The 1,153,433-nt window shown below is 32.9% G+C and overlaps 23 protein-coding genes and 2 long non-coding RNA genes across 68 annotated transcripts; 12 read left to right on the top strand and 13 right to left on the bottom strand.

The window, feature by feature from the left end:
- Window positions 1-7,790: 7,790 nt before the first annotated feature.
- On the bottom strand, window positions 7,791-18,680 carry LOC143347747 (homeobox protein rough). The gene is made up of 4 exons (XM_076777226.1): window positions 18,436-18,680; window positions 15,210-15,468; window positions 11,593-11,827; window positions 7,791-7,971 (listed from the first exon to the last, which is right to left on the bottom strand). The coding sequence occupies exons 1-4, from the start codon at window positions 18,655-18,657 to the stop codon at window positions 7,791-7,793; spliced, it is 897 nt and encodes a 298-aa protein (XP_076633341.1). The 5' UTR covers window positions 18,658-18,680.
- Window positions 18,681-31,063: 12,383 nt separating this feature from the next.
- Hrb87f (Heterogeneous nuclear ribonucleoprotein at 87F) lies at window positions 31,064-52,916 on the bottom strand. 4 transcript variants are annotated; one of them, XM_076777202.1, is made up of 7 exons: window positions 52,769-52,916; window positions 50,808-51,019; window positions 50,412-50,724; window positions 50,077-50,326; window positions 49,767-49,985; window positions 47,211-47,369; window positions 31,064-32,320 (listed from the first exon to the last, which is right to left on the bottom strand). In XM_076777202.1, the coding sequence occupies exons 1-6, from the start codon at window positions 52,787-52,789 to the stop codon at window positions 47,242-47,244; spliced, it is 1,143 nt and encodes a 380-aa protein (XP_076633317.1). In that variant the 5' UTR covers window positions 52,790-52,916; the 3' UTR covers window positions 31,064-32,320; window positions 47,211-47,241. The 4 variants fall into 4 exon arrangements, with proteins under 4 accessions (XP_076633317.1, XP_076633316.1, XP_076633319.1 ...); XM_076777201.1 differs by lacking the exon at window positions 31,064-32,320 and adding an exon at window positions 36,288-37,376; XM_076777204.1 differs by lacking the exon at window positions 31,064-32,320 and adding an exon at window positions 36,288-37,376 and having other exon boundaries at window positions 49,836-49,985.
- A 126-nt stretch (window positions 52,917-53,042) lies between these two features.
- Window positions 53,043-55,894, top strand: LOC143347752 (chromobox protein homolog 5-like). Its single transcript, XM_076777237.1, has 4 exons — window positions 53,043-53,676; window positions 53,754-54,057; window positions 54,151-54,329; window positions 54,406-55,894. Exons 3-4 carry the CDS (start codon window positions 54,208-54,210, stop codon window positions 54,527-54,529), a joined length of 246 nt encoding a protein of 81 aa, XP_076633352.1. The 5' UTR covers window positions 53,043-53,676; window positions 53,754-54,057; window positions 54,151-54,207; the 3' UTR covers window positions 54,530-55,894.
- Window positions 55,895-58,018: 2,124 nt separating this feature from the next.
- LOC143347730 (uncharacterized) lies at window positions 58,019-62,264 on the bottom strand. Of its 7 annotated transcripts, none has more exons than XM_076777196.1 (7): window positions 61,919-62,264; window positions 61,611-61,791; window positions 61,118-61,488; window positions 60,705-60,912; window positions 60,425-60,592; window positions 60,083-60,250; window positions 58,019-60,016 (listed from the first exon to the last, which is right to left on the bottom strand). In XM_076777196.1, the coding sequence occupies exons 1-7, from the start codon at window positions 61,925-61,927 to the stop codon at window positions 59,229-59,231; spliced, it is 1,893 nt and encodes a 630-aa protein (XP_076633311.1). In that variant the 5' UTR covers window positions 61,928-62,264; the 3' UTR covers window positions 58,019-59,228. The 7 variants fall into 7 exon arrangements, with proteins under 7 accessions (XP_076633311.1, XP_076633309.1, XP_076633310.1 ...); XM_076777194.1 differs by having other exon boundaries at window positions 58,021-60,016; window positions 60,705-61,050; window positions 61,892-62,264; XM_076777195.1 differs by having other exon boundaries at window positions 58,021-60,016; window positions 60,705-61,050; window positions 61,907-62,264.
- Window positions 62,265-63,175: 911 nt separating this feature from the next.
- Pomp (proteasome maturation protein) lies at window positions 63,176-64,323 on the top strand. Its single transcript, XM_076776770.1, has 5 exons — window positions 63,176-63,334; window positions 63,547-63,644; window positions 63,734-63,794; window positions 63,862-64,037; window positions 64,153-64,323. The coding sequence occupies exons 1-5, from the start codon at window positions 63,332-63,334 to the stop codon at window positions 64,238-64,240; spliced, it is 426 nt and encodes a 141-aa protein (XP_076632885.1). The 5' UTR covers window positions 63,176-63,331; the 3' UTR covers window positions 64,241-64,323.
- Window positions 64,324-65,469: 1,146 nt separating this feature from the next.
- Window positions 65,470-67,085, top strand: LOC143347416 (betaine-homocysteine S-methyltransferase). Of its 3 annotated transcripts, none has more exons than XM_076776551.1 (2): window positions 65,470-65,987; window positions 66,080-67,085. In XM_076776551.1, the coding sequence occupies exons 1-2, from the start codon at window positions 65,897-65,899 to the stop codon at window positions 67,066-67,068; spliced, it is 1,080 nt and encodes a 359-aa protein (XP_076632666.1). In that variant the 5' UTR covers window positions 65,470-65,896; the 3' UTR covers window positions 67,069-67,085. The 3 variants fall into 3 exon arrangements, with proteins under 3 accessions (XP_076632666.1, XP_076632667.1, XP_076632668.1); XM_076776552.1 differs by having other exon boundaries at window positions 65,473-65,822; XM_076776553.1 differs by having other exon boundaries at window positions 65,473-66,029; window positions 66,094-67,085.
- A 930-nt stretch (window positions 67,086-68,015) lies between these two features.
- LOC143347417 (betaine-homocysteine S-methyltransferase) lies at window positions 68,016-69,754 on the top strand. The gene is made up of 2 exons (XM_076776554.1): window positions 68,016-69,056; window positions 69,368-69,754. The coding sequence occupies exon 1, from the start codon at window positions 68,019-68,021 to the stop codon at window positions 68,964-68,966; it is 948 nt and encodes a 315-aa protein (XP_076632669.1). The 5' UTR covers window positions 68,016-68,018; the 3' UTR covers window positions 68,967-69,056; window positions 69,368-69,754.
- On the bottom strand, window positions 68,951-78,426 carry Leurs (Leucyl-tRNA synthetase). Of its 2 annotated transcripts, XM_076776549.1 has the most exons (16): window positions 78,312-78,426; window positions 77,683-77,898; window positions 77,378-77,587; window positions 75,954-76,115; window positions 75,629-75,873; window positions 74,278-74,503; window positions 73,990-74,208; window positions 73,453-73,906; window positions 73,237-73,375; window positions 72,387-72,657; window positions 72,072-72,319; window positions 71,386-71,620; window positions 71,035-71,292; window positions 70,735-70,950; window positions 69,758-69,986; window positions 68,951-69,581 (listed from the first exon to the last, which is right to left on the bottom strand). In XM_076776549.1, exons 1-16 carry the CDS (start codon window positions 78,312-78,314, stop codon window positions 69,364-69,366), a joined length of 3,549 nt encoding a protein of 1,182 aa, XP_076632664.1. In that variant the 5' UTR covers window positions 78,315-78,426; the 3' UTR covers window positions 68,951-69,363. The 2 variants fall into 2 exon arrangements, with proteins under 2 accessions (XP_076632664.1, XP_076632665.1); XM_076776550.1 differs by lacking the exons at window positions 77,683-77,898; window positions 78,312-78,426 and having other exon boundaries at window positions 68,952-69,581; window positions 75,954-76,132; window positions 77,378-77,490.
- A 2,349-nt stretch (window positions 78,427-80,775) lies between these two features.
- On the bottom strand, window positions 80,776-84,257 carry Argrs (arginine--tRNA ligase-like protein). Its single transcript, XM_076776525.1, has 8 exons — window positions 83,961-84,257; window positions 83,694-83,849; window positions 83,376-83,601; window positions 82,865-83,289; window positions 82,107-82,248; window positions 81,768-82,027; window positions 81,499-81,691; window positions 80,776-81,426 (listed from the first exon to the last, which is right to left on the bottom strand). Exons 1-8 carry the CDS (start codon window positions 84,006-84,008, stop codon window positions 80,852-80,854), a joined length of 2,025 nt encoding a protein of 674 aa, XP_076632640.1. The 5' UTR covers window positions 84,009-84,257; the 3' UTR covers window positions 80,776-80,851.
- Window positions 84,258-88,756: 4,499 nt separating this feature from the next.
- On the top strand, window positions 88,757-96,726 carry LOC143347778 (RING finger protein 207). 6 transcript variants are annotated; one of them, XM_076777285.1, is made up of 8 exons: window positions 88,757-89,032; window positions 89,186-89,425; window positions 90,252-90,400; window positions 90,500-91,287; window positions 91,668-92,015; window positions 92,092-92,377; window positions 92,442-92,828; window positions 93,762-96,726. In XM_076777285.1, exons 2-8 carry the CDS (start codon window positions 89,211-89,213, stop codon window positions 94,340-94,342), a joined length of 2,754 nt encoding a protein of 917 aa, XP_076633400.1. In that variant the 5' UTR covers window positions 88,757-89,032; window positions 89,186-89,210; the 3' UTR covers window positions 94,343-96,726. The 6 variants fall into 6 exon arrangements, with proteins under 6 accessions (XP_076633400.1, XP_076633399.1, XP_076633397.1 ...); XM_076777284.1 differs by having other exon boundaries at window positions 88,757-89,425; window positions 93,762-94,033; window positions 94,115-96,726; XM_076777282.1 differs by having other exon boundaries at window positions 88,757-89,425; window positions 91,671-92,015.
- Window positions 96,727-98,365: 1,639 nt separating this feature from the next.
- On the bottom strand, window positions 98,366-100,985 carry Mtpap (mitochondrial poly(A) polymerase). Its single transcript, XM_076776706.1, has 7 exons — window positions 100,839-100,985; window positions 100,196-100,392; window positions 99,833-100,075; window positions 99,554-99,766; window positions 99,279-99,490; window positions 98,996-99,213; window positions 98,366-98,926 (listed from the first exon to the last, which is right to left on the bottom strand). The coding sequence occupies exons 1-7, from the start codon at window positions 100,951-100,953 to the stop codon at window positions 98,451-98,453; spliced, it is 1,674 nt and encodes a 557-aa protein (XP_076632821.1). The 5' UTR covers window positions 100,954-100,985; the 3' UTR covers window positions 98,366-98,450.
- A 3,063-nt stretch (window positions 100,986-104,048) lies between these two features.
- On the top strand, window positions 104,049-253,820 carry Pio (zona pellucida domain-containing protein piopio). The gene is made up of 9 exons (XM_076777205.1): window positions 104,049-104,785; window positions 111,043-111,080; window positions 129,014-129,074; window positions 181,255-181,469; window positions 244,376-244,543; window positions 246,389-246,594; window positions 249,585-249,747; window positions 251,832-252,014; window positions 253,266-253,820. The coding sequence occupies exons 1-9, from the start codon at window positions 104,755-104,757 to the stop codon at window positions 253,467-253,469; spliced, it is 1,269 nt and encodes a 422-aa protein (XP_076633320.1). The 5' UTR covers window positions 104,049-104,754; the 3' UTR covers window positions 253,470-253,820.
- Window positions 253,821-267,400: 13,580 nt separating this feature from the next.
- LOC143348348 (uncharacterized) lies at window positions 267,401-342,632 on the bottom strand. Of its 12 annotated transcripts, none has more exons than XM_076778453.1 (18): window positions 342,525-342,626; window positions 326,783-326,853; window positions 316,293-316,343; window positions 286,394-286,569; window positions 285,701-285,975; window positions 285,363-285,624; window positions 284,873-285,289; window positions 283,519-284,125; window positions 283,264-283,439; window positions 278,644-279,527; window positions 276,431-276,613; window positions 275,997-276,150; window positions 275,500-275,690; window positions 275,240-275,413; window positions 274,872-275,034; window positions 274,491-274,677; window positions 273,451-273,554; window positions 267,401-270,960 (listed from the first exon to the last, which is right to left on the bottom strand). In XM_076778453.1, exons 4-18 carry the CDS (start codon window positions 286,407-286,409, stop codon window positions 270,911-270,913), a joined length of 3,843 nt encoding a protein of 1,280 aa, XP_076634568.1. In that variant the 5' UTR covers window positions 286,410-286,569; window positions 316,293-316,343; window positions 326,783-326,853; window positions 342,525-342,626; the 3' UTR covers window positions 267,401-270,910. The 12 variants fall into 12 exon arrangements, with proteins under 12 accessions (XP_076634568.1, XP_076634562.1, XP_076634567.1 ...); XM_076778447.1 differs by lacking the exon at window positions 286,394-286,569 and adding an exon at window positions 273,259-273,288 and having other exon boundaries at window positions 342,150-342,571; XM_076778452.1 differs by lacking the exon at window positions 326,783-326,853 and having other exon boundaries at window positions 342,525-342,632.
- A 452-nt stretch (window positions 342,633-343,084) lies between these two features.
- On the bottom strand, window positions 343,085-362,612 carry Fra (neogenin protein frazzled). Of its 9 annotated transcripts, none has more exons than XM_076778439.1 (27): window positions 362,390-362,612; window positions 356,320-356,482; window positions 356,107-356,246; window positions 355,827-355,994; window positions 355,619-355,741; window positions 355,369-355,531; window positions 355,136-355,263; window positions 354,884-355,043; window positions 354,683-354,798; window positions 354,011-354,419; window positions 353,778-353,922; window positions 353,566-353,694; window positions 353,223-353,429; window positions 352,828-353,119; window positions 351,364-351,522; window positions 351,056-351,261; window positions 350,835-350,987; window positions 350,499-350,661; window positions 350,224-350,418; window positions 349,994-350,032; window positions 349,654-349,786; window positions 348,887-349,119; window positions 348,520-348,624; window positions 348,129-348,340; window positions 347,219-347,432; window positions 347,006-347,142; window positions 343,085-346,816 (listed from the first exon to the last, which is right to left on the bottom strand). In XM_076778439.1, exons 1-27 carry the CDS (start codon window positions 362,442-362,444, stop codon window positions 346,718-346,720), a joined length of 4,446 nt encoding a protein of 1,481 aa, XP_076634554.1. In that variant the 5' UTR covers window positions 362,445-362,612; the 3' UTR covers window positions 343,085-346,717. The 9 variants fall into 9 exon arrangements, with proteins under 9 accessions (XP_076634554.1, XP_076634552.1, XP_076634555.1 ...); XM_076778437.1 differs by having other exon boundaries at window positions 343,086-346,816; window positions 347,216-347,432; XM_076778440.1 differs by having other exon boundaries at window positions 343,086-346,816; window positions 347,216-347,432; window positions 348,129-348,334.
- On the top strand, window positions 359,036-360,194 carry LOC143348030 (uncharacterized). The gene is made up of 3 exons (XR_013080687.1): window positions 359,036-359,392; window positions 359,458-359,563; window positions 359,840-360,194. It is a non-coding gene; the product is annotated as an uncharacterized LOC143348030 (long non-coding RNA).
- Window positions 362,613-363,371: 759 nt separating the features above from the next.
- On the top strand, window positions 363,372-369,792 carry Bap55 (Brahma associated protein 55kD). 4 transcript variants are annotated; one of them, XM_076776651.1, is made up of 7 exons: window positions 363,372-363,534; window positions 363,759-364,105; window positions 364,203-364,532; window positions 364,606-364,857; window positions 364,934-365,131; window positions 365,214-365,437; window positions 369,749-369,792. In XM_076776651.1, the coding sequence occupies exons 2-6, from the start codon at window positions 363,779-363,781 to the stop codon at window positions 365,427-365,429; spliced, it is 1,323 nt and encodes a 440-aa protein (XP_076632766.1). In that variant the 5' UTR covers window positions 363,372-363,534; window positions 363,759-363,778; the 3' UTR covers window positions 365,430-365,437; window positions 369,749-369,792. The 4 variants fall into 4 exon arrangements, with proteins under 4 accessions (XP_076632766.1, XP_076632764.1, XP_076632765.1 ...); XM_076776649.1 differs by lacking the exon at window positions 369,749-369,792 and having other exon boundaries at window positions 365,214-365,975; XM_076776650.1 differs by lacking the exon at window positions 369,749-369,792 and having other exon boundaries at window positions 363,523-363,615; window positions 365,214-365,976.
- On the top strand, window positions 366,429-368,874 carry LOC143347467 (odorant receptor 13a-like). Its single transcript, XM_076776653.1, has 9 exons — window positions 366,429-366,604; window positions 366,687-366,839; window positions 366,923-367,109; window positions 367,194-367,355; window positions 367,412-367,512; window positions 367,577-367,676; window positions 367,765-367,869; window positions 368,469-368,624; window positions 368,724-368,874. The coding sequence occupies exons 1-9, from the start codon at window positions 366,429-366,431 to the stop codon at window positions 368,781-368,783; spliced, it is 1,200 nt and encodes a 399-aa protein (XP_076632768.1). The 3' UTR covers window positions 368,784-368,874.
- Window positions 368,646-380,345, bottom strand: LOC143347465 (serine/threonine-protein kinase atr). Of its 3 annotated transcripts, XM_076776646.1 has the most exons (40): window positions 380,010-380,345; window positions 379,579-379,781; window positions 379,324-379,494; window positions 379,110-379,267; window positions 378,620-378,769; window positions 378,358-378,556; window positions 378,145-378,284; window positions 377,488-378,056; window positions 377,268-377,432; window positions 376,704-377,195; window positions 376,458-376,635; window positions 376,136-376,381; window positions 375,945-376,061; window positions 375,745-375,867; window positions 375,416-375,663; window positions 375,122-375,343; window positions 374,879-375,050; window positions 374,689-374,815; window positions 374,503-374,627; window positions 374,268-374,428; window positions 373,999-374,159; window positions 373,716-373,909; window positions 373,565-373,649; window positions 373,338-373,483; window positions 373,162-373,278; window positions 372,938-373,077; window positions 372,650-372,874; window positions 372,327-372,587; window positions 372,023-372,248; window positions 371,778-371,962; window positions 371,516-371,715; window positions 370,904-371,076; window positions 370,702-370,845; window positions 370,481-370,638; window positions 370,166-370,397; window positions 369,957-370,095; window positions 369,768-369,882; window positions 369,530-369,683; window positions 369,133-369,369; window positions 368,646-369,064 (listed from the first exon to the last, which is right to left on the bottom strand). In XM_076776646.1, the coding sequence occupies exons 1-40, from the start codon at window positions 380,051-380,053 to the stop codon at window positions 368,882-368,884; spliced, it is 7,485 nt and encodes a 2,494-aa protein (XP_076632761.1). In that variant the 5' UTR covers window positions 380,054-380,345; the 3' UTR covers window positions 368,646-368,881. The 3 variants fall into 3 exon arrangements, with proteins under 3 accessions (XP_076632761.1, XP_076632762.1, XP_076632763.1); XM_076776647.1 differs by lacking the exons at window positions 375,745-375,867; window positions 375,945-376,061; XM_076776648.1 differs by lacking the exons at window positions 378,620-378,769; window positions 379,110-379,267; window positions 379,324-379,494; window positions 379,579-379,781; window positions 380,010-380,345 and having other exon boundaries at window positions 378,145-378,265; window positions 378,358-378,376.
- Window positions 380,346-380,422: 77 nt separating this feature from the next.
- On the top strand, window positions 380,423-383,074 carry Hmg-2 (High mobility group protein 2). Of its 2 annotated transcripts, none has more exons than XM_076776655.1 (7): window positions 380,423-380,561; window positions 380,640-380,832; window positions 380,916-381,099; window positions 381,172-381,451; window positions 381,522-381,603; window positions 381,838-382,053; window positions 382,517-383,074. In XM_076776655.1, the coding sequence occupies exons 2-7, from the start codon at window positions 380,742-380,744 to the stop codon at window positions 382,651-382,653; spliced, it is 990 nt and encodes a 329-aa protein (XP_076632770.1). In that variant the 5' UTR covers window positions 380,423-380,561; window positions 380,640-380,741; the 3' UTR covers window positions 382,654-383,074. The 2 variants fall into 2 exon arrangements, with proteins under 2 accessions (XP_076632770.1, XP_076632771.1); XM_076776656.1 differs by having other exon boundaries at window positions 380,430-380,561; window positions 380,715-380,832.
- Window positions 383,014-387,795, bottom strand: LOC143348248 (protein MMS22-like). Its single transcript, XM_076778258.1, has 19 exons — window positions 387,581-387,795; window positions 387,359-387,493; window positions 387,135-387,288; window positions 386,878-387,063; window positions 386,677-386,790; window positions 386,415-386,603; window positions 386,087-386,331; window positions 385,928-386,025; window positions 385,684-385,859; window positions 385,449-385,607; window positions 385,141-385,381; window positions 384,833-385,061; window positions 384,673-384,769; window positions 384,410-384,604; window positions 384,161-384,334; window positions 383,729-384,082; window positions 383,455-383,657; window positions 383,195-383,383; window positions 383,014-383,129 (listed from the first exon to the last, which is right to left on the bottom strand). Exons 1-19 carry the CDS (start codon window positions 387,793-387,795, stop codon window positions 383,075-383,077), a joined length of 3,408 nt encoding a protein of 1,135 aa, XP_076634373.1. The 3' UTR covers window positions 383,014-383,074.
- A 21,012-nt stretch (window positions 387,796-408,807) lies between these two features.
- On the top strand, window positions 408,808-800,488 carry Foxo (forkhead box, sub-group O). Its single transcript, XM_076777199.1, has 8 exons — window positions 408,808-409,386; window positions 661,660-661,784; window positions 663,726-663,920; window positions 668,727-668,842; window positions 669,986-670,215; window positions 674,301-674,666; window positions 677,419-677,740; window positions 793,748-800,488. Exons 1-7 carry the CDS (start codon window positions 408,943-408,945, stop codon window positions 677,638-677,640), a joined length of 1,698 nt encoding a protein of 565 aa, XP_076633314.1. The 5' UTR covers window positions 408,808-408,942; the 3' UTR covers window positions 677,641-677,740; window positions 793,748-800,488.
- Window positions 435,751-448,324, bottom strand: LOC143347539 (uncharacterized). Its single transcript, XR_013080616.1, has 3 exons — window positions 447,801-448,324; window positions 447,328-447,527; window positions 435,751-435,776 (listed from the first exon to the last, which is right to left on the bottom strand). It is a non-coding gene; the product is annotated as an uncharacterized LOC143347539 (long non-coding RNA).
- LOC143348242 (uncharacterized) lies at window positions 710,796-712,689 on the bottom strand (the record flags this gene model as incomplete). The annotated part of the gene is made up of 2 exons (XM_076778249.1): window positions 710,796-711,019; window positions 712,350-712,689. Coding segments are annotated over 2 exons (564 nt in total), but the record flags the coding sequence as incomplete, so codon positions are not given.
- Window positions 800,489-832,869: 32,381 nt separating the features above from the next.
- Window positions 832,870-1,151,503, top strand: LOC143347749 (uncharacterized). Its single transcript, XM_076777228.1, has 7 exons — window positions 832,870-833,189; window positions 859,249-859,344; window positions 1,134,317-1,134,394; window positions 1,137,227-1,137,408; window positions 1,143,432-1,143,630; window positions 1,146,373-1,146,479; window positions 1,147,742-1,151,503. Exons 2-7 carry the CDS (start codon window positions 859,302-859,304, stop codon window positions 1,147,865-1,147,867), a joined length of 735 nt encoding a protein of 244 aa, XP_076633343.1. The 5' UTR covers window positions 832,870-833,189; window positions 859,249-859,301; the 3' UTR covers window positions 1,147,868-1,151,503.
- Window positions 879,793-1,055,506, bottom strand: LOC143347725 (uncharacterized). 2 transcript variants are annotated; one of them, XM_076777180.1, is made up of 6 exons: window positions 1,055,173-1,055,506; window positions 987,282-987,387; window positions 902,958-903,205; window positions 891,534-893,826; window positions 890,555-890,741; window positions 879,793-883,637 (listed from the first exon to the last, which is right to left on the bottom strand). In XM_076777180.1, the coding sequence occupies exons 3-6, from the start codon at window positions 903,199-903,201 to the stop codon at window positions 883,368-883,370; spliced, it is 2,994 nt and encodes a 997-aa protein (XP_076633295.1). In that variant the 5' UTR covers window positions 903,202-903,205; window positions 987,282-987,387; window positions 1,055,173-1,055,506; the 3' UTR covers window positions 879,793-883,367. The 2 variants fall into 2 exon arrangements, with proteins under 2 accessions (XP_076633295.1, XP_076633294.1); XM_076777179.1 differs by lacking the exons at window positions 987,282-987,387; window positions 1,055,173-1,055,506 and adding an exon at window positions 909,580-910,120.
- Window positions 1,151,504-1,153,433: the final 1,930 nt, after the last annotated feature.

The raw sequence follows: 1,153,433 nt of genomic DNA, 5'->3' as shown, positions 1-1,153,433 counted from the left end.
CGTTTCGTTTTTTTGAAATACAAGACGTATTGAAACATGTCAAGACGTGTCGTGATGTATTTCTAACCTTTTCATATTTCCTCATTATTATCAATTATTGTTTAATTATGATTTAATTTGTATTTTATTTCTGTTACAGTCTCTGCTTGAAATTCGACGCCATGGAAACTTTTATTGGCGCGTAAAGGACACCATAATAGATGGCAGGCAACTCGACAAATGGAGGGAATATTAGTAACGTTTAAACAATTATAACGAAAATTAACATCCATATTAATATTTATATATTTTTATCTCTTTATTACGTTATTCGTTGCAAGCATGATCATAATTTTCTAAGCGGCCATTGTTAAGATAAAATATAGAAATCGTTAACAAACTTTTTATCCACTTCGATATATATCGAAGTATACACAAATAGCATCGGTAGATATTAACGATAAATTGAAATAGTTTATATTTAACTGTATTCTGATCGCGATTGAATATTTCCAAGTGTTATTTATTTAATCGATTATTTATATTTCTTTCTTTATGAATTGTTGTAATTGTAATTTGCATACATTTTCGATGCAAGTTTAAGAAAACGTAGAAACTACATAGTTGGAATATGCTGTTCAAGCATAAATAACCAACGAACTTTAATTGTTGCAAATTTCGGAATATTTATAAAAATTACGGGATATTCTAACGTTCGATAAAGTAAACATAATCATGCTTACAACTCTAACTATGAAACTTAGTGATATAATATTTATAAATTGAATAATTGCTTATACTTCATTATTTTCGTAGATAATATTTTATCGTTGGAATTCTCATTGATTGAGAATATTTCGCCTTCGTGGCAAACTATGTATACAGTAGTACTAGATAAAGCAGTATTTCTGTTGACGAACTCTTTTAAGAAAAAGAAAAAAGAAAACCAGTAGGCAAAGCACAGATGTGCTTGTTGTATTTCTTCCATCCTGTCTCTTTCTTTTCAGCTCTTTTTTTCCAGGAAATTTGTTGGCCGCGCGCAATGCGGCCAGTAGATTCAGTGATTGTACGTAGCAACAAGTTTGTTTCTCGGGGCAAAGTGACCCCAACATACGTTGTCGTTTACGGTGTTAGGCAAACGCGAGGATAGAAGCAGTGTTTCCTACGCAGTTTTTAAATTACTTCCAGAGCATCGTGGCTCTCCTTGTTTTATGAACCGCGAGAATAGTATCATTTGTTCGCCGATTTCAATCTTCGGTCGCGGTAATCTAATTTAATACTTCTTAATCAAATTAATTATTTTTTCAATTTGAAATTTAAACTCCTCGTTACCGGAATTAGAGTCAGTGCATCACTGAAGAGGACTATTGGGCGATGCTTCACGAGCAAACAGTGTAGGTATAAATTTATACTTTCAAATGTTTAATTAGAAATCTTTAGAGTTTTAAGAATAGATTCTAGTTGTTTTTTTTTACAGTTTTCTTACAGTTACTGAACCTCATTCTGGAAACCAGCAGCAGTACCCGGGGGGTATCGGGCGGTGGACCACGAGCGAACAACGTAAGCATAAATTTATACTTTCAAATTTGTTAATTAAAAATCTTTGTATTTTAACAATAAATTCTAATTTTCTTGCATTTTTCTTACAGTATCTGGACCTGATCCTGAACCTAACCAACAGGACCATGCTGACTGATGGATGACTTCGAGAACTTCCAGTCATCATTAGTGAGTCGCATGTGACTTTTGTTCCTCTGGTCCCCAACCATGTTGTAGGATGAAAGATCCGAATCAACACGGGTGACCAGTTGTATACTTAGTATTTTTGACGAGTTAAGTGACCACAGGTATTTTCAATACCCGTGAGTAGTGACATCAACTGTTATATTTTTTAGAACAGGTTTTAGGGTCTTCTTGCACTCGCGTTTCTTAATGTTACAAATAAATATAACACAATTTTTACAAAATATATAAAATATTTTTATTAACTTTATATGAATTATATGATGGAGAAGAAAATAAATTAATATAATGTGAAAACATTATATTTATCACATGATCAAGTAGAACATTAATATAAATTATTAAATATTGATCGTTTACTTAATTAATACATCGTATGATGTGTTTAATGTGCAAGAAGGCATTTCGCGGCAGGTTGATTTTTGAGTCAAAGTAACATGCATTTTATACTAGTTACATATTTTAAAAATTTACTTTGACAATAGAATCAACTTTGAATTTTTTAAGTAATACTTTATTAAATTTGTTTCAATAATGAATTTCAATTCTCAAATTAAATTATCATAAAATCTTAATAAAGTCTTTCATTTTAAATAATTAAATTTCAATTACAATAGTTTTATTGATTAATAGTATTTTTCAATATTAACGTATTTTATTATTGATATATTACATATAACAAGTCGAGTCATTTTAACTAAAAATGAAATACGAAATACCGTTTAGCTATTAACCAGTTTTTCTAGTCAGGATTTTCAGACTAATTTTTCCGTGTTCGTTGCCTAAGTTCATGCACGTGCCCAGGTGCTATTTGTATGAGCGAAGGCAACGGGCACGATGACTTTATTTATAATAATTCAACAACATATTGACGACTGACATTGGTTAGTGAATCGTGCGCGACGTACTGTCCACATGTGTGTGTTGTGGTTAGGTTGTGGAAGTGCGTCGTTTCAGATGTTTTTATAATTGTAATTTACATACAGAATTTTATAACATTAGATTTTTATCAATAATAATATCAAATTTCAATTTACCATTTACTTGAAAACTGTTGATCTTAATGGATTTAAATCTTAATATTTTTCAATCTTCAATGATACATCCATACAATATATTTCATTAAATACTATATTCCATATATTAAAACGTTCTATACAAATATTTATATATATAATAAAAATACGCAATGGACACTAGCCTTTGTCAGACGATTTCAGAAACTGGTATGTACATTTAGAGTATGAATGGAGTGTTATGTCCGGGTGTCGGAGGAACCCCGGGGATTCCTCTCTAGTTTAGGTCGCGCCCGGACATTGAGAATGAGAACCGTGGAGTGTTTGTTTGCTTGATTGAGTTTTGCAATTTTTTAAATATAGGGTTAGGTAGGTAGGTAACTTTCTAGTGTGTGTGCTTAATCTAAGTAGGTAGGGTCAGGGCAGGACTGTCCACATTAGTAATTCGGGTAGGCGCGTTTTCGCGTGGCAGTTCTGTTCCTGTAGTTACGATTACGAGGGTAGAAATCTTGCTGATTCAAACGGTGTATGTTTGTTTCGGCTTTATTTTCGACTCCTCGAATCGCGCGACTTTTAAAGTTGCTCTCTCGCGCTCGCGGTCGCGATTAGGTCCCTTACGAAACGCTCGTCCCGCTCGAGATTCACCACGTATGCTCGACCAACAATTCGTATATTGTTGGAAGACTACGTATTGCACAAAATCTCGAGCCAAGTCTTAAGTAAGTTTCAGGCTTCGGCAGGACCGCCGAAGAAAGAAAAGGCTCTATATGAGCTGAAGAGGCCCTAACAAATTGTTTCAAGAGTGGGCTACAACAAATGGCTTTTCATCTTCATCTTTGGATGAGGATGGAAAGTCATTCCTGTTACTACTTTGTCACTTAATTCGTCTGTAGTTGTAGTTAGTTTATTTTTCTGGCTGGCTCACGTATGCATGTACTTGGTACATGATTGCACCATACATGCCAGCCATCAGGGCAACTCGCGGTTATGATGTACATAGAGTTGCGAATATGCAATAATCGCGTTTGCTTGTAGAATTGCGAATCACTGTTTTTCGTGTTTCCTTTTCAGGGTAGTGCTGCGCCTTGACACGATACGCGATTGCTTTTTTGCAAACTTAGGTACTGAACGTTTGCTTAAAAATAGCTTTGCGAATTATTGATAAACGCGATTGTTTGTAGAGTTGCGAAATACTATTTTTCGCGTTTGCTTTTCAGGGTAGTGTTGCGAACAATCACGATTCGCGTTGCTCTTTTACTCTTTTATGTATATAATGGATGTCAGCCGCGTTTGTAATTTTCATGTTATAAATTAGCGTTGCGATCTTGATTGATCGTGCGATTTTTTATTTAGCGTTGCGATATTTTCAATGCTCAAATTCTACCCCAATTGTAGTACTAATGGTAGTTAGTTTATTTTGTGACCAGTACATGTGTATGTACATGTACCAATAGCCCCTGATTAAAGTTAGAGTTGCGAATAATATACAATGTTCGCGTTTGTTCGTAGAGTTGCGAACAAATATTTATCGCGTTGAAGTGTTAGTGTTGCTTCTAAACACGATTCGCGATTGTTTTTATGCAAACCTAGAAACCGGGCGTTTGCTTTAAAAATAGCGTTGCGAATTTTTGGTAAACGTGATTGCGAATTAGAGTTGCGAATACTATTTTTCGCGTTTGCTTTTCAGGATAGTGTTGCGAATAATTACCACATTCGCGATTGCTTTTATTGTTACAAGTCGCGTTTGGAATTTTTTCTATTATAAATTAGCGTTGCGATTGTTGATTTCTCGCGTTGTTGCCCCGTAGTGTTGCGATATTTAAAACGTCTAACTTCATCCCCATATATGTCACTCTATTGTAGTTTGAAGTAGCTTGAAGTAGTTAGTTTATTTTATGCATGTATGTTTATAGCTACAACTGAAGACGCCAACACCCGATCCAGCATTTTTGGGCAACGCGATTTGCATTAGCGTTGCGAAACATAAATATTTTTCCATTAAAGATAGAGTTGCGAATATACAATAATCGCGTTTGCTTGTAGAGTTGCGAATTCCTATTTTTCGCGTTTCCTTTTCAGGTTAGCGTTGCGAATTCCATACGCGATTGCTTTTATTGTTATTTAAGAATAGCATTGCGAATTAACTGATCGGTTTGCTCTTAGCGTTGCGAATTACTATTTTTCGCGTTTACTTTTCAGGGTAGCGTTGCGAATAATCACCATTTGCGGTTGCTTTTATTATTATAAATCGCGATTGGAATTTTTATATTATAAATTAGCGTTGCGATCTTGACTTGTCGCGTTTTTTATTAATTAGAGTTGCGATTCAATGCCCGAAAGCTGGCCAAAACGCTGGCCACTGCACCAGGATCAACAAGAAGCAAGCTGGGATTCTGCAAAGCCTTGAATGGCTCAACGTCATTATTAAAATTAGTGTTGCGCATGATTGAATATGGGTGCACGCGATTTGATTAATAAAGGAACCCTGTGTGGTTCATTTAACGAATAACAAGCACCACTCGTGTATAGTTTTTTATTTTATAAATTAGCGTTGCGAAAGAAAGAATGGTCCACTCACGGGTTATTTGAATGCAAGACGAGTGGACGTTTATTCCAACTATCTGAAATACATATATTTTACAAAAGAAATACTGCTTGAAAGTACTGTTGTAAATAGACCAATTGTTTTATTCTTTATAACGTGTTAATATCTGTAATTTATGTGAATGTATTTTTATTACAGATTTGTGATGCATTAAAAAGTGCTATATTATGATTAATTTTATTGTAGATTGAATTTATGATTCCAATATATATACATATATCTATATCACTAATTATTCATTATTAGAGTTGGTAATTTTTACGGGATATAATAACCTTTGCAACTCAATTGTTATTTATAAATAGTCAATTTTTTATAAATATTCTGTATTCTTTGCATAAATCAAAGTTTGTTCGCGATCATTGTTTTAATTGATGGAAAATAGAATGCTTACATGAAAAGGGTATGCAAATTGCAATTCGACATTTCATATTGAGAATCGTAAAAATGTAGAATCGACATTTTCGTTCGTTATTGCTTTTTCTGTACGAACCTAATTTAGTTTTCAATACAGTAAAATATAATTATTGCAATGTATACGTCTTGAAAAATTTTTCATTTCATAAAAGAAACGAAAAATAAAATCTACGGTAACAAATGAATACAATTTTCGATCAATTTGGTATTTATCTTAACACTGAGACGAATTTAAAATTTCATTCAATTTCAATTACGTAATATTTATGTTTTTAAACTTTTTATTATAAATTTTTACTCGTGGAAGCTTTAGCTCAAATATTAATTTCATAATATCATTTTTAGTATGATCGGTTACCATTAGTCTATCTTGACGGTATATAATTATTTTTTTCTGTGCCCATTAATACACTTTCATTTCAGCTATTAATCCTTTGAACAAGTTCTTGTTACAGAATATACATATAATCATTGAAGAATGGAATTGAGAATGGTACACGGATTCCATCTTGATCGTTCTTAGAGAAATATTTCATACAATTCTATTTATTGGATATGAATTTTTGTTTCAGGGAAACATCGTGGGATTAACAAAGACACCAAGAAGAAAATATCTTGTCATATCTTCGTTTTATATCGGTTATATGTATTGCATATGTGTGTATGTTTTAGAAAAACATCGTGGAATTGACGAACATACCAAGAAGAAAATATTCCCTCATATTTCTTCGTTTCTACAGATTGCGTTAGAACATAAGTACAAATGTATATAGATTATAAGGTAAAGAAACGTTCTCCAGCGTTTTATTAAATACTACCAAAGCGTGTGCGTTCATTTAAGTACGAATGATTAATATTAAGGTACATATTAGTATTCTAATATGCAAGATCCATACATACAGTTGCACATTTCTGGTTGGATCTTCAGTGTCTTATTAGGCACTGTCATAATGAAATCGTCCATTTAAGAAGGAACAATTAATAATAAAGTGCATATTGGCATTTTAATAATCAGGATTCGCATGTGCAGTTGCACATTCCAACTTTGTTTCTAGAAAACATGTGCTGTTAGGCAACATTTTGTTAGGTTTTCGATCTCTTCATCAGTCAGAGTTCGTACGTGCACATTCCAATTTCGTTTCTAGAAAACATGTGTATCATCTCACATGTATTGACATTTTGTTAGGTTCTTCATCTCTTTATTGGGCAGTTCTTTTAAGAACTCTCCCTTTGTAGCTAATTTCCAACTTTTCGATAGCTTCTCTTTTAGATAGGTAATCGAATTCCTCGCCAAAGGAAGGGTGGTTGGGGCGAGGCTAGGGTGGGTCTCCATTCGCAGCAACCTCCCCGCGGTGAGACCTGGGGATTATTATTTACTATATAATTAATAATTATATTAATTACATAGTAAATAATATGAGCTAATGGCTGCGTTCTTCTTATAGTTTCACATACGTTCTTCGCCCCGGTTCGTGGTCTGATAACACCGATTTCGAGTCGCAAATACGTTTTTGCCGAGTTATTTTTTAAATAAATGATGTATTACAATTTAAAATAAAAAATAGAGGATTTGCGTTGTTCTTATCAATGAGGTACATCCTTATGTACTTTAATAATCTTGAAATCTTTAAATAATCTTAATCGATTGGTTACTCCAGTAAAAATTAATCGATTGATATTCAATTCTGGACCGTATAGCTTTCATTTCGTTAAAAAATACTAAAATTTATGTAATTTCATTTTCTGTCACACTTCCTCTTGTGTTTATTTCTAAATCTGTTGGTAACGTTGCGAGTGACACGGAAATGGTAATGGGGCCCCATAAAAATGGGCCGAAAAAATACATGGGGTGAAAGGTCTACTCGTATACTTCGTCTGTGCTAATAGTGTTGTAACTTTCTTTTCTATGTGTATATTTAATAAGTAAATATAAAAGGCACAATAAGCTTTTTCTAAAATTTATCGTATAATTTGAATTTATTTTCACAAAAACTTTAGATCAGGGACATTGTATTTGATGCGTTGTCAGATTATTCACTTCCACTACTATTATAGTTCGGCTGTTTTATAAAAGTTCCATTAGCAGGATTTATTGAAACACACAAATGATTGGCTGCGGACCTAAATGCTTCTTTACTGGAGCAGAACTCACAGAACTTATCCCTGCCATAAACTGGCAAGTTTGCCAGTCCATTAGAGACTGCAAAGTACCTGTAACATATAAAATCTCTTAAGTACTAATTTAATTATATATTTGCTTACATACAAAATGAAGCACTTAAAATTGCAACTTCGCTTTACATTAATATTATTATCTTTAGAGACAAATATTGCTGAATAAAAGTTGCACGGTTTCACAAGGGACTTAAGATAGATTAAATAAAATCGTTATAAACAAAGAAATAAAATTATTAAATTCACGTATCCTCAGATATCTATCTACAGTCCCTTCGAGGTCCGTGTGTCACACGTTAAGAACCACTGCGTTACACCCTGTATTAGGAAAAGTAATTAGTCCTAGATACGATGATTCACACGACTCTAAAGTCTTAACACTTTGACGGCCGCTACTATCGTCACATTAGTTTATATCTCGACTTGATACATTTCTCTAAAGTGACTGGTTTACACAGAGACGAATTTAGGTATAAGCTAAGTAGACTGTAGTCTAGTACTGCAACCTTTTTGGGAAAATTTTTAAATAATAAATAGTAAATATTTAAAAATTTTAAACAAGTAATAATAAATTTTTTTAACGAATACTTTTAGATCTAGCATTTTAAGTTTTTATGGTTCTCCTTCCCTTACTCTTTCCTGTTGTTGTGGGATAGCAACAATATGGTAGCCCGGGGTAGCAAAAGTTTAAATCCGCCTCTGGGTTTATGTACATCAAAGTAAGGCATAATTTGTAACTTGAGAAAAAATTATAAAGATGATATAAATTGAGACGATGACATAGCGGCCGGAAATCAGAGTGACCGAAATCACACATACGTACAGCGGCCGTCAGTGTTAAGCGTACGACTGTTGCATCCCTACTACTGCAGTCAATTCCCACCCGTCATTTCTTGCTGCGATGTCATTTGCACGAAGTGCCCGGAGATTTGTCTTGGGTCAATGGCGGAAGCCCGAGCCCGCGAGATGCCCAATTGGTCATTCCTGTTCTAGAGAAAATAATATTTATAAAGATCGAAGTGCTAATCAGTTTCGACTGCCTCATTTTGTATGGTTTAATGTTAATTACTGTTACGAAATATCATTTATCTAAAAGATTTTTTAGTTAACAGTATGGTAAATACGTATGCAAATACTGAATTTTGTGTCTCGCCCTACAGACGGAATAAGCGCTATTTCATTTATGGCGGTTGAGCCACCATTAGGGTGATCCTTAGCTACAGGAGTCAAAGTTTTGTTTTAGTTTCTTCTTTACGCACCCCCATAAATTGTGACACTTGATGAAGAAATGAAAAGACAACTAGAATATGTGCCACATTTGAATTGATGTTTTGAAATTATAACGATTTCGCATTAGAGTCGAATGTATGTACCTACTTGTATTGCCTTATTCAAAATTTATTAATCGATATTCTTTGGTGAAATTATAATTCCTCTAGTGGTAAATAATAACTATATAATAATAATACTATCGTTCAATTTATTATTAAACACCGCATATAACATAATTCGTGGCTTTTCCTTATGTATGGAAATTAAAACCGAATGTAGGCGTGCTACGTTTTGCCATACGATTATTTTCAATTGAAAGGACAAGGAGACACATACGATCGTGTGTCAGAAAATTACGTTTATTTGCATCGTGCTAGAAAAAGGTTCTTTTCCTTTTCTCACGAGAATTAATAAAAGCCGCTTGATTGTCCGAAAAAATTATTTTTGATTGCGGGAGACAATTACAATCATTTTTGGTGAATAGACATACCCCCAAAATCCTACGCACTTTTGAGAAAAAAATTCGAGTAGGTAGACAAATTCAACAAAATTAAAAAATTTCAAATCGTTCTGAAAAAATTATTTTTGATTGCGAGGGTCAATTGCAATCATTTTTGGTGAATAGAGATACCCCCGAAAACCAACCCAATTTCGAGAAAAAAATTTGTTACTGAAAATATGTCTGATCGTGAATGAATGATTCCCCTGAAATTTCTTGTGTTTCAAATCGTTCTGAAAAAATTATTTTCCATTAGAGGGCTCAATTACAATCATTTTTGGTGAATAGATATACCCCCGAAATCCTACCCACTTTCGAGAAAAAAATTTGGGTAGGTGCCCAAATTTTTCGGCGAAAAAAAAAATTTCAAATCGTTCTGGAAAAAATATTTTTGGTTGCAGGAGTCGATTACAATCATTTTTTGTCATTACACATACCCCTGAAATCCTACCCACTTTCGAGAAAAAAATTCCTAAACAAAAATCTAATGTGAGGCCAGAAATGCTTCCCTGAAATTTCGTGCGAATCTTTAAAACATCATAACTTCTGAACGGATTGGCCGATTTTAATGTTTAAAAAGGCAAACGACGCGTATTTTAGTGTAGAATATGTAGAAATTCTAAAAATATTCGAAAAGTTGGTCCTTGACCCCGCAAAATAAGAAAAACCCCCAAAAAATGATCCAATTTTCAAACAGCCATAACTCCTACAATAGTGAATATATTTCAATGAAACTTTTTTCTGAAGTAGAGCTCATGGGTACCTACAAAAAAGTATTAGACAACTTTTCTGTAGGGCGTCAAATAAAATTATTAAAAATGAAAAACGAATTTTTAAGAGAAATCGACAGGGGGTAGGTGCCTAAATTTTTCGACGAAAAAAAAAAAATTTCGAATCGTTCTAAAAAAAATATTTTTCATTTCGAGGGTCAATTACAATCATTTTTGGTGAATAGACATACCCCCGAAATCCTTCGCAGTTTCTAGAAAAAAATTGAGTAAGGTAGACAAATTTTTCGGTAAAATTAAAAAATTTCAAATCGTTCTGGAAAAATTATTTTCAGTTGCAGAGGTCAATTACAATCATTTTTGGTGAACAGACACACTCCCGAAATCCTACGCACTTTCGAGAAAAAAATTCTTCACCGAAAATATAATTTCTGGCTAGAAATGCTTCCTCCAAATTTCATCCAAATGTTTGAGAAATCATAACTTTTTTTAGCTAATTTTTGATTTTCGTCTTATTTTGGTCTCTAGAATCTCCCATTAAAATTTTTCCCAGGGGGTGGCCGAACATTCTGTATATGAGTGACTGTATTCTTCCATTTTTATCCATTCAGCATTAGTATTGTTATTTGTTCTTTTATTAAACAGTTTTTCAAGAGTCTATTATTTCCTGTTAGCTTGGTGTTATATTTATTAATTAATTTTCGTTTTGTATATTTCTATAAAATTGTTTTACTTCATTTCTGAACACAGTACCACCAATTTTAACTTTCTTTTGCCTAACAAAATTTGAAATATCACTAAAACATGTATAAATAAATCTTGTAAATTTGACTGCAAAATGTGTTACAACAGTTTATTTGCAAAAAATTCTCCAAGAAAGTTTAAAAAACACACTTCACACTAGAATACCCCTTTAACGAAAGAGGGTATTGTGTAATTATATTTTTGTTGTGTAATATCTATTTTATTCTGTGTATCTTTTTGTTATTATTATTATAGATATAATTCTATTTCATTTAAATATTTCTTTCTTCAATTTTTACAGAAAAGTTTAAGCTAATAAATATTTAACATTTAACATACTTATAGATTTTCTCAAAATTGTTACTTCTAGTGTAAAGTTTAATCAAATACTCAATACATAGAGTACATAGTTACCGATAGTGTTGATCAAGGTGTGCCTTTTCAATTCTTTTGTCTTTGGCGCGTCGATTTTGAAACCATATTTTGATTTGTGTTTCTGTGAGACATAAAGACGTAGCGAGTTCAAATCTTCGTCCTCTAGAAATATATTCCCCTCTTCGATACTCGACTTCTAGTCTTAATGTCTGTTCACCACTGAAAGTTGTTCTTTGTCTTCGTGGTCGTCCTTCTTTTCTCCTTCTGCGAGCTACTGTCCAACATAAACATACAAATTGTTTAGAATAAAACATTCTATTGCACGTTACTGTGCATATTCTTACATCGAATTCATAGTAGAGGAAAAACACCATATATGGAATACTATCGATAAGTTGGAATATGGAAGAATCTTCAAAAGTAATAATATTGAATAGTTTGTAATATCACGAATAATAAGAGCAAATAACTTGTTACAGATTGATATTTGTGGACGAACCGTAATTTTAATGTTATCGATGTAAATTAGAGAATAAGAAAACTTTTTTTAGCAAGTATTGAATAGTTCAAATCATATATTTGATCTGTCCCATAACACTTTTTGCAGTTTTACAAGGTTTATTTACACCTGTTTGAATAATATTCTAAAATTTGTTGAGTTAAAAAACAAATATTGCCGCTTCTAAAAAATTTCACAGTAAAAAAGTTCCACAGTGTCCATGATTGCAGCCATTTTGTTTACTAGAAATGAATTGGGCTATTGCAGATACTAGAACAAAAAATGACAATATTTTATAGTTTGTTTATCGATTTTTCACGTTTATCTTTCTATTTCGGAGGCTAAATAATATAAAAAATAAAAATTTTGTGTTTGATCTTTCGAACAACTGTAATTATATTTACAGCTTCATTATTTTTAGGAATTGAAGCACAACCCTTTGCAAATATATTTTCGAAAGTATGTTCTTTAAGACAATTAAAAAAAGCAAAAATCGATTTTTTCAGTGGTTCATAAGAGACTCCATTAACAAAAATGTTCATTATAAAAGGAAATATATTAAAGCTGAAAATCTTAACAGTTACATTCGTGTGCTGCATTTATACTGTATGTTTTATTTAGCGAATCGATGATTCTTTGTCTGCCTTGTTGTGACAACAGCTTAAGGGGCAGGCGAACAGAGTTGGGTTTGAGGAAATATAGCGATGTATATTCCATATTGAGATGCGGCCAACTGTGCTTCATAATCTCATCACAATATCGCTACGAGGTGGCGAAGCGGGATAAATCCTCTCAAACGCGCGCGTATACGTATGCTTGTTGTAATAACACGTGCCACTGTCAAACTTTTAGGTGAAGAGCAAAATACTCAAACATAAGCTATTATCAAACCAATTCAAATAGAGAAAAATAGATAAGAAAATGGATATTAAACGAATTTTCAATTCATCTGTCGATAATAATAACTTCCGATCTAAACAGAATAAAATATATTACGAAACGTTGGGAATACATCTATTTACGTAGTATACTTATGATTAGGCTGCGGATGTTTATGTCAATAAACTGTGTCAAAATATGTGAGTGACATATGTCAAATATGTATCAATAATGTGCCAAAATATACAGGACTATGCAAAATATGTATATTCAAACTACGTTCAAATAATTTTATTACTTAAACATAATAATAGTCAATTATAATTTACATTATAATATGTTACGAGTATTTTTTCAATTTTGTCAAGAGTTAGTTGATGACGTTTATCACTCAAAGTCAATTTATAAGCTGAAACCGGACGCTCAACATTACATGATGTGATTGGGGCATTGAATTTCGTGAAGTAGCATGCTTTAATTGTTTTACGTTCTTTAACAATCTGACCTCTTAAAATTCGTTTCCGTGGAATCTATTTGCCAAGAATAATTTAGAATTACTAATTAATACTATTCGTAGCATCTATGAACTGTTACCATTAATGATTCACTATAGGTAAATACGAAATATACAAATAGGTATGTTGTCATTTCTATCACGACTATCGTATATAAACGTTGAATTAGTAGACTGAAATAGGTGTTCAGAAGCCCATATATGTATTAATTTTATCAAAAGAAATGTAATAAACATACAGGGTGTTCGACTAACCCTGGGAAAAATTTTAATGAGGGATTCTAGAGGCCAAAATAAGACGAAAATCAAGAACACCAATTTGTTGATGGAGGCTTTGTTAAAAACTTATTAACAATTAAATTCAAAAATTTCAAATCGGTCTAAAAAAATTATTTTCGGTTGCAGGAGTTAATTACAATCATTTTTGATCAATAGATATACCCCCGAAATTCTACGCATTTTTGAGAAAAAATTCATTACTTAAAATATAATGTCTGACCATAACTATCTGTTACCCTGAAAATTAAAAAATTTCAAATCGTTCTTGAAAAATTATTTTCGGTTGCAGGGGTTAATTACAATCATTTTGGTCAATAGACATACCCCCGAAATTCTACGCATTTTTGAGAAAAAAATTCAGGAATGTGGACAAATTTTTCGGCGAAATTAAAACATTTCAAATCGTTTTGCAAAAATTATTTTCGTTTGTGGGGGTCAATTACAATCATTTTTGGCGAATAGACATACCCCCGAAATCTTGCGTATTTTCGAGAAAAAAATTCGGTACGAGCGGAACTTTAAACGTTAATAACTTTTTAACGAAGTTTCCATCAACAAATTGGTATTCTTGATTTTCGTCTTATTTTGGCCTTTAGAATCCCCCATTAAAATTTTTCCCAGAGGTGACCGAACACCCTGTATATGACATATGCAGTATGTTTCGACATATGTTTTTGTAAAAAATATGCAAAATAAAAAATATATTTTTAAGGACCTCTAGTGATGAAACAAACTTCTATTTAGGTTTCACTCTTCTATCTATTTCCTAGAAACATATGCATTTGCATAAACATCCGCAGTCTACTTATGATAGTATAGAATACGTAGTGGATAATGTAAATCTCTTTATTACCCAAAGGACAATATTGGAAAACAATATTAAATGAACTTAGAAACTCAGGCTATTTCACACGAGTAACAAGGAAAACACCCTACATCGATACAAATATTACAGAAAAGAAACTTAGTTTTGCAAAAACTTATATAAATAAACCATTAGATTTTTTTAAATGAGTTATTTTCTCGGAAAAATTTAATATTTATGATTCAGATGCATGAAAATAAGAGTATAAAATTAAAGCAGAATCTTTGAAATACAAAAATATACTATTAAAGTCTACGTTCTCTCTCCTCCTCTTTTGTTTTTGTTGATTCACATTTTAGGAAAGGAATCCTTCCCAATTCGGTATTCTGAATAAAATTTCATGTCATATTGCTAATTTTAGAAACGATCGAAACATATATACACGAAACAGTAACGTTAATATGCAAATAAATAGATCGAATGATTTACTCCGTTCACAAATGTCATTAAGAGGTAATTCCCTGTTATTTTCTGTGTTACAAATTAAATAACGTTAGTAGTTTTTCAGATAATTCGGTATTCCAAAATACCATCATAGTATTCTAAATATACTGCGTTTCTTCTACCACTTACTACTGTATTTTTAATGCAGTCGAGGGTAGGAGAATGTATGTACTCACAGAACGCAGAGAATCCTTGCAAATAATGTTCTGGCATCGGATGGTATGGCAAATTATGAAAGTGTGGTGGTAACGTAGGCGGATATGTGATCTGCGACAAGGGGAGGCTGGGTACTCTGGGAAAAAGTCCGTGAAAGAATGGCAACCTTATAGTTGAGAAATCAGCGCTTTCTTCTTTTCCTTCGTTCATTAGTATGCTCGTTTCGTTGGTGTTCTGCTTTTCGATTCGCCCCGAAAATGTCTCTTCCATGCCTGATACCTACGCAATACATTATCCTGACAAATTGTACACTTTTGGTTTATCACATTTACATATAGTGATCGAGGGAGATACTGTTTCTATATCTGTTAGGCGACTATTCAACGTTTGTTTATTCTACAGATTTAAAATTCGTTCAGAAACCATAGAATAAAATTTATCCTTCCTTGACAAAATATCGTTTCTTAATACAATTTCAAATATGGCATACTTTGCTTTTCATTATTTTAACAATAACATATAAAAATTGACAATTACAGAGTGGTTTTATAGTTACGATACACAAGGCAAACATTTTCTATAATCATTCATAACTCAAGAACTATGGTGTATAGGACACACGTTCGTATGACGTTTGTTTACTTTCTTTAAAGTGTAGATTCAGCTCTTTAACTCCTCAACGCTCATATTTTTCAGGTTGACCAAGAATGATCAGTTTTCTATATTGAACTTGTTTCTAAACTATATAAAAGTTCGGTTTTTGTTAATTACAATGTTGTATCTAACGTATAATTTGAAGGAAAACAAATATTGTCATCCCTTAAACCGTTAAATTAAACAATTATCGTTTTTCAAACAGACTCTGGCATGAGCGTTAAGGGGTTAAGTATTTATATGTATTTCTGAAACACCTAGTACATATGAATCGAGGTATAGTTTGAAAGAAGATCATTTTTCGTGCAAAAATAAATCGGAAATATACAATAAAACAGTTTCATGCAAAGCTTCGTTTTCGAGAAAATCGGTTTAAAAAAATTGAAACGTCTGTTTGCTTTCAAAAGCTTCGTAATATCATATCTTTCATTACAGATTTAAGAATCAGGGCACTAATGGGGGTAATAGGGGCACTAGTAAAGTAAGGTAGATAGTAAGGTGTTTTGATGGAAAGTATAATATTGTGTAGTTTCAAATTGACACCCTCGTGTCAAACCATTCTAAAAAATGTCTTGAAATGATTTGAGAATTAGACTCGATTTTTCATAAACATATGCAATTTTGAAGACGTCGTCCATCCGTTAATAAATAATCGTGTTTCAATGCGTTTATAATTTATATGCCTCCGAATTTCTGACACGAACTCATTCTTTATGAATAATAATACCGGATTTAATCGGAACAGAGAATTCATACAACACGGAGGATCGATTTTCAAATATATAAAATAAAGTAATTAAAACGATTCGAATAATTATGCGAATAAACAAGTTTACAAAGTAATTTGAATAACACACAATTCTGATTTTATATCAGTACTGCATAAAGTGTTAACAAATACACCCAGTACCAATAACAATCTCATCACTGCATTTTTAATCGCATATTTATCCGAAAGATGTTCTCGAAAACAAAACTTAGAATGCAAAATTTTTATTTTATATTTTTTATGGACGTCTACACAGCAAAATATTTCTTTTTCGATTGCTTTATAATTATTGCTGTGTTTAAATCTTACGTAGTTTTTTTACGTTTTTCATTAGTTGTACGTTTAAAACAATATGAAAAATATTCTCTTTAACACGTTCACTATTAGATCAAAATTGTATACTATTCTTTAACAGTAAAATTTTGATTTTAGACTATTATAAACTATATAATCTAAAATTTGTTTCAATGCTTATTTTTTTAACCTTGCTAAAATATACAAATCCTGTCCAAATTTATTTCTCTCAACATCTCAACTTGAAAATTAATTTTTCTAGTTCTATACTGGAAAATCCTTTCGCCCATATATGAGTGACGTGGCAATTAAAATGTTAAAGAGGTATTTTACTGTAAAATGTGTGTTCCTTTTTGATAATTTTTAAGCAAGAGAATATACAAGTTTTTGTTATCAAAATATCTCACATATTTATTAATATTTGTCAAATATGTACAAAATAAAACAAAAAGACATCATCTTATGGTTTTCATGATTTCAGCCATTGTACACATTTGAAATGAAAATTGAAGATTGGGATGAGTTTGATTACAGCTAACATTAACATTTTTAAAAGATCAATAATTACTTTTTAGGGATTTTTTTTACAAAAAACGTATAAGTTTCTTAATTTCGAAATTTTGCATACATATTTTTCTAGTGAAAATAATGAAAACTGACTTTCGACTATTCTGCTTATCTGAAATAAAAAAACCAAAAGGATTCCTGATTAGTATGATTGTGATTATGGTGTGAACCGAAATTATAAAAAAAAGAGTTTTACTTATTGTTTTTTTTAGCTCGTTAAACATTGAAAGAGCCAAGAAAATTGATATTCAAAATTCAAAGTGCCGCCGTTTTGTAAATTTTCACTACTTTCTTTCCTCTTTGGTTCACACCATAATTACAATCATACTAACCCTTTTGATTTTTCCATTTCAAATAAGTAGAATGATCGGAATCATGTCAGCCATTTTTTTTAAAGGAATTTTTCTCGTTCAATGATATATAATTCAGTCACTTTTGATTATTTTCACTTTAAAAAAATTGTCACCATTCGTAAATTATAAATAAATACGTACACAAAATGTTGAAATTAAGAAACTTATACTTTTTTTGTAAAAAAAAATCCTTAAATAGACCAAAACAAGGAAATACTTGACTAAAATACTCCCTTAACATAAGAAATATTTTCCTCAATTATTTTTTTAGATTTAAATGGAATAAAAAGTACTTGTAACGGTGCTTGCCAAATTGGTCCTAATGTCTGTTAAAAGATAGGTCTAAAACGGATATATGTTTCTCTATAAAAAACTAACGGCGACCTTAAAAACTTCGGAGAAAAAGCAGTTAGCAAAAAATTTAGCGATTCGCTCCGGATATTACAAGAATTAAATAGTTAATAAAAATAGCGAGTATTAAGATAGGTGTTGCCCTTTGCGAATAATCGAACAAAAACAAGCGTGTTTGATAGAAATTAATAGCAAAGCTAAGGATACTAATGCAATTATACAATGTATAATTGTCAAATAAATGAAACGACTACTTACTTGTATAATTTCGTTATTCGGGGAATCACAGGAGATGTCTGCATCGGACGTCGTATTTTTATCGCAAGAAACGTTATCCGGGGATAAATCGAGACTGAATTTCGCTTTAGGCCTTTTCTGATCATCGTTATTATTACTCTCGACTGTTTTCGTTTCAAGATGACCATAAATTCGGGCGAAAAACCGTCGCGGGGATGACGGTCCCTCCGCTTTCGTCGTCATTTAATCGTCAACGAGTAGCGTCCCGTGTCGTCGGGGATAACAAAAAAAAAAAACTCGAAAAACTCGTTAGAGAACGATAGAAAATTTAAGAACTGTTTATCCAACTGTTTGGCTCAGTTTCATCAAAACTCATCGTCGAACGAAGTTTGACTCTCGCGTGGAAATTGGAAATCCCGTGGACATGGTCCCGGCGGCGTTAAAACGTTTCCATCGTGGTTCATATCACTTTGAACATTGCTTATTCTAGACACAATCGAACAATTTTGAAAGTTCACGTTCGAGTTTCGGGATCGAAATGAATCTTAAATTTACGGATTTTATAAATTTTAAAGGAGAATAAATGCACGCGCGCTAGGCCTTGGGTGACCGTGTATGTGTGTGTTACATGTACCATTCACGAGTGGTGTAAAATTGTGTGGAAGCACTTCGAAACAATAACCGAAAGGTGGAGAATAAAATGACTCGATATCAGGTAACACGCGTATCTGAGCCTGTTTGCTTGCAACGTCCACTCTCTCCTGGTGGTTAGTATGAAAATCGAGAGGAGGGATGTTCGGTGGCCGTACTCCCTACTCCACGGATATTCCCCACTATGAGTGGGAATACCACCCCCATCCCTTCGGTTTGAGATAATTCCGTTGTCATCGTTGTAACGCCCCTCTGTGAAAGGGCATCTGCAGACGTTTACAACCACTGGAACAGAAATTCTTTAATCGAACCTTATTATTCGTAATTGCACCGTGAAATCGCGACGAGCATTAGCGGTCGTGATTAATCCAAACGCTTTTCGCGCATCAACTGTTGCGAAAACACGTTCGAGGACTGTAAAAATTTTAACGAGCTGCCAAAATGGACAGGTGATTTACGTCAGGTGTTGCAATTCCATTTAAACGCAATGTGCTAGTTCAAAGAAATTTTTAAATACGGGAAAACAAAATAAAATGACAATACTTAACGAACCAGTTAGATGTTAAAAAGTTCATAGAAAATATAAATTCTGAATTTAAAGTTTCACCATTTTGTTATTTATCGAGATTTTGACTTTTCCCTAATTCTTGGTAGGTATCAAAAAATACTTTCCAATGAAAATACTTTATTCCTTTCTGTATCAGATTAGAGGATCGAGTGAAATCGTGGAAGCCATCTTATTTAGAATAGCCATTAAACAAACAGCTATAACAACTACAATTTTTAATATTTTTGGATGAAAAAAATATTGTACATAACTACAATATAAATATACGTATCTGGAAAATCTCGATACAAAGTAACCTATCTACCATTAAAAAAACGAACCAAAGAAGGGCAGTCTAAATAACAATACTCCCTTAAAAATAAACTTATTTAATCAAGATATTTGAAAGCTTAACTCAATTAAAACAAATAATTGAAATCTCCGATCGTATGCACAACTTATGTTTTGTTTTTTATGTATGTATTATTAAAATAGTGGCAATTTATAAATGTTACGAACAAAATATTAAATAGTATAGAAATTTTACTTTTTTATTTGTTCTAGAGTATCGAAACGCTGTCCCTAGTGTTTTAATTTGATTTTAGGGAATAAGAATTTTTATTCCTTAAAATGAAATTGTTTAACGCACGTTACTTTCAATTATTCCTACTAATAACTACAACGATAGTTGTTAGAAATTAAAAATGGTAAATATTCTTTTTCGAAGAAGAGTAAAGAAATAACAAAATGATACTATTCGTAGGGTTAGTGATTAATTAGGTTCAAAGTTCTTTTTGATAATTTGTCACAGCAACATAATAAAAGGATTTTCCTGGATGTTATCACTGTATCCAGGCAATTATTTTTTTCTCACAGAAATGGGCAAAATTTTATTCGATTAGTAGATAATTAATAAAATCAACGTATGGCAATTTATTTGCGATATTTATTCGAATATTTCATTCCAATATAATTAAAATTGTTATTTTTACTTATCGAGTAATACGTAAACTGGTATTTATTAATAAGTTATTCGAAATTTATATCTAGATTAGTATTTTACTCAATTTTAATTGTGCGCTAATTCGAGCTACCGACGGCGTCAAACGAGACCGACAATACACAAATGTGTAAATGAAAATGTTTATATTTTTCGTAATATCGCCATAACAGTATTATTAAGGAATCGATGAAGTTCAGATTTTTTTTCAATTATACATTAAACGAATTATATCTGAATTTAAAATATTTTTTATCGGGGAAACCTCGCTAATCTATACATGATATTTTTTAAACAAATAATACATGTACTGATTATTTCAATTTTTCCAAAAATATATTTTCGAAAAAGAATATTCACCATTCTTAATTTTAGACAGCTACACTTATAGTTAGTAGTAAAAATGAAAGAAACTTAAAAAATTGGTTATCATTTTTGAGAAATGATAATTAATAATGTTGCATGATATAGTTACTAAAATATAGTAAAATTTTACAATAAATATAGAACAGTGTCAGTGAAGTTAATACTCAATTTAAACTGAAAATCGTACGAATACTCCTAGAAAAAACATTTTCAAAATCATAAAATGTATAGCAAAGTTAAAATCTCATAATTAATGTGTCATTTTGGGAAAAGTTATTTATTTATTACTTTAGTCGTTAATTCCAACTAATAATTAAAAGAAATTGAAATGTTAATTGCGATAAATAATTAAAAATAACGTAATTGTTAATTGCATTTAACAGTAGTAATTCAATCGTCAGTCGTTGATTAACTTTTTGCCCAACACTGTTATAAATCGAGGTTTTTAACTATTTAATTATCGAACAAAAATATTTTGCACATTCAACGTGTACAATAGTACTTTAAATATTTTTATAACATCTTCTAAACTATTATTAATAGAATTACGAATGATGTTCTTGTAGAAAAATTGTATCGTCGTTCTATGAACAAATTGTTTTGGGTTAGACACGAATTTACGAACAGCATAAATATTGATCTTCCAATATCTTGAGCATTCATGGTCAACCGCACATTGAACAATCTACACGGGAATTCTTTTCTCATACGTCAATCGAAATTGTTCGACCCTCGAGGGGATTTATGAATCCTTATTGTCCAGCATTTAGTTTCTTTTTACTATTGTTCGTCCATGCGCCTATAGAAATAAAATTGGAATCTTCGTTCTAATTTACGCGGCGTACGCTTGAATTTGAAAATATGAGTTCTCTTCTTATTCTTTCTTCTTATTCTTGTAGGAAGTTCTTATTTTACAAATAATTTTCAATATTATTTGAAAAATAATCCATTTCAAAACATCACCATTATTTCATGATGTATTTCATATGGAAAATGAATTAATGCCTTGGATTCAGATCTTAAACCTCAACAGGATCTAGTTTCGATAATTTTTAATTCCTTGTAGCTATTTATAATATATTAGATAATTGTATATGATTTGACTCAGCGACTGACCTTCAATTCTTAATCAAACGATTAGTTCCCGTATTGCATCTGATACATTTACTATTTATTTATTTTAACGGAATTTATTTATTTATATGAAGACTGTGACAGGCAATATAAGTATATCTGTAGTTTGTAAAGGATTGTAAACATGTTTAGGTGTACACGCAAATTACTTGATTAATTTCTAAATAGCCTGTTTAAATCAAAGAAGTTTTATCGTGACGATATAATGGCTTCGCTTAAAAAGAACGAGCTATTTACCGTTGTTTATAAAATTCCATAGTTTGAATCATCGCTTTAAGTTCCAGTACAAAACTTGGCACGAATTTATGGGACGATCTTGTAGTTTTATTAATTTGTTACCGATACTTGTTTTGTTGGGTATTATTTCGTTCGGTATAAATGTTTGACAATTTGACAGATGCAAGGGAAGGGAATATTTAAAAATAGCAGTAAGGGAAAAGTGTTTGTTTCGCAGTAGTTGGGAGAATTACAGTGAATTCCAAGTTCGTCAGTATTGCAAAGATAATCTCGATTGTTTCATGTTTGCATGAATATTACCTACCATAATTAACTCACTGCATGGGCGGCATAACGGTAGTCGAGTCGCGAACCAATCGGAGACGAGACAGAAATCAATGTAATTAGAGAAGCACCAACAGGGATTCGTTGGAGAGGGCGCATGCGCGTGTCAGCTCTACCTCAAGCTATCTCTAATCCCTTTTATTGCGATTTCTATTGTCCGTATTACGATTATTACGCATACAGTGATTCGCCAGTTCTGCTGACGGATAGAACCACTGTTACTACTGCGAGTCTCAGTCAATAAACACCCATCTAAATAGGCTTTCGAACATAAGTTTACTCCCTGAAGCTTCACCAGTGATAATGTTAGGCTAAGTCTGTTATTACAGACCCTTAAAAATCAAACAATCACACAAAGTACATTTCACGTGTGAAATATCATGTACACAACGATTCCCTTTTTCAATTTGATCTGTTTTTTCGTAAGGAAAGTCGGAATAATGTGGACGCTGGTGGAAAGACGCCATTGTGTTTCAGTATCATCGATAGAAAATATACGGTGGTTCCAAAAAGCTTTCGTACGCCATATTTTAAGTCTTTCTACAGACTACATTAAAAGAGAACAAAATTTATTAACAACAAATTCTGTAATATCTTGTTCAACATTTCGTTGACTATTATAATAAACATAATGAATATTCGGTAATTCGTTTGAAAGAAAATAAAATATATGTGTTAAATAAACCATACATTACGTATCACAATTATAAAACCACTATAAAATTTTCAATTTTATGTTACTGTTAAAATAATGAAAAACGATACCATATTTGAAATTGTGTTAAGAAACGATATTTTATCAAAGAAATATTTTATCAAAAATTTGAAAAAAGAAGAATTACAGAAAACTGACTTATTCTTGATTCATAACTACAAAGCCGGCATTATCAAACAAATTACACAAATATTGTATCCAGAACATGATAGAATTAAATTATAACAATAACTTAGTAATGTGTAGACCCTCTACTATTTTCAAGAATTTCAATTAGTCGATTTTTAATACTCGTTATCAGATTTTAACGCGTTTTACTTTGCACCTTGCCTCAAGCTTCATCTGTGGTCTTTCTTTTTTATTTTGCCCATATCGATCGGGATTTTAAAAAAATTTATCATAGCATGAAGAGAATGATTAAATCTAAGTGCTATTTCAAGTATTCTTACATTACTTTCGTGAAAAGCTACAATTTTAATCTTTTCTAGCTCCCTTAAATAACTTCCGCGTGTAATTATTAACTGAATTAATTCTGCCACACTTCAACACATTAGACAAAACAAAACTCACGAAATATCAGCAGAAAAGTTTATTCGAACGCTTGGTTCTATAATTATGAAACAGTAATGAATCAGTTTTCTACAGTTTATTTTATTAGATTAGTGTAATTCAAGTATTTCTGGAGAAATATACTTTAACAAGAATATACAGGGTATTCCAGGTCGAAACCAACATTTACCAACATGTTTAGGAGGTCATTCTAAGCAAAAATTATAAGTCTATTCATTTGCAATTATTTTATAGTTATTTGCCGTTATACTGGTTATGGTGTATTAATATAGATTATGGTGTAAAGCCCAGCGATCATGAAAAATCACGAATCAATGTGAAAAATCACCATAATTGGAAACGAACATTATCGATTCACAAATAACAGTTCTAATCATCAACTTATCACTAGCCATCGCTACTAGCGACTCTCTAGAGATTTTACTTTAGTTGATCCAGAGGTGGCAATGAGTTTATCGCGCCATCTAGCCGGGAAGGTCTTTCACGCATGGAATGTTGTATAGTACAGAACATTTATAATTGTTTGTTAAATCAAATTCTTATTGTTATTAGCTGACGTGCGTCATTTCCGTTAGCCTAAGTCCACAATTAGAATAAGATAAAATTGCTCCCTGGTTCGAACCAGTTTCATAGTTGCCAGATGGTGTTCATCATTCTTGACCAATGGTAGCCATGTTTCAGTATCATAAACAACGCGGTTTATGTAACGCCACAAACGGAATGGATCCACTGTTACAATATAATATGACCCTTTTGAAGTCCATAAACCACAAATTAAGAATCACTTCTATAACACATTTGTAATTGAATATTAAAATCAATTATTTCATTGATCCGTTAAAAAATTCCACGTTTCCTGATCGACGAAAATAAAATAAAATAATATAGGATTCCAAAGTTAGTACGATAATTATCAGAATGATAAAGCACTTGGAAGTTTCATATCTCTTTCTTTGTCTCATAATTTACGATAATATCAAAACAAGGAAGGAAAGGAGGAAGTTCATATTACTAGCAATCAATTTATTTAAATACATCGCACTTACATAGATATTCATAGATTTTATTGCAATATTAGAAGTTTAACATATTCATCTTACCACAGGAAAGTTGTTGGAAGCAGGGGCCTAAAGAAAAACAAATAAAATCAAAGTTCTATCCACCTCCCATTTTCTTTTAATAAAGACGGTTGTAGAAATGTTTCGGGGAAGTTACCACAGACCTATTCTGAACACAAATATAAAATTGCATAAATTAACGTCATAAAGTTGATAAACTATTGCTTTAAAAATAGTTCATATATGTATACACAGATTTTAGAAACCCAAATAAGACGAAAATTAAGGATACCAATTTGTTGATTGGGGCTTCGTTAAAAAGTTATTAACGTTTAAAGTTCCGCCTGTAGAACGTTAATCTGCGAACAGTTGCTAGTGGTTCTCATTCAGAAAACTGTAAGGCTGTCGATACGTCAGTAAGCAGAATTTCTCATGCTGAGTGAGCACCATTATCGCATGCACGCAGCTGTATGCAGGTTGCCTATCTACAGGCGGAACTTTAAACGTTAATAACTTTTTAACAAATCCTCAATCAAGAAATTGATATTCTTGATTTTCGCCTTATTTTGGCCTCTAGAATCTCCCATTAAAATTTTTCCCAGGGGTGGCGGAACACACTGTATATAAATTATTTCCTTAATTTTGAAATTTCCATCAATTTATAGCCCTCTGATCCTAACACCCTTCTTACGTTTTACAGATGCATAATGATTCTGTGTTCATTATTTAACATTGTTTATATCATTGTTTTTCCCTTTTCTCAGTGAAAAGTCATTCAATTGTTCCATATTAAAATATGCATGTTTACCTTTAATTACATTACTCTTACATTCGGTTATTGGTGTTCTTTGTAGCTAAATTCAGAATTAAATCCACAAACATTGTTTTCGTTTGTTAAAAGTGGAAAATAGCTTATGCAGGTATATCAAATGTCTGAATATTTTTGTGGCATAAAAATGAGTTGTATTCTCTTTTTTACTTCATTATTTAAACGACTGTGCACACTAAAAAAAGTTTCAACCCAAAATATGTACATAGAATAATGTATATAGAATAATGTTGTTCGAAGTAATCTCACTTGCAAAAAGTTAATTAAGAAATATAAATACTTAGAAAATGAAAACAAGTAAAATTTATCAAAATGAAAAACCACTCTTAGCCAGTACCGTGCACGCTGTTCAACCTTGTGTAGCAAATATTTTTTAAAGATACAATCTAAACAGAAATAGATTAACACTGACTTTTCTCGCTATGTTTTTCAATAACCGTAACAATTTGTTACAAAGAATCAAATATTATGTATTTGATGTAACTTTACATAAAAAAATAATTGTAACGATATGTAAAACAATAACGTGCACGCTACCGCTCAATGGAAACCACGGGAAGGTGGTGGTGTCTTCCATCAGGAGGGAAATGTAAAAAATTGTTATTTACTTATAGCATTGTAACACGCTGTATATTAAAATATTTAAACTAATATAATGAAATCATGATATGATGAAAAACAAATTCATAAATACATTAATATTGATTAATATACGCACGAGCCATAGAAATGAAAGAATAATACAATTGCTTACATTTCCAAAGGATGGGATGTTAAGATAGGATCGTCGTACTTTATTAAACTATACTTTTCTTTCAGTTCAGGTAAAACTTATTCACGGAAATAATCGTAATTATCATTAGAAAATTTATCTACTACTTTTTGTTTTACAGATAATTGTACACGATTTAATTACGATATATTACGATTACGAATAATTTGTCATTATAACAAAATACGAAGCGTTTGTTATAATGACTCGGTAATCATTAATTTATCATATTTTACCAATTTCATGCATAATATCATCGGAATCAACGTCATTATTATCTGAAACCTTAAATGGCACAAAGGCACGGTAATCAGTATTAATACAATATTAATTAATAATTAAAACAATATATCTACATTTAATTTATCAATTTATTATTATACATAATTTATGCTGATTCTGTGTTTGAACTGTCAGAATTTAAATTAAGAGAAAAGAAGAGAACACACATGACCTATGGTAATAGAAAAAATTGAAGAACAAATGAAAACCAAAAAAAGCCAAAGAAGAAAGTAGATTGTAGAAATAAAATTAACCATAGTAAAACCTATCGGTAAAAGGCCTCCTGTAAGAAGCAGTGCAATAATATTCATCCTCCATGTTCAACATTTGAGTCTAAGTTTAAGACTTTGAGTGTAGTATGAAGTTTGTCATTCGCTGATTCCAAGTTTAAAGTTAAATTTATGGTTCTGGGTTAAATGTTAAGTTAATGATTTTAAGTTCTGAATATAAAGTTGAATTTATTATTTATAGTTTATTGCATTTGAGTGTAAACTGAACTTATTATTAGTGTTTAAAGTTAGGTTTAAGTTAGTTTAAATATAATTATTATGCAGGAATGTTGGTAATCTCATTTATTTTATGACAGCAACTTGTCTAGATATCGTATTTATTGAAGTAAAGTTAGTGTAAGAACGGAAACCCCCAGAAGGAGACTAGAATGATGTCAAACACACCTTAGAATATCTTAAAGAAACGTGTAATTATAGTTTTAATTAGAAAGGAGACACTGCAACAAGACGGCCAACAACTAGTGTTGTAGCAACATTTGCAGACGCCAGTGTCATAGATAAGCCAGCTTAAGGGAGTATTGCTGTCTAGGCTGTCATTTCTTTGGCCTTTCTTTGTGATTTTTTTTTTAACGACAGGTAGGTTGTTTTGTACTGACATTTTGCAGAGATATTTATTCGTCTTATAAGTATGTGCAGTATTTTTTCCATCAAAAAATATTAAAAATTGCAGGAGTTATAGCTCCTTGTTTCAAAAAACGCATTTAAACTGGCTTATATGATATTTCAAGATCTAGCAGACCGATTGACTTTAAATTTGAAGAGAATATTCAGCAGACACGCCTTTATCGCTGGAACTAGAGATTTAAAAAAATATTGAGTTTTACTATTTTTTTTAATACGCTAAAGACAAGAGAACGATTAAAAAATAGAAATTCGAAACTTGAAGTGTCGCCATTTCTTTATTTATCAGGATTTTGACTTCTCCCTAGTTTCTACTGTAACTACACCTTCCTTATGAAGATACTTTAGCCCCCTCTGTTTCTGATTAACGGCTCGGCTGGAATCCTGAAAGCCCATTGGAGCACCTTTTCCAGAAGAGCCATTAAATAAGAAGTTATATTTCCCACGATTTTTAATATTTTTCCATGAAAAAAATATTGTACATGCTTAGAAGATGAATAAATACATCTACAAAGTCTCAATACAAAACAGCCTGCCTATCATTAAAAAAAAAATCACAAAAAGGGCCGTAAAATTAACAGTCTAGGCAGCAATACCTCCTTAAAAAATCGGTAGCATTATGTATTGACTACTGAATCTGAAATCGTAGCAAGTGAAGGAGCCAAAGAATTAGTCTGACTGAAAAAATATTGGCAATACTCTTCCAATGTTGTATGTGGATAATGCTAGTGCTGTTAAGCTAGCAAAAAATTCAAAATTTCATGAGGTATAACAATCACGACTTGCTTACTCATCTATACTTATCCTATTATCAGTTCTTTAAATAATGCTAAGTGACAAATAGTATGAACTTTTATATTTTACTTTAAAATATCTCTTAAGAAATAAATATTTCTTCAGAACATTTATTAATCAAATGTCAAATAACTATTAACCCAGACCAACCGAATGAGATCTCCCCGCTTTGAAGTCGCTACATGACTGAGTAAGATCTCTCATGTTTTCCTTAACAACACTATATTAATTATTTTTAATTTTATGTTTTATATAAACTACGTAAGAGAGGATTATTAAAACGAGGTGAAGTTATTAAAACATAAACTTCCTTTTGGATTTATTTATTGCATTTGTTACGCTATAAATTGAAAAAATTTCGAGAATATCCCTAGACAGAGAAAACTTATAGCAGACAATGTTTTAATAAATAAGAATGGTATATTTTTTAACTTCAGATTCCACGTATTTCTCTAAAAAATTAATAAAAATGCGAAAATACAAAATACTAATAGTTTTATACAATTAAACATAATAATTCTTACGAATTTTCTTATGAAAAAACCTAGTGTGATTTAATAAAACATTTCATATTTATGAAGGATAAAATGCATTTATAATAGATTAAAGGGTGTTCGGCCACCCCTGGGAAAAATTTTAATAGGGGATTCTAGAGAACAAAATAAGACGAAAATCAAGAATATTAATTTGTTGATTGAGGCTTCGTTAAAAAGTTATTAATGTTTGAAGTTCCGCCCGTATTGAATTTTTTTTCTCGAAAATGCGCAGGATTTCGAGGGTATGTCTATTCACCAAAAATACTTGTAATCGACCCCCGCAAATAAAAATAATTTTTTTAAAACGATTTGAAATATTTTAATTTCGCCGAAAAATTTGTCCACATTCCTAAATTTTTTTCTCGAAACTACATAGGATTTCGGGGTTATGTCTATTGACCAAAAAAGATTGTAATAGACCCCCGCAACCGAAAATAATTTTTTCAGACCAATTTGGAATTTTTTTTTTTCGCCGAAAAATTTAAGAACCTACCCCCTGTCGATTTTTCTTAAAAATTAGTTTTTCATTTTTGATAATTTTATTTGACGCCCTACAGAAAAGTTGTCCAATACTTTTTTGTAGGTACCCATGGGCTATACTTCAGAAAAAAGTTTCATTGAAATATATTCACTATTGTAGGAGTTATGGCTGTTTGAAAATTGAACCATTTTTATGGGGTTTTTCTAATTTTACGGGGACAAGGAACAACTTTTCGAATATTTTTGCTATTGGTACATATTCTCCACCAAAATACGCGTAGTTTGCTTTTTTAAACATCAAAATCGTCCAATCCGTTCAGAAGTTATGACGTTTTAAAGATATGCATGAAATTTCAAGGAAACATTTCTGGTCTCATATTAGATTTTTGGTGAACAATTTTTTTCTTGGAAGTGCGTAGGATTTCGGGGTTATGTCTATTGACCAAAAAAGATTGTAATTGACCCCCGCAACTGAAAATAATTTTTTCACACCGATTTGAAATTTTTTTTTTTCGCCGAAAAATTTAGGCACCTACCCCCTGTCGATTTTTCTTAAAAATTCCTTTTTCATTTTTAGTAATTTTGTTTGACGCCCTACAGAAAAGTTGTCCAATACTTTTTTGTAGGTACCCATGGGCTCTACTTCAGAAAAAAGTTTCATTGAAATATATTCACTATTGTAGGAGTTATGGCTGTTTGAAAATTGGACCATTTTTATGGGGTTTTTCTAATATTACGGGGTCAAGGAACAACTTTTCGAATATTTTTGCTATTGGTACATATTCTCCATCAAAATACGCGTAGTTTGCTTTTTTAAACATCAAAATCGTCCAATCCGTTCAGAAGTTATGACGTTTTAAAGATATGCATGAAATTTCAAGGAAACATTTCTGGTCTCATATTAGATTTTTGGTGAACAATTTTTTTCTCGAAAATGCGTAGAATTTCGGGGGTATGTATAATGACCAAAAATGATTGTAATTGACCTCTGTAACTAAATATAATTTTTTTAGTATGATTTGAAATTTTTTAATTTCGTCTAAAAATTTAAGTACCTATTCGAATTTTTTTCTCGAAAATGCGTAGGATTTCGGGGATATGTCTATTCACCAAAAATGCTTATAATTGACCCCTGCAACCAAACATAATTTTTTCAGAATGATTCCAAATTTTTGAATTTAATATTTTAATAACTTTTTAACGGAGCCTCAATCAACAAATTGGTATTCTTGATTTTCGTCTTATTTTGGCCTCTAGAATCTCCCATTAAAATTTTTCCCACGGGTGGCCGAACACCCTGTATATTGAAAGCATTTAAATTATATTCGTAACCTAAAATTTACCGTAAAATAATATAATGCAATGTTCAATTAGTAGTATTTTGGGGGTTTCCATAAAGAAGAACAAAAACATGTATAGATGATGTGTAGTTTATTACATTCCTTAAAAAAATTGCATATTAACATTACACTGCTGAAAATTAATAAGAATTAGTCCTTACAAATTTTTGTCAGTTACAGAACTACATCGTATTTATAATTTAAATACTGTAAATAACTTTTAAATTATTTTTTATATAATATTACTAAATGCATCTTGAATATAAAAGAACTATATAACTTTAATTAAAGAATTGTATCACCGTTTGTTGAACGTGCAAAATATAATTACTTATGTTCATAACAATACTTTTTAACAATTTTTCATATAATATATGTACATTCTCTTCAGTCGTAAATACTATTGAGTGAATACATAATCCTGTGCATATTTTCAGTATTGAATTGTCATAAAATACACTTATTATTTTTATCGAATTACTTAATAATTATAATTGCATTTTACTGCAATATTATTTACAATTTCACAACATTCTTTGATAATTTGTTACTATAATTTTTATCAAATAAATATTGTTTTGATAATAAATATCGATAATGTGCATTTTATACACTTTTTTTTAATTATTATTTCTTATTTAATTTATTTTGCAGTCTTTGAAAAAGATAGTTATCTCTTCGAGCAATAAATCTAGATAGATAGAAATCTAGATTAGTCAATCTTTTTATTGATGTACATTTTTCAATTTGATGCTGTTCTAATATAAGGACAAGCAATAGATTAATTTAAGTAAATTTATTGACTTTTCAAACAATAAATAATTAAAATAATTATTAATAATATAAATAATTAAAATAAAATACACTTTCCTGGAAACAGTACGACTAGAAAGGATTAACATAACGTCATAAAAATTCTATTCTACACTTATGGTTAAATATTTTAAAGCAATTTTAAAAAATTTTGAATATCAATAACATCCATTCTATGTACAATTTTTTATTACCGATTAAGTATATTATTACCTCGAATAATTTTGATAATACTTGTAACTTATGACAAAGAAATACGCACAAGGATTTATGAACTAGTTCGATAATAAATTATACAGTAATGCAGTTCTAAACTTATATTTTTTCCGTACATACCAAATAATCACTGAAATGCAATTTGATGTATTAAAGAATCTTTTTAAAACCTTAATGCAAATCACATATTAAACGTTATCAATAATTTCGTAAATAATCGTGATAGTAAAATTTATCAAATTTAAAAAAGGATTGAAAAAATTAATTGACTTAGGGTAACTTACCTCCCGTGATGACTGACTGATTATGGCAGTTGTGACACAGAGCGCTCTGGGAGTACCAGCCCAAGTGGTAAACCAGAAATTAATGAAAACGAAAGATAGCAATTAATACACAGGAAGTAAAATAAAAATAATTACTATCTCTTTCTTATATACTTTGTATGTAAGCCAAAATAGATCTTTATAATTATTATTGTATTATTATTAAATATATTGCACATTTTCAAAATGTTCTTATAAGCTGTAGAAATGATTAATAATGAAAGCATTGAATGATATACTATGCGTTCCTGTCCTTCTAGTATTTCATGAATTATAATCCAGAATACGTGACTTCATCAGAAAAAATAAATGTTAAATGTGACACAGAAAACTATTTTGAAAATAAAAAGTTGCTTACGAACTTTAATGTAATAAAGAAATAAAATGACACGTGATAATGCAAGCTACATCTAATTCAACACGTAGCTGTATAAATGATCCAAAATCAAATTTCTTAATTTTAATTAAAGTGAAACCCATTTATTTATTTATTTTTTATAGATCCCACTTGAGTGTATATTATAATATTAGCTTCCTTACATTTATCTAATTCTGTTTTCCTATTGCATATTACTGAAATATTAAAAATAAAGTGACATCTTGGACTTGTAAAATGTATTACTTCACAAGATACAACAAAGCTTACCAATAGTATGCTAAAGATAATTGTAGTTTGAACTAGATGTAACAAATAACAAATTTACTTTTGCTGTAATCTTTTTTTTTTTTCTTTTTTTATTTAAGAAAAAGAAATAATTGTTAAGTGAACAACAGAATTCAGGAGAAATATTATAAAACATTATATATCATGCACACTCTGCCATTCACGGCCCTATATCTAAACAAATCAATCTAATATTCCTACCTGCAGTTGTACAACAGAGGCTAGCAAGAAGCCTAGCAAAGCCTAGCTCGCTGCGTAGTTCAGAATCCTTTTGCTCTGCTACCTGCCCGTTTTTAGCTTCTTCTTTCATTTTCCACTCTTACTGCTAATATTCAACACTAAATATCTGCCAGATTAATCTAGCTACGCTACCCCTCGGATGTTGAATGTATATTAATTATTCTCAAAATCGAAGACTCTACCTCGCTAATTAATTGTTGCTCTTTAACTTTACCACCTGACACTCACGCTAAACTTACTAAGAAAATAAACATTTCTCTAATAAATCTATTATCTTGAACGGCGTGATGAGCTAAAATAAACTTATGTGAAAATTAGAAAAATCAATTTTAAATAATATATAAGCACAACATAATTAAAATTCGTTTTATTGCTCTCAATGAGTATCAAAACTGTACTTATAATCAGTGCTGTACAATATTTGAATAAATACTCTATATGGAAGAAATTCATTATTATGTATTATGGAAAGAAAGAACATTCCCATTTTGTAGTCCAGTGGAGTGTTGCAAAGCAAATAAATTTGATAATTCACTGAATTAATAAATGCTGAGCAGATAAACAAATATTCAAACAATTTATAGAATGTGTATTTGAAAAGCATTCCAAAACTTCTTAAATAGTAAATTTCAACAATACAGTGCTCTTGCGTTAAATGTGCGTTACTCAGGGCCTAAGAGGCACATTTATCGTAAAGAGACAACGTTCTTTGTGTTTTATAACATGGTGGAATGCAGAAAAAGATAGAAAGCGAAAGATGAAGAGGAACTGAGGATCGAGTTCGGTCTCCACGTATAGTGAGGAAAAAGGAACATTTGTTGTTTCATGTTCTTTTTGCATAAAATTGTTTTTAATATATTCGTGTCATTTATCTGATCAAAATGAGACCAACACAACATAATTTGAATAATACTTATATGTATTGTAGTAAATTTCAACACAACTCGTTAGATACTCTTTCTATTGATATTTATCCCGATATAGAAATTCTAGTATGAAATATTTTTACGACACGAATGCTAATGGCAAAGCCCAGGACATCTCTATTTTCATTCAAATTTACCGTAATGTAGACAATAATAATGTAGAAAATTTTTAAAATTAAATATCAGATTAAAAATTATTATACTAAAAGTTAAATCATTTGAGTTTTATGGCTTCGCAACGGCATCACGAGCTCAACTCTTCAAACGAGGCGAATAAGTTAATAAACTCGACTTTTTAATGAAACAGATTAATAAAATATAAATTCATTTCAAATAAAGTATCTTAATACATACATAATATTTAAAAATTATGTTTTCTATGTTATTAACTTTATTCTGTTTTTGTATATAGATAAGTAACACTTTCTTAAGAAGTTATACCACCTTGGCGGTTTCAAAAAATCGAACTTTTTTTCATAAAATGTTAGTTTGGACTCTTAAAAATATGGAGTAAAAGTCTGCACGATATTTTTCTATCCCAAAAGTAATAAAATGCATAAAACGCAAGGATTTATTAGTGGACTGATTAAATTCATCTTCTATCTAAGAAACTTTTTTAATGCAGTTTTGTCTTTAGCCTTGAAAAAGATATTGGAAGTGTAAGTGCATAAGAACATATTGCTGGATTCAAAGCATGGAAGTATATATACAAAAGAGACAAAAATTGCTAAAAAAGAAGCAGAAATATCTCGAGAAAATACTTCAACATCAAAGGAAGAATCTAATTATGAATCAGAAATAGCTGATTTTTCTCAAAACTATATTTTTCAACCGGTTTTTATGAAATTTAAAATCAACGTTTATAATTAAAATAGCTCTCGTGTGACGTATAATTTTTTAAATACCGTAATTTATTTTCGAGATATTAATAAAAAATGATTGATGAAAACGCTTATTTTCTGCAGATATCATAATCTCTACAATTTTTGGAATTTCAAAAATTCCGTACGTTACACAATAGGGAATACCATAAGAAACAATACTATTATTCAGTTTTTGATTTTGCAGCATTATAATAGACGCTACCACTGACACCAGAGTTCAAAATAAAAAATATATTTTAAAAGCGTACTCAGCGTAAAAAAAAACGTAAAAAAATCATTCAATCAAGGGTGTAATATTGTCATAAAAAATTCATGAAAATATCCTTTGTTTTAACACCACCAAGGTGGCATAATGCCTTAATAAAGATATACACAAAAAATAAGTACGATAAACAATTTTTTCAATAGTTATAAATGTTTGCGTATGAAATTGCGTATTTTGCCAACACTCTTGTGTTCAGCACTTTTATTGGTTATCTGTAAATCGAGTTCACTTTTCTTATCTGGCCCTAAAATAAAGAAAGGATCTATTACTGAAATCTAAGCAAAGTAAGATCTCATTGCCAATCACCAGATGTGAGATTTGAAATATGTTACACTCAGCACTATCAATAATGACCTCTTCTACTACGTTTAAAATTTTATGAATCACGAATTAAAAATCTGTTATAACAATGGATTAATTTTCAATAATCATAACGTTATTTCGAACTATAATGCAACAAAAGTACAGAATCCCAATGAAAATAAAATTATATTATTTAAATTATTTATTTACTTATTTATTTATTGTCGTTTTGTACAACACTGATTAATTGCTTTACCTTCAAAAGTGGATTTAATTAAGAGGGATACGAAGAAAAACTAAATAACAGACTGTGTTGCATTTATTGAGAAATATCTATCTTTATATTCAGAAATAATAGGGACATGCTTTTCATACCATTAAAGATTTAGTAATGTTTTATTCATTTCTCATTAAACGCGATTGGAAAATAACATTAATTATATGCAACGGCAATTTTTAACTAAATGATTACTTTGATTTTATTTGTCACGTTCTTTTGCTATTATTTGAAGAATTTACTGACAAATGTTCTGTATGTATGTATACGGATATTACATTTTTAATACTTCTAGCATATGTAACTTGCAACAGAGCTTTGCGTATGAAATACCCAATTCAACGTATCCCTTCATTCATAAATCCATATATCTTAATCCTACATATTATTAGAACTATATAAAATTGGTCACAGGTTTTCATTATGTACAAATTATTTAATACTGTGAATACATATAAATATGAAGCCTGTAATAGTGCTTTCATTGACTACACAATTGGCAGAGGATACAAATATGTTGTTCTTCTATTATACATAGTGTTCGAAACTCGTCAATAATGTCATTATATATCAATTAGATGTGCCCTTATCAATCTAGACAACTATGCTTCCCTATTCTTTTATCTCATAGAAGGTTCTTGTACCTCACACTTATCCAATACTACTGAAATTTGTATATTTAAATTAAAGAGTGACATGGAAAAGGTTCTGGTCATTTTTATTAGCTAACTCTTAAAACATTACAACTTAAAAAATAATAATTAGTTAATCTAGGTAGCCTACAAAAATGCTAACTGATATTCGTGCTATCTGATTTTCCTTTATATTCTTTGATTCGTTTCATATTGACACATTTTCTTCATGCATTTCTCGTTTTATCCTGAGATTTTTGGTCTATACAAGAATCACCTTTCTTATTATGAAATAAAAGTCTGCATCAACGTAGTAAAACCTAGATTCTTACATGGACCACTATTTCAATACATTTTACTAAATTAGAGAAACAATCGTGCTCTCCAATGTCTATTGCATAATCCTATATCTGTAATCTTTTTCGAAAATGTTACAGAAACGAACGTAGCAAAGTATTACATACTTTAATATTTGGATGGCACGGATGTATCCCTAGACACAGCAATTGAATGATCAAATTAATGGGTCTCTTGTTTTCTAATGGTGACGCCAGTTTAATGTTAATAATTATTTACTTTTTTGTCGGATATCATATGTGCTACACAATACGTGCAAGCACAGTCTAGAAGATTGTGATGCAATATTTTCACATAAATGGTAGAATATGTAAAATATATATGGTAGGTGCTAGATACCAAAAGAAATACAAGCAAAAACCTCCCTCACTGTGATCTAAGAGATGACGCTTCTCTGTCCTGTATCCTGATTGTCCTGCCTGCCTGGTCTTGTCTCTAGCCTTTCATAGCCCTGCCTGCTCCAATACTAAACAGTACAGAAGTACTGGCGACTAGAAGACAAGTAGAAGGTTCACCTGAGGTTCAAAAGTTATAAATCTATTAGTTCAGATGATTGAAAATACTCAAACTGTAAAAATCTATAAATTTTGAGCTAAATATCATGTGCTATGTTATTTTCTATCACTAGAAAAGTAGTGTTTCTTGACATTCGTTATTACGAATCTATTATTATAAACAACGATGACATGGACTATTACTTCTCCACTTGCTTTAAAATATTTAAAAATTAAGACCAATAATAACCTTGCTCATTGTTGGAGATCTAACTTGATTCAATCGAGATGATAATAGAGAACAATTTAACAACATTTGGCCTTTTAACAAAAACGTAAACAAGTTTTCTAACTCAACTCTGCTTGAAATGTATTCAAAACATTTTACTAAATATATTAATACTTGGTACTAAATAAAACTAACTGCTTATTTGTTTATAACATAATAAGTAATCTATGCTTTTTAGACTTTCTGTTTATATAACACCGCAGATAAGAATTTACTGTTAAAAGAGACAACTTATTACGTTATCTGTGTATGTAAAAATCTCCCGAAAAGTTTTGTTTAATTTTATGAGAACAGAAGTATTCAAATAGTTCGTTATTAACATTACTTTTACATTACATGTAATAATATATCCCTAATTATATTCAAAGTGTTTCAACAAATCAGTATACTACAAGAAAAAGTAGTATCAATATTCATTAAATAGTAAACAATATTGAATGAATGAACAAATCAAGAAATTATGAATATTATATTAGAAATTACGAATAGTTTATTCAAAGATAATAACAGTACGGAATTATGAATCGAATACGAGTTTAACGTAACTATACAAAAAAGATTTGTTGTAATTTAGTCATATAATGCTAAAAAAACACAGTATAATATGTTTGTCCTAGCAGAATACGTATCCCGATTACAATACTAATTTAGAGAGAAAAACACTGTTTGCTAATGCACATAAGTGCATTTAATACTCTTGTTAATTCCTGAAAATCTCATTAAAATCAGCACATTTTCACATTCGCGATTGTAATCAGTCTTACAAATACAAGTAATCATACACACACTTTTACTTGAAATTAGCAATTTCTTACTGGATAATGAGAAATTGATCCAACATATTCTTTACTAATAAAAACAAATGTGTAGTACCCATATTGTATCTAATTTGATATGTACAACAGACTGTGCATTGAAGGTTCCATATACCCTATTTCCAAGCTTGTTGATTAATCTATCTCAATTTAATAATTCAAAACTCAATTAAATTGTAAAAAAAAATTATAATATATTACTTTTTGTGTGAGTACAAACAAAAATAGTGTAACATAACCAGAAACGAAACCAAGACGCAGAATGACGAAGTTTTTTTATTGGTAAATATCTTGTAAATTATTAATCATTTTCGCACACAGCCAAAAATGAATCAATTATTTATCAGTTTATCTTTCTACGTACTTCCATTTAAATCTCACACAAACTGGTGGTATCAATTACCTTTCAAATATGTTGCATTACTTTTAAGGCACTAAAATACTTTTATCAAGTACATTTAGAAGTATAATTAAAAACACATAATTTAAAAATATGCATTAAAGTTAACTAACATATTTTGTTTAAATTCTTGTTTCATGTAATGTATACATTTAAAAAATTAATTCCATAAAAAGAAAGTTTGTCCGGAAAAATTTATCTGGTACTATGTATTTAAAAATGTATCAAACAAACAATATTTATGTTTATTTAACTTCTTGATATCGGCGTCAATATAAATATGTTTTTCCCCTCCCATGATATACATACGAATAAAAATTTCTTTGCTTTTGTTTCTTGTAAATTTAATCAACTTTGAGTAAAGCTTAATAAAAGTAACTTTATTTTCTGTTTAAATTTTTTTCTAGCAATACCAATCGCTTCATGAAATACAAAACTGTAGGTGTCCGAGTTTACTTTGAGCCACTATACTTTTGTCCAACACTGTATGTATACGACCAACAAAATTTGTGACCTCTTGTTAGATGACGCGTAGCAACCATATCCGAATGAACATCGGGAACAATTTCGATGTTGTTACGTGCTTACTATTCATTTTTCAACTTATTATCTTGCTGTTTACGTAAGAATTTACTTACTTTAATGTACAATTAGTTTTTTTATTTTAATCATTCATTATTTATCTAAATAATATAGGTTACACTAAAAATAGTTCGCTAAACGAAGATAAAAACGAGTTTTTATAGTATGTAATAATAAAGACTAGAAACAGAATTTGTCAAACAATAAAGTATTATGAAAGTTGCAGTGAAATATACAAGGTGTTCCGGCCTTTTCACGCCTGGGAAAAATTTTAATGGGAGATTCTAGAGGCCAACATAAGACGAAAATCAAGAATATCAATTTCTTGCTTGAGGCTCCGTTAAAAAATTATTAAAATATTAAATTCAAAAATTTCAAATCGTTCTGAAAAAATTATTCTCGGTTGCGGGGGTCAATTACAATCATTTTTGGTGAATAGACATACCCCCGAAATCCTACCCACTTTCGAGAAAAAAATTCGAATAGGTACTTAAATTTTTAGACGAAATTAAAAAATTTCAAATCATACTAAAAAAATTATATTTAGTTACAGGGGTCAATTACAATCATTTTTGGTCATTATACATACCCCCGAAATCCTACGCATTTTCGAGAAAAAAATTGTTCACCAAAAATCTCATGTGAGGCCAGAAATGCTTCCTTGAAATTTCATGCATATCTTTAAAACGTCATAACTTCTGAACGGATTGGACGATTTTGATGTTTAAAAAAGCAAACGACGCGTATTTTAGTGTAGAATATGTAGAAATTCTAAAAATATTCGAAAAATTGTTCCTTGACCCCGTAAAGTTAAAAAAACCCCATAAAAATGGTCCAATTTTCAAACAGCCATAACTCCTACAATAGTGAATATATTTCAATGAAACTTTTTTCTGAGGTAGAGTCCATGGGTACCTACAAAAAAGTATTAGACAACTTTTCTGTAGGGCGTCAAACAAAATTACTAAAAATGAAAAAGGAATTTTTAAGAAAAATCGACAGGGGGTAGGTGCCTAAATTTTTCGGCGAAAAAAAAACATTTGAAATCGGTCTGAAAAAATTATTTTCAATTACGGGGGTCAATTACAATCATTTTTAGTCAATAGACATATCCCCGAAATCCTACGCATTTTCGAGAAAAAAATTGGGATAGGTGCCCAAGTTTTTCGGCAAAAAAAAAAAATTTCAAATAGTTCTGGAAAAAATATTTTTAATTGCAGGAGTCGATTGCAAGTATTTTTAGTGAATATATATACCCCCGAAATCCTGCGCATTTTCGAGAAAAAAAATTCCTAAACAAAAATCTAATGTGAGGCCAGAAATATCTGCCCGAATCTTCATGCGAATCTTTAAAACGTCATAACTTCTGAACGGATTGGACGATTTTAATGTTTAAAAAAGCAAACGACGCGTATTTTAGTGCAGAATATGTAGAAATTCTAAAAATATTCGAAAAATTGTTCCTTGACCCCGTAAAGTTAAAAAAACCCCATAAAAATGGTCCAATTTTCAAACAGCCATAACTCCTACAATAGTGAATATATTTCAATGAAACTTTTTTCTGAGGTAGAGTCCATGGGTACCTACAAAAAACTATTGGACAACTTTTCTATAGGGCATCAAATTAAATTACTAAAAAACAAACAAGAATTTTTAAGAAAAATCGACAGGTGCCTAAATTTTTCGGCGAAAAAAAAAAATTTCGAATCGGTCTGAAAAAATTATTTTCGGTTGCGGAAGTCAATTACAATCATTTTTGGTGAATAGACCTACCTCCGAAATCCTACCCACTCTCTAGAAAAAAATTCAGTACCGGCGGAACTTTGAACGTTAATAACTTTTTAACAAAGCCTCAATCAACAAATTAGTATTCTTGATTTTCGTCTTATTTTGGCCTCAAGAATCTCCCGTTATAATCTTTTTCAGGGGTGGCCGAACACCCTGTATATTGGGTTTCTGGTCTTAAAATGTGTGTTTCTATTCATTTTATCGTCAATTTTCATTTCCAACGTAAATGTACGTTCAATTATGTGAGTAACTGTATATTCTGATGAAACGAATGTAGACAAATATTTTTGAGAAGAATTCATCGACATTTATAGATTACACGCATGCATTGTGGCATATCAAAATATACATACACATTCAAATAAAAATATGCGGAATGTTTTCCATACACTTTGCGACAAGTTCTTGGAAGACGGCATTTCCACATATTTTTGTTTGAATACGCAGATATTTTGTTATGTACAGTTGCCCACAAAAGTATTAATAAAAGTGGTACCTCCATAATTTCAATAAAAATTTGGCATTTTTAGAATTTTAATAATTTTTTAATAATCGGTTTTCACACACATGCGTCCCATTGGGGAAAATGTCCCTGATTTTTTTCATAATTTTCTATCGAATAAAAAAAAGATATAGAGCAGCAATTGTAAATTACGTTTCACCCCGTAATTACCTCCCTGTAAGTGTTACCGGATTGAAACTTAACAAAGAGTTTCTCTGGAGAACCTATCGACTAGTGTATAAAAGATTTAATTTGGTTTAGGGGTACTTTTGAACTGCCTTATCCGGCTATATCCTTTAGATTAGCTTTGAAACAAACAGGAAACTAAGTACGAATGCAAAGATTGTAACGTAGGGTTGTGTATCGGTCCACGTTTTAAAATACATCATTCAAATTTCGTTCATTAAATAAATTGCATTATTTTTATCATCAACGTAAAGTTTCAATACTTATATTTTATTTAGTGAGTACCAGTGACATACAATAGCTAACGAAAAAATCTGAACTTTACCGGATCCAGAATTATTAAGGTATTTTTACAGAATCTTAGTTAGCCATTGTACGTGCAAATATAGCATCGCATAATCTGATGGTTCTGATTTAGAGCGTGCTGCAGTCAAAGGGTTAAATGCAACCGTAGCAGAAAACACATCTCTTCTGAAAATTGTGTAATTCTGTTCACGATGTATCCCTGTGTCTCTTCCTTGGCAACCTTTTAGTTGTCATGAGGTTGTAATACTAAATAGTATTGCTACAGGTGCACGATGTAGGAGTGCAGTACGCTCATGTTCAATTAACACTCGTACCAATTAAAATTGATAACCTACCATGATGCCATAACAAACAACCCAACAATGTAGAAAGAATTTTTTGCCATTATCTTCAAATAAAAAATAAACGCTTTAACAATCCTCTATTTTTGTATTAATTATTTCTGTTTTATTTCTTTAACGTTCCTGCTTTCATGTATAACAACAATTTGACTAGTGTGTTAAAAAATACTACTGACCTACCAACTCCGCAAACAGAATTTATTCTTATTAAATCTAACCAAAAGTAAAATGGTTACTGACTGGCCATTAGACTAAGCAGCTAAAACAATCTTATAATATTGTCTTTTCTAGCGTGAGCATTGCGAACCTCGAGCACTAACGAAAATCTAACATAAAACGGCTCAAACCTTCTGAAACATTTAACTCGCTAGAAATGGGCATTATTTAGATAAAAAAATAATTTAAATACGATTTACAAGATTTCTGTAAAAAATACTTCATTTTTATCCGTTATACCCGAAAGCTCGAGTAATCGATTTATCTTTATCCGAAGAGCAACAGATGAAGGAATTTATCCAACGAGTGAAGATAATATTTGTTTTAGTAATGTCACAAGCAAGTTTGAACCGAAGAACATTTCTTCTGTAGGAATGAAGCAATATTGAACCTAAATTCATTAAAGAATTAGTCCACCCGATACCGAGAAGATTAAAGGAAGTCCTTAACACTAGATTTACGGGCATTGATCGTACATATATTTATTGATACCTTTCATGTTGACGATTACCATAAAATACGATTTTTCTTTTAATTAGAATATATATTGATGCCATTGCATCAATCAAATTCAACATAAGTTGTTAAAAAATAATATTTACGCGTTCTGCAATTTTTAATATGGAATCTGACATCCCTCAAATTGATGGCTTCCGTAAATCTAGTGTTAAAAGGAAAGGATTGCCAACAAAATATTAAAACTTCAGTATGTAATTAGTTATACGCGGAAGTATTCTACTGTTTATAATACCAATACTTTTATCCACCCATACAATGCTTACAAAATATATTTTTGTTATTATTTCGCATATCACTCTATGTTATTGATTTTATTATACAGGGTGTTCGGCCAGCCCTGGGAAAAATTTTAATGGGAGATTCTAGGATCCAAAATAAGACGAAAATCAAGAATAGAAATTTGTTGATCGAGGCTTCGTTAAAAAGTTATTAACGTTTAAAGTTCCGCCTGTAGAACGTCAATCTGCGAACTGCTGCGTACGCGTGATAGTGGTTCTCATTCACAAAACTGTAAAACTGTCGATACGTCAGTAAGTAGAGTTTCTCATGCTGAATGAGAACCACTATAACGTGCACGCAGCTGTTCACAGATTGCCGTTCTACACGCGGAACTTTAAACGTTAATAACTATTTAACAAAGCCTCAATCAACAGATTAGTATTCTTGATTTTCGTCTTATTTTGGCTCCTAGAATCTGCCAATAAAATTTTTCTCAGGAGTAGCCGATGGCCGGTACCCTGTATAATAAACTAGAATAATTAATAAATAAATGTGACCAAAAATTTTCCTTTTTTATCGATTTATTTTATAGTTATAAGCATTTGTATCATAACAGTCATGCTGTATTAATACTTTTGCTCAGTATTGTACGTATGCTATTAACGTGATTGCGTCTAAACGGTTGAATGAATTTCAATGGAACTTCACATTTAGGCGTTATTAAAAAACTTAAGAAATATAGTGTAGCCAAATAAGGGGGTGAAATGTGTCCTTGAAATAAATTTGACTCACGATGGATCGGAAAATGCATTAAAGCATGCCTCAATCAATACAGATCAGCGCACGCAGAATACAAGTAATACGTCAGCAATTTCACCCTCTGCAACCAAGCCGAAATCCCGCACTTCGACTATTTTACCTTGAAACTATCCAAGGACTACTACAGGAAACTTCCAAGAATAACCAACCCAACCATAAGTAGCCTGGTAATAATTAATGCACACAATTTTGCATCTCAAGTAGAGGCTTCGAATTCGTTGACAGGAAAATCGTGCACATTGGATGCATTAAATGTAACAAATTAATACGTAAATCATACGATCATAAAAAGAGGATAAATACAGAAGCTAATTCAGTTAAGTTTTCAAGAATTCTGAACAAAGTGGTTACTGTCGGTGATGTACACAGAGATGTAAAATGAGACACTCTCTCTCATTTTCAAGAGTATCAGAAATTTCCACAATCTGAGGAATCTTCTACGTTCACAGAAATCATCTTCACCCGAAAAATCAAACGATGAATCTTCATTTGAGTCCAATCCAATCTATCAACTTCATTAACCTCTTGCACTGGAAAGTTGCTTGTTATATGCTTCTAAAGTGAGAATGCCAATTAATTTCCAGCGCCAGAGATTAATGGGAGATCCGTAGTTTGTATTAAATACAAGTAATCCTCGTGAACCGAATATTGCATGCAACGAAACGTCATTTTCCAGAATTATTTCCACTCATGGATATTGCTTCATCTGTGGGTCCAAAACCAATATTAGCAATGTACTACCAGAAACAAAAAAGCAGATATTTATCAGGCGGAGATATGTTCCTAAAGGAAATAGGTGTTGCCCTAATCATTTATTTAAAAAACAGTTGTTCAAAGACGTTATGTTGAACTTACGCATACATTCAAATACCAGTTTGATCGATGTTAACGAACTTGAAGATTATTTCGAATACCTTGCAGTTAGTAGCGATTTTAGAATTGAAGATGAGGTAGGTGATTTTACATTATCAGAGAAACGTCTTAACATAATCACGGAATTAACTTGAGAAAATCTAATACAACTTAGAGAAATGATGACTTCCATGAGAAACACTGAAAAAGACGTCACACACCAACTGTTGTCTTTTTATTCAAATTGCGAACTGGAAATTCGAGTAGCATGATAACTACAATCAAATTTACACGTCTTGAACTTCAACAATTTACAAAATGTTGAAAAATCCTTTGAGACATGTTTAAATATCGCTAAGGACAACAACATATCCAAAGTCGAACATAATTTGATAACTTGAATGACCCTATTTTATTATTCATAAAAACATATTTCAGTATCACCCAAATCGATGAGACGGTCATGATTCCAAATAATTATCATTTATCCATTGCTCTTTGGATAAAATAAATCAATTATCCGAGTCTTCGAAAAACGAATAAAATTTGTTTATTCTTTATCACTTATTCAAAATTTGTATTTAGATATAAATTTTACCCATACATGCTAATCACAGGAATTATTATGAAGTAACAATACTCTCTCAAGTAATAGTTCCATGATGCACAAGATTTAAAACAAGCATTAATAAAATATCTTATTAAAAAGGAAATTTGCTGAAGAAAGTATTACAATGTATTATTTGTAAAAAAATAGCTCTTGTTACTTATATTTATATGCCACCTCTGTAGTAGCAAGGTAAAATAAAATCAAATAAATATATATAATTTTATATTACACATATTTTATACATCAGAATCAATCGGAATACGTACAATATTAATTCTTCATTGTATTACAGTGCTCCAGTAATCATGTACAACTGGGAAGATGATTCTATGTAAAAAAATAAGTCGAAAATGTACAATTAAATTTTTTCATACAAGAATCTCTTTTAAAGAAAATCGACTTTGAAAATTCATGGGGTATGTGTGCAATTGAAATATGACTTGGCCATCCATACAAGTAGAAATAGTAAGTAATAAACAATCGTGCGCCTATTCCACAAATTCTGTTATCTTGAAAACAAAGCATTGCATGATAAAAATTTTATTATATATTTTCGACTTACTTTTTTTACTCCCTTCCTGATTGCACCACTATTATTGATCGAGCATTGTTATTTTATAATTATGTATGCCATTTATTGTTCATAGGTTAATTCATAAGATAATAACAGAAGCTAGTTGGAAAGATTCTGTGTTCGATTTCAGCTTCAAAACAAGTGTTGAAGCGTAAGCATTTTTTTTATGCTCAGTTGATTACTTTCAGGTCAGTCTGTTGAACAAAACCGATAAGAAAAAGAACGTATGACGGAAGTCGACTTCCCTTCATACGATAAATTATTACATTGTAACTTCTTTTAGATGTTTCAGAATATCGTAACCGTTCTACTATGCGATTGACAACAAAGTAATTATTCTAACATCTCATCAACACAACTAAAGAGTTTGTCGAGAAAGAGAAGGGTATGTGTTTGGTGCGTCATATTTTCCTCAAACGAGACGAATTAACGTTGTCTAATGAACACAAAAAATGCATCTTTTGCTAATAGTAAAACTGAAAGATACTATTTCTTTTTTCTAATACTTTTCCTCTGTTGTACTACTATAACTTCACTTGACAGAGCAGACAATTATTAATTTAATATAGTTGACACAGAAAAACATTTACTTTTTATAAATTAATTAACGATTTAAAAATCTAATATTTTTATGATGCAAAATAAATTTTCATACAATCCTAATTTGTATACCTAAATAAGGACGATTCACAATGTGATATCGTTTAAAATGGTATTTATTTAAACAAAATTTTAGACTTTATATAGTGATATTGTACTTTGCATATATGCTAGAAATGTACATCATTTTAATAATCCCAGACAAAATAGTAACAATTTTAATAAAATTATGCTTACCATGTGAGGGAGTATCCATGAGTAAAGTGCTTTAATATCTTCTTCCGCCACCACCGCCTCCACCTCCCATATTTCCACCTCCAAGAGAACTGCCTCCATAGCCCCCTTGATTACCATAACCACCACCACCTCCTCCAGAATTGCCACCGCCCATAGGACCTAGAAGTTGTATAAAAAAATTGCAAAGTTAGTAAAACTTAACATGAGTAAACTAATTTATCATATATTGTAAATTAATAATGGTATTGTATCAATGCGACATTAAGTATGAAATGACCCTAATTGTACTAAAAGGATATAAATTTAGTAAAATTAGATATTTTTTACTAAAATTTAGAGAAACTAAATGTTTCAGTCTAAGATGTTTGTATGTGGCTATTAGAAAAAGCGTATTTCATGTATGAATGTTTCAAAATAATTATAAAAACAAAATACTTATGTAAAATAATTATTTATATGCTTATAAAGATATTGTGAGCAAAGTGTGTTAAAATAGAATAGGACAATGGACAAAGGCGCTCCTTCTCTCTGCAACATCGCGCCGTATGTCTTGATTTAATTTATAATACATGTAAAATACATGTACCAATTTATTTGCAAATATTAGGGACTCTTTGTAAATACTAATGAGAATGACATAGTTAAAATTGACCTTACCATACTACATGACTTTTAGATTATGTAAACAAATGATTTGCTTTAGCTCATAGATAAATCTATGCATCTAGACAAATGATACTTTATAAAACAATCTAACATTCATCTTGACCATTGAACTCGACGTCAAATTATTTTTACTTTCACATATATCATCATACTCACAAGTACTTGTATGTACTTCATACAAAAATTATACAGTACATAAAACGCAAAAACAAACGCCACAGAAGTCTACTAGTGAACAAAACTGAAACAAGTAATTTTTATAGAGCCTACATGTTGTCACCAAACATCCAAAGTCTTATCCAAAAGGCAACTTTTTATCTTCCTAATAACTAGAATGCATAAAAATAAAAAACATTTGTTTTCGAAATGGTCAAGGTGAATATTGTACCGTGTTTTGTTGAACATTTAACCATCCGCTTTCACGTTTGCAAGTTTATAAATTTAGTAGTCGTCGGCATTTTTCAAACCTGTGTAACTTCATAAATTCCACCGTAATCAACCACTGAATGAATTATTTGTGTAAAACTTTTACAATCAACATGGTTCCCTGACCGACTTTATAAAATCTAACAAGAAAACATCTCCATTTGGCAATCGTTATTTTTTATAAAATTTTTAATGAGCATTTTCTTTATCAGCAAACATCAATACTGAAAGGGTTAATATTTTAATTCTCAACGTTTGGATTGAAAAACATATTAGTCTAATATCTCAAAGTATTGCATATATGAAAAAAGTTTATATACGCAAATTGCATATCTCTGAACGACGAATTTATCTACGTAGTCATCTTTCAGATAAATTTATTTGTTTAAATATATTGAAAATTAATATATTTTTAATTGTTCTTGTAAAATATAGATCAATTTTCGTATAAATATGTGTAAACTACTAACCATACTACAAAAAGTGAATATTTTGAAATATTAATTTCCTGCATTATAATAAAAATGTAATTTATTTAAATTTAAACAAATGCACTTTTCTAAAATCTATACACCGTATGTGAATATATCGTTCAAAAATGTAGTTTTTAAATTGAATACTTGGATGGCGGCACCCGGGTCCGTTCGGGCCCCACTCGAGGACTTGTGCCTTGTGTTTACGTCGATAACGAAATGAATACGGTTCAGAGGATGTATTTCTCGACAGTGTTCTATGAGATTTTCGAATGTCAAAAGTCGTATTCTATGTCCTGTTCAAATTTAGATCATCGTTATTTGAATATACTATAACGTTTTGCAATTATTTCGTAACATTGTTGTTATGTTGATGTCTAAGAAGAAAAAACAATCGTCAGAAAATAAAGAAGTTTTTCACGAGCTAATAGATAGTAAAGGTAATAGTGACAGTGAAATTTCATCTGATGAAAAAGTTCATCACATAGTGATGCTAACCTATAACCAGAAGATTATCAGTGACGAATTTCATATTGAAGAATCCGACGAAACTCTAATGGACAAGAGAAATCTGTGAGCTTACATCCGAGCGTTAAACTTTTTTCTACTCTTAATAATTTTAGAGATATTAAAGCAAAAGCGCCCTACCTCGCTAATGTGATCAGTGACAAGCGAAAAGTTTCACCCGAAATAGACGAAAGGTTAAGCGTTCATAAATCTCAAACAATCTAGATGCACAATTTACCTGTGAAAATCGTGATAAATGATCCTTCTGCATTTCACACAACATTATAAAACTATTTGCATATAAAATTGTAATATTTAAGCTGAACGCTCCTTGTGCAACTTGGTACAATTATTATGTATAATAATCATATGGATTGTACGTATAAAAACATAATTAAAATTATATTAAAAAAAACTAATAAAAATCTAATAGTTGCTCAAGATGCGTAACAGACGCGTTGGCTTTGAGAAGGACAGAAGCAACCTTGTCCACCAAAGGATGATAGCCATCTCGAATCTCCAGATTGACGGCCACTAGGACCCATATTAATACCATAGGGAGCAGGTCTTCCTCCAGAGTTGAAATTATTCCGAACTGGACCGCCGCCATAGCCCTGTTGATAACCTCCTCCGAAATTATCGTTACTCCAGTTTCCGCCACTGTTATATCCGCCTTGACCGCCTTGGCCTCCCCATCCACCTCCTTGAAAATAAATTTATTAGAACGTATTCAAAATTAACTAATATATTATGTAATACTTAACATGGCGGGAAAAGTTTATTTTTCTGCGAACCTTTACCTTGATTCTGATTCTCCCAAGGACCGTTACCGCCCCAACCTCCTTGATTACCTCCACCATAACCACCCTGATTACCACCATTATTCCAATCTCCGCCACCGCCACTTCCTCGTCCTCCCCAGTTACCACCGCCACCCTGGTTACCACCACGAGGTCCTCTTCCTACATTTTGTCCTCCTCTGCTACTACCACCGCCACTACCACCGCCACCAGACGCAGACGCCATTTCCGCTCTACTTAAAGCCTATGAAAAAGTTATAAAATAATTTATAACTTCTGTAGCATACCTTATTCTTCTGTATATATATTAATATTGTTTTTTTTTTTACCTTCTTTACATCGACATGTTTGCCACGTATTTGATGGTTACGTTGTAAGCAAATTTTATCGACAGGATCGTAATCATCAAATTCGACGAAACCGAAACCACGTTTTTTCCCCGATTCCTTGTCAGTGACAATGCTAATTGAACTTATGCTACCATAACTTTGAAAATATTGTCTAAGGTCTTCTTCTTCATGATCCTCTTTTAAACCACCCACAAACAATTTTTTAACAGTTGCACCAGCCTCTGGTCTGCCAATTTCTTGCCTAGGAACAGCTCTCTTAGGTTCAACCACACGCCCATCTACCCTATGCGGTCTATAATTTTACATAGAAAAGTGTAAGATTATTAATTTAAGTGAATAAACATGTTTAAATTTATTATATTACATGTATACAACCTTGCATTCTGAGCGTCATCTACCATATGTGCGCGCGAGTAAGTAATAAAACCAAATCCTCTAGACCGTTTTGTCTTGGGGTCCTTCATTACAACTACATCGACGATTTCTCCCCATTTTTCAAAATGTTTCTTTAGGGAATCGTCTGTGGTTCTATAGTCCAAGCCACCAATAAATAATTTTCGAACATGTTCTGGTTCGTTTTTGCCATCCTGCAACACCAAATGATGTATACAATTTAACAATGAAATAATAATTTTTGTTCCGTACATGAAAATTAATTTTCAAACAGTTTCAAATTATATAAAATACTTTAATAAGAATACAACTAAAAATATACAGGATATTTCAGTTAAACTTTCTATTTGGCATGGTAGTCAACACGTTAATAAATATAAATTTACTTTGGGTTTGGATAAATTAAATACAAAATACATTTGGGTTTGGGTGTTTGGTCTGTCTACTACAATAAATGTGAAATGTTTATACAAGTATGTTTCAAAAGTATTATAAAATAGTAATTTTTTGAAAATCAATGAGCTATACATTTGAACACTTTCCTTATTGTCATATTTAATTATTAAATATGTAGAATTTAATATTGATGAATGGAATGAAAATAAAACTCTATTAGAAGAAAATCAGACAAGTTTATTTAACCATTTAAAAATTCAGAAAATATATACTATTTAATAATGTTGTAACAATCTGAGCATAAAAAGAGAAAAAATGCCATTATCAGACTAGTGAATGCAATATTAAAAAAAAGAATTTATTCTTAAAGGCATCATAACATTGAAAAATTCACGAATGTTGAATACTTTAAAAATGAAATATTTATATTTTTGTTTCTTATATAAATTTCATTTTATATAAATGAATAATTTACTATAAATGTGAGAAAAAGCTATATCAAGTAAAAAGTATTTATATTAATATAAGGATTTTACATAATCTAATATTCATTACTTAATCAAATATAGAAAGTTTTCCTATTTTTTAGATATACCACTTTTTTGCTATAGTAATATAGTAGCATTATTCTTGACATTTACAATTACAAAAACAATTAACAATACAATTGTACAACTTAACAGTATACTCACTGAGGTTCATAAATTAAAACAATCTGTTATGTTTAACATTTTATCACTCATCAAATAGATGTACTTTTTTACAGATAGTACACTTTAATACCAACATATTGATAACAAAGCTATATTTTTATTAGAAATCATAAAAATTCCTCTAATGTATTGATAAACAAATTCTGTTTTTGCATAACATGTTAAATACAAATGAAATGCTCGAAATATCGTATCATACATAATTCAATATTTTGGGACCACGTTAATATAACATGTAATTGTCACATGGTCGTAAACATCGAAATCCGTAACGATTTTATTTAAATTAACATGAAATCACTGTTAAATACGCATCATGTTTATAATATTTGAATCAAAGTAGTTTTCGAAACTGTTCTTAAATGGCGTAGCGTCAGGGTACGCCATGCCATAATCGAACAGCATAAAACGTGCAGTAGTATATCTGAAAATATTGAACATTATTGTAGAAGTATTGTAACTTTTGAACAATGCAACTTTCTGGCGTATATTTTTCCAACTATCCTATCGGCGTAATGTGCCGAGTACTTTACATCGAAACCTAAAAAATTCACACGTAGAACCAAAAAATTGAAAATTATATCAGTCAAATAAATTACAAATAAAATTGAAATAAACGCTCGTAAATAACATAAATGATGATGATAAATAAAATCATCGTAGGCTTTATATACCGTAAAAGCATTACATATATATGTATATACATGCACAGCAAAATGAAGTATCAACTCAGATTATGTACCTACGTTTTTGTTTCCCACAAATGATTTACGTATAAAAAGAAAAATTGTAGGATACACATATATATATATATATATAGATAGCTATACTTACATCATGGTCCATTTTAACCATTTCGAATAATTCCGAAGTCAAATACCCTTCACTACACCAAACAGGAAGAATCTCACTACGTACTGCAAGAAATAGATACGCGCACGTCGCCCAATCGATTACTGCTCCTTTCAAACACTTATGTAAACCCCAAATGCGCACTACCATACAAATATTTTGATCATGCGCACACCTAACACTTCTATCATTTTAACATTTCTCTGAAAATTCTATAAACTATTTACATTAAGTGCTATCTAAAAAAATTTCATGTATTAATTTACATGTCGTTTAGTCTATTCCAGTTGTTAATAGTAAAAAAAAACTTTTATCAGCAATGTCGTGTACTTTCTCTCATACTCGATGAAGTAATATGCATCATACTTGAAAAAACTATTTCATGACACTAAATGAAATGGCGTAGCCAAATATAATCGGTTTGGCATATAAATTTAATTTACAAACGCAAATAATATATATTCATTATTGTGGCTTTTTTAATATAATATATTTATAATAAATCTTGTTAATACAGCGCCGGAAATGTGAATTGTGAATATATCGAACTACATATGAATAAGTAAATGTGATGCTTGTTACAATATTTATTTTTTATATTTACTTTTGTATGTAACTTAATGTGAAACATTTATAATGAAATTTAGGGTATATAATTAATAAAAATGTTATATTTTATGTTTAAAATTTTAAGCACAAAAGCTGCATAATAGAAAATTTGTAATGAATAACAATATATAAAACATTTAATATAAACATTACATTACTTGAAGAAATCATAGATTAATAATATAAAATAAATCCATATCGAAATTACAATTAATGGTAAAAATAACAAACACAAGTAATTAAATTGTAAATCGAAGTTACAACCTTACAAATCGTTACAAGTTAGTATAAATCTGTTATATTTATTGCAATACTTATGCAGGTGAACCAATCAATTTAAATTCAATTTAATTTTTAGGATGTTGAAATATATAGTAGTCATTTCGATATTATACTTCTAATTTCCTCTAATGAAACATTTAAAACAAACTTAACCTTCACGTTATTCGATTTGATACCACCGAAAAACAAATGAAGTGCAAAATCAATTCAAAATATTTACTACAAAAAACATTATCAAATATATTATATATTATAAATATGAATGAATAGTAATTAAATGCTTCATATTATAAACTCTGGAAAATATAATGAGTATTCCTGTGAATTTGAATAGACAAGATGACAAATATGATCATATTTCTACATTTTGATAATTTTACGTATGTATATATTTTATTATTCCTAATTATTTATTTCTATATAATTGTTTATAATACAGTGTGAATTCATATCTATCTATCGTTATTTGCTAGGTAACATAGTTATACAATATAAGAATCCACAACGGATATAAGTTTAATAATATTAAAATGAATAAAACAAAAGCTGTTGATTGTAACAGTAAAATATATGGATTCAAAAGAGAATTGGAACCAGAAAAAATTATTGGAGCTACAGACTTCAGCGGGGAACTGATGTTTTTAATGAAATGGTTAGCTTTGATTTATTAAGTATAATGTAGAAGATAAGTAAATTATTATTGTTAAGATTTTCTTTTTTTTATACAGGAAAGGAACAGAAGAAACAGATTTGGTTACAGCAAAAGAGGCAAATATATTATGTCCACAAATAGTTATACAATTTTATGAGGATAGACTTTCATGGCATGTTACGAAACAAAATTCAAAGTAAAACCATCTATTATTTATATTTTAAAAACAAATCAAATTAATTCATTCATTTTATGTTTTAAATTAAATATATAACAGTAGGAAATGATCGATTTTTAAAGTATTCCTTTCTTATTGATTCTTCCAAGCAAAAATAAATTTTTGAAACATGCAAAATGGAAATTTATTATATAATGTCTTGGTTCTGTTGGTACAAACTGTCTTCAGGTACATGTATAAAGTAATAAATAATTGTAAAAATCATATGACCGTCAACACCCATTGATATTGTAACACAAATAACTTAAGCATGTAAATAATGTATAAACTAATGATGGCTAATAATCTGTATTCACTTATTAAGATGTGAACAGATAGCACAGGAAAAAATTGCAATTTTGTTAGTAAAAAAAGAAAAAAAATCGTAAAGTAATCCAGTATAAATATAAAATGTAACAAAAATTCGCAAATTAATAAAAAAAAATATATTTATCTTCATATGAAGGGAGCAATATTTGATGTATAATATAAATTCCTTGCATGTTTTTAGAATTTGCTTCTGTTTAGGAAGATCAATAAAAAAGGATATATATATTAAAAGGTATAACAATAGTAGGAAAGTGACACTGATATTTACTACAAAAATATTGTTAACTATATATTAAATATAAATTAATAGCAATTAAATGTTTTATGTCATGAACTTTAGAAGATATAAGTACTTTTGAGATTTTAAATAGACAAGATGCCAACACGATCATATTTTCACATTTTGATAATTTTATGTATGTATATATTTTATTATTTTTAATGGTACATTATTAATATAACATTCAAAATCTGTGTATTTGTGATTCTCCTATAACTTCTATTATTTGTGTCCAATCCAAATGAAATTTTATTTAGTTGCTCTTTATGTTCCATTGAAAACTAGGGACTATGTAATTTACAGAAATTTGAACTACAGTTATTATCATATTAATATAAAATTAATATTCTTAAACCTGTGGTGAGCGCTCTCGGCGGCAACATGTCTAAATTTGTTGCGTAATAATTCCCATTCTTGACAGTAAATAGCATTATCAAATTCTGTATATCTATACTGTAGATACCTAATCAGATTCGAAATCTGTATATTTGTGATTAAGTAAATAGAAGTACAAGTGTGTTTCTTAACCTTAACCATTAGTCATGTTTAATAGATGGATATACTAATTTTTATGTGATTATTTATAATACAGTGTAAATTTATATTTATATATTGATATTTGCTAGGCAAATAACTACAAACTATAAAATATTACAACCAATGTAAATTCACTAGTATGGTGATAAATGCAACAGAAATAATTGATTGTAACAATAAGATTTAATTATTGAAACTACAGACTGTAGTGAGGAACTGATGTTTTTTATGAAATAGTTAGTTTTGATTTATTATGTACATTATGAAAGAAAACTGCATTGTTGTTATTACTAAATTTTGTTTATATAGGAAGGGTGCAGGAGTGACAGAAATTACAGTAAAAGATGCAAATTTACTTTGTCCACAAATAGTTATACTATATAGTCATTAATTATAATTATAGTCATGGTATATGAAGAAGCTAAAGTCAAAATATTATTTACATCTGTAGAACCAATGGTATTAATTAATTAGTTGCTCATTTTAAACTAAATATATAACTGTGGGAAATAATTGCTTATTATAGTATCCTTTTCATATGGATTTTTCTCAGTAAAACAATTGTAAAAATCATATAAATATCAACACCCATTGTAGATATTATAGTACTAATATCTTAAGCATGTAAATAATGTATATAAATTACTGGTGGTTATTTATTTGTATTAACTCATTCATATGTGAATAGTTAGAACAGAGATGAATTATAGTTTTGTCAATAAGGAAAATGGGAAAATTAAAAAGTAGTACAAAATAAATCCAAAAAATACAGAAGCACAATGAAAATACTCAAATTAACACAAAAGATATGTCTGTTTTATTTGAAAAGTTTGATAAAAAAAGTAATAGCTATTTTTCAGAGATTCCATGCGCGAAAATAAATCAAAAAGAGGGAATAACATTTTTCCGTTTGAAGCTTCGTTTATGAGTTAATTGTTTCAAGCCCGCGCGCAGTATGATTATTTTTATTTACACTTTTATATTCGTTGTCCTCTGTAATGTTTACATTCTGTCTTCGGCAGTCCGGCTACCGGCTACTCTTATTATTAGTTTGTTTGTATCGTTCGAATTGTAACAATGTCTCGCTACAGCAATCGTGAATACGTCGACATGATGAAAGTGTTAGGAGCTTGCAATGGGAGTGTAAAAGCACGAGATAAATATTACAGACAACGATTTCCAAATTGTCACCATTTAGACAAAAGGGTGATACAGAGAATAGAGCCAAGATTAATCAAGTACAGTTCATTTCATGATTACTATAAATCTGATGGTTGTAGATTTGTAAATTTACATAGAGCAGTTTTTAATACTGTTCTTGACAATCCCAGAATAATAATAAACATATTATCTACACATTTTCAATCTCGATTTTCTCGTAAATAAAGCTTCAAATGAAAAAATTTTATTCCTTATTTTCGACTTATTTTCGCCCGTAGAATTCCCCTCCCCCCTGAAGGTACTACCCATCTGGTAACACCACGTTTACATAGGGTACCACAAGGTACATATGACAACGATACTTAATTGACCTTGAAAAATCTTTTAAAGGTCACATTTAAATTGTTAAATTGAAAACTATATTTTTTATTACACATTCTTATAATCGATATTGTAACGTATTTAAAACACTACTTATACCTTCATTTTGCACTCGCCAATATGGAGATATCAAATTTCAAGTTTGACGATTAACATAACACGATCTACACCACACTAATTCCAAAAACTCGTGTAGAATTATCGGTGGCCACGTAAATACACATTAAATATGCAATAACAGAAACAGTTTTTCTAATGTCTTCATAATATTCAAATAGTCAGTTTACCAAATACTTTTGATGAAGCAATGCGCACGTACATCCGTTTATTTTCATTTTACAAAAAAACATAATAAAAATGCCTTTTACATTAAAAGAAAAATTTAATGTAATGTATAGTGTTCCACAAACGCTATCCAAATAAAGTAAAATCGATTCCATCGGTGGTAAAAAATTATGGTTATTTTGTAAAAATCTGAAAGTATGAAGAAAGACAAACACTGAAATCACAGTTGATCAAAAATTGACGAGACAAATGTGTTGGTTATATTTTTCAATTACCCTACAATATCTGTTAGAATAGTAGCAGCTAACAATGGAGTATTTCAAACAAACGAGTAGATTATTCGTACAATATTAAAGAAGAAATTAAAACCATATAAACCGACAAACGTACACATTTTGACTGTGATTTCGAACCTTGCATGTAATGTACATTATAGATATTTTCTAATACTGCTGAAAATCCAACATTCATATATAATTTTATTTTTAAAAACAATCGTATTTTTCAAACAAACTATATTTAAACATTAATGCAAAATGAAAACGTTGCAACATCAGCTATAAGGATAGGCAATAAAATGTATAAGTTTGAATACAAAAATTTACATGTAACCCTCATAGGATTTTTTAAGGCTATTTCAAGGTTAAATAGATATAGCGCTGTATGTGTCTTTATAGAAAGTATTAGGGAAGAGATAGAACAAAGGTTTTTTTATTGATTAAGGGTACAAGATGAAATGTTGATGACTATGACTAAAGATGATGTACTGGCGCTTACAAGACATTATGCCGCGACCAGCTGATATATACCTAAATCTATCATGATAGAATAAATGTTCTAAATATTAGAAGTATGACTAGTTAGTAATGCGCTGTTACTTATAAAAGATTGTGTCGAGATCAATAGGTATCCACCACAAACTAATACAAATTTTTATTGTTACCAGCTGAGGAGATCTAAAGAATACTTATAACCTAAATATCCAGTCTTAGAAAATTACTACAAAGTATATTTTATTGTGGTAACATAAAAGTACACAAGATCCTATCCATTCATTACAAATTATTTACGTTCATAGCTTGAGAAAGAACTTAGTTCATTAGTTCATTTTGTGTCTAAACATAATTTACATACATTAATTTTATCAGAAACATCGTACAGTTGGTATTCGATTTTTATATCTCTTTTTAAAATCTCAAATTTTATTATAAATACACTACAAAATTCAATTGATAAAAGAGGATTACTATTAACAATAAAACTTCCATAACTGTGTAGAAGTTATTATTGTTTTTACTTCAAAAGAATGGATAGAATTATTGCAAATATTGAATATACTTTTTGTTTTTATTTTTAAACATAATTGTATATTATAACAGTACTTCAATTAATATTGTAATCATATAGTGCGTTATAACAAAATATTATTTTATTTAATTCGCTAATCATATCATTTGAATGTATCTGCAATTTAACATTTTTAGTATCACATTGTTTTTACTCGTTTGTATCTTTAGGATTTTTTGGTAGTAGATTGTGTTATTTGTTGTTTTAAAATCTTCATTTGTAGAACTAAATCTTCCGAAAATGTTTGGTTTTAATTTTTAAATAATCTGATTCATACTTAATGATATTTAATTTATTTATTTATTGTTCATAATTGTTAAGAACTATTTTTCTTAATTTATATCAATATTTTGACTAATATTCATGGTTTTAATTGCATACTTCCCATGAAATTACTTTCTATGTGCTTATTGTCATTTTCAATATTTATTTTAATATCTTTTTTGCTAGAAATTTGTTTTTCTTCATTGTGACATTGAACACTTGTTTGCGTATTTGAATCTGTTTCTGAAAATGAATTTTCGTCGAGAGTTGTTTTATGTGCTGTATTTTTCATGTTAAGATTTGTGCGCGATGTTTGATTTATAGAAGTGGAATATGATTTATCTATACAATTCAAACAATTTCGGAAAAAATAATTATGATTGGATACATTTTGTGGATACAACTTTTCTTCAATTCGTCTATTTATTACTACAGCTTCAGCAAGAGGTATCGGTTCTGTATATGTGAATATTTTTTTTCTATTATCAGTCTTATCTTCTGGTCTTTTAATACTAATTGGTCCATTAATAACAGGAACTGCATTACTTACTTCACTGGTAGTTCTTATGACGGGTGTAATATTACCCATTGAATCTAATCTAGAGCTGATTTGATCACTAGAACTTACATAAACCACAGATACTTTAGTTGAAGTTTTTGGTAACAAGTTGGAAGTTATTTTGTATGATTTTTTTGGCCTTTGTTTCTGTTTCAAATTGATTTGTTTAGTTTTTTCCAAGTTAGTACTTCTGTCAGATACAGGATTCTGTAATTTCTTGGCATTATAAAATGGATTGTCTGGATGATGATGCCTAATATGCCGATGTAAATTATCTTTTCTTCTAAATACGGTTTGACAATATTTACAAGAAAATGGTTTTTCCTCTAAAATAAAAATTTTGTATAGTATTATAGTATGTTATTATAATACATATTTTTAGTAAAACATACCTGAATGCACCGTTAAATGACGTCTCAATTCACTTTTTGATAAAAAAACTCTACTGCAGTGAGCACATGAAAATGGACGATCTTTTCCGTGTGTTTTTTTATGACGGATTAACAAAGACTTATCTTTGAAACTTTTATTACATTGATCACATACATGTGGTCTTTCATCTATTAACAAATAACGATAATGCATAAGTAATTTGCATAAGTAGTCTACAATTAAATAAAAGTAATTTGACAAATTATTGCTTGTATCTTTTATTTAATCTTTTATATTTTACTATTTTATTTGAATAATACGACTGTGTACAAAATTTTAGTTTTAGTTGTATATATACTTACTTATATGTGTTTTTAAATGACGTTTTAAGTTGGTTAATATTCCAAAAGATTTTTCGCATTCTTTACAAGAATATGTTTTTGCACTATTATGCACATCCAAATGATTTTTTAAATCATCTCGTTTAGTATATCCTTTATTACATTTAGTACATACAAATTGTTTTTCTTCTAAAAATTACAGATAATTTTTACTTACACTTATTAATTTATTGTTACTTTAAATCTGAAGAAATTAAATTTATAATATAAAAATAAATAATAGCATATCATTAGAACTTACTATTGTGTGAATACATATGCCTATTAAGTTTGTTTTTTTGAGGAAATGCTTTCTCACAAAGATTGCACTTAAATGGTTTATATCCTCTGTGAACTCTTTCATGATACTCAAAATGAGAACGTTTAATGAAAGTTCTGTCACAAAAGGAACACTGATAAGGTTTAACACCTGTTAAGCAAGCATCATGATAGCATTTTCCTTTCTTGTTCTGAAAAATTTTGCTACAAATATTACATTTATATCTTTCTGGTGATCCAGGTATTACTGAAATATGTGTACGATCGCAAGTTTTTATGGATTTATCTTTTATTAATTTTTCATTACTTGAAAACTCTGTCTTAATTTCCTACAAAATAATTATAATATATGTTGTGATGATTCCTTAGATAATATGTATGAATTTTCACACTTACCAAACCACATATTTCTGTTACTTTGTTGTAAGATGATGGTTCTATTCCAGACTTGTGATTTAAACATCCATGTGCATTTAAAGGTACATTGTCAGTTTCTACCTTGGAAATATATAACTTACCAGAAATATCTCCATGTTTAACATCAGTTGTAGATTTATATACTTTTTTTCTCTTATTCAATATACTTTCACTGTATAATTCAGAATTATTTGTACAATTGACAGAAAGGAATTCAGAATTATTAGTTTTAGATTTAGAATGTTTATTAATAACTAATTCCAAGGGTAGTACTATTTCTTCATTATATTTGGTATTTTTATCAAAAGTAGAAATATTATTTGTATTTCCTTTTGCTGTAGATGTGCAATCTGCAAATGAAATATAAATAAATAATATTGAATATAAAATTGTAATAAGACTTGTTACTAAATTACTAAGATAAGAATGAACATAATTAATCTTCTACATATGAAACATTTTAATTTCCTACCATAATTTCCAATATTTTGTACATAATGTTCATTACTACAGATTTTACATCCTTGTTCTTCATATAGTAAACATATACGACATTTAGTATGGCCACAACTGTCTTTCACAAGCCTTGAACATGATGTATTTGTTATTTGTTTACAACTCGGGCATTCTTCATTCATTATAAATTTGTAATTCTAAATTTGAAATTCTCCATTTATTATTTAATAAATATGTTCTCGCCTCATAATTCCATATTTTTCGTGAAAATATACTTTTGTTATACTAGTATCGTACCACTTTGACTCGTACGTTTACTTATACCTGCTTCATATTAATAATAAGTATAACCAGTTCTTTGTTACCAGGTAATTGTAATGGACATTTACCTACTACATGTATTTCACAAGAATGAGAACATATTCTCAGTTGAGGTAGATTAAACTAAATTATCATTAAAATAGTAAATAAATACTTGTTGATATCATATAATTTAATAATTTCTTCAATTGTATTACTAACATCATTAAATATTTATAATTTACTTTTTTTCTATGTTACTAGCATTTTAATTACGTGTGACACGGTAAGTATTTTTGCATGCTCTGTGAGATGTGTATGTGTGACAGTATGACTGCCAATGGCAGTAACCTGGTTATATTTATCTAGATCCACTAGTTTTATACCAAGGCTGTCGATAGTCTACGAAATACTCGATTCAGATTCAACATTCAAGTTGAATGACTCAACATTTAGCTGCTAGCTGCTAGTGAGTAGCCGTCTCTACTCAATACTTCTCTTGGAAACTTTGATATTTGATACCCACTGATCCTTAAACAGAGATCAGTGTACGACTCCTATTGGTCAACTTAAGCGCATATGCCCTTAAATTTGGTTTTGCAGATTTCATTCTCCCTCTTTACTTCTCCCTTTACACAAGAACGAAATCGAAAACACATAATCAGGAGTCATAACGCATACTATAATAAAGATGAAAATCGTACCATAGTCTATGATTCCGCTTTTACCACTGTCTTGTATATGTACAGGGTGTTCGACCCCCCATGGGAAAAATTTTAATGGGAGATTCTAGAGGCCAAAATAAGACGAAAATCAAGAATACTAATTTGTTGATGGAGACTCTGTTAAAAAGTTATTAACGTTTAAAGTTCCGCCTGTAGAACGGCAATCTGCGAAAGGCTGCTAGTGGTTCTCACTCAGAAAACTGTAAGGCTGTCGATACGTCAGTAAGTAGAGTTTCTCGTGCTGAATGAGAACTAGTATCGCCTGCACGCAGCTGTATGCAGGTTGCTTATCTACAGGCGGAACTTTAAACGTTAATAACTTTTTAACGAAGCCTCGATCAACAAATTAACATTCTTGATTTTCGTCTTATTTTGGCTTCTAGAATCTCCCATTAAAATTTTTCCCAGGGATTGCCGGACACCCTGTATATATGAAATGTCATGTTCAGTGTTACCAGACAGCAGACTAGTGTCATGTGGAAACTGCCCCTCCTCTTATATACGCTTTTGCACAGTCATGTGAACGTGGACTGTGCATTAGTGTGCATAAGTGGAGGGGCAGTTTCCGGTAGGCACCGGTCTGCATTTTGGTAACATTGCTAGTCATGTTATATTTGTATGAGTTTATGATTACAATATATAGTCTTGTGAATCGTGAGAAGTGACTTTTGCTTTTTGTAGGAATTTGAATTATATATATATCTCAAAAATAATGGTAATAGATGATATTAATTGTAATTGTTTTCTAACTATTGAAGGAAATTCATTAGAATAATTTTAATGTATATTTCGAAAGTTATCATTTCCTTTAATATTAAGGTTATGTTAGAAAAGATGTTTACAGTATTATCTTTTATAAGTTAGAAGATAAGTTATAACTAATGTTATAACTCCTTTAATACGATACATTAAAATAATAAATTTTAGAGTTTCGAGTTACCATCAGTTGTTCCAAAACCTACTATTGACGGTCACTTCAACATTCAGAATGGCAGTTATGGTATTCCTAATCCTATGGTTTCAGGGTATGAACAGATATATTGTGACATATTGTAATCAAAAAATGTTTTCTCATGTTTATATTTTAACTTATTATTTCGTTTTTATTAATTAGGTTATCAGGAACTAGGCAAAGTATAGGCTATTCACATCCTATAGAAGCATCTGAGAAAAATGTAAGAAAATAATTTTAAGAATTAGAATAATTGTTTCGGTACCTTGTACATTTATAGAATATTTCAGTATCAAAAAAATCGTGATCGTATGAATATGACATTACTCAGAAATACGCAAGGAATACATGCTCCAATGCGTATAGCAATGGAATTAAAAGCCACTGAGAGTATTGGTAGACTTCCATTTTTACCATCATCAAATATGATGAGAGATGTTCTACTTGGACGAGATGAGGAAATAGGGTAAATTTTTGTATTTATTTTGAAAATCCATTTGTTAATTGCATATTAATAACAGATTATACTTGTGCATCACTAGAACATTCATTTGACACATTATTTCTTGTCATATATTTAGGTTTGAAGATGTACTTAATACACCTGAATTCAGAGAACAAATGGGTCAACCTCATGCTGTTATGGAAAAAAGTCTTGGAATATTATAAATGCTAAAAATTTTATTTAACATTTGTAATAATGGTTCTGTATTATTGAATATTATAAAGTTGTAATAAATGTCTAAATCTCATATTTCACTAATATATTTTGAATAACGATTCATATTTCTCTTAACTATTAAATAATAACAATAATAAATATTAACAAATAACGTATAATAGAAATACAGAAATAAAAATTGTATTGATTTATGAACCGAAAAATCTGATTAATAAATGTATAATTATTTAAAGAAAAAGCAACATGTCATCACACATCTGGTTATACAAGATCATTTATTCTATCATTGCATAGATTTCTTAACTTTTTGAATTACAACATGCATCTAATTATGTTTTGTATTTTGTAAACGCATTTGAATCAATAATTGTTTGTATTTCATTTTTTCAAATACATGTTACAAATGAAAAATAGAACATTTCCTTCTACTTAAAGTAGTGGTAAAGTAAGACATGTTTTGTACATAATTTCTTACATTATTATTTAGCTTAATTTTGTTTTATTCTACTTTCAACTCATTGTAAGTACTTAATATCTGTTTTTAATTCACATAATTCGGTATGTGATATTTTCTAGTTTAAATTCAAATTTAATAGTTAATCCTTTTTTTATATTTTTTTTATTATGTAAATATTACAAAAATTTACAATATTCTTAAAGTATTGACTTGGAAAAAAAAAAGATTTATAAATAGAAATACAAAATTATAAAAACGTAATATAAATAAATTCCTCTCAAATGTATAATTGTTTAAAAGCACAAGATATACAATTTAAAAATTGAGTTTTAAAACTGAAACTTATTAAAATTTCTTGTTAGTGAGTATTTAAATAAATTACTTTTTAAATTAAAAAAAAGATAAATCGAAGTACGAAATTATAAGAACGTAATATATTAAATAATATATTATATTTTGTATTATATCTTTATTTATAGCAACATAGAGTAAATTTGAGATTGTGTGTTTTACTAATTTTTTGTAAAATATCAAGAAACAGAAGATTATTTGAAATTTAAAATTTATGGAAAGATACAGGATGTTCGGCCACCTCTGGGAAAAATTTTAATGGGGGATTCTAGGGGCCAAAATAAGACGAAAATCAAGAATATCAATTTTTTGACTGAAGCTTCGTTATAAAGTTATTAAAAAGTTAAATTAAACAATTTCAAATCATTCTGAAAATATTGTGTTTGGTTGTGCAGATCAATTACAATCATTTTTGGTCATTACACATACCTCCGAAATCCTACCCTCGTTCGAGAAAAAAATTCAGTACAAACGGAACTTTAAACGTTAATAACTTTTTAACGAAGCCTCCATCAACAAATTAGTATTCTTGATTTTCGCCTTATTTTGGCCTCTAGAATCTTCCATTAAAATTTTTCCCAGAGGTGGCCGAATACCCTATATGTATATGCATCGATCGCTTTGTGCGAGATACAAATTCAATATTAACATATTGATATGTTTATGTTTTATGTGTATATTAAAACGATAAATTAGAATAGATTTTATTTGCGAATAATAATTTCCAAAGAAAGCAGAAACAATATTTTGTTCAGATAACGGTAGATAAGCTTGTCGAGTCTGTCTATAAGTTACATGAGAAGGTTATCGCAATTAATTTACAAGTTGACGATATATGTATAATACGAAATCGTTGTGTCGTCAGTTTAGTTCATTTAGTTTTATTACAGTTTTAATCGTGCAAAATTTAATCATTCATACTACAAGTACTAAATCATTTTCAAAATTTATACTTTACGTATTTAAGTGTTGTAATAAAAAAGATAAATAATTTTTGTATTACGTTGAATATTCGTAGAAAAGTGTCGAAAGATGTTGGATGTCAAGATCCTGGATGGTGGATTTTCTACGCAATTGTCTACTCATGTTGGTGAAAAAATTGATGGCGATCCGTTGTGGACAGCACGATTTTTAGCTACAAATCCTACCGCTGTTTATGCTACACATTTAGATTTTTTGCGAGCAGGTGCAGATATCATAGAAACAAATACATATCAAGCCTCGGTTTCTGGTTTAATGAAACACTTATCTATAACTGAAGATGAGAGCATAAAGTTGTTACAGCTAGCTGTTCATCTTGCTAAGAAAGCTGTTAATGATTATGTAATAGAAATAGCAGATAACAATGACATTGAAAATAAAAAACCTTTGATTGCTGGTTCTTGTGGGCCTTATGGAGCTAGTTTACATGATGGTTCAGAATATAATGGAGCTTATGGCAAAACTGTATCTCGTGAAACTATGATTCAATGGCATAAATCACGTATTGACATTTTAATAAATGCTGGTATAGAATTATTAGCATTAGAAACTATACCTTGTTATCAAGAAGCAGAGGCATTGATTGAACTTTTACAACAATATTCAAATGTCAAAGCATGGCTTTCATTTTCTTGCGAAAAGAACAGTCAAAATATAGTGGACGGAAGCAATTTCCAAGAAGTAGCTAGACACTGTTATGAAATGGCTTTACCAGGACAAATAATTGCTATTGGTGTAAATTGCCTTGCTCCAAAAGATGTATCTTTCCTATTAAAAAATATTAACAAAAGTGGAGAAAACAAATTCATACCATTAATAGCATATCCTAATAGTGGAGAAATATATTCTCCGACCAAAGGATGGATACAAGATGAAAATTGTGTTTCTTTTGAAAGTTTTATCCCTGAATGGTTAGATCTTGGAATACAATACATTGGAGGTTGTTGCAGAATGTATGCAGAAAACATAAAATCGATCAGGAAGGAAGTAAATAATTATAAAAAAAAGAAAACAGTGATGGATTAATTGATTGTATCTAAAATTAAAAGTCGATAATTTGTGTTTATTAAAATTTTATTAATTTTACTTTTCATTATAAATAAATGATTATTTTAGCATACACATATATCAGTAGTATAATAACTATATTCATAATTTATACATTTTATATTGCATTTTACATTTTATATTGCAATGATTTCTAATTATTATTGAATTTTTAGACTAGAAAAATAAGTTGCACAAAGTTTTGATAAGTATTTTAACTATACATTTTTTCTGAATCTGCGAATAAATTATTGACAAAATATTTACATTTTATAAACTGCATTTTAATGAAATAAAATACTCTACAGTGGAATACATTTATCATTTTTATTGTTAAAGTTAAAACCGTCTACAGTAGCTTTAAATCTATCTGATGGAAGATAGTGGTAAATAAATATTGACGAAACTTATCAGACTCGTGTTTAATACAGATTGAAAAAGTAGAAAATATTACATATGCTGTGTGCAGCACAAAATACGTAATTTATCGAATGCATGTAAACATGTGACGGAATTTGATCTTGCTGATAAAATCTTCACAATATAGATATAAAAAATAATCTTTTATTGGGTAATCTTGAAACATGTCTTACTTAAACCTTTATTCGCTTTAATATTTATCTGAGATTTCTTTATGGACTTTGGAATAAGTGCATTCTATAAGGCCAATTATAGAAAACATTGCCTCAGTCTTTCAGAAACATTTAAATAACTAAGACGTGCGTGAAAGTACATATATAAGAAGTGATTTCTTGTGGTACTATTTACGTTAAGAAGTACGTGCCGTTATTACAAAAAATTACATAATTTATTATTTTCTAAATTAGAAAATGATGTTACATTTTTTTATATAAACGAATTATTTTATTATTTACACAATATTAATAATAATTTGTAACAACCAAATACAGCTATTTTAAGAGAAAAACATGCAAAAAGTGAAAGTGTTAGATGGTGGATTTTCTACACAATTAGCAACCCATGTTGGTGATATAATAGATGGTGATCCTTTATGGACAGCACGATTTCTTGTTACAAATCCTAAAGCTATTATCTCTACACATTTGGATTTTTTAAGAGCTGGAGCTGATATAATTATCACAAACACTTATCAGGCATCTATAGATGGTTTTTTAAAACACATGAGTATGACAGAGGAGGAAAGCCTTAATTTATTTTGTAAAGCTGTAAATTATGCTAAAATAGCTGTAAATTTATACAAGAAAGAAATAGAAAATAAAGGAGATATTTTAAATGAAAATCCATTAATTGCTGGATCTATTGGACCATATGGCGCCTGTTTACATGATGCTTCAGAATACACTGGTAAATACTGTTCAACCGTATCGAAACAATTTCTTATGGATTGGCATAGGCCTCGTATCAGTAAATTGATCGACAGCGGCGTAGATATATTAGCGATGGAAACAATACCATGTAAACAAGAGGCAGAAGCGTTACTTAGTTTATTAAAAGAATTTCCAAATGCTAAGGCTTGGTTGTCTTTTTCTTGTCGCGACGATGGAAAGAATATAGCTGATGGTTCTAACTTTCAAAGAATTGCAATACAGAGTTATAAAATGGCTTTACCAGGACAAATATTAGCAGTTGGCGTTAATTGTATCGCACCACGATGTGCGAGTTCTTTATTGAAAGGAATTAATGGACATTCTAAACAAGAATTTATACCTTTAATTGTATATCCCAATAGTGGTGAGAAATATACAATAGAAACTGGTTGGATGAAAAAGGATGAAGGGGATTCTTTACATCAATTTATAAATGAATGGCTTGATATGGGTGTACGATATATAGGTGGATGTTGTAGAACACATGCTGCAGATATAAAGAAAATACGAGCAGAAGTGGATAATTGACAGAATAAATGAAAAGTATCTACAATTTATTGTACATATGTAATATATAAATAATTTTATGCATTATATGTACTACAATATAATAAGAAGGTATTCTCAAGAATCTAAATATAAAATATTTTTGTTATACATTCCGTGATAACAGCAGTTTTTCTTAAGCATAATTATAAACAATCATTAAACAAATTTTACTTTAAAATTGAAACAATGTATAAATAAAAAGTAATATGTTATACAACGTTTTCATGTAATACTTTTTTATAAATAAAGTTATTAAGATATAAAGAATATGCAGAAAAACATAAAACAAACTTTATTGATCATGTAATAAATTGAATACCTTCCAGTGTACATATTATACAAATGTATTAAATAACAAAAATATAAAATTTATATTTCAGTTTTTCTCAGATTGGACTATGTATATTAGATCGTTGCCAATGTCATGTATGCTACCTTCTACATTTACTTTAATAATTTTGGTTTTTGTATCGACATTAAATGTAGAGTTAAGAGGTATTTCAGTTTTACCTTGCAAAATATTATCCATAACTGGTTTACTTCTGGGTCCTAAAAGGGGATCATTATAACGGTATAGAGAAACTGATGATGGATCTGAAAAAATAAATAATATCAAGTAATTATCTTGATTTGATCTTATTACTAAAAAAATTTCTCTTATAATTTAATGAGATACATTTAAAATAAAATTTTTTTAATTTAATTTGAATATTAATGAATGTTTGCTACCGTAGATTACAATAAATTATTTTTGAGTTTGGAATACATACCTTTTATTTGTTTATTTTCTTTTAATATTCGTGATTTGATGTCTGTTACGCTATCGGCATCCATGATCTTTACTGATATCCTAAATAAACCGCTACACTTTTGTGGATTCATAATACATACTGAAATGCCAGGTTTACTAGAAAAATTCATGTACGGAGAGCCTGGACAGCATTCTTGTTTTGTTTTTTCGGAAGCTTCATCGGTGTACTTTATCACAATAGTCTCCAACTAAATTTAGATAAATCGGTAAGTCAATAAATACAAGAAATTTACACATACAAGGTGTCATCGGACGAGTGGCATCATCGGACAGAGGGTGATTCTACGTGCGAAAATAAGGAACAATATTTTTCCGTTTGAAGCTTCGTTTATCAGAAAATCGAGTTTGAAAATTGTTTCAAGCCCGCACGTAGCATGATCATTTTCGCTTACACTTTCATGTTCGTTGTCCTCTGTAATGTTTGCATTCTATCTTCGGCAGTACGGCTATCGGCTACTCTTATTGTTAGTTTATTTGTATCGGTCGAATTGTAACAATGTTTCGCTACAGCAGTCGTGAATACATTGACATGGTGAAAGTTTTAGGAGCTTGCAATGGGAGTGTAACAGCATGGACTAAGCATTACAGACAACGATTTCCAAATCGTCGCCATCCAGACAAAAATGCAATACAGAAAACAGTAGAGATTAATTGAGTGCAGTCCATTTCATAATTACCACAAATTTGGTGGTTGTAAAAGATTTATAAATTTGCATACAGCAGTTCTTAATATTGTTCTTGACAATCCCAGAATAATAATAAACGTATTATCTACACATTTTCAAACTCGACTTTCTCGTAAATGAAGCTTCAAACGGTAAAATGTTATTTCTTTTTTTCGACTTATTTTCGCACGTAGAATCACCTCCTGTCCGATGGTACCACCCGTTTGATAACAACCTGTGTATAAATGTACAAAGAAAGTATTTTACTTACATCTAAAGTATTTTGAAGATAGTTTTTGTTATCTTGAAGAATCTTGAATTCATCAAAATCTAACATTAAATTAAGCGCACTTAATCCGGTAAGTTCCATTTTTTCTTTCATAACTTGTACGAATGGCATTACTCGTTTCATGTACTTTTTTAATTCTTGTAATTTCCCCAATTCTACTGCAATAATTTTATTTTCTGGCAGTTTATTGTTATTTTTCTATAAAGTGATTCAATATAAAACGCTTTAGTCTAAACAGAGAATTTTGTTGCTTTTCAAGTGTATTTTGCAATAATTACTTACAAGGTATAAATCTTTCATTGTAGTTAAAATAATGCTTTGCCAAGGAGGATAACTTTTGGCTACCCAAATTATGCCATCTGTAGGTTTTTCTATAACTGCTGTACCATTGCTTTTGTTTGACCCTTTCTTTGGTGTCATGTAACTTTTTAAAAGAAGTCTAAACGAATGTGCAGTATCCATAAGATACTGTGATGATTTTATAAGAATTTCATCTATTTCTCCTATATGAGGCCATGTAACATTTAATATGCTACCTTCCTATTAAAGAATATTTTATTTTATCTAAATGCCGACAATGTTATTTAGAATTTCGTTTGAAGTTTAATTAAAGAGATAAACATAAATACTTACTTTACCAATAAGTTTCCATACATGTTCGGCGACGTGTGGGCAAATCGGAGACAAAAGAATGATTTGAAGTTCTATAAATTTCATAATTAATATCCAATTAAAACCATCTAATGCACTCAACTGTATGTACTTGTCTTTTGCTGCTTGCAATTCGAAGAACCCTGTTTTTAATACTTCCTTGTACAGCATTTTCGAATAATTATCACCAGTCTCTTGTATTTTTAGGTTCATTTCACTAGTTAAATTATGTATTTAATATGGAATTTATAACTATAGTAAAATCTCAATTTAACGGATTTTAGATATCATGGATAAATTTTTACAATCTTTTAAAACGTTTCAAAAACCTTTCAAATATACAAGTATTTTATATGACAAAAATACACAGATACAAAAATTATTTGCTATTACTACAAACTCTCTCAATAACAATATTTTATATATGTAAGACTTAGTATCACATTTTTGAGTGATTGCTAAATTTGTAGTTTTTAATATAAAAGCGAATTCCCCTGTACTTAACAACATATGGTTTGTTATTTAAAGAACTTTTGGTTTCATACAAATGTTATTTTACGAACATTTAAATTTAACAAACCACTGGAATTAATGGATACCACTTCTTTTCAATTAGTTCATTAAATCGAGATTTTACTGTAGAACTATAAATATGTTTTAATAAACACCTTTCGAAGACCTTGTCATTGTATGTGTGTGGATTTCCTTGTCTAAAGGTACTCTTAGATGCTAATACTTCTTTAACCCATTCAATAAAATTATATAATCTAAGAATTCCAGCATCTGCCACACTTTCAACGAAATTAGCATCGTCTATTGAATCACCAGAATCGGCTAGGCAAAGTCGCATGCCATCCGCCGAAAATTTTTCTACCGCTTCAGCAAGCGTCAAGAAATTACCTTCTGATTTCGACATCTAATAAATTAATACTTATAGATTTTTGCAAAAATTGTGGGCAAGGTGGCAGAGCGTTTCACTTTACCTTAGCTGAATTTAATAGTAAATGTCCATTTGCTCTTATTCCTTTTGGCCATAATTCGGATTGTCCAGACCATATTGCAACATGAGTATAAATGAAAAATGTAAGATGATTTTGTACAAGATCCTTTCCAGACACTCTTAGATCTACTGGATACCAGTATTGAAATTCACGTCGCATATGATCTAAAGCATCTTTTTTTATGGATGTTTTTGGAAATTTTGCATTTTTGAAGAAAATGTAATCCCACACTTCTGGTGTCATTTGATTAGCTCTAAATGTAATCATTACTTTAACATACGTACATATAGGTATAAGACGTTGTTACTGTCGTATTAAGAAATAATTCTTGTTATATTTCATTGACTATGTAAGCTAAGCAAAAAAATGTTCAAGAATCATATGAAAATGTAAACATTTGTATATGGGTCGGTCAAACGAAAATTGCTTTTGTATTCTTAAAAGACTTAACAATAGTAGACTACCGTAAAATATAGCAATTTCTCAACTAATTTGGTCATTTTGTTTCATAAGTTGAATACCGCGAAACATGTATTGTATAAAAACATAAGTAACAAGGATGATAGTATTGACAAATGATATTTTAACTTTTTTTAAATTATTTGTTACTGACATGTATACCATGTTATTTTTCATTAAAAATCATATAGAATTTGTTTGGAAAACGTTTTTAAATCAAATAATATTGAAGTAGCATCAGAAGTTTGAAATTTTTGAGAGTAGTTTCACTACTTAAATTTTAGCAAATTTTTAATAATTTCTCAATGATGATGTGTAATGTTTTATGTACAACACCGTGTATAGATTTTTAATCTAAAATTTGAAACCTTACTTGATATTGTATGTATTTGGTTTATCGCCCTTAAATGATCCTCCTTGTAATAAATGCGCAACGGTATAATAAGCCATATAAATAGTTGAATCTGAGAGAGATTCTATTAACCAATCTTCATCCCATGGTAATTTAGTACCTAAAATATAGAAATTCAAACGTTTAAACTACCAAAATTGTGCAATACGTTTAGTTAAAATTATTATGAAAGTTTACCAAGTCCATAAGTTCTAGAACATGCATATTCGTGTAGCCAATTAAGGCACACAATAAAATTTTTTCTCACTTCGTCATGAAAGGTATTAAGATTATTTAAGGCTTCCATCGCTTCCTTTTTCCAATTTTCTTCTCCATAATCTAAATACCATTGATTACATAAAGCTACTACACATTCGTCATTTGATCTAGATATTACAGTTTTCTCGGGTTCATAATATATAACTGCCGTTCCTTCATCTACCAATTCTTTTTGTATTTGTTTCTTGACATCCTGAACTTTCCTTCCTTTATATTTTCCAACTAATAATATGCCATCATAAAAACCTTTGAGATATATCATCTCTTTTGCTTCTAGTAATTTAGCCTTGTCATTTTGAGATTGAATTTTTAATTTATCGTACAAAGTCACTGCAGATAAATTCCCAAATTCTGGCAACTCAATAACAGGTATCTAACATACAAAAGTTTATGAATTATGTTTTTTGTTTATAATTTTACATCCTTATAACTGTAAAAAGTATATACTAAACTTACAGGATTATAAGGCAGCACCATTTCATCAGTTATTCCATATTTTTCTCTAAAAGCTTGTTTCTTCTTTAGATCCATTAAGGCTGCATAATCATCAGGGGAATCACTAGGTACAGAAGTAACAATGCCAGTACCTTTATCTTCCTTAATAGTCATCATTGGTAAAGTGTAAATTACTTTATGACTTGTAAGAGGCGCTTCTACAGGTAATCCTAGTATATCCTATAAATTTTATACCATTTAATACTTAATATTAGACTAAGCTCCTTATAAAGGTAAATAGAAGTTTACCATCCCAATAAGTTTTAATTCAACTGATATCTTTCCCTCCTCTTTAAAGAAATCTTGATAGGCCATATTTCGTGCTGCTCTTTCTGTTGATATATAAATATCTCCATTTGATAAAGTATACGCAATATAATTTATATCTGGGTGAATCCAGCAGTTTGTTTGACCATACATTGTTTCAGGTCTCAAAGTGCCAGCTACTAAATAAACTGGTTTGTCAGAAAGAGATCTACAATAAAACCAAGTCATCCCATGATTAAAACTGTTTTTTGGCTTGGTTTAAGGAAGTAGGGTTTCATTTTTATGTAGCTTGTGTATAAAACGTATGCAACATATTGGTTGCATTCCCTTTTTAGAGGATGGACCTCCCCTTCGCGATTTCATTGCTGGAGGAAGTGTCCTTGCCATTTCGACAATCTAATGGAGGAAAATGCAACCATCGAAATTTTCTAAAGTTTAAACAACGCAAGAATAGTGGCTGCAAGTGACATGCTACTTATGTTAATAAGTGGAAAGTTAGAAATATTTTTTGGTTTATTATATCAGTTTATAATTTGTGTTTCTCCGTTTCAGTTCTTTTCAATCGTTTATCGCTTCAGTTCCTTCAGTTATTTAAGAAGCTCTCTAATTTACAATAATCTGTTTTCCTTTTGATAGAAGTGTATTATTGCGAACTCGATATGGCATACATGCTGCTACTTGTTGGTTATTTTTGATATTAACAATGTGGCTAATTGTATTACATTGTAAATAAGGAAAAGAGCAATGTACAAGGGGGCGCAAGGAGAGCGGGAAGCATTTGGTTTTAATTTTATCCGTCGGAAACGAGACTGGAAGCGTCTCGCGGACTTCGCGGATCGGATAGAAATTCTGAAAGGTCGAGATTCTATCCCAGGCCCACGGATAAAGTTGTAACCGGCACCTTAGGCCTGGTAGACCAAAGGGGGAAAACGTGAGCGTCTTCCCATAATTAAGGTCCATGAGCACGGTAGACCGTTGAGGTGAGCAATACAACGTTGGGGTGAGGAGCGTTGAGAAACGGCGTATTCGGTTTTGAGTTCTCGCCTTGATAACAGACTTTTTCTCTGGCTCTCCTCTCGCGCTCATTTAAATATAGTTGATTTGTTTAATAGAGTCAGACAAATAATAAAACATTAATATAAATAGTCTGAATTCTACTTGTAAGAGTACTGAATTAAAAAAATGTCAACACTTCCCTTATTCGGGAAATGGATTTCCTGGGTAAACATTTGTGCTACTTTGTGAGATCAACAGAATAATCACTTATTTTTTGATTAAGTTGTTAGTATATTATATGTATTTAGAACAAATATAATTTTTCTGTAAAACTTACTTCAGGCATGTAGGATAAGGTTTTTGCAGTCTCATTTTAATTAATGTATACTCTTGTGGCCCTACTCCTTCTCCCGCTGATCTGTCATGATCCATACAAGGTTGACAATCTTTTGGCGAATAGACTGTATACCGTTTTCCATATTTTATCTTGTTCTTTGCTTTTAAATGTTGAAATTGCCAGCGTACAAACGAATCAAAAAATGGATTTGCATCAGTTGTAATAAATGACCTGCGCCAATCCACCTATAATGAATATTTACATTATTTCTTTAAATATTGTATGTATATATGTTACCAAAATACAAATAATCTGTTTAACTTACATGTAATCCAATGGACTTTAAATCTTGGACAGAAAGAGGTGGGAAGTAGTTCAACCAATATTCAGCATCGGCGAAATTTTTTATATCTTCGTGTTTTATGCCAAGCGATTGCATAATTTGCCATTGATATTTTGCACTAGCTGTTTTTGCAACTGCTTTACTCTAAAATCATTTATTTACTAAAATATGAAACATATAAACACCTTGTACACAGGGTGTTCGGCCACCCCTGGGAAAAATTTTAATGGGGGATTCTAGAGACCAAAATAAGACGAAAATCAAGAATACCAATTTGTTGATGGAGGTTTCGTTAAAAAGTTATTAACAATTAAATTAAAAAATTTCAAATCGTTCTGGAAAAATTATTTTCGGTTGCGGGGGTTAATTACAATCATATTTGGTGAATAGACATACCCCCGAAATCCTACTCAGTTTCGAGAAAAAAATTCCTTACCGAAAATATAATTTCTGACCAGAAATGTCTGCCCGAATTTTCATGCGAATCTTTAAAACGTCATAACTTTTGAACGGATTGAACGATTTTAATATTTAAAAAAGCAAACTAGCGTATTTTGGTGGAGAATATGTACAAATCGCAAAAATATTCGAAGAGTTGGTCCTTGACCCCGCAAAATGAGAAAAACCCCATAAAAATAGTCCAATTTTCAAACAGCCATAACTCCTACAATTGTGAATATATTTCAATGAAACTTTTTTCTGAAGTAGAGCTCATGGATACATACAAAAAAGTATTAGACAACTTTTCTGTACAGTGCCAACCAAATTTATTAAAAATGAAAAACGAGTTTTTAAGAGAAATCGACAGGGGGTAGGTGCCTAAATTTTTCGACGAAAAAAAGAATTTCAAATCGTTCTAAAAAAAATATTGTTGTGTGCTGAGGTCAATTACAATTATTTTTGGTGAAGAGTCATACCCCCGAAATCTTACCCATTTTCTAGAAAAAAATTCGAGAAAGTGTGAAATTTTTCGACGGAAAAAAAAAATTTCAAATCATTTTGGAAAAATTATTTTCGGTTGCGGAGTACAATTACAATAATTTTTGATCATTACACATACCCCCGAAATCCTACGCACTTTCGAGAAAAAAATTCTATACCGAAAATCTAATTAGGTGCCTTTTTTCGACGAAAAAAAAAAAATTTCAAATCGTTCTGGAAAAATTATTTTCGGTTGCGGGGGTCAATTACAATCATTTTTAGTGAGTAGACATACCCCCGAAATCTTGTGCATTTTTAAGAAAAAAATTCAGCACGGGCGGAACTTTAAACGTTAATAACTTTTTAACAAAGCCTCCATCAACAAATTGGTATTCTTGATTTTCGTCTTATTTTGGCCTCTAGAATCCCCCCATTAAAATTTTTCCCAGGGTTGGGTGAACAACCTTCATATGTCTTTATATTACCTTTGTTCCTTTGCTTTTATCTTTCATTACAATATCATCTATGATTTCTTCTTCTGCTTTTTCATCTTCGGGAAATTGTGGTGGATAACCATATAACTCCATTTCTCGTTTCAGTTTATCTGCACATGCTTTGATGGGCATACCCGTGCAATGAAATCCAAATGGAAAAAGGACCTTTTTCCCTAAAAGACGATTGTAACGCACAGCAAACTGCAAAATTATCAAACAGATATGATTGAATTCAATTTTGATGTAAAAATTATATTAAATATTTTATTTTTTACTTGTTTTTATTAAGTACTCACCTCACATTTCGATAATGAAAATGTATGACCAAGATGAAGTCTTCCATTCATGTAAGGAAAAGGAAAAGTTACAAAGAACTTTTCCTGTGGAGATTTTCTACATTCTAAAGGTGCATCTTCCTCATATACTTTATCAGCTTCCCATTTTGCTTGTATTTCTTTTTCAATATTTTGTAAATATTCCACTTTAAATGTTCCTTTTCTTTCAATAGTTACCTATTAATAATAATTTATGTAGTATTCATTTTATTCTTAAATAACATTTTACTTTGAATGTGTACAATAATGTGTAAAAATAATTAGTTTTATTTTTTAATTAATTTTAAGTTTATAAAACTAGTATAACATATTTTCAAATAAATTGTAATTTTGTCAAAAATTTATTTACGTTAGAAAAATGCTTAACATTAGGTATCATTCAAACAGATTAATGATTCTAATAAAATATATTTTTTTATTTAAAACAAATATTGAAAGCGAATAACTGAAAACATATTTGAACTTTGCAGTTATCACATTTGCCGGTATAAATGTTATTTATGTTATTTTTTGATTCTAATATAAATTTTCATAACGGACTGATAAGTAATAATTACTATTTTTAAGAAAAAAATAATATTAATAATTACCATTTTGTTAGTAACGACAGGCCATAAGCCAACTAAATATTATAAATATTAACGTTCGTCTAACGAACACGCGGAGCACACTAATATGCAGCGTGGTAGCTGTGTGGCCAGATCTGGCATAATTGAGTGCATCGACGTCGACATTAGTAACGACGAACTTCCTTAGCGTTTAACGGAGTGGTGGGGAAAGCCGACATATCCTACGTAAGAGCCACATGTTATGCTCGGTCAGCACTTCATGCAACTTCGGGAAATTGATAAAGAACGTTAATGGAAGCCGTTTCATCTTGCTCTTGAACAGCTGAAGTTAGTTTTCGCGGCATACAATTTCGAATCTCGACGGCCCAGGCATTTTTACGTTTCGAGCTATATGTATAGGCACATACATACAGGGTGTTCGACCACCCTTGGGAAAAATTTTAATGGGGGATTTTAGAGGCCAAAATAAGACGAAAATCAAGAATACCAATTTGTTGATGGAGGCTCCGTTAAAAAGTTATTAACAATTAAATTCAAAAATTTCAAATCGTTCTAGAAAAATTATTTTTTGTTGCAGGGGTTAATTACAATCATTTTTGGTGAATAGACATATCCCTGAAATCCTACCCATTTTCTAGAAAAAAATTCGAGAAGGTATGAAATTTTTCGACGGAAAAAAAAAATTTCAAATCGTTTTGGAAAAATTATTTTTGATTGCGGGGGTCAATTACAATCATTTTTGGTGAATAGACATACCCCCGAAATCTTGCGCATTTTCGAGAAAGAAATTCAGTACGGTCGGAACTTTAAACATTAATAACTGTTTAACAAAGCCTTCATCAACAAATTGGTATTCTTGATTTTCGTCTTATTTTGGCCTCTAAAATCTCCCATTAAAATTTCTCCCTGTATACATATGCTCATTCATAGGAATAATAAAAATAATTTCTTTTTTTTCAATAATTGGAACATGATCAAGGGGACTTAAAACGTGTATTTATGTATAAATTTTTCTTTTATTATAGATTTTGCTTGTATGTATGTGCCTATATAGCTCGAAATGTAAAAAATTCCGCGAGTACGGACTTCAACTGTTCAAGAGGAAGAAGGAAAGGCTCCGTTCACGTTCTTTATCGAATTCCCGAAGTTGCATGAGGTGCTGACCTGGCGTAATATGTGGCTCGTGTGGTAGGATATGTCGGCTTTCCCCACCATTCCATTAAACGCTAAGGAAGTTCGTCGTTTCTAGTGTCGACGTCGATGCACTCAGTTATGCCAAATCTGTCCACACTGCTAATGGGTAGGGTACCGGACACAACCGTAAGTAGTGTACGCATACAGGTGACTTCATAAAGATGATGAAATAGATTAATAAAATTGATAACAGATAATGATGTAATGTGAATTAAATATTACAAAAGGAAAAATATATTCTCATAGAGTATAAATATTTATTTTTTTTATTATATATACAAAAATTGTTTTTATAATATTGCAAAAACACCCCTCCTCCAGCACCACCCTGCCAACCAAAATGGAACATCCAAAGAATGACTATTATACCAATCCATTATAACACATTAGAAAAAGTAGAAACAAACAACGAATTAGAACCAAACAAGATAAACGAAATTACTAAAGAATTCGTAAATATTATCAAAACTGCAGTAGAAAGACATTTTGAGGCCACACACACACACAAGAGACTAAAAACAAACTGTACCCTGGTGGAATACAGAATGTCAAACTATGAGAAAACCACCATACCTTTAATCAAGCCAAAAAACATCTTAAGAGAAATTAAAAATAAGAGTAAAATTCTGTAGAATAATCAGAGAAAGCAAAAAAAAATCATGGAGAAAATACACATCTTTATTTACCCACAAATTCTTGCCAAAGATATCTGGAAAAAAATTAAACAAATAAATGACAGCTACACATACAACAAAACCTACTTCCTCAAAACTAAAGAAAACAACTTCGACACTAAATTAGTTTGGTCTCACCACATAAAACTCCTAAAAGAAATCTGCATAAAAAGATTGATCATCATTAAAATGCTTGGAAACAATAACAAAACAACGCGCGCGGAAGGTCACCGTGGGGATTTAGTGGATAAGTTCCATACCTGTTTATTCTGTGAGGTGAAACCAGGGAGGGCAAGGGTGTCTTTAGAAAATTTCTCCCATGTAAAAAAAAAAAAACAATAGTACGGTAAAAAATAGATTACGGCTCAACTATATTGTATATAGTTCAGCCAAACCCCACCTATTAAAAAAAATAGATCCTGCTTCACTAGCAGTATGTATTCTGTTCAAAAGCAACGAAATATCTCTTGGACAGATCCTGATGTCAATGTGATGTTAAATAAAAAGAAAAAAAAAAAATTTTTTATTTTTGAACTTTCAAGTACAACAGAAACAATTCAAATAAAGAATAGGGAAATACTGTTTAATAAACATCTTAACGAACAGTAAAACAATACACTTTTATTTTGCAATTCTTTATAAAGAATGTATTTTTTTATAGTTACTTTACATTATATGTTTGTATAAATATATTCACATTCGCGCAACTGGTTTTAGACCCAATATTGAAAAGCATTTTTCCATTATAATTGTAGTAGCTTCTGTCAATAACATACGTCCCATATTTACATTCACTACTTCTCCAAGTTTGTTCATTTCAAGGCAATAACAATTATCGTAAAATTCTGAGAATGTGCATGCGATATCATAACAATATTCACATAATTGATGCAGATACAAATCTTCCGTAATTTTAATTAATACGTCAGGAAATTTTATTAATACTTTAGCTAATTTCCATTCCTTCTCATGCTTCAATGAAATTGGAGTATTTTGTGCAAGTTCTTGTAATTTCTCTCGCGAGATATTAGCCGCCCTTGCAATAGAGCATATTCTAGTTAAAGCATATAGTAAATACACTGCAGTGTTCCCTTTATCTTCAAGCATTTTATCAAAAGAAAATACATATTCGTGATTCCTGTTCTGCGACAAATCCGCATACTTTATACATCCATAAGCAATAGATTCCTGAGCCAATTTCAACTCCTCTTCTGTAAATACTTTGTCACGTTCCCTATCTTTTAATTTTTGGAGTGCCCTTTTCAAACCTTATGTAAGAAATAACATATTAAAAAATTTATCAATTACAATATTACCCTTAATAGTATTTAATACATTACCTTCATCTAATAAATCACTTAATTTCACTGTATCACCAGATCTAGTCTTAAATTTCTTTTTATCTTGACCAAGAACTACACCAAATCCAACATGGTCCATTCGATGACAATTTTTTAAAATTCCTACTCGTTCAGCACAGCTTTTTAATACTTGAAAATGCTGAGATTGGCCAGCATCTGTTACATATATTATCTATAAAAATTACAATAAATCATGAAATAACAGAAAAATACTTCGCAAAATATAATATAAAATTAAAATGAATTACCCAACTAGCTTTTTCTTCTTCTATTCGTTGTTTAAGTGCTGCCATATCTGAAGTATCATATGTAAAACCACCATCAGATTTTACAATAGTTAGAGGTATACCATTCTTATCCTTGCCCCACATTACTTTTCGGCCTTCGTCTTCTTCTAATAGTCCTTTTGCATCTAATTCTTTGACCAGAGCTTCCATATGTTTCTGATAAAAAGATTCACCTCTTTCTATTAAATTAATGTTCAATCGATCGTATATCTTTTGGAATTCTATATTTAGAAAATACAAAGAAAGTATAATAATGGTATTTTTTTATAATTTTAATTTAAATAACGCAGAAAACTTTACCTTTCCTAGAGACATCACAAATTAGTTGCCATGCTTTTATCATATCAGGATCAAATGCTTGTAACTTAACAACACAATTGTATGCACGTTTTTTAAATTCTTCGTCTTTATCAAACCTTTCCTTTGCTTCTTTATAAAAACACTATAATGTTTGGGATGTTCAATTAATAGAATTATATTTATAGAACTAAGATTTATACAGGGTATTCGGCCATCCCGGGGAAAAATTTTAATGGGGAATTCTAGATGCCAAAATAAAACGAAAATCAAGAATACCAATTTGTTGATGGAGGTTTTGTTAAAAAGTTATCAACGTTTAAAGTTCTGCCTGTACTGAATTTTTTTCTCGAAAACGTGCAGGATTTCGGGGGTGTATGCAATGACCAAAAACGATTGTAATTGGCCCCCGCAACCGAAAATAATTTTTTTAGAACGATTAGAAAAATTTTTTTTCGCCGAAAAATTTCAGCACCTACTCGATTTTTTTTCTCAATAGAGGGTAGAATTTCGGAGGTATGTATATTCACCAAAAATGATTATAATTGACCCCCGCAACCGAATATAATTTTTCCAAAACGATTTGAAATTTTTGAATATAATTGTTAATAACTTTTTGACGAAGTCTCCATCAACAAATTGGTATTCTTAATGTCGTCTTATTTTAGCCTCTAGAATCCCTCATTAAAATTTTTCCCAAGGGTGGCCGAACACCCTGTATAATAGATATAATTGAAAGATATTGTATTATATTAAATTACCTGAAGATCTGTAATAGGTGGAGATATAGTTAAATAATCAGAAAACCTATCCTGAAGATGAGCTATTAACATTCCAAATTGGGTGCCCCAGTCACCAACATGATTTATTCTAAGTACATCATGCCCTAAAAATTCTAAGAGTCTTGAAATACTATCACCAATTATAGTGGATCTTAAATGTCCAACATGCATTTCTTTTGCAATGTTAGGACTAGAAAAGTCTACGACAATTCTTTGTTTCTTTGTATGTGGTGGACATGCTTTTCCAAGTTTTACTAAGTCACTCAACATTGTCTGTGCAAATTCTCGTTTTAAATATATATTTATATAACCAGCACCTGCAACGTCCAATTTAGAAACTAAATCGGATTCTTTTACTTGTGACATTATATTTTTTGCAATATCTTGTGGAGATTTTTTAATCCCTGTACAGGTAAATAAAATATATTTATTAATATAGACAATACTTTAGACGACACAAAGTCTTATTTATATTAATGTTGACTCTTACCATTACTGCTAAGTAGTTTAGCAAGTGGCATAGCACTGTTACATTGGTAATCTCCAAATTTTGAATTATTGCTATATGTTATAATCACTGGAGGATTAGGAACATCTGGATATGCAGTAGAAATAGCTTTTTCAAACAATTCCAATAAAGTAGTATATACACTGGTGACATTACACGCAGTAGTTATCATTTCGCTTTGTGTTTTTGCTCTATCAGCTTCGATAGTCTGTTTAAAAGGAATACAAACACGAAAAACATGTCATTAAAAATACAGTTCAACCGAAAAGTAAAGAAACAGTAGATTTTTGTGAAGCATACCCTTTTCAAAATAGCTACTCTATGCTTTAATTTTATATTTTCTTGTTCTAATTTCATGTATTCATCTTTAGTTACAGAGTGTATTTTGGAGTTATTAGTTGTAATATTTTCTCGTAGAAATCTGATTTCTTGCTTCAAAAAAGCTATTTCTTCTTCCTGTATACGAAATGGATACGAAAATTATAACCTATATATGTTATTTACTAAGAAATTACATCTTAGAACTGAGTATTTATACAGTAATTATAAATCAGTAACATAATTTACCGCTGCAGCTGCTCTTTTGTGGAAAATTTCTAAATTTTGTTTAGACATTCTAATCAAAGTATGTTTTATTAATCGTGTAAAAGTAATGCACGTGGATGTTTCAAAAAACTTGGTTTCAGTATAAAGGACGTCGCTCGCCCACTTTACAGTACGACACCTGCACGGTACTCGACTAATGATCACGCATTGACACTGTTTGTCGCATATTTAATAGCACAGCATCAAAATTTAATGATCTGATGATTAGACCAACAACTTTCAGTTGACCACGAGTTACAGTGTACCTTTTAACGTATTGGCATCGATACCACATCAGTGCATCGGTAACATATCAACAGGGATAGTCATTTAACTCTTTCACTTTAATTTTTCTTGTAAACTACATGTTGCATAAAAAAATGTTTCGACGAAAGTTGTTTGGTATATTAGAGAAGCATGCACGACAATTCATTTCTTATTATTTTCCGTTTTTATTAAAATATGAAGATCACCTAGAATTTTTTAACTGTAATGTATAACTTTTAATCATGTCGTTCAAAAGTCTATTGAATACAGATTAAAAGATTATTAAGGTACATAGGATCAGAAATCAATATTTATCGAGATATTCTTCAGTGAAGGATGATGGATTCCACATAATGCTTGCCTCAGTTTCAATGTTTAAATCAACTAAAGAATATTTTGATAAATATTAATTTTCGATCCTAATTTTAATTTTGTTATTTAATTTAAGCCTAATACCCATGGAATAAGTAATAATATTTCATATTAGGATTCGTGTACTTCTGATTTCGTTTTGATTACATAAACGTATTTTCTATTAGTTAGGTGTCGTCTAACTTACAAGATTTACTTGATTCCTAGAACAACAGTAAGATGTTTATTTGCTCTAAATATAAATAAACAAATGAAAGGAAAAGGTTGTTAATTTAATATAAATATTAATTAATTCTGGCTAATTTTTGTTATGTTGCATAAATAATAAATTATATTTTTTTATGAATAATGATATCATATATTGCCTTTTTAAAAGTGTAATTTCAATACATTATACCATTCTATATTAGGCACACATAGTATTCCATTTTACGAGCATTATGAATTTGATATAGAAAATGAGGACCTCGGTAAAAATAATAAATATTCTCTAAACCGTTATTATATTTTAAATTTGACTGTTACCAGTCAAAACAGTATAAAATTTTCTATAAATTTATAATGTTTAAGTTTCTATAAAAGTTCCACAAGTAAGTGGTACGTGTGCAGGCAAAAAATCAACGATTTTAAATTTTGTCCTTCGAAAATGCACCGGGGCGGCAATTAACCTAGGAACGCCTCTGGATAAGTGTCTCCTCCTCCGCTTCTCTTGCAGACCAGGCATTGTTGCAGACAAATAAATCCTGGAATTCAAGCGGAACGATCAAATAAAGTCTAGTCTGTTGGAAATTACAGATGAAAGAGAGAAAAAGAGGGAGATACATCGTCGATAATCGTCAGGCAGCGCTGCGGATAGAAAGAAAAAAATTCGAGAAGGGGTTAGCGTACTAAACAGCCACCAGCCCAGGCATCCCCTTTTGTAGGTTAAAAAGGCGAACCCCTCTGTTTGGGACGAGACGAGAGACGGGGAAGGACTCGAGGAAATTTAGTATTTCGTTTCGTCGATATTGCACGATTGATATCGGTCGACGAATACCGCGAAATGAAAAAATGCCAGATATAGAATATGCATAATTCCTCTTCCTCTTTCTTCATTTTTTTTATGCTTTATAGACGCGGAGATACCCGTCTCGCTCTTTCTGTCTTGTATAGGAAACGTTCGTCTCGGGACTAGCAGCGATCGCTCGCACATGTACACGTTAGCAGGTTGGATGTGTATTTATCGAGCATATAGATCCCTGCAGGAGTGCAGAAAACGGGGTGACTGAGGTGTTGCGGGGTGAGGACGTCGGGGCGCTGCTCTCACGCACATAGATCCTAGCCCGTGGTACAACACAAGCGCAACCAGCTGCTAGCGATGGCCTCGAACGCTTTTTGGATCGTCTGGAACGGACGCAGGGATTACAAGCTTTCTTTAAAATTCAAGATATTGGCGGAACCTTCGATTTTTAGACGATTCTTGAACCTTCGGTCTGGAAACGTTCAAATCTAACGCTGTTTCAACGATTACGCGTTGCTATAATCTTTTACTTCTACAGAAAGCGAGTTACATTCTGATTTGCATGTTCATTAACATGTTCACGTTATGTATCACTGTCCCTGAAACGTAGCTATGTTTCTTAGTTTCAGGAAACCTTCAGACGTAAATCAACGAACAGTACAGAGAAGACTGTTAGACAATTGTAATATTGTCTAGACTTTAAAGGTTTGCAAATTTAAACAACAAAGCAGTCTCTATCTCTCCAATGCAATAATTTCTCGAACTTTAACTTTCCATGAAACTCCTCGATAAAGAAAAACTCTTGACAAGTAAAATTGAATTATTACTTTTTTAATATAATTCCTTTAGGGGGTAATTCTATAGGCTAAAATGACGAAATAATGTTCCGAGGTTCTTTTATTTTTCGACCTATAAAGAAGGGTATTGCAATCAAGATAAATTTCGAGAAAATTTTTTGCTATGATTAAACACATTTTAAAATACTTTGATAACGTTTTGACTGTTAAAAAAAATATTTGTTGTTATGTGCGTTACTAAATAGCATAATCAAAATCTGATTAGATTTTTAGTAAAATTGGTTCATAGATAAGGATGGTTATCTCTTGTAGTTTTTTGGATTTTCTGATATATATTTATGATTTGTAAACATTTTAATAAGTATTTGAAGCAAATCTTAAAAAGATTTTTTCTTTCACATAAAAAAGTAAAATAAACTTCTCTATTTTCTCTAATAGTCTTTACCGCAATTTCGATATTGTTTTTCATCTTACTTTGGACAATAGAGTTATCCTCTAAAAGGATTACCGGTAGTACGAATACCTTGTATTTCAAACGTGTTTTTTAAAAAAAGTATATTTATATTTACAAAAAGTCTATCAAATTTAAATGGTTTCATCTTCCTTTTAATTAAAACTTTTTATATGTTGTTTACACGCAGAAAATTAAATACGAAGAAAAATTAACGGACTCGCATGGCTTTTCTTAAAAATTATTAAATACGATTTAATAAGAAATTATTTTTTTCGTAGAATAGCATTAAAAAAGTGTCACTATTTGGTAGTCAAGTAAAATTATCTCATTGCAAATGAAAAAATCTAATTGAATTTGCTATATTCTATTATTTTTGATTGAAGTAGAATGAAAAGTAATGAATATACTTTAAGTACAAAACAATGCCGATAAAATTGTACAAAAAGTTTTAGCTATTTACTAATCCTAATGAGTGTTTTTTATAAGTATAAAGTATTACAAGAAGCATTTTTTTTTATCCAACTGTAATAGAATATGCTTCGTTTTTATTTACTGATCTATAAACATTAAAGTCTTGATTATCCGAGTTCCGTTTGACCGAGATTCCGTATTATCTATGGTGCTTCGAGTTTTACGGTAGAGATACATATTTTCTTCTTAAGACAGCTATGAAACGTAACAAAAAAAAAGAAAACATATTATTATTAAATAAAAATCTATAACTTCATATTTGTCAAAAGTTTAATAAAATTTCACTCAGTTAAGTAATTATATAAATAAACTTAAATATATGTACAATATTACATTATTAAATCTATTGACAAAAATTTTATATTTAAATATAAAATATCATGGATAATGATAGTTACCTTTTGTATATTTTTGTTTAGATATATTCGTTATTCGTAAATATTTTACACAATGTTTCAAATAAATCATGAAGAAAATTCAATTTTACATAAAAAATTTGATGAAATGTCGTTTTGTTTAAATAATTATTATCTCTAATTAATATAGTATCAAAGCGATGCGTCCGAAAATATTATATCCTTGTGTCTGTTAATTCTTTTTAGAGCCTGCGGACCTTCAAGCGTTCGCAGATTATAATTAAAAAGACACAATTTGGGTGTTGCAAACATTGTTAATAGATTTAAAGCCTATCCGTAAAATGAATAATTGAAAACTTAAGAAGAATAATAAATAATATAATTAATTTGTGTGAATGAAAATAATTAAATTTTGTTAAAAATCTTTAAATTTGCAATTTTCTGTAAGCGAGTTGGGCATTGTAAATTAACTTTATTCAATTCTGACTGCGTTTGAAACTATCCATGTGTGCTTGATCCTGGTGAACCTCTATTAACTGAACAGCTATCTTAGCTATCCGAATTGTTGGGCCGGATAAATGAGGTTCGACTGAAGATTGCAATGTTGATTTCGTCTTTGAAAACAGTTATAATATCACTTTCAGTTCTTGAAACAGTTATAAGAACCAAAAAAATGTTATTTTTCGATTTGGATTACGGTTCAACACTATATCTATAATAGGTAAGCTGTAATAAAAATGAAAATTTTTGTTGGTGCTATCAAACTTTTGACATGTATTAGTACGTGTCCTGCATACAATGTGTTATTTTCAATATAATTTTCCGAAGAATCGTAACCGAAATCGAAAGAGACTAGAATCAATATAATAGTTATATTGTTTTGATTCTCTTAATTGCATTAATTTACAATTGATATAATAACAGTTTGAAAGAGTTATTTTCAAAACCATTTGATCCACTGCTCGAAACGATATGGATTAGTTGGGGTGATAAAATTGTTCTAAAATCCGTAAGGGAGATTGAATACCCATCGCTAACAGCGAGAGCACGTACGCTCACGACCACGGTCTTGCGCTTACGTCAGACCACCCCTGTGTATACGGGCTCTGCGCGCACCCCTACACGTAACCGCGTGCAGCAGTACCAGCAGCAGCCCGTCCTCTTTTCTCTGTGTGTACGTACCACCCAGCGTGGACGTGGGTGAGCTTGGTGACACCTCAGTGACGTCAGAGCCGATCGTCAGGCGCAAACGAGGTTGCCCACCAAACTACGTTAGAATGACGAGCCGATAAACTACCCATCAGGGTTTCTGTGGCGGGCGGGCCAACGGTCTTGGGGTAAACAATCATTGTCAAATTGTTTGTGCCTCGCTCAAGTTTCTTTCAGTAACGCGTGCAATGCGACTGTGTGAAACGTGAAACATCGACAATGTCGAGGAGTGTCCAGGTCAGACGGTTGCTGAAGCGCGTTCTCTGGATTCTGGTTTCCAGGTGGCCGCCGTTGGTTTGGCCGACGATGGCGAGCTCGGGATCGACAGTCGACGGTGTCGGTGTCGGCGAAAACGATGCCACGACAGGTGTAACTAGTGCCGGGCCTAGGAATCCTCTCATCTGCAGTGTTTGCCACAACTATTACAATGAGCCTTGTCTGCTATCCTGTTTTCACACCTTTTGTGCCCGCTGCATCTGTGGTCCTCACCTTGATGGAAAGGTCACCTGCTCCATCTGCGGGTAGATAGCAACGACTGTTATTGCATGGCGTCCTTAGGGTGGGTGGTGATCCCCAATTTGGGTTAGGTTTGGCTAATATCTGCATCTTATCATTTCTTCTACTAATTCCATTTTCTATAAATTCCATTCGTCGCATGTGCATCATAAAGTTGTACTTCAAACGTTTGCTCCAAGTGTGACAGCTATTCTATGAATCGTACTGATGTAGAAACATTGTATAAACACTGATGTTATGTTTACAGCACCATCCTGTATACTTTATTTTTATGAGAATTCTTATTCATCATATTTTTCCTGTTCTATGCTGTAGTTCATTTAATCAGCTTCATGCTATGTTTTACTTAATTGATTTTACACTCTATTTCATTTAGTCTGTTTTGCACCTAATAATAGTAACGATTTAATGCTTTTTGATGCATATGTTTATCGTGTTAATACTCCTGTGTTTGAACAATATCTGAAATTCATCATGTGTCACATATATGCAGAAATCAGTAGATACATCTATTTTATTGTTCATAAGAATTGTTGTTTCTTGTTCGACTGCAAATATCTGTTAGGAACACACAATTTCAATAGCCTGTAATGCGTATAGTTTATAGATCATTACACAAGAATCTTTTTATTCTTACCATAATGGTTTACTATAACTTTATTGTTACTGTACACTTTTTGTTTTTACATATTGTTTCTGTTGGAATCTACTTTTTTAATTTATAAATTTTCATTTTTGCAATGTGCAAAGTATCTCTTCCAATGCATTCCATCTTGAATACTTTTAATTCGTTTGAACTTTTTCGAGTCTAAAATACATTACCATATATAGGCAACAGACACAGCTAAAAGATGGGACACAACTACCACCGCCCGATCAGCTGATACGTCAGCTAGTTGAGTTGGCAAACTCTGAGAATCCACCATGTGCCAACTGCGATAAGCGTGACAAGTCTACCATGTTCTTTTGTACAACATGTGGTACGTATCAAAGATTCTCAACTATAACTGCAAAGTAACACCCATTATAAAAAATAATATTGGGAATTACTTTTTTTACTGTAAAATGTTCAAACATAGGACAAGCACTGTGTAAACACTGCAGAGAGCACACTCACAGTGCAAAGATGTTTTCCACGCACGAGGTGGTGCACATGAGCAAATGCGCCAAAGATACCCAACGTCGTTGTTCTACTCATGGAGAACAATACATAATGTACAGCCAGAGTGCCAAATGTATGCTCTGCGCTACTTGTTTCCGCGATACTCCGACGGAAGCGAGGCTCCATTGCGTGGATATCGAGACCGCTTGGCAACAAGCATCTAAGAAAATGGAACGAGTGGTCAATTCGATTTGCGAGCTGCAGGCCGGCGTACGAGATGGAGTGCAGGCTCTGAAATCTCAGCAGGATGAACTACGGCACAGTCTGGACACGGAGAAAAGGGCACTGAACTCATTCTGCCAGGGAATGCAGCAAACAATTACAAAGACCCAGAGCAACGTTCTGACGGAGCTGCAACGTCAGTACCAGACCGAGGACAGGATGGTCCGTAGCCAACTGCTTTCTCTAGGTAGTGCGCTTCCAGTACTACAGATGCATTTGATGTTGTGCACCGCCTTCACCAGCGGCGCAACGAAATATCAATTTCTCGAGCTAGCCCATCCGATGCTGGAGCGTTTGGGTCGCGTTGCCCAGTTGGGACATCCCTCAAGGCCGCCTTTAATGACCGCTCATCTAAAGACAAACTACAAGAGCGAATTTGCCAGAACGTTGCAGCCATATATAGGTCAAACGCAGGTTCCGAAAGAGTCGCTGTATGATCAAACTCATGCGACGAGTCAACAACAGGAACCGCCAGTGATTCAGGTAGCTACCTATGTACATATATACCTATGGCTAACCTCTCTCGATTACAAACTTCTCTATCTTTACGTTCATATTACAAGTTTCTTTTTCACTGCATTTCTCGCGCACACTTCTGTGTAAGTATTTTTGTTGACAGGATTTTACTCTCGATATATGATGTGGCTTGTACTTAATCGTATGGTAGTAGTCTAGTAGTCAAATTAGACAGTGATTATATTCTCGTAGCACAACTGGCCACTCGCCAGGTACAGAACTTTCGTTCCTCGCTAGTTTCTTAGCCGGATGTGGTAGTCAGTATCAGAAAGTCTATTTGAATTCGCGTAACATAACCTCCAACAAGCATGATCAGCAATTATTTGAGACACTTTTTGTTTCTCAAGCAGAGCAGCAAGACTGCACAAAAGATCCCGACGAAGGGCGGAACCGATTGTGGACCATTTTCTAATCACTGCCGAGCATTTGATACTCAACTGAAAGAATTAAATCAACAGTTGCTCATCGTGAAGGAACGTTTGGAGGAGCTTCATCGCGATGTGGCTCTGTTGAGAAGAGCGAACACTCCTCCGTTAGGGATGCGTTACGAAAACGTAGCTAAAGATTGCCGATTCCTAGAGCGACAATTAGAGCATCATCAGCTGGAATTGGAACGGCTTAGAAACGTCTTCGACGCTTTGTGGGATGAGCAGTTGTGTAGAATTCGCATAGAGAAAGAAATTTTTCATTCTCAGGTACTGTAGTAGTTGGTCCCGAAACGTTATCCTTATTCTGGCGATACTATAATCTATAACTTCGATTTCCGTGTAGATGAGCGACATTCTGTCACTAAGGAATCAAGTAAAGCAGTTGCAGAACCTCGCCCAGCAATTAGAACCATTTGTAAAATCCTTTTCGTCTGGGGTCACAGCCGGTGAAGTGAATATGGCAGCCTCGGACGCGGCAGGTAATCAAGGTCTGCAACTGTTGTTGGATCATTTGGCATGCTTGCAAATGCAAGAACCACCGCAACAACCGCAGACTCAAGCACCGATAAAAGATCATCGACACTCGCGTGCCACTGCCACCAGTGCCGATAATGCACTTTACATGAAAGGTAAATACTTTAACTTAGCGACAATTTAATATATCCATAAAACACGCGTGGATTTTCTATACAGAAGCGAAGGAGGTGCCAACACGTTGTCGCACACCCAGTGGTCTTGGAGCCGTTTTAGACTCCAGTGGAAACATCGTTGTCTACGGAACTACTAAATCAACCGACTCGAAGAGGGGAGTCCTCAGCCAATTACTAGAGAAAGCTAGGACTAAGGAGGATCGCAAGAAGTCCCCGGGTAGAGAGGAAAGTCGCGATCGGAGTCAGAGTCGACGATCCAGAAAGTCTCCTGACGGTTCGAAGCCCAAGACACCGCCGGGTCACTCATCAGCCAGCAAAATACGCTCTCTGTACCGCTGTTTAAAGGATGGCAGCGGCGACGCGTCCGCCGAGGGACTTGATCAACCGGAAAGATGCACAGACGCCCAGCAACCACAGTCACACATGACTGGTAAGATCAAATCCGTGAGGATCGCGTGCACGAGTAAATAGCATTGGTAGCAAGGACAGGTATGCTTGGGACGAATCACGAGACGGACTTTGGATTTGCCGATGATGCGGTGACTTCCACTGGATTATGTAGATAGCATTATAAATCGATGTAAATAAAACCCTGATTAATGCATACGAGAATTATTATATTTCGTATCGCGCCCAATTCAGGACCGTCGTGCGTGCAATTTGTTTGTTCGTTTCTGTGCAAGTAAGGGTTATCCAGCAGCTAATTAATTAAATTGATAAAACAGACGAAACACTGGTAAACATCACGAGTATTGGTGGTTTTATCGATTTTGCCCAATGAATTTATTGGGACACGTCAATAATTTGTCGCGCATGTAACGAGACATTACCTTTGTTCAACGCAGCTGCATCATTGAAGTATCCCTCTCATCAAACACCATTAGAATCGCAATTAAATTAACGTGTGCGTGCAGCGCAGTTCAATTAAATCCAGCGTTTGATTGTTTTTCCACTTGATACGAAACGTTCAAACACCTTGCACAGGGAGTAAATTAGGAATGACGCTCGTTGGCCTAATTCAATTGTTTGTCAGCCATGCTTCTATGTATTCCCGCCTACTTCGTCAAAATTACAGGTCCTCCGAGTGATCTAACCACAAAGCTCAGATTTTAAGAACACATGAGATATCTATACATCGACCTGTAATACATTTTGTATCAAAATAATTTGCAGCTAGAGGTTCCATGTGGGGTTATGGATAATTTTGTTATTTTTACAAAATAGACTTCACATATAGTAAACTGTGCCTGAAACAAGACATGAGAACTTACAAATGTCTATCATAAGTTGCATGAAGTAATGTAGCTTTTCCATCAGTCAGGTTTTATCCTCCTTTTCTCTTAAGCGACTCGCGTGCTTTTAGCAGGTGAGGAAGGGGAGTATCAACGAATTTCGGAGGCGTCGAGCATGGGGGAGGCCAAGAAGCGCGTGCAAGCTCAGGTGCACGCAGTACCTGACGAACAACCGGTCCCTACCAACAAAGGTGTGAAAGTGTATCCAGCCAGTGACTCGGAGGACGTGTTCTATGCAGACGAGAAAGCATCAACAGAAGTCAGAAGACGTCGGCGAGCCAGTTGCGACAGCTTGAGCACTACCGGCTCTGGGAGCAGACGATCAAGCATAGCCGATGAGACGGTAGGTCAATCCGCGCAGGATCCCAGGAAAACGTTGGTTGTTTTGATCGGACCTACACCAAAGTCGTCGTCTCTGGTGCAGAAGCAGCGTTCCTGGGAAACATTCCCACGATTGAAGAGCAAACGTGATAGTTCTGCGGCCAGCGACGGGGCTGCATCGTCTCTTGGTCAGTTGAAGAAAGCGGACAGCTTCGAAGGACACGAGGAAGCAGTACGCACTTTGGTGGCAGCAGTACAAGAGAACAGATCGCAAGTGCGCCATTATCACATGCACCATCATCGCCATCATCGGAAGAGCAAGACAAACTAAGCTAGATCTTGCTCGAGGCAAAACTACGATGGAGGTTCAAAGATTTTCCTACAGAGATGTCCAGCCTAAATAGCCAATATGCAGAAGAACAAGTGCCCCTCTAACGTGTTTTACCTTTATTGAGTTATTTATAGCAACGTTACCGTCATAAGACGACGAATTACGCTTGCTCTTCTTCGAGGTAGAGCCACGGTAAAGATGCAAAGAACTTTGCTCAGAGGTGTCCAGCCCAGATAGCCAACAGGCAAAAAATATCTCTTTAACATGTTTTATTTTTATCGAGCCATCAACGGAAATGTCATATTCATAGACATCTTAAACCGGGTGTTTTCAACGCATGAAATTATCTCTGTTAGGCTATCAATTCCAACATCGCCATCGTCACTGAAACAGTAAGGCTATCCAAGCTCATTCTTACTTTAGGTAGAGCTGTAACTTCAAAGAACTTCCTTCGAAGGTGTTCACCCCAAGTACCATCTGTATCTATGACACCTTTCACTTCTATTTACTCATAAATATCATTATTGTTATCACCGATACAGCAAGATTAACTAAATTCACTCTTGCATTAGGTAAAGCCACAGTGAAAATTCGAAGAGGTATCCAGCTCAATTAGTCTCTCGTCTCTATTGGATCATGAATTGCAACGTCACCGTCATCACTGAAATAATAAAGTCAATAACGGGTTCTGTAGAGATTCAGATTAGCCCAGATAGTCAAGAGACAGAAAACTAGGGCCTCCAGGCATTTTTCCTTTGTTGAATCATCGATAACAACATCACTGACACCACTAAATTAAAGTTGTTTTCGCTCGAAATAGAGCCGCGATGAAGAATCAAAGAGTATTCTTCAAAAGTGCTCAAACACAGATAATCAATAGGTGCAATATTGGATGTTTCTTCAACGCGTTCAATATTTTATATCGGGCCATCATGATTAGAAAGAAGTTAGCGAATTTGACAGCTGTTATGCTGAGAGCTTGTGTATAGAAAATCATTATACGGCATACGATAACAAAAGATTTTGGCTCGACTGCATTTGGCTGTCTGGGAGGGAGTCAAAAATCCTCCAAACGCCTAGCATACATTCGGAAAAGTATTATCGAGGGACTATAGCTTTCGATCATTAGTACATTGTTATTAGTAGAGGAATATTGTTACGAGAAAAGGTATTATGAGAAACCGATTCTTTTTTAATATTTTGAGCGTTTTATTAGAGATATACGGATACGACGATGATCAAAAGGGCATTTCGTATCATGTACATATGTACGTTACTCGGACGAATACGATCACAATTACTGGGAAAATTATTCGTCGTTTCAACTGCCGCTGACAAAGCATCTTCGAGAAGTGCACCTTTAATGGTTACTTTTACGAAAACTGTAACACTGTTTTTTTTGTTATTCGATTCTAGGCCAAGTTTTCAGCTGTTCGTATTGCCTTATAAAATAAATTCGTCGAGGTTACTCCTCCCGTCTTGGGTCTGGCTGGAATTGCTTCAGGGTCAGCCATCAGCCTTCAGCGTAGAACGCTTTTCTGTTTTTTTTATTGAATACCTTTTTTATTACATTTTGAAGCGCCGAAGGTCACAATATATCGCTGCCAATAGGAAACTAATTATACATAAAAACGAAGAGATGCGCGAGCACGCATTATCGACGAGGACCTTTAAGTGACGGTTTATGCACTTAGAGGCTCGAATTAGATTAGTGTGAACACGTAATTGTCGATAAACTGTGCATGCGTAAACATGGAGGCACGGATCGGATTATTGCGTAAAATAAACGAAAGGAAACAAATTTCCAACCCTGCTCAAACCGCGCGTCTACGTAAAAAAAAACTTTCGACAATGATAAAAGTCGAACGAATGAACTGATTCGCTGTAATTAAACTTTATATATAGTAACAACTTCGAGGGTATATAATTTATACACAGTATATACTTGACGTCTAACATTGTTCGATGAACGAATAATTTCGAGAGAGAAAGGGAGAAAAATGTTAGCGAATTAAAACACTACCAAGCCACAGTACATACATACTATGAATTCAAACGATGATGCTCTCTCATGAGGAAGAATAGCCTAATTACAAACGTATTCGTAATCGACAATTCCACGGGGATTCATCGTCCGCGATACTCCAACGATTGCATGTTCGTCTAAACGTTTCGTACTTAATCACAGGAGATATACACTTCTGCTACGAAATGTGAAGGTTCCTCATGAAAGTTAAACGCAATCGTTATTGTTCATTTTAAACGACTAAAGGATCATGATCTTCGTATGGACCGTAAGGACGTTACATTTATAGTAAATATACACGATTAAGCATGTATGAGAACTATCGAATTGCTGATAATAGAGAAATATACAAGTTACAAAGGCACTATTTGTTTTCTTCTGATTCTTTCCTAATTAAAACAATGAATTCTGTCTGTATAATAATTCGTTAAAATACATAAAGAGTGCGTCCGAATAACATGCACAAGCGGGCGGGAGGAGATTCCTTATAAAAGAAATAAGAAAAATATGAGAAATTAAATTTATTCATTTTTAGTTTATTTTCGAGATAATCAAGTTTGAAAATCGGTTTTCCATTTTATGCACTAAGGTACGATTTAGTAAGCGGCGTATAGCGTATATCGTGTTTGTAAATAATGTTCTACAATTTTTGATACGGTAGTCAACTCGTCTGTCCATCGTGAACCCTCAGTTTTCACTAATTTGTCAGAACAATAATTTTCAAAAATTGGAAGTACGTGGATATGGCATGCTGTGCCTTCTTCTCGTGGAAGGACGATACATTGATATGATCTGAGCATCGGGAGCCTGTAACGAAAGTTATGCATATACATATTATATGCTATAGACAACATATGTTGCTTGGTTGAATCGCACCTTAATCGTAAGTACGTAAAATACAAAACCGATTTTCAAACTTGATTATCTCGAAAACAAAGCTGAAAATGAAAAAATTTTATTCCTTATATTCTTCTTATTTTTTCATAAGGTGAATTAAAACATTTCCCACTTGTACATGTTGTTCGGACGCACTCTGCATGCATGCACACTATTGGTTTATTTCATATTTTTGAGGTTTTATTGAATGCATAAATTCGTCAAAAAATATTCAAAAGCGACAATGATTTATGAAATCAGTTTATAAGTCATCATCAAAATTTGTCGAAGTGGCAAAGTAACAGTGTCAAAAATTACTTTTATTCTTGTGCCACATATGATAAAAACAAAATCTTTTAACCTTTTACGGACGAAACAACTCAAAGTGATGCATTTTTTAACTAGGCATTTACTTTCCCAATGTTTTTTCTAGAAAATTTCGAGATCCAAAATTCTGCATGTGTCTGTACTATACATATAACACTAAAAAAACTTTTTAAAGTTATGTTTACTGGTTAATAACCTTTTTTTATTAAAAATAAGCAAAATTTGCAAACGAGAGACACATGGAATGAGTTCATAAATCACGTTGATGGTTCACATAAAACGCATACATAAGACAAATTTTAATAGGAGATTCTAGAAGCCAAAATAAGACGAAAATCAAGAATACCAATTTGTTGATTGGAACTTCGTTAAAAAGTTATTAACGTTTAAAGTTCCGCCTGTAAAACGGTAACCTGCGAACAGCTGCGCATGTATGATAGTGGTTCTCATTCACAAAACTGTAAGCTGATAATAAACATTAATGCATGCACGCAGTTGTTCGCAGATTGCCGTTTTACAGGCGGAACTTTAAACATTAATAACTTTTTAACGAAGTTTCAATCAACAAATTGGTATTCTTAATTTTCGTCTTATTTTGGCCTCTAGAATCCCCCATTAAAATTTTTCCCAGGGGTGACCAAACACCCTGTATATATTTATTTTAATGCATTAATTTTCTATTTCTCTTTTTTTCCATATCTGTTCAAAACAGTACAGCAAATAAGTAAGTAAGAGTAATTATTGCAAGATACATTTACTTTTGACGAAATGTATATGGAATAAAATTATTTTTATTTACAAATCACATGAATTGTAAAAAAAGCCAATTGTATTTACAATCTATGCTACATACAATAACACGCTTGTTTTGTTTACAAATTATTTTATTATTTGTTTTATTTTGTTAGGTTCATTCGTATCAGTTTCAATGTTGTTTTCATTGTTATTTAGTTCATTGTTTTTATTAATTTCAGCAACTTTCATGTTATTTATTATTATCGGTGGAGTCAATCCAAATAAACTCGGAAGAGTATTCATTTCCGATTTTTGCAAAATAGACAATGCATTTTGTAATTGGGTAATTATATAATTTAATGTATCCGTATTAACGTTTCTGCTAACATTCAACGTTGGTTCAAATGGATTGTAAATATAAAGGGGCGCACTATCTCTTTTCGATTTTACCTTTCCTTCTTGGATGCATATTCCATATAAACTAAATTTAAAGGTTGCATAATATTCGAAAAAACCATATAAAAGGGGAGACAAAGACTCTGTATTTATTTTTCTGTTTATGTGTATCGGTGGTATAAATGAAGATAAATTATTTTGTCTTGTAGCCGATATCTGTTTATCTAAAAAAAAAATATGAGTATTGATTTACTAAGACAAAGAAGAAAAGAATTATTTATTTTCATATGTACCTGCATAACTTAACTTATTTATGGGAGGCAATATATTTTCCTTCTGTAAATAAAATATTATTAAAAGGGTGAGAGAGAAATTCGTTATCCATCGTCCTGGTGTGGGATTTGTTATTTTTCTATATTGTGCCCATTTACGGATTGTGCAAACGAGTGGTTTGACCCGCCAATCCATTTCTCCATATATAAATAGCACTTCAGACATACGAATTGCAATCCTGTAGGATTAGTAGGTTTAAATGTAATTATAGTACACAGGAGACCAACAGCATGCGATACATACATATTGGTGACACAAAGATCGCATTGCATACTTGTATACACATTTGAAAACTTAATTATGGGAACACGAGCTTCGAGAATTTTTTGTATATTTTCAGTACCAGGAATAAAATTGTGTATTATTGTGGCTAATATTGATAAAAATTCCTTTTGTTCGTGTCTCTCGCTAAAAGAGTAAGGTTTTGAATGAACTACTAAATTTGATGAAATTTCCTGAAAAAGAAATTTGCTAAAACCAGCTTTTGATGACACAAACATATTACAATTTGCACTTACACTTCTATTTAAGTTGTTAATTTTACACACTAAGTCGAGATCACATCCTTTCTGTCCAAAACCAGTCACGGATGAGCCAAATGGTAGAATAGAAATAGTTGGAAATAATTTGTTGAGAGAAAGTTCTAATTGATAGGCAGTATAAAATCTCAACCTTGTTTCAATATCAGTAAACTTCATTAAATTATGAAGCTCAATCATTTGTTCAGAAATCTAAAACAGTAAAAAGTTTTACTACTTCTTAAATATAGTATAGTATTTAATATGTTAATACATTACAGGTGCTTGTGCTTTTAGATGTTTCCTAATTAATATAGTTGTAGGAAACGAAAGACAATATTTTGGAAATTCCCTAGAGTTATTTACTTCAGACTGTGGTTTTAAATATTCATCTTTTTTACTATGAAACCACAATATTGTTGTTTCCAAAGGAATATGTTCTACATCTTTCATATACTCAACATTATTGTTTATAAGTTTTATAGAATTGGGTGATGCAAATTCCACTAATACAAAATTGGGCTGAAAGCAATATCAAATTATACCATAGTAAATAATTGTCTAATGAAAGCACTTATGTTTAGTTAAGTAGCTTGTATATCGTGTAAATCTGAGATAAAATTGTTCAAAGTATATACATACGTAAAGAGTTTTTGTTACATAATGAAATATATTTGAAATCGTTCCATATCTTTTACAATAATCCTTAAACTCGTTAGCAACTTGATATGATTGTAATTGCACTAAAATACTTCTAGATGCTTGCTTTCGTCTATGCTCAATTTCATCATTAAACGATCTCGCTCTATAATTACTTATGGTATGTTCAAATAAGAGACCTATAAAATGTACTTTATATATTTTATTCCGTTTTGGCTACTGTTACCTATATGAATTCCATAATAGGTTAAAATTATTAAATGATAAGGACAACTGCAAAAATACTTAAGTAATATGATCTATAAGAATTAAGGGCAATTGTTTAAATTTAACATCTTACTTTCTTACAATTTAAGAAAGCAATGTTACAATTATATTATCAATGCTACCATTTGATATTCAATGTAAATATTTTGGAAATTATTAATTAGTTTTTATACCAATAATTGAGTTACACAAAAGAGAATTACGAAGAAATAATAAAAGTCGAAGATAAGTGAGAACACTTTGATATTAAGTTATAGTGTAGACATGAGAAATAGAAACGAAAACGTGATGAAAATACTACGATTGAGGTTATTTTGCTTCCTATTTTGTGAATTTAATTTTGTGAATACCTACTTACCACTCAACTTTTTCGTCTTTTTTGACTTAAATCTCCTTATGTTAACTGTATGTTTGCAATAAAAACTATTTAACAAAGGGCAATAATTTGTACAGACACGGTAAATAAGCGCCATTATTAAATTCTCTGCTTTCACACGAAACACGTGTTATGCGTATACGCGACCGGTAATTTATCATGCATACAATTCAGTTTGTACCAGTATATAAAATTATTTTCCAATAGATGTCGTTCAGTCAACGAGTAAGTACAAATTATGTATATTTGACGGGGCATCAAAAGTTAATTTAATAATACTAGATTAGGGGGCCAATTTATCCCGTTTTCCCCGAGGCAGTCCCTTTTTCTGGTCAAATTTTTCGAGGTTTCAAGTTTTATACCAAACGTTCTGCTTTTTTATAGAAATATGTGGGTAAAGAATTTTATTTCGTTTTTAGAGACCGGAAAGGGTACATTTATCAAAAGGTGGTAACTCTGTGTTTCGCAATTTCGTAAGTAAACTGTAGAAAAACTTTTTTACAAGTAAACTTTTTTACGACCGTAAACTTCTATACAAGTCTTTCATATAATTTTGATCCAAGCTTTCCCAAGCATTAAAAATTGCAGATTTTAATTCAGACACTATATTATACTGCTTCTCACCTTCATATAATATTTTGTTTATTATATCCCAAATGTTCTCTATAATATTTAGATAATCTCTATAGATATTTAGATTTTACAAGTGGTTAACTCAATATTCTTAACAGAAGTGATTAAAGATTCGTTACTATTCTTATCTCAGGAATGATTATAAACATGTAAGTGTAAGTACGGTTAGAAAACATTTTGCTTGAACGAATCGAGAAGAATCGGAGTCCACATCCCTCGAAAGGAGCGTGATACAGCATCTAAGCCAAGCGATGACGTAAATATAGGCTATCCTTTTCCTCGCAACATCCGCGACCGTTTTCCTTCTTTCGATTCGTTTTTACTACCCCTTTTTCGCCAGACTCCTGACGGTAGTGATGGCTTCGAGTTGCATCGAAACAACAATTTTTAAATTTCCTCGACACAGTCAGAAATTATACTTATTTACAAATTTTTGAAAAGGTTACATGGACTAGATCCGATCAATTTTATATATATATCGATGTTTAAAATTAACGACGTATTTTAGACAGATATATTCTTTGATAAACAGTCACCCTATCTCACAATTTAAACGGGAGGGAGGATTAATATAAGCAAAAATTATATCGTATGTAGAATGAGTATTTTTAAACTTAACAAATTTTCATTGAAATAAAGATTTGTTTATGCAATTTGAAGTATGGAAAAATTAAAATTTAATCTTTTATCTGAAATTTTGTTCGCTTTATTATTTTATAATATTTAATTATTAAACATTTTCTTGTCTTTTATATATTTAGTCGCAATAATAGAATATCACCATGATATATGCTTCCATGAACTGAGGTGATAAAATGAATTACTTATGCTAATTCATATAGTTTAGACATTTTATTTTAAGGAAAATTGCAAAAAAAAATTAAAACAAGATGATATACAGAACATACAAATAAACATATTTCGTTTTTATTAATATTAGCAAGGTTCTTATAACAGTTATTCAGACAAGTTGTTCATAACTATTTCAAGATTCTATTATAACTATTTATCTAAACCTATATTATAACAGTTTTTTAGCTCTGATACTCTTTTATACAATTTGAAAGACATCTCTATTTTTCTTTTTAAATGGAAATTAATTTTTGTCTATTAACGAAAATTGTTACGAATATAAAAACAAATTCATGTATTATTATTTTTGTTTTATCATGTTAAATAACGCCACCTTCAAATGACTTTTATTCGATCGACTGTATTTTAGAAGTAGAATAGGATTAAAAACAAGTAAATAAATGTAAAGTAATTATTTAAAATATTATATTTTTGACGAATATTCTGCTAATTTTAAGAAAAACATATAAATATAAGTGGAGATATAGAGAGATATGTATAAGGTGTTACTTTTATCTTCGTTATTTTTGTTAATATAAAAACATGTATCAGGACAAATATGTTTAGTTTGAATCTGAGAATTTATGTTTTTTTTTCCAGATTATTTTTTTCCGAGTTTTGAAAGTTATTGCCCTTTTTTGCACATTAACATATATTTTTTATAATGCAGCATTGTAGTACACGTTAAGACAAATTCAACGACCATGCTAAAATAAACCTTCAAATAACCTCGAGTGAAAAAATCATGTTAGTTTAAAGAGAGTTGAAAAATTCTACATTTTTGATTTTTTGTAAGTAATCAAATTATTTATTTTACAATAAATGCTGCAAATGGTGTTTATGGTTTATAGTATTATTGTAAAATAAATAAAACACTACACTTTCCGTCTAGACAGAAAAATCAAATGAATTTCTGAGAAATGAATCTTAAAAACGTATAAAATGTATATTTTCTAGATTACCAATCGTAATTTCACAAATCGCAATCAAATTCAAAAGGTTGTGAAACGATATAAGCAAAGAATTATTTTTGCATACAAATTTTATACATTTATGACATCTTTCCCCATAAATAATATTTATTTTCGTATCGAATGTTGAATTCAACGGTTGTTTCAGAAATATCAATTTCTGACTCTTTTTAGTACCTTTGAAGGTCTAACGCGAGAAAAAAATATACCTATCGTTATAGTGCTCTTCAAACGACTGTACTTCGTAAATATTGCGAATTCAAACAAATTGCAAACATATCTTCAACGACATATACTGTAATTATGATTTTTTTTTAAATTTTAGACAAGAATATCCCTTTAAATGCCCATCGCTATTTGCCACTTGTGGATCTATCAAGAAACGAAAGAAAAAAAGAATAAACGCAAGTGTCGCGCTCTAGCGGTCGATGGTTGTACCAGTACTCTCTCTATCACTTTATCCTCTCTCTCTCTCTCCTCTGAGGAAAACAACGTTGCGTGGATTTCTTTTCACCTTCGTTTATAGATTTTCCCAAGAATCTTACCCCCCACCGTTTTTCTCAAATTTGCCTCGTTGTTTCTGCATCTGTAGCGACGGTCTCTCTCTTGACAACTTGTCGCGCGTATTGGTCTCTCTTTTCGTGACTCCCTCTTCCGCGTGAATCGGATTCCCTCTACCACCGTCGCGGTGGGGGAGCATAGGCAACGGAGAACAGAGAACAGTGCAGTCTCGAGCCTCGCGTCGATCGTAACCGATTCTCTTTCTTGCGGCTCTATCCATGCTCGACTGCCGGCGGGTGTGTGTGGTGGTGCAGTGGCGTGAAAGATTTCACAAAATTCGCTGAACACGCGCGCGGGAAGATCAGGGAAACGTATTTCGACGAACGTGTCACTGTGAAATTAACAACAACGAGGAAGACGTACGGAGTCTAAGAGTATCAAGGGTATCGAATACCGCGATCAGCTGCAAACGTTTAAACTTTTATTTAGAGTCCTCATTACGGCGTGGATGTTGAATCTTTGAGATACTGAGTCCCGCTTACGAAGATAACGCGACTAGAATGATCGATCACCGGGATCATCGTGGATCAACGTAAGGAACGCGTGGCGTTCGCGAGACCAGTCCGAGCCAGGAGGTCCACCGCGAGTTTGGGGATGTCGACGCGCGCGAGACGGACTTTATGGCCGGTCAGGACGCGTGTTCGACGCTCTTCGACCAGTCAGATCTACTACCGGAAGTGCTGATGATGAATGACCCGGGATCCACGAGGTAGATCGAACTAGTGATCCGACGAACGAACCTGTCCGGTTTTGCTGGAAAGTGATCCGTGGATTGTTTTACTTGACTCTTTTCTCTTTCTTCACGCTCCACTCGTCGGTTGAGTAAGAGCTGGTGACAAAGGGCTTTCTTTATATCGCGTCGTGCCGTCGGACTTTGGGAAATGTTTCTTCGACCACCGACTTCTGAAACAGGTGAGCCACTTTTTAAATTGAATTACTCTACAAACGCCGTCAAATCGAGTCCGCTGGAATACTTTTAGCGAATATGCTGGCCAATTTTATTCCAACAGCCGATAGACCTATCCAAAATTCTTATCTATATGCATTACGTGAAAATAAAAATTTAAATTATGGAACAAAATATTTATCTCATAATGAACAAATATTCGTCGATCTAATCTTTAGTAAGCAAAAGTAGAGAACGTTTTCGGTTAATTTTTTAGCCCTCTTATGTGTTCGGCCACCCCTGGGAAAAATTTTAATAGGGGATTCTAGAGGCCAAAATAAGACGAAAATCAAGAATACCAATTTGTTGATGGAGGCTTCGTTAAAAAGTTATTAACGTTTAAAGCTTCGTTCGTACTGAATTTTTTTCTCGAAAATGCCCAAGATTTCGGGGGTATGTCTATTCACCAAAAATGATTGTAATTGACCCCCGCAACCGAAAATAATTTTTCCAAAACGATTTGAAATTTTTTTTTCCGTCGAAAAATTTCACACTTTCTCGAATTTTTTTCTAGAAAATGGGTAAGATTTCGGGGGTATGACTCTTCACCAAAAATAATTGTAATTGACCCCAGCATACAACAATATTTTTTTTAGAACGATTTGAAATTCTTTTTTTCGTCGAAAAATTTAGGCACTTACCCCCTGTCGATTTCTCTTAAAAACTCGTTTTTCATTTTTAATAAATTTGGTTGGCACTGTACAGAGAAGTTGTCTAATACTTTTTTGTATGTATCCATGACCTCTACTTCAGAAAAAAGTTTCATTGAAATATATTCACAATTGTACGAGTTATGGCTGTTTGAAAATTGGACTATTTTTATTGGGTTTTTCTCAGTTTACGGGGTCAAGGATCAACTTTTCGAATATTTTTGCAATTTCGACATATTCTTCATCTAAATACGCTAGTTTGCGTTTTTAAAAATTAAAATCATCCAATTCGTTCGGAAGTTATGACGTTTTAAAGATTCGCATGAAAATTCGGGCAGACATTTCTGGCCAGAAATTATATTTTCGGTAAGGAATTTTTTTCTCGAAACTGAGTAGGATTTCGGAGGTATGTCTATTGACCAAAAATACTTGCAATTGACCCCTGCAACTAAAAATAATTTTTCCAAGACGATTCGAAAGTCTTTTTTCACCCAAAACTTTCAGCACTTACTCGAATTTTTTTCTCGAAAATGGGTAGGAATTCAAGGGTATGTGTATTCACCAAAAATGATTGTAATTGAACCCCGCAACCGAAAATAATTTTTCCAGAACGATTTGAAATTTTTTAATTTAATTTTTTAATAACTTTTTAACGAAGCCTTCATCAACAAATTGGTATTCTTGATTTTCGTCTTATTTTGGCCTCTAGAATCTCCCATTAAAATTTTTCCCAGGGGTGGTCGAACACCCTGTATAAACCATCTGTCGAAAATGTTAAGTACATAAATTGAATAAAATGTAATCGAGTTATCAATCTGCACAATTTGAAAAATATAATTTCGAGGTTAAAGCCTTTAAAACGTGAAAAATCAACTATGAAATAACGTTGGAGGGTTTAAATTTACCAAAGAGCAGAGTTGGATAAACTTTATTAACGAATACCGAATACAAATTCATTTATAAATTCTTTTGTAAAGTAGAATCTATTAACGAATTCTTTAAACCAATATTCAAATGAGCAATGCCGTGGGCAAAAGTTAGTTTACGAGCGAATCTAACATTTTTATTTATTATTCGAGAATAAAATTTGTCAATTTTGTCGAAGGGCATCTTACTCCAGGTTCATAAAATATGTCTTCAACAGCAAAATCATCGTCATTTACTTTACTTATAGCTACTTTTCTCAATTGAGCGTCACGCGTCATTGTTTTCGCTTTTAGCTCATTGTTAGCAACGGAAACGCGAAGCATGTCCCACTTTTTCCGGTATGCGACTGCCAGCGGTCCAGTTTTCAATTTGTGGACTTTGATTACTTGTAACAACTCTGTCGTTACTTGCAAAATATTCGCCATTAGGTAGAACTACATAAGTTGCCAGCTTCATTCAATGTTGTACCTACTATACAGAGATGACTTGTTGGCTAGGCACATAAAAAAATTTCGTATATTTGTTGGTGCGTCGAAATAAATAAGATTGAAAATTGCTGTTTTAACGTATCGTGCGCGATTTCGACCTCGACGCGAATACCGTTCCACACGACCAGGAGGGGTTGCGAGGGCGGAGTGTTCAGGCATGCTTGAAAGGACTCGAAGGGGGGTGTGAGCGACGCGAGAATGGCTAACATCTGTGTAGAACGTGGAAGCAACAGTTTCCTTTCTTGAACGTCGCGCGGGGACACGTACGGAAAATGGCGAGGCGAACGGACAACAGCTGACCGGGTAATGTAGACTTAATAGTAGGGTGTTGTAATCAATTCACAACGGATTACATGTCTCTTAATAACCTCTGACCGAAATAAGGGACGAAGAGAATTTCTGACCGAAAATCAGACATGTGAGAGGTATTATAGAGAGATGACTAGTTGGCTAGGCACCTACAAACTAAACGGGGCAAGGGCAAGGAGAGACGGTCTTCGCGCCGCCTTATTCCCACCATAGAGGCCCACTCTGACGTCACGTTGCATAGTAGTAGGGTCCCCATGACCACGAGAAGTACTATTTATAGCTAGTATTTTGAGCGTACGGTTACGCCAGTGTCCCTCAGTCTTGTCCTATCCTACTCTGTCGCTATACGTTTCGTTCGTGTCCTCTGTCGCGCGATGGAATTGCAGTTGTGAGCGTCTCCGCCAATAATAACGCTGCGTGTGAGAGTAGGCGTTGCTATTACGCTACGGCCAATCGGCGTGCCTAGCCATCAAGTCATCTCTCTCTAGTTGCCGCGTTCTCCGAAGCACGTCCTGAACTCCCGCTTATTTAAAGAAACAACTAAATAACCGAAATTCCTCACCGATAAATTTCTCCATTATTGAAAGCGTTGTTGTAATTGTTCAGTTTTTATTAAGAAGCACGCGGGTATCCGTGTGCTTGTGCATTAAAGAAGTTGTCGGATTAATGCACGGATATTGTGGGATCGGAAATCCCAAAAAACCACATAACACCGGAGTAACAGCGCCATGGCAATGGCGACGTTGGTAAGACAATTAGCCAGTAGTACGAAGTTCGTGGGTTCGAATCCCGTACCTCTCATTTTTTCGTTTTTCTTCGTTTCTTACAATATATTAACTATGCCTGAAATATGTAGGATCATCTAATTATAACGAGGAGTTTGAAAAAAGTTCTTTCGAGGAACCTTGTTTTGAGACGACGTGTGTTATTATATAATCCTATTTCGGTCGTCTCAACGACCGTGGCCGTGATCGTGACCTAAATGTATCGATCCTCGACTCCCTCTGCTTAATAGTAGAAGGTTTAATGAAACAACGTTATGCAATAAAACCGCGCGAAAACGAGCACAAGGCTCGCGAAGCTCGTTCATCCTCGTAGTAGGTGGCGCGTTACCAAATACACGGCGGCCAAGGATCGCCCACATTCCCATGTTGAATAAATCGATTTTAATCGATCGAGAATTACGCCACTGGCTTTGTACAGGGAAGGGGAGGGGGAGGGGATGTAAAGGAAAGGAATTGTGACGAAAGTATGTCGACTAAGTAAAATCAATTGTTTGTTTTAATCTACCTAGTTAAAAGTTTGTTTCATTTAAACTGGTTAAAGTTGAAAAATAAGGTAGGTTTGTAATAATAGATGAAATGTAGCATATTTGGAGTACTAGAGGGTGGGAACAAATAAAATTGTACAATATCATAAGGAAATGAATAAATGTTTATATTTTAAAGTGTCAGTAGTAACGAAAATATAAAGTAACAATTTTGTTAGGGTTTCTGTCATTTTAATACTTTTGTAAATTGTACATAACGGGTCTCAAACGAAATTTTTTATTTTTGTTGTAAAAATTTAATGTTCAATTTTAAACTATTAGATATAAATAATTGAAAAATAGAAATAATCAGGTACTATTTTTAAATAAATTTTAGTAGATCGAAAGTTTAATATACGTACTTTTTGGCCACGGATAAACATTTGATACAGTCATATACCTGCTTTAAAAAAAAAGATATTGAAGTCGAACATTAGTTTTTAACGATACGTTCACCTAAACACTGAATAGGCTAGGTTGTGCTATGTACTTCGCTTAAACTACTATTTAAATACGTCCTGGGAGATTTGAGTTTGTGAAAACTTCAGATATTGGACGATTGAGAAAGAATGTTAAAAAGTAGAACATGGAAATAGAAAGGCATTGTGTAAAGATAAAAACGTTGAATTTGTTACAAGGTCATATTAAGTGGGCAGAAAGAGAATAGCTCTGAGTTTCGGTGAAAGGAATTTAAATTCGAAGGTTGGAATTGAAATTTAAAATTCGCTTTTGTTTTCTAACGAGAAAGTGATGACTAAAACTGCAACGATACCTACCAAACTAAATGATTTTATATTCCAGAGGAACAGATTTCGATTGCTGGGATGAAAAATAATGTTAAATACGAGAATTCATGTATCTGTATTCTGTAGGAAAAAGGAGTGTCGATATGACAAAATTAACACAAAAATTGTAAGATTAAGTACGAAATGTATAAATTAGGTTGTCGAATGGAAATATTGATCCAGAAAATTGATCACAATTCATATCAACAAACAATTGTATTGGGCTATTTCGTAACAGTACAATAGCGCGTATATCTATGACTATATCAGTCTTACGCAGGCAGTTGAGAAGTCGCCGAGTGACTTCAAATTACGTGATGACCATACAACTCTTCCTACGCGTCGCTGACGTAACGGATGCCGCTTTAAATGTGAGGAAAAAAGTCTTAATGAAAAAGTATTTCCTTAGTCTAAAACAATTAAATGACATATCAGAAGTAACTTTTTCCTATAGTAAACGATTTTGCGGTACAGTGCATGTCTTAGGATTGATTTATAGTAGGGATGTTCGATTCTTGCAAGGAGAATCGATTCTTAAATGAATTCTAAATTGAAACTAGAGTTATATGAAGCTTTGAACATTTAATATCGTTTTTCTCAAAAAATATTGTCTTTATGACAAAAATCAATGGGGCATAAAATATGCATTTCAACGAGGTCTACAACTTTAATCTAAAGTATTTTTCAAAATTCCCATTATCTCCAGAAGTAAATAAAAAAAACTATAATTTTTATGGTTTTTTTATGGTTTTCGCTATGAAAATAGAATTTTCGGCAATTTTCACTATCATACTCGTAATCAGCACGTCAAAATACGTAAGAATCCAGAGTGTAAAAAAAATCGGTGATACGTCCTTTTCGGAAGTACGCCCGGAAGATGAAAGGTGGAGGTTATGACGGCCCTGCGTTTCCAAGTGCGCCAGCACGAGATACGATCCTGGCCGTCCTGGTCTCTGCGAGAAAAGGTGGAAGGGTAGAACGATGGTGGCAGAACCTTGCGGGATGTCGATCGACCAGCCTCGTAAATCCCGCGATTTGTGTTGTCGCGACGCCGCGCGTCGCTCGTGTACATTCGAGAGTCGAGAAAAGCCGGTGATGTAGTGAAAATGGCGTCCGTGTGGAAGGACTGCAGTGAAACACGGTGGTCCGGTGTGCTCGATATCGTTTCGTGCACCGACCTTTCCTGCTGCTCGAAAAAGTGAACGTTGCGTTAAGTACTTATGTTTGCCCACCTCCGCGAAACGCCGCGTCGCTTTCTCGTTGAACCCAACACCCGGTGGTTCTACTAACCACCTCGAAAACGTCCACCGTGTCCTTTGCAAACCAGCCCTCGAACCCCTGTGAACTTCAACCACGCGATGTCGCGAAAGACCGAACGTTCGCGTCTGTGATTCGCGACAAACTCGTTCCATTCCCATCAAATGAAATGTGACTTTTCGTAGACACGATTACCAACATGATCCCAACTGCTGAAACGGGACTATTTCACGAATGGAGAACGATAGTGCCGGGTTTTACAGACGTTAGTATAATGGGGATCGATGATCGATAGATCGAAGTCGGTTACGTTGCGACCAAAGACGTTTAACCGGATCTATAGAGTGAATGCGTCGAGTAAAAAGGCGTTTACGCGGCTTTTTCGAACCGATTTTCCGCGTTCAGTGCAAGTGTTCTCGCGCGAGAGACGTTTGCACGGTCGATCGTACTCATGGGAGTTCGACCCAGTTATTAATAAGACTTTCTCTTTTATTTTAGCCATGGACTGGCGGGGAGTCGCACTGGCGTTTCTGTTGGTAAGTTAACAGACAAATCTTCTATTTACTAGATTTTTATCGATCGGCAACATTATCCTGCGAATGGTTTTTTCAGGGCTAACGTCAAAGCGCCTTTGTACTTAAGGGGTAATATACCTTTGGAAGGTTTAAGAATAGGTCGAAATTAAGAAATGTATATAACGATTAAAATTAGTTTTTTTTTAAACAGAAGTCATTGTTCGTACAACATTGTTGGCACAAAGAACAGTGTTTTCAAAAATAACTTTTATGGTACCAGGGATATCTTTGTTAACCGCGATCTGAAATAAAAAATAAAAATTGTATGTCGAAGTACATGTATAAAACTAGTGCTTGTCACAACCAATTTTGAAAATATTGATTACTTCTATATTGTTGGTTTACAAAGCTGCTTTTATTTATAAAAAAAAACTAATCTAACTATAGAAAATTTTTCTGGAAATTTCAAGAAAATTGCGTTTAAAGTTTCACCCTTCTACCCGATGAAAAATTGAAAGAAGTACTCTTTGAGGATAGTACTATCAAAAAATGATACAACTCAAAAATCCTAATAAAAGTATGTAACTCTTCAAAAGGGATTTAAAGGGGAAAGGTGTTACTATATTTTTCAATTACTATATTTTGTTGTAATCTGTTCTCATTTCATGTTCCTAATCTTACGTAGCGAAGTTCACATACTGTTTGGTAAATTTTATTCATACTATCCTGTAATGTTTTGTTGGAAGCAGTTTCGTAACTTCGGTTCTTTCTTTCACACCAGCTTATCTTAATAATCGTCGTACTCTTTCACTGTTGATACCTCTATCATTACACTCTTTTAACCTATTCTTTACTTGTATGACATTGTTAATTTCATACGTCCACATAAAGCTAATTGTACGATGCTTTATCGTAACAGAAAATTTTACTTTTCTTGATACTTTTGCAAACCTTTTTCTTGTATTACTGTATGAGAAACGTATGTCTCAATTTCTTTAATAATTCCATTTATAACACTTTGAGCGATTGACTTCATTCAATAACTAATATAGAAAATTTTATTTAGTAATTTTATTTAATAACTTTTAGTTATTTTTCGTTTTACGATTAAATTGGTCCATCGATTCCAAACTTTATCATTTCGTTGATAACTCATTGATTTAACTAAATTAATTATTACTTTATGTAATTCTGTATTTTAATCTCTTTAATCTTATACCCTGGTTATATATTTCTAAGTTATCTCGAATTAGATATTTGGAGTTTCGATGTTAGATTCATAACCTCTGTGGTCTCACGAAATTCTAGTATTCAAAATGTCGCAGTAAATTTATTTACTTATTAATTAGAAAGTCTTAACTAAGAAATGGAGAATATGAAAAGGTTCTGGCCTACGGTATCGAGTACTAAATTATCTAATTTGTCACGAGTCGATCGAGAGTATTGTTGGTCCGTTGAACAGCTGGACAATCGATTCGCCGAGTGCCGTCCATTTTCTTTCGATTTCGATTTCGATCGCCGCAGCGAGTCGAACTCGCGTGTGCGTGCGCAATACTTTCTCTCGTATCGTGTCGTACAAGAAGCAAGCGTGGCGAGCTTAGTATGTTGGCAAGGAATGTGGCAAATTATGTAATCCTTTGTTACCACAACATCTCGCAAAACCGTCTGCCGGGAAATTGTGCCGAGTGGCCACAATATTTTCCATGCTCCGTAATTTTTCCACTTGAAATTAGCGCTAACTGGCTCGCAACGACCCGCTCAAACTGTTGCTTTAATATACCAGACAGAATTGCAGTTGAATTTATTCTTGCGAGGGGTACTTGAGATATGAAAGTAACTGAGTAACGTGGAACTACGCGTATATTAAAGGCAACCAACGACTTTTACTCTTTAAAAGTACCTAAAGCGAAATTTTCATTTGTTTCTGATTAACGACATTTTTTTGCACTCCTAATGAATAGTAAAAAAAAAGTAACTTTTACCAAAAGGTTTATATTAATATTTCTTTATTCAAAACTTTTTTGTTAGCTTTGTTCTGGCTGGTTTTGCTTTTGGCTTTTGTATCTTCTTCACTATACTTTATACAATTCCTGCATCTTTTAAAAATGTAATCTGAAATCAAAAATCATATTCTCGTGACTCAGGACACTATAATATTCGGCTACCCCTGGGAAAAATTTTAATGGAGATTTCTAGAGGCCAAAATAAGACGAAAATCAAGGATACCAATTTGTTGATGGAGGCTTCGTTAAAAAGTTATTAACAATTAAATTCAAAAATTTCATATCGTTCTGGAAAAATTATTTTCGTTTGCGGGGGTCAATTACAATCATTTTTGGTGAATAGACATACCCCCGAAATCCTACCCATTTTCTAGAAAAAAATTCGAGAAGGTGTGAAATTTTTCGACGGAAAAAAAAAAATTTCAAATCGTTTTGGAAAAATTATTTTCGGTTGCGGGGGTCAATTACAATCATTTTTGGTGAATAGACATACCTCCGAAATCCTACGCACTTTCGAGAAAAAAATTCCTAACCGAAAATCTAATTAGGTGCCTAAATTCGACGAAAAAAAAAATTTCAAATCGTTGTGGAAAAATTATTTTCGTTTTCGGGGGTCAATTACAATCATTTTTGGTCAATAGATATACCCTCAAAATCCTACCCATTTTCTAGAAAAAAATTCGAACAGGCACACAAATTTTCGATAAAGTTAAAAAATTTCAAATCGTTCTGGAAAAATTATTTTCGTTTGCGGGGGTCAATTACAATCATTTTTGGTGAACAGACATACCCCCGAAATCTTGCGCATTTTCGAGAAAAAAATTCAGTACTGGGCGGAACTTTAAACGTTAATAACTTTTTAAGGAAGCCTTCATCAACAAATTGGTATTCTTGATTTTCGTCTCATTTTGGCCTCTAGAATCCCCCATTAAAATTTTTCCAATGGGTGTCTTACAAACGAAGTAATAGCTCGCATAACTTGCTATATTCTATAATACAATGTCTGAATACTGAATACTAATTTGGCATTAAAATCAGACATAGTTTTGTTTAAAATATTCAATACAAGTGTTGTGAATTATACAAACATGTAAATAGTATACTTTTTTAATGAGATATTTTATAGTAATATAATGTACAACAAAATATTTACTTTCTTTGTTGTGAACAAAATTACATCTTGATAAGGTAAAAATTGTACAATGTTATATTAAAAAATGAAATAATGTAAAGTATGGTATTTAAATTAAATTTGATATTAAATTTATTTTCATAAACTTTATTTATTTACGGTTTTGTTTTTGTAAAGACAAAGGTAGATTGAATTTGTAATACCTACATCCATCTTACATTTTATTAAAATTATTATTATATAGTAGTTAATCGACAGTAAATGGTATTATTAATTCTATAACAAAATTCTTGATTCTATCATAACGAATTTTTTATTTCAATATTTCATTAATCAGATTTATTATATACTTGACTTTCTGTCTGACTGCGATAATTAACGTATAATTATGTACTATGTCAACGACCTCGCCAATTTCAAAGGCTTTGACGTATGCTGAAAGTGGAAGGTCACTGATTGTTCTAGAGTACAATTAAATTAAAACTATTGTCCTTCAGTCTCAGTTTTCAAGGTATAATTATCAGAAACCCGAGTTATCGTACGATACGAATTACATCTTTAGTTTAAAAATGATTTATTAATTGTTATTGTTTTGTACCCAAGCCATTACTTAACAAGGGCATTTCATAAGGTTCCAGTAGCTTTTTAGTTATTTTTAGGGAAAAAGTACTATCGCTTCTCAGTAAAGAATAGAGTTATATTTTAATTAACTAGACTGACGGTTTCTTTAAGGTTTGAAAAATAATATTAACTGAAATCTTCAATGTTAGGATTCATCGTTTCTCGATCCGCCATTTTGTGTTTGGAGAAAAACACTCGTGTCGTTTTGTAGGTTATTTTCTTCCACAAGTAGGTACGATACGCATCGAATACACATACGATTGTTTTTTTCGCTTGTAACTAGAATTATGAGCTTTCTTGTTTTTATATTTTAATTAACTATAAAGAAAACCAGACGGTTCCTTTAAGAATCGAAAAATAATATTGACTAAAATTTTCAAAGTTAGGTTTCATCGTTTCTCGATCCGCCATTTTGTATTTGGAGAAAAACACTCGTGTCGTTTTGTAGGTTATTTTCTTCCACAAGTAGGTACGATACGCATCGAATACACACACGATTGTTTTTTTCGCTTGTAACGAGAATTATGAGCTTTCTTGCTTCATGAGAATGAGTTCTCTTGGGATGAAGGTTAGGAGAGATAATTTGGGAAAACGGTCGTTTCTCCCATGATAATCACGCTAAACATCATGTCGGAAGACAAAGCGATGTTCTCTTGACAAAGACCGGCGGGTTTGATGTCGTTAACCTGTTCGGAAAGTGGTAATCTCGGGCTTGTGCAACGTTTAATAATCGACAATTACGATTAAACTTGGGTTTAACACCGATTGGGACCGCGACCGGTTCCCTCAAGTGCGCGCAATTAACTAAAACGGCAGAATCACTGTTATTCCGACTAGAACTGGCTAGGACGGTTAGTCTTGCTCTTCAAATACCATTCTTTTCGTTTTTGAAGCTCGTTGACTTCGAGCAAATATTCCGAAACAGATTTCATCATCTGGAGATAGTGAGTGTTTGACAAGAATTGAAAAAAAAGGTAGCTCTAAAAAGTTTCGAGTACGTCGCTTGAAAGTGCAAATAATAAAAAGTAATTCTAGGAATTTTGCAGTAGTAGTGAGTGGGCTTCATTGATTTCTAAATGGATTATTTCATTCAGATTACTGACGGTTAGTCTTGCTCTTCAAATACCATTCTTTTCGTTTTTGAAGCTCGTTGACTTCGAGCAAATATTCCCAAACAGATTTCTTCTTCTGAAGATAGTAAGTGTTTGACAAGAATTGAAAAAAGAAGGTAGCTCTAAAAAGTTTCGAGTACGTCGCTTGAAAGTGCAAATAATAAAAAGTAATTCCAGGAATTTTTCAGTAATAGTGAGTGGGATTCATTGATTTCCAAATAAATTACCATTTTCCGTTTTCCATAAATCTCTACCTTCACAATTTTGACTATGAATATTAATATACAGAGTGTTCGGCCAACCTTGGGAAAAATTTTAATGGCAGATTCTAGAGGCCAAAATAAGACGAAAATCAAGGATACCAATTTATTGATGGAGGCTTCGTTAAAAAGTTATTAACAATTAAATTCAAAAATTTCAAATCGTTCTGGAAAAATTATTTTCGTTTGCGGGGGTCAATTACAATCATTTTTGGTGAATACACATACCCTTGAATTCCTACCCATTTTCGAGAAAAAAATTCGAGTAAGTGCTGAAAGTTTTGGGTGAAAAAAAAGACTTTCGAATCGTCTTGGAAAAATTATTTTTAGTTGCAGGGGTCAATTGCAAGTATTTTTGGTCAATAGACATAGCTCCGAAATCCTACTCAGTTTCGAGAAAAAAATTCCTTACCGAAAATATAATTTCTGGCCAGAAATGTCTGCCCGAATTTTCATGCGAATCTTTAAAACGTCATAACTTCTGAACGGATTGGACGATTTTAATGTTTAAAAAAGCAAACTACGCGTATTTTGATGGAGAATATGCACAAATCACAAAAATATCCGAAAAGTTGGTCCTTGACCCCGCAAAATGAGAAAAACCCCATAAAAATGGTCTAATTTTCAAACAGCCATAACTCATACAATTGTGAATATATTTCAATGAAACTTTTTTCTGAAGTAGAGCTCATGGATACCTACAAAAAAGTATTAAACAACTTTTCTGTAGAGCGTCAAACAAAATTACTAAAAATGAAAAACGAATTTTTAAGAAAAATCGACAGGGGGTAGGTGCCTAAATTTTTCGATGAAAAAAAAAGTTTTCAATTAATTCTGAAAAAATTATTTTCGGTTGCGGGGGTCAATTACAATAATTTTTGGTGAAGAGACATAGCCCCGAAATCCTACCCACTTTCTAGAAAAAAATTCGAGAATGTGTGAAATTTTTCGACGGAAAAAAAAAATTTCAAATCGTTCTGGAAAAATTATTTTCATACCCCCGAAATCTTGCGCATTTTCGAGAAAAAAATTCAGTACGTGCGGAACTTTAAACGTTAATAACTTTTTAACGAAGCCTCCATCAACAAATTAGTATTCTTGACCTTTGTTTTATTTTGGCCTCTAGAATCCCGCATTAAAATTTTTCCCAAGGGTGTCTGAACACCCTGTATATTAGGTCTACTGTAAAGTTCTGGCTGAATTAAAGGGTTACATCAATGTAACACCCTTAAAAATACAACAAACTTAGGGAATTAATTCTGATAGAATTACTAATACTACTTATTGTATCTATTTTGGGCTATGTATTAATATTGTTCCTAATAAGTATACATTTAAAATTAAATAAAAAAATATTAATATAGTTGTCAGAAATAAATTAAAATTTTGTTCATAAATTATACAATATTTATTAAAGCGTAATTAGTGTCTATTTAAAGAATAAAACATTTTTAAACGTTTTCGCTGCTTTTTTTACAAAAATCTGTACTGTTTTTATTTATATCACCAAAGTTACTATTTTTCTAAGCACGTGTTTAAAATTTCAAGTTAATTCATTAATTACAGCCGGAAATATCGTGTACACTGTTTAGGAAAATATCGTAAATAAAAATCTCGTCTTTTTGTAATTGTCACAGTGGTGTAGCTTCTTAAATTTAATTTATATATTTTAAAGTAATTGTTCTGGATTAGAGGGCGCCGTAGTAAAAGGGTTGAAAAATTGTTGCGTAGAAATGATCGTTGAGGAAGCAGAAACGTCGAAGTAATTCGCAAATATTTGCGCGAGCGTTTCGCCTGCACGAAAAGGAGAGACAATCCGTTCGGAACAGCCACGCCCACTTTTACTCTATGTTCTTTTAAATATCTGGCTGAGATCTATCCCGGAGAGGCTGGAGCCCGTTTTCACAAACGTTTCACTGCGGTAGGAGACTCGATACCGGAAGTGCGCCGATAAATGCTCTCTTACGAGCAATTCACACGTTCACCAACGCCGGAAAACTGCGCGTGAACTTTCGTCCTGGAAAATAAACCGCGGGTGTTTCCTTTTACTTACATCGAAACTGTTTTCCATTGGTTCAGGATGTGCTTTCTTCTCGAATGTATTTCAGAGCTTTTTACTACCTTTTTAGCTGGGGAAATTCATCGAGGAAATACATTGACCTTCGTCGCTGATCATTCTAAAATTATTTAACAACTACAAGCAAACTATTAGACAAAATTATAAATTCACCTCTCTTTTCTCTGATATTAATTCTTCCTTTGCAGGATTATGTGTATGAAGATACATGAAAAATAATACTGGGAAATAAATTTTTGTATTATTTGTATGTATAGTAAATTATTATGACTATTCAAGAAAATGCTGTTTTCTAGTTGGACAAAAGTATAAGTTCACCTATAGAAAACAATTTATGTAATCTAAAATTATAGCAAAAAATAGTTTTTAATAATTAATCGATGCTGTTCTGTGATTAATCATCAATTGGTAATTTATTATCTGAGATTTTGGTCATTTTCTTTGTTAATGTTTCACTAGCTTGCTTCTGTACATGTAATTTGAAGCTATGGAAAAAAGTGTAATTAATAAAAATTGTAGCTTGCTATAATAAATTGTTTTTTATAAGTATATTCATACCTTTGTCCAATTGGAAAATGTAACTTTTCTAAGTAGTCAAAATAATTGTGTATACATGTAAATAATACAAAAATTGATTTCGTAGTATTATTTTCCATGAATTTTTATGTAACAAACAGAAAATAAATAATTTCAATCATAAATCACAGAAAACGCCAAAAAATTAGGTGAACTTATAATTATGTCCTGCAGTAAATTTATAATGAATTTAAATTTTAGTATTTTGAGCATTTTGTGGCAAAGAACTAAACAACTTTTTTTATCGAAATATCCCATATACAGGCTGTTTGACCACTCATGGGAAAAATTTTAATGGGAGATTCTAGAGGCCAAAATACGACGAAAATTAAAAATAGCAATTTTTTTGATTGATGTTTCGTTAAAAAGTTATTAAAAAATTAAATTAAAAAATTTCAAATCATTCTAAAAAAATTATTTTCGGTTGCGGGGATTAATTACAATCATTTTTGGTCATTATACATACCTCCAAATTCCTACTCATTTTCGAGAAAAAAATTCCTAACCGAAAATATAATTTTTGGCCAGAAATGTCTGCCCGAATTTTCATGCGAATCTTTAAAACGTCATAACTTCTGGACGGATTGGACGATTTTAATGTTTAAAAAAGCAAACGACGCGTATTTAGATGAACAATATGTAGAAATTGCAAAAATATACGAAAAGTTGGTCCTTGACCCCGCAAAATGAGGAAAACCTCATAAAAATGGTCCAATTTTCAAACAGCCATAACTCGTACAATTGTGAATATATTTCAATGAAACTTTTTGCTGAAGTAGAGCTCATAGGTACCTACAAAAAAGTATTAGACAACTTTTCTGTAGAGCGTCAAACAAATTTATTAAAAATGAAAAACCAATTATTAAGAAAATTCGATAGGGGGTAGCTGCTGAAATTTTTCGGCGAAAAAAAAAATTTCAAATCGTTCTGGAAAAATTATTTTCAGTTGTGGGGGTCAGTTAGAAGCATTTTTGGTGAATAGACATATCTCCGAAATCCTACCCACTTTCTAGGAAAAAATTTGAGAAGGTGTGAAATTTTTCGACAAAATCAAAAACTTTCAAATCGTTCTAGAAAAATTATTTTTAGTTGCAGGGGTTAATTATAAGTATTTTTGGTAAATAGACATATCCCCAAAATCTTACGCATTTGTGAGAAAAAAATTCATATAGGTGGACAAATTTTATTAATGATTTTATTAATAACTTTTTAACGAAGGCTCCATCAACAAATTAGTATTCTTGATTTTCGTCTTATTTTGATCTCTAGAATCTCCCATTAAAATGTTTGCCAGGGGTGGCTGAACACCCTGCATATTTATTGACATTTGTGGAATCTGTACGAACTGTTTTAAAGTAAAATATTAATAATATCATTTTGCCTGTATATAGTTAAATGAAGAGAGACTGTTAATTAGGATGAGTTGGACTATAGCAGGTACTAAAATAAAAATAAAAAGCAATCATTACAAAAATGAAAACGTTTTGAAATTTAATTATTGATTTTTTATTGTTTCTTATCATTCTCGCTCAAAAAAATATGAAAAAAACAAGGAGTTGGACACAGGATATTGCACATTTAACTGTTTTTCGTGAAAATGTGAAAAGAATGAATCGATTGTTTGAAAAGTTATGAGTAAAATACATCCTTTATCCTCTATACGTTCACCTGTGAAAAAATTAGTAACATTAGATTCCAATTCTAGTAGTAAAATTGTTAGAAATCGCCAACGTTGATCTAAGGCGTGAATTACTCTCGATTTTGGACCTAGTTTAATTCTTTCCTTTTTGCTCGAAGGATGAATTCCGACAATTCAGATTGAATCTAAAGGAGAAGGTAAGTCTGGTAGAGAAATATCGCGTGTTATTGCCTGGCGTGCTGATTCAAACACGTTCTACCCTAAAGCGTACAAGACTGACGTCATTGAAACACTCTCACATGGTGATACAGCAATCGCTCAGAGACGAGTGACTAATGTGATTCGCATTACGGCATCAGGATCGAGCGATGGGAGACGTTTTCAAGGAGACCCCTGCCTACGCTAGATCCGTGACCACGTCGATCCGGTTACCCATTGATCCACTTGATACTTTGGCTCTCCAAGATGAATTTTAATTAGGGATGGAACATTCGATTTATCGAAGCCTTTTAAACATACAAAACTTTTGAAATTTTCGAAATTCCCAATTTTATCCTATTTTTGTGATTTGTTACTCTCGAAATCTAGCTAAATAATCATTTGTACGAATAACGAACGAGAATATTGCAACAATATGAATTTATTTTTATTTGACTAATAATTACAAACTGAAAAATTACTTAATTTGAATTTGATGATATTTCAATTTATTTTAAAATCATTTTCAGATTCGTACCCTGTTCTCTCCGTTTCCATAATTTCTGGAAAATTTCAGCTTCCCGAATTTTTTTCTCGAAAGTGCGTAGGATTTTGAGGGTATGTCTATTCACTAAAAACGCTTACAATCGACTCCCGCAACTAAAAATATTTTTTCCAGAACGACTTGAAATTTTTTTTTTTCGCCGAGTTTAGGCGATTTTTCTTAAACATCTGTTTTTCATTTTTAATAAATTTGTTTGACGCTTTACAGAAAAGTTGTTTTATACTTTTTTGTAGGCATCTATGGGCTCTACTTTTTCCCACATTTTCAATCCAATATATTCATTATTCTAGGAGTTATGGCCGTTTGAAAGTTAGACTATTTTTATGGGGTTTTTCTAATTTTACGGGGTCAAGGAACAACTTTTCGAATATTTTTAGAATTTATACATATTCTACACTAAAATCCGCGTCGTTTGCCTTTTTAAACACTAAAATCGGACAATCCGTTCAAAAGTTATGACGTTTTAAAGATTCGCATGAAAATTTGGGCAGATATTTCTGGCCAGAAATTATATTTTCGGTAAACAATTTTTTTCTTGAAAATGCGTAGGATTTCGAGGGTATGTATAATGACCAAAAATGATTATAATTGCACCCTGTAACTAAGTATAATTTTTTTAGTATGATTTAAAATTTTTTAATTTCGTCTAAAAATTTCAGTATCTACTCGAATTTTTTTCTAGAAAATGGGTAGGATTTCGGTTGTATGTCTATCGACCAAAAACGATTGCAATTGACCCCCACAACCGAAAATAATTTTTTTAGAACGATTTGAAAATTTTTTTTCGCCGTAAAATTTTAGTACCTACCTACTTATCGATTTTTCTTAAAAATTCGTTTTTGAGTTTTAATGATTTTGTTTGACGCTTTACAGAAAAGTTGTCTAATACTTTTTTGTAGGTATCCATGAGCTCTACTTCAGAAAAAAGTTTCACTGAAATATATTCACAATTGTACGAGTTATGGCTGTTTGAAAATTGGACCATTTTTATGGAGTTTTTTTCGTTTTGCTGGGTCAAGAATTATCTATTCGGATATTTCTGCGATTTGTACGTATTCTTCACTAAAATACGCGTCGTTTGCTTTTTTAAACATTAAAATCGTCCAATCCGTTCAAAAGTTATGATGTTTTAAAGATTCGCATGAAATTTCGGGGAAGCAAATATGGCCTCACATTATATTTTCAGTAAGGAATTTTTTTCTCGAAAATGAGTAGGATTTCGGGGTTATGTCTCTTCACCAAAAATGATTGCAATTGACCCCCGTAATCAAAAATAATTTTTTCAGTATGATTTGAAATTTTTTAATTTAATTTTTTAATAACTTTGTAACGAAGCATCAATAAAAAAAATTGCTATTCTTAATTTTCGTCTTATTTTGGCCTCTAAAATCTCCCATTAAAATTTTTCCCAAGGGTGGCCGAACACTCTGTATGCATTTTCAAAGATAATCCACTAGATCTGTGTTTCTCAAATTGGGTTCCATGAAATAATTTTGGGGTTCCGCGAGACAAGTTGTGATATAACATTAAAATAAGATTAGCTGCAATATTTTCATAGAAACGCATTAAAATATTAACAAACCACTAAATTGAACTATTAAACAAATTCAGTCAAATCTTCTTGCCAAATTATTGTTTATCTGTCGTTTCAAAGTCGTTTATTCTAAGATCAGCTCACTAGATCCGAAAATTCTAAGAAAGTGACAGGCTGCCAGAAATGCATAGGCGCCTGAACGACGCCATGATCCGTAAAAAATTTCTTAAGGGTTCCACAAGAAAAAGAAATAGCGAGGTACCTTATCATTTTGTCCACCAGTGTAATGTGTACAAGAGCGTTAGATTAATGTTCTTCTTAGACAGACTCGTGTATTGTGTCATTGCTTGCTTCGATTGTTTTCCAATGTTTATCCTTGAAAGATATGTAAACGCGCGTCTACGAACGCAGGCTCGCGCAGTTTATACGCAGTCCGCCCATCGATTAGACTCATCCTTGAGGCAACAGCGGCGCACTTACGCGAAACTGGGTCCGCAGTTTGTACTGCATCCTTGCGATTATGTATAATTGGATCGAACACGATGTACGTGAGTGGAAACATTTCTCCGTGATGTCGATGAAAACGAGGCTTCTGCGTGCACAGCCAGCATAACGACTCGATGATTCCGACCATATATGGCACCGAGAGTTCCATCATCCGAAGGAATCCGTCCAGGACTGACCTTCCACGACGCCGAGACTTTCGAGACGCGAGTTTCCTCCTCCATTTTTTTTTCTTTGTCGTGTTCTTTTAGACCTGGACTCGGCAGGCTTGTGTTTTCCGGAGGATCAGATACTACGTATTAAAATATAGTTTATAAAGTCGTTTAATTCGTTTTATTTTTTTTTTCTTTTTGTTTTTTATGCTCTTTAAGAGTGCAAGGAAAAAGATATCGATGACACTGAAATCTCGTACAACAAAAGAATTAACAACGAAATAAAATTTTTTCCGAGGTTAAACGTATTCCTTAAAACACTGCAACTACTTCTTGAGAATTTTTTTTATCTACCATTATTACTAGAAGACATATTTAAGTCATTTCACTTAGCTGGATCACTGAGTATAATTAAAGACTGTAACTGTTTTCACAAATTCTTTATTTGAATAGAAACATATAAAATACATATGCATTTTATCTCACATGGGGCAAGGATATTTCATCTTTCTTGCCCGCCATTTTTCCTTGTAAACATTAAAAATATTGTGTCTTTAGAGCTGACTCGTTGTGTGAATCAATTTGAATCAAATTGTATGATCCTGTAGTGGAGGTTATAGGATTAGACAATAAAACGACGCATGTACTTTTTAGGTTATGTTTAATATTGCACGAATCGTTGCATACATGATATTGAACGCTATTCAACTACTATACTAAAACAAAAGATGGTGGGCACATTTGCCGACAGGAAAAAAGAAATATTTCCAAACAGATTCTGTATAAACTTACAGTTCTATTCACAAGTTTATAAATACTTTTTTACAGAAAAATGTCATTTTGAGATAAACGAGTTTACAAATTGTAGGTTATGATTTTTATTATATAACAGGAGATTACAATGGGCTTTAAACTAGTGAAAGAGTGGGAATTTTACGTCCAGACTAACGAAATATTATTTTCAAAACTATGAACTATCGATTCAGCGAATAAAGGGAAATTGGATTTTTATATCAATAAAAGTCGGAAGTTGAAAATAAAACATAAATGTTTGGATTTCGGTAGTGTGTATCCTAGCTAAGTGTACCCACAAAATGGCTGCTGACTCGTTAAACCACTTTCATCGGTGCACACTGATGTATTTACATATATACATTTATCGACGCTGACGTCGGTGTTTATTAGACAATTTCTCTAATACTCGCATTTACGTGTCTACGACTCTCGACGCGAAAAACGTATTGCAAGGTCTCGCTTTCCATCGAGATCCGACTTACGTTTCATTCGCCGTGTCTAACACGATTTATAACCAACTTCGAAACAAATTATCTACTTCGTTCGCTTCGACAATAAAAATTCCACCAGTATTTATTATAAATGTACAAGTAGATACAAAGGAATTAGATTTTGTGTAATAGCTATATTATACAATTTTATAACAAAATAAATATTTACAGTTTTTATTTTATTTTATATTTTTAGAAAAATGATTTGTTTATATCTTACAGATATTTTGTTTTATAGTAAAAGATCGTAAATTTTAATATTATCAATTATTTTTACTAAATTTGCCAATTTGTTGTAGAAAATAATGCTAGAAGTTTATTGCAATTTTCGGTGCATTTTTTTAAAAACTTGCCACATTTGTCGAATATTTGAGTTTTCAATTTGATTTTGATAAGTTATGTTTAGCAATTTAGTACACTTTAAAGTGCAAAATAATTTGTTAAGAATATTAATGAATTTATCCCAATTGTTTATGTTAAATGTTTATTAACTTTTAATTAAGTTCGAAAAAAAATACCGCCATGATTTCCTGAATATTAATTTAGGATACATTAAACTTTAATTTAACGCCAATTTCAGCTTCCAAAATTTGCCTGAAATGGAGAGAATCAAAATCAAAATCATTATTAAGTCGTTAAAGTTAATATAATAAACAATGTTTATATTTTATTTTTAAAAAATAAGAAAAAATGTTACATGAATACAAAGTTCTGAATTCTTTTCCAAATACGATATTTCAGGCATTCTCGTTGTACCATTAAAAAACTTTTCGAACAAAAGTTAGTCAATAATCGGTTGACAAGAAATTGCAATACTAAAAATTAGCAAATATTTTTTATTCGATAAAAAATCCAAATCACTTTAATTCCTTTTATTGAAAGTGTATATTTTTCTATAGATTAATGTGTCTTTGTATTCTTTTGAAAAAATTATTAGAGTTCTTAAGTAAAATATTGATCAGTTTAGAAGTTGTGATTTTTATTCAGAATTCCCATATACGTGATACATCACCTATTAAAAATTAGCAAAACATTGTTTATTCGATAAAAAATCCAAATCACTTTAATTCCTTTTATTGAAAACGTATATTTTTCTATAGATTCATGTGTCTTTGTATTCTTTTGAAAAAATTATTAGAGTTCTTAAGTAAAATATTGATCAGTTTAAAAGTTGTGATTTTTATTCAGAATTCCCATATACGTGACACGTCACCTATTAAAAATTAGCAAAACATTGTTTATTCGATAAAAAATCCATATCACTTTAATTCTTTTTATTGAAAACGTATATTTTTCTATAGATTCATGTGTCTTTGTATTCTTTTGAAAAAATTATTAGAGTTCTTAAGTAAAATATTGATCAGTTTAGAAGTTGTGATTTTTATTCAGAATTCCCATATACGTGACACATTACCTATTAAAAATTAGCAAAACATTGTTTATTCGATAAAAAATCCATATCACTTTAATTCCTTTTATTGAAAACGTATATTTTTCTATAGATTCATATGTCTTTGTATTCTTTTGAAAAAATTATTAGAGTCCTTAAGTAAAATATTGATCAGTTTAGAAGTTGTGATTTTTATTCAGAATTCCCATATACGTGAGAGATCGTCTATTAGGAGGTCTAAACCAGTTCAAGGTTGCGTTGATCTGCTCCGGAGACATCGACGCATCGAGAGCTGCAGAAGAAACGAAGCAAACGTAACGCTTGCATCGACTGCAACAAGTTGCAACGGATCGAGTTGAACAATTACACGTTCACCTAGTCCGCGATCGTTGCGGTCACTTAGCACTGTCGTCGTTCGAGTTCACTCGTTTCTACCGATACCTAAATCGGCGTGGATTGGAAAATAAAAGTGTGTCGAGGGAGTAAGAGGTGTCTCGAGTGCCCTTGCTACGTTCCCCGCGATCGCTCGACGCTCGAGAACGTTTACAAAGCCTCTAATCTTCCACAATGTGAATATTTTCCACCTTCACCGATTATCTTCGGTTTCTTTACCACCACGATTACCTTCGTTCCTTCTTTTTCGGTAATCTTTGCATTCTGCGAACAAAGTAGAGCAGCACCCTTAGTCATACTAAATCTATTTGGAATAATTAGTTTCGAAGCGTAGACAGTAGGGTGGACCTTATTTTTCGATTGTCGAATTCTTTTTGGGATATACCCTGAAATTGTGACACTAAATGAAAAAATAACCTATGTAAAGTCTGAAGAAACTCAAGTGCTAAACATACTTTTGGAATAATACTTTTGGAATAATAATTTCTATTTAAATTTGACGCTGTTTTGATGTCTAGGACCACCATTTTACATCCACCATACTGTCTTGTATAATTTTGATTACAGATTCGTAATCGGAGACCTCGAAAATTCTAGAATACTTAGTTCCTGTCGAATTTGACACTTTTTTTTCCTACACGCATCCACCATTTTGTTTTTTATTACTTTTACTTGCGTTTCGTAATCAGCGACCTCGAAAACTTCCGTGTATCGATTTTCATGTTACTTGAGAATAGACGGTAAATCGAGTAGGTACTTGTGAGAAAGATAAAGGATGAGCGTGTCCCTCTGTTGGCGAGCGTGGGAGTTGTCGCCACATTGAAGTAAAGTGCATTTGAATTTTTAATTACTTACAACACGCGAAGTTTAACTTTCATCGAAAAGTGTGCAATATGTATTCATACTTAACCCCGCATGATATGCGTTTTTAATTATGTCCTGGTTTACGTCACATGTATTTTCAATCATGATTTCCTAGCTTCGGAACCTAAGAAACAACGCTAGTAAACGATAACGCCTACAAGAACGGGACGCAATTACATGACGTATGTAACCAGTTGCAACTAATCGTAAAATGGTCTTGCAAACTGGCGTGTTTTACCGGATACGGTAATTAGGAACGATCCAAGATTAGAACATGTTTGCGACGCGCCTTTTCTTTATCCAATCAGCCTTCACTACACGTACAAGCACTCATCTTTAAGTCTTATTTACAGCCTCGCGTGGCGAGGAACATCTCAGGTTTCACTAGCGAAATTAATTACTCGATTTCTTGGTTTTCTATTATTCATCGAATCAGGTGTCGTTGATTACCTTTGAAATTAATTTCTGCGCATATCGAAGGTCTCGGTCGATACGTTAGCAATGATTTGTCTCCTCTCTATGGATGATGCTTTACCTATTAGATGAGATTTTATGATCTTTATCGAAGCCTTCGTTTCAGCCAATAGACTTTAATTGATGAGAAACAGTTCGAATTATGTTTCACGCGATAAAGCGTCTTCGATTGTCCTTAAAATTACGTTCTATCGACATCTTTTCCACGGACCTCTCGCGGCTGGTTTATAATAACACTTAATCGATGAGAAACTGAAACGTGTTTCTACGTGTATTCCACATGATTCATACGCGCTGCCAGCGAGAACGGTGAGAGTCGAACGAATCAACTTTGGTCTGACATTTTCGTAATCGCTTTTCCATCGATGACGCCAGTCTTAATCCGGGAAGAAGTGGTCGTGGAGTTTAGAACTAATAAATCTTAATCGAATCTCTAGTCACTGACATCTTCTTTTATTCAGATTATTATACATATACAGGGTGTTCGGTCATCCCTGGGAAAAATTTTAACGAGAGATTTTAGAGGCTAAAATAAGACGAAAATCAAGAATACCAATTTGTTGATCGAAGCTTCGTTAAAAAGTTATTAACGTTTAATGTTCCGGGTGTAGAACGGCAGTCTGCGAACAGCTGCGCGCGCACGATAGTGGAACTTTAAACGTTAATAACTTTTTAACGAAGCCTTAATCAACAAATTGGTATTCTTGATTTTCGTCTTATTTTGGCCTCTAGAATCTCCCATTAAAATTTTTTCCAGAAGTGGTCGAACACTCTGTATAAATTATATTTTAATCTTGGCATTGTAAAAGATATTTTAGATGGTTAGGAATATTAATAATTGAAACACAAAAAAACTTATAAAAATATGCGTATTGTATTTTCCATCTTGAATGATGATAAATATCCAATTTCTTTGAGTTTAGAATAAGCTAACTTAACTCCACATCTATAACAAAGGAACTAAAATATAACCAACACTTAATTACGATACAATATGTCACGCAATTGTTGGAAGGATAAAAATAATAGTCTAATTGAAGCGTAAAAGAGAATATGTACTTTCGAAACTCTCAATGTCTGCTCGAGTGTCTCACGCTGCCCGTTGTTTTCAGCTTATCTAGGGACAAACGATTCCCTAACCGATCTAACGAACGGCATTATTTTTTGTTTCCAGATCACAATAGCGAGGCACAGCACCACACACGCGGCCCAAATACCCCAGCTAGCGCCTACGTGTGAGTATACAACGGCGCTTTCTAATTGTCAGCCGCGACGATAACTAATTAGCGGGGGGTCAATTAACCGAGAACCTCTGTTCGAGTGTCCCGGGAGTTTGCGACTTGGCTGCGACAAAGCAAATTTTCTCTCCCGTGGAAAACGCTTCCTGCCGGATCAAATACACCAACGATCAGATTAAAAAAAAGAAATAGGTGGACGTTTTCCACGCGATGCGATTTCTAAAGCACAATCAGCCAGCGACGACAATGATGCTACGAACAATAATCAACTTATTAACGAGACTAATTAGCTTGCCAGAGACCGGCCGGTTGATTGATCGAGACGTTCAATTAATTATAGTAGAACTAATTACTTGTGTCATTGGCGAGCTCACGAATGACCGACCAATTAGAGAGACATCTTAATTTGTGTTTTTCACAACTAACCATTTGGATATAATCCTTTGAAGCCAGGAACGATTCCGAGTTTTTTTCTCCGTTTTCTTCGTAAATCACTTCTTATTAGTGTTGGTTATGCAAATGATCTCCATAAGAAAATACAATATTATTTAATAGTAAAGAAAAACACATGACACTTTATTATGAAGACTTCTATTAAGTAAGAAGGAGAACTGAGATTAGGAATTAAATAAATAATTAGAAAGATTTAATAATCTGTATTATCTATTTTTAATTTAATTTTTCTAATAATAACTACACAGCTAATCATTTATTGTACTAACAGTAAATAAATAAAAATAAAAAGATATACAGGGTGTTCGGCCACCCCTGGAAAAAATTAGAATGGGGCATTCTAGAGGTCAAAATAGGACGAAAATCAAGAATACCAATTTGTTGATAGAGGCTTCGTTAAATAATTATTAACATTTACAGTTCCGTCAGTGCTGAATTTTTTTCTCGAAAATGCGCAGGATTTCGGGGGTATGTCTATTCACCAAAAATGATTGTAATTGACCCCCGCAAACGAACATAATTTTTCCAGAACGATTTGAAATTTTTCTTTTTCGTCGAAAAATTTCACACCTTCTCGAATTTTTTTCTAGAAAGTGGGTAGGATTTCGAGGGTATGTGTAATGACCAAAAATGATTGTAATTGACTCCCGCAACCGCAAATAATTTTTCCAGAACGATTTGAAACTTTTCAATTTCGTCGAAAAATTTGGGCACCCCTTGTCGATTTTTCTTAAAAATTGGTTTTTGATTTTTAGTAATTTTGCTTGACGCCCTATAGAAAAGTTGTTTAGTACTTTTTTGTAGGCACCCATGGTCTCTACTTCAGAAAAAAGTTTCATTGAAATATATTCACCATTGTAGGAATTATGGCTGTTTGAAAATTGGACCATTTTTATGGGGTTTTTTTAACATTACGGGGTTAAGGAACAACTTTTTCAATATTTTTATAATTGCTACGTATTTTATACTAAAATACGCGTCGTTTGCCTTTTTGAACATTAAAATCGCCCAATCCGTTCAGAAGTTATGACATTTTAAAGATTCGCATAAAATTTCAGGGAAGCATTTCTGGCCTGAAATTATATTTTCGGTATGGAATTTTTTTCGCGAAAGTGAATAGGATTTCGAGGGTATGTCTATTGACCAAAAATGATTATAATTGATCCCTGCAATCAAAAATAATTTTTCCAGAACGATTTGAAATTTTTTAATTTTGTGGAAAAATTTCACACCTTCTCGAATTTTTGTCTCGAAACTGAGTAGGATTTCGGGGGTATGTCTATTCACCAAAAATGATTGTAATTGACCCCCGCAAACGAACATAATTTTTCCAGAACGATTTGAAATTTTTTAATTTTGTGGAAAAATTTCACACCTTCTCGAATTTTTGTCTCGAAACTGGGTAGGATTTCGGGGGTATGTCTATTCACCAAAAATGATTGTAATTGACCCCCGCAACCGCAAATAATTTTTCCAGAACGATTTGAAATTTTTTTTTTTTGCCGAAAAATTTAGGCACCTACCCCCCTATCGATTTCTCTTAAAAATAAGATTTTAATTTTTAGTAATTTTATTTGACGTCTTACAGAAAAGTTGTCTAATACTTTTTTGTAGGTACCCATAAGCTCTACTTCAGAAAAAAATTTCATTGAAATGTAGTCACCATTGTAGGAGTTATGGCTGTTTGAAAATTGGACCATTTTTATGGGGTTTTTCTCATTTTAGGGGGTCAAGAAACAACTTTTCGTACATTTTTAGAATTTCTACATATTCTACACTAAAATACGCGTCGTTTGCTTTTTTAAACATTAAAATCGTCCAATCCGTTCAGAAGTTATGACGTTTTAAAGATTCACATGAAAATTCGGGCAGATATTTCTGGCCAGAAATTATATTTTCGGTAAACAATTTTTTTCTCGAAAATGCGTAGGATTTCGGGGGTATGTATAATGACCAAAAATGATTATAATTGTCCCCTGTAACTAAGTATAATTTTTTTAGTATGATTTAAAATTTTTTAATTTAATTTTTTAATTGTTAATAACTTTTTAACGAAGCCTCCATCAACAAATTGATATCCTTCATTTTCGTCTTATTTTGACCTCTAAAATCTCCCATTCTAATTTTTCCCAGGGGTGGCCGAACACCCTGTATATAGTGTGAAGTATAAGCAAATCAATTTTATTTTGCATCTCCACAAGAATTTGTGCAAAATAAAATTACTAAATCTCAAATTGAGGAACGTGGAAATAAAGGGAATTTGGGTTAGATTTACTTTTGAAAATATCAGAAGCTCCGTACAAAAGATGTTAGACCAATTTCTCAACCTCTGAAGTATGTTATTAATTCCTTCATATACCATCAATTATTAATTGCTATAAATACAGTTCCTACGTGTTCAATATTAAAAGCAATTATTAAAATGAATACTAAAAGTTCTTCCATCGTTGTGCGTGCGAAAGTTGCGATTCGTAATCACTGTGAAAATTGATGATACTCAAGAATGAGTCATTCGTGAGTACCAAGTTGATCTTTGTTACTTGCACGTATGAGATCATCGGGAAGAGTTTGGATCGTCGTCGTTAGGAAGTACGCACCCTTGGCAGGCAAATCGGTCGATTCGATCGAAGGTTTTGCGTTGCCAGCATTCTAGGAGGATGATCGAAAGAAAGGGAAAAGAATGGTCAAGAGAGGCTTTCCAGACGAACGACGACCTTCCTTGGAAGACATTGCTTAGCTGGAAGGTGAACGCAGCCGTGCGACCTACATTCTCGCACGGCTGACGAGAGGGAAAGAGAGGAGCAGATCGGAAGAGGAGACGAAACGAGATGACGATTATAAACGAGAGACGAGCACACGATTTCCTCCTCGACATCGATACGAATTGAAAGTCCCCCCCTCCTCCTTCTGTAACCAACGACCGAACACTTTCAGCCTTTTACCTTTTACCAGCGAATTCCGACGGAATTTCACCGTCTCGCCAAGTAATCTTTCGAAATGACAATTTCCCGCTTAAAAACGGCCGAATTTTCTATCGCTTCTTAACCTGAAATATTGGTGACACATCATTTTGTTTACCTCAAAGATATGTAAGTCCACATCATTGTATATCGCAAATATGACATGGAAATGGGTAGAGCATAAAATAAAAATTGAGAAATTGTTTACTTTAATTTTGTTTAACTTCGAATTAAATACGGTTGAAATTGCAAACGTAAAGTTGAAAGTCAATTTTATGTATTTTGGGTAAAAGAAAGCTGGCAAAAATATTAGTTAATATTTCTTTTCACGACTATAATACAGTTGTACAAACTGTCAAACAAATACCCGAAGTGTTTATTACAGTAATTTCATATGCAACGAGAATTAGTTGAATAATAAAAAAAACTGAAAAGAAACTACAAACGAAAAGAGAAAAATAATATTAAATTTACACAAGATGCGTAAGTCTTGTAGAGAAATAGTAAAAATTGTTATTAAAAGACGTTTCATTATTAGAAGTGTCGTAAAACAATTTCAAAATCAATCAGATTTCGACTGTATGCGTTAAAGTGGTCGTCCTCTAAAGTTATCGTTCTTTAGCCTTGTTCTCACGACTTAAGCCCAGTGACGAAGCTAGAGATTATATCACCCGGGGCGGTCTTTGGGTATGCCCCCTCTTCCATGCTCATAAAGCATTCTTGAACAAAAAGATAAAACAATGTATAAGAAAAGACACAAAATAAAAATATCATGCTTATTTTAAAAGAAGATTAACTACAATTTTTACAATATTATTTTCCTTGCTTTTCGTTTAGTAAAAACTTTAAAGCATTTCCAGTTTAGTATTTTAATTAGTGATCTAGTTGAAAATAAATAAAACATATTTTTCATTAAAGTAAACCAATAGTGCTGTCCCCTTTGTTTCTTTCTAGCTACGCTACTGGTTAAGTCTAATGCATATTTGTAGCCATCATAGTTGCTCTAAAAAGATCAAGTAAGATACAGAATGTAATAATTGGAATCGCTCTAGGGTATCGAGTAATGAATTTATGTAACGGTTCTAAGGATTATACAGCCTCGAAGAGTCGATTAATGAGTCGGACGACTTGTTACCGCCACAACAGCCGAATCGAAAGTGCCCCGGCTTGCTCGACTCTTACTTTTTATCGTTCGTGCTAGCCAGTGTTCCGCCCTGAAAACTACGCAGCGATTATTAATTTGTCACTTCGAATGGACCAGCTAGCGATAAAATGCGTCTCAGTTTTGTTGAAACGAAAGTGCGGGTTTCCGCGTCGGGTAGCATCGAGGGTACAGAAGCAACTCGTCGTGAAATATCTGGAATACCTTGACTTTTACGGAGGAGCATGAAAAAAGTGAAGAGCTATTTCTGGAGTCGCGGTCGAATGCTTTGCGTACAAATGTATATTATTATTCCCGTCGTTTTCTGAACGAAGAACCGAGACAAATAAAAAACTAAACGTGCATAATGCGCTTGGAAATATACACAATCAGCGTGTATACAGGGTGTTCAGTTACCACTGGGAAACATTTCCATAGAGGATTCTAGAGGCTAAAATAAGATGGAAATCAAGAATACCAATTTGTTGATGGAGGCTTCGTTAAAAAGTTATTAACAATTAAATTCAAAAATTTCAAATCGTTCTGGAAAAATTATTTTCGGTTGCGGGGGTCAATTACAATCATTATTGGTGAATAGACATACTTCTGAAATCCTACCCACTTTCAAGAAAAAAATTCGAGTAAGTGCTGAAAGTTTTGGGTGAAAAAAAAAGACTTTCGAATCGTCGTGGAAAATTTATTTTTAGTTGCAGGGGTCAATTTCAAGTATTTTTGGTCAACAGATATACCCCCGAAATCCTACTCATTTTCGAGAAAAAAATTCCTTACCGAAAATATAATTTCTGGCCAGAAATGTCTGCCCGAATTTCCATGCGAATCTTTAAAACGTCATAACTTCTGAACAGATTGGACGATTTTAATGTTTAAAAAAGCAAACTATGCGTATTTTGGCGGAGAATATATGTACAAATCGCAAAAATATTCGAAAAGTTCGTCCTTGACCTCGCAAAATGAGAAAAACCCCATAAAAATGGTCCAATTTTCAAACAGCCATAAATCCTACGATAGTGAATATATTTCAATGAAACTTTTCTGAAGTAGAGCTCATGGGTACCTACAAAAAAGTATTAGACAACTTTTCTGTAGGGTGACAAGCAAAATTACTAAAAATGAAAAAGTAATTTTTAAGAAAAATCGACAAGGGGTAGGTGCCCAAATTTTTCGACGAAAAAAAAAATTATTATCGGTTGCGGGGGTCAATTACAATCATTTTTGGTGAATAGACATACCCCCCAAATCCTACCCACTTTCGAGAAAAAAATTCGAGAATGTGTGAAATTTTTCGATGGAAAAAAGAAATTTCAAATCGTTTTGGAAAAATTATTTTCGATTGCGGGTGTCAATTACAATCATTTTTGGTGAATAGACATACCCCCGAAATCTTGCGCATTTTCGAGAAAAAAATTCAGTACGGTCGGAACTTTAAACGTTAATAACTGTTTAACAAAGCCTTCATCAACAAATTGGTATTCTTGATTTTCGTCTTATTTTAGCCTCTAGAATCCCCTATTAAAATTTTTCCCAGGGGTAGCTGAACATCCTGTATACTAACTGTGTGGAACTTAAAATCAAAGATAATATAACAAGTACTAAATAAGAGTTAATTTTCGAAGGATGTACACTACTGTGCATAAATATTTCAGCATTCAATGCGATTTGATTAAAAGATCAATATCTTTATCATATTGCAATATTTCTACTTATAATTAACTTGAACGAATGATATTATGGCGTAGGATTTATTGTATGCTAAAAAACCGTAGATAAATATCTATTTTAGTGACTTTGTCCTAAATCTGTTTATTTTTGTGTGTATTTTTTTCAAACAAATCTATTGTAGCGGAAGTTATAGGAATAGACAATAAAAAAACGACGCATGTACTTTGAGGTTATGTTTAATATGGCATGAATCGTTGCATACGTGGTACTAGTCTTCAACTATTATACTCGAACAAAAGACGGTGTGCACGTTTACCAACATGGGAATGGGAAACATTTCCAACAGCTATATTTTGTATGTGAAAAATCCAGAAAACATAAACAAATTTAAAGCAAAGCCACTACAGTAAATATTTACTAAACTTTATAATAAATAATTGAAAATTATTAAATATATCATCTGTGTGTTCGTCTCATCGGGTAAAATAACAGTATTTTCACTACTCGAGGTTGTTTAACAATAAATTTTCTCAAAGTATCTTCCTGAATTTCTTTCCAGGCGTCTTATTAGTAATTTCGCAGCTGTTTTTCAAATTTTTGACACTTTGCATTTACTTTACGGTCCATTTTATCCCATAAACTGTTAGTCTGTTCATTTTTCGTACGGCGGAGGCGAAATTCGACACCAACAGAATTTATACACAACGATATCCTTGAGCCTCCGAGTCGCCATTATCTTTTGTCGACGGTTGAATTCGACAATCGAAGAAACGGTCAGTGTGGAAGCTGACACCCCAGCTCGTATCGTTTTTTAAGTATCGTCTTTCACGTTGCACTGGCTTTGGGATTCCCCCATTTGGGAGGGACAGAAATGTTCAACTTATAAATCACGTCTGGGATTCATTTTAACACTAGGTTTACGGTACGCGTCAATTTGACGCATTCAAATTCTAAACTTAGCGTTATAGGACTCATAAATATTATTTGTTAGCAATTTATGTTGAATTGAATTGATGTAATGATATGGCTGTGTACTCTAATTAAAAGAAAAAACTGCATTTTAATGCAACCGTCAACGTAGCGAATTATAATAAAAATATGCGCAACGAGTGTCCGTAAACCTAGTATTAAGAATCATTACTGAAACTCTTAAAATAATAAAATATTAAATATTATAATAATATTCTGAAAAGAAAAACAAATAATAGCGGTATATTATAATTTTCCAAACATACGAATACCGAGACAGAATTATTTGAAACACTTGTTAATTAAAATATTAAATATTTTATTGTCTTATTAATACTAAAATATTAAAATATCGGTTCTACATTACATTCAGAATAAAAGTTCTTCGAAGAATCAAAACCAATATCATAACTGTTTTCAACCCCTGAATCTAAAGTGAAGTGCAAAATTCGTTTTGTTAGAAAACGTTTAAAATAAAGTCCGACGAGGCGGCTTCCTTTCGAGATCGTTTGCGTTCTCCAAATTCTTCAGGAGTCGAAAAAAGCGAATCTTGCGATGATTTCGTACGAAATGACTGCTGTCCGCGTCATTGTTCATCCCGACAGCGGTTCGTTTGCTCTCAAAGAGAAACCGCGCCTCGAAAGAAAGTGGTTTTTTACTCTGTTTAAGCAGCTTCACATGCGAACGAGTTTCATTCTCTTTTCAAACAACCGCCGTTTGTGAACCATTATTCTCTCCGTAAATCAGTGCCATCTCCGCGTTTATAAATGCTTCTACAAGCACCGGACGTTATGGTAAATATTTGTCGTTGACGGGGTTTTTATCCCTATGTCAATTATTAAATACTCAACGGTCAACAACCAAGGTACCTGAGTACCCAAGGCGCATTCTTCGAAAAAGTCAAATATAAAATAATGATTTTGCTTCTTTCCTGGCCCAAAAATTTTATCGAAAGAATACTGAATGACTAATAAAAAATACATTTTAATTTTTCTGCGTTATTTCGGTTCCACACAAATGTTATAATATTTTCGTATGTGTTGAAAAATAATGAAGTTGTTACATTCTTAGCTACTATGTACACAAATGTTATCGTTTTTAAACTGTTAGATAAACTAGAAATTAATAAACTTTCTGATGTTATAATAAACTAAATGTCAGGTCGATACATACGCGTAAACAAATTAACAGATAACTGATGTTGCTGTTTACTTAATATGGTTATAATATTCTGAAAAGAAAAACAAATAACGACCATATGTTATAGTTTTCCAAACATAAAAATACCGAGACAGAATTATTTGAAACACTTATTAACAAAAATAAATCAACATTTATGTTCAAATAACTTTCGAGAATACAAAAGTCTGAAATATTGTCTCTTATTTTCACGTAAAATATATTTTTTGTTATTTTGATTCAAATCCATTTAAACTGTTATTTTTAATAATTCCAATATTACTTTTGTCGAACGTTATGTAAAAACGTAAAAAAGTTGTTCGAGTCAAAAGAACTGTTGATTTACTCAATTAATGAACGCGAACGCACAGTGATTTCCTTCTACGCGGCCGTACGTTCACTTTTCATTCGCCTGTGTCGTTTCTTGAAGGTAAACATCAAGGCCGTCTCTGTTCGCACGCGTTCAATGCAAATGGAACTTAAACTTAAAAACAGTAGAAAAGGATGCGGATATCGATTATTCGATCCAGAGTGCACTATACATATTTAGCAGGATTTTAATAACCGATGCAAATTATTTAAGGCATTAAGACCACCTTGATGGATTGCAAACATACAGCTTTTTTACAAAGGGTATAGCCGAATAAGGGGGTCAAATGTGCCCTCAAACCGAATTGAACGAACGATGGGTCATTCGATAGCTTATCCAAAAAAAACCATGAATGCAAATTTTTAACTTGAAATCTCGACCGTGGGGGTAGTAATGGGGTGAAAACGAAAATCATGTTTTTGAACAATTTCTCTTAACCTATTGTGTAAAAAAATATAAAAAAATTCAGAGACACTTCGGGTACTGGGACACATATTTTGGGAGATTTTCAGATTTTTTGATTGAAGAACCAGGTAGTAAAAAATAAAAAACCGCAAAGCTTGGATGAGCTATCGAATGACCCATCGTCCGTTCAATTCGGTTTGAGGGCACATTTGATCCCCTTATTTAGCTATACCCTTTATTTCGAAACAACGAACATACTTTTCTTGATGAAAATTTGTTAATAAAAATAAAGATTATACATACGTGAATCATGTATTCAGGAAAATGCAATGTACTAATTAAGGGATGATATAAAATTTATTTTTTTTTTTGTTATAACTTATCAAAATACAAATGTTTCTAATTTAGAAACTGGTCGGTATTTAACAGTATGTTCAATTATACTTAAGGGACAATAATGAAAAACGAAGGAAAAAATACAGAAATTATAGTGAAAAAGTAAGCATGTTTTTTTTGTAAACAACAAGTGAAGTTAAAATTACAAATGAATATATTTACAATAATATTAGTATGAGGTAAAGTCTTGAATAATCAAAATTTTATTTGGAAATTAAAAATAGTGTCTACGACCTTTAATAATAAAATACATATTCATACCATAAATATAACAGCACATATACTAATTTTCGTTTTACAAGCAACTCCTTCTTTCTATATATCGTAATGAGAGTAATTCATTAAAGTTAATTGTAGTAAAAGTAAAGTCTAATAATTCACAGATGTGGGAATTATTTCTACATGAATACAAGGGAGAAATTGTAAGTTAATCTGATAAACGAAAGTAATATACAGTGATATCGTGTGAATTCATATTTTATATAGAGAAATCGTTGATCTTGTGGTTTAGTTTATTGAATAAATAATGGCTGCTAAGAGGGAGGCAAATGAATAAAAATTACGATAATTATATATATAACTTGATACTTACTTTTGTATTTCATTGATTGTTTATTTTAATACTCTATTAGAAAAAAAAATATAGGATTTAATTTAAAAAAAATTATCGGAGTCCTCGAAATCTCTTATAAAATCGAAACTAAGATAAAATTCTTTCTGTAGTTAATTGTGTCTTTTAAAAAACTGCAACTTCATTTGAAAAATTTTGTTTTCTACCGTAATTAATAAAAGATATATTTAAGCTATCTCATTTGACTGAACTACCCTGTATACAGGGTGTTCGGCCACCCCAGGGAAAAATTTTAATGCGAGATTCTAGAGGACAAAATAAGACAAAAATGAAGAATACCAATTTGTTGATGAAGGCTTCGTCAAAAAGTTATTAACGTTTAAAGTTCCGCTCGTACTGAATTTTTTTCTCGAAAATGCTCAGGATTTCGGGGGTATGTCAATTCACCAAAAACGATTGTAATTGACCCCCACAATCGAAAATAATTTTTCCAGAACGATTTGAAATTTTTAAATTTTGTCGAAAATTTTTGTACATTCTCGAATATTTTTCTAGGAAATGAGTAGGATTTCGGGGATATGAATCTTCACCAAAAATGATTGTAATTGACCCCCATAGCCAAAAATATTTTTTTTATAATGATTTGAAATTTTTCTTTTTCGTCGAAAAATTTAGGCACCTACCCCCCGTCGATTTTTCTTAAAAATTAGTTTTTCATTTTTAGTAATTTTGCTTGACGCCCTACAGAAAAGTTGTCTAATACTTTTTTGTAGGTACCTATAAGCTCTACTTCAGAAAAAAGTTTCATTGAAATATATTCACTATTGTAGGAGTTATGGCTGTTTGAAAATTGAACCATTTTTATGGGGGTTTTCTCATTTTAGGGGGTCAAGAAACAACTTTTCGTATATTTTTAGAATTTCTACATATTCTACACTAAAATACGCGTCGTTTGCTTTTTTAAACATTAAAATCGTCCAATCCGTTCAGAAGTTATGACGTTTTAAAGATTCGCATGAAAATTCGGGCAGACATTCTGGCCAGAAATTATATTTTCGGTAAACAATTTTTTTCTTCAAATGCGTAGGATTTCGGGGGTATGTATAATGACCAAAAATGATTATAATTGCCCCCTGTAACTAAGTATAATTTTTTTAGTATGATTTAAAATTTTTTAATTTCGTCTAAAAATTTCAGTATCTACTCGAATTTTTTTCTAGAATATGGGTAGGATTTCGGTTGTATGTCTATCGACCAAAAATGATTGCAATTGACCCCCACAACCGAAAATAATTTTTTTAGGACGATTTGAAAATTTTTTTCGCCGTAAAATTTTAGCACCTACCTACTTATCGATTTTTCTTAAAAATTCGTTTTTGAGTTTTAATGATTTTGTTTGACGCCCTACAGAAAAGTTGTCTAATACTTTTCTGTAGGTACCCATGAGCTCTACTTCAGAAAAAAGTTTCATTAAAATATATTCACTATTGTAGGAGTTATAGCTGTTTGAAAATTGAACCATTTTTATGGAGTTTTTTTCGTTTTGCGGGGTCAAGAATCATCTATTCGGATATTTCTGCGATTTGTACGTATTCTCCACTAAAATACGCGTAGTTTGCTTTTTTAAACATTAAAATTGTCCAATCCGTTCAGAAGTTATGACGTTTTACAGATTCACATGAAATTTCGGGGAAGCAAATATGGCCTCAAATTAGATTTTCGGTAAGGAATTTTTTTCCCGAAAGTGCGTAGGATTTCGGGAGTATTCTATTCATAAAAAATGATTGTAATTGACCCCGGCATCCAAAAATAATTCTTGCAGAATGATTTGAAATTTTTTAATAAGTTTTTAACGAAGCCTCAATCGAGAAATTGATATTCTTGATTTTCGTCTTATTTGGACCTTTAGAATCTCCCATTAAAATTTTTCCCAGAGATAATATATACAGATTATTCATCTAGGAGGTTTTGGGCCAAATTGGTCATACTAAGTATTGTTTCATTTTAATTTGTGTCTTTAAGATAGATCTTATGAACAAACTGGTATGGTTAAGTATAAAATGAAAATCGTATGAACTTATTGACCTACCCAGTATAAATGATTATATTAACAATGCTAGAAAGTTCGAAAAATGAGAACTGGAGAGGTTATTAGTCAATGTAGAACGAGTAATTAGACGCATGACTATCGTACAACGATTATGAGTTACGGGGATCACGATAAATCGATTAATATTTCATCCATTAGCCTACTTATTAGATCATACGTATGATTAGACAGATCGGCTATCAAGATCCTCTGGACTCGATCGAGAATGATGCCACGACCTGCTTCATGGGGGGAAAGAAATCAATTAATTATTCGTTCTCGTCATTACGTGTTGGTTAATCGAACACGTGACTTCTAATTTATTTTACATCGACGCTACATAAACACGTTATCGATACGCGAGGCCGTATTATTTTTCAATCACGTCATTGAGATTCCAGGCTTGGAGGTCTGAATTGACTCAGGTAGTTTTTTCAAACATCACGAATTCATCATCTTCTCGAAAACCCTGCGAATTCTGCCTAAGAAATGCATCGTTGACTTAAACGGCGATCAGTTTTATTGTAATCGGTTCTTGTCTGTCGATTTGCGATGTTAATTTTACAGTTAAGATACCAATTAGGGCAATTCAGTAGTCCTTACGGATACATATTACGATTATGATTATGTGCAATTTAATTCAATTTTTGTCCTATTTATCGGTTCGTTCTACTCGAGGATGATAACCTAACAGGAGAGTGATGCGAGTGACACAAAAATGTCTGTTGCGTATGATTCACCGCGCTGAGAAAAAGAACTTTCTCTCTTAGGTCAAGTAAATACATGTGGTTGGGTTGTTGATAATTAATGAAACTTGTTTGAAGTTTCAACATCGATATGTCTATTAGCGTGAACGTTTTTTTAAAAAAGGAGACGCACGTGTTTAAGCCAATGTATCAAACGGCGTAAGCTGTTTCTTAAGGATTTTGTATCGCGAGGAGCTGGAACCATAAACGTGTCATTGAGGTTAGGTTCGACAGCGGCTCAAGTGGCGATTCTAAATATAGCAGAGAAGCCCAATGCTTTATTTTGATGGCCGTTGAAGGACCAACTGCAAAGGTTCGACGAGCTTAGAATTTAACTAGAAGGTCTGGCTACAGAGTGATGAATACAGCCCCCATTTTATTTTTCTAACATATTTAAAAAACGAAATTTAACAAAGACATGTGTTTGGCGATCTATCATAGTTTCTACGCCATATTGGATTAGATGAAGAATCCACTATATAGTCTATGCTATAAGGTTGATCGTAGCGCCACGTCGTGGCCGAAATTGCAAAAAAGCTGGGTCAAAATATGAAGCCATCTTTCGATTAGCATGAAAATTAATGCATGGGAACTTTGGAGGTCGTTGACTGTGAATTTGAAGTTAAAATTACAAAAAAAAACAGTATGGTGGATGTAAAATGGCGGTCGTACATATCAAAACAGCGTCAAATTTAAATAGTACGTAAATTTGACCGTTGTATTATTTGCTGTACTATAATTTTTAACTTGCGACGAAATCACCGTCGATTGAATTTAATGCGCGATGCGTGGGAGCCCTTCTGAGAGGGCGGTAAAAAGCGTCCCTCAGCAGCGATGTTCAGCAGCGACTTATCTGTGGCCACAGTAGCGTTGGTCGCGTGAATTTTTTGTTTATATTTCCTACCAATTCTCATTGAACCGGGTATAGGCTCCAGAGTGCAAGAATCGATGAACGTTGCTCTACAGCTTTCCATGTCGAAGAGAGAATAGTAGAAGAACCGTTATTTTCAGTGACCTTTTGTAGGATAGGTGAGAGCCTTAGGTTCGCGAAATATCCGTATTTTCAGTTTAATGCGCGTAATAACGCGCATCGGTAACTGTATGTTTCGCGAATCCATAATTATCCGGCTCGACTCACGGCCAGATGGACCATAAATAGGAAATGGCAAGGGGTTATAAATGATCCTGGTTAATGATTGCAGGATTATTAAGCGGTCAACGACGCTTCCTCCGCCGAGGTTCCGTTACACGTGAATTTATTCCAAACGATATTATGCACGACGCATAAACGTGTAAGTAATTTCTGATGAGCTTCGATCGATTTTCTGATCCGTGTCAGATTAATAACATTCTTTAATTAGCGTTTTTCAAACCTTTTACTGCGGTTCGACTTTATTTTGTGTCGTAATTATAAGACCATACTAAAATTTACGATTTTTATACAGGGTGTTCTGCCAATCCTGGGAAAAATTTTTATGGGAAATTCTATAGGCAGAAATAAGACGAGGGTCAAGGATACTAATTTGTTGATTGAGGCTTCGTTAAAAAGTTATAGAAACATTTCCGGTCACACAGTATATTTTCGGAAAAGAATTTTTTTCTCGAAACTACGTAGGATTTCGGGGGTATGTCTGTTCACCAAAAATGATTGTAATTGACCCCCGCAAAAGAAAATAATTTTTCCAAAACGATTTGAAATTTCTTTTTCCCGTCGAAAAATTTCACAGTCTCGCATTTTTTTCTAGAAAATGGGTAGGATTTCAGGGATATGTCTATTCACCAAAAATGATTGTAATTGACTCCCGCAACTGAAAATAATTTTTCCAAAACGATTTGAAATTTTCTTTTTTCGTCGAAAAAGGCACCTAATTAGATTTTTGGTAAGGAATTTTTTTCTCGACAGTGCGTAGGATTTCGGGCATATGGGTAATGACCAAAAATGATTGTAATTGACCCCCGTAATCGAATATAATTTTTCTAGAATAATTTCAAACTTCTTAATTTCGCCGAAAAATTTCAACAGGTACCCCTGTCGATTTTTCTTAAAAATTCGTTTTTGAGTTTTAATGATTTTGTTTGACGCCCTACAAAAAAGTTGTCTAATACTTTTTTGTAAGTACCCATGAGCACTACTTCAGAAAAACTTTTCATTGAAATATATTCACTATTGTAGAAGTTATAGCTGTTTGAAAATTGAACAATTTTTATGGAGTTTTTCTCATTTTGCGGGGTCAAGGATCAACTTTTCGAATATTTTTGCAATTTCTACATATTCCTCATGTAAATACGCGTCGTTTGCGTTTTTGAAAATTAAAATCGTCCAATCCGTTCAGGAGTTATGATGTCTTAAAGATTTGCATGAAATTTCGGGGAACGATTTCTGGCCTGAAATTAGATCTTCGGTAAAGAATTTTTTTCTCGAAACTGCGTAGGATTTCGGGGGTATGTATAATGACCAAAAATGATTGCGATCGACTCTTGCAACCGAAAATAATTTTTTTAAAACGATTTGAAAAATTTTTTTTCTGCTAAAGAATTTCAACACCTACCCGATTTTTTTTCTCGAAAATGGGTAGAATTTCAGAAATATGTCTATTCACCAAAAATGCTTATAATTGACCCCTGCAACCGAAAATAATTTTTCCAGAACGATTTGAAATTCTTGAATTTCATTGTTAATAACTTTTGAACGAAGCCTCCATCAACAAATTGGTATCCTTGATGTTCGTCTTATTTTGGCCTCTAGAATGCTCCATTAAAATTTTTCCCAGGTATACACCTGTATACAATCGAACAACTTCGCAATATCCCAGTCATATAAAGCAGAGCCTTTCCTTTTCTGTCCTCCTACGATTCTCACGAGTTCCTACCCGCAGCAAAGAAGCTTGTTTCCAATTGTCTAAAAACAAAATTTAATTTTCCTTTTAATTTGAGGGGTTTGGTCTGGCAGTAAACGTGTTAAAACTTATAGAAACATATCCTACGAAAATGTTTGTCCTCCAGAAATATTCTCCTAAAATTGACCAATTTTTAGCGTTGTCTTTTGTAAACTAAGTAACTTGGCTTGTTTCTTGAACCTAAGACTATTCTTTGTCGATTTTTTCGTGAAAGAGACCTTGAAAAATCTCAGAGTAGCCGAGAATCGTCGGAAATAGCAGATTCCTCAGAGAGTCTTGGTTCGTAAGAAGAGGCGAGCGCGAAAGACTACCGCTTCGACGGGGTACGTAAGCTTCCGTAGAAGGGAACGCAATGGATCGTAACGATCGCGTGAAGATCAGCGCCGTGGATCCTTTCGAGCGAGGCTATCGATCACGCAGCCGATCGTACGGAAGATCACTTCGTAAGTGATTCATTGTCCTCCACCGGGTTACTCGTGACTTATGCCGCGGTTTTACAATCCCCCGAAGAAGCTCTTTGTTCGACTTGGACAAATAATGTTTCGCGACGGAGAACGAGGGAAGCGAAAGAGAATCGGAGATAAGGGATCTGGATGTCATCGTTGCATCGTCATGGAAGATCATCGGATTAAGACGGAACGAGGAGCAATATTGATCTTGTAAACTTTGTACAATACGAAACTTGTCCGGATAACTGAAATCTTAATCTTAAAAAAGCAATAAATAATCCGACCGATATCATTATTTGGATGTCGGAGATAATAGTTGAATTTTTAAAACGTTTAATCTCTCGACGTAGGATTTAGTTAGGATTCAGTTTTCAAATGTATGTGTTTAAAATAGATTTGTTGTTTTATGGATACTTGGCGATTGTTAAAATGTATTTGATATATTAAACTTAATGACAAGTGAAGTCTCGTCATTGTAGCTAGCTTTGAAAGAAATTTCAAATATTACTTGTAACATTCAACTTGGTCAGGTTATTTATTGTTATTAATGTAAAATACTCAGTTTAAAAAATGATAGCCACAGAAAATGAGAATGAGTAAGATAATAATTGTTAACAACAGCCATTGGCAAATTTTATTACGTGAAACTTTATTTTTGAGTCGAAGAATGTCAGTTGATGATTACCATAAGTTTTTGAGGAGGATTGAGGTTATTATTTTTTATGTTTTAAGCTTTCTATAATTTCTACAATTTTTAAAAATTCAAAGTATCGTATGTTACCTAATAGAGAATGTTATTTAGAATGTTTGTACCAAATTTCATTAAGGTCGATTGAACGATTCGCGGGTTATCGCGTATAAATGAACATAAACAAAAATTGTTTTCGAAAAGTTCAAGAAATATTCCATACATGATAAATAAATCGTTTCGACAGAATGCACAGATTTCCTGTAAAAAATTCGTGAAAATACCGACCGTTTGGTGGTGCAACCCCTCGAAGCACGGAACCATTTTGATTCAGAGTTCGCGATAACCGTACTTGGGCGCCATTGTTGATACGACCTCCGTTATTTTGTAGACAAGAATTTGCCTATGCTAGCCACGAAAAAACATTCTTTTCAACCCTGTACAGAGTAGAGTGTAATGGTTAGAGAATCGTTAAAGAGATCTGGCTTTGAAGGACCTTGACAACGGGGCACAGAAGACAACGGATTCAGCGAGTAGAAAAACCGCAAGCAGGAACATCGGCGCCCAAGTATACCGTTCCTCTCGCCTGACGTATGCGAACACCGATAACGGTATCCGCGTGTAGAATCCACGACAATTCATCCGTGCCGTTTCTTCGCTCGGACGTCGTTTGCGTAAGAATCAATTTGGCCAGTCAGACTCGGTAGAAGTATGTAAAGTGCACGCACGCTTGACTATGTCTCCCTCGTCTGACCGTTACTTTAGATGCGTTTCAATTTTTCACGATGCTTCCAGGATGTTTACGTTGGCCACGGAACGCTGTCGTCGATCTAATTAAACCGCCACGAGGAACAACGAGACGCCTGACCGCTGACATTAGCTTCCACAGAATTCGCGAACCTGATTTGTTTAACATTTGTGAGCACATATGTATACAGGGTGTTCGGCCACCCCTGGGAAAAATTTTAATGGGGGATTCTAGAGGCCAAAATGAGACGAAAATCAAGAATACCAATTTCTTGATGAAGGCTTCCTTAAACAGTTATTAACGTTTAAAATTCCGCCGGTACTGAATTTTTTTCTAGAAAGTGAGTAGGATTTCGGGGGTATGTGTAATGACCAAAAATGATTGTAATTGACCCCTGTAACCGAAAATAATTTTTCCAAAACGATTTGAAATTTTTTAATTTTGTCGAAAATTTGTGTACCTTCTCGAATTTTGTTCTAGAAAGTGGGTAGGATTTCGGGGGTATGTCTATTCACAAAAAATGATCGTAATTGCCCCTCGTAACCGAAAAGAATTTTTCCAAAACGATTTGAATTTTCTTTTTTCGTCGAGAGGCACCTAATTAGATTTTCGGTAAGGAATTTTTTTCTCGAAAATACGTGGGATTTCGGGGGTATGTGTAATGACCAAAAATGATTGTAATTGACCCCTGTAACCGAAAATAATTTTTCCAGAACGATTTGAAAAATTTTTTTTCGCCGAAAAATTTCAACACCTACCCGATTTTTTTTCTCGAAAGTGGGTAGGATTTCAGGGATATGTCTATTCACCAAAAATGCTTATAATTAACCCCTGCAACCGAAAATAATTTTTCCAGAACCATTTGAAATTTTTGAATTTAATTGTTAATAACTTTTTAACGAATCCTCCATCAACAAATTTGTATTCTTGATTTTTGTCTTATTTTGGACTCTAGATTCTCCCATTAAAATTTTTCCCAGGGGTGGCCGAACACTCTGTATACGATTTATAAATATTTATTTATTTTTGCGGTGGTCAATTACAATCATTTTTGGTGAATACAGATACGATGAAGTCATAATGATATATTGTTATTTTTGCAATGGATTTAAGTCTAGATATAGCTCTCATGATGATGGAAAATATAGTGAGAATTAAACGTCGAACGAGTTATTCGCTTCGATTCATCGCTAGTTGCACTGCCTCCATGGTCTGCTGATAGTTTGAACACATTGTTTGTGTCGAAACTTACATTGGAACAAATATACCAGCGTTAATAGGCTGCTTAACTTCGTCACCACAGTATCGATCCTCAACATAAACGAAAAAAGCATCGCTCCAGGGTTGGTTTGTTTATCTTTCGCTCAGCGGAGACGAAATTCGACACCAGCAGATATTTATAGACAGCCACATCCTTGAGCCTCCGAGTCGTCTTGTGACGTGAGCTAATACATGTATACCTACTTTTAACAAATCAGTTCTTGTTTTCTATTCAGTGTACTACAAAGAGATTTGCTTACTAATTTAAATTTCACAAGTATCGAAAGTGAATTTTACACTGAAAGAATTGATTTCAAAAGCCTATGGTTGTTAGGCTGTATTTAATTGTAAACACGTTTTCTTTCGGGATCGAGTGTACTGTTCTTACTAAGCAGTTTAAGATGACCAACGAGGAGAACGAAATACAGCACGATGCTTTTAATCGCCCAACCATCCAACAATATTACTTCCTTCGCTAGTTTTGCAATCATCGTGGATAGTATAAAAGACGCTCGTCTAGGTTGTCTATTTTTAGTTGAAACTAATGTTTAACACGTCCACTGTGAGATAAAAATCGTATAATATTCGGCGAGACTAGAGTTTTGATTTTAGACCATTGTAAACTACATAACCTAAAATTTGTTTCAGTGCTTATGTTTGTAGCCTGGCTTAAATTCACAAATTCTATCCAAACTTATTTCTCTCAACATTTAAACTTGAGAATGAATTTTTCTAGTTTCATAGTGGTAAATTCTGTCACTCATATACAGGGTGTTCGGTACATAATTGCTTCAATAAAAAAATATACAAGGTGTTCGGCCACTCCTAGGAAAAATTTTAATGAGATTCTTCAGGCCAAAATAAGACGAAAATCAAGAATAGCAATTTTCTGATTGAGGTTTCGTTAAAAAGTTATTAACGTTTAAAGTTCCATACCGATCGGAAAATTTTTCGACAAAATTAAAAAATTATTTTTGGTTGCGGGGGTCAATTACAATCATTTTTGGTGAATACACATACCCCCGAAATCCTACGCACTTTCGAGAAAAAAATTCGTTTCCGAAAATATAATGCGAGGTTAGACTCTGTTAGGTTAGGTTTGGTTCTGAACGGATTGAAAGATTTTAATGTTTTAAAATGAAATTTTTGTATTTTGGTGAAGAACATGTAGAAATTCCAAAACTATTCGAAAAGTTGTTCCTTAAATCTGTAAAATTAGAAAAACCCCATAAAAATGGTCCAATCTTCAAACGCGCATAACTTCTGCAGTAGTCAATGGATTTCATTGAAATTTAGTTTGGAAGTAGAGTTCATGAATACTTACAAAAAAGTATTAAACAACATTTCCGTGCAGCGTCAAATAAATTTATTAAAAATTAAAAACGAATTTTTAAGAGCAATTGACAGAATAGACTGAAATTTTTCGGCGAAATTAAAAAGCTTGAAGTCATTCTGAAAAAATTATTTTTGATTGTGGTGGCCAATTACAATCATTTTTTATGAATACAAATACCCTCAAAATCCTACGTTTTTTTAGTCTTATTTTCAATTACATGTATAGATAGAAAATTGTTTTATTTTATTTTATTTTTTACGGATTAAAAAAGGATTTATGTTTTGTTTTTGTAAATTGATGCATTAGTGCATTGTGCATAAATATAAATTAACAGTTCTGTTCTTTTATTTACTAATTTAGTTGTTTAAATTTAGTTGTTTTAATACTTATTTTGAACTGAATTTAGAACTTGATAAACTGACTATTGACAAAAATGCCATTTTTGCATATTCTTGTACATTGCGACTATAAATTAATATATTGTTAAACTACCAGATATTTTTAAAGTGCATACTTTAAAGGAGTATAGCAATATATAAAATGTTTAGAATATAATTTATTAACAATAATCACGCGTAGGTTGAATTTTCATTATGGCTTAAATTACTAGCATATTTACCCTATAGTCGTAGTTACCAGAGTTGAGCTCTGAGAGTACAGCGTTGTCTTTTTCTATTCATAAGCGTAATTATTCCTTTGTCGGTGGATAAAAAATAATATCTTGAGTCCAAATTCCTGTTGCAATTAAACGGTTACATGCACAATTGAAAAAAGCGCGTATCAGGCGATCCTACCATAAACCCATTATTAAAGCGTCGATTAGAGTGCGCTTCGAACGTCTTCGATCGTTGCGTAGATACATAATTTATTTTGTATCTTGAACAAAAGTTAGATTCGCACGGAAACCGGCCAGGCACGGGCGAATCCTTGGAATACTGTCTGAGGATGATTGGATCGAATCGACGACATCCGGCGAGAATTCACCATGACCAGAAATAGCAACAACGTCATTAATTAAATCGAAAGAAGTGTTCGAAACAAGCCAGTAAGTGACTTTTACGGACGGGAAAATTTAAAAGCTAGATGGACAGAAAGAAATACGATGTTCTTCCTTCAAGAGGAAGGTGAACGAGTATATCTCGTTTGAAGAAACTGGCGACTGGGAAAAGGGATCGTTCGAACGAAGATTTAGTTCTTTATTAAATCGAGTCTTGAACGTTCAGTTGGACGTGTTTATTTCTCTTTTGCTTCCACGGAAGAATGTTCGAAGAGAGAATTGTCAGGACCGCGAAATAAGCATCGGGTCGTAAATTTCTTCCAATAATAATTATCTGTCTCGTGTAGGACTCTATAGTTTTTGTTTTCTATACGTCAGAATTATTTTTGACGTTATCATTACTAATAAAAAAATTGTAGGTTACAAAGTGTGGAGTCTTAAGTCGGTAAAAATGGCCAGCTTGTTCAAGATCTTGGATGGAAAATCCATTAAAATACATTCAAGTTACAATGACATAGAATTGGGATTTAACAAATTATTAGTGCGTTGGGGAAAAAATGTGAACAATGAATGGTGGAGAATGTACAAGGTATCCCTTGTATTCTACGCACGAAAACAAGAAAAAAAGTGATATAAACATACGTCCTTTTCGAGTTACTTAAATAATCACTTATTCTTCCCGCCCATACATTTAAACTGAATTGTTGCTGGTGTCGTGAAAAGGCATCTAGGTTTTCATCAGTCCAGAATCCAATTTTAGAAGACAATACTGGAAGAGTTGGAATTCTTGTTGGACGTCTTGTTTCAACACTATTACTCTGGGCAAATAATATATGTATACTATTGGGAACTGATATGTGAGACGCTACTCCCAAACTAGAAGACGCGAGGAGCAAGGGGAATCGGTTTCCCGTTTCGTCCATCTTTCCCACTTCTTAGTTTCTTAGTCTTGGGACTGCATAGTAGTAAAGAGAACAGAAAACTACAAATATAGAATCTTATTGCATTAATAAAATGTGATGTTTAATCAAATTAAAAACGTCTTTGATACAATATACGGACAAAGCGATATCAAACTTTATTTAAAATTGTAACAATTATTATCTCATAATATTGTAATAATGGAAACAGAATGAACAAATTTTACAAACATGCCGAGGAAATAGAACAAAAATATTAGGAAACAGCTGTGGAGAATCAAACATTGGATATACAATATACTTGCAAATTTTGTATTTACTTTTAATATTCATTCTTAATAATTGTTGTAAATAAATGTCATTCGCTGTTGCTGTATCCCGTTCTGTCGCATTTTGTTTCGTTCACGTTCTTCGTTACGCGATCGACTTAGCCAATGATAACTAAGGACCTGAAAAGTGGAAGGGATTCGGTGGAGCAGAGTCGAGAATCTCGACTCGAGATTCCAAATCGTATGCCGTGACGTGAGGTCGGATTTCAGTTGTTCAAGAGTGAGAAGGCAAATGTGAGTCTTTCTCTCTCGACTCCTACGAGGTGGTCCGAAATTACTTCGGGCAGCTTCGGAGAATCGAGAAAGAGAGCATGCGTCAGTTTGCCTTTGTCTACTTTCCGAAACTCTACGAGTTCACGCATATACGCGTGATCTGGCATCTCTGGCATCTCAGACAGTCGATTTCCCTTGCTCCTCGAGTCTTTTAGTTTGGTGATAGCGTCTCGTGATCTCAGCTCCTGATGGTATAGTACGGGCCACGATATAGCGAGGTCATAAATCGAGTAGGTGTCAAAGTTTACATGTTTCAGCTCCCGGAACAAGTGAATTGACAGAAATACGAGCATCTGAGGGCCTTAAAGAAATGTTTTATCTAGTATTGCCATTTTTAGAAAGCCATTTTTAAAGGTACCGTTAGAGATAAAGAGTACTTAAGTTTTTAATATCTTAATTTACCTGCTTATAATATATGCATGTAGAAAATGAAAAAAGGTAGTGCAGTTACGGATACAGAAAGACATTCAGAAAGGCACCCTCAAGGAAGATGTCATGTACGGCCTTAAGTGCCGCAGCAGTAGTTGGTCCCAACCCTCAAGAGTTTAGTTTACGACCTCGTTATATCGTGGCCCGGACTATAAGTGTATATTAGCCATTTCTTTAATCAAGGAAATGTTTCCCATTAAAATAACTTATCACGCTATAATTAAGAACTATAATCGATGAACATTCGCAACTTGGATTCGTTCGTGAGAAACGACCTTTATCGCTAATTATAAGAAGTAGAAACGTTCAGTGATGACCGGTAAGCACGGCACATTAAATCGAGGAAGGCCTCGATCGATGCTATCGAAGCGGCAACGGGAAACGTGTCGCGATTATTATAATCGAAGTATTATCTGCCTTCCGACTTCTCCAGAGCGGTGCGCGTTTTTCTTACATAAAACCGCGTGCAATTACTACTTTATAACCGTTATGCCTGCGAAACGGTCGAAGATAAAATAGAAATAGGAATGGAAACGATACCGAGTGAATTTTTCTTTTTTCGACGCGATAAAATGAACATTATTAGGTTGTTAATTTTTATCGTTCGGATCTTTCACCTTTGTAACTTTAATTCTACTTTGCAGGTGACGTTGTATCCGTTTTAAACAAAAAGTATAGTACGGGCCATGATATAGCGCGGATATAAAATCGGTTAGGCATTAAAGTAAGGATGTTTACCGTTAAACGGCATTGATAAGTACATATGAGAAGATTAGGACGTGAATACAGGGTGTTCGGCCATCACTGGGAAAAATTTTAATGGGAAATTCTAGAGGCTAAAATAAGACGAAAATCAAGAATACTAATTTGTTGATGGAGATTTCGTTAAAAAGTTATTAACGTTTAAAGTTCCGCCCGTACTGAATTTTTTTCTAGAAAGTGGGTAGGATTTCAGGGATATGTCTATTCACTAAAAATGCTTATAATTGACCCCTGCAACCGAAAATAATTTTTCCAGAACGATTTGAAATTTTTTAATTTTGTCGAAAAATTTCACACCTACTCGAATTTTTTTCTAGGAAATGAGTAGGATTTCGGGGATATGAATCTTCACCAAAAATGATTGTAATTGACCCCCATAGCCAAAAATATTTTTTTTATAATGATTTGAAATTTTTCTTTTTCGTCGAAAAATTTAGGCACCTACCCCCCGTCGATTTTTCTTGAAAATTCGTTTTTGATTTTTAGTAATTTTATTTAACGCCCTACAGAAAAGTTGTGTAATACTTTTTTGTAGGTACTCATGAGCTCTACTTTAGAAAAAAGTTTCATTGAAATATATTCACAATTGTGGGAGTTATGGCTGTTTGAAAATTGGACCATTTTTATGGGGTTTTTCTCATTTTGCGGGGTCAAGAACCAACTTTTCGAATATTTTTGCGATTTCTACATATTCTCCACCAAAATACGCTTAGTTTGGTTTTTTAAACACTAAAATCGTCCAATCCGTTCAAGAGTTATGACATTTTAAAGATTCGCATGAATTTTTAGGGAAGCAAATATGTCCTAAAATTAGATTTTCGGCAAGGAATTTTTTTCTCGAAACTGCGTAGGATTTCGGGGGTATGTATAATGACCAAAAATGATTGCGATCGACTCTTGCAATCGAAAATAATTTTTTTAAAACAATTTGAAAAATTTTTTTTCTGCTAAAGAATTTCAACACCTAGCCGATTTTTTTTCTCGAAAGTGGATAGGATTTCAGGGATATGTCTATTCACCATAAATGCTTATAATTGACCCCTGCAATCAAAAATAATTTTTCCAGAACGGTTTGAAATTTTTGAATTTAATTGTAAATAACTTTTTAACGGAGCCTCCATCAACAATTTGGTATCCTCGATTTTCGTCTTATTTTGGCCTCTAGAATCCCCCATTAAAATTTTTCCCAGGGGTAGCCGAACACCCTGTATATGGTTAAGATCGAATGAATTATACATATAATATATTGAACCAAAAATTCAATAATTTTCCTCTCTTGTTCTTCGATTTGCTCTTTTTATTTATTATTTATATTCTTCTTCGATTCTTATTACTTTATTCACAGCCGTTTTCCAATTATGTGATTTAACATTATTTGTTTGTTCCTTCATTAATTGAGCAAGTCGTCGGTGGAATTTTAAATATGTATTATGTCTTGTTAAATTTATTGCGTTGAACTCTAGAACAGAATGCAATGGCTTTGAATTCCACAGTATGTATCAATCAGTACCGATTCTTCAGAGTTCAGTTCACAGCTTCACTATATCGTAGCCCGTACTATACATGGTCATGAACCGAGCAGAACAATTTTTGGACGTTCTCGATGGAGTCTAGTTAGTCGTCTACTCTATTGTCTTGTCTAGATTCTTTTGTGATGTTAATTTCATTTTCTACATTTCATGTTTTTAAGAGTTTTCATCAAGATTTTAATAGATTATTATCATTTTTTTCTATTTATATTATAGTAACACTGTTTTTTTACTTTTATTGGTATTTCTCACCTCACATTACAGTTGTAAAAAGCGTTTAATTTATTTTCTGTTCCTCTCCTAATACCCACCCGTGAGGGCAAATATGGCCTTGTTTAATATCATTTCCATTGAAGAAAGCTCAGCAATGTGATTAAAATAGTTTCATAATTATAAATTAGAAAATATAAAAATGTTATTTTTGTTCTTTCGGTGATTCATTTGTTGTTGCGTAATTACTGATCGCGAGTTGTAGATAACATGGACGCTCGGCTCGTTGAAGCAGTTCTAGGAATTGATGAACATGACTCCGCGAACAATATCGAGGGACCACAGTGCCTATCAAAATTGGAAGTTGATCCTTGAACATTTTGCAAATTTGTACTGTTTGGTGGAAATATACTGTAACGACGACACAGAATTTTCTTTTTTTTGAGCAAACATGTGCAAGATTTACTTATTACATATTATTATAATCATATTCCGAATATATCCCATACAAAACTAGCATGCGACCTCGTGTGTCATTTCTTTTATTAGAAATGAAAATTGATCGAAATGATTCTTCTTCTTAAAATCATTTTAAGCTTTGTACAAGCTCATACAGAATCATAGAATTATTATCGAATTACAGAAGGATCTCCTTATTAATGAAGAAGGAAAACTATGGTTAGGAAATAAATAAAAAAATCACCGCTAGAGGCGCTCGTAACGCCTCCCTTGCTAACTATTGGAAAATTAAAAATCCAACTAAAACTATGATTCAGTGTTTTCTTGTACAGTTTTCCACGCTTTTCTAATATTTACAAGACTTCCGTTGTATCTTATAGTTTCAAGTATTATCAAAAGTAGTTTTTATTGTTTGAAAAAATTCGGTTTAGCTGCATTTTGTCCACGTTTCGGATAGTTTTTACACAGTGTGCAATAAATCGTCGTTAGTCTTGTTGTTCGTGATAGGCAAGAGGAGCACGGAGAGAGGAAGAGGGTCATGAATAAAGGTAAAAACAAGTCGGTGGGTTCTCAGAGGGCGGATATGAGCCTCGAATCGCAAGTACGAGGGGGCAGCGAAGCATGCGAGAATCGGCCAGGTCTAGAAAGAGCAGCAGGTGCATTTTAAAGCGTTCTCGCAGTGGAAAGATAACGAGGGGCCCCAGGGCCGTACGATGGATCGATACTACGCGCAGGATAAGCATCGCACGCGAGCAATCGGTGCCTTTGTGCGTGGAAAAGAATCCTGCCACCCAAGATAACGACCAAGTTGCTTGCTGGTCGAAAGTGGGTCGAACGTTTTTCATCTTCGCTTGCCAGCCGGCCGACTGGCTCGCCATTGTTGCTGGACGAGTAGTTGCGTACGAGTAGTTGTGGCAACAACTGCCGCTTGTCCTTAATTAGGGGATGCTTATCTAGCTTCTCTGATTATCTATGAACTTTTGCAAAAGATCCTCACTTTATTCGTTGTGTACAATTTTCATTTTATTTTCGAATTATGAATCCAGTAGGTTGCTTACTTTGCTTGCATTTTGTAGAAAAAATCTTTTAAAAGAGAATTAACTACCGAGGCTAAAGCATAATCAGTGAAAAGAATTTATTTCTGTTACAAGAATAGATTCCAAGTAATATTGGAAGTAATATTTAGCGGATATACAGGGTGTTGGGGCATCCCTGGGAAAAATTTTAATGGGAGATTCTAGAGGCTAAAATAAGACGATCATCAAGAATAACAATTTGTTGATCGTGGCTTCGTTAAAAAGTTATTAACATTTAAAGTTCCGTTTTACACGCGCCGTTCTACAGGCGGAACTTTGAACGTTAATAACTCTTTAACGAAGCCTCGATCAACAAATTATTATTCTTGATTTTTGTCTTATTTTGGCTTCTAGAATCTCCCATTAAAATTTTTCCCAGGGTTGGTCGAACGTCCTGTATAATAAATATTGACTTTTTAAATTATACCATGGATACTAAGCTGCATGTTCAATCGGTATCTAGGGACTAATTTGTACCTCACCCTACATATTTTAACTGTATTAAATAAGAGAATAAAATACTTTTTACCGCGTTTAATATGTAATGGCAGCGATGAACGTTGGTTGGAGTAATTGGGAAACGATCGAGGCAAAGTTCCTTTGGGCGATCATCAAAGTCACTTCTAACGGTTATACGATGATGACATATGTAGGAGTAGATTTTAAAGACCGGCCAATCCGCAAGCAACTTTGCTGCGACTGACCCCATAATTAAAACTCGTCGCTTGTCTGGGTTACGATGACAGCTATCGAATCCCGGTGGTTATTTTTCTGAATAAACAGGGTCAAGATAGGGAAAAAAATGGCGATCGTGTATGCATATATATCTATCCAGAACCATTAAAATTACCGCAAATGTTAACGGTTCACCTTTTGCGTACGGTTCTGGTAAAAATAATGGCGATTCATAACGGTTCGCCGGTTCTGCTCTAAGCGCGATGACCGTGGTGGTAGTAGCCTCTTACGGTGGAATTACGGTAATCTTCGTTACTATTCCGCACCTCGGTGGAAACGAGTCGTTGCTTCCAGCGTTTGTAAAGCCGCCTGTGCACTGGCTAAAACTGGCCAACCATCTCTAGCAATAGTAACATTTTTTAAACAAACGAGTTTTCTCGGTTTGTTTCGTGATTTTTTTTTCATGGCAAGTACGCCATTTTGTATCGAAATTTTTCAGATATGTTTATTTATCTTACATGTACGAACAGTGTTGTTTTCATTAAAAAATATTAAAAATTCTGGTTGTTATAGCTTCTTGTTAAATGGCTCTTCTATGTATAATGCTCCATTGACTTTCACGATTCTGATCGATCCGCTAATTTAATGCAGAGAGGTAGAAAGTATCTTCATTAGAAAGGATGTACATATAGTAGGAATTAGGGAGAAGTTAGAATCCCGATAAATAACAAAATGGCGAAATTTTTAATTCTGAATTTATATTTTTTAGCTTTTTTATTGTGTTCAGCTCAGATCTGTTCAGATTCTTCCCAAATATGAAGTAAATCGATCAACTAAAGCTTGAGATATTATGGAATCCAGTTTAAAAAATAAGGTTTCACTGTAAGGAAATAAAATTAAAAAAAAAATCGATTTATTCGAGATTCTAGACCGCAGTACCTCCTCAAATAAAAGCTAACATGTCATAGAATGAAGCAAAAATAGAAAAGAATATGATTCACACAATTTTTAACTTTACAATTATATTAAAGATGGGTCGAAACTTGATTCTTAGCTTCGCGAAACTCGAATACTTATTTTATTAAAAAAGAAATTACATTAAAAAGTCTATTATTCTCGCAAGAAACTTATCCTTGTTTGTTTAATGTGTTATAACCTAAGTATTTTCAACAGTGACTGGAAAACAATAATTCAACTGATATTTAAATTATTCTGTAAAAAACAAAGTTAAATAAATATTGATCTAACACCGCCTATTGGTCAATAACAAAACTGATTCAAATGTTTGTATTTATTTCTTGAATTTCAATTCACTGAGATATAACGAAAAATAGGAACAAATCATTTTCTTCGTTTGATGGAATTTCAAGTGCCCCAGGCTTGATTGAATCGTGCAATATAACAGTCTTTCAGAATGCCAAGAATCAGTGTCGAGTACGATTCTTACGCTTTGGTAATGCGCCAACAATTTCCTCTTCCAGGCATGCACGGGTCTTAAAGTTGGCCGATCGTCCTGGCATCGACGATTCGTCAATTTTCTTCAAGGCCAGCTCGATTACTCCGGCACGTCGACGGAATCGCTTCTGCGAAATTGTATTTTCTTCGGTTGGGTAGCTCGAATCGTGGACACCGTTCCGTGAACCTGTCCGATGCAATAGTGGATCGTCGACTTGGCGTTTTATTCAATTTCTTTGGAATCCCAGCTGAAATCACTTCCGCGACATGGCGGCGCTAGTGGTCGAAATCGCAAAAAACAGTATGGCGGCCGTCGAAACATCGTCAGATTTAAATAGAAACCGAGTATTTTAGGCTTTTCCAATACATTTCAATATGTTATCAAAATCGTAAAATTAAAAACGAAGAATTAGTTGTAAGTGTATCTCGAAATAATGCTGTTTCACCCTCCAAAAATTTTGTTAAAGCCATAAAAATATGATTTGGTATTACCCTCGTAAAAAAATATTGACATTTTCTCCGATTGCTATGTGAAATTTGATCTCTTGTTTCTTTAGCCTTTGCTTGTTGCATATATGCAGTAGGGAATATAGTAACTCCAACGTTCGTCTCGCGTAAAAAATTGCTAACAATCGATTCCCCATAAAAAGAACTTGCCATGGTGGAACAAGGAATGCGAATCGATAGTTAAAGATTCCAAACACGCTTACAACTTATACGAAAAATATAAAACAGAAGCAAACAAAGCAGAATTGAATAGGGAACAGAGCGCTTCCTCGAAGGGAAACAAAAAGAAGTAAAACAAATTCATGGATAAAGGATAGATATCTTCGCTTAAGAATAATACATCGAGCGAAGAAATGTGGAGAAAAATAAATAAGATAAATGACGTGAATAAAAACCTTACTATTAACACACTAAAAATAGCCAGTAAACATGCTAGCAAGTAATTTTGCAAAACATTCCAACGACACAAATTATGACAGCAGATACAAATAAAAGTAAATACTATTTTTAAAAGGAATAGAAATTCTAAACCGTATATAGCAATGCTTGGATAACTGAACGGTAGTCATCCCTACTAGTGAGAGGGGACTCCCCATGACACACCACACAAAGCTCAAGCGGAACGCGTAGCGTAACCTGATCTGGGTTCGAATATCGCTGAGACAACAGCACATATTGCAAAGACGAACCTTTTTTATTTTTGTTTTTCTTTTAGTGAAACTTTTACCAATGTATTTGTGAGAGTTTTCTGATTAAAATAAGATCAAACACGATATAATTTGTGTTTAACCTACAACTTACAGAGTACAAAATCTTGTTAAATATGTTTGGTCTTGTTTCAATCAAAGTAACCTTACAAATATATTAGTAAAGGTCCCATTAACAAAAATTGAAAAATAAATAAGTTTCACATTGTGTTATTCTTATTTATCCTTGATTCACTGTCCTTTTCTACGTTCGGCAAGATACAAAGCCGACTTTTGCCTTTCGGGGAATTGAAAATTAACCATTCTTTTATAACCGTGATTGCGACTTCCTTTGTTCAGAGGATCCTTTAATGACCAGATACAAAAAGTAGAAACAGTGGAAGATTTCTTCATCTTAAACTTTAATTTTCATAGTCGTGTCTGGGTACTATGAGCTCAGATATTATTTTAAGTTTAAATTTTAAAGTATCGGTAAGCCCTAAGAAACTTGGGTTCCTTCTAGAGTCGATTCTCAGGGGGTTAAAATCTTAAAAAGATGCCCGCTTCCACTCAAAGCCAATTAATTTCGTATCATCCGCTTTAATCAATATTTTAGATATTTTTAGATCGTTAACTTCCACTGAAATTAATTGCGTATCGCTCGCTCGAATTAATTAATTTATTACGCCGCGATCCTGAAAAACAATTTATCCTTGGGGCGTTCGCTTGAAATTCCTCCGTGGAAACCGAACAATCTAGCCTGAGAAATGTAGCTCTAGGAATAATCTAGACACCGGATGATCCAGATCACAGCAGGTTTTTTAAAACTTGTTAGCCGCACAAGAGGGTTTATGAGTGCTTCTTGTCAGCTGAAATGGTTGAATGTCTTCAGGGACTGGTTCTTCTCGTTTCGAACACTGGACACGTTCGACTTATGCAAGTGGAATCGTAACAGCGCTTCGGACACCTAACCTGCACGCTCGTAGATCATGCAACGCGCGTCCTCTCGATCATACGCCTACGTTACCGATCTGGATGCGAAAGATTCGATTTTAATGTTATTTTTTTACGAGTGCTATTCAATCGAAACTATTTATCTATGTAATTTCAATGCTTCGACCGCGGTTGCTGTTAAAAAACTCTTTATATTAAACGTTTTCTAAGATGAAGACTTCGTATAGGGTTTAATTTTGACGCTTTCTGCGTAGAATTACAAGTAACTTTAAACAGTAATATACAAGATCGGCGACCACTGGGAAAAATTTTAATAGGAGATTCTAGAGACCAAAATAAGACGAAAATCGAGAATACTAATTTGTTGATAGAGGCTTCGTTAAAAAGTTATTAACGTTTACAGTTTCACTATAGCGCACACGCAGCTGTTCGCAGATTGCCGTTCTACAGGCGGAACTTTGAACGTTAATAACTTTTTAACGAAGACTCAATCAAGAAATTGATATTCTTGATTTTGGTCTTATTTTAGCCTCTAGAATCTCCCATTAAATTTTTTCCCAGGGGTGGCTGAACATCCTGCATACGTTTTCCTTCGCAGAATTTCTTAAAAACGAGTACTACATATAACTTTGGATATATTTATAGCTGTAGGTAAATAATAAACGAAATTTATTGAAAGAGTATCTTTCGTAGTCTTTTTATACAAGGATAGTAAATCCTAACCGTAACAAGTAATTAAAGGGGACAAGAAACTGCATTGATGCATGTTATCGCGTCGTTATTGGTGCAAGAGATGGACGTCGGGACGCCAGCGTTCAAGCATTTGCAACGTTAATTACACGGAAAGCGAACGAGTAGGGAGATTTATTAACTACGGTCGATTATTCCGCGAAGTCGCCTTTCCAGCTATTACGACGCTTCAGGGACGAATATTACGCGACGATGCGATGCGACGTTTCGAATAATTGCCGCGATTATCGCAGGGAAGAGCGGGGATAAACGAGAATCGAGACTTAACGGAAAACAGGGAGATCTAGCCGGAAGAGTATGTTTAAACCAGTATCGCGTTTGCCCGGAGCGAATGTCTCTCAATCATTACGTGTCTACAGTTTTTCGTGCACATTCCTAGAATGTTCATGGAAAGGAACAACAGAGTACTATCGACAACTCACGCGTACCAGTTCTGATTCATAAACGCTTTAGTTCGAACAAACTTTATTAAAACATCTCTTCTGGCAAAGAGATATTGCGAGCATGAAACTCGATTTCGAAATACCACTAGATACATATTACTATAAATTATTACAATTTGTATCTAGTGGTATTACACCTAACGTTGCAATATTTGAAAATAAAATTTGAAAATGTTTCGTGCTTTTAGTAATTTAGTTACAGGATTAAGAGTAACTGGAGGAAGTCGTGGCTGTAGCGGTAAAGTATTCGACTACGAATCTCGGTGATCCGGGTTCGATCCCCCACAAGATGTCTGCTCATGATTTTTCTTCTTAATGCATTTTCTTCAATGTCAAACAAATATCAACAATATGAACAACATAATTAATTTCTATATGTTTAAAAAACCATATATTTGTTACATATATAGTATTACATATACATTGTACATTACAATAGAGAAAATCAGTTGATTGTAAATGAAATAAGCCATACCAAGTAATATATGTAACAAATAATGTATGATTTGTTAATAACATAGAAATAAATTACGTTATTATATTGTTGGTACAAAATTGTTGAGCATTGAAAAGCATTAAGAAGGAAAACCGTCAGCACGCATCTAGAATCAAACTTGGGTTCGACATCTACAATATCTCGATAGAAAAGTAAAATAACAAATAATTAATTACTGTACCGAACATTTCGATTGATAGCACGCAACTTTTATTTGAAACATTTTGTCGTACAGGAAATTTATGAGTTACTCGAAATCATTCCATTACGAGATTTAACCTGTATATCAGAGAACAGAGTAGGCTATTTATCATCGCGCCTCTTCTCAGCGGGAGTAAATACTAAACAGTTATAAATAAAACATAGTCGTGGCTATCTTTTTGTTAACGTGTTGAAAACGACTGGAGAAATAAGCACAACCAAATATGCCAAAGCGTGGTAAAGTAAAAAAATTCTTATTATTTTATATTCTATACCTCCAAAGTATTGCTTTATCTGTACTTGTAAATCTTTTGTATTGCTCTTTAGCCCTTTAACAACCATATTATTTTTCCTCTCGCCTTTCTCTTTTTTTCCGAAAATTTTCTAATGTATAAATTTTCTTTTTCCTTCAATTTTATTTTTCTGCCTATTACTCTTGTCTTTACTCTTTCTTCCAGTTCAATTATTTTCTGCTTTATTCTCTTTACAATCCTCTTTTCCTCCTTTGTCTTCTAATCGTTTTACTTTCTCTTCTATTTCTGCTATTTTCTTCTTCACCTTTTTACTGTCTTCCTCTCACACTTTCCCTTTATCTAGCACTATTCCTCTCCATTGCTTTTTACTTCCTTTACCAGCCCTTTCAGTAGTTTAACTATTTCTGTTTTACCTGTTCCCTCTGCAATTTCTGTCACCTCACCTAGATGCTTATTGCTCGCTTTTTCAGTCTCAGCTTCTGACTCTACATCAGTGATTTCTTATCCTTTTTCTTGGTCTATCTTTTTGTAGAAATCTACTTCTCTTTCTACTCTTTTTACAAAAATCCTCCAATCCTCCTCTCTCTTTTTTCAGTTTTTCTGCTTGGATTGCTTTTGTTGGCCTTCCTCTCCTTTCTCTTATTTTCTTTCCTTGATGCAAGGCTTTTTTCTATCCCCTCTTCTACGAATTCCTCCTTCTTCTCATTGCCAATTCTGCGGTTTCTGCCTCTTTCATCTTAAACTCTTTGAACCTCTAAATATCCCTTTTCTGTTCTTTATTTTACCACGCAACTTATTTCTATTTTACTCGCATTTTTACTTCTAATTATACAGGGTGTTCGGCTACCCCAGGGAAAAATTTTAATGGGAGATTCTAGAGGCCAAAATAAGACGAAAATCAAGAATACCAATTTGTTGATGGTGGCTTCGTTAAGAAGTTATTAACGTTTAAAGTTCCGCCAGTACTGAATTTTTTTCTCGAAAGTGGGTAAGATTTCGGGAGTATGTCTATTCACCAAAAATGATTATAATTGACCCCCACAACCGAAAATAATTTTTCCAGAACGATTTGAAACTTTTCAATTTCGCCGAAAAATTTAGGCACCTAGGCTTGTCGATTTTTCTTAAAAATTCGTTTTTTATTTTTAGTAATTTCGTTTGATGTCCTACAGAGAAGTTGTTTAATACTTTTTTGTAGGTACCTATGGGCTCTACTTCAGAAAAAAGTTTCATTGAAATATATTCACTATTATAGGAGTTATGGCTGTTTGAAAATTGAATCATTTTTATTGGGTTTTTCTAACTTTACGGGGTCAAGGAACAATTTTTCGAATATTTTTAGAATTTCTACGTATTCTACACTAAAATACGCGTAGTTTACGTTTTTGAAAATTAAAATCGTCCAATCCGTTCAGAAGTTATAGTGTTTTAAAGATTCACATGAAATTTTCGGGAAGCATTTCTGGCCTGAAATTATATTTTCGGTAAAGAATTTTTTTCTCGAAAATGCGTAGGATTTCGGGGGTATGTGTAATGACCAAAAATGATTGCGATCGACTCTTGCAACCGAAAATAATTTTTTTATAACGATTTGAAATTTTTTAATTTAATTGTAAATAACTTTTTAACGAAGCCTCCATCAACAAATTGGTATTCTTGATTTTCGTCTTATTTTGGCCTCTAGAATTCCCTAGGAGTGGCCGATCACCCTGTATACTCCATGTTTTTATCCGTCTCTAATATTATCACTTTTTTCCTTTTCTCTTTTTTCTCTACAAATTTCCTTTTCCTGATTTGTGTCTTCAGTTTTCGTTTTCTTTCCTGGATTTGTATGTACAAAATTCCCATACATTTTCTTTATTTACTATTAGCTTTAAATTTTATCTACTATGCAAAGAATTATTTATTGTTATTATAAACACAAGGATGGGTATTTATTTCTCGGGTCAGTGTCCAAGAATAATGGCATTACTGAAAACAAAGGCTATAGAGTTAGTCAGCTTTAGTTCTCGCGACTTGAATTAGTCGTCATTTATTTATTATATCTACAAGGATATTGTTTAGAATAATTCTAAGGCTATCAAAGAGACAAAGAATTCTAAAGTTGTAAGAATGCAAATGAATTGTTCTAAAATTTGAAACTTAGTCACCGGCTCTCCGAATAAACGCGTCGTTTTTTCACTGCACAATCCGAAATTCAGCAACGTTGAACGACAAGCACTGTTGCGGACCATCTTCCAGTGGAAACGGGTTAACGAGCCTAAATTCAGTAATGCGCAAATTTGCATAATCGTCAGACCGTCTCGTTGCGGCTTCCAAACGTTACAAAACCTCGAGGTTTTTGAACATCCGCAAGAAATTAAGAGAGGAAGAGGTAGGCGATAATTTGCATATCACACTTGGTTGCCCGCAATTCTTAACGTTTTTAGGAAAAGACGAGGCGTGTCTAACTTTTCAAATTACAAAATTTAATTTTAAAAACTACCACCGGACAAAAAACTCAAAATTGGTTAAAATTTCTAAAGATCTAGAATTAAAAAATTATACAGGGTGTTCGACCACCCATGGGAAAAATTTTAATGAGCGATTTTAGAGGCCAAAATAAGACGAAAATCAAGAATATCAATTTGTTGATTGAGGCTTCGTTAAAAAGTTATTAATAAAATCATTAATAAAATTTGTCCACCTATACGAATTTTTTTCTCACAAGTGCGTAGGATTTTGGGGGTATGTCTATTTACCAAAAATACTTATAATTGACCCCTGCAACTAAAAATAATTTTTCGAAGACCATTTGAAATTCTTTTTTTTCACCCAAAACTTTTAGCACATACTTGAATTTTTTTCTCGAAATTGCGTAGGATTTCGGGGATATGTGTATTCACCAAAAATGCTTGCAATTGACTTTCGCAACCGAAAATAATTTTTTTAGAATGATTTAAAATTTTTTAATTTCGCCGAAAAAATGTCTGGTCGGTATGAAACTTTAAACGTTAATAAGTTTTTAAGGAAGCCTCAATCAAAAAGTTGGTGTTCTTGATTTTTGTCTTATTTTAGTCTCTAGAATCTCTAATTTAAATTTTTCCCAGGGTTGGCCAAACACCCTGTATATTGTGATTTCAAGAATTTAAAAATTGCTATAAAACTGTTTCCAGAAAAAAGAATAGGACGGTAAAACAATCATAAATTTTGGAATTCCTATTATCTAAAACTTCAAAGTTTGGAAATTAAAAGAATTAGAAACTTCTGTGAATTAACGTTAAATAATTTTGAATTCAAAAATGATATCGGATGAATCATAAATTTTTAAATTTTTAAATTCCCATAAATTTGAAACTTACACATTTTGAAACTCTTATGAATCTGAAATTAAAGAATTCTAAAATTCCTATGAATGCTAAACAGTTTTAGAATATCAAACTTAAACATTGTGTCTAACTTTTCAAATTACAAAATTTAATTTTTAAAACTCTCACGAACAAAAACCTAAAAAATGGTTGACATTTCTAATGATCTAGAATTAAAAAGTTCTCATATACTGCCATTTCAAGAACTTAAGAATTGCTATAAAACTGTTTGCAGAAAAAAGAATAGGACTATTCTTATTCCTATTATCTAAAACTTAAAAGTTTGGAAATTAAAAGAATTAGAAACTTCTGTGAATTAACGTTAAATAATTTTGAATTCAAAAATGATATCGGACGAATCACAAATTTTTAAATTTTTAAATTCCCATAAATTTGGAACTTGTACATTTTGAAACTCTTATGAATCTGAAATTAAAGAATTCTGAAATTCGTATGAATGCTAAACAGTTTTTGAATATCAAACTTAAACATTTTGAAACTCCCATAGATCCGGAATAATAATAACAATAAATTTAAAAATTCTTCTACAATACGATTTTAAGAGTTTAGGAATTCTAATGGATCCATGAACGTAAAATTGTTTCAAAAGAGAAAGAAGTTGGTAAATCGTGCGATAAATCAGCGGACAATGGACGCACGCGTCCATGGCCAGCGTATAATTCCGTTAGCCTGGCAAAAAGTGTTTCCATTGACTTGCTCTTCACATTATAACTGTCATATTGCACGCGATGCGCATCTGTATCCTGCGCGTCGTGATACCGCTAACAACCGGAAGTACTGGCAAAGTTATTCACCGATTAATAACCGAGCTTTACCGATTTAGATGAATTGATACTGAAACGTGTTATGTACTACAATTTTTACGGTAAATTTAATTTGTTATTAAAGTTACAGTGACGAATACGTTACAATGTTTTCATAAATATATTAATTAAAATATGTATGGTCTTGTACATTATTAATATAGTGTAATTATGGAATGAACAAGATTTCATTAGATATTTTCTTTAATAAAGAAAATAGAGAATTTGAAACATTTGAAACACTTTTTCGAGTTTGTAAAAATAACGAATTTATGAATTTAAATGCTAAAATATGGGTAGAATGATCCTATAAGATCCCATTTATTGAAAAACTATTTATATAACAAAAGTTAATTTACACGTGAAATTCAATTAACTTGAATGTCAAAACTTGAACGCATTTGCGATGGTTTGATTCGCTTAAAAATTCTGTATTATATGCTGATGTATTTTTAATCGTCAAATTGGATACTCGTTCAATTAATTTATCCTCAACCACCAGAACTGAATCTGCAGTTTACTCGATTAAATTATTCACACTCCGCTGATAAATGAATGCGATAAAGCACGAATTGTTTTAGCCAGTTAACTTTACGTGTTTATTAACATCTTCCGTAGTAAAAAATAATTAGCTTTTTAACGTAAGGAGCATTCTACTTGGCTTCTTAATCTTAAAACTAGAAAATCTGATTATAATAATTGCATCTACCGATAATACTAGCGAGCAACGTTTTAACTAAAACGTTTTCAAATGTGTCGTCGCACTTATGGAATAAAATATGACTGTATAACTGTAGACTTTGTTATACCGTCTTAACAATTTACAGTATTACATTTTTTATCTTCAACGAAAGAAAATATATTGTGTAGATCTGGGAAGATGATAGCTAGACTGTAGAAGGGCAAGAAAGGTTAGTTTCACCCAATACAATAGTGTTCGTCTAACACTAGATTTAATTTAATTTTGTTGCTATATATATAGAAAACTTGAATATTATTTTTTAATAACATATGTTGGTTTTTAATTTCCTAATGAATTATATTCATATATAAATATGAATTCCTCCCCTCGACTTACCCCCTCATTTCGTATTGTCGAATATGGTATACCTATTTTTACGATTGTGAGTCAATTTGACTCATAAAATGATTTAACAGTTAATTGCTTTACAAATGAAATTTCTGGCTTACATAAAGAATTAGAATTCTAACACCAATTACGCGTAAACATTCATGTTCAATCTTGTAAATTTATTAGTTAGCTGGGGTCAAAAAGTGTCTTATTCATACAGAGCGTTTTTAGTGAAATAAAATAATTTTATAAATTCAATTTTTTGCTACAAAAATTTTGTCCACCAAGGTAATTTCGATATTTATTCGTAAAAGGTATTTCAAATTACTGACGCACGGAAGAATTGTCAAGTTCAAGTGTCATGCAGGAGAAATAGAAATAAGGGTGTTTGTGCTAAATGTAATAAAAAAATCTGCGGAAAATGTATTTTAAAAACAGAATATATATGCAAAAAGTGTTTTGAATAAAGTTTGTTTATAATAAAATTTTATTTTTTTAAAAAAGCTTCATTTTTTATGATTGAGTCAAATTTACTCATTTCAGGTAAAATAAGCAACCAACATCCGGCAATCTAGTGTTAAATGTATTCGAGTTATCTCTACCACTTCTTAGAATCCCTTGTTCGAGTCGAATCTCAGCGTTATCTACGATCTACATCAATAGATCAAGATGGCTTTATTTGCGTATGACATTGCGAACGATAGCTGGTCAATTCCTGGAATAAACATATCCGTTTCCGGTCCCGATCATTGGATGGTATTTTAGGTGGTAGAGTTTTATTTTTTTTACAAAAAAGTACAAGTTTCTTAATTGTCGACATTTTGCATACATATTTATTTATATTTTACGAATGTTCGTAATTTTTTTCAAGTGAAAATAATCAAAATTGCTTGAATTATATGTCATTGAACAAGGTTCCTTTATTCACTTTTTCTTTTGCTCCGTTTTTCCTCGGCTATTTACCAGGTGGAATTCTTTTCATCTATAGAGTGAATTCATGGCGGTGACAGGAAGTCGTGTGGCACAGCCGACGATTGGTTACGTCGCCGAATGTTATGCCGCTCGTGTTCATCGCGGTGCATTAAAATCTCACGCACGGAAACCGCAGAGAGCTGTTGCATAACTGTGCGTTTGGCCGTGCCAGCTTTTCGATCGTTTAATCAATCGAACGATCTTACAATTCAATATTCTGCCTACCAATATTTCCTACACGATGCAAAACATTCGATAAAATGGAAATTCTACATACCGCGATTTTTAACAATTTCTAAATGAACATATTTCCAATCCATAAGTGTTGGCAGAGTTGAGAAAATTTTATTCACGAATAACGAACATCGATTTTCGATTCGTAAACTGACTTCTATGTACATACGTTTCGTTCGTAACTTTGTTTATAAATTACAATCTATTAACAAGGGCATTTTGTATTCAGAATTATCAAATAATTAAACTATTATATCCTATACATATAAACTGTGACCAATTCGGAATATTATCACAATCGAAAGGTGTAAAATAACTAGATTATTATTCAGTAGACCCATTATGACTACTTTAAAGAATATGTTATAAAAAGTATAAAAAAAATTGATGTAAATTTGAGAAATTGTTGGAAATGTTTTTCATTTTCATGTTGGCAAACATGCACGTGTGGAAATATTTCTTTTTCCGATTTTGGTAAACACGCACGTCATCTTTTGTTTGAGTATAACAGTTGAAGAGCAGTACCATGTATGCAACGATTCGTGAATTATTAAACATAACCTGACACTTACTTTATTCTGCAAATATTATCTTATACGATTATTACTTATCTTGTACATTGAATCACTTTAATAACATTCTAATAAAAAAATCAAAGAAGTTTCTTAGCGACTGTATAATGATTTTGCCGAAAAAATATGAAGTTATTGAAAGAAGTGATCACGATTTTTCATAAAATTTAATGGTATGTTTGAAATATTGGTTTAAATTCTAGTAAAAAATTTAATACGAACTTACGGGATGATCTAATAATTTAATAAGTAACATGACGATTTGAAACGCTTTAACCTTCGTATTACCGACAATAGTTATTATTATTATTCGAATAAAAGTTTTCCTGGTCGTTGGTCCGATGTACGATGAGCGTAAGAAAGTTCATAGAACCGAGCAATTAAAGTCGGAGGTTTAATTGCGATGCGACTTGTTGGTGCGGGTACGAAAAGAAGACGCAGGAATCCTCTTCCTTGAGAGCGGTATTCGTAGGTTAAATCGTAGACACGTGCACGGCGCGGCGGTGTAAGTCACGCCGGAAGTCGAGGGTACTTGACCTTAAGGTCCGCTTTCGTGAGCGTACCGTCCGATGGAAACGAATCGCAGCCGTGGCGCAGGATGAACGAAGATAAAAACCGCTCGTCCACGCGTTCTGTGTTTGATTTCCCTTTCTTTTTCCCCCCTCGGCTGTTCCTCATCAATGGCGGAGACGTTTCCTCTTTTCCACCTGAGTCATTCCGTGGTTCCGCGGGGTGAAACAAAGGCGTGTACCGAGCCACGATTTGCAAACGACACGCGACACCGCTCGGTTTCCGGTACGAGACCTCTTTCCTTCCTCGTGATCTATCCTCGACAGCGTAACTGTTGAAAAATATCAGCTACTCTTGCATAGGAACTGAATAAATAAATATGTATAGACAATATTTAAATGTTAAACACAACCACTTTAATTATTCTTTAGGTATTACATAGTTTCATATAAATAAATTGCAGTAATTGCGAACAAACGACTCGACTCGAACAAAAGCACGGGAATCCCCGCACGATCTTCAACCTTATTATAGGTGGCGCCATTTGGCCGCGAGATTATGGATGGCTCAACAGTAACAAGGAGGGAATGGCATCGAGTCGAAATAATCGATTTTTCTAAAGTACAATGTTTCAAAAATAACCACCAGAAACTTTCGAATCGAATTCGTAATGATTCTTAATATAAACTCCAAACGTTGATTGTAATTTTCTGTTCCTCTCGACTGTGTGTAGCGTGAAAGACGATATTTAAAAAAACGATACGAGCTGGAGTATACCAGCAACGATTTTTATAAGACGTTGGTTTTTTTTCACTTGTTCTCACTTGTTGTCCTTTTCTTCGACTGTCAACTACGGGCGACAGTAAAAATAAAGGCGACTCAGAGGCTCAAGGATGTGGCTGGCTATAAATATCTGCTGGTGTCGAATTTCGTCTGCGCTGAACGAAAGATAAACACACCAACCCTGGAGCGATGCTTCTTCGTTTATGTCGAGCCTATAGACGCTGGTATTTGTTGCAATCTAAGTTTCGATGCAAACAGTGGGTTTAAGCTGTCAACAGACCATGCAGGTAGTGCAACTAGCGATGGATCTAAACGAATAACTCGTTTGACGTTTTTTAAATTGTCACTATATTTTCCAACATCATGAAAGCTATATGGACCGTTTATTTTGAAAGTGGTGTAAGTCCTTTTTTTAAAAAAAATGAGATATGATGTGATTTATGCTTAATTTAGTGTAAACTTTTTGTTTATAACTAGTTAGTATTTAATATCTTAAAAAATGCTAATGCTTTGTTCAATTTAAAATTTGCCAGTAAAAGAAATTACGTAAACGTTGATTATGAAAGTGGTGTAAGTCCAATTTCCATACTTATGTTATTGCATATAGTGATACGTGTACTGGGCAAAATTGAAATTTACAAATGACGTTGATGTGGTTGAGGGTTGTCCAGTCTTTGGAAAATAACATTGAGGTAATTGATCATCAATTTTTACTCTCCGGACATTCGTATCTTCCAAACGATGCAGATTTTGGTATCATAGAAATGGCATTACGAAAAAAGAATTTCCTGGACACACCACAGGATTATTATGACGTTATAAACCAATGTAGGCGACATAATAAATTTATTTTACACGAAATGAAACGAGAGAATTTCGTTTCAACAAAAAATCTACGAAACGCAATTAAAAAACAGATAAGAAGAAACACTAATGGAGGAAAAGTAAATTGATTGCAAATATGTTGGATGAGATTCTGCAAAACTGCACCGTATACTATTTCATATAAAACATCAATGGAGGACACAGAATTGAAGACTCTAAATTTATCACCTACATGTCGGGGAAGACCGCTAAAATTTGAAAAAATCGCCCTGGCGCCTTTGTATCACGATACCAAGCCTATTACATACGAAAAATATAAGGATATGCAGCAGCTATTACCTTATATACCTCCTATGCATCATGAATATTTCAAAACACTGCCACATGAAGAGCATAAATAATTAATAATACCAATATCTTGTGTTAAGTTTAACAATATATAAATATAATTAACATTCAAAATAAAAAAATGCTAATCCTATTTTATTTCTTGTTATTATTTATAAACAAAATTGGATTAATATGAGATATATTTTAAGTGATATTTGTTATTTCAAAATTGAAATTAAATGATATTTACAATTGACTAATTATGAAAGTGGTGTAAGTCCATTTGCAGCCTGGAAATTGTACATTATTTTAGTTAAATTCGCCTAAAAGAAATTTATATAATTAAATTACATATTGATAAATTAGTACAAACATTCCCAGATTTCACATAATTAACCTATATTTTTTAATTGTCAGATCTGCTAACATTCAATTTTCTCGAAACAAAAGTAAATGGACTTGCACCACTTTCAAAATAAACGGTCCATATGTAGATTAAATCCATAGCGAAAATAACAATATATCATTTTGACTTCATCGTAATTTCGACAATGCTTGGTCAGTGAAAGTTTAGACACCCTGTATATTGCAGTGTCTCTTCGAAGAATGCTGAAAAGTGTTTTTAAGAATTATGATCGAATCGTAACCGTGCAATTCGCTTGAAAAATAAGTTTTTCGAGGAATCTCTGTACCAGGAAAGAGGCGAAGGTCCGAGCGTGCAGAATCCTTATTTTTCCTGTCATCCTTTATCTCGGATCCGCTACGGGGGAAGCGTTGAAAAACCGAAATGAATCGCGTGGAAGCGTGAAGAAGAAGATGGTCGTCGCGTCAGTCGACGACCTCATAGATTCCATCGTGCTATGGCTGTTTTTTCGGGCCATGTCCGATACTTCCATCGACCCGAACAACGATCGACTAAAACAACCAGCCTCTTGCAAGAGACACGCTTCGATATTCGCGTGCAGCTAATTACCTATCTCCTTTTCGTTCTATCACTTGGCGAAAAACCTTCCTGTCTGTTATTCGGTAAGAAACACCGCCTTGATTGCGCCTGGGAAATGCTTGTCAACTTTAAATGTATCCGCGAATTAACCAATCGCGACCTCACCTCAATTACCACACCGTTGCCTCGTCCATCAAGACCACCTCAACATTTTTCTCCTCCGAGTCTTCTGCTTTGCCAATTACTGTCCGTCTACGAGATCAAGTTTCGCGGGATGACGCCAATGGGAGTATTTCGCCTACTCATTGGTTAATCGTCAGCCAATAAGGACAGTGCGTGTGATCGTTGGCCAAACAACGCGACTTTAAAACGAAGTTGGGTATTAAGCACCAATCAGACTCACATTCCTTTGTCTGTTTTATTTTTAGTATCCGAAAAATTATTTGACTCGTTGTTCTTACAAAATATCCTTTTTTTTTTAATTACAAAAAAGTTGTAACAATAATATTAAATACAAATTAAGCAGTAATTAGCTTGCTGTTGATAAGGATATAAGAATAGGTTGACGATAATTGCATTATTTACTTATAGTATCTGTATTTACTACTTGAGATCATTGAAGTTGATCATTTACTATTAATACTCTGTATGAAGATATCGGTTGCTCTTCTCGACGCAAGAGTAACATTCATTCTTTAATTAAGCATTTTTAGATTTATATTTATCGGATATTTGTTTCTTCTTTCCACTCTTATAATATTATTACTAGAGTTTAATAGTGCAATTTAAGAATACTCTGTGTATTAGGTATTTCCAATTACGTTGCAGCTGCTTCGTGATGTTCTTCGAAAAAAGTTTACTAAATCAATGTTTAAGCAGTTTAATTATAACGAGTTACAAGTTTCATCGATCCGTTAGATGTGCTCAATAATGGGCTGCTTCGAATTTATTATTTCCGCAGGAATTTCACTGTAAAAAAACAGACTGCAACGCAGCCAGAGTTTCACATCTCTGATCTCCAGTTTCAGAATGTTTATATAAGCGATCGTCGCAGTTGGGCGACGGATGTTTAAGTTTAAGAGATAAGAGGTGTCGAATTCGGAAATGAGAAGAGAGCATGTTCTGCTGAAGATAGTCGTATAAAAACCTTTACGAAAGAAGCAGCTCACCGCCTTTAGTTTTTGTTATGGTTGGGTAAGACCACTATTAACACGAATGTATTTATAGACTTATTATTACTTTAATAATACTTTAAGGCTACGTAGGGTAATTTTTAGAAAATAAAAAAAGCCATGTAACATCATCGAGTGCAGCAAACGTTCTAATCGCGCGGGAGAATCCCATTCGGATCGGTCTCATAGGTGGCGACACTGTATTCCTCAACAGTTTTCATCCTTCTATCTGCTATATTCATAAAGGGCCGTGATTCAGAATAAGCCAATCTTGATCAAGGAAGGAATAAATATTGATGATCGAGTCGAGACGACACTGGATCGGTTACGAGGGGGGAGATATTCCAAGCAAGAAATCTCTGGACGAGAAAAAGACACGTAAAAACCGCACGGCGTCAAAATACTTGAAAGCAAATGGCGGTCGTTAAAGTTAATAGAATTTGATTGAACCGACGATCCCTAACGGGGAATCGATTACCATATTTGGAATTTAACGACGACGATTTCCTTTTAATACACCTGTAGCAACCTGATCCTTTTATTGCTCGCCAAATTGGCCTCGACGTGCAATCAAGTTGTTTCTCCATGGGGTAGAAATATTAAGAATCGAACGAACCACGAGTTGATTTCGCTTCAGGCAACAACGGAGAAAAATATCTCGAGGAGTCAAGTTCACGACTCTCTCATCATTGTCTCTACCTTCTCGTCGACGATAATATTAAACCAAAGGTAATCATTGTCGTTTTATACGCTCGCTGGATGTTCTTTAACGCGTTCGTCGCCAGACCAAACCCCCTCAAATTGTTCACGGTAATGAAACTTTGTTTTTAAACAATTTGAAACTAGTCAACTAGACGATTTAAAATTATTTCTTTTTGCTTCTTAGTGAGGTAGCAGTCAATCTGTTAAACCAGTTCATAATTTGTTCTTTTTGCAATCTTATGAACTTCTTACTTCGTGGAGCATTTACTATTTTCATTTTCAGAGAATTATCAAATGATAACGGATATAGACCGTGTTTAAACTTATTTTTATCAAGAAAGTCTCATCTTCCCATATTTAACATTTTCTTGAATGTATTATGAAAAACAAAACATTTTTACTTACGTTTCACTAATAATAAAATTGTAGTATAATAAACTACCGATAGCTTTGCTATATGTTATAATAATAAGTTATGCTATTAAGTTATTGAATAATTTAACGTGGTAAATAGCATATTTTTATGAATATCATTCTAGAATTAATAAGCTGTGATGTGAAGTGTTTCATGCTTCAGTGAACTCTAAGAGGGATAAAAATAAACTGAAGCTTATTTTAAGAATTATTACTCTATCTGTTCTGTTTCCTCCAAGTGGGTCGTGCTGAACTTTTGAGAAACACTGTTCTAAACAACCACGCCGTTAAGTAGACGCAAATTAATTGCACGCGAGGAAGGTGAAACGCTGGTATTCAGTCTTAATTCACAAAACTTGTCTAATAATTAACGTCACTTTGTTTCATAATCGCGGAATTTCAGTAACCCGAGGACAGAACCTAAAATTAGACGCTTCTGATATTTTTATGCCATCGCGTGTGTATACAAAATTTACTCGTTACTCGTAATTGTACATTTGCCACGGAGAACAATGAACATTCTTAGAGTTACAGCTGGACAAACTAGATAATATTCTTGGATTCAATTCCGACATGGGTAATTATCATCTTTTTGTGAGATATGACGATAAGTTTTGAGAATTATTCAATAAAACACTTTTCTTTGAAAATTTAAAACTTCTTTAAATTTAAGACTTCTGTAAAAAAGGTATTCTCATTCTTTTTCTTACAGTCATTTACTTCCAAAGAAAATTGAATTTAAAATAGCTAGAAGGGCGCAAGTTGCCCCACTTGCCCCTGGCTACGCCCTTGCTAATATGTCTAACGAAAAAAGTTATGATAGTTTATTATTTCTTGTGAAAGAAATCCTTATGTAAAGTGTTCCTGGTGTAACTTAAAATCTGAATTTAAGTATATTAACACTTTGAGTCACGTCAACCATAATAAAACAAAAACCAAGAATACCAATTTGTTGATTGAGGCTATAAAATTTGTCCATCTACATGAATTTTTTTCTCGAAAATGCGTAGGATTTCGGGGATATGTCTACTCACCAAAAATAATTGCAATTGACCCCTGAAACCAAAAATAATTTTTCCAGAATGATTTGAAACTTTTCACTTTCCTGTTGATTGACATGGACCTGTCGATTTTTCTTAAAAATTCGTTTTTGATTTTTAATAAATTTGTTCGTCTCTATATGGAAATGTTGTTTAATACTTTTTTGTAGGTATCTATGAGCTTTACTTCCAAACTAAATTTCAATGAAATCCAGTGACAATTCTAGGAGTTATGGTAGTTCGAAAATTAGACCATTTTAATGGGGGTTTTTTCACTTTATGGGGTTAAGGAACAACTTTTCGAACATTCTTGGAAATTATAAATATTCTTCAACAAAATACAAAAATTGCATTTTGAAACATTAAAATCTTCCAATTCATTCAGAAGTTATGATGATTTAGACATACACATTTCAAGGCAACATTTCTAACCTCACATTATATTTTCGGAAAAGAATTTTTTTCTCGAAAATGCGTAGGATTTCGGGGGTATGTCTATTGACCAAAAATGCTTGCAATTGACCCCTGCAACCGAAAATAATTTTTCCAAAACGATTTGAAATTTTTTTTTCGTTGAAAAATTTAGGTACCTACACCACGTCGATTTTTCTTAAAAATTCGTTTTTCATTTTTAGTAATTTTGTTTGACGCTCTACAGAAAAGTTGTCTAATACTTTTTTGTATATACCCATGAGCTCTACTTCAGAAAAAAGTTTCATTGAAATATATTCACAATTGTAGGAGTTATGGCTGTTTGAAAATTGGACCATTTTTATGGGGTTTTTCTCATTTTGCGGGGTCAAAGACCAACTTTTCGAATATTTTTAGAATTTCTACATATTCTTCACAAAAATACGCGTAGTTTGCTTTTTTAAACATTAAAATCGTCCAATCTGTTTAGAAGTTATGACGTTTTAAAGATTCGCATGAAAATTCGGGCAGACATTTCTTAATTTTCGGTAAGGAATTTTTTTCTCGAAACTGAGTAGGATTTCGAGGGTATGTCTGTTGACCAAAAATGCTTGCAATTGACCCCCGGAACCGAAAATAATTTTTCCAGAACGATTTGAAATTTTTGAATTTAATTGTTAATAACTGTTTAACGAAGCCTCCATCAACAAATTGGTATTCTTGATTTTTGTCTTATTTTGGCCTCTAGAATCCTCTATTAAAATCTTTCCCAGGGGTGACCGAACACCCTGTATAATGATGGGCATGCACATCCATTTTGTAACATCCTTCTTTCATTTCATTACACTATATAATAATTTACTGTTCCTTTCGTGTTTTTCTCATACCTTTTTTAATCAAGCTTCCAAAGACTTACGATATCCAGAAAGATTGCTTCGTAGTAGAAATCTGAAACAAGATTTAAATGAAACCTCCAGGGAGGTCCAGTAGTAGAATGGCTTCCTCCTCGATCACCTGGCCTCGATCCATTAGATTTCTTTTTGTGGGGTCATTTAATGGCAATGGTCTACTCGTCGCCGGTAAATGATAAACTGGATTTGCAAAAACGTATAGATGTTGCATATGCGAGGATATTATTTTTAGAACTATAAACTATCGATTCAACGAATAAAAAGAAATTTGATTTCTTTTTCATTTTCATCGTGATGTAACTCCTTAAACGTTTTTTCTTGATGATCCGCAATATAGAGGGCAGATATCTCTAACTCGTAACTCCTTGGTTTTGAAATGACCAGGGAGTAAACAAAAATGTTTGCTAATTTTTCTGTTGTGACGAGAAGGTGTAAAGGTGGTTAGGCGGCTGTTAGAAATAGGCTTCTGATCGTTTTTTAATAAACCGTGAATAAACAGACACGTAATATTGCCTGTTCACTGTCATATAGATTTCTTCAACTCCTTGTAAAGCAAAAAGTTTCTTTAAGTATTTTGTGATTTTCAACGCTCTGCTAGGACAGAGCAAGGAAACTCCAGTTCGTTTGCCTGCAAAACTAATGCTGTAGAACGTTTAATTCTACGTATTGTTCATTGTTGGTGCCCATTTAACACTTTGACTGCCACGTCAATCATATATGGGTGACAGGATTTACCATTATGATGCTGAAAAAATTAATTTTCAAGTTAAGACGTTGAGGGAAATAAATTTGGATAGAATTTGTGAATTTTAACACGGTTATGAAAATAAATACCGAAACAACTTTTAGGTTATGTAACTTATAATGATCAAAATCAAATTTACAAAATATCATACGGATTTGATCTGGCAGTTGAGGGAATTTAATTTAGATAGAATTTGTGAATTTTAACAAGCTTACGAAAATAAGTATCGAAACAAATTTTAGGTTATATAACTTACAATGGTCAAAATCAAATTTGCGAAATATCATATGGTTTTGATCTGGTAGTTGGGGGAATTTAATTTACATAGAATTTGTGAATTTTAACAAGGTTATGAAAATAAGTACAGAAACAACTTTTAGGTTATATAACTTACAATGGTCAAAATCAAATTTACAAAATATCATACGGTTTTGATCTGGCAGTTGAGGGAATTTAATTTAGATAGAATTTGTGAATTTTAACAAGCTTACGAAAATAAGTATCGAAACAAATTTTAGGTTATATAACTTACAATGATCAAAATCAAATTTACAAAATATCATACGGTTTTGATCTGGCAGTTGAGGGAAATAAATTTGGATAGAATTTGTGAATTTTAACAAGATTACGAAAATAAGTATCGAAACAAATTTTAGGTTATGTAACTTGCAATGGTCAAAATTAAATTTGCAAAATATCATACGGTTTTCATCTGGCAGTTGAGGGAAATAAATTTGGATAGAATTTGTGAATTTTAACAAGATTACGAAAATAAGTATCGAAACAAATTTTAGGTTATATAACTTACAATGGTCAAAATCAAATTTGCAAAATATCATACGGTTTTGATCTGGCAGTTGAGGGAATTTAATTTAGATAGAATTTGTGAATTTTAACATGGTTACGAAAATAAGTACAGAAACTAATTTTAGGTTATGTAACTTACAATGATCAAAATTAAAATATTCCTTTTGCAAAATATTATACGATTTTGATCTGGCAGTTAGGGGAATTTAATTTAGATAGAATTTGTGAATTTTAACAAGGTTACGAAAATAAGTACCGAAACAAATTTTAGGTTATGAAATTTACAATGGTCAAAATCAAAATTTCACTTCTGCAAAATATCATACGATTTTGATCTGACAGTGAACGTGTTAATATTGTAAAACGTGTGTTAAAATTAATTTTCAGTTATGTCACAAAATAACGGAACACTGAATAGATTATTTAACTTCCAAACGGAACAATGTTGAATGCTTCTTTTTTTAGTAGTGTAATCGATACGATGTAGTTATACCGATGAGCATTCAAACACGCCACGCAAGAGGTATTCTATCCTTTTCTGAAAATAATTACACAGTTAGGCTTCAGAGCTCGAAAATAAAAGTCTACCGATACGGATGCTAAACATTACATAATGAAAATCATCGAACAGAGATCGTTGTCTTCTGGCTACGAAGAGTATCCTATTTCAGGTCGTAAAGGTAATCGCTTGCTGTTATTTTCAGCCCGAATACGAGTTGAAAATTCTTATGAACCAGAGGTTATTAAACTCGAAGTTAGCGGCTCGAAACGTGGCTCGCATCACAATAAATTACCGTACAACGCTTGCGGAATTAAAGATTGTTGCTCAATATGAACCGTTTCTAATCGGATGTCGTTAAAACAAAAGAATTGTTTGCAATTAATCGACGATAAGTACCGTTATGCCATTCATGCTCGTGAATGATGTTGACCGATTGTGAGTCGAACCTCGTCACGACAGTAGAAAATGTAACTTTATCGATGTATAAATCAATAAGTCATACAAAATTAATGAAATCTGAATTTTTAATAAACGTAGAAAAGATTGGGTCATTTTGTTTTAGAGAGCAGATTAAGGCACTGCAGGAGAATTAACAGAACCATACAAATCTAATTCGACACAATTCATAAAACACATATTTGTAGAAATCAAGGAAAAGTAGACATTTTTTTATTACTAGCTATTTGTCTTACTCGTTGAACTAACATCGCGTTCCTACTTGCCTAGTGTTAACGATTCTTTTTATCTTTTGGGTATGTAAGATCTCCGATCCCAAAAATTAATTTGTAGACCTACTACGTAACTTGTTGCCTAATTAAAAACTAAATACAGAAAGGTTAAGGGGGTCTTCTAGTGTGAACCTTTAAAAAAATCGATTTTTGTTTCGCATTTTTTTAAAGAATATAATTTTAACTTTTTTGTCGTCAAAAAAATGTTAAGATGCCACCGAAATATGTATAAATAAATTTTGTAAATTTGACTGCAAAAGGTGTTATAGTTTATTCACAAAAAATTCCCCAAAATAGCCAAAATCTCTTCACACTAGAAGGCCCTGAACATCTTACCTAAGTGTTGAGTACAGTAAGCATCGCCAGGCGGCGCTGCAAACGAACATGTCGTGCGTCGACGCAGCGATGGGCAGTTCGTCGGACTGCGAGCCACGCGATTATTCGGTACTGTAAGAGGTTATAGAATAAATGTATCTGTGTTGCTAACAATCGTGCTAGTCCCTAGTTCTGTACTTTCCTATATCGCGACGAACTTAACACTAAGTTAGATATAAAATGTTATTAAGTGCATATTTTCTTGTAAATTTTCAGCTACCGCGGCGATAGCGAGCACCGTGCAAATCGAATGTGCGAGCGAGTCAATAATCGTTTACATCTCGACTGAGGGCAACATCGATTTCCACGGTCTGGTGTATCCACGGGGATTGTCGAAGAACAGTTCTTGCCTACAGGAGTACAGGAGCCAACCCACCCCTATAACCTACAACCTGCCCCTCAGGTCTTGCAATACTATGCCCACCGAGCTGGTAAGTTTTTAAACAACTCAAAAGTCCACTCTTCTTGCGGATCGTGACAACGAGCAACTCGTAATCTCATGGAAACGAACCACGATAATCATAGACAGATCGACCGCATTATAACTTATTACCCTGATCGATGAGATGAAATTACCACCTAGTTTGCGTGTTTCGTGCTGGTCGGCCTGGTACACTGTTCCCTTCAATATGGATTATCCGAGCTATTAGCTTCTTACTTCGTTGCTCAATATCTGGACGCACGTCAAAGGCGATAATTGCGATAGCTAGTTATAGGAACGAAGTTAACTCTCAAGTGTTAGCCAGGCTAATGATGGTCGATCAACCGTTCGACCTTCCATCAGAGAATTCAGACTTTTATGAACCTGAATAAAAGAGGCTATCGTAACGTGTCTCATTTTGAAAAACTGTGAATTAAAATAAACCGAAGAATGTTTAGTCTGGGTTAGTCTGCTGAATTGCTATATCGTTTCCAGTGGACAAAATTATATTAGATTTTTTCATTATTAATAGAGCTTCCATTTGATGAACTTTCCATGTGTCGTAGTTCTTTTGTGTGAAAACTTCGATCTTCGCGACTGCTAATGAGCTCATGGTTGGTACGCGTGGTTAACCTCACTTTTACTCGTCGCTATTCGCTGATGTGCGTCATAACTTTTTCACGAAACGATTCACTCTTGAGTCCGAGTCTGGGCCCATAACCTGTTAGAAGTTGAAACAGATGGTTAATTAAACTCGTGAATCGAACAGGCCGACATACGCTTGATATGCTGTAGAAAACAGACAACAAAAACGCGAAGTGAAAAAATCAAGTTATCACCACGAGACGACAGTGGCGCCAACAGTTTCTTACTGCTAGTAATTTCTGTTAGAGGTTATTTTTCTTATTCAATTTATGTTGTAGCTTTTTGTTTCAAGAGTATACACAATTTTCTTCGTACTAACACATTTAAAATTATAGGAGTTCTCAAGTCCTTGTTCAGTATCAGGGTATTAGCCACTTCATTGAAAGAAATTCTTAGTTATAAATAAAAATATACTAATTGTTGGAAATGTTTTTCATTCCCATGTTGGCAAACATGCACGTGTAGGAAATATTTCTTTTTCCCTCGTTGGCAAACGTGCACACCACCTTTTGTTTCAGTATAACAGTTGAATAGCGTTCAGTACCATGTATGCAAAGATTCGTGCTATATCTATTAAACATAACCTACAAAGTATGTGTGTCGTTTTATCGTCTAATACTATAACCTCTGCTACACGAATATAGAATTTTGCAAGTACATAAAGTGTACGAAATATGCTATCTAAACCTATTCAAAGTTCAATTATACATTTATTCATCAATTTTTATTTGATTACCTACAAAGTAATATTCTATTTCTCACAATATACAGGGTGTTCGGCCAACCCTGGGAAAAATTTTAATGGGGGTTTCTAGAGGCCAAAACAAGACGAAAATCACGAATACCAATTTGTTGATTGAGGCTTCGTTAAAAAGTTATTAACAATTAAATTCAAAAATTTCAAATCGTTCTGGAAAAATTATTTTCGGTTGCGGAGGCCAATTACAATCATTTTTGGTGAATAAACATACCCCCGAAAACCTACCCACTTTCTAGAAAAAAATTAGAGAAGGTGTGAAATTTTTTGACGGGAAAAAAAAATTTCAAATCGTTTTGGAAAAATTATTTTCGGTTGCGGGGGTCAATTACAATCATTTTTGGTGAATAGATATACCCCCGAAATCCTACGCACTTTCGAGAAAAAAATTACTTACCGAAAATCTAATAAGATGCCTAAATTTTTCGACGAAAAAAAAAAAATTTCAAATTGTTCTGGAAAAATTATTTTCAGTTGTGGGGGTCAATTACAATCATTTTTGGTCATTACACATACCCCCGAAATCCTACGTACTTTCGAGAAAAAAATTCGAGAAGGTGTAAAATTTGTCAACGGAAAAAAAATATTTCAAATCGTTTTGGAAAAATTATTTTCGGTTGTGGGGGCCAATTACAATCATTTTTGGCGAATAGACATACCCCCGAAATCTTGCGGATTTTCGAGAAAAAAATTCAGTATGGGCGGAAATTTAAACGTTAATAACTTTTTAACGAAGCCTCCATCAACAAATTAGTATTCTTGATTTTCGTCTTATTTTGACCTCTAGAATCTCCTATTAAAATTTTTCCCAGGGGTGGCCGAACACCCTGTATTTATGTCAACTCTTTTGTCATGCTTCTTAAAATGGTTTGAAGCATGGAAAGAATGTTGACACTTTATCGTAAGCAATGATGATTATTTTGATAGAAATTGATGAATAAATTAATAGTTTGCTTTATTTCACTTGTCCTGGTACAGCAATGATTTCTAACACGAACATCACTTTAGGATTGGCGTGTCCATCTTTCGTACAGCACGAAATGGAGAAATTCGACACCAACAGAATTTATACACATTGAACCCCCAAATCGTCTTTAGAGCGAATAAAAAAGAAACATCGTGTTTCAGAGAAACCGTCACTTGCTATCCAGCTCGTATCGTTTGTAAATGTCGTCCTTCACGCTTCACTGGCTCGAAGGGGATCCCCCCAGTTGGCAGGGCTTGAAATATTCAAGAAACACAGTGGGAACCTAATAAATGAAATTCTCAGTAAAGTCTCGAGACTGCAAATCGAAAGAAAATTCTCAAACGTCAAACATGTAATCAAAATTGCGAATAAAGCAACTTCTTGGGCCCTAAGCCCCACTAGTGCGATAGTAAATATGTTTACTTACATTAGATTTCCAATTGTCGTTTTCGCTTTTAAAGTCTACGATCTAGATACGCAACAATTTTTTAAAGTTACGTCACGTTACATATCCGAATGTATTGTAACGCTAGGTTTACGGCCACTCGTTGCGCATATTTTTATTATAATTCACTACGTTGACAGTTGCATTGAAATGCAGTTTTTCTTTTAATTAGAGGATACATCCATATCACTACATCAATTCAATTCAAAATAAATTGCTAACAAATAATATTTATGAGTCCTATAACGTTAAGTTTAGAATCTGAATGCGTCAAATTGACGTGTACCGTAAGCCTAGTGTTAACGTCAGCTACGTTGAAAACTCAGAAAAATAACCTTGAAAAAAAGATTTCGTTGCATCGTATTGGTTTCTTGATACCATTCCAATTTGATGTATGCGATTGGAGATATTTATTTAAGTTAGTATATGTTTGACAAAATAGATTTGAGCGACAGTCATCGTGTCGTTTTACTCTGGCAGCTGTAAACAGGTATCTTTTGTTCGCGCGCTGCTTAGCGGTGGATGCGACCTTAAACGAGCGAAAAAAAAGGACAAACATCTTAGGAACGCGTGGTCTGTGACATCATGCGGTGTTACACAACAGAGCCGCGAAAGAAGCGGTGTGTAAGCGGCGCGGTGCGGCATTGAAGCACAAGGAAGCTCGATCGACGATCACGATCGCTCATGCGACTCGACGAGTACACACGTACCGTACACCAGGTGAAAAAAACTCGCGGAGGCGTGAATGCACGCGCTGGTACACGCCAACGAGAGACGAAGAGAGCAACGAAACAACTCGAGAAGACGAGGCAGATGGGAGGCGAACAACACGAGGAAAAAGAAGGGAAGAAAGGAAGAAAGGAAGAAGGGAAATACGGCGGTGGAGGAGGGCAGGTTCGTGTAACGAGGGAATCGTGTGTCGAGGCGAGAGATCGCTTCCTCGCCATACCATAACTGGACCGTTATGTGACCGGACTTACGGCCTTCTTCTTACGAGCGTTACGCGAGAGATATGTAGTATGCCAGCAGCACCAACAGCTAATGCTGCTACGCCTTATGTCACCGATAGATACACACTGGCCATGCAAACGTTTGCTCGTGTTCGTAACGGACCGTTGCGCTGGTTCCTTCCATTTACCGATAATGAACTGCCGGATCACGATTCCGACCACAACCACTGATACCAAACGCTTGATGCATCTGCTTCCTCGCATTTCGATCCGCTTTTTCCCCTCCGTTGATCGACAACCCTTTCCTGTTGCTCGATAGGAATCGATCTGTAGCGGTCAGTCCTTGAAAAAGATCAGAGCTACGTTGTTCGTTTAAATATTCGATTCCATCTGCATTTTCAGACTTTATAGCTTTTAGATTCTTTATTGGCTTTGGCGTATCCCTTTTCTCTTCCTAACCTTTCAGTTATTCTTATATTCTGAGTGTATCCTAGTCTCTGAGAGCTACTAAGTCATTTGAATTTGATTGTTTTAATATTCTACGTAAGAAAACATCTGGTGTTTTATTTAGATTTATCTTCTACCGTGTGTTCTAGTCTAGATGTCTAGTAAGAGCTACTAAATAATTTGCATTCGATTGTTTGAATATTCTGGGTGGAAGAATACTTGGAATTTGAGTTGAACTAGCAGAGTGTTGGTTTGGAAATTATCTTCTAACTCTAAGATAAGGGGGTAGTCTAGTCTAAACATCAATTTTTTACGTGTTCCTTGGAATTAAAAAAGAAAACAACTCTGATACCATCGTATCGCATTTCGTTGCATGTTATTTTGAAGATTCGAAAATGGAATTGTTTCAGTAGAGCCCCTTGTGTTGAACTAGAAATAGAAGAAAAGAATCAGTCGATTTAAAACATGATGGATAATTGGGCAACCCTGGGAGAAATTTTAATGTAAGATTCTAGAGGCCAAAATAAGACGAAAATCAAGAATACCAATTTGTTGATTGAGCCTTCGTTAAAAAGTTATTAACGTTTAAAGTTCCGCCTGTAGAACGGTAATCTGCGAACAGCTGCGTGCGCGCTATAGTGGAACTTTAAACGTTAATAACTGTTTAATAAAGCCTCCATCAACAAACTGGTATTCTTCATTTTCATCTTATTTTGGCCTCTAGAATCTCCCATTAAAATTTTTCCCAGGGCCGGCCGAATACCCTGTATAAGAAACCCGAAGATAGTTAAAAGCTGATTAAAATATCGATGATGGACTCGAGACATTTCTCTTGTCAGTGTTTTTCTTCGAGCCGAACTAGACAACCAGGAAAACAGTTCCGGGACACATGTCCTGTTCCCCAAGCACGTACACCTAATCGAGGAGGAAAAGATCAACTCGAGCGAGCTAATAGCGATACGTCTGCTGGCACGAGGGTCTACATAATTTAAGGGCTGGGATGCCGAGGGGAACAATTTGTCCCGGAGGAACGACGCGGCACGATGAGCCAAGACAAGGTTGAAGAAGGTGAGCAGAGTCTTTGACCTCCGGGAATCGCTGATTCCTCAAGATCGTAGTGGGCGTTAGGGGAACCGTGGGCAGTTTTAACATCCTGGACGCTGGCTGGCGATCTTCTTGCGCGTTTCTGTGAATCGTAAATTAAACAGCCGCATAAGGTGTCGGTACTCTTTTTAAACTGCTACTTCGTTCCAAGCCAAAAAAATACGCATGGTAACTACGATATACATATACAGTTGGTGCATACCAAATATTGTTTTTCCAATGTTTTTATTAGCTAAAGTCCATTAAATCAATAATATTTTAATATAATAATAAAAAGACATACATAAATATATTTTAAGATACATTTTATTGTATGTAAAACATTAAAATCGCATCATTCGTAGTCTTGAATATTCCAAACATGGGAAAATGACGGTAAAAGTTGTTGAAAACATAAAGTTAGCATTTGGAGGTTATGCGGATGTTAGAAGAGATTATTTAAGACTGGTAATTCTTCGTTAGAAAATTAATCAAGAGGAAGGTTTGCAAAATGACGTTAACAGCGATGTTTTAAAAAATATTGAATCCATAACAAACAAAAAGAGGAATAGTGTTTCGATTGAAAGTAAACCATTCATCCGTTGTTCCTCGTTTAGCTCAAATAGGAAAAACAAAGAAACTGGAAAAATGGGTTTCGCAAGCGACGCACAGAAGCTTAGACGATCGAAGATAGCCAGCATAATACTTCAAAGAAACAAGCAAGATCCGAATAATTTATTATTCTGAATTGCTCTTACAATGAAAACGAGTAGTTTTTTCCTTCGTCATATTAGCTTAAATTCTTACATTAATATTCTATAATAATTTTTACAAAAACCATGACAATGTTTTCATTTTTATATACAGGGTGTTCGGCCACCCCTAAGAAATATTTTAATGGATGGTTCTAGGGACCAAGATAAGACGAAAATCAAGAATACCAATTTGTTGATGAAGGCTTTGTTAAACAGTTATTAACTGTCAGGAGTAACAAGACAAAACTTAATCGTAAATCTCACTTGCGTCGATAAAGTAGTCAGGTAATCGATCGCCACCTGTTGGAACATATATTGATTTTTCGATCAGTCTGTAATGTACTGTAACACGTGTCGTACCGCCTATTGTCTTCTCATTAGTTGTTATAAATAAAACATGTAAAATTAAAATAATATACTGTGCAGTAAAATCTCAACATTAACAATTAAATTCAAAAATTTCAAATCGTTCTGGAAAAATTATTTTCGGTTGCGGGGGTCAATTACAATCATTTTTGGTCAATAGACATACTTTCGAAATCCTACCCACTTTTGAGAAAAAAATTCGAGTAAGTGCTGAGAGTTTTGGGTGAAAAAAAAGACTTTCGAATCATTTTGGAAAAATTATTTCTAGTTGCTGGGGTCAATTGCAAGCATTTTTGGTCAACAGACATACACCCGAAATCCTACTCAGTTTCGAGAAAAAAATTCGAGAAAGTGCTGAAAGTTTTGGGTGAAAAAAAAGACTTTCGAATCGTTTTGGAAAAATTATTTTTAGTTGCAGGGGTCAATTGCAAGCATTTTTGGTCAATAGATATACACCCGAAATCCTACTCAGTTTCGAGAAAAAAATTCCTTACCGAAAATATAATTTCTGGCCAGAAATGTCTGCTCAAATTTTCATGCGAATCTTTAAAACGTCATAACTTCTGAACGGATTGGACGATTTGAATGTTTAAAAAAGAAAACTACGCGTATTTTAGTGGAGAATATGTACAAATCGCAAAAATATTCGAAAAGTTGGTCCTTGACACCGCAAAATGAGAAAAACCCCATAAAAATGGTCCAATTTTCAAACAGCCATAACTCCTACAATTATGAATATATTTCAATGAAACTTTTTTCTTAAGTAGAGCTTATGGGTACCTACAAAAAAGTATTAGACAACTTTTCTGTAGGGCGTCAAATAAAATTATCAAAAATGAAAAACTAAGTTTTAAGAAAAATCGACAGGGGTAGCTTAAATTTTTCGACGAAAAAAAAAATTTTTAATTAATTCTGAAAAAATTATTTTCGGTTGCGGGGGTCAATTGCAATCATTTTTGGTGAATAGACATACCCCCGAAATCCTATCCACTTTCTAGAAAAAAATTCGGGAAGTTGTGAAATTTTTCGACAAAATTAAAAAATTTCAAATCGTTCTGGAAAAATTATTTTCTGTTGCGGGGGTCAATTACAATAATTTTCGGTGAATAGACGTACCCCCAAAATCTTGCGCATTTTCGAGAAAAAAATTCAGTACGGTCGGAACTTTAAACGGTAATAACTGTTTAACGAAGCCTTCATCAACAAATTGGTATTCTTTATTTTCGTCTTATTTTAGCCTCTAAAATCCCCCATTAAAATTTTTCCCAGGGGTGGTCGAACACCCTATATACATCTATACAGATATTCATATTTCTTTTACATATCAACAATTGGATGTCTAAATAATTGATATATTTTTGCATTCATACGTAGAAACTTCCGGTCTGCATTATTTCAATTTCCATTATTGAATGTTTCTGAATCTGCTGAATTGTGGAAAGTGTCTGGAATAACCAAGCACCCAGCTAATCTGGAATATCAACCGAGCCTGAACGCTCAATGTATTTTGAATACTCTAAGCGTCGAGGGTATACCAGAAAGTCTCGCCATATTGAAATTCAATCTGATGCAGCCGAACGGTTCTACGATGTCGGAAACATGTAAAATATGATAATATTTTTGCTGAACTTGACAATACGAGGACGTTTTGCGTTTCGTGAAACTTGTTCTGCGTTATTCGGTTATACAGTGCTTGCAAAGTAACGGGACTGCACGTTAAAATGATACTGGGCGAAACGGCTGCCTAATATGGCCAAGTCGGGCCATCGTTTTCGTTGCTTACGTAATCGGTCTCAGGATTTCCTCGCGCGTTTGTCCAAGTACCCCGTTACGTAACGGAGACACTCATCGTGATACACAACACCTCAAACGACTGAAGTGTACATGTGCTATACGTGCCCCTATTAATTACATTTTAATACTATACAATGATATCTAAGTTAAGTACATAATACTTACATATTTACATAATCTTGTACTTATTGAAATCTCTAGTTTTATAATTGAATTAGTTCCGAATTTATTTTACTATTTATAAAAGGTTATCGACCGGCTTGTGTCATTTATCGACCACTACGTGTCGTCATTACCGACCACTACGTGTCGTCATTACCGACCAACAATATACCTCACTGTATATGGAAGAAAGTCTTGTTACATTTGCATTTATTGATATAATAAGCAGTTACTATTAATAACCTTGTTCAACTGTCGTTTACTATCTTTATTTATTTTTATTAATTAAATGGAAAGAAATTTTTTTTTGATGCTTTAAAAAAAAAACAAATATAAAATCGCACTGGTTCTTCATTCTTCAGACAATTCTACGTTGATTTCTGTTTTGAAACTAAGTATTTATGGGGAAACTTTTATTTTAAAAAAATATAGAAAACAAAACCGTTAAGTAGAAGCGTTTATTTATCTTTACTGAGGGGCAGTTTCTTATAAATGAGTTTGCGTGCTCCATGCAAATTGGTCGTTGGTAATTCTGACGGCATTTACGGATTTTTCTGCGTTTCCTGACGAAATCTTCGTGACATGTATAATAAAATCCTAACTTTCTTTTTTTTTCCACTTCCATCTCACTGCAATTGTAGAAAATATCGAACATTCTGTTTAATATATTTTCGATTTCTAATTTGCGTGTTCCTTACAAATTGGTCAACGGTAATTCCAGTTAACATTTTTAAAGAACTATGTCTTGTTTTTTGCATGCAATAGTACATACAATTCTTTGCCCGATTGTAATTAAAATGTATGGCTGTTATTTGTTTTCCTCATTAGCATACTATTATTATTGACACGTTATGTGGAGAGCAAATTTTTTCATACGTAACAAATTCTTTCGAGTTGATTGTTAATAGAAAAATAAAGGGCTTCCTAGATTTTTATAAATAAAAAGTGATGTTATTCTTTTATTATTCAAAGAACAAAATATCAAAATTTTAAAATCGCCAACAAAATCAGTCGATTTAAGTATTATAGAAAATTGTTAGACACAACTAATACAATCTGTATATTTCAAAGGAAAACGGTTTCATAATTGAAGAATTAAAAAGTTGCATTCAGCAAAATTGGAGAATCATTCGTTGGTTAAGAAATGATTAAATCTCTAATGAAATGTATAATTCAAGTTATGTAAAATAAAAGTAAAGTCACAGAACATTAAAATACTATATGTTTGTATATATTAAGTGTTTTAAGAATAATATATGATACTATTCTTTTATTATTCAAAGAACAAAATATCAAAATTTTAGAATCGCCAACAAAATCAGTCGACTTAAGTATTATACAAAATTGTTAGACACAACTGATACAATCTGTATGTTTCAAAGAAGTACGGTTTTATAATTGAAGAATTAAAAAGTTGCATTCAGCAAAATTGGAGAATCATTCGTTGGTTAAGAAATGATTTAAATCTCTAATAAAACGTATAATTCAAGTTCTGTGAAATAAAAGTAAAGTCATAGAACATTAAAATACTATATGTTTGTATATATTAAGTGTTTTAAGAATAATGTATGATATTATTCTTTTATTATTCAAACAACAAAATATCAAAATTTTAGAATCGCTAACAAAATCAGTCGACTTAAGTATTATAGAAAATTGTTAGATATAACTAATACAATCTGTATGTTTCAAAGAAATACGGTTTTATAATTGAAGAATTAAAAAGTTGCATTCAGCAAAATTGGAGAATCATTCGTTGGTTAAGAAATGATTTAAATCTCTAATAAAACGTTTAATACAAGTTATGTAAAATAAAAGTAAAGTCATAGAACATTAAAATACTATATTTTTGTATATGTTAAGTATTTTAAGAATAATGTCTTTTTGCTGCACTAACCACAATTGTTTTTCGATGCTGCAAGATAAATTCTTTTATATTGTAAATAACTACTAACATATTGTGTTATTTCTATCAAGTACTACAAATTTTGAAAGCAGTATACAGGGTGTTCGATCACCCCTGGGAAAAATTTTAATGACAGATTCTAGAGACCAAAATAAGACGAAAATCAAGAATACCAATTTGTTGATGGAGGCTTCGTTAAAAAATTATTAACATTTAAAGTTCCGTTCTACACGCGCCGTTCTACAGGTGGAACTTTAAACGTTAATAACTTTTTAACGAAGGCTCAATCAACAAATTGGTATTCTCGATTTTCGTCTTATTTTGGCCTCTAGAATCTTCCACTAAAATTTTTCCCAGGGATGGCCGAACACCCTGTATGTAATATGTTGCTCCACAAATTTAAAAAATTATGTTTATATGGTGTGTTATCTTTTTGTTGCAAAGTTTTCACTCTTCGGCATGCATGATATTTTCTTGTATATTGCTTGGTAATTAGACGGTAGTCATGCCTGAGGTAGGATTTACTGAACAAATATGCTAATACGAACCGGACAAATTCTGGAGAAACGTGCAGAAAGACTGATTTGCTTCGCTAACGTCGAGGCAAAACATTTAAACAGAATGACCAAGATCTTCTTCGAAACGACATAACCATGAACGTTTCGCAAATCGATTCGAAGTAGGGTAAACCAACCAAGATTGGATGGACTCTTATTTGCATGGAAACTTACTCCGTAGGTTGGTTGAGTTACTCATTAATGGCGGCGTATCTTTATTCGCATTGGCCACTCTTGTATTTCCACGCGAGGCACGTACAACGGCCAGCAAACCTCGAGGGTGGAGAGTCCAGTCAAATGGTTCTTTCGCTAATGGGCCATGCGCCGTGAGAGAATTCGCTAACAAAAACCTGTCTTCTCGCTCGGAGATGGAACACAATCATCGGAACGGAAAAGAAAGTAAAAATGCAGAAACGTGACTTGTCCGAGGTACGAAAACTTCACTGTGTGAATTTAAACAAGCGAAAGTCAGTTTTCTATATGTAATTGTATAAATTAGTATCGAAAAGAATGCAGAAATAGGGAAGACATTATAGACTCTCGTGTCTTCTGACACTTTGCATTCAGAGACTTTACTTCGTTCGCCTGGCTGCAACTCGAACACACTTTCTTACGAAATTCCTAGCAAAAACTAGAGGTAGAAACGATTTTTTTACTGTGAATCACAATGTTTGATCTTGATTTGCATAATTTATTGTTCAAAATAAATAGTAATTCAATTCTCTTTCCCTTACCTTATATCAATATTTTTATGGGTAAATTATTAATTCTTCTTCTTAATGTCAATATCGTAATATTATTCACATAAATAATAGAAGTGTGAATAATTTCTGTTATATTCATGCACGTATACTATATTATGTATAAAATTTTGTAAAGTACCAACTATAATATGAAACGCAAATATTAGTTTGAAAAAAGTCTTAATAAATTGAAAAACTTAATGAATTGATTTGATAATTGGTATACATAACGTAATTTTATGTACATTATACAATATTTTTTAACTAAAATGAAGAGATATTTGTTTATACTATATAAGCAACCGATTAACAAAAGAATAGCATGCATAATAGAACAGAAATGGAATATTGAAAAAATAGTATTGCATTTAAGTCTGGAAGACATTGTTAGTCATTAAATATGCAAATATGATCCAAGTTGTATCGTGTTTGGTCTTATTTTAATCAGAAAAATCTCACAAATATATTAGTAAAGGTTCCATTAACAAAAAGTAGAAAATAAATAAGTTTCACATTGTATTATTCTTATTTATTCTTCATTCGCTGTCTTTAACCATGCTTTTATAACTGCGAGATTGTTGAAAAATATCAGGTTCCCTTGCATAGGAACTGGTTAAATAAATATATACATATAGACAATATTTAGATATTAAACACAACCACTTTAATTATTCATTAGATATTACATAGTTTAACATAAATCAATTGCAGTAATACCAACCATGCGGCTCGAACAAAAGCCACGGGAATCCCCACACAATCTTCAACCTTATTATAGGTGTCGCCACTTTGACCGCGAGATTATGAACGGCTCAACAGAGACTTTGGTCCTTTGTTTCTTGAAGTTATCTAGGGTTTGCTTTATTCGATAAACTGCATCTTTAAGGAGTGGTGCATTTTGGAAATTAGCTCCTCCTTAGAGATCATGTTGCTTTACAAAGGTGTCTTTCAATCAGCCTTAAGAAAAGATTAGCAAAGAGGAAACACACTTCATTGACCCGGAGAAAGATGGTAGTCCAGGTGAAAAGAATTACAGCTACCATTATTACGAGTAATGCATTACTCTTCTTAGTAATTACGTTTGTGCTTGGAATACAGTAAGTCATCGTTTAACGCTGTATCAATGTAATGCACATTTTTTTGTTGCGTATAAAATATATACGTTCAGTCATTAAATATATGTAATTATTAATCGTACGTTATGTGGAAAGTGGCTCTTTCATGCAGCCGACAGAGTGAGCAATTAGTGCCCACAACCTATTCTTTAAAACCAATTTCTCAAGGCAAGCATCAATTTGTAACAGTGGCCTTTTAGACGTGACCACTAGCAAAGTCTTTAATAAACTGTTTCATTTTTGTCGTTAAATCTATACGGTTTTTTTTTTTATTATTTGACGTGCAACAAAATTCATTTACAAAAATATTTTTATTTACTATTAGCTTTAAAGTTTCTTTCCTGTATAAATAATTACACGTGAAAAAATATTTTTATTGTTACTGTAAATACAAGAGTTTTGTCGTAAAAACAAACCGGTGTTTTCCAAGAAAAGTGACGAATATTAAAAACGAGAAGCGCAATTTAGAAAACAATCGAATTATAGTTGGGTTTTGCGTAGGTATTCTCATACATAATTCGATAGAGTTTCGAGAATAGGAAACCGTCTTTCCCCGTCTCTTGGTAGTTTTTATGGATTCACAAAGGTCATTCTCTTTTTCGGCGTTAGTGGTCAACGCGAGAGATCCTTAAAAGTCAGCGATCGAGTGGGCCGACATGTTGTGGGCAGCAAGGCGAGCATTGCCCACGCTTGAATCATAAAAGTAAAAGTCCACAGTCGATTCCATGTCGTGCAATTCCACGTATTTGTGCCTGTATCTATTTAGATACGCGCATGTACGATCCTGCACGCATCCCGCGAATACAGGATATTTCAACGAACCTGGCCATTTCGAACACGAAAGCGGTAAAACGTCGGTTCAGGGTCGATCCTAGCTGGGGTGCAAAAGGTACCCTCGCACTTAGGCGATACTTTTTATTATACAAGGTATTCGAGCACCTCTAGGAAAAATTTTAATGCACGATTTTAGAGACCAAAATAAGACGAAAGTCAAGAATACCAGTTTGTTGATTGAGGCTCCGTTAAAAAGTTATTAACGTTTAAAGTTCTTCTTTCAATAATGAAATTCTTTCATTGTTTGCATTTTGAATCGTTAAAATTCTTCAATCCGTCCAGAAGTTATGATTTTTTAAACATACGCATGAAATTTCGGGGTACCATTTCTAGCCAGAAATTATATTTTCAGTAAGGAATTTTTTTCTCGAAAATGGTTAGGATTTCAAGGGTATGTCTATTGACCGAAAATGATTATAATTGGTCTCTGAAATCAGAAATAATTTTTTTAGAACGATTTGAAATATTTTAATTTTGTCGAAAAATTTCACACCTACCCCCTGTCGATTTTTCTTAAAAATTCGTTTTTGATTTTTAATAATTTTGCTTGATGTCCTACAGAAAAGTTGTCTAATACTTTTTTGTAGGTACCCATGAGCTCTGCTTCAGAAAAACGTTTCAATAAAATACACTCACTATTATAGGAGTTATGGTCGTTTTGAATATTGGACCATTTTTATGGGGTTTGTGTAACTTTACGGGGTCAAGGAACAATTTTTCGAATATTTTTAGAATTTCTACGTATTCTACACTAAAATACGCGTCGTTTGCTTTTTTAAACATTAAAATCGTCCAATCCGTTCAGAAGTTATGACGTTTTAAAGATACGCGTGAAATTGTCGAGGGACATTTCTGGCCAGAAATTATATTTTCGGTAAACAATTTTTTTCTCGAAAATGGTTAGGATTTCAAGGGTATGTCTATTGACCAAAAATGGTTATAATTGACCCCTGCAACCAAAAATAATTTTTTTAGTATGATTTCAAATTTTTCAAATTTAATTTTGTTAATAACTTTTTAACAAAGCCTCAATCAACAAATTGATATTCTTGATTTTCATCTTATTTTGGCCTCTAGAATCTCATTAAAATTTTTCCCAGAGGTGGCCAAACATCCTGTATATGCAATTTTTACTTATAAGAATAGTAATCAAAACTTTTCGAATGATTTTTAATCTTTTAGACAAACAGAATTGAATCGATTATTGCAATTGCGAAAAATTATTGCTTATATTGGAAACGATTAAAGACTATATCATCCGTCAAATCGATAGTAGTCGACAAAAGTCCATACGATATTAGGAATAGTTTAAGTCATGATTTTCCTAGTTTCGAATTTGTTTAAAAAATCTTAGAAAAAGCCTCTAGATTTCCCGACTGATACCAAGTATGCAAATTACAATGTATTTGAAGTTTCTATATGATTGCAAATTAGGTCAACCAAGACAATATTTTTTATTAGTGATCGTCCACTTAGTCTCGTGTTCCTTTTTGTCAATTTGCAACCAATCACGTAAGCGTTTCGTACAGTAAACCGATCGTTTCCATTAATTTGATTTCTACTTCGATGACTGATATCGAAGGCTGAAGTTAGCATTTCGCTCATTCATATTTATCGATTGTTTAGTAATTAAACTTAATTTCGTACAGAAATCAAATTTATAACTCAGTAGAACAGTAACCTTTATTAATAAGGAAAAGAAGCACACACCAAGGAAAACGGAAAAACTTAACCTATTATAGCGCCACATAGCGCCATCACTTAATAACAAGAATTCGTGAAATTGGAACAACTTAAATCAATTTGATATTAAATCGATAACTTTCTATGCTTCAAGAGTCTAAAAAAAGGACTTCGTTGCAACAATTTCTCCTAAAAATCTATCTTGAAACGTAAAAAGAAATTAATTACACCATTAAAGTTCGAATTAATTTTAAATTTTAATTTCATTTTCTCTCGTTGAATAAAAATTCAACGCTAAATGTTTCTCTGTTTTTCTTGCAAATGTTATTCTATATTCACGGACGAGAAGCATCACGAACTCACCGAAACGAGACGAAAACCAGTCGGATCGGTCTGTTTCGAAATCGATAACTTTCGTTGCGTACTCATGACGGTGGACCACGCGTCGCGTCTCTCAAACTTTCCAAGATGTTGCGTAAACGCCGTAAAAGTTCGCGAAATTTCTTGTCCAAGGCGTTTCTTTGTAATCGACTTTCGAAAATACACTTTCGCTCGCTGGTCGATATCGATTCCCACCGAAAATCGAGACGAGAGATTTTAGCTAGACTCTACAGTGAGTCACAGCCAAAATCGTACACCACATATGAAAATATGTTGCATTCGAAAAAAGAAGTTTAGGAATGATTTGGAAAAAAAATAAGGCAGACATATATTGTAAATATACCTGTATTCATTGTGTAATAATGACAAAAGAAATGAATATTGCTTAACATAACAAAAATAAAGTCACTAACAGTTACTACAAAGTTCTAATTTTTAATTTAATTTAAAATAATACAATATTCTTAATGTGTACGATTTTAGCTGCGAGATGTTTTCTGCACTATATTATAGTAACTTTATTTTTTTTATGTTAAGCAATATTCACTTCTTTTGTCATTATTACATAATAAATACAGATATATTTACAATATATGTCTGCCTTATATTTTTTCCAAATCATTCCTAAATTTTTTTAGTATAGATTCCAAGATGCATCTATCAGACCAAGGTTTTTCAACTTTTTTTGCTCTCTTCTTAACTGCAATATCTTCTATGTATTGTACAGAACCAGTTTCACATTCTTTCATGCACAGTTAACAAGAAGTAAATTAAATGTTTTTCAGCATCATCTTTATAAATCGATCGAGAGTTAATCATCCAGCGATCAAATAAAACCGATCCTTGGAGTAAATCGCGAAAAACAGTTGCGGGACATAAATAGCTGTAAGAATAATGATTCCTCAAGGTTGGCCGGTTCATCTTTCGTTAGCGGAGGCGAAATTGGACACCAGCGTATCGCTGAGCCTCCGAGTCGCTTTTTTTTGTGGGCGGCCATAGTTGACAATCGAAGAAAAGGACAGCGAGTGAAAGCGAATGAGAAATTTTAAGGTTATAAATAATGATTGACCAAGTTTTTAGTTTTATCATAATCTCATAATGTCCTTTATTATCTAGACTGAACTAGACTATCTCAACTTAAACGCCATCTGCCTTAACCTTAATAAGAAAAATGCATTGTCTTGTATACGAATCGTCGTCGACACCGTAGCTCGTATAGTCCGGGCCACAATATAGCGAGGTCGTAAACTCGAGTGGGTGTCAAAGTTTACACGTTTCAGCTCCCGAAACAAATGAATTGACAGAAATACGAGCAGCTAAGGGCCTTAGACCATACTCAGAGCCGTACAAAAAATATTTTATCTAGTGTCGCCAGTTTTAGAAAGTCATTTTTAGAGGTATCGTAACAGGTAAAGGTCTTACTCAAGTCTTCAATATCTCAATTTACCTGCTTATAATACAGGGTGTTCGGCCAACCCTGAGAAAAATTTTAATGGGAAATTCTAGAGGTCAAAATAAGACGAAAATCAAGAATACCAATTTGTTGATAGAGGCTTCGTTAAAAAGTTATTAACAATTACATTAAAAAATTTCAAATCGTTCTGGAAAAATTATTTTCGGTTACGGGGATCAATTATAATCATTTTTGGTCAACAGACATACCCCCGAAATCCTACTCAGTTTCGAGAAAAAAATTCCTTACCGAAAATATAATTTCTGGCCAGAAATGTCTGCCCGAATTTTCATGCGAATCTTTAAAACGTCATAACTTTTGAACAGATTGGACGATTTTAATGTTTAAAAAAGCAAACTATGCGTATTTTGGTGGAGAATATGTACAAATCGCAAAAATATTCGAAAAGTTGGTCCTTGACCACGCAAAATGAGAAAAACCCCATAAAAATGGTTCAATTTTCAAACAGCCATAACTCCTACAATTATGAATATATTTCAATGAAACTTTTTTCTGAAGTAGAGCTTATGGGTACCTACAAAAAAGTATTAGACAACTTTTCTGTAGGACGTCAAATAAAATTACTAAAAATTAAAATCTAATTTTTAAGAGAAATCGACAGGGGGTAGGTGCCTAAATTTATCGGCGACAAAAAAAAATTTCAAATCGTCCTAGAAAAATTATTTTCGGTTACGGGGGTCAATTATAATCATTTTTGGTCAACAGACATACCCCCGAAATCGTACTCAGTTTCGAGAAAAAAATTCCTTACCGAAAATATAATTTCTGGCCAGAAATGTCTGCCCGAATTTTCATGCGAATCTTTAAAACGTCATAACTTTTGAACAGATTGAACGATTTTAATGTTTAAAAAAGTAAACTACGCGTATTTTAGTGTAGAATATGTAGAAACTCTAAAAATGTACGAAAAGTTGTTTCTTGACCCCCTAAAATGAGAAAAACCCCATAAAAATGGTCCAATTTTCAAACAGCCATAACTCCTACAATTATGAATATATTTCAATGAAACTTTTTTCTGAAGTAGAGCTTATGAGTACCTACAAAAAAGTATTAGACAACTTTTCTGTAGGACGTCAAATAAAATTACTAAAACTTAAAATCTAATTTTTAAGAGAAATCGACAGGGGGTAGTGCCTAAATTTTTCGGCGACAAAAAAAAATTTCAAATCGTCCTAGAAAAATTATTTTCGGTTACGGGGGTCAATTACAATAATTTTTTATGAATAGACCTACCCCCGAAATCCTACCCACTTTCTAGAAAAAAATTCAGTACTGGCGGAACTTTAAACGTTAATAACTTCTTAACGAATCCACCATCAACAAGTTGGTATTCTTGATTTTCGTCTTATTTTGGCCTCTAGAATCTCCCATTAAAATTTTTGCCAGGGGTGGGTGAACATCCTGTATATGCATGCAGAAAATGAAAAAAGATAGTGCAGTTACGGACACAGAAAAACATTCAGAAAGGCACCCTCAAGCAAGATGTCATGTACGGCCCGAAGTGTTGCAGCAGTAGTCGGTTCCAACCCTCAAGAGTTTAGTTTACGACCTCGCTATATTTTGGTCCGGACTATATCGGTTTTTAAATGTCGTTTTTCGCGCTTGACTGGCTCCAAGGGGGCTCTCCCCGGTTGGGGGGGGGGGGGATATAAATGCTCAACTTACAAATAACGTCTGGGGGTTCGTGTTAAAAATCGTTGCTGTATTCGTAAAAATAATGAAGACGATGCGTCATATCCATGAAACGGGCGAGACGTTTAAAAGGGGAAGAGCAAAAAGTCCTTTTGACGTCTGCAGTAAATCGCAAAATGGGCAGTTGCCACGCCGGTATCCAGTTCTAAGTACCTCCTAGCTACTACGGTATATCCTTGACGATGGCCTTGCACATACATTGCCATAAAGAGCTACGCTGCGTACAGTTACCGGCGTGTTACATTAGGCCGCCGGAAATTCGCATTCCACCGATCATCCGTCCGGGAGCCAGTAAACATTCTTGTACGCGATAAGTAACGAGCTTAGCTCATGATTTGTTTCGTTATATCGAAGATGACCTGATGAATATTCATTTGCTAAATAAATACAACACAGCTTCGACCCAAGTACGTAGTTTTACAAAACGAAAACGCTGTTCTTAGCTTGACGGTTTCCTGCTAACTGAGCTTGAGGCTCGGAAAAAGGGAAACGAGACGCTCAGGGGGTGCAATAAACGAGTGGCCTCCTTAGGTAGTACTGACCTTTGCAAGGGAGGGGACTGCACCAATGGATACAAATTTCATTAAAAATACATGCATGCAATGCTTATTCTCAACATGACGATTAATAAAATGGCGTCGGCACCTCCTCGAGTTGTGTGTCGAAAAAGATAATGTATTTAAATTAATTTTGATAAATCAAAGGATATTACTGACTTATCGAACATTTCTAGAATTCAGTTTTCTCCAAAGAATGGTGCGAATTCGTTTTCGCTGAATGAGAAAGTAACACCGCTTCCCAGACGTTCCTCGGTAATCGTTGCACAACATCAAGATAACAGTTTTTCATTTTCCTGTCTACACGGCCGTTTGCTGCCGACTATTTTCCACCGTCCTATCCTTTGTTTCATCGTGTCAACTAATTTTCATTCAACGATCGATCAAACCGATCGTTTTCCTGTCACTCGCGAAAACATCTTTTGAATTCAATGTGTCTCACGCTATTGATTAGAGCTATGTTTTAAAAATTGTTTCGCACAGAAATAAGTAATTTTTTACGCCTTAGAAACCCTAGATCACTTTTCTCCTATATTAGTTAGGTTTTTTAACAACATGGTCGCATTTCACTTGTTTTATAATTCCAAGTTTTATTAGGTACATTTATATAAAGGGTGTTCGGCCATCCCTGGGGAAAAATTTTAATGGGGGATTCTAAAGGCCAAAATAAGACGAAAATGAAGAATACTAATTTGTTGATTGAGGCTTCGTTAAAAAGTTATTAACAATTAAATTCAAAAGTTCCAAATCATTCCGGAAAAATTATTTTCAGTTGCGGGGCTGAATTACAATCATTTTTGGTCGATAGACATACCCCCGAAATTCTACGCATTTTCGAGAAAAAAATTCGAGTAGGTACTGAAATTTTTAGACGAAATTAAAAAATTTCAAATCATACTAAAAAAATTATATTTAGTTACAATGGGCAATCACAATCATTTTTTGTCATTATACATACACCCGAAATCCTACTCATTTTCGAGAAAAAAATTCGAGTAACTACTGAAATTTTTAGACGAAATTAAAAAATTTCAAATCATACTAAAAAAATTATATTTAGTTACAATGGGCAATCACAATCATTTTTTGTCATTATACATACACCCGAAATCCTACTCATTTTCGAGAAAAAAATTCGAGTAACTACTGAAATTTTTAGACGAAATTAAAAAATTTCAAATCATACTAAAAAAATTATATTTAGTTACAATGGGTAATTACAATCATTTTTTGTCATTACCCATACGCCCGAAATCCTACGCAGTTTCGAGAAAAAAATTCTTTACCGAAGATCTAATTTCAGGCCAGAAATCGTTCCCCGAAATTTCATGCAAATCTTTAAGACATCATAACTCCTGAACGGATTGGACGATTTTAATTTTCAAAAACGCAAACGACGCGTATTTACATGAGGAATATGTAGAAATTGCAAAAATATTCGAAAAGTTGGTCCTTGACCTCGCAAAATGAGAAAAACCCCATAAAAATGGTCCAATTTTCAAACAGCCATAATTCCTACAATTGTGAATATATTTCAATGAAACTTTTTTCTGAAGTAGAGCTCATGGGTACCTACAAAAAAGTATTAGACAACTTTTCTGTAGGGCGTCAAATAAAATTATCAAAAATGAAAAACTAATTTTAAGAAAAATCGACAGGGTGTAGGTGCCTAAATTTTTCGGCGAAATTGAAAAGTTTCAAATAATTCTGAAAAAATTATTTTCGGTTGCGGGGGTCAATTACAATCATTTTTGGTCATTAGACATATCGTCGAAATCCTACCTACTTTCAAGAAAAAAATTCGGGAGGGTGTGAAATTTTTGGACAAAATTAAAAAATTTCAAATCGTTCTGGAAAAATTATTTTCGGTTGCGGGGGTCAATTAGAATCATTTTTGGTCATTAGACATACCGTCGAAATCCTACCTACTTTCGAGAAAAAAATTCGAGGTGTGAAATTTTTCGACAAAATTAAAAAATTTCAAATCGTTGTGGAAAAATTATTTTTGGTTTCGGTGGTCAATTACAATAATTTTTGGTGAATAGACCTACCCTCGAAATCCTACTCCCTTTCTAGAAAAAAATTCAGTACGAACGGAACTTTAAACGTTAATAACTTTTTAACAAAGCCTCTATTAACAAATTAGTATTCTTGATTTTCGTCTTATTTTGATCTCTAGAATCTCCCAAGTTGCTTTAATCTGAATCAAAGAAACAATATGGCATCTTGTTTTGCATGAATATAACGCGAAGCACCAGAAATTAAAAATCTTGATAATGAAAAAAATGACGGTACTTTGAAGTTAAAATACTGTTTTTTTGTAAGAATAAACATTTTTTAAAAACCCTGTAGTTTATACATTAAGACCACGTTTGCTGAAGGTTTTGTGCAAATTTGAAGACTATCGATGAAGTAGAACTTTAGGTATCGTGCACACGATAATCAAAAAAATTCCAAAAAATATAGTTTCAAGTAAAACGCGTTTCAGCTGTGCTCTTCAAACACTGTAGCTTCGTAAATATTGCGAATTAAAACAAATCCTGTTGCACACATATTTTCAGCGACATATACTTTAAGCAAGTGCAATAAAAAAAAAATGGATTTTTCATTTAAATTCTAGACAAGAATACCCCTTTAAAGGAGAAATCGGGACGTGTTAGGTACCCTATTATAGTTATACGCGAAGTATCCCGCATAACCTAAACACGAGTAGCGATCGAGGATGGTTTGTCTAGATGGAAAATAGTCTGGTTAGTTTTTTATCTGGGAAGAATTTTTTGTTGGTACGGTTTATACGCTCGGCAGGTGGCGTGTCGTTCCGTGACCACCATTAACCGAGCAAATGTTGCCCTTACGCACTTGAATAGCACGGTCGAAGCGGATAATATCTTCCTAGTAGAGAGGTGTAAGCACCGGTTGCAAAGAAGTATACAACCATTGCTCTTCTCGAGCTCCAATTACATCGTAAAATCCGTTGCCCCGCGGCCTGCAAATTGCACGCGAGTTTCGCCCCACCGCACCGTACCGGTCGCTTCTCGCTAAACGACAGACTTTTTCCGCCGAGGATTTATCGCCAGAAGGGATGCGTTCGTCAGAAGTCTCGAGAAAATTGTTCTTAAATTCGTTCGTAAATTATAATTTATCGATAGATTTTTTTAATTGTTATCCGGGCGAACGAAACAACGGGCAAACGCTTCTTTAATTTTTCAGAGCCGTCTGACAAAAAGTGGTGTATCCTCTGGTGTACCTTGAATTTTTTCTTAGGTATTAGCAAGTATGTCCAAAGCTATTTCCTTGAATTTTCGACACTTCTATCTCACTTTTTAATTCACTTCACTATACAATTTCTCAACTGGATTTTTTAATACGATTTCTTTCATTTCTGACCTTGCATGACTTGAAGGCCTCAGTATAGAACACGGTTTAACTTGTCTTGATGCACGCTTTCAAATAATATAAAAAAATATGTAGCATTCCATATAAAAATTCAGGGTCACCTTCGTTCCTCGAAAATTATTGCAAATATATGAAATTGGTATACACAATTGTGTTGGTCGTAAGAAACAATAAAATTTTTCTCTCTTTCATTCTTTCGATACATTTATCATTTCCGAAAAAAATGCTAACTAGTATTCCTGATGAAAAATTGTCGCAAAAGAAACAAAATTTAATTGTATTTAACAGGCATTACAAAAGTAGATTATTATAAAAATGTTCAGAAATGTGGGGGTAATACGGCGGTCTAACAGGAACCACCGAAAATAAATGTTTGGTAACACTAGAGTTTAAAAACCAATCAATAGACAAAGTTTTACCGTGTACAAATAAAAATCGCACAAACCATCGATTTTTCAAAGAATTATGGAAAATATAAATACAGGATGTTCGGCCACATCTGGGAAAAATTTTAATGGGAGATTCTAGAGGCCAAAATAAGACGAAAATCAAGAATACCAATTTGTTGATTCAGACTTCGTTAAAACGTTATTAACGTTTAAAGTTCCGGCTGTAGAACGGCAATCTGCGAACAGTTGCGTGCGCGCTATAGTGGTTCTCACTTACAAGATAACTTTTTAACGATGCCTCGATCAACAAATTGGTATTCTTGATTTTCGTTTTATTTTGCCCTCTAGAATCTCTCATTAAAATTTTTCCAAGATGTGGCCGAACATCCTGTATATTTTTTTTAATCAGGCAGTGGTTAAATTGTAGTAACTGGTTTGCTACCAAGAATTACGAGACTCATGGTGAAAAGTAAAAGCGTAGGTACTACGCGTACGATGACTAGTATACTGCCCTTCTATAAATCCTATAATCACTCGCATGTGGAATTATCGTGCGAAAGAAAGGACTACACGACGTTCAAGGTGATCATCTCGTAATTATCCATACTCGTAAGGATTAATGGTTGACTTTCACCTCTTTCGCTTCCACTGAAACGGTTCGTGACTTCTTTCTTCCTTCCTCCAATAGAGAACAATCTCTATCTTGCTCTCCATACAAGCTTGCAAGCCATAAACGTTAAGTCTTAATAAAAATAAACGTCGCTTATGTAGCGCGTAATCATTGAAGTCTATTTTTTAATACCGAAGAAGGATCTAATCACATCCATGTTATAAGCAAGTATTGCAACGTAGATTTTTACAAAATGGAAACTGAAAAGTTCAACGAGTATCGAAAGCGAGTTAATGTATTCGTTAAAACTTTCGATACTGCAAATTTGCATACCTAATATTTCCTTAGAACTTGTAAGTTTCCATCTCGTTGATCCTGCAAATATATAAGAGTTAACCTATCATATGACTTTCATCTCGATCGGCATCCAAGTGGACTGGATTCTCTGTCTCTTTCGTTGTTCTGTTTGTACAGTGCTTCTCGACATTCTTGTGGAAAATGGCTGTCTGAAAATAGAACCTTGCATGCAACTCGAATATCTGTTCTTCCTTCGGACAAAAATAAGGTGTTAATCTTTGGAATTACTGGTAGAATCGGCTTTCCTAGGGAATCGGTAGCTCTTTCCAATCAGTCCAAGATCACTCGTCTGGCAACACCGTGCAATTAAGTGGGATAATGGCCGCCTGGTCGCTTCGGTAAAAAGAAACAACCGGGAATTTTAATACTAGTCAGAGCTTCTCTGTCATGGCGCATTGCCCTTCTAATAGACACACCGTTACGTCACCCGTTACATTTTCTCGATGCCTCGAACGTCTTCATCCCCACTGTTAGTCTCATCGATTCATTATACGGTGAATAATCGAACGGCTAGAAATACATAATCCACGAACGAACGACTTCCTGCCCTTTGGCGAGGAAATTTTTAATCCTTTCCAAGGACGAAACGAGATTATTCTTGGATTATTCTGTGGAGAGAAAAAAACGCGATGACAAAGGATTCGAAGGGAAAGGATGAGAACCCCTGGCGCACTCGCAGTGGCTGCAGACCTTCTAGGGTCGAAGGAGAAGCTTCATACTTGTTCCCCACATAGTAGATTAGACTTTAAATGGCCTATTGTTCATAATTTCAGCTCCTTTCAAGTTGAACTGGCTACTCCACTTGTTAACGAATCTATCGCTGGCATTGTAAGATAAGACTGCAGGAAAGATGATCGGTACTGAAATGCATGTTCGAATAACAATGAAACTCGATGCGTACACTGATATGTAGGGTTATTATACGGGATTGAAATTAACAATAATCAAATCGTTGTACCACCCAATTTCAAGAGTCAACTTCGATGGTTTTATGTTCCTTTTGCCTCCTTTTACATTCTTGGAAACCTATTATATTAGGTTGGACAATTGTGATTCTTTTAACCCGAAACCATCGAGACTATGCGTATTTATAGCCACAGACACGAAATTCGATACCCCTTTGTTGACACTTTCTTCTGTTATTCTGAACGTAGAAAAGTACACCAACGGAGTTTAAGCAAAAGAAACAGATAAACTCTGGATCGAGGCAGTCTCGGCCTCTTTACGGTTGTGTCGAACGTAGAAAAGGACAGTTTGTAAAACGAGAAAAAGACGGACTCTAGGTCGAGGCAGTCTGCGGAATTTAAGCCACCTTATTGCTCATGACGATAGTACAATTTCATTTTTGTTTTTCAGGTTTGATTCTTTCTTTATGAATATTTTTAGGATCTTTCCGAATAAAATAACACCAGACATGACATAAATCGAATCATATTTACTTATTTAATAAGTGAAAGAAGGTGGACAAATTTGTCGTCGAAATTGAAAAGTCTCAAATCGTACTGAAAAAATTATTTTTAGTTGCAGGGGTCAATTACAATCATTGTTGGTGAATAGACATACCCATGAAATCCTACGCATTTTCGAGAAAAAAATTCATTACCGAAAATATAATGTCCAGAAATGTCACCCTGAAATTTCATGCTTATCTTTGAAACATCATAACTCCTGAACGGATTGGACGATTTTAATGTTTAAAAAGGCAAATAACGCGTATTTTAGTGTAGAATATGTAGAAATTCTAACAATATTGAAAAAGTTGTTCCTTGACCCCGTTAAGTGAGAAAATCCCCATAAAAATGGTCCAATTTTCAAACAGCCATAACTCTTACAATAGTGAATACATTTCAATGAAACTTTTTTCTGAAATAGAGCTCATGGGTACCTACAAAAAGTGCTAAACAAACTTTTCTATAGAGTCAATAAATCTATTGGTTTCGATTTTCCCTGAAATCGAGTTCGGGACGAATCGAAGGATCGCTGGTTCCAACAGAGAAATCGTCAGAGTTTAGGATTAGCCAGATAATGGTGGTACGACAACCTCCGCGTGTTCGGGGTCGTCGATACCACGGCGCCAGCATTGTCCAGTGGATCAGGCTGGCGTCTCGTCGGAACGTGGAGAAAAGACAGCAAGGCCCCTGCACGAGTAACAGAGACGGCGAATCTCTTCAGCAAAAGAGGAGACGCCATGAGACCGGTCTCTGGGCGAAGTTGTGCCGTATCCTTGCCAGCACTGCGAGCGTCCTCAGTCTGAAAAACTAGCCAGCAGATACGGCTACCCGCCCTCAGTCAGAGGTCAACGAGGTTGGAGGACCTGTACCTTAATCCAATACACTCTTACTGCTTCTCTGTGTTTTACAGGGTTCTCAGGGACGCGCTTTGATCTTTTTCTATTTCGAGAACGGAAACAAACCATCCTTCTTCTGGAAGGACAAAAGAACAGAACACTCTGTAAATTTTCTAGTATTTGTAAGAACGCGTGGAAATATGAATCCCATAAAACAAATCACAGCCTTATTTGTTAGCGCATATAAAAGAAAAATGATTGTAATTGACCCCCTGCAACCTAAAATAACTTCTCCAGAACGATTTGAAATTTTTTTTATTTTGTCGAAAAATTTGTCCAGTTACTCGAATTTTTTTCTTGAAAGTGCGTAGGATTTCGGGGGTATGTCTATTCACCAAAAATATTCACCAAAAAAACTATTTTTTTTAGAACGATATGGAATTTTTTAATTTTACCGAAAAATTTCAGCACCTACTTGAATTTTTTTCTCGAAAGTGCGTAGGATTTCGGGGGTATGTATAGTGACCAAAAATGATTGTAATTGCCCCCCGCAATGGAAAATAATTTTTTCAGAGTGATATGAAATTTTTAATGTAATTTTTCTACACATTTTGTATAAATTTTTCTTTTATTTTGTGTCTTAAGTTCTGAGGTTCAGTAAATAACCATTCGTAATGTTTATTTTCATTTGTTTACGTCCAAATGCGAGGCTTTAGCGTTATTCATGGCAATTTTTCTTTCAATGTCATCTGAAGGTCATAGTATAACAGATCGTTGGATTCACACTACAATACTGTAAAGTTAAAAATACCTAGTTTCATTTAAAAATATAACAGTGACCTTAATTTTTTATCGAAAATCAATTTGCGGAAACATTTTTTTGTCAGACTATCGAAAGGGGCTGAAAAATCGTGGGGATGAGTTCGTGTCTCTCCCAGTATACTGAAAGTGGAGGTATAGATTGACCCCTAGTATATTTTATTTCATGCAATTTTGCTATTGTTTCTTAATTATCAGTCACTTATTTTGAAAGAGGCTGACTACTGGCGCATTTACCCTACTCAGTTGCTTCGAACAGCGAAACCTCCATTGAACGAAGTCGAAAAGCCCAGCGTGATCTTTGGTGCGATGACTGAATGCGAAGTGAAAGGAAGAGACGCGTAGGCTGCGATTAATAAACTCTGACGATTCAATATTACGCACGGATGGTCTCCGTTGTCGTCGAACCGCTTTTCCGTATCGTTGGGAATCGATTCGTAAGGTACGAGGGTCGTTCAATAAGTCCTTAGAAAAATATAGAAAATCAAATTAATTTAGGTAAATTTTTTCTTTATTTTTCAACATAATCTCCTTTTAGCTTAATACACTTTTCCAAGCGTTTCTCCAACATTTTTGAGTCATCTAAAAAGTAAGATTTCGGAAGGTCTTCAAAATAGGCATCTGTTTAGGCGGTGACCTCCTCGTTCGAACATGAACCGTTGTCCGCCGAGCCATTTTTAAAAATTAGAAATAAAAAAAAGTCTCTGGGGGCCAAATTCGGTGATACGGTGGATGTTGTAATAATTCGACCTTTAATTTCATGATTTAGGCCATCGAAACTGTACAGATGTGCACCCATGCATTGTCTTGATGGAAGAGGATCTTTTTCTTTTTCAAATGAGTACGTTTTTTCTTCATTTCTTCGCTCAGTCGGCACAATAACGACGCATAATACTCTCCAGTTATTGTTTTTCCTTTTTCCAAGTAATCGGTGTATATGATTTCGCGTGCATTCCAAAAAACTGTGGCCATCACCTTGTTGACCGATTTCACTGTCTTCGCCTTCAAAAACAATTGTTTTAACTGTTCCTTTGTCTCTGGAGTGTAGTGGTGTATCCACGTTTCATCCACAGTTATATATCGACGCAGAAACTCGTCAGGATTGTGACGAAAAAGTGCCAAAACGGCCTCAGAGTCGACCACACGATTGAACAAACGCGGCACCCATCTTGTCGAGATTTTTTTCGTACCCAATTTTTCCTGCAAAATTGAAACACTGTACCTTGCGATATGCCTGTGGCCTCGACTATTTCGTCCACTTTGATTCGTCGATCACTCAAAACCATATCGTGGATTTTGTCAATCATTTCGGGAGTAGTCACTTCCACTGGACGTCCCGTACGACGTTCATCATTTGTAGATGTACAGCCACGTTTAAACTCATTTGCCTAATTGTAAATAGTTGCAAACGCAGGAGCAGATGTGCCATGAACTTCATCCAACTCAGCTTTGATCTCTTTTGAGGTTGAGGGAGTATTGCTGTCTAGGCTCTCATTTCTTCGGCCTTTTTTTGTGATTTTTTTTTAACAACAGGTAGGTTGTTTTGTAGTGACATTTTTCAAATATATTTGTTCGTCTTATAGGTATGTACAGTATTTTTTTCATCAAAAAATATTAAAAATTGCGAGAGTTATAGCTTCTCGTTTAAAAAAACCGCATTTAAACTGGCTTACATGATATTTCAAGATCTAGCAGACCGATCGACTTCAAATTTGGAGAAAATATTCAGCAGACACGCCTTTATAGCTGGAACTAGAGATTTAAAAAAATATTGAGTGTTACTATTCTTTTTGATACTCTAAAGACAAAAGAACGATTAACAAATAGAAATTCGAAACTTGAAGCGTCGCCATTTCTTTATTTATCAGGATTTTTACTTCTCCCTAGTTCCTGCTATAACTACAACCTTCCTCATGAAGATACTTTAACCCCCTCTGTTTCAAATTATCTGGAATCCTGGAAGAAGTTATAATTCCCACGATTTTTAATATTTTTCCATGAAAAAAATACTGTACATGCTTATAAGATGAATAAATATATCTACAAAGTCTCAGTACAAAACAGCCTACCTATCATTAAAAAAAAATCACAAAAAGGGCCGTGAAATTGACAGTCTAGACAGCAATACCTCCTTAAGCCTTTTAAATACAAGTGTTTAATCACCGCTCGAAACTCACTTTTTTCCATTTTTCTGTTTCTTGCTTCAATGGACAATAAAAATGAAGTCGTGGATATAACTGAGAATTTGGCAGCTATCTAGTGAGTTATGATGCTCACTAAAAACAAAAGTTTTCGATGCTAAGAGCACCAGCTCTTGGACTTTCTAAGGACTTATCGAACGACCCTCGTAATTAAGGGGGGCGTCTCATGTGAGACCTCAAAAAATTGATTTTTTTTCATTTCATTTTTGAAAGTATATATATTTAAGAATGTACTGTTAAATTTTGAGAGAGAAATGTCAAGTATTGTGGATTATTTTTTGTATAGCCCTCGCGGCGATTACCGGATTTATCGTTTCGGGCGCTTACTTGTATAACCCAGACGTTGCTGTTTCGAGAAGTTTATGGCAGGATCAAGAAACATCTGTTATTTTTGAAATTCGAAATTTTACATATTAAACATATGAAAAGTTATTTGATATAAAAAAACGCATATTTCGAAGGGCCAAAGAAGCCAAAAAACATCTCTTACAAATGAAAAAATCTAGGAAAACAATTAAAGGTGAAAACAAAAATAGGTCAAGAAAAGCAAAAACAACAGGACCGAAGAAAGTTGAACTAACAAATAAATTAATGGAAGATTTGTCAACCTATTACGGTTTAGTCATATGTCGATATTCTAATTCCATCGATGAAATGAAAAAAAGCTATATGGGCAACATATTATCATAAGATTTCCTCAAACGAAGAACCCCAACACATGTATTGTCCATCCGGATTGAGTTCTTGGTGCAAATGGACGCAGAAGGAGGCTATGGAATCTTTGGACAGATACAACCATCCTCCTCCTCTAGACGATGATGTGAAAAATATTTTGAAACCAATATACGAAGAACTATCGTCTAACGATTTGTTAGAAAGGTGTCTTGGTGCAAACACACAAAATAATAATGAAAGTTTCAATTCGTGCGTTTGGCATTTGCCACCGAAACATCTATTTTGCGGGAAAAAAATTTTTGAAGTTTGTACACACAGTGCAGCTTGTATTTTCAATGAAGGCTTCAACACCTTATGAAAAATAATGGACGATATGGGCGTGAAAATTGGTCCACAAGCTATGCAGCTTGCGAAAGAACAGGACGAGGAACGTATATACTGATATACAACGTATATACGTTGCTCTGATGCTTCTGATAGAGCTGGAATTGATTAGTATTGTAAATTTACAATACAATGCAACAATTTTTAAGTAATGACTCTTCAAATTTTAAACGCGTTTTTCTCGAAACGTTATTTTCTTAACTGGCGTTCATAAAATCTCAAAAACTATACATTCGATTGCTTTGAAATTTTTACACGTTGTTCCACATACTAATAGTTCTCGCCCGAACCAAAATCAAATTGTTATAATGAGTTTATCATATCTTTTTTATTAAAATGTTGCAAAAGAAACGACGAAATTTTACAATTTTTACTTTAAACTTTTGCAACATAAATTAATTATTTTGGTCCGGGTGATAACTGTAAACCTACCGAATAAAAATCTTTTTGATTTTTTTGATTCGGTCAACCTTGAGAGCTGTAATCACGCACGCCAGTGTTTAAACACATGTTTACTGCGAACGTGATAACAACATTGAAAGTTAATAAAAATTAATAAAAAAAATTATCTTGTATTCCCAAAGGATAGCTAAGTAAGCTGCAAAAAAGAATCATGGCGTCAAATTTAAGATTTCCTTAAAAAAAATTAAGAAAAATGGTTCAATTTTCTATCATTCACATGAGACTCCCCCCTTAAAATCTGTGTTATCGGTCCTTGGATCGCGTACGTGGAAGTAATTGAGTCCTTACGGGTATCGTCCTTCCGATCCTCGGTGACCGAGTACACCCGCTAGCCGATGGGAAGTATTAATTGCGAGTAACGCAATACCGAATCGCCCGCCCGCGACTAAGGATAATGATAAATCGTTTCGGGCGTAATCGTTGGGCCCTATAAACTCATCCTGTTGTAAAATGAAGTATCAGCGGATCGCGTTTAATCAGAGAACCGGATCTTCGGGAAACGAGAGGATCGGGTTCGCCGCTCTTATCCTGTCCGCCTATAAATCCACCGCGAGGATCACGAACTCGGTGAATCGCTGAGAGTCCTATGATTATAACCTTCCCCTGGAAGCCAACAAAGGACAGGCGAACGACACGTTGATTAAGTTATACCTTAACGACGACCGTCCTGGCTACGATTTATGTTCGATTCTGTCCAAAGAGGACTCCTCGATTCGAACCGAGTCTATCAACGCTGGGACGTTCAAAGGAAGTCGACCTATTCACGGAGAGTTAGGGCCCGCTCGTGCTATTCACCGCGGTTGGATATTCGCTGACTAAATAAATTATCGAAATAAAGTTACTTTTACTTTCGAAGCTTCGTGCAAACTTAACTCGGATTATAAGGTCAAGGTTTCGAGTGGTCGCGGCTTTCAATCTTGTATGAAGTCTTTATTCAAGCGAGGAATAACAGACGAGAATCGTTCGTTATTCGTTATTCAATTATAATTCTGTTAATCGTAGAATGTTAGAAAAGAATATGAGATCAGAGAGCCTCCATATCCGTAAGATAAAGGAAATAATTAAGACGAGGAAATTGACGATGCGGCGCACAGTGGCCCATTTTGCGGAAAGGCTGGTCAAAATGCAATTTTTTAAGTACAAATCAGCTCTTTACCAGTCTGACAAATTTATGGTATACATATCAGAGCATCAAATGACGCTTGAAATTTTTAAATATAGAGGTTACTGATATATTATATACTGGGAGGTTTTAGAGGCCAAAATAAGACGAAAAACAAGAATACCAATTTGTTGATTGAGGCTTCGTTAATAAGTTATTAACGTTTAAAGTTCCGCTTGTAGAACGTGCGCGCGATAGTGGTTCTCACTCAGCATGAGAAACTCTACTTATTAACGTATTTTACTTACAACTTACTGATGAATTTTTTTTTTAATTCTTTTCTATTCTTTTCTGTATTTGTATATACAAAATATTTTAATTTAAAATTTTTAAAATGTATGTATTTCAAGTAACAATAAATAAAAATATTTTTTCGCACGTAATTGTTTGTATAGTGAATACAATTTAAAATTAATATCAAATAGAAATATATTTTTTTAATTTTATACAGTGTGATCGGCCATCCATGGGAAAAATTGTAATGGGGGATTCTAGAGGCCAAAATAAGACGAAAATCAAGAATACCAATTTGTTAATAGAGGCTTCGTTAAAAAGTTATTAACATTTAAAGTTCCGCTCATACTGAATTTTTTTCTCAAAAATGCGCAAGATTTCGAGGATATGTCTATTCACCAAAAATTATTGTAACAGACCTCCACAACCGAAAATAATTTTTCCAGAACGATTTGAAATTTTTTTTTTTTCCGTCGAAAAATTTCACACGTTCTCGAATTTTTTTCTAGAAACTGGGTGGAATTTCGGGAGTATGTCTATTCACCAAAAATGATTGTAATTGACCCCCGCAACCGAAAATAATTTTTTCAGAAAGATTTAAAATTTTTTTTTTCGCCGAAAAATTTAGGCATCTACCCCCTGTCGATTTTTCTTAAAAATTCCTTTTTCATTTTTAGTAATTTTGTTTGACGCCCTACAGAAAAGTTGTCTAATACTTTTTTGTAGGTACCCGTGAGCTCTACTTCAGAAAAAAGTTTCATTGAAATATATTCACAATTGTAGGAGTTATGGCTGTTTGAAAATTGGACCATTTTTATGGGGTTTTTCTTATTTTGCGGGGTCAAGGACCAACTTTTCGAATATTTTTAGAATTTCTACGTATTCTACACCAAAATACGCGTAGTTTGCTTTTTTAAACATTAAAATCGTCCAATCCGTTCGGAAGTTATGACGTTTTAAAGATTCGCATGAAAATTCGGACAGACATTTCTGGCCAGAAATTATATTTTCGGTAAACAATTTTTTTCTCGAAAATGCGTAGGATTTCGGGGGTATGTATAATGACCAAAAATGATTGCAATTGACCCCTACAACTAAAAATAATTTTTCCAAGACGATTCGAAAGTCTTTTTTTTCACCCAAAACTTTCAGCACTTACTCGAATTTTTTTCTCGAAAATGGGTAGGATTTCAAGGGTATGTGTATTCACGAAAAATGATTGTAATTGACCCCCGCAGCCGAAAATAATTTTTCCAGAACGATTTGAAATTTGTGAATTTAATTGTTAATAACTTTTTAACGAAGCCTCCATCAACGAATTGGTATTCTTGATTTTCATCTTATTTTGGCCTCTAGAATCCTCTATTAAAATTTTTCCCAGTGGTGGCTGAACACCGTGTATAAAATATTTTGTATGTACGTATTCAGAAAAGAAAAATAAAAATTTTCATATTTTGGCCAGCTTTTCGACAAACTAGGCCACTGACTAGCTAGTAATCTGAAGGTTGCTGGTTCGAAACCCCCAAACCCCCATCGTCTAGTACCCCCTTTATTTTTTCACTGATTCTTGTAATTATTATTCGTGCATTTTTTCCATAGTGTTGTCGAATGAACAAAGTTCGTTTTATTGCTCTAAATTTGGAAACGGATTAGTGAGTTTAAAGTAAAGAAAACAACACAAATGGCTTCTATTGCTTGTTTAAACAGGTCTGTATAATAATTCAAAGATCAAATAAATTACAAACGAATAAAATCGATGTATTTGTTATTCGAGAATAAAATTTACTTAACTCTGAATATAAGTGACACCCAGTAATCAGAAATAAAACTTCTATAATAGAGAGAAAAAGATTTATGTTTATGAAAGGAAGGAAGATCGCCATTTTAAACGTCTTCTTTAGCCTATACGAGAGAACAAAGCTAACAAATATACAGGGTCGTTACAGAACGGTGGTACAAGCGGAAAGGGGGTGAATCTACATGAAAAAATAGGTCGAAAAAGCAGATCGATTAACTTCTTAACTATTTATATGAAAAATAAAATTTGCTTTATTAGAATTGTGTACAATCAGAACGTTATTTCTGAGATAAATAACTAGTGGATAGTGTATGTGACATTCAAAATGATGTACTAAATATAGTACTGGTAAAGCCATTCGGTTCCCTCCGGGAGTATTTTGCGTAATGAACCAGTACAAGGCAGCGAACATGTTTTACGTTTCGGCCCTGGGGTACCTTTTATAAAGATAATTTCGAATCACCATATTTTTACATTAGCAATTAGTTGAGCTGGATTCCCAACGCGTTGTTAGAGCCCTATTAAGAATGAAATTTATTCAAATCGTTACGCCGTGAGTCATTGTTACAACAACAGTTTTACATTTTTCGACAGTATGAATTTATAACCGCGGGATGGGTTGTTAAGAACGATCGGAATCGTTATGGAAAAAACGAAAGGTGCTACAGCGAGGAACGGACTCGTAGAAGACAAGATATTAAAGAGAGAAAATGGAGGAAGCGGACCATCGTGAAGAAAGCAACCAACCCCACCAGCGACAACGTTGAAGTCATTTCTCCGCGTTCTCGCGTCATTAACTCGGAGCTCCTGCGCTCCTCTTATCATCCTCTTCTTCCTTTTCCTCGTTAACCCGTTTCTTACCCTCTGTTTCGATTTTCTATTTGCCACTCGCCAACGAACATCTTCCGCGTTCGATACGGATATACATATTTTCCTCCTTTCCGAACGAGCAACAATTAAAAAGAACCGAGGTGTTTGAAAAGACCTTGTTCAAAAATGTTGACTAGAGGATAGCATATTCGAAACATCGATATACAGTCAGGGGCAAAAGTAAGTGGACAGATGATGAAGAAGGATATCAATGAAAAACCAATATTGCAATTACATGTTTATTTATTGATACCTTTCATGTTGACGATTACCTTAAAATACGATTTCTCTTTTAATTAGAATATGTATTCATGTCATTGCATCAAACAAATTCAACATAAGTTGTTAAAAAATAATATTTACGCGCTCTGCAATTTTAAATATGGAATCTGACATCCGTCAAATTGACGGCTTCCGTAAATCTAGTGTTAATATTCATCCTTATAGTATGTAGATTATTTGAATAACAATTATAGTAAATATTAACAATTGATGTAACCCCAAATTAGGCTTAAATAAAAAATCAAACAATTACAGAGAGACAGAAGTAAATGGACACTACCAGATATTGATTAATATTTAGTATTGTCGTACAATGATATATTAATTGAGTGTACACTTACTACTGTCTCTCTGAAATTGGCTCATTTTTTGTTTCAACTCAATTTCAGATTGTTAATACTATAAAGATAAATGTTGAATACTTAAATACAGTAATTTTTCATTGATATTCATTTTCATCGTCTGTCCACTTACTTTTGTCCCTAATTGTATCTAAAATTATAGGGGCGACTTATCTATAAACCAATTACATTTAAAATATTTCAAACGCTTTGAAATAAATAATTTAATTTACTCGGTTGCGTACTAATCTTACAGTTTCGTTAATTATTTACATTGGGTTAAAATTTCGAATATTACCCCTAGCAATAAATTTCGATTTTCTTTGCGTTGCAAATTCTACAGGGTGTTCGGCCAACCCTGGGAAAAATTTTAATGAGGGATTCTAGAGGCCAAAATAAGACGAAAATTAAGAATACCAATTTGTTGATGAAGGCTTCGTTAAAAAGTTATTAACAATTACATTCAAAAATTTCAAATCGTTCTGGAAAAATTATTTTCGATTGCGGGGGTTAATTATGATCATTTTTGGTGAATAGACATACCCTTGAAATCCTACCCATTTTCGAGAAAAAAATTCGAGTAAATGCTGAAAGTTTTGGGTGAAAAAAAAGACTTTCGAATCGTCTTGGAAAAATTATTTTTAGTTGCAGGGGTCAATTGCAAGCAGTTTTGGTCAACAGACATACCCCCGAAATCCTACTCAGTTTCGAGAAAAAAATTCCTTACCAAAAATATAATTTCTGGCCAGAAATATCTGTCCGAATTTTCATGTGAATCTTTAAAACGTCATAACTTCCGAACGGATTGGACGATTTTAATGTTTAAAAAAGCAAACGACGCGTATTTTGGTGGAGAATATGTACAAATCGTAAAAATATTCGAAAAGTTGGTCCTTGACCCCGCAAAATGAGAAAAACCCCATAAAAATGGTCCAATTTTCAAACAGCCATAACTCCTACAATTGTGAATATATTTCAATGAAACTTTTTTCTGAAGTAGAGCTCATGGGTACCTACAGAAAAGTATTAGACAACTTTTCTGTAGGGCGTCAAATAATATTATCAAAAATGAAAAACTAATTTTTAAGAAAAATCGACAGGGTGTAGGTGCCTAAATTTTTCGGCGAAATTGAAAAATTCAAAATCATTCTGGAAAAATTATTTTCGGTTGCGGGGGTTAATTATGATCATTTTTGGTGAATAGACATACCCTCGAAATCCTACCCACTTTCGAGAAAAAAATTCGAGTAGGTGCTGAAATTTTTCGCCAAAATTAAAAAATTTCAAATCATTCTAAAAAAAATATTTTTGATTGCGGGGTTCAATTACAATCATTTTTGGTCATTATACATACCCCCGAAATCCTACTCAGTTTCGAGAAAAAAATTCCTCACCGAAAATTTAATTTCTGGCCAGAAATGTCTGCCAGAATTTTCATGCGAATCTTTAAAATATCATAACTTCTGAACGGATTGGACGATTTTAACGTTTAAAAAAGCAAACTACGCGTATTTTGGTGGAGAATATGTAGAAATCGCAAAAATATTCGAAAAGTTGGTTCTTGACCCCGCAAAATGAGAAAAACCCCATAAAAATGGTCCAATTTTCAAACAGCCATAACTCCCACAATTGTGAATATATTTCAATGAAACTTTTTTCTAAAGTAGAGCTCATGGGTACCTACAGAAAAGTATTAGACAACTTTTCTGTAGGATGTCAAACAAAATTACTAAAAATGAAAAACGAATTTTTAAGAAAAATCGACAAGGGGGTAGGTGCCTAAGTTTTTCGACAGAAAAAAAAAATTTCAAATCGTTTTGGAAAAATTATTTTCGGTTGCGGGGGTCAATTACAATCATTTTTGGTGAAGAGACATACCCCCAAAATCTTGCGCATTTTCGAGAAAAAAATTCTGTACGACCGGAACTTTAAACGTTAATAACTTTTTAACGAAGCCTCCATCGATAAATTGGTATTCTTGATTTTCGTCTTATTTTGGCCTCTAGAATCGCAGAACGAAAGGAATTTACGGGATGACCTAATACATATGTGAAAGTCTTCTTCCAAAAATAGGAGGGTGTATTTAAAAAAATGATCTAATCGAACGTTCGATGGCAAACAGATTACGAAGTCTGCAAACAATTGAATTAGAGTCTTCTAGGTAAGTAAGAACGTGTTTGAGAAGCTGATGCAAACATATTATGTCCATCAATGAGTAAAGAGCAACCATAGGAGCTCGTGGGTTGAAGAAGTCGGTTTCGACCACGAGACGCTTCTGTCGCCAACCGGAGAGCTCGATTTCTCTGGAAAGGCGAGGTCCAAGGCCACGGGGAGGTCAGAATCACCACAGCCTTTTCAATAAAACCCAGGCTCACGCCAGAAGACCTGTTTTGGACCGTCTTAACGACAGGATTTCGACTTTCACCTACTGATTAGAATTAATTCCGTGCGTCGCCCTGTCAACGAGGATATATCATTGCGCCCACGTCTTTGTTAAATGACTCATTTCATACAGAAATACTATCCAACGTCAGCCTTTCATCCGTTTCAAAAGCTTCTCGTTTCCCATTGTTTAATAAGAGAAGGAGAGATTGCAAAATTCGTTTGTATTCGAACAGAAACGCGTGGCAAATTACACGACACGACATTAATTACAATGTTTAAGACAATGTTTAAAAATGTTTGAATGATACAGATTTTGTTCAAACTTGCAACGCAATTAATTTAGGTATCGATATGTGTACGAGTTAAATTTTAGTACAATTCACTGTACAATTTCTTAGATACGATCGTTTAAAACTCACTGTTTACAAATAACCTATAATAAGGATAGAAATTAAAATTTAGGCAAAATAAATCGAAATTCTACAGAACTGATACTTTAATTTCAGTGATATTGACCGTATGAGAGTTTTATGAATTTAAATATTATGTTTCCGACTTTCTTTACGCCCACGCAACCATGTTGGTGCTTGAGGGATATGGCAACGTTGCACTTGACGTCGCGCGGAATCGAAATAAAACCAAAGAAAATATTATTAAAACATTTTTTTGAGGTACAACTATATTACATTCTCCATTTTTAATTTTATGTTTTTACTAACACGTTGGAATCGAGTGATTCTAAAAAACCAAAAATATTCGGTTTCTATTTAAATTCGATACTGTTTGAATTAGAGTTATATCATGTTTAAATTTTCTTTGCGATTTTTTTTTTATGTTCTAACATAAAAGCTTTGTTTTAATACGTTCATTGCACCATAACTGATTTTCCATGGTGCCTCAGCTTGTAAGAAATTATAGTCAATAATAACCGATGTTGGCATTTCTTTTTCTACAATGATTATTAATTTTAAAAAAGTCGTTTAAGAATTCAGCAATAACAAGTTTGAATGCTTAAACCAAAGCCTGCAAAACCACTATTTTATTTACTGTTTCTTGCCCATCAAAGCAAACAACATTCCTTAAAAGATTGTTGTGATCAACGCCTTGAGAATCTGTGATTAAAATTTTTTGAATCTACAATGAGATGACAAATTTTATTTTATTTGGCATTTTTGGGGTCTGAAGTCATAGAACGAGAAATCGTGACTATCGATAATATCGAAATGTTAGCAATATTTCGTTAAGATATCGATAACTCGACGATAATCGATAGTTTGTCGATAATCGATAGTCACACCTCTACTAATCGCAAATATTCTCGAATATTCTGTGGTCGTTTTCTCCAATTGTCTACTAAAGCAAACAACATTCCTTAAAAGATTGTTGTGATCAACGCCTTGAAAATATGTGACTAAAATTTCTCGAATTTTCAATGAAATGACAAATTTTATTTTATTTGGCATTTTTGGGGGTCTGAAGTCACAGAACGAGAAATCGTGACTATCGATAATATCGAAATGTTAGCAATATTTCGTTAATATATCGATAACTTGTCGATAATCGATAGTCACGCCTCTACTAATCGTGAGTACTCTCGAATATTCCGTGGTCGTTTTCTCCGATCGGCGAGTCGAACAGTATTTCACCGTGTAAATAATTTCACTTATTGTTAGTTGCGTATTTTACGAGTTTATTCTCTGGAACCTTTCCACTTTTCTTTTTATCTTTTAGGCAGGAGCAACGAAGGGGTAAATGATGCAAGAAATTATAATTTCCCTTTTATGCATGGACAATCTAGTCGTTTTTCTGGCATGCTTTTGTGTCACGTTCGCGACGTATTATGTCGCATCTCATTGTCACGCGTTCCGCGGCATATTTCGAATTTCATTGACACACTTCGGGAAACTGCAGTCCGAGGTGCACGCTTCGTCATATTGATGAGGTTCTTTGATCTTCTTTAGTATTTCCTTTCCCGCGATTCGATGATTCGTATTTCGCCTCAGTGGTTCTCAAACATTTCTGTCTACTTGAAGAATTTATAGAAGATCTTTATGAGTTGGAAAATTCGCAAAATTCGAAAACATCGGCCTGTAGAAATAAAAGTTTACTAAAAAATAAAATGCAAATTTTCGTCGAAGAAATATGAAGTTTTTTATCGTTTAAAATACTTTAAATATTATAACAAATGTTTAAAAAACATTTTTCTATTACTTTAGCAGTAATTAAGGGTTATTGCTGTCCAGATTATCCTTTTTTAGACCTTACTTATGATTTTTTTAAATGTTAGGTAGATTGTTTTATATTCAAATTTTGTAGGTATATTTACCCAGCTTATGAATTTTGTTTGAAACAATTTTCTATAATTTTCTTTTTTTTTTGGTGGCTTTTTGATCGGGTGATTTTTTCTTATTTTTTATTAATTAATTTTGTTTCTTTGATGAATCTCAGTAGGTTGCGTAGCTTTTTGTTGGTGAAGTTTTCTTTAAGTTGAGATTCCAGCTTGTATTTACGGTGAAGAGTATTGTATTTTGGGCAATCAAGGATTAGATGGTCCGTTGTAATTATTGTGTTGCAGTGTTCGCATATTGGGATGGGCTCCTTTGATAATAAGTATGAGTGGAAGATTTTGAAATGTCCAAATTTAATATTATTTGAGATACTTAGAGACATATCTTTTCGAATTTATGCCGACACCACATGTTCTGTGTATTGATAGCTTAAGATCCAGAATGTTTCAATATTTCTCTATGATTGTGTTTACAAATATATTTAACAATGTCTTATCAAAATAAAAAAAAGAAAATGTCCTTGAAATAACCTTGGGAACGCATACGCATTAAAAAACTAGTAGAGTCGTTCGAATTTCCACTACAAATATTAAAAGATATGTTTGCTTTTTTAAATCTCGTGTCAACGAGATCTTTTACAATCCCAACGTAAAGCAACAAATGTAAGAAGTTACTGTTTCCTTTTTGCTGGATGCAAGAGAACTCAATCCCACGGATATATCATCGTCGCGAGCACAGCATCTGGATGAAAAAGCTTCCTGAATAGCAGCTAATTGCCGCATGCAACCGAGACTGGAAATTAGAAGACACGCGAGAGTTTCGAAGTGACACGAAAATTGAAGGAAAATTGAACCCAGTGATCTGATAGCGAGGAAGATTGATCTTCCGTGTAATTTAATAGCCCTGGTTACAGGATCCCGGTATCTCAAACGGTCTTAAATGTTACTATTATTCACTACATTATTATTAAATTACCAGTGCGTATTATACCAGGTTGAGTCACATGATTCGATCATATTTATCTTATGATGGATACTAGAAGAAAGTGATACATGCTGTTTATAGAATTATACAAGGTGTTCGGCCACTTAATTAAAAAATTTTAATGGGGGATTCTAGAGGCCAAAATAAGACGAAAATCAAGAATATCAATTTGTTGATCGAGGCTTCGTTAAAAAGTTATTAAAAAATTAAATTAAAACATTTCAAATCGTTCTAAAAAAATTATTTTCGGTTGAGGGGGTCAATTAGAATCATTTTTGGTGAATAAACATACCCCCGAAATCCTACACGCTTCCGAGAAAAGAATTCCTTACCAAAAATCTAATTTGGTGCCTAAATTTTTCGACGAAAAAAAAAAATTTCAAATCGTTTTGAAAAAAATATTGTTAGCTGTGGGGGTCAATTTCAATCATTTTTGGTGAATAGACATACTCCCGAAATCCTAGCCAGTTTTTAGAAAAAAATTCGAGAAGGCGTGAAATTTTTCGACGGAAAAAAAAATTTCAAATCGTTCTGGAAAAATTATTTTCGGTTGTGGGGGTCAATTACAATCATTTTTGGTCATTACACATACCCTCGAAATCCTACACACTTTCGAGAAAAGAATTCCTTACCAAAAATCTAATTTGGTGCCTAAATTTTTCGACGAAAAAAAAAAATTTCAAATCGTTTTGAAAAAAATATTGTTAGCTGTGGGGGTCAATTTCAATCATTTTTGGTGAATAGACATACTCCCGAAATCCTAGCCAGTTTTTAGAAAAAAATTCGAGAAGGTGTGAAATTTTTCGACGGAAAAAAAAAAATTTCAAATCATTCTGGAAAAATTATTTTCGGTTGCGGGGGTCAGTTACAATCATTTTTGGTCATTACACATACCCTCGAAATCCTACCCACTTTCTAGAAAAAAATTCGAGAAAGTGTGAAATTGTTCGACGGAAAAAAAAAATTTCTAATCATTCTGGAAAAATTATTTTCGGTTGCGGGGGTCAGTTACAATCATTTTTGGTCATTACACATACCCTCGAAATCCTACCCACTTTCTAGAAAAAAATTCGAGAAAGTGTGAAATTGTTCGACGGAAAAAAAAAATTTCTAATCGTTCTTTGTCTTATCGTTTTTATTCCCTTCACTTTAAGAGAATAAAGTAAAGGAAAAATTGATTCCTTCAAAATTCTTAACCGTAATACACCCTGAAGCCATAACTGTCGTCGCATAAAAAAAGATAATGCCATAGGAAGTTAGATATTGTTAAACAGTTCATATTCTTCCTTTACCTCTTTCTTCTATTATCAACCGTAAAATAGGTACAAACTGGTTAAATTATGCGATTCGCTCTCTATATTACGGTTATTACGTATTTACAAGGAGCAGTATGCGCGATACATCGAGTCGCGTAACAGAACGAGCACAGAAATTGGACTAGCCCCGTCGATGCGATGTGGCAATCAGGAGTCGTTATTGTTACGTTATTGTTGGGTATTTATGGTAAACGAACTCGATGAAATTTATTCTACACCCGTTACGCATTTATGAGAAGTATATATTATGTAAAGCAGCCTTCTTCAAAGCGTGGTTTCTGCTTAGCAGACACGACTGGACGATCTCAACGAACTTTTTCAAAAATTCCAACTTTCTTCTTCTTGTACATCATCCACAATACACTATGGATCGTTAGGCCAGCGATTGACGAACCATGTGATTGGAAAGCAGTATACAGTGGCCGAAATAATTATAGGTTAGCTATTCACATGAGTATTGCATCGCCACCTACATTGTTGAAACATACTATAATACTTATTTCTGTTTAGCAACGTTCGAACACCTGTTTGTTTTCAATTCCATTTGTTAAGAACTATAAACAAAAACCATAAAAGACTTACAGCGAAATAATCTTAGATGCAAGATGACTTCTCTTCTTTTACTACAAATTCTAATACAATTTTTGGAGGTTAAGATTCATTTATTTGAATGGATAGATTAACTTGAAGTTAGGTTTGCAATATAAATAAGAAACATAAAAGACTTAAATTGAAATAATCTCAGCTGCAAGATGAATTCTCTTCTTTTACTACAAATTCTAATACAATTTTTGGAGGTTAAGATTCATTTATTTGAATTGATGGGTTAACTTGAAGTTAGGTTTGCATTATAAATAAGAAACATAAAAGACTTAAATTTAAATAATCTCAGCTGCAAGATGAATTCTCTTCTTTTACCTCAAATTCTAATACAATTTTTTGAGGTTAAGATTCATTTGTTTGAATGGGTAGATTAACTTGAAATTAGGTTTGCAATATAAATAAGAAACATAAAAGACTTAAATTGAAATAATCTTAGCTGCAAGATGACTTCTCTTCTTTTACCTCAAATTCTAATACAATTTTTGGAGGTTAAGATTCATGATTTTTGTTTGATTTGACGTTAGATTTGTACTAAATGCTTTCATAGTATAATGGAACGTGAAAAATCGTTAAATGATTCAGAAAAAAGACAAATTATGGCTTTGATAGATACAGGGCGTCCAAACAGACAAATATACAGATTCTTAAATACTGTAAAGAACTTCGTACTTGTAATATCAGTCATTTATAACACAAAGTTCGTTTTTAATATTAATAAGAATTTATACATTAAACTAAACAATATTATATTGTTGCTCATCTTAAAATATTGAATAAAATGCCTTTGTATTATAAAACTACAGTAAATGTAATGTTAAACATGAAACTATTATTTTGGCCACTGTATTGGCATGATTTACGTGACCCAAATGAAATAAAAACGAGGAAAAATTACGGAGGTGGCATATTATGATTTGGGTTGCATTTGTATACTAAAAGAAGACTCCACTAATGTAATTGCCTCGAAAAGTCAATGCAGAAAAATATCTGAAATTGTTAGAGATCGTATTTGTCGGAATTGCAATCGCGATTCTCAGTTTTCAAATCAGCCGCCATGTTATCACTTTATTTTGAGCCTCAAGAGATGGCGCTAAATAGAGTCTTCTAACCTAAAAAAACATACGTATATTGTTACATGTTGTGTGAGCTGCATTTTTGTGCAATTATGTATTTCGTTATGCCTTTAAGTTTAATAGACAGATTTAATTCGTGTTTAGCATATAAAGTTTCTTTTCCATTAACGAAATTGGTGAACAAAGGTTAATGTTCTAACACGATAATGGTGCATCCAACGAAGCTGTGCGATTCTCTTACGCTATTCGCATTTGCCCAACGATTCTGGCATTTCTAGTAATGTTTGAGATGTTCTCCAGCGAAGCAAGAATCTGTATGCTCATCGGAACGGCAAATATTGACGAGGAAATTTTTTCCACGCGACGTACGTGTCTCTCCATTTATCGTGTGCCAATTGTGTACAGCGCAGCATGATATCATCGGTTACACTCGACTCTCGCATACACCTAAACCGCGTCAGGATTATTTATAACGTTATCCTCCAGACGAAACTGTGTAACTGTACTTTTACCGTGATTTCATGAATCAATCTGTTCTTCGTCGTCTGAACTTGAAAAACGTGATCGATATCAAGGAACCAGTCTATTAATAATCGAGCATCCATGTAATAACACTACGATGAACGGTTTAAAATCATATCTATCTTTCGCAATTTTTTCTTAGGAAAGGCTAACATAAATTAAGTCCGTATTACACGACTATTAAGAAATATGTGCGTATTTTTATTTTTTTTTTTAAATACAAAATGGCGGTGTTGGATTCACTTAGCTACTGCACATATTTAGGTAATCCACTCTATAATGGTCACAGTTTTTCAGCTTGGAAACTAAAACTAACAATGTTTTGATTCTACACAATTTGCTGGCCATTTTGTGTATAAAAATATTTGTAACGGAAAAAGTTCTGTAATATATTACGAAACCCCTGCGTGTACTTGACTAGATAATCTAATAAAACAATTTATGGAAGTATGAAAAATATCATTTTGAAAAAATTAAAATTGTAGTTCGTAAGTTTTACTATACATGGTGTTCGGTCACCCCTGGGAAAAATTTTAATGGGAGATTCTAGAGGCCAAAATAAGGCGAAAATCAAGTATACCAATTTTTGTTGATGGAGGTTTCGTTAAAAAGTTATTAACAATTTAATTAAAAAATTTCAAATCGTTCTGGAAAAATTATTTTCGGTTGCGGGGGTCAATTACAATAATTTTTTATCATTAGACATACCCACGAAATCCTATCCTCTTTCGAGAAAAAAATTCAGTATTGCGCGGAACTTTAAATATTAATAACTTTTTAATAAAGCCTTCATCCACAAATTGGTATTCTTGATTTTCGTCTTATTTTGGACTCTAGAATCCCCCAGTAAAATTTTCCCCAGGGGTGGTCGAACACCCTGTATGTAACATTTGTATTCGTTATTCGTAAAAAAAATTTGCCCAACTATGGTGAAATTTTGAATATTTTGGGTTCATTTAGAAGATGATATTGAATCGATGTAGCAAAGAAATTATTGCAATAGTATAGCATTCTCTGTGCCAGCAGATATTTTTTATTATGATATTAAAAATGAGGTGTTCGGATAATGTAGACACTAATAGTTAATCGATCCAAGCAGAGAGAATATAATGAACGCTAAGGCCAAGCGTCCTAAATCGTGGGTGAAGAGTCTTTGTTCGTCAGAATCGACGAAACGGTTTGGACTCGCCAGAAACCAGTGTGAATTTTCTAAAAAGAAAAAAAAATATTCATCGAACCTGCCCACATTATGTTCGTCACGATCAAAGAATCCTGCCCACCGTTAAAATTCTTCGATTATGAATGTACATCCCCAGGAATGATAATAAATTAGTAATTAACTCCAAGAATAGAAGCAAGAGTTGCAATAATCTGAAGGAAGAGGAGGAAAGAATCCTAAGCATCGTAAAAGCTACTCAATCGTGAATGTTCTGGTAGGGGATCGTCGGAAATTAGCGTGGACCAACCGGCCGGCCACCAGCAGAACGGAACAAATAGGAAAGATTACATCGTGGTGTCGAGTCAGCTGGAGAGCAACGAAGATCGTGTTTACAAGAATTACAGTTCCTAGCGCGTGGCGTAAGACGTAGTGCAGCTGCAGCTGCAGTCGCAGCCTGGACTGACCGGACGTCGAACCCAAGAAATGCTTCAGCCTACTAGATACATCGTAATAAGTACACAAAGTATCCCGCGGGCAGGGCGAATCACAGGATGCACTCGTTGCATTTACATACTTCCCTCCATGAATCTTCAGAATCCTCCATCTACCTTCCACGCGGTACGTCCAGCATCCCATTTCCTCTCCAAAGTCCATGGTATTTTCACAATCCCACTTCACTTGCTAAATGAATCAATCGAAATCTCCAACTTCTTCTAGCTTTGTGCATCTTCGAAATCTCAGATTTTTTCTAGCTTTGTGCATCTTCGAAATCTCAGATTTCTTCTAGCTTTGTGCATCTTCGAAATCTCAGATTTCTTGTAGCTTTGTGCATCTTCGAAATCTCCGATTTCTTCTAGCTTTGTGCATCTTCGAAATCTCAGATTTCTTGTAGCTTTGTGCATCTTCGAAATCTCCGATTTCTTCTAGCTTTGTGCATCTTCGAAATCTCAGATTTCTTCTAGCTTTGTGCATCTTCGAAATCTCAGATTTTTTGTAGTTTTGTGCATCTTCGAAATCTCAGATTTCTTCTAGCTTTGTGCATCTTCGAAATCTCCAACTTCTTCTAGCTTTGTGCATCTTCGAAATCTCAGATTTCTTCTAGCTTTGTGCATCTTCGAAATCTCCAACTTCTTCTAGCTTTGTGCATCTTCGAAATCTCAGATTTCTTCTAGCTTTGTGCATCTTCGAAATCTCCAACTTCTTCTAGCTTTGTGCATCTTCGAAATCTCAGATTTCTTCTAGCTTTGTGCATCTTCGAAATCTCAGATTTCTTGTAGCTTTGTGCATCTTCGAAATCTCAGATTTTTTCTAGCTTTGTGCATCTTCGAAATCTCAGATTTCTTGTAGCTTTGTGCATCTTCGAAATCTCAGATTTCTTGTAGCTTTGTGCATCTTCGAAATCTCCAACTTCTTCTAGCTTTGTGCATCTTCGAAATCTCAGATTTCTTCTAGCTTTGTGCATCTTCGAAATCTCAGATTTCTTGTAGCTTTGTACATCTTCGAAATCTCAGATTTTTTCTAGCTTTGTGCATCTTCGAAATCTCAGATTTCTTCTAGCTTTGTGCATCTTCGAAATCTCAGATTTTTTCTAGCTTTGTGCATCTTCGAAATCTCCGACTTCTTGTAGTTTTGTGCATCTTCGAAATCTCCGACTTCTTCTAGCTTTGTGCATCTTCGAAATCTCAGATTTTTTCTAGCTTTGTGCATCTTCGAAATCTCAGATTTCTGGTAGCTTTGTGCATCTTCGAAATCTTCAATTTCTTCTAGCTTTGTGCATCTTCGAAATCTCAGATTTCTTCTAGCTTTGTGCATCTTCGAAATCTGACCATTGTTTTATAAACCCCTTAACGCTCATATTTTTCGAGTTAACCAAGAATGATCAGTTTTCTTTATTGGATTTGTTTCTAAAAATGCAGTTTTTATTCATTACAATGTTGTATCTAACGTATAATTTGAAAGAAAACAAATATTATCATTCCTTAAACTGTTGGATTAAACAAATATCGTTTTTCAAAGCAGTCAGATTTGGGCAATGAACATTGAGGGGTTAAGAATCTAACAAGGAAGGGACTAGGTGTCCACTTCACATGTGTTCAAATTACAGCGTGAAACATAGAAATTTTCGATAATTCAATTTGTTATTTTACAATATTCCAAATTAAAGTAACGTTATTTACAACTTTACAAGTGTTAGGACTCTTCACAGCGCGTTAAGCGTTTAGATACGCCCGGAAGAGATTAAATCCGCGTAAAAGAATTTATAAAATTAAAAGAATCTAACGTTTAGATGTAAATCACTTTATGATGACAAGTTATTGGCTTTATAACTTCCCTTTACTACCGAGGGATAAACCTAACCTTCAAAGTTCGTAAGAATAGGTACAAACCGTCCTATTGTAACTTAACACTTTTATTGCCACGTCGCTCATATATGACTGATTCGACTTTACCATTTTACAACTAGAACAATTTATTCTCAAGTTGAGTTGTCGAGAGAAATAAATTTGGATAGGATTTGTGAAGTTTGGCAAGGTTACGAAAATAAATACTGAAACAAATTTTAGGTTATATAGTTTACAATAGTGTAAAATCGAAATTTTAGTCTTGCAGAATGTTATACGGTTTTGACTTGGCGGTGAACGCGATGAAGAATATTAGAATATTGCGTGGAGTAAAACTTGATATAAAGTTAATTTACGCCATAACTTTTCCTCAACACGTTAACTGCCAAGTCAGTTTTCCATGTCTAAAGATATCCTTACTATTTGTTCAAATTACAGCGTCAATTAGTGTTCGTCTAAATTAAAGTAGCGTTATTTATAACTTTACGAGTATCAGGGCTCTTCCATTGTAAACAATATTGCAACACGTTGTAAATGCAAAGTGGAAGAGGTCAAATACGTGTAAAAGAATTTATAGATTAAAGGTATTTAACAATTAGACGTAAATTACTTTATGATGACAAGTTATTGGCTCTATAACTTCCCTTTACTACTGAGGGGCAAAGTTCGTAATTCATAATTTAATATACATTTAACTTGCATCATAACTTCCTGTATGGTGTCCCGTGTCAAGGGGATAAACGACTCCTGACCCTTAAATTAATGCCTGATTTATTAAATTCCTATCATCTTAACTAATGTCGAGCGTTAGTACAGACAGTGAAGATTGTAATAGATACTAAATAGTAATTATTAAAAAGCACAATTGTGCGCAACTGAAGTTAATTTACAATGTGAAATTAATTTACTGACTTCTTATTAATACAAGCAATCGTCATGCTGAAATTTTAAAAAAGGAAAAAAATATTTATACCGAAAAAATCGAACTTTCGAGTCTCGGTAGCTTGATCTACACGCGCGTAAGTTACACCCACGCGCATTCCAAGGATATCGAAAAGCTTCCTCTAGCCGATTCAAGGAACGAAGCACGGAAATGGCCGCCTCTCGCGAATGTTACGTAAATTCTGGCTAATAAGATCTCTCGTGGGTTCCTGGTCAAGGCAGAATTAATATCACTGTCGCGGATGAACATAAATCTGCAACGAGGATCGCGGTGGTTATGTGCGTGCAACTGGAGTCTGCACGCGTGCATTCTCTTCTATGCTTCTCGTGAAATCCACCCTAACTCTCGCCTAACGCCTCTACGTTCAGTTCGCGACATTTTATTAAACGCAATGGTATTTTTTTTAACCTTAATGTTGAGAATGTTTCTCATTTCCATGTTGACAAGCATGCACGTGTGGAAATATTTCTTTTTCCCATGTTGGCAAACATGCACGCCATCTTCTGTTAGAGTATAACAGTTGAAGAGTAGTACTATGCATGCAACGATTCATGCAATGTTAAAATATAACCTAAAAAGTATATGTTTCATTTATTGTCTAATCAATAAACAAAAACAGCGATCGTACGAAGTATTAATAAAGCATATTCGTTATTAAAATATCGTTTTTTTCTGTTTTATTTAGTGTGCATTTATTTAAGTGTCTCAAGCAAATATCTTCTTCTGTGAAATATAAATAAGTCTATACTAAATAAATAATTGCTGAAAACAGATGCATGTAGTTTCATTAAATAGAGATTCTTATTCTAGAAAAATAGAATCATATTAATTTGAGGTTAAGTTCAGGGTAATATTGAAAAAATACGTGGAACGTGTGTGCCAATAAGTCGAAACCGCCTAAAAATTGTGCAACAATTAAATAAAATTGTACGAAGTAATAATTTTATTTAAATAGATTATTTTCTTGTCAAATTCGGATTCGTTGTTCCAAGACTTTAAATGAATGGGCGATTTTCTGCCAAGAAGCAATTGAATATTTTTGCTGTCATAAAATCTGATAAACAAGCAATATCTGCTAATTTCCATAAATTTCCATACTCGATAAAACGTTGAATAACGACTCTTCTTCCTTCTGTGGTTAACAAGCCTAAGATCCAGATTCGAATCATAAAATAATGCAACAGAATTTAAAAGTGATTTCTCGCGTCTCGACTTGATTTTCCACGGTGTTATTCGCGTAAGAGTAAATTTTCATAAAATTCAATCATCATAAAATTGCTCCTTCGGGATACAGTATTGCCACGCGGTTATTAAAGTAACCCTAATTGCAGATGTGGTGCACGATAAATGTTCCTAGGGTAGACTGGAATTACCGGGGGTGAGAAAGTCGTCTGAACATTAATAATAATAATAATAAAGGGGCGGTGCTGGTGAGTCAGGTTGATAGTTGATTTGCATGAAACCTCTGGCTACTGTGGTTGTATTTTCGTGCCAAGGGCCAAAAGACGTACACAGTCTGTAATAAACTGCACGATCTTTGAGAAAGAGAATTCCCGTCTCAGGATCATACACCGCGGATGCGAGATAATCATAATAATCCAGACCCATAACGTTTCACGCGATGAAAACACGCTTCTTCTTTCGTTTTTAGTCTAGTTTAGTTAGATTAGGACTAGGGAGTTCTTCTACGCGCCAAAAATTTCCCCTAGCACAAGATCTCCTCTTTCGACTCGTAATTCTCCGAGCGATTGCGGTTAACGCAACGTCCTATCCGGAGATTGCATCAATACGACTGAATCATCAAACGGTCAAAGATTCAACGAGATAGGAGCACAAGGAAGTATAGTAGTGGCCTCGGAACATCAGAGACACGGATGATGATGATGATACACTACTATAAAAGCACGGTCTTGGAGGCACTCCTCGATAGGTTAAGTGTCAAGCTTGATTTTTCTGCCAAGAATCGCGTTGGGTGGTCGAGGATGTGGGAATACAAGTTATGAACTTACTCTCTCTGTGTGATTTCTCCACCAGATATCCCAATCCGATTAGCCTTTACACTATTTCGTTTTGTTTCTCGCAATGACAAACACATTCGTGTGTGGTGGCTTTTATGGAAGACAGAAAAGGACAAAATCCACTAGCAAGCCAGACGCCATGACGTTCGATGGTCAATCAAGTGAGCGATCGAATACTTGTGAGAGAGCGTAGCCCTCTATTGGGGAGCGTGGGAGGTGTCGCGACAATTCGAACGGCGAGATTGAATTTCCACCCGGACCCGTGGAATCTACTGGTTGGTTCTTTTCCATAGAGTGAGTCGTCATAGCAAGTGGACAAGCGATGGAAATTGATGCAATATTCGATGCTCGAATACAGAGATGACGCTGCAAGAAAGGGGAATACCGTGAATGCCTTGCGGTCTGATAACTCCTCATCCCCCCGGCGATGGAATTCAACTCTTCTCGTTCTTGTTGGCTCGTCACTGGTCGGGGCGAAGCCGCGCGATAAATCGCCGCGACCAACGGTATACCAACACGACGGATCATACTTTTGAAGGATTTTTCAACCGTTACGCCACACAGCGCGAACAATGCTTTGACCTTCGCGAGAAACGGAACGACGTATGATCGGTAGCCAACGGTACTTTATTATAAATTCCCACTTTCGGTCAATCCACCGTACGCTGTAACAGTTCGCGTTCTTGCGAATAGGACGAGTTCTAGCGGACGAGGTGGGTGTGTCAGCTAAAACCAGTGCGAATTCTTCTCCGTTCACTCTACCCATCGAGTCGATTGCGCTTGGACCACAGGATTTTACTGGATCGTCGAAACCGTTTGCCGCCTCGAACAGCCGCCATTACGTCGTTCCACGGTGTACAGAAACTTCCAAAACACGGACGAAATGCAGTTGAATCGAATTTTTTCAAGCAATGAAAACTGTTTATACGAATTGTAATATTATTTGATAATACTTCAAACTACAAGACACAACAGAAATTAGCGAGAAAAATTGTATACGAAAACAGTGTATCATAGTTTTAGTTGGATTTTTACTGATTCGAATGGTGTAAAGATAATTTGTTGATACATTTAATCTTTACACATTGAAACATGTTTACCGAATGAAAAATTGTTGGAACTATAATCTCCCAACAGTTGGCAAGACAGACGACACATACGCCTCTAGCAGTGACTTTTTTATCTGTTTCCTAACCTTAGTTTTACTTATTACTCAATACAAGTCTTCGTAATACAGTATCATGTGTTTTTCTTTACCATTAAATACTATCGTGTTTCTCTGTAGAGATCATTTACATAACCAACAAAAATGATACTTCTATGATTCGATAATAAGATGATAGTGTATTTCTTACTTTTATGATTCTGTACGTCATGTACAAAGCTTAAAATGATCTTAAAAAGAAGAATCATTTCGATCAACTTTCATTTCTAATAAAAAAAATGGCACACGAGGTCGCATGCTAGTTTCGCGTGGACTGTATTTCTGAATATGTCTATAATAATATCCAACAAGAAAATCTTGCACATGCTTCCACAAAAAAAGAAAATTGTGTTTTAAGTATAAGAGACGTGTCCTCGAGGCCGCGATTTCATCCACCATATGTATCTAGATAGAATTGCTACACTCAATAATTATATATTTTCATGTGTTTTCTGAAAATTAATGCCACCAAAAACTCCTCTAAATCTGACGAGTAATGAAATGCATTGTACATTATTAATATATATTATCAATATTTCCAATAATATTACAATGTTATTAGTTACCACGGCAGATTGTTTTAGTCGTTAATTAAAAATTTATTTTAAAACGTTCATTTTATTGGGAACTTTTATTTATTACGATTTCTTTAACTAAAAGACCTTCAACTTTATTGTTAATATATAGAAATTAAGACTGTATCTATACACAATTTACTAATCCCATTCGAGTACTGACACGTGCTGTGTTCCCTCCTTCACTACGTATGTTGCAATTCTTTTCTAAGGTGTCAAAACGAGTCATTCGCATGATGGCGCAATCAGGCGACTACCTAGCGACAAATCTTATTGGATATTACCAATGTTATAGTACCACGCGTACCAACCGTAGAATGAATGGCGACCGTTCGGGTTTTTCTAATTTTTATTCCACCTTCCACACTTACATTATATGTATTTATATTTTAATTGTTTTTACGATAAGTTTCGTCCAAATTCGTGTGCAGATATAAAATAAAATTGATTTACTTATACCTCTATTAGAGGATCTATTTGATCTTTTTACTATTGTTCAGGAATTAGCTCATCTCTTAGTCATCACGAGTCTCATTAACAGTATCTCTCAAGCACACTTTGTGCACTGGCCCCGCTCATTATGCGCCATATGCCGATTTTGGGCATCTGCACATGATTGACAGGCGCGCGCATCGATCCCTCTAACTGCCGGTCGAAACCTCGTGGCGGCCGAGTCCGCAGCCATCTTCCCAGTCTTGTTCAGACCTCATCGGCAACAGGACGTTTGTGTGATAAAGTATAAGTTCTTTTCGTAGTACGGTATCATTTATTTATATATGTAAGTCACTTACGCTCAAACTCAAAAGCCCCTTACAATTAATATAATTGCAAGGGCGTTATGTATTTGCTCAATACATAATCTAGTTTTTCTCAACTCTCACACTCTGCAGGAAATGGCGATCAATAATATCGTCATTTCCTTAAAGATCTCACTATAAGAAAACAAATCGTACCACTTTATTTCACGTGGATACATCAGTAATAATTAGAGCTGTTCCGAGTACATGAAATTTAAACCAAAGCTTATTTCTTCAAACCAAGTCAAGTGTTTGATTATCCAAGTAGCTTGAATATTTGATCAAACCTGAGAAAATTCAATTTCTTCAAATGTTTGAACAATTTGATTGTTTGCACAAAATGTTAATTATAAGAATTGTGCTTATATTACGTATTAAGGATTTTCCTCCTGCTTTGTGCAAACTTTAGACACCAATTCAGATCTTAAATCATCCCAAGTTATTTAAATGAATTAGAATTAGAATTATCATGATTATTCTTGACTTTATTTAAGCCTATCCAAATTTCACCCAAGCGAACGTTATTATTCAAATACAGTACTATAATTAAGTAAGAATACATACTCAAGTTTGTTTGAATAATCAAAGTTTCCTTGAATAATCAAGATTGCTTAAACAATCAAATATCAGATTTGATTTAAACAATCCAAAACTAAGTTGAACCCGGCTCATATTTTCAAGTACTTGGACACCTCAAATGGTCCAAATTGTCTTTTCAATCGGATCCATTGTAACTTTCAAATAGTTCACTTCAGTTCAAACTGAATATCCACATGAAATTTGATTTTCTAGGCTTAATCGGGCTCCGTAAAATATTTATTAAAATGTAGAACTTCAAACGAGCATATAACAAGCTACCCTTGTCTCTTTCTGTCCCTATTCTTACGTATAGTATAAAGGTATGCACGCTTGACTCTCGACTCTGTGTTCGTAAATGCGCGTGATTCTTCGAGCTTGCCGGACCCGTTCGTGTAAGTGGGATTCCCATATTGGCGACCTCGAAAACTTCTAGGCTCGCATTCCAGGATGTACAAAGTGTCTGAGACGAATCGCGCGAAGACCAAAGGCCACACCCGCGCCATGTTGAATATATCAGGCGCATTCGACAGACTTGTTCCGCGGGATGTTAATTAATGGCGAAGCCGTGAGTCTTTCCGACACAGGCTAAACAGTATTTATTACACATTTTCACTCTTCATGACCGATACAAATGTTGGAGTAGGATAGAAGGTCTCAGTTACTGTTATTACATATATACGTATATTTAATTGGAAAGACATAATATTAAATTAATTAATCTCTTCAACTCTCATTATTCACGTGTATACACCTCTTTCCTTTTTAATGCCTTGTTCTCATTCCCCTTCGTATTAACATTAGATTCCGAATTATTTCCATGTAGAATTCTTATATCGTAAGAAAATTATGTTAACATTGCTTTTAGACCACATTATAACATAATACATATACAGTTTAAGGACATAATTCGCGAAAAGTGAGAAGAACGCTCCCCACCAATCAAAAGCGATCACGAAGAATCGCGAATCACTGTGAAAAATCACCATGATTGGAATGAACGTGATCGAATCACGAGTGATTCGAAAGTAGCAGTTCACGCCATCTCTAATCCTTAACAACTTATTCCACACACTCTTGCCAACCTAATGTCGTAATTGATACATAACCTCATTCATTAAATAAAAACAATTAACGTACTCGCGAGAGGCGTACAAGCACAGAGACTCACACTGTTATTTCAATATTTGAACAACCGTACCAGAAAACTAGGATCTCGGAGTGGATTGCTTCAATGAGAATCGTTGCATGTGCATAAAGAGAGAGGTTAAGATAATGGAAAAACGCTAGGTTGAACGCCCTCGATAAGATTGCCGGTATAATTTGAGACCAAGATCGATTGGTAACAGGTCGTTATGTAACGTTATGGATGAGAATTAATTGAGAACCCATGTGACCTCATCCAAGCAATGGGCACCTAGTAGTAACCACGGTGTGCAGGAAGTACGCTTATTGCGTAGACATCGACCTTCGGTAACGATCGTGGCAATTTGTGGTAATACGGATTCAGGTGGAAGTACTCCATCACCGAGTACCGAGCTGATCCGATCTATTTCTTGAAGCATATTCTGTTAAGGTGTGCATTTGGACGACCATTGGTAGCTTGGAACTAATTGAACACAGTCTATCTTCATATTTTTAATACTATATTATATCAAATTGTGTTATGTAATTTCAAAAGTGATTACATAATACAATATAATATAATATTAAAAATATAAATACAGACTGTGTTCAGTTAGTTCCAAGTTGCAATAGTCGCCCAAATATTATATATCACTCTTTACATTGAGTGACAAGAGATGATTTACATGTTATTGTGGATCTCTAATGGGTTTCACTATATTTAATGTACCCAGATTTAGTGTTAATGATTTATTCAAACAACGATTAACCGACATACAGAAATATGAACTATGATGTGTAAAGTCGTTTTCTTTGTTCGAAGCGCGTTTCAGTCATTCTCTCTGGTAAGGGCTCGTTTCTGAGTAGTTCTGGGTTTTTCCTATAGGGCGTGCACGTAGCCATACCGTCACATTATCTCTCAATATGCTTAATATGCTTAATATGCTTGACATTTCTCGATTAGTTTTTCTATTATGTAGTTTGTTTCAGATGCTGGTAATGCTAGTTTTTGTATTAGATCATTGTTATTATCCGTTGTGTTGTTTTCTTCATTATCATTGTTCCTAACTGCATTTGCATATATTCTGCTTGTCTTTGTTATTTTTGCATGGATTCGTTAATGTCATTGGCTGCGATGCTGTATTTGTTAGTTAATGAATAAATTTTTAATCGAAGGATAGCTTTCAGCTTCTATCTCTTTTCTGATACTACACCCTTTGCAGTTGGCTATCAGTGCTACTTCTACTAAAAATACTGATAAGGAAATAGATATTTTGCTTTTTGTTACATTTATGTTACTTCACATTTTATTTTCTCGGTATCGACTTCAGGATGAAGTCCTTTGATCACTGTTTCATATCGCCTCCCATTTTTAGCGAGCATACCATACAATTTTTATATAAAGAGTTTATATCTTTGGAAATGACGCAGATATTCAAGGTGGACAAAGTTATTGGTCCACCCAGTGTATATTATTTTCCGTTTTTTTGCATGCAAATAGCCCACTGCTCGTCGTAAACTAGAAGCGTTGGAATACTTGTGGACGATAGTGTACACAAGTTCGCGAACCAGGCTGTAGGAATGTTCTTTCTTCGCAACATCGTATCAAGAAGCACGGTTGACGAGAACCGCATAAAAATGGCGGTCGGGAGAATGCGAAATGATAAAAATGCATCGTGCTCGCCTGGGGGCGAGGTCCGGGGGAATAGAATACTGAAAAAGTGCGGATTGGTCGGTGATCTTTTTGCTGGAATCGAGTATCGTATGACAGCAGGACGCACGCCTTAAAGGGGTGTTTGCGGTGCGCGCAGAGAGAAATCATGGTCAAGCCTGTAAATAGAGGCCATAAAAGCGATGTGCCTCGCTGCTAGGTAGGTGTGAAACGTAGTCAGCGATCTGACGAGGCTCTCGGGCCGATGCACTGCAGATTGTGAGTATCCTTGCTGAGGTCGAACGCCAGCCACTTCGTCGAAGGTCGTTGCCTGCTCGATATACACGGTGTGCCACGAGAATCCTCCCGCAGCCTCCGTGTTCCGCATCTAGAAACCAATCTCCTCTCGAGTCAATCGCGATCTTCAACTTGGAACAATTTCCCAAGTAATTTCATCTTTCCTCGAACCTTCCTAAGTACAGTAGTAGCCATCTTAAGCGTCCGCGGTTGTTCCCACCAATTCTTGGAAACCAAACGGCTTCGAACATCGAGCGTGTCGAGCGTAACTTGACTCCCCATTGTATAACATGTACGTAGGTATATGGTTTCGGATGTCAGCTATTGTATCTCACTCGCACTTATCCTCTTCCCTTATCTCAGTTAAATTCTGAGAAGTAACCATGCCATAAAATTGAAAATAACACGGACTAGATATCTCGATCAATGGTCTGCATGGTAAATTGCTATTGTTGATTGTGTTCCGTAGTTACGCTCGATCCTTTCACCAAGGATTTTAGTTGGACTCCAGGCTAGTGGTACGAATAGTATGTGTAGAGAAAACAAAGTTGGAGCTTTCCGTATCCGTATTTTGCTAGCATCATTGAAGACAAAGGGAATCGATAATTGATATATCTTACTATATTTTACTTAGTCCACTTTTATAATTACCGATCAGAATGTAATAACTGTCGGTCGAATAGAGAGAGTTATAGAAGCACAGTAAATTTTGTAAAGCGATGATAAATCATGATTAAGTAAAACTGCTCTGTATACTTTTAGTATTTGTTAGAAATCGTATTTCCCAAAGGACACGCATTACAACCCGGAAGACTCGATCGGCAGGAACCTAGACGATCTGATTCTCGATTCGCAGGAGATCGTATCACGGCTCCGAGGCTTAATTAGATTCGCGAAATACACGATGATAATCCACTCCCCAAACGAGCTTAATTCACTCTGACGTCTTAGTTGTGTTTTTATTGCACTTTGTTTGCGTTTTAATAGCCCGTAGAGGAAGCGACAAAATGCGAGGAGCAGAATTAATTTGCGCCGCGTTAAGACATTAACGACGACGGCGATCAGAAGCTTCGTGGAAGACCGTGCCAAGGTCGCGGTGCATGGTTTACAATGTCACACGGAATAGGAGCGCCTTCGAGATCGTGTAGCTATACTTATGCACGATTCTTTCAAGTCACTTTATACGTTTCTTCTATAGCTACTGATGTTCATCATCTGTAACTAGTAATAATTCGATATTAGCCTCGATACATCTTATGCAGTACTCACAGAAACCTACTTTAAAATTTAGTTGCGTGTTACAATACTATTTATAATAAAGTAGGAAAACAAGTTTTAGTTTTCTCAGGAAATTTGATATTATGATTGTTTTAAATATAATCCTAGAACAGTAATGTGTCTGTATTTCACGTAAAGACTAAGATGGCGTCGTATGAGACGCCAGTCATTTTCGAATTATTTAAATTTAGAAAAATATATATGTATGTATAATTGTATGTAATTTATTAATTTAAATGAATATACAATCCTCTTAAAACTTTAAATTTACCTTTTTCAATGATAAAATTAAAAAATTATTTTATTCGTAATATATTTATTATAAATTAGCATATACAGGGTGTTCGGCCACTCCTGGGAAAAATTTTAATGGGCGACTCTAGAGGCCAAAATAAGACGAAAATCAAGAATACCAATTTGTTGATGGAGGTTTCGTTAAAAAGTTATTAACAATTAAATTCAAAAATTTCAAATCGTTCTGGAAAAATTATTTTCGGTTGCAAGGGTCGTTTACAATCATTTTTGATGAATACACATACCCCCGAAATCCTACCCAGTTTCGAGAAAAAAATTCGAGAAGGTGTGACATTTTTTACAAAATTAAAAAATTTCAAATCGTTCTAAAAAAATTATTTTTGATTGCAGGGACCAATTATAATCATTTTTGGTCAATAAACATACCCTCGAAATCCTAACCATTTTCGAGAAAAAAATTCCTCACCGAAAATATAATTTCAGGCCAAAAATGCTTCCCGTAAATTTCATGCGAATCTTTAAAACACCATAACTTTTGAACGGATTGGACGATTTTAATGTTCAAAAAGCCAAACGCTGCGTATTTTAGTGTAGAATATGTAGCAATTATAAAAATATTCGAAAGGTTGTTCCTTGGCCCCGTAATGTTAGAAAACCCCCATAAAAATGGTCCAATTTTCAAACAGCCATAGCTCCTATAATAGTGAATATATTTCAATCAAACTTTTTTCTGAAGTAGAACTCATGTGTACCTACAAAAAAGTATTAGACAACTTTTCTGTAGGACGTCAAACGAAATTATTAAAAATCAAAAACGAATTTTTAAGAAAAATCGACAAGGGGTAGGTGCCTAAATTTTTCGGCGAAATTGAAAAGTTTCAAATCGCTCTAGAAAAATTATTTTCGGTTGCAGGGGTCAATTATAATAATTTTTTATCATTAGACATACCCTCGAAATCCTATCCACTTTCGAGGAAAAAATTCAGTATTAGTGGAACTTTAAACGTTAATAACTTCTTAACGAAGCCACCATCAATAAATTGATATTCTTGACTTTCGTCTTATTTTGGCCTCTAGAATCTTCCATTAAAATTTTTCCCAGGGGTGGCCGAACACCCTGTATATATTATAGCCATAATAAAAAGATATTATTATTAATACTACAAAGAACTATCAACTTATTTTCCTCAAAATAAATATAAGGATGAAAATCATAATTAAAAAATATCACACCCATAATTAAACACGATATTTAATTATTAATAATGTAGATAAATAAAACATAATATTAAAAAAATTAAAATTTTGGGTTGATTTTAGTACGGACTATAATCATACATGGTTATTTTGAGATATCATGGACACCGTTATGAAAAATATAGTTTCAAAAAACACATTTAAAGTTTTGTATTTCAAACAGCTGTAACTTCATTATTTTTAGGAATCCGAACTTTTGCATATTTTTGAAAGTATGTTCTTTAATAAAATTAAAAAAACAAAAGAAAAGTCGATTTTTTCAAAGGTACACAGTAGAATAACCCCTTCACTTACATTTGTTTTTAAGTGTCACATATTCGATTATATTGTTCGTTGCAAAATCAATTACGATTCTGTCAAATAAAATGAGTCGACATAAACTTGCATTTTTGAAAGTAGCGAACAATAAAAATTGTGAACGTAGCAAGAAAGTATTCTTTGTGTATGAATTATGTCGTGCGTTATTATGTTTCCAATGCATGTATGATGACTTCGGCACGATGTATATCGCAAATGCAATCGTAAATGAAAGATATTAGAAAAAGAAACAATACTACTATTCGTAAACAGGACTCGAACCCTCGACCTCAAGCTCATGAACCGCCCACTTATGCCATTCACAGTACGGCTCTTCGATGACTGACATTGGTATTCATAGTATCTATATATTTTTCACTATATGTTGCTGTAAAACAATTCTTTTTAAATGGCTAATGAAAAATAATACAAATTTTGAGCTTTGCAGATTACGAAATAACATAAAAAATATTAAAACAAGTGCAATTAATTTCGTTACTATTCACAAAGAACATTCGGGAATTCGAAAATTCAAAAAAATTTTTAATTACATACAAATGCAGTTCGAGTAATCCTATGAATGGAACAATTTTTTATTCTGGCAATAAAATGAATTTTGGGATGAAAACACTTAAAAAAATTATGATTCTTTGTATTATTGTATTTTCAAAACGATACAAGATATAAAGAAAAAATTGGAATCAAATTTTTATGATATTTTATACCCTATAACGTGGCGGTAACAAAATTCGAAAAATTGATGACGGTGATGTCTTTATGAAAAAGATGAAGTGGTAAAAACATAGACAATTTACAATAAAAGTATATAATGACGCGACTATGGCAGTCGAAACTTTCTTTCAGTAACTAAAAATTAGTTTTCGTTCTACTGGACGCGTAATCAAATACAACCGTGCAAAAATGTATTCTTTTGTTACAAAAAAATTGATCAGCAACTCTAAGGTCGACTCTGATTATACTCGACATTAATAAGAAAACATAAACTTTTCGCTGGTGAATTGTACAACATCATCAGTCGCGTCCTTAAAACTGATCACCATCGACCGAGATGGCACTCATTGTCCGCAGAAGTTAGAAGCCTTGATTGTGAATTGCCTTCATTAATGTCGATTATCGTTCGCATTAATGGTAATGGTCTGAACTCGTGGAAGCGTTGCCTCAAGAAGGTGATCGAGGAAGAAACTAAAATAGCGAGGGTAACGCATGGCAGAAGAAAAAGGAAGATCACTGAAGTAGTTAAGAAGCGGCGTTCGGAATTGGGGGTAATAAACTTTCTTCGAGCATTCTTGCATGAATTGGTTGGGTTCGCGAATCGTTGATAAAAGAGTCAGAACCATTAAGAAAATTAATAAGTAATCAATTTCGCCGGCTTCCACGAAGCACGAAAGGCAAAAGAACAATGGAACGAACGAAGCCGAGAATGGTAAGGATGGCTGTGGAAAGAGATGACAAAGTCGTTTCGTTCCTGGGAATAAGAACGAGCGAGACGAAAAGAGAGAACGCGAGAAGCGAACGTTCCGGTTTTTGCCGGTAGGGTGCAAGGACAAACGGATTGCTCGCAGGACTGAAAGTCCACTGTGGTACGTGATCGGTGTCAGCCATGATTACCGTGCCCGAAACGCTCGTAAATGTGCCAGGAATTGCAACAGCTGGTACCGAAACGCGTCCACGCGATCCTGTTCGAACAATGGCCGAAATAATTACGACTGCCCGGTGTAGAAAGGACCAGCGATAAGGATCAGTTATTCGACGCTGCTTGGATTTTGCTTTGTATTTTCGATTCGAATGGATTCCAATGGCTGAAAATCTGGCGTTGAGACCGAACAGTAAATTACTTCGTTGTTTTTAACTTGCTTGATTGGTACTAGAAGAACTTCTATATCTTGTTACTAAACTAGGACAATTTGTAATGCTTTTTAATAATGCAACAGCATCTACTTGACCAGAAATTCTTAATTTTTATTGGACCCGAATATAATAATTCTTTGGTTTTGATGATTACTTAATTCAGAAAATGGTATCTGATTTGCGATTTTGAGAACTCTTACAAATAATCTCTATTGTCGTTGGAGGGAACCAACGATGCAATGTTGTAAAGCGTGAATGTACAGAATATTAAATATTTCTTCTTTCGTTGAAATAAGCGATGACGTAATCGAGAGGTCTACGTTCCCGATCGATATTTCGATCAATCTTGTCCGAGTCGTGCACGTGGTGCTCGTTCTAACAAGAGAATATTACATTTAAACTCTCAGTTATAATTAAAATAATATACAATCCTTCTTTACGAACTAATAAAAAGTTGATTTCTTAAGTTCATCGTTTGATAATGGATTTCTTTTAATTGTATTTGGTGAATTTTTGTTGCAGGACGACGGTGGTATCGAATACTTCAACACGATAGTGGTACAGCCACACTTGAAGTTGGTAACGAACCAGGGTCGGGGTTTCCACGTGAGATGTCGATACCAGACAAGAGACAAAGTGGTGACGAACGATCAAACCCACGTGGCCATGTTGCAATCACTACCGCTACAAGTAAGGATGCATTTTCCTTTCGAATTACAGTAACGCTTCGATAAAACACAGACCATTCTCTCTACCACCACTAATGAGGCTACCCACATTTGAGGGAGTATTGCTGTCTAGGCTGTCATTTCTTCGGCCTTTTTTTGTGATTTTTTTTTAACGACAGGTAGGTTGTTTTGTAGTGACATTTTGCAGATATATTTATTTGTCTTATAGGTATGTATAGTATTTCTTCCATCAAAAAATATTAAAAATTGCGAGAGTTATAGCTTCTTGTTTAAAAAAACGCACTTAAACTGGCTTACATGATATTTCAAGATCTAGCAGACCGATTAACTTCAAATTTGGAGAGAATATTCAGCAGACACGCCTTTATAGCTGGAACTAGAGATTTAAAAAAATATTGAGTTTTACTATTCTTTTAACAAATAGAAATTCGAAACTTGAAGCGTCACCATTTCTTTATTTATCAGTATTTTTACTTCTCCTTAGTTCCTGTTATAATCATAACCTTCCTTATGAAGATACTTTAACCGCCTCTGTTTCAAATTATCTGGAATCCTAGAAGTCATTGGAGCACCTTTTCCAAAAGAACCATTAAATAAAAAATTATAATTCCCACGATTTTTAATATTTTTCCATGAAAAAAATATTGTACATGCTTATAAGATGAATAAATATTTCTACAAAGTCTCAGTACAAAACAGCCTATCTATCATTAAAAAAAAAATCACAAAAAGGGCCGTGAAATTGACAGTCTAGACAGCAATACTTCCTTAAAGAGGTACCCTACTCTAGAACTCAATTTTTTAGTCGTTCTTTAAAATTTTTAGAGGAAAACGGTAAATTATTTTGTATCATGTTTAAACACATACCGAGTGTTCGGTCACACCTGGGAAAAATTTTAACAAGAGATTCTAGATGCCAAAATAAGACGAAAATCAAGAATATCAATTTCTTGATTGAGGCTTCGTTAGAAAGTTATTAAAAAATTAAATTACAAAATTTCAAATCGTTCTGAAAAAATTATTTTTGGCTGCGGGGGTTAATTACAATCATTTTTGGTGAATAGACATAGCCTCGAAATCCTACCCACTTTCGAGGAAAAAATTCAAGGTGTGAAATTTTTCGATAGAATTAAAAAATTTCAAATCGTTCTGGAAAAATTATTTTCGGTTACGGGGGTTAATTACAATCATTTTTGGTGAATAGACATATCCCCGAAATCCTACCCACTTTCGAGAAAAAAATTCGAGAAGCTGTGAAATTTTTCAACAAAATTCAAAAATTTCAAATTGTTCTTGAAAAATTATTTTTTATTACGGGGGTTAATTACAATCATTTTTGGTGAATAGACATATCCCCAAAATCCTGCGTATTTTCGAGAAAAAAAGTCAATGCGGGCGGAACTTTAAACGTTAATATTTGTTGGCCGAACACCCTGTATATTTAGATTTACATTTGAAAAATATCTACAATTTTTTCCATATAAAAATATTTATATTATATTAAATATTTTAGAAGTTACTCAAAAGAAGAAAACTAAAAAGCATATTATTCAGTATGGACGTTGTTATAGCTGGAACTAGAATAATCAACAATTTCTGTGTATTTTTTTTATCTTCAACGTGCTAAAGAAAGTATTTTTAATTTATTGTGCACTTTTTAATACATCGATAGTACTTAACTACCAATTATACTAGGTATGCTCCACCGAATTGTTATAATTGGAGAATTTGTATCCATTTCATAGTCTTTAAAAGAGAAATATAATGTTGTACATATAATAAAAAGTAAGAACACAATCGATCTAAAAGCGTTTGGAGATGAGTAATATGTATATGTTGTTGACAGGCAACAGCTCCTATGCCAGGATGCACGATGAAGATCTTCAGCGGAGATCCAACGAGACATCAAGTGGCGGAAAACGTGAAGATCGGGGACCCTCTGACCTTGGTCATTAGCATCGACAAACAGGAAATGTTCGGTCTGAAGATCTCTGATTGCCTGGTACGCGATGGCCTGGGATGGGGGGAGCAGAGGCTCATAAACAACGAAGGGTAAATTTCATATTGCACACTTCTCCAACCTTCCAGCACCCGAAAATCGCCGGTTCGATTAATTTTCTCGCGGCCATTCTAACCTATCCAATAATAGGCAGTAAAGTGCTCTAAAGAACAACTCTCGACTCGTATGAATAAACCTAACCCAACCTTCCAACGCTTGAAAATCGCCGGTTCGATTAATTTTCTCGCGGTCATTCTAACCTATCCAATAATAGGCAGTAAAGTGCTCAAAAGAACAACTCTCAACTCGTACGAATAAACCTAACCCAACCTTCCAACGCTTGAAAATCGCCGATTCGATTAATTTTCTCGCGGCCATTCTAACCTATCCAATAATAGGCAGTAAAGTGCTCAAAAGAACAACTCTCGACTCGTACGAATAAACCTAACCCAACCTTCCAACGCTTGAAAATCGCCAGTTCGATTAATTTTCTCGCGGCCATTCTAACCTATCCAATAATAGGCAGTAAAGTGCTCAAAAGAACAACTCTCGGCTCGTACTGTTGAAATATGTCTGGACAGAGTCTTAAAAAACGTAACTGATATATTTTAACACGGAGGAACGATACAGAATAATAAAATCTCGACGAGCAGATTGTCTATAGAGACGAAATAAACAACTGAATTATTTACAATAGGAATACCACAGATGTCGCGATTAGTAATATTCATATATCATATTTTTAATACGTACGAATAAACCTAACCCAACCTTCCAACACTCAAAAATCGCTGGTTCGATTAATTTTCTCGCGACCATTCTAACCTATCTAATAATAGGCAGGAAAGTGCTCAAAAGAACGACTCTCGGCTCGTACGAATAAACTGCCCGCGCCAGAGCGTTCAATGAATTATTCAAGGCCTAAATTCAGGGTACAAAGCGGGTCGGTTCACTGACTTCTTTTCATAAGCAAATCAGCTGATCCGTCGTCAACAGGTTGAACACTTTCCCTCTCGACTCGTCCAGAACGGTGTCAGAACAACAGAATTTTCAATTCAAAGCCTGAAAGTGAATGCAAAGTTCGGGGTCACCGATTTAACTGAAATTTTGTACGCTGGTAGATTTCGTTATCCTCTTTATCAAAATTTGATAAAGTACCTAATTACTGTCATTTGTCACTATTGTTTTCATTACTTATTTATTAAAAATATGACATTCTTTTTATCTGTTAACTTTCAATATCTCTACTACAGGGAAACAAATAGTACGATCCCTCGAATCTCTATTTCTGTTTATAAATTCAATAATTAAGAAAGATGAACGTGGGAGTTAATATTATCATCCCAATTATTGTGTTCTGACTGAATGATGATAAGGTAAAAGACCCAATTACTGTCTCCAGACCAAAGATTAAATTCTAGCTTTAATGAACAATACCAATTTGACAAACATTATATAGATATATATTATAAATATGAAAAAAATCACTAATCACACGACACGCGTCGTAGTCACTTATAGGTTATGAATATCAGTGGTACCATATACAATTTTGTTTCCAAAAGCAACTGCTGCCATGACAGTAGTTGTGAAATCCGTAAATTGTTTATATCAGTCACTATTACTTAAATATTAAATAAAAATAGATGAATAAATCGTTTAAATACGATTGCTATGGTATTCTGTGAAGCTTATATAGAACCCAAAATAATTATTACTGTTTATTTTTATAACACAAATATTACAATAATATTCTTCTCTCTATTCCGTTAACTTTCCATTTGCAAGTAAAACAGTCGGCGTTTTCACTCGTTTAATCAACACTCATCGTTTTCATCATTTTATGAAAAATAAATAATAAAGTATTTCAAGTGCAATCTTTTTTTTATTATTCTCATTACACTTTTATGTTAGACTTTTTTTCATGTATAATATTTTAGGATTTATTCAGCGTTTTAAACAAAATAGATTAAAGTGACAGTCATTGGTTATTTTACCTTATATCATTACAGAATCAGAAGTTCAATATTTTTCGAGTTACTCGCTACTAAAGTTTTTAATTTTAAACACCTTTAAAGATTTACTTGATCAAAAGAATTTTCCATTCGGACAAAATTATTTCTTTCATTTCCTTTGTTTTTTTTGCATTTATTTGGTGAGATTAATTAAACTCTGCGTGAAAACATTTACTTCAATTTGATTGCAAATATATATTTCCGTGTATTTAATGCACAAGAAACTATTCATATCGTTATCTACAAGAAATGTTTCTTAATGAAACGAGTGAATTATAGAAGAAAATAAATACAGAACAACTGGACTTATCATTAGATACAGTGAAACATAAATTTAAAAAAATATACACATCGTACGATATGCAATTATTTTTTAGTAGTTTCGTTAGAAAGCAAATTTGTTTTACATTTTGAAAAAATTTCACTTTTCTCGCAGAGTCCAATTGCGTACCATTAACATTGACGTAAATATTAATGCACATAATCGGCGATCTATTAATGAACGAATACGACTTGCATCTTTCTCTCTTTCCACAATAGAATTGTGTAGTCCGATTATAATATAAAATGTAATTTATTCAGGTCTAATAAACCATACAGCGAAATTACAAAAGTAACGAAGAAGAAATGTTTTATAAAACCGTTTCGATAGTAATACACAAGCACGGGAATTCCCCGTGTCCAACTGGCGAGCTTTAACTTGGGGGTTCCCCTACGGTTGACCAGTACTCCAACGTAAAGCGCCATTGTGCAGCCATAAGCGTGCCACAAATTGCAATTCTCTATTCTTTAGAAAAAATTTTGTTATATGACGATAAAAATAAATATTGCGATTTGAAAACTTGCAATAAATGAAATTAAAAAAAAATCGATTTTTTAAGGCGCTAAAGTAGAATACCCCCTTAATTGTTATTCTAAATGCAGATAATTGGGAGAAAACGAAGGATGTAAATAGGTCGCGATTGGTCGATAGATTATAATGATTAATTGAGCAGGTTTGGTCTAAAGCAATGTCATTGCTCTTTCAGTTGCCCGGTCGACGGTGAAATTATGGGACAGTTCACATACAGCAACGACAAAACGGAGGCGAAGGTGAACTTCCAGGCGCACAAATTTCCCTACACAGCCAGCGTTTATTACCAGTGCAACGTCCGGCTGTGTGTGAAACACGACGGAGGATGCACTAATACGGTAATAAGAACTCTTTTCTACCCGTTAGATTTACAAGTACAAAACACGCCACTTTCTTAACCACTTGACATACAATTTCATTACAAATAATTTTTCAAATGAATAAAAAAGATAGCGCATATTTGGGATACTAAAGTATTTCAAAAGGTACTAATATTATACAGGGTGTTCGGTCACCTCAGGGAAAAATTTTAATGGGGGATTCTAGAGGCCAAAATAAGACAAAAATCAAGAATACCAATTTGTTGATGGAGACTTCGTTAAAAAGTTAAAGAAACATTTCTGGCCACACAGTATGTTTTCACTAAAGAATTTTTTTCTCAAAAGTGGATAGGATTTTGGGGGTATGTCTATTCACCAAAAATGATTGTAATTGACCCCCGCAACCGAAAATAATTTTTTCAGAATTAATTAAAAATTTTTTTTTCGTCGAAAAATTTGGGCACCTACCTACCCCTTGTCGATTTTTCTTAAAAATTTATTTTTTATTTTTTGTGATTTTATTTGCCGCCCTACAGAAAAGTTGTCTAATACTTTTTTGTAGACACCCATGAGCTCTACTTCAGAAAAAAGTTTCATTGAAATATATTCACAATTGTAGGAGTTATGGCTGTTTGAAAATTGGACCATTTTTATGGGGTTTTTCTCATTTTGCGGGGTCAAGGACCAACTTTTCGAATATTTTTGCGATTTGTACATATTCTCCACCAAAATACGCATAGTTTGCTTTTTTAAACATTAAAATCGTCCAATCTGTTCAGAAGTTATGACGTTTTAAAGATTCGCATGAAAATTCAGGCAGACATTTCTGGCCAGAAATTGTATTTTCGGTAAGGAATTTTTTTCTCGAAACTGAGTAGGATTTCGGGGTTATGTCTGTTGACCAAAAATGCTTGCAATTGACCCCTGCAACTAAAAATAATTTTTCCAAGACGATTCGAAAGTCTTTTTTTTCACCCAAAACTTTCAGCACTTACTCGAATTTTTTTCTCGCAAGTGGGTAGGATTTCGGAAGTATGTGTATTCACCAAAAATGATTGTAATTGACCCCCGCAACCGAAAATAATTTTTCCAGAACGATTTGAAATTTTTGAATTTAATTGTTAATAACTTTTTAACGAAGCCTCCATCAGCAAATTGGTATTCTTGATTTTCGTCTTATTTTGGCCTCTAGAATCCTCTATTAAAATTTTTCCCAGGGGTGGCCGAATATCCTGTATAATTCGTAACATGTACCGTAAATAGTTGGTAGCAAGTGGCCTGTTAATAACTGATATTTACAGTAGTGTCCAAGTACTTGAAATTCAAACCAAGACAGAACTCATTTTTTCAAATGAAGTCAAGTATTTGATTATCCAAGTATTATTACCAATTTAATTGTTTATACAAAATGTGAGAATGTCTATAATGTAATAAGTTAAAAACTTACATATTAATTATAATATTTATACTTACATTACGTATTAAGATTTTTACCCTTGTGTCAGTATTTTAACTTTTATAAACTTGCCAATGAATTTCTACTGATATCAAATCACTTTAAGTTATTGAAATGGACAAATATTTTATTAAAAAATGTAATAATACTATAATTAAGTAAGAATACATAATCAAGTATGCTTGGATAATCAAGTTTTCCTGAATAAGTAAAATTGCTTAAACAATCCTACCTAAGCTCAAGCAAACCAAAACCAAGACTCAGCTCGTATTTCCAAGTACTTGGACGCCTCTAGTTCATTGTAATCATCTAAAATAAAAACTTGCCTCTATAGTTCCTTTAAATAAATGAAATACTTCAAAGATTTTTCGTATTTTATGTTAGGACATTGGCAGACGTTCAAACGTCTCGCCATGAACGTTTATGTTTGCATGTTTCATTACATTCTTAAGTTGTGCAGTAGTTTAACTAGCATAATTAGTTTCCATTTTAACTTTCATGTTATCAATTAAAACAAACACGCAGAATGTAGTTGGACACCTCTGTAACAAGTATTGTATAACTGTTCCAAGTGAAAGAGGACAAACGTCGCGAAACATCGTTTGGAAAGTTTCCAAAAGAGATCATCAATATTCCGTTGTTGCAGCCACCGGCATGCAATTCGATAGCTAGACGACGCAGGGATACCACGAATGACAACTCAGTGAAGAGTGTCATAGGCCTGGATGGCGGAACACCGGCCACCATCGAGGTTTATAGCGGGCTCTACGTGAACGAAGCTTCGGATATCAGCTCCAAGTCAGACTTCAGCGATGTCTTCAGAGAAAGGGTGAGTCACATTTGTATTCCACTCACTGGTTGATTTCGTGGTAGCTGCGTTGCGATTTTGAGTTATTGTTCCTGGTACTGTTAGTATTGGCCTTCGTCGCGTGACGAAAGAGAGAAATTGAGTAATTGAGTGTTGAAATAGCAAATTAACATCAGGCTATCACACTCACGATTACAGTTGAATTTTTAAAGATTTTGATTTTAGTTCTCTTTTCTTTTCTGTTATAGTCTATATTAAAGACTCTATTGTGATCTTATTGCTGGTCAAAGCCATTTTACTTTCATTTTCAAAAGCAAAAATAATCCTCTATCTTTTTTTTTTAATTCCTGAAGTTGTTTGCAAGCAACAATTTGGAATGGTACCAGTACTTAATTGTTAGAGATATAATGCTTTTCTTCCTGTATCTGTGTGTCTGTGTATGTAAGAGGAGTGGATGTGTGGTGCCATCTAGCAAGCTTATAAAGGCGTTGAGACAAAGGAAAGGCGTCCCGGTTTCAAGTTGAGTGTGAGAACGCATGGCAGAGAGTAAAAGTGTTAAAATTAAAAGTAAACTGTATCTGTATAAAATAGCCTATAATATTAAAACTAAATACAATATAAAGTTCAATTATAAATCTAGTCTTGTTGTTGAACAAAGAAACAACACTAATAAATCCCTTATCTTTCAATGTAAAATTAATACGAATCATAATTCAAAATGAAGAGAATGTTTCTCTTCAAGGGTATACTCTATACTGAATAATTACTATAATATTTTTTGGCAAATTAAAGGCGACTAATGTCCTAGTCAACCGATACCCTAAGCATAATCCAACAATACACCTTTTAATAGTTTAATTGACAAAACATTAATACTTAATAAGTGCTGAATATGAAAAGTGACTTCTTTTTCATTGTAGTGAACTAAAAGTACCTTCCCTCTGAAGTATGTTACTAATTACAGCATGCAAGAGTTTACTCAATAGTTAGATCAAGACACAGGACATTACTTCTGTTATAACATACGAGTAATGTTTTATTGTTTTTGAGGGCGTTGGTTCATTTTATGATGCCCCCCTATTTTTCTTACTGGTTGATTCAGCCCTGTTCTAGAGGAAAAAGTTGTTCAACACGGTGTCTTTTGCATGTAAAGATCGAGGCCATTGAATGTTTAAATAATTATCACAATGATTTTTCTGATAAAAATTTCACCTGCAAAAATTCCTGTCATCTCATTATCTACCATCAATCTATCTGTTTTCGCATTTCCAGACAATTGACGATCCCAACAGCATCTGTATCTCGCAAAGGAGCTTCGCCATTGGCATCGCGATCGCTGGTCTGATTCTCATGTTGGCGGTGGTCGCCGCGATTTTGGTACTACTTGCCAAGAAACGGCACAAGAGCGTCTCGACAACGGGCTCGTCCATCTACAGTGGGCCTTACACGAACACCGCGTACAGTCACAGCAGCTAAGTTCACCCCGACCCTCGAAATTCCTTAAACGGAGATATTCGAACGAGAAATTCCAAACTACACAGTAGTGAAGCGAACGAAAAATCGAACGATAGATGGACGACTTACATTGGAAAGCCAACGTTTTCGAATTTATCGGTTCTACGTCGGCCCGGTTGAACCGAGGCGCAGAGAATTTAGGTGGAATAAACGAGATACCTTTTGCTCAACTGCCGATGCTATTATTGTTGCTTTTTTTCTTTTTTTTTTTTCTTCGAAGAAGTAGCTCAGAACCGATGGGTCCAGACACGTGTTTGAACATATCGGATCAGTCTATGGAATTCGTGTGCTTGCGCGTGTTTTTTTTTTTTTTTATTAACAATCTTGCCATTCTTTTGGTAATTCGTTGCACCGTTTTCTAATACTGTCCCTTTGGTATTTCCTTCATTGTGAAATTTGTTACTTAAGCACGTGTCGCGACCTACGCTTAGAGAAATCCGTAGCTCATCAATTTGAAACGAATTGACACGAATCCCTAGGATTAACTTTAATATATATACGTTATAGATATATACTATTATTATTATTATTATTATATACATACTGTATACTAGTCCGGTATACGCTGTCCTAGCTAACCTAGCAGCCGCATTAAAATGGCGCACAACACGAATATTATTTGTCCATCACGATCATCCCGGTAATTTAACTTAATCAACTGTGCAGAACAATTTTAGCGTTTAAGGTGAAGTCAAACTAATTCGCGGAGACTCTTTATGCGAATCAAACGTCCCAGTTACTCTAACTGCCAACCACCCTTCTTCCTTCGACTTCCGTGCAACACTTTGCATATTTCCTTTCTACGTTTATAGCAATTTCTCTCCATATTTATAGTCACCTCACTCGGTCGATACGTTGTTTGTACTCGAGAAATAGTCTCTGGCGCGCGGAGCTGAACAAATTTATCTCAATCCTCGACTGGTAGGATAAAATAGTTTTTACAAAATCAATAGAATGGATCGTCAAAAACATTGCTGAAAATCTTCAGACAATGCTTTATCCCTTGTTCTATATTCTGATACTATCTTGTAGTCATAAATTAAATATCTTTCATCTATCTAAATACTAACCTAGCTAACGTTCAGAGCAACTTTTTCGTTGCAGTTATTCCGAACATTGAGGTTAGAAAATACTTTTTACAAAGTCGTTAGAATGGATCGTCGAAAATATTGATAAAATCTTCAGACAATGCTTTATCCCTTGTTCTATATGCTGATACTATCTTGTAGTCATAGATTAAATATCTTTCATCTATCTAAATACTAACCTAGCTAACGTTCAGAGTAACTTGTTTCGTTGCAGTTATTCCGAACATTGAGGTTAGAAAATACTTTTTACAAAGTCGTTAGAATGGATCGTCGAAAATATTGATAAAATCTTCAGACAATGCTTTATCCCTTGTTCTATATGCTGATACTATCTTGTAGTCATAGATTAAATATCTTTCATCTATCTAAATACTAACCTAGCTAACGTTCAGAGTAACTTGTTTCGTTGCAGTTATTCCGAAGATTGAGGTTAGAAAATATTTTTTTCAAAATCGATAGAATGGATCGTCGAAAACTTTGGTGAAAAACTTTAGACAACGCTTTATCCCTTGTTCTATATTCTGAAACTATCTTGTAGTCATAGATTAAATATCTTTCATCTATCTAAATACTAACCTAGCTAACGTTCAGAGTAACTTGTTTCGTTGCAATTATTCCGAACATTGAGGTTAGAAAATATTTTTTTCAAAATCGATAGAATGGATCGTCGAAAACTTTGGTGAAAAACTTTAGACAACGCTTTATCCCTTGTTCTATATTCTGATACTATCTTGTACTCATAGATAAGATATTTTTCATCTATCTAAATACTAACCTAGCTAACGTTTAGAGTAACTTGTTTCGTTGCAGTTAATTCGAACATTGAGGTTAGAGTACACAAAGTTTCAAATAAATCGAATATGAACAGTATGTTTTTATTTAACAATAAAATAACAATAAAAACATACTGTTTATTGTTAAATAAAAACATGTCCTTTGTTAAGTTGTTGCGCTGGTCTCGAACTATAAAATTTTAACGAGTAAATACTGTGGCTTTTTGCAGCACCTACCACTCGAGGATTCAAATAAAAGTAAAACGCTCCAACTTCCTTTGCTGTCTTTGATTACAGTCCACTTACATGTTTATAATTTCTTTCGAACTATCCACTCGGACAAAAATGGGTACGTGGTCGGCTCTTATTAATCGATAAACTATCGAATGTATCTTGTAACGAGAACATCAACTCAGGGCTCTTTTTTATAGCTCCTTACGGTACCTATCAGTCGAAGGTTCGAAAAAAGGGGTAAAACGCTCTAATTTCCTGTGGTGTGTTTAGTTGCAGTGTAATTACATGTCTGTAATCTTCTTTCAACTATCCAGCTCCTGCTAACCGAACAGAAACAAGTTTCCACCAGTTTAAACAAATTATAGTTCTCTTAGCACGTTCACTGCGGTTACTTTTTCGTAAAATAGTATTTCGTGATATTTTTACATTTTCATTTATATTTTATACTTGATGTCTGTGTTTGACGAAATCGGAAATATTGGCCAATTTATACATATTAACAATTGGATTTCAGACTCAAAAAATGTTTAAGAAACAAACGTGACATTATTTCTAAATTTAATTTTTCGTAAGTTATACGGTGATTATTATGTAATATAAGAATAGCACGACTTTATTTTCAACTGATGAATTGCAAATATTTTTAGTACTTTATCACATCTTGTCATTATAACGAAAGACAACTAAGTAGTTTTAAATGAGAGCAAATTAAATTAACATTATTAATGCAGTCTCAATTGATAAACTGAATAGTAAGTCAATCAAAATGGAAGTTAGAAAGGCATTTCTTTTTCTCTTTCTGACGAATATCTTTCTTGCAAGAGTGATTTGCATTGAGTCAATGAAAGGACAATGTTTGATTAGAATATTATGGATACCTGATTTCGAGGTTTAATACATCTTTATATTTTGCAACTCTTAGTGTTAATAAAGCCTTATAAGCTGACTGAAAATTACTGAAAATTGGTCAAAGTGGTTGGCTATTGGTAAAAGTTGCATTCTCTTTGCATTGAATCATGCCTTTCTGAGTCAAATAAATTTCACAACAGACCAGTTTATACTTCATAATCAAATATTTCTTTTTCCCTTTAATATTTGCTGATCAGTTGTAAAAAGGCCATATTTATTACTTAGAGCTAACTCCTGTTTTTGTTATTATATTAAAATAGGATATACAGGGTGTTCGGCCACCCCTGGGAAAAATTTTAATGGGGGATTCTAGAGGCCAAAATAAGACGAAATCAAGAATATTAATTTGTTGATGGAGGCTTCGTTAAAAAATTATTAACAATTAAATTCAAAAATTTTAAATCGTTCTGGAAAAATTATTTTCGGTTGCGGGGGTTAATTACAATCATTTTTGGCGAATACACATACCTTCGAAATCCTATCCACTTTTGAGAAAAAAAATCGAGTAAATGCTGAAAGTTTTGGGTGAAAACAAAAAACTTTTGAATCGTCTTGGAAAAATTATTTTTAGTTGCAGGGGTCAATTGCAAGCATTTTTGGTCAACAGACATAACCCCGAAATCCTACTCAGTTTCGAGAAAAAAATTCCTTACCGAAAATATAATCAGGTGCCTAAATTTTTCGACGAAAAAAAAAATTTTAAATCGTTCTGAAAAAATTATTTTCGGTTGTGGGGGTCAATACAATCATTTTTGGTGAATAGACATACCCCCGAAATTCTACCCTTTTTCTAGAAAAAAATTCGAGAAGGTGTGAAATTTTTCGACGAAATTAAAATATTTCAAATCGTTCTGAAAAAAATATTGTTAGCTGTGGGGGTCAATTACAATCATTTTTGGTGAACAGACGAACCCCCGAAATCCTGCGCATTTTCGAGAAAAAAATTCAGTACGAGTGGAACTTTACACGTTAATAACTTTTTAACGAAGCCTCAGTCAAGAAATTGATATTCTTGATTTTCGTTTCATTTTGGCCTTTAGGGTGGCCGAACACCCTGTATATGAAGTGTAAAAAGTAGAACTGTCTCTTTATTACAGCAAACTAAAGTCAGACTAAAAATATAACAAACCACTCTTATAAGAATGATTTGCTATAGCTTATTCAAGAACTGATTCTTCGTACGAAAAGGCGATGTTAAAGAAAAATACACGATAAAATATTAAACATTTTTACATGTTTTGGAATTCAAATGACTAACATTGTCTGCTATTGTGAGCATGAAGACTAAAAATGAATTGGATACTATTATTAGTCATACGTATATACGAATGTAAAATTGATAAACGGATTGTGGGTTGTTGCTCTTATATAATAACAACTTTATGGTTTTTCGAATATGATTGACACCAATTTACGGTATATGTTAATATCCTGAGTGATTATTCTACCGATGTATCGTCATTCGAAAAAGACAACTGTAACGAGTTATATTAACGATGACTTTCCAAAGTTTCTTCCAAAAACTCCAGGATAAATAATTATGTATTTCGGTTTTCCTATGACCTGTAGAAACCTATCCTGTAAAAAACATTTAATTCCAGGCCAAAATTGGCCAATTTCTACCATAGTCCTTTACATCTAGATCAAAAGGACAATATTAAAAAGCGTTGATTTTTTAAATAAAAAATTCTTTTATAGTATATTTCTATGCATTCTTAGGAGCAAAAAGTGTAATATTTTGTCTGGAAATGATAGGAAAATCGACACTGGATTCTTTCCCTATCTTAAGTGAGTGGTTTCTACTATCCAGTGATGACTTGTTGGCTAGGCACCTACAAACTAAACGGGGCAAGGGCAAGGAGGGAAGGTCTTCGCGCCGCCTTATTCCCACTGGAGAGTCTCCATAACCACGAGAGATACATTTTTGTCCTATTCACGGCTAGTATTTTGAGCGTACGGTTACGCCAATGCCTCTCAGTCTTGTTCTATCCTACTCTGTCGCTATACGTTTCGTTCATGTCCTTTGTCACGCGATGGAATTGTAGTTGCAAGCGTTTCAACCAATAATAACGCTGCATGTGAGAGTAGGCGTTGCTATTACGCTACGGCCAATCAGCGTGCCTAGCCATCAAGTCATCACTGGATAGTACCTAACCCAGACCTGCGGATCATAGGTTGAGAACCACTGGTCTGAGATTGTTTGTTCCTAAGAATGCATAGAAACGTGCTCTTTCCAAGGCAAAAGAATGGACAATTTTTAGCATTGTTCTTTGGCTCACTGTTACGAAATCCCGCTGAACAGCGAACGTGTTAAAAGGCAACCCGAGAGTTGCATGGGATGTATCGGTTATTACGTGCTTCGTGTTACGTGAGATCAGGTCCCGTTGCCTCAGAAACCGAAGAAAAGGCTCTGGTGCGTCCAGTTAGAACGTTCCAGGCATGCGAAAATCTAGCGAACATTCGAAAACTGACCAGTCGCGTTTCCTTGTGTTTCTGGCAACGTGGCCCTCGCATGAGTGTGGCGATAAACGAGTCTATAATCCGATTGTAATCCACTATAACGCTTAAACGTAAAGTTAGTTTAATTGAATCGAGGTGCTGCTCCGATGTCGGCACTCTTTGCATCGGGAACTCTTGTTTTTTAACGAACGAACTCACCAGAGGGCGCCAAAAATATGAAAATTAGAGGTTAGGCGTTCGAAACGATTCAGTCCCAATTCGTCGAATTTTAGGTTATATTACAACCAATAAAAATTTGATGAACTTTTTGCTTCGATTCGTGTACCCTCGGTTTTGGAAATTCGTTCGTTGAAATCGTTAAGTACTTACCCGTGTACGTCCCTCCGTTTCTTCGATTCTTTCGCAACAAAAAGCAAAAGATGTAAACGACAGATTTGGCGATTTGGTAGCCACTCTCGCGAGAAAGAATCGGATAAAGCGCGAGGCAGTGACGTTTCGCCGACGCGTGGAGCGTCTTTAGTTTTTAATCGTCGAAGAGGAGTGAAACTGCCGATGCAGTCGCGTAACTGGGTCCAACGTGGTGGTGGGTACAGATCGTAAAATTTACATTTTAAAGAGAGAAATAGAAGGAACAACGGACACGCAAACGTAACCCATGAAAACGTTATTATACGAAATATCGAAAACGAAGAAAAATGCATAAACGTCGATTCGATTTATAGAAGTGATTATACGATGGCGACGGTCATTCTCTGTGGACTGGCCTTCACCGAACTCTATATTATCGAACATCGTATCGCAGCAATCTTTTTTATTCCGTCCAAGATAACCGTAAAGATTAAGCAAAACTACGAAAGTTTTAAAAAATACAACAAAATGTTATTCGATCAAGCAGTTAACTTTTTATTTGTTCGTTGTGAAACATTCCATTCTCTAGCTCAAATTCTACTTTTTATTTAACAAGCAACGGATGATAATTGTTAATCTTTTATTCGAAATATCTATTTAGATACGAATTTTATCCATTTCTAATCTTCGACTATCACAATGTATAAAAGTAACTCTGCTTTAACATTCCGTGAGAATGTAACACGATACTCGACGAAACTACCGCCAATGTATTTAGAGACAAAATGCTTCCACGTATTTTTAAGAATGTTACGTCGAGGTAAAAGATAGGGCATCGATTTTATAACTTTTGATTTACGATCGAAGTATATAAATTTGTAATGATTGTTTACTCGGCGTCATGGTTTTCTGCGAATCTCTCGGCAAGTGCAATAACGACTTTCGCGAGATCGACAGTCCTGAGAATTTCTGTCGCGGATTGGAAATGGCTGGCGAACGTATAACGAACAAGCGTGTTATCGTTTGCTTGTGCTCGTGGCATTGGTTCATAGCGACATTGGGGACGAAAATGCCTGTATAGAGACTTTTTTTAAGGACACGTGATTCTTCTTAGGTCCCGCAACGTTCCTCTGGACCCTTGTCAAAAAACCTTACAACGAACTTGTGTAAATAACGAAAACGCAATAAATCTTGTAACCATAAAACAACACGAGTATTGAATATTCCACAAAAGACCATACAGTCACTCACAGTGAAAATCATAGAGGTCGTATCGCGAAGAGTGCTGCCTCAGTATAAGAAATTTGGTTAGAAAAAAATTATTCTACAGATTAATAGTCAGTAATTGTTCACACAAAAAATAAAAAATTAAACGTTATTCATTATTCCTGAAAAAAATGATTATCGTACGTTAAATCGTTCTCAGGTTTTATATAAAAGTTACTTCGATCTATACCACGATAATTGCAGACAATTGTACATAATAATGGTTAGCCTATTAAATAGTGAATTAATTTTTCAAATTAAATTTCTTTTTCGCTACGTATGTAAGTATACCGAATACTTTTATGTACAATTTTGATTGTGAGGCCGATTTTACGTATAATATGATTATCATTTAAACCTTCAGTCGTTTTTAAATTGCCTGAATATTTCAGCCTGTACTTATTTTCATTATATTATTCTGGTCTCTAGAATCTTTCATTAAAATTTTTCCCAGGGATGGTCGAACACTGCATATTCCCGTAGAGGAACATAACCCTTTATGGCGACAGACTCAGAGATGCCAAATCAAGCACCGGGTGCCCTACTCACACTATGCCAGATCACGCGTACGTAAGCTCGTAGAGTATCGAAAAGTTGACAAAGCAAGCGTTTATCGTGGAATAGTTCGTTATTTTCCACGCTAGATGGCGCTTATTTTTCGACCTTATAGCGCTTGTGGCTATATTCAAATATACTAGTGAACGAGGTGAATTGAATTAAACGTATATTTATTTATTAATTTAATAAAACACAAATGAAAACGTTACATAAACTTGATGATTAAAAAACGTGGCGAAACTCAACAGATACTCGTGTATGTAGCTACAGCTGTGGCGTGTGTCCTTGTGTAAGGTTCAGAAGGAACTGAGAAAGAGTGTATAGAGTAACTGTGTGATCTTGATGGTGAAACTGTTTCTATTATTTGGCCACTAGAGGCATGACTGTATTAATGTTGGAGCGCCAAAGTTACGAATGGTGGCCACAACCTCAAACCCCCTGGTGCTAAAACGCCCAAGCTTGTCGATAAATCCATCTAGCGTGGACGATACGAACTATTCCACGACAAACTTGGGCGTTTTAGCACCAGAGGGTTTGAGGTCGGTAAATAAGCGCCATCTAGCGTTGAAGGTAACGAACTATCTCACGACGTGGCTTGAGAGACTTGAAGGAGAGCAGTCAGTTTACTTTTGTCGCCCTTTCGATACAGTACGAGTTCACGTACGTGTGATCTGTCATCTGTGGTATAAACCAGTGATGCCAGATAGAGCGCCGGGTGGACCGTGGACACGTCTCATGGAAGTTAATAGAGGCAGGCTCACATTTGCCTTCTCGCTTTTGAACAACTGAAATCCGACCTCCCGTCTACGGCATACGATTTGTAGTCTCTGAGACTCTTGAAGGAGAGCAGTCAGTTTACCTTCGTCGACTTTCCGAAACACTATAAGCTCACGTACATACGTGTAATCTGTCATCTCTGGTATAAACCAGAGATGCCAGACGAAGCGCCGAGTGCACCGTGGACACGTCTCATGGGAGTTACGAGAGGCAGGCTCACATTAGCCTTCTCGCTTTTGAACAACTGACATCCGACCTCACGTCAACGGCATACGATTCGGAATCTCGACTGCCCAGGTATTTTTACTTTCCTTTCATAGAGTTCATTACTGAACTCTACAAATTACTCTTGGTTTCTATTTGCCTCTGATAACCTCTCATGACCAGTGCTGACAAAAGTACAGAACTCCCGACAACTTTTGACACCATACAGCGACTGTTACTGACTGCTCCTGATTACTGCTTGCCTCTGCTGGACTCTGCTGACCATCACTTATATTTCTGACAACCTATAACGATTACTACTGACTTGTGCTAACCTCTTTTGGTCTTTGCTGATCTCTGTCAGCGTGTGCATGTCTCTGCTGACCTTTCCTGGCCTCTGCCAAATGCTACTGAACACTGCAGGTATTTCTGATAATGAATAACGATTAATACTTGCTACTGTATGTCCCTACAAGTCTCTGCTTGCCTTTGCAAGTTTCTGCTTGCCTGCGCATGCCTTTGCTGGTCTCTGCTGACCATTGCTGACCACCCCTGATGTTTCTGACATCGTATAACGCTTACTACATGCTACTGTTCGCCCCTGCTAATCCTTGCTTGCCACTGCATGCCTCTGCTCGTCTCTGCTAACCGGTGCTGACCACCCCTGATGCTTCTGACAACATATAACGCTTACTATTTGCTACTATTCGCCCCTGGTGAACTCTGCTTGCCACTGCTGGCCTAAGCTGGCTTCTGCCAACATCTCCTGACGTCAGCTGACCAGTGTCGATCACTGCTGACCGTTGCTGACAACTTGTGAAATGATATAATATAATATAATATGCTTATGTGTATTAAAGTTTTGTATAATGTAAATCTATGGCAATAAATGATGTAATTTCAAAGAATGCTATGTGTTCTCATCATTTCTACCTTTCCTTTCCTCTTGAAACCATTCCCTTACTTATAAGATACGTGCCACCCCTTCCCATTTCATTTCCTCGTGATAACAAAGTCTAAAATGGACATAAAACATCTGCGTCTTACTTATGGTCGATTAGACATACTTATTCATTCATTCAGTAAACGTCAGCTCCCGTACTAGCTGCCAGAGATAAAAATTTTCAAGTCTAAAATGGACCTGAAACCGTCAGCGCCATAGCTACGATCGATAGGTAAACGCCAGCTCCGCGTACTAGCTGCCAGAGGCAAAAATTTTCAAAGTTCCGCGGAAAAATTTCGAATCTGCCGCCGCCTGGGCTTTCTCACAAGCGCTCGCTCGGGCCTTCGTTTCTATATATACACTCGTTAACCCAACTCTAAATGGGCCATTTCATGACATGCCTTCCTAGCAGCAACATCTCCCAGCAGCAGCGGAGCCGGCAGGAGCTGGTCCTCCCCTGGAGGGGAGGGGGGTGGGATTCCGGCCAGGTCTGTCTGGCGGTCTCCCACCCAGTGGGGGGGGGGGGTGTCGCTGCAAAATTTTCGGGATGTTGCTTCCCGAAAATTTTCTAAGTTCCACAGCTGGCAGGAGACAACAACAACAATGGCGGATGGCAACTACCAGGAGAGAGGAGAAGGGGCCAGCGACGGGATCTTCCAGAAAAATTTCTCTAAGTTCCACGGCTGGCAGGAGAACAACAAACACTTGGCGGAAAAATTTCAAAGTCCCACAGCTAGCACGAGGAGGCACTGGTGGTGGTGGTTTGACGGCTGGCAGAAGAGAAAGCGCCGGGCTGCCGGGGAATATGGATGGGTTCTTCCAGAGAAATGTCAAAGTGCCCGGGAAAGATTTCAGGGGGGGGCTCTTTAAAATTTTTGCCGAAAAATTCAGGCCGGAGCTGCTGCCTGAAACTTCCAAGAAATTTCAGGGATTCCGAGAAATTTCAGGGATTCCAAGAATTTTCAGGGTTTCCGAGAAATTTCAGGGCTCCCGTAAAGTTTCAGGGTTTTCCAATCTGTTTCAGGAATTCCGAGAAATTTCAGGAATTCCTAGAAATGACGTCATTTCCAGGAATTCCCAGAAATTTCTGGCGGCGGGAGTTTTGAAATCTTTCCAGAGAACTTAGAAAATTTTTAAAGATACGTAGAATCGGTCGAGCGCTTCTGAGGGAGTCTTATAACTAAGGAAATCATTTGGAGAGGAAAAGAAGGTAAACAATGATGAGAACAGATAGAATTTGTTTAAATTATAACATTTATTGGTGTAGATTTACATTATACAAAACTTTAATACATATAAACATATTATATTATATTATATCATGTCACAAGTTGTCTGCAATGGTCAGCAGTGGTCAGCAATGGTCAGCTGACGTCGAAAGATGTTCACAGAGGCCAGCTTAGGCCAGGAGATGCTGGCAGAGGTCAGGAGAGGCTGCCAGTAGCAAGTAGTAATCGTTATACGTTGTCACAAGTATCAGGAGTGGTCAGCAGCGGTCAGCAGAGTCCAGCGGAGGCAGAAGTCAGTAGTAATCGTTATACGTTGTCAGAAATATAAGCGGTGGTCAGCAGAGGCCAGCAGAGACTGGGAGAGGCTAACAGTAGCCAGTCGTAATCGTTATACGTTGTCAGAAGTAACAGGAGTGGTCAGTAGCGGTCAGCAGAGTTCAGCGGAGGCAGGCAGAAGTCAGTAGTAATCGTTATACGTTGTCAGAAATATAAACGGTAGTCAGCAGAGGCCAGCAGAGACTGGGAGAGACTAACAGTAGCCAGTCGCAATCGTTATACGTTGTCAGAAATTCCAGGAGTGGTCAGCAGCGGTCAGCAGAGGCCAGTGGAGACCTGTTGACGGGAGGTCGGATATTAGTTGTTCAACAGCGAGAAGGCAAGTGTGAACCTTTCTCTCTCGACTCCCACGAGACGGTCCGAACTTTGGGCAGCTTCGGTGAATCGAGAAAGAGGGCTTGCGTCATTCTGTGTTTGTCGGGTTCCCGAAACTCCACAAGTTCACGTATGCGTGATCTGACATAGTATGAGAGAGCACCTTCGGTGCCTTTCTGGCATCTCTGTATCTGGACAGACTAGTTTGTGGCCTGCAACAGTACCAGCACTAATACGCGTAGGAGATTCTATCAACCGCACTGATCTCTATATACTACTGTTAGCGACAAATTACTAACTATTGTTAGACAATAACACACTTCTAGTGAACCTAAATTCAGAACAATTACACTGGCGACTAACAATTTTTGAAACACCAGGAAATGTTTCTTTCCTCCAAAATCCTCTCTCCATTATCCCTACTCGATGACGTTGAAGCCTCATTGGATGTACAAGGGTAGGTCGAGCTATCTTGCGCTAATATTTGTTATAATATATAGAGATCAGTGGTGTAAATAAAGTTTGCAAGTAATCGACATGCCTATAAATAATAAAATTATTGGATCGTGGGAATAATTGAAAGGTCTCGCAAAGTATCAAACGAGAGTGTCTTTTTTTTTTATTGAATTATATATAATTCGTTTTTGGAAAATATGATATATATATGTATATAATATAACAAGAAATATAATTAGACTGACATGAGTTCTATCAAATTATCCGGCTCTCTATGATGTTGTGCATCTTTGGGTTGGTAGTATAGCTCTTTGTTTCCATCATACGATTCCTAATCGTTTTCACCTTCTCGGTCACCTTCGCGATGCATTTCTAAATGAATCCTCTTCGATTCATCATAGTTTTCTTCGCTATTTTTTTTTCTCATTCCACGCACGATTTCGCTCGTTCACTCGTTTCACTATCATTTTTTCCATCGTGTAACTCTTTGAGGATCAAAATGCACCTACTTTTATCTCCCCTGTAACTACATTTGTACCATTAAATTATACAGGACGATCCACCAGAAACAAAATATTTAAACTTCTCGATCAGTGTTATAGATAAAAATATTACTTGACGAAAAAGCGGATTGGTTTCATAGGAACGAGTAAAGTATAAAAATAATTATTTCTCAAATACCATTCCTCTCAAAGTAATAAAAAATCGCTCGAAGGACCTCCTTATGATACTGTGTAACCATTCTTTATAAATCAATTATCTTCTTCACGAAATAACGTTCTGTTTGTGCTGGACCATTCTGTATACTGACACACAAAAACTGTATGCTTCATTGGTCGCATACTGCCAAGAGGGCTGTTGAATACTTCATTGCTCTGGGCCTCAAAGAGTTAATATCATCATTAGCATTTGGCCCATAAAAAGTCAGTGAATATGTTTTTCAGGTCTCCTCTTCTCTTCGTCCAATAAATATAATGTACATTCCTTTGATCCATTCTCGGTTCTACCTTGATATTCGATGGAGGACAAGTCACAAGCTCGATCGTATCGTGCACATGACTCTTAGTTCAAAAAGAAAAACTCTAAACTATAGCATTAAGCATAAAGGCACAGCCATCATTTGTCCTTGTACCATATGATATGTTCAACAAAAAAGAGAGAAAAAAAAAAGAAAAACAATCGGGCTTAATCTAAAAAGACTGCAAGTGTGCAGTGAAGCTAACTTTAAACTTGTCCTCGTTGTTCAATTCAGGGATGTTAGCATCAAACCATATTCACTGTGGGCATGATGCGTTACTATTCAACAACGAGACGTCTAGTTCACGCCAGCTAATGCCTAAAGAGGTCGGCGCCGAACGAATTGCGATCTGTTTTCTGCGTCCTGCACAGTATTTGAACATAAATATGGAATAGAATGCAAAATAACAAACACCTAAGGTCATTGATCACTGTTCTAACGCACTCCTCGTGGGCGCTGTACGAGAAAAGGCAGGGGAATTCGACAGAGGCTTTATTAAATCAAAAACGAAAACTTTGAACGTTCGTCGATCTGCGGAATGAATTCTTCATTGAGAAACAACTAAAAATGGCGCGTCATAATGAATTTTCCAACCATTTCTCGTGGAGCACCTGCGTCTACGACGTGTTTGCACAATAATTTAAAATTCTGCGAATGGACGAAAATCTCCGCCGATTCTGTATCGGCGGATCAGCTAATTGGGCGCCGGAAAACAACGAATCTCGGGGCTGAATTAATTCACGGCTACGCTTATAGGCTAACGAGTGTTCGACGTGGCGCGGCGGCGCAATCAACGGAAGGTGATCAGAAAGATGCGAACTTCCAACAAAAAAGTATCAAAGTTTCACGCGTACTACTCATTCTCCTCTACAGTTTCATTTCATTCTGCATGTTCTCTCTCACGTGCTCGCGTACTCTCGCTACCATCAATCTCCTTTTATGTTGCATACAAAAATAGTAGGAAACGAACGTGAGGTCTTGCGAAACTTACAATCACTTTATTACTCGTTCTCCTCGTTAGTTTAATAGTTCTTCGAGCAAGTCATCCGACAACCGGATGACTTTTTCGACATTCTGTGTGTCTCCCTCCTCCTTTCTTCTGCCCTCGCTTTTTCTTTAGAATAGCCCAGGCGAAGTTACAAAATTACTTGACGCTCGATGCACCTGCAAGCAGCTAGAAATTGTCTCGACTCCCGGTGCCTTGTCGCATTCACGAATTTAAATAAATAGATCGTAGGTGGTCTCAGGGGACAGTTGTGTGCGCGGTAGGTGCATCAAGAGTCCAATAAAAGCGTACACCCGGAGCGAAATGAATAAATAAATAAATGTGACCGTGCAATTGGCGATTATGACTTTGGTTCAGCTCTTCCGGTTACATGACGTAAGCGCGACCGCCTACAAACGACGCCGTTCGGTAAATTATAATAAATTTGTACCACGCGGTTCTCTCTTGTTCCTTCGTTATTCTTTTCCTCGTCGTGATAATTGATAAACAATACTGAAAATCGCACTAACGGATACACGTAAGATTAGATAGGACGCTGCGAAACGCAAAGTAGAACTACCCTGCGTGGAAAATTGAATCGAAAATGTAGGATAAAGGATTCGATTTCAAGAAACTGGACCTTCGAAAACGTTTGTTCATTCTACGTTTCCGATTCATTTTTTTATGCAGTATTACTATTTACATATTATGGGATATCCTGCGTGTACAGACGCCGCTTGCAGACGGTTTCTCTCGATAGCCGATATTCCTGTTTCGTTTTCATTTCTTGTTTCTTTCTTGTTAATTATGTCTTAGAGAGATTCGTGAACTTTTTTCTTTGTTTTCTTTATAGGTACAATTATCTTCATTAATCACTACGACGACTTTAGGTACAGTTAAACACTATGGTTGTGCGCCCATCTCTTTATAATCGAAACGTCGAATAGCGTTTAATCTGACTAACGTAACTGCTCAGGTCGCTCTCGTTTTCTTCGCGCTTAAACCTACGACTTTTTTTTTTTTCTTTTTAATTAAAATTTATCACGCTTCTTTAAGAAGAAAGTAGTGCCTCTCTTTCGTCGCTTCTCCCGCAGAATAGAATAAAAGGTCGCGATCTTCGTTCAAATCGAACTCTCATAAAAAGATAGGCACACCTTCACCTACGTCCTGAAGTACAATTCACCGTAAGCGAAGCTTCTGGATGGATTCCACTTGGTTTTTCTTGCGGAACAACGCGCCCCTCTCCTCCAGAGAAACGATCGATCGGAACGACGAACTAAAACTCGAATCCTGTAACGCTGGATTCGAAATCGGGTCCACGAACGACCGAAAGAACTCGTCGAGACGCGAACAAAGGTTCGCGTTGATCCGTAGATTGTTATTATTTTCTTTTTTTTTTTTTTTTTTTCACAGACGGAGACATTATTTTTAATTACGACGATCACGCGTCACCATCACTGCCGACGAACTGATACACACGTATTGCTTCTTTGGTAGAATCGGGCTTTGAAAAGTGTTTCGGTTCGCGTAGCTCGGACATCTGTAGGATACAAGAAGCGTGCCGTGAAAAGCTTGGAAGACGAATCATAGTTACACCGTGTGTGAGATCTGTAGTCGCGTTATGCTACTTGGAAATAAACTTTGTTGCGTAACGTTGCGTCTCATTTCGGCTAAACTTCAATATCGATCCCCTCTGTACAAACGAAACAAAGACAAAACGATATCGAAAAGACACATGGCGAGGCAGGTTTCTATCGTGATAGCTAAGCTGTGATGGTTTCGCGCTACTTAACTACTGTGTCGAACTAGATACATAGACCATGTACTGAATACGTTTACAGATTCATTCGAGCAACGTTTACTTGTACCAAAGTGATCGTCAAAAGTCAAAGGTCGATGCAAGATCAAAAATAGATTACAATACTAATTTAAAACAAAAAATGGGATATACAAATTTTACGTATCAGGTCGTTTCATAAGATTTTGCAATTGAAGCATACTTAATAATAGTCTGACCCATTCAATCCGCAAGACGTTCATCAATTCTTTACATTCAGTCTTCCGTCAGTCATTGAAGAGAGTTTGAGCAAGACGGATAATAGTGTTCAATGAAACAAGGCAAAGAAAATTTATATTAGGCACTGCCTGCTTTACATATGAAAAAAAATTAATAAAGAGATAAAACAAGACGATTACCACTTTGTTATTACATATTTGCCACCAACAAAATTTATTTAATTGCACAAAGGAATACAAATATTTGTGAAATGACCTGATATAACAACTCGCATTGCAAATATTGCTAAACCTTTGGTTACAAATATCTGAGAAAGAGTCTTTTCTTTGACTGTCAGACAAAAAGAATCAGAAATTTTCATACGGGAGTTTTGTAACATTTATAAAAGACCGATAACGTCTAAAACGTTTTCAATATCAAAATTGAGGTAGCAAACAATTTGATGCCGCGAATCACAACTGGCAGCAATTTTTGTTATTTTTTATTTTTTATTATTTTTTCCTTTTTTTGGTTTAAGATTAAAGCAACGCTTTGGTGGCAGTTCGCAGAAGAATCAGTGAGCAATGATCATTCCTGAATAAACGCAGAACCAATCCGATAGATCTGATTGGACAGCAAGTTGTAAACGTACTCAGTAACGTGTATAATACTCGTACATTAATTATTATTATTATTATTGTTTTAATTATATGCGGATTTCCTTGTCGGCCTTGTAGACTGTTATGAGGACCGCTTCGGGTAATCCCCGTGTGTGTTCATTTTAAAAGTACCTTTTCCTTACAATTAAATCTCACATTCATATAGTTATCTGTAAAACCGCGATTAAAATATCTTCAGATATAATATAATATACTGTATATATATATAATATATGTATATATATATATATCTCCAGATATAATATAATATACTGTATATAATAATTGCAATAGGTAAAATTCTGTTCAGTAACTCTCTGTTCGGTGTACCATTGTGTATATCGTGCTCCATGTCAAAAAAAAAAAGGAAACAAAAAACAACGCACTCATTATCCTCTTTATTATTTTTTTTTACACGCGCGCGCGCACACACACACGCATATATGTATGTATACTCCTTTGTTTTTCCCTTTCTCTTTCTGATTAGTTGCAATAGTTCGAGCACAATCGTTTTCAATCTCCGCGTTTTTATCAAAAGAGATGTAACATTTTTTTTGTTTATTTTCTTTCGCATTTGTTATATTAGTTTGTTTCGTTCTTGTTCTTCGTTTCTCTTCGATTCGTGACGTGAATGATTATTATACTCTGGCGGTGTGTGCTTCTTTTTTACCTTCGTCTCTTAGATAATTAAAGGTACGGTTAATATTAATTAGTAAGAATCGTGTGTATATCGGATGAACCGCGTGTTGAATGTTCGGTTCCTTTTTTTTTTTTTTATTAGCTGCAACGGTTAATTATCTTTTCGTATTTCATGTTCGACGCTGTCTTCATCCGGTTGACCCAGCTACCTAATATTGTACCAGTTGATTTCGACGGGTGATTGTCACCTTCACGGTCCCTGGAAAATGAAAGATTAGTTCTGAGAGCGGAGACTCTCCGTTCGTCTCAAGGTTGCGATACAATGCCAGTGAGTTGCTGTTTGTGCGAATCAGAATTGTGGTAAATGGGTGTTTGTTATCGAGACACGCCGATGGCAGGTCTAAAGCGTATTTTTGCAAAACAATTTGCAAAGTGTATACAATATCGGTAATCGTTGTCCAATTAAAAATAAAAATGCGAGACGGTATTGTAATCCACTAACAAAGGAAGCTCGGCAATTGAAATGCTCAAAAAAATCTGAATTTTCCACAAATCAAGCACGTTTTAGTCTGTTGATGAAAGCTATGGGTTATACTGAAAACTGTCCAATACCACCTTTTTTCTAGTTTCGTTTATAGAATATTTTATGTAAACATGTAATATAGTATTTAGTATTTAACATTTCCTCAACATCTCTTATGGTTTCAGAGATATTACAAAACACAAACAATTAGAATTCTTTTGAAGGGGAGAAAACTCCTCTAAAACCATCTGTTAGCTAAAAAGAAAAATAATAGTGTAATTAGGTTCACATGTACTTGATTTATGTAAAATTTTAAATTTTTTTGAGTGTATCAATTACCAAACTCCTCTTTGTCAGATGAGAAGCTCTGTGCGGAAAAATTAGGAGAAAGAGAGTGCTATTACCATAAATGTAGAAATTGCAGTGATTGTGTACAATTATGTACAAGTTATGATATACCTTTCTCATTGATAAATCTTGTTTTAAATGCTTGATTGTACATAAAGCATTCATATTTACTAGTGATTGATTACACTCTCTAGTGTTAGTTTTTCTGTATTATTTGGATTCAATTTATTTTTGATATGTAATGATAGAGCAAAGGAAGTTTCAGATCTGGCCTTGTCAATTTTAATGAGATAGGAAGATAGATACATATTTATCATAAGTGTGACCATAATTCAAGTCATAGATGATCAGTTAATTTCGTAAAAAGTATATACAGGGTTCGGCTACCCCTGGGAAAAATTTTAATGGGGGATTCTAGAGGCCAAAATAAGACGAAAATCAAGAATACCAATTTGTTGATGGAGGCTTCGTTAAAAAGTTATTAACGTTTAAAGTTCCGTCCCTACTAATTTTTTTCTCGAAAGTGCATAGGATTTCGGGGGTATCTGTAATGATCAAAAATGATTGTAATTGACCCACGCAACCGAAAATAATCTTTTTAGAATTATTTGAAATTTTTTTTTTTTGCCTAAAAATTTCAGCAGCTACTCGAATTTTTTTCTTGAAAATGCGTAGGATTTTGGGGGTACGTCTATTCACCAAAAGTGATTGTAATTAACCCCCACACCCGAAAATAATTTTTCCAGAATGATTTGAAATTTTTGAATTTAATTATTAATAACTTTTTAACGAAGCCTCCATCAACAAATTGGTATTCTTGATTTTCTTCTTATTTTGGCCTCTAGAATCCCCCATTAAAATTTTTCCCAGGAGTGGCCGAACACCCTGTATAAAAAGTCAGGAAACTGCGTAACTAAATATATTCGTATAATTTTTATAAATAAAGCGCATGTATTTTAAATTGTACACATATATACATAATGTTTATAAAACAAGAAAACTTTCATAGGGGAAAGTTAAATGGTTTAGAATGGAGCATGTTTTGTAATCCATTGTTCTATTATCGAGGTACGATTCTAGGAATTGCCAAATGTTATCTCTGTTAGACTTGATTGCATTGTAAGCGAAAGTGAAAAATACTGAAAGTGAGTGAATAGGTTTATGTAGAACTTCGTTAGCTGCACGTGTCACAAAGGCAGAGCTAGTATTTCGTTCCACATAGCTTCCAGAACTTTTCCTCTGAGAGGACTGCAATACCTATTTTGTCTCACAATTAATTATCGAGCAACATAAAGCACAAAACTAGTACATTTTGTTTGAAAAGAAAAAAACAAAAATCTATTATTGTGCGATAAATACATTCATTGTAACTAATTTGCACGCATAATAATAATATCACCTGTGCGCGTGAACGTATAAGCGTACAATGCACCGTAGTCAAACATGTGCTGGAAACTTATGCTTTCTATTTTTGTCAGTCGAAATAACCATAATATGATCAAATTTTCAATCGAGAAATAGACTGTTTAAGCATGATTGGAACAGACAAAAATAGCAAGTAATTTTTCTAGGCACGCGAATAACAAATATCGTAAAAGCAAAATCAATGTGTGTGAAAGAAGCACCTATGTTAACGACGTGGATACCGTGTTCTTTGTAGTATTTTATACTTATGAAGTTCTGTACCTTATATCATATTGTCTTCCACAGGTTTCGCTTTTAAGGGGATACACAAGAACGTGTCAAAAAGTTGTGTCACACTTTTCGTTCTTCGTAAGCGGAACAAAAAGTAGAAAGTAAAGAGAGCTTTCAAGCAGAAACGTACCGAACGAGCCGAACATCTAAGTAGAATTCATATAAATAAATATCGGTCCTTACCTTCTCTGAGATCTTTGGGCACGTTAGACGAGAGCGACGGCATGGAAGGAGTCTGATAAAGATTGGGCCGCACGCCAGTCGGTGGCAACGGTGCCACTTTGGACCTAATCAACAAATCCTTTTTCAGTTTCTACAATTTCATTACTCTGATAATGCGAAATACCTCATGAAGCAGAGGTATTCGTTCTAACTATAGAAACAGCTCGAGTCGGCTGTCGAATGTAAAAAAGGATAGTGAGTAAAAGAGAAGGAGGTTTGAGACTTGAGACGAATAAAAAAACATATCACTAGTGATGGCAACTGAAAATCACTCACAAAGCAGACATCACTAGTTTTATTGATCAAATACGGCTTCACCAAACGTGATCTTGGTGATCATTGAAATATTATTATATGATACAAAAGAGGTGACACCACTTTTTACAGGTTTTATGTGTTAGCGAATCTTCATCCAAAGCAGAATGAATTGTTTCTATTGCTTCGGATGCGTCTTTTTTTAATTGAAAGATAGAGTATGCAGAGTCTAATGTTAATCTTGTCGCATGCCATGTCGTTTACTAATGTTTCATGATGATATACAAGATGGATCACCACGTATTACCACCTCAATTCCCGGAATTATTATTAAGCATAGCGTAAAATGTTTCATATAGAGTTGAATGGTTTCAAGAGGAACATGTTTTGATATTATTATTTTTTTGTAAGACGCTTAATAATAATGGTGGAAATCGAGGCAGTAATATCTGGTAACTCGCCCTGTATATATATGTCTTTTGTTTTAATAAACTATCACGTATTTTACAACTATGAAGGTTGACAGCTTAACATCACAAAATGGCGGAAAAATATTTGCATTTAAACCAGAATTACAAACGATGTATGTAATATAAAGACACCAAATTAAATTAACTTCTAGATATGAAACAGTAACGAATGGAAACATTAAATTTATTTTCAATGAAATGCTTTTGATTATGTGGTGTTATTTCATAAGTGGAAGTAAATTCAAGAAGAAAAGAATAGAAAGTTTGTGAAATTACCTTTGTTTACGTATTTTCTGATTTCTCCCATCGAACGAGGTGGGAGTACCAGGGCCTGAGGTGTTCGACGAGTATGAAGGTGGTCGATACGGTCGTGGACAACCTTGAACAACAGGTGGTGATGGGACTGGCGCGTATTGCAATCGCGGATTTGCTGGTACTCCGGGATGCATCAATCTCATATCCCCTGCAACAAGAAGCATGTAAAGTCGGTCATTTCATTATTTACACCTCTCTTTTTTAACACGTTAACACGTTAAACGCTGAGCTAATTTTGTTCTACTTTCTACTTAGACGACATTTAAATAGAGAAAAATGCAATTGTTTTAGCAAAAGACAATGAGCAAAAATCTTTATTGAAATAAAATAGAAGCTATGTACCTTGTACAATATGGACACCCTGATACATTGGCAGTGGGTACCGTGGTTGGGTTTGTGCGTTTCTGTCCCCGCTCCCAGTTCCGAACAGCTCGTGTGCTGGAGTCGGCGACCTGCTAGTTCTCTGTGAGTTACCTGGCGTCGAAGCTCGAACACCAGCAACAACCTGTGACACGATGTAAAAATAGTTTATTAATAGAGAATATCGTTTGATCGCTCAAGGCCACTTTCTTCCACTAAATTACGCTAGACGCGTCTACCCTTTTCTTGCTATGTCAACTAGTTTCTTTGTTTGAGAAGATGATTAGGATAAGTTTTCAGTGGTCTTGAGAGAACAGTAGTTTACTTAATACGGTTGTCCGAAATCTTACAGGAACGTTTTGTCTAAAAACGAGATTGGGAACCAGCGCGGGAGTCATGTATGTTCCAGGAGGCGCAGGGGATGCACCATTGTGTCCGACTTGGTGGCCATACGTTCCGTTAGACACCATTGTTGGCGGTGGATAACTGCCGGAATTTACGTACATCAATGGCATCCCAGACATCTGTAAATTGAACGTTTCCAGTTAAAATAAAGTTCTTTCTTCCCTTGGTGCTCTAAGCACATGCTTATTGTTCCAGAATTAAATACCTGATTCGAAGTCGGAGTGTTTGGTGGCGTAGGTACTCTGTACATGACGGGTGGTGGTTGAATCGCCGCTTGCCCTGGTGGGTAATAGGTGGGGACCATGTGAACCGGTGGTTGATACGTGTAGTCGCTTGGTGTCGGAGTGACAGTGGGCACGGAATTATACGGAACTGGATAGCTGCCCACATAATTGGCTGAAACAGACATAATACAATTAAATAATCAAAGGATATTGGGAATTGTTGCATTTAAGGATACAGTAATGCCTTGAAAATTGTAATGTTATCCCCACCAGTTCTTGGAACTGGCTTCCTGTTTATCTCGGCAGCCCAATATGTTTATGTTTTTAAATCCGCGAATCTCTATCTTACTTGCAGTGCCAGGAAAATGGAGACACACGGGATTTTCTGGAAGATCTACCTCCCTTCAACTTTGACCAGTTTGGGTCTCGAACGTCGATCAATATTCAAGACATTACTGTATTGGAAATCCTGACTTACAATTCGATTGATTCGGAGGCGTCATATTTTGCGCGTTAAAAGAATAATTCGTCGAGTATCTTTGCTGTTGATGTAACGGCTGCCTATCACCTGGACCCTGACTGACCGATAGTGCTGTACCAGGTGGAGGTACAAAATACATTGTTTGTTGTGGCTAAAATGAGATAATAATAACAATTGTTACATAACATTATGATATGCTATAGTTTTTACTATTGAGTTTTGGGTGTGAGCCATGTACAGTATCAGTGTGTCTTTTGAACCCTAATGAAACTAGCTGCAATGCTTAGAAATGTTGGAACAATTTCCCCACAAGGACATGATTTACACTTGAAAGTCTAAATAGTAAAAACTATACAATGCCAGGCTGGAAAGCCTGAAATCTTTGATTAATGTTAGACTAACTTATTTAATGTAACAAAAGCATTTCATACCGGAATTGAGTTGGCTGGTGGTTGCCAGTAATTTTGCGGCATTGTCTGTACACTTTGCACCGCTTGGTTAGTGGCTGGTTGTGGTTGTGGATAAGAATGCGGTGGTGTAGAATGATTTTCACCATTTACTCGCTGGTCGTAAATACTCATGCCCATAAAATATCCAGATAATTCAGTTATTTCCTAAATTAAACAACATTATCACCTAATGTGCTGTTTCATTTTATCGAGGAACATAGGGCAATTAAGTTAATTATTTATTAACATTACATTTCATTAAGTTATATTATCTTCTTCAGCTATAATCAATCTTGCAAAATACTTATAGAACAAGAATAATGTGGAAAAAAGGAGACAATTTAAAAATTGTAAAATTGTAGATACAATGCTGGAGAAAAATAAAAAAAAATAATTCAAAAAAAGTATGAAAGCCCATATTAATCAAACAAAATAAAGCATGTACCCAATGTTTTCATTCATAGAAACACGACAATATAAAAATATCGTTGAACTTCATTAATACATGAATTTAATTTTTGGTTAAGTTCTTCTAGCAAGACAGTATTTAATCAGCAGACAGTAATTGAGGTGAGAATAGCTCAGTCAAACGCATTTTAGGGATGACAGTAATAGCTTCCAAAACATTCTTCTTAAATTATCGAATTTATAAATAAAAACAGAGGTTCCGAGAGTAGCAAACAAATGAAAAAAAATAATGCAATTTTATCTTATACTTGGTTAAACGAGTAGAGTCAGTAGGTATAAAGAAACGCACGTGATCGGCATTTAGACGGAATAGGATCGCCTCTGAATATCAACTAGTGTTTGATAGCCGATAACTGCATCTGTATCTATCACGTTATTTACACGTATAGGTTAGATTTGCCCTAACTCGACTCGCTCAACGTAGTATAGACCCGTGAAATGGGCAATTTGAGTTTTCACCAAATTTTCAGAACATGAATGAAACGTATTGAAGTTGAAAGAAATTAGATCATTAGTCGGAATCATGGCCGCCTCACCGATTTGGATGATGTTGAAATATGTTGTAGATATCAATATTCTAAGTACTTTTAAACAAAACAAAGCCCCCCGAATTGCGGGTCGGAACTTGTGTAAGGGCTACAATTAGACTCACAGTTTGATTAAAGACGGAAGTTTAACTTATATGTGTACATATTTCTCTTTTCGACAATGGCAATCAGGGAACACGTGCAATTAAATTATGAGTTTAATCATGGCTTCTGCACGAGTTCTGATCCGTAACTTGGATCCTAAACCCAAACCTAACCCCCTTCATTTCATTATTGCATTTTAGGCAATTTATAATAACACTACGATTAATTATAAAGGTGATTAAATTATCACAATTATATATAGTTAAAAGTTCGTATAACTTCATTGTAACTAAATTTAGTATTACTCTAGCGATTCGTACACTTTAAATGTAAGACAATTGCGTCTTATCTGTTTCCTTTCCACATGGATACTAATAGAGTTAAGAAATGGTGTTTCTCACAACACAATCCAAGGACTAGGGGCAGTTGTATATATTTACACGATAGGATGAAGTATAATGGAAACTATATTTCATTAAAGTTTTTACGAATATCTCGGAAATTAAGTCCGAACTAGGAAAAAGTTGCTTAGAATAGTGATTTTTATAACATATTTCAACATCATCGAAATCGGTGAGGCGGTCATGATTTCGAATAATTACTGGAGATTATGTTGAAAAATAACAGCAATTAAAACTGAAATAGTATACAATAGTATCTACGTTCATTTATTACCACGGAGTAATGGTAAAGTAAAAGACTCCTATCCAGTAGGCCCAAGTTCGATTCCCGAATACTAGTATCTCTACGTTCACAATACAAAGATATTTGAATGGCTCCAAGTTCTGAGGACGTGTATAATATAAATAAGCGTTTCTTAATATAAATGAAATTTAAAAATTGTCCGCAAAATGAAACCAGAGTAGGGATGAAAACACTCGTTAGACTTTCTCCTGAAAGGAGAGTATTATATCTATACTTGTACATCGAAAACGAACAAGGAAAAAGAAACCCTGTATCATGAAATGCAAAATAGTCATGAAAACGTAAGTAGCCAGAACTAAAGCAGTGAAAGTTATTGGTACTCTTCTAAACAAAAGAGAGGAAAAAAGTAAAAGGTTTACGGTAACCATAACCTATAAAAATATTCGTTACCGTTGTTTGCGACACTGGTCCTTGCTGCACAGGTACTGCATAATTTGCGTAAATCGAGTTCTGATTAAATACATCCCCTTGGGCATTATTCTGTACATTGGCTTGTCCCTGGCTCGGATGAGGAGCCATCATCACAGTTTGCTGGCCCACGGAGGGTGGGTAGACACCCTGGTTGTACGGTTCTGAGGTAGGTATGTAGGTGGTATATTGTTGAGCTGTTTGGTTGTGATTACAAGTTTGCACCGTCGACGACGATTTGACTAGAGTTTGTTGCTGTTGCGGTTGATGTTGATGCTGCTGTGGGTGGTGGTGTTGCTGTTGCTGGTGCTGCTGAGGAGGTCCTGGATTATGCTGCGGCGGCGGCGTGAATGGCAAACTCGGCGAGGTTGCCGTGTTCGTCGTGTGAGTGACCGTCGATGCATTGCCTTGACAAATTCTGTTCGAGTGCGACCTCTTTTTCCCTTCGTTTTTAATATTATTCGTTAGTTTGGATGGCTCGGATGGCTCGACGTTCTTTGCGTGAGACACGTGGTTCCCGTCGTTCTCGTGCGGCGATGCAGCGGCGGTATAAAATTTTGGCGGGTTCTCCGGATCGAAACGATAAATCGAACCGTCCGGATTCGTGTACGGCTGATTCGTTTGCGGATTTATGATTATGCTACCGGGTGGCACGCTGGATATACTGGTGACCGCCCACATCACCGTTTGGTTAATCGATTCCGGCGAAGCGAGATCCTGACTAGATACTTGCGTATGACTGCATGTCATGTTCGCCACGGGCGATGGCGACGGAGACGGCGATATCGTCGCGTCGCTGCGCTGACTTTGCGATTTGTAGCCGCTGCTCGATGGGCTCAGTCGTGAACACATGCTAGCACCCGAGTCTGTAACAGAGATTTAACATGCTCTTAATAAACGTAATTTTATCCATCCTTGCAAAGGGAAGAATAGTGCTGGACGTCGATCTCAAGGTTAGGTCTCTACCTAACAAAACCATGCGTGCAATCTTATGTCCATACCATTTCGAGAGAAGGGAGGACAACATTTGGAAAATTCCACTTGGTCGGTATATGTGCTGCTAATTATACCGCTTTGATGTAGCAACATCGCCTACTAATTTTTTCATCCAACTTCAAGTCTCCCTGGAACAAATTTTGCTATAATTTTTAGTTATAGCCGTACGAAATATGTTGCCACGTTCTTTAACGTATAAATACGATTTTAAACGAGGAAATTATGCGAATATTTGGGTGCAATACAGTTGCATGAGATTTTTAGCGATGCTAGTTTAGATCAGACTATTGAATTATTATGTACAAATTTGTACTATGACATAGACGACTATATCTGAAATAAAAGATTCGGAAACGATTTTAATTTACGTTCCAGTTGCTATGGTCTAAATCAAGATGAAAGAAATTTTTTCTTTTTTTTTTTTAACAAAATGGAAGTCATATAAAGTTAAAAGTTAGATTTGAGATTTTGAGCAATGCCAGTTTAGATCAGCCTATTGACTTATTATTTAAACATTTATATTACGATTCTAAATTCTCTAAATTCATTTCGACTCATTAAGGGGATACTCTCATTGAGAGCCACTGTTTTTAGAGCGATCTTTGGTACAAAATAATAATTATAATTATAGACGAATAATCTTAAAATTGTGCATACATGTTTGGTCGTGTTTAAAGATAACACAGATCAATTTTTATACTACATTTTCATTAACGGGTTGTCGCTCGTGGATTAAAAGAATAAAAAAAGCCTTTTGCATTTTAATTTTCAACGAGTTATCTATTATTTGTAAAATAGTTTAAAGTTACAAATGAATGTGGAAACATTCTTTTAACTGTAAGCAATATATGTATAGTGAATTCTTTGAAAGTGTCACTTTGAAATAAACAAAAATGAAATAAAAAAAATCGATTTTTTTTAAGATTCTAGAGTAGAATAGTTCCTTAACTTCTCTGTAGGTGTACAATGACGTAATTAATAGAGTCAAAGTAACTGTGCCCCGACATTCTGCTTAAACAAAGGATTGCATACAATAATTGTGTCTTATGAATGATGATACGCGTTGCAGTTAATGCACAAGTCATTATCACGAATTTTATACAGGATGAACCACGTAACTTGATCAGTATCGCCTATTCACAATAACTAGCATCGCGGAGCATTTCTATATCCGAAAATGTACTATTAAAAAATAAAAAGCAGTCAACTTTCGTGCACAATTGTTTTTATTTTACGCACTTCGTTCCACAGAATATTTAAGCACAATACTGTTTAGAAATGCAATCAATTTTATTTGTTACTAATGAATCGTTGAAAAGGTTTTTTGATAAGTTCCATTACAAAAAACTGGAGGTGACTTTTGAATAGTCATTTTTAAACAGAAATAGAATAGTATAATCATTTTAAAGTTCTCTCTCCATTGGTAATAAAACAAGTTAAGATTGATAAAGTTACGTGATTCATCTGATATATCTTGTCGAAAAAAATTCAAACTTACCATAAATCCACCCTTAGTGGTTGAGAATAAATACAGATTCAACATGTGCAGTCGTTATGTTTCGAGTCTAGACGAACATGAGTATTACACTGCTTATACCTATTTATTCAATATGTACTCAAATTTTCTATTAGATATATTTTAATTACATAGTTAGGAATGTTTGATGATTAGACCAGATAGATTACCCTAGATTTTCGCCGAAGTAGATTTACAGAAAAAGAAATTATGTTACTATGGAGGTCTCTTGGAAAGTTCACAAACCACTGTAAGCAATTTCTTACGAAAAAGAACAGAAGCTTACAAACGAAAACAGCGCGTGGGTGTTAGAAAACTTCCACATCTGGATTCGGTAAATTAGTAGCTTGTCTCTACGTGGATTAGCCAATTTTATTCAAACTATAGACCACGTAACAAAATATTTCAAATTGTTAAAAATCTGAAATTTTCAGTAAAGATCACTTTTCTTATCACCCCCGTATCTTATTTTTTTTCCAAAGTAAACATTGACAAATTTTCTATAAAACGTTGCGTAGTTTTCACCATGATTAAAACATACATTTAACAATGTAAAAATGTCAATGTAAAAAACCAGTTTTCTGCTAGGAGTATCACAAATTTCACCATATTATACGCGAAGGTATAAAATTAAATTATATTGCTTACCCCTAAAAGCATGTTTTTGCAATCGCGTGAAACTTAATGCAGTAACAAAAAATTTGTTTCATGGAGATTTGCAACGTTGAAACTTGTCGGAACGCTATATTCACCAGCACATACTGACCAAGCGGAATTTCCCAAACTTTAACCTACCTGTTCCCAATAGTTTACGAACATATTCGATTAATATCGTGTACGTAGAATGGTAGGTCCAAACCAGTTTAATTGAAATCGGCGTCGACCACTAATTTCCCTCCCTTTGTTAGAGGAAATCATTTAGAAACATCTGATACTGACACTTTCTACTACACTTGCTAGACATTCTTCAAAATATCATCAGGTGTATGGAACTGATAATTCTAGGAGGTTACGAGTTTTTTTCTTAGCCATTGTATCTTAGTCAGAAAAAACTAATGTTTTTTTCTATGTACATTTAATTATCACAACTGTCATATCGTTGCATTATCTGATCCCAAATGCAAAACACAAACTTGACAATATTTAACCGAATAACTAACAAGGGACCTTTCGCAATTCAAAAATTTAAGAAAATTTGAAATCATACATTACGAATGTAGTGACCCTTTAAAAGAACCAATTTTTCGTTCTCGCAATAAAACGATTATATGAATGAATAAACACTCCCTTAAAGAAATTATAAGTTTTATAATTAAAATATAAGGAAAAATTCAAAATATCCTATAATGTGATGGCAAAAAATTCAAGAAAATGAAGGGCGGTAGGGATTAATTAAAAAAAAATTTTTTATCATTACATTATAGAATATAAAGAACTAAAAGTGACTTCTGATATAGTCTAGTGATCATACAGTAAAGTGTATATCTTATCAGATATCAGATATCACAACTATCATAACAATATCTTGTCCAAGGTAAGTGATTAAAGAATCTAAACTGAAAAATTGGTCAACCAGTTTCGGTCTCCTCTACTTATAATTTCTCTAAGGGAGTGTTTTCACTCAAAAATTCATTTTATTGTGTGAAAAAAGATTGTTTCGTTCATAAGGTCGGTTAGAACTACCATAGAGAGATGCCTTGATGACTAGGCATGCTAATTGGCCGTAGCGTAATATCGAATAGCAACGCCTGCCCTCACACGCATTGTCATTATTGGCTGAGTCGACCACAATTACAATTCCATACGAAACGTATCAAGACAGAGTAGGATAGCATATTGGACGACATTGGCGTAGCCGTAAGCTCAGAGTACTAACCATGAATAAAACAAAAATGTATCTCGTGGATACGGAGATCCTACTATTATGTAGTGTGACGCAAGAGCGGGGTTTTCTGGTGGGAATTAGGCGGCGCGAAGACCTACTCCTTCAGTTTTTAAGTGCTCAGTCAACAAGTCATCTCTCTATGGTATATTCGTGCATAAATTCATGTTAAATTTTCGAATGTCCCTTGTAAGAATTGACGGCGAACCTTGCTTCATGAGACGAGCTCCAGCACTGTGAGTAGAGGTAACGCTATCCCCCCTGGAAAGCATGCCTCTGGTGTAACCACCGAAGCTGAAGGACTTGGAAACAGATGGTCTCAAAACTCCGCCCCGGCAGGACTCTCTTCCATCGAAGGATTCCCCTTTCAAGAGCTTCGTTTGCCTGTTAGATAGGACAATGACATTAACTTGGTCCTTAGGATGAACTCGCGCGACATATTTAACGCTGAAAATAGATTCACCTCATCGTGTGATCCGAGGGATGTAACAAACGATATCTCGCTGATGCGTCGGAGCTCTCGGAAGAGGACCAATAAGGCCAGGAAGTGATCTCGCTGCCTTCTCCGCTGCTCTCCTTGAATATTCTTCGCCTGGCGCGTTCGTACTCTTCCTCCCTTTCCTCGTAACTCTTGCTTTGCCGGCAATAATCCCCGGACAGTCTGTCGGGCGATTTGAAATTAAAACTGTCTTCGAACGAGCTCGAGTCTCGTTTCAGGATACTTCTGCGCGGCTCCTCCGATAGAATCAGATCGTCCCGGATGTGCTCCTTGAAACGGGTGTTTGGTATTCGCATGTTCCTCGTCCTGGTCACTATCACGCTCGAGCCAGACTGATCAACGTTATGCTCCATGCCAAAGTAAGCAGCCACACGATGAACCAACATTCTATTGTACGAGGACATGTTCGGGAACTTGTGACAGACCTTTTGCTTATCCCTCGCGAACTCGATCAGATCTTTCTCGATCTTCAACAACACCGTACGATCCTTCTGATTACGATTTATGGTTTCAGCAATGAAATGCTCCAGATCTATCCCGGTACTGTCCGTGTACAGTTCCGTGCTGCTATCTGCGAACGAAAACGGAACGGATCTCTTTGGGAACCGAGACTACGTTTGCAGTAACGACGGAATCACTACGCTGATCGAGACATCTTCAATTCTTTGTACATCAAAACAAATTTTATGCTTTCATGGAGGTCATTTATCTTCTTTCTAGACAGATGTGTTTTGTGAAGTTTCAAACTTCGACCTTTCTTTTATAGTAGAATTTTATAGAGTAATGCCTTCTGAGATTGAAAGTATTAATTTTGGCGTTAAACAAAATTTGATACTTAGATTGCATATACCTAAATACTTTCAATTTTCTTTATTAAATTCTGCTAAAATCCCATTATAAAAAATGGTTTTGGAATAATCTATGAGGGCGCTTTGAACAAACTTTCTTTCATTACCATTATAACTATCATAACTAATGTATCTACACGTTAAGATATTTTTGGCTTCTCTATTTCATTACAATTCTCAAGATTTGTTTCAAGTAGAGACCTAAAACCGGCACTATTTTCCGATCGTAATTGTTACCAGTTTTTCATACCGAAACTGATCTAATACCAACATTGTAATACCACCAATTGGTACCATCTTTTGAAGGTTTAAACATTGTATTCTAAAACGTTTCCACATTTAGTTATAAAGGGGATGTACACGAATTGAGTCCCTGCTTGAACCATCTTGCTTTAAATAGCAGCGTAAAGTAAGAATTTAAATAAAATTTATTTTGGTGTTTCATTAGGAACGGCTAATTATCAACGAACCTCGCGAGAGGCACGGGGAGACGCTGTCGAAGCTACCCTGAGAAGAATTTTGATGCCTCAGCTTGTGCCGTGAGCCAGGTCTGCTCACGGATAGAGTGTTGCCGCATTGCGTGTTGCATTGATTATTGCAGATGTTGAGTGTGTTTGGTCTGCGTTGTTCAGACCTGTGTTGATTGTTTTGCGCGTTCTGGACCAGGTTCGTGCTCTTCGGCGAGTGTTGCAACACCTGGCCGGACTTGGAGGGTGACACGGGCGTTTGTAGCAATCCGGGTCGTTCATTTTGATTGTTCTTCACGCAGTTATTGCATTTCTGGATGATGTTGTTGCCCGTCTTGGAACGCTGGGACTCCGTCTTATTACCGTTCGTCGGCGAAGTGTTATTCTTTGGCGAGTGGACTTGAGAAGGACTAGATTGACCTGCGACCAGAGGGAACCCAGTTGAGCACAGAGGGACTCGAGAGTCGACTACTACTCTCAAAGAAGGATTTACCGTTTCGTGACGGGGCTCGACAGGTGGGCGAGGTGGCTGTGTTGCGCATTTGCTTCGGGGACTGATTCGGACAGAGATTGCTGTTGAACATCGACTCGTTGTTATTGATCTTGGTGGAGTTTGGGTTACCCACGAACTTCTTCTCGCCGTCCACCGACTGAGGACTGTGCGGAGACGAGGAACCGTTGTGTGGTTCCCTCGGGGGAGACGTCGACTCTCTCATGGCATGGCTCCTGACCAGTAACTTTACTTTCGTATTCGTCTGAAAGATTACACAATTTGGTCTAGTTCCTAAATGCCAAATTAAATATCACGAACATCCCTCTATAACCACCTACCCTATTACGAAAGTTTTTGTTCTCTGTGTCGGATCTATCGGGTGGACAGGAGGGCGAGGTACGGTGGAGCGAGGGAGAAGAGCCGACATTGGGATTGACATTCCCGTCTATCATGTCCGATTCCGTGCTGCTCTGATACGACACGTTTGGGCCACCTACGACGAAGCCTTGTCTCGAGGATGGCACCGAGGGCATTCCTCCTCCTCGCACCACCACCGTGGGACTCTCAGGTCGACTGTGCGACCTGCTGCCTTTATGCACCACTATGCTTGGTACTGCAACAATAAAACGCAATTCTGATTCCTTTCGACCCCCTATTTGCCTAGGGACCTGGTGCGACTGGGAGTTTTCAAAACCACCTCGATAGCCTTGTGGCGCTGCTTTGCTGGTTGTAGGAAATCGAGAAAAGTCGTAGAAAGGCAGAAACGGAAAGGAGAGGGCAGCTAGTGGACTCATCAGTAAGGCTTCCTAGCAGACCCTGCCTTAGACGACGGGGAGGAGTGTATATACAATAGGAACGGAGGGGTCGGTCGAGCGCTTGCGAGAGAGACAAGAGCGTAGCCCTCTGGTGGCGAGTACGGGAGGTGACGCCACAGCCTCTTTCGCGAAGAAAGAATGATACAGTTTCTGCAAATCGTGGGAAGAGGAGATGGCAAAGGAGACGAAAGCTAGTCAGCGTAAATGTACACTTACTCTCCAGGCGGGCCATGTGTTAAATGCGTCATGAGGTTACGGTGCAGGGCTCTGCAACTGGTGGGTTCAAACAGGTACAATTGGGTTAGTACGTGAATCTTTCGGGTGGCGTGCAGCTCGTGGGACTGATACAAGGAGCCAGACCACTGCACGTCCACCTTCCAACATCGTACACTCTGTAAGCAGACACAACGCAACATATTCAGTTCAAAACGAGGATGCAGTCGTTATTGATAGATAGAAAATGATAACTCAAGCAACTTGCGCATCCTCAAACGCTGAATCTAAATCTCTTTAACAAAGAGATGGCAATTCTCGGGTCACCGATTTCATTGAAACTTTCCATACTTGTAAATTTTATTCTGTTCACGAATATGTAATATTACGAGACCAGACACTCAATTGTTGAGATATTTGCGATCGAAGCTTCGTTATTTGTAGCTTCACCGTTTAACAAGTGTGTCGTGACGTTGGTGGTAACGCATTATACTTTGTTCAACGAGCAGCATTTGTTTTTGTTCGTCGTCCCATTTCTTTTGGCACTTGCGAACATGATCTTATACTCTATTCGAAGTAAGTTAAAAACAATTTATATCGTGTTTGGTCTTATTTTAATCGGAAGACTCACAAATACATTGGTCAAAGTTAAAAATAAGTTTCATTTTTGCATTATGTAGTATGTATGAATGTTGTCTCAGCGATATTCAAGGAGTGTCACCTCTCATTGCCCATAGTAGGGATAATTACCGTTCACTTATCCAATCGAAAATGACTCTCAGTTATCCAAGCATTGCTGTATACAGGGTGTTCGGCCACTCCTGGGAAAAATTTTAATAGGAAACTGTAGAGGCCAGAATAAGACGAAAATCAAGAATATCAATTTGTTGATGGAGGCTTCCTTAAAAAGTTATTAACGTTCAAAGTTTCGCCTGTTCTGAATTTTTTTCTCGAAAATGGTTAGGATTTCGTGGGTATGTCTATTCACCAAAAATGATTGTAATTGACCCCCGCAACCAAAAATAATTTTTTCAGAACGATTTGAAATTTTTGAATTTAATTGTTAATAACTTTTTAACGAAGCCTCAGTGAAGAAATTGATATTCTTCATTTTCGTTTTATTTTGACCTCTAGAATCTCCCATTAAAATTTTTCCCAGGGGTGGCCGAATACCCTGTATACAGTCCGCGACACTTAATTAAACACAATAGTACTTTTTCAATATTACCCTGAATTCAACCTCAAATTAATATGATTCTATTTTTCTACTCTAAGAAATAATATACATTTGTTTTGGATAATTATTTATTTAGTCTTGCGTCATTTGAATAATCGTGTTTTATTTTACCACTGTTTTTGTATCATTTTGCGTGGTTTTGTTAATCAGATCCTTAGTAATAGTTATAACAAGAACAATCTCATATCATAGTCGTGCCAACCTATGTATAACAACCTGGGGATGCCAACTGTGACAGAAGAAATCACTTATCACGAAAACAATTTTCTCAATTTGCTACAAACCAACGCATACAGACTCAAGAAAACTCATTCCCTCAAACTAGTCGATAAATTTATTCAAGCATTATGACAAATTCTAGTATTATAATTGCCCAATTCTTATAGTTCTATTGTTATTTTTATTATTTTTAATTTAGTTTAATTATTATCTTTCTTTCTCCTTTTTTACTTAGTTATAATCATCATCTAGTTTACTAGCATACAAATACTAAACACATGCAATTCTTATACTAGTCACGTTATAGACTAACATTAACATGTCTGCTAAAGAATTCATTGTAAATTTTATGGAGTGGAATAAAAAAGAAAAAAATTTGTGTATAAATGAAAAAATGTAACGATTAGTGCAGCCGAATTATAATGTTATATTGTATAATTCCGAAAAAATGATGAAAATTCAGTTATTAAAAGAAGTGGGATGTTCGAATAGAGAGATAGCCAGTCGGATAAATAAAAATGAGTTTCTCATTTCTTGTTACTTAAAAAACAAGGAAAGTTAATGATTAATAAGGATCGATAATGATTTAACAAAAGTTCTAATGGAGTTATCAATTTATAAATCATGAGAGGACGGCAAGATGCAAGAAAAAAATACTCTAAAACACTGAAATTAGAAAAAGTTAAAATTTTTAACGCAACGAAGTGTAATAGATGGAAATTAGGCTCGATTACATTGCAGAAGAAAGTGGAAAACACTAAACATGAGTGAAATAGAGAGACATGAAAGAAGTATATATCATCATTATTAAATATTCGTTAATTAGGGCCTCTTAGTATGAATAAATAGAACATATTAATTTGACGTTGATTTCAGAGCAATATTGAAAAAATACTATTACGTTTAACACATGGGTGACACGATTTTTCACCAAGAAGTTAAAAAAATTCATTTTCAAGATTAGACATCAAAGAAAATAAATCTAGATAGGACTCTTGAATTTTAATTTGTAAAAATAAGTTCTATGACAAATTGTGGGAACTTTCCAATTGTTTAAAAGCAAGGTTTTGTTTTCGTAGACAATTTGAGGGGTTTGATTACGGACTGTATTTCTGCGATTGTTTATGTAAAAATGTTTCAGTAAGCATTGGATATCTACTACTATAATGCTATACATTCTATATTCGTGAACAGAATTGACGAGATCTACAAATGTGCAAAGTCTCAATAAAATCGGTGACCCGAAGACTTTGCCCTCTCTTTGAAAGTTTTATAAAGATTTTCACAGTATTTAATCCTTAACAACAAGTAAAATAATCGCATTTGCTAGATCTGAATCCCAAACTTCTTTTAAACCACTTTTCTACATGCAGTTAAGAGGCTTATAAAAACAGGTGAATTTTAAATCTGTTTTTTTAGAGTATTTAATAAGTAGTATAACGTAATCTTTTCTGCTCGCGTTAAACAACAACTGGAATGTTATTAGATCCAATAGATCAAACATTCAAATTTGAATATGTTATGAATATTATTTAAAGTTGAATTTTCTCAGTAAAGGAAATATTTTTTCTCAAAAAAGAAAAGGAAATATTATTTTTCAAAATCATTAGATACTTTTATATGCACAAATTTCAAGTAAATTGGACGAATACTTTCTTGAGGCCATTTTGTAAGTTAACGTACTAAATCTTGCACGAGAATAAAAGTAAGATCTCGTTACACTACTTTAATTGTTACCCCAAAAACCATACTAAAAATTCAGTTATTTTTATAAGTCGTCTTTATAAGAAGACTTTTCTTTTTCTTTTGGCATTTAAAGTTCGAATTTTCGTTTTCACGAGAACTATTTTGTCAAAATGATAACGAAAATATTCACACGACAACTTTGCTCGATAACGATGGTATCGCGAATCGTTCCAAATGCTATATATTCAAATATCCGGGACAGTAACAGAAAGGAGTGGGCGTTTTCGTACCTGGAGCTACACCCGAATCGATTCTTTCGTTTACTTTTCGGCGTTCCGAGCAGAAACTCGCGCCCCGCGTTTCTATATGTGGAAATGTGGCTTTACGAGTCAGCATTTGCATGCAGTGTTACGTACAAGATGTCACAAAAATACATAGCGCAAACCTAACGATGTGATTCGTCGAGAAAAAATGAATCGATAATTTGGAATAGAATTTTCTTGTACGAGCTTCCGTTCTCCGGAAAAGTTAAGTTTGAGAACGTTTGGAGCGCGCTCTCGATCGATTTTCCGCGGATCTGCGAGACTTTATTCTCGTGCAAAGTGGATTTATTATATCGAATACTCATTCATACTATTTATTAGATCGAATACTCATAGAGAAACATTAAATGTAAATTTTTGTACATTCTTTTGCTTCCGGAATTTACACTCCTGAGAAACAATAGTTAGTTTCTTCGACACACACACAGCATTTCAAATAACAACACGCTTGTTAGGTGTATTTCAAAGCGAAATATGAGAGTTCCGTGCATGGGAATAGCGATACTTAAAAACGAAAAAAAGAAAACAATTTAACGAGTTTAAAAATGATGAAAGTTTCGCAAGTTTCGAAGTTCCTTCCGGAAAACGTTGACGGTTGTTGCCCATCGTAACGAGTTTAGTTGCAGAGTCGAGAAATCATGTATCAAGAACAACCTAATTAGTATTAATATTTTGTTCGAACTTAAAGTTATAAATCGACCATGTTTTGCAAATAAATACAGTGTATATAAAACGAATCGACGTCAACACGTGAAACACAGCAACAATCAAATTTCTAAGCATGGATTTAATTTTAAGCGCAAAACAATGTTTACCTTTCCAATCGTTACATTTCCCCGCCTCGATATTCATTAAGCCTTAATAAAATATGATCTTTTAAAAATAAATAATTTATGTATTTGAATAATTAAAATATTAATTAATAAATTATAAACAAGTACAGTTCGTTTTAAACTGTCTCGTGTAAGGACATTTTATAAATTGTACGATTTTATTACAGTAAATTTTATTTAATTTATATCTGGGATAATGATGGACTTTTTTTTTATTCGGTAAAAAATTCTTCAACAGCTAAAGAATTGAAATCTAAAATTTTCATAATTTTACTTGAATTTCGGAGGTATTGTAATTTTATTCTAAGATCGCTTACATTTTCTAAATTTTTGGTTGTTTTTATTACCGTGTCTGTGAGGCTTTCGTAATTTGAATTATATTTAATTATTTAGTAAGTATGATGATAAGTATGATGAGTTATGTTACGTATGGTTTCAAAAATCTCGCAAATATGATAAAATTTTCATTAAGAAAAAATCAATAGTAAGAAAAATTCATCCTTGAATTGGTATCGTTTCATTGACGCGAAAGCTTATCTCATCGATTGAATATTATATATTTCAGTCAAGGCTCGAGTATCGTGGCACGTCACATTAATCGCTTGACTGATTTCAAGGAACAAACCCCTAGTAGTAGGGATGAAATTTTTCATTTATCGTGGACACAACGTTCACGTTTATCTCGAGAATACTGTACTGCAGTAGTTTTTAAAGGGTTACAGGATGATATACATGAGAACGCGTAGCTTCTATAATAATCATTACTTTAGTATGAAAAAATTACCTTGTATTCGTGAAACATTATCAAATATACAGGGTGTTCGGCCACCCTTGGGGAAAATTTTAATGGGAGATTCTAGAGGCCAAAATAAGACGAAAATGAAGAATACCAATTTGTTGATCGAGGCTTCGTTAAAAAGTTATTAACGTTTGAAGTTCCGTCCGAAAAGCGGCAATCTGCGAACAACTGCGTGCATGCAATAGTGGTTCTCACTCAGCATGAGAAACTCTACTTACTGACTCATCGACAGCCTTACAGCTTTTTGAATGAGAACCACAGGCTAATAGAGAGTTCTACAGGCGGAACTTTAAACGTTAATAACTTTTTAACGAAGCCTCCATCAACAAATTGGTATTCTTGATTTTCGTCTTATTTTGGTCCCTAGAACCATACATTAAAATATTTCTCAGGGGTGGCCGAACACCCTGTATGTACAAAAACCTAAAACCACACAATCTATCAATTTAAAGAAAAACGTTCCCAAAGAAGGCAAAAAAATGACCCACCAGACCAAAAGTGTCCTTGAAATAATCAAATATTTGATTTGATTTATACAATTTCAAACTTCACTTGCAATCAGTTTGTATTTTCAAGTATTTCGAGCCCTCTAGTCTGTCGTAAATGAAAGGTTGAACACCGCTGTTATAATGTATGTAGATTCCTAATATGGGAGTTACGAGTTAATTTTGGGTGGTTCGCATTAAATAATAATATTAACTTAAGTTAAATTAATATTACGTATTAAAGCAATATTTCCTTATGGAACTGCCTCCTTTCTTTTAAAATATGCATTGCAAGCGAGTAGATGACAAAGAATTACTGTTTCCAAAAGTTAAAAATTAAATTATTAGTTTTTGTTTTATTTATCTTTCTAGATTAACGAATGTTATTACGTGTATTAATCAGTGTACGTGTGATTGATAACGGTGTCAATTATTCGTTCAATGGCCGCTTTTAAATAGTAACATTTTCTCTTGTTATTATGTAGCAACTTAAGTTCGACCAATGAAAGGAAAACTTGTTATCTAAAGTACCTCGAAGCGGGAGGCCAGTAATTGACATGCAGCTTTTAAAATGGATTTAATCTTGTTACCACTGGAAAATGGCTGTCGATAACTGATTCATTTCCATATCAATGGGACACTCACAAATTACTTTATTTTCCGAGTTGCTCGATTACAATTGCAGAACGTAAATCACACGATAAAACACGGGAACGGAGAAAAATCGAATCACAGGAAAAAACGAATACTGACAGTTATTTACATTTGTTTTACACGTTAAGTTTAGAGTAACAAATGTATTATTCAATTTAATAACAAGTTTTTATAGTAAAAAAATTTGGAAACTTTCATATTCATACGCATTACGATACATAAATATTTCTAAAGTTTATTTTATAATATTATACGTTGGGTTTTTTGTTTTTCAATTGATTTCACGAGTCATATTCTATCACCAAAATAGAAAGCTTGTAAGAGATTTATGACGAACATCCAGTTTGATTAATTAACGTGAATTTATTAAAATAATAAAATATAAAAAAATTGTATTCTTTACCAATGTTGAATACTGTGTCATTTTTTTCTTAACTTTCAGTAATATACTATTCACATTCTTCATAATGTTTAATTTAAGTATTCATATATCATTTTTCTCTAGTTTGAATAATGTTAAAACATCTGAGATGAACAATTTTTACTAAATTTAAAACTTTCAAAAGCTTTTGACAAGTGCAACCTCGACAATAAATAATTGATACAACTAATGGTTTTTCCCAAAGTGGGAATTCCTTTCTTTTCGAAATTTTCATATATTTAATACATAGTCGATTATACAAAATTCGATTATCTGGCATACTCGCGACTGGGGCAATGCTGCAAAATCACATATGCCGGAAAATTGGACTATACCTACATAGGAAGTGATAAAAACGAAGAATTGGACAATTTTTATGGGGTTTTCTCACTTTACGGGGTTAAGGAACAACTTTTCGAACATTCTTAGGAATTTCTAAATATTCTTCGTCAAAATACGCGTTGTTTGCATTTGGAAACATTAAAATCCTCCAATCCGGTCAGGAGTTATGATGTTTTGGACATACACATGAAATTTCAGTAGAATATTCTTGGTCAGACATTACATTTTCAGTAATGAATTTTTTTCTCGAAAATGCGTAGGATTTCTGGGATATACGTATTCACCAAAAATGATTGAAATTGACTCCCACAACCAAAAATAATTTTTCCAGAACGATTTGAAATTTTTCTTTTTTACGAAAAATTTAGACACCTACTCCAATTTTTTTCTCAAAAATGCGTAGGATTTTGAGGGTACATCTATTTACCGAAAATGATTGTAATTGACCCCCGCAAATGAAAATAATTTTTTTAGAAGGATTTGAAATTTTTCAATTTTGCCGAAAAATTCAGCAGCTACACCCTGTCAATTTTCCTTAAAAATTTGTTTTTCATTTTTAACAAATTTGTTTGACGTCCTACAGAAAAGTTGTCTAATACTTTTTTGTAGGTACCCATGAGCTCTACTTCAGAAAAAAGTTTCATTGAAATATATTCACTATTCTAGGAATTATGGTCGTTTGGATGTTGGATCATTTTTATGGGGTTTTTCTAACTTTACGGGGTCAAGGCACAACTTTTCGAATATTTTTAGAATTTCTACATATTCTACACTAAAATACGCGTCGTTTGCCTTTTTAAACACTAAAATCGGCCAATCCGTTCAGAAGTTATGACGTTTTAAAGATTCGCATGAAATTTCAGGGAAGCATTTCTGGCCAGAAATTATATTTTCGGTAAGAAATTTTTTTCTCGAAATTGAGTAGGATTTCGGGGATATGTCTATTCACCAAAAATGATTGTAATTGACCCCTGTAACCAAAAATAATTTTTTTTAGAACGATCTGAAATTTTTTTTTTCGAAGTAGAATATTCCTGGTCAGACATTAAATTTTCAGTAATGAATTTTTTTCTCGAAACTGAGTAGGATTTCGGGGGTGTGTCTATTGACAAAAACTGATTGTAATTGACCCCCGCAACCGAAAATATTTTTTTCAATATGATTTAAAATTTTATCATTTTTGGAATTATTGATTTTTCATTTTTATTTTGGTACCTGCTATAATCGAACTCATTTTAAATAAGGATCTGTTTTCATTTGTCATTTCAAATGTATAGAATGACTGAAACCATAAGAGGACGTTTTGTTTGACAACATTCTAGAACACGCAGAATGGTCAATTATTAATATTTTACTTTAACAAAATTTCTACATGCTTCACAAATGTCAATAAACATGTGCGAAATATTTCGATAAAAAATATTGTACAGTTTCTCGTAAAAAAATGATCAAAAAGAACGTTAAAATAGGTGTTTTACAGAATGCAATTTTTGAGTGGTTATTCAAAATTTTTATAGGGGGAAAACGGTAAAATATTATTGTATTAAATTTGAACACATGTACTCCGATCTATATTTGAAGAATATTATATTTTTGTCTATAGAAAAATATTCGATATTTTAGAGGTTACGGTATACATATACTTTAAAAAAATTAAATAAAAAAAAGTTTTTTTTAATGTTCTACAGTAGAATAGTTCCTTAACTTTTCTACAGGTGTGCAGTGACGTGATTAATTATAGGGTCAAAGTAACTGTGCCCCGACATTCTGCTTAAACAAACGATTGCATACAACAATTGTGTCTTATGAGTGGTGACACGGTGAACCACGTAACTTGATCAGTATCGCCTATTCACAATAACTAACATCGCAATAACTTCTATAATTGTTTCTATTTTATGCAGTTCGTTTCGCAGAATATTTTAGCAAAATATTATTTAGAAATGAAATTAATTTTAGTCATTAGGCTGTCAAAGTACCCTACAATACCAGTTAAGAGTTCATTTGTTACTAGTAGAGCGTTAAAAGTTTTTTGTTTAATATATTATTCTCGTCTTAATATTCACTAGATATCAAAAGCTTATTCCATCATAAAACACTAGAGATGACTTTTGTACAGTTTAGAAAAAAAGCCGTTAATATGTAGTATAACCATTTTAGAGTTTCCTCTGAACCGTGTTACACTAGACAAAAAATTTGCTCAACGATTCATTGGTAATAGAATAAGTTAAGCTGATCAAGTTACGTGATTCACTTGGTGTATCTTGTCGAAACACATTTAACTTACCATAAGTCCACCTTTAGTGGTTGTAAATGAATTCAAGATGTGCAGTCATTTATGTTTCGAGTCTAGACAAACATGAGTATTACACTGCTTGTACCTATTTATTCAATATGTACTCAAATTTTCTATTAGATATATTTTAATTACATAGTTAGGAATGTTTGGTGATTAGATCAGATAGATTACCCTAGATTTACGCCGCAGTAGATTCACAGAAAAAGAAATTGTGTTACTAACGGAAGTCTCTTGGAAAGTTCGAAAACCATTGTAAGCAATTTCTTACGATAATGGACAGAAGCTTACAAGCGAAAACAGCGCGTGGGTGTTGGAAAACTTTTGCAAACTGGATTCGATAAATTAATAGTTTGTTTCTACGTGGATTAACCAATTTTGTTCAAACTATGGACCACGTAAAATATTTCAAAATGTTAAAAATCTGAAATTTTCAGTATAGATCACTTTTCTTATCACCTCCGTATCTTATTTTTACCCCAAAGTAAAGATTGACAAATTTTCTATAAAATATTGCGTAGTTTTAGTTTACGGGATGCATACTAGAGACGGCGTGCACAATCACTAACAGTGATTTATCACAGTGATTACAAAATCACGATCACGCTCGTGATTAAACTCCATTCGCGACCGTGATCCGAAAGATGGCGTTTTAGTGGCGGTTCACGTTAACTGTGATCGTGTTCCGCTAACTGTCTTCAGTGGAAATACAAAGAATTATAAATACGCCAAATTTAAATTGTATAGTAATGTAGTCTAAGCAATGAAAAAGGCTGCTTAATTGCATATTTTGTACATTGCAAATGTCAAATTGTTTCAGTCGATTATTTAAATAAATGATAAGTTTATTGCCACGAAAAAGAAGTATTGCTTAGGCATAAAACACTCGTTTTAGAAATAAGAAAAAGTATAAAATCATCAGTAATGAAAATTCTTATGTTTCTATACATTAATATGACATTTTGTATATATTTATATTATAAAGAAATAAGTTAGAATTTAAAATTGCAAACAAGTTAGTTTTGCATATACACTAGTATGTTGAAAAATTTCACGAACATTTATGAAACGAATGTTGAAACAATGAGAAATAAAACTTACACTTACATCTATCACTTTTAATTTTTCCTTTTCTTTCTTCTAATAAGAAAATTATGTTAACGTTACTTTTAGACCATATTATAATATAATACATATACAGTCTAAGGATGTAATTCGTGAAAAGTGAAAAGAACGCTCCCCACCAATCAAAAGCGATCACGAAGAATCACGAATCACTGTGAAAAATCACCATGATTGGGAATGAACGCGATCGAATCACGAGTGATTCAAAAGTAGCAGTTCACGCCATCTCTAATGCATACTAATAATGTTTTTGAGCACCATGATTCGCCCGGTAATCTGTCATAAGTTTGCTTACAGGCTGACCTCGCGAAGGCTGACTAAAACGTCTGACCCAGTACGTACTACTCGCGTTTCCTTTCAGGACTGACCTTTCTTTCTTTCTACAATACAGAACCGATGCTGTGTATTCGAAGGCCCTCTTCAGAATTTCGGTGTATTAAATGCGAACGAACGACATAACGTTAGAGTATACTAAAAGGTTTATGTTAGCAAATATTTACTATTATGAATCTATACGTAGAAACATACGTACATATGTATCAATAGTTACTTATTGCTCGATAACTTGAGAACCGATGGATGTCTTGTACTCGAAAAGTTGAGCTTTACGTACGTTTGCACTGTACGAAAACTCGTAAAATGCTTGAATTTTAGTTTATCTCGACGTTCGATTTATTATAGAGATTTTCACTTTGCGTTCCACCATTTTTTCAATTCCAATAACGATCCGGAAAAGGTCGAAACTATAAATCCCGAACCAATCGTTCACTGTTTCTCGCCCGACGCGATAAATTCCGTTTCTAACCTAGAAAAATCACAACCAACCTCCACAGGCCAATCTCCATGGCGAGCAATTGACAAAGAGCGGGAACCGTCGCAGCAAAGTGACTCGAAAACATGGTTAAGTCTTCGACAGTGTCATCGTCGCTTTTCCCCTCTTCTCTCTTCGAAACTGAACTCTATTTAACGGGTTCGATCGTCGACGGATCCCGCACAATCATCGTCGATCGGACGACGCAACCGAAGCAATCGCTTAAAGTCGTTCTCGATCTTGTTAAATCTATTGTTAAAAAGATTCTGTCGAAAAGAAAGTTAAATTTAAAGAGACTTTGTTAATTGCAACTCGCAACGAATTTTTCCAAGGGAATTCGCGGGTTAATGCGGGTCAATACTCCGGCCGGGACGATCGTGCGGGATCGAGAGACTCGAAGATCACTCGCGCTAATTCAACTCTTCGAAACGTTCAACTCTCACGGTGTTGGCACTCGAACGTCGACACTTTAGCTAGGAAAGATTCGGGTGTTTCAACTCGGAGAAGATCTCCGGACGTAGGTGAGCGGCAGATCGGAGGATCTATCCGTCGCGTCGCGGTTTTTCCCGACGACCTTCCACCCGCGAATCCTCGTTGATTTTCTTTTTTTGTCCGTACCGTGAACCGGACGCCGGACGCACGCGTTGGCCGGGCTCCACGGCGTCTCGAAAATAGCAATACACTGTTTCTCTGTCGGCTGGCGATCCCTTCTTCGCCGCTATCTCGGCCGAGCAGCGTCTAGCCGCCACGCTTCTTTCCTCGCGGGGTTCATCTTTTTATCCCGGCAACCACGACCGAACGCGTTCGAAACGTATGAAGGTTAGGGGACGATCAGGACGAGAAATAGACACCGAGAGACCTGGACCAGCCGCAATCTATCGAGTGGAACGCAGCACAGGTCGCGACGGGACCGCTTCAAGCGAGAGACTGAGAGAGAAACCGCGCGCGCCTGGTCGGGTCTACGACGAGGAGAGAGGATATCGAGGAGCAGGAGAGACAAAGAGGAAAGGAAATCACTCGGCCAGCCAGCCAGCGAACGCGACCGAGAGAGAAGGGGATGAAGATGCTCCAAGAACCAACGGAGATGCCGGAGTGAGGGTAAAATTTCTGACGGAGAGAGTAAAAGGAAACGATAAAGCGGGGATAGAGGAAAAATGGTTCTGGAGAGAGCGACGAAGAGAGGGGTGGGGGGAGCACGTATTGTCGGGCAAGTGCACGCGTGCGCGTGCCTACGACTGTACCGGGTGTGGAGTGAATCGCTGTCGTGCTTCTGATCAGCGACGTCATTGTGCCGCGGTTGATACTAGCCGAGATTTCCGGCTCTGAACCCGCGCCCTTTTCCAACCAGAAAATATACACACAGTAGGTCAAAACCTAATCGAATTAATGATCCACCAAGGTAGCGTCCCCGTTACCAACCGCACCCCCATTACCGATTTGTGTTTTCTTTAACGGGGTATTCTGGCGCGAACCTTTGAAAAATCGATTCCTTTTTTTTTTTGTACTCTCTTAACACTTTGATTGCCACGTCACCCATATATGGGTGACAGGATTTACCATCATGATACTAGAAAGATTAAGTCTCAGGATAAGACGTTGAGGGAAATATATTTAAATAGAATTTGTGCATTTTAACAAGATTACGAAAATAGATACTGAAACAAATTTTAGGTTATTTAGCTTACAATGGTCTGAAATCAAAATTTTACTCTTGTAGAATATTTGATCTGGCAGTGAACGTATTAACACGAAGCTTTCCATGTCCAAAGATGTCCTCAAGATTTTGAAAGATTAGAAACATAGAAATAGTGTTTAATTTGAAATTATCGAATATTTCTATGTTTCTAGTCTTTCAAAATCTTGAGGACATCTTTAGATGTGGAAAACCGGCGTGGTAGTTAACGTGTTAATTAGAATCAACCCAAAATTTTTTATCTTTCTTTAGGCTCGCAAAATTTGGAAAAAAACCATGCATAAATTGATAATCAAAGTATTGTCAAGTATTGACATTTTTTAAATTATCGACTCTTTTCTTTTGTTCTAGTTCCTGCTATAGCCAAATTCATACTAATCAAGAATCTTTCACGTGTTTTCATTTCAAACAAACAAAATGGCTGGATTCATGGACACCGCGAGATGACCTTTATTAAAAGCGACTATATTTGAGAGTATGCAGTGCTATTAATTGTAACTTTTTTACGCCCAAACAATTTTAAAATGTCACTGAAACATGTATGAATAAACCTTATAAATTTGACTGCAAAAGATGTCGTTTATTTGCAAAATATTCCCCAAGAAAGTTTAAAAAAAACGCACTTCACACTAAAATATCATAATTTTGATAATTTCTTAATACTTAATTTCCTAACTGTCTATAGATCTTGAAGTGAATTTATCATCGATTAATATGACTCTACTGCTAATTAGTAAAGATGTTCTTTTTTTAACTTTTGTTGTTATTGAGTAATTTATTTCATTTTATTTATATTTTAATTTCACTAAATGAGTAACATCACGTAATTGTCATTACTTTTTCTCTTTAATATACAGGGTGTTCGGCAACCCCCGGGAAAAATTTTAATGGTGGATACTAGAGGCCAAAATAAAACGAAAATCAAGAATACCAATTTGTTAATGAAGGCTTCGCTAAACAGTTATTAACGTTTAAAGTTCCAACCGTACTGAATTTTTTTCTCAAAAATGCGCAGGATTTCGGGGGTAGGTCTATTCACCAAAAATGATTGTAATTGACCACCGCAACCGAAAATAATTTTTCCAGAACGATTTGAAATTTTTGAATTTTGTCGAATAAATTCACTCCTTCTCGAATTTTTTTCTCGGGAGTGCGTAGGATTTCGAGGGTATGTCTATTCACCAAAAATGATCATAATTAACCCCCGCAACCGAAAATAATTTTTCCAGAATGATTTTGAATTTTTCAATTTCGCCGGAAAATTTAGGCACCTACCCCCTGTCGATTTTTCTTAAATATTCGTTTTTGATTTTTAGTAATTTTGTCTGACGATCTACAGAAAAGTTGTTTAATACTTTTTTGTAGGTATCTATGAACTCTACTTCCTCCCAAAATTTCAATCCAATATATTCACTATTCTATAAGTTATGGCTCTTTGAAAATTGGACCATTTTTATGGTGTTTTTCTCATTTTGCGGTGTCAGGGACCAACTTTTCGAATATTTTTGCGATTTGTACATATTCTCCGCCAAAATATGCATAGTTTGCTTTTTTAAACATTAAAATCGTCCAATTTGTTCAGAAGTTATGACGTTTTAAAGATTCGCATGAAAATTCGGGCAGACATTTCTGGACAGAAATTATATTTTCGGTAAGGAATTTTTTTCTGGAAACTGAGTAGGATTTCGGGGGTATGTCTGTTGACCAAAAATACTTGCAATTAAACCCTGCAACTAAAAATAATTTTTCCAAGACGAATCGAAAGTCTTTTTTTTCACCCAAAACTTTCAGCACTTACTCGAATTTTTTTCTCGAAAGTGGGTAGGATTTCGGGGGTATGTCTATTCACCAAAAATGATTGTAATTGACCCCCACAACTGAAAATAATTTTTCCAGAACGATTTGAAATTTTTGAATTTACTTGTTAATAGCTTTTTAACGAAGCCTCCATCAAGAAATTGGTATCCTTGATTTTCGTGTTATTTTGGCCTCTAGAATCCTCTATTAAAATTTTTCCTAGGGGTGGCCGAACACCCTGTATATTGCAAACTAGATACAGTCGAGGCTTATTGTATGTTATTCATTTTTGTAATATTTATCTTTGAGTTTGGAGAAAATATTATAGAATACAGACTTTAGTTTTGTTAAGATATTATGAATTTATAAATAATACTCCATCCGTCATAATAACTGCTTTCTATTCAAAGTATTTATCTATTAATTTATAATTGTTCAATTACATCGTAATTTATAATTAATACAATTTAATCGGATGAATGATCTGAATCATGAATTTCAATATAATTGAATTGCGATGTAATTTAATCATTTTGTAATTATAATTTCTGGAAGAATTCAATTGTAAGTTTGAACAATACTGTAACAGCTTCACGTCAAAATTAGCCATTTTGAACGTTTCATCTGCTAGGGAAACTTAGAAAATACTGAAACTGTCTGTTCATCTCTGTCGAAACTCCAAACAAGACTAACATTGTTCCTAAAATGTTCCAGGAAATCATCTACGCATTAGAAATAGATTGGAACACTTGTTCCTCGACGTATTTGTAGAATCGATTTTAATTCTTCGTTTGAACTATGTAACTATGCACAAAGGAAACGGTTTAAGTAAATGTTAATCAGTTTGGTAAGAACTATTCAAATAACAAAACTCGCCTCTGTGGACTAGTTAATTTAAATAATAAATTAAGCTTATATCTTATATTTAAGAAAACTGTTTGTTATATTACTAATTTTTTATTTTTTTACTGTTTTAAACATATTTTTAATCGAATCACAAAAACTGATGTTTGCTTTTTCGTTTCAAAAGCAGTTTAAATTAATCGTGGCTGCTTAGATACCATTATGTAATAAAAGGCTATTTTTGGCTTCATCCCCTATATTTCGTTTCACCCTAACTTATATGTCTAAATAACAGAAAACATATTTTAATACGTTAACCGCCTCCGTATTTGGATAACGATTTTATTCGCATGACTTATGAAACATCGTGATACTACGACCTTTGAAAATACTTGCAACTTTGACATTCGGTTTTTCGACGATCCGTGCTACGAAGATAAAAAAAAAAGTAAACAACAACCGGTCTTTCCGCGACTGAAAACCTTTTTGTTGGAGTTTCTTAGAGAACGCGATTGCAACATGGTTCGCAAAATGATTCTCGTCGAACGATTCGTTGGAAAGGGATGAAAAGAGCAGCGCTAGAAACCCCTAGAAGGGTAGATTTGTCATCCAGACCTTGCCCGTAGGCTTGCGTGCGCATTACCGAGTAATTTGTAACTTTCAGCTCGGCCACGATCACGGTTAAAAGCTGCATCGATCGTTTACATTTAAATTAATGTTTCTTATTCCGAGAATAAGTTTCTTGCAACGGTACGGTATGCCCGTAAAATCTTTAAAAAAAAGTTACTGCTAACGGTTAAATGTGAGTCGAAGCACAACAAGCCGCGCAAGTACGAAAGAAACGAACCGTTTTCGAGGAGGAGTTATGTAAATCAAAGAACTCTGGCAATAAGAGGATTCGTGTCGTTAATATTATATCTCGAAGAATATCGTAGATACCTGAAATGAAAGATCTTGGTGTCTCCGTGGTACACGAGGAATCTGTGGTATAAAGTTTCCTGCGCTGTCTCTGCAGGAACTGGGTTGGCTGGATTAAGGCTAACGTTCCCTACCACTTCGAAATTTCATTTGCGGATCATGGACTTTCTGTTTATACGCCCACCGGGGGATTCAATCAGCTTCTGTTTCCTTGTTTTTCGACACCCATCGTTAAAACACTGTCTACTATTTGTTTGCAAGCGCAACGATAAGATGTATAGCACGGAGAAGGGAAGATCAGCCCCGAAAAGAATGTAATATGTAAAACAGCTTTTGCTAGACAATTCATTAAAATTATCCGATTCTAAATACATTAGGAGTATGCAAAACTTTTGCTCCTTTTTTTCAAGCGTTCAGGCATAATTATTTTTAATCAATACGATTTTTATTGCAGTCTTTTTGTTGATAATCACAAGTCAGTAATGTTTTCTGTTAATCTTGAAAAGTAGATTTTTTGCATTTACATTGTTCTCTACAAAGACTGTTCGATAAAATTTGTCAAAAATATTAAATTTTCGTAATTTATTTATACTGTTGGAATTTGGAAATTAATTCAATTTTAGTAATGATTATCTTATATAAATTTTTGATTTGATTTTTGAGGTGGAAGTTTGTTCATGTTCGAGGAATAACTTAAGCTAGTATTAAAAAGTAAATTAATTAAAAAAAAAAATCACATTTGTATGGTTTTATATCTATATTATATCTATTTTAATACTGGTTACAATCATTTCTCATACATGAATAAATTTCCACTTAAAGAGTACAGTTTCTGAAATATTTAATAATAATATTTATGTGTTTATTGAAAAATATACTAACAAGATCATTGATTTTCCTTCTTTAACGCAGTGCATGTGTTTTTATTTGTATACATATGTAATTTATTTATTGTATTTATTATATGGTTTTTTTTACTAAAAACCCATTAGTGTACAAAAGAAAATATAATGATATTTTTACAGTTGAAGTAGAGAACAGTGCTTCTAGATAAACAATATATAGTATATACAATATAGAAATACCCATAGAAAAAAATGGAATTGATATTGAGATTTATAATTCAATTATAAATTGTTAACCTGATTCTTGAATGAGGAAATTTTCATAATATAATGGTTTCACAAATATGAATAGCGCCTTAATTCTGTAACTGTGCAGAATTAAAAAGAAAGAATGGTTCAAGTAAATTGTTATTCAGTTTGATAACTACAATCCAGAACATATTATAGTAAAAATATAATATGTTCCATTTAGAAAATAACTATCATACCAAAATAATTTATAGCCTATAAAAAGATTAATTAACAAAAATTATTTTAATGGCTTTATTTCGGGGAAAATAGCTTGTCACATTTTGTTTGGACACGGTATAATGAAAATTCAGGAAAATATTTGCAGAACGATTCGATATCGTCCACGAGGTTATTCCTGTCGAGAAAATTGATTTTGAAATTGAACATTGATCTGTTCCAAAGACAATGTACAAAATAGGTTGGAAGGAGCTCATTTCGTGGCAAGATTTTTATTTTCTCTACCAGCGACAATTAATTTGATCGTGGTTGATAATTGTGGGGAATACTACAGGTATATAGAAGATCAGCTGTAAAACTTTTACTGGCCCATATTCGAAAGCCCGTGTTTTCATGGAAACTTCTACAATCGTAGAACGCGTGAGTGTCTGCGTGCTTGTACGTATCACCGGTTGCAAATGGTGTCTATGACCCATATAACACGCCCAAGCGTAACTGGGTCGTGCACCTCTGTATCCCCTGGAATAATACAGGGTGTCCTCTTTTCGAAAAGCACCGCGCATCGCCATCGAGAATTTACAGAAAGGAAAGCAGTACGTAGAGATTGGAAACGCATTTACATTTCCAAAACATGATCAAAATCGTTTCTGACTGTATCATTTTCAAGGTTAAGTAGATAAAAATAAACCATCACGTTCAATTATATGTATACTATATATTCAATTATATATTAAAAATATTTTATAAAAAGCACAAAGTTTGATTCACTTTTTCACTTTTACAGATTATGTGTTTGACGAAGGCTGAAATGCGTTAACAATTGCATTTAAATACTATGGTTATAGTGTAACCTCTTTTCTATAGTATCGATCTACATTCCTGGGTCTATAGGGAGGAAACTAAATTCTAACCAATCGGACCAATTAGCCAACTTTTCGTGTCTGCATAGTACTAACAGATCTAAGACTATTTGGATATTTGATAAATATTTTAAGATCACAAATAAAATTCGAACATATAAATATTCGAATATTATTATAGTGGACTGTTCAAAATGTATTTTGCCTAGTATAGCAAGGTTTTGGAAAAGTTTTGTTCCTTTTTCAAAGTTTTTAAGGTGACCTCTAGTTTTTTTATAGAGAAATCTATATTTTTTTTACACTGATACTTCAGTGGATATTAAGACGAATTTGGCAGGCATCATAATAAATTTCTCCGTCTACAAAATGTAGGTTTCTCTACAAAAAACTAGAGGTCACCTTGAAAACTTCGAAAATAGATTAATCATTAAAAAATTTAGTACACTCATAATTTTTTTTTTACTATGCTTAATGTGGATAACACAGTATGTTATACTTAACACGCACCTTTTCAAAAAATCTGAAGAAATTGTACATTACTAATCATAACAATTTGCTAAAATTGTATAATTGTATAAGAATTTATTTTTTTTTAACTATGTTTCATTACTTCGAAAACTAAAAAAATTACACATTAATAACCATAACAAGACTCAGAAACTGTAAAAATATGAACGTGGTCGCTTAATAACTACAATATAGAATCGGCACTTTTAAATTGTTTAATTGTTTAAAATTCTGTTTTGCAGTCAAAAATTCTGGAAACATTCAGAAATATGTTCGCCTTCGAGTAGAATATCCAGAATTTTTTTCATAATTTTTTATTCAATACAACAAAAGAAATGAAGTTTAAACTGTAAATTACGTTTTACTTTTCTTGGGAGGGCCCATAAGTTAAATTTGGTTTGGGGGTGCTTTTACCATAATTATTCGGCTATACTCTTTATTGTTAAAAATTATAATTTATATATTGCTTGATTATCAAAAGAAAACGATTGTTTAAATGTTATTTCGAATGTGAGTCGTGTGATATATCGGAGAACAAATGTTTGAATGACTCATGCAGCTGGCATATACGTAATATATATACTTTATTTATTATTTAAGTGAAAATTCGTAGGTTTCTGGTAACGACGTGTTCGACCGTTTTCGACACGGAAACGTTTAGGCTATTCCTCCTGATGACGCATCCTGAATCAGCTGATGGACAAGTTGTGCCGTAGAATGACGCTAACGGAAAGGCTAAAATGGTCCGTAGGGTGCGTTCAATTTACCGATATCTCAACACCAGCTTCTGCAAACATTTCCCTTGCACACCCAAAAACGTGTTAACGCGATCGATATTAACTGTGGAAGAAGTGGATCTTCTACTCTAGAACCTTAAAAAACCGACTTTTAAATCGAACTTTAAAAAATATTGATATTTACTATTTTTGTTTTATTGTAAAGACGAGAATAAAGTAAAGAATGGTAAATTCAACTTTAAAGTGCCACCATTTTGTTTGTGAAGATTTTTACTTCTCTCTAGTTCATACCATAACTGTGTATTATTTCGACTTGGAAAATCAGCTCCTAAAATATTTATCACCAAAAAGTTAACACCCCCTTATTAAGCACAAATACTATGAACACTTGCAAATATTTTACTAAAAATTTGACGTTCCTAAAGTGTAATCTGGAATCTTTCGAAGTATAGAATCTCGTGTGTTACTTTTTAAAACAACCCTGCAAAAAAATAATCTAATAGTATCGAACGATGAGGTCACGATTGCAAATTCGATAAAACGAACTCCAATGATAAGGAAAACTTCTTATTTAATATAGTTTAGATTCCAACAACGATAAGAAACGATAGATGGTGATACTACTTTCCACATTCAAAATAAAGTATTTCCTAGACAAACGGTTTTTTATATTAAGGGACTTTCCTACCTTTTTGGATTAAAAAAATCGAATTTTTTTGTATTTTCTTTTAGTATGTGATGTCGAAAATATATCTACGAAATAGTAAATTGGAATTCGGAAAACTAACGAAGTTGTAGACTGTTGAAATGTACCACGTGCAGTTGTAACAACTGGACGTAAAACTTTAAAGCTGTTTTTCTCGAAACTACATTTTTCGACACTGTGTAGACAATAACATGAAAATTATTCAAGATACCAACATCAAATTTATACAGTATCTTTAGAACTGGTTTCTACATAACATGAACTAAGATAACTGCGATATATGCAGTACTTTTTCTTTTAAAACAAAAAACACCCAAATATATGAAAATATTCAGTACCTTTTCGTAAAATAACTACCATTGTGCCATTCTTCGTTTTTTTGAAAATATCTTAGTTCGTGACATAACCAAACTTATCTATATTAAGAATATCTTTGGTTCTTGGATTTCGGATAACTTGTTTGCAAAATATTACCCACGCAGCCGGGCGTTGTACGTAAAAACTGTTGTTCGTGGATCATCAAAAACTGCGTAATCAATAGATATTATGCGTTGCAAAAATTCGTAAATATACTTAAATATATAATAAACATATCCACAAAACCCGGAATTAATCGCTCTTCAATAGCCCGCAAAAAAAATCACAAACATCTTTTTTTGTCTACAAGGTAGAATGGCCCCTTAACACAGTTTAGATTTCAACGATAAGAAACAATAGTAGTACTACGTTCAACATTGAAAATAAAGTATCTCCTAGACAAATGGTTTTTTTTTATCTAAAGGAAACAAAGTTTCGAAGCTGTTCTCGTAAAGGGAACGTAAATGGGTCACCCTGTAGGGGATGGTGACACTGTTCGGAGGCGCTTTGGATCGGTAGGGTTCGGTCGGTGGCGATTTCAAGGTTGCCCCGGTGGAAGAAATCCCGGTCCAGTTGTTGGCCGAGTGTTCGTTGGCGGGAAAACGGGCGAACGAAACTAGGTCGGAGCTATTATCAGTGGAAGAGAATTAATCACGCCTCTATTCACGAGCCATTCGACCGGGTACCGATGTTAATTAATGGTTTCTTATCGGTCCGAGACCTAGTCGCTGCAGAGGGTCCAAGTGTTTCCAGGTGAGTCGAGGAACACGGGATAGTTTTTTTTTCGCGAGGAATCGGCTGGAAAGTCCAATTTCAGGAAATAACCTAATTCCTACAGGAGGGATGACCCAGCAACGAGGAGGCAGCCGGAGTACGGCAGGATATTCCGCAGAAGGTGGGATATATGGGGGAGGTTAGAGGCCGCCAGGGGGATACGTTCAGTTTAACGAATACGTGCCAGTCCGATGCACCCCTTGTCGCCATGGAAACGACCTACTCTCCCTGGACAGACGCATCGGCCACCCTCCGCGTGTTAAACATTCGAATAAGGATATCTCGATGCTCTTTGAACCGAGCCCCTCCCTCTGCCTCTGTCGTCTCGCGAATCGACACTCACAGTCTGTTTGATATGACCGCGGATGCGATATTTTCGATACTTGATATGCACCTAACGAGAGCGAGATTGTATTAGTTTAAACACTTGCAGTTTCTTTCGTTACGCGTTCACTCGGGTCCCTCTGTTTGAATCGTGTCGATGCGACATACAATCGTTTCCGATACGAGTTGCGATACGAATTTGCCTCTTACGTAAAGAAAGCGACAGATTCTTGAAAAGTAGACGTACGATCGCTTTGTCTTGCTTTTCTATAATCTTCTTGTCTTTATATTCTGCTGCACTTCCAACACTGATTTTTGGCCCTTTTGGATGACATCACAAGAAGACCTTCAAATCCTTTAGCAAATACAGTGGTAGACATATTTATTGGCACAGTACGCGATTTGGTATAAAAACGTCAAAAACTATTGAAAAAATAGTTTGTACCACTTCTTTTTTGTACGTACCTTTGTTTACAATATCTCATTTATTTATACACAAAGGCAGAAGAAAATTAATAAAATAGAGAACATATAATTAATGAAAATCTGTTATATTATCATCTGATACCTGAACAAAAGTATTGGCACATTTTATATAACACCGTATTAAATTATAATTTAATATTTTGTAACATGTCCTCTTCATTTCACTATTTCTTTTAATCTATTTGGGATAGAATGGAACAACTTTTTCGTTAAATCACTGCTGATTTTAGACCACTCTGCTGAAATTATTTGTTTTAATTCCGATTTACTCGAAATGTGGTGTTCACGAATATCTTTTTCGAATTGATACCAAATATTTTCAATTGGATTAAGATTCGATTAAGAATCCATTGACAAACTGTATAATATGCCGTATGTGCAGGTGCATTATCTTGTTGAAAATAAAAGTTTGCTGGTAACTTTAAGTTTCCTGTATTTTTCTTTAAATTTCCTTTTAAGATATTTAAATAAGTTTTGGCATCTACTGAGTCTTCAATGAACACTAATTCCCCAAATCCGGATTAGGACATACACCTCCATATACAGCGAGTTCGGTTAACTCTGGGAAAAATTTTAATGGGAGATTCTAGAGGCCAAAATAAGACGAAAATCAAGGATACTAATTTGTTGATTGAGGCTTCGTTGAAAAGTTATAGAAACATTTCCGGCCACAAAGTATATTTTCGGTAAAGAATTTTTTTCTCGAAAGTAAGTAAGATTTCGGTGGTATGTGTAATGACCAACAATGATTGTAATCGACTCTTGCAACCGAAAATATTTTTTTTAGAACGATTTGAAATTTTTTTTTTCGCCGACAAATTTAGGCACCTACCCCCTATCGATTTTTCTTAAAAATTCGTTTTTGATTTTTAGTAATTTTGTTTGATGCTCTATAGAAAAGTTGTCTAATACTTTTTTGTAGGTACCCATAAGCTCTGCTTCAGAAAAAAGTTTCATTGAAATATATTCGCTATTGTAGGAGTTATGGCTGTTTGAAAATTGGACCACTTTTATGTGGTTTTTCTCATTTTACGGGGTCAAAGAACAACTTTTTCATTATTGTTAGAATTTCTACATACTCTACACCAAAATACGCGTTGTTTGCTTTTTTAAACATTAAAATCGTCCAATTCGTTCAGGAGTTATGGTGTTTTAAAGATACGCATGAAATTTCGGGGAACGATTTCTGGCCTGAAATTAGATTTTCGTTAAGGAATTTTTTTCTCGAAAATGCGTAGGATTGCCGGGGTATGTGTAATGACCAAAAATGATTGTAATCGACTCTTGCAACCGAAAATAATTTTTCCAGAATGATTTGAAACTCTTCAATTTTCAGGGTAACAGACAGTTATGGTCAGACATTATATTTTCAGTAATGAATTTTTTTCTCGAAAATGGTTAGGATTTCGGGGGTCTACGTATTCACCAAAAATGATTGTTATTAACCCCTGCAACCAAAAATAATTTTTTAAAAATGATTTGAAATTTTTTAATTTCACCTATTTTCAGTACCTGCTTCCTGTCGATTTTTCTTAAAACTTAGTTTCTGATTTTTAATAAACACCACCATGGATAATGCTGTTAATATAATTCATTAATAAAAAATAAAATGTATAAAATTTCTACGCTTCATTTGTCAACTGTTTAGTTTCGAGAATTTTTTCGAAGCGTTCAGTTTATTTCAAACTCTTTGATTTATTTCGAATAATATTCAATAATTATTTGAATAATATTCCAGTATTCTGATAGGATCAATTTTGATTTTCTTGAAGTTTACAACACAGTTTTTGATGTTTTTATACCAAATCGCGTACTGTGCCAATAATTATTTCCACCACTGTATATGGTAAAGGATTTGAAGGTCTTCTTGTGATGTCATCTAAAAGGGCCAACAATTAGTGTTGGAAGTGCAACAGAATATAAAGACAGGAAGAATGTCGACCTCCCTGATCGAGGATCAAAAATGGCGATTACAGAAAAGCAAGACAAACGTACGTCTACTTTTCAAGAATCTGTCGCTTTCTTTACGTAAGAGGCAAATTCGTATCGGCACTCGTATCGGAAACGACTGTATATCGCATTGATACGGTTGTAACTGAAGGACTCGAGTGAACGCGTGTCGAAAGAAACTGCAGGTGTTTAAACTAACACAATCTCCCTCTCGTTAGGTATCACGTTTAGAAGATATCGCGTTCACGCTCTTATCAAATAGACTGTGTATGTTCCTTGACAGACCGCCATTGAATGTTATAGCGTTCAATAAAATCGCTTTTGAAACGGTAGTAGGTACAAGTTATAGTACATACCTAGTAAATTAATTATTTAACACTTTTCAGCAGAACAAGTTATAGGTAAGTCGATAGAGCGGTTGACTAGAACTGATGACTGTAGCTAAAAAGTTCTAATCCCCAATGTGGTTACTATTTTTTTATTACAATTTAGAAATGAGAAATATGTGACATCAATATTAATTGTAAAACAGAAAACATAAATTTTTGATATTGAAAATAGAGGCACAGTAATAAAATAGCAGTATTTTACAATATTTTCCATTAACAAGAAGCTTATCTAGCCGAATGACCGAGCAGTTGTAATGGTTTGGAAAGAAGTAAAAAGGAGAAACGTCAACCATTAAATGCTATTCTGAAAGCCATCACAGACTGTATAAATATTACTCTGATTAAAAAATTTTCCATACGCGAATGACATTTAATTTCAAGATTTATAAACATTTAGAAATTTAAATAAGTTGAAAATTATGTACTAAGAAATGGTCAAATTTTAGTTAGATTCACGTTTGGCTCCACTGTGGAACAGGACCAAAATCATGGGGAATCGGTGTACCGGATAAATTTTATCGAGGTCAACCCGTACAGTGGTCGACGCGGGCGCGGAGGGTAGCTGAACTCCGTGACCTATATTCCCGCAAATGGGGCAGAGAATAAACGACCAAGACAAATCGAGCTCATCCCCAACTATAAAGGTGCTTTCACGCTCTTCCCTCTGGAGTGGCACGCGATTTTCCCACGTTTCTCTCGACCACCACTTTCCAGCCAATATACTAGAGTATCTCGATTTTCAAAAACCGATCTTTTTCGTCTAAATTTGCAAATTCAACAATTTTTTTATCTTTAAAGAACCGGTTTTAGATACTAGACTACGTGTAAAAAATATACATACAGGGTGTTCGGCCACCCCTGGGAAAAATTTTAATAGGGGATTCTAGAGGCCAAAATAAGACGAAAATCAAGAATACCAATTTGTTGATGGAGGCTTCGTTAAAAAGTTATTAACAATTAAATTCAAAAGTTTCAAATCGTTCTGGAAAAATTATTTTCGGTTGCGGGGGTTAAATACAAACATTTTTGGTGAATAGACATAATCTCGAAATCCTGCGCATTTTCGAAAAAAAAATTCGAGAAGGTGAGAAATTTTTCGACAAAATTAAAAAATTTCAAATTGTTTTAAAAAAATTATTTTCGGTTACGGGGGTCAGGTACAATCATTTTTGGTCATTACACATACCCTCGAAATCCTATCCAGTTTCGAGGAAAAAATTCCTTACCGAAAATCTAACGGGAGGCCAGAAATGCTTTCCTGAAATTTCATGCATATCTTTAAAATGTCCTAACTTCTGGACGGATTGGACGATTTTGATGTTTAAAAAAGCAAACTACGCGTATTTTGATGGAGAATATGTAAAAATTGCAAAAATATTCGAAAAGTTGATCCTTGACCCCGCAAAATGAAAAAAACCCCATAAAAATGGTCCAATTTTCAAACAGCCATAACTCCTACAATAGTGAATATATTTCAATGAAACTTTTTTCTGAAGTAGAGCCCATGGGTACCTACAAAAAAGTATTGGACAACTTTTCTGTAGGGCGTCAAATAAAATTATCAAAAATGAAAAACTAATTTTTAAGAAAAATCGACAAGGGGTAGGTGCTTAAATTTTTCGACGAAAAAAAAAATTTTTAATTAATTCTGAAAAAATTATTTTCGGTTGCGGGGGTCAATTATAATCATTTTTGGTGAATAGACATACCCCCGAAATCCTACCCACTTTCTAGAAAAAAATTCGAGGAGGTGTGAAATTTTTCGACAGAAAAAAAAAATTTCAAATCGTTTTGGAAAAATTACTTTCGGTTGCGGGGGTCAATTACAATCATTTTTGATGAATAGACATACCCCCGAAATCTTGGGCATTTTCGAGAAAAAAATTCAGTACGGGCGGAACTTTAAACGTTAATAACTTTTTAACAAAGCCTCCATCAACAAATTGGTATTCTTGATTTTCGTCTTATTTTGGCCTCTAGAATCCCCCATTAAAATTTTTCCCAGGGGTGGCCGAACACCCTGTATAATACTGTGTTATACTATATGTGTCGGTGCAGATGACCATAAATGTAATTTTTAAAATTCTTTTTACGTAGACAACGAGCGAAGGATTCTCTACGTTGTTTGACAATTACTATCAATTTCTTAAATTTAAAAATTTTGCAAATATTGTAGACAATCTCCTATAAGTATCAGAATGATGTAAACCCGAAAAAAGGGGAGGAATTAGGCCTTCTTTACTATCAAACGAGATGGAATAGTTTAGAAGCCATGATTGAAAGATTTGTAACATTAACCCCTTGCCATACAATGATGAGTCTGACTCGTCACAAATTCTTGATGTCAAGTTTCACAATTATGAGGCTACTTACTCGTCATCAAGTTTTATAAATTAAAATCAATACATTTTTACATTCACAAGGTAGTCGTAAAACAAATCTATTCTTTTTCGTGGCCATTACTTGTACGAAAAAATTTAAACCAAATTAACGTAGGTAATACGTTTGAAAAATTATTTGGAATTAAATCGTACGTCAAGGGGTTAAAAGAATGCGCTGTTTTAGCTTTGAGTGATATTGATGCTTCTCATATGTGGAACGAAGCTTAATATCCTAAACTCATGGGGCTTCTTAAAGTACATATTACGTCTAATAACCTCTTAAGGGCGATAAAATGCCAATTTAGTCAAGTGAAATAAAGTGAAGGCATATTTGAACTTTTGTTAAATGAAATTTGTTTGAAGACAAGTTAAATTAGTAAGCCTTTTACTATATTTGCAAAATCCATAGAAGATTTTGTCAAGAAAATCCAGTGTTATTTCCACTAGCTTTAAATGTAATTAAGTTATTTGGAAGAATATTGTCTAGGACATAAATCTTAATTCTTGTACGAAAACAATACTTCCGACATCATAAAATTCCGATTCATTAATTTCTTGAAAAACCTGCAGAAGTAATAAACTCTGATATCTGAATTTTGAGTATTTGAAGTAACCAATAAAAGAACAAAGAATTTAGATTTATTATTTCATGCCTTAAAAACAACTAACTTCAGTATCCAGTAAGAGTATTTTCTATTTCAGGCAATTTTGTATCTAATATAAGAACAAGATTAAATAATCGTTCGGTGGACATTTTATTCTTTTTTTTAATCATATTTCTTGGAGAAAAATACTACATAAGATAAAAATGTATAATTTATATTTTGTACGGATTTCAGTTATTTTATATTATTTGATTTTGTATTCACTTCATTATGTTATATTTTTTTACTTACATAAGTATCAAATAAACTGATAAATTTTAATACAAGCATTATTTTATTATCTTAATGACATGTCGTTTCTCGTTTAAAAAATTCAGTAACCGGTTATTTTAAAAATTTGTTAAAGTATACAGGGTGTAACATTTCAGACTGCTCACCAAGACACTTTTTTTTTCTAATTCAAAAGAATTTCTAAGGTAAAAACAGTGGTAAATTATGGGGAGGAGCGTTGAAAGCGATCATCTACACCAACAGTCATGAAATCTCAACAAAATATTTATTAAAAAATTTCATATTAAGCAAAATAGGGTTTAAAAATATATTTTGAGGACTCAGAATTCGTCATTAGGCAGAAGTTAGTTGATTTATCTAAAGTTCAAGGTCATCCAGAGTCGGATCAAGAAATAGATCAGGAATTTGCATCTTTACATTCCGTGTTCTAATTTCAGTGTTTGAAACGATGACCTTGAACGGAGACAGATATTCTAAAACGATTCGAATTTTCAAAATAACAAGTTTCATTGTTGTCTTCACTACAATACTACAAGAATATTATTTGTTAGGCTACACTAAAACAAACAAGATACCAACGACTAAGAAATATGTTTGGAAATAAGATAACTTACAGTCATTAATTAGTATACGATAAATGTTTAATACTGTCCATACTATGAAATAAAAAATAAAATAAAATGTCTCTGATTTTATATAAACTAAACATTGTTAATTGGGTTGTAAAGAGCAAAGGTAAAAGCTGCGTCGTGGCTGAAAAAAATCGAAGATTTCGAAAATGATGGAAGATCAAGAATCACAAACATTGAAAAACAAAATGACATGACATTGAGAATCATATAAATAACTATCAATGAAATACACTCACTATTGTAGGAGTTATGGACGTTTGAAAATTGGACCAGTTTTATAAGATTTTTCTCACTTTATTTCACTCACTTTGTTTCACCAAAATACGTTCTTTGCAATTTAAGACATTAAAATCCTCCAATCCGTTTAGAAGTTATTATGTCTTAAAGATACGCATGAAATTTTAGGGAGACATTTGTGGCTTAAAATTATATTTTCGCTAATGAATTTTTTTCTTGAAAGTACGTAGGATTTCGGGGGTATGTCTATTCACCAAAAATGATTGTAATTGACCCGTGCAACCAAAAATAATTTTTTCAAAATGATTTGAAATTTTTTAATTTCGCCTATTTTCAGTACCTGCCTCCCGTCGATTTTTCTTAATAATTAGTTTTTGATTTTTAATAAATACAACCATGGATAATGTAGTTAATACAATTCATTAATAAAATTTCTACGCTTCATTTATCAACTGTTTAGTTTCAAGAATTTTTTCGAAGCGTTTAATTTATTTCAAACTCTTCGATTTATTTCGAATAATATTCAATAATTATTTGAATAATATTCCAGTACTCTGATAGGAACAATTTTGATTTTCTGGAAGCCTACAAAACGCACATTTGAAACTTAATATTAAACACATCAGAAATTGTGAATGGCCAAGATTATGAGGTCACCCACGAGATGGCAGAAAGTTATGGATCAAAATGATTCATATGTTGTTTAATAAAGTTTCCCATATTAAAAAAAGTAATGTGTACTGTTTTTTTACTGAAAATGTCGACGTTACCTTTTGGCCAACTTAGTATTTGAATCGTAACTTTGAGATAACCTTGATATTAAAAATATGGTGAAATTGTAAGAAAGTGTTTATGTGGTATGCAAACTTACTATTTATGCTAAAAATCCTCAACGTAGCGTCTGTCAGCAGCGATACATTTCCTGAAACAAACAATTATAGACTGTAATACTCTTCCAACTATTTTGAGAGAGAGAGAGAGAGCACTAATTATGCGAGTCATCGTGTTATTTAATGGGTAAGATTACTGTTTGTAAACTACACGTTATGAAATAAATTTCCCAAACTGTGGTAATTAAATGATATAAGCACATCAGTGCTCTACTTGCTTTTGCAATTATTTATACAGAATTAATATTACTTCAATTTCTGATATTTTGTTTTTTCTCCAAAATTCAAAACACCAGAGATGGACGAAATTCTTTTTTACACAAAAAAATCGAATAACAAAAAATAATAAAAAATAACAACGTATAAATACAATTTTATTGCTCGATCAAATAAGCTTCACGAATATGTTATTAAATATTGGTCCACCTCAGGTATACAGAATGTTCTGCCTTAATTTGAGCATCATTTTTGGCGATACACAGTAATTTCAAAGAAGAAAAATGTTTGATTCAAAAAGATAAATTTCACGATTGGTCAAACTTTTTTCTCGAGGTCAGTTTTCCTGATATTTCATGGTCATCGACATTTTCTTATCCTTCAAGCAAATATACTTATACATTATGAGTAACTCTCAATAATTTAATTCTTTTTAATTGTGGGTAAATATATTCCTTATTTTCATCCTGTAAATAGTACATTATTTTTGTTAAATTTAATTATAAAACAGGCGATCTATATCAGGCAATAGCACCATAATGTAGTCCAGCTATAGTCCCTACTAGAACCCTGTGTACCTATTTAAGGGTTAAATAAAATTATATATTTTTATCGCTACGATGGTATAGTTGACGTCACGACTAACACAGCGATATGACAGTGTGACCTTCAACCAATATTGAGGAGAGTAAAGCAATGTTGGGCATAAAATTAATCAACTGATATTTGGATTACTACTGTTAATCGCAATTAGTCGGTTCTATGTTTCGCTAGACGCGAGAAATCGCTTTAAATATCCAGTTACACTTAGTAAATTACAGTAACTAAAAAAAAACATAAATTGTATTATTTAACGGTTTTTAAAAAAGAGTTTTTTTTTTAAGGGATTGCACAACGATGGAAATTTAAAAATACTGTTTTGTTTTGCTATTTTAATTAATTTATTAAATATTTATTAATCAAAACCTGTCCATTGCTAGGACTTCCTCCAAGACCAATGATTTTTATAAAAGAGAAATATTTCACCTGCCAAAAAGATGGAAAAATGTCATTGAATAAAACAGAAAATTCATAGTTGATTAAACTTATGAGTATGTTAAGCTCTTGACATACCATTTAATTACAAATAATTTTTCAAATGTAGAGTATGTAATTTTTCTTTATTTCTTAAGTTAAATTTAATTTTTTAATTTATAGTATTTAATTTTTAATCTCGCAAAGATGAACAGATTCAATTTTGTGAATGTGAAAATGTATCGATTTTAACACAGACCCCTCAAATTGTCAACGAAAACGAAATTTTGTTTTTAGACAATTCGAAAACTAGCATAACCACAATTTCTCATAAAAATTATTTTTACTCGTTAAAATTCAAGAATCCTATTTAGATTTATTTTCTTTGATATCTAATCTTGAGAATTAAATTTCTTAACTTCTTGGTGAAAAATCATGAAAAATAAGAGGCCCTATTTTTTTTGCATCTTGCTGTAATCAGCATAATTTATACTTATTTCAATAACTCCACTGGAACTTTTGTTAAATCATTATCGATCCTTTTCCATATTATATACAGGGTAAAATCTCTTCCTCCCAAATTTTTCTTTTCCTCAGTAAAAGCGACATTCTCCCATTTGGATATTCAATTTATATGGCTCGTTGCAAATTTAACATTTTAATGACAAATATGCTTCATTAATATTTCGTACGACCACTATTTTCCTTTACTATTTGAAATTTACGATCTGGAATTCATGTATTCAGTATATAAAAATAATATATGATACTTCACGACGAGTGTGGCCTCGTTATTGTAAAACTTGAAGTAAAGAATTTATGAAGACTAGTCGTAGAGGGTTAATAAATTATTGTTTCAAAGATTAAAAAACGGGACGAACTTGTGTTGCAACTCGATAAAAAAGATGTGAATCTGGAAGAAGGGAAGGAAAACGGTCGTTTCTTCGAAAGAAGTCTTCCCCGAGACGGCAATAAACGTCAGACGTCGAGCAAAATGCCGGACACTAATCTCGTCAGAGCAAAGATTTTTCAACGACAAATGCGACAGACGAACGGACGCTCGACACCACGAGTGGCTTCCGTACCGGTCGACCGCTATTTATAATGAAAATATTTTCACGACTACCACGATGCCCGTGCACTGCCCACGTATTTATCGACGGATATATGTATGTATATGTATGTATATCTCGCCGCGCATTTAGCACCTACGTCCATCGATCTCACGATGCCCCCCCCCCCCTTATTCCCGCGTCGATGTCACCGATAGGCAATTACCATGCGATGATCGACTTTATCGCGGGTCATCCAAACCCCCCAAGTATCTATTTAACAACCTATCGATCGGTACACTTTCCCCTAAGAGGGTATTCTACTCTAGTTTCATTTTTTTGTATTAGGGATTTTATCACAAAAAATATCTAAGTTTCTTAATTTCGACGTTTTGCATATACAGGGGGTTCGACCAACCCTGGGAAAAATTTTAATGAGAGATTCTAGAGGCCAAAATAAAACGAAAATCAAGAGTACTTATTTGTTGATTCAGGCTTCGTTAAAAAGTAATTAACAAAATTGTTAATAAAATTTGTTCACCTAAAGGAATTTTTTTTTCGGAAGTGCGTAGGATTTTGGGGATGTCCACTCACCAAAAATAATTGTAATTGACCCCCGCAATCGAAAATAATTTTTTTAGAAGGATTTGAAACTTTTCAATTTCGCCGAAAAATTCAGCAGCTACACCCTGTCAATTTTCCTTAAAAATTCGTTTTTCATTTTTAACAAATTTGTTTGACGTCCTACAGAAAAGTTGTCTAATACTTTTTTGTAGGTACCCATGAGCTCTACTTCAGAATAAAGTTTCATTGAAATATATTCACTATTCTAGGAATTATGGTCGTTTGGATGTTGGATCATTTTTATGGGGTTTTTTTAACTTTACGGGGTCAAGGAACAACTTTTCGAATATTTTTAGAATTTCTACATATTCTACACTAAAATACGCGTCGTTTGCCTTTTTAAACACTAAAATCGGCCAATCCGTTTAGAAGTTATGATGTTTTAAAGATTCGCATGAAATATCGGAGAGATATTTCTGGCCTGAAATTATATTTTCGGCAATGAATTTTTTTCTCGAAACTGCGTAAGATTTTGGGGGTATGTCTATTCACCAAAAATGATTGTAATTGACCCCTACAACCAAAAATAATTTTTCCAGAATGATTTGAAACTTTTTAATTTTCAGGGTAACAGACAGTTATGGTCAGACATTATATTTTCAGTAATGAATTTTTTTCTCGAAAATGGTTAGGATTTCGTGGGTATGTCTATTCAAAAAAAATGATTGCAATTGACCTCTGCAACCAAAAATAATTTTTTCAAAATGACTTGAAATTTTTTAATTTCGCCTATTTTCAGTACCTGCCTCCCGTCGATTTTTCTTAAAAATTAGTATTTGATTTTTAATAAACACAACCATGGATGATGTAGTAGTTTTTCATTACTCGAGTCTTCATAAATAAGTAAAATTACTTTTAAAACATCATCGGGAAATAATGCTGGTTTGTCCAAATTATTTTGAGCCTTTGTTTTCTCCGCTACTTGACTAACCGTTCCGACATCTCCGACTTCCGCGCTCGACATTTTCATCCCCCGAATCCTTATTATTCACTACAATGTCATGAAACTTTGGCATTTTATTTCTGAATAGTACTATTTTCGAAAAGAAAAAAAAAAATAAAACAAAATCGATTTCCTGACTGCCTGGTCCCTTTAAAGGGATCCGTGAGAGTTTCGATCGTTTCAAATTCCGGAAACGGTACAGGGAGCGGATGCTACCCTCTAGCCTTTTTCTTTGCTCTCGACCTCTACAGAATGCCGGTGCTGTTAAAGGGAGGAGAAATCAGAGAAGCAACATGTGCCTCCGGCTCGTCGTAGGACATAAATTCACGGATCAACGATCAGGAAGAATGCCCTGAAATTGAAAGAAGCTATAGAGCAACGGGTTTTGCCTCGTGGCGGATCAATACCGTTCCTATCCGGTTCGTTTGTGTCAACAGTTGCATCCCCCATCTTTTCTTCGACCACTGCTGACAGGTCCGCATTAAAGTCCATTAATCGAAAACGAAATTCGCAAGATTTCCAGTAGAAGGATTGTCGATAATTCTTCGGGATAACTTCCGTTCCGACATTTAACACGCGATATGGGATACAAGACACTTTTTCACCAAACACGATACGGTTTCTTCACCGAATTTACCTCCAAACTTTTATATAGTTACTCCCATTCGCATTTGTACGCCATATGGGCGGTCAGTATGAACGTAAAACATCATATTTTGTTAATTACTTTCTATGAAATATTGGGTACCACGACTACACCTATCTTTAACATAGTTTTATTTTTCAGTAATTTAACAAAAATAATTCTATATTCTGTATCTTCCACTCTTGTAATCTCATAATTATAATTTCACAATTTAATTCAATTGTACAAATAAAAAGAATCTTTTATTCAAAGCACATAAATTCATGATTTAAATAAACTATCATTTACCTAACTGTTCCATTCTTCGTTTACAAAAAACAGTTGATTGTTTCTTTTTTCTTCGAAAGTAAATAATTAAAAAAAGTGTCATTATCAAAATGGGGGAAAAATGGTATCATTCTTTTGTTTATGAAGATTTTTATACTTCTCCCTAGTTCACACCATAACTTTATCCATACACATTAACATGCTTCCTGACTTATTTCTTTCAGATAAACAAAATGGCCGGAATCATGGCAGCCATAATACATTTTTTTCTAAGGTCGCGTAGCTTCTATAATACTTATTACTTTTGTATGAAAAAATCACCTCAAACTCGTAAAACATTACCAAATACATGTACAAAAACCTAGAACCATACGATCTATTGATTTAGAAAAAAACAATTTCCAAAGAGAGTAAAGAAAATAACTCCCTTAATTTGTGGCCAGCGGAATCCAAGATGGCCGCACAGTGGGCCAAATAGCGATTCTGGAGAATATAAATTTCAAATTTTGATGAGTACCTATTATTTCATTTTCATTTTAGTTAATGTCCTATATCTATAAATACACATTAAATTTGTAATTATTGTGGATTTTAGAAATACTACTTAACGATTGAAGTTTTTCTCTTCAATAAGTGGTGACATTAACTATGAAATATTTTACTTTCATGGATTTTGTATAGAAAAATACCTACTTTCGTTTAGTGTTGAAAAGTAAATAGATCTACATATGTTGATCATAATTTTTGCATCATTTTGTAAACTAGATTCTTTCTAGTGACTTCTATAAAAATTAAGTGCATATCTTTGCCAATTGTTGTTCAACTAAGCCATTAAAATGTCTAAATAATCTGTAGTCCCTCATAAAAAGGTTTAAAATTTTTCTTATAAAGAAATGTAATATAAAAATAAAGAAAATGACTCGCTCATTAGACCTGAAAACTCTATGAATAACGGATAAACGACAGTTTATCATTTATTCATTATTCGAAATTTTGATTTAGATAAGAATTTTGCTAATCTCTGGAATAGTAATATACGCGTAGTAGCCAACGTAAATCTACCTCCAGCGACGATCAGGCAGAACACAAGCTAGTATTATAAATCTACCTTCTCTACAACGAATGTACAACCACGGTTGATCGATAACTAAGGTCTTCAACAACGCCGTTATGCGAGTAACGAGGATATAAACAAATGCTAACCTGCATTTCGCAACCTCGAGTGTTTAATCTGAAGTTCAAACTTTCAATTTCCTGTGTTTTTAATTTTAATTTTTAACGCTGGGGAGTTACACTTCCTGTGCAATTCCAATTGGGCAATAGACTTCCGACTGTTTCCAAAGTTGAAGACGGTATCGAAAAGTCACCATTTTCCATCGATAAGTAATGATTATATGGAAAAATAAATATATACGTTTCAAGAAGAAATAGATTTATTTTATTTTGAGTTCAGTTTTATTAAGAGGTTCAATTAAAAATCTTTAAAAAAAAATAAAACAATTTTTGGGTTCTGAAAGTATCACGAAAGAACCATGACAAGAGATATGAACGTTTAAATATTTAAGTATTTAGACTTCTACTTTCGAGAATCAGAAAATTTTCAGTTATCCATCGCAAAATATACTTTCTTGGACAACTATCGAACTGTAGTGACTTCATCATTTTTGCATACTTTTGAATAAAAAGAAATACAATTCCGAAAAAGGTCTTGAAAATTTTGAGAAAAAATGTTCACGCGTAACATTACTTTTGTCAGCCCCTTAATTCCTCCGACCTCAAAGATATTTTATAGAATTGGAGTTATCAACCTTAGTCGTCCATCGACCCTCGTATTAATGAGACACGTGGGGATCTATAGAACTCGCAGCCGTGCGAAAAAAAATCGAATTCGATACAGAGTGTGTAAGGAAGTGTTGCAAGAAACGGAAAATTCAAGGTAACGAAACGCAGGACACCCTGTTGATTCCGTTGAGCAGACTCCTTGAGAGTGTAATTACACGAACTGTATATGTATAACGAAGTTACTGCGACTAAGTCGTACGTTGCCGACGAGGCCTGGTCAATTTTGGCACAGGTCCAGGCCTACGTCAGGATAGACTCTGACGCCAGCATCAATGGAAGAACCTGAACGAGGAAGCGAGAGGGAAAGAAACTCGTGCGAGTTGACAAGTTATATCTCTCTGTAGGCCTCTGGACCAAAAATAACGCAAGTGTTTTAACGCCGGTACGATTTTCATCGAGACTCCTTGCCCGTTGCGATCGAGATTGTCCTCCCTATATAATCTAACCGTACTCGTTCAAGAGTGGCTGTTGTTAGGGACTAATCGGAACTGGATAATAAAATGATGGCTGATCATTAGTGTAAAATGAAATATAAAACAAGATTCTTTTGTACAATTATTCTAAATAATGACTTTTAATAATACAAAAAAGTTGATTTTTGTAGTGGTATTTAAGGTGTTATTTTATTCTAGAGTTTCATTTTCTTGATCTTTATAGAATTTTTTTTAAATCTTTACGAAATACAGGGCTAAATTTTGTTTGTATAATTACTGTAAATAATAATGACTTTTAATAGTAGAAAAAAGTTGCTTTTTATAGTGGTATTTAAGGTGTTATTTTACTCTAGAGTTTTACTTTCCTGATCTTTTTAGAATTTTTTTTAAATCTCTACGAAATACAGGGCTAGATTTTGTTTGTATAATTACTGTAAATAATAATGACTTTTAATAGTAGAAGAAAGTTGCTTTTTACAGTGGTATTTAAGGTGTTATTCTACTCTAAAGTTTCATTTTCTTGATCATCTTAGAAATTTTTTTAAATCTCTACAAAATACAGGGCTAGATTTTGTTTGTATAATTACTGTAAATAATAACGACTTTTAATAGTAGAAGAAAGTTGCTTTTTATAATTGTATTTAAGGTGGTATTCTAGTCTAGAGTTTTAGTTTTATTGTTGTCTTTTTTTATAAAAAAAAAGTATAAGTTTTTTATTTTCATTTTGCATATATATTTATTTATGTTTTAGGAATGTTCACAATTTTTTTCAAGTGAAAATAATAAAAATGACTGTATTATATGTCATGAAACGAGGAACCAAAATGGATTTTCTTGACTTTCATGTTTAGCGAGTTAAAAAGACAATAAAATTATTTTTTTTATAATACTGGTTCACATCATAATCGGAATCATACTAATCAAGAATCCTTTTGACTTTTTCATTTCAGATGAGCAAAATGATTGAAATTGTATTGGCCATTTTTTTTTTAAATGAACCTTGTTCGATAACATACAATTCAATTAGTTTTGATTACTTTAACTCGAAAAAGGTTATAGAGATTCGTAAAATATAAATAAATATGAAAATTGTCGAAAATAAGAAACTTATACTTTTTTTGTTAAAAAAATCCCTGGAAAAACCAAAAAAAATGAAACTAGACTAGAATGCCATCCGTTGCAATCAACAAATTTTTCAAAGTTCCGCAAAACCATTCACAAGCATTGTTTCTATAATTTTATTATTTCCTCAAATTTTATAACTAATTGAAAAACATTAAACACGAAACATTTTATTAATAACTATTTACTTTAAACAGTTTCTTCGTTTCAAAAGCAGACGTCAGTTTTTATGATTCGATTTTAACAATTCTGAACCCATGCCTTCGTACATAGCACAAGTTTTAGAATCCTTTCTACCATTTGGGTATGGGAAGCTCCCTATATTAATTCTGTTTTACAAGGAAACATGAAGAATTATTTTATACCTTAAGACTATAGAATTATTGACAAATAAAACATTTAAAAAATGTACTTAAAAGAGCAAACAATTAAAACGTCGATGTTCCTGTGCCACCACAAAGATTGTTTCGACAGAAACTATCTGAAAGACTAACTGAAAGACCACTAACTGTAAAAATTGTTCGCTTGATGCATTTATATGGAAGTCTTGATATGCGTCTTTCTGCATTATTCAGTCGTTATAATGCATTCGCATTGACTGAAAGTTCGCAGGCACACGCGAAAGAAACCAGATGTATCGCGCCCACGTTCGCTTCTAATCGAACGTAAAGCTGCTTCTACACCTGCAACCACGGTTTCAATTTGATTAACGTTTCAAGTAACGGAATTTATTATATTGATCAACCCTTTGCCAACCATTAACACGATTTAACTTTGTATAACTCCTGAAATAGTGAGATTAATAACATGACATTTTAAAAAAATACTCGTCGTGTCTTTATGATACCATTGAAGATCGAAGTTTCTTGAAATATCTGTGGAATCGGAAATCCCAAAAAGCATAGAAAAGGAATCACTAAACTGGAATGGTAGCGATACGACGATAGCTGTGGTGGTAGGACGACTGATCAGCAATCTGAATATCGTGTGTTCGATCCCCCGTCCTCCTCTTTTCTGGTTTTTTCTCGATTCTAGCCAAAATATGAAGGCATTCTTTGATTAGCATGAAAATCGATATATAGAAGTTTTCGAAATCGCTGATTACAAATTTGAAGCCGAAATTTGCAAAAAACAAAATGGCGAATCCAAAAATGATGGACATGTGTACAAAAGCACGTCAAATTCAATAGGAATTAAATACTCAGTCACAAAATTTCCTATAGGTTCATAATATTTCAGTTTTTATAAAAGTCCTTTACCAAAGAAAAATATAAAATAAAGTATTCCATGTTAGATTGGGTAAAATTTAAATTAAATAAGGATTGTCGTACAATTGGATCAACTTGTATGAATGCGAGTAGATTTCAGTTATGGACGTAGCTTTAACTATAAGACCCAATTACACATGGAATTGACCAGTTGATACGGAATGGACGCCTGTCATTCGAGTTGTATTTTCTCGTGCGGTAGTCGCAAGGAAAATGCCAATTGTCGTATGAAAAATTCAAGAAACACGTGCTCTCGCGCTTCCTACGGTCGTTGTATCTTATGATACTGGAACCGAGATACCGCGTTCATGATCAAGCAAAAGGTTTATGCAAATTTCAGGTCATTGGCCGTGTCTTTTCGAAACGCCACGTTGCAAAACAAATAGCATCGCGTGAATCAATAATTCAATAATTTCGTCACGATATTCTATTCATTTTTCCCTCGATGAACGGTCGGTTCGTGCAAAGCTAATTGTTGCATTTAGCAAGTTTCCCTGATTCTGCACAATGGTCGGAAATCTCAACAACCTGGCCCAGGTGCTAATTACGCTATTTCTAATTCTAGACCGGAAGTGGAGAACTACCGCGAACGAGACATTACATTCATCTCAAAAATTGTGAATCTTTCTATAATGAGATTAGACTTGTTTCTGAACTAGATTACATTCTTTTCATTCTAAACAAAAGTGATCTACCTATCATATTGACAATCACCTTTTTTCAAATATGAAAATATTGGGAATTCTGTTTAAAAAAATTGAAGGTGGTTCTCGTATCCCACGAAAAAAGCAAAATAATAAAAGAAGAATTATAACATAAAATGTACAGTGTATTTCTTTTATACACATAAAATATATAAATATTCGAAATGTCTTATATTTTTGTCCAGTGCTGTAATCATTTTTTAAATATGTCCAAATATATTTTCGTTAAGAAAACTTTACCGGCGTATTACACTATAATACTGGAATGAATATACAAAAAGAAATACAAAAATTTTTAGTTTGCAATAGTAATTGCCGTATGGGATATGCGCACAGTACCGTTTTGACGTTCAGCCAGCTGGTTTTTGTTTTCACAGCTGTCAGCCGTTCGAGTCGGCGGATCACTCGAGCTGAAAAAACAAACAGTGGTGGGGGTAATTCCTTATCACGAATGCGAGCAATAAATTTTGTCAATATTCGGGACATTACTCTAACAGTTTCAAAAACATTAAGACAGCGTTATTAATAGTCAGAATATTAAGAAAGAGTTTTTTAATTCATAATCTTTGAAACTTGAAAATAAAATAGAAAAATTAATTGTCAAATAAAAACCGTTGTAGAAAACGATCAGCACCAGGAAAGAACATGGCTAACAAGATGACTCAATAAAACCTTGAATTAAAGGATTATTCGAAACGGACACTTTGAAGCGATTTTCTAAACGACTAACGTTTTCAGTCGTGAAACGGTGGGGTCGATATTCTGTTCGCGACACCGACAACGAAATCAGCAAAAACTGGTATAATTTAATCCTTTGAACCATCAGCCTACTCGGAGGTTTGTGTGCAAAACAGAGCAAAAGGGATGAAAGACTTTTCTGCTCGACGGATCACACGAATTAACCGGTTCGTTTGAGAAAACTAGGTAAAAATCAAGCCGCCTCTGTGAAATACACTAACCAATTAAACGCAGGACCCTTCCTAATAAAGGGGGGTACGAATACACCGAGTCGAAATCAAATTTCCATGAGCGAACAATCAATTTTTGTCGTCGTTGAATCGAGCAGGTATGGTGCATTCAGCAATGCCGATTATACGTCAAGGGAAGAGAAATTAATGATGTAACGTGACCCTATTTACCCGTGCGATGACTCAGAATTCATACCCAGGCAACAACGTTCTTCGAAACGACGCGACGCGACGTGGAATGCCATAAGTTCAGCGTCGTCCGACTATAGACGCACGTGTACTCCTCACGTGATTCGAACGGACGATAAAACTTGCATGCGAAACTAACATTCAGGAAGTCGGCTTTCGAATTACAGCAAATACTGGATAACTGCGAGAAACATGAAATCGAACTCTCGCAATTATAAAAGCATGGTTAATCTTTAGTTATAAGATACATAAGAATAATACAATGCGAAACATATTTATTTTGTTGTTTTTGTTAATGGGGCGACCTTATCTAATATATTTGTCACGTTTTTCTGATTAAAACAAGACCAAGCACGATAACTTAGATATTTGCGTATTTAACGAGATTTTGTACTCCATTAGGAGTAGGTTAATAACAAATTATATCGTGTTTGGTCTTATTTTAATCGAAAAACTCTCACAAATACATTGGTGAAAGTTTCATTGAAAAAAAAGACAAAAATAAAAAAGTTTCATCTTTGCATTATGTACTACTGTCTCAGCGATATTCGAGCCCAGATCAGGTTACACTTCGCGGTCCACTCGACGTAGAGCTTCTTTGATGAGTCAAGGGGAGTCCCCTCTCCCAATAAGTAGGAGGGATGACTACCCTTCACTTATCCAATCGAAAATAACTCAGTTATCGAAGTATTGCTTTATAATTTTCGGTAAGGAATTTTTTTCTTGAAAGTGCGTAGGAATTCGGGGATATGTCTATTCACCAAAAATGACTGTAATTAACCCCCGCAACTAAAAATAATTTTTGTAGAATGATCTGAAATTTTTTAATAACTTTTTAACGAAGCCTCAATCAAAAAATTGATATTCTTGATTTTCGTCTTATTTTGGCCTCTAGAATCTCTCATTACAATTTTTCCTAGGAGTGGCCGAACACCCTGTATACCACAGGTAAATTCAGAAAGGAAAACCCCAAATGTCTGCCTCGTTTTAGAAACTAACTAAATAATACCAATTTAAAACATGAAGTAATATAATACATTGAAAAATAAAAAGTTTACTACTAAACTAAATATTAAAGTATTCAAAAATGGTTGCACAACAATCTTTTTGTGATCATTTTAAAGGATAAATCCTTTACTTTCATATCCCTAAACTCAAGTATCTTAAAAATTTTTTACAATAATAAGTAAGCAGCATTCAAAAATTAGATGTAATTCAAATGGCTGTAAAAAGTTTTAAAAAATTGCTTTCGCGACTGAAACTACCATGTTCTCAAACTTCCTTTCATAAAGACCTCAAAAAAGTTAATATAGTAAGCTGTATTTAGCGAGTGTGATTTTTTTATTAACTAGATTCGCGTTTAGCCCCACTGTGTGTGGGTGCAACATCCGTGGAGTAGTCGATACCCGATTTTGCGACACCGCAGGTGTAGAAGAAGCCAAACGTTCATTAAGAGGATGGAGGTTAAGTCCTTAGAGGAACAATTCTCTTTCTTATAGAACTCGAACACGCTACCCTCGTCGAATCGAGGGCCACTGCAGTCACTTTTTATTTTCATAGACCTCGAGGAGCCTCTTGTACATCGCGCTATCTACTATTAATCTTTTATCTTCTCGGATACCGGACTGTTTTTATTTATTGTTCTATCGTTAATCGGTTCCAACTTGAATTTACCGTCCCGAAATAATCCTCCGTACGCCCATTTGTCCTAATCTGTGTATCTGCCAGATAGCTACCATTTCGTTAATGAAATAGTTCAAGATAAAGATCCTGATCGTAGATTAAAGAATAAACGTACTGCCCCATTCAACCTAACTACTAACTGTACAATTCCTTTTTAAAAATAGAAATCACGATGTTTCAACAACTCCACATGAACCTAACAAACGTTTATTCCTCGACGTCTTTCCTACCCAGTTGCATATTTTTAGGTCCTTTTTGATCATTTTTTTGCAAAGAACTGTACAACATTTTTTATAATATTAAATTGTTTATAGTGCAAAATATTAATAATTGGCTATTCTGCATGTTCTAGAACGTTGTCAAACAAAAACAAACATTCCTCTTATGATTTCAGCCATTCTATACATTTCAAACGAAGCATGAAAATAGATTCTTATTTAGGATGAGTTTGACTATAGCAGCTATCAAAATAAAAATAAAAAATCAATAATTAAAGAAATGGTAACGCTTCGAAGTGTAACTATCAATTTTTTAATGTCTTTTATCACTTTCGAGGACTAAACAAATATGAAAGAAACTGTATTTTTCAAATCGTATTTAACAAAAAGAAAACATGCACTTACACATATTTTGTTATATAATTTAAGTGTTATAAAAAGATCAATATTTTGTAAAGAACATTTTTGTATTAAGGTCATTTTTTCGGAGTTTTCAAGTTTATAATTTTTATATATATATATAATTATAAAATAATTTAATTGACCTTGATAAAAAAAATAGTATAATGGTTGCTTTTAATTATGTATAAATACAATATATTTAATGGATTAAATTAACATTTCGAATACAGTATTTCACATAATGTGACAGTGGTTGACATTTTATATTTATTTATAAGAATATAAAATAGACGACCATTGCTGAAAAATAGGTTCTCTGTTTTCTTTTTTAAATAATCAAGTAATGACAATAATTTTGTTAACTAAAATACATCAAAATTGGCAATAACCACATGAGTCTTTATAACACTGTAACCTTTCAAAGTAGAGATACATAATATTGTTACAATACTATAAACAAACTATATGCATCAGGAATATAGTTTCGCTTCATTTGTTTATTTTTTTTATTGTTTTAGGTTGTCGATTTCCATTACTATTGCAAAGTTCATTAAATAATAATTAAAACTATAATGAAAATTTCGAAAAAATCGATTATTATTTTTTATTTCATTTTGTTAAAGTATATGGCTTTGAAAATATGTGTACAAAACCATTTGCTCCAATTCTTGGAAATGCCGATGATAAAGAGGTTAGAATATACCACGATACCAGGAATCTCGATGACGTGATCATTTCTAATAGATTCACGTATTCCATCATAAACCTTTTCTCCGTGATCTCTACCCTTTCTATACTTGTAATTTGCAAAACAATGCAAAAGTAACATGGAATTTTCACAAACAGAAAAACGAGGCTTGGAGTTCAAGCTGCAATTGTAACTATTGCATATACTTTTCCATGAAATTGATAGCAGAAATTATAAATGCATTGTTCTCGAAACTTTATTTCTTAAACTAGCTACCATGATTCTCAATGATAGAGATTCTAAAAAATATTGAATTTTATTATTTTTTTTTAACATATCGAACACAAGAAGAAGCTAAACAATATAAACTCAAAATTTAATATTTCGCCATTTTTTTATTTATCAAGATTTTGACTTTTCCCTAATTCACACTATAACTGCATCCATACCAATTAACATGCTTTCTAATTCATTCGTTTCAGATAAACAAAATAGAATCATGGCAGCCATATTAGCTACATCTTTTTCTAAGGACACATAACTCCTATAATACTAATTACTTTTCTATAAAAAAAATTACTTTGTGTATACTCGCGAAACATTACCAAATATATGTACAAAAACCTAAAACCATACAATCTATTGATTTAAAAAAACAATTTCCAAGATTCGTTGCAGCCAACAGACCATCCATTTTGGAATTAAATAAGAAGCTATAACAACCACCAATTTCAATAATTTTGAATGAAAAAAAGCCGTACATACTTATAAGATAAATAAACATATCTGAAAAACCTCGACACAAAACAGTATCCATACTAATTAAAATGCTTACTCATTCGTTCGTTCCAGATAAACAAAATGGAATCATGGCAGCCATATTAGCTACATTTTTTTCGAAGGACACAGCTCCTATAATACTAATTACTTTTGTATAAAAAAATTACTTTTTACTCGTGAAACATTACCAAATATACGTACAAAAACCTAAAACCATACAATCTATTGATTTAAAAAAGAAATTTCCAAAATTCGTTGCAGCCAACAGAACATCCATTTTGGAATTAAATAAGAAGCTATAACAACCACCAATTTCAATAATTTTGAATGGAAAAAATACCGTGCATAATTATAAGATAAATAAACATATCTGAAAAACCTCGACACAAAACAGTATCCATACTAATTAAAATGCTTACTCATTCATTCGTTCCAGATAAACAAAATGGAATCATGGCAGCCATATTAGCTACATTTTTTTCGAAGGACACAGCTCCTATAATACTAATTACTTTTGTATAAAAAAATTACTTTTTACTCGTGAAACATTACCAAATATACGTACAAAAACCTAAAACCATACAATCTATTGATTTAAAAAAGAAATTTCCAAAATTCGTTGCAGCCAACAGAACATCCATTTTGGAATTAAATAAGAAGCTATAACAACCACCAATTTCAATAATTTTGAATGGAAAAAATACCGTGCATAATTATAAGATAAATAAACATATCTGAAAAACCTCGACACAAAACAGTATCCATACTAATTAAAATGCTTACTCATTCATTCGTTTCAGATAAACAAAATGGAATCATGGCAGCCATATTAGCTACACTTTTTTCTAAGGACACGTAGCTCCTATAATACTAATTACTTTTGTATACAAAAATTACTTTGTACTCGTGAAACATTACTAAATATATGTACAAAAACCTAGAGTCATACAATCTACTGATTTAAAAAAAAAATTTCCAAGATTCGTTGCAGCCAACAAACCATCCATTTTGGAATTAAATAAGAAGCTATAACAACCACCAATTTCAATAATTTTGAATGGAAAAAATACCGTGCATAATTATCAGATAAATAAACATATCTGAAAAACGTCGACACAAAACAGTACCCATACTAATTAAAATGCTTACTCATTCGTTCGTTTCAGATAAACAAAATGGAATCATGGCAGCCATATTAGCTACATTTTTTTCTAAGGATACATAGTTCCTGTAATACTAATTACTTTTCTATAAAAAAAATTACTTTGTGTATACTCGCGAAACATTACCAAATATATGTACAAAAACCTAAAACCATACAATCTATTGATTTAAAAAAAAAATTTCCAAAATTCGTTGCAGTCAACAGAACATCCATTTTGGAATTAAATAAGAAGCTATAACAACCATCAATTTCAATATTTTTGAATGAAAAAAATACCGTACATACTAATAAGATAAATAAACATATCAAAAAACTTTCTATACAAAATAGCCTATCAACCATTAAAAAAAAAAAATCACCAAAAAACGAATCATGAGTGACGTTCCAACGAAAGTTGCAACGGTTTGCGAGTCACGGAGATAGTCAACGAGTCCGAGTGGTGAACTTGACCTTCACCTCGAGCACGACTACCTTCGATCGAATCTCGGGGCGCTGGTAGGCCGGGAATTCCCTGAAAGAAGGTTAACAGAACCTTGTTCGCGGGGCGACGTGCGATGCCGCATTAAGAAGGGCCAGCCACCGCGTGCGCGCCGTGGTTGGCGTGACTCGACGAGGAGCGATTCGCGTGCGAACAGAGCCGAAAATCGGCTCGCCACCGCCCCCGCCTTCCGCCTCGACAATGCCCGTAATCCGTAATTCGTCTTGCCAGGGGGAGCTCGGATCGATGCAACCACGATTCGCTCAATGGCGAAACAATTCGGCGAATCCCGCGTGAGTCATCTCGTTTCCTCGCACCGACGATGACCTCGAAGGATAAAAACCGTGCACTGCATCGCGAGGACTACCTCCTGGAAGGTTCTAACACCGATTTTCATCCACGTTTCATCCCTGATCGCCATTATCGCACGAATATTGTTAGGTCCTCTTTGATAATTTCTTTTTACAAAGAACTATGCAACATTTTTTATCGAAATAATTCACATTTATCGGCGGTACAAATTTTTTCAAAGTAAAATATTAATAATTGGCTATTCCGTGTGTTCTAAAACATTATCAAACGAAATAGAAACCGTCGTTTTACGGTTTCAGTCATTCTATACATTTGAAATAAAGAATGAAAATAAATTTTTATTTAGGATGAGTTTGACTATAACAGGTACTAAAATAAAAATAATTATAAAAATGATAACACCTCCAAGTATAATTATCAATTTTTAAATGTTTTTTATCACTTTCAACGACTAAACAAATATTTTGTTTTAAAGGAAAACGAAAGTTTATCGGGTATGGTGTACCAGATTGCCATGATTATTCTTGATTTTATCTAAGCTTATCTAAATCTTAACCAAGCGAATTTTATTATTCAAATATAATACTATAATTCAGTTAAGAATACATAATCAAGTTTGTTTGAATAATTAAGTATGCTTGGATAATCAAGATTGCTTAAGGAAATATTCTAGTTTAGATTTTCATTCATTTTGGTCTTTTTAGGGATGTTTTTTCTGTACAAAAACAGTATAAGTTTTTTAATTTTGAAATTTTGCAGACATATTTGTTCATATTTTACAAATGTTTACAATTTTTTTCAAGTGAAAGTAATCGAAACTGACCGAATCATATGTATGTCAACGAACAAGGTTCTTTATAGAGTACCCTTATTGTTATAAATATTAATATATTTTATACTCAGTCAGAAATTAAAAAAAAAACTGTTTTCAAGGATTTTTTTCGGTCGAATATTTCAGTTTGTATACCCTGATAATAGTTATTTTACGTAAAAAATCAATATTTCGAGAAATTCTCCAGCACCTAAACTTTTCGGATAATTAATTAATAATTAAACGACCCAATACATTGGCAAACGTGTGCTAAACATAACTGAGGTTATTTTGAATAAAAATATTAAATTTCACCAGCGTTACGTTTCATCAATGCGAACGATTCAAAACCACGGGAATTTTCAAGATGGCCGATAAAATCAGCATATACGAACCGTTTGATCAATTTCTGGCGTCACTACTTAAAAGAATGTCAATGCGTGACCGACTATTACGCAGACCTAATCACTGCAAACGCGCGGCTGATACCACGCTGACCTAAGCCACTGCGAAATCACTATTGTTCCCAAAGGGAAAAGGAGTCCGCGAATGAACTTTTAACGAGACTCGAAACAACACTAAACCATTTTCATGAACTATCTACAGCGCATTAAATATTACTCATTTAAAATATACAGGGCCCAGTAGGGAAACGGTTATTAACTTTTCAATATTTATTAACAAATTTTCATAAGATCTCGAATAGCATAGTTTGTTATTTATGTTCCAAAGATGAAGGAACAACCTCCTTTCCTATACAGACACTTTTACATCGATTCCACGACAAATATTTGCCTTAAGTTTCAATATCTTGTTTCAATATGTTGATATACCACTCTCTTCGGATATTCCTACAAGAAGAAATCATGTACAGATAGATCAATGTGTTTTCATTTGGAAAGGCTGCTGATTAGTAGAGAGAGATTAGCATACTCAGATCACTATGAACAACAACCCCAACAACAAAGACAACAAAGTAATTCTAAGCTAAAAGGAAGGTATAATCAAAGGAGAATTAGGAGATACAGTATTATTCAAAAAAGACCCAACAGACATATACCACAAAAGGGCTGTGGAACCAAAATGTCATGAGCCACGCTCATACATAATTGAAGACAATTAGGGATTTTACAGACGCAACAGACAGTAGAATAAATCCAACAAATAACTGTAATAGCGAAAATATATTAGAAAACGCATAAGAAAACAATGTTAGTGATGAAAATCCAGATTTAAAACTTAGTAGTCAAGCAACTTAAAGGAATTTAACACCAAAGACATCAGACTTGGATCAAACCAGATCTGGTAAAAAGGTTTTACCTCCAAACAGACTCAATTATACAAAAGGAGATATTTAGGATAATTTAGCAACAACACGATACCTCTACTTTTAGAAAATTCAGACGATATTAACGTTCAAAACACCCCAAGATACACGATAAAAGAAGTAAAAAAATTCCTTGCTGAAACTCAAAACAGCAAAGCTTCTGGTATTGACCTAATCGATGGCTTAATTCTTAAACTGCCACCGAAGGTAGTAACATTTTCCTGTTACTTGGAAAATTGCTCAAACGATGATGCTACATGAACCTAATAAAGATCTTCATTTGCCTCCATCGTACAGACCAGTATCGTTGCTTTCTACAATGTCGAAATTATTAGAAAAAATCATCTCGAATAAAATTAAGAAAATAATTAATGAAACAAAATTAATCCCAACACATCAATTCGATTTTAGCGAACGAAATTACCCTAGCCTTGGAACAAAAGAAATATTATACTGCCCTCTTTCTAGACATCGAGAAAGCTTTTGATAAAGTATGGCATGATTTCAGTGAGAACTGTAACTGCAGTTTCCTGCATCTTATTACCAGCTTTTAAAATCGTACCTCGAAGATAGAACATTTTTTGTAAAAATTCAGGATACCTGTTCAAATACCTATAAAGTTGAAGCATTCATTACAAATTGAAGAATGGCTAAACACATGGAGAATAAAAGTGAATGCAGATAAATGCAAGCATATTACATTCACTTTAAGAAAAGGAATTATCCCACCTGTCGTCTTGAACAATGCAAACGTTCCTCAGACTAAGATAATTAAGTATTTAGGTATGCACCTAGATTCAAGAGTAACATGGAAGCACCACATACGAGCCAAACTCGTTTAAATTCGTTTTAAAAGAACAGACATGTATTAGCTCGCCAATAAGAACTCGAAAGTTAGTGTAGATAACAAATTTCTGGACATGTGGCATTGAATTATGGGGTATGGCCGCCAAAAACCTATGGTGACACTTGCCATACTCGTCAACAGAGGGCTAGGCTCTCTCACAAGCGCTTGACCGACTACTTATTTTTATATTGTATACACTCCTCAACTGACGAATCCACTAACAGACCCAGGATGAAACACTATGCTCTTCTTTTCTCCAGCTATCTGTTTACTCACTTCCTTCGTACAGCAAATTAAGGAGCGTTTTTACAATTCACTGTTCCTTAGAACTGTCATGAATGCGTACATACGTAACAATGAATTACGCGAAGATCTGAAAATTAAGTCAGTATCAGAAAAAATAGAACGACTATGTCGATACAAAATACGATTGGAAATCACCCCTAATGACTTAGCCAGAAATCTATTATACGCAACAAACTTTCCTTAAAAGGATCATCGAGGATTTACAACTGTACCTTGCTACGACGATTCTTAGAAAAAATAACTTTCCATCTCAACATTATAGAGGTGTTAATTCGCTAGTGAATATTACAAAATATCCCTGTCCTAAGGAGAGATGTTTCAAGCTCGAAGAACAACGCCGAAATGACTGTGGCCGTTCCGGGGGGCCAACAAAATAACAAAATAAACGTCTGGAGAGAGTCGAAATTAACTGTTCGTGAATCGATAAGCTAAAAAAAGAAATTATCTCGTGTTGACACGCCACTCGGCAATAATTACTCGTCGGATCGTTCCATCGACTTGAATCCTCTATAAGAGGAATTCTTCGAGCAGAGAAATCGGTTCTGATCCGTACCGAATATTGTACGGTTGGATAAGTCGACTAATTATCAGTGGAAGCCGATTAAATAAAAGATTGTATAAGCCATGGGTGGTGGCGGCCCATTATCGCGAGATATTACAGTTTGACAAGGTAGAGAACAAGAGAACCGTATAAATATCCCCGAGGCTACACGCGAGACGATGGAAAAAAAACCTTGCTCCTCCGGAATGGCGGTGTGTTACAGGCTCTTCGAAAATAAACCTGCACCACGTGCAGCCTTGATCCTGTGCACGCAACAGTGCATACACATGTGATACGTAAGCGTACAAGTGGCACACGCACGTGCAACACTAGCCGCTTACTGGCCCGCATACCGGCACCGCATAATATTACACGGCGATTTATGAACGCGGGAAACCTTTGCAAATTTACGACCGGCCACGCAATTCGTTGCTTTCGAATGCATCGCCTCGTTTTGCGCGATTTTACTCTCGTTAATTCTTTTCACCGATCCGATCGTTTACAAAATGTCCATTCAACCGCAATGGTGCCAACATCACTGACCACTTGCTTCGCCGTCACTTACGGCATAACTGAACCAGTAACAAGTTTTTTAATAAATCGTTATTTAAATGTAATACAAAAATCACAATTAAAGGTAACATAAGAAATTTCTTTGATAATCAACCCCTTAACGCTCATATTTTTCGGGTTAACCAAGAATGATCAGTTGTCTTTATTGGATTTGTTTCTAAAAATGCGGTTTTTGTTAATTACAATGTTGTATCTAACGTATAATTTGAAGGAAAACAAATATTATCATTCCTTAAACCGTTAGATTAAACAAATATCGTTTTTCAAAGCAGTTAAACTCGGGTATGAACGTTAAGGGGTTAATGTCTCCTTGATCCTCTAAGTAACAAGTTAAAGAGTATAATTTAAACAGTAACTGCAAGTTTTGTATAAATCATTATTTAAATGTAATACAAAAATCACAATTAAAGGTAACAAGAAATTTGTTATTAATGTCTCCTTGATCTTCTAAGTAACAAGTTAAAGAGCATAACTTAACCAGTAACTGCAAGTTTTGTATAAATCATTATTTAAATGTAATACAAAAATCACAATTAAAGGTAACATAAGAAATTTGTTGAATAATTAATATCTCCTTGATCCTCTAAGTAACAAGTTAAAGAGCACAACTTAACCAGTGACTGCAAGTTTTATATAAATCATTATTTAAATGTAATACAGAAACCAGAATTAAAAGTAACATAAGAAATTTGTTCAATAATTAATGTCTCCTTGATTGGCAATGAAAAAAAATAGATTTTTGCACCACGTCCAATACTTGGCAATATTTAATATATTATTTATTTTTAATATTTTGTTCATAACCCGTTTGCTTGCAAAACTGTACTAATTCGATTCTGCATATTTTCTATTAATTTTCTGCAATAATCAAATATTTGTTCCCACTATTCTTGAATTTACCTAGAGAATTCTCTATGCAGGTCAATCCAAATCAGAAAATTTTTTAGCACTGAGCCAATTTTCGTGCACTTTTAATAGTGTGTTTAGAATCTTGAACATGCATGAAAATTACGTTTTCTTCTTTGGAAAGCATATTTTCAATAGTGACAAAGAGATGATTTTGTAAAATATGTATATGTACTGATTCATGAAGCCATTAATTCAGTGCAGTGAGCCAACACCAAATGCTGTTAAACACCCCCAAAACATTATGGATTGTCTCCATGTTTTACAATTTGCTTTATATGGTGTGGTTTACAAATTTTGTTAATTTTAGTCTCGTCTGACTAAATCACCCTTCTCTATTCAGCAATTGTCTTGTTTTGTTATTTTTTGACAAATTCCAAACGAAGTTTAATATTCCTCTTCGATAACTGGTTTCTTTTTTTCTTAATGCGTCTAAACTCGGTTGTTTTAGAGGTCCATCGCGCCATAGTGGCGTGTACTTAAACCTTCACAAGATGTGACAAAATTCGCGGTGATAATTGTTTTGATTTTCATTTTGACATGAAGCATTCACAGTTTTCAAATCTTCAAGAAAAATGTGAAATTTACAAAAAAAAAGCAGATGAATCTGACAAGAACTATTAAACAAGATTTTAAATTAGAACTGTAATTTTTTTATTTCATAATGTTTTATAAAAAAAACTTAAAAGAGCAGCGATATTATTTTATCTTACATTAACGAAAGCCTAAATATACAGGGTATTCGGCTATCCCTGGGAAAAATTTTAATGCAAGATTCTACAAGCCAAAATAGGATGAAAATCAAGAATACCAATTTGTTGATGGAGGTTTCGTTAAGAAGTTATTAACCTGTAAAGTTCCGCTAGTACTGAATTTTTTTCTCGAAATTACGCAGGATTTTGGGGGTATGTCTATTCATAAAAAATGATTGTAATTAACCCCTGCAACTGAAAATAATTTTTCTAGAACGATTTGAAATTTTTTTTTTCGCCGAAAAATTCAGCAGCCACCCCCTGTCGATTTTTCTTAAATATTCGTTTTTGATTTTTAGTAATTTTGTTTGCCGATCTACAGAAAAGTTGTCTAATACTTTTTTGTAGGTACCCATGAGCTCTACTTCAGAAAAAAGTTTCATTGAAATATATTCACTATTGTAGGAGTTATGGCTGTTTGAAAATTGGACCATTTTTATGGGGTTTTTCTCATTTTGCGGGGTCAAGGACCAACTTTTCGAATATTTTTGCAATTTGTACATATTCTCCACCAAAATACGCGTAGTTTGCTTTTTTAAACGTTAAAATCGTCCAATCCGTTCAGAAGTTATGATGTTTTAAAGATTCGCATGAAAATTCTGGCAGACATTTCTGGCCAGAAATTAAATTTTCGGTAAGGAATTTTTTTCTCGAAATTGAGTAGGATTTCGATGGTATGTCTAATGACCAAAAATGATTGTAATTAACCCCCGCAACTGAAAATAATTTTTCTAGAACGATTTGAAATTTTTTTTTTCGCCGAAAAATTCAGCAGCCACCCCCTGTCGATTTTTCTTAAATATTCGTTTTTGATTTTTAGTAATTTTGTTTGCCGATCTACAGAAAAGTTGTCTAATACTTTTTTGTAGGTACCCATAAGCTCTACTTCCTCCCAAAATTTCAATCCAATATATTCACTATTGTAGAAGTTATGGCTGTTTGAAAATTGGACCATTTTTATGGGGTTTTTCTCATTTTGCGAGGTCAAGGACCAACTTTTCAAATATTTTTGCGATTTGTACATATTCTCCACCAAAATACGCGTAGTTTGCTTTTTTAAACGTTAAAATCGTCCAATCCGTTCGGGAGTTATAACGTTTTAAAGATTCGCATGAAAATTCGGGCAGACATTTCTGGCCAGAAATTAAATTTTCGGTGAGGAATTTTTTTCTCGAAGCTGAGTAAGATTTCGATGGTATGTCTAATGACCAAAAATGATTGTAATTAACCCCCGCAACCGAAAATAATTTTTCCAGAACGATTTGAAATTTTTTATTTTTATCGAAAAATTTCACACATTCTCGAATTTTTTTCTAGAAAATGGGTAGGATTTCTGGGATATGTCTATTCACCAAAAATGATTGTAATTGATCCCCCCAACCGAAAATAATTTTTCCAGAACGATTTGAAATTTTTTAATTTAATTTTTTAATAACTTTTTAACGAAGCGTCAATCAAGAAATTGATATTCTCGATTGTCGTCTTATTTTGGCCCCCAGAATCTCCCATTAAAATTTTTCCCAGGGTTGACCAAATATCCTGTATAATACAGGATGAAAAAATGATAGGGAAATGTGTGATTTTCATCGTTATATATTTTCCCCCGCTTTTTTAATGCAAGTACCCCGCCATGTGTTGCAGAATCGTATCATTAATATCGATACTGGTGCAATTTAAATGGAACGGTAAAAGCGCTATCAGAGAAACTTCAACGCCAACTGCAACACGAAAGTGCAGTACGTAGCGTACTGAGAAATTCCGAGAACAGCTAAAATCGGCACGCTTCCGCATAGTGGCGCAGCCGAAAAGCTGCTTTCGATAAACAGAAGTGAAGTTCCACGATTCCCATGTGTGTCTATGACTCCACGGTACACGGTGGAGGTAAGGTTGCAAAGGATAGAACGCGAAGAGAGGGAAAGATAGAGGGGGTTGGAGGGAGAATTGGGGAGAGGGTGGAGTAAAGTCATAAAAGTAGGGCAGTAGTGCGGTAGAGCAATCAATAGAGGCCGAATCATGGTGGGGGATTGGGGGGGGGGGGGGGGGGGGGGGTATTAAGCCACCGTGGAATTTTGGCTCCCCAATGGAGGGGAAACTCGACCTCCGGAACAGAAAAATAATTTTGAATGATTTGATGTAGCCGTTGTTAAAATCACGCCATTTTAATAACTTCGCTAAATATTGCGATATACTCGCACCTAAATTGTACGTGATGTTTTAATACTGATTATTATCTTGGAAAATTCACCCTAGTTTAATTACCGAAACAGCACCCCAACAGTGGATACAGTATTCTCTTTGTAAACGAGACACCGTATACTGTACCACGTGATACTTAATTTCCCGCGAAAACGAACAAACATCGTAGAGTTTGTGCTGGCTAGACACGATCCTGTCTTGTTTATCGGTCCTCGACTGTATATTTCGAAAACTGTATCGAATATCAACTCGAGCGTTATTGCTACTCGAGACACGATTTAAAGTTCAAGCGCAATGTCAATAAACAAGGTACACGTACTTAATTTTTACTGGTTGAACACGAGTACTGTTGTCGTTGAAAGAAACAAAGAAATAACAGTAAGTCAATGCCAAATATTCCGTTGAATAAACTAAGAGACAAACGATTGACAGTACGGTAATTTCTGTACGCTACCGTCTGTTCGTTTGTGCATTCAATTTGCAGCTTACGGTAAACTGTATGTCGCTTTCATGGATAAAAATCTGATTCGATATAAAGTTGACGTGCGTGCAAGTTGTGCGTACCTGTCGGTGATCATGTGTGTCACTCATGAAACAATTCACAATGTTATATGTGGCGTGTGAAGAGGTTATGATCCACCAAGGTGCATGGAAACGACCGTCGAACACGTACTGCTTCAGAAATGAAGCGTGAAAAGTTCGTCAAGCGGTGAAACGAACGATCGTAACATTAGCATTCTTAAATGCGTACGTATCGACAGTGAAATTTCACGGAGAGACACCTAGTGGTCTTCATAAAATGTTTTTCACCGATTAAGGTGTGCGTGAACGATCGCGGAAAAAAAGAAGTGTTCTATCTTCGAGTCACTGTACACATCATCGATTGGCGCACAGACAACGAACCAAACAGTGCGTTTAATTAACGAATAAAGTGCTCACCTGGTTCTAAATATACCCGCGATACAACTCCACCATTTCACCGATTTTTCACCGCACTCGGGACCGCGTTATTGTTGTCCTTTGCTTTTTTAAACGTGCACGACTAATCAGTAACGCTATCTGTCCTCGCGTGTCCGTATTAAAAAAGTCATCACCGAGATGGCAGCACCCCAGATTTGCAGATGTCTCCACGATACATGGCAACGCTTCAAATTGACGCAATTCTGAAACATAAAATTCTGTTAGATCATCCTGTAAGTAATAGAACCAATTTCGGAACCACATTTCATTACTCACGGTAAAACAAACATAAGATACAAAATGGTGTTTTCTGTTCAGAGTTTCGATTTTCAAAATTGTGAATGCTTTGAAAATCATTAAATTCGCCAACTGTTGGCAGGGGAACCTCGGTTATTTTTCGTACGAACCGCGATAATATATTTTATTTGCACAAATGTAATTTCACGGATCTTTACGAGCCGCAAATATACGTTGTATAGTAACAAATTATTTAAATTATCGATGAATACAAGTTTTCGTGTGCTAACAAAAAGAAACGCAAGACATTAGCGCGCATGACTATTGAGGCACCCCCATCAATGCGCGCATATTCAACAAACATTCAAAAATGATTTTCTGATGAAGTAAATTCTGTATGAAGAATAAGTACTACGCAGAAAACTCTTTTAATCAGCACAGACTCATCTTCTTTTCTAAAAACAGAACTGAACCGTCGATTTGTAAAGAACATAAGATTGTTTATTGAATATCAAGTTTTACAAATATTATCACACACTTGTTACGAATGTTTCATTGGAGATGGCTGCCTTACACGTATCGTACAAATATAATAATTATATTTTATAATGGCTGTGTGTGTATATATATACATATACATAAACATATATATATATATATATATATAAATACTTAATTATCTTATAAAGTGGCGGTGTTCTATTTACATACGTCAGTGGCCTGTAGCTTTTTTAGTATTGATTATCGTCGAATTTTGATATTAACCCTAACAAATCCACGAATCGTTGATGAAGAAGAACAATGAATGGCGACGATGATGATAACAATGATAATAAACGATGATGATAATGATGACTACAACGATGTCGATGAAAATGACAAAAAGCAACCAGCCTCTAGCATCTCGCAACATTCATTTATCCTCAATATACCCAACATACATAAAAATCAATAAATAATAATGATATAGATAAATATATACTATATATATATATATATATAAACTATCCTACTATACTTTTGTGGTAAAATATTTCCGCAGGCCCTCTCGTAGGTCCGTTTCTTTTAATTACAAAGAACTAATCGCTCTTTGAACAGCGCAATAGTTACAAATTTTATGTATATATTACATATATATATTTATACTTAATATACAAGCTGTCCTTTTCTTTATCGGTATAGCTCACGCGTACTCCCTCATTTCCGTTAGTGCCAATTATAAAAGTTTATAAAATACTTTGGATTTTGAAGCGAATAAAAAATATTCGAGAGTACTTAGAATATTTTTGTATCGTCGTTAAGCATATAGCCGCTTTGTTTGTAAATTCACGTATTTAAAGAAAACGTAATCGGGGAATGAATGTTATTCTTGTCCGTGGTCGAATATATGAATGTCTTAATACTACTCGCGTTGCCCTAACCGAGCCAAGCCAACGACAAATGAATTTGTTCGTCTCGTGTTGCTCGAAATGGGTGGTATTTCCCGTGTAGCAGCAAATATTCGAGTAATATGCAATACTCTGGACATCAGGTCGACAATTCTTACAGAAGGAGTATCACATATTGCTTTGTACTATCCTGTACTATATCCATATTAGACTTTTGCCACGACGGGAACTTTCGTTGGTTCATTGCCCTTTGCTCACAGGACTTTTGTACAGTATATTCAACGTTAGGAAAATATGAAAGTGCTTAAAAAGATGGTATAGTACGAAATACTACAAGCGCCGTTGCCCTCGATCGCATTTCTTGTTATATTGTGCATTAATTGTTACAGTATCCTGCTTTTTCGGAATCTCCATTTCATTAATACTAAAGAGACCGTTATCGCAGTAAAACGTGTACAAAATTTATACGTAGCAAATTCCTAGCAGTGGAAGGAAGTATATTTATATCTTGACGGATATGGTAAAAAACTGTTACTTAATATTCACTGTAAATATGTGTATCGATCTGACAATTGAGCAATAGAAAAATTCGATCCGTTGCTCTTTACAAAATACGTAGATGTAAATTGCAAGCTGTCATCACTGATAAATGTTTTCGAGTGTCTTCAAACGAAACAATATATATACCTTACAAATAACAATTTGTAAATATTTGTTAAAAAATATTTCGTTAAGACGACTCTTGAATTTAAGTTATTTTATTAATTAGACTGCTACGTACGTACCATTCTTCCACGAGAAGAAGGCACGGTGTGTTTACATTCCCACTCCTGTTGCAGTCTGCTGACTCACAGGTACTGGTCGAGAACGGTGACGAAGATCGGTGACAGCCAATCCAGACTGCAGCAAGAGTGGGGATGTAAACACACTGTGTCTTCTTCTCGCGGAAGGACGATACTTTTAACTGGTCGTTTAGAACGTAATTGTTAAGATAAATGAACTATCGAAACGGTAAATATATCGACGCGAAAATTACTATCGTGTTCTTTATAAGATCAAATCGTGCTTTCTCTCGTAATGCTGTACAACTTATCATAATACCCATACTCGATGTTCACATTTAATCCTAAAATAATATTTCTCGATGAGATCGTAATACTACATTGTTGGTTTAAGAGTATACGTGTATATTTTCCCGTAAATAAACGGAATTCCTTAGCAAGCTGCCGAAGCCACTGAGTATATACTTTGTTCAACGAGACGAGGCAGCAAACAAAAGCAAACACCCAAACGATGAAACAGATCAAACGTCAATATTAACGGTCGACGAATAAAGACGGAACTATCCGTCTGCTATCTCGTTTCGTTGGACAAGGTACAGGGCAACTTAATACAAACGTTTTAAGACCGTTACACAGTGTTCTAAAAATATTAAGATTTTGACAGCGCGGAAAATCTCAGCCTATTAAATAAAATTTATAAAATCATAGGCAACATGTTTTTTTAGCGTAATGTATAAATGACCGGCTGTTATTTATAAAACCTTTTAGTGATCTGTTGCCCTTTAATTCATTAATACTAAATTAACTAGCCTGAAAGTACTGTACCGTATAAAACCTATTACCAAAATTGTTATAAAAAAAATTCTGACGGATAAAAAAATAGGAAGAATATTTCTACCTTCCGCCTTACACATTGAACCATAAAATGTTCAATGAAGAGACTCATTTGGTCTCGCTACCCTAAGCGTATGTATGGCAGTCGATAGTATCGATATAGAAAATGTACTCTTATGAATATAGATTATAGAATCATGGCAAAGAGTACGTGAGCTTTTGGATATAGTACGAATTGTTTTTAGGCAAGATCGTCATTTTCACCGAAGCAGATAAAAAGGTAATCCATATGGTTACCAATAACTTTTACACATATAAGATCTGAGAAACGTTTAAACCGTTTCTCTTTGCTACAAATCCATTGAATTATTAATTTAACATATTTTAATTTGTCGGAAAGAATTCCAGAGAAGATTCAAACATATCAATGTCCTTTCGTCTCGATTGATTTGCATACACTGTGTGCAATTATACGTAAAAATACACCATCAACCGCTCGTAATAAAACGTCCAATTCTTGCGTCAACACTTTCAAATCGTACCATTCACGATCTTGCAAAATGCAAGTTCACTATAAGAATGTAGCAGTGTCAAATTACATTGGCAAGTATACTTTGCGTTTCGCTGTAGAAAACAACGTTAGTACCGGAGGAAAAAGCAAATTGACTAGGAAACACTCGTTCTAGTCCAATAACACTGGGATGATATAATTTTCAGGCAAACTGTTTAAGAAGTTCGATAACGCGCCGTTCATCGGCCCTTCGAGTATCCACTCTGCCAATCGTGTTGTATTTCCGTGTGCCGAAATATGATCTTTGCAAAAAGTTTCATCGTGTAACATGATCGTCACACCTATCTCTCAGGTACTAACATTGAGAATGTATCATTGCAGTCTATTGAATTGAGATGGCACAAGGTTTAGGAACCTCTTTTAGCACTCAAACTCAGACGCTGTTATGGCATTTAGATCTTTCATAAGACCCTCTAAATTAGCCATTTCTTGATTTAGTTCTTCCGTACTGTAAGAAGGCTATAAAAAACGTTAAAATTAATAAATTACCTTACCTCGCTCGAACGATTAGTAAAAACAAAAACTGGTGTCCATTTGCACAGTAATATTTCATTCGTTTGATCAGCTGCTTATGTAATACGGGACTAAAAAATATTCTTCCCGATTTTACATCGTTTAAGTACAGAGTTTAATTAAAATAATCATTACCTTTAACCGTTCAACTTCTTCCGAAGTGTGTACCGGATTTGAAACTGAGGCTAATCGATTCTTTACTAATTGTGTAGAACTTTGTGGCTTCTTATACGGGCTACCAGACATCGTAGGCCTTACAGTAACTTGAGAAACTGCGTAAAATAAAAAGGACATTGTAATACATGTATTATATTAGTAATATTCAGATAGTCATGAAAAACTAACCACCATGTTTTTGTTGCGCCGGTGTCGAAGGCGCAGATTGTGGCGGAGGTGCAGGCACACTAAAACTTTTCAAAGGATGACCCTGCATCCTTTTACTATTGTTACTGCTGTCAGTCCCACCACTGCTACTTGTTGGTTGATTACTATTACCATAATGACCCGGAGCATATTGAGTGCTACCGGTATACGGTTGGCCGCTTGCTCCGTATGATAATTGCTTTAAACGAAAATTATTTGTATAAAGCAATTATAATTATCAGGGAAAGGTAGTCACTCCTACCTTATTGATATGCGAAAGCTAAAATTACGAAAACTTTATAGAAGTGTATCATTTACTAGATGATACTTCAGTTCTTTTTTATGGAACCCTCTTCATATATACACATTCTTAACTAAAAGGGGGATAAACATATACATGATACATAGATGTTAACTAATTATATACATATAATCATTATAAATTGAATAATTTTAACATATAGAACATAACCTGAAAGAAAATTGATAATTAATATAGAAGAAGAAAGAAACGATAAAAATCTACAGTGCAAAAATAACGCAGAAACTTAAAAGTAAAAAGGATTATATACCCTGGAAACTAATAAGCTTACTTATAATTCGAAAATTAGAGTATATAGCACAAAGATAGGTAGTAAATATTTCTACTGAGATAATTAAAAAGTTAAATATACACATATGTAGTACTTCCTTAATATGTATTGTCAATACGTCTAAACTTGATAGATTTTATATTTTTATTTTCCATATTTAGATTTGCTATTTTTGCTCTCACATATCAATAAGGGAAAAATGGCTATCTTTCCTTAACAATTATAATTGTTCGTATAAAATTCGATTTTTCATTTAAATATTAGTGTATTAGAAAATATTAGTGTTTTTATAGAAATCTTACTTGATTTTGCAACGGCTCATAAGAGCTTGAAATATTACAAGAATCTGGACTCGATTCAGGTGTCGGTTCTAACGTGATATGCGCTCGACTTAGGCTATACTGGGCTACTGTTCGTGGATAATTTTGTCTTACGGATGGCGTATCACTGCAGGAAGTGTGAATCGTTGGCTGTGACATACTCGTATTCACGATCGGTGTAGCAGTGGCTATAGCTGTAACAGGTTAAGAACTTTGTCTCACAGCTTAAACATTTTTATTTAAAAAATTCGTTAAGTATGAATATGAAATGAAGTATTTTTTCACTAACTCATCATAGTACAATTAACATCGCTACAAATACAAGAGATTAGTCTTCCCATGTCACTTATTTGACATGTGTACTATTACTTACGTTGATGTAAAGACGCACTGTCAACAGGAAGTGTAATGAGTTTAGGTTTGTGGCTTCCCCGACTATGCTGTCTGCTCAGGGTTGAGCACTTCTCATCAGTATTACCTAATGTTGAGTGAATAAACAAAAACCGAGCACGAAAATCAGGAAAACAGAAAACAAAATAAAATTTTTCTTTTAAGATGATAAACGTTAATTAAGACATCGATAATAAATAAGAAATCATTAAAAATGTGTATTTAATCATGATAGAAGTAATCATGAATGAGTATGTCGTGAGAAATTTAATTAGACGAACAAAATGATGTGCAGCTGTGTTTGATATATCAAACTAATTTAATGTGTAGTATTATTCCACAAAACTTACCCATGTAACTTGGCACGTAAGTACGCTTGTCCAACGAACTAGAATTTCCATGCACATTCTCTTGATTATACTCCTGATTACTTGGTCTAGGAAGTGTGTTGCTGGCTACACCACTGGTAGAAGCTTCTCCATTAATTGAAGATTTTTCAAGAGCTTTAAGCTCCATCTGATCATGATGAATCCACAAATCTGGCGGCTTGATGTTTGTCTTTTGATTCACATCTTTCATATAACTAAACAATTTCAATTGGAGCAATGTAATCGCAAAACAAATATTCTATGTAAAATCATTTGGAGTACTTTTCAAACTTTATAAAAATAAAACATTTTTGTGTGTATATACTTGTGTCATTGAAAATTTAATTCTTTCGTAACAAAAGAACATTACTTAGGTATGATATAAAATATAAATTGTATGTCGCAAATATTCTTAAAAAAAAAACATAAATAATTTACAAACTACTGTTTCTCGACGTTACACAAAGTATTAAATTTATTTATTTTATTAAATATATTTCTCTTAAAGATCAATTATCTAGTTGAATTTTCGATATTTTTTTGTAGATAAGACAACAGGTTCCCATTATTGAGTAAGTTTATATCATTTCTTTGAAGAAATTCGTAAAAAGAGTTTGTTAAAAATTCTCTATGATAAAATGTCTAAATCTAAATACAATTAGAATTTCAATTAAAAAACTTTGTTCAAGTATTTAAAAAATTGAAAAGTGATACAAATTTTTCAACATCAACATTATATTATAACATACCTTTTTTTTCTATCAGGTGTATCCGGATTTCGCTTACAGCACATCACTACCACTACAACTGCTACGCCGGTGATGAGAACAATAGAACACCCCACAATAATATAGATGAGTATATTCGAGAGTCCTCGTCCATCTGTAAAGTAAATTAATTGTTTAGTAAATGCTTACATATTCTTAGAAAATAATCAAAATCCATATTATAATAAACTAATTATAATATATTATGCATATTCGAATGACATATATTCAAATTAAATATGCACATTACTTTAACATTCACTACTATAAAATACATGCAACACTAATATAATAAACAATAATCTAAAAGAGAATATCTTACCTCGACCATGCAATTCATCATAGACATCCATGCCATTGCCTAGCATAGAAATAAAAAAATTGAACACAATAATTAACACACCGATATTGTACATACGATATGGAAGGATGAACATAAATAGTAGTTACTATGGATAATAACTCTTTACGCAATACTGAACAAACTTTGTTAAAACCAACAAATTATCGAATACGTGCATATAATTTTACGCATGAAAATAAGATATTTACTTTGAGGTGTTTTGAATGGAACAGTTGTAGAAAGGGGACCATATCCTTTTGAATTTCGTGCTTGAATCTTGAAGTAATAAGTTGTACTTGATTTAAGGCCTTTTACAATGAATTCAGTTTTATCGCCAATAACAGCTTCGATTAACCAGTCACGATCCCGCTTTGTATTATCGGTAGAATAAAAAATAATATATCCTGAAACAAGTTTATTTAATTTTAACTGTAAACTTTCCGCTTTCTCATATGCATAATCTATTATAAAAGTTTATAATTACCTGTAATTGGTCCATTAGGTTGTTTAGGGGGCTGCCAGCGTAATAAAACGGATACTGGACGGTCTTCGACACTTTGTATTAATAAATCCCTTGGCGCAGAGCTCGGTACAGCTTCCTGAGTTTGATTCGAAACAACCATACTCCATGGTGATTCCCGCTTCCCCTGAAAATATTATTAAAATATAGATTAACATGTTCGCGACGGGCCTGAATTTGTACCATGTATAATGTACCACCGATAGTTCAGTTCGTAGTGAATGTATTAATCTATATTTTATCTATTAATTTACAAATCAAAGTATACTATTATACATGGAAAACTATAATAATAAATACCTTAACAAGTTTCACTGCAAATTCATACAGCGTGTTCGGTTTTAAATCACGCACCATACAATTAAGATCAGTGGCATTATAATATTTATAACGAGGGCTACTACTATGGTGATGCGTGTAACGCACAACATAGTATCGATTATCCGTTACGAACTGCAAAATTATTATTCATTGATTTACAATCCTTTGCCATAAAACTGACATGTATTCTATCAACTTACTTGAGTTTTCGGTAATGTCGTATCAGTCCAATATAGTACTACTGTAGTATCCGAAAGAACAGCAGCTTTAAGACCAACCGGCGGTATCAAAGGCACAGAAGATTCAGACATAGAACGTTCGGTTGTTCTAACATTTGCATATGCAGGTTGACCGTCACCAGCATCATTCGTTGCTCTCAACGATATAACGTACTCCGTCATTGGTTCTGAAATTAATACATGAAAAAAGAAAGAAAGGTAAAATTCATTACTCAATTAATTCCATACATATTGTATGAAATAATAAACTATATAATTCAAATGTTCACCTAATTGGTCTATAGTAAAAGAGCGTTCTTTTCCATCAAGAAGTCGTATTTCAACATCAGGGACACCCTTTCCCCAACCCAGCTTATATCCCTTTACTTTGATACTCTGATCCTTCGGTGGATTCCAAAATACTTGTATATAATCTGACATCACTTTTGCTGTAATATAAGTGTGTAAAATGTATTTAATATCATTGAAGTATTAACAATGATTCTTTAATATCAGCTTTTAAGGGAGCATGTGTTCTAATGTAGGCGCACAAAAAAATTAATTTTTATTATTACATTTTTTTATAGTTTGAGATCTTGAAAATATATTTGTAAACTATTGAAGTAAAATTCGTAAAATTCTTAAAACTATAAAAATTTAAAGGAGTCAATGCATATACGACATACGCGTGGTACGTCGGCCAATTATACTATGCGACGAACGGATTGCCTATCAGGTAGTGTATTTCAGAAAAAGAATGCATTGGGCATGTACAAAAATGTATGGGTACGAGCCTACGCAATGCTAAAAGAACCAACAATAGTACCGATGGAAAAGGAACAGGAAAATTGACAGATAAGATTATCAATGAACTAAGTGCGTACTACAGTTTGGCAATACAAACAGGTCTAAAATTAATAGGCGACATGAAAAAAGCTATACGGGCCATTTGATCATAGAAGGTTAACCGACGCGAAATCACACCATAAACGTTGCCTTCAAGACCTCTCGACCTTGTTCACTGAAGTATACAATGTCAGATATCATCAGACTGATTTATGAGGGCTTGAAGCTGACAATTTATCAGATCCATACCTCGGACGTGTCACATACAATAATAATGAAAGTTTAATTAATCTAGAAGTTTGCTCTGGAGCATTTATATTGTGGTAAAAATACTGTGGAAATTGCAACATTTTTAGCCGTTTGCATTTTTAATAAAGGATTTTACAAAATCCTTCAAATCATGAATGCGATAGAAGTCATTCAAAGAAGCGGGCATTTAATGTATCTAAAGAGGCGAGGAGAACAGACAAAAAATGGCTGCTCATCATGCCTTTTTTTAAATTGAGAATTATCTACTTTATAACTACATTAGAAACTTTAAATGCGTTTTATGTCAAACGATATTTTTCGAATCAGGCACATACGTTCTCTTAAAAACTACCGGGCGGATCAGCTTGAAATCAAATATTCTTTAGGACCAACCAATAATGACATTCATAGAGAATAAAATAAAATTCTGTTTGTTTATTTAACATAACAGCCGTAATCGACACTTGACTGAACAACTATTTCATGACATGTTCATCTATAACTTATACAATATTTGCTTCAAACGAGTATAAATATGTATGCAAAACGCCAGCTAAGTTGACTTATTAGTTTATTAAAAATTTAATTCTCAAAAATCACATTAAAAACGGGTATCTACATTAGAATATTTCTTTAAATTAATTAGAAAATAGACTCACTTCTTAAATTGCTGGGTGTATTTGGCACTCTTTTTTCATCTGACTCGGTTTCGTACGTTTCTATCTGTATCCATTCTGTCCAAGGTCCCGTTCCATTCACATTTAAGGCACATATACGAACTTGATAGGCAACATGCTTCTCAAGTCCTGTAAGCACTCTTGAGCGTTGGTTTCCTTCAGTCGTTATAGTGACCGGTTGTGAACCTCGATCATGACGACGATAACGGATTTTATAGCCAGTGATAATTCCATTTTGACCTTCGAGTGGTGGTTCCCATCTTATTATAATACTCTATTAAAAAAAAAAAAAAAAAAAAAAACAAAAGAAAAACAAAATATATGACGATATTCTACATTTCATCTTAATTTTATAGAATTGTAAGTACAATACGCACTGTAGGACTAGCTGGTTCTACTGTAACATTATGTGGTGGATCAGTAGGTTGTGTACTATAAGTTCGCACTATGATATCTCTACTAAACGCGCCTGGACCGTTTTCGTTTACAGCTTGAACTCTAATACTGTATTCTGTATAAGGCACGAGATCTATCAATTCGTGCATGGTACTAATCGTTTCACGCATTATTTCCTCATTGTCACCCTTTAAATAAAATATTAATTGCAAATTTCTGGAGACGCTAGTTTTTTTACATTGAATAAAAATTTATTTTATTTTATTTTCTCCGTTATTTATTTCATAACATAATTGCTAATAGCTGCATATTAAAACTACATACCTCTACAAATGTGATTAAATATTTAGAAATTCTGCCATTAACAACTTGCGGTTTTTCCCAAGATAAAGAAATGCTCGTGCTGCTTGTAGCATGACCATCTAAATTCAATGGAGGTCCAGGAACATTGGCCTGTTATAACAGATTGATAGTATCTCGATTATAAAGAAACTTAATCGACCATTTACTAGTCATTTGTTAAATTCGGAACAGACCTCTGTGAGTGTAGTGACTTGTAATACTTCGCTCGACATTCCAGGACCTCTCGCATTTAAAGCGACCACTCGAAACTGATACGTCATACTTGGTTGTAAGCCTGGTATCATTGCTTCTAATTTTTGTTGGGTATGTACTCTTTCTCTGTAAGATTTTATTATTATTATATTAGACGAAATACGATCAGAATTAATCGAATTACGAGCATATTAAACAAAGGACGCGTCATCACCTTTGAGCACCTTCTTGTTTGTAATAAATATAGTAATTTAGAATATCTCCATTTGTATTTTCTGGTTCTTGCCACCGTAAAGTTACGAATCTGGCGGTGACAATGACGAGACTTAAACTCCTTGGAGCTGATGGGACGCTTCCTTCTATCGATTCCAGATTGTCCGTGTCGTCTATAAAATGGGATTTCGGGTCGTAAAGGGAATTAGGAAATCTAACAGATCCAGGAAGATCTGCTGGATCATCAGAAGGACTAATGGAAAGCGGTGGATTAGGTGTGAACGCGGATAGCGTATGGCCTAAAAGGGTGCTCGGATGTTGCCATGTTTTATTGTACAATTGACGATGCAATAATAACTTTTTTTTAGGAGTTATCTTTGGAGTAGTTGTCCTATGGGAATTTGCTTTTCCTGGATACATTTGTTAGCATGCAACACGGTTAACAAGGAGGAAACGCAAATGGAAAAAAAACATAAAGATAAAATTAAAATTTCTAACAAAAGCAAACATAAAAAATAATATATATTTAACATTAAAATAAACGAAATAATTGTAAATTAATAAACTGATAAATATGTACAAAAAGAATATAATTATATAAAATTTAAGTCTACAAAATAAGTCTACAACATAGAAAGTTTCATATACGCGACTTTACCAAATGAATACTCACTAGGTTGATTGATTGTTAAACGTGCTGCAGCTTGTACACTCCCAGCAGAATTTGTTCCAATACATTGGAAAATTCCAGTATCTATAGCTAATAGGCCGTTAATTCTAAGGTAGCTGCTGAAGGTAATCACAGAAAATGAATTTACCTCGTGATACTATTTAATTTTAATCCATTATAACGAATTATGTATTAAAGACTTACCCATTAATGATTTGCCAGTATTCGCTAAAAGTAATACGTTCACCATTTTTTAGCCATATAATTTTTGGTTCTGGCTTTCCATAAATTTCACATTCAAATTCTAAATCTTGATGCTCACTAGCTACCTTATCTTCTGGCATTTTTATAAATCTTGGTGGGACTAAAGATGAAACGAAAAATATGTTAGCATTTGGAAGCAAGAGAAGATAAAAGAATAAAATAATCACTGTGTTCAATATCAAAAACAAATACCTTGTACAATTAAATCAGCAGCAGCATCCAATGTTTCAACTTCGTTTTCTGCACGACACTGATAAGAACCGTTATCTATTTCTTGTACATTACTAATCACAAGACTGGATGCTGCAACTTTACGGTACCTAGACAATAAAATATGACATTTCAAAGATTTAAATTTTTTGTTTACTTTCTATATTTTGATCGTAGTAATTTCTTTACTATGTCAATAAATTCTAATCGCACACCTAGAATCAAGAGATGCTAAATCGATAGCAACACCATCTTTTAGCCAAAGTATACTTGGCTTTGGATAACCATTGGCAGCACACTCAAGAGTTACTGTGGATCCTTCAACAACTACTTGTTGCAATGGTTTAGCAATAAAGACGGGTGGTGTGCTTTCTTGATCTATGATACAAAATTAAGGGATTAAAATTCCCTCTTTACAGAGATTACGCGCATTACATATTAATATGTTTTAACAATTGTGCTAACCGATATCGCTTGTCAATAATCCTAATTGTGCTTTGTTACTGAGTCTATATTGTCCGTAACTACTAGCATTACATCTGTATGATCCAATATCTTGTGCGTTAACTTCATCAATTTCCAATGCACCTATTTAAAATATAATGAAATCAGTGGTCTCTTTCAATTGAATATACATTTTCGTTGTTATACAGGACAGACAATATATGTATACCTGATGGTAAAACTGTCATTCTACTATCATCAAGTACTAGTGGATGTTCATCTTTTAACCATTGTATACTGACTGAACTAGAAGATGAAGGAAGAGTACAACTTAAATATGCAATTTGCTCTGGATAAACCATTGTGTCTTGAGGTTCCTTTTCAAATCCTGGCAAACCTTTAAAATGGAATTACTTGTATAATTTTAAACTTTAATCACTTTCTTCATATACAATAATACAAAGCATTATAATTCTAAAAAAAACTAAGCATTACTCGTAAGTACTAACTTGCAAGTTTAATTGTAGCTGGTCGAGAGACAATTGCTCCAACTTTATCTATGGAAGCTAAACACTGATAGCTACCAGTCAATTCTGAACTACTGCCATAAACGCTATTTACATACAAGGACCCATTTGCTAGCTGAGATCTACAGAAAAAGAAGAATATGGAAGAAGGGTTCTCCAATGGTAAGGCATCATTTTGAAACACAACACCCTCACCGATAACTGTCCCCAATAAAATTAATTGATTGACCATCAGTTCGCCACTCTATATTTGGTTCTCCAAAAATACTTTTTGCTTCACAATCCAATCTAGCTGGACCACCTTGCTCGACCATAACATCTTGTGGCTCGATGGTAAAATACAAACCACCTGCACTAGCTGTTAAGAATAAAATTAACTTGAATTTTTTCAGAATTAAGGTAAGTAAATTGTTTTTCACAATCAAAAAACACAAATTCATATTTATATTTTCTATTTAAATGTATGATTTTTAAAATATTGTTTAAAAAACAAAATATTTTAACATATACCTATCATAAAGGTAAACTTCATACAAGTTACAGTACTATCAAATTTCAATTTCATTTCGCAAGTTGTTCAACATGTGCGTAGGTGTAAGTATTACGACGATAAACGTGAAAACTGGTCGAAATTTACTTAGGGCAGGAAAGAAGATATGGAGGTGCGTAGTAGTTAGGGAATGAAGAGGGGATAGAGGGTCAGCAACCCTACAGAAGCACCCTTTGGCCCTTTGACGAGACACCCGAGCTGAATGCCTAAATTCTCTTTTCCCTCCTTTCTTTTCGTTCTTTCTTGGGACTTTGCGATTGTCCGATACGACTTAAGCACACAACCGCAATGCAAGACGATTCAACATCGTTTCTGAATAGCCCTTCACGAGAACAAAGGAATAAGAGAATCTCAACGGAACAATTTTATAAGACCTAATCTGAATGATTTTTAAGGAACGTAAGCTTTTTCGTTTAAATTCCACGCAATCGATACGCCATGAAATATTTCCTTCGCCGAACAAACGGTCGCAAACAAAGAATTTCATTTTCTTGTACACTGCCATAAATTATAGAATTTTCATTCCTAAGATATTACACATCACCTACGATATTCTTAATTATAACGAAAAGAAAGGTCAATGGTTATTTTCAATTCAATTTAAAATATTTATCTTACATTCGAAACATACTCATACCATCAAATACATTTACCACGTTGAACAATTATTTAAAAATGTATTTTGTTATTTTCATAATAGAACTTTTATATTCGTACGTAGACACGTAAGATCGACTCGACTGAAGAAATTCCATCCAGCTCGTTAAATTCTTACTCATGAAATTCTGAAGACTCTTTATGAAAGAGATACCCATTATATGCAGACAATTATGAATATTTTTCCAAACTAACAATTTTCCGGTAGAAATACCTCGTCTTTAGAACCTGACTTTCTATAAGACCCGTTACAAAAGTACTAAAAAAACTCAAATAAAAAACGACTAGAAATGTACGTCTACATATTGAAATATATGAAGAACACTTACTGATCAAAATATTAAAAGTGTAGTAATATCTAACATAAATTTTATAAGATAAGAGCGTTCGATAACGTCAATTAAAAATAATACTGTGCATCTTTTTATCGTCAGACAATCAAAAAAGACGTGCAATCGATAATTGATGTTCATCAGCGAATCTAATTGAATTGGCGCTTCCAGAAAATTGAGAAACACTGTCTACGGTTATTGGGTTACAGTTTCACGCTCACGGTGGTCTGTCACCTTTCCGTGCAACCTTCGCGAAGGAGCGCGAACACGTCTTCAACGATCGACATAGGAGAAGTAATTCTCGTCGTAGAACATTATTTCTTTCGTTCTTCAAACAATGCTTTCTGTTTCTAGATATAACGTTCGAACTTTTAGTGCCATTGAAATGCAACTAAATTCATACACTCGAACGAAAACGTATAGATCATTCGTTCTTTTGATTCTCAAATTTTAGCCATTTCACCCCTCGATTAATTCCGTCTCGTTTTCCTGGCCGTTTCTAGTGGCGCGAAACTAGACGTCGATAAATAAAAACGAAAAAACGAAAGGGAAAAGGAACGTGCGAAATTTGGCGCCTGATAGCGCCACAACGCTGCATTCTCAAGGAAAATAAACCGTTCGCCGTCTGACTATTTGATTTATGAGTGCGGGCGACAACCTACCGCACGGCATACCGAAATAGATGAAGAGGAGAACCATTGCAATGTATGCGCGAGGTAAATCTGTCGCGGGAACAACCACTGCACCTTATTATATCTATACAGGGCGTTCAGTAATTCGGACTATAATCGAAAAAAGAATGATTTATTGTTCCATGTGTTGATAATATAAAATATATTATTGTAGTAAAAAAATCTTTTTCAAAGTATACGTTTAAGGTTAGGGTTACACGAGCGTCGAAACGACGTGCGTTTTTGTTTTTCCTTGTCTTACAATTGAAAACAACGAAGACAGACAAGACTGGCGTTCCTACGTCTAGAAACGCACGTCGTTTCGATGCTCGTATGAACCTAATCTTAAAGAATCGTCGAGGTCGTTCAAGTACATATGACATTTCGAAAAAATATTTATCGTATCGCTGCATACTAGATAATATTGTTTGATTTACAGAAATACTTCTATTTCTAATTTTTTTTTTAAATGACAGTTTGTAATCGTTCCATCGTATCTGAGAATCGATTATACGACACCTCAACACGCACCTGACAAATATTCAAATCTAATTATTTCGAGAATGAAATCCCATACTTGTTTTACATTGTTTACTTATTTTTGGACAAAGGAACAATTCCTTTTGAGTTTTATTATAAATTATTCCCTGTATATTTGTCAGACATCAGTTTATACGTCTTGTTTAGTAGCATAACGGGAGCGGAAGAAAGAGAAGGAAGGGGAATATACAAATTATGTACAAACTTACAAGTCTTGAAGCTGCTATCTCGGACGAGCTAAATGTATCGGATAATTTCCTGTAGATAAGGTTCACATGATCGATTCGAGAATCGTTTCACGATACGAAGCGTTTTTCGTGGCTCGTAGAACGATTTATATCGAAGTAAAAATGTTTAGAAAGTAATGATACTTTCTCCTTTTATCGGTAATCATACCTTTTTTACAAAATGTCCGATGAAAAATAAAACTGCGTTACCGATAAAGCAGTTAACGTATTTTTCTTCTTTCCGTAACTGCCTCGAACGTAATATTCGAGCATATGGGTTCGACAATCTTCGTAGGTAGAAATATTTTCTTTCGATAATAAATCTGAATTTTTTCGCAACACGGATTAATTCGCAGGGTGAGTTTGCATACTCGTGGAAGTCAGAAAGGGGAGGAGGGAGAATGTTGAAAAACGTGGTAAAAGTACTCGACATGTGACGAACAGACCGTGAAGGAAGGCAAGGTACGTATACACCGTGGTACGACAAATATACGGGGTGTTTCATAAATACCAATAAACCGACGGTGAGGGTGAAATATATTACGATCCCTTCTCCGAAAAAATCAATTAATCGTTCGCGACAGTTGGGGTCGTAGGACCAATGCTGATACCCAGAAAGCTACGGAAATCTAGACTTCACTTTTACGATCGATAAATGAATTCCTCGAACCGGGTTTTATCCATCTTTCTCTCTCTTATCTTCTTCGTAACGTGACTGTTACTACTTCCGTTCTACAGGAGGAGGATCGCTGTTCTGCGAAACGTCCGAGAAAGACAAGAATCGGGAAAACGATGCACTGCCTTGAAAGAATAACACATGCGACATGATATCATGGCAATGAAAGGAATTGCCACAGTGATTCAACTTCAAGTGAATGTAATTCCTTCATAAAAACAAAAAGAAGAAAAAAGAACAGTGTGTTGACTATACATTGTTCACCAGTGTTACAAAATTTTAATAAAGGAGTACACAACTGAAACGTATTCCCTTCTCTATCAAGCAAATATTAAGTACGAAACTGTTTACTAGCGTTTCTAAACAATTTCTTTTTTAACTTAAACGAAATTTATGTGTATGTCTACTTGGTATCTAAAATCGGGCATGATGTTTAGACAAATGTGTAGTAACTGGAAATTAATTCACATAATTCGCATAGAAAAAACACAAAAACAAATAAAGTGTTGAAAAAAAAATTAATAAAAAATTATTAAGATACAGAAACTGTCTTAAACGAATCACCCTATACATCAATATGCACGCGCATACGCCGCGTGGGCGCAGACCATTAAGGTGTTGTTACGACATCGGTCGCAGAGTACACACGTTTGTAAATACATACTACTTTACATGAAGCACATTTAGACGCAGTTGTGTGCATGGCCGTTCCGTATTTGGGCTACCAGTGCTCGTGTTCGATCTTCATGTGTCGAATCTACACCACATGCGAGCCTATATACGTACACACTTATTCTAACGACAACAAAGTTCATGATAAGACTGTTTCCATCTCCCAAATTTATAAATCAATACAAAATTTGTCTCGGTTAGAACGATTTATTTTGTACATTCAATGAAAGATCGATGAACTAAAATTAGGTGCTGACATCTGTGTTGAACTTATCATATTCTGTTTGTTTGGGTCCATAATTGTTCTGCAGTTTGCTTTATGTCGTTCGTAGAACTATATCTCAGACAGAGCTAACTGGTTTATTTGAGGAACGTACCCTTTTGAGACCCCTTTTATTGTTTGAAGGCTTCACCACCATGATGAGCCGGAAATGGATCTTTATATCTAAATAGACGAACCTACGTGCAATAATGGAAAGCAAATAAAAATGATAATAAGGGGGATAATGCTTGCGGAAAGTATATCGTAAATAACCCCAATTTCTACAAACATCGTTTTATTATTACGATCTTATCGAAATGCTTGAGTTAAAAAAGTAATGAGAGACTAATTTTAACGTAGGTAGTCGTGCAGGTCGATAACGTAACAGCTTTTAGTAAAGTCTTTAGTAGATTATATTTTCTATTACGATAAAATAGCAAGAAAAGGCTTGCTGCATTGTTGAAATAATTTGATATAGTGTTTAACATAAATACTTCCTAACCTAACCTAGACCTAACCCCTTTAACGAATCTGTATTACGGAAGCAGACTTTTATGTTCGTGTATGTACACTGTGCTACGGACTAGAACAATGGTCCCTAGCCATGCCTTGAACCTCTCCCAATTCGTTGTTAGTTTTATCAGGGGAATTGTACTGCTTTCGTTATTGCAACAGTATCACCAAGGGATGTGTCTACGTCCAGATCGTTGCAATCGGAAATACACCCCGAATCACCCCCTTATACGAGATAACCTTCTCTGCATCAATAATAGCCACTCCAAGTGCAGTGCTTCTCAACTTAATCTTCGAGAATTATTTAAGTCGTTAATTTTTTTTATAATAAGTACACGTTAATTGTGTGCTTACAATTGTGTTTAACAACGTTTCAGTTTTGTTGAACAACGTTTTATCAATTTGAACATTCTTTTTTTACGACTTCTAATTATACGATTCAATTAAGTTCATATAAAACTCTTTGTTCGTACGTTGTTTTTGTTGTCTCGTTCGGTATTCAGAGTCCTGATCGTTAAATATGTAGCTCGTTATTTAATTCAAAATGAAACAACGGTAAACGATATAATGAAACAACTACTTTATAATAATTACATGTTATAAAAGTGTATTGTACATAACAAATACAGAAACGATTTTTCTTTTACGATTCTTAGAGGTACGTGTTACGTGGTTTGCAACTTTTAATCGGTGCCGGGATCCTAAATGAATCTTGACAACTTGTGCACGTGACTTTTCGTAGAAAAATCAATCACTATTTCACAGTTGAACGGTTAGAATCTTTGAACACAGTTTCGAGAACGTTTTTCATGGCGTAATCTCCAGCGTTAAAAGATTAGCAAACAGAAAATCGCGGAACGGTCTCGTAAATATTTGCCTACTACGATGGAACGAGATACAAGTAGTAGTAACCGTGAAGGGATATTCCTATGTTTTTCATGTTCATCGACAAAATAAATCGGATAGAATATAACCAAATAGCATTCAATTTTCATTTGTAATAGTTTACCAAAAGGCGTTTTCATGATATGTATATGTATATCACATGAGGTTTAAATCATTTTCTAATAATATAACATTACAATAGAATTTGAATCAAAGCACGTTCTGCTTGGTAAAAATAACGTCAAATAACATTTTTATGATAAAAATACATAAAACTTACCCAGTACGACGAATGTCAACAAAGCCAACGGGACAGCGAGAGTACGCGGCTCCATTGGGCCAGCGGGTGTCACAGACTCCGACGCGTACGAAAACCCACCGTAATTTCTTCACACGATCGCTGCACGAGCATACAATGTTCTATTGAGCGAACACATGCCAATTCCTTTGGTTCACCGTCGCCCGTGAAACGACAAATTAAGTCTTGCATTCGTAAACCTCATTTTCGCACAACACTGTCGCGAACCCGACGATGGAACATGGCTAAAGGATGGCTATACACCTCCGCATTGTCTCGAGTCGTTCAACGATCTGACTTACGACGCCATTTTGTGAGTTCTCACGATCGCAACGCTATCAGCGAGAACTCACAGAATTAACAGGTGGTTTAAACCCTTGTTAGCACCCGGCTAACTATTGCATTAATTCTAAGAGAATACAATTCGAACCAGCTTTTATTCAGTGACAAATTATTTGTAAATATCATTTCTCCAAATTGTTCAAGCAATTCTTATTGTTATTTTACGTGAAAATTGTACCTGTTAATTATACTTACTTAGTTTCTGCTTGAATTCAAAAGTCGTACAGTTACTTTAATAAACAGTTTTGCGTAGATATTTATATACAATTAAAATTATAAAATAATGTTAATATACATATACATTAATACATTTATGCTCATAAATAATACAAATGTTTAAAACACTTCAAAAAGTATTGTCGTACTCATAAATCATTAGTTGTGTTGAAAGTAAATTTTTATATGTATTTTACAAATTGAAAAGAAACTTCTTATTACTTGAACTTATTATATATGTATAACAAATACACCAAATTTTGCGTTCCGTACCTGTAACAGTGAGTATAAACGTATTAATAAAACAACTTGAGATAAACTAAAAGTATGGAAATATGACACTTCTGATAATAAGGGATGATAATGAAAAAAAATTTCATAATTTCATCTAATGGAGCGTAATCTCAAAGTCGCTGCGTTCGTGGTGGCGGCACCAGGCATTAAGCGTCTTTCTGAGTTGAGGTTATGTTTCTGTTACATTAAACAAAATATATAAATAAACGTTCATGTAGTCGCCAAATACATATATTTTTGCCATTTGATTGAGTTATTTTTGTAGACAAGTTACGGTGAGTTGTGAAGTTAAAATAGAAATATATTTCTCAAGTATTAATTCAATATGAATTATTAACCGTTCCGACTTGTATGTAGTAAGTCCAACGTTTGTATTGTTTTTATGACAGAAGCTGGTTTTTTTAGTCCCTTTTATCGTTGATACGAATAACGATTAGGAAATATATTAATTATTATAGGAGAAAGGTTGTTTGTACAAGTACTTTTATTATTATCACAGGTATTTTTCAAATCAACAAAATGTCAGGTGGCATGCTTTATGGAGGAGATGAAATTGGAGCTTTAGTATTTGACTTAGGTCATCATTCTTTAAGAGTTGGTTATGCTCAAGAAGATACTCCAAAAGCTGAAATTCCAGCAGTTGTAGGTATAGGAGAAGATGGCAATTGTACAGCAACAAAAACAGAACCCATGGACATTGATGATAAAAAACCAGATAATAACATTACACAATCTGGGACCAAATACTATATTGACACTACTATACTACATGTTCCACGAAAAAATATGGAAGTTGTGAGTTATATGAAAGATGGTATGATTGAAGATTGGGATCATTTTGAAAAGGTAACATAGAAATATAATATTTTTATATAGGCTTTAAGATTTTTAATTTTATATGCATAAAATAAAAACACCTGTCTCTTGTTTTTGTGTCTAATAGGTTTTAGATTATACTTATTCCAAAGTAATTCAGTCAGATGCAGAATATCATCCAGTATTGTTTTCTGAATCACCATGGAATGTACGCAGTAAAAGAGAAAAATTAACTGAATTAATGTTTGAGAAATATAATGTACCAGCTTATTTTCTTGTTAAAAATGCAGTTCTTGCTGCATTTGCAAATGGTAGAGCAACTGGTATTGTTGTTGATAGTGGAGCAACACACACATCTGCTGTGCCTGTACAAGATGGTTTTGTATTAACACAGGCAATAGTGAAATCTCCACTTGGTGGAGACTATATAAGCATGCAATGTAGACAATTTCTTCAGGTATAAATATAATTAATAATATTATTTTATAGCATAATGAAATTAGATAATTACATTTTTTAAATAATAACAGGACAATGATATTGATCTATCTCCTTCTTATATGGTGGGTAGTAAAGAAGTTGTTAAAGATCATGATAAACCACGATGGGTAAAAAAGAAAGGTCTACCTGAAGTTACTAAATCCTGGCACAATTATATGGTAAAGAAACTTATCCAAGATTTCCAAGCTACAGTGTTACAAGTATCTGAAACTCCATATGATGAAAAAATAGTTTCTACAATTCCTGCAGTTCAATATGAGTTTCCTACTGGATATCATCAGGTATTTAAGAGCAGCATAGATAATGTGCATTATTTTTAGAATATGAATATCTGACAAATATTAATAACATTTAAAGGATTTTGGAAGTGAAAGATTTCGTATGCCAGAGGCACTCTTTGATCCTAGTATGGTACAAATGCGTGGTGGTATGGTTGGTAATACCATGTTGGGAGTAGGTCACATTGTAACAACTAGTGTAGGCATGTGTGATGTTGATGTTAGACCAGCTCTCTATGGAAGTGTTGTTGTTACTGGTGGCAATTCATTTATCCAGGTATAGTTGGAACATTATAGATACATGCATAATTTCTAGAAACAATTTATTCATATTATTGTTAATGTGTTATATTATTTAGGGTTTCCCAGAGCGTTTAAATAGAGATCTCTCTATGAGAATACCTTCTAGTATGAGATTGAAGTTGATTAGTGTAAATGGATGTGCTGAACGACGATTTGGAGCTTGGATTGGTGGGTCTATTTTAGCCTCGATTGGTACTTTTCAACAAATGTGGATTTCAAGTCAGGAATACGAAGAAAGCGGGAAGAGCCAAGTAGAACGAAAATGTCCTTGAATTAAAAAGTAACTTATTTTCATTCATCTTCGTCTAAATAATATCATCAATATTTGTACAAACATTTCCTTGATGATTATTTTATAAGTAAATAGGTATGAAAAATTACATTTAAACAAATTAAAGTTATATATATACAGTGAGAAATTCAACTTCTTTAAACATTTGTTTAAAACAAGTGTGTTCTGAATACTGACCTAAGCCATGAATAAGTATATTTTACTTATACGTGATACAGAATAATGACTTGTAAAATATGCAGTCAAAAGTTGGAGTTTTATTTATTGTCAGTGCACCACATAGACGCAATAAAATTTTATAAAAAATGGTGTATACAAAGTTGTATTAAAATTTTTATAAAAACTTACAGTAAAAGGTGCCTTTAAAATTATTCTTTATAATCACCAGCGTTCTTTTATCGTATGTATATCGTCTTGAAATGAAATTCACCTGTGAAGTCCGTTTCTTCCCATAAAGTGAACTAAGTAGTAAACTATAGTCTGTTTCAAAGTAAACCTTTATGATCCTATGCAATATTTCACAGCAGAATCATGATATGTGAATAATACATGACCAAAAAGTACCGTTTCAAAAGAAACCTATCATTATACTAAACTTTTAATGAGCTACTGTACTCGTGAAATGAGTAGTTCTCTGATGTAGACTATGTATTTCTTTTTTGAATTGCTTTAGTACAAGATCAAAGCATAGAATATTCTATAAAGCTAATGTATCATTATATCCTTAACAATTGATACTAATGATCAACTACATTACAATTACAACGCGTGTCCGTTTATAAGTAAATTGTTCAGTAAAGATAGAATTAGTGTAAAATATGAATGAAATTCAAATTGCTCAAGATAGGAGTAGTACTTCAATATTACTAGCTATTTGGACTATTGATTCCGCAAATCGTTTAACGTCTTTTGCTTAGAGTATATTCGCTGTAGTAAACAAAGTATAAAGTCACTAAAGCAAATAAACAATACAAATATAATGAATATTGAAAATTACATATTTATAAATCAATTAGTTCTTAACTTTGTTGGACTTTACCCAATAAGTATTGCAAGATACATTATATGTATTGGTTGTATTTCACTTATTATTATACCACTAATAGCACAAATTTATACAAATTTGGAAAACTTAAATATTCTTTTGGAAACAAGGTTTGAATATGTGTAAAAACAAAGCATTTGAGATTTACTGTTGATAAAAACGAATAAATAAGAGTTTTTTATTTATTTTCAGTTCAGTCTTGCTCACAATTTCACTTTCTATACTAAAATCATTCATTTGGATTTTTAATCGAAAAAATATGGAATTTTTAATTCATTTCATGTTAATAGATTACTGGAAAATAGTTAAAACTGATGTTTTTGAACACCTACAAGAATATGCAATGTAAATATTATTATTATTGAAAAGAACACTACTTAATACTTTTTTTATATAAATAGAGATATATTTATTATATGTTTTTCCAGATGTGCTAAAAATGTTACAAAAGGCTATTTATTTTTAATAATTAATTCATTACTATTTTTCTATAGTGTGCCTATCATTGAAATATTTTTTACTATAATTCAAGATTCAACTAATAATTTAACACAGAAGAATTTCCCATTTGTTGCATCATATCCTTTGGCTTTCTATAATTTTCCTCTCTATGAGGTATTATTTGCAAATGTTTTTACTTTTGTTATAAATATAATATAGTTTCAACTTTTAATTGAATTTATATACGTACGTGTATAGATTACTTATGTATCTCAAATATTGGCAACAAGTATTTGTGGTCTTATGATACTTGCAACTGACACCCTAATTGCAACTGCTGTGCTCCATACATGTGGACATTTTAAAATTATCAAAGAAAATTTAAAGCAAATAAATTCCGACATTTATTGTGTATGTATGGTAATCTTTATATAAAATTCTGAATTAACACGACAATAACATTTCATATTTTCTAGATAAATAGCGTGGAAAATAATTCAAAAAATATAAGTGCAAATGTATACAAAATAAAAATTCAAGTGGCATGTGTAATTAAACATCATCAAGTAATTCTTTGGTAAACAAATTAAATGTACTCAAATGTGTTTCATTCTTTTCTCATCCATTTTAATGAAATTCAGGTTCTGTGATAATATGGAAAAGAATTTTCATATAATGCTTTTTCTGCAAACTTTGGCCAGCAGTCTTATAATTTGTTTTGTCGGATTTCAAATTTCTACAGTAAGCATGATTTTTAGACTTCTCTAAATTATAATAAGGTATAAAGTAAATTACAATGTAATGTCTGATACACACTTTTAAATTGTAGACGTTACTGGTGCGATCTAAAGTAATAAGATACTTTTCTCATTTAATGATGGCACTTTTTCAATTAATACTGTTCTGTTTCCCTGGAGACATTTTAATCTCTAAGGTGAACAATTTCATACGAAACTACTATTTATAGTATATAAATACAGGGTGTTCGACCACCCCTGGGAAAAATTTTAATGGGGGATTCTAGAGACCAAAATAAGACGAAAATCAAGAATACCAATTTGTTGATGGAGGCTTCGTTAAAAAGTTATTAACAATTAAATTCAAACATTTCAAATCGTTCTAGAAAAATTATTTTCGGTTGCGGGAGTCAATTACAATCATTTTTGGTCATTAGACATACCCTCGAAATCCTACCCACTTTCGAGAAAAAAATTCGAAAAGGTGTGAAATTTTTCGATGGAAAAAAAAAATTTCAAATCGTTTTGGAAAAATTATTTTCGGTTGCGGGGGTCAATCACAATCCTTTTTGGTCATTACACATACCCCCGAAATCTTGCGCATTTTCGAGAAAAAAATTCAGCAGGGGCGAAACTTTAAACGTTAATAACTTTTTAACGAAGCCTCCATCGACAAATTGGTATTCTTGATTTTCGTCTTATTTTGGCCTCTAGAATCCCCCATTAAAATTTTTCCCAGGTGTGGCCGAACACCCTGTATATGTATTTTATCTTATATTATCTCTTATTATGACAGAGTAATAGTATATATAGAGCTGTATACTCTATACAATGGTATAAACTGCCAACTTTGATTAAAAGTGAAGTATGCATGATCATGTTACGTGCTCAGAAACCTAGTTGCATTACAGCAGGAAAAATATATGTGATGCATTTAGAAAACTTCAGTTCGGTAAAAATTTTACTACTAAATTATGTATAAAAATATATAAAAATTTTTATTATCAAAGATAGAATATACAATAATAACTTTATTTATACTTATTTGTAGACACTTAGTACTGCACTTTCATACTTCATGTTGCTTCAAAGTTTCAATTCAGAAACTTAATACTGAAGAATTAATTTCCATAACTCTAAATGCTTGATCAATGACTACATCATGAGTATGTAATGAAATATCAGATATTTTATAAATTATAACATTCATTACATATATGCGCCCCAACCAAAATACATTTGACAAAGATTATCTATATTTGTCGCTTCTAGAATCAGATGATTAGTTTGTCCCTCAACGCTAAGATTTAAAGCAATGTTTTCTAATTTTTTCCCATGAGATCGAATCAGACCTTTGAGTCGTTGTTCTATATTCTTTATGTGCTCTACAGCCTAAAATATTTAGTGTTGTATTCTAATAGTTAATAATTTATTGCATTACTATGTGTATTATGTTTTACCTTTTCATTTGTTTTTTCACTGCCTTCGCCAGTTTGGTTCTTATTCCAGCTTACAAGTGGATCATATACAAATGGAGTAAGCACACTTAACAACGTACTACATTGTTGTCGAAGGACTCTCATAGTTATTTCACAAGCACGCCTGAATGGTCCTTCAATTTTTAATGGTCCCATAGCGTCTACCATGTTATGCGTTAAACGAAATGGCACACGTTCTGGCCAGTCGAACAGTTCTCCCTGATAATTAAAATTTGATTTTACATAAAAGTATTTGCTATAGTCATTGTATACACGCTGTTTAGTTTATATTGTTTTACTTGATATAATAATTAATAAAAGTAATCGATATATTTAAAATTGCTTGCTACTCATAATTCATCTGTAACTTCATAAGTACCCTGTTAAATAAGCAATTGAAATCAACATGTACAGAATCTCCGCATTTAGAATCATATAGTATATTCTCTCCATGACGATCTCCAAGACCAAGAATATATCCCACCATGGACATCACTGCTGTGGTTCTAATGAACGCGGTACGTGCTTCGTACCTATATTGCGAGATTTTATTGGTTTATATGGGTATTTGAATGATGAAGTTTGTTTCTATTTTCAGAATTTGCCACAAAACTTACCATCCATATGGATCAGGGAATGTAAGACGAAACCAGTCTCCAAGAACTGAAGGATGTCGCGGTAAGAGTTGTTCTAAAAATACCTTCCTCTTTTTCTCTAGAGGATCTTTTAACGCTGAAGTATGACAAACAGATAAGAACTATGTATTTAATTAATATTTACTTCCGGTTAATACTACCTCTACTTACTGCATAACATGGTTCTAAGTTCTCTGTTTGTAATCGCAATACCTCTTTCTTTATATAAATTTATAATAACAGGTCTAAAACCAACTAGATTCGGTACCCACTCTATTAAACCACATTCTTCATTTAAGGGTACAACACTCTGTAATGCAAATAAAGTATATTGTGTCTAGAAGGTAGTGTTATGTGTTTTAATATCTTTAAAATCTTACGTATGTTCGAATATACAATCTTCTTTGTCGTGATTCAGGATCATTTTGAAGATATTTATTTACAATATCGTTAAATTCCATCAATCTAAAGTCTCTTCGTAAATCGTCTTTTGGCTTGCACATAAAAAGATATTGCCTACCATCTGATCCTTTTAATGCAATACGTCGTGGTCTTTGAAGTGATGGCATAACAACTACAGTCTCTTCTATTCCAAATATATGAACCCAGGTTCTGAAAATTCATAACATTATTTTACCTATAATGTATGGCACATAATAGGTACTTTGAATAATGTTATATAATGCTGTACGTACGATGAAAATGGATTGTGATTTTCCAATGATACACCCTTAGAGGGTAGATGAAGTTGCCTGAACTTAGTTGTCGGCATCATAATTGAACTAAATTCTTTATTTGAAAGTAAACGGGGAAGGTTTCGTGATAATTGGTTTACTGTAGTATTCATAACACCCTGTTGTCAAATCATAAATATGTAATATTTCACTGGTTTAGTGTAATATATCTTAGAACTTACATCTGGAATTACTTTGTTGGATAATTCAATTAATCTCTCCCATAGTTTGTGAAAATCTTTAATAAGTTTCGTCATTTCCACAGTTTTAAGTTTGGAATTATTGAGAATTTCCTGACAACGCCTTTGACGCGCAGGGTAGGAAGACTGAGAAAAATATTTCGAATCAAAATCTATTTAAATATTTTATAGTTTAAGAACTTACATTAATAACTGACGCCATCATCCATAAACAATGTTGAGGATAAGCATAAATTAGTTTTACTACTATTGTACAAAGAGTATTTTGCACTTCCATAGAGGGATGGCATATTCTAGATACGAGTTGACTAAATGCTGTCAGCCACATAAATATTGGCAGTCTTTCTTGATATACTTCTGTGTGACAGAAGAATATATTATTCAATTTCTCACTTTTGTTTTGTCTAACGCAGGAGTGTGCAAAGATTATTGGCACCAAAAGTATACCAGTTTAATGATACTAAGTACGATTTCACGTAGAGATGATCTGAATGCATGAAATAGTGGACTCCAAAAACCCGGATTAGAGCAGCAGGAAACATATTTTAATTTTTGTATTTGTTCTTATGTTAATTCAGAGTCAAATATAATTTTAAATAATGTCAGACACTTCATTTTTTTATTTCTATTTTTATAAAATTTTTGCCATGGGAATTTTATTATAAGTTCTGACAACCATTTCTTTGATGTTTCAACCGTTATGTGTATGAAAATTTTTAATGAGGATACTTGTTTAAATTGACAAGCAGCGTCAATAATCCTTACATATGGAAACCTTGCAAAATGAATACTTTACCCATAATTTTTGTCATTTTTAATAATGCATCACGTCGAAGTTTATCAACATCGTGATTACTATACTGACTAGGTCGAGATGTTATACGAGAAGCAAAATCCAACCATATAGTCAACATTCTTGGCATAGATTGATGAATATACTTGCAACCATACTGAAGTGACTTCCCATAAAAATTCATAGCGTGTACTTGTAAATCTCTAGAAAGTATTATATGTTAACAACGTTATTTTTATCAAAATACCGTTTAGATGATAGTTACCGTCCCCTTCTATCCTTTTCATCATCAGTCATCCTATCTATGACAGACTCATAATACTGTGCACAAAAAAGTAAACTTTTTTCCCATTCTCTCCAAACTTCAATAGCCTCCTTGTAATTTATAATATTAGCATCAGTATCAACATTAACTGTTTCATCATTATACTTTGCATATAAAAGTTTTGCCTAAAATGAATGAAAATTAATGTTGTACTTTGACATTGTGCCTTGTTTGTGTTAACAAACCTTTGCACATTGTTTCCTTTCTTCTACACACTCTGACGACACCAAAGTTTTGTAATATGTAGCGGATTTGAAACAACTGGAGAAACATCGCTTTAATGTTGTAAAAGCATCTTCCTGGCATCCTTTTTGCCAATACAACTGAGCTTGTTCTATATAAAGTTGTTGCGGTGGACATGAATCACTAGCTGATAAAATATACATATATGCTTGTTGATGTAATCCTCTCCTAAAAATAAATGTAATTTGAATAGATAGTAAAGTAAGAACAGATAATTAGCTAGTGCTTGTAAATTAAAGTACATACTTCCTCGCAATCTTAGCGCTTTTAAGCCAAATCTTGCCAATTTCTTGTTTAAGTACAGAATTTTCTGTATTGTTAACTTCCTCCTGTAACTGAACTGCTAGATCTAACGTGGCTCTGCGCATACTGAATACAAATTCAACTCCACGCGAAGCTCTAACAAGTTGACCACGTTTTTCCCACTCTTCAAATATCATTGGCAGTTGCTTTATATTAGTCAACATGGTAGAAACTGCTTTATCGAATTCATTCAATATATGTAGCCTATTGATTATAAAATATTATAATAAATACAAAGATTTTATGGTTTTAAATATTAATCTTACTTCATAATGTAGGAATAACATTGCTGATAAGCCCCCGGCCGTGAAGTATCTTCTAACAATGACACTAGATTTTTTTTTAATGGCAGCAAATCTGGCTTAACACCTTTCTTTAGATCTTCAAGCAGAGTATGCTTTATGTTTTTTTGTGAAGTATCATCAAGTCTAGTAAAATGTGCCAATCTCCAAAAAGGCTCATGTTCAATCATTAATGGCTCTAGTTCAGGTCTAAAATATAATTTTTCATATATTACTAAAGAGAATAATTGTTTAATATGTATATATAATTACCTGCTACTCAAAACTCCTTCAGTAATATATTTTGCCGTAAAAGGCTGATCGAGACCAAGATAACATTGTATCATGCCTTGTAAATATGTATGTTTAAAATTTTTTTTCTGTGCTAGTCTTTCATAGCATGTAGCCGCATCCTATATGTTTAATAAAAACTTCATATTTATATACTTATTGAATACTGGTTGAATCAATACACTCAAAAACAAATTATATTATACCTGAAGCTGTCCATTAACTTCATGAGCTAAAACTAATTGTTGAACTGTAGGAGTATGATCTTGAGTAGCTAGTATACCAGATATACCATCTGGTTCATCCAATTGCGCATATATTTTCTAAAGAAAGAAATAATCACTGAAATGTATTACACTATATCAATCTAGAGTTCACTTACAGCTAGCAATCCACCTTCCAGTGCCTCTGACAATCCCTTATTGGTGGAAGCTATATGTTGCTCTAAATACATTAGGGCCCTATGATATTCTCGAGATTGATAACAACCTTCAGCCACTACTAATGCATTTAATTTCTCGCAGAAGTCTAAAGCAATACGAAAGGTAAATGTATTAGAAGTAATTCGTAAATATCACGCAGTTAATAATTTACATTAAACTGACTTACTTTTTACTGCTTCATACTTATAATTACGATTTAACCGTTGTTCCCAAAGCCATCTTTGCAAATGATCTAATATTGAAAATACAATCTGTCCAAAAATTAAAAAATAAATTATTTACTGAACGATAAAAATACTGCCTTCCGGTTTATGTACCTGTGCGCAACGTGTGCGTCTAGTTTCTTCAGAAATTCGTGTATCATCTGCCTTTACACTATGTCCATGTCTAAGCGGTCGATGTCGCGACAATTCAGGATCGAGTGTAGGTTTTTTTCTAACATCGATTATTGTTAACATTTCTTCTTGTATTCTTGTATGTTCTTGTTCGGTGCCATTTGTTATTATATATGCTAGCGAAGATATTATACATGTATACATATACATATATGTATATACACACAATTGCGAGTATTATTAAAATGATATTGAAATTACTTACATACAACGTGCGGTAAACAAAATGTGAGTATTTTTATATCTCGCTTAAGTGCCAATTTACACGCACGTAATACACTATTAAGCGTTTCATCGTAAATATCGTTAAACATACTGCAAAACCAATTGTAAGCCCAACTTTCAACCGAAGAACCTGCTTCAGAACTAAAAAAACAATAATACAGTACAACATTAACATAGTACAATATAGTACTATGTATACATTTAGTATAATACTATGTACAAAATACCATGACTGAATTTTTTATTTACCCATAAATAGGACTTGGAAACTTTTTATCGTCGCTGACAGCAGCTATCTTGTAATGCGAAGTTAGAAAGGGAAAAATAATTTGCCTCATAGTTAAAGGTAGACTATTCCATAATTCACTGTTTATGCCTTCAGGTGAAATATTATATGCTTTTAAAATTTCCTAAAATCGTATGTACTCTTTAAATTACATATACATTTACAATATCAAAATTCATAGATTGGTATATTGCATACTTGAATAGCAAGTGAGAAACAGTCCATACTCTGGCTGCTCTTTTGCATTTGAAATGCTCGTACATGTTCAAAGAGCATAGCACAGGCAAATTCTTCATTCATATCAGAAATAAATTTACTGTCATCTAAAATGCCAAAAATATTTTAGTATTAATAATATTTAACAACAAAGTATAAACAATATACCTCTAGAAATAATTCTGCGTGGTAAAAGACTTGGTTCAATTGCACCTAATTCTCCTAAACATTCTCCATACAATAAACGAATAGATTCATCCGTATGTTGACACCCAATTAACAATGTATCCAGTAGCTAGAAAATTAATAATAATCAATGTATAATTAGTATATTTAGTATTTTAGAGGAGAAACGTACATTAACGACTAGCGGATGAACATCTGTTTCACTTAGAATCATTTCATTCAACTGACTACGATGTTCTGCCAGGAATTTCTGTAAATACATCAGAGCCCTAATTCTTACTTCATCCGTTTCGTGAGTAATTCGTTTAAGCCATAACTTTAAATTTGCTTCAAAACCTTTGGGCCTAAAAATCATATAGTATACAACATAGTAAACACATATAACAGATATAAAAAAAAAATATTTTCTATATACCTGGCTTGCAAAATATGTGCTTTGATTATATTTGAAATTTCATCAGGAACATCAATATCGTCTATAAAAAACAATTCTGCAATGTGATTGGAGTTTTCTTCATTACATTCAATAATAAGGAACTTTAACATTGCAATTACTTTTTCTCTATATATTTTTAATAATGGTATCAAGGATACACATATAGTTGGTAATAATGGATCAAGTTCTTTAATAGCTAGACTGAAACATGAGAAAAAGAACAGCTATACACTTTTATGGCTAATCACGTATTTTTACCTTTATTTTACATACTTGTGAATAAATGCATTCCATGCGTCGCATATAAGAGGTCCAAATCCTGGTCTCTTGAATCCAAGCGATGTTCGCAATGTTGCTAAGATTTTATACCTCAATGGTGTTAAGTATTCTGCACCCATATATCGCATTAATGCCGCTAATGAAGCAAGCGCAGACTGTTGTGTATGTTCATCTGATTTAGATCCAAGTTTTATGTCAAAATTTACTAATATGCCATGTAAACGTAAATTCAAATACGATTCCTACAAATAATACAACCACAATGTACTTATGTAAAATTGAATTTCCTTTGCAAATGAACATCAATAGATATGCAAGCATACAATTCCTTTTTGTGTGATAAAATTTTTTTCCGAGTTATTGTCGTAATCAGATATAATTTTTAATAATCCAACTATCTTCTCAGGAGATTCGTGAAAATATAACATCAATTCTTCAAATATACCCTAATAATCATATTTGTAGACAATATTAAAATTGAGTTTTAATGATCTAGTAACAGTTATAAACTCATTTGTATTACCATAAATGATTGTCTTGTCAAGAGTGATAAATTCGTCTGTGTGAGCTTACATACCAATCTTAAACATTCCGTAGCAGTTGCTAGAGGCATATTTAAAAATGCATAACTGCAAATATACTGAACAAAACATATGAATAATTACTGAATAGTTACAATGGAAAATTGATCAAATTTCTATTTTAAATACATACCGGAAAATATTCCTTCAACATTTGTTTTTCATCCATACTAATTAATTCAGCTATGTCACGTAAAAGAGCTTTCGCATGGGGCATATTAACGATGAAAGAAAGCAAAAAAGAGACTGCATAATGACCATCTTTTCGTAGCAATTGACGCGATCCCTCATATCCAATACACTTTGCAACACGATGTATCGATGTGGCCATATTATAGGAATGATTTATAAAATTGTGGACAGCACATTGCATTATGAGCTAAAATTAATAAAATATATTACTTGAAAAAATAATTTCATCATTCTTTTTAATACTAGTTGAATTATTTATATACCTTAATGAAGTCTTTTTTATACCGGACATATAATACTTTTGGGGAAACATTTAAGAATTTGGCAAAATCGTGATACGCGGTTGTAGCGAATGCTACTGCTGCTGGAGATGATGTTGAGTATATTATAGAAATGAGAAATATATTCAAAATTCGTCTTTCAATTGTATATAATGGAATGCTAAAAATAAAAAATTAGTAATCTGTATATTTCACATAAATTTAATATTTTTCTTGTACTTATCTTACCTTGTACAGTTTCTTGCTGTAATAAGTAAAGTATCATGCAGAGCATGATTGGAATTTTTTAGAGCTTTCATAAGTGCACTTGCCATAGTATTGATTAGTAAATTGATAAATTCATTTAAAGAAGCAGGCACATCATTTTCTACAGATGTTACAACTTTTGCAACTACATTTATTTTATTATTTATTATTCCTTTTATCGCCGCAGCAATATTAGAACGAATCATAGGATTTTCATCTTCCATGTATAAACACCATACTTTTACTATTTCATTGTCATTAAACGACTTTATGTGATTTGAAAAGGAAAGGATATTCTCAGAAATGCGTAAACGTACTGACACAAAGTCCGAAGATAATAAACTAAAGCATTGGCGAAGAAGGTAATCATATTCATCCGAGACATAACAGACATTAGAATTGCTTCCAACATTACTCTCAAAATTGATGGTACAATATTTGCATTGTACTGTCCACTTTGTGTTATCTAATTCTCTATTTTAAAAAATATGATATTCAATAATCTGTTCACATAAGAAAGTGAATTAATTAAATGACTAAAATTACCTTATGAAATCTGCGTGTCCTGACAAATAACAACTTATTTTACCCAATACAATTACAAGCATTTCATGAACATTTTCATCTTTTGAATTTAATGCAGTTTGAAGAATATATTTTGAAACGTCATCCAACTTTATTTGTCTGTTCTTTAGAAGTAGAACACTATTCCTGTGAAATTTTTTATTTGCATGACTGCCTATATGTTCAAAAATAACGTACTTACCATAATGCTCCCACTGCTAATTCAGTTTTACAATTTAATATACAAATATTTAATATTTTTAATCGCTCCATTCCATTACCAAATTCACATAAAACTTCAAGACATTTTAACATTGTTGCAATATCAAGAGAACAAGCAGCTTCTTTCACATGGTTATTCATTATTCCCCCTGGAATCTCAATATGTTGAGTAAATGGTAAAGTTAATAGTTTCTGAATTAAATCTTTATTCGACTCATTGTGTGCCATCATATGAATGAAACATTCAAAAACACTTTTCTTTTGCTGACATTGTCCAGAGCTTAAGCTTTCCAGAAGTATCTTTAAAACATCATCTAAATCAGTTGTATACAAATTTATTTGCAATTTTAATTCCTTTAGCCATGACTGTAAAATACGTGATGCTTTCAAAATATGCATAGTTCTTTCGAACTTTCCTGCCTGTGTTAGACTTATTAATTCGTTTCTCAATAAATTCCACGATTCACAGACATCGCTAATTAAATTATTTTCACTAGCAGTGGATTGAACATCAGTGAGAACACAATGAATAAAGATGATAATAAAATCCTGTAATAGCTTTATATTATTACTCTGCATGGTATATGAAAATCTACATACTAAATAGATAGATTATGTAATTTTAATTAGTACTAACCGGACAATATTCAAAGTATGATATAAATTTCTTTGCTTCAGAAAGAGTACAAATTCTTGGTTCCATAATAAAATACTGTCTAATTTTATTACATACTATTTCTTTCAGTAGTGTTGCTGCCCTATGATTAGCATTATACTCTAAATATTAATTTTTAATTTATAATTTGTTATACAAAAATAACAAAAATTACTCATATTTTAGTTTACTTACGGATTAGTTCATGAACTGTAAGATCAATAACTTGAAAGCACAATTCGATACTATTTGGAAATATTTGGGATGACTGAATAAACTGAGTAAGTGTCTCTATAAATACATATAACTCTTTTTCTGATATTTCATTCAAATCTAACCATGTAGGAATTATTTTAATAATTTCAATAATATAGAGAATCAAACATTCAAGTTCCTTAAATTAAAAATGTAATTTGTAATACATGTGTATTTCAATATTTATTTACAGTATACGCACCTGTTTATTAATTAAAGAAAATTCCATTAATTTTACACAAAGATCTAGTGCCATAAACTTTACATTTGGAACAGATATGATGATAACTTTTAATACTGTGTCTGAGATTATTTTTGCATTCCAAACTGAAACTCCTGTCTTTGCAACTATCTGTGAAAATAAATATAATTTTTAATGTAGCAATATTAAGCACAGTGGCAGATCTAGATTTATCAATTTTAAAACCTATAAAAAGAATACTAGATACAGAAATATAGCATACAGTTTTAGATGAAAAAAATTTCCTAACAAAAACGTCTGTGAGAACACTTTTCAAGAACAAATAAAGTATGTTTTCTATGTTTCAAAATAGTAATTAAATTAGAAAATCAACAAACAAGAAGCTTGGAGGCACACTTTATATTTGGCCTGAAGCTGTTATTTCATCAATTTTATCATAGATCTGCCTCTGGTTAACTATAAGGATAAAACATGCAAACAAATGAATTACTTTTAATATAGACATTTGTACTAATGGTATATCAGAATACTTTATCGTAACAGGAAATGCTTGCAGATCTAAATTCTCTATGGCATTTCTTTCTATATTAAATTTAGTTAATGTAATTTCATCTCCATCTTCATTGATCTTATAAAATTGTGATATTTCTGAAATGTATGATATCATTAGAGTTTGAAAATTGAATAATATTATGATTACATACCTTGGAGAATATTCATATATTCAATACTAATAGTTTCAAACATTGTGACATGATGTCTGGACAATATTCTAAGCATACAAGCCTGTATCTCTATGCTGTTAACTAAAATTTTATTGCTTAGAGGATCTCCAACTATATAAAACATTGTACCAAATAACCAAGTAGTGAATGCTATAATCAAAAAACAATATAAATTTATAAAATATAACTAATTAAATTCAGATAGAACTTATATTTAATGCTTAATGTATTTACCAGCATATTGACATTGTAGCATTTCATTTTGAATTCCATTACTAAATGGTGGAACTAAAACTGTAGTTAAAGTAGCTGAACCTTTAAGTATTGATTCTAAAAGGGAATAAAGCATCTGTTCTGCAGTTGCATTTTTTAAATCAGAGAAAATTGCAATTATAGGGCTACTAATAAATTTCCATACAGAATCTGCTACTGTTATACTGAAAAAGAATGGTTTCATTACTACATCATTAGAATATACAAATTCTCAAACATAGTACAAATTACATAAAAGATATGTCAAAAAAAAACTTTTTAACTATATAACAAATTCTTATAACTTATGCTTATGTTATTATTCACGTTTAAAATGAATTTCTATGTCTTAAATGCATGTCAATCCAACTCAAAATCACATTGATTTAAATAAACTGCATAAAGTGATTCACCTGTTACTGTTTTGGAGAACAATAGAATTATCATTTACTTCCATGTTATATTCTTAATTTTCATGTATTATACAAATTATGTAAAATTAAATATTTCATCTAGCAGTGCTAGACAACTGTTAAACATTGCGCTAAACGATGGATTTCGATGGACTCTGTTTAAAGGTGATTCAGATGTAACTATAAATCGCTTCTTTTCATTTGTTGAAAGTACACTTTCCTTGGCTAGGAATCTTATAGGGTTTCAGTTCAGCGGTAAAATCATCAACTTTGAATTAGCGTCATTTGAATCTTCTCCATGAAAAGTTGGCTTTAGTGTTTATGCCAACCAAATGTAATGACTACGTATTGTTGTCGATATGTTATTTCTGTTATGAACTATTCATTTTTATTCATATAATACACGCTTGAATCTAACACCGGTCATGATTTAGAGTAACGTTTCGTTTGCATTCGGTTGCAACAGTGTTGTTAACATATTCATTGTTTAACCTAATTGACTATCATTATACGAACTTATGCATTACGTTTATTAAAAATGTATTGGTTACGGTAACTATTAAAATCTTGCGATAATTAATTTCATTTAAACTTGTGAAACGATATATTGCATTCTATATAACCTTACAGGCAATAATCCAGCTATTGCTTTGAATCTAAAAAGGTCAGTTATGAATATTAGTTAAAACCAGTAAAACCTTGCAGGAAAATAAAAACGTACGTCATAAAAAAATGAGTGAAAGTACACCAGTTATTGATGTGCCTGAAAGCAATGGTGGGCCGGAACAACCAACTTTTAATGGAGAAACTGAAGATCATACTAGTAATTTGAATTATATTAATCTATAAATATATAATTATATTTGATTACTTATAGGTTTAAAGGAATAATAATTTATTTATTAGATAAATCACCAGGAAGCACAGAAGACAAAGCACCAGACTCTGTATGTGACAATGGAATTAAAAAGAATAATATAGCTTCTGTAGTTGGAAGTAATACCACTAATACAACTAATAGATCGAAGAAACGCAAGAAAGCTCCAAGGGATGCTACTGCACCAAAGCAACCACTCACAGGCTATTTTAGGTATACTTGCAATTAACTAACAAAAAGTAAGGATGAAACAAAAGAAATATTTGTTAATAAGATATAACATAGGTTTTTAAACGACCGACGAGAAAAAGTAAGAGGTGAAAATCCAACATTATCATTTGCTGAAATTACAAAACTGCTTGCATCAGAGTGGAGTACACTACCTGCTGATCAAAAGCAACAGTATTTGGATGCAGCGGAACAAGACAAAGAACGTTATAATCGTGAGTTCAGCGATTATAAACAAACAGAAGCCTACCGTCTATTTAATGAAAAACAGTCATTGGAGAAGCAACAGGAAACTAAAAAGGAAAGAAACGGAACTGACCTTAATTCTGAGCAAAATGTATGGTATTTCTCTTTTACACATTTACAACCTAATAAACATAATTGTTCTAAAATATTTCTTTTAATAGGATATTCAACAAGAGAAAGATAATGATTTTACAGGTTTCGATATCCCCATTTTTACAGAAGAATTCTTGGATCATAACAAAGGTAAATGGCACAATATTTTTTATATTTTCATCCAGAAATAGTTTTTATCCATGGCTTTCCTAGATTTTAATGATCAAACTTTTTTGGTATATACTATGGAATTAAATAAAAAAATATGTTATATAAATATTTAAACAGACGAGCAAGCATTCTAAAAATACCTTTTGGGTTTTGATGAAATATATATCCTATTTATATGTATAAATTACTTATAAATATATTTTATGTACCCAGCATGTGAAGCAGAACTAAGGCAACTAAGAAAAGCTACATCAGATTATGAGGCTCAGAATGCTGTTCTTCAACGACATGTGGACAGCTTGTATGCAGCTGTAAATCGTCTGGAGTCTGAAACAAATCAACAGCGCACGACAAATCAAGCTTTACAACGTCATCTGGATTCCCTTCGTTCGCAGTTAGCTGGTTGTTTTGCCACAGTATCTCTTCCAGGTTGAATTTATATACGAAGAATTAGTATACAGGGTGTTCGGCTACCCCTGGGAAAAATTTTGATGGGAGATTCTAGAGGTCAAAGTAAGACGAAAATCAAGAGTACTAATTTGTTGATTGAAGCTTCGTTAAAAAGTTATTATCGTTTAAAGTTCCGCCCATACTGAATTTTTTTCTCGAAAATGCGCAAGATTTCGGGGGTATGTCTATTCACCAAAAATGATTGTAATTGACTCCCGCAACCGAAAATAATTTTTCTAGAACGATTTGAAATGTTTGAATTTAATTGTTAATAACTTTTTAACGAAGCCTCCATCAACAAATTGGTATTCTTGATTTTCGTCTTATTTTGGTCTCTAGAATCCCCCATTAAAATTTTTCCCAGGGGTGATCGAACACCCTGTATTGTGCTACTTGTTTCTTGCAGTTTAGATAGTAAACATTATTATACGTTTATTTTTAGGCACACATGAAGGTGCTACGTTACAAAATATCGATAGTTACGTCGAAAGACTCGAATCGTTATTAAACAGTAACGTCGAGCAATCTTTACGAAACGCTGTGCGTAGTGCCGTATCTCGTCTTGAATTAATTGGATGACGATCGCCCCCCGGTAGTACAACTACTACGTCACTAAAGCATCATCGTTCAAGGCACTCACATCGAAAATAGAGAAAAAAGTGACTGTGTTGTTTTTTACATATTTTGTAAAATACAATTTGTTCTCTAAACAAGAAATTGTCCTTTATGAATCGGTCAAACAAAATTGCATATGCTTCAAAGCTTGACAATTTATAACGTATCTGTACTATATGTAACATTATTTTCCTTTTTAATTCATAGTTTTATGTTTATCTATTATACTTTAAACGAGTATACTTTATACAATATAATTTCTTGCAATTATGTACACAAATACAGTTATTCGTTTATACAATTCAAGTATACATAATGGATCTGTAGCATAACAGAGTATCATTCGATACTATTCACTATTTATTAATAAATTTTTTAAAAGTTACTATCGATTTTCTTTTATATTTTTCATAGCAGTTTGAAGTTGATTCCAGGAATATCTAAAAGTTAAATAAAATTTATACAATATTATCTTTACGAAGAACAATTTTAACTATATTCTCACCTTAAAGATGCTGCGTTTGGACGTCGATTTCTTTCCAAGTTAATTAAGGTATGTTCAATGTTTGCTAATAAAAATTGTACTATTTCGATGTTTATTGATAACACTGATCGTATAAATTTGAAAGTATTATGTTGATCTTTTATTAATGATTTCTGGACAACATTGGATATAACATTATTAAATTTTTCCCTGAAATTGTTAAATTCCTGAAATATAATCTGGAAATATTTGTTAAACTAATTACAACTATTAGTACTAACTGTAAATTGTGGTCTTCTTTATAATATGAATTCCTAATAACATTAGTTATGAAGTCTACGGTATGTTGTTTATGTGGATGATGATCATGAACTTTCATGTAACCTTCAATAATATAAGGTGTACAAATTAAAATAATGTATTCTGTTACATGATATGCGTAATTTTTATCACCTTTAAGTAGACTTTGTAAAAATATCATTACCTGCATTAAAAACACATTTAATTACAAGGAGCCTTATAATAGTTACACAAAAAATAGAGAATGATACATACTAAATAAAAGTGTTTATGCATCATGTTATCACTTGAAACGGTAAAAAAATTTGTCATTAATATTTCAAATACTAAATGTAAAAAATCTGCCTTTGCGTCTCTGAAACACTTTAGTAATGAATCAGATACTTTAAAATTATTTGCATTATTAACTGGAATTATTAAAAGTGGCATGTATTGATCAAAGAGATCTCGTATTAATGCTTGAAGTGATATATCGCTTTTAACATTAAAAGCTTCTATTCCTAGAAGTATCATAGAAAATGTCTTTTTCCCCAAATTTTTTAAGAACGGCTGATCCATTGAAAGAACAGTTTTATGTAATAATGTTCTGAATATATTATTCGGTAAATTCTAAAAATAAATTTACATTAAATGTAATGTTCTTAATATCGTACATTATACACACAAAGTTTTACTTTTGATACTCACTTTAGAATATAGCATTGTAGAAGTACAAAGAATTAATGTTCCAATACACCTATATATCCACAAAGCTAATTCTGAATCTTTCGTTTCTTCTGTGATTGGTGTAAGAATCCATTTTTCTATGTGATTAAAATACAATTTCCATTTTGCGTCATATTGAATTCGTGCTTGTTCGGTCTGAAAAGAAACAATTAACATTTTGTAACTGATTGAATTGATACTAATTTTTATATTACGTTTATAGATTTATACTTTTAAAGTACTTCGTTTCTTCATAGAATACATTATGAACACTAAAATGGATTCATCACTGTTTCGAAATTCTTGAATATCTTGAGGTGTCACAAAAATTTCTTGTATTTCATTCAGTTGTAAAATATAATTTTGTATAAATGTTATTTCATCTGCATTTGTGTTATGACCAATGATAGAACATTTTATCCATGCCTAAAATTCGTGTATGTTAAAATTTCTTTGCTTAAAATTATCTTCATGCATTTTGAAATTGTACTAACTTGTATAACTATTATATCAAAATTTTTGATCTCTTTCTTTAAGGCTTGAGCTGCTTGTTCCTGTTTAAGTATTAAGACCAAGTAACATCTTGTGATTCTGAAATACAATTTTTACAAGATATTTTACAATTATGATATTAAATACAATATGTGAGATTACCTGATATCTTTCACAATTACAGACGAGGCAAAATGTTGAAATAAGGACATAGCTGAATGCTTATATTTTTTTGCTATTAGTGGATTTCTCAGTGCTTCTAAAGTAAATGCAGCGGCAAGTTTTGAGACATCCTCATAATAATCACCAATCAGTACAGGATCAAAAACAAGTTGACGTACTCTACACGCAACATAACACCATAATGCATCAAACATTTTTTCTACACCATCTACACTTGACAAATAAACAAATTAAAAAAAAAAGGAGAAAACAAATCGCAGTTATTAAACAATTCAAAAGCAACAAACCTGAATTAGTGGAATTAACAGTGAGAGAAACGCATTTTTCGAAAATATTAACTAATATCTTTGTTAGTGTTCCGACCATTCTATTCGGACATTCCAGCAAATAACGATCTATCCAACCACTGATCAGTAAATGTTCTCCTAATTCCACACTGCTAGATGACAAAATTATATTAAACACTTCGACAAAATTGACCATCATCGAACGGGATGTATCATCTTTACGGCAACTTATTGCATTCACCTATAAATATAATTAAAATAAAAATATGGAACATTGAATTTATCAAATACATATTTTTATATTATACCGTATCTATATAGCAAGGTGCTACGTTATTAAAATTAAGTCCAAGATCGCTATACAAAAGAAGAATAGTCAGCTTTCCTTTCCAAACTAAAATATATTTTGTACTATTTTCATTACTGTACTCTTTTGTTAGTGGTAGAAGATCTAGCATTACTGAACACTGTAAAGAAAGAAAAGTCACACAACTGTATATATTTGATAGAGATAAAATTTTAATAAAAGAATGTAAACCTTACTACATTTGTGGTATCCCCAGTAACAGCTAATGTTAAAAATAATGAAATGAAATTATACAAGCCACTTATGGAAAATTCTTGTACTTTGCTCTTGGAGAACTTTGAATAGATACGACCTTTAATTTGATTCCAGTACTTTGTATCATTGTTATTATAATTTATTTGCAAGAAGGATCCTGCAATATGTAATTAGAATTGATATATTCACTGATGCAATTACTTTATATAGAAACATAATACTTACCAAGTAGACGTAAAAACATTCCATAGCTAGACTCTTTAATACATTCTATGTTATTAATTCTATCTTTTACTTGTTTAAGAATGTCCATAGCAGTTTTCCTATTAGAAACCATTTTAAATAAAGTACAAAAATATAATAATATATAAATTATTTGCTTACTTTTCAACTGATAGAGTCCAAGGGCCAGATGTCTGTATCAAAAATGGTTCATCTAATCTTTTATGAAAGCAATCCCAAAGGAGAGAAATTACTGAAACTCGCGGTTGCCACCAATTAGTAATAATATTTAATAAAGGTATCATTATGCGTAATTCTTCATCAATTTCGTCTCGTTCACCATCTTTCCCACCTTTTGAGACATATGTTTTCAAAATTTTGTCAAGTTGCTCATAATTAGGCCTAATCTTTAAAAATACAAACATATAATTGATATTATTTTATTAATATTAATTTAAACAATAGGTGAAAAATACTGTAGTGTAATTACCCTTGAACACTTAGATCCTAAATATACACCATCCACACTGTACCCATATAAAAGTGAAAGATTGTAAATAATCCAGAGGCAGAATAATTCAGAATTTTTACAGGGTGCTAAGTTATAGCTTTTTTTAGTGTCAGATACATTCCTACTTAATAGTTCATTAACACTGTCATTTACATAATCCCAAAATGTCTGTGAGCATGTAAATGTTTGCAGCATATTAAAATATGTATAGATCATAAATATCAAATATCTAGCATAGTACCTTCGATTGTATTCTTTCAGACAAGCTATCAATAAATACTTGAAGCATGAGCCATAATTCGCGAATGCAAGTACAATTATATGGGGTTTTTTGTTGTATGTTTACTAAAGGCATCTAAAACATATTACACATAATATATAGCAAAAAAACACAAATATTTCATTAAATTTTGTATAATGAAATAAATATTCATTCTCTTACTGTTTCAAATATCTTCAATGAAATATAAATAAGATCATTTATGATTATTTGCTGATTGTTTTCAAGTTCATTTAACTGACTTTCGATTGAATGCTGGTAATATAAACTGCGGGTATAGACTAATGAAATAAAAAGCCATCGTAATTCTATATGCATATGATACATATGATATTCTGGTTGTTTACACTGTAACATATAAAAGTCATATTAAATCTATAAGTAGCATTATATTAGTGTATATACTTTTTTCTACAAACTTGATTGCCTAATTTAGAAGGTGCATAGTAAAACGTTGCATCTGGAATACTTCGTAATTCACTAAGAAAATGTTTTATGGTAATAAATAATGAATTAAATTCTTCTTCGATATTTTCATTTATAACTTGCAGAGATTGAATGTCCCACTTAATACTGTAAGATTTGTATGATGATAAATACATATCGATCAAAGAAGATAGATTTAGATAAGAAATTGTTTTACCTGTTTAAATATATTCGAATGTATACAATAAATTTACATACAATATATCTTATATTATAAAAATCAATGTCATCAGTTTTGGAATTCAAAATCTGATTACAATTTTTATATCTGTTGAGTATTTTTAACTGCATGCTTTAAAAAGAAGTAAATGGAGAGCTATTAGAGATATTAATGTAGAAAAAAAACTACTTGAATATTCATACTAAAAAAGCTTCTTACACCATGCATTTGATAAAATGTTTTAACTCTAATATAACTGTTGTGGCAGGTATAGTACAATTGAAAAGTTGTATATCCATATCAGACAATGGATATTCATCTTGTGGATAAAGAACATTATCTACTTCTCCACGCAAAAATAAACTCTCCTTACTTAACTCCCAATCGTTAAAGTTCACCTTTCCATTGCAATTAAAAGTTAAAGACAAATCCATCAGTACAATGCTATTGGATACAATGATCAAATCATTTAAGGGAAAATTTTTGTTTTAATAAAATATCGTACTACGCATTTATCATACTTAAAAATAGAAGTTAACAACTATTATAAATTATTTTGAATTATATTGAATCTTCTTGCAGAATTACGAATTTCTTTCTTTAGAATATTACAAGAATGTCAGCGAAGAACAGCAGACGTTTTTCCTAAGTTTTGGCGGTACTTGCAGAAGTGACATCTATAGAGGGCATTACGGTGTATGCAAATTTTATAACAATAAATTGTAGTTGTATATACAGGGTATTCGGCCACCCCTGGGAAAAATTATAATGGGAGCTTCTGGAGGCCAAAATAAGATCTAAATCAAGAATATTAATTTGTTGATGGAGGCTTCGTTAAGAAGTTATTAACGTTTAAAGATCCGCCCGTATTGAATTTTTTTCTCGAAAATGCACAGGAATTGGGGGGTATATAAACTCACTAAAAATGCTTATAATCGACTCCTGCAACTAAAAATATTTTTTTTAGAACGATTTGAAATGTTTTAATTTTGCCGAAAAATTTGTCCACATTCCTGAATCTTTTTCTCGAAACTGCGTAGGATTTCGGGGGTATGTCTATGCACCAAAAATGATTGTAATTGACCCCCGCAACCGAAAATAATTTTTTCAGACCGACTTGAAATTTTTTTTTTTGCCGAAAAATTTAAGCACCTACCCCCTGTCGATTTTTCGTAAAAATTCATTTTGCATTTTTAGTAATTTTATTTGACGCTCCACAGAAAAGTTGTCTAATACTTTTCTGTAGGTACCCATGAGCTCTACTTCAGAAAAAAGTTTCATTGAAATATATTCACTATTGTAGGAGTTATGGCTGTTTGAATATTGGACCACTTTTATGGGGTTTTTCTCATTTTAGGGGGTCAAGGAACAACTTTTCGAATATTTTTAGAATTTCTACATATTCTACACTAAAATACGCGTCGTTTGCCTTTTTAAACATTAAAATCGGCCAATCCGTTCAGAAGTTATGACGTTTTAAAGATTCACATGAAAATTCGGGCAGATATTTCTGGCTAGAAATTATATTTTCGGTAAACAATTTTTTTCTCGAAAATGCGTAGGATTTGGAGGGTATGTCTATTAACTAAAAATGATTGTAATTGACTCCCCTAGCTAAAAATAATTTTTTCAGACCGATTTGAAATTTTTTTTTTTCGCCGAAAAATTTCACACCTTCTCGAATTTTTTTCTCGAAAGTAGGTAGGATTTCCAGGGTATGTATAATGATCAAAAATTATTGTAATTGACCCCTGCAACCGAAAATAATTTTTTCAGAATTAATTAAAAATTTTTTTTTTCGCCGAAAAATTTGGGCACCTACCCCCTGTCGATTTTTCTTAAAAATACTTTTTTTTTTTTTAGTAATTTAGTTTGATGCCCTATAGAAAAGTTGTCCAATACTTTTTTGTAGGTACCCATGGGCTCTACTTCAGAAAAAAGTTTCATTGAAATATATTCACTATTATGGGAGTTATGGCTGTTTGAAAATTAGACCACTTTTATGGGGTTTTTCTCGTTTTAGGGGGTCAAGGAACACCTTTTCGAATATTTTTAGAATTTCTACATATTCTACACTAAAATACGCGTCGTTTGCCTTTTTAAACATTAAAATCGGCCAATCCGTTCAAAAGTTATGATGTTTTAAAGATTCGCATGAAATTTCAGGGAAGCATTTCTGGCCTCACATTAGATTCTTGTTTAGGAATTTTTTTATCGAAAATGCGCAGGATTTGGGGGGTATGACTATTCACCAAAAATGCTTATAATCGACTCCTGTAACTAAAAATATTTTTTTTAGAACGATTTGAAATTTTTTTTTTTCGTCGAAAAATTTGGGCACCTATCCAAATTTTTTTCTCGAAAGTGCGTAGGATTTCGAAGGTATGTCTATTCACCAAAAATGCTTATAATTGACCATCGCAACCAAACATAATTTTTTCAGAATGATCTGAAATTTTTAATTTTATTTTTTAATAACTTTTTAACGAAGCCTCAATCAAGAAATTGATATTCTTGATTTTCATCTTATTTTGTCCTCTAGAATCTCCCATTAGCAATTTTTCAGAAGGATTTGAAGTTTTTTAATTTTCCCGAATATGTCTACCTACTCGAATATTTTTCTCGGAAGTGCGTAAATTTTGGGGCTATGTGTAATCACCAACAATAACTGTAATTGACCCTCGCAACCGAAAATAATTTTTCCAGAACGATTCTAATTTTTTAACACTAGGTTTACGGTACGCGTCAATTTGACGCATTCAGATTTTAAATTTAACGTTATAGGACTCATAAATATTATTTGTTAGCAATTTATGTTGAATTGAATTGATGTAATGATATGGATGTATCCCCTAATTAAAAGAAAAACTGCATTTTAATGCAACTGTCAACGTAGCGAATTATAATAAAAATATGCGCAACGTGTGTCCGTAAACCTAGTGTTAATATCGCCGAAAATGTTCAAATTGTCCCACACGAGAATTGTTTTCACATGTTCGAGATTAAATCCCCTCCCTAGATGTTACTTCCATAAAAACCATCACATATGAATCTCGCATCTTGTAGAAAGCTTCCCCATTAAGTGCCTTTGTCAATCCCCCGACGCTTTCCTGAAACATAAAGTGAGACAATGAGTAATTGTATGAGACAGTTACTTCCCTAAAAAACATCACGTTCGAATCCCACATTTTGTAGTAATCTTCTCCATTAAGTGTCTTTGTCAATCCCACGATGGTTTCCTGAAACATAAACTCAGACAATAAATAGAATTGGTATGAGACAGATATTGCCCTAAGAACGATCGAATTTCGTATCTTGTAGTAACTTTTACCATTAATTATTTCCAATTCGATTCATCTATGCTTGTATACTCTGTAAAAAGAACTTGTTCAAATGATTAGTAAGTTAAAATGAAAATGTATTAGTGGATAAAGAAAAGAATAATTATGCATTTACAAGATAGGCTCGTATTCATTGTGATAAAAATGCATTCATAAAAATGACAAATTTTTACACGCTATAAGGAACAAAACATTTATAGCATGAAAAATATAAATATATTCGACGATGTATTATTTTATAATTATATTGAAAATATTAGAGTTCGTTTAAAGTATTATTAAAGAATTAATGTAAGTTTGAAACGACAGTAAACATGTTAATATTGATATTTAAACCGCGAGTTGCCCTAATGGCTGACATGTATGGTGCGATCATGCACACAGTAAATGCATAAGTGAACCAACCAGAAAAACAAACTACAAAACTACAGGCGAGAAATGTGACAATGTTGTAATACAAATGACTTTCCATCCTCGTTCAAAGATGAAGATGAAGAGCCATTTGTTGCAGCCCACTCTTGCGACAGTTTGTCAGGGCCCCTTCGACTCCATCGAGTCGCTTCTTTCTTCGGCGGTCCTGCCAAAGCCTGAAACTTAATACTAGGCTTGAGCACTCCGTGCAATACGCAGACCTCCAACAATTCAAGGAATTGTTATCGGAACACGTGTGAAGTAACTTGAGCGGGACGAGCGTTTCGAGGGGGCCTAATCGCGACCGCGAACGCGAGAAACGACTTTAAAGTCGCAGCGATTTCAAGAATCGAAAGTAACACCAAAACAAACGGTAAAAACCGTTTGGATCGGCCAACTTTTCAACTCTCAAAATCGTAACTACAGGTACAGGACTGCCACGCGGAAAAGTGCCTACCCGAATAACTAATGTGGACAGCCCTGTCCTGACCCTACCTACTTAGGTCTAAACACACACACCAGAAAGTTACCTACCTACCTAACGCTATATTTAAAAAATTGCAAAACGCATTCTCGCAAACAAACACTCCACGGTTCTCATTCTTAATGTCCGGGCGCGACCTAAACTAGAGAGGACTCCCCGGGGTTCCTCCGACACCCGAACATTGCAAACATTCACACTCTAAGGTACGTACCAATTTCTGAAATCAGCTGACACGGACTAGTGACTATTGCGTATTTATATTATAGATAATATTTTAATGTAATATAAAACCTTTGTATTATTTAATACAATGTAAAGTCTTTAATCAATTATGTTGTATCTGTTACTTAATTGTAGTATGATCTACTACAATCATCGTGTATTAAAATGAATATGTAAACAATAATATCAGTAATTTGTTTGGTAAATTGGTAAATAGAAATTTAATGTTGCAATTTATAGAATTTATTGAATTATAGAGAATTGTTTAAACGACGTAATTCCACAGCCTAACCACAAACATACACATGTGGAGATTACGTCGTGCACGAATCATTAGCCCAGTGTCAGCCGCACACACATGATTTATTAGAAATTTTACAAATTAAATCATCGTGCCCCGTTGCATTCGCTCATGCAAATAGCACCTGGGCATGTGCGTGAACTCAGGCAACGAGCACGGAAAGATTATTCTGAAAATCCTGACTAGAAAAGTGATTAATTAAGTAAATGGTGCTAAACGGTATTTCTTAATTAATTTATAGTAAAAATGACTCGACCTTCTTATATGCAATACATCAAAAATAAAATACGTTAATATTGAAAAATATTATTATTGAAAAAAATTTATTATTTCATGATTGAAATTTAATTATTTAAAATGAAAGACTTTACTTAAAACTTCACGATAAAATAATTTACTTTTAAAATTGGAGTACATTATTGAAATAAATTTATTAATTATTATTCAAAATATTCAATTATCCTTGGTCGATTCTGTCGTCAAAGTAAATTTTTTAAGAGATGAAACTAATATGTATGTTACTTTGACTTGAAAATCGATCAATCGCGAAATGCCTTCTTGCACGTGAAATACATTATATGATATATTAATTAAAGAAACGATCAATACTTAATAATTATATTAATGTAAAAATTATTGTATAATGATATTGTATCTATATTAATTGTCATTCATATTTTACTCGATCATATGATTAATATAATGTTTTCACATTATATCAATTTATATTCTACTTAATCATATAATTTATGTAAAGTTAATGAAAATATTTTACATATTTTATAAAAATTATTTATCACATTGAGAAACATTTATTTGTTACATTAAAAAACGCGAGTGCAAGAAGACTCTAGCCTGCACTAAAAAAATATAACAATAGATGTTACTACTCACGGGTATATAAAATACCCGCGGTCACAAAACTCGCCAAAAATATACAACTGGTCACCCGTGTTGATGCGGATCTTTCATCCTACAACATGGTTGGGGACCAGAGGAACATAAATGCATGCGACTCACTCAATCGTAGAGTTATCAACGAAGTCCATGAAGTTGGATCCATAAGTATGTTGGTGAAATATCCTGTAAATATCCTGTGTCAGGGTCCTGCAAGAAGAGATAGAAAATATAACACCTTGTTTTTAAATTATAGAAATTTGAATTTAAATAAAAAGATTTTTGCTAATTTTGGAAATTTTATATAGAAAAATTAGATTATATTTATAGATACTTACACTTTTTGCATGTGGGAAAATTGAAATCGGCGAACAAATGATTCTATTTTCGCGATTCATAAAACAGAGCCACGGTGCTCTGGAAGTAATTTATGATTGCGTAATAAACACTGACTCAATTTCGCGATTGCCTAAGATGTAAACGAGAATTTACTCAGGGTTGCTGACCCCTTAAAAACAAACTTTCTACGCATCAAACACTGAATCTACCAGCCGCATTGGGCGCGGCCAACAAATTTTCAAAAAAAAAAAGCTGAAAAGAAAGGGATAGAAGAGAAGAAATAGAAAAAGCACACATGTGCTTTTCCTGCTGGGTTTTCTTTTTTTCTTCCTTATTCGTCAACAAAAATACTACATGACTTAGAACTGCGATACAATTTATTATAATTGACTGTAAAAAGTTGACGTCGCGAAGGTGAAATATTTCCAAACAACGAAATATTCCCGATAAAATATTATTCAAGAAAATAATTACTCTAAAGTAATTATTCAATTTATAAATATTAAATCATCAACTTTCACAGTTAGAGTTGTAAGCATGATTATGTTTATTTAATCGGATGTTGAAATATCACGTAATTTTTATAAATATTCCGAAATTTGCAAAAATTAAAGTTCGTTAACTATTTATGCATATTCCAATTACGCAATTTCTACGATTCTAAATTTGCATCGAAATATGTATGCAAATTGCAATTACGACAATTCATAAAGAAAGCATTGTAAACAATCAACTAAATGAATAATACTCGGAAATGTTCAACCATGATCAGAATCACGATTAATATCTACCGACGCCATTTCAAAGTATCACAAAATTCGAAACACTTTAATATAAAAATTAACACTGACCGTTTATGTAATTTTATATCATGCTTGCAACGTAAAAGAACTCAATAAATAAACAAAAATATATAAATATAGATACTATTTGTTGTAATAATTGAAAGGTTACCAATATTCCGTTTGAAATTTCTTCGAGTCATTTACCTAACATGGCGTCGTTTACGCGCCAATATAACGTTTCTTGACTTCGTATCCCCGGAATAGACTGTAGCAGAAACGAAATAAAAATGCATGAAAGTATGTGAACGATAATTATAATTGAGGAATAATTAAATCCAAACTCTATTGCAAGAAATCGTGATTAAATTCAGAGAGACATGTTAATAATTAACACCGATCGAATGTCGTAGAAAAAGTACGAAATCGATTTAATATTTGTCACGATATTAATTGAATTTATGATCAAAAATATATTAATAGTAGGCGAAAGCACCGTCAGAGAGTAAACGCGTGTAGTAATAATGATGAAGTATCAACAGATTAGAAATACGTAACTTATTAATAGCGAAACACCGACAGGTCTCGACACGTCTTATCACGCCAATTTTTACAATACTAATGGCGCCCCCTCGCTGTACCCAGCAACGTTCGCGAATTGGGGAGGAGATCCGTCGTTAGAATAGCTTTTATTTCGAACAGAAATCCGTTGATTTCGAATTCTAATAAGAGACTGTAGCAAAAACGAAATAAAGATGTATGAAAGTACATGGATGATAATTATAATTAAGGAATGATTAAATCCAAACTGTATTGCACGAAATCTTGATTAAATTCAGAGACATGTTAATAATTAACACCGATCGAATGTCAGAGAAAACGCGCGGAACCTGATTCAATTTCTGCCACGATTCCGACTCAATTTATAGTAGAAACGTATTAATATTACACGAAAGCACCGTTAGGGAGTACACGCGTATAGTAATAATGATGAAGTATCAACAGGTTCGAAATACGTACCTCGTTAATAGCGAAACACCGACAGGTCTCGACACGTCTTATCACGCCAATTTTTACATTAGTAATGGCGCCCCCTCGTTGTACCCAGCAGCGCTCGCGAAGTAGGTGGTGGGTGGAGGTACCCTCCGATATTTCTAGAAGCTTCCATTTCGAAAGGAAATTTCTTGACTTCGAATATCAGAGACAGTACCAGAAATAAAATACAAATTAAAAGCAAGTGTATTACAGTAAACATAATTAAAGAATAATTGATGTACAAGATACATAATATCGTTTAGGAAGGTACAATGAATTGACACCGGTTATATATCGAAAAAAACGCGCGAAACCCGATTCAGTTTCTGCCACGATTCCGACACAATTTATAGTAGAAACTTATTAATATTACACGAAAGCACCGTTAGGGAGTAAACGCGTGTAGTAATAATGATGAAATATCAACAGGTTAGAAATACATACCTAGTTGGTAGCGAAACGTCGACAGGTCTCGACACGTCTTATCACGCCAATTTTTACATTAGTAATGGCGCCCCCTCGTTGTACCCAGCAGCGCTCGCGAGGTAGGTGGTGGGTGGAGGTACCCTCCGATATTTCTAGAAGCTTCCATTTCGAAAAGAAATTTCTTGACTTCGAATTTCAGAGACTGTAACAGAAATAAAATACAAATTAAAAGCAAACGCATTACAGCAAACATAATTAAAGAATAATTGAACTTGAAATAATATGTATAAGATACGTAATTTCGTTTAGAGAAATATAAAGAACCGACGCCGGTTGGATATCGAAGAAAACGTGCGAAGTACGAATCAATTTTGTCACAGTTCCGACTCAATTTATAGTAGAAATATTAATTTTAAACGAAAGCAACGTTAGAAAGTAAACGCGAGGCCGAATAATGAGGAAATAGCAAATTAGAAATCCATACCTTGGTCGCGAAACGACGACAGGTCTCAAGACGTTCGAACACGTTTTACCCCGCTAATTTTTACACTAGTAATGGCGCCCACTCGATGTACCCAGCATCACTTGCGAATTAAGTGGTGGATAGGGGGAGCCTCCGATGTTTCCCGAAGCTTCCGTTTCGAAAAGAAATTCCTTGACTTCGAATTTCAGAAACTGTAACAGAAACGAAATAAAAATGCATTAAAATACATGAACGATTATTATGATTGAATAATGATTAAACCCAAACTGTATTAGAAGAAATCCTAATTAAATTCAGAGAGAAATGTTAATAATTAACACTGGTCGAATGTTATAGAAAAAGTACGAAACCGATTCAATATTTGTTACGATGTCGATTGAATTTATAATAAAAAATGTATTAATGTTGTGCGAAAGTATCGATAGAAAGTAATCGAGAGTAGTAATGATGAAATATCAACAGGTTAGAAATGCGCACCTCGTTGGTCGCGAAGATACGTAATTTTGATTAGAGAAATATAAAGAATCGCCGCCGGTTAGATATCGAGAAAAACGTCCGAAATACAGTTTCGACTCAATTTATAGTAGAAATATTAATTTTAAACGAAATTAATGCTCGCTAAATGCGTGGGGGGATGAGGGAAGCAACGTCGTCTCGCAAGATTTGTATTCTGAAAAGGAAGGTCAAACCTCGTTTTCGAAATTTCAAAAATAATACAAAAAAAAGAATGAAGATAAGCCTACATACTAGAACAACGTAAATACCTTGATTGTAGAACCATGTTGATGGATGAAAAGATTCTTGAATTCGTTCACATTACATATTCACTTTTATACATAATTACGATTTACAAAGTTACATTTTTTACGCATAGAGTGCGTACGTGACGCGACGAACCAATCGATTTTCAATTCGATTATGAATCGAAGAATTTCTGTTCTTTTAACAAAACGAATAAATTTTATTCTTTCACTTTCTGGATACATAAAATGATTGTCAATGGCAGTTTAATTTAGAATCTAATTTAGAATTGGTTCTTCTTTCGGCAGAGTATTTAATAATTGTCAAAAAGTAATATGATATGTATTTTACTAAGATTTATTCGTTGTTTACAATCGACAATCGATTGTAACGTTAGAATATCACGACACTTCCCGTTTCGTAGCACTCACCGTATTTAAATCACACGTTTTAGAATAAATAGATCTATTATACACAATAGTTTAGTAACTAATTAGGTGTTGTTTACACCATCGATTCAATGTAAGGTTGGGTTCTAACGAATCGAAATACTGATCGCGTAAAAATCAAGGGTATTAAAGCGCACTCTGTGCTTAAAGACAATGACCCTGTGAGTCATATTTAACCCGTTTATCGATGTCGGTAACGTTAGCAAATTCACAAATTTTACTCCTGATGCGATATTGATAAAAGTATTGATCAAAAATTAATTACGCATTGTACAATCGTGTGGTTCTAAAGTCAAGATACAGGTTCGATATTTTCAATTTTATATATTTATATACAACTACAGTTTGTTTGCACACTAATCAAGTGAATAGTTTCTCAACTGACCGCCATTCATGAGAAGAGGACGTTAAAAATCACCTCTCAATTTTTAAGTCGGTATGACAGTCAGTGTGACAAAAGTTTATAAGGTCTTGAGACTCCATTACCATTTTCGTGTCACTCGTAACAGTAGGTACACACTTAAAATACGTAAGGATGTACCTCTACTTTTTATTTTAAATTGTAATACATCATTTATTAAAAAATTACTTGTCTGTGGTCTCACATCAGAAGCAAAATTCGTGAATTTATTGACGTTACCGACATCGATAATCGAGTTAAATATGACTTCCAGGGCTATTGTTCTTAAACACAGAGTGCGCTGTAAGACTACTGATTTTACACGTGGTTATTGTTTCGGTTCGTTAGGACATAAACTTTTATTGAATCGGTGGTGTAGACAGTATCTAATTGGTGATCAATCTATTCTTTATACAAGATATATTTATTCCGAAATGTATAATTTAGATACGGTTAGTGTAATGCGAACTTGTGAATCACATTAACATGTAATTATCGAAGTGAGTAGTGTCAATAAATTCAGGAATCTTGTCATCTGCAATTATAAATGGACAAAAATGTGAGTTATATTTTATTTGTATATTATATCATCATCCATCAATGTGGTTCTAAAATCAACGTATTTACGTTGTTCTAGTACATAGGTCTAGTATTTTCGTTTTTGTTTTCTGTCTATGCGATTTCTATCTGAAGCATCCCTATTCCTTTTCGAAATACACCCCTCCCCCCCTAATTTGTGAGCATTATTGGGGGTCGTCATTCGTACTCCGACAGTTATCGTAGTAAGACGTGTCACGATGTGTCAATGTTTCGCGACCAACGAGGTGTGCATTTCTAACCTGTTGATATTTCATCATTACTACTTTCGTTTACTTTCTATCGATACTTTCGTATAACATTAATACATTTTTGATTATAAATTCAATCGACATCGTAACAAATATTGAATCGGTTGCGTACTTTTTCTATAACATTCGACCAGTGTTGATTATTAACATTTCTCTCTGAATTTAATTATGATTTCTTGTAATATAGTTTGGGTTTAATCATTATTCAATCATAATAATCGTTCATGTATTTTAATGCATTTTTATTTCGTTTCTGTTACAGTTTCTGAAATTCGAAGTCAAGGAATTTCTTTTCGAAATGGAAGTTTCGGGAAACATCGGAGGCTCCCCCTATCCACCATTTAATTCGCAAGTGATGCTGGGTACATCGAGTGGGCGCCATTACTAGTGTAAAAATTAGCGGGGTAAGACGTGTTTGAACGTGTTGAGACCTGTCGTCGTTTCGCGACCAAGGTATGGATTTCTAATTTGCTATTTCCTCATTATTCCTACTCGCGTTTACTTTCTAACGATGCTTTCGTTTAAAATTAATATTTCTACTATAAATTGAGTCGGAATTGTGACAAAATTAATTCGTACTTCGCACGTTTTCTTCGATATCCAACCGGCGTCGGTTCTTTATATTTCTCTAAACGAAATTACGTATCTTATACATATTATTTCAAGTTCAATTATTCTTTAATTATGTTTGCTGTAATGCGTTTGCTTTTAATTTGTATTTTATTTCTGTTACAGTCTCTGAAATTCGAAGTCAAGAAATTTCTTTTCGAAATGGAAGCTTCGAGAAATATCGGAGGGTACCTCCACCCACCACCTACCTCGCGAGCGCTGCTGGGTACAACGAGGGGGCGCCATTACTAATGTAAAAATTGGCGTGATAGGACGTGTCGAGACTTGTCGGCGTTTCGCTATTAACGAGGTATGTATTTCTAATCTGTTGATATTTCATCATTATTATTACACGCGTTTACTCTCTAACGGTGCTTTCGTGTAATATTAATACGTTTCTACTATAAATTGAGTCGGAATCGTGGCAGAAACTGAATCGGGTTTCGCGCGTTTTTTTCGATATATAACCGGTGTCAATTCATTGTACCTTCCTAAACGATATTACGTATCTTGTACATCAATTATTCTTTAATTATGTATACTGTAATGCATTTGCTTTTAATTTGTGTATTTCTGTTACAGTCTCTGAAATTCGAAGTCAAGAAATTTCTTTTCGAAATGGAAGCTTCTAGAAATATCGGAGGGTACCTCCACCCACCACCTACCTCGCGAGCGCTGCTGGGTACAACGAGGGGGCGCCATTACTAATGTAAAAATTGGCGTGATAAGACGTGTCGAGACTTGTCGGCGTTTCGCTATTAACGAGGTACGTATTTCGAACCTGTTGATATTTCATCATTATTACTACACACGTTTACTTTCTAACAATACTTTCGTTTAAAATTAATACTTCTACTATAAATTGAGTCGGAATTGTGGCAAAAATTAAATCGGGTTTCGGCCGTTTTTTTCGATATCTAACCGGTGTCGATTCATTATATCTTCCTAAACGATATTACGTATCTTATACATCAATTATTGTTTGATTATGATTAGATATATTTAGCGTAATGCATTTCATTTTAATTTATATTTTATTTCTGTTACAGTGTCTGATTGGAATTCGAAATCAAGTCAACCTACCGGCACAGAATCGACGCCATTATAGCTGAAAACATTCAAATCGCGCCAACTTCGAATAGTCTAATAAGTAGTGGTAAAATTTAATATACATATACTATTTTGATAAATAACATTTATACGTTTTTAAAATATTTTTATTATTTTATCATTTTATTATTAATTTGCTTTATAATCGATTTCGATTAGGTGGCAAATTAAATGGGAATTAATTAACGTATTTTATTGCATTTTGATCGCGATTATATATTTCTGGATGTCAAATATTTGTTGAATTTTTACAAAATCACTATGAATTGTTGCAATTGCATTTACGTACAGTTTTTTATTCAAATTGAATAGAATATAGAAACTGCGTAATTATATGTTATTCAAAGACAAGTAACTAACAAACATTAATTTTTGTGTTTCAGAACGTTTATAAAAATAGACAATATTAAAATTTAATTCAGTTAATACCATTATGCTTCCAACTCTAGAGTTGGATATACATACTAAAGATTGGTATATAATATTTTTAAATCGAGCAATTATTTCATAATTGCCTTCATTAATAATATTCTATCATTCAAATTTATGATTGTTGAGAAAATTTAACTTTTACGTATCTGATCTAATTCAATGAGAAGGAACTAGATCTATTATTCTAAAGAAACAGCAGTATTTCTATTGTCAGTTACTAAATGAACAGTTTTCTTTCCAGGAAATTTGTTGGCCGCGCGCAATGCGGTCGTTAGCTTCAATGATTGTACATAGTAAGAATTTGTTTTCCGGAGCAAAGTGATCCCAAAGTAAGTCGTCGTTTACGTGTTAGGCAAACGCGAAACTAGAATCAGTGTTTTCTACGGAACTTTAAATTATTTCCAGAGCATCGTGGCTCTTCTTGTTTTATAAATCGCGATAATAGAACCATTTGTTCGTCAATTTGAACCTTCGGTCGTAGTAATCTAGTTCAATATCTCCTAATAAACTTGATTAATTGTTTTCCTTTGAAATTAAAACTTCTCGTTACCGGTACTAGAGTCAGTGCATCACTGAAGAGGACTATTGGGTGATGCTTCACGAGCTAAAAATGTAAGTATATACTTACACAAATATTTATAAAAATCTCTATAATTTTAACAATACATTGTTATAATTGCTTAATTGCTATTGTCTTGCAGTCTTCTTACAGTCTCTGGACCTGATTCCTACATCGTGAAAACTGGTAGGACTATGCTGACTAATAGATGACTTCCTTGATCACTACATGCAGTCATTGCAGAGGTACTATTTCATCATTGGTGAGTCGCATGTTATTTTTATTCATTTGGTCCCCAACTATGTTGTAGGATGAAAGATCCAAATCAACACGGGTGACCCACAACCAAAAATAATTGTTTCAGAATGATTTGAAATTTTTTAATTCCGCCGAAAAATTTGCCTACCTAACGATTTCGTAAAGAATTTTTTTCTCGAAAATGCGTAGGATTTCGGAGATATATCTATTGACCAAAAATTATTGCAATTGACCCCTGCAATCGAAAATAATTTTTCCAGAGTGATTTGAAACTTTTTAATTTCGCTCAATAATTTAGGCATTCCTTATCGATTTTTCTTAAAAGTTCGTTTTTGATTTTTAGTAATTTTGTTTGACACCTTATAGAAAAGTTGTTTAGTACTTTTTTGTAGGCCCCCATGAGCTCTGCTTCAGAAAAAAGTTTCACTGAAATATATTCATTATTGTAGGAGTTATAGTCGTTTGAAAATTGCATTTTTTAATCCCTTTCATAGTCAACTCACATGTATTTACGCACACACTATAGCTCTCTACCCATAAATACTAATTCAGTGAATAGTTTCTCAACTGACCGCCATCCATGAAAAGAGGACGCTAAAATTACCTCCGAATTTTCAAGTCGGTATGGCAGTCAGATTGGGCTACGAGAGGATAAGGTAAAATGCGCTCGTATATTTCGTCTGTGATTATAAATGAAATCGTTATTATCAACAGTCGTTAAAAAAAGGATCCCTACATTGTCGACAGTCGATAAATTTGGGTTTCGTCAGTTACTGATCGACTGTTGTTAAAATAAGTTACTAGTTATTCGTCAAACTTGTTGCATCAAAGTGTTTATTTAATTTTATTTGAGGTTTAAATTCGAGAACCTAAGGAAACGTGCAGGAAAATTTCGTGGATTGTATATCGAAAATCGATAATTACTTATGAGAAAGAAAAGTCATTGCTTAGGTGGAATGATTATTTATATTATTGGCTTTTAATCTGTTGCAACTTTGTTTTAGTGTATTTGCAGGTTTTAGTATCTGTATATTACTGTATTATGTTCTGTCAGCTATCAGGTGACCTGTTTAGTAATGCAATAGTAGTGTATAATAATGCAGTAACGAATTACTCTGGTTCTATATAAAACTGTGAAAAATGTTATGATTCATACCTGTTTAATGATACACATTTTTTTCATTTGGCAACTAATTTGTTATGATTGGTTGAAATTTCATAATTATGCAATTTAACTCACTGTATATTTATAAAACGTCACAAAAACTCATCTTACAATTAGTAAGATGTTTTATATACAGGGTGAGACAACTATCATTAGAATTTACAGTATATCAGTTTCAAACTGCTTCCCTGTCGAAATCAGTGGAAGAATGAAAAGCTCAAGTGATGCATAAAAGTTATTCATTCTTTTTAAGATATTATAAATCATTTAAATACCCTTGGTTTCGTAATGAGACTACATTAATAATAAGAGACTTTGATTAGATAATGACCGATTAATCCGAAATTACATACCAATATATTATCAATAATCAATTGTTAATGAACAAAACACGCGATGTGTAAGGTTGTTATAGTATACGGGGTATATATTTATTAGTGGCAGATATTTTAAAAAGTGGTTGTACAGACCAATTAAAATTAATGAGTGAAAGAATGTTTAATTATTAGTCAATTAGATAAAAAATATGTAGAAACACAGGAATATTTTGATACAAAATATAGAGACAAATGTTATGAAGCTTTATATCACATTTAGAACTTCTTAATATTTAAAATTATTCATGAATGTAATTAAATACATATTTTTGTATTCACTAACAGAGCACATGAGTCTGAAAGTTGTTAATAAAGAAAAGGATATTATCTAGTTCTTTTTGGTTATATGGAAATTGTTCGAAAAAATAGAAGTTCAATTGCAGAAGATTTATTCACAATTAGTATATTATTAATAGTAGTAATGGTTTCGTGAAGTATAAGGTATAGAAGATTACTGTTCCATTTTTAAAATGACTTTGATTCTATAATTATAGGTTTAATTTAGGGGCTGATATTAATACATACTGAACGTATATTAGTTCATTAATCATCGCTTTGATTGTGTAACAATTTCTGTATATACATAATGTAATGTACATGAACTTCACAATTTTTTTTTTAGTTGAAAATAATTTATTTCTTAAAACAATTATTATCAGATACCCAGAATTTACTTTTGTTTAAGCATTTTTAACAATAATTACAGAAATCTGTGAAACGACATTAGAAATAGCTTTGCATAATTGCAACATTACTTCACAGAACATTGAGAACAATAATTTGAATTGTAAAATATGTCATGTTTCTTATAAAAAACCATATAAGTATTTATTGATTGTACAAAACCATAATTCATCAATTGAAATATGTTTGATTACATTTAACAGTTTTGCTGTTCATGTTTTGTATTCGAAGTAAATATATAATGAAAAAAAAAAAACATTCTTCATTATATTATAATACAGTTTTTAATTAACAAAACTGTACAAAGTTTTTATGTATTATTATCATGTTTGCTTCATATATTTATAAAGTTAAAATTACAATTTTCAATCGTGTGTTAGTATTTTATTGTGCAATATGTAAGGCTATCGGCAATGTTGGAAATCATTTCTTTTTTTTTAAATAATCAACGTCAATACGCTAATATTTTTCGGTAAAACAATCTTTAAACTCTTCTTTCAAATCGATAGGTTTCCTAATGTTTTGCTCCACTTTATCGCAAAAGTTTTCGATACGATTTAGTTTATAGAATTATGGACGTGATTGTAAGGCGTTTGTATAGTAATATAATAGTAATTCTTGCACGGTTAGGGCTTTAAACTTCGAATCGTTTTCTAATGAAATGTAAATCTTCAGTCCATATGTTTGCATAACTCTTTGTGAAGTCATACTTTGTTCGAATAAATACAACGATTAGAAATTACTAAACTTTTAATATTCCTTTTCTTATTTATCATTTCGAGGGATGGTATTCTTAAGCCCCGGAAATGATAAATAAAAAAAGGAATATTAAAATTTTAATAATTTCTAATCGTTTTCTAATAAAATGTAAATATTTCTTCAGTCCATATGTTTGTTATCCATACTTTGTTCGAATAAATACAACGATTAGAAATTATTAAAACTTTCATATTCCTTTTTTTATTTATCATTTCGAGGGATGCTATTCTTAAATCCCTAAAATCTTAAATTTTTTTCTTGTACATTTATTAGTCCCCTCCACTGAGTTTGAAATCCGCCACTGACTCTAAAGCATATAATAAGAAGAATTATATTCGCGTCGGAATATTTTTATGACCAGCTGTATATACATATAGTTCGTTAATCTTCTAATCGACGTAACAAATATATTTCAAACCGAGTTCATCGATCGTCAACGTTATAAACTTTGCCTCAAACGTCTTGATTCGATTTGGTATAACGCAACCTTTGGAATGGGGATGACGTAATTGATAGTACGAGCTTAACCTTACTCTTTTCGCGTAAATCTAATGAATAAGGGTTACCAGTAGCTTTTTTCCCTCTTTAATTTTCTCCGGATGTGCAATTTCACACGATAAAATTTCTCAACGAAAGTACGTAATGACTCTCGAACGTTAGAGCTTCTTTTTGTGGAACACCAGCGATTGGAGAACTAAGAAAATTGTAGTTTTAAGTATCATTCGAATGTTTTTTAGGAACCTATCAACCAACTTCATTTATAAAACCTAACGAGACACGGTTAAAGAAGGAATGTGATATTTTTTGAGGATTTTAAATATTATTTTCACGATGGAAACAAATAGAAAGACGTTTATATGGACAGAAATTTTGTGGAAGTGTGATGCGTGGGCGCCATTTTGATGGGGTACAGAAACATAGAAGACGTACTAATTCCTTTCTTGGAAGATTCTCAACTGAAAAACTACATTTTCAAACTGAAAGCTCATTTTTTTATGGAAACTTCTATGGAACTGTGGAAATTTCGTCTATTGTAGTGACTGTTGCAAGATGTTCTTTTTTATTGTTTTCCTCAGTGTCTTTGTTATGGTTCTTCTTTGGTGTTTCAGGGAGTTGAGGATTTTGAGATTTTTTCAATTGAAAAAGTTAGTGATCATTGATTTTTGGAACACGTATTTGGAATGTTAATATGGAGGGTTCGTTTTAACGTGAAGATCTAGGATATCTCTGTTTCTTTTGAAGTATTTTGTACAATTGTATTTACTAGTATTTTTTACTGATAAGCTACAGCTCGTTCAATGGTGCGAAATATATACGCTTTAAATACTATGGAGAAATATGTGGCATACAATTTAAATGAATTAAAGTTAGCTTCGTTTCTCGAAAATGATTGTAAACATAAAACATTGACATGCACTATTATGTTGGTTATAAAAAGCAACAAAATTTATCTTCCTCCTTTTTTTTGGTTAATATTCTTTGGGAAGAAAATGTTGGCCAATATGTATATAAAACAACCGCGAATATTTTAATAATAATTTAAATTGCAATGAAAGTTAATCATCCGGAATAACAACCCGAGTACAATTACAGCGACAAGAGTAATGTTTCTTTCTATATTTATAGTTGTTCAGATTACCGAAACAGGTAAAACGTACGAATACGTGAATTTTATCATACCTAAATATAAATACAATAAAGTACATTATAATTCCGTAAATAAAACGAAATACAAACTTTTTATATTCGTCGTGTAAAGTTCATCGATCAAAGGAGAATGAATTACGAATATCGTTTTTCTAGCGAAATATTTCAATCATTGGTTCTAAATTTATGCGTTTCGTTAATCAAGTTATCGCGAAAGATTAACGAAAACTTTTCACTAGCTGTACGCTTCGTTTATTTCACGATACTTTTTAAATCTGCATAACCGCGAAAGATCGAGCGTAGAATTTATTTCGCGGAGGGTTTGCCGTGGATATTAAATCCGGGACGAGTGTAAGGGTGGCAGAGTGTGGTTTAAGACTATGTCGTAGCTAATTACGATCTTCGACGCTCGTTCGTTAACGAGAAATTTGACTCGTTAACGTTATTTGAATTCAACGATATCGGAATTGCTTTCAAGGTACTGAAAGTTTCGAAAGTCTTAGAAGTACTGGAGCGTTGAAACGAAGCTGAAGAGATTTCAGGCCTAGGAATTACAAAAAAATCAATAGATGCGTTAAAGTTATTAATAACATGCTCAAGAACAATGAAAATTATGGGGGAAAAAAAAACATAGAAGAGGCGCTGAGAAAAAAACGACGATTAATTCTAAGAGATAATCTCGAACACTTTGTTCTCCGTTAGAAAGTTATCGTAATCGATTAATAAAAAATGACGATTGTTTACTTTCGGAATTAGTTGGAACTTCGAATCAGTCTGAATTTGTTATTTCGAAGCAGCAGCTGCGCTCGATAAGAACGTAACTGGTTCAGGCAACGCGAATAAAAAAAAATATTATTACTTGATAATAGACGAAAAAAATTGCCTATTTTGATTACTCTTGCCTTATAAAGAAACTTGCAAACGATTTTAATATCGACCACGCAATTGCGTATTCCTCCGCTTTCGAGTGTACCGCAGAAATTCTCATATTTCAAGTTTTTCAAGTCTTTGAAACTCGTTCGAACTGTTATGTCTTCCGAGAGTTCTGACCGCTCCTCGACGCTCAAATAATATTCAAACCGGTCCAAATATTATGCGTAACGAAATTATTTAAACAGTCGTAGAGAGAATTGAACGGCCATCGATAGGGGTAGGTGGCCGCGTGCGAATTCCCTCTCTTCGTCTTTGCACGGAGAACAGTGCCTGGCCCTGGGGGCATAACATACCCCTTTCCCCGCCCATCCTTTCGATTCAACCGACCACACTGCCCTCTCTGATTCCCTCCCCCGAACGGCTTGTCTCTGTCCCTCTTTTCTTCTCGAGCGGCTCATTCCAGACCATTGCCTCCTTCTCCCTCTCTCGTACCGCTAACCTCTTTGCCGCGCGTCTCTCTCGCTTGTCCGAGCGCTTTCTCCTTCGCTCCAACTCTGACTGGCTTACCCCCACCTTCGCACGGCGCCCCCCTCCACGACACCGAACCACCCACCCAGATAGCTCCGTTCGCTTGGCTCGCGATTTCCCTCTTTTTCCCTCCCTCCCTCCTAGTGTCTCTCTCTCGATCGCAGTCGGTCAGTCTCTCTCTCTCGTTCGGTCGCGCCAACACGATCCTCCTTGCTCCGACACGTTTCAACGTTCGCGATCTTATCCTCGTCGCTCTCGAAACGCGCGGAGGCAGGCGCCACGAATTCACTTCTCGTAACTTCGGCTTCGCTCGGTCAGTTCCGGCTCTCGGCCAAAAGAATTCGTCAGTATTCGCCGCGCAGCCTTGCCGGCAAGTTGTACACAATAGAGAGGTGGTTTTGATTCCCGTAGTAATCACGAGTGCGCGTGTCTGATACCGGAGAATACGTTCGAAGTGTAGTCGTTGCGTGTGGGTATGCTCGACGTTGGCCGGATCGCGTTATATCAGTGGGCACTTAAAAGTCCGGGTGTGTTCGTCGGTGGTGGATCGTCTCGATCTACTTTAAATCCTGGAAGACGCCAGGTGGAGAGTGGTGTCAGGGAACATCGATGAAAAATTGTAGGAGAAACGGACTTGGACGAGACGGGAGGATATCGAGAGTCGTCGATTCGATCGTTAGAATTTTATCGACAGATTTCGAACGACGGAAAGCGACGAGGCGATACGGTTCCGCGGCGGCACGATACTCGAAAACTTGTCCGAAAATCGCGTACGATTCGACGCGCGAGATAACGAAGTCGAAGATCCTCTCCTCCTCGCAGTGGGCCAAGTTCTCTATCAAAACATGGCCACGTGACCAACGGCGCGGCTTGTAAACAGAGAGTTTGACCACGTGGTCTGCCCCCTCCACCGCCTTCTCAGTGTTTCTCTCTCGTGCTCTTTCTGCTACCGTCTTTCTCTCTCGTTCGTTCGCGACACGCAGAACAACGTACAGTGTATTCTCGGTCGGTCCGCTGCCAGTTGCGGGAGAGTTCGATTCGGGCGATCCGGCGATACTTTTCTTCGCGATTCGAGCCGAGTTTTTCGCGAGTTCTCGGTACAACGTACGCACGCTGTTCAAGTTTAGTCGTTGCGCGTTGTAAACACACACACACTCTCGGTAGAGTCGTTGGAAAAGGTGACTTCGGTTTCGGTTTCGGTTTCGGTTTCGGTTTCGGTTTCGGTTTCGTTAACATCGTCCCAGTGCTGTTGAGCGGTTGGAGTGACAGTGTCGAAAGTATCGAGAGCATCGAGAGTCTCGATCTCGTCGCGTTATCGACTTTTCGCGATTTTAGTCGCCAGATAGCGCGATATCTGTCGGGGACCAGCACCTTTCGAGGTGCTAGCGCGATCAAAGTGGAGTTCACGGACGAGTCTAGCATGATGGACCCGGTGTCGGTTTCAACATCGGGTTCGCAATCCGGGTTGCAACCACAGCAGGGGGTACCGTACGACCTTGAGAGTGGATTCGAACCGCAGACGAGAGCGCGATCGCACACGTGGCCGTTGCCAAGATCCGAGGGATACATCGATGGGAACGTGGTGGCGAACGTGTCGGCCAGCAAAGAGGGTGTCGAAGGCGGCGAAAGTAGCACGCCGCCGCGACACGGCTCTCTCGGCCAAGGTACCAGCCTGCTACCGGTCAAAAAGAATTCCTCGCGAAGAAACGCCTGGGGAAATCATAGTTATGCGGATCTCATCACTCAAGCCATTACTAGCGCTCCCGACGAACGGTTGACTCTGTCTCAGATCTATGAATGGATGATGCAGAATATTCCGTTTTTCAGAGAGAAGGGGGAGAGCAACAGTAGCGCCGGTTGGAAGGTGAGCTTTCCCTCCTTTTTTTCTCGTTTCTCTTCCTTGGTGCGTCTTATCTTTTCAGGAACGAATTCTGGTCGCGGGAAACTGTGTACCTCGCGTTCGTTGTTAGCGCGCCTTTCGTCTCTCGTATTCCCGCCTCGACCTTACGTATTGTCTACACGCGATGGCTACGACTCTCCGGAACGAAGGTTAAAATGATTCGTGTAATGAAATCCATGTGTATCGACGGATCGTTATGGTTCAGACGAATCGTACTTATTTATACTTAACTTATTATAACTTATTGATAATGAAAATTACGCATTAATATAGTCGATTGAAAATAACCAAGTTAATTGTTATTTTCAACGTAATCGATGCATCTTCGATATTGTAAATAACGGTCGACTTGAGTGACATTCGACAGAACGACAAAATATTCCTTTATTTTCTGCGATTAAATAAAATTTAGTGACTTCGGTTTATCAACAATTTTTTATCGAATGTTTTTTTTTTTATTGGGCATTTGAAACCTCGTCTGAGGTTTATTTCTGATTATACAATACTGAAATTATACAGTAAGTTATACTACACTAAATTTTAAGATTACAGTTCTTCAAAATGATGAGAGTACACGAACGGTACGTTTGGTTCTGCGATTAGTAAATCTAAACTTTTTGGTGTTGTCTTACTAAATTAGGTCGTTGAAAGTTACAAGACATTACGTTTTGTATATATTTCACGAGAAAAAGTACAACAGTTTTTTTGTTTTTTTTACATTATTATGAATGTAGTTTATTTAGAATAAAAATTTGGATAAAAATAGAGCGAAACAAAAAGAAATTTACATTATTGAAACGCAATGTGAACGTTTTCATAGTATAATTTGTTGATCGGGTACTACCGATCTTTGCAGAATGTTTTATCGTTTGTTCGGCGTACCATGTTTTGCAATTAACGGCCCTGTAATTTTCTAAAATGGGACCGCGCGACAAAGGTTACTTCGGTGCGTCGATTGTCAACGTTTCGCGATTGTTCATCGAAATTCAACGACCTGGCTGATGTTTATTCGCGGATACGTGTAGCACACACGTCAATCTCGAATTCAACAAAAATTCAGCGTTTTATTTTCGACGAAAATTTCAGACTCGAACAACGAATCGTGTACGGGGTTATAGATTATGTTTCCATGCATACTGATCTCGCGTTTCGTCATTGTTACTTGTCTGGAAATGTCTAAAGAAAAATTGTCAGGCGTTAAGTATAGCAAGGAGTTACAAAAAATGCTCTTGGACATTTGTTTTCGCTTGAAAATCATGTTTTCATCATAGTAAAGTTAATAGTAGTTAATTTATGCGATTAAAAATTTTCCTACGATAGAAAAATTGAGTTAATGCTTGCTCGTTTACAACAAATGTTTCCACAAAAGATTAAGATCAAACGTACGAACAAAACCAAGTAACAAATATACAAAATTCAATAAACATTACCTTATAATTTTGGAGCTCATCGTGTTAATGTAAATTGACGTTTAATTAATTTCGTATACCAGTAACCTAATTCTCTTCGCTACTTCGACGTTAATCAGTGATACCAACTTTTTAGTCGTTCCGATTCCTAAATTTGAATTCTCTTTAACGATCGACTGTCGATCGAGAATTCTTCGTTACCAAACAATCCAACGCGAAGGAATTTGCTATTTTTGCTCGCGCGTGCGAGCGTGCGACAGGTCGAGAGACCACTATACGAGATTCGGCGATTTGTGTCTCTAGTCATCGTCGAAACGTCGTCGTGGCCGCGAGTGAGATGGTAAAATAGAGAGAGAACGACTGAGAGAAAGGCGCCAGCGAGTCGTTTTCGACTTTTCGGCGCAGAATACGACGAATAGGGAATATTTGTGGCGTCACGAAAAAAATAGCAACAGGATACAGGGAACAGGTTCTAACAATTTTTAACCATTCCATTTTCATATATTTTCATTCCTTTTTTCTTCTTATTATTCTCATTATTTCGTAAAAGGTTTTTACGTCGTCGTTGACGAAGAAAACGTGGCCTTGAGGAACGTGGATCGATTCGATAATACTTTTTTTTATTATTAATAATATTGTCTTATGTTATTGTTAGACTTAAAAATTGATATTTAATTTTTCCGTGAAAATTATTGTAAACTCGATGCTTAGCTGTTCTATGTATCCAGAGAAAAGATCGATAGAATGTTTTCCTTTTTAAGTTTAAAATTGCACTGAAATGAATGTAACTGAAAAATTGCGCTACAATGAATAGGAAAATGTTAGATCTTGATAGAAACGTTGCGTTCTTTTTGCAATGGCGTTGTCGCGGTCCGATTTCTAACTACGCTCGTGCATCGTCATCTCCGTTCATCGGAATTTAAAAAAAGCATGCTATCGATTTACACGGTTTAACAGTTGGTAAAGTTTTACCGCGGTGGTACTTTTCCCTCAAAGCGGACCACTTTTGCGAGTTGTTCTGAAATCGAGGGAAATAAAACACGTCCCGGTAAACAATATCGCGTTGTACGTGATCGTAGCAATTTCAGAGATAAAGTTCGTAGAAATAAAAGAATCCGTTGAATAACGTTCGTTTGCGGACTAACTGAATTGCCAAATCATTTGTCACGACGCATTTTGTGGTCTGTTTCAAGATGCGGCGAATTTTTATTCGAAATAAATAAAAATCGAACAGGCATAATTTATTTAATATCAATAGTTCTATTCCTGATTTTGATCTTTTTCAATGTACGAGGAAAAGACAAGATAAGTTGAGAAAATTGAAAAGTGAGGGTATTTAGAATTGATAGTGAATTAATATCGAAAGCATAAATGTAAGACGTGGAAAATTTGGTATTTAAATAATACATAAGAAATGACGAGTAAAATTTCTATCCAAACAATGTATATTTATATGTCAGTACAAACAATTTATTTGTCATTTGAAGATGAAAATGTTATTTCTTTATTTACCTTTGGAAGAAACAATAGTGATAAATAATTATTGACTTTCCAGTTTCTGCTTAAGTGTATAATTTGTATTCGATGAGTAAAATATTCAAATCATTAGGAATAATTTAATTTGAAATTAACTGAAGTAAACATAACATTTATTGTCCATATACTTTGTCCATGAAATAACTAGTAAAATTAAAATAAATGGTGCAATAAAACTGAGCAACTGATAAATAATAAATAATTGTGTTACTGTAAATAATTTATTAAGATTTGTTAAAAAACGAATAATTATTCTTGTGTTATTTAAACCCTTAAATAATAAATAATTCATTCGTTCAAATTTTTCTCCATATGGTAAAATTAGGTAAAACTATTAGTACTTCCTGTAATGAATAAATAACTAATTCATTTATTATTTACTTATTTACTCATTCATTGCGTTAATGAATAATGAATAAATATATAGTTAACGAATAAATAAGTAAACAATAAATGTAAACAATGAATAAATAATTCATTTATTACAGGTAGTGTTAGTAATCGTTTGCACAGTTTGATGCAGTCTGACCATATTGAGAGGAATTTATTTTTTTTATTTTGAGAAAAATTTAAACGAAGGTGATTATAGAATGAAATACCTTATGGAAAGAAAGATAATACAATTCTTTAATCTAATCAATCGCAAAATCCATACAATTATTTCAAAACCAAATCTTGCTCTATTAAAATAAAAATCGACTCTATTTTTACAATTAATGTTCAAGCTTATGAAAAAGAATTCGATAGACAAAATTTTCAGATTTTGGTGGTTATTCGATTTTAGACGAATCAATTGATAAATGGGCAGAAAAGTGAGTTCTCTCGACCCTCCAACTACTCTGAAATGAAGAAAAAAGTTTAGGATTTCTTAGCGACATGACGTTTGAATTTCGCCCGTTAAAAAATATTTATTGCTCGATCTATTAACCATCATCGATAATTGTTAGCTGTAGTTGGTGCAACGCTGAACGTATGGTTAAAAAATAAGAAAAAAATCATAATTTAGCCAGAGAAGGATGTTTGATTCGGAGGTTTGGAAAGTAAGCAATAGACGATTGCTCGTTGCGAAAAATCCGTTTAGTGCAGCTGCGAACTTCGGATGCAAGGCGCGAAGCGACGTGCAATCACGTGGTGTCTGTACAGATATCTTCATCTCCGGTGTGTGTTTCTCTCCACACCGCGTGTCCCCGTATGCGTGAGCGTATAAATAAACGAGAATAGTCGGCATTATCTGCGACGTGCATAACTATTGTGTACGTCGTTCGCGGTTCTAAGATCGAGTCTGGAGACTTTTAACGTTTAATCCCCGTTACGTTGTTTCGTTTCTGCACCGGAGACCATTTTGCGAGGGTACTTACCTAATAAATAAATAAATACGTAACTATTGAATAAAAGTAATGGTAATTATTATCGATCTTCCTTCTCAGTTATCACAGGCATCACCTTACAATTTTCACAGTTCTTTTTTTCTTCTTTTTCTTGACGGATTTCTTGTTAATTATATTTTGTCGATGGTGGTTATTTCCTTCAGGTACTCGAAGGTGTTTTCTATTCCTTTTTGATCCGTTAGAGCTGCGCCAGGTTTTATGTCGTATTTATTTCTTATTTGATCAGTTTCATTGCACTCGTATAGTAAATGGTTGACTGTTAGGAGCTCGATAACGCAGTAATTGCAATAGGATTTATTAAATTTTATTGGATTAAAGTTTTTTTTATCAATAATTTATTAAGAAGATCGAGAAAAACTTGTACTCATTGAATGTGGATTCGATAGATTAATAAATTTACGATTACCTTTATCAATTAATTTGTTAAACTTTATTGAAATTAGTTTAATTTTATCTATAACCTTTTTAATAAATTGTAATTCTTCATTATTTTCAATAATCACATTTTTTATATTTTTATATAAATTAATATACAGGGTGTTCGGCCACCCCGGGGAAAAATATTAATAGGAGATTCTAGAGGCCAAAATAAGACATAAATCAAGAATATCAATTTGTTGATGGTGGCTTCGTTAAGAAGTTATTAACGTTTAAAGTTCCGCCCGAACTGAATTTTTTCCTCGAAAGTGGGGCGGATTTCGGGGGTATGTATATTCACAAAAAATGATTGTAATCGACCCCCGCAACTGAAAATAATTTTTTTAAAACGATTTGTAAAATTTTTTTTTCGTCGAAAAATTTAGGCACCTACCCCCTGTCGATTTTTCTTAAAAATTCGTTTTTGATTTTTAGTAATTTTGTTTGACGATCTACAGAAAAGTTGTCTAATACTTTTTTGTAGGTATCTATGAACTCTACTTGCTCCCACAATTTCAATCCAATATATTCACTATTCTATAAGTTATGGCCGTTTGAAAATTGGACCATTTTTATGCTGTTTTTCTTATTTTGCGGTATCAAGGACCAACTTTTCGAATATTTTTGCGATTTGTATATATTCTCCACCAAAATACGCGCAGTTTGCTTTTTTAAACGTTAAAATTGTCCAATCCGTTCAGAAGTTATGACGTTTTAAAGATTCGCATGAAAATTCGGGCAGGCATTTTTGACCAGAAATTATATTTTCGGTACGGAATTTTTTTCTCGAAAATGCGTAGGATTTCGGGGGTATGTGTAATGACCAAAAATGATTGTAATTAACCTCTGCAACTGAAAATAATTTTTTCAGAACGATTTAAAAAATTTTTTTTTCGTCGAAAAATTTCAGCAGCTACCCCCTGTCGATTTTTCTTAAAAATTCGTTTTTGATTTTTAGTAATTTTGTTTGACGCCCTATAGAAAAGTTGTCTAATACTTTTCTGTAGGTACCCATGAGCTCTACTTCAGAAAAAAGTTTCATTGAAATATATTCACTATTGTAGGAGTTATGGTTGTTTGAATATTGGACCACTTTTATGGGGTTTTTCTCATTTTAGGGGGTCAAGGAACAACTTTTCGAATATTTTTGCGATTTGTACATATTCTCCACCAAAATACGCGCAGTTTGCTTTTTTAAACGTTAAAATCGTCCAATCCGTTCAGAAGTTATGACGTTTTAAAGATTCGCATGAAAATTCGGGCAGGCATTTTTGACCAGAAATTATATTTTCGGTACGGAATTTTTTTCTCGAAAATGCGTAGGATTTCGGGGGTATGTGTAATGACCAAAAATGATTGTAATTAACCTCTGCAACTGAAAATAATTTTTTCAGAACGATTTAAAAAATTTTTTTTTCGTCGAAAAATTTCAGCAGCTACCCCCTGTCGATTTTTCTTAAAAATTCGTTTTTGATTTTTAGTAATTTTGTTTGACGCCCTATAGAAAAGTTGTCTAATACTTTTCTGTAGGTACCCATGAGCTCTACTTCAGAAAAAAGTTTCATTGAAATATATTCACTATTGTAGGAGTTATGGTTGTTTGAATATTGGACCACTTTTATGGGGTTTTTCTCATTTTAGGGGGTCAAGGAACAACTTTTCGAATATTTTTGCGATTTGTACATATTCTCCACCAAAATACGCGCAGTTTGCTTTTTTAAACGTTAAAATCGTCCAATCCATTCAGGAGTTATGACGTTTTAAAAATTCGCATGAAAATTCGGGGAACCATTTCTGGCCTCATATTAGATTTTCGGTAATGAATTTTTTTCTCGAAAATGCGTAGGAATTCGCGGGTATGTCTATTCACCAAAAATGATTATAATTGACCCCTGCAACCGAAAATAATTTTTCTAGAACGATTTGAAATTTTTTAATTTTGTGGAAAAATTTCACACCTTCTCGAATTTTTTTCTCGAAACTGGGTAGGATTTCGGGGGTATATCTGTTCATAAAAAATGATTATAATCGATCCTTGCAATTGAAAATAATTTTTTTGGAATGATTTGAAAAATTTTTTTTTCCGCCGAAAAATTTCACCACCTACCCAAATTTTTTTCTGGAAGGGGGGTAGGATTTCGGGGATATGTATATTCATAAAAAATGATTGTAATTGACCTCCACAACCAAAAATAATTTTTTCAGTATGATTTGAAATTTTTTAATTTAATTTTTTAATAACTTTGTAACGAAGCGCCAGTCAAAAAATTGATATTCTTGATTTTCGTCTCATTTTGGCCTCTAGAATCTGCTATTAAAATTTTTCCCAGAGGTGGTCGAACACCCTGTATATAATAAATTAACATTTAGTAAAATTTTATTGGATATTAATTAAAAAATAACATTTAAATTGCTTTTAAAAATTAAATTTTATATTAGATCTGTGGATCAGGTGTTCGTGTGTGACTTTGGTTTGTCTTGTCCTCGGTCAGGGTGTTACAGCTTTTTCTTTTCCGTTAAAATTGTGTTGAGGGGTTGGCTGGTTAAAAATCTTTTACGAGGCTGTGTATTTTTGTTCTTTTGGTTGAAATCCATATCTTGTTCCGTTATTTTTTTACAATTTTTTCTGTGCGGTTTATGAAGTCCTTGAAAGGGACAAGTTAGTGTTTTTCAAATAAAACTGCTTTCGTTCGCTAGAAACGCACGTGTTAAAAATGACTTGTAAACCGGTGATCATCGCTCACTTTTTCGTCCATTTATCAATTTTTGTTTAACTTTGCGGCAAATAGAGTTTCGTACTAATTCGTCTAAGTCGAACTCTACATCAGTTTGAACATTAATTGTAAAAGTAGAGTCGATTATTATTTCTTGGGATACGAAAAGAAAATGTATACTACGTTTCGACTGTCGTGGTTCTATCCCTCTGTGTATAAAAGGAAATAATAAATGGGAGAAACTCAAAGAAACGATACAAAAGGTAGAGAAGCTTACGAAGAAATAAACAAACATTTTCTAAAAAGACACAGTGCTCGAAAGGATTAGAATTCTTGTAATCCTCTTTTGTTTGCTTGAATATGTTGGGTGGAGTGCTGAACAAAAGAACGAATCTCTCAGTGAGAGTTCAGTAATCCACATGGACTTAGAAATCTCCAGAACGGGTATAATTTTTAATTCAATTATCTTTTTATATCTGTTATCGTTAATAACTTATAAACATTTAAATACAAGGAGTGTTTCGAATGAAAGAAGTTAAGTTCTTAGAAGTTATTGCTAATACTCCATTCAACTAATTAAATACAAAACGAAAAATAAAATAAAAAACTTCACGGACAAATCGATATAATAAAACAAATTTCCACTGATTTGAAAATTGTTACTTTTATTTATTTACGGGTATGAATTCCCTTGTATACAAAAATAAAGAGACATATGTATAAAATCTTATAAAATTACAAACTATATATGTTACACATATATTTTATCACTTTCTCTAATGTTATCTTTTTTACCGTAAATATCAATCGTCACCATTTTGTTCACGTTAAAGTGCCCCCAGAAAATCGTCACGAAGAGTCACGGGATCGAGCCACAAACGATTCGAACGCAAATGTCATATTTTAATAGCGCATATTTGATACATTTAAGTCTCCGTAAGTGTTGCAATTCGCCCAACAAACCGAAGAACTTGAGATACAAGCTGACATAGTGTTTGAACAGATATCCGTATCTCTAAAGTTCGTTCGTGCGCGTGGAAATGCATTCTTTAGCCTCGCTTGTAGTGTGTGTACATTTATAACGTTGTGTGCGACGAACATGACCATCGGTACGCGGCTTAATATTCATCTCCTATTATTCCTGGCCTGATTCGTGTGAAATACAGGTGTTTAGGCTCGTTACCGTATCGTTATCGGCGTTGTAGTTCCTACAATCTCGGAGTCGTTGCTTTCTCATTTCCATGCGAACGCATGGCCTCTGTTCCAGTTAGAAGGTGGAACATATTTGATAGTAATCGAAACCTTTTCTGGTCGCTGGTCAGATTTCAAGTGGCCTGTTCCGTTAATTATTCCACGACGATTCCGAACTTTCGACACGCTTCGTTCCCAGTGGATAGAGAAAGGCAAATTTTCTGAAGGTTCCATGTTTTTTACCTTCGTAATGTAACGGGTATCGATCTTTCCACGTCGATTTAATCGCGTTCGTATTTCAGAAATCGAAAGAAACTCACCTTATCACTAGAGATAGGATCAGGTTCAATATGTATTAGGTTGGCCAAGAAATTCGACGGATCTCGATATGTAAATATAACAGAAAGTAATTCTTTTATAATGAGAAATATCTTTATTCGATAATGAATTTTTTATTCTAATTTATGACCTGGTCTCATTTTTCAAGTAAGTTTATAATTTCTCATTCGTAAAAATCCCTCTCTTTTGCCCCCAAAATTAATCAAGGGCTATTTAATAGCTTCTTAAGAATCGAAGGAATTTTGCAGACAGGGAAACAGATGATACAAAATTTGTATTCTATATAAACTCGAAAGAAAGAATCACCTTATCACTAGACATGAGATCAGGTTCAATATGTATTAGGTTGGCCAAGAAATTCGACGGTTCTCAATATGTAAATATAACAGAAAGTAATTCTTTTATAATGAGAAATATCTTTATACGATAATGAATTTTTTATTCTAATTTATGACCTGTTCTCATTTTTCAAGTAAGTTTATAATTTCTCATTCGTAAAAATCCCTCTCTTTTGCCCCCAAAATTAATCAAGGGCTATTTAATAGCTTCTTAAGAATCGAAGGAATTTTGCAGACAGGGAAACAGATGATACAAAATTTGTATTCTATATAAAATCGAAAAAAAGAGTCACCTTATCACTAGAGATGAGATCAGGTTCAATATGTATTAGGTTGGCCAAGAAATTCGACGGATCTCGATATGTAAATATAACAGAAAGTAATTCTTTTATAATGAGAAATATCTTTATTCGATAATGAATTTTTTATTCTAATTTATGACCTGTTCTCATTTTTCAAGTAAGTTTATAATTTCTCATTCGTGAAAATGCCTGTCTTTTCCCCCCAAAATTAATCAAGGGCTATTTAATAGCTTCTTAAGAATCGAAGGAATTTTGCAGACAGGGAAACAGATGATACAAAATTTGTATTCTATATAAAATCGAAAGAAAGAAATTGTCACCACCGAAAACTGATGTTACTTGAGTTTTACTAACGATCTTCGCGTCTCTATTCCTCAAACTTCCGAGGGTCGAAATATTAATATGAAAACTCATAATTCATCCTCGGAGCTCGAAAGGGGCCAAGGTTATCCACGATACTCTACCCTTTGGATATTTTTGGTACAGAGAGCCCGAATAATAACCGTGAAAAGCCCTTAAGCAATTCTGGGCGTCGCGACGCGTCGGTCTGAACCTGATTTCTCGAAGCTGTGGAATTTGAACGCGTACGAAGAAGCTTGGAGGACCGTAAATCCCTTGTAAAGGTCACTTATCTGTCTGACTTTAATACTTGCGCCAGAATGTTGTGCCTGTCATTATAAAGCTATGAACACCGCGTTCCCCTATGCCGATTAGGCGGTCATTCTTCTAACGATCGGAAATCGGCCGTAGCAGCCGTCTCGTCTGAGAATCTACGGTCATTATCGCGCCTTCGAACGTTGCTCTTTCGCTATGGTTGCTCCGTTTCGTTGCTCCTCCTTCCTCGCATTCGAATATTTCAGTTTTTAATGCTTGCCTATTAATGTCTTTTTTTTATTACTATTACACCACTAAGTTTACAATCAATTCCATTGGGGAATTTTTAGTAAATATGTTGACTAGTGAATACATAGGTTGAGATGACTATTCATGTCTCGAATATTTTGTGCATCGATCGAGTATACGTAAAATATCTTGTATTTATTGAAATTCACTCCATACAAACACTAAAAAATTGTATAATATTGCAAAAGTTATAAACGTAGAATTTTGTGTTATCGTTAGGGGTGTGCGAGGTCTCGAAAATATCGAGATCTTGACGTTTGAGAGGAGACGAGTACTCGATAGTATCTCGTCAATCGAGAATATCGAGAATTTCGAAAATTTTCGGGTTCTCGAAAGTATTCAAGAATCTCAAAAATCTTGAACATATTGGAATTCTCAAAAATTTAAAGTTTAAATGAATGATAACCGGAATATAAGAAATAAATGTCAAGCATGTAATTAACTATATAATATTTTATTTGGAATTTACATATAAAAGTGCTAAGTTTTCTACATTTTCTGATAATAGCATATGTATTAGAGAATCCAGATATATTTTAGATTCTCGAGATTTTTCAAGATTCTTGGTATTCTCGATTAACAAGATACTTTCGAGATCTCGTCTCGATCTCGAGAAAAATTCTCGTCTCGTCTCGATATTTTCGAGACCTCGCACACCCCTAGTTAACGTACATTATTATATTATGCGGGGAATATAAATAATTCGGAGCAACATTTTCAGCCATGGTAGCGTTAAAAAATTAAATAAATTCGTGTCCTGATAAGCAGGGATAATTTGACAAAAATTTTTGCACAATAACGATACTAACAAGGAGAGGGCAAAGCCTTTGGATTATTAATTTTGTTGAAATTTTGCACATTTGCAGATTTACTTATCCGGTTTAAGAATATATACACATTATAGGGGTAGATATTTGATAATTTCATCTTCTATTGGTTTCGTGACTTTTTAAAAAGATCGAGAAAAATTTTTACTCACTGAACGTGGATTTGATCTATTAATATAATTACGATTACCTTTATCAATTAATTTTAAAAATTTTTGATATTGAAATTATTTTAATTTTACTTATAATTTTTTTAATATATTTTAATTTTGCATTATTTTTAATAATCACATTCTTTATATTTATATAGATTATTTTAAATTTTAATTAAAATTTAAAGTCGAAATTAAATGTCAATTTTACTTTATATAATTTTATCGGATATTAATTATAAAATAATTTTTCCGGAACGATTTAAAGTTTTTTAATTTTGTCGAAAAATTTGTTCACCTACTCGAATTTTTTTCTCGAAAGTGCGTATGATTTCGGGGATATGTCTGTTCACCAAAGATGATCATAATTGACCCCCGCAACCGAAAATAATTTTTCCGTGAAGGATTTGAAATTTTTCAATTTAATTTTTCAACAACTTTTTAACGAAGCCTCAATCAACAAACTCTAGAATCTCCCATTAAATTTTTTCCCAATGGTAACTGAACACCCTGTATATTCTTAAACTGGATAGGTAAATCTACAAATGTGCAAACTTTTAACAAAATTGGTAACCCATCTTGTCCTTTCTTTGTAAATGAAAATTTCAATTCTGTTGGTTTCGCGACTAAAAATGATGCATTTTCAGAAAAACAGTCGGAGAGAAGGTCGTTGATATAATACCGTCGCGATTCGATAAACCGAGGAAATTGAGTTTATTTGACAGGTATATGATCCTACCTTGGATCAAAAAATAATCGAGGGATTCAAGATGGATCGAACGATCGAGGTTCGTACGAGATGCCCATTTACGGCATAAACGCGCGCTACTCGCGATCGAAGCGGACTGCGTTGCTCGTCGCATTTAGACGAGCGCAGTCGTCATTAGCGAACCGTGTCGCAATTAATGCGAATTTTCCAAACCGTCGACTGTTCAATGAGATTTCAAAATGATTCGATGGAAGCGTCACGTGTGCGCGCCGCGTATATTTCGAGTGAGCGCGAACGGGTTTAAAGCAGGCTTTCCACGTTATTTTTGCACGAGGCAACACTGGGCGTCGTTGCCGCGTCTCTCTCGTCGATCTCTTTTTCTTCCCTCCTCTTGCGATCTTTCTCTCGCTTCGTCCCTCCGATTCTCTCTTCCGCCTCTGTGTACGACCCTGCGACAAACCACGTTGCCGATATCATCATCTTGAGGTCATCTCTCCCTCCGCCTACTTTGGGCCCCGCGACCATTAAGGATCGGTAAAAGCTTCTTCCGATTTTTTCCTTCACCTGCCACGATCGTGAATCGACGATAGATTTACGAAAGATGCGGTTTAAAATTCAGTGTTCCTTTCAAAAACTTACGCTGCGACGAACGTCTTAAAATCGTATGGATTTTTTGCAATTTTTTCTTTGGAAATATTAACATAAATGAAGAATTTCGTGATATACAAAATGGCGATGCTTCCGGACCCACTTTTTCGAACCCTCTTTACGGTGGCGTCGATAATGGTGACAATTCTTCAGCTGGAACTAAAAACTAAAATTTGTTCAATACTTCTTAAAATTTGCTATCTAAGTGTGTTAGATTTTTTTAGAAGTGATACGTGCTTGAAAAAGAAATTTTTCCGTATAAAAATATTTGTAACAGAAAAAGTTTTTAACTTATCACAAAACGCCCACGTGCTTGGCTACATAAACAAATAAGACAAATTTCATAAAAGTTTGAAGTTAATCGGATTAAAATCTTGGAAGCTATCGGAGCAACCAGTCTAAAAAATATCGTTTTCATATAAACGAGTTTAAAATTGTAGTTCATGATATTTACTATATAACACGAGATTACAATTTAAACTCATGAAAGAGTGGGAATGGGGGTGGGGATTACATCCAGATTCGTTGGGATATTATCTAAAACTATATCAATTCAGAAAATAAAAGGAAATTCGATTTTTTCAAATTCTTATCATGGTGTAACCCCTTGAATAGAATTTATATTCGTATCGTTACATTAATTAAATGTAAATTACTAATAAATAATATTTATGAGTTGTATAACTTGTTATAGTATAAATCTAGTGTAAAAATAGCCTAGGGAATATTTTCAGAAAGGCGTGTGTGGTTCTGTTGCAAAACTGGATAGTCGAATAAGTAGAGTTGGACTCTATTGGGTCAGACTGGATGTCCCGACGAAATCGAGACGTGTTTCAATTCCATCGATGGAATTTTTTTTTGGAATTGATATTCCTACATGGAACTGTTTTAAGGAATATTGTATTAACTTGAAATGTCATTAAATAATGCGAGACTTTTTGGAATGTACAACTTTCGAGTCGACGATACATGTTTAATTATATTCACATGTCAGAAATAAAAGAAACAATGATAATACTCGATAATCAATCTCAGCATGAAATACGATCAATAATTATTTAAAGTTAGAATCTCACGAATTTGCCATAGTCAAAAATTAGTTTCTTTGAAATGAAAAAAAGCATAAATTGATAATGACACATGACATCTGTTAATTTTGTGAAAACGTTATGTACAGTAATCAAAATATTTTAAAACGTAAATATATGTGCCACTATGTTTGAACGAGTTAAAGTAAAGAAACAAATACAACGATTACAATAGTAAATTGTACCGAGATTCGTTTTGAAAGTAATTTGATATTTCGAAAATGAATTACTATTACACATTTCTATTTACATTATCCATCTTCGACTTTATAGTAATCATTTGAGAAAATAGCTCTTTCCTATGCCTTTATCAGTACGGTTGAATCAAAGAATTCAAACAAAATTTGGATAGTTTCTCAAAAATGAAAAGTCATATAGATTACGTAGAAATTAATTAAGAATATTTAAATGTTTATCTAGATAAAGATTCATTCGTAGTTATTTAAATTGTGTTGATCTTGTAAGGAATATCGGAAAGTAAACATTTTATTTTATTATAATATTATATTATATTCTTTACATCACATTCGGTACAATTTGTTGCAAACCTAAAACAAACTATTTGAAAAGCGAATTACTATAAAGAGAAAAAGAATGTTTTTGGGGCTAGATTTTATATACAGGGTATTCGGCCATCCCTGGGAAAAATTTTAATGGGAGACTCTAGAGGTCAAATAAGACGAAAATCAAGAATACTAATTTGTTGATGAAGGCTTCGTTAAAAAGTTATTAACGTTTAAAATTTCCGCCCGTACTGAATTTTTTTCTAGAAAGGGAGTAGGATTTCTGGGGTAGATCTATTCACCAAAAACTATTGTAATTGACCCTCGCAACCGAAAATAATTTTTTCAGACCGACTTGAAATTTTTTTTTTTCGTCGAAAAATTTAGGCACCTACCCCCTGTCGATTTTTCTTAAAAATTAGTTTTTCATTTTTGATAATTTTATTTGACGCCCTATAGAAAAGTTGTCTAATACTTTTTTGTAGGTACCCATGAGCTCTACTTCAGAAAAAAGTTTCATTGAAATATATTCACTATCGTAGGAGTTATGGCTGTTTGAAAAGTTGACCATTTTTATGTGGTTTTTCTCATTTTAGAGGGTCAAGGAACAACTTTTTCATTATTGTTAGAATTTCTACATGTTATACATTAAAATACGCGTCGTTTGCTTTTTTAAACATTAAAATCGTCCAATCCGTTCAGAAGTTATGACGTTTTAAAGATTCGCATGAAAATTCGGGCAGACATTTCTGACCAGAAATTATATTTTCGGTAAACAATTTTTTTCTTGAAAATGCGTAGGATTTCGGGGGTATGTATAATGACCAAAAATGATTGTAATTGCCCACTGTAATTAAATATATTTTTTTTAGTATGATTTGAAATTTTTTAATTTCGTCTAAAAATTTCAGTACCTACTCGAATTTTTTTATCGAAAGTGGGTAGGATTTCGGGGGTATGTGTATTCACCAAAAATGATTGTAATTCAGCACCGCAACCAAAAATAATTTTTCCAGAACGATTTGAAATTTTTGAATTTAATTGTTAATAACTTTTCAACGAAGTCTTCATCAACAAATTGGTATTCTTGATTTTCGTCATATTTTGGTCTCTAGAATCCCCTATTAAAATTTTTCCCAGGGGTGGACGAACACCCTGTATAATAAATAAAATATATAAAATATTCATAATAAAGACATACAAACATATATATTTACACATTATTTACTATATAAAATCTAGTCCCAAAAACATTCTTTTTCTCCTTATAGTAATTCGCTTTTAGGTTATATTTATATTTATATGTATATATATGTTTATTTCTAAATATTCATAATAAAGACATAATAATAATAACAATGAAATTAAGAAATGGGAACTTTATATAAATTGTAAATGTTTATTCATGATAAAAACGGTATTAATGACTGCGTCATTTTGGATGCTTCCATAGCAATCTCGAAGCAACCAAGTTTGGAGTTGTTTAGCATCCGAAGTACGATCTTCGTCGCTGGGAGCGTCTCTAGCGAAGATCGAGAAGCTTGAAACATAGATCCTCGGGGAAAACGTGACGATAGTAGGTCGCCTGTTTTATATTTAGCGACAATAAATTCTATAGGGTATCCAAAAAGCGGCAGTTTCGTAACGCGTCGCGAATCACGGATCGTTTTCCACTTCTCGGCAATCCGATTGCAGAGTACTCGCGAGAAGTTCGGAAAAAAATGGCAACGAATCGCGGGCCAAACTAGCCACGACACCGAATCTTTAGAGAGTATCGATAATTAAATGTAAATTCGTTTTCTTGTATCGGGCCATTGAATAGAATGCTTACACAGTGTTTCAGACTTGCAAATATGTAGTTGTCATTATAAATAAAACAAGTTATAGGTCACAAGCTCTGCACCTTTGCTATTTGTTTGAGTAAACTTGTATTCGTTACAAGTTAACATTACGAACGGTGAATATTAATCGTGCAATTTTATTCGTATTATCTAAACAAAAGTTTATTCGAAGTTATTCTGATAATCACAATTATTAAAAATATAATTTGTAGTATGAAACCAAAATACTGCAGTTTCGTAATATGACATTGGATGCATTTGTAACAAGCGATTTATAATTCGCGTTAAACATTTTCAGGTAACCATTTGTCGTTATTTTGAGAACTGTAAAATAATCCAGGTTAAATAGAAAATCTAAATATTTCGTTTGGATGAAGTGAAATATACAATGAAAATTACGTACACAGTGCACAGAATAATATGACTGTAATTCATGTATATTATTCTTTGGAATTAATGTCGAATAAACTAGTTTAGAGACGAACAAATTTGTAGATAGTTTTTATCTCTAAATTAATTTGTACATGATATTGTAGGAGATTCTATATGAAAAAAACAATACGAAAATAAAGAAGTAAACATTTTCATTGGAGGATTCATTTTCCAGAAAATTTTGACTTCAAACATTTATTGCGTGTGCGAGTAATATAGTGGATGAAATTACTATAAAAACGCCACAAGTTATCGGTAAATATTTATTTATTCTATAAACAAGACAACAAAATGTGCAACTTATTAAGTGCACGTCTCTTTTTCCGGACTTATATTCAATAGAAAATTTATGAATAATTTTATGGAAAGTGATATAGAGAAACGATGAACTAATGGGAATAATGGGAAGTCCTAGTTATTTAACACTAGACTTACGGACATTCACTGCACGCATTTTTATTGAAATTCATTACGTTGATAGTTACATTAAAATATGGTTTTTCTTTTAATATTCGTATCATTATATTAATCAAATTCAACATAAATTGCTAACAAATAATATCTATGAGTTCTATCGTTAAGTTTGGAATCTGAAACCCGTCAAACTGACACGTTCCGTAAACCTAGTGTTAATTAGTATAATAATTTTCATGTTTTTTGTAATAATTTAATAGGCTATTCCTATGCGAATTTCGTTAGGCTTCTATACGTTAAACTTGTATATTTCGTTTATAATATAAATAAAAGGGTGTTTTTGTCCGTAATATTGGTTTTTTACTTTGTATTATTAATTGTTTCTTAACTTTTGTTTCATTATAATGTCAAAACAGTAATGTTTTTATAAATAGAAATTTCGTACACGGGTAGAGCACAATTCGGACTTCAGCATAAGTAGAAACGGTGGATAATGGACAGACATACCAGAGTAACTCTGAAAAAAATTAAATTAAAAAATTTTTAATCATTCTGAAAAAATTATTTTTGGTCGTGGGGCTCAATTATAATCATCTTTGGTGAATACACATAACCCTGAAATTCCACCCACTTTCGAGAAAAAAATTCCAGTAGGTATTGAAATTTTTAGACGAAATTAAAGAATTTTAAATCATACTAAAAAAATTATATTTAGTTATAGGAGTCAATTACAAGCATTTTTGGCGAATAGACATACCCCCAAAATCCTACGCATTTTCGAGAAAAAAATTCGAGTAGGTTGCTGGAATTTTTCGGCGAAATTAAAAAATTTCAAATCGTTTTGGAAAAATTATTTTTGATTGCAAGGGTCAATTACAATCATTTTTGGTCAATACACATACTCCCGAAATCCTACGCTCTTTCGAGAAAAAAATTCCTTACTGAAAATGTAACGTGAGGCCTGAAATGGTTCCTCGAAATTTCATGCTTATGTTTGAAACATCATAACTGGATTGAACGGAGTGGACTCGTATACAGACGAGATTCAACGATATTCTGTTATTAAATCTAATTATATTATCATTTTACGAGCAATAATAAAAACTAAATAAAAGTAGCTCGTTAAAGATTAACATCACACGCGTTTATACAAAGTTCCTTCAATATTTTCGTATCCCTTGTAAATACGTAAGGATAGAATCCTGTACCGAGCTCTTAGTAATGCCAATGACAACTTATTTCGATACCGGTTTGATACCAGGATGTATTGCTATCGGTATTAACGAGTACGTCATTGGATCGGTAGCATCGAGCGATTCCTCTTCCGTTTCTGAAACGCCGGCCCATCAGCTGTCTCTCGGGCGTTCGCGGTGGTCAACACTCTATTTACCTTGCCTGGAGCAAAGCTGCGATTTCCACGCCGTAAATTGCGACAGAATCATGCCGGCTGCGCTTTATAGCCTCGCCCGATCCGCCGCTACAACGGCAGTTCACCTTTCTCTCGTAGAATTTCTCGCCCGGAGCGATATTCCCCGGCGACTCTCGAAGGCGCCTTGCGCGACAGGTTCTTGTTATTTGAATTCCTTCCGCCAGCCGTGTCACCCTCAAATAGGCGCAATTATCGTTTCGGAGGCGCGGACCACCGTTCGCGGAACCGTTGCAAGCTCTTCAACGTTGTCTAGCAGCGGGACGCGTGACGTGTAATTAATCGCGTCGAATTCCGACTCCCGAACGACGATCAAAGGATCCGCGCTAGATCTTACGCGATTCGTACGCGTTTCGCCAAGTCGCGCGCCCCCGCCATCAAGATAATTGTAACCACGTTATCTTTCGTTAATCGGTCACAAAGAAGTTTCAAATTTTCTTAACGTAATGTGGACATTGCTATCTAGACTCATTCTTTCCCGATTTGTTTTGTGATTTTTTTTTTAAATGGTAAATAGGTTGTTTTGTATCGAGATTTTCCAAGTATGTTTGTTTATGTTGTGAGTATGTACAGCATTTTTTTGTCCACGTTATCTTTCGTTAATCGGTCACAAAGAAGTTTCAAATTTTCTTAACGTAATGTGGACATTGCTATCTAGACTCATTCTTTCCCGATTTGGTTTGTGATTTTTTTTTTACATGATAGATAGGTAGTTTTGTATCCAGATTTTCCAGGTATATTTGTTCATGTTGTGAGTATGTACAGCATTTTTTTGTCCACGTTATCTTGCGTTAATCGGTCACGAAGAAGTTTGAAATTTTCTTAACGCAATGTGGACATTGCTGTCTAGACTCATTCTTTTCTAATTTGGTTTGTGATTTTTTTTTAAATGGTAGATAGGTAGTTTTGTATCGAGATTTTACAGGTATGTTTGTTTATGTTGTGAGTATGTACAACATTTTTTTGTCCACGTTATCTTGCGTTAATCGGTCACAAAGAAGTTTGAAATTTTCTTAACGTAATGTGGACATTGCTATTTGGACTCATTTTTTTCCCGGTTTGGTTTGTGATTTTTTTTTTAAATGGTAGATAGGTAGTTTTGTATCCACATTTTCCAGATATGTTTGTTCATGTTGTGAGTTTGTACAGCATTTTTTTGTCCACGTTATCTTTCGTTAATCGGTCACAAAGAAGTTTGAAATTTTCTTAACGTAATGTGGACATTGCTATCTAGACTCATTCTTTCCCGATTTGTTTTGTGATTTTTTTTTAAATGGTACACAGGTTGTTTTGTATCGAGATTTTCCAGGTATGTTTGCTTATGTTGTGAGTATGTACAGCATTTTTTTGTCCACGTTATCTTGCGTTAATCGGTCACGAAGAAGTTTGAAATTTTCTTAACGCAATGTGGACATTGCTGTCTAGACTCATTCTTTTCTAATTTGGTTTGTGATTTTTTTTTAAATGGTAAATAGGTTGTTTTGTATCGAGATTTTCCAAGTATGTTTGTTTATGTTGCGAGTATGTACAGCACTTTTGTCCACGTTATCTTGCGTTAATCGGTCACAAAGAAGTTTAAAATTTTTTTAACGTAATGTGGACATTGCTATTTGGACTCATTCTTTCCCGATTTGTTTTGTGATTTCTTTTTAAATGGTACACAGGTTGTTTTGTATCGAGATTTTCCAGGTATGTTTGTTTATGTTGTGAGTATGTACAGCATTTTTTTGTCCACGTTATCTTTCGTTAATCGGTCACAAAGAAGTTTCAAATTTTCTTAACGTAATGTGGACATTGCTATCTAGACTCATTCTTTCCCGATTTGTTTTGTGATTTCTTTTTAAATGGTAGATAGGTTGTATTGTATCCAGATTTTCCAGGTATGTTTGTTCATGGTGTGAGTATGTACAGCATTTTTTTGTCCACGTTATCTTTCGTTAATCGGTCACAAAGAAGTTTCAAATTTTCTTAACGTAATGTGGACATTGCTATCTAGACTCATTCTTTCCCGATTTGTTTTGTGATTTTTTTTTTAAATGGTAAATAGGTTGTTTTGTATCGAGATTTTCCAAGTATGTTTGTTCATGGTGTGAGTATGTGCAGCATTTTTTTGTCCACGTTATCTTTCGTTAATCGGTCGCAAAGAAGTTTCAAATTTTTTTAACGTAATGTGGACATTGCTATCTAGACTCATTCTTTCCCGATTTGTTTTGTGATTTTTTTTTAAATGGTACACAGGTTGTTTTGTATCGAGATTTTCCAGGTATGTTTGCTTATGTTGTGAGTATGTACAGCATTTTTTTGTCCACGTTATCTTGCGTTAATCGGTCACGAAGAAGTTTGAAATTTTCTTAACACAATGTGGACATTGCTGTCTAGACTCATTCTTTTCTAATTTGGTTTGTGATTTTTTTTTAAATGGTAGATAGGTAGTTTTGTATCGAGATTTTACAGGTATGTTTGTTTATGTTGTGAGTATGTACAACATTTTTTTGTCCACGTTATCTTGCGTTAATCGGTCACAAAGAAGTTTCAAATTTTCTTAACGTAATGTGGACATTGCTATTTGGACTCATTTTTTTCCCGGTTTGGTTTGTGATTTTTTTTTTAAATGGTAGATAGGTAGTTTTGTATCCACATTTTCCAGATATGTTTGTTCATGTTGTGAGTTTGTACAGCATTTTTTTGTCCACGTTATCTTGCGATAATCGGTCACGAAGAAGTTTCAAATTTTCTTAACGTAATGTGGACATTGCTGTCTAGACTCATTTTTTTCCCGGTTTGGTTTTTGATTTTTTTTTTTTAGATGATAGATAGGTAGTTTTGTATCCAGATTTTCCAGGCATGTTTGTTTATGTTGTGAGTATGTGCAGTATTTTTTTCATTCGAAAATATTGAAAATTCTGGTTGTTATAGTTTCTTGTTGGATGGCGTTTCTAAAAAAGATAAATCAAAATTCTGAATTTATATATTCTAGCTCTTTTTTATCGTAGATATTTTAATTTTTTATTGTGTTGAGCATGTTAACAAAAGTAGTAAAATTCGATATTTTTGAGAATCTCTAGTCCCAGTGATAGAAGCGTCGAAGGTTCTCTTCAAATATAAAATAAATCGGTGAGCTAGATCTTCAGGTATCATGGAAGACAGATTAAACAGTAAGGTTTCGAGAAAAACGCATTTAAAATTTCTCCTATCGATCCCATAGAAAAGTATACATATACTTACAAGCCACTGCTTGTGAAAATTCTATTTTGCATTTTTTGTAAATTACAAGTTTCAACGTTTAAATTAGGAAGGATAAAGAATATAGAAAGAGTTTAAGATACAATACGTGAATGTATTAAAAATTATCACGTTATCGAGGTTATATTTAAACCTCTTTATGTAATCTGCATTTTCGAAGTCTCACATTTCAAGAAAATGAAATACAAAAAAAATGATTTTCTCGAAAATCTAGACCGGAATTAATTCTTCGAGGCATGTTGTTTATCCGGGAGGGGGTTATCGATGAAATAAATACAGATTAAAAATTTGAACGCGATACGTGGGTAGGCAATAATTAAAATATTTCATCGAGTAATTAAAAAACTCGCCGGACGCTTACGTCATGTTTGAAACGCGACATGAGAGATTCACGCGATACGATACAAGCGTGGAGGTTGATAATAGCAATAATAATAATAATTCTTTGTTTGATGGGTCGATTCCCCTTTGTGGACAATTAAAAAGAAAACTTTAAAGACGGATTAATACAGAGTTAATTTATTTTAAAAAGGTGATGTATGACGAAAGTAAATCCAATTGTTCATAAAACTTATTTATGTGTTATTCAGGACCTTATATACAAAAATTAAATCAAATTCCATATAGTAAATATTAAGTGAGCATTAGTCTTACTTGTATCTTTGTATAGTCATGGTTGAAAAATGCCATTAGAGTTTCTATATAATAGTATTTATTTAAAATCATTTGGTATGTAAGATACATTAATAATAATCAAAAGTAAATAGACGTAGATGAGAAAATTTATACTTGGAACTATATCGAGAAAACTGGAAAAGTCCAGAGAATCGCTCTATATATTGATATTAATAAAAATACGGTTGATACAATTAATGCAACTATAAGAACAATTTCTTAAACGATAATTTGAAAGTGCATTAAGAATAAAGTGGGACAGGATCGTAAATTTCTGGCCATCGTTTACTAATTTTTCTCACATATTTATTTATTGAGAATTTCGTTTTTGTTACCGTTCTCTGGTTAAATTGTTTCGTAACGTCTCAGCTACAACAATTTATCTGCACAAGTGTATAATAGCTCGTTCCATATGTACAGACTTGTACAGTAGAATCAGTGTTATCTAAATTAACGGCGAAATTGTTAGATAAGCAAATTCCTCTGTTATCAATTTTATAATAGTGTAATATTTACTTCTTTGACTTAGAACTACGCGTATTGTAAAGTGGGATACCAAAATTAGGAGAATACTTCGACTCGAATGCGCCGCATAAGTTTTCCAACATATGAAACTGTGTATAATTGTATTATAGTAAATTGTTTACGTTATTTCTTCAGACTTACAAATACGTAAAAATATTTTAGCATTCATCGTTTCTGATATCTGCTACTTTGTTTTTTAACTAGTTTAAAAATGCATTTTTTAACTTTATCGCTGCTTTCAAATTATATGTTTTATTCGACATTATATTATAACTTTTCTGGCCGTGGTAAATTGTTGTGAATTTAGTTAGCTCTAATTCCTACAAAGGTAAAATATTGGTTCCACGTACGTTGGAATGTTCGATTAATAGAACGTTTGGATAATAGAATTATTTCAGTCTTAATAATGGAAATTCTGCCGTGTTCGATGCAATCGCATCAAAGAAGTAATTACAGTGCTGAATGTAATTATTCGAACGAATATACGTATCGGGGAAAAGAAAAATTACATTCGTAACAGGTAATTTTTGAATATTAAAAAATCCGTAGTCTAATTAAAAATTATAGCAAGGCTATTAGCGATAGTATGATAAAATTATATCTCTTTTTATCGTGAAACGAGAATTTATATCGAAACATATAAAAATGGAAGTATATTATTATTAAATTACCGATGTTATTTTTGTTTCTTTATCAAAATTGGAAAACATTTGCATAAACTTGTGTTCGAAACTGTTTTATTGAAAAGATATAAACTTTCAAATATATTTATGATTTATTGTGATAATTATAAGAAATGTTCGAAAATTCCTTCTTCTATGAATGCGCTTTTTTGAAATTTTTTAAAATATTGTATCTGTATTAGAAATAACAGTAAATGTATTTTGAGTACATTCGTGATCGTACTTATATCTTTTCAATAAAGCATTTTTGGAAATAAGTTTATACAAACTTTTTTTATGTATTTGATTTGAGTAACGTGTAGTACAAATTTGGTCCCAACCTTTTTGGACACCCTTATAAAGGATCATTATTGAAAATATTCTTTCTGAAAAACATACTCGTATACAGGTAAAGTGAGGAATTCAATATTCTGTTATTAAATTTAATTATAATATTATTTTACGAATAATAATAAAAACTAAATAAAAATAGCTCGCTTAAAATTAACGTTTAATCATCGTTTATTCGTCGTTCAATAATTGTTTGAAGTTCATAATATCTTCTATCAAAATTTATTTTAAAGTTAACAACTAGTTAATATTTACAGTACAAAGATAAAGTACTCCACTTTATGTTGTAAGTAATTAAATAAAAATATTTCATTCACTGAAATTCACTTCTCATATAAAATAATAATTTACTCGATATATAAAGAATCCATCATTGAAAATATTTTTTCTGAAGAATATACTCGGCTCGTATACAGGTAAAGGGTGAGATTCAACGATATTCTGTTATTAAATCCAATTATAATATAATTTTACGAGTAATAATAAAGATTGAATAGAAGTAACTGGTTTAAGATTATTATTTAATAATTATTTGAAGTTGATGCGTTTGCTTCTCTAGGCCGTCGTATAATTAACACAATCGAACGTACGCGTAATCTTACATCGCGATGCATCGTTCGAACGCGATTAAGTGTACCGCGAAGGTATGAAAATCGAGGAACGTTCAGAAAAAACAAAAGAAACGTTTTCCCTTTCAACCGATGGCGGTATCGCGTTTCGGTGGCGCTTGTACGTTCTTGATGCTAAACGTGCGGTTGTTGCATGTGCCAACGATAGATGCACATTCAGTGACGTAATGTCAGACACGGAGCGTAACCGCACTCTTCACGTAACATACCCTTGACTCTCCTAATGAGTATCGCACATTCGTTACGTATGTTGCGCTTCGCGGACAGACACGCGCATCGCGAGCGAAGGTATACGCGGCGAGCGTGCAACTTGCATACTATATGCACAATTGCAACGCTGCATTTGTGTCGCAGCTTGTCTCAATGTTGTTACAAGAATACCACGCACGATAATCGACAAAATTTCTCATCCAAATAAGATTTCACGAACAAGGTTGCGTTGAAATATTTAATTAATTAATCTTAGATATTACCATTTTCTTGGTTTTTTAATTTTTGTATTCTGCACACTGTATGCACATTTGCAACGCTGCATTTGTGTCGCAGCTTGTCTCAATGTTGTTACAAGAATACCACGCACGATAATCAACAAAACTTCTTATCCAAATAAGATTTCACGAACAAGGTTGCGTTGAAATATTTAATTAATTAGTCTTAGATATTACCATTTTCTTGGTTTTTTAATTTTTGTATTCTGCACACTGTATGCACAATTGCAGCGCTGCGATTGTGTCGCAGCTTGTCTCAATGTTGTTACAAGAATACCACGCACGATAATCGACAAAATTTCTCATCCAAATTTAATTTCACGAACGGAGTTGTGCTGAAATATTTAATTAATTGATCTTAGATATTATTATTTCTTTGGTTTTTTAATTTTTGTATTCTGTACGAAATTCACTACCGCATCAAAGTACTCTTGCACGGTCTCTCTAGTTATTTTGTAATTATTTTTCAATATTGTTCTTAAAGATAAAAATATTACAGTTATTTTGTTATTATTCGTTTGAGATCGTAGAACAAAAACTACTATTCTTTTATTTAAAGTTTAGTTGTTATAAAAATTACAATCGAAATTATACAGTTACATTGCGAATGGAAGTTTATTTTAATAACTGTTTGATCGAATATATATTGCAAATAAACTGGTGTAATTATTTCTAAATTTTGTTTTCATAGGTAAAAAAGTTACAATTATTTTGTCATTATTACGTTTGAGGTCGTAGAACAAGAACTACTATTCTTTTATTTAAAGTTTAGATGTTATAAAAAATTATGTAATTACATTGTGAATGAATGAAAGTTTATCTGAGTAACTGTTCGATCGAATAAGCATTGCAAATCTAATAAAATGTTTATTTGCGAAATCTACATGTAGAGGGAGGGTAGAGTTTTCGCGTATACGTATGTCACAATTTTGATTAAGTTATCATTGATCGAGGATCGACGAGGAAAATTAGAAAACCAATCCGACCTTGGTTGGACAATGATAAATTATCTTTATTGTCTCCTTACGTTTCGATCACTGCTGTAGTCCTTCATAAATCCATAATTTTACTGCTTGTGTGTTCACCCACGCTATAGAGAAACGTACGTCGACAAATAAGAATTGCTGAAAAATAATATTAAGAGTACGAGTGATATTATCAAAATGGAGACAGATTAGTTATAGAACACATTTAATAGGTTTCACTGAAACATTTAAAATAGAATTTTTATAATAAAAATATAATCACATAGTAAATTCTGATGTTAATGGATAAATTCGTTAAAAATCACATTTATGAGAAATACTTGCGTTTGTAAACTATATTATTCTTTATTAAATAAATATATATATGCATGTTAAATAAATTTGATTTTTAACGAATTTATCCATTCACATCAGAACTTATTATATGAGAACTTTTATTACAAAAATTTTATTGTATATTATTCTATTATATATATTATAGAATTTAAACAAAATTAAAAGTCCACTCAGTTTTCGTTCCCTGTACGAAAGTAGTCAAAAAGGGAAGGTATGATTTAAATAAACAAATAATTGAAACATTGGTGTCGTATATTAGCGATACTAATTTGTTAAGAATGCAAAAATAAGTAGATATTGTATAGTATAAAAAACACGATAAATTAGTATAAGAAATAAGAGTCTGGGTGTCTTATTCGATTACCATGTTGTAATTAATAAAATTGATAATAGAGAGGTATTTGAATTGCAAGATACTATTTTTTGACTGTAGATAAATAAATTTCTGTAAACTTTCGAGCATCTAATTTGAAGTTTGCTGCATTGTGGCGTCCTTTATGCATATACAATGCATACAGAATTACTCTTTGTGTATAATAACGTTCAGTTTGCAATCTATTTAGAATCTCGTAATTAATGATATCGAGAGAGTCAATACGTAGTGAGGCCTCTGTTCGTATCCTTCGTAATACATGTCACAGTCCGCACAAGTCTATTTTGCAAAGTAAACTATTTTAATTTTGCCTTTGCGAAGTAAATTTGTTTCTGTTTAACATTCTGTACATTTTTGGATCAATTTCAATCTTTATCCACGAGCGCGGAGATGTAAGAAATGAAAAATTTTCCGAAGCGGAAGGATAACGGCCTTGATCGAAGCTTATTAAAAGATCTATTAGCGGGATTTGTTAATTGAGTCGGGGAAAAAAGTTGTCTGTGGGAAACGCGGAAGCGTCTTTATGATTGGATGCAAATCGTCTCCGTTTAGTTTCAAATGTACATACGCACGTGCGGGGTACAACGTGTATCTTGCGTAAGACACGTGTGTTTTTTATCCTTGTTTGACGTTCAGTTATTCGTTATGTATCCCTAGCCGTTTGAAATATTTACTTATTTATTGGAATAAGATTTCTTTTTACAAAAATGAAGAAAAAGTATATACAAAATAAGGATTAAGAGCGTACTACCTTTTTGCATATTTTCGACATTTGTATATTGTAAAATAAAATACTGTTATTTTTGTTTTTAGATTTGTATAATAACAAATCATTAAGATAAATTTATATTAGCATTACCTTATAATTTTAACAAAATTACTTGCCACGAAAAGAAAGAACTCGCGATGTATTTTTTCTATAGTTTGCATATTCCAAGTTACAGGGAATTAATACAATAGGGAGATTCTAGAGGTCAAAATAAGACGCAAAACAAGAATATCAATTTGTTGATTGAAACTTCGTTAAAAAGTTATTAAAAATTAAATTAAAAAATTTCAAATCATTCTGGAAAAATTATTTTCTGTTGCGGTGGCCAATTATAATCATTTTTGGTCATTATACATACCCCCGAAATCCTACCCACTTTCGAGAAAAAAATTCGAGAAGGTGTGAAATTTTTCGACAAAATTAAAAAATTTCAAATCGTTCTAAAAAAATTATTTTTGGTTCCGGGAAGCAATTACAATCGTTTTTGGTCAATAGACATACCCTCGAAATCCTAACCATTTTCGAGAAAAAAATTCCTTACCGAAAATATAATTTCTGGCCAGAAATGTCTGCCCGAATTTTCATGCGAATCTTTAAAACGTCATAACTTCTGAACGGATTGGACGATTTTAATGTTTCAAAAAGCAAACAACGCGTATTTTAATGGAGAATATGTACAAATCGCAAAAATATTCGAAAAGTTGATCCTTAACACCGCAAAATGAGAAAAACTCCATAAAAATGGTCCAATTTTCAAACAGCTATAACTCCTACAATAGTGAATATATTTGAATGAAACTTTTTTCTGAAGTAGAGCTCATAGGTACCTACAAAAAAGTATTAAACAACTTTTCTATAAGGCGTTAAATAAAATTATCAAAAATGAAAAACGAATTTTTAAGAAAAATCGACAGGGGGTAGCTGCTGAAATTTTTCGTCAAAATTGAAAAATTTCAAATCGTTTTAAAAAAATTATTTTTAGCTAGGGGGTTCAATTGCAATAATTTTTGGTCATTAAACATACCCCCGAAATCCTGCCCACTTTTGAGAAAAAAATTCGAGTAGGTGTGAAATTTTTCTACAAAATTAAAAATTTTCAAATCGTTCTAAAAAAATTATTTTTGGTTCCGGGGAGCAATTACAATTGTTTTTGGTCAATAGACATACCCTTGAAATCCTAACCATATTCGAGAAAAAAATTCCTTACCGAAAATATAATTTCAGGCCAGAAATGTCACTCCAAAATTTCATGTGTATCTTTAAAACGTCATAACTTCTGGACGGACTGGACGATTTCAATGTTTAAAAAAGCAAACGACGCGTATTTTAGTGTAGAATATGTAGAAATTCTAACAATAATGAAAATGTTGTTCCTTGACCCTTTAAAATGAGAAAAACCACATAAAAATGGTCCACTTTTCAAACGGCCATAACTCCTACAATAGTGAATATATTTCAATGAAACTTTTCTTTGAAGTAGAACTTATGGGCACCTACAAAAAAGTATTAGACAATTTTTCTGTAAGGCGTCAAACAAAATTACTGAAAATCAAAAACGAATTTTTAAGAAAAATTGACAGGGGGTAAATGCCAAAATTTTCCAGCGAAAAAAAAAATTTCAATTCATTTTGAAAAAATTATTGTCAGTTGCGGAGATGAATTACAAGCATTTTTGGTGAATAGACATACCACCGAAATCCTACTCACTTTCAAGAAAAAAATTCTTTACTGAAAATATACTGTGTGGCCAGAAATGTTTCTCCGAAATTTCGTGCGTATGTTTAAAAAATCATAACTTCTGAACGGATTGAAGAATTTTAATGATTCAAAATTCAAACAATGCGTATTATTGGAGCTCTAGATCCCCAGAAAAATGGGTCGAAAAAATACATTGAATGTAAGGTTTACTCGTATACCTCGTCTCTGGTGAGAACTACTACTGCGCGCACGCAGCTGTTCACATATTACCATTCTTCTTAAATTGGTATTTTTGAATTTCGTCTTATTTTGGCCTCTAGAATCTCTCATTACAATTTTTCCCAGGGGTGGTCGAGCACCCTGTATATATTTCTTTAGGTATGCAGATTTTGAAAGTTGTGACAGTATTGATCAAGCAATGGATTTGCTATGTTGGTTAATGATGGAAATTAAGGCAGACTATCATCGTAGGTTATTCCCAGTTCACCGACACTAACGATGGTAGCAAGATGTAGATACTTAATCGAGCTTAAATACATAAATAATTATGTGATGATTACGAGCCAGCCTCATTGTACCGCACTTGGAAATATTAAGGTTGAGTCTGATATATACGCACTGACAATGAAACAGAAGCTCTCATTTAGTTCTCCTTATAGCATACAAAAAAACAATTATATTGTTATTTCCGATGCGACATAATAATTGAAGTAACACGTAACAGAAACACAGATTTTTGTAATTGACTTTATTCTAGAAAAAATTTCGAGGATGTTGTAAACGAAGATAAATAATAATTGGCTAAGGTGCAGATTTTGGAAAATTCCCAACGATACTTTGCGAGGTAGACGATCGATCCGGCAACGATTATTAATCTAATCAGTGATTAGTAATCACATTGCCATGCAAGTAGATTATTTTTACCAAATTAAAATAGCTTCGATGCATCGATACAGGTTGTGATTGACAGTATCGAAAGTCTTTAAGCCCGTAAATGTGACACGAACTTGTTATCTGATGCAATGGGAACCTAATTATCAAATACGAGATTGAATACAATCATTGTGCATGTCCTTGAAAATCGTGGAAAACGGGTTAAGAATGGATATAGGTCTATAATTATTCATGAACAATTTGACGTCCGACTTAAATATAGAGCTAATTAAATTGGACTTAGAAAATAAATTACTGCGCAACAACTAATTAACATACAGATAGAAGCAATATCATCATCACTGAAACCTTTGTAAACACAGGGAAGCTATTGTATTAAATATCACGCTTATGTTGATATTGATATGTCTTGCGTGTCAAATCATGTGAATTATTCGTAAAAGGATTTACATAGGAATCATTATAAATAAAAGTTAAAATTCATCGTGGCACGATACTGCATACGTACTTTATTTTGCAAATTACGATTCTTTATATTGTACGAAAAGTAGGGCTGGATATAATGAAATAATTTAACATTCAAATATTTAATAGGTATTCGATTGCCACGGATATATTTCGTATATCGTTATTCAAATGTTATCGATAATATTATTATAAAAATAAGAGAGTTTAAAAAAGAACAATCAAATTACAGATTTTGATTTACATTTCACATCACGCTATTCCATTCGAGTATTTAAGTATTCGAATAATATTTAAATTATATTCCCGGAATATTTAAATCATCGAGTGTTACATACGCAGAAAAATTCAACGATAACTCTCAGCCAGACTTGGGCACATTTTTTTTTAAATAAGATTATCTTAAATACTTTGTTAATTTTATTTTACAAACAGTATAGAAAACTAATTTCATTTTGTGTTCAGTTTAAGTAAATTAATTTCAAATAATTGTTTTATTTCAATTACTTTACTGGACAAATTAATTACAAATTAATTGCAATTAATAAGAAATTGTATTTAATTGAACTATAATTATACTTGAAATTGAATTTTTGTAATTTAACTGCATTTGCTTTTAAAATTCTCGTTTTCTCGTTCATCAGAAAAATATTCGTACTGTTGCGTAGGAAAACAGCCTCTCCACAGTTTTTACACTTATTTTAGAATTAAAAACTGAAAAAGATATTCTTATAATAAATATTATACGATTTTTTAATATGAATCCAATATAAAATCCATAAATATAAAATTTTTCAAACTATTAATCTATATGATATACAATGTATTAAAAATTAGAGAACACGAGAAAATATTTGAACGAACATTCGATCAATTGAAAATCCAAATAACAAAGTATCATTTGTAAAACTATTTGACCGTAAGCAAAAATAAAGTAATAAATTAACGATTACTTAGTCTCGAAACGCGTATCGAAATCAACCAGGTCGCCGGCGTAACTTTCGGGCGCATCGTTTCGCGTGACGCGCGTGTCGCGAAAGTACCCGCATAAGTGGTACCTACGTAACTGTCCGTTACGTTTTCACTCGTGTCCTACGGCTCGATAGAACGCGAAACACGAAAATTCGTTCGTAACGGCGTTCTTCATTAAGCAAGACCTCCGCTGGAAACTGCGACACGAGTTTTATCTGCTTCAAACTGATTGGGCCCGATCTCCGATTCAAGGCACTGACCTCGCGTGCTATTTAGCCGCCCTTCTCCGCCAGAGTCGAGCCTCTCCGTCCCCCCTCGAGTCGTTTCCACTTTGCTCCGTCCCTATACTTCCAGACCTCTGTGTCCCTCTTCGCGTCACCCTGCTTTCGGCTCTTCTGTCTTCCTATCTCTCGCGCGCGGAGAGCGTCATTTCTCTTTTTCTCCGGCGAGTTACAACGTTCTGTGTGCTCGCGCGTGTGCGTATATGTGTATGTGTGTTGCGTGGCCCGTATAAAATATTCTTCCAGCGCGTGTGCGCCTGGCGGTCGCGCGTATAACGCACTCGACGCGCACACACACGCGCATGCGCGCTGGATCATTGAAATGTGACGCAACCCGGCTATGCTCGAAGAGTACGTTCTTGAACCTATTTGACATACGCTGAAAAACTTCGGAACTTTTATCGCGACGCGTTAAAAGCGCGGCAATTTTTACCAGGACAGGTGTCACTGTAATTGTACACGATCGAGCTGAGTTGTAAGAGTTCAAGAGCTGTCGATGTTTGTTTGGTTGCGATATTATCCCGTTACACACAATTATGGTTGTAATTCTTATCCAGACGAAAATATAAAATAACGAATGGGAAAATAAACGAGTGTTTATCCGGCACTGAACGGAAATTGACATCAGAATTGTATATCAATTGGAATAGAAATTTCAAAAACGAAGGTAAAAGGAGCAAAATATATAGGCAACTAAACTAAACACAAAATGAGTGTAATTAAAAAATAGTCTCCTACGAGTACATAGTGTTGAACAATTATGAGTAAATAGTAGCACTGGGAAGAATTTAATTTGGAAAGGACACTCTTTTTTTCTCATTCGAGAATTGTTAATCATGTTTGTATTGTAGTTTTTAAATGAAATAACGAATGGGAAAATAAACGAGTGTTTATCCGGCACTGAACGGAAATTGACATCAGAATTGTATATCAATTGGAATAGAAATTTCAAAAACGAAGGTAAAAGGAGCAAAATATATAGGCAACTAAACTAAACACAAAATGAGTGTAATTAAAAAATAGTATCCTACGAGTACATAGTGTTGAACAATTATGAGTAAATAGTAGCACAGGGAAGAATTTAATTTGGAAAGGACACTCTTTTTTTCTCATCCGAGAATTGTTAATCATGTTTGTATTGTAGTTTTTAAATGAAATAACGAATGGGAAAATAAACGAGTGTTTATCTGGTACTCGTTGAACGGAAATTGACATTGGAATTGTATACCAATTGGAATAGAAATTTCAAAAACGAAGGTAAAAGGAGTAAAACAGATAGACAACTAAACTAAATACAAAATGAGTGTAATTAAAAAATAGAGTCTCTTTTTTTCTCATTCGGGAGTTGTTAATCATATTTGTAATGGATTCTGTAAATGAAACAGTTTTGATTTGCAAACTTGTTGAGAAGCGTCACTTTAAAAGCGGTGACAATTTCCACGTTCGAAATTTATAGACAATCTTCGTTTTCTAAGTTACTTTTAGTGATTTTTATTTATTGAATTTTTCACTTATTCAATATAAGGATTTATTTAAAAAAAATCTCTGGCTAAGTTAAATTATATTGACCACCTTATATATTGAAAAATGAAATAACTTTTTACAACTGAAATTTATTGCACTTTTCTGGGTATTTGAAAGTGTAGCCAATATAAAAATTAACAAATAAATGAAACAATAAAAAAAACTAATACCTAAATAGTACTCTGAGGTATTTCGCTTTAGTGGTGATAGGGATACAGAAACAATGAAAACAATTGATATAAATGTATGCTCTGTGTGACCTTCTTTCCAAGAGACAGCCATTTTTGTGCTCCAGTAATATGCAGTTGCTTATAAGCACAGTAAATGCTCGAAACGCCTATTTTAATTGACAAAAAGAATTTCTACCGGAGTAAACAATTTCTGGTAAATTTTATATTGCAATAGCAATGTGTAAATTAGACGAATTTACATAATCGATTTAATTAGAAATCAGAGAGAGAAACGTTATTCGAGGAAGGATTTATTTCGAAAATAATACTTGGTACCCGGAAAGTGACAAAATTCGTAGAAGAAATTTTGAAACGGGAACAAAATTTCCTGAATATAAGTTTCCGTAATCGTTGAGACATTGTGGCTCTGTTTCGTCACTGTGCGTTTCGAAGCATCAAGAATTCGTTCTGGAAGGACGACTCGTCGGTCAAGATTACTACACACTCGAATGCCCTAAAACGATTGCGCTTAAGAAGAATTCCGATTTGTGGAAAGCAACTCGATGATCGTTGCATCACGAAAACGAAGAAACGTAATCAGCATTGCTAATTCGCTGTTTCTTGGCAGAACGTCGAGCCATCTTTATTGTTTCGCGATCGGGTCTGTTAATTAGATGTCCCTATTAGGAACATCGTCCTGCTGTGCATTCTAAGTTTTTCGTAAAAACCCAGAAGCCACTTGTTGTGCTAAAATATTTTGCAATAGATAAAGGGGCGTTTCAAATGTTAAAATGTCATGACTTCTTGATACATTGATAATTCACAGTAAGTTTAGTGTTGTCAAAAATGGAGAAAAAGCAAATTTATGATACGTCATGTGTAGCATGAAAATTTATTAAAAATATTTAATAAGGTTTATTTTTGTACGTTTGCATTATTATTGTGCAGTATTTAATTAACTTCCTAATTTTCACATGTAGAAACGATACTGGGAATATCATATTTACAGTTCTGTGTTTTTTTCAATTTTTCAAGAGTATTTCATTTTCATAAAATTCTCTGAATTTAATTTGAAGCTACAGAAACAAATTACTTCACAATTTACAAATTATTCTTTTTAGAGATTCTCCATTTATTATTATACAAAATAATTTAAATTTATATTTACTTTTATTTTATTTTTGTTCTATTACTTTTCGGCAATTTTTGGAATATTTATGTAGTCTATTAAAGTAATTAGTTTTTCTTTTCTCCCTTCGTCATTTTCTTAACTTTTAAACTGTATCTCGAGTTATAACGTACGTGATTGAAGAAAAAAGATAAAGGATGAGTAATCTTCCGATAAACGCCCAAAAACACATTTGAAAAGACTCTGCAATGCCTCAGTGGGAATAAAGAAATTTTGTTAAAATTTGAAGTAAGTAAAAATTAATAAGAATTTAATAAGAAACCAATCAACTTTAAATAACGTTTCTAAAGTAATACTGTTTAAGATATGTAGAAACCAAGCATTCGAACAAGTAGTTACTCAATATCATTTTTTTAATAGAGCATTGTAACTACTTTAATAGAATCGCAATGGTTGATTTCGACGAAACTGCAACCCTAACAAAGTTTTGTTTATAGAAACAAACATGGAATTTTTGTAGTAAAACACGTAATATTATGCTGCTCTCAGTAGAATGTGACTGTGCAGGACTCGGCATCTACTAGAATTACACGTAAATGATACACGAGCTTGATGAGAGTCTTCTGTGAGACGTTTCTGTATATTCGAAAAGGCGCAAGTATAAAATGTTAATGCTTTTTTTAACACGAAAACGTATAATTCACTTTGTAATGTTCCCTTTACCACGCCACTAACTCCTGTCATTATTCATTTACCAGCTGGAATGTAAACTATCTACTCATGTGTGGTATACATTTTTCATTTCTCTAGGTTTGTGTATTCAAGTAATCACGGATGATAAATTATTCGTCGGATTATATGTTACAGGCAGTGTGTTAGAACCATTCGACGTGTCTTCGAAAGTGTTTTAATAAGACTCGCTTAATATTAATCAGTTTATTACGCTACTGAGTTTTTTGAGTAACTTTAATTTTGTGATTTGAAAAATCAATTAAAAAAGAAAGAATGCAATTTTTTCATGCGAAGCTTCGTTTTGAAGGGTATTCAATTTGAAAATATGTGAAACCATGTGTAATAGTATATTAGTGTTGGACATCGGTATAAGTAGAAACAGCGAGTAATGAACAGACGCGCCAACTAAATTATATTCGGTTATATACAGGGTGATCGGTCACCCCTGGGAAAAATTTTAATGGGGGATTCTAGAGGCCAAAATAAGACGAAAATCCAGAATACCAATTTGTTGATGGAGGCATCGTTAAAAAGTTATTAATAATTAAATTAAAAAATTTCAAATCGTTCTGGAAAAATTATTTTCGGTTGCAGGGCTGAATTACAATCATTTTTGGTCGATAGATATATCCCTGAAATCCTACCCACTTTCGAGAAAAAAATTCGAGTAGGTACTGAAATTTTTAAACGAAATTAAAAAATTTCAAATTATACTAAAAAAATTATATTTAGTTACAGTGGGCAATTACAATCATTTTTGGTCATTATACATACCCCCGAAATCCTACGCATTTTCGAGAAAAAAATTGTTTACCGAAAGTATAATTTCTGGCCAGAAATGTCTACCCGAATTTTCATGCGAATCTTTAAAACGTCATAACTTCTGAACGGATTGGACGATTTTAATGTTTAAAAAAGCAAACGACGCGTATTTTAATGTATAATATGTAGAAATTCTAAAAATATTTGAAAAGTTGGTCCTTGACACCCTAAAATGAGAAAAACCCCATAAAAATGGTCCAATTTTCAAACAGCCATAAATCCTACAATAGTGAATATATTTAAATGAAACTTTTTTCTGAAGTAGAGCTCGTGGGTACCTACAAAAAAGTATTAGACAATTTTTCTGTAGGGCGTCAAATAAAATTATCAAAAATGAAAAACAAATTTTTGAGGAAAATCGACAGGGGGTAGATGCCTAAATTTTTCAGCGAAAAAAAAAATCTTTAATTAATTCTGAAAAAATTATTTTCAGTTGCGGGGGTCAATTACAATCATTTTTGGTCATTATACATACCGTCGAAATCCTACCTACTTTCGAGAAAAAAATTCGAGGTGTGAAATTTTTCGACAAAATTAAAAAATTCCAAATCGTTTTGGAAAAATTATTTTCGGTTGCGGGGGTCAATTACAATAATTTTTGGTGAATAGACCTACCCCCGAAATCCTACTCCCTTTCTAGAAAAAAATTCAGTACGGGCTGAACTTTAAACGTTAATAACTTTTTAACGAAGCCTCCATCAACAAATTGGTATTCTTGATTTTCGTCTTATTTTGACCTCTAGAATCTTCCATTAAAATTTTTCCCAGACAAAATTTTATTTTACATTTCTAACTTATTTTATTTTACCATGAAACACTTTTTTATAAGTAGAAATAGTGAGTAATGAACAGACGGATCAACTAAATTATATTCGATTATATACACGACTTTTTAAATAGCATTGCCTTGAAAACAAAGCATTATATGACAAAATTTTATTTTACATTCTCAACTTATTTTATTTTACCATGAAACACTTTCTTCCTCTAACATTTCAACTAAGATAACGGGAGATATTGCAATTGCTCAAGTTGAAATGGATATCTTGGATTTTTTGTACCATACATCATCGTATTTTAAATATTGATCAGCTTAAAATTTGGAGAAAAATATTCATAATACGTGTCCCTTCAAATCGAACAGTTATACAAAAGTATCGGAAATATCGCTTTCTAACAAAGTTATCGAGACACCCTGTACATGTATCTAAAGGAAGATAAGCAACAGTGCTTATTGTTGCTCCGGGCGTCAAAATACCTAGTAAAATTTGTCGATCGCGCGCACTTTGCTTATCTGAGCGTCGGAAGATTCGTGAAACTAAGGAATCGTGTAAATTCACCGTGTTTCTGTATGTTTGGATAAAACGTACGCGTAACTGGCTGATACTCTGTTCTTATCTCTACGAATTTGTCTAAAACAGTGGTTCTTAACATTTTTCGGAGCTCTTTCAGCACTCTAATAGAGTTCATCAATCATTTTTATGAAATATTTCTTGGAATTTCTTAAATATTACTTAAATCAAATTTTCTCAAACAGTGTTAAACATCAGACACTTTCAGTTTCAATTCTAGCAAATTTTTGATCCTAACATCAGCGAGTTTACCTTTGGCTAAGTTTGTAGGCTTTTGTAGTTTTAATTGTAACAAATTTTTGTTTCTAAAATCAGTGATTTTATCTTTGGCTAGGTCTGCATCCACGTTGAATTTTACCATCATCGAGATAAAGATGTTAAAAGAATTTTGTAGCGTTTCCAGATGCTTGGAAAATTCATATATTAAAAAGAAAGTTTGGCTGCAGCTGGTACTAGAACAAAGGAAAAAAGATGGTAACACTTTGGAGTTTGATTCTCGATTTTGTCATGTTTTTTTTTTTTTAAATTTGGAGTACTTTAAAGTTTTAGACTGGAATCTCTGTAGAATTTCGTTAAACTGGTGGTGGCCCAGTTAACTGTTATAATGTCGAATCATTTAATAGATAAAGTTGATAGTTTTTGGGGAATAATGTACGCTACTAAAATAAATATTAAAAATTTCGATATCTATCTACGACTTAAGAACCACTGGTCTAAGACGTTACTTCTTGCAAACGTTTCGGTTCTTCATGGTCTCCTCGACGAGTGAATATTAGCTCAAGTGCGCGGAGGTTCGCTCGCGAAACAAAAATACACTCGCACTCGTGCGCTACTGATTAACAAACCGATTTCACGGACGTATGTATTCTCTTCGTGCCACGTTTGATGGGTGTAGACTCGTGTAACTGACTGTTTACACGATTTCGCGCTTATTATCGATGGCACCCGTGATCGTCACGCCGTGGAAGGAGAGGGAAAATTAGACGATTTACATGAAACGTACGAACCACGCCCCCGGTGAGGATTGGTCAATGTTTTGCATATTATATATAAAGCGACTTGAACAAATATAGTCACGCGTCTTGATACATCAACGTTTTTGATGCGTTCTTATCGTAGAGCGATCTCGTGCGTCGTAGAAGACGTAATTTATAATTGTTTGGCAAACATCGATTCTATCACTAGCGACTGTTTACCGTGCGTGCATAGTTTATTGTAAATAATGTTACGAAATCAACCGTAGCTGGTGATATTAGTTTCATCGACAGACGCCTCGAATCTCTAATCGAACGGTGAGAAAGATTTACAATATTTAAACATTAGATATTCCTAATCGTGCAAACGAATGCAACAAGTCGTATCACGGCCACGAAACGAGACAACTGTGTCAGAAGGGCGTAATAATGAATAACCAAACATGTATCTGGGTTACGTAAGGAAATGTTACCCTCGACAGCGTGCAAACGCCAGAAACACACAGATCTTCTGCTGGAATGACAATTTTTAGCATCTCACGACTAAAATCAAAAAAAGATAGTGTTCAGTTAAAACGATTAAAATAACTGTTCTGAAGTATTTGGCCTGTTTACGAGAATTTGAATTGAATTTCTCAAGAAATTAAAAGCATCGTAGATATCCCTTTGTGTTTAAATAAGCTTTTCAAAATAGAGAAACGGAAAAATGTACAAAAGAAACATTTCAAATAATTTTTGAAACCCACTTTCCCAAAGTTATTCGTTACAGATAACTTTCTTCTACTTTGAGTCGAAGTTAGATACGCACTAACACGAAATATAGTAACTTTTAATTCCCTAACGTATTCGTTATAGAGAAATAGTCAGACGTCGCGGGTGGCGTTAGTTGCGCGTTAATTATCTGCTACGCATGCGTCGTTTCGTTCTCTGATCAGCTTCCGGTAACAAACAGCTGTCGTTGCCGCGAGCGTTCTCCCTCCCCGATCGGTGGCGGGCTTATCGCTATCAGGAAGAAGGGTAACGACGATTTTTTTAATTTCCTAATCGTCGTTCAGCATTGTTTACCTTGCGTCCGTTTCGCCAGATCAAGGGGCAGAAGAGAGGGGTTTATAATTAGCTCTGTTCTACGATTATCATCTCGACGGGGACACGTATTTATCGGTGCCAAGACTCGGATTGCTTGTCAGGACTGTACGTCGCGTCTTGTGCGTAGTATAGTACGCGTCGAGTGCTACTAGCGGAGGCACGGGAGTGGACCAATCGTCGCATACGACGAGAGGGGCACGACCAGCTCTCTACTCGCGTCGCAATTCCACCGACTCGCCCATTCCTAGCTTATATGAGCGTGTGTTTTCGCGCGTATTCGCATACTCAACCATCGATATACACACGTATATATGTTTACTCGCGTGTACCAGCTCGTCTCGTACACATAATTATACACTCCGCTCGCCGGTGCTCGCGCCTCCGTCTCGCTCGCGTTCGCCAGCTTGGGGTCAAAGTCAACCGCAGGCTGCCGGAGATCGTTCGAACGCTAACTCGAGCCGTACGAAGACGCATACTGAACAGCAGAACCGAATCAGTAACAACGTGTTTCGTCAAAATTATTACTATTATTAACAAGGAGAGTGCAAGGCCTTCCGGTTACCGATTTTCTTGGAACTTTGCTCACTTATGGTGGCCCTTAGCTACAGGGGTCAACACTTTTTTGTTAGTTCTTTTTTGTCGCGCCCCCATCGATTGTGACACTTGACGAAGAAATCATTTATGACAAATTTTAGCGTGATTGGACAACTAGAACACGAGACGCAGTTGAATTGAAGTTTTGAAATTATAACGATTTCGTAGTATTTGTTATTTGTTTATTCACCTGTAATGCTCAATACTGGTAGACTAAATTTTACACCGTGTTTTGAATAATAATTTTTGGAACTTGTAATGACATATTAATATTTTATTCGTCAAAATTTTTGAACGTCGAACAGCATTGATGTGCGCGTGCATACTTTCTATAGAATTTATTAATACAAATTTACGACTATGATAATATTAAATTTAATACTTGTATTATTGATACATTAATACAAATTTTACGAAAAATTGCCGTGTTTTATGTTATAATTATGAAGAATGGGGAAGGTTGAGACCGATGGAAAATGGAAGGGAGTTTTGTAGGAAGTAATTAACTACAAAATAACACAAACCTTCATTTATTTCCAAAAACAATGAAGAAGGAAAACAAAATGTTACCTGAAAATTAGTTTCTGATCAAAGGTTCCATTAATATTTTGTTACATTACCTCGTGTCCGGGTGACAGCTTTCATACGCTGTGGCATTGATGTTATTAAATTTTTACAATTCGTGGGTAAAATTTCTCCCTACGATAGCCTTATGGCCTGTCGAAGTTCATCTTTACTTCGTGGTTTCTTTCCTCGAATCACTTTCTTCAATTTTGCCCACAAATTTTCTATGGGGTCGATATCGGGACTATTCGCGGGCCATTGCATTGTTTTAATGTTGTTTTGTAGTAAACAGCTTTTTTATTTATTTTAAGAGAATATATAAGGGAAGATGTTCAATAATTTTTGAAATATTAATGACTAAAATTTGATCATTATCTAGATATATAATTTTAATCTGTCGATTGACAATTACTACCATGGGGTAGTAATAGAGTAAGAAAGGTTGCATCACGATGGACTTACCAGTTTTAATTTATTTTATTTATTAATTATTTGCTAAGTATATTCATTCACGTTTTCCTTATAACCTTTTGTCAACAAAAATTTGGTGTATATGAAGAAGTATGTTCATGTATACCAAAGGATTGCAATCAGAGTATCAAGGAAGACATGAAAGTTTGAATTCGTTTGATCCATTGCGTCAGATCCAATCTTTGACCAAACAAAATTACCTGAAAGGTATCTATACCGTATATATTTCTTTTTCTTGTTAATGTTATGTCATTAATGATTAAAATAAATAAATACATTGTGGGTAAAGCACGACCTAAAAGAATAGAAAGAGTACGAGTAAATGGAATTTGTTAAATATTCTGTGTTAATTTATCTTGTGCAATTTTATTGCAGAACGATATAAATGATATTAGTAACATAATAATTTACTGCGCCACCAGTAATGAATGTACACGGAATCTTAACGTAAATGCACTTCGAATTCATTACGTTATTCGCAAAGCAAACGTCATTTATATGGAGGAAAACACGTTTTCTGAATAAAGATACGTAATAAGCTTAACTTAGCATAAGCATAAAAATCGATGTCGATAATTAGTTACGAACAATAGAATGAATTCTACTAACTGTTATCAGTAATTTGTTGCGATAAAATAATTCGTTTTGAAGGCAAGTAGACTCCTCGGAGCATCACGACACTGTTCTGGAATTATTGTTAATGTTCTGAGTACTGAGTACTAAAATTAAAAATCATTATGAAAGGAAAAATTTGTCAAGACATGACAGATATTGTTACGAATGCTCTCAATAGCATATTGAACGAAAAAATTGAATTTTGAGGCTTCATATCGAAGATGTATTAAGTGTAGATATTGCTATCATAAGGGAATACTTTGAAGAATAAAATATATATTGCGTGTTAATAAAAAAATATTCTGAACACGAAAGTAGTCCGACGCCAGGACCTAACCATTTTTTTGAAAATTCAAAATTGTCATTTGTTTAGTGATCATTTAACATTTCTTTTGATTTTGATCTGTGAGATACATTATATGCAATCTCCTTGTTAGTTTTCTTTTGGCGTTGTTTTTTTACTATCAAATTAGGACCATCAAATTTTATGCGGAGAAGTATAGACGAGATTTCGTTCTCAGAATTAATCGAACTCAAACGGGCCACTCAAATGTGTTTTTAATTACTGGCCATTAATTACAGCCAAATCGATCACTTTTCAACCTCGACGTTCGGAATTTTAATGATGTTGAAATATGTTGCAATTCACATAAAATTGAGGGGTGGAGGGTTAAGTCATCAGTTTTCTATTTTCGTAATTATTTAAAAAATATCAGTTTTTAAACTGTGTAGTTTTTATCTACCTTTACGAAAATGGCCTTCACAAATGAATTTTTAAATCTAAAACTATTGAAGATACGAGTTTTCCTTTTTTAAAGTAACTACTTTTTTTTATCATTAAAATGTATTTGTTAGAAGAATATTTTATACATATTTTTCTTGTTGACTAAACAGGCGGACCCGTAGTATCTGTTATTTGTTTATTCACCTGTAATGCTTAAAACTGGTAGACTAAATTTTACACTGTGTTTTGAATAACAATTTTTGAAGCTTACAATAACGTATTAATATTTTATTCGTCGAAATTTTTGAACGTTGAACAGCATTAATCTACGTGTGCATACTTTCTATAGAATTTAGATATTAGTTTGATGGAATTTGATTTGATTGTTCTCGAATGACGCTATATAGTCCAACGAGCCATTCCAAAATTAAAAATGGTTGGCCACTTCGTTAGTTTTTGATACTTTTAATAATTTAACGTCTCCACTAACGATAGCTTTAACGATCCACAAAATAGCTTTATAGATGCACTAGGCGTAGAAGTTCGCTTTTACAAACCCAATATCAAGAATTTCCATTCGACGAAATTTTATTAATTTTTGGTTTGATCCGATCAAACGAATCGCTTCAGATATTTTTTATGCAAACATACACGAGCTTTTATTATTCTTCTTCGAAATTACAAGCAACTCTAATATCGATCATTTCAAAAATACTTCGATTCGTCTACTTATTTCTATTTGTTGCTTCATTAATCGCGATGTACAGTTTCTCGTCTTGACGCTGATTTTTTTTCTGCAAACATTAAATAGTTTATTGATTTACTTATTTCATTAAATTATTTATTTCGTGCAAGTTTGAAAGTTACAGACTCAGATGTCGCAATAATTATTGTCGTTTCGTATCGCAGTTTGTTTCAGCATTCGCGGTATCGTCGATCGCAACGAGACTTTCCATGTCGAATGTGTTTTTATCCTAATTAGTATTATGGTGACTTTGGGGACGACCAAATTGTTTTACACGGCAAACGAGATACACGTGCTTGCTTCTGAATACGAAACGCGCGGAAGCGTACTTCTGTCGGTGGTTTGTACCGGAAATGTCAAAGAATACAGTCCTGTAATTTTATTTGTATCGAAATTTTACACGTATCCGAGCTACCTGGTTCTGTGTTTCCGTTTTCACCGACGTTGGATGTACAGAAGGCAACTTAGTCCGGAATTTTGAAAAAGCGCCCGTAATGGGCACGGCGAGTTAACTCCTCGTCACAGTTTAATAATTACAGTCGTTGCGAGTTTCGTGTCATTTGTTTCTCGTTTTCGCCACTACAACAGCACGGTGAGTGACGTGCCTCTTTTATTTTTATACTTTGACTATTTTAAAACAAAAGTTTGCGATAAATAGCCCATCAAATCTCTTCAACTTTCTTTCTATTATTTTTATGTATGTATCGAAACGTTGCTTAAAGCGTTTGTCAAATTCTTTTTCTTTTTACTTTTGGAGAAATGATTTTACAAATTTAATTTATTTTATGCAAGGAGCTTTAAAAATTATACTTTGTTTTGAAACACGAATTCGTGATAAACCCACAAACAAATTAGATAATAACTTCAAAATATTATGTTTGGTACATTTTTTTCAACTGTATACTCATCAACTTTGTTTCTATTATTTGCATATGAATTTTAAACAATTAAACTAGAATTTTACTAGAAAAATGTACACAACTGTAATTCATATTGATATAAATACTTAAATAACACTTTATATAAACTTCATATTTGTAAACTAGGATAAACCTCATTCGAGGTTTTAAATACTCAGTAAAAAGAAGTGTGTGCTTGTATGGACACAATTATTTTGTTCATTGACACAATGAAGTTGTCGGATAGTGTGTTTATATGTACCAAAGAAATTAAAACAATAAATGTTTATTGATTCTCGTATAGAAAACTACGGTACAATTTGCAAAAATCCAGTCGAGTAAATTTGTAACAATTTTTATTAGAAATTAACGAATGGGTCATTTTGTCCAGTTGGGTAGTTATTAATTAGGCGTGCAACAGTTGACACGTGAGGAGAAAGAGGATCTTCTTCGTTCTGTCGCGATGGTACAACGACGGTTGTTCGTCATAGATGCTACCTTTAACCCCGGGGCTAGCCTTAACAATAGCTACCGCGCTTTTGTCGCTGAACAGCTTCGACGCCATCGAAGCGTGCGTGACATTTACATAGAAATCGCGCATCGATCTACGATGTTTTCGAAAGCGCGACGACGCGTACAACGCGTTCCGCGTGGAATTTCCCGTTGCCACGTATCGAAGGCTGGGCGCATACTGTTGACTTTCTGTCTCACGACACAGTTTAGTCAGCGAGGTAAAAGACACAGGTTCATCCTATGGGGGCGTGCATACTTAATAACTACTCCTCGATTCGATTCGTCCTTACGATCTTACGAGTTTTGCCAAATCGATTAAATCAGAGACAAACTCTTTCTAGGAAAGTTTATATTAGGTTGGGGGAAAAGAAATCCATTATTTTCACGTTTATTTCAAGACTTTATTTAAGATGGTTCGAATTGTCCGACTTAGGTGAAATATGTATCATTTTGTTTTATAATTTGTTGCCTTAACACTTTGGCTGCCACGTACCCATATATGGGTGACATGAATTTACCATTATGATACTAGAAAAATTACTTCTCATGTTAATCTCAAGATAATTTATTTCACGTTGAGGGGAATAAATTTGTATAGAATTTGTGAATTTTAAGAAGGTTACGAAAACAAGTACTGAAACAAATTTTAGGTTACGTAGCCTGCAATGGTCTAAAACCAAAATTTTACTTTTGCAGAATATTATACGGTTTTGATCTGGCAGTGAACGTGTTAATATTCAGAAAATAATTGAACCAAACGCAGAAGGCCGCTGAGAATCTCTAGGTTAGATGATCGCGTGGTTTTCGCGCTCTTTTCGTAACCTCCGACGCGTACGCGATCTACGATCGGCCGTTTTCGGCGCAGCTCGGCAGTATTCGTGCACGGCTCTCGTGGTTTCGTTATCCAACAAGTGTCGGGAGCGCGGGAAGAAGGTGGTGGCGGGAACGTCGATGTCGCGACGGCGCGGGCATATCGTGGCGCTCTAAACTTAGTTCCCATTCATAAAAGCCCCCGTACCGTATGGTCGCCAGCTTGCGTAATCGTTCTGTACTTTTTAACAGTGCTCAGATGCAGATGCAGATAGCCGGGGCCCGATACTCGCTGTAATACGCGGCTTCGAAACTGTTATGTAAAGACTGCGGCTCGCAAAAAACCGCGCTTCGTCGTGGCCCCGCTCGTTGGCGCGATGATCGCAATAATCGAATCGACCGTTTCGAGAACTGTTCAGATCGAAATCAGTACAGAATGCATTGATGAAATTGTACTATTTTGTACAGTGTGCGATAAAAGAAGATTTATCATTTTGTTTTTAAGTAATTTTTTGAATCGAGCGATATATCTATTTCTTTTATTAGCGGTTTGTTTAAACGTTTCAATTGTACGTGATCCGAGCGAGGGCGTTTATATTTAGCGAGCAAAATTTTGGAAAATTTTTAATTTGAACTTCAAACGTTCAAACGAACGTAGAAAAATACTTAAATCGCAGAAGTTACAGCGCGATGCTTTCAGTTTTAAGGGGGTCTTTTGGTATGAAATACATTTTTTCTAAGTTTTTTTGAGAATTTTTCACAAAGACTGCAGTAACACCTAATCCAGACAAATTTATTTTTCTAAATATTCTAAAATTTTTTGAGTTAAAAAAAGTTAAAATTGGTGGTATTGGATCCTCTCAAACACAGTACCTTTTAAAAAATATTATTCCACGGTGTTTACGGTTGCGACCATTTTGTTAATTTAAAATAAATAAGTATACATGTAAAATTGTTAATTAGTATGAAATTTACTATAGCGGGTACCAGAATATAAGAAAAAAGTCAATAATTTTAAAAATATATATTTTGCCACATTTTCTTGAAAATCATCTTCAAAGTTTCCATTAAAGAATATCTTATGAATCTCAAAAGATGATCATATATCAATTTCTAAAAGTATTTCTTATTTATTCATAACAAATTTTGTGCATTTAATAGTAACTATACTTACCAACGCATCTCTATACGATATTTTAACGTGAAAAATTTCAAAACTATTTCAGAAAGTATTATTATTTAACAAAAACAAATCTAAAATCTGTAAGGATGAATTTTGAAAACGTTAGAGTCTCTCGTGAGAATTACAAACGCTACTGTTTGCAAACGGTGTGCAAGAAGTTTTTAAAGGTTAATTAACGCGAAAAATAATTTTCCAGTTCTTTCGTGCGGCGCCAACGACGACGTGCTCCGAGCACGCGCAGCGTTTTAATATTGCCTGATAAATGCGGGCCTTCTATTGCGCCTCAGTGCAGAGTTATAAGGATAACCTATGATCCGTGAGTAGTATAGTAATTCTCCTTCGCGGACTGCAGATCATGCATGAGTAATTGCGGATTATCGCTTCATCGACTTACGCAACGATTACATTCGCGGTCGCAGAATTCAGACGGCGAACGCGATCGCGAAACCGCCTAAAGATCGGTGGCGCTAAGATCGTTTTGCGCGGGAAAACGAAAGAGAAATCTTTAACACTAGAACTACCTACAATTATGACATATTCATTTCCAAATAATTTGAAATAATTGTTTATTCGTTCTCTTATAGGAAACCACGGTAAATTTTCAAAAATCCAGTCTAGTAAATTTGTCACAATTTTTATTAGAAGTTAGGAATGGCTCATTTTTAGTTCAGCAGTTCTAGTTTTTAATAAAGTACAGAATATGATATAATTTACATGATCTTATTCAACAAGTATTAAATCTTTTTAAAAATATATAAATATTTCTGTATTTACATATGCATATATAAAAATATTTGTATATTTGTATATTTTAAAAAAGATTAAATACTTGTTAAATAAGATCATGTAGATTATATTATATTTTGTATTCCGTTGAAGAATTTTAAGATATTCTTTATTTTTTATTTGACCTCCTAGTTCACAGAGCTTAAAATATTTATTATGTGGAAAACTACAGTCAATTTTTAAAACTCCAGTCAAGTAAATTTGTAACAATTTTTATTAGGAATTACAAATTACATTTTACTACCCGTGACATGCGCTGCGTGATAATTAGCTGTCGTGTTGTCGTTTAGATCGACGTCGAGTTGTGAAAGTTTCCCTTCTTCGTGCGTCTCCGTGATCTTTGCGTTCCATGGGACTTTTCTGAGTTTCCAAATACCCGTAATTATTGCAACTTCCGTGTTCTCGTACCGGAAATTCTTAATTTCTAAATCTATACTTCCTGCTAAGAAAAGAATTTCTATTTTATCGGCGATCGCTTTTTCTTTTTTTTTAATTCAAAGTGAAGTTATACGCAAATCAATAAACACGCAATCCCCAGGCGTTTACCAGTTTCAAATGTAAATTCCCTTACATATAAAACTGTTGTAAATGAAACGCAGGGGCAAAAGTTCAAGTTGTTTGTTTTCATTTTTCTATACGTGTTTCATTGCGACGAGTTCGAAAATAACCATACGCCATAAGCGGTAGGGTGGACGTGATTTATTTCGTAATGTGAGACCCGAGTGTGCTTGTACGCGCACAATAATATTGTCGATCAATGAATGGGGCATTCACGTAATTTCATCCTGTAAACAAGTTTCAACGGTTCAGTCACCCACGCAATGTTTTGATATTTACATCAATATTGGGATATATGTATTATTATACGAACTAGACGACTACGGACTACGGAAAGAAGAGAAAGTATTTAGGGAAATATTTTGTGGCGGGATTTACAAATGTGATGCCATTGAAAATACAATTATACAGGGTGTTCGGCAATTGTGATGCAAAATCATCGAAAAATACAATTATACAGGGTGTTCGCCCACCCCTGGGAAAAATTTTAATAGAGGATTCTAGAGGCCAAAATAAGACGAAAATCAAGAATACCAATTTGTTGATGGAGGCTTCGTTAAAAAGTTATTAACGTTTAAAGTTCCGCCCGTACTGAATTTTTTTCTCGAAAATGCGCAAGATTTCGGGGGTATGTCTATTCACCAAAAATGATTGTAATTGACCCCCGCAAACGAAAATAATTTTTTTAGAACGATTTGAAATTTTTCAATTTCGACGAAAAATTTCAGCACCTACCCCCTGTCGATTTTCCTTAAAAATTAGTTTTTCATTTTTGATAATTTTATTTGACGCCCTACAGAAAAGTTGTCTAATACTTTTTTGTAGGTATCTATGAGCTCTACTTCAAAAAAAAGTTTCATTGAAATATATTCACTATTGTAGGAGTTATGGCTGTTTGAGTATTGGACCATTTTTATGGGGTTTTTCTCATTTTAGGGGGTCAAGGAACAACTTTTTGAATATTTTTAGAATTTCTACATATTCTCCACCAAAATACGCGTAGTTTGCTTTTTTAAACATTAAAATCGTCCAATCCGTTCAGAAGTTATGACGTTTTAAAGATTCGCATGAAAATTCGGGCAGACATTTCGGGCCAGAAATTATATTTTCGGTAAGGAATTTTTTTCTCGAAAATGGTTAGGATTTCGGTGGTATGTCTATTAACCAAAAATGATTGTAATTGACCCCTGCAATCGAAAATAATTTTTTCAGAGTGATTTGAAACTTTTCAATTTCGTCGAAAAATTTAGGCACCTACTCAAATTTTTTTCTCGAAAATGGGTAGGATTTCGGGGGTATGTCTATTCAACAAAAATTATTGTAATTGACTCCCTCAACCGAAAATAATTTTTTCAGAATGATTTGGAATTTTGTATTAACGAAGCCTCAATCAACAAATTAGTATTTTACTAGAATCTTTTATTAAAATTTTTAATTGTATATCCTTTACAATGATATTCAGGATTTATATGCCCACCAAGTAACCAAATTGTGATCGATAATAACTAGACTAGATCTTTATGTAAATTCATATTTTTATTAATAGAAATAATGAAATGGGAGCTTTGTAGAGGGTTACTCCAACCGCCAAATATAATAATTCGTATGTTATTTTAAGTGTTTCTTACATTTTTGCATGTTAAGTACATTCTGTAGTTTCTTGAGAATTAAAATTTACTAATAATCTGTGATATTCATACAGCTTTAAATTAAACTAACAAAATAAAGAAATGAAACGATAGACACAGAAATCGTGAATAGAAGTTGAATAGATCGAATGGACGCAGCTAACGAGTTGTAATATGTACGTAGTATGTATAGCAGCCTAGGAAACTGGTTCACGAAAGTTAATCGAATGATGGAGAGGAACAGCTGAGACAAGAACATGCCTTGTAGAGGCTGACTGACGAAGAATGTACATACATAGGAACACGGGAAATAAGATGCAAGAAACATGAATGGCAATTTTGTTAGTTGAGAGGGTTTTCTAGTTTTGACATAAAGGACATGTTTAGAAATTTATAAAAGAAAAGCTATTCAAAATTTTTGTTTGATAATTTGCGTCATTATTTACAATTATTTTGCTAAGTTACATGAATTTTTACATAGAAAAATACATAATTTCAAAGATATGAGCTGCCTGCTCGATCGTTGTAAAAAGGTGGCTCCAATGGACATAAAGGACAGGTTTAGAATTTTATAAAAGAAAAATTATTCGAAATTTTCATTTAATAATTTGCATCATTATTTACAATTATTTTATCAAGTTACATGAATTTTTACATAGAAAAATACATAACAATTTCAAAAGCATGGGTTGCTTGTGCAATCGTTGTAAAAATATTCCGAAAAATGAAAAAAAAAATCATTAAGTTATGCAAGTATATAAACAATTGACGAAACAAGCTGTGTTCCAAAATAAATATAAGATTTTTTCTAAGTTTGTCAATTTAACGTTTTAAAAAATAAGTCAGTTTTAAGATATCGCATTTCTACTAGTTTGAGGAGGCATTTAAATAATGTGCAGAGCAAATTCATAATTTGGTCAAAAAACGTAATTTTCAGGAGAAACACAATTTCTGTGATTTTTCTAGGCATTTTGGAATCAAGATCCATTCATTTTTTCAATGTTCACAAAGCTTTACTCTCGACGAAGTTTGAAAAATCATAAAAAAATGTTATATTTTTAGAATCTTATAAGAAAGCGAAAAATGAAAGAAAAATCAATTTCTTCAAAGTGTCAGATTAGAATGTCCCCTTGAATCGAGCTTCAGTGTGCACAAGTATATTGCGATTCAAGGTATGGCGTTCATGCTTGTAAATCGACTGTCTTCTCGGCGCGTTCTAAAAATTACTGTGGTTTAATTATCTTTAAGAACCGTGTCCATTTTATACTGTTCGCTGTTGCATGCATAATTAACGTAATTGTAAAACATGCTTCATCATCCTCGCGTAATCCCGCCCCGGGGATTTTTTGTCCTCGGCATTGAGCGCGCGCGGATAACGGAAACAGATTTTGCTCGTATTCGTGACACACGTTGTGCTTATAAAACGTCGCGAATTCGATGACCGTGTCAAACAATTCAAACTTTTGTCAAACAAATCCAAAAATCATTGTACATGTTCACGAAGCTCGCATAAATCGCGTTAAGTATCAACTCTTTGATATATTTCATTAAGATAAATATGGCGGCGATTTTAAATGCGATATTAATTGAATTTTATATAACACGCTTCATGATTCGTATAAACTGAGAAATAGTTTTTCTGAATTTGTTTTTTACTTAACATCGTTACATTTGTTTTACATTCGGAATAATTCCATTTATTTTATTTCCGATTGTAGCGTATTTCCTATAAGCTTGTAATAATATAATATGCAGTGTGAAAAAGAATTAAGTATAAATATTATTGAATCAAATTAACGTACAAGATTAAAGAATTTGTTTACGAGTAAAAGTAAGAATAAGAATCGTTTCTAACATTTTAAAATTATTTTGATCTTCGATATTATAATAATGTCAAATTAAAATAACATATATTAGCATCAATTTTTCGATAATTACGTTGAAAGCATGCCCTCGCATATGTTTTGTACATATTTTCTATGAAATCTTATTTTATTCGATTTCTAGAAAAAGAATAAGTATAAATATTATTTAATCAGATTAACGTACAAGTTTAAAGAGTTTGTTTCCCTAGATAATCGTTTCTAATATTTTTAAATTACTTTGATTTTCGATAATTTAGTAATGTCAAATTGGAATGTACACTCGATAATTACGTTGAAAGCAGTTCTCCAGTTATTTTGTACATATTTTGTATGAAAGCTCATTTTCTTCGATTTCTTTTTTCCATAAAGTCGTACACTAGTTCAACTTTTCTACCGAAAATTGTATTCCAAATGTATTCTACGAAGAAAGAGCAATCGGTCCTGGAAGTAGATGGTAGCCATATTACGTCAGACGCCTCAGTCAGCCTTCGCGAGGCCTACAACTAAGAAGAAATTACTCAACATCCTCCACATTAGATTACTCGATAGTACCATGTTGTCCTTAACCCGTGACCGATCTTTCTTTTTCCCTGAAACATAACGTATTTATAGAATTCGACATACATGGTTAGTTTTTCAATGAATCAACCTTGTAAATCGAGACTGTGTGTACAAAAAATAGGGCACATATGTTTCACTCGTTTGTTTAGGTTTTTAAAATAAAATAATCTTCTATGGATAATGAAGGCTTTCTGTGCTTTTTGTTACTGTATGATTATGTGTTGTATACAATTTAATTTGAAGTCTATGTGAATACCAAGATAGCGGATTATCTTTCTGTGGGGCACTTGAATATTTGGGTTGTTTGTTACGGTTAAGGAAAAGTGTTTTGAGTGTACTTTTACATCTGAGTTTACGTCTGAATTTCTTGATATGTATGGTCTGAAATTTCTATGTTTGGAAATAGTCCTGAATTTTATTAAAAAATTCTTGTAGATTTGTTTTTATTGCTGAGAGTTTGTTGTCTTTTGTGTAAATTAATAGGTCATCAGCGAAAGCTGTTGCACGTTTATTACTATTATCGTTATGTTCATACATATGTAAAAGGTCGCTGGTGAAAATGTTGAATAGTATGAGGGAATTAACCGTTTTTTATTGAGAAGGATTTTGAGGATTTGTTATCAGCTTCGGATACGAAGAAGCACTTATCGTGGAGCATGTGCCAAATCATTTAGATTGTTAATATTTATTTTAATTGTTATTCAAATAATCTATATACTATAAGGATAGCTATTAAATGAAGCTTAAACATGTAATTGCAATGCTATATTGGTTTTCGTTGATATCCTTTTCCATCATCTGTCCACTTACTTTTGTCCCTGACTATGGTATGGTTCATAACTTTAATTGTTGATATCTTTAAAATTATTGAATATCTACGCCTAATATTTTACACATTACACAGCTTGCAAAGACCCGTTGAAATCGATAATACGATCGGGGTCCTTCCCTTGTAAAAGAAGCTATAAAAGCGCGTCGAAAATCTTGCGAGACGAAGGCGCGCGGAGTCTCGATTCTGATTGCGTTCCTTTCTCGCGTACCCACCTTGCGCCAAGCTATTTTCGACGGGAGGAGTACAGAAAAGTAAGGGGGCCGAGTCCGAGAGAGGTTGAGCGTGTTCCAAAAATAAACGACGAGCCCATCGAGCGGCATTTTATGCGTTGCCGTGACGAGGGTGGGGAGGTGGTAAGGTCGAGTGTGCTTTGAAACGTTGCGTCGCGAATCGAGCTTGCTCCGAAAACGCATCCCGGCAAATTAACTGTTTTTCTTCGTCCAGGTTGGATGACACGGTAAAGTACAGTAGTCCCTCGCTAATATTGCTACTTTTTACCCTCGATACTGGTCGAGCTATCATCCCCATCGATTCCTGCAACTGCTTCATACGCGACAGTAACGTAAAGCTACTGAAAATCGTGAACAAACGAAGTTTAAAAAAAAAAGAGCAATATTTTATTTTTCTTAGAATACAATTTACTAAGTTATCTTGGTAAATTGAAAGAATAAAAGCATTGAAACCCTGGTCATGATTACGAAAAATATCATGAAAATTTCTAATACATTTTAAATTATTGAGAATAATAAAATCCTTTGACAAGAATTGTGTGGCCTGAGTATTTGGATAGTAGAACGTTCAGATAATTAGTGTTTGGAGATTTCACTGTAGAACCAATGGGTTAGGACTGGGTTTATTAAAAATAAAGAGAAATATTTTATTTTTCTTAGAATACAATTTACTAAGTTATCTTAATCCTGGTAAACTGAAAGAATTAAAAGCATTGAAACCCTGGTCATGATTACGAAAAATATCATGAAAATTTCTAATACATTATAAATTATTGAGAATAATAAAATCCTTTGACAAGAATTGTGTGGTTTGAGTATTTGGATAGTAGAACGTTCAGATAATTAGTGTTTGGAGATTTCACTGTAGATCCAATCGGTTAATGGAAAGTAGTCCGAATAAGGTTGTGTTTGGACTTTCACAAAAAAAATTTTACCAGCTCCCTAATGACACTCCTGATACAATGAGAAGATACAAAATTTTTTCGTTTGGATTAGTGGCTGTTGCCCGATACGAACGAAGCACGGCTTGCTAACTCAACGCGTGAGCATCTGTAATCTGAGAAGCGCCATTGTTACTCTCACTCTTGGTGTATCTCATTCACTTTCCTCGTCGGGCGGTTCTCACGTGGCTGAGTCTCACTTGTTAGAGATAAAAAAAAAATCGATTCGGGGAACCAACTACGCGCCTTACCTCGTTAAAACGTTTCGAGCGGTCCCGAATTTCGTTTTATCGAGGTTTCACTGTAAAGCGTTCGCACGACGAGTAAAATATAAAGCAATTTTCTGTAATTTATGTACGATATTTATTTAATCTGTGTTACGAGTGTCAAATTTTGTATGTTTCGCCAAACTCTGGTGGCGATTGGATACTTACAAAAGAAAAACATTGTGTTTTTATCGCGGTGTACAAATACTGACTCACTGGTGTTAAAAAATGTTCGCTTCAAGTAAATTAACGCACGTGGTCAGTGAAAAAACGTGGCTCAACCGTTGCATTTATTTGATACCAAAGTAATCGAAAACTGTTAAAAAATTCGCACTATTGTATCCCTCAAAGCAGAAATTTTGAATCAATCGTACTTACTTTGGAGTGTACAAAGTACTGAGATAAGTAAAAGACACTCGATATTAATGTTTCAAATAATTATTTTAAGTAAATTTTATCTTTTCTTCGCATTTAAAGGATACAAAAAATGATGACTTAAGGCAAATAAAATGAAGCGTATCTACCTTTTGTCACGGACTGTACTTATCATTATGTAAACTGTAGATGATCAATTCTCGAGTTAATGAAGTACACAGTTCGTGGTATAATATCGCTGTTTTTATCAGCACAGGGGTAGTGCAAGCAACCAGTTGCATGGGTCAGTATACCTTATAGTCACTTTGTAACTTGTGAAAACCTAGGGATCGTACGATAGGGGTGCGTCAAGGGGTTAAACACTTTGTGGTGAACGCAAATCTAAACGATACTGCCTACTTCGTGACGATTTTCCAACTGATTTGACAGTTTATTTAGAGACTAATTTTTAAGGTACATTGTAGTTCGCTCTATCGTAAAATCTATTTATAAATTATAAATTATAAATAGATTTAATTTATAAATTACAAAAATATTAACTTGAAGTGTTGCAATCATAAATATTTTCAACGTAAAAAGAAAATCTATACACAAATGAAATCAATTATTTATAGATGAATGCAAATTCTTTTAAGCAATTTCTAGTCAACATAGATTTGACGTTCTTTAAATATTATATAAAATTAATTATATTACGGTTTAGATTCATACATGTAAAATTTTTCTTTATTTTGTCGAAATTTTTCATATAAATACTAAGTTTTTAGTTACATGATTATATTTACAATTATACTTACAGTTGCATGATATTCTCCTTAACGGAAATTTTCACACATTGAATATAATGTATATCTTTATATTTGGCAAATTTTTAATAGACTCTGACGAATAATTTATTTAAATATTGTCGATGTTCAGAATAGACGAAACGTTAACTCGTTGCATGCCAAAATGCTTCTAGCCAATTTTCGTACAGAGCATTAAATATGAAATAATTTATTCGATTCCGGTGCGAATAAATAAAGTTCTCTAATAAATTCTGATTTGTATTCCTGTTCCAAACGCCTACGAATCATTATTTTCTCGTAGGTGATGTTTGATGACAGATTGTCGGCTCAGTTATAAGTCAATCTGTACTTTGTAGTTAACGCGTTAACTGAATTACCAAACTTCGCCAGTTTTACAGAGATCACAGAGCATATTTCTGTTTTAAACGTAAATAAATTTTCTGAAGAAGCTATATTAATGTTATGTTCAAGGTATCGATAAAATTTTAAGTAACAGATTAATTTAAGCGGAATTAATTAGAAAAGAATTATTTAAATTTCTAAATTTCAAGTAAAACTTAAAATCCTAAATATTGTTATTTAAGTGTATTAACTTATTAAATGTAACATTCAGTGGTATAAAATACGTATAAAATAGGAACTCCGCATGGTATTGTTTACTATACATTGGATTAATTTTATTTTTCTTATTTTGGCTCTCAAAGGTTTACTAAACTAATTACTATGTCACATAGACACGTAAATTGCATTTAAGGCGATGGTTGTTTTTACAAGTCGTTAGTAATTTAAAAAATTTAGGTACAACCTAACGATGAACGTCACTTTAAGAAAAACTAAAAATCTCTTTGAGATTCTTTTGAAAAGTAGTGTACCTCGTCGGCGTCGTCGCGAATAATTTTTAATTGATACAGAGAGCTTAAGGAAATTCAATGAAAATTACCGTTGGTAACAAGAGCGATAAGATACACGGAATCACGAACGCTTGGAAGTATTATTCCTCGGTATTGCTGCAACTATAAAAACGTCTAATCGTAGGAAGGCAGACACATTCGTTCCGAGGTCACCTGGCAGTTGTTGACACGTTAAATTATCGAAATATCAGCCATCCTAGAATACGCGTAATCGCACAAATAGTCAATGGATTACAAACCAGGAAACTGACAGGCTTCACACAATTTTACCGAACCGAGTTGACGCATTAGATTATCAACAACTACTAAACTTACAGTTAGTTTAGCTTCCGTGCTGAACAGAAATGGCATTGAGACAGGCGTGATAAGAAGTAAATACAACTTCTTTATTGACAGAGGCGGTAAAAAGTAAAATTTATTTTTTATCAATTTTCTATTTACACACATATACATTTACATATGTCTCTAAAGTGTGTTTCGTGGATAAAAATCGTATGGAGTAAATATATAATTAATTGCACGTTTTATATAGGGAAGTGAAGAATGAAAAAACCGCCCTTGTAGATTATCTCTTCATTTTCTCCATAAATGTTAATTCTGATTTACGAGGTTTTGATTTACACGGAACTTTTATGGAACCAATTTACCGTGTAAATCAAGCAGTTACTTATATCTGATTTTAATGAAGCGCTAGAAATTTCATAATGGCTCTGATGACGCCTTACCAGTACGTCTTAACGAGTTCCACGCACGCGATGCGCGAAAGGTTATAAGTTACGAGTCGCCGATATAGTTGCATAAAATAGTTAGCGGCGTAGTATCCTCGTTCGAGCCTCGGTGATTCCCGAAGATACGCAATCAGAGACTGTCGTTTCTTTACGCAACTAATTAATTTCAACGTACCAATCTGCCGTTGATAATTTTCTCGTACAAGTAAATGTTCTTTGATAGCGGCTAGCAAAAAAAATATTTTTCTTTCCTTATAAAATGCAGTTATCGTACGAATCTATTATAGTACAACTCAGGAGTTACGTTTGACATTGCAAATCGTTAAAATTTGCATTAAAACATGCATATAATTTCTATTAAATAAATATTCTAATTTTTCTGGTATATACAAAAATGTATTGGTTTATATCTAGAAATATACACGTGTGCTGGTTAGCCTGTTTAAAAATTGAAGTTAATAATAAAAATAAAATATTATTAAGATAATTGTAAGAAAGAGAAAATATCTTTTGCTAATTCTTTTGACGTTCCACTAGTTTTCGTTGAATTTTAGAATCAGATAGAAATAGTTTCAACGTTATTAGCATTATTTGTTACTCAAAACTATCAACAAGGAAGGAGTTATTAGCTCTTCTTGTACCTTAAATATTCTCAAATGGATTGGAAATATTTATCCCAAAAGAAAACAGATTTTTTCGAATTTTGTTTTGTCATATATAATGCATACTATAAGTATTGTAATAATACCACTAACTTTCAACCCCACTGTCTCAGCACCTTTATTTATTTTTTTAGATCAATTTGTTTTGTTGCAAATAGGTATAACGAGATTGCAAAAAAAGAACAAAATTGAATGCAGATTAGTTTTATCATCGTATTGAAAAATTGAACATGATTATAAGAGTCGTACCAACCTTGAGGAACAATCGATAAAAGGAGAATACACAGTTAATATTGTAATAACAATATATTCGTCGATAACGATACGATGGTTCACGAAGGGGTTAATAACTTTTGGAGATAATGTTCAACGGGAATAAAATTTACTAAGATCACTCGAAGAATTCTACCTGTACTAACAAAAGCTAAATTTCCGTTTCTGGTCGAATCGAACGAGTATACGAGAATTAGTACGCGTATGTTCTTTTTTCCTCGCGTAAAAGTACTATTATCTGTAACGATTAAGCTATATACAAGTTGTTAATGTTCATTATTGTATAATTATCCCGAAACGTCGTAAGCGAAAGACAGCAATGGCGCGGCTGATATGCCCATGTTTGTCGGACGGAAACATATTGGAACAGAATTCTTTGAAGGGAAATGGCGTATCTAAAAGAAGCGCGCTATACTTCTATTACGCATTCCCGTTTCGATATCGTCTCATATGTCACGCCAATGACTCTGTTTTCTTGCGACATGTGCAACATACAGCGTACACGTCCTATATACCGTTGTGTTTCTTCCGTGTTTCAAATTGAACAATATATCCATCTCCAGCCAGGTCGAAATTTATTCCGTTTCGCTTAAACGTCACCGAAATTTTCTTTGCGCGTTCCAGCCACGCCACATTTTGGCATTTTCATTTGAATCATCGTTACTCTCGTTATTACTTTCGACTGTTACTCGAAACCGCAGCGAAACTTCTATTCACAATTATGCCAGTAGACAATGTAATATGCATTTCTTGCTCGAATTTATAATATTCAATATGTATAATTTTTAAAATATCAAAGACAAAAGAAGTATTTTTTACAGGATAGTTAACTTATGCAAAACATTTTTTTAGGCTAGTGTGGATTAACAATGTTTCTTCAAATGGAATCTGATATTTCTTTTCCTCTAGTACTAGAGTCAAATTTATCAAATTTTGATACATGTATTTTGTTATGAAATTAATGGAGTAAATTATGTTTTGCTATATGAATTTTTCAGTGATAATATTTTATGCAAAAAAGCTATGCAAGTGGAGTAATATACTAAATAAAGTGATATAATTATTTCAGTGTAACGTACATAGATATTGTAGATTGAAAAAATATCATTCACTATGATTATTGTGGTAAAATATATCGTTTGAAAAAGAAGATGAATCTTTTTAATTTACTTACCGTGTGATGTTCAACTATTTGAAATACTTTTTACAATATTTACTGGCGAAGTATATAAGTATTTGTTTTGTGTGTGTTGGGCCATCATTATAACTTTTAAAAAATTTTACATGTAACTACAAAAGTTTAATATAAAATTTGCAATGTTTATATAATAATATTATAAAGTAGTAGAAAATAAAGAAATTTGAACTGTTCAATTTCAACAAAATTGTTTCTTAGTACTAGAAATTCCAAGTATTTTAAAAAAATATAGATTCAACAAAGTCAGAAAGTCAAAGTCTATTGGTTTGTATAATTTTGCTAAAAGAAACACTTGGCAATAATCCTTGATATATACGGTGAATCGGTTCTTAAAAATTTCCATGTTAATCGAAATAAATGTTTGTATAAAAAATGAAAAAATATATTCTAAAAATTCATTCTTTATTTTTCTATATAAAGCTAACAATTTACTTCTATATTTATTATATGTGATTTTTATGGTTGATACATTTTTTCAAGATTTATGAAAATATATAATAGAAAATTTACGAAAATTGAATAATTCTTTTACAAAAAATGTCATTGATCAATAAAGTTTGTTTGATATTTTAAAATATCTTATTAAATTGGAACTCTTTTCTGTCTTTTTCGGTATTAAGCCAAAGCGTGATTTTTTAGTACTGCGTAAATTGAAGATTAGGCGTACTGAATTTTAAACGTCAAATCGAATGACATATGTATGTCCGTCACGTTTCAAACTTACGTTAGAACGGTAAATGCGTATTTGTCTGGATTGTACTCGTGATTTCGAGAGAATTTGAAAATATATTTAGGAGACTACGTAGATACCTAAGTAAATCGTGACATCATGCTAGCGAATCGCGTATAACGAATCTGCTTGACACCTGACTTCTTTTTTGCGATTACACGACTGCATTAGCGGAAGTTGTACCAACGGTTTCGCGTTTCCCAAAATAAATTTTCCAATTCCAGTTCCAAATGAAGCAATCGTCTGAAAAAAAGAAATACAGAATTCGAGGTGTTATAATTGTCAATCTTTCTAATTTCATTGCAATCTTTTCAGAAAAATATAACACTCGAATCTTTGAGAAATCGTTATAGAAACGAAATGGATTATTCAAATTCCAATTTAAACAATCTCTCAAAAAAGAAATATAGAATTCGAGATGTTGTAATTGACAATCTTTCTAATTTCATTGCAATCTTTTCAGAAAAATATAACACTCGAATCTTTGAGAAATCGTTATAGAAACGAAATGGATTTTTGAAATCCCAAATTAAGGAATCTCCCCCAAAAAAATACAGAATTCAAGATTAATTAGTTTTGCGTTTTCAGCGAGCAGGATTATTTTTTAGACGGTTTCGTATTGTCATTTGGGGGAAAAGAGCATACGATATACTCTTGTCAAAGTTCAGAAGTCAAAGTCGTGCATGTAGATAATTGACGGATCGCCGCTGCGCCAAGCAACTTAATTTCTCGCAGCATCGACGATGAAAATACTTTTCAGGTGCACGACGTATCAAATATTTTATTTCATTTTGTCAACACTACATTTACAGACACTGATTGCACATATTTTTATCGAAACTCATCGTGTTAACGGTTACATTAAAATACAGTTTTGCTTTCGATTAAGATATGTATTTATACCGTTACATATTAATTAAATTCTAGTAAATAATATATTTATGAGTTCTCTGACTCTACGAATGGAATCTGGAAACTCGTAAAATTGATAGGTTTCGTAAATCTAATATTAAAATATCAGGTCAGTTCATAAGTTCGTTCATATTTTTAATTTTTAGGGTATTTCAAAACAATACAAATGTAACATCAAAACAATTGTTTCTTTTGACCTCATCTTTATTATCTATTGCATGGAATCTAAAACTCGCGAAATTGACGGGTTTCGTAACTCCAACGTTATTAAAAGAGCCATTTGCAACCGAATGCATACTTTATTTCGTCGTAACGTAAACAAATGAATATTACTTTCGTTTCGAAGATGTCCAATTTGTCGTAAAATCGACCATCGGTGTTGATCTTATCGATGTATTCACGATAACAAATGCGATACCAGAATTTCGAGAATTTATGTTCCCGTATCAAAGATCTTACATTTAACATATACGTACGATGCTCAAAATTATTATTTTATATTTGACCAAAGAAACGATGAAAAAAAAAATCCGACAAGAAACGGAGAATGCACGCAAAGAAATTGTCGAAATCAACGATTAAAATTCAAATAACAAACGACGAAAAATGTTAATTCTCGAGCGACGAGTACCGAAACGTTATTGCGTTATCAGCGTTATCTCCGCGTCGATGATGGATTTTTAATTGCGGTTCCTACGACGGTAACGCGAAGCATTATTAACGAGAAAAAGAAACGAGCCTCTCAGCGTGGATGTCTGCATATCTCGCGGTTCGTTTTGTTACTTTAGTGTAATTTTTGTGACGAGACACCGAGAGTTATCGGCGCGGCGTTATCGGTGTTTTATCATTGCGCTCTGTTTGACGTGGCTTATTGCTCGCGACGCACATACAATGACAAACTGTATAGATTGCAACGGTTATTAAAATGATACTGGACAGAATTTTGTACCGTTTCGGCGATAGAACGATACGTACGCGCGTTGCAATTGAGCTTACGCTGTACTTTATTATTAAATATTTCCGATAAAATAGTACAATAGGACGATTCAATGTTACTGCGTGCGTCAGTAAGACGATTAATCTCGCTCAGGGCGAGAAGAAGCGGTCACGAGACGCGATGTTGCGCTCGCGATCGGGGATAAAGCGGTTAAACGAAAGTATTTGAACAATTCCGACCAGAAACCTTAACAACAACAAGATATTTTGATAATATTATTATTCATTTACTAACGGGGAAAAACTTTTTACAACAAAAGATGTAATATACAGGGTGTTCGGCCAACCCTAGGAAAAATTTTAATGGGAGATTCTAAAGGCCAAAATAAGATGAAAATAAAGAATACTAATTTGTTGATGGAGGCTTCGTTTGAAAGTTATTAACGTTTAAAGTTCCGCCCGTACTGAATTTTTTTCTTGAAAATGCGCAGGATTTCGAGGGTATGTCTATTCACCAAAAATGATTGTAATTGACCCCCGTAACTAAAAATAATTTTTTCAGAACGATTTGAAACTTTTCAATTTCGCCGAAAAATTTAGGCACCTACCCCCTGTCGATTTTTCTTAACAATTCGTTTTTCATTTTTATTAATTTTATTTGACGCCTTACAGAAAAGTTGTCTAATACTTTTTTGTAGGTAGTCATGAGCTCTATTCCAGAAAAAAGTTTCATTGAAATATATTCACTATTATAGAAGTTATGGCTGTTTGAAAATTGGACCATTTTTATGGGGTTTTTCTCATTTTACGGGGTCAAGGAACAACTCTTTGAATATTTTTGCGATTTGTACATATTCTCCACCAAAATACGCGTAGTTTGCTTTTTTAAACGTTAAAATCGTCCAATCCGTTCAGAAGTTATGATATTTTAAAGATTCGCATGAAAATTCTGGCAGACATTTCTGGCCAGAAATTAAATTTTCGGTGAGGAATTTTTTTCTCGAAACTGAGTAGGATTTCGGGGGTATGTCTGTTGACCAAAAATGCTTGCAATTGACCCCTGCAACTAAAAATAATTTTTCGAAGACGATTCGAAAGTCTTTTTTTTCATCCAAAACTTTCAGCACTTACTCGAATTTTTTTCTCGAAAGTGGGGAGGATTTCGGGGGTATGTATAATGACCAAAAATGATTGTAATTGACCCCTGCAACTGAAAATAATTTTTTCAAAATTAATTAAAAATTTTTTTTTTTCGCCGAAAAATTTCAGCAGCTACCCCCTGTCGATTTTTCTGAAAAATTCGTTTTTCATTTTCCATAATTTTATTTGACGCCTTACGGAAAAGTTGTCTAATACTTTTTTTTAGGTACCCAAGAGCTCTACTTCAGAAAAAAGTTTCATTGAAATATATTCACTATCGTAGGAGTTATGGCTGTTTGAAAATTGGACCATTTTTATGGGGTTTTTCTCATTTTAGGGGGTCAAGGAACAACTCTTTAAATATTTTTAGAATTTCTACATATTCTACACTAAAATACGCGTCGTTTGCTTTTTTAAACATTAAAATCGTCCAATCCGTTCAGGAGTTATGGTGTTTTAAAGATTCGCATGAAAATTCGATGAACCATTTCTGGCCTCAGATTAGATTTTCGGTAAGGATTTTTTTTTTCGAAAATGCGTAGGATTTCGTGAGTATGTGTAATGACCAAACATGATTTTAATCGACCCCTGCAGCCGAAAATAATTTTTTCAATGATTTAAAATTTTTTATTTTAATTTTTTAATAACTTTATAACAAAGCTTCAGTCGAGAAATTGATATTCTTGATTTTCGTCTTATTTTGGTCTCTAGAATCTCCCATTAAAATTTTTCCCAGGGGTGGCCGAATGCCCTGTATAAGGAGTGTGGATTTTACATAGTCAAACATTATCATTTGTAAAATTTTAACAATATAAATTAATTTGTAATACTTTGCAAGGATAATTTCAGACCTTCTAATGATTGTTCAATTAAATCAGTTTTAGTGTATACATAATTTGCATAACTGATCATTCGATTTACACAATTCTGAGATCCAAACGTTGTGCGGTAACTTTCAGAATAAAATAGAAAGTTTTCATAAATATGTTTGAAGTATCATTTCTTAAATATTTAGATGGTACATACAAAGAAAACAATTGAGTAATCGTTGAACACGAAATGTGACCTTTGATTAGCTTACTTATAAACATATTATCTGTAATTTTTCTTCTATTATGCAATGTTTGAAGATTAGTGTTAATCTATGTCTAGCAACAAGACGAAGAAATTTGTGTTGAACTCTTTCAATGTTGTCGATACATGTTTTGCAATAAGGAGACCAAATTATGCAAATTCTAGAATAGGTCTTGTCAAAGCACAATATAGAATTTTGAGTGTATTAGTTTTAATAAAGTATCTGGAAATTCTATGAATAAGTCCCAAGGAGCAAAGACTATGCGAAATAATTTTTTCATAATGAGCTTTGAAAGATAAATTAGAAGAGAAAGTTATACCAAGATCTTTAACATGATTAAGTGACGTTAGTAGGATACTATTTAGAGTACAATTATAAACTATATTATTTTTCTTATTACTAAACTTAAATATTGCGACGTTCGTGATAAAATATAAATACTTGGAGATTCTGTTCGAACTCAAAGAAAATCTAAAAACAGATTATGAAATAGTCTTTGCCAGTCTGTAAAAACGTACAGTGGAACTTCGTTTTATCTGTGATTCGGTTTATCGGGACGAAATTTTCGTAAATTTAGTGAACTTCTGTTGAGGCTTCTATTATCTGAATTACTAACGAGCTTCATTTATTTATCTATCACGCACGAAAGTGTGAAGAAACACATTTTGTAAACAAGCGTATTTTTGATGTGTTGTCATATGCAGCGTTCCAAAGATGCTTTCGATTATAACAGTAGTAAAATATAATATAATACAGTACAATAGTACTTGTTCGATAAAACATGAAATACTGAAGAGATTCAAAAGAAACAGCTATTTCTATTTGTAAAGTGTTCAGTGTTGCAAAATTTCAGTAATACGTAACATTAAAAAATAACGAATTTAAATCAATGAACTAGAGATATGAAATTACAATAAATGACTAAAATAAAAGCAGAAGGAAAACCATGTTAACCATTGAAAACACTGTTTTAAATGATTTTTACAGTGTTCTTGAAATACCTGTTAGTGAATCAATCTTCTACGAGAAAGCTTTACGATTCAATGAAGCTTTTAGTAACTATTGGTTGCCCGAATTTTAAACAATGATGAAGTAGTAGCAAAAGTGATCCACGAAAATGAAGAAACAGCAATGAAAACAAAGCAGACAGTAATTTTTAAATATATTGACGCCTTCCATTTCTGAATAAAGTTATTAAATGGCCTGGAAGCAAATAAAAATAATTTGGAGTGTTTAAACTATTAAAAGAATATAATAAATTCTCTTTTGAATTAACAAAATTATAATAATGTTTATATCTATTATTTTTTAATCTAATTATCGCTTGTTTTTAAAAATAATTGCCAAGTTCATAAATATTGGCTTCTATATTCTGATGAATGCGGTTAAATCGAAACGAAAAGTCTAAAGTAGTGATGATAATAGATGGACTTCTATTACAATTTTATAATTATTACTTTCGAAATTTAAGAAGACAAACAGCGAGCTTTTTAGATTTAATCGTCAACAAGACAAATGAAAGGGAATCGATTGGAAATTGGCATAAAAAGTAGATAAAATTATATTTAATATGGTAGGAGATAAATATGGTTGCAATATAAAAGAGGTAATTTACATTTTCAGTTTAATTAATATTTGTCGAGTATTTAGTAAATATAATTATTTTATTCTGTTTATTTTGTGCATGTATGAATTTTATCTTTATAATATTATCGATGAAAATAACGTGGTTTTAATAAAGTTCAAACTTGCCCAAGATTACAATCAGTTTATATAATATTTTAAAAGTAAATTTGAAAGAATGGTGTATAGTTTTGTACTAGCATGCAATTAATTATTTTAATTAAACGTATCCACTTCAAGTGTGGGGCTTTCTCGATGAAATATTGTGGTAAATTAAACATGAACGTGTAAAAATGAAGAAAATTCAAAATACAAATGGCAAAATGGTAAAAGAAAAATTATTTTGTAAAATTTGAATGATCGAAAAATATAAAACGAACGAAAATCTAAACTTACGATTGTATACATGTTGAATTTAAATAAAACCTCACTCGCTATACAGAAATTCATAATAATTATTTTTTTCAATTTGGCAAGAATAATTTAAAAATAACTATTCAATCGCGAGTATTAATTTTTAATCACGAATTTTGTATTTTTCTAACATTTCCATTGTATAAAATAACTTTTATTCTCGATTTTTTGATAGTTTTTTATTTTTTTTTTAATTTGACAATGGTAAAGTCTCATTTAAATATTTTCTTATTATTAAATTCCGAGTTTTAATTTTTACTTGGGAATTTTGTATATTTTCAACATTTGCATTTATTAAAATAACTATTGTTCTCGACTTATTGATTATTATTTATTTTTGTGAATCGATAATAATATTCATAGTATTAAATTAACGGAGGAAAATTAAAACTTACAATTGGACGCGTGTCAAATTTAAATAAAACCTCACTCGCTATACAGAAATTCATAATAATTATCTTTTTTAATTTGGCAAAAATAAAGCCTTATTTAAAAATAGCTATTCAATCCCGAGAATTAATTTTTACTCTCGAATTTTGTATTTTTCTAATGTTTCCGTTTCATAAAATAACTTTTCTTCTCAACCTTTTGATCATTTTTTATTTTTGTGGGTCGATAATTACTTTTTTTTTAATTTGATAATAGTAATACCTCATTTAAACATTTTCAAGTTATTCAATCCCTAGTATTAATTTCTGTTCTCGAATTTTGTATTTCTCTAACATCTCCATTTTATAAGATAACTTTTCTTCTCGACTTTTTGATAGTTTTTTATTTTTGCAGATCGATAATTACTTTCTTTTTTAATTTGATAATAGTAAAACCTCATTAAAACATTTTCAAGTTATTCAATCCCCAGTATTAATTTCTATTCTTGAATTTTGTATTTTTCTAACATTTCCATTTTATAAGATAACTTTTCTTCTCGTTGATTATTCTCTATTTTTTCATACCAATACTATTATTTTTCCTAGGAGGAATAACTTTTGGAATTCAGATGTCTCGCCACGGTGTGCATCTCGTTCATTGACGCGTTCGATAGGAAGCTCGAAGATACATGAGCAAGTAACTGTGTGTGTCATAGTGGAAGGGAATGACTAGACTTTCATTGTTCGTCGCGGCATTCTTTCATTAATTTCGCGCGCACGTGTCGTTATCGGTCATCGGAGGAACATATCTCGTTAATGGTACTGTATTTATTCCTCGTTGCTCGTTTCCTTTTCTCCGGGCCGCGACGGGGAACAAAGTTCCTTGGCATTAGGCTCGCCAGTGCCGGATATTCATGTGGCCTTCGGTGGCGGGTTACGAGTCGAATGTAAATTGCATGAAGGGCCGAGAATCCAAGGACGTCGGTACCCATGTGGTGCCCTCATAGTAGCCACGTACTTTGAGTTTGACTTGTCGCGACCTTGGACCTTGCTCCGATGAGGTCACTGCCCCGCTGGAATTTCCTTCGGTTCTAATACACACGACTTTATTCCACTTTCTGTTCCCATAATTGCCATCTCGCGACGATAATGTCGCGCGACTTATCACCGGGAAACTAATACGATCGAGTAATCTTTGCATCTATGGGTCAAGCATTATCGCAATACGCAACATACCGCGATAAAACGGCGATGAACATGCGAATATTTTAAGCACTGTACGCTTTCCAAACCCGAGTATCCGGAGCGTGTTTCACGACAATTCTTTTGAAACTCGATATCAAAGATGGATCAAATATTTGCAAGAAATTGTGCATAATTGTTTCTTTAATAATCTATTACAAATATATCGTTGATTTTTCGTTAATTTCTCTCGTATACTATATTATGCAACTGCTCAGTAAAGAAATATTCATCAAGTAGTATTCTTAGTATCATACTTTTTTTTCAGACAAACGTACTATTTTTATATTTTTTGATATTACGAAGTAACGTGTCCCATTTTTGCAATATTAATAATTTGTAATGAATACTAATACAGTATTTAAAGTAGTATATATTCTTTAATTTTTACGTGAAAAAATTTGTATTTCAACAAAATAATATGCAAAGACAATTAAAAAATACATACATTTATACGTTATTATTATAAATTATATTAGTTTGCATATCAAAAACTATATATTGATTCTTTACTACCACACTTTTGTTTTAGACAAACGTACTATTTTTATATTTTTTGATATTCCCAAGTAACCTGTCTTATTCTTGCAATATTAATAATTTGTAACGAATACTAATACAGTATTTAAAGTAGTATATATTCTTTAATTTTTACGTGAAAAAATTTGTATTTCAACAAAATAATATACAAAGACAATTAAAGGTAAAGTAATATATTACCTAAAAATTGAACTCGTAGTATCTATATTTATATTATAATTAAGTAATATAGAAAGACAATTAAAATATACATATGTTTATAAAATATTATTATAAATTAAATTAGTTTGCTTGTCAGGAATGATACATTGGTTCCTAAAATTGAACGCGTAGTATCTATAGACATTATAAAATTGGGAGTCGTTAATTTTGTCTTCTGGAAAGGGGTCATCGAGTAGAAAAAGTAGCGACGGTATATTTGATAGCGCTAACCGACTATTCCGGAAAAAAAGGAGTCGAACTCGAAAAAGATAAGAAAGCACTCGAGTAGCTTAAATTACTTGTCTAGTGGTTCGTTTCGGTAACACGTAGAGCTTTTAATGCACACCTAGATATCTTACTAAGCGATGAAATCACTGGAGATGATCCTTCAATTATTTTCAGCGTTACTTTGAAGGTACAATAAGAGTGTCTATAAATATGTTGCTGTTTGATATAGTTACTAACTGCTGAAAGAAATATCAGACAAATGTAAGATTAATAATTAAGGAATATCAATAAACGTCAAGGTTATTTTGTGTCTCTCTAAACCGAAACGGAATATTTGTTTTTTTGAGGACACGAAAAAGCAAACGAAGCATTTGGAAGTTACAGAAAATGAGAAATTGTTAAAATAGACGATAATAAAGTTCTTCGTTGTTTTGAATTTATTTACAAGGTGATCGGAATTTTTATTTTTGCTTCTTAAACCGTCTTTCGATTCATTACTATCGTCTAATATGGTAACATTCCAAATTAATTGCAAATTAATAGCGAAGTTGGGCGTTGCGAACAGCCAATTAAAACGTGATTTCTTTCGCGATTATTCGATAACTTGGTATTAGATCACAGCGTTTAACTGCTGAAATGATGAACATTTCGAACGTATTTTATAAATAAAGCCAAGTAGCAGAAAACTTAAGAAGTGTTTCCTTTTTTGTAACTTTCAATGTACTTTGCAACGACTCCAAACTAGTGTGTTAATATTATTAATCATTTATTAACGAAAATAAACCCTTTAATACAAAAGATATAATGTGTAAGGAACTACAAATGTAAATTTGACATAATTATACATTATCGCTTATAAAATTTTAACGATATAAATTAATTTACAATACGTTGCAAGGATAATTTTAGACTTTCTAATGATTGTTCAATTAAACCAGTTTTAGTGTGTACAAAATTTGCATGACTAATCACTCTATATAATTCTGAGATCCATATTAAATAATAATGAGTTTATAAAATTGAAGAGTAAAATTTCTCTTCACTACACTATCAGATTCTATTATACCAGAATCTTGTTACGTTTTCCTCGTAGCTGTCACAGTTTATCAATCGTTTCAAAAGACACGTATTTATAGATACCACCTTGTGTAATAACGGAGTATTTATTTGTGTATTAGGCGCGATCGTGAAAATAAAGATCGAGTAGCGTTTTTTCTTTCGAAATAGACGAGAAACGGATAATCTTGGAGCAAGTATGTCGCGATAAGATATTTGTAGAAGGATTTACCGGACCGACCAGCTTCGACATAAATGAGATAATTTTTAATGTAGTTGTTGACGCCTGAACTCATGTTCATGCGATGATTCGGCAAAAATTACGTTCGATATTCACGAAACGAACAGACAGTTACTCACAAAGTTCAACTTACTTAAGTTGGCAATGACGACTGGCGAAAAAATAAACAAAAACAGTTTGTCAATTTGCTTCATTCTTGAAGATTTAAATTGCCTCAGTTTTAGTCATTATTTTTTTTTCTCCTCACATCCTGCTTTATTATGCATCGTTTCATTGTATTTATAATTATCAATAATTTTATGTTCTGTAAAATGAGTCTTTCAACTTTTCCTACAGAAATAAAGATCTCTGATCTTTTGGAAGCCACAAACTCTTACTAATAAACGACAGATGACGATCAAACGTAACGTAGCAACGCAGTAGTATGATTTAAATACTGAATAAATTCCAAATCGAAAAAATAATAACAAGATTTACTTTAAGTTTGATTCAATTTAGTGTCGACGAAATTAGAGTATTTTTACGTTTAGTGTTAAATATAGGTGAATAGTTCATTTAAAAAAAAAGTTTTTCCAAAGGGTTAACTGCAGAAATATCCAAATGAAGTATATACTCTGTCTTCACTTTTTAAAATGTTTGTTTTTTCATTGCCAACTTGGGCGTACGTTCACTTTTTTCAGTAACCATATTTCGTATCTTCAAACGATCGTTCTATTTTATTTCGTTGAACGATACTTATTGTATGTGCTTTGTTTTTTGGCAAATTTCGATTAAACGTTTCGAAGCAAGGAGCAAAGAAAAGTTACTTAGTCAATGATTTAAAAAGTCATAGACATTTCTGCGTTCTGTAATTCACCTGTGCTGGGTTCGTTAAAGAATTTTTATTAAATATTGGAAAGGTCACGTTACATCTTCGTCAGTTTACGTAAAGGGTAATCGCGACGTGATTAATGCGATGCAGAAGAATAATTGCCTTTTCTGGTTACTCGCAGTAATTCGTCACAAACGACGATAAATCTGTATAAATGTATAGTCGTGCATAACGTTGCACGAAATGCAAATCGTATGCGTTCGAGAGGATCGTGAAAGATACGAAGATCCCATCCGCGGCTTCCTCGATTCCTCGCGCTCGTAACAAATGTTGTTAATGCGATCATTTATTTATGGCAGCCAGCGGCTCGTTTAATTGGACGTTGATTGTTACGTGGAAAATGCACGTTTACCAAGGAAATAACAAAATTATTGTCGCAGGAATACGACGTCGAACTAGCTTCGACGTCTAGGATACTCGATCGAGGATCGTACGATCCCTTCAGTCGTATTGTATTTCTTAGGCGGGGGGAAGGGGGCGGCCGGTAAAAGATAGAAAAAAATAGGTAATATAAGATATAAAAAAAAATATGATGCCATTTTGGGGTGGATGCAGCGTTACAAGAATGCTCCATTGGATCGCAGATTAATTTAAACTCAAAGTAGATTAAAAAATGCTATAAAGAAATTTTGGATCGTAAAATTGACAAAAGAATTGGGTATTTTTGAACTTCTTTTTATTTGATTGTATTTTTTTTGTCTATATTTAACAATGCATTCAAAAGTTTGCTAGTCTGCACTAACTGTAAGAAGTATTGCTTCTTTTTCTGTTTTACTGAATATTTTACTTTACTCTAGTGAAAAGCATCGTTAGTGTTCGTACGCTTTTCTCAGTTATTTTATTTTGTATAAACTAAAAACTGAAATATACGATTAATATGTTCATTGAAGTATATCAAGCGTAAACAATGCACAATTTATCGTTTGAAGACCTACATTTTTTAAAATTTGTTAATAAGAGCAATTTTAATCCTGTCAAGGATATAACTTGACGTACAATTTACTGCATTTATTAAAATTTGTTTTCGGCCTTTAGTGCAGATCCTTTCCAAAATATCGAAGCTTATAATAAATTATTATTCCTTGTTTGGTCTAAAATAAACCTTTAGAAATATTGAATAACCTTTCGCTTTCTTTTCTACTCAAATCATTGTTAAATCGTTAATGCAAAATGAAACAAACCATAAAGTCGGATACAAATATTTATTAAAAGACATTAATAAGGAATTGCAAATAAATTGTTTCTTCAATCAGAATCATACTTGTATTCATACGTCGGATAATATTAAATATTCTTCAAACACTTCCTACGTATTTTATTTTTATCTGTATTTACATTTGCAAAATTTTCCCAAATTTAAGTTATATATTTGATTATAAATTAAAGTTGTAACAATAATTCAAAACAAAGATTTTCCCGCCATTGATCGATTCAGTACTGGAAAGTTTAGATAAAAAAGAATGCATATAATTATTTGTTCTTACGTTATATCCTTACAAATGTAAATATTGCAAAATTTTACTTTTCCAAATTTAAGTTATACATTTAATTATAACTACAGTAAAAAAACTGTAACAATAATTCAAAACAAAGGCTTTCTCACCACTGATCAATTCTGTACTGAAAAGATTAGATAAAAGCGAATACGTATAATTAATTATTCTTATATTAGTATCCTTTCAAATTATAAGAATTTACAACTAAATTTATAAATATATTAAAATCATTCAACTATTGCTATTCTTGTTTCGATATCGTTTAAAAACTTTCATTTTTATTCGACAATAGGAACAATAATTCCAAGAAAAATAGAAGAAACCATCGAGAAAAGGGTACACTTTTCAAAACGACGCAACGATCAAAACAAGATCAATAATAATTATGTAACCGTAGTACTTGCACAAAATTCGAGCGAACAGTTCCGTAAGATACGCGACGCTGATTATCCAATTTTGTCATCGCGGCAATAAAACTCTAATCGTATGTTGTTAATCAGTGTAACATTTATTACGTCGTACCTTCGACCGCGTGTAAACACGAAACGTTTGTCACGACTGATGCACTCGCGCGCGCGATACTATTATAATTTAGTCTATGAGGAAAATCGAACGCTTAGATTTTCCTTATAGATAGATAGTGTCGTGTTATTTACGCACAATAAGCCTATATTGAATATTTAGCAACTGACCATTTAGAATCCAAGTTTTTGCTCCGGTGTGTTCAGCGATTTGTTCCGCTGTTATACTGCGAGGACAGATTATCATAACTTCCAAGGAAGTTATACAGATTCGAAGAACGCATTACATATTGTTCTAATTAATTACGAAGTATAAATGCTACGCTGATAATCTTTCGTTCGTTTCTCTTCGTATACTCTTGTTTCGTAGATGTTCTTGCTTTTGCAAACAGCGAGAATTAATATATGCAGAAAATATAAAACAGTAGGGTTTACTCGTCATCTTTCAATTTAAAAAAATTCTATTTCGAGTTGCAAACGTACGTTACCTACAGTCAGTAATTAATAATAGTAATGATTAAAATATCCCAGTATTCCAGTTTGTATATATATTTATTAATAGAATTAACGAAATTGGAGCTTCGCAGAGGATTATCCGGACCCCGAAATATAATAATTCGTATCTTTAAGTTTTTCTTATATTTTTGCATATTATGTTCATTCTGTAGTATGTTGAAAATTAAAATTTCTAATTATAAATTGTGTAATTATGAATAATAGTAATATTAACGGTGTGATTTATACGTTAAACATAAAATTAACCCGTATATAAATTTTACATGTCATCCTTGCTTTGGTAATTGTACAAAAAACTCGATATTTTTGTACTCTTGTATGTTCAATTTCAAGGTATAACCCTGAAGAGGGCCACATAGTAGTTAAAACGTCGGTTTAATCTTATATTAATCCCTCAACAGTCAAAAGCTCGATATTTTCATATTTTATTGCTTTTACACGTTATCTCGTATATGACACGAGCAAGTAAAGTACAGTATCTATTTTAAATATATCAATATTAAAATATATGAAGCATTAAATACATTAAATATTATAATATATTAATTTTAAATATATCAGTATTAAAATATATTACTTTTGCATAAATACTTGATGCCTGAAAAAATATACCCCCGAAGCTCATTCATTTAATAGAATCATAAACATCGAGTGCATTAGGGACGATTAGAAACGCGATAACACGTTTAATGTAATCTCTATTATATTCATTAGCACCTGCTAAGTATTGTCAATTACCGAGATTTTTTTAACACGATCACCGAGCCATGTTTTTGTTATCGTAATAGGGTAATTTGCTTTTTTATGTTCGCTCCATTATGTACACGTGCCTTTGTAGCCATCCATTAAATCTTTCTTGTTACATAGTAAATATCACACGGTGTGTGTTATCCAAATTTTTGCGAAGGATGCTTGCAACCTTTCCATAATAAATTCTCTAAGTTTTTAGTGGTACACGAAACATTGATAAATACTAACAAATATTAAACTTGTAGAAAAATGTTACAAACAAAATTTGTGCATTCTTTTACACAAAATATGATTCCGAAATAAATAATATGCGTTTATGTTGAAAAGAAAAAACAAAATGAACTTGAAATAACCTTGAAAATTAATAGTACCATTTGAATTCCTACTCAAAATATTAAAAGATACGTGCTAGTTTAATTTTTTTAAATTACGTGTCTACGAGACTTTCAAGGTTTAGACAGTTATGTGTTCGATACTTTTATTATAATTAGATCGTTTCTTCAGTTGTTGTTGCTTCGATAAATTGTTTTTGTAAATTCCAGTGGTATAAGTACCTACTTACGTACTCCTCGAACCTGATATTCATTTATTTTTAATTTTATTTTTAAATGTTTATCTTTGAGAGGTACCAGACAGCAGATAATCTAATCTACTTTAAGTTTACAAATTCAAAATTTCTTTCGAACAGAAAGCTGAACGTGTATTTTAAGAATTTGTTTTCAGATTTTCCATATTCTTTAAATTCTAAATATAATTCGGAAAACTTTACGTTTCGTGGGAAACAAATATTTTACTATGACTCCTGTTTTGATAATAAAAAATAAAGTATAACGTTTGAAGCGAACGAACGCGACGGTTGGCGAACGAAAAAATATAAAAAAAAAAATATTCATTATACATATAAAAATAATACGAAACTTAGTTTGTTATTTTTTATTTACTATTTATTTTACTAGTTACTTTACTGTCCACGTATATTTCTCACAATTTAGTATTTTCATGAACACGGTTGTCTCTTTAACTTCTGATATTTCATTTTCACAAATTTTATATTGTTTGAATAATTTTGTAATCGATTAGAAATTTGTTAATTGCATAAAATACCTATTACGTTTTAATGCAGATCTATAAATTATTCAGATTTCATACTTAAAGTTAAAAAAACTCATAAACATTATTCGTAGCTATTTATGTTGAATATAATTACAAACTGCCAATTTTATCTACTCGTACATTGTCTCTGTTCTATTTATTTCCTTTCCTATTGTTAATTATTATATTCATGTACCTCTCTATTTATGCACATTATCGCGTTGCTTATAATCCTTCATTACTTTACACAGTACAATAATAAAAAAAAAATTCGATCGATGTAACGATATAATATCGTAATTAAAACAACAACCGTGATTTTATCTAATTGCCAATACAACGTGTCTCGATAAAAATATGTACGATCGATGCCCGTGATTTGCTTCATTTTGAATGCCACTGAAAACGAAAACAGAAGTCGAGCAGCGATTCTACCGATTTTCTCGAGCGGTTAATTCATCGCGGATAAAAGTTTACGATGCACGTGTTACGTCAGCGCTTGTTCCGAGGAAAAGCGTGCAATTTTTAATACAAAAGGTTGCTTGGCAGGCAACTTTGACAAATGGCACGTGATTGGCAGGCAGATTAGTCCAAGTGTATAACGGATGCGTCATTGGTGGGGGATGATAGAGACGAAAGAGAGGCAGAGAGAGAGAGAGAGAGAGAGAGAAACCGATAACCAGCTTGCAGATAACCGGCTCTTTATCGCTCAAGTCTTCATAGGGGTTATCGTTCTGACCACCGTTGCCACGTCCATTGCTGGGACCAACTCCGTATTCTCTTGGTGTGCGTATTTTATTCTTGGAGAATACCGTCGCTTTATCACCGAATAGTCATTGGCGATTCGTGTGCTCGAAGCTTTGCTTGACGATCGCTGAAAAATAACCTCGAAAATATTTTATGTAACGTACCGGCTGTAGCGATCATGTATGGGGAACGTTTCAGGGATGGAGACAGCGTTTGAATGCAACGACAGTGGGGTATTTGCCCCAAAAAGCAGGACATAAGACGATTTTTAAAATTTCACGTAAATTACCATATTTTTGCTGCCTAAGGTAGTTGACTATGCGAGGAACATTGTATCAACGTTCTTTTTTTCTTTTGTGCACTCATAAACTTGTGCTTCGTCGAAAGTAAAGAGATTTTATGGTACACGTTTTTAACTTAATTATTCTCTGAAACACTGTTCGGTTTTTAGCAATTATTATATGTTCTAAGGAAGTTGTATAAACTTTTTCATTGTAGAAGATTTTCAGATAAGTATATAGGGTGTTTGACCACCCCTGGGAAAAATTTTAATAGGAGATTTTGGAGGTCAAATAATACGCGTTATTTCCCATTTGAAGCATTAAAATCCTCCAATCTGTTCAGAAGTTATGATTTTTTAAACCGGGGAAACATTTGAGGCGACATAGTATATTTTCGGTAAAGAATTTTTTTTCTCGAAAGTACGTAGGGTTTCGGGGGTATGTGTATTCACCAAAAATAATTGTAATTAACCCCTGCAACCAAAAATAATTTTTCCAGAACAATTTAAAATTTTTTAATTTTTTCGAAAAATTTGTCCACATACTTGAATTTTTTTCTCGAAAGTGCGTAGGATTTCCTGGGTATGTCTATTCACCAAAAATGATTGTAATTAACCCCCGCAGCTAAAAATAATTTTTTTAGAACGATTTGAAATCTTTTTTTTTCGCCGAAAAATTTAGGCACCACCTCCCCGTCGATTCTTCTTAAAAATTCGTTTTTCATTTTTGATAATTTTATTTGACGCCTTACAGAAAAGTTGTCTAATACTTTTTTGTAGGTAGTCATGAGCTCTACTCCAGAAAAAAATTTCATTGAAAAATATTCACTATTATAGAATTTATGGTCGTTTGAATATTGGACCATTTTTATGTGGTTTTTCTCATTTTAGGGGGTCAAAGAACAACTTTTTGAATATTTTTAGAATTTCTACATATTCTACACTAAAATACGCGTCGTTTGCTTTTTTAAACATTAAAATCGTCCAATCCGTTCAGAAGTTATGACATTTTAAAGATTTGCTTGAAATTTCGGGGAACTCATTTCTGGCCTCAGATTAGGTTTTCAGTAAGGAATTTTTTTCTCGAAAGTGAGTAGGATTTCGGGGGTATGTGTAATGACCAAAAATGATTGTAATTGACCCTTGCAACTGAAAATAATTTTTTTAGAACGATTTGAAATTTTTTTTTTGTCGGAAAATTTCGCACCTACTCGAATTTTTTTCTCAAAAGTGCGTAGTATTTCGGGGGTATATCTATTGACCAAAAATAATTGTAATTGCCCCCCGCAAACGAAAATAATTTTTTCAGAATGATTTGAAATTTTTTAATTTAATTTAATAACTTTTTAACGAAGTCAAGAAATTGATATTCTTGATTTTCGTTTTATTTTGGCCTCTAGAATCTCTCATTAAACTTTTTCCTAAGGGTGGCCGAACACCCTGTATAACGATATTTTTTAGTGATTATAAGTTCATATTATATATGTACGTTTTGAACAATAAATATTCTAGATAAACAAATTTTACTACATTATTAACTTCACTGGAAAGAAAATCATGCTTTTTTCGACAATCTGGGATTAAAAGCTATCTTAAAACTATTCTAAAATCGAATTATTATATTTTTTGAGAGTCTACATTCATAAAAATTGCAAAGTATATTGTCTACACATATTAGTGTTTGGTAAATATCAATGTACAATTTGACGCAGTCATTTCTAAAGGCGGATTTTATCTCCTAATATTAATTTTAACTTTCGTCCGCCCAAAAAATTTTGATATATCACTGAAATATCTATAAGTAAACCATGTAAATTTAACTGCAAAAGGTGTTATAGTTTATTCGAAAATAATTTCTCAAGAATACCTCTTTAAAGAAACCTTGTGCAATGGCATATACTTCCATCAATTTTGATTATTTTCACTCGTAAAAAATTATGAACATTCGTTAAACATAAATGAACGTGTACACAAAGTGTCAAAACTTAGAAATATATACTTTTCTTATAAAAAAAATCCTTAAAAAGATCAAACAAAAGAAAGTCTGGAATACCCCTTCAAAGGAACCTTGTGCAATGGCATATAATTCCGTCAGTTTTGATTATTTTCACTCGTAAAAAATTATGAACATTCGTTAAACATAAATGAACGTGTATACAAAATGTCAAAACTAAGAAATATATACTTTTCTTATAAAAAAAATCCTTAAAAATACCAAACAAATAAAATTCTGGAATACCCCTTCAAAGGAACCTTGTGCAATGGCATATAATTCCGTCAGTTTTGATTATTTTCACTCGTAAAAAATTATGAACACTCGTTAAACATAAATGAACGTGTACACAAAATGTCAAAACTAAGAAATATATACTTTTCTTATAAAAAAAATCCTTAAAAAGATCAAACAAATGAAAGTCTAGAATATCCCTTTAAAGGAACTCTGTGCAATGACATACAATATTGATCTATTGAAACGAAAAAAGTCAAAAGATTACTTGATTGGAATGATTGTGATTATGGTATTTTTTATGCGAGCACACCGGTATAAATCGATTTTCATAAACCGCCCGATGTAATTTCGCTTGTTTAGCACTTCATTGTCGTTTCATAAACTCTCTTCATTCGGTGCACACTTTTTTGTGTTAAAATATGGCAAGCAAACCATGTAAATGCCGCTGCGCGTCGTCAATAACGATATCCACGTGTACCATCGGGATTCCGCGAGGGCAGAATTATTTCCCATGAAAAATGAAAAAGCTCACTCGCAATTCACGCGCGTGTACTAATCAACGACGTTTGATCTGAAAACGCAAAGAGATTTCTGCCGCGGTGCAATTTAATCAATGCAGGCCTGGCTGTGCATGTTAACACACATGCGAGCACTTTAAAATTATTTTTAATGTAAAGCAATTAACGTCTGAAAATAATAAATCCCGTATACTTAGGATGATTCGTCTCTGAATACTAACGCGTATAAAAAACTTCAGAAATAGTTTAGCAGTAATATGAAGTTATTGGACAGCGAACGTTTATGGGAGTGCATATTTTAATAGAAAATGAAGCAATGGTACCCGAACAGAAATTTGTTTTGTCGTTGGGGGAATCGAAAAACATATTTTTTATTTTACATATGATGCATGTTGCACATTTCTAGCAAATTATGAATAAACACTAATCGTAGCAGAATCTAACAAGGGACATCTCTTAAATGCAATACGTCAATCTTTTATACGGGACAGTTTTTAGAAATATAGTTAACGTTTTTTTCTTTTAATTGCAATGATTCGTATGCAGGGTGTGAAAACAGTCTTCGAAGTTAGGGATCCCTAACTCTTCATTTATGAAAAATATATATTCCTCAATGCTTCGAGAATAATTCAGACAAGAATCGTTTAAACAGAAATTTAACTATAGAAACAATTTTCCGAAATATTGGTTTATTTATAAAATACATTAACTATCATTAACTTTATATTCTTTTATTTAACAGATTATTGCAAACGAGTAAAATTAGAGTCGTGAAACTAATTATTTTATGTCCTCGATTCTTAGGTGTGCTCAAAATTTGTATTTTATTCTCGAATTTATGTTGAAAAATTCACACAAACATGGAATAACAATCTGTAAGACAAACGCGTGAGAAATTAATAACTTTCAATATATTTTTTTAACAAATTGATGTTTTCAACAACTATTTAGTTGAATCTGTCATTAAAAACAAACAGTTGCTGTACAATTTTTGCTTCAATTCTTTTCTTCTAGATCGAATAATTTTTGAGATATCGAAAACAATATGCTTTTCATCCCTAACTTTGAAAGCTGTTTTCATTCTCTAAATCTAGTAGGAGAAAAATTATCTTATAAATAAATTCTATGAAAATCAATATACTATAAATAATGTATCTTATAACAAGAAATCTGAACGATAGTTAGTTTTTTGAATCCAGACGATGAAAAGATCTCAATATCAAATTTGTTTTCTTAAATATTTTTCAACGTTTAATTTATCTAATTTAAAAAAATATTTGACTCTAACTAAATTACATTTAGTAACATTAATTTCACTATTTAAAACAAGTCAAAAATAATATTTATTGCACTTTAAACGTTTTTCTATTTTCTTAATTTACATTCATCCAACATTTAAGTTTGCTCTTGGTAGCACACTTGGAATTTCGTTCGTAGTTTTGTAATATATCATGTTTGTTTAAATTAATTACTGAACGACTATAAAAATATCTAGTATCCACGATCGAGTCTGGTTTTTCAAACGACAAATTATATGAAACTTTGAATGCAGACATTCGTTTTCGAAAATTTTCCTTTCCTGTTTGCCAGACGCAAGATGTGTTTTGTTCGGTACTATCATAAACGTTTTATTCCGGTACTCAGTTAGACTCTCTTCGCTTTTTTATTTTGTACGAGACACGGACAACTTTTTCTGGCTTATTTCTGACTAGCTACTTACATGTTATTTGATTTTTTACTTGTGTTCCTGCATCGAAAATTTGTATAAGGCGAATAATACTTTTACTATACAATTCTGTACGAAATACAGAGGTACAAGTTGACCAAGTTAGTGTAAAAATCGCAAAACTCTCGATAGAAACGAAATAAAGGGATGATTTTTCGTTTAATAGGGTATTCTAGTCTAGAGGTCAATTTTTTAGGTGCCATTTGGGATTTTTTTTTAAAGAACCATAAGACATTATTGTATTGGAATTGGTAACCTGGCTTTGATTTATATTTAACGAGTGTACACTATTTTTTTTCATATTTAGTCCTTCAAAAGCATATACTTTCAGAAAAGGAAATTTAAAAAAATTGATTTCTTGAAGATTCTAGACTAAAATACTTCCTTAAATTAAAGCTAACGTGTCGTAGAGCAAAGGAAAAATAAAAGGCAGTTTTTTCTGACTATATTTTATATAGTTAATATAAAAATATAATAATATATTTCAATTTTTGAAAGATGTAAAGATTGTTTCATATTCTGGTAAACTTACTAAAATCTTAGCTTCCTTTACTCCATAGAAAACTGCAGATGTTCTTCTAAAATCGTCAATGATCGAATAATATTTCAACAGGTGGCTACTACCTGCAATTTATTTGCATAATATTTCTCAAGCTCGTGTGAAACTGTCCTAAGACTCGTAAACGTACGTAGCAAATTCACGAAACATCAATAACGAAAAATCAACGCAAACTATGGATCGTTATCATTAAACTGCGGATATACTTAAACTTCATTACAAATAATTTATTTGTTATTCGAAGATAACATTGTTATTTCCTTATTTACATTTGGAAGAAACAAAAATGATAAATAATTATTCACTTCCTAGTTTCTGTCTAAGTCTATAATTTGTATTTGATGCAAATCGTTAGGAATAATTTAATTTTAAATTAACTGAAGTAAACATAACAAACGTTTGTTGTCCATATACTTTATTTTACTTGTATTTTCCTTGTTACTTTATGGACAAAGAACAAAAGATGAAATTGTACAACCGATAAATAATAAATAACAAATAATTGTAGTATTATGAATAATTTATTAAGATTCGTTAACAAGTATGTCTTGGAAACTACTATGCATTTTTCTACGAAAAACTATATTTGCGAGAATTAACATTTCCAATAAATCCATAAACATCTAGTCTAGTTATCGTAGATATATAATTATTACAAAATGTGGTCGAAAGAGTCAGCGATGCTACAAAAAACAAAAATTCCACGTGTATCTCGTTGATTGAAAATATTATTATTACAAAGTTGCTATCGATGCAACGGAAGTTTCGCGACTTTAATTCGCGAATTGTCTACGATTACCGAATCACTTAACAAATTTCGTGCTCAGGAGGGGGTGGCCGTACCGTGGAAAGTTAATTTCACGCGCAAGAAAACTGCACACGGTCGTTAGAACAACGCCCGTAGCGAGGGAAAAAGTTTTAGTCGCCGGTGGCGGAAAGCAAACCGGAGGATCTCATTGGATAATGAATTGGCGAACGCATGCGACGAAGCAAAGGGCGATAAACCCTGTAAATTAGCGTTAAAGTGTGCTTCCTCGCGAAATCCGTGTACGGTGCCCCACACGTCCAGGTGAAGTGTGTACGTGTGCTTGTGTACGCGTTTACAAACACACGGCGTGAAGGGTAGCTAGGGGGAAGAAGGGGAAGAGAAATAGAGAGAGAGAGGGAGGAAGAGAGAAGGCACTTCGAGCGAATGGGCAACTTGTTGCATTTCGGCTCGATAATATACTGCACAAGAATTTCTGTGCTCTCTTTTGTGCGTGCCAGGGTTGTTTAAATTTCCTATATCTTAACCCTGGGAAGACTGAATTTTGAGAGGGGAGGATCCATCTATGTTAATCGTAATTATAATAAAATTGGTGCATATGAAATGTCGTTTCCATTAAAGTTATTTGAAATTATCTTGTTCCACTTGCAATTATTCCGGATTACTTCCCACAACTGCTTGTTTATTAAGGGGACCAGGCAATCAGATCGAGCCTTTTTGTAAGGGCTTCTTAAAAAAAATGGTTAGGTATAAATAATTTCCCTTTTACAATAGTGAATATATTTCAATGAAACTTTTTTCTGAAGTAGAGCTCATGAGTACCCACAAAAAAGTATTAAACAACTTTTCTGTAGGGCATCAAACAAAATTAATAAAAATCAAAAACGAATTTTTAAGAAAAATCGACAGGGGGTAGGTGCCTTTTTCCGGCAAAAAAAAAAATTTCAAATCGTTCTGAAAAAATTATTTTCAGTTGCAGGGGTTAATTACAATCATTTTTAGTCATTACATATACCCTCGAAATCCTACGCATTTTCGAGAAAAAATTCCGTACCGAAAATATAATTTCTGGTCAGAAATGTCACTCCAAAATTTCAAGCGTATCTTTAAAACATCATAACTTCTGAACGGATTGAACGATTTTAATGTTTAAAAAAGCAAATGACGCGTATTTTAGTGTAGAATATGTAGAAATTCTAAAAATATTCAAAAGGTTGTTCCTTGAACCCCAAAAATGAGAAAAACGTCATAAAAATGGTCCAATTTTCAAACAGCCATAACCCCTATAATAGTGAATATATTTCAATGAAACTTTTCTCTGAAGTAGAGCTCTTGGGTACCTACAAAAAAGTATTAGACAACTTTTTTGTAGGGCGTCAAACAAAATTATTAAAAATGAAAAACGAATTTTTAAGAAAAATCGACAGGGAGTAGGTGCCTAAATTTTTCGACGAAAAAAAAATTTTTCAAATCGTTCTAAAAAAATTATTTTCAGTTGCGGCAGTCGATTACAATCATTTTTGGTGAATAGACATACCCTCGAAATCCTACGCATTTTCGAGAAAAAAATTCCTTAACAAAAATCTAATTTCAGGCCAGAAATCGTTCCCCGAAATTTCATGGGAATCTTTAAAACACCATAACTCCTGAACGGATGGGACGATTTTAATGTTTAAAAAAGCAAACGACGCGTATTTTGATGGAGAATATGTGGAAATTCCAAAAATATTCCAAAAGTTATTGCTTGACTCCGCAAAATCGGAAAAACCCCATAAAAATGGTCCAATTTTCAAACAGCCATAACTCCTATAATAGTGAATATATTTCAATGAAACTTTTTTCTGGAATAGAGCTCATGACTGCCTACAAAAAAGTATTAGACAACTTTTCTGTAAGGCGTCAAATAAAATTATCAAACATGAAAAACGGATTTTTAAGAAAAATCGATAGGGGGAAGGTGCTTAAATTTTTCGACGAAAAAAAAAAATTTCAAATCGTTCTAAAGAAATTATTTTCGGTTGCGGGGGTCAATTGCAATCATTTTCGGTCAATACGCATACCGCCGAAATCCTACTCACTTTCGAGAAAAAAATTCGAGTAAGTGAACAAATTTTTCGACAAAATTAAAACATTTCGAATTGTTCTAAAAAAATTATTTTCAGTTACACGGGTCGATTACAATCATTTTTTGTGAATAGACATAGCCACGAAATCCTACCCACTTTCGAGAAAAAAATTCGAGAAGGTGGACAAATTTTTGGATATAATTAAAAAATTTTAAATCGTTCTAAAAAAATTATTTTCTGTTGCAAGGGTCGATTACAATCATTTTTCGTCATTATACATACCCCCGAAATCCTACCCACTTTCTAGAAAAAAATTCAGTACGGGTGGAACTTTAAACGTTAATAACTTTTTAACGAAGCCTCCATCAATAAATTAGTATTCTTGATTTTCGTCTTATTTTGGTCTCTAGAATCTCCCACTAAAATTTTTCCCAGGGGTGGCCGAATACCCTGTATATGCAATGACGTTTTTAAAAAAGAAACTTTCTTTTATATTTTTCAGACATTGTATATTTAATCAAAATAATTTCACTTTTAGAATTTAAAGATTGTTGAAGATTGGGGCTCTATTTGCACCCCTAAGTGCCTACTCATGTAACGTAATTAATAACTAGATTATGGATCTTTATGCAAATTCATGTTTTCATTAATAGAATTAATGGGAGCTTTGTAGAGCATTCGTAATTTCTCATAAAAATTGTGAAATCTTTATTCGACTGTATTTTTGCTTTATCACAGTTTTCTATGATGAGAATGGATAAATATTTATTTCCGTTGCAATATACATTTCTTCAAGTTTCTATCGTTTTGATCCTCAACAGTTCTAATGTTAAGTATTTCTAATATTTTTGTATATCAAGGGTATTCTATAGTTTTTCAGAAATTAAAATTTCCAATAAACGCATAAACATCTGTAGTCTATTAATAACAGATTCAGTGTGGAAGAGTTTCTAAAACGAATTTATGACTGTCTATTTTGTGAAACTATAGAAATAGTATTTTATATCATTTTAATTAATCATTACACAAAATATTATGCACTAGTTGTGTTATTTAGTTAACTATATACAAAGAATTTATACAGGATTAAGAAATTCTGGTTACAAAAAATTGAAAGTCTCCGAAATGTGACGAAACGTATTCGAATAAACATTGACTCGATGTTATTCGAACAATACACAACTTTGACAGTAGACTACATCGTTATCTTGTTAATGTCTCAGTGATAATGTTTGAATTGTATCGATACCACAAGAAATGTAAACAAGCACATCCCACTAACACTAGTGGCAATTTAGTTCGATACCTGTTCGAGATCTTCACACAATGTTTGAAAATTGATAGATATTGGTGTCGATTGGTGTCGTTCGATTGGCCTCATCGCAACGTTTCGATAAACACGACGCGTCAAACTCTCTCAGCCTTCAACAGGTTTTTAATTCGAACAAATCTGAAAGATAAGAGGAAGATTGATCGAGGAAAAGTTTCCGCGCGTAAACGCTATCCTCGAATTATTATAAACGGACGTTGAACGAAGTCTAATAAATTCGATATTCGATGAAAGCTAATAAACACGACGAAAGCGAAATCTCGTGAAACTTAATGACCCGGTTTTATGTACGGCAAGGGTGCTACATGGCTGTATCTGCCATTTTCCTCGATGACTGTGTAGCTCGAGGGATGCTTCGGATGTTCTACGTGTTGAGTTAACCCTTAGTTACTCGCACCCCATTTTTCGAACAATTGCTAGCATGGTTGTACAACCCCAACACGGTACGAAGTCTCCTATCGAATGAAACAACTGTTTTATTTCGAATTAAATGTCTATCAACGTTAGGGAGGTTTATGTTAACATTTTCAAACAAAAAAGTAACCCTTAAAGACACACGTAGAAATAAATATTACAACGTTACCATAGATATGAGGTTTCAAAGACCGTCGTTTTAATTTCACAAGGCCATTATTTTACTTTCTTTTTTATTTTTTCCCACAATATACATACATATGTGTGTGTGTGTGTGTACTTCTAAATACTTCTAATTTAAAATTACAATTTGAAAGCTTGTATATTGTGGGAAAAAATTAAAAATAGAGTAAAATAATGTATAGTATAAAAGTACTTCTAAATTGAAATAATATTCTAATTTAAAATTACAATTTGAAAGCTTACATATTGTGGGGGAAAAATTAAAAACAGAGTAAAACAATGCCCCTGAGAAATTAAAAATATATATATGTAGACTTTCTACTTTTGTTGCATAAATAGTAACGTAATGTAATGACTGAAATTCTAATGATAAAATATTCGAGATCAGAGTTCACAAAATAGTATAAAAAATGAATGTTCATATGGTATGTCTATAGAAATTTAACTGCAAAATTAGACTACATACTATTATAACATAATATAAACTAACATGTTATTTATATATGTAGTTATTTCTATTCTTTCATTTAAAGAAAAAAATTTGTATACTTTTATTTAAACTTCACAGTTCCCAAATAAAGTATTTAAATACAGAATTATTTTAATAGAACTGTATTTAAAATACATGATTATTTAAACGATGCTTGAACGACAAACAAATAACGATTGTGTCGTTCAGTTGGACGCGACAAACGTTGAGAAAACGTTATGAAGTTACTGATAAACAAGTCTAACAGAGAGATAGCGTGAGGCAAACAAACCTAGAAGAAAATTAAGATAAGTGAGACTTATATTTCAGGAGAGGAATATAAGGTTTCAGCATTACAAGCGATCGCTTATAATATAGTTCAAATCCAGTATTTGCAGATACAGCCTCTCAGAAACCGGAAGTCACTTGCCTTTTAGTGAACTCCACATTAGATTCAAAACTAACACTTTCGTGTCTAATAAACTTAGAGAACTATAATTGCGTTTCATAACAGCTAGAGTTCATCAGAATTTTTTATCTAAGAGATATCTCGTCTTAAACGTGACACTATAAATCGTTTGGTCGATAGTTTATTGGAACGGCGTTCAATAAAGGCAAAATCTGATAAATAAATCTTACTTACGAATCCAAACAGACCGGAGGGGGGCGTAATTTAATAATATTAAGTAACAATCTTAAATATCGAGTAGTGAAGTGATTAAAATATTTAACTAAATTTGAACTAAATTTAAAAAAAATTCTTATTATTTTTATATAAATTAACCTCTAGAATTTCAAAATTAAATAAAACGTCGATTAATTTTCATAATCGTTGTATAATTTAAATACAGATTTAGGTACAAAAGACTTGAGTTTTGAACTTTTTCTTGCACAATTTAAAATTTCTTAATAATTCATTTATATTAATATTTCAATTATTCAAACGCGTTATTTACTTATACAAGTGCATACTCAAAAAACATTTATAAAATATGAAGTATAATTTTCCTGAAATTTCATAAAAAGCTAGGGTTACGGTCTCAGGGAGTTGACCGTAGTACAGGGAGTTGAGAGTTTCTCAGAGAAAATAGACTTTCTGAATAGCAGTCGAGAGCAAATTTCTTACTGTAAAGTAATCTGTGTAAGGGAGCTGTTATTTTCGAGTTAATAAAGTTCTCTTCTAGAAAGATGAAAGTTTTTCGAGCCAAGATACTTCAAGAACCTAAGGAAGGGCTGAAGAATACTAATTATTTACAAAATGGCAGGCTCAAGTAGTGGACCACGCAGTTCAGGCTCGCTTCGAAAGAGAGAAACGTTAAAATTACGGTTGTTAAAACGACCGTAAAATTGCTATCGCGTCTTAATTGCTGCTCGATGCGGGTCAAAATGTTGCGTCGGTGGTGCTTCGTGGAGTTTTACAATAAAACAACACGGGTTGGTGTAAACGAGCTGATTTACGGTGACTCGAGACGGAAGTCTAACGCCGCTGGAGACTCCGATTTAAAGTTTCCGTTCCTAGGTTTTCTTCTCTGTACCACTTTAGCTTAATATCTTCCTTACTTCTGGTCGCTTTACGAAATTATCCTAGCTGTTGCGTGCTTTTAGAGGTTTTTATCAAACGAGATCGTTCGACAACAGTTTTTAGAAATAATCTAGATCATATAAAGCGGTTCAAGAATCGCTTGAACTTTCAACAATGAGCGTGGTGTGTGTCGAAACACTTGGAAGATTCAATCAGCTTTGTGCACGTGTCGTTTATCATAGGAATCTATCGTACACTAACAGTTACTTACTCGTCCTTAATGAAATGCAGTGGCTGATTAAATTGAAAGTAATGCGTAAAGTTTATGACAGTTAATTCATTTTGATATTTATGATTACAAGGAAACATTTACACGCTCGTCATTTATTATTATTTTTGAATGTGAAACCACTTAAAAAAATTTGTATTTTTAATTGTATAATTTCTTATTTAATACCATAATTTAAATTTACGTTTGAAATTGTCTTATTTCGATCTATTTCGATATATTACGAACTCGAAGATATTCTGAAGCGAACAATGTAAACAAATCTTGACTATTAATAATACGTCATCAATATGTGATTTTTATACCATAAGCTAGGTTGTTCGATGAAGCATTATTGAATAAAGCAACCTCAGTGAAGTCACGTTAACTCTAAGTTTACACGACTAAAAATCTACGTATTGCATTTTTCATTTAATCCTCACTTGACAGTCTTCAGTCTACTTCAGAGTTGCGTTTCACTGTCTAGCCAGTTAAAAGGTTGCAGGAGCATCGATATTGCTATGGAAATAAAACCTACAATGTTAGGTAAATGTAACTTTGCATTATTGCATTATACTGGATTTTAAATGCATCGAGGAGAACAAGTCACGTGTCACGTAATAATACTAGACAATTTCATTTATAGATAGAATTATAGAACTCTCGTCACATAGTTATCTACGATTACGTATTTTTAATTTATACTTCCAATACGAACTAAAAATTTCTTCAACAACTACACTTTCAAATAACAATTGGATTTTTACAGAAACGTATTTGTATGCCTTAAAGAACGATGCTGCAATAAATTTTTATCTAATTATAAAGCGTTTACAAAAATTACCGTTGGATATACAATTGGCATCTCATGAACGATATCGTGTACAAGTATAAACGATCTCTTCTTATCATCTACCTCCTCAATTGCGTTGCTTAGAACATCTAGATTATCTACTCAAACGTCTTTCTTGCCCAGTGAGATATTTTGCAAATATATACGTTTCCAAAATTAATTCTCCAATTAAGATCGTCTACTTAAAGGTTTTTCTTGCTCAGTGAGATATTTTCAAAATATACACCGACACTTTGTTTCCAAAATTAATTCTCCAGAATTATTCCAAGGCGTATTCTATTTTTGTTTAATACAGAGACCGTACACCAGATCTAGTTTACGCTGATAACTGTTAGAGATTCGTGAACGTAAAAGTTTCACGTACGATCGGTATTTTAAATTCGACAATGTCATCGATATCTGAAAATCTATTAAAAGAGGGACACGTAACCGCGCAACGTGTTTATCCCTAGCCTTCTATTTTTACTCGAACCGTATCCCCCAACTCGTTGACGCTTGAATCGATTCGAAATCTTTGCTCTTCGTCGAGTTCTGCGGTTCTTCGTCGGGGGGAAAAAGGGCATCGACGGGAACATCAGCGTTAATGTAAAGTAACAAGGCTTTGTAGCGAGGTGCCTTATGGTATTTGTTGGCAAAAGCGAGAAGCGAAGAATCGCGGCCAACTGGGTCTGATCCAAGTGCGTCCTCTCGCGAGGGGTAAGAAAGCTCATGAGAAAATTACCGTGCGATTACATCCCCCTCGTAAGTACCCCTTACGCTGCAGAGAAAGTGGCGTACTTGGGGGAGTAGAACAAAGAGGTTGCCGGCTCATCGGGTAAGTTTTTTCCCGGCTTGTAAATTGAAAAATGAAAGACGCTCGCTCCTCACTGGCAAACTTCCCAAAGTCAATCGAGTGCCCCTTTGCATCTCGTTTCTCAACCACGAGGAATGGACGTCCCTCGGTTTTTCTTCGTTAACACCTGTGTGCTTGGGAACAGTTACTTTCGCTAGTTGTAATTTCAGTTTGGCATCTTCTTCAAAAATTACTTCGTTAGATTCTAACGGAATATGAGTTAATTACAATTATTTACGAAAAAATGCTGGCTAGTAATTACACAAACATCCTGTGTACAAATTTTAATTCATTTTCAATAAAATAAACAATTTATGGTCCAGTTTTATCGCACACTAGTTGTACAATCTAATCAAGTAGTACGGATTTCGAAATAAACATAGAAGGCAGCATAAATAATAATAGTTGATATATTCGTCGGATAGACGATGAAAAACCCATTAAAATGAAATTTGTTTCAAGTCGTGCGATACTTATGGTGAAATTCGCTGGGTACAAAAATTTCTCACGGCTTTGCACAAATTTAAATTCAACAATTTATAATTCAGTTTTATCTTATACGGGTTGTATGATCAATAAGAATTGCTGAAACATCTTTGGGTATGTAACGTTAAAGTAAATTTCAAAATAAATATAGAAGACAGCATAAATTATAGTAGTTGGTACAGTCATTGGATAGAGGATGAAATTCCCTTTAAAATGAGTGTTCGTTCCAGTCGATAGCGTAATTAGTTCCGGAGATATAAGGGTTCGAAGCGTTTGTTTACGTTTCATTGTTTACGTCGCGAGGTCATTGTCCTACTTAGAAAGTAAATAGTAGTAAATTCTTGGAAATACTACGCTACGCGGTCACTCGGTCATGGCTCACGTGCGAGAGGGAGGAAGAGGGGGAGAGGGAGAGAGAGACGAAGAGAGAGGGAGATAACAGAATGAAGAAAATTGCCCCTTTACATAAATTACAGTATCTCCAAAACGGACAGTCGGATCGACATAAATCAAACACCATTTTAAAGGGGAGGCTTTGCCGCTTCTAACAGTGACTCAATTATGGATAAAGTATGAGTAGTTTTGGAATTATACGCGTGTAAAGTTTAATTGTTTTTAATACACATTGTTAGACTATTCTAAGACGGGGGAAACTGAAGATATTTTTCTCAGAAGACAAACAATGAGAATAGAAGTGAATATTGAGAAAATTAATTATAAGTATACTATAATTAAAAAAAAACTTAAAAATGATCATTTGACCGGTCGTGGTAGGTTTAGTGTTAAATAAAATAGGAATATCACTTTCGCCCCAGTGATGGGAGTTTATAAACCGCTGCTTTTTATATTTTTATCCTAGATGCATAAATTAAGGATACGACAGCTAACGATGACCCAAAGCTTGGCACACAGACTCTTTGCAGTATGTACAGTGTTGTTACGATATCACGTTCCGGTACTGGCACATTCTCAATTATTTCCACAAGCTTTTTTTGTCAAAATTTAAAAATCGTACGGTGTAATAATAATTATTATTAAATAAATACATCGTCAAATTGAAATAGAACCATCGTTCTTCTCAAAACTTGAACCTCAATATTCTTCTTCGGAAGAATGGACTTTTTTTGTCTTTGCAACTGCTGTAAAATTGACATTTTTTAATGTCGAGTTGTCTATTTACAGATTCCTTTTTAAATATCTTTTATGTAATAAATTTGCTTCCATTGATGTTGTCTTTTATAATTTGCCTCGTTAACTGAATTATTTTACTTAATATTGATTTTTACCGTGGAAATCAACTTTCCTTTAAAGCATTTAAAAAATAATGAACTGATGGAGGATTACATAAATTTTCAAATAACTACATTGACATATATTAAGGAATTATTAGTTTAAACTTGCCCCAATAATCCACTTGAGGGTTAATCTTCCCTTAATTTTGGATAGATAATAATTTTTAACGCTATCTTGTGTTTAGAATTTTCATGTTGAATTGCCAACTGGTTAACGATAAATTTTTTTGCGACTTATTGCATGCACAAATTATTAGTTAAAATTAGTATTTTTTATTACCAAACTAATATTAGCAAAATCGATTCGACAAAGAAAATTTATATCAACCAAAATAATAATAGTAACACGAATTTAATATTTGTTATAAAAGGTCAATTTTTTGTACATAACATCTCCTATTTTTTTTACGACGTATGCTTAAACATTGAATAAAATATTATTTACGTTAAAAGTCGTGACAGCAATTCTCTACCGTATTTGTATTTATTTTATTTTTATAAATAACTCATATACAAAGTAATTAACCTGTATTAATACTCTCTTTTCCTTTCATGTTACAGGTAAGTTGAAGATTTTATTTCCGATCGCGAGGACAGAGATCAAGCAATCGAATCGTCGAATCCTTTTTGCTTAATTCGAAGAGGCAAAGTTGGGTAAGCTGTAATTATCAGTAGTTAATATTTCAATCGTATCGCCGATTTTAATTGATCCCACTTACGAAGTATTTCCCGATAGAGAAGGGAATTACGGTTAAATTATCGAGGCAACGGCAGACGAAGAAAAATTACTATCGCGATCCGTCTGCTGGATAAGCTAGATTGGCTGGTAATCGCGTTCTTTAATTTAATGACCGTCTGATACACGAGCTAAAGTCACACGTGCGTCATTAGGGATCCCAACACGGTTAATTAAAGTTGTTACATAGTGATTGGCTACGATTGCCGCGATTAGAAAAACTCTACGCGAACAGGAATCGCGTCGAGTTTATCGTTCGAAGTGTTTTGAAATTTTTGTCAACCGTTCGAGGCCCGAAATCACTTCCGTCAACCATCTCGTAAGAGAAGTTAATGCACCGAATAATTCGCCACCTCGTGTTCTTCGCCCTCGAGGCTTTCTGTTACTCGATACCCGTCGTGAACCGCAGGTAATCGGACCGTTCTTGTTAAAATGAAAACGAAAGAAAAGCTGGCCGAGGGAACGTTTCGGGGCCAAGTCGCTCGGACCAAGTTCTTTTTTTAATGGCCTTTACAATCTGCAAACTGTCATTGCAATAAGCCAACTGGATGATGGCCTGTGCTCTGGAAAAAGAAACAACCCAATATTATTCGTATTAAACAGCTCTACTTTACAAATAAATTTCAATGAAATACATTCTCTATTATAGGAGTTATGGTCGATTGAAAATTGGACCATTTTTATGGGGGTTTTCTCACTTTTCATGATTAAGGACCAACTTTTCGAACATTCTGGGTGATGGTCTGTGCCCTGAAAGGAGAAATAATCCAATATTATTCCTATTAAACAGCTCTACTTCACAAATAATTCACTACTATAGGAGTTATGGTCGATTGAAAATTGGGCCATTTTTATGGGGGTTTTCTCACTTGTCATGATTAAGGAACAACTTTTCAAATATTCTGCCTGTGTTCTGAAAGGAGAAGCAACCCAATATTATTCTTACTAAACAGCTCAGCTGTGCAATTAAATGTTCTTTGGATATTAATAGTACACCACTTATTTCATGAATCATTTTCATTTCGACTTTCTCGTGCTTGAAAGTTGTGAGAGTAAATTTTTTTAGATTGTTCAGTTTTTGAGGTGATATGGTACATTTAATGTATGTAATGTCGAATTAATTTTAGATAGACTTTATATAGAAGCAATGGCGGATCTGGAAAAGTTCGACGAGGAAATCAAGCCTCTAGAAATTGTAAATAAAAATAGAAATATTGAGGCGTTAAAAATTTCACTGTATATGAGTAATTTGTCGACAGTGATCATTATTTTTTCTTGAACATTATTTTCGTTTGTCTTTAATATTCTTTATCAATGATGTTATCAAGGCTCATAAAATCTTTGCGTAGATTCGTTGCATAGACGGGCAAGCAATTTTCTTCGTCGTGAAATCGACATTTGTCGCTATAGTATTTACCGTGGCAACGCACGAAACCTGAAATCATTTCTGTGAACCATACCGCAAGAGAAATTAATGCACCGTATAATTTGCCACCTCGTGTTCTTGGCTTTTGAGGCTTTCGGTTATTCGATACCTGTCGTGCACCGCTGGTAATCGGACCTTTCTTGTTAAAGTGAAGACGAAAGAAAAGCGAGCTGGGGAATAATTCTGGCCGAAAAAGTTCTTTCTTAAATCGACTAAGCTGGTCTCTGCTATCTGCAAACTGTCATTGCGATAAGTGAACTGGATTGGAAATCATGTATAGACTCTATTCGCGATGTTTCTCGTGTCAGTAGTAGATTTGTATATCATTTACACGTTAATCTGCTTTCTACAGGTGATTCTTTGTAAGATAAATCACCAGAATGTTGGAATGTTGTCAAAATGTCAGATTTTGGCAAATCTTTGTATTCCCTGGGAGTATAATCAACTGTGTCGATGTTTGTATAATACGGTGCATTTAATATGATACGCAAGGTTTTTTATTGAAATATTTGTATTGAAGTTGCAGAAATGCATTCTAGATCATTAGAACAATTTTCTATAAAAGATTTTTTTTTTTTTAATTTAATCTAGACTGTATTTTTACCTGATGTTTATTTTGCGTATATATATAATAGACAGCAGATAAAACAACAGTTCAGAAAAATGATTAGATTAAATTAAAAAATAAATTGCTTCTGTAGAAAATTGTTATAGAAAATTATACATATATAGAAAATAATAAATTTTCCATGCATAGTTTTCATGAAAGTTCCTCAATTATTTAACCGTGTTATAAGGGGATTAAAAATTGGCAACGTATTAAAACATTGTTAAATATTTTATTTTTATTAAAGATAACAATTAAATAACACAATTTGATCAAAATAATACAAATTACGAAACTTATATAAAATGTGTGGAGAAACAGAATAGAAACAACAAAGTAGATATTTGAAAAAGTATTTTCATTTTTAATCACTTTTTCGAAAAGATGAAGGAAAGGTTTGTTCAACTTTTTTTCTGTAAAAGTTAATTCTCTGTAAGATATGTTGGAAATATTTTTTAGAATCTATAGTAGATCCTACATGAGAAAATAATTTTACATTGAAAATTGCACCGAGTACGAGTGCACTTGACTATATCACGAGTTAACGAGTTGCATTATAAATTACTGTCTCGATTCAGACTCGTGTTTATAAACATTCCAAACGTCACGAATTCCTTTGTATCGGTTTTACTATCTTACTTTCCTCGTTTCGAGCAGCCAGTATCTATCGAATGGAATTGGTCGTGGTGGAACAATAGCTCGGCCACCACGCTCTTCTGACCTAACTACGCTCGACTTTTATTTATGGAGTCAGATTAAATTAACTGTGCTTTCTGAAGAAATTAAAAGTGTCGTACAATTAAAAGAAAAACTTGGTTTAACGTTTGATAAATTGAAACATCGAAACACGCTATAAAACATTCATAGAAATATTAGGAAAGCAGAATTGTGTATCTTAAAATAACATAAAAATAATATAATTAATCCCATATAAATATTCTGTTTTATCGCGTGTTCTTAATTAACTCAAATAAATACAAACTTAAGCCAATACAGAAATTTAGAGATTCGTTAAGACATAGGTCAACTGCACGTGTCCTTTATGAATATTAAAACTTGATTTTCTGGAAAATTACGTCTCGCGTGATAAAATGTTATTTCATATTATCAACTCATTTTTTGATGCAGAATTTTGTGCAGAAGTGTTTTATATACAAACACTGTGTATATTAGAAGAAAAATTAAATACCTACAAACGTTAACTGTTGTTATTTATGAATCGATTTTGCTTAAAATCAAATTATACATTGAAATTCGAAGACAATTCGCTTTTTGTAGCAGCCATACTTTCTCTACCGAGTGTAAATGCAGACTAACTGTATAATTGTGAATCATTTGTGTAACAATACTTTTTTCGAATAAGAAATTTGTTTTTTTAGTTTGAAAAAAGTACACTGCTTCCGAATATTACAGAACGTATATATTTCGTATTGATATACTACTTTCATATACAGGTTTGAAAAATATTTTCCAAAGAATATTTTCTTCAGACTTTACAAGGTCTTCGATCAAGGTTTTTTAAAGTATAATTGTATAATTTCTTTTATTGCATCGTACAGCTGATGTAAAAACACATTCAAATATGTACACGTTATGTATTGACCTTGAAATGACCTTTGAGTTCAAAAATTAAGTGCAAACGAAAAAATGTTACCTATTGAGACTATTGAGACTATTCCATTCAATTTTTGAATTCAAAGGTCGTTTCAAGTTACACGATGCAATAAAAAAATTATACAATTATACACAAAAAAACATTGATAATCTTGCAAATTCCAAAAAAAAATTACCTTAGAAAAAAGATAATACTCTTTGCAATGAACTAATTCTTTTAAACCATTTAAATAGCACAGTAAATAATTTTTGCACCTCCACTATTAGAGAAGATATTTAGGTGGACCACTTGTATCAGAATTGTTTTCTACGCAAATAAAAAAGTGCAATAAAATTATTATACAATTATACACAAAAAAATTACCGTAGAAAAAAATATTCTATGCTATAAAATAATTCTTTCGAACCATTCGAATAGCACAGAGAATAATTTTTCTATCTTCACTCTTAGAGCAGATATTTAAATTGTGCACCTTGTATCAGAATTGTTTCCCAGGCAAATACAAAAGTGCAGTAAAATTATTATACAATTACACACAAAAAAATTACCTTAGAAAAAAATAATATTCTATGCAATAAAATAAATCTTTCGAACCATTCGAATATCACAGAAAATAATTTTTCTACCCCCGCGAATAGAGATGTTTTGGTGGCCTTATTTAGGTACGCCCATCCAGTACAAAGATATTTAAAGAAAAAGTAACCGTGTCATTGCTCGTTTTACCCACCGTGTGTCTTTTACGAACGTGACGTTAGAACGTAGAATTGTCAAAATAAATTTTTAAGTTCGCGTAGAAAAAAAGTCTCGACCGACGAGTTACGTGCAAAGTGCGTGGATCGCGATGCACCGCACGATTTATTATTTCGTTGCTTGACCGGAAACGGGCGCTGCGACATTTTGCTTTCGGGCACCGTAAACACTTTTTTGCTCGCATATCCCGAACCGTCTTCGGCTCTTGCGTCGCCGACCAGTTTCATTATCATTTAAATGTACAGCCAAAGAAATTCCGCTATTGGAAATTACTCTCGCGACGGCGGTTTGTTCAACGGCGCCGTTATGGCAAATTTCAAGGATGAGAAATACGTAACAGCCGCTGCCTGGCCAGCTCCTATCCACTGGACCACGATTATGCGACGAGATTAATGAACGAGAGTCCTTTAAGATGGTCCTGCACGGTGATTTATTCGCCAAGAGACAGAGTCGTGGAGGAATTACGAAAAGGAACATTCCGCGGCAGGATTTACTGTGTAAAATATTTTTGTTGCTTCCTTGACTCCCCCCGTGACAGATTAATAACGATATTCTTTATTATACATTTAGATAAATTCATTATAACGTTTTGCAACCTTTCGAAGAACGTTCTATTACGTTGCAATTTTTTAAATATTTTCAGGTGTTCCTATTTTCTTCTATTTTTACTCTTCGCTTGTAAGATAACTTCTAGTAACAAAATATATTTTTGTTGCTTCATTGACTCTCCTCGTGACGGATTAATAACGATATGCTTTATTATACATTTAGATAAATTCATTATAACGTTTTGCAACCTTTCGAAGAACGTTCTATTACGTTGCAATTTTTTAAATATTTTCAGGTGTTCCTATTTTCTTCTATTTTTACTGTTTGCTAGTAAGATAACTTCTAGTAACAAAAAATATTTTTGTTGCTTCATTGATTCTCCTCGTGACGGATTAATAACGATATTCTTTATTATACATTTAGATAAATTCATTATAACGTTTTGCAACCTTTCGAAGAACGTTCTATTACGTTGCAATTTTTTAAATATTTTCAGGTGTTCCTATTTTCTTCTATTTTTACTGTTTGCTAGTAAGATAACTTCTAGTAACAAAAAATATTTTTGTTGCTTCATTGATTCTCCTCGTGACGGATTAATAACGATATTCTTTATTATACATTTAGATAAATTCATTATAACGTTTTGCAACCTTTCGAAGAACGTTCTATTACGTTGCAATTTTTTAAATATTTTCAGGTGTTCCTATTTTCTTCTATTTTTACTGTTTGCTAGTAAGATAACTTCTAGTAACAAAAAATATTTTTGTTGCTTCATTGATTCTCCTCGTGACGGATTAATAACGATATTCTTTATTATACATTTAGATAAATTCATTATAACGTTTTGCAACCTTTCGAAGAACGTTCTATTACGTTGCAATTTTTTAAATATTTTCAGGTGTTTCTATTTTCTTCTATTTTTACTCTTCGCTTGTAAGATAACTTCTAGTAACAAACGTTAGAACTGTGAGAATGGATTCACATTATATTACACTCTCAGTTGCGAAAGATCTATAGAAATATGTAAAAACATTGTTCTTTTATTCTCGATTGCTAATTCAAGGGTTGTAATTTATTAAAGAAAAATTGAAACAGCTGCAAAATCAATAATTTCGTATATTTTGGAAAGTCCTTCGAGACGCGTCAAAATATTAATAGATCACAAGATATCCAAGTTCCAACGAAATCTGGACTCCAAAAAGCGTCCGTTTTCGCTTGGAATGATTCAATTACATTTGACATTCGTATCGACTGTCAAGTGTTACTATTATCGTTTCTTCTAACATGTTCTGAATGTAATTACACAGGTATCAAGCATTATGTAATCGATAGATGTCGAAGCAACAGTCGCGTGTCTTATTAAGTCTCGAACAGAGGCGAAGGAAATTTTACACGAATAAAAATATCAATTCGTTCGAACAATTAAATTTCTGTTTGTTCGTATAATGCAAATTTCTATTTTTACTCGATTCGAAACTAATGAACAATTCTACAGGGTGTCCACGCTATTACTAGTCATTCAGTTTTGTTTTAAACTATTCTAATTACATTAAATTAATATAAATATACAAAATTGGCATACACTGTCCTATTGTTAAAAACTCTGAAACTTGGTTCTCTTTCATTTTTTTCTAATTAGAATAGTTTTCGAAAAAATCAATAGCTAATAATAATCCAAACACCTTGTGTATATCTTTTATTTGTCACTCGAAATTTGTATCTCTACTCGAACCGTTTGTATATATTCTTTAAAGTATTTTAATAGAAGAGCGTAAATTTCAGTGTTAGAAGTATCGAGAGACAAGTTCTCAGTCGCAGTACCGAATTGTCACTCAGCGGACTGTCAAATCGTCATGTCGGGACGGTCAGGCAGACGTCTCGAGTTTTCGATTGGACTTGCCGCGTACATGCGGTCCGGAACTGTAAATTTAGTCGATCATAACTTTTGCAATGTTTGCCCGTAATGACGGGGGCGTTCGTAGAATTGACGCGACGATTCACGCTGGCGCGTCGTTCCTCGTTGACTGATCGTACCTCGCAGACCAGATCGTAAGTATGTATTTTGAGCGGGAACTGCGCGATGCGTCGGAGTTTTAGAGGTCGCGTTCAACCTTCGTTCGAGAGCAGTCACACTCGAAAATAGTCAAACGACTATTCGGATTGGCATCATGATCCAACGAGGGAAACAAAGAATCTATACTTTTTCAATTTTTTTTTTTTTAATTGTTGAATATCAGGATCGCGACTGTATAAATTGTCCTACAGTTACCGAATTAGAAGATTAGTTGCTCGCGTTTCGAATAGATTGTAGATACAGTAAAATTGAACTATGTCTAGATATGAAATGTTAAAAACGAGGAATATAATCACGGACGAGGTATACAAGTGGATTTTACATTCGATGTATTTTTTCGGTCCATTTTCACTCGTGAAATTAACAACAAGTTACACGAATGAACACAAGAGGAAATGAAACATTTCTGGTCACACGTTACATTTTCGGTAAAGAATTTTTTTCTCGAAAGTGCCTAGGATTTTGGGGGTATATGTATTGACCAAAAATGATTGTAATTGACGTCTTCAACCAAAAATAATTTTTTCACAATGATTTGAAATTTTTTTATTCCGTCGAAAAATTTCTGCAGCTACACCCTGTCGATTTTTCTTGCAAATTCGTTTTTGATTTTTAATAAATTTGTTTAACGCACTACAAAAATGTCGTTTAGTACTTTTTTGTAGGTATACATGAGCTCTACTACCTAAATAAATTTCATTGAAATATGTTCACTATTGTAAGAATTGTGGTAGTTTGAAAATTGAACCACTTTTATGGGGTTTTCGTATTTTATGTAATTAAACAACAACTTTTCCAACATTGTTAGAATTTTTAATTATTCTACACTAAAATAAGCGTCCTTTGCCACTTGAAACATTAAAATCGTCCAATCCGTTGAGGAGTTATGATATTTTAAAGATTCACATGAAATTTTAGGGAAGCATTTCTGGCCTCACATTATATTTTCGGTAAAGAATTTTTTTCTTGAAAGTGCGTAGGATTTTGGGAGTAAATATATTCACCAAAAATAATTATAATTGACCTCCTCAACAAAAAATAATTTTTTCAGAATGATTTGCAGTTTTTTTACTCTAAAAATTTCTGCACCCCTGTCGATTTTTCTTAAAAATTTGTTTTTTATTTATTTGTACATTCCGGATAACCGGGTGCTGGATAATCGGAACTCTACTTTATTATGAATCAAATTATAAACGAGAGAAACGGAGAATCCATACTTCTTCAATTTGTTATTTCCAATTACTGAATATCAGGATCGTAACTATAGAAATCATTTTAGAGTTACCGAATTAGAAAATCACTTGCTCGTATTTCGAACAGATCGTAGATATTGCGAAACAAATTTTTAAGATTTGAACTTGTTTGCATAGGAAAATCGTTATCTAGCATTACACGTGTGTTGAAATTGACCTGAGGTTACATAATTCCATTACTCGGAGTATTCGAATGATTCATAGGCGTATCGAAATAGTTACCTCAGCGACAGAGTTAACGAACTTACAGTGTCTGGACTGATGTAAACAGCAATTCGATTCAGATGATTATCGTGAAGTACGACTAACGGCGTATTCTTTGATGTCACGTTAAAATGGTTTCTCGATCTCTGGAATGTTGTAATTGGAATATGAAACCTATTTGGGTACAACAAAGATAAACAATTTCAAAATTTAGTTTTGTCAATTAAGAAATAATGATTTGTTTATGTGTAAGAGAATCAATATCTTCGTGCACTTTAAGATTAATCGTTAACTCTGATTTGCATAAATTCGTGGACTATAGTTCTTCAATTTTTAAAATAATGTGATTGTTATAGAATTGTGATTGATTAATATTTATAGACAACACAAGCCAAAAAGCTGTGCTGTATTCTCTTCAAAATGCAGTATATTGGTATATATAATATGTATATGTATACATATATAAGCATAGTGATTAAAGAAAATTAGAGTCAAATAAAATTTTAAAGTTGTGAACACAGTTATTGAGAACGTAGAATAGGGATTGTGCAGTGAAAAAATCTTTTATAACGTAATATTTGTTGATATCGAGGATTAATTGATTAATTAAGTACCACGATTCAAGATAACGAATGTTAAATTACAAATCGAAGAAAACATATCGATATTTTTTACACTTTTACATGCAAACGTTCCAGTGGTAAACTAGAAGATTAGAAAATCGACACCGAAATGATTTCTGTTTTACGTCTCTGATTTATACGTACAACAAAGTGAAACGCGATCCTGCAATGGGAAATAAATGTTTATTCGTTCTCTTATAAAAATCTACAATAAATTTTCAAAAATCCAGTCGAGTAAATTGTTTACAATTTTCATCAGAAATTAGAAATTTTTGTTTCATTTTTATCAGTGTTTTGATCATTTTGTTCGGTTCGATAGTTCTAGCGTTGAATTGCAAAAGGAACCGAACGAATTTGCCATAGAGTAAATGCAAACGTTCCAGTGGTAAACTAGAAGATTAGAAAATCGACACCGAAATGATTTCGGTTTCATGTCTCTGATTTATACGTACAACAAAGTGAAACGCGATCCTGCAATGGGAAATAAATGTTTATTCGTTCTCTTATAAAAAACTACAATAAATTTTCAAAAATCCAGTCGAGTAAATTGTTTTGCAATTTTCATCAGAAATTAGAAATTTTTATTTCATTTTTATCAGCGTTTCGATCATTTTGTTCGGTTCGATAGTTCTAGCGTTGAATTGCAAAAGGAACCGAACAAATTTGCCATAGAGTTCCTAAATAGAAACGTTCCAGTGGTAAACTAGAAGATTAGAAAATCGACATCGAAATGATTTCGGTTTCATGTCTCTGATTTATACGTACAACAAAGTGAAACGCGATCCTGCAATGGGAAATAAATGTTTATTCGTTCTCTTATAAAAAACTACAATAAATTTTCAAAAATCCAGTCGAGTAAATTGTTTACAATTTTCATCAGAAATTAGAAATTTTCATTTCATTTTTATCAGCGTTTCGATCATTTTGTTCGGTTCGATAGTTCTAGCGTTGAATTGCAAAAGGAACCGAACGAATTTGCCATAGAGTAAATGCAAACGTTCCAGTGGTAAACTAGAAGATTAGAAAATCGACACCGAAATGATTTCGGTTTCATGTCTCTGATTTATACGTACAACAAAGTGAAACGCGATCCTGCAATGGGAAATAAATGTTTATTCGTTCTCTTATAAAAAACTACAATAAATTTTCAAAAATCCAGTCGAGTAAATTGTTTTGCAATTTTCATCAGAAATTAGAAATTTTTATTTCATTTTTATCAGCGTTTCGATCATTTTGTTCGGTTCGATAGTTCTAGCGTTGAATTGCAAAAGGAACCGAACGAATTTGCCATAGAGTAAATGCAAACGTTCCAGTGGTAAACTAGAAGATTAAAAAATCGACACCGAAATGATTTCGGTTTTAAGTCTCTGGTTTATATGTACAATAAAACGAAACGCGACCCTAACCGAATGTGTTCGTTTCTCTTGTATAATTATACTGGCCTCTAGACCGTGGTAGATAGTACAGCCGGTATCTGCGCCACATTGTACCGGCTGTACATCACACATGCATTACATGCAACGCACACACACACGCGCGCGCGCGCGTCACGTGTATTTTTGGCGAGTCAGTGCCAAATATCTTGGTTCGCGATGTGCGCGGCCTGTTATTTGTACGCACACGCCCGTCTATCCGACGAATTGGCCAGAGCACTGAAATTGACACTTCGTGGAATAAAGGGTGACATTACGGCCTGTTAGTTATATTTTTCACTAGTCGAAGTGATACTACACCAGTGATTTAAACCGACTAGCAGAGTTACATCGTGGATTAACGACGCGTTACAAAAATTTTGATCAGAGAATCCTTTTTCGGCCATACGCCGTCATAGATTTCCAAAATGGCGTTTCGATATCGTTTTGCGTCGATTAGACGCGATTTCGAGACTTATCGAGGGTCGAACTTTTCAATCAGTGTAACTTTAAAGTCTCGTGCTCATTATCTATATTTTTTTAAGTTTGATTTAGTCCCGTCAATACGTTTCGATCAAATTATTAACGCTTGAACTACCGAAATGATAATTATTGTTCGATCGACCGAAACTGTCCGTTTATTCATCATTCAGAATACAAAAACATAAAAACATGACATGCTCTGGTAAAAGAGCGAGACAAACGGGCGGGATTTAGCAAATTGCTGTTTTGGAACCGTAACTTTAGATCAAATGTGATTAGAAGTTATTAACTTTCATATGTGGTACATGAAATGAGAAATCCATCATCGTTGACTCTGACTACTTCGCCACATATTAAATCTGTAATTGATTACCTAATCCTACTACTTTTTGCTTTTGCCTCTGTGTGTGCAGTAAATTGCTCGTTAGATTCATAACTGTGAAGAATTTTTGATAAATAATAAAAATTTCACTTTCGAGAATCTTTCTAGGATTTATTATAATGTTATTCAACAATAGAAAACCTTTTCCGGGTTATTTAAGTTACTTAACATTGTATGGACAAATAGTATCAAGTAGTGATTTGTTATACTCCTCAAAATACTTGGAGAAAGTGAATTTTAAAAATTAATCAAAAACAATATCTATTGCACGAATTTAATTAAACAATTTTCTTTTGATCAGTTTCTATGATTTTTTAATGTTCCAACATTTTTATAGATTAGTAAATATCGATATTGATTGGTATTAATAAATTATTTTAACGATACTCTCAACATTTTCAGAAATGATATGATAATTAGTTAAATAAAATAAAGAACATTCATCATGAAAATGGAAGAAGTAGTATTAAAAATAGGAAATATATGAGGCATTTAGAGAGAAAAGAGCAAACTCAACTGAAAAATTGTATATTATAATAATAAAGTCACGGAAAGATAAAGATAATTATCTTTATAATTATCGAAAATTATCTAGAAAGATAAGTATACTTTCGATACCAAAAGAAGGTACGACCATGTGCTGTTATCAATCTAACCTAGAATTATTGACTTAACCTCGAAATGTCATAGTATTTTAGATTAATATAGATTCAAATATGAAACTTAACTGACAGAAGATTCTTAATATTTCGTTAAATACTGCGCAAAAAATATTCTTTTACTTTTAAACTAGAAACGCCCGTTAGAATGTCATAATTTTCTACTTTGTCAGTTTGTGAGAAAAATAACATTCGGATATAATTTTTCTAAATTTCTTTATACATTGTTAATATAGACATTTCTTTATTTAAATATACTTTTTTACTCATATTTGTACCAACTATATATACAATTCTCATTTGCTTTAATATCATTAGATATTCAGACCTTGAATACCGATTTCATTTAATTCACACGCATACAAATTCTTTGGTACATTTAGAGCAAATTTTATCAAAAATAGTATAGTGTACTATACATATTACTATTATTACACATAATAATAGTACAGTATAAATAATAATTCAGCGTTGCATTCCTTTATTAGTAGCGTAAAATGAACTACACGCATACATTTATATTTTTCGATAAAAATGATTGTAATCTAGAGTGGTTATACCATTTACTTGATTACTTGTTAATTTTTTTGTCACACTCCTACGGCGTAGCTAGTTACCATTTTATCTATCGTTTCGAACACTTTTCGTGGTCGATTGCGCGGATACGTTGCGCCAGAATTCGAACGAGTTCGGTACCAAGGGAGTGCGCATGCGCGGAACTTGACGACCAATGAGCGCGACGCAACGATACACTAGCCGGTGCAAGGCAGGTGGGTGACGTCATTTGTTCGGACGATTAGTCTGTCAGTGGCTCTCCGTTTTGTTGATACTCTGTCTGGAGCGAAAGGTTAACGCGCAAAAACCGTCTCGAGCGTCTCGTCGACTCGCGGCGCGGCTAGACGGGTGCTTTCCCCGCTGGTAGTTGGATTATTGCTCCATAAAAATTGAATCACAGACGCTCGAAATAGTTCGCGGAATCGTATGGCGGGAGTCTCGAAAATTTTTCCAACGATTTCCCGATAGAGCCGGGCGATATGAATTACAAGTGAGATAGCATCGTAAAATATTTTCGATCGCGTAAATTGTTTAGAGGAAGAAAATTAGTTTTAAATTAGTGTACGACGGTTTATTTATTTCCGAGTATAATGCCTGTGTTTTCTAACGTTCTCGATCCTGTGCTTAAATGGCGTATCGAAGATGAAATACGTGCAAGAGGGGCTTCGTACAGCGACCTACGTTTCGAACAAAATATCGAAGCGTCTTTGGCAGACATTTTTCTTTTTTCGTTGCGATGCTAAAAGAGAGTCGTTCGACACTACATCGCGATTCGACGAAGCCATACGCAGTTCTGAATAAAAACAGCGACACGTTTACAGCACCGAATACAAAACTGGCCGGGCTTTTTTAACGTATCCCGATTGCACGATCGCATACCTTTATGCAGTATGTCTGCAGAATTTCGAGAACTCTTTTGCGCAGTTGGTCGGTTCTTCTTCTCCGTAAAAAGAGGCCTGCACGAAACGCTCGCTCGTATTCACGAATTTATCGAGCCTTTTTTAGATATTTGCTCACGGCCTTCGTCGATTAAATTTAAATGCATTTATGTATATTACGTCCGTTCTAAAAACGAGCTATTTTAATAACGTCGTTGCGGAGTCTTGGAATTTTTTAGATTCAAGGCTTTCGAGCCATTCTAGGTAAATTCCACGATTTCATTTCTTACGATCGAATCGGACTTCTGATAGCGGTATTTTATTAGTCTATGGGTCATACATACTTCGAAGACTGACTATTTTCATAAACAAATTTCAATATACAGGGTGTTTAGTCACCTCCGAGAAAAATTTTAATAGGAGATTCTAGAGGCTAAAATAAGACAAAAATCAAGAATATCAATTTCTTGACTGAGGCTTCGTTAAAAAGTTATTAAAAAATTAAATTAAAAAATTTCAAATCATTCTGAAAAAATTATTTTTAGTTGCGGAGATCAATTACAATCATTTTGGGTGGATACACATACCCCCGAATTCCTACCCACTTTCGAGAAAAAAATTCGGGTAGGTGCTAATATTCGGCGAAAAAAAAATTGTTTAAATCGTTCTAAAAAAATTATTTTCGGTTGCAAGGGTGGATTACAATCGTTTTTGGTCAATATACATACCTCCGAATTCCTAACCATTTTCGAGAAAAAAATTCCTTACCGAAAATATCATTTCTGGCCAGAAATGTCAGCCTAAAATTTCATGCGAATCTTTAAAACGTCATAACTTCTGAACGGATTGGACGATTTTAATGTTCAAAAAGCCAAACGCCGCGCATTTTAGTGTAGAATATGTAGAAATTCTAAAAATATTCGAAAAGTTGATCCTTGATCTCGAGAAATGAGGAAAACGCCATAAAAATGGTCCAATTTTCAAACAGGCATAACTCCTACAATTGTGAATATATTTCAATGAAACTTTTTTCTGAAGTAGAGCGTACGAGTACCTACAAAAAAGTATTAGACAACTTCTCTGTAGAGCGCTAAACAAATTTATTAAAAATGAAAAACAAATTTTTAAGAAAAATCGACAGAGGGTAGGTGCCTAAATTTTTCGACGAAAAAAAAAGATTTCAAATCGTTCTAAAAAAATTATTCTTAGCTGCGGAGGTCTATTACAATCATTTTTGGTAAATAGATATACCCCCGAAATCCTATCCACTTTCGTGAAAAAATTCGAGAAGGTATGAAATTTTTCGGCGAAAAAAAAAAATTTCAAATCGTTGTAGAAAAATTATTTTCGGTTCAGGGGGTGAATTACAATAATTTTTGGTGAATAGACATACCCCCGAAATCCTGCGCATTTTCGAAAAATAAATTTCCGAATCTCCATTAGCAAATTGGTATTCTTGATTTTCGTCTTATTTTGGCCTCTAGAATCTTCCATTAAAATTTTTCCCAAAGATGACCGAATACCCTGTAGAAGATACTAGTATTACATTTGACACTGTTCGTTTTGATTAAAACATTAGATATTTTGGAAATTATATAATAATTACAGTTACTGATTTTTTGAAAATATTTATCTTCTAAGAAGAATAAGTTTTCGAAAGGAAAACAGTACAATAATTCTCTTGTATTTCAAAAGTAGAAAATCGAAAAAGTCACACAGTCGTCTGTTTTTATAAAAAATTAAATACACAGAAGAAAACGAACGTAACAATATTCGTCCATCGTTATTGTTGAAATTTAAATCTTCTGATCGCAATGTACTTTAATTATATTTACTACGAAACAAAGGGAAAAAGAGATTGTAATAAGAAAATAAATTTTATATGTAAATCAGTGTTCGTTGATAAATTCGAAAAATCATTTTTGAATTACATATGTATAATTTTTGTTTATGTAAGCGCAATTTCATATTTGCACGTAAAAATTTGTACCTAAATTGCGATTGGAAACAAAAAAAAAAAAGAAATAAACAAACCGTGCGAAAAATTGAATTTTTCGTGAACAATGAAAGTCTAAATATCATGTTAGTTTAGCCAATGACGAAACGTCGTGTCGATAATTATTCTCGCGTGAACGCGATACGTGTTTGTGTCTGGTCGAAAGGCAGATAGCTTGAACAAACGTAACTGAGACATTTTGGATTCTTCGACGTGCGATAAAGGTTCGATTAATTCGCTCTGGTATTTAAACACGTTACGATTTACGCAGCGTCGCGTAGCCTCGGAATATGTATTCGCCTCGTCGATGATCGACGCGTTTTAATCGCCGCTAGATCTCTGGTGTCGCGCGCGCGTATTTGTGTTTTGCCTCGTCGCGAGCCGATGTATGTAACGCGCACGAACGTATGTACACGTTCCCAGTGAGACTTGAAAATTCAAATTATCCGCATTACTTATCCCGCCGTCGCAACTGCGCGGCAAATGACATCGCACGAATCGACGCTTTATATCACCTTCGAGCTGAATCGTTGACCGTCGTATGCGTGACGTTGATAACGAACGATTACGATTATGTTCGCGTTGACCTTTATTTTTCTGGCCGTAATTACGCTGCTCGTCGAGACCGTTGGAACGATTCGCGGGTTTTTAATAAGTTCTGGTGGAAACTTTGAGATCCGTCTTGCGTACGTTTCGTACATAATGCACAAGTGTGATGTTACCTAACTCGCGTTTCGAACGTGCGATCGTCGATCGGGGACGTTGTAATTGTTCTGTGGAAATTGTTTCCACGAGTGGCGCTAGAGTCTAGTTGCAATTCACAATTGTGTTGAAACTTTGCTCACTTGTGGATTTAATTATCAGGCTTAAGAATATATAAAATTGTGATTACAGTTTCATTATTATCTGGAAATATAATTTTAATTTATGAAGTGTCAATCACCAACGGGGGGCGTGTTGGTAAGGTAAGGGACTCCTACTCGGTAGATCCAAGTTCGATTCCCCGATAACTAAATAAGTTTTTTCTCTTAATATAGATAAATTGAATAATGAAATTCACACATAAAAATGCTAATTAACATTTAAATAAAGTGTCTTTGTATTTATTAAAACGTATAACGTACATAAAAATATAAAAATTTGGTTTGCGAAATCAGGGTGTGAAATTCTCTTCATCCACAGTAGCTGAAAACAAAGGAAGCATTAAAATTTATATTATAAATAAGAATGTTTAATTATTGTTGTTATGTATGAATTGAGAGGAAAGAATTATGTAGGAGTTCTCTTACTTTACTGTCACGTCCCATAGCGGTAATCGACACTTGATAAATTGAAATTAAATCTGTAGTTCTTGTCACGTTGACAAAAGTTTCCACTGGCGTCAGGACATAACGAAAGTTTATGCAAACGATTGTTATTTTCATTCAAAATTATTATTTCATTAAAAATTGCTTTTTTAATTTCTGGCAAATTCTTTATTATATTTATTTGTATTATTGTCTATCGTTTTACATCAAACCCCCAAGCGACGAAAGTGTGAATACAAAAATTGATCTTCTACCGCGTTGTTGAATGGCAGCTAATTTACATTATGTATTACGGAGTAACCGAAGAGCAAAATAAGCATTTCCTTTTTGCCCAGAATTCTCCTTTGTTTCTTTCACGTTCAAAAATTATGAAGCGGTCAGACGTCTCGCTCGTCATTTTACATTTGTTCGCGAATGTAGTTGATGTCGGTGTGCCGAAACTTTAAAGCAGCACTATATACGATGAAAGTGAGTTATGTCAGTCGAAGCTTCCCTGAAAGTTTCTTGTCAATGCGAGAAGACGCGTCACCGAACGGTACGTTCCTTTGATCTTTTCAACGTTTTATCTGTTCTCGAATTCGCGACAGGAATGCGAATGAAAAGCAATTGAGACACCCCGGCGGTTTTTGTGTAGTTTGTCCGTTCTTTTTTAAGATGCTTCTGTGTTTTTCGTAAATGATGAATTCGTTTCTGGACTCATCGGCGATTTTTTTACGATGCAGTTCTATACATATATTTCTGCGTCCATTCTTTTTGAAAAACTACTGATATTCGCTGACAACTATCGACAACTTTAGCAACGTTTTACAGACATTTTCGTTTCGTGTATTTTGTTCTAGAATTATAGTACAGAAAATTTAAAAAGAAACGTTGACATAGTTCTTTAAAAGTTTTCAAATGATATTTAATTTATCCTTTCAAAAATATGGATAATATATACAGTTAAAATAAATTTTGTGTAAAATATACATATCACTCATTTCCTATTACATTCTAAAAACATTTCTGAGTATGCATTCGTGCAAATAAATAATTAACGTGCACTCGATTATTTGGGCTACTACAAATAGATAAATAGATAAATAAATGATTCTCTGAAATATTTAGTTTCCTCGGAAGCTTGGTCGATGTATTAAGAGTCACGCGAGAGGAAGAAAGACGGAATAAGAAAATATTAAGTATCCGCTTTTCCTTCATTAATTAAACGGATCCGGTTCTGCGAGTTCGAAATATCGTAGGTTAAATTCAAACGCGAAACGACGCGTTTTCATAGCATTTCTATCTTGCAGCGCAGACTTTTACATCGGTTAGATTAATATTTCGCTTCGATTATACTTTTTTTTTCGGTTCGTAGACGTTCGAAAATAACTTGTTTTTAATCTTCGTCGTTTCGTAAGATTATCGTATGCGTCATTCATTATTAAGGAGCCCCGAAGCGAGTTCGTGTTTCCCGCGGTCTCGTGGCGCTCGTATGCGCAACAATATTGTGTGAAGTACATCGTTCGCGATAGCGGCAACGCAGTCTAAACAGATGATCAAAGTGCAGCTTTAATCACGCGAATTATAGTTCCCTCTACGTCGTGTGCATTTCCAGCCTACGATAGTATTGCCTCGAATACGCGACTCGGGCTGCTCCGCTGTCGGTCATCTCTTCCGTTTATCGTGTGTTCGCCATTACTGATAGAATAATTCAACTCGTCTAATGATCGCAAATAATTTCTTCTTGTTTACATTTTATTCAAGATCTTGATGGCGTTCGAATAATAAACGCTATTAATCCTTAAATTGCGCAAAACTTGAAACTGATACAATTTTTGATAGCTGTTTAAATAAAAAGTCACGAATACAATCCAAATTTCAGGTCTTCTAATTGAGCAGATTCCTTAAGAATTTATTATCGATTTCTGGATTGGAATATTTTTGAAGGTTGTACCGACATTTTAACTGTCGCGAAAATTTGTTTGATAGCTGCTTAAATGAAAAGTCACGAATTCAATCCAAATTTCAGGTCTTCTAATTGAGCAGATTCCTTAAGAATTTATTATCGATTTCTGGATTGGAATATTTTTGAAGGTTGTACCGACATTTTAACTGTCGCGAAAATTTGTTTGATAGCTGCTTAAATGAAAAGTCACGAATTCAATCCAAATTTCAGGTCTTTAAAATGAGCAGATTCCTTAAGAATTTATTATCGATTTCTGGATTGGAATATTTTTGAAGGTTGTACCGATATTTTAACTGTCGCGAAAATTTGCTTGAAACCCCGTAAACATCGGAGATTCGTAGGAAACCTGTTAGAAGTGCGTCGCGAGATATTTTCTCGCGCCTGGGAGACCTTCAAAGACGTTTCGCGCGTTTGGTGTTTTCTTGCTTGTTTCGATTGATATTGTTTTATTGGATCGGCTCGAACGCGTTCATTTTTAAGAGAAAAAAAACGGGTCTCCTTGTCCCTGTATATGTACAAAACTGATAGCGCTAATTTCCCCGGAGATCGGGCAGAATAAAAGTTGCATCCATATTGGCGGATACGATCGGATTATCTAAAAACTAGGACATTGGAACCAATATCCGTCTCATCGGGTTTTCCCCGGTGGTTTTCGTCAATTTGTAAATTAATGCGTTTAGTCATTGTCCAAAAATAATTTGTCGCATTACTATAAACGGAACTGTACGGTCGCGGGCAATGTCAGTTGTAATTTCCTGCATTTTAAATTGGGCGAGCAAAATTTACATATTCGAATTCGGTATAAAATATGCATGGTTTAAAAAATAAATATTTAATATCAATTTAACGTGAAAATCATTATTATTTCTCTCTTATAGAATCGATTGCAGTCACGGGATTTAATTTTCAATTAAAAATATTTGTCAAGAGATTGCAAATAACCTAAGAGACTAACCTAACATTTTCAATTTATTAATATCATTATTAATGGTTTGATAAAAGCATTGTCTTTTATATTGTCAATATCGTAATCATTATTTTAGACACGAGAATGCAACAAAACTGCAAAAAGTTCAGGCATGCAATCATTGTAGCGACCGAGTTTCTGAAATGTTGCAAACACGTTTGTTTTAAATCGATGAATAAATTTTAACCAAATATTTATTACGTTTATCGAGAACACGCACATTTAAATACAAAATACATTCTAATTTTGATAAAGAAAAGTAATGGAGTACTGTTCCTACCGGATAAAATGCTCCAACACTTTTTGTTATGATTTTCAAACCTTACGGGTTGTCGAAGAATACGTTAATGATCGCATTTACGTTGGATGTCGAAACGTTTCGATGATATCTGACGTTAAATTTGACTCGTCAGTGTCAAATATCCGTGGCGCTTTTTACGATCTCATTGGATGGTTATTGGACGCAATGAATTGAAATTGATTTCGCGCAATCAAGATCTCCGACTGCCAGCTGCGCAGATCGTTTTTCAAAGGCACGGCCCATTGTTTCGACGACTAAAAAGGCTTTAGCACTATGTGCATCGACGTACGGTTTGTATGTACGTAGTTGTCTGCCGGGACGGTCAGAATTAGATTCGAACACAACCTACGTCAACCTTCGAATTTGTGAAGGTGACGCAAGACGAATGACGATACGTCAGACGCGTCTGGAGGAAATGAAAGTCTCAGCGGCGTATTAGCTTTTGTGTAGTCCTCAATTAAAAATCGACCGTCGCGGAACCGCCATTTTTTTTTGCGTCTGATCGACCAAGAATACGTCTGACAGTTTAATTTTGCATCGACGATCACGGTGGATCGTCGAACTTGGTCGAAAGGCTATCTGGCGTAAAAATTATTTTACAGAATTGACTCGAGGAATTAACCAGAGCTCGAAAGATACTGAATCCAAGGGCGCAGTTGTGTTCTTTTAATTTATACAAAACTTGGATTTATCTTATCGAGTCATTCAGACGATAAGGCTCCCGTTGCATGGCAGCGAGCAACGCTTAGTATACTCTGGAGTTGGAGAGAATTTTCCTTAATGGAATTCAGATCTATCGATTATTCGAGAATTTTTACACATTTTTTCTTAACCCGCATCCATCTTAGAATGAATTTCTAATCATACATTGAGTATATTTTCAGAATGAGAAGACTGAAATTTTATATACAATCTTATCTTGGATGACAATTTGAATTATTTTTTTGGATAAATATTGATTGCAAGTTGGTTTTTTAATTTCTAAAACTACCAACCTTATTGATACTTGTTTTATTCTTTTGATAGTATCAAATTTACTCGTGTTTGTGTACACGTGTAATAAGATTTTCATACCATGTTTATTTCATTGTGTTTGCTTAAATATCTAATATCAATAAAATTAGTAGAATTTGGTCGATTCCAAGACTAAAGGAATTGAAAATAAAAAAATGGAATAAAGCACAAGTTTTTTTTTATCATGCTATTAAATAAAAATATGAAAAAGGTTGAGAAACATTAATCTAGAGTCACTCGTAGCGTTCCTACAAAATTTTTTTTAGTTTATGTAGTAGAATTACTAAATAACTCGTTTAATGGTATATTTATGGAGAACAGTGGCTAGCTTATCAGTTCAAACAGTATCAGTTCAAGTTCGGAGATATTGGCTTATATTTAGAATTTGAGTGCAGATAAAAGTATGTAAATTTAAAAACTTCTTTGTTCTCTTTTTTCTTATTGGAAAATTGTAATGATTAAGAACATCATTTCAAGGCAAGGGTTGATGACTTTTTAACAACACGAGTAGTACATTAAAGTACACTAAAGATGCAAATTAGTGTAAGTGACAAACGATGGTGAAAATTGAAAAAAATAATTCCTTCATTTTTTAAGTTTTCATTCGGATGCTCGAATCGTACAAAATTCTGCTTTCAGTTTTATCACACCCAAGGATAAGAGTAAATTTTTGTTTCCATATATCGGCTTCCAGATGGTCATTCGTAACACCTGTCTTTTTGCAGCTTATCTCTTGCTTTAAGAATTCTAATACCAGAGTTGGTCAAGCATACAGCCTCGTTCAAGGTTTATTGGGTTAGTCTTACCAGCGAGTCCACCAACAAACTGCCATTTTGTTCGATGGGACGAATAATTTTAACGAATGCCCCATATCAGACCTCTTCTCCTTTACGTTCAACCCTTAACTGGTATTGTGGGGTACTTTGATACGACTAAACTTTATTTTATCTGTAATCAATAGGCTGCGGGAATTTAAATTTTCAAAAAACTATAGAATGCACTTAACCCCTTAAGTAGATTATTGGGGCCGCTGCGGCCCTCTGCAAATTTAAACTAACAATTATTTAATATATATATAAATGTAATTATTTGAACATTTATGTAATCCTCCATTAGCTCATTATTTTTTAAATGCTTTAAAGGAAAATTGATTTCCATTTACCAATTTGGTAAAAATCAATATCAAGAAAAATAATTCAGTTGAGATTGAGAGTCCACTTAAGAGTTAATAATTGTATTTAGGGGTTGATACAACCCTCTACAAAGCTCCCATTTCATTAATTCTATTAATAAAAACATGAATTTAAATAAAGATCCGCAGTCTAGTAATCAGTATTGTGCTCTACTATTCTGTGAAACTGCATAATAAAGACAATTATGCAATACATGCTTTTATTAGCATATATTGCATAATTGTTTTTTTATTTTTTAATAGTATATCTTAGAGTAGAGTATACCAAATATACGATACCAGTTGCGGATTAAACGTCTCAAAAATTCAAAAATGCCTTCTATCGTAAATTTTCACGTTGGCAAAGCTGATTCATAAGGTCGAAAAATGAATTTTATCTTTAATTTTTAGCATGGTTCCTCTAGTAGTCAACGTAGGCGACGAAGCAGAAACTATCATCGGGATTTTCGCGTCACGGTGCAGAACACGCGGTCAAAAATGACCGCGCGCGTACGTGTACGTGTGCATGTATATGTATAAGCGTACCGTCGGCGCCGGTCATTTGATTCGACGAACTCGGTTTAATACCTTCGACTTAGCAACCTACATATCGAGACGTTTTAATCGCGACATTTCGTTCTCACGGTCTAGGAATTACGTCCAGGCGAATTCACGCGTTTCCTCGTGCACGCGTGTTCCTTGTGCACGCGAGAGCGCAGGCGCCTTTGTAGTCGGTACACGGTCGCGCGGACACGCAGACAGAGAAAAGCATCGCTTGCATATAGATAAACCAGGCGACTCGTTGTCCGAGGTCGGTGCTCAAGGTTGCGCGTGACGTCACTGGACCTCTTCCTCGATCCCCACCTCCTGTCCTACTCCATCGCGTTCCACCACCTTCTAATATCGCGAGTCGCGTTTAAATCCGTGACACGGTACCGCCACGCCAGCCTGATCCACCTTGTCACTATGGTTTACTCGCGCTCTTCCTCGAACGACGCGTGCGCAGTAGACGAACGACGCGATTCGGCGGCGCACGGCGCACCGCGATGGTCCATGCCAAACAATTTACTAAAAAGCAATTCCGATACGGGGTGGACTACCTAAACAAGGCCATCTAAATAGCTCTACTTGTGGGGGTACAAAATTAGGCCACCTAAATAGCTCTACTTGTGAGGGTACAAAAATTATTTTCTATGCATTTTAAAAAACTATTGTACTACGACAAATATTTTTGCATGCTATTGAATATTTTTCTTTTTATTGTATGTAGCTGATATGAAAATACATTTAAATATGGGCATATTACATACCTTGAAATTACATTTAATTTGTAAACTCAAAAGCCAAACAATTTACTAAAGAGCAGTTCTGATACAGGGACTATCTAAACAAGACCATCTAAATAGCTCTACTTGTGGGGGTACAAAAATTATTTTCTATGCAATTTTGAAAAACCATTGTATTGCGAAAAATATTTTTTTCTAATTGTATACGATTGTATATTTTTTTTTTATTGTATGTAACTGATATGAAAATACGTTTAAATATGGGCATATTACATACCTTGAAATTCCATTTAATTTTTGAACTCGAAGGCCATTTCAGGGTCATGTGATATGCACATATTTGAACGTATTTTTACATCAGCTACTCGATGCAATAAACAAAATTATACAGACGTGTCGATCACCTTGTAAACTCAGAAAAAAATATTCTTTGTAATACAATGGTTTTTTCAAAGCATTGCAATACCATTCAAAATATTTTTTTGTTTCCTCATAACTGGGAACGGAATAATAAAAATCCTAAACGACTTATCTAATTTTAGTTCGAAATATTCGAAAGATCAGTTATTTTACTATAAGATTGCACAATGTCAATAAGTTCCTTTTACGTTTACTTGCTTTATTTTTAGTTCTCAAAAAAAGTGTATTTTGTTTCGTTTGAAACAATTAATAATTGAAGTACAACGAAATGAAGTAATATTGTTATTAATCTTATAAGTTTTCTTATAAATTATATATTATTTTTAAATTACATAAGTCCTTTTTATATCTTTGGTTAATATCACATTTTATAAAACGTTTTTTATTATATAAACTCTTTATCTTATTTTGATATCTATGAACATATAATGGCGGTAACTTGTTGATATAATAGCGAGGAGTAATAGACAATACGTTATCAGAGGGAATTATTAAACAAGAAATTTTGTTTTGCGATTTAATTTTGAAATAATCAAAGCTGTATTATTCGTAGATTATTGTGAGAGCCAAAATGAGTATACAATTTCAGAATTCACTTTGTATTTCGTGGGAATTAGTGGTTTGGAATGTTTCCATCAAAGAACGGTTTGTTGGTATTCGATATTTACAGGAAGAAACGCAGAGTCAGAAATTCATTAGAGTAAAAAAAAACGATATAACTGTAAATACACTGAGCAAATTAATCGAACAAAAGTCTACACAAGAGGATGTATTTTTGGTAAAACCAGAGTATGTTTTTCAGAAATGGAGTATTTGTAGATTTAATGCACATTTAAGTGAACAGTTAGGGTATAATACATTTAAAAAATTCTTATTACTCGATTTTCAGGTATTATAATCCAGACATCTAACAACTTTTATTGTCTTTTATTACTCTTAACGAGAAGTAAAACTTGGTAAATATGTTATAGGTATAAAATTCTGTTGACAAATCTGAGTAGAAAATAGGAGAAATTTAAATTGAATGAAATAGAGGGATGTTAGTAGTGCTTAAAAAATATATAGCAATCTTGAGTTCTGTTCTACGTTTAGTCCGTTTCTGTATTTCGACTTGAATAAACCTTCTGGGAAAAAGACTTATTTAGAAAAATTACATGACTCGATCAAATTGCGTGACTCGCTCTCTATATCAACGCGTAATCTCCGCCTCTTCGACAATAATGCGTGTAACATGTGCGTTCTATCTCGACGATTATACCTGTTTCGGATGCTTCTCAAATAATTGGTCCCGCGTGGTCACGCGATACTCATTACACGCAGGCACATAATCGTTGGTTTCACAGAAATTAGCCGCACGTCGTTCGATATACATATGTCTACGTAGCTTTTCTTTTTAGACAGAAATCATTTTTCTATTTACGATGTGTTACAGTTGCTGTTTGAAAAACAGTAAATATCGTTGTTGCTTTTGACGTGAAAACCAAACGAAACGTATTACAACTTTTCTAGATCTCAAAATTATACTTCGCCTTAAGCAAATAACACTAGATTTACAGACATTGATTGCACATATTTTTATTCAAACTTGTCGTCTTGATGGTTACATTGAAATGCAGTGTTTAAAAATTAGGACGTATATATTCATATTGTTACATTAATGAGATTCAACATAAATTGCTAACAAATAACATTTATTTGAATATTTGTTTGCTATTCTAGCGTTTACATTTATATTATAATATTTAAAATAACTTAATAATAGTAAATGTATACGTATGCGGCAGTATTCCCGAAGAGATTAAAAGGAATGTGTTAGCACGAGTAAAGGGAACGTGGACAGTGTCGAGCGTTTAATTTATATTTATCGGTTCTTAGTTGTCGGCCTTTCGAAGGCTGACTAAAACGTCTGATTCAATACGACTCGCAGGAATGTTCTAGCAGATTTCAACTCTACTTGAAAATTGCATTTCTCAAATTTGGACAGTCTGCTCCAAAATAATCAATAAAAGTCAACCCCAGATTTTTATCCAGAAACTTTAAAAATGTATATAACAACTATAGGTAACAGCCATAAATCATTAATACATAAAAATCCACGATCGTACGATAGCAACATTATTATAGAATACAATGCTAAAATAATATTTTCTGTATACACACTTCTCCTTAAAAATTTGAAAATCACAAGTATGTTGTACGATTCCTTTTAAACTGCGTCGGACTAATTTTTTGTTAAACTCATAAGTGGTTCCAGTTACCAGCCTTGTAAATCTTTTTCTATTTTGGATCGTCTCAAGCCAACAGCGACCGGTATTGCGTAATGACGCGTAATAAACTGCAGTTTTGATAAGAACATTCGTGCCAGCGAGTAACGCGTAATGCATACGTGCATTCTTAAGGAATCTTTGCGACCTGATGCGGAGCCCACGCATTAGGCGTATACTGCGTACGGATACTACGATTGCGTCGAAACGTTACGTGTGAACGGTATAACGAGTTTCACGAGTGAAAGGGTTACATTAGTACGGAGAAGTTTACACTTGACGTAGCTATTATGGTCTTAGAAATATTTGTGGATAAGCGTTCGATTCAAATATCTGTGTATTCGATGATTTATATAATTAATTATCGACGAACGACAACCCTCATCCAGATTACAGTGGCTGTTGCGCTTCCATGCAACTTTAAATCAGTAAATATATTATAAAAGTGGCCTAATTCACGAAATCGACAAAATTGAAATTTTTATCTAGTATTATGTTGTATACTTTATTATTATAGCAGGACTTTTGCCAAGTTGCCAAGAAAGTAAGCAATAAAATGAACATTATCATTTTTATTATTATCTATTGCATCTTTTTTTTGTATGCGTGATGATAGAAGAAGTATTTTCATATTTTCAATTTATTTTTAAATGTAGGTTTATTTAGTTATTCCTACGAATAAAGAATAATCAAGCGTTTATCAGTTATTCGTTAAATAATGTGACATAAGTATTTAAAAGTGCCGCCATATTTTGAGGGAAGACATGCGCGCCACCAAGGATGACATTGTGTAACTAAAATGTATGCCCGTGTCTCGTCTCCACGTGGAATGTGCAGTGAAAAATAGTTAGATACTTTTTTTTTGTAACATTAATACTTTAATAAGTTAAGTTCGCTTGTATCGTGTTTTAATAATATAATACATGTACAAGTTCTGTGGGATTTTGGTTTCTTCCATCTAATTCAACGTGATTCCTTTCTGTCACTGGATTCCTTCCTTCCAGGTTATGTTCCACAAAACAAGTAAAGATTAAAATTTCAATTACAGAATAAAATACGTTTAGTTACAATTCACATTTCACCTTAAGATAGGTTCGCGTACGTATTTTTCGAAGTTGCAATTCCTTTCATACAATTTAAGAACACTTGTCTAACAACACGGTCGAGAATGTTCTGTCAATATAAAAACATGTCAGAAATACTGCGGATTTTAGTTATATATTCTGTTTTCCTTTAAATACCACGTCACTGTATTTATTGTTTGGAGATACAGAAGGTAATAGTGTAAACTATTAATAGGAGTATATTCGTAGTGCGAATTGGACGTTGAAATCGTTTTAAAGAATTTTTAAAGTCGTGTATAACACACAACTTATACGAGGTGTTAGTTATTCTTAAAGATTATTTAAAAATTTATTTTCCCAATATTGCAACATTAAATGATATTTTCGATACTCTCATTTTGATATCGTTGATACTATTTACATATATTATTAGTGAAATACTTTAAACGTTTCTTGTCGCAGGTTTAAATTACGTTGATTGAATTCCGTTTTGAATTTTTGTCAAATCACGCTTAATTAAGTTCGAAGCATTAATTAATTACAACAAATTTGTAACATTGAAATGTTTGTTCGTTGGTTAGTAACATTAAAATGTTTGCGTGTTCGTTAATGTTCGATTACACACTGCGCTGAAACGTAGTATCGAACAGTATGCAAAGTGTCGATGTAGCGAGAGCGCATTGTGGCGTAAATTTGATATAATTGACACGTGTTTATGCAATGACGGAATCCTCGTTAGCGCGGAGGGTTAATCTTTAATTCTGTTCAAGATGTCGCACCGCTGTTGAATTGAAATTACATCGATATGAAACGGATCTATCCTTAACGATGTTCGAACCTACTATGCACGCAGGTTATGATATAACTTCATTTGAAAGCGATAATTATCATGATAAAATAATCTAATCAACGAAATTACTAATACGAAAATTATAATACACGTATATTAAATCCTAATCCACCATTTTTCTCCCGATATCAATAATTTTTTATATCGATCCCTTAAAATCGAAACTTTTATCAACTTTACAAAAGAGTTTTTATCCTCGCAGCCATTAATCGTTTGAACTTCAATTTTTTTCGTTTCAATCCTAAAGGATCGTTGTTTTCAACAGATTTTTTTTTCTAAAACTATTTTTACAATACAAAACTATTAAAAATATTTTTATTCGGTAAATTCAACTCAAACAACTTGGAAAAATATTTCTATACTCGGTGTTCGTTCTCTGTTACGCTTTTCTAATTCGTCGAAGCTTGAAAATTCTAATCGAATCACGTTTATCAATATTTCGTGACGTAAAATGATCGTGTAGATCGGTACGGTCGCGTGGAAGGCTATTCCATGCTGTACGAACGAAATTGTGCAAAAAATATAAACATTCGACGAAACAGGGTGTTCCTCGAGACAAAAACGAAATGTTTGTTTCTCGTTTTTCTCGAACATCGGTCCAAGGTTGGGTCTCGCGATGTAAAGCGAACGTGGAATCTCGTATTTTCTCTTACGCGTGCTATCTGGTAATTTCATCGTAGAGGGCGTTCGGTATTTTCGCCTCTTCTCGTCGATCCCGTAAGGTCTTGATCCAGTAAGATCACTATTGTTTGCACGCAAGAGGCTACACGAGAATCGTATGTGCGCGCGGTTGCATCGCCACCGGTATATTGCCTGTTAATTATTTTGCAACCTTAATTACGTGGCGTACGTTGACAGCGGACCATGGGTGCACTTAAACGGTCGATCGTCTGAGTTATCACGTTACAGCCCTTTGTACGTTGCATTATAAAATCGACGTTATAACAAAATTAGTAATTTGGTCCTCGTCTCCCTTTTTTTCCCCTTCTGCCCGTTACCGTTATTGGGTTAAGTAATTTATTTAATCAGATTTTCGGAATTTTTATCGTTACACGGTATCGTCTATCAACGAAGTTTTTTCTAGTTTAACAAAGCTTTTTTAAATAAATTATTCTGAATATCTGAGAACAACAGAATTATTATGTTTTTTATTCTTTGTGCGGGGCTTGTCAGTTTGTCATGTGATGAATTATACAATTTCTTCTAGTTCGGATCGTAATCACTAGACTCTGAATCTTTATGCAAATTCATATTTTTATTAGCAGAAATAGTGAAATAGTTTCGTAGAGGGTCTGAACCCCTAAATATAATAATTCGTATCTTGAAGTATTTCTTATATTTTTGCATATCAAGTGTATTTTGTACTTTTTTGAGAATTAAAATTTCCTATAAACGGATAAACATCAGCAGTCTAATAATCACATGTAGTTCGATGATTTCTTTCGTTTGGCGAATTTGATGCGCAAGTATAACTTGGAAACTATTATTTAATTTTGTAAAGAAAAAGATTTATATCAATTAGCGAGATATAAATAACGGTGAAATATAAGTTTTCTTTATATAAAATTGAGACTAGAATACCTCAACTTGAAGAAATATATAAAAATATAATTTTAATATACATAACATAATTTCTTTTGGAGAGAAATATTTGTTTAAATAAGGCACATTGCGCGTTTATATCAATTGATACAGGGGAGTGAAAAGAAACAATAGGGAACAATTTTTATAATTCTATAGTTTGTCTTTGATAGGTAGAAGAATAATGGAACAATGTTCCCCAGCATGTGGGGAGCGGGAGAGGATTTAAACAGCGACGGAAACGTTAAAAAGTTACGGTGACACAGAAACAGCCGCCGCCATAGTGAAAAAACACACCATATCCATGGCAACGACGCCATCGATCTTTATAGAATTTTTATAAAGCTACCCTTATGCGTAGTCGCATCGCTCAGGTGCGTTTACGTAATGCGTGTACATGCATATACATGACTGAAGGTGGACCTATATATAGATGCATGCTCAGATATATATAACCTTGCGTATGATTATAAATATGTAGCGTAATATACAACAATTCCTGCGTTCTAAGCTAGCTCGTTACTATCGATACGATACTATCGACGCCAGTCAGTGTCTCTCAAATTTTTCTCGAAGAACTCGCTTTTTTCCCGACCATGCTCGTTTCGTTAGGACAAGTCGCCTTTGAATCTTTGGCGGGAAAACGCGACGCGACTTTACCCCGGAGTCTCTTCTAAGCTGGAAAATGCCAAGCTACTCGGTAACGAAATTTTACGAAACATCGACGGATGTTCGTACGAGACCCTGGAAGAATTTTAAGTAATCCTTCGTCTCCGTTATCTGGACATTTACACTCGTTAAAGTGCAACGTCTGTTTATTCGTTTTGTCGTTATCGAAGATTGTACATATAGATGTTTGCGCAAACTTTGATTATTTCTTAGAATACTTTGGTTACACGGAGGACCATCGTTTTCGTCACAGAATACAATTTTCAGTTGCATGGAATATGTCGGGTTTAAAATCGTTTGATAACGAGGTACAGGGAAACGCTTCGTATTTTTACTTAATACTTTTACATATTTGATAAATGGACGTTTACACGTAGGTTTAACTCTTGAACGGTGTCGTGACTCTCTGTGTACATGATTCGTGTCGCGTGATAAAAAATGGCTCTGGTATAGAAGGTACTACAAACGTTGATATATTGTAGTCTAAAAGGAAGAGGAAAAATAATATTCAAATTAATTATGTTAATTTATGTCTCTGTTTTTTAAATTACCCTTAGAAAAGCCTGAAACAAGGTTTAAACATTGATACGTCCTTATAATAAATAGAATATTTATTAATAGAACAGCTTAAAATTTAGTGTAAAAATATGAAACCCCGGCTAATGTTTTATATCAAAATATAAGTGTAAGAAAAAACGCCACAATATCGTTCGATGGTTGAAATGGCGCTCGACGAGGAAATCGATCGATATATCGAAACAAACGAAACCCACTGCATTTTCTTGATAGAATCGATCGAGTTCTTGTTTCGATATGAGAAGCACTGTTCCTCGGCATATCCTCGCCTCCTTTCACTTCGAAGCTCCTTTTAGTATAGGTGGAAACATCTACCGTTACCTATGCGCGTAGGTATGCGTCGCATGCCATAAAAGCAGAGCAAAGTATATAATGTAAGGGTAAGCATCGACAACACAAGAGGTACTCAGTCTCCATAGACGCGGAAGTGCGTCGCGCTTGGACCTCGATAGATGTAAACGCTTCGATCCTTTAAAATTCCATTGTTTAGTTAGTATTACTTAACTGCATAGTCAATTTCAACCTTTAATGGAAAATAATTAATCTCAAAATTAAAATCACGTATTTAATTCAATTTATCAAAAATTTAGAAATTGCAAATTTCACTATTATTTTTTAATAGAATGTAATTCATTTCCTGATACATCAGGCTTTCATTCATCAACGAAATTAAAATTACATATTTTATTCAATTTATCAAAAATTTAGCAATTGCAAATTTCAGCATTATTTTTTAATAGATTCTTATCCTGATATATCAGGCTTTCATTCACCAACAAAAATTAAAATTACATATTTTATTCAATTTATCAAAAATTTAGCAATTGCAAATTTCAGCATTATTTTTTAATAGAATATAATTCATTTCCTGATATATCAAGCTTTCATTTACCAACAAAAATTAAAATTACATATTTTATTCAATTTATCAAAAATTTAGCAATTGCAAATTTCAGCATTATTTTTTAATAGAATATAATTCTTTTCCTGATATATCAGGCTTTCATTCACCAACGAAATTAAAATTACATATTTTATTCAATTTATCAAAAATTTAGAAATTGCAAATTTCAGCATTATTTTTTAATAAAATGTGATTCATTTCCTGATATATCAGGCTTTCATTCACCAACAAAATTAAAATTACGTTCTTTATTCAATTTATCAAAAATTTAGTCCCCCGACATAGCCAGTACGACAGAATTTAATAAAATTTTGTTCATTCATGAATCGTACCCCTGTAGGAATCTGGATCACACAGTTCTTTGTTCGTCCACGCGTGCAAAAATTAATTTGTCGTGTAATGTTGTCTTACGAGTGACTTCGATAATTTTTTTAAATAATTTAGAACGTATCCCTTCTCCAATTAAAGAGATCAAATCAATCGCGCATTTCGTTTCGATAAATTCTTGAAAAGTCCTTTCTTTTCTTGATTAAAGTATGCACATAACTAAAAAAACGAATACACCAAGTAAAAAAAATAAATTTAAATTTCTTAAAGAAAATAAATTTAGTTAGGTTTCATGAATTTCGATGTTATGAAAGTACTTCGAAAAATTTTAGGCAATGAAGTTTCCAGTTGTCAAAATAAATATACCGGTTGTTTAAAAAGTAATTATGCTACGTAAGTCGACGAATGAACTCTGTCGATGGTAAAATCGACTTTTTGTCGAGTTTTGATAATTCGAGTCGTTCACTCGCTTCTGTTAATCGTGTAAAGTACTCGTATAAACGAATGATTACGTTATCACTTTCTTACTTCGATGTCAACAAATAAGTCCTCCTTCCACAGACGCTTTGGATCTTCGTATCGCAAAATTGCGTGCTCTTTTGCTCGACAGACATATTTTACTCTCCGAAGCAAGAAAGTATTACTTCTTATCTATACAAATAAAATGCAATTCTGTCTGTCTGTTTGTTACAACATCGCGCGAAAACGGCAGGCGCGATTGCGATGAAACTTTTAGCATATCTATAGGGTAGCTCGATTTAAAATGTATGGATAGGAGGTATAAAAAACTGAAACAATAAATATATTGTCCTCTTCGTGCCAGAACCACGAATATGCAAATTTTCACTTTGTGTAGTAAAAGTATATTTTGAATATCTTTTTACGTTCCCAATTTTATGTTTAAATCACAAATATGTACGTAACAGTGATAATTATGATTTAAGCACGTTTTATGAATATGGGTGTTTAACAATCTCAAAACTTCGAATTCCAGAATTTATCGAATTGCATCACGAGTGATTAATATAATAAGAAAAAGGAAACGAAATAATAAGAAATTAAAATATTGTTGTATTGTGGCGTAAACAAGGTTAAAAATGAAAAAAATGTTATATTTTAATAATTTTTCTTATCTAGGGCAACATCAAATAATTCAACTAGTAATATAAGAAAATTATAATGCAAATATAAATAAATTAAATACACTGATATTACCAAAACAGAAACTTGCTTCCACCTTTGTAAATATTAACTTTATCTCCTATGTTGCTAAGCACTTAGTCTTAATTCAATGAGTACTAAGCACTCTTTAAGTTCCGAACTCCTTTTCTAAACATTTTGTGTATAACGGAGTCCAAAAGTTTCCAGTTCGTGTCATATTTAATACCGTCGCATTATTTGCGACGTTCTGTATTATCTATTGATTTTAAACTTAAAATACGATAAGGAAAAAAGACAAAATTTGCACAAGAAACACCTGTTTTATTTATCGGGATATTTACAACATTAAATTTCGACCGAAAATATGAAATGGAAGCAATGGTTTTGAATCGTTTGATTTCTTTTTAAGTATCGGCTAGTGTAAATTATTGATATTATAGAACATGAAACACGATTAATTATCGTATATTCAGTGGTTGTTTCAACCCGATAATAATTTAAAATGTTGGTCCACAGGCATATTTATCTTGGAGAAACGTACATGTTTCAAATTAATATATCAATTTTCTAACTTCGAATATTTCGAAAAAATGCAAAGATATACAGTCCATCGACTCTACATTGCAAAAATTCATAAAAGTTTATAAACACTTGCATAAAAAAGATCTTTTTCTGACTTCATTTCGTCTCGTTTGATTTACTATTTATTTTGACATTTTGTCCTAATGGTAACCAAAAAAAAATGTAACTGCGAAATTTTGCACGACACTGTATTTTTGTAGAAGTCGCCATCGTTTGTAACCGTAAAATAAATTTTCTACGTTTTTTTTATAAGGATATTAAATGCTATCAATTTTATATAGAATTTATTTGATTAATAATATTGTTCTGTTTCTAAATATTTTTTTAAAATAAAACTCATCGTTTAATTTATTATAAACTCCAGATATACGTGTATTTATTTCTTTTATACTATTGAATTTCTTTCTACGTTTTCTTTATAAGAATATTAATAAATGCTGTTAATTTTATATAGAATTTATTTGATTAATGATATTGTTTCGTTTCTAAATATTTCATTAAAATAAAACTCATCGTTTAATTTATTTGAAAATCTAGATATACGTGTATTTATTTCTTTGGTATTTTTAATTAAAAGAATTACTTAATGTATGAAATAAGTAAAAATCATACGAGGCAAGGTCTGACGAATGATTAGGGTTAAATATTCTAATTAAGCTAGAATAATTTCTGTCCTGTTGTGGCGGAAAACAACTATTTTTCTAAATACGAGTGATGGTCATTTCTTTTGTCTAATTACTTTTAATTTATCCAGTTGTGAACAATATCTTTATTATATAACAATATCTTGAATTATTGTTAATTGTCTGTTTATGCCATCAAAGTTTATAATAAGGTAATGAAGCGTTGCCGTTAACGCGATCGAACTTATTACACAACCTAATATATGTAGAGTTCCGAGATGAATTTTAAGACGAGGCATAATTTATTATAATGGATTCTTCTCACGAAAGTATCGATGTACATGCCCATCGCGTGTAAAACAAAGAAGATTAACGTATTTCTTATCTTCGGTGATTTTCGTATATACTCGAATCTGATAGCGAGTTCAAAACGATGTTAACACGTTGTGTGCCACGATGGCCACCGGTGACCGTCACTTTGAACTTACGTGTTGCAATATTGTTCACAATGGAAGAATACTTGTAAGATTGTAAATAACGCTACTTTAATTTGAATTACTATAAAATAACAAATTCACGACTTATCGAATATTTCTGTTTCTACAATTTAAACAAATGTTGAGGATATTTGTGTACATGAAAAACTGACGATTAATGTGTTAAGACGACTCGAAAATATGATCTTGAATTATTGCAATTACTTCGAACGGTATATTTAAAGCATTTCTATTTTTATTTTTATGCACTGAGAATTTTTGTTCTTTTAAAATACGAATTCAACACGTTGATGGCCACGGTGGTCACCGGTGACCGTTACTTTGAACTTACGAGTTGCAATATTGTTCATAATGGAAGAACCCTAATGCTTGTAAAATAACAAATTCACCATTAAATTATCGAATATTTCTATGTTTCCATAATTTGAAAAAGAAACTGAATGTGTTAAACACGAATGATCGTTGCACAAATTTCTTTTTATCAAAGTTTCCTTAACATATAACAATAACAGCTTCGCAAGGAAGCGAGAAACATTGCATTACGTCATCAGACGACCAACTTAGTTTTTCTTAGTTTTTACCTATTCCTTACGCAATTCTCGCAATTATTCGACTTCGTGGCGATAGCGCGCCACACAGGTGCATAATTTCTATTAATTGGCTATTCATCCTGGTCCAGCGATCCTCGCGAGTTGGCAATTAGTCCACGTAACAGGATGATCTCTCGCTTCTTCGCGATAGACTCTTCTCCGCTTGGAAGCGCCGTCATCCATTCATTCAGCGTTTATCTTAATCCGTGCGCGACTCGATTATGCGAAAGACATTGATGTATGATTTTCCCAACGATACGTCAGGGCTATCGTTGTCGAAATTCGCAAAGTAACCGCCCGCGCTCCTGTCGGGTGACGTCATTGACAGATAGAATCCTAAAATCCGTCGAACGTTTGCATTAGTCATCGTTGTGCAATCCATCCCTGGGGTTTGCATTGTCGCGTATCGCATCTGCCGATTTGCAACAAGCGTTCGAGCCTCTGCGGGCTATCTAGGAGCAGCGTAGAACGGCGATTCGTTTCGATAGAAAGTGGAATCCTTTCGTAGATCGGTCAGCTGGCCGCGACAATAGGGAAATCGGCCAGATGGCTGTCCTCCCCCGGTAAAAATGCAGATCAGGTTTTGCGGGAAAGGCGTGGAAAAAGGGTTGGGATCGGGGGTTAGGTATGCGGAGTCGACAGATGTCAGATCGCGAAGGATCGATTAAGAGCCGCGCGATCGTCACTGCCTTTTCTTGACGCTGTCCTTTCCCGTACTCCCACGCGGCGCACCCTTTCCGCGTTGTATCCGTCGAAAATGTCTCTCGGTTGACGCTTTGGACCCGGAGGGGACGATGAATGGACGGGGGATTTTTGCATAAAGGATTTCCTGGCGCCGGGCTACCGCGAGGACTAGTTTCGAGATTAATCCGGTCAGCCGCGCTCTCACGTTTCGCAAACGTGGGAGAAATCGTAGCGATCCTTCGTTTGAATATTTATTCCTGGGAAGACGCTGGCCCATACTTTACGCGCGTCGAAACGTGCACTGCTCATGCATTTTCACATTTTGGAAGAATTGTAATCTTTAAATTTAGTGTAATCGTAACTTGGTGTAGGGGGAGTAGGGTGGTCCTTATTTCTCGACTTTTGATTACTTTTTGACGCACCTCCACAGATTGTGACGCTTGGTGAAAAAATATTCTGTGCGAAATTTTTGACTTCGCGTTAGAGTCCACTGATATTTTTTAGTGAAATTATAATTCCTTGTGTGTAAAACAATAACGTGAGTGTGATTTGCATTGTTATATTTAGAATACTATACAATGCAGCGTCTGAAGTAGCGAAATATAGTACATATTAGGGCGGCCCTTATTATTCGACTTACGATTTTGTTCGGTCCTACTCTCTTGAATTATAACATTTTAAGAGAAAATAACATGTGCAAAATTTTAGAGTGATTGGAAAACGGGAATCTGTGCCGAATTTGAGCTAAAATTGTTAAAGTATAGGTGATTCACGTCAATTTCAGACATAATTATATTGTGCTATTTTAGAAATATTAATAAATATTTTTAAATAGAAGTACAATTTCTAGAACCCAAAATAAGACGAAAATTAAGAATACCAATTTGTTGATGGAGGCTTCGTCAAAAGTTATTAACGTTTCAAGTTCGGCACGTACTGAATTTTTTTCTCGAAAATGCGGAGGATTTCGATGATATGTCTATTGACCAAAAATGCTTGTAATTGACCCCTGTAACCAAAAATAATTTTTTCATTATGATTTGAAATTTTTTAATTTTGTCGAAAAATTCCACACCTTCTCGAATTTTTTTTGAGAAAGTGGATAGGATTTCGGGGGTATGTCTATCCACCAAAAATGATTGTAATTGACCCCCATAACCGAAAATAATTTTTTTAGAACGATCTGAAATTTTTTAGTTTCGCCGAAAAATTTAGGCACCTACCCCCCTGTCGATTTTTCTTAAAAATTAGTTTTTCATTTTTGATAATTTTATTTAACGCCCTACAAAAAAGTTGTCTAATACTTTTTTGTAGGTATCTATGAACTCTACTTCCTTCCAAAATTTCAATCCAATATATTCACTATTCCATAAGTTATGGCCGTTAGAAAATTGGACCATTTTTTTGGTGTTTTTCTCATTTTGCGGTGTCAAGGACCAGCTTTTCGAATATTTTTGCGATTTGTACATATTCTCCACACAAAAACGCGTAGTTTGCTTTTTTAAACATTAAAATCGTCCAATCCGTTCAGAAGTTATGACGTTTTAAAGATTCGCATGAAAATTTGAGCAGATATTTCTGGCCAGAAATTATATTTTCGGTAAGGAATTTTTTTCTCGAAAGTGGATAGGATTTCGAGGGTATGTCTATTGACCAAAAATGATTATAATTGATCCCTGCAACCAAACATAATTTTTCCAGAACGATTTGAAACTTTTCAATTTCGCCGAAAAATTTAGGCACCTACCCCCAGTCGATTTTTGTTAAAAATTCCTTTTTTGTTTATAGCAATTTTGTTTGAGGCCCTACAGAAAAGTTGTCTAATACTTTTTTGTAGGTACCCATGAGCTCTACTTCAGAAAAAAGTTTCATTGAAATATATTCACTATTGTAGGAGTTATGGCTGTTTGAAAATTGGACCATTTTTATGGGATTTTTCTAATATTACGGGGTCAAGGAACAACTTTTCGAACATTTTTATAATTACTACATATTCTACACTAAAATACGCGTCGTTTAGCTTTTTGAACATTAAAATCGTCCAATCCGTTCAGAAGTTATGATGTTTTAAAGATTCGCATGAAATTTCAAGTAAGCATTTCTGGTCTCATATTAGAATTTCGGTAAAGAATTTTTTTCTCGAAAGTGGTTAGGATTTCGAGGGTATGTCTGTTGACCAAAAACGACTGTAATTGCCCTCTGTAACTAAATATAATTTTTTTAGTATGATTTAAAACTTTTTAATTTCGCCGAAAAATTTCAGCACTTACCCGATTTTTTTTCTCGAAAATGGATAGGTTTTGGGGGGTACGTCTATTCATCAAAAATGCTTGTAATTGACCCCTGTAACTAAACATAATTTTTTTAGTATGATTCGAAATTTTTTAATTTCGTCCAAAAATTTTCAGTACCTATTCGAATTTTTTTCTCGGAAGTGGGTAGAATTTCAGGGGTAGGTTTATTCACCAAAAATGATTGTAATTGACTCCTGTAACTGAACATAATTTTTTTAGTATGATTTAAAATCTTTTAATTTAATTTTTTAGTAACTTTTTATTGAAGCTTCAATCAAGAAATTGATATTCTTGATTTTCGTCTTATTTTGCCTGTATGATAAAAATAACATAAAACTGAAAATTACATAAGCCCAAGTAACATTTACAATTCCCTGAATCCAAAATTTAAGACTAGGGGCATTCATTAAATGAAGTAAAACGATAAACAAATCCTCTCCTTCTTTCAATTACTTTGAATACTACAACTTGGAATTAACCATAACGATTATAAATAAATATTCATAGGTTAAAATACTGCAACTTGGAATTAACTACAACGATTACAAATGAATATTCATAGATAATATAAATCAAGAGAAATACGCTTTCAAAGTTAAATTTTCATTATCATTTGTCAATATTATTTCTATCACAGACAAATATTCTTTTAAGTTTAAGGCTTGGAAAATTGTCTTTATATTCTAAACGTGGCAATTATAATGCAAGTAAGTTTCCACTTCCCGGACGACCATTTGACTACAATAAAGTTACTCGAATGGATCGATTTAAATAATCCATCATATATAATAAAAATGCACGTAAAACAGAAAATTACAAAAGCCCAACTAACATTTACAATTCCCTGAAACCAAAATTTAAGACTAGGAGCAATCATTAATACTACAACTTGGAATTAACCATAACGATTACTAATAAATATTCATAAGTTAAGAAGATACAAGAAAAATACGCTTCTTCAAAGTTCTGAAAGAAATTTTTGACCAAGAGTGATTAACGTCCACCCTGGCATTCAGTGTTGCTCCTTGCTACGTTTGTAAGAATTGCTATCAAAGGCAAAGAGAGGCTGTATTTACATCGATAGACGTCCACGTTGGGCCGATTAATCGACCTCTTTTCCTGCAGAATTATCGGTGCACGGTTGCTGTTGCGAGCCGTCCAATATTATTAATGCAGAGCGCGCGTCACGATGCCTCGTATACGAATGGCACGATCTATCCGTAAGTGTATACAGACTTTCGACTTATTACGCGATTAATAATGCAAACGTCGGGGCGCGTAATGGGGTACAAATTACTGGGCAGTAAGCGTTGTCCGGCGAAATCAGGAAAGCTAATCGACAGATTTCCAGATCTAAAACGTTAACCACCGATCGCGACGGGCGTTTAATCATGCGGCTGGAGAGCCGCCTAGGGCCACAATGCGTGCTCATCTCTCTGCGGTCACCGAAACAATAAAATATGCACCATCGCGTTCCCGTCGTGACGATAAAAGTGCAATAAATAGTATTATGAATTTCATAGTAGGTTACGAGGTCGACCTGTCACGGCTGGACGGCGCGTCCAGGTTGTTACGAAACGGAATTTTCGTGCCCGCTGACGGGAACAACCGACAAAGAAAATAACCCGCATAATTCGAATAGTTAAATTCAATAATAGTTACTCGAGAGAAATTAACGTTACGTCTGGTGTTCCGCAAGGTTCACATTTGAGACCTTTTCTATTTATAATATGCAGCGGGTCCCAGCATCAGTGGTACAATCAAAACGGGGATTATTCTACATGAAAAAACAAAGCAAAATTAAAGAATGAAATTTGTTCATTTGACACTTTATTGTTGGAAAAATTGATTTTGAATATTCACGGAGTACGTGTACATTTAACTATGTCGGGCAGATTTCAATGCAGACTTTTATTGTGTTTTCTGCTCTTCTATACACTCGTGTCGACAAAACCTCCTGAGCATGTATCGCAATTTTATTTGTCGTGTTATTGTTAGTATGTTATCATCTTTGGTTTTGACTAATCATGGCCTCCAGATTTGATACTTCTTGATTTTTATCCTAGGGTCATGTTAAAACAAAAGTGTATAAGAATATTTTAAGCCTTTCTCAATTAAAAGTGAGAATCATTTGGTATTTGAAGAATTAAAGAGTGAGAATATATTAGAATGTATGTTCATACAAATATCATTCAGAAAGTACAGTTGTGTATATAGCACAATGAGCATTTTTCAACAATTTTTGTATTAATTAAGTTAATTTAATAAGTTGATCACGTGCCTTATTTTCATTTAAATTCTGTAAATATTCACAGTTGATTTTCTCGACAACGAAACCACAAACGAAAAAATTTTATTTTTTATTTTAAATCACCTCCTTTCCGCTTGTACCACCGATGCTGGGACACCCTCTATATCAATGACATTTCTAAGGTATTCCAATACTCAATTTTTGTTATGTGCCAATGATCTTAAGATATATAAATGTGTTTATAATCACTAAAGTGCTCAATCAATTCAAGATGATCTTTACAGGCTCCAAAATTAGTGCTCATTAAATAAATTGTCTCTCAATCTAGATAAGTGCCATATTGTTAAGTTTAGTAAATAAGAAAAATAATATAGTTCATAATTGTACTCTAAATGGTACCGTACTAAACTCGCATAATCATGTTAAAGATCTCGGTATACCTTTCTCTGATAAGTTATCTTTCAAAGTTCATTATGAAAAAATTATTTCACATAATCATTGCTCCCTGGGACTTATTCATAGAGTTTCCAGATACTTTAATAAACTTAATTTACTGAAAATCCTATATTGTGCTTTGACAAGACTTATCCTAGAACATGGCAGCATAATTTGGTCTCTTTATTGCAAAACATACAGAGTGTTCGGCTACGCCTGGGAAAAATTTTAATGAGAGATTCTAGAGGCCAAAATAAGACGAAAATCAAGAATACTAATTTGTTGATGGAGGCTTCGTCAAAAAGTTATTAAAGTTTAAAGTTCCGCCTATATTGAATTTTTTTTTCGAAAGTGGGTAGGATTTCGAGGATACGTCTAATGACCAGAAATGATTGTAATTGACCCCCGCAACCGAAAATAATTTTTCTAAAACAATTTGGAATTTTTTTTTTCGCCGAAAAATTCAGCAGCACCCCCTGTCGATTTTTCTTAAAAATCCGTTTTTGATTTTTAGTAATTTTGTTTGACAATCTACAGAAAAGTTGTCTAATACTTTTTTGTAGGTACCCATGAGCTCTACTACAGAAAAAAGTTTCATTCAAATATATTCACAATTGTAGGAGTTATGACTGTTTGAAAATTGGACCATTTTTTTGGTGTTTTTTTCATTTTGCGGTGTTAAGGACCAACTTTTCGAATATTTTTGCGATTTGTACATATTCTTCACCAAAATACGCGTAGTTTGCTTTTTTAAACATTAAAATCGTCCAATCCGTTCAAGAGTTATGACGTTTTAAAGATTTGCATGAAAATTCGGGGCACCATTTCTGGCCTTATATTAGATTTTCGGTAATGAATTTTTTTCTCGAAAGTGAGTAGAATTTCGGGGTTATGTGTATTGACCAAAAATGATTGTAATTGTCACCTGCAACTAAAAATAATTTTTCCAAAATGATTTGAAATTTTTTTTATCGCCGAAAAATTCAGCAGCTACCCCCCTGTCGATTTTCCTTAAAAATTTGTTTTTCATTTTTAATAAATTTGTTTGACGCTCTATAGAAAAGTTTTCGAGTACTTTTTTGTAGGTACCCATAGGCTCTGCTTAAGAAAAAAATTTCAATCAGATACCTTTAGTATTGTAGGAGTTATGAATATTTGAAAATTGGATCATTTTTATAGGATTTTTCTCATTTTGCGGAGTCAAGGAACAAGTTTCCTAATATTTTTGGAATTTATACGTATTCTACGCTAAAGTACGCGTTATTTGCCGATTGAAACATTAAAATCCCCCAATTCGTTCAGGAGTTATGATATTTTAAAGGTTCGCATGAAATTTCAGGGAAGCATTTCTGGCCTCACATTAGATTTTCGGAAAAGAATTTTTTTCTCGGAAATGCCTAGGATTTCGGGGGTATGTGTATTCATCAAAAATGATTATAATTGAACCCCGCAACCAAAAATAATTTTTTCAGATGGATTTGTAATTTTTTAATTTAATTTTTTAGTAACTTTTTAATGAAGCCTCAGTCAAGAAATTGATATTCTTGATTTTTGTCTTATTTTGGCCTCTAGAATCTCCCATTAAAATTTTTCCCAAGGGTGGCCGAACACCCTGTATAACCAAAATGACTAGAAAATATTAAGTCTAATTTTGTACACACTAAAACTGATTTAATAAAACAATCATTAGAAAGTCTAAAATTATCCTTGCAACGTATTGCAAATTAATTTATTTTGTTAAAATTTTACAAACGATAATGTTTAATGTAAAATCCATAGTCCCCTACTTATTACATCTTTTGTACTAAATAATAATAATAATAATAACGACCCGTCCGTTAATAATAACGCGTCGAGACACAATCGTCTTTATCGATATAGATAAGTCGCGACCGCCTTGGTTTCACTCTTCGAGATCGATATTTTTCGACGATCGTGCGCGCGATAAACGATCGACGATCGTGATTGCTCGACGAAAAATCAAAAATTTTCTCGTCGCGATTCGCTTTATTTCTGCCTTTTTTTTTTTGTAATTTCGATCAACGTAACTTGTGCGTATTTCGTGATTATTATCGCGGATGCAATTTTACGATTTGTATACTTCCATACGTATTTGCGCAGGCCATTTTCGTGTACCGTTCGCCGCCGTGCCCATCGTATTTGCATATAAACGAACTATTACCTATGAATCGGGGCCATTCTCGCCAACCGAGTGCTAAATTTTAATGAGAAAGTGTCACCACTCCGCTCCAGACGTTAATACAATTAGATGCTTCGTTTTTTTTCTTTTTTTTTTTGTTCTTTCGAACGGTATCGGGATAAAAATAAATCTAATTAAGCGGAGAATTAACAGCCACTCCGTGGATTCTTGGGGTTCGAATACCGATTTCGGTCTCGAAATCGATTCCATTTAAATAACGTAACGTTGCGCCGTATTTTCGCCGACGGAGTGCACGCAAAATCGAAGTGACAAACGGAACTATTTAACATGCATTGAACCCGCCATTATTTCAACTACCATCGAAAGTTCACAGCGGCGTGCGTAGGTATCCGCTTTCGTAGACTATTCACCTTTATCGGACGGATTGTAATTAAGAAATACGTCCGACGAGCAATTAGCGTATAGCGGAGCGACAAGAAACTCGTCACGCGCGACGAGAAACGTTGAGGTATTAGTCGGCTCTGAATTAACTATGCAGAACGTCGACAAGTAAAATAGTAACCACCGTCGTCGACGAAATTACCTTCAATTCTCGACTGAAATTCCATTCGAACGAATGTAAAATCGCAGGACTCGAAAATGAATTTCGTTTCGTTCGATTTCAAACGCGATCGAGACGTTAACATTTTACATTCGCTAAATAAATAATTGTTTATATCGTTTACGATGCCATACGGTGTTTTGATAATTAAAAATTTCCTATTTTACAAAAGAATCGTAATGTAAAATTTGTTAAACTGGCTGTATATATCTAGTCCAGCGTTGACACTATAAAAAAAAATCCTTTCGTTTCTATTCAATAATCCGGGTCGTCTTTACACCCATTGTTTCGGTGATTTTTCTATTACCGGTACATATCAGACGTGATAGTTTCATTACTTGGCAGCAATTCAAAATACAGAATGTCTCGATGATCCCACGAAACGCAGAACTTTACGAGAATGTAAACCTGGTTTGGGACATCGTTATAGTGGTTCTTCTTTATCAGTCCAGAAACGTTTCCACCATGGATCGTCGCATAAAATCCATTTCTCATCCGCGGTTATTAAATGCTTTGAGAAAGGTTCGCTTTTATTGCTCGCGATCAAAGATAATACGTGCAGTCGTACGTTCAAGGAAGCTTCTTTCACAGTTCGAGCTCCAACACCCCCATTCTTTCCTCAAACATCAAAACAGAAGTCTTTTACGAACTATTTTCACTTTTATATAATTTAGTTTTAGTACTTTTTAATTCTAGTAATTACTAGTTTGGAAACCTAGAGAGTATTGCTATTTTATAGACTTAATATTTTCTAGTCATTTTGGTCAAACAGGGTGTTCGGCTACTCCTGGGAAAAATTTTAATGGGAGATTCTAGAGACCAAAATCGATAAAACGAAAATCAAGAAGACTATTTTGTTGATGGAGGTTTCGTTAAAAAGTTATTAACGTTTAAAGTTCTGCAAGTACTGAATTTTTTTCACGAAAATGAGCACGATTTCGAGGGTACGTCTAATGACCAAAAATGATTGTAATTGCCCCCGCAACCGAAAATAATTTTTCCAGAACGATTTGAAATACATGAAATTTCAGGGGAATCATTCATTCATGATCAGACATTATATTTTCGGTAATGAATTTTTTTCTCGAAACAAGATAAGATTTTGGGGATATGTCTATTCACCAAAAATTATTGTAATTGGCTCCCTCCCGCAGCAGCAAATAATTTTTTTAGAACGATTCGAAATGTTTTAATTTTGTCGAAAAATTTCATACATTCTCGAATTTTTTTCTAGAAAGCGGATAGGATTTCGGGGGTATGTCTATTCACCAAAAATGATTATAATTGGCCCCCGCAAGTGAAAATAATTTTTTTAGAACGATTCGAAATGTTTTAATTTTATCAACAAATTTAGGCACCTTCCCCCCTATCGATTTTTCTTTAAAATTCGTTTTTTATTTTTAGTAATTTTGTTTGACGCTCTACAGTAAAGTTGTCTAATACTTTTTTGTAGGTACCCATGAGCTCTACTTCAGAAAAAAGTTTCGTTGAAATATATTCAATATTGCAGGAGTTATGGCTGTTTGAAAATTGGACCATTTTTATGGAGTTTTTCTCATTTTGTGGTGTCAAGGACCAACTTTACGAATATTTTTGCGATTTGTACATATTCTCTATCAAAATACGCGTAGTTTGCTTTTTTAAACGTTAAAATCGTTCAATCCGTTCAGAAGTTATGACGTTTTAAAGATTCGCATGAAATTTTAGGCTGACATTTCTGGACAGAAATGATATTTTCGGTAAGGAATTTTTTTCTCGAAAATGGTTAGGATTTCAAGGGTATGTTTATTGACCAAAAATGATTGTAATTGTCACCTGCAACCGAAAATAATTTTTCCAGAACAATTTGAAACTTTTAAATTTCGCCAAAAAATTTAGGCACCTACCCCCTTGTCGATTTTTCTTAAAAATTCGTTTTTGATTTTTAGTAATTTTATTTGACGCTCCACAGAAAAGTTGTCTAATACTTTTTTGTAGATACCCATGAGCTTTACTTCATGAAAAAGTTTCATTCAAATATATTCACTATTGTAGGAGTTATGGCTGTTTGAAAATTAGACAATTTTTATGAGGTTTTTCTCACTTTACGGAGTTTAGGAGCAACTTTTCGAATATTTTTGGAATGTATACGTATTCTCTATTAAAATACGCGTTGTTTGCTTTTTGAAACATTAAAATCGTTCAATCCGTTCAGGAGTTATGATGTTTTAAAGATTCGCATGAAATTTTAGGCTGACCTTTCTGGCCAGAAATTATATTTTCGGTAAGGAATTTTTTTCTCGAAAGTGAGTAGGATTTCGGGGTTATGTGTATTGACTAAAAATGATTCTAATTGACACCTGCAACTAAAAATAATTTTTTCAGAATGATTCAAATTTTTTAATAACTTTTTAATGAAGCCTCAGTCAAGAAATTGATATTCTTGATTTTCGTCTTATTTTGGACTCTAGAATCTCCCATTAAAATTTTTTCGCAGGTGTGGTCGAACACCCTGTATATTGATTAAATATATAAAATATGATGAGATTATAAAACTATTAAATTTACACTCCACATTTATACATTCAGTTTTAGTAATTTTACATTCAATTTTTCATTTGCAATAAACTTAATTTTTTCTATAATGGAAATTTAAGCTTTGTGCTATTTTTTAGACTTAATATTTTCTAGTTATTTTGGTTATATGTTGAGTAAATATATAAAATATGATGGAACTATAAAACTATGAAGTTTACATCCCAAACATTCTAAATACAATTGAGTCTACACTGTCTTTCTAATTCAGACAATTGTAAACAATGAAAAAAAGAATACTCGTAATTATTTTGAGATTTTTATTCTAATTTATTTCCATGTTATGATTTGTGTCAAATTTCTTTGTTCAGTATATCTTTTTAAAAACTAGAATTGCATTTTATTCATCTTGAAGTATACTTTTCATGCACTCAAAGCAAAGAAAAAAATATATTAAAACCAGAACAGTGTTTCAAATTTTATTAATTTGATTTATAAAATATCAAATAAATTTTACATATATTTTCTTCAGAGAAAAATCAAAGTATAAAATTACTTTTAAAAATTCATTTCTTTCTACTATTCGAGTTGGAAATACAAAGGGGTAAGAAATTCAAGAAATTCGAAACATTAAAATAAATTCTAATAAAAATATCAAAATAATCGAATGCGTTTCATTACCCGAATAAAAATCGGTCAAATAAGAAACGACAAGGTCTTGAAAATCGACAATTACTATGAAAACTTGCTCTTTCGAAAATATCGATAGTTTTGAATATTAGTTCTCGTATTATGTTTAGAATCTTTATTTGCAAAGAGAGACGACGATCGCGGAATCGTGCAAGTTTTATCGTATTTCTTTATTAAATTTTGTCTCCCTTATCTATCGACGGATTAGGTCGTATCAATCGTATCTTCGATCAATTTTATGTACGTGATCTCGAGTTGACGTGAATTCTCGCACGGATGTTTCCAAACTACACGAAATTTCTGCTAAATCCGTGGATATTGGCTTTCTTGCTGTTCCAACTTCCCCATTGGTCGATGATTTTCTTTCTTTCACACGAAATATGAACGAACGCTCGTGGTAATAAAGTTGTCAGGAGTGCGGTTACAGGATTAGGAAAGCTCTCGTCGGTCAGGATTAACGATTGATTTTCGATGCACCCCTCACCGACTTCGTTATCCTCTTTCCAACCCGTTCTCACGATCTATCGACACATATATTCGAAGAAAATGTCCGTAGATATCGATGGCGTGCGTGGAACGGTAGGATAGCGTTATCTTGATAACTATCGCTTGGGATTTTTCCGTCTAATTTTACCGAAGCGCATCGCGAAGAATAATAGATGTTGAACGGTGAGTCATTTTTTTCCATTTATCAGATAAACAGTTACTGTCACGAAAGTATACTCCGTTCTGCCCTTAGTACGATTCCTTTGCAAATTCTCAACACAACAAAAATCGTTATTATCGAACTGTAATATGTTTTTTAAAAATACAATTAATTCCTAGATTAATCGTGCAATAAATTTCTCGGATTTTATACTTCGAAACGTTAATGATTAATAATTATACAGGGTGAGTCATTTAACTCTTTCACCTTAATTGTTCTTGTAAACTACATGTTGTGTAAAAAAAATGTTTCGAACGAAAGTCGTTCGATATAAAGAGGAGCATACAACAATTAATTTTTTGCTGTTTTCCTTTTTTATCAATGAAAGACACCTTGAGTTTTTTAACTATAATCATGCAATTTGAAAGTCTGTTGAATATAGAATAAAAAATTATTACATGTTTGCATTGATTGTAACGAACAACATTTTAAACATTTCTTGCATTAAAAATCAACTAACGAAAAATCAAATAAAAAATGAATTTCTGATCCCTTGTACCTTAATAATTTGTTATTCTGTATTCAATAGATTTTCGAATGTCATGATTAAATGTTGCACATTATAGTTAAAGAACTTAAGGTGTCCTTCATTGATAAAAAAGGAAAACAGCAAAAAACTAATTGTTGTATGCTCCTCTTTATATCAAACAACTTTCGTTCGAAACATTTTTTTATCCAATGTGTAGTTTACAAGAAAAATTAAGTGACTCACCCTGTATAGTTGGAAGTGTCGTCGGTCTTCAGGTATGTGGTAACATCGATTAGAATAGTTGTTATTGTTATTAGTATTATCAAACATCGAAACACCAACACGAGAAAAAAATTTATTCGATCGAATCGAGATGCAATTAGTACGAGGTACGGGAGTAAATATTAAAGTGAATTATTTATATGTTTATTTGTGGAATCTTGCATGTGCCGGAAGTATGAGTAGTTAGAGGAAGTCCTCGTGCATCGATTAATTCCATTTCAAAAATTCTAAAATCTCACCTTTAGATATTACAAATATAAATATTGAAGGGACTAAAGAAATTGTTCGAAGAGATTAAAATTCAAATAATGGATGCTTTTGATAAACGGAGGGGGGTTGGTGAAGTTCTTACAGCTCTTTTCCTTTATCCGCAACTCGATAAAAATAAATATTTGAAATGTTTTTATTGAAATCTGAAATCACCCGTGTCTATTAACAATTCTTTTCTTTTATTATTTTTCCTTTACAACAGGCTTAGAAGGAGATTTCTTTGTGGAGGTCATTGGTTCGTCATTAGATCAAATAAACAATTTAAAATGATCCTTGTCGAATTACCATTTGGAACACAAAATACAGAATATAATATTAATATATACAAAGTATAGATAAATATGGCTGAACCCATCCTGTATCTCTTTGAGTAAATAAAAATTTTATAATATTAATTTATACAAAATATTGATTTAATGTGGATGAACTCATCCTATAGCTCTTTCAGTAAATAAAAATCTAATATAATTAATGCATATAAAACACAGATTAAAGGTGAATGAACTGACCCTGTATCTCTTTCAGTAAATAAAAATCTTCTCAATGGTAATAATAATAACGAAGGTGGTAAAAATAAAAATGTAATATTGTTTATGGAAATGCTACGTTTGGTGTCTCCAATATGGTTCCAGAAATTCGACTGCAACAATGTGTACGAAGGTGATGGTTTTGCAATGAATTTTACGAGCCAGTGTAAAATTAACCAAGACTAGGCTAGATGATTATGGCGACGAGCTAGAGAAAAAACGTCCGTAAAAGCGTGGCGTGACGTGAACTTTCAGAAACAACTTATTTTTATCGTCCTCCCTCCCCCCTCTCTTAGGTCGACTTCCCGCGTAATTTTCCCACGTGTATAGTTTCGGTTTTGCCTGTTCTTTTGTCCATCGTCTTTCGTTGGCGGTTCTGCGCTGCTTTATTGTACCGGCGTCCGCATGAACGTCCGGAGTCTTTATGTAAAACCTAATGCTCATTTGTCGGTCCTTGCTTTCGAGTTACGATAATCAATAGAGCGCGTGCACCGTGGATATCAAATTAAGGCGCTCCTAGACAACTTATTTTCATACGAACTTTTGATTACAGCGCGCGTTTATAGACGACAGAAAAATTTTCCTGAAAGTCGAAGAACTCGTTGCAAAATTCACTTATTGCGATACTGTTTTGTTTCTAGTCCGACGAAAGTAATTTGGATCGCTAATATTCCGCGAGTAACGTCTTCGTTGTTTGTTTCATATGTAAATTTTAGTTCTAAGATATGCTTAACAATGTTAAAATATTAACTTGTAGAGAAGGTATAGTTAAATTATTATAGAAAGTCAATAAATCATCGATTATTTTACATATTAATTTCTAAGATATTTCTAAGATGCATCGATTAAAAATGTTAAAAAAGTAACTTGTAAAGGAAATATGGCTAAATTATTATAGAAAATTGCTTAGTCATCGACAAGTTTGATCTTTGCCATGTATAAATAGATTTTAAAATACTTTTCTTTATAAAAAAAAGATTACACGGTTATTCTTTGATATTTACACCTTTAGAAATTTAGAAGTAATATTAAAGGATATGAAAATGTGTTTAATAAACTATTTCTATTGTGTATAAACCTACATTACAATTTCAATCTAAATACAAATTCACGTGCAAAACTAAATTGCAACTTCAAATTACAAATTCTCGCGCGTGTTCGCACAAACAGTTAATTTCATAGACGATTCACTTTAGGGTAATGTAAAATTTATTCAAGTTATCATTGAATAAAGTACTCACTACAATTGTTCGTTTTTTTGGAACTGCATCTATCATTGAATTTTCTAATTTTGCTTTCGGTAAGGAAATAAAGTAACGTAAGTTATTCTTTGTACACAAAATTTGACCACCATAATATAATATCGTAATTAAAAAACCGCTTACTTAATTAATTTGACTATAGAGTGTAGTAAATGCTCATAATGCTAAGTTGAACACATAGTAAAAAATCTCTTTTGTTCAGTTAATGTTTCCTGTTTGATCAGGAATTATTCCAATTGTTTCAAACAATATAGTCGACAAGGATATGCTACGAAATATTAAAATAATTTAATTTAACTTAATATTATTTACAGAACAAGATACACTAGACTAACTCTCATTTAATTTTCAAATTTGAAAAACAAACAATCCTTTTGTTTGTACAATATAAAACGGTTTGTAATAAAACCTGATTGCCATTTTTAATTCCACTACAGAAAAAATATTATTCAAATTGTGCTAATACTTCTGTGTCTATACAGAATGTCCAAACTACGTATTACCTGGGTTAAATACATAAAAAGAGTTCATATAAACTTATGTCCGAAAATGCTTTATTGAAATGATATAAGCTTTTATAGATATTTATGATTTACTATGGCAGTTAAAAGAAATATTCGAAAATTCCTTCCTGTGTAAGAATACAGACTTTCATTCGTCTAATTAATGATTTACGAACTTTTTTAAATGCTCCATCTGTATTGGAAATAACAGTAAATGTATTTTGAATACATTCGTGATCATTTCTTATAATTACCATAATAAATCATAGATATCTTGTATCTTATACAGGGTGCTCGGTCATCTCTGGGAAAAATTTGAATGGGAGATTCTAGAGGCCCAAATAAAATGAAAATCAAGAATATCAATTTGTTGATTGAGGCTTCGTTAAAAAGTTATTAACGTATAAAATTCCATACTGATCGGAAATTTTTCGGCGATAAAGAAAGTTTCAAATCGTTCTGGAAAAATTATTTTCGGTTGCAGGGGTCAATTACGATCATTTTTGGTGAATAGACATACCTTTGAAATTCTACGCACTTTCGAGAAAAACATTCGTGTAGGTGGACAAATTTTATTAATAATTTTTAACATTAATTTTGTTAATAACTTTTTAACGAAGCTTCAATTAATAAGTTGGTATTCTTGATTTTCGACTTATTGTGGCCTCTAGAATCACTCATTAAAATTTTCCCCAGGGGTGGCCCAACACCCTGTATAAGACGGTCTTTAAACGTATTTTTATTATTTCATATATTTCTAATGTCGTCCTGTCTTTTTACATAGACAAGCAAGTCATTGTACATAAAGATACGTGTCAAAAACATTTTTTCCTCTAATAATAAATGCTCCATACCAATTTGCACCAGTGTATATAACTTTTATATAATTTTGTTCGATCTTCCGATTACGTAATTTACGTCCGATTACGAACGCGCGATCGGGCAACCAGGTAGACGAATATTCATACGGTGAAGTGAACTTAAGTAGATTAGAAATGGTCAACGAAGCTGAAGCAAATGGCATTACAATTAAGAATGCTTCGTTATGTTCGAGCCTATTAGCGATGCCCATCGAGCGTGGTGAAGTGGGGCTGTTTTGCATTTCGAGTAGCCCACTGGCCATCGGGGGTTAGTCTCCGTACAATTAATGCCCCCCCAGAGAACGATTCTCCTTCTTCCGGCGCTCCGTTTTTTCTCTTTTCTCTATTTCGGTCGGTTTCTTTGAGCAGCTTACATTTTCGGGACATGAATCGGGCTAGAAACGCGCTTACGCCGCTAAAAATCCCAGAAATCCAGAAATCCAGCCTAAAATCATCCTTTCCATGCGACAGTCGACTGTCAATGAAGGGTTGCTGGGCGCCGGGCGGCCTTTCCTTTCTTGTCGAGTCTTTTGGTTTTATTGTAGGGGGAACGAAACAGAGGGAACAACTGCTTCTATTGTCCAACAATCGTATATTTAACCTTTAGTTACTTACGGGGACTTGGAGGCACCAAATTACTCACGTTTTTTTATTCCGCACGCTGGTTAAATACATGATTACTTACAGCAACACTGAATGCTAGGTTGGAAATAAAAGTAATTTATTTGGATAAAATCAGGTATCCATTTCAACACTGAATGCTAGGTTGGAAATAAAAGTAATTTATTTGGATAAAATCAGATATCCATTTCAACACTGAATGCGAGGTTGGAAGTAAAAGTAATATATTTGGATAAAATCAGGTATCCATTTCAACACTGAATGCGAGGTTGAAAATAAAAGTAATTTATTTGGATAAAGTTTGGTATTTGTTTCAACACTGAATGCTAGGTTGAAAGTAAAAGTAATTTATTTGGATAAAGTCTGGCATTTGTTTCAACACTGAATGCTAGGTTGAAAATAAAAGTAATTTATTTGGATAAAGTTAGGTATTTATTTCAACACTGAAGGCTAGGTTAAAAATAAAAATAATTTATTTGGACAAAGTCCAGGTATTTATTGCCGAAGAAACAGTATTTTTTTTTTATGAATGTCGCAATAAAATTCATGAATAAATTTCAGGGATTTTTTAATTATGTTTCATTATGATTACTAGTTTATTTTAATGACCTCTTTCATATTTATTCAATTGTTTGACACATAATTTTGATCATATTATTAATCTTGTTACTAGCAAGTTGAAATATATTGTTTTATAAGTTTTTTAAATGATTTGAAAATGTTGAGAATCTTTAATTTTTCAAAATTACTTGTCAAAACTATTTACTTTAACCGGTTCACAGGAAATTTTATCAATTGTACGAGAATAATAAATTTATAAAAATGAAAAAGTTAAATATTTATTCACAAATTATTTCTTAAGTCTGTCGAAATAGTTGTGTCGAGGATCGTTTCGTGCATAATGATTGCAGCAGTTAATGTATTGAAGAATTCAGCCAATTTAATCGCGAAGAGTTCGTTGAACCTATTTGGAACGTTGGTGACGAAGAAAACTTTTTACAAATTGTTGAATGAGAGTTCGGAAGATTTATTTGAAATTTATGTACAGTAACATCGTATTCTGACTATTGAAAGAAGTAGTAATTTCTAATTCTTATTTTTCTCAATAAAAATACGCGACACTCATTCTTTGAGCTTTTAAATTTTATTCATAAACTACAAACAGCGTGCGACTGTTTTATTTGATTGTACGCCATCTTACTGGACAATATACGAATTGTTTGACGGGGATCTGCATGGATTAAAGCATTTAGGTCATCTACATTGTAGTCAAATGGTCGTCCGGAGAGTGGAATATTACTCGTATCATAATTGCCACGTTTAAAATATGAAAACCACGTTTTTCAGCTGTTCTTTCTGTAATAGAGACAATTTTACCAGATTTAAGCTGAAAAGAATATTTGTCTATTATAGAAATAATATTGACACATGATCACGAAAATTTAACTATGAAAGCTTATTTTTCTTGAATTATTTTAACCTATAAATATTTATTTATAATTGTTATGATTGATTCCAAGTTGTAGTATTCAAAGTAGTTGAAAAAAGAGAGGATTCTTCATTTAATGAATGCTCCTAGTCTTAAATTTTGGTTTCAGGGAGTTGTAAATGTTACTTGAGCTTTTATAATTTTCTGTTTTATGTTATTTTTATTATACATGCTGAGCTAGTTAAATCGATCCGAAAGAAATGGTTTTTATGGACGTTTAGATGAGATATGAAGATCATGTTTGTTTTCTAGTGGCAAAGAAATATGGATTTACAATGTGTCCATTAAAAATACCACGCAACACGTTGAGGGACCATCGATGTTGGTGTGGAACAGAACGATGTCAGTATTAGAATCGGACCAATTATGGTAGTTATGTCGATTCAGATGTTCTTTGTTACCAAGTAGCTTCGTCTAAAAACAAAATGTACGAAGAGATGCTTCGTCATACTATACGATGAGCCTATTTTCTAAATTGAAGTCGACCCAAGACATACTTCCTTGACGTATGAAATAGTGTCACGTGATAGAGATGATGAAATTTCTTCTTAATATTTTTGGAATTATACGTTCAGAAACGTTGTAAGAATTTTATCTTGGAAAACCTGGTTTTTTACTTGAAATCTATCTGTTATTGGAATTTTTAGATTTTACTGCTGTACAAATTCTATCAAACAGTATTAGATTTAACAGAGTGTACATTCGAGTGAACCTTAGTTACTCTTGGTCATGAATTTTTTTCAGAATTTTCATCATGCAACCCCTGATTTATTCCATTTTGGAACAAAAAATTTCTAGGGATAAATAATGTTTCAAACGAAGATTCTGAAGGATTTACAAACTTAATGACACCTAAAGTAAAATGATTGATGGTCAAAAATTGTTCTTTTTCGCGTCTAAATCGTCGTTTTCGAACACTGTTGCGCCACGTGGAACATCGACGACCCATAACGTGATAACTGCATATGATTTGAAGAATATTGAAACGACACGATACAGAGAAACACAATTAGACCCATTCTCTAAGAAATTAGTCTGTCCAAGCCGTCAAAAAGCAGTGCCTCGATTTGCAAAATTCCCGGTTCGAGCCTCTCGCTGCATTAATCGCGCGTCCCAATGAGTAAATTTGACGTTCATGGATGACGCAGACGCGGCACAATATGGAGACATCGCGTTATAACGCATCGTTCGCAGCTTGACCTCCGGGAAAAGTACCGTTCATCTCCATATATTGGTCCAGCGTAAAAACTAGTCGTTTCCTCCGCGAAGCAGAAAACACCGGATTCCAGATTCCGGATTCCGGATTCCGGTGTCTAGGAGCATACGTAGGATAACTTGGACATCTTTTACGGCGCCTCCGGTACCCGGCGCAAACCCTTTCGCAGCCAGCAATAAGCAAAGCAGCGTCAGCCACCGGCACCAGGAACTCCGGGTGGATTCAGCTTGATAAAGAGCGATGCATTATGGATTACCGAGATATACAGGCTCCGAACGTGAAGCGAAACGCTGATTGAGAGGCGCTGCCTAGCAACTGGTGTCCTCGCAACCTTTTTCCCACCCCCAGTGCTAGACCCTCTCGCCTCCGCGAGCCTCGCGAGCTCGTAAGCGTTCGTCCCTTGTCTGACACTAAGGCTTCAACCCCTACGACCGACTTCGCGTTCGCCTTCCATCGACGATCTTCGATGCACCAGGTGGATCTCGATCCTCTTCTTACGCTGGAACCGGTTTTCTTCTACGCCTCGTGGCTACCATCCTCAGCGTTCACGGTTCCTCGGTGCGACTGCAGCGAGCAGCAAAGCTGAACACGGATGCGACACTTTAAGGGGGCTGTCTTGTGTGAGATCTCAGGGAAATCAATTTTTCTTTTTATTTCATTTTTTGAAAGTATATATTCTTCATGGAACGAAATAACTTTATTTAGTAATGTATTGTTGATTTTGCCATCTTTTAGGCAACATCGTAATTCCATTTTCATAAAAGTTCTGGTTTTTTGGGGGGTTTTGATATCGTATCATCAAGGTCTTCTGTTATAAAAAAATTGCCAAATATCACTTCTCGTTTTAGTATTCTACTTGACTCTCCCCCTTTAAGACTTCATAGATTCTTTCGAAACATAACGTTTTGCCGACACGGCGGTGCAATCGGACGCACACATTATAGACAGAAATGCGATTCGAGTGGCGGAGCGGTATCGTCGGCTAATCAATTTCATTTCGTTCGTTGCGAATGCAGAACGGGTCGCAATTACGACGGACACAAGGCGCGTAGGAAATTTAATCGGGCTTAATTACTGCGAAGCTCTTCCGGAGTGCCGTCGATAATCGACTGAAGCGTGTCGAATCGGTCAAACCGACGTAAGCCTGACGCGTTCTCGCGCAATTCTCGACGACGGGGAACCTCCCCGGGTTAATTCTTGCTTATTAAATTAATCGTAAGCTGCCTGTAGAGGAGGCAAACCGCCGAAGAACCGTAGAAGGACGTAGAATTCGCAGCGTTCGACGACAGACTCGCACTGCGTCTAACAAAGCCGCGTCGCAGCTGCTGTCGCTAAACTGATCAGATACGTCTTTTCTATCCAGCAGTCGCACCTGTCAACTTAATATTAGACAATATATAATACCAACGAGAGACCATCTTTTTCCTTCGACGACTCGAGCTCCTCCACTATTACGATAATCTGGCATTTTTAATCTTCTCTTTCCTACGACTCGAGGACTTGTAACTTCAATATTTTGTGTCCATTTTAATTTTTTGGTAGAATTTGCATAGCTATTGCACTTAGGAAGACAAAAGAAATAAAGACTAGACTCTTTGATAAAGATTGCCTATTATAATTAACACTCGAGCTCCTGCATTATTATAATAATTTGGAATTTTTAATCTTTTCTTATCTATGAGTCGAGGACTTGCAACTTCAATATTTTGTGTCCATTTTAAATTTTTGGTTGAATTTGCATAGCTATTGCACTTAGGAAGACAAAAGAAATAAAGACTAGACTCTTTGATAAAGATTGCCTATTATAATTAACACTCGAGCTCCTGCATTATTATAATAATTTGGAATTTTTAATCTTTTCTTATCTATGAGTCGAGGACTTGCAACTTCAATATTTTGTGTCCATTTCAATTTTTTGGTCGACTTTGCATAAGTATTGCACTTACGAAGACAAAGAAATAAAGACTAGACTCTTTGATAAAGATTGTCTAGTATAATTAGCACTCGAGCTTCTGCGCTATTACAATAATCTGGAATTTTTAATATTCTCTTATCTATGAGTCGAGGACTGCAACTTGAATATTTTGTGCCCATTCCAATTTTTTGGTAGACTTTGCATAGGTATTGCACTTACGAAGACAAAGAAATAAAGACTAGACTCTTTGATAAAGATTGTCTATTATAATTAACTACAATTAATTGTAGTTTTTAGTTTAACAAAGAATACGTACAAAAGATGAATTAATCACAAACATCAATATCTTGATGGTGTTTGGCCACCCCTGGGAAAAATATTAATGGGAGATTCTAGAGGCCAAAATAAGACGAAAATCAAGAATACCAATTTCTTGATAGTGGCTTCGTTAAGAAGTTATTAACGTTTAAAGTTCCGACAGTACTGAATTTTTTTCTCGAAAATGGGTAGGATTTCCGGGGTATGTCTATTCACCAAAAATGATTATAATTGACCCCCGCAAACGAAAATATTTTTTTTAGAAGGATTTGAAAGTTTTCAATTTCATCGAAAAATTTAGGCACCTACCCCCCGTCGATTTTTCTTAAAAATTCGTTTTTGATTTTTAATAATTTCGTTTGACGTCCTACAGAAAAGTTGTCTAATACTTTTTTGTAGGTATCTATGAACTCTACTTCCTCCCAAAATTTCATTCAAATATATTCACTATTGTAGGAGTTATGGCTGTTGGAAAATTGGACCATTTTTATGGGGTTTTTCTCATTTTGCGAGGTCAAGGACCACCTTTTCGAATATTTTTGCGATTTGTATATATTCTCCACCAAAATACGCGTAGTTTGCTTTTTTAAACGTTAAAATCGTGCAATCCGTTCAGAAGTTATGACGTTTTAAAGATTCGCATGAAATTTTAGGCTGACATTTCTGGACAGAAATTATATTTTCGGTAAGGAATTTTTTTCTCGAAAATGGTTAGGATTTCAAGAGTATGTTTATTGACCAAAAATTATTGTAATTGTCACCTGCAACCGAAAATAATTTTTCCAGAACAATTTGAAACTTTTAAATTTCGCCAAAAAATTTAGCCACCTACCTCCTTGTCGATTTTTCTTAAAAATTCGTTTTTGATTTTTAGTAATTTTATTTGACGCTCCACAGAAAAGTTGTCTAATACTTTTTTGTAGATACCCATGAGCTTTACTTCAGGAAAAAGTTTCATTCAAATATATTCACTATTGTAGGAGTTATGGCTATTTGAAAATTGGACCATTTTTAGGGAGTTTTTCTCATTTTGCGGGGTTAAGGACCAACTTTTCGAATATTTTTGCAATTTGTACATATTCTACACTAAAATACGCGGCGTTTGGCTTTTTGAACATTAATATCGTCCAATTCGTTCAGAAGTTATGGTGTTTTAAAGATTCGCATGACGGGAAGCATTTTTGGCCTGAAATTATATTTTCGGTAATGAATTTTTTTCTCGAAAATGGTTAGGATTTCGGGGGTATGTCTATTGACCAAAAATGATTATAGTTGATCATTGTACTCAAAAATAATTTTTTTAGAACGATTTGAAATTTTTTAATTTAATTGTTAATAACTTTTTAACGAAGCCGAATAACAAATAAAAAACATATACGACATTTTCGTCTTAGTTTTATTTGTAGAACACACCGCTGAAGTGTGTACGGAAAAATGTGGAACACCCTGTATGTTATTGATGAAACAAGTCCAAATATCATGCGGTAATCGACGCATTATCTGCTAAAATTATTACGAATTCTCGTCTTGCCATTGTGCGGAATTTCTCGCCAGGATACAACCTACTCAATCAATAAAGGACATAAAATCTATCAAATATGTACCAATTACCGCGTCCCGAGATACGTATTATTGTGATTTCGCGGCTGGGAGCGCGCCCGGCTCATACTTCATTATCATTACAAGTACAACATCAATCGTTATTGATCTCTATCGAGCATGTAGCAGTGTATTCCCCGAATTCGGTCTAATTACTTTCAATTTAAATGACCCGTCTGACTCGAAAAATATCGACGCGAACGTTGAAACGATATGAAATATTGGTACGGTAACGCAAGAGCTCTGGTACGCCATAAAATTATTACCGATCCATCGAATCCGATCATACGTTTTTTCTAATAATAGTTATCGTCGTTGGCGAAACTATTATTAGTTCGAAACAGTCGTCTCGGCCGCGAGCAATTATTCAAACGGAACTTAATAAAAGTGCGACTCGGTTCTGGAAACTCGAACGTTTCATAAATTAAAGAATGCATTTCTGTTCGCTCGATCGGATATCTTGGACTTTTTCAAAATTAAAAGCATCCCTGCGTCGCGGTGAATGGTCGCGGTCGAATGGCAGATTAATGCGTGGCTAGAAATACGACCGTCTCAAAATTGAATTAATTTGTTATTTCGTCCCGTGATACAAACATCTGTTTGCGGAACGAGTACACTATCCTGGTGGTATTGATTGCGTTTAAGTAGTCGAAATAGATACGATTTTTGAAATTTAATCTCGAAAAAATAGCGGAACAAATAGACAGGTTAAAAGTCAAAGTTCACTTGGCATTTAAATACACTCTGCAAAATTATTCGTGAATAATTCGTGAATCCTTGAAAAATGTTACGTTAATCTGTATACAAAATTGATTAAACTTAGACTCTGCAATGTACTCAGGCTTCAGGATTAAAAAGATAGATATAAAAGAAGTATATTAACAAATCAACACCTAATAAAATTAATACAGAGACAATTTTGAACAGTTATTGTCCCAACCACAAGGCCACACGTCTACTAAAAAGATAGATATAAAAGAAGTATATTAACAAATCAACACCTAATAAAATTAATACAGAGACAATTTTGAACAGTTATTGTCCCAACCACAAGGCCACACGTCTACCAGTAAAGAAAAAAATGTGAATATTGATGTGTATTTAGAGGAAAAATAAAAGAAATCTTTCCAAGAAGACAATATTTCAGATAGTCTCTTTGTTCATATATACCTATTCAAACATATGCATTCTTAACCTAACGTACAAATATTTTTCAAAGTAAACACTTCTATGTATTTTTACTACTATTATAATTTAAAGTTTATCTTAAGAAATTCGATAAAATTAATTTTATTTCATATAATTTTAAGTTATGATTTCTTTATTGAATGAATTAAATTTAGATTTAATTTTCGATCGAATAATTACTCATAGTATAACTCATATTGGATGCTCAGCATTAATAGTAAAAGTAAGACTATCACAAACAATAAAGTATAATTTTATATTAGGTGAGAAAGAGAATTAAATAAAAGAAACTAATACACCAGGTACCGATGCATCGAATACTAATCGATTCCCACACTGTATAAATCGAGACGTGCGCGTATCGATGATAAAGAAAACAATCGATATGAAAGAAACAGTTGCAGATACAACTTCGAGTAATTACTTTCACCGATAAGATTTCGTAATTACTCGAAGTAGTATCTGTTTGCGTGCAGCTGCCCGTTTCAAGCTGATTAGATTACGTTTCCCATTTTTAATACATTCACGATACTATCGGTGCTTACTTGTGGTGTGAATCGGTATTTATTGTAAGTGTAAATCGACAACAAGCACCTGACGATACATTTCGATACTTTCTACTAAATCCTTTCATCTTGTTACTGGCTTGAGACTGAACCGGTGACAAGATAAAAGGGCGTTTCGCGCAATTGCTTCTTGGTTTGTTCGCGTTTGTACGTGACTGTGAATGTGGAAGTTTGAGCAGTTGTATATCTTTATTTGTCCCATTAATGTTGTTTTACACACTCGTTTGTCTAGAAATCATTTAAATTAACTTATGATCGTATACAATCTCGGGTATTTAATCCGTTTGACTAATTGGGTTTGATGAAAGTATTTATGTCTTAAAAAAGGAGGTAAAAAAATTGGAACATGGATTTACTTTGCGTAATATACAGGTTATTTATTCGTTGGAAGATAATTTGACAATTGTCAGTATAATAAGAAAAAAAAAACGAGAATTGAAGATTATTATTAACCTCTTGTTACCACCTCCTCCTGAATATTTTTATACATGAACAAAATATGAAAATAAAACTCAGTTACGTCTGTTTACGTCTGTTTGAAGAATTTAATTATTTTTCTTTCTTAAAAACTGCTTTCTTGGCAAAATTTAGAGATGTTATATCATTGATATTTAAAGTTTACCGTTCCAAATTTCGTTTGCCTTCTGCTTTCAATTAAGTTTTATCTTTTTAATTTTCAACAAACAGACAAAAATTCTAAAAATGTCTAATTCGGTTTAAATATCCTATAATTGTATGTTTAAGTCAAAAAAAATTGAACGACAACGGACAAAACAGTGTTATTTATGTATGTAGATAGGGTGCTATTTATTACTCTGCCTTAGATTGTATATTTGATCGACTCTGATATTTGAGTTTCTAAAGTCAAAAGTGGTTGAAAGAAATAGAGTTATCCGTTAATCAATAAACCAAAAATCATCTTTATTCGAGACCCTAGACATAATAAAACTAAAATCCAGCGTCAAAGATTATTAGTAATGAGGTATTCATTAATATTGATTACTAAATAGTACTCCTCGCTCCGACGGATTAACAGATTAAGTATAAAGGAAGAGAGATCTAATACGGAGCATTCGTTAAAATTATTCGTGGCATGGTTTGAAACGTAAATTCAAAAGAGGCTACAAATATAATTGGCGTTTCGATCCTTTGTAACCTTTTTTGAATTTCCGTTCCAAACCACGAAACGAATAATTTTAATGAATACTCCCTATTACTCCATATCCTTTATACTTACTCCGTTAATCCTACAGAACGCTGGGTTTTATATTTATTATGCCTACTGATTGCTGAAAATTTGTGAAAAAAAACAGTATATTTTGTATTCGTCAGAATAATTACTTTCAAAATTCATGATTATTTTCCAATGTCATAAACAAAGCTTCTCAACTAAGCTTTTATGAAATTGTGTGTTTCCAAAAGTAAAAATTATAACAATTTCCATTACAATCTCTGCTTTATTTCAGCCATTTATTAAAGTTCTTTCTTTTTTAGCTGTACTACATTGAATTGAAATTGAAATTTTTAAAATTTTCGACAATTCTTTAGATAGATTTGCTGAATAACGTCGATGGAAGAATTTATTTTAATTATCAAAAATTTTAATAAAAAATTGAATAATCTATTTGTGAAATATTACTGTGCTTCTATTTATATAATAAGCGATCTAACTATATTTTTCCTTGTATGGGTAACCAAGTATTTAATTTATTTAACAAGCGTATAAATATATTCAAAGTTCCCGTACTTAAAAATTTCTTCATATATTTTTATTTTGAAAAAATAATTCAGTGTGGAATCATCAGAAATTTTTCATGGAAATATGTTGTTGGGCATCCAGATACTGACATAATGATTGGTTCATCGTAAATGTTGGATCAGTGCTATAATTTCAGATTTATTCAAGTTCCAGAAATCATTATTCGCAGTTGGTAGTTGTTTTAGTTAAAGGTCAAATATTTAAATAACAGATCGTAAAGTTTACGACCATTCCGCACTAAAGAATAAACCAGTATCTCGTCTTAGATAGTCCATTTCTTCAGCAAACAGTCATCGTTTTAAAATTCTAGAAGTATGGTTAGGTCACACGATTTCAGTTATTTGTCAAAGCTGCTTAGTTTGGACTGTAACCTGTTATACACATTTGGACCAGGTCATTGCACGAAAAATAAAAAAATGTTTTCTACAAATATCATTTCTCCACGTCAGCGATACAAATATTCTTATCTTTATACACATGTACAGGGGAAATAATTTTCTGGAATTATTCATTTTTATATTTCATTGAGAAAATCACAAATTTACAGAAAACAAAAATTTGTTTCGTATTCTATAGTAGATATACACGTGTACGATGCAAATAATTTTCTAGAATTATCGAGTTTTTTATTTCATTGAAAAAGTCACACAGAAAAATATAAAAATTTATTTAGCAATCCATGGTACACGTGTACAATGCAAATAATTTTCTAGAATTTTTGATTTTTATATGTCATTGAGAAAATCTCGAATTTGCATGAAAACATAAAAATTTATTTAGCAATCTATGATACACTTGTACAGTGTGAATAATTTTCTAGAATTACTAATTTTTATATTTCATTGAGACAATAACAAATTTACAAAAAAACATAAAAATTTGTTTAGCATCCTATAGTAGATGTACACGTGTACGATGGAAATAATTTTACAGAAAAACATAAAAATTTATTTAGCAATCTATGGTACACGTGTACGGTGCAAATAATTTTCCAGAATTATCGATTTTCATATTTCATTGAGAAAATCGACTCGTAATCGTTTTCCACGGGAGGGAGAATTCTTTTTAAGGGGGAACCTCTATTTTCGTATCGTTTCTACACGTATTGGCCAGAAGAGTCTGCCCAAATGTCCAATTGTACACACAGCTACAGAAGGAGTTGTCTCCCAATCGGTTCGCATTGTCGTTCGTCACAAAAGCGGCGGCTGCTTAGAATGGAAGAATTTACGACCGAAAATTCTGGTTTCAATTTCCTGAAACTGTACCTACTTTCCTGAATGAACGGAAGCGAGCCGCCGTGGGCGGCCCACAATAGCGAAACTTTCTCCTCGAGCTTTAAAGGTTTAATTCGCCGTGAAATAAGGAATAGCATAATCCCGGCGAAAACTCTTTGGTTCGCGACGAACGAGAATGTCACGCGTCACGCGCAGAAAAAGTGCATCGTTGCTGAGAATATTATAGTCACCTATGATTTAATCAACGCGTGAATTTGTTCTTATTTGGAAATTGTAATATAACGTTTCCGTGCCTTTTTCTTTTCTGATATTCTAACACTTGTTTCTACTTTTCTTTTGCTCACACTTTCAGGAGAAAAGATATTTGATAGGATTAGAAAGTGAAAATTCAGTTGAAAATTATTGTATGAAACTGTCTAGGTATGGAGTACTCTCGACTAATTGTAAGTATTTTTAACTGCTCGAGCAATTGGAAATAACGTAATATTATTTAATTCTATACACAATCACTGTTTTCCCTTATTTTTGGAATAAAAATATATGATTATCGTGTAGCTGATATTTTGATATTCTCTAATTAAAAAAATTTTATTTAAATAGAAGGATATCAGGTCTATTTATTTAAACCGATTAAAGATTAAATGTAGATTACATGTTACGAGAATGAAGCTAAAATTAATTTCTAAAACAATAAAAACAATTATCCTATTAGAACATCTGAAGAAGACTTTCAGTATTATTTAATCTTATGTTCCTTTTCTATTATAATTAAAATATCAAATTTAAATCGTAATCTGTCAGTTCAATGTTATATTATTTCATTAACTATATTTAATCGAGAACAATTATTTTGTTATATCATGCACACATATAACAGATTTCAGAAAGTTTCTGCATACTAAGAAACGTGGAAAAGTTAAGAAAATATTTATCAAATTACATTTTGTATGTTAGAGTATTAAAATTGGAAATTTAAGATCAATTAATTTTTCTGATCAAAATTAATTCGCGTCAACTTGAAGGATAATTCCATTTCGATCGTAGTTCAGAGGTAGAATTATTTCACGAAACGGCGATGTTAATTGTTGACCATCGAGATCGTACAGTTTGATGTCATTGGATTATTTTCAACAATCCGCAATCTATCCACGAGCTCGAATACGAGATTCGATATATTCATGAGATTGAAAAAAGCACCACGGTGGTCATTTAGTTGATATTGTCTTTCGCGTATTATTGTAATTGATCAAGATTTATCTTGATACAAGGAAATGTGAAAAATTGTAAATTAAAATCTGTTTGATTAAAAAATTCAGTATTTCTAACAATACTATTATTATCGAATAATACATTTTAACAGGTCTTAAACAAGTAAATACAAAAATATTTACATTATACCTCCGCCACTTGTAAAATTTGATAAAATTGAAGCTGACATAATGAAATAATTCTAACTTAAAGCCTCAAAAATTATATCGAAACAAAATCAAGTTCTAGAATAAAAATAAACGATGTTTCGTTTTTTTTAAACGATGTTTCGTGTTCTCAATGAAAATTGAAAATCTTTTCTAGCATTTGGTAAAAAATTTAAGATATCTGATAAGATTAAAAGGTGAAAACTCAGTTGAATGTTAAAAATTATAAAAATCGTTTATATTTAATTCTAAGTAGGTTGTGTTTACGTTTTGAAGTAGTCGATTAACAATTATTATTATTATAATTATTATTCATTTATTAACTGGATTAAACCCTTTAGTACAAAGATGTAATATGTAAGGAACTATAGATGTGGATTTTACATAGTCAAACATTATCACTTAGTGAATTTAACAAAAAATAAATTAATTTACAATATGTTGCAAGGATAATTTTAGACTTTCTAATGATTGTTCAATTAAATCTCTTTTATTTACACAATTCTGAGATCCAAACGTTGTGTAGCAACTTTCAGAATGAAATATAAAGTGATTTCGTAAATATCTAAATGGTACATACAAAGGAAACAATTGAATAATCGTTGAACACGAAATATGTCCTTTGATTAGCTTACTTACAAACATAATATCTGCAATTTTTCTTCTACTACGCAGTGTTTGGAGATTAGTATTAATAAGTAAGTCATCATAATTATGTGATTCAAGAGGCATGGGACCCCCACTATGTTTAGCAACAAGACGAAGAAATTTGTGTTGAACTGTCTCAATGTTGTTTATGTGTGTTTCGTAATAAGGAGACCAAATTGTACTGCAACATTCTAGAATAGGTCTCGTCTACGCACAATATAAAATTTTAAGTGTTTTAGTTTTAATAAAATATTTGGAGACCCTATGAATAAGTGCCAGAGAGCGGTGACTTTGCGAAATAATTTTTTCGTAATGAATTTTAAAGGATAGGTTAGAAGAGAAAGTTATTCTAAGATTTTTAACATGATTAAGAGAGGGTAGTTGGATTCCATTTAAAGTATAATTATAAACGATATTATTTTTCTTATTACTAAACTTAGTAATATGGCACTTATCTAAATTAAGAGGCAATTTATTTAATGAGCACTAATTTTGGAGCCTGTAAAGACCATCTTGAATTGATTGAGCACTTTACTGATTATAAATGCATTTATATATCTTAAGATCATCGACATATAATACAAATTTAGAGTAATGGAACACCTTAGAGATGTCATTAATATATATTATAAATAGAAGATGTCCCAAATGTGAACCTCGTGGAACACCAGATCTAATATTAATTTCTCTAGAGTAGTTATTATTGAATTTAACTATTTGAACTGTATCTGATAAAAAACTGGATAGCCAAGAAAGCATACTAACTGTTTATTCTTAATGCCTTTAATTTGAACATTAAGATTGAGTGCTAATAGAATCAAAAGCTTTAGAAAAATCAGTATAAACAGTATCAACCTGCATGCCTTTATCCATACAGTTAGTTAAATAATAATGATACTCCACAAGGTTAGTCACAGTCGATCTAATCCATGCTGCTCATCAATGATGATGCCTTTGCAAAGAAATGATAGTTTACGACTAATTAAGTTTTCCATAATCTTAGGCATGACATTTTGTGTACTAATTGGTCTAAAGTTTGAAATTGACGTTACGTTAGTAGATTTAGGAATGAGCTTGATCAAACGTAACTTCCATAATTTAGACATTTGACATAATAAAAACACAAGATTTAAAAAATATAGGAAAAATATTATCATAGCCTGGACCACAGTTATTTTTGAGTTCATTGATACATGTAAATATTTCACCAATATCAAGTGAAAGGTTAGAAATATTTATATTAGAAGGGTATTCAAAATCAGAATAAGTACAATTACTATAAACAGTATTTTCTGTATATACTGATTCAAAACTTTCAGCAAAGGCATTCGCCTTTAACACTAGGTTTACGGACACTCGTTGCGTATATTTTTATTATAATTCGCTACGTTGACAGTTGCATTGAAATGCAGTTTTTTCTTTTAATTAAAGTATACATCCATATTCAATTCAATTCAACATAAATTGCTAACAAATAATATTTATGAGTCCCATAACGTTAAGTTTAGAATCTGAATGCGTCAAATTGACGCGTGCCGTAAACCTAGTGTTAAATAAATTGTCCTTCAATATTTTATCTTTATAAGTATAACAAGAGGCAGGTGACTTAGGTTTCTTTAAAGCTTTGACCCATATATGGGTGACAGGATTTATCGTTATGACACTAGAAAAATTAATTCCCAAGTTAAGTCGATGGAAATAAATTTGAATAGAATTTGTGAATTTTAACAAGGTTACGGAAATAAGTACTGAAACAAATTTTAGGTTAAGTAGCTTACAATGGTTTAAAATAAAGATTTTACTTTTGCAGAATATTATATGGTTTTGATCTGGCAGTCAAAGTGTTAAGGAATTGATAAAATCCCAAAACGATTTTAAATTTAGGGGAATGTATGATCCAGCGCGCGCAACGTGTTTATTCCAGCAGTATATCGAAAGACTTTTACATTTCGATCTTACATGGAAAACGTTAAGTAGTCTTCGTAGGATTTGGTGATTTTGAAACGCCTGTGGAGTGCTTTTTTACGTTTGATAAGAGAGATCAGTTCACTAGAAAGCCAGGAAGGATATAAAGAAGTTTGGTGTGTGGTTGATGGAACGTAATTATCAGTCACAGATTTGAGCCGTGGCAAATTAAGCCAACGAGAGCAAAGATTCGGAGAAGACTGTTCCATTGAACGTCGACGTCGAAATGGAAGACAGGAGAGCCGAACGGAAGATTTTGGGGCTATGAAATTCCTAGGAAACGAAATCTCTGCGTTCGGATTCCGGCCACGTATCTGTGGCTGCGACGCTCACGCACGAACAAACGCGCTTCCGCGAAGAATGGACAGAATGTATGAAGAGAGAACGCGCCGAGAGGAATTCAGGAAGCAGCAACAAGTGTGACATCCCTTACTCTTTACCCTTTTACTTTCCCCGGGACACCTAGCCACCCTTCCCAAGGGGTAAGGCGGCCTCGCCTCGTCTGCAACCTTCTCTCCACGTTGCCACTGGAAGACAAACAACTCGGCGTGTCGGTCTAATCGAGCCACGAAAATCCCACAAGAATCGTTGTTCGTGTTTCCAACGATTTGTGATTTCCTTATTTCATCTAAATTTCTGTTAGACACCTTGTTCGCGCGAATTTCGAAAAAGGGAGAGTTCGTCTAGTACCAGACAGGTCTTTTTTAATATCATTAAAAAGATATAATGTTTTATACCTTCTATACTGTTTTATTTATAATTTAACAATATTAGAAATCAATAGAAAGCAACGAATAATATTATCATAATTGTTGACTGAATAAATTTTTAACTGAATAAAGCAATTATCAAATTGATGGGAAGTCATAGAGCCAATAAGTCATCATAAAATAATTTATATCTAATCATTTCGAAAATGCATACTCGTTTAGGGTGGATCTCGTAACTCTTGAACTTTAGAACAAGATTACATAAAAATTATTGCACTTACAATGGAAGGACACCAACTGTCAGACTTCAATTTTAATGTGCTTTTGCAGAATGATAAAGTGACATCTTTCTGTATACGTAAAATATTAGGTGTAGATACTCGACATTTTTTAAGATACAAATAATTAAACAATTGTAAGTTCTATATAACTCCGTATATTCGAAAGGTATCTTATAAAATTTAATATTAATTGGGTTCATAAGTTTTTGTGTATTTTCGTATTGCATGAAAATATGTACTAAAAATTTTTTGATGTTGCAATACTTTAGCAGTTACAAGAATTGAGATGAAGATATTTATTAGAAGAAACTGAAATGAAAAAAGACAAAATTAATGTTTTGATACATAGAAAGGCTAAAAATTGAAAAATTATATTATTCTTTCAGTACTATTAGGCATCACAGATGTGACAAATATATAAATCATTTTGGTCAGTGTCCAATCCTAACAATCACAACGTTGAACCCATTCTTCATTAGGTTTACTTGTACTATAGGATCATCTTTCTCTTTTTAATATTTTGATATTTTCGTACCCGGTATTACAATTGCTAAAATTCTCTCGTATACCAATTAACTGTATTGTTATAATATAATAGAAAAATCTCAAAATTGGAATGTGCTTTTAATCCGAGTCTGATACAAAATAGCAATTAACTGTACGTTGAATTTTCTTAAGTTTTTCTGTCTCTGTTATGAGGAACATTGTTCTCCTTACAGATGCTCTTCGTTTATGAATGTTGTTAAGTAGGTTAAGAGCGTCTTACTTCTCGTGCTGTTACTGATAATGTTCTTGAGCGTTGCAGTTTGATAAGATTTTTCAAGCTTCTTCCATCGATACATAAATAAGGCGTTACAAGAGAAAATCATAGCACACCTCAAAGAAATATTTATCTCAATATTATTACCAAGAATCGATTTATGACACAAATCGAATGACACAAAATAATCCTTGCACAATACAAAACACAAAACAATAGTACGAAAATATTAAAATAATTACTTAATCATTATATTGTGAACCTTTGAAAAAATCCATTCCTTTCATTTTATATTTTCAAAATCTATTTGACCAACTGGATTAAAATTGTAGGAACACATTGAGTACATGTATGGCTTGTACTAGAATCAACCTAAAATATTTATTTTTTATATTGCTTTATGACCACGAAATTAAAAACTAAATAAATGAAAAAATCGATAGTCAATTACCTTTTTAATTATCGATTTTTTTCTTTTTATCTGCCATCAACTACAGCCAAACTCATACTAATTAAGAATCTTTCACGTTTTTTCATTTGAAATGAATAGGATGGTCGCAATTATGATCACCGTAGAATAACCTTTTCTAAAAGGAACTGTTTGACTATGTTCGACTATGTTTAAGAGTATACAGTGCCAGCAATTTTAACTTTGTTTCGCCTAAAAAATGTTAAAATATCACCAAAACATATATAAATAAACCTTGCAAATTTGGTTGCCAAAGGTGTTTTAATTTATTTGCAAAAAATTCCTCCACAAAGTTTAAAAAAACGCTACAATGCCCCTTTAACAATTACACGAATGAACCTAATTTTATCTCATAAAAATGTATCGTTAAATGTGGAAGTAATTTAATTGTATAAGTTGAAAATGAGATTTAAATATAGGCAGAAGCTATTTACTATGCTATACAGGGTGTCGTATGATAACTGTCGCTTCAAATAATGTTTCAACATATTGATTTGTTGATTGTTTCTAATTTTCGGATAAAATCTAACGAGACAAAAGCGATGTTTTCATTTTTACTTTTAGAATTTTAAGGTCAACGTCTTCAAATGGTATTGTTGAACGTTTTTATCGGCATTTCGCTAATTTGATCTCACCATCAGAGTACCAATTTTCATAACTGCAAAATTAAATGATTTTTATCTACTTGAAACCAATCCTGACGACAATGGATTTGCAAGTTATAATCGTGAATCGAACGTAATTTTTCCCACGTGGTTTCCATAACGAAGAAAATTTAATCGAAAAGAAACGAAAGCCAAACCAGTTAGACTTTAGACGCGAAGAAATTCTCGACGAAAATTGCTCGACAGGATGATCGCCTGTTTGAATTTGCGCGCCTCCTAATAGCTGTAGAGGAGTTTGAATAATGATCTTGTTATGAACACTTTACATAGTTTGAGGAACTTTTGCTTCCTTTTTTTACCCTTCTTCTTCCACCATTATCCTCTTAAAAATCTCGACGGTGCTTCGTGTCGGTAATGACCGCAAGAAGCCTGTTGTGCACGTTAATTTCCCGCCGGCCGGAAACCAATTAATCAAGGTTCACTTCATTGAATTGTTTCGAGCTGTCGTGTTCACCCTCCTTGCGCGCGGGGATCGCGAGAAGGGACGACGGATAATTTTTCAAGAATTTAATTTTTGCCGGCTCGGTAATCAGCCGGGAAACCTGCGAAATTCTCGCTCGAATTGGCTCGAACGATCCCGAGCACTTAGCTTTTTGATGCCGTGAAGAAGGGTGAAACAGACTTCGAGAAGACGCGAGCACGAAACGGTTACAAATTACGATGTAACGACCTGCTATTATCGATTAATGAACGCAGACGTTATGAAAAATTACTGCCTAGGCACGGAATTTCGACTTTCCTTTGCACGATCGTAGCTTCATTAGTGGTTTGAATTTAATGTTGATAATTCAATGTAATAGATAATATTTAATATTGAAATTTTATGGAAAAATGGGCAAGTGTACAATGAAAATTTCTTTCAGGATCTAATGGAATTGTTAAATATAGTAAGCGTGATTTGAATTTGGCGCCTGTTCGTAATGGAAATCTGCGTTTTTCTTTTTTTTGAGTTGGTATCTGCGTCCTTGGACAAGTCCATGAAAAAACATATTTTTTATTTTAATATTCTAAACCAGAATTTCTAGATGTTATAATAAAATTACTTTGCAGACAAGTCTATGAAAAAAAAATACATTTTTCACTTGAATATTCTAACGAATGCAATAGTATATTGCAGTAGGTATTGCAAAATAATTAATTGTAAAGAGTATACAATTTGTAGATCTTCTAGCAAAATTACTTTACAGACAAGTCCACAAAGAAAAATATATTTTTTATTACATGAGAAATATTCTAACAAATGTAATAGTTTTACAGTAGATATTATAAAAGTATTAATTGCAAAGAGACTGGAATTTGTAAATCTTACAATAAAATTACTTTATACACAAGTCCATGAGAAAAGATATATTCTTTATTATATGAGAAATATTCTACGAATGTAATAGTTTTATATCAGACATTATAAAATGATTAATTGCAAGAAAACCAGACCCATAAGTCCATGATGAAAAATACATTTTTTTATGTCATGAGAAATATTCAAACACATTAGAATCTGTAATTATACATTTCTGCGATCATACAAAACATCGAACGACAGAAAGTTCCATTTTTCAACGATTCTATAATTTTTGTTTGGGTAAAATTTATACTTCCAACATTCTAATATTTTTCAATCTTCCAAAGAGACACTGAAAATTGAGTGAATGTTTAATATCAAGGTTGTCGATAAAAATCGTTGGCTAATTCTGACAGATGAGATTATTCCAACGCTATTCGGGACGTTGCGAAGTATAATTTAGGGTAGTGGTTTAGTACACAGGTAAACCACGATGGTCAGCTCAGGACTGGTTGCACGTAATCCAACAGGTGGGTAGTATAAGGTAGGGTTAGGACTAGCATTACCTCACTTTCCTCAACCTCATTGAATTCCGCTCGTTTGCTCCTTCGCCCCTCTTCTGCTCACCTATCCTCGTTTACACCCTTTCGTGCCCTCCTCTCAAGTACCTCCCTTCCACTTGCTGCCATAATCAACCGTGCAGATCTTGCAGAATGCTTCTCTGGAATTCCAAGGAAATTTATTTGAAAATTTCCCTTTGCTGTTTTAGTCTAGTTTTCCATAGAAGGTATTGATTTATAAGTCTCTCGATTTATTAAAAACTATCTTCTATTAAAAAAAATCAAACAATCCTATTATTTCATACATTATTTGTAACAGATGATTTTATCGTAAATAACGTTTTTAAATATTCATTTCGTACATACTTCTTCTGGATAAAATTTTTTGAAAAATATTTAAGAATTAGGATCGAAACTATAACTAAAAATTTCGTTTCTGCTTTTTGTAGAATCGTATACTTCATATTGACAAGCATATTTTTCGATTTGAGTAATTTTAATAATTTATTATGGGGCTTTTCAGTTTCATATCATCGATATTTTCTATATTTCCGGAATTAGAAGAGCAAGTATTATGTCTTCAGTCTCATCTTTATATTGTTGCAATGAAAAATGTCGAAATATCATTCTAGCCTTACTGAAATAAAATTTGTTTTATTATTTTGTAATTGTTCTTCATAAACTGAAATTATGTAACGGGTAAAATTAAATTTCTTACAAAATAAATTGAAAATTAGAACTGTATGCTTATAAAATTAAATTTCTTACAAAATCTATTTTCAGACAAAATCTTCGATCTATTTTGTAAGAAATTTAATTTCATAAGAAAACAGTTCTAATTTTCAATTTATTTTGCAAGAAATTTAATTTTACCCGTTGCATAATTTCAGTTTATGAAAAACAATTACAAACTAATAAAACAAATTTTATTTCAGTAAGGCTAGAATGTTGTTCCGATATTTTTCGTTGCAATAATATAAACATGTGACTGAAGATATAATACTTGCTCTTCTAATTCCCGAAATATAGAAAATGTCGATGATATGAAAGTTAAAGAAAGAAAATTAAATTTCTTACATAATCTATTTTCAGACAAAATCTTCAATCTATTTTGTAAGAAATTTAATTTCATAAGAAAACAGTTCTAATTTTCAATTTATTTTGTAAGAAATGTAGTTTCATAACGATACAATTTTAGTTTTCAATTTATTTTATAAAAAATTTAGTTTTATAAAGATATTGCCCAACAGATTTATTTAATCAAAGCTTCTAAAAATCAGTTACCGATTTTCAATAACTCCTTGCACAATTCTTTGTTTAAGTCAGCGTTTCGTTGTTTGCGTTGTAAAATTACAATTTCCTTTGTAGCAGAATTTTTCAATCTTGCACGATAGTTTACATTTCTAATGCACAGTACGCGTTTAACTAAAGCATCTAAGCATATCAACATCGAGGGACCACTCGTAGTACTAATAATCAATCGATCAGGATAATTTCACGTATAAACTTAAGTTCGAGGGTCGCGATGGCTGCATGGAAATGCCCGATAGTCGGGTGCTTTGTCGAAGTAATAAAGGTTTATCGTTCGTTTGCCTATCCTTCGCCTGGTCGCCATTGGATGGTCGACACTATAGGGCCGAAAGTTTGCCGATTTAATTTTTATAGTCGTCAGTGTAATATCCATTATACGACAACGAGTTCCACTCGGTTTCCGCCAGTCGTTCGAAAAATGTTATCTGAAAGCACTCGTCGTTCGATTCGTTTTCTATCTATTCCGTTTGCTCCTTTCTTTCTAACGTTTCGTCCAGATCAATTTATCCGTTAAAGTGCTGGAAAACTTAATGATTTCATTCCAAACCAATCGATTTTTTCTCTATTCTTAATTACCAGTTGAAAGTTACATTAATTCGGTAAGTATTTTTACTGCTTTATTTAAATTTTTGATGTTTTTTGGATAATCAACAGTTCATTATGATCAGTTTTGTTCGTTATATTGTTGTTAGTAGACAACACAATGTTTCTTGACCAAGGAATCTTTTAATATAGCGTTTAATTATTTTCTTTTTTAAGATTCTTAGAATCCTTCATGACTTACTCGGTCAATCATCGAATAATTATAATTTTAAGTTTTTGGTCATTTGTTTCATTAAATTAAGGTTTCTTAAAATTTAATAATTTTGTCAGAAGTTTTTTGTACTTATAACGCTTAAAAATACTTGTTTACCAGATAATTTTATCTGGATATCAAGTAAGAAAGAGTATGCAACATTATTCACTGAAAGAAGTAATTTATTATTAAACTCATTTCATTTCTTTATTATATATTTGTATACATTTCTTTAGTTAACAACACACGAAATAGTATTCATATTAATTAAAAATATTTAAAATATTGACATTTATTATTTATAACACAACGCTAAATTATATTAGGAAAATAATAATTTAATTCCATTTTGTAGGATTCGTTGAAAGTTTCTCTTTATGTAAAACATTTGCAGAAAATGATATTTATTTTAATTAAAATTAAAATATCGTTATTTTTAAAGCACATTTTTATAAACTTAACAATGATTTATTTATACGTTTATAGGTTCTAGAAAAAATTTTGAAAATTTATGTAATTGTGCACAAAGTATAGTTCAAATGTCAAAATGACCTCCATCCTTAATCTAATTCAAGTCAAAATTGTTCTTCTTTGTCTCTAACTCTATTTTTCTTTTCTGTTTCAGGTACGTTGAGAGAATTTAATATAGACAGACTCGTACACAATTTCCAAAAGAAGTTTCTCATCCCAGGTATTTATTATAATTATATATATTGTTAATGCAAAAACTATAATGTTGTCTCGTAAGTATGCAGTTTTTTCAAAGTGTATTTAAAATGGAAATGAATAGCAACTACTCTTAAGGATTAATCAAATATATACAAACCGACCTTAAATTGAAACACTTTCTCATAAAAAAGTAATAACTTTTATTATCAATAATTAAAAATATGCCCTTAGAATAAATGCACTTAATTGTGGCTTAATTTTCTGGTGTATCCATCAATTTTAAAACAATTTTTGTTAATTTTGTTTACTATATAAAAAACAAAATACAGTGGAAGAGAGTCAAATTTAACTACTACACATGATGGCTTAGTTTCCTGATGTATACATCAATTTTAAAACTTTTTTTGTTAATTTTGTTTGCAAAATATATTATCGTTGCAATTAAATTGTTACGATTAAATAAAATTGGATTCATATTCAAATATTTCGTTCTTTTTTATTTTAGTTTACATTTAGATTCTCTTATCATTTGTCATTGTTTATATCTCAAAAATTAACACAAATAATATAACTATTTAACCCTTTGCACTTCAAATTATATTTGAATTTTGTTACTAGCGGCTTCCAATGCTTCTAAGTTTTTTATTTGAAATTTACGTTAATTAAAAAATAGGGTAATTTAAACAAATAGAGGAACAAACAGATTCAATCAAATATCTGTTTTATTTATACTCTTGTTATATTTTGTAATTTTCAAGTGTATAATATCTCTTTGATTTAACTTGAAGAAATGTCGCGTGGGATTCGACAAAAGATCTCCTGAGATAAAAACTAATGTCGAGTCACACTTGACATAGCAGTGCAAAGGGTTAAACAATTCCTAGGAATAAATAATGTTTCAAATGAAGATCCTCAAGGATTTACAAACTTAATAACACCTAAAGTGAAATGATTGATGGTCAAAAGTTCTATTTTTTCGCGTCTAAATCACCCTTTTCGAACACTGTGCGCCACATGGAACGTCGACAACCCATGATGTGGTAAAAACAAAACGATTCGAGATGGTCAAATCGAAAGAAGTAGGATTGAAGTTTACTGAAATTCCCAAAGTTTAAGTCAATTGTGTCACCCATAAAAGCTGATGTCGAGTCACATTTGACATAGGAGTGTAAAGGGTTAAACAATTCCTAGGGATAAATAATGTTTCAAACGAAGATTCTCAAGGATTTACAAACTTAATAACACATAAAGTGAAATGATTGATGGTCAAAAATTCTATTTTTTCGCGTCTAAATCACCCTTTTCGAACACTGTGCGCCACGTGGAACGTCGACAACCCCTGACGTGGTAACTGTATATAATTTGAAGAATGTTGAAACGACACGATACAGAGGAACACAATTAGACACATTCTCTAAAACATTAGACTGGTTAAGCAAGGATTTTGCAAACTTAGTGACACCTAAAGTAAAATGATTCGAAATGGTCAAACTGAAAGAAGTAGAAGAGAATTGAAGTTTACTGAAATTCTCAAACTCTAAGTCAATTGTGTCACCCTTTCCCATTGTCTTATGGACTTCCCCTTTCGCAGGAATGATTTTTTTATCGAGTCGAACGAATCTAGAGGGTTGTACATAAAAATTTCGATAATCAAAAATAAGGTCCACCCTATATCATTATTTCTTAGAAGGAAACATATGAACTGCAAAAACAAGTAAACAAGAAGAATAGAAACGTCGAGTTTCTGAGTAATAATAAACCTATTTAAACAATTTCTAGAGATAAATAACATTTCAAACGAAGATCCTCAAGAATTTACAAACTGAACGACACCTAAAGTAAAATGATTCGAAATGGTCAGACTGGAAGAAGTAGAAGAGGATTGAAGTTTACTGAAATTCTCAAACTCTAAGTCAATTGTGTCACTCTTTCCCATTACCCTATTGACTTTCCCTTTCCCAGGAATGATTTTTTCATCGAGTCGAACGAATTCAGAGGGTTGCACATAGAAATTTCGATAATCAAAAATAAGGTCCACCCTATATCATTATTTCTTAGAAGGAAGGATATGAACTGCAAAAACAGGTATCCAAGAAGAATAGAAACGTCGAGTTTATGAGTAATAATTAACCTATTTAAACAATTTCTAGAGATAAATAGTGTTTCAAACGAAGATCCTCAAGAGTTTACAAACTGAACGACACCTAAAGTAAAATGATTCGAAATGGTTAGACTGAAAGAAGTAGAAGAGGATTGAAGTTTACTGAAATTCTCAAACTCTAAGTCAATTGTGTCACCCTTTCCCATTGTCCTATTGACTTTCCCTTTCCCAGGAATGATTTTTTCATCGAGTCGAACGAATTCAGAGGGTTGCACATAGAAATTTCGATAATCAAAAATAAGGTCCACTCTATATCATTATTTCTTAGAAGGAAGGATATGAACTGCAAAAACAGGTATCCAAGAAGAATAGAAACGTCGAGTTTATGAGTAATAATAAACCTATTTAAACAATTTCTAGAGATAAATAACATTTCAAACGAAGATTCTCAAGAGTTTACAAACTTAACAACACCTAAAGCAAAATGATTCGGAATGGTCAGACTGAAAGAAGTAGAAGAGAATTGAAGTTTACTGAAATTCTCAAACTCTAAGTCAATTGTGTCACCCTTTCCCATTGACCTATTGACTTTCCCTTTCGCAGGAATGATTTTTTCATCGAGTCGAACGAATCCAGAGGGTTGCACATAGAAATTTCGATAATCAAAAATAAGGTCCACCCTATATCATTATTTCTTAGAAGGAAGGATATGAACTGCAAAAACAGGTATCCAAGAAGAATAGAAACGTCGAGTTTATGAGTAATAATAAACCTATTTAAACAATTTCTAGAGATAAATAACATTTCAAACGAAGATCCTCAAGAATTTACAAACTTAACGACACCTAAAGTAAAATGATTCGAAATGGTCAAACTGAAAAAAGTAGAAGAGGATTGAAGTTTACTGAAATTCTCAAACTCTAAGTCAATTGTGTCACCCTTTCCCATTGACTTATGGACTTCCCCTTTCGCAGGAATGATTTTTTTATCGAGTCGAACGAATCTAGAGGGTTGCACATAGAAATTTCGATAATCAAAAATAAGGTCCACCCTATATCATTATTTCTTAGAAGGAAACATATGAACTGCAAAAACAAGTAAACAAGAAGAATAGAAACGTCGAGTTTCTGAGTAATAATAAACCTATTTAAACAATTTCTAGAGATAAATAATGTTTCAAACGAAGATCCTCAAGAATTTACAAACTTAACGACACCTAAAGTAAAATGATTCGAAATGGTCAAACTGAAAGAAGTAGAAGAGAATTGAAGTTTACTAAAATTCTCAAACTCTAAGTCAATTGTGTCACCCTTTCCCATTGTCTTATGGACTTCCCCTTTCCCAGGAATGATTTTTTCATCGAGTCGAACGAATCCAGAGGGTTGCACATAGAAATTTCGATAATCAAAAATAAGGTCCACCCCATATCATTATTTCTTAGAAGGAAAGATATGAACTGCAAAAACAGATATCCAAGAAGAATAGAAACGTCGAGTTTCTGAGTAATAATAAACCTATTTAAACAATTTCTAGAGATAAATAATGTTTCAAACGAAGATCCTCAAGAATTTACAAACTTAACGACACCTAAAGTAAAATGATTCGAAATGGTCAGACTGGAAGAAGTAGAACAGGATTGAAGTTTACTGAAATTCTCAAACTCTAAGTCAATTGTGTCACCCTTTCCCATTGACTTATGGACTTCCCCTTTCGCAGGAATGATTTTTTTATCGAGTCGAACGAATCTAGAGGGTTGTACATAAAAATTTCGATAATCAAAAATAAGGTCCACCCTATATCATTATTTCTTAGAAGGAAGGATATGAACTGCAAAAACAGGTATCCAAGAAGAATAGAAACGTCGAGTTTCTGAGTAATAATAAACCTATTTAAACAATTTCTAGAGATAAATAATGTTTCAAACGAAGATCCTCAAGAATTTACAAACTTAACGACACCTAAAGTAAAATGATTCGAAATGGTCAGACTGGAAGAAGTAGAAGAGGATTGAAGTTTACTGAAATTCTCAAACTCTAAGTCAATTGTGTCACCCTTTCCCATTGTCTTATGGACTTCCCCTTTCGCAGGAATGATTTTTTTATCGAGTCGAACGAATCTAGAGGGTTGTACATAAAAATTTCGATAATCAAAAATAAGGTCCACCCTATATCATTATTTCTTAGAAGGAAACATATGAACTGCAAAAACAAGTAAACAAGAAGAATAGAAACGTCGAGTTTCTGAGTAATAATAAACCTATTTAAACAATTTCTAGAGATAAATAACATTTCAAACGAAGATCCTCAAGAATTTACAAACTTAACGACACCTAAAGTAAAATGATTCGAAATGGTCAAACTGAAAAAAGTAGAAGAGGATTGAAGTTTACTGAAATTCTCAAACTCTAAGTCAATTGTGTCACCCTTTCCCATTGACCTATTGACTTCCCCTTTCCCAGGAATGATTTTTTCATCGAGTCGAACGAATCCAGAGGGTTGCACATAGAAATTTCGATAATCAAAAATACGGTCCACCCTATATCATTATTTCTTAGAAGGAAGGATATGAACTACAAAAACAGATATCCAAAGAGAATAGAAATGTCGAGTTTATGAGTAATAATAAACCTATTTAAACAATTTCTAGAGATAAATAACATTTCAAACGAAGATCCTCAAGAATTTACAAACTTAACGACACCTAAAGTAAAATGATTCGAAATGGTCAAACTGAAAAAAGTAGAAGAGGATTGAAGTTTACTGAAATTCTCAAACTCTAAGTCAATTGTGTCACCCTTTCCCATTACCCTATTGACTTTCCCTTTCCCAGGAATGATTTTTTCATCGAGTCGAACGAATTCAGAGGGTTGCACATAGAAATTTCGATAATCAAAAATAAGGTCCACCTTATTGCTGGGCCTAAGAACGGGAAAGAAAAGAAATTGCCAGGGTTGCTGCGTCGTGGTAGGAAAGAGTGGCGAACAAATGCGCCGGGCGTGCCTCGGGATGACCAGAGGAGGGGCGGAGAAGAGATAGAGGGCAAAACGAAGAAAGGGAACTCTAATTGAGATCAATTGCGTCTCAGCCAGGGTCAACTCACTCCGGGCGATCTGGACCACTACGTGGATGCCTCTGTTTGTGCGTGTACGCGGATGTAACCTCGTGTGGACGAAACTCGCGTAGGTTGCATACCAAGCAGGGAAAATTGAAGATCAATTGGTCGTGATTTCAGTCGTGAGAATGTTGCCGGAGCAAGTCGGCGTCGATCCGCGTCTGATAGCCAAGGCTCGTTCGCCGTGTGAAAATTAATGAAGTTCGACGATTCGTAAAATCGGTATTCCGGATATTTTTTCGAATTTACCTCCATTTCGGGCGCTGCTCGATCGACGGTCCAACGAATCGAAAACAATCATACGCTCTTGCGTGACAAAAATATGGCGTGATTTTGTTAATTTTTGTAAATTTAATTTGATAATTAAAGATTTAGTACCGTGTACTAAAGAAAGAAGTTTTTATTTACTGAGTTGGCTTACGTCGTAAACATAATAAAAATTTTGCGGTTTCTTTTGACGTGACAATGTTTAACATTGTACGAGTTCCAATTTGAAATTTTTGTGTGTTTAATAAAAATTAGTCGCGATAAGAAGTTGAAAAACAACAACGAGGAATCTATGCCAGGAAAAGTCTTCTATTAGACAAATTGAGAAATTTTAAATCGTAGTTTTAATGTGACATAATTTTTGTAAATAAAATTTATGGCAAAAAGGAAAGTACAAGCCATTGAAAAGTAATATCTGATCGTCAGTTATGTACAATGTACAACGTACAATGTACAACATGTAACAACAAACAGTATAAGCACGTTTACGGTTTGCTAAGAAATATATAAATTGGAAGGAAAAATGGCAAAATGTAATATTCAGCGACCGAAAAAAGATTCACACTAGATGGACCAGATAGATACGTTATTTTCACGATTTGTGGAAAGAACAATAAATTTTAAGTCACCGATAAGCTGGCGATGGAAGAAATACTATTATTAGGTTTAGAAGTGGCAAAATGAACAGTTCAGATTGCATTAATTTAATTGATGAACAGTCGAAGAAACATGTTATAAAAATTGCACAAAAATTGTCACAAAATTTATTTTTCACGGTTGCTTCACGCCGCATAAATTAATAATCACGAACGGAGAAGGAATTCTGTTTATCGAAAAATGCGACAGAAAACGATGCCATGAAGTACCTGGTTGTTTTTTGTGCTTTGATATCGTATCTTCGATTCTCTTTATCGCGTCAAAATCTCGATAAGGAAATCAGGCCTCTCGTTTTCCCTATCCTCGTACGGTAGAGTACATTCTTCCGCTTGTGGTACAACGAAGATATCACGCAAGTTCAAACGCGAACATTGGACTCCGTTTGTTACAATTCAGGTGTCGGAAAATTTTTGTGCTTTGTAGATTAATAGACAATTATTTACGTGCTTGCATATAGGGTAGCGAATAAACTATGTATACTGTTTGTATTAACATGAAATATAATTGCACGTAAAAGAGTTTCAGCTGTGCTTTTTTTGCATCTAGTTGCAATAAAGATGAAGAGAAACGTTTTCGTACGTAGACGTGAAATATTCTGATATATTAAGGTATTAAGATAGACATCTATGTAGATAAAATTGTTACTTTGTCTGTAGGATGTCTAAACCGAATTATGCATTTTTAGAATTTCCGTCTGGATATTTGTTTCTGAGTTCTTTTGGGGTTAATTAAAAGTTTACTACAGTAAAATTCCGATTGTCGGGTATACTGGTAACTGGAGCAATGCTGGAACATCAATTATGCCAGATAATTGAACTATAATTACATATGAAGTGGTAGAAACGAGGAATTGGACCATTTTTATGTCGATTTTTCTTAAAAATTCGTTTTTGATTTTTAGTAATTTTATTTGACGCCCTACATAAAAGTTGTGTAATACTTTTTTGTCGATATCCATGAGCTCTACTTCAGAAAAAAGTTTCATTGAAATATATTCATTATTGTAGGAGTATTGGTTGTTTGAAAATTGGGCCATTTTTATGTGGTTTTTCTCATTTTACGGTGTCAAAGAACAACTTTTTCATTATTGTTACAATTTCTATATATTCTACATCAAAATACGCGCAGTTTGCCTTTTTAAACATTAATATCGTCCAATCCGTTCAGGAGTTATGGTGTTTTAAAGATACCCGTGAAATATTTCTGGCCACATATTATATTATCGATAATGAATTTTTTTCTCGCAAGTATGTAGGATTTCAGGGGTATGTATAATGACTAAAAATGATTGTAATTGTCCTCCGCAACCGAAAAAAATTTTTCCAGAACGGTTTGAAACACATGAAATTTCAGGGGAATCATTCATTCATGATCAGACATTATATTTTCAATAACGAATTTTTTTCTCGAAACTGGGTAGGATTTTGGGGGTATGTCTAATGACCAAAAATGATTGTAATTGAGTCCCACAGCCAAAAATAATTTTTCCAGAACGATTTGAAACTTTTTAATTTCGTCGAAAAATTTAGGCACCTACCCCCTTGTCGATTTTTCTTAAAAATTCGTTTTTCATTTTTAGTAATTTTGTTTGCTATCCTATAGGAAAGTTGTCTAATACTTTTTTGTAGATACCAATGAGTTCTATGCCAGAAAAAAGTTTCATTGAAATATACTCAGTATTGTAGGAGTTATGGCAGTTTGTAAATTGGGGCATTTTTACGGGGTTTTTTCATTTTGCGGTGTCAAGGAGCACCTTTTCCAATATTGTTAGACTTTCCATATATTCTTTACTAAAATACGCGTTGATTGCTTTTTTAAACATTAAAATCGTCCAATCCGTTCAGGAGTTATGACATTTTAAAGATACGCATGAAATTTCAGGGAAGCATTTCTGGCCTCACATTAGATTTTCGGTAAAGTATTTTTTTTCTCGAAAGTACGTAGGATTTCGGGGGTACGTACATTCACCAAAAGTAATTGCAATTGACCCCTGCAACCAAAAATAATTTTTTCAGAATGATTTGGAATTTTTTAATTTCATCGAATTTGTTCAGCTGCCCCCTGTCGATTCTTCTTAAAAATTCGATTTTGATTTTTAATAAACACAACTGTGGTTAATATAATAATATAATTTATTAATAAAAAGTTAAATATATAAAATTCCTACGCTTTATTGTTTAGTATCGTCGTCACTGCTGGATACATACAGCTGTGACTTCCTTGTTTGTGTGAAATATAATCCGTAATATTTACAAAAGAATAGCTGGAGAAAATATGCTGACATTCCGGATAATCGAAACTCTGCTGTAATTGATTTTGTTCAAATTACAATTATTCTATCAAAAACAGGTACTATTTATTACTGGTTAAGTACCAAACAATAATAACATGAATAATACTTCATAAACGAAGTTCCAAGATTATTCAACAATATGTACCGTTTTTACAATATATTTACTGTAAAGATGTACTAGAAGCGGGTCACAAAAGTATTTGTACGAAACATTTAATTGTTATTGAAATTAAATAATTGAAAGTTTTCACAAGAAGTTGGGCCACTGTTTCATAAGAAATATAAATCTGTTTTTCATTTAGACTTATAAGTAACATTTGAAGGATTGAATTATTTATAAGAGATATTGAAATGGACACTGGACGATATTTTGTGAAATAAACTGATTTTTACAGAAAAACAAGGTCCAAATGACTTTAGGTAGGATGCTCAATACTCTATTGTGCACATTCGTATTAAAATTGCACCTTGCTCTTTTTCAGTAAAGCTAAAAATGATGTAAATTAACCTAAAAAATTTCTGTCCAATCAAAATTTTATAACGAAACACACTTCAAGTATAATTAAAATGAAAATGGTTGGTTTTCCACCGATTGCATAATGTGTCTCGACTAAAGTTCATTATTTTGCTCCTTCGTGTTACACTTTCTTTGAATCTTTCTTTTCAATTAAATCTTAAAAATGTCTACGGTGCTATAGTTATGCTCCCCAGTGTAGCTGATATCTTATATGTTTTTTGAACGACTCCAGTGCCCCGAAGAATTAAAACGGTACCCTTTGAAGGTTCGCGAGCCACGCTTTAAGAAGCTCCGGTGTATTTTATCGACAAGAATGTATCAATCGGGTAGAAAGTTTCCCTCGATTCTTCCTACTCGACCGCGAGCAATTTCTGCATCGGCGACTCGAAGTCTACAGAGACGAAAGAGGCTGCACGCGTTTTCCCCCTTTTGAGCGTCCACACCCTTCCTTGTTCCATCTTAGGAGAGCCGCGCAATACCGACAAAGTCGAGTCGCCCGGGATCGTAAAAGGAGAAAACGGTGGCGTAGCAGTTATGAATGCATCGTGAGGTAATGGTGTGCCACTAATAGTTCAACGAATCGTTTTTTCTCTCTCTTCTCCTCCTTTCTTCGCGGTTTCTCCCCGTCCCTCTCTCCCTCTCTCTCGTTCTGACCTCTTTCTCTCCGCTGAGAGCCCGTGGCAACGCCGAGTTTAAGATGCACGGTTATGCTTCCTTTATTTTAAATTACGAGCTCGGCCATTTATGACCGGCGAGAGGAGCGTCGCCGACAAAAAACTGGGCGACCCTCCTCCCTCCGTACCCTCGTCGAACATCCGGAAACTTGGAAAAAAGCTCGATGAGAGCGAAACTTTTCGCCGTTCTGATATCAACTCTGCGCTGTACCCGCTCCAACTTTCGGTTTCGACGTTTTTCTTAGCCTTTCTGTCTCGCTGAACGTGTCTCCTCCCGCTTCCGGCTGCGAACGCTCTATTAATCGAGTGATTCTATCCAAGAATCAAATTCCCTATATCGGACTCTTCTAGTCTAGAATCATTTTACTTGACCTCTTTGCGACTTTTCTCCTTTAAATCACTACATTTTGTGGATCTGGGTTATTGTTCATTTGGTAATTTTTTTATAGAGAAGCAACGATTCCTATAGTAGCCATTTTCCCCCAAAAAATGTAGCTTGATGGCTGCCATGATTCCAGCCATTTTGGTTAGTCCTCGTCTTCTTTGGAAATTTTCTTCTTCAAATCATTAAAATCTATTGGTCTCAGTTGTTATTTGTATATTTGGTAATTTTTTTATACAAAAGTAACGATTATTATAGTAGCCATTGTTACCCCAAATAAATATTGCTTAATGGCTGTCATGATTCTAGCCACTCTGATCAGTCCTCGTCTTCTTTGAGAGTTTTGTTCTTTAAATCACTACATTCTATGGGTCTAGGTTATTGTTCATTTGGTAATTTTATTATACAAAAGTAACGATTCCTATAGTAGTCATTTTCCCCCAAAAAATCTAGCTTAATGACTGCTATGATTCCAGCCATTTTGGTCAGTCCTAGTCTTCTTTGGGAGTTTTGTTCTTTAAATCTCTACATTCTATGGGTCTAGGTTATTGTTCATTTGGTAATTTTATTATACAAAAGTAACGATTTCTATTGTAGCCATTTTCCTCAAAAAAATGTAGCTTAATGGCTGCTATGATTCCAGTCATTCTGATCAGTCCTTGCCTTCTTTGGGAATTTTGTTCTTTAAATTATTAAATTCTATGGGTCCAGGTTATTATTCATATATTTTGCAATATTTTTATACAAATGTAACGATTATTACAGTAACATTTTTTTGCCCAAAAAATGTAGCTTAATGGCTGCCATGATTCCAGCCATTCTGGTCAGTCCTTGTCTTATTTGGAAATTTTCTTCTTCAAATCATTAAAATCTATTCGTCTAAGTTGTTATTTGTATATTTGGTAATTTTTTTATACAAAAGTAACGATTCCTGTAGTAGCCATTTTCCCCAAAAAAATGTAGCTTAATGGCTGCTATGATTCCAGCCATTTTGGTTAGTCCTCGTCTTCTTTGGAAATTTTCTTCTTCAAATCATTAAAATCTATTGGTCTCAGTTGTTATTTGTATATTTGGTAATTTTTTTATACAAAAGTAACGATTATTATAGTAGCCGTTGTTCCCCCAAATAAATGTTGCTTAATGTCTGCCATGATTCCAGCCATTTTGGTCAGTCCTCGTCTTCTTTGAGAATTTTTTTCTTTAAATGATTAAATTCTATGGGTCTAGGTTATTATTCATATATTTTGCAATATTTTTATACAAATGTAACGGTTATTATAGTAGTCTTTCTCCCCCAAAAATGTAACGATTATTATAGTAACCTTTTTTTGCCCAAAAAATGTAGCTTAATGCCTGCCATGATTCCAGCCATTCTGATCAGTCTTTGCCTTCTTTGAGAATTTTGTTCTTTAAATGATTAAATTCTATGGATCTAGGTTTTTATTATCTATTTGGTAATTTTTTTATAAAACAGTAACGATTAATATAGTGGCCTTTATTCCCCCAAAAAATGAAGCTTAATGGCTGCCATGATTCCAGTCACTCTGTTTATTCGAAACGAACGAGTCAGAAGGCATTTTAGTTAGTACGGATAGACTCATGGTGCGAAGTAGAAAGAAGTAAAAATCTTCACATAATTGAATTCACCATTGTTTACCATATTTTCGTCCTTGGAATGAAACAAAAATAAGAATCATCGATATTTCTACTACGTTTCTGGATAATCTTTTTCACTTGATATGTCAGCACAAAGTAAGCAGAAAAGTTCCTGTTACGAAAGAGAGTAACTTGTCGACATATAATACCGTATTCTATTTTTTTCCAAGGTTATTAGATGATAATTATGATTGCATTTTTATTCCAGTTGAGATATGTACCTTGGATTTACGCAGATTGGTTTGCTGACGCAGGCTATTTGTATAGACTTATTAACGCGTTAACTATCGTACTAGTTTTCCATATTTAGAGACGCCCTCGACATTTGTTCGAATTATAGCGTGAAAAATAGTAGTATTCGATAATTCGATAGTGTACCTATTATCTATTATTTTACGACATTCGTAATGACAATCTTTTATTCTATTTTTTCCAAGTATGTATTAAGGTTTCTTTTGTAAACTATTTTGCAATGTACATCTTTATTTGCAATTTCCACCATAATAATAGATACAATAATGCGTTATGTTTTCTAAAACAAATAATTAGATATAAATTTTGTTTGTCTGTTTTTGGTAGATTTTGAGAAATGAAAATGGTTTCCAAAACAATTAAATAGAAATCCTATGTGGGAAAAAGTAAGTCGAAAATGTAGAATAAAAATTTTTCGTATTATTTTCTTTCCAAAATAATTGAATTGAAAAATTATTTCTATTTGAATTGGTATCCACGTCGTACTATATTGAAATTAAATCTAATTATCTATGTTATGCTAGAGTTAATAGTAATATAAAATAAGAAGGATGTTGTACAGAGAAGTAATAGTAAATATAAATTAGTTTAGCGTACATCAGAGAAGAAGTATCTTACAAGAAATGATAATCATTGTTCTTATAACGTTGGTTGCAAAAATATTAACTCACCAATTCTGACTTTCAAGTCGTTAACATTGTCCAGAAAAATAGATTACAGTACAGTATATAGTTTTGAAAATTAAAATTAATATATTTATGTTAATTATAACTAAACTGCGAATGTTTTTGCAAGTGCATATTTTTATAGGAAACAGTTAAAACAATGAAACCTAGACATACGTATAATCAAATAATTCTAAGAACGTATTTTTCATTTTGCATGTTTCGCACAATGCATATTTCTATTTAAAAACGTACGCAATGATATACTGCATATGTTATTCATATCTCATGTTCGCATGAATCATTTATCTCGTTAAATTGATTTAATCTGTTAGTAAGCACTCGTATCATAACTGGATGGTGTCGATAACAGTTATACGCCAATATAGTGCTGTTTTCAAATTGATTTTATCCCAGGAACAGTTTTTTATATTTTTCCTCTTTTCACTATTTATCTTCTAAATTCTAAAACGAAAAGAAATGTTCTTCTGAAAATCAGGGGACAGTAAATCAATTAACACGTTGACTGGCAGACCAGAACTTTGATTTTCAACAATTGTAAACTACGCAAACTAAAATTTTTCATAATATTTATTTTCGTACCCCAAAATTCAAGAATTCTATTCAAATTTATTTCCTTTGACATTTCAATTTGAGAATTGTTTCAGTCCTCATAGTGAAAAGTCCTGTCACTCATACATGAATGATGTGTTAGTGTTAATAAAAAAAAGTTCACTGTTTGCAAAAGACAAAGAGGTTAGATACCAATTCCTAAAAAAAACATATTTTCAAACTCTCGCTAAAATTCAAGAATTCTATTTAAATTTATTTTGTTTAATATTGAAATTTGAGAATTGTTTCAGTTGCCATCATACATGAATGATGTGTTAGTGTTAATAAAAAAAAGTTCACTTTATATAAAAAACAAAGATGTTAGATACGAATTCCTAAAAAATACATATTTCCATATCCTCGCTAAAATTCAAGAATTCTATTTAAATTTATTTTGTTTAATATTGAAATTTGAGAATTGTTTCAGTTGCCATCATACATGAATGATGTGTTAGTGTTAATAAAAAAAAGTTCACTTTATATAAAAAACAAAGATGTTAGATACGAATTCCTAAAAAATACATATTTCCATATCCTCGCTAAAATTTGAGAATTCTATTCAAATTTATTTCCTTTAACATTTCAATTTGAGAATTGTTTCAATTCCCATAATAAAAATCCTGTCACTCATATACGAGTGACCTGTCAGTGTCAATAAAAAAAAGTCCAGTGTATGCAAAAGACAAAGAGGTCACATACCAGTTCCTAAAAAAAAAACATATTTCTATACCTTTGCAAAAATTCAAGAATTCTATTATTTCTTTTAATATTTCAATTTGAGAATTGTTTCAGTTCCCATAATAAAAATCCTGTCGCTCATATACGAGTGACCTGTCAGTGTCAATAAAAAAAAGTCCAGTGTATGCAAAAGACAAAGAGGTTACATACCAATTCCTAAAAAGTTACAACTCCCATTCCGAAACGCATCAAAAAGAAAATAAATATGAAACTCGATGAAAATCTAGCGTACAAGATTTAATTACGCTTGAAGTTTGGCTCATTAACGCGCGCGTTTTCTGGAGCCAGTAAGAGCCGCAAGAGCAGGCCGCGCTAAGAAGGGGACATCCGATTTCAGGGTACGGTTACCAATCGACAAGGACGCCGAACTCTTTAATCACGGTTCGCCGTGGTCTCGTCGAATTTGGGATTCAAATGTGGCCGCTGGTCGTCTCTTGTTCCAACACCTCAACGTAGCCCGGGTTCCGATCTTATCCGTTCTCTCATCTTCCATCCTGCTTCTCATTTCTCAACCGCGCTGATCCTCCACCCATGTTTCCATCCTTCGACTTCGCCGGAGACCATACACGACTACCTCTTATTCCCTCGTTCGTTCGAGTTAAGATCGTCTCTTTTACGTGGGTACGCGTACAAGGGCAACGCAGTGTTCGTCAACTGAACCGAGTGTCCCCGTACGCCACGCGGGAACAATGATTTTGGCACAACTTCTTTATCGACACCCTGTAAACACTCAGAGTTTTTTGTTACTAAGAAATTCGAGAGAATTCATTTTAACATGGACAACGCAGACGAAAAATGCTTTGTTAACAGAAACCATTTGTTTTTCTGTATCTTCTATGTTTTGGAATCTGAAAATTATGGATTTGTTGGCAAAAAGGAATGTTAAGCTTGTTTCGTGTCTAGTATGTCACCTAGAATAATAATAAATATTTCACGCGAAGGCTATAGTGGTGTTGTATATACAGGGTGTTCGGCCACCCATGGGAAAAATTTTAATAGGGGATTCTAGAGGCCAAAATAAAACGAAAATTGAGAATACGAATTTGTTGATGGAGGCTTTGTTAAATAGTTATTAACGTTTAAAGGTCCGCCTGAGGAATCTTAGAACAGCTGCGTGCACGTGATAGTGGTTCTCACTCAGCATGAGAAATTCTACTCATTAACGTATCGACAGCCTTACAGTTTTCTGAGTGAGAACCACTAGCAGCTGTTCGCAGATTGCCGTTCTACAGGCGGAACTTTAAACGTTAATAACTTTTTAACGAAGTCTCGATCAACAAATTGGCATTCTTGATTTTCGTCTTATTTTGGCCTCTAGAATCTTTCACTACAATTTTTCCCAAATATATATTTTTTTTTTTAATCGAACTATGTTTTAAAGTCCAAGAATTATAGAATTGTTGGGGAAAAGGAATTTTAAGTTCGTTTTTTTCACATATTTATCGTTTTAATTTCTTTGAGGACAATGATTTTGGCACCTTAGATTTCTTTATTGACACCTGTAAATACTCAGATTTTTCTTTTCTGTGAAATTCGAGTGTATTCATTTTAACATGAACAGCGTGGACGAGAAATGTTTTGTTAACAGAAATCATTTGCTTCTCGGTATCTTCTATCAAATCATATTTTGGAATCTGAAAATTATAGAATTGTTGGGAAAAGAGAATTTTAAGTTTGTTGTCTAGTATGTTACCTAGAGTAGTAATAAATATATCTAGAACTATGTTCTAGAGTTCGAGAATTATGGAATTGTTGAAAAAAAGAAATTTTAAGTTTGTGTTTTTCACGTATCTATCGTTTTAATATCTTTGGTACGAGATTCTTATTCTAGTGTTAAATATCTTGGAAATAAAAATTTTCTTTAAAGACATCGTAACATAATCTATATGAACGTAGTATTTTTAATAATTCTTGGACGTGTAATGCATAGATACGTCGAGTATCGTTTTATCAAGCTAATCGGTGACCTTCTGATTAATGTACGGAGATCTGATAAACATTTGCAATGAAATTTTTATTTTACAAGGTTACGTTACAATCGACCTAATAATAAATTTTTATAGCAATGTTATAATTTTAGTTACGTACCGTAAATGCATCGAAGTCATCATCGTTTCAAACCGCAAATCATTATTTCGATTCGGGATTTAGTTAACCAAAAGTTGCAAGATATTATTTACTTCTTTCGATACGAATTATTTTTTATAAGTAAATATGAATTGGCACTGCCATTCACCCACGACATCTGTAAACCTTTTCACGATGTTTATGTTCTAACATTGGAGTATTTGATTACGAATACTTATTTAAAAATGTAGTGTTTTGTATTTGTATACGTTTATTTTTTTATAAACTGTATTAATACACGTTTATAATTGTTATAAATCTGATGACAAGATGTAATATTTTAATACATCGCCAGTATCCACATTATACAAATAGTGCAAATATATTCAATATTTCCTTTTGAATAACAAACTATATATTCCAGGGAGATAGAAAAATTAATTCATGTTAAAAAAGAATGGCATCAAAAGAAACAATAAGACGCAAATAATATTGATTAATTTTTACGTATTGACTGGTTTTATGAAGGATTTATTAATATTGTTTGATCCAATACGACTAGCGAGCCTTTTCAAACTCGATCTCTCTTTTTCATTGAAAAGTTAATAAAAGTTAAACGAATTTGTATGGCAAGGAAAATTGAAGAAAAGGAATTTTTATTTAATATTTAAACACATACGTAAGGTGTTCCATAACCGTGTAACTTGAAGATTTACTGAAATATTCGAGATTTCTTTGTTGCATTTGTGTACCTATAAAACATTCAGACATTTGTATTTTTAACATTTTATTTAAATAAATTCGTAACGAAAGTAAATGCGAAAATTGTTACGAAATTTTTGCAAAATAATAACATGTCGGTGCTAAACAATAGAGCATCTTTGAGATGAGTTAGACAAGAATATATTGAAAAAAAATCGATACGTAAAATTATATTTTATAAAAGAATTAAAAAATAGATGGATAGAAATAAATTTAGACGCAGTAGAAAAATTAATTATTTACTTAAATAAATGGTTAAAAATACAAACGTCATATTAAATACATATAATGTTACTAAAATTCAATGTATTTACTTTGACTATGAATTTATTTAAATAAATAGTTAAAAGTACAAACGTCAACTTAAAGAGTATCGCGAGCGTAGATTCGACACTCGGTTACTTCGAAAAATGTTACTTACTAAAATTCATTGCATTCACTTTGATTAGGAATTTAAATAAATAGTTAAAAGTACAAACGTAAAAAAGAGTGTCGCGAGCGTAGATTCGACACTCGACTACTAGATTTAGAAAAGGTTGACGATCACTGGCTTAAGGGGGTGGAATAGAACACGGAGAGCGGGCAAAGAGTAGAGGGAAGTTGGATGGAGAACGAAGGGGTCGACGGTGGTACGAATACTATAGTTGGTCTGCGCGTGATCGTCGGGGACCACCACTGCACAGCCGCCCGTGTCGACGCTGCCGCCGCCAACGCAGCCGCCGCCGCGACGCCCGGCGCCGCCAGACTTTGGGTTTCAGATTAATGGATCATTTTTCTTCCCTCGACTCGACTCGACGCTCACCTACCAGTCTGCGAGCTCACCCCTACGACAACCTTCCTGCACCTTCGAAACTTCCATCTTCCGCTCGCGCCAATCCCCCTTTCCTTGCCCCCTCTTTTCCGTAACCTCCACCCCCTTGTCGAATCTGCACCGTGCACCGTTGCACCACTGCGCTACGCGATTTTGAATGCGCCCCTCCGACCCCCGCGTCAACGATGACCCGTTCGATTCGACGGAGATCTTGGATTATTCCCGGATCGAACGGATTTAGAAACGAGAAGGAATGATTTATCATAACGAATAATTGTCGAGAGGAGAGTTTCGTCGCGATAAATCGCGTTATTGTCGCGATATTCATGTTTTTATTAATGGAAATAATGAAATGGGAGCTTTCTAGAGGGTTGTATCAACCCTTAAATATGATAATTCGTATCTTACGTGTTTCTTATATTTTTGCATGTCAAGTGCATTCTATAGTAAAATTTTCCATAAATGTATAAAGAGAATAAGAATAAGGATAGTAAAGAGATATTGAGAAGCTGTATAAATCATTGTCAGAAAGAACGATTGCAGTTATTAAATATAAAATAAATGCTACAAAATAATATGCTTTGAATACCATTAATTACTTACTTCGTAAGAAATAGTAACGCAACCTATACTTTTATGAAAATTTCACCCGTCTGTTTAACGTTCTTTTCTATTTCAATTTTTTTTTTTTAGTTATTCAATCAGTTTTTCCAGCTTTGAAAGGCGATTTCCCTCTCGCAACATGAATCTCCGTTAAAAAAAATGCGTATCGAATATTTTTGACAATTTTCTCGGTATCGAAGCTTCATAAAAATCGGTGCGTACAGTTGGGTAATCTGACTAGTTATAAATCGTTTACGATTTTGAAGAATAAATAAATAAATCGAATCTACGAATAATTCCTATCTTACTTTAACTATTTCTTATATTTTTGCATGTTAAGTGCATTCTATAGAAAAATTTTCTATAAATGCATAAATATCCGCAGTCCATTTATTATTATGCCATGTAACCCAATGAAGGATTATAAGCAATGCTCTAAAGTGCATAAATACAGAGGTACATAAACACAATAATTAACTCAGAAAGATACGAGTTATACATAATTGACAGTTCATCAGAAGTGCTTTAAATAACGTACAATCTTCAGCTTAGACAGCTTTGGATCAGTTATCCGGGAAAAATTCGATCAGTTATCCGGGAGATAGCACACCTTCGTAGCCAATTTACCTTCGACGTGACGACTTGCCAGGCTTCGCGTCGCGATTGATCATCCACCAAGAGCTCTTTCCGGTTCCTTCGTTTTGGACCCTCATGAATTTCGTGTGCAACGATAGGATGTGCCTTATGGAGTTCTGTGAACAGGAAAAATATATTGATTAACCTAAATTCAGCATGTCGCGCGAATACACAAACTCTTTAATGATTCGGATACACGTTTGACATTGGTTCATTGTTTGTAATCATCAAAGTGGACGATTTATAAAACACATATTTTATTTATTAATGCTTCCAAGTGTGTACTCATTATAATTAGTGAGCAATGATAATTACGATGGTATTTCTAATCGTCGTTTCTAGTCGATTATGGTTTGAATAAAAGAGAATGGTTATCGTTACGAAGGGTCTCGTTATCTCGAATACTATTGTTATTATTGCCATTATGTATGTTATTCTTGTAATAGAATCGAATGTTAAAAAATATTTGTTGCAATGCATATAGATCCCAATTTCGTGTAAATATTTAATGTCAAAAAAGGGAAAAGAAGGTTGGAGATGATTTTTGTTATAGAATGTTTCCAGCGATCATTTAGTTTGCTTAACAATATACAAGGTTGGTTTTTATACAGTGTTAGAAATCATTGCCTTCAAATTTAAAAAAATCATATATAAATTCGATTTAGAAAAGGATCACAATAAAGACGATTGTAACAAGAACTTCGCTTATTTAAATACAATTTTACATCTTTTACTTAAAAAGATGCCAATAGTGCATAGTATTATTTAATATGAAATAATTATTAGAGTATAATTTGCATTACAATTGATCACCATGAGTATTCAAAGCTTCAGTAGTCATTTATTGACAAATTCTCTAAAAAATTTAACATAATTATACGCTTTATTGTACACAAATTACTCTATTACTAATAAACTATTGTAACACAACATTCTGAAACTATATAAATAGCATACAAGTTATTGTAAGTGTTTATTAACGATGAAAGCTTAAACGAGCAATTTTCGTTTAACTGGTTCACGAAAAAAAACGTATTATTGCATTTTTTTCATTTCAAATTCGATTATGTATATATCCAAACAGTAGATATTAAACTACTCGTTCATATAAAAAACGATAGTAACAGTTACAATTCGATACATCTAAATATGCAACCATCGTTTACAAAGAATTACATTTAAACTAAAGAAAGAAAATTAAAAGCTGTACAGGTTTGTTCCAATGAAACTAATTTATTTACAAACTTAAGTTATATACCCCCATACTGCAGTTTATGATTAAAAAAACAGAATTGAAACGAAAATTAAACATCAAGAATTTATAGTAGTAGAATTTGTGAATTTGTAAATTTTAATACCGTGGTCGTTATTTATTGATTACGATTTGTTACAGTTGTTTCGAGAGTGATTCCAAACTTAACACTTCTCTAACCGATTGGGGAGGTCTTCTTTTTGTGTTTTTATTAAATGATACTAAATGAAAGTTAATTTTAGAAGGATATACATAATTAAAGTCACTCATCTTGATAGTCTTATGTGAATTCTTTTGGTCCCTTTCACGATCAAATACAATTCGTACGATTCCCTTGTTTGAGGAAAATAGAAGGAATTTAATCAAGAAAAAATAGTTTTTAGTAACATTGATAAAATTATACACAAGACAGTCCTGTTTAACTATTGAAATGTTAATGAATTAGTACTTTTATAACCATCAAATTATAATGTAAAATTTCAAGAAACGTCCACTTTGAATAGTTGCACAGAGACACGATGATTATTATTTAAAAATTTCATGTTGTTAATCCACGTATTATAGAAATTATATTTTAAGTTATCGGGTGCAATTTATGAAAAGTACACGGTTAGCAAAGTGTTAGGATAGAAAAGTCAATAGACTTGTAATTAATCCTGAATTTGTTTATCTTAGAATACACACATAAGCCATTTGTTCAATTAGAACTAGACTGCGAATCTTTATGCAAATTCATATTTTTATTAATAGAATTAATGAAATGGAAGCTTTCTAGAAGGTTGTCTCAATCTCTAAATATAATAATTCGTATCTTCAAATATTTCTTATACTTATGCACATTAAGTGCATTCTGTAATTTTTTAAAAATTAAAATTTCCTATAAATGCATAAATATTCGCAGACAAATCATTAGCAACACCTTCAGAACAAGTGTGAGTGACATTGACTGACGTGAATTATTTCGATCGAAATATCTAACTGAAATTTCTATTCGTCCTCGTCGTCGAAATTCGTAATTATAAATTATTTCGATTGTAATAACGAGAGGATTGGTTTTTAGATAAGTATGTTTGAACTTATCCAGGGGCTTCTTTGTATAGAATGAACAAATTGGGCATCGATGCTATCGATTAATTATACAAAATAACCATTGTCGATTTATTACCGTTAACTCACAAATATTCGTGCAAATATCGAAGCTGTGTTTGGTTGTAAAATGTTTTCTGCCAGTATTTACATCGCTAGAAAATCAAATTTTGTATATTTATAGACGCACAAGAGATAGAATATCGAACAAAAGCGTTGCCAAATTGTATATGTTGCCGCGAGAAAGATCACGAAACAAAACTACGTTGGCATAAAAATATATCTGCGATAAATGCGTTATAGAACTATGTAAATTATACGCGATAAAAGTGTTACGAAGCAACGACGATAGAAATAAATAAGATTTAAGAAATGTTAGAAGTTTCAGTTCTTGTATTAGTCGGACACATTAAAATTATAAGACTAGAAATATATCAAATTCATGTCACTCTTTTCACTTTCTATCTTTCGTTAATTTCCTATTTGCAATTTATAAAAAAAAAGCTTAATCTTAAGTTAAAGATAGAATATTAATATGTGGACATTCTATCACAGATTGAAGTTTTTAATAAATATTTATAACGCATTGTGAGAGGTAATGGATAGAAAATTTTGACTGTCAAAATAAAAATGCGTTTTACTTTTATTTATGTGAACAAATTACGTTCCAGAGCAAACTCTGTTACAGTAACCGTGTTATAATAGTTTGATGGAATATAGAAAAATTACAGGACCAACGATTTTAACGTTTTGCAATCTGTTAGGGATTTGATATTTGCATATTGCAACGCAATGGATACCTCGTAAGTCTGTAGGCGTTTCCGTTACAATTTCTGAATGATCTGCAGAATTAAATAAATGCAAAAATAAATATAAATAAATATAGATTAATACCTTCGTTTCTCAAACGAGTAGTTCTTGGTTAGAGAATTCATTTTCACGATAAATATTCAGTACGCCTTGTTCCATTTTCAGAAAGTTGCAAGAATCTGTCGTCTCTAAATTAGACTCTAAGAAGGCCTAAATAAATTAAGGAGGTTAAATCTAAACACCATAGATTATGTTTAAGCGTGACGTATGGATTGTTACAACGCGTGAATATCTAAGACCTAAACCAGTCCCAATTTAATTGTTTAATTTATTCGAAATGAACGTAACGAAATTATACGTCTAGCCATCGATTTTCACGGTACATTGATCGCGTGAAAGTTCTGTGTAAATCGATATTAACATTTATATAGAAAGTGGGGAAATATGTCCCAAGGTTTCACTCTTTATTTCTCAATGCAGAATAAACGACATGCTTTTACATTCGTTACGCATAAAACACTTTTTAGATATTTCTGTAAACTCATGATATAAAATTTGTAAGAAGAGAATGAAAGATTTGTATATTTGTTCTCTTGGTTGATAAGAAAATAATTTCCTTCATTCGAGTACGTAATTATCGATAACAATTTATTCATTTACTAAAGACTTACTCACACTTTAATAAATTCAAAAGCAATCGAAGCAAGCACGAAGTTTCTGACACAAAATTATTATGAAAGTTTGAGTATAGCTGATAATTTTTCTTAGCCATAATTATATTCTTTTGTAACAAAATAGTTTTCATAATGGTTACTCCAAGCAAATAGCCAATGATTATATACAGTAATGTAGACGATCAGATTACGAGTAATGGACTATTCTTGTTAATAGTTATTTTAAGTTAAGATTTTGGTTGAAATATTAAGCAAACGGAGAATTAGAAATAGCAATGTACGCTTGTTGACGTGGTATGGGAACAGAACAGTTTGCATTTAGAGTACAATAAGAATTCGCATTTTATAACTGTGCAGTGAAAAGAAAAGATGTAGCCTGATTTTTTATAGCTGTTCTCTCTCGTCGAAAGAGATTGGCCAATGAGCCCTTACGTTTCAACCTCTATCTTCTAGCGAGATTACTGTAATCGATATTTTATCTATATGACCCAATTCAACACGAAACTCACGAACCTATCTTGTACAAAGATACTAATAAAATATAGCGTGGACCTCGTAAAATACGAGAAACTATATTTACTTGAATAATTATCGAGCAACATTTTATTTATTTATGAGTTCGGTGATTTATTAATTATGTCTTGCAAGAATTTTCTAAGTTTGCCAGTTGGCAAGTCGGTGGAAAAAATCAATTTTCTCGATGAGCTTATTTGCATACTGGCAAGTCCTAGAAATTTTATTTTTAAAGAAATTTACAATTAAAGTAGGATTTAAAGAACGAGGACAATCAGAAAATATCATCGTTTTAAAGAATGCTGTACAGTCAATATAACTATTAATTAACATTTTCAAACATTTTATTATTATTATTTTATTATATTACGAGCCTAATAATCGAGGTAGAAATCTAAGGAACTTACATATTATGTTGAATTCTTCAATTAAATCATAATACTTTGATTGGTAAAGGGTTCAAATGACACTAGCATATTCCAAATTATGTATTACTAGCGTAAAGTATAGTGTTTTGAGTGTGAGAGAATTCAAAAAATTGTAGAAACCCAGTTGTAAAGATGAAGCTCAGTGCTTTGTCAATATTGTTTACACACGTTATAGTATGCTTTGCAAATGAAAACTCATTATAATTAATTTCTATCCTATTCCTAGTCGACTTAACTACTATTTTATGAAACATAAGAAAAAATGGAGAAAAAATATATTTTTGAATAGTTTAAGGGTACTGAACCTATTTTAAATTGTTTCAAACTGGGCAGCTCAATAACTCAGTCAATTTTCATTCGATTTACTTAAAATTTTTTATGGTGGTTCCTTACACTATTCTCTTTACTTCCAATTACGGAATTTTCGATCGAATAATTAGTTCCTATATGGTGTTAAAATAAATATTGACTTCTTCACAGATTTTTAAGATCTTTTCTTCAATGTTTCATCATTTTATAATAAATAATTATTTTCAAAAATCCGTAAGTGTAATCTAAGCTACTGTCTTATAGTTTAAGAAAATTCCACGATTCCTTGTTTTGCAATTTGCAGTGAAAAATTACACGTTCACCCGTTTTCAACAAATTTTTGGAGGACCTCTCACGCCGATTCCTATTGTGTTTATAATAATTGATATTTTTATACGAAATTTTTAGAAGAAGTAGTTCAAGGAATGTACTTTCGAAAACATTTAACATTTATTAGAAAAAGTTTCAAAGTTACCCCCAAAAAATTCTTGAAAATTCCCTTTATTTTCAGCCGTCACAATGGTTTCCCCCTTTAAATGTGATAGATACTTTTTTTTAAAGAGTGTCATTCGAATTAAAGTTGTGAAACTTTTGTTAATAAATCGATAGTGAACCGTCGAAGACTTTGATTTTCAAAACGTTCTATTTTACAACAAATACTACTAATTTGAGTGGTAATATCAAACTCAAAAACAAAATATATCTAATATAAATTTAATTATTAAGATTATAAGTTCAAAATCGATTTCACAAAATATATCTAATATAAATTTAATTATTTAAGATTATAAGCTCAAAATCGATTTCACAATTGATAACAAATTGGATACTAAGTATTGGTGGACGTCTTATGGTTCAGTATTTTTGAAATTGAAGAAAAGTGTCTATTTTGAGTTAGTCTTGATCATTTTGTTATATTTCATTATTAGAAGAAGTTATCCATATAAATATGTATGTATTCTCAAAAATAAATATTACGTAACGTACAAAATTTATATATCAAATTAATAAAAGTGAATTTATTGGTAATCAGAGTAATAAAAGAAAGAAAAAGCATACTTTACATGCCTGATTTAAAGTATTGAATTTTGACAATGCATGATAAATAGTGTCAACATTCTACCATTATACTAGTACTTAAATTCTGATTAAAAAATACCTACAAAATTTGAATCTCTACGTTTTGAGACTCTGCAAATATTACATGGAACATAATAATCATTTATATTAGATATATTTCGTTTCATGAGTTTGGTATCGATTCTCAGAACAGTAATATTTATTACAAAATAGACACAATACTTTGTAAATTTAATTGCTCGTTAACGATTTGTTAAACATAATCGTTAGATATTTTTTTAAAAAGTGTCATTCAAATTAAAGTTGTGAAACATTTGTTAATAAATCGTTAATGAGCTGTTGGTGTCTTTAATTTTCAAAACATTCTATCTATTTTACAATAAACACTACTAATTTGAGTAGTAATATCAAACTCAAAAAACAAAATATATCTAATACAAATGATTATTATGTTCCATGTAACTATCTTGTTCAAAATCGCTTTCACAATTGATAAAAAATTGAATACGAAGTATTGGTGGACGTTTTGTGGTCCAGTATTTCCAAAATTGAAGAAAAGTGTCTATTTTGGGCCAGTCTTGATCATTTTGTTATATTTCACTATTAGAAAAAGTTATCCATATAAATATGTATGTATTCTCAAAAATAAATATTATGTAACCAAACTACACGTAATAAAAAAAAATTATCTCATAAAAACTTTAGTTCTTCCACGCAATGTATTTATCAAATTATTCAAAGTAAATTTTTCGATTGTCAGAGTAATAAAAGAAAAAAAAGCATACATGCCTGATATAAAGCTTTGAATTTTGACCATGCACGATAAATAGCGATTTAAAAATACCTACAAAATTTGAATCTCTACGCTTAGAGACCCTTAGATGTAACATAATAATCATTTACATTAGATATATTTTGTTTCTCGAGTTTGAAAATCAAAGTCTTCGACTAGCTATCGATTCCCAAAACGTAATCGTCGGACATTTTTTTAAAAGAGCTTCGTTCGAATTTAAGTTCCGAAACTTTCGAAAGAAACCCTGTACTTTTACGAGACGCGCGAACCCCGTCAAAGCAGAGTCGCGCGGAAAGATAAAATCGGTAGCGTTTTGCGAGGGGGTGTTCGTGGAAAAATTCGTTTCGATCGGGCGTGTATTCTCGAGTCGTTCCCCGTAGCCGGGGCTAATTCGTGTTAGTGCGCCGCGAGTGTCCCGGAAAGCGGTACCGAAGTGGCTCTTATTTTGCGAGCATTACCACATCTCGTTCCCGGGGAAATTTCCCTAGTAAATCCCTGCCCGAGTCACTTGGCCGGCTCGTAAGAAGCGCGGTACAGCGGTGCCCGTCGGGAGAGGACGGATGAAGTATCGTTTCGGATGCTCGAAAGTCCAAGTGGCTTACAAATCGTGAATTTCCGTCGCGCCCCGGCAGCGTTTCCGCATATTCCTCCGACTCGCGAACGCGAACACGAACACGAACACGAACACGAACACGAACACGGACGCGCATCTGGCCTCCCCCGTTCCTCCTCCCGTCGCGAAGGGAAATTTGAAAAATTTCCATCGAGTTCGATTGCGTCCCGAAACTTCGCCGGTGTTCGATTCACTTCAAATTATCTTTCTCGCGGTTATTATTATTACGATCGACGAGTTCGACGATGGCCACCCCGTCCGGTCTTCCCAGTTTTTTTTTTTTTTTTTTTTTTTTTTACGAGGATAATACCCCGACTTTAATAACTCGCGAGGATTCGACGACGAGGACGAAGCGAAGAAATTTTTTCGGATTTTAATGCCGGCTTCGACTACCTACGTTCGACGAACTACTCTCGCGGCCGTTACGCGCGTTTGATGGCCGGCCATTGGCTTACAATACTTTTACGACAGCGATCTGACGTCGCCTTGAAAATTTCGTCAGGGAAGACGAACGATGGGTCGATGACGAGGATGCCCGTCGATGCGAGACGGATCTACTCGCAACCAAAATTTTATTCGCGAAATTTCGAATGCAGAAATTTCGTGGTATTCGTCGGGATACAGTGATTCGATATATAGAAAAAAGATACAAAGTGGGTTTTATGATATATGGGATGCAGGATGATTCTGGAATGGATGGTCTTCGACCTCTTTAATTCCAAATAATTTTTACAAAAGTATAGCATTCAATTTTAGTATACAGGGTGTTAGGCCAACCCTGGGAAAGATTTTAATGGGAGATTCTAGAGGCCAAAGTAAGACGAAAATCACGAATATCAATTTCTTGACTGAGACCTCATTAAAAAGTTATTAAAAAATTAAATTGAAAAGTTTGAAATCACTCAGAAGATTATTGTTTGGTTGCGGGGCTCAATTACAATCATTTTTGGTGAATACACATATCCCTGAAATCTTACGCACTTTCGAGAACAAAATTCGAGTAGGTGGAGAAATTTTTCAGGAAGATTAAAAAGCATCAAATCATTCTGGGAAAAATACTTTTAGTTGCGGGAGTCGATTGCAATCATTTTTGGTGAATACACATACTCCTGAAATCCTACTCACTTTCGAGAAAAAAATTCGAGTAGATACTGAAATTTTTAGACGAAATTAGAAGATTTCAAATCATACTAAAAAAATTATATTCAGATACAGGAGTCGATTACAAGCATTTTTTGTGAATAGACATACCTTCGAATTCCTACGCACTTTCGAGAAAAAAATTCAGGAAGGTGGACTATGTCGACAAAATTAAAAAATTTCAAATCGTTTTGGAAAAATTATTTTTGATTGCAGGGGTCAGTTACAATCATTTTTGGTCATTAGATATACCCTCGAATTCCTAAGCACTTTCGAGAAAAAAATTCCTCACCGAAAATATAATTTCTGACCAGAAATGTCACTCGAAAATTTCACGCGAATCTTTAAAACGTCATAACTTTTGAACGGATTGAAGGATTTTAATGTTTAAAAAAGCAAATAACGCGTATTTTAATGGAGAATATGTAGAGCTTATAAGAATGTTGAAAAAGTTGTTCTTTAACCCCGTAAAGAGAGGAAAACTACATAAAAGTGGTCCAATATTCAAACAGCCATAACTCTTACAATAGTGAATATATTTTAATCAAACTTTTATCTGAAGTAGAGCTTATAGGTACCTACAAAAAAGTATTAGACAGTTTTTCTGTAGGATGTCAAACGAAATTATTAAAATACAAAAACGAATTTTTAAGAAAAATCGACAGGGGGTAGGTGCCTAAATTTTTCGGCGAAATTAAAAACTTTCAAATCGTTCTGGAAAAATTATTTCTAGGTTCTGGGGTCAATTACAATCATTTTTGGTCAATAGACATACTCTCGACATCCTACCCAGTTTCGAGAAAAAAATTCGTTACCGAAAATATAATTTCTGGCTAGAAATGTCTGCCCGAATTTTCATGCGAATCTTCAAAACGTCATAACTACTGAACGGATTGGACGATTTTAATGTTTAAAAAAGCAAACTACGCGTATTTTGGTAGAGAATATGTACAAATCGCAGAAATATTCGAAAAGTTGATTCTTAAACCCCCAAAATGAGAAAAACTCCATAAAAATGGTCCAATTTTCAAACTGCCATAACTCTTATAATTGTGAATATATTTCAATGAAACTTTTTTCTGAAGCAGAGCTCATAGGTACCTACAAAAAAGTATTAGACAACTTTTCTGTAGGATGTCAGACGAAATTACGAAAAATCAGAAACTAATTTTTAAGAAAAATCGACAGGGGGTAGCTGCTGAAATTTTTCGGCGATAAAAAAAAATTTCAAATCTTTCTGGGAAAATTATTGCCGGTTGTAGGGGTCAATTACAATCATTTTTGGTCATTAGACATACCCTCGAATTCCTAAGCACTTTCGAGAAAAAAATTCCTCACCGAAAATATAATTTCTGACCAGAAATGTCACTCAAAAATTTCACGCGAATCTTTGAAACGTCATAACTTTTGAACGGATTGAAGGATTTTAATGTTTAAAAAAGCAAATAACGCGTATTTTAATGGAGAATATGCACACATGGCAAAAATAGTCGAAAGGTTGGTCCTTGACCCCATAAAATTAGAAAAACCCCATAAAAATGGTTCAATTTTCAAACAACCATAACTCCTACAATAGTGAATATATTTCAATGAAACTTTTTTCTGAAATAGAGCTCACGGGTACCTACAAAAAAGTATTAGACAACTTTTCTGTAGAGCAACAAACAAATTTATTAAAAATGAAAAACGAATTTTGAAGAAAAATCGACAGGTAGTAGGTGCCTAAATTTTTCAGCGAAAATGAAAAATTTCAAATCGTTCTGGAAAAATTATTTTCGGTGCGTGGGTCAATTGCAATCATTTTTGGCCATTAGACATACCCCCAAAATCTTACCTAGTTTCGAGAAGAAAATTCATTACCGAAAATATAATGTCCGATCATGAATGAATGATTCCCCTGAAATTTCATGTGTTTTAAACCGTTCTGGAAAAATTATTTTCGGTTGCGGGGGACAATTACAATAATTTTTGGTCAATAGACCTACCCCCGAAATCCTACCCACTTTCAAGAAAAAAAATTTAGTACGGGCGGAACTCTAAACTTTAATAACTTTTTAACGAAGCCTCCATTAACAAATTAGTATTCTTCATTTTCTTCTTATTTTGATCTATAGAATCTCCCATTAAAATTTTTCCCAAGTATGGCCGAACACCCTGCATACTGAAATGTACACATTTTTATGTCCACGATGTATTCGTAAAACAAATTTATTCTTTTTCGTGGACATTCCTTGTACAAATTTAAACAAAATGAAATAGTATACGTTTGAAAAATTATTTGGAATTAAATTGTAATTCAAGGGGTTAAGGACCATCTATTTTAGAGATATCCTGCGTATATCATGTATTATACTAAAATCAATACATTTTTACATTCACGATGAATTCGTAAAACAAATTTATTCCTTTTCATGGATATTCCTTGTACGAATTAAAACAAAATTAAAATAGCACACGTTTGAAAAATTATTTGGAATGAATCGTAATTAAATATATTATATAATACATGGTATACAGGATGCCTTTGAAGTAGATGATTTTCAATCTCTTTAATTTCAAATAATTTTACAGAAGTATACCATTTACTTTTACTATATGTATATTAAAATGAACACATTTTTATGTTCACGATGAATTCGTAAAACTAATCTATTCTTTTCCTTGTACGAACAAATTTGAAGAAACTTAAATATAATATATACCTTCAAACTTAAAACTATATTCGCTGTGTTCCCATGATAGAATATTTTAAAAATTGTTTCGAAAACAAAACAATCACAACTTGGTCTCCTTTTCTGAAGACAATTATAATTTGGTCAAAATGCAGAAAATATATATTAACATACCAACAAATTAGCGTTGTTCTTTCTTTAAAGATTATCCTGAGAACTAATGAATATTGAATTTTCAAATATTATCGTACAAAGTAACCAAGAGGTAGAATAACAAGGATTGTACCCGAATAATTATTTTAGTTCTGGAATTTAAGCTTCAATTTATTCCCATCAAAGGAAATTCAATATTTTCAATTTTATTTGTTCGCGAGTGAGTTTCTTATAAAAAAATAATTGAAAGCGTGAAACGAAATTTTTTCATATCATGTCTTCTGGAGCATATAATCAAACTCGATTACAAAGAGCGCCGGAGAAACCGACAAAACGTACTGGAAATATCCGTTACTCGGTGTGTTAGTTCAATCTGCCTCCTATTTTAATAAAATTTACATTTAAAATAGTAATAGTAGAGAAAAAAAATTAATATATTTATGTAACTACAGATCGTATTAACCATAATACCTTTAATATCACACACGAATTATTTAATTATTTTTTAATGTGCATCAGTAGTCGATCATTTAAGAGAAAATTGTCGTAAGAATATTATTTTAATTTTTAAGGAACGACCACGTTAGATTTGTAAAATCATGTGCCAATTAATCCTTCAATATTTGATAAAGTTTAAATTTGTTTGATATGCAATATACAATTATCGAAAATACTGGTTCTCGATCTCTTTTTAATTCAGTAATTAATTTCTTCAGTCGTTAGATGGGAAATGTAAAAGACACATGTGTTATCGAATCAATATTTAATACTGTGTTCATCGATAAATAATATATTTACAGAAAGTATGAAATTTTCTGTATCAATTACGGGTAAATTCTATGCAAATTTTTCTGGAACCCGGATATTATAATAAAAATTATTTAATTAGTCGCAGGTGGGGAAATTTATCAATTTTCAAGGTGACTATATGCACATCTTTCAAACATACAAATTCGAACTTGCTCGAAAAGCAAATTTTGTGGGCGTCAATTTGATTTCACGTTTTCAATTTACTTTTCTACAAACGGTTTTTCCCCCTCCACGGTTAATTGCACCCCGCGTTGGGTAAAAATTCGAAACTCGAACATAAGCGAGTTTCTTATATAACGAAACGTGGGAGTCACGGCTAGAGAAAAGAATGCAGTACAAGCTGGTTCGTAAAAATACACGCGGCGTCCTTAATCGAGCTCATTTTTTACACGGGACAGCTTTAAGTTTTAGAGCACCGAATACAAGAATCGTCACAGAGCGATGCTCGGAATGAAACCAGTTGTGGACGCGAAAAAAAATTATTTCGAATATTCGATTTTCACGATAAAATAACTCCGTTATTCACATGTATGCAAATATAATACAAAAAGAAAAGTAAACATTGGCTTAATCGATCACAAAATAATTCAAGCATGTTTTGTACTATTTTAAGTATGTCTTTTTACTTGTAACTTATTCTTTCATTTTATTACCGCGGCAAAAACTGTTCGTCATATTATTTTATTGGTCAAACATTCGTTGACCCACGTTTAAGTTTCACCTACATTCCCTTTTGCATACACCGACGAATACATTTAGGTACTTACAGACTCTTATTTACATTGAATGGGTATTTCACCTTATATGTATTTAGATTATTCATACTTCTATAATTAGATTGTAATTTTATGGAATTTTTATTCTTTCGGAATATCTAGAAAATAACGTGAAAAACGTTAACCAAAAAAGTGACCTGCGCACCGTTGATATTAAGATTTATCAATTTCTAGACACTTTTTAAACAGAATGCCAATGAGTGATGGAATATTGACATTGTTTATCATGCATGGTCAAGATTCGATACTTTAAATCAGGCATGTAATTTTGTGGCATATTCAAACACGAGATTCCTTTCTTTTTTATTGCTTTGATAACCAAAAAATTCACTTTTATTATTTTGATAATTTGATATTAGTTTGTTGCAAACAAACTGAGTTTTTTAAGAAATTATTTCTTTTTTGTTACGCGTAGTTTTGTTACACAATATATATTATTGAGAATACATATTTATATGGACAACTTTTTGTATTAACGAAGAACAACAAAACACGTGAATGATCAAGACTAGTCTAAGATCGACACCTTTCTTCGATTTCACTTTTTCTTCAATTTATATTGAATTTTTTATCAGTCGTAGAACAATCATCGATTTTTTTTTTGAAAGAGGCATTAATTATCTGACAGAAATAAATATGCGAGAAGATAGTCACCTAGTATATGATTTATATGTACATATTTTTCCTTAAACGCTGTTTACAATACTTACACGAATGTACGCGATAATTTATGATACAGCCTGATAACATTGGATTAAGATATTACACAGAACTTTGACGTTTTAGTGTCTACAAAACAAGTATTAAAAACATTACATAGTATTCAGTATTTAGTAAAGAAAGGAGTAGTTACAAATAAAAATTTTTCTTTTTCATTTCGTGAAATTTTTCTTACATATTTAAAGGTAAATGCTAATACAGAAATGTAACTCTTTATTCTTAAATAAATAATTCATGTTTATAGTAATAAATATGTTTTGTGACAAAAAGCAACTAGAAAAGAGTAGTATTTAACACTAAACACGTAGACAAAAATAGTCAAATTTTCAATCATTATCTGTGTAGGATCGATTCTTTGGTTATCCTGTTTCACAATCCAGGATTCATTTTTTAAAAATTTGTTCTACTAAATTAAAAACGTAGTTCATAATGCACTGTATCTTGAAATTTGTTCAGTCTCCAAACTCTCGTAACTTTGTTTAAATTCAACTAAATCCAACGAAACAAACATTACATTTACTTTAACATACTGAACACAAGAAAAAAACTAGAATATATATATTCAGAATTTAAAGTTTCGTCATTTTTTTATTTATAAAAATTTAGATTTTTCACTAGTTTTTGTTATAAGTATAGCCCTCTCAACGAAGATACTTTTATCCCTCTTTGTAGCAGATTAGTGAATCGTGGAAACCATGTTTTTGGAAGAGCAATTACACAAGAAGCTATAACAACTGCAATGATTAATATTTTTGGATGAAAAGAATCCTGTACATACTTACAATATAAATAGACATATCTGGAAAATCTCGATGAAAATTAACCTACCTACCATTTAAAAAAAAAATCGCAAATCGAAAAATGACAGTCTAGAGAGCGAATTATAGAAATTATCTCTTGTGGAAGAGCAATTAAACAAAGAGCTATAACAATCACAATTTCCAATATTTTTGGATGAAAAAATTCCTATACATACTTACAATATAAACACTGATATCTGGAAAATCTCGATGCAAATTAACTTACGTTTCATTTAAAAAAAAAATCGAAAAAATGACAGTCTAGAGAGCGAATCATGGAAGTTATCTCTTGTGGAAGAGCAATTAAACAAGGAGCTATAACAACCACAATTTTCAATATTTTTGGATGAAAAAATTCCTGTACGTACTTATAATATTAATAAACATACCTCGAAAATCTCGATGCAAATTAACCTATCTACCATTTAAAAAAAATCACGAACCCAAAAAATGACAACCTAGACAGAGAATCATGGAAGCTAACTTTGCAAATTAATTTACGTATCATTTAAAAAAAAAATTGCAAATTGCAAAAATGAGAGTCTAGAGAGCGAATCATAGAAGTTATCTCTTGTGGAAGAGCAGTTAAATAAGGAACTGTAACAATCACAATTTTCAATATTTTTGGATGGAAAGAATCCTATACATATTTACAATATAAATACTGATATCTGGAAAATCTCGATGCAAATTAACGTACGTATCATTTAAAAAAAATCGCAAATCGAAAAAATTACAGTCTAGAGAGCGAATCATGGAAGTTATTTCTCGTGGAAGAGCAATTAAACAAGGAGTTATAACAATCACAATTTTCAATATTTTTAGGTGAGAAAAATCCTGTACATATTTACAATATAAATACTGATATCTGGAAAATCTCGATGCAAATTAACCTACCTACCATTTAAAAAAATAATCGTAAAACGAAAAAATGACAGTCTAGAGAGCGAATGATGGAAGTTATTTCTCGTGGAAGAGCAATTAAACAAGGAGCTATAACAACCACAATTTTCAGTATTTTTGGATGAAAAAAACCCTGTACGTACTTATAATATTAATAAACATACCTGGAAAATCTCGATGTAAATTAACCTACCTACCATTTAAAAAAAAATCACGGACCCAAAAAATGACAACCTAGACAGAGAATCATGGAAGCTAACTTTTTTGGAAGAGCAATGAAACAAGAAGTTATAACAACCACAATTTTCAATATTTTTGGATAAAAAAATCCTGTATATATTTACAATATAAATACAAATATCTGGAAAATCTCATTGCAAATTAACCTACCTACCATTAAAGAAAGAATTACAAATCTAAAAAGTGGCAATCTAGACATCAATATCTTCTTGAATAAAGAAAAAAGAGGCGATCGGAGGTATCGCGGTCGAAGGCCAGCGTGAAAAATGCAAACTTTTCCAACGCCACTGATCATCGACAGGATGTTCAGGATCTCGCAGTACGCGCGGATCGGAGGCAAGAGCTTCGTTAAGCTCCGCGACCGCCCACGCCTGGGAAGAAAAATTACAGGACACGGCGGGGGAACATTACCATCGTCACCGAGAGTCCCTTCGATCCGTGTGTCGGGGCGACGTCCAGCGCGCAACCCCGCCGATTGAATCCGATAAATATCGATCGACCGGACGCACGGCCAGCCTTGAGATTCCATTTAATAATAATAACGGGAGCTGGTACGAAACCGGAGTAGGGAATATACGAAAGAAAACGGAGTCTAGTCGGTGGGGGTAGGGGTGGATAAAAAGCGAGGGAGACGAGGGATAAATATAAAGGACAGAGGGAAAAGCCAGGATGGCTCGCGGAGACCGGAGAAATAGGGCGGCGAGCAGAAAAGGAGACAGACGGAGGACAGAGCTCCCAAGTTTTATTTCCACGTATTAGCATAATAATTGCAGGGCTGCGCGACGGGGCAGCCTCAGAGAGAACGTTCGTAACTAGGAATACGCGTGCACGGATACCAACGGACCCCCCAAAGCCAGCTCGGAGGATTCCATGAAAGAGAAAGAGAGGTACGAGAACTGATCTCGGTGTCCCGGAGACGGATACGTCGAACTTTTCGGACTCTGCCCCTCCCCCTTGGAGGGGGTATCGAGGCCGACTCTTTTTCAGGACGAGACGCGAAAGAAGGTTACGGCACGGAATTTCGCCGGCTAACCCACTTGCCTGTTGAAACGACGACTATCCCGGAAAGCAGTTGCATTTATCGTACGGAGACCCGATTCAACGAATGATGGAACGCCGTGCTGCCCCGCGTTGTGCTTACTCGAACACGTTCGAGCATTGTGTAATTGATGATAATGTTATTATCGGTCGCCCCGTCTCCTGATAACGGTGCACTGTTTATCAACGGATTAATGGAATATTACCGTTAACGGGATTAATCGGGTTTAAGGCGACACGACGGGCTCCCTGCGATTTCACCACTCACGATTTCCATATCGTCGTCATGAAGCTCGAACTCAACGATTCTACGTAGACTGCTGAATTTTTATCTTTCGAGGCGGTTATAATAGAAACAGTAAAATAGTTTCAAGCTGTATTTCAAAAAAAGAAAATTTAATAGGACTCTTCAGTCTGTCAAAAATATTCGTTTTCTTCCAAAGTATGCGTTGCTCGAAACAATTTTGTATATAAAACTCGCATGATTTGAAGGAGTACACTATGGAGTGCATTTGTCTTTTTTATGGGTTAAGACGTCTCGGAGATTTGAAGATCAATTTTTTATTTTTCAATGCAATACTATATAGTTTTTATAACAAAATATGAAAAAAAGCGTTAATCTGTATTTGTCCTAAACCTAATAACTAAGTGTGAGTAATTTCACTTTATTTCTTCACAATTTTCATCACGTAATATTAAATTGGAGACTCAACATCTTGGAGAATCTGACATTCTCCCATATTTTGTTATAAAAACGATATTGCATTAAAAAAAAACAAAATTCTTCAAATCTTCGAAACGTTTTCACCTATAAAAAAGACAAATGCACTCCATAGTGTACCCCTTCGAACCATGCAACTCTTTTATACAAAATTTCGCTTGTATTTGTACAATATTCGTACGATATTTTATATACGGTATTACGTACGGTATTTGTACGATATTCGTACCATTCTGTGCATCGAACGATTTCTCTACGTCGAAGCTGACGTTTATCCACATCTTCGTATTGTCTATCGAACGTTACACACTTAACCTTTTTTCTCCCGAGCAACTGGGCCGAGTCCCCGCGCCTAATTTGGCGTTGCATATCCTCGATCATCTCGCAAACGAGGCACTTTTTCTCGCGTATGGAAAAAAAAAAAGAAAAAGAGACTCGTAAGAAAGCGAAATTGCGCGCCCCTTTCGCAAAACGATGTCCCGCATCGCCCGAAAAAGAAGGACACAACGACGATTTCCTCTTTTCCTTTTGGTAGACAAGTTTTATTTGATTGATTGCACCAACCCTTCTTTCGTCTCTGTTCGATTATGGAGGATTCTTTTTTCTCCCATCGTCGAGGATCTTCCACTCGCTCGTTACTCTCGTTTCTTCCATCGGTTCTTCCGGGCAGCCAGTTTTTGGATAAAACGCCCCCGCACAAGTAAGTCCGCGATGTTTCCAAATTCTGATATGGCGGCGGTTTTCTACCGATCGATCGTACGAATTCGAGTATCGTAGTAGACCTGAAAAATAGTCGTCTGATAATTGGTGAGCATGGAAAATATGCAGTCATTATTTTTTTAAAAATGATATCTGAGTTTGAACTTGCTTAAATTCAGAATAAAATTCTTAGAATTTATTATCAATTACCAAATGTATATTAAAAATAAAGTAAATGCACATGGTATTTTAAAAAATGATATCTGAGTATAAATTTGCTCAAATTCAGAATAAAATTCTTAGAATTTATTATCAATAACGAAAGGTGTATTCAAAAATAAATTGAATGCTTATGGTTTTTTTTTTAAATTATATCTGAGTTTAAACTTGTCCAAACTCAGAATAAAATTATTAAAATTCGTTATCAATAACCAAAGGTGTATTCAAAAATAAATTCAATGCTTATGATTTTTTTTAAAAATGATATCTGAGTATAAATTTGCTCAAATTCAGAATAAAATTCTCAGAATTTAAAATCAATTACAGAATGTATATTAAAATATAAAGTAAATGCTCATGGTTTTTTTAAAAATGATATCTGAGTTTAAACTTGCCCAAACTCAGAATAAAATTATTAAAATTCGTTATCAATTACCAAATGTATATTAAAAAATAAAGTAAATACTCATGGTTTTTTTAAAAATGATATCTGAGTTTAAACTTGCCTAAATTCAGAATAAAATTCTTAAAATTTATTATCAATTCCCAAAGATGTATTAAAAAATGAATTGAATGTTCCTGGCTTTTTTAAAAAAGGTATCTAAGTTTAAACTTGTCCAAATTCAGAATAAAATTCTTAAAATTTCTTATCAATTATCGCATGTATATTAAAAATAAAGTAAATGCTCATGGTATTTTTAAAAATGATACTTGAGTATAAATTTGCTCAAATTCAGAATAAAATTCTTTGAATTTATCATCAATTACCAAAGGTATATTAAGAAATAAATTAAATGCTCATGGTTTTTTTTAAAAATGATACCTGAGTTTAAACTTGCCCAAACTCAGAATAAAATTATTAAAATTCGTTATCAATTACCAAATGTATATTAAAAAATAAAGTAAATACTCATGGTTTTTTTAAAAATGATATCTGAGTTTAAACTTGCTCAAATTCAGAATAAAATTCATAAAATTTCTTATCAATTATCGCATGTATATTAAAAAATAAAGTAAATGCTCATGGTTTTTTCTAAAAATGATATCTTAGTTTAAACTTGCCTAAATTCAGAATAAAATTCTTAGAATTTATTATCAATTCCCAAAGGTGTATTAAAAAATAAATTGTATGCTCATTGTTTTGTTAAAAAAGGTATTTAAGTTTAAACTTTGCTTCAATTACGAAGTTTCAATTACCAAAGATATATTAAAAAATAAAATTCAAACGATAGAAAACCACAGAAAATGGACTGGTACCTAAGTAAATTAATTATTATGTCTAAGGATAAGCGTCTAGGGAAAAAGATGAGGAAGTCGAATATTATTAAAGATGAGAATATGAATTTGCATTGTATAATGTGGGACCTAGACTTTGCTATCAACTAATCAACTATTAATGACTGAAACTTCCTTTTTCAACTTATGATTATCATAATAAATTCATTTTTTTTTCTTCTTAAGAATATGTTGGAGTATTAAACAAATTTTCCTTAATATATTCTTTACCCACAGTAGCAAAAGTCTCTTAAAGCATATCTGTCACACATTTTGTCTTGCAATGAAAGATACAAATAACGGAATTTTAATTACCAAAAGAAAACATTTGATTTAAGTTACAATTAAAAAAGAAACGAAAGCAAATGATTAAATGCTCACGTATGACCTTTTTTTAGGGTTATTTGCAAGGACAGGTATTACCTGATTATGTAAAAAATTCAATCTGTTCAATTTTTACATTTAGTCGCTTTGGTACTTGAATCCTACAATTGTTTTACACTTTAAAAGATGAATGAATTTTTGGAACATCCGAATCGAACAAAAGTGTCATATTAATGTATCTTTTATGAAACTAAGTTAAATTAAACCAAAGTATTTAATAGCTCGAAACGAAGAACTGTAACAAAGAAGTAATATGCAAGGCACGACTAAATTAAACTAAAGAATATTTTCACAGCTGTCAGAATGTTATTCACAGAATTAAAAAGGCATTTTATTTCGCATATGGTAGTTATGAAATATTTCCTGGTAATTGTCTACGTATAGAAAAAACTATGTGTTCAAGGAATACATATTTCTCATTATTAAATTTATTATTATTTAGTAATTACGTATTTAATACGTCGCAACTGTATTAGTGTTTAACGTAATATAAAAATTCTTAGTATTTAGAGCTTTGTACGTACATTATTCAAATAAAAAATGTACGTTTTGTGATTGAAATATTAAAACCTCCGAGAAACTTATCGATATAATGAATTAATAAGAATTCGAAAGTTATAAAAGTTTTGAACGATTGTAACGTTTCATTCGCCTAGAATTAAAAGTATTAAAGTCAATATTATTAATTACATTATCGTGACATCTTCGTTACTGCCAACAATATGATTTAAAACTGCTGCAAAGTTTTTAATTTCTTAAATCACACGTGAAACTGTATTTTTAAAATCTATTAATTCGAACAATATTTAAAAGTTTTATTTAATTTTCTGACTTCAGGTAATGTTCCAAGTTTCATTATAGTGGGTGTTCCATACTTCATAGTGAATAGTGAAATATCTAATCTCAGTTATTAGTCAGGTGAACGTGTACTCGAATTATTTTTTATTTATCTTTTATTTGGTTTATTGGTGACTCTTCCATAAGTCTCTCATGAAGAATATCAGACAAAAAGACAAACCTACTGCCTCTCTTCTTGCAACAGCCTGCGTTAGGAATACTTGCGACGGAATTACTTTCACTCCTGTTGCTGTTTCTGACTAGACTGACTAATTAAAACGCGTTTAATTGGATCGTTTGAGTTTGACATCAGTTCATTGGCTGCTCAATTTTATTGCAAGAAGAGAGACTCTATACTTCATTGGTATCACACTGTCGTATCGTGAAAAAAAAATACTTTTTATCGTGTCACAAAACATCGAATCGCACGTGTAGAAGTATATTTTAAACAAGTTAAAAGAAATTGCTCCATAAGGAAAATAATAAAGATTATTAACATCATCGACCTAGCTTTGTTTCACTTTCCATTCGAGTGACGCGTGAATATAGAAAGTACCTTTAGTGCATAAACAAAAGACGAGAATCTTAGTTTTGTTCCGAAACGTTTCGACAAAATCCATTGAGAAAAGCGTAATTTCTTTTAGTCTTACAAGAATCGTAAAGCAATTTACTTTGAATTGCAAGACGCTGCCTAAACGGATAGTTTAGTGTTTTCAATTCTATTTATGCGATATCTCGTGTAACTTTTTATTTTGGCCCCTTTCGATTGTCCTCGTTACGCAGAGTTACGTCTCGAATGAAAGCTGCCCGACAGAAGTTTCCTCCGCGTTGCAATTCGCGGAGCTTTGCTCGCGATGTAAACCATGGTTCCTTTATGGCACACAACCAGTCCGTAAACTCGCCCTATCGCAGCCACGATAAAGGTCTCCCCTTTGTAATAGACGATCTATTTTTACGCGGCCGATCCAGTACGCTTATCGCGAAAACACTAAATCGGCTGTTCGCCGACATAAGCATTTTTTTCTATCTTCCTCTTTCCCGCGCAAAGCTTTGCCTACTTAAACGGTCAATTAGCGTTTTTATGTGTCTTATTCGAGAGGGAGGACAATTGATGGCACGCGTTTTCTGACTTATTCTTATTTATTTCGCGAGATTAGACGGAGGAAGAAGAGTTTCGAGGGGCTCGTTTCGTTCGTTTCGATCTTCTAATTCGAATATGTTCGATCGAAGGTTCCGAACAAATGATGTAGAGCAGTGTTTCCTCGTCTTTTTTGTGCTATACCCCACCTAAGCCTTGCTAAAATTCTTATGCTCCCCCCCCCCCTATTTTTAATATTCAAAAATTGAAATGTTCACTAAAGAAACTCGAATGATAGTAAGTAAATTTACAAAACATATAATGGAGAACAGAAATTCAAGTACAAAATATTTTTAACGAACGATTTCTTTATATTATTTTAATTATTAGTAATTATTTATTATTTAAGGAGGTGGTTAGGATTTCAGGGGTAAGTCTATTCACCAAAAATGATTGTAATTGACCCCCACAATCGAAAATAATTTTTCCAGAACGTTTTGAAATTTTTTAATTTTGTCGACAAATTTCACAGCTTCTCGAATTTTTTTCTAAAAAATGAGTAGGATTTCAGAGGTATGTCTATTGTCCAAAAATGATTGTAATTGATCCCCGTAACCGGAAATAATTTTTCCAGAACGATTTGAAACACATGAAATTTCAGGGGAATCATTCATTCATGATCAGACATTATATTTTCGGTAACGAATTTTTTTCTCGAAACTGGGTAGGATTTTTGGGGTATGTCTAATGACCAAAAATCATTGTAATTGACCCCTACAACTAAAAATAATTTTTTTAGAACGATCTGAAATTTTTTAGTTTCGCCGAAAAATTTAGGCACCTACTCCTTGCCGATTTTTCTTAAAAATTTGTTTTTCATTTTTAATAAATTTATTTGTCGCTCTACAGAAAAGTTGTCTAATACTTTTTTGTAGGTACCCGTAAGCTCTATTTCAGAAAAAAGTTTCATTGGAATATATTCACTATTGTAGGAGTTATGGCCGTTTGAAAATTTGACAAGTTTTAGGGGATTTTTCTCATTTTGCGGGGTCAAGAATCAACTTTTCGGATATTTTTGCGATTTGTACATATTCTCTACCAAAATTCGCGTAGTTTGCTTTTTTTAAACATTAAAATCGGCAAATCCGTTCAGAAGTTATGACATTTTAAAGATACGCATGAAATTTCAGGGAATCATTTCTGGCCTCACATTAGATTTTCGGTAAAGAATTTTTTTTCTCGAAAGTGCGTAGGATTTCGAGGATATGCCTATTCACAAAAAATGCTTGTAATTGACTTCTATAACTAAATATAATTTTTTTAATATGATTTGAAATTTTTTAATTCCGTCTAAAAATTTCAGTATCTACTCGAATTTTTTTCTCGAAAGTGGGTAGGATTTCAGGGGTATGTGTATTCACCAAAAATGATTGTTATTGACCCCCGCAACTAAAAGTATTTTTTCCAGAACGATTTGAAATTTTTTAATTTTGTCGAAAAATTTCACACCTTCTCGAATTTTGTTCTTGAAACTGAGTACGATTTCGGGGGTATGTCTATTCACCAAAACTGCTTGTAATTGACTCTTGCAACTAAAAATAATTTTTTCAGAATGATTTAAAAATTTCTTTTTTCGCCAAAAAATTTCAACAGTTATCCCGTGTCGATTTTTTTTTTAAATTTGTTTCTCATTTTTAATAATCTTATTTGACGCTCTATAGAAAAGTTGTTTAATACTTTTTTGTAGGTAGCTATAAGCTCTACTTCAGAAAAATTTTTCATTGAAATATATTTACTATTGTAGGAGTTATGGCTGTTTGAAAATTGGACACTGCAAAAATGAATTATAGCACTAGATGTAACATTTACTTGAAAAAAGTTAATAAATACGGTTAAATTTTGCAACATTTATATGAAACTGTCCCCTTAACGAAACACACGTTATTTTTGGTAATTCTTTTATTGAACTTGAAGTATTACGAGAAATCGTTAGTCTGGTATATTTGAAAATGGTTCGAACGATTTCGTATCACCAATCGACTAGTAATATTTTAATAAAACTTCTAAAACACAAGAAAGTATCAAGTATAAACAGAATTTATGATAGGGGATGATTCCACGTTATTTTTTCCGACGCGAGAAGCGAACAATTATCGAATGATCCGGTTGCAACGATGACACTTTGCTTGACTCGGGCTAAGCACGATCAGATATTAAGATAACTCAGCTTTAAAACGAGCCACGGGACCCTGACACCATTGGTAACGATTCCTCAGCGTGATCTTCCCGCTGGTCTCGGTCTCTGTGAAGGAAATTTCATTCCCGAGACGAAATGCCGGGAGAAAATGATATCGGTCACGGAAGATGTCGCATTTTTTCGATTAAAACTCCGCTCTCTCTTGCTCTGTCCGGGCCCAGATACCCGAAAACTAATAAGAACAAGATGTTCGAGGGAAAAGAAATGGGGACAGGAATCCGCGAGAGGCTAAGAAGGTTTTCACAATACAGTAGAGTTCGTGAAATGCAAAAAAAGAAGATTTGAAAGTAAAATCGGAGCAGCCGTTGCAGTTTTTGTATAAATGGTGTACGCGTGGAGAAATATATGTGCAGAAGTAAATTAATGACGATGAAACGATGAGGCGTCGAGTTACTGTAACGCTGATTTTTTAATAACAAAAATTTTGTACCGCCATTTATGCGTCGCTCGATAAAACAAGCAACTAGGTCACCGCAGATTCCTATGCGTATTTCTTTTGTTAATATTTACACTCGCGATTTCACGTCTGTTCTTCTAATTTTACGCAGCGTTTGTTTAGTGATTTTAGTGTCACGCAGAGGGAAGGCCATAAATTACATACGGTCTGTCATAAATTACGCTTATTTGCTAACATAAAAATTTGCATGGTTTTCTATCGATTGTAATATAGTTAATATAACCACAAGATGGTCTGGGTAAGTAGACGAGCTCACCAGTTTACCCCGAGTGCCAAATATCACGAAACGCTATGTGACTATTTCCTTTCTCTAAGATGTATGGAATGTACAAAAGAAAAACTGAAGACTAAAAGCCTAGAATACACAAAAGAATACTGAAAGAAAAAGAAGAAAAATAAAGGAAGGTAGAGACAGAAATCCTAGAAAAAGAAACAGAAAAAAAACAATTAGTTTGACAGGGTTGTTCTTTGTTCCCGTTCTCTAAGATTTTGTAAATTTTTCTACTTGTTTCGAATTTTACTATTTTCTTTCCTCTATATTCGTGTAATCCAAATTAACCTAAGTTCTTTATCAGTTTTAGCGGATATATACACCTACGTTTACCCTAAATTATGATTAAGTACAGTTCTTGTTACTTTGTAAATCCCTTACCTTTCATTTGGCGTTTAAAAAAAATTAGTTTCAATTCTTATGATTAAATTATTATTCTCTATTCGTAGATTTTTATATTACTGAAAATGATTCCAAACTTTGTTTACTGTGTTTGACGTATGCCAAATAATGTCTCAAATAATGATTACAAAATAATTGACAGCAACCTTTCGTTATTAACTATCAATTTGTACCAACAAATCTTTATAATTTTTATTGGAAAGTATACTCAAATAAGGTTAAATTAATACACAAGGATAATAGTTTCGATTAAACCTCTTTTTCTGTATAAAATATTTGCACATTACGAGTTTACATTTATCAAGCACATTATGAAATTGTTTCTTGAGTAAGCATAATTACAACATAAATCAATTTCGTAATATAAACACTTCGTTCGCATGTTTCCTACTTATCACATGTGTAAAATATTTGTTAGACTTTGTATTGCTAGTATATTTACCAGATTATCAGAAAACGTGTGCAAGAATTGCGTGCATGAACTAATGACTCCATAAATTATTCTAATATCAGGAGCAACAATCGTCGGTAATCTTGTAATCGTGAAGCTAGAAATTAAAAATTTACCGTTGTACCCACGTGAATATTCATAAACACGTGACACAATATTTGCACATGTGTACCATTCGTTAGAACAAATAAAAACGTATTAGTGAAAGTAGTACAGAATCTAACCATTCTCGAGTTATAAAGTAAAAATGCTTTTATTTGTCTTTATTATCATTTTTTACGTTTCCAAGTATGATTAATATACATAATTTCTGCTCGTACAAAACATTTTCATTCCGTAAAATTAAAACTGAGATCACTTAAAATTGAACATTTTGTTTTTCCATTACAATGTGATTTCTTCCTTTAAAACAATTTCACAGCAAGTTGCTTCGAGAAAATGTTTCTTCCCAAACGCGATTTAAATTTCTACCACGACGATGAGACGTAAGTAAAAAATAAATATGAGAAAATATGTGCAGCAAATCTTAATTATGCCTAAATTTTTCGACGAAAAAAAAAAATTTCAAATCGTTCTGGAAAAATTATTTTTGGTTATAGGAGTCAATTACAAGCATTTTTGGTCAAATGACATATCCTCGAAATCCTACACAGTTTCCAGAAAAAAATTCGTGTAGGTGGTCAAATTTTATTAATACTTTTGTTAGTAACTTATTAACGAAGCCTCCATCAATAAATTAGTATTCTTGATTTTTATCTTATTTTGGAGAAGACTGAATAATAATTAATAAAACAATATTAATTTTAATGTAAAAATTACTTAACAAAGAATAAAAGTTGAATATTTTTTTTGATTTTATAACATAAAAGTATATACATTTATTGTTATTTCAAGGGAAATTTACTTTCCCTATGGATTTGTGCTTTCTCAAGAATTGGAAACGTTATTTCATTGATTTCGAAAGTGGCGCAAGTCCAATCATAGCCATCAAGAACATATTATTTCTTAAATAATGATTATGCTAATTAAGATGATAAAGACACCCTTAGAAACCCAAAAACATTATATGTTATCCATACTTTTAAATTTAATCCAAGGCAAACCCTTCAATATCTCGATTCGAACATAAATGGACTTACGCCACTTTCAAAATAAACGGCTCAATGTATGGAATTCCAAACCATAATGCCGTTGAAACTCGATCCGGTAAAGCAGTGTAATCGATTCACCGAACGACGAGCAATTTCTAACGACCAAAGAAATTTCGAGGCAAGATCTCAGATAGGGAAGATTCGAGTAACATTAGGTTCGCGTGCGCGGCTCTATCTGGCACCGGAGTCGTTCCAAATGCTTTAATTTATCAGCTCGAGCAGAACACGGCCGCGTCGCCAAGAAGTTAATCGTGGAACGAGTCGTCCTCCGCATGATTTTTCCTCCACGGACAATTAACCGTGTTTCTAGAGTCATCGGCGCAGAACTGATCCGAGGATCGGTCCGCGGACAGAGGCTGGCTCGTACGTAACCGTTAGGGAGATTCGACGTCGAACCAGGCGTCGTGACGCCGCGTGGGCGTCAAGGGCATCCATCATGCCTCCGCGTGAATTACCACCGCTCCTAACCTAACGTAAGGGGTTTCGAAAGAAGGAGCCGGCGTCGGTGGGAGGGGAAACTTGCGGAAAACTGGAAGAAGGATGTCCGAACTGGATCTCACGGTCGCTTCCCAGGCGACGAATCTTCCTTGGTTCTCTGTTTCTTCCACTTCTTCGTCCGCCGTTGGTTCCTTCCGCGAACTCCTCCTTGTTTCCTACTCCCCCCTCCTTCTCCCCTCTAGGTTCCCGCGTCTTCGACATCTTTTTTCGTGTTTTCATTTACCACGGTCGCTGCGACGACGCGAGGGTCAACGACTCGTGCGCGATTTCTTCCGTCGAGAGATAGCTCTAATCCTAGGAAATTGCGTTGAAATGAATGCTTCAAGATGCTACGCGATTTCCGCGCGTCGACTTTAAGCGTCGCGCGGTTTCGCGTTCGGGACGCGTGTTTTTCGTGCGATGCTTTCGTCGAAATTCGCTGGACGCGAGAATCACTCACGGCGTCGCGAGTTTCTTCGTGGTCTTTGATTTGATCCGGTGCACTTTAAATTCTGTTGAATTCCCTGTCCGTCTCATGATGTTACTTCATTTACTTGTTTATTTTATATTAGAGTTTTTATTTTAGATGAATAACAGGTTATTACGTATTACTTTATTACTTCGACGACAGCTCATACTTTTATTCTGGAACGTTCCTCATAGCGCAGTCCCAGCATCGGTGATACAACCGAGGTCATGATTCTACATGAAAAAACAAATCGACAATAAAGAATAAAATTTGTTCATTTGAGGTTTCGTTCTCGAGAAAATCGGTTTTGAATATTCAGCGCGTACGCGTACACTTGACTATGACCTAGATGGATCTCGATACAAACTTTTGTTTATGTTTCCACTTCTGTACATTCTTGTTGTCATGACGTTCTGAGCACTTCTCACAGTTTCATTTGGTGTCTTAGTATGTTATTATCTTCGGGTTTGACTAACAGAGAAGTTAAGAATTTATTAAATGAACTACACGAAGTTTGAATTGGCCGTGGTGGTCCAATAAAGTGGCCACCAAGATCCCCAGATTTCTATTTATGGGGTCATATTACATCAAAAGTCTATGAATTAGTTATTCTTAACATTCCTGTTTTGGCCATGAGTTCTACGAACTTTCTTTCAAGTCATTACCATAGTTAATTTCGGAGAAAACAATTATTTACGAAAAAATGACGTAGTAATTATGCAAACACCCCGTATACGAATTTAAATTCATATTCAATTAAAGAAACAATTTATGATTCAGTTTTATCGCACACTAGTCGTACGATCAATAGGAATTGCTGAAACTTCATTGGGTATGTAACGTCAAAGTAAATTGCAAAATAAACATAGAAGATGGCATAAATTATAATAGGTGATATATTCGTTGGATAGAGTATGAAATGCCCTTTAAAATGAGCGTTTGTGAGAGTCGATAGCTTTATTAGTTCCGAAGATATAGCGATTTTAGTTTCAAGTCGATGCGGTGGCTAGTTCCGGAAATACAAGGTCCGAAGCGTTTGTTTACGTTCATTGATACCAATGAACTCGCGCGCGCGACAATAGTAAACAGTGCGTAGTAAATTCTTGGAAATACTACGCCGACACTAGGTCACGAGAGTCACGTCTCACGTGCGACAAGGAGGTACGACGCGACGCGTCAGAGGGAGACAGAAATAGTCAAATTAAGAAAAATACCCTTTTACATAAATTACGATATCTCGAAAACGGAAAGTCCAATCGTCAAAAACCAAAAACCATTTCAAAGAGGAAGCTTTGCCGCTGCCAACAGCAGCTCGATCATGGAAAAAATGTTAATAATTTCGAGACTGCAAGTAATTAAAGTTTTTAGTAATTTCAATGCGCGCTAGTAGCCGCCGTAACACGGGAAGCGCCATAAGAGAATTTTCTAAAAATTACCTATTTATATAAATTACGATATCTCGAAAACGGAAAGTCCGATCGTCAAAAACCAAAAACCATTTCAAAGAGGAAGCTTTGCCGCTGCCAACGGCGGCTCGATCATGGAGAAAATGCTAATAATTTCGAAACTGCAAGTAATTAAAGTTTTTAGTAATTTCAATGCGCGCTAGTAGCCGCCGTAACACGGGAAGCGCCATAAGAGAATTTTCTAAAAATTACCTATTTATATAAATTACGATATCTCGAAAACGGAAAGTCCGATCGACAAAAACCAAAAACCATTTCAAAGAGGAAGCTTTGCCGCTGCCAACGGCGGCTCGATCATGGAGAAAATGCTAATAATTTCGAAACTGCAAGTAATTAAAGTTTTTAGTAATTTCAATGCGCGCTAGTAGCCGCCGTAACACGGGAAGCGCCATAAGAGAATTTTCTAAAAATTACCTATTTACATAAATTACGATATCTCGAAAACGGAAAGTCCGATCGTCAAAAACCAAAAACCATTTCAAAGAGGAAGCTTTGCCGCTGCCAACGGCGGCTCGATCATGGAGAAAATGCTAATAATTTCGAAACTGCAAGTAATTAAAGTTTTTAGTAATTTCAATGCGCGCTAGTAGCCGCCGTAACACGGGAAACGCCATAAGAGAATTTTCTAAAAATTACCTATTTACATAAATTACGATATCTCGAAAACGGAAAGTCCAATCGTCAAAAACCAACAACCATTTCAAAGAGGAAGCTTTGCCGCCGCTAACAATGGCTTAATAATTAATAAAACAATAGTAGTGTCGGAACTGCACGCCTCTAAAGTTTTAACATTTTTAATACGCGTTAATAGCCTTTTCTGACCTGGGAAAGGAATTGATTTTTGAGAAAATAGCTTGTAATATTTAAGTTTATAACGTTCAAATAATATTCTTTACAAATAATAGTGTTTTGATCCATTTCCGGTGAAGAAGATATTTGAATTTTACCTAGCTTTTTGGAATTCTGTCCCACTATGCATAATCGTAATTGTAAAACGTGAAATAGAGATTCGAACACATTTCTACCTCGTTAAAGCGAATTATGGAACTAATCATTGGTTTTCTAAATAATTAACATTAAACATATGTCTATAATTATATTGAGTAATTATAGAAGTAGGTCAAAATTCATGATCTACGTCAAATATTAGAGTTTCGTTATAGCAATAAAGATCCTAAGACTTTTGTAATTCGTTAAATACTGCGTGTATTTAAGTATGTTGATATTTTTAAAAGAAGATTGAAGATAAATTGGATGATCGTGTTTTAAATCAGCAACGTGTGCCAAATTCAACATTTGATGCCAACAATATTATCGTTATTTTTACTTTTACTATTCAAATCCTCGCTTTGTGTACGTTTCATTTAACATTTTTCATTCGTATTAAATCCTTGTAATTTTAATTTTATATTTTATAGGTATAATGCAATAGTAATAAACGTTAATAAAAATACTAAACTGTCTTCATTAAGCCTGATAATTAGTCTGTATTTACAGTATTCATAATATCGATAGGCATACTTTTGTAATTCATACCTATGATTTGTAAAATTCTAGAATCAAGGAACCCAGCTTTGGAATGCACTATGATATTTTGAAACATGTTTGTGTCGTGAATATTTACATAAATATATCATTAGATTGAAAATTAATTGAATACCTTTGTTTTAAAGTTTTGTACTGTCTTATTGATAAACTGACATATTTCATGAACGCAATAATCATTAAAGGAATACATTTTTAGCTTCCATCAAAATCCATCATTCACTTAACAGGATACACATATGTGACAGCATCGTTCAATAGGATTGAATTAAATGTTATATTACTATTATTTTCTTCTCTGGATATTATTATACCAGAAATATGTCAAATTTCTGTATTTATTAAATATACGAAATATTTAAATAAAGGAATAGTCTGCGTGAATTGTGTCAAAGTGCAACCGCGTTATTATATAATAAAACGGTGTCAATCGAAACGTAATCAGGGCACGGAAAGATAGAGTGACGTTCGATTTAAGCAAGTTCCGTTTCATTTTATTTCATCCATTATTTGTAAATAAACTTCTTCCTGCGATGAATCGCACATCATTCTTGATTTAGTAGCTCTTCTATTATAAGACCGTCTTCCAATTAATTTCTTCCGAAAATCGAATTCTTCGGAATTTACGTTTCTTCGTTCGTTCTTGTTTCCATTCCATTCGCGGAGAAAGCGGAACAAGAAGACAAAGTTAATGCAATAGTTAATAACATCTTGAACTTTGGCGCCGTGCGATAGTAGAGACGGAAACTTTTCACCGTGCAAATTGACAGGCGTACGAATACGAAGATTCGGAATTGAAGGCGAAGACGATTCGCGGAGGAATGATTCGTAATTTTATCCAGGGTCAGTCACTTCGGGACCACGGACAGTGACGAATAATGGATATTCTGTCGGTGATGGAGAGGAAGATGGGGGAGAAGTGGATGGAGGTCTCCGCGATAAATTCGAGCTATATTTTTCACGGTGGAACCATGGCGCTTCCACGTCCTCATAACCGGCACAAATTGCACAAAAATACTACCGCGTATAAATTGTGGGGAAATCGGCGCACGCCGACAGTCCGGAACTCCCGGATCTAATTTGAGCAAAAGCCTTTTCCACTTCTGACCGTATCCTCCATCCCGTATCGTATACAGGCGACAAAAACGTCTCCGTATCCATTTTTTAAAAATGCTCAACGTCCAGCTCTGTGTGTTGTTTAATAGACACCGACGGAATTCGTCTCTCACTTCCACGTCGGCGGATTCTTATTTATTAGCTGTGTTCCCTGAACGACACAGCTTCCTAGTTAAGAAGGATGTTGTTTTCGTTCAAATTGATTTCAACCTTAACTGTGATTCCACATCAGTTTTACGAATGCTGTTTCTACTATAATTTCTAAAGATCTGTTTAAGGAGGTATTGCTGTCTAGACTGTCAATTTCACGGTCCTTTTTGTGATTTTTTTTTTTAATGATAGATAGGCTGTTTTGTACTGAGACTTTGTAGATATATTTATTTATCTTATAAGCATGTACAATATTTTTTTCATGGAAAAATATTAAAAATCGTGGGAATTATAACTTGTTATTTAATGGCTCTTTTGGAAAAGGTGTTCCAATGGCTTCCAGGATTCCAGATAATTTGAAACAGAGGGGGTTAAAGTATCTTCATGAGGAAGGTTGTAGTTATAGCAGGAACTAAGGAGAAGTAAAAATCCTGATAAATAAAGAAATGGCAACGCTTCAAGTTTCGAATTTCTATTTGTTAATCGTTTTTTTGTATTTAGCGTATCAAAAAAAATAGTAAAACTCAATATTTTTTTAAATCTCTAGTTCCAGCGATAAAGGCGTGCCTGCTGAATATTCTCTCCAAATTTTAAGTCGATCGGTCTGCTAGATCTTGAAATATCATGTAAGCCAGTTTAAATGCATTTTTTCAAACAAGAAGCTATAACTCTCGCAATTTTTAATATTTTTTTATGAAAAAAATACTGTACATACCTATAAGACGAGTAAATATATCTGCAAAATGTCACTACAAAACAACCTACCTGTCGTTAAAAAAAAAATCATAAAAAAAGGCCGAAGAAATGACAGCCTAGACAGCAATACTCCCTTAATATTTTGTCTCGTTTTCCAAGACTAGAGTAACTCTTCGTGACGATCTTTGGACGTATAGTGCACTTTTAACAGAATCGATAACGTTCTACTTGCTTTTCTTTTTGCAAGGAAATCAAATAAAGGAATTTAAGTTAGTTAAGGTTGAAGAGTAATTAAGGAATAATGTAAAGAGAATAACAATTGTAACCGCACCAAATGATATAGAATATTCTAATGTAAGGATCTAAGCAGCCAATGAACACTGTCTGAAATCTGAAATCTGAAATCTGAATCTGAATCTGTAAATGTCTTAGCTTCGTAATTAAGAAGGATGTTGTTTTCGTTCAAATTAATTTCAACCTTAATTGTGATTCCACATCAGTTTTAAGAATGCTCTTTTTACTATAATTTCTAAAGATCGGTTTAATATTTTGTCTCGTTTTCCAAAACTAGAGTAACTCTTCGTGATAATCTTTAGTGATATTAAGTAGTAAATGGCACTTTTATGTCTGCAACTCTGACTTGTGTAGAATCGTTTATTTTGTTTGTTCTTTTGACTTTTGTTTGGTACCAGTTTATCGTGAAAAGTATATTTTTAGATTTCCTACAAAATGTTTCTATCCAACAGGTTTGTTTTATACTTACGATTGTTGTCAATCTCGACAACGAACTGTATTAATTTCAATTTGTTAAAATAATACTTTGTGACAAAATATTTCGAAAATACAGTTAAACTAGTGACACATATGTGTACGTCTAGTTTGTAGATTATTTCATATATTGTGATATGATCACAGAAATTTTAAATAAGTGTTTATAATTTTATTAAATTCGATTTTATTAAACAAGCCAAAGTTTGAATTTAAATCGAAAAAATTGAACACTAAAAAGTTCACTTTTAAGTAAATAAAATGGGAAGGTATTGACATCAATTTTGTCATATGTGTGTAAGATGTATTTCATCTTATAACTTACTAGAAAATTTTCAGATGTTCCCGTAACGTACAACTAAATTTCACAATTTAGGGGAGAGTGGGGTAGGTTATTACAATCGGTGGTTTCTTATTTTTCATTCATTTTGAAATCTATTTTTTATATCAGTAATAATACTCGTTTAAAGTGTGTATTTCATACTATTAATTACCACAATTACATTCGTGTAAGTAGGTAGCATGACTTTGAAAAAATTTATTTTGCAAAACGAGGCATTTTGTATGTGCTCTATAGCAGGGTAAGTTATTTAAAAAAAATATTTAGTAACTGCTGCAACGTCACACACCAATTAATTTATGCAAATAAAAAGATTTTCAACTTGTCTTATCGAAAATTAATACCTACTGCATAATTTCAAACCATTTTTCTATAAAACGTTGTGTTACAGTTACCAATATATTGTATTAATACATTATTGAGTAAATCTTCTTATGTAACAATCTGTCCTTTCTTACATATGACAACTAACCCTAACAGACACTATAACTTATAAATTCTTGTAGGTTCCCAACTTAGAATACTCTCAATTAATTGTTATGTATTTACAGTTGAAGTTCATTTAAGTATAATAATTTTAATTTATTAAATTTTTCGTCAGAATAAGTTGTAATTACTTTTTCTTATTGAAATTACAAAAGGTTGAGTAATTGAGGAACTTATTCGATTAATGATAAACAAAACACATATACATATAGTAACTTTCAGTTCATATACATTAATCACTTTCGTTTCAAGCTGATGCATCAAATTTTTAAAATCCTTTGTATCCACTTTGTGCATCTTTTCACGTGACTTCAACGTAAGATTAAAAATACAAGAATTATTATAAAGCTAAAGTTAGCATTATGTAATGGAAAATTATATCTTAGAATACAATGTTAAAATAATCGTTAAAGTTAATGAAATTTGAAAATTAAAATTGAGACGTGTAAAAAGTAAGCAAAATTTGTATACTAAACAACATTTATAACTCAGTTTTGTAATAGAATGATTGAAACGACTCGAAAAATGCTTCGAAGTGTGCCAAATTTATATGCCAGACAGAAATTATCGGAAATGGTGTTGAAATTTTGCTAATTCTAAAAGCTTCGTGTACTAGAATCACTGGTTCGGAATACAGTAATTTTCGCTTTCATGTGACAAAATGGAGACCTTCAGTTTACTTGAAAGCGGATCAGATAGTGATTATTCTCTCAAATTACGCGTTCTCGTTGGTCGAAACTTCAAATCGATGTCACATACGTATCGGTTAATTAACCACTAATCCAAAATAAAATTTTTTGTATTTTTCATTCTATCGTTTTCAATATATAATATTAAGTTACCATATGATATAATAAATAATTATTGTCTTTCTCAGAAAACAAACAATAAGAAAAGAAGTGAATATAGAAAAATTCACGTATAGTAAAACGATCATTTGATGAGTCATGGTTTAGTGTTAAATCATCGAACGAACGTCGAAAATGCCAGAACAATAATCTCTTAACAGTTGGCAGGACAAGCGACACGAGCGCCTCTAGCGGTGACTTTTTGATTCGTTTCCTAACCTTAGTTTTCCTTTCTAATTAATATAAATCTTCGTAGTAAAATGCCACGTGTGTTTCTCGGATGGTTGGCCTATCAAGAAATTACCACTAGAAAAGGTGGAAAACCACCAGACGAGGAAAAGTACGAGGAGGTTCGATCAAGTATCTTCACCTATGTCACGATAAACTTTCGAATGTTCCTTCCGGATATCGAACAGCCCTTTTCTATTTGTCGATGTTTCAGTCGCGATAAAGAGACCGGGGCAAGGTCTAGACTGGTCGAGTCGATAAAGGAATCTATTACCCAAGAGGGGGCCAAAAGAACGCAGACCACCGAATTTTTCAGCTTTCGCGAGATTACAACATAATGTTTCTTTATCTGTCGGAAAACCCGCTTCCCAGAGTCCAATGAAGTCACGAGAAATTCTTCCCGGGAAGATTTTTGGTATTTATAGAAATTTTATTAAAAACAATGTCTCTGACGTTATTCAAACGAGCGTTAATGTTCATACGCTGTTTGAGGATACTTGATCCATGGTTTGATTTCGATTTGTATTATAGCTTTGAGGAGGTTAGGAATGTTCGAGTTTTGTTGGACTACTCTTGTCGTTGTAGGTCAACGAAGAATATTAATATTTATTTCTTACGTGATATTTTGCATTCTAAAAAATTACTTTCGTATCATTATTAAATAATCTTTTAAAACGGGATCTTACAATTTTTATATTGTTTATTATTAACGATTTAAGTTTAATATCTTGGCAAGAGTAATAAGCAGATTTTTTGTTTGTTACTTTTATCCGTAAGTGAAATAATTGGACTAATAGAAAGCAAATAATTTTATTGAAAACAATGTCTCTGACGTTATTCAAACGAGCGTTAATGTTCATACGTTGTTTGACGATACTTGGTCCATGGTTTGATTTCGATTTGCATTATAGCTTTGAGGAGGTTAGGAATGTTCGAGTTTGAATTTGTTGAACTACTCTTGTCATCGTAGGTCAACGAAGAATATTAATATTTATTTCTTACGTGATATTTTGCATTCTAAAAAATTACTTTCGTGTCATTATTAAATAATCTTTTAAAACGGGATCTTACAATTTTTATATCGTTTATTACTAACGATCTAAGTTTAATATCTTGGCAAGAGTAATAAACAGATTTTTTGTTTGCTGCTTTCATCCGTAAGTGAAATAATTGGACAGATAGAAAGCAAATAATTTTATTAAAAACAATGTCTCTGACGTTATTCAAACGAGCGTTAATGTTCATACGTTGTTTGACGATACTTGGTCCATGGTTTGATTTCGATTTGCATTATAGCTTTGAGGAGGTTAGGAATGTTCGAGTTTGAATTTGTTGAACTACTCTTATCATCGTAGGTCAACGAAGAATATTAATATTTATTTCTTACGTGATATTTTGCATTCTAAAAAATTACTTTCGTATCATTATTAAATAATCTTTTAAAACGGAATATTACAATTTTTTATATCGTTTATTACTAACGATCTAAGTTTAATATCTTGGCAAGAGTAATAAGCAGATTTTTTGTTCGTTACTTTTATCCGTAAGTGAAATAATTGGACAGATAGAAAGCAAATAATACCAGTGTCAGCATTTGCACACGTTGTCACGAGTAGGAATAAATTGCAAAGGCAGGTGCATTAGTTACGCCGTAGGAAGACTGCAGGCACGTTCTAAAAATGTTCAAATTTGATTTTCTCGGAAACGGAGCTCCGGTACGGAGCAAACTTTAGTTCCTCCTTTTGATTTACTTCTGCATAGTGGGTCGAGAATCTTTACCGTTGTATCGTCAATCACTATCCATTCTACGCGTTAATCAAATAAATAAATATAATTAATACGATTAGAAATTATAAAATTACTCGTTAGTTATTAGGTTTAGAGTTAATACAGATTAACACTTTTTTACTCAGAATTTGATATTCTTCCACATTTTTGTATAAAAAGTATCATTTCATTTAAAAAGACAAAGTTTACGTTTTGAGCAACGCATACTTTGGAAGTTCAAAATATGAATAAAATTTAAAAAAACATGTGATATAATAAAACATAAAGAAGCAAATAACACTTCAGCAGTGTGTTCTCTAAGTAAAAATAAGACTAAAGTGTTATATAACAACAAATTCATAAATGCTTTGTTAAGAAGTTATAACAAAAATATGAAATGTGATGTATTTTTATTTACTAAACAAACAAATTTACTAAAACTTTGTTTAAAGAGAGCAACTGTTAGTCGAGGCACGAGAAAATATTTTTAACGTAGAATTACGTGGATAACTTAAACATTTTTTTACCAAAATTTAGTTTCTATCATTTATCTTAGGTGTTGAAGTATTCTTTCTTCGATGATAACTTTTCGTCATAAAATTTTGAACTATTGTTCAAGTTTACATTTAGTAAATTGCAAAAAAATTTACGATATCGAATGCTTGCAAAAGATTGATTTTATTTTATTATACATTTTTTTTCTTATTTTAATGTCCTCCTTAACAAAGCATACATGGATTTTTTGTTATATAACATTTGAGTCTTAGTTTTATTTGCAGAACACACTGCTGAACTGTGTACGGAAATGTGCGGAACACCTTGTATATGCATAAATAAATACATTACTTCTCTGGATATACTTTAATAATATCGATACATTATAACTAAATTACTCAATTTGTTGTTCTGTAAATAAAAACATTTGTTCACTGAAACCCGGTTAACTGAAATGTTAATCAGAACCCTAAGAATCTTAGTATGCGGCATTTTCCGACCAATCTTTAACGTTCTTTTACCGTTATTAATTTCGTCGTTCGTAATCTGGTTTGGAAAGCCAGAAAAATCGAATCTTTACGAATAAAAAACTTTGGAAGACGGACAGTGGTAGGCGAATCAGCCGATCAAAGAAGGCACCGAGGTGTACGCAGTCCACCCTTTCCTCGCTATCTGAAAGTAAGGAAATGGAGAGGAAACTGATTGGAGCTGTTAACGTAAATACGCGAATCGACGTACGCGATCGGAAATCGGGATTAGCGAATTGGCTCACTGTTTCTCCCTTATATCCACTTCTGCTAGCCCCTATTATTTTCTTCCCTTCGCCCTCTTCCTCTGTCCTTTTCCAGCCCGTGACCGTTCCTCCTCTTTATTCTTCTATTTCTCTGTCTTCCTTGTCCCCCCTCGCGCGTCGTTTCGTCCGCCCTCGGTCACCGTTGCCAGTTCGCCACCGTCTGAATTGAACGTTCGATCTTGCATTTGGCCGCCGAACTGGATTTCTGATTTGAGTGGTTGCAATCGGGCGGAATCCGCTTCTCATACAGCTTGCGAGACTCGAGGCGAATTAACCGGAATCTCCTTGTCGCAGAATTACGTAGTGGTGACCGTTGCACGCTCGTCGTTGCACTTTGTCCCTGATATCTCTTGGCGTTCGCCCCAGGTTACGGAAGATCCTGCCCCTTCGAGTCAAGATGCCTGGACACTACGGCTCTTCGAATTTTAATTCTAGCTTCGTAGTTTAAACACTGGACTCTGGTTTTTGTATCTCCAGTTTGGAGAAACAAAGTCGTTACACTTTGCGTGGTAACTCCGTAGTTGGTTCGGGGAGTTAATTATGTAGCAAATCCTTGATTCACAAAAACAACAATTTATTCAAACAGTAACGAGAAATATTCAAGTTTAACAATCACTTTTGTAAGATCAGATTGTAAGATCACTTGTAAGGTGATATTATTACTGATGTCCAAATTAACAAGTCCGAATTTTAATACTAGCTTCGTAGTTTAAACACTGGACTCTGGTTTTTGTATCTCCAGTTTGGAGGAACGAAGTCGTTACACTTTGCGTGGTAACTCCGTAGTTGGTTCGGGGAGTTAATTATGTAGCAAATCCTTGATTCACAAAAACAACAATTTATTCAAACAGTAACGAGAAATATTCAAGTTTAACAATCACTTTTGTAAGATCAGATTGTAAGATCACTTGTAAGGTGATATTATTACTGATGTCCAAATTAACAAGTCCGAATTTTAATACTAGCTTCGTAGTTTAAACACTGGACTCTGGTTTTTGTATCTCCAGTTTGGAGGAACGAAGTCGTTACACTTTGCGTGGTAACTCCGTAGTTGGTTCGGGGAGTTAATTATGTAGCAAATCCTTGATTCACAAAAACAACAATTTATTCAAACAGTAACGAGAAATATTCAAGTTTAACAATCACTTTTGTAAGATCAGATTGTAAGATCACTTGTAAGGTGATATTATTACTGATATCCAAATTAACAAGTCCGAATTTTAATACTAGCTTCGTAGTTTAAACACTGGACTCTGGTTTTTGTATCTCCAGTTTGGAGGAACAAAGTCGTTACACTTTGCGTGGTAACTCCGTAGTTGGTTCGGGGAGTTAATTATGTAGCAAATCCTTGATTCACAAAAACAACAATTTATTCAAACAGTAAGAAGAAATATTCAAGTTTAACAATCATTTTTGTAAGATCAGATTGTAAGATCACTTGTAAGGTGATATTATTACTGATGTCCAAATTAACAAGTCCGAATTTTAATTCTAGCTTCGTAGTTTAAACACTGGACTCTGGTTTTTGTATCTCCAGTTTAGAGGAACAAAGTCGTCACACTTTGCGAACATCAGACTGTCATTCTTGTCTTAATGTAAAATTTTGTTCACGACAGCAAAGCGCAGTAATTGACTTTTATAACATTAGTTTATTTAACACATAATATATAAAGAAATATGTGTTATAAGAATTTGAATGGGAGAAACTAGGAGACAAAATAAGACGAAAATCAAGAATAGCAATTTGTTGATTGAGGTTTCGTTAAAAAGTTAATAACGTTTGAAGTTCCGAATGTAGAACGGTTATCTGCGAACAGCTGCTATAGTGGTTCTCACTCACAAATCTGGGGTGCTGTAGAGTCTCTCAAGCTGAGTGAGAACCACTATCACGCGAACACAGTCTCTCCAATGCAAATTTGTCTCACCTCCTCCAATGTTTTCTATTGCTCGATATTTTTAGATACCCCGCGAATGGTTTATCGGGAAATCAAGCAAACTGATACAGTAGTGTTCGGATTATTCGGCACCCGGTTATCCGGATAACTATAATAGAAGGTGCTGAAATTTTTAGGCAAAATTAAAAAATTTCAAATTATTCTGGAAAAATTATTTTTAGTTGCAGGGGTCAATTATAATCATTTTTAGTCATTATACATACCCCCGAAATCTTATGCACTTCCAAGAAAAAAGAATTCCTTACTGAAAATCTGTTTGACCATAATGTCTGACCAGAAATGTTCTACTGAAATTGCATCTGTATGTTTAAAACATCGTAACTCCTGAACGGATTGGACGATTTTAATGTTTCAAAATGCAAATAACGCGTATTTTGACGAAGAATATGTGGGCATTCTAAGAATCTACGAAAAGTTATTTCTTAACCCCGTAAAGGGAGGAGAACCCCATAAAAGTGGTCCAATATTCAAACGGCCATAACTCTTACAATAATGAATATATTTCAATGAAATTTAGTAGTGAAGTAGAGCTCATGGATATCTACAAAAAAGTATTAGACAACTTTTCTGTACAGCCTCAAGCAAATTTATTAAAAATCAAAAACGAATTTTTAAGAGAAATCGACGGGGGGCAGGTGCCTAAATTTTTCGGCGAAAAAAAAAATTTCAAATCGTTAAAAAAAAATTACTTTTAGCTAGGGGGGTTAATTACAATTATTTTTGGTGAATAGACGTACCCCCGAAATCCTACGCATTTACGAGAAAAAAAATTCTTTACCGCATATGTAATGTTTGGTCTGGGATCTGTGATTACATTTCTCGTTTTTTTCACTTCATATGTAGATATAGTCCAATTATTCGGCATATAAAATTTTAATGAAAGATTTTTGAGTCCAAAATAAGACGAAAAGCACAAATATCAATTTATTGATGACCTGAGTTGTATGCATTGACTCATAAAGGCGCTTATGTCGATCATCCGTTAACAGTTCAATTTCTAGACACTTCTTTTGATAAAAATATAATTGATATAGTCTTTGTAATGATATGAAATTATTTTGAAATAATCTAAAGTACTTAACAGAAATTAATTTTCGCTGTAACTTATGTATACTTCTTCTAAATGATCGATACACATAGTATCTTCCTGGTAATCATGTTCTAAATAGCTTAAAATGTGGGTTTTTCGATAACAAAAATAGACAAGTAACGTTTTTAAAAAAATTGTCTCAGAATAAAAATTCTGTTTGCCAGATCAAAATTCTATCCAAGGGTAATTTTTTCACCTCACTGGTGGAATAGCTGCAAACGTAGGTACAGTCTTACAGGTGTCTGCACAATAATCCTTTATGTTTTAATTTTGTTGCATCTGTGTAACCTAGTAATCCAGCATCTGCTGAACAGATGTAGCCCAAGGTCTTGCGTTTCTATTTTTAATTTTTTAATTCAGACACAGTCTACGAAACGATGTTATTGAACTTTTGACTCGTCTGTCTCCGGTTTTACGATTCGTTTATTACGTAATAAGATTTCGAAATTGATTTTCGAAGCACAAAATTACCATGAATTTAAAATCCGCATTCTTCGTAATTGCGTTTTCGTATTCGCGTTGGCGTGGCTTGTTTTACATATTTTATAATTTACATTCTCGAACCAAATAATACGTAAGCAAATAAAATTATTGTAGATGTTTTCGAATTTGCTACTTGTTACTTTTGTCCACTAGTAACATGGATGCAATTTTTAATTTAATTTGTAACGATTAATGTATGCACCGGTAAAAATTAATCGTACGGATCGTACAGATTTTTGGATTCCACTTCCGGGAATTGAATTAAACCTATCGATTCGATGACTCGTGCCATCATGGACCTATAAATCTCTCGATCCGCAGTAGTTTCTGATTTATTGAAACGCGAATGAAAAAAGTACGCGTATCTTATTTTTTTTACCACTATGATCAAGTATTTTTGCGACCATTCAACAGATTCGATTCATTTTCATTTTGTTATTTATTTAGAAATATTCCTATGAACTGTTAATTGTCACTAGCTTCTTCACAAAGTTGAATATATTCAATATTTTGCGTTAATGCAAAATTATCATTAAAATTGTAACGCAAAATTATCCATTACGCAGAAAGATAATTTAATTAATTTCTACAGGAAACTTTTAACTCTCCAGGAACAGTTTAAACATTTTTGCCGATTCAGTGTATTTTTATTAGTAATATAGGATTAAATACATTCGTTTTTTTTAGCAAGAACTTGATTTTTGTACTTTGCTCGATTTCTATAGAATTTTGAAAGTTGATTCTTAATTTTATGATGATTTCAGTAATTTCGTTTTCGATCGAACTTTATATTCTGACGAAGCAATTTGGTTTCTGAAATTAGCAGCTGGCATCACCAAGAGCAATTTAAATGAAAAAAGGTTTAATTTTGAATATTGTTAATAATAAAATAACCAAACAAAAGAATCTAAATTAAAAAAAATAAACTGAATAAAGAGATGTATGTTTAAATAAGTCAAAATAAACGATACAAGATATGTATTTTTATATAAATGATAAATAGACTTGTTGCATTTACGATCAACTTTATTACGGGTCTATTCTAGAATCTTAACAGAAATCAATTTTTTTTATTTCATTTTCTGAAAGTACGTGTAATGTAAAACTTTAAACGCGATTTTTTCGAAATGGTTACTATGATATCTCGAGTTCTAGTGGACTAATTGATAACAAATTTGGAGGAAATCTTCGACACATATGTGCTTATCTCTCGAATTACGCTTTTCCAAAAACAATGCTTTTTATTAATTTTTTTAATACGTTAAAGACAAAAAAGTACAGGAAATAGATTCTTTGAATTTAAAATGTTGTCAAATGTCTAGTTTTTTTTTATTATTATAATTCTGTTTATAACTACGTTCATATTGAATAACATGCTTTCAGGTTTTTCCATTTTTGATGAGCAAAACGATTGAGTTGTGTCATACATCTTTTTTTTGAAGAACCTTTGCTAAGGTTACTGTAACTTCTAAAATATTCAATAGTTTAATACGAAAAAAATTGTGCATACTCTACAAATATAGATCTAAATATATGTGTTGAAACTTGATACAAAAATATTTCACCGTTCTCCACCAAAAAATTCTGAGAAACCACCACAAAATTGCACTCTGCAAAACGCATATTTTAAGGTCTTCCTTGATCATTTTTTTGCAAAGAACTATGTAATATTTTTTATCAAAATATTTTACACGTATTTATTGATATTCGCAAAATACGTACAAATTTTCCTATCATCCTTCGTGTTCTAGAATGTTGTTAAACAAACACTAAAAACATCCAGGGAAGTATTATATCTATACAAAAAACTGAATAAAAAAATATCAAAAACCAATAAATTGCATTCTAGAGTACAATACTCTCTCAGTTTTAATTTTGAATAATTTTTCGACGACAGTTCGAATTTTTGGTGGTCTTTTCGAAACTTGGACGGATCACTTTTCCACGAGGTAGATTTCTTAGTGAAATCTTTCTCGGTTGCAACTAGGATGTACCACCGTTTTACGAGTTGACAGAGCACTCGTGTGTTTTTTACGTGGGTGGACGCACACACAGGTATTTCGAAGCGACCGCGCGATCGATCCCGCTTCGATCGCCTGGCAAATGCTTTTTACGAAATTGACTTCGTCAATGGAATTGAATTAATGTGTACCGAGATGTTCGTGCAGATTGGTGGGATGGTCTTGTTGGCAGTCTTGGCCGATCGCTTTCCGGCCTCTATCTAATTACCTTAGAGCATAAACGTCAGCGACCAAAAGTGATGTCGAAAACCGTCCACGTATCGGAGTTCTGATATTGTTAATACTGCGTCCACAATGGGCATATAGAGCACTTTTAACCGGATCGAACACGCTCCACTTGCTTTTCTTCTTGGAAGGAAATCAAATAAAGAGAGGAATTTAAGTTAGTTAAGTTTGGATAGTAAGTAAGGGACAATATAAAGAGAATAACAATTGTAACTGGACCAACTGATATAGAAGATCCAAGTATAAGGACATCATATAAAAAGAGGAATTTAAGTTAGTTACGTTTGGATAGTAAGTAAGGGACAATATAAAGAGAATAACAATTGTAATTGGGCCAGATGATATAGAAGATCCAAGTATAAGGACATCATATAAAAAGAGGAATTTAAGTTAGTTAAGTTTGGATAGTAAGTAAGGGACAATATAAACAGAATAACAATTGCAACTGGACCAAATGATATAGAATATTCTAATGTAAGGAAATAAAATGAGAAGAGGAATTTAAGTTAGTTAAGTGTGGATAGTAAGTAAGGGACAATATAAAGAGAATAACAATTGTGACTGGACCAAATGATGTAGAAGATCCAAGTGTAAGGACATCAAATAAAAAGAGGAATTTAAGTTAGTTAAGTTTCGATAGTAAGTAAGGGACAATATAAAGAGAATAACAATTGTAATTGGGCCAGATGATATAGAAGATGCAAGTGTAAGGACATCAAATAAAAAGAGGAATTTAAGTTAGTTAAGTTTGGATAGTAAGTAAGGGACAATATAAACAGAATAACAATTGTAATTGGGCCAGATGATATAGAAGATGCAAGTGTAAGGACATCAAATAAAAAGAGGAATTTAAGTTAGTTAAGTTTGGATAGTAAGTAAGGGACAATATAAACAGAATAACAATTGCAACTGGACCAAATGATATAGAATATTCTAATGTAAGGAAATAAAATGAGAAGAGGGATTTAAGTTAGTTAAGTGTGGATAGTAAGTAAGGGACAATATAAAGAGAATAACAATTGTGACTGGACCAAATGATGTAGAAGATCCAAGTGTAAGGACATCAAATAAAAAGAGGAATTTAAGTTAGTTAAGTTTCGATAGTAAGTAAGGGACAATATAAATAGAATAACAATTGCAACTGGATCAAATGATATAGGATATCCAGATGTAAGGAAATCAAATAAAAAGAGGAATTTAAGTTAGTTACGTTTGGATAGTAAGTAAGGGACAATATAAAGAGAATAACAATTGTAATTGGGACAGATAATATAGAAGATGCAAGTGTAAGGACATCAAATAAAGAAAGGAATTTAAGTTAGTTAAGTTTGGATAGTAAGTAAGGGACAATATAAACAGAATAACAATTGTAATTGGGCCAGATGATATAGAAGATGCAAGTGTAAGGACATCAAATAAAAAGAGGAATTTAAGTTAGTTAAGTTTGGATAGTAAGTAAGGGACAATATAAACAGAATAACAATTGCAACTGGACCAAATGATATAGAATATTCTAATGTAAGGAAATAAAATGAGAAGAGGGATTTAAGTTAGTTAAGTTTGGATAGTAAGTAAGGGACAATATAAAAAGAATAACAATTGTAATTGGGCCAGATGATATAGAAGATGCAAGTGTAAGGACATCAAATAAAAGGAGGAATTTAAGTTAGTTAAGTTTGGATAGTAAGTAAGGGACAATATAAACAGAATAACAATTGCAACTGGACCAAATGATATAGAATATTCTAATGTAAGGAAATAAAATGAGAAGAGGAATTTAAGTTAGTTAAGTGTGGATAGTAAGTAAGGGACAATATAAAGAGAATAACAATTGTAATTGGGCCAGATGATATAGAAGATCCAAGTGTAAGGTCATCAAATAAAAAGAGGAATTTAAGTTAGTTAAGTTTGGATAGTAAGTAAGGGACAATATAAACAGAATAACAATTGTAACTGGATCAAATGATATAGAAGATCCAAGTGTAAGGACATCACGTAAAAAGAGGAATTTAAGTTAGTTGAGTTTGAATAATAAGTGAGGAACAATGTAAAGAGAGTAACAATTGCAACTGGATCAAATGATATAGGATATCCAGATGTAAGGAAATCAAATAAAAAGAGGAATTTAAGTTACTTAAGTTTGAATAGTCAGTGAGGAACAATGTAAAGAGAATAACAATTGTGACTGGATCAAATGATATAGAATGTAATCATCCAATAAGCACTGCCTGAAATCTGAAATCTGAATCTGAATCTGCAAATGTCTCAGTTTCGTGTTTAAGAAGGCTGATGTTGTTTTCGTTCAAATTGGTTTCAACTTTAATTGTGATTCCACATCAGTTTTACGAATGCTATTTCTAAAGATCGGTTTAATATCTTGTCTCGTTCTCCGAGACTAAAGTAACTCTTCGTGACGATCTTTAGTGATATTAAATAGTAAATGGCACTTCTATGTCTGCAACTCTGACTTGTGTAGAATCGTTTATTTTGTTTGTTCTTTTGACTTTTGTTTGGTATCAGTTTATCGTAGAAAGTATATTTCTAGATTTTCTACAAAATGTTTCTATCCAACAGGTTTGTTTTATACTTACGATTGTTGTCAATCTCGACAACGAACTGTATTAATTTCAATTTGTTAAAATAATACTTTGTGACAAAATATTTCGAAAATACAGTTTAACTAGTGGCACATATGTGTACGTCTAGTTTGTAAATTATTTCATATATTGTGATATGGAAGTAACCACAGAAATTTTAAATAAGTATTATAATTTTATTTATTCTATCAAGTTTGAATTCGTACCGATAAAATTGAAACTTGACTGTTAAGTAAATAAAATGAGAAGGTATTGACATGAATTTTGTCATATGCGTGTGAGATGTATTTCATGTTATAACTTATTAGAAAATTTTCAGGCGTTCCTGTAATTTCTAAATCAAAAATAAGTTCTTATTTCGGCTGCATGTAATTCGTAATACAAAATTGACAAAAATTAAATTTTTGACGAAAGTTTTTACATGTGTAAAATAGCTAATCAGTCTTCTAATGGCATTTAATTTAGCGTTATAATTTAGTAGGATCTCCATTGTTAGATTTAGTATGAATATACGATGTGTCTCATAAGAAAGTATTGAAATAGAAAAACACAGAATTTTCTAACATAATTTAGAAAAAAGAAAACATAAATATTAACAGAAATACAAAAAAAAAATTATATAATAATACATTTATAAATAACAAAAAATAGTTTCTGCCTTCTAATGACATTCGATTTAGCGTTATAATTTCATATGACCTCCATTGTTAGATTTAGTATGAATATACGATGTGTCCCATAAGAAAGTATTGAAATAGTAGAACACAGAATTTTCTGACATAATCTAGAAAAAGAAAAAACATAAATATTAACAGAAATACAAAAAAAAAAATTATATAATAATACATTTATAAATAACAAAAAATAGTTTCTACCTTCTAATGACATTCGATTTAGCGTTATAATTTCATATGACCTCCATTGTTAGATTTAGTATGAATATACGATGTGTCCCATAAGAAAGTATTGAAATAGTAGAGCACAGAATTTTCTGACACAATTTAGAAAAAAGAAAACATAAATATTAACAGAAATACAAAAAAAAAATTATATAATAATACATTTATAAATAACAAAAAATAGTTTCTACCTTCTACTGATATTTGATTTAGCGTTATAATTTGATACGATCTCCATTGTTAGATCTAGTAGGAATATACGATGTGTCCCATAAGAAAATATTGAAATAGTAGAACACAGAATTTTCTGACATAATCTAGAAAAAGAAAAAACATAAATAATAGTAACAGAAATACAAAAAAAAAAATTATATAATGATACACTTATAAATAAAAAATGATTTTCTTAAGAAAGTATAAATTCAACTGTATACTAATATGATTGCCTAGTATTTTATTCCTTTTGTGACACAAATTGTTTTTATAGTGTGCCATGAAATGCGTGGTTTTAGACCACAAGTTTAGTGGCCACTTCCTTTCGACGATGAAAAATTTTAGGATGAAGTATATCGTGACAAGACAAAACCCACATCCGCGATAACAAAAATAAGCCAAAAATAGTATGCTTCCGTCCGTTCGTTTTGCGCCGCAATTCGACCTTCTATTATTAGCAATTCACACTAGTATTTTGATTACGTTTTCTTTATTTTATTTATACAGTATATATAAAATATCGAAATTATAGTTTGCAAGTACAGTTTTGAAACTAGCTTGTTAAAATCATGGTTCGATGGACAACGCTCAAAGTAGAGTGGTAGATTTTTGAAGAACTTTGGAGAAAATGTGGCTCCATTCTAAGGACAAGGTATTCATACAACAAGCATCAGAATTAAAAATGAATTCGATGACAGCGAATCGATCGTGGCTGGACTCGCTTTGGTCGTTCGTCTCTATGCTCACGTGCGAATGAAAAATTAAAGCATTCGTGTCAGATTTGACTAACGATCGCGGTTTACTATTCAAATCGGGGCTTGTTTTGATCGTTGTCATTGCGAATTCCCTCTGACGAATTGCGTTAAACAGATAAAAGACGTGTACATAATCAATATTTCAGTCGAAGCATTTTTCATGCATTCGAAAAAAAGTAAAATACTCGCGAAAGCTTCGTGAAAGACTAACTCGACATTAAATATACTGCAACAAAATTTTCGTAACCAAGACAGTTAATTGATACGTTCGATTTAAATTGTTAGAGTAAAATTTGCCAGGATGTACTAAATGATAGTAGTTAAAAATGAGAGATCGAAATAATATGGAATTTTACACAAAGGTTAAACTTTTTAATTAAATTTATCAGCACGCATAAAAGTGTTACATTTTATATTAAATCGTGTTCCTAAAATTATTTTCTCGTGGGTGAAGTACTTTTACAAAATATTGCATTTTTGATTTGTACGTATACACAGAGTCGAATTAATTAAGTTTCAATCTGTTTTCTACGAAATTGGGTAGGACGATTTTTTTATTTCTCTGTATCATGTTCAAAAAGTTATAAATGTTTCAGAAATTATAGAGAACATTTTGAAAAATGTTTAGAAAATGTAATAACGAAGATGTACTCACGAATCTCAGTTTCGAGACAAATAAGTGAACTCGAAAAGAAAAAACTAGAGACCTTTTACAATATAGCGACAATGAATCAGATCGTGAATAATCATTTGTATTATAGGTAAGGAGACTCACGCTAATAAAGCATCCGGAAAGAGTCATATAATAACTGGTTTTTATGACACACCAGACAGTGACAGTGTTATTAAGATGAAACTTACAAATGGCGACCTAGCAACCTCTGTCATCAATCAATGGAAAATTAATAAATAGCATCTCTTTTAAATTCGTTGTTAGTATTACTATAAATCTGTTTTATAATTTTTAATAGATCCATAATAGTAAATAAGAAATTATTTTTAAATGCAAACTGAAATAAATTAATTTTTGTATTTTTTATTGGCCTTACAAAATGTTTCTAAAATTCTAAGTGAAAATTCAATAATTCGTTGAGTTAACTCGGTTGGAATTTTTCGACGAACAAACTCACTTAATTACTGTTATAAAACTTATTTTGTTAATCGAAGGCCATGCTTCTTGAAATTTTTTAAATAGAGTCGTACTTGGTCCTTCGGATTTTGCCATTTTTTCAATGAATATGCGTTGTAAAACAATCTCATAAATATGATGCCTGCAAGGTAAATTCAAAATCTCCCTTTGAAGCTTTTGTTCCAGAGAAACACAAGCTCCTTTGAATCGTTAAATGTAACAGTACTTTTGAATGCTATTTTGCAAACGTTTGCATAATATTAAGTAATTAAAAAACTATAGCCTTGATGCACACTTAAATTATTTCACTACAAAAGTAGTATTTATATTACGAAAATATGGAGTCGAAGATTTAGATATCTTCGTTTTTTATAAACATATAAAAAATTTTATAGGTAAAACTTGTACCATTTAACGAAATATAATGCGAAAAAGTATATCTTTTCCACGTAATAAATTTTTGAAATGTCAGAATCGCGATTTATGAAAAACAAAAAATTCTAAATTTTGTTTCTATATCCTTATAAAGTGCAAAAAGACGAATTCAAAGAGGTATTGAAATGTATGATAGAAAAACATGGGTTACAAAACTAAAAAATGTTTAATTTCGATGTGCCACGTCTTGATCGGTCAATTTCAGATTTTTCATGGGTTATTTCTGCCCTGAAAAAAATTTTGAGTATAACTAAGGTCCACCCTAAGGTACAGTCGAGTGGAAAAAGGAAACTTACATCATTTAACGAAATATAATGCGAAAGAGTATATTTATTCCCCGTAATAAATTTTTGAAATGTCAGAAAAGCTACTTATGATAAACAAAAAATTTTTAATTTTGTTTCTATATCCTTATAAAGTGCAAAACGACGAATTCAAAGTGATACTGTAATGTATGATAGAAAAACACGAGTTACAAAACTAAAATATGTTTTATTTCGATGTGCCACGTTTTGATCGGTCAATTTCAGATTTTTCATGGGTTATTTCTGCCCTGAAAAAAATTTTGAGTATAACTAAGGTCCACCCTAAGGTACAGTCGAGTGGAAAAAGGAAATTTGTATCATTTAACGAAGTAAATATAACGCGAAAAAGTATATCTTTTCCACGTAATAAATTTTTGAAATGTCAGAAAAGCTACTTATGAATAACAAAAAATTCTAAATTTTGTTTCTATATCCTTATAAAGTGCAAAACGACGAATTCAAAGTGATACTGTAATGTATGATAGAAAAACACGGGCTACAAAAGTAAAAAACGTTTTCTTTCGATGTGCCACGTCTTGATCGGTCAATTTCAGATTTTTCATGGGTTATTTCTGCCCTGAAAAAAATTTTATTGAGTATAACTAAGGTCCACCCTAAGGTACAGTCGAGTGGAAAAAGGAAATTTGTACCATTTAACGAAGTAAATATAACGCGAAAAAGTATATCTTTTCCACGTAATAAATTTTTGAAATGTCAGAATCGCGATTTATGAAAAACAAAAAATTCTAAATTTTGTTTCTTTATCCTTATAAAGTGCAAAAAGACGAATTCAAAGAGTATAACTAAGGTCCACCCTAAGGTACAGTCGAGTGGAAAAAGGAAACTTACATCATTTAACGAAATATAATGCGAAAGAGTATATTTATTCCCCGTAATACATTTTTGAAATGTCAGAAAAGCTACTTATGATAAACAAAAAATTTTAAATTTTGTTTCTATATCCTTATAAAGTGCAAAAAGACGAATTCAAAGTGATACTGTAATGTATTATAGAAAAACACGGGTTACAAAAGTAAAAAACGTTTTCTTTCGATGTGCCACGTCTTGATCGGTCAATTTCAGATTTTTCACGGGTTATTTCTGCCCTGAAAAAAATTTTGAGTATAACTAAGGTCCATCCTAAGGTACAGTCGAGTGGAGAGAGGAATGAACGATAAAACGCGAGCAGCTCGATGCAATTTCCATGAGGAATAGTTCGGTAAAATGAATCGCGAACAGTAGCATTAATGTCGGTTCGTGGACACTTAATTCCGCGTCTTCTTTCATGGGTGGGTGTTAATCCAGACTGGACTACGGTGCCGCGAGTAGTTAAACGAACCGTCTTCGCACTTTCGTCCAAGGAACGACGGACTTTTGAGTTCCCTTATCGCGTTGCCCTGCGGAAGATAGCGAACGTTTCACGGCAGGACAGCTGGGACAAGTATATGCTCCATAAATTGCGCGTTATACAGTCCATTCGGGAGCGAGATAACCACCTCCGCCTCCGTGGCTCGGGCACCGCCATTTTCATCGCGTTCCTTCGGCTCTGCCGTACGAGGCGAGGGCTGTTTCTGCGAACTTTATACGGTTTTTGACGAAAGTGCCGGAGTTTATCGGCGGTCACGAGCGTCGACTGCCTGCCTTCAGAATCGACGAGAGCCACTCCGATGAAACTCGATGGCCCTGTGTCCTCTGGCGCGTTCCTGCTTCGAATAGTGTCCCGATATGCAAGGGAACCGTCCACCGTGAAATTACGTCATCAGCTCGGACTGGGGCGTCTCGGTAACCGAGATCTCGGTCTTATCGGTGTCCCGAGTTTTTCAACTTCTTTCAAAAACTGTCGTTAAACGTACTTTTTTTTTTTATACGCAGGTTTCACTTGCTTGTAGAATTTTTCATAAAAACTTAAGTATTATGAATTTATAGGAAATTTTATGCTCTTTTGACTGGTAACAGTCGAATTTAAAATATAATAGCGGTTTAGGAAACGTTTACTTTTTTTACTGAGCTCCTCAGTTTTCCATATTAGGCTGATAGTGCTCGTAAAAAATTAGTTTATTAGCACTGCTGGGAAAAAATTTTAATGGGAGATTCTGGAGATCAAAATGAGACGAAAATCAAGAATACCAATTTGTTGATGGAGGCTTCGTTAAAAAGTTATTAACGGTTAAAGTTCCGTCTGTAGAACGCATGCACGTGTCACATGCACGCAACTGTTCGCAGATGGAACTTCAAACGTTAACAACTTTTTAACGACGCCTCAATCAACAAATTGGTATTCTTGATTTTCGTCTTATTTTGATCTCTAGAATCCCCCATTAAAATTTTCCCCAGGGGTGGCCGAACACCCTGTATAAATAATTAAAGTGGGACAATTATAAGTCACTTCTGTATAACGACTATTCGCAGAATGTGTTGTAAAATTTAATAGTAATTCAATTTATAAATTCTTGTGTATTTTTGTATTGAAAGAAAATATGTACCAAGTATTGCCTTTACTTTGATAAACTATGTTCTAAATCTGACAATTACATTCATGACACAAAAACAGTCGAAAAAAACGACGTTCCAGCTTAGTGGCTTCCGGTGTTAGCCATACATCTGTTTGTTCACTAACCCTAGTTTCCTCCTACTAGCAAATCGTTAACGACAATCCTTGGTTTTGTTTCCGCTGAATCTTGACTCATAGCACCGTATTGTGTTTGTTTTCACGATCGTGCTTGTTTACAAGTTGGTTTCTTACGAACATTTTTGTCTGTGTGGTTCCTGTCGTATTTTACACAAAACTGTGTTTTATTTTCTACGCGACGTACTGCTTTAAACGTTTTATGGATCATTAAATTTTCGAGATTTTTTGTAGAAATATTATTATCAATATTTTCGCCGTATTAATCTTACATTATTTCGGTAAATTAATCGGTAGACCCACTTGTACATATATTTATGAAGAACATATCTTAGCGTTTATATAATCTTGTATAATTTTTTACTCGTAAATGACGATCTTGGAATTTACGAAATCCATACCACGCGAAAATATAAGTTAATTCGTTGTTGATCATGAATAAATCAATCACAGATTCCAAAGTGACACACGTAAATGAGTTTATGATTATATTTAAGAGATACAAGTATCGCGAAATTACGTAAAATTGATACTCCTGGATCATCGTCCTTAACCTTTCGCGCTGGGAAGACGCGCTAATGACGACTCTTTCTTATCAATTCGCAAGAAAATCACACGCACTTTACGATATCACCGTATTATTATTATTAACGCATTTGTAAATCTTTCTACTATTTCCCAAGCTCTCATAATTTTAAGTTACTCGTAACATTGAAACTTTTTAGGAACGAGTATCCCAGATAATACAGTATTATAAAAAAATTAACCTTTTATATGTAAATATATTATAAATATTTAGAATACAGTTTGTATGTAATGTATTATGGATATTAATAAAAACATTATATAATATATATTAAAAAAATCGACAGGGGGCAGATGCCTAAATTTTTCGACAAAATTAAAAAATTTCAAATCATTCCGGAAAAATTATTTTCGGTTGCAGGGCTGAATTACAATCATTTTTGGTCATTAGACATACCCTCAAAATCCTACCCAGTTTCGAGAAAAAAATTCGTTACCGAAAATATAATGTCTGATCATGAATGAATGATTCCCCTGAAATTTTATGTGTTTCAAATCGTTCTGGAAAAATTATTTTCGGTTACGGGGGTCAATTACAATCATTTTTAGTCAATAGACATACCCCTGAAATACTACCCATTTTCTAGAAAAAAATTCGAGAAGCTGTGAAATTCGTCGACAAAATTTAAAAATTTCAAATTGTTCTGGAAAAATTATTTTCGGTTGCGGGGGTCAATTACAATCATTTTTGGTGAAGAGACTTACCCCTGAAATCCTACCCATTTTCTAGAAAAAAAATTCAACACGGGCGGAACTTTAAACATTAATAACTTTTTAACAAAACCACCATCAACAAATTAGTATTCTTGATTTTCATCTTATTTTGGCTCTAGAATCCTCCCTGAAAATTTTTCCCAGGGGTGGCTGAACGCTCTGTATAATGTACCCTTTTAAACCATGCAACTTTTGTATACAAAATATTTTCGTGCAACGCATATTTTGGAAGTTATCGAGCTGCACAAATTGCGTGGACCACCCTGTATATTTGAAATTCGTGTTATGCATTTACAGTTTGCATTTTGATTTATTATTTTTAAGTGCAGTTGCACATGCAACGTGAAAGCGTACGAATGATATGTTGGTAGCAAACGCAACAAGACGAACTGCACTCGGATCGTTTTCATGTTGCATCTCGCGTGTTATTATTAACTCGTGGTAACGATTGGTACGTCCCATGTGTTCAATCCGCCTATTCGTCATAACAGAAGGATTATAATGTGACAACAAAGTGTCCGATTTATCTGACATTGCGCGTTTAATTGTCGCTGAGCGAAGATTCATACTTTTGTACCGAGCAGTTTCTTACGACAAAGACAAATTGTCAAGATCTATGGACACGTTGCAGCTATCTGTTCAGTTATAAATGCAGCTTGTTATAGTTTTTAAACAAAAATATTTTAGTGCACTCGGCTGTTATTCTATGAATGATTATTTATTTCAAACTTGGGGATTTGTAATTCTTCGAATAATTAAAATTGGTCATTTAAAACAGCGTTTTTTTTTTTTAAACGATAGTTTTTATTTGAACGTATAGGTAATTGTTGATTAAAAATTAGAGTTCTGAATCTGCTGACCATTTAAACTTTTTATTCTTTATCGACTAGCTTGCTAATAACTCGAGAATCCAATGATCGATTTCCGATTAATATGAAATTTGGTGTTTAATTTCTGACATTTAGGAATTTGTATTACTTAACATTTCAATTTTTTTTACCGTTAAAAATGTGATATTTAAATTTTCAGAGAAAGATCTTGTGAATCACTTGAACGATTAAATATATAAACGTCCAATAAAATCACGATGTAAACTTTTATATTTTAAAATTTCGCAGTTTTTTATTCCGTAATATTGAATTAAGTAACGAAATGTAATTGAATCCAAGTATTAATGTTCCTGCGTTTCAATGAACGTAATAAATTCTGACGATTGCCATGTTACGATTGAGTTTAACGTACATTTATCATATAATATCTTTTTATTGTTTGATGTATATATTGTTAAATATTATTCGACATTAAAATTCGCGGTGTTATGCAAACTGTTACAATTTTCAGTATATAAAATTGAGAATTGAACTAAGGTAACCAAAATAATAATGAACTATACATAAAAATGAATTCGTTATTGTTGTCTTTACGAGATACGATTATATAAGAGTAAAAGTATTTAAATATTTGAAGTAGTAGCGTGTACAACTTCTTTTGTTCAATGTACAAAATTGCTATAAAGGTTATAAAATATTATTTTGTTGTATAGATAATTTACAGTATTCTTTATTATAAATACAGTTAATTACTATTTTAAAGTTTACGAATCTACATTTATTAAGATTTTTGTTAATGTTGAGTTTTGGTATGTATTCTAATAACACTTCTGTTGCCTTTTGCATAATCATTTAGCACTCAACTATCATTTTTGTTCTATATTACCCCGTCCCCAATCATTTCTTAAGAAATTCAATAAAATCTCATGCAGTATTACTGTACAAACATCAGTATTAGTAAAAATTTAGAAACTTATTTATATTTTCAATAAACAATTTTTTTCTCGAATATGCGTAGGATTTCGAGGGTATGTGTAATGACCAAAAATGATTGTGATTAACCCCCCTAGCTAAAAATAATTTTTTCAGAACGATTTAAAATTTTTTTTTGCCAAATTTAGCCACTTATTCCTGTCGATTTTTCGTAAAAATTCGTTTTTGGTTTTTAGTCAATTTATTTAACGCTCTACGGAAACGTTGTTTAATACTTTTTTGTAGGTATCCGTGAGCTCTACTTCACTACTAAATTTCATTGAAATATATTGACTATTGTAGGAGTTATGGTCGTTTAAATATTGGATCACTTTTATGGGATTTTCTCACTTTACGGGGTTAAGGAACAACTTTCCGTAAATTTTTAGAATGACCACATATTCTTCGCCAAAATACGCGTTATTTGCTTTTTGAAACATTAAAATCGTTCAATCCGTTCAGGAGTTATGATGTTTTAAAGATACGCATGAAATTTCAGGGAAACATTTATGGTCAGACATTAAATTTTCCATATGGAATTTTTTTCTCGAAAATGCGTAGGATTTTGGGAATATGTGTAATGACCAAAAATGATTGTAATTAACCTCCCTAGCTAAAAATAATTTTTCCAGAACGATTTGAAATTAGTTTTTTCGGCTGAAAAATTTTAGCACCAACCCCCTGTCGAGTTTTCTTAAAAATTCGTTTTCGATTTTTAGTAATTTTGTTTGACATTCTACAGAGAAGTTGTCTAATACTTTTTTGTAGCTACCCATGAGCTTTACTTCAGAAAAAAGTTTCATTGAAATATATTCGCTATTGTAGGAGTTATGGCTGTTTGAAAATTGGACCATTTTTATGGGGTTTTTCTCATTTTGCAGGGTTAAGAAATAACTTTTCGAATAGTTTTAGAATTTCTACATATTCTACACCAAAATACGCGTTGTTTGGCTTTTTGAACATTGAAATCGTCCAATCCGTTCAGGAGTTATGATATTTTAAACATTTGCATGAAATTTCGAGAAAGCATTTCCGGCCTGAAATTATATTTTCGGTAAGGAATTTTTTTCTCGAAAATGGTTAGGATTACGAAGGTATGTCTATTCACTAAAAATGATTGTAATCGACCCCCGCAACTAAAAATAATTTTTCCAGAATGATTTGAAACTTTTCAACTTTTAGGGTAACAGACAGTTATGGTCAGACATTATATTTTCAGTAGTGAATTTTTTTCTCGAAAATGCATAGGATTTTGGGGGTATATGTAATGACCAAAAATGATTGTAATTGACCCTCGTATGTAGAAATAATTTTTTCAGAACGATTTAAAATTTTTTTGTTGCCGAATTTAGCCACTCACCCCTGTCGATTTTTCTTAAAAATTCGTTTTTGGTTTTTAGTCAATTTATTTAACGCTCTACGGAAACGTTGTTTAATACTTTTTTGTAGGTACCAATGAGCTCTACTTCACTAATAAATTTCAATAAAACACATTAATTTATTTTCCTGTCTAGTGTTGCTTACGGGTATGATATTAATACTAATTGTGCAGAGATCTGTGTGTCGTAGATAATTAAAATGTAACAAAAATTTAATCTTTTCCTTTCGTTAAAAGTTAAAATGAAAAACGTGACTAATATGTTGGTAAGAATTAAGTATACGGTGGAAATCTCTGAAAAATCAGTTGAAACGTGATTTGTTCCTTCTTGTCGCGCGGTATTAAACCGAGAGCGACTGCAGTTGATTTAAAAATTAGAATGGCGGCGCCAAAAATGTCTTCACCTTCGAAGTGTACCGTCGATAAAGGGGAGAAACGATAGGGCTGTAAAGTCCTACTGTATAGCCCGCGACTGAATGACTGAAATAGCTGAATCGCCATCGTGAACCCTACGTATCTGTCACGAAGGCAAAACGTAAAAAGAATCGGCAATGCGAATCGATCGTAAATGCATTCTCATCGGAACTCGCGATAGCGTCTTTCCGATAAATACTTTAGCTCCTTAATGACGACTACCGATTCGATGTATTCTGAACATTGAATGAGCGGTCGGTCAAGTTTTATGAACAGTATCCGCTGTGAAGACTGGAAACGGTATGGTCTAATAAAAGTAATGAGTTCACAGATTTATTTTATCGTGAATTCACGCATGTAAGTGAGGATTTTCGTGTAACAGCTTTAAAAGTAACTCGAATCTACGATTTTTTGGGGAAAAAATTATCGTCAATTTGGATCGAACTGTTTTTGGGAGGTACAACGAGATTTAAATTTCAGAAAACAATTTTTAATATAACCCTTATTTGAGGTTTTTGCAAACAATTTTCGTAAAGTTAGTTTACGTATTAAATCTGTTTCTAAGGTACAAAAATGGAAATTTGTAGAGTATATAGTATTTAAAAAGAAATTACCTTTGTTTCCTTAAATATTAGAAATAGAAAGTAATATTGACATTTTCGAATGGAACGAGCAACGTTTGAAATTGATCAGAGTCGATTATTGTTTGAATTTTTTCTAAGCATCAATTTTAAGAATATGATTATCTGAAAAATGTGTTTAAAGATAGAGAGCTTTACGAATTCTACCTTGAAACTTTAATAGCTTATTTTGTAAATGTATTTTTACGAAAAAAACGGAAAACCGATCTCTTCTTTCTTCGTTCATCGGATTGAAAAATGGGCAACATTTAGGAATTTTTTGCGAGAAAAATATAAGGTATAATAAATTGAATTTTTTTGATCCAATTAATGTACGTGTGCAGACGCTGCATACAATTTTCCACGTAATTTACTGTAATATCAAACGAATTATTAACAATATTCTGGCGCTCCATTAAAAATATCATCGCAATAAGATTGCTCTTCATAAATTGGAAACGAAAAATACAGATTATTATTCTATTATTTTTATATTGTAAGAAGTTTTTAACGTATTGACATAATTCTAATTGCAACCAGAATTTCAAGTCGATCAGTTAATTAGTTTTTGAGACATCGTTTTTATCAGTTTAGGAAATATTAGGAAAGAATTGATCAGACCAAATAAGAATCTATCGTACCTTTTTATTTGTTATAATAAGAGGTCGTTTCAGATAAATTATCGTAAACTAGAAACATCGACATGAACATAGTATGACATAATAGAAAATTCCAGATTTGACATAAACTGTTAAAAGAAGATAAAACCATAAATTCTGAACGGTATTGTTAGCAATTGATCAAGTTAAGCACTGTGCTTAAGAATGAAATGCCCACGCTCGTTAACAGAAGAGAGATTGCTTTCTACCATGACAACATTTGGGTTGGGAAGTAATTAACGATTTACTATGATCTCCCAACTTTGCACCATCAGATTATCATGTGTTTCGATCGTTGCAAATTTTTTTAAATGATAAACAATTCAAGCAACGACAATAAAACGGATCTAGTACATAAATTATATGGATACAAACAAATTTGACATTTTACTTGTTTTTAATTACGTCTGTACTTTTTGAAAGTACACAATAGTCACTACTAATTTTCTCTAACATTTCGTTATTTATTCTTTGGTATCGAGGCATTAGTTAAACTGTAAATGGTTAGTATGTAGTCGATCTTGTGTAATTTTTAATTATTTTTAAATTCAAAGATCGTTGTATATTAGCCAAAATTACAGGAATGAAGATGAATTTGTGTGTAATATTCTATAATTTATTATAGTGTTAATAACTAATTTTAAATCATTTTAATAAATTCCTTTGAAGATATAAAGGTTCTTATTATTGAGATAAAATTACAAATAGTATGTAGTCGATCTCATCCAATTTTTAATTATTTTTAAATTCAAAGATCTTTGTATATAAATCAAAAATACAGGAATGAAGATGAATTTGTGTACAATGTTCCATAATTTATTATAGTGTTAATAACTAATTTTAAATCATTTTAATAAATTCCTTTGAAGATATAAAGGTTTTTATTATTGAGATAGAATTACAAATAGTATGTAGTCGATCTCATCCAATTTTTAGTTATTTTTAAATTCAAAGATCGTTGTATATAAACCAAAAATACAGGAATGAAGATGAATATGTGTAAATAAAATTAGTCATTTTGGAATATTATAATTTTAATAGTAACTCTTACTAGTTTCTATGCTTCTAGTATTTTGTCAGTACATATACAGGGTGTTCGATCACCCCAGGGAAAAATTTTAATGGGAGATTCTACAGGTCAAAATAAGACGAAAATCAAGAATACTAATTTATTGATTGAGGTTTCGTTAAAAAGTTATTAACAAAAGTATTAATAAAATTTGTCCATCCAACGAATTTTTTTCTCGAAAGTGCGTAGGATTTCATGGGTATGTGTATTCACCAAAAATGATTGTAATTGACCTCCACAACTAAAAATAATTTTTTCAGAATGATTTGAGATTTTTTTTTTCGTCGAAAAATTTTAGCACCCTACCCCCTGTCGATTTTTCTTAAAAATTCGTTTTCGATGTTTAGTAATTTTGTTTGACATTCTACAGAAAAGTTGTCTAATACTTTTTCGTAGGTACCCATGAGCTCTACTTCAGAAAAAAGTTTTATTGAAATATATTCACAATTGTAGGAGTTATGGCTGTTTGAAAATTGGACCATTTTTATGGGGTTTTTCTAATATTACGGGGTCAAGGAACAACTTTTCGAATATTTTCATAATTGCTACATATTCTACACTAAAATACGCGGCGTTTGGCTTTTTGAACGTTAAAATTGACCAATCCGTTCAGGAGTTATGATATTTTAAACATTTGCATGAAATTTCGAGGAAGCATTTCCGGCCTGAAATTATATTTTCGGTAAGGAATTTTTTTCTCGAAAATAGTTATGATTACGAAGGTATGTCTATTCACTAAAAATGATTGTAATCGACTCCCGCAACTAAAAATAATTTTTCCAGAATGATTTGAAACTTTTCAACTTTTAGGGTAACAGACAGTTATGGTCAGACATTATATTTTCAGTAGTGAATTTTTTTCTCGAAAATGCATAGAATTTTGGGGGTATATGTAATGACAAAAAATGATTGTAATTGACCCCTGCAACCAAAAATAATTTTTGTAGAACGATTTGAAATTTTTTAATTTCACCGAAAAATTTCAGCACTTTCTCGAATTTTTTTCTTGAAAGTGCGTATTATTTTGGGGGTATGTCTATTCATAAAAAGTGATTGTAATTGATCCCCGCAACCAAAAATAATTTTTCCAGAATAATTTGAAATTTTCTAATTTAATTTTTTAATAACTTTTTAACGAAACCTCAATCAAGAAATTCTTATTCTTGATGTTCGTCTTGTTTTGGCCTCTAGAATGCCCCATTAAAACGAACACCCTGTATACATTTACTTAAATTATAATGTATAATGTATATGGAAATAATTCCTAAATAGCATAGAAAACACAAACACTATAATTGTAGGTTGAAAAGCGAATCACGTAAATCAAGTAAATCAAGTAAATCACAGAATAGAAAGGTTTTTCAAACGTACACGTTAATTATAAAAATTGAGTCGCAGAACATAGCTTGGTGTCTTGAACGTCGCGACGAAAATATATTAATTTTTTCGCGAAAGGTTCGCGCGCAGCGTTTCAAATTTACTTGGAGTACCGCGCGGCTCGCGAATAGTGAAACCTCGAATAAAAGCTACGGAACGACGCTAGTAGAAGCAGATTTCTGCAATTTGGAAAGTTCTTGGGGGGGGGAGAGGGCCGCGATACAGTCGTTGCAAATGGACGTCATCTCGCGCGGCACGAAGCATCAATTTTGAAAAAGTAATTTTTATTTGCCGCGGTATTGTGCGCTCTTTACGTAAAAGCCCTCGTTCCAGCTCAGCTCCAGCGCTACGGGACGAAGACGAAAGGAAATTGTTATCGCTTCTCGACGATACTTTCATATTAGGGTAGAAGCTTTCCGAAATTTTTGGGAGGAAGGACCCAAGCGCCGTAGTCGATTCAATTTGCCTAATGAACAGGCCAGGAGAAACGTCTCTGTCTACGGGAACACAATAAAACGTATCTCTCATGACTCACTCTTCGAATCGATTTTGTACATGGTAGAAAACGACTCTGACAATGCAATCGTCCGTGTAGATTTCAGCCGCTCGTGTTACGCGAGAACGTAAGATAGTAAAAGAAACTGGAATCGAAATATCGATAGCGGCGAGACACCGTGGAATATACTTGTGTCCAGGAATCGTAAATTTCAGCGAAATTGAAATTATACAGTTGCAACGAAAGCGGAAAGATTTTAGGGAAATGCACGTTGACGTTTAGAACTTTCGAGGACCGTACGATCCTAATAGAAACAAAGTTCCTTTTATACGTTCTAAGTTAGTAGTTTATATGTTTTAATTTTTTGTATACAGTTGACTAAACGACACGACTGGTAAATAATACTTTGTGGAATAATTACTAATAAACGATATGAAATACTATTTCTAAGGTTTCATAAAATGGGTAGTCACAAATTCTATTTAGAAAGTCTTCTATTTTGAATTTGTTATTAATAGACTGCAGATATTCTTTTTATATGTTCTAAGTTAGTAGTTTATATGTTTTAATTTTTTGTATACAGTTGACTAAACGACACGACTGGTAAATAATACTTTGTGGAATAATTACTAATAAACGATATGAAATACTATTTCTAAGGTTTCACAAAATAGATAGTCACAAATTCTATTTAGAAAGTCTCCTATTTTGAATTTGTTATTAGTAGACAGTGGATATTTATGCACTTATGAGAAATTTTCAAAAAACTAAAGAATGTACTTAATATGCATAAATATAAGAAATATTTGAAGATACGAATTATTATATTTAGGGGTTGAGACAACCCTCTAGGAAGCTTCCATTTCATTAATTCTATTAATAAAAATATGAATTTGCATAAAGATTCGCAGTCTAGTTCTAATTGAACAAATGGCTTATGTGTGTATTCTAAGATAAACAAATTCAGGATTAATTACAAGTCTATTGACTTTTCGATCTTAACAGTTTGCCAACCGTGTACTTTTCGTAAATTGCACCCGATAACTTAAAATATAATTTCTATAATACGTGGATTAACAACATGAAATTTGTAAATAATACTCATCGTGTCTCTGTAAAACTATTCAAAGTGGACGTTTCTTGAAATTTTACATTATAATTTGATGGTTATAAAAGTACTAATTCATTAACATTTCAATAGTTAAACAGGACTGGCTTGTGTATAATTTTATCAATGTTACTAAAAACAATTTTTTCTTGATTAAATTCCTTTTATTTTCCTCAAACAAGGGAATCGTACGAATTGTATTTGATCGTGAAAGGGACCAAAAGAATTCACATAAGACTATCAAGATGAGTGACTTTAATTATGTATATCCTTCTAAAATTAACTTTCATTTAGTATCATTTAATAAAAACACAAAAAGAAGACCTCCCCAATCGGTTAGAGAAGTGTTAAATTTGGTATCACTCTCGAAACAACTGTAACAAATCGTAATCAATAAATAACGATCACGATATTAAAGTTTACAAATTCACAAATTCTACTACTATAAATTCTTGATGTTTAATTTTCGTTTCAATTCTGTTTTTTTAATCATAAACTGCAGTATGGGGGTATATAATTTAAGTTTGTAAATAAATTAGTTTCATTGGAACAAACCTGCACAGCTTTTAATTTTCTTTCTTTAGTTTAAATGTAATTCTTTGTAAACGATGGTTGCATATTTAGATGTATCGAATTGTAACTGTTATTATCGTTTTTTATATGAACGAGTAGTTTAATATCTACTGTTTGGATATATACATAATCGAATTTGAAATGAAAAAAATGCTACAATACGTTTTTTTTCATGATTCAGTTAAACGGAAATGACTTGTTTAAGCTTTCATCGTTAATAAACACTAGCAATCACTTCTATGCTATTTATATAGTTTCATAATGTTGTGTTACTATAGTTTATTAGCAATAGAATAATTTGTGTACAATAAAGGGTATAATTATGTCAAACTTTTTAGAGAATTTGTCAATAAATGAATACTGAAGCTTTGAATACTCATAGTGATCAATGTTGATGCAAATTATACTTTGATAATTATTTCATATTAAATAATACTATGCACTATTGGCATCTTTTTAAGTAAAAGATGTAAAATTGTATTTAAATAAGCGAAGTTCTTGTTACAATCGTCTTTATTGTAATCCTTTTCTAAATCGAATTTATATATGATTTTTTTAAATTTGAAGGCAATGATTTCTAACACTGTATAAAAACCAACCTTGTATATTGTTAAGCAAACTAAACGATCGCTGGAAACATTCTATAATAAAAATCTCCACCCTTCTTTACCCTTTTTTGACATTAAATATTTACACGAAATTGGGATCTATATGCATTGCAACAAATATTTTTTAACATTCGATTCTAGTACAAGAATAACATAAATAATGGCAATATTAACAATAGTATTCGAGATAACGAGAGCCTTTGTAACAATAACTATTCTCTTTTATTGAAACCATAATCGACTAGAAACGACGATTAGAAATACCATCGTAATTATCATTGCTCACTAATCATAATGAGTACACACTTGGAAGCATTAATAACATGAAATATGTGTTTTAAAAATCGTCCACTTTGATGATTACAAAAAATGAACCAATGTCAAACGTGTGTCCGAATCATTAAAGAGTTTGTGTATTCGCACGGCATGCTGAATTTAGGTTAATCGATATATTTTTTCTGTTCACAGAACTCCATAAGGCACAACCTATCGTTGCACACGAAATTCATGAGGGTCCAAAACGAAGGAACCGGAAAGAGCTCTTGGTGGATGATCAATCGCGACGCGAAGCCTGGCAAGTCGTCTCGTCGAAGGTAAGTTGGCTACGAAGGTGTGCTATCTCCCGGATAACTGATCGAATTTTTCCCGGATAACTGATCGAAAGCTGTCTAAGCTAAAGATTGTACGTTATTCAAAGCACTTCCTATGAATTGTCAATTATGTATAACTCGTATCTTTCTGAGGTAATTATTGTGTTCATGTACCTCTGTATTTATGCACTTTAGAGCATTGCTTATAATCCTTCATTAGGTTACATGACATAATAATAAACGGACTGCGGATATTTATGCATTTATAGAAAATTTTTCTATAGAATGCACTTAACATGCAAAAATATAAGAAATAGTTAAAGTAAGATAGGAATTATTCGTAGATTCGATTTATTTATTTATTCTTAAAAATCGTAAACGATTTATAACTAGTCAGATTACCCAACTGTACCCACCGATTTTTATGAAGCTTCGATACCGAGAAAATTGTCAAAAATATTCGATACGCATTTTTTTTAACGGAGATTCATGTTTCGAGAGGGAAATCGCCTTTCAAAGCTGGAAAAACTGGTTGAATAACTAAAAAAAAATTGAAATAGAAAAGAATGTTAAACAGATGGGTAAAATTTTCATGAAAGTAAAGGTAGCGTTAATATTTCTTGCGAAGCAAGTAATTAATTGTATTCGAAGCATATTATTTTGTAGCATCTATTTTATATTTAATAATTGCAATCGGTCTTTCTGGCAATGATTTATACAGCTTCTCAAATACTTACTTGCTCTAGATTCGAATCATGGATGTTTTCAAATTTCCCAACAATTTTTGACAATGTTGCGACCGATAGATCTTGCTAATTGTCCAAAACACGCCTTCACGTTTTTGTTATCGCAGAATAAGGATTGATTCCGACTCTTTAATCTCGATTTTGTTTTCTTTTTGTCGATCGGTTATCCAAGAGATTATATACAGGGTGTTCGATCACGCCTGGGAAAAACTTTAATAGAAGATTCTAAAGGCCAACATAAGACGAAAATCGGGAATATCAATTTGTTGATTGAGGCTTCGTTAAAAAGTTATTAACAAAATTATATTAAAAAATTTCAAATCAATTCATGGAAAAATTATTTTTAGCTGCGGGGGACAATTACAATCATTTTTGGTGAATGGACATACCCCTAAAATCCTACGCACTTTCGAGAAAAAAATTCGAGTAGGTGCTGAAATTTTTCAGCGAAATTAAAAAATTTCAAATCGTTCTAAGAAAATTACTTTCAGTTACGGGGGTCAATTGCAATTATTTTTGGTGAATACATATACTCTCGAATTCCTATCTACTTTCGAGAAAAAAAATCGATTAGGTGCTGAAATTTTGTAGGCGAAATTAAAAAATTTCAAATCGTTCTAAAAAAATTATTTTTAGCTAGGGGGTTTAATTGCAATCATTTTTGGTCATTACACATACCCTCAAAATCCTACGCACATTCGAGAAAAAAATTGTTTATTGAAAATATAAATAAGTTTCTAAATTTGTACTAATACTGATGTTTGTGCAGTAATACTGCATGAGATTTTATTGAATCTCTTAAGAAACGATTGGGTACGGAGTAATATAGAACAAAAATGATAGTTGAGTGCTAAATGATTATGCAAAAGGCAACAGAAGTGTTATTAGAATACATAGCAAACCTCAACATTAACAAAAATCTTAATAAATGTAGATTCGTAAACTTTAAAATAGTAATTAACTGTATTTATAATAAAGAATACTGTAAATTTTATTAATAATTTTTAACAATAGTTTAGTTAATAACTTCTTAACGAAGGCTCGATCAACAAATTGGTATTCTTGATTTTCGTCTTATTTTGGCGTCTAGAATCTTTCATTAAAATTTTTCCTAGGGTTGGCCGAACACCCTGTATATTTTTGTAAAAATTCACTGTTGATGAGATGTTATGAATTCCGTTGCAATGGTATTGCACAGGGCAATGACCATGGAGCCTGGAAAATTGGAGAAACGACGCTGTCGCGTGCGAAAGAAGATCGAGGCGTTAAGAAATGGCGGCTTGCAGACCGACGCGATACCAAGTCCCAGTAACAGCGTCAACGAGGGGCTGGATCAGTTCCCGGAGAGTCCTCTTCTACCCGGAAGTGGATTCCAACTTTCCCCCGACTTTCGGTATGTTTCCGCTTTGATACGCTGCCTGCCGATCGAGCTGGATCTCTAATATTTCCCTTCTAGCGTTCGCGATCAATTTTCCGTTTCTGCTTCGTTCTTAACTGCTTGGCTGGGAAATTTAATTTGCAACCGTGTTGATCAAACGTTTGCTGCTCCGTAAGTTGCTGACTTTTACGAGTTTCTGGTAAAACGATAGCGTGAAATATGTACGAGAGGTTTTTGAAAAGTTCGCAAACTTCCATAGAAACGGCGCCTGAAATGTCGTCCGGATATTCGATGACATTGCAAATATTTGACTATTTTGAAATTATGCTGGGGAAAATCGAAAAAGAGAATTGAAGAATTGTAAAACGTGAGAGTGTCAGTATTATAATGTTATTAAACGTATTTCGGGGAAAGAATAGAATGATATTCGTTTAAATTTGAACGACGCATTATGCGAAGAGCGAGAGTAATATGCATACGAGTGAATTAAAATGGCAAAACTGCGTAGAATTGTGCTTATCTCGGGAATTAAATCTCAAAGAGGACCTAGTACCAAGGTAAAACAAGAAAAAGAACATTTTCATAGATCGAGAAAGTGATTTTGACAATTCGTATTATAAAGAGAGATGAAATTTAAAAATAAGCAGATGGAGGAGTAAAAAATATCTAATTTACGGATGTCTTCGCAAATGAGATGAAAGTTAACGAATTAATTAAAATGGCAAAACTGCGTGTATGTTGAAAAAGAAATTGTGCTTATCTCGTAAATGAAAACTCAAAGAGAACCTAACAAAGTAAAGTAACAAAAGAAATGGTGCGTCGTTCTAATTATGTCTTAAATTAAAAAAGTCGTAATTGGACATACATTTTCATAGAACGAAAATGTGATCTTGACCATTCGGATTATAAAGAGAGATAATACTGAAAAATAAGTAGGTCAAGAAATAAGAAACATACTTATGGATTGGGCAAATTTTATTCACGATTAACGAATAAAATTTTTAGATTCATTCTAGAACTAGATTTAGGGGCTTTGCTCGCCTGAATATCAGTTTAAAGCATTCGTTTATAAATATTTTAATTTACAGATGTCTTTACAAATCTAATATTGGTGAATAAAATTTGCACAACTCTGTTATGGAGGCTTCGAACTTTTCAAACACCCCTTATGTATGCTGCTTTAAATGATATATACGATTATAAAAAATTTTAAGAATTATCATTAATATTTATTTTAATGGTATTAATATTATTACGATTATTAGTATTAAATAATTAATTTCTTTTATCATTATTAACTTAGAATTAGTACAAATAATCATAACTTTCGAAATAAAAATGCTAGTCACCATTAAGAATACTTGAAAAATGTTAATTGCAGAATTCCTAGCCAAGTGGTTCACATTGTAACCAAATCTGACACGATTTTCGTACATATAGTTCATACGAGGTTTTCAAGGCTTAAATTCCATTTTGTTCTATCTCATTGGTTGCTAAAAATTGTTTGAATCTAGTACTCTTTCTTTGCCATGCTCGAATTAACATGAATTTGATACAAATCATCTCGATCTTACAACGATATTTAATAATAATGTGCTTGTTTGTGTTGTAATAATTTTTAAATGTAGCCAATAATCATACATCGATGCATTTAGTAAATGTTTCATGTATTATTACAATTCGTTAGATGCTTTGTGATAAACAGTGTTAAATAGAAATTCATTAAATTGATTACGCGGAATTGAGATGAAAATTCTCAGATTTCGTACAGGTAATCGTTTAATAGGTATCATTGCAGAGTAATTGTTGACTAAACCTGTTTAAGATTAACTTTTTATTAAATCTTCAACACGTAGTTCCAAACAATGATTACAGATTGTCAGAGATTACTTTTACGAAGCATTTGATTTAATCGACACTGTACACGATCATTAAGTCCTCCTAAAGGAAATTTAAAATATCGATTGATTAAAATGATTTAACGGTAAGGTATGCAACATATACACTGGAATTACTTACATACATAGAATAATTGATTCTTTTCTTACCTCATCGACTGTGCTATGTGATATTTTATATGGCAGATTACTTTTTTGATCCCACTGGACGTAATTGGAATTTTCTTTACGTTCAATTATGGCACTTTATAATTAACTATTGCAGTTGCAATTATATAATGTGCAATTGCGTTTCAGTTAGGTATGTCCAATGTCGTTTTGAAGAAAAACAGTTTTCGAATAATGATATGACAGTTATTTCGGTATTTATTGCTTCTTCGATCAACTGTTTCGTTTCGCTTAAATCGATTTAAAATATAAAGTAATTAACTTCGAGATAAATAATTTAAATATGTAATGCATTGCGCGTTATTTGCACAATATTATTTACAATTTTACGTGTATTATGTGGATGCATATCACCATGAAACAATGTAATAACGTTATCCGACGGTAATTCATTTCGAGTTCAATGCGTAAATTTTGTCTACTGCATATTTAATATATTCGATACGGACTGAATATATCGTGATACTATCTTTCTGAAACCGTGGACACATTATTCACTACGTTTTAGGAAGATTTTAGACTTTTCTTAACTATTATAATCGTTAAAATTAAAGTAAAACTCAATAAGTATTACAAGGTAAATATGTAACTTTAATTAAAAGATTATCATGATGGATTCAAATAACAATTGTTAATTCCTTGTATGTTTGGTACAAATTAAATTTAAATTCGATATTACTTGAACACTCGAGACTTTTAAAAAATTACTCATAATGAAAGATTATCCCTACCATTTCACTTCACTTTTTGTTTCTTAAATAATACAGAAGGCAAGTTGTCCCTATATTATAAATTTTCTTTGAAAAAACTATTGTTAATTTGGATCGAACATTTTTGGGAATACAACAAAACATTCTTAAATCACAGAAAACAATCTTTTTTATATCGACTTTTCCCTCATTATTTATTAATTAACATAGAATTTTGATCAGCCCTTAAAATATTCAACCTATTTTTAAAGTAAAGAAAATGAAAGATAGAAAAGTATTATAAATAAAAATTGAAATTCATAATTTAGGTTCAGTTTCCGGAGAAATATATAACAAATTAATCAGTTAATTATTTTTACGTTTTTAATGAAGTTTCAGCATACACCTACTTCTCTTTTTACGTTTTAACAGGACTCACAAAATATTCTGTAACTTCGTTATTTTTATAAATTGATATTCAAGTTTTAATTCCTTAGTTTTAACGAGAAAATGGAAAATCAATTTTTTGAATTTGTTATACGAGAAGTCTTACACAATAATTTTATAAAGAGTTCAAGATCGATTAAATAAATTAATGTGAATGTTCAGATTCAAATTAAATCTAAATTTAAAAGGTAATCATTGTAGAAACGAGTTACAATCGAGGAAGTAATTAGAAGCAGCTGAATATGTCTCATTCTAGTATAATATTTGTATGATAATTGCACAAACTGATAATTTACTTTGGTTCATACCATTCACTCTGCCAGCATTTCGTGATTTGTATCAATATCGTGTGTCATTTTTTACGTTAATGCAATTGTACCTTGGAAACTTTAACTTAATTTTAAGTGTTTCGGTATTTAAAGCATTAAACTTACATATTATAGTATTGCCTCGTTACTTGGATATGGTTTATCACATTATACGTTTCTCATTATTACGTTTACTGTGATATCGTAGTAAACAATGAAAACTATCAGCTTCAATGCGTACGCTAGTATTGCCAGGAGAAACACTTATAAATGCTTTCGTACTAATCGTATGCATAATGCACCGCTCTTGCTTGCGTTTAACGAACAGTTTTGCACAATATACTGTGACATATAAGATACTATTCTACAGTTTATAGTCACCTAAATTACTTGTACCAGATCTGGGCATTATTTGAATCAAATATTAAAAAAATGATTATTTTCAGACACTTATACAGTTCTTGGAAGATTCTTTAACGTATTTTATGTTCAAATTACTCCATTTTGGAAGGAGGTAGAAATATTTGATATTTTCGTGCCTTAAATTTAAGATTGTTATATTATTTGAACCAGACAATATAAATAAACATTCATAATTTAAAAAATCAAATATCTTGTAAACAAAGCAATCTTGATTCTTTCGTCTTTGATTTGGATGAAACTTTGTAGGCTCGTGAAATAGCCAAAAATAATATATATGTACGTTTTTTTAGCTGCAGTAACTCGAATTTAAGGGGTGATACCACCCCCTGAAGTTTGACAAGTGTCAACTCGAAAACGATTAGAGATAGAAAAAAAATATTTCGACAGAAATTGAATAGTTTTTAACATACGAGAAGAAAATATTGGAGTTGTCAAAGAATGTTTATTAGGATAAGTTACAGCAATTGTTTATAAAACAAAAAAGATAGCATATATTCATCTTATCAGTTAACACAAAAGTTAAATAGTCGAGGTGGATGTCAAAAATAATATTTTGAACTTTGAATTTTTGAAAATTCTTCGACAACTCAAATATATAAAAAATCACTAACTTTCTGTCAAAACGTTTTTCTTTTTAACCAATTGTTTCCAAGCACTTTCGAAGTGAAACTTTAGAGGGTGGTCTCACCCCTTAAACCCGAGTTACAGGAGCTAAAAAAAATACGTATATATTAATTTTTTCTAAATTACTGTTATAATGAAAATCATAGATCCGAACGACTCGTTTGAAATAGAATTTTATCTATTCCGTTTCGAATAATCTCAGATCCGGTTTGTACTTTGTGTGGATATTTCGATTACATTTGATATGTTTTTTTTTTACTCGAGTCCGCGAACTTCAAGCAATGCCTCATCCTGTGGTCGATTAAGTCCAATCCCAGCGATCCCTGGGAAACCGGAATGGACACCAACATACACACCCTCTTATACTACAGACCAATTAGGTACGCACTAAGTTTCGATATTTGTTTCTTTCATATAAGGTTCATCGACTATTTCCATAATTGTTTGTTGCACTGCACTTTAATACGCGCGTAGCATGAGAGATTTAAGCTCTTTTAGAAAACTTCAATTGCAGTGATTGCAATAATTGCGTAATTTTAATTGCAAACAAGTTTTCAAACACGTAATAATATTAGATTGTCGAATTGATCGAAGTTTCTTTATATTTCTAATACGTGATATTTTAAATGAAATATTCTCTTTCTGTTGTTTTTCTCTTCCTCGAGCGGCTATTAATACGTTATTTTGTCGATCTCAGTCAATGTAAACACAAGAAGAAAATAACATTCTCAAAAATAAGTTAAAAGTATGAATGTAAACGTTAAAGAATAACTTAAAAGTATGTCTAGGTTATATTATTTGCACCTATAAATGTATATTTGTGCCTCTTTAAATATTATCTTTCCATAAACATCGTACTATGTTATGAAAATCAACTACAGTTGTATACGTGATATTTGCTCTTAATACTTCGTTGTATTATGATCGCGAATAAATAAAGTTTGCACAAATTTACAATATGTGTGTTGCTTTTTACGAGCATTTGAACGTAGATCGAATTGGGTTTAAAGAAGAGGAAGCTCTGATTATTTTGTACCACGGTCAATATTGTGATTGTTCGAACAAAGGTAGCATATCGAATAATACCACTCTTTTTAAAAACAAGCTTGTAACAATTAATGAATTGAAACGTTTACGTTAAAATATTCACACTTTTGTCAATCACATTTTCTTTTAAAATAGAGTTTCTCGTGCTTATTTATTCTAATCTTTCAGAATGACGTACAAAACTGTTTTCAGCTTCGCAAAATTACTCGAGTTCCGTTTATAAACTTCTATGAAATCAAAAAATCTCGGATAATTGGTGAAACTTCCAATAACCAATATGACTTTTAGGAAACTTGTAAGCACGTGCGTCGAAGCTAGTCCGTTTCTTTAAAATTAAAATCTGAAATCAAAAGGGATTTCAACAACTCTGTTCGACAATCTGATACTGTTACGTGCTTCGAATCAGAATCGATGTGCAGTTTCCTTTTAAACAAAGTCAGTTAATGTCCCCTATTTTTCAATGACCGTGCATGCAGCTGCTGGCCTCGCGGAAACGATGAAATTGGACTCCTATCAAATATATCAGACATCGCTTACGAGCCACCAGCAACAAACAGGACCGCCACCCTCTTATTACGACACCCAGTATCAGAGGAGCAACCGCCTTACCACGGGATCGTCATCCTTCGCTTTGCAGCCGACACCTCAACCCGCGAATCAGCAGAGATGCCCGATTCATGGTCTCCAACCATGCGCTTGTCAAATGGTGAGTGGACAATCAGGGGTAAAGGGTAAGTCGTCTATTGCTAAATTTCATCGTTGAAAGGGAACAAAGCGTAGGCGGTTTCTACCTGAACCGTTGAAAGGGCTAGATTATCCTAGTTTACGGACTCTTCGCCGATTGTTTCGAGAACCGAATCGCCGAATAAAAGAGACAAAATGCAAATTTTCTTACTTTCCAAACCTTTTGTCCGGGAGACTCTTTGAATATTTAGAGCAGGGGATTAAAAGAATGCTAGTATGTCGATCTGGTCGAGAAGTTCGATTAATTTTAAACATACGAATTGTGATTTAATTGCATTTAGAAGCAATTACAGTTAAGGGAGGAGATCGTCCTGTTTGCAAGAAAATTCGACTTTAATCTTTAATCGTAATTCTTACTTTTAGTGACTCCTGAATTCTAGCTTGATGTCAGTCGTAAGAATTACTACAAATATTTAACGTAAATTGGTCGTTCTGTATAACTTTAGATCCGTACTAAGGAATTATTGATTTCCCAAAAAGGAGATAAATATTGAATTAATTGTTCGCCTCGTGAAAAGATTCTTCATTTATCGATGTGAATTAAGTATTTATTGCATTTGTCAGCAACTACCGTGGTAGATAAGTAGATGATTGTGTGTGTATACAGTGTGTTTCACGAACTTTGTTCACTTAAATATCTCAATTATTTCAAACAATGTGATATGTTACTTGCAGAAGTTTGCAAATGGTATTCTTCGAAATGCAGGTGTAAAGGAAATCTGGAGGTTAACTTTTCTTTTTTAAATAACCAATTTTTTATACTGTACTTTGGCTGATTGGTATATTCTGAGTACAAAAGTATTTAGGTACATTTGTCCTAAGACTTATCGTTTCTGAGATATTTGACTGTTTCTACGAAACTTGTTCAAAATGGCCGCCATTGGCAACGAAGCAACGTTGTAATGTTTGAACTGATTATTTCAAAGGATGCGAGATAATGTTACGTGCAGAAATTTGCAAGCTTTAATTAAATACATAACATGGTATAAATGATATTCTTCCAAATGCAGTTGTAAAAGAAATATAGAGGTTAATTTTGTTTTTTTTAATAATTCAATTTTGTACGCTCTACTTCGACTGATTGGTATATTCTGAGTATAAAAGTACTAAGGTACACTTGTCCTAAAATTTACCGTTTCTGAGATATTTCACTGTTTTCACGAAGCTTGTTCAAAATGGCGGCTATCCGCAGCGATGCAAAATTGTAGTTCTTGAATTATTGCATCCCTAAACACTAGAACTACCAAAACAGTAAAAATGATCCGTTCGTGATTTCGAATTTTCGAAAATTCACCATAATTCTCTATAAGAGAACGAATAAACACTTATTTCCATTGTATTATACATTTCTTCGCGCATTTAGCGTTTTAATTTTGTACAAATAAGTACACTATAATCGTCGATAGTTCTAGCGTTAAATGTCTTATTTCGGAGCTCTTGGAGAGCATCAACGTTTTAAAGACTACAATGATGTCGCTGAAGATGGCCGCCATTTTGAATAAGCTTCGCGAAAAAAGCCAAATATCTCAGAAACGCTAAGTTTTAGGACAAATGTACCTCAGTACTTTTATAGTCAGATTATTCCAATCTGTCGAAATCGAGCATAAAAAATTCAAGATTTAAAAAAATAAAATTTGACCTCTATATCTCCTCTGCGCCTCAACATGTAAGAATATAATTTATACCATATTAGGTTGGGGAAAAAGAAATCCATTATTTTCACGTTTATTTCAAGACTTTATTTAACATGGTTCATATTGTCCGACTTGGGTGAAATATGTACCGTCTTGTTTTATAATTTATTGCCATTCGATTTCGTTCCGTTTGGCTAAGACTTCGCGGATGGAAATTCGATCCATCAATTCGTGTGGCAACCAAATATCGAGCTTCTTTTTGAATCCAGCTTTATGCAAATGGTTTAAAACTATTTTATGGTCGATCTTTCGCTCCTGAGTGGTGCTACGACTGCTAACACGTCGCTCTACTTCGATCATTTCCATGATTTTATCGACATTTTCGACATTGGCTGTGACAGTATCAGGACCATGAACACCATTCACAATTTCAGCCGCCTGGCTTGCATTTTCGCCTTCATTAAAGCAAAATTATAAAATATACCGAATTTTGTCTTTGTTAACTTCTATCTTTTAGACCATGTAACTCATAACTGAATCGACCAATCAAAACACTGTAAAGGAATTTCTTTTAGTACGGAATGCCACTTTTTCATGACCACAAGTCTCAATTTGTTTAGTCAATATTTTACAAGATATACAGGGTGTTAGGCCACCGCAGGGAAAAATTTAAATGGGAAATTTTAGAGGCCAAAATAAGATGAAAATCAACAATACCAATTTGTTGATTGAGGCTTCATTAAAAAGTTATTAACGTTTAAAAATCGAAATTGAAAAATTTCAAATCATTCTAGAAAAATTATTTTTAGTTGCAGGGCTCAATTATAATCATTTTTCATGAATAAACATACCCCCGATATCCTGTGCATTTTCGAGAAAAAAATTCATTTCTAAAAATATAATGTCTGACCATAACTGTCTGTTACCCTGAAAATTGAAAAATTTCAAATCATTCTGGAAAAATTATTTTTGGTTGCGGGGATCAATTACAATCATTTTTGGTCATTACACGTATCTTCGAAATCCTAACCATTTCCGAGAAAAAAATTCCTTATCGAAAATATAATTTCAGGTCAGAAATGCTTGCTCGAAATTTCATGCAAATGTTTAAAATATCATAACTCCTGAACGGATTGGACAATTTTAACGTTCAAAAAGCCAAGCGCCGCGTATTTTAGTGTAGAATATGTAGCAATTATAAAAATATTCGAAAAGTTGTTCCTTGACCCCGTAATATTAGAAAAACCCCATAAAAATGGTCCAATTTTCAAACAGCTATAACTCCTACAATAGCGAATATATTTCAATGAAACTTTTTTCTAAAGTAAAGCTCATGGGTACCTACAAAAAAGTATTAAACAACTTTTCTGTAGGGGGTCAAATAAAATTACTAAAAATTAAAAACGAATTTTTAAAAAAATCGACGGGGGGTAGGGTGCCTAAATTTTTCGACGAAAAAAAAAATTTCAAATCGTTCTAAAAAAAATATTGTTGTCTGTAGGGGTCAATTACAATCATTTTTGGTCAATAGACATACCCCCGAAATCCTATCCACTTTCGAGGAAAAAATTCCTTACTGAAAATCTGTCTGACCATAATGTTTGACCAGAAATGTTCTACTGAAATTGCATCTGTATGTTTAAAACCCCATAACTCCTGAACGGATTGAAGGATTTTAATGTTTGAAAATGCAGATGACACGTACTTTATCAAGAATATGTAGAAATCCTAAAAATAATCGAAAAGTTGCTCCTTAATCTCGTAAAATGAGGAAAACCCTGTAAAAATGGTCCAATTTTCAAACGACCATAACTCCTAGAATAGTGAATATATTTCAATGAAATTTTTTTCTGATGTAGAGCTCGTGGATACTTACAAAAAAGTACTAGGCAACATTTTCGTATAACGTCAAACATATTTATTAAAAATCAAAAACGGATTTAAGAAGAAAATCGATAGGGGTAGGTGTCTAAATTTTTCGGCGAAATTGTAAAATTTCAAATCATACTGAAAAATTATTTTTGATTGCGGGGGTCAGTTACAATCATTTTTGGTTAATACACATACCACCGAAATCCTTCGCGCTTTCGAGAAAAAAAATTATTAATAATTCTTTACAATAATTTTGATAATAACTTTTTAACGAAGCCTCAATCAACAAATTGGTGTTCTTGATTTTCGACTTATTTTGACCTCCAGAATCTCTCATTAAAATGTTTCCCAGGGGTGGCCAAACACTCTTATATAATTTCAGCCATCTAAGTGAAAAATAATGGATTTCTTTTTCCCCAACGTAATATTATATCCACTTTCTTCACAGCTTTTGTAGGTACCATTTTCTAGCATTCTTTGAAATAATCGAGGACGTTCGAGTGGACACGGTGTAATTATCGTTCTCTTTTCGAACCATTAGAATTTGAGTCCAGTGGCTGGAATGTCACCGTCCTATCAGCAGAGTGAACCGAGTCCCACGGCGTTAGGAAACAGTCAACAGCCGACTCTTCAATACATAATGCAGACGCAACAGTGCCAACAACAGCAGCAGCAACAGCAGCAACAGTCGCAGACAGCGCCAACCGGATCCAGCCAACCGCAAACACCGACGCCTTGCGGCCCCCCACCCTGCGGCGCGGCGCCTTGCGGTCCCACGAGTTGCGGCCCAACACCCAGCACGATGATGGGCCAGCTGATGGGCGCGCTGAACAATTCCACGCTTCTCGACGATTTAAATATTAACATCGAATCGCTGCACGGCGGATTCGACTGTACCGTCGAAGAGGTGAGTTTCATTTCCGAATTGAGGGAATATATATACTCGTTAATGACTGAATCTAATATTTGAATGAAATACATTAGTTATTTATCAGAGTTTATGTTATAGTAAATATAGAACAGACCTTAATTCGGGTCCTCGATCGATCGAAGCTGTGACTAGTACTATTTATAAAATGAATTTTCATATTTTTAAGGCTACTTTTGGTAGTGTAAAAGTTTTATTTCTTTTTCTGAAATCTAGATATCGCAACCATTGTATATATTCGTGTACGGTTGTAAACATACACTTTACTAGGTTTAAATTTTTAAGTTGTAAGTGAACATATTATGTTTTGTAACATACTTCGTAATTAAATAATAAATGTTAATTTCTGTTTTACAACGTCGTGATGAAGTACCATTTATCCCCAGTGTCTTTATGGAACAGTTAAATGTTTTTGGTTTGGTACGAGTTTCAGAGACTGTGCATATACGTATACAAGTGCTTTTGTTGAATATCAACTTCAGAAAATAAATTTTATTATTTTAATGAACGCTGGCGTACTTATCTAATAGAATAATCGAGTTACATTATTATTTAAATGTGAATAATTCAGTATTAAGTGTTATAATACAAGGATGGAGCCATAGTTTAACTGTTATTTCACGATATTGTTTACATTGTATTTGTGTAATTTATTTTCTGTAACTTCATCATTTAGTGCTATTTTTGTTGCTGCTCTCATGAAAGCCCATATACATATAAAACACAAAGTTTTAGCTATTGTTTATTTCAAAACTGTTCCGTTCCTGTTAAAATTTTTACAGAATATTTTTTATACGTCATCGAGTGATTTACAAAATTATGTGAAATATTGTAACTTTGTTGTTTCTAGTATCAAATTTCCACCAAGAAAATAAATAATATAAATTTGAAGCGGCGAACGTAATTCCATCAATCAGAGTTGGGTAAAATTTATTCACAAATAACGAATACAAATTTATAATTCGTTCACAAATTATTGCCCACTTATAATTCATTTATAAATTATATCAATGTCACAAAAGCTACTTTACGAATGAATATAAAATTTTTATTCGTTATGTGCGACTAAAATTTGTCAAATTCTGCCTTCTATGACACAAACTTAATAACCTGCACAAAATAATGCATTTTTCAATTACAGACTTTAAGTTGCACTGAAAAACTACATTGAGGAATTTTTTTAATAAAAAAATCAGTGACAGCTGAAAATTGAGACATATTATCTGTTGTTTTTCTCATAAATTTGAGCGTGCCTTGCAAAATTTAAGAAAAACAATCAACATTGCAATATTTAATGAATGGTGGTTTGTTATTTTCAGACTAATTTTTTATATTCGGTCTTGACACTATAATAACAATTTTACGGCGAAATATTGTGGAACTGCATTTTGCTTTCTATTTTCGACTTTCATTTCACACTGCATACTACTTTATGTACCATACTTCTAGTACATTGCAAATACACAAATGAAAAATGGTGTCATAGTAGTTATTAATGTCCACTTCTGTAAATCATTTTCCATCGATATCGAGCAAGATCAGGATTATTTACACTCATTACACCAAAGAGACTGAAATTAGAACGACTTTCGTAATATGAACAATTAAATCTAAAACAAACTGAACAAAATGTAAAATTGTGATTCTCTATATGTTGATAATCACTGAAATTTTCTTCTTTTCCTAGGCATTTCCCATCGCTGGTCTTATTTAACAAGTTCACCTTTTGAGATTATAAACATATTACATTACATATTTAAAAAAAGAAAAAACAATAAACACTTCCTTAGTTTCATTTTGAAACAGTTCTATTACAATTCTCATTAAATAATATTGTGTAAATAATGTGTATATTTAAATTATTGATATAAAAACTCAAACATAAATTATTTTCAAACTAAACGATGCAAGAATCAAGAGAAATCGGCCACCCACTCTCTCCACTATTTATTATTGAAAGATAATTTAAAAAATTTACAGAATACAGAGAATTGCAACTATTGGACCTTGCTACGTTAATAAATACTAATGTTTAGTAAAATTATAAATTTAACGAAGATAGAGGTCCGGACGTGTGCCAGAGAAACTAAGTTGATTGTATAAAATAATTTTCCACATTTAGATCGAATGAAAAAAGTACGAATTAGAAGAATTAATAGTGCGCCATAAATCATCCTAGAAAACGTATAAAATAAAAATATACAGGGTGAGTTACCTAACGTTTGCACCTGAAATATCTTTGTTATTTTTAAAGATACGTCAAATATCTTGAGGGCAAAATTGAATGGTACAATGGGCCTCACACGGTACCAAAAAAAGTATATTTAAAAATAACATAGATATTTCAGGTGCAAACGTTAGGTGACTCACCCTGTATATGTACATGTAGCAAGTACGAAAAATATTTTTGTGCCATCGATAGTTAATAATCTGAGGATACGTTCGCGTCAATGTCACTTACCGTTGCTGTATCTCGCTCAGCCACGTTCCGTTTCATTAATAGCCAATAACAACCGAGAACCCGAAAAGTGGAAGGGATTAGGTAGCAGCCAGGCAGCCGATTCTGTTCGCCCTTCGCGTCGTTTAGTTTGCGGATAGTGTCTCAACAGAGGATCCGTTGATCCAACCGTGAGTCAGCGTACCGTGAACTTGTAAATTACTGTGAAATCATGTATCGATCGTAACTCAAAGAGTCGCTTACCGTACACCAAACAGTAAACCTGTATCTCAGGTGATCAAACACGAGCTGTCGATGGACGGAACGCTGGATTTCAACTTCCAACAAGGCGTGATGGACACGTCTGCGATTCAAGTGAGCGACAGAAACGTCGGTCAGAATAGTGCCGTGTCGCAAAACAACGTCGTCGGTACGACGGCTGGAAGCGCAACCGCAGGAGTCTACGTAAGCACCAATGCAACGACTCCTGCTGCACCTCCATCCTGGGTTCACTAGCAGTGGGCCCCACTGCCCTCGACACCCCCGAAATCCTTGTCAACGTCGTTAATAGGCGAACAGGATAATTTTCATGGACCGTCCGAGGGACAGCTCATCGGTGAGTCAAGCATTATTTGTTACCTTAAAGAAATTTTATGCTCGTCGATGAACATCAGCGTGCGCGACTAAATGTAAGAGGACGATGGGCAGGTTCTAATGACTTGGCGGCGAAATTGTGGTCGACCATGAAACAGGTGGCTGTTCTGGTCCTGGTGACTCTTCGTGTTAGAAAACGTGGCGCATTGAATTGATCCGTAACCTCGAAACTAACGAAGGACGTCAGATTAAGGGATTCTTATTTTATGTATTCGTCTCAGATTGCTTTGAAACTTTGCGTGTGGCTAAGATCAATCTATGTGGGAGGATCAAAAAATATTCGACACTGGGTTTTTTCATTTTGGTCCGTTTTCGTGTTTAGCGGGTGGTTAAACATAAATGATCTGAAATATCTCCTCGAGCTATGGATATATGAAGTATTAGTAGGCGAAGTTCCCTTAGTACCTAAATCATTAAAAAAATATAATATTTTATAGCTTCTATACTGTTCTATTAATAATTTAACAATATTAGAAATTATTATAAAGCAACAAAACAAAGAATATTATAATAGTTAATTGAGATTTTGGTTAAACTTTGGTATAGAATTGAGCAAAATTTAGATTTTTAGTGTCCGGTAATAGGAGACGATAATCTGACCGGAACCAGGGAACAGCAAAGCCATAAAGAAAAGTTTGTTTTGTAAAAACCAGTGCACTATATATACAAAATACAAAGGTAATTTAAAAAGTGCTTACTAAAAGATATAATTATACCATTCACGCGTTTTTTCATTACAAAAATTGAGAGGTATAGTAGTTTATAATTTGTACGATACACTAGCTTCTAATTAGATGCAACAATCAACTGATTTTTTTAACTGTGCACGGGCGACGAGAACATGACGAAAGTTGATTATTGTTTATTCTATCCCTACTATTGTTTATGCGAAATAACGATCGCATAGCGTTTTACACTTTAAAGATATCGCTACTCTCTGGTACTAGGTGCCATCCGATTTTAGGGGAACTCTCCCTAACTATTAAGAATTTTATACCGAATGATGGAATCAAATTGATGGGAAGTCGTAGAGCCAATAATTTGTCACCATAAAATAATTTGTATCTGATCATTAGGTTTTTTAAGAATTCTACAGTTTTGTTGCACGTTTCTAGCTTCTTCCATGATCCTTTAAGCACATAGAGTTGAAGTAAATTTCAAAATAAACATAGAAGACAATATAGATAATAATAATTGTTATGTTCATCAGATGGAGGATGAAGAGCTCTTTAAAATGAAACTTGTTTCAAGTCGATAGCGTAATTAATTCCGGAGATATAAGGATCCGAAGCGTTTGTTTACTTTTCATTGTTGACATCTGCACGAGGTCATTGACCGCGCGTGCTCTTAGTAAACAGTGTATAGTAAATTCTTGGAAATACTACGACTTCCTGGTCACTCGGTCAAATTAAGATAAATACCCTTTTACATAAATTACGATATCTCCAAAACCAAAAATCGGATCGACATAAACGAAAAACCATTTTAAAGGGGAGGTCTTGCCACTTCTAACAGTCGCTCAATTATGGAAAATATAGTAATAGCTTCGGTACTGCATGCGTGTAAAGTTTAGCTATTTTTAATACGCGTTGTTAAACAGTGGAAACTGAAGATTCCTTTCTTTCATCTTTGCTATTTATTTCCTATTTACATCGGAAGCTAACGAGAATTTGATACCAAATTTCGTCCGGTTTTTTATAAAAACAATATAAATTGTTCAACCAGTCAAATGACTAGTCGTGGTAGGTGAGACTGGTTACATATTTTTCTCAGAAAACAAACAATAAGAATAAAATTGAATATTGAAAAATTCATTATACGTGTGCTATAAAAAAAGTCCTGATGTTAAATGGCGCGAAAATAACATTGTATATTAGAAATTTTAAATAAAATTTTAAAAACTGTTATTTGACCAATCGTGGTAGGCTTAGTGTTAAAGATTAGGGTTAGTTTACCCCGTCGATCAGGGTAACTAACAACAGCGTCATTCGTACAGGAAATCGTGATGCAAGTTTTTATATTCTTCAATAATAGGAGTTTTTAGTTTAGATTAGGTTTACCCCTCAGTAGTGATGGAAAGTCATAAAGTCAATAATTCGTTATACTAAAATAATTTACGCCTAATTGTTAGGTTTCTTAAAGATATTACAAATTCTTTTACAGGTTTCTAGCTTCTTCCAGGCATATTTAAACGATTAAAGATGGTTTACTCACTCATAAGGGTGACTGACAAATAGAAATCATTCATACAGTAACTTATGGCGTAAATTAACTTTATATCAAGTTTTATTCCACGCAATATTATAATATTAATTACATTAACAATACAACAGGAAGTTTTGTACCTCTGCTTACGAACTTTGAGGGGTGATTTACCCTCTAAATATGAAAACGAACTAAAGTTTTAAAGCAGTTGGAGACGGATACCTAAACAACCCTCCTTGCATCTGAAAAACAATAAACACGTGATACGCGTTATGTACTTTAAAACTTTAAAAATTCTTTTCTTTAATATACGTAGTAATTACGAATTCTAGTGTCCATAAGTAATTTGTTGCTAAACGCGATTGGATTTTGTTTCTTCGTGACGAGCCTTCTTACGGCTCGTCAAAGTCGGTCTAATAAAATATCGTTAGTGGTTGCGGAAATAGAATTGTACACAACGCCAGATTCGGATAACATTGATTGCTGTACATGCAAAATAATATTTGTACATCCACGTCATAACAATGCTCACCGATACAGTATTTAATAAATCGCTTCGATGTTCTACTCATCGGTCTGTGTACCATCTCGTACGTGCCACCACATTTATACAGCACGTGTACATCTGTGTTTTATCCGAAATCGGTATTGACTTAGGCGCGATAACAGTTACGTTTCCCTGGCCGTCGAATTATGTCGAAATCAATTTTTCCGTTCTCGCGTAACAACGTGAAAATAAACGCTGCACCCGGATAAGGTTCATGCTGTTGAAAAATACAGTTAATGCAAACACTTATGAGGCGTTGATGTTTTTCTCGCGATCCTGCAAAACTTTCAGCGAAAAACAGCCATTATGACGTATGTTTTGGAGAGAGACTGATGAATAACAGGAGGTGATGTAAAATGGAATTTAATTTCTCTATGAAAAACAAGACGTAATAAAAGTCACTAATATCCCACTCGAGTGATTCCTGCGACTACAAACAACTGATTAAGGGAGGGAAAAAATATAGATAAAGTGAAATTTTCTTGTTCGTTACTTCGTTTTAGAGAAACTTGAATTAAAAAGTGTTTGAAACAACAGCCACATGTTACGTGCATGTAATAATAATTCGATTAGTACCTCAAAGACTTCGCATTTTTGTTCACTGGTATTTTCCATGTCCTCCATTGATTTCCACCTTTTATTGTTCAAAATTTAGTTTACAAGTCACATTTATCGGTACAAAACTTTTTTATAGAATCATGACCACTTCATAAAATAAATCACTCTGTATTTATCAGTAAAAAAGTCACCCTGGGTCACGAAAGACCCCCAATGTACTATTTCAGGGTTAGATTTATTAGAAAAATTGTAAAAGTCACATTTATCAGTACCAAATTTATTTATAGAACGATGACAATTTTGTAAAATAAATCACTGTATTTATTTGTAAAGAAAAGTTATTCTGGGTCACGAAAGACCCCCAATGTACTATTTCAGGGTTAGGTTTATTAGACAGATTGTAAAAGTCACATTTATCAGTACCAGGCCATTTTTATAGAATCATGACAACTTCGTAAAATATATCACTGTGCATTTATTTATAAAATAAAATTATCCTGAGTCACGGAAGACCCTAAATATATTATTTCAGTTAGTTTATTGCAAAGAATATGAAAGTCATATGTATCAGTACCAGGCCATTTTTATAGAATCATGACAACTTCGTAAAATATATCACTGTACATTTATTTATAAAATAAAATTATTTTGGGTCACGAAAGACCCATAATGTGCTATTTCAGGGTTAGGTTTATTAGAAAGATTGTAAAAGTCACATTTATCAGTCCCAATTTTTTTATAGTACGATGACAATTTCGTAAAATAAATCACTCTGTATTTATCAGAAAAGAAAAATTATTCTGGGTCACGAAAGACCCCAAATATATTATTTCAGAGTTACGTTTAGTACAAAGAATGTGAAAGTCATATGTATCAGTACCAAATTTATTTATAGAACGATGACAATTTCGTAAAATAAATCACTCTGTATTTATCAGAAAAGAAAAATTATTCTGGGTCACGAAAGACCCCCAATGTACTATTTCAGGGTTAGGTTTATTAGAAAGATTGTAAAAGTCACATTTATCAGTACCAAATTTATTTATAGAATCATGGCAACTTTGTATGTGCATTTATTTATAAAGTAAAATTATCCTGAATCACGAAAGACCCCAAATATATTATTTCAGAGTTACGTTTATTACAAAGAATGTGAAAGTCACATTTATCAGTACCAAATTTATTTATAGAACGATGACAGTTTTGTAAAATAAATCACTTTGTATTTATCAGTAAAGTTATCCTGGGTCACGAATGACCCCCAATGTACTATTTCAGGGTTAGGTTTATTAGAAAGATTGTAAAAGTCACATTTATCAGTACCAAGCCATTTTTATAAAATCATGATAACTTCGTAAAATATATCACTGTGCATTTATTTATAAAGTAAAATTATCCTGGGTCACGAAAGACCCCAAATATATTATTTCAGAGTTACGTTTAGTACAAAGAATGTGAAAGTCATATGTATCAGTACCAAATTTATTTATAGAACGATGAGAACTTCGTAATATAAATCACTCTGTATTTATTTGTAAAATAAAATTATCCTGGGTCACGAAAGACCCCATATATACTGTAGCAGAGTTACGTTTATTACAAAGATATTGAAAATCACATTTATGAGTACCAAGTCTTTTCATAGAATGATGACAATTTCATAAAATAAATCAGTCTGTATTTATTTGTAAAGAAAAGTTACCTTGGGTCACGAGAGACCCCCAACGTATTATTTCAGTGTTTCATTGGAAAGATCGCGAAAGTCGTGCTGGTGCTTATATTTGGTATTCGTCTGCGTTTAGAGATCGACAGGGCGATACCTGAGGAAGACACATTAAACGCGCTCGACGCGAAAAACGCTGGGGATTTTCGCGCGCGATTTGTGGCCGAGCCCCGGGCGCCGGGATCCAGGCAGGAAAAAAGGGGGCGGCGAATTGTAATTCTGATTTGCGAATATCGAGTGCTAATAAGTTGATTCGCGTTAATCGCAGCCGGTTTTAAACCAGCGGCCGTATAATTCGGGAAATCATGACACATTGGGGGGGCTTACGATCGACTCGACCGCTTTTTGACCCGCCACACGCCGCGTCCAGCGACGAAATTTGTTGCGATTTTCGTTTTTATCGCGTTCGATTCACCGTCGATCGCGACCGATTCTGTTCACATAACGTTAGAGGGGCTCGTCGAAAACGGCGAGGGAAAATTGCGCGAACAGGAAAATCAGACAGTTCCCGTGCCAAATCGATCACAGTTTGCAACGGATGTCAGGGATTTTGGTGAAATTGAAATATGACGTAATCCGCGTGCAAATAATAGGGGTTTAAGTCATCATTTTGCTGGTTTCGAACTTTTTTAAGAAATACAGGACGTTGAATGTTGCGATTTTTGCCAATTCGAGCGATAACGTATTGTACAGATGATTGCAACTAAACTAAATTTTATATCAAATTTAATGGTTGTTTTTGCAATCTTTTTTTTCTGTAAAATGTGAGTTGAGTGCTTTTAAGAATTCTATAAAATACAGACGTATTTCTTGAAGATTTCTCTGAGAATTAAGGTTATTATGAAAGTGGCCCAAGTCATATATTTTTCTGATTCAAGATAATTTAATTAGAAGATACCCACTATACATCGGCCACCCCAGAGAAAAATTGTAGTGAGAGATTCTAGAGGCCAAAATAAGACGAAAATCAAGGATACTAATTTGTTGATGGAGGCTTCGTTAAAAAGTTATTAACGATCAAAGTTCTGCCTGTACTGAATTTTTTTTTCGAAAATGCGTAAGATTTGGGGGGCATGTTTATTCACCAAAAATGATTGTAATTGACCCCTGCAACCGAAAATAATTTTTCCAGAACAATTTGAAATTTTTTAATTTTGTCAAAAAATTTAAGCACCTACCCCCTGTCGATTTTTCTTAAAAATTCGTTTCTGATTTTTAATAATTTCGCTTGACGTCCTACAGAAAAGTTGTTTAATACTTTTTTGTAGGTACCTATGAGCTCTACTTCAGAAAAAAGTTTCATTGAAATATATTCACTATTATAGGAGTTATGGCTGTTTGAAAATTGGACCATTTTTATGGGGTTTTTCTCATTTTGCGAGGTCAAGGACCAACTTTTCGAATATTTTTGGAATTTCTACATATTCTCCATTAAAATATGCGTAGTTTGCTTTTTTAAACGTTAAAATCGTCCAATTCGTTCAGAAGTTATGACATTTTAAAGATGCGCATGAAATTTCAGGGTAGCATTTCTTGCCTCATATTAGATTCTCGGTAAGGAATTTTTTTCTCGAAAATGCGTAGAATTTCAAGGGTATGTGTAATGACCAAAAATTATTGTAATCAACTCCTGCAACCGAAAATAATTTTTTTAAAACGATTTGAAAAATTTTTTTTCGCCGAAAAATTTAGGTACCCCCTGTTGATTTTTCTTAAAAATTCGTTTTTTATTTCTAATAAATTTGTTTGTCGCTCTATAAAAAAGTTGTCTAATACTTTTTTGTAGGTACCCATGAGCTCTGCTTCAGAAAAAAGTTTCATTGAAATATATTCACTATTGCAGGAATTATGGCTGCTTGAAAATTGGACCATTTTTATGGGGTTTTTCTAATTTTACGTAGTCAAGGAGCAACTTTTCCAATATTTTTAGAATTTCTACATATTCTCTACTAAAATACGCGTTGATTGCTTTTTTAAACATTAAAATCCTTTGATCCGTTCAGAAGTTATGACGTTTTAAACTTTTGCAGAAATTTCGAGGAAGCATTTCTAGCCTGATATTATATTTTCGGTAAGGAATTTTTTTCTCGAAAATGGTTAAGATTTCGAAGGTATGTCTATTCACTAAAAATAATTCTAATCGACCCCCGCAACTAAAAATAATTTTTTCAGAATGATTTGAAACTTTCCAATTTTTAGGGTAACAGACAGTTATGGTCAGACATTATATTTTCAGTAGTGAATTTTTTTCTCGAAAATGCATAGGATTTCAAGGGTATGTGTAATGACCAAAAATGATTGTCATCAACCCTTACAACTGAAAATATTTTTTTTAGAACTATTTGAAAAATTTTATTCGCCAAAAATTTCAGCACCTACCCTCATTTTTTTCTCGAAAGTGCGTAGGATTTCGGGAGTATGTGTATTCACCAAAAATAATTGTAATTGACCCCTGCAACCGAATACAATTTTTTTAGAAGGATTTGAAGTTTTTTAGTTTAATTTTTTAATAACTTTTTAACGTAGCCTCAGTCAAGAATTTGATATTCTTTATTTTCATCTTATTTTAGCCTCCAGAATCTCGCATTAAAATTTTTCCCAGAGGTGCTTTTTCTCATATCATTTCGTTTTCAATATGGCAATATTATTTCCTTAATAAATATCTTTTGTCACTATCATAGTAAGCACGAATAAATAATAACGAAAGTGACAACTTCAATTAGTTGATATGATATACAACTTGGAACATAAAGAACGATATTACGAATATTTCTAATCTATTAGAAAGTAGCTTAGTTTGTTAGAAATGTTTCAGAAATTATTTACAAACTAACTTCAAAAGCCTGTGCTCGTATGAATAATATATAAATAAATATTCTCGTCAAAATATCATACTATTTATTATTTATTATTTACGCTTTAATTAATAAATAATCTGAAACTCTTCCATAGGGGTTAGTTCTTTTTATTCTAACAAGCATTTTCTTACTTAATGTGTAGTTAAAATTAATATTTCTTTAAATAATATCTAATTTTATTTATCTATGTACATATGAATTTGTTTTGCGTTTCTTTTTTGGCTTTAAACAAAATGTGTAAATTTACATCGAGAAAATTAAACGGAGATTGTTTGTTCGCGAACTAAGAGCTGCGTTGATTATGTTTTCGTGAGTCCTCGAGTGGCGGGAAGTTTTAGGAAATTCGACGTGGGTATTTTTAGAAATTCATTTAAACACGCAAGTCCCGTTCAACGCTGAAATATTAATGCATACTGTATTATGTTATTGAAGCGATGCATTAATTTTAGGCCGCCGTTTAAAAGTTTCGCAATTCCAAGGCGCGCTGCGTGCTTTCGTAATGCAATACAATTTCCCCGGAATCGTATTGTGTGCGAATGCATAATGTTTAATGAATGCATTGTCTTATCTGTCGCGTGTGTAACAACGTCGCGAATTAACAATTGATCAAAACGGATACATCGTCGATTCGTTAACAATACGGAGTGTAATAATAAATTTTAAGAATAAGTACTTTTCGAACAAAATTTAATTAACGTTCGCTCGAGTAATCGTTTCTGAGACGTTGGTATTAGTGTTTAACGTCTTTGATCATCATTTTTAGTCTAGTTAATTAATTTAATCTAGCTAATGAATAATAAAAATTTATCACAAGAAATATAGATAAATTTAAAAATCAAATATGTAAAAAATTAATGAAATTTTTTAGAAATCTTCAATAAAAATTACTTTGTGGAGTTAATATTAATGTTGCTATATAAGCTGTATATTGATTCTGGACTACAGATTTTTATTTATAATTAAACTTGGGTACGAACTAAACTAAAACAATGATGTAGAGATATCTTGTTTATATTTGTTCTTCGACAATTATCAGGAATTAAACGAACAAGAAAATTTTATAATATATAATAAATGAATGTATGAAAATATATGAATACAAAGAAAGAAAATAAGTTAAATAACAGTACTACGTACATATAAGCAAAAATAAATCCGAAAAAGATACAGTAATATAAACAGTAGACATTATAATTAATCTATATGTTAAGAATTGGTTAAATAAAAAGTAATATAGAAATTCGAGAAGGAAAATGTGCATGTACGAACTCAATCATGATTTAATTCCGCGGTACATGTTGGGAATAGCATTTTTTAAATCTGAATACTGATTCATTTTTCAATTCGTCCAATTATGACAAGAAATAAAAAAATGAATGAGAAAGGTTAAAAGTATATATTAATTTTTCACGACGTCGAGCTTCGTAAAATTAACTAAACCTTCGTAATTGTTTAAATTTGGAAACGTGTGCAGTTATTTATTTGGTACAATATTATTTAAATTTTATCTTGGAATAAGAATCGTGTTACTGATGTACGAACTGTTTGTTGATTTAATTCCGCGGTACATGTTGGGAATAGCATTTTTTAAATCTAAATACTGATTCATTTTTCAATTCGTCCAATTATGACAAGAAATAAAAAAATGAGTGAGAAAGGTTAAAAGTATATCTTAATTTTTCACGACGTCGAGCTTTGTAAAATTAAGTAAACCTTTGTAATTGTTTAAATCTGGAATCGTGTACAGTCATTTATTATTTAGTACACTGTTTGATACAATATTATTTCAATTTTATATTACAATAAAATATTACTAAACGAATTGTTATATCAGAATTTCATGGATTCATATATTGAGTAATATTTCGATAATTTTATCTATTATTTATATGAGGAGGATACTGTACATAAAATTTGTTAAATATTCACACACGATGAATCTTTCTAACATTGATTTTATTTATATTTTTCATAATACTACAATATGGGTTAAATACATTTGCTAAATATTCATTTTAGAGGTTTTTTGAAAGGAATCTTCGTTCAAAGAAATTACAATTCAAACATGTTTGAAACAATTTCACTGTACTTAAAATCTGTTAAATATTCACAGATGATGTGATCTTTCTATCGTTGATTTTATTTATATTTTTCTTGATACTACAACATGGGTTAAATACATTTGCTAAATATTCATTTTACAGGCCTTTTCAAAGGAATCTTCGTTCAAAGAAATTACAATTCAAACATGTTTGAAACAATTTTACAGTACTTAAAATCTGTTAAATATTCACTAATGATGTGATCTTTCTATCGTTGATTTTATTTATATTTTTCTTGATACTACAATATGGGTTAAATACATTTGCTAAATATTCCTTTTAGAGGTTTTTTGAAAGGAATCTTCGTTCAAAGAAATTACAATTCAAACATGTTTGAAACAATTTTACTGTACTTAAAATCTGTTAAATATTCACAGATGATGTGATCATTCTATCGTAGATTTTATTTATATTTTTCATGATACTACAATATGGGTTAAATACATTTGCTAAATATTCATTTTAGAGGCCTTTTCAATGGAATCTTCGTTCAAAGAAATTACAATTCAAACATGTTTGAAACAATTTTACTGTACTTAAAATCTGTTAAATATTCACAGATGATGTGATCTTTCTAACATTGACTTTATTTATATTTTTCATGATACTACAATATGGGTTAAATACATTTGCTAAATATTCCTTTTAGAGGTTTTTTGAAAGGAATCTTCGTTCAAAGAAATTACAATTCAAACATGTTTGAAACAATTTTACTGTACTTAAAATCTATTAAATATTTACAACCGATGTGTCTTTCTAACATTGATTTTATTTATATTTTTCATGATACTACAATATGGGTTAAATACATTTGCTAAATATTCCTTTTAGAGGTTTTTTAAAAGGAATTTTCGTTCAAAGAAATTACAATTCAAACATGTTTGAAATAATTTTCCAAAAGAATATTTGCCTCTTTCTACAGTATAAAATACTGCATCAAAGGAATGCATTGAAAGATACGAGGCTAAATTTTCGTGAAAGACGCAACGTTTAGCAACCGCACGCACGAACCAAAATTGCGACACAGGTATTTATCCAAACCCCATTTAAATTTTCTTTGTGCCCCTTTTTTCGTATCTTGAACTGTTTCCACGACTGGGCACGTCCCAGTTCGGCGGAACACTTTGTGCATGACAGCCAGCGTGCGTATCTCTAACCGCGCCTTTGAGGCTTAATTATCAGCCGTCAAGAGAAATTACTCGTTAAAACGTGGCATTCGTTTTTTCGCGGACGTGCAAGGTAATCGGGGGCGAGATATCGTTGTCGGTTTGTAAAACATGTTTCGTCTCCCACTCCCGCCACCGTAGAAAAAAATATGTTGATGCGTGGAAGAACGCGTGCACGTTTATTTTTTTGGACTCTTTGGTAGACTCGGCTAACGTCAGTGACTGCTTTGTTGCCCCTAGGAACGAGGGTAGTATTTACACGGACGAATATCGGCTCAGATAGATATTAGCTTTCAGCAAAATATTTTTCAACAGCGAATGTTCCGAAAAAACGCTGCCCCACTGTTACTCCCTGGCATATTAGCGCCTCCGGCATTTCTGCAATTTGTTCGATGTATGAAATACGGATTCCGTTTTCCAGCAATTCCGGATCGATGTTCTTTTGCATTGTTCGTTTTCCTTTCTGCGCTTTTGACTAGAATTTCATAGCCATTTGTAGCCTAGTGCTACGTGCGTAACACGGAAAATGTCATTTTTCTTCTATATACGACAGTTTTTAGGACAATACAATAAAATAGTATATTACAATAATATTAAAGCACTGTTATTTATAGAATTGTACAGAGATTTATTTGTTTTGCAATGGATGTAGTTTTTAATAATTTTAATTACCAATGTTACGAAAACATTTAGCGAGAATATTATGATTTAAAAAATAACACACTTTTAATTCTAAAAGTTAGATATATTTCAGATTTAGTTACATTGAAGAAATTATGTGATTCGACTGCTAACAAAAAAATTCGAAATCGATTCTTTTCTATTTACGACAGTTTTTAAGACAATAAAATAAAATAGTATATTACAATAATATTAAAGCACTGTTATTTATAGAATTGTACAGAGATTTATTTGTTTTGCAATGAATGTAATTTTTAAAAATTTTAATTACCAATGTTACGAAAACATTTAGCGAGAATATTATGATTTAAAAAATAACACACTTTTAATTCTAAAAGTTAGATATATTTCAGATTTAGTTACATTGAAGAAATTATGTGATTCGACTGCTAACAAAAAAATTCGAAATCGATTCTTTTCTATTTACGACAGTTTTTAAGACAATAAAATAAAATAGTATATTACAATAATATTAAAGCACTGTTATTTATAGAATTGTACAGAGATTTATTTGTTTTGCAATGGATGTAGTTTTTAAAAATTTTAATTACCAATGTTTCGAAAACAATATTTGGTGACAATATTATGATTTGAAAAATAACACTATTAATTCTAAGAATGTAACGCAATAGAATAATACTGGTTCAATTAAAAAACTACATTAATCAAGACAGAACCAGCTATAGTACTCATAATAAATGTAATACCACAAACCTAGTTATATTAAAGAAATTATGATTTGACTGCAAAAAGAAAAAAAAATTTTGAAATCGATTTAATTTTTTTTCTAACGTCGTTAAGATGAAGGAAAATTCAGAACAATATTGTATTCTATCCAGGAATATACAAATAGTACTTAGTTGGCATAGTTAATTACAAATAGCACTTTGTAACAATTATATACAAATAAGTTGTTTTCGAAAGTTGTAGGGTATTAATTAATTTCAAAATATCAATACTATTACCTAAATCAGGCTAAAATGAAATTGTAGTAATGAAAACGGGGCGAACATAACATTATTTTATTGCACAGTGATAATTTTCTCGTGCAAGAAAAATTATTTGAAATTGTTAAACGAGTAAGTGGCACGATTAAATATAAATATTATTTCCTGTTTTCGGCACGTACATTTGCACGAATGGAATGATCGAATATCTTCAGATAATTCTGTACAATAAATCGAATTGCATACAGTATGAAAGATACATTCGTGTTTAATACAATTGCATTGTTGCTGAATATTTTACGTCGTTGTGAAATGATTTGCAGCTGTAATTCTGTAATTGTTCTGAGGAATCTGTTTATACATATTTGGGTTCATTTTCACTTTGAAATCTCAGTATACATGCATTGTATGCTGTTTGGAAAATTTTTAATTCATGTAGGCATACGACTCAGCGATGTTAGTCAATGATGCAAAAAATGAATGAAATTGAAATAAAAGAACTAGCCAAATCGTAATCGAAAAAGTGCAAAAAGTGTGCCGGAAGGAAATATTGTAAATTATTTTGTGGAAATATTTTGCAACGAAAAACTGTTAAGATAAAAGTATTCATAACGTCTACGTTGATTCATCTTTTGTTCAGTTTATGCAATCTGCGCGCGATCGATTCATCTTTTGTTGACAACCTTTTTGAAATTTTCAGAACGTTCTGTATCCCAAATCATTACCGATTTTCTTCCATATTGTTTACTGGGTGAAAATGTTTTTTTCCTTTCTCATAGAATGAATAAATTAAATTTGTTTCTGTTAATAAAAACAATATATTCCTATTTAGATATCTAATTAATATGGTTCTTTGTAAATTCAAGCCTTGATTTTTTATGACAGTCTTTTAAGCATGGCTTTTTTTCAATATTTTCTTTTTAATTGGAGGCGTTTTTTTTTTAAATTGCTGTAAAGTTTGTACAGAGACTAAAAATAATTTAAATTTGAAGGTCTCTAAATAATAGAATTTTTATTCTTGGATGATATGGCATCTTTGATTCTACTTTTGTACAAGTTACTGTAACTTTTCTTATTTTTTAAGTAAAAACGAATGACAAACTCACTTCTATTTATACTCTTGGCTATCTCCTTATTCGAATATCTCTTTTCTTTTAGTGTCTAAACTTTCCCCATTTCTTTAGAATTCAGTTTCTGTGATCGCCCATATTTTCTTTTATATACAATTCTTTGACACTGCTTTCTGATATGAGATTCTATTTACAAGAAAATATCACGCATAGTGGGAGAAAACAGTGGTAGAATGAGATGCAATTATTCAAGTGATGCATATTCATATCTTCTTCTATAAAACATAAATATGTCTACACTAAATACGGTAATTATCATTTAAAGTAGAACACGTAATAATTCAGTCGATTTTCATTAATAAATCTTGAAATGTGACCTAAATGGCATTAGATATTGAATATTTATACATAATTTAATCTACAAATGGATCTATCTGGATATATTAAAAACTAATTTAAAACAATCTGTCGAAAAAATGAGACGTTTAAATAATTTTAAATTTTGTACGGATAACGACTCGTAATACAGCGTGTTCGGCCACCCCTGGGAAAAATTTTAATGGGAAATACTAGAGGCAAAAATAAGACGAAAATCAAGAATACCAATTTGTTAATTGAGGCTTCGTTAAAAAGTTATTAATGTTTAAAGATCTGCCCGTTCTGAATTTTTTTCTCGAAACTGAGTAGGATTTCGGTAGTATGTCTATTCACCGAAAATGATTATAATTGACCCCCGTAACCGAAAATAATTTTTCCAGAACGATTTCAAACTTTTCAATTTCGCTGAAAAATTTAGGCACCTACCCCCTGTCGATTTTTCTTAAAAATTCCTTTTTCATTTTTAGTAATTTTGTTTGACGTCCTACAGAAAAGTTGTTTAATACTTTTTTGTAGGTACCTATGGGCTCTACTTCAGAAAAAAGTTTCATTGAAATATATTCACTATTATAGGACTTATGGCTGTTTGAAAATTGGACCATTTTTATGGGGTTTTTCTTATTTTGCGGGGTTAAGGAGCAACTATCTTAATATTTTTGCAATTTCTACACATTCTTTAGCAAAGTACGCGTCGTTTGCTTTTTTAAACATTAAAATCGTCCAATCCGTTCAAAAGTTATGATGTTTTAAAGATTGGCATGAAATTTCGGGGAAGCATTTCTGGCCAAAAACTATATTTTCGGTAAGAAATTTTTTTCTCGAAAATGATTAGGATTTCGAGGTTATGTCTAATAACCAAAAATAATTAGAATTGACACCTGCAACTAAAAATAATTTTTTTAGAAGGATTTAAAATTTTTTAATTTTGTTGAAAAATTTCACACCTTCTCGAATTTTTTTCTCCAAACTGATTAGGATTTCCGGGGTATATCTATTCATAAAAAATGATTATAATCGACCCTTGCAATCGGAAATAATTTTTTTAGAACGATTTGAAAAATTTTTTTTTCACCGAGAAATTTCACCACCTACCTGAATTTTTTTCTCGAAGGAGGGTAGGATTTCGGGGATATGTGTATTCATAAAAAATGATTGTAATTGACCCCTGCAACCGAAAATAATTTTTCCAAAACGATTTGAAATTTTTTATTTTTGATTTTCGTCTTATTTTGGCCTCTAGAATCTCCCATTAAAATTTTTCCCTTAAAATTTAAAGTTGGCTATCGAATAACTGCCCTAAAGTTCTTGAAACACTTCTCCAATTATCTGACATTAATGCAATAGAACACCTGTGACAACATAATAAGGTTACATAATATTACAAATAATGGAAACTCTCAAAGAAATTTCAGAAAAATTTAATCAAAACCATGTCTCAACGACTACAATATATTGAAAATGCATGTGAATACACTACAAAATATTAACATAAGCTGTATGTTAGGGTGGACCTTAGTTACTCTTGGTCATTATAATTATATAATATATTACAAAGTTCTATTCTTTGTAATGAAGTCTATGTGTAGCTTCAATTAGAGAACTTCTTTGTACATTTCTACACATTTTATATTTTTGTATAAATTTTCCTTTTATTTTGTGTGTTAAGTTCTGAAATTCAATAAATAACCATTTGTAATGTTTACTTTCATTTGTTTGCGTCCAAATGCGAAGTCCTAGAATTGGCAATTTTTCTTTCAATGTGATCTGAAGGTCATAGAGTAGCAGGTCGTTAGATCTGTCTCGACGTCGCCTACAATACTATAAAGTTAAAAATACCTAGTTCCATTTAAAAATATAACAGTGACCTAAATTTTTTATTGAAAATCAATTTGTTTTTAAATTTAAGCAATTATAATTTCTTGTCGATTAAATACTGACTAACTTCGATAAGAAACATTTGTTTGTCAGATCATCGAAAGGGGTTGGAAAATCGTGGGTACTAGTTCGTGGCTCACCCTGTATATTAAATATAAACGAATATAAGTACTGTACGATTTTTGATAGCAACAATTTGCATTTGTTACTGAAAGTTTCTACTTTTGTACTATATTAAACAAAGAAGCATTGAACCTCATGCCTATACCTGAATGTAATTTATTCACTGTAAATTTTACGATTTATAAATGAAATTCAACTGAATCGATAGGTGTACGAATTTAAGCGACAGTCACTGCAAGTAATTGCCCAAAATAAATAGATGTAGTTTCATTAACTAGAGTCTCTTATTATAAGAAAAGAAAAAACAGAATATATTAATTAGAGGTTCGGTTTAATATCGAAAAAATGCTGTTGCGTTTGATCGAGTATCGCGGACGTTATTTACCGAATCTCACGAACGAGACACGGCGCTGTTCGACATTTATCGCGTAAAACAATTACCAGCAATTTACAAAATTTCCACCGTGACGTATCGTCTTTCGTATTCGCTTGTACCGACGCAAACCTGATCGCTCGTACGCACATGCATCGGACGTGGTTCGTCGAATCGATAAAAATCGGCGATTCTTCAGCGTGGATAGGTGCGACGGGCGGGGGTGGAAGGTGTGCAGACGTTCAAGTGGGGCAAAAGGGAACCACTTAGCCGAAACTACAGGAGTCTGGAAGTCAGCAGCTATTCGGCAGACGTCACTGGCGCCAGCGGACTACCTTAAACCTCCCCTTTATACCCCTATCCTCCCTCCTCCCTCCTCCTCCCACACGCCGACAATCTCATTCCCCAAAAGCGTCGCAAGAATTATAAAGTTGGTGGAGGAGAGCTCCAGGAGACTTCTTCCCTCGCCACCCACCCTTGTCAGCCGACCATCCCCCCCCCCCCCCCTCCTCCTCCCTCCTCCCCTTTCCACCGTGTTCTTCTCCACCTACGCGCCACCTCGGCCTAGAGACTCCGTTTCTCTTCACTCACCTCTCTCTCTCTCTCTCTCGCTCTGTTGTTCACCGCCATTCTCCCTCTCTCTGTTTTCCTTTTTTTGATGTCTATCTTTGTCTCCGCGTATCTCGCCCACCCCCGCTTCACCCAGTTCCTCCCTTCGCTCTCTTTCTCCCTTTTCCGAGCGGATCCGCTCTGTTTGCTCCTGTCTCGAACTTTCCAGCGTCCTCGGTCCTTCGTTTTCGGGAGGAGTTTCGAATCGTCGACCGCGAGTTACGCCCGCGGACCCGAAATCTGTTCCCCGTTAGCGCGACACCGCAGGAAGTCGTTCAATTAGAATCATGTACCGTGTGATTTCGAAATAACACCGTCGTTCGAACCTCGATCGTTACCGCGACGAAACTTCTCGTCGCGGGGTGTTTCTTTAATGACTGAACTCGACCATCGACGAACGATTCGATTTTCTTTTTTTTTTTTTTTTTTGCCTCGAGAAGTTCGAAACGAGACTTACTTCCAGGCTTTGAATTGGTTCGATTGTTCTTATTGTTTTCTTTTTCTCTTCGTTCTTTAACCGCAGTCTTCTTGATTTTTACTTTGTTCGTGGTCAAGTTTACGAGATTTTGATCGCCAGAATTTTCCTCTTCTTCGTGAAGCTTTTATTTCAGGGGTGTTCGTTAGAAAATATATTCGTGGAATAATCTTTTTAGAAGATTCAAATTACCAAATTGGATTCGATTTTGTGACTGTATTTTTTTGGAACTTGAAACGTTTTTGAAAAATTGAGTGTTGCAGATTTAAAGAATAAAAGAAACTGGGCCAATTTTTACACAGTTGCGACATTGAACTTTTCTTTGTAAATCTTTTGTTTCAGTGGCATTCGTTACAAAATATATTCGTGGAATAATCTCTTTAGAAAATTCTGATTACCAAATCGTTTTGTAATGAATCGTTTTATAATTATTCGTGAAATAATCGTTTTAGAAAATTCTGATTACCAAATTGAATTCGATTTTATAACTGTATTTTCTTGGAACTTGAAACATTTTTGAAAAATTAAAAGTTGCAGTTTTAAAGAATAAAAGAAACTAGGCCGATTTTTACACAGTTGCGCCATTAAGTTCTTCTTTGTAAAGCTTCTGTTTCAGTGGTTTTCCTTAGAAAATACAGAGTGTTCCGCATTTTTCCGTACACACTCCAGCAATGTGTTCTACAAGTAAAAATAAGGTTAAAATGTTATATAACAAAAAATTCATAAATGCTTTGTTAAGAAATTATGATAAAAATATGAAATCTGATGGTTGTTTTATTTACTAAACAAACGAATTTACTAAAATTGTGTTTAAAGGGAGCAACTGTTAATTAAAGCACGAAAGAATATTTTTAATGCAGAATTATGTGAATAACATAAACATTTCTTTATTAGAGTTTAGTTTCTATCGTTTATCTTGGATGCTGATATATTCTTTCTTTGATGATAACTTTTTGTTGTCTATTGTTTAAAAAATAATTTTAACGTAGAATTATGTGGATAACTTAAACATTTCTTTATCAGTGTTTAGGTCTGAGTTGAGTTCAGTAAATTGCAAAGAATTGAGAAAAGATTTTATTTTATTATAAATTTTTTTTCTCATTTTAATGTCCCGAATTTCGCAGTTCATATTTTTGTTACAACTTCTTAACAAAGCATTTATGGATTTTTTGTTATATAACATTATAATCTTAGTTTTAGAATACACCGCTGAAGTGTGTACGGAAAAATACGAAACACCCTGTGTATCCGTGGAATAATCTTTTTGGAAGATTTTTATTACCGAATTGGATTCGATTTTATAACTGTATTTTCTTCGAACTCGAAACATTTTCGTGATATCGAGCGTTGCAGTTTTTGAGAATGAAAGAAATTGGGCCGACGCCCAAAATCGATGACCCTGGGGTGCCAAATATTATGCAATTTGACGTGGAATTGCTCACAGGAAGGGAATTACATAGCGTAGAATAAGAACAGTCATTAATAACGCGAAAACATACTATAATCGATCGTGCCATTGGTTATGGCTAATTAACTTCGTGTGACCTAGAAGAAATTGCAGATCAGCTTTGGAAGGTGCGGGTCAGACGAAATAATATGGAACTGGCCGTCGTGTTAGTCGTGGTTCTTTCGCGGATAATTATACCGCATTTTTATCATAGGTTTTTGTTTGAAATTGGCATCGTTAAAATTGAGCTTGATAAATTAATACAGCGATACGTAATAATTTCTTGTCAGCGTTTCATAAATACAAGAATCAACGGACGATGTTAAAAATTAAATTGAATATTATATAAGAACGTTTGATATAATTTTATATGCGTAGCGTGCAAATAAAAATTAAATTTAATACCAGTGAAATATAAACGGTTATGAGGTATGAGAACATACGAAAATAAGTAATTTTGTAAAAGGAAAGACAGCAAGAAAAATTTTAGAAAAATGGAAAATGACGTATTAAAAGTTTTTAATTTAAATATGAGTGGATACAGTGATTGCCTTTCTTTGACATCTTTTATTTTTCGAAATTTATTTTCAGCGAGTTAGAATTATCTGATGAGCATTACAAAAGTAATCAGTCATCTTTTTTTAATTTAAGTATTAAGAAATACACAATATGTAAAAATCTCTGTTTTCAAAACTAGAAATTAAAGGGGTATTGCTGTCTAGATTTTTTCAGTCTTTGTGATTTTTTTTCAAACGGTAGGTAGGCTGTTTTATACTGAGATTTTGCAGATATATTTATATATCGCATAAGCATGTACAGTATTTTTTTCATCGAAAAATATTAAAAATTGTGGAAGTTATAACGTCTTGTTTAATGGCTCTTCTGAAAAAGGTGTTCCACTGGCTTCCATGATTCCAGCCGATCCGCTAATCTGAAACAGAGGGGGCTAAAGTATCTTCATTAGGAAGGGTATAATTATAATAAGTACTAGGGGGAAGTCAAAATTTCGATAAATAAAAAAATGGCGGCACTTAATGTTTCGAATTTCTATTTTTTAACTTTCCTTTTGTCTTTAGCATATTAAACAAAATAGTGAAATTTATTATTTTTTAAAATCTCTTATTCCAACGATAAAAGCGTATCTGCTGAATATTCTCTTCAAATTTGAAATAAATCGGCCTGCTAGATCTTGAAATATCATGGAAGTCAGTTTAAAAAAATGCATTTAATCAAGAAGTTATAATTCCTACAATTTAAAATATTTTTTGATGAAAAAAATATTGTATATATTTATAAAATTAATAAATATATCTACAGTACAAAACAGTCTACCTATCATTAAAAAAAAATACCTAGACAGTAATACCCCCTTAAGACTAAAAAAAAACAAATTAAAATGAAAATTTAAAACTATTTAGTTGTAAATAAAATATATTTCAGTAAAGAAGGAAATAAAAATTCAGTGAAATTAATTTCTTTCTGTAATTCTCTCATTAAATAGATAGATTCAAATCTTAGGCTAACCAGTGTTAATTTAATAATTTCTAAAAATATATAAACTTGTATAAATTTGACTTTCCTGATTTGACTAAATTGCTTCTTAAAATAGATTATTTTAAAGCTTAAGGCTAATCACTGTTTTTTCTTAAAATAATTTCTAAAAATATACAAACTTGTATAAGTTTTACTTTTCCGATTTGATCACATCGTTTCTTTGAACCTTTAATTATTTTCTCGATACAATTAGCTATATTACTCGAACCAAAGGCAATATAAGTTGTCTATTGCACATTATTTCTCATAAGTATTGTTTATTCGATACCTGCGAAAATTAATTGTGTCCTTATTCCTCAGAGAAACTTTTAAATTCATTTTCTTCCAACCGCATCGGAACACATTATTAAGATGGCCCAGATATTCCGTGGTTTTGGTCACTTTGTTTCCTGTTACTTTATATATATACATTATTTCTGGAAATTCAACCTTATCACAGATTTTTGCAGAACAGTGAACATTGTAAAAAAATAAAAGTAGAGGCCAGAAATGCTTCCCTGAAATTTCATGCGAATCTTTAAAATGTTATAACTCCTGAACGGATTGAAGGATTTCAATTTTTCAAAATGCAGACAACGCGTATTTTAGTGGAGAATATGTAGAAATTCTAACAATATTGAAAAAATTGTTCCTTGATACCGTAAAGTGAAAGAAACCCCCCAAAACTGGTTCAATTTTCAAACGGCCATAACACCTACAATAGTAGAGGTGTCTCATTGAAATTCTTTTCTAAAGTAGAACTCATGGATATCTACAAATAAGTATTAGACAACTTTCCTGTAGAGCGTCAAACAAATTTATTAAAAATGAAAAACAAATTTTTAAGAAAAGTCGACGGGGGGTAGGTATTGTTTGACGGTGAAAAAAAAATTTTTTAATCGTTTTAAAAAAAATATTTTCGGTTGCGGAGGTCAATTACAATAATTATTGGTGTATAAACATACCCCCGATATCCTGTGCATTTTCGAGAAAAAAATTCATTTCTGAAAATATAATGTCTGACCATAATTGTCTGTTACCCTGAAAATTGAATAGTTTCAAATCATTCTGGAAAAATTATTTTTGGTTGCGGGGGTCAATTACAATTAGTTTTGGTCATTACACATACCTTCGAAATTCTACGCACTTTCGAGAAAGAAATTCTTTATCGAAAATTTAATTTTTGGCTAGAAATGCTACCTCGAAATTTCATGCAAATGATTAAAATATCATAACTTTTGAAGGGATTCGAGGATTTCAATGTTTCAAAAGCCAAACAACGCGTATTTTGGCGGGGAATATATAGAAATTCTAACAATATTAGAAAACTTGTTCCTTGATCCCGTAAACTGAGAAAAACACCATAAAAATGGTCCAATTTTCAAACGACCATATCTCCTACAATAGTGAATATATCCCATTGAAATTTAGTAGTGAACTAGAGCTCATGGATACCTACAAAAAAGTATTAGACAATTTTTCTATAGGGCGTTAAACAAATTTGTTAAAAATCAAGCACGAATTTTTAAGAAAAATCGACAATTGGGGTAGGTGCTAAAATTTTTCAGCGAAAAAAAAAATTTCAATCCATTTTAAAAAAATTATTTTCAGATGCGGAAATGAATTACAATCATTTTTGGTGAATAGACATACCCCCGATATCCTGTGCATTTTCGAGTAAAAAATTCATTTCTAAAAATATAACGTCTGACCATAACAGTCACCCTGAAAATTGAAAAGTTCCAATTAATTTTGAAAAAATTATTTTCAGTTGCGGAGATGAATTACAAGCATTTTCGATGAATAGACATACCCCCGAAATCCTATCCACTGTCGAGAAAAAAATTTGAATAGGTGAAAGTTTCGGCGAAAAAAAAACTTTTCAAATCGACCTAAAAAAATATGTTCGCTTGCAGGAGTCAATTACAATCATTTTTGATGAATAGACATACCCCCGAAATCCTACGTACTTTCGAGAAAAAAAACTCTTTACCGAAAATATACTATGTAGCCGGAAATGTTTCTATAACTTTTTAACGGAGCCTGAATCAACACATTAGTATCTCCCATTAAAATTTTTCCCATGGTCGACCAGCCTGTATATTATAACTTGCACCTGCTGTCGTTTGATAAGCAATATCCACGACTGTGGGGTCCCCTGGTAAGCGATCGAGCATCGTGTCCGTGCACGGGACACTCCGTTAACCCAGTTCCGCGACCTGCAACGCGACAGAGGCTGCGAGAGTCGAGCCTCCTCCGTCGATCGTGTTCCTCCTCCCTGGTCTCGATAAACGCGTCACCTCCTCCGCAGGTAGCAGAACGTCCGCCAAGGTAGGCTCCCTCGCGACAGTCGTTTCTGTTCGCCGTGTGCTTCTTCCGTACATGCTCCCTCCTCCCGCCCCCCAGTGGCTGTGGGAGTGGTACTCGAACCTGACGACCTCGACGATTCCTCCGTAATGTCAATAAGGAATGCCGCCGGGCACGCATTCCTGCAAAGCAGAAATGTCGTGACGCCTGGTCGCGGAAAAAAAGGCTCGATCGAGAGAAGAGGAACGGTGCAACCGTGGATTGCATAAACGGGAACGGTTGTCTCCGCGTTTATATAACGTCCAGCGTTTCCGCGATCGGGGAAAAGGGGAACACGCAACGATAGCATTCCGCTTCTTCTTTTTTTTCTTCCATTTTATTTCGTTGCAATTAAACGTTCCCCCGATCCGTGTATCTTTTTTTTACACTTATTGTCAGTCGACGCGCGCGAGAGGGGAACGAGAAATAGAAAATAGATTGTTGGTTCGTCTCTTTCGAAAAGAGAAAGTTTTCTTTCGTTTGCGAAAACCATCGACGCGCGTGATGCGTTTTGTTTTTCGAGACAAGAGTCAAGAGGGTGCAACCGTGTCGCTTCTTTGGCTTATTTAGACAATGAAGAGGGTTGATTTGGTTTGTGGGTGCGTGAATTTTCGTCACGAACAGACGTGCAAGTGTTTCAAATAAAGACAAAGTTCAGTTTAAAAAGTATTTGAACTGTAGGTTTTATTTTTATTCCATTTCCAATATAGATAAATAGGGGGAAATATGAGAAATTGAGAGATACGAGAAAGCTGGCGGGGAGGAAAAGAAACGCGGAGGAGGGACGAAGCGTAGCATAGATGCGCGAAAGGAAAGAGAAAATAATGGGATTGTAAAGGATAGGAAAGTGCACTATCGAAATGGCCGGAGAAAGAGTTTGGACAGTGGCGGAGGGGAGGACGGAAGAAACTAATAAAATCAAATAATAGAACTCCCGATGCGCGGGAGAAAAGTGGACGAGTGTTTAATCGAGTCGGAGGTAGATGCGGTTTCCTTTTCCGTTTTCTTTGCTTTATCGAAGTTTTGATAAGCGAACGATAATCTGTTTTCGTCGAGGATATTTGAAAATTATTTACTGTCAGGATCGTTACTGACGAACGCTTGCAACGAACAAACTCTGATGCTTGTAAATCTTTTAAATAACTGTCATTGAAATTGTCGAATACTTGTATTTTTTATAATTGAAACGTCGAGAATAGGAAATCTTATTGTCTGTTAATAAACGACGCATACGACGAATTTTTACTTTTTCAATTTGTATATTTAGTCTCTAATGTCGATAGAATACGTAGTTGAACGAAAATTTTGAAATACGAAAGATTTCTGATGTTATGAATGCTTAAGTAGCCTTGTAACATTAGAAAAGAACATGTTTCATTGGTTTTCGATTCGTATAAAAGGATCAGTAAATTTCATTTAAAGAAAAAGTGTAATTGTAAAATGCAATTTTTATGATAAAAGTGCAGTACACGATGGTAGATCATGTTAAATAGGGCAAAATATTTCTCTACATATTTTTTGTCAACTTTCAGTTAGAACAGAATTATTTTATTTTATTTTAGATTATTAAGAATCGTTTAGATTATTTAAGGACTCAAGATATTTTCGATGACCTCACCCTAAATCAATAACATGCGAAATGATTAATAAATTACGCATACGGCGGTGAAATTATTCAGAAACAGTATTTCCCGGATAACTGAAACGATTTTTCCCCGAACAACTGAAGCAAAATTTCCATTACGAATTGTAGCCAGTAATGAGAATCAAACTTTGTATATTCGACATTACGAATAGCATAAACATTAGACTCCGAATGTTTATGTATTTACGTGAAATTTTAATTCTCAAAAAACTACAGAATGCACTTAACGATTAGGACGTTAACGTCAATTTTAGTTTTAAAATTTAGAATTTGCTAAATTTGTGCAAATATTATTAAACTGCGGATGTTTATGGATTTATGGAAAATTTTAATGTGCTTAAGAACTACAGAATGCACTTAATATGCAAAAATATAAGAAATACTTAAACGATAAAACTGTTAAATAATATTTTATGTAATAATTACTAAATCGATATAAAATATTATTTCTATAGTTTCGTAAAATCGATAGTCACAGATTCTCTTGAAAGTCTCTTCCACTCTGAATTTGTTATTAATAGACTGTGAACGTTTATGCATTTATGGGAAATTTTATATGCAAAAATATAAGAAATACGATCCCATTCCATTCATTCTATTAATAAAAATATGAATTTGGATAAAGATCTGCAGTTTAATGATGAGACTATCAAACTATAAATTTAAATTCCAGTTTTATATATTCGATCTTAGTAATTTTAAATTCAATTTTTCACTTGGAGCGGATTTTAGTTTGAAAACCTAGACAGTATTTTGTACTATTTTCTAGACTTAATAATATTTAGTCATTTTGGTTACATATTGAGTAAATATAGAATATAATGAGTAGACCTCGGATGTTTATGTATTTATGGTAAATTGTAATTCTCAAAGAATGCGCGTATTATGCAAAAATATAAGAAATACTTAAATGATAAAACTGTTAAATAATATTTTGTGTAATAATTATTAAATCGATATAAAATATTATTTCTATAGTTTCATAAATGAGATAGTCACAGATTCTCTTCAAAGACTCTTCCACTCTGAATTTGTTATTAATAGACTGCAGACGTTTATGGATTAATGTGCAAAAAACTACAGAATGCACTTAATATGCAAAAATATAAGAAATACTTCAAGATACGAATTATCTTATTCAGAGGTTGAGACAACCATTTACAGAGCTCCTATTTCATTAATTCTATTAATAAAAGTATGAATCTGCATAAAGATCCGCAGTCTAATTATCAGTTAATTGTTGAGAATATTTTGATGAAAATGCATCTACGATATCTCATGGAAATTTTTATTAGTAAAATTAGCAAAATTGAAGCCTTGTAGAGGCTTGTCTCAACCCCTAAATATTATAATTCTTATCTTACTTCATTTCTTATATTTCTGTTAATCTTTAAGTAAATTATTGGGGCCGCTGTGGCCCTTCGCAAGTTTAAAATAACAATTATTCAATATATATCAGTGTAATTATTTGAAAATTTATGTAATCCTTCATTAGTTCATTATGTTTTAAATACTTTAAAGTTGATTCCCATTTAACAATTCGGTAAAAATCAACAATTAAGTAAAATAATTCATTTGAGATTGAGAGACCACTTAAAGGTGAAAAAAAAGTTCGACAAAACTCATTAATATCTTGCGTTAGAAGAAAACAAAAGATCGAAAATTCCATTTTCGACGTTTAATCATTATCATAACAAATAAGCACCCCCAGACAAGGTTTTCCGTTTTTCGAAAAACGACCTAACAGAACAACATGCATCCTAGAAATTATAGTCGATGAAAAATGATAAAGAAACTACAGTCTGCCTAGCTCGAATCAACAAAAAACTTGTCAAACGACTCGACACGTCCGCGTTGAAGTTACCCTAGCTTCCTAAATTTTTCGAGTTTTAAAGTTGACGAGGTCTCGAATTGTTTTAGAAACTATCGATCTTCGGAATATTGGAAAAATTGATGTCCAATAATAATTGTAAAATTTGATCAAATCGTTAACCGTCGTCAACGTCTTAATCGTCCAATTACCGCGTCATTTAGACAGTTCGGAATCACTGTGTAACCCAACCATGAAATCGAAAGTTCGAAGAATTAAGGGAGCCCTTTGCCTATGCAGAGCGTCGTCGCGCGTCGCGGCGTCGGTGTCTCTCGAGAAAGAGGATTGGGAGTCGAAGGGCGGCGACGCATCCCAGCGAAGGGTGATTGTGGTTGCGGGGTTGCCTAATCGAGCGTGCGTTTTCGATGAATTATTCAAGATCGAGCGTCTAGCAGTTATTACGGGCAGCCATGCTTAACCGTTAGGCGTTTATTCTCATTATCCGACTTGCCTTCGCGTCTCTCCATTTGCGTTTGGACGAACGCGACCGTCCGCGTGTTCCACGTTCGTCTTTGGCGTCCCCTACTCTCTGTCACCCGTCATCCTTTCTCTGATTCATGCAACTTCTCCCGGCCGCGATTAATACCACGTCGTCGTTCGACTCAATCTACTGCATCTCTATCTAGCGCAACGACCATGATACTCGTCCAAGGACTCGGTTCTAGCATCGACGAGTATGGCACGGAGCACGGTATAAAACTCGACCTTCTCGCTGCAAAACTGAACTTTCCGCCAGCCTTGAACAGCCTTTGAACAGTTCGACCCTCCGAAACCCTTTGTTCTCGAACTTCATTTCGTTCATTCTTATTTTAGCTCATGCAAGACATACCTGTATGTATTGAGTCGTCCCATGAGTTCGTATCGTTCGATATTCTAAAATTGACGAGGATAATAATTCAATAGAAAAGAAACAAAATTTGTCAGTTCAGGATGTTTCTAAAATTTTAAATATACTACAATGAAATTTAAATACGTTCTACGTTTTTTTAAATTTTGTGTGGGGCAATTGGGTGTGTTCACACGACGATGCATGGATATTTTGCGAACGCGTCTTTCTGGCGCCTACTCGTACTCGTACATTAGCCTCATCTGTTCTTGTTACTGTTTCTAACAACTGTTTATCCAACCGTATGTGTTACATGTGTCTCCGACGAGCTGTTCTATATTTGTGGCATGTATTATATCGGGCACTTAATTAATATTCCCTTAACTGCGTTTACTAACCAATATTATGTAATGTTATGTTTTTGTAATGATTACATCTTCTTCAGAGTTTCTTCTACATGCAGTCTTTGATTCAAATGCTAAAAAATCAAATTAAAAACAGTCATATTTTCTTTAAACAAGAAAAATAGATTCGTCTTTTTTTTTTATTTAGGCGCACAAAACGTATACGCGGTCAAGAAGGTTTGTAATTATTTTAGACAAAGATAAGTGGATATCTTATAAAACACGTGATATTTTGTATTAACACCTTTTGCCCTAATTACTGTCTCAAAACGTCGCGCCATATTATTTATCTAGTTTTCAATATGATTTTCGCTTATAGTTTCACACGCCAACTGCATACTGTTAAAAAGATCTGTTTTCCGCTTTCCTAATGGAACATTAACATATAATGTACGTCATAAATTTTCAATCGAGTTCAAATCCAGACTCTGAGGTGGCCATTCGAGTAATTTCGTAGTAGAATTCATTATCTTGTTATAAGACATATTCTCCGTTAAGACCCATTTTGACCGCTACCTCCTCTAGATTTTCGTTTATAACGCCAATATATTTTTCTGCATTCGTAATCCTATCTGTCGATACTAAAGTTCCAATTCCATCCCTCGAAAAGCATCCCCACACCATTAATGAACCACCATAAAATTTAACAGTCGGTGTAATACACGAATTCTTGAACGCTTCATTTGGTCTTCTCTAAGCTTGATACCTTCTTTTAAGCTGTCGTAATTCAAATTTCCTTTTGTCCGTCCATACTATTTTTTTCCAAAACGGTATCAGCATATTTAAATATGTTTTAGCTAAAGTTAACCTTTTTTTTTCTATTTTTCTCATTGATATACGGTTTGAGTCAGGCCTTTTACCTTTTCATCCCAAATTCACGTAGTCTTCGTCTTATTATTTTCGTTGGTACATTTAAATTTCACGCACAATTCGACGGTCATCTCACGACGCAGCACATCGCTTTCCTCCACAACGTCACAAATTTTCCACGTTATTATGTGATAAAAACTTTTTATAAGTTTTTTTGAGCGGTACTTTTTGAGACAGTAAATTTCCAAGCTATTGTACGATAACTTTGGATTCTACGACAATCCAAAACAATCAAATCTCGAACTTGTAATGAAATTTCTTTCGGTTTCTTTCATTTTAATATTATTTGACAAACACTTTTGCTCTCGTAAATGCTTTATAGATACTGATTGATTCGTTCGAAACAAATGCGATATTTCGACACAAAGTAGAACGTTAATCGAGTGTCTACTTATGTACTTTTGTCCCTCTTCAATTGGTTATGTTTTCCATTAAACGCAATTGACGTGTACAAAACTGAAGATATTTTCTTCGATTCTTTACCACATAATTTATGCACCATACAAAGTAGTATAGTATTCTGTAAATAATACTACTTTGATTAATCTTTGTTGATAACTATTTCTATTAGGTCGTCCCATAAGTTCCTGTCGTTCGACATTCTGAAATTGACGAGGATAAAATTTGCAATTTAATAGAAAACAAACTAAATTTGTCAGTTCAGGAGATTTTCGATATTCTAAGCTAACATCAAGAATTCATAGAAATTTGAAAGAAATAGGTATTGCATCAAAGCTCGAAGTTTGGAATCCACACTGACTCACGGAACGAAATTTTCTTCATCGTGTTTGATTGCATGAATATTTTTGTTGACATATAATAAAACCGAACCATATAAGAAATAAAATACAACAATCTTCAGGCTTATTAAACAATTTGAAAATGTCAACGTTTTAATGAAAAGCGTTGAACATCATTTAAATATGTTTTGTGACGACCTAAATTGCAAGATTACTAAAAAACACATTGTTCAACATATTTATATGAGTGCAAACCGGATTCTTTTGATACTGAAGTGTCCTAGATTGTTCATCTACGCGACAAAGAGCAAAAACTCACAGTTTGATGGTGTGTAAAAGATAAGATCGATGATTACACATATTTCAATAAAAAAATGATAGCAATCTATTACCAACGGAGACGACTTACAATAGATGAAAGCGTAATGTCATGGCGTGGGTGTTTAACGTTTAGATTACTCATGAAAACTAAACGCCTCAAGGACGGAATAAAGCTATATATGCTTGGAGAACCTGGTGTCACCGTACTTAGATTTGATGTGCATACTGGAGCAAATGATTCAGAATTATCTGGAACAGGACACGAGCCTAAAGTAGCGATGAAATTCATGAAAGACAGATTCAATCAAGTACACACATTATACATGGACAACTACTATGATACTTGACACGAAAGTTTTTGATAAATCATACTGGACAGAAAAATTGAGAACTACCCTTGAAAATAACCCAAAGGAACGAGAATTTTTGTTTAATGTGTAATATATGTTACACATATTCATAAAATTTGATGATACGTTCTCACAATGTACAGAAAACGCATTTCTTCGTAGAAAAAGTTATTCACCCACCCTGTAACATTTTGTAATCAATTTTTGCGAATTGGAATGAAGAGAATTAGAATTTTCTGGTAAAAAAGTATCACTTTACTTCTCTCGAATTTCTTCTAACCTCGTTGAATTTATAAACAAAAATAAAAATTTTGAAAATCGTATTTCATTCCTGAAATTAATGATATCGAAATAATAAGAAATAAAAATATTCTTTTGATCAATAAATAAAAATAACAGCGCAACATTGTTAGAGTTAATTGTTTAGGTGACAATAATTAACTCTCACATTTTTGAATGTGGAGCTTTTGGAATAAGCGAAGGCTTCGAAGCTTATCGATTTTTATTATTTGCTCTTTCTTGTCTCGATTTATTTTCAATTGAACATTCTAATTTCGGTGTTTCAGTAAAGGGCTATGAAATATGTCTCGCTGACTATTTTCAGCATATTAAAAGTATCGTTCACCGCTTCCATCTATTCGACTCGTCGATTTCGAATGTCTAAACTCGATTATGAAGGATCCGTGGCGAGTCGCGAATATCCGAAGAAATTAAATACAGTTTTATTTCCATTTATAGACGTTCTGAAAGAAACCCGTTATTTCATTAGATGCTTTGCGATTGTGCTATTTAACGATCGCGAGAAAGCATTAATCAGATAATCTCTTCTATATTTATTGCGATACTTGGTATATTTATTGTTAACGAGACAGAATTCGTGGGATGCTTGTCTGTAGATCGAGTTACATGAACAGCATATTCCTGAAATAAGACGAGCTCGTTTGCAATTTCAATAATTGGTAGCGGATAATATTATTAGTTGTTTTTTAGACCTCGTGCACTGTTCAGGTTAGTTTCACGCGAAATTAAACTATAGAATTAAATAACGTTCAAGCAAAATACTTGATTCGTATAAAATCCATTTTTCTCAATAAAATTTTTGAAGAACGTATACAACATAAAAGAAGTACATTCCGTGTTGTTTTGTTCGATATAAACATATTTGTTACCCTGTTATTATACTAGACAATTTTACCTGAACATAGTGAAGGAAATAAATAAAAAATGTTGACTAAACTTTTTTCGTTTAATGCTTCGTTCTCGCGATAATCGAATTTTAAATGGTTGTCGAATACACGTGAGATTGAATACGATTTGCTTGGCACGCCTGTCCATTACTCGCTATTTCTACTTGTGCTGGCGCCGAAATCGTACTCTTTTACACGCGTAAACATTTTCAAAAGTACTTTCTTCGGAAACGAAGCCTAATATGGAGAAAACATTATCTTAAAGAGTCGAGAATTAGATTCAAAAAATTAATTTTTTGAATTTTAACTTTTTCAATTTTTGTCAATAAATTAAAATTAAAATTTAGTCTCTAATGTCGAAAGAATACGTAGTTGAACGAAGCTTTTGAAATATGAAAGATTTCTGAAGTTATAAATATCTAAGTAGCCTTGTAATGTTAGAGAAGAAAAGTAAATATTTCATTAGTTTTCGATGACCTTTAAACTTATTTTAAATTTTAAATTTCATTTAAGGAAAAAGTGCAGTTGCAAAACATATTGTGCACTTATGAAAAAAATGCACAAAAATATTTCTTTACATATTTTTTTTTCTGCCATCAATTAGAACAGAATTATTTTATTTTAGATTATTAAGAATGATTTAAATTATTTGAGTCTCATACGTATATAACAGTAAATATAACTAAAGAATGGAGATGACATTTATTAGTTATTATTCCAAATATTATGTCTATATTTCCAGTAATTTTTGGAGTCTGATTCGAAACTGTGAAATTCGTCTAAATTCGTCGTTTATTTCCAGAAAGGAGTAAGAACGATGCAAATTACAAATTAAGAATGAGAGTAAAAGAATGTACTTCGAAAATAGTACCTGAAGTTTAGGAGAAGCAATTTTTGTATGCGAAAATGTATCGTAGTTTCTAAATATTTAAAGAAGTAAAACGTATGGGTTGGGTGCTCAATTAACCGGAAAGAATTCGCTAGGAAAAATTTCAGTTTGCCATTCTTTATTACAGTGACACGACGTTGGTTACTTTTAACAACGACCGGATTCTATAGCAACTGAGAGTAACAAGTAGATTATTTGCAATAAAAGTAAGGATTGCTTTAAATCAGGTCAGGGGCCATTAAACATTCCAAACTCTGGTTTGCATTTCACGCATGTATTGCTGCTTGTGTGATAAGACTAGAAAGGCGTCCTTGACTATAAGCTTTTGTTAGAAAACCAGGCAATTAATATAATGAAATAGTGATAAAAATATTACGACTAAAGGTTGAAGTTGCATAATTATAGCTATAATTGTTGATAAAGCATGGAATTGCTTTTCCATTGCGACTGGTATATCTTGAATTTTGTGAAAAATAGAAAGAAACTATACGAAAGAAAGTTCAATGGTATCATAATGCTTATTTTTCTATGATTTCGCTTTTTGTTATAAATGCAACGATATACCTGACAAGTGCAAATGCACTTTCTTGTCCTCTGTGAAATCAAAAACGTTAATTTCTACACCTTCGTTAGTAGTTTACAGCTACTCTGTAATTAATAAAAAAATTAATCATTTTGTCACGCTTCAACTCTTTCGAAATACTAATATAATACCAGAAATATTTTTATTTTTATGTCACTTTTTTTAAAGAAATCAAGGTCACCTTCATTTTTTTAAATTGGATCACCCTTTTTGAAACACCTACAATGATAGTTCCTTTCATTAGGAATTCAGTAACAGAATTCACGATCGGAGAAAATGTATAAAATTTAGAATATGAAAGCAGAATGCCTGTATTTCATAAATGTTCAAAATGATGGCCATTTACGTCGACATATTGCTGTAAACGGGCTCTGAAGGAATGTTGAACTCTGATAAGTACATCCGAGGTGATATTCGCACATGCTGTGATGATCCGCCGATGCATATCTTCAATTGTTGTTGGAGCATTCGCGTATGCGGTCTCTTTTAGCAGACCCCACAAAAAGAAATCCAATTGATTTAATACTAAACCTACCGGCACTGCATGTATACCAATTCCTACCATGACCAGTCAAATGACCAATCTTTCTTTTTCTCTTTTACGAGGCAACATACTTCTAATTTTTACGTTATATGTATAGAAACTTGTGTTTTGATGTTTATTCGTAAGATGTTCTTTTCTTTTATGTGAAAAAATTGTTTAATATTCATCGGAAAGAAGATAAAACACACTTGAAAACGAATTTCGTTCCAAGTCGATACCGTAGTTAGATCTAGAAAAAAGAACTATTTAAAAAAAAGTGCTGCCTAGTAATTACGCAAACATCCTGTATTTAAATTCATTTTCAATTAAATAAACAATTTATGGTCCAGTTTTATCGTACACTAGTCGTACGATCAGTAGAAATTGCTGAAACTTCTTTGGGTATGTAGCATCAAATTAAATATCAAAATAAACATAGAAGATAGCAAAAATTGTAGTAGGTGATATGGTCATTAGGTAAAGGATGAAAAGCCCTTTAAAATGAGCGTTTGTACGAGTCGATAGCTTCATTAGTTCCGGAGATATAGCGATTTTAATTTCAAGTCGATGCGGTGGCTAGTTCCGGAGATAGGGTTTGTTTACGTTTCGTAGTTGCGCTCGCGAGTTCATTCATCTCGCGCGCGAGTCAAAAGTAAACAGCGCGTAGTAAATTCTTGGAAATACTACGCCGACACTAGGTCACGAGAGTCACGTACGCGGGGTAGGTCAGCACCAAGCACGTGCGACAAGGAGGTCCGACTCCGTTAGACGAAGACAGAGATAGTCGAATTAAAAAAATTACCATTTACATAAATTACGATATCTCCAGAACGGAAAGTCGGATCGACAAAAACCAAAAGCCATTTTAAAGGGGAGGCTTTGCCGCTTCTAACAATGCCTCAATAATTAATAAAACACTAATAGTTTCGGAACTGCACGCATCTAAAGTTTAACTATTTTTAATACGCGTCGTGAGACTGTTCTAAGACAGTGGGAACTGTAAATTCTCTCCTTTCGTCTTTACTATACATATATTTCCTATTTACATCGGAAGCTAACCAGAATTTGGTACCAAATGTCCAATTTTTTACAAAAAAACATAAATCGTTCAACCGGTCAGATGACCAGTCGTGATAGGCAAGACAGACTACATATTTTTCTCAGAAAATAAACAATAAAATTAAAAGTGAATATTGTAAAATTCATTGTACGTATACTATAAGAAAAGTCGTGAAGTTAAATGGCGCTAAAATAATATTGTGTGTTAGAAATTCTAAACGGAATTTTAAAAACGGTCATTTGACCGGTCGCGGTAGGTTTAGTGTTAAGTCAGGCGAACGTGCTGGCCATGAAACAGTACCATCTCGTCCAATCCATAGCGGTTCTGTAGAGGGACATCTTCCAACAAAATTGGCAGATCTTTTTGCAAAAATTCAGAATATTTTTGCCCTGTCATCGTTCCGGTAATGAAGTATGGTCCGATTACTTTACCGTTCAAAATACCACACCACACGTTTACACTCCATTGTCTTTGGTGATCAACTTCTCGAAGCCAGTGGAGATTACCAACAGACCAATAATGGGCGTTCCGTAGATTAATTGAGCCATGATTACTAAATGTTGCTTCGTCCGTAAACAAGACATTAGAAAAAAAATGAACGATTTTGATGTAATCCCCGCAGACAAAAATGAATTCCGACCGTCATCTTGAATGATCTTGAATAATTATAGTCACTGAATTCCTAATGAAAGGGACTATCATTGTAGGTGTTTCAAAAAGGGTGATTCTATTTTTAAAAAATGAAGATGACCCTGAATTCTTTAAAAAAATAACATAGAAATAAAAATATTTTTGGCATCGTGTGAGGCCCATTGTCCCATTCAATTTTGTCCTCAAGACATTTGACGTATCTTTAAAAATAACAAAGATATTTCAGGTGCAAACGTTACGTGATTCTCCCTGTATATTGTGAGTTTGTCATTCAATTCTTAGAACATACTCTGGTGTTTCAGTCTGCTGATTTCGGATTTCGATCTATCAGCAAGGTCTGTATTTATTTCAAGGATCTTTACCATCCAGGGAGCTATTTTTCCATGGTTTCGTTCTACGGTTGGTAAGGTTTTCGTGTCTTGCAACCACTCTTTTATTTTCACGTAAGGTGGAATAGGTAGCTTCGATTTCCTTTCGTGCAAGATGTTGCATCTATTATCAAGTGGTAAGTGGGATTGTCCGGTGTGGAAGCAACTTTTATAAAATACAAAATATCTCCTAAACTAGTAAGTTGTGTTCAGTTTTGCTCCTCACTGTATTTTCAAGGTTCCAAAGTGTAAAGTATTGGAAATAGGAAGCACCAACGCCATCCTTCGTACATAATTAGTATACGTGGCAGGTCATTACACACTGTATGAGTCAGTCGTATCCTTACCTTTGTACATACAACATCTAAATACAGAGCAGTATTCATTATACGAGGGTCGTTTAATAAGTCTTTAGAAAAAGATAGAAAAACAAATTATTTCTTTTAGCTCTATACACTATTCCAAGCGTTTCTCCAAGTTTTTTAAGCCATCTATAAAGTAACATTTCGGAAGGTCCTCAAAATAGGCATCTATTTGGGCGGTGACCCTCGTTCGACGTGAACCGTTACCCGTCGAGCCATTTTTTAAAGTTTGGAAACAAAAAAAAGTCACTGGGGGCCAAATCCGGTGAATACGGTGGATGTTGTAATAATTCAAGCTTTGCATCGTGCATTGTCTTGATGCAAGAGGAAGTTCCTTGCTTCAATCCCCAATAAAAATAAAACCATGTATATAACTGAAACATTGACAGTTGTCTAGTGAGTCACGATGCTTACTAAAAACAAACCATTTTCGATGCGACGAGCGCCAGGTGTTGAATTTTCTAAGGACTTATTGAACGACCCTCGTACATTGTAACCATTCGCACGTCCAGAAATAAAGTAATAACCAACACAAAGAAATCAATTTCTAAAGAATTTCTCTAATGAAATGGCAAACCGATGGGAACGAGGCTCGGTAGACGCAAAGACGCAGCCCGTGGAGAAGGAATCAATTAATCCATCCTTCGTGAAATCGCCAGGAAAGGCAATAAATTCGACCCGCGATCCTACGGTTCGACCCCCGTCGAAGATAAAGTATGTCATCGTCGGCGATGCGAGTCGTGCGCCGATAGTCGCCGGGAAAGTTCTCGTTTTCATGTGGGTACGACCGGTGACCGAATATATAGAAGTGACGTGGCGCCGAGATGCGTGTAAGAAGGGTGACACGAAATATCGTCGACTACGTTTCGTGCTTCTTGCCGCTGCTCGATACACGTTGGCCTACTTTTCGATCGCGAGCGTTGAGCTCACGAGCCCAGAAACACGCGCGTGTGTCTCCTCCGGCACATAAAAACGCGCGAACGGACCTTTAGACGCCACGGTGAGGTGTGCACGATTTAAAGGTGCCACGTCGGTACGCGGCCGGACATTATCGAGATAAATGATCGACGATGTGACAAATCAAATAGCTGCCCCTATCTTATGTAAATGCCAGATATCGCGATAAGTTTGTGCTCGGTTGCTCTGATTGTCTTTTTAGTACGCGCGCTATCTAACGAAATTACGTAAAGGAATTTTATTGAGATACAGTTACGGGCAAAAGTAAGTGGACGATGAAAAAGGATGTTAATTAAATTTAATCAATATAGGATTGTAATTACATGTTTAAGTTTTATTTAATATTCATACTTAGAGTATACAGGGTGTTAATCCTGGGAAAAATTGTAATGGGAGATTCTAGAGAGCAAAACAGGACGAAAATCAAGGATACCAATTTGTTGATGGAAGCTTCGTTAAAAAGTTATTAACGTTCAAAGTTCTGCCCGTAATGAATTTTTTTCTAGAAAGTGGGTAGGATTTCGGGGGTATGTCTATTGACCAAAAGTGACTGCAATTGCCCTCCGCAACCAAAAATAATTTTTCCAGAATAATTTGAAACCTTTCAATTTTCAGGGTAACAGACAGTTATGATCAGACATTATATTTTCAGTAATTAATTTTTTTCTCGAAAATGCGTAGGATTTCGGTGCTATATTCATTGACCAAAAATGATTGTAATCAACTCTTGCAACCGACAATAATTTTTTTAGAACGATTTGAAAAATTTGGGCACCTACCCCCTTGTCGATTTTTCTTAAAACTTCCTTTTTCATTTTTAGTAATTTTGTTTGACACCCTACAGAAAAGTTGTCTAATACTTTTTTGTAGGTATCCATGGGCTCTACTTCAGAAAAAAGTTTCATTGAAATATATTCACTATTATAGGAGTTATGGCTGTTTGAAAATTGAACCATTTTTATGGGGGTTTTCTCATTTTGCGGGGTCAAGAATCAACTTTTCGAATATATTTGTAATTTATACATATTCTGCACCAAAATACGCGTAGTTTGCTTTTTTAAACGTTAAAATCGTTCGATCCGTTCAGAAGTTATGACGTTTTAAAGATTCGCATGAAAATTCGGGCAGATATTTCTGGCCAGAAATTATATTTTCGATAAGGAATTTTTTTCTCGAAACTGAGTAGGATTTCGGGGGTATGTGTATTAACCAAAAATGATTGTAATTGATCCCTGCAAACAAAAATAATTCTTTCAGAATGATTTGAAATTTTTTACTTTCATTAAAAAATTTGTCCACATTTCTTAATTCTTGTTTCGAAAGTGCATAGGATTTCGGGGATATACCTATTGACCAAAAATTATTGTAATTGACCTCTGCAACCAAAAATAATTTTTCCAGAATGATTTGTAATTTTTTTTTTTCGCCGAAAAATTTCAGCATCTGTCCCCTGTCGAGTTTTCTTAAAAATTCGTTTTTGATTTTTAATAAATTTGTTTAATGCGCTATGGAAATTTTGTGTAATACTTTTTTATACGTATCTATAAACTCTAGTTCAGAAAAATATTTCATTGAATTATATTCACTATTGTAGGAGTTATGGCTGTTTGAAAATTGAACCATTTTTATGGGGGTTTTCTCATTTTGCGGGGTCAAGGACCAACTTTTCGAATATTTTTGCAATTTATACATATTCTCCACCAAAATACGCGTAGATTGCTTTTTTAAACGTTAAAATCGTCCAATCCGTTCAGGAGTTATGACGTTTTAAAGATTCGCATGAAACTTCAGGGAACCATTTCAGGCCTCAGATTATATTTTTGTCAATGAATTATTTTCTCGAAAGTGGGCAGGATTTCGGGGGTATGCGAATTGACCAAAAATGATTAATCGACCCCCGCAATTGAAAATAATTTTTCTAGAACGATTTAAAATTTTTCTTTCCTTCATAGTTTGGCGTGAAAATTTCGTTTTTTGATGAAGATTGTCTAGTTTTTGTGTTATCGATTCAACTATGTAATCAGATTCGTAATAGTAATAATATCAATTTGTTAAATTATTGGAAATTGATCATTTTTCATTCGGTGCTACTGTAAATTAAACTGCAGACCAGACTCCAAAGTACAGATATTTTTAAGTTTTTAATTTTAACTTTAATTCTACTAAACTTGTTAAACGTATGAAATAGGTGACTCAAGGGTTACATTTTTGCAAATGATGTAAAATTTTATTACATATGATAGGCATTCATATCATGTAAAATTGGCTCCTTTAGTAGGATAAAGTGACTAAATTGTCAAACGGATTTCATTAAATATACAAGTATATTTAAAAATTCTTGTTGGTTTTTAGTTCTTTTCTTCCAACATATATTCGTTATTTAAAAATATTTACAAGAACGTTTCAATAAATCGTAAAGAGAATTACTTATATTTAATATAAAGAACTTAAGGAAAATGTGTATTTAGCTTCATTTACTATAATAACTATTCGCTGTCTTATATTAAAATTCATTTGCGTCTTACTGCGTCGTAGAAACGTGTTTTTCAGATTGCGTGGGTGTGTTTAAAGGCAAATTTGAAAGGAACGGTTTTCAGCCTGTATCGATATTAGAAAAACTGTATAAGAGAGTTATGTATTGCTTATTGAATTTCTAGGACGCCAACTGATTACAGTAAAATCATGAACATTTTTATTAATAGTTTAAAAATAAGCTGGTCGAGAGTACTGTAAAAATATTTATAAGCATCGCATTTTTCGAATCGTTTTCTTACGTGTTTCCTTTCCTCTTCTTTTTACAATTTTTTCCATGTTACGATCAAGGATCTAGATAAGATTAATCCATGAAAAGACATGGATTAGCTATGGATACGGTGAATTTGTAACGCGTTGTATATTGCACGATAAATTGTACAGATAACAGTATTTTGAAATAAAAAAATTCAATATCTTAGCCATGTTTTATACTATTTTTGTATAATATAACGAACAATAAAACTACCTTGCTAGAAAACGGAACGAAAAGAAGCAAACACACTCTGCGAATATTAAGCCAATTTGTTTTTGAATCTTGATGCTGCAACCCATGTTATACGTAAAACAATAAGAACGAAATAATGAAAAGCTTTCGATCGAATCGTCGTTGAGCTTCTGTTGTTTGACGGTAATCGACTTCCCTAAGAATTCTGATAACACTACCTTTATAGAGGTATTATCTCGTATCAATATCTTAAGCTTTGTACAAACCAATATGTACGTTCTGTACGTTCTGTGCTTACTTTCGAACGACAATATCTTCAAGCGAACCGTTTCCATTTTGGAACTGATTTTGGACTAACAGAAAGATAGGAAAATGATGACAGAAAAGTGTCTTCATTGGTTGTATTATATAGCAATCCTAATGTTTTATATAACTATATATTATATGCGATCCTACCTTCGAGTTGTAATTATTGCCACGTTCAAATAATTGTTCTGTAAATTGAGAACAAGTAATTTCTAATATTAATTAGGAAATTGAGTATTTCAGAAGTTCAAGGTATTTGAAGTGTTGATAGTCGTTCTGTAAGGAACTATGTTTATAACAACACTTCAACCTTTGTAACAACAATGAAATTTGTTCATCTCGCGAGATAATAGAGAATTGTAAATATTTCAGTTGTGATTATGCAATAAACGCGTCGAAGACGCGGGAACTTCGAGAAAGAATCGTTTGCATTCTTATTTATGTAACACTGTTACCAAGTAACGTGATTTTTTCGAATTTTTCACGTCTCGAGACGTGCTAATCATCTAATGCAACAAAAACCAGTGTCAGGCATGTGTTAGATGGCAGCTGCGCATCGATTTGCATGCTAGTCAGAAGTGTTCTAGGAAATTCTCAAGTTGTGATCTATATTGTAAGAATAAAAAAATCATGCTTAACAAATTTATCATTCAAAGTCGAAATTTTTAATGTTAATAAATCTTTCATATAAAGGAGGTATGTTCGAGGCTTTATTAACAATTTTTTTTAACATCATTTTAACAATAGATACGCAGTGGAAAGACATATTATTAAAAGAAACATGACTAGTTTTAATTACTTTTCAAAGTCAAAAAATAAAATTGGAAAGATTTTTAGACGGCTTTTAACTATAGAATGAATATCCACACAAATAGTTCTAAATAGTCTCAAACTATTTACTATTTAGCCATATCTAAACAATCAATTTCTTTCTCCAAAGTCCCATTCGATCATAAATTCATAGAAAACTAAATAGCAGGCTTTCAAAACATTTTTAAAATATGTTGACTCTAGCATATAGAGGGTGTTCGACCACCCCTGGGAAAAATTTTAATGGGGGATTCTAGGGGCCAAAATAAGACGAAAATCAAGAATACCAATTTGTTGATGAAGACTTCGTTAAAAAGTTATTAAGAATTAAATTCAAAAATTTCAAATCGTTCTGGAAAAATTATTTTCGTTTGCAGGGGTCAATTACAATCATTTTTTGTGAATAGACATACCCCCGAAATCCTTCGCATTATCGAGAAAAAAATTAATTACTGAAAATATAATGTCTGACCATAACTGTCTGTTACTTTAAAAATTGAAAAATTTCAAATTATTCTAGAAAAATTATTTTTGATTGTGGGGGGCAATTACAGTCATTTTTGATCAACACACATACCCCCGAAATCCTATTCAGTTTCCAGAAAAAAATTCCTTACCGAAAATCTAATTTGAGGCCGAAATTTCATGCGAATTTTTAAAACGTCATAACTCCTGAACGAATTGGACAAATTTCACAAATTGACATTTTACTCCTGTGTCGAGTTTAACACATAGAAAATGCCAGACATGATGTATAGTTTTCTTTAACAAATTCTTGAAAATCACATTGAAAAAGATCGTTTTACAATTGATATATCTAACAGTTGAAATAAATGTAAATTGTAGTATATAGAAAATTTTTAATCTAGAGGATGAATCAAAATCAAAGTTCGGTTTCAAGAGTAAAAGAATGCAATTTGCATTTGTTGACTCTAGCATATATCATACACTTTAACGTAAATAATAACTCAAAGGACACACAGTAATTTCCCAAATTAACATTTAATTAACGAGTTTTAATTAATAATTTTTATCGATACGTTTATCTTTTTCGAGCAATTTTTTAATAGAAATCGCAGAATTTGTGTTACAATCCCAGAGACTGTTCAAAAAAATTGTAATAATACCAAATCGATTAATTTTTTGAATTTATTTAAGTTTTAGTGTCAGAGCATTTCAGTCGTAATTTTTTAAAATCTTACTAAATTTTCACTTTTTGTTTTACAAAGTTAATGGAAGTAAATCAAATTATTGCCCATTCGTATTAAAAAATTTACACGAATATCTGTGAAGTTTCCTTTGCTCGACCATGAGCTACACCGTGTTACGTAAACAAAGTGCGTAGGCCAAGGCGCCACGCAAGATATCTACTGGGTGTCTTCTCGCGATTGGTCAATCGGCGGACAGAGAGGCGGGTGTGTTCCGCAAGATCTAGCCTTTTTTTTCACTGATTAAGGATACGAGTTTTATCGATAGCGGCTCCGATGCATTGGTTATTTTAAGGTACCGTTGCGAAAGCAAGCATCGACGACTAATTATACATTTCGTTATACAACTTTAACTCCACATTCGGTGGAAACCAACAATTCTGTTATAGAATCTTTATTTTCCATTCTATTTTCTTGTCTCGTCTCCAAACATGTTAATCTGTCGTAATACACACATTGAGCGACAAGAAAATCAGTTTCACGTTATGCTTTATACAGAGTTTCAGCCACCCCTAGGAAAAATTTAATGGGAGATTTTGTAGGTCAAAATAAGGCGAAAATCAAGAATATCAATTTTTCAATTGAGACTTCGTTGAAAAGTTATTAAAATATTGAATTAAAAAATTTTAAATCATTCTGAAAAAATTATTTTCAATTGCGGGGATCAATTACAATCATTTTTGATGAATAGACATACCCCCGAAATCCTTCGCATTTTCGAGAAAAAAATTAATTACTGAAAATATAATGTCTGACCATGACTGTCTGTTACCCTAAAAATTGAAAACTTTCAAATTATTCTGGAAAAATTATTTTTAGTTGCGGGGGTCAATTACAATCATTTTTGGTGAATAGACATACCCCCGAAATCTTGCGTATTTTCGAGAAAAAAATTCACTACTGGCGGAATTTCAAACGTTAATAACTTTTTAATAAAGCCTCCATCAACAAATTGGTATTCTTGATTTTCGTCTTATTTTGGCCTCCAGAATCCACCAGTAAATTTTTTTCCAGGGTTGACCGATCACCCTGCATACAAGAAATATTTTTATAATAATATTACACACATTGAGTGACAAGAAAATCAGTTTCACGTTACGCTTTATATACAAGAAATATTTTTATAATAATTCACGACTTTCCGCGTTTAATCGTGGTCTGATAATAATTGGAACTTCATACGTTATTCTACGAAGAAAAAGCGATCAAATTTCGAATAAAACTGCATATGACAATGATTTTAAACGTTCGATGATGAGATTCTTTTTTTATCTCGAGTTATTTAATATTAAATAGTTGTCCAGTAAAATTAGAAACATTTATACGAATTTTCTTTCGTGTTACGCTTGAATTTTTCAGGAACCAAGTGAAAGTGGTCCACGAAGTATTTCATATTACGTATGGATTCAGTGTAACGTCGATTGACCAAATTTGTACGTATCTGTTCCTGAATCTTTGATAGCGACAAACTTTCTATTTTGTTTTCTCTCGTCTCTAAATCTTATTTGTTTTACAGTTATTCTTAACACGCGTATTAGATATTTGTGACACGTCGATTTCCGTGACAAGCCAACGGTTGTCTATTTTATATCTTCCTAAACCAATAAAAATGCATATTTTACCATTATCACGTTACGTGGAATATTTAAATATTCGCATTGGCGTATATTTTATTTTAGTTACTTATATTTTACATAAAGAATTTAAGGAAAATGTGTCTTCAATGTAATAAAAATTGCACACAAACTGCAAAATATAACTACGTCTAAATCGTCAAATGATTTCATTAAATATATAAGTATAGTTAAGTTTTGTATGTTCGACTCGAAATCAAATTAAATTTTAAATACAATCGATCTATGGATAATAATGGCCTCTTACGGTATTTTTAGTTTTTTCTCCCAACATATATTCGTTATTTAAAAATATTTAGAAAAATGAATCATAAAGAGAATATTCAACATAAAAAAACTTAAGGAAAATGTGTCTCTAGATTTATTTTTCCTTTGTAAAATGTTACTACAAATAACAATTCGCTATCTCATATTCAAATTCGGAGCGTCTTGCTGTGTCGAAGAAACATATTTTTCAGATTACGTGGGTGTGTTTGGAAGTAAAGTTCAAAAAGTGACGAAAAAAACAGTTTTTAGTTTATGAGATTCGATGGTTCTACTAGTCCCTAGAGTCTGCATCGATATTAGAAAAACTGGACACGACAGTTATGTATTGCTTGTTATTAAATATATTTTATTTCTACATAATTGAAAACATGCACTACGCTATATAAATAAGGTCACCATAACTATAGCATGATATTCTAATTGAATAGTGGTAATATTAAATAGAAATAGCCACTTAACAAGCTTTTAAAGTAGAATTCTCAATTGATTTATGTTTTTCAGTATTACTAATAAATTAAAAACAAATCAAATTGAAATTTTACTTAAAAAATTTATTAAATTTATTGATGTAATAAATGGTCATGGTGTCATTCATACATTGTTATTTGGTCTTCTATTATTTATTGTATATTATATATTGTATAATAAATAGACCACTGCCATTTATTAAATTAATTGATTTAACAAGTTTTTAAATTAGAATTTTCAACTGATTTATGTTTTTCAGTATTAGTAATAAATTGATAATAAATCAAATCGAAATTCTACTCGAAAAATTCATTAAATTTATCGATATATCGATGGTCTATTTGTACATTGTCATTTAGTCTTTTATTAATTATAGTATATTGTATATTCTGCATTAAATAAACCATTGCCATTTATTGTATTAATTAATTTAACAAGTTTTTAAATTAGAATGTTCTATCGATTTATGTTTTTCATTATTAGTAATACATTGAAAATAAATCAAATTGAAATTCTCCTTGAAAAATTTATTAAATTTATTGATATAATAAATATTTATTGTATATTGTGTATTCTATATTAAATAGACCATTCCCATTTATTGTTTTAATTAATTTAACAAGTTTTTAAATTAGAATTTTCAATCGATTTATGTTTTTCAGTATTAGTAATAAATTGAAAATAAATCAAATTGAAATTCTACTTGAAAAATTGATTAAATTTATCGATGGTCAATTCGTACACTATTATTTTGTCTTTTATTATTTATTGTATTTACTATGACACGTGTAGGTTCAGTAACAGGGGACGTTGAGCTTCTTTTTCACACCATCCTGTAAACGTATTTTCTTAATAAGTTGCAACGCAGATGTTACGTTATTATTATCATCAGTATCGTGGTTTCTTTAAACTATACGAGTAGTGGAGAAACGGGAATCCATTTTATAGCTCATGCTACGTTATACTGTCGTTTATTCAACTGCAAAGCAAGAAATTAAAGCACTTGGTGGAAATCCAAGGGAGATATACTGTATCGCTTTCACATTGTCGAGTAAATTAATCGTCGCGACACGTTGGACGGAAACTTATGGAATAAAATCTGTGGCGTAACGTGAAAAAGTACGTAGCGGTCGTCCGTGGTGCGCGACGCTGAACTATCACGGTCTATTTAACACGAAAAGCAGTGAAAAACAAATTACAGGAGTTTTCGAGGTGCCCTTCTTTTTCCTTTGCCTTGTTCCATACGCCGCGCCGCCGTGATTATGTTTCAGAAGATAAAACAGACTGTTCATCGATTTCCTATGTCGAGACCTCGGATCGACCTTGAGTCGCGAATCAATCTGACATGCGAATGTCATTTGCAATTTTCTACTATCAAACGTAAACGATACTTGCTTTGGCAACTGTAGAATCTCGGAATAGAGACAACCTCGCGGTCAACATATTTTCAGCGACCCCAGAATTCGAAATTGGCGCCAAAACTAGAGGAAATTGTGAAACTCAAAGGTTAAAATAAAAATAATCAATTTTTCCAAAAAAATGTCAGGCTAAAATATTCTCGTAATTATACCATTCATTTTCATTATGATGCAAAATACTGTAACATTCGAATTTATAATCCACGTTATCATGCATTCAATTCTATATAGTTTTTATTTTTTAGAAAATATATTTCTTTAAAGTATATTCTATAGTATATACTTTATAAATAGAATATAATAAATGTAATACCTATAAATATATAAAGTATATTTCTTTCTAAAAATATATTTTTAAAAGTGTATTTTCATTTTATTTTTTCTTCTAAAATTGCAACACTCGACGTAAATCACAATTTTTTCAGCTCGTTAAGATTTGTATTGTCCACGAACGTGTCAAGAATAAAAGTAATGAATGATTGCAGATGGTTTCGTGATCTTTTAATTGGAACCGGTAAACTTTTCATTCAACGATTCGAATCTCCCGCCTTTTGGAATAATTGCGTCTTTCGTCAGCGTAGAATAAATATATCAGCCATCTAGCGGCGAACATTGGAATTTATTCTCGTCGATGGAGCTTCCGTAAAATATATTTTGGAGGTTAACGCACGATTTACAGACCGTGCGCGCAATTACAATCGAAACACACCGTAAATTCGTTTATCGTAAACGAGTTTCCGACCAATCGTTGTCCGTATTTGGCAGGCGTGCTCGGACGTCGTGCGGGCTGATTAGAATTTCTAATACCGTTGTAAAGTATGCACGGTTACGCGACAGAATCGCCCAACCGTCTGCCCGATTCGATCAACTCTTTTTTCTCGATCCGAACGCCATTCGCGAATGTTACAACCGTCTTCGTTGCAACAATGGCTCGGAAAGGGAACGTCCGACGCCAATGATACTTTTATTTCGTTTACTCAACGTTGGACGATGCGTTCGCGATAAAACGTTCAGCATTCTTTGAGTGCTCCTTATCGTTGTGTCATAATTCGCGCAGACTTCGACGATAAAGTTCTCCGTGCATGGTAACGATTAAAACCAAACGGAGAACAAATACTTGAATGGAGAATGATTGTCCGTAACCTAGATTTTCGTTTATCGTGTATGCTGGGCGTTTGTGATATCCAATTTTGAGGAGATAACGGTAATCTACGGATTCGAAACGCAGCATGGCGATGAATGAAAAAATGTCGCGTATATGGGAGCTTGAAATGAAAATCATAACTTCGAAACTAATCAATTTTCGACCTAAGAACTCTAATACTTTTTTAAAGAGAATGGAAATATACAGCGACTGGTGTATAGAAAAGTTTACATTTTCGATCAAAAAAATTGACGTGATCTTGATTATTACTTCAGTAAAACATGTTTTGCTAATTTTAACTTGTCGACTGATTATTAACTCTTGTTGGAAAAGCTTTTTTATTAATATTATTTTTAAAATATAAAATATATAAAAAACCAATAATATTTCTTGAATATATTTAAAAAAAAATTTTGATGCCTTAATAATGGTTTTATTTTATTATTCAGACAAATGTAATTGCGTTTTATTTCCTTGTCATACGAATACTAATAATTAGAGTTAAGAAATGGTGTTTCTCACACACAATCCAATGACTAAGGACAGTTGCGCATGTTTACATGATAGAATGAAGTATAATGAAACTATACTTCATGAAAGTTTTCGCAAATATTTTGGAAACTACGCCCGAGTGGATGTATACGAAAAAGTTGTTTGAAATATTGATGTGTATAACATGATTCAGTACCATCCAAATTGGTAGGGCGGCCATTATTCGATAGAAAGCTGAATTGTTCATTTTTGCAATAGCGATAGGAGAAATAAGATAAACGAAACGTCGTGAATAGTTTCGATTGACTATTAATCACGTTTAATCGATGGAAAACATTTCAAATGGCTTTGAACATTTATTACAAGTAATGTGCGAGAATTAAAATTAAATTATTCCGCGAAACACTCAAAGCTGAGCTACTTCGAAGCTACTTCTGTGCCAATAGTAGTTCAAACTCCTAGATATTTCATGAATTTTCTACAAATTTTGTAGAATTTAGAGTAATTCAAACTATTACATGACTAAACTATTCAAATATTTGCAAGAAAAGCAATTGGTCTCCATTATTGCTGTCAACCTGCTTCTAACATTAATCTTCCGAATGTAGAAGACGAAATAATTCATAATATGACGAATCAACTTGTTATGTTCGTTCAGGATATGTTAGGCATAACTTGTTACAACTACAATTGAATCTATTTTCTGTTGTAGAAAATAGTCAAAAATTATGTAATGTTATATCTTTGTAATGATTGTATCTTCTTCAGAGTTTCTTCTACATGCAGTCTTTGATTCTAATGCTAAAAAATCAAATTAAAAACAGTCATATTTTCTTTAAACAAGAAAAATAGATTCGTCTTTTTTTTTATTTAGGCGCACAAAACGTATACGCGGTCAAGAAGGTTTGTAATTATTTTAGACAAAGATAAGTGGATATCTTATAAAACACGTGATATTTTGTATTAACACCTTTTGCCCTAATTACTGTCTCAAAACGTCGCGCCATATTATTTATCTAGTTTTCAATATGACTTTTACTTATAGTTTCACACGCCAACTGCATTCTGTTAAAAAGATCTGTTTTCCGCTTTCCTAATGGAACATTAACATATAATGTACGTCATAAATTTTCAATCGAGTTCAAATCCAGACTCTGAGGTGGCCATTCGAGTAATTTCGTAGTAGAATTCATTATCTTGTTATAAGACATATTCTCCGTTAAGACCCATTTTGATCGCTACCTCCTTTAGATTTTCGTTTATAACGCCAATATATTTTTCTGCATTCGTAATCTCATCTGTTGATACTAAAGTTCCAATTCCATTCCACGAAAAGCATTCCCACACCATTAATGAACCACCATAAAATTTAACAGTCGGTGTAATACACGATTTCTTGAACGCTTCATTTGGTCTTCTCTAAGGTTGATACCTTCTTTTAAGCTGTCGTAATTCAAATTTCCTTTTGTCCGTCCATACTATTTTTTTCCAAAACGGTATCAGCATATTTAAATATGTTTTAGCTAAAGTTAACCTTTTTTTTTCTATTTTTCTCATTGATATACGGTTTGAGTCAGGCCTTTTACCTTTTCATCCCAAATTCACGTAGTCTTCGTCTTATTATTTTCGTTGGTACATTTAAATTTCACGCACAATTCGACGGTCATCTCACGACGCAGCACATCGCTTTCCTCCACAACGTCACAAATTTTCCACGTTATTATGTGATAAAAACTTTTTATAAATTTTTTTGAGCGGTACTTTTTGATACAGTAAATTTCCAAGCTATTGTACGATAACTTTGGCTTCTACGACAATCCAAAACAATCAAATCTCGAACTTGTAATGAAATTTCTTTCGGTTTCTTTCATTTTAATATTATTTGACAAACACTTTTGCTCTCGTAAATGCTTTATAGATACTGATTGATTCGTTCGAAACAAATGCGATATTTCGACACAAAGTAGAACGTTAATCGAGTGTCTACTTATGTACTTTTGTCCCTCTTCGATTGGTTATGTTTTCCATTAAACGCAATTGACGTGTACAAAACTGAAGATATTTTCTTCGATTCTTTACCACATAATTTATGCACCATACAAAGTAGTATAGTATTCTGTAAATAATACTATTTTGATTAATCTTCGTTGATAACTATTTCTATTAGGTCGTCCCATAAGTTCCTGTCGTTCGACATTCTGAAATTGACGAGGATAAAATTTGCAATTTAATAGAAAACAAACTAAATTTGTCAGTTCAGGAGATTTTCGATATTCTAAGCTAACATCAAGAATTCATAGAAATTTGAAAGAAATAGGTATTGCATCAAAGCTCGAAGTTTGGAATCCACACTGGCTCACGGAACGAAATTTTCTTCATCGTGTTTGATTGCATGGATATTTTTGTTGACATATAATAAAACCGAACCATATAAGAAATAAAATATAACAATCTTCAGGCTTATTAAACAATTTGAAAATGTCAACGTTTTAATGAAAAGCGTTGAACATCATTTAAATATGTTTTGTGGCGACCAAATACCTAAATTGCAAGATTACTAAGGAACATATTGTTCAACATATTTACATGAGTGCAAACCGGTTTCTTTTGATACTGAGGTGTCCTAGATTGTTCATCTACGCGACAGAGAGCAAAAACTCACAGTTCGATGTTGTGTAAAAGATAAGATCGATGATTACACATATTTCAATAAAAAGATGGTAGCAATCTATTAACAAGGGAAAGGACTTACAATAGATGAAAGCATAATGGCATGGCGTGGGTGTTTAACGTTTAGATTACTCATGAAAACTAAACGCCTCAAGGACGGAATAAAGCTATACAGGGTGTTCGGCTACCCCTGGGAAAAATTTTAATGGGGGATTCTAGAGGCCAAAATAAGACGAAAATCAAGAAAACCAATTTGTTGATGGAGGCTGCGTTAAAAAGTTATTAACAATTAAATTAAAAAATTTCAAATCGTTCTGGAAAAATTATTTTCGGTTGCGGGGATCAATTACAATCATTTTTTATGAATACACATATCCCAGAAATCCTACCCTCTTTCGAGAAAAAAATTCAGGTAGGTGGTGAAATTTCTCGGCAAAAAGAAAAATTTTTCAAATCGTTTTAAAAAAATTATTTCCGATTGCAAGGGTCGATTGTAATCATTTTGATTGAATAGATATACCCCCGAAATCCTACCCAGTTTCGAGAAAAAAATTCGAGAAGGTGTAAAATTTTTCAACAAAATTAAAAAATTTCAAATCGTTCTAAAAAAATTATTTTTAATTGCAGGGATCAATTATAATCATTTTTGGTCAATAGACATACCCACGAATGCCTACGCACTTTCGAGAAAAAAATTCATTACCGAAAATCTAATATGAGGCCAGAAATGGTTCCCCGAATTTTCAGGCGAATTTTTAAAACGTCATAACTCCTGAACGGATTGGACGATTTTAACGTTTAAAAAAGTAAACTACGCGTATTTCGGTGCAGAATATGTACAAATCGCAAAAATATTCGAAAAATTGGCCCTTGACACCGCAAAATGAGAAAAACGCCATAAAAATGGTCCAATTTTCAAACAGCCATAACTCCTACAATAGTAAATATATTTCAATGAAACTTTTTTCTGAAGTAAAGCTCATGAGTACCTACAAAAAAGTGTTAGACAACTTTTCTGTAGGACGTCAAACGAAATTATTAAAAATCAAAAACGAATTTTTAAGAAAAATCGACAGGGGGTAGTGCCTAAATTTTTCGGCGAAATTGCAAAGTTTCAAATCGTTCTGGAAAAATTATTTTCGGTTGCGGGGGTCAATTATAATCATTTTTGGTGAATAGACATACTCCAAAAATCTTACCCACTTTCGAGAAAAAAATTCAGTATTGGCGGAACTTTAAACGTTAATAACTTCTTAACGAAGCCACCATCAACAAATTGGTATTCTTGATATTTGTCTTATTTTGGCCTCTAGAATCTCCCATTAAAATTTTTCCCAGGGGTTGCCAAACACCCTGTATATGCTTGGAGAACCTGATGTCACCGTACTTAGATTTGATGTGCATACTGGCAAATGATTCAGAATTATCTGGAACAGGATACGAGCCTAAAGTAGCGATGAAATTAAACAGTTTGCTCCAAGCTTATTAAACAGTTTGAAAATGTCAAAATTTTAATAGAAAATGAAACAAGTTTTGTAGCGACGATGGCTTTGCTTTGATAAACTTCAATGTGTCGGAGAAACAACTTCATCAACCATTGCTCTTGGACTACTTCTATCAGGTCCTCTGAGACTACCAAGCCTTTGTCTTGTCACTCTTTTCATTTTAACTTTTAACTAAATAAACGATCAACTAATACCTGGAATACACACTTTACTAACAAGCTAGAATATTCAACAAAAACCAATGAGTCCTTTGCAGAAATTCTTGTAACTTTTCTCACGCACATCCTTTCCATCAGAAAACCCTTTTTGTTCTCTTCGTTTCTTTTTCGTACATTTCTTTTTTTTTTAACGTTCCGGTATTCAGACAGCCAACTCGACTACTTTCAAAGGCCACATGTTAACGTCAACGCCAACCAGACGCACGTTTGCGTTTTCGATAACATTCTTCGGGTCGATTAAATTTAGGTATCGATTAGGGCCAACATAATTTTATTTATTCAACGTGAAGTACCATGAATTTCGATAACAAAAACTTTCTAATAGATTACGATATACGTTTAACACTTTGGCTACCACGTCACCCATATATGGATGACAAGACTTTCCCACTATGGAACTGAAACAATTCATATTGAAATTGAAATGTTAAATAAATTTGTATAAGTCGAAATTTAGCGAGGTTACGAAAATAAGTACCGAAGGCAAATTTCAAGTCACGCAGTTTACAACTGACCAAAATCGAAGTTTTAATCTCGTAGAAAATTGTACGGTTTTGATGTGGTAGTGAACGAGTTAAGTTATGGTACAGAACAAACATATCGAACGACCTAATACCATTTATCCACTTACTTTTCCCCGACTGTAAATCGAACGATGGTTTCTAATCTGCATTTTAAATAGCGAGAAATCGTTTTGGCGACAGTTCGATGGCTCCATGGACGAGGTCCACATCGTAACAGTCAACAGAGCAGATAAATTCCCGCGTGGTCGCGCGCGTTCCGTTTATAGCGCGTGCATCGTCGAACGTGTCCAGCAAATTGTAATCGGTGCACCGGGATATCCTCTTCTTGGAGGCGCGCCGTGTAAACGCGTGCGCGTGTTTTGCCGAGGCTGTGGCTTGGTACAGTTCTAAAATAAGCCGCGAATATAGGCCGCCGAGGTGCTCCATCTGCCCGGTGGAATTCCATAATCCGCTTTGTGTGCCGGCCTGCTGGCTTTATCGTCGGATACGCGACTTTTTCTTCCTCGTCCGTGGCCCCCACTGCGCCCCGAATCACCTCCGGAGGAATTCTTTCCCTCATTTATCGAGTTAGCTACCCGATAATGCCGAGTGACGGCCGTTCGGTAACCATAATTGGCGCACGTAGCCGGTGCCTCGTCGTTCAACCAGAGGGAACGTCTCGTAATCGCTCCCCCATAGAGCCGTAACTACCCCAACAGTTTTAAAAAATCAATTTTTCCAATATTCCGAAAATCGAAAGTTTCGAGAACAATTCGAGACGAAGTTAAGGGGAGATTCTCGTCTCAGTGCTTAAAATAAAGCTAATCTTTAGGATTTTTGTTTTTGAGGAGAGATTTGAATAAAATATAATAAATTCTTTTGTATAGGTTTATGTGCTTATTAACACTAGATTTACGGAAGCCGTCGATTTGACGGATGTCAGATTCTATATTAAAAATTGCAGGACGCGTAAATATTATTTTTTAACAACTTATGTTGATTTTTATTGATGCAATGGCATGAATATACATGTATATTCTAATTAAAAGAAAAATCATATTTTAAGGTAATCGTGAACATGAAAGGTTTCAATAAATATATGTACGATCAATGCCCGTAAATCTAGTGTTAAAGATAGAAAAATAATTTATTTACGTTTAATCATCTATATGTATAAATAGATTTTAGACTATATACAGTTGACTCTGGCGTCAGAGGCGTCAAACGGTGGAAGTTCTAGAGTCCTTGAAAATCGTCCGAAACGAAAAATTCAAATATATTTAGTTAGTTTATGTCATTATGTACCGAGTATACTAAGAAAATGTAAAAAATACTAAATTTGTAAAAAAGGTGGAACTTGTAAGAAGAAGTACCATTTATCTGAAGAAAATTTTGTTTTCATGATGTAATAAAGGCTGCATAATTTTAAAAACTTGAGACTTTTTTTAGTTCAGTCGGTGAAGAATTTAATTCTTTGTACAGGGTGTTCGGACACGCCTGGGAAAAAATATAATAGAGGATTCTAGAGGCCAAAATAAAATGAAAACCAAGAATACCAATTTGTTGACGGAGGCTTCGTTAAAAAGTTAATAACAATTAAATTCAAAAATTTCAAATCGTTCTGGAAAAATTATTTTCGGTTGCAGGGGTCAATTACAATCATTGTTGGTGAATACACATACTTCCGAATTCCTACCCACTTTCGAGAAAAAAATTAATTACTGAAAATATAATGTCTGACCATGACTGTCTGTTACCCTAAAAATTGAAAAATTTCAAATTATTCTAGAAAAATTATTTTTGATTGCGGGGGGCAATTACAGTCATTTTTGATCAATACACATACCCCCGAAATCCTATTCAGTTTCCAGAAAAAAATTCCTTATCGAAAATATAATTTCTGGCCAGAAATATCTGCCCGAATTTTCATGTGAATCTTTAAAACGTCATAACTTCTGAACGGATTGGACGATTTTAACGTTTAAAAAAGCAAACTACGCGTATTTTGGTGGAGAATATGTAGAAATCGCAACAATATTCGAAAAGTTGGTCCTTGACCCCGCAAAATGAGAAAAACCCCATAAAAATGGTCCAATTTTAAAACAGCCATAACTCCTACAATTGTGAATATATTTTAATGAAACTTTTTTCTGAAGAAGAGCTCATGGGTACCTCCAAAAAAGTATTAGACAACTTTTCTGTAGGGCGTCAAACAAAAATACTAAAAATGGAAAAGGAATTTTTATGAAAAATTGACAGGGGGTGCCTAAATTTTTCGACGAAAAAAAAATTTTTGAAATCGTTCTAAAAAAATTATTGCCGGTTGTAAAAGTCAATTACAATCATTTTTGATCCTTACATATACCCCCAAAATCCTACTCAGTTTCGAGAAAAAAATTCATTACCGAAAATCTAATATGGGGCTAGAAATGGTTCCCCGAATTTTCAGGCGAATTTTTAAAACGTCATAACTCCTGAACGGATTGGACGATTTTAACGTTTAAAAAAGCAAACTACGCGTATTTTGGTGCAGAATATGTACAAATCGCAAAAATATTCGAAAAATTGGCCCTTGACACCGCAAAATGAGAAAAACGCCATAAAAATGGTCCAATTTTCAAACAGCCATAATTCCAACAATTGTGAATATATTTTAATGAAACTTTTTTCTGAAGAAGAGCTCATGGGTACCTACAAAAAAGTATTAGACAACTTTTCTGTAGGGCGTCAAACAAAATTACTAAAAATGAAAAAGGAAGTTTTAAGAAAAATTGACAAGGGGGTAGGTGCCTAAAGTTTTCGATGAAAAAAAAATTTTTGAAATCGTTCTAAAAAAATTATTTTTAGTTGCGGGGGTCAATTACAATAATTTTTGGTGAATAGACCTACCCCCGAAATCTTGCGCATTTTTGAGAAAAAAATTCAGTACGGTCGAAACTTTAAACGTTAATAACTCTTTAACGAAACCTTCATCAACAAATTAGTATTGTTGATTTTCGTCTTATTTTGGCCTCTAGAATCCCGTATTAATATTTTTCCCAGGGGTGGCCGAACACCCTGTATGTATGCAAAGGGAGAATTGGATCGACTTAACACTGCATGAGTCACGTGTTCCACCATTTTGAAAAAACCTGTTTTAAGAAAAACGCGTTTAAAGTTAATAATAAAGGAGAATGTTATCGGAGCACAACACGTCTGTAACGGCGAAATTTCGACTAGAAATTAAAACGTAACGAGAAGATATATCGAAAAAATGGTCTTATATAATAAAAACTTCGTTGCAGCACTGTTTAGACTTCGAATATCAATTTAAAATTTTTGGTACGTGTTCTTCAACTCAGTAACTATTTATTAAAAGATTTTGTCAACCTCTCAGACGAGAATCTCCTCTTAACACGTTCACTGCCAGATGAAAACTGTATAATAGTCTGCAAGATTAAAATTTTGATTTTACACCATAGTAAACTACATAACCTAAAATTTGTTTCAGAACTTATTTTCGTAACCTTGTTAAAATTCACAAATTCCATCCAAATTTATCTCCCTCAACGTCTTGAATTGAGAATTAATTTTTCTAGTATCATAGTGGTAAATCTTCTCACCCATATATGGGTACGTTAAGGTAACTTTAGCGCGGGCGTTTGATGCATTTTTTGCTGATTCCAACTGGGCTGTAACTTCTTTATCATTTTTATCGATTATAATCTCTAGGGTGCACGTTCTTTTGTTAGGTTTTGTTTCGAAAAAAGGAAAACCTTGTGCTTATTCGTTATAGTAATGAAGCATTACACGTCGTAAATGGAATTTTCGATCCTTCAGTTTCTTCTGACGCAAGATATTAATGAGTTTTGTCAAACTTTTTTTAAAATTTAAGTGGACTCTCAATCTCAACTGAATTATTTTAATTAATTCTAATCAAATTGGTAAATGGAAATCAACTTTTCTTTAAAGCATTCAAGAAACAATGAACTAATGGGAGATTACATAAATTTTCAAATAATTACATTTACGTATATTAAACAATTATTATTTTAAACTTGTGGAGGGCCGCAGCGGCCCCAATAATCCACTTAAGGGTTGAATAAATCATAAATGTAAGTAAGCTAATATTTCTATTACAAATTTTGTGCAACAAGAATGTTAAGTAAAATAAATAAATAAATTTATGTAACTATTTACACTCGATAGCAGAGTTTCAGAATTCTTAACAACCTTTTCATTATCAGCATTAACAAATCTAATTGTTTTACTATACAAAAGTAAAGATTTTATTATTAACAACGTTTATTACAAAATGTGTACCATTCAAGAAATTACTATATGCTATCAAACGAAAAACTTGTTACGTAAAATTAAATTTTGTTTCGACGTGGCAAAATACGATACGTCTGTCTTTTACGTAAAATAATGCAGAGCATGGCAATGAACTGCAATTATGGTTTTTGCTTAGGCATGCATGGGATATATTTAAATTCTGAGGTGTATCAATTCGCTTACGCGAGGTCTACGTTCCAAAATCACTTACTCGACGTCTTGATCCAATTATTCGTGCGTCAGCAACGTATCTTATCGTAGATGTTAAACGACACAATTATAAAAAAAGATTATCTTATTACAGAACTCGTATAATAATCACGATGCAATGGTTCAAGCAGAGTGATTCTGACAGGTCAATTTATGCGGGGATTGTTATAGAAATTAACTAACTAATTCAAAATTTTGTTAATATTGTTTTTAGGTACTGTTTACTTTAGAGCAAACTATTATTGTGAATATTTAAATAGCTTCTATTTAGAGTATAAATCGTGATTCCTTAAAAACAGTATATTAAAAGTGTAATATTTTGAATTTATTGCGTAACATATTTTTATACGTCGTTTTCGAAACTGAAGATGCTTTAGTATTCATGTCCTTTTTAAACTGTAGAATTTATTTTGAACCACTTTTTAATATAACGAATAGTAAAATGTTTATTCGGACCAATACTCTATAAAATTTCAAAATTTCAAGAAGATTTAATATAAAATTGCATAAGGGTTACATACTAAATTATTGTATACAAATACAGTTATTTTCAGGGCAATCAAATATAATAAATTCCTTACTATTCTTTACGTAGAACCATGAAACAAAAATAACTGAAACATATACGTAATGTTTGATGTCTATCCGATAATTAATAGCTAATAATTGCATAGTAGAACATATAGTCACAATAAATAACAGAAGTATTTTTGGCGAATAGAATACATCCAATTCATAATATTGAGTAATAGAAATCAAATATGCATAGAATTCAAGAATTTGATCATCGCTACATTATTGTTGACAAAATGTATTAATTTCTATGATTAAATATTGCTCCTTCCATCTATCGCACGATTCGTTAAAGTAAAATAAATTTACGAGATAAACAAAGCAATTTCTTACATATATAATTGTGAGAGAACGAGACCAATAAAATTCGTAATATTTTGATTTTTTATAGCTAAAGACATGTTTATACACTAATATACCTACGTGTGCATACTTTAGATAACCTAGACGGACTTCGCCCACGCAAATTCCACTCTTTTTATGGTATTTTCCAACAACTCGTTCGGGTGTGGCAAAATTCGACCATTCAAGAAACGATCTAAGTATGACACCTCATAATTTGACAGAGATTCCTTCGTTCCTTGATAATGCTTTGGAGTGACGATTATTTTATTCATTGAAACAATTTTTGTATTTCAAAATGTTTTTTTCTTGTCTGATACCTAATCTATAAGACTGTAGAGTCGACGAGTCACAATTAAGTTTTTACACGTTTTCGTATGAAAAATTGAAATTAAAGCAAAGGAGACTGTATCCTTTATTGCATAGTAAACATTCACTGTTTCGTTTCGTCGATTTCGTTCCGGTATTTTCGATGTTAAAGATGCACCTCGCACAGGTAGGCCCGTGGTCGAAAATGTCGATAAAATCATGGAAATGATCGAAGAAGATCGACACGTTAGCAGTCGTATCATCACCCAAAAGCTAAAAATCGACAATAAAACAGTTTTGAACTATTTAAAGCTGGATTCAAAAAGAAGCTCGATGCTATACGCATTGGCGGAAAAGAACATGATGGATCGAATTTCCATCTGCGAAGCCTTAGCCGAACGGAACGAAATCGACCAATTTTTTAAACGGATGGTGACTGGGGATGAGAAATGGGTCGCATACGACAATATTGTGCGAAAACGATCGTGGTCAAAGCACGGTGAAGCAGCTCAAACGGTGGCCAAACCAGGACTAACAGCCAGGAAGGTTTTGCTGTGCATTTGGTGGGACTGGAAAGGTATCATCTACTATGAGTTGCTTTCATACGGTCAAACACTAAATTCGGACCTCTACTGTCAACAATTGGACCGTTTGAAGCTAGCGATCGACCAGAAACAGCCAGAATTGGTCAACACAAGAGGTGTTGTGTTTCATCAGGACAACGCCAGGCCGCACATGTCTATAGTGACTCGTCAGAAACTCCGGGAACTTGGTTGGGAAGTTTTGATGCATCCACCTTATAGTCCAGACCTGGCACCAAGCGATTACCATCTTTTTTTATTCTTGCAAAATTTCCTTAGTGATAAGAAATTGGTATCAAGAGAAGATTATGAAAATCGCTTAGTCGAGTTTTTCGCCAATAGGGACCAGGGCATCTATGAGAGAGGCATTATGAAGTTACCTTTAAAATAGTAATAAACTATACAACAAAACGGTAACCATATTAAATAAAGTCTTAAAGTAAACGTGAAAATAATGGATTTCTTTGTCGAATTTCGTCCCCATTTGTGAGAATCATTACATTATTTCGACGTATTAATTTTTCACTCTGATATTTCGAACGCGCATCGACGTTTCGTCGCGATGTTAAACAATTTTTAATCCCGTATCGAAGCGTGGGAGTTAAACGGATTGTCCGGCGTCTGTGCAGGAAGAAGGTTAAGCGTTGTCGTGAGAATTGAAGCGAATTATCCCGTCAGATAACGTCGTGTATAATTTCAATCGTGACGCTGTCCTTCGCGACAAGTAATAACCGTCGTCGCCGTCGGTCACCCGTTCGCCTTAATCGAATATTTCAGTCCGCAAAGTTGGTTAGCCCAGCAGCCTGATTTAGTTCCGCGTGCTCGACTTCGCGGATCACCGTGTTTTGAATAATACAATCGGCCATTTCCGGAACGCTAACCGACAGAGTCTCCGTTTTCGCGACGTTCCACGGATCGAGAGACGTTGGCCACCGGCGGTGGGGGGGTTGGCTAGAAGAATTGGACGCGAAATTATTTAAATTATTCGTTTTCGATGGGCGACAGGTCGCGAGTCCCGGCGTCGTAGACCGGCTGCAAGGAGGACCACTTAATAAAGAGCCGCCGACAGCGTGACTGTAAAGTAACTTCGTTCGCTGGAATTTAAAATTAGATTCATAAAAATTATTCTAATAGATTCTCGTGCTGGCAGAGTCGCCGCTCAGGGCAAATGAGGCAAATTCGATTTGACACGCGGCCGTTCCCGCATTCTTCTCCTGTTCTTACCCGGCGTCGTCGCTCTCCTCCCTCCGTGGCCCTTTCCCCACGTTGCTCGGTGGCCCTTCGTCCTGCCCGACCCTCTGTATTCGGCGTCCTTGTCTCTTGGTTAGCATCCCCGAGACGCAACGACGGAAGAAAAGACGCGAAAGAGACCGGCATCGAGTCGCTGGGGTGGGTTATGCAAATGCGACAATAACCGAACGTCAATCAGGAAGAAAGTTAACTTCCAGGGATACGGCTAGTTGCTGGCGAACCAAGACGACGGAGTCGAGGAGCAGACTTTCTCTCTGCGCGAGTTGAAGAAGCCCGATGATGGACTGCGGCCCAGAATGACGAGTACGGCCTTTCGAACGTAATTTAAAACTTCCACGGTTCTGATTCTGTCGTCAGAGATTAAAACGATTCTTTATCTTTCGCGCCCTCTTGTTCTCCTTCTAACACTTAATCTATTGACACTTCGTGTAGGGGGAGTTACTCTAGTACCGGACACTTAAGGTCTTTTTAAAAAAATATAATATTTTATGCCTTCTATACTGTTTTATTTGCAAAGTTAACTATTATTATAATAGTTGACTGAGACTGAGTGTAAGGTGGCCTCGCCTCGCCTGCAACCACCATGTTGTCAATGGACGACGAACAACTCGGTATGTCGGTCTAATCGAGCCACGAAAAGCCCACAAGAATCGTCGTTTATGTTTCCAATGATTTGTAATTTGTTTATTTCATCTAAATTTTTGTTCGATACCTTGTTCACGCGAATTTCGAAAATGCATAGGGAGAGTTCCCCTAGTACCGGACACTTAAGGTTTTTTTTAAAAAAATATATTTCATGCGTTCTATACTGTTTTATGTATAATTTAACTTTAGGTCACGACTCGCGTACAGGAGAGAGGGAGGTCTGACGCATTAGACGGAGACAGAGATAGTTGAATTAAGAAAATTACCCCTTTACATAAATTACGATATCTTGAAAACCATTTTAAAGGGGAGCCCTTGTCGCTTCTAACAGTGTCACAATTATGGATAAAGCACTAGTAGTTTCGGAACTGCATGCGTGTAAAGTTTAACTACTTTTAATACGCATTGTTAGAGTGTTTTAAGACAGTGGACACTGAAGATTCTCTCCTTTCATCTTTGCTATATATTTCCTATTTACATTGGAAGCTAACCAGACTTTGATACCAAATTTTATTTTTCTCAGAAAACAAACAATCAGAATAATCGTGAATATTGAAAAATTCATTGTACGTATACTATAGGAAAGGTCGTGAAGTTAAATAGCACTAAACTAACATTGTATGTTAGAAATTCTAAACGAAATTTTAAAAACTATTTCATCGAATACGCAGTAAAATTTATGCGTGGTGTCCGATAATTTATGGTACAAGAGACAATATAGTCATCTTTTTTAATTTCATTCTTCTAATATTTATTTTCAAGTCTTTATGCATTAGTTTAACGCAACTTGAATAAAAGACCGATGGGTAGTATTTGTGACAAAACCGTATCAGAAAAGTTGAACTCTCCGCGCCATTATGTTTGAATTTATCCTATATTTAAAATTCGCGAAAGTTTACATTAATAAACCGTATTGTTTTTGGAAATTTATAATATTTAGCAACAATAACAACGTATCGAAGTTTAATATTATCGGATTCCATGGGAGAATATTTAAATATTATGAATATGTGCTTCGTAATAATTCAGTAATTTTCACTATATTTCATTTTATTATTTCCAAATAAAAGAAAAAGTGAAGTTTACTTAATTCACTCTTCTGTATACAATAATTGCCCTTAAAAGTATATTTCCAGGTATAATCTAATGTTTTGGAAAATCTGTATGAAAGTGAAAACAAACAGTTGCGAACTTTCCCGTGACACTTTTACGATCGCTAGTTTCGACCACGGCTTTTATCATTAACCAGCTAGTTTCGAGCGTGACTTTTGCCAGAAGCTTTTTTAATTATTAATTATTATTAATTTTTGCTTTATACAAGAAATGTAAAATGACTATATTGAATATATGACTAAATTGAAGAAGAACTTGCAAAATAAGAATAGAAAAAGGCAATCAATGGAGATTCTAAAGTCTTTTGAGAATGAAATTCGTGCGACGCCAATGTAATATCAGCGATCTCTAGCGGCTGAAATTCATACGACGTCACAATGGCGTCAACGATCGTGAAAACGTTAAGAAAACGGAGATTGCCCATAATATTATAAAAAAAACAACCGCAGAAGTTTTCATATTTCATTATAACGCGTCACGAAGATACTAAAAATAAGATTTGTTAGAATATTCCACATTTATTCTTATTTCCTGACAATTTTTAAACGTTCGTTCTACTTTGAACATTTATGAGGCGTGTCCAAACTGTTCCTGAAAATTCAAAGCTATGTTCCGCTTTTCGTTAAAGTCTCTATCGTTTCGAAAGTAATTCTATCGTGGATGTTTGATCTTTTGCTCCGCGCGAATACATCATTTGGAAAGATATGGATCCAGTTTCGCAGCATTTAAAGTAGCCGCAAATAACGTTGGTAATCAGTGCAGAAATTAAGTCAATTAGTGTGAAGGTAGGGGCCGCTGTTGAAGATCGGATGAAGCGAAGGGGGTAATTTAAACTTAGTTCAAACGAATTTCATTCCAGTTCTCGGTTCTAAGAATAAAAAGAAAATTGTGCCGCTTTTAGACCCGTCGAGTTTCGTAATTTCTGTTTTTAATGGAAACGCGATAACTCAAACAGCTTTATGTAAGTACGAAATTACCGTAATCGTAAATATTCCGAAAGTTTTCAACTCGTCAAAAGAAACCGGGTAGAGAGTTAAGCGCAAATTTAAAGTTCCGTAAATACTTAAATGGCATTCGCTTTAGGAATCTATTCTTTGAATCGTACGAGTGTTAACCTTTGCATCAGCAAATGTTCCTTGGAGCTTTCTTCTGTCTTCTGTACGCGATCAGCGAAAATAGAACTTGAGAAATTATCAACCCCCACTGCGATGCACGGACAAAATCCTCGAAACGTGACCAAAGTGTATAATTATGATATTTTTTAGATGAACCCAACCAACGATAAAGTTAGATATTCAAATATTTATTTATGCTTATTTACACTGTGATCGTCTGAAGTATATTCGTTATTTCAACGACTTTTTCTAGGAAACTTTCATATTTAAAGATCCTATCATTTTGTGGAAAAATTAAATGTTGGATTATTCAAATCGTTAAGATAATATAACTCCTTAAATTGGAAATCTCGACAAAAGCTACGATTAATTGCAGTTCTTACAGTTAAGAGAGTCCCATGAGACTGATCTAATTATACAATAATATGTGTGAAAGTAATTCTTTACTCGAGATTTTTATTATTATTTCCTTGGTTATAGTATAAAGTTCTGCGATAGATTTTCATTCATTTGTACACAAAATTCTCCAAAAATAAGTATAATAAGTATAATTCTCCAAAAATAAGATTCTAGAGGCCAAAATAAGACGAATTTGTTGACGGAGGAGGTTGATTGTCGTTTGAAGTTTTGCTCGTATTGAATTTTTTTCTCGAAATTGCGCAGGATTTTGGGGGTATGTCTATTCACCAAAAGCGATTGTAATTGACCCCTGCAACCGAAAATAATTTTTCCAAAACGATTTGAAATTTTTTTTTTTCGCAGAAATATTTCAGCACCTACTCGAATTTTTTTCTCGAAAGTGGATAGGATTTTGGGGGTATGTTTATTTACCAAAAATGACTGTAATTGCCCCCTGTAACCAAAAATAATTTTTCCAGAATAATTTGAATCTTTTAAATTTTCAGGGTAACAGACAGTTATGGTCAGACACTATATTTTCAGTAATTAATTTTTTTCTCGAAAATGCGTAGGATTCCGGGGCTATGTCTATTGACCAAAAATGATTGTAATTGACCACCACAATTGAAAATAATTTTTTCAGAATGATTTGAAATTTTTTAATTTCGTCAAAAAATTTCAGCAGCTACCCCCTGTCGATTTTTCTTAAAAATTCGTTTTTCATTTTTAACAAATTTGTTTGACGCTGTACCGAAATTTTGTCTAATACTTTTTTGTAGGTATCCATGAGCTCTACTTCAGAAAAAAGTTTCATTGAAATATATTCACTATTGTAGGAGTCATGGCTGTTTGAAATTTTGACCATTTTTATGGGGTTTTTCTTACTTTACGGGATCAAGGAACAAATTTTCCAATTTTTTTGCAATTTCTACATATTCTTTATCTAAATACGCGTCGTTTGCGTTTTTGAAAATTAAAATCGTCCCATCCGTTCAGGAGTTATGACATTTTAAACATTTGCATGAAATTTTGAGGAAGCATTTCTGGCCTGGAAATATATTTTGGGTAAGGAATTTTTTTCTCGAAACTGAGTAGGATTTCGGAGGTATGTCTATTGACTAAAAATAATTGTAATCGACCCCCGCAACTAAAAATAATTTTTTCAGAATGATTTGAAACTTTTCAATTTTTAGGGTAACAGACAGTTATGGTCAGACATTTTATTTTTAGTAATGAATTTTTTTCTCGAAAATGCGTACGATTTCGAGGATATATGTATTCACCAAAAATGATTATAATTGACCCCCCCAACCGAAAATAATTTTTTCAGAATTATTTGAAATTTTTTAATTTAATGTTTTAATAACTTTTCAACGAAGCCTCAATTGAAAAATTGATATTCTTGATTTTCGCCTTATTTTGGCCTACAAAATCTCCCATTAAATTTTTCCTAGGGGTGGCCGAATACCCTGGAAGATGTACAAAATACATTCATGTTGTTCTAGATAAAAAAACCTAAAGGAAATTAACCCTTTGTCGTACGATTTAATTTCAAATAATTCATCAAATGTACACTATATAATTTTGTTTAAATTTGTTCATACAAGAAATTGAAAGAATAGATTTGTTTTACGAATGCCTGGTAAATGTAAAAATATGTTGATTTTAATATATAAGACTTCAGAAACATGACATTAAGTATTTATAACGAGTCAGACTCGTCATTGTACGGCAAAGGGTTAATAGAAGGAAGACAGAAATAATATAGACGGATATTTAAGTGATATTTTTGGTATTCATTGTGCGTGGAATTTTCATCAAAAGTTTACGCTGAAATTTCAGTTAGAATTATCCAAGAGAATTAATCAGTTATCATAAATATTATTTTACAACATTGATTACATGTTATCATAAATATTGAACTTTGATGATTACATTACTTCTCAAAGAACCAAAATGTTTTTGATACTTTATTTACCTCACTTTATTTACGTAACGTATTACTTAATTCGATTAATTAATCGTGTCTGTGTTGAGAATATTGGTAAATTCCTTAAATTTTGGCCCCGTTTCGAGGAACCTGTCCCACTGATGCTTTCTTTTCGCGCGATTGCGACAGAAAAGGAAGCCCTGAATCTTCCTCTGTCCACTAGAATCCCGTATCTCCAGTACACAAAAGTACTCCGTTGGCATGACCAGTGTATAGTCCGTGGTCGTGCGTCCACTTCTCCTCTTTAAAACGAGGCTTTTTGCCAACATCAGGAAGAGAATCCTTTCGCGGCGATTCAGTCGCGTTTAACGGTACTTTTCCTTCGACCAGTGTCGCGTGTTTCGTAATACGCGCGTTTTTCTCCCCACAAATTGGTGGAACACACACACGAGAAAACTGAGTGCAATTAGAAACATGAGATAATCTATTGCTAGATTATTGCACGCTTGGATAACTCTTACGCGCCTGGATATCGTGTTTTACTCGATCCGACATTTCTTGTTCTAATTAGATTCTTACTTTTCACGAAACCAGTATGTGCTAATTGGTTGGAACGTTTGCTAAAATTTCAAGTATTCGTGACATTGTTAAGGAGTTTAAAATTAAATTACACCGATCAAACGGAATTCTTAGACTACGAAATCGTGTACTTTAATTATTCGACAAAAATACTGGGTAAATTCTAAGCAATGTTTTTACTCTTTGGTATTTACACTAGCTACACTTTGGTGGGATCTATATGACAATCGTCAATCGAATTACACCTGTCAAACAGAGTTTTTAAGCTACGAAATCATATACTTTAATTATTCGTCAAAAATACTGTTCTAGAAATATGGCTCGTTACTCGTTAAAAAATTATTGGAAAAATGGTCAGTTGCGTCCACAAAATTGACGGTACATTAAATTTTAAGCAATATTTATACTCTTTGATATTTACACTAGCTAAACTTTGGTGGGATGTATATGAAAATCATCAGTTGAACAGAACTTTCATGATGTTTTAATTCTTTTTGAGACAAAAGTGATACGATACAAAAATAAAAGGAATATTTGCAATTCTTAGACCTTGTTTTCAAATAGAAGGGTAGACACGTACATTGGATTAATTTCACCCCCATGTCCGCATTATTTATATCCATCTTTATTCGAAAGTAAGTCTCACAGAAAGATCTTTTTGCTTTCATTTGGCACATCGGGGAAATAAATTGCATACGTTGTTGTTCTTTTTTTTTTGTAAAGAACGTGAAGAACTCTCCCAGCAAAAAGGCGAGCGTCGTATTGTTAAATCAGGGAGAAGTTTTATTACAACCCTGCACAAGACGAGTATAAAATACATGTTCGTTTTCCTCGACAGGTGTGTACGAAAGGGAGACTGTGTCGGTGTAAATCGAGCTGCTGGGTACACCGGTGGGCACTTGTTGCTCCTCTGGCAAACCCCTTGAGTGTTTACACACTAAATAAGTGTGTACAACACCGGTGTCGACGAGCAGCTCGCCTCGCCTCGGTGTTTTCGATCCGCTAGCTTACACCTACATTCCACCCTCTCGATCTCTCTGAACGCCGACGCACAAAGCGACGCTTTGTCGCGGCAGGATATTCCTGTTGCTCGTCCCGATTCCCGTAATCGCTGCGTATTGCCGCAAAACGTACGGCTTTGACATCGCCGCGTGTCCCTGGACCCTCGAACGCGCCACCAATATTTTCAATTTCGACGGAAAAAGTTGGAAGACACCGGAGTTGAAACTCTTCGATTGCCCAATTCAGATTTCGAATGAGATCGTAACACGAGGATAAACTAGAATATTTTAAATACGTTTGCTGGCCTACTCCCACCCACAAATGGAAATTTTCATTTTCTTTACTTTTGGATCGAGTTAATTGTTTCTAGAATTTTTCCAAACGTACTAAAGGTATGTTGGTTAAATTAAATTTTAAAATACTTTGAATACTGTAAATTTATACAATAATACATAATTTATTTTGATCACAAATATTTGTTTATAGTCTTATATTTTAAATACGTTTGCTGGTCTACTTCCACCAACAAATGGAAATTTTCATTTTTCTTACTTTTGGATCGAGTTAATTGTTTCTAGAATTTGTCTAAACGTACTAAAGATGTGTTGAATGACTTAAATTTTAAAATACTTCGAATACTATAAATCTGTAAAATAATACATAATTTATTTTGATCACAAATATTTGTTTATAGTCTTATATTTTAAATACGTTTGCTGACCTACTCCCACCCACAAATGGAAATTTTAATTTTCTTTACCTTTGGATCAAGTTAATTGTTTCTAGAATTTGTCTAAACGTACTAAAGGTATGTTGGTTAAATTAAATTTTAAAATACTTTGAATACTATAAATCTGTAAAATAATACATAATTTATTTTGATCACAAATATTTGTTTATAGTCTTATGGAAAACAAATGGAAATTTTAATTTTCTTTACTTTTGGATCGATTTAATTGTTTCTAGAATTTTTCTAAACGTACTAAAGATACGTTAAATGACTAAAATCATAATTGTTTTTTTAAAGAACGTCGAATACTGTAAATCTGTAAAATAATACATAATTTATTTTTATCACAAATATAATACTTTTAATACAATGTAAGTTACTAGACAATTACATGGGAGTATTACTGTAATTCTCACTTTTCGTAAAGCGATCTATTACGTAAAATGTTACATATGCATCGAAAATAAAAAACACTATTAAGCATTTACTAAATAATTACGTCGTTGTCGATTATTGCTCTACAATGTTTTGGTATAATTTTTAACACGTGTTACAGGTAACGGTTTTCATATTTTCCAAATTCGTTGTACCGACATTTACCATAACTTCTAAAATGTTGAATATTTTTATTAAAAAAAAAATTGTGGATATTCTTCAATCATCGATCTCAATATATGTATGAAAACTTGATATAAAAATATAACCACATCCATACTAAATAATATGCTTTATCCACTTTTAATGAGCAGAACGACCGGAATAGTGACAGTCATCTCTTTCTGAAGTACGTTTACTAAGGTTTAGCGTAACTTATAAAACGTTGAATATTTTTATTAAAAAAAAATTGTGGATATTCTTCAAATATAGATGTAAATATATGTGTTTGAACTTAATACAAAAATATTTCACCGTTTTTCCCCAAAAATTAAAAAAAAGAGGTACGAACTTACGAGACGACCTAATGCAATGTTTGCGTAAACCAGATAGAAAGAACGCTTTTCGAACGTATCGTGGCTCGGAAATGTAAACAAACAAAGTGATAGGAAACGTAGGAAGAAACGCGTGCCCTCGTGCGGTTGCAGACAATGAGCGTAAACGAGTAGAGAGACGTAATAAGCGGGGGAAAAGCATTCTCGTACGTATGTTTGTAACGAGTACACCGAGGGGCTCGTGAAGAGAAGATGAAAGGCGTGTGCGATAACGGGCTCGTGTGCGTGTAATCAACCTGTTCGTGAAGAGACTCCTGAGCGTATGGTTGCGTGTCACGTGATGCACACGTACGTGTCACGCACATACGCGTACAGCCAGTTAAAGAAGCGACGTATTATGACGCGTGTGTGCACGCACACGCACAGAGGCGATTAAACAAAAGAGGCAAAAAGGATGAGAGAGAGAGTCTACCTGTATGGGGAAAAGAAGCAAAGCAGATAATACCTGAGGAGGGAGATGGGGGAAAAAATACAGCGGAGATGATGTAGGAAAGTTAAACAGAGAGGAAAAATAGGAAACGATAGGAGAGACCAAGGGCGAAAAAATAGATAAATTAATAACGATATTGGTACAAGAGGATTCCTGAAACGGCTGCTATGTTTAAATGTATGCAACTTGCTCGTTTTTCGCGTCAGAAAGAATGCATCAACTTTCGTTCGAAGAAACAAATATGGTATACGAATAAAGAATATTTTTTAATATTTAAAAAATAAAACCTTAGTTCGGAGAAAGAAATATGGTATACGAATGAAAAAAAGTTTTCAAGGTAACATTTTTTGATACAAGGTCGGGGATATATTTGTTTACTCCGTAACACCTTGTATATTTAGTGTTGTTGTATTTATATTATAATTTAACTATCATTGCATCGATGGATTGTATTCCATTGTTCATCGTTTGCCAATGATCTGACTTAGTTTGGTTTTATTTGCAAGGACATCGAGTGGATAATAATAAATGTATTTATTTACGAACGTATTATTAAAAGTGCATTTTCACTGTGCGTCGTTAATGATTGTTTTAATGTCTTGTATACAGAACCCGACCGACTCGGACCGTTGCGTGTAAAAGATAGCGATCTACATTGGACAGATTATATTAAAGCAACAATAAATCAACTGTAATTAACATATCTTGTAAATTAAGAGCTCGTAAACATACAACTTTGAAATTTAATAGAGAAAATAAATTGCACGGGTATAGAAAATTTATTACTTAATGTATAGAATCATTAACAAATGGGTACTCATTACAAACAAACGAATAATTCATTCATTGGTTACACAAATGGACTTACGCAATCACTAGGAATATTAGATGATCGCTAATGTCCAGTTTCACATTATCATATGGCGGGTTGAGGGCTAAATTTTTCAAATTTGAGTTAACACTGGATTTGAAACCTTCAAGCTGTCTTCTATTTATCATTAAAATCAATTTACTTGTAAATTCATACTTTGCCGAGAAATGGCGAAACTTTTATTTGTCACTAAACAAAGTTAGCAAAACATTTCGAACCATAATGGTGTAAGTTCATCTTACGCTCTATTATTAATACTTCTACATAAAAGTTAAAGAACATATTATATTATACGTTAAACATTATTATTCATTAAAAATGTATTCATTGTTAAATTTTCACTAACTGATACGTTTCCGAAATTTCACTTCAGAATTTAAATATCTTTCAATTATTTTCATACACAGATATTTTTTAACACTTTTCCACACATTTAAATGTGTTTTTGTAACGTTAATATTTATCTGGAATCTTTTTAATTGACGATTACAAAACATTATTCTATGTGAAATAGCTAAAATGTGACTTATACCACTATGTCTCTCAACTCATTATTTTCGAAACAGTGGAATAAGTCTATTTCAATGGTTATTTCACTCCATAATTTAAACATCCTTCAATTTTTATATACAGACATTTTATAACACATTTCTGAGCTTGAAGAAGTTTTATTTCGTATCTTTAATACGTGTCTGGGTTAGGTAAAACATCATTTTACACAGAATAGCTAAAACGTGATTTACACCACTATGGCTCTCAACCCACCATATATTTAAATAAAGTTTGTCGACTGTTAAAATTAATAGATATTGAGTTTTATATAAAACTTGACTCCAATCTAATTGAGAAAGAAAATTTCAAATATTCTATTATCTCGTAGGAATAATTTGATAGTTGTTGCCCGTGTATGGTAGCTTTTCGAAGAGGAAACGAAGAAGAGAACAGAGAAATTAAGAGCTCGTAAACTCGTAAAATAAAGTTTGTCGACTGTTAAAATGAATAGATATTGAGTTTTATATAAAACTTGACTCCAATCTAATTGAGAAAGAAAATTTCAAATTTTCTATTATCTCGTAGGAATAATTTGATAGTTGCCCGTGTATGGTAGCTTTTCCAAGAGGAAACGAAGAAGGAGAGAAGAAAGAAATTAAGAGCTCGTAAACTCGTAAAATAAAGTTTGTCGACTGTTAAAATGAATAGATATTGAGTTTTATATAAAACTTGACTCCAATCTAATTGAGAAAGAAAATTTCAAATTTTCTATTATCTCGTAGGAATAATTTGATAGTTGTTGCCCGTGTATGGTAGCTTTTCGAAGAGGAAACGAAGAAGAGAACAGAGAAATTAAGAGCTCGTAAACTCGTAAAATAAAGTTTGTCGACTGTTAAAATTAATAGATATTGAGTTTTATATAAAACTTGATTCCAATCTAATTGAGAAAGAAAATTTCAAATATTCTATTATCTCGTAGGAATAATTTGATAGTTGTTGCCCGTGTATGGTAGCTTTTCTAAGAGGAAACGAAGATGAAGAGAAGAGAGAAATTAAGAGCTCGTAAACTCGTAAAATAAAGTTTGTCGACTGTTAAAATTAATAGATATTGAGTTTTATATACAACTTGACTCCAATCTAATTGAGAAAGAAAATTTCAAATTTTCTATTATCTCGTAGGAATAATTTGATAGTTGTCCGTGTATGTTAGCTTTTCTAAGAGGAAACGAAGAAGAAGAGAAGAGAGAAATTAAGAGCTCGTAAACTCGTAAAATAAAGTTTGTCGACTGTTAAAATGAATAGATATTGAGTTTTATATAAAACTTGACTCCAATCTAATTGAGAAAGAAAATTTCAAATTTTCTATTATCTCGTAGGAATAATTTGATAGTTGTTGTTGCCCGTGTATGGTAGCTTTTCTAAGGGGAAACGAAGAAGAAGAGAAGAGAGAAATTAAGAGCTCGTAAACTCGTAAAATAAAGTTTGTCGACTGTTAAAATTAATAGATATTGAGTTTTATATACAACTTGACTCCAATCTAACTAAGAAAGAAAATTTCAAATATTCTGTTATCTCGTCGGAATAATTTGATAGTTGTCCGTGTATGGTAGCTTTTCCAAGAGGAAACAAAGAAGAAGAGAAGAGAGAAATTAAGAGCTCGTAAACTCGTAAAATAAAGTTTGTCGACTGTTAAAATGAATAGATATTGAGTTTTATATAAAACTTGACTCCAATCTAATTGAGAAAGAAAATTTCAAATTTTCTATTATCTCGTAGGAATAATTTGATAGTTGTTGCCCGTGTATGGTAGCTTTTCCAAGAGGAAACAAAGAAGAAGAAAAGAGAAAAATTAAGAGCTCGTAAACTCGTGAAATAAAGTTTGTCGACTGTTAAAATGAATAGATATTGAGTTTTATATAAAACTTGATTCCAATCTAATTGAGAAAGAAAATTCCAAATTTTCTATTATCTCGTAGGAATAATTTGATAGTTGTTGTCCGTGTATGGTAGCTTTTCTAAGAGGAAACGAAGAAGGAGAGAAGGGAGAAAGGTCAGAGAACTAAACGTAGGGAACATAAAAGCAGTATATAACCTAACGTTATGATGAGGTATCCCCAGAATGAATGGAAACGCAACAAGCTACACGCTGAATGTGCCAAATTGAGGAGGGTCATTTGTTTGATGCGACTGTCGTGGTAGCAGCCCATGACAGTTCCCATCCTCTCTTGTCCTCTCTGTGGTTGTTATTTTTCTTTTTTTTTTTGACGTCGTAATTTCACCGCCGGCGATCAACCTGCACCGGTTTCCGTGATTGGCACGCATCAATGACAGGAACCGTACCAGTCCCTCGCCATTCTTCACTCGGCCAGCGATACTCGAAACGTTCATGGTTCTACAAAATCTCACGTTCGAGACTGACGGGTTGTAGCAACAAACGTTAATGGATGATCCATCTATGGTTTCGTTTCGATGGCTACAGATGTGTTTATTGTTACGCGACTGACGGGAGTTCTTTACGTACGGTACGTCTCTTTTCAACAACACCGTAATGTTATCACTGGATCGCGGATGTTTGTGCATTTATGGGGAATTTTTATTCTCAAATAACTGCAAAATGCACTTGATATGCAAGAATATAAGAAATACCTAAGATACGTATTATTGTATTTAGGGGTGAGACAACCCTCTACAAAGATCTCATTTCATCAATTCTATTAATTAAAATATGAATTTGGATAAAGATCTGCAGCCTAATGACGAGACTATAAAACTATAAATTTACATTCCACTTCTATACATCCAGTTTCAGTAATTTTAAATTCAATTGCTCACCTGCAACAAACTTTAGCTTAAAACCATAGACGGTACTTTGTACTATTTTGTAGACTTAATATTTTCTAGTCATTTTGCTTATAAATTGAGTACATATAGAATATAATGAGTAAACTGCGGATGTTTATGCATTTATGAGAAATTTTAATTCTCAAAGATTGCATTTAACATGCAAAAATACAAGAATTACTTAAACGATTCAACTGATAAATAATATTTTGTGTAATAATTATTAAATCGATATAAAATATCATTTCTATAGTTTCACAAAATAGATAGTCACAAATTCTCTTCAGAGACACTTCCACTCTGAATTTGTTATTAATAGACTGCGGACGTTTATGGATTAATGTGCAAAAAACTACAGAATGCACTTAATATGCAAAAATATAAGAAATACTTCAAGATACGAATTATTGTATTTAGAGGTTGAGACAACCCTCTACGAAGCTTCCATTTCATTAATTCTGTTAATAAAAATATGAATTTGCATAAAGATATCTACTCATCAGTGACACATTGATATTATTATAATTGCATCTAAGATTATTCAGTATTCTTCATTTAATATAAATTCTATTCCAAAAAATTGTTTTTAATTTAATTCATTAAAATGTAATAACCACAAAATTGAGAATACAATTTCTAAAATGTATAATAAGTTTTGTACAATGCAGTTAATATTTAAAAATATAAGAAATACTTAAAGTAAGATACGATTTATTATATTCAGGGTTTGAAACAACCCTCTACGAAGCTCCCATTTCGTTAATTCTAATAATAAAAATATGAATTTGCACAAATAAAGTCTACTGATCAGGTTGCTCGAATTGTTTATCATTTTGTGATTTATATTGGAATTGAATTTAGTCAGAATTTTCCCATTTTGTTGTAATAAGGGTTGCACCATTTTTAATAAGAAAATTTGTCAAAATAATAACTCTATTAACTGTTTCTAAAGTCTTCTCAATATATGAATGTTAAATTTGTTAGTAAGAAATTTACTATTACTAGTATTGGTAACTGTGTGAGATCAATTTTAATTGGTTTTTACAGGTTTATTAATCCTGCAGTAGTCTTGATTACAACTTGTTAGATGATTTTATTAAATACAAATGATGTATGTCGTTCACTGTATGCGTTGAAATTTCCTACTCTGCAGGATGGCTCGTTTAAATCGATTCTGTTGCTTTTCATTCTACAGCTCAAAGAAAAGCCGGGACTGGAAAACATTAACATTTAAAAATTTACTCTAATTTTAAAGGAAATATTATTTCTCGTGCACGTTTTTTATACGACACCTTTCGAACGAGTTCCGCGTATAAATCTGTCATGTTATGGAAATTGACTGAAAAGAAGCGGCATGGATTACGAACGAAGTAACTAGGTAATCGAAACAGACGCAACAGCGACGTTTAACGGAGTCGTTTCGAAAATAGGTCAGTCGTGTAATTATCTCCCAGTGAGACAAGAGATAGAAATTTTGCCCTTTAATTACCGTCTACTAGAAATTCAGCGGAGCATGCACGAACTTGTAATTTGTGACTTATAAGTTGAGCGTGTTTAACGCGTTTGGGGAAGCTAATTGTACGCTTGATATCTGGACGAAGTTTACACGCTACGACGATCGTGGATAACCGCTGGAAAACGACTGGCAATAAAATTACTTTTTAACGCGGCTCTCGTTGAACCATGATTGTTCGTTTCTAATTTATATACGCTCAGCGACGTTCGTCGAGTTACCTCGTGCTTATTACTTAAAATTGTCCGTTATAAGGATGTCGTCTGCTTCGGTGATTGACCTAATAGCATAAGTACGAACGAATCTTCTAACAGATGCTTCTCTGTCACCGATCGTCATAGGTTTCTGTAATTATTATTAATAGTCACTTTTAATTTCATATTCATTTCACCCCTGCCTGAAAGATTCGCCAATAGGAACTGAGTGAGAGACTCTTAATGTACAGGGTGTAAGACCACCACTGGGAAAAATTTTATTGAGAGATTCTAGAGGTCAAAATAAGACGAAAATCGAGAACACCAATGTGTTGATTGAGATTTCGTTGAAAAGTTGTTAATAAAATTTGTCCACCTCCTGAATTTTTTTCTCAAAAGTGCGTAAGAATTCAGGGGTATGGCTATCCACCAAAAATGTTTGTACTGGACCCCCACAATCGAAAATAATTTTTTCAGAATGATTTGAAACTTTTCAATTTTCAGGGTAAGAGACAGTTATGGTCAGACATTATATTTTCAGTAATTAATTTTTTTCTCGGAAATGCGTAGGATTTCGGTGCTATGTCTATTGACCAAAAATGATTATAATTGACCACCGCAATTGAGAATAATTTTTTTAAAATAATTTGAAACTTTTTAATTTCATTGAAAAATTTGTCCACCTTTCTGAATTCTTTTCTCGAATGGGCGTAGGATTTCGAGGATATGTCTATTCACCAAAAATGACTGCAATTGACCCCTGCAACTGACAATAATTTTTCCAGAATGATTTGTAATTTTTTTTTTTCGTCGAAAAATTTCAGCAGCTACCCTCGGTCGATTTTTCTTAAGAATTCGTTTTTCATTTTTAATAAATTTGTTTGACGTCCTACGGAAATTTTGTTTAAAACTTTTTTGTATGTATCTATGAGCTTTACTTCAGAAAAAAGTTTCATTGAAATATATTCACTATTGTAGGAGTTACGGCTATTTGAAAATTGGACCATTTTTGGGGGGGTTTTCTAACTTTACGGGGTCAAGGAACAACTTTTCGAATATTTTTATAATTGCTACATATTCTACACTAAAATACGCGGCGTTTGGCTTTTTGAACATTAAAATCCTTCAATCCGTTCAGAAGTTATGACGTTTTAAAGATACGCAGGAAATTTTGGGGTGACATTTCTGACCTGAAATGATATTTTCGGTAAGGAATTTTTTTCTCGAAAATGGTTAGGATTTCAAGGGTATGTCTATTGACCAAAAATGATTGCAATTGACCCCTGAAACTGAAAATAATTTTTTCAGAACGATTTGAAATTTTTTTTTTCGCCGAAAAATTTTCCGATCGTTATGAAACTTTAAACGTTAATAACTTTCCAACGAAACCTCAATCAACAAATTAGTATTCTTGATTTTCGTCTTATTTTGGCTTTTAGAATCTCCCATTAAAATTTTTCCCAGAGGTGGCCGAACACCCTGTATACTACGGGTTGTCCTACATCTTAACCAGTGTTTCTGAAACTGGAATCTGTGAATCTGGTGGCGAAGGTCTCTGAAATCTCAGAATGAGAAATGCTTATTATATAGAGTAAGAAAATTAATATGTGTAGTAATATTTTATTATTACTAAACAGCTCTTCCAACCCAGACCAGTAAAAATTAATCTTTGAATTCAAACATTATCGACAGTTTGTGCTTAAAAATTTGCATAATTATTTCTGTGGCATCATTCGTCTCGTTAGGTTTAGATCAGTATTCCAATTACGTGAACAACGTTTTGTACTTATAACATTCGTCATTTTTCATTCTTCAATAAAGAATAATAAAGGACAATATTTCTCACGAGGTTTCTTTTTTGCAAGAATTTCATTAATATCGTTCAAATAAAAAATTGTGTTATTACATAGTTTAAATAAATTACAGGAAGTTTCCCCGTAAATCGGCTAATCTCCATTTCATATTTATTTTTAAACAGTTTTAAATTCTATTAAAAAGTTAAAATTGTCCTTTATTGCATTATTAGGTGATGTAAATAAATTACAAGAGTCCCGTAAATCAGCTAATCTTTTCATATTTATTTTAATACGATACAAAACTATATATTTATTAAAAATTTAAAATTGCTCTTCATTGGGAAGATGATATTCAAGAGAGTTTCTCGAAATAATAATAAATTGCGAAAAATAACTCTTATATAATGTCATTGAAGAGAAGAAAATAATAATCGATGCATTTAAAAGTCTAAAGGTCCGTCGCGTAATATCGTTATCGTCTTTATCACCAGGAATTAAGCTCAGTCGGACGCGAGCGTCGTAGAGCCAATACGTAACTCATCGAACCGTAGAAACTAATCTCTTCTTCCCTTATTGGTGTGTTATCGAGTCGCGGGTGATCCGTCAGGTGAGTTTATCCGTGGATCGGGCGACCGAGGGCCATTCTTCGGGGAGTTAATTCTTGAAAACCGGTGCGTCAAACCGCACTTCCTTGACTCGGCTCGTCTCTGTAGGTGAATCGAGATTACGCCTCTGTGCGATGCACCCCTTGTCGCTGTCGGTGCTTGCATGAACGATTATCGACGGTAACACGCGTACGAAGCGTTAGGTCTATGCGTCTTCCTAGAGAGGATCGGAGATTAGTGACGCCTCAAGATCATTGGAGCAGCATGATCCGATGCGAGGGGTTTGCTCGATCGCGTATTCAGTGGCCTTGAAATAATTACATCGGCTTGGTAGCCACCTAAGCGATACTTCCTCTTGTCCCCTTAACGACGCCGTCTTGCGACGTTGTCATCGGCGACGTCGTTGCAAGATACGAGCGTCCCTACGCAATTGCACGTAGGCGGGACGAACACGCAGATAGACGTGTTTTGCACGAAAGAGGTTCCTTTCTACGATTGTTCCAACACCTATGCTGAACAGTTCGAGTCTGATTGGAGACATTTTTACGTTGGAGGTTATGGACTTACACGCATAAATTAACGTAACGAAATCTAACATCAGTACCTTTATTAACACTAGGTTACGGGACGCGTCGTTTTGACGCATTCTGAAATTCACTTTGGTGATTACTAAGATGGCAGATTAATTTTTTTGTGCACAACGAGTCGAGTCGTTGATATGATTTTAATGTTGTGTGAACGCCACTGGAAATTACGAGTTAACGACATGGCGATATTGCGAAAGAACACGAATCAAAGACGTACTAATCGTGTCATTATTTATCGTTGCGTGATACAGGTTCGGGCATTTATTGAGAAACGTTGACAAGTCAGATTTATAGAACATTATGGTTACAGTGTCAATAATTCAGAATCCAGAAAATCAAACATGCCGGACAATTGTACTATACTTACACATGAAATGATAAAAAGAAGGAATTGGATCACTTTTATGGGGGTTTATATGGTTAACGAACAACTATCCGAATATTTTTGGAATTTCTACATATTCTTGACCAAAATACGTGTAGTTTGCATTTTGAAACATTAAAATCCTCCAATCCGTTCAGTAGTTATGATGTTTTAAAGATATGCATGAAATTACAGGGAACCATTTCAGGTCTCAGATTATATTTTCGGTAATAAATTTTTTTCTCGAATATGGGTAGGATTTCAGGGGTATGTCTATCCACCAAAAATGATTGTAATTGATTCCTGCGACCAAAAATAATTTTCTCAGAATGGTTTGTAATTTTTTAATTTCGTCGAAAAATTTCAGCAGCTACCCCCCGTCGATTATTCTTAAAAATTTGTTTTTGATTTTTAGTCATTTTGTTTGCCACCCTATAGAAAAGTTGTCTAATACTTTTTTATAGGTACCCATGAGATCTACTTCAGAAAAAAGTTTTATTGAAATATATTCACTATTGTAGGAGTTATGGCTGTTTGAAAATTGAACCATTTTTATGGAGTTTTTCTCATTTTGCGATATCAAGGACCAACTTTTCGAATATTTTTGCGATTTATACATATTCTCCACCAAAATGCGCGTAGTTTGCTTTTTTAAACGTTAAAATCGTCCAATCCGTTCAGGAGTTATGATGTTTTAAAGATATGCATGAAATTACAGGGAACCATTTCAGGTCTCAGATTATATTTTCGGTAATAAATTTTTTTCTCGAAAGTGAGTAGGATTTTAGGGGTATGTCTATCCACCAAAAATGATTGTAATTGATCCCTGCAACCAAAAATAATTTTCTCAGAATGGTTTGTAATTTTTTAATTTCGTCGAAAAATTTCTGCACCTATCCCCTGTCGTAAGATTTTTTGCAGAAAAATATTCTTACATATTAAATTAAATTATGTAAAAAATATGTATTTTTCTACGTAATTAGTTTTATTACGTATGAATAATATTAGTCTAAATTAATAAATATTAAATAAATATGTCACTTTTATACTTTTTCACCTGGTACTATATAGATGTTTGTGTGAAGAATAGCTAACAATAAGTATTAAGAAAACATGATTCTAGAATGCAGAAAAATAACTATTGGACTGTCTTGTATCACAAATTTACGAAATTGTGATAATTCAGTTAATCTAATTCTTGAAATTTAATTGTAATTAAACTGACCATTCGTTGTCATTAATTGTTCATATCCAAGCAATGGTAATATCGAATGAAAATAATTAGAACTGTTAATTTTTGATAAAAGTAGCTTAGTTAAAATGTCAGGTTTTGTCGAAAGGGATCTAAATTATTTCTTTAAAAAACTCTTTTTTATCTTCGATAGTTGTAGATCTAGTATCAGAGGGTTAGAACTTTAGAATGTAATTTCATTCCCTAAACTTGATCTATCACTGCTAAACATAGGCATTTCTTTTTATATTTTTCTATGACACTTTTAAAACAAGAAAGTTAAATCGCTGTTGAGTCTAGAACTACCAATAATTATGGTGTATTTATTTCTACCAAAGAAATTAAAACGACAGATTCTTGAAGAAATGTATAATCCTATGGAAATAAAGTTCATTCATCCTCTTATAGAAAAGCACAGTAAATTTTCAAAAATCCAGTCTAGTAAATTTTTATCAATTTTTATTAAAAATTGCGAATGGTTCATTTTGAGCACTTCGATAGTTCTACTGTTAACTGCAATGTTATAGACGAAAAAATACGATGAATTCTAATAGTGTAACTGTAGGCTTTGAAGAGAACGAAAACAAGAATGAAATAGGATAGGTCATGGGAGACGAAAGTATCAACGGGTGCCCCAGCATCGAGCAACCTGCTCTCGTACACGTTCTCAGAAGGGTAAACAACCCCGGCGTTTGTTTACCCACTCACTTTTAAAGCTTTCCAAACAGTATTCAAGCTCATAGGTCCTTAAAGCGTAGCCAGTTATCCATCAAGAGGAATAACTTTCACATTAACTTTCGGTGAAAGTGGTTTATTATCTTCAAATATTGCGCTTGTTGCAGCGACCCTTTGTTCATTGTTTTATCCTTCTATGACAATTCAATTCTACGTTGGACTAAACTGTAGTAAGTTTCGCAACACGTACAATATTTAGTTGGAGCGTTCGATGGTTTCATAGATTTTTTGTTTGGTATTTTTTCAAAACTAGGAACCTTAAAAATATTTTTACAAAACCATTTGAAAATTCCCTTTCTCGTCTTTAAATCAATTAAGAAGATCTTCTAGTAATCCACTCGAAATTTTAAGAAAATCGAAGATTTACAGAACTGCAAGTATTTCAAAATTCGAAACGAAATATCAGGTGATTGTTAACGGTTAGATTTTATATTTTTTATTTTGACATTTTAATGTATACATATTTTTAAATATTTTCTTCGTGATGTAAATCACTTTTACATTACACGTGATATATTTTTACCGATTAATTTAGCATTTTTTTTTAAAAACAGTTTTATCTAACGCGGTGTAATATGATGCAAAACGTTTCCTGTAGGAAACTAAAGAAAAAGGGAAGCGTCACGCTCCGAGGAACATCGCAGGTTTCGCGAAGCTCGAAATCAGCAAGATCGTTGCATAATTGTTGGAAACGGAAGGGCGAAGAATCGTTGGAATCAATAGCCACAGGAACAACGATGTACTCGCTCTCCCTCTTCTGAAAAGACTGTCATGGCAACAACGATCCATTCGTTTATTCGTGTCTCGGGCTGGCACATTTTCCAGTTACATCATTTTCCCTCTTCCCCATTTAATTTTCGCTTCCGCGTCTTGCCGTTTGAGCTCGTCCGTTCGAATTTCTGGAATAAACTCGATATTGTTTATCGAAACGAGCGAGTTTGAAAAGATCTCGTTACTTGGCACATCGAGTCGAAAAAGAATGATCGAGTCGAATTAAAAATTCAACGTTTTCCCATCGCGAGATCTTACATTATTTCTTACTAAAGGATCGTTATGAAACGAATCTCTCGACTCACGATGTCGACAAAAGACTCTTTAATCGCGGAGGATGATGGATGTTTCATTCGTCTTGGCAGCATGACAATCACACAGTGCACTACTTTTTCCTGGTATTCGTTTTTTTTATGGTTCTTATAATCGCTATTCCTCAGCGATATGCTGATTCTTTAAGGGAGTATTCTTGTGATATTTTCAGTTTTTTTCAGGATTTTTTAAAAAGAAAGTATAAAACTTTTTGTGTGTCGGTTATGATACACATATTTACTAATATTTAAAGCATACAAATTATTTTTGTAAACAAAAAATAATAACGATTACATGAACTGTGGTTAAAAAAAGTATTGTAAAGAAAAAGTGTCAGCAGGTGTGCATGATTCCGACCGTTCCTTTAATCTGGAATAAAGAAACAAAATGGTATCTAGTTTTGTATGAATATGACTATGGCGTGAAGCACCAGAAATTAAAAATCTTGATAATTAAAAAAATAACTGCACTTTGAATTTAAAATACTATTTTTTGAGTCTATAACATGTTTGAAAAGTATGAAAGAATAGACATTTTCTAAACACCCGTGGTTTATGCAATAACGGCACGTCTGCTGAACGTTCTGTGCAAATTTGAAGTCAGTCGGTGAAATAGAACTTGAGATATCGTACACACCAGTCCAAAAAATGTGGTTTCGAGAGAAACACGTTTTACGGTTTAAACGGTCCGTTCGTTACAACTACGAGCTGTGCTCCTCAAACGACTGTAAATTCGTAATTATTACGAATTAAAATAAATTCTATTGCACACATATTTTCAACGACATATACTTTAGAAAAGTGCAATAAAAAAAGAAATCGATTTTTTAAAAATTCCAGATAAGAAACCCCCCTAATTGTTAAACGATTCATTGGAACTTCATCGGCTAAAAGATTAGACAACAGATACTTTCGAGTTACGACAGTTCGAGTTGTAACCTGCCTTCTGTATACTAATTTTCTTCGAAAGTAAGCGTACCAAAAAACTTTTCTGCCGGTTCAGCGTTGTCCTGGCATATCTTCATCTTACCCTTGCGAATCTCAAACATTCACTGAACTAGAATCCTGTGAATTTCGTTCCGCTGTGTCGCTAAACTTACCAGATGAAAAGTTTGATTTTTTAAGAAGAACATAAATATTGGGATAATACTGTATTGCTCCAACATGTTTACTTACACAAATTCAGGGCAAACTTTCAACTGAAATATAAAATAAATTTAAACTTAACTTTTTGTTTGTATCTTCATAGATTTAATACTAGATTTGGGTATTTTTATTTTGCAATAAATTAGGACACCAGATAGGGGTAAAACTAGCAGCCTTTCTTTGAAGCATCTAAAAATTCTGAAGAATACTTGCAAATGAAGCATTCAAGCTTCAGTTGGAATTTAATAAGAAATTACTTCATTCTGCTGTGTCACTAAATTTATCAGATGAAAAGTTTGATTTTTTAAAAAGAACATAAATATTGGAATAATACTCTATTGCTCAAACATGTCTATCTACACAAATTCAGGGCAAACTTTCAACTGAAATATAAAATAAATTTAAACTTAACTTTTTGTTTGTATAATACTTATCTTTACACAAATTTAACACTGGATTTTGGTATTTTTATGTGCCATATTTGAGAGTGTTGTGTGTAGGAATTGTACAATAAATTAGAACACCAGCTAGGGGTAAAACTAGCAGCCCTTCTGTGAAATCTAAAAATTCTGAAGAATACTTGCAAATAGAGCATTCAATGTTTACTTGAAGTTTAATTATTACAAGGGTACCAATAGTTAATTGGTATTTCAACTGTGGGTTAGGACTTATAAAGAAAAGATTTATATTTTCACTGAACGACGTGCTCTTCTATTTATCGAATCCTCTTTTTATCATTAGATGGTATATAACTTTGTCGATGCATGATCGATGGAACTAGAGTGACTAAGATCAAATCTGCGTCAAAAGAAAAAGGAGGGGATGATTTTTCTGTCTTACGAGACTTGCAAACTTCATTTGTAAGCAGATCATAAATGTACGTGTCGATGTTTCGCGCGAACGTTTAATCACCGTGAAGGATTTTGTTTTTAGTTGTGAATTAACAAAGAGGATTTACAAAATCCTGATAAAATTATGCGGTAATGTAATTTATTACCAATCGACGCCGAGTTTCATACGCGTTCCCCGATAAACATCGACGTCCTAGTTTAATAGGATTTATTCGATGTTAGACGTAATCGCATAATTTCATAAAGTGAATTGTTTGCCGGAAATATTTAATCACGACTCTTTGCAACGAGATGTTTATGTTTGGCAAATGATACACGTACAAACAATTGTCGAGGAGAAGATAAATAACGAGGTACGTTTTTATTTTTCCTTCTATTTTCCTGATCCTGTTTATTTGTTTGTTTAAGTTCTAAACTTCTACTTTTCTTGTTTAAACGTATTTCATAAAATTTTCAGTTTCACGAACTAAAATTGTATGAAATAGTGAAAATATATTATGGTTACTTCCATTTTTGATATTCATGGTTACTATTTTAGAACAGGTTCGATTTTATTCTGAACTCGCGTCGAAGGTATAATTTTATCTCTTCGTCGTTCGAACGCGTCCAATTAATTTATGAATTAATGTCATCAGTCTCCATGACAACGCTTTAAGCAAGTATTCATACCGATGATGGATTATTTTTAATTATGCTTATAGAGTTTATATAGGTATTTTAAGATCTGTATTCAGAATTAATAATTCATAATTTCAGTTTAGTAAAATAATAGTTCTAGTAAATTTAAATTTGTTGAGTATATTAATTTAAGGGACAATTATGTTAGTTTTCTCAATAGTAATGTTACATAAACTGGAATGTACACATAAGTGTTAGTAAAAAAAAATGTAATAATCATATATAAATATGTAGGTGGTATTATAGTATTGATATGAATTTAACATTATATTAATATCATTTCTTAGAGAATTTAAGCATACAAATCTTTCTCAATCTGTTAATAGAAGCATCCAGTAAATAGAAATTTAATGAAGGACTTGATGTGTAGTTTATTTTTTATAAATATTTGGTTGTCTTCAGAAAGTATAGATATAATGAAAAGTTCAAAGTTTTGCATACAATTAACGAAAACGAGTGCACAATGTGTACTTCCGATTATCTGAATATTTTTTAATATTCGAATGCTTGAGTATTCGTCATTCGAACCAACGAATCGATGAATTTGAGGAATCATTTTTGATGGATAGACATAACCCTGAAATCCTACTCATTTTCGAGAAAAAAATTCATTACCGAAAATATAATCTGAGGCCTGAAATGGTTCCCAGAAATTTCATGCATATCTTTAAAACATCGTAACTTCTGAACGGATTGGAGGATTTTAACGTTTAAAAAAGCAAACTACGCGTATTTTGGCGTAGAATATGTAGAAATTTCAAGAATATTGGAAAAGTTACTCCTTAATACCGTAAAGTGAGAAAAACTCCATAAAAATGGTCCAATTTTCAAGCAGCCGTAACTCCTACAATAGTGAATATATTTTAATGAGACTTTTTTCTGAAACAGAGCTCATGGGTACCTACAAAAAAGTGTAAAGTAAAATATCTGTAGCGCGTCAAACAAATTTACTAAAATTCAAAAACGAATTTTTAAGAATAATCGACAGGGGGTAGCTGCTGAAATTTTTCGACGAAATTAAAAAATTATAAACCATTCTGAGAAAATTATTTTTGGTCGCAGGGATCAATTACAATCAGTTTTGGTGGATAGACATACCCCCGAAATCCTACTCACTCTCGAGAAAAAAATTCATTACCGAAAATATAATCTGAGGCCTGAAATGGTTCCCAGAAATTTCATGCATATCTTTAAAACATCGTAACTTCTGAACGGATTGGAGGATTTTAACGTTCAAAAAAGCAAACTACGCGTATTTTGGTGGAGAATATGTAAAAATTCCAAAAATATTCGTAAAGTTGGTCCTTGACACCGCAAAATGGGAAAAACTCCATAAAAATGGTCCAAATTTCAAACAGCCATAACTCCTACAATAGTGAATATATTTCAGTGAAACTTTTTTCTGAAGCAGAGCTCATGGGTACCTACAAAAAAGTATTAGACAACTTTTACGTAGCGCGTCAAACAAATTTACTAAAATTCAAAAACGAATTTTTAAGAATAATCGACAGGGGGTAGCTGCTGAAATTTTTCGACGAAATTAAAAAGTTTCAAATCATTCTGAAAAAATTATTCACAATTGCGAGGGTCAATTATAATCATTTTTGATCAATAAACATAGCACCGAAATCCTACGCATTTTCGAGAAAAAAATTAATTACTGAAAATATAATATCTGACCATAAAAATTGAAAAGTTTCAAATCATTCTGGAAAAATTATTTTCGGTTGCGGGGATCAATTATACTCATTTTTGGTCGTCTGATATACCCTCGAATTCCTACTCACTTTTGAGAAAAAAATTCAAGTAGGTGCAGAAATTTTCGGCAAAATTAAAAAGTTTCAAATCATTCTGTAAAAATTTATAATACAAGACAATCATGTTTCCTTAATACTCAGCTATTGTTCAGGCGTACATGTATATAGTCAAAAAGTATAAAAGTGATATATTCGTTTAATATTTATAAATTTAGACTAATATTACTCATACGTAGTACTAATTTTTCTCTTCACCCGTTTTTGAAATATCGCTCGATTATTAGTATCGTGTGTGTGTGTCGAAGATGTTATGTTTACTTTGAAAAATCGTATTTTGGCCAGCTTTTTGGCTCGAACACTCCACCGTTCGACGATGCGTTCGAAAGAAGGAAAAGTTGTTACCATTTGGGTATAGGTTGCTCCAAGTGGTGTTCGACTCCTAACTCGACGTGAAGAAAAGACACTCGAAGGGAATTGTCGTTCGATACTTGGGATCGTTTCGAGAGAAGAGCGTGCAGCGGGCTGGGATCGCCTGGAAGTCGAGAGGAGGTCGAGTCAGACTCCTGCAAGAAGGAAGGCGAGAGAAGAAAGCCCGTGGCTCCTCGTTCGTCCTGAAGAACGACAGAAAATGCCGGGCGGAACAAAGTAGTTGGCGCCGATTAAACAAATCGCATTATAAGTTAGCTTCTGCTGGCTGCACCAAACTTACCAACTCGCTTTATATTAAGACGAACCGCCCTCCGCGTTTCTTACTCGCTCCGGCTGATCCAGGACCGGCTATAAACTTCAGAAATGGCTTCTCCTGTTCCCTCCGACGTCTTGAAGATTAGGGTTGGCTCGCGAGGAAGGTGGAGACGGGCGAAGGGGACACTGGCGGGGAGAAGTATAATTATTTAATTGAATTTATCAAGACGACGGTCGTAGATTTGTCAAGGGTGACAGTTTTAGTCCTCCGACGTCGTCGCGCCGCCACCGTTCCCGTCGCCAAATCGCGGCCCTACACGCTTTTCCGGAACGTTACCTTTTCATTCTTTCCGACCATTTCTCCAGACCACCCTTTTTCCCCTCTAATACATTCAGGATCCGTCAACGATTAGTAATAACGATCGCACGATCGCTAACTAGCGTCAGAAACTCCCCCATGGGCAGACTGTGTATCATCGATCATCCGTCTCCAACGCTGCTTTTTATTCGTATTTAACATCCGTATTCATCGGCGAGTTGTAGCAATTTCTTCGAGGTATCAGACACGCGGGATCAAAGTTCTTGCAAGGACCGTCGAGCATCTTATTCGAGTAAAGCGACACAAGGGTATTCGATGGATATTCTTCATCGATTGGCCTCTCCATGCAATTGGTACGAAAGGATCCAGACAACGTATCCCCACGGTTCCCCCAGACATTCGACGTTTTTGCCCCGACGTCTTTTTCCCGGGTACGCCAATTCCTCTTGCGGCCGTCTCATTCTCAATCATCCTCACCAATCTTCCGCTGCTTCCAACCGGAAGAAATCCTCGTAGTTCTTCTTCTTTTCCTGCGATCTTGGACGACGGGGCACGCGGATTAATAGACACTTTGCGTTCTTTTTGGACAATTTGGGAATTAGCGTCGGCCGAGTGTAACTCATTCATGGGTAGTTAACGACGGAGCGGGCCGGCTCGTCGTGCTTAATACGCGAATCATAAGTCGCGAAGTTCTTGCCGCGAGGCGCCCGAACCATCGGGAGGAACGAGAATAAAGAAAGTAGCGGAAGAAAACTCGAGGTAAAAAGAAGGTCGCGCGAGACGGTGGATGACGAAGACGATGGGTGGTGTTCGCGCGGGGGTGTGTGCTCCGTTCGAGGCAGTGGTGAATGTAGAAAGGCTGCCGATGAAGAGGCGGGGAACCAGGAGGTGGTGGTAGAAGAATATGCGGCTGCAAGAAAGAGCCGTCCAATATTTCAGCGCGGGACGATCGCGACTGAGCGACCGACCGACCACTTGAAATATCTTGTCGCCGGGCGAAAACTTTCAGACCCGGGAAACTGAAACATGCTGACGTAATCATAAAGATGGTGGACCACGAGAACTCGTGGCTCCAGGGGTCGCTGGGCACTCCGCGACCTGTCCGACCCGTCGCCAGTTCGCCTCGATTCGAACCGCTGCCTTCGAGAACTCGGTTCCTGCGAATCTGCTTCGATGAAGTATTTCCGACATACCTTACGAACCGAATTTCCTCCCAACGGAGAACAATTTAACGGATATGTGTCGCGAAAATAGTCGGACGGGTCGATAATTTTGTAATTATACAGATTGGGGCACCACGCGTTCCCATCTACAGCGGGGAGCGAAACTGAACGTTCGACACTTTAAGGGGGGAGACTGAAGTATAATGCTGAAACGAGAAGCGATTTTTGGCAATTTTTTTATAACAGAAGAATAACATTTTTCATGTACAGACTGTATTACGAAAGACGAAAAAGAAAACCAGAATATTCTATAGATTGTAATAGAATATAAACAGCGTTATCTTAATATAAACAAAAAAAAAGTCAGAATTTGTTATTTCTAGTGTCTTGTATCTCTTTCTTTTACATGCAAGCTAATTTTGACTTTATACTCGGTAATCAAACTGTAAAATAACATAACCAAATTAAACATAAACAAAATTATTGAAAAAATTTATTTTTACATTTTCTGAGATTCGCCATTTTGAACAAGCTTCGCGAAACAGTCAAATATCTCAGAAACGGTAAGTTTTAGGACAAATGTACCTCAGTACTTTTATACTCAGAATAGTCCAATCTGTCGAAATCGAATATAAAAAACTCAAGATTTAAAAAAACAAAATTTGACCTCTATATCTCCTCTGCGCCTCAATGTGCAAGAATACAATTTATACCATATTAAACTAGGGAAAAAGAAATCCATTATTTTTACGTTTATTTCAAGACTTTATAACTTCTATAACTTTGTTAGTTTCCCTAATTTCAATTTATTATTTGGTAGATATATTTTCGAGACTACATGCTAAAAGAAAACGATTTTTTTAAATCCCACAAAGTAGAGAGGCCCCTTAAAGCGTGCTCGAAAGTATTGCAACATTGAATATATTCGACGAAAAAATTGATGTAATCAGTATCAGACTTTGTCGTGTATTTGACATCTCAATAGAATCGTTGAAAACGCTGCGTTAAATTTCGCTAAAGGCGTACGCGCGGTACGTTCGTATCTCCGTTGGATGCTCGCCGTGAATGCGCAAAGAAAAATCTTCCCTGAGGCAGTTCCAATTTCACAGAAACATTTCAATCGTCGCGGAAGTATATAAAAGAAAAAGTGCTAATTCAAGTTTCTGCAATCCCATTTTTCGGGACATTACTCATCACGACGAAATCGAAAGCTCGTCTCGCCGCGCTAGAGTTCTTCTTGCTTCTTCTCTTCTTTCCCTCCCTCCATATGGCATACAAAGCCACTCGATGAAATCCATTCGACCGGTTCTATTCTCGGAAATAGAATAGTTCGGCTCTTCTCAAACTATTATTGATCGAATATGGGCAAAGCCAGAGTGCGTAATGATTTAGCAACGCGTTTCAACGACGATCCTTTCAGAACGTGTAAACTTGTTCTTGGAACGAAAATTGACGACAGAAAGGGAGTTTCTGTGATATTGTTTGGCAACTTACACGATAACTATTTCTTTGCACATAGATTCTTCAATTCCTTTCGACAGTTGATCGAAATTTATATATCTGACTTCATTTTAACACTAGAACTGCCAAAGCAGTCGAAATGATCCATTCGTAATTTCTAGTAACACTTGTAAAAAATTCATTCGACTGAAATTTTGGAAATTTACCGTAGTTTTCTATAAAGGTATGAATGCACATTCATTAATTCATTTTTTCAAGTATCTCTCATTTTAATTCCTTTGGTACAAATCAGTACTCTATAATTTTCAGTAGTGGCAACTGTACTGTTAAGTACAGTCATCTGTTTGAAAAATATATATTAATATTTGCATATAATATAAATTCGTTAACAGCGTTGTACAGGTTCGGTTTGTTCGAAAATTAGAAAATATAAAACGTAAGACAAATTTATGCTGTCGATCGATAAAATCAAAAGGCTTGTTCAATGTCATAGACTCGATAAAGTGCTATTAATTTGTAACTTAAACGACCATACACTTAAAGAAGATTACAATTCGTGCGGAAATGATAAATTTAATATTTTATTTCGCAAGAAGAACATCCTAAATATTACCAGTCTAGCATAATGCTATTGATTAGTGTGATATTGGAATTTGAAGTCCACTCTATACTCGATACCAGCCATCAAGTAATCTCCCATTATTACATCAACAGCCTTATGTCACAACCCTTGAAGAGGCATCCTATCGATCAAAGTTTGACTACAAAGCATCTAATTTATCCAGATCCATCAGCGACCTAGTGACACTGCAAGCGACCACTATGTACCTCGGTCTGGAAACCTTAAAGCTCAAGATCGTTTCTGGAGTTTTGTAATCGGGCAAAACGATAGTTCATATTTTTTTTTTATAATCCTGCAATCTAATAATGAATATTTTACTGCCAATATACCGAATATAATCCGCCATATTTATTTCAACGATATTTTGGTAATGTATAATCGTAAATGGGGGCCAAATAGTAGCAGAATAGATTTACGCTTCTGTACATAAACTATTGAATAGTGTAAATATATTCATAGTGAAACGCGATTAATACAGTGACCACTTGCTTTGTATTTATTCGTTAAAAGAATATAGTAAAGTGCGAAAAATGTGCAAGGAGAATGAACGTGAAATATACAGGGTGTTCGACCATCCCTGGGAAAAATTTTAATGAGGGATTCTAGAGGCCAAAATAAGAAGAAAATTAAGAATACCAATTTGTTGATGGAGGCTTTGTTAACAAGTTATTAAAGTTGAAAGCTCCGCCCGTACTGAATTTTTTTCTCGAAATTCGCAAGATTTCAGGGGTATGTGTATTCACCAAAAATTATTGTAATTGACCCCCGGAACAAGAACTAATTTTTCCAGAATGATTTGAAATTTTTCAATTTTCAGGGTAACAGACAGTTATGGTGACATTATATTTTCAGTAGTGAATTTTTTTCTCGAAAATGCATAGGGTTTCGGGAGTATGTGTATTCACCACAAATTATTGTAATTGACCCCCGGAACAAGAACCAATTTTTCCAGAATGATTTGAAATTTTTCAATTTTCAGGGTAAAAGTTATGGTTAGACATTATATTTTCAGTACTCAATTTTTTTCTCGAAAGTGGGTAGGACTTCAAGGGTATATTTATTGACCAAAAATGATTGTAATTGATCCCTGCAACCGAAAATATTTTCTTTAGAAGGATTTGAGAGTTTTTAATTTCGTCGAAAAATTTAGTCACCTACCCCCTGTCGATTTTTCTTAAAAAATCGTTTTTCATTTTTGATAAATTTTTTTGACGCTCTACAGAAAAGTTGTCTAATACTTTTTTGTAGGTACCCATGAGCTCTACTTCAGAAAAAAGTTTCATTGAAATATATTCACAATTGTAGGAGTTATGGCTGTTTGAAAATTGAACCATTTTTATGGGGTTTTTCTCCTTTTGCGAGGTCAAGGACAAACTTTTCGAATATTTTTGCGATTTGTACATATTCTCCAGCAAAATACGCGTAGTTTGCTTTTTTAAACATTAAAATCGTCCAATCCGTTCAGAAGTTATGACATTTTAAAGATTCGCATGAAATTTCAAGGAAGCATTTCTCGCTTCACATTAGATTTTCGGTAATGAATTTTTTTCTCGAAAATGCGTTGGATTTCGAAGGTATGTGTATTGACCAAAAATGATTGTAATGGGCCCCCGCAACTAAAAATAATTTTTTCAGAATGATTTGAAAGTTTTCAATTTCGCTGAAAAATTTTCCGGTCAGTATGGAACTTTAGACGTTAATAACTTTTTAACGAAGCCTCAATCGACAAATTAGTATTCTTGATTTTCGTCTTATTTTTGCCTCTAGAATCTCCCATTCGAATTTTTATAAAAGAAACTTTTTTTTATGCTTTTGCTGTTCCCTGGTTCCCTATAGATCATCGTCCCCTATTACTAGACTCTACAAATCTAAATTTTACTTATTCATATTCGTACTAATGGCTTCAAATGTACCGGAATTTATCCTCTGGATAAGAATATATTCTTAGACATTGGTTACGCAGGTTGTGAAACGATATTCCACATGAAGAAATAAGGAATCAGGAAAATTTGACTTCTACGATGGGATTTGAAGATCCTAGAGAAAAAGATGAAAAGACATTAGACGTGCAGCCATCTATTAGTTTTGCTGATAATATTTACAAAATAATTCTGAAAGTATCTCCCTTACCTAATGCCAAGAAAAAGAGAACTGTAAAAAGAGCAAGAAGATGTGAAAGTAAATAAATAAGTTATTGACCAAGGAGAAAGAGAACAAAAAAGGAATGGAAGAATAAACAAAAAATTCAGGATATAAGCGTAAGAAAACCAAAACATTCAAACTACGATAATGAAACTTGTAAACCATTTGCGTGGTTTGTTTAGGAAGCAACGAAGAAGACTGGATTCAAAATTGTAGCTATGAAAAATGGGCACACGAAGCTTATGCCGATATCCCTAAATGTGCGGATAACTAACTTTACAATCGCTGTAAATTACATTGAAACTGTTTTGAGTTACGTTTGAACTCATACTATATCCGGTACTAGGAGACACCTAATGATTTGTTCTATACCAAAGTTTACCAAAGTTTATATTAAGTTTCAGTCAACTATTATAATCGTATTATTTGTTTCGTTGCTTTATATTGGTTTCTAATGTTGTTAAATTGCAAATAAAACAGTATAGAAGGCATACAATATTATATTTTTTTAAAAAAACCTTAAGTGTCCAATACTAGAAGAGCTCCCCCTACACGACACCTAATGATCTGTTCAAATTCTATACCAAAGTTTACCCAATGTTCCAGTCAACTATTATAATAATATTATTTGTTTCGTTGCTTTATATTGGTTTCCAATATTGTTAAATTATAAACAAAACAGTATAGAAGGCATAAAACATTATATTTTTTTAATGGTTTAAAAAAACCTTAAGTGTCCGGTACTAGGTACTAGGTACTAGATGTCTAGGTACTATACTAAACTCGTCCCACTGTTTTTCTTTGGCAAAGTACTTATAGAGGGTTCGAGTCTGCTTCGCGGATGTTCGAGTGTACTTGCAATATACTTGATCCCATCGCTAGTGGCCATAGGTCGGAGGTCGCGTAAGTTAGCGACGTGGGCCGAAGAGGGAACAAGGTCGATATAGTCGGCGCGAAACGTAGCTCGGTATCGGCGAAGCCGAATGCCGGAGGTGAGAGCCCGTCGTCTGGTTGGGCCGCTTGGGGGTTGAAGTGAAACTGAGCTTACGGGGTGTGCAGGATGTCGGCGCCGGAACGGCGCGCCGCGGCGCCACGTGGCTAAACCCTCCCACCGATATCTTCCTACCTACTCGCCTACCGAACCGACTTGCTAGCTCACACACGCGCACGTACACACTGGTACCGCCACCCCTGGTTCGCGTATCTGAGCTAAAGAGAGGAGGTAAACCATCGCGTCTTTCTTTTTCCTCTTCCCTTTCCGCCACACACACGTCGACTACGTCGCGCGTCTCTCTATCTCGAATTGCCCGAGATATCGCGCTCCTTCTTTCTTTTCGGTTCTGTCCGTCCTTGCTCGAGAGGCGAGCACGATACGTGGAGGTAGAGAGGCGGGGGTGGCTCTCGATAATGGTCGTTACACGAACACCGTAGGGCCGGAGTCGAGTTTTTCGTCTCGATTCCGCGCGGCCCGTATGACTGCAGGAATTAATTGATACCACCGAATGATACGACCGCGGATGAGACTTCTTAAGGGGGCAGTCTTATGTAAACGTTGCAAAATTTAACCAACTGTATCAACCCCTTGACTTACGATTTAATTCCAAATAATTTTTCAAACGTATACTACGAGGGTCGTTCAATAAGTACGAAAAAGATAGAAAAACAAATTATTTTAGGTAGATTTTTTTTTATTTTTCAATATAATCTCTTTTCAGCTCTATACACTTTTCCAAGCGTTTCTTTAACTGTTTTAAGCTAATTTAGAAATCTAGAAAGTAAGATTTCGGGAGCTCCTCGTTCGACGTGAATCGTTGTCCGCCGAGTCATTTTTTTAAGTTTGGAAATAAAAAAAGGTTACTGAAAGCCAAATCCGGTGAATACAGTTGATGTTGTAATAATTCGAACTTTAGTTCCATGATTTTTAGTATCACGAAATAACGTGCTCGATTAATGTAATCTTTATCGGATCGGTATCATTCCATTGTGCCATGTCTAATTCATAGAATTAAAAGTGTGTTATTTTTCAAATCATAATATCCTTGTCAAATAACATTTACATAATATTAGTTTAATTTGATTTTTAAAAACGATATATAAATCTCTGTGCAATTCTCGTATTTTCCTACAAGTAGGACTTTCTTTACTTTTTATTCTTATATTCATTTTCCCTTACTTGTACAAGTAGATAAATCTATAAGAATCAGCGTAAGAATTATTTGTATTAATATCCTATCGATTTGCTATTTTAGCTAAAAGTTTATGTACTTAAATTGTGTTGTATGATCAAGACGAGTAAAATTTATAATATTATAGATTATCCTATAAAATTTCGTTAATAATAATTCTATTGTCCATCACGTATGCAGGTATTTGTACGTAAATTATAACAAATTTTATTTTTTAAAATAAAAACACAAAATATCCAGCACGGACGATGGTTTTCTATTCGACACGACGGTAAATTAAGACTTTCATCGAATATTATGCCGGGGACAATAAAAGAACGCGCCTGCTGGAAATGTTAAAAGCCCCGTCTCATCATATGACTACAAATTGAATCTTATGCATACCACGGAAGCTCTAGACACAAGTATTCTTAGAATCATGCAATCGTTTGAATTTCTAGGAAGATTAGACTTCTAACTATGATTGACACGTGAGACAAAAATATACCTGTATATAGACGACCGGATATTTCATAAAGCAAGAAATTTTATATTGAAATTTCGTCAACAAACTCCGGAACACATAATTAAGTATCGTTTCCCTTTCACAGTCATTTTGTGATTAAATAATGATATGATAACTCGGTCGCGTCTGAAACTTAGTAATATTGTATCAGAATATTATTTATTGAATGTATAACCGCGCCAGACGTAAAAACAAGTACTATAATTTCATTCATCTTTTCATAATTCTCGATAAAAGTAGTATATTTGACACTACCACGTTGAACCACGTTTCTATTGAAATTCTAGAATCTTTCGTTCGCTTTAACAATTTTATCGTAACGATATTTGTATACGTACATATTAGAAATACTGAAATCATTTTTGCAATTTTAGGTTTTTAATGGAAATTTAATTTTAGTATTCTGTTTCTATCTCTCCGTGGAATGAAGCTAATATTTTATCCATAAACCTTTGGAAATTATAAGATTTGAGTTTCGTTTTGGCATGCTTCGAATTAAATTTATGCACGATTCGTCTAAGATTAAATCCTACTGTTCTTGAATAATATACGTCCTCCGATTGTTTTTGGATTTTTAAAATGGGTATTGCGGTAAACAGCTCAAACTCTAAAATAACTAATTCCAACATGTTTTGATCACTTTTTGCCATACATTTAGAGTTGTACGGTGCCCACAATATCTTGTTTAAAATTTCTTTATGCATATACTGATCATTTCTTCTATACGATGCAATGATCCCACACTATACAGGGTGTTCGGCTACCTCTGGGAAAAATTTTAATGGGAGATTCTAGAGGCCAAAATAAGACGAAAATCAAGGATATCAATTTGTTGATTGAGGCTTCGTTAAAAAGTTATTAATGTTTAAAATTCCGCCTGTAGAACGGCAATCTGGGAACAGCGGTGTACGCATGATAGTGATTCTCACTCAGAAAACTGTAAGGCTGTCGATACGTCAGTAAGTAGAATTTCTCATGCTAAGAGAGAACCACTATCGCATGCACGCAGCTGTTCGCAGATTGCCGTTCTACACGTGGAACTTTAAACGTTAATAACTTTTTAACGAAGCCTCAATCATCAAATTGCTATTCTTAATTTTTGTCTTATTTTGATCTCTAGAATCACTTATTAAAATTTTTCCCAGGGGTAGCCGAACACCCTGTATATCGTAATACAAATTTAGTAGTTCCTTTTAGCATCTTTACAGTCCCAATACTACTTGTATCTCTCGAATGAATTATCTTTTGCTTCGTCTGGTCGTACAACACATTTCTAATTATTGATCGACCAATTTCTATATCCTTTTGTAAAAACCATAGAGATTTGGATGTTCTGTTCCGATAACACAGAATTTTAGATCATGCCCCTATCCTGCAACGTGCATCTATATAGATTTCTAATAACTTTTCTACCATTGTTAGCATCTTTGGTCGCCCTATAAAAGACTAAAGAATATTATCACAATATTTCTTTCTTATTCTTCCTATACTTCATTCAGATACCTATGTAGATAACATTGTGTGAGAAATTATTTGTTTTTATCAAGTAAATAGCCCTTTTTAATAGACTCACTGTTTGTGATAATAGGTATGCCGATTCTTTGGTTGGTTTCAGAGGTATCGATGTAGATTTCATTCCAATTACTGTAATCGTGATCCAACCGTAGAAGTGCTTTCCCGAATTTTTGACGGTATTTCCAGGTTCGTGTTTGTTTCTAGTATCTTCAAGTACCACAAACGTAGACCGACATACGCGATAAATTTCCCTCCAAACTCCTACGCGAACACGTAAATAAATAATCATTATCTAGAATAACTTTTAAACTGGATCGATGTTGCTCGGAACTTCAAACCAGGAATACTGGCAACGATAAATGGCTGTAACACGGGGCAGGAGGAGGGTCAAAAACTGGAATAGGAAACAAGCTTCGTCGAGCAAAGAACAACCGACCTACATTACCACGGTCGCCGATACCTTTAAGGGGCCAGTCTACTGTGACAGCCCGAACTTGAGCCGATATTTCGGAATTTTTTGTAAAAAAAAAAACTGTACAGCGTATCATTTTCTAACTTAAGGGGGTTATTTATTATTATCTTCCGATCACTTTGAAATTTTTGTGAGCAAAGAGTTCTTTATTACGCCACAAAAAAACAATTCTCTGTGACACGATTTAAGCTGTTATTCTTTGTTGGAAGCAAAGAAAATTCTTTTTCTGCATGAGTGTGGCTATCGTAGGTAGCAGAATGGTTTGAAAATGTTAAACAGAAAAGAAGTGCTGCTGTTTTGAAGAGACATTTGCTAATTTATACAAAAAAGTGAGTAAAAAATTCAAATCGAGAGAATTCTGGTAGGGACGAGGGGATTAGATTCTACACATGAAAATGATAAAAAAAATTCATATAAACATACGTCCTATTCGACCTTGTTTTCGAGCTATGACGAGTTGTATGCTAGTATAATTATTTCGAAAGTGACTATTAATAACGTTGGAATGCTACGCGAAAAAATTGTACAAAGCTTCCATGAGATTCGAACAATTCTTGGATAAATAAAAAGGGTAAGACTGTCAATGATAAAATGTCTCCAGGATCGTGTTCAGATGCAAGGAGCTCATTTTGAACATTTGCTGCTCACAGGTGAGCAAATACGGTGTGTTAAAGAAGAAACTCGCCATAACTCGAAAACGAGGTCGAATAGGACATAAGTTTATATAAACTGAAGAGGGCACTACATGTTACGGGAACGTATGAACTAAAGTCTTACTTAAAAGATACAAAACTGTCCAAGATACGCGGCTCTGAACTCAAAAGATGACTTTGCAATAAATTTCTAATTTAATCATGCAATAAACGTAGTTTAAATAACTATTATTATGAAAGTTATTAGTCCATACGACGAAGAATTTAGTTATGCATATGCATGCGTTGACCCAGCTCAATCGGTTAATTATTTTTTGGGTTACGCTGTACACTAATTCAAGAAATACAGCTTCGAGGAAAATGAGTTTGAAGTTTTCATCTTAGGAAAGTCAATATTTCTGGAAACTTACTTTTGTTTGAGGCTAATCTGCGATTCTAGGCCCATAGAATTCGCCTTCTGTTTTCTCGTAAAACACGTTTTGCTGTATCTGTTGCAGTTTGCGAGCTATACGAGCTTTTCTCGTCTCACTCAAACTGCCTCTGCCTGTTCAAACGCTCGTTGTTGCATATATCAGCGGAAATTTTGCACTGCGGACCAATTATTATATCTAATGTGTCCATCATTTTTAAGACTGTATAATAAGCTTCGTTAAAAATCCCAACAGTTATACAGGGTGTTCGGCCAACCCTGGGAAAAATTTTAATGGGGGATTCTAGAGGCCAAAATAAAACGAAAATCACGAATACTAATTTGTTGATGGAAGCTTTGTTAAAAAGTTATTAACGTTTAAATTTCCGACCGTACTGAATTTCTTTTCTAGAAAGTGGGTAGGATTTCTGGGGTAGGTCTATTCACCAAAAATTATTGTAATTGACCCCCGCAACCGAAAATAATTTTTCCAGAGCGAATTGAAACTTTTTAATTTCGTCGACAAATTCTACATCTGCTCGAATTTTTTTTCTCGAAAGTGACTAAGATTTCGGGGGTATGACTATCGACCAAAAATGCTAGTAATTGACCCCTGAAATCGCAAATAATTTTTTCAAAGTGATTTCAAACTTTTCAATTTCGCCGAAAAATTTCAGCAGCTAACCCGCCCTGTCGAATTTTCTTAAAAATTCGTATTTGATTTTTAGTCATTTTGTTTGCAGCCCTATAGAAAAGTTGCCTAATACTTTCTTGTAGGTACTAATGGGCTCTATTTCAGAAAAAAGTTTCATTGGAATATATTCACTATTATAGGAGTTAGGGCTGTTTGAAGATTGGACCATTTTTATTGGGTTTTTCTAACATTACGGGGTTAAGGAACAATTTTTCGAATATTTTTATAATTGCTACATATTCTACACTAAAATATGCGGCGTTTGGCTTTTTGAACATTAAAATCGTCCAATCCGTTCAGAAGTTATGACGTTTTAAAGATTTACATGAAATTTTAAGGAAGCATTCTGGCCAGAAATTATATTTTCGGTAAGGAATTTTTTTCTCGAAAGTGCGTAGGATTTCGGGGATATGTCTATTCACCAAAAATGATTGTAATCGACCCCCACAACCAAAAATAATTTTTTCAGAATGATTTGAAAGTTTTTAATTTAATTTTTTAATAACTTTTTAATGAAGCCTGAGTCCAGAAATTGATATTCTTGACTTTCGTCCAATTTTGGCCTCTAGAATCTTCCATTACAATTTTTCCCAGAGTTAGTCGAACACCCTATATACAGGTTGTCTCACGCAACTGGAACAGACTCTACCTCTTAAACGGTTGGGAATAGAAAAAGCTATTATAAGTCAAAGTTAAATGTTATCAGACGATGCGTAATAGGAAACTAATTTTATGCACTTATGTGTATTGGTACATCGAAAAAATGCAAATGCACTTTTTTTTAAAATGGAAACCTACATTTTTTACTACACTAGTCAATGTAGTTTCTCATTCTTTACATAAAAGTACTAACATACTTATGCCCTAAACTTATTCGTTAGGAAGTTATCGAAGGCTAATGTTCTCCGAATTCATTACAATGTTTGTGCTGTAAGATTAAGATTTCCATCAGTTACTGTTTACAGTGTCACTGACAACTTATACTTATCAGTGTTTCGAAATTATGGCATTTAGGAATAGTGAAGCAGGTGATATCTTCATTTTGTTTAGCAAATGCAATCAAAATGGTACCGAGGCCGCAAGGTTGTATTCGGGTTCGTATTTTTACAAACTGGAGTCCAATTTACATCAATACTGATCTTTCCACAAACGAAAGAGACATCAGGAACGCATTGCACAACGTCCAGAAACGGATGGAAAGATGCTTGGACTGCAATGGAGGACCGTTCGAACACTTGTTGTAACGTAAGTACTCGGGAACGCTTGCTGAGAGACCGAAATAATTCGGAGAACTTTTATCTTCGATAACTTTCTAACGAATAAGTTTAGGACATAAGTATGTTAGTACTTTTATGTAGAGCATATGAAACTACGTCGACTGGTGCAGTCAAAAATGTAGGTTTCCATTTAAAAAGAAAGTGCAGTTGCATTTTTCTGATGCACCAATGCACAAAGGTGCATAAAATTTTAATAACATACTTTTCTATTCCCAATCGTTTAGAAGGTATAGCTTGTTCCAGTTGCGTAGGACAGCTTGTATAAATTTACTTGGAACAGAAGTCGTAGGAGGAATCTGGATCGCGGAGGACGCGTCTGCGCGCAACGTTCGAACTTTCGAGCGTCATCCGCGCTTCGTTCGAGATTTATCACTTAAGAATGCATAACGATAAGTGTCAGCCGCGATATTATAAAGCGCCGTTTCTTCGGGGGCGCATATTTTGCCGGAAAAGCGGTAGCATCCGAAATCGGGAGCGCCGCGTCGACGGGTGACAGAGAGAAAGAGAAAAAGGAATAGCCCGGTGGACGGGGTTTCGCGCACGGATATCGGGATCGGATAGAGAAAAAGTGTCCCTAGGAAGAGAGAGAAAGATAGGAACGGGGAAACAGAGACGGATCGAGAAACAGGACGGAAGGGAGAGAGGGCGAAACGTTCGCCGGGCGAACACGTGGGGCAAATAAATATGGTCGCACGCGCACGTGCCAAAACGCGCGGAGCGTGGGTGGGATCGTAATTTCGGACGGCGACGATTTTTCAAAATCAAACGTAACCAAAAGGTCGTACTATAAATTTACCAGCGCTCCTCTGTCGGTAGGTACGTTGCGTAACGACACGTAACTCAATGTAATTCAATCGGCCTCGCATTTTTGCTCACGTTACCGCCATATATCAGCGAGCAGATCATACATCGACAGGATAGCCCCCGATGTGTGTCCTCTGCTCTTTTTTTTTTTTTGTTTTCGAAGTGACAGAGTGGAGGGGGAAGGGGGGTCGGTTGGTCCGGTATGTCAGTGACAGATAGAAACGACGTTCTCCGATGGAAATTAAAAATATAAAAAACTGCACTCTGTACGACGATACGTTGCGAACGAAACTTTTTTTTTTTTTTTTTTTTTTTGATAAATTAAATTTTACCACTTTCCCGGTATTGGAAATCGGCACGATAACTCTCACGATGGAACTTTACCGGGAAGTTGAATTGCACGGGTGTAAACCACTTTTCGATACGAGATACGCTACTGGTACTTTGCGCGGGAGTTAGGACTTGCTTATCGAGAAATCGAGGCTTATCGCCCTCGTACTACCGTGTCGCGTTTCGCGATTTGAGTTCGCGATATGAGCTAAGCGTTTGCTGTTCTGGAATTTTTATTTGCTGAGAGAGACGTATATTAGTACGATTTGATAGGATAGCATAGCAGAGTGGTTTTCAACCTCTTGTCTACCCACGAAACCCTTTAAATAATTTTCTTTTGTCACGGACTTTCAATACTTGACTCAAGATTTATATAAAATTGGAAGAGAATCTTGTAGAGGGAATCTGAAGAAAAATAAGCATGATAGAAATAATAAAAAAATTGCAGTCACATTTCATTGACCTTTAAATCAGTTAGAAGTTAATGTAAATAAAAACAGAAAACGGCTGAATTTACAGAGATTATTAATGAGAAATTATACCAGTAATGTGGTTAAGTTTCGATAGATATATCTATTAATTTAATAAAATAGATAAAAAACCTTGATGTATAGTTTATTCTTTAGGCCTTCTTTAGGCCTTCTTTAGGATGTAGAAACAAATGAAAAAACATTGGAGTTGTAAATACAATTCGTGAAAAATTAGATCTATATCAAATAATGTAAAAATAAAAATGAGATCGTTTAAATACACCTTTAACACTAAACCTACCGGCACTGCATGTATACCCATTCCTACCATGACCGGTCAAATGACCAATCTTTCTTTTTTTCTTTTACGAGGCAACATACTTCTAATTTTCACATTATATGTATAGAAACTTGTGTTTTAATGTTTATTCGTAAGATATTCTTTTCTTTTATGTGAAAAAATTTTTTAATATTCATCGGAAAGAAGATAAAACACCCTTGAAAACGAATTTCGTTCCAAGTCGATACCGTAGTTAGTTCTAGAGAAAAGAACTATTTAAAAAAAAGTGCTGCCTAGTAATTACGCAAACATCCTGTATTTAAATTGATTTTCAATTAAATAATCAATTTATGGTCCAGTTTTATCGTACACTAGTCGTACGATCAGTAGAAATTGCTGAAACTTCTTTGGCTATGTAGCGTCAAAGTAAATATCAAAATAAACATAGAAGATAGCAAAAATTGTAGTAGGTGATATGGTCATTAGGTAAAGGATGAAAAGCCTTTTAAAATGAGCGTTTGTACAAGTCGATAGCGTAATTAGTTCCGGAGATATAGCAATTTTAATTTCAAGTCAATGCGATGGCTAGTTTCGGAGATAGGGTTTGTTTACGTTTCGTAGTTGCGCTCGCGAGTTCATTCATCTCGCGCGCGAGTCAAAAGTAAACAGCGCGTAGTAAATTCTTGGAAATACTACGCCGACACTAGGTCACGAGAGTCACGTACGCGGGGTAGGTCAGCACCAAGCACGTGCGACAAGGAGGTCCGACTCCGTTAGACGAAGACAGAGATAGTCGAATTAAAAAAATTACCATTTACATAAATTACGATATCTCCAAAACGGAAAGTCGGATCGACAAAAACCGAAAGCCATTTTAAAGGGGAGGCTTTGCCGCTTCTAACAATGCCACAATAATTAATAAAACACTAATAATTTCGGAACTGCACGCATCTAAAGTTTTTACTATTTTTAATACGCGTTAATAGGCTTTCATAAGGCGGAGAGTCAGACGTAGCGGAATTTTAAAAATTACGATTGTCTTTACACGATGATACCTCCGAAACGGAAAGTCGGATCGAGAAAAACCAAAAGCCATTTTAAAGGGGAGGCTTTGCCGCTTCTAACAGTGGTTCAATTATTAATAAAACACTAGTAGTTTCGGAACTGCACGCGTCTAAAGTTTTTAGTATTTTTAATGCGCGTTAATAGCCTTTTCTAAGGCCGAGAGCGGAATTTTAAAAATTATGTTTTACATAAATTACGATATCTCGAAAACGAAAAGTCGGATCGACAAAAACCAAAAACCATTTTAAAGGGGAGGTTTTGCCGCTTCTAATGATGCCTCAATAATTAATAAAACACTAATAATTTCGAAATTAAATGCGTCTAAAGTTTAACTATTTTTAATACGCATCGTTAGACTGTTCTAAGACAATGGGAACTGTAAATTCTCTCCTTTCATCTTTACTATACATATATTTCCTATTTACATCGGAAGCTAACCAGAATTTGGTACCAAATGTCCAGTTTTTTACAAAAAAACATAAATCGTTCAACCGGTCAGATGACCAGTCGTGGTAGGCAAGACAGACTACATATTTTTCTCAAAAAATAAACAATAAGATTAGAAGTGAATATTGTAAAATTAATTGTACGTATACTATAAGAAAAGTCGTGAAGTTAAATGACGCTAAAATAATATTGTGTGTTAGAAATTCTAAACGAAATTTTAAAAACGGTCATTTGACCGGTCGCGGTAGGTTTAGTATTAATTAAAATGAATTTTTATGTAAATTCATATCAACGACTTTAGAAATAGTTCTTAAATTAATCGAAAATTGTGTATATTAAAATTAGTGAAGCTGTTATTTGCTATCATCGGTATTGGTAATTTTTGAGTAATCTGAAAAATTTTTATAGTGCAATGGTCTCGAATTAACACCGGAAAAATATAAATTAAATTTGAATTATGACGTCTGTTGTGGTCAGCAGTAGAAACCATTTGAAATGATTAAATGAGCTGTTGCGAAATACGGAACTGCGAGTCAAATGACAGCGTTTAAAAAGATTAATTTTGGAAAGCGTCTGATATATATTCTAAAAAGTAATACCGTTGACTAATTGTCATCTGGAAACTGCATTAGTGACGCACAATGGCATTGACACATCGGTAACAACCCTCTATCGTTTAATACCTATATACCAGCGGTTCTCAACCTGTTACCTCAAAGGGAATCTTAGATAGAAATTTTAAATATTAATTTTATATACTATACTTAAAGATATCAACTTCATCTTTTGAATGTTTCAAACTACCCGTTAGACCAAACATAATCTTTAAATTAACCCCTTGCCACACAATAACGTGTCTGACTTGTTACAATTCTTGATGTCAAGTTTCACAATCATGAGGCTATTCACTGGTCATCAAGTCTTATATATTAAAATCAACACATTTTTACATTCACGAGGTATTCGTAAAACAGATCTATTCTTTCTTGTGATTGTTCTTTGTACAAACAAATTTAAACAAAATTATGTAGTATACGTTTGAGTCAAGGGGTTAAATGTCCTGAACTTAACGTTATGTCTTCTTAGCTAAACTCCTCATAGAAAAGGTAAACGTAGAAATTGACATATATGAACATTTTGCTAAGACAAAGTCACAATAAAAAATTTCCTAACAATATCTTTTTAAGAAATAAATTTTTCAAATACATGGAAACGCTACAAATCTTTTCTAACAATAATTTTCGTCTCGATGAGGTTAAAATTGAATGTGGATTCGATAAATTCTATCAAAGATGCAGATCTAACCAAGGATAAATTTGGTGATTTAGAACCAAAAATTAGCTAGTCTCTGATGTTACTCGTAAGCTTATCCTTGTCTTGCTGAGCGAACTGTTCAAGTTTTCAGTCGTCATACAGTTTGGTGTGTTATTTCTGAGCGAGTCAAGATTTTCAACGCTGGTTTGAAAAGTGTCGATTTAAAGGGTCCACAAGTTCTATTAAACAGATACGATTAATTGTATCATTTTGAGTTATTAAACAGACAACGTGGACAAAACGGCGGATGAAAATAAATTTAAAATCGTGTCTGATATTTCTACGGTAATATTATAAGTGATTAACATTTTCACGAAATTATATTTTAAGAGAATTTTACAACAACGATTTTCTCTTAACCATCGAATTAGTATATCCAAGTATAAAATCCAACAAATGCATTCGTCGACTGTTCGAAGGTACAGGCTGAAGAGATAGTTCGCGGTGCTTCGATGCTTCGTAGCTCAGCGATTTTATTGGATCAGATGCGCCCAGTTATAAATACAATAAACGCGTTTCTGAACTATTTCAAGGTACAAGCTAAAGAGTTCGTTCACGATGCTTCAATTATGTATCGTTTCGTACGCGTACCTAGACAAAAGCACGGAAAGTACATGGATTTAAGTGGACCATGTTGGAAAAGGTGAAATCAGAGTGCGGGATCCATTAGCAAGTCTGTGGAAGCACGTTTTACCATCGACGCTCGATCTTTCATCCTACAGCGAAGAGTACTGCGAGCTTTTATATATGTATGAATGACTAGCTATGCGAAGTGTTACCTAGAAGTCCACCCCCGATCTTCTCTTCTTCTTTGATACGAAAAAAATTTTTAACTATTTCAAGGTAGCTCGTAGCATCTGAACGGGGCATGGAAGCACTAAATGAAAGATCGTAAAAAAGGTTTAATTTATAATGCTTCAGGTGTCGTGAAAGTACAATTATTTATGACATTTATTATGGAAAAATTATACAAATAAAATAAAATGAAGTTGATGGTCACTGACTCCAAATAGTCATAATTTCCAAATGAATGTACGAGAAAGACAAGTCGATATTTACGTAGTGTGTTAAAGTATTGTTCGAATGAATAGTAACAAAATGTAACAAATTGTGGAATGGTATTATTTAGTTTTTAATTGTTCTATAAGTTACTTCTAAAAGAAGATGGAACGTATCGGATACAAAAATTTACTGCTATATTTCGTCCTCTTTCTACTCACAATCAGATTAGAATTCATCAACGACACACAGAAAACTGTTTGTCACAATTAGTACGAAATGAAAACGCACGTCAATCATAATTAAAATGCAATGAAGTTACATCGTTCGATTTTTTCCCTGTAATTAAATATGTGTGATCTCCGTATATGCATATCTATCTGATTAAGATAACTTGTTTGCCAATATTTGTCGGAGAAATATCATTCGAAGAAGACGAAGAGAAAATATGAAGTATAGTTAATGCTTCGTCTTCAATACATTTCATTTTATTTTAGTAATTTCTTTGTTTCGTTGTTATAAAAATATACTAATGCATTATTTTTTTCATTGACATTTGATAAATTGAACTTTGCATTTCTTTGTTTCGTTGTTATAAAAATATACTAATGCATTATCTTTTTAACTGACATTTGATAAATTAAACTTTTGTATTTAGATGAATTACATTATACATAAAGACAAAGTGCATCAGAAGAAGGTATAGAAATCCTACAGTAGACCATAAAGCAGTAGAATGAATGATTTCGAACTCTGTATATTGAATTTTACGAGGATATTTTATAAGTCCTCGAGGTAAGGTAATAAATAGCATGCTCAGCCATCGTAGTACAGTAATCGCGCATAACCAAATAGTCGTAATTTTTATTACGATCATCTAAACGGAAACAGTATGCAATTTAATTATGGTCGTCGAGCCAAACAGTTTCATAATTTAAAAATACCAAATTCATTAAAACTCAGTAATCTCACTTTGCTGAAAAAAAAATTTGGTCATGGATAAAAATAGTAATAATGAAATATAAATTGAAATCTATCTTTCGATAAAAGTCAAGCGTATTTACGGGGTGAAAATTTTTAATTGATAACTGATATAAACAGATTGATTTAAAGTGTGCAACGATAAAAATCAGACTCTAGAGATACAATGGGATATTTTATATTAAAATCACTCACGTTGCGAATTTTCGTGATGTTAATCATATTTATTAAACGTCAATTTATCTGAAAAGAACCAAACGAACTCGTGCAATTTCTGTGAACATCGCATTAAACTCCTAGGAATAGCTCTTTAATAACGCATTAACACAAGAAACAGGAATAATCGCTCGTAATGCATCTCATCACGCAATCCAGTCTTTTACCTTTCACCTACTGCACGAATTTCAAGACCACTCCACGTATCTCGGCGTTTTCATCGCGCTACGCCCTCTTCATGAAAATTTACACCTAGTCGCCAACCACCCATATTACCGTTATTCTGGGCTCAAGAAACGAGAGAAAGAATAGACGCGTTGATTCAATCCCGTAGACTTTGAAATAAGATCTCGAAATACAACGCTGTTGGCCACGTGGTGAATTTCATCATTTATCCAGATTTTTTCAATATCTACGAACGTCGATAGAAATATGGTGCTCTGTTATACAAAATCAGAAACAGAATTAAGAGACGTAACTGCAATTTATTTATTTAATCTTCTGTATTTCTCCTCTTTTAAATTTTCTACAGAGGATAATATAACAGGTGCATGAATTTTCTTCTATTCTATCGGACACTTCTTTTTTCAATAACTCTGATTCTTGTTCCTCTAATTCTAATAATTTTTCGTCTATAGTATGCTTTTTCTTGCATTTCTTTTTTGTGATGTGATTTAATGGGCCCTAATTAGATGTACTTGGTAAATCGTAATGATCTTATATGGGTGTTTAAATGGGAATGTATGGAATCTTCTATGGGTCGTATAAAAAAAATTATTGTTTCTAGTATTAGTACAGTAGTTACACTAGTAAAATTATTTCTACTGCTGATCTTTACTGTTTGTTGCTTGGATAATCACTAAAATAACAAACAAAATTGAAGTTATTATAATTTTACGAATATCAGAATTTTCCCATTGTAAACAATATTGAAACACGTTGTAAGTTTAAAGCGCCAATCACCGGTGACCATCATGGCAATTAACGAGTTAAACAATATTTTACAATATTTCACATTAAAATAGCGTTATTCGCAATTTTACGAATATCAGGACTCAGTATTAGGGTTCTTTCAAATAAAACAATGCTACAACACGTTGTAAGTTCAAAGTGCCGGTCACCGGTGACCACCGTTTGCAGTCAACGAGTTAAACAATATTTTACAATATTCCAAATGAAAGCAGCGTTATTTATAATTTTACGAGTACCAGGATTCAATAGTAGGGTTCCCCCATTATAAACAATATTGCAACTTCTATGTTCATAGCGTCGGTCACCGGTGACCACCGCGGCAATCAACGTGTGAAATTTGTTTTTTGAAAGACCAAAAATTCTCTACACATAAAAATACAAACAGAAATACAGTTCGAACTAATTGCAATAATTGTAGAACATATTTTCGAGTCGTCTTAATACGGTAATCGCCAGTTTTCCATGCCCAAAGATGCCCTCAACATTCGTTCAAATTATAGAAACATAGAAATACTCGATAATTGGTGAATTTGTTATTTTATAATATTCCAAAGTAAAGTAACGTTATTTACAATTTTACGAGCATCACAATTCTTCCATTGTAAACAATATTTTACAAGATTCCAAATTAAAATAGCGTTATTCTCAATTTTACAAATATCAGGATTCAGTATTAGGGTTCCTCCATTATAAACAATGCTACAACTCGTTGTAAGTTCAAAGTGCCGGTCACCGGTGACCACCGTGGCAATCAACGTGTGAAATTTGTTTTTTGAAAGACCAAAAATTTTCTACACATAAAAATACAAACAGAAATACAGTTCGAACTAATTGCAATAATTGTAGAACATATTTTCGAGTCGTCTTAATACGGTAATCGCCAGTTTTCCATGCCCAAAGATGCCCTCAACATTCGTTCAAATTATAGAAACATAGAAATACTCGATAATTGGTGAATTTGTTATTTTATAATATTCCAAAGTAAAGTAACGTTATTTACAATTTTACGAGCATCACAATTCTTCCATTGTAAACAATATTTTACAAGATTCCAAATTAAAATAGCGTTATTCTCAATTTTACAAATATCAGGATTCACTATTAGGGTTCTCCCATTATAAACAATGCTACAATACGTTGTAAGTTCAAAGTGCCGGTCACCGGTGAGTACCGTGGCAAAATCAACGCGTCAACCAAACTCGCATTTTATTTCCGTCGCGATCGAGATCAGCGAGTAGATCAACGTTTGGTCCACGACAGACGTCGAAAAGAACAAGTCACGCATTGGGGAGCGCGTCGAGGTTTTGGTCGCGGGCGTCGCTTCGCATTGGTAGCCTGCCAAAGCGGCGCGGCGATTGGTCGTCGTCGAGCAAAGTGGATCAGCCGGTCGCATAAAACTCGTCCCCGGCTGGAAAAATCGTGAAACGCCGCGTCGCGGCGCGGCCCGACGTCGCTTGACCGGTAAATATTGCTCTGCGCGCCCGTGGACACTTTTTCTTTGCTGTCTTGCCGCGTTCCCGTCCTCATAAACAAAGTAATGACGTGCCAATGCGAAACCCAATTCCCGGATTTCGGGGGCTTCTCGTTCGCGGAGGTGGTGGGCTGTGCGCGTCGGCGTGCATGGACGAGAATCCGGGGAAGAGAGAACGGTAAAAGCCACTGCGACAACTACCCCTGGCATCCATGTAAATCACAACGACGACGTCGACGACGACGACGACGACGACGAACGCGGAGGGACTCGTCTCTCTTCCCTCGCTCTTGTCGCTGATGCTTCCTATCCTGCATCGTCCGCTTCGCGCTAAACAATGCTACCCCGGTCGATCACCGATACACTCTACCCCCATTTGGCGAACTTTTCGATCGTTTTTTTTGGCTGGAAGGGATGAGAACCGATGATCCATTAGTCCTATTCGCGGGTGGAGACCCTTACGCTGTTCTCTCACCCTCTTTGGACGCCGTATTTGGTTTGCGCCGAGTCTACGAACATAACGCAACACGACTGGTGCTCGTATGGTAATGGAGACAGAGTAGAGACTACTACTTCACGCCCGTGAGCAACTTTGGACAGGAATGAATTAGGTCCACGCGCGGATGATGGAAGTTTACGGGAACAACGTAAGGCTGCAGTGTCTTTGGTGACGCGGGAACTATTAAATATTGTCAGTTGAGCGAGTGGCCCTTATTTTTCGACTTTCGATTATTTTTTGCTTCCCCCCCCCCCCCCCCCCCCCTCCAGATTGTGATATTTGGCGAAAAAAGTTCTGTGCAAAATTTCAGAGAGATTAGACAACAGGAACATGTGCCGCATTTAAATTAGAGTTTTGAAATTTTTATGATCTCGTGTTAGAGTCGAATACACTTGGACATCTTATACCAAAGTTGTCGACTGATATTTTATAGTGAAATTATAATTCCTTATGTCTAAAACATTAACGTGAGTGTGATTTTTATTGTTATATTTAGAATCCTATACAATGCAACGTCTGAAGTAGAAAAGTGTAGTACATATTAGAGTGACCCTTATTTTTTCACTTCCAATTTTGTTCGATCTATACCTCTTAAATTATGACATTTACAGAGAAAATAACATGTGCAAAATTTGAAAGTGATTGGAAAATGGGAACCTGTGCTGCATTTCAGTTAAAATTCTGAAATTATAGCTGCTTTTTAAACATACGTATAAAATTTCAGGGAAATCATTCAGACACTGGTCAGACATTGAATTTTCGGTGAATAATTTTTTTCTCGAAAGTGTGTAGAATTTTGGTGGTATATGTATTGACCAAAAATGATTCTAATTGACCCCCGTAATTGAAAATAATTTTTCCAGAATGATCTGAAATTTTTTAATTTAATTTTTCAATAACTTTTTAACGAAGTCTCCATCAAGACATTGATATTCTTGATTCTCGTTTTCTTTTGACTTCTAGAATCTCTCATTAAAATTTTCCCCAGTGGTCGTCGAACACACTGTATATTAATAATATTTGTATATTACTTTCAACAATCACGTGTTCTAGTTGTCCAATCACGCTAAAATTTGACATAAATGATTTCTTCATCAAGTGTCACAATCTATGAGGGTGCGTCAAAAAAAAACAAAAAAAGAAATTTTGAGCAAATACTTATGAGCGGTCTATATTTTATCATAACTATAAGTTATTATTTGCAATTTTTATTTATCACTCGTATCAATGCTGATTTTTAACTGAAGTACAATAGTCGTTTAATATTACACGTATTTAAATAATTGTTCGCAACGAACGTCGTCGTACTAAAGTCTTCGACTGTGACTTCATTCTTTATTTTCTTCCGTTTCTTCCCGTCGGTATATCGCTTCGACTTTTTTTTAATCAATTTACGAAACTATCTTTTCGTGTCAGCGTTCGTCAGCGATCGCGGGCGAATCCAGGGAAGAGAAATTTCGATGTTAGGAAAATGGTTTTTAGCAGCGAAACTTTTCAATATCAAGAATGAAGAAGTTGAGAGTGGAAACTTGTACGTGGTCGACTTGTTCTTGGATACATCGTACCAATTTATAACAATGGATCGTATGAGCGAATCAGTGCGAATTAAGATGTTGATTTTCGAACAATTTTGCAGCCAGTTTTTCCTTCTGTTCGCGTACGAGGTTTGAAATTGCATTTCGAATAAAATGATTAGGGTTTGTTTGCATTTGTTCATTTTGTTGGGACTAATTGAGTGTTACGTGGTGTACGTACTTGCTAAATAGGCATGGAAACTTTTAGCGAGATAGAGTTATCTTATACAAGGTGTTCGGCCACCCCTGGGAAAAATTTGAATGAGAGATTCTAGAGGTCAAAATAACACGAAAATCAAGAATACTAATTTGTTGATGATGGGTTCGTTAAAAAGTTATTAACGTTTAAAGTTCCGCCCGCACTGAATTTTTTTCTAGAAAATGGGTAGGATTTCGGGGGTAGGTTTATTCACCAAAAAATATTGTAATTGACCCCCGCAACTGAAAATAATTTTTTTAAAACGATTTGAAAAATTTTTTTTTCATCGAAAAATTTAGGCACGAAAAATTTAGGCACCCCCTGTCGATTTTTCTTAAAAATTTGTATTTCATTTTTAATAAATTTGTTTGACACTCTATAGAAAAGTTGTCTAATACTTTTATGTAGGTACCCGTGAGCTCTACTTCAGAAAAAAGTTTCATTGAAATATATTCACAATTGTAGGAGTTATGACTGTTTGAAAATTGGACCATTTTTATGAGGTTTTTCTCATTTTGCAGGGTCATGGACCAACTTTTCGAATATTTTTGCAATTTCTACATATTCTCCACCAAAATACGCGAAGTTTGTTTTTTTGAACGTTAAAATTGTCCAATCCGTTCAGGAGTTATGACGTTTTAAAGATTCGCATGAAATTTTGGGGTGACATTTCTGGCCAGAAATTATATTTTCGGTAAGGAATTTTTTTCTCGAAACTGAGTAGGATTTAGGGGTTATGTCTGTTAACCAAAAATGCTTGCAATTGACCCCTGCAACTAAAAATAATTTTTCCAAGACGATTCGAAAGTCTTTTTTTTCACCTAAAACTTTTAGCACTTACTCGAATTTTTTTCTCGAAAGTGGGTAGGATTTCGGAAGTATGTGTATTCACCAAAAATGATTGTAATTGACCCCCCGAACAGAAAATAATTTTTCCAGAACGATTTGAAATCTTTTTTTTGTACCGAAAAAGTTAGGCACCTACCCCCTGTCGATTTTTCTTAAAAATTTGTATTTCATTTTTAATAAATTTGTTTGACACTCTATAGAAAAGTTGTCTAATACTTTTTTGTAGGTACCCATGAGCTCTACTTCAGAAAAAAGTTTCATTGGAATATATTCACTATTATAGGAGTTAGGGCTGTTTGAAGATTGGACCATTTTTATTGGGTTTTTCTCATTTTGCGGGGTCAAGGACCAACTTTTCGAATATTTTTGCGATTTCTACATATTCTCCATCAAAATACGCGTAGTTTGCTTTTTTAAACATTAAAATCGTTCAATCCGTTCAGAAGTTATGACGTTTTAAAGATTCGCATGAAAATTCGGGCAGACATTTCTGGCCAGAAATTATATTTTCGGTAAGGAATTTTTTTCTCGAAACTGAGTAGGATTTCGGGGGTATGTGTAATGACAAAAAATGATTGTAATCGTCTCTTGCAACCGAAAATAATTTTTTTCAGAACGATTTAAAAAATTTTTTTTGCCAAAAAATTTCAACACCTATCCAAATTTTTTTCTCGCAAGTGGATAGGATTTCAGGAATATGTCTATTCACCAAAAATGCTTAAAATTGACCCCTGCAACCAAAAATAATTTTTCCAGAACTATTTGAAATTGTTTAATTTAATTTGTTAATTACTTTTTAGTGAAGCCTCAGTCAAGAAATTGATATTCTTGATTTTTGCCTTATTTTGACCTCTAGAATTTCTCATTAAAATTTTTTCCAGGGGTGGCCGAACACCCTGTGTAGTCTCACGTTCAATTTATTTTAAAACAGTTCAGTTATTTTGGACGTATCCGTTACCGTATATCTTTCTAAAATCACTTCGGTTAGATTTATTTGATATTTCGTATCAAAGATTGGAGACTGACTATATTTACTCAAGTGGCACACTTAATCGATTTGTGGTGTATCTAATTATAAATCCATTTGCAACAAAAATATTTCCACGGATGCAACGTTCTGAGAAGACATATAGATTAAACGTGAAAGAAAAGTCGGATTCATTTTGAAACCTCTGGTACTTTTTGTTAGTAGTTTTACTTTATGAGTGTACAATTTGTGTAAACGCGGCTAAAGTCTAGCATATTACAAACTTTTATTTGATATAAAATATAATACGAATCTCTGGAAAAGTATAATATTGAACGCTCGTGTGTGTGTAAGTAACACGAAATAAAGGAAGTGTCTTCGACTGTTTCAAGTACACTGTTACCTATAAAATGTATCTATAATGAAATACCTTCCACTAAACATTGTATTTTTAAACATTTTAATAACTTTGACAAATATAGCGTATACATTTATTAAACAGTATTTATTGCTTCAAAAAAATAGAATGTATAAGTTGAGGATATTTATCAATTTCTGTTGGTCTTTCGGAACGTGAACATCTTCAAGGCAGAATTAGCCAATTTGAAATTAAAAAACCCATTTGACCCATTTGCAGACATCATTTTCATATCCCACGTAAATGCTTTTTTTGGACTTACTTAGCATATTCGTCTTCGCGATAACAAAACAGAATTAAATGCCAAAATTGCACTTTATCTTCTATTGTCTGAGCACTTTTGAGTGAATAAAGATCACTTAAACTCGATAATTGTATCCTTATGAAAGACTATTTTTACAAAATGTACATAGATGACTTTGCAGGCCAGGTCAAACGAGTTCTTGCGCTTCTAGGAGGAAGTTACCAGTCGTGACACAAATTAAGATCTCGTCTTCGTGTAAGCATTTTGATTAATATCAGAACGAGTGACTTTCTCCTAAAATTATGTTAAATTCACGTGTGGGTTAAAATGATTCTAATTCAAGAGTTCTAGCTACCATCATCATAACGTGCAAAACGTCCAAAACGTAACTAAAATATGAATGCGTGATTTTATTTCTATGAAAATTAGTATATCAGGGTTCCCAAGGTCTCTGATTATGAATCTGATACCAGATTAAATTTAATTAATCGTTCGTTAAAATAAAATAGTAAAGTTTTAAATATGCTATTATCATATTGAGATTATTGAATAACAAATGCGAGAATATTGTCTAATCGAACACAAATTATATTAAAAATTTATTTGTTTATGTGTGTATGTAAAACTAGTTTTAATATCTATATATTAACAATAACAGTAGTATATATCAAAAATATTTAAAAAGTGTAACAGAGGATAGAAATAGGATAAGTGTTTCTATTACTGCTTCCTTAAACTTATTATGAAACGTAATTTAATTAGTAGAAGGTCTTTTAGTTAGAGAAATCGTATAATTTAAAGCATAATGTTACTAATAAAAGTTACACGAACGTTTCAAAACAAATTGTTAACTGTCGACTGAAAAAATCTATTAGTAGTAACTAATAACATTGATATTATTAGAAATATTAATAATATATTAATAATATACATTTCACTGTTCGTCAGATTCAGGGTAGTCTTTGGTGGTATCAGTTTTCACAAAATACATGAAAATATGTATATATAATATACATAGAATTTCCTTTTCTTTTGTGCAAGATTTTCTTGTTGGATGGTATTATACACATATTGAAAAATATATTCCATACAAAACTAGCACGTGATCTCGTATGCCATCTTTTTCATTTGAAATGAAAGTTAATCTTAAAATTGTACGTTCTAAGCTCTATAGAGGCTCATACAAGATCATACAATTAAAAAATACGCTTATACTTTACAGAAAAAAATATTTCAATATGTAAAGATTCACGAAAAATATTAATAAATTATCTTTATACATCATGCCATTCGAATCAGTAAAAATCCAACTAAAGACCGTGACTCAACATCTTATACAGTTTTTCTCGCTAACTTCTGTTTATTATAATTTGAAATATTATCAAATGGTATTGCAACTCGTATAAGCAGTTTTCATTAGTTGGAAAAATTTGATTTAGCGCAACGTTGCACTTAACAAACATAGTAAACTATTTATCGTCATAAAAATCTCATCGTCTCTCTAAATATTTAAGACTCGAAATACCGACAGTATTAACTCTTCTACAAGCTAGGCGTTTAACGCACACACTCAAATGATTGCTCTTCGTAGTCGAAGGGTTAATATTGTCGTCTAGAAACTATTGGAATTGTAGGGCTATAGATTGTATGATTGAATTAAACAACAATATTTCACTGTAGTGTTGGATTCCAATAGAATTGACAACACTTTATTTTCTTAAGAAACTCGTACAACTTGTATTAGGTCGACTAAGAACTAGACTCTTTCTGAAGATTCTTAGCAAACTTTTATATACTATTGCTGGAGATAGGTAGAGGTAGGGACGATGGTTAAAGGGCAGTATGACTCAAGAAGGGTGTGAGGTTCAGGATGAGTAAGGATTAGAAATGGTGACTAGAATTTTTGGATGAGTAATGTTTATGATGTGATTGAGTGGTGTTTGCATGGTCGCGTTGGTCATCCAACAGTAGAATATTTAGTCTTTATTTGAAACGCGAAGATATACCTTAGAGATCTGCTCGGTCTGAAATCGGTTTCTAAAGGCGAGAGTGAAGAGCAGTTCGCCCTAGCGACGAACTCTTATCTATAATAAACACCATGAGTTCGTAGAACCCATGGCCAAAACAGGAAAGAAAGTTTAGACACATACAATCGTCACTGGAGATGATTTTTGTAACATCATGAGACGGTTAGGAAATTCAACAGAAACCAACCAAACGACCCAAAACACGTATGTACATTAACGAATGTTTATTTTTCTGTTGCAGAAGTCCCGTGTGTCGAGGACGAGCAGGAACATCGAGTACTTGTGATAAGGCGTAGAAATAATTGTACCAGACCACGATTACGATACGATCCGTACCAGCAAACATACTTCAGGCACGCAGATCTGCATACGTACGATCGCAGCCCCAGAATGACGCCGTGAGTGCGATCGAGCTCGAGAATCGGTCGTCGTTGACCCGTCGCGACGGCCATTTTTCGCGCGCCAAGCTGATCAAAGCAGGGACGAGGGAAGAAACGATTCGCTCAACGCGTGAACACCGGGTGCCATCGTCGCCTATCTCGCCGTTTTTGCTAAACCTGACCGTGTCATTCCTGCATTTCGTGGGCGACGAAACGGGAAACGCAGCCTCCATCGACGTACACGGAGGGACCTCGCGCTCCTCGCGACGAAATCGTCCGTACGTTTTCTCCTTTTCCCGTCGTATTTTCCAAACGCGATCGTCGTTGCCTGGCGTCACGCGACGAAGAGCAAGCGCGAATCGCGACAGCAGGCGTGAACGTGTTTGTTCGTGCGTGAATTTAAGTGAACATGGAGGACGTAATAGTGGTGTTCCTTTGCTTGGCGTACGGGCAACCGGAAGTCGAGGCGCAAGGAGTCGCCCTTACGCTCGAAAGTTGAGCTGTTTATTGAACACGAGTGTCAGTGTCTTTAGGCCGGCTTAGAATCCCGTGGTTCTACTTTTTGTGTCTATGAAAGAATCGGCCAACCAATCGGCGAAGAAAACAAACCGGAGGGAGAACGGCAATTTTTCGAAGTTTTCGCCTGGAAACCTTAGTTGCTCGCGCGACTTCGTGACATAATTCGACTACACGCCAATCAAATATATTATTATTTGCGATAGAGTGGCTCGGTTGCAAAGGAAAGTAATTTATTTTGATAAGTATTTTGAAAAAATACAGTTTTCTTCTTCGAACCGCCACGATAAAATGTTACAAAGATGTACAAACCTCCGCGAGGAACTAAGGGTTCAGAGAACTCGCATTTTACTCATTTTTATGCACAAATTGGAAGGTTGCCTCTTGGAACAAATTGTCCTAAGTAAACGCGAGGAACCTTATAGTTTAAATAAAATATTATGTTAGCATTCTGGAATATCGTAGTAACGAGTAGTTTCAAAAGTCTTTGCGTATGTTGGTTTCAATAAATCCACAAGGTGTCTAGTCTGATTCCTTTGACAAAATTATTTATCGATGTGCCTGAATCGTTGAAAATTTCAATTTTTCTCCAGCATCTTCTCTCTAATCGAACACCAGTTTTTCTTACGTTGATTTTTATTAGTACAAGAGCATCTCGTGGCTTAAATTAGTAGGACTACGTTTTAATACGTTCACGTTCAGCAAATGTTGGCGACAGTGAAATACGCAACGACTCGTGAAACGACTTAATATAAGGAAACTGTGTTCGAGCGACGTTAAATTCAAAACTCTTGCCCAGTAAATCATGTTGTGTTGCAAACTGCCTTTCCCGCGTAGCTGAAGTACTCGACTGCGTAACAAGACTACAGAGAAATTAGTATAGTGCAACAGTTTAATCCGTATTATATCTACAAGAAGTTGTTTTTTGTGACATTCGACCACAAAATCCTCATCTAAACCGGCCTTTAGGTGTCGTCGTAGTTCGTCGACGCACGAGCGACCGTAAAGTAAACAACGTCTTTTAAATCTCGATCGTCAAGGTGCCATGATCATCGTTCTTCCTCCTTTTCGCGACTTCCGGAAACTTGGACAGTTTCTATTTTAATTGAAAACAGGAAATAACTGTTCAAAATAATATTTTATTTCCCGTAACATTTTTTTTTTTTTAATCAAAAGGTATTTAGTTCTTGTAAAATAACAGTGTTATCGTGAAAATTTGTTCGCGTTTCAAATAGGTATAAGTTTGTAACGGTACGTATATTTTCGTTACATACTGTATAATTGATTTCTATAAATCATTCTGAGGTCGTGTAATTATAAATATGATGGAGGATGAATGTGGAAAATATTAATAAAGTTTATTTGTTGTTTCTTCTTCTTTTTGATTATCAACGTTTTAATAACGCATTTTGGAAAATTTGATTTTTCTTGTTTTATTATTAAAAGTAGAGAGAAGTATTATTTTCAGTTATTTCGCAAAATGCCACAACGAAATCTTACTTGGAAATAACGGAGAAATAAGGTAACGCGTTGTTTATAATATTGATCAAAAGTGCCTGGATTTGACACTGGATTCTTTTCTATTTTCTATTTCTTTTAATTAGGAATTATTACATCGATTAAATTCAACATAAATTGCCAATGAATAATATTTATGAGTTCTTTAACGTCAAGTTTTATAAACCTAGTGTTATATGCAAAATGAAAGGTGCACTGCACGCTTCAGAATCTAAAGTTTACATCGCCATCTTGAATATCTTGAATTCTTTTTTATTTCGCGTAATTCCCACTGAATCCAAACGAAAATGCCTGGCCAATTGAAAAAAGGAGACACGAATTCTGTACATTTTTGAAAACGTTACGAGCTGGAAGGAAAAAGGAAAATGATAATGGCAACGTTTGGCTAACGAAAGGACGAGGACTCACCGGCGTTCGCCGTGCGTACACGATCTCTATTCTCTGTAAAAGTAACCTCATGTGCTTCAAAACGCACATTATATACAGTCTGAGGCATGAACTAGACCCCATGATTTTTCAGCCCCTTTTGATGGTTCCACAAAAGAACGTTTCCTATCGAAGTTAATCAGTATTTAAACGACAAGAAATTGCAGTTGCTTAAATTTAAAAAGAAATTGATTTTCGATACAAAATTAAGGTCCCTGTTATATGTTTAAATGGAACTAGGTACTTTCAACTTCATAGTATTGTAGGCGAATTCAACAACAGGAAAATTACCATCAATCGATTGCCACAATATTTGAAATAATTCGACGATGCATAACACCAAGGTCTCGTATTTAAACGTAAACATTACGAATGCTTTATCAATAGCATAATATTTATTCAACTTCAGAACTTAAAATGCAAAATAAAAGAAAAATTTATACAAAACCAAACTGAAAATACGCATGTGAAAGAGGTGAATTAGTAATAAAATTAAATGTTCGAACTACATCCCAACTTCTGCAACGCAAAGTTCTACTCTTTGTAATAAAGTCTTATGTGTAGCTTCAATTAGAAAACTTTTTTGTACATTTCTACACATTTTGTATAAATTTTGTATAAATTTCCCTTTTATTTTGCGTGATAAGTTCTGAAATTGAATAAATGAGCATTCGTAATGTTTATATTCATTTGTTTACGTCTAAATGCAAAGCCTTGGTGGCAATTTTTCTTTCAATGTCATCTGACGGTCATAGTGTACCAACTTTGCAGTAGTTCCATTTAAAAATATAACAGTAATCATAATTTTTTATCGAAAATCAACTTATTTTTACACTTAAGGAACTGCAATTTCTTATCTGTTAAATACTGATTAACTTTGATAGGAAACATTGTTTTGTCGGACCATTGAAAGGGGCTGAAAAATCGTAGAGACTAATTCGTGCCTCATACTGTATATATACATATATATATATAAATATAAAGCGAAGGATAAACAATATTATTGTATGTAATTAAAATATTTACAAAGAGAAATTATGCGCGGATAGTGCTATGAATTCTATTGTAGTATATATGCATGATATATACTGGACAAACTGCGCGAGTTGTTGCAAGGTATCTTCTCAGGACCAATTAGTAATTCCGACAATATTTTTTTTTTAGTATTGTTAAAGTCGAGTTTCTTTTTTCTTCGAAATGGAATATCCTATAAGTTTTTTGTTGCTTTGAATGACACCTTGAATAGCAAATAATATTCGTTTGAAGATTTTGTTGATATTTTCGACCAGTTGGCGAGAAATGAGAGAAAATATCGTTCAAAAACTTTGACGCAAGGATTCGAACAGGATTCTTGTTTTTATGTGTTTTTTTCGAGTGTTCGTTATTCAATTATTTTCAAATTTTTTATTCGATAATCGTCTTGTGTTTCTGGTAATGTATACTGAGAAACCATCGTCCTGACATCTAATGGAACGTCTTACAAAAAGAGTAGAGGATTATTATTTTTTCTTGTATTTCGTCGACTATTTAAAATACAAAAAATATTTCAATAATCATTATTGGCTATTGAAGGCGTTAATCAAAATTGCAAAATTTTATACGATATTCTATCGAAAGGAAAGAATACTAAGAAAAATTTTATCGATGCCGCCAATAATTCCTAAAACCATAGCTTGCAACAGTTTACACGGTTTACCCTATGTACATTGACATATATCGTACATATATACATGATATTATACAAGAAACAAAATGTTGAATATATTCTATAGAATATTGTACGTTCACATTATCGCTAATGTTATGTATAGTATACAAGGGAAATACATATATATGTATAATTACGTGTATAATTATATATATATACATAAACAGAGATAAGTACATAGGTTATGTATAAGATATACATAGGTACAATTAATAATAAGTAACGTTACTGCAAGTAGACGTGTAAAGGTTTTAGTCACATGGTTAAGCTGGAGTCGAGACGACGATGATGCTCATTTTACGTGGCTTTTCTTGAATTTATTACGTTGTCTTACAAAAAAAGAAAAAAAAAAAAGAAAAGTATGACTCGTTGGTGCTTTTCGATAGGTGAAACGTTTCTTTTGTTCTTCGTCGACGAAACGGTAATCGTTAGATCGATGTGCTATTTAGGTAGACTGAACTGAAAGTGTCAGACAGAAGCTTTCGCTAACGACGATAACGATCGTGATAGAAACGCATTTGGTGCTTATTAGTAAAGTAAATTGTCGTTGAGAACCTTTTCAAAATCGTAACTTCGAATCAAGTTTAAATTGAGGACGATTAATTAAACAAGCATACGAGGGTTTCGGTAAAGATCGTTAAATTTTCTAAATAAACTCCCGTTGATACTAAGTGAAACATTCGTGTGTTCTGACACTATCAGTCCGACGAGTTGGAAGGTCCTCCGTGGATCTTATCGAATTTCGCGGGGACTTTGTAGGTAGTATAGAAAGAAATCGAGTCGAGACAAGTGTCTTTTACCATCGAAGAGCTTAGGTAAATTTAGTAGACCCTTGACGTGCCGATTGCCCAACGATCGAACGACGTACGGGAAAATCGTCGATCATCCACTATGATCGGATCTTCGAGTAGTCGAACCGTAATCTCACAGCTTCGAGATTTTAAGCTTTGAGAGAAATGGCCGCGAGTTAAGGTTACCTCGAGTACCGTAGCGACGAAGAAAGTCAATTTTATCGACAAATACGATTAGATCTAGAGTAATATGCGCGCGTACGTACGAAAATGGCGACCGAGAAACACGTTTGCTTTGGGGCCGAACGACGAATAAAGCGAAACGCTAACGACGACTGATCGACTGCTGTTACTTCGAATCTAAGCACGCTTCGATCATTTTTAAGTTCTCATTTATTCGTCCAACTACCGTTCAATTAGATAGAATCACACGGTTGTCTGTTGGCTCGTTCTCCTTCTCTTTTCTAACGTTTCTGAAATTTTCCAATTTCGAGCAGTCTAAAAAATAACTCATGAAATTTCATTTTAATTAATCGTACATCGAAAGTTCCTGAGAAATTAGAAAATTCTGCTCATCTACGAGTTTATGTACGATGATTGGTAATGTTTACGTGTGTTATTAAAAGAAATTTAAACTTCAAATTTAGAAATCTTTTCTCATATCATTTAACGATAACATTTTACATAACGGTACCGTGCTTGGAAACTTTTATTCTAATAAACTTTTTATATGTTTATCTTCACTCCTGTGGTTAGATAAAATGCTGTGATCGAGTAAAATTGTCCCCAAACAGTTTGCAATTTGATTAGACTCTCTTCGTTGCTTTATTTATTTCTGGTTTAAGCAAACAAGCTTACGTTCGAACAATTTTTGATCAAAAAGTGAAAACTGTGCGAGAAGCTGGACAAGCTATTGTGATTAATCGCCGACAGATGTGCTGTGTTCTATCTAGAAACTGCCATTTACTCAGTGCAATATGTACGTACAAAGTAAACCGTCAGTCGTCGTTTAAGCCTCGTCCCGCGTAAGATCTGCCGACGGTATGTTTTCTTTTTCTTTTTAGGGGGGTGAAAAGCGAAAGAGGAGTCTTACGCTTTAGTATAAATACAAAATTGATCGTAAGTGTTCATAAGGTAATTACAGGATAAAGTTAATCTACGAGAAAACAGCACGCGTGGCTGAGAATTAGTAACTTTCAGCGACGAACGCGTAAAAGGAGGAAAACAGAAAAACGCCGGCGAGCAGAATACAATTTACTTTGATTCTCGTCCGTGCAGGCTGATCACTCTAACTCCGAAACTCTAGAAACTTGTTTATTATAACGTTTTTAGTAAATAGTGCTACCTCGAATCCTTTGAATTTAATGATAACGTTTGGTAGCACGTTTCTTTCGTTCTGGATCGTTAATAATCATGTAAATATAGATAGTATAGGTATCAGACAATTTCACTGCGCAAAAGTAGTTCCACGAGTTCAAATTCCAATACATTGTATCTCCATATTTAGTTATATACGATAAGTTTGAGCAAAATTACTGATATTCGTAAAATAACCATATTACGCACGATCACTGTAATAGTATTTATTCTAAAGCTGAAACAATATTTAAAGAACTGAAATCTCCAACCATACTCGAACCATCGCTTGACAACATTTTGAAAATAAAATGATTTCTACAAAAAAGGGCATCGATAAATTTACTAAATATTCTTGTAAATAAACAATAACACAACAAAAGGGTATGTTTGTTAACAGTTTGCAGTAAAATAGCTTTCGTGCATTAACTCGCGGTTCTGACAGACGTTCTTAGAACCTAAAAGACACCATATTTGATAATGAGGAAAGAAACGAGCCATTTGGAAAATTTTTTGATAAATTTCAACTTTTTAAAAAATCTGTTGGGTTCTAGCGTTAGGGTGACTCAGTCTGCACACTTTTTGTTCGGGATAACGTGTTCGTTTGAAACAAATGTTGCAAACATTGCGCTTTACGTCCGGTCAAGTTTTCTTCAGTGACGAGTGAACGAGAAACCGCGGAGAGAAACGTTTTCCGTACGCTGGTATATGTCGAATCAGTGGAGAACCACGCGAAATTTTAGCTCGTATATCCGTCCACTGACTGTAGAATTTTTGGATCGGGAGAAAAAGAAACGTTGCGTCGTTGCGTGGTTGGACTCTCAAAGATGGCGCGAACGCGGTGGTAATCGTTGGAAAAGTGTTGCGCGACGAGGTGAGTCAATTTTCATTGACGCGTCTTTCCTTCTGTTCGACGATGGGATCGTAACATTTCGTAATCAGTTTAACGCCAGTAATTTATTGTGATCTATTTTTCCTCTTTTTTACAACGCATATTTACGCCTGCTAAGTTTGATTCGCGGATCTGTAATCGATCTTCCCATTGCCGCGTAAGAAACTAAAAGCAAACGTCAAGCTGCTCGTACATCGAGATTCTGTCATACAAGTTTTAATAAATCGTAAAGTTGCACTGTGTTCGGTGAGTCGTGACAGAAATCTTCGCCATAATTTCGTTCCCAAAGAATTTCGAGCGATTAATCGACCGGTTCTCATTGATTAATAAAGGCAATGTCTGCGAAACGATCTCTACAGTAACGAACTCTAGTACACAGTACTTTTCTCCACCGTGATTCGGCACACGCAAACGAAGCGTTGGCATAGTAAAATATCTTAGATAAATATGTTACTATCTAGAGGTACATGAAAATATATTACGTAGTCAATGTTTATAGCGCGATAGAAAACACACACGTGGAACGGCGTACAAGAGGGAGAGAATGCAAGGAAAAGAGTGCAAGAGCGTGAGAAAATGAAAGGTGTTTCGATACGAAATGAACGCGGTTAGCCATACCCTATTGGAACCTAATTTACGCTTAAGACGACCACCTTTGCCCGTTTTCTCTGCCTATAGACACTTGTGAATCGCGAACCGCGCACCGTCGACACCGAGTAGCGAGTAATTAGTTTTCTTTTTTGAAAAATCTATAGATCGGTAGCTTACAATCGGTCGAAATTCGATTTTTTCGTACGCAGTCTAGGAATCGAGCTTCGAGTAACGTGTCCAGGTTCGTTTCGAACTCATGGCGGTGTATCTGGACCGGAAGTCATCCGCGAGGACGCGTCGATCGCTGTCTTGCAGCGAACCAACGGTGCGCGCGCGTTGAACGAGTCACGATTTCTGTTCGAAAACGATCGAGACACGAAGGAACGATCGTCGCGAGCATTTTCCTCGTGGCGAGAGTATCCCATTTTCTCGTATTCGCGCGAGAAAGGCCCCTCTATTTTATAAGCAATGTTACCGATACCGCAGTAAGCTGTAACACCAGCGATTGTAACTCTTAATTCCTTGTAGCCCTATAGTGTAATATTTTTCTTTTCTTCTTCTTCTTCTTCTTCTCTTTTCATTTCAGATTATGCGCGAGTAAGCACAAACGTTTGAAAGAAATTGTATAAGATATGTAGACATATATTTGAAACTTGAATTATATATTTAACATGAATATTATTTAATATATGATTCAAGCTTATAATAAACGGGTTGTATAGAAGTCTTGTTATCGGTGTTCAACTTTTCTTTCCTGGAATCCTGTTTACCGTATTCCGTGTTCCATGTTTGGTATTGTTGAGACTCTTAGGGAAAATTGTGTAATTAGGACGTAAAAGAAGTGGGAAAAAAAGAATTTACGCTTTATCGAACGGATCGAAGTTGTCTGCATTTTATCTTTGATAGAAAATTTCCCCGATTTTTTTTATAAATCATTAACGTATTTCAGTTGACGCAAAATTTTATATCTAGTGTTAAGATTAAGACGTTTCAAGTTGCTTTACTGAAAAATATTAAGATCAAATATATTGTTGTTTACCTTAACCAAAAATCTAGAAGCCATATTTCACATTGAAAAAAATACATTCGTGAGTGGTCTATTATTTAAGAGTCGCTTAACATAATTATTTATAAACGCGTGTAAGATTTTTGAAACATTTTCTAGCCATTTTGTATTCGAGCAAAATAATTGGAGACAACTTCTCAAATCTTTTACCTTTTTAAATATATTATTTCAACGAATATTCTTTTGCAAATGAGTTCATTCCTAAAGAACGATTACTTACTATTGATATATAATTGTTTGTCCTATTTAGAACGAATATTATAACGGTATAGTCCAAACAAGCAGAGTTCATTTTCCTTAAACTTTTTTTAATTTAGTATTTTTGAATCCACGTTTAACAAGTTTTTTTTATGAAAAACAAGTAAAAAAGTGAAATATAAATTATTTGTACGTGACCTATTTATGAAAATATAAAGTTTAAACGTTCATGAAGTATGCATATGTATCTAGATGCACCGCCATTTATAATAGATTTGAATTTGAGGATTCGATAGTATGTTCTGCAGTTGATGGATAAAAATGATAGGATTTAAAATTAATTGAATCACATCTTCTACATGAAAATACTTTATACTGGCATTTATGGATGTGCTTTGTGAACATGAATTGAATAATGGCTATCAGTTATCAATGAGCTTTCAAAAAATAATTTCCCGGAGAGGTTAATGCTCAAATCAGCGATATCAGTGATAAAAATAGCTTAAAATTGTAAAAAAGAAATATGATTTGAATCACTGAAGCAATATGAACTGATATCTTGCGATTATCAAAAGATATTCTTCAGAATAGGTAAGTGAACATTGTTTAACGAAGTATTATTGAAAAATTTTGAAATAATCTTATACTTACACCCATTTAAAAACTGAAATGAATTCTATGAGCAATGAAAGTTTTGAAATCTATTTTTACTTAATTGACCTCAATTAGATAACGTAAAGTTTGGTAAACAAGCTTCGCTAAAAAGTTATTGAAAATTAAATTAAAAAATTTAAAATTGTTCTAAAAAAATTATATTTGATTGCAAGTGTTAATTTCAATCATTTTTGGTGAATACACATACCCTCGAAATCCTCACCATTTTCGAGAAAAAAATTCCTTTCCGAAAATGTAATTTCCGGCCAGAAATGCTTCCCTAAAATTTCGTGCTTATCTTTAAAACGTCATAACTTTCGAACGGATTGAAGGATTTTAATGATTCAAAATGCAAATAACGCGTATTTTAGTGAAGAATATGTAGAAATTCTAAAAATATTTGGAAAGTTGCTCCTTAACCCCGTAAACTGAGAAAAACTCCATAAAAATGGTCCAATTTTCAAACAGCCATAACTCCTACAATAGTGAATATATTTCGATGAAACTTTTTTCTGACGTAGAACTCATGGGTATCTACAAAAAAGTTTTAGACAACTTTCCTATAGGGTGGTAAACAAAATTACTAAAAATCAAAAACGAATTTTTAAGAATAATTGACAGGGGGTAGATGTCTAAATTTCTTGACGAAATTAAAAACTTTCAAATCCTTCTAAAGAAAATATTTTCGGTTGCAGGTGTCAATTACAATCATTTTTTATGAATACACATACCACCGAAATCCTACGCATTTTCGAGAAAAAAATTCATTACTGAAAATATACTGTGTGAAAATGTTTCTATAACTTTTTAACGAAGCCTCAATCAACAAATTAGTATCCTTGATTTTCGTCTTATTTTGACCTCTAGAATCTCCCATTAAATTTTTCCCAGGGTTGACCGAACACTCTGTATGGAAATCGAAACGTTAGTATAGAAAAATCGAAAGTAAACTTAAAATTTGTCATTTTGGGTATTATTTTCTGAAAGACTATCAACATAAAATTCTTGTAGATTAGTGTAATATTCATAATTGCATAAGTGAAGGAAAAGATAAAGTGGTTGTATGACTTGTTCTTCGCGTAGTAAGGGATGAAAGATAAACATAGCTTCTTACGGAAGCCAAAATTAGGTAAGTTTCATGTCTCGTTACGTAGCATCTCGTACGTAAAGACTCGTACGGTGGACGTAAAACAAATAACAGAGAGCATAAAAATGACACGCGTGCGTACCATCTAGTGTAGACAAGCATAAAATTTCTATTTCTCGGGTACCGGGATTCCGGAGTTTCGTTCAGAACTTTCAAGATTTCTCGCGACTTTCGAAACCTTTAAAGACCTTCGCAATTCCAGTAATATTTGATACGATCCCCGAAACTTTTCGAATCGTCGATTTGTCTGAAAACTTTATCCTCATTTATGTCTTTATCGTGCTCGATTTCGACGATCGAGGATTCGGCAGATACTAAACAGACACCGTTCGAACTAGAAAGACTATTATCGATTATCGAGAAACTATTACAATTAAGATATTTATAAGTCTGATATTAGCGCCACAAAAAGTTTTATATAGGATCAATATTTGAATATTCACAAAATTTAGAATTTAAGAGTTTCATCAAGATTTCAAAAATAGAAATTATAGTACCAGTTTATTTCTTTATGGACATTCCAAGTCAGTATTTGTTTATTTTTAAGTCAAGAATTAATTATACTCTATCACAGTCAAATTCCCAATTTTTATTAATCGATCACTCTACACGCGATCAAATAAAGTGTTACAATTTGTTTCTTTAGAAATTAATAAAGATATTTCATTTTTTTTTTTATTAAATGATCCAGAGAAAATTTTTTAAGGATTCTTTTGAAAAAACTGTTAGAAGGAAAAGAAGGTGAGTCTTTTAAAATGAAAGGTGATATTATTTTGTACTATTTAGGTCGCTCTTATCAAAGTAAATAACGTTTAATGGAACTACTCTTTTTATTTGTTATACAAGTTTGTTATATTTGTGAGCTGAATCGAGCAAATGTTTTTCAGTTCGATATAAACTGTCAATATTAGTAAAAGTATAATACCATTTAATTGTAACGTTTTATTTGAACCATATCGTATAATTGCACTAATCTTTGCAAGGTTATACAAAATACACTTTTGATAAATATCTATTTCGAGCGTCTAATTTAGGATAATTCCATCCATTTGGTTATCCATGTCGTTATTGTCGACGATTTTTTACATTTTTTGCCACACACCTAACGCAAGTAACTTGTTAGAGTTTTTAGCTAAAGTAAGAAGCGGATACGAGATTTCTCTTCTGCATACATATATTTTGTTGGGGAATCGTCTATCAGTGTCGCAGGAAAGAATGGGGCATTGTGGTATCAAGTAAAAGGAAGGTAAGAGGTTCCGCAGGGTCGAGAGACAGGAAGGAAGACTTGAAATGGAACTCTTAAGTGCAAACATACCTTTTCTCCCTGTGTTCTCTAGGTATGTATCTTTAGTATGCGAATATGTGGATATTTACGCCGTTCGCGAGGATCTTGTGGACATTTCCAATTAAACTTGTAAAACTCTTTTCACTCTGGAACATCATTTTTCTATTCGTTCTTCTAATAATCAATATGTTTTTACTTAACCCTAAACATCTACGTTACTCATAAATTCTTGTGGCACTTTCGTTGTGTGTAATATTAGAAGATTTGTAATATATTATTTTCTTTAATCCTGTTTGATAGAATTGAATTTTTAATTTTTCTATGCTCTTAAATTAGACTTCAGTTTAGATGCAGGCTTACATTTGGATTCATCTCAAGGACATCGTAGAAAACATCGTTATTCGGGATCTTTAGACTAGTTTAACTTTAAACTGAATTAGAATTAAACGAAGGACGTCATCCACGGGCACTAATCCTATTTTTGATGTCTCACTGTTATCTTCAGCTTAAAAATTAGTATCGACAGTAGACCTTCTTATACTTCTGTTAACTCCCACAAAGTTCGTGCAGCCAATTATTTAGCAAATAGAAAATATAACAACACCTATTTAACAACACAATAATTTATTAACAATTTGCATATACAGGGTGTACAGCCACCTCTCGGAAAAATTTTAATGGGACATTCTAGAGGCCAAAATAAGACGACAACCAAGAATATCAATTTCTTGATTGGCGCTTCGTTAAAAAGTTATTAAAAAATTAAATTAAAAAATTTCAAATCATTCTGGAAAAATTATTTTTAGTTGCGGGAGTCGATTACAATCATTTTTGGTGAGTAGACATACCCTCGAAATCCTACGCACTTTCGAGAAAAAAATTCAGTAGGTAGACAAATTTTTCGGTGAAAAAAAAAATTTCAAATCATTCTGAAAAAATTATTTTTAGTCGAGGGGCCGATTACAATCATTTTTGGTGGATATACATACCCTCGAAATCTTAGCCACTTTCGAGAAAAAAATTCCTTACCGAAAATATAATTTCAGGCCAGAAATCGTTCCCCGAAAATGCGTATCTTTAAAACACCATAACTCCTGAACGGATTGGACGATTTTAATGTTTAAAAAAGCAAACTACGCGTATTTTGGTGTAGAATATGCAGAAATTCTAACAATAATGAAAAAGTTGTTCCTTGACACCGTAAAATGAGAAAAACCTAATAAAAATGGTCCATTTTTCAAACAGCCATAACTCCTACAATAGTAAATATATTTCAATGAAACTTTTTTCTGAAGTAGAAATCATGGGTACCTACAAAAAAGTATTAGACAACTTTTCTGTGGGGCGTCAAACAAAATTACTAAAAATGAAAAAAGAATTTTTAAGAAAAATTGACAGGGGGTAGGTGCCTAAATTTTTCGACGAAATTAAAAACATTCAAATCGTTCTGAAAAAAATATTTTTGGCTGCAGGGGTCAATTACAATCATTTTTGGTGAATAAACATACCCCCGAAATCCTGCCCACTTTCTAGAAAAAAATTCAGTATTGGCAGAACTTTAAACGTTAATAACTTTTTAACAAAGCCTCGATCAAGAAATTGGTATTCTTGGTTTTCGTCTTATTTTGACCTCTAAAATCTCTGATTAAGATTTTTCCCAGGTGTGGCCGAACACCATGTATAAAGATAACACGTGGTAACAGATGTTCAGTGCTGTTCAATTCGTAAAAGGTCTTGGAAATCTTGTGTTCTCTTGCATTCTTGCATTTTGCATTCTGTATTTGCCCTGTCCAGTCCTAGGTTAAATACAAAATTCAATTATGGGAGATGTTTTAATTAGCAAATCAGAGTTTGCCCATTCTTCGTGGACAAGTCTTCCCTAAATTACAAGTTCCACCCACTGAGTATTCGTACGAGGGTAGTCAGCCGCGATGTCAAGGATGTAGGTAGCTAGGCTCAAAACACCCCTTAATAACTAATCAAGGAATATGCGTCGCGTAATGGCTTTACTGTATGTCAATTTCTATCGTTGAACCAGGTACTAAGAGGTAAAGTTGGACGTCAGATGACGAAATTCCGTGCAGTTAAGTAATTTCGAGGGTCTTAAACCTTCGTATTATTGATATTTGAAAAATAAAAGACGCGTCCTAAGCTGTCCGATAATAAACGATGCTTAGAATTTCAAACAACTTCTATCGAGAAACATTGCTGGTTGAAAAGCGCGATGCGTCTCGACGTGGAGAAAAGAAAGCTAGCTGCGAAGGGAAGACTTGTTTCCATTTAATTAGGATCGCAAGGAAATCGCACAGTTCGTGAACCTGTTGACGCGTGTGTGACACTGCAATATGGCGTCCCCGTCCATGAAGATTCTTAATTAAATTCTCGCCGTTTTCACGGCTCGGCCGCGAAGCTTGCAGAACTCCATCCGAATTTTTTTTATCCCCGTCTCTACGTTGAGGGCGAATCGTTCAGAGAGATCTCCTTCTTCGTGCTTCCAGCGTCTCTCGTTCGTTCGAGCGGCTCTCCCAACCCCTATCGTTGTCGACTTCCCAACAGCCTCAGATTGCGTTTGGCTTGTTCCGAGTACCGTTTGCCCGCAAACCGAGCTTCTATTCTAATCTGTCACGCGCTATCCTCTTTCGCTGCAAAACAATTAAGGGTCACTGTCTCGCTTTCGTCGATCTTTATTGTTTCTCTCTTCCCTCCTACCTTCTGCTCATTTTCCGGGCAATTGTACGCAGCGGTTAGTATCGAGGATGCTGGATGGGGAACGAAATTAACTATTGCTGACTGACGACGCGTTGTTTCGAATACCGCGACAATACAGCTCTACTTTCCATCGTTTTTTCCATCCCTCTGTAATAACTAAAGTAATGAGTCTAGAAGAGAAGAAAGAGTAATAACGAGTTTTACAACGAGGGCGATAGAACTTTAGAGCGAAATAAAATGACAACTGCAAAAAATATTCTAGTTCTCGTTCTATTCTATTCTATAGCGTTCATTTTTATTGTGATGCAAAATTATACGAATGCTATAATATTCAAATTTATAATCCATGTTTTCTGAAATTATTGTGCACTTTAATGTAATGGCCAACTGGTTCATTGAGTATTTTTATTTTTCCATTTATTAAGGCCCCTAGCGATTATTGTGTAATTAGGACATAAGAGAAAACAAAAAAAAAACAAAATTTATGTTTTGTCGGACGGATCGAAGTTGTCTTCATTCCATCTTCGATGGAAAATTTCCCCAATTATTATTAACAAATCATTAACGCTTTGCAATTGGCATAAAATTGTACATCTAGTGTTAAAATTAAGACACTTGTATCTTGTTTACATATCAGAAAAGTATTAGGTTCAAATGTTGCCATTTACCTTATCGAAAAAATCGAGAAGCCATATTTCATAGTGAAAAAAAAATACATCCGTAAATGGTCAATTATTTAAGAGTCGCATAACATAATTATTTATAAACGCGTGTAAGATTTTTTACCTCAAATCTTTTACCTTTTTAAATGTATTATTTCAACGAATATTCTTTTGCAAATGAGTTCATGCTTCAAGAATGATTAATTACTATTGATGTATAATTATTTACCCTATTTAAAACGAATATTATGACAATATAGTCCAAACAAGCACAGTTCATTTTCTATTAAACTTTTCTTAATCTAGTATTTTTCATTAGTTTTTTCCTAAAAATATATAAGTAATCAATATTTACAAGAATGGTTAAGGCCATCAATATTAATTATTCGAAATGAAATGAAATAATGAACTCTAAAGTGTACAAAATTTTATTGTTATGTCATAAAATACTTGTTCTTTTCTAATTATAGAAGGAGAAAGATCAAGTAAATAAGGTAAAAGAGTCTTAATAGGTGTCAAATTAATTACTATTAGTATTTCTTATAGAATGAATATTAAATTATTTTCTCTAAAAAGGAATCTACGTTTAATAAGTTTAGTGTATGTATATGATATATGTACATTAGTTTTTTTACGAAAAACAAGTAAAATAAGTGAGATATAAATTGTTTGTACGTGACCTATTTATGAAAATACAAAGTTTAAACGTTCGTGAAGTATGCATATGTGTCTGGATGCACCGCCATTTATAATAGATCTGAATTTGAGGATTCGATAATATTTTATACAGTCGATGTATAAAAATGTTCTTCTACGTTCTTCACATCTTCTACATGAAAATACTTTATGCTTGCATTTATGGATGTGCTTCGTGAACATGAATTGAATAATGGCTATCAGTTATCAATGAGCTTTCAAAAAATAATTTCCTGGAGAGGTTAATGCTCAAACCAGCGATATCAGTGATAAAAATAGCTTGAAATTTTAAAAAAGAAATATTATTTGAGTCACTGAAGCAATATAAACTGATATCTTGTCATTATCAAGAGATAGTTCACTGTACCTACAGTGATACTTATACTTCGCGATAGGTAAGTGAATATTGTTTAACGAAATATTATCGAAAAACTTTGAAATAATTTTATACTTGTACCCATTTAAAAACTAAAATAGATTTCCTAATGTATTTTCGTTTCACTGTGTCTTTAAAAATTTCTTTTGACTAGCACTTTGCGTAAATTAAGTAGAATTTTTTAACCTATCCATTTTTGCAGTTCATTCAATTACTCTCTGAGAATGTGTCAATGGCCACTACGATTGCATTTGATGTGGTGAATAAGATAAACGCAATTTTCGATGACTCTACAATATAAAGCATGCTGTATCTCACGAAGAACCCGAATTGTTAGAATATACAAGAGACTTAATAAAAGTCTAATGGCGTCGAGTTGCAAGATCTTAGCGACCAGTTGACGGCTTTCTTGAAAGAATCATTGAGCTGTAAAAATTTCAAAAAAATCCTTTTGTATATTTTTTTCCTTTCCGATTGAAAGGAAAAAATTCATTATAATTAGACTGTGGATATTTATGCAATTTGTGGGAAATTTCCAAAAAACTACAGAATGTATGTAATATGCAAAAATATAAGAAACACTTGAAATAAGGTACGAATTATTAAATTTAGGGATTGAGACCCTCTACAAAGCTCCCATTTCATTAAATCTATTAATAAAAATATAAATTTGCATAAAGATCTGCAGTTTTTTATTACTAGTGTTGTCATTTGCGGGAAGGAAGTTGTTTTATTTCTATCGATAAAAACTGGGGATTTTCTATTTTATTTATTCGTGACTATCTATTTCGTATATTCTTGTATTTTCATTAAAAAAAATACTCGAAATTTAAGTTTCATTATTTAAAATATTTAATTACCGTGAATTTCGTTTACTTTGTACATATATTTTCAAACTTAAAACTGTACTGGCTATGTTCCCGTGATGAAATATTTCGACGATCGTTTCAAAAAATTGCAAAACAATCGCAACTTGGTCTTCTTTCTTTTCTTTCTTCGACCATTCTAATTTAATGGAAATACAGAAAATATATATTATCACACCAAATTGATGTTTTCCTTTTTTTCCCATGTTTTGTATACTGTCCTAAAGATTATCCTGACAACTAACGAATATTGAATTTTCAAATATTGGCGAAGTAAAAAGTTTTGAGCGTTTTTCGTTAGATGGCTTTAGTGAGCCATATCTCACGATGTATACGTTGCATCTTGTCATTCTATACTGCGACTTAAAGGCGACATAATGCTTTAAGAAAAGTTCTTTGATAGTTTTGTGTTTAGTGAATCCAGTTGTGTGTTAGAGCGTTCCAAAATGGAGGTAAAAAAAGAGAAAATTCGATAGATTCTTCAGTACCACTACCAAAGGGAAAAAGCGGAGCAGGCGACCAAAAAAATTTGTGCTGTTTATGGACCCAATACAGTATCGAATGCAACAGCAAAGCAGTGGTTCCAACGCTTCCGTTCTGGTAATATGGACGTCGAAGATGAGACACGTTCTGGTAGGCCAATCGTCGAAAATGTTGATAAAATCATGGAAATCGTCGAGTCAGACCGGCATGCGAGCACTTATTCCATTGCCCAGGAACTGAAAATTAGCCAGAAAATCGTTTGGAACCATTTGCATAAGGCTGGTCTCAAGAAGAAGCTCGATGTATGGGTGCCACACGAATTGGCGCAAAAGAACCTTTTGGAGCGAATTGATGCCTGCGATTCTTTGCTGAAGCGTAACGAAATCGACCCATTTTTGAAGCGAATGGTGACTGGCGATGAAAAATGGGTCACATACGAGGACAACAGGCGAAAAAGATCGTGGTCTAAGCGCGGTGAGCCGGCCCAAACGATCGCCAAGCTCGGATTAATGGCCAAGAAGGTTTTACTGTGTGTTTGGTAGGATTGGAAGGGAATTCTCCACTATGAGCTGCTCCCATCGGGTTAATCACTCAATTCGGGCCTATACTGTCAACAACTGACCAGATTGAAGCAGGCGATCGACGAGAAGCGTCCAGAATTGGCCAATAGGAAGGGTCTTGTGTTCCACCAAGCAACCCCAGGCTGCACACATCTTCGAGAGCTTAGATGGGAGGTTATATCACACCCACTGTCTAGCCCAGACCTGGCACCAAGCGATTATCATCTTTTCAAGCATTTGAAAAATTTTCTTGGTGGTAAAAAACTGGCCTCAAGAGAGGCTTGTGAAAATGAGCTGGTCAAGTTTTTTACCAATAGGGACGAGGACTTCTTCAATCGCGGAATTATGAAATTGCCTTCAAAATAGACAAAAGTTACCGAACAAAATGGCGCATATTTGATCTATATCCGAAAATTCTAACTTTGTTAATTTCATCGTTGAAACACAGAGAAAAAACGCTCGGAACTTTTTACTTCATCTATTATTACCGTACGAAATAACGAAGAAGAGGAATAACAAGGATTTCTAGCCGAATAATTATTCTAATTATGACTAACAACCATTGCGTAGCAAAGTTATGAAAATATCCGTTGCGCCTGAACGATTACAAAGACAAACTGTTGAATGAACGAAATGAGAAACTATTTTCCAGTGGAAAGGGGACAAGCTCAGCTGCAAACGCGTGCAAAGTGTGTAATGATAGTAAACAAAGCGGCGCGCAAACATTTTGACGGAGCAACGAAGACGTTCAAACACTTCGTAGAACGTATCTCGTCTTTGCTTCCGCGGAAATGGCATCAATATGCATAAGGTACTGGAAGCTTGCTTTACGCTCGAAATTCAGCCGAATACTTCCTTCTCGAGCTATAACGAACTATGAATTATGAATTGGCCCGGCGAAGGATCGTCTGTGTACTTTCATTGTCCTTACGATTGTTCAATTTAACAGACGACCCGCACTCCGCCGTAAATCAACAAACACATTGTTCCCGTTACAGTTATAACAGGTGGCCCGTTATTATGTAAATATTTTGCAACTCGGAGCAGTAATTGAGGATCTATTAAATCAGCTCGCGCTGGGTTAATTATATTGAAATTGCTGCTGGCCACCCATCCCTCCTCCCCTTACTCGCTTGTTTGCTTTGAAATACCAACGACTTGCGAGGATCGTAAAAAACTTTCGCAGACCGTGCGATTCGATAAGATTATACGAAATTTTTAACAGCGTATTTTTGACGCGCTTCAACTTATTTCGAGCCAATCGGATCAATTTTTTTATACATATTGCTCACAAAATATGTTTCTGCCATGCAAGTTTTTCTTTTTTAATTGAATTCTGTTTATCCGTCTGCAGCAGTGTTTCCCAACGTGGGGTCCACGCTCCACAGGGGGGGCAATTCGAAAATGGATTCATCCAGAGTTTAAATTAACCGTATGGTGGCTCTCAGTCGCTACTCGAGTTGGTAAACCAAATTAAAAGATGACAAAGACGTTAAAGCTATGACACTAAGTAGCAATACTCTTAGCAACTTAAATTGGAACCTGACATAAAATCTTACTAAATTTAAATAATAAATAATTACTAATAGCTAAAATAATATAAAAAAATCTTTCTTTAAAATTATTTTGTCCTTGAATTTCAGTTCCCCATTATATATTTTGAAATTTACTTACTAAGTTCGCTCAATAATTTCCTAGTGATTTCTTCCTAAAACCTATCATTCAAGTTTCTTTAGTGAACATTTAAATTTTTGAATATTGAAAATTATGTATATGTTAGAGGGCATAAGAATTTTAGAAAAGCTTAGGTGGGGCATAGCACAAAAAAGGTTGGGAAACACTGCTCTACAGGATTATTAACAACACACTTGTGTGCGTAATACAATTGCAATATATGTCTAAATTTAGATTAAATGTGAGCAATAATCAATAGGAAAATATACACTACAGAGAACCTATGCATGGAAAACAAGGAAAACAGCAGTTGGCTATTTTAAATATATAAACAATGCTTCTTTAGAAACTTGAAAATAATCATTAGCGAAGAGATACTTGGTTGAAAAAGGAAAGTGTTGAACGTAGTTTAGAAATAATTTAAATGAATGAAGGTAACTTGTCTTGCTTAATTTAATCTTTATAATAATTGCAATATGTATATCAATCATATCTGGTTGTTCGAAATGTTTATAGTACGCATTAAACAAAAAGTTGTCTCTTTCTATTTGATAGTTCTTTAATATATTCGCCATCAAATGGTGTTTATATTCCGTAATAGCAAAGCTATTGTGAAGCTGCGATTTAGGTGTCCGATACGCAATTGGTTAAATCTCCCCTATTATAAATTCTCTTAACGTACTGTTATTATCCGATCCTATATTACAGAAACGCTATAATTTGATTATCTAATTTAGGTACGCCTATCTTAATATTATATTCTAACTTATATCGCTTTCAGCGTTTATCGGTGCAGCAAATTTAACATTCTTCAATCCCTTTGCTGTTAGGTGAAAAGAAATCTAAAGCGTCACAAGTGTATTAGAAAACAAAAATTTTTGAAATTGTATAAAGAATTCAGAGTTTGAGTTCCATTGATTCCAAATTTAATATAATTTTTCAAAATTAAAGATGGTGGATCCAATATAGTCAATCGAATTCATATAGTCATTAAATGTTGACGACACTCGGTAGTTAAGGGTTTTTGACATCTTTGAAAGGCAGAATTACGTATTAGAATATGGTTTTATGAATGTTTTACGCAACCTGTGTTCGTTAGTTTGGATAAAATACTTAAGATTGACGTACAGTAATAAAATTTAGTTTCAAAGCTGGTTTGTCGGTCTCGAAGATCGAACGTGAGTTAAAAAACTTACGGAAATGCATTATTACAATCACACGGTTCTGAGAGAATGGAGAGTCAGTGAGAAACGACGAATGCAGTGATTATTTTTTACCCAAAAACGATTCGTCACTTTTTGACGAAAAAACAAATCATAATGTTACACCAACCCCTGAATTCCCAAATTTGTCTCCCCTTGACTATTTCTTATTTCCACAAATGAAATTGTAGCTGAAGTGTGCAAAATTTAACACGATATGTTACTATATTGTTAATATTTATATGAAACTACGATGATTCTGAACAGTTTACTCTTACGCGTGAACGTAAATATTATTTGAATCGTTATCCGATTAATCTATATAATAAATAAAACTCAAACACGATGCTGTTTTGATTAAACTTCGTCGATAACTAATTTGACCATTTTGTCACGTTATAGAAAATGATGTTCTCCCTCGCTCGTTTCTCTTCTGAATAACATAAGTCAGATATTGAAAAAATTTCCACATTTACGAAATACATTTCCATTGGATAACAATTGAATAACGTTGTAATCAATCTTAATACCTTTTATACAGTACGTGCAACATTTATTAAGCACAAAATAGCATAATTTGTGGATTTAAAATCCGAAGATAGAATTATCTTTAGGTTTTCGTTTTACCGAAATTATAAAATTTTAATTCAGATTCTACCTATAGATTTAGACAAAAACTAATATAAATATATAACATTTTAAACAAATCCACGTAGAGTGTGTATTTTGATTAAAGTTCTTATTTCACGAATCGAGTGAATAAAATAAATGTACATAGAAATCTATAAACTTGTTTACTTTGAACTCGCATAACTTACCATCGGTTAAAAACGTAGGAATAAAATTGCATGCAGTCGGTTATTTCTCAAACTGTTATACCATAATAAGGTATTGACTAGTCCAGATGATAACCGAGTGATTAGTAATAATTGAATCGTGAATTATAAAAATATATACGAAATTATGTAACACTGTGTACACATTTATTTCGAATTTAACTAACAATTTAATGTCACACTTCAGTCGCGAAACATGCTCGTGGAATTAATACTACAAACGAAGTTTGTCTGGTTTTTTCTGTTGTATGACAAACTTTAAAGGGCCTGGCTAGTTTGAATGTAAAAAAGAAATAATTTTTTACTTGGACATTGTTTGAATCTAGTTTCCAACCGTAACGATGAGGAGCATTCAGGCTATTGAACCTATAATCTTTCTAATCCGAAGATAACGAATATGATCTCCCAGTGCCCTACTATTAGGAGGATACTGGACTCGGACTAACCAGCCTCTCGCCATTATCTAAATCAAAGGAACGAGTCAAAATGCAAGGAATTGTGTGGATTATCCGGAATATCCAATTAATTACATATATTTTTATTTGATCTTTATTAAAGTTCCATTAACTTGAATACCATTATCACAGACGAGGTATACGAGTAGATCTTTCACCCAATGCATTTTTTCGGCCCATTTTTCTGGGGCTTTAGAGCCCCAATACCATTTTCGTGTCACTCGCAACATTACCAACAGATTTAGAAATGAATTTCAATCCCTGCATAGCAACTCACATGTATTTACGCACACGTTACAACTGTCTGCCCATCAACGCTAATTCAGTGAATAGTTTCTCAACTGACGAGGTATGCAAGTAGACTTATCACCTTATGGACTTTTGCGGCCGAATCTGACTGCCATACCGACCTGAAAATTCGGAGATGATTTTAGCGGCCTCTTCTCATGGATGACGGTCAGTTGAGAAACTATTCACTGAATTAGTATTAATGGGCAGGAAGCTGTAGTGCGTGCGTAAATACATGTGAGTTGACTATGGGAGGGATTGAAAAAGACAGTGCAGTATTATCAGATGGCAAGCCTGTGCCCAAAAGAAACTGCCCCTCCACTTACACACCCAATGCACAACCACCTTGTATATGAGTTCTGGCGTTTCGTATAGCTTTGAGGATTCGAGAAAGGCAGTGAATGTGAGTCAGAATATGAGTGAGAATGTGAAGCATTAAGAAGAAAAAAAAGCCAATGTTATCAAAGAAAAATATTAAACTTCGTTTGGAATTTGCCAAAAAGTATAAAAACTGGACAACTACTGAATGGGAACGGGTTATTTGGTGAGACGAGACCAAAATTAACAGAATTTGTTCAGATGGCATGACTTGGTGCTGGATTCGTAAAAATGAAAGGTTTAAACCACAAATCACAAATTTGCATAGCAGAATTCAAGAACAGTGAGGACAAATATCTCCAGATTATTGTAAAAAGTTAATAGAAAATATGCCAAAGAGAATCAGTGCAGTTTTGCAAGCAAAAGGGTTATGGACGAAATATTAAAAATGAATAATATATTAAATATTGTCAAATATTGGACGTGGTGCAAAACTGAGTCAATCTATTGTTCGTATTATTTATGAACAACAAGATGTTAATTACTGAAAGACTTTCTTATATTACTTCTAACTGTGATAAAAATAATTATAATGTTTATTTTTTGTTATTCTTTCATATTCCTAGTAATAAATAATGATTTATGCAAAACTTGTGGTCACTTATGCTCCTTACTGTATGTCTTATTGTACCGATTATCCGCGATGTTCGATTAACATTTATTTTTTTATTTCCTAGTCTTGAGATACACTCCTTCAAAATGGAACAAAATGTTAAAAAGATCGTGCATTAAATTTTAAGAGGATCCTTGTAAGAAGGCTTTAATCTTCGACTTGGTCGTGGTTTTAATGGGTCGTTGGTTATTCGCTGGTCAACAACGATTAGGTAATGGTCATCGATGGTCAACAGTGAGGATGACATCAAGATCAAAGGTCCAGGAATCCAAAAGATAGGACCAACCGAAATAGTTGTTCGGTAGACCAAACTGTCTTTAACTGTCAACTTGGTCTCCGCCTCCCCACTCTTCCACCTTAGAAAGAGGTATATAGAGGGTCACTACTAGCGTACTCACTCAGTACCCCTGGATCTTCCAGGGGGATCGGGTCTCGCGAATTCGGGGGCCTACCTCTGGCCATTAGTGAACTGAGCTGACCAGGACTGACCAGGACTGACCAGGACTGACCAGGACTGACCAGGACTGACCAATGCTGACCAATGCTGACCAATGCTGACCAATGCTGACCAATGCTGACCAATGCTGACCAATGCCGGGCCGTGGTGAGTAACAGTCAGAATCGGTGAGTTGAATATGATTTTTATTCCTCCGGCCCCCATGTCGTAGGACGAAACGTCCTAACCGACATGGGTGACTGGTTGTATACGTGTTCTCTTTGGCAAGTGTAATGACCGCGTGAGTAGTAACAAATGTATATTGTTTTATGTTCGAATCTTTTGCTTAAAATTCGAATCTTCTTACATACCGCGATTTTTGAGATGACAAATGTCATAGTAGATTCAATTATTTGAAATTTGACACTCATTTTAAAATGAATATATAACGAGTACATACATCAGTTTCTCTCGTCCGCTCGTTCTCTGGTTCTCGCTTTCCGAGATTATGTCTCGACTGAAAGGACCAGAGAGTTTTGCTCGATCACCTCTGTTTAATGAAATGAAACACGTGATCACCTGTGTAGTAGGTCTGATAACTCTAACCGCTTCAACCCCGGTGCAGCTTGGTTCAGCTTAAGTGGGGCCTTGGCGGAGGGATTATTCTCCTCTTTATCCGGAAAAGAGCATAACCGACGTCGAGAGGTATTGATTCAGGTCCTTTCTCAGTACTAAGTCGGGTCCTTTTGTAATCGTGTGTTCTCTAGGACCCGGCGGTGTACGTAGAGAAGTAGAGTGACCAGTTTCAACCGTGACTTGCTTTTCTGATAATCAAGGCCGGGGGGGATCAATTTGATACCCACACTCACTGCACGCTATGAGCACGCGTCGCGTCGCGTCGCGTTTTATTTAAGCGTGCGATGTTTTTGCACACCGCGATTTTTAGTATGACAAATATCGTACCGCCGATCGAAAGTAGAGTCATGATTCTAATATCTTTTACTTGTAATTATATTCATCTTGAAATCAGTGTCAAATTTGTAGTTTCCGATTGTTCTTTATATTTTTCAGTAATTAAATTCACTTTCATGATTAATTTTACGACTTTGAGTATCTTCGATATCGGAGATAACCAAAGTCTTTCTTTACTTATTAAAATATATCATTAGATTTACGTGTAAGAAGATATTTCGCGACAAATACATTGTAGAATCAAAGTAACATATATTATGTACTATTTTCACTTTGTCACTGCACTTGCCTGTAGTTGTAGTATCTGTAGTTTCACGAATGTCAAATTTTTGTTTGTTCTATTTCTAATCTATTAAATAAATTTCTGTTACAGGGTATATTCCTATGGAAGTTGTAGGTTTAAAGAAGTAAGAATTAAGAATTGTTATAATTTTGTTTCATATTGTTTTGTTTGTGTTTCAGGAAATCATCGTGGGATAAACATAAGATACAACAGAGACATCAAAGAGGTACATATTTTAATGTATTTTGTTAAATATTCAGATAGGTAGGATGTATATTAATTTAGATTTATAGTTAGGCAGGAGTTTAGTTGTCTGTATTAACTATTCCATTAGGCAGGCTATATTTTGTTGTTTTGCTGATGGGCATTTACAGACAAATTCTTTCTCAGAGAACTCTTTTGTTGGTTGTTTTCTTCGTTGGTTGCGTTTCCGTTTATTGCTTCTTCGACCAACGTTATCTGTATTAACTATTATGTCAGGCAGGGTTCTATTTGAACAGAAACACTCGTTTTGATTCAAATACTCTCTTCGTTGGTTGTGCACCTTTCATTGGTTGCACTTTCGTTTGTTGCTTCCTCGACCAACGATCGTTGGTCACAGAAGCTCTTTATTAATGGAGGGTGGATGGGATTCGGTTAGGGTGGATCTCCATTCGCAGCAACCTCCACGTGGTGAGATCTGGGTAATATTATTTAGCGTTTAATCAATAATCGTATCATTCTTAGCTGAATAATGCAATTATTAATTAAAAACTAAATAATATTAGCAAATTGGCTGCGATCCGCCTTGCATAGGTCATCATAAATATAGAGTTTCTTCGTTAGGTTAGTTTGGATTCTCATTGACTATACGGTCGAATTTCAAGAAAACGTCCTTACATTTCTAAAGTCAATGCATTGAAGCGGTTAAAATTTGCACAAGAGTATTATAAAAAACCAATTTCATTCTGGAAATCGATCATTTGGAGTGACGAATCCCAGTTTGAATTAAAATCGAACAGTAGTAGTTGTAGTGATTTTCCCGACTCTCCGAAAGCCTATTACTACGTCTGTATTGCTAACGATGGAAGTCACGTACATACTTGTATTATTTTAATACGTTCTATAATCGTTTAATCTCGTGAATATTTCAATTCCTGCGTAAATATTGAACTCGATACATTAAAATTGTTGGAATTTTTCATTGTAAGAGTCGCTAACATAAGGGGTGTACCTGAAGGGTGGTGAAATTGAAAAGGGAGTGGTTTTACGTGGAAAACTAAGTAGAAAAGAAAGAATAACATTTTTTTTAAAGAAAACCTTCAACGGAGAAATGTTATTCTACTTTTTTGACTTGCTTTTGTACATAGAATCACTTGAATACACCCTCTTTTAGTTATGTTTCAATTGATTATTATACTTGGAAAGTACTAAACCTACGGACTTATCTCGGTCACAGAAATGTTCTTTTTAAGGATTAGACTTCTGACAACAAGCGTCGTCTCCTTTCTTCGAGGGGGAAGCATTCGAGTAAGGTAGATCAGGGATGAAAGTAACAGGTTGACTGCCCCACGGTGGTCACTGGTGACAAGGGAATCCTAATATGAATCTTTGAATACTTACTGTGGCATCGGGAACGATTAAAATTAACTACGTTACTGAACTATTGAATATACAGGGTGTTCGGCCAACCCTGGGAACAATTTTAATGGGAGATCCTAGAGGCCAAAATAAGACAAAAATCAAGAATACCAATTTGTTGATGGAGGCTTCGTTAAAAAGTTATTAACAATTAAATTCAAAAATTTCAAATCGTTCTGGAAAAATTATTTTTAGTTGCAGGGGTCAATTGCAAGCATTTTTGGTCAACAGACATATCCCCGAAATCCTACGCATTTTCGAGAAAAAAATTCCTTACCGAAAATCTAATTTCTGGCCAGAAATGTCTGCTCGAATTTTCATGCGAATCTTTAAAATGTCATAACTTCTGAACGGATTGGACGATTTTAATGTTTAAAAAAGCAAACTACGCGTAATTTGGTGGAGAATATATACAAATCGCAAAAATATTCGAAAAGTTTATCCTTGACCCCGCAAAATGAGAAAAACCCAATAAAAATGGTCCAATTTTCAAACAGCCATAACTCCTACAATTGTGAATATATTTCAATGAAACTTTTTTCTGAAGTAGAGCTCATGGGTACCTACAAAAAAGTATTAGACAACTTTTCTGTAGGGCGTCAAACAAAATTATTGAAAATGAAAAAGGAATTTTTAAGGAAAATCGACAGGGGGTAGGTGCCTAAATTTTTCGGCGAAAAAAAAAATTTCAAATCGTTCTGGAAAAATTATTTTCGGTTGCGGGGGTCAATTACAATCATTTCTGGTGAATAGACATACCCCCGATATCTTGCGCATTTTCGAGAAAAAAATTCAGTACGGTCGGAACTTTAAACGTTAATAACTGTTGCCTTCATCAACAAATTGGTATTCTTGATTTTCGTCTTATTTTGACCTCTAGAATCTCCCATTAAAATTTTTCCCATGGGTGGCCGAACACCCTGTATCTATCTTTCACAGTAAAATTTAAGCGACTGGGGCATTTCTACACGTAGAAAACTAATGTTGCAGCGTACTAAATATTTATTTTGAGGAACTCTAGTCCATTTATTGTTCAATTACATTCAATTCCATTTATCGTTTAATTACAGTTAATCAAATAATACAAAAAATTGATGGTGCCTTAAAACAAAATACGAATAAACTTCCTACACTGAAAAATTCCACTTTCAATCGTTATGAATTAAAGTTAAGTTAAGTCAAATATATAACATTTGATTCTGTGTAATAAATTGATACGATTATTGAAAAACATAGCGAGAAAAATCAGTAGTAATCTATTTCTGTAGCAATTCATTTTCCTATTTAAATCATATCTTTACAAAATATTTGTTACTGAAGATTGTTACAGCGTGCACGGTACTGGCTAAGAGTGGTTTTTCGTTTTAATTAATCTTTAAATACATTAGGTGATAGGTCTACTTGTATACGTCGTCGGTGGTGAAAGCACAGACCATTTTTCTGTGCCTCTAGAGCCTCATTACCATTTTCATGGCACTCACAACGTTACCAACAGATTTGGAAATAAACACAAGAGGAAGTGAGATAGAAAAGAAAATGACATAAATTTTAGTATTTTTTAACGGAATGAAAGCTGTACGGTCCAGAATTGAGCATCAATCGATTAATTTCATTGGAGTGTTCAATCAAATAAGATTATTTCAGAATTTCAAGATTATTAAGATACCTAAGGATGTACCTCATTGACAAGTACATCGTAAATCCTCTATTTTTTATTTTAAATTATAATACATCAGGCTGTTTCGATGCTGGTGCACGTACTACCAGTGTTATACTTGAGGCATTCTATACATATGTTGCAACTCTACAAACAAACGTGATCTGTGACTGTACGCAACGCTACACCAAAAGTAAACGCGAGCAATATAACCGATCGCAAATCTAAAAGTAATCAAAATCGGTTCATTGTAATTACGCGATAATATCTACATTTCTAATGCAATTATGAATGCAAACCAAAATTAGTTCATATACGCAACACTACACTGAAAAAAAACGCGAAAAATTTTCATCGTTCACAACTGTAAAGTTATCTATAAAACTAATTATTTGCAAAGATAACTAGACAAGCAACGCGAATAATTTGTACTTCGTAACGCTAATAACAAACCGGTATTAATTCTTATTCGCAACACTACTCTGAATGCAAACGCGAAAATAATCATCGTTCGCAACGCAAAAGTAATCACGATAAATCCAAATTATGCGCAACGCGATTTTTAAAACAAACGCGATCATTTGCGTTCCATAACACTAACGCAAACCACGATCTGCCTCCAAAATACTGGCTGTTGACCTGAAAAACTACAAGTACTACAACTACAGGCGACAACAGTGTCATAATAGGAACATGGAATGACTCTCCATCCTCATCCGAAGATGAAGATGAAGAACCATTTGATGCAGCCCACTCTTGCGACAGTTTGTCAGGGCCTCTTCGACTCCTGAGAGTCTCTTCTTTCTTCGGCGGTCCTGCCAAAGCCTGAAACTTAAACCTACGCTCGAGATTCCGTGCAATACACAGTCCTCCAACGATTCTACGAATCGTTATCGGAACAGATGTGAAGAAACTCGAGCGGGACGAGCGTTTCGGGGATCCTATCGCGAACGAACGCGATTGCGAAGAGCGACTGTAAAGTCGCACGATTCCAAGAATCGAAAGTAAAACCAAAACAAACGGTACAATCCGTTTGGATCGGCTAACGTTTCGATTCTTCAAATCGAACTACAGGTACAAGACCTGTGGCAGTCCTGCCCTGACCCTACCTACTTACATCTAACACACATACCAGAAAGCAAGTTACCTACCTACCTAACCCTATATTTAAAAAATTGCAAAACTCATTCTCGCAAACATACGCTCCACGGTTCTCACACATAATGTCCGGGCGCAAAAGCCTACACTAGAGAGGACGCCCCGGGGTTCCTCCGACACCCGAACTTTCCACACAACATTCACACTCTAATGTTTACGTACCAATACCTGAAATCAACCGACAAAGACTAGCGATCATTGCGTATTTCAAGTAACTTTCAAATAATAGAAGCTTTGATAAAATGATTTTCTGCATTCTGCTGTTTAAAATCAAGTAATTAATTGTATCTACGTTTCATTAAACATTTCATATTATTGTCTTTGAACATGCAAAATGTATGAGCAAGATGAAATAGAATTTTATTTGTAAATTATATTAAAGTTTTAAAACGACGCAACTCCACAGCCTAACCACACACACACACACACATGTGAAATTGCGTCGCGCACGATACACTAACTCAATGTCAGTCGCACATAGATATTATTAGGAAGTTTTAGAAACTAAGTCATCGTGCCCATTGCCTTCGCTCACGCAAGTAGCACCTGGGCACTTGGGTGAGTTTAGGCAACGAACACGGAAAGGTATCCTGAAAATCCTCAACTAGAAAAAATGGTTACTGTAAATACTAGCGAATAACGAAATAGTATTTATATATTCTTTCTTATTTTATTTCTTTTACTGGACTTTATATTTCTGATAAATAAAGAGCAAAATTTTAATATACAATAATAACGGAAAATATTAGTCAAGGAAATTACAATTGAATTTTCTAAGACGAATGGTTTTACAATAGAATAATTTACTTTTAAAATGTAAGAAAAAATTATTGAAGCAAACTGGTGAAAATATTTAACCCTTGAGCAATTCTGTTGTCAAAGCGTATTTTCTAAAGATGAAAGTAGTACATAATGCATGTTACTTTGACTCAAGAATTTACCCATCGCGGAACGTCTTTTTGTACATGAATTGTAACATCAAATTTTCGAATAAGAAAAGACTTTGATGCCAGCGATATGAAGTCATCAAATTATATTTTCAAATGAAGCACCAACAATATAAAAGCAATCAATATTACAAGTTAAAGAATTTATTTTCATTTTCTAACAAATTTCACGTTATATTAAAAATCGCGTAGCACAAAAAGACCCTAGCCTGATCTACAAAATAAAACAGTATAAATATGTTCCTTTTCACGGGTATAAAAAATACCCGTGGTCACTATTCGCCAAAAATACTACGTATACAACCGGGCACCCGTGTTGTTTCGGACCTTTCGCCCTACAACATGATTGGGGACCGGAGGGACAAAAATCACATGCGACTCACCAATCGTTTACTACGACGACGACGATGCTGCCCAGTGAAATACATCAGCCCAAGTTATCTGCATGGCCCAGCTGCTGGTCCCCAGGATGTAAGGATGAAATCCATAGTCTGTAAAGCACAAGAAAATAATCATAAACTACTGTACAAATTATAGGTATACATTTAATAAATTAATATAAAAGATACTACGTTCAAAACTAATTACAGGTTTTTGATCATTTAAAAAGTTTTAAATCGTTGGCAAAATTTGAAAACATTATTTCTTTTTAAAGGTGCATAGAATAAAATAGGATGATACTTACGTTTTTTATTCGTAGACTTTCGCTCAATATACATATATTTCTGCTTGATGATGCAGTGATTCTAACACCGGCGTCGAGTAATTTTAATTTTTACAGGAAAAATGAAAACAAAATATTAAAAAAATGATAAACTAACGCGACCGAAAATCAAAGTCGGCGAACAAGAGGCTCTACTGTCGCGATTTCGGAAGCAAAGAGCCACGTCGCTCTGGAAAAAATATAAAAATGCGCAATATACACTGACTCGACCATCGCGTGTGCCTAAAGTATAAACGAAACTCTACTCGAAGCAACTGTGCTTCGAAAAACAATCAACTAATCTACGCAACAAACACTGATTCTACCGACCGCATTGCGCGCGGTCACTAAAATTCCTGAAAAAAATACTGAAATAAGAAATAAGAAATAATTAAGTAATTACTCATACATGTCTATTTATAAATTTAGTGATAAATTTGACCGATAAAAATACAAAAACATATAAACATATATAGGTAGAAACTTACTTGTTGTAACGAAGTAGATTTTCCCAATATTCCATTTCCAATTCCTTCCATTTGCTATTTCCAAACATGGCGTCGATTGCATTCCGATAGCGTCCCTTCCAGTCGAACTCGTCAATCAAAATCTGTAACAACAATAAAACACATACTACGATTCAATACGTTAAGATAAATGTACTTATAACTTAATTAAACATCGACTCAACCCGAAATATGGTCCGTGAATTGTTGATTATGTTTACAGACTTCATAATTGACGACGATTATGTATGGGAAGAGCACGTACGAAACAGATCAAACATTTTTCACAATTCCGATTGACTTGAACGTCAGAAACGTGTTAATATTAAATGAGAGCACTAACAGACAGTAAAGGAAAGTACTACGAGCGATTTGAAATATTAAAATGACAATAATTAAGAATTAGGTACCTCATTAAACGCGAAGCCTGTCACTGCATATCATCACACGTGTTTCCAGAGGACGAATGACTGACAGGAACGGACACGTCTCCCGCGGGGGACAATGGGCGGGGAGCGGGGTGAGATAGTCACGATCTGTATTCCGGAAGAAAAGGTTAAACCTTATATCTCGAATAACTGAAAATAAACAAAGTAAATAAATATAATAAATACAAAAAGATATCAGACTAAAAATCAATTAATGATTTATTGTCTTTATATCCTTGTGACGTCACAATGAGTAACAGCCAATCACAGGCGCTGCTTGAACATCGAATATCGATTTGTTAATCGACACACAAATAACTAGATCTATTGGATTACATTAATTATCACTATTTTCCACAACATTAGACAAATAATATATATAGAATATAGAAAGACATTCATTTTTCACGACGTTTTTCCTTTGCGTCATAGGACTCTGTCTTCCACTAAATACTGCCGTATTTTATTGCTTGTATGTATCTATTTATTTTGTATTTTCCATTATTTTGTAAAAGTAATTTTATTATTACCGTTGCTAGCAGTCGTAAGCCAGGGTCAGTCATCTGATACGTTTGTTGTTTTTTCAACGCTTGGTTAGATTCTGTTTATATTCGCGCACGCCGGCCACTCGACTTCACCTTGCAGCTGGGCTCAGAAATTCCTTGACCGTGCGACAACGTCACGAAAAAAAAGTTGCTTTACACATCTCCACTATGCATTGCCTGTGCCTTTAATCCGTGTGTTACGAAAAAATGTTCGCTGAGACATCTATTTCGCATTTCGTTTATGTCTGTACTACCAACTTCTTACCATAAAACAAGCCCAATGTTATCGACCTAGAATCAAGATAGATTTTTACGTAAATCTAGTGAAAACTGAAATACATAATTTTCGAAAATATACTATACACAAAAGGTACATTTATATGAGAATCTGATTGCAATTTCGATTAAAAGTTAATATTTACACGATATATGTTTCTCTAGTTATAATTAATATATAGAAATCGATCTAGTTACTTATGAATCGCGTAACAGATCAAATCTATATTCTATATATATTATTTGTCTATTGTTGTTGCATTCACAAAATTTGTATAAAAAGCATTGTTTAAAATAGTGATAATTAATGCATTTCAATTGATCTAGTTACTTGTGTCGATTAACAAATCGATATTCGATGTTCAAGCAGCGACTGTGATTGGCTGTTATTCATTGTGACGTCACAAGGATATAAAGACAATAAATCATTAATTAATTGTTAGTCTGATATCTTTTTATATTTATTATATATATCTACTTTGTTCATTTTCAGTTTTTCAGTTCAGATTTAACCTTTTCTTCCGAAATACAGATCGGGAGTCGAGACGGACTACGTGACCACCTTACCACGATCCCCACTCTTTGCCCCCAGAGGGAGACGCGTCCGGTCCTGTCCGTCATTCGTCTTCTGGAAACTCGTGCGATGAGATGTAGTGACAGGCTTCGCGTTTAATGGGGTACGTAATTTTTAATTATTGCCATCTTAATGTTCCAAATCGCTCGAAGTACTTTCCTTTACTGTCTGTTAGTGCATTCATTTAATATTAACACGTTTCTGACGTTCAAGTCAATCGGAATTGTGATAAATGTTTGATCTGTTTCGCACGTGCTCTTCCCATGCATAATCGTCGTCAATTATGAAGTCTGAAAACATAATCAACAATTCACGGACCATATTTCGGGTTGAGTCGATGTTTAATTAAGTTATAGGTACATTTATTTTAACGTATTGAATCGTAATATGTGTTTTATTGCTGTTACAGATTTTGATTGTCGAGTTCGACTGGAAGGGACGCTATCGACATGCAATCGACGCCATGTTTGGAAATGGAAAATGGAAGGAATTGGAAATGGAATATTGGGAAAATCTACTTCGTTACAACAAGTAAGTTTCTACCTATATATGTTTATATGTTTTTGTATTTTTATCGGTCAAATTTATCACTAAATTTATAAATAGACATGTATGAGTAATTACTTAATTATTTCTTATTTCTTATTTCAGTATTTTTTTCAGGAATTTTAGTGACCGCGCGCAATGCGGTCGGTAGAATCAGTGTTTGTTGCGTAGATTAGTTGATTGTTTTTCGAAGCACAGTTGCTTCGAGTAGAGTTTCGTTTATACTTTAGGCACACGCGATGGTCGAGTCAGTGTATATTGCGCATTTTTATATTTTTTCCAGAGCGACGTGGCTCTTTGCTTCCGAAATCGCGACAGTAGAGCCTCTTGTTCGCCGACTTTGATTTTCGGTCGCGTTAGTTTATCATTTTTTTAATATTTTGTTTTCATTTTTCCTGTAAAAATTAAAATTACTCGACGCCGGTGTTAGAATCACTGCATCATCAAGCAGAAATATATGTATATTGAGCGAAAGTCTACGAATAAAAAACGTAAGTATCATCCTATTTTATTCTATGCACCTTTAAAAAGAAATAATGTTTTCAAATTTTGCCAACGATTTAAAACTTTTTAAATGATCAAAAACCTGTAATTAGTTTTGAACGTAGTATCTTTTATATTAATTTATTAAATGTATACCTATAATTTGTACAGTAGTTTATGATTATTTTCTTGTGCTTTACAGACTATGGATTTCATCCTTACATCCTGGGGACCAGCAGCTGGGCCATGCAGATAACTTGGGCTGATGTATTTCACTGGGCAGCATCGTCGTCGTCGTAGTAAACGATTGGTGAGTCGCATGTGATTTTTGTCCCTCCGGTCCCCAATCATGTTGTAGGGCGAAAGGTCCGAAACAACACGGGTGCCCGGTTGTATACGTAGTATTTTTGGCGAATAGTGACCACGGGTATTTTTTATACCCGTGAAAAGGAACATATTTATACTGTTTTATTTTGTAGATCAGGCTAGGGTCTTTTTGTGCTACGCGATTTTTAATATAACGTGAAATTTGTTAGAAAATGAAAATAAATTCTTTAACTTGTAATATTGATTGCTTTTATATTGTTGGTGCTTCATTTGAAAATATAATTTGATGACTTCATATCGCTGGCATCAAAGTCTTTTCTTATTCGAAAATTTGATGTTACAATTCATGTACAAAAAGACGTTCCGCGATGGGTAAATTCTTGAGTCAAAGTAACATGCATTATGTACTACTTTCATCTTTAGAAAATACGCTTTGACAACAGAATTGCTCAAGGGTTAAATATTTTCACCAGTTTGCTTCAATAATTTTTTCTTACATTTTAAAAGTAAATTATTCTATTGTAAAACCATTCGTCTTAGAAAATTCAATTGTAATTTCCTTGACTAATATTTTCCGTTATTATTGTATATTAAAATTTTGCTCTTTATTTATCAGAAATATAAAGTCCAGTAAAAGAAATAAAATAAGAAAGAATATATAAATACTATTTCGTTATTCGCTAGTATTTACAGTAACCATTTTTTCTAGTTCAGGATTTTCAGGATACCTTTCCGTGTTCGTTGCCTAAACTCACCCAAGTGCCCAGGTGCTACTTGCGTGAGCGAAGGCAATGGGCACGATGACTTAGTTTCTAAAACTTCCTAATAATATCTATGTGCGACTGACATTGAGTTAGTGTATCGTGCGCGACGCAATTTCACATGTGTGTGTGTGTGTGTGGTTAGGCTGTGGAGTTGCGTCGTTTTAAAACTTTAATATAATTTACAAATAAAATTCTATTTCATCTTGCTCATACATTTTGCATGTTCAAAGACAATAATATGAAATGTTTAATGAAACGTAGATACAATTAATTACTTGATTTTAAACAGCAGAATGCAGAAAATCATTTTATCAAAGCTTCTATTATTTGAAAGTTACTTGAAATACGCAATGATCGCTAGTCTTTGTCGGTTGATTTCAGGTATTGGTACGTAAACATTAGAGTGTGAATGTTGTGTGGAAAGTTCGGGTGTCGGAGGAACCCCGGGGCGTCCTCTCTAGTGTAGGCTTTTGCGCCCGGACATTATGTGTGAGAACCGTGGAGCGTATGTTTGCGAGAATGAGTTTTGCAATTTTTTAAATATAGGGTTAGGTAGGTAGGTAACTTGCTTTCTGGTATGTGTGTTAGATGTAAGTAGGTAGGGTCAGGGCAGGACTGCCACAGGTCTTGTACCTGTAGTTCGATTTGAAGAATCGAAACGTTAGCCGATCCAAACGGATTGTACCGTTTGTTTTGGTTTTACTTTCGATTCTTGGAATCGTGCGACTTTACAGTCGCTCTTCGCGATCGCGTTCGTTCGCGATAGGATCCCCGAAACGCTCGTCCCGCTCGAGTTTCTTCACATCTGTTCCGATAACGATTCGTAGAATCGTTGGAGGACTGTGTATTGCACGGAATCTCGAGCGTAGGTTTAAGTTTCAGGCTTTGGCAGGACCGCCGAAGAAAGAAGAGACTCTCAGGAGTCGAAGAGGCCCTGACAAACTGTCGCAAGAGTGGGCTGCATCAAATGGTTCTTCATCTTCATCTTCGGATGAGGATGGAGAGTCATTCCATGTTCCTATTATGTCACTGTTGTCGCCTGTAGTTGTAGTACTTGTAGTTTTTCAGATGGCACGTTCTCCCGCATCACGAAACAGCCTGTTACGGCTGTACGCATTAGTAAAATTAGCGTTGCACATTATTTAATACGCGATTTTATTAGTGTCGTGGTATATGAATATTATCACGTTTGCTTCCAGGATAACGTTGCGACGAGATCACGATAGCAGTTAGAGTTGCGAACGATGAATATTTTCCGCGTTTTCTTTCAGAGTAGTGTTGCGAATAAGAATTTTGATAGCGGTTTGTTATCAGCGTTGCGTAGTATAAATTATTCGCGTTTCTTTGCCTAGTTAGTTTTGCAAATAATTTGCATTAATTGTAAAATTCCATTTAGTGTTGCGAACAATGGGAATTTTTCGCGTTTGCTTTTCCAGGGTAGTGTTGCGTATAAATGCTAATTACGGTTTGTAGTAGCGTTGCGAATTATAAAAATTACTCGCGTTGTAAATACAATATCATGAATTTTATCGCGATTGTTTTTAGTGCTGCAATTATTTCTTCGTGTTTACTTTTCAGGGTAACATCGAACAATTACAAAGCTGCTGTTTTAGCTGCATCAACTGAACTTCTTCGGTGCCTGAGACGGCTGTTTCTAATTTTGAACCTCGACTTAATTCTGGTTGCTAAATTTTCAATCGCAATTGATGCCAGTACATGACTCTCGTCCGTACAGTTTGAGTTTGTCGAAGAAGAAAAGAATTCCTCTAATTTCATTTCCTACCTTTTTAAGTGCCATGATCGTTTTCTATGGCTTGTTGGTAAGGTTGCGAGTGATACCGACATGGTAATGGGGCTCTAGAACACTATAGACCTAAAAAATGCGTTAGATGTCACGTTTAAGCACTTTTCTCACGGACGAGATATACGAGTAGACTTTACATCAGAATTTTTTATCTCGAACACGAGTAGGATTTCGGAGGTATGTCTATTGACCAAAAATTATTGCAATTGACCCTTGCAATCGGAAATAATTTTTTTAGAACGATTTGAAATTTTTTTTTTCGCTGAAAAATTTAGACATCTGCACGAATTTTTTTCTCGAAAGTGCGTAGAATTTTGGGGATATGTCTATTGACCAAAAGTTATTGTAATTGACCCCCGCAGCTAAAAATAATTTTTTTAAAACGATTTGAAAAAATTTCTTTTCGTCGAAAAATTTCTGCCCCTGGTCTGCCGTGTGATGATACTGGGTTGGCTTTTTTATTCATCCACACACTGCAGCTGTCTCTCTATCACTACTTCAGTGAATAGTTTCTCAACTGACCACTATCCATGAGAAGAGGACGCTAAAATCACCTCTGAATTTTCAGGTCGGTATGGCAGTCAGATTGGGCCACGAAAATCCACAAGTTGGAAAGTCACGATTCAAATTCTATAAGCCAATTCCATAATTCACTTACAATTTCAATTACAGTTAGCACTGCAGTCTTATTCCCATAATTCAATTATAATTTTTCTTATACGTGGCGCTGGGGTCTTACTTTTTCTCGATTGGTAACATCACATGCGACACGAAAATGCATTGGATAACCGGTCTATTTTGCTCGTGGTCTACGCTATTGATTTTTATTTCTCGATAATTCGATACCATTGTTTCTTATAATACCGACGGTAGATAAGACCTTGATTTGTATGATCGAAAGAGCGGTGTCGCTGAACGAAAGCCGCCAGGCGCAGGAGCCGAAGGCAAGATTGTCCTATGGGTTGCCAGTCGACAGGAGTTTAGTCGGTGTCAGTCCCGAAACGCGTTCACGTCTGGACATCCTGCGGGACCCCATATCGAAAATGGCAACAGATATGTACATTTGATAGAGCAGTTCATTCGAGGGAAAAATCGTTTTTGTCAGAACAGGGCCGGACGGCATGAGCGACTGAAGTACGCGACATGTACGGATAGTTTAGGGATCGGTCGTTGCCAGTCGTTCGTTTGAAATTCCGTATCGGTGGCAGCTGGGGTGTGATATTATTTTCCGTTTAAGTAATTTTCTAACCAGCCAGAATAGACGCGGTGCGTGGGAAGTTAAGCATTCTCGATGGCACACCCGTGACGAATGGTCCCCCAGGATAAAGGTAAGCGATACATATGTCGGTTTTTAACGAGCTACTCAAACTGACAGCGCGAGTACATATCTCATTCATGAAATTTCACACTGTTCGTATCGTCGCGGTAATCAAGTTGTAAGTACGGATTATCCTGGACCGATATAAAAAATCTAATCGAATTATGTCTCATAGGATATTGCGAATAATTCAATAATGCAACAGAAAGTTAACTTTCTACAATCGTTGAAAAAGTCTGGATTTCGAGCGAGAAACTTTTACGATTTTCTATAAGTTTAACAATTTTTTGCGAGAAAGTAGGGATCCTTAGTAGCCAGGAATGTATTTTTAGACCATTTTTTGTGAATCGTTTAAACATAGATACACACGATCGATGTTTCATTTCTTCCGAATTCCAATCGTAAAATAACGAAATTTTAATTTACGCAATTCTCGCGACTTTCATCGACGTTTATCAATAGAATCGAACCGAAGTACGACGTTAAGCACGCTTTGATTTGCCCGCCTCGCTATTAAATTCCTCGCGGACATTGACTCAGTGATTGCACGTTATCGCTTTGGAAGATTAGATCTAACGGTTCAAATTAATTTGCAGATTGAGATCTGTCATACCGGTAACTTAAATTGCAAACTCTATAGTCAGCGTCGAGGGCTCGTCTCAATTAAGTATTCGTCATGATGCCTTTAACATCGAATCGAAAGTATCTGGCGATTAAAATTAAAATAATTTTATAACAATTGTAATCGTATTAAATTTTGAGCAACTTTTAGCAACGACGGAATCTTAATTTTACTTTCCACGACGAAGAGCAATCTCGTCAAGGGAGGTTTCTATTCTTTTACCGGTTAAAAAAATTGAATTTCGATTCCACGTGCATTTTCGAATATATAATTTAAATTTGATTTAGAAGTTCGCGAAATTAGCCGAGTTATGAGGGGGAGACTTATCTTTTGCGACCCTTGGGACACACCTGCTTATTAGCCAGTTGGGTCAAGAAAGGAGTGGCTTTGAATCTTTTTAATATGCCCTTTTGGCGAAGGTAGATTAGGGTGGGGATATTGGACTTAAGATAGGAGGTATAAACTCACTAACAAGGGAAGGACTCGAACTGTTCGACTTTAATGTGCTTTTGCAGAATGGTAGAAGACTTCATCTCTTTTAGTGCATGTAAAATATTAGTTATAAATACTTAACTGTTTTTAAGATATAAATAATTAAAGTGGGACAATTAGAAGTTAGCTCTGTATAATCTCAACTATTTATGGGATGTCTCACAAAATTTAAGAGTTCTCCATAAAAAGAAATCTAAAGGTGTCAGATCTGGATATTTTGGGAACCATTTTAAATGTTCACATGTGTCTATTATTTCACATGGAACATCACTAAACAGTTTACAACGTAGAACTGACATTGCTCAATAAGAATAGGAATAGATGTAATCACTTTGATACTAAATGGCAACAAGATACTAGAAGAAACATTTCTAAATATAATATTATGAAATATTGAAACATTTATTCCCGAAAATAATATAAATATTGATGATAAAAGAATTATAAAATTTTATCCTGTCTAATTTTTTTCTAATCACAACAGTTTTAGAAGTAATCGTTGGCTACTAATAAAGTGAATACCCTGAATATAGGAACGAAAGGGTCTGTCGAGCGCTTGCGAGAAGCTAAATTGAGCGTAGCCCTCTGGTGGCGAGTATGGAAAGTGTACATTAAACTAATTAATGGGATATCGATTTGAGCATTTATTAAATATAGTTTCTTCGCTAATCTATCTAATTGTAACACACCAAAAGAGATCACTCTCATTCTGCAAAAACAGATTAAAATTTCTAATGTGTAAAACGAACTTCTACATCCCACGATAGACTTTCCTCAATTCAAAAACTTATTCGAGTTATTTTTGTATCATCGCTGGATGATTCCATCGCCTAATATTAATATTATTTTCAACAATTTGGTTGTTTCGGTAGTAAATCGTTTCTTACGTCAACAGTTTGTTTCGTTTATTTTACCAGCGGGGTGGGATCGTTTCGGTTTTCGTCAGAATTGCGTTACCGTGTCTGAACATCACGTTTATTATGTGCACAATTTTAGATATACTATTTCATCGTGTCGCTACCAGGAAGCTTGAACACTGACGAAACGTTTCGTAGCAATTCGCTGTTTCAAACGAAACCCTCTAGATTCATTTCCCCGGGACGTATGCCAGAAAGTTTCGCGCGAGGATTCTTTTAAAATTCAAGACAAGCCAGAGATGAAATCCGAATATAGTAGAAATAGCTGCGTTACGAGATGCGACCTGGAAAGGCTCGAAAATTTATGAATCCGCGTCCGGTGTAATTTGCTTAAAACCTGAATAAGGGATATAATTTATGATAGGTGGATTATTATCCCATTTTCGTTCGGTATTATGCAGGAATTTGTGGGACAAGGTTTTCGAAGGTTGCTTCTATCACGCTAATTGTACGAACCTAACCAGAGGTTGCATATTGTTTAACAATGAATATTTTAAAAAGAAAAAGTTTCAACTTTTCTGACAGGAAAATTAATATTACTGCATTACTTAGACTCTTCTAATTATTTACAAAATTTCCATAGTAAAGAGAATTTATAATCATTTTCATGATTTGTTGAATCTCAAGTTGCCCAAACTGTGTTGTAATTGTACAATGAGAACAATGAAATGAAGAAAAAGAAGTGTTATAGTCGTTGTGTCAGAGACACTTGATCAGATAAATATTATCAAAGACATTGCGAAAGGTATCGATGTCTAACTTATCTTATGTTTATCTAATATAATCTTTATCTGCGTGAGAACGGTAGTCACTTTGAGAATTTATTATTATTTATTCCTGTTAGTAATGCTACACGTCAATAGCTTTGAACCACTTCCTTTAGTCTTCAATCTTTTGTGTTTCAAAACATTTTCGATATTTCGTTCCAGCTGGTCTGCATACTTTTGCTTGCATTTCAAATAATTTCAGTGAAAATAATTCGTATAATATAAAAACTGTTTTTCGGAGAAAAGGACGTATGGATGTTTGTTTATAGGAGTCTATTTTCTTATTGTTAGTGAGTTGAATCCACATGTTTTAGAGCACCCTGTGTATACGTAGATCAATATACTCTAGAAATATGTGAAAACGTACCTCTTAAAAGAACTATCTCTGTTAGGAGCTCTCTGTATACAGTGAAGTCTCGTGTTTTCTTCTTGTTTGTCTTATTTAATCGTACATCAGGCCTTGTATATTTTTCTATCGCGCGTAAACTTTAATTTGGTGGTATTGATTAGCGAATCAGTGATGAATACGACTGTAGGATAATGTGAGATCGTCTTCTGAAATTGCAAATGCCGTCTATCTTGTCGCATGTGGAGCGTTGGACTGTGATGCGTATAGGATGTAGGAAAATTGCACTCAGGGGAGTTGCATATTAGACGAGGTCACTGATTCCAATCGCTGTTCGCGACTAAGGTCCAGCAAATAAAAGAATTTACATGGAAGGCTCGACGAAAGTGGAGTCAACCCTGTCTCAACGAATTTTAAATTTGATGATAACATTAAATAAAAGTGTAAAAGTAATGTCTATGTATAAATTGTTACGATTTCTTCTAAGTTTAGTTTTTAGTTTTATTCTTTTATTCTCTTGAATTCTATCTTTCTTCTATTCGACAAGTATATCCCAACGAATTCTAAACTTGATCGTGAGATTAAATAAAAGTGTAAAAGTAATGTCTATGTATAAATTGTTACGGTTTATATTTCTTCTGAGTTTAGTTTTCAGTTTTGCTCTCTTATTTTCTTGAGTTCTTTCTTTTATTCGACAAGTACGATTTTTTGAATTGCCATTGTAATATATAGGTTGTGAAAGTGATCTGTGTTTGAAAACGATGAATACAATTGCTATCTTTTATTTTATGTACAAGTTCTATTATAAAGGTTTCGTCTACCTATTAATATAAGTTTTCATCTTTTGCAAGCCTCGTAGAAGAACTGGATTTAAATGTATCGTAAATTATTCGAGTAAAACATTATAATTGTTTGAAAGATTCAATATCATTACATATTGCATACATAGGTAAATAGATAGAAGTAGTAGGAAAGAATAATAACAATAACGATGGTGATAATGATAAATATTATTAAGAAAGTTGAATGAAATCAGTGGCAAAGTTGGTTAATAGTGATGAATCGTAAAATGCTTCCAATATTTCGCTATCGTTGGGAAAATGAAAGAATCTACTAGGGAAACCTCTTGTGGGTTACCCTGTTGAGGTAAACTCTTTCATTTCTTCCTGCACTCAGCCGACAGATCGGATGCTCAGAGGTCGCTAGCATTGAACGAATGTAGTGATGGATTCGAGTGCATCGCAACGATCCTTAGTTCGTACAAGTATTATTTTTCAGAACGATTACTTATTCAGAATATTCATGAAACATTGACACAGTACTTAAAAACATCTCTTCAACATATTTTAAATTGGTTAATAATACACATAGTTATGATTGTTAATATCATTCAATGTTTTAAATAGTACTGATGTTATCGTTTAATATAGAAACAAGCAGTTAAAAAAAATTTAATTAAAAATTATTTTTGGTTACAATTCTATAGACAATCGCTAGAAGAATATTTTATTTAGTATTCTTCCCGCCAAAAAATATTATCATCACTATTATCATTTTGTTTTTTTTAAATTTTTGACTTCTGGGCGTATTTATTCTCTACAAAAATCGTATTTTGTTGAAAATAGTAAATACTGTGAACATTTTTATTCAGCTGAACTCGCGGAAAGTAATTTTAAAGAAAGTGCTACTACGAAAGATCTATCGCGTACCGTGAAGCTTTCATCTCTGTACTGTAATATAACGAAAGCACGGTACATAACGTACACGAGACACGTTATTAGCTATTCAGAAAAATGAGAAGACATTATCGAATATTGAGTTCCGAAGATAGGAAACTGAAAAGCTATTCTGCTTTTTCTCCTATTCCTTAGATTGCTGAGTAATATCTGTCCTGCTTTTCCCATGTATCGACGAGAGGCTGTGTTATTTCTGTTGAGAAGTTCAAATTTGAAGGAAGCAAAGCTGACATCTCTCGCGTGACCTTAAAATTAATATACAGGGTAGTCTATGCAAGTTGTGCACCTTTTTAAAGTATGCGTTGCTAAAAAAAAATTTTGTATAAAAAAGTCGCATGGTTGGAAGGTCGACTTTTGTTTTTTTAAATAGAATATTAAATTCCGAGTAAAAAAGTGTTGATCTGTATTGGCCCTAAACCTAATAACTGATGAGCAATTTCACTTTATTTCTTGACAATTTTCACTGTGATAAAGTTGAGTCTCCAATTTGATATTACGCGAAGAAAATTTTCAAGTATCATTCAGTATATCATCATCACTATATATAAGAAAAAATCACGTGTGCAAATAAAAAATTAGGAATAAAAGAAATTGACAAGAGACAAACACTACTTATACTTTTGGATAACCCTGTATACCATATTAAAGCATAATAAAAATTGAATTACGTTAAAAACAAAAATCCACGCGATACACTCGATTCCTCTGCTACTTTCATCGAATGTTATCTGACTCTGAGTGCTGATGTAGATTGAAAAAGCTTAGGGCTTAGCTGAAACAAGTTGAGCACCAAATAGAAGTTGTAGGAATTAAGCCGTATTATTTATAGAACCTCGATTATTACGGAACAAATGTGGCTAAAATTTCATGCAATCAAGGTATATAACTAATCGAATGAAGTGGAACCCAGTTATATAGTATATCTCTACTACCAGTGGTCATTATTAGTAGTTAGTTCACTTACCAACTTCCATTTGACAAGAGAATACAACGAACGAGACCCTCACGAACTAATCGAGGTTGCAATAATCAATGTTTTACTGTAACGAGAAGTAATAAGGGCGATCGAGAAACAGGATCTGTAAGAGAAGTTCTACGAAGTAGTGGAGAGATAACCAATTGCAAGTGACAATTTAAAAGACATTAGTACAGTGGAGCTTCAGAGAGCACCTTATTAATAAACTATCATCCATCAGAAGACCCTGAACAGGACACCAATTGGTTTAAAGGCAATTTTATATTCTGAACAGTTACAAAATTTATATTCTGAAGAATTATAAAGGCTTGCATAAAGATAGAGTGTTCTACTGACGAGAATAATAATAGAAACGAGTTGTAATTATTTGTACTTTTTAATTTGTTTCTACAGACTATTTATTATTATTGGATATTATTTATATTTTGGAGAGTTACAAAACTTATATTCTGAAGAATTATAAAGGCTTGCATAAAGATAGAGTGGTCAGCTAACAAGAATTCAAATTGGAATAATAATAGAAACGATTTGTTATTATTTGTACTTTTTAATTCGCTTCTGAAGACGTTAATTTATCTTTTATTCTATAATCAGCCATCGTGTCTTGAGTATTTCCTCCTAAAAGAATCTGTATAAATCCTTGTGAACGACGAATCAATTCTTTTTCGATCCTTTCAGGCTCGTGACTTATATGCATTTCTCTGTACAAAACTTAGCAGCCATCCTCCTTTTTGTTCATCAAATTACGCAATTTACATTCATTTGAGAGAAATCTATAACCACACCCCAATCTTCTGAAAGAGGTAGTTACAGTTTCAATTCGTTCGATCGAATATAGGTCTAAGGAAAGTAGTAATGCCTGTACTAATGAATAAAGAGTGCCTCCAGTAGTTGGAAAGGAAAAAAGAGATACGTATTTTGCTGTATGAACAAGTTGTACTTTTCACTGAAGAAAGTTTAATACATTATGTATTTTCAATTTAAAATGAATTGTAGAAGGAAGAATCGAAGAATATTTATAGTTCATCATTCCACACCATCGTATTTATTATTCTATTTCATAAAACAAAGCTTCAGTGTTTTAACTTGACGAAGACATTATATTCGTTCGTGCAAAAATACATTGCAATTCCAAAAGGACAATCTAAAATAAATGTTGAACTCACTCGAGTTAAAGTTTCATTTTGACATCGGGGGTACAAAATATTCTCACAATCAAAAGCATCGTTAAAAGTTTCGTTTCCGTGTCTATTTTGTGTACAACGAAGAGTTTTCCAATCTACAGAGAACTAAGGAACAGTGTGTAGAAGGAAATTACACTCGTACTGATTGAAATCGTCAAAGCACTTTGGCTGGAACGTTTACATTGGAAAGCTGAATGTTTCTAAAAAAAATGTTTGCCATTGTTGCCCGTTTATTCTTGCTCGTGAAATGCAATGTACAGGTCTGATACCTTTGCAATTATTGTAACAAGTGATTTGTAAAACAAACCCATAGGATTAGATTTCTTTAAAGGTAGTGTTGAACTCGATATTTTTGAACTTGATAGTTTTGTCAATCGAGTCTGATACTAACGAATTGTAAATGAAACTTAATTACGTGTATCTGTTAATCGCTGTTTCAAAGGAAAACTGAGAGATCGTAATAAAATTTAAAAGATATGCCCCAAAATCAAATAAATAATTAATATGTAACCAAAATGTAGAACAGTTATATAAGGTAATGCTTATAACAGTATACATACGCTAGAAAATATTTCATAATCGATTAATTAAGAGTTGCCAATTAATTTCTGACAGAGCATTATTTAGTTAAATATTAAAGAAATACTCTTACAATATTTATACTCTTACAATTATAGAATAACATTTATTTTCTCAATTAAAATGTTTTCAATCGCTTATTTTAGAGAATGTTCTGTTGAAAGGTAAACGAGTTCAACGACCTATAATTTGAAGTTAATTAAATTGTTTTCTATTAGTAACTTAATATCTCAAGGAATATTAGTTTTAAAATAGGTGCAACTCGATGCTTTTATTTTCAAAATTTATTGTTCTATCGAATTCAATTCTGGGTGTTTCTTTTAGAAAATCAAAGTTGACGTCTGAAAGAATTCATACATCTCCTAATGACTGCATCGAAATTATGCAACTTTTATACGTACTTAATATTGCTTCGTGCAATAAGTAATCTACAAGCTGTTCAAAGTGTGTATGTTAGGTGCCTCGCCTTATATGTAAATCTACAGTCATCAAAGGTCATTTTGTGGAACCAGAAGTTAGATTATGACAAATCGTGCTTTTTAATGTCCCTCCATTCCTACTGAATATAGGTAGCTTGTTTTAGTGTACATTAAAGTTTCATGCTGCATTTTTCTGGATACTTTGTACCATTTAACCGTTTTCAACAACTGTTCCTGTTTATATAAACAACAGTAATATGCATATCTGATCTAATAAAAACCATGTCCGTGGCTCTTGATTATTCTTAATTATTCTTACTTAATTATAGTACTATATTTGAATAATACAGTTTGCTAGATATTTAAAAAAAAATACCTGTTCATTTAACCCTTAAGTGGCCTCCGTAAGTTTAAAATAATGATTCTTTAATACATACGAATGTAATTATGTGAAAATTTATGTAAAATTTATGTATTTAATCCATTTATTGTTTTTTAAATGTTTCAAAAGGAAAGTTGATTTCCATTTACCAATTTGATAAGAATCAACATTAAGTAAAATAATTCAGTTGAAATTGAGAGTCCACTTAAGGATTAAATAACTTGAGATGGTCTAATATTTGAATTTCCATAGTTTGCATAAAGGAAAGGAAGGGTAAAATCCTTAAAACATATAATTAACATATAAGTTTTTAACTCATTACATTATAGTCATTCTCACGTTCTATGTAAACAATGAAGTTGTTCAAACAATCGAATAGATCGAATTTTCTCAAGTTCGACAAACATTTGACTTGATTTGAATGTCCAATGCTTGAGTATTACAATCTCTCTCAGCGACGAGTCATTCTAGATTTACAGAGTAAAAGATTTACAGTGGGTGTAAAAAGTACTCTTACAGTGACTAATTACGACTAAAATGCTGAATAGTAATGTTTATCAATATTTTTAAAAAATTTTTTAATTTTGTCGAAAAATTTCACACCTCGAATTTTTTTCTAGAAAATGGGTAGGATTTCAGTGGTATGTCTATTGACCAAAAATGATTATAATCGACCCTTGCAACTAAAAATAATTTTTTTAGAGCGATTTGAAACACGTGAAATTTCAGGGGAATCATTCATTCATGATCAGACGTTATATTTTCGGTAATGAATTTTTTTCTCGAAATCGGATAGGATTTCAAGAGTATGTGTATTCACCAAAAATGATTGTAATTAACCCCCACAATCAAAAATAATTTTTTCAGAATAATTTGAAATTTTTTAACAACTTTTTAACGAAGCCTCCATTAACAAATTGATATTCTTGATTTTCGTATTATTTTAGCCTCTAGAATCTTGCATTAAAATTTTTCCCAGGGGTAGCCTAACACCCTGTATATTATAAGCAGATAAATTAAGATATTAAAGACTTGAGTAAGACCTTTACCTGTTACGATACCTCTAAAAAAGGCTTTCTAGAAATGGCGACACTAGCTGCTTGTATTTCTATCAATTCACTTGTTCCGGGAGCTGAAACGTGTAAACTTTGACACCTACTCGAGTTTACGACCTCGCTATATCGTGGCCCGGACTATACTTAACTAACTCCCGACATGAGGAGACTTTTGAAGCTCTTAAAAATGCTCAAGTTTGAGAGTTTTTTTTGATGAGAAAACGATAAAGCTGAACTGTTTGAAACGTTGCATAGTAAACTCGTGTAGGTGTCAAAGTTTACACATTTCAGCTCCCGGAACAAGTGAATAGTGTCTCCATTTTTAAAAAGCCATTTTTAGAGGTACCGTTAGAGGTAAAGGTCTTACTCAAGTCTTTAATATCTTAATTTACCTGCCTATAATATATGCATGTAGAAAATGAAAGAAGCTAGTGCAGTTACGGACACAGAAAGACATTCAGAAAGGCACCCTCAATCAAGATGTTATGTACGGTCCTAAGTACCCCAGCAGTAGTCGGTCCCAACCCTCAAGAGTTTAGTTTACGACCTCGCTATATCGTGGCTCCGACTATACTATTTATGCGTTCAAGAATATGCAGGAATAACAATTATTTGAAGCAAAAATTCAAATATAGTTTTATTTATTTGGGGCGTGAGTAGGGCTTGGACCTCAAATTTTGTTGAATATTAAAAATTGACAGAGTCGGTTAAAAGTAAAGGTGTATTATTATTCAACATTATAGTCGTAATTAGCCACCGTACGAATACTTTTTACATCCACTGTAGTAATGTTTCGGTCCCATAACTGACCCGATCATACTTGAAGAAAATCTCATTCGGATCGAGACAATCGTCGAGTAAAGTTTCGCGAGCTACGGAACGGCAGCCAACAGAGAATCTCTTTTGTCCTTTAGAAAACGCTTTCAAACCGTACTTCTGGTACACTTAACAGTTTAATCCCTGGCAAGCACTCGAACGCGCAGGACTGAAAAGTGCTCCCGGATTCCGCCATTAGACAATAGGGGCTCCCGGGTGCTCATTAATGTTGTTTCCCGGATCACGTTACGTCCACCGTGAAAAAAGCTTTCCCCGTTCGCTTTTATATCGCGCGGAGAGCGCCGGCTTCGTAAGCCCGGAGCTGGCTCAAAGGGTATCGGCTCGTTAAAAGGGACCAAAGCAACACGATCGCGGAATTCCAGGCCAACTTCCCTGTAACGGGTTAGAAATTCTTCCGCGGACGCAACGCGGCGCGACGCAACCGTGAAATCCTGTCGTGGACGACGCGTAAATGCAAGGAGGCGCAGACCTGCGATCGGCGCTATCGGGAATTTCACAATTTCCGGGCGAATCCAATAATTTCCTCGTTTGAAACGTGTTCATTCGCGAACGAGAACCGGTTACGTCCGGAGAATTCGCTGAATCTAACGATGATTAAATGAATTTGAATTGCACCGCGTGCACCTGCACGCGTAACTCGCGCACGACCCGAGGGGGAATTAGTTGAGAAAAATTACCAGACACGGATTCGTGGGATCCAATTGTGGAAAGAACTGGGGAATAGAGTGAAAATTGGCGGAGGAGATTGAAAAAGCCATTAGCATTGCGAAGAATATTTTTTTTCTAATTTTTTCGGAGTTTTGCGCAATTATCGATGTTTTATTGCATAGTGAGAGCTGATGGAAATATTACCTTCGAGTTCAAAGGTTAAATGGAAATTAAGAATTTTTGTCTATCGTGGCTTTAGAGACGAAAACGTGGCCCGGTTATATGTAAGTGTAAATAAACATGTTCGCACAATTGGTCAGTTTGTCGATATTATCGTTCGCGATAAGTTACTCGAAACAAGAGAAAATTCATATAATTCTGATTTGACTAAAATTTTGTTGACTGTGCGGGTTTGTTAGGGACTTTAAAAGATTTTTTCATCGACGCAATTTGTTTCTTTAATATAAAGAATTTTATATATTCATAAAACTGTAATAAAACGGTTACAATAAAAATTCAATGGTTTTTATGTTTCCTAAGGAGATACCATTACACTGATAAAATGTTTTCTTTAAATAAAAATTTCTCCATACCGGTGTTTAAATCAATTGGAATTTATGCTTTGGTTTTTCCAAAAAAACATTGGAAAACCCAGTTCTAGGAATACAATAATATTGCCCGATATTAATTAAAAACATCTTTTCAAGACATCTTTTTTCTAAAAACAGCACGAACTAGGATAATTGCGATATATGCAATACTTTTTCTTTTATTAATAAAAAGGCAACCGAATATATGAAAATATTCAGTATGTTTTCGTAAAATAGCTGCCATTTTGCCATTTTTCGTTTCTTTGAAAAGATCCTAGTTCATGCTATAACCAAACTTATCTATATTAAGAATATTTTTGGTTTTTGGATTTCGGATAACTTACTCGCAAGATATCACATACGCAGTCGGGTGCCGTTCGTAAAACCTGTTGGTCGTTGACCAATAAAAATAGCGTAATCAATAAATATTATGTGTTGCAAAAATTTGTAAATATAATTAAATATATAATAAATATATCCACAAAACCCGGAATTAATCGCTTTTTAATAGCCCGCAAAAAAAAAATCACAAAGAAACATGTATTTTTCGTGCTTACAAAGTAGAATGGCCCCTTGAGATGAATTATGTTCACCTTTAAGGACATTACTAATACACAGGGTGTGCAGAAAAATTTTAATGGGAGATTCTAGAGGCCAAAATAAGACGAAAATCAAAAATATCAATTTGTTGATCAAGGCTTCCTTAAGATGTTATTAAAAAATTAAATTAAAAAATTTAAAATCATTCTGGAAAAATTATTTTTGACTGCAGGGGTCAATTACATTTATTTTTGGTCAATACACATACCCCGAAATCCCAACCATTTTCGAGAAAAAAATTCCTAATCGAAAATGTAATGTATGGGCAGAAATGTTTCCTGAAAATTTCATGCGAATCTTTAAAATGTCATAACTTCTGAACGGATCAGAGGATTTTAATGTTCCAAACGGCAAATAACGCGTAGTTTGGTGAAGAATTTGTAGAAATTCTAAGAATATTCTAAAAGTTGTTCTTTAACCCCTTAAAGTGAGAAATACCCCTAAAAAATGGCCCAATCTTCAAACGTCCATAACTTCTACAATAGTGTACGTATCTCAATGAGTATGGAAGTAGAGCTCATGGATACCAACGAAAAAGTACTATACAAACTTTTCGTAGGACGTCAAACAAATTTATTAAAAATGAGAAACGAATTTTTAAGAAAAATCGACAGGTGGTAGGTGCTGAAATTTTTCGGAGAAAAAAAAATTTCAAATCTTTCTGGAAAAATTATTTTCGGTTGCAGGGGTCAATTACAATAATTTTTAGTCATTAAACATACCCTCGAAATCCTACCTACATTCGAGAAAAAAATTCATTACTGAAAATATGTCTGACCATAACTGTCTGGTTACACTGAAAAAAAAAATTTCAAATCGTTCTGAAAAAATTATTTTTAGTTGCAGGATTCAATTACAATCATTTTTGGTGAATACACACACCGCCGAAATCCTACGTATTTTCGAGAAAAAAATTCTTTACTGAAAATATACTATGTGGCCGGAAATGTTTCTATAACTTTTTAACGAAGCCTCCATCAACAAATTAGTATCCTTGTTTTTCGTCTTATTTTGGTCTCTAGAATCTCCCATTGAAATTTTCCCCAGAGGTGGCCGAACACCCTGTATAGAGTGTCTAAAATGTACGTATATTAAATTACATTCACGCAAGACATTCAAGAATATCAAACGTCCTGTTTTTGTGCGACACTGTAGCTTTGAACGAAAACCTGGGTAGCAGAGAAAATTACCAGTGGCTGTTCCTCGGAAGCTTTCTTTTCCGGCTGTGGCGATACTGTCTGCAAGACTGCCGATTGAAACTAAAAATAACCGATAGAAAAAACCGTGTCAACGATCAGTGCGATGAAGTACCTGAATTAACCGCAGTTTAGTGTTTACCGAGCCCTCGACAATGTCTGGCGAGCGTGGAATCGATAGCGAAACGTGCAAAAAAAGGTTCCGGAGCCAGCCTTTATCGACGAGCCTGATGAAGTGTGCACGTACATCGTCGAACGATGATCGCAAAAGCAATAGTTAGCGCGGCTGAATCGCTCTTTTCCGTCGTGTATCGGACCCACCGCGGGCATTGTGAAATCGGCCTCGCGGAGAGAATCAACTTCCTACCGTTTGCTTATCCATGCGAACCTTGTCCGTGCCCTCTGGAAATTCAATATTCCGAGCGTGCCAGCTGAAAAAACGCAGTTCCGTACGTGCGTGAAATTCGATTGATGTCTCGCGGAAGCCCTTCGGATTTTGTACGAATACATTTTGTTTAATTGCGAATATTATTCATCGTTGGACTATGATTCAGACGCTATACAGGGTGTCCCAGCATCGGTGGTACAACCGAGGTGGGGGTGATTCTACATAAACAAATAATTCGAAAATAAAAAATAAAATTTTTTCATTTGAGGTATCGTTCTCGAGAAAATCGGTTTTGAATATTCAGCGAGTACGAGTATACGTAACTATGGTTTAGATGGATGTATCTCGATACAAGTCATATGTTACTTATAAGTAGTACCAATTTCATTAGTATCAAGGTGATGTGTTGTATTACTCATTTCTGCCTATGGATTTAGAGTGAATTTAAATGAAAATAAGACATGTAATTTAGTTACTAATTTACTTTTTTAATGCAAAAGTTGTTGGAAATGCTGCCCATTGTGCTGCATACACAACTGTACTCGTCGAATTAAATTCGTATGAACGCATTCTAATGTATTCTTCAAATACTAAACGATCCTCGCTGTTAGTTGAGGAAGGCTCGTAATCTCCTCCTCGTACACTTTTGATGTAACATGACCCCATAGATAGAAATTAAGGGGTGTCAAATCTGGGGATCTTGGTGGCCAGTTTATTGGACCACCACGGCCAATCCAAACTTCGTGTAGGTCATTTAATAAATTCTTAACTTTTCAAGAAAAATGTGGTGGGGTATTCTCGATTTGTATATCTACTCATTGCGAAGGATTGATAGAAACTGTTAGTCAAAACCGAAGATAATAACATACTAAGACACCAAATGAAACTGTGACTCAGTTGTGTGAAGTGCTCAGAACGTCATGTCAACAGGAATGTACAGAAGTGAAAACATAAACAGAAGTCTGTATCGAGATCCACCTATCTGGGCCATAGTTAAGTGGTCGCGTACTCGCTGAATATTCAAAATCGATTTTCTCGAGAACAAAACCTCAAATGAACAAATTTTATTCCTTATTTTCGATTAGTTTTTTCATGTAAAATCACCCCCACCTCGGTTGTACTACAGATGCTGGGACACCTTGTATAAAGCGCGGGACAAAATGATAAGACGTTGAATATTTTTTAATGTTTTGCATGATATAATTAAATATGCGTACATTTTAGACACTCTATACAGGGTGTTCGACCACTTCTGGGAAAAATTTTAATGAGGGATTCTAGAAGCCAAAATAAGACGAAAATCAAGAATATCAATTTTTTGACTGAAGCTTCGTTAAAAGTTATTAAAAAATTAAATTAAAAAATTTCAAATCATTCTGAAAAAATTATTATTGGTTGCGGGGGTCAATTATAATCATTTTTGATGAATACACGTACCCCTGAAATCCTACCCACTTTCGAGAAAAAAATTCGAGTAGGTACTGAAGTTTTTAGACGAAATTAAAAAATTTCACATCATACTAAAAAAATTATTTTCGGTTGCAGAGACCAATTATAATCATTTTTGGTCAATAGACATACTCTCGAAATCCTAACCATTTTCGAGAAAAAAATTCCTTACCGAAAAGATAATTTCTGGCCAGAAATGTCTGCCCGAATTTGCATGCGAATCTTTAAAACATCATAACTTCTGAACGGATTGGACGATTTTAATGTTTAAAAAAGCAAAATACGTGTATTCTGGCGTAGAATATGTACAAATTCTAAAAATATTCGAAAAGTTGCTCCTTGGCCCCGTAAAATGCGAAAAACCTCATAAAAGTGGTCCAATTTTCGAACGGCCATAACTCCTACAATTGTGAATATATTTCAATGAAACTTTTTTCTGAAGTAGAGCTCATGGGTACCTACAAAAAAGTATTAGACAACTTTTCTGTAGGGCGTCAAACAATTTTATTAAAAATGAAAAACTAATTTTTAAGAAAAATCGACAGGGGGTAGGTGCCTAAATTTTTCGGCGAAAAAAAAATTTTCCAAATCGTTCTAAAAAAATTATTATCAATTGCGGGGATCAATTACAATCATTTTTGGTGAATAGACATAGCCTCGAAATCTTACTCACTTTCTAGAAAAAAATTCAGTACAGGCGAAACTTAAAACGTTAATAACTTTTTAACGAAGCCTCCATCAACAAATTAGTATCCTTGATTTTCGTCTTATTTTGACCTCTAGAATCTCCCATTAAAATTTTTCCCAGGGGTGGCCGAACACCCTGTATATTGGTAATGTCCTCAGAGGTGAGCATAATTAATCTCAAGTTTGTATCTCATGCACAAAGGAACTTAAGGAAAATAATGTAAAAATGTATTAATCTTAGACGGACAAAATGATAGGATGTTACAAAAAGAATACAATTAATTAAAGAAGTATTCCATTCAACGGTATATTATCCTGCAGAAACATGTAATTGTTGCCTGCACTTATACAATCTTATATTAGAAATGAATATCGATCTGCGCATGGACAGTCATCCATGTCTTTATTTATAATAAATTCTCTTGACAAAATCGAAATGGTATAATTCTATTGACAATCTCGACAATTTTCGGGAATTTCGGAGTATAATGATTTCTAAATATTAATAGCATTATGCAGATCAAACTAAAATGAAATTATAGTAACGAAGAAATAAATAACATTTATTTAAGACAAAATATAAGAATAATATAAGTATTTTACAGGTGCACAACTATAATGCAATTATAACGTAATAATTAAATTACAATGAAACAATTAAGTTATAATTTGAGTGAATAGAAAGGAAAGTTTTAAAAATGAGTAGGATTTTTCTTTTAAATTATAGAAATCTTAAAAGAATATCGATGATATAGTTATGTTCCGCAGTGTATTAGGCTGCTGCGAATGAAATGACATTTTTTCAAATTCGAATTTCCCTCCTTTGTTAAATTTTGCAAAGATTTATAGATTTCGTTACTGTTGCACGATGTACGCGATTAAAAATCGTTTCTATTTATTATGGTGAAGAGGAGAATTTGAATGATACTTAAATGATGTTTTCATATAAATACTTAAACAATCATTTTCTTTTGTTTCACTCCCAAACGACAGAACGTCGATTGGTATCGTGGTTTTTAATTCGAACAAACATTGCAGTAGAAGGAGCAACAAAAACTATCTACCTATATTATTTTCATTTATTGTCAGACACTGTTTCCTTCGTCAAATAATTATTTAAAAATTCCGAATTCAATACATCGAAGTAGAATAAATTCCACAGAATTTCATTTTCGACCAGAAATCGAATAGCGAGGAATATTATAAATAACATATGTTACACTGTCTCTTTAACAACATTTATCATCCGTGGTCGAACGTGACACAAATAGCATCGAGATTCATTCTCGGAGAAAATACGTGCTATGCGTGGGATATTCCTGTCGCAAACGCACATATTTCGCGAAAATCTCGAGGAAATGATATTTCGTTCTCCTCGCGAAACGAGACGTCGATGTACGCAAATTCGATTTAACTATCTTGGGTAAGGAACGTTAACAAAAACGATGTGGAATGCAAAAACAGTTTCGCGTCTTCTTATCCCTCCAAATTCTGTTATTGACTTTCTATCTTGATTTTTTGATGGTACAGGATACAGGCAAAGACAAAATTTCGACGATCAAAGTTTGAAAAATATCGTTCTTTTATATCCTATATATATATTTTTTATATTTAATGTTGTTGAAGGGATATTAAATGCTTCACTTGCTTTTCTAAGAGACGCTGCTTGGCCTTTTATTTCTTTAATTGGTTTTTCTCTTATAATTTCAAAGAAAATATCGTTCTTTTATATCCTATATATATATTTTTTATGTTTAATGTTGTTGAAGGGATATTAAATGCTTCACTTGCTTTTCTAAGAGACGCTGCTTGGCCTTTTATTTCTTTAATTGGTTTTTCTCTTATAATTTCAAAGAAAATATCGTTCTTTTATATCCTATATATATATTTTTTATGTTTAATGTTGTTGATGGGATATTAGATGCTTCGCTTGCTTTTCTAAGAGACGCTGCTTGGCCTTTTATTTCTTTAATTGGTTTTTCTCTTATAATTTCAAAAAAAATAGATAACGATGATTAAAAAGATTCGAATTGTCGTTCCACTTCACCCCACATTGAAGTGTTCAGTTTTGCCTCATACATCATTCAATAACTATACTTATAACTACACTTTAAAAATAAGGTAACAAATCGAATTAAACTGCAAAATGCATGGTAAGGACTACAGAATGAAATGTTACATATACCCCTACGAAATATCTAGAATGAAGCTGCAGAATGGAGCACCGAAGTAAACGTAAAATTAAAACTCTGACACTGGAAAATGTTCCTTTGTTCTCGCTCTGCTAATAACGTTTGTTTGGCTTTGTGTTCTACAACGAAACGACGTGATGCTTAGTCTGAACCACGTAACACGATCTCAACACATATACAGGTTTTATCTAAGAGAAACGCAACTGTTCCATTTTACTCGCCGTTTCGTTTTGCTCCGCGTTCACCTATATATTAATATGACGGCGTACGCAGATGATTTAAAAGCTCTTTTAATACCGAAGTTACTATACAGATAGTTAATCTTGGAACCTGTGGGAAAAAAATTATAACGAAACGTTGAAACAGCAATTAAAACGCGTAGCATCATTTCCTTTTTGTTAGAAACAGAAACTGTTTTATTTTTTTCGTGGAAAGTACAATTTTCAAAGCATTGCTCGAGGTTTAATATAAAATTATGCATGTTGCGAATATACTGTCTTTTTTTTCAAACCTGGATCTCCGTTTTTGTATAGAATTCTTTTTATTAGCCTTTTTGTGGTAATACAGTTTTCACAAAGCAATAGTTTGAAATTTCTGAAATGCCACTCGAGAATAATTTGTTTATAAAAAAAGAAACTGTAGTTAAATGAGATACTTAAACTTCTAAATTTTCAGTGAATTTTCAAGCTAATTTAAGATTTAAGAGGAATTGTAAACATGTCAGTAAAAAAATGTCAGAATTGGGTCTTTGGTGAGTTTTTTAAAAATCTAAAGAATCGGAAAAATGGCCAGTGAATTTCAGTTTACTGTTTCAACGTTGTAGTAACAGGTCATGAATCGAACAGTGGCTGCAATGAAAAATAGATAATATATGGTAAATTATATCGATTCGCTTAATGGCTGGATATTCATGAATTACCAAACTCTACTCCAGCCTCATGTTTACACCCTAAAATGGTAATACTGACTGTTTAGAATGGTGTCTCCAAAGTTGGAGCATGACCCTTAGGAAGAAGCGTCATGTTACAATGTAAAGGAAACGTAAAAGAAGATTTGACAACCTTCCTATTTTTTAAATATTTCTTTCCTTTAATCGTTGAAATTTAACAACTAAAAATTTGTATTTTTCTTGTACCATTAGAATATTCCTCCATGAAAATAGATGGTTGAGGTTTAAAAAATATTTTTGTACTTCTATTTATTTATATTAAAATTAGTACATATAGACATTCTTTATAAACTACAGTTTAAGTAAATTTCAGTGTTTTTTTGAAAGTTTTTCTTGTTATTTTCCCTGAATAATGAAGATCCTAATATCGTTTTGGTTCCCTGGACAAAATAATTTTTTAGAAAACCTCAAAAATAACGCAAAAAGTGAGCTATTCACAGTAAATAAAATTGCTCGGAAAGTACATGTTACTGCAAACGTTTGAATCGTCTGCCGTGTTTTTCAGGAATGCAAACATATTTAAAGTTTGAAGATAAAGCAGAAACTCAAAGCGACGCAGTACAACATTTATTATAAAACGAGTGTACCGAATGTATAAATGGAGATAAGTTTTATGTTGAAAAGAAATTTAATTTGGTTGCCCCAGATAGTTTAGTTTATCATTATTGTGATTTACAAAAACATTTAAATGGTAATAGCTCGATGACAAATGGCCAAATAATTTGGACCGGAATTGCACACAGTTCCAAACAGATATAATTTCTGCAAAGGAAAATGAATACCAAACCTCATTTAAATTTAATAAAAGTTAATAAACACTCATAACGGACCACTGAAAATGGATTCATTTTCAAACACAATAATGCTGCAGTTTATCGAGCAAAAATTATTGAAACATATTTTGGAGCAGAAAACAGAAGACTTTTTTCAATTTTGATCTCATTAATAATATGTAACAAAGACTTAATTGGAACAAAAATAAGAAATTAATTTGTGATTTACGTTTCAAAAATTGCATTTTAGTAAAATTGTAAGACTTGCCTACTATCTAGGTGAAATTTTGTTTATTTTATAAGAATCTTCGATGATTTATTTCAATATATTAAAATTCAATTAATTTTCTATTTAGGTAAAAGTATGACACTGGCTAACGTTGGAGAAAAAAAGCCCTTAAAACAACATATTCTTGATCTAGAAATTCATAAAAAATTTTTTAAATTTCATACGAGTTTGCTAGGGTTTTCTATAAGATGCTCTTTAATATCGAATAAATTTTGTCGTTTAAAATGCTACACAATAAATGCCGAATTGAGGGTGGACCCAGCAACCGTGTAAATGTAATATTTGAAATGTATGGTAATGTATTCTAAAGGGATGAAGTTTACAATTTCTTGCTTTAAAAGGAATTGCGTAAAAGAGATATCTATCCTGGGAATAGAAATGTTAATTTTAAAATGAAACAAGCAACGAAACGATTCTGTCTTTTTTTCATTCGAGATGTAAATTACCCTTCTTTATTTCATTCTAATAGTTTCTTTTACGATTTTATTTACAGTTCTTATAACGCGTGATACCATATTCTTATTATTCTTATAAGAATATTATGTTTAAGTTTCTATTCTTAGTCTCTTGTACGGTTTCACTTGAAACAAACGACGCAGTGTAACATACTATACACAATTTGAATAAACGTTTCCATATTCAGTTTCATAAGGTATTAAATCAAGTTCGTAAAATAAAACAATATAAAACTGTTACTATCAATGCGTTTTAAATATTCAAAAATAAATATTTTTTCGTATTTTTAACATCAATTTAGGTACTCGGATGTCTTCTCGTTGAAAGACTGCTGTACACAGAGTTGAATAAATTTTATTCACGAATAGCAAATAAAAATTTAACATTAACTCGTAAAGTCTGGATGTTGGTTTAAAAAATCCGTTAACGAATTCTAATTTATACGTGAATTTACGAATGAAACATAAACAAAATGAATCTAAAATTTGTATTTGTATGAAACAAATTCCAGTTTAAGTCGAGTTCCTATCGAAAGTCGTTGCGGAAATAAAAGGTAAAGTCGGTTGTAGTTTTAATTTGTGGTTGCATTACTCTGGCGTTGCTGTTGAAACGCAGGGATGAAAGTTTGCAAGCGGTAACGATCTCGTGTTCCGATAAACATACATATACTACATTTATAGTACATACGATCGTATATCCGCCGATGCAGTCACATGAGCGCGTAATGGAGCGAACCGGGAATTACCAAGCATTAACTGTGCTTTAATTTAGTGTAACGCGAAGATTTTTATCGATACGATGATTCCAATTGTGATCTATATTCAACATAGAGAATACTGATATGATAAACATTCGTACTGGCAATGGGTACTCGTGCGTCCATTTTTGTGTTTCTAAACACAATTATCTTTCTACTATTTATCTATTAGCTTGTTGCATCTTTTTACTATTCAAATTTCAAAATATTGTTGAATAGAATTCTATTAGGTTCTTGTACCTACGTAAAATAACTTAATTCACAATAAAAATTTCGACTGTAGTCCTATGAAAAATATTAGTTGCTAATAAAAGTATAATTCAGCAAAATATTGTTCAATAGAATTCTTCTATTGGGTTGTCGCACATAAAATAACTTAATTCACAATAAAAATTTTGGTTATAGTTTTATCGACAATATTAGTTGGTAATAAAAATATAACCCAGCAGATGCACTTTAATCTTAACTCAATAAGTTCATTTGTGGGTTTACTAAAGAAGTCTTTATTAATTATTTCAGACATGTGACTTTGGAGGTTCACATTTTCTGATCGAAATTTGTGTAATATTAAATTCAGACAAAAATCAAGTCGTTTTCAAGTAGCTTCGTTCGTTAAATTTGCATATGATAAACATCATTGGACAACATTTTCTGGTTATCAAATTGTAAAATATATTATGCATTTGCCAAATTCTGCATTTTATATACAATCATCTAATATTTTAAACACAATCCTATTGTTCGTTGCAATGAATGTTAAGAAACGTGATATACAAGTGCCGTATTGGTATCATTGTAGTAATTATTAGACTGCAAATATATCTCAGAAAACTACAGAATGCACTTAACATGCAAAAATATAAGAAATACTTCAAGATACGAATTATTATATTTAAGGGTTGAGACAACCCTCTACAAAACTTCCTTTTCATTGATTCTATTAATAAAAATATGAATTTGAATAATGATCGGAAGGTTTGTCATTATGTATGAATGTATGTCAGTGTATTCTACAATTGGGAACATAAAAGGCGTTCCTACGATAGATTCCTACTAGAGACGCTAACTACTTGAAGTACTCAAGTTAAGACGTGATGTAGCCTAAGCATTCACAGACAGTCTTCGTCCTCGTCAATAGCTATTTAGCATATACTGTTACGCTTGACATCAAGACTAAATAACGCTTACCTCGGTAACAGATAGGATATTCCTATACATACATAATACTCTCTGTATATGTATATCCTACGAAGATTATACAGTCCGTTTCAAAACATGTGAGCATGTTATCATGGGTGAATTAGACGCACAAGAAAAATAAAAGCATTTAAAACTAATATTATTTGCACTTAATACATTGCACCGTTTTCGTTAATTTTTCTAAAAATTTTTTGTCGATTAGTCATTTCTTTATTAGACATATTGGTGTTTGTCAATTCTCAAGTCGCCAATATTTTTCATGCAATATCTCAAAAGAATTATTAAGAATTATTTATAATCATTATAAATTTATTCAAGAATTATTCTTGATATTTTATTCTTCATAGTTTCTCAAACTCTTAGTACAATCAGTCAGAGATCAAACAGATTATAAACACCTTCTAAAACAGGACAAACCAGGAATCTTTCACATGTATGAGTTATGAAAATTAAACGAAATTAAAGAAACAGAAAATTTAACACAGATTAAACTTTGTATTTAAAATCTAAATCCATATTCTTTTTTACATTCGACATCAATGTTTTAAACCCTGCATTGCATTAAAAAGTTATATAGCATGTTAATGTTGAATTGTCGTTTATTTAAAATTCAACGTTTAGCGGCAGGCGAAGTAAACTTGTAAAAGAGGGCTATTTTCGTAGAATACGTAAAATAATTTTTGAGAGTGTTGAATGGCGTCGATTGGAAAATATTAAAATGAAAATGTTCGTTTCAATGGAAAGACACGCGTTGATTAGAACGTGTAAGTTGCACGTAAAACGCATCGATCAACATCTTTTGACGCCTCGGACTTTCCGACTTACAAGCTCGTAGTAACTAATAATTTCCGGTGGCAGTGATTCATAATGACGGGCACGTAAGCATCGCCGTTAATATCGATTTCCAATTTCACCATCGGCGAGTTTCTCACGAAAACATACGGATTTCCGTAATTTCCGTACACGATTTTGCACGATGTTCCAGCGGCTGTTCATAATTTTCGCGTTACTGCATCAATTTGTATTTCTCTTTCGCTCCGCGTCCTGCACAAACTCCAAATTGAACGCATCCCTGTTTGCGTGCAAGTACATAGAAGACGAGTCCTAACAAGGAAAGGACACGAACTGTCCGACTTCGATTTTAACGTGCTTTTACAGAATGATAGTTTAGATTTGCAATATGAACTGGTATAATTGGTTCTTCATTAAGAATAATTATTCGTATAGAGTTAAGTTCACCTGGTATATGAAACAAGAATGATCAAATTTATAATTCTATTGTTACTTCTCATGCTTTTATTATAATTTTTTTTATAGTAATACCTTTTTTAATTGGTGGATTTGATAATTGATTAATTCCTTTAATAATTGGTGCTCCAGACATACCATTTCCACGAATAAATAATATAAGATTTTGATTATTACCTCCCTCTTTAATTTTATTATTATTTAATGGAATTTTATACTCAGGTAGAGGTACAGGATGAACTATTTATCCTTCTTTATCTTCTTTAATGTATCATCCTTTTATAGTCTAAATATATAATGAATGTTTAGGTAGAGTGAAATCTCTTGATATACAGGGTGTTCGACCACCCCTGGGGAAAATTTTAATAGGGGATTCTAGAGGCCAAAATAAGACGAAAATCAAGAATACCAATTTGTTGATGAAGGCTTCGTTAAACAGTTATTAACGTTTAAAGTTCCGACGGTACTGAATTCTTTTCTCGAAACTGCGCAAGATTTCGGGGGTATGTCTATTCACCAAAAATAATTGTAATTGACCCCCGCAACAGAAAATAATTTTTCCAAAACGATTCGAAATTTTTTTTTTCCGTCGAAAAATTTCACACATTCTTGAATTTTTTTCTAGAAAGTGGGTAGGATTTCGGGGGTATGTGTATTCACCAAAAATGATTGTAATTGGTCCCCGCAACCGAAAATAATTTTTTCAGAATTAATTAAAAATTTTTTTTTTCGTCGAAAAATTTAGGCACCTACCCCCTGTCGATTTTTCTTAAAAATTCCTTTTTCATTTTTAGTAATTTTGTTTGACGCTCTACAGAAAAGTTGTCTAATACTTTTTTGTAGGTACTCATGAGCTCTACTTCAGAAAAAAGTTTCACTGAAATATATTTGCTATTGTAGGAGTTATGGCTGTTTGAATATTGGACCATTTTTATGGAGTTTTTCTAACATTACGGGATTAAGGAACAATTTTTCCAATATTTTTATAATCGCTATATATTCTCCACCAAAATACGCGTAGTTTGCTTTTTTAAACATTAAAATCGTCCAATCCGTTCAGAAGTTATGACGTTTTAAAGATTCGTATGAAAATTCGTGCAGACATTTCTGACTAGAAATTATACTTTCGGTAAGGAATTTTTTTCTCGAAACTGAGTAGGATTTCGGGGGTAGGTCTGTTGACCAAAAATGCTTGCAATTGACTCCTGCAACTAAAAATAATTTTTCCAAGACGATTCGAAAGTCTTTTTTTTCACCCAAAATTTTCAGCACTTACACGAATTTTTTTCTCGAAAGTAGGTAGGATTTCGAAGGTATGTCTATTCACCAAAAATGATTGTGATTGATCCCCGCAACCGAAAATAATTTTTTCAGTATGATTTGAAATTTTTTAATTTAATTGTTAATAACTTTTTAACGAAGCCTCCATCAACAAATTATTATTCTTGATTTTCGTCTTATTTTGGCCTCTAGAATCCTCTATTAAAGTTTTTCCCAGGGGTGGCCGAACACTCTGTGTAGATAATAAGATATTAGATGTTGATACTCAACAATTTTTAAAATATAAATAACTGAAGTTACATATCTCGATACGCAAAATTATACTAAAATCTTTCTACTTTTCGGAAGAAAAGGTTCTATACATAACTAGAATGCATTATAACGTCGTTTTTGACTGGATAAGCGAACGGTAGTTATCTCTACCACTGACAGAGGGCACACCAATCTGATCTGGGCTCGATAATACATGGAAAGATGAAAATTTTATTTTTACTTCTTTTTTAAATGAAATTTTTACCAATGTATTTGTGAGAGTTTTCCGATTAAAATAAGACCAAACACGATATAATTTGTTTCCAATCCACTCCTAATAGAGTACAAAACCTCGTTAAATACGCAAATATGATCCAAGTGATCGTGTTTGGTCTTGTTTTAATCAGAGAAACCTGGCAAATATATTAGCAAAGGTCCCAAAAACAAAAAATAAAAATTAATAAGTTTCACATTGTGTTATTCTCATTTATCTTTCCTGGGAACTGAAAATTAACCGTGCTTTTATAACTGTTTCTACAAGATTTGCTGTATGACTTTATCAGAAATTGTTTGCAACGCCATTTATAGTCAGGGAAGTACGATTATATCTTAAAAAGTATCGAGTATCTGCACCTAATATTTTATATACAGCAAAAGGGATCACTCTACTATTATTCTGTGCAAAATCACATTAAAATCGAAGTCGGACAGTTCGTGTTCTTCACTTGCAAGCGATATATGCTCGTTAAACAGCATACACGCAAACAGGAATGATAAAATGCTTTTATCAATTGAGTTTCAGGTGGGAGAGGAAGAAAGCACTTCTCACCTTAGAGAACAAAGGGAGAAGAAAATATGGGAAAAGGCGACAAGCGGGGCATCGCGCAACGCAGCGACGGTGAGTGTTTGTTTAATGTTAATTGAACAGCGAGCAAAATGCTCGACGCAGTTGCTGCACTTTAGCAATTGAATGTGACGCTGGTACTCTTACAAATTGTTTCTATTCTATTTATTTATTATCGAATATAATAATAATATAATAATTATATAGTATAAGTTAAATATTTGCATCGCTTTGTGAAATATCAATTTTAAAGGTTTATCGACGGCAGCAATTTAAAATTTGTTCAGCTTTATTATTAGGGTGTAAAGCCATTAGTGAAATCGTTTTAGGACGCCTTGATTAAACGTGGCGTCAAAAGCGTTCAACAATTTTATTGCATTAACTCACAGTGTGAATTTAACGTAACTCACTACGTATGTGAATTGAACTGGCGATACAATATGGCGAATTCAGTCACAAACTTGTTCTGCTTTGATAAGACGTTATCAGATACATTCGTAAACACAATCATAGTAGCTTTGTTTATCTCTATCTCGTTTCATAGAGCAAGAAATATCGAATTCTGGATCTTAAACTACCAATACTACTCGAAAATGTAAGCCTAACAAATAGGACAAAACATGTGGTATCAGCATAAAATTGAAAAGTTATTTCTCTAAATACTGTAGAAAATATTGAACTTACAGAAAAATATTTCAAGCAAAACTTGTTAATTTGTTTTACTTAGAATATGATTCTGAAATGGAGAATATAAGTTTACTATAAACAAAAACGAGATAAAATATTAGTGTTATTTGAATCCCCATTGAAAATATTAAAAGATACGTGCTAGTTTGAGTGTTTTTTAAATCACGTGCCTACGAGAATTGAATGGAACTAAAATAAATTAAAATTGAACGACCTGTACAATTGTTCGAATAGAATTTTATATTAACTCTCTGTTGCAGAAGTTTATGCCAGAAAGATACGTATATTGTTATTGTTAAGAAACGAATTTATAATCCGTGCCGCGTAATTATGTTGAGTGAAGTCATTTCATTAATAACTGAAATGTTCTCTCGTCTCCTGTAACAATGATATGAGATTTAGTTAACACGGTTTGCACTACATGTAATTTGTTCACTGATAAACTATTCTGCCATTAATATATATTATCGCTTTAACTCTAAAAGTTATAAATACATTACGCTAGTGTCAAACGTTTTCATTAGTTTATTGAAACATACAAATATAATAGAAGTGATAGTTTTATTGCAAAGTGCAATATATTTATTTTCGTTTTCTCAAATTTTTTTTTAATAGTAGTAACGACCAAGTAATGCCCAATTATAAAACAGTATACAATAAAAAGTTTTGTGATTAACTGTATTTCAGTCTTGAAAATGTATTGTGATGCAAATGAGTAATGCCAAGTATTGATATTAAAACAGTTATTTCGTTATTCTGCTACGAATTTCATTAAAAAATCGTTTATCTCGTGAATCATACAATAATTAAATAAGCTTAAAAATTCAATAACAACACTTCATGTAAAACAGAGATGAATTAAATTTTGTTTTAATAACATTCCATTGAACAGTTGTTCAGATAAGCTTTTATTCCTTTATCGTAAAAATAATTCCATTTTATGATTCAAATTGTAATTTTCACAGCGATAATTTATATAATAATATCTTATAATTTATTCGTTATCTCTGCAGATTCAGCTGCTCATTATGTAATTTCAGCAAAATGAAACAAAGTTCATGCAATGGAGAGTTGAGTTTTATTGAATTTTGGGTATGTATTTTCTGCGAAAAAGTGGTTGAAAGTAAAAGAATTATTTGAAACGTTATCTCCAATATTACAGAAATAACAATAATAAAGGTACAATAATATTATACTATCGAAATTCTGTGGAATTGAGAAACCACCGCGAGGAAGATGAAACGATATATTGAATCGAATAAATGTATGCATAAGCTGAAAATAATTCTGATTAAAAACAAAGAAATTTTATGAAATTATAATTTTCTCAAACTATATGCCCGTACATTTATGGGACATAATAACATTTTCTTTCAAATGAAATCCGTTTTCAACAATAAATCGTAGCAAGTATAAAATGTTGCTAATATGTATCTACAAAAAAATGACTAAATATTTAAAAATAAGACGCGTTAAAAATTGGACAGATTTTCCGTATCTTAATTTCTGTAAACTTAGAATTTTATATCGAGTTCTAGTTTCTTAAAAAGATTGCTTTGCTTGTGAGAGGCAAAGGAAATAAGTCTATTAAAGTTTAACGAAGTTAGACATGCTGGTTTTCTGTGTTGGATGGAAAGTAAAGTTTTAGTATTTTGAAGGAAAGGTGAATTCACTGTTTCTTTGGTTATAATTAAAAACTTTGCGTGGTCTAGGATCTAGATAATGACTGGTAGATCGTTGTACCTTAGATCGATAACAAGACAGTAGAATGGAAGTTATTAAACTACAACGTTATGTTTAGTAACTATTCAAAATAAATTTTCTCGAAAACGAAACGTTATTTCGAAAAATCGTATTCTTCATTTCTTATTCAGTGTTTCACTTTGCAAGACACTCTGTATAGTTATCACTCAATACAAAAATATAACTTTGTTGTGAATAATTTCATTACTGTAATACATATGTATTAACGCATTGTTTAGAAAATTCTTACGAATCTTTGATTTAGTAATGAAATATCTGACGTTTCATATTGCATACTATTACGGAAGATTAGCCAAGTATAAAGTATGCAAACGTTATTTCATGATAAAAGTTTAATATCATATTCGCGTGTAATAAATTTTACAAATGCGAATTGGAAACAGTTTTTGACAGAATCACTGTCACGGTTTGAATCTATTCCAAAAGTTTCTTCCCTATTATCTTTGTTAATGAATGCAAAGTGGGTTTACGGAGCTGTGATCCGTAAATATTTATTTATATGCGTTCATGCACTTCGTACTCTGCATAATGTAGTCTAGTTTGAATTTCAAAACGAAGGAACTTTCCATTCCATATGCGCATTAAACAGAAGTTTTATAAGAATACCTTCCATTCGCGCTAAGAAGCGTACAATCGGTCGCAAAAGTATTCAAATGCTTCTATAACCTTGCTATATATGTCATAGTACAATTTTTAACTAACAAAACTGTTGAATCTTTTTATTTATTATGTACGAGAGAAACGAAATATTACAATCGTTATAAAAAATAAAATAAAACAATTTTTAATTAAGTAATCAGTATTTTTATGGCATCTGTTTTGTTCACACCTGTTGGCAACTTGGACAAAATTTATTTTCAGTAATTTGCGTCAACACGTTTTCGTAGTGAGATAAAACAATTTTATTTAACTTTCCTTTTAAAATGATAGTTTTTCAAACTTTGTGAACAGGCATTCTAACTTATTTCGTTTCTGTTTAGAAACATGTATTTCTAACTGTGTGTACAATACAAAAAAATGTAGTTTGAGTAACAAAAGAATAATAATACCTTAGATTGAAAAAAGATCACTGTGAACCATTTAATTTAGAAAAGGAAAAAAATCAAGACCGTATGAGAAAATGACGTTTTATTTTGACCATACTATAATACATAAAAACTCTTTGCAGTTTCGTTAATTAAAAATAATAGTATTACATAATGTAATACGTTATTTGTGTTCACTGTACATTTAGTTGACGCAAATATCAAAATTATATTTAATATCAAGACTAAATATTTTAATTAGCAACCATATTGAATAACAAAACTCTTGTACGACTATATATGGAAATTTTCTAAAGCAATAAATCTAATTATTACATTCGAGCGCACTTATATAAAAAGTTGGATCAAACAACCAATCAAATGAATCTTCATTGTTATGGATAAATTTTAAATATTATTGATTCTATGCATTTAAAAGTGGTTTTATTTTAAATTTCATTTCCAATAGGATTTATTTAAATCCTATTTTAAATTTCTCTGACGTTTTAATTTTAAACGCGAATTTATGAAATATGCATCAGATTGTTTTTTAATTTTTGAATTGAATTCTTATAAATCATTTAAATGGAATATAGTATAAAGACACGTATATAGCAGTTTGTTAAATGCAAAATTGTATTCATGGTGTGCTTTTACGAACGTTGAAGTTATTTCAGTAACAGTGTTGTCAGCAACAATAGCAAATTGTCGCCTACAAATTTTAATATTATTGTACTGTGGAGCGTTCAATTAAATGGGATAAAAGTATTTGGCAGCTCCAAGAGTGCGTTTATTTCTGTCCAGGGAAATTGTTTAAAAACCGAGGAAGTAAATCACGAATAATATCTGTGTATGCGTTTCAATCGATTACGACTCACGTTCCATTAAACGTTGAAATAAACTCTGTTTATATCGATCGACAAATAAGAGCACAATGCATCTGTAACAATTGAAACGGAAAAAACGTTTCTCGAAACAATTTATTGTGCTGTAAAAGCTGGATAATATTTACTAGGAATGTTTATTTTTCGAAGATAGACGAATGATTAATCAAATGTGTCCAATTTTAAAATGAGGAATAATTGTATCATAAAAGGAATTATTACTGATGCAATTATAATTAGTATCGTGTACATAGGAAATAATCTGTATAAATCCACTGCACTAATTTATTTATTAAAAATATATTGTAAGAGTATAACTACGAATATATAAGACGAATACAAATCTAGTGAATTAAATTTAAAAATTGTTTTAAATGATTTTTTTTTAAATAATAAATATTAATATAATAGTTCGATTTTGTTGAAATGATAGAACTTAGCAATTACCAAATATTTTACTAATAATATGCATTTGTATTCTAAATAACACTGAAACGTGCTCAATAATTAAAATCTATAAAGTGTAACGATAAATGTTCGAAAGCGTGTGATGAAATGTTGAAACCTTTATGATGAAAAATTTAAACAGTTGCAAGAATAAAGTATTACCTTAAAATGGAATATGAAATATTTCGTAAAGTATTGAATAATTCTATTTTAGATCTCCATTTATTTATTTAATGCTTAAAAGCCGTGCACTAAATTTACCGTTGATGGCATATAAGTTGTGGCAAAAAATTTTCAGGAAAAATCGACAGGGGGTAGGTGCTTAAATTTTTCGACGAAATTAAAAAATTTTAAATCATTCTGGAAAAATTATTTTCGGTTACAGGGGTCAATTACAAACATTTTTGGTGAATAGACATACCCCCGAAATCCTACTCAGTTTCGAGAAAAAAATTCCTTACCGAAAACCTAATCTGAGGCCAGAAATGGTTCCCCGAAATTTCAAGCAAATCTTTAAAATGTCATAACTTCTGAACGGATTGGACAATTTTAATGTTCAAAAAGCCAAACGTCGCGTATTTTAATGTAGAATATGTAGGAATTATAAAAATATTCGAAAAGTTGTTCCTTGACACCGCAAAATGAGAAAAATCCCATAAAAATGGTCCAATTTTCAAACAGCCATAATTCCTATAATAGTGAATATATTTCAGTGAAACTTTTTTCTGAGGTAGAGCTCATGAGTACCTACAAAAAAGTATTAGACAACTTTTCTGTAGGGCGTCAAATAAAATGACTAAAAATTAAAAACGGATTTTTAAGAAAAATCGACAGAGGGTAGGTGCCTAAATTTTTCGGCGAAATTGAAAAGTTTCAAATCGTTCTGAAAAAATTATTTTCAGTTGCGGAGGTCAAATACAATCATTTTTGGTCAATAGACATATCCCCGTAATCCTACCCACTTTCGAGAAAAAAATTCAGGAATGTGGACTTTTTCGATAAAATTAAAAAATTTCAAATCGTTCTGAAAAAGTTATTGTTAGTCGCAGGGTTCAATTACAATTATTTTTGGTGAATACACACACCCCCGAAATCCTACGTACTTTCGAGAAAAAAATTCTTTACCGAAAATATACTGTGTGGCCAGAAATGTGTCTATAACTTTTTAACAAAGCCTCAACTCTTTGATCTTTGAGTTTTGTCTTATTTTGGCCTTCAGAATCTTCCATTCAAATTTTTCCCAGGGGTGGCTGGACACCCTCTATAGGGGAATATTGATGGCATTTAATTATCCGTGCTATAGTCTGTTCCTCAAGACGTGTAAAACGTGTTACACGGAAAATATATATCGCATATCTGAAATTTCTCTGTAATAGAAAGCCACTAAAAAAAAAGGGAGAGACGACAAGGTGTAATGCGAAATAACTCGAACATAAAGAATGTCATGCGCGCGAAAGTGCAGGCTCGTGCTTCTCCTCTATTCCGCTCAAATTAAATTTCGTGGATAACAGAATAAATACTGGAGTCGTCGGCAATACGTAATCATATTACTTTCACAAGAGAAGCGTTTCCGTTGCTGAATTCCTGGTTGAAATAATACAGGGGTGAAATAACGGTGACTTATATTACGCGCGTCAGCGTGAAGAATTTTATACGCGTGCCTTAATTGACTCTCTATGCGTGCAAAAACGCTAATCGATAAGTCTAGTAATTTTTGAAATAGCAATGCCGATAAATTGGAAAACATAGAGAACAAAGAATTCCAGAAATTCCAGAGAACAAAGTTTTAAGTGGTCGTATCATGATTTCTGTGATTCTTAGTCGACGATAGCAGAGCTATACAATGCGTCTTATCCTTTTTTAAATTGTTTATCAGTGAATTCTTAATTTCCTACATCTGCTATATTTTTTGTAAATAGCGTTAAATACTACATTCAATATTTCTTATTTTGTATATATATGCCAAGACAATTTTTCTTTCATTTAGAAACCTTCGATCAGGTTGTTTTTTAAATATACTCTCTATATTTTTACCACGTTTTTAGTCTTAATAAAGCTTGAAACCTCTTAGTAATGCCTTTACAAATACACAATATTCTCCGGATAACAATTTTTGATCGGATAACTGAAACAATTTTGATTAAATATTATTATTATTTACTTAATATTTTATCGATAACTGAACATTTCGAATACCTTTTACTTTTTGACCTATAAGGAAGGAAAAAATTCAGAAAAATTGTGAAATTTTTTTGGAAATGAAAATACGTTTTAAGACTCTCCGATTACGTTTTGACGTTTCGATTATTCGAGCAGAAGTTGAATCAGACTTCAGATGAGAATATAGATAGAGTCTATGAATAATAATAGGTACATCTTGCAATTTTGTGGTTTTTCTGATATATATTGTTCTACATAGTTGATGGAAAAGAAGACTTTCATAGTAGAAAATTTATAGTGTACTTTGAAAATACTATGCAGGATAGTGGTATCTGTACATTACTTTTCTTATTAAAAATAATTTACTTTCAATTTGTTTATTATTTATATTTTGTACAAAGTAAGTTTTTTAGTTGTCATGCAATAATTTTGTCTTCTAAGACACATTGAGAATGCAGTATCAAGGTTGAAATATCGAACAATATCTAATAAAGTTGCATATGTCTATCACACCCCAATTTAAATACGTGGACGCCCAGTTTGAAGCATAGATTCAATTCTATCTTAGTGCTCATATTTTTGTATATCTGATACACTGTTTATTTTTAAAATATTTGCAATTTCACGAATGGTTTTTTCCTTTTCTCAGTGAAAAATCACTAATTGTCTAATATTAAATTATGTATGTTTACCTTTACTTACATTATTCTTACATTCCATTGTTGGTGTTCTAATATTTTTGTGCCATAAAAATGAGTTGTATTCCTTTTTGCTTCATTATTTACACAACTGTGCGTAATAAAAAATAGTTCCTACGCAATGCAAAATATTTTGCTTTATTTATTTTACGTATATTTAAAATATGAGGTCTAGAAATATTATATTGGTGCTCCAATATTTTTGTGGCATAAAAATGAGTCGTATTTCCCTTTTTGCTTCATTATTTACACAACTGTGTATACTAAAACCAAGTCTCTACACAATCCAAAATATTTTTCTTTATTTATTTTATGTATATTCAATATATGAGGTCTAGAAATATTATATTGGTGCTCCAATATTTTTGTGGCATAAAAATGAGTCGTATTTCCCTTTTTGCTTCATTATTTACACAACTGTGTATACTAAAACCAAGTCTCTACACAATCCAAAATATTTTTCTTTATTTATTTTATGTATATTCAAAATATGAGGTCTAGAAATATTATATTGGTGCTCCAATATTTTTGTGACATAAAAATGAGTTGTATTCCGTTTTGTTTCATTATTTACACAACTGCGCGTAATAAAAAGTAGTTTCTGCGCAATGCAAAATATTTTTCTTTATTTATTTTACGTGTATTCGAAATATGATGTCTAGAAGTATTACATCGATGCTGGAATATCTTTGCAACCGACTGTATATTTCGCTTCAATTTTCCCCGTAGTACGTAAAACGAAATACACGCAAGACAAATAACGAAGAACGACAGAATCCACGGCACGAGGAACCGGCGTGCGATCGGAATTCTGCGGCGGCGTGTATCAGTGGTTCATACGTCGCCAGTAATTTTATCGGGGAATGTACATCGGGCAAATTGAATCGACGGAGGAACAGACGAAAGCCTCGTCTGCATATTTGCGCCCCGTTCTCGTCCGCCGTTTCCTACCACTTGCTGTCCCGTTTCGTTTGTTTGCTTGTTCATGTTTACAGCGACTAGTCCGATGCCTCGACACAAGGAAACAGCATCCCGTTGCGCGTGCATACACGCGTGAACGATATTACGGCCGCGGATCGAGCACCGAGGAATTCTCGACGCCTAGCGTCGACGCGACGACGACGCACGCTCACCCGCGCTTCCGATTCGATTCCTGTTTCTTTAGCGACCTTTACGCGAGAACAAGCAAAGCGGAAAAGGAGCCATTGAATGTCTCTGACCGATATGAATTTTTTATTTTGTTCGTGATTTGGTCCAGTGGTTAACTTTTCCTTTCTACAGACCCTTTTCGAGAGTTCAATGAACCTATGCAATTCATCTTACGTTATCAATTTTAATCCTTCATACTCGTATTTATATTTGAGAAGACTATCAAATATAACTCATGTTACGAAACGAATTTATAATCCGTGCCGCGTAATTGTGTCGAGTGAAGTCATTTCGTTAGTAACCAAAATTTTCTCTTGTCTACCGTAGCGATGATAGGAGATTGTCAGATATTATTGATTCTTCCTAGTTAACACGGTTTGCATTACATGTAATTTGTTCACTCTTAAACTATTCTGCCATTAATATATATTATCGCTTTAACTCTAAAAGTTATAAATACATTACGCTAGTTTCAAACGTTTTCATTAGTTTATTGAAACATACAAATATAATAGAAGTGATAGTTTTATTCCAAAGTGCAATATATTTATTTTCGTTTTCTCAAATTTTTTTTTAATAATAGTAACGACCAAGTAATGCCCAATTATAAAACAGTATACAATAAAAAGTTTTATGATTAACTGTATTTCATTCTTGAAAATGTATTGTGATGCAAATGAGTAATGCCAAATATTGATATTAAAACAGTTATTTCGTTATTCTGCTACGAATTTCATTAAAAAATCATTTATCTCGTGAATCGTACAATAATTAAATAAGCTTAAAAATTCAATAAAAACACTTCATGTAAAACAGAGATGAATTAAATTTTGTTTTAATAACATTCCATTGAACAGTTGTTCAGATAAGCTTTTATTCCTTTATCGTAAAAATAATTCCATTTTATAATTCAAATTGTATCTTAAATTGATGTAATCTTATCGCTTTAACTCGAAAAACTCAATCAACTCGGAATTTTTTTTCCATATCCGATCAATATGAAAACATTTTTATGGGAACATATTACGATTTAACTTGTCGGTTTAGTGGGAAAAAATTAGAAAAGTATATTTTAATCTGCATCTCACACCCTCTTTAACAGAGGAAATCTATATAATATGTGTAAATTCTCAAAATATTTAAAAAATAAATAAAAGTAACTTGTAAACTGGAAGGGACACATAGGACACACAGGAATACTAATGGCTAAAATAATACTATACTACATAAAATATGAGACTTCAATATATTTTTTATTACCACACTATAAATGTATAAAAACGCAATTTTGTCTTACAATTGTATTTTTTATTTGTCTTTAATGATTGTTTTTATAAAGAAATGATCTCGGATACGAAACCAATTAGTCAAGACAAAAGAGGAGAAATCTTTTACCTTTTATTTATTTATTTTATTTTATATACCGAGTCTTCGACTACTCCTGGGAACAATTTTAATTGGAGATTCTAGAGAACAAAATAAGGCGAAAATCAAGAATAACAATTTGTTGATCGAGGCTTCAAAATTTTTTCAAATCATTCTAAAAAAATTATTTTCGGTTGCGGGGGTCAATTACAATCATTTTTGTTCATTACACATAACCCCGAAATCCTACTCAGTTCCGAGAAAAAAATTCCTTACCGAAAATATAATTTCTGGCCAGAAATGTCTGCCCGAATTTTCATGCGAATCTTTAAAACATCATAACTTCTGAACGGATTGGACGATTTTAATGTTTGAAAAAGCAGACTACACGTATTTTGATGGAGAATATGTACAAATCACAAAAATATTCGAAAAGTTGGTCCTTGACCCCGCAAAAGGAGAAAAACCCCATAAAAATGATCCAATTTTCAAACAGCCATAACTCCTACAATTGTGAATATATTTCAATGAAACTTTTTTCTGAAGTAGAGCCTATAGGTACCTACAGGAAAGTATTAGACAACTTTTCTGTAGGGCGTCAAACAAAATTACTAAAAATGAAGAAGGAATTTTTAAGAAAAATCGACAGGGGGTAGGTGCTTAAATTTTTCGACGAAATTGAAAATTTTCAAATCATTCTGGAAAAGTTATTTCTGGTTCCGGGGTCAATTACAATAATTTTTGGTCAATAGACACAATAGACAGGGAGGCCGAATACTCTGTACACATTTAAGCAGAAACTAAAAGAAAACATTGTAACAGGGGTTTCTAAAATGAAATACTAATGCAAATATGTGTATAATAATAAAATGTATAATGCCACCTGTAGGTTGACATACGAGTGCAAAGGGTTAATATACGAATAGTAGAAGTATAACTGAATCGATAATAACAAGTTCGTATAAATTATTATTTATTCGTATTGTCAATAAACAATAGGAAAACCATACATAATATCTTTATAGTTACATTCAAAATTAAAAAAATGAAACACTGAATTTTGCGTCGTATTCTGAGATGTATGATTTGAATTTCGACATTAACAAGAGAAGAATCCATGATTTTCTACGCTCTACTTCATAATTCCGGAATACACAATGGCAAAAATAAATAAGAACTACCAAAATTATGTTGTTTTCGAATAATTCAGAAACTGTGGAAAAAAAACGGAGATTTCACAGTGATAAAAGCACACGAAACGATACCGTGGATATTAACTCGCGAAATAACATTCTTTCGCTGGATTAAAATATCCAACGGATCGTCCCATGAGATGTGAAGTATGATAATTAGCACTTAAGGAGTTGTTCTTCAGTCCGTAGCTTCGTTGAAAATGTAAATGCCAGGAACTTATCCAGGCTTTAGCTTTCCAGGGGCGAGGCAAGACAAAATCTTAATACAACGAAGGCTTACGGCTTACGCTCGATAGGCACTCCACGAGCACTACTGAACCGTATAAGCAGTGAAATACAGCCCTGTTGAATTTCTGTCGCCACGGGTTCCATTCAAACATATTAACGCTTACATGGAGACCACATGTTTGTGATCGTATTGCTATGTACCAGTGTTAGCGAAAACATAGCGTTTCGAAGAAGCTGTTCTGTTGCTAAGGTTATTCATTACAAGATTTAGACATCTTTGGTTGTTTTCGAGTATAATAATTTTTTGGGGTATCCTTTTTTCTGAAATCTTTTAATAAACAATGTATCCAAAGGCCTTATTTCGTCGCTTCTGTAAGAGTGATGTTTCATACGACATTTTAACAAACATAGTTTTTTATTCAATATTTCCACGTAGGATACATAAGAAACAAGGTATACTAAAGAAACAAACGGAAGAAAGTTCAATGGTATTATAATGCCTATTTTTTTATGATTTCACTTTTTTTTATAAGTCTAACGATACATCTGACAAGGGCAAATGCACTTTCTTGTCTTCTGTGAAATCAAAACTGTTAATTTGTACATCTTCGTTAGTAATTTACAGCTACTCTGTAATTAATAAAGAAATTAATCATTTTGTTGTGCTTCAAATCTTTAGAAATACATGTTACTATAGCAAATTTTACTACTAGGTCGTGTGATAAGTTTGTTCGCGTTTCTTTGTAACAATATTGAATTCTGGTAATTTTATATGAGACTTGACCAATGACACAACAAAAATAAGTTTTTATTTAATATTTCCACGTAGAATACAAAAGGAACATATTACTTAGTATTGTCTACGATCTTCTGGCTTTTCAAAACAAATTTAACATTTGTGATTATTATTTCTGTTCGTGAAGTCGATTTTTAAGTAATCATTTCTTTGGTACACTTAATTTTAATTGGAAAATAATATTATTTTTTATATCTTTCAATAATGGTTTCATGACGTTATATTGATGTTATTGACCGTGATGGACTATCAAGTTGCTCACAAAATCTATCTTTATTAGTTTCTAATCCCGAGAATCTTAATGCAAACCCGACTACAGGAAAAAAATGTACGAAACGAAATAATAGTGATAGCACAAATGTTAAATTTGTTTTGAAAAGCCAGAAGATTTGTTTCTTTTGTATTTTACATGCAAATATTGAATAAAAAATTATTTTTGTTAAAGCATCGTGCTCAGTTTTGCTTTTTACTGTATAATAATGCAACGCATGGTCCTTTCTTACAACACCAGCTTATCGTTGCCGTGAAAAATTGTAATACAAAACCACTGTTCGATCTCCTATCGATCCGTATTTCGTGCCCAGTCCGCATCCACAAAGCCGATTAGCTGTCGTCGACTCTATATCCAAATTTCCGACAGCTCATTTAACCGGCTTAATCGAAATCATGTTAGTCTTGTTAAACAGAAGCTAACAGACTATCAAAGCAAATGAAATTTCATGAAATAATTACTGTTAGTAATGTTAAAAACACTTAATAGAATTATTACAAATGTAATTATTCGAACAATTTACTTACAGGTTGTAATAGTCTATTGACGCAAATTCACACGCGTGCAATTTCGAAGCTACTCGTATTTTCTACATAACTGTGCCGCTATTAGAAAGGGTAAAGCTTCCTCTTTGAAAAATGATTTTTGTTTTATGTCGATCCGACTCTCCGTTTTGGAGATATCGTCGCTCAAAGGAAGGTGTGATTTTTCACACTCTACTGTCTCTCTCTCTCCTCGTCTTACACACAGACTTCTCTCTCTCTCATGGTCGTGCTGACCTACTCGGTCAGCAGTGGTCACTCATGCGTAGTATTTCCAAGAATTTACTATAACCATGCATGCGTACGCATTACCTAGAATTTATAATATTTCTAAGAATTTCAATCGTATGAATGAAATGCAATGAATTACTTCGAAGTCTTATATCTCCGGAACTAAATATGCTATCGACTTGAAACAAAATTCGTTTTTAAGGGCGGTCTATCTTTCATCCGAGGAATACACCAACTATTATTATTTATGTTTTCTATGTTTATTTTGAAATCTACTTTGACGCTATTGTGAAAAGAACTATATTAGAAATTATGATTGATGAATATATCAACTATTATTATTTATGCTGTCTTCTATGTTCGTTTGAAATCTACTTTGACGCTATGTTAATTGGGAAAAGAACTATATTAGAAATGATGATTGATGAATATATCAACTATTATTATTCATGCTGTCCTCTATGTTTATTTTGAAACTTACTTTGACGCTCTGTTAATTCTGAAAAGAACTATATTAGAAATGGTGATTGATGAATATTCCAATTATTATTATTCATGTTGTCTTCTATGTTTATTTTGAAACCTACTTTGACGCTTCTGTGAAAAGAACTATATTAGAAATGATGATTGATGAATATACCAACTATTATCATTTATGCTGTCTTCTATGTTTATTTTAGAAAAGAACTCGATCAGAAATGGTGATTGCATTTGAAAGTTTGGAGCAACATATAATTATATGTATACACTTATGTAAAAGACGTATCACCGACTCTCGAAGAAGTAGGACAGAAAAAGTTTTCTTATAACGGGCAGAGTTTGGTCGTGTATGGAAAATCGATGAATCTCTGATGACTTTCGTCCCGTTTCTGCTATTCCTTGTTCTTTGATGTAAAGATTAAAAAGAAATGCAAAATATGTAAGTTAAATTGGACAGGAAGATCTTTTAAAATAAGAATTGCAAGAACGTACCGCATCCATCTTATTTTTTTGATTTATTTTTTAATTTTATCAGATATATAATTTAACATATAAAGTTATTGTTTGTTATCTAAGTAACATTAGGACCATAATGCAATTTAAAAAAAGAAATCGATGAAAACATTTCAGAATCTTTGCAGAAAATTTGACATAATTATCTCCATTAATAAATTCTAGTCTTGTAAAATTCAATGCGATCATTCTATAAAAAGTAAAAATGTTACATGAGCTTTTACAATTTTCTTTAAAATGGTTGTCTTGTAAATTTACTTCAGTTTAAGCAAATTTGGTACATCTAGTATGCACGTATCTGGTAGATCAAGAAAGCAGACTCATCAAAGTAAATAAGGACTCGACAAGGTAGTGAACAAACTCAAAGCGAAGTAAACGAAGGTATACATAAAGGGTGTTAGCAAAACTTTCATTAGACTTCATTAAAGCTTCGTAGTTTGGATCACGCGCCGCGAAAAGGACTGTGTGGTCACGAAATTCAACCGCTCTGAATTAGTTAAAACAAACATGCAGTTTAGTAGAACCAACAGTATGGAATGACATAAGATAACAAAAAGCAAAAGTTCAATAATGTAAATAGTAGCAGTTCGAATGAATCGTGGAAGGTATAAAAGAGTTCAGAGTTGAAATATGAAAAGGAAAAAGTTTTTCTATGGGTCTGCAAGAACGAGCAAAGATACATTTTAAAAATTTGAAGACATAAAAAATCTGTTTAGACAAAAATTTTCGATTCAAAAGGGGATATTTAATTCTTTATTTTCTGTTACTTATTTTAGTTTATTTTTCTCACTCTCAGCGTACTTTATTTTATTTTATTCTATCATTGATTATTTTTCATTTCTTATTTTCAATTCTATAGTTTCATAACTTTTCCTTTTCCTCCTATTCTGAAGGTTAATAACAGCATGTATCTGTACCTCGCTTTTGTATCTTAACATATACCTTTTTTTGTAGTACGTACAATTTAGGAGTGTTTCTAGACAAGTTATATGACCTCTATATTCAGGGCCAGGTTTAATAACAGCTGTCTTATTGCTGAACCTCGCCCTTTTGTCTGATCGTACGAAACTTTTCCATTCTTATAAAATGTTTGCGTTTGTGTTTCGACTAATAAAGACGTTAAATGATTAAAAGTATTCATTATTTTTTGTCCAATGGACTTTTCTCATACTTGGGTTAACGTTTTGAAAGTTCCATCAACAACCAATACAAATTCTTGGGGCAAATTCAACTGTTCTCTTTTAAAGTATCGCATAATAAATAAAGTATATTGTATCCAGATTAGAAACAGAGATGGTGAAACGAAAGTCTTCGAGCGTAAACCGCTTAATCTCGGCCACGACGTAAATTTCCCAACACTCGCAGCGTAGGTTTAAACGCGATAATTTATTTGACAAACACCATTACTTTAAATTAGAATGGCCGCTATAAATTATAAATGCATTAATAACAGACTTAATAACGGTAACGTTAAGATACCAGCGGCGCAAATGGAACTTGGAAAATGAAATGGAATAATGCCTGGGAAACAACCTTGACAAAAAGACCTTTATCGTTACTCATTTGACTGTACCGTGTAGTTTTCGTGCAGATGGGAAGATTGGGAAAGGTCTAAAAATGTAAAGATGTGCGGAAGAGGACGGAAAAGGGAAGAGTAAAATTGAAAGCGTAAAGACGGCGAAACACGAACTGCATTGTCATGCATGCAATTCACGGAAAGAGGAAGCGGAAGAGGACGTAAAAGTTGGATAGAACGAAATACAGAGGAAGTTGGTGTCGTACGGAAAAAAAGGAAGGTAAACTCGAGTTCAACGCGTATCAAGATAGACAGGAAAGAAAAGACAATAGCCTCGGGGATCCTCGGTACAGACGGTGCCTAGACGCACCTGTCGCAAAGATGTCCCTCGTCGTCGATCGTTATTGGGATTTCTGCACGTGCGAAACGCTCGGGAGAACGTTCTTGACTTCTCCCTCCACTGAATTATTCGAAATTCTCCCAGGAGTAAATCTAATCGCATTCCATCGCGTGTTTTATTAACAAGAACCGCCTCGTTGTTGAGGATTTATGACGCGAACGGGGGCACCGCCATTTTTAAAATACTTGTTCCTTCATTCTTTTAAATTTTTGGTTCGATTATAAATTACTAAGATATCTGAGAATTTATTATAGGAACAGAAGGGTCTGTGTCATTTTTTAAATACATATTCCTGCATCAAAATTCATATTTTTATTAATAGAATTAACGAAATGGGAGCATGTAGAGCTTGTAGAGGGTTGTCTCAACCCCTAAATATAATAATTCGTATCTCACTCTATTTCTTAAGCGCATACTGTAGTTATTTGAGAGAGCAAAAATATTTAAAAATTACCAGGTTTCTTTTCGTAGTCATGTATCGTTACTTTAACAATAACTTCTTGGACAATTAGTAGGAACAATAACCGATTAATTAATAAGCCCCAGGCCCCGGTCTGAACTTCCATGGAGACTATACAAGGCAACCGCCTGGAATTCTCGTTAGATCGTTCGCTTTGACTGTCGTCACGAGACAAGATGAAAGATTGATGGCATTTTCGAGTACAACAATGTGGTTGATTGGACGGGAAACGTTTGGAAGCCCTTAACCGTTGAATGTCCTCGTTATCGGTCGTCGGCTATAGCGTGCAAAAGAAAATGGCGACGATAGACAGGACGCTAGGCAAATGCAAATGCCGGAAGTTCCGCTGGGCGCTAAAGCGCGACGGTGATTTTCGCCAGTTGGCCGTCCAAGTTTTTGTTTCTGAGCACGGTCGCGCGGGAAAACTCGAAAGAACTTCCGTCCATTTAGCCGGATCGATTGAACTGTATTATATCTAGAAGATTTTTTTCTTCCCGGAGAACTTGCTCGACTTCCGGCGACGAACCGATGCGTTCCATTCTGATTGTGTTGCGGTGTTGCGATAGTTCGTCGACTATGGCAGCTCCCGACGAGTTTTGGTAATTTCCTGAAAGCGCCTGCAGTCGATGCAGCACGTACAATCTATGTAAATTTAGTAATTATGCTCCGAGTATACCTTTATGAGCTACATCATTGCTGTCGAAACGTGTTCGAATTAAATGTAAAGTATGTACATTTAGGTAGACCTTATTTTTGATTATCGAAATTTTTGTGTGTAACCCTTTGAATTTGTTTAACTTTATAAACAAATAATTCCTGCAAAAGGGGAAGTCAATAGGACAATGGAAAAGGGTGACACAATTGACTTAAACTTTGGGAATTTCAGTAATTTTACTTCAATCCTACCTCCTACTTCTTTCAATTTGATCATCTCGAATCATTTTACTTTAGGTGTCACTAAGTTTGCAAATCCTTGAGGATCTTCGTTTGAAACATTATTTATCCCTAGAAATTGGTTAAATAAGTTTGTGTTTACTCAGAAACTCGACGCTTTTATTTTTCTTGGAAATCTGTTTTTGCAGTTCATATTTCTTCTAAAAAATAATGATATTAGTATGATTTCATTCTGTACAACAACAAAACAACTTTTTTCTGCTAGAATGCATTATAAATATACAGATTTTAGTCTAAATTGACCTATAGTAATCAAATAACGTGATTAAATCGGTATTTTTCCATCTTTAATGAAATTTAATTTTTATACACAAACAAACCTGTTGTGGCACGTATTTTCTGTTATCCAATCGACTTGATTTTTTGTAGAAATTATTTTTTCCCAAAATGGAACAAATTGGAGGGGTCGCACGATCAAAATTCTGAAAATAATTTCAGGGTCCACCCTAATGTACATATATTATCGTATATGTGAAATTTCATCACTTTTTACACGAAAACAAGGAGTCTCGACTCAACTTTAGGAAATTCCATGACAGAATATGGAACATATTACTTCATAGTTTGAAATTTGTGCGGTTTGATGGTCGTTCTTGAGGATACAACGTTTCAAAAGGATTCCAACTATTCTCAGCTACTAGCCACGTCGCGATCTAAGGATCGAGTGTTCTAGTCACAAGTAGGTGTATCACAGAACTAAAAAGAATGCTTCTGATTCGTATTTACGGACCAGAATTAAAAAAAAAAATTATTTTACATAAACTAACGACTAATAAAAATATAGGGTCATTCTTTATATCTCCTTTCAGTACTTAGACATAAAATTTAGATATAAAATTTCTTGTCTAATGAACCATTCATTTAAGTTAAAATTATTTTTTCTCAAAAATAAATAGAATTAAGTCTAGAGTACATCCAGATTCCGACAATAGGATCGGTTCTGATAATAATTGGAAATATATGTTCGTTTAAGAGACTCTTAAATAATAAAAATATAAATGTATGTATTGCTCGTCATTTTCTCAAGAATAAATAATATGATTAAGTCCAGAATACATCCAGATTCTGATAATAGTATTGGTTCTGATAATAATTAGAAATATATGTTCGTTTAAGAGACTCTTAAATAATAAAAATATAGATGTGTGTATTGCTTGTCATTGTGTTATCATTATCATTTTAGACCATTGTAAGTAATTTTATAAATAATCACTAATTTATATTGATCGTTATAAATACCTTAATTTAAATTTAAAAATTTATTTAAAATGAATTATGCTTGTTTGGATTACATTTGTTATAATCTTTCGCAATTAATTATATCATTTAGGCTTGATGAGTGAAAGATTACAGTATAATAACGAGGGCATGCTCATTCTAGCATATTAATAAGAGGGAATAAAATTGAATACAATCTTTGTTCGAATAAATGTAAAATATAATCTCATTTATCTTAGATGAAGAACTTGTCGTACATCAGTATCCACAAAGTAACGAGTTAGAGTTAATAAAGCTCGGGAATATTTTATTTTTGCTGCATTAATTTTTGTTCTCCATTGTATATCAGCAGCTGTAACAGAATACTAATCAATGTTAAACGGAAGACTAACAAATGTGAATTCATCCCAAGCAAATTCAAAAGACAGTTGAAACCGTTCTCAAAGTTCATGTTAAAGTAGACGCTGAAACTAATCCTGCGAGCGAAGTTTCAAAGATAATCTGCATCAAAAGTTGGAGAGGAAACTTAAATTAACGTAAACTGCATTTAGAAAATAGACTGTAATTAAGATGTACCGAATTCACGAAATTGAGAGTGAAACTGCAAATTGAGGAGAGATCGATTGTCCACAGCTGGCGGGTGGTTTTAAATTGCAAGACGGGGGTTAAAAAGACAGAGACGAACAAATTCTTCTCTTTGAGACGCTGGTCACGTCGCTTTTCAACAGGCAATGCCCATTTCGTGTTCGATAGAGAACGAGATTATTCTACTTGCGTGAAAAGTGGCGAAGACTTTTGAGAATTTCTCACTGTTCGAGTATATTTCACACTGGCGTATAAAATAATATTACTTTTTGCTATTTTTACTATGCAAATAAATATTTTTTTGCCATTTCCAAACAAAAATAAGTCTGATATAGTCTGTAAAGGAGCTTTGGGTAATTTAATTCTCTGTTAAATATACTCAATAAATTTTTGACGTTGCTTTTTTGGAAGTAAAATAAGGCCATTGAGAAAAATGAAGACTTATTTATATGAATAATGTTGTAACAAATAATGGCTTATTTGTATTCCTTATACACCAATACAGATCAATTGGTATAAAATATATAAAATACATGCTACAGTTTTATGGAAACTTTGGCTTTAGATTTGAAAAGAAAGAAAGGTGTATAGAATTTGACTAAGAGCTTTTATTGGCACAGAAATAGCCAAGCAACAATTTGAAACATGTGTCTGACTATATTCATAATGTTTTTTTATTTCTTCCCTTGCCTAACATCTTTTTTGTTTTTAATCTTCTTATCGAGATATTGAAAATTAACAAATAAAAAAAGATAGGTTTTCTAGTGTTTAACAATATAAGATATAATTCTATGTAAAACTTTAAGAAACAAAAGATGTACGTGTTTTCTTTTGAAGTGTAAAATTTTACACGACAACAATACCATTCGTAGAGTTAATAAAACGTATTTAAACGTTACTTTTTATTTCTAAGGAAGAGAAATGAAAAAGAAGATATTTGTATAAGATTAATTCAGTATTTTTATTACGTCTATTACAGAAATAAATGTTTGATATACATATATTACAGCGAACTAAGAATTCCCAGAAATTTTCATTATATCCTTACATTCTGTTGGAAAATACCAAGTAGAAAAATATTACTTTAAATTTTGCTACTTTTCTGAGACAAAGCAGAACGACAAATACTTAACTACGCTTAACTAAATACATTTATAGTCGCAAATATTATGTACTTGAAACTCGTCGGTGTGCTTGTGGCCACGTAACGCACTCAAATACGTGAAACTGATTCTGTTATCGTACCGCCTTCGAATATGTATAATTTATATCGTATAATAACAGATTTCTCAGACGAAGTATTTTTTAATTCAAGAGAGCTCTCGTCCCAGCATCAGAGCACGTATTCTCGTGAAGCATTAGTCGCGTTCGTTACACAGATAAATATTTAACTATATTACGGCGAATTAAAAGCCTATCTATATATCACATGTGAAAAAGCTGCGAACGTATAACTCGACGACTACGTACAAAAAAAAAAAGAGACTTAGAGTTAATAATTCTACGTTCGTTAAACGCGAAACGAACACGCTTAATTGCACGTGCGTCTGTGATACGAACAAATGTCGCACTATTGTTCTCTCTTTTTTACTCCTCCCTCTCGTTTTCTCTCTATGACTATATTTTCGCGTGCTAACTGACTCGACACCGAACCTGGCGACCGGCCAACACTAAACGATCAGTTACTCTCTGTTGAATATTGGCTACCTCTCGACATTCTAGACTTGTAAAGCATAACGATTGCTATTTCGTTGCTCCTTTTTCTTGTCGCGAAGCTAAGAGGAACGAGCGTTCTTCGACAATCGAGGGATCACTTTAAGCACGTATTCTCGTTTGTAAGTTCAAAAAGACCGATTTTCTTCCATTGCGTATTTCACCACTTTGAAATATTGAAAATTTTGTGATCAATAATATGAATATTATTAGCCATTTTATTTGTTTGTGTTTTGAATTAAGATAGTTACTTCCATCGTCGTTTAACATTTATTCAATGTCGTCTACATTTTCAGCGTTTCCCCCAAGTGTCTACTAGTGAAATGGAAAGTATCCATTACAACAACTTTCGTTTGTTTATTGTAACAACCTCTGATTTTTAGATACACGAATTAGTTAGAGGATATTTTGTCATATTTTTATATAATCTCAATCACGTGAAGAAGTAAATAAGAATGTACTGCAATATTTAGAGATCTGATTTTCCAATTTAATAGAATACGAAGGAAACGTAGTAATTTTTTTGTAGGAAAGGCTTTAAAAATGACTTTATCTTACTCTTGAAAAAGAAATTTGTCCAACATCAATATAACAATTATAACAATTTTACAGAAAATGTCTTCTTTTGCTCGTGAACGAGAATACCCTTCTAAAATTTTTACAAAATTTTACAGATACTTCGGGTGAAGGCTGCATGTTTTATTTTACGATTAATAATTATTCGAAATATTTTAATTCAACGGTTTCTAATTTGGTGAACGTTGAGACCCCTTTTTGAGCTTTGATAAAGTGACATTTATACCCTATGTGGCAAAACAAATAACAAAATCGAATCGAATTGTAAGAAAAAATTCTCATAAACATAGTTTAGCAAAAAGTAACTAAAATTGATAATCTAACTTGATCAAGCTATCAAGTTTGGTAGAGATATATTTGATGAACAATCTTCTGTTTGAAATCCTAAAATGGAACAAGTTTGTTACATAATGTTTTGTATATTTCTTAACTATAATTTAAATTGAAAGATTGTATTTCTATTCTGTATCTGGTATTCAGAATGCAAAAACCTAATCCTACTATGTAGGCTACTTGTAGGTAAAATTAAAAAATTTTATTTAAAAAAAAGAGTGTTAAATACTAAAATCATTAATATGTAACTAAGGGTTTAATTTACAATTAAATTAATAAAATCATCAAAAAATAATTTAGAAATATTGGAACAGATTTTCTAAGCCATAATCGTTCGTGAGTATTTGAAATGAAATAAGTAGTTAAATATTTTTTACCAGTAACAATTGTTACTTCATTTATCTCTAAATATAAACTTGTAAAACAAATGGCTGAAATGTTCGTACAATTATGATGCTAATATTTATTTAACGTTGTTATTAAGGCTGAAGAATTTTTAATATTTTGAAAACCCTATCAGTCTTATTATTTTGCAGGTTCTATGAGTTATTTCTTGTATGCCAATTGAAAAGCAAAGATATTGAATACCAGATATGGAACAGCTTACTGTGAATATTTGAAAGGTTTGCAACCCTCGCAGAATTTCTTATACATCGGTTTCATAAGGAGAACAAACGTATCGTTTCGAAACCGCTGACTCAATCGTTTGTTTTGTTAGATTTAAAAGGCTATCGTGGTCTAAAAAGAGCGAATAGAAAAATATCGATTTTATAATTACTTGTTTCTAAGAATATGAGTAGAACGAAGAACACAAATTGGTGCTCTTCTTGCTGTTTGTTAGTGTTAGGAGTTCTTCGTCGTTGGTCCTGTCGAAATATCAAATAATCGAGGATTCGAGTAGGTAAACATTCAGAACGCAATTTTAATACATTTTCGGTAATGTGAATATAAGCATCAAATGACGATATCAACGCGAATACTGTTTACTGTTTGTAAACGACATATTTATAACAGAAACATTTAGCATTTAGCATATTTCTGTTATTAATAACTGACTGTCTTTTCCACCGTCTTGTACAATTTGTTGCAATGAAAGTACTTTGGAAATAGTCAATTAGAAGTTTCTTATGTTTATCGAATCTTCAGTTATGTATTCATAAATTATCTTCCAGTTTGTGACGAATATGCTTTGTTTAAAATATTAGACAACAACCACCTAGATACACTTGGTGCAACATTAAACAAATATTTTAAAAAATCCTTGAAGAAATTATTTACCAATAATTATTCTAAATTCCAATAAGTCACAATGTTTGTAATAACCGCAAAAAATTACGAAGCAGGTTATTAAATGTTCAAGTTTCTTATTCAAGGTGTTGCAAAATGGCAAACTACAACCAGCAAATTATTCGTGCAATGGGAATTTGAGAATTATTAATTCGAAATGTAAGGTTCCATTTTCGAGATGTAGTTGTACATTTTATCCTCAAATTGCAAAATAGTACAGAACTTTTCGATTTCTCTTCGCATGAGAGAATGTTATTTATTCTCTGTATATTGAACAATAAAAAGTAAACTTCTTTTAGTACACGAAATTGAACACCGTGAGACCGTGTCAGTGACGAAGAATCTTCGAAAAATAATCGAGAACGTCTCGTGTTAAATTGTCAATCTCAAGAACAAAGGTCAAATAAAATATTCTCTGAGCTATCATCGTCTGATCTTGAAATTCACATATCCAAGCTTCATTAAAATATCGACTCGTCTTGCGATCCCCGTTTAAGTTTCACCATAAGCTTCTTCAGATGAAGTATAATCTCTTCGAGATTGATATCAACTAAATTTTCCAACGATCCACGAGAGCTTATCCTATTCGTTACGCGCATCTTTTAAAGATGTCTGTTCTCCTCGATCTCCGCGTAGAATTTCGTAATCTGCTCGGTAGCAGCCCGCATAATGGAGGCCTTGCATGGATTTGGATCCCAGTTCACACCTGGGCAGCCAGCTGACTCGAAACACGTCACCAAACGGTTCGCGTTGTACGGGCAACAATGTACAACCGCCCAAACGCAGAGTGGAGGGCTCCTCACTGGCGGCCATCGAGTCGACGGGGCTGGAAAGTTGCTTACTTGCAACCCTTGACGATTCGGATTGATACCCTGCAAAGAATAACAGATAATAACTAATTTTGCTACAACTAAATTTCCTCACCTGTCCCCGATGTCTCGTGTAAAACGTTATTATTGGAAATCGAGTCCACGCGTTATCCTAGTTAAACTGTTCGCGCCTGAACCGGAAACGCCTGACACAAACTGATACGAAAACACGAATAAACAGATGTATCGTTATTAAGCGTCTATAATTATTGACGTCGTGGGGGGCAACGATTGTTAAACTGCGGATTTCTGTACGAATACATACAGTGGATGTAAAAAGTATTCGTAAAGTGATTAAATACGACTAAAATGCTGAATAATAATGTTTGTGACATATATTCTCCAAAGCCTGTAGTACAACAATATCAAATAAACAAAAGAAATATTTATATCGTTTATATGTATGAATATCAAGAAAAATGAACAAAATAAGAGAAATGTTGTCATTATCAAGTGTATAAGTAATTTACACATTTTTAATAAAAACAACAAATAATTGTAAAATTAATATTTATAATTAGTATTTAGTAGAGTTTTCCTTTGATTTTATTACGCGTTCATTTCTATCATTTTATTAATTTTTCTTGTTATTTATATAAACAATATGAATATTACTTTTGTTTATTTGATTTTGTTGTATTACAAACTTTGGAGAAGACATGTCACATGTTTGTTTATAAAATATTGCTTAATAAACACTATTATTCAGCATTTTAGTCGTAATTAGTCACTGTACGAATACTTTTTACATCCACTGTATTTTTGTATTGATAGAATTAATGAAATGGGAGTTTCGCAGAGAGTCGTCTCATCCCCTAAATATAGTAATTTTTTATTTTTATTATTTTTTACATCTTTGCATATTAAGTGCATTGTTTAATTGTTTGAGAATTAAAATTTCCCATGAACACATAAACATCTGCAGTTTAATGATTATGCTTAAAGATATAAATTTAATCCTAGGATGATTTCGATAGTCTTTTGCAGGGTTATTCGTCTCGAATTTTAATTATCCATTTTAAATAAGCTACTGTTATCATGACGTTTCATATGATTATAAATATTTGATTTCGAAACGGGAAAGAAATTAGAAAGTACATCGATGGTATAATGCAAATTTCAAACGTGCGTTAAAGGATAAAATATACAGGGTGTTTGGCTACCCCTGGGAAAAATTTTAATAGAGGATTCTAGAGGCCAAAATAAGACGAAAATCAAGAATATCAATTTCTTGATTGAGGCTTCATTATAAAGTTATTAAAAAATTAAATTAAAAAATTTCAAATCGTTCTGGAAAAATTATTATCGGTTGCGGGGGTCAATTACAATCATTTTTGCTGAATACACATACTTCTGAAATCCTACCCACTTTCGAGAAAAAAATTCGAGTAAGTGCTGAAAGTTTTAGGTGAAAAAAAAAAAGACTTTCGAATCGTCTTGGAAAAATTATTTTCAGTTGTAGGGGTCAATTGCAAGCATTTTTGGTCAATAGACATACCCCCGAAATCCTACTCAGTTTCGAGGAAAAAATTCCTTACCGAAAATATAATTTCTGGCCAGAAATGTCTGCCCGAATTTTCATGCGAATCTTTAAAACGTCATAACTTCTGAACGGATTGGACGATTTTAATGTTTAAAAAAGCAAACTACGCGTATTTTGATGGAGAATATGTACAAATCGCAAAAATATTCGAAAAGTTGGTCCTTGACCCCGCAAAATGAGAAAAACCCCATAAAAATGGTCCAATTTTCAAACAGCCATAACTCCTACAATTGTGAATATATTTCAATGAAACTTTTTTCTGAAGTAGAGCTCATTGGTACCTACAAAAAAGTATTAGACAACTTTTCTGTAGGACGTCAAACAAAATTACTACAAATGAAAAAGGAATTTTTAAGAAAAATCGACAGGGGGGTAGGTGCTGAAATTTTTTGACGAAAAAAAAAAATTTCAAATCGTTTTAAAAAAATTATTGTTGGTTCCGGGGGTCAATTACTATGACTTTTGGTGAATAGACACACCCCCGAAATCCTACTCACTTTCGAGAAAAAAATTCAAGAATGTGTGAAATTTTTGGACGAAAAAAAAAAATGTCAAATTGTTTTGGAAAAATTATTTTCTGTTACGGGAGTCAATTACAATCATTTTTGGTCAATAGACATACCCCCGATATCTTGCGCAGTTTCGAGAAAAAAATTCAGTACGGTCGGAACTTTAAACGTTAATAACTGTTTAACAAAGCCTTCATCAACAAATTGGTATTCTTGATTTTCGTCTTATTTTGGCTTTTAGTATCTCCCATTAAAATTTTTCCCAAGGGTGACCGAACACCCTGTATACGAAGCAATTCGAATAGATGGATTATGCTATAAAAATACAAAAATATGTATTTTTCAACTGTCTATTGTGGTACCTATTACTTTTTATTTAGTTTTTATTTACTTTTAAATAATTATAAATTTCATGCTGACAACGACTCGTAATATAATTCTTACGCCGTTAGACATTAATGTAATTGAACACCTGTGGAATGATTTCGAAAGAAAAATAAGATTACGTAACATAAAGAAACTTTCACGAAAGCTTTAGAGAAAGATGGTAAAAAGTGAGGCCCCAATTTTTGGAAAATTTCGTTGAAAATGCACGCGGATACCCTAAAAAATATTAACATAAACTGCATATGTATATTAAATGTAAACGAAAATAAGTGGTGCATGATTTTTCATACTCAGTGATAATTTGCATTTATTATATTAACAATTACTGAAAGTTTTGATCTACTTTTATAATATATTAAGCAATGGAGCATTGAAGTATGTCCCTACATCTGTATTTTAGTTCGACTGAATCGCTAGGTGCATGATTTTAAGCAGTGGTCATTGTATTTGCTTTTAAACGAAACTCAATCAGTTGATTCGCTAATAAAGTACACTTTAGCGCAGTATTATTTGCCTTTCTGTAACATATACCGTTTCATGGTGTTCTAACAATCTCGCGTGCGAATATTATAGTAGCAATTATTTCATAGTTACTACGGATAACAGCAGCCCGATGCGCAATTATTTCTTGTTTAATGATTGCGAGCTTGCATTGCCAGCGGATCGATATCACTGTATCGATCGCCAAAGTTGTTTCCAAAGCACTCGTACAACACTGTAACAGAAGTGCAACCGTGCCGTTCTATTGTACGACAGATAGAACGCTACCGCATCGGGCAATATGCATACATATAGTCTGTCACACGAAAGTACAGGGTGTTACACGTAACTATCGCCACAATTTTCCGAACACTTGCGATGGTTCGACAAAAAAATGTACCAAACAAAAGTTAATCAGTTTCTGGTCATATATTGCGACATAAAAATTACGACAAAATTTTTTTATTTCACAAAAATCAATTTCAATATCACCGTGCATTGTATATTTTTTTCTTCATATTAATGTAGCTCGTGTCAAGATGAATTCAACGACTCCTCGAATGACTTTGAAGGTAAAAATTAGAGCTATGCATGCAACAAAACGGAATACTGTTTGAATATTTATTACGATTCAAATAAGATTTCGTCATAGATTTTACTTTCATACAATGCACAAGTATATAAAAAAATGAAGATGAAAACTTTCGTGGAATAAACAAAATTTGTTACAGTTTTTATATTGTAATTTGTAGCTGACCAGAAACTGATTAATTTTTGTTCGGTACATTTTTCTGTCAGACCGTCCGAAGACACTCTGTATATCCGCCATATTGCCACGAAAATTAATTTATACATTTTATTTCACGTCATTGTTACTTGAAATATAAATACAGAAATTTTACAAGCACGGATAAATTTTATTCAGCAAGAAGACAGCTATACTTAACCCTGACCCTGAATTTATCTACATCGACTGTAATTCTGCGTAACAACGCTTAGAGTACCGAAGCTGGAAGCCTTTAACTTTCTGATCTGAAGATTACGAACATTTGTCTACCCCCTGGCGACACGATCATCAGGGGGTTATTAGACTCAGAATAACCAGCCTTCTCATTTTCTCCGAATTGTAGAAGATTAGGTACTCGAGAATTCTCCTTGGCATCAAGTGTATTTGGTTCCAAGAGCGTTTTCTCTTCAATCTTTCTTTCTGAACACACACTGTATACTGTTAGTACAACTTTCCCAGTGAAACAATTATGTGCACACCAAAAGTTTCGTGTATAATTTAATGCAAACCCTGACCATTAATGGCGTCCAAGTATTTGGATATACAAACCGAGTCAAGCTTGGATTATTTAGATCAAATCAAGTATTCGATTGTTTAAGCAATTTTGATTATCCAAGTATACTTGATTATGTATTCTTACTTCTAGTATTATAATTGAATAATAAAATTCGTTTGGATAAAATTTAGAAAAGCTTACATAAAGTCAAGAATAATCATGATACTTCTAGTTTAGAATAAGGTGATTTTGGAACAAGTGTAACAATCTTAATACGTAATACAAGTATGATTCTTATAATTAAATTACATATAAGGTTTTAACTTATTACTTTATAGTCTTTCTCAAACATTTAAACAGATTGAATTTTCTTAAGTTTGATCAAATATTCAAGCTACTTGGATGATCAAATATTTGTCTTGCCAACTCCCGATTTCACTTCTAATTTTTCCTGACCGGGATTAAGCAGCTTTTTCAAATTTTACACTTATTTAATTCATAACCTGTAAGCTTGCAAAGTTTCATTAAAATCGACAAGAATCAGTACTGACGTATCCCTTGGTAAAATTCGTAACAAAAATGATAATCTCTAATAAGGAGACACCCGATACATTCGGATTATCACCATTTCTCCTATCGTACGTATCATAGTTTCTAAACATACCGAGTATGCTCTTGTGCGACAAACCCTATCTGCACAACAAGATAATGCGATACAATTATTGGTAGAGATGGGATCAACTTCAATATATATATACTTATACTTAGTTAAACCCTACACACATGCAGACCCGAAGGTATTAGTGTTTTATCCATAATTGAGACATTGTTAGGAGCGGTAAGGCCTCCCCTTTAAAATGATTTTTCATTTATGTCGATCCGGTTTTCCGTTTTCCAGATATCGTAATTTATGTAAAAGATAATTTTTTTAATTCGACTATCTTTGTCTCTGTTTAACGCGTAAACCTCTCTCTCCCTCTCTCTCGCGCGTGAGTCGTGAGAGTCGTGACCGATTGATGCAGTATTTCCAAGAATTTACTACGCACTGTTTACTACGAGCACACGCGTCAATGACCTCGAGGCGTCATCAATGAAAAGTAAACAAACGCTTCGGACCCTTATATCTCCGGAACTAGCCATGCGATCGACTTGAACGAACACTCATTTTAAAGGGCCCTTCATCATCCATGCGATGAACATAACAACTATTATTATTTATACTGTCTTCTATGTTTATCTTGAAATTTCCTTTAACTCTATGCGTCTAAAGAAATCTTAGCAACTCCTATTGATTATACGACTGGTGTGCGATAAAACTGGATTATAAATTATTTATTTAATTGAAAATGCACACAAGATGAACAATGAAAAGATGGTTTGAAGAAATGGCCAGCATGCTAACCTAATCAGAAACCAATAGAGAATATTTGGAATTTCCCGCTGTTAGAAAAGTTTGTATCGAAAATCGTCAATGATTAGAGTGTGTAACCAATTTTGAGAAGAAATTTTTCAAACACTGATTGATGCATGCCGAATCGCATTTTTCAATTCATAAAAAATTAAAAAATATCTCAATCGTAGCATTATTATTATTATATTTCACACCAAGTTTTCTGAGAATTAAAATGCATAAACATTCGCAGTCTAGTTATACAACAGCTGAAAATTGGTTTTTTTTATGCCTTCTATACTGTTTTCTTTAAAATTCAACAATATTAGAAATCAATATAAAGCAATAAAACAAGTAATATTATCATAATAGTTGACTGAACCTTTGGTTAAACTTTGCCATAGAATTTAAACAGATCATTAGGTGTCCTCCAGTATCGGACATAACATAAGTTCAGAACGTAACTCAAAACAGTTTCAATGGAATTTACAGCGATCGTAAACATAGTTATCGGCACATTCAGGGATATCTGACTTCAGCAGTGTGCCCTATAAGTGAAAATAAGACTAAAATGTCATATGACAAAAAATGCATAAATGCTTTGTTAAAAAGTTATGACAAAAATATGAAATGTGATGTTTTTTTATTTACTAAACAAACAAATTTACTAAAATTTTGTTTAAAGAGAGCAACTGCTAATTGAGTCACGAAAAATTATTTTTAACGTAGAAGTATGAAGATAATTTAAACATTTCTTTATCAGAGTTTAGTTTCTATCATTTACCTTGGATGCTGAAGTATTCTTTCTTCGATGATAACTTTTTGTTGTCATAAAATTTTGAACTATCGTTCAAGTTTATGTTCAGTAAATTGCAAAAAAACTCACGGTATCGAAATAAATTTTTTTTCTTATTTTAATATCCTAAATCTCAACCGAGTTTCACAGTTCACATTTTTGTTATAACTTCTTAACAAAACATTTATGGATTTTTTGTTACATAACATTTTAGTCTTAGTTTGACTTATCGAACACACTGCTGAAGTGTGTACGGACAAATGCGGAGCAGCCTCTATAATTAGGTATCTTGCATTCCAATTGGAATGTCTAATACATTACAAAATTTTGTGCCACAGTTATGCACCGCGTTGTGCAGGTTTCGAGTCTACTTCATAAAGGTTCGAGTATACTCGCAATATACTTGACCCCATCGCTAATTATAGGAGCTCGATTATCGTATGGACACGGAAGCCGCCAACAGCGACTATGCTTTTAGCAATTGCATGGACCGAGGTCGAACTGTTTTAACAGGCAAACGGAAGAAGCTCACCGAGAAATCGATATCATTGTTGACACCTGCCCTCGATAACACGACTGGCGGGGAGGAAGATGCTCCAGGCTGGATTATTATTCTTGCGCTCACAGGTAGCGCGTTCAGTCTGGCCTCTTCCTGTCGCCGTTTCCATTCCTCTTTCATGGCCCTGGTGCGCTCCTCGTTCTCCCTGGCCTCTTTCGTTCTGCGGGGCGAAAGGGATAAGGGAGCATTATATTATCAGTGTAGACTGAAAGAGGAAGCTCATTGTGCGTGACACGGCCGAGGTGTTTGTTTCATTAACGTAGCTCGTTTCGCGACGCCGCGTTAACTTACGACCCCCGCAACCGAATATTTACCATACCCCCTCCCACGCAACGCGCTATGGATCTTCGGAGTTATAATAACCAGCGTGAAGCTATTTCGCCTTTGCGAATTGTTGGCTTCCCAAGTCGCTGACGCGCTACAAAACCAGGCAAGGGGAGCTTCTGGCAGTAGAAATCGCTTTTGAAACGGTAGTAAGTACAAGTTGTAGTACATACTTAGTATCAGAAAACCCTAAAGGTCTAGGTCATTTTATACAGTATATTCCCTTGCATTGATTCTACAGTTTACAATGATTGAAATAGAAATATAAATAAAACTTGTACTATTTAACGAAGTAAATATAACGCGAAAAAGTATATTTTTCCCCGGCAATAAATTTTTTAAACTTAAGAATCGCGAAATATAAAAACCAAAAAATTCAAAATTTTGTTTCGATATCCTTATAATAGTGTAAAAAGACGAATTCAAAGAGGTGCTAAAATATAGGATAACGATACCCTTTAATGGAGAAAAACGGGTTAGAAAAATACCAAATTTTCAACTGCGATGTGCCACGTTTTCCCGTTGTCCGATCAATCTCAAATTTTGCATAGGTTATTTTTTTTATCTAGTGTCTCGATTTTAGAGAGTGAAAAATAAGGACCACCCTACTGTACATTGGTTTCTTTACCTGCTTTCCTCTTGTCTACGCCTCTCGGCCTCGATTCTCCTTCTCTGTTGCTCCTGCCTTTGTCTTTCGAGCTCCATGGTTCTCCTGGACTCGTTCAAACGTAAATTGACTGGAATAAGACTCGCGTCTTGTCTTCTCCGTTGCTCCTCGAATCGTCTACGATTCTCGTACACTGGTCTCGTGTTCTCCGTCGGTCTGGTCCTTCCAGCTTGACTTCTCCTAGACTGCATCTCTACCAATTCCTTAATCCTTCTGTCGGCTTCCAACTTTGCTGCTTCCTGTCTCCTTCGTTGCTCCTCGTATCTTCTCGACTGTATCCTTCGAGTCTCTTTTTCCCGCCTCGCAGCTTCTCTTCTCAGCTCCTCCTGCCTTTCCATTTCGCGAATTCTTTGCTCCTCGAGCTCTCTGTTCGGGTAGCTTTGAGGATAGTACGTCGGGGCAGACGGACCGTGATTTCTTCTGCCAATTTCCGGCATTGGATACCTCGGCCGATTATTCAATCCCGCGCTGTCCATCGTTCTTCTGTGCTCCAACAAATATCTCGCGTTAGATTCGTTCGCTCTATGCACGTGTATAGGCTGATTTCGTCGAATGTACTCTTGCAACTTGCGTTCTTCCTCCAGCCTTCTTCGTTCCTCCTCCAACTTCTTCTTGCCCTCCTCTTTGCGTCGATCCACGGAACCGTTCACGTTGATCGGTCGATTGCGTTGCACGTACTCTCTCACCTTCTGCTCGCGATCTCTGTGCTGCTGTTCCCTCATTCGTCTCTCCGTTTCCGGGTCGTACGGTCTGCTCTCGTTGGAACTCGCTCTCATGGCGTATAACGAGCTGGGTGGCGATTCGTTCCTTCTCCTCTCTTCCTCCTCTCGGTTCCTCTTCAGCATCCACTCCCTTCTCTTGGCTTCCAAATTTCTCCTGACCAACTCTTGCTGCTCTTGCCTCCTCCTCGCAGCTTCTTCCCACCTGGATCGTTCCTCCTCGCGCATTCTTCTTCTTTCCAGTTCCTTCAAACGATTCTCCTCCAGCTGTCGTTGCCTTTTCCTCTCTTCCTCGTCCGGAGAAGCGTAGCGAGACTCATATCTTCTGCGTTTCTCCTCCTCCATCCGCCTTCGTTCCAGCTCTCTCTCATAGTCGGTTCGATTCTCGATACGACTTCGCCTCCTAGCCTCCTCTTCTCTCCTTCGATCCTCCTGTTTCCGGCGTCGCTGATTCTCAGTTTGCAACTCGTCGCTCGTCACTACACCTTCGTCTTCCCCGAAACCCCAAGCCCCGGGCTTCGAGCGGTTTTCTAGCTTCGAATCATCCACCCACAAGATTTTACGACTTTGATTGGCCGTCGAGCCGCCGCGAACGCTTCGTTTCGCTTTACTAAAATGCAAGCCTTTGTTCTCCCCCTTTTCTACTCTCTGATTATCGGGAACAGTCGCGGGTAAAGTAGCCGACTCGTTGGTGACTTTAACCTTGCCCAAGTCTCCTCGAACAGGTAATTTCTCCGCTCGTCTTTTCTCCTCGAAGAAGTCCAAATGAAGAGTCGCCTCCATGTCGCCGCGGTTGTGCTTGGTCCTCTTCGTGGTGGTCTCCAATTTCCTGAGCTTCAAGAGCTCGTCCATTTCTTCGTAACCTTCCTCCTCCGAGAGCTCGTAGTCCACGTTCAGCGATATAGGCGTCGCTTCCGCCCACAAGTCGACGCCAGTTTCCGAGTTCTTCTCGTTGGTCGGTGGATCTATGGATCTCTTTTGTTTGTGGTTAAACGCCTCCAAACCCTCGCAGCCCACTTGCAGTTCGGGCACTCCACCTATGCTGAAGGGATCGCTGTTGGGTGGCAGCTCCGTGCTGCTATCGTCGAACGTGTTCGACTGTTTGTGGATCATCTTTGGGCTGGTGGTTCTGTATTCCGTCGTTTTCACCTTCCAGTTAACGTGCCCGCTCTTCTTCGGCGTCTTGCTTTTACTCTTCGTTAACAATCTCGTCGCTGGCGTTGGACTCAGCAGAGGCTTCTCTCTAAGAAGGTCCAATTTGTATATCTCCACGGAGCCCGGCCCTTGATCTTGGAACGTGTCGTCAGCCACGAAAGGATCCTCCAATTCAGACGGTGGTAGTTCGCGCGAAAGTAATTTCGGTGTCTTCGGGCCTCCGCCATCGACCTTTTCGTCTGCGAATTTTCGACCGTCGTAATTATGGAACTGCTTGTCTTCGAATAAAGGTGAGAAATCGTCGACGGCGCTGTTACCCATCCGTGGAAAGATCAAGTCTTTCTCCAGGTATTTGACTCCGAAGGGGTGGTCGGGAGACTCTGGAAAAATTTATATACAGGGTGTCCCGTAAATAGTGTAGGAGCCGGAAATGTGGGGTAGCTGAGACGATTCTGAACAACAATTTCCTTTGCAAAAATGTCGGATGGAGCTTCGTTTTTGAATTATTAACGAAAAACACTGACGAATCACGGCGCGTGCCTGCCGCGCGCTCAGGGCCGTCCGAACTAAGAGAGCCACCGTGTCGGGTAGGTAGCAAGATGTGCATCGGAGATACGTCGAGGAACGAATACAAATAATTAAAAATACTACCACTGCAACTGTTACCTCTGCGGATTGGATAAATCAGTCAGATAAATCGAATTTATTAATTATTTGTATTCGCTGTTTCCAAGAAAGAAGAAATAAAATGTGGAAGATGCTCTCGGAATTTTTAGGAAATTAATTCTTTGCACCTGAGTGACGCTTCTCGCCAGAGTGTGTTAAAATTAAAATAAGAATTATTTTCAGAAAATTAAAATAAATACGGTAAGAACCATTTGTAATCGTTTGTTATTAAAAACTGTACTGGAAAAGCAGACTGGATTTGTGCGAACCGAAACATTTTTCGCATGCAAGGGGTTAATAGAGAATTAATTGAAATTCGCCTTACCCATTTACTTGCAAGTTGCAATAGGGCCAGTTAGTGCACCCCTGTCGATCATGGAAAGGTCGAAGACCCCAATAAAAATCAGCTGATGGGACGGCCCGGTCACTGCACTCGCTTCTTACCCCGAAAACACTTTACAGTACGGTCACTAGCACTTTTCACTTTTACATTTTCGGGGTAAGAAGCGGGTGCAGTGACCGGGCCGTCCCATCAGCTGATTTTTATTGGGGTCTTCGACCTTTCCATGATCGACAGGGGTGCACTAACTGGCCCTATTGCAACTTGCAAGTAAATGGGTAAGGCGAATTTCAATTAATTCTCTATTAACCCCTTGCATGCGAAAAATGTTTCGGTTCGCACAAATCCAGTCTGCTTTTCCAGTACAGTTTTTAATAACAAACGATTACAAATGGTTCTTACCGTATTTATTTTAATTTTCTGAAAATAATTCTTATTTTAATTTTAACACACTCTGGCGAGAAGCGTCACTCAGGTGCAAAGAATTAATTTCCTAAAAATTCCGAGAGCATCTTCCACATTTTATTTCTTCTTTCTTGGAAACAGCGAATACAAATAATTAATAAATTCGATTTATCTGACTGATTTATCCAATCCGCAGAGGTAACAGTTGCAGTGGTAGTATTTTTAATTATTTGTATTCGTTCCTCGACGTATCTCCGATGCACATCTTGCTACCTACCCGACACGGTGGCTCTCTTAGTTCGGACGGCCCTGAGCGCGCGGCAGGCACGCGCCGTGATTCGTCAGTGTTTTTCGTTAATAATTCAAAAACGAAGCTCCATCCGACATTTTTGCAAAGGAAATTGTTGTTCAGAATCGTCTCAGCTACCCCACATTTCCGGCTCCTACACTATTTACGGGACACCCTGTATGGGTCAGAGGTCAAGGTTCATTTTTTACTTGAACTAATAGGGAGACAAAAGTGTACCAACACTTGTTTGTCATTCAATAATATACAGGGTGTTCAGTAAATTCTGGGAAAAATGTTAATGGGAGATTCTAAAGGCCAAAATAAGACGAAAATCAAGAATACCAATTTGTTGATTGAGGCTTTGTTAAAAAGTTATTAACGTTTAAAGTTTCATACAGACAGGAAAAATCTTTGCGAAATTAAAAAATTTCAAATCATTTAAAAAAAATTATTTTTGGTTGCAGGGATCAATTACAATCATATTTGGTCAATAGACATACCCCTGAAATCCTACTCACTTTCGAGAAAAAATTTCAAATAATTCTAAAAAAATTATTTTTAGTTGCAGGTGACAATTCCAACTATTTTTTGTCAATACATATAACACCGAATTCCTACTCACTTTCGAGAAAAAAATTCCTTACCGAAAATATAATTTCTGGCCAGAAATGTCTGCCCGAATATTTATGTGAATCTTTAAAACGTTATAACTTCTGAACGGATTGGACGATTTTAATGTTTAAAAAAGCAAATAACGCGTATTTTAGTGTAGAATATGTAGAAATTTTAACAATATTGAGGAAATTGTTCCCTGACCCCATAAAATGAGAAAAACCCTATAAAACTGGTTCGATTTTCAAACGGTCATAACTCCTATAATAGTAAATATATTTCAATGAAACTTTTTTCTGAAACAGAGCCCATGGGTACCTACAAAAAAGTATTAGACAACTTTTCTGTACAGCGTTAAACAAATTTATTAAAGATCAAAAACGAATTTTCAAGAAAAGTCGACAGGGAGTACGGTGCCTAAATTCTTCGACGAAAAAAAAACATTTCCAATCGTTCTAAAAAAATTATTTTTGGTTGCGGGGGTCGATTACAATCATTTTTGGTTAATAGATATACTACCAAAATCCTACGCACTTTCGAGAAAAAAATTCCTTACCGAAAATACAATGTCTGCCCATGAATGATTCCCCTGAAATTTCATGCGTATCTTTGAAACGTCATAACTTCTGAACGGATTGGACGATTTTAATGTTTCAAACGGCAAACAACGCGTATTTTAGTGAAGAATATGTAGAAATTCTAACAATATTGAGAAAATTGTTCCTTGACCCCGTAAACTGAAAAAACCCCAATAAAAATGGTCCAATTTTCAAACAACCATAACTCCTACAATAGTGAATATATTTCAATGAAACTTTTTTCTAAAGTAGTGCTCATGGGTACCTACAAAAAAGTATTAGACAACATTTCCGTGCATAAGGCCACCTAAATATTTTCTGTAATTGTGGAGGTAGAGAAACTATTTTACATGCTATTTGAATGGTTTGAAAAAACATTTTATTACATTATATTTTTTTCTAAGGTAATCTTGGAGTTCACAAGGTTATCAATGTTTTTTGCATAGAATTGCATAATTTTTTTTATTACATCATGTGGCTGATGTGAAAATATGTTCAGATATGTACCTTGAAATGACCTTTGAATTTAAAAATTAAATGGAAACGAAAAATTTTTGTCTATCGAGACTTTATAGACGAAGACATCTGTAAGTGTGAATAGACATGTTTACTATCACCAAACCGCATTAAGAAATTTATGATACCTTTATACGAACCTATTTTTTAATCTGCCATTGTAATAAATGTTTGAAACGACGCCCCTTTTCATAAATTTTTTGAAACGTACAATAAGGAAACTTTCTGGTTCTTTCAAATATTCCAGAATTAATTGCAACACAAGTTTAATGGCAAATTAGATTAAAACGTTTGAAATTGGTATTCAGAAACGTTTAATTGATATAAATGAAAACACACGTAATTGACATGAATACCAAATATTCACGAATTGTAAAGCATGCTAGTGTTTCACTTAAATTTGAGAAATAAACAAGAGGACAAATGGATACAACAGTAACGTTGAGTTTTAAATAAATAATATTTGTTGCTGGGAATGTGAAAGAAATTAAATCTGGTTTCAACCGCGTTATTTACTTCTATTTGATCTTATCGTATTATATTAATATAATTCAGAAGAATGGTCTCGAGCGAACTGCAAATTACGGAATACCTACTCAAACACGCGCAACCAGTGGCTTGAATTTCAAGCGCTCCATTGAAGATTTAAGCGGTCTTGTACTTCGATATTCTAACTACGTTACATTCAAAACGCAACTTTAAGTGGCTAGTCAAATTTTTAACAAAGGCTGGATAAAGTAATACTTAAGGTACTACAGCGCGCGAGTTGTGAATCAAAAGAAGCACCTAGACATTTAGCAGTTTGTTTCAAACAAATTATTCCCATTAATATTTATTTCAAACTCGTGAAACGAACGTTTAAAAATGTACGTGCAATATATTAATAAAATATTGGCAATTCAATTTTAATTATAAATATCTTAAATGTGACGTATAATTTGAATATTTTCTTAAAGTGTCGTTAATTTACGTTTCTATAATTTGACGATAATTTTCTTTCAATTATAATTTGCCATTAATCGACAAGCTTTTCACAAACGATTAGTATAAATGAATCTAAACAGTAGATTTTGGGAAATTACCAATATAAGTTTTACAATTCTGTGTTATATGTAAAACTTTGCACTTTTTTTGACTTAATTTCTGATGTAATGTTTATTTTTCGCAAATAAAAATAGATGCCCATTCTATCATTAATAAATTGCTAAATAAATTCTATTTAAAGTTAAATAAATTAAATTTGAATTTTTATTCAAATTAATTACTTGAATAAATATAAAGTTGCGAGTTCATTAAATGCATAGTTTAACAACGTGTATCAACAAGTAAACAAGTACATATCACTTAGGTCGATACATTTCATTGCAATCATAAACACATATAATAAACAAGAACAACTACAGTCTTTAACTCTCTTCACAATACACTTTTCTGCAATAAAAATTGGTATTTTTCAGAATAATTCGAAAACTATCAATTTTTATTGCAGAAAAATATATTGTGGTTCATATATAGAAGCCTATAGTTGTTCCTGTTTATTATGTGTTCATGATTGCATGAAATGCTAATGGTGATTATCGACAAAATATAGTTTGTCATGAAAGTTCTCGTAAACGAAATTCGATTCGATTTGAAAATAAAAGAGAGTAAAGTTAAGGATAATCCATGCTTAGCGAGGCACATGTTTTTAAACGGTTATAGTCTCACATGTCCGATATTTGGGTCATTTACCTTAACCACAAGTTGGAAGTTTGGGCTCGTAAATTCCATAGGTTCGTTATCGTAACAGAGAAACTCCACGCTATTAAAAATCGAGCACAGGCGTACCGCGCCCTCGACGAATTCTAATTACTGGCAAAATTAACGTAAATTGCGTCTGACATGGTGAATGGCATAATCTTCCAGCGAATGACTCGTCACTCGTTCCCGCAATTCACGGTTCTAAGTTACCGCAGCTCCGAACAACTTACCACGCTTATCACTATCGTTCTGTCGTGGAACTTTATCAACCGTCTCTACGACCTACAAGTAACTGAAACCTTGTCCTTTCCTATTTTCAAGATACTGTGTCAGGAATGAACGTATTAATCAGAACGACTATTTTCATTGCTTACTCCATATTATTAACTCTAATTTTGTGCAACCTTACTGATACTCTTATAAGGAAAAAATAACTCCTTCATATTTTATATTTACATTCACTAATTTAGTTTATATTTTTCTAGACATTTTGTGTATGCTTGATCTAACTTTTTACCAAATTTTGTATTAGCATTGAAACAACATTCTTTCATTGTAGATAACAAATTTATTTTCTTGAATAGTTTAATATATTCTTAAACGTTTGTAGTATTTTTATTTCCATGTAATTATTTTGCTTTATATACATATACTATGTGTGAAAGAAGGACCTTCCAAAGAGTTTCATCGAAACAGGAATTTTTAAACTTTTCCTGGACTTAGAGTTATTCAATATTAATATAAAATCATTTTGTTTTGGCGTTGAAAAATATTTTACACAGCAAAAATTACACTAATAAGAAATCAAGGTTTCTCTTTCTTATGAAATAAGTTAGGTTTAAAAATTTACCACAAAATTTTATTTCTATTTATTTATATAATTATTTAAATATCAGGTTATTAATAGGTTTATATATAAATGTATAATTTCAATATTTTCTTGCCTTTGAAAGTTTTTCTTGGTCTGAAATTGATCACCTTATTTATTAAAGAAAAAATCAAAGAATAAATCAATTTCATAAATACTTTTCAACAAGAGTTATATATGTAACTTTTGCACAACTTACATTTATATAATAATTCATTTTATACATTTCAAGTATATTGTTAGAAAGCAATTTATTTGCACAATTATAAATATTGTTTTATTACTTTAAACGAACGTGTTTAGAAAGAAAACTTATTTCTAACTATAAGAAAAGAAGTACGTCTAATTTAAAATGAAATACTAAAACAACATAATAAATGAATTTAATAATTATTACTATAAACTCTCATGTATAAAAAAAAGTCATGAAATGGTCTTTATGATGCAAGTAAGGGGTAAGTTAATAAAAATAGATTTATCGATAATTATTAATACCCATTTGTACAGACCTAAAAATTTGTTCAAGTGTTCTTACAAATATGTTTGAACCATTATAGCTGATAAATTATTGTTTCAATTTTCTCTTTTTATAAAATACATCGTTTCACAGTGTGTTTTACTCTTGGTAATTTTATGTTTCTAATTACGGATTTAGACGAGTGTTAACAAACAATTGGTTATTATACTTTAACGACAAAATGATGCATTTTGACTTATACTATTGACTTGCACATAAATATGAGCAATTACAATTAATTTTTTATGTTTAAACGAGGCAAAATTTCAATTTTAGATTCTTTAGTTACTGTTTTTGTACAATTATATAGAATGATTCATACTACTAAGTTTAGCCATAGCGTTCACACAGTAGAAGATAAAGAAAATCTCACAAGAAAAATTTAAATGGTTATGAGTGATGCATCACTCGGTGCATAGGTTATATTCATAAATGAAGACGTTTCAAATATTTCAAGGTCTTCTCTATTATTTTTAATGGAGCTATATACTCCTTTATATTCCAATCGATGCACTATTTTATTCCCTATAAAAAGGTATGGAAGCACTTGTCTCGAAACATGTTTAGTTTAAAAGATATTTTATGCATAAAAGCATAGTGAACACGAACGAGGATGTACAGAAAATGTTAGAAACTTAACATTAAAAATAAAATTAAAATAATTTATTTTTTCATCCAAATGCTTTAATAGAAAATGATTGGTGTGTACAAAAATACACATTTGAAACGATTTCACTTACGGAGATTATTCTTACATTAAGTGATCACTCGAAACCATCTAACTTTCCTAATAAAACGTTTCCTTATCTTTTATTGTTTTGACGCTGGTTGAAATTTTATTTAACAAAGGCAATCGATATTACAGTTAAAAAAGTTCTTAACTGTTTGGTTCAGAACGTTCACATTTTTATTTTTCTCCTACGTTCTCTCCTGCATTGTAAGAAAACTTAGATTTACTGTTTTCATCCATGTTATTTTAATAATTGAAGAGATCGTGAGTACGTAATTTTTATGTGTACGTAATTAGTAAACATTATAAGTGAATCTGTACATTTTTTTTCATTAACAATCAATAATAATTAATATATATTTTCTTATACTGAGTAAAAGGGCCATAGTAAACATAGGTCAAAAACACAACCGTTTCTAGGATACAAATATTTTTGCACGTTTTATACAAAGTAATCCAAGCGAATTGTTTGTCAAGCCGCTGGATTCGGTCACCTAACTCTTCTAAATCATTTATCAGCGAAGAATGCACAATGGTTTTTAAATATACCCATGAAAAAGGGTCCAAAGGATTAAAATCAGGGGGCCATGCAACTTTGTTCACCACGTCCAACCCAGCTTTGATCAAACACCGTGGTTAAGTGCTCTCTCGCGTTACGCACAAAATGAGCTAGAGCCCCATCATGCACGTTCAACATCGATAATCTGTCAGCGATATATATCCTCTAAGAACCGAAGTAACGCATTAGATAATAAATGGAGATAAACAACGCCTAAAAGCACGGAAGTAAACACTGTATGCTTCGCGTAAAAATGAATAAATCGAGCTTTCGATAAATGCGATAGAGCTCTTGATTTATATTTGCTAAGATTAAATGCTGAATGATTTTCTTTAAATACTCGACATACGTATTCTACTCTAGAATCTTAAAAAAAATTGAATTTTTTATATGTGAATTGAGAAGTTAAAAAAATATTGATGTGTATTATTATTTTTTTACGTTAAGGACGAAAATTAGGTAACAAATCGTAAATTCAATTTTAAAGTGCCGCCATTTTTTTGTTTATACGAATTTCTAGTTCTCCCTAGGTCACATCATAACTATATATTAATTAAAATGCTTTCTGATTCATTCGTTTTAGATAATCAAAATGGCCGGAATCATGATAGTCATAAAGCTACACTTTTTCGAAGGGAGGACATATAAGGACACGTAGCTTCTATAATAATCATTACTTTTCTATGAAAAAATTACCTTGTGCTCGTGAAACATTACCAAATGTATGCATGAAAAACTAGAACCATACAATTTACTGATTTAGAGAGAAAAATTTTCAGAAAAGGCGAAGATAATAACTCTCTAGACCAGAAGACTTTGGAATTTTTTGATAGAAAGAGTAAAATATTTTTATATCAAGTTTGAATACATATATTTAGATCTACATTTGAAGAATATCCACAATTTTTTCCATAGAAAAATATTCAATATTTTAGAAGTTACAGCAACCTTAACAAAGGCTCTTCGAAAAAAAGATGGCTGTCAAGATTCCGGTCATTCTGCTCATAAAAAATGAAGAAGTCAAACAGCATATTATTTAATATCGACGTGGTCATAACCAACGAATAATAAAAAATATGATAAAATAGACCTTACATAAAATCAATTTTTAGATAATGATTTTCATGATTAGAATTTACAGATAATTACTTTCCGAAAATTGTTAATCTAAAGGGTAATTACGATTACGAACATTTTTGTATTAAATGCAATTAAATAACCGACAAAAAATAAAAAATATGACAATATGGAGATTTGGTAACACTTTAAATTCAAAAAAAAAAATAGTAAAAAGCATCGAATTTGGAAAATCGTTGATACCAGCCGGTTCACTGTAACTTGAGATATCACGGCAACCATTTAAAAAAACTATGAAAAACGTTTCTGAATCCGGTAGTATTCAGTGACAGAAACATGTTCGACACACATACGTGCATTTTCAAAAAAAATCCTTTTTACGATTTCAGAGTATAATAACCCCGTTGAGGAGCAAAATAAGCAAGAGTAGGAATTGTGCTCGTCACGGTTGAACGATTGACAATTCTTCCATAATTTTCTCGAATCGATAAATTATAGAAATTGTTACTTCCACCGTAACGATAGATTCCGGTTCTCGATATCGGCGTTCCGTTTCTTCCGAGGGAGCTAGAGCGACAGAATTAAATTGCTGATGTAACGAATGCCAGACGTACCGGTGTTCGCAGAAATCGACCTTCGCGGGCCGATCGAAAGGTCGAGCGGCTGATTCTCGGCAGGATTCTGATCCTTCCAGTCCAGTTGGCCCTCGACTTTTCGATAAACTCCATGGCGGTGCGGGGCCAAAGGGGAGTATTGATCGAAAGTAAGGCGGGAGGGGTAGAGGTTGGCGGTCCCCACCACGTCCGCGTACACCACCAGCCAGACCGTGGCCAGAACTACTGTCACCCCTGGCTGCATCCTCCTGCAATCAAACGGGTGTTCTTCGTTACACTTCTTTTTCCGTTCAACCGGTTCGGGAAGCGGTACAAAGTTCCGTGTGCCACGGGACATGTGAATTGTTCGAAGGACGCTATCGCGGTGAACCAACACGGAAACCAGGGACGCCTTGTACTTGTATTTTTACTACCACTGTCGCAGGCTACACCGTAATAGGATAGTCTTAACGTTTCCGCTTTGAGAGACGAAAAAGGCGCTGTTTTTTAAGGGAGCAAGCTCGTGTGAGATCTCAAAAGAATCATTTTTTGAAAGAATATACAGGATGTTCGGCCGCCCCTGGGAAAAATTTCAGTGGGTGATTCTAGGGACCAAAATAAGACGAAAATGAAGAATACCAATTTGTTGATTGAGGCTTCGTTAAAAAGTTATTTACGTTGAAAGTTCCGTCTGTAGAACGGCAATCTGCGAACAGCTGCGTACGCGTGATAGTGGTTCTCACTCATGAAACTGTAAGACTGTCAATACGTCAGTAAGTAAAGTTTCTCATTATGAAGTTATTTATTTTCTGTGAAGAATATTGGGAAGTCGTTCGAAGAGTGTATATATAGTAACTGAGGGGTCGGTCGAGCGCTTGTGAGAGCGCGATCCCTCTGGTGGCGAGCGTGGGAGGCGACGCCACACTCATGCTGAATGAGAACTACTATCACGTGTACGAAGCTGTTCGCTGATTACTGTTCTACAGGCGGAACTTTAAACGTTAATAACTTTTTAACGAAGCCTCAATCAACAAATTGGTATTCTTCATTTTCCTCTTATTTTGCTCCCTAGAATCACCTATTAAAATTTTTCCCAGGGGTGGCCGAACACCTTGTACATATTTAAGAATGTACTGTTAAATTTTGGGAGACAAATGTCAAATATTGTGGATTGTAGAACATTTTCTGTTTAGACCTCTTGTAAATAATCGCCTAATAGTTATCAAGGTACCTAACGCAACTTTCTTTCAGAATATTCGAATTATACTAACACTCTGTTCGAACTATCCTGGACTGACATTATCTTTTCTGTACAATTTGTCAAAGCATATAACACTCGAAGGAATAATAAAATAATGTGGATAGGCAATAAATGTTTGTGCACGTTTGGGTGGACAGGGAGAGGGTGTCGATATCTTTTTTCATTTCTCACAGCCTCAGCAACACGCCACTCTCACCACCTATTAGCTCCTGCTTGGGGTTTTCCAAGAACGACTGAGAATTTCACTTTGAAATTTTTACACGATATTCTTGAGATGTAAAAGCATTGCTTTATGCAAAAAAGGAAAGAATCGATTTTGTTGATCCGTTACTTGAATCTCCTACCTTAAAGTAGCAAGCGCAACCCCTAACAAGGGAAGGATCCCAATTGTCCGATTTCGATTTTAACGGGTCTTTGCAAGGCGATAGATTGGGCGACTAGGCGTGGATAGTCAATTATTTTGATGACATAAACGATTAAAGTTATGGACCATACCTATGTAACAAAGTACAGACAGTAGATACTGAAGTCACTGACTGGTAAATCTAAAGTTCATTGATATATAATATTTATATAATTAAATAATGAGAAACATAAATGATAACAATAAATGTATCTTATTTAATATTTAAGGTAATGGTTCTCAAAAATATACAATAACGAGGTTAACACATTTTAACCCTAGAACTGCCGATAATTATAGTGCATTTATTTGTACCAAAGAAATTAAAACGATAGATACGCGAAGAAATGTATAATACAATGAAAATAAGTGTTTATTCATTCTATTATAGGAAATTATGGTAAATTTTTAAAAATTCTGCCGAGTAAATTTTTTATATGTTTTATTAAAAATTACGAATAGATCATTTGGATTGCTTTAATAGTTCTAGTGTTAACATGCAGTATGTCAACTATAACGAACAATGTGGAAGTATTTAATTTAACCAGAGATTCTCTTTAAACAGCGTTTCATATGAAACGAGTAAAAAGTTAAATTAATTAAAGTAAAGGAATTTAATTAAATTGAACGTAATAAAAATTCTTTGATTTATGAATTTCGAACGCGTGAAATTCTCTCCCTTTTTTTTGCAAATCACCGACCAAAAGAGTCTTGCGAGCAGTTTGCAATGGACGAAGATTCTTATTAGGTATTCATGTCGCGTCGAAGGAGTGGGTTAGGAGTCTGAAGGACTCCGAGGGTACAGTGTCAGCCACATCATACGACTGTATCACTGAATTTTGGTCAAATGAGTGAGAACACGTTTAGACACGGTTCTCATTCGAAATCCATTAAACTATAACGAATTGTTGTCTTGAAAAATAGTGTTTGCATTGACTTTGGATTTTGAAAAATTGACTGATCTTGCCAACAGTTATAAATTAGGTTTTATAAAGTTTGAAAGTATCGGTTATCACGTTTACGAGTTTCATAAAATTGGCTCTCGTTTTCCGTGATTGCTGTTTGCAGTGCTAATTAAAAGTTAATTAGCTGTCTAATTATCAGCGTGATTCGTTCTAAATGACCGTACAATTTCCCGCACGGAATTTATTGAACGCGTTCATTACGGAGCATTTGCGTTTTTGATCATTTGTCGGACAAACATACGAAAGTTAATGAATAATGGACTAGAACAGTTAAATTATGCGTGATTCTTATTTTAAATTTTCTATTTATGGACAATTGTTGATAATTACTAAATCGAAACATTTGATTGCTTAACGCTAGATTTACGGAACGCGTCGTTTTATATCTTTATAAATAAATTTACAATTTATTCATTTTTCTGCATAATATTAGATATTTTTTTAATTTAAAATTTTAAGTTAAAAAAAATATTAATCTTCATATAGTTAAAAATATAATTTTGACTCGTTTCAGGGCCTAAACTTAACATTGCAGAATCATAACAATTTATGTTAAATCTGATCGATATTAATATACATATTCTAATGTACATATTCTAATTAAGAGAGATTTGAATGTGACTGTCAACATAACGGGTTTCAATAAAGATATCTGCAAACAATGTCCGTAAATCTAGTGTCAAACGTACCAAAACAACCTAAACGAAATAGTCACACACGTTTTGATTAGTCCAGCCCAGCGAGCAGCCTAATAGACGTCAACTAGCGGTTCGCGTTTACCTAACCCCCTAAACAATCCACGAATTCATGAATTCGTATCACACTAAATATCCTGATAAAGCAAGCTGTTGCGATCTTCTCGACAAATACTAAAATAATATAAATAAAAAAATTAATTGGACTTTGAAATCTCACTATTCTATCGACGAAGAACTATTTATAGAAGAAAAGCAGAGAATATAAAGTACTGTTGAAAATTTGGAATACTGAAATATCTTTAAAAATACATGCGAATAATAGTAGCAAATTATCTATTAACGATTGATATTTGTGAATGAACTGTAATATTAACACTATCGACGTAATCTGAAGAATAAAGAAAGGTTAATTCACAAAACTTTTTAGCGAGCATTCGATCGTTTAAATCATAATTAAAATATATGAAGAATTTTAAAGAAAATCATGAAAAAGTCAGTATATTTATTTTCATTTTCTTAACAATATAATTTTGTTTATATTTATATTTTTTAGTGCATAGCGAAACAGAGGATTGTTTAGAAAAACGATTGTTTCTATATTGTAATTTTTTTTCGATTCGATTACAATAACAAATAATTTTATTTTCTAAGAACTAAGAACTAAAAACTAAGAACCGCAACGAAATTGATATAATAATACACGTAGAACTGAGCAATCGAAATAGAACTGAAAAATAACAATCACAATATAAAATTAATTTTGGAGAACCAAAACCAAAACTGTTATGTATATCCATAACAAACAGTTATAACATTTTTTCTGTTTAAACTTTCGCCATTTTTTTATTTATCTAAATTTTGAGTTCTCTCTAGTCACTAGTCGATGAAAAAATACTATACATACGCATAAGGTAAACAAACAAATCTGGAAAAATCTCGATATAAAGTAGCCTAGCTACCATTTAAACAAAATTATAAAACGAACCGATTAAAATGACCATTTAAATAGCAATACAGAAAATTTCGATTATCTGGTATACTTCGGACTGGGGCAATGCTGGAAAATTAAATATGCCGAATAATTACACTGTATCTACATATGAAGTGATAAAAATGAGGAATTGGACCACTTTTATGGATTTTCTCATTTTACAGGGTTAAGGAATTGCTTTTCGAACATTCTTAGAATTTCTACATATTCGGAGATATGTCTATTCACCAAAAATGATTATAATCGATTCCCGCAACTGAAAATAATTTTTTTAGAAGAATCGGAAATGTTTTTTTTTCGCCGAAAAATTTAGGCACCTGCCCCCTGTCGATTTTTCTTAAAAATTCGTTTTTGATTTTTAGTAATTTCGTTTGACATCCTACAGAAAAGTAGTCTAATACATTTTCGTAGGTATCCATGAGCTTTACTTCAGAAAAAAGTTTCATTGAAATATATTCACAATTGTAGGAGTTATGGCTGTTTGAAAATTGGACCATTTTTATGGGGTTTTTCTCATTTTACGGGGTCAAGGACCAACTTTTCGAATATTTTTGCGATTTGTACATATTCTCTACCAAAATACGCGTAGTTTGCTTTTTTAAACATTAAAATCGTCCAATCCGTTCAGAAGTTATGACGTTTTAAAGGTTTGCATGAAAATTCGGGGAAGCATTTCAGGTCAGAAACTATATTTTCGGTAAGGAATTTTTTTCTCGACAGTGCGTAGGATTTCGGGGATATGTGTAATGACCAAAAATGATTGTAATTGACCCCCGCAACCAAAAATGATGTTTTTTAAATGATTTGAAATTTTTTAATTTCGCCGAAAAATTTAAACACCTTTCTTTTTCTTGAAAAGTCGATTTTAATTTTTAGTAAATTTGTTTGACGCTCCATGGAAATGTTGTTTAATACTTTTTTGTAGATATCCATGAGCTCTATTTCAGAAATAAATTTCATTGAAATATATTCACTATTGTAGGCGTTATGGTCGTTTGAAAATTTGACCATGTTTAGGGGGTTTTCTTCACTTTACTGAATTAAGGAACAATTTCTTCAACATTCTTAGAATTTTTAAATATTCTCTTCGTACATTATGTTTTTAAAAAAGAATATTCTTCTCGAAAGTGCATAGGGTTACTGGGGTATACATATTCACCAAAAATGATTATAATTGACCCCCACAATGAAAAATAATTTTTTCGGAATGATTTGAAATTCTTGAATTTTGCTGAAATATTCTACACTTACCCCCCATTTTTCTTAAAAATTGCTTTTTTAATTTTTAGTTAACATCACAATGGGTAATGTAGTAATACAATTTATAAATACAAAATGAAATACTCCTGGATGCATGCAACTGTGACTTCTTTGTTTGTGTGAAATACAATTCGTAATATTTACTGGAGAATAGTTGGAGTAAATTTGCCGATTATTCAGACATTCCGGATAACCGGATGCCGGATAATCGGAACTCTACTGTATTCCCTTAGGGGAAACACCGTATGTACTTTAAGTTAGCAAAGTATTACATGTATTGGGTCGTCCACATGAGTTCGTGCCACCCGATATTCTGAAATTGACATAGATAAAGTTTGTAATTTAATGAAAAGCACACAAAATTTGTCAGTTCAGGACATTTTCGAAATTTTAAATTAACATCAAGAATTCATACTGCATGAATATTTTTGTTAGCATGTAATAAAATCGAAATTTATAAGAAATAAAATGCAACAATCTTCATGCTTGTTAAACAACTTGAAAATATCAACTTAATAAAACACTGCGTTTTAATAAAAAATCAAAGTACTTTGGTAGCACCGATATAATATCTTTGTCAGTGGAAAGGGAGTTGTCGAACGAGAGGTTTCCTGTTTTTCGTTTTTTACAAAACGAGCATACGATAATAATTTATCGAAGAAAATTATCACTAAATATCCAAATTTTATCAAAATCCAATTCCTCCAAAAAGTGTACTCTTGCAACGACTATGCGAAGTTACAGCTATGTCAAAGCCACCCTTACAATACGATATCGTAATTTTGACAGAACGTTCGAGTGAAAAGAAAAACAAAGACAACAGTCCTGAAACTCAGACGTCACACACAAGTGGTCGCGTGGAACTTGTCACCCTCGAACGAGAATCGGTGCACGATTCGGTAACCGAGTATCGCTCACTTGGCTGACACAGCGAATTCCAGCTCGCAAAAAGCAATTGGTCGTCAAACGAGCGAGGGGGGGGGGGGAGCACGTCGCGCGTAAATCGATCGGGCAAACTAGACACCATGACCTTCCCATTCGCGTTTGCGATCGAGGAGCACGTACCGAGTAACAAGATCACATCCGTCGCTACACACGAACGCCGTGGCCCGGGCTATCGATTTCCCAACACTCGATTGCCACTCGAAGAAACGACGCTTCACGGGAGCGGTCCCTTCTCGTCGAAGGTCCTCGTTGCACCCACTGTTCCCCGGAATTCCCGTCTGCTTTGTGAGCTCGAGTGTGCCTCTCCTGCTGACCCAGAGAAAGAGAAGCAACAATCGGTCCTCGAGCGTACGCGTTCGAAGGCGAAGGCGTAGCGGGATCAAGTGATCTTGACACACTGTCGCTGCCAGGTCGCGGCTGCTATACTTAACGGCCGCTCCACTGGCTTCGCTGCCAAACGCTGCTGATCCGCGGGATCAATCGTGTACACAAACCGACGATCGACTTCCGGCAACGACGTATCGATCTCTCGCGACGAGCTGCGACGTCTGCGTGGCTCGCACTGGCGATTTCGAGCGAGCCACGGTCAAGAATACGCCCGTCGGCGGTGAGAAACCCAGATGAAGGAGCCGCGTTGTTCAATTGACCCGCCTGTCAACGAACAATTTTCCGATGATGCAAACGTCTACGAGGTAACCAACGGTTCAATTGTACGGCCGCGAAGGAGGAATCGTTTAACGAGTCACTGTGAATGCGGTTTAAAATCGTGCGCGTCAGAGGTCGTGATCTATAACTGCCACGTGCAATCTCAGAGAGCAAATATCGTCTACATGTGGACCGTTTTCTGCAATTACCTATAGGCTAGACCGATGGTAATTGCAGAGAACAAACGTGTTACCTACTTATCTGGGATTATTGGATTACAGATATTTTAATTCACAAATATACTTATTCTTTAAAATGCCAAGCGGTGAGAATGGAGACGATAGTGTAGGATTTAGCAAAGAATATTTGGAACAAATGTAAAACCTATTGCACTTACGCGATAGAATGCCTTGTAGGAACGTGTTACCTACTTATCTGGGATTATTGGATTCCAACTATTTTAAATCACACATTTATTTTTTGAAATGCCAAACGTTGAAAATGGAGACGATAGTGTGGGATTTAACAAAGAATATTTGGAACAAATGTAAAAATTATTGCATTTACGCGATAGAGTGCCTTGTAGGAACGTGTTACCTACTTATCGGGGATTATTAGATTATTTTAATTCGCAAATATATTTATTCTTTAAAATGCCAAGCGGTGAGAATGGAGACGATAGTGTAGGATTTAGCAAAGAATATTTGGAACAGATGTAAAACCTATTGCACTTACGCGATAGAATGCCTTGTAGGAACGTGTTACCTACTTATCTGGGATTATTGGATTCCAACTATTTTAAATCACACATTTATTTTTTGAAATGCCAAGCGTTGAAAATGGAGACGATAGTGTAGGATTTAATAAAGAATATTTGGAACAAATGTAAAACCTATTGCACTTACGCGATAGAGTGCCTTGTAGGAACGTGTTACCTACTTATATGGGATTATTGGATTTCAGTTATTTTAATTTACACATTTATTTTTTAAAATGGCAAGCGGTGGAAGATGGTATAGGATTTAACAAAGACAATTGTATTAGGAACAAATGTAAAAACTATTGCACTTACGCGATAGTGCTTTGTAGAAAGGCGAAGAATGAAAAATTATATTATTAGGCGTCACAAATGTGATAAATATATAAATTTTGGTCAGTGACCAATCCTGACAATTACAACGTTGAACCCATTTTTCATTAGGTTTATTTCTATTATAGAATTCCTTACACACAATGGAATATTATTCTTTGTCTTCTTTTTTTTTTTATATTTTGATATTTCTATACCCCGACTGTACTTACGAACTTTAATTATAAGTTTTCATTAATGGTACGCTTATGAATGCTCTGTAGCGATCAGTACTTTTTTACAAAACACTAAATTTAAAACGGAAAAAAGGATTACATTTGTTAAAAGAGCATTTCATTACAATTTTAAAATAATTGAAAAAGTTAACTTTCGGGGGCCAAAAGGTTATTTCTTTCATTATGTTCCAAATTATTCCGCTTAAGGATTAAAAATGAAGCATTTTACAAGAAAGTTTAATAAAATAGAATCAGATTAGAAGAAGATTAAAATACCACTTATCTTGGAACTAAAAAATGCCTTCTACAAATTTTCTAAACGACTCGTGGTGGAAATTATTAATACAATAGTAACGTTAGAAGTTATAAAAGACAAAGGATAACTTCAGTTCAAATCTTATTAAAAGCATATAATTATCTAATAACTAACGTAAATTATAACGAAAAAGTTTCAGAATTGGATTTTTTATCGCAATTTTTACACCAGAATCGAGTTATCTTTTTTCCTTTTTTCTTCGTTTTCCTGTTCTACGTTTATTCGTACCATCTACATATATGTATATTTTTTCCCCAGTTGGTGATACTTTTTGTCCCTAGCGTATTCATTTGTTTTAAAAAATAATACCAAATAACAGTTATTTTTCCTCGTAAATTAAAATAATTAAGCAGAATGATTAATAAGATACTGCAGTAGTACAACACGGTGACATTCACTAGCAAATTCATTTAAGATTGGTATTTTATTCAATGAATTTAGTTGTGCTCTGAAACTGGAATTTCTGCAAGGCTTTTTATCTCTAAAAATTTTTATTTCATTTATATCCTTGAGTTATTTAAAGATACAATATTACACAGTTCTGTCTTGTGCTATTATATCGCAATCAATATACTGCTTGCGTTGAATCAGTTTAGAAAAATTTCTATATCTTAAACCTGACCAGTTCTCTCTTAAGACAGATTGTACTATCATTCTATTGATAGTTTATTTTTTATCATATTATTGATAATTTTTTTTATCCGCCATAATATTAGTGGCTAATATCCAGGCCTACTATGTTATGGCTAATTTGTATTTCCATACATTTCAACTGAAATCTAACTTACTAATAAGCATCGATAGTGATATCATTATCAAAATTTAATCGATATTGTAATATGTACTTAATACATTAAAATATATTAATACAAATTTTCGGTTACATAAATAATCGATAGAACAAAATTTATTCTAAAATGAAACGATGTATATGTTGTTTCACTGAACATATGCATAGTTTTATACATATAATGAACGTAACTTTCTCAATTAGGTTTTGGAGAACAATTTTGAAAAACTTGCTTATTCTATACAATTCGAGACATTTCACGGAATAATTATATTTCTAACTAAAAAGTAACTAGCGTTCTAAAAGTAACTAGAACTCTTCCTTTCTGGTTATCGTTACAAACAAAGTTTGTTGACTATGGAAACTAAATTTTATTTGTAATTAGCATTTACAATCATGGATGTTATATATAAAATAAAAGAAAATCGATGAGAAATTAAATGAGAAATGAAAGTTGTACGATAGATTAGATGTCTTCCAAAATTAATACAAATTTAATGATACAATCATCGTCAATGCTAAAAATTATTTAAGTACAGAATGCTTCGTTCCGTTTCGTATAAATTTAAATATTTTACATAAAATCAATTTTTAGATAATGGTTTTCATCATTAGAATTTACAGACAATTACTTTTCGAAAATTGTTAAGTTAAACAGTAATTACGATCACGAATATTTTTATATTATATGCAATTAAATATACTGTATAATTTACAAGCCCATTTAATAGTTTATTACGAATTTTTAGGTTTTGAAATATAGCGATCTCCTTTTGCTTTAATAATTACAGTGTTAGTAACATGTTAATTTGAAAAAACGAACAGTTAAAATTTTTAAAACATCGGTAATCTTTAAACGTTAATTTATTTTGTTATTAATCATTTTCTAAATGAAAAGTTTTTCTTATGTAACCTTCCAAGCTTTGAGAATTCTGTCGTATTAGACACACATCACTAGCAATCTACTGGAGAGCAATTAATCACTGTCACCGGAATATTTGTCCCTTGGAAAGAAAGTTTCGACAATATAAACCCCGTGTTACTTGCTTCTTGCAGGATGAGATTATCTTATCGAAGTCCACCGTTGGAAATAAAGTGCGAAAATTGCTGTGGAGGTTCGATATCTTATCAGTGATAACAATCTGAGCTAGTAATTACCTCGATGTGTTGTGAACTTAATCTAAATTAAAAACGATTGTGCTAGACACATTTTATGTCAATACAAAATATTTTCATTTCACGTAAAATATTTTTGTTTCGATATCTTTGTATCTTTCATGCGCAAAACGATGGAAGGAGCCAATTAATTTAGATATAACTACACGGATCTATTAAGCAAACATGTAATTACAATTTACAAATGTAATTTTTGCATCTCAAAAAGAGGAATACGACTATAGGAAAGTAATTAACCCACGAAACGTTCTCCTGTACGAAGCTTTCTAGCTTCGCTGACAGAAAAGAGACGCGTCGCGTTTCAGATCCTACAATCAGCATACATAATCTTATAACGAGAAGTATAATCGTTGAGATAAATAATGGAAAAGGAAAAGCGGTCCATAAGAATATTATATTTCGAGCCTTTTCTTAAAGTCCTTACCGGATCGATGCATTTAATAGTAAAATTCATTTTATAAATACAACAATGCAAGTAGAATAAAGGTTAGATGATGAACAATTACTTTTCATCGATATACGTAAAAAATAAAAGTGAAGGGTGCAATATCGTCGATTATTTATAACAAGGAAAATTGCAAATGTAGATTTTATCGTCTTCGTCGTTTAATAATATAAAAATAGATTTGAAAAGGTAAATGAAATTTAATTTAGAAATTATATTTACCGTTTTATTATTTTTCTTTTTTATTTAATGGTTTAACCTCTTAACGTTCATATTTTTCGGGTTAACCAAGAATGATCAGTTCTCTTTATTGGATTTGTTTCTAAAAATGCGGTTTTTGTTACTTACAATGTTGTATCCAACGTATAATTTGAAAGAAAACAAATATTATCATTCCTTAAACCATTAGATTAAACAAATATCGTTTTTCAAAGCAGTCAGACTCGGGCACGAACGTTAAGGGGTTATTAGCGACATCGGCACAATTAACAGTATTTATAATAGCTTATTGAAAAGTCCAGTTTTTCTAAGAAATGAGAGTACGCTCTCCTGATTGCTAACAATTCTGCTGTGTATCCTGATGCAAAAGTCAGTAGTTTGATCTTGAGGGTGAAAGAAGAGGCCATTAATTTATTCCACATAATAGAAGCTATCGATACGATTTTGAATCAAATGATAAAACATTCTTAATATATATCATTAAATAATTCGTTTTAGCCAACGTTCCCCTGTGTTTTAGTTCGTATATAATATATACGATTAAAAATATAGTGCAAGTATGTGTTTATGTAATTCTGTATAAATTAGTGAGACCGTGGGAGAAGAATCTGACCTTTGATAAACGAATAAATAATAAATCAGACACAAAGATCACGATAATGTAATATATAAAGCATGGACTCGTCAAGTGAAATACACGATGCTCGATAAGAAAGAAGAATTTCGCCGATGATAAATGAATTTACTACCGCAAAGCGTTACGATAACTCAAGAATATCCTGATAACGTGTTTCATTTTTCAGGGACTCGATACGCATTGAAATATGAGACTCGTTGGAAGCACGAAAGAAAGATGAATGATTTCAGCGATTCGTGGATTGAGATCAATCGCTAAACGAATTTGCAATACACAAGTCCACTTGTTTTCAATATTCTATTCGCAATTATCAATTAACAGATTACAAGAGTTAGAAGATTTTAAGTTTGACTAGGTTTTAAGTTTATGGAAACAAGAGTAAGAAATTTTAAATAGCACAGTATGATAATTCTTCGAGTGATAACTGTTTTAATACAAATATTATCACACTGTTTACATACATATATTTAAATATTACCACGAGACACTTTTAATACTTTTAGTACATGGGGTATCGAGGGCATGTGTATTCACCTAAAATGATTGTAATTGACTCCTGCAACCAAAAATAATTTTTCTAAAACGATTTGAAATTTGTTAATTTCACCGAAAAATATAGGCACCTACTCGAATTTTTCTCTTGAAAGTGAGTAGGATTTCGGGGATATATGTATTCACCAAAAATAATTGTAATTTCACCAAAAATAATTGTCAGCAACCGAAAATAATTTTTCTAGAATGATTTGAAACTTTTCAATGTTCTTAAGAATTTGTTTTTGATTTTTAATAAATTTGACGCTGTACGGAAATGTTGTCTAATAGTTTTCTGTAGGTATCCATGAGCTCTACTTCCAGACAATTAAATCCTTTGACTATTATAGGAGTTATGGCCGTTTGAAAATTGAACCACTTTTATGGGGTTTCTCTAACTTTACGGTGTTAAGGAACAACTTTTCCAATATTCTTAGAGTTTCTACATATTCTTGACTAAAACACGCGTTGTTTGCATTTTGAAACATTAAAATCGTCCAATACATTCGGTAGCTATGACTTTTTAAACGTACACATAAAATTTAAGGGAATTAGGCATGAAATTACATTTATGATCAGACATTGTATTTTCGGTAAAGAATTTTTATCTCGAAAGTGCGTAGGATTTCGGGGGTATGTCTAATGACCAAAAATGATTGTAATTGGCCCCAAAACCTAGAAATAATTTTTTTAGAACGATTGGAAATGTTTTTTTTTCGCCGAAAAATTTAGGCACCTACCCCCTGTCGATTTTTCTTAAAAGTTCGTTTTTGATTTTTAGTAATTTTATTTGACGCCCTACGGAAAAGTTGTCTAATACTTTTTTGTAGGTATCCATGAGCTTTACTTCAGAAAAAAGTTTCATTGAAATATATTCACAATTGCAGGAGTTATAGCAGTTTGAAAATTGAACCATTTTTATGGGGTTTTTCTCATTTTACAAAGTCAAAGAACAACTTTTCGAATATTTTTGCGATTTGTACATATTCTCCACCAAAATACGCGTAGTTTGCTTTTTTAAACATTAAAATCGTCTAATCCGTTCAGAAGTTATAACGTTTTAAAGATTCGCATGAAAATTCGGGCAGACATTTCTGACCAGAAATTGTATTTTCGGTAAGGAATTTTTTTCTCGAAAACGCGTAGGATTTCGGGGGTATATCTATTCACCAAAAATGATTATAATCGACTCCCGCAACTGAAAATAATTTTTTTAGGACGATTGGAAATGTTTTTTTTTCGCCGAAAAATTTTCTGATCGGTATGAAGCTTTAAACGTTAATAACTTTTTAACAAAGCCTCAATCAATAAATTGATATTCTTGATTTTTGTCTTATTTTGGCCTCTACAATTTCTCATTAAAATTTTTCCCATAGGTGACCGTACACGCTGTAGAATATTACTTTTAAGAACACAAGAATTTTCGAAGGTTGATCAATCGTAAATCGATTTCCATTTACAAACATCGATGCTTTAAAATGGTAGTCTTCATTGGAGGTGAATATGTTATAAAATACGCGTCAACGTGGTGCTTCTACAATGAAACTAATTAACAAGTGTGGTCAACGCGAAACTTCAAACGCCCGGGAAATCTTTGTAGAACTAATTAGTTTTCTTCGCCGCGTCGAGGATTCGATCGAAAAATCCTGTTAAGGGAAAATAGCGAGGAGAAAAAAGGCAATGGAACCGTACGCTGCTGCAAGCAGAAATTTAAATCGTACAAATTGTCACAGACAAGGGAATTAAAGTTCCTCCGATAGAAGCGATTCGGTTCACCTACGGATGCTTACAGGTTTCCCTTTTCTCTTTTCTTATCTACCCAACTCCTCGAAACCTTTTCTACGGTCCTTTTCTTCGTTCCGTTTCCATTCGTCTTACATACCTCGGGGCAACGAGGCGTAATGTTACGGGCGCGAATAAACTCTATTCTCGAACCGAGGCCGAAGAAAATTGGTACGATCTTGCTTTTTACCGTCAGTATCGCTTTGTACGCGACATTCTATAAATCTACAGAATCATTACGATCGATTTAAACATTCATATGGCCATTGCAAATGTCAGTTTCGTGTCTGCTTCGTCCTTGGACAAGAATATTTTCAAAAATTTAGAACAGAAATGTATGTTCCTCTTGTCGGTGATAGATCGCGGTTTTAGAAGTTCGACACTTCAAATTTATTGCTTGATAGATACTATGTTCACGAAAAATATTTTCGTTATTTTGAAACATAGAAAAAAATGTGTAGAAAAGTTGCACGACATAAAAGTAAGAAAACGAGGTCAATTTTATTTTTAAATTTTCAGTGTTATAAAAATTAGTAACTTATAATTAGTTTGTGCCACTTCTTTACTCTAAGGGAGAAATCTCTTTTATTCTAGCCACCCTTCTATTGAAAAGTAGTTCAAATAAAAGTTCTACTATTCTTGGAAATCGATAAATTGGAAATTAAATTTCTTAAAGAAAGGAGAATGAATTTAATTTGTGCGTGTGTACATATGAAGAAACAAAAATAGGTGATGGTTTTAGACACAAAAACTATTAAATGCATTCTTAAAGAGCTAAGATGAGTTGCTGGTAAACATCTGTAGTTACGACTATAAACACACGCTGATGTATTACAATATAAGGGCAGGAAAAAGGGCAGTGAAGTATAAAGAAGGGATTGCAAGCGGAGAGGGTCTTAGCAGAGACCAGTGTCTGAAGAGAAGAATTGAAGTGGGGCAAAAAGTGGTAATGATAGGGGGCATTACTTACAGAAGAATGGTTTCAGTCAACAAGATGTAGAGAATTTCATAAAAGAAAAGAAGGGTGCAGAAATGGCCTTCGGTGGAAAGGTGTGGAAATGCAGCAAGAAATGCAGTATAACAAAATCAAGAGAGTAAAAACATAATGGGTTTTATGTATTTTATGTGGAATATTTGCAAAAAGACAAAAATTGGTGGCTAAAGGATGGTTTTGCAGAATAATTGTTGAGTTATTCCTTTCAGTCTATATAAAATATTAAATGTAGAAAATCAACACTCTTTAAGATTTAAATAATTAAAGTGGTAACTTCTTTCTGTTATATTTTCTTCGAATTTTTCTTTTAAATTATGAAAATCTTAAAAATGTTGATGACGTTAAAATCAATTTAGGAAGAATCTTAAATCTGGCAAGTAAATTTTTGCAATATGCGTCTAAACTGTACTGTTACCTAAGAGATGCATATACAAAGCTTACAGTCAACGAGGAATGGTATAATAGCACCCACGAATCCCAAGGGGAAGGTAATAAAAATGACATGGTTGTATATTGTTCTGTCATGCAGTCCTTATCGATCGAACCAGTTTCCGCCTGACTTTTCGGAGATAACGTATTGAAATATTGGAGTGTTGTTTCACACGAGTTCCTGTGCCAGGATGTACAAGGCAAAATCGACAGGTAACGAGACTTATTTATCGCATCCAGGATCATTCGATGCTCTTATTACTTTTTACGATGCGTAATCTTGCACGACAGGCAGCGAAAGTTTATAAAAGGCATTTCGAAAGGATCGTTCTATCGAGAAACATTTCTGACAACACGTCGAATATTCGAGGGGGTCGCGAAACATTTTAAACTGTCCTTTAGTGCCAAATTTAGGAGGCAAACTTAGCTACCTGGGGAACTTCGACAAAAAGAGGGTGTTTGGAATTCCATACATCATACATATTATTCATTTCTTTTTATTATACATCGATAAACTGAAATTAAAAATAGAATCTGCTGGCCAAATATTGTTAATATTTTAAGAATATTCGTATGCATACATGTAGCGAATTCTAGTGCAGCCTTTTATTATTAAAAAGATTGACAATATTTTTGAGAGCTACTACAACTAAAGACATTGACAAAGTAAATGATTTTACATTCAATATTCAGTACAACGTATAGAAATTCCATAAATCATACAAATTGTTCATTTCTTTTTATTATGCATCGATAAACTGAAATTAAAAATATAATCTGCCGACCAAATATTGTTACTATTTTAAGAATATTCTTATGTATACATTTAGCGAATTCTAGTGCAGTCTTTTATTATTGGAAAGATTGACAATATTTTTGAGAATTACGATAAAAAAACATCGACAACACTTTGAATTTAAGATAGGATGGCATAAAAATGATTGTTTTGAGTTATAGCTATTTTATTATGTATCAAGAAATATCTGAGTTATTGAGTAAACATGACAAAGTTCACTAAGTATTCAGAACTGGCTACATTTGAAAATTATTGGTTACCAAGTTCTCAAAGAAATGGTGAAATACTTTAGTCAGCAAATCGATAACGAACTATTAATTTGATTACTCGATCATAATTTTTTTCTTATCTCGAATCTAGGAATTTCCGATTACGCGAACGGATAATCGAGTCAGCGGTTCGACGTTCCAATCGGAAGTTAAAATAATTAGCGTCTGAATTACCAGCGCTCTACTGTAATTATATGTTAATGGACTGAAAAGGTATAGTCGAGTAGGAATTTGAAACGCTAATGACATTCTAACATACTGTTTTGCAACAACTTTTTTCTTTCGGTTTGTATTTTTCTTCAAATTATAGGTTACAAGATACGAACGTCTTATTTTTAAACTATGATAAACTCGCTCATTGTACTTGATATTTTATTTTTTCTAATTACAGTTTTCTTGACCCACATTTTTCTTTCAAATACAGTTAGGTAAACTTTGTTTCCAAACAACGAATACTTTCAAATTCCTGATTAGACTGAAAAAGATTCGTAATAATTTATAAATCCAATATTTTTATTCGTTGTTAAACTATGATAAACTTGTTTGTTGTACTTGATATTTTATTTCTCTTAATTACACTTCTCTTGGCCCACTATTTTCTTCCAGAGTTAGACAAACTTTGTTTCCAAACAACGAATACTTTCAAATTCCTAAATAGACTGAAAAAGATTCGCAATGATTTATGAATCCAATATATTTATTCGTTATTCAGAAATAAAATTTTCCCAAACCTACTACTAAGCAATGGATTAGCCTAATGATAGTTCCACGTAGAATTATACTACTATATATAATTAATATTTATTATACACAGAAATGAAGATCCAAAGTGTAGAATAATCGCTAAAATACATATTTTGTGCGTTTGTTATTTATCTAATAATTAAAATTATGCATCAAATACGTTTCCAATGATTCGTAGTTAACGATTACATTTGAATTGAATAAAAGGTATAGTAAAGGTATTGGATCAATTTCTAGAGTCACTGTATATATTCCTGGCGCGTTGCCCTCATCGTAACGATATAACTCGATCGCTAACAACTATTCCTAAGAAGATTTAGCGAGCAACTTTTAATTGTTATTCTAATGCGAGGATAACGGAATTACTCGATCTAACTCGATTGGAATAATATACTTTCGCAATTACTAGGTAACATCGTATACCGATACCGACCCATGTCCTCCGGGTCGAGAGTCCGGAAACCTTGCTCGTAAATTATTCCTTGCTCGAAGTACTATAGGTTATACATTCTTCAATAGGTGGTCAATGACCATACAGATAGAAACGATACGAATTAACGATGTCTCATGATATATTCATAATCTATTCATGAGTTATAAACGAAGCAAGTGTCTTGCAGAGTCTAGTTAACGAGAAACGAAATGTTTGATAATGGTGTATTCGGTATTAGAAACCATCTTGGATTTATAAATACAAATACTTCGAAATTAAAGGAATATTATATTTATATTTACAGTTGATCGTTTTAATATTCGGACACCATAGTATTTCCAAGTCTGTTGTTTTATATTTTCGCAAATTATTTAAATAATTGTCAATGGACGGTATTTGCCAATTATACAAGGTGTTCGGCCACCCCTGGGAAAAATTTTAATAGAGGATTCTAGAGGCCAAAATAAGACGAAAATTAAGAATACCAATTTGTTGATGGAGGCTTCGTTAAAAAGTTATTAATAATTAAATTCAAAAATTTCAAATCGTACTGAAAAAATTATTTTCGGTTGCGGGGGTCAATTACAATCATTTTTGGTGATTACACATACCCCTGAAATCCTATCCATTTTCGAGAAAAAAATTCGAGTAGGTACTGAAATTTTTAGACGAAATTAAAAAATTTCAGATCATAGTAAAAAAAATTATATTTAGTTACAGGGGGCAATTACAATCATTTTTGGTCATTATACATATCCCCGAAATCCTACGCATTTTTGAGAAAAAAATTATTTACCGAAAATCTAATGTGAGCCCAGAAATGCTTCCCTGAAATTTCATGCGAATCTTTAAAACGTCATAACTTCTGAACGGATTGGACGATTTTAATGTTTAAAAAAGCAAACTACGCGTATTTTGATGGAGCATATGTACAAATCGCAAAAATAGTCGAAAAGTTGGTCCTTGACCCCGTAAAATGAAAAAAACCCCATAAAAATGGTCCAATTTTTAAACAGCCATACCTCCTATAATTGTGAATATATTTCAATGAAACTTTTTCCTGAAGTAGAGCTCATGGGTACCTACAAAAAAGTATTACACAACTTTTCTGTAGGGCGTCAAACAAAAATACTAAAAAAGGAAAAGGAATTTTTAAGAAAAATCGACGGGGGTAGGTGCCTAAATTTTTCGGAGAAAAAAAAAACTTCCAAATCATTTTGGAAAAATTATTTTCGGTTGCTAGGGTCAATTATAATTATTTTTGGTCATTACACATACCCTCGAAATCCTACCCACTTTCTAGAAAAAAATTCGAGAAGGTGTGAAATTTTTCGACGGAAAAAAAAAAATTTCAAATCGTTTTGGAAAAATTATGTTCGGTTGTGGGGATCAATTACAATCATTTTTGGTGAATAGACACATCCCCGAAATCTTGCGCATTTTCGAAAAAAAAATTCAGAACGGGTGGAACTTTAAATGTTAATAACTTTTTAACGAAGCCTCTATCAACAAATTGGTGTTCTTGATTTTCATCTTATTTCGGTCTCTAGAATCCCCTATTAAAATTTTACCCAGGAGTGGCCGAACACCCTGTAGAGGAAAGCTTATTGTCAGAAACAATATTGATATTATTCTTTTAAATGCTTCGAAAATATTTACTAATAAATTCGTCGAACAGAAGATTTTAAGAAAAATAGGATTTACTTTGAAGCATGTTTTAAAATAAAGGGAGTGATTCCTTTAGAGGAAATAAAATGTGCCTGTATTCCGACTGTGTCTTTTGTTTTCATAACTAGTCTCTTTGACATAATTGAGACGCATGTAAATAAATGGTAATTCGCGGAAATGTAGCATATCCAAGTTTGTACAAATTCTCTGTGACTTCGTTATGGCTTGAAAATATTCCATGGTATTACCAGGACGGAAGTTACATATTTTTTAACGTACTATACAGTTAGCATTAAAATTTCTATCAATAAAATAGTGGGTACGGGAAAATTTACCTATCTTGCTTATTTTTAATGACAGAAAAACATGATCATTTCAGTCCCTAATATTTTTTTAAACGGAATTATTTCCTTTTATCATTGTGATGCAATATTTGAAATCGATACCACACCAATGATCTATTTTTTAACACTAGAACTACCAAAAATGGTCAAAATGATTCGTAATGTCTAATAAAAATGATTAGAAATTTACTCGACTGGATTTTTGAAAATTTATCATAATGTATCAAAATTGCTTGGACGTCATTGTGAAAATTAATTATCTATTCCCATACATTTCCAGATTTTTCATACTCAAGGTTACTTAAAGGTCATAGATCAACAGTTTCGACTCTCAATTATGTCGCATTACGATGATAATTTCGAAAAATAGAACTATGAAAGAAAATTTTTTTACTCACCATAATATTTGCCCTCGCAAACAAATATTATCCCAACCATCGAAAGCAAGCAAGTTTCTATATAAACAATTTTCAATTCTCTCGAACTAAAGGAACAGTCTCATGTAAACGTTGCAAAATTCAACCATCTTTATTAATTTTTTTAAAGCACTTGACATTTATCTCTGAAAATTTAACAGTCCATTCTTAAATATACATATTTCCAAAAAATGAAATAGAAAGAAATTGATTTTTTTGAGGTCTTACATAATATTGGCCCTTTAAAGTTCGTCATTTTAGACGCAAAATTGTATTATCTGTACAACTAGATACTGCAAGTTACTACATTCGTGCATCGTAACCTACTATAAAACCATTTACCAAGTAATTGATATTATTGTTATTATAAAATGAAACAAAACAGTCACGCTTGCAAGTAAGAGATCGAGAACATACGTGTAATAATCACGCACGTGACACAGGTCACGTGTTATCATTCGTGTTCGACGAGAGATGACGCGATTAGTATAAAACGGCAATATCGACGGTTGAACAGATTTAAAAATGAAAAAAGTGATAACGTTCGCAGGGAACGTTTGCTCGAAGTAGCACGGCACCTAAGCAGGATGTACTTACTAGCGAAGCGATTAGCGTTGAAACTAATTGAAGGCTGACGGTGGTCGGGGTGCGAAAAAAGTGTCACCTAATTAACGTGAGCGGCCGCGTCGTCGCTAATCGGTAGGCGGGTTCGCGCCTGAACTGCTAAATGAGATTACTTATTAATGGCGAACGATTTGCGCTGGCTGCCAACGAGTGAGTAAGGAGGGTAATGGTCTCGTTCGTTTAATAACGTAATTGTCGGCGGACTCCGTGCCGAGCAAATAAAGGATTACAGCTCTATTGCCCGGGCGTCCCTTTTTTATGAATGCATGAAACGACCGGGGAGCAAATTAACTAGATGGATGGACATTTTCTTTTTTAGTCGAACATTCTGTCAAAATGACGTTATCGTATTATTACGGTGGCTTTGATATTACTGCACCTTCGTATAGGGTCAATTGTCCTAATATGGAATACGTTTCTAATTTGGAAAGTCGCAATATTAAAGAATCGTGATTTCCCCATCCATTGACGATGAATGCAATCGATTACGATTGGCATTTGTTGGAACTAGCGAGCATATGATCGAATTCCGAAGCAACACGTGTTCGTAAAAGAATATTTAAGAAAATATAGCAGTCTGAGTCCAATATTATACATAATAAGGTAAGTGCATCAGTTTAGTGTTAGCTCGATTCATTCTTCAAATATAAATATAAATATAAATACAGGGTATTCGGCCACCGCTGAGAAAAAATTTAATGGGTGATTCTAGAGTCCAAAATAAAACGAAAATCAAGGATACTAATTTATTGATTGAGGCTTCGTTAAAAAGTTATTACAAAAATAAATTGAAAAATTTGAAATCACTCACGGAAAAATTATTTTCGGTTCCAGGGGTCAATTATAATTATTTTTGGTGAATAAACATACCCCTGAAATCCTATCCACTTTCCTGAACAAAATTCGAGTAGGTGTGAAATTTATCGACAAAATTAAAAAAATTTAAATCGTTCTAAAAAAATTATTTTTAGTTGCAGGTGTCAATTACAGTCATTTTTGGTGAATAGACATAACCCCGAAATCCTATTCAGTTTCGAGAAAAAAATTCCTTACCGAAAATACAATTTTTGGTCAGAAATGTCTGCCCAAATTTTCATGCGAATCTTTAAAACGTCATAACTTCTGAACGGATTGGACGATTTTAATGTTTAAAAAAGCAAACTACGTGTATTTTGGTGGAGCATATGTACAAATCGCAAAAATATTCGAAAAGTTGGTCCTTGACACCGCAAAATGAGAAAAACTCCATAAAAATGGTCCAATTTTCAAACAGCCGTAACTCCTACAATAGTGAATATATTTCAATGAAACTTTTTTCTGAAGTAGAGCTCATGGGTACCTACAAAAAAGTATTAGACAACTTTTCTGTAGGGCGTCAAACAAAAATACTAAAAAAGGAAAAGTAATTTTTAAGAAAAATCGACAGAGGTGCCTAAATTTTTCGGAGAAAAAAAAAACTTCCAAATCATTTTGGAAAAATTATTTTCGGTTGCTAGGGTCAATTATAATTATTTTTGGTGAATAGACATACTCCTGAAATCCTATTCACTTTCCTGAAAAAAATTCGAGTAGGTGTGAAATTTATCGGCAAAATTAAAAAATTTTAAATCCTTCTAAAAAAATTATTTTTAGTTGCAGGTGTCAATTACAGTCATTTTTGGTGAAGAGACATACCCCCGTAATCCTACGCATTTTCGAGAAAAAAATTTCCTACCGAAAATATAGTTTCTGACCTGAAATGGTTCCCCGAAATTTCATGCGAATCTTTAAAATGTCATAACTCCTGAACGGATTGGATGATTTTAATGTTCGAAAAGCCAAACGCCGCGTATTTTAGTGTAGAATATGTAGCAATTATAAAAATATTCGAAAAGTTGTTCCTTTACCCTGTAATGTTAGAAAACCCCCATAAAAATGGTCCAATGTTCAAACAGCCATAACTGCTACAATAGTGAATATATTTCAATGAAACTTTTTTCTAAAATAGAGCTCATAGGTTCCTACAAAAAAGTGTTAAACAACATTTCTGTACAGCGTCAAACATATTTATTAAAAATGAGAAACGAATTTTTAAGGAAATTCGACAGGGGGTAGGTGCTGAAATTTTTGGACGAAAAAGAAAACTTTCAAATCGTTCTGGAAAAATTATTTTCGGTTGCTGGGGTCAATTATAATTATTTTTGGTGAATAGACATACCCCCGAAATCCTCCATACTTTTGAAAAAAAAAAATTCGCGTAGATACTGAAATTATAGTGTGTGGCCGGAAATGTTTCTATAACTTTTGATTTTTGTCTTATTTTAGCCTTTCCCAGGGGTGGCCGAACACCCTGTATATTGAAGACACAATTTTCAAAGCAGGCGGTTTAGTCTAAAATTATGCATATTGCGAATATGCTGTATTTTTTAACAAAATACTTAACCTGCTTCTAATTTCATTAAACTGATCTAAGGTAGATTAAACAGAGAATTTTATTAATTTAGGGAGTTGTATTTTACGATCGACAGTCTAGTTAAATGACTCGTATCAAAGCTATGTATTTGATTAGTAATTTTATGAGAATGGTTTTCGCTTTTATCGATAAAAGAATTTACTACAAAGGAAAAATTCTAAAACAGTGTTGCTACGAGTATTGAGCGCGTTGAACAACGCCGGCTGATTTAATAAAAGAGATTGCGATGTTTCTGTAGGTACATAGTCGTGGTAAGTAATGGAATATTATTTTGCGTGCAAACTAGAAACAAGAAGCTGAAAGTTAATAAGGGGCGAAACAAGGCCTCGTTTCTTGATACACAATCTACTTTGTAATTTTCTTTTAACTCGCTGACTCTTCTGCAACTGACGTCTTAATTTCAGATAGACTATCAGCGATCGCATGGAAAGCAGTGGAACTGAGATAAGAGAAAGAGCAAAGAGATCTCAAAAGTACCCTAATTAGATTCTATTGTCATTTCGCATGAAATTATGCCAAGCGTGCAATTAATTACCCGTTATCTGGTAAACGACGCGCGATGTCTCAAAGAAGATCCTATTGCGTAACTAAAAGAAATTACAGTCGCAATTTTCGCGAAGAGGTGAAAGAAATTTTCTGCGTTGGAATCAGAATTGTTCACGAGCAATATTACAACGTAAATAAACATCGTTTCTAATTTAAATTGCAAACGAAGGAACGAGTATTTTGTTTCGAGTAATAATTAAATATCCTGCAACCTTTGTTTACAAAAAGCTTTTTACTGTTATTTGCTTAATCGTCGATTGAAAATGGAAACTGATTCTTAAGCAAATCGAATACAGCGAGTGTTAAAGTATTTTAAAATCATTCACACTGTGCGTGCTGTAGCATTTCCGTTTGTCAAATGGTGCAGTATTATTGAAATGGTTACATCGTATTGACAAATCGAGCGATGCGCTCGTTTTCTACATCGTGTGTTACATATGGTTGCACGATTAATGTTTACACATGAACCAATATTTCTTTTGGCAATTAAAATGTTAAAAGGGTACAAAATAATTGTTACATTAGTTTCTAGCTTATTAGTTTGTGCGAATATTGAGAGCAACCTATGGTTAAATGTTCATTTTCCGGATTTTTAACGAAGGAATTTACAAAATTATTTGCATTTTCATTATGTTGATATTTTATATAATTGATATTGATATTTTCTGTGTCAATATTAAGTTATGAAAATGGAATTAATACTTTTAATAGAAACTTTATATTTTTCTGTAGAGGACGACTTCGTCAGAAAGAAAATAATTATATGAAATTATCTCCCTCTTCCTCCTCGTCAAAACCATATAAAAAGGTGATATATTTTATGATATATTTAATACTTTGACAATATTGTGAATTTTGCTTTAGTAATAGTAAGAATTCTCATCTGGATACAAATTTCGAATAATGAATAATAGATAAATGGTTGTTCGTCATTTGTCAAACATAAATTTGTGATGAACGAATAAAAGTAAACGTCGTTTGTCTTGCTAATTATCTATAAAAGTATTGTCTATTTCTAGTTCATAGATACGAATGTGAATGTTTACACAATAATTGTTACATTAATTTCTAGCTTGTTGTCCTGTGCGAATATTGAGAGCAACCTACTGACTAAATGCTCATTTTCCGGATTTTTAACGAAGGAGTTTACAAAATTATTTGTGTTTTCATTATGTTGATATTTTACCATTGTGTTGATATTAGGTTGTGAAAATGAAATTAATACTTTTAATAGGAACTTTATATTTTATCTTTAATAGGAACTTAAATTACCTCCCCCTTCCTTCCCGCCAAAACCATATAAAAACACGAAATGTTTTATGATATACTCACCATTTTGACAATATTGTGAATTTTGCCTTAAAAATAGTAAGAATTCTCATCTGGATACAAATTTCGAATAACAAATAAAAGATAAATGTTTATTCATCATTTGTCAAACATAAATCTATGGAATTAAATATTTCACGACGAACAAAAATAAACGTCATTGGTCTTGCTAGTTATCTATAAAAATGTTGTCTATTTCTAGTTCATTTTCTCGAGGTACGTTATTTAAAATTACCTTTCGTCGATCTTGCAGTCGAATTTTCTTTAATCTTAGCTCACATAAATTATTAACAACGCTATTAATATACTTGTCGGAGAAACAACTTCATCAACCATTGCTCTTAGGCTACTTCTATCAGGTCCTCTCGGGTGACCAAGCCTTTGTCTTGTCACTCTTTTCATTTTAACTTTTAACTAAATAAACGATCAACTAATAACTGGAATATACACTTTACTGACAAGCAAGAATACTCAACGAAAACGGATGAATCCTTTGCAGAAATTCTTTTAACTTTTCTCACGCACGTCCTTTCCATCCGGAAACCCTTTTTGCTCTCTTCTTTTCTTTTTGTACATTCCTTTTTATTAAACGTTCCAACCAGATGCACGTTTGGTTATCGACTAGGGCCAACATAATTTTATTTATTCAACGTGAAGTAATATTAATTTCGACAATAAAACTTTCTGGTGGTTTACGACATACATTTTTCTCCTCAGAATGAAAGCTGCAACATAATAAATACCGCGGCGAGTACATAAACGTCGAGAAAGCATTAACGTAAGCTCCCTCGAGCTTCGTTAAAGTACAATCATTGTGGAATGCAATTTCATATCCGCGTTTGTCTGCTTCTAAAATACACATGGCTGAAGCAAAACACGCGTGTGCCAGCGAGTAAACTCGATTCCAAGGTGGAGATTGAAATGCACGGATCGGTCCTCCCGCTTAGAATGGAGGTCACGCGTGGCTAGGAGGATGCTACCGCAAATTATAGGATGATTATAAATTAATGCATTAGTATCAGGACGCGGCAGGCGTCAGCCCCGAGTGTTGAACGGCGTTATCACGTTAGTCGCGAGCGAGCGAGCAAAATAATTAGAACGAGCCGGTATATAAGCTGCAGAGGAAAGCCTATTTCCAACTAAACGGATAACCCTCGGGTATTAATCGCCGGGCGTAGACGCTGCTTAAGGTGTCGGGACGACGTCGAATCCAGAATGACTTGCGATTTCTTTAAAATTGACCTTAATCTATCGTTTAGTAGCGACGACGACTTTTGCGCTCGTGCTAATGAGATTTGCGCGTGCAGTCGTTCGACTGGATTCACCCCGGAATCAGAGTGGAAAGATCCGAGTCGCGGGACCGATGCAAACGAGATGAAGAATTTGCAACCTTCTTATTAACACTAAACCTACCACGACCAGTCAAATAACTGTTTCTAAAATTTCGTTTAGAATTTCTAACAAACTGTGCCAGCCTCTATTGGCCTCTGCTGATCTCTGCCTGCGAGTGCTGGTCTGTGATTGCCTCTACTTGCTTCTGTTGGCCTCTGCTAACCACTGCTTACCTCCTAATACTTCTGACAACGTAAAAAGATTACTACTTGTTACTGCTTGCCTCTGCTGACCACTGCTGACCACTCTTGATACTTCTGACAACATATAACGATTACTACTTCCTATATGGAATACCAGGAGTGGTCAGCAGTGGTTAGCAGAGGCAAGCAGAGGCTAGCAGTAGTCAGTAGCAATAGTTATACGTTGTCAGAAATATCTGGAGACGTCAGCAATGGTCAGCAGAAGCCAGCAGGAGCCACCAAGGGACAGCAAAGGCCAGTGGAGGCAAACTGAGGCTAGCAGAGACCAGCAGGGGTAAGCAGTAGCAAGTGGTAATCGTTATACGTTGTCAGAAGTATCAGGAATGGTCAGCAGTGGTCAGCAAAGGCCCACAGAGACCAGCAGAGACAAACAGTAGCCAGTAGTAATCGTTATGCGTTGCTAAATATGTCAGAAGTTATCGTCGAATAATTTCAAATATTATGGCAATTTTTCTTTCAATGCCATGTGGAGATCATAGTGTAGCCTACAATACTATGAATTTAAAAATACCTAGTTCCATTTAAAAATATAACAGTGACCTTAATTTTATATCGAAAATCAATTTGTTTTTAAATTTAAGCAACTGCAATTAGATGTCCGTTAAATACCGATTAGCTTCGATAGGAAACATGTTTTTTGTCAGACCATCGAGAGGGGCTGATTAACTGTGGGGACTAATTCGTGCCTCATCCTGTAGAGGTTGAGGAAACGATTGTTTTATTATAAACGTTTCTTTCAAATATTAAATAAGTTTCCATCTTTTACAATCGTTTTGCATCCTATCCTACTAGATCGAAGCTTCACTGGAATCTAGAGAAAAAGTAAAAATTAGATCTGGATTTCCGTAAAGACCGCTCTGACCAGAATTGTAACCAGAGAACCTCGTCCTGGAAAACGTACCAGGCATAACAGAACATTTAGAAAATGGGTTAGGATTATTAAATTCGTTAGAATGTTAGCTGAGATTTGATGAGAGGACATGATACGCGGGAACGCCAGTGTGAAATGCTCGAGACTTCTCTCGGGCATCAAACAAGTGGTGCCACCCGAGAAAGCGCAACGGAAATTGTACGGTGACCCTTGAATATTCAAGTGGTTTCCGGGGGGGGTGGCTTTTGCCGCGCGTCTGCGAGAAAGCCGGCGAAAAACTCGAGCGAAAGAAAAAGCCTCCCGGAAAACGCGGGGCGACGCTGGAAAAATCTCGTTACAACGACGCGGCACGTTTTACGACTCGACGGAGTCGAACAGCTCCCCGGAGTTCCGCGGTCAGGAACAGCTGAATCGTTTCATCATCCTCGCCTCGAAACCTCTTGTCGCGATGTTTACGAGGAAAGAAAGCTCGGTGCATTTATAGGGGTACTATCCTCGTCGCGTGAGCTCTCTGTTTAGCTGCAAAGCAATCGTCGCGAAGCTCTGTATTTCCGCGTTGGTCCTTTTTATCGCCGATCTGAGGCGGTATTTATGAGAGCACAGGTTCCCTTTTCGAACGATGAGACCTAATCTTTGTCACTACGTGATACAGTGGGTGTAAAAAGTATTCGTACAGGGACCAATTACGACTAAAATCCTGAATAATAATGTTTATCAATAGTTTTTAAACAAACATCTTAAATGTATTCTCCAAAATCTGTAGAACAACAATATCAAATAAATAAAAAAAATATTTGTACTGTTTACATAAACATCAAGAAAAATGAACAAAATGACAAAAGTATAATGAAGAAATAATATGTTTGTTTAAAAAATATTGTTTAATAAACATTATTATTTAGTATTTTAGTTGTAATTAGTCACTGTACGAATACTTTTTACACCCACTGTAAATATTACGGAGCAATTTATCGACAGCTATCGAACATAGAATTTTTTACAGTGTTTGGCCCAATAACTTTGGGTATTAATGTAAGTCGAAAGTGTAAAACAAATGTTTTCGTACACGGAATTATGTTTTCGAGGAAATTGACTTTGAGGATCCGTCGAGTACACATGCACTTAACTAACTCCCGACATGAGGGGACTTTCGGAGCTCTTAAAAATGCACAAGTTTGAGAGTTTTTTTGTTGAGAAAACGATAAAGCCGAGTTGTTTGAAACGTTGCGTACGTATTATTTATGCGTTCAAGAGTATGTAGGAATAACAATTATTTGAAGCGAAAATACAAATATAGTTTTATTTATTTGGAGCGTGGGTAGGGCTTGGATCTCAAATTTTGTTGAATATTAAAAATTGACAAAGTGGAGTCGGTTTAAAGTAAAGGTATAAGTTCCACAACTAACGATTTCACTCTTCTATAGCGCACAAAAGAGAAGAAAAACGGAGAATTTGAATACAAGTGTGTTGGAGATAAACATATTCATACTTTCAAGTTAATCAATCGAGCATTTTTCAAGAAATTTTGTTTTCAGAAAATCGTATTTAAAATGTCGAATGTGATTATTTCATAAATAAATATATTTCTCTAACAATGTTACCCACTCAGCTATTCTGGGGCCATATGTTATATTCTCTGTTATTTAAAAAAAGTTTTTTCGTGCGATGTGGTTTTACAGTAAACAGTACCGACTGAAAAATAATCAGAATAAGACAAAAGATATAGCCACACATAGAATGTATTGTTCGCGACAGAATTTTATTTCCCAACTGTATTGACTGCACAAAAATATTTCCAAATTACAAACATCTCGTTTATTTTTACAGTGACCGGTATTCCTTTGAAAGAAACGAAATAAAAGACAGGCGTGCATTTATTGGAAATCTAACTCCCATAGTGCTCGAGTTTCGAATGTATGAATTTCCATCGAGAGATTTTATTCTTTTATCAATACGTATCTTGTATGTTCAAAATTTTGAAATCTAATAAAGCTTACTACGTTCTTCTATTTTTGCTTAAGACTATATGTCAATATACATTGTTACTTCGGGTTTAAATTTTGTTGATTCAGTTTGCACGTTGAAAGATATTTTATTGTCCCGTTCAATCTCCAATACAATTCGTATTCAATGTATCGTATTCGTTCACAAAGGATATTTTCTTGTTCCTTTTCATTTCCAATGCTATTTTTATTCAATTTATCCTTCCACAGATATCATCTTCCTTGGTATTTTAATGTTTCCCACAAATCTCTTTTATCTATGTAGTATATTATGTTAATGGAAATAATTTTAAAGATGTTTGTAAATATAATTTATTTTATAGAATGTCGATACGTATTGAAATATTTCTAAAGTAGCTGTTTTATACATAGTGCTCGGCCATCCTTGGAGAAAATTTTAAATGGAGATTCTAGAGGCCAAAATAAGACGAAAATCAAGAATATCAATTTGTTGGTTGAGGCTTCCTCAAAAAGTTATTACAAAAATAAATTGAAAAATTTCAAATCATTCACGGAAAAATTATTCTCGATTGCGGGGGTCAAATACAATCATTTTTTGTGAATAGATATACCCTCGAAAACCATTTTCGAGAAAAAAATTCAAATAGGTGTGAAATATTTCGTCAAATTAAAAAATTCCAAATCGTTCTAAAAAAATTATTTTTAGTTGCAGGGGTCAATTACAATCATTTTCGGTTAATAGACATAACCTCGAAATCCTAACCGTTTTTGAGAAAAAAATTCTTTACCGAAAATATAATTTCTGACCATGAATGATTCTCCTGAAATTTCATGCGAACCTTTAAAACGTCATAACTCCTGAACGGATTGGACGATTTTAATGTTCAAAAAGCCAAACGCCGCGTATTTTAGTGTAGAATATGTAGAAATTCTAATAATATTGAAAAAGTTGTTCCTTGACCCCGTAAAGTAAGAAAAACCCCCTAAAACTGGTTCAATTTTCAAACGGCCATAACTCCTAGAATAGTAAAGGTATCTCATTGAAATTTTTTTCTGAAGTAGAGCTCGTGGGCACCTATAAAAAAGTACTAAACAACTTTTCCGTACAGCGTCAAACAAATTTATTACAAATGAAAAATGAATTTTTAAGGAAATTCGACTGGAGGTAGGTGCCTAAATTTTTTAAGCGAAAAAAAAATTTTGGAAAAATTTTTTTCGGTTGCGGGGGTCAATTATAATCATTGTTGGTGAATAAACTTACCCTCGTAATCTTATCCACTTTCGAGAAAAAAATTGTTTACCGAAAATATACTGTGTGGCCGGAAATGTTTCTATAACTGTTTAACGAAGCCTCAATCAACATGTTAATATCCTTGATTGTCGTCTTATTTTTGCCTCCAGCATCTCCCATTAAAATTTTTCCCATGGGTGGCTGACCACCCTGTATAGTAGAAGTATGCAAATAAAATTTAACGTAGAATAGAAATATATTTGATTCTTAACGATACTATTATTACTATACCTTTAAATTTGTAATTTCATACCACTGAGTTTCTTGCTTTCGAAATACGCAGTTTCTTATGAGAATGTCTTGATCATTTATTTTTCACAATCTTTCCAGCATTTGCGTGTCTCGTAAAGAGATATTACTTTCCTTTGCTTTAGTAATAAATTCCACCAGTTTCCTGCTTACCTTCGCCGAGCACATTAATATTTATGAATGTCTTCAGAGATACAAAGCCTATCTTTTTGTCAAATACGCGACAGACAATTTCCTAGACGTTGAATAGTGGATTGAGTGAATTGGTCAGCTCATTCTCTCGATTTTATTCCATGTAATTTCTTTTTTATGGGAACACGAAATTCCATTACATTGGACGAAAACGTTTAAAAGGAAACTTTTATATAAGACTAATATAAAAAACTAAGCACTTTTAGAATGAAACTTGTTAAAACAGATAAAATATTCACACTATTCATGCAATAATTTGTTTAACGTTTTGAGAATAAATTGAGGAGATTAAGGGGGTATTCTACCCTGGAGCACAATTTATTAGTGTTTATTTTTTAATTTTGGGGGGAAAACGGTGAAATATTTGTTTTTTAAATATGTCTATTCATTCTCTTATAGAAAATTACGGTTTTTCAAAAATTCAGTCAACTCATTTTGACTGCTTTAGTAGTTCTGAGTGTTAAACGAAGTTTTCGGGGCAGCTAAGAATTTCTTTCTTCGAATCCACATAAATTTATTTTATTTTATCCAGCAAACACGCAGCTGGAATTTTATCGACGTTGTTGTTGAACGATGGTTGTCAGTTTCCGGATGATGCACCGTGAGCAAGGAAAAGATGAACTGGGGCGTCAGGTAGTCTCGACATGAATAGACATCGGAGCTAGATTCGAGAGGTATTTCGAGTGGATAATGGTACATAAGGCGTTCGACTTGTGCGATGCGGCTTCTAATGGGAATTCCTAGAACGTCGTATGGTAATTCGTAAATCGGAATTTGCACGCGAACACTTCGTACGACACTGTCGTATTAGTGGGGCGGCATTCCGTTTCTTGCTTGGAGTGTATTGCCGTTTCCTGTTGGAACTAATCGTCCAGACGATGGCGGATCAAATACTTGTTGCAAGAATAATGAACTCAGTGCTCGTAGCTACCAAAAATAATAATTAATTCAGTACTCGTAGCTACCAAAAATAAAGAATAATTAATTCAGTGCTCGTAGCTAACAAAAATAAAGAATAATTCCAGATTAAACAGAGCACTCGTTTCTAATGCAGTGAATTATATGGCACAATTTCATTTTTCTATACAGGGTGTTCGACCATCCCTGGGAAAATTTTAATGGAAGATTCTAGAGGCTAAAATAAGACAAAAATCAAGAACACAAATTTGTTAATGGAGGCTTCGTTAAAAAGTTAATAACGTTTAAAGTTCCGCCAGTACTGAATTTTTTTCTCGAAAGTAGGTAGGATTTCGAGGGTATGTCTATTGACCAAAAATGATTCTAATTGACCCCCGAAACCGAAAATAATTTTTCCAGAACGATTTGAAATTTTTGAATTTTCAGGGTAACAGACAGTTATGGTCAGACATGATATTTTCAGTAATGAATTTTTTTCTCAAAAATGCGTAGAATTTCGGGGGTATGTCTATTCACTAAAAACGATTATCATTGACCCCTGCAATCGAAAATAATTTTTCCAGAAGGATTTGAAATTTGTTAATTTAATTTTTTAATAACTTTTTAACGAAACCGCGCCCCCTCCTTTCACTTTCTGTCTTCCTATGAGATTCTCGCAAGTTCCAACCCGCAGCGAAGCAGCGCCACATACTCAAACATAATAATAATCAATTATAATTTAAATTATAATACATTGCATTTATTTATTGTTCAAAGTCAATTTATAAGCCGAGAACGAACGCTCAACATTACAAGATGTGATTGAGGCATATTTCAATTTGCTGAAGTAGCATGCCTTAATTGTTTTAGGTTCTTTAACAATCTCACCTTATGAAATTCGTTTCCGTAGAACCTATCTGCCAAGAATACTTTAGAATTACTGGTTAATACTATTCGTAGAATCCATGAACTGTTACCATAAATGATTCGCTATAGGTAAACACGAGATGTATAAATAAGCTATGTTGTTATTTCCGTCATGTATACAAACGTTGAATTAGTAGACTAAAATATAAGGAAGCCCATATAAGAAAAGAAATGCAATAAATATATGTGACATATGTTTTGCATAATTTGTATAAAAACATATGTAAAATAAAACATATATTTTTAGGGATTTCTAGTGATGAAACAAGCTTCTATTTAGGTTTCACTCTTTTATCTATTTCTTAGAAACTTAATGCATTTGCATAAACATTCACAGTCTAATGATAACAATAAATGTACCTTATTTAATATTTAAAGTAATCGTTTGCAAAAATAACGAGGTTAACACATATTAAGAAATACAAACATATTACTTGGATTTTCGTTAACATACAGTGTGACAACTATAACGAGCAATTTTTGGAAGTATTTAAGTTTTCTTTAAACAGCGTTTTATAAGAAGCCAGTAAAAAAATATATTTTTAAGGACCTCTAGTGATTAAACAAACTTCTATTTAGGTTTCACTCTTTTATCTATTTCCTAGAAACTTAATGCATTTGCATAAACATCCGCAGTCTAATGATAACAATAAATGTACCTTATTTAATATTTAAAGTAATGGTTTGCAAAAATAACGAGGTTAACACATATTAAGAAATACAAACATATTACTTGGATTTTCGTTAACATACAGTATGACAACTATAACGAGCAATTTTTGGAAGTATTTAAGTTTTCTTTAAACAGCGTTTTATAAGAAGCCAGTAAAAAAATATATTTTTAAGGACCTCTAGTGATGAAACAAGCTTCTATTTAGGTTTCACTCTTTTATCTATTTCCTAGAAACGTATGAATTTGCATAAAAATCCAGTCTACTTATAATATTAGCCAGCAGTGTATAATAAACTCAGGCTCACTGTGGGACGATTGCATCTTGACAACGACCATACGTGACCATGAACTTCTTAGCGCGGCTGTCGCTCATCTAATTCCGTCTAATTGACGATGCTCACCTAACCAACGGGAAGAGGTTAAATAGAAATCTGCATGCTGGCCGTATTCCGCGGACGACGAATCAAGAATACGATCGTTCCAGAGCGCCTCGCCGCGCCTCGGGTTTTGATAAACATCGCTGGATTTCCAAGGTCCCTTCCATCAGGGAGCCAAGTCAGCAATTTCGTGAAATTACAATGACTTAATTCAAGAAGTTCCGGGAAAACAAAGCGAGTGGTGAATTACTGTTCGACGACGAAGCACGGCCAACGAGTTGACGTCATTGGCAACAAACGATTAATTGCTCGAGGTTGCATTCGGACTGAGGACGATTCGGATACCCGAAATTTCTGATTCGCGATCAGATATTTTCCGTTGCACGAAGTTAACCCCCTGACTTACGATTTAATTCCAAATAATTTTGTTTAAATTTGTCATGGAATGGTCACGAAAAAAATAGGATTGTTTTACGAATACCTCGTGAGTGTAAAGATATGTTGATTTTAATTTATAATGGTGACGAGTGAGTGGTCTCATAATTGTGAAACTTGACATCAAGAACTTGTGACGAATCAGACACGTCAAAGGGTTAATGTTGTGTCCTGAAAATTTCGTTTATTAGATAACGTGATAGCATCTTCGAGCCTGAAAGTTTAAATGGAAAATGTGGGGGGAAAAGGAATCAAAAAGTATCGTACTTACGTCCTGAAAAAAACCCCCGAAATTTTTCAGGATTCGAATTCATTTTCAGGCCTGAACACTGATATTTTAGAGTTGATGAACAAAATAAAAATGAATCTTATTTAACCCTTTCACTTTCGATGCTTACTAGTTCTTAATTGCATTCATTATTATTTCCATTCCATGAGTAGAAATTAGCCATAATTTTAAAGAACTTGTCGATACGAGCATAGACATATTGCTGTTTAAAAACAAACTCAGCTGAAACCAAAAGTAGATATTCGATGTGCATATGCAAAATATTAGGTTATTCTATAAGTTCGTACCGCCCTATATTCTGACATTGACGAGGATAAAATTTATAATTTAATAGAAAACAAACAAAATTTGTCATTTCAGAGGATTTCTAAAATTTTAAACATACTGACATCAACAATTCATAGAAATTTAAAACAAATAGGTATTGTATCAAATCTCTGAATATAGGTAGATAAAATAGTTATTAAATCTTCACTGGTTCACGGAACGAAATTTTCTTGATCGTGCTTGAGCCTGATTGTATAAATATTTCTGTTAGCATATAATAAAACCAAACCTTAGAAAAAATAAAATACAACAATCACCAGGCTCATTAGTGGATAAACAATTTGAAAATGTCAACGTTTTAATGAAAAGTGTCGAATTACATTTTAATACAAAATTAAAGAAGTTTTGTAAAGACGATATGTGTTATCGAACAAGAAGAGGATTACTGTTTTTCATAAAATTCTATTATATATTTAAAATATTACTTTAAGTTGTAGTACAAAACTCGGTACGAACATATGGGATGATCTAATATTATATTTCTAATGATTAATAATAAATTTCTTAAACAGTAACGAGGATAACTAAAATCTTTAGGGGATTATTCAAGAGAACATATTTGACAAGGTATGTTAAGGTCAAGGTCAACTGAACTGTTTCCCTTAAGTCAATATTTACCCATGTTACTGCTGTTCGTATACGAAAACAAATAATTACATACATATTCATACTCAATTTACATACTGTCTATATTTCAGTGTTCCCTATCTTATTTCTAAATCGTTATCCTAAAGATAACTAGCAACTATAATTGAAACGTTGATTGGGACAATGACTAAGAATACAATTCATTTTCTACCCTTTTTTACAGTATCAAAAAAGAATGGCATCTACAAATTACATTTGTGATTCTCAAGTTACTTTTCGTTAATTTTTCAGGGAATACAAGAACTCAAATTTTACGACAAAATCGATTATTTGCAGTTTATTCTTCTGGTAAAAGTTGGCTTATTTTTTGTTTTTACTCCTACAACTAGCTTTCTTTTGCAAAATAAACCAAAATTATTTAGGTAAACAGTCACAGTATGAGTAAGCACAATAATCTCAAATGAATATTACCACTATTATACCAGCATTTGTTGTGCTGAATATTTAAAATAACCCCAATTAGAACCCTAAAGAAAAATAAGAGAGAAATCCTACTAGAATTTCTATACTAAAAATGAGTAGACCACGAATCATTTACGATTAGCTAATTAATTTTTAAAATATAAAATGCTAGTAATCATAAAAATTAAAAATGAACCATATTTTCAATTAATGCTGTTGAATAAATAATTTGAAAATTATTTTACGTGGTGTGCATTTGATATCTCAATTTAATTCACTATTTATTTTAAACGTGAATGATTTTGGGGTTGATAAATACTTTGAAATAATTTCTGTTAATTTAACACTTTGACGCTTTCTGATATTTATAGAAATAATAAATAAAATATTGTGAACGTGCTTATTATGTTTGCTGTCTGTTATTGTAGGGTAATTAAATCTGATAATATTTTTTATTTCCATGACAATCGATTAAAGTGTTAAACTATCAAATATTTTGTCAAACAATTTGCTAGAGGGTGGCCTTAACCTGTTCAAAGAAAAAGAAACACAGCGTAAGACGTGAGTATTTTTCTTAGAAAAGTTAATTTTATTAAAATACTGAGAAAATTAGGCAATTAAGGAACATTTGATGTCACAACTACAAAATTTAGGATACCAGCATGTCGTGACTGAATTTATGAAGTGTTGCGTAGCAAGCCAACGCCCTTAATCCCTTGTCGTGAGAGTTCTCGAGACTATATTTATAACAGTTAAGGTGGTAATAAAATTCTAGTCGAGACAGTAATGTTTAGCGAGAAGGAGGAAACTTCTATCTAGTCTCAGTTTTAAACTTATTATTATTAACGTTTAATCTATTACTATACAAATTGAAATGGCATCGATTGTGTTATTAAGTGTCACTGATTCTTTTTAAATAAAAGATATAGTTTCTTCTTTAAAATAAAAAAAAGAAATTAAATAAATATTACAGATCTTGAATTTACAAGGGTTTTGTCTTCGATTTACATTCCAAAATATAGGATTGAGGCTTGGAATATTCCTAAAATTATGACATAAAAAATTAAAAGAAATGAAAGATGAAGATTTAGATTAATTTTAGAACTACTATATAGCAACACTTTTGACAAATTTAAGAGATAAAAATAGAACGAGTTTTTAATATAGCAGTACAGTTTTAGGATATATTTTAATACAATAGGTTTCAAATTATTTATTCTCAAACATACAATTTTTATACTAAGTAATTTGTAGAAAAGAATCAATAAAAGTTGTGTGCATGACACCTTGAAAGATTATGGTATATCAAATTAATATATTTTAAAAAGTAATTAGTGTTTTGAAATGAATCTTTTCAAAATTATAAAAATAATATTCTTAATGATGATCAAATATTCCATCAATTATATGGATCAAGAATATCATAGATTCTTATTAGATCTAAAAACTGTTCTAAAACGAATGTTAAATTTAGTCCAATCATTTCTAACGTAATGTTAATCAAGTAAAATCAGGATATCAATGAATTAAACTAACAATAATTGCTAGCACTGCATCTATCGATAATATTAATGCTAGTACAAGATACGAATTTGTTAATATAGTGTTTCTAAGCTTGCTGTAAAATTGAAGTGAGAAATATTTGAGAACGACAAGTAAACGTTAACAAATAGTGACAGAGGATAATAATATGATTCTGAATGAGAGTTGAAATAGATCAGAAGCATTTGATAACTTCTTTTTACAATATCGATAATTTTCTGTAACACAGAGAAGGAAAATAAAAATATCGCAGCATTATGCCAGAAGCAACGAATAAATTGTACCGTTGCACTGTGTGTATAATTTGTGAATCTGATTGGAAGAAATCCTCGTATTAATTTCCGTTTTGGCTGAGTGTTTGTATTTTCTTTGAAACGACCCCTTTCCCTTCGCCAATACGAGATCATACTGGATAATATCCAGGGTCTCGAACATAATTAGAAAAAGGTACAGAATATATTAAAAAATCAAGGCAAGACATTTTTCTTGCTCGTATAATTACTGAAAATCACTGAACTAAATAAGAACACAGAGAATTCGAGATACTTAATTATACACCACCTATCATTCCATCGTTAATCTATAAACAGGTAGATCGTATCTTGCATGTCATTGAACGACAAGAAAATAGCATAAGAAAATTAATTACTGACTTTGCAATCTGACATACCGGTGCAGAGAATAATAAGCGGCTTCGAATCGTAGAAAATAATCTCTTCGAAGTAGTTCCATAAATAATGCAATAAAATTTCTGAACCATCGAATGTTACAGAATTAATTATGCAATCGAGACTTTATGCACTTAAAACAGTTGAGCCCCAATACTGTGTTAAAAGTTTTATTATGTACATATGTTGTCTTGCATAGAGTTTGGAAGAGTGATAAATTTAGTATCAAAATAATGGTGAAAAGAAAATTTATACAAACGTGGATTCGCCTTGTTTTCGAATTCTAACCACTTTTGTAGTTTAATAGTAAATACAATTAAGATTAAGAGAATACGAGTAAGATTTTATATCAATATTAATAGCATTCTCATTTGACAACACATAAATTTTGTTTATCGAATTTATTTAATATAATGGTCAAGCTTTAGATATTAATTATATATTCTTGAATTATTTTTTATTTATTTTCTTTTCTTTATCTATGTACACATAATAACATCGATAGAGTTAAATGTACACGATACAGTTAGTTTCTTAAACATAGAATTTTTAACTTGAAAAGAAAAGTAGTTAAATCGAATAAGATTAAAATGTAAAATTACGAAAAACATACATATAAAAAATACGAAAGATTTTATATCAGTATTAATAGCATCCTTTTTTGGCATCACATAAATTTTGTTTATCGAATTTATTTAATATAATAGTCAAGCTTTAGATATTAATTATATATTCTGTAATTATTTATATTTATTATCTTTTCTTTATCAATGTACACATAATAATATCGATAGAGTTAAATGTACACGATACAGTTGGTTTTCTAAACATACAATTTATAACTCGAAAATAAACGTAGTAAACTCGAATGAAATTAAAATGTGAAATCACTAGGTCGCGAAAGCGTAACGATTATAATTACGAAACAAAGTAAAAAATAGAACAACTTGATAGTATAATTATAAAAGGTTTTGAACGCATTTCTTCTTTAACGGAGATAATAATAATTACATTTCATGGTACACGTGTTTTTGACACGCCCTCCGTAGTATAAGTTTGGTATTTTACTTAAGCATCTGTAACACGACGTACGATACGAGCGAGGTAGTTAACCATGTTCTAATTCAATGCACCGAGTTACCAAGGGAAAAGCATCGAGCTTTATCGTGCATTAAAGTAATTAGCGATTAAAGCAATTAGCCGCTAATAGTGGATGGAACGGCGCACCTTACTTTGCGATAAAGGACGAAAAGTTTTATTCCTGTTTTACAAAAAACCGAACGCAAACGCTATCATACAATTTCGAGGGAAGCGCAATTTTATATTCAACCCACTCTGATATAGTTAAAAGTAATCGAGCAATTATCGATTGAAATTCTCAGTCATTAAAGCACGTAAACGATTGCAGCGCTTAACGTTGCGACTGAATTAAAATCAACACGATACAAATATTGACTTTCCTTTAACTTAACGGGAGATATCTTTGCAAAAATAAAATGTAACTCCGATTTTCCATTCGAAAATACGACTTCGTTCTCTCAACTTTGTATAAATTTCACAAATGTGACTGATTCATTCCCTTAGTATTAAAAGTCTTCAATGACCAAATAGTAAACTTAAATAAGTTTGATATTGCGGGGACTTTAATGTAGAACGTTAATATAGTAAAAGCTTTCTATGTAGAATTATTTAAAACTATAATAACTCTTATATTTTCTGTAGGTACTACAGTACATGCTAATTATAATTGCTTTACACATTGCAATTCTGCTCTTTAATTAAAAATATTAACTTCGTTTTTTGTTAACCTTATGATATAATATAGTCACGGTATATAAATGTAATAAATTCATATTTATATTTATATCTTTATCTTTTTTTGTAAAAATTCCTATAGAGGGTGTTCGACCACCCTTGGGAAAAATTTTAATGGGAGATTCTAGAGGCCAAAATAAGACGAAAATCAAGAATACCAATTTGTTAATGGAGGCTTCATTAAAAAGTTATTAAAAAATTTCAAATTATCCTGAAAAAATTATTTTTGATTGTGGGGGTCAATTACAATTATTTTTGGTGAATACACATACCCCAGAAATCCTACCCAGTTTCAGGAAAAAAATTCGTTACCGAAAATATAACGTCTGATCATGAATGAATAATTCCCCTGAAATTTCACGTGTTTCAAATCATTATAAAAAAAATTACTTTTGGTTGCAGAAGTCAATTACAATAATCTTTGGTTAATAAACATACCCTTGAAATCCTAACCGTTTTCGAGAAAAAAATTCGTTACTGAAAATGTAATATATGGCCAGAAATGTTCCCCGGAAACATGCAAATCTTTAAAACATCATAACTTCTGAACGGATTTGACAGTTTTAATGTTTCAAAGGGCAAACAACGCGTATTTTAGTGAAGAATATGTAGAAATTCTAAGATTATTCGAAAATTTGATCCTTAACCCCGTAAAGTGAGAAAAACCCCCTAAAACTGATTCAATATTCAAACGGCCATAAGTCCTACAATAGTAAAGATATCTCATTGAAATTTTTTTCTGAAGCAGAGCTCATGGATACCTACAAAAAAGTATTAGGCAACTTTTCTATAGAGCGTGAAACAAATGTATTAAAAATGAAAAACGAAATTTCAGGAAAAATCGACAGGGGTTAAAGACAAAACTCATTTTTTCAAACCAAGTATCAGAGTCATTAAATTAATAATTGCATCTAAAAAATTTGAATATGACTATAGAAGATGTTATAAAACAAGTTGTTTCTTAATATTCTTTCGTTTTAAAAATAGGACCTGTTGACAAAATTTGAAATTGAATTATCTCGAGAATGGAGCATTGTACGAACAAATTGTATTCTACGTTTTCTGTTTATTCTTTTGTGTAAATTCACCTTTTCCTGGTTTTACTGCGAGTATCGCGACGCCCTATATACAGGGTAAAGCACTTACAACAGACCACCTAATTGTCTTGCTTGTTTGCAATTACAGAAAAAAAGTGTCGAACAAAAGTAACTTCGAGGAACACTTAAAACGATGCCAATAATTTTTTTCTAGATGGAGACATAGAGGAGGTATAATTATCCACCAATATACTAAGTTATGTTATACACAGTATTTAAACCTTACATTTTTCGTGATGGATTAGTAAGGGATCACAACGTTTCCAAGTTCTTCTCTGTTTTTCGATTAAAACAACGAGGATAGACGAGACCAGTGTTCCTACGTCTCTATCGATTGTTTTCAATTGCAAGGAAATAGCATAATCGCCACGAGCTTCGGGGGAAACAGCAGGGCGAATCGTGCCTCTCGATAGCTATTTCCTGCTAAGCCCGGTCAAGGACCACCGTTAAAACGTCTCCCCGCACGAGAAGGAACCAAAAACGAGCGAAAAAAACAATATTCGAAACTGCCTTCGTTACGTATATGCAGTCCCCCGGGAAATTGCACAAAATAGACGGTGGAAACTGACGTCGCGGAACATGAGCGAAATTGTCTGTTCCCCATTATCCGTGCGCAACGGTCGTGTGCCTACGGACCACTATAACGTTAGAATAACGGGGTATAGAGTACCCGTAAATGTAAATAGGGTCCGAAGCCACCGCCGACAATTATTGGTCGATCTCATTTTGCCGTGTCACGCACGACACACGGACCGCGTACGTCTATGCATATGGGAATGACCCGGTATCGTCATCCCGAAACAGAAATCTCGCGTGTTCGAATCGACTTAAGGTTACCAGCCAGTCAGATTGAGCCTTTTTGTAAGGACTTACCGAAAAAAACGAGTAGGTATACGAGGTGTATAAATTAAGTAACTAGACTTTTTTTATTCGAATAAAATTACAATTCAATATTGTCTCCCTCAAAATAACTTCCTTGGGAAGCCACACAGCGCTGGAGACGATTCTTCCAATCCTCATTGCAGTGCTGGAACTCTGATACTGGTATAGCCTTCAGCTGGTCCCAAAATGATGTCTCAAGGACTCACAAGGACTCAAGTCAGACGAATAAGGAGGCTGAGGAGCCACAGGAATGTTTTTACTGGCCAAAAACTTATTTAATTGTTATGCAACACTCAGTTGTTCTTGATTTCTGGCCTCACACGCATGACCCTTTTTCTAGAACCTCTCGGTAAAAATGTTGATTGACCGTTTGGTCTTGAGGCACAAACTATTTGTGGACGATTCCCTGGTTATCGAAGAAGCAAATCAGCATGACTTTCGACTCATTCTTAGAACGCACTAGAAAGAACTGTTTTACGAAAACAATTGCTACGGACAACCAAATGACTCTAGCGGGTAAAAACTTGTATCGAATTCACCTACCGTCTCTCGAAGTCCCGCGTCTCAAATGTTGACAGATCGAACGCTACATTGCCAGTCTCATTACTTAGTTTACACACCTCGTAATTAGGCTCTCACAAGGTTCGTGGAGCCGAGTTATTTAGTAAACAGATAAGTCCAATAACTATTTACAAACACTTTAAATTTATTAACAAATATATACACGTGTTAACAATTATACATATATAAATGGTTTGTAGATTTCTAACATCTAATCTGTACTAATTGTGTTCTATTACACTCTCGTGTACTATGTATCTGAGTTCTGTCCGTAACTTGTGAATGTTCTTGTGTAACTGTTAAGTGTTCTGATTGTAACTTGGTACTGTTCTGGATGTCACTTGTAAAGGTTCTGTGATTATATACTTATTCCAAAAATAGGCAGAGATTCTAGTAACAAATCAAACTTTGTCACATCCCTCGTGGGTCAGTCCTTCCGACATTAGAAATCCTACTCACTGAGGGTTGTACGGGGATGGGTGTCCACAGTCCCAAGTACGGTTAAACTAATTAAGTATGGCTTAATGGCTTTAGGGTATGTCAATTGCCTTTGTAAAATAAGGTACATTGCCAGGTGACCAAATCAAGTAATATTGAACTAAATGATGTGTCCTATAATATAAATTGTTGGAATTCCCAACAGTATACGAGTTGACGATATTCATTGCTTTAAAGAAGTTAAAATAACATGCAATGGTTACTAAAGATGACCTCATATACTTATTTCGATATTCCTGTACGTGGAAGTTACTAATTATCATTAAAGAGTAATTTAAAATTTTTCTCGTTTGTTAGCCACGCATTTTCCATTTTTCAACGCAAACCAACCGAGAATGCAGAAATTTCAGTAGAAATAAATTAACAATATTTCAATAAATATTGTCCATTTCTCATTGCGAGAAAAACACAAGCAAGTTGTAATTTTCCGTGAAAAATCTTCACCTTACGTTTATCTGAAAATCTTTACGATTTATGCAAAATTTCCAACTAGCTACAAACTCATTCCCTAAATGAAGTCATTAGACTATGATAACTTCTGCTTATGGTAATGCTACGGTCTCATTATATGCTACATCTAAGCAGGTTATGTTATAATTAATGAAAACATGAATCGAAGAAAAAAAAACAGAGAAATACTAAATTTTATGTGTTATGTCGGTTCGTTATAAAATAAACCATTAGTAATTGCGTGCAATATTTATTAGTAAACACTGGTTTGTGCAGATTTATATCTCTCTAGGAAAATGATAGAAAAGATTTGGACTGAAACTTATTTTGTTATTAAAGAATTTTAAATATGTACATTTTATTGAACATAATGCATGCTATTTGCATGTTGCTATTACATGTTATCTCATAAGATAAATGACAATCCTGGCCTTCTCACTGATTTATTATTCCAGCGTTTCTGAATAATTCTAAACTCAAACACTTTTTTGTATTTCTTTTTATAATGTTTCAAAGACACAATCGATCGTGTCAAGATATGTTTGTAGTTAGATAGTAAACAGTTTCGTACACAAGCAGTTTTTTGTATTCTTTTAACTTTACAAACTGCTTGTTCAATATCTAAAAAAGGACTAATAGGACTGTGAACATTTATAAATTTAATTTTTGTTAATAGCTGGTTGAAAATGATTTCGTTCTTTTCTTTTATTTATTTGGAAAGATGGTATTGCAGTAAGTATCTAAAAGTATTGTTTAAACATTTTGTTGCTTTACATTTGTCACGATCACATAATTAATAACTAAATTATAATTTTAAGACAAAATTTTTATTCATTCTTTCAAATTTCTGAAGAAAATTTATGTTGACTATTTTCTAATTTTTGTACTCTATCGCAATATAAAAACACACAAATAGTTGCTTCGTCCTCTATTTTAATATTACGAAGAATGTAGAAATATGATTATGTTTATAATTATTCACAACAGTGTATGTTACTTTCAATAATTGTATAATCACAAACTACAGTGTAAAATCAATTATATCGAAACATTTTTGTAGCTAAATCTCTTGTTTTTAGCATACAAATTAATATTATTTGATAAATATCAACAACTAACTCCTTTAAACTTAGAAAAATTACTTATCGTTTGTAAATATATTGATAATAAAATTATTCTTTTGTCAATTTTCGTTAATTATAATGATTTAATTATTGAATTACATTGAACAAGATATTGAAAAAATTTTAATAACATATTACGATAATTGGGATACTGTTCTGTATAGTAGATATTTAATATTATAGGTACATACTATTTTATCAAATTTATTGCTGTGCTTCGAGTTTCTAAATTCATTTGTATTTTACTATTAAAATCTAAATATAGCCTGTCGAATAATTTGATACAAATAGAACCTGACTAAAAGCAAATGTGCACATAAATTGAAAGTGATTGTTATTTTCCGATAAATAATCAACACTCGTAAACGCCAGGGACTGTTAGACACAATAATACTCAGAATATGAGTGCAATAAACGTGTGCTGCTCAAAGCGTAAAACGACCAACAGAGTTTGAACACACGATATAAGCCACATATTCAGTACATATTTATGTGTAGGTATTAAAATCAACGTTACGAATATCATAATGCAAACAAATATATTTTGTCACGACCCTCTATTTAAAATTAAATTAAATTCGATAAGGACATTAAAGCCAAGCATTTAATCTTAAGTTCAATTTTTTTTATTTAAAAAGCAAAAAGTATTTTCACGAGTTTTGAACTTTCTTAATTTTTAATTTATTAATTAAATATCTACGTTGCGCGTTTTAATTCGAAGTTTTAATTAAATCGATAGATTTTTAATACCGCTACGTTGTTTCATTGCACGACGTGTCTTCAATTCTTTGTCCTGAGTGCCTTCGATCAATCGGCTTTATTACATTTTTTCTGATTCGTTACATGCGCGAAATGAAATGTCACACTACGGAGCATCGTCAGACATTGCAGTTTTAACGCTGAACACGTTATGATATTGGATTGCAGCGAAAAATATTCTGTATATAAAGCGTAGAAATTACATTGACCGAGAAAAGGGCGAGAAGTTGGAAATAATATTTCACTATTAATCAGAGGCGTTATTTAAACGAGTTTGCATTATTACATATACAGGTTTATTTAATGAAACTTGAAAATATTATAAAAAAGCGTACGATTTATGTGCTCTTTATGCATAAATGTCGAAAATAGAAACATGTAAAAAAGAAACCGTAATTTTATTTAAAAGAATAAATGAACATTTAAAAATCGCTCGCTAAGGAGGAGAATGCAAGAACTTTCTGAACATCGATTTTATTTTGATAGATTTCGTTATTTTGTTTATGAAAATCCACCATTATTCGGTTAGATATTGAATATTTTTCAAGATAAGAACAATTAAAATTTTCCTGATAGAAAATATCATTAAAATGAATCCTTCAAGTGTTATTGTAAATAATTTTTCTGTATTGTTACTCAAAGTATCCCATCTAATTACATAATCTTTGTATTAATAGTAACCATTTTTTAAATTATACCTTCATCTATGTATAGTAATATTTTATTAATAGTAAAATTTTATACACTATGTCCTACGAAGTACAGTTCACTCCAACGAAGAGTAATTCTACATGAAAACGTATGTAAATCAAAACTCAAGAATAACAACTTTTAAATAACGCTTAGTTTTCTAGTAAATCAATTTATTCTGCGTGCACTTCGTTTCTGTTCGTACTGTTCGTGCTTGTATCTACAAACAGTTAACGTCATTGTTTGTTAGCTATTATCCTATAGGTTTATTATCAACATAAAATATACACCAAGTCATTATACCCAGATAATATCGTAAGTGCATGAGAACTATTTATTCTCTGTTTCAATGGCCGCCATTAAAGCGTACTCACAACAGCGTCCTCTGCAAAAGCGCCATCTGCAACAGCGCCATTTTTTATTTAAATTGGACCAACAACGAGTCTTAAAAGAGATAAAGAATTATTTATTTCACATTAAATTCTATAAACGTTTCCGAGTATGCACTTGTATAAACGAATACTACAAAAATTGATTGTTTACATTACTTTTCCATAAAAATACGACAAACTTTCAGACGTGGAAAAGAAAGTCGAAAGATATATTTCTATACATGGAACATTTTCAAAATTTCTCGATAGTATTATTTGAAGAAATTGTATTCTTGACTTTTAATTTACGTTTTCACGTAGAATTATAATACGCTGTATAAAAATTTATATTACGAAATGTATTTTAAGATTTATGCACAAATTTCAGTTATCATCGATCAGCTTTACATACACGCGTTTGTTTCAAATTACTCTTGGCTACTTTCACCAGATTTAGTATCTGGTATGCGCCCAACGCACGCAAACGATGCACTTAATCGACGAATCAAATTATTCAGACTTCTGCGTGACAGGTAATAATAAGATCTCGCTGTTTCTGCCCGTAGCTGCGCGATCGGACTTCAAGTTACGAGAATAATTTGCATTTCCTTCGAGAGTTTAAGTAATGGCGAAAATTGACAACCAGACCAAGTTCATTTTGCATTAAGTAACTAAATACGTAACGACGCAAACAAAGTAATTATCTCTTTTTCTTAGAATAAAGTTGCACTGATTCCAACTTTTCAAGCTTGTTTAATGTCTTTGACGTTTACAGATGTAGGTATTATACACTTTTCAACTGTATAATTTTACGGGATAGTTAACGTATTTGAAATTATAAATATAAGTATCCTCACGCGTGGACTCTCTACATTTATATTAAAATTTACAAACTACTTCTTTTTGAATACAAAACAATTCTGAAATAAAATGTTGTTCTGAGACATTTCTTAAGGGAAGATTCACGTTTGACAGCTTTAAAAATCATACATATAGAACAAATTATAAAACCTTGTTTATCATAAGAACATTTCATAGTTTCCACTTCGAAAAGAAAATTTTGATACTAATACTGACATATTTCATTCAAATCATTAACTAAAAAATAACAAGCGTTATTATTTATTATTTGCATGTACAATAGTTATAAAATTGCATAAAAACGAAAAGAAATAATTTTATTTAAAAAAATCGATCTCAAAATTTACGATTTTCGAGTCACGAAATAATTCTACTTCGACGTAGCAACTTCTGTAACATGTACTTATATTCTTAATACATCAAGAGTTAAGTAAATATAGTTGTTTACATCTTTAAAAGTACCATTTAATATTTCACATATTACATTAAGCATCTATATGCGAACGGTTGGCATTGATAGCACATAGATGAAAAATAATTGCATATTACGGACATATCTATGGCCTTTGATTCGGAACATGAGCAATGAACGTGTTAAATAGTCGATTCTGCGTCAATTCCTTAAGTAGTCAATTTTATGAATTATTGGAAGAAGCTCCATTAGATGCGGTTAGTCGCATGTGGTTTACACTTGATAGGCCGTTATGCATCGTCCCATTTCAGCATAATAGCCAGATGGTTCTCCTAACGAATGATTTTCTAATAGGAAACAAGTTGTCTAGGACCTACCGTCTGGCCTGAGCTTTTCTTAGATTTTAATCGTTCGATTTTTACGATCAAAGTCATTTTAAGACGTTTTTATAGAACTATAGGATCTTTTCAAATACTCCCCAACGCGTTGCAATTTTCACATACACATATACAAATATTTTCAAAAGTGTTGATGATATCAGAAAATGTTTCAGATAAAAATTAAATTGTTTTTAGGGGTGCATAATTTACTGTAAATCTGCTTTCGTAAGTAAACGAGTTGGAGACATAAAGGTTATTAATGTTTTCTTTAAATGGAATCATATTTTTTAATATGTCATTCGATGTAAATAGTCATTTTCTGTGGAAAACTATTGAGTCATTCATGGTAAAAAATAATTAGTTTGGAAGATATTTCAACGTAAATATTGTAGTTTTTAAATTATTAAGTTGAAATATTTTCTGAACCAGTGGTTTTTTGTCATAAATCGTCATAAATTGTCATAAATCGAATTGAATCGATTAACGCGGTAAAAAATATTGAACGTTATACAAAGGAATATATTATAGAATAATAGTATTTGAAAAACATAGTAGAAACATTTATTAAATATCTAAATATAATTAAATATCTTTTAAATTAATGATTTTAAATTAAATTAAATTATTTAAGTTAAATGATTTTAAATTAAATTAATCTTTTCAATTAATGACATACTAGAAACTTTTATTAAATATCTAAATATAATTGAATATCTGTTAAATTAATGATTTTAAATTAAATTAAATTATTCAAGTTAAATGATTTTAAATTAAATTAATCTTTTCAATTAATGACATACTAGAAACATTTATTAAATATCTAAATATAAATACATATTTTTTAAATTAATGATTTTTGTATTGAATAGTACATTAAAAAATCTATGATTCTATTAAAAAAAATATTACTGATCTTCACACATTCTCTATTTCTCTATGCATCCATCTATAAAAAAATTAATTGCATCAAATTATCCTTCCCTCGAAGCCATTTAATTCCTGTGAGAATCATTTTTCAGTATCGTAAAACTGTTTTGAAGATATTTGAATGGACAGAGTACGTGAGACACGCTCTATGCATAATACTTCGAAAATTGCATTTTGACCAGCTTTTTCGCCAGAACGGTTCTCTTTTACAGACACGTGTACGTTTCTAAAGAACTTACAACTGGAAACTGTCAGCTAACTTTCCTTGGGTAAAATTCCAGTTGTATTGTTCTCAATAGGAATTGACGTAGGGAGAAAAGAAGATGCTCGAGTTCCTTCGAGGCAAGAGACTTTTGTGTCTCTGAAGAGTCTACATGCAAGAACATGTCAGACGAGTAAAATATTGTACATCTTGAAAAGCGCTCTGAATTTATAACTGGTACATTTTCTATTTCCAACTAATCGTTCAAGAACGTCCTTAATTATCACGTTGATACAAAATCGATTTAGTTTAAACAATTGGGTGACGGACAATAGGATGGCGAATTTGGGTCACTTCTGACCCCCGCTTACAAGCTTTTTAGACGTCAAATAGTGAACTTTAGCAAATTTCTTACTTTATATTAAAATACATATTTACGATTTATTCACAGAATTATATAATATTCGCTCATGAAATTCATCACGAATGCAAGTACAATATTTACTGTGTTATTATACGATTAATTCACATAATATTTTTCCAGCAGCTAGGGATGGCCATTTCGCCAATATTATATTCCACGTATAATTGGGAGAGATTAAGAAAATTATTGGTAAGAAAGATATATATTTATATTGTTTCCCCAAACAGTAAAAAACCGTACTAAAAACAGTCAATTATTTTTGACACGATTTTTTGAACGAAATATTTGTCCAGCAGCTAGGGATGGCCATTTTTCCAATATTATATTTCACAAACAATTGGGAGAGATTACAAAAATTATTGAGAAGAAACATACATATTTATATTTTTTTTTTTTCAAAAATTAAAAAATCCTCCATCATCAATTATTTTTGATACGATTAATTAACGAAATATGTATGCAGGATTTAGGGGTGATCATTTTACCAATATTATATTCCACGCATAATTGGAAAGATGAAAGATATTATTAACTATAAAGATATATACAGGGTGGGGCAGTAACTATTAGCACCTCAGATATCTTGGAAACTATAAGTTTCACAGAAATATTTGTAAAAGTAAATTGTACAGTACGAAGGGCGATATTGGGTGGCGATAATAGTTTTTTTGCAGGTGGAGGTACTTCGGACATTTGAAGGTCACATCCATTTTTTTAAATGGATCGGTATGTTTTTGCTTCCGTATCACGATAGAGGATCTTAAAACGAGTTCAACGACCTATTACACAAGGTCATTGAAGGTCATAGAAAGTAGAGAAAGGCGATAATACTTACGGTTTTGGTAGTAAACGAAACATGTTTATAGTAGGTGTTCGAAATGATGACCATCACTGTCAATGCACCGTTGGATTCTTTTTACGATTGATTGACTTGCAAGTCTTACAGCGTCAGAACTTATTGATGCACAGGCTGCAATAATTCGCTGTTGCATATCGTGAGATGTAGTTGGTACTTCTTTGTACACTTTCTCTTTCAGTATTCCCCACAGAAAGAAATCTAAAGGTGTTATGTCTGGTGAACGAGCTGGCCACGATATTGGACCGCCGCGTCCAATCCAACGATTTCGAAATCTTTCATCGAGTTCCCTTCGCGCAATCGATGAATAATGTGCTGGGCATCCATCATGTTGATACCACATGGTTTGTCGTGTAAATAAAGGTAACTCTTCTAGCAAAAGACCCAATGTATCCTTAATAAAATTAGCGTAGACGTTGTCATTCAAATTTCCATTGATAAAATAAGGTCCAATAATTTTATCACCTATGATACCGCACCATACATTCACAGACCATTGTTTTTGATGTTCAACCTGTCGCAGCCAATGTGGATTTTCCGCTGCCCATAAATGCATGTTATGCAAATTAACATTCCCATGATTTGTGAATGTTGCTTCATCAGTAAATAAGACGGTATTAAAAAAAAGCTCATTGTTTTGAATCTGACGTATAGCCCATCGACAAAACTCAACGCGATTCATGAAGTCGTTCCCATGCAATTTTTGGTGAAGACTAACGTGATACGGATGAAATTTGTGACGGTGCAAAATGCGAAGTATGCTCCTCCTACTAATGCCAGATTCGCGTTCAATTTGTCGCGAACTAATATGAGAATTTCTAGACACACTAGCGAGCACACCGATTTCCATTTCTTCGTTAATTACTCGTTTCTGGCGTTCACTTTTACGAACACTTAAACTACCGGTTTGCCTAAGTTTATCATACACATTTTTAAATGTTTGACGCGAAGGCTGAGACCGATGTGGATATCGTTCAGCATACAAGTTTTTCGCCCTTACAGAATTTTGTTAGCGTTCGCCATAAATAAGAAGCATATCAACCTGCTCTTCAAACGGATACATCGTGCCGGATTGACCGATTTATCGATACTAATCTTATGATGTTTATCTTACTCTACAAACTATTAAAGTGTCCTTCAAGCAGTGTTTATTCTCAGTGAAGTAAACGGTAAGAATTACGCATTCCTCTACTGTTGACAATACGTATGTTTCATTTACTACCAAAACCGTAAGTATTATCGACTTTCTCTACTTTCTATGACCTTCAATGACCTTCTGTAATAGGTCGTTGAACTCGTTTTAAGATCCTCTATCGTGATACGGAAGCAAAAACATACCGATCCATTTAAAAAAATGGATGTGACCTTCAAATGTCCGAAGTACCTCCACCTGCAAAAAAACTATTATCGCCACCCAATAGCGCCCTTCGTACTGTGCAATTTACTTTAGCAAACATTTCTGTGAAACTTATAGTTTCCAAGATATCTGAGGTGCTAATAGTTACTGCCCCACCCTGTATATATATATTTATATATTGTGTCCTCGAAAAATTAAAAAAATCAGTCAATTATTTTTGACACGATTAATTAATGAAATATTTATGCAGGAGCTGAGGGTGATCATTTTACCAATATTATATTCCACGCATAATTGGAGAGATTAAAAATATTATTAACAATAAAGATATCTATATATTTATATATTGTGCCCTCAAAAAATTAAAAAAATCAGTCAATTATATTTGACACGATTAAATAACGAAGTATTTGTCCATTATCTAGGGATTATCATTTTACTCGTATTATATTCCACGTATAATTGGGAGAGATTAAAACAATTCTCGATAAAACAGATATATATTAATATTGTTTCCTTGAAAAATTAAAGAACCCTAAAATCAGTCAATTATTTTTGACACGCTACAAATTAATGTCGACCCATTGTAGCGACGTTCCCCGTTTCTCCTTGTTATTTCTTGGTCCTCGCGAAACAAGATTGCCACGTCAGGCTGGCCAAGAAAATAAACGAAATTACTAATCGGCAGGCAACTGCTTTTTCACCGGAATCGTCAATAAAGCAGGAGCAATCGACAGATATTACGATCTCGTTTGGATATCGGGGGAAGTCGAGAGCCGACCAGGCGTAAGGAAAATAATATAAAATGCAAATTCTAATGAACGGAAGGAGAAAGGGAGAAAAGATGCTCGTGGCATCGAGAGGGGGAGAGAAAGGGGATGGTAGATGTCGAAGAAGAACGGTCAGGAAAGCGAGCCGTTCGCTCTGTTATTTTTTAATTCGAAATACGTGCACGCGGAAGGGACGAGCGAATTGATTTTATGCAAATGCCCCTGAATTCCACGATAGCTTGCTACGTGCTGGCTTTCAATAATGCTTCAGCTAGATAGCGGGGAAATGGGCGATACGAGTGTACTCAATGAAATGAAAAATATTCGACTCTCTAAATGTTCTACAAAGTCTCCAGAATATCAAACTTATAAGTAACACTACCCAACTGATACTCGCTGATTTGAATGAAATTTAACGTACTTATTAAACACCGAAAAATATTCAATACCTGTTTTTTGTTTCGGTTAAATATGCTTTTTAGGGGTAGAAAGCACCCCTGAACCTCTGGAGATGGAAACGTTTGTGGCTAATTATTTCTTAGAGGATACAGTTTCTGAATAAAGTACTAGATCCAGAGTTGTACAGTTCAGAGTGATGCACTTGATGGCGTCCTTGAAATCGACCTTCATATCGATTTTCAAGGCCAATTAAATTTGGAAATAATAAGGCTGGATTTAGCAGTTGCCAGTCCTTGAGCGCATCCTGTATTTATAATCAGTAATTTTATGCGATGACTCTATAATCTGTCTTCAGAATTGATTTGATGCGCTATTTTCCCAAAAAAGGAAAGATCAAATGTTATGGGAAAATAGACTCAAATTTATAGAAAAAATATGAAGGAGAAAACAGTTTTGTAAGTAACTTCGGAATAGAAGTAAAGATAAGAAAGCATGAGATGTCACTTTAATTGTAAATTGAACGTTACATTCATGCTATATTAGAAATTTTTATTTTTTGAAAATGAATGTCGATTAAAAGAAAAAAAATGAAAATTACTAATAGAGCATGAATGTAATGCTCAATTTACAATTAGAGTGCCATTTCATGCTTTCTTATCCTTACTCCTATATATACAGGGTGTTCGGCCACCCCTGGGGGAAATTTTAATGGGGGATTCTAGAGGCCAAAATAAGACGAAAATCAAGAATACCAATTTGTTGATGAAGGCTTTGTTAAACAGTTATTAAAGTTCCGACCGTACAGAATTTTTTTCTCGAAAATGCGCAAGATTTCGGGGGTATGTCTATTCACCAAAAATGATTGTAATTGACCCCGGCATCCGAAAATAATTTTTTCAGAATTAATTAAAAATTTTTTTTTTCGTCGAAGTTTAGGCACTATTTCTTTCTTTTTCTTAAAAATTACTTTTTCCTTTTTAGTAATTTTGTTTGACGCTCTACAGAAAAGTTGTCTAATACTTTTCTGTAGGTACCCATGAGCTCTACTTCAGAAAAAAGTTTCATTGAAATATATTCACAATTGTAGGAGTTATGGCTGTTTGAAAATTGGACCATTTTTATGGGGTTTTTCTCATTTTGCGGGGTCAAGGATCAACTTTCCGAATATTTTTGCGATTTCTACATATTCTCCATCAAAATACGCGTAGTTTGCTTTTTTAAACATTAAAATCGTCCAATCCGTTCAGAAGTTATGACGTTTTGAAGATTCGCATGAAAATTCGGGCAGACATTTCTGGCCAGAAATTATATTTTCGGTAAGGAATTTTTTTCTCGGAACTGAGTAGGATTTCGGGGTTATGTGTAATGAACAAAAATGATTGTAATTGACCCCCGCAACCGAAAATAATTTTTCCAGAACAAATTGAAATTTTTAAATTTAATTGTTAATAACTTTTTAACGAAAACTCCATCAACAAATTGGTATTCTTGATTTTCATCTTATTTTGGCCTCTAGAATCCCCCATTAAAATTTCCCCCAGGGGTGGCCGAACACCTTGCATATAGGAGTAAAGATAAGAAAGCATGAAATGTCACTCTTATTGTAAATTGAGCGTTACATTCCTGCTATATTAGAAATTTTCATTTTTTTTTTTTTTTTTAACCGACATTCATTTTCAAAAAATGAAAATTTCTAATATAGCATGAATGTAACGTTCAATTTACAATTAGAGTGACATCTCATGCTTTCTTATCTTTACTTCTATTCCGAAGTTACTTACAAAACTTTTTTCACCTTCATATTTTTTCTATAAATTTGAACCTATTTTCCCATAACGTCTGATTTTTCCTTTTTCGTGAAAATAGCGTAACAAATAAATTCTGAAGACAGATTATAGAGTCATCGCATAAAATTACTGATTATAAATACAGGATGCGCTCAAGGTCCGGCAACTGCTAAATCAAGCCTTATTATTTCCAAATTTAATTGACCTTGAAAATCGATCTGAAGGTCGATTTCAAGGACGCCATCAAGTGCATCACTCTGAACTGTACAACTCTGGATCTAGTACTTCTTTCAGAAACTGTATCCTTTAAGAAATAATTAGCCACAAACGTTTCCATCTCCAGAGGTTCAAGGGTGTTTTCTACCCCTAAAAAGCGTATTTAGCCGAAACAAAAATTTCATTCAAATCAGTGAGTATCAGTTGGGTAGTGTTATTTGTTAGTATCACAACAAACGCTTATATTCTTCAAAATAAAGAAACACTACCATACATTCCTACAAAAGAGTCCCAACAGAAAATAAAATTCTTTTGGAACTATACATTTCTTTCATCTTCCCTTAAAAGATTTACTAATCTCCAAACTAAAAACTGTAATCTTAAAATTTATTGTATAATATTATAAATAATCGTATAGCAGAAATGAATCTCATATGAGGTTTCAAACGTTTAAAAAAAGAAAAAGATGATTCCTCGAATAATTTGTACGATCGATACATTTGTGATGGATAGTTAAATAAAATTAATCAAGTGAGAGAAAGAAAATCGAAATACCATGCGTCTGATTGGAAGTGATTTATAACGGTACTTTGATGAATGACATTTTGGAAACGATAACATCGAAAACGTATTTCATAGATGCTTTTTTTATATTTCGAAATAACACATGTACCACGTGTCAGAGATGATTAATCGTTAATAGATAAGGCAGTGTATCGATCTTCGTACAGTTCCGTTAGTTTCGTCTTAAAAAACGTAAAAAACGTTTACTATTGTTTGTACGCTTGTATATTCAATGGTCGAGCAATGAAATTAACTGAATAAAATTGTACACGATAAACGTTGAATTTACATAAATCGTGTTCGATGTGTAAGTAAAGTATTGTAATAAAAAACGTCGGGGAAAATCTTTTTCATTACGAAAAATAGAAATATTTGTACGATTTTACCATGATTATATTTAAATAAATACGGAGTGTTCCATATAAATCGATCCAGGTGAATATCTCTGAAACTATAACTTTGATCGATTTAAATGGAACACCCTGTATTTACATTCAATATCTGTATAGATTCTATACAGTGTATAATAATTAAATGAGGAAAGAAGCTAAGATTGTTTTATAAAATGATGAAACATATTAAATATTTAATTCACAGTTGGCACATACTTTAATAAATTAGTATCTTCCGTGAAAAGAATATTTTTTAAAGAGCTATTTCGCATTGAAACTTAACGATAAAAAAACACTCAGCCGCCATCAGAACCTGCTTTAACCAAATGGATCGAAGCAACACACTTTAAACCAAATATTTTGATCAAATTAAAAATTTAAATACTTAAATACTGAAGTGGAATTTGGATTTCCATAATACAGTATCCATTTTATATTTCATATTAATAAACGTTATTATTTAAACGTTGAAACAGAAGGTTGCTGCTGCAATTAAGATCTACTAGATCACTAGACACGTTCCAGCAAAAATCAGCTTTCATATAATTTAAACACATTAAACCCCATTTATGCATTTTATTTGTCACAATATAGAAATTGAAAACCATCACCATTAACCGATTTGATATTTTTTTAATATTCTTTATCAATTTTCATGTATGAATGTCGTTCCTGTGTGCTTGTTTCCATTTTTGTTTTATCGATCTACGACGTTTTGGTACATACGTGATTCGATATTACGTTCTTCGTAGAACCTCGAGAAATCCAATTGGGATAATTTCATAAAAACATTGTTGTTTTGTTTTGAGAAATAGAAGTGCACTTAGCAACAAGTGAAGTTGAAAATGGAAGCAACAGATGTCTATAGGGAGCTTCTTATTTCTTTATTTATCTTTAGTTACAAATATTCCGTTGTATCGTATTTAATTTTCATTTACCGATTAATTTTCATAAAGTGACTTTTTCGAAATTTCAAGATCACGAATATTTTTTGAAATGCAACCATACATTTCTCTTTCCATATTCTTATAAACAAAATAAGACAAATCCAATGATATTGTATATAAATTTTAATTTTTACATTAAATGTGCCACCACTTTTGCACAAATTTGTTTCTTTCTGTATTCCCAATCTATCACTAAGGTGGACTCCATATGTTAAGATTATCTATTAATTATAATTATATTGTTATTAGATGAATTTAATAATTATTTAAATGAAATCTGGCCCACTTGCGTCTTGTCTTCATTTCTCGAAACGCTTCAGCCAGTCTTCAAATTTATGAATAATGTCCAATGTCACCTGAACTTCCTTTACATAATTAGACAATGAATTCCTTTCACAATTTAATGGAAACACCGCATGTTCTCGACCCTCTTCCTTAAATCATCGTTACAGAAGTTTGTTTAATAGACTTCTACTCAAGGAAAAATGGAATCTATTCATCCCAATCTCTTTGATGCTTATAAATTAAAATCAACAAGGACTATAATATGCTGCGATTCAATATCTTGACTAATTCAGAGTCTTCATTGTTCCTTGAAATAATTTTGCCTCCAACGAGCATCTTTAACTCGTCTGAAATTCTACTGATACTCTATATCGAGAAATATTCCTTCTGTTTGTAACTAATATTAATAATAATAACTAGGATCGTCGAAAGAAATAGTCTGTTACCATCAGAATAAATTGAAACCAAAAATATTTTGGTTGTAGGTCAAAAATATAATCAGAATTGCCAACCATACTTTTCTTGAAATAATAAAACACTAATCTTACTTACCATTTATCAAAATAATCTCTGCGTGACAGAACAGAATAGAAGATGCAATTGTAGAGAATAATTTAATTTCCTGTTTGTTTACTACATATGTATACCACAGATTTATAATACAAGATTTATATTACAATATACGTTATTTATATTGCAATATACGTGGAAATCAATTTTACTTTCATTTTTCTGATGATACTATTTAAAGATTTTGGTCATTAGTGGATATTTTATATTTGTATGAGTAAAAATGATTTCCCAGAAATTCTTCTATTTTATTAGATATCTATTATTGAATGATCTTCTTTTAGGGAATGAAATCATGTTCTCTATCCATATTCCTTAAAAAGCATTTCTAACATTATAAATATGGATTTATATTGTTTTAATTTTGTTTTAGATTATATTTTGGCAATACAATTTCCCCACGTCTATTTTACAAGTTATTCAATAATATCTTTAGATATTAGAATCTTAGATTCTAGAACATTTCTTCCTCTAACTGCACCTCACATTGAGCTTTGAAATCAGACCTAACTCAGACCTTCTTCAGAAAAATTAATTTTAAGTTATTAAGTCAAAATATTTGTTAAACCAATTGCTTTTTATCATAAATAATGCAGTACTTCTATGTTGGAAACAAGGAGTTGAATTGATTAACACGGTAAAAAATATTGAACGTCATACGAAGGAATTGTTTTAGAATAATATTTGAAAGACATAATAGAAACATTTACAATTAAATATCTTTTAAATTAATGATTTTTGCATTGAATAACAATATTAAAAAATCTATGATTCTATTAAAGAAGATATTACTGATTTTCACATATCCTGTATGTATCCACCTATGAAAAAATTTATTGCAAATTAATTGCATTTCGAATAAAATTGCATTACAATTAGGATATCTTAAACTTGAATCCGTCCTGAATATGTCTGCTGAGCTTAATAAAAAATCTTAATAAAGATGCTCTTCCGAGCCAGGGTGGAATAATAATAAATCCTCGAACAGAAACGCAGTTGTTGTTCGATTGAACGTAACTCGCAATTTCCGCGGAACATTCGACCTTTATCCCCCCGATGAAAAATAGCGCTACTTCGCATAAATCATCGCAGAGGCGAGCGATGCTCGCAAGAAGCCGCTCGATAATGCGCAGAAGAAAAGGAAGAAGCGATCGCGGAGAGGAAGGCGTAAAACTGGCGCAGCTCACGCACGTCGTGCAACAAAAAGAATATTGTCGCGCGTGCCCCACACTTCGAACATTTTTCTGCTATACTTGGAACAATTTCGAACTCGTGGCGCAATCTACGCGGGGATCTGCAAAAAAATGTCGCCGCGGGACAAGGAGCGTTATAACAAACATCGAGAACAGCCGCGGTTCGCAAAAAGGACGGTTTACACGCCGCTTGGGCGTTGCTTTTTTCGCTCGTAGTTATAAATTTCCGCGTCGTCGCACCGTTTACATCATACGTGCGCCAACAAATGGACGCACTATAACTCTTTGCAGCACGAGTGACCACCTACGAAGTGTTCATTCGAGCATAGTAGTAAGCGTCAGTGACTACAGTCGGTCGAAAAAATATCCAGACGCCGATATAATCGATTTATATTACACTAATTTCGATTAAATTTAATTGGAAACTAAAGATTCAACTAAATTCGTTGGCAAATTTTAGATGCAAATAAGATTTATCAATTTTACATTAATTTCAATTTAATTAATATTCTAGACTTTGTATTTTAGATATACGAGCAATACATAAGGAAAAATATTTCATGTTAAAACATTGCTTTTTATTATGCATAGTTGTTTAAATAATGAAGCAAGAAGGAGAATGCAATTCATTTTTATGGCACAAAAATATTTGAGCACCGATATAATCGATTTACATTACACTAATTTCGATTAAATTTAATTAGAAACTAAACATTCAATTAAATTCGTTGTCAAATTTTAGATGCAAATAAGATTTATCAATTTTACGTTAATTTCAATTTAATTAATATTCTAGACTTCGTATTTTAGATATACGTGCAATATGTAAGGAGAAACATTTTGGGTTGAAACTTTTTTTTTTAGTGTGCATAGTCGTTTAAATAATGGAGCAAGAAGGGGAATGCAACTTATTTTTATGTCACAAAAATATTCAGACATCAGTATAATACTACTTTTGGACTTTGCATTTTAAATACACATGTAATACACAAGGAGAAATATTTCAGGTTAAAACCTTTCTTTTTATTATGCACAGTTGTTTAAATAATGAAGCAAGAAGGAGAATGCAATTCATTTTTATGACACAAAAATATTCAAGCACCAATATAATCGATTTACATTACACTAATTTCGATTAAATTTAATTAGAAAGTAAAGACTCAATTAAATTCGTTGTCAAATTTTAGATGCAAATAAGATTTATCAATTTTACATTAATTTCAATTTAATATTCTAGACTTTGTATTTTAGATATACGTGCAATATGTAAGGAGAAATATTTTGGGTTGAAACTTTTTTTTTTAGTGTGCATAGTCGTTTAAATAATGGAGCAAGAAGGGGAATACAACTCATTTTTATGTCACAAAAATATTCAGACATCAGTATAATACTACTTTTGGACTTTGCATTTTAAATACACATGTAATACATAAGGAAAAATATTTCATGTTAAAACCTTTCTTTTTATTATGCACAGTTGTTTAAATAATGAAGCAAGAAGGAGAATGCAATTCATTTTTATGACACAAAAATATCCAGACACCGATATAATCGATTTACATTACACTAATTTCGATTAAATTTAATTAGAAACTAAAGACTCAACTAAATTCGTTGGTAAATTTTAGATGCAAATGAGATTTATCAATTTTACATTAAAATCAATTTAATTAATATTCTAGATTTTGTATTTTAGATATACGTGCAATACGTAAGGAAAAATATTTTGGGTTGAAACTTTTTTTTTAGTGTGTATAGTCGTTTAAATAATGGAGCAAGAAGGGGAATGCAACTTATTTTTATGTCATAAAAATATTCAGACATCAGTATAATACTACTTTTGGACTTTGCATTTTAAATACACATGTAATACACAAGGAAAAATATTTTGGGTTGAAACCTTTCTTTTTATTATGCACAGTTGTTTAAATAATGAAGCAAGAAGGAGAATGCAATTCATTTTTATGACACAAAAATATTCAAGCACCAATATAATCGATTTACATTACACTAATTTCGATTAAATTTAATTAGAAACTAAACATTCAATTAAATTCGTTGGCAAATTTTAGATGAAAATAAGTTATCAATTTTACATTAATTTCAATTTAATATTCTAGACTTTGTATTTTAGATATACGTGCAATACGTAAGGAAAAATATTTTGGGTTGAATCCTTTTTTTAGTGTGCATAGTCGTTTAAATAACGGAGCAAGAAGGGGAATACAACTCATTTTTATGTCACAAAAATATTCAGACATCAGCATAATACTACTTTTGGACTTTGCATTTTAAATACACATGTAATACATAAAGAAAAATATTTCATGTTAAAACCTTTGTTTTTATTATGCACAGTTGTTTAAATAATGAAGCAAGAAGGAGAATGCAATTCATTTTTATGACACAAAAATATTCAAGCACCGATATAATCGATTTACATTACACTAATTTCGATTAAATTTAATTGGAAACTAAAGATTCAACTAAATTCGTTGGCAAATTTTAGATGCAAATAAGATTTATCAATTTTACGTTAATTTCAATTTAATTAATATTCTAGACTTTGTATTTTAGATATACGTGCAATATGTAAGGAGAAACATTTTGGGTTGAAACTTTTTTTTTTAGTGTGCACAGTCGTTTAAATAATGGAGCAAGAAGGGGAATACAACTCATTTTTATGTCACAAAAATATTCAGACATCAGTATAATACTACTTTTGGACTTTGCATTTTAAATACACATGTAATACATAAGGAAAAATATTTCAGGTTAAAACCTTTCTTTTTATTATGCACAGTTGTTTAAATAATGAAGCAAGAAGGGGAATGCAACTCATTTTTACGTCAACGGAAACAATGTTTGTGGATTTAATTCTGAATTTAGTTACAAAGAACACCAATAACCGAATGTAAGAGTAATATAAATAAAGGTAAACATACATATTTTAATATGGAACAATTGAATGACTTTTCACTGAGAAAAGGGGAAAACAATGATATAAACAATGTTAGATAATGAACACAGAATCATTATGCATCCGGAAAACGTAAGAAGGGTGTTAGTATCAGAGGGCTATAAATTGATGGAAATTTCAAAATTAAGGAAATAATTTATATACAGTGTATTCCGCCACCCCTGGGAAAAATTTTAATGGGAGATTCTAGAGGCCAAAATAAGACGAAAAAGAAGAATTTTAATTTGTTGATCGAGGCTTCGTTAAAGAGTTATTAACGTTTAAAGTTCCGCCTGTAGATAGGCAACCTGCATACGGCTGCATACGCAATGATAGTGGTTCTCACTCAGCATGAGAAACTCTACTTAGCGACAGCCTCACAGTTTTCTGAGTGAGAACCACTATCACGCGTACGCAACTGTTCGCAGATTGCCGTTCTACAGGCGGAACTTTAAACGTTAATAACTTTTTAACGAAGCCTCGATCAACAAATTGTTATTCTTCATTTTCGTCTTATTTTGGTCCCTAGAAACTCCCATTATGGCCGAACACCCTGTATATCCGATCTGAACATTTTCTGTTACCACGTTTTATCTCTATATATTCGACTTGTTAATATTTCATTGCGTTGGCAAATAATTATTGTTTCTTTTCCATCTGCTGAATAATCGACTTCGCGAACTTTGTGGAAGCCAAGAACTTAAGGAGAGAAAACAGAGAAGAATATAAATTTCGCTCGAAAGGCAACAGTCCATTTTCTCGGAAGTTCCACGGCACATAAAAAGGAACAACGTATGGTACATGAAATAACAATATTTCCCGCTCGTCACGCGAAAACGCCGTCGAAATTCAATCGGCTGTTCGAACGAGGAACCCCACAAATCGAGTTTGCGGCTGAACGATGGTAATAGGACACCATAACGTGGTAACCAAACGGGCTAGGAAAAAGGAAACGAGAGAAAAGGGAGAAACGGCACCGTTCTTACGAGGGAATGCCGTTTCCTTCTAAGTAATACGGCTGAATAATCGTTGAAAAATTTTCTGCCCGAGAAACGGGTCAAGTTTTTGCCGGCCGTTTCGAGGGAAATAGAGCGACGCGAGAAAGGGCTTCTTCTTCCTTTCATTTCGCGGCCGTTTAGAACGAAAACGATCGCTCCGCGCGAAATTATTATCGCGAGCCTGTCACGTTCAACAGGCTATTAATTACACGCCCCGTTGGCGCTTCCCTGCGAGAGATGCAGCGGAATGAACCAAGAAAGTGAGACAAGACTCATCATAACAAGACTCCGGAAAGGAGGTTTTCATACTCGACGAATTCCCTTTGAAACCATTTCCTCGGTTATCCGTCTGTCGAGTAATTGCTACTCGCCTATATATATATACATATATAGAAAACGTTGATAATTATTTTTAAAATCAATTTGGCAAACGTGCTCCATTTAAGAACGTGTAATAAAGTAAAACGATAAAATTCTGTGCATATGCAGTAGTCCCTCGTTTAATGGTCTCCCTTTTTCCCCTCGATATTGTTCACGAAGTCAAGCTCATCTGTTTGGACTTCTGGTGTTATTGTCGAGCAGCTTAGGACATTCTTTATTCTTTATTCCTTTCAAATATTAATAGTATGAAGGTTTAAAACCCCCCAAATTACTTAATAGCATAGAATGCAAGATTTAAAGGATTAGATTTTCAAAAACTTGCACAAATTTAACTGTTTATGCAAAGTGTTCGGCCACCCCTGGGAAAAAATTTTAATGGGAGATTCTAGAGACTAAAATAGGACGAAAATCAAGAATATCAATTTCTTGACTGAGGCTTCATTAAGTTATTAAAAAATTTAATTAAAAAATTTCAAATCATACTAACAAAATTATATTTAGTTGCAGGGGTAAATTGTAATCATTTTTGATGAATAGACGTATCCCCGAAATCCCACGCATTTTCCAGTAAAAAATTCAGTAGGTGCCTAAAATTTTTCGGCAAAGAAGAAAAATTCAAATCGTCGTGAAAAAATTATTTTCGGTTGCGGGGCTCAATTACAATCATTTTTGGTGAATACATATACCACGTACGGTCAACGACCTCTCCAAGGCCGTAGTGGAAGTTCATTGACCCCGCAACGTAAACAATGAAAAGTAAACAAACCATTGACTCGAAACAAAATTCGTTATATCTTTGGAACTAATTATGCTATCGACTTGAACGAACACTCATTTTAAAGGGCATTCAATCCTCTATTCCATGACTATACCAATTACTATAATTTATCCTGTCTTCTATGTTTATTTTGCAATTCACTTTGACGCTACATACCCAAAGAAGTTTCAGCAATTCCTATTGACCATACGACTGGTGTGCGATAAAACTGGATTATAATTGTTTATTTAACTGAAAATGAATTTAAATTCACATACAGAATGTTTGCATCATTACTATACAATTATAAATAATTGTTTTCTCCGGAATTAAATACGGTATCGACTCGAAACAAAATTCGCTTTCACGGGCGTTGTATTTTCTATCAGACGAAAATTTATAAATTTCAACGTAGCTTGTAAATTTTCTGTACGAAGTTAAAGTACCGAGTAAAATGCATGCTTTAAGAAAGAATATGTGACATGAAAGAGAAATATATCTTACGAATAAAGTTTGAAACATAACTTTCTATACATAGAATGCAAAAATTATATTTGACAATCTGCCGAAACTTGCAGGAGAAAAATTTTATCGTTCCTACTATTGTCGAAACAGAATCTGACCCCGCGAGGCCGTTTCTACCTTTTTGTCGTTTCAGCTTTTCGCTTTGTTTGAGAGACAGAGAGAGAGAGAGAGTGGTGTGTGCAAAGAGAACAGAAATAGAGAGTTGGGGTGGTCAAACAATATGTGGGGATAGAATGTCGATAGCCGTGAGCAGTCAGTTGATTTTGCTGCAGAGTTGTGCATTATTCAAATAACTTCAAATAAAACTTTATCTAGATAATTATTCCAATAAAATTGTTCTATCTCGGTAATTGGTATTCGTTATACACGGTGGCCGTGTGTTACGCGTGAAAAAAAGTTATCCGGATAAACACTTTGTCCTAGTAAATTTTACCTACATAAAATATTGTTCGCTATTTTCATTCGTGATTATCTGCGCACAACACTGTCTATCTTTATTATTCTTATAAAACTCGACGAGATCAGTGTCTTCTGTATAATAATTTCTATGTCATAATTCGCTAAAAGTCCATTTCAAATCGTCAAATGCATTTTGAAATAAACAATATATGCCATGGTGCTGTTTAAATTAAATATAATATTATGTTTTTCTCGATAAATCAATCTTTTACGTGGAAAATAATTCCATTTATATATTTTATACCAGTAGTTTCATGCCCGAGTTTAACTGTTTTAAAAAACGATATTCATTTAATCTAACGGTTTAAGGGATGATAATATTTGTTTTCTTTTAAATTATATGTTAGATACAACATTGTAATTAACAAAAACCGCATTTTTAGAAACAAATCCAATAAAGAAAACTGATCATTCTTGGTTAACCTGAAAAATATGAGTGTTAAGGGGTTAAATTACAGGTAATCCTCCTATAACACGGTAGATAGGTTCCTAGAAAATACCGTGTTGTATGAAACCATGTTATATGAGACCCAGAGCTAGTACAAAAAGGGGAGTTCCGAAGATTTATTAAAAACGAATATTTTTTTTTATTCTACATAAGCAACTCAATTTTTATGAAAAATATAAATGTATGTACAACACAAAAATAATTTAACCCAACCTTAATTTAATAAATTATAATTTGTTTATATTTTTTTCATGTAAAGTCGCTATAGCTCATTATTCCTTCGCGTCATTATTTTAAGGTAATTTAGTTTTTAAATATGTTAAGCAAAAATCGTGTTATCCAGTGCTGTACAAAAGTTTTCGCAATTTTCTTATCGTGTTAAAGCGAAACCATGTTATAAGATGCCGTGTTGTAGGAGGGATCCCTGTATACAGGGTGTTCGGCCACCCCTGGGAAAAATTTTAATGGGGAATTCTAGAGGTCAAAATAAGACGGAAATCAAGAATACCAATTTGTTGATGGAGGCTTGGTTAAAAAGTTATTAACAATTAAGTTCAAAAATTTCAAATCATTCTGGAAAAATTATTTTCGGTTGCGGGAGTCAATTACAATCATTTTTGGTCATTACACATACCCTCAAAATTCTACGCACTTTTGAGAAAAAAATTCCTTACCGAAAATCTAATTAGGTGCCTAAATTTTTCGACGAAATTAAAAAATTTCAAATTGTACTAAAAAAATTATATGTAGTTACAGGGGTCAATTACAAGCATTTTTGGTCATTAGACATACCCTCGAAATCCTACCCACTTTCGAGAAAAAAATTCGAGAATGTGTGAAATTTCTCGACAAAATTAAAAAATTTCAAATCGTTTTGGAAAAATTATTTTCGGTTGCGGGGGTCAATTACAATCATTTTTGGTGATTAGACATACCCTCGAAATCTTGCGCATTTTCGAGAAAAAAATTCAGTACTGGCGGAACTTTAAACGTTAATAATTTTTTAACGAAGCCTCCAACAACAAATTGGTATTCTAGATTTTCGTCTTATTTTGGCCTCTAGAATCCCCCATTAAAATTTTTCCCAGGGGTGGTCGAACACCCTGTATAAGACAAATATACCTAAACACTTAACATAGACGATCAAATGTTTATGTTGTCTACATCTTGTGCATTAAAAATTTCAAGTAGGTGTTGAACGATACGAGGAAGACAATATTTAAACACTTGTTCAACATTGATCAATATATTAATAGAAATGTCAAGCTTTCCAAATTTTTCATATAAATTTTCTTTCTCCTTGGGATTGAGAAAAACTTTCTTATCGTGATCTTTGCTCTTGAAGAAATTTGCTTATCCTCGAGCCATCAGTTTGCAAGTCTCGTCGCAAGCGTTGTTAAACGAGTACACGAGAAGGAAGAATGCACTTCTCAAAATGGACAGTGTATTTTATCGTCGTTTTTTCTGTTAATATTATATGTAGAACCAAGTACAAAAGGAAATCTTCGTCGCGCGCCAGGCCGACCGACTTAAAACGAGTGGCTCGGTATTAACGACAGTAACCCTGGCTGAAACTGCACGGATAGCGTATGCAAAGTAGAACATTAGCATGATGTGCCAGAACACTAGATATATCTTGCTTGCCCTGTTCCCCTGGCTCTTCCCTTCTGTCTAGTTTCTCCCTCTCTCTGCCAATGCGTCCTTCTATTTCCAGGTATTATTAATGACACCGTTCCGGAGGGCAACCCCGTACTGGCTCGTAAACGTACGTGTAAACACGTAACGAACGTTGTTGGTTTGCTGAGAGGTTTATTTATACAGCAGGAAGGAACAATACTGCTCAAGAAAGATTTCCTTTCTCTTCAAAGAGGAAGGGGTTTTCAGAGCGACGATCTAGCTTGTCGTCGAGAAACCCAAGATAGGAATGAAAGTGGAAAACATTTACAAAACATGCTCCAGTGTTTTCTGAGGAACTAATTAATGTGTTTTGTCCGTTTCTGCGAAATACGTTCGGTATACAATCATTCCTGCTTTCGAGAATTCGGTATTCGAGTACCATTAGACCCTAGTAAAGCCAATTTGCAGTATTGCAACATCAATAAATTCCTTATGAAGTAAATTAACCCTTGAGGGGATCAGGCAGTCAGATTGAGACTTTTTGTAAGGACTTCCACGGGAGTTCTAAAATGATATTGAATAGGGAAAATCAGAAACCTCTTCATCTCTTCTTAGAAAACACGACTTATTGTGTTACAATCCTCGAATCTACTCAATCGCTTGCAAACACACTCACTTCAACCTTACAAATAATTTTTAAGTATTTTTATAGATGTTGAAACAAGACAATGGAGTACACGATTATTCCAAAAGACATTTAAACAGTGATATAACAAAACGACATCAGGTAATTTGTAAATTACTTGGAATGTTAATTAAATTTCTTCCCCCACCCATTTCTACTTTCGTTATTTTTACAAGGGAAGAACACGAATTGTCTGACATTGATTTTGATGTGTTATTACTATCATTCTGCAAAATCACACTAAATTCGAAATCTGACAGTGTACTTTCTTTATTAATACTTAAGGGAGTATTGCTGTCTAGGCTGTCATTTCTTCGGCCTTTTTTTGTGATTTTTTTTTTAACGACAGGTAGGTTGTTTTGTAGTGACATTTTGCAGATATATTTACTCGTCTTATAGGTATGTACAGTATCTTTTTCATCCAAAAATATTAAATATTGCGAGAGTTATAGCTTCCTGTTTAAAAAAACGCATTTAAACTGGCTTACATGATATTTCAAGATCTAGCAGACCAATCGACTTCAAATTTGGAGAGAATATTCAGCAGACACGCCTTTATCGCTGGAACTAGAGATTTAAAAAAATATTGAGTTTTACTATTTTTTTTGATACGCTAAAGACAAAAGAACGATTAACAAATAGAAATTCGAAACTTGAAGCGCCGCCATTTCATTATTTATCAGGATTTTGACTTCTCCCTAATTTCTGCTATAACTACAACCTTCCTTATGGAGATACTTTAACCCCCTCTGTTTCAAATTATCTGGAATCCTGGAAGCCATTCGAGCACCTTTTCCAAAAGAGCCATTAAATAAGAAGTTATAATTTCCGCAATTCTTAATATTTTTCCATGAAAAAAATATTGTACACGCTTATAAGATGAATAAATATATTTACCAAGTCTCAATACAAAACAGCCTATCTATCATTAAAAAAAAATCACAAAAAGGGCCGTGAAATTGACAGTCTAGACAGCAATACCTCGTTAAGGGGACCAGGCAGTCAGATTGAGCCTTTTTGTAAGGGCTTAATCAAACAAAAGGTTAGGTATAAATAATTTCCCTTTCACACGATGTTTTGGTGTGCTTAACGTGTATACTAATACAAACTTTTTGTTGCAAAATCTTGTCAAACAACCATCTAATGAACACTTAAACAAATACAAATTTCTCTTGTCCAGGTGAAGCGAATCGAATGTATCAAACGGCAAAATACTAGGAATAACCCCTGCTTTGCACTGAACCTGTTTAAATATTTCAAAAAATCAAAATTATGAAGATAGTGCATGAAAAACGGAAAATGGAGATTTTAAGGTAAAACACTTGTATCATAAATTTTTTTCTGGAAATTAGAAGTTTTTACAGGTTCGTACTGAGGTTCAGTGCATAAAGGAATATTTTTTACGTATTTAATAAAAGTTTCATATCAATTTGAACCTCTGTTTTTTTACAATCACTGCAAAATGAAACGAAAACAAGTTTTCGAGAAAACCGCGTTTGACATTTTCATCTCGTAAATCCTTATTTTTCACCGCAACGTCATGAAATCTTCGACATTTAATTTCTGAATAGTATTACTTTCGAAAAAAAATGAAAGAAAAAATCGATATTCTGACTGCCTGGTCCCCTTAAGTGGACTTTCTATCACAACAAAAATTTCAAATCGTTCCAAAAAAAATATTTTTAGTTGCAGGAGTCGATTATAAGTATTTTTAGTGAACAGACATACCCCTGAAATCCTACGCATTTTCGAGAAAAAAATTCCTAAACAAAAATCTAATGTGAGGCCAACAAATGCTTTCTTGAAATTACATACAAATCTTTAAAATGTCATAACTTCTGAACGGATTGGACGATTTTAATGTTCAAAAAGCCAAACGCCGCGTATTTTAGTGTAAAATATGTAGCAATTATAAAAATATTCGAAAAGTTGATCCTTGACGCCGCAAAATGAGAAAAACCCCATAAAAATGGTACAATTTACAAACAGCCATAACTCTTACAATAGTGAATATATTTCAATGAAACTTTTTTCTGAGATAGGGTCCATGGGTACCTACAAAAAAGTATTGGACAACTTTTCTATAGGGCATCAAACTAAATTATTAAAAATGAAAAACGAATTTTTAAGAAAACTCGACAGGGGATAGGTGCCTAATTTTTTCGACGAAAAAGCAATTTTTCAAATCGTTCTAAAAAAATTATTTCTAGGTTTTGGGGCCAATTACAATCATTTTTGGTCATTAGACATACCCCCGAAATCCTACGCACTTTCGAGAAAAAAATTCCTTACCGAAAATCTAATTTCTTGCCAGAAATGTCTGCTCGAATTTTCATGCGAATCTTTAAAACGTCATAACTTCTGAACGGATTGGACGATTTTAATGTTTAAAAAAGCAAACTACGCGTATTTTGGTGGAGAATATGTACAGCTCGCAAAAATATTCGAAAAGTTGGTCCTTGACCCCGCAAAATGAGAAAACCTCCCAAAAAATGGTCCAATTTTCAAACAGCCATAACTACTACAATAGTAAATATATTTCAATGAAACTTTTTTCTGAAGCAGAGCTCGTGGATACCTATAAAAAAATATTAGACAACTTTTCTGTAGGGCGTCAAATAAAATTACTAAAAATCAAAAACGAACTTTTAAGAAAAATCGACAGGGGGTAGGTGCCTAAATTTTTCGATGAAATTGAAAAGTTTCAAATCATTCTAAAAAACTTATTTTCGGTTGCGGGAGTCAATTACAATTATTTTTGGTGAATAGACATACCCCCAAAATCCTACGCAGTTTCGAGAAAAAAATTCAGGAATGTGGACAAATTTTTCTGTGAAATGAAAACATTTCAAATCGTTTAAAAAAAATTATGATTATTTGCGGGGTTCGATTACAAGTATTTTTGGTGAATAAACTTACCCCCGAAATCCTGCGCGTTTTCGAGAAAAAACTTAAATACGAGCGGAATTGTAAACGTTAATAACTTTTTAACGAAGCCTCCATTAACAAATTAATATTCTTGATTTTCGTCTTATTTTGGCCTCTAGAATCCCCCATTAAAATTTTTCCCACGGATGGCCGAACACCCTGTTTATCAAGATGTAGTGTTATACTGCAGTGGTAATTTAAAATTTGGTAAAAAATTCATCATATAATAAGATATAGTGTTATACTCGTACGTTAATTATCGGAATATCGCGTTTCTCAATTAATTCTGACAACGAAGGTTCTACTATGGCAGGCATTCAGCGGGATTGTGAATATGTTTGCTCGAAACGGTGCTTCATTTCTCCGTCACATGGTTCCAATGACCACGTTGAACAAGCTTCTATGAACGACGATTCGAGCGTAATTGCCCGTAAACCGGTTCGTTCATTGATCCAAGTCGTAGACAGCAGTTACACGTCGACCTCTTATTCGTTTCAACGCTCACGAATCGTCTGGCTCGCGTACACGCACCGCTTTGCGATTCAAAACACGCGACATTGACGCCTGAATGCCAATAGACCGATCGACCGATTTCGCAACCACGACACGAAAATAAATTGCTCAACTTAATTGCGTGCAAACTATTATTAAGTACAACGGATTGGCCCAAACGCTGCAATTCCGACGGAATAACAAAAGATTGCGATTATATTATCAACCAACGAACAAAATGGGTCATGGGGATGGAAACGACGTTAACCTAATTAAAATCTAATTTGAAAATTTAGTTTGAAGCGACACTGAAAAATAACTGTCTGAAATAATTTATTCTCGACCGTTCAGATAACGGTATTGAAGAATAAAAATAGAAACATTTTAGATAAAACGATTTTATGAGTTATTTCGTTATTTCAAGTTGGCCGGAAGAAATAATCCTGGAAATAATAATTAACAGAAAGATTTATTTTAGCTTTTTAACTCTGAATAATCTGAAAGACTGTACGCAAATATTATAAACCAGATCTAGAATTAACTGTCAGAAGCTAGAGACAAAGTGTATTTTTTTTTTTTTAAATAACGGTTAAAGTCATACCAAGAGTCGAGGTTATTAACGACTAATAACTATTAATAGTGGTTTGATAATAGCGGTTTTCCCGATGCGTTGTTTAACTGAGGAAATCAATAAAATTACCTCGACAAAATTCTTTTTCCTCGAGCATATTCTGTCATTCATTAATCATATTATTAGTTCACTGATAGATTTGAATTGCAAGCACACGGTAGGAATGCTGTTATGCAAAATACATAAATGAGTCAGTTTGGCGTGTCCTGATTTCATCATAATCATCATAACATGATGCTCACGAGTCAAAGTATGAATCATTGAACGATAAAAAATAGACTTACTTTGTATCTTTTCAAGTATATCTTTTCTATTTATATTTATAAATAATTTTGTTCTATAATTATTAAATTTTCAAATGAAATGCACGTTCTGACGTTCGATAAAGTTGCAGACGATTAAACTTTTCGATAAATTTAATATTCGATCGGTTTCGTGTCCATAAACAAAAAGTTTACGTGACTGTTGGTATTCAAAAAGAGAAAAATTCTGAGACACGTCCAATTTATGAATTTTCAACGAATATTTTATACCAATTGATGATCCCTAGTACATTTTAATTTTTCAATACGATGAAATAAAAAAACTATAATATTATATACGTATATATTTACAATCAAATAGAATAAAAATATAAATACAAATAATAATGAATAATCAAATTGTACCTTATAATACGTTATCGATAACATCAATAAAGATTTCACCATGCTTTTAGAAAGCCTCTGTTTCATTTTACAGGATATCCAAATATTATCTTCATAATTAAATGAAGATTAATGGAATTTCAGAAATGAAATAATCCAGCTTACTAAATACATAAAAATTCGTTCTGTACTTAACCATGATTAACAGATTTATTACATGGCAAATAACACTTCAATAATACCCCAAATTTACTTTGACAAAGAGATATTATTATATCTGGAATTTATCTGATTCGTCGAGTAAACACGCATAATATAATTCAACAGTATATGCGTTAAATATTAAAATTTCATACATGCATAATAGAATTCTCGACAAAAATTGGATTACAATTTTAATTGAATATTCAAAATTAAGTTCTCATCATTTTTTCATTACTTCGCTGCATACTCGGATTTCCATACCAATTGTTGACACAGATTATAGGATACATAAAATTAATATTTCGAACTTTTTTACGGATTATGTCTGGCAATGTTCCATATAGAATTTGAAAACAAATTAACGATTTCTTTTTTTCAATCATTCGCGTGAAACGGATTTTAAACAATGGTAAATTATTTAAATTGTTATACCGATCGTTGACACGGATTATAGGATCCACAAAATTGATATTTCGAACTTTTTTACGGATTATGTCTGACAATGTTCCATATAGAATTTCAAAACAAATTAACGATTTCTTTTTTTCAATCATTCGCATGAAACGGATTTTAAACAATGGTAAATTATTTAAATTGTTATACCGATCGTTGACACAGATTATAGAAATCAGAAAATTAATATTTCGAATTTTTTTACGGATTATGTCTGGCAATGTTCCATATAGAATTTGAAAACAAATTAACGATTTCTTTTTTTCAATCATTCGCATGAAACGGATTTTGAGCAATGGTAAATTATTTAAATTGTTATACCAATCGTTGACACGGATTATAGGATCCACAAAATTAATATTTCGAATTTTTTTACGGATTATGTCTGGCAATGTTCCATATAGAATTTGAAAACAAATTAACGATTTCTTTTTTTCAATCATTCGCATGAAACGGATTTTGAGCAATGGTAAATTATTTAAATTGTTATACCGATCGTTGACACAGATTATAGAAACCAGAAAATTAATATTTCGAATTTTTTTACGGATTATGTCTGGCAATGTTCCATATAGAATTTGAAAACAAATTAACGATTTCTCTTTTTCAATCATTCGCATGAAACGGATTTTGAGCAATGGTAAATTATTTAAATTGTTATACCGATCGTTGACACAGATTATAGAAACCAGAAAATTAATATTTCGAATTTTTTTACGGATTATGTCTGGCAATGTTCCATATAGAATTTGAAAACAAATTAACGATTTCTCTTTTTCAATCATTCGCATGAAACGGATTTTGAGCAATGGTAAATTATTTAAATTGTTATACCGATCGTTGACACAGATTATAGAAACCAGAAAATTAATATTTCGAATTTTTTTACGGATTATGTCTGGCAATGTTTCATATAGAATTTGAAAACAAATTAACGATTTCTTTTTTTCAATCATTCGCAAGAAACGGATTTTGAGCAATGGTAAATTATTTAAATTGTTATAAATATGTGTATAATAATCGTGTTACTTCTAGTCTAATTTCTATGTATAGTGTAAGTTTCTAAACCAAAACTTCCAAGATTTACATTCGAATACCAATAGAACGTCTAAAGCTATCAACCAAAACTACTAAAGGACTATCGACCTGCAATTTAATACACAATACGATAGAAAAATTTCCTTAATTTGACTGGATAATAAAGATAGATTAAAATCATTGCACATCCAAGAATGGTACATTTGTACATTTTTAAAAAATTGTAAAATGCATAACTAGAGTTAAGATGTTCCAACATATTTATATAAATAAAATTGTAACTTTGCAACTGTAAAAGTTTTAGGTAAATTTATTTTAATTAAACCAACAGGGGTAAGTTGAAACAATTATAAATAAAATTTAATTCCATTCGTCTATTTCCTACTACATGATGGAAAAATGAATGAAGGAATTATGAAATTTAGAAAATTTTATAAAGTTTAGTAACATAAAATATCAGACATATATATAGGAAAGAATAGATTCTTCTGCTTCAAAACGTATTGTTTTATTTTTAAAAATAGACGAGTTACCCATTCTGGATGAATGTTTAAACATCGTATAAGTTAAAATCCGCTGGGCAGATTTCGCTACCGTTACAATCTGATCGGTTCGATCCCAGTTAATTACTCGGAATTACGCAACGCAGGAAATTCCGTCTGATAGCGCGATGAATTTCAGAGCATTTGCTAAAACCAGACAGTCCAGAACGAGGAAAATAATCGGATTATACGGGCAAGCATGTTTTAGAGCGACCGGTTAATCCAGTCGTTACAACATTCTGATACACATCGTGGACCAGGAAACGTGTATTCGAACTGGCCACTCTTACACCACTGTGGTGACCGTAATCATACAACGTGTTCCGTTTTCTACCGATCGTGAACTCGGTTATTCGACGTGAATGGCCTAGCCGCTATTACATCGTCCTAATCAGCGTCCGTGGATTCGTATTTATGCGCGACAGTCGAATTCGAGACTTGGATAAATGAAAACGTTGCAACGTGAGTTTCAGAGCATTGTACGAATAGTCTGCAATAGAATTGTTTTGTTATGCAAACTACTTGTATTAGGTCTTTATTAGGTCTCGTAAGTTCGTGCCTTTTTGTTTTTAATTTTTGGAGGAAAGGGGTGAAATATTTTTATATCGAGTTTTAATACATATATTTAGATCAATATTTGAAGAATGTCCACAATTTTTTCCATATAAATATATTTAATATTTTAGAAGTTATGGTAACCTTAGTAAACATCATTCAAAGAAAGATGGCTAGTTATTCTCGTTAAAAATGGAAGAGTCAAAAAGCATTTTATTTAGTATGAATGTGGTCATATTTTTATATCAAGCTTGCATACATATATTTAGATCAATATTTGAAGAATATCCACAATTTTTTCCATATAAATATATTTAATATTTTAGAAGTTGTGGTAACCTTAGTAAACATCCTTCAAAAACAGATGGCTAGTTATTCTTCTCGTTAAAAATGGAAATGTCAAGAAGTACATTATTTAGTATGGATGTGATTATATTTTTATATCAAGGTTTAATACATATATTTAGATCAATATTTGAAGAATATCCACAATTTTTTCCATATAAAAATATTCAATATTTTAGAAGTTGTGGTAACCTTAGTAAACATCCTTCAAAAAAAGATGGCTAGTTGTTCTTCTCGTTAAAAATGGAAACGTCAAGAAGTACATTATTTAGTATGGACGTGGTTCCATGTTTATATCAAGTTTTAATACATATATTTAGATCAATATTTGAAGGATATTCACAATTTTTTCCATATAAAAATATTCAATATTTTAGAAGTTACGGCAACCTTAGTAAACATCCTTCGAAAAAAGATGTACTCCCACGATTCTGATAGTTTCGCTCATTAAAAATGGGAAAAGAAAAAAGTGTCTTATTCAGTATGGCGGTTATAGCCGGAATTAGAATTATAAAAAAATACTAAAAATTTGACAGCTCTTTAAATTCAAAGAATCTATTTTCTGTGTTTTTTTCGTCTATAAACTACTAAAAAAAGTAGTAAAAGGCGTCATTTTCTCTCACTGCATTTGATCTCATCACGATAGCCAGTGACCGTGAACGCGAGCATATTAACAACCCTTCTCTTCCTTATTCCTCTACATTTTTGATAAAGTCGTCGCGTCGAAGCGCTTGCACCGCTATCTAAATACAATCTTGAAAGATTTAAGGTACAAGGCCGAGCAACGGTTCCTCCCGATCGACGTTTAGTACGAAACCAGGTGTTATGGAATATCGATTTACATGGCGAAGCTTGAACTTTGTGGTCTCGTTATCTCGTCGTGTAGACTGCTTAACGAATATCTAAACGACGATCATTCAACGGCCACTGGATTAGCCGATATCTTGAGGGCCCATTCTACTTTATAGGCAAGAAAAATACATGTTTCTTTATGATTTTTTTTTTGCGCGCTATTAAAGAGCGATTAATTCCGGGTTTTGTGGATATATTTATCATATATTTAACTATATTTACGAATTTTTGCAACGCATAATATCTATTGATTACGCTGTTTTTGTTGATCAACGAACAACAGTTTTTACGAACAGCGCCCGACTGCGTAGGTGATATCTTGCGAACAAGTTGTCCAAAATCCAAAAACCAAAGATATTCTTAATATAGATAAGTTTGGTTATAGCATGAACTATGATCTTTTCAGAAAAACAAAAAATGGCACAATGGTAGTTATTTTACGAAAAGGTACTGAATATTTTCATATATATGGGTGCCTCTATGTTAATAAAAGAAAAAGTATTGTATATATCACAATTATGTTAGTTCATGTTATACAGGGTGTTCGGCCACCCTTGGGAAAAATTTTAATGAGGGATTCTAAAGGTCAAAATAAGACGAAAATCAAGAATACCAATTTATTGATGAAGGCTTCGTTAAACAGTTATTAACGTTTAAAGTTCCGACCGTACTGAATTTTTTTTCTCGAAAATGCGCAAGATTTCGGGGGTATGTCTATTCACCAAAAATGATTGTAATTGACCCCCGCAACCGAAAATAATTTTTCCAAAACGATTTGAAATTTTTTAATTTTGTCGAAAAATTTGCACCCTACTCGAATTTTCTTCTCGAATGTGGGTAGGATTTCGAGGATATGTCTAATGACCAAAACTGATTGTAATTGACCCCAAAACCTAGAAATAATTTTTTTAGAACGATTTGAAAAATTTCTTTTTCGTCGAAAAAATTAGGCACCTACCCCCTATCGATTTTTCTTGAAAATTCGTTTTTCATTTTTAGTAATTTTGTTTGACGCCCTACAGAAAAATTGACTAATACTTTTTTGTAGGTACCCATGAGCTCTACTTCAAAAAAAAGTTTCACTAAAATATATTCACTATTGTAGGAGTTATGGCTGTTTGAATATTGAACCATTTTTATGGGGTTTTTCTCATTTTGCAGGGTCAAGGTCCAACTTTTCGAATATTTTTGCAATTTGTACATATTTTCCATCAAAATACGCGTAGTTTGCTTTTTTAAACATTAAAATCGTCCAATCCGTTCAGAAGTTATGACGTTTTAAAGATTCGCATGAAATTTTGGGGCCACATTTCTGGCCTCACATTAGATTTTTGTTTAGGAATTTTTTTCTCGAAAGTGCGTAGGATTTCGGGGGTATGTCTAATGACCAAAAATGATTGTAATTGGCCCCAAAACCTAGAAATAATTTTTTTAGAACGATTGGAAATTTTTTAATTTCGCCGAAAAATTTCAGCACCTACCCCCTATCGATTTTTTTAAAAAATTCGTTTTTGATTTTTAATAAATCTGTTTGACATCCTATAGAAAAGTTGTCCAATACTTTTTTGTAGGTACTCATGGGCTCTACTTCAAAAAAAAGTTTCACTAAAATATATTCACTATTGTAGGAGTTATGGCTGTTTGAATATTGGACCATTTTTATGGGGGTTTTCTCATTTTGCGGGGTCAAGTTCCAACTTTTCGAATATTTTTGCAATTTGTACATATTTTCCACTAAAATACGAGTAGTTTGCTTTTTTAAACATTAAAATCGTCCAATCCGTTCAGAAGTTATGATGTTTTAAAGATTCGCATGAAATTTTGGGGCCACATTTCTGGCCTCACATTAGATTTTCGGTAAGGAATTTTTTTCTCGAAAGTGCGTAGGATTTCGGGGGTGTGTCTAATGACCAAAAATGATTCTAATTGGCCCCAAAACCTAGAAATAATTTTTTTAGAACGATTGGAAATTTTTTAATTTCGCCGAAAAATTTCAGTACCTACCCCCTATCGATTTTTTTAAAAAATTCGTTTTTGATTTTTAATAAATCTGTTTGACATCCTAAAGAAAAGTTGTCCAATACTTTTTTGTAGGTACCCATGGGCTCTACTTCAAAAAAAAGTTTCACTAAAATATATTCACTATTGTAGGAGTTATGGCTGTTTGAATATTGGACCATTTTTATGGGGTTTTTCTCATTTTGCGGGGTCAAGTTCCAACTTTTCGAATATTTTTGCAATTTGTACATATTTTCCATCAAAATACGCGTAGTTTGCTTTTTTAAACATTAAAATCGTCCAATCCGTTCAGAAGTTATGACGTTTTAAAGATTCGCATGAAATTTTGGGGCCACATTTCTGGCCTCACATTAGATTTTTGTTTAGGAATTTTTTTCTTGAAAATGCGCAAGAATTCGGGGGTATGTCTGTTCACTAATAATACTTATAATTGACTCGTGCAACTAAAAATATTTTTTTTAGAACGATTCGAAATTTTTTTTTTCGTCGAAAAATTTGAGCACCTATCCAAATTTTTTTCTCGAAAGTGCGTAGGATTTCGAAAGTATGTCTATTCACCAAAAATGCTTATAATAGACCCCCGCAACCAAACATAATTTTTTCAGAATGATTTGAAATTTTTTAATTTAATTGTTAGTAACTTTTTAACGAAGCCTCCATCAACAAATTGGTATTCTTGATTTTCGTCTTAATTTGGCCTCTAGTATCTCCCATTACAGTTTTCCCAGAGGTGGCCGAACACCCTGTATAGAGACCAGTTCTAAAGATACTGTATAAAAATGTTGATATCTTGAATAGTTTTTATGTCATCGTCTACGCAGTGCCGAAAAATGTAGTTTCGAGAAAAACAGCTTTAAAGTTTCGCGTCCAGTTCTTATACCTGCCTGTGGTAGATTTCAGCAGGCTATAACTTCGTTAGTTTTCCGAATTTCAATTTAATATTTGCTAGATATATTTTCGAGACTACATATTAAAAGAAAATGCAAAAAAATTCGATTTTTTAATCTCCACAAAGTAAAAAGGCCCCTTTGGTTTTAGCATTGATTGACGCGCGGAACTCCAATTAGCATATATACACGTGATCCTAGGCGATTGTGTTCAGACGCGTGCACGGTTATTAGTATGGTTGTCATTTCCTGAATGGATATCAATCATCGGGCTAATGGACAGATTCGCACGTAGCCAGCGTACATGCAATCAAGTCGGTTTATCTAAGTTACCCCGAGAAGTTACTTCGCAGTTTCACATCCGGGACAGTTGCCGAGTTTCTAGGAAACACGGCTCAGATGATGAATGTTGTAGGTAGCGATGGTTGGCGTCGTAATACCACGATTCTAAGACAAATCTATTAGGTCGAGTATCGATTCGCGTTCGTTAAGCGTAACGTTGCTGTTGCATACACTGTAAGTTAATGAAATACAGTCGCGGACAAAATTAAGTGGACAGATGGGGGAAATAGGTACAAATTAAATTGAATCAAAATGGTATAACTATTATGTGCTTAAGTTTCATATATTATACAGGGTGTTCGGCTACCCTTGGGAAAAATTTTAATGGGAGATTCTAGGGGCCAAAATAAGACAAAAATCAAGAATACCAATTTGTTGATCGAGGCTTTGTTAAAAAGTTATTAACGTTTAAAGTTCCGTCAGTGGAACGGCAATCTGCGTACAGCTGCGTGCATAGTGGTTCTCATTCAGCATGAGAAACTCTACTTGGTGACGTATCGACAGCCATATTGTTTTGTGAGTGAGAACCACTATCAGCTATTCGCAGATTGGCGTTCTACACACGGAACTTTAAGCGGTAATAACTTTTTAACGAAGTCTCAATCAACAAATTTGCATTCTTGATTTTCGTCTTATTTTGACCTCCAGAATCTCCCATTAAAATTTTTCCCAAGGGTGGCCGAACATCCTATATAGTTAGGCGTTTATTCGATATCTGTACGTTTCCTGTTTTATATGGACTGTACAGACGGATTTTGTATTCAAAGTCATGTCAGTTTAACCCTCATTTACTGTTAGGATCAAGATTGTTTTAATTTTTAACAAAATATTCAATTACTATAAAATATAGTATTCTCGCTTTTCTATTAAATAATTGGGTCGTTTAAAATATTTTTACGAAAATCTATAAAACATACGAAGTTAAACATTTACAGAGATATTTGTCTTTCTTTTCATTAAACAAACATCAATTTTCAAAGCTTTTTCTTAAGACCACAGCCCAGACGTTTCATTATTTAAATATGATATCAATTATCGTTCATTTTTGTGGGAATCATTTATAACGTTCTAGATCCGTGAAATTAGCAATTTTAAAAACCGACACACATAACTGACATTGGGCTCACAGACAAGAAAATTGTCGTATAAATAAATAAATTATTGTTGTGCAAAGACATATTTCGTATAAAAGTTGTAGAATGTAATGTTTTATCGATATTCGAGAAAATTTAAAAAGTTGAAAGTAACCTTGACACATTAAAATTATATTTACAGATAATACTGAAACTTTAATCATTAATATTTAAAAAATTATTGAATACTTGTCCCTATAATGTTACACATTCTGAAACCGGATAACTAAATCTATAAGTGTGCAAAGTTTTAACAAAATCGGTAACCTGAAGACCTTGTCCTCTCCTTGTGAGCTGAGGAAGTGTATTGGATTTTTAAGGATCTAGAAACCAGAGTTAGAGATTAGGAAGTTTTGTAGAATACGGTTGCTAGGATACCGTGAGGTTCACACGACATGCACGACACCGTGTTATACGGGTACAAGTAACGCAGTGTTTGCGTGCTCGAAGAGAGTTCCAATTTGAAAACATTTACTAGAATGAGATGTCAGGCGTAGATAAAGCGTGAATACATTACATAATTTTTAAAGTAACACACGGCATTGACATTAAGAAGATCGAGTACTGTTCTTACGAATCTTCTTATGAACATTAGGTGTAGAAACAAATATTACTTATTGTATTTTTGTTAAGGATTCTAAAGGAACCCTAACATCGCGGGGTTTATGATACGAACATGACTTCTCCGCTATTTTATGAAGTATAAAAAAGACATAAAATTGGCATTAGTTTTTTGCCATTTTTTTTCTCATGGTAAAGTCTGAAACTATCTAGTATTACCTTTATAGTTTGCATACTTATTTGTTTCGATTATTATCAAATTTACTAACAAAATTATAGCTGAAATCGTAATCTATTCCAGATTCTTCGCTGTATGTTGAAGTTGCAAAAATATCGCTAATTGTCGATTCGTTTAACTTTATTAAATCATTACTAAAACTATTACTCTAATAATAATACTTTACGAAAAAAAATATAGAATACTGTTTGAAACTGAACTTGCGAACATATAGCAACCGAGGGGTCGGTCGAGCGCTTGTGAGAGTTAATTGTTAATTGTCATTTTAAAGATTTTGAAATTAATGCAAAGTAGCACTTTTTGCAAACTATGCAACGACAAAATTGGTGCTACAAATTATACGATATCCATTGTGTACATCAAGTCTATTATACAGTGAATTTGTTTACAAGCAGAAACATAAGAAATATATTTGTCATTCTATATTTATTGCAATAAATAAATTTGCAACTAAAAAGCACCAGCTACAAAAATTAGATTGTATTAGGAATATATATTTTTTATAAGAAAGAATAGATTCTATGTGAGAATGAATTTAGAAAAAGAATAAGCCAGGAAAAGAAAATAAATTGCGAATAGATTTAGAAAAATTGTTTATGACAACTTTTTCATTAATTCAAAAACTTCTTAATAAAAAGTAAGTAATACCGAACAAACAATCAATATATACTTATTTTTTCGAATTCACAAATAATATTTCATTGTATTAAACTTGTAAATATTAAGGAATTACAATTGTATAAAAAGAAAAAATGATAAAGGAACGTATACTCGTAAAGGCGTGGTACAACTATATACTGTTAGTAAGATACTGAATTTTTTATCTGCACTTCGTGTATAAGAGGAGCACAAAATGTTTGCAGAACTACTAAAATCTCTGCTCTTTTAGGGCGTCAGGACCATAAACTTACGTGGCTATATACTTCAACGCTCCAAGTAGTATAACAAAGTGTTCCCTACTAAATAGCGTGAAGAAAAGCATAAAATAACACGTATCTCTTTTATTTTATTTTCTAGTTGGTTATTAAATGGTTGGCGGTAGAAATATTTGCGAATCAAAATACATACTTTTATTTTCTAGTAATCTAATTTTCTATTATCTAGTAAGCCACTGAAACACGGTTGTATTAAGGTCTATTTTTCAGAGTAATAAAATTATAAATAACTGGAATATAAATTTATCGTTTGTTTTCGTTATTATGTCGCAGTTAAATGCTCAAAATATTCAATTATGAATTCTCGATTAATGTTATTTCAGAGTCTGTTTTTGATAGGATTATTTAAGTGCTGTGTATAACTGTTGATATAAAAGATATAATAAACTTGTTCCGTATGTCAGTAAGCAGCAATGACATTCCAATTATATGCAATATGCCCGTGGTATGCGGCTGACAGTGTGTACCACGTTTCATTAATTTTGGAATGTAATTAAACCAGACCTTAATGCGATCCATGACTCTCCGGCTAGAGGCGCAGATGTCTTCGTATAATTTTAAACGTATATGTATTAAACTTTAACTCACTCCAATGTATTACTTTAAAAAATGATACTTTTCCTTTTGGATTAAAATTTCTTTTCCATTATTACTCAATGAAAATAGAATTTGCTATATTACATTAAAATATGTAGCATTCAGCTTCTTTTTTATTCGTTGTTTGCTGATATATATGAATGATATTTTTATCTTGAAATTTGTTTAAAATGAAAATATAAAATCTGTCGAAGTTTTTATCGAACTCGACAGAAACGAATGTATCAATAATTATATTAGATGATGGAAGTAATTTAAAATTCATAAGCTACAAAAACAAGCATGTTAAAACTTACGAGCCACAGTGAATGTGCTTAGTAAACAAATTTATGAAATCAGTTCATACTTAATGTACTTCTTTTTCAGGGCATTCATCTTATTTCTTACAACGGTTGCAAAATTTATAACGTAATTTGTATAAAATTATCTAAAGCACACAGTCGTGTTTCTGTCAAAGACGCGAATAAATAGAAACGATGACATTTTCGTTAAAAGTGTGAAACATGTACAGACTTTTGTTTATTTATGTTATTACGACAAAAAGTTTTGATACCGCTTTGTTACTCACCAACTATAACAATATGGAGTTTCCGGACAGCTGAATACAGTGTGCGTCTAAGCTTAACTACGGGTTGGTTCAATAGTCCATACGTAGCTTGATTTCCACAGGAGTCCTAAAACAATATTGAATAGGGAAAATCAGAAACCTCTTCCTCTCTTCTTAGAAAACACGACTTATTGTGTTACAATTAAGAACAAGAATCTACCCAATCGCTTGCAAACACACTCACTTCCATCTTACAAATAATTTTTAAGTATTTTTATAGATGTTGAAACAAGACAATGGAGTACGCGAGTATTTTAAATACAATAGAAATTTAAATAGTGACATAACAAAACGACATCAGGTAATTTGCAAATTACTTGAAATATTTAATGTTAATTAAATTTCTTCCCCAACCCATTTCTACTTTCATTATTTTTACAAAGGAAAAACACGAATTGTCTGACTTTGATTTTGATGTACTTTTACTATCATTCTTGCAAAAGCACACTAAAATTAAAGTCTGACAGAATACTTCTTCTATTAATACTTAAGGGGACCAGGCAGTCAGATTGAGTATTTTTGTAAGGACTTATTCAAAAAAAAAAAAACGGTTAGGTATAAATAATTTGCCTTTTAAACGATGTTTTGATAGCTTAAAATGTTTACGAATACAAATTTTTTATTGCAAAATGTTGTCAAACAGATTGCGTTTTAACTTGAGTACTTTAAGTAGTTCGCGTCCCTAATAGGAACGCATTTTATATTCCCAATTGCAAAATACACTAATGTAGATTCGTACATACTGACTAAGCTTCCGATCTTTATTCAAATTCATATTTTTATTAATAGATTTAATGAAATGAGAGCATTGTAGATGATTGTTTCAATACTTAAATATAGTAATTAGTATTTTGAAGTAATTCTTATATTTTTGCATGTTTCATACTTTTCATAGATATTTTTTGCACCTTTCTCAACATTCATTGTAACGAACAATAGGATTGTGTTTCAACTTTTAGGCGATTGTATATAAAATGCAGAATTTGACAAATACATAATATTTTTTACAATTCGATAACTGGAAAATATTGCCCAATGATATTTATCATATGCAAATTTAACGAACGAAGCTAATTGAAAACGACATGATTGTTGTGTGAATTTAATATTGCACAAATTTCGATTAGAAAATGTGAATCTCAAAAATCATATGTCTAACCCACACAAATAATTGACAGTGTTTCAACTATTAAACGATTGCATATGGGGTGTTCGGCCACCCCTGGGGGAAATTTTAATGGGGGATTCTAGAGGCCAAAATAAGACGAAAATCAAGAATACCAATTTGTTGATGGAGGCTTCGTTAAAAAGTTATTAACAATTAAATTCAAAAATTTCAAATCGTTCTGGGAAAATTATTTTTGGTTGCAGGGGTCAATTATAAGCATTTTTGGTGAATACACATATCTTCGAAATCCTATCCACTTTCGAGAAAAAAAATCGGGTAGGTGTTGAAATTTTTTGACAAAATAAAATATTTCAAATCGTTCTGAAAAAATTATTTCTGATTGCAGGGACCAATTATAATCATTTTTGGTCAATAGACATACCCTCGAAATCCAAACCATTTCCGAGAAAAAAATTCCTTATCGAAAATATGATGTGAGGTGAGAAATGTGTCTCCAAAATTTCTTGTATATCTTTAAAACGTCATAACTTCTGAACGGATTGGCCGATTTTAATGTTCAAAAAGGCAAACGACGCGGATTTTAGTGTAGAATATGTAGAAATTCCAAAAATATTCGAAAAGTCGATCCTTGACCTCGTAAACTGAGAAAAACCCAATAAAAATGGTCCAGTTTTCAAACAGCCATCCTACAATAGTGAATATATTTCAATGAAACTTTTTTTTGAAGTAGAGCCCATGGATACCTACAAAAAAGTATTGGACAACTTTTCTATAGGACGTCAAACAGATTTATTAAAAATCAAAAACGAATTTTTTAAAAAAATCGTTAGGGGTAGGTGCCTAAATTTTTCGGCGAAATTAAAAAATTTCAAATCGTTCTGAAAAAAATATTTTTGGCTGCAGTGGTCAATTACAATAATTTTTGATGAATAGACCTACCCCTGAAATCCTATCCACTTTCTAGAAAAAAATTCAGTTCGAGCGTAATTTTAAACGTTAATAACTTTTTAACGAAATCTCCACCAACAAATTAGTATTCTTGATTTTCGTCTTATTTTGGCCTCTAGAATCTCGTATTAAAATTTTTCCCAGAGGTGGCCGAACACGCTGTATAAAATGCAGAATTTGACAAATGCATAATATTTTTTACAATTCGATAACTGGAAAATGTTGCCCAACGATATTTATCATATTGTAATTTTGACGAACAAAGCTACTTGAAAATGACTTGATTTTTGTGTGAATTTAATATTACAGAAATTTCGATCAGAAAATGTGAGCCTTAACAATCATATGCCTGACCCAAACAAATAATTGATTGTGTTTCAACCATTAGACAATTATTTGTGCAAATTCAAGTTTTACCAATTATATCGAAACCTCTAATCGTTTGCAACTGTTGGTAAATGTTAATACACGTTATTAACATACTCGAAGTTCGTTTCTTACGTTTCTCCATGCCAACGTAGAATTATTTTACCATCCAGTGACATGGTTTTAGAGATAGTTTTTCCAGCGTTCGTTGACAAAACTTTACAGAGGCATCGTGTTACTTTTTACGACGCTGTTCCTCTGTTCTTTATTTCACGTGATACTATTTCTGCGCAGTACGATAATGGCTCGTTTTTAGTAGTCTACGGGGCAAAGGTTTTTCGGTCAATCGAATAGACTCGGCTCGTTTACGCGCGGTAACAAAAAAAATAGAACAACGAGTTCGCGAATTAAGTGGATGAAAATTATTAAAAGAATTAACTTCGAACCGAGCGTAATTTCCAAGTACTTTAATTTGCGACGGTCGAGGTTGTTGTTAAAAGAAAAATTGAACGCGATTCGTCTGTCTCAAGGCGAACGTTCAACGACTTTAAGGAAGAAGGAATCGGACGCTGTGTCCGCTAATTGCACAGATTGAGATATACCGAGAATGAACTTTAAATTTTCTCGACATTCCTCGCACACACGCCTCTCGTTTTACGCAACAAACTAATTCGAATAAACGAATAAAACAGTAACGAGCGTTGATTAAAATGGGGAAAATTGCTAGACTTATTTAGGCATTTAAAAATAGGTGATGTTTAGGAATTTTATCTAGAACGATGACTAAATGAAATGCTTAGGCATTTTCATAGAGTATAAAACCAGCTTTCGTCATTGTTCCCCGATTTTTAAAAAGAGAAAATGTTTAAAAATGACGGAGACTTTAAAGATTCTTAAAACTCGTCAATTTGAAAAATTTCAGGTTACTTGACTTATTCTGGAGTCAAACAATAGGTGCAGTTTAGGAATTTCATAAGGAACGATGACTAAATGAAATATTTAGACGTTTTCATAGAGGATAAAACCAACTTTCGTCATTGTTCCTTGATTTTTAAAAAGTGAAAATGTTTAAAAATCTAGACGAAATCTTTGACAATTCTAAAACTCATCAATTTGACAAATTTCAGGTTACTAGACTTATTGAGTTATCTAAAAATAGGTGATGTTTAAGAATTTTATCTAGAACGATGACTAAATGAAATGCTTAGACGTTTTCATAGAGAATAAAAGCAGCTTTGGTCATTGTTCTCTGATTTTTGAAAAGTGGAAATGTTTAAAAATGATGGAGTCTCTGACGATTCTTAAAACTCGTCAATCTGACAAATTTCAGGTTACTTGACTCATTCGGGAGTCAAAAAATAGGTGCAGTTTAGGAATTTCATAACGAACGATGACTAAATGAAATGCTTAGGCATTTTCATAGAGTATAAAACCAGCTTTCGTCATTGTTCCCTGATTTTTAAAAAGAGAAAATGTTTAATAATGTCAAGGTCTTTGACGATTCTTAACACTCATCAATTTGACAAATTTCAGGTAACATGACTTATTCTGGGGTCAAAAAATACGTGCAGTTTAGGAATTTCATAACGAATGATGACTAAATGAAATGTTTAGACATTTTCGTACAGAATAAAACCAACTTTAATCGTTGTTCTCTTATTTTTAAAAAGAGAAAATGATTAAAAATGAGGAACTCTTTGACGATTCTTAAAATTCATCAATTTAACAAATTCCAGGTTACTAGACTAATCGAGTTATCTAAAAATGGGGGAAGTTTAGGAATTTCATTTCGAACGATGACTAAATGAAATATTTAGCCGTTTTCATAGAGAATAAAACCAACTTTAATCGTTGTTTCCTGATTTTTAAAAAGAGAAAATGTTTAAAAATGGCGCAGTCTTTGACAATTCTTAAAACTCCTAAAACACCAGTTACGAGTTGACATTCTTGACTAGAGTTCGACAAAATGTGATATAATTACAATTGCATTGTAATCAAGTCAAACCTACACGATAATTAGACAGTGATTATTCGCTTTAAAGATTCACGATTATGATTACACCGCAATTAGACGGTAATTGTAGTGTAACGTCATGTAATTGCATCATAGAGAATGTAATCATATCTAACACGAACTGGAGTGTCAGAAATCAATTTCGATTTATTTATAAACAATAGTCTATTATGTCTAAAATACAGTCTTCCAAAGGTTTTTCTCCAAAGATGATTTCAACAAATCGAAAATAATGAATATTTGTTTGTAAATGACTTTGTATTTATTCGAAGATAAGTTCAATATCACTTTGTACATAGTATTTTATCCTTAGGTTATCTGTACATTAATTATTTAGGTTGTAATAATTTTCCAAACAGACATTTACCAATATCGACTTGTTTTACATGAATTCACCTATTACTAAACAATAGATGTTTCAAAGTATAATACAACCAAGTGATAATTTAATAAAATATGCAAACAAAGATATTTAATTTGAAGAAATATCGATTCGTACGTTAAAGACATATGTTTTTTTGAAATCACATGATTTTATATAATCATTCGAGCACTGTTTTGTCTTCATTACCCTTAAAAATTGGAACAGTTCGTTTGAATATTTAAATGCATGTGCATCTATAAGTGTATTTTTTCACCTGTATTTTTTTTGCAAATTTTTTTTGTTTTTACAGCTATTTACCGAGCAAAGGAACTCGAGTTCTCGTTAGAATTTTGTGTAAATCCACCTTCGTGTCTTTCCAAGAGCTCTCCCGAGCCGCGGTCCTCATAAATCGAACAAACCACATCTTCAAGAAAACTTGAGGAAGAAGCTTTCTGTCGACATAGTCTTTCAAAGCATTGTTCGACTTTGTCTGTTGCCAAAAGCACCATGAATCTGCAACATGACTTACCTTGAAACGTAAAGAAAAATATTCTTTTAACAGTCAGTTTTTAAATTATAATTCTTTCTTTAAAAAACGCTAGAAGCTTGTAAAAGAGTCTTTCTGCAAAAGATTCTCTTCTTTACAACTATCTCGTAAAATTTCGATATTTTAACAATTGATCTTTTTATATTTTTGAGATTAATGTTGATCGCTTTTAGATGTTAATTTTTTCTGATTTTTATGTATCCAATTCATTCCACAACAGTTCAATAATTTCATTAATTAGGGACATAGTTAAGTCCATGGGTTTAAAGTTGCTTTTTTCGAAAATCAGGCCTCATGAAAAAATGTTATTTTACGTTTTTGATTTATTGTTTCACGTAGAATGTATATAAAGTATAGCACTATAGTTCAATGTTTAGTGTTAGCCATTTTCACCCCTATGTTTGAACGTTTAATAAACTCTCTTTTGAATTTCTTCAGAGATGTGAACGCTTGTTTGTATAAATTGTTGTAATTAATCCCCACAAAAAATACATGGGCAAAATGATCAAACTGAATACTCGATCTTTCCTTGAAAAGGAGCATTTTGTGTTTTTTGAAAGAATAATTACTGTATGGTGACAATATTTATTTAAATTTGTATTTAAATATGGATTGCTCAGTATATTCTATTGCACAAACTTTTCAAATAAAAATTTTACTACGATACAAAAATAAGAGAAAGTATTTAATAAAGAAATATCAAACACATCAATATAACACTGTAAAAGAAAAGAAAAATAATTAAATACGTAGTTACTTAATCATTTAGCTTTAAATTTTTACACACATTTCAAGATAGCATTTGTTTCCTTTTTTTTTAATCAACATTTTTATACTGGTCCTCTGTTATTTTATTATTTATTGTTTTCTTTTATTTCGTATTATAAAACTTTTCAAATATCCTTGTGTTCGCACTTTGTTATTTCGAGAAACGAGTTAAACAATTATTTCGATCGAGTTTTAATATTTACAATGCTTGTTTAATGAGAAATGGAACAGTTTGGAGACCTTTGTTTGCACAACATGTAATATTTACTCAGACTGATTAAGATCACTCGAAATAAGAGTTTCGTTCTGAAAAATGGAATTTAAAATTATGATCCTTATAGACGACAATGCAAACAATTTGTATGTATATTTTATTTTGGTTTCTCATTTACAGTGTGCATGAAATGAAAAATTTTAACAAGTTTCTGCAAATTTGTCCAGTATGATAAAACAAACATGCACTTCCAGTAACTGCAAATAAAACGCTATTTACTGATCGCTTCGAAAAAGCCAAAACAATTATCGATGAAAGCACACGGTTCCAAAAAATGATTGCAAATAGTATTTTGGATTTCAGATATACATTTTAATAAACAGTTTTCTATTTATGACTATCAAATAAAAGTCGATACGAGCACGTACCGTTAATTTATAGCGTAAAAATATTGGTTCCGTATCGGGCTACGGTTCACTTTGCACGTCGTTAACAAATATTCAATATTCTAGAAAGTCAGAGTTATATTTTATGTTTGTTAATGAAATACGAATAGCACAATATTTGGTATATTGGTCGTTGATTGAAAAAAAACTATTGTCTTTAATTATTTCACCGTAGTGATTCTTTGTCGATATTGTAAATTAGTAATTAATTATCTGTCAAGTTATTTTTAGTGATTCTACTCATACGTTTTGTATCAAATATAAAATTAAAATTATATATGTAGTAAGAGTAAAGATGGATATTATTATTTATGCAATATAATTCAGATACATAAACTAATCATTAGAAAGGAGGAGAAACAACATCTTTGTACAATATTGGCATTATTCCCTTTCTCTATTGAACAAGACATTATGTATAGAAATAAAAAAAATAGTAAAAAATAATAATTAAATGTACAAATGAAAAATGCCTTCAGTGATGGAATTAATGTAGTTTTGTTTCTGTTATTTGGTTTTTTCAAAAAAGTCTCTTTTTAGATTTTAACAAATATTTTTGTATTTTGATAACAATTATTTGGTTGTCATTTTAAAAGAAAAAGGAAACACGTGTGTGATTAAACTAAATTTTATTTTCTAATTAATAATAATGATTTCACACTATGTCATAAATATTTATAATTTTAATTCCTTATTTACAAATCATATTATTCGAAGCGTCAATGGATTGTTGAAGATTGATGACTCTTCGTTACTTATTGATAATTCCATAACATTCCAAACAAAATCTATCGATCTCTATGGGCGTTACTGATGACTAATGCTATCGAATTTAATTTAAACATGTACACAGATAAACCGGACACACTCGTCAAATTTTAAGCTTGTCCTGATAAAATAGTGGATCCATAAATAATTTGAGCGCTTTTAAATATTTTCACTTTTAATAAAATATAAATTAAAGCATCCAAGGGCTAAATAACTCTGTTGCTCTTAAACATGTTCTAATATTATTCAAAATAAAATTGCACAGTTTTACAAGCAAATAACAACGAACTAAAAATAGTAAATAACTCAAATCATCGACTATACAGGGTGTTCGCGATAAATTTAAGCAGCATTTTTCTCACAAACTGTAAGTATATGAAAAAAACGAAAGGGGGAAATGTTTTAATATTTTTTATGCACAATAAGACGAATGATACCAATTTTTTAGATGTGCAATATTTTTCGAGAAACGAAGGTGACCACCAATTTTTGAAATTGAATTAAAGAAAAGTAAAGCATGTCATATGCTTGGCATTAGCGAGAAAAATGTTGGTCAAGTTTAATGTAAACACCCCGTATGTATATTTCTGTTTTCCAAGCTTTCTTACGAGGAAGATCGTACGTACATTTGGTCGAAAGCAACGTTAGTCACGAGTTAAAAATGGACACTATCTATCGATTAAACATGAAAGAAAACAGAATCGAAGGAACCTTCAAACTGCACGTTGCCTTGATATTGGCAGCGCTATTAATAAAAACCGAAACGGGAAACTCGCTGTCAGTGCAACCTTATCGCTAGACTGCGGATGTTCATGAACTTATGGGAAATTTTGATTCTCAAAAAACTACAGAATCCACTTAATATGCAAAAATATAAGGAACAAGTAAGATACGAATTACTGTATTTAGGGGTTGTGACAACCCTCTACGAAGTTTCTATTTCATTAATTCTATTAATAAAAACATTAAGTTGTATAAAAATATCTACTTATCAGTGATATATTCATCTTATGATAATTGCATCTAAGATTATTCAGTATTCTTTATTTAATATAGATTACTTCAAATTCTATTCAATAAAAATTCTCTTTAATTTAATTCATTGAAATGTAACAACCTTAAAATTGAGAAAACAATTTCTAAAATAAATAATAAATTTTATAGAATGCACTTAATATTCAAAAATATGAGAAGTACTTAAAGTAGGATACGAATTATTATATTAAAATTTAGGGGTTTGACATAGCCTTCTACGAAGTTTCCATCTCATTAATTCTCTCAATAAATATATGAAGTTGCATAAAAATCCTATGTCTACTCATCAGTGACACATTTATATTATCCAGTATTCTTTATTTAATATAAATTACTTTAAAATTCTATCCATCAAAAATTGTTTTTAATTTAATTCATTGAAATGTAACAACCTTAAAATTGAGAAAACAATTTCTAAAATAAATAATAAATTTTATAGAATGCACTTAATATTCAAAAATATGAGAAGTACTTAAAGTATGATACGAATTATTATATTTAGGGGTTAGAGACAACCCTCTACGAAGTTTTTGCATTTCATTAATTTTCTCAATAAATATATGAAGTTGCATAAAAATCCTATGTCTACTCATCAATGACACATTTATATTATCCAGTATTCTTTATTTAATATAAATTACTTTAAAATTCTATCCATCAAAAATTGTTTTTAATTTAATTTATTAAAATGTAGCAACCTCAAATTGAGAAAACAATTTCTAAAATAAATAATAAACTTTATAGAATGCACTTAATATTCAAAAATATGAGAAGTACTTAAAGTAGGATACGAATTATTATATTTAGGGGTTTGACATAGCCCTCTACGAAGTTTCCATTTCATTAATTCTCTCAATAAGAATATGAAGTTGCATAAAAATCCTATGTCTACTCATCAGTGACATATTTATATCATTCAGTATTCTTTATTTAATATAAATTAATTTAAAATTCTATTCAATAAAAATTCTCTTTAATTTAATTCATTGAAATTTAACAACCTCAAAATTGAGAAAACAATTTCTAAAATAAATAATAAACTTTATAGAATGCACTTAATATTCAAAAATATGAGAAGTACTTAAAGTATGATTCGAATTATTATATTTAAGGGTTTGAAACAACCCTCGACGAAGTTTTTGTATTTCATTAATTCTCTCAATAAAAATATGAAGTTTCATAAAAATCCTATGTCTACTCATCAGTGACACATTTATATTATTATAATTACATCTAGTATTACTCGGTATTCTTTATTTAAAGAAATCAATATAAAATTCTATTTCAAAAAATTGCTTTTGATTTAATTTATTAAAATGTGGCAACCTCAAAATTGAGAAAACAATTTCTAAAATAAATAATAAACTTTATAGAATGCACTTAATATTCAAAAATATAAAAAATACTTAAAGTATGATACGAATTATTATATTTGATCCTATGTCAAGTCACCAGTGACATATTGATATTATTATAATTGCATCTAAGATTATTCAGTATCCTTTATTTAATATAAATCTCTACAAAGCCCCAATTTCATTAATTCTTTTAATAAAACTAAGAAGTTGCATAAATCTAATGCAGTCTGTTTACAACTCGTGTAAGTGTTTCGTGCGTTCGACTTCGCTACGAGCGTTCGATTGATTTCGTTTTACAATAATCGCAGATCAAATTTAACCAACGAGTAATCAATCCGCACGGCCGATCGGAACGTTTAACAAGATCATCCGCCAGTCTCGATTAGGTAGGATAATCTTGGACGAAATGAACGGCACCGCTGCACGAAGAGTGATTGTAAAATCGCGTGCCAATAGATCCTCCGGTCCCCCCATTCATCGAATGCAGCAGAAGCTATTTCCATATTTGAAAAAAAAAAGAAAAAAATAGCTGAGCAAGTTTGTTTTCACTGGTTTGTCCAATTTTCCAAATGGACGTCAGATATTCGCGGCGAGCAGCTGTAGCGTCCGAATACGAATTTACATCCGCGCGTTCCTCGTACGATTCCTCTACCGATCGTGTTGTTGTACTACGAACCTGTTTTGCTGTTCAAAAATTCGCAAACACGAATTTTGTGCCGACGAAACGCAGAGCTTGCGTCGTTTCGGGACTCGTAAATCGAAAAATTGCGATCGAACGATGAAAGTTAATGGATTTGGTGAGATGCGATTCGTAAACATTTTATCTCGTTTGATAACAACTGAGATTACGTTTCAAATATTGTGGAAAATTTACAAGAAAAGTTTATTTCACGTTTTTTTTTCGTTGGGTTTATAAACTTTTTATCTCGTTGGATAACAATTGGGATTACTTTTCAAATATGCTGATAAATTTACAAGAAAAGTGTATTTGACGTTTTTGTTTCGAGGTACGAACGTATTTAGAATTTCCATTTTCATAGGATTTAGAAACTTTTTGCACCGTTGAATGAAAATTGGGATTATCTTTCGTAAATTATGATTTTACTCGAAAAATTTATTTGACATTTTTGTTTCGAGCTGTGAACATATTTAGAATTTCTATTTTCATAGAATTTTGAAACTTTTTGTCTCGTTGGATAACAATTGGGATAATCTTTCAAATATTATGAGAAATTTATTCGACGTTTTTCTTTTGAACTATGGACGTATTTAGAATTTTCATTATTGTTATTAATAACATTACGTGGACAAAGAAAAAATTTCTCGATGTGATATTTAATACGCAATATGTGAATTTGTAACGTGAGTTCTTATGAGTTTTATAATATTTTAAAAAATTTACAGAGAAATTAAAACGTGGGACGATAAACCAATGATTTTTATAATATTTATGATGAACGATTTTTGTTTAAGAATCTAAAACAATTCTTATAAAACACGTTTTATATTTTTCTGTAGAATATGAGACGAGAAGTTGTAATGAAATGGAATGGAGTTTTGAAAGATATATGCGCCTTTTAATATAAAGTGCCTAAGTGGCTGCACAGCGTTCAAAGCAAATAGCCAGACATCCAAAATTTATCTCGAAGCTTTAAGCAAGAATGAGCGAGCGTTCCTAATGCATACTTCACTTGCCAAGACAAATAGGCAAAATTCTTAACTAAATAAAAACTCTGAATAATGAAAGAAGATAAATAATTGTTTACCTATGACTGGGTAAATGAAAATAAAAGCTTCAGTAGTATTAAAAACAGTGATATTATACTAGATATTTCATAAAATAAAATTAAATAAATATTGAGATATACGATACAAGAAAAGTTTGACGAGACAATAGATAAAAGTGAAGCATTTCTACGTGATTTTTGTATTTTTTTGTATTTGTTGAAAACTACTTAAAAAAACATTGTTTCGCGTCTTCTACAAAATTCAATGTAATTTCTACAAAAAAATTACACTTTTTCTGACATTTTGTTTGTATCTTCCCTTTTGAATTCATTTCTGAAAAATAAAATACACTAAAACTTCTTAATTTTGTAATCAATGCATTCTAAAAACCTCGGAGAATTTGTTTAAAAATGTAGCAGTGTTACAGCGTATATAAAACTCAGCTCAAAGCAACATGGCTGATATTTCAAATTTCAATGATACATTTCTCGATACATGTTTTCTATGTTTAAAAAAATAAAATAAAAATTTAGATACGACTATCTCCTTAATAATTAAACACATAACGGATCAATATAAGTATAAGTCTTCTTTCTCAACTAACTGTCCTTTAGATTTATTTAATTCTTCAAAACTCAGGTTTGTCCATTTTTTTAAATAATAAATTAAATCAGGGCAAAACAGAATAAAGTTACTAGGTCTCAATATTAAATACCATGATGGTAACACACTTTAATTTAGAATTTAATTAGGTTAGGAAATCTTAAAAAGAATAAAGCATTCTTTTTAAAATTTTACTAAAAAGCTATATTATATATATTACTTAGAATCTGTCTAATTTAATTCAATCATAAACTTAACGAATAGTCTGGAATTATATGAAACGAAAATTGTATTTCTAGAGTTATTCCCTAGAGACAGCGCCATCTAGAAAAAACTAATGGCGCTAAATGAAAACTACCATAACCTATATTTCTTCAGAGATGCCAGATTCAACACCCGGTGCCCTACTCACACATAGCAGATCACGCGTACGTGAGCTCGTAGAGTTTCGGAAAGTCGACGAAGGCAAACTGACACATGCCCTCTTTCTCGATTATTCCGAAGCTGTCCGAAGTAATTTCGGATAGCCCCGTGGGAGTCGAGAGAGAAAGGCTCACATTTGCCTTCTCGCTCTTGAACAACTGAATCCGACCTCCCGTCTACGGCATACGATTCAGAATCTCGACTGCCCAGGTATTTTTACTTGTCTTTCCTAGAGTTCATTACTGAACTCTGCAAATTACTCCTAGGTTTCTATTTGCCTCTGATGACCTCTGATGACCAGTGCTGACAAAAGTACAGAACTCCCGACAACTTTTGACACCATACAGCGACTGTTACTGACTGCTCCTGATTACTGCTTGCCTCTGCTGGACTCTGCTGACCATCGCTTATATTTCTGACAACCTATAACGATTACTACTGACTTCTGCTAACCTCTGTTGGTCTTTGCTGATCTATGTCAGCGTGTGCTTGTCTCTGCTGAACTTTCCTGGCCTCTGCCGAACGCTACTGACCACTGCAGGTATTTCTGATAATGTAACGATTAATACTTACTACTGCATGCCCCTAGAAGTCTCTGCTTGCCTTTGCAGGTTTCTGCTTGCCTGTGCATGCCTTTGCTGGCCTCTGCTGAACACTGCTGACCACCCCTGATGCTTCTGACATCGTATAACAATTACTACATGCTACTGTTCGCCCCTGCTGATCTCTGCTGACCACCTCTGATGCTTCTGACAACATATAATGCTTACTACTTGCTACTATTCGCCCCTGGTGATCTCTGCTTGCCACTGCTGGCCTCTGCTGACCACCGCTTATATTTCTGGCAACGTACAACGATTACTACGACTCCTGCCTTCCTCTGTTAACCTCTGCTATCGTCCCCTGGCCTAAGCTGGCCTCTGCTGACCACAGTTTATATTTCTGGCAACGTACAACGATTACTACTAGCTACTGCCACCCTCTGCTGACCTCTGCCAACATCTCCCGACGTCAGCTGGCCATCGTTGACCATCGCTGACCACTGCTGACCGTTGCTGCATATGTTTATATGTATTAAAGTGTTGTATAATGTAAATCTATGGCAATAAATGATATAATTTCAAAGAATTCTATGTGTTCTCATCATTTTTACCCATCTTTTCCTATCGAAATCATTCCCTTAGTTATAAGACACTCCGAATCTTTTAAAATTTTCTAAGTTCCCCGGAAAGATTTCAAATTTCCCGCCGCCAGAAATTTTTGCAAATTCCTGGAAGTGACGTCATTACGTAATATTACGTAATATTACGTAACATTACATAATTTTTGCCGAAAAATTCCAGCCGGAGAAATTTTAAAGAGCTATTACGTAATATTACGTAATATTACGTAATGTTACGTAACATTACATAATTTTTGCCGAAAAATTTCGGCCGGAGAAATTTTAAAGAGCTATTACGTAATATTACGTAACATTATGTAATATTACGTACTTTGTGCCGAAAAATTCCGGCCGCGAAAAATTTTAAAGAGCTATCACGTAATGTTACGTAATGTTACGTAATATTACGTAATAGGTCTTTAAATTCTTTGCCGAAAAATTCAGGGCGGAATTTTAGCCGCTGCCTGAAACTTCTTGGAAATTTCAGGAATTCCGAGAAGTTTCAGGGACGCCGGTAAGTTTCAGGGAACGGAGAATTTTCAGGAATTCTTAGAAATGACGTCATTTCCAGGAATTCGCAGAAATTCCTGGCGGCGGGAAATTTGGAGATGGAAAGAGGGGTAAAAAATGATGAGAATACATAGTATTCTTTGAAATTATATCATTTATTGTCATAGATTTACATTATACAAAACTTTAATGCATTTAAACATATTATATTATATTACATCATGTCACAAGTTGTCAGCAACGGTCAGCAGTGGTCAACGATGGTCAGCTGACGTCGGGAGATGTTGGCAGAGGCCAGCTTAGGTCGGGAGATGCTGGCAGAGGTCAGCAGAGGCTGGCAGTAGCCAGTAGTAATCGTTGTACGTTGCCAGAAATATAAGCGGTGGTCAGCAGTGGTCAGCGGCGGTCAGCAGTGGTCAGCAGCGGTCAGCAGAGGCATGCAGAGGCAAGTAGAGTCCAGCAGGGGCAAGCAGTAACAAGTAGTAATCGTTATACGTTGTCGGAAGCATCAGGGGTGGTCAGCTGTGGTCAACAGAGACAAGCAGAGTCCAGCAAGGGCAGGCAGTAGCAAGTTGTAATCGTTATACGTTGTCAGAAGTATCAGGAGTGGTCAGTAGCGGTCAGCAGAGTCCAGCGGAGGCTGGCAGAAATCAGTAGTAATCGTTATACGTTGTCAGAAATATAAGCGGTGGTCAGCAGAGGCCAGCAGAGACTGGGAGAGGCTAACAGTAGCCAGTCGTAATCGTTATACGTTGTCAGAAATTCCAGGAGTGGTTAGCAGCGGTCAGCAGAGGCCAGTGGAGACCTGTTGACGGGAGGTCGGATATTAGTTGTTCAAGAGCGAGAAGGGAAGTGTGAGCCTTTCTCTCTCGACTCCCACGAGACAGTTCGAACTTACTTTGGGCAGCTTCAGTGAATCGAGAAAGAGGGCATACGTCATTTTGTCTTTGTCGGGTTTTCGAAACTCCACGAGCTCACGTACGCGTGATCTGACATAGTGTGAGAGAGCACCTTCGGTGCCTTTTTAGCATCTCTGTATTTCTCCTTTATTTTCCTCCGCAGAATATAGTCACCATATAATAGGAGAATCTGATAGGAAAATGTAAAATTAACGCGTGATTTTAAAGCGACGCGTTTCGTTGTATCAATTTTCCAAGCATCGAATTTACATTTCACGCGAGCAAGCTTGCTCAATTACAAGAAAGTGTTGGAACGGAAGTGGCGCAGCATCTGAAATATTCCCCTGCTTCGTTCCACAACCGGTTCCATTGTTCGACGACAAGCTGGATGTGCTCGAACGATCTTAAAGGGCCGAGACGCTTAGAGAATTGCCGTAAGTATCAGTCTGCGTCGAATCTCGCGCCCGTGGAATAATGATTTCCGCCAGACGTCGGCCGTATCCGGCATTTGAAATCCGTAACGAGCCATTAGACACTCGTGACTCGTACCTTAACCAGACGGAACAGATCTGACGCGCCATGTCCAGAAAAAGATGTCACGCTCACGAGGCTCTATCTTCTACCAAACAATTTCCAACATTTACAGTGAATTTACGCTGAAATAATATTTACGCAAAATGGGTCGCGTTATCTTAACAACCTAAACGAGTGTATCGATTAGCTTCGAGCAGGCCTGAGACTTCGAATATTTTATGGGCACGACTGCTAGGAATTTTCGAATATTTGAGTATTTTACTTAAAATATTTTTCTGTATATTATAAATCATACAGCAGGAATAAATTTATAGCATGTAACGAAGAAATATTTCGGGAATATTAGCCTCCAATCTAACGTGTGTATTTTTATTTACAAATATAATAGATTCGTATCTTAAGGAGATACTCTACTGTAAAATTTAAACAATTCGACTTTTGACTACTTTTTTTTGTAGAATATGATTTGAAAAATCAGTATCGTGGACGTAATTTCATGAATTCAATAAATTTATTTATGTGTTTCAACATTGACATAAGAATTAGTTTCATGGTTGTACGTTTCTTAACTTTCTATTTAAACATTCTTTAAAAATTTATCCGTTTATTTGATTCTTTGACAGTGTTTATAACGAAAACGTAATATTTTTTATTTAACTTGTATTATTTCATATTTTATATTACTCATTTGATACAACATGGTATTTATACGAGAAAAAAATTAAAATGCTCCGGTGTTGCTATAATATGAATGCATGTACAGACACATAGTATATGTTATGGCAGCGACAGCTTTCGCCGTGCGTTCAAATTTGCATATTCTTGTTACATTCGTAATTTTCTCGTCGAATATTTTCAAGATATATGTGAACTATAAAAATAAAACATATAACCACCATATTCGTTATTTAATGCACGAACAAATATTAAACGCAATGAATGATAATAGAAAATCATGTGATTCCAAAAAATCATTTGTCTTTAACGTAAAAATCGATATTCCTTCAAATTAAATAATTATAACCTACGACACATATTTTATTAATTTATCGCTTGGCTACATTATATTTTGAAACAGCTATTTTTCAGTGATAAGTGAATTTATGTAAAACAAATCGATATTGGAGAATGTCTGTTTGGAAAATTATTACTACTTAAACAGTTAATGTACAGATAACCTAAAGATAAAATACTATGTGCAAAGTGATATTGAATTTATTTTTAAATGAATTCAAAATCATTTACAAACAAATATTGATTATTTTGTTTAAAGTTACTTACAAACAAGTAGCCGACAGTATTTTAAAGGCTGAAGGATTATGTATAGCCTCGGAATAGCTAATTGAAAGTGGAATTAAAAATCAGAAATAAAAAGTGTTTCATAAAAAAAACATAGTCTTAAAACTTCGTTCGCGTTTCTTTCGAAACTTCATTTTTAACCTGATTGCAAAGAAATTTCCGAGACTCCTCGTCTAATTTTGTTAAAACTTTGTGAAAATTGTTATGAAAGAAATTGATTGAAAATGTAAATTGAATTTAAATTGAATTTAAAGGGAACCCAGTAAAAATGGTTTTCGTTTAGTTAACTTTTCATAGATGTACTGAATCACTCGATGATTCTATCGTTTAAATTACTCTAGATTTTTACAAATTGTTCGATGATCTATAAATTCAATTTCATTCACACAGTTTTGAGAGTTTTGAAGATTTTAATTCTTATATTAAAAAATTAACTGCGTCTTGGAAAAACCTGTGTGTCACTATTGTTAAACATAAGAAAATTCAATTTTCGTTTCACGATTATTATTTACTACTATAGTTTTATAAATCAAAAAATAAACAGATCTTTTTTCAAGTGATACAAATAGTACATCTGTATTTAAAATTCCACGCATTTGTGATATGATTTGGAAAAGGTTGAGAATCACTGGTAGAGGGTATTAGGGTATTAGTATGGAAGGGAAGAATAGTAGAATGCGGTCATCATCCTCGAGGGGTTAAATGTTTAAAATTGGCTTCCGTGGGTAAAAAGTAATTTTACTTCTTGTAACTACTGCCATTACCATAATTATTACGATTGCTAAAAAATCTAACGTTGCATCAAAGACTATAGACTTTCTCAGAATTATTTACGACACTTCGTGCTAGCAGAAAGGATTTCGTGAATTATGAATGACTTCACCAAGTTGGAACACTTTCTAAAAATTGAAGAACGAAGTTGAAAATAACTTCAATATCATTTGAAAATCTCACGTTGAATTGAAGACTATAGACTTCTTCTATGGATGGATCAAAATTATTTTCGACACTTCGTGCCAGCAGAAAGTATTCTGTGAATTAAAAATGGCTTCACCAAGTTGGAACACACTTTAAAAATTGAAGAACGAAGTTGAAAATAACTTCGATATCATTTGAAAATCTCACGTCGCCTCGAAGACAATAGACTTTCTCTATGTATCGATCAGAATTCTTTTCGACACTTCGTACTAACAGAAAGGATTTCGTGAATTATGAATGACTTCACGAAGTTGGAACACTTGTTAAAAATTGAAGAACGAAGTTGAAAATAACTTCAATATCATTTGAAAATCTCACGTTGAATTGAAGACTATAGACTTCTTCTATGGATGGATCAAAATTATTTTCGACACTTCGTGCCAGCAGAAAGTATTCTGTGAATTAAAAATGGCTTCACCAAGTTGGAACACTTTTTAAAAATTGAAGAACAAAGTTGAAAATAACTTCAATATCATTTGAAAATCTCACGTCGCCTCGAAGACAATAGACTTTCTCTATGTATCGATCAGAATTCTTTTCGACACTTCGTGCCAGCAGAAAGTATTCTGTGAATTAAAAATGGCTTCACCAAGTTGGAACACTTTTTAAAAATTGAAGAACAAAGTTGAAAATAACTTCAATATCATTTGAAAATCTCACGTCGCCTCGAAGACAATAGACTTTCTCTATGTATCGATCAGAATTCTTTTCGACACTTCGTGCTAACAGAAAGGATTTCGTGAATTATGAATGACTTCACCAAGTTGGGACACTTTTTAAAAATTGGAGAACGAAGTTGAAAATAATTTCAATATCATTTGAAAATCTCACGTCGCCTCGAAGACAATAGACTTTCTCTATGTATCGATCAGAATTCTTTTCGATACTTCGTACCAACAGAAAGTATTCTGGAAATTACAAAGAAAATTGAAGAACAAAGTTGAAAATAATTTCAATATTATTTCAAAGTCTCACGTTGAATTGAAGACTATAGACTTCCTCTATAGATGGATCAAAATTATTTTCGACACTTCGTGCCAGCAGAAAGTATTCTGTGAATTAAAAATGGCTTCACCAAGATGGAACACTTTTTAAAAATTGAAGAACGAAGTAGAAAATAACTTCAATGTCATTTGAAAATCTCACATCGCCTCGAAGACAATAGGCTTTCTCTATGCATCGATCAGAATTCTTTTCGACACTTCGTACTAGTAGACTTTGAATTTTGGGAATTACAAATGACTTCACCAGGCTGAAACACTTTTAAAAAATCGAAGAAGTTGAAAGTTCGTTCTTCGAGAATACCTAAAGATTTCAGTTGATGGCAACCTAGGAAAAAGAATTCCTAGATATTAGCTATTTTTAGACTCTCTAGAGCGATGTCCCTCCTTTAACGAAAGGGTACATAATTCATGTAATCACTCGAGTACTACATTCAAATCGGAATCAATATACGATCAATAAGGAAACACGAGCTACAGTAAATGCTTGTTTTCTCTATCACGTATCCCCCCTGCCAACTCTGTTCGCGTTACGAGGAAACTTCGCTGCTAGCAATTGGGTGTCCGGCTCGATTTTTCGAGGCGAATTTCGAATGAAAAAAATAAAAAAAAAAAAAGGCCAGAGAGAAAATTGGTCCGCGGTGCTTGGAGCGTGTCGGAAATTTATTGTCTATTTTACAGGGCGCTGCTCGCGCGTTCCTCGCCGGATAAATTCGGACGTTCGTTCGAATGGACGCGAGATTGCCGATAAGCCTGTCCATGGATATTAATCTGTGCCCTCGCCACCGAAAGCGCGCAAGATCTGGCCACCGTGAACGAGCAACCCTTGCCCTTTCGAATTATTCCTGCGTTTGTTTCGATCCGTCACGTTCTCTACGCGATTTCGCGTAATTTCACAGAGCACGTCCTTCCTAGGGAAAATTGTATTCTGAAACTAGCTGAATTACCGTGCACGGGTTTATAATTTCCAACCGGTTCCGGAAAAATCTTGTTAAACAAACTTCTCTCGCAGAAATGAATTTCCAGTAGAGTACACGCTGTCCAAAATATGATACGACATTTTGGTTAAGGATATTTATTTTCCTTTGTCATTTGTATTTCAAATTTAAGAAGAAATATATAAATAATAGGGAAAGAATTATGTAAAAAAATAGGAGGTATAGTTCGAGCCTTGTACATGAAATATTTTAATAGTGAATAATAGTTCAATTGAGAAATAGGTTTAACGTGTTACATAGTATTATTCGTGTAAAAATTGTTAGATATAATTTCAGTTTCTAGTATATACCTGTTCGTATGTTTTTTAAATGTTTTTTTTTAGTTTTATTAAGTATTTTCAAAGAAATGTTTATACTATATAGATGTTTATTTTTATATTTATGTTTATATTTACATTTATGCTTACTGTTAAGTAACATTAAATTACAATGCAATATTAAAAGTGACTTTTTCATCAATCAATTTAATTTTTAGAGCTAAAAAGAATTTTCAACTTCGTTTTTCCAAAGAAAATTACCAGTTTATTATAGCAGATTTCAATAATATAATGTATTTTAAGAATAAATTACCATACTATTGGAATTATAGTCTTTCAAGTGTTTAAAGTATTTTCAAAGAAATGTCTGTATTATATCAAGGCTTACATTTGTGTTTATATTTATATTTAAATTTACGCTTACTGTTATTTTCAGAATAAATAAAAGTATCTCTCAAAAGTGACTTTTTTATTAATCAATTTAATTTTTAAAATTAAATAGGATTTTAGTTCCTACTTTATATTCAATTTCGTCTTTCCAAAGGAAATTACCAGTTTATTATGACAGATTTCAATAAAATAATGCATTTTAAGAATAAACTACCAAACTATTAGAATTATAATCATTTAACTATTTAAAGTATTTTAAAAGAAAAGTTTATACTATATCAAGGCTTATATTTATCTTTATATTTCTATTTACATTTATGCTTACTGTTATTTTCAGAATAAATAAAAATACCTCTCAAAAGTGACTTTTTTTATCAATCAATTTAATTTGTTAAAATTAAATAGGATTTTCGTTTCTGCCTTATATTCAATTTCGTTTTTCCAAAGGAAATTACCAGTTTATTACGATAGAATTCGATAAAATAATGTATTTTAAGAATAAACTACCAAACTATTGGAATTATAGTCTTTCAACCGAAGAAAAAAATATGTCTTTAGGAGGACGAGTTCAACAATTTAATTTAAAATCACTGAAAGTTGATTGAAACAACCAAAATTTTGCGTGAATTACTGGTTGCGTTAGAGAATTGTTTAAACATTTTTGGACAATATCGTGATGCTCTTTTAGAATTCTCAGGGTTATTTTTTCTATTATACATGCAATACAATGGAGTTTGACGCGTTGGAATGATATTGAATGAGACCTAATACGGGTGAATGTTGTCCAATTTCAATTAATTCAATCTTGTTAGTAAGCAAGCGTAACAATAATCGTGTCTATTCAAAGGTCTGTCAATGAACGCGTTGATAAGGTTTTATGCGGCGAACCTCAAACACCGTTTTAGTATTGTTCGTATTGAATAACTGGTTCGCTCTAGTAGGATTCAAATAACTTGTCGTGTAAAAATTAGTGGAAATTAACGAAAGGTTAACGTATGCAATATTAAAAAGAAACTTTCGTACTTTTGTCAGGATTTGATGATAAAATTAATATAATCAAATATCGTTATGTTGTAATTCTTAAATTTAAATACAGAACGTGAAACTGTCATTAGTGACACAAATAATAATCCTAAAAATAGCAACAACATAAAAGGTAACATCCATTAATTTAAAATAAATGAGAGTTATGAAGTTTTGATTAGGACATAAAATGAAAGGTACGATATTCGACCGGAAGTGATCAATAATTTAGTAGAAATCACTATTTATGAAACTCCGCTTTAAATAGCGGTGAATGTTTAAAGTAACTAATTAATATTGGAGAGAATAAAGTAATAAAATAAAGTAGGATAACTCCTTTTCTAAAGTATAAAACACAATGTTAAAAGTGAAACATTTTTACGTGACAAATATCCGTAAATTTTCAGTTAACAAAAAGTAATAGTTACTGATTAACAAAAGTGTGTCATTAGATTTAAAAAAATGTCAATAAATTTGATATCTCGTAAAACATGACTAGTAAAATAAATGTTTATTTATTAAATATTTATCCCCTTAAACACAGATGTTTAAGTTAGAGAAGATTATATTTTAATGAAAATAATATCGAAATGTCTGTCCATTCGTTTCTTTGGAAAATAATAGTTTGTGTTAAACACTGAATTTTGAAAGTCAGTTTCCTTAAAGCCAAGAATATATATTTATATAAATATTTTTAAATTAATTTGATAATATAAATATAAAATTAATTTTCAGTCGCCATATATTTTCAGAACATAAAATAGAGTATAATAACGACTTATCTATTAAATGATGATTTTAATTAATATAAGACATAGTAATATTCTTCATTACATATTATGTAACTTTCAAGTGGTATGTGTTACATAAAAAAATTGGCGTTTCGCCAAGAGATACTGGTGTACTCCTCAATGAGGATAATTCAGCAAATCTTGCCTTAGTTAAAAATGACTAAGTCTTATATTAATTAAAATAAATTAAATATCTAACCATACCTAACAGTTAAATATTATATAATTTCTAACGTAAAAACTACTACGTCTCATATTAATCAAAATAAATCGTTATTATGTTTCACCGTGATCAGTTTATTTATCATAGTTTTATTATTTTCCAGATTTAAACACTTATTTTTACTTTTTTTGGTCAATTCATTCCACAACTTTTCAATCGAATTAAAATTTTCATGGCCACTGCATTATTTCTACATCTTAATTGCTATTTAACTTTCTCAAATGACTTTAACACATTTTCCACAATTCTCATCATTTCAGGATCACTGTTTTGCATAAAAGTAAAATCATTCCTGACAGAAACTCTTTTAAAACGTTCAAATATTATTCTTTTCCCAATACGTCATCCGCTATCGCCAAATCTTCGATACTTTCCACCCCGAAACAACCCGGTATCATTGCAACCGCCTCACGTGTTCAACTACGGCTGCAATATTGCACGGAAGTAATTTTTCATTCAACTTCCGTCGGAGAAAAATATTGCGTTCGTGTCCACTTTCAGTTTGGTTTCGTCTGTCCAAAAAACATTGCGTTATTTTGAATTTCTTCAATTACGAAAATTCCCTTTTGAATATTTTCTTTTTATTACGTTTCTTATTTTGCTGTCAAACATTACCATTATTATTGTTAATGCTAGAATCCTTTGGAACAAAATGTATAATATAAGGCATAAACATAAATTTCCAAAACTACAAAATAAAATAAATGAAGAAAAAACAGTATATTATATGTGTAGTATGAGTTGCTTATTTACAATGTATACTATTTATATTTAAAAATAACAAGCACATTTAAGGAAGCAGACTAATAATATAACAAAATTGGGTTTTTTAAATATGTATTTAAAAGCATGGTATGAAATTTTATATAATTGAAATAAGTGGAGAACAAATATTTGTCAAGTGTTCATGATAAATTATCATTCTTTTTTTATAAAGCGCCAGTAGAGTATCGTAATCAGGAAATAAACATTGGATCAGTATTACTGGTATAATAAATTCGCTATCTCGATCTATCGATCTTACTCAGTCAGATATCTTTTTATAGGATGCAACGGAAGGAAAAATGCACAAAGACAATTCAATATCGTCGTTGGACATGTGACAGAGAATTCTAAACGCATGCTTAACTATAAATGCTGATGTCACAGAAAAACCCGTCGTTTATTTACTGTTTATACAAGTATATTGCAGCTGTCAAACACTATTTTTAACGTCGTGTCAAGAAAGTTAAACAATGCTTCCTTTACTGCTTCTTCGATTCAGATGCAGAATTAACATAGAAAAAATTCCAGTTTTATTCATAAAAAATTGAAAATTACTTGGACAAGTTCTAAGACTTTTGAAAACGTGTATTCATCATATAAGCATCTTTAAATCATATTATGCATAGACCTGGTATAAATTGTAGTTTTATTTATAAAAACTTGAACTTGGATCAATTTTAAACAAATTGTTAAAACGTATATTCATTCTAAAAGCCTCTTTAAATCATATTATGTATAGAATTGGTATAAATTATAGTTTTATTTATAAAAACTTGAAAGTGACTTGGATAAATTCTAAAAGAATTTTAAAAACGTATATTCATCCTGAAAGCCACTTTAAACCATATTATGCAATGCACAACATATTTTAGTCGACCCACAGGATAATTTAATCTAGGCAAGAAAATTTTCACGAATATTATATTACAAAATAAAACTCAAATGATTGATTTAGACATAAACAGACAACAAACGAATAATCGTGATTCTAACGAACTCAAGATACGCCATTTTTACTACCCATCTCATGCACTTATGTAATTTTTTTTTTAATTCGTGTTTTACGTCGCATCGATTTTCGAATCATTAACGATGACTTGGTGCTGGATTCTCTTCCTTTGGTGTGGTTATATTTTGTGGTAGGTGTTTTCTTTTAGACATTTTAGGGTATTTTCTATACAGAGTGTTCGGCCACCCCTGAGAAAATTTCAATGAGAGATTCTAGAGGCCAAAATAAGACGAAAATGAAGAATAGCAACTTGTTGATTGAGGCTTCCTTAAAAAGTTATTTACGTTTAAAGTTCCGCCTGTAGAACAGCAATCTGCGTGCGCGTGATAGTGGTTCTCATTCAGCATAAGAAACTCTACCTACTGACGCATCGACAGTCTTACAGTTTTGTGAATGAGAACCACTATCATGCGTACGCAGCTGTATGCAGGTTGCCGTTCTACAGGCGGAATTTTAAACGTTAATAACTTTTTAACGAAGCCTCAATCAACAAATTGGTATTCTTGATTTTCGTCTTGTTTTGATCTCTAGAATCTACCATTAAAATTTTTCCCAGGGGTGGCCGAACACCCTGTATATTTCCGTGACACTAAGGCTATTGGTAATGTTACCTTGTTTTTTTTTGTTTTTGGACGTATCTTCTACCTTCGTATAGTAGATGGTCGACGTTTAACCAGGAATGGTTTATCGGGAAATCAAGAAAACTGGTAAAAACACTAGTGTTCTGATTATCCGACACTCGGTTATCCGAATTACTATAATAAAAAGTGAACAAATTTTTCAGCGAAATTAAAAAATTTCAAATCGTTCTGAAAAAATTATTATCGGTTGCAGGAGCCAATTACAATCATTTTAAGTGAATACACATACCCACGAAATCCCATGCACTCTTGAGAAAAAAATTCTTTATTAAAAATGCAATGTCTGACCATAAATGATTCCCCTGAAATTTCATGCAAATGTTTAAAAAATCATAACTCCTGAACAGATTGGAGGATTTCAATGTTTCAAAATGCAAACAACGTGTATTTTGGCGAGGAATATGTAGAAATTCCAAGAATATTCGAAAAGTTGTTCCTTACCACCGTAAATTGAGAAAAACACCATAAAAGTGGTCCAATTTTCAAACGACCATAACTCCTAGAATAGTGAATATATTTCATTGAAATTTTGGGGGGCAATAGAGCTCATAGATACCTATAAAAAAGTATTAAACAACTTTTCTGTAGAGTGTCAAACAAAATTACTAAAAATCAAAAACGAATTTTTGAGAAAAGTCGACAGTGGGTAACTGCTGAAATTTTTCGGTGAAATTGAAAAGTTTCCAATCATTCTGGAAAAATTATTTTCGGTTTCGAGGGTCAATTGCAATCATTTTTGGTCAACAGACATACCCCCAAAATCCTACACACTTTCGAGAAAAAAATTCTTCACCGAAAATACAATTGCCTGACCATAAATGATTCCCCTGAAATTTCATGCAAATGTTTAAAAAATCATAACTCCTGAACAGATTGGAGGATTTCAATGTTTCAAAATGCAAATGACGCATATTTTGGCGAGGAATATGTAGAAATTCCAAGAATATTTGAAAAGTTGTTCCTTACCACCGTAAATTGAGAAAAACACCATAAAAGTGGTCCAATTTTCAAACGACTATAACTCCTAGAATAGTGAATATATTTCATTGAAATTTTGGAGAGCAGTAGAGCTCATGGATACTTACAAAAAAGTATTAAACAACATTTCCATGGAATGTCAAACAAATTTACTAAAAATTAAAAACGAATATTTAAGAAAAATTGACAGGGAGTAGCTACTGAAATTTTTTGGCGAAATTGAAAATTTTCAAACTCTTCTAGAAAAATTATTTTCGATTACAGGGGTCAATTGCAATCATTTTTGATGAATACACATACCCCCAAAATCCTACGCACTTCCGAGAAAAAAATTCTTTACCGCAAATATAATTTCTGGCCAGAGATCTGTGATTATATTTCTCGTTTTCATCACTTCATATGTAGTTATAGTCTAATTATCCAGCATATAAAATTTTAATCGAAGATTTTAAAGGCCTAAATAAGACATAAATCGAGAATACCAATTTGTTGGTTTTAAATCTGGAGTCTTGAAATTTAAATCGCTTAATTTGACTGGTTTCGTGTTGTCTTCTTCTGATGTTGTGGATAACAGTCTTTTGTTTCCTATTTTGTTTACGATCGAGTCTACTATTTCTATTTCTCTCTATTCGGTTATGTTAGAGACCTCTTGTGTTTCTAATGTTGGCTGTCGAAACAAGACTGTATATAGAATTTTTATAATATAACTACAACTTAATATATTTATTCACCTCTAACTTGTGCTAATAATCCCGTAGGGGGTTACAACATAATAAATAAATAAATAAGACTGAACCTATTTGGTTATGAATTGCTTGTTCCTCCGTTGGGTTCGTACAAAATGGAGTTCCCATCGTATGAAAAATTCAACGTGTAACTAACCTCGAAGCTCTTTCACGACAATTTATGCAAACTTTCATCATCGTGACCTTGGCGAATGCAGCTTCCCAAAAATCACAATCTTGCTGTTACCTGTTTAGTATTGCTGGGATTATATACCTCTTGTCAGTGACGTCACATAGCGTCGTGTTGCTTTACAATTTCCATTGTACGGGAACGCGTTACGCCATCAAACGGCAAAAGAACGGTGCTTTTTTCCTTGATCCGCAATCCCTGTGAAACGGGGCCAGATCGAAGTCCAATTCGACGTTGGCACGTGTATACGATTCTCTTTTATATTCGCGTCGTGTCAGGTTGTTAAGCGTCTCTGCTTGTTAATGACGGTGTAGAAAAAGAAAGAAAAACAGAAGCCGTTTAATTCGCTTAGTTTCGCATTATGCAGGTTTGCTGGATTCGTAGATGGATGAATCTCTTAGGGATATTATCAATGGGATTTTGTCAATGTATTTGCTGCGTCCCATTAACCCTTAACTGGACTCTCAACCTTAATTGAATTATTTTATTTCATATTGACTTTCACTAAATTGGTAAATGGAAATCAAATTTTCTTTAAAGCATTTAAAAAATAGTGAATTAACTTAATATTTAAGGGTTAATTATCAATACTGATTTAAAAGCAGTAACATAATATTTGGTATTCGACACCCCGCCCTTTTTATTTTAAAATATGCATTAAAAGTGGGTTGTGATAAATTTCCATTTTCTAAAGTGGATCTCTGCTGATAAAAGTTTTGGTAGCCTTGGAATGGACCATTGAACGCAAGGGTTTGTTTAAAAATGAATTAATATAATATACAATAAGCGGCATGGAGTTCAGTAATTATCAATATTAATTTAAAAGCAGTAACACAATATTTATTACTCGACTCATCTTGATTTTAAAATATGCATTAAAAGTGGGTTGTGAAAAATTTCCATTTTCGAAAGTGGATCTCTGCTTATAAAACTTTTGAAATGGACCATTGAATGCAAAGATTTTTTTAAAAAATGAATTAATATAATATACAATAATCGACATGGTGTTCTCATGTTTTTCTTTCATTTATTTTCAAAGAAAACTGAATTTCAAATTGCTAGGAGGGAGTAAGTACACCCCTGCTTATAGGATAATATTTAATTTGATTTCGTTGATACAAATAAATATTGTAATATGAATTGATAAAAACTGCATACATATTAAAATTATTGTTTGTTTGTAAATTTTATACAAATACTATTCAAAATACGGTTTGCAAATTTTTTTGGAGGGGAAGGGAGGGGGATCTGTATTAGCGTGACAAAGCATTTATATTAATTGGTAGTAAAGCTTATGGATAAAATAAAAAAAATAAATTTTACTGCCTTGATCAAGCATCCATTAACATTTCCAGCAATTTGACATTCTTTAAAAATACAAAAATAAATCTACGAGCAGACAATAACCGTTAAATTATACACGAGAATTAAACCTAATTATGTATGTATAAGTATATGATGATTTTCAGTAAAGAAACAGTAATTTCTGTATAATAATGTATAATGTATAATACGTAACTTCACATATTCGTTAGAACTAAGAAAAAACTAAGGTTAGTAAATAGTTTCATTAAAAGTCATACTAAGTACTAATAAAAATATTTGAGTTACATATCATTATCATTTTTTTATTTCATAATAATATGCGCGAGTACAAAGGTTGCAAAATTGAAAGAATCAAAATTAAGTTGAAACACTTAAAAAACTTACAATTGGAAATTAAACTCTCTATTTAAAGAATATAGTACATACTATTGAGAAAATGTTAGTGATTCGTAGGAGCAAAACAACAAAAGAAGAGAATTATTTTGATGTAAAAAAAGGCAGAAGAGAAAAAGATCCAAATGCAATTAAACACTGTAAATTATTATTAAGGATGTAAATTTTCAACAACATTGTTTTTCTACAGGATATAAAAAAAGCACAAATTTGTCATAAACGGAGGTATTAAATTGCAATGTAAGTTTTGAAATGATTAGAAATAAAAAGATTCGTAATGCATATTAAGTGAAAGAAATATTCGAAAAAATGCTAAATAATATCTTTTTTATAATCGAATTGAATTTAGAAAAATTATAAATTCTATGACAAATTTTACAGTTAAATTTTTCTACAGAGATAGAAAATGCAAAAAAATGGCCTCAAACAGAAGTGCTAAATTGCAGAGTAAGTTTTGGAATGATTAGAAATAAGAAAAATCGTAATGTATATTAAGTGGAAGCAATATTCGAAGAAATGCAAAACAATATCTTTTTTATCACCAAATCAAATTTAGAAAAATCGTAAATTCTACGTTAAATTTTTCTAAAGAATATAGAAAAAACACTCTGTCATAAACAGATGTATTAAACTACAAAGCAAGTTTTAGAATGATTAGAAATAAAATGAATCGTAATGTATATTAAGTGGAAGTAATATTCGAAGAAATGCAAAATAATATCTTTTTTATTATCAAATGAAATTTAGAAAAGCCATAAATTCTACGTCAAATTTTTCTATGGAATATAGAAAAAGCACAAATTTGTCTTAAATTGAAGTAATAAATTGCAAAGTAAGTTTTGAAATGATTAGAAATAAAAAGATTCGTAATGAATATTAAGTGGAAGCAATATTCGAAGAAATGCAAAATAATATCTCTTTTATTATCAAATGAAATTTAGAAAAGTCATAAATTCTATGTCAAATTTTACAGTCAATTTTTCTATAGATATAGAAAATGCACAAATTTGTCTCAAACAGAAGTATTAAATTGCAAAGTAAGTTTTGGAATGATTAGAAATAAGAAATATCATAATGTATATTTAGTAGAAGCAATATTCAAAGAAATGCAAAAACAATATCTTTTTTATCACCAAATCAAATTTAGAAAAATAATAAATTCTACGTTAAATTTTTTTATAGATATAGATAAAACACAAATTTGTCTTAAACAGAAATATTAAATTGCAAAAGTTTTTAAATGATTAGAAATAATTTTTTTTTTCTTTTATTAACGACAGCTAAGCCTCTCTCAGACTTATATGTCCCATTAGAAATAAGAAATATCATAATCTATATTAAGTGGAAGCAATATTCAAAGAAATGCAAAACAATATCTTTATTCGTCGCCAAATCAAATTTAGAAAAATCATAAATTCTACGTCAAATTTTCCAGTAGACTATATTAAGCACCGTTCCCAAAGAAAATGACAAACAATCACTTCGCCGTGATACATAAATCGGAACACAGGTAATTTTTCAGTCGTGATGCTACAATTGGTCCAGTAGTGCCTTTTCAGCCGATCGCGGTAACGTTTCGATAAATCAAAACTGTGGAGTCGCTTATGGGACCATCGGTTGAAATGACGAAGAATAGGATGCTCGACGAGAACGGAAGGGAAGGAAACGCGCGCGGCTGTATCGTTCGGTAACTGTCAGGCATGGCGAGCAATTCAGGTTTCGTTAAAAACTTGTTTATAGAATATCAGCGACGTTCCAGTCACCGTTATCGCGCGTTCCGGCCACTGTTTCTCCGATTCTCGTGCCAGAGAGATCTATAATTACAAATGTGCACGGCAGAGAGTGAAGCAATTCAATACCCAAGGCGACGCCCGTTGCCGTATCGCTCGCGTTAGGTACACATATAGTGTCCACCGCCTAACACGTGCGATTTAGTACGGAGCAGAGCCAATCGTCATTGACATAATTAGCCGATAGCCAGTCGAATAACGGCAATACCCCGCGTAAATCCTAGATATTGCAAGAACACAAATAGTAGCCAGTTTCGACAAATTATTTTTCCCTAAATATCTTGTTTACATAGCACCAAGCAAAACCGAACATGACAGTTTAACAAAAATAATTTTTTTATTCGATATTTGCATGTTGAATACAAATGAAACAAAATAGTATTATCTACGATCTTATGGCTTTTCGAATCTTTAATATTTGTGATATCGCTATTATTTCGGTTCGTACAATTTTTTTTTTAATTTTAATTTTTGGAAATCCATTCTGTGACTAGGTATGGTGTCCACATATCACTTGATACATCTCATTTTGATTATTTATCTTCTCTAATTTTCTTTAGTAACGTCTTCTTATCTTTTGTAAATTAACAATTTGATGGCAGGTAAACTGAAGTTGGTATTTAGCACAGGAAATGTTTTTCATTCAGTCTTACTCGGTAAAAATGAATTTAATGATTATAGTAGGCTTGTGATTTGTAAGTTAAATCAAGTTTGACTTATCTTCTCGATACTTTGTCATAAAATCAAGCAAAATCAAGACAGTTTATTATTCGAAGTATTTCTTTTCGAAGAAACAGGTTTAAATTGATTAGATTGTTTCAGCAAACTGATTCAATGTTCAAGTTTCCGGGTCATTTTCAATTTTCTTATACCTTCTTCTCTGCTCGTCTGTTGTCAGCATTCAATAATAATTCATCACTGCGTTGGCAGTATACCTTGACACTTCATTCTAATTTTTTAGTTGTCTCACTTGTAAACGATCACTTATCCAATCGTCGATTGAACCAGCACTTACATAATTAATAAATATAAACGCGATGTGAGACGACACATCGCATTTTTTAATTTATTGTAAAACATTAATTTCAAAATAGTCGTTTAGTTTGAAACGTGGAAATTCAAAATAACCCAAACATTCGTCAAAATTTCTGCTAACTTTATATTGTTATTAGAATATTACGCATAAGTCGTTTAACACGACTTCCAACATTCTAAAAATTGTATACGTTTCATAAGCGCTTATTCTAGCTTATTCAACTCGTTTTCAAAATAAATAATCAGTATTCTTTAAACAAAGTGTTTATTACAACGATCTAGAAGAAACTGTTCTAAATAAAAATTAGCACTGAATTGATTTAGCAATTTTTAGGAAATTTCAGTGACACAATGTAACGTAAGAGCACTACGTGATCATGGCAATTGGATACATGGACCAGTTACATATGTGGCCACATTAGATATTATTTATTTCATAGAAGCTGCTTCAAGAAATAATATTTTAAACGACAAAAGTACGACTTAAAATTTGCAATATAAAAACATGGTCATTAAATAATTGTTAAAGACTGGTTGACTAGTGTTTGTTTGTGTATGTGAGACTAATTGTAAGTGTGATTTTGAATGTTTCTCTGCGAGTGACTGTATGAAAATATTCGAGTTGGAAAATATTAGGTTCGAAAAAGAATCGTATTTGCATGTTCTGAAATTGTGATTGGTCGAAAAATGCACTGGTTTGGGGACGATTGAAGGGGTTTGAAGGACAAGTAAAGAGAGAAGAAGTGCTAGAAAGGGATGGTCAAATTCTTGGAAATGAAAGTGACGATTTCGATACATCTGGTTGAAATTGGGGAAATTTCTAATGATTAACGAAGGTTCATACAATGTTTAATTGCACCATTTGTGACGGTTTGGTAGCTTCCAGTACACCATGATGCTTTGAATAATTGTTACTCGCCGTAAAATATATAATTTTGACGTTGCAAAAACATCTGCTAGGTTCAGAGAAAAATGTATTCAGAAATGTATTCTGAAAAACACTTCTCATTTAATATGGTTGATTGTTTCGAAGATAAAAATTCATTTGCATAGCTCGTTTCGTTGCAATAGGTAAAAATTGCAAACTTTGGTGTCCAATATTTTTTAAAGAAATTTGAAACCATCGAAATTGTGACTTGAACCTCCAATTCCCTACTATAATCTTACTTGATCTACAACGTATTTTAGCTCCACTAAAATACCTGATTTCGAGCACAGTAGTAAGTGATCGAATTGGAAACTTTACACTGATTTCTTGTTAGTGGAGATATAGGAAATAATGAAAGTTACGCTTAGAGTTCCTATAGTTCTGCTATAGTCTTCGCAAAAGTAACGTTTCGCCACTTACATTTCTTTACTTTTTTGTATTATACAGGGTGTTTGGCCAACTCTGGGAAAAATTTTAATGGGAGATTCTAGAGACCAAAATAAGATGAAAATCAAGAATACCAATGGGTTGATGGAAGCTTCGTTAAAAAGTTATTAACAATTAAATTCAAAAACTTCAAATCGATCTGGAAAAATTATTTTCGGTTGCGAAGGTCAATTACAATAATTTTTGGTCAATAGACATACCCCCGAAATTCTACGCATTTTTGAGAAAAAAATTCATTACTGAAAATATAATGTCTGACCATAAATATCTATTACCCTGAAAATTAAAAAATTTCAAATTGTTCTAAAAAAATTATTTCTAGGTTTTGGGGCTAATTACAATCATTTTTGGTCATTAGACCTACCCCCGAAATCCTACGCACTTTCGAGAAAAAAATTCTTTACCGAAAATCTAATTTCTTGCCAGAAATATCTGCCCGAATTTTCATGCGAATCTTTAAAACGTCATAACTTCTGAAATTGGATTGGACGATTTTAATGTTTAAAAAAACAAACTACGCGTATTTTGGTGGAGAATATGTACAACTCGCAAAAATATTCGAAAAGTTGATCCTTGACACCACAAAATGAGAAAAACCCCATAAATATGGTCCAATTTTCAAATAGCCATAACTTCTACAATAGTGAATATATTTCAATGAAACTTTTTTTTGAAGTAGAGCTCATGGGTACCTACAAAAAAGTATTAAACAACTTTTCTGTAGGGCGTCAAACAAATTTATGAAAAATAAAAAACTAATTTAAAGAAAAAATCGACGGGGGGTAGGTGTCGAAATGTATTGGCGAAAAAAAAAATTTCAAATCGTTCTAAAAAAATTATTTTCGGTTGCGAGGGTCAATTACAATCATTTTTGGTGAATAGACATTCCCCCGAAATCCTACTTCCTTTCTAAAAAAAAATTCAGTACGGGCGGAACTTTAAATGTTAATAATTTTTTAACGAAGCCTCCATCAACAAATTGGCATTCTTGATTTTCGTCTTATTTTGGCCTCTAGAATCCCCCAATGAAATATTTCCCAGGGGTGGTCGATCGCCCTGTAGATCGCCACGATTCTCGATAAGCCACTACTTCCAATATAAACCATTCTTGTGAGTGTAATTCATACCTCGATAAGGCTCTGTCACATTAATTTATCGTAGAGATAGCGCAGTCGTGTCATCGCACGATGAACTGTAGAGCTTCTGGTGAATTTACGATTCGCTATCCTAAACGCATAACTGTAGTTTCAATGTAATTCCTAGAGTTCTTTACTGCTGTATATTGCAGCTGTCAAACACTATTTATAACGTCGTTTCAAGAAAGTTGAAGAATACTTCCTGTACTATTTCTTCGATTCAAACGTAGAATTAATATAGAAAAAATTCTAGTTTATTCATAAAAAATTGAAAATTACTTGGATAAATTCTAAAAGAATTTTAAAAACGTATATTCATCTGAAGAGCCTCTTTAACACTAAACCTACCGCGACTGGTCAAATCACTGTTTTTAGAATTTCCTTTAGAATTTCTGACACACAATATTATTTTAGCGCCATTTAACTACAGGACTTTTCTTATAGTATACGTACAATGAATTTTACAATATTCACTTCTATTCTTATTGTTTATTTTCTGAGAAAAATATGTAGTCTGTCTTGCTTACCACGACTGGTCATCTGGCCGGTTGAACGATTTATATTTTTTTGCAAGAAACTGGACAAAATTTGGTATCAAATTCTGGTTAGCTTCCGATGTAAATAGGAAATATATGTGTAGCAAAGACGAAAAGAAAGAATCTACAGTTTTCACTGTCTTAGAACAGTCTAACAACGCGTATTAAAAATAGTTAAACTTTAGACGCGTGCAGTTCCGAAGCTACTAGTGTTTTATCAATAACTGTGCTATTGTTAGAAGCGGTAAAGCTTTCCCTTTAAAATGGCTTTTGGTTTCTGTCGATTCGACTTTCCGTTTCGGAGATATCGTAATTTATGTAAAAGGTAATTTTTTAAATTCCGCTGTCTCGCGCTTCCCGTCTCAGAAAAGGCTATTACGCGTATTAAAAATAGTAAAAGTTTAGACACGTGCAGTTCCAAAATTATTAGTGTTTTATTAATTATTGAGGCATTGTTAGGAGCGGCAAAGCCTCCTCTTTAAAATGGTTTTTGGTTTCTGACGATCCGACTTTCCGTTTCGGAGATATCGTAATTTATGTGAAAGGTAATTTTAAAAATTCCGCTGTCTCGCGCTTCCCGTCTCAGAAACGGGTATTAACGCGTATTAAAAATAGTAAAAGTTTAGACACGTACAGTTCCGAAATTATTAGTGTTTTATTAATTATTGAGGCATTGTTAGGAGCAGCAAAGCCTCCTCTTTAAAATGGTTTTTGGTTTTTGACGATCCGACTTTCCGTTTCGGAGATATCGTAATTTATGTAAATGGTAATTTTTCTAATTCGACTATCTCTATCTTCGTCTAGCGGAGTCGGATCTCTTTGTCTTACGTGCGTGGTGCTGACCTAGCCCGCGTACGTGACTCTCGTGACCCAGTTACGGCGTAGTATTTCCAAGAATTTACTACGCACTGTTTACTTTTGACTCGCGCGCGAGATGAATGAACTCGCGAGCGCAACTACGAAACGTAAACAAACCCTATCTCCAGAACTAGCCACCGCATCGACTTGAAACTAAAATCGCTATATCTCCGGAACTAATAAAGCTATCGACTCGTACAAACGCTCATTTTAAAGGGAATTTCATCCCCTATCCGATGACCATATCAGCTATTATTATATATGTTGTCTTCTATGTTTATTTTAACATTTACTTTGACTCTACATACCTAAAGAAGTTTCAGTAATTTCTATTGATGGTACGACTATTGTACGATAAAACTAGACCATAAATTGTTTATTTAATTGAAAATGAATTTAAATACAGGTTGTCTGCGTAATTATTAGCCAGCACATTTTCTTAAATAGTTATTCTCTCTAGAACTAACTACGGTATCGACTTGGAACAAATTTCGTTTGCAAGAGGGTTTTATCTTCTATCCGATGAAAATTAAAAAACCTTTTAACATAAAAAAAAGGATATCTTAAGAATAAACATCAAAACACAACTTTTTATACATATATTGCAGAAATTAGAAGTATGTTGCCTCGTAAACGAGAAAAAGAAAGACTGGTAATTTGACCAGTCATGCTTAAAAAACTTGAAAGTGACTTAGATAAATTCTATAAAAATTTTAAATGCGTGCTATATTCATCACTATATTCTCTTTAAACCATATTATGCAATCATTAACTGATAGACAATTGTTTTTAGGCTTCTGTGAACTAGACGCTATCAAAGAAAACTATTTAACAACATGTTCTATAAAAAAAATAAGTATAAATTGAATATAAAATCAGACAAATTTTTCAGTCCCCTACCAAGCTTCAACATTTGACGTTCAATTATAAAATTACTAAATAACTTTATGTATATTCTATTAGATTTTTCAAAATTTTAGTTTTAAAATGGAACCTATTGGAATTATAAGCTTACAGGAGAATGATTCTACTATAATTAAATAATTAATCTATTAAATACCTAATAAATACTTGGAGAAGTAAAAATATATACGTCGACGTACGATTTTTGCATCAAGATAATTTCATATATAATTCAACAATTTCAACTCCTGTAGAAATGGAACGTTTGATATTAAATTTTTCACTTTTCTATTGCCCTTCTTCGAAAACTATATTTTATGATCCCATCATACAGGAATATATAATATTACTAGAAATCTTGAATCTTTTTCAGTTCTATCTTATACATGTAGCATTCCAATTCTATAGAAATATTAAAATCTTGATAATTATATGAAATCTAATCATATGTAAGTATATTTTAAATAAGTTTTTCAACATTACATATTGCAGTTTCTAACATACTATTTCATATTTATTTTCAGTCAATAATATTTTTTATCACATTACTATTAAGTGACTTTAACTATTCTGCGGTTTTACTACCTAAACTATCGAACTCTTTACGGAAACGAAACTTTTATGATATCAAAATTTAATTTAAAAGGATCTATTTTCACAGAATTTGAAAATAACATTAAAGATTAAACCAATAACGAACATTAAGAAATTTATATCTCACATTCTAACATGACAGGGAATTTCAATTTTCGAAACAGACTATCTCGAATCGCAGAAAAGTTTTACCCCTTCAATTGAAATCTAAAAACGACAGAAAGTAAAAAAAAGTCAAGAATGATGTAAAATACACGTAGATCGGCAGTGATAACACAAATAAGCGGAACAACGTACAAAGAAGAGGAAAGCATAACTGGAGAAAATGGCCTGCGGTTGGAATAACGGTCAGAAAATAGTAGAAAATAGTGCATAACTTGTAATATTTCCACAACCGCCGTAATATCGAACGTGCACAGCTAAGTATATACAACGTCCTTACAGGTTGCCATAAGTTGTACGTAATTTCCCCCAGCCATGCAACCATTTTCCCTACCATGAAAAGGAAAATCGGTTACAAGAGAAATAGAAGAAGAAAATGTGAAAAAAATGGAGGGAGAATAGTATAGGTGGAAATTGTAATTTACAACACCAATTTCAAACAAAAGTTTTTTATCCCAGCCTTGCTCTACGATAAGCACATACATATATAACTATATTAATAGTCATCGCTTGTTTTTATAAATTTAGCCTTAATACTTAAATATGTACTGAACTCAGTAGGAACAATTGATTGCAAATTACAGTTTTTGAAAAAATTTAGTTTCTTTCAAAAATGTCAAATACTAAAATACTTTAGGACGTTTCAAATTAACAGAAGTGTCATTATTTTTTACCTTTTCTTTAGCATTATAGTTTCTGTTACAAATCTAATATCTACTCTAAGCTTCATTTTTAAAATGTGTTTATCTATAAACGCTCTTAAAATTCTAAGAAATTCTAATATAATTAAATGTTCCTCTCTCGTTTAAATTGAATTAAATGTTAAAACATCACACGGTGATACGAAGATAAAATATAAACGAAAATTACAGGTACGAAGCTAGTTGCAAGCCAATATATATTACAAACTATTTGGAAAGCAGTGTGCACGTTGTAAAGGAAATCGCAAAGATCTCTAAATTTGATCGATAACGTTTAGAACGAACAGATTGCCTCCAAAGAGTTCACCAACGCGAGCATCATGTAGGCCTTCCAAAATTTCTGTTTACCAACGGTTTACTGTACATTTCGATGTTAAACGTCCGACCTGTCATCCGCAGCATGCACGCAAACACGTGTCGTAATCAAAAATTGATTTCCCGCGCGTTACGCGTAACAACCACATATATTACACTTCGGAGACATTTCTGTGCGTACGGTAACGCGCACATGCGTCTGCGTTCATTCAAACACACACGTATAAATTGCGCAGGACGTATACGTACGCGAGCCAACTATAGCGACCACCATATCACGCAATAGGAATCGATATTGCCCGACAGAATTTATGGTCTCGAGTTGGCCGAATCATCGATTCGTGTAATGACCTCGTGTGGCACAACTTGCCTAGTAAATGAGACATTGCATGATGCGAGACAGTCACGCATACCGACCGCAAGATTCGCGGGAATTACGAGCGTTCAGATCGCTGTTTATGACAGTGTCTTAAACGTTACTTAGAAATTGCTCTTTTTACTGAAGTTCGATAATATTCATAGAACTATTCAGGAACCATTTTGATCCCTGATAGTTCCTTAGTAGCTAATGTGATGAACGAAATCAGTGTTTATCAACCATTTTGGTCCCTGATATTAACTGTTTTATTTATTCCTGGTCCCTGTGTTGTGACTGTTGTACATTGATAAAAATACAGTGGTCCCTCGTTAATATTCACGACACAAACGTTATTGAAAGAGATACAATTAAATTGTCGATTGTTACTTCTGTTAGGCTTGATCACATTGCAGACAAAAGTGGAAAAGACTGAGTGTTTGTGAAAGTGTTTTAAATGTTACTTAGAAATTGCTCTTTTTCCTGAAGTTCGATAATATTCACAGAACTATTCAGGAACCATTTTGATCCCTGATAGTTCCTTAGTAGCTAATGTGATGGACGAAATCAGTGTTTGTCAACCATTTTGGTCTCTGATATTAACTGTTTTATTTATTCCTGGTCCCTGTGTTGTGACTGTTGTACATTGATAAAAATACAGTGGTCTCTCGTTAATATTCACGACACAAACGTTATTGAAGGAGATACAATTAAATTGTCGATTGTTACTTCTGTTAGGCTTGATCACATTGCAGACAAGAGTGGAAAACACTGAGTGTTTGTGAAAGTGTTTTAAATGTTACTTAGAAATTGCTCTTTTTCCTGAAGTTCGATAATATTCTCAGAACTATTCAGGAACCATTTTGATCCCTGTTAGTTCCTTAGTAGCTAATGTGATGGACGAAATCAGTGTTTGTCAACCATTTTGGTCCCTGATATTAACTGTTTTATTTATTCCTGGTCCCTGTGTTGTGACTGTTGTACATTGATAAAAATACGGTGGTTCCTCGTTAATGTTCACGACACAAACGTTATTGAAGGAGATACAATTAAATTGTCGATTGTTACTTCTGTTAGGCTTGATCACATTGCAGACAAGAGTGGAAAACACTGAGTGTTTGTGAAAGTGTTTTACATGTTACTTAGAAATTGCTCTTTTTCCTGAAGTTCGATAATATTCTCAGAACTATTCAGGAACCATTTTGATCCCTGTTAGTTCCTTAGTAGCTAATGTGATGGACGAAATCAGTGTTTGTCAACCATTTTGGTCCCTGATATTAACTGTTTTATTTATTCCTGGTCCCTGTGTTGCGACTGTTGTACATTGATAAAAATACGGTGGTTCCTCGTTAATGTTCACGACACAAACGTTATTGAAGGAGATACAATTAAATTGTCGATTGTTACTTCTGTTAGGCTTGATCACATTGCAGACAAGAGTGGAAAACACTGAGTGTTTGTGAAAGTGTTTTACATGTTACTTAGAAATTGCTCTTTTTCCTGAAGTTCGATAATATTCTCAGAACTATTCAGGAACCATTTTGATCCCTGTTAGTTCCTTAGTAGCTAATGTGATGGACGAAATCAGTGTTTGTCAACCATTTTGGTCCCTGATATTAACTGTTTTATTTATTCCTGGTCCCTGTGTTGCGACTGTTGTACATTGATAAAAATACGGTGGTTCCTCGTTAATGTTCACGACACAAACGTTATTGAAGGAGATACAATTAAATTGTCGATTGTTACTTCTGTTAGGCTTGATCACATTGCAGACAAAAGTGGAAAACACTGAGTGTTTGTGAAAGTGTTTTAAATGTTACTTAGAAATTGCTCTTTTTCCTGAAGTTCGATAATATTCACCGAACTATTCAGGAACCATTTTGATCCCTGATAGTTCCTTAGTAGCTAATGTGATGCACGAAATCAGTGTTCGTCAACCATTTTGGTCTCTGATATTAACTGTTTTATTTATTCCTGGTTCCTGTGTTGCGACTGTTGTACATTGATAAAAATACGGTGGTTCCTCGTTAATGTTCACGACACAAACGTTATTGAAGGAGATACAATTAAATTGTCGATTGTTACTTCTGTTAGGCTTGATCACATTGCAGACGAAAGTGGAAAACACTGAGTATTTGTGACAGTGTTTTAAACGTTACTCCAAAACTACACTTTTTCCTGAAGTTCGATAATATTCATAGAACTATTCAGGAACCATTTTGATCCCTGATAGAACCCTCTCTGTTTTGGTATTAAATGTATTAAAATTGTAAATTTTAATTGCGATCGTAAATTGGTGTTACATTGCTCGTTTTCCTGAATTTCAATAATATTGCTTTGCCTAGTTAATGTGATGCACGAAATCAGTGTCTCTCCACCATTTTGGTCCCTAATATTCCCATTTCTGTTTCATTTATCCCTAGTCTCCATCTTGTGATTGTTACACGTTGGAAGAAATACAGGGCTATTAAATTGTCGATCGTTACTTCTGTTAGACTTGATCACATTGGAAACAAAAGTGGAAACTATTAGTATTTGTGACAGTATCTTAAATGTTACACTGAAATTGCTCTTTCTCCTGAAGTACGCTAATATTCCTTTGCCTGGCTAATGTGATGGACGAAATCAGTGTTTCTCAACCACTTTGGACCCTAATTCTCCCGTTTCTGTTTTATTTATTCCTGGTCCTCATCTCGCATCGTTGGAGATTGGTAAAAATACAGTAAACCCTCGTTAATGTTCACGACACAAACGTTATTGGGGAAGATACAAGTAAATTGTCGATTGTTATCTCTGTTAGGCTTGATCACATTGCAAACAAAAGTAGAAAACACTGAGTATTTGTGAGAGTGTTTTAAACGTTACTCCAAAACTGTTCTTTTTTCTGAGATTCGACAATATTCATAGAAGTATTCAGATATTTGATCCCTGATAGTTCCTTAGTAGCTAATGTGATGGACGAAATCAGTGTTCTCCACCATTTTGGTCCCTGATATTCCCATATCTGTTCTATTTATCCCTGGCCCTCATCTTGCATTGTTGTATATTACTAAAAATACAGTGATCCCTCGTTAATGTTTGCAATATGAACGTTATCGATGGTGGTACTATTAGATTGTCGATTATTATCTCTGTTAGGCTTGACCACATTGCAGACAAAAGTGGAAAACACTGAGAATGACCGAGACAGAGAGAAATGTTCAAGATTTGTTTATTCCACAGATTATAAAATTGTTCAGACATTAAAGTACATATTCTCGTATCGTAGCTCAACTTAAAAACAATGGAGGCTTATTTGTTAATAATGTTACTATTACTTAGACAAGAGTGACTCTTCACTCTTCTCAAAAATAGTTCCAAGACTCTTCGTTGAATAAGGCCCCTTCATATTCCATAGGAATAAACGTACAGAACCCTTCGCACCTAAAAATTTTATAACATAATCTTAAACAGATGGTTCCTACAAATTATCTTTGCGAATAACCTCCCCAAAAACTCTGCCAACAATAAATTAGTGGAGTTAATTTAGAGTGGAGTGATTTAACAGCTCTAGCCTGATTTAAGAATGCCAAGAAAAATGAAAAGAAAAATTCCACGCTTCTGAAAAAGAGTAAAATTGTATTTCAGAATTGTTTAAGTTCTTATTTGTTTGAATCTGGCTTCAGCAAATTTGAGATACACTCCATCGCATTTACGTGACTGTCACCCTGTATGTATAAGACATTATAGTGTTATTTTAAAACTTTATAATAATATATCCTGGTAATGTTTTCTAAAAATTACGAATTCTTACATTTTTAGTATTTTAATATTCTCATATTTCCTGTATTTTATCACCAAAGAAATACAGTGTGGTTCACTGAGTAGCCGCGTGGCCCCTGTTGTGAATCCCTATACTAAAGCGTATTAAGTTCTCAAGTTTTTAACGAACGCTTGTGCTACATAGTTAAATTACAATGAGGATTTCGTAGACAATCAGCAAACTGCATATTATGTAAAAACAGAGCGATAGATCACTATACAACAACGTCTACAACCCTATTGCTTGAACTTTTTTCTATTTTAAACAGTTCAGAACTAGGCTACAGTAATTTTAATTCCTCAAAGTTTCTATCTCGTTATTTACATAGGTGCTCGTCAGGAAATTCTCGTAAAATAATACTTGGTATTTAAAGTTTCTCAAATATATGATAATTAGAAAATTACATAAAATATACTTAATTGAAGTCAATATACTTACATAAAGCATACGTAACTCAGACCTGCAATGCTTAAATGTATTATTCGTCATGGTTATCTTCTTATCGAGGAACAACAATTTGAAGAAAATTATTATATAACTAAATTAAATGTAAAGTCGTTTATATCAGATGTAAAATTCTTAAAACTTTTATTCAATAATTAATTTCAAGGTATTCAATATTCAATATTATTTTAACAGAGTTTTCTGAGGAAGACCTAAATAATAAGGTCAAAACATTATTGGAATTATTGGAATTTCGCTTTGAAAGTCTAAATAAAGTAAATATAACTTACACGTATACTTAACAAAATAAGGAACAGTTCGTTACTTTTTATATTTTAATTTTCTACATAGAATCTGTATTCTATGTTATTTTAATAATAGTACAGGTAAACGTAGCTCACCGTTGCATCGTAAATGTAAATTTACCCTTACCGTGTATTATCTATGTATAATATTTACTCAATCCTACACTTCATACTGTATGCAACTTTGATACGATATATACGTATTACTATTATTGTTATTATAAAACAATGAAATTTTAGAAATATTAAAGAAAAGCTTGAGACTACATCCTGCAAATTAAAACAAAAATTAACGATTAAAATCGAATTTCCAATTATGAATTAAATGCCTACTTTAATCGTTAATAGCAATTGAGTAAATCTAATCCAAATCATGTCGTAGTTATGCTTCGTTTTAATAAAAAAAATTCTAATCAATATGTTCGTAAAAATTTCTTAAATAAATCGCCAATAATAAAATAGTTTTATTCTTTTTCTACAATACCAAATTTACCAAAATTGTATAAATTATCGGATATTAAATTTGAGAACAGAATAATAATAAAGATAAATACGAAATAATAAAATACTACAAAATAAATAAATAAGAAATTGCTATAAGTAAACATATTTCTAATGAAATATATATTTGAGGTTTCTTTGCCACGAATCTACAATAATAAAAAATACATAAAATACAAATTTGTAAAATAAGTCACATACTCCTATAACGAGATACAGAATTACATATTTTTGTAAATAAATTTTTTACATGCTTAATTAGAAAATCTTCTACGAAAGAATGGAAACACGTTTCGATTAACAAAAACAAAATCGTCTTAAACCAACCATAGCCAGAACGATGTTTTATGAAAGAATAGTATTTAGAATAACTTTGTAAAAATATTATACAAACATTTCCAGAGATTCGTAGAAACACTTGTGTTTCCATCTACAACTCATTGCAATTACCTAATAATTACGCAAACATTTCCGTCTAGCTAATTACATCTAGCTAGCTGCATTAACTTTTAACAATATCTCATTTTTGCAATGCAATTTTATGTAACGAAAGTATTTTCAGCGTATTTTCACAGGCATTAACAAATATTTTTCTTACAATATATTTTCATTCTTTTGACATCTGCTAATAAAAAATTATACCTCCTCCGAAAATATTACTTTTTACGTAAATAATTTAAAATCACACTAATCTTACATCTGAATTACTGTTTTAACAGTTATTCCACATAAATCTTCTTTAGGAATAATATTATAATAATAAATTGCTCGATAAACAATCGATCAGCAAAGTTTATATTTTCTTTTTCTTCTTGTTAGAAATAAATTTGAAATTCCACTTAATAACATAGGGAATATTGCGTAGACCGTGAATTTTGATCAGAGTCGAAACTAATGAATTTTAATAATCTGCGCTAGTTTCTCGTCGGAATCGATCGGTATGTATCTAACGCGTATACCTAATTGCGTCAGTTTCGCTAATACAAATTCCAATACGTTTTGCAGCAGTCTTAATTGTCATTTATTAAGCGAATACTTGCTGGGTGTTATATCGGGACACGTGACAGTTACTGAACGTACGAGGAAATTAAACGTTTATTCGATATTCCTGCCCACCCGGTAATTGCGTTCAACGAAAGGAACGTTACAACATGTTATTGAGAACTGTCACCAGTTTCAACTTGACACTTTTGCAACCATCGGCAAATTGTTCTTTGAGTGTCCTGAGATCATACACATATCACGTTTAAGAATTATAAAACCTGCCATAATTAAATTCAAAATACAGGAGGAAGTATCTGTGCTTGGAATTAACTATTATGTTTTAAAAATTTTAAGTGATTTGTAATGTTATCTCGAAAATATGTATGTTTTGATATTCAAATAATATTTTTTAAATATCATCTATTTATATAAATATCTAAGCTTTCGAAATTGTTAAATGTATATTTTGATATTCAAGTAACATTTTTTAAATATCTATTTATGTAAATGTTTAAGCTTTCGAAATTGTTAAATGTATAGTTTGATATTCAAGTAACATTTTTTAAATATTATCTATTTATATAAATGTCTAGACTTTCAAAATTGTTAAATGTATGTTTTGATATCCAAGTGACATTTTTTAAATATTATCTATTTATATAAATGTCTAGGTTTTCGAAATTGTTAAATATATATTTTGATATTCAAACAACATTTTTTAAATATCATCTATTTATATAAATGTCTAAGCTTTCGAAATTGTTAAATGTATAGTTTGATATTCAAGTAACATTTTTTAAATATTATCTATTTATATAAATATCTAAGCTTTCGAAATTGTTAAATGTATATTTTGATATTCAAGTAACATTTTTTAAATATCTATTTATGTAAATATCTATGCTTTCGAAATTGTTAAATGTATGTTTTGATATTTAAGTAACATTTTCTAAATATCTATTTATATAAATGTTTAGGCTTTCGAAATTGTTAACATGTGCCACACATAGGAGGCCATAATGATATTGACAGAGTCGTACAAATATTTTATCTAAATAAGAACTTTGAACAATAAAATAAATATTTTAAAAAATAGAATTTGAATTACTTGGGAAAGTAAAGATAAACAAAAGGGAGAGTAAAGACTCGTATAAATAATAAAATCTATTTTACGTTGTTTTTATCCATTATTCTAATAAAGTTTTGGATTTTGACACAAATGTCCATTGTCTGTATGCAGAGTGTCCCAGACAATAAAATAGAATTGTATCTTTAAAAGATCTGAGAAAATTCTTTATTTATTACAAAAATTGTTTGTTTATTGCCCCTTTAAATTACTATTCAGAAACATGGAAGAAACATTTTCTTGTTCTCGGAAAATGGCGTGATTCTTGCAGAAAACCTCTCGATTTTTTACTGATTGCATTTAACGTTTAATATTTGCAAATTTATTGTTAATATTACGTGTATGTATTATTGCACTGAATAAAACACGAAATTTTGGAGAAATTATGTAATTCGATGCGATAATATTTAATTTATAAAATTAAATTGCTGATTGGCTTACACAAATATTTAATAATATTTTGAAGACAGTCACTGTGATATGAAATAAGCTTACTTTGTAATAAAATAATATCAAATATTTAATGATATTCTCATTTATAATTTCTCTCAGAGATTATATCTATCTATTTATACCTTTATATTCTCTTCCAAAATTATTTAATATTTTCTTTATATTTACATTTAACATACGCATTATTCATTTTAATTATTTAGTATATTGAAACAGTGTGTTAATTAATATTTTATAAAAAGCCTTTGACCTAGTATTATCATTTAATTTATAATTTTATTATTAGAAGTTCGATTATAAACTCCAACACATGGACTCAACAACTGTCAATATGTAATGAACATTTCAAAACATAGAATACAAAACTCTCAATATTCGAGTGACCACAGAACACGTACGAGTAATCCTAATCAATCACAATCGGATAATCCCTCAATCCCTTCTTTACACAATCGACTCCAAGGATCAAATATTTCCTCGAAAAGTTTGTTCTCTGTTAATGGCTACCAAAACAACGCATTCACTGTTATCGTCCATGTTAGTGCTTCTTAATGGAAGACATTGAGACGTCTAAAAATATTGTTCATAGATAGTCAATCAATGTTTAGATATTTACGAAGAATATAAAAGTAACTTTCATCTTTATTTTTCAATTTGTTAAAAGTAAAACAGCTTTTAAAAATTTAAATCAGTTAAAGGGATTATGAAGGAAATGAATTTTATTACCTACTTGTTTTTGTAATTTTATAAAGTGAATTCCAATTACCAGAACCGTAACAAAATCGTTACGGTCGTTTTTCAATCAGACCAAAGTTTCAGATACTATTTGTTTTTCATTATTTCCGAGAGTAAAGCCAAACAGTTCCAACAACCGACTATATATTATACGAATACAGCCTCAAACGGAAAGCACAAATAAAGAACACAGTCGAGTATTTGGTGGAAATTAACATGTAACGCAAAATTTAAATCACCACAAACACTATCGTCGTTAATGAACAAACAATCTATACGATGTGTAACATTTAAAGAAAAAGAAAAAGAAGTAGAAGAAATATAAAAGTTTAATGGTTTTTCTGTCATAATTTGTTACTCATCTTAAACAAACTGATACTCCAAATATCAATATAGAGTAACTTATACAGTTGTTGCCCCCCTCCCCCCATAGTGATTGATCCTTTCTATAAATAAGTAATAAATATTAACACGTTAACTGAAACATAGATGTATCCGATAATTCAATGATGAATTTATGATTTTACAATATCTCAAATTAAAGTAACGATATTTACAATTTTACGAGTATTAGGGTACCTTCCATTTTAAACAATATTGCAAAAGGCTGTAAGTTCGATGTGTCGGTCACCGGTGACCACCGTGGCAATCAACGTGATAGGATCTTCTTTACATAATAATTATTATGTTTCACTTTTGCTTAGAAGCTTCTTTTATACAGGGTGTTCGGCCACCATTGAGAAAAATTTTAATGAAAGATTCAAGAGGCCAAAATGAAACGTAATTAACCTCCAAGTACGATTGTAATTGACCTCCATAACTGAAAATAATTTTTCCAGAATGATTTGAAATTTTTTAATTTCGCCGATAAATTTAGGCACCTACCCCCCGTCGATTTTTCTTAAAAATTCGTTTCTAATTTTTGATAATTTTATTTGACGCCCTACAGAAAAGTTGTGTAATACTTTTTTGTAGGTATTCATGAGCTCTACTTCAGAAAAAAGTTTTATTGAAATATATTCACTATTATAGGAGTTATAGCTGTTTGAAAATTGGACCATTTTTATGGGGTTTTTCTAACATTACGAGGTTAAGGAACAACTTTTCCAATATTTTTATAATTGCTACATATTCTACACTAAAATACGCGGTGTTTGGCTTTTTGAACATTAAAATCGTCCAATTCGTTCAGGAATTATGAAATTTTAAACATTTGCATGAAATTTCGAGAAAGCATTCCTGGACAGAAAGTATATTTTCGGTAATGAATTTTTTTCTCGAAAGTGGGTAGGATTTCGAGGGTATGTCTAATGACCAAAAATTATTGTAATTGACCCCAAAACCTAGAAATAATTTTTTTTAGAACGATTTGAAATTTTTTTTTTCGCCAATACATTTCGACACCTACCCCCTTGTCGATTTTTCTTGAAAATTAGTTTTTCATTTTTAATATTTTTGTTTGACGCCCTACAGAAAAGTTGTCTAATAGTTTTTTGTAGGTACCCATGAGCTCTGCTTCAGAAAAAAGTTTCATTGAAATATATTTACTATTGTAGTAGTTATGGCTGTTTGAAAATTGGACCATTTTTGGGGGGGTTTTTTCATTTTGCGGGGTCAAGGACCAACTTTTCGAATATTTTTGCGATTTGTACATATTCTCCACCAAAATACGCGTAGTTTGCTTTTTTAAACATTAAAATCGTCCAATCCGTTCAGAAGTTATGACGTTTTAAAGATTCGCATGAAAATTCGTGCAGACATTTCTGGGCAGAAATTAGATTTTCGGTAAGGAATTTTTTTCTCGAAAGCGCGTAGGATTTCGGGGATATGTCTAATGACCAAAAATGATTATAATTGACCCCCGTAACCGAAAATAATTTTTTCAGAATGATTTGAAATTTTTTATTTTAATTTTTTAATAGCTTTTTAACGAAGCCTCAGTCAACAAATTGATATTCTTGATTTTCGTCTTATTTTGGCCTCTAGAATCTCGCATTAAAATTTTTTCTAAGTTTGGTCGAATACCCTGTATAGTAATTATTATATAAAAAAGCACATATCAGAATATTTATGTCTTATTCAGGAAGAGGATAAATCATTTTATAGGGGGTCAAAAACTACATTACATATTTTTTACGTTCAAATAAAATGTTTTATCAATTTTAAAAGAACACAAAACTACATGTTATGCTTTTCACAATATTCTACAAGCTTAACACTAGAATTACCTAACTGTTCAAAATGATCCATTCATAATTTCAAATAAAAATTGTAAAAAATATACTCAGCTGGATTTTTGAAAATTTACCACAGTTTTTCATAAGAGAATGAATAAACATTTCCTGTTACATTATACATTTCCCCTCGTTTTTATTTTTTTAGTACAAACGAATACACCATAATTGTCGGTAGTTGTAGTATTAACACATTACCGACGAGAAACGAGAATTCTCGTTCTACGACAAGTGCATATTTTTCTAGTAATTTCACCCATAACGGTATTATTTATGACAAAGGTGCATTTTTACATTTATTCTACGCATCGTAACACATATTTATTACTGTTTTTCTGACACTTGAATACATCACAGCGTTAAAAAAATTTAAGAAGTTCCGATGTACGGTCACTGTGGGTACTCACGATGCGCCTCTTGCGCTGTTCTCTCGGTAGCCTGATTCGTGCACACGTGACCGACGTTCTCGTTCGTCTCGTTAGGCCACGACTTTCGTTAATCACGATAAACGACCGGTTGTGTGTGCCATATCCAGCGGCGAATATTCGTGTTGGCCGGGCGTTCGGAAAGGTGTACGCCACGCCGGACCAGCGGAACGTCAGAATTCACTCTCGTTACCGAACTTTGTATCGTTCCCAGCGGCACTGAACACTATCCCGTAAGCCGTAAGATAGCCCCGGCGTTTTAGCGGCAATCCAATTTGCGACGATCGATGCGACGGCAGCCACGTTCGTGTCGGGGCTGAGCTTTCCACCCGTAACCCTGTCCCGCGAGCTCAAAATCTTTTGGGAACGGATGAACTCGTCGACGAGCACCGCGACGCACCGGAACTCCCGCAGCCCGAGGCCCAGGTAATAACGAACGATTCAGAGACGTTGAATCGACTCGAACAGTACGAATACACAGTAGCTCGCGAAAGTGTACGAACGCTTCCTATTGGGAATAGGTGGTGGAATAAAAATAAAACATACGGGGGGTGCTCCCAGAAGTACCTGACCTGAGGAATAGATGGCGGTTATTGTTTAAAAATAATGACTATGATTGGAAGTACCAACCTTACACAGCTCAAGTTTCAAGTTTGAAGACGCTACGTTGTTTAGTTTTTGTTTGACAGCCATTAATAGTGAACGCTTTCAGTGAATTTGTAAATATGGGAAAAATTGGTCATCGTTATGTGATACAATATTTTCATTTGAAATCAAAATTGAGCTAGATTCTACTCTAGGGGAGTCTGCTATTTTATTTACAATAATAAAATATTGGGTGGCAGAATTTAATCGAGGCCATACGAGCTGCCAAGACGAACACCGCAGTGGTCGATCAAATGAAGTGACCACACCGGAAATGGTGAAGAAAATCTACAAAACGGTATTGGACGATCATCGACTGAAAGTGTGCAAGTTTGCAGACATGGTAGGCATTTCAAAAAGTACTGTACAACGCATATTGACTGAAAATTTGAATATGAGAAAGCTGTGTGCAAGATGAGTGCCACGTTTGCTCACAATGGAACAAAAACAGCGTCGCGAGGATGTTTCAATCGAGTGTTTGGCGATATTTCACAGGAATAAAGCCGAGTTTTTGCGTTGATTCATAACTATAGATGAAACCTGGGTCCATCACTTTATACCTGAGTTGAAGGAACAGTCGAAACAATGGACTGCAAGGGGAGAACCAGCTCCAAAGAAGGCGAAGACAGTTTCGTCTGATGGCAAGGTCATGGCGACAGTTTTTTGGGATACGCGTGGAATAATTTTCATTGATTATCTTGAAAACGGAAAAATAATCAACGGCGAGTATTATACGAATTTATTGCAGCGTTTGGGTGACAAAATCAAGGAAAAACGGCGAAAAAGAAGGTATTGTTTCACCAAAACAGTGCACCAAGTTCACACATCGTTTATCGCGATGGCCAAAATCCAGGAGTTAAAGTTCGAATTGCACCCTAATACTTTTTTGTAGGTACCTATGGGCTCTACTTCAGAAAAAAATTTCATTGAAATATCTTCACTATTATAGAAGTTATGGCTGTTTGAAAAGTGGACCATTTTTATGGGGTTTTTCTCATTTTGTGGTGTCAAGGATCAACTTTTCGAATATTTTTGCAATTTCTACATATTCTTCACTAAAATACGCGTTGTTTGCTTTTTTAAACATTGAAATCCTCCAATCCGTTCAGAAGTTATGACATTTTAAAGATTCGTATGAAATTTCGGGGTAACATTTCTGACCAGAAATTATATTTTCGGTAAGAAATTTTTTTCTCGAAAGTACGTAAGAATTCGGGGGTATGTCTATTCACAAAAAATTATTGTAATTGACCCCCGCAACCAAATATAATTTTTTTAGAACGATTTGAAACTTTTCAATTTCGCCGAAAAATTTAGGCACCTACCCCTTGTCGGTTTTTCTTAAAAATTCATTGTTGATTTTTAGTAATTTTGTTTAACGCCCTACAGAAAAGTTGTTTAATACTTTTTTGTAGGTACCTATGGGCTCTACTTCAGAAAAAAGTTTCATTGAAATATCTTCACTATTATAGAAGTTATGGCTGTTTGTAAAGTGGACCATTTTTATGGGGTTTTTCTAAAATTACGGGGTTAAGGAACAACTTTTCGAATATTTTTATAATTGCTACATATTATACGCTAAAATACGCGGCGTTTGGCTTTTTGAACATTAAAATCGTCCAATCCGTTCAAAAATTATGGTATTTTAAAGATTCGCATGAAATTTAAGAGAGTCATTTCTGGCCTGAAATTATATTTTCGGTATGGAACTTTTTCTCGAAAATGGTTAGGATTTCGAGGATATGTCTATTGACCAAAAATGATTATAATTGGTCCCTGCAATCAAAAATAATTTTTTTAGAACAATTTGAAATTTTTTTTTTCGTCGAAAAATTTAGGCACCTACCCCCTGTCGGTTTTTCTTAAAAATTCATTGTTGATTTTTAGTAATTTTGTTTAACGCCCTACAGAAAAGTTGTTTAATACTTTTTTGTAGGTACCTATGGGCTCTACTTCAGAAAAAAGTTTCATTGAAATATATTCGCTATTATAGGAGTTATGACTGTTTGAAAATTGGACCATATTTATGGGGTTTTTTTCATTTTGTGGTGTCAAGGATCAACTTTTCGAATATTTTTGCAATTTCTACATATTCTTCACTAAAATACGCGTTGTTTGCTTTTTTAAACATTGAAATCGTCCAATCCGTTCAGAAGTTATGGTGTTTTAAACATTCGCATGAAATTTAAGAGAGTCATTTCTGGCCTGAAATTATATTTTCGGTATGGAATTTTTTTCTCGAAAATGGTTAGGATTTCGAGGATATGTCTATTGACCAAAAATGATTATAATTGGTCCCTGCAATCAAAAATAATTTTTTTTGAACAATTTGAAATTTTTTTTTTCGTCGAAAAATTTAGGCACCTACCCCCTGTCGGTTTTTCTTAAAAATTCATTGTTGATTTTTAGTAATTTTGTTTAACGCCCTACAGAAAAGTTGTTTAATACTTTTTTGTAGGTACCTATGGGCTCTACTTCAGAAAAAAGTTTCATTGAAATATCTTCACTATTATAGAAGTTATGGCTGTTTGTAAAGTGGACCATTTTTATGGGGTTTTTCTAAAATTACGGGGTTAAGGAACAACTTTTCGAATATTTTTATAATTGCTACATATTATACACTAAAATACGCGGCGTTTGGCTTTTTGAACATTAAAATCGTCCAATCCGTTCAAAAGTTATGGTATTTTAAAGATTCGCATGAAATTTAAGAGAGGCATTTCTGGCCTGAAATTATATTTTCGGTATGGAACTTTTTCTCGAAAATGGTTAGGATTTCGAGGATATGTCTATTGACCAAAAATGATTATAATTGGTCCCTGCAATCAAAAATAATTTTTTTAGAACAATTTGAAATTTTTTTTTTCGTCGAAAAATTTAGGCACCTACCCCCTGTCGGTTTTTCTTAAAAATTCATTGTTGATTTTTAGTAATTTTGTTTAACGCCCTACAGAAAAGTTGTTTAATACTTTTTTGTAGGTACCTATGGGCTCTACTTCAGAAAAAAGTTTCATTGAAATATATTCGCTATTATAGGAGTTATGACTGTTTGAAAATTGGACCATATTTATGGGGTTTTTTTCATTTTGTGGTGTCAAGGATCAACTTTTCGAATATTTTTGCAATTTCTACATATTCTTCACTAAAATACGCGTTGTTTGCTTTTTTAAACATTGAAATCGTCCAATCCGTTCAGAAGTTATGGTGTTTTAAACATTCGCATGAAATTTAAGAGAGTCATTTCTGGCCTGAAATTATATTTTCGGTATGGAATTTTTTTCTCGAAAATGGTTAGGATTTCGAGGATATGTCTATTGACCAAAAATGATTATAATTGGTCCCTGCAATCAAAAATAATTTTTTTAGAACAATTTGAAATTTTTTTTTTCGTCGAAAAATTTAGGCACCTACCCCCTGTCGGTTTTTCTTAAAAATTCATTGTTGATTTTTAGTAATTTTGTTTAACGCCCTACAGAAAAGTTGTTTAATACTTTTTTGTAGGTACCTATGGGCTCTACTTCAGAAAAAAGTTTCATTGAAATATATTCGCTATTATAGGAGTTATGACTGTTTGAAAATTGGACCATATTTATGGGGTTTTTTTCATTTTGTGGTGTCAAGGATCAACTTTTCGAATATTTTTGCAATTTCTACATATTCTTCACTAAAATACGCGTTGTTTGCTTTTTTAAACATTGAAATCGTCCAATCCGTTCAGAAGTTATGGTGTTTTAAACATTCGCATGAAATTTAAGAGAGGCATTTCTGGCCTGAAATTATATTTTCGGTGTGGAATTTTTTTCTCGAAAATGGTTAGGATTTCGAGGATATGTCTATTGACCAAAAATGATTATAATTGGTTCCTGCAATCAAAAATAATTTTTTTAAAACGATTTGAAATTTTTTAATTTTATCGACTTTGTCCACCTACACGAATTTTTTCTTCGAAAATGCGTAGGATTTCGGGGGTATGTGTATTCACCAAAAATGATTGTAATCGACCCCCACAATCGAAAATAATTTTTCCGTGAATGATTTGAAATTTTTTAATTTAATTTTTTAATAACTTTTTAACGAAGCCTCAGTCAACAAATTGATATTCTTGATTTTCGTCTTATTTTTGCCTCTAGAATCTCCCATTAAAATTTTTCCTAGGTGAGGTCGAATACCTTGGATAGTAGTTATTATATAAAAAAGCACATATTTGAATATTTATCAATGATCAATGACAAGTATTATACGAATTTATTGCAGCGTTTGGGTGATAAAATCAAGGAAAAACGGCGAAAAAGAAGGTATTGTTTCACCAAAACAATGCACCAGTTCACACATCCGTTATCTCGATGGCCAAAATCCAGGAGTTAAAGTTCGAATTGCTCCCTCACGCACCCTATTCGCCAGATTTAGCCCCCTTGGATTATTTTCTCTTTTCAAACTTGAAAAAATGGCTCTATAGTAAAAGATTTTTCAATAATGAAGAGGTGGAGACTGCGGTTAATGGCCATTTTGAGGAGCTCGATGGTTCTCACTATAAACAGGTTATCGAAGCTATTGAACAACGCTGGGAAAAATGTACCCAGTTAAAAGAAGATTATGTTGAAAAATAAAGATATTTATTCCCAAATTTCTTGAGTTTTCTTTTTGTTAGGTCGGGTGCTTCTGAAATACTTTTTAAACTAAACTTTGTCTTTATTTGAAACACTTGCACGTCTGTTCAATGCGGAAGAAACTGCCAGAATGAGGAAAGGTTAATGAGGAAACATTCGTCCCGTACCCACAGACCCAATCGGTCCTATTCATTGTCTAAATAAGCCAAGGAAGGGTCAAGGCTGCACCTTCTTGACTTGTGTCTCGAAAAATGAAACGCAATACGCACGTCGATGGTTTTTGTAAATGAAAGAAAACTTACTCTTTTTGAAAGAGACAAACCAACACTTTCAATCTATTAGTTTGGCAACTAAGTAACTGTCGATTTTTTTAATAAAATAAAAGAGAATTTTTTCATGGAACAATGACCTTTTGCCATTTTTCAGGCAACATCATAATCCCACGTTCACTTTTGGAGCCATTTAAAATCTATTGTGTACTTAATGGAGGTGAACAATGTGCACCATCTGTGAGAAAGAATACAAAATGTATTTTAGACTCTTCGAAGAACACCTGGTTCTTTCGAGAGGGTGTGGAACTTAATAGCGAGTCGTGCAATAATGTGTCGGTGCACGTGACTTACGCTTCGAACATTTTCTTTAATTATTCATCATTCGAAAACTAAGGTACGTTGAACGTACGTATACTCGTGCTGAATTTTCTACTTATTTTAATCTATAAATTATTCGGTCCCTAAAAGGCACTATGTTTGAGTTAGTGTATCGATTCAAAAGACAATTTCTAGAATATTTTATAAAGAAGAAATTTAGTGTTGATAGCGTATCTTTATAAACAAATAAATACAAGTGGTTCTTGACAACGTATTAGACGATAATTTATTTTGTGCGTTGAATATGTACTACGTTAAATTTGATTTGAATATATAATACATAATGTATTATATCATTATTGTGTATGAATATACATATAATCAAACGATTTGAATGAAATATCGCGCCATTAGCGTCACATGAAAGTATACATGACGATATTTCGGTATCACTCGAAAGTTTTACGATTGCAAGACTTTGCAGAGTTTCTAATCTATCAAGACTTGTCATGGAGTTTCAAGCTAGGAAGCTTCGAGTAATATTCGTAGTGATTCGAAATCGTGCAATGACTGAATCGATTGAAAGTTTGCAAGACAATAGATAAAACGTCCATCACTATGGATGTAGACTACTCTATTTGACTAATGCGTTTTTGAGATATTGAGCGAAATTTAATTATTATACGAATGGATTTAGTCGTCTCAACTCAGTTGCTAGTACACTATAACTCGTGATAAATATAGCTGAAGTCTTATGAAGTATAATTTCAGACACTATTACAAGTAATAATAAAATTTTCTTCGAGCTCAATAATTATTACAATTTTTTAATTATTCTTTCAAAAAAAAAAACTAATTTTTTTTTAATACAGAAATAGAAAATTCAATATTTATTGAAACATTATATCTTGAATTTTCTATTTCTGTATGAAAAAAAATTTTAAAGAAGAATCATATTATCGAAATTATTTATACAGTTTATACTATAAATCATCCTTTGGTTCGTTTATTGTTATGGTTAGAAATATTGCTTTTTTTGTAAAATTAAGTAAAAATACACGAAAGATAAAGTAGTGGGACAAAATTTGACAATATTTACGTAAATAATGAACTATTACCCTTTTTAAGAAAAATGCTGTTTGCAGGATGGACAAAAGTATAAGTTCAGTTATAAATAAGCATTTATTTATAAACTAATTACAATGAAACTTGTTCCCAATAATCAGTAGCTAATTCATGACGGTGAAATAAATTTATTCAAGTGGAAATAATTACTATAGCAACAATAAAAAAATGACGTTACAAATATTTTGTTATTTCTAATGAAAATATAATGCACTTCATTTATTCGTGCCGTCTTTCATTGGAAGTCAAATTTATGTAGTGAAATAAAAAAGTATTTAAAAACAATAATGTAAAACGCGTGCAGTATGAAATGTATGCAAAGTAATAATTGTATTTTCTACGTTTAACAAAATGAATTTTCATTTTAATTGCATTTATCTATTTACTGTGTTTCGAAATATGTATGTGCATAAATATTCGTAATCGAATTATGTGAGAAATAATAAAAATAATTATTTGCTTTAATGGAACTTAATTTGTGTTAATTCTTATTTAACTTGTTTTGTTCATGGTAATTTTGATATATCAAATTATTACTAAAATTATTTAAAATTCTTTGAGTTGTGATTATGTAGTTGCTTTATTACTATTATATTTTACATTTTATGTTTGGTTCGTGTTTATTGCAGAGAAACTAATAGACATTTAATTTCTGACAATTAAATATTGAATTTATGTAATATCTTTACCTTAATACCTATTTGAATACCATTAAAAAACTAATTTTCACTTCGTTTGCTTAATACAGCAATGTTTACGTTTTAGGATTTAATTAGAAGAGTTTCTTTATCTTATTTCAGATGTTTATTCCAATTACAATGTTCTTTTTCTAAACCTAAATTAATATCGAGGCTTGTTATTAGCGACTAGTTAAAATTATTTATAGTTGTTCTTAAATATTTGCTCAGGTGTGTGTATCATTGACTAGTTGTATTGTCTTGTTCGTGTTTTTTTTGTACTGAATGCTATTTTTAAACTACTGGGTACTCAGCCTTGGAAACAAAATGTTTCCGTGTTCTGATGATAATTATGTGTACGATCGTTAATTTTTAATTATAGTTAAAAAAATTAAGTACTGTAGAAATTCTTAAGTAAATATTCTATAAATTTCATTTGTCTTATTCCGATTCAAGTAATTTCGACTTACTCAGATGAGATTTCCTGTGATTGATCGTTGATAAAAATTTTTCCAGTTTCTTTCTACATTTAGATATTCATAATACTTGTACGTGTATCAGAACAGACCATAAATTCGTTTATATCTTTAAGGAATTTTGTCAAAGTCAACAAGTCGATTTGAACGTGGTTTATCAATAAAACTGATATTCTCTTTTCTACATCTTCGAAACCATTTCTGAGCAGTCATTGCATGAAAGAGTTATACCACGATGAAAATTAAAAAAATCCAATTTCTTTTTATTTGCTGAATTAATAGTTCTGAAAATAATAACCCGCCAGTCTGGACGTAAAATTCCCACTTCTTCAAGAGTTTGAAGGCAATTGTAATCTCGTATACTATACAGAGTGTTCGGTCACCCCTGGAAAAAATTTTAATTTGTTGATGGACGTTTCGTTAAAAAATTATTAACGTTTAAAGTTCCGCCCGTACTGAATTTTTTTCTCGAAAATGTGCAAGATATCGAGGGTATGTCTATTCACCAAAAATGAATGTAATTGACCCCCATAACCGACAATAATTTTTCCAAAATGATTTGAAATTTTTTTTTCCCGTCGAAAAATTTCACACCTTTTCGAATTTTTTTCTCGAAAGTGAGTAGAATTTCGAGGGTATGTCTAATGACCAAAAATGATTGTAATTGACCCCTCCAACCGAAAATAATTTTTTCAGAACGATTTGAAACACATAAAATTTCAGGGGAATCATTCATTCATAATCAGACATATTTTCAGTAACGAATTTTTTTCTCGAAACTGGGTAGGATTTCGAAGGTATATGTATTCACCAAAAATGATTGTAATTGACCCCCGCAACCAAAAATAATTTTTTCAGAATGATTTGAAATTTTTTATTTTAATTTTTTAATAACTTTTTAACGAAGCCTCCATCAACAAATTGGTATTCTTGCTTTTTGTGTTATTTTGGCCTCTAGAATACCCCATTAAAATTTTTCCCAGGGGTGGCCGAACACCCTGTATACTATGTACTATTTACTATAATATACCCCTTTAAATCATGCAACTTTTTTATACAAAATTTTTTTGAGCAACGCATGCTTTGGAAGTTATAGAGGTGCACAAATTGCACAGACCACGCTATATATACAGCATGGGGAAATCAATTTTCGTTGTAAAGTTAATCGAATCGTGAACCACATTAGGATTAATAAAAATTTTATCGAGAATAATATATCTCGGAGGTTATTGGATTTCCACGGTTTCCACAGTAAGTACCGAAAACTCGATCCATTAAGAAGGTTGATTAACGCTTGCATCGATCGCCCGCATGGAATGAAATGCGTTTTCGTCCCAGAAATATATATTCGGCGTGGTTTTGGAGTTTTCAACGACATTTCGAAATTTGCTTGCGCAGAATACCTTGTTTAACGAATAAATAGTTGACGATAAGTCCCGAAACGTGAGATTTCCTTACGTTATTAGCTTCTTTTCGAAGAAATCGCGATATGTAATTAATGACTTTGAGATTCGTCGTGTTTCATGCATTACTTCACGATGACATAATCGAAATATCGTGACGAACGTAAACAGAAAACAGAATGTCTCCGTTTCGTTAAATGCATCGAGATTAATATTATTTTCCACGATATTTATAATATTTCGACCGCTTATTACGGTTCTTTTTACACGAGCAAATTAATTTTACTATGCAAAATAACAAATCGTGTAATATGATATGAAATATTATTTGTATAATACTTGGTTATTGTTTGTTTTCGTAAAATTTTTAAAAATAGAACGAATTCAATGTAGATTTTTTGATTGTGAGAACCATATGATGTATGTTTTATTTACCTTATTTTTATTAAGCAACTTTGTTGTGCTCGTTGATACAATATACATATATTATGTATAAAAATGAGTAATTTGCATAAAAGCAAGGTACTGCCTGAGGCTGTTATTCAACCTAAATTCGCATTAGCGTTTTGATCTAAGATAAAAGCTCTCACAAAGGTAATTTTATTTTCAAAATAAAACGAAAATCAAGAATACCAATTTGTTAATTGAGGCTTCGTTAAAAAGTTATTAACATTTGAAGTTCCAATCGTACTGAATTTTTTTCTCGAAAATGCGCAAGATTTCGGGGGTATGTCTATTCACCAAAAATGATTGCAATTGACCCCCCCAGCTAACAATATTTTTTTCAGAACGATTCGAAATATTTTAATTTCATCGAAAAATTTCACACCTTGTCGAATTTTTTTCTCGAAAGCGGGTAAGATTTTGGGGGTATGTTTATTTACAAAAAATGATTGTAATTCACCCTCGCAACCGAAAATAATTTTTTCAGAACGATTTGAAATTTTTTTTTTGTCCGAAAAATTTAGGCACCTACCCCCCTGTCGATTTTTCTTAAAAATTCCTATTTCATTTTTAGTAATTTTGTTTGACGTCCTACAGAAAACTTGTCTAATACTTTTTTGTAGGTACCCATGGGCTCTACTTCAGAAAAAAGTTTCATTGAAATATATTCACTATTGTAGGAGTTATGGCTGTTTGAAAATTGGACCATTTCTATGGGGGTTTTCTCATTTTACGGTGTCAAGGAACAACTTTTCGAATATTTTTGCGATTTGTACATATTCTCCATCAAAATACGCGTAGTTTGTTTTTTTAAACATTAAAATCGTCCAATCCGTTCAGAAGTTATGACGTTTTAAAGATTCGCATGAAAATTCGGGCAGATATTTCAGCCCTCAGATTATATTTTCGGTAAGGAATTTTTTTCTCGAAACTGAGTAGGATTTCGGGGGTGTGTCTGTTGACCAAAAATGCTTGTAATTGACCCCCGCAATCGAAAATAATTTTTCCAAGACGATTCGAAAGTCTTTTTTTTTCACCGAAACTTTCGGCACTTACTTGAATTTTTTTCTCGAATGTGGGTAATTTTTGAATTTAATTGTTAATAACTTTTTAACGAAGCCTCCATCAACAAATTGGTATTCTTGATTTTCGTCTCATTTTGGCCTCTAGAATCCCCCATTAAAATTTTTTCCAGGGGTGGCCGAACACCCTGTATATAGTTCAATACAAAATTATAATAATCAAAATACAGTAGCAAATCAAAATTTTCATTATTAGTTTGTTTTTTCTAATCATTTAACTATTTAAAATTCGACATATTTCTAGGATGCAGTAATTCAAAAATCTAGGAATTTGTTACAAAATGTTGCACATGATTATCAGAGAATTAAAATTAGTTTCTAAGAAAAACAGTATCGAATGAAACTCTTTTAATAGGAATTCTTAGTTTTTATACCAGGAATTCACTATTTCGAAATCGAGTGATTGGCAATATTCGATTGGAATAGTTCGATTTTGTATTGTTTATTGTAACAAATTTTCTTACTACTTTCTCTGTGTATTTTTTCAGTTTTGACAAATTATTAAGCATCTTACAATAATTTTGGTACCTGTTATTTGACGCTTCAGTCAGTAAGCAAACTTACATAATTTATTTAATTCAAATAGTTCAATACATATTAATACAAATACACGTCTAGTTTTGTTTGAAAATTTATTACAATCGAGAGAAATTCATTGATTTAATATTGCTTATTTTCGCTCCACACGTTCTGCTTCAATTATAAATTATCACCAAAGTTATAATACATTTAATTACGTAAAATTTCAATGAAATTATGCTTAATGAATTTTCTACCAATTGAATGGAATAATCTATGACATTCCATTCAAGCAACAGTCCATATTAATTGATCCATATTGGAAAATACTAAAAGTATTCATTGTTTTTTTGATAAAAATATATTTCGTACAAAAGAAAGCGATATTATTTAAAAATTTTAGTAAAAATATTTGTAATAAAGAATGATGAAGTGAATGAATGCTCTATTACTCTATTACTTATGATAAACTGTTTCTTCAGCGTAATTTTACTAGACTTTCAGCGTTCGATTTCTAAAGAAAAACTGCAACTAAAGTCAAAATATCGAATTATTGAATATTTATAACTGTTTTGTAATCACTAGAATAATAAATGCAATTGGAAATACACCTAAGAAGTTAATTTTATTAAATGTTAAAAACCATTCATTTCAATAAGACACTTCAGAAACGGACAATTTAATCATGTTATAAGAAGATTAATCATTTTATATATCATTCCAATTATTGTTTTTCGTTTCAGTCGAGTTGATTACGTATTCAGGTCAGAAAAATGAATCAGAACATCTTGTAAAGTATTTGATAATGCTCAAGATTTTCAAATATTTTGCAATATATTCTCAACTATCTTTGATACATATAAGATTAAAACAAGGAAAACAAGTACAGTGAGTGTAAAAAGTATTCGTGCAGCAGTCAATTTTAACGAAAACTGTATAGAACTTTGTTTATTAAAAATAAATTGTTTATTTATATTTTCTGTGACAATATTAACAAAAGCCTTGAATATGGTCGAAAATACACGAATAATAACTATTTATATACTTCTGATTTTATAACAAAGAAATTGTGAATTTTTATACATGAAGCACATTTTATACACAACAAATTTGTTATTAATATTTAATAGAATTGCTTTTTGATTATATAATCGCTTTAAGCCTTCGTGGCATTGAACTTACTAACCATTTCATGATAGTGCTGGGAATTTTATTCCATTCTTTTAACAGAGCTTTTTTAAATTGTTTCTTGAAGAAATATGGTCATTTCGAATTTTGTCTTCCAGATGACGCCATAAGTGCTCTATGACATTTATGTCTGGAAACTATGGGGGAATTTGTAACTGGCATGGTACATTATACAGAACCCTTTGTATTATAAATATTATGCTTAGGGTCATTATCTGGTAAAAAAATATAATCGCCCTTTAGTAATATTTTATTTGCACTAGCTTGAAGATATTCTTTTAAAATAACAAACTACACTCTATAGTCCATGATACCAATACTATTACAATTACTTTAGAATTGAGAGCACTACCTATATTGACATCTCCAGATATACTGATAATAATTATGTTAATATTCCATGGATTACCTTGTAATTATTACTCATACAATGTTATGAAACAGAAATTATACGAATACTTATTACTATTACGCGTATATTTTCAACCACATTCAAGACTTTTATTAATATTTTCATAGAAAATATAAGTAAACAATTTATTTTTATTTCTTTTCGAGATTTCTGGGAATACGTATGCATGTTTGTGGTAAGCAAAATTCTATAATGTTTTTTTGAAATTGACTGTATATAGGAATAGGTGGTCAGTCGAGTACTTGTGAGAAAGGTACAGTTTTAGTCGCCCTCTGGTGACGCGTGTGGGAAGTGTCGCTACATATCTAATGCTACCAGAGTCAGACTCGAGCACCAACGTTAAACACTCATAACTCGAAAACTAAGGATTATAGAACATATGTTTGTACGATGTTTTTTACTTCTTTTAACTCATAGATGCAGCTCATCGAGTATTTACATTATTTCCAGGCAAATTATACGACGTATTATCAGAAATAGAGCCATTCGAGAGCACTATCGTCCTGTTTCGTTATTCTTTCAATAAAATGTAGTCGAGAACAATCAATTTGATTACGATGACAACTGTAGGGGGGCAGTATGGTAGCTCCTTAACGAGGCATTCGAAAAATTAATTTACTTAGCCAACCGTAGAATCATTGTTTTATTTTGTTCCTATTTCAACGTGTAAAAAGAAGCATCGAAAGCTTCAAGCGGAAAACGTAAGTGCTGATAGTTGGCAATTCTTCGAAGTCATGTAGAATCCACGCCGTCGTCCGTTTTCCCCCAGAAAGAGCACTTTGCCACAAACGAGGTTTCGGATCGCGTTGAAAGCCTCAGAATTACGGAAGCTCGGGCTCCGGAAGCGAGAAAGGATTTCATCTGACGCGCACGATTGATACAAGCCGGTGATGACCGACGTTCTCAGCGATTAGTTTTCTCGTTAATTACGGTGAAAATCGTAGGAACTTAATAATATCAAATAATTGTAACTCGATTCTTAATTAACTTTTGCTCGTTTCTTGTTAGGTTCGCGACTGGATTTCGATATAAAAATTTGTTTCAGCATATTGGAGACACTATGTGCAAACAAATATAAAATAAAATAGAAATATATTGTAGTATCTAAAATACAATTAACAAAATGTTTCATCTAAAAGGGGTTGGTAATGTTTTCGTGACGAGAATCGAATAAACATCTGGATCGTTTTTTTTGTTAAATTCGCGACTGGATTTCGATATAAAAATTTGTTTCAGCATATTGGAGACACTATGAGCAAACAAATATAAAATGAAATAGAAATATATTGTAGTATCTAAAATACAATTAAAAAAATTTTCCAACTAAAAGGGGTTGTTAATGTTTTCGTGACGAGAATCGAATAAACATCTGGATCGTTTTTTTTGTTAAATTCGCGACTGGATTTCGATATAAAAATTTGTTTCAGCATATTGGAGACACTATGAGCAAACAAATATAAAATGAAATAGAAATATATTGTAGTATCTAAAATACAATTAAAAAAATTTTCCAACTAAAAGGGGTTGTTAATGTTTTCGTGACGAGAATCGAATAAACATCTGGATCGTTTTTTTTGTTAAATTCGCGACTGGATTTCGATATAAAAATTTGTTTCAGCATATTGGAGACACTATGAGCAAACAAATATAAAATAAAATAGAAATATATTGTAGTATCTAAATTCCAATTAACAAAATTTTCCAACTAAAAGGGGTTGGTAATGTTTACGTGACGAGAATCGAATAAACATCTGGATCGTTTTTTTTGTTAAATTCGCGACTGAATTTCGATATAAAAATTTGTTTCAGCATATTGGAGACACTATGAGCAAACAAACATAAAATAAAATAGAAATATATTGTAGTATCTAAATTCCAATTAACAAAATTTTCCAACTAAAAGGAGTTGGTAATGTTTTCGTGATGAGAATCGAATAATAATAGAAATGTACTTTGAGGACCAAAAGTTAATACTAAGGATAAAATTTGTACATTTTTGATATAAACAATATATAGGATATAAGTGTATTTGCAGAGATTTTGGGGAAAATAGTAACGAGTATGGAATTTTTTTCATAAAACATAATTATTAGATTTGCAAATGCTCATCGAATAGGACTAATTTGCAATAAGAGCTGGGACATTTTGAAAATGTTTTTAGATATAATTAGGTAATACTAGATACTGAAATGAATCCATATAAATTAATTAACGACCCTAGATACACAAAGGAACGTAGCTGCAGCGCATTAATAATACTCTGTGAATACTAAAACAGCAATTTTCTAAATCTACCATGAAATTCCGTGAAAATCAAACTACATGATAAACGAATGAAGTGCAATATTTCTTTGTTAATCTAATAGTCTACTAGTTCCATTATCCAAGTAAAATATACCTTGTAAACATAAATCATGGCATCTAATATAAGAACTGAATAATTCTAACACAAAGCTATATTGTGTCAAAAAGTATACAATTTTATATGAATAACAGATGAACGAGTTATAGTTAGGCTGAATTGAAACAAAATTAAAATAAATCAAGTCAATTCAAAGTAAATAATGTCTTTTCTATAAAATTCCATATAAAAATAAAAACATGCAAAGTTTAGAAGAGTATATACTGATAGCTTTCTATAAATGTAAAGTTACACAATTTTTCAAAATTACTACATTTCCATAGCAGGTAACTAGATTGTATTTTCAAACTACTTAGAACTTTATTGTTTCTATTGACATCTGACTGGATATATATTTTTAAAAAAGTATGAAAGATTTATCTTTAGAACTGTATCACTCTTATCATACGTGAAAGATGATTAAATAAATTTGTGATAAAATACAATGCACAATATTTCAGCAACTGTATATTTTATGTAGAATAAGTACTTTAAGTACATAGAATAAGTAATAAATTATACGTAGGTATAAATAAATATAGATGCTAGCATTTATTTATAATATATCTAAGAAAATTTCAGCAGAAAATTAAAAATTATTTAATTGCTCAACAGAGTTTTACGCGAAACTTTTTACAATCCACTTATAATACATATCAAATAAATAGTTTCACTCTGTAAAGTAACTTACGAAACAGTTTGACTTTTTTGTTTTTTAAAATTTACACATGACTTTTGTTGTTAAAAGTCATCTGAAAACCAACACGAGCAATTGGAATTGGCTTTTCATTGGCTATAATATTGGAATAATGGCAACACAACATTCTATTTAAAGAAGTGTTAGTGACCTTGAGAAAAATTTGTTAAAAATTCCTGTTATCAAAGACAAGTTAAATACTTATAATTCTCAAGGTAGATAAAAATAACTATTAAAATCTCATATTAAATTAGGAATACAAAAGTAGTGTGTTTGCAGGTTTAACAATTATATCGAAAGAAATGTCGTTGTACAAAGATAATTTTGGCAAACATAGGCACCAATTATAAACCACAGATAAAATTATATATACATTACAAGATATATATTATGTAAATGTATCTTTTAATATTTATATCATTTAATTAGCGATTTATTATATAATATAGTTTGTAAATATTTACGAAAATTCTTATGTTTATAATTACGTCGACCTTGATCTTTATCAATATACATATGCTACTACTGTATTTCATACTACTACTTTATTTCTAACTTGAAATGAGATTTTTATAATTCGTTGCTAAAACTTCCTCCTTACACATACTTGTATTATTATCATTATTTGATAGATACTATAGATTATCACCGAAGACGACCTAAATTCTGAAATCGAAAGTCACTGTAATAATTATTACTATAATAATTAATAATGGTAATCGATCAAAAATGCATTCAAAATCGAATCGAATAAGTTTACGAGGAAATTTAAAAATCAGAACAATATTATTTTATATTTTAGTAAACTTACTCCTTACGTATATTTCTATTATTATTTGATAGGTAGTATAAATTATCACTGAAGATAACCTAAATTCTGAAGTCGAAAGCTTTAGATACGAGAACAAAAACGTGTTTGTCACTGACCATGACGTAACTATAATAATTAATAGTGGTAATAATTTAATTTTTTAAATCGATTAAAGTCGAATCAAATAAATTTACGTGGATTTGGTAAATCGTGTTCCATAAAGATTGAGTTACCATCACAATAAAAATGACAAAAATCAAAAAAATATTTTTTTAAGAAACTTCCTATAATATTCGAATCTGTGATAGAACATAGGGGGTGTACGAAACTAAATCGACTCGAGCTGTCGATACGAAGCACCGAATGAAACACAATAATCATCAACTTTTCAACTTTTCTAAAATTAAAAAGTCAAAATAGTATTATTTTAAGAAACTTTCTGTAATATTCGAATCCATGACATTTATAGAACATAGAGGGTGTACGAAACTAAATCGACTCGATCTGTCGATACGAAGCACCGAATGAATCACAATAATCATCAACTTTTCAACTTTTCAGAAATTAAGAAATCAAACAAATATTATTTTAAGAAACTTTTTGTAATATTCGAATCCGTGACATTTATAGAACATAGAGAGTGTACAAAAGTAAATCGACTCGATCTGTCGATACGTAGCACCGAATGAAGCACAATAATCACAAACTTTTCAACTTTTTAAAAAGTTAAAATAGTATTATTTTAAGAAACTTCCTGTAATATTCGAATCCATGACATTTATAAAACATAAAGCATTGCACGAAATGAAATGGATTCCATAAATCATAAATTTCTCAACTGTCACATAATTGTGAGCAACTGTTGCAAGACTTTTGATCGTCGATGGAGACTTTCGTGCATCGATTCGAACATTGTATTCCACGAAAGATACCCACACACTCAAAATAGTATTATTTTAACAAACTTTCTATAATATTCGAATCCATGACATTTATAAAACATAAAACATTGCACGAAATGAAATCGATTCCATAAATCATAAATTTCTCAACCGTCACACAATTGTGAACAACTGTTGCAAGACTTTTGATCGTCGATCGAGCTTTCGTGCATCGATTCGAGCATCATATTCCACGAAAGATACACACACGCGCGCGTCTCAAGAAAAATTGACTGGTCGAAAACGTAATGCGATCACTCACGTTCGAATCGAAGCTACTCCACTGCAAGTGTCGATCCCCCGGATGTATCGTCCTGTCGCGAACTCGCATCCGCGAAACTTCCACTCGACGTGCACTCCCTGGTTCCTTCGACGAGCACTTTATCTCCACCTTTCTACGACTCTTCCGCCTTCGACCCTCTCCGCGAGCGTTTAGCTCGAACTCGACACTACCGGCTGGCTTCGCGACAAACACGTGGCGATTGTCGGGGATTCTGTGGGGGTCCCACGCGATCGAATTCGCGGCGACCGGTTGCAGGCACGATCGATCGCGGTCGAGGTGTCACTGGTTCGGCACCGGCGAACATCCTCGCAATTTATAAAGCCCCGTCCGCTCTCTAACTTCGCTCCGTGTGTCGTCCGGCTCGTTATTATTCCCCTGCCAGCTAGCTGATTCCCCCCGCCAGACCCAGTTGGAACTAACATTCCATCCACCGTGTTACACGCTCGCTACGAACCGCGACATCTTCCAAACAGCGTCGCACGATCTCCGTTTTTTTCGAAATTTCGTACGCGAGGGCGATTTAAAGGGACCAGCCAGTCGGATCGAGCCTTTTTGTAAGGGTTTATTGAAAGAAAAAACGGTTAGGTATGAATAATTCCCCTTTTACACGATGTTTTGGTAGCTTGAAATGTATATGAATACAAATTTTTTATTGCAAAGTCTTGTTAAACAAATTGCGCCTTAACTTGAGTAATTTAAGCAGACAGAGAAGTAGTTTAACAAGTAGTTAGTCGGAATTTATCGTAGGATAGCCTTTTGTATTCCCAATTGCAAAATACACTAATGTATATTTGTACTTACTGACTAAGGTTCTGATCTTTATTCAAATTCATATTTTTATTAATAGAATTAATAAAATGGGAGCATTGTAGATGATTGTTTCAATACTTAAATATAGTAATTCGTATCTTGAAGTAATTGTTATAATTTTGCATGTGAAGTGTATTCTGTGGTATCAATACAGCAGCTATATATCACGTTTCTCAACATTCATTGTAACGAACAATAGGATTGTGTTTCAACTATTAGACGATTGTATATAAAATGCAGAATTTAACAAATGCATAATAGTTTTTACAATTTAATAACTAAAAAATATTGCCCAACGATATTTATCATATTGCAAATTTGACGGACCAAGCTATTTGAAAACGTCTTGATTTTTGTGTGAATTTAATATTATATAAATTTCGATGAGACAATATGAATCTCAAAAATCACATGTCTGACCCAAAGAAATAGTTGACTAGAAAATATTGCCCAACGATATTTATCATATTGCAAATTTGACGAACAAAGCTACTTGAAAACGACTTGATTTTTGTGTGAATTTAATATTATATAAATTTCAATCAGACAATATGAATCTCAAAAATCACATGTCTGACCCAAAGAAATAGTTGATTGTGTTTCAACTATTAGATGATTGTATATAAAATACAGGATTTGACAAATGCATAATATTTTTTATAATTTAATAACTAAAAAATATTGCCCAACGATATTTATCATATTGCAAATTTGATGAACAAAGCTACTTGAAAACGACTTAATTTTTGTGTAAAAATATTATATAAATTTCGATCAGAAAATGTGAATATCAAAAATTACATGCCTGACCCACAGAAATAGTTGATTGTGTTTCAACTATTAGATGATTGTATATAAAATACAGGATTTGACAAATGCATAATAGTTTTTACAATTTGATGACTAGAAAATGTTGCTCAACGATATTTATCATATTGCAAATTTGACGATCAAAGTTACTTGGAAACAACTTGATTTATGTGTGAATTTAATATCACATAAATTTCGATCAGAAAATATGAATCGCCAAAATCACATTTCCGAAATAATTGCTAAAGACTACTCTAACAAACTCAAAAATGAACTTATTTAGTTAAGATTAAAGCGTATCTGCTGGATTATATTTTTATTAACAACTAATACTTTCGATAAAACTATAGTCGAAATTTTTATTGCGAATTAAGGGGACCAGGCAGTCAGATTGAGCCTTTTTGTAAGGGCTTATTAAAAAAAAATGGTTAGCTATAAATAATTTATCTTTTACACGACGTCTCGTGTAACAGACGTCAAAATTAAAGTTTCTATTTTAATTTTTTTCGTAAAGAATTAAAATCTCTATCGTACTAGACTTTTAGGAACTCGGAGGTCATTAAACTGTAGGAAAATATTATTTTAATACATTTTTTATGTTTTATTAAACAGTCGTTAAGTCTTGTAATTATAGTTGATGTAACAATTTTGGTGTGACGAACAATTTTCTTAAAACTAGTTGGTTTTCGCTGGTACTGAACCTATTTTAAACAAATAATATTGAAAATTTTTAAAACTATGGCATTTTGAACAAGCATTTTTTATACCAAAAAAAATTTTGTCTTCAATATGCTGTTTTCCTCTCAAAATTTTAACGCTGTTATACAAGAATCCCCCCTTAAGTTGCCACAGGGGTAGGTTAAAAATTTTCCTATTTGAATTTCTGTACAGTTGCTTTGACTAAAAAATTTAATGAAAGTTCGTAAACTAAAAGTGTTATATGTGAATTAATGCTTCTTTAGCTCGATATATATACGTAACAATTAATTGAGATTGTCCTAAGTTAGCATGAACTTAGAATAATGAGTAACTTATTCACTTATTATTATTAATGGTGTTAATTGAATTTAGTTTTTATATATTAAAAAGGGTAGATTGTTAGACATATTTTATCAATATATTGGTAACTGTAACATAATGTATTACAGAAAAATGTAAATTCAATATACATCCATGGTAGTATGTATATCAGCAGCTAATGAAATCATACAAAATAAATTTTCGATAAGACAAGTTAAGAGTACTTTTCATATTTGCATAAATTGTATCGACGAGTAAAATAAACAACGTGCTATATTTCTTTAATTTATGTGTGACTTGTAGTAAATACTAAATATTCCTTTTAAAAATTAAGATCGTAACAAGTTACTCAGCTATGGGGCGCATTGATACAAAATGCAGCGCTTTGCAAAATTAATTTTTTCGAAGTCATGCTTCTTACTTATATAAATATAATTGTGGTTATAAAAAAAAAAATTTTAAATACATACTTTAAATGAGTATTATTACCGATATTGAAAATGGACTATGAAATGAATAAAAAATAAGGAACCAAGGAGATGGACGTTAATCTCCGAGGGTTAAAACCACCCTCGAACTTGTAAAGCAGTAATGTTTAATGTCTCCATTAAATGTTTCTATATCCCTTTGGTTTTTTTTCGATAAGTAAAAATTCGATTAAATCACTGAAACCTTATTCGTTGAAATTAAAATGTAATTTATAATTGCGGTTAAAGTATAATTACAAAATGAATGAATTACGAACTTCAAACAAAAACAATTGTCAGTGACAGATAGAGAATTATTCATAAAAGAAATAAAGTCTGTATTGTATTTTCCTTAAATTCAAAGACCAGTATTACAAAAATGAAAAATGAACAACACACAATACGTCTCTATTTTATCCAGCATACAATATAATATATTATATGGAAAAAATAATGGGTATTTTTATTAAATATATAATTGAACAGGAAAATATTGAAGAAAGAACATTCATAACTTATCCCTAAACAATAGACTGCAGATATTTATGCACTTATGGGAAATTTCAATTTTCAAAAAATTACATAAAGATCTGAATTATAAATTATAATGTAATTGAATCATTGTGTAATTATTATTCCTAGAGTATATCAATTGTAATTTTGCACAACTCTGATTTATATCTTAGACAACTATTTTTCATTTCTGATTATTATACAATTTCATCTTCGCTATAATAATTATAAAGATAAGAGTTCATTATACGAACACGTGTAAATTTCTTTTAGAAATTTTTTAAAACAACTATAAATTGTTAATTTTTTCTTGTATTAATAGAAACCCAAAAATATTGCACAAATAAAATACAAGTCGAAACGTTTACCAAATATATAAAACTATGCTTGCATTGTTGTAATCTACTTTGATTGATATTCCAAAAAAAACAAACATTATACCTATATTGTAAAAATACAGATTGCAGAAAAAGCTGTCGAAGAGAAATAACGGGGCATAAATAAAAGTTTCGCTAAATCACAAGTATTTATTCCCTATTGCAGGCGATCATATTTTTTTGAAAATTTAAATTTCCCTCAAATGCATAAAAATCCGCAGTCTAATCATAAATTTTCTAGCATTTTCAATAAAAGTTATTCCGGTACTTCCGCGACAATACATTGCAATAATAATAGTTTTCAAACAACTTTTTACTCAATAAAAACTTGACATCATCTTGACTTTTTTTAAATGGTACTTTTTTTTTATTTGTGACTTGACTACTCTTCAGGTCAGCTTTAATCCTCTATAATTCAAATTATGTTTAGCCTCGGAGAAAAACTATGATAAACATTAATACTAAAATACAGATTGAAAGGTAAATTTCAATAAACACATATTTTCAGTGTGAATGGTCAGTGAGACAGCTTCAAATTCAAGACATTTGAAACTTTATTTAAACTTTATTTTATTCAGGAAGAAATCAGTTCCTTTGTTAAAATATCATAAAATAATTTTGTCAGTTGACGTAATAGTGGCCCCTACATACAGGGTGTTTGGTCAACCCTGGGAAAAATTTTAATGAGAGATTCTAGAGGCAAAAATAAAACGAAAATCAAGGATACTAATTTGTTGATTGAGGCTTCGGTAAAAAGTTATAGAAAACATTTCCACACAGTATATTTTCGGTAAAGAATTTTTTTCTCGAAAGTACGTAGGATTTCGGTGGTATGTGTATTCATAGAAAATGATTGTAATTGACCCCTGCAACCAAACATAATTTTTTCAGAATGATTTGAAACACATGAAATTTCAGGGGAATCATTCATTCATGATCAGACAGTATATTGTCGGTAACGAATTTTTTCTCGAAATAGGGTAGGATTTCGGGGATATGTCTATTGACAAAAAATGATTGTAATTTACCCCTGCAATCAAAAATAATTTTTTTGAAATAATTTGAAATTTTTTAATTTCGCCAAACAATTTCAGCACCTACCCCCCCTGTCGATTTTTCTTAAAAATTCGTTTTTCATGTATAACTAATTTAGTTGACACTGTACGGAAAAGTTGTCTAATACTTTTTTGTAGGTATCCATGAGGTCTACTTCCATGCTAAATTTCAATAAGATACATTCACTGTTGTAAGAGTTATGGCAGTTTGAAAATTAGACCAGTTTTATGGGGTTTCTCACTTTACGGGGTCAAGGAATAACTTTTCCAAATTTGTAGAGTTTCTGCATAGTCTCCACTAAAATACGCGTTATTTGCATTTTGAAAAATTGAAATCGTCCAATCCGTTCAGAAGTTATGATATTTTAAACATTTGCATGAAATTTCGAGGAAGAATTTCTGACCAGATATTATGTTTTCGGTAAAGAATTTTTTTCTCGAAAATGCGTAGGATTTCGGGTGTATGTCTATTCACCAAAAATGATTGTAATTAACCCCCGCAACCGACAATAATTTTTCCGTGAGTGATTTGAAATTTTTTAATAACTATTCGACAATGCCTCGATCAACAAATTGATATTCTTGATTTTCGTCTTATTTTTGCTTCTAGAATCTCTCATTAAAGTTTTTCCCAGAGATAACCGAACACTCTGTATATATATTTTAACTATTTTTGATGAAACACATCATTTTGTACATTAAAAGTATGATATACATTTCTGCACGAAATTAACGAAATAACTATGAATGGAAGGATGTGGAAACATCGCAAAATGCCATGTATTATTATGATGGTAACGAAAACAAACGATATCGTAACGGTTTCTGTACGTGTATAATTATCAAACTTTGGAGACGAGTTAACTCGCCGCGGAGGTGTTTTCAAACACGAGATAACTCGTTCCCGCGTAACAGGTTAATAAAAGGCTCTACTGAAATTGAATAAAGGTCGTGTGTTAAAATTGCTACCTCGTTGAAACTTTTAGGTGGTTTCGTTTATAGATGTACACATAGCAGTTGGGTCGAGTATGTTTCACGCATGGTATGATAGTTATTGAAGAGAAAAAAATTAATTCGATATTTCACCAATGTTGGGTAATAGTTTTTCTAACACGTGTAATTAAAAATAAGAGAATAAAATGAAATAAAAAAAATTAAAAGTTTCTTAAAATATACTGATAAAATAAAACGTTTTGGAATGAAAACTCATTACACGTTTTCAGAGACTTCATTATTATTAATACACATACAAAAATATTGATTTGCTTTTTTTTGTATGTAATACTTTTAAGTACATATAATAAAGGTATAATAATAATAATGGTGTCTCTGAAAATGAGTAATGAGCTTTCATTCCACAAAGTTTTATTTTATCAGTAAATTTTACGTCACTTTTGATTTTTTTCATTTATCTTATTTTTTGTAATATATATTTCCTAGTGCAATTTATAAATAAATTTCACTGAAATTAAGATATTCATGTGTGTGAGAAAAAAGATGAAAAAAAGGGAAAAATGTGAGTTAGACAAATACTCTAAAATATTTGGATAATGTTTAATTATATTTCATTAATTTGTTAGAGGTCACAGAAGTTTCAATTCCTCTAAGAATATATCGGCCAACGCGAATATTTTCAAGCGTAGATAAGTTTAAAGCGATTCGACTAAAAATAAAACATACAGATCGCGTGTCAGTGCGTACGGTCGTATTTATGTTTCACGATATTCGTTTTGAATGAAAGCTGAATATATAAGTGAACAGTAAACATTCACGTTGAACGAAAAATCTGTAAAGTTTACTTACGAACCAGTCTTTATACGAAACGTGTGGTAAAAGCAAAGGAAAAATTTTACAAAAACGAAATAATATTAAATGATAATAAACGAGATGAATTCTGCTATGTAACGTTTAATATTAAAATAAAATTAATCATCCTCGTTTTCTGTTCGATATTAATGATATATATATAAAAAATTAATACTTCGAGAAAAAATTGAACGAATAAAAGAGTAAAGGAGAGAGTAAATAAAATGAATTTTGCAGTACTTTTATTAATTTTGATATTTGCAAATTTCATATTGAGTCTCAATGTTTAAATGTACACGGATATTTTGTTACAACTTATTAGCTATTATTCAAAATCGACGATTAATTTTTACACGTAAACTTCGAATATTATTTTGCTAACGAATGACAAAATTCTTTGAATTAATTTTTAACGTGTGCATTTTATAATAATTGAAACCTGCATTTTATTTTTAATTCCATTGATTGTTTTGTGATAAATACCTATTTATACTTCCACAGATAATTAACTTTTAATTACCAAAAAAATTAATGTAAAATTTGTATGGAAAACATAAAAGAATAAAAAATGTTGAACCAGCTGTACATTTTATTTCTTCATTTTTATGTTTCTCAGATCTGCGATATCGTTTTATAAATAGTAACACGATTTATAACTAACAGGTTTAACTCCGCTGTTTCTTCGATAAATACGCACGTTATTTGTATCTACGCACGAACCGCTAAAAGTAAAAACTCGAAACTAATTTTACATTCAAGCAGGAATTATAATAAAATACATCTATAATGAACGAAGCTTCAGGTATGAATCGAAAGGAATTGGAAATATAGAACAAATCGATCGTTTTCTTTACTTTATATGGAAAATTTAAGATTTCATGAATGGCGACACGATATACATACTTTGGTTTATACTTTGCTTCCTAAATCATAATAAATGAATATAACATAGAAATTTTACTAACTCTATATTTCATTTTCAAGTCAGAAATTCTACAAAAAAAAGCTCTCAGTATCATTGAAGTTTAAAATGCCTGTTATTACTTTGTACGAATAGAATATTTACTAAAATTGTCGGTTTTATTCTCTCATTTTTTCTATTGAATTTTGAATTTCTTCAACAAATAAAACTATTTCTAGTTAACTACCATAATTAATTTAAAAACTTTTAAAAACAGTATTAAGTGACAAGAATAACAATTTTGCCCAAATTGTTCACTATATTTTACTTATTTTTACGCCTTACAGATCTAAATTTTTTACAAGGTATTCCTACAAAATTTTATGTATTCCATTAAACAAATTAGTAACAGTATATAAACTGCAACGATTAATCTAATAATTCGCGTTATTATCGGATCGAAATGAAAATTTAGCTGAAATTGTTCATTTCATTTCCTAATTTTTCTGTCTCGGTGGCTCGAGACATCTCTTTATGAATGGCGGCACGATTCTCGTATCTGAATTGTTCCAGTGCAGACATTTGCACGTTATAGTGGTTATCTCTTTTCCGACATGAAAGAGTTCGTTGCTGTTCGTCTGCTTCCTCCCATGCGTCATCTTGCGTGGGAAAGTTTGTTTAACAAATCTCGCCGGCAGTTATCTCGGCGCTGACAAACTATACGGTACGAGTTTTAACACGATACACGATGTAAATATCGACTATCAATTGAACAGTAACCCCAATGTGTATGAATTATTCCCCGTCTCGTATCGTCTTTAAATAAATATTATTGTCGTTCGTAACCGTTTTACGCAGCGGGAACAATTCAACATTTCAACAATACGAGAACGTGACTGCGATTTTCGAAAATGGCGTCGAGATATTGCGTTTAACAGGTGTCTGAATATTGAAACGGTCACGTAGTAGAAATTATTCCTGCCTATTCCTAGAAACTGATCTGCTATTTATAGATATTGCGTCGCTTTTAAAATTCTCGTTCAATGGACCAATTCCTGGTCTCTAATCAAATTCTTCAGAAAAAGTTCGTAAGATTTGATAGTAGGATTAGTTGGAAAAATTTAATAATCTCGAAAAGTGTTTGTTCAAGCCTTGTATCGTAATTATTCGAATCTTGAACAGCGAACTATTCTCAAAATCAGGGACTACTTTCGCTGTTACGAGACAAGCGTAGTCTATATTCATAGATGTGTTCTAACTGTATCTAAAATGTATGGTCTGGGGAATATAAGAAAGATAGCTTTGTTCTATTTAAGTTGAATTAGAAGGCAATCAAATTCAATCAACTTCTTTGATAATACAATTTACTTATGCAAAACAAATTTTGGAGAATATTTGTACAAACATAATAATATGTACAAATACATAATAATAACCAATACAAATTTATTTTACAAGTTATAAAAGCATTCTAAATAATATTAAATTAAAATAGGGAACTATATTCAATTATCTTAAAGAAACAGTTACCAGAATATTAGTAAACAATTTTATAAACAATTTAGCTTTTGTACGTGCAATAAAGTGTATAATTTATGTGACTACTAAAAAAATAATGTAAAAGTTATGCATATAGCAAGAAGTGAAAACTATTATGGAATAAAAATGCAAATACTAAATCATATCATGTTGTATTGCATTATAATAAAAAGAAGAATCTTCGAAAATTATTCTAACATTTCACAAGTACTGCAGTTCTTTCTTAAATTATTTTATTAATTTTTATTAACTACTTATGCTTAATTATTAGTCTCCAATATGATACACTATTAATTCAATCGTAAACAATTCTTGAAAGTATTATGATACTAAATTTCAAAATGTTGGAGTGGAACATTTATGTTTAGGGTATTTTCAAACAATAGAACACTAACTTTTCCGACACTGATCGTTCTATACATTAGGTAAAGTAATATAAACACCAACAACAGAAATTTGAAAAATAATTAACATTAATAATTTTCTTATGAACTTACCAATTTTATATCTTTTTTTATTATTAAGCAGAAGAAATTTTGTTTACGTATTCAACTACGTAAAATTACATTTTTGTTTTTCCTCCAAGTACTTGATTTTGACGTTTCTAATATAAACATTGAAGTTCTTTCGATTTAACAAACTCTTGCTTGTTTTATTTTAGTTTCTAGTTTGTGAATTATTTCATCGGTACAATAATCTAGTAAATTGCGATCATTGGAATCACTTTTTACCGTGGAAGATCGTTTATAGAAGAAAACTCTTCAAAAAATAGAATCTATAATATATAAATTATTTCAAAACGATAAATTTTTTCATTGAGCAAAATCAAACAAATAAAAACAGACGTTCTCCATATTTTCGTCACATTAGATTCTGAATCGCTGACGTAAAACGGATTACTACTTTATTTCACACGAAAACCATGCAAAATTAAGGGTGAGTTAAAAGAATTAAATTTTATCTTCTCTAAGAAGTAATTAAAAATTATAAAAATTCTGTAAAACGTATCACTTGTTTTTAATTTTAGTTCTCCATATTTTCTGTTCGAGTGTTTTTCATTATTTAAAAATGTGTAGCATAAATATCTCAATTACTTGCAATTAATATATCGATGAAAATATTGTTTTTTTTTTTATAGAAACATTGATCTTTAATTAAAGTGTTGTAACGTATTCGTCTCTGCTAATTTAATTTTGAATATTCTCGTGCATAACAATATCGTACATTGATTTATTTTCGAGCATTTTATCAAAACGTTGCATTTCTGTTTTAATTAATATTAGTCTCAATTAACATTTTTTGCCGGTTGGTCGATAAAATAATTCCGTTTCTTTTTCGCGATATCGATGTGTCCGATGCTTCTCAATTATTTGCGTGGTTAAATGCGCGGGGCAAATTGAGCTCGTTAATCAAACACTTGATTCTGGTAGCAGAAATGTGTTTTATGATTTGCTCTTTTACAAAATAATTGTAAAATTGTAAATTGTCCGATGCACTAGAATTAGAATTAGAATTCGTTCTAAATAAATGATTTCTGATAAATTTAGTACCTAAAAATTTATGAAGACACAAGACATTTTTTAAATTTATTGAACAATGTAATCAATCTTATCAACGTCATCACATTGTAATTAAATACTTCCAAAATAATAATTAAAGTGTGTTCCTATATTTACTATATAATTTCAAAGTTAATACCACTCTTGCAGTTAATTTCAAGAAACTTTGTTCATTTCATTTTACTCAAATTTGTTTCATTTCTCGATTTTTTTTTTACCGTCGTTAAAATTAATAAAATTCTTTGGAATCGCAGAAAATGTCGAATAATACGAAATATAATTTTTTCAATATAAAGATACCAGAGCATTATGAAGATAAGCGGGGAAAAAGAGAGATAAAAAAAATAATTCAGAAATAATAAATAAAATTATATATCTATATAGAAAATACACATTTGTATAACGATTTATTAAATTAATTTCCATAGATTGATTCGTGATATGAAAAGGGTTTAATCAATGCCGTTTTATATTACTTTCTTAGACAATGGATGCATTCTTTCAGAAATTTCACTAATTTAAAGACGAAATCCCAATTACGTAGAAATTGATCGATCGTTTTCCCAACGCGGATTATCAAGAGAATGGGGGAGTGGTAATTATTTTACAGCAGGTAATAGTCACGTTGATCGTAATTTAAATAAGTGACCGAACACGCGTTGCTTTGTCACGGCTGGTTAAAGATACCCAGCGTTATTAATAATTCATACATAGTTATAAATTGAAACGCAGTCAAACGACAATTCGTTGCAATCGTATTAGTCTCGTGTCGCGAACGAACGAGGAAGACGAAGGACTGTTAATCTTGTAATCATACATCAAACTGTCAGTAATTATGTACATGGTGTACTCTAGTTTTTTGTTTAAAACTATGATTCAATTTGAAACGAGAATTTGAAATTGAACGAAATTTATTATCAACTGACACTGTCGATTATAATTTGACGTTCGACATCTATTACTCGATATTAATTCATAAATGCTAATTAATAATTATTGACAAATATTTCCGTAATTATTTCACTAATTGTTAGTTAAACGTCAATTATAAGCATTTAAATTTTATTTCAATTCTCATCGAACTCTGATTCAATTTCGTGTACTTTCTTTCCATAATTAAATCAAAAATTTAATTGAAAGCCTCTGAATAATTTTCTAAATTCTACATCACTGCAAATATCGACTTAATGCCGCAACCCTATATTTATTATGAGTTTGGAGCACTTTCGATCTTCGTAGAAATATAATTTCTTTATGTAAATATACTTACCTTATTTAATATTGTAATTATGTGTATTAAATATACATCACATAAATATATAAATAGTAAATTGCAAATATTCTTTAGAAAAATAGTTTAAAAACTGCTCTTTCTCTCAAGGAAGTATGAGATATTGAGCTGGATCATTTTGCTGAACATCTTTTCTGGCGATCGATTATCTAAATGTTTAACTTCGATACAGTTTCTTAGAGAAGAGACAGCAATCTTCCATTTTCGAACAACGGTTCTTATCGACAAACTTTGAAGAAATTCGCGAACTGAGATAGTTAAGAATTTGCAATGATTTTCCAAATCCAAATACAATTACAATCTTCATCTAAAGAAACTATTAATTTAAAAAATAAATTACATACTTTCTAATCTACATAAATTTTAATTCTCTCCAAAAAAATTTGGAAGAGTTCTGTTTATCTTAAATGTAATTTTATGGTTTTATTAACGCTGTAAAATTAAAAATTTTTCATTTTTATATTGAACTCACTTAAATATAAAACATAATATTAATCTGAGTATAAAATATTTTATATATATATAACTCACATCAATTTGTACATAATTTTATAGAATATTTTGTATTTAGATTTCAATTTTCTATTCTCTTCTTGTTTATACCATTATTTTTTACTTGTAATTTCAGTAGAAACTTTTTCTACTCTGAAAATCTCTAAAATTATAAATATATCCGTGTCGAAGACAAAACATTTTTCTGTTATTAATTTTCGAATAGAGATTTAATATTCTCTCCTCAAATTCTGTAACAAAAAAAACTGTACGTTCCATTTGCAATGGAATAAAATAAATAAATTTTTGTCTGTTACAAAAATACTCTTGCCTAAATTGTTTTTTTGTTATCCTTTTAAATAACTAAATAACTCGTAAATAATTTAGATGATAATTTTATACAAACGTATACGATTCTAAGGCTCATTGTCATGTTCGATGCAAGTAGAATAGGCTTCCAAAGTTTAATCAGTTGGTTCAATACAATCAGAACAAAACAATGGACGTAGAAGTGAAGCGACATATTCTAATCGCAAAACTAATGGAGGATGACGGAAACACGGTTATGAAATTGACGATTACTTACTCAGATACCAGGTTAGGTTTACCTAACGTTTCACGGATATAAATCGACAAAAATTATACTCATTTCCATGTATAATTGCACTTCATTAATGTGAATCTGCACACTGAATGTAATAAGAATAATCCGTCGATATGCAGATCACCTACATGCATAAATTATGTAAAATATTATACGGATATTCCATTATTAATGAATCCTTTCGAACAAAGTGAATGAATTATAAACGCGATGGAATACTTTTAAAGTCGCTGCGTGCGTGTAAGTTTTTGCGCTGAGAATTGCAAAACCGTCTCATCCAGACTGATAATCATCTTTGAAGGTGCCCCGTCCCCGAAGGTTTAATATAGTACACCGTTTCTTACGAGCAATAAAATTTTACGACTTATATGTATGATAGCAATCGCAACGCGATATATCTTTAGACGTGACGGTGCAAACACGCCGCCTCGCCGTCTACAACATTGTTTACCGTTAACATATCACTTTTAATGATATCACTGTTTAAAAACAGCGCGCCACCTCGCAGAATACCGAAACGTGCGCGTCAGAAGAACTCCGTGTACCAGGTACAAATCGAAGTACACGAGAAAGCTCTTTCGAAGTTCATACTACACGAGGAGAAACGAATTCAGACAACTGGTACTCTTTTCCCTCTGACCTGACACGATCACAGCAAACGTTTCTCGAAAGCTTGCAAAAAAACATGGACAGCGGTAAACGATCGAAATTCAGCATTATTTCGTGAACCACTAATTAGTAAAGTGATTATTAACCAGACGGAAGGACTAAATCGAATAAATTGATTCTCAGAAGCAATTTAAAAATTACTGAAATAATCAATACAATCGAGAAACTTTCGAACGTTGTTTACCAATTTTTAACTCTGAACTATCGAACTCATCAAAATAGCCAATTCGTAATTTCTGATCAAAATTGTTACTGAATTTTTATAAAATTACAGCAGTCTTCTATAAGAAAGTGAATTAACATTTATTGTTTTAATTTCTTCGGTACAAATAAATACACCGTAATTGTCGGTAGTTCTAGTGTTAAAAATTAATTTCAAATTTCAAATTTCGTAGCAATAGCGCTAGCAATAGCGTTTCGTCGTCCATTTTGGTACCCATAAAGTGACCCCTGCCTTAAATTCTCGTACCAATGTATCTCTCAAACTTACTTGTAGGTAAGATAACATCGTCTTACCAAAACAAAGCTCACAATCAATCACTTTTAACTATGATTGATTAATCGACCTTATTAAAATCCTATTAACAAGGACTAATGACCTGAGAAATGCAATGCTATTGTTATTGTAGGTGCTGCTATCTTATTTTTGGCACTATGTATAAACGTTTTCTTTGCAGCAATTAGAATATTAGTTTATTGAACATATAAAGATATACAAATGAAGTGCGTGAACAACAGGTGGAAAAATAATCATATATTATTAATTACGCAACTCTTGTACTCTCCGTTCGTTTAGAAGCAACTAACCTAAAGAACATGCTTATGTCGATCATCCGTTAACATTTCTATATAAAGTTCAAACGTAATAATTAAAAACAATAAACTGCATGACTCGTGATAAAAAGTTGTTTACAAGAGGTTGGGACATCGGTTCCGTACGACGATTTTCTCATACTTTATAAAAGAGTTTTGTAAGTGTTTGAAAAACAATATTCGAAAGGTAAGTAGTATGTTTCAAGCAGTTTTTACGTAAGTTTTTAAATATTTTTTTGAATTATATAATTATGACCCCAGACTTTTCTTTATAAAATTAAACTCCAATAGTGTTGTTATATTATTAAGCTCATGATTTAATCATAATGCTTTTTCTTCTATTTTTCACTTCATTTCATTCAATTTAAGTACCTTATATTTCTATGTTAAGCGTATAAGTTTTGTCATTTAATTTAACCTAATTCTATATCCAACGATTGTAAGGCATTGTGGTTGTCAATTACCCTAATGGGTTGATGCAACAGTAAAAATTAAATGAAAAAAAAAAGACTAAACTTGTTGTTATCGAAGAAAATAAGAATGCAGAAAAGAATAACTTCGTTCTGTTCCTGAGCGTAAAATAGGACAAAATAGAACAATTATTTGAAAAAAGGGAAAATTGAGTTTCGAAGAAATAAACAAATCCAAAGGACAGTTACTTGAAAAGATGGACGGATAGTCACCGTACGTATAACAGACAGTAGGCAACTTGGACTTTTAAGAAGTGTTTTGAATATAAATGCGAAACGAGGAAAGAATGGAGAACGAGAACAATCGAGCGGTGACTCAATAAAACGTTCAAACGCGGGGAGAAACGATCCGCAGACGAGTCTTTAAGGTGCAAGGTCACCGTCCAGCCTGGTAATTGCAGTTGACATTGCATCGGCGCAATCTCGCCTGGATGCACGCTGACTGACTGACCGAATGTCAATTATATCTCGCCGCGTCAATTCAAATTATCGTCGTGATTGCTGTTCGACGAACTGACACCGACACAGAATGACATTTATAGTACATCACCATACTCTTGCTGGGCTCTGCGCTACAAAAACAACTGCAAACTGTCAGTACTTAAACGCTATTCTCGATACAAGCTCATAGACAGAGAGCATAGACTAGGTACACGAGTACACCTTACACCTCATGGACTTTCGTGGCCCAATCAAAGTACCATATCGACCTGAAACATCGGAGGTGATTTTAACGTTCTCTTCTCATGCATGGAGGTCAGTTGAGAAACTATTCACTGAATTAGTATTGATAGGCAGACAGCTGTAGTGTGTGCGTAAATACATGTGAGTTGACTATGGGAGGGATTGAAAAAGGCAATCCAGTATTATCAGACGGCAGACCGGTGCTCGAAGGAAACTGTCCCTCCAGTTACACATACTAATGCATAGCCATCTTGTATATGAGATCTGGCGCTTCCTATAGCTTCACGGATTTGAGGAACAAGTAGTTGATTCTAAAGGATTTCTACAATAGCGAATGTATTCCATTGTAATTTATTTAAGAACTTGAGCTCATGGATACCTACAAAAAAGTATTCAAGAACATTTCAATAGAGCGTCAAACAAATTTATTAAAAATAAAAAACGAATTTTTAAGAAAAATCGACAGGGAATAGGTGTAGAAATTTTTCGGGTGAATTAAATAATTTCATATCATTCTGGAAAAATTATTTTTCGTTATAGGGATCAATTACAATTATTTTTTATGAATACGCATACCGTAGAAATCCTACGCATTTTCGAGAAAAAAATTCTTTACTGAAAATATAATATCTGACCAGAATATTCTACTGAAATTTCACGTGTATGTCCAAAACATCATAACTCATGACCGGATTGGAAGATTTTAATGTTTCAAAATACAAACAACGCGTATTTTGATGAAGACTATTTAAAAATGCTAAGAATGTTGGAGAAATTATTCCTTAACTATATAAAATGCGAAAAACACCATAAAAGTAGTCCAATTTTCAAACGGTCATAACTCCTACAATAGTGAATATATTTCAATGAAATTTTCGTCTGAAGTAGTGCTCATGGGTACCTACAAAAAAGTATTAGACAACTTTTCTGTAGGGCGTCAAACAAAATTACTAAAAATGAAAAACGAATTTTTAAGAAAAATCGACAAGGGGTGCTTTTTTCGGCGAAAAAAAGAATTTCAAATCGTTCTAAAAAAATTATTTTTGATTGCAGGGACCAATTACAATCATTTTTTGTCAATAGACATACCCTCGAAATCCTAACCATTTTCGAGAAAAAAATTCTTTACAGAAAATCTAATTTCTGACCAGAAATGTCTGCCCGAATTTTCATGCAAATCTTTAAAACGTCATAACTTCTGAACGGATTGGACGATTTTAATGTTCAAAAAGCCAAACGCCGCGTATTTTAGTGTAGAATATGTAGCAATTATAAAAATATTCGAAAAGTTGATCCTTGACATCACAAAATGAGAAAAACCCCATAAATATGGTTCAATTTTCAAACAGTCATAACTCCTATAATAGTGAATATATTTCAATGAAACTTTTTTCCGAAGTAGAGCCCATAAGTACCTATAAAAAAGTATTAAACAACTTTTCTGTAGGACATCAAACGAAATTACTAAAAATGAAAAACGAATTTTTAAGAAAAATCGACAGGGGGTTAGTGCCTAAATTTTTGGCGAAATTGAAAAGTTTCAAATCGTTCTGAAAAAATTATTTTCGGTTGCGAGGGTCAATTACAATCATTTTTGATGAATACATATTCCTTTGAAATCCTTTGCACTTTTGAGAAAAAAATTCAGGAAGGTGAACAAGTTTTTCGTCGAAATTAAAAAATTTCAAATCATTCTGGAAAAATCACTTTCGGTTGCGGGGGTCAATTACAATCATTTTTCGTGAAAACACATACTCCTGAAACATTCTTTATCGAATTTTATATTTCCAATAAAATTGATTAATACCCAATTCTGGTTCATACAGCTTTCGTACCGTTAAAAAACAATTCAATTTTTGTTATTTCATTTTCTATCTTACTTCCTCTTGTGTTCATTTTTGTAACTTGTTGGTAATAATCTTGTGAGACACAAAAATGGTAATGGCCAAAAAAATACATTGGCTGTAAGGTGTATTTGTATACTTCGTCTGTGGTTCTACATGAGAATAGACGAACATTGGAGTAGTTTTGATAATTATACTATCTTAAATAAAGACACATAAATTGTTACGGTACAGTTTCTAGTTGACCATAATACAAAAACCCTTCTACCTACTGCATACCAAATTGTTTAATCAGATATGAACTATTCTTTAGTCGCTTTTAAATGGCTAATAAAAAAAATACAAAAGCTTTTTATTTATTACATGTGTATATTTAAATAATGCGAGAAAAAAGCAGATATAGTCAATTTTGAGCTCATGCAAATATTTAGGCACAAGGTTAAACTTGTAAAATTTTAATAATAGTTTTTAATTACAGATTAATATATTTTTCAACTATTTCTTTTATTTTAACTTATAGGAACTTTTCAAAATTTTTGATCCGTTTCATCCCTACAGTTTCTGGTAAATTTCATTTAGGAGATAGTTGGAGGAAACTTGTATAATGAGATAACAAAAATTGTTAAATAATTTGTGTTTTGGACTTTGAATCGTAATTTAACAAAACTGAAATTTAAAATATCGAAATGTTTATCTTCGACAAAAATATCTACAAATTCCAATTTCCCTACGTCATGAAGTACACCCTATATCATTACAGATCCGTCACCGTGATTTACAGTTGGCTGTGTTTTGCATTTATTTCTTCTTTCCGCTTCCTCTACACTTTCCCTCGTCAATCAATACTGGAGATGTTATGTCTGCTGTCACTAGCACAAATAACATTATTCCATCACTCAATCTTGCTCTATATGTATTCTTTTGCATACTGGAGTTTATCCTTATTATTTTCTGCATTAATATATGGCTTCTGCCTAACTATTCTAAATCAATCGTTACTTAAAAACTATTACTTTTATTTAATACGTTTAATTTGTTTGGGTGTTTGAATATTCTCATGACAGCACAATTGGCTATTTTTACGTTTACTCTTATTTTTAAATAATTGTCCTACGCATAATTAATTCCTCTTCGAGGCAAGAAAGTTGTCAATCGAATAATTACACAGTGTGACGACACTTTCCGTACTCGCCACCAGAGGGATCGCTCTCTCGCAAGTGCTCATTTTGTTATAAAATTATTATAAATCATATTATTATTATTATAAATTATTTCTTTCTTTCAATATTCAGTACACTTAGAATTTTATTTTCTACGAAATATCAAATATGAATATTTAATTTTTTACTCTTTTAGACAGAGAAATCGTTGTCAAGGACAATTCGATTCGATTCTCGATAGAAGAACGTCCGTTTTTATATTAAAACGATTAACAATTTTAGAATTTGTTTCTCTTGGAATATAAAGCATTTAATTTTTATTTGTTTCCTATTGTTAATTATTATTAATCGAAATATTTTTACTTTTTTTTATCATTTTTGCATCACTAAAGAACTTCATATGGAACAATGAAAAATATCAAAGATGATTTTAAACAATGTTCTTGTGCTTTCAATTTCTCTACTAATTTTATACAAAATTGCATGTTTAAAACATTATGCATATTTCCACTATTTTCTATTCAACGATTCAAATTCTTTATTTTCGAGGTGTTTCAAAATTAATTTCAAACTCAAACACAAAGAAACTAATTTATCAGCAGTCGCGTAAAATAAATTCATTCTAGTCGAACATTTAAATGCACAGAAATATTGAATTACGGTTGCATACAATACCTTTATTAAGAACCTAATAGAATATACACAAAAGTAGTTTAAAATGCTTTGCATTCATTCGTTTGTAGAACGGAAGGCGCACCGCGCAGTAAAACACGAAAGCTCCCGTTCTTAAATTAGTATTTCCGCGTAAACGTGCACGTCGAAATAACACAATTAAATCTTCGCGGCTTTTTGACAGGTTTACGGGAATTTAGTTGTTCACAAAATGTTAAGAGGGTTTCCAGTAAATATATATATGCCCACCGTAGGCTTTGGTTGCAAAGTCACCTGACGCATCGACCCGAATATTCGCGGCACGAAAGCAATTCGTGGAATTTAATTAAGCCCCGTTTATTTTTTCAACCGTCAACTTTGCCTACTTCGTCCTTATTCTGGCTGAAGTAGATGGGTATTGAAGATTCTTAGTCAAACGATTAACTTAAACTCGAAGAGCATTCTACAATGACGCATTTTAATGGACATTGATGAAACAAGATCATTCTAGCTACAACAAAATAAAAAATAATACAACCTCTAAAATTTATCCAACTTACATTAATGATATTTAAGTTTTAATTGAATTGACAATAAAATTTTTTAAAATGTTTCACTTCTGAAACAATTCTATTTGAATTTTTGCGGAGGATACTTTGCCTGGCGCGTCTGGCCATACTCATTATTTCCACTTTATTATTCCGATAAGCAAGCCGTAATCTATTGCACGCTTGCACCAAAAATACTCAAATTCTATATTTATTCTTTTACGTATGATCACTTTCTCATTTTTATCGTGTAATTTAGAATGCACAGGTTAAGTACAAATAAAGTTATACGGGCAACACATCTCCTTGTAAATAATCAAAAAAATAATATTCGAAACTGAATATTATTCTAAAAATTACGAAAGTGAATGAAAAATATTTGTGCAAAATTTCGTCTATGATTATTGATTGATAAATTACTACTTCGTATTTATTTACGTTTGAACAAATACTACCTTTTTCACAACTCTATTTATACTCTATAGACTATTTTTGTTTCCCAGTTTCTAATGGCGTTTACAGCTGGAGAAATATAATTACCTTTCCTTAGACGTACCCGAAGAGCTGCTATTCTCTCAACGTACAATAAACCAAATTGAAAAGAGCGGTAAATGTAGCATCCATCGAGAAGGAACCCGAACTCTTTACGAAGTCGATTCTTAAGGGTCGCGCGAATCAATTTCATTAGTTTCACTGTGGCTGTTTTCCATCTACATTCACTCGAAAATAAAGCGACTGCGCTGAATGTAATTAAAGGTACTTTTAAAGCATCGCTTGCTGTAGTACTCTTCAGCCTAAGCACCGATAAAAGTGCGAAGGGACATCGATAGACAATTACTGAGGTAGAAAATTTTTGTTCGAAAGGATTTCATCTGAATTTTATTGCATTAAGAAGAAGAATAATCCCCCGGAACAAGTGTTACCAGGATTTTCGATTATCCTAAAAGTTAATAGTTTTCCCAGTCAAAACATTATCAACAATTTTGAATAAAACGAAAATACAAAAAATTCTTTGTTACGTGTGTTAGTCATATTTTTAATTTTATTGAATTCCTGAAACTATCATTATAGTGTTTATTCTGTAGCAACGCTTCCTGTACTCGCCACCAGAGGGGCAGCTTTCTCACAAGTGCTCGCTAAGACAGAGCCTAGTATGTATTGTTTTACTGATGAATTCACTAGCTATCTAGGTCGTAATAAAAGTTTTATCAAGTTATGTTTGTAACACGAGAACCGAATTACGAAGAAGAGTGTTTGTCTGATGTCATTCTTAGTAAGCGACATCGATAGATCACCGTTCCAAGATCTACCAGGCCATTGCACGCTCTACACCAGAGTTACTCAAACTAAAGTGTGCAAGCTGCCAGAAGAAAAATACAACAATGTTTTACGACATAGCACTAAAACTTGTTGAACATTATTGAAAATAATATTATGAAAATTTGCATACATACGTACTCACACTTTGAGAATTAGAGTTTTTTTGTAAAGAGATATTAATTCGTTGAAAAAATATATTAATTTCTATAACGTCATCTTCTAATAGATATCTAGAATAAAAGAAAATTTTTGACGGGCTTTTTAAAGTAGAATTATATTTTAATTTTTTGTTATGTATTTAAAAACTCTAATTACAGGATGTTAAGGTACAAGTTAAAACTTTTGATACGTTTGTATTATACATTTATGCGAACAAATATTTTCTTCGTTAGTTTTATCGAGATAGAAATACAGAACTAGAATCTAAATGTAGAAATGAACTCTTATGGAAAATTTCATTAAGCGTGTATAACTGTTTGCATAATTTCAATGAATTATTAATAACTTTCTTCGAAAAGTAATAAAATGTAGTAAGAGAAGTTTTACTAGATTGCTTATTTGTAATAAGATAGTTTTACCTGAAAACCAAGTAAGTAACAATTTGTTTAATATCAAACAATGTACAAAGCAATGTACAAGAGTTTAAGTTAAAAAATAGAAAACTATTATAAATTGAATCAAACTTTTTCGAGTGTAAATAAACAGGGCTTTAGTTATATTTATAATACGATTCTGCTGTAAGGTGTACGTTAAAAATTTTCCTTTATCGAGAAGGTCCGCGCGAATAGGAAGTTTGAGAACCCCTGTTCTACGCTATGGCGCCAGGAAAGAACGAACAAAGTTGCTTTGGTCCGCAAGAGATAACGTGCTCTCCACTCTACATCGATCGAAGATAAACGAGCAGACAATTGATAAGTAAATAATTCGTCCCAGCAGGAAATAACTCTTCAAGATACCATGAACAGTTGTCCTCGTGCAGGAATACAAAAAATGTGTACACGAAATGAATTGACTCGATCGACACACTAATTACGTGCCATTCTTCGGATAAGATTAAATAATAGAATTGCGCGTAAACAAGCAGAGGTGATTTATTATTGCCTTATTCGACTCTTGACAGGGATTTGTTTCCTCGACGATAAAACCGACGTAATGACATAATAAAATGAAAAATATAGTTAACTGAATTCAATTAATATTCCTAGCTTTCTGTGAAGACATTAAATCCAGATGTATTCCCAATCTTGTGAGTTACATTGCTCGAAATCCACTTTTGTACTAATGTACGATGATTTCAATCGTAGTCGCATTTAAATACTAAACTGTATTGTTATAAAAGTTAAAAAAAAGGTAAACAATTTATATTTAGACATAATTTATATTTTATAAAGAATAAATTTTTCCTCGTTCAAAGCTACGTAATGTATTTTGGGTGTGACGTCGCCTCCCAAGTTCGCCACCAGAGGGGTCGCGCTCTCACAAGCGCTCGACCAACCCCTAGAGGATTCTAGAGGCCAAAATAAGACGGAAATCAAGAATACCAATTTGTTGATGGAGGCTTCGTTAAAAAGTTATTAACAATTAAATTCACAAATTTCAAATCATTCTGGAAAAATTATTTTCAGTTGCGGGGGTCAATTATAATCATTTTTGGTAAATACACATACCCCTGAAATCCTACTCACTTTCGAGAAAAAAATTCGAGTAGGTACTGAAATTTTTAGACGAAATTAAAAAATTTCAAATCATACAAAAAAAATTATATTTAGTTACAGTGGGCAATTACAATCATTTTTTGTCATTATACATATGCCCGAAATCCTACGCATTTTCGAGAAAAAAATTCCTTACCGAAAATATAATTTCTGGCTAGAAATATTACCCCGAAATTTCATGCGAATCTTTAAAACGTCATAACTTCTGAACGGATTGGACGATTTTAATGTTTAAAAAAGCAAACGACGCGAAATTTAATGTAGAATATGTAGCAATTGCAAAAATATTCTAAAAGTTGATCCTTGATACCACAAAATGAGAAAAACCCCATAAAAATGGTCCAATTTTCAAACAGCCAGAACTCCTACATTTGTGAATATATTTCAATGAAACTTTTTTCTGAAGTAGAGCTCATGGGTACCTACAAAAAAGTATTAGACAACTTTTCTGTTGGGCGCGAAACAAAAATACTAAAAATGAAAAAGGAATTTTTAAGAAAAATCGACAAGGGGGTGGTGCCTAAATTTTTCAGCGAAAAAAAAAATTTTTAATTAATTCTGAAAAAATTATTTTCTATTGCGGGGGTCAATTACAATCGTACTTAGAGGTTAATTACGTTTTATTTTGGCCTCTAGAATCCCCTATTAAAATTTTTCCCAGGGGTGGCCGAATACCCTGTATACACTCCTCAAACGACTTCCCAATATCAGGTCATACAGAACAAATACCTCCGGATTATACTTAACAGACCCAGATACCACTCCACAGTTTCCCTGCACATCGATGCTAATATAGAATACATCTTTGATTACATAAATAGGATAACCACCAAACACTCAAATCCAATCTCAACCACCCAAACTCCCTAGTAGCCTCACTAGGGAACTACAAACCGAAAGACATCCCTCTCACATTAATCATTCCTAACTAACCCTAATACTACCACTCTCATCGCAAAGATGCAAGTTATAGAGCTTTTTGAAAGTTTTCCCTCTAACTTCAGTCAGGTAATCTAACATGATAAAACCCCACACAACATTAACCCAAACAAGAGCTAACTAATTAAACTAATTGCAGGTCATAGGGGAAAAATCGAGGTACTGCGCTCACACAGTGAAAAACCGAAAAAAAAAACTTCCCAATATCCCAGTCGTCTAAGGCAGGGCCTGTTAGGGGAAGCCTTACTGATGTGTCCACTAGCAGGCCCACGAAACGCGCCCCCTCCTTTCCTTTTCTGTCCTCCTACAATTTTTACGAGTAGATCACACATTGGGTATTTAGTCATTAAATTAAATATAACAAAATTTTTTAAAGTGCCACAATTAATTTGAAGCTTTTATATTGTTTATGAGCAGGCGTAAAAAATACCACGTTTGGGTTAACCCATTGTCAGTGATTCTATTTCTTGGCCACCTTCGATCGAACGACTTACACGCTCTTGTGAAAAGAACGCCAATACAATTTCCGTCTGTTCGCTGAAAGTGTGATTGTAAGTTACGGCACTCAAGCCGTGGCAGATAATTGCATTCCTTGGAGAAACTTCTTGCGTTAACTCTCCTTTCAAAATTGCTATTCGTTGAAATCTATGGCCGAGCCGAGTGTAGTCTATATAAACTTCATCTTTCAGCAAGCATCCACATTAAGAGACAAAAAGTATAGAATTTGTTCGTAATTGTTGCAACTTGGAAATACGATGGGTAGAAGTTGCTAGGTATTTTGTTAAGTTTTTATTCGAACGTTAAATTACATCTTTCATTATTTCCTTTACCCTTCATAACAAGATTCTTAACTCACAAGACTGAAGAAAAAAAATCAATATTATTCGGTTTGGAAGTAATTTTTACAATTATTATACTGCTCGTTGATCGTCTTTACATATTATCTAGTAGGTAAACTTTTTATTATTGCCACTTGAATTGGTCTATGAATCGTGTGAAGAATTCAAAAGAATTCCAATACTTTCGTTATCTGATACATGCATTTGAATCGTTGTGGTATCACCTTTATTAAAGTTTATTTTCGTTTGAACAAATATTACTGTACCTTTAAAGAGAAAGAAGTTAGAAACTAAAAAATAGTACGATCCCCACATTTCAATATCTTTAACGTAGAGATTACATTCGTTTGAATAAATTGTACCCTGAGTTTGTTATTGCAAAACATTTAGTACGAAGTTTCGCTAAACATTAAAGAAGATTATATTTAAGAAGTTTAATGCGATGGAATTGTTTCAATTAATGAATATGTCTGGAAATGAAGGACGTAACATCGTTATATAAGAATGGAGGAATTACTGAACCGTTTAGTATGAACTCCTTTAATTAAAGGCTCGACGAAGTGGTTAATTGAAGACGTTTATTCTTCGTTTTACATTGTTTCGAAAAAATCAGATAAATCACTTCGATAGCTAAGTGATGAGAATTGTGATGAAGAATTATAGAGTTGTTATGCACAGAAATATGGAAATTTCAATGTTCAAGTAATTTCTTAACTTAGCTCATTTTCTATAATATAATGAAAATATTTTGTGCAGCTATAAAATTTTGTTGACTATTTTTTCATTGTGAACAATGTTACGGTGTTATCTATTTGTTGTGGATTGTAATTACCACGTAAACATGCGAAACCATACTCAACGAGTAGAATAATAAAAAATAAAACGAAGAATAAATGTACAATTTAAAGCAGAAACTTTTAAATGTATTTTTGCGAATGTGTTGACAGTTTGAAAAGTTAAATAAGAAAATGTGGCGTATATTAGATCGATTATTAATAAAACTGGGCTGGTATATGTTTCTAAATCGTCAATAACGTTGAAATATCACTGCAAGTTTGAATAATGAAACAATTATTTTTATATTTATTTTATTTGAAGAACCATGTAATTTTATGTCTTTTTTCGTAGTAAGATTACAAATTTTGAGTCCATGAACTGTTATTTTATATATTTATTTGAATTAATTTGTTGTTTCTCTAACATAACTTAATTAACCTAAACCAAATAATAATTATCGACGATCAGTGAAAATATATTTTGAATAGTACGTTTTTACAAATATTTATTATAATACATTCAAAAACATTAAGAAAATAAAATAATCATTGATATTCATAAAGAATTTTCTAATAGGGAATTTTTTAGTTTAATGAACAAAAAAATAAGAATAAAGAAAAAAGTGTAACTGTCGAAGAATATTGAACAGAAAGGAATTTAATTACTTCGTTGGAAGAACTGTGAACAATGCAACGTTAATATTTCGCTGTTGCAATTTTGTTCCGAAGGTATGTTATAGAAAGATTTCATACTGGGGAGAGAGAGGTAATAAACGTTCTTGCTAAAATTTATTAGAAAACGTTTCCTTACTTTCAACTATTTAAGGGAGAGGAAACGTCTATAGTGTTGGCAAAATTAAACAGCAAGCCATATGTTGGCAACATTCATGGACCGCTTATATTTTCCCAAATATGCGAGACATAATTACGTAAGTAAAATTTATGAGCAAGTCGCTGAGCAATGTTGAGCTAAATTGCATCAACGGTGTCTTGCAGAAAAGGACCAATAAATATATCACACGGATAAGAAAACATAAGTCTATGCTTCGGTATAATTGGATTATAAATTCGAAAGAACTGCCTAAACATATTCTTATTAGTAACATATCTTGCAAATAACATTTACGTTTAATGATTTAATAAAATTGAATATAACATCTATAGCAAAGTGTTGAATGAATTAAAAAAAAAATAATTTACGAAAAGCTTCACGAATTTATAAATTTATAAATTACAAAAAATTTCCAAAAGATTCATAAAATTGCAAAGGTGATGAGAAATTTATAGAGTCTACAAATCAATGAAAACATGCATAAATTATTCGAATGAAAATGATTTCCTAGATAATGATCTAATTTGTTTAAAAATCTGCATAATATACAGGGTGTTCGGCCACCCTTGGGAAAAATTTTAATGGGGGATTCTAGAGGCCAAAATAAGACGAAAATCAAGAATACCAATTTGTTGATCAATTATATTGTTTGGTCAATTATAAGCAATTTTGGTGAATAGACATATCCCTGAAATCCTACCCACTTTCGAGAAAAAAAATCGGGTAGGTGGTGAAATTTTTTGGCAAAAAAAAACTTTTTCAAATCGTTCTAAAAAAATTATTATCGGTTGCAAGAATCGATCGCAATCATTTTTGGTCATTACACATACCCCTGAAATCCTACGCATTTTCGAGAAAAAAATTCCTTACCGAAAATATAATTTCTGGCTAGAAATGTTACCCCGAAATTTCATGCGAATCTTTAAAATGTCATAACTTCTGAACGGATTGGACGATTTTAATGTTTAAAAAAGCAAACTACGCGTATTTTGATGGGGAATATGTACAAATCACAAAAATATTCGACAAGTTGGTCCTTGATCCCGCAAAATGAGAAAAACCCCATAAAAATGGTCCAATTTTCAAACAGCCATAACTCCTACAATTGTGAATATATTTCAATGAAACTTTTTTCTAAAGTAGAGCTCATAAGTACCTACAAAAAAGTATTAAACAACTTTTCTGTAGGACGTCAAATAAAATTACTAAAAATTAAAAACGAATTTTTAAGAAAAATCGACGGGGGGTAGGTGCCTAAATTTTTCGACGAAAAAAAAAAATTCAAATCGTTCTAAAAAAAATATTTTTGTCTGTAGGGGTCAATTACAATCATTTTTGGTGAGGAGTCATATCCCCAAAATCCTACCCATTTCCTAGAAAAAAATTCGAAAAGGTGTGAATTTTTCGACAAAATTTTTAACTTAAACGTTAATAACTTTTTAACGAAATCTCCATCAACAAATTGGTATTCTTGATTTTCATCTTATTTTGGCCTGTAGAATCTCCCATTAAAATTTTTCCCAGGGGTGGCCGAACACCATGTATATAATTATAAGAACACAGTGTAAATTATAATAATATAATATATAATTTACAGTGTAAGTTATTCAGCCAGGGACATACATTTTTTTTTTAGAGTTTCTTTGATATTCAGGTTTCGAAATCATTAAGACTTGTTAAATGTTTCAACACCCCAAAACCGATCAAAACCTGTCAAGACGCTCGAGATCGTTCGGATTTGAATAATGTTCCAAGCGACTTGAAATTGTTCAGTCTTTAAAGTTTCGAATCTCATTCGAAACACGGATTCTAATGCCCATCACCGTTCGAGAGTCATTTAGTGTCGTACGATATCAATTCAGCGACGACGCTCGATTCATTTACGACCACACTGTAAAGAGTGTTTCAAAAGTACGTATAAATACTTAAAGAGCTGAGTCTACAATTTAAAAGAAGTAAAAAAAATCGTATAAAAATACGTCCCATAATCCTTAGTTATCGAGTTATGAACGATTAACACTCTGGCTGACTCTGGTACCAATAAATATGTGGCTCGCTTCCTGCAATCGTCAACAGAGGGCCACGCTCAATTTGTACCTCTCTCACAAGTACTCGACTGACATTTTAAAAAATGAATTGGAATATGGTGTAAAGTATTTGATAATGCTCAAGATTGTCAAATATTTTGCAACATATTTTCAACTATCTTTGATACATACAAGATTAAAACAGGGAAAACAAATACAGTGAGTGTAAAAAGTATTCAAGCAGCAGTCAATTTTGATAAAAACCTTATAAAACTTATAGTACTTATTACAAAAAAAAATGTATACGTATTTTTAGAAATTTCAAGAACAAATTTCATTAAAAATAGATTGTTTATTTATATTTCCTGTGAAAATATTAACAAAAGTCTCGAATATGGTCGAAAATACACGAGCAATAACTATTCGTACGCTTCTAATTTTATAACAACGACTGTTAATTTTTATACATAAAATTTATACAGAACAAATTTGTTATTAATATTTAGTGGAATTGCCTTTTGATTATATAATCATTTTAAGCCTTCGTGGTATTGAACTTACTAACTATTTAATGATAGTGCTAGAAATTTTATTCCATTTTTCTAACAGTGCATTTTTTAAACTGTATTTTGAAGAAATATGGTGTTTTCGAATTTTGTCTTCCAGATGACGCCATAAGTGCTCTATGGCATTCCTGCCTGGAAACTATGGAGGAATTTGTAACTGGCGTGGTACATTGTACAGAACCCGTTGTCTTGTATTATAAATATTATGCTTAGGGTTATTATCTTGTAAAAAAATATAATCGCCCTGTAGTTGTATTTTATTTACACTAACTTGATATTCCTTTAAAATATCAAACTATACTATATGGTCCATGATACCAGTACTATTACAATTAACATTCCATGGATTGCCTTGTAATTATTACTCATACAATGTTATGAAACAGAAATTATACGAATACTTATTACTATTACATATGTTCAACCACATTCAAGACTTTATGTTTATTCAACAATTTATTTTCATTTGTTCTTGAGATTTCTAGGAATACGTATGCATGTTTGTGATAATCGAAGTTTTATAAAGTTTTTTTTTAAATTGACTGTATACAGGAATATGTGGTCAGTCGAGTACTTGTGAGAAAGGTACAGTTTGAATCGTCCTCTGGTGGCGTGTGTGGGAACTGTCGCCACATATCTATTGCTACCAGAGTCAGACTCGAGCACCAGCGTTAATCACTCATAACTCGATAACTAAGGATTAAACGACGTATGTTCATACGATGTTTTTTACCTCTTTTAACGTGTAGATTCATCTCATCGAGTATTTACATTATTTCCGGACAAACTGTACGGCGTATTATCAGAAATTCAGCGATTCGAGTGTACTATCGTCCTGTTTCGTTATTATTTCAATAAAATGCAGCCAAGAACGGTCATTCGGATTACGATGACAACCGTAGAGGGCAGAATCATGGCCCCTTAATGAGGCATGAAAACGATCCCGCCGTCAGCTGCGCGGGCGTGTATCAAATATCCTGCTAATGGCGATCCCCGACGGTAGAAGGAAGAATCGAAAGCACGTAATGCTTGTGATTTACGACCGAGGAGAACGTTTCGAGTTCGTCGACCGTATAAACTATCGAGGGAAAAAGAGGGAAGGAAAATATGAAAATAAAGGGCCGCAAAAAGAACAATGCACGATCGTTCCTTTGAGTTGGCGCGGACGTTCGAGCATTTGCATCCTCGATGACGATGAATCAACCACGGCGCAGGAAGGAAAATACCGAAGGAACGTAATTCCCTTGTAAACGATTTGTTACGTGGACCTCTTCCTCCAAGATGTTTCTTTCGCCGTTGTCCATTAGCGAAGCACCAAGTTCTTCTTTCTCCTCGTTGGCCGTTTTTCAAACTTGTTCTGCCTTCGAGGGTCTGTCTGCACGGTCTGGCTCGTCGTGTAATTTAAACGGGATTTATTGTAATTAGAATCGGAACAGATGGCTCCCGGTCGATGTCGCGAGTAAGATATCCCACGTTCCGTGTTGCTTTCGCGCGCTGATGGGGGGAAAGAGCAGGTGTCCTGAAGGAAGGTCGAGTCCCAGTACACTCGATTCATCGTGTCACGTGTTCCACGGTCGTCTTCAAGGATACGCGACTTCGATCTTCGAGGATTGCGTGAATTCAGATTACGTTCCTCGACGGTCGATTCTTGACTCACCTATTGATCGATGTACCAGCAATGGGCGCATTCTTAAGAAACAATCCTTATTGTTCTTCTCTTTTATCCTACCGGTTACTTGGTATGTAGATGGTATCATACGACAGGATCGGCAATTAATTTTCTTACGACGAGCGAAGGTCAGTTTCAATGGATCTCATTCTCCCTTAATCATTCGTGTAGAGGAAGTGCTACAGTGAACGAAATTTCTATAAGAACACTATGATTTTCTACAAAATATTCCTTTATTTTATAAATATCTGTAGAAACATGTAGAACATATAACACAAAAATGTAGAACATGTGGGGAATTTTATCACGTGCATTATATAAAAATGGGAAACAATACAATAACATTAAAAAGCTAGAGAGAGTGCAATTAGATACAAATGGAAAATTCAAAAAACATTATAGAAACTAATTAATAGTGTGAAAAACAGAATATTTTATATAATTAAGAACAAGGGCGGTAGTATGAGTTACTAATTTTTCAATTTAATTCTCTGAGACAAACTTAAAAGACTGTTCTTATACAAACTTCGACATATTTCCGTATATTAAACTGTAATATCTTGTTTACGATAAAAATAAACTATTTTCTCCAGATCTATACAAGGTATTCGGCCACCCCTGGGAAAAATTTTAATGGGAGATTCCAAAGGCCAAAATAAGACGAAAATCAAGAATATCAATTTCTTGATTGAGGCTCCGTTAAAAAGTTATTAATAATTCAATTCAAAAATTTCAAATCGTTCTGGACAAATTATTTTTGGCTGCAGGGGTCAATTACAATCATTTTTGGTGAATACACATACCTCAGAAATCCTACCCGGTTTCGAGAAAAAAATTCGTTACCGAAAATATGTCTGATCATGAATGAATGACTCCCCTGAAATATCATGTGTTTCAAATCGCTCTGAAAAAATTATTTTTGGTTGCAGGAGTCAATTACAATTATTTTTGGTGAATACACATACCTCAGAAATCCTACCCAGTTTCGAGAAAAAAATTCGTTACCGAAAATATGTCTGATCATGAATGAATGACTCCCCTGATATTTCATGTGTTTCAAATCGCTCTGAAAAAATTATTTTTAGTTGCAGGAGCCGATTGCAATCATTTTTTATGAATAGACATACCCTCGAAATTGTACGCAATAACGAGAAAAAAATTCCTAAACGGAAATATAATGTATGAGCAGAAATGTACCTCGGAAATTTCATGCGAACTTTTAAAACATCGTAACTTCTGAACGAATTGGACGATTTCAATTTTTCAAAATGCAAATAACGCGTATTTTAGTAGAGAATATGCAGAAACTCAAAAAATTTGGAAAAGTTATTCCTTGACCCCGTAAAATAAGAAAACACCCATAAAACTGGTACAATTTTCAAACTGCCATAACTTCTACAATAGTGAACGTATCTCAATGAAATTTAGTATGAGAGTAGAGCTCATGGATATCTACAAAAAAGTACTAAACAACTTTTCCGTAGGATGTCAAATAAATTCATTAAAAATAAAAAACTAAATTTTAAGAAAAATCGACAGGGGGGGGGGGGTAGGTGCCTAAATTTTTCGATGAAGAAAAAAATTTCAAATCGTTCTAGAAAAATTATTTTTGGTTGCAAGGGTTAATTACAATCATTTTTGGTGAATACACATACCTCCGAAATCCTACCCAGTTTCAAGAAAAAAATTCGTTAGCGAAAATATGTCTAGTCATGAATGAATGATTCCCCTGAAATTTCATGTGTTTCAAATCTGTCTGAAAAAATTATTTTCGGTTGCAAGGGTCAATTACAATCATTTTTGGTGAATACATATACCTTCGAAATCCTTCGCACTTTCGAGAAAAAAATTCAGGAAGGTGGACAAATTTTTCAGCGAAATTAAAAAATTTCAAATCATTCTGGAAAAATTACGTTAATAACTTAAACTAAAAACTAAAAACGTTAATAACTATTTAACGAAGCCTCCATCAACAAATTGGTATTCTTAATGTTCGTCCTATTTTGACCCCTAAAATCTCCCATTACAAGTTTTCCCAAGGGTAGCCGAACACCCTGTATATTACTTTTCCAGCTTGTATTACACCTTAATTATTTCCTAGCATTCCTTTCATTATATCATCAAAATTATTATATTTAAATTTTTATTAAAAATCATAGTGTTCTTATAGAAATTTCGTCCACCCTTCGTTTCGTATTTAATCCTGAAATGGTACGATACTTTACTGTGAATTTTCACCCGCATGCTATAATTATAATACTATTGTTTGAGTTGTAATATTCGGAAATAAAGCGATAACTGTATTCTGTTTAAAACCCAAGTTTACGTGTAGGAAAATTAAATACGATGAAATTTAATTAACAAAAGGATACAACAATATTTTGGTTGGATGAATTTTCACTCATGGTTAATATAATACTTACATTATACGTACCAATGAAAACAAAAAACTCAAGACTATTTGATAATATTTAGGATCTATACTTGTTTGAAATTGAGTATTCTGTACAGAATATGTCATTTAAGTTGAGATTGTAAAAAATCTAATAGACACCTGAATTAAAAGAGAAAAACCAAATTGACACATATCTTTTAATATTTTGAGTGGAGATATCACTACTAGTTTTTTAAAAATGTTTCAAACAAAGTGTAATTTTTTATATACAATATAATTCTGAAATAAAAGATATATAAGTTTACAAAAAAAAAACAAGATAGCCTTGAAATAACCTTGCAAACACCTACACATTAAAAAGCTAGTAGACATTTGAATCCCCACTCAAAATACTAAAACATATGTTATTTTTGTTAAATCACGTGTCTACAAGATTGTTTATAATCTCAATTTAAGTGGGACATTCTGTATATCAGGAAATATAGTATAAATATAAATAACAGAAATGGCAAAATATGTTTTATATTCGTATACGGGAGTAATAGTAGACTTCTTTTATAGATAATCGTAGATCACTTGCAAATCATGCGAGTTTTTTCACGTATTCGACTGCCTAGACCTCTTTTTTTATAACCTCAGACTTACATAAATCCTACATAAACCTTTTCTTTGACGGTGCGAATATTTAAAAGATTCTTGACGAAGATATTTATAATGCGAGTAGTAGTCTTATCAAAGCCACAAATTATTTTTCTTATAAAAAATGGTGAAGACACTGTGATTCTCGCCTAGACCTCATTAATACTGTGTACGAGTTTAGTAATTTAATTTCTTTTCAACAAGTTAAAGCACTTATTCTACATGAAAACATAAAATTAATTTAATCAAAACTCAAATCAACCTGATGTTTCATTATACGGTAGTGGAAATGTCAGAGAATAAAATAACAATTAAAAGGGATAGTTTCTAAAGAGTATCGTTTACTCGTGACACGACTGCGTCTTTACAATCCTAGCTCCGATAGCTCAATCATATCTCCAATAAATTACGTAACTCGTTCCTCGAAACCTCAAAATAGAAAAGTTGTAAAAATTAATTGACGTTCCATCCAGGTTTCCAAACTAATCGAATTCTATGAATAACAGAAACTGTTTAATTCACTATGTTGGAAAACAACTATTTTAATATGTTTTTATTTAATAGAGTTACTTTCGTCGTGTGCAATGAAAAACTTTCTAGGACACTATTGCGTCCCGTTTATTCGCTGAAAGTCTTTTCTCACGATAAAATTAAGAACTCGTTATAACAAGCTGTTCTCAAACGTGGTGTGGTACGTGCATAAATCGTGTAGCGCCGGGGAGAAAATTAACAATCATTTTTTCCAGTTTCGCGGTAATTGCCGCTCACGTACAGATAAGATACTGCCCGCAGCTGTACTATAATTGCAAACGCGTCTAGTGCGTAACGTTTTCACATTTTTGCGATTTAAAGCAAGGTTCTGCGGGCACAATGAATTCATTGATTAATTAAGCCCAGCGTCGTCTAATTCTAGATATCAAGGACGGTGCAATAATCATCGTCTATCCATTAAAACAACACGAGAAAAATCTTTTTTACAAATTACCAAGTACAATATTATTACGTTCAATAAAGTAACATATATATAAGAAAAAATGTTATTTTAAAAATTGTATTATTGCATTGAACATGTATTCTTGAATGTAAATTTGTTATCACTGTAGAGGTTCATGTATTTTCTTTTTTTTAACTGTTTGTAATAGTGCTGAACTTTCTTGAATATTACAAAGACATGTAATTCATAAATAACAATCTTTTCACTTAAAAAAAAATGTTCTTCCATCGCTTTTTGCAGTTATTGTAAAAAAATACGATTTTATAATTGCTAAGTCAGATTGAAAAATTAAAAATAAAAAGGAGAATACGGTCCTATTTGCCCTTTGTAGGGGAAAATTTGAAAAAATATTGATAATCGAAAATTGACTGTATGATAATCTATGGAAGTTAATGTTGCATTGACACCCAGTAACTCGATCATGCAGTACAAGTACATAGAGACCAGATGAGCATTCCTACCATTGTTATACAGAGAATGCAACCACTACAAGGTCTCCTATGGTTAACAGATATCGAGAACTCACTCTTTGTCAATTAGCATTTATTGTTGGACACATTCAAATTACCACAATTCAATGGAAACCGCGAGAACATGGTGTGCATTTGAATAGAATTAAATGGAATTAGATTAATGGATAAATATTCTACCAACTAATTATGTAGTCCCTTAATTCACAATATTACAATCTCTGACTTTTAGTTATATTATTTATATAACTTAGTGTGCTCTAAAAGTTATGTTATATTATTTATATATTACTAGTTATACAGGGTGTTCGGTCACCCCTGGGAAAAATGTTAGTGGGAGATTCTAGAAGCCAAAATAAGATGAAAATCAAGGATACTAATTTGTTGATTGAGGCTTCGTTAAAAAGTTACAGAAACATTTCTGGCCACACAGTTTATTTTCGGTAAAGAATTTTTTTCTCGAAAGTACGTAGGATTTCGAGGGTATGTGTATTAACCAAAAATGATTATAATTGACCCCTGCAACCAAAAATAATTTTTTCAGAATGATTTGAAACGCATGAAATTGCAGGGGAATCATTCATTCATGATCAGACATTATATTTTCGGTAACGAATTTTTTTCTCGAAACTGAGTAGGATTTTGGGGGTATGTCTATTGATGAAAAATGATTGTAATTGACCCCTGCAACCAAAAATAATTTTTTTAGAACGATTTGATATTTTTTAGTTTCGCCGAAAAATTTCAGCACTTATTCGAATTTTTTTCTCGAAAGTGCGTAGGATTTCGAGGGCATATGTATTCACCAAAAATGATTGTAATTGACCCCTGCAACCAAAAATAATTTTTGCGTGAATGATTTGAAATTTTTTCATTTAATTTTTTAGTAACTTTTCAACAAAGCCTCAATCAACAAATTGATATTCTTGATTTTCGTCTTATTTTGGCCTCTAGAATCTCTGTTATATTATTCATATATTACTTTTAGTTATATTTTAGAATAAATTTTAGCCAACGAAACAATCACCATATTACTAGATATAAATGAATGAAAAATGTCTCCTGGATCAATAGTTAGAATTTATTGAAGAAACATTATCATTAATTTTCGAATAACTATAAAATAAACAATTTTGAAAAATCCTTTGCTTATAGACACGTTACAATACTTTTAATCTATTTTACAGTATTTTATATCTTCTTCGTTTTTTCCAATGTGAATGTAAAAAGAGTTAACGAGTAATAATTGCTATTGAGTTTCCGGAATAATTTACCGAGTGGACAAAATCAGTATCGTAATTGCAGCGTGGTGTTGTGGTACCCGTGAAATACAAGCTTCCAGTTCCCAAGGGTATTAATTAGACTTCGTCCAAGGTTTGTGGATCGTACTCAAAGGAAAAGCTTTTATTATTCGCAATCTTCTCGAGAACTTTGATCGAGTATACTCGCTAAAGGTACTACAAGTTTCCACACAGACTTCGCGGTTCCTTATTAGTGAAGTGCGAAGAAGATTAATACGAGAGTCGCACGCGATGTACAGCGAATAGTCACGTAAGTCGCATAACTCTTCGCGACATCATTGTCCATTAAGCACGCATTACCTTTAACAAAGATTTTAAATTACACCCTTCTTAAGAGATTTGTTGTTACTCCTTGTATCGGAAACAAGAAAAGAAAAAAGTAGGAATTGTTCAACGTTGTGAAAGTTTACAAGATTTACTATGAATATTACCGATGTTGTGTATTAAAAATGTTCGATTCGGAATCGATCTTTTTAATACGATTTTGGCACGAATCAATTTTTTTTAATTATCGATCTTTGATTTGTGACTTTTGTAAACGTAGGCTGTATATAGTAATTTTTATCTTGGAAATTATTTATCGTATTGAGATGTTTTTTTTTTCTGTTTTATTAGGAAAGGATTGACCTTTCGAAATAAATTTTGCTCCGAATGAATAAATTTTTATTTTATTGATTTGTCATTGTGGACAAAATTTATTTGAAAAAGCCAATCCTTTCCAAATGAAACTAAAAAAATGTATTTCTCAGATAAAAATTCCTAAGTGCAATCTATTTTCACAAAAGTCGTAAACTTCAGAGGCCTGTATTTTTTAAACAAATTCGAAACCAGCGAAATGATGACTTAAACTACCCTTAATATCGTATGGTCTACATAACATTTAATTTTAAACAAAATTCCAGACATCGAGGAAAAAAGTGATTGATATATGGCTTTGTGTTTGAACGACGTATGTAGTATTAATCACTGTTTGGTCAGACTAAGGCTCGACGGAATTTCTAGCAATTATTTGCAACCTCTCACGACTTTTACTGATACAAACCTAACACCAGAAAATTTTCACCGTAATTCCCAGAGAAAATTGTTGGAAGCTTTAAAAAGTATTAACGTAGCCGAGTGGCGCTAAATACGGGCTGCAGAGAATTAGTCCTGACACGCCATTTAATGAAAGCAAATTTAGTTACGGTGAAAACTTCGAGAACTGGAGGCTGGTTAAAATTAAGAAATGTAACAAACCGTATTTTGAACTATATATTGCCTAAAGGATTGAAACACAATAATTTTATCGATAGCTAGTTTTATGGCTTAAATCATAAGGAGGAAGAAACAGATGTAGAGAATAGCGAGAGTCCAGAGAGCGAGTAAAGTGAGAGAGAAACAAAGATTTAATTAAATTTAATTATACTTGTATTCACGTTTACTTTTGTTACATCATTTTGTAAAATGTATTTAGTTATCTTCTAAAATGTGAATTTTGTTCATATTATTATACATTTATATTCGTTCACCGTAATTCGTTCGTTTTTTATACTTTTTAAGGGTTTCTTTTGAAGAAGAATACAAACTTTGATCAAAATATGGGCACAATTAGGATCTTTTGAGATTTGAACTGAGGAATGATTACTCTCCAATGTCTAATTTATAAATATTTTTAGAAATTTTGTCTTTAAAATGTCCATGACGAAATTTCCAACGAACATTTTGTATTCCATTAAGAAATAATTACATCTTTTAACAACTTCTTGAAAATTAGCCATTTTAGTGAAACTCGTTTATAAATTCTTAATATTAACATCGAAACAAAATATATTATTATATTAAAGCTTTCTGAAAAGTCAAAAAAATTGTAGGCAAATTTTTACATCGCATTGTTCTGTTTTTTACATTTTTAGATTATTTTGATATGTTTAAAATAAACTAAAGTTTGTTAGAAATAAATGCATGTTGCATACACATTTTTATTATACAGACATGACTGTGAAGCCGGTGTGGCACGCTTATGGCCGCACGATGGCGCTTTATGTTGGAGTACCGGTCGACCGTAGGGGAACCCCCAAGAAAGGCTCATCAGTCGCTCGCAGGGAATTCCCATACTTGTGTATTACTATCGAAACGGTTTTATAAAACATCTCTTCTTCTCTACCTTTATAATTTCGCCGTATGATTTATTAAAACTGAATAAATTATATTTTATATTACTATCGGACCACAGCCTGAAAAAGACTCGACGGAAACGTGCAACGTCCTGCAGACCTTGATTTGCAGGATGAAACAAGCCAGGCTGTGGGCGTTGCACAATCCAAAAACTGTCAAAAATTCGGATTAGGCAGGACAAGGCCCAATCCGAACATCGACGTCTCCAAGGAAGCACTAAGAGGGAGATTCGGAGTCTTCCTCTAGGACAGAACTCTGGACTAAAATCAGAATTTGGTACAATCTGAATTGCTTGCTCTCTCAAGAGAATTACTTTCTTGTAAAAGAATTTGGACATTTAGAACACTTGTTGACCAATCAGACGTGAGTGGAACATTACTTGTTAATTTAGACATCAATATTAATATCACCTTACAAGTGATCTTAAATCGTACCGCAATCGCACCATTTCTTGAATATTTCTTGTTATTGTAATTAACTCCCCGAACCAACTACGGAGTTAACACACGGGGCAATAGAAAATTAGTTTCTAAAATTATAACAATGAACTTAAATGACTTCAGTATCGATTAGTAGCGGAAATAAAATCGACTTACGGTTACACGGTGCGTAATATGCTATTTTTACTGGACCGGTGTTACAACGTAATTTTGCAACGAACAACGCCTCTATTTGTCATCGACAGAATTTCCCAAAGGCGTGCGCCGCAAACAAAGCGCTCCGGATACTTTTTTCCTGGTGATCCAGAATAAAGGTTCGCGTCATACGTACAGATCAGCGGGTTCGCAAGCGGTTCTTCTAGAAACGATTGGATTTGCGTACGTCATCAGTCTCAAACTATCGAACAACTTGGTTCTTCGAGTTTCTAAATCACTTACGTTTCTAGTTCGTTGCCGCTGAACTTTACAGAAGGAAGCGCGCGTGGTTGTCGGAACTTCGGGATCCGGAACACCGTGCCGTGTCGCAAAAATCTCGTAACTTCGCGAATCTATTACGTACACGTACGCGAAGCGGTTGAATATTTGCCAACACAATGCAGCTTGAAACACACCGCGTAATGATTGAAAGTTTAAGCGCGGAAGTTTTCCGATAGACCTCGCATGGGATTGGAATTAGATCTGTACCGGTACTGAGAATACCCAGAGGCATAACATTTAAACTGACAATGAGCAAAACTCGAGCAGAGTTATTTTTTTAATTATTCGAGAAGTTTAGAAATTACGTCCGTTCGAATATATAGGGTGGGGCAGTAACTATTAGCACCTCAGACATCTTCGAAACTATAAGTTTCACAGAAATGTTTGCTAAAGTAAATTGTACAGTACGAAGGGCGCTATTGGGTGGCGATAATAGTTTTTTTGCAGGTGGAGGTACTTCGGACATTTGAAGGTCACATCCATTTTTTTAAATGGATCGGTATGTTTTTGCTTCCGTATCACGATAGAGGATCTTAAAACGAGTTCAACGACCTATTACACAAGGTCATTGAAGGTCATAGATAGTAGAGAAAGGCGATAATACTTACGGTTTTGGTAGTAAATGAAACATACGTATTATCAACAGTAGAGGAATGCGTAATGCTTACCGTTTACTTCACTGAGAATAAACACTGCTTGAAGGACACTTTAATAGTTTGCAGAGTAAGATAAACATCATAAGATTAGTATCGATAAATCGGTCAATCCGGCACGATGTATCCGTTTGAAGAGCAGGTTGATATGCTTCTTATTTATGGCGAATGCCAACAAAATTCTGCAAGGGCGAAAAACTTGTATGCTGAACGATATCCACATCGGTCTCAGCCTTCGCGTCAAACATTTAAAAATGTGTATGATAAACTTAACCAAACCGGTAGTTTAAGTGTTCGTAAAAGTGAACGCCAGAAACGAGTAATTAACGAAGAAATGGAAATCGGTGTGCTCGCTAGTGTGTCTAGAAATTCTCATATTAGTTCGCGACAAATTGAACGCGAATCTGGCATTAGTAGGAGGAGCGTACTTCGCATTTTGCACCGTCACAAATTTCATCCGTATCATGTCAGTCTTCACCAAGAATTGCATGGGAACGACTTCATGAATCGCGTTGAGTTTTGTCGATGGGCTATACGTCAGATTCAAAACAATGAGCTTTTTTTTAATACCGTCTTATTTACTGATGAAGCAACATTCACAAATCACGGGAATGTTAATTTGCATAACACGCATTTATGGGCAGCGGAAAATCCACATTGGCTGCGACAGGTTGAACATCAAAAATAATGGTCTGTGAATGTACGGTGCGGTATCATAGGTGATAAAATTATTGGACCTTATTTTATCAATGGAAATTTGAATGGCAACGTTTATGCTAATTTTATTAAGGATACATTGGGTCTTTTCCTAGAAGAGTTACCTTTATTTACACGACAAACCATGTGGTATCAACATGATGGATGCCCAGCACATTATTCATCGATTGCGCGAAGGGAACTCGATGAAAAATTTCGAAATCGTTGGATTGGACGCGGCGGTCCAATATCGTGGCCAGCTCGTTCACCAGACATAACACCTTTAGATTTCTTTCTGTGGGGAACACTGAAAGAGAAAGTGTACAAAGAAGTACCAACTACATCTCACGATATGCAACAGCGAATTATTGCAGCCTGTGCATCAATAAGTTCTGACGCTGTAAGACTTGCAAGTCAATCAATCGTAAAAAGAATCCAACGGTACATTGACAGTGATGGTCATCATTTCGAACACCTACTATAAACATGTTTCGTTTACTACCAAAACCGTAAGTATTATCGCCTTTCTCTACTTTCTATGGCCTTCAATGACCTTGTGTAATAGGTCGTTGAACTCGTTTTAAGATCCTCTATCGTGATACGGAAGCAAAAACATACCGATCCATTTAAAAAAATGGATGTGACCTTCAAATGTCCGAAGTACCTCCACCTGAAAAAAAACTATTATCGCCACCCAATAGCGCCCTTCGTACTGTGCAATTTACTTTAACAAATATTTCTGTAAAACTTATAGTTTCGAAGATATCTGAGGTGCTAATAGTTACTGCCCCACCCTGTATACTAGGGTGGTCCTTATTGAAAAGTGAAATTCATTTTTATCTCCTTTTGATGAGAAGCTTGCTCACTTTTGTAGATGTTACAGTGTGAATCGTACATTTACTAGGAATAATAGTGAAAATATGTATCAAAACACGTAGTACTCAGTTTGGTTGTAGTTCCGGAAAGCTCTAATGGCCGATCGATCTGAAATTTGGAGAAAGGAAAGAGAGAGGAGTATACATCTCAAATATAAAATTTTAGCTTCGAGAATTTAATAGTTTCCAAAATATTAGGTTATAAATATTTAAGTTGGAATAGAATTTTCCAGCCAAGGAAATTAATATTTGATATAAAAATCCCATTTAAAGTGGGATATTCTATAAAAACTATACAACAGTCAACGATGACACTATTACAAGGGAAATGGTCGTCAATGATCGGAAAATACCCGAAGCTAGAATTTTATAATTAGGCTTTATACTTCCTCCATTTCTTCCTCCCAAAATTTAATGTCAATCAGCCACTGGGGCTTCTCGGAAAAACATTCTTCATTTTACTTACAGAATATATGAAATCATCACTGAATGTATACGACTTTCAGTAAAAGTATACATAAATATTAGAAGGTATGGAATTTCATACAAATTTATATATGTCGGAGAATGAGTCGAAAATCCCATGGCCGATTCACCAGCATCATTCCCATCCATAATTCATAAGTTCACTTCGTCCATCCGACGTGGACACGCGGCACACCGAGATACGTCGACGAATCCAAGGGTCCTTTCGAATGTTTCACACGAAGTCCTTCTCACGTCTTTCCACTACTCTTGCTTGCACAAGACTGACTCTTCGCTCTTCTCAAAAATATTTCCGAGACCTTGGCTACGTTCAATAACACCACACCTAACTTTACGTTCCCCTTTAGACCGTTTACAAAAATTCCCAAAGTTATTTATTTTATTGCCCTTTAACGAGGCATCCGCGAACCATTTGTGTGTACAAAACCTTTCACGCTTGAGAGTTGTGAAACTTAATCCTAAACAGATGCTTCTTACGAACCATCCTTGCGAATAACTTCCCCTAAAACTCTGTCAACCATAAATTACGCAATAGTCATTGTCATAAATTTATGAATTTCATGGGTAATGTATGTTATTTTATAAGTGTTTATTTTCTATTTATTAGAAATAGAGCCCTTAGTTTTCTGTTTGTTTTCATTGGTTTGTCGAAATTTTTCGTGTTTTTGTGTAGATGTTCTACAATTATTCTTTCGATTTGTAGAGATCATTCGATTTTATGTGTCTTGCAATTAATCTTACATTATTAGGAATGGAGATTCAACAAACACATATTATGTGTTAGCCCTAAACTAATAATTGTTTAATATATGTAAATGTAATTATTTGAAAATTTATGTAATCCTCCGTTAGTCCATTATTTTTTAAATGCTTTAAAGGAAAGTTGATTTCCAATTACCAATTTGGTAAAAATCAACATTAAGTAAAATAATTCAGTTGAAATTGAGAGTCCACTTAAGGGTTAAATTGTACGATTATCGTTGAAATTTTCTATCACGGTTGTACTAATTAATATTAATTTCGAAATTCGGGGTATTTGATGCAATTAAAGGCAATATAATATTTAATTGTAATCTGTATAAATGTAATTATATAATATTTAATTACGTCCATTGGAAATTAATATGTAGATCGATTTTGGAAATTAAGTATGAATATGTGTATCTTGTGTAGCTGATTTTGAATCTATTTAATATCATATCTATCATTTATGTCTATTAATGATTCATAAATTGAAAGGTACCATAAAATTATAAAAATTGTATTACATATAATAGAAAAGGTTATGGAAATTATAATCGTCATTACAACAAATTTTTTAAGCATTTATAATAATAAAAAGAAGGATTTTGTAGGTGATCTGAGTTAAATATCTAGAAAAACTTGAATAATTTAAAAAATATAAACAATCTTTCTCTTATATTATTACTTGATTTCTGTTATAGGTATTTATCTACTTGAAACACAGAATGATGAATCTCAAAAGTGAATCATAAATTATAAACGACAAAAGATATAAAAAAAATATAGTTGAAATAAAAGTTATACTGTTTCCATAAATCTATAAATCTGGGTAATGCATTTTTGGAAAAAAAACTATTTCTTTTGTACAAAAATTATATCCTTCCTTTTATTTGAGAAATTTAATTCTCAAAAAATTGTTCGTACAAGTTTCTGTTTATGTCATTGGTTTATGTAAATAATAATGTTAATAACAATATTATGCTAATGATCATTAAATCTGAATGAATATTCAATATTACGTGAAAACATATAATATCTATATCAGTCGGTGAATTTCGTTCATAAGTAGAACACAAATAAATCAACATAATATTAATTAATTATGGATATACATATAATATAATAATTACTATCGTTATTGTTTAAATAAACATAACACATCAATGTGGAATTACATTCCTATTCATATGCTCGCCAAAAATCTATCATACCATTTATTTCAAAATTAATATTACTATTTTATTGAAATAAATATCCGTAAAATTAATATGACAATTCAGGAATTACAAAGTGTCCAATTGTTCACGTGTATGTACATTTGACATTATACGTATAATAGAGATTTCCAAATTCGAAACATAATAACGTAACGGATGCTACGCTCGAGGTGCAACAATGGCTCTCGATGTGATATTCTACAATTACAGTAACACCCTAATTTGTGCATGAACCACCCAACGGGAGACAATAGAACCAAGAGCATCTACGTGAATAGACGGAAGATGTAGACGCAACCATAAGCGTAATCCTAATGCCTCATCGTAGCTGGTGCGCAGCCATAATCCTTCTGCTGAATTATCACTATTTTACTGATAATAATTATTTGATATCAACTCGGACTACAAAATCATGTAAACAGTGTATACTTTTAATCATAGTTGACTTATATGAACACATTTGGAGTTTATTAGCAATTGAATGTTGAACATTACTTGTGTACAGGGTGTTCAGCCATCCATGGGGAAAATTTTAATTACCAATTTGTTAATGGTGGCTTCGTTAAGAAGTTATTAACGTTTAAAGTTCCGCCAATACTGAATTTTTTTCTCAAAAGTGCAAAGGATTTCAAAGGAATATGTATTCATCAAAAATGATTGTAATTGACCCTCGCAACCGAAAATAATTTTTTCAGAACGATTTGAAACTTTTCAATTTCGCCAAAAATTTAGGCACTAACCCCCTGTCGATTTTTCTTAAAAATTCGTTTTTGATTTTTAGTAATTTCGTTTGACGTCCAACAGAAAAGTTGTCTAATACTTTTTTGTAGGTACCTATGGGCTCTACTTCGGGAAAAAGTTTCATTGAAATATATTCACTATTATAGGAGTTCTGACTGTTTAAAAATTGAACCATTTTTATGGGGTTTTTCTCATTTTGCGTGGTCAAGGACCAACTTTTCGAATATTTTTGCAATCTGTACATATTTTCCATAAAAATACGCGTAGTTTGCTTTTTTAAACATTAAAATCGTCCAATCCGTTCAGAAGTTATGGTGTTTTAAAGATTCGCATAAAATTTAAGCGGGGCATTTCTGGCCTGAAATTATATTTTCGGTAAGGAATTTTTTTCTCGAAAATGGTTAGGAATTCGAGGGTATGTCTATTGACCAAAAATTATTATAATTGGTCCCTGCAATCAAAAATAATTTTTTTAAAACGATTTGAAATTTTTTAATTTTGTCGAAAAATTTCTCCCCTTCTCGAATTTTTTTCTAGAAAATGGTTAGGATTTCGAAGGCATGTCTATTGACCAGAAATGATTATAATTGGTCCCTGCAATCAAAAATAATTTTTTCAGAACGATTAGAAATTTTTGAATTTAATTTTTTAAGAACTTTTTAACGAAGCCTTAAATGACAAATTAGTATTCTTAATTTTCGTCTTATTTTAGCCTCTAGAATTCCCCATTAAAATTTTTTTCAGGGATGGCCGAACACCCTGTATATAAATAATGGACAACGTTCAATTGCTAATAAATTTTTCCAAATGTGCTGATACAAGTCAACCATGATTAAAAGTATACACTGTTTACATGATTTTGTAGTTCGAGTTGATGTCAAATAATCATTATCAATAAAATAATGATAATTCAGCAGAAGGATCATGGCTGTATATCATATATCTTCAAATATTTGAAGAGTATTGCGATAAATTGTAAGCAGAGGTTTATAATGAATGAATGCAGTTACGATGTGTGAGAGTATTGATTGAGTGCATTGCCGACTGTGTGCGAGTCTTTCGTGTGAAGTGTACGTTTTAAAGTTGTTCATGTAATTTGTTAATCTTTTGTTATAAATAGTTCAATTAGTTACGGTTACGGTTACGATCAGTTTAGTTTTTGGGATACAAAAATATACTGAAATATTCTACAACTATTAGCACAAAAATATCTTACAAAATATAATGTATGTCACGCTAATAATTACTTCGATTTTCGGCTTAAAAAGCAATACGATTAATTTAGAAGTTGGTGATAATTTTTTATAATTTAAGCATAGTTTATAATCCTAATTTTGTTTTGTAATGTTTTATATAAAAAAAACTGCGTTTGTTGCATCATTGTGTTTCGTTCCAGATCTGCTGCAAAATTAAAGTTTACACTTTTAAATAATATCCCAACGATCAATCTTTTATTTCAAATTCGAACTACACTCTGTCTTGATACTTCTATTTTGAAAGTTCTACAAATGAAAAACTAATAAAATTAATTTCATCTTTTGTTAGTTTAATGTTAACATTTTCCATAGCCATTCTGTTAAAGCAAATTCCTATTGTTTTATTAATAATAACACTTTGACATCAGAATTAATTTCAAGAAAATAGTATACGCGACAAAAGAAAAGATATGATTAATAAAGTATTGTATTTTTCGATAGTAACAAAGTCGTTACTTTTAAATAACAAATTGTGAACTTGTTTGCAGAACAATTTTTGTTTCATTTTTGTTTCAGTTCAAATATAAGGTTTTGAATAATGCGATTAACACTTATATGAAGTACTATTGCAGTTAACGAACAATATTCCTCGCGTATGTTGTATTTATAATGCAACTCGTATACTCAGATTAAGGAACCGTGTACAATGCATTGTAATGATGAATAGATTCGTGTGAAACATTGTGTGAATTCAATAGAAGCTATATTGAATAAACCAATTTGTGGTTCCACGTCGAAGTGTTGTATTTGATGCATTTCTAATCATACGTATATTGTTGTTATTCCGCGAACTATACCACGGTAATTTTTATAAACTATACATTGACAAACTGTACAATGTCTATACGTTTGTTGAGAGTCACAAAGAAGTAAATTGAAAAATATCAAATACCAAATACATAATCAAAATAGAAAATTATTAATTTCCATTTTCAAAGAATTCAAAACCTGAGGACTGGTTTGTAACATTGATATGTAATTATGATCATTTTAATCTTCACATTTTTCGTGTACAAATATACTATATGTATAATCAGTTTATCGCAGATTGCAAATATTTACTATTATCTCAGATAGAACAGATTGAAACATGCAGTATTACAATTTATATTTCGTTATGTATTTATTTTTTAAATTTATTTTAAAAATGAAAAAATCCGTAATAAAAAATTTCTAAAAATAATTTTCAATTTTATCAAATAATATTTCAGTAAAACCGATAAGCAATAATAGAAAGAACAACAAGAGCTACTAATTTGCAATGAATGATATAAAATTGAATTTGTTTAATTTTATGAAGAGAGAAGTATTGTACTTAGAAGAATATTTTGTTAATTAAATATTTCTTTAACATAAATAACTTTGGTTTGTAACCTCATGCTAATAGTAATCGCCATTCCTAATCAATCCACGCATCAAACTCATCTTCAAAATATATCCATGAATATCATACATATTGTGAATAATTTATGGGATTTGAATTTGCTATGACACACGATCTAAACGATTTATACAGTTGTTTGGCACTGTGAATTATTTTAATACTTAAACCATAAATGTTAAAGGAATTTTTATATCTTTATATTTTTATTCTAACTCTATGACGAATAATGTATTACGTTCTTCAGCAATACTATAACTCATATTATTTCTCGAAGACGAAGAAATAGAAAAATAAACAAAAGGTTTCTTTTTCTATTTTCAATGCTTCTAGTTATGTTTCATCGACATATCAATCGTAATATTTATTATTTCCTATTAAAAAATAATCTTGAACTTCGCGTACGTTACAATTTGCAACAAACTTGAAAAGGTGAAAGGATTACTCGTTCACTGTCTGGACTCTCAGCGCCCGTATTCGATGGCTCGGCACTAATGACCCTTATACGAATCACGGACAGTGAATGCATTCGAATATATGAGTTCAAACAATATGAATAGAAAATATTGTCCATTACGATCCATATAAGTATATACATGAGTACATAACCTCATAGGAAAGTGAGAAAATTTGTGAAAATTGTCACGTGCCGTTTTTCCTAGCACCAGCAGCGTCCAGAATTCGTATTAATAGTTTGAAGATAAATAGCCACTCTTTCTCTACTGCCATAAAACTTGATGGCGAAAGGAGGATGCCATAGAAATGGAAAGGTTACGGGGCCCGAGATGAGTAGCAAAGTTAAGCTCGAGCACTGTTCGATTATTACAGAAGTCGTCAATTTTCTCGACGAGATAGGGAACGAGTCTTTCCGCGAGTGTCAGGGAGCGTATCAGCACAGAACAATCTCTTGGAAAACGATGCTCCGTATCAAGTCAGACATTTTTCGGACTGAAAGAGAAGTATCGGGCGCGGCAATGCATTAGACGTCGCTCGTTTATCGACTCTCCACACGATTCTCGGCGTCCCGAAGCTGGTATCTATGCAGCCATTTCGAATCCGTCCGATAAATCGGAGCTTTTCCCCGAAACTTTCGTAACGACCAGTCGCGAAGCTATCGTTAACCAAATCCCTCCAGCGATTGTTCTGCATTGCGATTTTTCTTAAAAGCTCGCGACTCGGAACAGCACGGATTATAAACATTTAACAACCCCTTACTTTAATCGTTGGCGTCCGATCGATCTTAGTTTAACTTTATTTGTTCGAAACAGCAACCTCCTATTCACGGATAATTCTTTTTCTTTATTCTGTTTATTTAGAGGCATAATGGAACAGTATGTTCGAAAAAGGTGCCAATTAGTTTGTTAACTAGAGGAAATTTATTTAGAATGATTCGTGTGCATCTTCGTTATCAAATTAAGAATATTCAATTCAATACTAAACGTACCACGACTGATCAAATGGCGATTTTTTAAATTTCGTTTAGAATTTCTGATATACAATGTTATTTTAGCACCATTTAATTTCAGAAGTTTCCCTACAGTGTACGTATAATGAATTGTTTCAAGAATTACTTTTATTGCACCCGTATAATGAGTATTTCCAAGAATTTACTACGTACTGTTTACTATTTACACGCGCGGTCAATGACCTCGCGCAGATGTCAACAATGAAAAGTAAACAAACTTCGAACCCTTATATCTCCGGAACTAATCATGCGATCGACTTGAATGAACACTCATTTTAAAGGACCCTTCATCCTCCATGCGATGAATATAACAACTATTATTATTTATACTAACTTCTATGTTTATTTTGAAATTTACTTTAATTCTATGCGCCCAAAGAAATTTCAGCAATTCCTATTGATCATACGACTTGTATGCGATAAAACTGAATTACAAATTGTTTATTTAATTGAAAATGAATTTAAATTTGTATACAGGATATTTTCGTAATTACTAGTCAACATTTTTTCGTAAATGATTGTTTTCTCTGAAACTATGGTATGAACTTGAAACAAAATTTGTTTTGAAGGGCGTTTTCTCTTCTATCCGATGAAAATTAAAAAATTTCGACATAATTTGTAAATTTTCTGTATGAAATTAAAATACTAAGTATGCATAGTTAGAGTAGAATTATTGAATATTTTTGTACAGATTTTTAAAATGCATGCTTTAAGAAAAAATATGCGACATAAAAGAGAACGTTGTCTTCGAAATAAGCTTTAAAACACAACTTTCTATACATATAATGCAAAAATTAGATGTACGTTGCCTCGTAAAAGGGAGAAAGAAAGTCATTTGACCGGTTTTGGTAAGAATGGGTATAAATGAAGTGTCGATAGGTTTAGTGTTATAAGAGTTTAAGGGGGCAGACTCAAGTAAAATGCTAAAACGAGAAGTGATCTTCGGCAATTTTTTTATAACAGAAGACCTTGATGAAACTTCTCACCACTTTCCACATCTATTCCTTAACATTTCAAGATATAAATATTTTTTTTTCGTTACGTTATATCAACTTTTGAATAATAAATGTTATTCCTTATGTCGACGGCGTTGATCGACGTGTAGTCTAATATTTTTTTCCTTTGATCTAGAATAAAAAATCGAACGACATTTTGTTCATAATAATACCACGTGTCGTATGAACTAAAATCCTCCTTAAAAAATTTGAAATTGTCGAAGATACACGGCTCTGAACACGAAAAAATAATTCTTGTAATTTTCTAATTTAATTATGCAATAAACGTAGTTTAAATATTGATTATTATGAAGGAGCTCATACGATGAAGAATTAAGTTATGCATATACATGCACTGACCCAACTCAATCGGTCAATTATTTTTTGAGAAAAATGGATTTAAAGTTTTCATCTTAGAAAAGTCAATATTTCTGGAAACTTTTGTTTGAGGCTAATCTGCGATTTTCTCAAGGACGACTAAGAATTTCACTTTGAAATTTTTACACAATATTCTTGAGATGTAAAAGCATTGTTTTATGCAAAAAGAAGTTGATTTTTTTGATCCGTTATTTGAATCTCCCCCCTTAAATCGCCCAATCTTGTAAGGTCATGTCTAGAAAGTTTGTTGATGCAATTTCATTGACAATAAAATTCAATGTGGAACCGTTTGAGGATGATGCTTTATTCTCAACTGAATAATTAAGTGACAAATATATCATAGAGCAGATATGGTCTTGGAGCTTATTAATAGATATAAATTGTAAAACTTAGCGTGTCTTCTCATTACTCACTGTTTCTACTTATAATGATATCTAAGATGCACGTATCGATATAAAAAGCAAATACCAAATACTTGAAAGTTTGATACTTTTCGATTCCTCCCACGAAGTGGTTTAGTACTGAATTGTTTAAATATTATAAACATGTATTTTGTTAATCTCACTCTAATATAAAGATACGGCTTCACCATAAGCCAATATTTATTTCTCCTTCTTGCATAGAACGAAACATTTCGTCACAAATAAATTTTCAAGATACCTGACCCAATTTTTTTTCAGAATATTCGAATTGTACTATCACTCTGTTTGAACTATCCTAGACTGACAACATTATCAAAAAATAAAACCCTTGATAATAAAATAAAAGAAAGAAAACAGTTACCTCCAACTACGAATAATTTTATCGAAAAAGAAAAATGTGATATTCGATGTACGGTGACTGGTTGTAATTTGTAATGATGAAAAGCCCGTATGACCGGTGAAATCGCCGGTAGTTTGATAAACGGATACCGTTACATCCGATCGGTGACAAACGCATCGATCGTCGTTGGAAGTAAGCAAACCCGTTAGGAGCGTCGCTTACCGCGAAAGGAGATTTACGTTGACGTAACACGAATCCAACCGCGCGGTTACGTACCCACGGACGTTCCTTTTTGCAACGAGAAATAGTAAGCGTCGCGTCAGCGTGCCTTTTTTACAGCGGAAACTTTCCATGAAAACGCTGAGAGGTTTCTATCGACTGGATCAGGTCGGTCTCCATTTTCTTTTTTTCCCCCGGGGGTTCCCTGCCTCGATGGGACCGTGTTCTTTTTCATTCTTCGCCGTGTGCACGCGTATTCGCGTCCGTACACACACGGTTACTCCCGTCACGCGTATGTAGACACGTGGCAATTAAAAGCGTAACGCCCAAAGAATCGTTCTAAACTCGAGGGTGCTCCATGGTACTCGAATAAATTGGAGGCAGAGGTTTTAAGCATGGTGTAACGTTACTTTATATCGTTAACGGACGCAAACGGATAAAATAATCCGACGGCTCGTCCGTTACTGTAAAAGTGGGAACGATCTCGAGGATGCCTAGCGTGAGGGTGGGAAATTGGAATTGAAAGAATGTGTACCACGTGGATAGTCGATTTTGCTAAAATTATAAAAACGTCCAAATGTAAATTAATGTATATACTCTATTTGTAAGTCGAGGCAATATAGAAAATATCACTAATATTTTTGTCCATTTAAATGTACATGTATTAACTTTGATATTTATCGATAATTCTATTATCGAGATTATGTTTTTAATTTTTGTGTTTATTTCGTTCCTATTGATTTGTTTATATATTTACAAAATCATTTTATCGCTATTTATATCTGTAATACATGGTAAAATTACCTTGTTGTTGTAACAGACCTAAGAATGTATATTTGAATAATTTCTAGCGTAAGATTAAGGAACTAGACTATATGTAATGATAGCGTGTGGGATTAGGATGAAAGCGATTATTCGAATGGAAAATGTAACAGATAGGTACTAAAATAATATTCTCGGGGTCGTAAGTAAAAACGATAGTTAAAAAGATACATTTAGCCCAAGGTTATATATTAGTCCTTGACACGTTGAATTCTCTGTGATATTACTGTGGTGTTGGGACCCGAGTCGCGACAGTTAGAGAGGGAGTTTGGCATTTCAGGAATTCGCCACTGTTATCCCCGGCTCGCTGGCCTCTGAATACGCTGAAGACAAGAGTGAGAAACAGTGAGAACGAGTGAGATGCGGTTAGATGCTATTTATTATCAGTCGAACGATCATCTATCACGGGTCAGAAGTAATACGGAGGCTCGCAACTTATGGAAAGTTCCAGAAATTACGCGACAGTTAGAGAGGCTGCGTTTTATAATTAATGTTGGTTAACAATTTGGAAAAAGAATCTATCTTAAGATCTGTTTTCCTCTTTTAATAAACGTATACTTAATATTCAAACACAGTGAAAAAAATATATTTATAAATAATAAAGTGATTATTGGTAGTTTCACTACATTTATAATATACAGGGTGTCCGACCACCCTTGGGAAAAATTTTAATGGGAGATTTTAGAGGCCAAAATAAGACGAAAATTAAGGATACTAATTTGTTGATTGAGGCTTCGTTAAAAAGTTATAGAAACATTTCCGGCCACATAGTATATTCTCGGTAAAGAATTTTTTTCTCGAAACTGGGTAGGATTTCGGAGGTATGTCTATTGACGAAAAATGATTGTAATTTACCTCTGTAACCAAAAATAATTTTTTTGAAACGATTTGAAATTTTTTAATTTCGCCGAAACATTTCAGCACCTACTCAAATTTTTTTCTCGAAAGTGCGTAGGATTTCGGTGGTATGTCTATTCACCAAAAATGATTGTAATTGACCCCCGCAACTAAAAATAATTTTTCCAGAACGATTTGAAAATTTTTTTTTCACCGAAAAATTTCAGCATCTACCCCTTGTTGATTTTTCTTAAAAATTTGTTCTTCATTTTTAATGAATTTGTTTGACGTCCTACGGAAAAGTTGTTTAGTACTTTTTTATATGTATCCATGAGCTCTACTTCTGTATTAAATTTCATTGCGATACGTTCACTATTGTAGAAGTTATGGCAGTTTGAAAATTGAACCAGTTTTATGGGATTTTTCTCACTTTACGGGGTCAAGGAATAGCTTATCGAAAATTTTTATAATTGCTACATATTCTGCACTAAAATACGCGGCGTTTGGCTTTTTAAACATTAAAATCGTCCAATCCGTTCAGAAGTTATGATATTTTAAACATTTCGGGGACCCATTTCAGGCCTCACATTAGATTTTCAGTAATGAATTTTTTTCTCAAAACGGAGTAAGATTTCGGGGGTGTGTTTGTTGAATAAAAATAATTATAATTGATCCCCGCAACAGAAAATAATTTTTTTAGAACAATTTGAAAAAAATTTTTTTCAACGAAAAGTGTCAGTAGAATGTTCGTGGTCAGACATTATATTTTCAGTAACAAATTTTTTTCTCAAAAGTGCGTAAGATTTCAGGGGTATGTCTATTCACCAAAAATGATTGTAATTGACCCCCGCAATTAAATATAATTTTTTTAGTATGATTTGAAATTTTTTAATATAATTTTTTAATAACTTTTTAACGAAGCCTTAATCAAGACATTGATATTCTTGATTTTCGTCTTATTTTGGCCTCTAGAATCTCCCATTAAAATTTTTCCCAGGGGTGGCCGAACACCCTGTATAATCTCTTGGTAAAATAAAAAAATAATATTTCTTTGATACTAACACATATGAATTTTAATCAGATTCAATGTTTCATATCACTCCTTTGTAAGACACAATAAATTTCAATAAATAACATTACAAATAATATTTACAAAATATACAAAGTACATTGAATTTTGATTGATGTTACGTTTCTCAAATTCTCTTTTATACGTTGTACTACGTCTCAAAAATATTTTGAGGACACTTTAGACTAAAGAAAAACATACTTGGAATTCTTTTTCACAAACCTATGCATACTTGTCCATTTAGAAAATGAAGTCACGTACTCGAAAGAAAACAGCGTGTACGTGTTACACCAAAGTTGGGAATGTTACCAACTTGCTTCCTCGTTCTAACGTAAACGCGTGGAATTTTGAAGCCAGAGATAGGACGATTCGCGACGCTTTGCCTTTGTTCAAACGTTATTACTATTTGTCCTTTTATCGATATGTACACGGAATCACTTCGCGCTAGAAACTTGGACAATCGTGTAGAAACATCTTTTTCGCCTCTTGTATGGTCTGAGGACTGTATCGAGAGGCTGAATAGTTTGAGGACTAGTTTCAGTCTGAAAACTTTCGCCAATAAAAACACAAGAGATCTCTGAACTCTACTTCCTCTACAAATACGCGAAGTTCCAGAAAAGTCGGCTTCAACGTGAAAGTAGTACTAAAATTTAGTCGTACAATACTTTAAACGAGTGTTTCCCGAGGGGTTGGGTATGACAGAGACGGAGGCGGAAGCGTGACCCTTAGAGTAAACGTGTCACGATCCGAAGAAAATTTTTAATACAGAAAAATGTGGACACCTTCAATGCTTATTTATTCCAAACTAAAATTCAAATTGTGATGTTGGAAAATTTAATTATTAACATTTATTATTAATATATATAAATTAAAAACTAAACGACTCCGTTCCTAAATTTTATTTCGAAAAAATTGTTAGAAAGAAATAAATAGGAACACGTAAAACACTAGTATTAAATATGACACACAAATGTGGTTGAATATAGATTTATCATTAAATTTAGTTGTAATCAATAAAATAAATCATAAACGTTGTGCTTTTGTTTTTAGCAGTAGAAGGTTACGATTACTAAGCACGAAGAGTAAAAAATTCTCTAACAAAAATTCCATAAATATTTTACTTAATTTTTCGTGAATTTTTATTCTGTATCACATTATTTGTAAACGTAATTTACTTACTATTGCAAGTGTTTTACAATCTTTGCAAAATTTTCTTTAAATAATTTTTTATATTTAATAAATAATAAATTCAATCATACAAAGATAGTAAAAACAACTGAATTCTGAACAAATTAAACCTATCATAGAGTATGGAAACCACTGATTGATCTATTTTTCACAAAACAGAGAAATTTAATACTCTTAATTAAATACTCAGAGGAAAGCATCAAAGATGCACTTTAGATTATATTGATTTAATTATGACCCTAATTATAATTTTTAGACTAATAGGAATAATCACTTTTATTTATGTAAATAATATTCTTTCATTCGCCTAAATTATTATATTTATACTTTTGTGCGTGCACCATGTTTTAAGTTAGGATAAAAAAAGGCCTACGGATACGTGCATTGAGTTGCAAATATTATTCGCGTGGAAAATGCGAGTTAATTCATGAATGAATGAGTTCGCATTATTCAGAGAATAATGTTGGCTGGGATTCAAGTTCACAGACTACAGTTATATCTACGGATTCGCCACAAAATAATACATAACTTTATGCCGATGTGCCGCCATTTTGTTTCCGCAAAAGTTGCTCTTACGAGCGTTCTGCGTGTTAACAACGGCAGACTGCAGTTTCGGTAGAAAGATTTTGGTTCACAGACTTTGAATAAAAGTATCAATTATAACAGAGTGTATCTGCTTTTATTAGCCTCGTGGAAACAGACTCTTACCGCCATTTATAATAATTACACTTGCACTCTGTTGTCCTATAGTTATTGTACTTATTATACATGTGTATAGTCAGTGAAATAATAAACTACAAGGCCCTATATTATAAATGTTAATTTCAAAATTACAGTATGAATGTTGTATTAAGGTTTCGTTTGGAGCAATTCATATTAAGTAGTGTTAGAAATACTAATTAGTAGATTACGAATAACTGAAAAACTTGAGTAATATGTATATCATGAACAAACTATAAGAATCCAATGACTTTTATTTATGTATACAATAAATTAGAAAAATCATCTGCACAATTTAAAATCTTGATTATCATTTAGTAATTACAAAATGTTGTTCATCAAATATCATTATTTCTTGAACTACTTTTAATAATAATTACAAACAAATTATTTTAATGCTTACGCTCACAGAGTGTTCGTATATTTTAAAACAAATAGAAGAACAATTTTAACTGTTATTTCAGGTTTGTATGAAACGAAAGGTTATTATATACCTAATCTATAAATGATCTAACCACTACTGACGCCAACAGTTTTCCATCTTTTTCGATTACTCCAAAACAATTTATACTGAGGAAACTTCGATACTTTAGAGGTCATAAAAAATGCAATGAGGCCTTTTTTAATGATAAATTCGAAGATTTGTATAAAAAAGAATAACACAACTTCCGCGTAATTTGGAAACTGGTAAATAATGATAGAAAATACATAGTTCAAGATGGAGAATCCTGTTCTAACATAGTAAACTTATTAAAACAAAGAAATCTACTAGATTGTATTTAACATATTCATCAGAAGTTGAACCAAAATTTATATATGATAACACAAACTTAATTTATCATTTATAAATTATTCTGTGAAAAAAACACAATTTTAGTTGCCTGAAATGGCATTAGAAAGTTGCTAAATTGTCGCTTCTATTAAAATAAATTTTTAGAATGCAAATGCTTAACGATTTTGTAATTTATATAAATTTTTATAGTAACTCTAGTTGTTACTGACCTTTTTAAACCAAAACTGTTTAAAACGAAGTAATTTATTGGATTGTATTCAACACAATATCCATCAGAACTTGAATTAAGATTTATACCATATGATAACACAAACTTAATTTAACATTTATAATTTTTTCTGCGTGGAAACACAATTTTAATTTCCTAAACTGGCATCAAAAAATATCTAACTAGTTGTTTGTATTAAAATAAATTCTTGGAGTGCAAATGATTAACGAATTTGTAATTTACATAAATGTAAATAGTAACTGTAGTTGCTAATGACCTTTTTGAAACAAAATTTTTTAAAACAAAGTAATCTACTAGATTATAGTTAACATGATATCCATCAGAACTTTAATCAAGACTTATATATGTAGTAATACAAAGTTAATTTTAAAATTATTAATTTAATAACTTCTTTGTGTGCAAATTTTTAACGAATTCGTAATTTATATGTATAAATGTAAATAATAACTATAGTTGCTAATGACTTTGAAGCAACTTTAATAAACATCGAACAAAAAGAATTTGGTAATGAGTAATCTTTTGCCCAATTTGTTGCAACGTTAATACCAATATTCGTTGAACCGTGTTTATATTTCGCAATTATTCGAGGCGAAACAAAGGAAACCGTCAACGGCGACGACGTCAGTTTAGAATCGGATGCTGGTGGCAAAGTTGCGTCAAATATACCGCAAAATAATTGGAGACCGCGTTTCAGAATGGTTTTCGTGGCTCTGTGCAAATGTAACAATTAGATCCGTGATGTGCATAGCTATCCGTCCCCACACGGTCTGGCACTTACACCGATCGTATGAAAGCCACAGAATTGCGGTCGATACGTTTGATCTGTGCGGCGAGATCCGATGTGGACCAGGCACCCGTATTCAAACCACTCAACTCACACGTCGGTGCTTCCAATAAAAAGCACAGTTTACTGATTTTCAAAGTTACATGTTGCACGGAAATACCGTTCGCGTTTCACAATGCCGGGCGAAAGCTTCGTAAATTCAGCTGTTCGATTTTTGTAAGCTTTCGCGGGAATATAACCGTACTTCGTTCGATTGCGAATATTGAACGTGACATTATCTCTGTTATTTAACATTTCTTTTTAAGGTATCGCTAATATGTATCTCCCATTGTTTTTTCATTGAGTTACATATAATAGTACACAATGTTTCTATTTTTCTGGTGTGATAATGAAACTTTAGTGACTTTAAGCAGATTTTAGTATTTATACAATTCTAATTCCTAAAATTTTATGAATATTACAGCTAACTTTTAATACTGGTTGAGAAAAATTTAGTTTAGGATTTTTTATTTTTTGTAGAACTGGATAAAATAATAGTCGATGGGAAACAAATTAAAGATTATATAATTCAACATTCTACGATGTGTCAGCATATAATATTCCCGAAATATTACTGCTAATTTTAATACTGGTTGAGAAAAATTTACTTTAGAATTTTTTATTTTTTGTAGAACTGGATAAAATAATAATCGATGGGAAACAAATTAAAGATTATATAATTCGAAATTCTACGATGTATCAGCATATAATATTCCCGAAATGTTGTCAAAATTGTTACTATTGTTATCAAGAAATATTTGGTGCCGTAATCAAACCAATTAAATGTCCTTTTCAGTATTAGAAGCGAATGTATTTTAAGTTATTCCATAACTTCAGAAAAAAGAGAAATATATATGTACAAAAATTATTTATAATATATTTCGTACTAACTTACGTACAATGTAAATAATTGTCCCATATACAGTGTTCCTAAACTGATCAACGAATATTCTCTATAATAATTTATTAGAATATCTAAATACATTATTAATCGTATCGATATTAAAGATACCATTCGTTGTGTTTCTCGTAAAGTTAAATTTCCGTCTCAAAACTTTTTTCTATTCTTAAAATTCCACACTTGTCAAATGCCACACTTTATATTCTTCGTCTTGACTAAATTAAAATACTATGTTTTGGTTTACTCAAGTGTTGGAGTGTCTCTAGCGCAGTAGTTGGTTACTGTCGTTTCACGCAGCTAACTTAATTTTAACTTTGAAAGCTCCATTATTCCCTCAAATCCTGTAATAATATCATCTAGTGTCCAACTTACGATCCTATCGTTTCAAGACTATATCAGAGGCATACTTCCTAAATGAATTAATTACACAGATCCTTGCTTCGTTTAATTCGTAGCTATGCTATGAATTTAATTTTTACTTCGATTCGTACTTAATTAATTGCATTGCAATGCATTTAGGAGCGATTCTTTCTCATTTTTTGTTAGAAGTGAAAATTAACAACAATTTTATTCGAATAATAGATAACAAATAATAATTTATAGTGACTTCTATTGAATAACGAATTATTCAACCGAAGAGATATTTATACAATTAGACAAACATGGAAGAACGAAATCTTGTTTTAATAATAAGTAAAAAAAATAATTTCTTTATTTCCATTATTCAAATCATACTTTACTTGCAGTGATTAATATACACACGTTTTAAATAATAGACAGTAAACAACTCATTTTATTATTAAGTATAAAGCATTAAAATTAGAATAAAATATTTGCATCGTGTGATATTGAAACTAAGATTGTCATCTGCATTGTATTAAATAGACAGGTTTCTTTTACGAGAAAAAAATTTCGTGTAACAAATAACACAAATAACAAATAAAATTGTTTTTAAATAGCGTTTAACTACGAATAAAAAATAAAGTAAAACTAACGTATAAAATTCAAAAATTATTAATATAAATTTAATACCAATAAGGTTCAACCGAGTATATTAAATTCTATTTTAATCATAGCGTTCGAAACAAATTTTTAATCGATTAAACAATATCTTTACTCGTAATTCGATTTCAGTAGTTCTGCATCGCATATGGTCAGACAAAGCGGGGTTTGATACGCGTAGACTATTCGATAGTATGACAAACAATATTTTATAATTAATTTTCAATTCAAGTGAGACTGGTGGAATAATAAAATTATGCAACTGGTATTAGATTAGAATAATCCATTATTTAACAAATAATTAAGGGGATCAATAATCGATAGAATAGGACAACATAATTGGTACATTACTTGAGTGGTTTCATGTTTCGGAACATTAAATACATGTTTTATTTATTCAACACGTATACAAATATCAGATTGTATTAAAGGAGAGAAAAGTAAAGAAATAATTGCAAAACTACTTTCCCTTGATATTTAGTTTTCTATCGAGCTTCAATTAATAACATCATATAATTGTAATAACATCGTCTTTATTTAATTATAATATAAGATTCTCCTTTCGTCTTCTTCTTTTCACTCAATATTTCATTTACTATAACCCACAGTCTTTATTATTAATTGTTTAAGCAACAGTTTTGAATAGTAAAAACTTCCTATAAACTTACATTTCACTATGCAAATAAAATCAATGCTAATAGAAACGGAATTATTGCACCCGACAAATCCACAGAAACAAACTTGTGGCGTCGCCTCCCATGCTCGCCACCAGAGGGATTGTGCTCTCACAAGCGCTCGACCGACCCCTCGGTTGCTATACAGGGTGTTCAGCCACCCCTGGGAAAAATTTTAATGGGAGATTCTAGAAACCAAAATAAGACGAAAATCAAGAATACTAATTTGTTGATAGAGGCTTCGTTAAAAAGTTATTAACGTTTAAGGTTCGGCTCGTACTGAATTTTTTTCTAGAAAGTGGGTAGGATTTCGGGGGTAGGTATACTCATAAAAAATTATTGCAATTGATCCCCGCAACCGAAAATAATTTCACCAGAACGATTTGAAATTTTTTAATTTCGTCGAAAAATTTCACACCTTCTCGAATTTTTTTCTAGGATTTCGGGAGTATGTCTATTCACCGAAAATGATTATAATTGACCCCCGCAACCGAAAATAATTTTTCCAGAACGATTTGAAACTTTTCAATTTTGCCGAAAAATTTAGGCACCCTACCCCCTGTCAATTTTTCTTGGAAATTCCTTTTTCATTTTTAGTAATTTTGTTTAACGCCCTACAGAAAAGTTGTCTAATACTTTTTTGTAGGTACCCATGAGCCCTACTTCAGAAAAAAGTTTCATTGAAATATATTCACTATTATAGGAGTTATGGCTGTTTGAAAATTGGACCATTTCTATGGGGTTTTTCTCATCTTGCGGTGTCAAGGACCAACTTTTCGAATATTTTTGCGATTTGTACATATTCTCCATCAAAATACGCGTAGTTTGCTTTTTTAAACATTAAAATCGTCCAATCCGTTCAGAAGTTATGACGTTTTAAAGATTTACACGTAATTTCGGGGTAACATTTCTAGTCAGAAATTATATTTACGGTGAGGAATTTTTTTCTCGAAAATGGTTAGGATTTCGGGGGTATGTATAATAACCAAAAATGATTGTAATTGGCCCTAAAACCTAGAAATAATTTTTTTAGAACGATTTGAAACTTTTCAATTTCATCGAAAAATTTAGGCACCCCCTATCGATTTTTCTTAAAAATTCGTTTTTCATTTTTAATAATTTCGCTTAACGCCCTACAGAAAAGTTGTCTAATACTTTTTTGTAGGTACCCATGAGCCCTACTTCAGAAAAAAGTTTCATTGAAATATATTCACTATTATAGGAGTTATGGCTGTTTGAAAATTGGACCATTTTTATGGGGTGTTTTTCATTTTGCGCGGTCAAAGACCAACTTTTCGAATATTTTTGAGATTTGTACATATTCCCCATCAAAATACGCGTAGTTTGCTTTTTTAAACATTAAAATCGTCCAATCCGTTCAGAAGTTATGACGTTTTAAAGATTCGTATGAAAATTCGGGCAGACATTTCTGGCCAGAAATTATATTTTTGGTAAGGAATTTTTTTCTCGAAACTGAGTAGGATTTCGAGGGTATGTCTATTTACCAAAAATGATTGTAATTGATCCCTGCAACCAAAAATAATTTTTCCAGAACGATTTGAAACTTTCGAATTTAATTGTTAATAATTTTTTAACGAGGCCTCAGTCGAGAAATTGATATTCTTGATTTTCGTCTTATTTTGGCCTCTAGAATCTCCCATTAAAATTTTTCCCAGGGCTGGCCGAACACCCTGTATACAGTCCTCGATCGATTTCCTAATATAATGCAAACGAGGTTTTTGAAACTTTTCCCTCGATCTTAACACACAAAATTAACACAATAAAAAACCCACCCCACCTATAAATATCACACAGATACTAATCATACATTTTAAGTTCAGGTTATAGGGTACAGCCCAAGTTACTGCAAATCATTCAAGAGAAAGGGACAAAAAAAAAGAAAAAAAGAAAACTTTCCTCCTAATATCCTAGTCGTCTAAAGCAGGGCCTGCTAGGAAGCCTTACTGATGAATCCACTAGCACAGGCCTGGACGAAACGCGCCCCTCCTTTCCTTTTCTATTCTCCTACGAGATTCTCACGAGTTCCCACACCGCAGCGAAGCAGCGCCACAAACTGCTTCAACGAAAGAATTAAGAAACCCAGAATAAGAGTGCACAATTCGTTTCCAATTTTCCAATTTACCACAAAGAAAATAATTGTCAACCTATTGTGTAGCGAGGATCGAGAGTTTTTTTTAGAAATTACTACCTTCACAAGAGTATCGTAACAAAGTTTAAAAGGCAGATGTTAAAATCAACATTCGACTCGTTGTTATCTCGTAAGTCAAGAAGCTTCTTCCTCGTCTTAAAGAACAAGTCACATGTTTGAAAAATTGAACATTATTGAAAAATTTCTCTCAGACTGTGATTTTCCTGGCTTATAGCCGGCTTCCTGGCTGCTTATAGCTCTAAGCTGTAGAGATAATTTAAAAAGCCGAAGCTACTAAGGAAATACTTGGTGAAAGAACACTTTTCTTTTTCTTAAGTATGAAAGAGGACCAAACTGAATTAAGATCGATAACACCGTCGCGAGGAGTTCTTTAGAAGACAGACCACGGTCATTTTAATCTTACTTCAATCACCTTTACGTATTTCCAACGAACGTCTTTCACCCTTCTCCCTTAGACAATTATTCAGATTGTTGTCTGAACATCTCTTCTTGAATATGTAACGTACGATGTAAATAGATGGTCTGAAGTATTTACCTGAACCGAGAAGGAACATTATAGAAACTGTTATTGAAAGTATCAGTGTAACTAAAACGAGTTTAATTTTCTTTCCATTTCGCTGGATGTTAAACCTTATTATAATATTTACACAGCTCTTATAGACGATAAATATAAACATACAACTCTTACTTTAACATCATTTAGACGAAAACATCCTTCTTTGGATAATAACGACGAAGAATATCAATTATTTTTACTTTTCTCAATTTGGTTTGTTTGCATCTTCTTTTACTAATTGTGAGACATTATTTTAACTATTTAATTTATTTAATAATACGGATTTCATATTTAATTTCTTCTTGTATACAATAATAGTGTATGCATCTAGTGGACCATTATTTGTTGGTGTCATAATACCGTTTGAGAGAGTGAAAGTGTTTTTTTTATCTACACAATTGCATACAAATAATCATTTCCAAGTGCTAATCTTTACAGTTGAATAAACAAAATGGAACAGAATTTGATCATGTGTATCAAAAAAGGTAATTTTGTATAAACTCACACAGCATAAAAACTGAAGTATAGGAAATGGTGGTGGGGGTAACTTGAAAAGCATATAATTTTTCTATAATATTTTCTACGTAGTTTTGTTCGTATACAAAAGACATACAACTTTTGTTTAAACTTTTTTCGATATCTCTCACCATTTTTTGAAAAAGAAAAGTGACTACCCCATAGCAATAATGAAAAATGATTCTGTTAATTTTCGAGTTCCATAGCTTCTCTTATAAGCATACTGTTTTAAACTACAAAACATTCAATTTTGTCTGATCCAACATCTGTAGCTTCCATAAACCAAAAAAATGACTACATTAGTAAAGTGTCAACTTCAACGAAATAATTTCAAAGGAAACAGAAATTTAAAATTACAGGAACATTTTGTCGATTTAAATAAATTGCAGTGAAAAATTACACGTCCGCCCGTTTCTAACAAATTTTTGGAGGCCTCTCACGCTGCTTCCTATTATGGCTATAATAATTAAAACTTTTATACGAAATTTTTACAAGAAGTAGTTCAAGAAATGTACTTTCGAAAACATTAAACATTTATTAGAAAAAGTTTCAAAGTTACTCCTAAAAAATTCTTGAAAATTGCTTTTATTTTCCGTCGTCACAGTAGTTTCCTCCCTTAAGGGAGTCTTCTACTGTAAAACGCGTTTTTTATGATCTCTTTGGCATGTTTTTATAAAGAAACTATGAAACTTCTTGCATCTGTGTTTCACATATATATATTTATTACTCTTTCAGTAATATTCAAAAATGTTTACAACGAGAAATAGTCAAAATTAGTGGCAGTACAGAGCCTCGTACGCAATCGCCATTTCGTACCGAAAAAGTGTTCTAATGGCTTCCATGATTCCAGCCTTTCTGTTTATCTAAATAAAGAAAATGGAAAAGATTTTTAATTAGGATACATTTTCCTATAGCCCCTACTAAAAGGACAGAAAAAAATTGATAATTAAAAAAATGGCAGCATTTTGAAGTTGAAATATCGATTTTTTCTTGTTTTTAACTTTGACAGGCTAAAAAACAAATAGAAAGACTAATGATTTTGGCTTCACTATAATACGGGCTATATCAACACATGTACTAAAGGTACACGACAAAATTTGAACGAAATCGGTCGTATAGATCTTGAGATATCATGGAAGCCAATTCAGGAAAGATAGTTTTCAGAAAAATACATCTAAACAGAAGAATCGTTCAAACTGGTATAACTCGACCAAGAAATACGTATACCTTCGTTAATTTTAGGAATTCAATGATATGCTTTTGCACACATATTTCTAAGCATATATCCTTTAAGAAATTGCAAAAAAAGAATCGAATTTTTTGGCGGTTTACAGTAGAAGACCCCCTTAAAGTGAGATATAAATTATTATATTTAAGGATTGAGACAACCCTCGATAAACTTCCAATTTCATTAATTTTATTAATAAAAGTATGAATTTGTATGGAGTTCCGCAGTCTAATAATAAGATAAGAGTTAATTCAGAGATAATTCGTTACAAGTTGTGGAGTTATTAGAAAAATAACAAGACAATAATCCAGACCGTGGCCCTTGTTCGTGGCTTGCTTAACCGAGGTTGAAGCTCCAGAGGTCGGACGACGACCCTCTTACGAGGATTCTTAACGATTGCTCTGCTCCGCCAGGGTTACGACTGTTAGAGCAAAGGCCTGGAAAATTGCGTTCATCGTGGAAAAATGGAGTATTCCGGCACATTTTGTCTCCTTCGGATTATTGTCTTTCTGCGAAAGTTACCGCGGCCCTTTTACGGACCAGCATCATATCACACGATAGTTTTCCGTCTAGACGTACGGTTTGCGACAAGCAAATCGTCGTTTTAGGATCGCCACGTCCGATATCGAACATCGTCGAACGATATTTCGCTCGGCAGATTGCGATCGTAATTAATTCCATTTCCCGTTGATTTGGCTTTTGTTAATTCCGTTATTAAACGAGCACAATTGTTAACGCTCGAATGAGTTAGGATCAAATGAATTTATAATCACCCGGTTACTGAATGAACTGTATGCACTTAGCGCTCTGATTACTGGATGGACCTGATCCGATTTTGTAAGTGAACGTTACGAAATTATTAACAATTTTTGCTACATGATCACCCAAGGAGCATTCGATGGTCAGACGAAGACTATACAGGGTGTTGGGCCACTCCTGAGAAAAATTTTAATGGGAGATTCTAGAGAAAATCAAGAATACCAATTTCTTGATTGAGGCTCCGTTAAAAAGTTATCAACACAGACGAGGTATACGAATAAACCTCACATCCAATGTATTTTTTCAACCTATTTTTCTGGACAACTTAGAGACCCATTAATACGCGTCGTTCGCATTTTGAAACATTAGAATCCTTCAATCCGTCTAAAAGTTATGGTTTTTTAAACATACGCGTGAAATTTCGGGGATCCATTTCAGGCCACGAATTAGATTTTCGGTAAGGAATTTTTCTCTCGAAACTGAGTAGGATTTCGTGTAATTGACTCCTCGAACCAAAAATAATTTTTTCAGAACGATTTAAAATTTTTTAATTTTGTCGACAAATTCCAGCATCTTGAATTTTTTTCTCGAAAGTGCATAGAAATTCGGAGTAACTAAATATAATTTTTTTAATATGATTTGACATTGTTTAATTTAATGTTTTAACACTAAACCTACCGCGAACGGTCAAATGACGGTTTTTTAAATTTCGTTTAGAATTTCTAACACACAATGTTATTTTAACGCCATTTATCTTTACGACATTTCTTATAGTATACGTACAATAAATTTTACAATATTCACTTTTATTCTTATTGTTTGTTTTCTGAGAAAAATATGTAGTCCGTCTTGGCTATCACGACCGGTCATCTGACCGGTTGAACAATTTATATTTTTTTGTAAAAAACTGGACATTTGGTACCAAATTCTGGTTAGCTTCCGATGTTAATAGGAAATATATATATAGCAAAGACAATAGGAAAGAATCTACAGTATTTATTGTCTTAGAACAGTCTAACAACGCGTATTAAAAATAGTTAAACTTTAGACGCGTGCAGTTTCGAAGCTACTAGTGTTTTATCAATAACTGTGCTATTGTTAGAAGCGGTAAAGCTTTCCCTTTAAAATGGCTTTTGGTTTCTGTCGATTCGACTTTCCGTTTCGGAGATATCGTAATTTATGTGAAAGGTAATTTTTTAAATTCCGCTGTCTCGCGCTTCCCGTCTCAGAAACGGCATTAACGCGTATTAAAAATAGTAAAAGTTTGGACACGTGTAGTTCCGAAATTATTAGTGTTTTATTAATTATTGAGACATTGTTAGGAGCGGCAAAGCCTCCTCTTTAAAATGGTTTTTGGTTTTTGACGATCCGACTTTCCGTTTCGGAGATATCGTAATTTATGTAAAAGGTAATTTTTTAAATTCCGCTGTCTCGCGCTTCCCGTCTCAGAAACGGCATTAACGCGAATTAAAAATAGTAAAAGTTTAGACACGTGCAGTTCCGAAATTATTAGTGTTTTATTAATTATTGAGGCATTGTTAGGAGCGGCAAAGCCTCCTCTTTAAAATGGTTTTCGGTTTTTGACGATCCGACTTTCCGTTTCGGAGATATCGTAATTTATGTAAAAGGTAATTTTTTAAATTCCGCTGTCGCGCGCTTCCCGTCTCAGAAAAGGCTATTACGCGTATTAAAAATAGTAAAAGTTTAGACACGTGTAGTTCCGAAATTATTAGTGTTTTATTAATTATTGAGACATTGTTAGGAGCGGCAAAGCCTCCTCTTTAAAATGGTTTTTGGTTTTTGACGATCCGACTTTCCGTTTCGGAGATATCGTAATTTATGTAAAAGGTAATTTTTTAAATTCCGCTGTCTCGCGCTTCCCGTCTCAGAAACGGCATTAACGCGAATTAAAAATAGTAAAAGTTTAGACACGTGCAGTTCCGAAATTATTAGTGTTTTATTAATTATTGAGGCATTGTTAGGAGCGGCAAAGCCTCCTCTTTAAAATGGTTTTCGGTTTTTGACGATCCGACTTTCCGTTTCGGAGATATCGTAATTTATGTAAAAGGTAATTTTTTAAATTCCGCTGTCGCGCGCTTCCCGTCTCAGAAAAGGCTATTACGCGTATTAAAAATAGTAAAAGTTTAGACACGTGTAGTTCCGAAATTATTAGTGTTTTATTAATTATTGAGACATTGTTAGGAGCGGCAAAGCCTCCTCTTTAAAATGGTTTTTGGTTTTTGACGATCCGACTTTCCGTTTCGGAGATATCGTAATTTATGTAAAAGGTAATTTTTTAAATTCCGCTGTCTCGCGCTTCCCGTCTCAGAAACGGCATTAACGCGAATTAAAAATAGTAAAAGTTTAGACACGTGCAGTTCCGAAATTATTAGTGTTTTATTAATTATTGAGGCATTGTTAGGAGCGGCAAAGCCTCCTCTTTAAAATGGTTTTCGGTTTTTGACGATCCGACTTTCCGTTTCGGAGATATCGTAATTTATGTAAAAGGTAATTTTTTAAATTCCGCTGTCGCGCGCTTCCCGTCTCAGAAAAGGCTATTACGCGTATTAAAAATAGTAAAAGTTTAGACACGTGTAGTTCCGAAATTATTAGTGTTTTATTAATTATTGAGGCATTGTTAGGAGCGGCAAAGCCTTCTCTTTAAAATGGTTTTTGGTTTTTGTCGATCCGACTTTCCGTTTCGGAGATATCGTAATTTATGTAAATGGTAATTTTTCTAATTCGACTATCTCTATCTTCGTCTAGCGGAGTCGGATCTTTTTGTCTTACGTGCGTGGTGCTGACCTAGCCCGCGTACGTGACTCTCGTGACCCAGTTACGGCGTAGTATTTCCAAGAATTTACTACGCACTGTTTACTTTTGACTCGCGCGCGAGATGAATGAACTCGCGAGCGCAACTACGAAACGTAAACAAACCCTATCTCCGGAACTAGCCACCGCATCGACTTGAAACTAAAATCGCTATATCTCCGGAACTAATAAAGCTATCGACTCGTACAAACGCTCATTTTAAAGGGCATTTCATCCCCTATCCGATGACCATATCAACTATTATAATATATGTTGTATTTTATGTTTATTTTAACATTTACTTTGACTCTACATACCCAGAGAAGTTTCAGTAATTCCTACTGATGGTACGACTAGTGTACGATAAAACTAGATCATAAATTGTTTATTTAATTGAAAATGAATTTAAATACAGGATGTCTGCGTAATTATTAACCAGCACATTTTCTTAAATAGTTATTCTCTCTAGAACTAACTACGGATTGACTTGGAACAAATTTCGTTTGCAAGAGTGTTTTATCTTCTATCCGATGAAAATTAAAATACCTTTTAACATAAAAAAAAGGATATCTTAAGAATAAACATCAAAACACAACTTTTTATACATATATTGCAGAAATTAGAAGTACGTTGCCTCGTAAAAGTGAAAAAGGAACTCTGGCCATTTGACCGGTCAGGATGGAAATGGGTATACATGAAGTGCCGGTAGGTTTAGTGTTAATAACTTTTTAACGAAGCCTCAATCAAGAGATTGATATTCTTGATTTTCGTCTTATTTTGGCCTCTAGAATCTCCTACTAAAATTCTTTCCCAGAGGTGGCTAAATACCCTGTATATACAGTTCGCTATTGCAAAAGGTACAATCGAATTGTCGATTGTTATCTCTGTTAGGCTTGATCATCTTGCAAGCGATAAAAAGAAACACTCAGAGTGAGTTAAATAGAGAAAAATGTTCTTGTTTATTCTGAAGACATTAAAATCGTTGAGAAATCAATGTACAATACGTACGTAACTTTTTTACAAATTGCATGATTTTCATAGGGTAGCTCAATATAAAACTAGGAAAGGTTGATTTGTTAATAACGTTACGCCTTTTAACAGATTCACCAGCGACCATCGATTTATTCTTTTGTATTGCAGTTTTAATTTCTTCACATTTTTTTAGTAAAGTCAATATCTGATCCTTATGCATTTCTCCTTATTTTTAAATTTTGTTTTTCACGATTTTTTCACGACAATAGCGAGGAAGAAAAGGGCCAACATTAGCGAGGGATGACACCATAGGAATAGGTGGTCGATCGAGTATTTGTGAGAGAGGTACAGGTTGAGCGTATCCCTCTGTTGGCGAATGTAGAAGTTACACTAGTAATCCATATCTTTCGGAAAAGACAATACACAGTTTGGGGACTGATTCTATCACTGTCAATTACTAACACTGCTAACACAAAAGGCGCGTTAATTTTTTGAATTCTTTTATGCGTTGATACTTCGAAAATTTGAAATTAATGAATTTGTTCTATGAAATATATTCCACATGCATTTGCTATCGAAAGAAAAAATATCAGCTACTGTAATTTTTCAGGAATAAATTAGATAATATTATTTTATCGCATTTTTGTATAATTTTGACCACCTTAGAAATCGAAAAGAAGAAATCACTGCTTAGTAGAGAAATTTGTTACAGTAATCTAATAATAAAAGCAGTTTCTCGTAGCAAAAAGCCTTAAAGGTGACAACTACTGATGCTCTTGCCTCGCTATATGTCCGTGAAAAGCTAATCCGCGCATATTCAGGGAACATTTCTACGTTTCTCGCGCACTGAGCCTGACTATTCCAGAAATTACTTACACTCGCGGATCCTTTACGAACGTACGTTGAGCTTGAGATCCCACGTTTAACGCTCCATGTGAATTTATTCGTACAAAGCGAACTCTAATTGTAGAATAGTAAGTTAAAATGTTTAACTCTATATGTAGAGGAAGTGACGAATATTTCATCGCATCGTATGGGTCTGCTAATGAAATCACCAAACCGCCTTTTAAATACTATTAGTTTTGCAAAATGTACGTCCCCCGGAGCACTTTACGTACACAGAGTATATTAGAACGTTTCGAAAGTTTAATTGCTAGAACTCGTAATACAGAAGCAATCCTGTACAGTAGCACTTCTCCAGAATTTACAAAATCCATTTAACGCAATTGTTTACAACCTATGTTGATTGCTAAGCTCTACTATTTTGGAAACTCGTATAAAACAAGTTGCGTATTTTGTATTATTTTTTAACGCTAAACCTACCATGAACGATCAAATGACGGTTTTTAAAATTTCGTTTAGAATTTCTGATATAGAATGTTATTTTAGCACCATTTAATTTCAGGATTTTCCTTATAGTGCACGTATAATGAATTTTTCAATATTCAGTTTTACTTTTATTGTTTGGTTTTTAAGAAAAATATGTGGTCTGTCTTGCGTAGATATTACGATTGATCATATAACTAGTTGAACGATTTATATTGTTTTGTAGAAAAATGGATTAAATTAAATATAGCAAAGATGAAAGGAGAGAATATTTAGTTTCTACTGACTTAAATAAAGTATTTAAACTTTACACATAAGCAGTTTTGAAACTACTAGTGTCGTCTCGATAATTGAGCCACTGTTACAAACGGCAAAGCTTCCCCTTTAAAATGGTTTTTGATTTATGTCGATCTGACTTTCCGCTTACGAGATATCGTAATTCATGTAAAGGGGTAATATTTTTAATTCAACTATCTCTGTCTCTGTCTAACGTCAGATATATATATCTTGCACATGAATCGAGACAGTCGTGACTAGGAAGTCGTAGTATTTCGAAGAATTTACTATATACTGTTTACTACTTACACGCGCGGTCAATAACCTCGCACAGATGTCAACAATGAAAAGTAAACTGGAACTAATAAAGCTATCGACTTGAATGAATATGTTTATTTTGAAAGCTTGAACTCTATGCACCCAAAGAAGTTTCAGCAATTCCTATTGATCATACAACTGATGTGTGATAAAAGTGGATTATAAATTGTTTACTTAATTGATTTTAAATTTAAATTTACATGTTTGCATAATTGCTATGCCATTTTTTCGTAAATAATTAACTACGATATCGACACGAAACAAAATTCTGTTTTCATAGACGTTTTATCTTCTATCTGGCTTGATCTATCTCGTTTGTAAATATTCCGAATGAAGTTAAAATACTAAGTATGCACATTTAGAGTAGAATTATTAAATATACTTGTACAAATTTTTAAAATGCACGCTTTAGAAAAAATACGTGACATAAAAGAGAAATATGTCTTCGAAATAAATTTTAAAACACAACTTTCTAAATATATAATGCAAAAATTAAAAGTACGTTCTACTTGATCCTCTGTTGGTGTTAAAAACGGAATAAACCGCGATGAAATCGCGATAATGGAAGAGAATGTACAACCACTCTGCATTATTTTTACTATTTCATTTTTCTATGGTCTTAATCTTCTATGGTTGCATAAATTTTGATTAAGGATCGTAAGCGCGAGTTACCAGGAAATAATCAGCATAAACGTGTCCCCTTTACAAGCCACAGAACGGAGAGCAAATTCGCTTGTTGCGTTTTGGCATCTAGCCCGACGAAACAAACGGAACTTTCTGTAAGTACTTACTGTGAACTCTACTTGGACCACTTATACCGTGAATGAATCTCTTTGGGAAAAAGTCAATTGATCTGAAAGATTCGAAAATGTAGTACTATTATAACTACGATAGAATAAAGCTATCCAATGTGTATACAGGGTGTTTCATCATTCATGGTACAAATTGGATCAGGCAGATTTTATGGCTAGAAATGAGGCAAACATAAAAAATAACGAGATTGCTTGGAAGCAATTAAATTTAAGTTTATTTTTAATAAACTTCATTTAATTGCTTCCAATTATAGTTAATTAAATTTTTCAGTCAAGCACGTATGTACTTAATTAAAATTCGCTTCACAGATATTTTGTGTCCAACAGAAAATTTAGATTGTGAAAACAATGACATCTATACAAATAAAATATAGTTACGTTTATTTATTATTAAAAATAGATCCATTTAACTCGATCTATATAACGTTGCAAAATTTTATCGAAAAAAGGTACTATAGGAAACGTCAGCTATAGTACGATATCTATGATAACAGAAGTTATTGGAAATTAAATGTTTTATTCTATGGAAACTTTAAATAAAAATGACAATAACGAAGATATAGAATGTGTGCAAAAAAAATAACAAAAATGAATAGAACGAAGGACGTTACATATATATATATATATATATATATATATATAAACGGGAAACGCTGAAAAGCTTTTTGCATTTAACCGATAATTCCTATTCCAGACAACGTCGTGTAATTCATCTAAAAAATATATAAAACGTGATAAAAGGTCTTCTATTACTTTTATCTAGAATGAATATTTATAACCAATACTGGAATTCTTGCTCCATATGTGTCGTCGCGTGAATATTCGTCACTTCCGAGAGTTTTGACTATCGTCAAACAATCCGAATTTTTATGAAATTTTTCGAGAACCAAAAAATATTAGAAACATATTTCATTTAGTATCGGCTAATATTTATGTTCAAGAGAAATATCTATTTAGCTATATTTTTCAACTAAGGGACGCAAGAAAGAAAACAGCAATTTAAATATTTATTTTAAAAAATTCGTTAACCACGTAATGAGAATTTATTGCTGTAGATTGCATTACTTTTCGTAAACTAATTTTTGAAATTCGATGCATAATGGCACAAAACCCTGACTGAAAAAAAATGGTTTTCGTTATTATTAAAAAATCGGAAAATTGAAGAAATATATGGGATCACTGACCTATTATTTAGATTGACCAATTTTCAGCCAGTCAAAACATGTTTTGCATACAATTTATATTTAGACCAGGGATGTTCAAGCTTTTTTTATCTCGTGGCTTAGATAAACTAAGTACTAAAATTCTATGGTCAGTTTACTTAATAAACAACCTAATATTTGTCCACTTGAAATTTAAATTACTTCGTCAAGCTAAATGAACATTTATTGTCAATATAATACTTTAATCAGGATTCTTTGAAACTTCGTGCTGAAAATCCTTGTACTTCTATTTCTTGGACTTTTAAAATCTGTAACTTATAACTAATTATTAGATCTTTATTGAATTACTCTAAAATAAAATTTAATATTTTGAAGAAATTGACACTACAGTCCGAGAAAAATACAGACCGAATATTAAATTATAAAATCCGTAGAAATCCTGGTGAAAAATTCTTTGAGTTCTGTGAATCAGAGGGCGCTGACTTGATTACTTTCGCACTGATACTGACGTAACTTTGGCGTGTTTCAATTTGAAACTTTCGCTTCAAACAAGTTCCTCTTTACGCCCTTATTTCCCGAAGATGTGTACAGAGCAAAGAGGGTGCCGTGTCGAAGATAGGAAAACCACCTAGGAGACCCGCACTGAATTTTAATATGTCCAAACTCTCGAAGGTACGGACGCGGGACAAATTCCGGATGATATAGCTTCAACGATTTCGTGATGAGAGAGCATAACGCCAATCTACAGATAGCACGTCCTTACCTCAAAACGTCTATCCGTCTTCAAAACCGTCTCCAAAGTAGTCTCTTCGTACAAATCAAAATTAAACAAGTATTGGATAAATAAAAATTAAAAGTATCGACACACAATGTTCTACGAAAAACTAGTATCGATATTACATATTCGAAGTATAACTGCAAATTCAAATTTCTTTTCGCTACACAAAAATATTCAATGTAATTATTATTAATATTCAAACTTATTTTTGGGACTGGAGAAGGGAAAAAGAAACTAATATCGAGATTACATATCCGAAGTATAAATACAAATTCAAATTTCTTTTCGCTACACAAAAATATTAAATGTAATTATTATTAATATTCAAACTTAGTTTTGAGATATGAGAAATGAAAAAGAAACTAATATCGAGGTTACATATCCAAAGTATAACTGCAAATTCAAACTTCTTTTCGCTACACAAAAATATTCGATGTAATTATTATTAATATTCAACCTTATTTTTGGGACTGGAGAAATGAAAAAGAAACTAATATCGAGGTTACATATCCAAAGTATAACTGCAAATTCAAATTTCTGTTCGCTACACAAAAATATTCGATGTAATTATTATTAATATTCAAACTTATTCTTGAGACATGAGAAATGAAAAAGAAACTAATATCGAGATTACATATCCGAAGTATAAATACAAATTCAAATTTCTGTTCGCTACACAAAAATATTCGATGTAATTATTATTAATATTCAAACTTATTCGTGAAATATGAAAAAGATATACTTTTTCTGGGTAAAAGAATATAACTTTTATAAAAGATGAGAATTGGTATAAACATGAAACCAAATTCCAATCTCTTATTCGTCATAATGTTAATAATTTTATTTAATTATGGTTTAAATTGTATCTCACTGTAAGTCGTTTTGCACGTACGAATTATTTGAGATAATATTTCATGTTTTAAATCATAATAATACATATTATTTAAAGGAGTAATAAATAAAATTTATGGTATCGTTAGTTATACGAAATATGAACAAAAATGTACAAAGTGTATTTGCTGGAGTAAATATTATAGACATGATACAGACTAGAAAAATATAAATAGGTATATCTTAGATTAATTCAGTTGACGAATATCAATAACAATAACAAAAAAGTATATTTGTGCAAATATTAATGAATTTAATTTTTACACTTAATATTTCATAAATTGCTTTAGAAGAAATGTATGTTTTTACAGTTATAAATATATTAAAAAATTTTATTATATGAAATTGTACCATGCAACTTACTAAATCATTTTTTGTTTACAAAATATAATGTTTCGAATTTCAAAAACAAACAGGAATTGACAACGCGAAGGAAAGTATTAATTACAGCATATTGTCAGCACATTAAACCAGATATCAAAATTAAAAGAAATAAACAGCGCGAAATCGTTTTAAAATAAATTAATTTGTCATAAAATTTCCCTTCAATCCTTGTTTCTGTACGAATGCAAAATGTTTTATTTAATAAATATGCCTTTAATGGTGGCTGAATGTACTAAATATAAAATAAAGGAAAGTAACATTCTTTATGTCTGCAGTTAAATAGTACATTCTATTCGATGAACAAAATTAAAAATAAAGACTAATAAATGTAATAAAAAGAGTAAATAAAAGCAATATTTCATTTGTAAGGCTTTTGTAACGAAGAAAAGACGTATTATCTTGCAGATACATCATTGTTCCATGGAAATTAATTGAAATCACGCGAGAGAAAAGAATGGGCGCCGGATAGCTATCATGAAATCATCCCCTAAACGAGATTACTGTTCAGAGCTGTGGTGCAAGTTTGCGGAACATTCCACGCCTGGCATCTAGCCAAGCACGCGAAGGCATATCACATTTTTTTTTTAACGAGCCCAGATAATGCTCTCTTGCTCGTAAATGCGACCTCAAGTTGACTGTACAAACGAGTTCAACTGTCAGAATACAATGCCAAGGCAAATTACATCCTTAAAGATACCTTTATTAACCAACTATTCGAAAGTACATTCTAATACTTATGAAACGTTACTTTATGAAACGAGTCGGATTTATTTCATAATAAATACGAATTAAATTTTGAGTAAAATTGATCAATAAATAAAGATGGTTATCTATAGTAGTTTTGTGAATTTTCTAATATATATTCATTATTTTTTAAATGTTCTGAAAAAGGTTTTAAATAAATCCTAGAAAGAATTAAATGTTACATAAAAGAAATTCGATAAACTCTATCTCTAATAAAAAAAGAAATGGAATTTTATTAAATGCATGGTTAAATCACATTAAAAGTGATGGAAAGTGTTGTGTTTGTAATAGTTTGTTTTTTGTTCGTTTGTATTTAGTAGTTTTGTGAATTGTCTAATATATATTCTGTATTTTTTAAAAATTCTGGAAAAGGTTTTAAATAAATCCTAGAAAGAATTAAATGTTATATAAAAGAAATTCGATAAACTCTATCTCTAATAAAAAAAGAAATGGAATTTTATTAAATGCATTGTTAAATCAGATTAAAAGTAATGGAAAGTATTGTGTTTTTAGTAGTTTGTTTTTTGTTCGTTTGTATTTAGTAGTTTTGTGAATTTTCTAATATATATTCATTATTTTTTAAAAGTTCTGGAAAAGGTTTCAAATAAATCCTAGAGAGAATTAAATGTTACACAAAAAAGTTCGATAAACGTTCCCTCTATCTCTAGTAAAAATAAGAAATGAAATCTTATTAAATGCACAGTTAAATCACATAGAAAGCATTGTGTTTTATTCGTCTCAGTTAATTTTTATCGCGTCTGGGGTGCAATATCCAGCAACGTAGTATCTACGAAAAGAAATCTTTTTCTCTTTTTCCGAGATATTAAAGCATTTCCACCTTACACTCCGTGAAAGACGATACTTGGCAATATGCTCTGACAGGAATACCGTTTTAATACTACAATTCAAAAGTTGTAACCTTTGAAAGTAGCACTTCGTAAAAAGAAATACTCTTTTTACAATTTATGGGGCAAATAAATTATTATTCCTTATTTTCATACATCATCTATTATTTAAATAATATTCTACTATTAAATGGCTTCTAGTAACCGATTCTTGACTACAGTCGTGCAAATAACAAATATTATTATGTAATATTAAAATAACAATTTTTTTCACATAATTCAAAAATTATATTATTATCTTTCAAAGTAGCATTTCGTAAAAATAAATACAATTTATGTGGCAAATAAATTATTATTCCTTGTTTTCGTGTATCATCTATTATTTAAATATTCTACTGTTCCATGGCTTCTAACAATCGATTCCTAACTACAGTCGTGCAAATAAAAAATATTCCCAAGAACGACAACATTTTTATTCACATAATTCAAAAGTTGTAACCTTTGAAAGTAGCGTTTCGTAAAAAGAAATACACTTTTTACAATTTATGTGACAAATAAATTATTACTCCTTGCTTTCGTGTATCATCTATTATTTAAATAATATTCTACTGTTCCATGGCTTCTAACAATCGATTCCTGATTACAGTCGTGCAAATAAAAAAATATTCCCAAGAACGACAACATTTTTATTCACATAATTCAAACGTTGTAACCTTTCAAAGGAGCGTTTCGTAAAAAGAAATACACTTTTTACAATTTATGGGGCAAATAAATTATTATTCGTTCTTTTTATATATGATCTACTATTTAAATAATGTTCTATTGTTCCATGGCTTCTAACAATCGATTCCTGACTACTGTCGTGCAAATAAAAGATATTTCCAGAACGACAAAATATGATTCATTTAACAGACTAGGTAAGAATATAAATATTATAATATACCGAAGCTTAACTTAACCACTTTAAATATTTCACTTGTTTTTGACGATGGAAAGAAAGGTCGAAGGAAAAAGTTATTTATTTTGAAAAAGGTAAATTTTTACACCGGAGCACTCCTTTAATCATGTATGATTAAATGAATTGAATTTGAGTTCACGTGAACTCAATTTGTTCAGTCGCAGCGACTAAATGAACTATCCAAATACCCGCCAATCATAGTGTTACACGTTTTCACGTGGAACAATGATTTTCAACAAAGGAATTTTAATGAGTGTGCGAAAGGATATCGACTATTGGTGGAATCTAACGCGAGTAAGAGTATCTGAACAATAGATTATCTGTCTCGAAAAGTTTGAGTGCTTTGAAAGCTACTTCGGTGGTCTTAAGGACAATTCTATGTTTTACGACTAAGAAGCTTTATTCACCCTTCCGCACTATCGCATTTTATGTCAACCAACGTAAATACCTACCGGGCCACATTTCCGCTCTTGACGAAAACGTTTACGCTCTCGAAAATGTACGCCGTACCTAGGATTCCTTGCATGGTACTTTTATTTTAGTGCTATCTCGTTCAACGGACAAACGACAGGCTGTTTACTATAAAATTCCACCAAATGTGCGACCCACGAATAAACGGAAACGCGATATCTGTCGTAACCGTGATAGAGATTTAGGAATGTTAAACTATTTTCTATAAACTTTTATCATGAAAATGTGCCAGGAAAAAGTTAATAAATAGAAATTAGCACGGACTGTGGGGAATACTAAAAAGTAAATTATAAAACCAAGTCCATGCTTAAACCCAAAGTCTGAAATTAAGAAAACTATTACAAATCAAAATTGTACGTTTCCACGTAAAAGCAAATATTTTAATATCCATAGTGAAAATAAATATATAGAAATTCGTGCATATATTTTCTTGCAAATTCCATTCCCAATGAGATCACTTTGGTATTATTAATAAGAAATAAATTTCTAACTTCTTTATTAAAGAAATTTAATTTTAGAGTATTTTTTTTTTTGTACGCTTTTGCGAAATAATTTTATATAATTGCGAATTGATTTGTTTCAGCGAGCACGAATCTGGTGGGAAAATTTACACAAAGTGTTCGGAGAATCGTCCAGGATGTAAAGGATGAAGGAACTTCAAGTAAGTCTTCGTTAAATATTGCATAATTTAGGGAGAATTACAGAATAAATTATGAATAAGCAGATTACCTCGCGCGTACATAATCTATTTCCGTGTACTGATGGCTCATTTTCTAAGATTCTAATTCATATTACAAAAATGGTGCACACAAAACCCTAATTTAATTTAGACTCCTCATTGTGACTATTTTCCATTACTTTAATACGAATCGTAAAATTACATAATTCGGTTTTTATTCGAATAAATCTGTGATTCTAGACTAAATAGATCCTGAACTATGTTTGTTTAAACATTCATATCTTACTTAAATATTTTTCAATGCTTCACTAAAGAAAGAAATACACTTCGGTGTATTGATATTAGTATAAAATGTTAAATGCTTCCTGGAATATTTAAAGAAATAGTGCGTCAAGACAAAGCTGAATTAATGAAAATCTTAGACTATTCTACTCTTCCCATGCGTTTTATATCCCACATATAGACGCTACTAGTCACGCTACATTAATGAAGTTACTTTCTACGAAAGGTTTGCGATCGTTTGAAGTCCCAATAGTACTTCCGACGCATCGTTATGTTCATTGACCGAGTGTAAGAGCTTCTGCTTCAATTCCATTCATGAAGCTAACGACCCACTAGCTGGCACATAGCCAATAGCTTATTTCTAACAGTTGGTGCGACCATATTCCTCCTAATTCTCTGGTATTACAGTTCTACAAACAAGTACGAGCTTCGGGGATTCGACAGTTAAGATAACAGTATAAAGGATGCAATTTACGCAAAAACTACCAATAGTTCTCAAGATAAACTTTTGTAAATGAGAACATTTATTTAATTTTCGACGTTGGATCGAACGATGTAAAAATAAATTTGGAAAAGCAGTTTTTTCATCGTTTTTGAGAATAAATTTATAACAATTAGACAATGTGGACTGTATTTTCCCCGCAGAATGTTGTTTTTGGAGCTATTCACCAATACTAGAATTCAAGCTCTCGTTAAACTTTTGTGTGTATCTATTTTCAAATCTTTTTAAAAGCTCGTTCGATGTTCTCGTAAATCAAACTAATCGTACTTTCAATAACCCGAAGAAGAGGGATTTTTGTCAAGAATTTATACAGCTCTGAGGCTCTGACAATATTTTGTAAATATGTAAATGTAAAAAAAAATATTCGATTTTTCAAAACCACGAGAATGGCATCCCCTCTTGAATGTTTAGTTTTACTAAAGGCGTAGGAACATTTATAATATGCAGTAGAACATCGATTAATGCAGGATCTGAAAATGTTTAAATTGATCGAAGTTCCAGCGAGTACAAAAAGAAACAAGAGTCTATATTTCGAAAGCGACTTTGCCTGAGAAATTATTACCACGCCTTGATTAAGGCCCCTCGTTTATATGTAACTTTTACTTGACCAATTTTCTCCTAACTACTATAGTTTCGGAACTAATTAAAGTGCTAATAGTTATAGAAGCACCTTATACACAGAAGTTTCACCAGAAAGAGAACGGCTGAATGCACATACAAAGTTAAAATTATGATCTACTTGCAATACATATAAAACATTTGTAAAATATAAAAAATATTGTTATACCTTGAAGTGATTGCAAACTGAGTACATTTTAAAGAATAAAAAATAGTGTAATAGAAGATTAGAACTGATTGCTTGTTCGTCTCAGGTATTTTGTACTGCTCGAAACAGTTAAAAGGATCTTTTATCAGCACTTCAGCCTAATGAACTATATTTCAGAGATGAGTAATATGTGTATTTAACACTAAACCTACCAACGATCGGTCAAGTGACCGTTTTTAAAATTTTGTTTAGAATTTTTAACCTACAATGTTATTTTAGTGCCATTTAATTTCACTACAACAACAATGAATTTTCTCAATATTCATAACTACCCTCACTGTTTGTTTTCTTGTAAAAAACTGGACAAAATTTGGTATCAAACATGTACCAAAGATGAAAGGAGAGAATCCTCGATGTGATTGTCATGACTGAGTGACGTAGTATTTCCAAGAATTTACTACTGTTTACTTTCTAAGGAGGTCAATGACCTCGCAACGTAAACAAACGTTTCAAACTCTTATATCTTCGGAACTAATCAGGCGATCGACTTGAAACAAGTTTCATTTAAAGGACTTTTCATCCTCTATCTGATGAATATATCAACTATTATTATTTATGCTATCTTCTATGTTTATTTTGAGATTTGCTCAAACTCTATGTGCCCAAAGAAGTTTCAACAATTCCTATTGATCATACGATTGTTGTGCGATAAAACTACATTATAAATTGTTTACTTAATTAAAAATGAATTGAAATTTATATACAAGATGTTTGCATCATTGCTAGCCAGCATATTTTCTTAAATAATTGTTTTCTCTTGAATTAGTGGAAGTGTCAGTAGGTTTAGTATTAATATAGTAATATTTGTACTAACAAGTGAAGAATATGTGAATTAATCATCGATTTTTACGAGCTTTCAGTCGATGAATCTCCGTATAGTAACTAGCATTTATTTGGACACAAAGCATGTATAGAAATTAGTGCTGATCACAGATAAAATAAACACAATCGACATTTTATACTCCGTAATAAAAATCTGTTTCTTACCATCTTATTTTCTTATGTAGAATCACCGCATGAAACTCTGTTGAAATCAATGATTATGGTTAGTCAACTGCGTCCTTCCCTTGTATCCAGTTTCTGTAACACTAAAGAATAATAACATTAAACAATAACGTTTTGTGATTCCCTGATTATATAAGAAATTAATCTACACAGTACATGGACTCGATTATAATCGTTATTGTCATTTCTGTTGTTTTAGGTGGACAAACTAAGGAAGAAGTCATTGAAACGAACGAAAGACTCAGAATCGTAAGGATACGCCTGGATGGAAGCTATGAAATCGCTAAACGTGCCCTCGTTGAGCTTATGTGCAAATATACTGACAGCAAACAAGTCCGCAATGTGTTTCAACGTTACAACCTTCTAAAACTTATGATTAAGGTAATTATTATTTCATATTCGTGTTTAAAGAGAACTGAAAAAATATTTCACAGCTCTTCTGTATAATTGGTATTATTATTTCATTTGTTATTTGCTTCCTTCTACACCTAAGATTAATATATTTTTTTCAACATTGCTATTATATATTGTTATATTATAAATCAATATTTCTTAGCATACCTTTCTTCTTTAAATAAAATATCATACATTTTTGGAAGTTTGCATAACACTTTTAATAACAAATGACATTTACTTAAAAAATATTTTCATATTTTAAATTAGTTGATTCAATATAAAGAAAACTATCATTTGCTGAAAAAAAACAAAATACGTGGTTATAAATAGTAAGAAAAATAAAAAATAGTAAATACGTTATACATTAGTAAATATACTAAATAGTAATATGCTAAAAATAGTAAATTTCAATAGTTGGAATTCTTTTGCAAGATGTTTCATTGGATACCAAAAGGGAAAAGAGGTTTCAGCACGACAATTATTAAATGACAAATGTAGTATAACAAGTTGCGATGGACTTTTTATGTTAATATCTGAAGAACTAATTGTAATTAATCACAGTTGCCACAATCAAAGAAAACACAAAACAAAAATCTGTATCGCTTATGCATCGATGTGACAAACGAATCTGTCAAATGTTCGTTAGAATTTTATTGTAAAAATTGATAAACAATCAAAAATACATGGATGCGATTTCAATATTTAATAACATAAATTCTAGCTTCGAATTTATTGCTTTTAACGTATTTGAACCCTAGATTCTACTTCTTTCAGCAAATAATATGTTTCCTCGTATTTCTTTAAGAATTTAAAATATGGAAAACGTTTTCAAATTAAACATCATTTGTTATTGAAAATTTATGTAACATTTCCATTATTGATGCATCTTGGTAATTTCTGACAAAAATCATCTTTTTCTTAATCGAAGGATATCAATGCCCTTTATTCTAACTAGACGAATATAGAAATTAGATTTTGCAGTAACGAATGTAAAAGAATGAATGATAAAGACGATTATTTTAATTCGTTTCTAAAAGACACATTTTGTTTTTCCTTAACCATCCGATTATTGGGATACATAATCCGGTATTTTTGAACGGTAGCGTACCTACACATAAACGTTTGCTTGAAATAATAAATTTTATCGCTACTTTGTCACCGTGAATTGCACACGGGCGAAAATACGCGTGAGAAGATATCAAAGAATTGTTTCTGATCTGATGCGTCCACGGTTGCCCCGGAAACAAAGAGCAGTAAAACCTTATTGGTCTTCTTCCCCTCATCTGGTCGCTAAATTTTCTACCCTCGGGTGATTTCACGCTCAGAAATTCAAAGTCGATTCCTCTCGATGTTGCAGAGCTGTATAAAAGTATAGAAAAACCTAGCACTTTCAACTTTATCGTGCTGTCACTAAAACACGAGAAACAAATTAAGAAAGGAACGATACCTTTGTTTCGAATCGATATTAAACGCGCGTGGATAACAATAACGGTAACAATGCAGCGTGAATATTAATAAAACAAACAATAGAAGTATAATTTAAAAATAATTGAAACCTAAAACGTATGTATTTTAATTGGAATAGGTATTTTTGTGGAAGGATATTTACAAATAATTAAAACTGTACAAATAAGTTTCAAAATCGGTATAAAATATTAAACAAGTGCACGTTAAATGCATTATTTGAATTTAATTTCTAATTGCAAAATCTAATAACGTTCTGGGCAAAACAAACAATAGAAGTATAATTTAAAAATAATTGAAACCTAAAACGTATGTATTTTAATTGGAATAGGTATTTTTGTGGAAGGATATTTACAATTAATTAAAACAGTACAAATAAGTTTCAAAATCGGTATAAAATATTAAACAAGTGAACGTTAAATGCATTATTTGAATTTAATTTCTAATTGCAAAATCTAATAACGTTCTGGGCAAAACAAACAATAGAAGTATAATTTAAAAATAATTAAAACCTAAAACGTATGTATTTTAATTGGAATAGGTATTTTTGTGGAACGATATTTACAAATAATTAAAACAGTACAAATAAGTTTCAAAATCGGTATAAAATATTAAACAAGTGAACGTTAAATGCATTATTTGAATTTAATTTCTAATTGCAAAATCTAATAACGTTCTGGGCAAAACAAACAATAGAAGTATAATTTAAAAATAATTGAAACCTAAAACGTATGTATTTTAATTGGAATAGGTATTTTTGTGGAAGGATATTTACAAATAATTAAAACAGTACAAATAAGTTTCAAAATCGGTATAAAATATTAAACAAGTGGACGTTAAATGCATTATTTGAATTTAATTTCTAATTGCAAAATCTAATAACGTTCTGGGCAAAACAAACAATAGAAGTATAATTTAAAAATAATTGAAACCTAAATCGTATGTATTTTAATTGGAATAGGTATTTTTGTGGAACGATATTTACAAATAATTAAAACAGTACAAATAAGTTTCAAAATCGGTATAAAATATTAAACAAGTGAACGTTAAATGCATTATTTGAATTTAATTTCTAATTGCAAAATCTAATAACGTTCTGGGCAAAACAAACAATAGAAGTATAATTTAAAAATAATTAAAACCTAAAACGTATGTATTTTAATTGGAATAGGTATTTTTGTGGAACGATATTTACAAATAATTAAAACAGTACAAATAAGTTTCAAAATCGGTATAAAATATTAAACAAGTGAACGTTAAATGCATTATTTGAATTTAATTTCTAATTGCAAAATCTAATAACGTTCTGGGCAAAACAAACAATAGAAGTATAATTTAAAAATAATTGAAACCTAAAACGTATGTATTTTAATTGGAATAGGTATTTTTGTGGAACGATATTTACAAATAATTAAAACAGTACAAATAAGTTTCAAAATCGGTATAAAATATTAAACAAGTGAACGTTAAATGCATTATTTGAATTTAATTTCTAATTGCAAAATCTAATAACGTTCTGGGCAAAACAAACAATAGAAGTATAATTTAAAAATAATTGAAACCTAAAACGTATGTATTTTAATTGGAATAGGTATTTTTGTGGAAGGATATTTACAATTAATTAAAACAGTACAAATAAGTTTCAAAATCGGTATAAAATATTAAACAAGTGAACGTTAAATGCATTATTTGAATTTAATTTCTAATTGCAAAATCTAATAACGTTCTGGGCAAAACAAACAATAGAAGTATAATTTAAAAATAATTAAAACCTAAAACGTATGTATTTTAATTGGAATAGGTATTTTTGTGGAACGATATTTACAAATAATTAAAACAGTACAAATAAGTTTCAAAATCGGTATAAAATATTAAACAAGTGAACGTTAAATGCATTATTTGAATTTAATTTCTAATTGCAAAATCTAATAACGTTCTGGGCAAAACAAACAATAGAAGTATAATTTAAAAATAATTGAAACCTAAAACGTATGTATTTTAATTGGAATAGGTATTTTTGTGGAAGGATATTTACAATTAATTAAAACAGTACAAATAAGTTTCAAAATCGGTATAAAATATTAAACAAGTGAACGTTAAATGCATTATTTGAATTTAATTTCTAATTGCAAAATCTAATAACGTTCTGGGCAAAACAAACAATAGAAGTATAATTTAAAAATAATTAAAACCTAAAACGTATGTATTTTAATTGGAATAGGTATTTTTGTGGAAGGATATTTACAAATAATTAAAACAGTACAAATAAGTTTCAAAATCGGTATAAAATATTAAACAAGTGAACGTTAAATGCATTATTTGAATTTAATTTCTAATTGCAAAATCTAATAACGTACTGGGCAAAACAAACAATAGAAGTATAATTTAAAAATAATTAAAACCTAAAACGTATGTATTTTAATTGGAATAGGTATTTTTGTGGAACGATATTTACAAATAATTAAAACAGTACAAATAAGTTTCAAAATCGGTATAAAATATTAAACAAGTGAACGTTAAATGCATTATTTGAATTTAATTTCTAATTGCAAAATCTAATAACGTTCTGGGCAAAACAAACAATAGAAGTATAATTTAAAAATAATTGAAACCTAAATCGTATGTATTTTAATTGGAATAGGTATTTTTGTGGAACGATATTTACAAATAATTAAAACAGTACAAATCAGTTTCAAAATCGGTATAAAATATTAAACAAGTGAACGTTAAATGCATTATTTGAATTTAATTTCTAATTGCAAAATCTAATAACGTTCTGGGCAAAACAAACAATAGAAGTATAATTTAAAAATAATTGAAACCTAAAACGTATGTATTTTAATTGGAATAGGTATTTTTGTGGAAGGATATTTACAATTAATTAAAACAGTACAAATAAGTTTCAAAATCGGTATAAAATATTAAACAAGTGAACGTTAAATGCATTATTTGAATTTAATTTCTAATTGCAAAATCTAATAACGTTCTGGGCAAAACAAACAATAGAAGTATAATTTAAAAATAATTAAAACCTAAAACGTATGTATTTTAATTGGAATAGGTATTTTTGTGGAAGGATATTTACAAATAATTAAAACAGTACAAATAAGTTTCAAAATCGGTATAAAATATTAAACAAGTGAACGTTAAATGCATTATTTGAATTTAATTTCTAATAGCTAAATCTAATAACGTTCTGGACATTGTTCAGCGGTGCGTACGCGTTATTGAACAAACCTCAGATTCGGCGATAATATACCAAATTACCATAACCTACTGATTGTTCAAATTCAATTTTGAATAAGATACATATTTGCATAATAAAATGTACTTGAATAATACGGGGTGGTCCAATAACTTTGACTAGTTTGCATACCTCTATTGGTTTTAGAGATATAGAAAAACATAATTCGCTAAATGTTATAAACGAACAATACAATTAAAATGATAGTTAGAAGCCCTGGAAAAAATTGTAAATCGAGTGGATTTCATGTAAAATCGATTGACCTATTAATTTTTATATCACTCTGCACGCCAATTTGAAAAGTGTAGATCCGAAAGAAACGTATTTAAAGTTTCTAATGAAATTTCGCAACAGTTACAGCTGAAAAATCGATTTGAATATTTACTAATCCTGAACCATAAAGCAATCCTTTTTTTTCCTCGAAGAGGATTTACTGGGTAGTATTCTCCATTTTATGGGCCTTACCAGCATCGTTATTTCTCTCTGGATTGCGACGCTCCATTCTCACTGGCAGTTTCTTATATTTATTATAGGAATCGACAAATACTTTACATTATTAAGAAGTAAAATTGAAAATAAATTTTGGTTATATATCGTCGATAATGTGACGACAAAGAAAGAGTGATTCGCTAAACTATCCAAAACATAAGAGACTATACAGACACCAATTTCGTCAGGAGCTCTAATTCTTGTTATTTTACAGTGTAAAAATATTATTTTATTTTCTTATTTTCGATGGCTTGACCAAAATCCACAATCCCTCGATGCCAAACTTTTCCATCCAAACAAGAAACAACAATTTTTTAAACACAGTGAAGTAGTAAATAAAATCAGTTGCCTCGAAAGTTTCAAATTGTGTGTATCCACTTGGACAGATCTTCGCAAATTGGCAACAAATGATCTTGAACAAATTAAAAACAAATCCTAATAAATCGAACCAGTTACACTGAAGTTCCTACTTAGGAAAGTGTACAAAGAACACGAGTTTCTCGACAAGCCCTGAATAGGTTCTTGAACTTGAAATTAAAGGAGAACCGAATCTGGGTTCGGAAGCGAGAAGCAACCTACTCGCGAGATAAATTTTAGATCAGTTGAGGCAAGCTGGAGCTTTCCCAAATAAAAACAGTGGATTTCTCGGCGGAGAACTTGTTTCATGGAAAGTGTCACTGCGGATGAAAATATCGGTTGGCCGAAGGTAGCCAGCCGTCTAATTCCTCCTTTGCTCCATCCCCGTAACCGTTCTTTTTCTACGGGTTTTGCTATGTGTGTATGTAGCGTGTCTGCGGTTTTACCTTTCCAGGACGTGATTAAGTTAGAGACTCAATACTGGACGCTGGTAGATATACCGAAGCAGGAAAAACAGGAAACGGTACCCGCCTTTGTCCTGCGCGCGTGCTCCATCATGGAAAAGACCCACAAAAGCGGGGAGGGCGTAAAAACGTCGGCTCGACTGGCCGAGGAAGCGGAGACAAAAAGAGAACGCATCGACAGACTCGAAAGTAAGTAGAAATTACGATAGAAATTATGTTGATTAATTATGGACGCGTGTGCACGAAACACTTGTCATTTGAATACACGCGTATGACAAACGGTGTTAACGATATTAATTATCGAACTAAGTATGAACGTTACTTCCTTTAATGTTCTACACTGCTTGGCCAATATTACAAGTTCATTTTTGTCTTGTTCATCGTGATACTTGGAACTATTGTTTTTCCCCTTTTGCAGTATTACGTAAATATACGCGAAAAAAAATTTTGCAATACTTACCTGATAGTAATCGAGTCAAAAATGAAGCGAACTTATAATATTGGCCAGTAGTGTAGAACAAGTTCCTTCTTTACTGATACGTGAAAACAAACTTCGACTCACTTCCTTGAAGAAACGTAAATAAAATTACGTGGGAATAAATTCTACACAACATAAGTAAGCATATATAATCATTATATGTAAATAGAATGAAATATAATTTAAAAGACGAGGTATAATTTAACAAATTTTTAACACTCGAGGGAATGTTTCATCTTTCAGGTTTAAAACTGAACACAGAGAAAGAAAAATACGAGTCTTTTGAAGTTTAATGTTTAACGATATAGTTCAAAGAGGAAAACCTTGACATTATACATACGTTTTTGCAACATTATTTAATATTCAATTCATTTGTAACATTATGTTACAATGTATATCAAAATTTAGATAAATATATATTTCATCTGATTGGTTACAATATACATATATTTACCAAACGAAGTCACAAAATCAGAGGTCACAAACTTCCTAATAAATTAATTTCTTAAAGTTACAGTAATCAGTATTATTTTTACACAATGATATTTTCCTAACAATTATGTTAGATATTTTGTGTTTAAATACATAAATATTGTTATTGTTATTAATATATCACTATTGAAAGTGTATATGGGAAACAAAATTTATGATTCTGTATTTTCATAACAGATGGAAAGCATACAAACATCAAAAGTAAAATGCGAACAAATATTCAAGCTCTATAAACGAACAGTTTTCTTTCGTATAAATTATATGGAGCAGACGTGAACTCGATAGATGCTTTGTAGCTTGGAAACTTTCCAAGCATGAATAATATATTATCTTCTATCATACGTGCTCGAGGGAGACAAGAAGGGATCGGTTATTGTATTATAGCACAGCTGTCATTTAATATTATTCTACGCTTCCGAAATATGTATTCTAATAGCAAAGTCGACATTTCGATGAATATCGAATTTCGGTGTTATCAATAATAACGTATTCAACGAAGCGTTATACAGGGTGTTCGGCCAAGCCTGGGAAAAATTTTAATGGGAGATTCCAGAGGCCAAAATAAGACGAAAATCAAGAATATCAATTTGTCGTTTGAGGCTTCGTTAAAAAGTTAATAAAAAAATTAAATTAAAAAATTTCAAATCGTTCTGAAAAAATTATTTTCGATTGCGGGGACCAACTACACTCATTTTTGGTCAATAGACATACCCTCGAAATCCTAACCATTTTCGAGAAAAAAATTCCTTACCAAAAATATAAATTCAGGCCAGAAATGCCTCCCGTAAATTTCATGCGAATCTTTAAAACACCATAACTTCTGAACGGATTGGACGATTTTAATGTTTAAAAAAGCAAACAACGCGTATTTTAGTGAAGAATGTGTAGAAATTGCAAAAATATTCGAGAAGTTGGTCCTTGACCCCGCAAAATGAGAAAAACCCTATAAAAATGGTCCAATTTTCAAACAGCCATAACTCCTACAATTGTGAATATATTTCAATGAAACTTTTTTCTGAAGTAGAGCTCATGGGTACCTACAAAAAAGTATTAAACAACTTTTCTGTAGGATGGAAAACGAAATTATTAAAAATCAAAAACGAATTTTTAAGAAACATCGACGGGGGTAGGTGCCTAAATTTTTCGGCGAAATTGAAAAGTTTCAAATCGTTCTGGAAAAATTATTTTCGGCTGCGGGGGTTAATTACAATCATTTTTGGTGAATACACATACCCTCGAAATCCGACGTACTTCCGAGAAAAAAATTCTTTACCGAAAATATACTGTGTGACCGGAAATGTTTCTATAACTTTTTAACGAAGCCTCAATCAACAAATTAGTATCCTTGATTTTCGTCTTATTTTGGCCTCTAGAATCTCCCATTAAAATTTTTCCCAGGAATGGCCTAACACACTGTATGTTAATTCGTACCAACATATTTAATCAGAAACAATTTTGTTGTTCGAAATTATTATGTAATGTAAAAGTAATTTTAAATTTAATTTTATAATATAAAATGTCTATATATTTAAAATAGTAGAAAAATGGGTATTCTTTATTAACTATAAGCTTTTTATTCTTCAAACTTGCCGATATACTACTTCCTTTTCATTTGTCTAAATATTATAGGCATACTTCATCTACATCCAGAGTATTTATAAGTTTCATTTGTTATATCATTCAATACTTTAATAACATTATTATACGAAAATGATTTTACTGGAAACTCAATTGTAAATAAAAAGTAGTTTAAGTTGGACAGAACATTTCCAAATTTTTTTTCGTTTTTGAATAGAATTTGTCAAGTTTAATCTCTTATTTCAAAAACATACTTTTACTAAATATTTAACTAATGTAAAATATTAAAACATTGAAAATGTTGAATACCTTATGAAGTCGTTTAAGTGAAATAATACATTAAATTAAAATTAACACGTTTATATTTCTTTTCGCACATGTAGGTATGACAACGGCCCAAATTGAAGCAGAGAACACGCAAATGACTAACGATTTGTATAGATTACTGAAAAAATATACAGGACTCAGAAATCTCATCCGAGGTTTGAAGGTATTTATATAATCCAGTGCACAAAGTACAATTACATTGTTCTTTTATTCGCTCTTTCGATCTCAACAATCCAGTAAACATTCTATAAATCCGTCTTTCAATCAGAAGCACCGACATCGATAAAAGCTTGCTTCAAAACGATTCGTGCATCTCCATTATTCTCTACCTATTCACCGTGTTCGCTTTCATTTCTCCTCTTTTCAATGTCAAGCAAGCTAACCACAAGGTTCTCCACGAACCGATGAAAGAAAAAGTAGTCGTTACTTTTGCTGTTCGAGAACTTATGGAGCTCTTTCCCTGTCGATAATGACATTGCCTCAAGCTGAAAATGCTCTTTCGCGCTATCTGGCCCCTGTAAGAGCGCAAAATCGCATTATCGGCTAAGAATTCAAATGCTCGATATCCAATAGGATTTTATCTCTCGTTTTTTCGGACAACGAAAGCACTGTGTCAGCACGAAACAGTTACCGTAAATCGTGTGCAGAAGATGCGATAATAAAAAAAGTGTGCACAGATGGTCCAAGATTTTTCTATTGTACAAACTTTGCCAGTGTGATCTCAAGTATTGGCAACCTCGTGTGTATCACTTAAATCGATAGAAACTATGTCAAACATATTTTGTCACATCTTCAAAATTATCTTTCGTGTATATGTCTGGTGGTTTAATTTGTATAATTGAAACAAGCAAAAATTGCAAAAATTTATACGAACTCGATGCTTCTTGTTGTTTTCTTACAATATTGATCATCTACTTTGTATAATTGAAACACAATCAAGAATTGCAAAAATTAATACGAAGTCGATATTTCTTGTTGTTTTCTTACAATATTGATAGTCTACTTTGTATAATTGAAACATAATCAAAAATTGCCAAAATTTATACGAACTCGATGCTTCTTGTTGTCTTTTTACAATATTGAAAAATTCATTGTACGTATACTATAAGAAAAATCTCGAAGTTAAATGGCGTCAAAGTAATAATATTGTATTAGAATTTCGTCGTGGTAGGTTTAGTGTTAAACAATTTTAAATTGTTTTTAAAATAATTAGAATATTATTCTAGAATAGATGATTCCTGTATTGAAAGCTTTTTTATATATACTTCCTATCATTTATTTTCAAAGTCAAGTTATTTCTGCTATCTCGATTAAAATTTTAAATAGAACTTCCTTGTTTGCATAATTGTGACTCGGCTAACGCACGCGTTCAAAGTCGATCTTATTAAAATTTCTTTTGCGTAATGAATGCACTATTTGCTGCAGGAGGAGTACAACAGCTCGAAGGTGTATCCAATCTTTCCTCGTTATCCGATACTAAAGGATATGATAAAGGACATAATGCACAACCCGGACTACATGGAAGTTTGTCACGAAGTGGACCAAGCATAGCGGCCGGACCCCCTCCACCGTTCGCCACGCATGACTTTGTAAAATTCTATTTACAACAGATGTTCGCGTGGTAGTTGGTGAAGGGGGTGAACTAGATAAAACGAGCCTTGAAAAGGCAATTTTTTCGTACGGTGGATTGATCACCACAAATTGAGTTTATTTCAAACGCGTCTCCGTATGAACACCCACACACCTACGTTTATTAATCTCTAATTAAAGCAATTTATAAGAAACGGTTGATTACCCATCTGTCTGTTACATTTACGCTATCATTAATTTTGCTCATTAATCAAATAATCTGTCATAAAACGAATGAACGTAAAACGACAAAATGGAGTAATACTGTCGGAAACGGAGAACCAAATAAGAATTTTGGGGGTAGAATTTTGTCGGAACATTTATCATTAAGGGAAGAATTTCTTAGGAATCCTTTATATGTTGGAACGAAGTTAGTAATATAGTTGTAAATGTATGTCATGTAAAATCTGCTACTTGGTGACTATGCCAAACGCGAAATTTAATTTTCTTTCCCGCGTAACGTAGTTTCGAAGAAATGTAATATTACTAATTATTACTTCGCATAAAATACTTCTAAATGAGAATTCATAATTGAAAACGAGGATTATAATTAACGATGTTAACATTGCACGTTCTGTTCGAGTCTGCGGAGTTACGATCCTAAAGGCAATAACTAATGGAATTAAATTTACGAGCACCAAGTGGCGGAGTAAAAAATCATTCCAACATAAAAGATACGTAATCGATCACCTTAGTTTCTGATTTCGATCGGAATAGCCGCTTGCACGTTGACACACAAAATACATAATTACACCTGCGCGATTCGCATGAGTGCTGCGCGTGGTGTAAAGTTTTTATCGCGACAGCTAACGTCGCTCGTAAACAAGAAGAAAACCTGAAAAACTTTAGATTTGTAAGGCGTATCCTGCTCGTTGTGTGAAAATGAAACTATGTTAAGAAAACTAAATACGAAGAACGATATTCTGCTTCCTGCTAATCGGATTCTCTCGATACGCGACGTCGCCATCAATATCGTGAACCTATTATAATAGTTTGTTGCGCAAAGGAGATCTCTCTTTACCTACGAACAGGACAAACTGTAGGAATCTAGTTAAATATTATATCTATCTTGCACCAAACACTATTTCACAGACGGCAACACTTCTCGCAACACCGAAAAATTTTTGCTTCGACTATACTACGAACTACTAGATATAAAAGTCATTAACGATGGATGTTATATGTGATAGTGTAATCGATGTATTAAATGGTGTACACCATATCGATGTTGTCGAAACAGAAATTACTTGTACCGATCGTTTCAATCTTTCCTTGTTTCTGAAAATTGTTGTCGGCTACAAAATACACGCAGAGGAAAATTTCTATGGATAAACGATGTAAACGAAACTGAGTTTACTAGTAATATTATCCTTCTTCTATTTCTTTCTTCCAAAGTAAATAATTAAGATGAATATGTGTATAGTTTGACACGTTTCAATTGATTTCATTTTATAATTAAAACGTAGAATACGTGTCTGTGTAGACCATTTCTTAAATACACAGTGAAATTGTGAATGTTAGTAGAGTTAAGATTAGTCTAGACTGGATACATGTATGTAAACATGTTTTTTCTTAGGTTAATGAGAATTAAAAATGTTACGAATATCTTTGTTTCGTACAGGAAGCAGTTCACTAACAATGGCCAGGACGAGCTTCGTTCACGTTTGTCGAAAGACTTACACAAGAGTGTGCATGCCACTCCATAACTTCATATAAAATATAACCACTGTGTATATTGAAATAATAACAGCCATAGGTCGCATATAATGTTATTATATATTAAGGCAAAAGTATAAAGGTATACTCAAAATTATATAAGTGTTAATTTTATATAACAGACATATCGAAATTGTCGTATTAGCATACTCAGTGTGAACGAAACTATACATACACACTCACAAATATACATATCCATACATATGTACTTACAGTGTGCAATTTGAATGTTCATTACATTATTCGATCGTTACAAAATACAAAAGTGAATTAATTTATTTAATTATTATTAATATTATTTTATTTAAAACTGCACAGGATTTCGGTTGAATAATTAAATATTTGTCAATTTTATGAAAATATCGTTAATTATCATGTTACGTTATTAATTTTGGCATTTAACAAACACAGAAATTAGGATATTCTTTTGTAAAATTTCGGTCTGCATGTAATTCTTTTTTGGAAAAATGCAGAAATCATAGCATACAAAGCTAGTAAACTATAATACATCTTCAAACCTCATTCATACTTTTTGGACGCAATTAATCGTAATTTATAATCATAGAAAATTATCGATAATTGAACCACTTATCGAATAACTAAAATAAAAACAGTATTTATTTTTTCTGTATTCAAATAACGAACAAGATCAAACTTAAAGATTCTCATTTTGAAAGGTATTTGCCAAATTCTACTTTTCCATTCAATCTCGAAGGTACGATTACGATAACAAAAATTTATACCAAAACGTAATATATCGCACAGTCTCGATTAGACGAATAACGATTTGATACATAGCGGATAATCAGAATTCGCATAAAATTTCGAAAAAGCAAGTATTTTTCGCGGAAGTATTTATTTTATTACGCGCCATTGTGATACCGATTTTCATTTCAGACAAAAGACACTCAACAGCCTTTAAGAATCTATTATGCGTTCTATCGTTAAGATCTAGATATAAAAATACAAATAATCTACTGCATAAGTATTATATAAAAAAATATGGCTGATAGCTGAAAATCAAAATGCAAAGTATAATGCACGACATACATTGAGGCAACACGAGGATCCACTTTCAAAATTTGGGCCCCTCTCAATGTGTGACGATGACTAGAAACCCACACACACTGTTTCCTTGTATGTTAAACCAATCTTATACTCCAATCGAAACACATTATGTCACATACATGTTGTCTATACATAGAATGGCTGGGTACAGGCATACACAGAAATAATAAATGTAGTATATAATATTCAGAAAGTAATTTATACTCTAATACTATACACTGTTAAAATAAAGTAACTCATGACGTGTCAAAATGAGATCAACTTTTTACATTTGACAATTAAATTTTGCAAAAAGAAGGATATTTTTTTAGGAGTATTCATTCCTATTACATCGATTATTCGCGATTTATTGTTATCAAAAGTAATGCGTGCAAAAGAAAAATAATAAATAACCGTGAACGTGTGCTTAAACACTGCTTCGAGTATTCTGTAATAATTTTGCATTTATATAAGATAGATGTGAACGTGTGATACGATCGGAAAATAAATAAATAAATCGAAAATATAAAATTTGTTGATGAAAGCTATCGTTTTCGAGAAAATTGATTCTTAAAGCAGAATATTGACTAATGTGTCTGTCTGTTACTCGCTGTTTCTACTTATAGTGATCTTTGAATACACTAATCATGATATAGTATTATCTGCTTTCCAAGAATCTTACTATATTCTAACCAGTTAGATAGGAAATAAAACAAATAGTATCGTATCACTGTCAATATTTACAGACATGAACACAATTAGGAAAAGTGAGTAATGGACAGATACATTAATTAAGTCAAAATAAAAATTGTATTCTACATTTACGATTTATTTATACATTCCAATTTGACTGTATCATACGTCATCTACCGCTTTGTATATTTTTTTGTCGAAATACGTTTCTAATTTTGCAACGAATGCAATTCGAACAGCATCAGACTCGAAGAAATAATAATATAAATCAAAATATTATCAGATAATGTTGATTTGCAAAAATATAGTATGTAAAACCGCGAGAAATACACGTTAAAACTTTTTTGTCTGCATCCAGCAAATCTACATAAAAACACATACTGTACTGACTATTTAGGATAACGCTTATGTCATAGATATTCATCTTGCTCTATAACGTGTGCATATAAGAAAATGTACCGTATCTAAACGAGTTTAACGACATAAAGAACGACACTAAAGCTTGATAAATTGCAATTTATTTGTATTACTCTTGGTGATTTTGTTATTCAGCACACAGATGATACATGGCCCTATCGTTTTGTTTTAAATAATAAATTAAACAAGTTTACAAATAATCAAACATTCGCGCGTGTTATAAATCAAATATTGGAGAATCAAATATTTGTTATCAAATATTGGAAAATCAAAATTGTGTCAAAATGGCGACTATTCCTTGTACAATGTCGATTTATTATTCTATTTATAGTATTGACTATATGAAGACCAAAATCAATCTAAAATCTACTAATACATATACATATTATACGTACATAAATTAATCATTACTTTTTTTTTTGTTTTTTAAAAGTTGACTGGTCAAATTCTATTTACAATAATTATACACTCTATAACAAATATATTTATAATTATCTTGGGACAATTCAGTCGCGAAGCCACAGTTGATATTTTTTACGCAAACAAATACCTTTTTAGACCAATTATCGTATAAACGTAAGGCAAATTTAAGATATAGTGTAAAGTAACCGTATGTCTAGCGAACGAGTAAAGCTATACTCACATGCAATGTCTTTGAATTGATGAATATAGCAAGAGTACTCGTCTTTTTGAAAAAACTAGGCGAGTGCCAAATAGATTTTGAAAGTTTTTACATGTGTGCAAATGTATATGTCAGCGTTATACTAAAGCATATATTTGTGAATGTTTCTGTAACATTTTTATATAGCGTGTTGTATGTAATATTATCAATACAGTTCTATTTTGCTGGATCGATCAATATTTAGGCATACAAATTATAAGTAATAACGTCAGAAAGAAATTTTTATTTATACCCGTTTTAAAAATTAGTTTATCCGTTGTACATAATACAAAAGTGTCCTCCATTAAACGAAGGAAATTACTAAATCCCGTCAGTTATAAATACGATCTATTGAAAATAAATTATTTTTTGGACGTATAAAGATCGAGGATCACTCCAGTGAAATGAACTTTTTACTATTTAAAACTAAATATAATTATGATGAATGTATACAGATATGAGAGATCTACCTAAAGTGTTTAAAAGATGTACTAGTGCATACTTAATGCTACTTGGAATATCCATGTTAATGTCGTATTGATATGTATAACGTTCAATGGTGCTTTGGTTTCTCGCAAAATATTGTTTAGAGAGATCTTATAAAATGCGATATTTCTATACAGACGAACACTAACGCGATAAGAATGCACGGTGTAATATTTAGTACAACTAAAGAGGAGGTGGTTCAACGTAACAAAATGAATTGAAAATGTTAAACGAAATTTTCTATGACTCTTTACTTTCGAGAAATTACGTTTTAAAAATTCATGGGATTGTCACGTGATTATAGTCGAGTCTTAGAAAAATGTTTGACGATGAAAATTTGACAAACGAAAGTGTACGATTTTCATCTTTCCTAGTTACACGAATGTTTGCAGTTATTTGATATCAAAATTTTAATTTCATAAGATGAAATAAGATTCTCTTTTATATAAAATAATAATTGTTTCAGAA

Source organism: Colletes latitarsis, chromosome 11 (genome assembly GCF_051014445.1).
Source record: "Colletes latitarsis isolate SP2378_abdomen chromosome 11, iyColLati1, whole genome shotgun sequence".
NCBI lineage: Eukaryota > Metazoa > Arthropoda > Insecta > Hymenoptera > Colletidae > Colletes > Colletes latitarsis.
The sequence above is the reverse complement of the archived record's forward strand: the minus strand, read 5'-3'. Positions and strand labels throughout refer to the sequence as shown.

Excerpts from the sequence above, each read along its gene's own strand:
- LOC143347747 (XM_076777226.1), bottom strand. The coding sequence starts at position 18,657 with ATGACGACGAAAGCGGAGGGACCGTCATCCCCGCGACGGTTTTTCGCC. Across the intron at positions 15,469-18,435 it reads CGAATAACGAAATTATACAA|GTATCAGGCATGGAAGAGAC; the intron begins GTAAGTAGTCGT and ends TGTATTGCGTAG. Across the intron at positions 7,972-11,592 it reads CACCTTGATCAACACTATCG|GTACTTTGCAGTCTCTAATG; the intron begins GTAACTATGTAC and ends TATATGTTACAG.
- Hrb87f (XM_076777202.1), bottom strand. The coding sequence starts at position 52,789 with ATGGTTAAAATGGACCATGAT. Across the intron at positions 50,725-50,807 it reads GATGACGCTCAGAATGCAAG|ACCGCATAGGGTAGATGGGC; the intron begins GTTGTATACATG and ends GTAAAATTATAG. Across the intron at positions 50,327-50,411 it reads AACATGTCGATGTAAAGAAG|GCTTTAAGTAGAGCGGAAAT; the intron begins GTAAAAAAAAAA and ends ACTTTTTCATAG.
- LOC143347752 (XM_076777237.1), top strand. The coding sequence starts at position 54,208 with ATGAATAAAACAAAAGCTGTTGATTGTAACAGTAAAATATATGGATTC. Across the intron at positions 54,330-54,405 it reads CTGATGTTTTTAATGAAATG|GAAAGGAACAGAAGAAACAG; the intron begins GTTAGCTTTGAT and ends TTTTTTATACAG.
- LOC143347730 (XM_076777190.1), bottom strand. Across the intron at positions 60,593-60,704 it reads GCATATGTATTCACACAATA|AAGAAAAACAATTTGTATGT; the intron begins GTAAGTTCTAAT and ends TGTAATTTTTAG. Across the intron at positions 60,251-60,424 it reads TCATTTAAAAACACATATAA|ATGAAAGACCACATGTATGT; the intron begins GTAAGTATATAT and ends ATTTGTTAATAG.
- Pomp (XM_076776770.1), top strand. Across the intron at positions 63,645-63,733 it reads CCTAATCCTATGGTTTCAGG|GTTATCAGGAACTAGGCAAA; the intron begins GTATGAACAGAT and ends TTTATTAATTAG. Across the intron at positions 64,038-64,152 it reads GGACGAGATGAGGAAATAGG|GTTTGAAGATGTACTTAATA; the intron begins GTAAATTTTTGT and ends TCATATATTTAG.
- LOC143347416 (XM_076776551.1), top strand. The coding sequence starts at position 65,897 with ATGTATAATACGAAATCGTTGTGTCGTCAGTTTAGTTCATTTAGTTTT. Across the intron at positions 65,988-66,079 it reads TTTAATCATTCATACTACAA|AAAAGTGTCGAAAGATGTTG; the intron begins GTACTAAATCAT and ends GAATATTCGTAG.
- LOC143347417 (XM_076776554.1), top strand. The coding sequence starts at position 68,019 with ATGCAAAAAGTGAAAGTGTTAGATGGTGGATTTTCTACACAATTAGCA.
- Leurs (XM_076776549.1), bottom strand. Across the intron at positions 77,588-77,682 it reads TTTCATTATCGAAATGTGAG|TTTGCTGTGCGTTACAATCG; the intron begins GTGAGTACTTAA and ends ATAATTTTGCAG. Across the intron at positions 73,907-73,989 it reads TGGTGCTGCCTTATAATCCT|ATACCTGTTATTGAGTTGCC; the intron begins GTAAGTTTAGTA and ends TTTGTATGTTAG.
- Argrs (XM_076776525.1), bottom strand. The coding sequence starts at position 84,008 with ATGTCTAAACAAAATTTAGAAATTTTCCACAAAAGAGCAGCTGCAGCG. Across the intron at positions 82,249-82,864 it reads CACCTATTACAGATCTTCAG|TGTTTTTATAAAGAAGCAAA; the intron begins GTAATTTAATAT and ends CAAACATTATAG. Across the intron at positions 81,427-81,498 it reads AAGTGATTTATTAGATGAAG|GTTTGAAAAGGGCACTCCAA; the intron begins GTAATGTATTAA and ends TTCTTACATAAG.
- LOC143347778 (XM_076777280.1), top strand. The coding sequence starts at position 89,124 with ATGTCGAGGAGTGTCCAGGTCAGACGGTTGCTGAAGCGCGTTCTCTGG. Across the intron at positions 89,426-90,251 it reads GTCACCTGCTCCATCTGCGG|GCAACAGACACAGCTAAAAG; the intron begins GTAGATAGCAAC and ends TACCATATATAG. Across the intron at positions 92,378-92,441 it reads TAATGCACTTTACATGAAAG|AAGCGAAGGAGGTGCCAACA; the intron begins GTAAATACTTTA and ends TTTTCTATACAG.
- Mtpap (XM_076776706.1), bottom strand. The coding sequence starts at position 100,953 with ATGGCGCTTATTTACCGTGTCTGTACAAATTATTGCCCTTTGTTAAAT. Across the intron at positions 100,393-100,838 it reads AAAGACGAAAAAGTTGAGTG|GTCTCTTATTTGAACATACC; the intron begins GTAAGTAGGTAT and ends TACATTTTATAG. Across the intron at positions 98,927-98,995 it reads AAATAAGTTAAGTTATGCAG|ATAAACAGATATCGGCTACA; the intron begins GTACATATGAAA and ends TTTTTTTTTTAG.
- Pio (XM_076777205.1), top strand. The coding sequence starts at position 104,755 with ATGTTTCTTCGACCACCGACTTCTGAAACAG. Across the intron at positions 104,786-111,042 it reads ACCACCGACTTCTGAAACAG|CCATGGACTGGCGGGGAGTC; the intron begins GTGAGCCACTTT and ends CTTTTATTTTAG. Across the intron at positions 129,075-181,254 it reads ACCCCAGCTAGCGCCTACGT|CTACCGCGGCGATAGCGAGC; the intron begins GTGAGTATACAA and ends GTAAATTTTCAG.
- LOC143348348 (XM_076778446.1), bottom strand. Across the intron at positions 275,691-275,996 it reads GCCTCCGAATCAATCGAATT|CCAATTATGTGGGCAGCTAT; the intron begins GTAAGTCAGGAT and ends TGTCTGTTTCAG. Across the intron at positions 270,961-273,450 it reads GCCCAAAGATCTCAGAGAAG|GGACCGTGAAGGTGACAATC; the intron begins GTAAGGACCGAT and ends TTCATTTTCCAG.
- Fra (XM_076778437.1), bottom strand. The coding sequence starts at position 362,444 with ATGGAGCCGCGTACTCTCGCTGTCCCGTTGGCTTTGTTGACATTCGTC. Across the intron at positions 355,995-356,106 it reads AGCTACAATTAAACTTGCAA|GTTTGCCAGGATTTGAAAAG; the intron begins GTTAGTACTTAC and ends TCCATTTTAAAG. Across the intron at positions 350,988-351,055 it reads CGACATTACCGAAAACTCAA|TTCGTAACGGATAATCGATA; the intron begins GTAAGTTGATAG and ends ATAATTTTGCAG.
- Bap55 (XM_076776651.1), top strand. The coding sequence starts at position 363,779 with ATGTCAGGTGGCATGCTTTATGGAGGAGATGAAATTGGAGCTTTAGTA. Across the intron at positions 364,858-364,933 it reads TTCCTACTGGATATCATCAG|GATTTTGGAAGTGAAAGATT; the intron begins GTATTTAAGAGC and ends TAACATTTAAAG. Across the intron at positions 365,132-365,213 it reads GTGGCAATTCATTTATCCAG|GGTTTCCCAGAGCGTTTAAA; the intron begins GTATAGTTGGAA and ends TATATTATTTAG.
- LOC143347467 (XM_076776653.1), top strand. The coding sequence starts at position 366,429 with ATGAATATTGAAAATTACATATTTATAAATCAATTAGTTCTTAACTTT. Across the intron at positions 367,110-367,193 it reads ATAATTTTCCTCTCTATGAG|ATTACTTATGTATCTCAAAT; the intron begins GTATTATTTGCA and ends GTACGTGTATAG. Across the intron at positions 367,513-367,576 it reads CATCATCAAGTAATTCTTTG|GTTCTGTGATAATATGGAAA; the intron begins GTAAACAAATTA and ends AATGAAATTCAG.
- LOC143347465 (XM_076776646.1), bottom strand. The coding sequence starts at position 380,053 with ATGGAAGTAAATGATAATTCTATTGTTCTCCAAAACAGTAACAG. Across the intron at positions 379,495-379,578 it reads GCTACAATGTCAATATGCTG|CATTCACTACTTGGTTATTT; the intron begins GTAAATACATTA and ends TTTTGATTATAG. Across the intron at positions 376,636-376,703 it reads ACAGCAAGAAACTGTACAAG|CATTCCATTATATACAATTG; the intron begins GTAAGATAAGTA and ends TTTTATTTTTAG.
- Hmg-2 (XM_076776655.1), top strand. The coding sequence starts at position 380,742 with ATGAGTGAAAGTACACCAGTTATTGATGTGCCTGAAAGCAATGGTGGG. Across the intron at positions 380,833-380,915 it reads AGAAACTGAAGATCATACTA|ATAAATCACCAGGAAGCACA; the intron begins GTAATTTGAATT and ends TTTATTTATTAG. Across the intron at positions 381,452-381,521 it reads ACCTTAATTCTGAGCAAAAT|GATATTCAACAAGAGAAAGA; the intron begins GTATGGTATTTC and ends TTCTTTTAATAG.
- LOC143348248 (XM_076778258.1), bottom strand. The coding sequence starts at position 387,795 with ATGGATTTGTCTTTAACTTTTAATTGCAATGGAAAGGTGAACTTTAAC. Across the intron at positions 387,064-387,134 it reads CTTCTAAATTAGGCAATCAA|TGTAAACAACCAGAATATCA; the intron begins GTTTGTAGAAAA and ends TATATGTTACAG. Across the intron at positions 383,658-383,728 it reads TGCATAAACACTTTTATTTA|GTAATGATATTTTTACAAAG; the intron begins GTATGTATCATT and ends TTTTTAATGCAG.
- Foxo (XM_076777199.1), top strand. The coding sequence starts at position 408,943 with ATGATGGACCCGGTGTCGGTTTCAACATCGGGTTCGCAATCCGGGTTG. Across the intron at positions 663,921-668,726 it reads CAACTTTCCCCCGACTTTCG|TCCGCGAACTTCAAGCAATG; the intron begins GTATGTTTCCGC and ends TTTTTACTCGAG. Across the intron at positions 668,843-669,985 it reads TTATACTACAGACCAATTAG|CTGCTGGCCTCGCGGAAACG; the intron begins GTACGCACTAAG and ends CCGTGCATGCAG.
- LOC143347749 (XM_076777228.1), top strand. The coding sequence starts at position 859,302 with ATGGGAAAAGGCGACAAGCGGGGCATCGCGCAACGCAGCGACG. Across the intron at positions 1,134,395-1,137,226 it reads AAAGGATGAAGGAACTTCAA|GTGGACAAACTAAGGAAGAA; the intron begins GTAAGTCTTCGT and ends CTGTTGTTTTAG. Across the intron at positions 1,146,480-1,147,741 it reads ATCTCATCCGAGGTTTGAAG|GAGGAGTACAACAGCTCGAA; the intron begins GTATTTATATAA and ends TATTTGCTGCAG.
- LOC143347725 (XM_076777180.1), bottom strand. The coding sequence starts at position 903,201 with ATGCAGCCAGGGGTGACAGTAGTTCTGGCCACGGTCTGGCTGGTGGTG. Across the intron at positions 893,827-902,957 it reads GTCGATTTCTGCGAACACCG|AGTCTCCCGACCACCCCTTC; the intron begins GTACGTCTGGCA and ends AAATTTTTCCAG. Across the intron at positions 883,638-890,554 it reads ACAATGATATCGATTTCTCG|GGTATCAATCCGAATCGTCA; the intron begins GTGAGCTTCTTC and ends TATTCTTTGCAG.